The following is a 1,092,500-nucleotide window of genomic DNA, read 5'->3' as shown; positions in this document are numbered from 1 at the left end:
CAACCCCCCCCACCCCCACCGAACCGTGTTAAGTTTTAGTTAGCAGTCACTGGAAACCCCCACGAAAAAATAGTCAAGAAATAAAGCAGAAATATTGCTCAGATAGGGGAACAAATTACACGGGTTTAAGTGGTGAAGCTCTTGGGCTAACCAGATAAAGTGGTCAGGCAACTTTCCACAGTGAAAATGTTACTGGATACCGATGAAATGCTTTGAACGGTCTCAGTGTATTCAGTGAACTCTGTTCTGTTGGTCAATGAATGCCCTTTCTTTTTTTTCTCTCTTTTTTTTTTTTTTTTAAGATAATACGACAACTTGGGGTTTAGGCTTTTTTGATTTTTTTTTTTTTTAAATCTTCTTTCCTATTCACGATTAAAAATGTGATAAATCAGGTTTTTGGCTCTGAATAACAATGGCTTGATTTAGATTTCCTAGTAAATCTATTCAAAAGTGAAACAAAGACAGCCTTTAGAGGATACCTTACACCTCACCTGGACCAGGCACGTAAGGGCAATTCAGATAAAAATCTTGTTAGTAATTCAACAAGAAATAGAGGATTTTCTCTTTTCCCTGCTTCAGGCTTTATTTAAACTCTTTGTTCAAAAATGAACAGAGTGGTAGTCGGAATCTAATTTACAAGTATAGTTTAGACGTCTAACTTTAAATTAGAAGATCACACAAGAAAACCATTTACACGTAAATGTTAAAACCAATACTTAATCTTTTTTTCTCCTTTATATTACATAAAGCCAAAAGGAAACTAAATACATGTTAGCCAGTTTCATTCACAAACATTAGTCAAAATATACACATTACAAAAGTAAACAACAAAAAAACCCCTCTAAGCTGATGAAGGATTTTTTTTTTTCCTCTCTAAAATTTATTGAGTTTTGCTTCTTGTTTGGGGGTTTTGTTTGTTTGGTTTGTTTTGTTTCTTCGAACAGCCATTTGCAATTAAATTGCAGTCGGTCTAAAATAAGTAATAGGTAGGGTACTCCAGGACACATGTGAAACGCTTTGTGTTGGCGGGGCAAACCGATTTCCTTTTAAATGAGAATACTCTTCTGTCAAAGCAAAGCTCTGCTTCAGTTCAGCTAAATAATAAATAGATAATTAGCACTCAGACAAAAAAGTCTGATTTAACCTTAGATAATATTGCGAACCCTAAGCGGTCCTGCAATATTGCAATATTTTTATTCCTTTTAAAAGACATTCCTTTTTTTTTTTTTTTTTTCCCTTCCAGGTTAAAATTGAATCAACCGTGGGCGAAGTAAAAGTAACAAGAGTCTTCAATTCGAACCTAACGTTTCCACACAGATATACAAATTTACAGTCTGAAGGGTGGTGGGAAAGCGGGGTGGGGGTGGGGGGGGCACGACAGACGGGGACCGAGGGTCACGCGGAAATGGCGATCCACGCCTGTCAGCCTCGCGCAGCAGTGGGTGGCGGGCACCCACGCGGGACAGGGTGCAGAGAGGGGCAGGGAGCACCCTGCACCGCCAAACCGTTCTTTGCCTGGATCCTGCTCCCGCTGGCCTTTGAAGGGCCACGAACCAAACACACGGCGGCCGTCTCCGTTACCGGGGTCGCACCTTTCCCTGTCCCGGCCTCTCAACCCCCAACTACTCCCTCCGCCTCCTTTTCGGCAGCGGCGGCGGTGCTGCAGAGGAACTTTTCCGAGACCAGTACCGTGCGGGGTGTGGGGAGTGGCAGAGGAGAAAGCCCACGACCGAAGAACGAACCGGCGGAGGGACGTAGCTCCCGCGTCCGTCCCGATTAAGCACTTCTGGGGACAGAGCGGGCCGGTTACTTTCAAAATTTTTTTCCCCCCTTTTTCCCCCCCCCAATTTTTTCCTTTTTTTTTTTTTTTTTTTTTTTTTTTTTCCCCTCTCTTCTTTTTCAGCTCGGCTATCTGCAAAGACCGCATGCAACACACACAAGATCTACGCGGGGCGACGGACGGGTACGCGCCCCTCAGCCGGCGACACTCAACAGGTCGTCGTCGGCCCCGGCGCCCCAGCCTCGACCCTAGTCCCCACTTCGCGGCTCCGGCGGCGGCTTGCTCCCCTTCCCGGCCGCACGTATGCACCGGTACCCATCTAGTCGGTGGCCGGGGCTTTACGCGGGCATCCTCCGGCCGCGGGTCATAGGGCCGCGGCGTAGGCTGCGGGGTAAGGGTCCAGCTGGGGCTTGCCCATGCCCGGCAGAAGGATGTAGGCCAGCGGTGGCTGCAGCCCCGGGCCGGGCCAAGCGCTGCAGTTGCAGGGGATCATGTAGCCCGGGTTACTGGGCGACGGGTGCGAGTGCGTGTGCCCCCCGGCGGCGGCCGCGGCGGCGGCCGCGGCAGCCGCGGCCCCGTGGAAGGCGCCCGCCCCGCCGGCGCCGGGGTAGCCCAGCGAGGAGGCGTAGGGTAGCCCCGAGCCTGAGGAAGAGGAGGAGGAGGAGATCTCGGCCATTTTGGAGCCCAAGTCCAGCAGGGAGTAGGGGCTGCTGGCGGCGGCAGCGGCGGCGGCGGCAGCAGCGGCGGCAGCCGACTGGGGGAAGAAGACGCGGGCGGCGGCGGCAGCAGCAGCAGCCGCCGCCTTTTCAGGGTTGGCCAGCAGCGACTCGGGCATCAGCCCACCGGCCGCCCCGCCGTGCAGCCCGCCTGCCTTCAGCCCGTGAGGGTGCTCATGGTCCGCCACGCCGCCCAGCCCATAGGGCACAGGGAAGGCGAACTTGTCCTTCTTGAGCAGCGTCTTGGGCTTCCGCCGGGGACGATACTTGTAGTCGGGGTGCTCTTTCATGTGCATGGCCCGCAGCCGCTTGGCCTCATCGATGAAGGGCCGCTTCTCCGACTCGGTCAGCAGCTTCCACTCGGCGCCCAGGCGCTTGCTGATCTCCGAGTTGTGCATCTTGGGGTTCTCTTGGGCCATCTTTCGCCGCTGCGCCCGCGACCACACCATGAACGCGTTCATTGGCCTCTTGACGTGATCCACCGGCTTGGACATGGTGTCCCCTTGCCGCCCCGGCGAGCCGCCGCTCGCCCCGCGCTAGTGGCCACCTCCTCTGGTAGCCTCTCCCGCCTCTTCTTCGCCCCCGCCGCACTCTGGTCCTCCAAATGCAATCTCGGCGCGGCAAACCCGGCTCCGGCGGGTGTGGTGCGGCGGCCGCGGGCGGCCCGGCTCCGGGCGCTGCCGAGCGGCGACGACGCCCCACTGTCAGGGAGCTGTGGCGGGCGGGACGGGCGCCGCTCCCCGCCTGGGCTGCGGAGCCTCTCTCAGCGCCGCCGATCTCCGGGCCAGGGCTTTTCCTCTGGGCTCTCCGCGAACGGCAGCGGCTGGAGTGCGGCAGGACCGCAGAGAAGTTTCGAGGCAAGGGCGGAAGCCGGCGGCAGGCGAACGGCTCGGGGTGGCGGGATACTCGCTTCGTCGCGGGTGCGATGCTCCTTGGAAGTCTCCGGTGAGGAGAAGAACCCTGGACGGGGCGGCGGTCAGAGCCCGCCCGGTGCCATCGCCGCTCGCGCAGCTCGGGGGGCAGCCCGCCGCGGCGCGGTGCGAGGCCGGGCGGGACGGGGTCCGCGGCGGCTCAGGCGCTGCGGGGAGGCCCCGGGGGCTCGGGCTGCCCTGCTCACAGCCGCCCCGCTCCGCCCGCAGGGGCGCAGCCAGCCGCCCGCTTCTCGCACATACTGGCCGGGCGCCGGGCGCCGCGGCCTCCTGGTTCGCGCCGCCGGACAAACTTCACCAAGTTTCGGGCGGGCTGCGGGGCGCTCCGCCTGCCGCGCCGCTCCCCCTTCTCCGACAGCCGCCAGGTCTCTCTGGGTTTTCTTGGCCGCCGACTCGGAGGGGCGGCGGGGCGGGCAGGAGCGGCGAGGGGCGGAGGGAGGAGGAGGAGGCGGTGGCGGCCGCGGAGGAGGAGGCGGAGGGGAAGGTTGGTGGGGAGGGCTCCTAATTAAAATACTCGGCGGTCTGCGCCCGGCGGGCAGCCGACCCGGTTATAAAGTCCGTGGTGGGGTTTGCAGCCGGCGCAGTCGCCCCCTCCTCTCGCCCCGTCGGTGCGGCGGCAGGTAACGCGCGCGCGCTCTGCATGCCTCCGCGCCGCCCTGTATGCTCGCGTGCGGCCTGCCCGCGCCGCGCGCCGCGGGAAGGAAAGGCGGGCAGGCAGGGGCGGAGCCACCGCGCGGGAGGGGCGGCCCCCACCTCGTTCCCCTCCCCATTCCCCGCCTCCTCCGCGTGCTGGCAGGTCGTGGTAGGGCGGGGTCGGAGACAGTGCATGCGCGCTGAGCCCACCCCTGGTGGCGAGCACTGCCCGGGATCTGGAATTTTGGGGGGGGGGAGGGGGGGGGCGGTATTTGCCGGGGCTGCGGGGGTTCTCGCTGGTGGCAGCGGTATAATTTAGGGTGGTTTGGACTTTTCCTCGCGGAGGGCCGTTGTAGGGGGCGGATCGCCCGGCAGAAGGGTGAGGCCGCCGCTTGGGAAAGCGTCCTCCCATCCCCTGCTCGGGCAGGGGCGTACATCCAGTGGCACGCCGAGAATATCCACGCGTGTTTCCTTGGCCACTCAGTGCGCCCCTTCGCACTCCCCACAGCCCCCGAGCTCTCCGATGATGCTCCTCACCGGCTGCCTGTCAGTCAGGGCGAACTTGCTCGCCTTGTTTGTACTTCGGCGGGTCGGTTTTGACTTACCCTTGTGGTATGTAGAAGTGCCGACTCCAATAAGCCATTAACTCTTTCCCGTGCTGGCAGCAGGCTGGGTTCTGCCCGTGCAATCTCCGCCAGCTTTTAAGGAAAAGCGTGGGATGGCAGCCCCTGCCGGACCCACCGCCCCACCTTGTCTCCTACAGCTCTCGGGGTGCCGAGACGTTTGGAAAGAAACCCAATGCCGGCTACCCACTGACGGGTGCCCTCTGAACCCTCTCCACACGTATGCGCGCCTCGGTCCCACGGCAGCCTGTCCGGGACAGAGTGCTCTGTAAAACACCGCGTAGCTCCTCTCTAAACAGCACCTTCTCCCGTTTCGTGTTTTACGACCCGTTTACTACTACTTGAAAGCCACCTTGACAACGTTTGACCTCCTACAATCCATTTAGGCGTGGGGAAAAAAACAACCAACCCCCCCCCCCCAAAAAAAAAGAAAAAAAAAGAAAAACAAAAAGAAAAAAGACCTTTCCATCCCTTGTCAAAAGAGGGGAGATTAAGATGTGTACTGGCGTTGGCTGGCGTTTAGCTTTACCTTTCAGGATATTTCTCGAAGGTGGGAGCTCTAACAAGAGGGGCTGAACCCGGTCCAGGTACCTTTGCCCTGGAGGTCAGGTTAGAAACCCCTCGACCAGTAATTTCCCGCTTTAAGATCAGCAGCCAGGTTTTTCAACTGCGTAAAATCCTCTCGTTTGATCAGGGAAGCGATCTCCTATTCACATATAAAGTTATTGTGTCTGACTCCTAAGGGGTGAGGACTAATCCCCTGGCTCTCTCCGCACAGATCGGATGCCGGCAGAATCGCCTTCCTCTCGCGTCGTGGGTGACAGCCGGAAGGAGCACGGACTCATTCAGTTTAGGGGAAAGCGGGAGCGCGGTTTGTACGTCTCCAGACGCCACCATGACCAGAGTGAGAACTAATAAAGTCTACTGAAGGGTGCTCGGTGCGGGGAAAGAAGCAGCAGTGACCCTCCGATGCCACCAACAAATGTCCCGCCTCCGGCTGCCGGCCGCGCTCCCGCCAGCGCCCCAGGAGCGAGGGGCGCAACGCAGGCAGTGAGGGCTCAACCCCCGAACGAGCGACGTTCCAGCAAAGCTCTTTCCTCGCTCTTCACGCCAGCCACGCTGCTTCCCTCACAGATCCACTTCCCCTGTACCCCTCGAGGCAAGAGCAATGCGCGATGCAGAGGGGACCTCGACGGTCCGGTGTCTCAACAGAGCCTCGTGAAGCACTCAGAGCAGGCACATGGGAGTAAACTGGGAGTTCCTGTACAGATGAAAGTCCCCACACGAACTCTGTGCCCACGGGTCAGTCCGTGGGTCAGTCCGCGCCAAGGCTGCTGCTGGAACCCCCTGGGCTGCAGCTCTGGATCTGCGCACACGTAACTGGCAGAGCGAGGTGCAGGCAGCCCGGGCAGCTGTTCCACAGAAACTGGTGGGGAAAAGCTCCACGGGTCTTTACAGAAGCTCCGAGGAGGCTCTTTTTATCCTGCAGTTGTTGGAGGACAACACAATCCCCAATTCACAAGTCCCCACAGAGTGATGTTAACAAGAAGCATTTACGTAACTGCCAGTAGAGAAGATCCCTCAACTCACGGGCAACAGACTTCCAAAAATGTCGGCATTTACAAACCCATGACTTCATCTGCTCATATTTCTGACTATCGTCAGTCCCCAAATATTGAAAACGGTAATAGCATTTGTCATAAATTGATGTACACGAATATTTCACAGGCTGAAGTATATAAATGGCTCGGTAGTGACTTAAGTATATTTTTCAAGTCGCAAATGAAGTACTATATTCGAATGTCTCGTTTCCAAAGTGCTTCGTGCCCCCTCACGTAACGCTTGGCATAACCCCTGGCTACTCAAGCGCAGACACACTCGGTTACTTCAGCGATTGGTGGCAGGTAAAGCAGGTCCTGCCTTTCCCTAGTAATCATTGCCTTTCAAGAGAGTTTGCACAAAGTGATAGAAACTCTCATCAGTTCTGCTTGGAGTAAGGTTGGCCTCGGGTTAGGGTCCCAGGTCTCCCCCTTGGTTTGAATCGGCCAAGGCGGGGGTGGGGTGAGAGAAGGCTGTTCTGCCCGCGGGGGAATCTACAGGCGCAGAGCATCGCGGATCGGAGTGGCTGCCTGCGCAGCACACACGGAGTCCCTCGGAGAGCCTTCAAATCCCCAAACACGAAAAGGGAAGGCTTTATCGGAGCTGAGTTACTTATCTGGATTTTTGTTAAACCACCACTGTGATCTCCGCGTGCTTGTGCGACTGTGTTAATTGTTCTGATAATGTGTTGTTATCGATACAATAACAATACAATCGTGTGTAATGTGGTTTACTTGCCTTTGACCTGTCAAATCCTAAAGCATGCAAATTCAAGGGCGCAATCTTTACGCCTATTATCAGTGGAGAAAAAAAACCACCAACAAAACAACAAAACCCAAACACGACAACCCCCCAAAAAACCAACTAAAAACCCGAACAGATGCACTATCATACGAAAGCTAAATAAGAATTTCCAGAATGCAGTTCTGTATTCCACCAAGTGAGATCAAAGTGCTTAAAAATATATTAAAGGGGGATTTAGACTACCTTCTCGATACCCATATGTTAACTCCGTCAGATTGCTTGTATCTACTTTAAGAATTACGTCCCACTCCAAATACTGTCCGATTTCTTGTACTCTGACCGAACAGCTCCTCGTCTGTACTGTACGCAGCGTTAGTATGCTGTTCCTGTTCGTAAAGCTCAGTTTAAAGCGAGTTTCGAGGAAACAATCTCCTTTCTTGCTATTTTTTATTTGAGTCTAGTAATCAGTCAAAGAGTCAAAGAGGTAAAAAGTAGGCGAAGAATAGTGGTTAGCCCGACAGCGATCTCCGCCTCATCGTACCTCCCGCCTGAAAAGCTGGCTGAGGGCTGCACAGCCCCATCGCTCCCTGGGATTTGCAGAGCCACATCGCGTTTTCAGGGCTTGCTTTGTGTACCGAAGCGTTTCCATAGGCTCACTTCAGAAGCTGACGTTTTCCTTTGTGTAGGGCATCAGCTACCGACTCCGCATCCCTTTTTGCTGTCCAAAGTTGCCGGGCACGTTGGTATCCTGAGCACAGTAACTAGCTAGCAAGGCTAACGTTTCTGCTTAGATGGAGTTTGGCAGGTCTGCGAGCGCTCACCAGTCTTTTCCCTCTTGCGAAGTCGAGCACACCTGTAGTGAGAGAGGGAGTTTTACCCCGTGAGCCCTCTTTGCTTAATACACTAAATTCTTTAATATGCTTTTACAGAGTGCTTCCAAATGCTCGGCATTATTATTTTTCAATAACATAAGTTTATTATTAGAACAGCTGGTAGCCCAAGCTCTAGTGAAGTGCCTGGCAAAGGGTTATATCATAAAACACTGGTTTCTAAGTTTATAGTTTCTAATCTGGCTGTGAAAGTGTGATTCTGGATGGAACTTGGCACTCAAACGCTCAGCCGGAGAGTAAACTTTTAATAATAAACACATTGTTTTATTGGGTTTGCTATTTTAAGTTAAAAGAGAATTAACAAAGTTTCACTAGTTTGGGAAGCTTGGAGAACTCCTATACTTTTTTTTTTTTTTAATTCAGTGTTATGAATTCAGTAAGGACAGAGTATGTTCTGCTTTTTATTGTGATTTAGTGTGCCATTATTTTTAAGGCAAAGCCCAGCCTTTGTCTCTGTCTTTTAGGACACCTGGGTTGCCTTTGCAAGAACACATGCAATTGTCAGTGGCAGTTCTGAGCAGACTGTGGTGAGAGGATCCTTCCTACTTTTAGCCTCAAAGAAAAGTTTAAAAGACAGCCTATTCTGATTTGCTAAAATTTATCTAATCCACATGCATTCCATTTGTAATCCAAGCTATTTTCATGTACTTTAATGACTCCTTTTTTTGCTGCTTTTTCATCCTGTCAGCCTTGCAGTAGTTATGCAGCCTAGGAAGAGTGATCAGAACAGCAGACAGGGAAATTCTAGGAAAAAAAAAAAAAAAAAAAAGAAATTAGGTGGTTACATGGTAGTCCCTGACTGCTAAATGACTAGTCCTTGTGTGGGGGTGTGAAGCTGAGAATTAGTCTTGCTGCAGGGTTCCTGGGCAGGCTTCAGTGTTTCAGAAAATGCAGCTAAATACCTCTCTCTGGAGCATAAGGAGCACGTCATGTAATGTGAATGTGTAAGCATTCCCTTCCTTGTGTGATGAAATCAGAGCTGATATGGATGAAACTGATGGATGTCCAGGGTCCAAGTTTTCCCGTTTGAGCAATTGAATATAGCTTATCTTCTAAGAAGCTGAGTAGTACCTATGATCCCTTTCCCTTTCTGAAGGAATGGACCAGTGCACAGACTGAATAGTGTGGTTTTATAGTTTGTTGTAAGGAAAGGTGAGCCTTGCTGTTTGGTGTCTTCTACTACTGGCTTCCTTATATTCACTATCTCTTAAAATGTCACCAGTTTCTGGACAAAGGTGAGAAATCCTTAACTGATGTCCCCACATCCTAGGCTGCTCTCATTCACCCTACCTTCTGAACCATTCCTTTACCTTTTTTGTTGTCCAGTGGACAGCTGAAGAATGAGGGCTGAGTGCATTTAATCTAGTTGGGTAGGAAACTGTTCTGCAAAGGGATCCTCACTGTGGAAAGGTAAATCAGATTGGATGTTCTTTGAACAGATAACAAAGCTTTCAAACAAGCAATCTTTTTTGAGTGAGACAGATCTCTGAAGATTTTTACTTTTAAATTCAGTTGAAATTTTATGCTGACAATGATCATCTTGGTTCACGTCTTAAGGCTGTCCAGCAGGCATAGAGGATTTTTTTTCTGTAATAAATGCTTTCTAATGACTAGTCTAGTTTTATTCAAGGATGATTCATAACTGTAAACCACACACAGTTATTTTACTAGTCATGGGTGCTAGACACATCCCAAAAGCATCCATGTAATTTTGAAGACAAGGTCTTCGATTTCACTGGATAAGATTGTAGTTTGAAAACCTTAGGCAGCCACTTTGGAATTTCTAAGTGTACACAAAGAGGATAAAAAGAAAATCAGAATTAAATGGTTCAGATTTCCATATGAAGAAAAGCTAAGCACAATTTTTTGCCATTTGCCTTCTGATTATAATGACTTTTTAATTGACTACAAAAGAATAAGGAATGGGGGCCTGTATCAGAAAGAATTTATGTTTCTTTCTGGACATAAACTTTTGGCCTTATCTTCTTTATGGTTAGCATCATGCTTTTCTGTAAGAATGGCCAATTTCTAGGTTCTATTTGGTTGGGAGGAATCAAGACGTTTGTTCTTTAAAACCAAGTCACTTATGAAAATTGAAAGCTAATGGGCATGAGCCAACTGGGAAAAAGAAGCTGCAAATAGTGAAGATAAATACATAGAGCCTCCCCTTGCCTGAGGAGCCTGTGAAAATGCTGAGGGATGTTAAGAACAGATGAGACTAATTTGGCAAGAGTGACAAAGGCCAAGGACAGGAGTTTTCCTCTCCTTGGCTTTTTACAGGTCTCTGATATGGAAGGAATCAACTTGAACTTAGTTTGTCATACGATCCTTTTTGTTCTTTAGAGCCCAGACATTCCAATGATTCACATGCTGGTTCACAGCCCGTGTCTTCACTGTTTCTCTCCTACCCACATATGTAACCTGCACCAGTGTTATCTCCCTGCACTGTTCCTGAAATGTTCATACATGAGCACATCCATTGACATCCTGAAGAAATGGCTTTCTTTTTTTTCCTGTCTGATTTAGTTGTCACTGGCCTTCTCTTTTTCTCTTAACACAATTTTATCTCTCACTGTGAAGAGCCTTGTTGCTGACATGGCTTTGCTTCTTTTCCCCCCCATTTTATCACCTTTCTATTTTGTTTTGACTCTCTGCTGAAAAATATATCCTCTGCATCATTTCTGCCTGAATTTCAAATCTATCTTTGTTCTCTAAGTATAGAAATATAACATTTAACTTCACAAAATATTGTATTATTTTTATTAAAATGTTTGTGAAGAAATGGGGAGTTACCATTGTTCATGAATGACAACACTGACAAGTATTCACAGAAAGTTGTCAATGGTGGACCAAATCAATGACAAATTTGGCCCCTGGCACGTAGAAGTTGTTTAGGGTATCCTTGCTATGCAAGGATGTTTACAATCTTGTACAGACAATATATTCTCCCATGTGAGGATGTTTATAATAGGACATGTAAAAGATAAAGGCCTTTTTCATTAGTGTTTCATATAGAAGATCTGACTTTTATTACTGATTCAATAGAGAGAATGACAGAGTAGAGCATACAAGAAACAATAGATTTATACAAGAATGAGGAGTTCTGCAGCATTTTTTGAGACATATTTTCAGTTCAGCAATTAAAAAAAATATTGAAAATTTCAGGAGTTATTTTGTATTTTCAGAAGGAGTTATTTACTCGGTGATTAAACAATTCAGACTTGTATCCTCTAAAAGACCTAAAAAGAATTAAGCATAGATATTTTAAAGCATGAGGGTGCCTAATTTCCATTGATTTAAATTCCCTAAGGAGATTCAATGGGATTTTATGTCCTGAATTCCTTGAAAATATCTGTATACTCTGAATGGAATGGGCCTAAAGCACATTTGTGCTTTATGATAGAAACAGATTGTTGTATTGTTTCTTGTTCACCCCCTCCAGTTTTTTTAATGCTTCAGCTCTTTTCCAAGTAGGGTGGTTGAACAATGGTTATAACAAGGACTATATAAAGCTCAATTTTCTTGGATTTATTTGGGTCTGTACTCCATTTTGCAAACAGAGCTCAATCCTGCTGGGCTAGGAGTTACCTGAACAAGTTGCCATGAGGTAAACTAGTATATGAACATGCCCATGTAGCTCCTCAATAAGTGCCTATGTGCATGGTACACTTGGGATAAAGGAAAGAAAGTAAGTAGAAATTATCCTTCAGAAGGAAAAGTACAAACCATCTCATATGCACTGTAAGTTAAGAATATTGGATGATTGTCAATAGCAATGGTGTAGATGACATACTCTTGAATTTATGGTATAGCTTATGTCATAGGGGCTTGTTCTCATGCATATTACCTTTGTGTAGCAGAAAGTACCTGGAGGTGATGCTAAAATGAAAACTCATGGAGGACTAGCCATGGCCTTTTGCTAAACTGTCAAGTATGTCATATCTTCTCTCTCTCTTTCTTTTAAGCACAGAAAGAAAAGAAACATACCTTAACCACAAGACATACTACCTTTTAATCCTGTAAAAATGCTGCAGATATGCCTAGTAGATGTGCTTATATTGCTGTACAACAGAGCAATAGCATCACCCATATTTGACAAATGAAACACTACATGCTTTCGCTTGCTTCATATGAAATGGTGGCCCTGTTAAAAACATCAATAAAGCTGTATCTTAAAACACAGTTAACACAAGGTTTGACCTCAGCCTAATAAAATGAATGGAAATGTTCCTGTTGCCACATGCAAAATGTGAAACTGGTGTCCTTTTCTTCTCCTGGTCAGTACATGGGCAGGTAAAATGTAAAGCACCTTCATAAAAATCTGTATCAACATTACTGTTGAGGTTTTCTGGAATAGGATTATTACAGAGTTTCTTTTTTTCTGGGTTTTATGTGTGTGATAGGTTGAGAGAAAATAAAAAATAGTTCACCTGTTTGCTGATCTTGGACATAGCCAATATAGAGAGTGTGCTTTGTTCGCTAAAGACCGCACTGAATTCCTGCAGGAATACATGGGTCCTCCCAAGCTGCCTCCCAGGTTCACTGGAGACAGGCAGTAAATTAAATTGGCCAAGCCAACTCCTTCATGACTTCACTATTAAGTTCAGGCTTTCTGAGGTAAAAGGCCAGTTCATGAAACCACTTTGTTGCTAGTTACCTATTTTCTGCTTATCCCTCTCCTTGCTTAATGGCTTTCAGTTCCTACCATTGCTGGAAAGACTGGAAGTACATAATCCTTTTCCTTCAGAAGAATGGATCTCTTTCTCCTTGCCTGCCATATGCGTTAGTGTGACCTCTTCAAACACAGTTATGCTTATGGATGTTTTGATTTTCTTAGGGGCAGACATGAGTTCAACAGGAGAGTTCTACCTCAAAGTGTAGATGCAATTAGTTTATTTTGGCTCACAGCACAGAAAGTTTAAAACAATAAATTAAAACCAAGAGGATTCCTTCAGGCACTCTGATGTTTTTCTTTTCTTTTCTTTTCTTTTCTTTTCTTTTCTTTTCTTTTCTTTTCTTTTCTTTTCTTTTCTTTTCTTTTCTTTTCTTTTCTTTTCTTTTCTTTTCTTTTCTTTTCTTTTCTTTTCTTTTCTTTTCTTTTCTTTTCTTTTCTTTTCTTTTCTTTTCTTTTCTTTTCTTTTCTTTTCTCTTTTATTTTCTTTTCCTTTCTTTTCCTTTCTTTTCCTTTCTTTTCCTTTCTTTTCTTTTCTTTTTTCTTTTCTTTTCTTTTTTGTTTTACAGGAGGTGGTGGTTGTAACATTTGCAAAATAATAAGTACAGTAAGTTGACATTGTGATATGATTACTTATGTAAGTGCTTAGACATACAAATACCTAAACACTAATGTAATTATTGAGAGTCATGGCAGTTATTCCAGCCAAGTTAATAAAATATCATTACTGTAACTATCTACACAGGACTGAACATGATGGGGAATCCAGGATATGGGAAGTCTAACAATACAGAACACATTGAAATGATAATCTTTGTGTATTTGTGCACATGTGATTATTTTAACAATAAATCAGAAATAATTCAGTAGGTATTTTATCTGCAGGAGCAGAGAGAAAATGATACAAGAAAACTTTGCTTCTCTTTTGCCTGTATTCCCCTCCCCTTCCTGTTTTCTCTGTTCAGGAAGCTAAGCACAGTTAAATTAAGGATGATTTCTCTGTAGTATACATGCTCCTGGATCTTAACATAGAGATGTAAATAGCTGGGTGTGAACTTACTAGATATTATATTCAGCTGACACAAACAACCCAACCAGATAGTTCTAGGCAGATAACAGTCATTTCTGCATTGGTTGGGAATCAGAGCTCAGACGATTTAACGATTATTTATTTATATTGGTCTGATTCAAAGACTGAGCCGATCCCAGGCTCTGGCTGGCTGGACAAACTTTGCAGATTGCACAAAACATTGTGGTAGGGATTTGTCCTTTTTGCTCATCTCACCCCACACCCCCCTACCCAGGACTTTTCTGTGGTGCACTGCTATTGTTCTTTCTTTTCATCCAGAGAAAAACCTGCAAAAACAAGCCTTGCCAAGTTATGCCAGGACCAACAAACCTCAGTTTTGGCAGATAGGAGGAGAAGTAAATATAAAATTAATTTCAAAGCAATATCAGTGGGGATGCCTCACTGAATGGGCCTACCTCAACCCTCCTCATAGGATTTTTGGATAGTATCTGCTCCAGGCTCTTTGATACAAAGTGAGTAGCTGTCCTTGAGTCATCCAGAACAATTGTGTCTGACACACCAACTAAAATGAGTATTTCTTACTGAAGCCTAGAAGAGGTACAATACTGGTCTGAACATAGAAGCACTCCATGTAAGCCCCTCATTGAAATACATAGATGCATTCTGTGAACTGGTGAAGTTTCAAACAGAATTTAAGGATAGCACATATTAGACACATTGCAATGACACCCAATGTCACTGCAAGTGTTTCTAACCCCGGTGTCTAGACATAGCAGCACTGAGTTAGAAACTGGGTTCTTCTTTTTTTAATTAACCCCCCCAAAACAAACTGTCATTGCTAGAGAAGGATCTTATACATCCATCAGGAATTCTTATGTTACCCATATGTATTCCCAGATCCTTTCTTCCTTTCTTCTGCTCTGCATCAGCACTGAAAGCTGTGATCAGAGTCATGTCAGCTGGCTGATCCAGCTAAACCCCAACTGTTCCAAAAAGAAAGAATACACTAATTTTCACTAGTCACACTGACAGATATTTAATGGGTAATGCTCATGAATGAGAGGCAGTGGAAAGACAAAGCCAAAGATGGGACCTTCCCTTCCAGCAGCCACACACCCTGAGACCGACACAACCCACTTGTGAAACTTCATCCTGTGTGCCAATTACTGAAATTCAAATAAGGGAGACAGCACATTTACACTCTTAGAGAGACTAACACGGGGATGGAGTTATCAAAAAGTTAAATTCTCTTTTTGAGACAGAAAACCCATCACAACCAGCTTGAAAAGCCACTCACCATCCTCAGCAGTCCTGCTGATTATGATTTCACAGCCTCCGTGGTAGGAGGAATTAAACCTTTCCTTCTTAGCTCTGCAGCCAACACATAGTATTTCAAAATCAGATGGATTTAGCGTAGGTCTGTCTTCACTGACAGTTTGTTTGTACACTGTGTTTGCTTATGACAACAAGGTATTGGAGAAAGGTGTTTGAAGCTGGGTTATCAGCGATTATCAGTGTGTAAGGGCATTGCAGAGCAGCTTGTAACAGCTTTCTCAGTCAGTGGGATCTGGCCTGGAGCATCAACAAGTAGTGAATGGACCCTGAAGCTTGCCTTTTTCTTCTGGAAAAGAAGGAAAATCCATGTATGACTTTGATGTCCATCTCAGCCCTAACAAGAGTGTCTCTCGCCCAGTGGACTAACACTGCAGTAGTATTCGTTAGCCAGCAGGGGCAGTGGTGACACAGGTAAAAGGTCTAAAGAGGCTTCTTTTCCTCGCCTCTTGCACTCCTGATGTACTATCTTACAAGTCTTTGGTGGCTGGTTGTTTTTTAAACTAGATATGCAGGAGCAGATGAGAGAAAGGAGGTTAAATCTCTCATAATGCCATTCCTCACCCTCCTCACAAACAGATCTTCAAAGCTTCAAGGTCCTGATCATGTTGTAGTCACACCCAAACCTGTGATAATCAACTTCCTGCATTTCTCTCTCCATGAACTCTTCAGGCTCTTCAAAGTTCTCTGGTTCATGAGTGATTCCAAGATTCTAGTTCCTCCTGACTCTCATAGACACCTTTCCACGATTAAATAAGCCTAGCAAAGAGTAACACACCGTAGCACTGAAACATGTAGGAAAATTGCTATAGCTTCATATATCTTAATGATTGAATGTTTCAATAATAGCCTGCATGCCTGAAAATTGGACCAGATCCCCACTGAGCTGGCAAATTTCTGTGGAGAAATCCCTGGCACCACATTTGTTTATCTTAGTAGACAATTTGTCTCATTGTCTCTAACACTGATGAAACCACAAATAGTGCTCCAAGATCATTTGCCTTGATAAAAATAACAACAAATTTAAGAAGCTCAGCTATGTAAGCTGCAATACAATCTTTATCAGTGGCACCCAAAACCGAACTGAAACCATTAGCTTTCAAGGGCATACAATTAAAATGGGTTCTCCACCTCAACAAGATAAACCTGTCCATAATAGATACTTGTGTCCATGAAGAGATCACCTTGATGTCGAATGCAACCTTTCAACAAATGAGGAAAAAAAGAAAAAAAATCACTGTGTGTTCACATAGGACATTAGGATGTGTGAGCAAAGATAGGAAGGTGAGGTTTCTAAAACTTGCACAGAGGTGCTCGTATTTAGAAGTGAAATTACTTGACGTCACTGCTGCTTAGTCCTTCAACTTCAATGTGAAACTCTATAGGAGTTTCTTTTAGGAATTTATCGAGGACATCCACACAATCATTTAATGCAAAATAATTTATGTGCATGATCTTGCAGCCTTAGGTCATTCAAGACCGTTTTCTCAACTGTCCCCAGTTAGACAAAGTGCATGTATTTACTCTTGATTAAAGTTACAGCTGCCCTTCCTAGCTCTTTGAGGTGTGGCTCAATGCAGTCATTGTCGCAGTGTCTCTTTCTTGCACCAGCCATGGAGCAATGGCCAGTGGCTGAGGTAGCACTCTTTATTATCTGCTCCAGAGCACAAGTAGCATGGTCAAGTATCAATTATCTCCAAAGCTATTACAGTTCACAGATGATGGTCTTCATTGATGCCTAGTTCTTCAAACTAATTGTCATATACTATGACAATTATGTAAAAATACTTGTTTTACATCTCTGACATCACTCATTTGTATTTCTCATCTTGGACCATACCATGTGTGGTGGGTAGGGTGAAATGTCATTGAAGCTGTGGGTATAACCATTACCTTCTTTTAATGAAGCTTTAAGAAACAGTTAAGCTGCTTTATAAAATAACAGCAACCTCTGCCCCAATCAAAAGCATATCTTATTGTTAAAAATCCCAGCACACCCATAGGCTGCACAGGCTGAATGGTGTAGGAGAGAGCTTTGTCTGACTATTGTTTTTAATGGAGAACTATGTGCATATTGTGTGTGTAAGAGGGAAAGAAAAACTCCGCAAGAGAAAAATAGATAGAGCCTAAACAGAATACTGAGACTGTGGCCATCAGAATAAAACCTAGAGAGGAAGTCTTCAAGCTAAATACTTGAATCTTCCCACACTGAAGGAACCGAGACTTCATAAAATCTTTGTAAATAAACAGGTTTTATCAGAAGGATCAGATTCTATTTGAAATTTCTCTTTCTAGAGGAAAACCCTTGAACTTCAGTTAAGTGTGCAGGACGGAAGGTACAAGACAAATTCCTACTGACCTGAAATCAGGAGAATTGCCAAGATGGAATTTGCCTCCCATGTTCAATACTCACTTCTCCCCTCCTCTAACATGAACAAGAAAAAAAAAAAAAAAGAAAGAAAAAAAGAATGGGATAAGGAGGGGCAAGAAAGGAAGAGTGGAAAGAGAGCATATACGCCTTATCATTTCTCGTATGTGCTCAGCAATTTTATAATTCAATAATGCTGCTTTCTTGACATAGTAATTTTTAAATAAATGAAATAACAGCAATAAACAATAATCTGAGGGTTTTGAGTTGACATAGATTATATAGTTCTGGCTATATGGATTCCTGTGTTATTCATAAGCCAGTTTAGCTTTTGCATTTGTGTTGTAGAAGGATTGTATTATAGCTTTGCAGTAGATTAGATTTCTTTGTATTATTCTATATATATATTTATATCTGGTTGCCCTATTATGCATTTTCTTAGTACTATCTTACAAACTGATTGGGACATATCTGCTTTTCTATTGTGTGCATAAGTGCCCGCCACAGTATGGATTTAAAAGCAAAATTAAATACCCATATCCCAGGCTTAGAAAATCACTGGTGTTCTGTTGCTGCATTGTAATTCTGTCTACAGTTCTACCTACCTACATTCAGCTTATACAGAAAATGCAATTAAAGACATGGATTGCTGAGAAATGGGAATTATTCTTCACAAATCATAATGACTAAACTTTGCCCATTTCTGGCCCCATGCGCAGAGAAGAGCTTCTGATGATGCTGCGTAATGTCTAAGTATGATCTCAACTCAGTTGGCATCTTTGTCTGCTTTAGGTTTCTGTGCCTTTGTGTCCTAAAATTATAGATGTTTAATCCTTGCATATATTTTGTGACTTGAAACAACTTACATGCTATTACTTTCTGTGAGAGACCTAATAGCAAGGGAAAATAATGAGTATTTCTTTAAGCAATAAACCATTCTTCAAGTGATAATGCATCTTAGCAGAAAGGGGATTCTAATACCAGTCTTCTAGTACACTGTATTTGTTGAATTTGTTATTCATGAAAGTAGGACTCACAAAATGGACAAAATCCAAGTATGATGTGGGCACCTGGTGTACACATTTTCCTTCCCAGCTTTTCCGAGTCCCCCTTCACCTCAGTTTGTTGTTTTTACAATGCATCTCCTTACAGCAAAATGGGGCATCTTGATAGTGTGGACAAACATTTGCTGAGTTCTGAGATGAAACTTTCACATTTTTTTCCCTGTGCAGGGTCTGAAATGGGGTTTTTACAGGTGAGAAGCTGGTGCAGCTTTGCACCCCATGTGAACAGAGGGTGAAGAAGCAGAGCATCAGACTTTGTTGCCGTTTTTACTATCCTCTGCTCACAGAAAGCATAGATAGCATGCAGTGTAAGCCCGTTTCTAAGGACTCTGGCTAAAGACTTATTTAATAGTGACAGCATCCAAACAAAGGCACTACAGGGATATAGACAGTATTCTTAGCCTATTTTGGGGTCCTCAGCTAAATGAGGATGGCCTTTTACAGCCAAGTAATTGTAAATTAAACACAAATCTTGTGATCTCTGAATTCATTTGTACCAAGTGGGTTCATCCAGATAGCCTTTAAAACTGAATTTGTGCATTTTGTATGTATGTATTTATAATAAAAATGTAAATGAAAGAATAAAAACCTGGTAGCTTTTCACTTGAAGCATATAGACAGAGAGTAAACACTGGAGAAAAAAAAGTATTAGTAGCTCTAGGAAGCATGGAGTGTTTAATATCCAGATTAAATATTGGTGGAGCTTGAGCTCTTTTTCTGTCAGTCTATCACCTGCTGTTGTAAAAGACTCCTGTCACATATCTCCTGACCAATTATGTCTGCAGTAGCTTGGGAAGAATCCTCTATCTGGCTGCTCACGGTGCTGTGGGCTATGAACAGGAGACTGCCCTGAATTATTCTCAGGGTAAACCCTTTATGGGTTTTAGAAACAATTAACTTATCTATTTTCTACTAGTCTGAAAGCCTTATGGATAGCACAAATGTAAATTTATTTTAACCTCAAATCCAATGTATAATTTTTGTGGAACTGGAAGTAGGGAACCAGTGTGATTGGAAGATACATTTCAATTAATTCTTCCTCCGATGTTTTATCTCCTCGGCATCAGAACCTTTTATAGTGTTAAAATTAACAATTATGCAGCTGATGGCTGGCTGAAACCACAGGGGATCTGGAAAGGGCCTCAGATAACACAACATGTATAAATCATTCAGGAGAACAATTCATGAAAGAAAAGTTATCTGTGTTTTGGATGACATTGGAAGAACTAAATAGGAGTCAATTTGAGGAAGGGACATTTTGCTCCATTGTCCAGCCTGGCTTTTTTATTTTTCCTCCCCCTTTTTTTTTTTTATTGTGTTGTAATATACATTTTCAAAATTAATTAACCATTAACAGCAAGATAAATGTTTCTTCTTGTGTTAGGGAAATGCTGGCCTCGGTGGTGAAAGATTATTTCACATGAGCAGCACTCTTCAAGAAAGCTGTTGCCAGATAAGGTGGTGACTGTACTTTGAAGAGGAACAATGAGAAGTGACAGACAAGACCGTGTTTACCAAACTGAATAGAGGACTCGCAGGTTTCCACTCACTGCTCGGTTACCTAAGCCCAGGGAATCAAGGCTGGAGTGCTGTTTCATCAACCCGGATCAGTAACAAAGTAGTGACTACTTTAGAATATAATATGCTGTGGAATCTTACTCCAGGTAGCAATTAATAACATTTTAATTTTTTTTTTTAGTGAAAAGTTGGAACCACTCTTGTGCTTTATGTGTTTGGTAGCCATGAAGTATTTTTGATACCTGACGGTTGGTTTTTTTTTTCTCAACATTCAGACTTCTGATTACAGGTGGGGGTGTGAATGCAGCACAACCTGAATGTGAAATCCTTCTAAATTAACCATGCCAGAAATGTAGAAATAAGAAGATGATGTTCTTGTTCTGCAACTTACAGAAGATCTAAATTGGTCAGCCACATTGTACACAGAATGGCATGGGACTCATGTGTGAGGTGCTCTGAACCACAGCCCTGGAAGAAGCTAACTCATTGAGCATTGTATCAACCCACCTCATCTGGAAAAGGCCACTGGGCATAGGAATATTTCCCCAGTTTTATTTCCAGCACTGCCAAACTGTACCTCAGTCCTCACCACATTGCTTGTGACCATTGAAAAAGTGCTCAAATTATATTACTTCCATGCTGTGCAAACATATGTGATGCTACACTCCCAAAACTGGACTACTGGATACAATACTTATATGAACGTGCATTACTATTTTGAAATTGGGAGTGTAACTTTCCAGTCATAATCAGCTGATTTTTATCTATTTTTTAATATATTTTTTTTGGTAATTCATATGATTACAGGCTGGGGTCAGAGTGGCTGGAGAGTGGCCAGGCAGAGAGGGACCTGGGGGTACTGGTCGATGGTAGGCTGAACACGAGCCAGCAGTGTGCCCAGGCAGCAAAGAGGGCCAATGGCATCCTGGCCTGCATCAGGAACAGTGTGGCCAGCAGGAGCAGGGAGGTCATTCTGCCCCTGTACACTGCACTGGTTAGGCCACACCTTGAGTCCTGTGTCCAGTTCTGGGCCCCTCAGTTTAGGAAGGATGTGGACTTGCTGGAACGAGTCCAGAGAAGGACAGCAAAGTTGGTGAGGGTTTGGAACACAAGCCCTATGAGGAGAGGCTGAGGGAGCTGGGGTTGCTTAGCCTGGAGAAGAGGAGGCTCAGGGGAGACCTTCTTGCTCTCTACAACTACCTGAAAGGAGGTTGTAGCCAGGTGAGGGCTGGTCTCTTCTCCCAGGCAACCAACACCAGAACAAGAGGACACAGTCTCAAGCTGCACCAGGGGAGGTTTAGGCTGGAGAATAGGAAGAAATTCTACACAGAGAGAGTGATTGCCCATTGGAATGGGCTGCCTGAGGAGGTGGTGAATTCACCATCATTGGAGGTGTTTAGGAGGAGACTGGATGGGGTGCTTGGTTGCATGGTTTAGTTGATTAGGTGGGTTGGATGATAGGTTGGACTCGATGATCTCAAAGGTCTCTTCCAACCTGGTTTATTCTATTCTATTCTATTCTATTCTATTCTATTCTATTCTATTCTATTCTATTCTATTCTATTCTATTCTATTCTATTCTATTCTATCCTTCCCAAAGCATCCTTCCTTTAGTTTGTTTGCTCTTGATTTTTATTTTTCTCAGCTGCCATTGAGCAGATGAGAAAAATTGAGCTTCGTACATGTTCAGGTTCCAGCAACAGTATTAGTTGGACAAAGGCGTATGACAGATTTCTAATTTATATTGCACATAAGTTTATATCCTTGAATATAATAGCCTAGAACATATAACCATCTTTTCTTTTCCATTCAGATCCAAATCCATCAAATACAAGCTTTATGGAACACAGGTGCAGAAAATATTTAGTTCAAATAAAAAGTTTTTGTTAACTGACAGAAAGGTATCTGCTAATACGTGGAGCAGAATCCATTCTGTTAATTTTGATATACGCATAGTGACTACAGAGTATATTTTCTCTTGACTGTCAGCAGGTTAGATTAATCTAGAAGTGCCACAGAAGTAATGGAGAGCTTGGCTATTTAAGTTATGCAGAAGATCTTCAGGGAGGTCTTGGCAAAGGTACCTCATCAGTCATACTACGTAATGATACCTTAATAGTGCTCAATATGGCACACACATGGACATGTAATGTTTGTTGAAATTCCTTTGTCTCCTGATGGCCTAGAAAAGTGCAAGGTTGAGATTCTTCATTGTGTCTACCTGTGCCACAAAGAAAGTGTGGATCAGGGACCAGCTCAACAAGCTTTAGCCCAACAAAAAATTCCTTCTGTGCTTGGGGAAGTTTCTTACTGTCTCTGATTTATGTCACTCTGTTCAAAATATTTGACTCCATTTTGTTTCTTTAGAAGCTTCAGGAAAGTGAGTTTTGAAAGGGGCATTTCTAGGTTTTTGTTTACATCATCAACTGTCTTAAGTGGAGAAATTAGTTTTACTTTTTTTTTTAACTTTTTTTTTTTTTTTAATGTGTGTCTCAGCAGTAGGTACAGAAGTGTCATTTGAAAGACAAAAGCACTGGCCAAAGAATTCTTGCTGAGGTATTTAAATCAGCAACATCCTTTCTAACCCTTCCCCTTTCGTCTACTAGGACTTATCACATATGGAGCAAGGATGGTTGAAGTGAGCATGACAGCTTCTGACTTTTAGCAGTTTGAAGGCTGATGGGTTAACATAAACCTTGACTGATGGATGCTCATCTCACTCTGTCAAGCTAAAGTTGAGGTGCTTTCAGTGTTCATTCAGTAGATAGACACCAAAAGCAAATGTATGGGCAAACTGCTGGCTCTATTACATAGAATACATAGAATAAACCAGGTTGGAAGAGACCTTCAAGATCATCGCGTCCAACCCATCAACCAATCCAACACCACCCAAACAACTAACTCACAGCACCAAGCACCCCATCAAGTCTTCTACTGAAAACCTCCAGTGATGGCGACTCCACCACCTCCCCAGGCAGCCCATTCCAATGGGCAATCACTCTTTCTGTATAGAACTTTTTCCTAACATCTAGCCTGAACCTCCCCTATTGCAGAACACCATCAGAGACCTAAGGTTTCTTGAAATGCAGTCCTTGCTCTATACTGTCCTCTATTCAGCCAGAAATTATGCTTAGATCTTTCTGTTTTAAAAAATGCAATTGTGAAGTGCATTCATTTAATTTTGTAAGGAATGATTAATAAAATTGGGCAAAAATCCAATTGCAACTTCACTTCACCAGAAAAGCAGATTTAAGCCAACTGACAGTCTTTGCAATATTATAGCTTTATTTTAGCAAATATTTTTCAATTAAAAAAATGAAATGCATTTCTAAAAAGGTGTTTTCAAATCTGTATTTTAATCATATTCCTAATGTAAATAATGCTTGAAAACAGAACAGCCTTGAGTCAAATGAGCTTTTCTCCAGATTTCTCAGAACTACTTGCACAATGAAATATTAATTATTCTCCAACTTCTATTATCACAGTTATTCTCAGAGGTCATATTTTCATTTGTGTACCTATTTATATAGTCTGAAACCCTAAAAAATGACAGTGCTTTGAAAGAAGTCTCAGAAAAACCTTACCCTCACATAACCTCAAATACCAAAGACAGGAGAGGCAGAAGTCGTCTGTAAGGAGAGCAGAGACAGCAGATGATAGAAGGAAAGGAGACCGTGAAGTAAACCCCTCCTTGTGTGAGACTAGGACCTTCGCTGTTGCTGAAGTCACTGAGTATTTTACAGATAACCCACAGTTTATACATGTGATTAATTATTGTAAAACATTTGCAGGGCACTTGGAAAACACAAAGTGCTGAGTATTGCTCTCCTGGATAATGACAGTTGTATGGAGCTCCACAAGGCTAGAGTGTTGCTTAATGTGAGTGTTGAAAGAGCGAGCTGTGTCCTCGACAGAAAAATTGAAGATCCTAGATAGAGTGTAGTACTGTCTGTCTGGATGCTCACAAGCCACATTTCAGAAAAGACTCCAGAACATAAAGTGAAATTCAGGTTTAAAGTCCAAAATTGTTATTGTGAAAAGCTCTGCTAAGCCAATGTTCATAACTGGCCAGCCTGGCTACCTCACTCACACTTCAAATATTGCACTTTAAAAAAACCCAAAGGTCATGCAGCAATAGCTGCTGCTCTGACTAGACCCCCTTGCTTATAAATATGTAATTTCTGTTTGTTTGCTTGATCTGTTGCTGGAAGTTCTGGAAATGCTTGCTTTCTTTCCTTGGACTCCTCTTGAGGCAGGATGCAGGAGGGTGGGCAAAAAGGGTGAACAAAAAAGTGTCAGCGCCTTGTTGGCAGGGAGCTTCCAGGCTGTGCAAAGAATTCAGGATTCACTGGGGCAGAAAGGGCAAAAAGCTGCACATATCACTATTCTAGTTAGTGGTCAGGACCTGAACTTGGCTTTGGTTGAGGAAAAACAGTGACTTTAGTCCTTGCACCTTCCCATGTTGTATATTTTATCCAATGTATGTATAATGTACAATACAGAAATGACCATTGACAGGAAAAAAAGTCAGGGATCTCCCCAGTCAATCCATCCCCCATAAGGCTCATAATCACAAAGCCACAGAGTGATGAATTATTTGGAGTTTCTCTACATAAAACTTGCAATGTTCTCTGTGCCGGTTGTTTTCTATACAGGAGAAGGAAGGTGTGAAACTAGCCCACAGTTTTTGCAAACTAGCAGAATAAACCATATCTGTAGCAAGTATCTTTAGAAAGCAGAATGCATATCCAGAGTACTCAGAGCAAAAGCTGTTAGTCTTCTTGCTAGTACTGCCACCCACTCCCATGCCTCTTGTATTCCTGCTGGAAAGTGGCCCAGCTTCAAAAGGAAGCTTTGCATTTAAATAATGTGGGGCATGTTACTCTAAATAGCATTGGAGTCAAACACATTGGAGTATGCATTACTGGGTAACTTAACTTGCTGTATGTGTTTTCCTTTTGAATACAGTCCACAAAGAGATGGTGAGATTTAATCTAATCAAGTTAAAATAATTTCTTCCAGAATTTTCAAACATCTGGCCCAAATCAGGAGACTCTTGAAGACACTTCCTAAAAATAAGTTTGATTTTGATGAGTTGGCATTTTCCACCAAAAGCAAGAAAAATCCTGACCATCTCTAATTCCCTGTGAGATAGGGAGAAGTTCTCTTCGCACATGTGTGAGACTCTGTCCTCCTGCGATTGCAATGACACCGTGCTGGCCACAGACTGCCTCTGTCTCTGCATTGTTGCAGGGAATGTGCCCACAGCAGTTGGAACACTAACTTGATGAAGGAAGGAGAAGAATGATAAGTGTGTATTAGCTGCTGTACAGGGGTTTAGTTGTAAAATTGCTTAAGAAGAAAAAGTGTTTACACAAGGTTTTATTAAGGAAAGTAGTGTTATAAATCATCCCATAAAGAGAAGAAAAACCTTCTAATTGCATGCTTTATCTTCAAAAGTGATGAATTTCAAAACAATCTGCATATCAGGTGCCTTGTCTGTATTTTAGTGCTAAAAGGCTTCTGTTGACATATATTCAGCTTCTGTTACTTCTCTTTGACACATCACATAGTTATTTTCTTTTTAATCTCTGAAGAGCAGAAATACTGTGAGCTCTTTGCTGGTGCCAGTATGGATAGAAGCCATCCCTAAAGAGATGTATGTTGCAGTTGGCAAGATAGAAATCACATACTGTATAAATATAGAGGTGTTTGTGTGTCAGGATGTTGGCAAGTGGTTTGTGGGAAAAAAACCTACTCTGTCGGATGCTGAAAGCATCTTTCAGATCTGCCGTTTACAACTCCACTTTTCTTGTTGTTTTTATGCCAGTCTTTGAATTGTCATTAAGGATATATACAATTGCCTGTCCAGATGTTGTACAGAAAGGCCCTGAGAGACACAGGGCAATTCTTGCTATATTCCTAGTGAGAATGATGTTGTTAGGAATTTGTTTCAGGAGGTTTTTGATTTTTTTTTTTAAACAATCCCTTTCTTCATTCACTAATATCAGCACTTGTTTATATGTAGAGGAGCTTTGTTCTCTACCAACATTGTGGCTTGAAACTGCCTTGCTGTGTCATTGAAGCATAGTAGTCATCCCTTTCCTAACCACAGCTCCAAACTGCTGCTCCTTGGCCTACTGCTTATAATTTCCTCTCTCCCTGTTTCTTAATTTATTTTTTTTTTCCTTTAATGAACTTCCTTCCAGCTGGCTGCAAGTTCACAGGTCTCATCGTTGGGCTTAGTGGGGCTACTTTGCTTTAAACCCTCCAGCACAAGGTTTGTTTCTGCTGTGCCATCCGCACTGGTCCTATGGAAAGCTCCAGACAGCCTTAGCTTCTTCAAGAAAACTTCATCCTCCCTACCTAAGAGGGCAGTCAATAGAAGAAGCTGTCAAGCACAGAATTTTGGTCAGCCACTTGTGCAGAAGGGCATGGAAAATGAGACCATAACTTGTGTTCTGCAGTAGTGGTCCCCCAGGGCATTGTCCCCAGCACCGGCTGGAGCAGCTACCTCAGTACATCAGAGGCATCAACACATGCTGATCTTCCAAAAGTGGATGCAGCTGTCTGAGGCTGGGACTGCCAGGGTGCCTGGGACCCCTCGCTGAGGCTGGGGCAGCAGGAGGTGGACTCCCTCCCTGGCCCCAGGAGGTCTGTGTTACCAGGTGAAGGAGCCGCAGGAGATAAGCAGCCTGGGCAGCATCAGGGATGATGAAAGCAAGCTGTCATAATCTGTCTGGGAAATCAGTATGGCGGGGGTGCCTATCAAGTGCTTGCTCAGCATGGGGAACAAACAGGAGGAATGAGAGGTCTGTACAGTTGCAGGGCTACAACCTCAGTGGAGTCACAGGGACAGATGATGGGATAGTTCACATGATTGGAGTGTTACAATGAGTGAATGTGGGCTCTTTTGAAAGGACAGGCCAAGACAGTAAGGAGAGGGAGTTGCACATTATTTGAGAGCAAAGGTGGAATGCACAGAGTTTTGCCTGGGCATGGATGGTGAGCCAGCTGGGAGTTTATCCACTAGGGTTAGATGGCAGACCAAGGTGACTTTCATTGTGGTGGGTGTCTGCTACCTATCATCTGAACAGGAAGAAGTAGATGAGAAGCTTTCTTCAGATAACTGGAAAAAGACTCACATTTCACAGAGTGGCTACACAGTTGAGGTTAGAAGGGACCTCTGCAGGTCATCTAGTTCAAACTGCTCTGCTCAAGTAGAGCCACCTGAAGATGGCTGTATTGTAGGATCACTAATATCTGCCATTCAGAGGGACCTTGACAAGCTGGAGAAATGGGCTGATGGGAACCTCATGAATTTCACCAAGAGGAGGTGTGAGGTTCTGCATCTGTGAAAGAACAGTCCCATGCACCAGGGACAGCCCAGAAGGTTGGCCATCTGGAAAGTAGCATTGCAGAAGAGGACCTGTGGACATTAGTGGACATTAAGTGCATCACTAGCTAATAATGTGCCCTTGTGCCAAAGAAGACCTTCAGTGTCTTATGCAGCATCCTAGCAGGAAAACATCACCAGCAAGTTGAAGGAGGTGATCGCTCATCTATTCATTACTGGAGAGCCCACATCTGGAGTTCTGAATCTATTTCTGGGTTCATCAGTACAAGAGAGATATAGACACACTGGAGAGACTCCAACGAACAGCCACAAGGATTTTTAAGGGTGTGAAGCATCTCTCCTATGAGGAAAGGCTGAGAGTTCAATCTGTTTAGCCTGAAGAAGAGAAGGCTCAGGGGGTTCTTATGAATGTACATAAATACCTGAAGGGAGGGTACAAAGAGGAGCCAGGTTCTGCTCAGTGGTGCTCAGTGAGAGGACAAGAGGCAATTGGTGCAAACAAATTAAAGAAATATTGTTTAAACTTAAGAAGAGATTTATTTTCCAACTTTGGCCTTATTCAAAACCTGACGGAATAGGGTCCTGAGCAAACTGCTGTAAGTGACCCTGCCTCAGCTTTGGAAGAATGGATGACCGGATAGAAAAGTAGAAAGATGAAATGGTGCTTTGATCAAGTTAGTGCCCTTCCAGAAATGGAGTGTGTATATATATACATATGCTGTAGATTTTATACATATTATTAGGTGGAATCAACAGGAGATTTGAAATAAATGGAGGAGATACCCTGGGGAAACAATCTGTCTCATATGTCTCAAGCAAGGGATGCCAGTAGCTTTGATTTAGTAGTTAAATATTCAGACAACATAGACTGTGCTGGCAAATCAATAGCAGTTCTACAATCATGAAATTATTTTGGTTTGTGTTGCTTTGTTTTAAAAGGTGGTATTTTATGACTAGATCTTTGTTACAGGTAGGGCAAATGGAGCCATTTCCCCGAACTCTTGTCACAGGTGTTTGGAAGGTGAAGGCTTCCAGCCTAAATCTGTGGTCTTTGGGAAGGAAATGACTGTGGGCGTGACAGGCTGGAGACCAGCTGTGAATCACTACTGGGATGTGATATCTTGCAGATCCATAGGCAGCACCACGAGGACTAGATCAGCTTGAAGAACAGTTCAAGGATTAGAGAGGATCAGGAAGCTTATGTGTGCGGAAATCTTGATGCAAGAAATGGTCTGTCGTATGTATGTTAGAAACAATCACACTAAGAGTAAAACATAATAACTACTGGGGACTTTCTCATCACACTACACTGTCACTTTTTTTAATTAAATGCCTTGAATAGTACCAAAATGAGCTATAATTCCTGAGAATGAATTCCTGGTATTAGTTATTTGACCTGGATGTGAACCAGTGACATAGAGCTGCAAAATCATGCATGTAATTATACCACTTTCCCCAACTTTAACTTGCTTACTTATGATAACCGTAACCAGTCATGGTATGAAAAACTGCTTCTGTACTCCACCTGTAGTCTCTTCGAAAATCAGATCTAAAAAATAATGACCTGTGCCATCTCCAGATAGTAATTACTAATGAAATATATTCATTTTAATATTTTTTCTGTTGTCCTCAAGATGACAGTAATTTCAACTCTACATATTTTTCCCACATTACTTGAAGTTCATTATCTCTTCTTTAAGAATAAAACTACAGTACTGTCTTACAGAGCAAACAGTCATGACAAAAATTTATATCTATCTAAATTATCTATGCAACAAAATGATGGAAACCAATACCTATACAAGAAAGGAAATAGGCTACAGTAAGAAAGCAGTCCCACTTCCATTGAAGAGAAAAGCTCTGTTAATAAGCTGCTGGCATCATGACGTCATTTGATATAACCGTTTTAGGGTTAACAGTGGTTTGCTATCATGAAGGATTTTGCAAACGTTGAAGTTATCTGTATCCCCATATACACCTTAGCTCAGCAAAGCAGTTAAGCATGTGCTTAAGTCTCCTTCTGTAATCTCTTTCTTTAACCATAAACCCTGCTTCTTTGACTTCTGCACTTTTTATAGCTTTCTGAAGGGAGCTCATGCTACCTGTTTGGCAACATAACAGTGGCATAACAGATTAATGCATGCCTGCACCTCGTTTAGAATTTTATAACAGAATACATCTGGAAATGCAAGGAAAATGTAGTAACAGAGGTCATCACTTCATTTTTCTCATTTCACTTAAAAACTTCTAACTAAAAAATGGCATGTAGCTAATTACAGTGTTTATGGAGATATTAAGAACAGCTCTTCAGTTAAGATACTGAAATATTGAGACTAATCCTTCAGTTATATTAATTAGTATTTATTTTTTATCAATCTGTGGGTTATTACTCTGGGGAAGAATGAAAACAATTCCATGCAACACTACAGGTTTGTAGCTGAGTGGCTGGAAAGCTGCCAGGCAGAAAGGGACATGGGGATGTTGATCAACAGCCCTCTGGACATGAGCCAGCAGTGTGATGGCTCATGAAAGCCAATATCACTTAGTCTGCATCAGGAATAGTGTGGTCATCAGGACTAGAGAAGTGATTGTCCCCCTGTGCTCAGCACTAGTGAGGCTGCACCCTGAGTACTGGGCTCAGTTTTGGGTGCTGCAGTATAAGAGTCATTGAGGTGCTGGATTAGGTCCAAAGAAGGGCAACAAAGCCAGTGAAGGCTCTTGGGAGTAAGTCTTATGAGGAGGGGCTGAGGGAGTTGGGATTGTTTAGTCTGAAGGAAAGGAGAATGAGGGGAGACCTTATTGCTCTCTACAACTACCTGAAATGAGGTTGTAGAGAAGTGGCTGTGGATCTCTCCTCACAAGTTGTTGGATGTTGGATGTTAGAAAAAAGTTCTATACAGAAAGAGTGATTGCACATTGGAATGGGCTGCCTGGGGAGGTGGTGGAGTCGCCATCACTGGAGGTTTTTAGGAGAAGACTTGACGGGGTACTTGGTGCTGTGGGTTAGTTGCTTGGGCGGTGTTGGATTGGTTGATGGGTTGGACACGATGATCTTGAAGGTCTCTTCCAACATGGTTTATTCTATGTATTCTATGTATTCTAAGTCACAACTGATAGGATAAGAGGAAATGTCATCAAGTTACACCAGGAGAGATTTAGGTTAGACTTTAGAAAAAACTTCTATGCTGAAATGGTTATCAAAGCTGGAACAGGCTGCCCAGGGAAGTGGTTGAATCACCATCCCTGGATGTATTTAAAAGCTGTCTATATATGGTGCTCGAGGATGTCCTGGTAGAGTTAGATAATGGTTGGACTTGATGATCTTAAAAGACTTTTCTAACCATAGTGATTCTGTGGACCCTGCAGAAAGCTGGGTATGAGGCCTCATTGAAAATCCTTGTGATCTGAAAAGTAGGCATGGGAAATGGAGGATATCCTAAGGGATTCAAAATTAGGGGATAAAGAGAGTGAAAAAGAAAAAAGATATGTTGGATTGATGAGGGCAGTTTTGAATGTCTTCCCTCTTTTTGTATTAACCACCTCAGTGGCCATACATTTTTGTATGTCTGTACCTTCCGTACATTGATGGCAGCCATTCTGCATGCCAACCATGTGCAAGTAGATAAAGGAAGTACTTTTATCTTGCAGAAAAGCTACTCATTCTTGTATACTTCACACATCAAAATTATTTAAGGGACCAGGGTTGGTCTGGAGCAGTAAACAGAAGATACTAATCCTGATTCCAAGCCTCTGACAAGTTTTTATATCATAGAGGCTTAGGTCATAGAATGATAGAATGGTCTGGATGGAAGGGACCTCCAAAAGTCATCTAGTCCAATCCCCTCTGTAGTAAGCAGGGGCATCCTCAACTAGATAAGGTAGCCCAGAGCCCTGTCAATCTTCACTTTGAATATTTCCATGGATGGGGCCCCAACCACCTCCCCAGGAAACCTGTTCTACCACCCTCACAGTAAAGAACCTGTTCCTAACATCCAATCTAAATCTGCTCTCCTCTGGTTTGAAGCCATTGCCCTTCATCCTATCACTGCAGGCTTTTGTAAAGAGTCTCCCTCCATCCTTTTTGTAGGCCCCCTTCAGGTACTGGAAGGCTGCTCTTAGGTCTACATAGAGCTTCCTCTTCTCCAGGCTGAACAACCCCAGTTCCCTCAGCCTGTCCTCACAGCAGAGATGCTCCAACCCCCTAATCATCTTCATGGCTCTCCTCTGGACCTGCTCCATCAGGTCCATGTCCTTCCTATATTGAAGGCTCCAGACCTATACACAATACTCCAGGTGAGAACTCACCAGAACAAAGTGGCAGAATCACCTCTCTGGATCTGCTGGCAATGCATCTTCTGATGCAGTCCAGGGTGTGATTTGTCTTTGGGCTGCTCACGTCCAGCTTCTCATCCATCAGCACCCCCAAGTCCTTTTCTGCATGGCTGTTTTCATCCCCCAGTCTGTATTGATAGTGAGGATTGTTATGGCCCAGGTACAGAATCCTTCATTTTGTCTTGCTGAACTTCATGAGGTTCACCTGGGCCTATCTCTCCAGCTTGTCCAAGTCCCTCTGAATGACATCCTGTCCCTCTGGCATGTTTGCAACACTACTCAGCTTGGTGTCATCTGCAAACTTGCTGATGGTGCACTTGATCCCACTGCCTATGTCATTGATAAAAATATTAAACAGCACAGGTCCCAGTACAAACCCCTGGAGGGACACCACTTGCCACTGCTCTCCATTTGGACTTCAGGCCATTGAGCACCACCCTCTGAATGGGACCACATGATTAGAGATGTTCAAAACTCTGCTGGGCAATGCCCTAATCAATGCAATCTAGCTTTGAAGTTAGCCCAGCTCTGAGTAGAACTAGATGGACTAGATGACTTTGTAACTTTTTAATGATGCTTTAATATAAGACAAAAGGAATAGATAGTGAATTGGATTCTCCAATAAGGCACCACTGGTTATTTCATTGTATGTAACACAATAATGCTAATTATTAAGTCAATAGGTGTACATCAAAACATTCAAAGAAATGTAATGAAGAGAGAAAAGTAGGTTTTCATGGAGGTGTTAAAGCTATCTTTTAAGGAGTAAAACCCTTGGGAATAGTGCTGAGAAAATCCTGTTGGACAAGACAGACAGAGATATGGAATATAATTTTCATAAGAAACACTGACATCTGAGAATTTGTTATTGTTTCAATTCAGGGTGGACTCAAATGTTCCTGATATGCCACACAAACAACCATTTTGAAGATGACTGAATTTCAACAATATTTAATTTCATAAATCTATTGTGTTTCAGGTTTCATTCTCGGTTTTCAACCAGAGAATACATGGATAGTATATATCATTATTAGATTATCTATGAAAGCAGGAATAGTGTACAGATTTGTCCTCAGTACAAATTTCTGAAACTGGGAGTGGTGAAATCTCCAGGGGGATGAATTTTCCCACAGCAATGCTAATCACAACTGACGTTATGAAAAATATTTAGATGTTACCTAAAACTTTATTTTCTATTATTTTTTTCCTGAAAAAAACATTTTCTAACTGTAGAAAAGGTTTATCCCAGGGAGATGGTAAAAAAAGAAAACCATCATCTTTAAAGGAAATCCTGGCCCTGTGGCCAAAGGAAGGCTCCAGACAGTAACCAGCCACAGATTCCTAACTGAGCCAGCAGAGTCAGAGAGAAAAGCTGATGTGACTCATGACACCAAGCTGTCTCCTGAAAGTGGGTGCTCAGTGAGGCAGGGCATATTCTTGTGAGAGGATGTACAGTGCCCCTTTTCCTTTGCCTGACAGCCCAGGGGCTGGAGCACTTGTTCATAACACAGGAGAGCTAGGTTGCACATTCACTGCACCCACGTGCTTCGCTTCAGTATCAGAGCATAATGTCCAGGGCAGCAGCTGGCAGCAGCACTGTCATTAACATCAAGGACATAGTGAACAGACTAAACTGGGACTAAGTTTCAGGGCTTTACTTAGGATACTGGCTGACAGTCACTGAATTGCAGATTGTGAAGAAAGTAACCTTAGTTAAGATGCAAAAGGAGAAGGAAGCCCAAACTAATATTGTCAAGCGCCAAACAGGATCATTAAAAAATTTGACTAATGGTTAAAAAAAATGATGGAATACTATAGTAAAGCAGCCAGAGATGCAACTACATCTAAATGGATGTGTTAAAGAAAATGAACGAAAGATCCCTAAGGACTCCACGAGAAGTTTCCTGTTGAGAGACCTATAACAGGAAGACTTGGAAGAGCTGAGTCTCTCCGTAAAAGAAATGTACCAGGGAGAAGGTGCTGTCTCTGATGGGAAAAAAAAAAAAAAGGTGTGTGTTCTGAAAGAAGTTCTCCAAAGGGGCAAAGTTCCTAAGCTCAGGAAGCATCCCCAGACAACGTTAAAGAAAGAGGAAACAGTAATATTGCTTCGGTTTGCTGTAGGAGAAGCATGTACTTTTTCTGTGCAGTGGCTGAGCCAAACAATCTGGCAGAGATCTGCTCCACTCAGTATCTGAGTTTTAGCTTGGTCCACATCACAATAATGTGAATCAGTGAAGAATGTAACCACCAGCTTCAACTAGCTCCTGCTGTACCTTTCTGGAGATATAGTTCTCTTGTCTTTCTTTCCCTATTAAGCAAAAGGCCATCAGAAATTATCAATGAAGATCAGAATCCAGAGCACTTCTGATAAATCTATTAATTAGCTTGTAATGTGCATCTCTGTGTAACCCTTGCAAGCAGTATTTCTTATGTTACTGGCCAGTAGAAAGTTCTTTTGTCTCAAATTTTCTATGTTTAAGGAATCAGAAACCTTGGGATTACATGTCTCTTTCTAGTTTTTGGACAAAATAGGGAACTCAAAATGTCTCTGCATTCCATTGACACTGAGAGACCTGTTTTGACCTCAGGTCTCAACATAATGTGTTTGGGAATAAATAATTGCACTATCATTCTCATTAAGAGCTCTCAGGATTATGGACTCGACTGTTTTGTTTAATTTTTCTCCTCTTGTATCCACAGTCAAACATGTAACCTGCTATTGCCTTCTAACTGTGCCACACTTTTGTTTTATAGTTTCTGCTAACTTCAGGTGCAGCCAGAAGACAGCCTTGGCTTCTCTTGGATTTATTCTGGTGCCTAACAAACAGTCCAAGGTACAATCAGAGTGTGATTCCACTATTTTATTTTTACAAGGACATTTGCTATTGTTAGATGTTTGCTAGTTTTGGGACAGCTGGTACAAGCAGTTGCACGTCTAAACCTGAACTTTACAGCAGATTCCTTTTACTCACCACCACTGAATTTTGGCAGAGATCTTTCTTAAATTGATAATAAGGGCTGTGACTGTGTTTCTGGTTTTAATTAATGTAATTAACCAAAATTAATTAACTGGCTTTTGACTAAACCCAAAACATTCAGGAGTTTGCTGTGTAAAAATTCAAATTGTCAAGCACATAATCTAATGTGGAGTTTCCTCTCCTGCCTTTTTGTCAGATGTCATCAAGATTATGGCTGAACAATCAAACATCTCCTCATTTATATTTAATTTGAAAATGATACACTTGTAGTTTGAAGAATAATCTCTGTTTTCATGGGCGGAGGTGGGAAAGTTGACAGGTCCCTTCTGGCAGTGGCAAAAAGTGGCTTATGGTAATTTAGGCTAACCTCGGCCTCCCATAAATAAAAACATGAAGCTTTTTAACACCCACATTCTAAGTCTGATGCTCCTCCTGCTCTTCTTGAGTGTATTAACACTCCACTTGCTAGCAAGTGGGATGCGTAAACCCCAATCTTAGTTATGATGGTGCAGGAGATCTGTGCCCAGACCTTCCTGAAGGCATTTGTAGAGCACTTACTTTGAGCTCATCCTCAGAAATCTTTGCTGTGGAATATTGATTCATTTAACCCTTTTAGTTTCCTCTTCACTGTGATTTGTAACCTATGTCCCTTGCTCATCTTGGCATGCTTTTACTCCTAAGGCGCCAGCTATACACACCATGTAGGTGTTCCCTTCACAGTCCAATCATTGGGACCCTCTCCCTGCTGTTGGAGGAGACATGACAGCCCATGCTGTACTCTGCAATACACTGTGCTGTGCGCTGATTAGCTGCAGTAGGTAATTTCCCTTTCATAGAGTTCACATTTTGCTTCAGTTTAGTGCTGAAGTGCTGGTTTTCTGTAAAGCTTCTCAGAGAATCAAAGCTGTGTTCTCTCCTGTTTAATTTTGGTTTGTTTGGGTTCTTTTTTTTTAATCTCTAATGGGTAAATCTCAGGAGTTTATCTACTATTGAAAAATGGTGTACCTTCTAGTGAAAATGCAGTGGGTGCTTCACGCAGTCTGAGAAAACACTGTTTCCCAAGGGGGTATTGAACATGCTCAGGCAAATGTTCTGTTTTCCTAAGGACACCTGCCAGAACCTTGCTGACATACCAAGTGTTGAAAAATGTTTGGCATCAACCGTCTCTCACAGAATTTCTCCCCTTGTTGACAGTAGGAAACAGCAATGTTATGCATATTTCTTTAATTCTCTTGGCTCCCTACACAACAAAGTGTCTCATATGTTTTCTTCTATAACCACTGATTCTCAAAGAGAACAGAACATCCAGCTCTACTTTTGGTCCAGCTTTTAAGGGAAAGGGAGCTTCACACCAAGAACTGAATGAGGACAGAACAGCTTTTTTCACCTTATCCTCTGATGGGAACCTTGTTGTCTGATGCAAAATAGTTTCCATGACACGTTGGTTGTCTTGATTCCTCGTCCCACTAGCCATGTCACGTCGATGCCTTCATGATGAGAATAAGCACATAATGGTATTTTTTCCCTTCAGTTTAGAATTAGGTAAGTTTCCTTGCGTACTATTACAATTCCTGTCTCTTCCACTCTGGCCTGAATTCATGGGTTGTTTCATACTTTAATGAGAAGTCATACACCAGTATAAATTCTCTTTTACCTTCTGATGACAACAGGCCAAAAACTTTTAAAAGCAAGAATCCATGTCTACCTTCGGGATCTCATATTTCTCTTTGCATTGCATGAGAGGCAAATCCACTGGTAAGGAAAAGTTTTTTTTGCATTTGATAGGGAATTGGTAGACAGGGCTCCACATTTCTCTTTGTAAATTTTTCTTGTGTGCAACTTTTTGCTTTTTGACTATTATGCCTCAAGAAGATGTTCTGGCCAATTTCTTCCTGTAGTAGTCAGACTGCCTACTGCCAATCAAAACATTATGAACAGCTATCAGGCATTAGTATCAACACCTATGCTGCAGTAGTCCTTTTGTTTGTGATGAGTAATTTAATACTCAACACTCTGAAACCTAAAGCTAATATTATGAAGTACTCCAAGGAGACAAATTACACATATCTTATACTTAAGATAATAATCTGTTAGGTTGGATATACCATTATATTGTGGGTTTTCAGAAAACAAAACACCAAGTATTTCTGTTCCTGATGCAGCCAAGGATCCCTTGTTTTCCCTGTGCTGGACCTGACCATCTGTGGCTGGTGGTAGCAGCATTAGGAATGGAAGATAGTATGGGTAGAAGGCTGGACTGGATGATCTTGAAGGTCCCTTTCAACCAAATATATTATGTGATTCTGTGATTCTGTGATATTGGTGCTCCCTCATTAGCGGGCTTTAGTCCACTTTGGAGTTCATTGATCAAAAATGAAACCTTCTGCATTCATTCAATTTTCAGCTGGTGAGACCATCCATTCTTTAATTTGGCAGTTGAACAGTATCACAAATTTTTGTGAGCTTTTAAGATGTTACTACTTTGTTGAATGAGATTCTCTCTCTCTTATCACAGGGACTCCTGACTTTCACAGCAATTTTTGGCATTCATCATCTTTCTCTGTCAGTGATGCTTGCCTACACTGAGCAGTGAGAGTCAAATACTGACCTGTTTTGCTGCCTAGAGGCTAGACAAGCCTCTAAGTAACCCCTATGATCACTTGAGACAAATAAATTTAGTTGCCAAATATGGTATATTTCCCTGGTGCATCCCTCCTAGTTACCTTAAATTCTCCTTAAGACTTAGTTTAGAAATGTGTAAGAAGTTAATACAGCTCTGACTGGCACCAGCTACCAATTAAAATAACTTCTCAATGAAAAATGCCTTGAGATGGCTGCTACTGGTTTTTTGGTTTGTGGGTTTTAGGCCTGATATTAGAGCAAGGTTACTGCATAAGCAATAGAACTCAGAGGTGGATGTAGAGTTTTCTGATTTGCAGAAGGTTTAAATGTTCTCTCCCTACGGATTCACTGGTGTAAGCTGAGAACAGTGGGAACAGTCTGTATGTCCAGACTTGTCTCTGTTCCCAGCCTCTACTGTCGACAGTCTTCGTGTGTTTGATTGTCTGCGTTCCCCCTCCTCAGAAAAAATATAATTCTTCGCTTTAGCATCTCTCACATCTCCCTTTGGCTAACAGTGATCTCTATTTCTCATATAATTCCTCTGTCTGGGCTTATCAATAGTTTGTTATTCCTACTAGAGATTTCAGCTGCCACCTTCTACTTTAGGCATTTTCTCTTTGTCAGCTTGTAAACCTTAGATAATTCAGTACCATATTCATTCCATTTTACTCTTGCCTCCTCTATCTCCTCAGTGTGACTCCCAAGACTGGATATTGGGTTTACTGCTTTTTGTAAAAGGATTTATTTTGTAGAGGACATCTTCTTTTGAAACTCACTGCTTTATAACTTACATGTTTGGGCGACCTAGGCACACAACAGCTATGCTTGGCGTCTGATGTGCAGAGAATGCTCTTGGGGTCGCGATCTTACACAGAATCGGCTCAGTTATGTGCAGAAATGTAGAGCAGCTCCAGCCAGGACCACCTAGCTCTTGGGGTAGAAATCAGAGGGATGGCAGTAGGACATTGTGTGCATGTAGACTCACACATTGTAGCGTCATGGTGCATCCAAGAGAAACAAGAAGTCTTCCTCAGGAAAAGGAGCTGTGTCAATATAAGCCAAGAAAACAGAAAAATGAGTAGTCAACAGTATCTTACAAAGCATGCTCTTAGCAAACTAGGAATTTAACAACCTGCCCCAGTGCCATGCTATGTCATGAGGGATACGTTCTGGCTGTACAAACATGAAAGTAATGAATAAGATTAGAGGGGTGATAACACTTGCATATGTTATTCTGCCAAGACAACAGCTAGATTATAGGGGTTAGTTTTGGTGGTGTTTTTCAAAAAATATTGAAGAGATTGAGAAAATGCTGAAAAAAACCACACTAAGTGAATTAAGATCTAGGAAGGAAAAATATCTTATCAGAAAGAAAATTGAGAAGTATATAAATCCTTTTCCTGAGAGAAAACACTGAGCACTGAAGTGCTCTTGAATTTAGTAGAGAACAAAACTGTTATTAGAATATGAAGTTGAGTCAATCCAGGACAGAAGTCATATACTTTTTTTTTTTTTTAAACAGCCAGTGAGATTAACCATTCAAACTAACTACCATGCAATAGATTTTCTGTCTCCAGTTATTGTCAGATCAAGACCAGATATTCTGCTAGAAGTTATGCATTAGTCAAACACAAATTATCCTTTCATCAAATAGAAGGTATTTGGTTCTGTACACAGTTAATTGGGTGATGAAGTAATGGCTCTAATATACTGCACTTCAAATGTTATGATCTATTTGGCAGTGGAATCTAAATGCATATGTATGTATTGAAATGTCTCATTCTAGGGACTCAAGTTTGTCTTTTTCATACAGTTCCTGTAAGAGTGTGTTTCTTAGGATCACAGAATTTGCTATGCTTGATTATAGGGAACTCCATCATCTCTAAATTGCCATCAGCGGGTCATGTCTGTGTGGGCTCTTCCTTTCTTATCCTCCCGATTAGCTGCACAAACACACTTCAAATTCCATAAACATTCTATGCTGCAAATGTCATCAATTCTGTAAGCACTATAGTCTTGCAGCACCCTACAAACTTTGACCAACCACTCTTCAGAATACGACTGGTCCCCTTAAGGAAGTTCTTATTCCTGTTGAAAAAAAGGGGAATGACACTGAGGTACTCAGATGTTCTTAATTTGGACAAACTCCACGTTCAGGACTATTTATTCACAACAGCAGGTGCTGAAGTTGAATGAGAAATTTTGCTTGTTTGTCAGTGCAAATTCAACTGTATGTATTAATTTCATATTTCAGCTGCTTCTTTAGCTTGCCTTATCATGATCCCAACACAAGTCAGGTGAAAGCAGTGGTGACACTAAGGATCTTTTAAAAATTCTTAGTAGTCAACTAAATAAATGCATTTAGGTGTCCAGTGCCTGAAGTCCTCTCATAGAGTAATTCCTTGCTATGTTTTAATGACTTAAGATTTATGAATAGGGAGGTTTTTCTCAGGAACCTCTACATATATGTTTACAAGAGCAGGTAATGTATTGCAGACCTGCAGAGCTTTCTGTCCTTAGTAAAAAGCAGGATGAATGCTCAAGCTGTGTCCAAATTGACCAGATAGAATCCATGGTTCAAGACTTCCTTGTCCATCCAAGAGAAAGTCCTGGATATTATCTTAGTCCTAATGATCTCAACTGGAGCCTGTTCACAGCTCAGTTTTTATGACTACATTTGCAGGAGGAAAAGATGTAACTTGGGATACTCTGTAGATACAGTACTCGTGTTGTCATCTGATGGGAACCAGAGATTACCATCTGATGCCATCTCTGGTAGGAACCAGATTACATACATGCAGTATATTGTTAAGACTGGTGCATGAGCCTAATGCAATATATTCACTGCAGATAAGAGAGCTTCACTTGTCAATGATGTTGTGAACATTTAGCATTTTTAGTGCTAGCAGTAGTAGAGGTATTCCTCGGAACATGTTCATGACAAAGCTGGAAGATTAATCTACAAATGATTGGAAGGTAAATGAACTTTCCCCTTGAGAATACTAACAGTTATAGATTATTTGATTTGTAATTAAAGAAATGATTGAAACACATGTAGGTATTTCTGAGTCGCATTCTTCCGTAACTTTAGATGAGGCCCAAATTATGCAATACCTACTGCCAGGAGATGAGTGGCAGATGCCATTTGCTGCAGCACCTCAGACTTCTCATAATTTTGCCTCTGGGATTTCTCTAAAGACAAATCATTAAAAGAAACAAAATAATTTAGAAAGTCCTTGATATTTCTGTGCTTGACATCTCAATTTCAGGAGGAACATGGCTGTGTCACTCTGACAAATGGAAACTTTGTATAATAGGGATCTTTTCTTTGGTATGTCTAATCTTGTTTTACTTTTTCCAGAGGTATTCTTAGTTCTGCTGCTTCTTAGTTCAAAGTCATCTAGAAGTCTATAATCTTCAGGCCCATTCTCAAGATCTGGGACTCCTCCCAGCAGCCTCCAATATTACCAGGGATGTGCCAGGATTGGGCGGTTTGTTGGCTGTATTTTATTCATTTTATGAGAAAATGTGAAGCAGAGGGTTTGAAACTCTTTCTGAACTCCCACTGATGGGAGGCCACTAAACTGAGATCACCGAGCAGGCTAGTGGTTTCATGATGGTTAGGTTGGCTTTTGCCCCCTCAATTCAAGAAAGGTTAAATATGCATCATGGTGAGAAATCAGGTCTGGAGGCACAGGAACTTTCTTGCCAGCATCCTGCAGTGATTGAAATAAATTCTCAGGAGAAATGTTTAAAAAAGCGTGAAGTGGCAAGTATAGTGAGGTTATAGTCCTTTCTAATGGCCAGCTCCTACACAGAGAGGTATTTAAATCAAAAGGATAGATGCAGTAAACGGAGGGAAAAACACAATCTGAAATTCAGTAAAACCACGTCAAATTGAGTACCTAATGCATTTGGTTTGAGAACAAATGTCCCACGCAGTGAAAAAATAAAATTCAATACAAAGCTAACATGATAAAATAAAATAACCAGGAAATGAATAATGTATCTTAAATCAGTAAGTGCATCACTGAAGTGCAGAGTTTTCTTAAATAATCACTTTCTGAAATAATTAGGTGCAGTTAAATTATCTATGAAATATTTTCCTTTTCCAGGACATTTATAATGGGCTCTCACAAATCCTGTTTGCAAAGATGGATAGTGAGTGAGATTCTTGTTCTCTGATGATCAGAGAGCCTGAAGCATCTGAAAAGCAGCTACCAAAATGAAGGATCACTTAATACCTTTAAATGAGAAGAAGAATGACTTTTTGAAATGAAAGATACCTTGCTGAAATTCTTTACAGAACAAGAAAACAGACTCTCAGTAGAATTTTCTACTTGTTTAGATGTCAAGCAGAGAATAACTTTTTATTATTGGCAAATAGTGCTTTATGCATAAATATCTTCAATATATGATTGGTGAATGGAAGCCAGTATGATTTAGTCCTGTCACAGAATGATGAGAGGCTCTAGCTGAGGCTGTGGCCTGCTGCAGACACCCCTATGCACACACCTGATGGGGAAAGCCCTGCTTCTGAAGGGCTTGCACCTTCTCTAGTCAAAAGATCAACTCGGATTGACAGGGTGCAGGACTAGACCGGGTAGCCCCCAGTCAAACTATGAAAGATGCTTTAGGGGAAGAAATTAGACATCCACTAAAACCAGACAGGCGGATGGTTGCTTCCAGTAAGGATCTCACAAGTTCTGTGCACAGACTTCAACCTAATCCACCATGTTTTTGCACTGGAAAAGTCTTTGGCATTCTCAGAACAGCGAACATTCATGTCAGCTCCACAAATGTCAGCACAGGCTGAAGGTGGGAGAAAGCAAGGCTTATTGTATCATTTTATAGACAGGAAACCCAAGCAGACACAAACCGAGGGTGCAATTCATGGGCCTGAATGTAAGCATCTACTGCCATTGTAAACAAATGAAGTATCCCAGACATCTGCGTGGGACTGGCAGATGCAGGCAGGACCTATAGGATGCACACAGCCTGCTGCAGAAGAGATGGATGCTGGGCAGTGTACCGTACAGGGCACCTGAATTGGTTTTATGTTTAGAGACCCAAATTACTCTCTAAATATTCATGGACTGAACAGCTACTGCAGGGCAGGAATTTGAAAGCAAGTGTTTGGAAAGTTGGTCCATTTGCTTTCACATCTATGCTTCAAAAATATGGGTAATTCAAGTAGCCTTTACCATATGATAGCACAGACATTTTTATTCCTTCCTTATACAGAGCAGCATTTCTGAGGGGAACTCTAAGTTCCTATGTTTGTATCCTTATATAATAAAGGGAATCAATTTCTAGATAGCAATCATTAAACCTCTATGTATTTTAAAATGTTTAAAGTGTGTGCATTGTGAAAACAACCAATAAAGTGCTGATTTCAGCTCAAGATTTCACATCCAGAGAAAAAAAAAACTACAAATGTGGTCCTTCTAAATCCAATTCATTTCCTTCATATAATGTTCTTTATGTGTGAATTTCCTGAGCTTGTGAAATCCCATCAGGATCAGTTTAGCATAAATATTTCCTCTCCAGCCCATTCTAACTGCTGTCTATTAAATGATTTTATGGCTTCCTGACACTGTAGGCAGCTTAATTGAAAATTTGATTAAGTGAGATAATTGCCTGTTGTACAGCAAAAAATGAGAATTTTTGTGGGAGAGCTGTTTTCTGTCTTTCGTCCCCATCAGGCCACTGTGTTTTGATGCACATTTGAATTGATGTCATTGCTGACAAATCAGTCCCTGCCCATCCTTTGCTATTATTATGTTTTCCACTGACATTTCTGAGAAAATAATAAAAATCTTAAAGTTATTTAAGGACAAGATCCACAGTACCAGTATCAGCTCTGGGTGATCTCTAGCTACATATCACTAGTAAGGATTTAGCCAATTGAGTTGTTGTAGCTTAACTAAAATAGCTTCAGCAGAGTTGGAGGGTATATCAGCTTTCAAACAAGATAGGAGATATCTCTCAGAGATGTGGAGAGCAGCTCTCCTCATTGAGTCCTATCCTATCACGTAGCATAACCAGAAGTTTTGACTTGAGAGAAACCCTTGAATTCAGTCCAATGTCAGAGCTGGACACAAAATGAGGATTGTGTCTTTTGGTTAACTGCTCAGTTACTGCTGTGTAGGACAGAAGCTCTTTATTGCCACATACCTCTGTATTTCTAGTGGAGAGCTTCATTCTCAACAAGTGGCTTTGGGCTGATTTCCTAGCCTCCTAAACCAGACTGCTGTTGAGTTCATGGGCTTGAACTCTTGTTACTGAAGGCAAGATCTAGCAGTCAAGCAAGGAATGGTAGCCAGGGAGGAAATGGGAAGGAGACAGAAATAGGAAGGAAATAGCCTGTTGCCTCAACACGCAGAAATAGGTAAGAGAAGTCCACTGCATCACAACAAAGTGGTCAGTATACAAAACCAATCACATTCTGGTTTTCCCCCACCATGTTTCAGGGACTTGTGTTTTCAATGAACACACAGTGCAATGTTAATGTGATTTTCTTGGGCGCAGAATCATAAAGTCACCCAGTATAAAGCATTTAATAGGAAAACATGGCTTGATCTTTGAAGCCTGTTGGTTCTAGAGAACCACTGCCTGATTTCTGTTGACCAAAAGGAAGGTTTCAAAAATTGGTGGTATGAATAAGCTATCTGATCTTAATGGTGTTGTCAGTAGGTTTTTCATTTTGATTAACTTTTGAAATCTAGGTTCGATGGCAAGTCAGGTTTATAAATACAGATGACGCTGTAATTCCCAATTTGCTGGAATTGGGAATAGAGTAAAATATGGTAGACAGCATTCCAGCCAGTCAATAGTTGATCACCAGTGTCTGCACTAGTGATAAGCACCAATGGGTAAGGAAGACATATTTCTGAGTGATCTTAGAGGATTATGCATTTTCAAATCTCAATCCTGGATGAACACTGTATTAGAAATGCTGAGATGCACTGATAGAGATAAATAAGGTATCTGGAATACCTTGGAAGATCACAGGAAAAAAGAGGCTGGAAGGGACATTGAGAGGTCATCTACTCCTTCCACCCCCTCAAGGCAAGATAGGTATAGACCTGTGACATTCCTGACAGACACTTGTCTAACCTGTTCTTGAAAAAAACGCCAGTAATAAAGATTCTAGGGTCCCCCTAGGCAATCTATTCCAAGGCTTCACTAGAAAGTTTTTCCTAATGACTATCCTAAATCCCCTTTGCAGAAATTCAACCTCATCAATTTTTTGTCCTATCTGCCAGGGACATGGAGAACAGATTATTCTTTGCCTTTATGAAAATTATGAAAATTTTTGACTTCATTTCCCTGGTATAGGCTTTGCAATTTCAGGAAGTAAAAGGAGAGTAGTAAGAAAAGAAGAAATTGGGAAGCAGTACAGAGCAAGTGTACAGGTGTAGGACTTCATATCTATAAACTGCTATATGTGGGTGTAAAAGTGCTGTATAATGGATATAAATTTTATAGACTAAGGTGCTAGAAAACAGTGAGTAAGAGTGAAATGTGAGACTGCCAGGGGAAAACTAATTTTTGAGAGGGATCATATTCAGATGACAAAGCTAAATTTTGTTGGTAGGTCTTGGTCATCTGCAAGGCTGGTTCTGAATATAGTTTAGTTTTGCAGAAGTGACAATTGGTTTCTGATTTTTTGTTTCAAGGTGTTGGGATAAGGGAAAACATGAAATAGAGAGAAATGATTTTGATTGCAATGGGTAACACAAAAGATACACCTCCATTGTCAAAATTATTTGAACCAGTAGGAGCAGGCTGGTGAGGTAAAACAGTTGGTGCTGAGGCAGAAAGAGTCAATATGTACTAGCTGCAGCACAGGCCTGGGATTGAATGCCTCTAAGCAGTGGGGACACTGTAAAGTGCTCTTCTGGAGCACATTGTCTGGGTTAGGTCTGCCACACAAGAATACAGCTGATACATGCCAAAGTGCGACGTGAAGCAAGTAAAACAAAGCTCAAGAGAGGACAGTAAGGCAATCCACTTTGAAAGTGCTGTCTTGATTTGAACTAAAATACTTATTTCTTGCCAGATTAAGAAAATGCCAAGTTTTGCTCTGCATGCCATTTTAGCAGGCAATCTCAGTTTGACGTTAAACCTTGAAACTGGTTATCCAAAATGAAATAATTTCCCTAATCAATACAAGCTTCAGTCTATGGGGCAGTTCTTCCTTTGTTTTTCAAAGGCAGTCTATTTTCCACAGTGTATTAATTTAATGAGTTTCAGCTCCCCTCTTCCTTCTCAACCACTGTTTGTTCCTTCAGTTTTGCTGATGTATCTTTTTATGAACTATGAACTTGATCTGGCCATCAAAGGGCAATAGGAGAGCAGATCAAAATAGCCACAGTGAGTGCAGGGGGCTGTCATTATACCACCATCACAACTGAGGAAAAATTTGTGGATCTTCAATTTTGGTAAATGGTGGACCATCAGCAAATATCTGTCTGAGACACAGGACAGCCTTTGATACTTTCATAAGAGGAATTAGGGTGAGGGAAACCACCATAAGAGATTGCTTTTGTTGGTTAGGCAAGAAATGAAGAGCAGTGTGGGCAATGAGTAGAAAATTACAAGGATCCAGGCAAGATGATGATGCTTTGATAAGGATTTTAGTTTAGTTAAGGAAAATGAACAACAGAAAGGAAAAACATATAATGGAGACTGCCCTGGAAGCAGTCTCTAGCCCCAGTACAACTTTTCTGATATTTCTTCCATTTTTCCAACGTAATTGTTTGTATGATCATTTTTTCTAGAACAGAGAACAACTTTTTTTTCCTCCTACTAAATTTTCAGCCAGGTCAGTGGCCTGGTCTGCTTTGCTGTCTGACCACACAAATGATCAGTGGAGGATGGGGTTTAGGAGAAGAAGCAGGGAAAAACTTAAGTCATCAGGGCCACCTGAAAAGCTCTGTGTAAGCTTTGTATAGCTAAAGGTGAGTGAAACGCAAGCCAGGCTTACTGAAATGAGTGACAATAAGGTTATTCATCACTGTGGTTTGGGAAGCACTTAACGTGATTTAAAATGGAAGAAATGTCCAAATATAGAGACCTATCCTGATATCACTGGACACAAATCTCCTTTAAAGTCAGGATGCAATTCATTTTGCCTGTCTTCAGTCATCTAAAAGTTAAACGTCTAAGCCAGTCACCCCGGGCTCCCTTTGTAGTCAGTCAGGAGAAATAGCTATTTCCAGAGGGTGATTGATCCCTCCTTAAGGTGCACGTCTGATACAGGTCGCATAATTTTCTGAAGGCTCCAGTTTCTTTCCACTGACTGAAAAAAGAAACAGGGTGACTTACTCAGACTTAAATGTCTAATTTTTAGGTGTTTAATGGTAGATGAAATGAATCATGTCCCAGGGAAACTTACCATTTGGGTACCACTGCAGAGCCATGTGGTCAGAGCTGTATTTTGTTTGCATGGCCAAAGCACTAAGTGGCCTGTACATAAATCAGATGTTGTAGGTCAATGACAAAACTCCATTACTCCAGGGGAGCAGGAGTCAGTCAATAATGAGAAACTACACTTGCTGACCGAGATGGCCTAATAATTCTGTCTACTGTGAACTTCTGATTTGTGATATATATCTACTTTTTTACCAAGAAAATCAGAGGAAGGGGTTGGACTTGGTGTGAGTTATGTCAGAGCCTTGCCAAACATAGAAATAATTTGAGTTTTTTTAAAATTCAAAACGGATATTATAATTTAATCATGTAAACAAATCATCACAATCAGTTACATACTTCTAAATTTATATATATATATATATATAATATGCATGTGGATTTCCTTGTTTATTCAGTTGTGGCTATTCAGTCAATAAACAACCATTCTGATAATTTCTGTAATGCATAAATGCTTTTGCCATACTTCTGGTGAGGCTCATGTCATGATGACAAGAGTTCAGTTCATTTTTTTCCCCTAAAATTGAGTAGGACTCTCTCAGTTTTACCAAAAGCTACAAGCCTCTCAGATCTAGGCACTAAATAAAATTTCCTTGGTTTCACTACTGGCTTCAGCAGCCTCTAGGTCAATAAGCATCACCATTTTTTATACTGAGAGATGTCTCATTTTGAATCTTTCTGTTCCTAAGAGACTCACTCTGTATCCTGGCAATCTGTTGATGCAACCTCACCTTTTGCAACGTGACAGGCCCCATTACCTCAGGTCTTTGGTAATGCAGTCAGTGTCCAAAGCAGAAAGAAGACCTGAACACAGGTGAACAACGCACAGTACGCTTCTTATTGTTCTGTTTAGCTAAGTGTGTATATATATATATATATATATATATATATCTCAAAGGAAGTAAGCTGATTTGTGTTTTATCTTTCAGCAGAGGATATTTTATGTGCAGTTCCCTCAGGTATGAATGTATGCATGCATGCACTGGTGTTATATCACATCCAGTGTAACTGGCATTCAGGTGTCAGACTCCCAAGTGAAAGATGTACCAGGAAACTGTTATCTTACCCAGGGGAGTAAAAAAAAATTAGCAAGAGAGTCAAACAGATAGCTGTCAAACGGTGCCAAGCTCAACAGGAGTTCACAGCAGGTATTACCATCTGCTGGGAAAAAATAAAAAGGACCAAACTGGGATTAAAGTTTCATTGGCCAGTTCCAAGGTATCTTTCCCTCTTGTGGGTAGTTTTTGTTTGCTTCTTTCTTTCTTTTTTTCCCTTAAAGCTACAAAATCCAGTCTTCACTCAGGAAATAAAATTTTTGTTTACATGTGATGAGCTTGTCTTTTGACAGTCTTTTGGATTAATCAGAGTTTGACTCTATCATAACAAATGACATTTGTGTTCTGAGCAAAGACTAGATATAATTAGAAATACTTTAGCTGACCTTTTATAAACCATGATCCCCCACAAAATTGTTCAGTTTCACATTAAAAAATGGTCTTACATCTTTTGTGGGTACAGACAAGATTACAGGATACTTTTATTTTAGAATAATTACACAGTGACCTTCAGTGTTATTTGCAAAGGTCATATTCTCTTCACATACCCTTGATTTCCTTTCAGTTTTCCCTTTTGTCCCACCAGACATAAATTTAGCAAAGGAAGAAGAAAGAGAGAGTATTTTTTCTGTGGTTGAAAACTGAAGAAGATAGTTCAAAGTCCCCATAGGCACTCAGAGGGCTGTGGGCTATGATAGGCTATTTTCTACCATTTAGCTCCTGTATTATCACTACTCCTTTTTCTTCATTATTCTCCACTTATCACATGCAGCATCACTACAGAGCCCAAATAGAGAGTTGTAATTACCCAGCTGCCACCTGATAGTACCCCTTCTATCATCTTTATCTCACAAGGCCTTGCTGTTTCATCATTGGATAAAACTTGCCCGTGGCAATGCCTGTGATAGTACATCTCAGAGATACATTTAAAGTTTACTCATTTATCGCAGAAAAATGCTGAACCCATGCAATTATTAGATACACTTGCCAATTTATTTGTTCACTAAGGCTACTTTAACTCCTTTTTCTATCAGCTATTTGTTCTGTTCTTCTTGAAAACACTGGGGTCACCATTGGGCACTGAGATGAAATAGAAAATTTCTAAGCCATCCAGGCACAAAGCAGACTCATTGATAAAAACATGCTTTCTACAGATATGTAATGTGAAAGACCTGCATTTTGGGCATATTTATTCTTCTGTCACCCCATGAGGCTAACTTGTGGGTCACATGGCTTGCGCATCCGATGCTTCCAAAGTAGATTTCACGCACTGTGCCACAACTGTCAGGTCCAATCCAGGAAAACATTTCGGAAATAAATAATCTGCTGACAAGTGTAAAAACCGATCGTAAAAATGTGAGGACATAATATTAAATGTATGCAGACAGAACTGCTCTACGAGTAGCCAGCATCTGCTCTGGCCTGCAGGTCTGAGTCTGGTATTTTGCTTCAGGATTGATGCAAGTTTCCTGTCCTTCAGAGAGAAATAAATACATATGAAAGGGGAAAACAGAGGCTAAATGAGAACTGAAAATACATTTTTTTTTCTAAAATGTTTGAATCACATTTGCAGTGTAGCAACAGTAATACCAATGGTTTCATCTGAATCCCACCCCAGTATGTGCCATGGGGAGCCCCATGTAGCTCCCAGTTAGTATGGGAGATTCCGGACCAGCCAGTCTCAGCAGCTTAGTTAAAGCACCATGCTGCCTTCATGCAGGAGAGTCTGTGAATCCTTCTGCTCGCATCCACACTACTCCCAAAGCTGCAAAGCCAAGGCAGGTTGAGCTTGGCTGTCTTCACACATATCCAGGTATCCTAGTTTGAGCATTTCCTCATGTTGACGACAGAGTACGGAATCAATAGGGATGACCAGTATGATCTAAGTATTGGTCAGTTTATTAAGGAACATCTACAGCTTATATAGACTCACAGAGCATAGTTGACATAAATTCATTGGTTCCACACAGGTGTCCACACATCCTACTGTTATACATTATTGGTTAAACTACTAATATCACATAAGGTTGTTGATTGACGTGTGCATCCTGTTATTCCAAGATAATTCTCTGTGTTTATAGCTACCAGTACCTTGTTTTAGTTACATGCTGCAAGCACAGCACTATTTTGCTAAACTACTAGCTACTTCTACACTCACACCTCGAGTACTGTGTCCAGTTCTGGGCCCCTCAGTTTAGGAAGGATGTTGACTTGCTGGAACGAGTCCAGAGAAGAGCAACGAAGTTGGTGAGGGGTTTGGAACACAAGCCCTGTGAGGAGAGGCTGAGGCAGCTGGGGTTGCTTAGCCTGGAGAAGAGGAGACTCAGGAATGACCTTATTACTCTCTACAACTACCTGAAGGGAGGTTGTAGACAGACAGATGTTGGTCTCTTCTCCCAGGCAGCCAGTACCAGACCAAGAGGACACAGTCTCAGGCTGCGCCAGGGGAGGTTTAGGTTGAATGTTAGGAAAAAGTTCTATACAGAAAGAGTGATTGCACATTGGAATGGGCTGCCTGGGGAGGTGGTGGAGTCGCCATCACTGGAGGTTTTCAGGAGGAGATTTGATGGGGTGCTTGGTGCCGTGGGTTAGTTGTTTAGGTGGTGTTGGATTGGTTGATGGGTTGGACGCGATGCTCTTGAAAGTCTCTTCCAACCTGGTTTATTCTATGTATGTATGTATTCATTGTGTCCAACCTATTATCCAACACCACCTAATCAACTAAACCATGGCACCAAGCACCCTATCAAGTCTCCTAAATACCTCCAATGATGGTGACTCCACCACCTTCCCAGGCAACCCATTCCAATGGGCAATCACTCTCTCTGTAGAATTTCTTCCTAACCTCCAGCCTAAACCTCCCCTGGAGCAGCCTGAGACTGTATCCTCTTGTTCTGGTATTGGTTGCCTGGGAGAAGAGACCAGACCCTGCCTGGCTACAACCTCCCTTCAGGTAGTTGTAGAGAGCAAGAAGGTCTCCCCTGAGCCTCCTCTTCTCCAGGCTAAGCAACCCCAGCTCCCTCAGCCTCTCCTCATAGGGCTTGTGTTCCAAACCCCTCAGTAACGTTGTTGCCCTTCTCTGGACATGTTCCAGCAAGTCAACAACCTTCCTAAACTGAGGGGCCCAGAACTGGACACAGTACTCAAGGTGTGGATGTTACTTCTGAAGCTTGGTTTCACCCAAGACAATCCTCTCTGGGAGCAAACCTGGTAGAGATTTCCCTTCTTTGTCTCTTTTTGCTGCCATCAATGGTCCTGTGCTTAGGATGATCTCCAGGAGGCGAAAGGCCTGTCATCATGTCAGCACCACAGGTGATTTGGAGAGGTCTGAGAGTAGTCAACCTAACCACTGAATTTTTATTTTAAAAATCCATATTTAAATAGCTGTGCCCTGACCTGTGTGCATCTCAGTTTCTCATTTGTAAATTGCAAAATCACAAAACTTCTTTGTTCTGGGCCAAACAGCTCTGTGATTTGCTCCCCTTACCAGGATCACTTAGGCTAACCACACTGTTCTGGCATTGCAGAGTGAAAGGAGATCTTGAAGGTGTTTTGGAAGAGATCATTGCCTGAGATGCCCTCTGTGAGATAAATACCCAGATCCCACTGGGTCTTCTATTTACCTTCCAAACATTACACATGCACCACACCCTTCAGAGATATTCAGGCAGCTTGAAACTTAAGAGTGTTCGCTAACATGAAATAAGCCTGTAAAGGTTTCCACAAAGCTCCCACCCACTTAAAAAAAAGAGAATGCCAGGTAATTAGTGGAAATTGGCATTGAGTATTGCCTCCACAATGTATGTTAAGGTGTTTTCTACCCCTCACCAAATACCTCTGAACAGGGTTTGCATGTGTCCTGATACAAAATGACATGCAGAGACGTGAATTTTTAACTAATATTTTATGGAGTTTGCATGCATTTAATAAATTTTTATTACTTCTTAGCACTCAGCATTTTAGTATGGAGATTACTATAGCAGTTACTAAAAAACCCCAGCAACCCCAAACCTATTGCTCTTTTAAAAGCAGTACTTTTAATTAAGCAGTCAATGCACAGCTGAAATCATGTGCCATGAGGTGAAGTTGGCTTGCATGACTGTGTAAATGCTGACAGAGAAGACTGAGCAGTTCACAAGTCCTAAAAGCCCTTTATTGCAGGTACAGCAGCCATTTCACCATATATATCATAGGTAATATTCAGGAAATAAAATTATTAATATTATTTAAGTATTTGGCTCCATCTAAGAAATTTTAAATTTGAAACCCAGCCAAACCAGATGTTGGCTTTCTTCAGTGAGCCAAAACCAGCATATGGCCCTCCAAATCTAGCTGCTCCTTCAACAAGCACCGCATATTTTTCCTTTTGAGGAAGGCAAGCTCAAGAGGTAACATGGAATCATAGAATGGTCTGTTTTGGAAGGGACTCCAAGGATCATCTAGTTCCAACCTGCAGGGACACCCTCCACAAGATCAAGTTGCCCAGAGCCACATCCAGCCTGGCCCTAGAAACATCCTGGGATGGGGCTTCCACCACCTCCCTGGGCAACCTGTTCCAGTGTCTCACCACCCATCACTGTAAAGAATTTCTTCCTAATCTCCACTATAAATGACCCCTCTTCCAGTTCAAAGCCATAACCCTTCATCATCACTACAAGCCCTTGTAAAAACTGCTTCCCTGGCTTTCTTGTAGGTCTCCCCTTTAGGTTCTGGGCAGCTGCTATAAGGTCTCCCCAGAGCCTTCTTCAGGCTGAACAGCCCCAACTCTTGCAGCCTGTCTGCATACAGGACTTTCTCCATCTCTCTGATCATCTTTCCGGCCTTCCTCTAGACTCACTCCAACAATTCAATGTCCTTATGGTGTTCGTGGCCCCAGCATTGTATACACTATTTCAGGTTGGTTCTCACAAGAGCAGAGTAGAGGGGTAGAATCACCTCCCTTAACTAACTTGCTGGTCACACTTCTTCTGAAAGGCCACCAAATTTGTCACATATGATTTGCCCCCTGGCGAAGCCACGTTGGCTACCACTAATCAGCTCTTCTTTATTTTCCATATGCCTTATCAGAGCCTACTAATTTTGAGGAGCAGATTGATACTTCCTCTGACTTCCTCCTGTGCATGGAGAACAGGATGGTGAATTTCCATATACAAAGAAGTCTGGCTTGTTATGCCTTTGCCAAGCATGGTTTTGGATATGTGGGAGCAAAAAAAAAGCAGACTCCTGTTCACAGAAGAGCAGAGAAGGGAGCGTCACTTTATGACTAGACATGCTCTGCATCCGGTCTTGTATTGCTGTGGCCTAGCCCTTGCAAAATTAACCTCCAAAGGATTCCACATCCAGCTGTGCTCCTGGTTCCGTTAGTCTGCAGACCCACCAAGGGCTTTGGAGGTTAGACCCTTTGTTGTTACCAACTAGGAGAGTCACTAATGTAATGACTAATTTCAGAGCACGTTGTCAGTACCTGCTCTTTGCACTTGAGCAGCACCAGAACTCTCTGTTGGGGAACATAGTCCAGACTCTGGCTGTGGTACACCAGATAGCTAAGAGGACAGTATAGATATATTCCAGAGAGCTAAGGCTGAAACATAAACCAAATAACAAATGGTAACATGTAAAGGGAAAAAAAAAAAGCAACAAAGTCCAAATGACAACAAACTGTGAGGATTCACAAGTGTTTATCACAAAGAGCAAGTCACAAATGCCCTGCTTCCATACTTAGCAAACTGCTTGTTTTTATGTCTTGGGGAAACAGAAAAAACGTCTCTGTTGTTTGTGCTGCTTTTATCTAAAGGTCCACTAAACAAATGAAGTCGAGCCCTTGGTTCAGAAATGCACATGCTTGGGCAAAGCCTTATTCAACAAAGGATTTGCATACATGCTGGAAGTTAACCACAAGCCTTGTACTCTGCTCACTTCAGGGCCTGATACAGGGAATATCAATTTAGCTACACCAGGGTATAAGGTCTTAAAATGCTTGAATAGCGTAAGATGCGTACAGCCTGGGTCAGGCCCAGAGAGGAGGCAGGTCAATAGCTGAAGTTTATTACAGATTTTCTTGAATCTCTTGTTTGATATTGTTTCTGAACAGCAAAGGAAATCAAGACTGCTTTAAGGTTGTTCCAGAAAGAATAAAAAAACCTCTCTCTCTGTGAGATTTTTCTTGCATTTCTGAACCCATCACAGAAAGTGGCTTTTATATATTCATGCCTGCATGCATGTGTGTATGGATACACACACACACGCACACAGACACAGACACACACACGCACATATATATGTAAGTTCCCTGAAATGTCTTTCCTTGCATTATAGCCTAAGCCAAACAGTTTTTAACCCTTTTAAAATAATTTCAAACTCAAAATGTAGTAATTTTTATTTTGAAGCTTTGGAAAGTGAAATGCAGGTTTAGCATCATATACAAATCAAGGTCTTTATAAACATATCTATTCTATAAATAGTTTCATTTTGCCAAAGCACCACATTTTCCAGGCAGAAACATGGGCAGCCAAAGCCCAGGTGAGAGGAGAAGCCTACAGTATTAGTTACCTCACACCACAGAAGAAGCTCAGCCCTTATAAGAATTAAAATTTTGGGTCTAAAATACATAAAAATGGGGCAATTATTACATCTTCTTTCATAGCAGTGACAAGTTATTTCTGTTTCTACAAAAATATCCTGAGAATGAAGTGCTGAGGAGAACTGAGGGTGTGCTCTGGAAGGAAAGAGTTGTTACCAGTGATATTGCAGCATTTAGAAAGAAGGAGATGAGCTATTTTAAGAATATCTATTATAGGTCTGTCTCTTCAAAATCACATGCCAAATAAGCTATCAAAGTTGTTTTTATTAGCTGTTATGATTGGGTACTCCCAGATCACTCCAGACTGATCTACCACAGCACCAAATCCTGCACAACCACAGTGAGATACTTAATCAGTGCCCCATGGCATATGCATACTAAATAGAGAGAAAAAAGGGACAACATGAGCAGAGGACAGAGAAAGACCTACAGAGAGATGATGTAATGCTGAGGTTAATTCAGAAATGAAGATCTGTCACCCAGGCAGGAATGTATCTCCCATACCTCCTGAGACTCAGACCAGCATCTTAAACAGAAGGCTTGGGTTTTTTCTTTCTCTCTCTTAGACCTTCTGCTCATGTTTCGCAAGTGTCTGTAGACTGGTTCTGTGACTGTTGTACTGATCCAGTTGAAAAGACTCCAGGTGCCATTGTAGAGCTTCTCCAGGAGCATAGGGAAATGATGGCAGCAGACAGGATCTATGTCCTCCTGTTCACGAAAAAGGATCACTCAGACCAACAGAAACAACCATCAGCACCATGTGAAATGGTGCTGAAATAATGGTGTCACCAGCACAAATCTGGCCCCTGGCACTTCTTTATGGTGGCTCCTTCACGTCTGGCTGAAATGGAGCTGGTGGTGTATCAAAAAGGTATAGCAAACCTCCCATTGTTCTATTCTAGAGTAGGAAATTAGACTGTTCCTTATGCTAAGAGGAGAAGGGCTTATGTTACATTAAGGAGAACCCACTTTGCCAAAGAAAAATGTTTAAAAATGTATCTTAAATGGGGTCCTATTCTGGACTGTGTATTGGGGCCTGAGGCTAGCTAAGCAGCCTGGCCAGAAAACAGCCCTTCAGAAACAAACATAGACACCACCTATATCTGTGAAAGAATAAGATAGGAAACTTCTCCTAAAGTGAGGCAATGAAAACATAGCAGGTTAGTCTCCCACCTTCCATGGGAGATAAGCACTTTTTTAGGAGATACTTCACAGCTTTTGGATTTATCAAGGCTAGCTACAGAATTTGCTTTTCACATAATATTTTACCTGGAATCAGAAATTACAAGAACTTTATAGGTGCCAGGCATTCAGGTAGGTTTGTTGGGGTTTTTTTGGAACTTTGTAAATGTTGGCTTCAGGCACTGGTAGGGTTTCAAGCTAGTTAAACATTCCAGCATATTTACTGGTCCCTACTGATAACCCTAAATCAGTGGGTCATATTTTATTCTAGTGTAAAGACCCCTTTCTCTCTGACAGGTTCTATTCTTATTTCTTTCTGCCACATGATGTGAATCACTTTATTTCATGACTTATTTCAGTTAATTATCATGTTAGCAAAGCTAACTGTCCCACAAATCCCAGGATCATTTATAGTGGCCAAAGTATTTATAATGCTGGCTCTCCAATGCACAGTTGATTTTAATGCTAAATTACATGTTTTTGTAAGCAGCTTTCCCCGCAGCTCTCACCCACTTTCAGAAGTGTTAGATGAATACCATTCAGTTCTGCTTTCAGACAATAAAGACTGGTCTTACAGGCTCTGCCTTCACTACAATTTTAGCTGTGTCACTCAGAATCAAGTATTAGGGAAGGACTGAGGGGGAAACTTTTAGCCAGGACTGATACCATCAGCTGTAATACTTCTTGAATATTGAAAGCTGAGCAGTAAACCATGTGGAGCGATAAATTAATATCACCCTTTCTGTTTAGAAAATATTGATTTTTTAAAGGCTCAGTTTATCCTTATATATGCTAACCAGGGACTATAATGTTCCAGAGAGAGCTGTTACCCCTTTAAAGCAGATAGTGACAGATGTAGTTTTCCTTCTTCTCTCTGCTAGACAGACCCTTATGAGAGATCTCATTTTAAACTCATGAAACTGTACAGCCTCAAGTCCTTCCCTCAGTCACACAGCCCTCTAGCAGTTCAAAGGGTAGCATTTCAAGGGCTTCACTCCCCTCAGCCTCAGCAGAAATTTATAAAATCATTTTAAAAGCATTTTTTTTCACAACAGATCTAAAGATGTCCAGTACTTCAGTAATCTGCTAAATAGCAAATAAAACTCTTGGGCATACTCCCTTGATACTTGCACTACTTTGAAAGACAAAGGCAAATTGACTGCCAGAGGAGAGTTCTCCAGTACATAAATCCTTGTCTGCAAAGCCACAGAAACTTTGCACAATGCCTTTATCTTTCCTCTCTTTGACTGTGGCGATATAATGGGGACACTGTGTTCAAACAGCTATTTGCTGGAAAAACTGCAAACACTCCAAAAATTAAACCTAGCACAATTGCATTCAGGCTAATGAAAGCTGGGAACGTTACAGAGGTGACGCTCTCCATCTTCACGATGAGGGTGCATTATGGGACCTGTCATTCCCCACCACTCCTGGCTGCCAATCTACTGTAGGGAGCAGTACTAACAATACCTAGCGCCTTCCCAACCGCGGGGTTCATGTCACAAAAGGGCAGCAGGCTGATGAACAGGGTGGGCCAGCTGGGGGTGGTGAGAGAGCAAAACCACATGATGCCACTTGAACAGGGCTGAAGTCCTGAGCCTCTGTGTCTTGGGGTATTAATAACTACTTTAATGCATGTCCTCAGTCAGGACAGTTGACATGCAGGGAGCCCTTGCTGAAAGGTAAACGGGAACTGGTGTTTTTGTCTGTACTGTCAACTACAGTTGCAACAAACTGTTAAACAAATACTTTAATTACCTTCTTCTCCTCCCACCTCTAAGAGAAATAGGCCAGAGGCACAGACAAGCAGAGTTCAAAATACTTTCTCTAAGAATTATAGAACCATAAAAATATCATTTTCTCCAGCATTTATGTGAAAAGCACTAAAAGCAAAGCTACCCAGGACAAATACATCAAAGAGGTATTATAACTCCCAGGTATTCTGAGGGAAATCAGTATTTGTCCAGAATTTGCTTATTTGCTCAACCCTTGACTCTTACAGATGGAGGTGTCCAGTGTCAGGTGTCAGAGTTCAAGAGGGTATCAACTACAACTCTTTGTTCAGCACATCATTAATCTCCTGAGGAACTCCATCTTCAGTGCACAGCCCTGCAGTCAACAACAGTCAACACAGCAGTCAACAACAGAGGAACGAAGCTGATGGTGAGTGCTCACACATGAGACAGCTGGAAGTGTGGGATGAACAAAATTAAGCAGTGCTCTGACAAGACTGTATGAAACAGGATTCAGTTTAAGGCTAGGTGATGTGGCACAAACTAATTAAAGGTGCCCTTGGGTATAGGAGGTGAGACCTCTGGACTAGGGTAAGGACTGCTTTTGTCTCAGTGACTGGTGGTGGCATGAAGACTTTCACTATTGTCAAGGTTCTTTGAATTTGACCCTGTACATATTATCAGGTCTATATTTTCAAAAGTCAGCATGAGACCCAGGGAATAACTTCACAGAAAAGGAGTAGTTAACCACTGTGACAGACCTAGTATCTTGGAGGGCTAAGGCTCAGGCAGTGCATATTTTCAGCATGGTATAACAACTAGCACCTGAGCTTCTACATTTCTGATACACTCATGCAAACACTCTTGCTCTTCTTGCTTCATAAAAAAAAAGCCAGGGTCATACAGGGTCTGACAGCTTAAGCATATGGACAGGCAGCCTGGAAACTAGGGCTGTGTGTGGCCATAGGCATGTATTAGACAGCCTTCATGGATGCACACACAAAGTAGTTGCCTTCCCACAGATAGAGCGTTATCTGTCTACAGAAAAATAGTCACCCGGAGTCATGGAGGATTAGGAATGAATTCACTTCTTCAGCCCATGAACTTGTTGACTACCTGTGAATTTGTTCATAATCCTGTGTGAGTCCCTTCCAACCCCTAACATCCTGTGAGCTGTGACTCTGGGTGACTCTCTCAAGATCGACAGCCTTTTCTGATAAACCGTAGAGTGGAGTATTTAGCATAGTTCTTTGGTCTCTTACATCATCCTAATTCAAAAGCTAAAGAATAGCGAGGCTTCTGCCAACTAGCCAAAATAAAAACAGCAGTAGCAACTCTAGTTACCATTCATTCCCATATACAACACAGCTATGAGCAGACCATCTTGCAGCTACTGCTGCCTACAGCCTCGGCACCCTGTTCAGGCAGCCACCGTGTAGCAGGCGGCATGGATGCTTTGCTGGGCCACTATTCCATCAGATGTTAAAGGCAAGACAATGTGCCATTGTGGTGTCTGGATTTGTGAGGTCAGAGTAATGTAAAATCCACTGGTAGACAGTCCTCTGTGTTCCAGCATTGTAAGAGGATTTCAATTAAGGCTGTAAAAGTTATTGATTTTTTGATTCCCAGATCCCTACTAATTCACCCATCATAGAGTCCTCCTTATTCTCATGCTCAATGACTGGTTAAGCATTTTTCCATCTAACAAACTTCAGTGGGAGTTGGATGGGAGATACTGCCCTGAGTGCTTCCTAGCTCAGATGAAGATAGGCTTCTGGAGGTCTATGTATCGCCCCAGTTCTTATATAATTATTTAATTGATTTCAAAGAAAGGATCTGTGGGACAGAATAAGAAACCTACTCTTTATTTCTTAAATCAAAGCACTAAAGTATTCTTGTGAAAGGTGTTGAGATGTTGTCTCAAATCTTTGAGCAGGAAAGAAAACCAAATTTGATCTTCTAGATTCTGAAATTATAAAGTTCAAAATAGTAAGCTATGGACCAAAGCCACCATAGATCATTTGGTTGAGTACCTTACATTCTCATATTTATTGCAAAGCAAATGGGAAAAATATAATCCTTCCCAAATACTTTTCTTTAACAATTACTTTTAGGTTTGTAAATAAATATTATAACTTGGTTTGCAAAAGTTATGAATCAGCATATTACCTTCCAGATTTACATTAAGAATGAGGAAATCTATTTACCTTTCTGGTTTCTCTAATAACAAAATTGCTTGCTTGTTGACACTTTTTCAAAGAGTAAAACCTGATGGAATAAAATTTAATGGAAGTGAGGTTTTCATTAACAGATATAGAGGGGGGGGGGGGAGAAAAAAGGGTCATTCAAGAATCCATATTACAAGCCAATAGTAACACTATGTAACTTCAAATAATTAAGTAAAAGATTTGTAATCCATCGTGGGTAATTCCAGCAAAGACATTTATGTATATATTTGTGGCACAATAGCTGCTCAATACTAATGAAGGGTAACTGAATTTATTGCAATAGAAATATTTGAGAATTGTTAATATAATGACAGCCTGATGCAAAGAGAGTGTAAAACATCTTGCACCAGGAGAAGGTTACTAATCACAACAAAGCATACAGCAAAAGACTTCAGTATCCTCCTTCCTTATTTATTGGAAAAAGATGTGCTCATTAACAATGAGGATTTGTTTTGCCCCAAAACATATTTCTAGCTTTACAGCAATCTTAACAGCAGGGAATATATTTGCACAGGCTTAGTTTCAAGTGTTCTAATGGTGGGCTAATTAACTTTGTCCTGAATCACATGCACTGGACTGTTCCATCTGCTATATTACAGCAGAAGTTAACACAGAAAGATAGAAGAAACTTTATATAGAAGCAAAGTGACATGCTTTAAGGTTCCTCAAACTGTTAATCCACAAGCATCTTTCAGCCCATTTGAAGAGGTAAGTACTTTACAGACATTTCATAAGTTTCTTCTCACAGTATCACAGTATCACAGTATCAGCAAGGTTGGAAGAGACTTCAAGGATCATCGAGTCCAACCTGTCACCACAGACCTCATGACCAGACCATGGCACCAAATGCCACATCACATCCCCTCTTGAACCCCTCCAGGGACAGTGACTCCACCACCTCCCTGGGCAGCCCATTCCAATGACGAACGACTCTCTCAGTGAAGAACTTTCTCCTCACCTCCAGCCTAAACTTCCCCTGGCAAAGCTTGAGACTCATTCTCAGATATCCTGCCTACTAAAATTTTCAGTCCCTCAGCATCTAGTGAACTGGAGGGCAGCAGAGCTAAAGCTCTGTCCGTGAACTGGACAGTATTTAATGCAATAGCCACAATATGGCAACATCACTTATCTCCTTTTGTGGATTTGGGCAAGCTATAAACCACAAATGGAGGGGGGGGGGGGGGGAAAGAAAGAGAATATTATATTTGGCAGGTAGCCTTTACTGAAAACTGAAGCAGTCCAACACCAGATTTAAAAAAAAAAAAAAGGCAAATAAAAGTAAAAGCAGTAAGTTGTAAAAAGCAAGTAAGTTGCATCAAACTGGTATAAACCCATTTAAATTCAGTTAGACAGCACCTCACTAGGTGTAACTTCTCAGAAAAATGGCTCAACAAGACTGGATTCCATAAGTTCTTCATTTTACTATGATTTACTCCTGTTTTACTTCATCCCTGCAGATGCTCAAGACCTTGTTTTTCCCTCCCTTTTAAAGAAAATAAATTGTTTATCTACCCAACTACCAAGAGAGGCTGCCAGACATCTGCTGGAACAAGTTAGTCTCATTACCAATGTGCAAGCTTCTACAATAGGTGACACATTCTCCCGAAGAAACATTCATTGTGGTATCACCCTCTAGGTCATCATAGCCTGGGCTCATGGGTGGCACCATGTACACAGCAACAAAAGCCAGCCAGCGCTTTACTCAAATGTGCAGCCAACACTTTTGTCTGAATGACTCTTTCCAGTTCCTTCCTGCAGCCTTGGAAAGGGGAAAAAAAAAAAAAAAAGAAGAAAAACCCCACAGTCATTGTGCAAGCATGGAGAAAAAACTCCAGTGCTGAGCACCTGTGCAAGAGCTCAGAGCGAATTATACTTATTCCAGTTTGCAAATAAGGGCTGCTACTGTGATTCCTGAACAAAAGGAGCTATTAAGATAAGCAAAACTCTTGCTCCCTTTCCTGCCAGCTGGGTAGCATCCTTATCCCTTCTGTACCTCGAGATCCTCCCTGCCACCAGCTGGCTCTGTCCTCTGCAGAGGCAGGACTGTGCTGCTTGGCAGCCCAGGGTTGGAGTTCAACATTTCCTCCCTTCCTGATCTCATTAGCATGAGATTCAGACAGAGCTGCTCCATTCAGATCCCTGGCCTTCACTTGGTTTGGGGGTCTCTAATTCCTGTTTCTGGCTGCTGTGCAACCAAAGGGAAAGCAGGGGGTGAAGTTATATGACACTGCTCCATTCTGAGGGAAACAATAACTCCTAGTAGTCAAGTAAAATGCCATCAGCTAATGAAGATCTTATGAAAAGTATATGTTGATATTTTGGTAAAACTACAGCCTGAAGAGTTAGCATTTCTTCTCCCAGAACAACTTTATGGGGCACAATAGGCCAGGAGATAAATTGCAGCCATCCCAGGGTTTCTGTTTCCTCATAACAAATTACAAATAGGTAGAAATGGAGAGAAGGATTGCATGAAGATTACAGTCCTTTGAAACCACGTATCTTATATGACATGACTGCGCCTTTTCCATACTGAAATAGAAAATGATTCAAAATTATTATTTAAAGCATCACATATGAATATAGTATATATATATTTCTCAAGAGGTTTGTAAACATAATCTAGCAACCTCTACCAAAGGTTAGCACATGATAGCATTTCACTTTGGAGAAAGAAATGAGGAAATAGAGACATATATGAAGGTGTGACACCCACACCCACACACTTTATCCCTAGCTGTAAGTGAAGTCAGCATCTGGCTTGGGTAGTTTTACATTCTTCTTGTATTTCTAAGAAGCAAATAAATGATAAAACAGTTACATGACTGATATGCAGATCTTCTATTTAGCATTGTCTAGTTCCTGGGAGGTAACTGAGCTAAGATTTGGAAAGCCCAGGTTCTGTGTCTGGCAAGCCAAGGCGCTGTGAAAAACTTTGTCTCTTTCACCTATTTGGACTGCAGATCTCTGTGGGAAAGGACCTTAACACGTGCATGCTGCATGGTATAATCAGAATAACAAGACTATGCATCATTCTCCACTGTTAATGCCAAATGTTAATATACTCTCTACACTCCATGGACTCTGCTAAAAGACTAATGTACTATACTGTGTTATACACAGGATCTAACTTCTGTATTTACATAGATAAACATCACTTAGTAAGATCAATGTCTTGACATTCTGACACTTGTCAGGACAGATGTGAGGCATAACAAGTGATTAACGTTGTTCATGCACTTGACCTTCTTCCTAAAACCATCAGAGATTGATTTATTTTGCTTTGTTGTGCAGCTTTTGTTCCCTAAATCAAACACAATCACCTTTCTATACCTACATAAGCATCTCAATCTTTGGCATCTCCTGTAGATTTCCCCTTGCCTCTTCAGTTCTGCTCATCTTTGAAATTTTAGGATTGTCTTTGGAAAACGTGTTGGCTTCTACTTCAGCTTCTCCGTTGCTATTGCTGTCAGGAAGTCTACTAGTTAGAGCTCTTTTGACTGCCTTTCTTGGTAAGACATCTGCTTTAAGGCTCCTTGAGATCAGAAAATAATTAAAAGAAAGTTGCCACACCTTAAAACGTGTGCCTCTATTGGTACAAAGCCCCCTGCCTTTTCAGAGGAGCTGAGCTGCTCCATTAACATCAGCTGTAGGTGTAATTGTCCATGCCCCTCCTGTGGCCCCTCTTTGCACTCCACAACTAGTATGCACATCAACGTGTAGCTTTTTGCTATTTAAATAGGCTCCATGAGGAACAAGGTAGCTTTCAAGTTTTAAACAGAAAAGCAATCTTCAAAGCAGCCCAGAATCTGCTTCAGGTAGGAATGTGAAGAGATGGAATAAAGAGCGTGGGAGGCATGGTATTATTTTGGAAACAGGGAAATCCCAATATTATTAACATCTCTGAAGAATCAAAATCTTTCTGCACCTGGGGTTTTCCCAGGTGGGATGGGGAAATGTATTTTTCCATTTGATAAATACCTAGATACAGGGCCAAACTGAAAAATTCAGGTAAAACAGAATGCTTCCAGTCCCTGAACTACCTGTTTATGAAATAGCTGTGCTTCATCACTACAGTCTTAGATCCTGTTTCGTCTCTCCTGTTCCATGTCTTGCTAACAAAATATATTGCAAAAACAGTTTATCAGTTTGCACAGAAACATGAAACCTGGTGCCTGATGAAGTGTTACCTGAGAGTCTCCCATCATCATGGTAAAGAGCTCTGAATCTGACTTAGGAATTGCTGTCTCCTTGCCTTCTTTGCCTGGCTACATAGTACAGATGAATCTGATTAACTGCACTGAGGCTGGTAACCCCTATGTGGGACTTCGCTTAAGATACTCCACTTGGCACACAAATTCACATGCACCCTCAGGTGTTGCCACTGATGATGATGGTTCTCAGTTTTGTTGCTACATCCCAGTGTCTGAGGGGACCCCAAACAAAAGTGATTATATGTTCATAATGTATTGTAATGTAAGACCCTAAAGCCCATCTTACCTCTTAGGAATGGGAATGTAGGCCAAACTGCCTAAATTGTCTCACATCCTGCAAGCCTGCAGTAGCCCTGTTTGGTCCTTTTTATAGGAGTAAATTAAATCTAAAAAATTGAGATCAAAGAGTAGGGAATTTCAGGAGCAAAGCTCTTTTGTTGTAAGAGGCACTTTGGTACTTACACTTTGTTGTAAGAGGCACTTTAGTACTCGTACTTACAGCTCACGCCAACAAGACAGACACCATGCACTTGCAGCACTGGGTAAACAAAATAAAGCAATGGTAACAAATACATGCATTTCAGTTATTAAAATATTTCCATGCACCAGGCCACAAGCTTTAAAACTCCATCTGTTTATTTAATTGCAGTTTACCAGGATCATGGTAATTAGAGATAAAACAGATCTGTTAGATTATCCAGTTTATTTTACTTCAAGAGTGGTAACTTAATAAGACATATTAACATATTAAATTCATCCTACCCTAGATCTCAGCCAAAATGCTGAAGAGATAAGATACATTAGTGCAGTTTGCCTTCATAATAAAATGGTTGATATCTGCTGTATTTTGGCTTGCAGTGCTACTGTGAGTCATGGTAAGAAAAGGTGCTTCTTTTTTTTTTTGTCCTTGTTTTACCTGTAATTTGAACCTCACCACACAGTTCAGAGCACCACCTGACCACATTGCTCTGGATGTAATTAACCATGGCACAGAGTTTTGGATTCCTGATTCAAATAATCATTCAAATAATCTCCCAGAAAGTTAGTCTGGATCGAACTGATATTTCCCAGGGCACTTGCAATAGTATTTCATTCAGTGCTACAGGTTGCAGCTGGTCTGCCTCTCGCTGTGTGCTGCTAAGTGCTTAGACTGGCACTTTATTATCAGAATAGAACAAATCTAGGCTAATGTGTGTAGTATAAAGAATCCCAGGGAGCCAGGGCTCCTCATTCTCCAACCATTCTTTCCAGGTTTTCTGCTGTTGCACTCCGGATAATTGCAGTTTAATTGGGTGACATGAAATGAAAACTGTGTCCACATTATCCAGGATTATCTCTTTTTCCTGAAGCCTGCCACCAATTGAAAGGAGCCCATTTATCAGTCCAAAGAGCTGTGCTCAGTTGCTTTTACGAGCTGGGAAGAGTGTGAGAACAGGCTGGAAATGGGAGAAAAGGACTTGACAGCTAAGAAAAATTATTTCAGTTGTTTATCACAAGGAAAGTTTATCTGATTCTTTACAAAATGATATGGAGGCTCAGAGTGTCAAGCCATGAGTAATGAACATTGACCAAGTTTGCTTCCTCAACTTGATGTGCTCAAACACTGCCTCCCTTTTGTGTGGGCACAGATCAACTTTAAAAGCTTCTTTCAGGCAGCATGAATGCACTTCATTTTACCAAAAAGAACTTTGTATTGATAGCTAGGAAAAAGGAAGGTTGTTTAAAAAGGAAGGGTAGACAATCAGGACAAAATGAAGAGCTTTCAGTTTCCATTATGAGCATGTCGCTCTATTCTTCTCAGCTGTTTATACATTCCCAGCACAATAATGCCTCTTTGCAGTAATATGTTTCCCCTTTTACACTATTCATATTGAAAAAAGCCCTCACATCATGACCACAGTAATAAATACTATAGAAATGTGGGTATAATGTCAATTTGCATTCTGTGAGGAGATCAAGGTAAACCTAAAGGCCAAAAGAATATTCCACTAATACTCATTCATCATTCTACAGTTCCAGGTAACAGAAGGACCTTGTCACTACACCGCACACCCTTTCAATTGCTGGTGCATCTGTGTGAATATTTTAGCCTAATGCACTGATTGTTAAATAGAAAGAGCAGTCTTTGAAATTGTCTACTGCACTCAAATCCCTAGCTGCACAAGGTCTGAGCAGGAGTGGTTTCTATTCAGAAGGAAATAGAAGGCTTTAGTTCAGTAAGCACACTGCACATGAAAACGACTGAGGATATTAGGAGTTATTAAATTAAAGTTTGCAAAGAAAGAAAGCTCATAAACTATAAGTGGCTACAGTAAATATACTGTAAATACCTCACATACATGAACAAAACCACAGTAGTTGTCCAGGCACTTCTGATTATAGGTGCGTCCAAGAAAAGGGATTTGAATATGTACAGATTAATACATTTCCAGTTTTCTTCACTTACGTCTCCTTAAATAGTTGATCAGTTTTGTGAATTGTATGTGCTGACATTTAAGATTCTCAAGGCATCTAGGAGGATGTATTCCAAGCTTATGACCCTGGACTTTAGGCATGCAGACTTTGATCGCTTCAGGGATCTGCTGGCCAAAGTATCATGGGACAAAGCCTTAGAGGGAAGGGGGGCCCAGGATAGCTGATCAGCGTTCAAGGATCACCTTCTCCATGCCCAGGAGCAAAGTATACCCACAAGGAGGAAGGCAGGAAAGAATGCTAGGAGACCTGCCTGGATGAGCAAGGAGCTCCTGGACATGCTGTCACACAGAAAGAAACTGTCCAAGGAGTAGAAGAAAGGCCAGCTAGAATGGGGGGCATATGAGGAAGCTGCCCAAGCAGCAAGAGATCTGGTTAGAAAAGTTAGAATTGCCCTTCACTGGCAAGGGCTCCAGTCACACTCTTGATATCACAGAAGATAATGGCAGAAGAAGCAACTGGAAGAAGGAACTGCCCATTGTAAGTGAAGATCAAGTTTGTGACCATCTGAAGAACCTGAAAGTGTTCAAGTCCATGTGATCCGATGGGATACACTCATGGGTGCTGAGGGAACTGGTGGATGAGGTTCCTAAACCAGTCTCCATCTTATTCCAAAAGTCATGGCAGTCTGGGGAGGTCCCCACTGACTGGAAAAGGAGAAACATAACCCCCATTTTCAAAAAGGGAAAGAGGGATGACTCAGGGGACTATAGGTCAGTCAGCCTCACCTCTGTGCCTGGTAAGATCATGGAGCAAATCCTCCTGGAGGCACTGCTGAGGCAGAAGAATAATGTAGAGGTGATTGGGTGCAATCAGCATGGCTTCACCAAGGACAAAGCCTGCCTGACAAACCTGGTGGCCTTCTATGACAAGATCACAACATTAATAGATGAAGGCCGAGCAACCAACGTCATTTACCTGGATCTGAGTAAAGCCTTTGACACCGTCCCACACGACATCCTAGTCTCCAAGCTGGTGCTGTATGGATTTGATAGATGGACCATTCAGTGGGTAAAGAACTGGCTTGATGGCCACACCCAAGGAGTGGATGTCAATGGGTCCATGTCAAAGTGGAGGCCAGTGACAAGTCAAGTCCCTCAGGGATCAGTCCTGGGACAAGTCTTGTTTAACATCTTTTTTGGCGACATGGACAGTGGCATTGAGTGCACCCTCAGCAGGTCTGCTGACGACACCAAGCTGTGTGCTGCGGGAGACATGCTGCAGGAAAGGGATCCATCCTGAGGGACCTTGACAGGTTGGAGAGGTAAGCCCAAGCCAGCCTCATGAGGTTCAACAAGACCAAATGGAAGGTCCTGCATCTGGGTTGGGGCAATCCCAGGCACCGATATAGGCTGGGCAGTGACTGGCTTAAGAGCAGCCCTGGAGAAAAGGAGTTGGGTGTATTGGTGGATGAAAACCTCAACATGAGCCAGCAGTGTGCACTTGCAGCCCAGAAAGCCAATCACATCCTAGGCTGCATTGAGAAGTGTGGCCAGCAGGTCGAAAGATCCTCCCCATCCACACCACTCTCAAGAGACCCCACCTAGAGTACTGCATCCAGTTCTGGAGCCCCTATTACAAGAAAGGTATGGACATGCTGGAACGTGTCTAGAGAAGGGCCACGAGGATGATCAGAAGGCTGGAGCACTTCTATGAGGACAGGCTGAGAGAGTTGGGATTGTTCAATTTGAAGAAGAGAAGGCTCTGAGGAGATTTTATTGTGGCCTTTCAGCATATGAAGGGGGCCTACAAGAAAGCTGGTGAGGGACATTTTAGGGTGTTGGGTAGTGATAGGACTAGGGGGAAGGGATCCAACTAGACGAGGGGAGATACAGATTAGAGTGGTTGGAGAGCAGCCAGGCAGAAAGGGACCTGGGGGTACTGGTTGACAGTAGGCTGAACATGAGCCAGCAGTGTGTCCAGGTGGCCAAGAAGGCCAATGGCATCCTGGCATGTATCAGAAATAGTGTGGCCAGCAGCCCCTGTACTCAGCACCAGTTAGTCCACATCTTGAGTACTGTGTCTAGCTCTGGGCTCCTCATTTTAAGAAGGACTGTGAGATACTTGAACGTGTCCAGAGAAGAGAGGCAAAGCTGGTGAGGGGTTTGGAGCACAGCCCTGAGAGGAGAGGCTGAGGGAGCTGGGGTTGTTTAGCTTGGAGAAGAGGAGGTTCAGGGGAGACCTTATTGCTCTCTACAACTATCTGACAGGAGGTTGTAGCCAGGTGGAGGTTGGTCTGTTCTCCCAGGCAACCAGCACCAGAACAAGAGGACACAGTCTCAATCTGTGCCAGGGGAAGTTTAGGCTGGAGATGAGGACAAAGTTCTTCAAAAAAAGAGTGATTTGCCATTGGAATGGGCTGCCCAGGGAGGTGGTGGAGTCTCTATCCCTGGAAGAGTTAAAAATGGATTGGATGTGGCACTTAGAGCCATGGTTTAGTTGTCATGACTCTGAGGTCTTTTCCAACTTGGTTGATTCTGTGATTCTGTTAGGAAGAAGTTCTTCACCATTAGGGTAGTGAGACACTGGAACTGGTTGCCCAGGGACATGGTAGAAGCCCCATCCCTCGATGTCTTTAAGGCCAAGGTGGATGTGGCTCCGGACAACCTGACTTAGTGGAGTGTGTCTCTGCCCTTGGCAGGGGGGGTTGAAACTAGATGATCCTTGCGGTGCCTTCTAACCCTGACAATTCTATGATTAATTAATACAACACACTCTAAATAGAGGCATTCTCACAAGCACACACACACAGAGACACAGGCAGAGCATAGCTGGCAGTCTGTTCCTCTTCCTTCCACATTGGCCTGGGTCTTGCTTTCTATGTATCCAAAATGTTAACATGGAAGCTGATCCTGAGCCCATGGACAACAAATGGAAAGACTTTCTCTCATATGAGGGCTCATATCAGCCCTGAGATCAGCCCAGTCCATGTGTCTGTGTGCTGGGTGCTCTCCAAGAAACCCAAGGAATATCCAGAGCTTGTACTGGATGTTAGAAAAAAGTTCTATACAGAAAGAGTGATTGCACATTGGAATGGGCTGCCTGGGGAGGTGGTGGAGTCGCCATCACTGGAGGTTTTTAGGAGAAGACTTGACGGGGTGCTTGGTGCCGTGGGTTAGTTGCTTGGGCGGTGTTGGATTGGTTGATGGGTTGGACGTGATGATCTTGAAGGTCTCTTCCAACCTGGTTTATTCTATGTATTCTATGTATTCTACTTTCACTTTTAAAAACACTTAATTAGCTTAAATGTCATGCTTTGGGTCTTAAGTCAGTCTCTAACTATTAAAGGAGGAAATGAGACTTACTGCAAAGGACTTTATTCTGTATTTGCTCACTGGGAATTTGTGGGGTTTTGAGTGCCTGCTGTTGTCAAAGACATACTGCTGGACAGAGTGAAGCCTGGGACAGATCCACTGTGACACTTTTGGTTTGCCTGTTACTGTGCTAAGTGATGGTCTTTGGAAAGGGAGAAATACGAATACTTTAAGATGCTCAAAACCCCCGTTGAGATGTCATATAACCTTAACATAGTCAATTGTACCAAGAAATCTGTGCCTGAACAGTGGCTATTCATTTCATGGCAATCAAACTAGTCCATATTCAGCCACAGCCTAGCTAATTCCTCTACTCTTGTTCCTCTGTCTTCTGTCCTAAAACCATTATCCCTTTATTTTAGATGAAACTTATAAGAAGCATAATCTAAACCTTTTTAGAAGGCATCTGTGGGGGTAAACTACTGCTGGAATTTCATATGGCATATGGAGGTGCTCAGACATTTACTAATCACAGGGCAAACATTTTGACTGTTAGGAACATAAAGTGTATACCCATGGAGGGATGTATTTTTAATGTTCATGGGCAGCAGCTAGACCACTTGTGTCAGGATGAATCAATTTCTGTACTGTCTCATGCAAATCTACCATAAAACATATGTATCTTAAGTATAAAAAAAACCAACAAAGCACAAAACCAAACCAAAACCAAACAAAAAACACTGAGAAGCCAAATAGTTCATGTCTAACTAGAGCACCAAAATCAGTGAGATGAAACTTTTGTTTATCCAATGAAAATGAGCAATGCCTGAGCTAGGAAGAATAGAGAACACTTACCAAGGCTGGCTAAGGTATCTCTGCCAGGCAGCATTCACTTTCTGTGAATAGTAGATCATAAAAATTACTCCCTGCTCCTGGTCTGTGATTGACCATGGGGATTTTGCAGGATTTTTGTTGTTGTTATGTCTGTTTGGTTTTTTTTTTCTCTCTCTCTCTCTCTCTTTTTTTTTTTTTAAACAAGATCTGCAGGAATTGCTTGTCATGCAAAACTACATTATAATTTATCCTCTCCTCTCTTTATGGATCCATATTTTCCCTACTTGGGAATCATGGAGGTCAGAGCAACAGTCCCCCAGCTTAGGACTCAGTAAATTTTTTTCTGAGCTACAGGGAATTAAAAATGTAAAGTTGAAGCCAACAGAGGAAACAAAGTATAATATAGCCATTACTAAGGTATTCCTTATGATCCAGAGAGGGTTAGGGGCTGCTCAGAGTAGTAACTGCAGGCTTTCCCCCTCACTATGTATCTACCAGCATGTGTTTGTCTGTGGAAATGCCATAGAAAGGGAGTCATTAACTTCTACAGCTGTTGCGTATGTAGGGAGAGTTAGCTGATGCCTCTTGACAAAGTCCTTGGGGACACAGAGGTGATAAATATTACAAAATCAGGAGCAAACACTGGGAGATCCAGGAATGTGGCCCAGGAGCCTGCAAGCTACTTTAATACAAACGGTCCAGGAAGCTTAAGGGTTTCTGTGTGCAATGATGCAGATGCAGTGTTTGCACTGCTGCAGTGGATTTTTGTTAGTGGTTTTTCCTGATCAAGGTGTGCAGAATTAGTGATGGAAATTTTACTTTTTTTTTTATAGAGCCAGGCCATAAATTTCTCTCATAAATTTTCAGTACAAATGTGCTTGTCAGGAAAATTTTAGTTGTAAAAAGCAGCATGAAAAGCCTGTATATGCCCAATTAAAGGTGACCTACAGGCATGCATAAGTATGCTCTAACACATTCCTTTATGCTTATTATTTCGTGAGGAAATTCCATTTAATTTGATACTCATCATCTTAAAGAACTAGGTTGGCCCATTCACTCCACTACTTTTTGATAAGATATCATTTGAAATAAAGGGAAACCAGTGCTGGTATTATGGAGGACAGGTGAGAAAGTAATTATAGTGAGATACTTATTTTAGCTTTGTGAGTGGCAGTGTTACAAGTTTTGCCAGCCTAGACTATCACAAAAGACTATGTCTTTTAGTCAGAATTTTCCTATATTTCTATTTTGCTGAGAAGACTGATCCTTAAGAATGTTAAAATCTTTCTTGCATGTTTCCACATCTTGACAAAAATCTAGCTAGTTTTCTAAATGTATTTGTAGAATGTATTTCAGCAATTCCTTTAACACTCTGTTATCACTTAAGGAGCCTGAGAGAGTGCAGTATTATCCAGGACAGTGAGAGTGAAATAAAGTGGTTTGTTGTGTTGTCAGTCCTCATATGTGTAAATGAAGAAACACATGTCTCTTGATAAAGAAAAAAGCTTTAAGCATATTTCATCCCATCTTTAATTGTGAGTGACCAATGTATGCAAGATGTGTTTGGTTATACAATCAAAGAATTGTTTTAATTGTAAAAAACCACTAAGATCATCTCTTATCTGGAGGGTTGGACTAGATGGTCTCTAGAGGTCCTTTCCGACCCCTAACATTCCATGATTCTGTGATCACAGACTCCAACTGTAAACCTAAGACCACCTTGGCCAGTAAATCATGTCCCAAAGTGCCATGTCCACAAGTTTGTTGAACACCTCCAGGGACAGTGACTCCACCACCTCCCTGGGAAGCCTATTCCAATGTCTGAAAACACTTTCAGCAAATATTTTTTTCCTAATATCCAAAATAAACCTTCCCTGGCACAATTTCAGACCATTTTCTCTCTATCTCCTGATACCAGGAAGAGAAAATCAACCTCCAGCTCCCTGCAACCTCCTTTCAGGTAGTTGCAGAGAACTAGGTGGTCTCCCTGCAGCCTCCTTTCATGAAAGGTAGTTGCACTAGCCTCTGTTTTGCTGAGCTAGCTCTATCTTTAGTTCAGCTATCTTTCCTTTTTTAGTTTAAGATGCTGCTACTGAGAAGCAGAAAAAGGCATAATTTGCCCAGTGGTTTTCTAAAACTTTGCTTTGACTGTACCTCAGGCCTGTGGCCTATCTTTATATATTTATTCAGAAATTACATTAGCATTTTAAGAGTAACTCACAGAGGAGGTGTGAGATGACAGGGCTGCATTTAAAAGACACTAATTCCTACTTATATGAAGGGCTGCCCCCATTTTACTCAAGTGTGGAGTAAAGGAGCCCAAGAAAGTTGGTCAATTTTTAAATGCCACTTCCTTCAAGCCCAAGATAGGTGTGTTCCCTTGAGCGAAAAATTGGGTAGAGGTGCCAGGAGACCTGCATGGGTGAGCAAGGAGCTTCTGAAGAAAATCTCATGGAAGAAAGATACTTACAGTTCATGGAAGAAGGGACTTGTCACTTGGGAGTACTATAGAGCAGTTGCTAGAGCATGTAGGAAGGCAACAAGGAAGGCCAAAGCCCTCTTGGAACTAAAACTGGCAAAGGAAGTAAAAGAGAACAAGAAGGGCTTCTTCAAATATATCAGTAGGAAAAGGAAGAATAGGGAAGGTGTGGGCCCACTGCTGAATGAGAAGGCAGCCCTGATAACTGAGAAGGCAGAGGAGGCAGAGTTGCTGAATGCCTTCTTTGCTTCAGTTTTCACTCCTGAAACTGAACTTTCTTGTGAATTCCAGACTCTGGATGAAGGAGAAGAAGCTTGGAGGAGGGAAGACTCTCCACTAGTCAGTGAAGACTGGATCAGGGATCAGTTATATAAATTAAATAGTCACAAGTCCATGGGCCTTGATGAGATGCATCCAAGAGTGTTGACAGAGCTGCCTGTTGTTGTTGCTCTACCACACTCCATAATTTGGCAGACAGGAGAGGTGCCTGGTCACAGACTACTGGAACAGGCTGCCCAGAGAGCTTGTGGAGTCTCCTTCTCTGGAGACTTTCAAGACTCATCCGGATGACCTGTGTGACCTGTCCTAGATTCCATGGTCCTGCTCTGGCAGGGGGGTTGGACTCGATGATCTCTGGAAGTCCCTTCCAACCCCTAACATCCTGTGATCCTGTAATCACAGCAAGAACAGAATATTTATTGATGACATTTCTAAGTCTTTAATAAGACTTCAGATTTTCCTCTAAGTTATTCTGACTTTCACATGGTGTAAAGCAGATGACTCTCCAGTTTCAGAAACATTTGCTGATGATAGAGCAGGTGTGACATGTTTCATAGCGTGTTGCATCTACTTTCATGGTTAGCTCTTCACTCTGTGCATGCAAACTCCCTTCAGCCAAATTACATGTGCTTCATGTGACCTGTTAAAGGAAGCACATAAAGGAAGATGGTCAAAATAAGACAAAAGAAGTGAGCTTCTACAGGAACCATACTTGCAAATCTCACTTTTGTAGGAGAACTCCATACAAGAAAGACTTGTAGATGGTTTAAGCTATAGGTTTTCTAGCTATTAAGGTTAACTGTGGATCCTGATTCTAACTCATCCACTAGCAATGTCAAGTAAGCTGAGGTATTTCCAGCGGTATGGGGAAAAAGTTATCTGTACCACTGCAGAGGACATTGTTGATGCCTTGTTTTGAATGCACAGTTTTAGGCATAGCAATCATGAAAATTCAATCCCACGCATTTAGAGAATCATCATCAGGGAAAGTGAATCTGTTATCATATAAGGATCTAGCTTCACTACCTGCTTATAATGAAATGTGATTGATCCACACTCTTGACCCCTCTGACATAAAGATGGAGCGGAGTTGTTTCACTTAAACAGAATGCTGGCAAAGGAACAAATAGATATAAACTGGACATGGCTAAACTTTGGCTGGGAAAGTGTATTTTCTGCTGTCAGAAGGCAGAGGGTTTGTATCAACCTTTGTTTGGAAGAGGGTGGGCATCTGGATCTCAGTGAGTTAAGTAGATCAGATGTGGCCTGTGTGCTTGCAATACCAGACGACCAAAATGAATGGCAAGTCCCTAACTGTCCTATATTCCTGTATTTTTTATCACTTTCCTTGTTCTTGTTTTCTGTGTTTTATTTCCTTCTTGCTTTTTCTCACCCTTGCTTGTAAGATTGGCAGTTTAGAAGAGAAACAATGAAAGTGCAGATGAATGATACATGGTGTTGTCAGTACCCAGGGAACTGAGTATGCAGCCAGGAATATTCTGCCGTAAGCCCCAGCACTGCAAAGATCTAGACGCTGTATTTGATCAATGGAAAGTACTTCGAGTTCCCCCTTTTTCTGTCACTTGTAGTGGCACAGAGCATGCCTATGACATGAAACAGCAAGATGTGTCTCTGTCTAGATTCAGTCAGCTGTCTTCATCATAGGCAGTAAAAGCTCAAGATAACTGAGGTATCACCTGAACCAATTCACCAAGATAAAATAATCTAGTTGCTACTTAACATTTATACTCTGAACACCTATCAAATAGGAACTGCGCTGAAATCAACAATCCTCTAACAAATAGCCCCAGAGATGGCAAATCTTACAGTATCTCATTTATGTGTACATGCCAGAATTGTCATACTTGCTTCAAACCGTGAAATTCATAAATCAGGATGTGAAAAGGCATACATTATAGTTGGTTTCAGATAACAATATTATGAGTTAGAGATGAAAGGGAACAGGTTGGCCAAACATCAATCCAATACCAAACTGGTCTCTGTTTTTCTCAAAAAACTCAATACCCACCCTCCCTGCCCTGTCCCTCCTCTCCTCCCCCCCCCCCCCCCCCCCCCCCCCATTTTTCATCCAATTTCACATTTTTAAAGAAGATTTGAAGTGAATCACCTTTAAAATTCAACGTGTCCAAGGTAGCCCCGCTTGGTCTCTTCATCTTAATAAACTACAACTACCTAAAGTGAAATTCAGATCATGGGCATTCAAATTTAAAAGTCTACAGCGCTGATATCTAATGTAAGCTGGTGTTTCAGGCCACTGTTGAGATCAAGGGAGATCATGACAGAGATGTCACTGTGGAGACATAAATGTTTAATGTTCTCAGGGTGTTTAGGAAGAGACTGGATGGGGTGCTTGGTGCCATGGTTTAGTTGATTAGATAGTGTTGGATGATAGGTTGGACTCGATGATCTCAGAGGTCTCTTCCAACCTGGTTAATTCTATTCTATTCTATTCTATTCTATTCTATTCTATTCTATTCTATTCTATTCTATTCTATTCAAGAGATCTCCACAGTTCTGGCAGATATGACTAGTATTACCGGATACTGAGAGGCAGCTGAATGGAGTCTATTCCAATTACCTCAATTTAGGCAGCTGAGTCCCACCTCCAATCAATATAGCAAGTGGTGTGTACAAGATTCCTTGCTGCATCCCAAAATTATCATGCTCAGAGATATTTTCCATTCAGTCACCAGAAAGGATGCAAAGACTTTCTCTCTTTCCAGTCCCCTGTGTTTCCACACTTGAAACATTAGCCTGTATTGCACAACAGTTTTTTCACACTGTACCACTTTCTCCCTTTTTGTTGAAAATAGCTCACTTGTTTCTTTATTTGGACACAGAGCCATGGAGGCATCCTTCATTTTCCTTTTCTGCTTCTTGCCATACCGACACTGTATCCATATGTTCTTATTTTATTTTTCAACCATGCAACCATCCTTCTCTGGAGAAATCTTCAAAGAGCCAAAATATTTATCCACAGTCTTAAAACTCCTCATGCTTTCTGCATTATTGCACCCTTTATCCAAGCACTGGTACTGTTAAAAGAGTAGCTCTCTCCTTGGACAGATCATTTTATGCCCTTCACAAAGTCTTTCCTTTGACCCCAGTTTCTAACAAAACCAGCTGGAAAGTTTTCATGCTGACCTTCTTGTGTCTTAGGCTTCTTTTTATTTTCCTCTTGTGTTTTTTTTCCCCTTCTTTTTCTTCTGCCATGTTCTTCATGCTCCTCATCCCAGAAGAACAGTACTGCTACTTCCTTTATTGTTTTCTCTCATGCATGTCACTGTGTCTCTTACCAGGTAGTGTTTGTAGTGTCTTTCTGCTCCTCTCCTCTATTAAAGGTGTCCTGAAAATCCGTTCTTATGAAACACCCATAAACGTGCTGCATTGAAAATGTTCACTCTCCTTGTGTGCGTCTTGGATGTTAATAATGGATAAGTTCAGCTGCTTGCCATGCATAAGACTGGGGTGGCTATTAAGAATCAGAGCTCTGATAGGAAGCAGGAGCAAATTAATGAATGTAGAGCAGTACTTGGACAACCCTAACAATTTTTGTGAAACCCATTAAATGCTTCACATTCTGAAATACTCTGCAAGGTAGTTCACTGGGTAGTACAAGGGCTAGCACTGACTTGTTACCACCCCCTCTTAGTGCTCAGGGATCACCTCTTTCTTAGGATGGATGTGATGGTGCTATGTGTTTTCCACCACAAAGCCATTTTGTTGTTCTGATGGGGAAAACATGCAGTGACAGTCATTGACATTGTACTGAGATCACATTAAAAGCCATTTAATGCTGGACTTTACGGGGTTAAAGTGATATCTCTGAGTGCAATAGGTTAGAGATCAGATTGTGTGCTGGTGATTTTTGTAGTAATTAGCCAAATTAACAGCAGTTTCTTAGCCTGAATAGGATTGTGTTAGCCTCTACAAACTTGCCTAGAAGAGGGCAAAAGGTACATTTATTTTGAAGTGTTAGAGCAAAACTATTTAACTCCCTTTTAAAACCTCAAATGGGTTGGGCAAGTAATAATTTAGCATTGTAGCTACTACAAGTGAATCTTCTGCTTGCTCCACCTTTCCTTATTTTTATTATTTACAACAGTATCACTTATCTTTCACTCTAGGCTCGTTAACATTGTGTCATCCTGGGAATTGTCTCCAGGATGCTGACTACTGCTTGGGAACACTGAAAGAACAGGCTGTTTCCAGCCCGTGATTCCCCAGTTACGTACCACACGTGCTGGGACAGGACTTTGGCAGCACCAGAGAACAGTTAGATAGTGGAACCATTCGTAAACCTGCAGTTTGTGTCTGCCTCAGTTATGGAGATTTTGTAGTACTCTGAAGCATAACTAATGCTGGTTTCTTCTCTTGAACTTGCAGTGTGGAAATCCACATTATTTACTGCACACTGCTCACTTAAGCCTCCACATTGCAGCTAATTTTCAGAGACCACATTTCTAGAAAAAAAATAAGAAGAAAGCCAAGCAGCCTAAGAAGCTCCACTCTCCCTTCCAGAGGAGGATACCACTTAGGGAGTATTGCGTCTCGTCTGTCCACTGCCAGGCACCAGCAGTTGCTTTGCTTGGGCAGGGATCCTCAGTGCTCCCAGCATGTGTTTGGGCTAAAGCTTTTTAAAGGGGGAAAGAATAAGCTGCAAAACTCCCTGCTCTGCTTGTCAGAGTCCCTTAGTTATGCAGCAGATATCCACCGGGTTATCCTGGAAAACAAGGGGCATGGAAACTTCCTCTGCAACAAGAATTCTTTCAAGTTTTATCAAACTAGTCTCCTGCTTCTTAAGAAGTGGCTCATTTTTCCACATCTAATTGCTATTTGATACTTCCTGACTCTCAAAATCTTTTGACTTTCAGCTGAAAATTGACATGGATCAGTTCAACCCTATTTAATTTTGTGCCAATATTTTCCTTCAACTCATTCTTCTCCTGCCCTCCTCTAATATACAAAGAGCAGCTGCATCCTACTTCATCTTTTTTTTACTGGGCCAAACAAGACAAGCACTTGCAATATCTTTTAAAAGAGGATGTCCATTTTCCCAGTTATCCAAGAAGCTTCCTCTGTATTTTTTCTTGCCCACTTGTGCCCCCCTCTCCCCAGTCCCTCTGCCCATGGGCCAGGTGACCAGCAGCCTCACTGCCTGTATGGCAGCAATGGCAGCAGCTGCAGCATCATGGGCTTATTTGTCTTGACTTGGCAACTCTTTCCTCACTCTTTTACTATTCTGGCTTTAGTATTTCTCTGCATTTACTAGCAATACCTTGGCTGGTGCCTTTGGGGTTTTTTTTCTTGGCATTTTTGGCTTTTTTTTTTTCTCCTGCTTTTTTCTTGGCTGCTTCACAACTGGCAGCTCAGCTGTGGATCTCTGACCAGCTGACATACCCAAGTCTTTCCCCTCCTCACTTTCTTTCAAGTGGGAATCTCCAAGCTGGCAGCAGAAATTCTTGTGAGTAATCCCTCAAACTACCACTGTTGTGCTTCCTATTGCATTTTTCATCAGAGTTCTGCACCAAGAAACCCATTTTGTTTTGCAAGATATCCTAGTCACCCCTGAATATCAGTGATGTTACTTAATGAGGCCAACAAATAGCTTCCATGGTGCTGAGCTAATGTCATTTATAGCATCTTTTATGTCCCTCAAGATTAATATTTTCTGCATTTTGCATTTCTACGTGCATGTAGTAGCCTGGGCCCACCCTAGGAAGAAGGGAAGAAGGTGAGAAAGGTGTGAAGGTCCATCTACATGCCAGGACACGGGTTTCCTCTTCCTTTAGTTCCTGGGGTTCATAGATCTGTAAAGCTCAGTCCTGGATTTAAAGGAAAGCAAGAGCAAACAACCTCCCAGGACTACTGCTGCATTACTACTTTTTTCATAGTAGGTTAGGAGAGGCTTTGGTATATAAAGCTGAATGGACACAGAGGGCCAGATTCTCTGGGTTAATGGTGAATTATAATGTGCCTTTTCAATCTCTCGGTGCTTCTGTTGGTTTTTGCAGATCCCTCTGCAATGAATCTATACCAGGCTGAAACTCCAAGTACTTTATTAGCAACTCACAACCACCTTTCAACTAGACCTTGGACTCAACCAAGGGTAGCAGTAATGAAGAGGGCTGATTGAAATCTGCTGCCTTACGAGAGTTGAGTGACACAGAAGACCCATAACATTTGAGTTCTCAGTGGCTGTGACGGTGCCATCACACTGGACTAAAGTGCTTTAATTTTTGCCATGGGATCAGATGACTACTCAGATCAGTCATGGCCCTTTGTACCTGTAATTATCCAAAATGTTGGCCATGAGAGGGAAGGACAAGTGTTATAACACAGCCAGTGACCTTCCCAGTCAAATAGTGTTGACCTCAATGCACATACGATACACAGAGTATATTTCCAATACATGTGATATTCATTTTAATTATATTTCTAAAACTCTGACCATCTGGGTTCAAATCTTGGCTTAAATGAGAATCAGAAATGAATTTGGCAGTCCCTCCCTCCTGCTTTCACATCATGAGAACCATTCTGCTTTTTGTGCATCCTGAAATGCGCAGCATTATTTTGGGAGCCAGTGAGGAGTGCCCTGGGGAGGCATGGCTATCTTGAAACAACACGGGTTTTGTAGGCAGGTCTGCACACATGAGCCCCTATGGTTTTGCCTTTACCTGGACATGCTGACCATCCACAAGCTGTGGATTCAGACACCAAAATCTGACAGAAGAGGGTGTAAAATCACAGTTTGCCACCAGCAGAACTGATGTGTGACATGGTGGTATTTTGGACCTCTGAGAGTACATGTGGTCCCTAAGAGTACAGGGGTCCCTTGTGACACCCACTTACCACCCTGGCCACAGGTGCATGAGCTCAGTGCCAGCACAGAGGAGGAGTGGAGTTGCTTCATGATGGTGGACAGGGAGTAGGGTTCTGCAGTGACCCCATGGCCAGCTATGCCACCCCAGTGGATGGAAGAATGACTCCCATTAGAGACAATAAAACCTAGTGGGTTTTGTAGTAATCTACCTAATATAAATTTATATTTTCTCAAAGTATGATTGAAATTGATCTGCTAAATTAATTTCAATGTGCCTGATGTGAATAACTTCAGGTAGGACCAATTTTTGGAAGATAGGAACTAGCACATCCTGAGACTATTCAGCCTCCATCTACAACTGAAAACCTTCACCATGACATTTGTCTTCATTTATCTGAAGTATTTAAATACCTCAGCAGTCACCATATGCTCCATTATAAACACAGGGTAACCTCCAATTAGCTTTGAAAAAAACAGAGGGAGCAGAAAGATAACAACCAGTGTACAAAATTTCACCCTCTTAAACACGTAACTCAGTGTGTTCCACTCACCACCGAAGAAACTACAAACTGTTACCTTGTTTGAAATCATTGCTGGGGCTGGTAGGCTGTCACTTTCCTTTCCACTCCCGCTGGCTGCCAGACTGAGCAAGAGGGTAATGGGAGAGGCAGTCCCCTGGGAGAAGCTGTTCCCTCCCCTCAACACAAACTGCAGAGGCTTTCCCAAACCTCCTCAGAAGAGTAGGTACAAATTGAAGACAGGCTTTTCCTTAGCTGTAACTAGGCCTTGGGGATTGTCATTAAAGGTCTTTTACTGGATTAAATAAATAAACAAATAACCCTCCCCTCTTCCCCCCCCCCAAAAAAAAAACAACTGCAAGAGCAGGATGTCAGAAGATAGCTGGAACAGCAAGGTGGAAAAAAAAAAGCAAACAGGAAAATATAATGTGCTAGTCTGAATTACTAGGCTAGTTAAGTACAACTGTTTTTTCCACAATAAATGTCAAACTTAGAAAAACCTGTTCTCATTTAAACATGGAAATAGTTCACCAGAATCAGGGACAATTTCTGGGATCCTTTTTCAGATCTATACCCACCAAAACAGAAGTCTCCTTTTCCCTGATTGAATGTTGCCAGGTCCAGATACTCAGACTCTTACTTCCCATCCCAATAGAGGCATACAAATTCCTGTTGACATCAAACAGCTCCCAGCATGACAACTTTCAAATCTGGTCTAAATGTCCCATTGAAATGAACTCCAAATGGTGCATCACAGTAAAACCACCACCAACCAACAGACCCTGAACAAACAAACAAACACAAACAAAGAAATGTGATATTGTTTTAATAACTGACATGAAAGGTCAGAGAACGAATTAAGATGAAGCAACAGCAAAAGCAGAAGGTGTATCCCCTATGCTGAAGAAGTCACTCAAACTATAAATGGTCTGCAGAAGTCTCTCAAAATACATTTTTTCAATCTGTCTGAGCTGCAAGAACTTGCACATCACACAGCTCCACATTGTTGCTACAGGCACTTAAATACCCAGCTGTCTTCTGCTTACCCTGATACTGGTCTCATTGTGCTGCTCTGCGTTAAGAGCCCTGTCCCATCAGTCATGCTTTCTATACAGACAAGCTTCACATTGCCTGCACATTCAGTATGACTCAGGGAATTGGGGTGTCATTGAGTCTCTGTTTTTCACCCTGTAAAAGTGCAAAGGCAACTATTTGTTATTTCTTTTTGACACTGCACAGGGCTAGGAGGAAAGGAGCTTTATTTGTAAAACACTAAATAATGTAATTTAATATCAGGGCCATCAAAATGCTCCTCCTCAGCTTTATGATGAAGAGCTATCTTTATGAGCCAAGTGCCCGGCGCAGCATCCCCATGCACCTATATGGCACGCTCCTGTCATTGTGCATCTGCAGCTTTGCCCAGAGGAAAGTGAATTGTTGCTGTAAAACTAAAGAAAAGTTGTATTACAAATTGTTTTGTTGTGACTAGTTGTTTTCATGAAACTCAGCTCCTGTTTTCTGTTACAGGTGATTGCTGCTGTCTTCAGAAAACAGGGTGAAATAAAAGCTTCCTGCCATCATTTCAGAGAAATAGGCTGATCTGATGCCCTCTGGAATGGGTGCAAGGATCTGATTTTTTTCCAAGGGGATTGGGATAAAATTTACTTTGACAATGAGATCCATCAGGGCCCAATTTTCTCTCTTTCCAATCGGGGAGTAAAATTAAAGGCATATAAGTAAACCCATAACTCAGACTGCTGTCTTGCAGATGTTAATTTCCTCAACACTTGTTGTACAGGAAGCTTCAAGCTGCTGAAGTTAAATGGATATTTTTGGCATGACTTAATGCTAATCTTTCAGGTATCATAAAAGCAGCCAGAACATATATATGTTGCAGAAACCTGCTCGTGGCCCCTCCTAGCTCTGCTGGGACAAACGTGGTGCTGCCTCAGCACAGATGGTGCACAGGAGCCAAGCAGGAGCAAATTGCAGGCTGTCACCAGGTAAGCATGGCTATTAGACAGAAAAAAAAAGAAATAAAAACAAATGCACAGTGTATTTGGAGATTCCTGGACAGTTTCTGAATGGTTGTGCCTGGTACATACTGCAAACCATTTCAGGAATCTCCTTTCAAAGGCTGTTGATTAAGGCAGAAGCCATATTCTCCCAAATCTCAGTTTAGAAGACTGGATGTGAATGCAGTGATCTGTGAAACCTTCAGGACCATGGTCTCTAAAGGGTTACAGCAAAAATGTCTGTAGAAAATCAGCTTTAAAATGTTATACAACAAAACATGTTATTGCTGGTATTTGAGTCAGGCTTGATAATGCATTTCAGGCTAAAATATTTCTTTGATTGTCACAGAAATATGTGGAGAGCCAAGTGTTTGCTTTCAGTGCGCAGAATATATTTGGTTGCATTTCATTACCAGAGGCTAATTGTCTGAGAAACAGTTTTCACATCCAGAATTCCTGATATGGTGGGGGGAAAAAAAAAAAAAAGAAAAAAAAAGAAAAAAAGAAGTCTACTGGGAACCAAGAAGCCTTATGTTGCTGATTATTTAAGAGTGAAAGGATTAGTAGTGGCAGCAAGTACCAGGCACTTTCTGAAAGAAATATAGGTTAGTTCTTGGACTGATGCAGGTGCCCAGCCATCCCACCCAACACTGAAGTTAAAGCACGAAGTATGTACTGGCTGTTTGTTTACAAATACCTCAATAGCTGCTTTCAGTAAAATATGGAAATTCCTTCGTTCTGTAGCTGTTCTGTGTTAGATCATTAAGCATGTCAATACTGCTGAACAATCAAACAGGGGAAAAAAAATTATTTAATCTGCTTATGCTAGAGTGCTTATTTATTACAATCATTCATCAACGAGACCTGGGAAAAAAAAGGGGGTTGATTATAGCCTTTGGTTAAATACAGCACGGTACACAAATGTGGCAAACACAAGAAAAAAGATGGGCATCCTGCCTGATAAAGAATTACACTAGAAGTGAAAGGCTGACCTACAGTCAGCAAATGTTAATCATTTTTACACCAAAGTGAGTGTAACGTTTCTATAGGGAAATTACTTCAATCTGGTCAGTGCAAGGAGCAGTTTGTATAATCGGATTGCAAATAAGGTTTGATCACATTCCAGCTTAATCTACTCTCTGAGCACCATTTACAGCACTAAATCAAACACTGGGAAGCTGCAGGTGCTGCTTTACAGTCATTACACCCAAGGGGCAGGGACTTGGTAATAAACAGCAAATAAATTGAAGCACTGACTTGCCTGCTACGGGGCATTTCTAATTATCCTCTAGTTTAGCTGGAAATTGTCATGCTCTCATCACAGCCTATTTTAACTGCTGTTGAATAAGTGTGACACTTTTAGGCTGAATTAACTGAGAATATGAAGAAATGCCTTTTTTTTTTTTTTTTCCATGTTGGATCAGAAGTAACTTGCTAAAATCCAAGGAGGGCATTCTCTTTTTATGTCCCTGCACTAGAAGTAGAAACACAACAACTATAAGCCTCATATATTTTAATTATGGGCTGAAGCCCTACTGAAATGAGCAGCACTTGTCATGATAGCTCACATCTATTACCAAACAGGCTGATAAGTAGGGTTGCAGCCTGCCGTGCTGTAGTTGATCCAGTATTGCTGGTGGTGATGTTTCTCAGAAAAGTTGATCTTGGGGATGAATGGCAATTAACAAAGCAGCACACTGCTGCTGTGACATATTTAATAACTTTAAGTAGAAGGAAGGGAGATAAGACCCCTACTTTCAAAAAAATAGTGAGAGAGAGAGAGAAAGAAAAAAAGAAAGAGGAAAAAAAAAAGATAAAGAGTTGTTTGGAAATGCACAGATAATTGCAATGATTAAAAGCCTCAAATATCTTAGCCATTTGCGATACCTCCAGATCCTCCCACCCAGGTTTCATCTAGTAACTTGTCAACACAAGTAATATTCAGGAAGAATGCTGATATAAAAAGACATCTCTGCTGGGAAGTACAGCACTGTAGCAGCAAAGGTATGTAATACACCTTGATGAGGGGTGATGTGGTGATCATTTTCAGTACTTTTAATAGGATGTGTGATATGCAGGTAGCCTGGCAGCTGCAGCTACAACACTGCTGTACAGCTCAAATCCAAAACTAAGCGGCTTTCTGTAGAGCTGAGAGGCTACAACAGGGCTGATGCTAGGAAGAATTCTAGCTTTTCCAGCTAGGAAGAAGCTAGTTGTAGCTAAGGTGTATATCTTTCTATTTTAAAAAGATGTAATTGTGCAAATGTCTAAATCAGTCTGAAGCCTGGAATTGTGATATTTTTACCCAGATGTGATGCTTTTTATTAATATTATTAATATTTCACATAAGATTTGCAACTTTTAGGTAAATTTTTCCCGCTAATATTCCCAGAGTAATATTTCACAGGCAATAATAATGAATACAATTGGATCACAGCTCTGAAAATATTCTTTCGTTTTTATTTCCCCCACTAGCCAATGAATGAGAATCTAAGATAATCCTTGGGTTTGCATCTTTCAGGATTTCAAACAACTAATAGCATAAATGATTTGTTACAGGAAAAATGTGCCACTTTTACAGGTTTCAGGGGTTAGCCTTTAGAGGAGGACTACAGAGGAAACAGCACTGGACAGTGCAGAGTTGCTCCTGTCATCCAAGATGCAGATAATCTCAACTTGCTGACCTCAACTTCCAGGCTCCAAGGTGCATATAAGGACTGCGTAACTGCTGGCCTATAGTATTTGTTTCAGCAGGGGGAAAATGCATCTTTTCTGCTGGATAAACTCAGCTGCACACTGGAATCACAGTGGAGCAGAAACTGCCAGTGTGCACACTGTAATGACAGTGGAGAAGAGGCTGCCCTAGAGCACACTAAAATACTGTTAAAGTTTCTAAATCAGAGGAGCAGGGGCTGGACTTCTCTGGAAGCGTCTGCTTTCAGGTTTGGGGTTTTTTTGTGGGCAGAATAGACTTGAATTGAACCCACAGGATTAAAAAAAACCCAAACAAACACCAACCAAAAACCAAGTTAAAGGCCCAGAAAGATTAAGATTTTTGTCTCTGTTGAGTCCAGTCATCTTCCACCCATCAACTAGGCTCCGAAACTGCTTATTTATTTGTAGATGTTATCACAGGGGCACAAAGTATTATCTTGCCCTTAGTAGCTGGGGTTCCCCCCGCCCCAAGACAGCTACTGTTATTTCCAGTGGCCACAGCCAGGATCACTCAGCATTAGCTGGCAACTTCTTTTTTTTTTTTTTTTTTTCTTATGGAAATGCAAAGAATGTTCCTTTGTTACATGTTGATTTGGTATGGTATCTGCATTTAAAGTGCCTCCATGTTGTAGATGAGCTATGCTTTTCACATTATGTTCTTTCTTTTGGTTTTCAGGCAAATTAATTAACATGATACAGAAAAGGGAGAATACAAATGCTGAAGCCCTCACTTTAAGCCCTCATACTCTTTTGTTCTCCATTATTGCACCAAATTATTTAATTGGGTCTCTCTGATTGTGCACAGACACAGAAAAGAACACAGTCTATTGTGAGAAGCCCTACAACCATAATGCAGTATCAAATTCAATTCCCATCAAAAGTGCTTGCTGCTAAAAGCCTGTACTGTGGCTGCAGATTAATGAAGATCTGCATTGAGCAAAGTGGTGGTCGTAGAGACATTATTTTTCTCCAATAGAAGGCCTATTCTTGAAGAACAATAAAAGCATAGAAAAGCGTTAGTCTGCTTATGGATGGAAATAAATCAAAATGAATAAGAGGGTTGATGGAAATAGTCTGAAAGCAGTAGAGTGGAATTCTGAAAATACTGTTTTTGTTTTGCAAAGATTTTTTTTTTTCCCATAGTCTCTCAAAAATGCTGCTTGATAGAGGCTCAAAAGCCTTGGACCGAAGGACAAATTTGAAAAATCAGAAACTAATTGCAGAAAATCAGCAGTTCACAAATGCATTTTGTTCTGCAGAAATGTTGCATAGAATCTGGACTCACAATAAGAAGAAAATATTAAGAAGAAAATCAGAAATATTAACTAATACACAAGTCTGGCCCCAAAACCCGCCAACAGCTCTGAAGCAACATTCAGTCACCTTCAGATGAACTCTTCTTTTTTCCTTCCTCTTGCCACAATTTTGTACATGGCTTTGTTTTTTACTTCTTCTTTCAGTGTCAAAATCCACTTTGTGCTTGTTTCTGTCAACTGTTAGGGACAAATCCCAACATACTTACCAGCAATAAGAACATTGCCATCAATGTCTTTATAGATCCACAAGATTGCTCTGTTCATACTTACAAGTGGTATCATCTTGGCATTGGTCAGTGCTGGATGGTTTTGAATAATGAGCATAGTACTTGGGTAAATAAAACAGACCACCCTGCTGTCTGTGATGCAAAGTCAGTCACTGTCAGGTTGCAGAGAGAGGAGGAGACTCACACTGACGCCACCTAAGGTCACACACACACAATGTGTGACCGGACTTGGATGCTAAACAGGTTGAAGTTTCTTCTCTTCCCCTTTGACTGTGTAAAAAAGCCACAGCATTTTGATTCCTAAATTGAGTGAACTGATTGGTGCTTAAAAAGAGGTCAGAGGAATCTGAAATGGAGATGTTAATTTTGAATGCCTTATCTCAGTTCTTTCTTGCACTCCTAGGTGTATATACAATCTCAGCTGATGTGGAGATTGAGTGCCAGATTTCCATCAGTTTACTCAGGAAGTGGTTGCATCTCATCGCTGAGGATAGACGTTTAGAAACAAGAAATCCAGAAGCAGTCATAGGACGATATATTCTTATCATCTTGTTAGGCTGCTCTTTACCAGGTCCTTCAGGCCCAAGTCGCTCACAGATCTGAAATGTCATTCTTCAAAGTCATTGGTGTGAAAGCCAGAGCTGTAACATACCTTCATTCCATAGCTGGAGCAGCTGACAGGTGATTCTGTGCACGGCAATGATTCAGAGGCCTAAAGTGGATTGTTCTCTGTGATAAACTACCACATGTTGAGTGATAATCGCCCATTAATTTAGAAGGGGTAAAACAGAGCTCGTTGTAGCAATTGAGTGAGAAGAGATGCATGTTCTTCTTAATTGGTCTTCAAAAGTATCTCCTAAACACATCTTAGAGTTTCAGCAGTCGTCTAAGATTTTCATTGCTGCCTGCTATGGGTGTATTGACAGTGAAAACAAAGTGGAGATACACTTCTTAATTAAGTCGCATCAGGCAGCTTTGGTTTATACTTCAGAATAATTTAACTTTAGACTAAGGTCTGCTATTTCTCATGGTTCTTTAGTATCCCTCAGTTCAAGCTCTATGTCAATGAGAAGATATTCCAGAACAATTCCAAGGAGCTGTTCCTCTGCTGGCACATGTAGTGCAATTAAACTTTTTAAATGGCTCTATTTTTGAAGGGTCTTAGCCCAAACATCCTGTACCCTATTAGAAAAGCTGCCCCTGCACATGCTGACCTGATTGCTCTGATTTCTGGGGTTCTGTGAAGAGGAATCTGGCTTGGAGGCACTGTAGGTATTGAGTTGATCCAAAGACATGAGTACAGAAATGGATGCCAGAGGCTGGGAACACACATAGTCTGGAAATGGGCAGCTGTAGCACTAGCACAGATCTATGCAAGGTGTAGACCATAACTAGAAGGCTTAAAATACCACATCATGTTTACATTGACTTGGGTCTGTCATATGCAATTTTCTGATCTTTGCACAGACTTAAAATCTGCTAAATATGTATGTTGAATAAGAAGGCCTGAAAAGATAAGACATTTAGCCATAGTACATGTTTTCTCCAGTGAAGGATTCAGTGGTTGTGAAATAAACTGGGTATGCTGCATTTCTTCATGGACTGGAAGAGATAGCACAGGACTAGAGCCCCCTGCTCTTCTGGAGACAGCTGAAGGCCAACTGGGACACTTCATGTCACCGAAGTGACACCATTGCTACTAGATAACTGAGCATGAGCTCCTTATCAGTGCTGTATCATGTCCTGTGTCAGCAAAAGGGAGCCTTCCTCAGGGGTTAGACCAGTTAAAACAGATACACTGAACACATTTTACAGTGCAAACCACATAAAGTGTTGGCTGTTGTTTTCCTTGCATAGTTAGTTCCCTCTTACTAAGCCTTCTCTTTTTGGTGCCTGATGAGAGCAATCTAGATGAAGTCTGGATTTTAGGCAGCATCCTTTCTGCAGGTACCTATGTTGAATCTTATCCTGAGATCCATGAAGCAAACTCTGCCATTGGGAGAGGCTGTGCATGTAGTGCTGCCCCTAGGTGTTCACTGGCATGTGTAGTGCAGACTCAGTAGTCCAAAACTGCTGGGGGCTGAGACGGTCCCAGGTGCTCAGAGTCTGACTTACTCTCCCATCTCAGTGGCAGGAACAGTATTTTCCTGCTCAGTCAGATAAAAGCTGACTTGAAGAGCAGTAGGTCTTGTCTTACAAAACATGGTGGTTCTTTTTTCTGAACTTGTACAGGTGGTAAAATGCTATCAAAGAAATGGTAAGCTGCCATCCAGCCTGCACCAGTAGAAAGGGAAGCAGGTATGGCAAAGGGCTGCAAGGACAGGACACCATGGCACTGCTAGGGCATAAGTCCCTGGTCTGAGCCCTGTTACCTGTGGTAGCTATAAAGCACCTGCATATTGGCCATGTAGGGATGTGGACAGCTGCAAGGGCTGACTGTGGCTCCTTATGGCTGTGTTCCTTCTCATGTTAGGTCACATGGAGTTCATAGCCCCCACAAGTCATGTCAAAAGAGTTAATTACTTTGGAAGACAAAATGTATGCTGTAACTGATTCTGCGTGTGACATCTAAATAGTTCTGTTGAACCCTAACCCAAGACTAATAAAAGACCAAATGTAAGTTCTCTGCACAGTGTGTTTGATTGGACAAAGTCAGACAAAAGTTTGAGGTCAGACATAGCTTCCTCACCATCTTGCTCAAATCACAGACCTTTGCTAAGAAAGAGTGGTGTAAAACAGCACTTACAGATGTATACACCTACTTTTGTTCTACCAAAACGAAGGTACGAGTGAAAATCCACCTCATACCAAGAGAGAACCTCTAGCCTTTGCTGCAGCCTAGCTAATCTCTCCATGCCAAGTACCTGAACATTGCGTTCTGCTACCACATTATCTTGCCATGAATTCTTCAGTAGGTCCTCTAAGCTACAGGATTTGAGGGCCAACAACTAAAGTTTCTCATCAGGCAATTCCTTTCCAAAGCAAAACTTCCCTCAATAAAGGCTGTGAGCATCCCATGCTTGCACTGTCTTTGAAATATCTGCCTCTGCTTAGCAACAAAGGCACTTTAGATATAGTGAGCTTTGCACTGTGTTATAACTTTCATATTACCCTTTGCACAGCCATTTTACTTCAGCTGCATGCTGTGTATCATTCATTGCAAGTTTACTTCATTCTGTGGATTCATAGCTGATGCTCTCTGGACCATAAAATTTCAGCTGCAAAACCAGAACATCTCATTATTTCTGAAATATCGAGCTTGTATCTTCTTGATAAATAATTCCTACTAGTATAATGTATCAGACTAAAACATATTTTCTGAGGCCAGTGAGGTTAAAGCGGCAATCTCACCTTTTTTAATTTTTTTGCCCTGAAGACAGTGATTTCCATATATAGAGTGACCCCGGTTTGTGTTGAACATGGGGAATGAGGATGAAGCATGAAACGACACATATTGCTGTCAGAGATTTGAAATGAGGCCTGCTAACCTGTAGGCAGCCTTACAGGACTAATCAGTCCCTCACATTACCAATGTATTCAGATTGCTGCATGCGGCAGCCGGCAATGGCCAGGGAAGTTTTCTTTTTTTATCACTGCCATTGACAAACATTACATTTTAATGTGATTCTCCCCTTCCATCCACCGCCTAAAAATACCCAAACAAATCTTTTGACACCATATCTCTGAGACACTGGTCTCATCTGCTTCCCTTGATGCTTGAAGAGTGGGTGAAATTCTGTTGATTTGCTTTTGAATATACATTAGTCAGCAGTGTTTAAACAGCCGATAACATTTTTTTTACACTCTTGTAGCTGACAACATGAACTCTTTTGAATTCGTCTTGTTTCTTAAACTTTGCTTCTGAAGTTTATAGTAGTCCAAGACACCTGAGTTGAGCTTGTCTGGAGTTGATAGCAGATGTGTGAGCAGGAATGAAAGCCAAAGCCTGCCTTTTGTTCACAAGATTTTTTGTGGTGATTTTTTTTCTTTGGTTAGTTGGTTGTTGGGTTTGGTGTGGTTGGTTTTTTTTTTTTTTTTAATATTCTAAGCATCAATCAAAGAATTAGCAAAAGAGCCTCTTGAATCCATAAACTCCTGACTTTCCTATTCAGAACACACACCCAGCAAAGAGTAGTTTTCCCTTTTTGTGAGACAGAAGTTTCAATGCTGATAAAACATAATTTAAATGTACTCTTTCAGATCACTGTTGTACTAAGTGCTATTTCATCTACAGGCAGCAGTATTTCTTGTGTTCTTGCTATTATGTGATGACTTTCCATTTCAAGGTTTTGTGTAGGGAGATCAAAGCAGAAAAGAATAGAAAAAAACCCCCAAAACACTTAAAGTCCTAGTGAGTAGTAAGCACCTAGTACATACTGAATACTGAATACTGAATAAATCCCTTCAAGTGACGATTACACTACCAAGCTTTTGGCAGGGAAAAAGTTATGATAGGAAGAGCTGGGTTAAGAGCACAGGCCATAGTCTCTTCTAGTTTCAGTCCAAGCAGAAATCCGCCTGGAAATGTACTCTACTGCCAGGTGTGCTAATCCTTCTCCTTGTCGCTCTCACTCTCTTCTGCAGGATTTCTGGCGGGCCTTGGATCCGTGAGGGCCTCTCACTGATACTGTTTAGGAGCTAATGGCTACATAGTGAAACATACAGCGAGTAGAAGAATAGGCACTGGTGCTGAGGCCTGGCAATACATCTGCATGCTTACCGTCTCCAGCACTGGTCCTCCTGTCTCAACCTCCTGTTTTCCATTTCACTCTGTCCACTGCCTCCTGAAGGCTTGGGGTTTGCGACTGTTCAGCCACTAATGCTCCGCCTGAAGGAATAAAGCAGTTGTGCTCTCTGCCCCTGTGTCTCAGTAGGATCTCCTGGCACTTTTTCCCTATTAGGGATCCTTTTCAGAAGATGAAGAGTGTAACGTTCATTGCATCTTCTTGTGCTTGGTTAGGGGCTTATTTGAGGATAAGTGTCATAAATAAAATAAAACAAACAGGAAGAAGAAAAATTCATGCCATTAAGCCTCCAGTATCCATAATGCTGAAGATTTTCTGGTGGAGGTTTTGCACCACTCATCCTTGGAAGTTGGTGCTGCAGGGTGGCTCAGGACAAGGTGATCCACCCTCTCTCCCCACCCTGGGCTGTGCATTCCTTTCCCCTCCCTTCTTTGGCACCAGTACTCATCCAAACCTCTAGCAAGCTAGCTCCGGGCATGAAACTAGCCAAATCTAACTTGGGAAAAAAAAAAAAAAAACAAAAGAAAAAGAAGGGAAGCTTAAAACTGTTGCAGAACCTGATCCTAAATGTGCTCAGCAGCTCTTGGAGATAATGAGCATCCCACAGGTTCAGACCCAACCTTATCTCATCCTGGAAAAAAAGAGAGATGAGGGGATGTGCTAGTCTGGAACAGTGATTCCCTGATTCATTGAGTCCATAGTGTATCCTTCATCACAGTGCAGGAATGCTCTAGCCAGGAAGCACAGGTCTGGAAATGACAGTGATACGGTTGCATCAGCAGTGACTTAACCTGGTGAGCCCTTCTGAGGGATGATCAATTCTGTAACCCTAAACTGGCACCAGTTTGCCAGCCAAGGCTCCACCAGGTAACAGGACTTGCTGAGATGCCTCATACTTGCCAACCCTGTGAGGATACGTAGGACACTTTGGATGACACTTCTCAACTATGTGTGGGCAATCGTGTTGAACAGTGGACCTCCATCAGGGCTAGGTGCTGATGAAAGCCAGTCACTATGTGGATGCTCCGCTGGATGCTCCTCAAGCTCCCTGCCTCAGTACCCAGATCAGCCCCCTACTTTGTCATTATGTGTAATTTCTCAGAGCTTCATTCTCAGGTGGATTTATCTGAAGGCTCAATTTACAACAAAACTCAGAAAAAAGCATCTCTGGGGAAATGTCTACTCCTCATGAAACAGAAAAAGAGAAAGTTCCCAAAGAGGTTTTACATGGGTATTATTTTTCCCCTTGTGTAATGTATGCAGGGGAACTAATTCCCCCGCCCCCCCTTTGAAATAAAAGAGCTTCAAAGGCAGTTTAAATAAATAAATAAGCTTGATGAAGTGATAGAATTTTTCTGGAGGAGAGATCATCAGTAAATTCACTTTAGGATTTTTTTTTTTTTTCCAAACCATGCCTCTTGTTTTTAAAAAGATGTTTGAAGTCTTTGAATTTGCCCCTTGGATCCATTTAAATCTAATTTCTAATCCCTTAGTCTCTGTAATCATATGAAACCTCTATTTTGGTATTATCATTTGAGTCCTAAGTATTTGCCAAACGCATACTGTATCATCAAATATTTGTCATATAGTTGTGATTAAGATGTAGAGCCCTCAAAAGAGGTTGATAACAGTTTAAACAACTTTGGAGTAAATTAAGGGATTTAAAGGATTAGAAAAGAGATAACAGATGTTATGTGTGTACAGAGTTTTAAAAATGTTGTGCTGGTTTTTAAATACCAGCCATAAATAATGAAATACAGAAGGTGTTCTTGCACGTTATACTCATGACTTCCATTCTCCTGCCCTGTCATCACTCAGTATGGTATTTTACCTCCACCATTCAAACTCTTGATGAAGATGATTTCTTTCCAGAGAGGTAGAAACCAAGCCCAAGGTCTTCTAGACATTGCAATCTGGGCTGGGGAGCCAAAAACAGCCTCTGCAGCAGTCATGTTCATCCTCCTTTAAATAAAGGCTCCAGGCATCAACTCACTCTGGTTGCGTTGGCTGTTTGCTGTGGTGGGTGCCGCAGAGGCCCTTTCCCAGAGCTGGAGAGGGGGAAAGGAGATGGGTAGGATGGGGATAAGCCTCACCTGGGATGGCAGCGGGCCACAAATCTCACACATTGCTGCACCTAGGATCTGGGCAATGCTTGAAGGAGCTATTAAAAAAGCTAGATGGGATTTTTTTCAGTGTCCTTCATATGGGTTACTATTTTGTCATGTTAATGGGGGATTATCTCAAAAAGAGAGCTCAGGGCTGGGCCCTTGACTTATCTCAGTATCTACAATTTGAAAGGCTTATACAAAAGATTCTTCCCACAGGTTTCATTTTATCCATTTTGGGAATCAGGTTTTCCAACACCAAGAGACCAAGAGAGCTCCTCTCAGCCATTCAAGCAAGCTCTTCTAGTACAGGCACTCAGTAGATTAACAGTTATTATATCTTATGGCAGCAGACATAAAGTGAGGGATGTTATTGCAAAAAGACTGGGTGATTAGTTCTTATCCTAACATGCCCAGAGCCTAAAAAGGCAAGTTCAAGAAATTGTGTGCAATTGGTACCTTGTATCAGCAAGTGTACTTGCATGGACAAGAGAATTTTTCTTGGATGACCCTGATGAGGATCCTGATGGAGCTGCTGCAATGTTGAACACAGTCCAAGAAAAAAGCTGAACAGTTTTGAACTTGGAAATAAAGTTCCTGTCTGGCAGCAGCTGGAAAAGTGTAAGACCACACCTGAAATGGTGTGTTTATACCAGGTGCTGTTTTACAAGACAGGCATTGGAGCAGTAGAAACAGAGCAGAAAAGAGCAACAAGTATGGAAGGAGGCCTCAGGTGTTTCAGCAGAGAAGAGTGGTTAAGAAAACTGATGCTGCATTCATTGCAATGGAGAAAGAAGACAGAAAGGACTGTACAACGCCTGAGATGAGTGGCAGAAAAGCTGCATGAGGAGAATGGAACAAAAAGCTGGAGGAAGAGGAGACAAGGTTTTCACAATGTTTCTGCACACTCTCTCCCTATAGAGGGTAATTAGTGTGAGGAACACAATAACCCACAATCATCAGGCAGCTCTGGATGTGTTTACAACACAATGGTTTGCTGCATTGGCAGGAGAAGCTGTAAAGCCTCTTGGAAACCCCCTTGTTAAAATTCTCCCACCAAACTAAGTGTTATATGACAGAGATATAATCGAAAAAGCTGAGAAACAAAATGCATTTCAATTAGTAAGGGGCATAAGAGGGACCAAACGGTCTTCAACATAACAGAAATTAAAGGAGAATAAAGGAAAGTATAACACCCACTAGTATAAGGCAAAGGAGAACAAATAATCAATGAGGCAGACCAGATGAAAGAGTTCAACATCTTATTTCCTATGGCCCTCTCTTCTCCCTTTCAACAAAACAAAACAAAACAAAACAAAACACTCACAAACAAACAGAACAAAACAAACAAATAAAAAAAGACAATTTGTGTCCAGTTATTTAATTTTTAGAAAGAAACAGGCACTCCAGTCAGGATAATAAAATTAGGTGGCATTGCAGTATAATTCTGTTGGGTAAATAGTCAAGCTAAAGAGGACACAGATCATGCTACAGCACTGAAGGAATGATTTGCAGTCACCCACAAGGCAGTACTGAGTTGCCAACAAGACAAATGGTGGTACTTGCTGTTGGATGTGATGGGGACACCCAGCTGAGATTTTGGATGCCTAAGCTGAGCTCTGGTCTCCACACTGGGCAGGCAGTTAAGCATGAAAGTGCTGGTGCTGTATTAGACCTAGCCCACCTTTTTGCTGCTAAATGAACTTTCTGGATTTGTAGGGTAGTCACACAAAGAAGTTACTGTGAGGAAGAAGGTGTAAACTTATCTAAGTTAGCTGCCCTGCAAGAACTGCCAGTGCACCAGCTCTTACTGTGGAACACATACGGGAGAGTTTCCTCCTCAGCAAGTAAATAAGGGGTAAACAGCCAGCCTAGAGAGGGAGAATTTACTGTGGGGAGAGGAGCAATTAAAGTCAGCTAGCTTTGAGGCACATCCACACTTTAGCTAGCCAGCAGTAATTAGTTCCCATATCCATACTCATATCCTTAGCACTGGAACGCAAGGAAATATTTCTGAAGGACATATTTTTTCCCTTTTGTCTTCCACAGGGTGCACTTTAGGACATGGTCTGTCAAAAGAACCACATGACTTAATTGGTCTCCCAAGGCTGTTTGCTTTCATTCCTTGATTGTGGTTACAACTGGTAACTCATGAGTTACTTTACTAGGGCATCACAGCAGATGTATTTCTGGCAGAAGGCAGTAGAAGGTGTGAGAATACAGATAAAAACATCTGGAGATCCTTACATAAAATATGAAAACTTTGAATATGAAGAAGAGAATAATAACCATTGAGACAGATTTCCAAGGCAAGTAACTTGGAAGTCAAGATCAATAGACTTTGGACTGCATCCTAAGGAAGATGTACAAAGTAGTGCATTAGAGGACTTGTACTCTGTATGCTTTGGACAAATCTACCTTATTAAATTTGTATTTAAACAGTCCTGTCACAATTTTGTAATGTTTGTTGTGGCTATTTTTTTCCCAGTCTGCTGTGATTTAACTAAGCAGAAGTCTTACACTTTTGTTGTGGTGCATCCTTGACATCTTGCTATCAAAAACAGCCACCCAGATCTTTTCAAAGTGGTAGACAGGGGACCCATGAAGGTCTTTTGGAGTTTGTCTGTGGGAGCAGGGCTTTTCCTTCCACATAATTTCTATCCAGAAGAAGATGGTTAGTGAGGAGGCAAAATAGGAAGGGGCTGGTGAAGGTGAAAGTTCAGTGTTGCCATCTAGGATGTCTGGGGTCAGGCAAATGAAATACGGGAGCCTTGGCTGAAACTTCCTACTGGTTTAAGTCAGCCTGCTCTCACAAGCCTCACCTCCCTCCCCCAGATCGGGAGGGAAAGTAACACAATAATACCCTTGAGTTGAGATAAGGAGTTTAATGAGATATTATGATGCACAATTACCTTAGTTTATTTTGCAGAAAAGCACAGCAAAAGCAGAAACAGCAGCAGAAGACAGCCATAAAACAATCCCCACAAGCCCACAGCCAGCCCAGTGGAAAAAGCCAACACCTCAAAGCCAGAAACTGGAAGCCGCAACTGGAAACAGGAAGCCTCTCACGTTACAACCTGAACTTTGAGCCCCATGATACTTTGCTCCAGCCAGCACTTTCATTTTAAAGCTGGCATGATGTCAGCATGGTATTGAGTACTCAGCAGCAGATTCAATTGACTAAACTCACCACATTCTTCACCCCTTATTCTATGCTGTTGAAGTCATGCCCTGCAGCACCGAACATCGTGTAACATACATCATACATCATTCACTGTCCTTTCTCACTCAGAATGAGATCACCTTGTAGTACACAGCAGAGTTCTTACTGCAGATGTTCTGGAGCTCCACCCTGTTCCAGCTGGGTTCAGTCCATGGCCAGTCCAAATGGTGGGGCTGTATTTCCACCTCTCAGGCAGTCAAGTCCAGTGAATCCTTCCACCCCTCCAAGTGAAAGCAAACTGGCCTGCTCACCTTCCAACACATCCAGCTGTTGGGATGCCCCTGTCACACCAGTGGTATCAGAGTATGCTGTGTGCCTCTTGTCTGCTAAAGTATTATACTTTTGTGGGTTCGACTTACCAGGTTATCAGATCCATACAGTCCAATAAACCCAACTCTCCCTCTCCTCCATGTGGTTGGAAGCAAGGCCCCTTTAATTTATATTGAAATCACTTGTGTCCTATAAAGATGCTTTAGGTCTTCCTTCAGGAGGATCCTAAGCAGTATCAGTTTGTCTGCACTTTTGGGGTGATTTTCCACCAGAAACTGGGGCAAAATTCCTCTGGGGAGAATTTCCTTGTAATTCACAGACTTGCACAGCTAGATCTGAAGTGGGTTTTCCATCCCTCTTCCTCATGTCCTCCCCATGATCTCATAAGTAAAACCACAGGGTAAGCCATTATGTACCTCCCAAATTCTCTCCCTTGGACAAGGAAGTGCCTACTTCTAATAGCTGAAACAAAGAACTGTGCAGGTGAGGAACAGGACATGTTCTTTTAAAGTTGATGGACCTCCCAGGACCGTTCCTCCACAGCCAAAACACAGGCTGGTACAAAGGAAGGTAAATCTTCCTTGTATTGCTGGAGCCTGATAGCCATTTCACCCACTGTCCTTGGCCATCTTTCAAGGCCATGGATAAAGACCAAGTGACCACCTCTGTCTCTTCCTCTTGTTCCTGTGATGAGCCTCATTCACCCTTATCTTTTGCAAGATGAACTACTTTCATTGTTAGTTTCTTTTCAGGTACAGGGACAGCTGATACTGACATGGGTATGTTGTCTGGTGTAGCTACAATGCCGGCTGTTGGGGTCTGAGTAGCCATGGTGCCTACTGGTCTGCCTGTAGGTCCAGAGACTTTCTCTTGCCCCTGAGCACCCTGGACAATGATGAGAAGGGTTTGATAGACCCATTGGCCAAGCCTCAAAACATCACAGTGATTTGTGTCTCTCAGAAATAGGCTGACAACTTACTTTTTCCAAATATTTTACCATTTTGTCAGGATTTTGACCTTGTACAGGGGTGAAACTCCAAGAAATTGGAGGTGACCATCATCCTAGGCACTTGCCCATACTCTCCCACACGCCCTACCACTTATTATTTTCTAGCCTCATGGCAGATTGCCAGGTAGTGTTCTTGGCAAAGAACCGCATCACTCTGGACAAGATCTGGCCCATCACTCGGGTCAGATTATGTATACACAAAGTGGCTAGTGAAACCATAACATGCCAGTAACAAGCACAGCAGCACCATAGCTTTAAGCCATGCTGCCAAGCTGATAAGCACCACCGGGAAAAACACATGGAATACAAGGTTTTATGTAACATAACCAGAGCCAGGCCCCAGCACATCAGCCCCAGCAGCCCCCAGTAAGCAAATTCATCAACATGGTGAAGATACTATGGGGAAAAAAAAGGTACACAAAATTATTACAATAAGCCTTAATTAAATCTTCTCCTTATCTTGCTGCTTGTTTTCTCAACCCTTTTCAAGCCCCACATTGGGGGCCAAAATAGACTGTGCTGGTTTAAGACAGCCCACTCTCACAAGCATCCCCACCAAGATTGTGAAGGAAAGTAACACATAAAAAATGCCTGGGTTGATTTAAGGAGTTCAGGGAGATGATATGATATACAATTACCTTAGTCTGTTTTGCAGAAAAGCACAGCAAAAGCAGCAGCAGCATCAGAAGCCGCCATAAAATACACACACACACCCCCAAGCCTGCAGCTAGCCTGGTGGAAAAGAGCAACACCACAAAGCCAGAAACTGGAAACAGCAACTGGAAACAGGAAGCCTCTCCTATTACAAGCTGAACTTCAAGTCCCATGATACTTTGCTCCAGCCAGCACTTTCATTTTAAAGCTGGCATTATGTCAGCATGGTATTGAATATTCAGCAGCAGATTCAATTGGCTAAACCCATGACAGATGTCTGTGGCAGCTGCTGGAGATCTGATCAAAGTAGTTGAGGGAGCTCAGGGGGATGTAGGCACCTCTGTCTGGACAGATCAACAGCTCCCGATGCTCTTCCAGCATGGACACCCAGGCAGGCATTGTAGTGTGAATGACTTGCTTGAGAATGAATCTTATCACTGTCCCAGGTCTTGCTCATGCCAGCACAGCCCTTTTCAGCCTCCTTCAGTTGTGCATATTTCCTTCTTCTCAGCCTCCTAGGGTTGGTGGGAGCCTTTCTATTGATTTAAGCAGAAGAGGAAACAGGGACCTGAAAGATCAGATCTACCAGAAAAACCCCCACACTGGCTAGTGTGGAACAGTTTGGAAGGGTGCCGTTTGCTAGATCAATGCACTCTAGGGGAGTTGTGCTCCATGGGCGTTCTATGGTCCCAACCAAATATTGTCATGATTCTCACCTGTCCTGATTGTATTTGTTGGCTACTGCTCTCTTATTTAGTAATCCATTTGTAAACCAATGATGCCTGTAAATTTAGATGGAGGTGGCAACAACAATGTTTGATATATTGTGGGGGAAAACCCCTGATGATCTGCCTGGGGTTTTTTGTTATATTGGATTTTGTGATACCAAGATGGTTTGGCAACTTCTGTCCTGTCAGATTGAGAGGTCACTCACCAGCCTCCATCGGAGATTTAAAAGCACTGCAAGGAAACTCCTTGTGTCAATTTGACTCAATTTGCAAACTAATGAGTTAAGCCCTCCCAATGTGCTAAGGGTCAGCTCAGATCTATTTGGGAAATGTTTGACTATTAGCATTTAAAGCTTCAGATGTGCCAAGCCCCGTTTCCCCCTCCTACTCCCCAGCCCTCTCCAGGTTTCTCCCTCCTTTAATTTCCCTGCAGGTTTTAGAAAGGATGCATTAAATTAAAATCACTAGCTGTTTTGTGAGCAGTCTTTTGTGACCAGTAATGAATGTAATGAGCAAAAAAGGACAGAGAAAACAGGATGATTAAATGATGGTGGGCTGTTTTTCACCCAGCAGTTTGCAATGTGACACAAATGGACAATTGGGGCTTTTCTTTTCCCATTAGTTTGTATCTGTGTTTGCACTTGTCACATAAAAATCAGACTATTTACTAAAACATGAGGTAGGTAACAGATGCCACCTCCTTTCGAGCTGAACCTGATTGACCTTATGTCTGGTAGTACAGTTGTGCAATGTTATTTTGGATTTTTCTGGATGTTGGACACAGCCCCAAGCACAATGACAGTTAGACATTACTCTCATGTGCCTTTAGAAGGATTGGTATCTTGCCTTCTGTGTTCATTGTGTTTTACAGCAGTCATTTGGAAGCATTTTTCCTACTAGCACTGAAGTATAGTCGAGGTTCAGATTTTTTTTCTCCAAACTGCAGGCAGAGCCAAGTGCTCTCCTTCCTAAGATGTATGTTGGGGTTTTTCCATCAGAGATATTAATCAAAAGATTTAGAAATTAATCGTTTTCTGAGCCAGAATGTGCTCTGAGTGCATGTGTATCTGTGTGTTGATTAAACCAAGTATCTGAATCTGAAATCCTCAGATATGTTCTTTAGACTGTTTTGGGAATATCCTGAGAAAAAAATTCTGTCTACTCCAAATACACCAGATTCCTTCTTGCCATTTTCTCATTCCTATGAATCACACAAAGCAGCCCATAGCAGAGAAGCAGTCCAGGCTCTGCATCCTAGCTAAAGTGAAGGTAGTACAGCTATATACATATACAATTTAAAAGTGAGGTGTTGTTTTAACTTGATACAATACAGACTACGGGTTTAGGCAAGTATTTGGAAACTATCCTATGACACAGTCCAGCCTGAGTCCTTGGAGATGAACATCATCATGGCTAAATGAAATTTTGTAAAATTGAGTCTAGGGAAGCAAAGGCATGCTCCATCCAGTGTTCTACTAAATCTGTATTTATAATGGATACACTTGTCACTCCTAGGGAGCTAACAGGAAGCTGAATCAAGGACTGGTCTGGCTGAAGGAGTCGATGGTCAAGGTCAAAATCCATACAGAGTACCTTTGCAATAACACTCACAGGGACTCAGGACAGTAGTATTTAATTCAGAATTAGCAGAAATAAGCTGAAGCTGAACAGAATGTGATGAATTTAAAAAATGAACTTGAATCCACAAAGATATCAGGTCTTTTTAACATGGTTTTTAGTGGCTGCTGCACCATGTGAAATGACAGGTCCTGCTCCTTCTACAGGTCTCTAACAAGAGTCATCGTTGCCAGAGACAAGTGACACAGGCAGTCAGCTGCAATACTTTAACAACAGGCAACCTTATCCTACTATTAAGTAAACTCTTCATCCAATTTCAATTTCAATTTTATAGTTTCTGCCGACACAAGTCATTAAAATGCACAATCTAGCTTTGCAATTATTCATTCAAATAACACTTTAAAATGTAAGGGGTATTCTTGCTCTTGAAGTTGCAGAGCTGCCATCCACACCTCACTGAAATGCTCCTTGAAAAACACACCAATGATAAAGTGGCCTTTCCATCCTGCTTCGCCTCTGATTAAAGATCTGTTTCTGTTCACAGGAGGAAAATGAACTCTCATGCAAATAAGGCAACAACGGTAAATACTTTTTGTTTTGTTTTTATTGAATGGGAAAACAAACTTTAATTTGAATACTAAACCATCCAGAATATCTAGCTGAAAACATGTTTTTATTATTTACATTCCTAGGTTTGGCTTGTTATGCTCCTGGCATATCTATTCATATCTCTTGCAATATTTTTTCATTTCATATATTAATATTTAATATTCTTTATACATTGTTCAACCTTAATGGTTGTCTAATTTCTGTTTTTCATCCACAGAGAAGCTATTAATTTATGAGCATATAGGGCAGTAAGTAATAATTTGCATGAATGCCTTGAGCAGATATGCTTCCATAGGCCTCCCATAGCATAGACTTTGGAAAGGGTGATACCATCTATTGGCCAGGCTTCAATGAACACTCCTTACAAGAAGAAGAAAAAAAAAGTTTTTTAATCCATAAAGAAGTCTACTAAGTGAAAAATCAAGAGAGATGACAGGAACTGGGTTGTTGCTGGGGTTTGTTTGGCTTTTTTTCACTTTATTAATGTGTTAAATATATTCCTGTGGTTTAGAAAGCATCACAGAAACTGAAGTTTTCTGTACATCTCAGGATTTCCAATGAGCATTAAAAGAGATCCTCAAAGACTGACTGGCCTACAGGGACATCTCCACTCCTGGTGTTCCCAGCCACAGTCTGGAACACTCTTTTTAGGAGGTCAGTGATAATTTACACCCTGTGGTAAGACTAACTTCTGGGTCCTTCCACAGACAGTTGTCAGTGTAAAGCACTGACAATGTTTACCATGTATTACTATCCCCAAAAGATGCAAAAGAAGCAAATAAGGGATTTTATTTTGCATTCTCTTGAGTATGGGGTGGAGAAAATACATTGTTTGGTGGTTAAGTGCATGCCTTCTGTCTTCACATACAGTTCATTAAAGCATATGAAACTGCTTGGTATGAATAACTTCATGAACACAAAATATTTCTAATGTGAGACCTTTTATTATTGCACAGTAGACTCGAGAAAAGTTCAGAATTTTTGCAAGCATGCAACATCAACAGCATTTTCTATGTGAAAGTGATGAAACTTGTATAAACCACCAAATTCTGCTTTCATTTTTTTCAGTGTTTGCCTCTATTATGATTTGACATTAAAAATTTGAATGGAACATTAGACAAAGTTTGAATACATTGTTAAAGTTTATGGAAATTGTAGAAAAAGAGTCCACCAAGCAGAAGTTACTGCAGAATCTCCTGCAAAACATCTCTGCCAAGAGATATTTCCAGAGCCCTCATTGAAAGATCTTTTCTCATATGACTGGGCTCCATATTTTATATGGAGTTCACAAAAATAAAGCAACAATGCATGTGCATTTAATCTTGGCTTGGTTTGCTGCAAGAGTGCATTCAGGCAGAAATCTGTGCATCTTTTTTTCAGTCATCTACTACTCAAATGTAGTGATAATGCCAGTTCAATTAGACTCAATGACCTGAACGGTCTGGTGGTGCACACAGGGGTGACAGAGCAGAGCCTGGCTCAGGGAGCACTCGTCACACAGTACATGGGCCCAGCTTTCCTACCTAAATAAGCAGCTGTCTGTGCCTGAGGTGCAGATCTGCAGGCTAGAGTCACAGGGGTGAGAGAGGAGCTTTTAGGGTGCAATTTGCCCAGCCCATCCCAGACTGCTGTATTAGCACACATTATGCTAGGTGTATCCCCTTATCTCCACTTGAGACAAAAAATGTGTATGGAATGAGACCTGTGCTCCCTTTCATTCTCTCTAATGAGATGATATTCCTTAACATCGTGTGTCTGGGAAGACCTTATTGCGGCCTTTTGGGACTTAAAGGGGGTTTATAAGAGAGATGGGGATAATCTTTTTAGTGAGGCCTTTTGTGAGATGACAAGGGATAATTGTTTTAAAGTACAAGAGAGTAGATTTAGACTACATATAAGGAAGACGGTTTTTACAATGAGGGTGGTGAAACACTGGAACAGGTTGCTTAGATGGGTGGAAGAAACCACATCCCTGGAAACACTCAAAGTCAGGTTGGATGAGGCTCTGAGCAATCTGATCTAGTGAAAGATGTCCCTGCTTGCTGAAGGGGTGTTATATTAGATGACCTTAAGGGACCCTTCCAACCCAAACCATTCTGTGATTTTATGAATTTCCTTTCAGGAACCTTTTAACCTGATTTCCCTGGCATCAGTGCATTGTGAGAGCGCAGAAGTCCAAAAGTTAAGACTTTATTTAATTGCTCAAGCAGTTCTGCCTGGTATCCCAACTGGGTTGAGAGAGAGGTCACCACTTTCAAAAGGTATGTCACTGACAATCTGAATGTTTTGCCTGAATGGAAGTCCATTAACTAAATGAAATTTAGGTTTGGGGTTTTTTTAAGTAGTCCTCCATGTTAAAGACATTTTAATTATTTTTTTCTTATTGTTTGAACTGTAAAGAAGGAGTACATAGGAGAAAGAGCAGCTGAAGAAAAAAGTCAAATAAAAATTTATCTTCATAGTAATTTTCTATTCAATTTCCATGGTTGAAGAACTAAAACTCTAATATTAAAGTTCTAAATTAAGCTGTGTATATCAGTGTACTAATAGTACTTGGTAGCATGTATAATAATCTGACACATTGCTTTTCAAACTAATCATTAATGAATTAATGAAAGGGTTTCACTGGGGTTGTACTGTGTATCATAATGAGATATACAGTATTTAAGGCTTTCAAAGATTTAGGACTCTATTAATGAAAAATAATTATTATCCTACAACAGTAATTAAGTATAATTTGCACGGAACTAACATTTTCTAATCTGTAAACATTAGCAATGTCAACAGTTCCTCATGGAGCTGTTAATTGCTCTGCAACATTTTTTAAAGGAAAATGAATGGGCTAATGTGCTGGCAAACAGGGATGTGGTTCAGAAAACTGGTAACAGCATCTAGGCAGAAGGCCTCTGGGCAGATCTGAGGAGGCACATTGGCAGTGGCAGATGCCTATCTAAAGCTCTAAGTGCCTAAATACCCCAGGTCCTTAGATTTTGGCAAAATGCAAAAGGAGGATAAGTCTTGAGCTGTGAGTGATTTGCAATGTGAGAAGTGAACTGCTTTCTACACCCTTTGCATAGATCCTGGCGGCTCGGCAGAGCTTTTCCCTGTGCTGTAAAGGGCCTTCCAGGGACAGTGTTATGGGCAGGTTCTGGAATCCCACAGATTTACTGGGGTTTAACAAACTGCTTGTCAAGCAGGAACACCCTACCTTCCCTCTGCTGCAGGCAGAGAGCGGGTCCCATGTAATTTATGGTGGCTTGCTTGAGAGGCAGCAAATGGTTACACTGCAGTAACTTGGTAGTCCTGTTGGTGTACTAGTTGTCAGATTATAAGAAATCAAACCAACAATTTTGTCTCTGTTTGGACACATCCAAGAGTGAGAGTGCTTGTGCTGAAAAGCATGCCAAATGAACACCAATTTTCCCTCTGTTCCCTGGACTGAACCTACCCATAGTCACAAAGAGCACCCGCAGATCATGTCTGTAGGGCTCCTTTGTGGCCTAGCATAAAGTACTGAACATGAGCCAGCAGTGTGCTCAGGTGGCCAAGAAGGCCAATGGCATCCTGGCCTGCATCAAGAAATAGTGTGGCCACAAGGAGCAGGGAAGTCATTGTGCCCCTGTACTCAGCACTGGTTAGGCCACCCCTTGAGTACTGTGTCCAGCTCTGGGCCCCTCAATTTAAGAAGGACATCGAGACACTTGACCGTGTCCAGAGAAGGGCAACGAGGCTGGGGAGAGGCCTCGAGCACAAGCCCTACGAGGAGAGGCTGAGGGAGCTGGGGTTGCTTAGCCTGGAGAAGAGCAGGCTCAGGGGTGACCTCATTGCTCTCTACAACTACCTGAAGGGAGGCTGTAGCCAGGAGGGGTTGGTCTCTTCTCTCAGGCAACCAGCACCAGAACAAGAGAACACAGTCTCAAGCTGCACCAGGGGAAGTTTAGGCTGGAGGTGAGGAGAAAGTTCTTCACAGAGAGAGTTGTTAGCCATTGGAATGGGTTGCCCAGGGAGGTGGTGGAGTCACCGTCCCTGGAGGTGTTCAAGAGGGGATTGGACATGGCACTTGGTGCCATGGTTTAGTAGTCATGAGGTGTTGGGTGACAGGTTGGACTTGATGATCTTTGAGGTCTCTTCCAGCCTTATTGATTCTATACTACCAGATAGAGTGTTTTCCTCTTTCTGTGTGTCTGGGAGATAAGGAAGAGGGCACCTTACTTCTGAGAATTACCCTGCTAAACTATTAATGGTGTTTTTTTGTGGATTAAAAAAAAGTAAGCTATATAGGTCTTAAACTTATCCCCTTTCTCATTTTTTTACTTGCAATTTTAAAGACCTAAAATTTACAAATGTTACCACATACAAGCTTGAGGTGACACATCGGGAATGAAATAGAGTGCAGCAATAAGCAGCAAGTAGATAGAGGGTGTATCTAGAACTAGGGAACATAACAGTTATGTAAACTTGGGTCCTGCTTTAGCTGCACTCCATGCTTGCCATGCAACCTTAGGTAAAACTCCACTCTCTAAGCCTACAGAGACCAGTAAATTTTAAACTGCATTACCAGCAGTGGAATGCTTGACTTTACATTGTAAGGCTGCTTTAGTATTTTGGAGGTTTGTGCACAGTTTTGAAAGCATCCATGTGATGTACTGTAAAGAGTATTTGCAGAGGTCAAATTAATAACTGACAGGGAGGCTACTACAACAGAAGACTGAATAAAATTTGTGATTTTATAATCTTGTTGTATGTTAATGTTGTATCTTTTATCTATGTGCATTTTATTAAGGAACACCACTATGTTTGCCTTGCCACTTTGTCAGTGAGAAGTGCATGGCGAGGGAAGAAGTGAAGGCTATAGGAGGTTGATTTAATTTCTTAGCTACCATTCAAGGTGGATTAGAAATAGCCTGGGAATAGATTTCCCCTGAACGTTCAAAATAAGTTTTGCAGCCTCAGAATGATGATCTGAAATAATCTAGTAAGGAGAAAGAACAGGGATAAACAATTTAGCCAGATTTAAGATAGACTTAAACAATATGGTCTCTCTTCATCAGTCTCCTGGGATTTTTCATGACCTACCTCCCCCTTTTACAGCTTGTCAGTATTATGTTTTCTTAGCCTCATTCCCCACATCCATCAGGGCCCTCACAGAAGCTGCACAGAGGAAAAGACATTTGCTTGCTGTCCTCCACCCACTTCCTATATTGTGCTGATAATTTTGAATCCTTCCATCACCTTTTTGTCATCACTCCTAGGATGTTGTTCCTTCCTTCTTGCTTGTCTACCTCCTGCGCTCTTTATCAGTCAGTCAATTTGCTCTTGGTTTTCTGGAACACTTTTTTTTCATACATTTTAATCAATCCCCTTAAAAAATAACTAAAAAATAGCTTTATAAGGGGAACAAACCAAAACAAAACATAAAAAAAAGATTTGTGTTTAGTAGCTGAATCTTTTATATACTTACATATGATTGGCCAGGCAATCATCAAATATTTTTTAACACTTTCTAAAATTTTGAAGCATCAAGAACAAAAATATCATCTCCCTGTAGTTTTGTGTGTTTCATCCTCTTATCTTCAAAGGATCTTTAACCACAATTTCTGAGGGTGGAGGTGGGGGAGCAGGGAAGGGTGTGGACAATCTCCTCTAGGAGAAGATGCAATATATATGAATTATGGACCTTTATTACAGACTATTACAGAATGTCAGAGTGGGGAAGTTCAGGTGCAACTAATGAAAAAGCAGGTTTGACTATACTATAGCTGTGGCCCCAGTGAAATATACAGTTATCAGATAAATGGGAACTATTTCCATACTATAAACACTCTTCTTTGAAACTTTGTGACATACAAATATGTAGTGAACCATAAATTTACTGATATGTATTTTATAACAGAAGCTTGCACTTAAACTTGTTCATCAACATTAACTGACACTTGTTTTCATTTTCCTTTTTCTACTTGCAGGAGACACTGAAGTCAATAAGGGCCAGCCTCTGATTCCACTTATTCACATCAGTTTGAATCGAGAGTCTCTGTGAGACCAGCAGCAGGGCTGGCATCACTTTGCACAGCTGGAGAAACCAGCATGCTTTGCCCCTTCAGGGCCATGGTTTGACTCCCTGTGATGGAGAAGTCAGATGCAGATGCAAGTGTACACATCTGTAATGATGAGCAAGATCGATGAAAGCATTAATTCCCCCAGTTGTTTAATGCAGTGGAAGTGTTTCTCTAGAGAGCTGAGTTCAAATTCAATTTAGATGACAAGTTAAAAAGATGGTGGTCATTTTTTTTCCTCCCAAGAAGATGTCTATCTACTATGACATAATTGGCAATATCTTCTCAGGACAAATCAGATCTAAGACTGATAAGGACAGCTGGGCACTGCACCTTGAATCAGGGCTGCCTGCACCATTCCTTACTCTTGCTGGTGCTGTTAGTTTCACATGAGCATGAAATATAAACACAATACCTCAAAACAATTGATTAATTAAAAACAGACATAATGTCTTTTGGAGATGTTCAAACCTACAACAAGAATGATGACAAGAATTCTTCTGTTGATTTTAAAAGGGACCTGGACAACCAATAAGCCAGCCATTTTCCAATACTGACTTTTAAGGTCTCCACATTTTACCTGCTGAAACAAGTAGGCTTATGGTCCTGACCTCAGTTCCCCTGTCATCTGCACTGTCATCTGCACTAGGCACTGGGCATTTGAAGATGCAGTTGAACATGGACTTGCATATAGTTTGAAGACCCAACTTTCCTTTTGGTGGGCCTCAAGAAAAAGTGAGGGGAAGAGGTGAGCATGTGTTTGGCGGTTTCTGCAGGCAGGACTCTTCCAGGATGTGCTCACAGCTCCAAAACCAGGAGCACATTCCTGCTGCGAGATCACCTCCCTATTTAAGTTTGGGAATGGCTGTGGTGCTAACGCTTTAAAAAAATGATGTTGAAGTCCTTTGTATAAAGCTCTGTTATCAAGGTGATGAACATTCCTAAGCCAAGAAAGCTGCCAAAGCAAACAAAAAAAGGGTTTGGGCTCACCTCAGGCTGTGAAATTTTCTGTTCTTTTAAGAGATAAAATGAATACTTGTGCTCTTTACACTCAACCTGTATCCCAGCTGCCATTGTGGCTCTGCTAATTATTATCATGTCAATACTCAATGTCAGTATCTTTGTCAATGGAGTTGAACAGGGAGGGGAGAAAGTTTACCTCCTCGAGTTTCACATTTTAGGCAGTATCTGTTAAAAGCTGGTTTATTCACTATTCACATGTGTGACAGTTTAGGCTGTGCCTTTTAAAAAAATTCTGAGCAAATCTACACTTGGTTGTAAAAAGGAAAACAAAGATTGTTCTAAACGAATTTTGTTGGTCAGGTGTGAGATGCACCATAGCAATATCTCTTGCATTCTTTTCTCTCAGTCTCACTCTGTCTCTTTCTGCTGGCATGCATGCTGTCCTGGACAGTGAGAGACCGCGTATCAGCAAAACTTACTAATGACACTTTTGAGCTAACTGAAATTCCCCAAATATCTTTCCTTTTCTCTTTTCTTCTAATTAGCCAGAGGAAAAAGGGATGGGAGAGGTTGGGTGGGAGGCGAGGTGGAATCCTCCTGCCTAAGGAGGATTTCTCTGCTGTTTGCCTTCTGTAAATACTTGTATAATATTGTAAATACTGTATACTCTGTACATATTCATTGCATTCCATTATTGCTTGTAAAATACAGCTTCATTGGCTTCTCCGACTGGGTTCAGCTGAGCTTTTGTTGATGTGCATGGGTTAAACCATCACAACATGTGGAGAGATTTTCAAAGAAGTCTTGGCATATGCTAGCCACAAAATTTAATCTTCAGTACTCAGCTTCCCCTCCAAATGAAGAACTATGTCATCTGTAGGTTCAAGAATACTAAAAGATGTGATTTCTTAGCTCTAACTGAAAAGGACATTTCCCACCTAGCCTCTCTTTCGATGTACAAGGGTTGTGCTTAGTGATTCAGTAAGACCACCTTGACATTTAAACATATGTCACTCACTTCAAAAGTCTTTCTAGCCCTCTACCCTCTTCAACCCCCTGGCCTCTGTGAAAAGGAAACTGAGCCTTTTAAGGGCATCTGTCAAATGTCAGGCAAGCATGCATAATCTTCAGTGTGCTCCCAGGGTAACCACTGAATAGTTGCTGCTAAACCCTTCTGAAGCTAAGGAAAGAGCTAGACCTGTTGAAACAAAGTGCAAAACAGGAGGAACTTTTAAAAACAATTTGTTGGTACAATTGCAGAGAAATCTGCTTTGAAGCACAGGAACCTGTCACTAGTGGCAGCAGAATACTGCAACACACATTCACCACACCAGCTGTCATAATTAATTTCTTGGCAATCATTGCTGGGAAAAGAAATTTACAGAGAATTAAGCTAGCACAAAGTATCCTCCATCAGAAGAGGGAAAAAAGTGTTTAGTGAAGCCTCCAGGAAGACCCAAATTAAGCCTGTGTCCTGTAGCTTATTAACCTTAAACTGTCAAGTTCTTGAGAGAAAGAGGATAGAGTACGAATATAAGCAGAACAACTGCAAGTCTTCACTGTGTTGAAATTATTATGTGCACCACTATAGCACGTAAATGGCAGAGATGCTGAGAAGCTCAGCATTTTCAAGATAATAGAATAAATGGGCATATGAAGTTTTCCTTAGCTCATAATGATTCATAAGGCAAACCAGTAGCCTTCTAATCTATTATTCTTGGTAGCAGTTCCCTTCTCACCCAGAGATATATTTATATATGCAACATATCCAGTAATATCCAGTCAGAAGCTGAATGATTTATCTCATGGTCTGCAAATTACATTAACAACATAATTAATAACTTAGATATAAAAACTGTGTATGTCAGAGCAGTATGTCATGTAATCAATGGCAACAAATCATTTTCTCTGGTGTTTAATGATTCTTTCAAGAGGGCAAATCTATAAAAACAGAAGAGTCAATCAATGAGGAGGCTGCATACATTGTCTGTCTTATTTGCAGACTTGAAAACTAACGTTGCCTTTATTGTTTAAATTTTAACTATTGGAAATCAATCTGGGAACATAAACAGAAAGGAAAAAAAGTATTAATGGCCAAAAAAAAGTTGATATCTGTAAAATCTAGTCAGAATTGCCAGCTTCCCGGGTATTACTAAATGCTGATTGCAGAAAATGTTTATGAAGCCATTATTGCTTGCACAAAAGCACAAACATGGGCAGTAGTTTGAAAAATTGTCTTTTGAAAAAGGTATGCTCTTCCTCCAAACTATAACGTACAGCTTGGATGGGTCCTGAAAAATCAATGAACTTTCCTGACAACCCTAGTTCATTTCCAATGCCTTCTCTTGAAAGTCTTAGTCAAAGACCTCCTCATTCATTCTCAGGAGCAAAATAAGGTAATACATTTGTGCAAGCCATAGGCTTTTTCACTGGCTTGCCTCTGGGTGAGCATTTGCTCAACTTCTTTCCTTAGGAAGGTGATCTGAATACAGGGAAAGAAGCTCTTATCTAGCAACAGCTCTAAACTTCCAGGTTCCTCCTTGTTCTTTTGGGAACATGCTTTTCTACTTGCACTGACTCATTTCAGGAGAACACCCTCATTCAGAAGTCAGGGCTGTAATTCAGGAAATGCTTTTGTGTTCTCATGACAGACAGATCTTTTTTTATTCATCTTTCACTGTAAGATGGAAAGAATGACTGCCTTCTATGTAGCTTGGAGGTGTTCCAAAGCTTAAAAGAAAAAACAACAAAACAAGAGAGAGAGAGAACTAATAAGAGCTTTCATGACTTCTGTGCTACCTGTCTTGGAAAAAAAGCTTTTAGCTATGAGGCCTAGGACAGCAGAACTCAAAGTTCCAGATCCACACAAGCACTGAAGTACGTATGGGTAGGATTCATCTTTTCAAACTTTAGATAGATGTCTATAATGTCTTCTTCTGGGCTGGTTATCCCATTGGCTACTATTAGTAGCAAGAAATAAGCACTTCTAAGGTGTGTATCAACAGACCAGTGTCAGACATCAACATGAGGATGGAGTAAGTAGTCTCTTTCAACTAACTCTAAAGAATGGCCACTTCAGGAGAAGCCTATCTTCAAGCTGCCTATGGGTGTTGACCCCATCACCGCTTGTTTGCCAGGAGCTTTACAGTCCTAAATGCTTTGTCGATCTGTCCCATATTACCTCAGAGAAGATCAGGTACATGGACCTCCTTTGTTATGCTGATCAGGAGGGCAATCTGCAATGCTCTCCTATGATGCACAAAGTTCAGCCTCCACCCACTCTCAGCCCCACCCTGTCCCCTGCCTCCCTGCTTGCTTCTGGCCATGGAGGGTATGATAGCATAAGCAGTTACAAAGTAGTAATTATTATTTGTGTGCATTCTTTTCATTGCCATATTGTTTAGAAGCTACTCTTCATCTTGTTCAAAGCGTGACGCACAGAGGATAACAACTCCTGGGACAAACAAATAGCACGATTTAGCAGCATAAGCCTTACTTTCCAGTTGCATCTGCACGGATTTGTACACTTCCCAAGGTAAAGCTGAAAAGTAACTTTAGCTGTGCAATATTGAGATTGAAGGGGAGGGATTGAGAGAGAGAAGGAAGGAGAACAGTGAGATTTTAGATACCTAGAACAGGGAGCATAAAGTTAGACAACAGAAACTTATACACCAACAGCCAGAGACAGTTCCAGATCAGTTACACATTGAGCCTTTAATGATCTGCTTACAGCAAAAGCCCTTTCAAGGTGCAGCAACATACCTGTCCTACAAAGACTACTGAGCTGCAGGATAATGTAATCATCTGTACAATATCCTTTCTCTTTGTGATCAGTTTAAGCAAATAAAAGCAGATGCTTTGACTCTAGCATTAAGCCTCCTCCTGAACAGTAACTAGAAACAATAATGTCACCTTATTTGCTAAAATGTGCTATGTGTGTGTCTACACAGAATGACTCTACCTGGAATATTTGGGCATTCCTTGCTCAGCTTCAGGGTTTGGTTTTTTGGTTGTTGTTGGTTTTTTTTTTTCCCCCCAATTTTTGATTTCTGGTGCTCATTGTGTAGTTGTGTGGGAGCTGGGGAGTAATTCTCAAATCAGTTGAATTCATCTTATTTGTTTCACGAGCAGGTATTTAGATGAGCTTTGTCTCCCTAAACCTCTTAATATAAAGAGTAAACTAGATTGCCTGTGAGTGTATTGACTGTGTTAAGAATGCTGGATTGTATTGCAAAGGAGTTCAGGCCTGTAATGTTATCACTCAGCAGGAATGGATCCCATCAGAAGGCACATGGCGTGCCATGACGTAGCCAGCCTTAGACCACAAAAGCAGACTTTTCTCTGTGAATTAGACAAACCACACAAAAGGCAACAATAGCTAGCATAAACACTATTTAATACTATTCACAGGCTATTGAAGAGATGGGCGTTGACTAAGAATTGCAGCAAAGCCAGTACATTGTTGTCAGATGAAAGGACGCCTAATGAACAGGAAGCATCATTTGAGCAGGCTGACAGTAACCATATAACTGCAGGATTGTGGGACTGGCATTTACCCCATGGGTCTTTACAGTCAAAAAAATAAAGAGAAATTAAAGCATAAGGAATCCTTTTTTGTAGGCACTTAAAGCCCATAAAGCAACACAAGAAAGTGTACAATTGTCTTTTCATGATTTGTCTGTGCTTCATCTAATCATAGAAAAGAACTTTTGGGGTGCAGTAACTATAGGCTCTGTGTCGTAAAATAAACCCTTCAAACAATAGAAGATTTGAGTATTTGCAAATTGACCCAACTGAAATAAGAGCTACATTTCCCCCCTCCCCTCAGCTATCTCAAACTAGATTCTAGCAATGGCTCCTCTAGTAATGTCATGGTGATAAACACTTTTGTACTTGCCCCAGCAACCAGGCTAAATAAAAGCTCTTGCAGTGGTCCTGCTTACTTGCTAATGTGCAACAGTAGAAGGAATTTAATTAAATAGATTCCCTTCTAATACAATTATCCTGACTATGTTCTCCCACCCTCATGATCATACACAGAAAATAGCTTCAAATTGTTCCTGCTTTGTGTTTTAAACTTAAATTGTGCACCTAAGATGCAAACAAGATGCTAAAACTCTTTTCTGTTGAGACCTCAGCTGAGACAGAAGGAAGTTGGGCTCTTAGAGAACAGAGAAATCTGAGAGCTGAATTTTGTTAGTGAGAGTTCTGAGTAAGACCGAAAACATTTTAGGACTGGTATGTTTCAAAATGTTCTTTGGGAAGCTGAATCTGGAATAGTGTCCACAGAAAGACCTCCAGGCCACTTAGGCCTGTTATTTGGCAAAAGGCTGTGATGAATAGCATTGTGGCCAGGAAGAGGATATTATTATGTTCCGAAACTGAAGAACTGGCTCTGTGCTATTTGCCACTGCCTGAGCATTGACAGTAGAGTTACATATATATATATGTGTGTGTATATGTGTATACGCATATGTTTGTGTGTATATATGTATATGTGGATTGGAAGGTCAGATCCTGTTCTCTTGATTTTTCAGCATCCTGTCTGAATAATAAAGCAATGGGTGTACAAGGGCTGCAGGAAAGATAGATATTTATCCCTTTACTCCAACTTTTGGATGCTTCAACCACAGAAATCCCCAAAACCACATTTTTGGCACTGACACTGACTAGGAAGCAAAGTAAGTTTCTAGTAACAAAGAAGTGTATCCTGTATCATGATTTAACCCCCTTCTTCACTAACCCCTACCAGCCCTTTTCAATAGGTGCACTTACAGAAAAGAAAGAGAAAGCAAGTGATCCTTTTCTACATGAAACAGCTGTGAAAAGGTAATCCATCTTGAACTGTTTCAGAGTATTCCAGCTAAATTGCCCCCTTAAGGATTTCATTTTCTTTACAAAAATTCAACTACTCGAAAATTAGTCCTACATTAAAAATTCTCTGAATGAACAAATGAGGGATCCAGCCAGCGTCTGACTCACTATCAGCCCAATTTACCTTGCCCACGCAAAGCTTTTGATATGTTCTGAATTAGAGCGTTGGCACTGCAGCTGACTTTATACACTGTTTATTAACTGGCAGAAGGAGACCAAAAGAAACATACATATTACAGCACGCTGCATTATTACAGTTTTTAAACATCCCCTTTATGTTTGCATAAATATACTTAACATGCATTAAAATAGGGAAGAGGGTTTTCACCAATAGAGTCAGAGTGACTGATCCCTCCAGTTCTAGAAACATGTAAAATACAGGTATAAAAATTTATTGAACTTGATCTAGTAGGTTGGTAAGTTGATGTTTAAGGTGGCAGAGCTAAGAATAATCTGGGCATCACAAACCAAGTAGGATATGTGTGAGGGTGATTGAATTTCTTGCTGATTTCAGTTTTAACCACTGAGTGACTAGTGTGGTTTATCATACATGTAAGGCTGGAAAAAAAAAAAGAAAAAATAAAAAGAAAGAGGAGAAATAGGAGTTTAATTAAATGCCATGGATGCAGTATAATGCAAATCTCACAAATAGAGCATAATTGGTTTAGCAGAGAGATCCAATGCCATAAATAACCATTCATAGTCATATACAATTAACATATCAATAGTTCTTTTTTGGAGTTATAATCCATAAGCTAAGTTAGTTCTTCACTAGAAAAGTCTGGCAAAACCAAGCTGTTAATTAAACCCTTTTCAGAATTTGGTGCTACATTTTGATTCTTACATAAAAAAGCCTGAACCTATTACATTGTCCCTCTTCTTCACAAGAAGGATGTATTTTTTTGCCTATTTAACGCCACATAAATCTTCAGAGAGGAGAAAATCAGCAATCTCAAGGCTTTCCCCTACAGCTGGCTGCATGAAGTTGCCTGTGCTGTAGTAAAGTATCGGGACCATGCAGCACAGCAGAGACTTCAGCTTTTTGCTCAGCGTTGAACAGAAAAAGGCTTCATGATAACCTGAAACAGTCTTAAGAAAACCCAGTCCCAGCTGAGTATTTATGTACTTCAGGTGATAATTATAAGAATAGGTCAAATAGAATCTCTTTCTCAGAATTAATTAATGTCCCTCTTCTGTGTATATTAACAATAATTCAATCCTCATCTCTCTGTAAAAGAAAAGAGCTCATTAAAGAATGGCGAGGAGCTTGTCAGCTACCTGCAAAAACTCAGAGTTTTCTGAGCATCCCAAATTAAAGGGGAATTAGAAAAGCTTTAACTGGTTGCACAAAGGGCTGAAATTTTCACCTCCAAACTTTTTCAAAGGAAGATGTCTTTCTGAGCAGTTGGAGTCCCAGCTCCGCTTTGAACAGAAGAGGTACAGACAGGCTCACTTTCCAACCTTGCACCTTTCCTGGGGGTTTCTTTTATTACTACCATCTCAAAACATAGCTCCTCAAAATAAACACTGGCCCCTTTATGACCAACTGCTCCTTGGGCCTTCCTCCACTCTGACTCCTCTGTCTGTCCCCGCCTTCTAGAGGATACTCCCAGTTGTCTGAGTAGTTCCCACTTCAGCAGATCTCTGTCTCTCTGGAGGCTTCAGCCACTGGAGAGGAAGGTGACTAAATGGTCTGGATCCCTGTCGCACTACTCACATCTCCCATGGTCAGCCCTTTGTTATGCAGCTGTGCAACGATTCCAATTTTGGTTTTAATTTACTGGTATTTTATCTTTTTAAGAGGACTCCACTGAAAGGCCTGGGAGCTGCGTGTGACAGTATTTTATCTTCATATCCACACATTTTCACCCTCATATAAAAATCAGTCAGGCAAAACAACAAGAAACATCATCTGTACTTAGCTCCATTGTAACAACAGGACTTATTATTACAAATTCCTACTTTTTGAGCTGGCACTCATCTCACCACAAAAAAATTAAAGGAAAAAAGGAACTACCAGGATCCTTCCTCAACGGAACCACATCCTCCAGTGTCAGGTATATTTTTAAAAGAGATGATGCCTTTCTTGTCTATTGAATGTTGCTGTATTATCAGCAAATTAGCTTAGAGACAAATAATAATTAGGACAGATATTGTAGGAGTTATAAAACATTTTTTGAGCCCATGTCTCTTTTGTACTCTTTGCTGAAATTAAATGGGACTCGAAGACAACAACAACAACAACAACAACAACAACAAAGTCCCCTTTCACACCCTTAATTCTAATGCCATACTCAGGTCTGTGAGGGTTTTTACCAACATTTCATTAACAATGCTGTGGCAGGAATAGGGAGTTTGATTGATGGGACCAACGCTACACTAAGCTGCTTGATTATTTCATATTGGATGTCATACAAAGTTATCTAATGGCACTTAAATCATTAGCTAATATAAAACAGAGGACATTTAAATCATGAGATAATGGGTACAGAATCTGTGTTAGTGCTTCCTAAACTCTGAATCAGCTGAACTTTCAAAGCCAAACTCTAAATCCAGACTTTCCAAATTCTCTAATACCCATCCAAAAATGACAAGCACAGAAAAGACAACAGCCTGCTAGTCAACACCGTAGCTGTATAGCCACAGATCTATGAGCTTAGTCACTTGCTAGGACTTGATGACATTCCTCATTGATTTAAAGTGGATTTTATTTTCAGAAGTAGTATAACACATGCAGTGGAATTTATTCCACACCCCTGTATGTCTGCTCTGCGTTGCATGTATGCTATGTACAAGCGAAATCTCATGGGCAGATGTTAGTGGCACTGAAAACAGAAAGTGTCATTGTAAATAATATCTGCTCTGTTATGAGCACAGGCTTAAGTCCTCCACCCACTGGAGAACATGTGCACAAGCCTTTAGGTGAGGGTATGAGGACATCTCTGGAGTGTACTACAAGGGAATTTTGGACCCACAAGCGGAGTGCATGAGCCACGCACAGACCTATCAGGCAGGCAAACATTGTAGCAGGGAATCACTGTAAAGGGTGGTGGGACACATGAAGGCAATTGGATTGGTGATGTTCGTTTTGTGCCTCTGGGAAACCTAGTCACAGAATCACAGAACAGTAGGAGTTAGAGAGTTAGAAGAGAATTTGGAGATCATCTAAGCCCAACCCTCCTGCTAAAGCAGGTTCACCTAGATCAGGTTGCACAGGAACATGTTGCACAGGGTCACCATACACCACACACCAGGGTCACATGAGCCACCACCACCAGCTGCATGGGTTTCTGGCAGCTTCTCCCAGTATTGGACAGGGTCTGGGCTGTGGCAGGTGGCAAAGCCATGTTACAAGGGAGGGCACAACTCAAACAAGCAGACACCTGTGCTATTTCTCTGTTTCCCATTGACACATTATTATGATCATCACCTGTCCAAAGAGATGTTTCTTGAAGATTCTTGATGCTGCCTGATGAAACGCTGATCAGACAGTTTAATCTTGGGCAGTCCGAAGACAATCACAAGTCCTGCAAGGAGCTGCAGGTGTCTGCAAGTTGACCATGCAGCACAGTTTTTCAGTTGCTAAAGGCTGCTAATGTTTATTCTCTTCCAGAAGTAGCAGGAGGAGGGTTTGGAGTAATGCATATGAAAGGATATGTGTGGGAAGATATGAGCAGAATAGTGGCGGATGTGGAGCAGCGGGTGAGAAACGTGGCTTTGCCCATGGTGACCCATCTTCCCAGGCTGTGAGAGCCAGATCTCCTCTGTAAGAGGAAGGGAGGAAGGGAGGAAGGGAGGAAGGGTGAAGTGTCAGGAGTAACACCCTGTCAATTTTTAAATTACCAAAGTGGAGCGAAGAAGGGAGGGGAGGAATGGGGAGGGGAGGGAAGAGGTTCAGAGAGGTTCAGAGAGGAGAGGTTCGGAGAAGAGAGGTTTGGAGAGGAGAGGTTCAGAGAGGTTCGGAGAGGTTCAGAGAGCAGAGGTTCAGAGAGGAGAGGAGAGGTTCGGAGAGGAGAGGGGATAGGGAGTATGGGAGGGGAGTAGGGGAGAGGTGGGGAGGGGAGTAGGGGAAGGGAATAGGGGAGAGAAAGGGAAGAGCGTGAAAGAGAGGAAAGGGAAGAGCGTGGAAGAGAGGAAAGGGAAAGGGAAGGAAAAGGGAAGGGAAGGGAAGGGAAGGGAAGGGAAGGAAAGGGAAGGGAAGGGAAGGGAAAAGAAAAAAAAGAAAAGAAAAGAAAAGAAAAGAAAAGAAAAGAAAAGAAAAGAAAAGAAAAGAAAAGAAAAGAAAAGAAAAGAAAAGAAAAGAAAAGAGAAAAGAAAAGAAAAGAAAAGAAAAGAAAAGAAAAGAAAAGAAAAGAAAAGAAAAGAAGAGAAAAGAAAAGAAAAGAAAAGAAAAGAAAAGAAAAGAAAAGAAAAGAAAAGAAAAGAAAAGAAAAGAAAAGAAAAAAAAAGAAAAGAAAAGAAAAGAAAAAAAAGAAAAGAAAAGAAAGAAAAGAAAAGAAAAGAAGGACAAGAAGACACCCTAAAATAATTTTTCACTGCTAACTCTGTTTCACAATTATCTGGAGCTACCCAAACTCAGATTTTTCACTTGGATAAGAGTTTTCTGCACCCCTAGGCTGGGGTCACACTCAGAGCTTTTATTTCATTGCACCTGGTATGTGGGCAGCACAAGAGAGTCCTGCTTCTGCTAACCCTGACAAGGAGGGCTATTCATTGAGAGCTCTTCGACACCCTAACCCTCACTCTGGGACAGGCCATTTTGAGCACTTCTGTTCAGACCTTCCTTTTGTCTTAACTTCCTTTCCTCCTTAGGAATTTGGGCTTTTCTTTTTCTCCTCCCCCCTCCCCCCCCCCCCCCCCCCCCCCCCCCCCAAAAAAAAAAAAAAAAAGAAAAAGAAAAAGAAAAAGACACTGCACAGTCCAGAAATTCTCTGCTCCTTGTGTTGCATGTCTGGAATCCTAACAAGTCAAACCACAGGAGTTAAGCCAAAAATTTGAATGGAGACAATTAAATTCTTCAACACTTGCAAAAATTAAGGAGTCATAATTTATACCGACTTAAAAATCTACTCCATCTGTTAGTACATTTCTAACAATGTGATTTGTCACAGTAAAAAGTAATTAAATGAAATGTATAAACCCGAGTCTCATACTGTTTTATGCATAAAATATATTTTATTATAATTAGTCACCTGAACAAAGGATGATGAAGCAGTTATAAATGGTAACACTTACAGAATTTGAACACACAGGAGGCACAAGCGAGGAAAATATTTTCTCCATAAAGAATCATTTCACACTGAATATTTAAATGGGAAAACAGAGTTTTATTTAGGTAATCCAATTGTATTCAGAAACAGAAAGTTTTGCAAAGGGAGAGCAGCTATGTACAGTGTTGGGGCCTGATTCAGAGTCAATTACAAGGCTCCTGCTGATTTCAGTGGCTTTCAACCAGCTTCCTTAGCGTGCCACTATGCTGAAGAGCTCCCTCAGTGAGCCAATAGGAGGACTCAATGGTCTTTTAAACTAAGAGAAGAATAACCCACCCGGATTAAATTGATCTCACTGGCTCAACTATGTAAAAAGTTCACATTAAAGCTGCCCATTATCATATGAATAAACAAACCCTTCTAATACTACTATTGTTTTTACCATTGCCATTTTGGTTTGTTGTGTGGTTTTTTTCCCACTTGACACTTGCAGGCACACCTGTAGTATTTTATTTCTGAGCTAGAAAACAGAAAGGTCTTTGGTAAAGTGTAATGATTTCAGCCGTGAAGAGATGTTATTGTTTGGTTGCACAGGCAAAACACAAAACTGCAAGAAAAAAGGGAACTTTAAAAATAGAGTAGTAAATCCAGATATAATGAACATCTATTGCAGAGCAGGGGTGTAGAGTTTATGCCATAATCATAAACAACAATGAAAATGCAGGGGGAGGGTGGGGAAAAGAAAACCCAGACTGGGAAAGATGAGAGACCTATTTCTAACCTGACTCAACCAGGAGACCGTGTCTCTCTGTCATTTAGGGGGAGACACTGATAGTTACCAAATAGCCGTCTCAAAGGGAGCAGCTCTATGCAGCTTCCCAAAAGAAACAAAGAGTCAGACAAAGGCATTTAAGGTCAGAACACATAATAATGCCTGTCCTTTTAATTTTAGAATTAATTTCTAATATGTCTCAGAAACTGAAACCTCCTTCTTCCCTTTCCTGCAGCAACAGTCTCTTCAGTTTTTTTCTGCTTTGGGGCAATTAGGAATTTGTTTATAATGTTGAAAAGACAATATCCAAAGAACTTCTGTTTGAATTCCTGAAGGTTTGTACCTCCCCCCCCTTATTTACACCTCTGAAACTAAAAATTTAAGTTATGTAAATGTAAGTTGCCAACTTTATATTATGTTTGTGCATAATGTTTCTTTAATCAACTCTTACTCCTGTGATGTAGGAAAAGGACAAACTACAATAAAGAAGAATCAATTTTTCCAGCAAGCAGCACATAAAAAGGCATTAAATGCTCCTTGCCATCCTTTCTTTCAACTATTTATGCCCAAACTCTACCTAATCAATATTACCCACAGCTAAGAGCATGGTAGTCTGGAATATCATTCTTGACTCCTAAGCAGAAAAAGAGTAAGTGACATTGTTCATAACTCAGGCATCACTATGATATTTCATTTCCAACATTTAAAAATAAACCCCAGAACCCCAAAGCCTTCATTATTTAAGTTAAACAATGAAATTCTGACTGTGTTGCTTGAAGCTCTGTTTTGCTCCCAGTGTCTTAGGACAGCTTTTTTTTCCTGGAGAGTGATGAAGAATACATTTTGTAAGACACAGATACATGTAAAGCAAGGCATCTTTAGATCAGCTCCAGGATTACAGGTTGTCATGAAGAACAAAAAGAAAGAAGGGATTATGCCAGGAAAACCTGAAAAAAGGCAATTTCATCTTGCAGTCAAGCTAAGTTACAGGGAGGCGAGTTTAAAAAGCTGTCATCTTCTTCACTTTTCCTGTTACCTGGGAAAAGCTCAGGGGGGAGGGAAAAAAAAGACAAATAAAATGTGAAAATGCCTCAGCTTGTGCTAGTGAGCCGGAGTAGTGTTGACAGGATTGCAGAAGTTGCCTAATTAATTTCTTCTTTGCTAATATCCACCCCAAGAATTCCACTTTATCTGGTAAACAACAATTCAGGGAGCTAAACTCAGGAGCTAAATGTCAAATCTGAATGCTCTTCTTTCCTGCTGGGGCTCGCTCACCACCAGAGCTTCTCCTGTGGGCAGCAGGGCTGGCTTGGGGGCAAAGGCAGCCCCAGCTCCCAGTCATCCACTTCAGCCCCACAGTAGCACCACAGAGGTGACAGTCCAGGAATGATGGCAAACCATTCCCACAATCTCCCCAAAGCCAGGGTGATTCTCCTACTCCCCTCTTCCACTAGAGCTTGGAAAGGGGAGAAGTGTAACTTAACTGATTTTTTAAATTCTTTTTCTTTAAAGGATCAGGAATTGTTCAGCTGGTGTGTTGGTGTGTTTGTGCACTTGTGGAAGTTTGCTTTGCAAGCAGCCCCATGAGGAGAGGGATAGATGTCCCTCTCTCCCAGGGGATTGGAGTTGATGTGCTAGCCATGTGAGCCCTGTACCAAAATCAGCTGTGACAGCCACCAGCAGTTGGATCTCTCATGTGGCTTGAATGTATATGTACATGACTTGCAAATCACGGCTCATTACTTGGCATAGTATAGATAATAAAAACCTGGTCCAATGCTTACACATCCAAGGAAGAAGAAATTGCTTGTGACTTATGTTTGTTTGCTTTCCTCCTGGAATGATGTAAAAAAGAAAACAAAATAATACTAGAAAGTTTTAATAAAGCCACTTTTCTAAAACAAAAATGAATTCCAGTCCCCTAGAATTTCCTAGTGACTTGTTAGCAACCATTGTGCATCTTTATCTCTCTCATGAAGGAATAATTAAAAAAAAAAAAAAATCTTACAACTGACAAAGCTGCCCCAATTCATTGCTACACTCATTTGCATGTACATTTTATTCCCATTCTTCTACCCTTTATTTATGTCCTCTAGATGGTTAACTCCACAGGGAAGGGATTATATCTTTCCCTTTTTTAATACAGTTCTATGCATAACGCTCCCCTACTGGTTCCTTTGGACACCACCATAGTATAAATATAAACATTTACTACCATTGCTAGCACCTAGGAAGAATTATCCTGAATGGCTGTACAATCACAGCCAGTAAAACTTTAAAGATCCTGGTCTGGCAAATGCATGTGAATTGCTGTTACGTATTGATCCAAAAGAGAGTGATACCTATAAGACCTACAGCCTTTGGAGTTAGTTGCTGTAGCTCCTCATTTGCTGGCATTATCAGGGCTCTATGTCACTGCTAACTTACATACACAGTAGGTTACGTGCCTTACACTGTGTGAATTATTTTCTTTTCCACGGGACTCACCATTAACAGGGAGAGAAATTATTACCTCTGTCCAGGAAGCCTTCTGCCTCCTCCCTTTCATTTGCAGAGTGGCACACTAAAAGCTGGCAAGACAGACTGTATGCAAAGCCTTTCTGTAATAAAGGTGCAACACAAGGGACTACTTGTAAATGACTGATTTTCACTTTTCTGCTCAGTTCCTGGCTATTTATTATGTATTACGGTCTGGTGTTACAGGGAGATTATATACCTGCCACATGGTAAAAGTTTTCATGACCACTGACTCCAGTTTCCACAGTTGAATCTACCATTTTTCTCACACACACAGGGCACACATGTCCTTTTAAAGTCAAGCCCAAATGAAATATAGTATCGAATGAAAATAATATTATGGCAGGTGTCTCCATTCCAAATTGTTTTTCTTAGATTGATAGCAAGTTTTTACTCCAGGAAAAAAAAAAAAAAAAAAAGAGAGAAAATCTGTCTTGCCAGTAATTCTTTATTATACCAGGTTTTAGGTAGAACAGCTGTATGAACAGTGAGGGAATTTACTTTCTCCTTTGATCTCTAAAATGTGTCCATAGCTGCTCTTCAGTGCTAAAAACTAGGTGGCAGTCCTTGTAGGTAGAGACTAGCTGAAACCAGGGGCAGATGGGTTGTGCTTCAAGTATCTTCAGATAGTGTTGCTGATTCGGTCTCCTCTGGAGACTGCCTGGCAAAGCCCCAAGCTAACATTATCAAACCAATAACCACAAGTTGGTGACTGGACATCCTTTTGTCTATGCTATCTCAGTGTTTTTTTTATCACATTCTCTGTTCCTCAAAACAAACTCAGAATCTGGATCTGCTGCTAATGTGAAGGTGTCATCTAGAGTGCCCCTGTTTGGACGCTCTCAGGAAACCAAGAGCTTAGTATAGTACACAGCTTCTGCTCACTGGGTAGACCTGACCATGCAGAGAAGCTGCAGAAGCTTACAGACAGCATCCTTCTGCTTGGCAGAGAAAATCAGCGCCAGCTTTAGATGGCTGCACATGAGCTGACTGCTCTGAAGTTTCATCTCAACCAAGGACAGAAGCCACTCATCTCTTCAGGAAAAGCTGATTTTGCTGTATCTATTGTGATACAATTAATCTCTTCTCCAGCTGCTTCTTCCTGTCTCTTGTTGATCTCTGGGTGAATACTACCTCTAGCTGGCACATACATTTTGGGAAGAAAAGTGACTCTGAATCCCTGGACCTGAACTTTTTTTGCCATCCCCTTCTAAACTGAGAACCATATACCAACCTTGCAGAAGCATTGTGGTATGAAGCAAACAAGATATGATTTAGTCAAAGGATGCAATTCTTTTCTCAATTTTTGACACTTTCTCTGCCCTTGTCCTTAGAATGCCATTGAATTGTGCTTCCAGTGCTTGTATTTCCCTTTGATTCCTGGGCAAGATGCCCTTCCTTCTCCTCACAGTTCTCTTGTATTAGTCCACATGCAGAGTGAACCACACCACGAAGGTTTCTGAGGCCCTCCCAGAAGATACCCTTAAATGTATATTAACCCCATAAAAGGTTGGTTGGTTTTTATTTTTTATTTTTGTAATAAGTTAGTCAACAAATAAAAATGGTCAACTTCTAAGTAGTGAGGCAACTTCTCTATTTTGCCTAACCAGAAGCACTTATACTTGATGGCTTGCTTAATATCTTTCATTCAGCAGACAGAGTAACAATATTTGGCTTTACTTTCTGTTAATGCAGATAATTGGTGTCTGCCCAGCATCACTAAATATCACTTAACTTTACCATGAGGTTGAGCTTAGCTGCCTGCTTAATTTATCAAAGCTAGTGGGATTTGGCTGCATTATTTTATTAGCATTTCATTAGCATGTCTAGAAGACTGCTTTTCAACATTTTCAACCTAGCTTTTTAGGGGGCTACAAAACTGGAAAAAAAGTTATCTTCTGTTTTGATTACAGAGGTTGTGTCCTCACTAACCTTTGGCTGTGCGTTGTGAGGCTCTCAGACTGGTGACCATGGCTGCCCAAATTCAGTGCTGTTGACCATGTGCTGGGGGTCTCAGCAAGGCTGAGCATCACAGGCAGAAAACATGAGCATCACGCCCCGGGCTGGAGCCAGGATACAGCAGCGTGTGTACAAGCCACGCACAGGCATTTGGCAATACTCCCAGGTCCCATAGTCTAGACACAGCCAGTGGCTTAATTAACAGCTGAATAAAAGTTAGGCTGAAACTTTCATGTTCCTCGAGTACTTTTGTTGCTTGCTGGCAGACTTTCCATCCTGTGTGGAGGAGTATCCATGCACTGACGTGCTCTAGCCTGACACAGGCATCTAACACGGCCCACAGAGAGTTGTTGTGGTGGAGTTCACAGCCTAATGAGAGGTGCATAGGCTCATGTCAGATGCTTAGGGTTATCTTACCGGGCCACCATAATGTCTTCACACTGGGTCCTGTTGGTCCTGTGTTATATCTTCCAGACCACATGGATGCCTTTGATGCTTTAAGACATCTAAAATCATGTTAGACACATGTTCAGATGCCTGAGTGAGTCACTTCATGACTTGTAGCCACCTCCCTTGCACATGAGGACAGTAAAGGACAGTTCCTGCTCTTCAGAGACTGCAGTCTCAGTAGTGAAAATTGGTACATGTATGAATGTATGAACCAGAACAATGTGATATACAAATATTTAGTCTTTCCTGCTTTAAATGTTACTGAGTTGGTACTATGGGACCAACCAGGAGTCTCATCCTTGGGTTAAGATTTGGTTATGATGAGTACTGCACAGACTACAGGAACTAGGAATGTCTTTGCTATGAAGAAAAAGTAGAACCTGGAGAAATAAAATGAATCATCACTGACTGATAATCTTGTGATCCTCACAGGAAACCCTTCCCAGGATTGGAAAAGGTCCAAGAGTATCTGTGCACAAATTTAATATGGGAAGGAGGAATATTTTGTCCAGTCAAAACTAGTGGGGACCTACTTAATACAAAGATAAAATGTTGGATGCCAACAGGTTGCAAAAGCCTTACCAATGAAAACAAGAAACCTTTTTCATGCAGTAAAAGAGACATGAGTGGGAGAGAAACAAAAAATGCTTGCAGACCTGTCTAGGTGGGAGGCAGTCAAAAAAACATTTCTCATGGTCACAGAAAAGGATTTTTACAGGATTTGTCCTTGCATGGAAAAGCTGTGCCTCCTGGGGCACAATATTTTGCCAAAGGTTGTCTTTCTTCTCAGAAGTAAATATTTCTTCTTTTCTCTTCATCCTCCTTTTCTCTGTTCCCCCCTCAGTAATGCTCTTTGCAGAAAAATGCTGGATTAATCAAATTGCCTGGTGCAAGTGGCAGAGTACTAATTTTGGTCCTATCCTGTGGTTCTCTTACTAGCTGTTATACCTAGACATATCTGTGCTTTTAAATAAAAATAGTATTGAAATGCAACATATATTTGAGCTTCATATGTTGCTGGTTTTCAAAGCAAACAGACATCCCATAGACCATAGAAAGAGCTTGGACAGTGTTTTCTCAATCAGTTTGCAGTTTGGCTCCTACTACACTGACACAAGACTCTCTCCAAGGATGCTCAAAGAAATATTATACACTGATATCCTTAAAAATCATAAAACTTTTCTATTCTCAAGATACTTCATGAATCACAGAATCACACAATGTTAGGAGCTGGAAGGGACCTCAAATGATCCTCTACTCCAACCGGCCTGCCACAGCACCATCACCTATACCAGATCACATAGGAACACATCCAGGTACATTTTGAATATCTCCAGAGAGTGAGACTCCACAACCCCCCTGGGCAGTCTGTTCCAGTGTTCTGCCACCCTCACAGAGAACATCTCTTAAAAATAGGAATCTGTACCATTGTAGCTCCCTTTCACCTTACCAATACATTTTCAACCAGGCAAGGAGAGGCTGTTCTGTCATCCACTCTGAGACCCTCCATCACACAGGCAGTGACTTTCCCACATGCATTCCTCTTTGGATTGGAAGACATAATTAAAACAAAGAAACACACAAGGGACTTCATATGTCTTTAAATTAGGATGGTGGGAAAAGCTACCTATGGTGGATGTTGATGACTGCAAGAAAAGCAATGGCTTCTCTGGTTTGCGTGTGGAAATCAGATTTAGTTATCTCAGAAACAAGATAAAAAAAAAAAGATTTAATTTTTAAAGAAAATGCATTAATAAGCTGTACTTCAGTTAGAGAAAGAAGAGCAGCCATTTAATTTCCATGAATACTGTCCATTCAAAGCCTGTAGTGAAGACTTCCTAGTTTGCCAGACAGTGGAGTCAGCCATGCCAAACTTGGCACATATTTAAGAGATATACAAACACAATGGATTAGTGGTATTTATATTTCACCCTTCACCTCTCACGGGGGTCACGTTCTCAGAAGAAGGTGACATCATTGTGAAACTTCACCCTGCTTAAGCCCCAAGCAACATGTCTCCTTATTTAAAGATCAGATTATCCCTTCTTCATTGTTTTGCATTTGATTTTGTTTCTTTTCTCTGTTTTGGGGAAGGGCAGCTCACTATTTTGAGGAGGTGATGGAGCATGTCAGGATTTAAGGAGTGAAAGGGAAGAGATTGGTTTGGATTTTCTGCCTCTCCTTTGTGTGCTCGGAAGCTCAATATACTTAAAGTGGTGGCTGTAGGTATATGGGCAGTAGAAAGCTTTTGTGCTCTTATAAACCCCAGCGTTTGCTTGGAGTATACCCCTATGGTCAGAAGACAGGAAAGAAGTTCAAACACTTTTTTAGCCACTTTCCATTTCAATGGGTGTTTATTAGCAATATTACTGAGTCTCAGAGGTCAGCATTTTAAACTGCTGCTAAGGAGTTTGATGCACATACAGATAACACAATGCAAAGAGCAATCACCACTGTAGCTGTCCCTGTTTTAAAGAAAGGTAGAGGACTAAGAGATGCTCACATCTGAGTTCGTATTTTCTACAAATAGTGGTTGGATGTTTAATGTATGGGAAACAACTTCAACCATATTGCTTCTTCTACTGACATCTCTTCCAGAAACTCCTGAAACAAACTCCTCAACTGCAGCAGGTTTGTAAACTCTAAGTAACTGTGGAAAATGCCTATGCCATCTCTACCTGAAATATGTTGCAGAATAAGTAGGGCAAATCTGAACCCCACATCATGAATCAAAGGAGTTTCTCATGTCAAGACTTTTTAGCAATTTAAAAAAATACTGCTAATATTAATTCATTGTATTTTATATTAATGGATGTGACAAACACAGCAGATACAGTAATTTGAGGGGAACACAGTTTCAAAGAAATATTGCAAAGCGAGTGACTCAGTGAGATATTGGCGATTCTGAGGGGAACTCATGTCATTAACCATATGGAGGTGACAAACTATCACCTCAATGCACACTCAAAGATGAATATGAGAATAATGTCCTCTTAAATAGCTGCTGAAAGCAAGGATTATAATCATGTGAATATTTTGGATACTGCCTTCTTACTAAAAGTGGGTGAATACTGTCACGAATGTTTGATCAGACATTTACTGGATTTGCTTCTGCCGCACTCACGCCTCTTTTACACTCACTTTCCAAGCACTGCAGTGTATTTTAATTTTACTGACATAAGCATTTGCAAAAAAAAAAAAAAAGGCAAATTTCAAGGTCAAATATTTAAGTATTCATTGGAAAAGGTATTATCATTTAGCATGCATGACTATTCATGCCAGAAATATTTGTGTAATTATCTCATTTGAGCCAACAGCCAGGTTCGAAATCAGAAAGGAAAAAAAAAGAAAAAGTAATAATTAAGGGCTCCCTTTAAAAAGCAACTGCTTTCATGGCACTGTCCTGCCCATCCTCTCGCTGGGCCAGTCACTAATAGGGAACTAAGTCTGGGGAGAACTCTACAGGCATTTTGATCCTGGTCTTGCTCCCACAGAAGTCAGTGATAAAACTTCTATTGATTGCAGTAGTGCTGCATCAGAGCCTTCATCTGTGCAAGCATTAAGTAAGTGTGGTGGTGAGAGAAAGTTCAGTTTTCCCCCCCCCCACAAAGAAACCACGGCTAACTCAGTCAGAGAAGCAGAAATGAATAAGAGCTATATATACAAGCAGGATGAAATGCACATTAATATATACACCATATACAATATTTACAATATGTACAGAAATATACAGGAAAAAACGGTAATACAGAGCAAAACTTTCCCTTCTCCAGCCAGGAGGATCCCCCCCCTGTACCTCCTCCTCCCCCTACCTCCTTTTTTCCCCAAAAAGGGTTAGAGAGAGAGAAAAAGGTAATTAATAAGGAGGAAATTCTGTTAGTTCAAAGCTTATGCAAGAATTAGTTCCTTATCTGTTAGTTCAGTTAATTCAAGGTCAACTCCGTCCAGCACAGCTGTTGCTCAGAGACTGAAACAGACAGACTGAAAAAGACAGACTGAACTGAGATTCACACCTAACTAAAGCTAAAAGTTGCATTCTACCAATCTGCCAATGAAATTCGTTTAGAATATCTTTGTTTTCATTATTTCACCAAAACATTCAGCCAGAGTGTTCCAGCAACAGTCCCTTTTTTAAAGGCACAGCCTAAAACGGTCACAGTAAGGGAAGAAGAACAGCACCATGCAAGATACAGAACCAACCATGATTTACTTAGAAGAACAATATGAACGGGGATTAACAAATACTTTCAGATCTTTCTGTTGGTGTGTGTTGTCCTACATTCTGCTATGTTATATTTGTTTATATCAAATTCTAAATTCTTACCATGTGTAGAAACTAAATGGGGGTATTCCAGACCTGCGCCTTTGGGATTACAGTATGTAATCTGGCTTCCATAGTGGGAGGACTCACACATGCTGAAGTATTTTTTTGATTTATCATCCTTTTTCATTTCCCTCTGAAGTCATAGAATCATAGAATGGTCTGGGTTGGAAGGCACCTCCAAAGGACATCTAGTCCAGCTCCCTTGGCACTAAGCAGGAGCATCCACAACTACATCAGGTTGCCCAGAGCCCTCTTGAGCCTCACTTTGAGTATCTCCACAGTTGAGGTCCCACCACCTCCCCAGGCAACTTGTTCCAGTGGTCCACTACCCTCAATGTAAAGAACCTGTTCCTAATATCCAATCTAAATCTACTCTTCTCTAGTTTGAAGCCATTGCTTCTCACCCTAACACTACAGGCCTTTGTAAACAGTCTCTCCATCCTTCTTGTAGGCCGCCTTCAGGTACTGGAAGGCTGCTATCAGGTCTCCACGGAGCTTCTGCTTTTCCAGGATGAACACCAGCTCCCTAAGCCTGGCCTCATAGCAGAGGTGCTCCAACCCCCTGGCCCTCCTCTGGACCTGCTCCATCAGCTCCTTGTCTTTTCCTTTTTTACTATCAGTTCCTCTAGAGTGAAAACAGGTTCCCTCAAAAGTACTTCTATAAAAAGTACTTCTTTAAGAGGAGCAGTAGAGGAAATCTCAGGACATCAATTTCAGTTTGAGATCTTAAATACATTTGATATGTACAGATATTCCTTTTGTTTGCCATGTTTAAGTTTTTGATATGGGGGTTAGCATTTCTATGTCAATTTCCACTGTCCATATTAGTTCTTGGAGTAGCAGCTGATTTACTGTTTTTACTCCCATAAGTACCACAGGGTTTTCTCTGAGCCTTCAGGGATTTTATCTTAAAGAGCTCCCAATATTTGGTTTCTCTAGGTAAAAAAGCTCTTTTGTGTTGTTTCCACGTGAGTATCCATACTGTATTCAGTGAGAGGGGAAAGCAAAATGAAGAGTGAATCAACATGTTGTTAGTGTGTCTGCTGAAGAACATCTGATCAGGCAACAGCTGTGCATCATCTGTTGCCTTATATCCTGGTTCCAACTTGTAGAAATGACTAGTGTGTGCATGTATGCATCTACACATGCTAGTATGCATCTACATGTGCAAGGGAAGAAGGGTCTGATCTTTGGGCATTTTTGAACTATCTGCTGTGAGGTGTACCTTCCTTGCCCTCTGTAAGGCTGGAGGTAAGAAACATGACAGCCACGAAGATGTGGACACTCACAGACAGCAAGGGTCTTGTGCTTTCAGCTCAGAGCTACACAATGGAGTCCTTCAGCTCTTTTTACTGCATCTAATTGCCAGGAGGATTAAAATATTGCAGCCATAAATGATTGCAACAGTATTTGTGAGAACCCACTACTCATGAAAATAAAGCCTTGCCTTCCATGCTCCATTGTAGTAAAAGATAAAACAAACAAACAAACAAACATCCCCAAATCCCCAAACCTAAAAATACCTGAATAGCTAATAACTGGTTTAAATGCTAATCTCTTGTATTAGACCAAAACAATCCCTGATACAAAGGTTTGGGAAGGTGAACCAGGAGAGTCTCCCAGTGGCGATATCAGAAAAGTACTAAGTCCAATGCAGACTGTAATCAAATGTGGAAGCTGTATTATAGAGAGGTGTTAATTCTCCAGAGGAAGTGATAGTTGTCACCGATAAATACAACACCAAGGTCTGACATACTCCGGTTCAAGTAACCCACCCATCCATCACAGAGGCACATATGCACACACTTAAAAGCTTCCCGAATTCTGCTTACGGGGCCTGATCCCTGCAAGGCTGAGGAACACACATAGCCTTGCTACGTCCCAGTAATCCCATTATCAGGCAGGATCAGGCCCTGGTACTGAACTTGCTGGTTCTAATCAAAATGCAAATGGATCACTCCATGTTTGGGTTAAGCAACAAACACCAGGAATACTCTGAGATTTTGTATTCCATAGAATTAAGAAATCTTCGAGGATGTTTGTCAAGAGGAGATTGCATCATTACATTTTCCCTTGCTCCAGTTGTGTTAGCTATGTTAATGTATTACAATTTAAAACTCGTGTTTTGTTCCCAAATCCCTCTATGTTTTTTACAAAAACATCTCTATCATTACATTTGCATTTTAAAAGACTGTGGATGTTATACTTACAATGGGTATTATTTACATTTCAGATTTCCATATATCTGTACCAACTGGCTTTGCTGGATCTCTGATACAATCGTGCTTTCCATTATCTGTCTTATTCGGCCACAAAGATGATTCACTTTACCTCCAAACTTTCCTAGTCGTGCTTCTTTGTATAATAACTCATGTCTAACTATCCCTTGCAAGTTCAGTGGCTTGTTAATATAGCGCTTACAGAGAGGGTGCTCTACATATTGATCTAATTAAACATTTTTGAATCAGGACAACAATAGTAATGGGATTAATTATTGTAATTTGTGCAGTAGAAGTATATACATAAATAGACAATTCCCCCCCCCCATTCCCCCCCCCCCCCCCCCCCCCCCCCCCAGCAGCATAGCCAGCAGAAAATGAATTTCAGACATTAGGACCTGAGAGACCAGAGAGCTACAGCTGCTGAGCTAGTGTCCCTCCCATAGTCCTGGCCAGCAGCTCTGACATCCCTGCACAAAGTAATCACAGATCACAGCATTTAATCACTGAAAACAAGCACTCCAGAGGACAGCAGTGTCAATATCCCACTCTCTCATTATCTGTTTGGATTGCACATCCACACTGTCAGATAAACAGAGTGGAAAATTAAGATTAAAAATATGGTAATTTCATTTCAGGCAGCAGGCACCACTCACTGCCCCTATTATGCTATTGATTACCTCTGAATTCAATTTTTCTTTCAATGCAAACTTTAATCTGTTTGCTACCCAGCAATTCAACTCCCCAAGGGCTATTTGAGAGTAAGTAACCATTTAATCTGATGCTAACTGAAAAATCACCGTCCTTAATGAATTGTGTAAATCATTCAGCTCTAAAGCACCTTTGACTTCTATTTCATTTTTTATTTTCTACTCAATATAGGAAGGGATCGGCGTGTGAATAATTACAAAGTAGCAAGTATTTTTAAATAGAGCAAATATGATAAAAACCCTATTATAGTGGGGCATGTGTAATGAACAGTACTTTTTAATTTCAAAATAGCTATTCATTAAAAAAGAATGGGAGATTAAAAAGAGAGGCTCAAAGCTCAAGGTAAAAGTTGATAGACATTGTAATTACATGGTTAATTTCAAAGATTTATATGCTGTTATGATTTAAAAGGAATTTTTATGACCTGACATTTTCATTTGAGAAGATTTTTTATTTAAAATTAATCTTCTAGCTCCTATTCTTAATTATTTCTTGGCAAGCGATAAATGGGAATACAAAAAATGCCCTATATCAAGTTTTCAGCAGAATAAATGCATGTGAATTTGTGAACAGCAATAAAGTGGTCCCACTTACTGTAGTAGAATCACTTTACATTGAAATCCTGAGCTAAAATAAATTCTTTGTATATGGAAATTATTGACACTTTTAGGAAGGCTCTTAAGCTGCAGACTCACACCGTGCCTTTTATTCTCCCTAAGTAAGAAATTCAGGATACTTTGGCTAAGCCAAAATTGCCTTTCTGCTTTGCAATTCAGTTTTTGGCACACCTTGCCTCCTCCTTTGCTTTGACAGGTTTTCTTCCCAGCTCCCAACAAAGGGGCTGACAGTCTGAGGAAAGACTTTGTCTTCCAAATTTCCTCCAACCTCGGCAGTGGGGAGAGAAGTTGCAGGCTGACTCGGGCCAGATGTGGGCTTAGGTGCTTGTTTGCAGCCCAGCTTGCAAAGGCAAGGTGTCCCAGTTCCAGACTCATGAGCCTGGGCAGGCTGCACCCCAGGGATTCTGCCCCATCCACACACACAAGGTTGTTTTTTCTCAAAGCTGGCAAAAAGCCGGGAGCTTGGCTACGGCCAGTGCTGCTGCAACATATTTCCTTGACACCGGTGACTGAGCTGAGCATGCAGGGCAGCCTGTTATCAAAGCAGCCCTGAACTCCTCTAACTTTCCTCTCACCCCATGTGTGCACCCCATGGCACTGGGCAGGGCTCCCACTCCTCCCTCTGGTAGGTCCCATGAGGGCTGCAGGATGTGGGGTGCAAGACAGGGGATGTGGGATGCAGTATGCTCTGTCATGCAAGGTGTTACAAGCGGAGGGGCAGTACACTCCCAAACGCATCTCCTGCTAACACACAGCATTGTGGACAGCTGCAACCACAAGATGGAAGACAGTCCCTGTTCCCAGTCCTGGTGTTGGGACTTTCTTTGCAAAATGGATCAGACAGAAGCATGTGGGAACTGGGGACTTTTTGCATAGTACCTTCAAGAAGGTTGCTCTACCTTTCCTCCACAGACACTCCCAAATCTGCATGGCCACATTGCTCTCATATGGAACTACACAGATGCCAAGGAAGCCCTGCCAGGTCTGAGGGGTTGGCAACATCTATTTTCTCTACAGCAGCAACACATTCAGTAAGGGGAAGGATGGGCTTTGCCTTCCTGGTACTGTACAGCAGGAGCCCAGAAGCAGCAAGGCAGGAGCCAGGCATGGTTTGCTTCTGCACTGCCTACACACTGGCAAGTGGGAAAAGCCAGCACCTATTGCACTGCCCCACTTGAGAGTGCACAGCTGGCTGGCAGGTGCTCAGGAAAGCAAGGTGCTCCTGTTACTGGGCTGGTGTAAAACCTCCCAGAAGCACCTGTCTGCTGCCAGCCCCACAGAGTCAGTGGTGGTTGTAATGACAGTGGTGGTACTCAAGGTACTGCAGCGAGCTCCCTATGGCCTGCTGCATGCATACAGGTCCACATGTATCCACATGCCCTCAGCATCCTCCTGTCTGTTTGCACACACTCATCCACAACACATGCAGGGTGATAGGTATGTGATAAATTGTAAGGCTGCATACTGAATTATGTTTTTATGCCTTCCAGACATAGTCATCTGCATTTTCTGTCCCATCTCATACCATTCTCTGTTGGCTTTGCTCTCTCTATTCCCTAGCACAAAACATCTAACAGCAGCTGTCGTTTAAGTTTTTCCTTTTTAAATTTGACCTGCCAGGTAAAAATTTCTCCCTTTTCTACCAAATCACAATTCTGCAAGTGGTTGAAGGTCTGCAGTAAATTGTGCCTTCAGCCAACCTAAGAGGCAACCACCACCACCATGTGCTTTGCCACCAGCTGACAACCAGCTCCTGGCCGCAGCAGGCATTAGATTGTCAATCTGACACAGAAACCTACTGGAGCTTGCCCAAGGCTTCTGGGTTAAATTCATGCTTTAAGTCTTTCAGCTTCCTCAGGACTGCAATAGCCAAGTTGCAAGACAAGGTTTTCTTGGGATCAGCTTAAAGATTTTCAGTGCAGTAAGTGGAGGGTAGCGAGGTTTCCACCAAGTGAGCATGGAGTTTTAGCTTTCCTGTGACATGCTTGCTTGTCATCCTGGAAATTCCTGAGCTTTCTTGTAACATAAAATTATGACAGCATGGTGTATGGTAAAAGGTTTTAGAGTAGGAAAAAAACCCCCCAAAACTATTCATGTGGTTGAGTTGCACTCTCAGTTTTGCTACAGGTACTGTACAGAGTTGAAGTCAGTAAGGCTACCAACATGAAGAAAGTGTTGCCGATGTTTACAGAGCCCCAAGTCATCTGGCTTTTGAGGCAGAAGGCTGGAGCGCCAATAACATTATTAAAAACTCTCTGTGATTGTTCCAAAATATTTCTTTAATAAAAGGTAGCATATACAGCATAGCCCATGTTGGGCCAGAGTATAAAGGTTTTGCTGGCACTTGTTTGAGAAAGGATGCATTTCTTATGACCCAAAGCATGACTGAAAAAAAAATGATACCACACAGAAAGTATTTTGTGGAAACACAGTTGTACTGGAATTCTGCATGCACTGCAGGCCAGTCCGACAGCACACAGCTCTCACACAGCCTACTTCTGCCGTCACAAACACTTGCACAACATCACAGGAATCCAACACTGAAGATTTAGTCATTGAAAGTTTATTCTGAAGTACATATACGTACATACATACATAGAATAAACCAGGTTGGAAGAGACCTTCAAGATCATCACGTCCAACCCATCAACCAATCCAACACCACCTAAACAACTAACCCATGGCACCAAGCACCCCATCAAGTCTTCTCCTGAAAACCTCCAGTGATGGCGACTCCACCACCTCCCCAGGCAGCCCATTCCAATGGGCAATCACTCTCTCTGTATAGAACTTTTTCCTAACATCTAGCCTGAACCTCCCCTGGCACAGCCTGAGACTGTGTCCTCTTGTTCTGGTACTGGCTGCCTGGGACAAGAGACCAACATCCATCTGTCTACAACCTCCCTTCAGGTAGTTGTAGAGAGCAATAAGGTCACCCCTGAGTCTCCTCTTCTCCAGGCTAAGCAACCCCAGCTCCCTCAATCTCTCCTCATAGGGCTTGCGTTCCAAACCCCTCACCAACTTTGTTGCTCTTCTCTGGACTCGTTCCAGCAAGTCAACATCCTTCCTAAACTGAGGGGCCCAGAACTGGACACAGGACTCAAGGTGCGGCCTAACCAGTGCAGTGTACAGGGGCAGAATGACCTCCCTGCTCCTGCTGGCCACACTGTTCCTGATGCAGGCCAGGATGCCATTGGCCCTCTTGGCTGCCTGGGCACACTGCAGGCTCATGTTCAGTCTACCGTCGACCAGCACCCCCAGGTCCCTCTCTGCTTGGCTGTTCTCCAGGCACTCTGACCCCAGCCTGTAGCTCTGCATGGGGTTGCTGTGGCCAATGTGCAGAACCCGGCACTTGGATGTGTTCAATCTCATGCCGTTGGATTCTGCCCATCTGCCCAGCCTGTCGAGGTCCCTCTGCAGAGCCTCTCTACCCTCCAACAGATCAATTCCTGCCCCCAGCTTGGTGTCGTCAGTAAATTTGCTGATGATGGACTCAATGCCCTCATCCAGATCATCAATAAAGATGTTAAAGAGCATGGGGCCCAGCACTGATCCTTGGGGCACACCACTGGTGACTGGCTGCCAGCTGGATGTGGCACCATTCACCACCACTCTCTGGGCTCGGCCCTCCAGCCAGTTCCTAACCCATCGCAGTGTGCTCCCATCCAAGCCATGGTTCAGTTCAGAAAAGCCAGTACAAAATGCATCTCTCTTCCTAAATTACTTCTGAAGATGAGACTTGGGCTACTCAGACTCTAGGCAATTCACATTTGTCTAATTTAATTAAAAAAAAAAAAGAAAAAAGAAAAAAGTAAAATTACCAAAACAATCCCTGGACCTGTAGGTACTATATAATACACAATACAGAATTATAAAATCTAGTCTTGTAGACAAATATAAACATGTAAGTGTGTAAGCATACATGCATGTGATCAGAGTATACAAAATATACTATCTGCATTGATGGGAGCTGCGTCACATGCTTCACATGTGCTGCTGTGTGCAGCAGAAGGCAGATCCTCCTTAGAGTGGTTCATGGTTTGTTGTCACTCAGATTTTGAGCCTTCTCAGGAGCCCTTTCCTCACCTCTCCTGCTGCCACATTTCAGTTTCATTAGAAAGCCAAACGACGAGTGATTCTCTGTTCCTCATCTGACTTATTAAAGCTTGTCTAGGCAAGAGGCGGTGAGATACTCTGGGCAAGGCCGCTTGCAAACAAGGAACACTCAAGAACAGCAGCCTGTGGTTTTGCATGTCCATTTAGGGTCTCTAACTCCCTGATCCTCCAACATGCATGCAGCCACCTCGCTAATCTGACAGACACTCTGGCCATGAAATGAAACACTGCCTGACACCTCTCATGAGCCATTTCCAGATCCAGTCCTGTGGTTTTTACGGCATCCAGGAGTCATGACTTTGAGCAGCTTGGCAAAAAAAATGTACACCTGACAGCTGACTTGTGATTTTTATTGTTGTTTCTAAGTGATGCTTTTATTATGTTCTGCACTCACGGGTGGGATTGCACCAGGGAGGTTGGCACTACGGTTGTAGTCAGGATGTCCCTGTGCAGACACACTTGCATCATGGTCAAGGCCCATGCCTTGTGCAGCTGATTTGTTTCTTAGAGAAATGGAGTAAAAAAAGCTCAAACTCCTTCTGCAGACTTCTCCAAATTCCCACATGCTGCTTACATGATGTGAAAAATCATCTGCAAGCCAGAGACCCCTGATGGAAGTTTCTACTATCTGCAATACCTAGATGCAGATGTAGTGAATAAGAGTTGGCTTACAAAAACTCTCAGTACCTCTGCGTCATGCATCATGAAATGGAATTGATGGAGATGACAGACAAACAGCACTAGGTTGAAGTTCCCAGGTACCAGGCTACCTTACTCTTGTCTTATTTCTGTCTGTCAGCACAATAAGAAAAACACGTGTGCGTACATTCACATAGTTCCTTTTATTTGTTCTACAAGATATTTCCTCTGGGAACAAGAGAGAGTTCATAATGGACTCCTTTCATTACAGTGGTCAGCACTGATGCTCTGTCAGAGTTGGGGAAAATGTATGTATGCAAAGCAATTTTAAATTAATATCTTTTACCATTTTGGTGCTGAAAACTGCCTCAAAAGCTATTATGATCCATCATGACAATGAGCAGTTATGGACTTTTAAATCCACAAATTAGATGTTGTGTACAAGAACTACAGACGATTTTGTTCAGCTTGGTGTGTGGAGTCTCAGCCTCAGCTTCAGCACACGCCTCCCAGCATGCTAAAGCCTAGCATTTGCTTATTCATGTATTTATTTACTTACAGTTGGGGGTGAACCTATTAAAACTGTACATATAAATACAATGAAATTGTCAAAGAGAAATAAAGACAAAATATTCTCCCCCCCTGAAAAAAAACACAACCACACAAAACCAACAAACTCTCTGTGAGCTTCAATCTATAAAAAGATTAGGCACCCTCAGTAGGGTAGCTTTGAATTAGCCAAAAACATGGATGCACATGTACACACACAGAGACAGAGTCACACACTCAAAATTCTCAACACTGAGGAAACCAAGAAAAAAAAAGTTCCTGCACTGATGGATGCACAAAATTTAATTTAAAAAAATACCACCTGGCTGGGAACCTCACAGTTCAAATATCTGCAGTGTTAGTGCATTTTTATGGCTATTCTGTCTCTGCAAAACTGATTTAATCGGAAATACCTACAGACATTTAAAGTAGAAGAATGAAAATCGCACCACAGAAGACAACAATGTCAGACTGTATTTTCACAAGGGTTTATACAGGTAGCTAAACTCCTGGGTCTGCCACATTGTCCTTCTGCCAGCCAAGCCCATGCTGCACAGCAGAGAATATTACTGTGAGTACACTGCTGAAACTCTTCTGGGCCTAAAGAATTTGGTAGTATCTCTCATTACTTGCCACTTCATTGATAACAGTGTAAGCTTTTCCTTCTCAGAACAGGCATGTAAAGTGGGAAATGGGGCAAATTCCTTGCACCTCCTCCGGGAAAAAGTGATAAGCATGTTTTACCCACTGTCCTTTTATAAAGCTTTGTCTAACCATGCAATGAAACAGAAGCTATGAATCTTTCCTTCATTACTTAAACCCTAAAGACTAGAAAGAGAGGGTAAACCACTGCTCAGTAACCTCCAAAATCTTCCACAAGGGTGTTCTTGCTTCATCTCTGCTTCCTGAGAGAACCCTGATTTTACTGTCACTTCCTCCAAAAATGGGCAAGATTTCTGGTATTGAGCATTGTCACTTGGCAGGGAATGGGAGCAGTCTCAGAAGACAAAAAATGCAGGACTTTCTGCATGGTGTTGGGCATGGGAAACCTGAGGAAGGTGGTGGAGAGAAAGGTCCATGGCAGAGGGGAGAGGAACAAAGAAGAGGAATGCCAGAGGCCAGGAAAACTTGGATGCAAGCTACAGTTAGCTGGGTTTGAAATTATTTAGGAAGTAATGTTGAAACCATAACTTATCAGGACATACGGAAATGGATGTTGTGCTCGGGGTTGATCCTTGGCTCCAAAACAGGCAAGAAGGGAGAGGACAAATGCTTGACTGAAAATTGGGATGCCAGCTTTAAGAAGAAATGAATAATAGGAAATGTGGGCAAGGTAAGTGAAATGCTGCCTTGTACAAAATTTCTGCTGTATAAATTAAGGAGCTGCTAAAGGAAATACTTTATTACACAACGTGTAATTAATGTGTGGGGCCTTAAGCCACAGATACCACTGAAGGCTAGAAAAAGAGGCTTTAGAAATGGCCTACTCTTTATATGGATGGAATTAATATTGAGAGTCATGGTACATTAGCAAGCATAAAAACCAGGTTACATTCCAACACAAGGAGACTAGTTATACAAGGGAGCTGTCTAAAAATTTATTTTGCATTATGTCCATGTTCCTGTGGTTGCAGAGACCTCTGTGGAGGTGCCAGAGGCCATTGACCCAAACAGCAATGCCATGGGCTGGGCAGGCTGGTACAGAGGTTCTCCCCCAGTGGCACAGGTCAAGCACAGCCACAAAGACTTGTGGCTCTAGCTGACTCACCTGCTCTACTGTAAGGCACTGACCTTGCAGGGACCTGGCCTTCTACATCTAATCTAGGCATCTTAAAGGCTTCAGATGAGCACTTATGGCCAAGGGAGTTGTAGGCTGCTGAGGGACCACAGGATACTGATTTGAGGTCTTGGGACAGAAGAGGGAAGGCAAGAAATTCATGATCATGCCAATAATCAGTCACATACAGCCCATACCATTTTTCTAACTCAATAATGAGAGTTAAGAGGCAAATTTTTCTTAAGAATAACTAACACTGTAGTTCTCCATGCTGCAATTTCTTATCTCCTTCTCCATCAGACATAGTGTGGGCCATTATCTCAGACAGTGTGCAAGAATACTGCAGCCAGTGTTACAGTTGTTCTCACTACAATGACTTTTGAGAAATGTCTCAGCTTGGTGACATTGTTTTGCTGCTTTTTCTCCTCCTCTCCTTGCATGCAGTCTGTTAATACTGTCTAGCTGGACTTTGTTTTGCTGAGCTACTGCATGCCTCAAATATGTTTATTACTATACAGGCAATAAATAAGTATTAAATGCTGTACAAATAACAATAAATATTAAATCCACCAGACCACACTTCTGGAAACCTCAGCAAAATGGCTCGGAGGTGGAATGCCTTTGTCATCCGGGTGGCTTGCTCTTGAAATTAAGTGCATGGATGAATAGCAAAGGAATTTATATGGCCAAGAAATGCACTCCAGAAAACTGTCACTGTAAGAGCGCCTCCAAAACAGATTAAAACATTAGTTTGGATGATAAGAAGTTATATCAACATGCACCCTGGTACCAAAATAATTTCCCTGGGGACATCTCTAGGAATGTCTAAGCTTTGAGCTGAAGCACAGTGGGGAGACCCTTATGTGAGAAGCAGATAAGGTAGTGGTGGAGTTGAGAATGTCTTGTCAGCAAGGCAGTGCTTGAGCCAGGCTGAGAGGGGCAATTGAGTTGCTCAAACATGGCTTTGCAGTGTTCTAACTGTGCTGCTCCTGTTTTCAGCCCTGAACCTCTAGTAAACCAACAGCTTCACTATGTGGTCAGCTAAGCTGAGCCCTGGGATCAGTAGAAGAGAGCCACCACAACTGATAATTCTACACATAACAAAACTAGGACTCCAACCTGACAAAACCAATGGCTTGCACACTGGCATTGTGTATACTCCCTTTAGCATTTGTTCGCTGTCTCCCTGGTGTCTTGTAATTTGAGCAGCTTCTCTGCATAGTAGCTCATCTTAACTGAGAAGGTAGGAAGATGATCCCCTGCAAGATGCACCCAGCACATCATGATTAAGGTACTCTTGATAGTAGAAATAGCTGACTAGGAATACCCACCCAGGTCCCTTATGCCTCTGCTGAGTGAAACCTCAGGCTGTGGGCTGCTGCATCTTCAGAGAAGGGTTATAACACCAGGGATAATAGTCCGGGTGGAGCACCATCTTAACACCACTGTAGCACTTGTTCAGCAGTGTCCCTGTGCTGGTTTACATCACAGTATGCCTTTCCTTGACTGCTTACTCTCATTTGCTCTCTCCCAACACTCCAAAAGGATGCTGGTTAAGAACCCCAGCAGCTGGAGTTGCCTGACCACATACCAAAAAGTAGCGCCTACACCCCACCTTATTGCTCTGCATTTCCTTGGGCTTGCCTATACAGCTCTCAATACTTCACACAAGTTTCTGTGAATTATATCTCCTCCCCCAACACTGGGACAGAGAGCTTGGGACTTGAGTATGTGGAGAAAGCACATATATCCATCCCCAGGTCTAACCCTACAGCAAAACTATACACAGGTCACTGTCACAGATATATTAAAGCCCGAAAGTTGGACTTGCTGAAGAGTTTTAAATAGTGCTTTGAGACTAATGGATAGCTTCACAGGGTGAAATGTGCCAGCCTGCAGTAGATCCTCAGCATATAAAGAATCAATGACTGTAAACTAGGAGTGGAAATTGGAAGAGGCAAAGCACAGTGCAGAACTGAAAAGAAATCACTGAGCAACTAATGTGATAGGGAAGGAATTGAAATGGAGAAAGGCATCCTATTTCTGTGCCCCAAATGGGTGGAAATGTGAGGAGTAGATTTTCTTTTTAAAAAAAATATAATATTTAAAAGTGGCAAAAGACTTTGCATTAGAAAAATGTTGAGAGAAACCTTTACACAGTGATGGGAGAAAAGAAAAAGGTGGCCTATGATCATGCTGCAAAGGAACTTGCCTCCAAATTCAAAACATGCCACAATGATAAATGGAAAGAAGTTAAAACTCAAAATGCAGTGACTATCCTGAGTTCTATTCTGGACAGATGTTTGATGTATTGTATCTCTCTGTGACAGAGACCTGAGGGTTCTGAGGTATTTTTTAAAGAATTATTTAATATTTTAGCAAAACTTGCATAGCTTGTCGTGCCAGCAAGGTATTTTTTAATTAAAATGAAATGTATGTATGTGGGGTGAGCCAGAGTTTATGAGGAGCTTCTTCAGGGGGAAAATGAATCAGTCCAGGATTTTCAAGAAGGATTCAAGGCTAAACTCGAGCTTACTAACTCGGGAGGAATGTAAATTAGAGTGTACTTAGCAGGCAGGGAAACCTGGGATGGGAGTCAGGTTCTCCATCCTGGGAGGGTGCCTGCCCTCGCAGCCCTGCAATGCAGGCAAAACAGTTTTCCAGTGATGGGGGTGGGGGGTGGGATATGTGTCTAATACAAAGGGGAGGTGCAGTCAGTCACATTTAGCACAGTGAAGCCACAGCCCAGTGGCATCTAAAAGGCAATCTGATGGACACTGCAAGGAAGGACATGGGGTTAGCAGCTGCTGAGGGAGGGAGAAGGGCCAGACTACACACATCCCTGTTGCAAACTGGAAAAGCACTGCTCAGCTCCTCTCAGAGAGGCTGTTATGGTGGTCAGAGGCTGACTGATCTACAGAACCCCTCAACTCCATCTAAAAGATCATCTTGCTACTTGGAAACCAGGAACGAATTATCACTTTGATCTGAAAATTTTCAGAAGTCCTGTGTTTATTCCTGGAAGTGTTTAAGACCAGGCTGGCTGAGGCTTTGAGCAACCTGGTCTAGTGGAAGGTGTCCCTGCCCATGGCAGGGGGCATGGAACTGGATGGTCTTTAAGGTCCCTTCCAACTCAAACCTTACTGTGATTTACTAGGTCTGTGTTTTCATGTACCAGCTATGTTTTCATAGCGTCTCTTTGCATTAGTGAGGTTGTTCCTATGAAATAATATTTTGTATTATATTGCATCATATATAATACAATGCACTTAGTAGTATACTATAATAAATAATTATATTTATACTAAATAATAGTGTATTTTCCAGTGATTCAAAAAGGAGCACTTACTGTCATAAAAGTACAACAGGAGGCATTAAAATGGCCTTATGTTCAGCTTTCAAACATCAACACTGCTACACTTCATTGGGACCAAAGAGGAAGTCTTCCTATTGCCCTAATTCCTGGAGATGGTCAGTGAATTTGTCTCTGAAGAGGGATCCTAATCATTGAGGAAAATGACCAAGAAATGGTGTTACACCTGAGCATAGGACTAGGATGAGAGCTTCCCCAACAAGGCAGATGATCCTTTTTTCAAAAGGCAACTGTGCATAATCATGTACCAGGAGACAAAAGGAACTTAATTGATCGGAAGTGTAGAAGATGAGAGGAGTAAGTTTATTTATTCTTGCAACACTTAGTGAATGCTATGGATGTATTTTTATTTTCATACCATTCATATTAATTTCCTGAATGTATAATGTGCTTGTCTGTTTATTCCCAGTAGTTGAACAGTGTGCCTCAGAGTTTTCATTATTTTCTGAGTTGGTTTTTTTTTTCCTTCTTCTTCTGTTGATTTCATAATGTGATATACTTGTAATAAGGAGTTGCCCTTTCTGAAATCTTTCTTGATAAACAATACATATGAATCATCATCTTTCATCCTTGTTCTGAATCATTTCAAAATTAATAGACTAATTAGTAACATGGTAAATTATTACCATAACCATTTAAAAAAAAATCCAACCACTTTGGTGTGGCCAGAAATTGCTATTGAGATGCTATCCATGACAGCCTTTTGCAACCCTCTGCCACAACTCGAGACATGAAAGCTTCTCTGCTATGTGCTGAAGCACGCTTTTGTGGTGGGACCTGGGGTGCCAAATATGAAACGGTGACTCACGTTCCTCGGGATCCAGTGATCCTCTCCTTGACTATTTCACATAGCTGGATCCTTAGTCATCCTGCCTAACTTGACATGTCTGGCTGAAATCTGTGGTGAGGTGCAGGCACAAGCCCTTGCCCCACCAAAGGCAGCTGGTGTGGCAAAACTCCTCCAAGAAACATCCCAATATAAGGACACGGCTGGCCTGAACTGGGGGATATGTTCAGATGCTGGGCAGAGGCAGGGCAGCGTTACTGCAGCCTTGGTCTAGCTAAATTTCACTGGCTTTTTCTGCCCCTGAGGTGCTGGATATTATTCTCTTGGTACTATGCAGATACCCTGCCCCTGTCTTGGCTTTTTCCATTTTTCTAGAGTTTTAAATCCTCAGTGACACCAGTGTCTGCATTAGTGCAATGCCACTGAAGGATTTTTTAAATCCAAAGCAGGATGACAGCCACTATGTGATGATCCTATATCCAGCTTCATCTTCAGTCTCTCCCCACTACCCAGGGTGTTAACCAGATTATATTTCTATCCATCTTGCGCGAGATGAATGTTTCTAAACTGGCTATCCCAGCCTGCAGAACTATCTGTGTCCACAGCACGCATATTTTTATTTAGGTTACCATCCTTCAGCAGTGATTTTTCTTTGCCCTTACCTAAGCATCAGCCTCTCCAGAGGTGCCCTTTCCTATTACACCTTCTCAAACACCTTTAAATTGATGGGCATGTGGGTGAGAGGAGGCTCCCCTCAGTGACATGTTTCTGCCCCCCTGAGGAATCCTCTGTAACCTTTGATGCTGCAGTTATTTTACACTGCTTGCTTTCTGCCTCAGCATAGGGCAGAAACCCTTCCACCAGCTCCATTGCATTGGTGGCACAGTGAAAGGCCAGGCCTCAAGCACGGTTCTCACCTGAGTACTTCCAGGAGTGATCCCATCTGCCATTCAAGTTGCCACAAAACCTGCAGCTTTCTGATAATGTCCTTCATACTGCTGTGGTGCAGGAGAGGATCCAGCTTTGCCCTGCTGTTAGTTTCACTGCTGAAAGTCCAGTGTGCCTCAGTGGTGGCATCCCATGTGTTGTGACAAGTGTTCATGAAGTTTTATAGGTTTTGCCATTATTTTCAGCTGACTTCCTGGGAGTAAATTGAGCAGGAAATTGCATTTCCCCCCACCAAAATATTTAATTTATTGAGTCAGGTTATAACTCTCTCTCATTTTTTTGGTCTTTTTTGTCTTTTTTTTTTTCTGTGAGTTTGATAAAGAAATTTCCATTGGTTGTCTCTACAAAATTATAAAAATTTCTCTCAGTATTTATACTGAAAACTCCTGCAGCTAAACTCTTCCTTCCTTCCTTCCTCCCTTCCTTTCTCCCTTCCTTCCTCCTTCCCTTCCTTCCTTCCTTCCTTCCTTCCTTCCTTTCTTCCTCCCTTCCTTCTGCCATACATCCATCCTCTTTGTCACCAGATCTCCAGAGCAATACATGTCCCAGTGTCAATGCATCTAGTGCTACTTTGTACACACTGGCAATACTCACTCGGTTTCTAGCTGTTGCTCAAGCCTCCTGCAGCCATGTGTCCTATCAGCCAGTCCCATATGACACTCCCAGGTGTGACCTTTGTGGGGTAATATGTAGCTATTTATATGTGAATTCATTCTATAAGAGAAAAATATTTTCTATGACAAAATGAATGTGAATACTGTTATGTCTACATCAGCAGGTTCCACATAAACAATGTCTCTTGCTCTTTGTGGCAGTGACTTTGGTTAAAACTTGAGCATTTTGTCTAATGGCATTCAGGGGCAATGTCATTTGTTTGATTAATGGAAAGACCTGCTCCTGTGGAACAACAAAATTGGCAGCACTGGTTTCAGATGCCCTCCTGGTAGGTGCATTACATGAGATAAAAAATTGGCAAATGAGACCAGAGTTACTTTGGGAAGGAGTTGTCAGGATAGTAGACACAAAATGAGCTGAGCACCTTGCACAGGAAAAGGAGAAGCTGCAACACTGGCAACAGCTGACCACCTGCCTAGAGAGGCTTGGGCAGTTGCAGAAGAAAAGGTGTGGAAAGTTCCAGAGGAATTTACCTCAACTGCAACTCACCCTTCCAAGTGAGCTAGCCATCAAGCTCCCAGGCAACGAGTGTGCACATCTTCTGCTCCCAGGATTGATTTCCTTCTTTGACTACCTGGAAATAAGGCTGGTTTTTTTCAGGATTTCTATCCTGAGTCCTTCATCCCCTTGAGGAAGAAACCCATATTCTTAATGAGTTTTCCACAGCCTAGGTTTTGTAACATTAGCTCCCCTTCTGGTTTTCCACAGGCTTACAAAAGATGATGTATATCCCTTTGGAAATGGATTACCACGTCTATATGTATACTTGGATGCTTGTGTGCTTCCGTTGGCAGTATCTGCAGGGTCAAAGACAACTGGAGTCACTCCATGACAAAAGTCTCCAATCCCAGCTTTCCCTGTCTTGTGGAGCAGGCTATCCATGACATGGAAACCTTCACTTAGGAATCCATGAAAGAAAGCAAAAGAGACAGAAAGAAAAGTTTATATGATGCAAGGCGTTTCTCACATTCTCTAGAAAGCATGTAGGGCTCACAGCAGGACTGACACAGAGTAGAAGACATTTGCAGTCTTCCCCTGAGGACCTGTGTTTGGTTTCTTCAGAGTCTCAGAGGAAGGAAATAGGAAGACAGATGAGATTAATACTGTGGGGTTTGGTTTTTTTTCTTTTCTTTCAGCTTTCTCTGAATTACAAGGTGGACGTTTCAATTTCAAGAGATTTACATGTAAATCTAATTCTGTCTCTTGATTGAAGGTAAGTGTGGCCTGGATAAAAACTTTTTGTTTTTTGTCAGCTTCTCCTATCCTCTTTATTGATAGATAAACCTTTTCTTCCCCACAGTTCTCATGCTGAACATCAGGATATATCTGCATGTGGCCACCAGTGTTTGGACACCCACAACAGCTTAAGGAGAGATTATGGCAAGCATTATATCCTGCTAATATTGAATATGGAGAAAGCAAAGATCCACAGGATAGCACAATTCATATTTGCTTCAGGCTGGCCAAAATAAAAAGCTTGATATCAAGGGCTGTGGAGGGGGTGAGGTGCCACCTGCACTGCCACCTCAATCACTCAACACAGCTGGAGAGAAAAGGCATGGTGGAGAAGACGACATCAGTATTTCTGAGTACTCAAATGCATTCTGTGGAGAGGCTAAACTCCTCCAGGGCCTATTTTAAGCCCTGCACACTGCGTACCCATGGCTGATCAAAAGGAGAATAAATAAATAAATAAACGACCCCAATTCCAGGGGGGCTAAATGAATGCAGAATTATACCCAGGGTACACATAGTGAAAGATTTTACTTTTTAGGTGTTGTAGATATCTGGTGTGTTTGCATGCAAAAACGTTATTGTAACACCAACACAGCCAGGACCCATGACCATAGCACAAACACAGAGGTAATCAAGGCTTTTGTTCCCACAGCTGAGAATTTCAGGTCTACCGCTTGGCATCTGAGAGTAGTAGGTCATTTGGCTTGTTTTATGTTAAAGAAACATTCTTCATGGAGTTACAACATTGATTTTAAAGCTCTTAATTACAGACCCATTGAGTCAGGAACATATCTTTCAATCAACTGAAGGAGCCATTCTGACTGCGGCAGTGTCTTCCAGAAAGATATGAGAGCTGAGTGTGGTCTGGATGTGGTCACCTGGGAGAGCAACACTCAATTACTCATAGAAAGACGGTGGGTATGCAAACTCCTGTTGAGTTTCCATATTGCACTCAGCCTTTCCAAGAAGTAGTCCTAGCATTCTTTTCATTCGGAGAGGAAAGGGAATCCCATAAAGAGGATCAAAGGGACAGGGTTTCTTACCACTCAGAGCAAAGATCCTTTCCTCCTTTGTGCCCTTTCAGCGTAAGGAAAAGTGACAAACAAGTTCCTGCATTTCCCGCGGCAAGGTAGGCAAAGCACAGTGCCTGAGAGACACCATATCAAAGGGATGAGACACGAGGTTAGCATGAGGCACCGCTCCATGTCACAAGTGCTGCTCAGACTCCCTTTACCCCAGCTGGCACTGGCTCACCAGGTATTATCTTGCAACAATTTACTTCCATGGGTTTCAATGGATAGCATTAAGACATTCCCTTTCAGGAAGAAGAAAAAGGGCTCAAGTAAATAAAAAGGCTCAATTACCTGAATGCACCAAGAACAAATACAAAAGGAAAAAGGTAAGAGTCTGCATGTTCTGTCATTAGACAACATTGCTGCCAGTAATGGAAGGTCAAAGCAGCACCTTTTGGCTCAGGGAATCGCTTGAAGCCTGGGACAATGGGTCTGTCTGTGGAGCCAGATGAGTTTTAATGTGTCTCAAATCAAAATATCTGTTTTGGTGCTGCTTGTTTTTCCTAATTTCGAAGGCATATGGTGGGATTCAAAACTGTATTTTCTGCAGTTGTTCAGGAGAAAAATTGAAATGGTGAAAAAAAGGTGAAGCAAAAGAAGCTGTAACAGAAGCAGACAGGGCAATATCTCTTTCTCCCAAGGGGTGAGCATGAGTAGCCTCAAAAGTGAGGTAAGATTCAGATGCTCCTTGCAGAGGCTTGTTCACCTGCACCTTCACCTGCTTTGGGCAGCTCACCAAGCAATGCGAGATGAAGAGTCCCAGAGCATCAAAATGTGCTATATACTGGAGAAGGTATGGTGGCCATGGTCAAGCTCCTAGTCTTCCAGTGGAAGGCATCCCATTATGAAACAACCCTTTGTAAAAAGCTCCCAAATAAATAGCCACCTTGTCTACACTGGTAGATGCTGGGCACTAGGCAGCCAGAAAAAAAGCAGCATAAGAGAGGAGTAGAAACATATCCAAGACAATTATATGTAAGTAGCTTTTTCCCCCTAAGTTTTCTTGTTCTCACTCTGCAATGGAAAAATCCTGAGAGATCATGGATGAAGCATAAAAAGTGGATAAAGGAGAGGGCTTAATTTATAGGGGAGCTTGAATTTTTAATCCAGTGCCCCACAGAAACTACTGCCTAGGCAGCCAAATCCTATCTGCAGTGACTAATGAAAGCAGGAGGTACAGCACAGACCCCCATAGCAGCCCCATCTATCTAAGCTGGTGAATAAGCAGATGCTTTAGCCTTCTCCACCCAGGAGGCTGAAATTCCCCTCATGAAGGGCCCTCTAACATTAATTGCACAGACACAACCTGCCTTTTTGTAAGACAAATTAATAATTTCTTTAATCCATCATCAGGAAATGGAAGGCTTTGATGCTTTAATTCCTTTCCTGTGACCATGGCAACAACAAAAAAAAAAAAAAAAAAGGGTGTGTGTGTGTGTGTTAATTTTCTCATCCATGAGAATTTCAACAAATAGCAGGTTAAGCATTCTTTGTCTGTGAGTTTTTGGCAGAGAAGAGTCCAGAGAACTACACAAAAAGACAGGGAACAAAATCAGGTGCCTGGGACATGGTGCTAAAATGATGGGAGGGAAGCTGTAGTTAGGCTTTAGCAACCTCACTCTGGAGGGGCTGCAGCACTATGATCACCCCTAGTCCCATCATCCTTGAAGAAGAAAAAACAGCTCACGTGTGTGCTGTGCTGAGGGCACTGAAGCCCAGCGATGCTCAGAAAAGGTTCAGGTTGGCCTAGCTTCTCCTAAGAAAGAGACATAACAACAGGCCATGTTCTCAGTTTGCAGTAGTTATTAAAATCAGGTTTTGCATGGAAGTGCAGTGTATGCCTGTATGTGTGCATGTTTACAGGCACATATGCATCCATGTATATACGTGCATGTATCATATTACCATACCCATACCTCATGTGTATGTGTTCACATACACATTAGTGTCTGAAAGAAGTTTTTAGCACCAGAATGGCAGATCCTTTCAATGTCATGCATGACTTGCAGATGCAAGGGTAAACTCTCCTTCCCCTCCAAAACACTTGGCACCATCCATAGGGCCCCTGAAAAGCAGAGCCTGATGCATGCTGTACCCTGTGCTGCTTAGGCAGATGTTAGCCACCATAGGCCAAAACCATTCCAGGGGTGCACCCACTTCTAAGCATGCCCTGGTGCAGCACAGAGCTCTAGCCCTAAAACTTACTGGTTAGACAAAAACTCTCTATGCTTTCTTTAGGAGCATGGTCTCACCTCTGCCTCCACAGCCTCATTCTTGCAAATCTTGTCTGAGTAAACCAAGGCACACTCCTGCCAACCAGGGTTCTAAAGGACTGGGATTTCACCCCTCTGGTTCATGTACAAAAACACCTGCGGAGCTGATACTAAAGGCAACTCCACTGCTGGAGCTTACACTGGTTAGTCTGCAATAAGGAGAGGCTGGATTCCAAGCACGTGAATCAGGCTGCGTAGTCTGAAGGAGGCTGATTCACCCAAGTCTGACTTAGCTGGGGCAAATGGAAGCAAGACTTTGCCCTAGTGATGGTAACAGAGCAAGGATCTAGTATGCATAATCCTCAAACTGAGTACACTGTCCTGCTGGGAGGAGTCCACAGACAGCTGCTATGAGGACATCATGTCTCTTCAGGTCCTTCACTCCAACTTTATAACTTCTGTGGGACTATAATGTTATTACAGGTAGGCACAAGGATCTATTCCCAAGCTTCAAATGTGTCTAAAGGGCACATCTGTATTCAACAATGAGAACTCTCTGATCAACTTAGTGAATTCCAGGCTTAGCTAGTGTCAATGACTGGGGTACTTCCCTTCTCCAGAGTGCAGACCTTGTTTGCTAAGTCTGACTATCAATGGCAAGACTTGTGCTGGTAGGCATTGTGAAGTGAAATTTTACTACCTTCATGAAACAGCCTTCTTGAAATAGCAGCCTATGTAATCAAAGGAGAAAAGTCACTTTGAAAGACACTGAGCTTGTTCAGCTACTCCTCAGGGTTTCTTCACCAGTGGAACATCTCCACAAGGATCACACTTTATGGTTTATCAGGCAACTGCTGCATGTTGCATTTTTCTGGGTCCTTAAAACCCAAGGCAGTGTTTTGCTGACAGCACTGAGAAATAGGAAATAGTTGCTGCAACCCTGCATTCCATAAGCCAGGGAGAAATTTCCAGAGAGTGTTCTTCACCAGTCCTGAACTAATGCAAATTTGTTTATATTCAGAGCATAAGAAAAAGTTGATAAAATAGTACTTTACCTCTCAGGGAGCCACAGATGCAGAAAGTTGCTAAACCCATGCAGCTGAGACATAGCAGTCTCAAACAGCAGTGCAACCCAAAGATTTTTTTCCTCTCAGAAATAGGAACACCTATGTGAACGATACCGGAAAGTGGTTCAGCTATTCTTATATTGTGAGCTGAACTTCCCACAACAGAATTACAGTAAAATAGATTTAACTTCCACTTTGTGCTTAAATTGCATTTCTTAAAATACACATGGACCATTAACCTCGGGAACATTTATTTATTGAACATGGCTAGTAACTAACAGACCTCACTTCAGCTTAGTATTTCACCTTTTGTACTTCATTCCAGCTCCAAAACCCCACTGTAAAAACAAAAAAAGCAGGGGGAGGGCAGGGAGGGAGTGCTGGTACCCTTCTAGCAGAACAAATCTCCAAAGGAGAAGAGTTTCAGCATCTCTGCTGGCTACCCATCAGCTGAGCTGCCCATTTCAAAATTCAGAGTGCCTACAGAAGGTGGACAAACAGGCCTTGGACAGCCAAAGTGCACTGGGAGAGTGATCTGGAGTTACGTATTACAAATGCTCTCCCAATGGCTGCAGTGCAGTGTGGGCCTGTTTAGCAGGGTTGCTTACAGTAAGGTCTCATGGAAATGTCATGTTTCTGTGAACTGCAAACTGAGGATGAGGGTTTCTACAGGAGTCAGAGCACTTCTGAGCCACTGGCAACCTGTTTCTTTGTCTGCATGGATAGAGTTAATGGGCTCTGTAGTTTAGACAAACTGAATGTTCTCAGGAGGACAGAGGGAGGCACAGATGTATATTTTGTTTACTGTTAGGGAGATTAGTTTTAGCACATGTGTGTGTGGGCTTAGAGGATTAAGCATGATTGTGCATTGACAGTCTATTTGCATTTTATCATGTGTAAATGATATTAACACTGAAGTCATGATGCAATGCCTAGCAAGTTTCATTATCCCTCATTAAAGCAGCTCTCCCTTGCAAGTGCAAATGTACTGGAAGGCTGACCTAAATGTAGGAGAAGTTGAATACTGATCTTTATCTTAATGAACAAACACAATTAGCCAAGTGTAAGAGTGTAAGGTATTGAAATGATCCTCTATAATACCCTCTTTCTATTTCACTGTGATGAGTATCTCCTGATGGTATATCATTGCAACAGCCAGCAAAAACTACCTGAGGGTCCATGAAGCATCATATCTGGGCAATCAGTCCAGGCCCAGGGTTACCAGCCATTTCTTCTGTGGTTGGACTTCCTCAAATATACACTAGTCTTTCAGGACATCCTGGGAAAGATTTCTATTTAATACCTTTCAGACTTCTTGAATGACTCCAAGAATGGAGTATTCCTCTATCCCCTCTGCCAGAGCTGGTGTCCTTCACATAGTACTGATCACTGAGGAACATCTACAGAGAAGAGAGAAAATGCCTGAAAATTAATCATCTGCAGATGATTGCCCCACTGGCAATTTATGATCATGAAGATGTGAATGAAGGAGCTCCAGGTGGTCTTTGCCATCCTTTGGGAACTCTCTTGGCAAGGACAGTGACATCCTTTCTTCGCTTTGGTTGCCCAATCTTCTTCGGTTTGCAGTATCTGCTGCGATAAGCTGAAGACTTCAATCTTCCATGAAGACCCTACTGTTTACCTGACCTCCTCCCATCTGGAGCGAAATTTATGTCTAGAAAATGGGGGTGAAATAACAGATTCCCATAGATGGAATGTCTTAAAAACAAGTTATACACAAAAATTTCAAGATTGCAAAACTGCATTTGCATAAGCTTTATTTGTATAATCTCACCACTGAGTACAAGTTTCGAGAGTTGCTGTTGATCCAGTCTTGATTCCATTGATTAACAGGCTCCATGTGCAACACATTTATGCTTTGGAAAGCAGAGACTTCTTTCCCTTCAGTTAGGGCAATGGAAACTTGAATCTTTGTGTGATTCTGCATCAAAGAGACATCTGGGACTGTCTGGGCTTTTTCAGCCAGAGAGCTACATCAGAATTGATTGCCCAGACATTTTCAAATGAGTCTTCACAGAGTGCAATGATTTAGGTGGAGGTTTATTTCTAGTCTAAAGTCTTCTAAAGTTTTCAAAGCAACAAAAATTGTCTTACCTGCTTATGCAATTATATACATCTTGCTTAATCTTGCCTCAGATCTCATTAGACTCAGGAGAAGTTTGGACACTGAAATTTTTTATTTCAAGGTACTCTGACCTCAACCAGCTTATGAGCTGCACTCAGACTCCTTACAATGGTGAGAGCTGAGTGCTTCAGAGTTGAATGCAACACAGCTGGCAGGCTACAGTGGCATCTTCTTGAAGGAGCACACAGCTGCTTATATGCAAGCAACAGGAAAAGTGGAGGACAAGGGTGTATCTGGAATTCTCTCTTGCACCAAAAGCCCCTTGAGGCTGGAGTGAGGCAATCCTGTCTGCTTGGGACCCATTGTCTGAAATCTTCTCTTGGAGATTGGTACCTACGCCCTTTCTTTCAAAAGACTCCACATAGATCAGTCTTCTACAAACAAAGCAGGAAGAAGAAAAGGTGGTGATAGCTTTTATTATATAATGCCTTGGTATTCAAAATATATGCTGAGGAAGTGGGAGGCCTGGGTTCCTCTCCCGCCTCAGCCTGAGGGGCCCAACCCATGTCTCCCAACATCCCATGAGAGTGCCCCAACAACCAGGCTGGAGGCTACCTTGGGCGGAGGATCCTCCTCCACCCCTGCTTTGAAACTGCACTGCTCCACAGTGAGGAATTTCAGACTCAGAAGGCCAGGGGCAGGGTGGGGAAGAGCAAGCAGGGAGCGCGTGTCTGATGCCAAAACCTTGCTCTGAGGCTGGCCACCTCACTCCCCTGATATTTGTCATCCAAGTACACTGACTGTGGCATCCAAATTCCTCCTCTCTCCTTGGCACCATGACTCTAGGAAAAGCTCTCAGCAAGGTGGCACTGTGATGGATGGAGAGGGTCTCTTCCTCCCATGTCCCTCCTTGGCATCCATGAGAGCACCTTCCCAGGAAGCGGCAGGCAGAGTTCTCATTTGTTCTTCTTCCACTCTGTTTGTGAATGCCTACATGACTGTCATCATTTGGAGCTGGAGCTGCCATGGCATTATGTGTGGAGGTGCCAGGTACAGCTATCAGGGCCTGCTGAGCCCCTAAACAAGTAAAACACTTGTTCTGTCCATGCTAGGGAGACGTGCTGCCTGGTCTTGGCAGCTCTGGAGATCCCAAGGAGTGTGGTTCTGGGCACCTCGATAACTTCTGAGGTAAAGAATCAGGTGTTTCTAGGGTTTCCAGGCAGTGGTTTTGCAGATGAACTGCCTGAACACATGGACTTCAGTTTATACCCTTTGGGTCTGATCCTACCTACAGCAGAGGAGGTTGCATTTTTTTTCCTTTTTTTTTTCTTTCTTTTCCCCCAAGCGGACACACTGGGTGGCAGATGTTGGTCAATAAATCAGCTCCTCACTGAAACTCAGGATTAAGGGCTGTCCAGATAAATCAAAGTGAGAAATCAAACCCTTTCCTCAACTTCAATGCAATGGATTGGAGAAGAGGGACACATTCAGCTTGATTCACTCAGTTATGATATGATTAGGTGCTAAAACTCTAGCACAGGTGACAGTTCTTGCAGTGCAGAAGCAACTTCCTCAGTGGGGAAAACAAACAAACAAACAAACAAAAAAGAAGAAGGAGTTACGAAAACATTTTAACAGCAGGGGCTAGTCTTTATTAGAGTCCCCTTAGGATGGGCAAATGAAAGTGCTGAACAGCTACAAACAACAGTAGCCACAGTTGCAGTACTAAAGCTTAAATATCTTGTGAGCTTGGCAGCTTTCATCCACCAAGGCAAAGTCACAGAAAGGTACATTACACATAGAAATAGCTGATAGAAGTTTGCCCCAATATCAGTTCCAGGGAAAGGATGAACTAATAATTGCTTCTTGAGGGGAGAAAAAAAAATGCTGGGAAGAAAAGCAGCATCAGCAGCTCCAACTGGTTTGTTGCCCATTCCTTATGGCAATCCAGCAAAGTCATCTCCCAGAGATCTACATGTCTCTCTGTTAAGTAATCATTGCACTCACATTCGTTAGGCTGCAGCAAAGGTACCCCCATTAGCAAATTAATCAACCCATTAGGAAGTCCTCATAAGCACTGTGGGTTGTTACACCCTCCTCACAGAGCACCCAGGAGCTTTGTGAGCTATCCCTCCAAAATGCACCCTGAAGAGGACAAAAGAACAAGACGGAGACCTCAGTTGGGAACCTCACTGTTGCTTCCTTCACGACCTAGGAAGCCCTCCCTAGATATTTCTCCCTCCAAAACAAGCCCAGTTACTCAAAACCAGATGATGCACAGTCATCCAGCATGCTTGCAAGGACAACACCTGAGGGGAACCGGCTTTGACCATGCCTGGCACAGGATAAACATCTGCTCTTGCTTACCTTGCTTGCCATCTTGTACTCAGCCTTTCACTTTCTGCTTTCAGCAATGAGAACTGGTTCTGCACAGCATCTGTTGCAACTTCTTACATGCACAGAAATGCACAAAGAACCATGGCAAGTAAAACCAGCACAGGGAGACTCTTTGCAGCCCTGCTCTGTCCCAGCAGACTCATTGCTCTCTACATCCTCTTAGCATGTGCAGAGGCACCTTCTTAGTATCTCAAGAAGCTGTCTCTATTTTTCACTGCTAGAAATGGCAACAGGGATCTTTCCATAAAAATATTTGAAAAAGGCAGATTCTCTTTATGACTTCATCAATGTTTATAAATATGTAAAGGGTGAGTCCTGAGAGGATGGAGCCAGGCTCTTCTTGGTGGTGCCCAATGACAGGACAAGGGGCAATGGGTGGAAGTTGAGGCATAGGAAGTTTCATGTAAATATGAGGACCTTTTTTTTTTGCTGTGAGGGTGACAGCACTGGAACAGGCTGCCCAGGGGGGTTGTGGAGTCTCCCTCTCTGCAGATATTCAAAACTTGCCTGGATGCGTTCCTGTGTAATCTGGTGTAGGTGATCCTGCTCTGGCAGGGGGGGTGGACTAGATGATCTTTCGAGGTCCCTTCCAGCCCCTGAAATTCTGTGATTCTGTGATTCTTCCCTTCTGTGTCAATGTGCATGCGTGATGTGACATGCCATTCAAGCATTACTGACACGGATGCTCACAGAAATGAGCACATGTGTGCGTGCCAAAGCCAGGTGAAAACAAAATTTTTCAATTTGCAGGTATGGACATTTACAACAACCAATACAGAGGCAATACTAAGCAGCTTCCCTGATCTATAATGAATATGACTAAAAAAAAAAAAAAGAAAATAAAATCACTACATGTTAACCACATACCTGTGTGCTCAAAAAAGAATGCTTGATAGTCATTGCAAAAGGATTTGTTGAGTAATTCCCCTCAAAAAAACCCAAACCCAGCAAAAACCAAACCAAACCAAAAAACAACCCAAACCAAACCAACAAAAGAAGAAGAAGAGAAAAAAAAAGAAAACGAAGAAGGAATGATTGTCAGGATACAACCTGGTTGTGGGGAGAGGCACTTAATTCACTGCATGAATGACTCACGGTGTATTACTTGCGTAACTCCACTCATGGAAATCACTACTCTGCAAAAGTGCATACATGTTAAATCAAGCAAGACACAGAGCGGGCCATATTCTTGGTACAATGCCATCGTCTCACCAGTATGGAATGAACACAAATCCCCTCAGCTGGGCAGGGAAGGAATCCTCTTTTTTGGTATCCTTGTAATGTTTTCGAGAGGCAGTTCGGCAGTGCTCTCTGGCCCTGTGCCCTATGCTTGCCTGGCTGGTTAAGAAAATTTGGGCCTGTAAGATTCAAGAGCAAGTTCTTGCTGACAATGACAATTTGACTAATAAAGCTAAGGTTGCATCTCCCACCCAACCAAACTGAATGCAATACAGCAATTATGGTTCTTTCCTGCAAAATACAAGGCTCCATGAAGAACTGGCATGAGCGCTACTAGGAAGAGTTGCATTCTTGAGGCTGCTCTCAGGATAGATAACTCCTTCCTTTATTTGCTATCTGTGCTGGAATGGAGAGGAATAAAGCTTACTAGAATTAAACAAAGGGTACTATTTTTCACTGTCCCACCCCACTTTGCTCTCCTATAATGTCTCCAAAACTTAAAGAAAAGAAAAACCCAAAACCAACCAAGCAAACACGAAACAGGAAAGAAAAAAGAAAAAAGAAAAAAAGGCTGAAAAAGCACAATAGTTCCTTTGTAGGTTGTGTGTGCCCAACACAACTCATCAGCCACACTTCAGGCACCAGAGTGACCAAGTGACACACACTCCCTGGGCTGCCACACAGCAATTTAAACTGCATAAACTGGCATTTTATTCTTTGGGACATAGTCAACACAGAGCCTTCAGCTAGCATTTCAGAGCACTTCTGTTCTGAGCTGTGTTGATTCTAAGAAAAACCTTGGTCTATAGGGACTCACTGCCCATATGTTGCACAAGGAACAGCTGCAGTAAGAAGAGACAGGTACAGAGAGCATCCCATTCAAAGCAGAGGTCTACGTGGCAGCAACAGCACTGAGGGCAACAGTATCCTTGGGGAGACAGGTGTTTTCTTTCACAGAGCTGTCCATAGCTAACTGCAAACAGCAAGCCTGTGCACAGTGGGAGCTGTGCAGTCTCAGCCTTCACTGCCTAGCTGGTACAACAGTGCAGAAGAGAGCACAAGCAAAGGGATCCTGCTGTCCTGAGACCCCAGCTACACTAACACAAGAGCCCTGCAGTAGAATCCCCAGCTCCTCATGGTGTTTTTGCTGAAATGCATTGAACAAAATGCCTAAATAGTCCCCGGAACTGTGACCTGAACCTGGGATTTCCTTTATCCCAGAGGAAACAATCCCCCATGTCACTCACTCAGGGATAATATTCCCATCAAAAACATGCTGAAATATTATGCTTCCGCAGAAGACAGAAGACCCAAGTGGCAACCTCTGCCTCCCACTTCCTGAATGAATGCTCTAAAAATCCAGGGTATCCCATGCAGGAACGGGACAAGAACCTTGGTGCAGATTGTAACTCAGCCATATTTGAAGAAAGCATGCAGGAGCTAAACACCTTGCAGTGACTCTCTCTAGTAAACTAGACTAGAATCTGCCCTGGTGCTTGAATGGAAGTGGGACTACTTTGTTTATTCTCAAGGTTATTGTACTTTTGAGCAGGTGCTGGATCTGTGGCCAAAACCCACAGGGAATTTTGTATCTCGAGCTGGAAGAGGCTATTGATTTCAGGCAATTTTGGGAGTTAAGTGGTGTCAGGGTGCAGACAGTGGAAACCTGATTTCAGAGGTCAGAGTATGACCCTGTTTTTAATATAGTAATATTGCTCAAAATCCACGAACCAGCTTTATACACTGAGTTTATGAAATTGATGCTTGTTTTGTGAGAAGATTCATAAAACACATCTGTGGCTTTGCTATTTTTCAGCAGCTCTCTTTCAGCTGAGCAAACAAATCTACCTCACCCATTTCTACATGAACTGTTGCATTAACGTGGGAGCACATGGATTTGGCAAGTGCATGCTCCAGGAGGATACTGTGCATACTCCGAGTGACTTGTGCTGTGACAGCCTAAGCTAAAGTCACTTACAGGCAATTAGGAAAGCTGCATGGCTGTTGTGAAGCAGACCTTTGGTAGAAACACGAGAAATTTGCCACGTTACAAAAGGACAGATCGCATCTCATAGAAGCACAGAATTGTTTAGGTTGGAAAAGACCTTTAAGATCTTTGAGTGCAGTCATTAACCCAATACTGCCAAGTCAACTATGAGACCATTTTCTTGAGAACTATACCTCTTTTGAACACTCCCAGGGACAGTGACTTGACCACTTTCCTGGGTAGTCTGTTTCAGTGCTTGACAACCCTTCTGGTGAAGAAATCTTTCCTAATGGCCAATCCAAACCTCCTGTGGTGCAACTCGTGGCTGCTCCCTCTTATCCTATCACTTGTTACCTGGGAGAAGAGACCAGCCTCCACTTTGCTACAGCCTCCTTTCAGGTAGTTGTAGAGAGTGATCATGTTGTATCAAGCCCTGGAACTTGCTGCACTGGAGGATTATTGACAAATGCACGATTCATCTTGTACTAAAATATGGAATCAAAACAGTAGATGTGAGTGCTTGAGGCAGTTGACAGAAACTGAGCAGTTTGCAGAAACTAGTAGTTTCAGAACATCTTGTTAAATGAAGCAACAAGCTCATCAGACAGAAGTGCAGGATTGAGAGATTATGCAGAATTTGTGGGTTGTGCTAACCCACTTCACTTCTGTGTCCATTAACTTTCCACCTTTCGGCCTTTCAGTCTATTGTGCTTGCCAGCTGATTGAAGGAGAGCCCATACCCAATCTGCGCTTGTGTAACTGCTCTGCGTTTCTTCTGTCACAATTTTTGAAAATCTTTGTGTTTTAGGTTTTTAGCCCTTGTCACTGAAGCAAAAGAGCTTGATAATGGCGTCTAAGGATCTCACACCACAGACTGGTAAAATCAAGCTGGAATCGCAGTATCACTAAGCTTGGAAGAGACCTCAAAGATCATCGAGTCCAACCTGTCACCACAGACCTCATGACTAGACCATGGCACCAAGTGCCACGTCCAATCCCCTCTTGAACACCTCCAGGGATGGTGACTCCACCACCTCCCTGGGCAGCCCATTCCAATGACTAATGACTCTCTCGGTGAAGAACTTTCTCCTCACCTCGAGCCTAAACCTCCCCTGGCGCAGCTTGAGACTGTGGAATGTATCATTCTGTGTTATACCTCCAGAGGGAGGGAGGAAGTTGGGGATGCCACCAAGAGGTGGAAACTTCAGGCATGACCTGACTTAGCTCAGCCCAGCATTTCAGCCTTCAATCACACATCTACAATGACAGACTTCTGCACACTTCTGAGAAACACCTTTTATTGTATAACAGGAGTTGTCATGTGAATGTCAACAACAGAAATCGCTCCACGGCAATACCAAAACCAAATTATTATACAAATGCAAAACACCAAACAAACCCAGAGTTAAAATGATGAACAAGCAGTGTGCTGTTACACTATGTAAAACATATACAGAAAGCCACATTCTTCTGACGAAGTGTCAGATGCTCATCACCATCCCAGGAAATCAGTGATTTCGACTTTCTCCTCCACCCAAAGAGGGGCAAACTTTAAAGTCAGATATTTTCAAAGGGTCAGACTAATGCCAAAAGCAGCATTTTCAGGAAAGTGTCTAGAACATTTGGATCTTCTGTCCCCTTCAGGTTTTGTTTTTTTTCCAGTCTCCTTTTAAACATTTATTGGGAAGGTTAAAACTAATCATGAACATCACTCAAGCACCAGCATCACTGATGTTGGTCAGAAGAAGCTCCTCCCTCTTCCAGAGGTCAGATTGAAGAAGACTATGCCTGTCTGAAAAATGAGCTCCGGTTCCTTCTCAATAAAGAGTTTTGCCCTTGAAATAAGCCAGACAAGAGACAACCTATCCTTGAGAACTGTGGTGTCTTTGACTCTCCCAGTGGTCTTTTGAGGAGAGGTGAAGTAAAGATAGACCAAAATGAATGTCTGGACAACAATTCTTGAGATCAGAAGTAAAGGCTGCTCTAGTCTTTTACAACAAACAAACAAGACTTCTGCAAGGGATGGTTATCAGTATTACTGTATAAAATGATCTTTATTAGAAATAAGACTCTGGGATACTTTAAGGCACCTCATGGTGAAGAAATATTTTAAAGGCTTGAATAACTCAGAAGACTGAGCTCTTTTTCCAGGATCCCAGGAAGGAATGTATCTTATAGTAAACAGCTTAACTATTTCCAAAGGAGGTGTGAACATTTGCAGAACGGAAGTTTAGAGATATTTTAACTTTTCTTTAGGAGGAAACATAAAAGACATTGCCAGACAGACAATTTGTCCATTTAACAGACCAAGACTCTACCACAGGAAGGCCTTTCTCATCCCTCATTTGAGTTTTGCTCTTCAGGTACGCTGAACTAGTTTACTAATCTGAAATTAAACAAGTCAGTCAATCTTCACCAACAGTCATCTAAACAAACCAACTATCAACAACAAAACCAACAGAAGAAGCTAAACCAAAATTTTCCGATTACAATATTTTGGTTAAACTAAGAAGACGATATAACGCCAATGACAGGAATGAATGGCTAGTTATCAGTTGTTCTACTCAGCAATTAATAGGTTTCAGGTGTAAAATTTTTTTCCCCCTCATACATTGAGATTTGATACCTACAGCTTGCAATGTCCTGCCAAAACATGAAGAAGCAGAATCAGCATTTTCAGAGATACCTAACATTTTTGTGCGCATTCAAAAAGCTACAGAATCAAATTAATTCTAGCTTATAGACTGATAGCTAGATCTGTCAGGGTCTCATACCAGTGAGTTTGCTGCAGCCAGCGTTTTGGAGCTTTGCTCTGAAATATAACTTACCATAGATTCATTTCAGAGCTGAAATGAACTAAAACTGTAATTATACCCTTGGTTTACGCATGCATATCTCTGTGGTTCTGATTAAAAAAAGAGTAAACTCAATGCATATGGCCAGGAGAACGTACTGTTCTCTGGAGGATTTGAAGTCTCGGTGTGTATTATGTATCATACTTACTCTCTTAAAAGAGGTAACTATTTAGAAATAAACTCACTATTGTAGCACACAGTTAGACTCTTGATATGCCAACACTGCTCAATAAAAAAGGTAAACAAATGAGCTCCAGCACCAGACTCCATTGTTTACACTGCCTTATTGGTCAGCTCATCCTAGCTCTGTTTTGGACCACTCCAGCCAGGTCTCTCCATGACGATGCCTAAGCAGAGTTCAGATGTGATTCACACCATGCATCCCATCCAAAAAAGGCAGTTACACACAAGAGCATGCAAGGCTGAATTTTCTTCATGCTATGCAGTCCCTCAGTATTATCCCATGTGACTTTACACACTCAAACCCCTTCTCTCCATCTTCTCAGACCTCTGCAACACAAACACCACTCTACTGAGCTGCAGAATTGCCCCATCCTTACTTCAGACAATCTGAACTGAAAAGGAAGCCACAACAAAACACACTAGATGATAACTGTGTGCTAGGTCCATAAGTGAACTGCATAATCCCGGAGAAGACCAAGGGCCAAATGATACTGAAAGGTGCATGCGTCTGGTGCACTCTTAAGGACCAACCATGAGCACTGCTTACACCAGCCAATTCATGCCACATGGCTTTGGGGCTAGGTAGCTGTCCCTGACCATCTGCTATTTAGCACCAAATGTAGTACATGCCTCATGTTGTGCATCACTGCATGAAGTTCAATTCCACTGCTCTCAGCAGGATTTGTTATAGTGTAAGGGGCTACATGTTGCAGAAGTAGCATCAGAATCTGCCAGGGACAAAAGCATTTCATTTTGTAACTTCCTGATAATGACAGAAGAGGATGTTACCAGCAAAACCAGATGCCTGATGCTTGTTTCCTGCCTCCCACTCACTAGGGAAAGCTAGCTGCTCGCACTGCAGGTAGTAAGAGACCATGCTCTTTCTTCTGTCACCTCACAGCATGACAGCAAATCTTATCAGAAGACAAAAGAGAATTCTGCCTCTCACCACCGGGCTGACTCTGGAGCAGGATAAAATCCTTCCAGAAGAACCTTGGTGCTGAGGCACAAGCTTTGGCCTCAATTTACTTTTTGACAAGACAACAGTAACTTAGTATTTGAATCAGTTATTTGCTGGTAGAACTGCTTGAAATGAGAAGCATTTGTGTTCGCCTTAAGTTTAGACCACTGGGTAAGTAACATTTGTCTTACAAAGGTAATAGCAAGCATCTTCAGTACTTTCTAAAAAGCACAATATTTTCCTTGTCCTGAAGAGATCCACTGACTTTCAATCTCTTCTGTGCTCTTTAAACAGTAAAATGAATAGATTTCTTTTCTACTGGGCTTCAAAGAGTAGGTATCTCACTAAACAAGAAGAAAAATCTAAAGCAGCACAGCACTTGCCTTTTTTTTTAAACACAGAAACAGTGCCTTTGAGTTAAAGTGCTTTGCTGAATCAGGACATAACTCATGAATACCAAACCTCCTCATCTCACTGCAACCTTCCAACCAGCAGGAACTGCCATTCAAAAAACTACAGGTTGTACTTTCCTACGTATTCTGGTAGGATGGTAACTTCAAACAGCTCGAGTTCAACAGAACCCCTAATGCAAAACTTTAAACATACTAAGGTTACATTTATTTTTAAAAAAACACATATATTTAATGAATTTGTTGTGTACCCTGCAGTTACAGCTTTGGCTTGAAGGCACAAATATTAAGGCACAGTAAATGCAAATAATGTATACATTTCAATGTGTTGTGTCGAAGATAACTTTGTAGTAGACAGCATTTAGGTATAATGACATGTCATTCAAACATTTCCTCAAGTTATTTTAATACCTTTTTTTCTTTGATAACCTGGATAAAAAAAAAGAAGCAGAGGAATGTATGTTAAATTATTTAAATACTTCTTCAGTGCAAATATGGTAATTTTCTTCTACAGTGTAGAAGATTGAGACTGATTTTTCAGCATTTCGATTTTAGCAAAATAAAATGAATATTTACATTCATCTTGAACAGCATTATTTGAACTATCAAAAAAACCCCACAGTATATTGTAATTTTTGCTATCAAAAAGTATTTTTGGCTTGTTCAATCTTTTTTTTTTCCCCCTCCAAACCTGCATAGTTGCTCATGACAGGTAGAAACGCAGTTGCATTAGATGACCATGTTGTACACTACCAAACCCGCTGTTTAGTCACAGCTGTTGTGCTAAAATGACAATGAAAAAAAATGTGGGTTTGGTTGCTCTGAAAGTATTTGCAAAAGAGAAAAAGGACACTTTTTTCTTTTAATAAGCTCCAAATACATTCTAAGCCTGTTAGGTGTCCTGCACCCGCTTAAATAAGAGATCTCCAACACATAACTTTCAAATAAAAGCCGAGTCTGTCTAATTCCTTGGCAACACAAACATAATCAGTTGGAAGAGAAAACATATTGCACTGAAATCAAAGAAAAGAGGGATAGTAAATTTTTTCTTCTCAGTATTTAAATAGGAAGGACATCCAGTGCAAAGAATCACTCCCTCCCTTTCCTCCTCCATTGACACTTGCAAACATTGTCACCCAGTTTGGATGATCTCAGGTTTCCAGTCTATGGAAAACAGTTAAGGTTATTAGGAATCACAGTGCAGTTTCGGTTATGCATAACCCTGAGGAAGGATCCAAGGAGGAGTCTGTGGCAAGCTGACCATTCTGAACAACTTCTGGGTAATTCTTACTGAAGTAGACCTAGGAAAAAAAAAAAAAACAGATTCTGTGAGTAATTATGCTTCAAACATCTTTTGGTTTCAAATAAAATTTCTGGAGATAAACAGATTAGAGATAAATACATGTCCTTAAGCAATCCTGACAGAAAGTCCAGGCTGGTGGCATTCAGTAAACGTGTGTCTCCTGTAAAATTAGTAAAATTACTATATGATCTTACATTATAACAAAGTGTGAGAAAAATCCTACACAACCTGTAGATCCACTCAAATCCTGGTAATTCAGATAAATAGATACTTTTTGTAACAACATTAAACTGATAAGTAAAATCATTTTACTAGCTCAAAACATGGATATAAATTAAAAACAGGATGACAAAGAAGCTGTGAAATCTTGTGTCTGCACAAGGGTTTCTCATTTTCACACATAAAATGAACACAATGGATTTGGATGTTAATATCAGGTTGTAATCCCTATATTTTACAAACCATGATTGACAACCATTGAAACTTCGAGGTATATGTATGAAATATCCCAGCATTTAATTTGTGCTGCAGAGCAGTTATAGGGCCTATAGAAATGTGATCTCTGGATAGTGAATGACAATAATGAAAGAAGAAGCAAAAGCTTTAACAATGACTCAACCAAGCAACTTCTCTAAAATGTAAGATGATACCAAATAATAGGACAGTTCTTTGCCAAGCCTTTGAGTTCCTGAATTCTACCAATTTCTAGCTCAGCTAGAAGAGATACAGGTTTCCTGATAAATGTATAATCAGAACATAAAGGAAATGAAATGCTGTCAAGTTTCACTGTTCCACAATCATCAGTTTTTAGTTGCTGTATCATATCTCTGTTCCTTGACAGATGCGCATAACAAAATGAAATAATGTCAAGACTTGTGTGCTCTTATCTAAAAATGTGTTTGGGTTGAAAAAGGACTTCAAATGCATTTTTTTTTCCCAAAGAAGAATGTGAAAAGTTTTGTTTGAGTCTTTAAAAACAGAAAATACATTATCTTTCTGAAGCTGACATGTGTCACGAGTCAGGTCTCATAGTCAGACTGCTTTGACTGCAGCTTATGGAACATTTCTCCAATTTATATCGGAGAGTGTTGTCAACAAAGTTCAGCTTGTTTGATAATAATGTCCTTCTCATATGTATGAACACATGTATGAGGCACGGGGGAGAAAAAAGAAAGCATCCTTCCATAAAAACATTCCTGTAAATACCACTGTCGTCTTTTGTGCACACGGGCTGGCGCAGGATATGTGCGTCTTTAGAAGCTTCAAAGAATATTAAGGCCTGATTTGAATCAACAAAAGAATTGGAAGTCTTCTTAAGAGGCATTCCTCAGTAACCGGGCATGATCAGATACAACACAGAAAAAGTTAATCAGGTGCTTGCTCACACACAGGCTTGCAGAGATGACAGCGCTACTTGTGTATTCCCATCTCGTTCCTGGTTTAAAACATAAAACTTTGGCATACTTTTAATGCAGCTTTTGAGTGTGACTTTTTTTTAATGGAAAGTTAATAGAAAACCTTGGCACATTACTAGAGACGCAATGAAATGGCAGCTGCTTTTCAACTGTCTCATTGCAATTCTTCCCCTGAGCCCAATCCCTCAAGATTGCCCAAGTCTTTATATAAGTTTCTTCCACTGCCAACAGAGCTGCAACCTTTTTAAAAGTAATCACTGAAGTGAGATAACACCTAGTATTTTAATATTTACACATCTGTCATAGCTTTAAAATAAAACAACTCTCATTTCTTTTTCCCTCGAAGTACTCCAAAATTGATTGACAGAAAACCAGTCCTCTCCTGATGCCACCAAAGCTCGTGGAAAAGCCTCTCTAAATGCTGCCAAGGGCATGGAGAACACACCAACTGTTGTTTATCTGAATAACTGAACACTTCCCCCCACACCCTATGTCCCTCCCTCATTTAACTGTTTGAAGACTATTTCTTACTTTCCTATGGGATTTTCAACTAATAGCTTCTTGCAAACTAAACAAAGATAAAAACACAGTCTCACGATGCCAACCCTACTGCAGTCAGACTCACAGGCTAGTTAATACATACTCAGTGGGCTCCAATTTGAGTTTTGCCTACATTGGCTTGGTGGTGTTCTTTTGTTGTTGGTTATTTTTTTTGTCAGGTTTGGGTTTTTTTTTTTCCACATTTGCACAAAAAAATGGGGATACTGAGTGAGTAAGAGAGACACACAAATAGCCTTGGATCAATTCAGAAGCTTTAGCTAAGGCTCCAGCAAGAGCTTGACCTTGTAATGCTTAGCTAAGATGCCCCCAACATTTTCTTGAAAATTAGGCTGCTTCAGAGATGTCCAAGTTAGTCATCTAATTTAAGATATGTAGTCCCTCTTCATTTCCACTTAAAGGATATATGCAGAGCCCATACTGTTCCAGAAAACACATTTAAAGTTTCACTTTACTGAAAGAAGCTCTTGGCATGAGTTTGTTCTGAGCAAGATTCAGGTCCAAAATGCAATAAATCAAATGGTCATTGCCAAAGCATGGCCACATTCCAAACCATTTTACTTAGCAACCCACTGTAGCGCCTTTTGAAAAGTATGTATATATGTCATGTTACCATTTCTTTTTATGTGCAGCATGCTGTTTTTCAACAACAGACAAAAAGCTGTTCTTCATAAAAACAGTTCTTAGTAACCACAGTAGGAATGTATGAGACCAGCAGCAATACATGTAACAGACTTACTAGTGTAAAAGGAAAAGCCATTTGAATCAGCTTTTCTGACTAAGCAACTTCCCTGAAAGTATGCATGAAACACAAGGGATAGCAATAACAAAAACCTTGAACTAATGTCCAAGTCCTTCAAACAGAAAGAACTGCAATTGTGCTTCTGGGTAGCTGCTGACTGGAGATACAGTTTCTGGGTTCTCCTATTTTTGGGCTGAGTGTGGATAAGCACCATGCTTTCCATTCTCGGCAGATGCTAAAGCTTGTATCTGCCTTCTAGCCTGGGAGTTCGCAAACTTTTCCATCAAACCACATTTCAGCGTAGTCTGATTCCTGGATCTCTTCCCTTCCTGTACAAAATCACGTAACAGTGATGTGGTAACTACAGATGACTATATGGGCCAGTAACATCAGGCAATTATTTTTATGTATTTCGAATTACCTTTGAATGCAATTGTGCAATTGGGAAGGGCTGCAGAGAAGGAAGGAGAGACAGCATGACATGGCTGAATCAGACAGCTGGACAGGCTCACCTCTTGTCATTCCAAGAATCAAGCCACAGAAAACTTGCCTTCACTTTACAGACAGAATCTTGTCATATGAATTTGAAGCCATCTTTTAAAACGCAATTTTGGTAACCTATAGACTGTCATACTTAGGCCATAAAAAAACCAAGGATAACCCATTCCTTTCTAGTAACAAATATAAGAAATTGCACTGCAGCCATGGAGAAGGATGGTAGGACTCATAACATAGTCTAGTTAAGGACAGAGCTGGTTCCTCAGTTATGCCAGCAGTGCCAGACATTAATTTATAGTGTATGCTCTTAGCACCACAGTTTCACTTGAAAAAATTCTTTAAAAAACAACAAAATGTTTTGGCAGGTCTAAAAAAATCCTAAGAATATGAATGGACACAGAAATCTCATTGCCAATTACAAAAAAAAATAAATCTATTAAAATAGCCTCCTGACATGAGTATGCAGCTTCCATGACAGTACAATTTTTCATTCTTTTTTCTAACTTTCTGGAAATGCATCTGTTTTTACTAGGAAATAGCCAGGCACCTGCCATGTTGTTTCCTGTCTTTTGGGTGTTGCTTCCCATCTTTTGGTCTCCTGTTTCCCTGGAAACAGCTCTGATCCACATATCCAGCAACATGAGGAGAGGAAAATTTCAATGTTTGAGATAAGACCTTTGAGCCTTGTCTTGGAAAGGCTCTCTTAGGTTGCTATGTGCCTAATATCACTGCCTTACTTGCATGCTGAAAGTAAAGTTACCTGACTATGAAGTGAACTGCTGCCAAACTCAGTGCTGCCAGTCTCAGCAGAAGCAGTGCTGAAACTTCATTGGCACTGACAGAAAGAAAATCTTGCTCTGGACATCCTGTGTGGTAAATTATCAAGAAAAAAAGAAATCGAGCCAAAAACTAGTCAAGATAAGTTCCTCAATCACAGGTCATTATTATTATTTTTTAATCTTCTTATCTGTGCTTCAGCTTTCCATCTGAAAAGTGTAGATGATATATCCTCACTTCAGAGGCATATTATGAAAATTAATCCATTGATGTTTCTTAAACACTTTGATTGCCAGAGGAATGCTCACAATTACATTAATAATTCTGTACTCAGAGTAGAATTTGAATAGTAAGCAGTAAACCAGGCACACAGCCTTTTAGGGAACAAGGAGGCAACAAAACATTCAACAGCTGTTTCTTAACTGAGCCCTGCTCATCCTGTGTGAGAACAGAGCAAGGGTGTAAGAAGGAGGCAAGAGAACGCACAAAAATAAACATCTGATCACATCCCCAGAGACCACAACACAGGTACAGAACCTCACAATGGGCCCTTTAAAAAATATAGAAATAACAGATAAATTCTGAACTCCGCTATGCATTTACACTTACTGTTTTGTGTACACGCTGAAAAGCAAACAGTCTTTCAATTTAGGGTGTATAAATACACTTAGCATTTGGAAGTCTGTGTATAACCCACCAAAAAAAAAAAAAAAGGGCACTGAAATGTGCTTTGCCTTGCAAAGCCGACAGATTCTTCAGCAGAAGGCTGACTGTAACACTGAATATGCTAACTTGAGATTAAACAAACGGCAGACACAAACTTAATTATCCCTTCTTCTCAAATTACCCGTTTTGCTGTTTCCATCAGAGAAGCTGCTTCAGTCTTGCCCACTTGTTGCACCATTTTGTAAAACAAGCCATCTTGTTCTTGCAGCAAAATATACGGCTCACCATACTCCTTCAGTCTTCCTGCATCTAAAACCTATTAAAACAGCAAACCCCAACATATTAACATAAGAAATTAAAAAACAAACGTTAGACACTACAAGCAAAAGTGGGGGGGGGGGGATGCATACACTTCAAGTGCTACAATGATTTTAGTATCCCGAAAATTAAATACATCTTCTTCAAACTAGCATAGCACTAGCATAGCACTTTTCCAGTTTATAGACCTGTTGTACAATTTTAGGGTGCCCTACAGCTATTCCACCTATAGGAATTCAACGCAAGGTTATGCAAAATATGGAAATACAATGTGTGTGAAGCCAACAAAGCAATTATAAGATTCATTGTGTAAGAAAGAAACAAAGAGGCCTAAAATGGTCTCTGAAGTAAACAGCTGTGGGTAAAAAAAACCACGCAATAACCACCAAGATGGTTAAGGGAGAGTAAGTAGGTCTTTTGGATTACAGGAGATGAAGATGTAATTAAGGAAACTGAAGGTGTTGCTGAAAAGATAAACAGTTTCTTGCATGAGTTTTTGCCAAATATGTATTACAAAGGTACTTACTCTGAACCTATTCTTTCTACATAAAAAAAAGAAAGATGAGATGCTACCAGAGACATAGGCACCCAAAAGAGAGACAGGGAAAAGGTAAAAACTGAGAAATTAAAAAGGCATTAAGTCAGTAAGGCACTAAGGATATATACAGTAAAAAATAAGAACACAAAATTAAGAATAAGCTGATTGAACCTCCAAGAAGATATTCTCATACTAATGACTAAGAACAGCACCGTAGCAAATACTTGCACTTAATTTTGAAAAGTCTTATGATCCGGATTCATTCAGGGAAATTTTAGACAAGTATATATATGTTGGAGATAAGACAGCAATTTGGTTAAAACAATCATTAAAACACAAGGAGAAGACACACAGATCACAAGCAGAATTTGCTCTCCACAGTTTTAGCAAAAATAAATTGTATCTTACAAAACTGATATAATTATTAATGCACTAGAAGAAAACTACAGGAAAAATGGTTCATATGCTCTTCCAGAAAGGTATCTGGTATAACTAAACAGCTGCACTGCAAGAGACAATGTTTTTTTCAAGAACCTAGACAGAAAACAGAGATTAGAAATAAACAGTGCATTCTTCTTTGGGGAAAGGAGCAGGTAGGAACTAGTGGGAACCACATCATTCTGGCATACGTGGTAGCTACGTAAGCGTTAAGTCATCAGAAAAGGAGTTATCGGAAAAGTGACAAACGTGCAAATGACACAAAAATGTGCTGGCAAGTCTTGAGCAGAGGAGATTCAGATACCCCTAACTAATCTAAAAGAATGAGCAACACAATAGCAGGGAGAAAGTCAATATTGACAAATGCAATGCACTCAAATACTTAACTGGCTTATAAATTAATGATATTGACTCAAGAAAGAGATTTGGGTAATAGCCTACAAGCTCAGTACTTTAGTCCATGTGTAGCAGCAGCGAGGTAAAAAAAAAGAGAAAGAATTTCTGTGAGAAAGTAAAGCAATTCAGGAAATTTTTTTGTTCTTACATAAAAAACTGAATACACATGGCATACTATTGAAAAGGATATTGCCCCAACAGAGGGACTTCAGGGACTCACAACCCTAGCCATAATGGTGGTGTACATACTCACAAGAAAAAAAGTAAAAATCTTAAAACCCCAAATTGGAGCTGTTGATTTCAGGTAGTATGAGGACAACTTCCAAAATAACAACAATAGATTGCAAACTTTTGTGTGAAAGAAAAAACTCCAAGAAGCTTTGAGACTAATTCAAAGTCCTGTGAGGAAGATTTCAAATGTGCATTCTGCCTGTGCAGCTCCTTAAAGCAATACATCCAGATGACCAAGACTTCAGCAGATCTCCAAGTGGCCTGGACCACTTCATGACAAAACCCATAGCGCATTAGGACAGCTGAACTGATCCCTTTACCTGCATGGGTGTGAAAATTATACATTGCCAAGTTTGTTGCCAACTTGTTTGACACCAAGGACCCAGCACAATGGGAAAGGCCCTGACTCCTTCACTTCCGCTTCAATTAACTACATGGCATTTGAATGGAAAATAACTCAGCCAACAACAGCAGCATAATTACATCTGATTTTATAAACTGTATGCACAGAAACCTAGAAGAGGTTATTTGCCATTTTCAAAAGCTAGTACCATCTTAGAACACCCAGCTTATATGATGGTTTTCCTTTGAAAGCAATTTCCAGTACTGTTTGGTGAACAGCTAAAGAAGTGCTCATGAAAAAATGTTAAAATATTAGTAACATTGCATAGCACAAAATACATAGTAATTTAATATACAACAGATGCAGTATATCACCTGCAAAGGCATACTTGTGCACATGTCGGTTTTTCAGTGTGCTTAGTCCTATCCCATTTAATCTAAGGATTAATTACAAATATAATAAAAGTATTTTATATACAACATTATGTCACCGTTAAGGACAGCTTGATTAAAAAGGCAACAAATTAATTTATTACATAGAGTTCTACATAAAACTTCAATTGGAGTGCCACAGCATAGAAAAGCTCTGGTGCCATGAATTTTTCAGCATAACCACTCCTTCAGAAAGAAATCCAAAATGCATCTTCATTAAATGTGTCTCTCACAAGTTAAAGACCCACAATAGAAAAGTAAAGTTAGTTTGGGGTTTCCATGTTTGGGGTTTGGTTTGTTTTTTTTTCTGGCTTGGTTGGTGGTGGTTGTTGTTGTGTTTTTCTGTTTTGTGGGGGCTTTTTGTTTTGTTTTTCAAATTTATATTAATGCAGCACTCAAATTTTAGCATTTAACATCTGAAACACTCAGAAACACAGACAATCTTTCTCCCCCAGAGAACCTGGGGGGAGGGAAATTTATTCTTCCTTGACAAGTTTTAAACAACAGCCCAGTCCAAAAGATGACTAGATAAAGTGGGTTTTGTCATGAAAAATCTCATTCACAATGTAAACAAATTATTAATTTATTCATACCCTTTCTTGGGGAATAAAACTAAACTTGTGTTATGAAAATCAACAGAACAAACACGGGGAAAAACAAGCCCTGATACTTTTTCTAAGAACTCGAAATGAGAAATAAGGAATGAAACTGGACAGAGTATTCCTGACTTGTAGAAATATTACTATATTACTATAAACCCCATTCAACAAGGCAAAACACTGTTTCTACTAACTGCTGTCATCTATGAGACAATGGAGAAAATTTAATCTGATTTACTTGGTAGTTATGCGTTTATATATGTATACATTTATTAAAAAGCGCTTAGACAAAGAGATAGGTACTCTTCTTTGAAGAAATACATGCTGATAACATTTAAATAAATAAATAGGTACTTTGGCTAAGGCTTTGCATACTCTTACTCACTGACTCCAAGCCAAATTAAAATCATTAGGACTTCAAAAACCCAGGTAATCATTCAGGAAAGGTGGAATCTGGTGTTTACCAGCCACATATTTTCTGATCAGCTTGCATGCAACACTTATCACCACGCAGTATGACCAAATCAAACCCAGATGCATTCCAAGGTAGTTGTACCAGTGAAACTTGATGCAGAAAAGCCAGAGAAGCTCGTAGCTGGTGAAATCAGATTGGCAGGGTGATTATGGAAGACACATGCAGGAGCACAGGACTCTGAATCAGACTGGCCTTTCATTATAGACTTCAACATGGATATTGAAAGGGTATTTTGGACAAATCATTCCACTTTTCAGCTCCTCAATCTGGCTCTTTGCAAAATATACTAAATAAGGACTGATAATCATTCTGTGAGAGTTAACTGCCTACAAAACACCTAGACAGCCCAGAGTAAAATAAAACCAATCACCATAAAAGCTACATAAACCCAAAGTAACCATTTGTAAACCAGGGCTGGATTCTCCATGGTCTTGCACTGGCTACCTTCTTTTACTGTGCCTGCACTGTCCCTACCTGTTCTATAGCCACATCCTTATGAGTTCAACAGGTTTTTCTCAAGTGCAACAGTAACTCCAACAGCACAAAATCCACAAAAAATTGGCTACTGGTGATCATGCAAAAGATGGCACACAGGGAAATTTTCATTCAATGGAATTGTTCATGTCCTTGTAAAAGGTGAATAGCTATAAACAAACACCAGTTTCAAACTATCCTTACTGAAGCAGCTCTATTCAGACATCTTAGCTCAAACAGGGTTCAAATTCTAGACTCTTGAATAAAATCCTCTAATGCCACCTAATTCCACTCCATCCAGTACCTCATTCTGGCTGAATAGTCTGGGGCATTCACTGCTCATCCCAGTTGTGACTTATTCAAAAGGATAAGCACCATGTTGGGTTGAGGGCAACATAGTTTTAAACAGCACTTTATTTGACATAGAGGGAAAGAGATTAAAAACATAGCAGGGAAGGACAGAGAAACAGAAAAATAAGTGTCTGAATTTGACTGTCTTACAAAGGCAAACGTGAAAACAGAGTATTAGCAACTTAATAGCTACTAAAACATGAAAATGGAGCATTAAGTCAAGCTAGCATGGGACTATTTGCCTATGCCAAAAAAACATTAAACTATATTTGTATAATATTTGGAAACTACAAAATAGTTATGCATTTTACCTCATCTGTACCTTATAAGGGTATCTACCTCAACTTTGCCTAGGTTGTCTCTGCCTGTGCCTCCCAAGACCATAAACTTTGTAGTATTTCTATTCCTTAGCCTCTTATCTAATGTATTAACCATGGAAAAAGCACGGGAGGGAAGACAAAAAGGAAAACATAAAATGGTGAAAGAGAAATCAGAGATCCATTTCATTAAGGAAAGGGAGAGATGAGACAATGAATGACAAGGATATTACATCAAGATAGTCGAGCTTCTAGCAGAGACTTGGACAGTCCAAGTAGGACAGCACCTTTTCCCCCTGATGATTTCTGCAACCAATCTATATTGTTCTATTGCACAGGACTTTGGAAAAGCAAACATTCATTTTGTAAGTGAATTTAAAATCTTCTTTGTGGATTAATGTAAGTAAAAGAAGTTTAATTATGCACAGAAGAACGCAGATTCTTAAAAACACTGTAACAAATACCATGCACTTACGGCTATCCATAGACTCAAGAGAGAAGGTTTTAAATCCTGCATTTTCTAACTTTCAGCAAGAAAAGCAGACAAACCAAGAGAACAATAGTTATAAAACATTCTGAAGAAAAAAAACAGTACAAGGTTGGAAGTGTTCAGCAACAGAGGAGGGGGGCATGGGAATTGATTTCAATTATTATTGAGGAATGACTAGTATTCCTATTCACGTTCATCTTCACCATAAAGCCAGAGGGAAAATGGGACATTTAAGAGTTGATCATAAATGTTTTTATTTCCTATTCAAAAGGAAAATAATTCAAGCAAATTATTTCCAAGGGAGTACATCTGATTTAATTTAGACTTGGAGAAGACATCATCAAACAACAAAATTATTATTAAAGTTCAAAACTCTGTGAGGAGTACAACTTTGAACAATGTTTTCCTCAGAGAGCACACATCAAGATGATCTTCAATAAAGTCCTGGGAAGAGAAAAATATTCAGGAGATGCTTCTGGTTACATCACATTATAAAAAATATATTTACCCAAGACAATACATAGCTTTGTGGGAAAGAACCAACAGCCTGCACTCCAGTTGGCATTAAGCTCAGATACAAGCATCTTCTGTCTCATCATGATTTGTGGTAACATGTTAGAAACATGTACATACTTCTCTGAAGAACTGTTTATAAATATCAACCTATCTAAACTGGATTGAAGGCATATAAGAATATTGAGAAGGCTGCAAATTAACTCAAGAACTATTTTCAAGTTGCTGTTCTATTATTTTTTCCCCCTGTTTTTTTTTCCTCCCTCACTTTGGATGTCTTCTGGTTTGGGTTTGTTTATTTGTTTGAAGTTTTCACACATAATCTAAGCATTCCTCCAAGCTCCTTCAGGGTTCCTATACAAAATACTCTACAAGTAATGAAAAAAAATGTAGTGTGAAATAATATAAATTTCATATATTGTGTGTACAAGCAAAGCAGAGCACACTTGGGTGTCTACCTCCATATAATCTGAATTATTATTTTTAGACTTTCCAAGTATTTCACCTCAGCAGAGCTTACCTTTGCTGTAACAATGCAAAATGTCCCACTGGCCACTGGGATTTGACATGTACCCCCTGCCCACCTTCCCCTCCTTCATAGAAATGCAACTTCAGACATTTTGTTCTGTAAGCAGAAATCATAGATTTCTTTAAACAGAAATTATTCTTGAGAATTCAGTGCTGTCTGGTGCATTGCTCCATGTATGAGTTAACTTTACTTTTCTTGCAGAAAGTTAAAAATCTACCTTCTTTTTCTCTGTCTGATGGTATGCCACTGTAAACTGGCTGTAATGTTGTGGGAAAAAATATGAATTAGTATGCAGTAATGAGTCTTATACTACTGATAATCTCTTGATATTAACTCCTTCTGTATGTTGGAAGAAAGAAGCCTGGTAACCAATCACTGTTGGTATTTCTTGTATTGTTCAGTTTCCTCACCTCAAAACATCTGATAGACCAGTGCAAGTTCAGCCTTTCCCTTAGAGATGAAGAAGGGACCTCATGCCAGTTCTTACCAACAGGAGTATGTGCTGACAAAACACTTCCTTGGTCAACCAGTAATAACTGTGTAAAATTTAAAGCTACATTTCTCAATCAAGAGTGCAGAATAGCTCAAACATGGTCCTGAAGTGACGGAAGATATAGTTCAGCCTAATAAATCCCACTGTTTAATAAGGCTTTTGAGGGTCTCAGAAAATTAGATAAGCTATAAGGATATTATACTTTTCAAGAGGGTAAGAATATTGTTGTAGATGACTGGGCATGTCTCTTGGTTTTATCAGTTTCTGATGACAACGAACTTGTGGCTCAGCTTACTTGCAAACACTTCTGCCTTATCAGAAACTCTTGCTCGAAGCCTCAGCCACCAACATGTCCTGTGCTTATTTGCTTTTTAAAAGTTAATATATTATTTGGCAGAGAGAGAAAAAAAAATTAAGATGTGTTGGTATTTCTAGTATAGTCTGGATTCCATTCTTTCTTCAAAGAAACATGATCCAACTGTCCTGTCCTGAAAACACATTCACACACAAATGCCTGACAGAATGAGAGATCAAGGTTCATCAAACATTGGCTTTGCTTCCTGCAGTAATTCAAATCCAGCTCTTCATTTGAATGCTCCCAGCTGAAGCATTGCCTCAATAATTAGTTGTTTTATTTAGGCAAAAGAAAAATCTTGTTGGGCAGCCCTCTTGAAATGGGAGCAGCTTTTAAGAACTCAAAGATGACAGTGTTATGCAGAGGTGTGGCTTAAAACTGGCAAAGAGAATCAACAGTCGTAGTACCTATTCAGACTCATTAGGGTTTTGACTTGTTTCAGGGACAGCTGAGCCAGGTGTGATATTTACAACTGCCATAGACACACTATTTCAGCTGACAGTGCTTGCTCCGATACGTAACCACAGCACATAGCTCAGTATTTTATGCAAAATCTGTCCTAAATACCAAAATATCTTCACTTAATGGTAAAGATGCATAAATTACTCAGATATGAAAACAATGTGTTCACCACTGAAATCAATAATTGAATTCCAAGAAAAAACATGGAAGGATCTGGCCTTCCCTTATGGTTTGTTAAGCATCAACTGTGTTGCAGAAGATCCAGGAATGATGAAAATTGCCTTTGTTCAGATTCAAAGCAAAACTGATAATTTCTGAAAAATCACTGCCTAGCTGCTCATCTTTTCCTGAAACTGCAAGTCTTCAGTTACCAAAGGAAAGGAGAAACCTAACAGATCCCAGACCCTTTGCTTTCCATCAGTAGGCCAGATGGGCTTCAATAAAGCCAAGATCCAAGCATGTAGGTTGGCATTAATCACTCACAACATCTGGCAGAACTGCTTAAAAACTCTGAAGGGTCTCCCTGAAGAATTAGGTGCCTAAGTATCTTTGGAGACCTGATCCATAGTTTTGAAAATTTGGCTTTCATTCAAACTACTATAATTCATTAAGCTTCCTTTTATTCTTTTAACAGAATAGACTTCAATAGGGCACATATAACCACCACACTCCACATTCTGGGCTAAGACAAAGTCAAAACCCCTTTCAGGAAAAAATATCCATTTTATATCCTTGCAGTTCTCCTACTTTAGAATTCCAAAGGATGACAAAATAGCTGTGAATGTAGCCTTAATTACTTTACTTTTCACAAAGTTTCATATTTTACCATTCCAGGCTCCAGAAAAATTTATGGTCTTGCCAATTGACCTCTCTTAGACATCCTAAGCCCTCGAGGGCCTGTATCTGACAGCAGGTAGTTCTCCACCAGCGTAACAGTTTTACATATACATATACTGAAGATGAGAGAGTTGACACTAATGGCAACACGCATAGTTTTCACAGAGAGCTCTTCTACAACTATGACTGCATGGTTTTGTATCTTTTGACTTACATAATGCCCCCCTAAACAGAATGTCTAAGATTTACTATAAACCAGTACTCCAGTACTGATATTTCAATAAGAGGGGGGAGGGGAGGCGGGAAAGCCAAAAAAGCCACAAAAAGAAGAGCAAACAGACCAAAGCAGGTAAGGCTTTAACTCAACATTACTAACTTAAGTGCACCACCACTACCTTCTTATGTTGTCTGTATCTTCAACTGAAGCTGAATCACTGCACTGAAGGCTCACATGAAGGGAGCTGCTCCCTCACATGTTCAAGAGCTCTGGTTCTTACTGGGCTGCAGATTCAGATTTCCTCATGCTTCTTCTCCTTCTGGCTCCATGACTTGGATTTCTGGCTGCAAAATTCTTCAAAATCAAGGTTGGAGACTGACCTTAACTTGACTACCCTGTGTATGCTGGTGGTTATGGCATCTTCCAGGTAATGGGGAGCATTGCATCCAGACCTCCTCAAAGAGAGGACAATATAGAGCACAGATTTCTGCACTTCTTGAAAGAATGCCATCATTCCCATACTAAAGAAGGGCAGCATTGCCATCCTATCATGTTGCCTTAGGTGTCTCATCTCCAGCTCGATGAAGAATGCTAATGTGCAACACTGGGTCAGACACCAAAATTCTAGAGACAAGTGCTCACACCTTGTTTGCTGCATTGTATATTTTTTTTTGTGTCTAGCTGTAGGTGACTCCTCTCACACCATGCCAACTGCCTGGATGTCTCCTCCTTTGTTTCCAAGTTGTTTACACCTACTCTCAGTGGACTGATTGCCCTGCTGAGGCTAGAAATCTACAGAGCATGATATACAGTGCCTGATTAACATTCAGATATAGGCCCAGATATTCACCACAGTAAATGTATGCTCTGAAAAAATAAGAACAACTGAATGAGGGAGACTACTAGAAAGACCTCGGAAGTCATTTTCTAATAACCAAAAGGCAACTCAAGTCTGGCTGTGAAGTACACTGCATTGTTACCCTGAATATTAGTCATTTCAGAATGCAACCAGAACAGGTTTTCCCACAAATAAATCAAATCTCTTCCCATAATTCTCTTCATGAAAAACTTCCTATTTGAATGACAGTTTTTAATTACTTAGATCAAGTTCTGCTTGCACTAAGAGTTTCCATTTCAAAGAAGTACTGCACTGATATGAAAAGTCTCTATGGAGAAACAACCTTGTCACTGGAAAACACGCAAGTTTTGACTGCTCTGTGGCTTTCTTGTAGAGAGACTATGGCATAGCACAGAGAGCACACAACTGCATCAGGCTCTTGTCAGATGCATCTACTTAATTTGCTGCAGATCCACTATGTCCCTGGGTAAGCTTCAATTTCTGTAGGCTTCTGTTTTCCCCACTCTGTAAAAAAATAGGTTTAAAAAAGTATTTCTTCACCTGGAGAAGGAAGCAGGGAGGAGAGGTACGAGTGGGTGATGGGGAGTTTAAGAGATCCCACTGGAAGTCTTGGGAGTGGTGCCTCTTGGCTGCTCCAGGCTGCTCCTGGTTTGGTGATCTGCAAACGAAATTTACATAGAAGGTCCTCGCCCTCTAAGGTTAGGACAGGACAGGGAAGCAGCTGTTGTGGCAATGGGGAAGCCATGTGGAATGAGGGGCCAGTGGAGTGAGCCCGAGCTGAGCTTCTGCCAGGATTTGCCATCAAAGAGGCAACTGCAGCATTTACCTCACCCTCCCCTTCTGCCAAGCAGCAGGGTGGTTGCCTGTGCCAAAGACCCCAAACAGGTACTGTTAACACCTGACAGAAGGAGTCACAACTTGGGATTCTCAAACCAGTGAAGAAGAAGGAATGAGAATCTCCTGTCCTAGGAGATACTGGAGAAGCACAGAAGGATTGAGGGGGGGAAAAAAAAAAAGAAGTTTGCAAACCGCTGGATTATAATTTTATGGTAGTATTATTTGATGGTCTGACTTAGCAAGTCTTTCCAACTTTGGTTCCAAAGATTGTACGGATACTTCCCTATCTCACCCAGATGTTTGAAGTTTAATTAATTAATGTTTGTAAAGAGCGTTACAATTTGCAGATGAAAGGTCCTATGCAAGTGCAATGTAGTATTACTCATTGAGGTGATTGGGTTAGAGAGTATCACGTTACACAATACAGCTCTTCCCTCAATGATTTTAAGCGTTTGAAGTTCTGATAAAATGTGTTTATCACAAAGACAGATATAATGGAAATACTCTTAAGGCGTGACCTGGATTATGAAACCAGAGGTATGGTTTTGGGAATGGAACAAACGAGAATTAAAACAACTCCTGAGGCCAGATTTGTCTACAGTTGAATAAAACATTCTTCCTTTTTTCCCTCTTCCAGTAGGCTTTTCTTCTCTTCTAAAATAGAACTGGTTATTATGATGGGTGTGAGCAGACATGCAACAGTTCACGTTCAGTTCCTATTTAAATACTCATCCAACTTGACATTTTCTCATGACTTTCTCAACATTAGTTTCTAATTTTTAAAAAAATGTTTTGATAAAGCCTAAAGGTGTTTGTGTTTTCTTTTGGAAAGTTCTGCTTTAACCAGAAATTAAATCGAATTAACTCAGAAGCTTGTTGACAATATCAAATTGGAGACTGCAGGCAGTTCACTTAAGACAGGGTTGACATTCAAAGCTGTTGAGATCTAGACAGGCTAAAGGAGTAGGTCAGCATGAACTTCATGACACTCAACAACAACAGATGCAACATCCTGAATCTGGAATGGACTGATCCCCTGCATCCATGTCAACTGGGGTGTAACTGCCTGACAATGAGCTGTGTTGAGAAGCAGGTGGCATCTGGGTGGTCAGTAAGATAAACAGGAGTCAAACAGTGTGCCATGGGTATCACGAAGAGTGCAGACCAAGAGAATTGCTTTATTTCAGTGCTCAGTGTATGGTGATCAGTTTTGTCCCTCAGAATCAGATGGCTGAGGGTAAACTGAAGCAAGTTTGAAACAGGGTCATCAGAACAGTCAGCAGACTGGAGCAATTGACCTGTGAGGACATGATGACAGGCTTGCTCACCCTAGAGAACAGATGGCTTCAGGTGAATTAACAGCAATCTTCCTGTATCTACACGGAAGTTAGTGAGAAGACAGAAGCAAGGTTCTTACAAGACAGACAATGGGAAAACAGGAAACGATTGCCATAAACTGAAGGGAGGTTTCAATTGGATACAAGGAAAAGATTTTGTGACATGTAATTAAACACAGGGGCGGGCTGCCCAAAGACACTGTGGAATCTCCATCTTTCAAGGTTTTCATGACCCAGCTGGAAAAGGCTCCAAGAAACCTGATCTGAAATTAGTCCTGACCCTGTTTTCAGCATGATGTTAGACTAGAGACCTCCTGAGGTTCCTTTCAATCCAATTCAATGGGAGAAGAGGGAAACCATAGTTTATGTTCGGGTTATGTGTACTTGTTCAAGAACAAGCTTGCCTTTTGTGATTGCTTTCAGAGGGATGATCAAGTTTGGTCAAAATTTGTTTGAAAAGTAACTAATCATTATTTGTCAAAAGACAATTGTTACTACTCCATTCTTCTGTCATTTTCTACCAAACTTACCACAGCAAACTTATCAATAGCAAACAACAGAGTTTTGGGATGGCTTATAAATGAAGGCATTACTGCACCTCGAGGTCTCAGCTAAAGGAGAAATAAGGTCAGAGGGTTTAATACTAGTGGGTAATGGAAGAATAATGCACTTCAGTTTGAGAATTTTTACTCTTAAAAATTACTAAAACACAATATTGACTAAACAAATTTTAAAATACATTGAAAACTTTCTTTAGCTGAGCCTTCTCAATTGTTGTGATAGTTAAGTACCTTATTAATTTTCCATAAATGCTGTTTTTATTCTTAACAGCACTCATTAATAGTTAAGACTTCTAGAGGAATGTTTGTTCTCCTTGCATTTTTAACACACATTTGTCTTATTCTTCCAAAATTCTGCTATATTCCCAGTAGGAGTTACATGCCTGAATAACCCAAGTAATTAAAAGCGTAACAAAAGCACATCTGTCATAACTGTGATCATTCTAAATATGCCATAATATTTCTGATTTTTGCAGAGACAGAATGACAGAATAAGGATGTCAAGAAAATAGGTTTGTTAAGGCATCACACGTCAGTTTATTCCTTTTTTATGTCCTATGTCTCTAACCCTCCTCTTTTTCCCCAAAATTATAGAAGTTCAAAATGAAGGAAGGCAAAAGGATGAAAAATATTTAGGCGTTACTAAGAACTGCAGACTGAAAGTCACATCTTCTTGCAAATCTGTTCCTGAATACTCTTAGTCAAAGGTATTAAAAAATAGACTGTATTAGGCAATGTATGAGCATAAAAAACTTTCAGGAAACTGGAAATGGCAAGAGTAGCTAAACAAACAACATAAGGTTAAGAATAATGTATAGGACCTAAAAATGCAGTAGAGTAGCTATATAGTTGGTAACAATACTGAGCAATTTGGGGGAAAGGGCAATTTCTACATATTTAATTTTCATTATACCTGCATGATATTAAAAGTAAAACTAAGAAAAAAGTAAAGCTAAGAAAGCACCTTCTTGGAAAGAGCATTCTGTGCACAACATGTCAATGGTAACAAACCAAAACCCACAGAAATCCCTTTGGACAGCTAACAAACACACAGAGCCATTAATTAGGTCACAGCTGTTTCCTCACAAATCCTTTGTTCACTTTAGTTGTAGAAAACACCAAAATATCCATTAGACATGTGGGGAGGTATTCACTAGTGAGGAAAATATTTATTTATTACATGCAATTATATGACTACTTATGGCAGTTATGCTGGTTTCTCTCTTTGTAAATAAACTATAATCACTCAGTTCACAATCTGTTCTACCCCTCAGAATGCCACTCACCTCAGTAGATCCACATGTTTAATTTTGTGTACTTCAGGCAACCATCATAATTCAATCACTGAATTTAAAATGTTTTTGAGCATCCAGTAAAGAAAACATGGAAAGCATTATCATGGTTCATCTTTACAAAACAAAAGTTGCAGAAAGTATTTCTTAAGGGTACCACTGAGAAGTGCAGGGTAATTTCTGCTTAAAACCCAGTTAAATCTGAGTTCGACTTACAAACTCAGTGTTCCCCCTACATCAGTTACTTCATTAACTGGTTGTGAAGAAAATGAAAAGAGCTTCTATTCCTACCACAGAAAACTGCAAAACTGCAGGGTGTACATCATTTCAAGCACAGAAACCAGCCTCACTTCCCAAGAGCTGAGGAAGGCCACACTGCCTTTATGAAAATACTCAGCAAATATTTCAAGATGGCAGGAAGGCTATTTCACAGTGGCAGAGTACATCCTTGCTCTGTTGGGAACAAAGATGGCAGAGGGTGCTGGATTGGTAGTGCTTCATCTTTGCTGTTGGAACCTTGCTTTAGAAAGCTGGCCATGTTTATTACCTCACCAGTCTAGTTCCACTTCTTCACTACCACCCTTGCCCCAGGGCAGCTACCACCACATCTCCTGCCCCAGAACTTCTACCACTTCCTCCTCACACATCCCACACCACTAAGTACTGCGACTGCCTCCCTCAGCCCACCGAGACTGAATTAATGAACCTGACTGAATCCAGCTGACTCTGTCCAGAGCCTCTAGGGTGTGTCATCACAGGCTCCTAGGGCTGGCAGAGTTTATTTGCCTAGGTCTGTTGCTGCACCTCACCCACAATAGGTTCACGCCTTGCAGGTTGGAAACCACAGGGCCAGACAATGTAAGAAGTCTTTTCAGGTCATTACTTCTACAGTTTTATGAATTGCCTATCACAGTAACTAGAATAGCTAGGTGAACGACGGTAAGCCGAAAGCGCGACTTAAAATTCTTCCCACTTTTGGATCAAAATGAAGAAATGAGTCAATAACATTATCATTCTTTTGGGGGGGTGGGGAATAAACACTTAAGCAGTTAACTGTCTTACCATAATCCTGTCACTGTCAATAATGGTGTTCAAGCGGTGTGCAATGGTCAGCACAGTGCAGTGAGCAAACTTTTCACGGATCGTCTTTTGAATGAATTCATCTGTTCTGAAACACATCAAGAGCAACACAGTCAAAAATAACATATTTGCATGGATAACTGAATAGCAGGCAGGTTTTATGACCATCACACATGACTGCATAGCAGGAAATATGCTTATGAAGTCATTAGAGTGTTTCTTCTTCTCTCATTACATTAGATGACTTGGAGGCATATCGTGAAACATACTCTGAAATCTATCCTCTAATACTTGAGCACGAAAGAGTTTCTTGATTTTCAAGAGCAGTGGGTTTCTGTTCAGGAGACCATTTTCCCAGTCTTTGATTACAGAAAGAGGAAAGCTATGTAGAGTCAGATATTCCTATGGATTTCCACACCAAAAAAAGAAAGTTTTTGTTATTTTCTTTCAAGCTTTAGTTTGTGGAAGCAGCAAAAAAAAGTTGGTGAAAGTCAATGTGCTTCATTGCAAATCAACTGAATGAACCCCAAACCAGCCTATAATTAAGGTTCTTTATTTAATAATATTTTGCACTTGAAATGAAGGAGGTGGTTGGTAAACTAAACTAGAACTGCAGTAGCTCAAAAACCTGAACACAGAAAAAAAAAGAGAACTTGACACATTCCTTAAATCAAAAGTAGCAATTGGAACACAGAACTCAAGGAAGGGAAGTTAAGAGCCTCAACCCACTAAATAAATTAGCCATCTAAGTAAGTACAAGAGAAACACTCCCACCACCTAATCTGAAGTACACCAGTCAGTTTTGAGTGGGCAAATCTCTAAAGTCAATGAAAGTCTCCAAATCTCTAAAGTCAATCAGAGCACCTGAATTAGGCAGCCATCAGGTGATGAATGCCCTCTAGAGGCACCTGGAAGCCCACAGTGCACAGCAAGCCTTGGATGCCAATCTGGGCACAAAAATGAGCAATATGAGCTCTCACATACTGCCCATCAGCCTTCAAAACAAATACTGGTGTGTCATAAGTTGAGTTTTAACCTGCTGCTATTCATACCACCCTGCCTCAAGCCAGCTTCAAATGAAAGTGCTGGCTGGAGTAAAGTATTATGGGGCAGTAAGTTTGGATTGTATCATGAGAGGCTTCCTGTTCTGGTTGATGCTTTTGGGTTCTGGCTCTCTCCCACAGGAAAAGTGGTGAGATGGGTGGTAACTGGCTAGTTCCCTGGTTTTCTGCTTTATGCTGCATTCCTGTTTCTGCAAGAAGGCTAACCTAAGGTGCATATTATATTATATTATATTATATTATATTATATTATGTTATATTATGTTATGTTATGTTATGTTATGTTATATTATATTATTAACTAAGGTGATTGTGCATTGTATTATTATCATCTGTTTTGCTCAGTAAAACTTTTAATCTCAACTCTTTTTATCTCAACCCAGTATTTTTGTGTGCAGCTTTCCCCTCACTTCTGTATTGGGAGAAATGGACAGGTTAACCTGTTTACCATGCATGAACCTATGACAGGTGACAATGGTGAAAAAGGTAGAGAAACTAAAAATCTCATCCAGGACAGAAGGAAGACAAAGAACTCAAAAATACACTGGGTTTTAGTTAGATCAGCCAAGGAAGCTCCAGCCCAGAAGTCAGGCATTTAAAGGCATGGGTCTCATTTCCAGGATTTCTATTAAAACATGAAATAATACTTTATGTATAATATGAAGAATAATACATTCTGTAGATATGGTTAAAAAACAACAAAGGAGATATCTGGATAAACTATTTAGGCAGGCAGATTGGCTTGAATCAGTTGTTTGCAAAGCCTCAATTCTTCAAAATTGTTAACTGGAAAAATCAAATAAAATACAGCAGAGATTCATGCAACACATGTCTTCCTCTAACAAATAATATTTTTTTTAGACAGAAGTAGTACTCTACATTCAATCTGTCTACACATGATAAATGTTTGGTATCACTTCATAAATTAAGCAAAAAGAAAAGAATTGTTCTGATGCAATCATGTCAGGAGGCACTAACAATAAAAAGTGGACAAAGACAGCTTTGGAAGAACAGGATGACTTGGAGGAATGAAGTAACCATTTAGTTTCCACAGTAGGAAGCATAAGCTCATACTCTGGAGGACTGAATATAACTTCTACAACAAAATAAGATTAAGCAATCAGTACAACAAAAACAAATCCCCACTGATGACAGAAGGTATTATCAGAGAGGAAGGAAGACTATTAAGTAAGAGTTCCCATGCATGATGATTATCATCTTCATCTGGGACAGAACCATTTAAGTTCTGTCATGAGCTTAAAAGAACCAGGTTCTGGGCCACAGTCTGAGAAGGCTTGGTCCTTGTGCTCCTACTTCCTAAAAAAAGCTAAAGAACATGGAGGGAAGCAGGTGTTCCTCAACTTCTCCTTTTGAATAAAGGCCAGTATGCAGAGAAAGAGACATGAGGAGTCAGAACAAATTCAGTTTTCATCATTAACATCCCACATGACTGCGGTATCAGTGTTTTCACCCTAGTGTTAATGCACACATATTATTTTGCATGTGTCTTCTCAGTGATGCCTTAATGACCTTACTACTCTCAAAAGGGAAAAAACAGGGCCATACATGAAAACACTCTGCTATTGTTAGAATAAAGAAACAGAAATGAAATGTTCAATACTCCTTAGAATTATGTAAAGGAAATCTTCCTGCAGAGCTACAACAGAACACAAAGAATCATAGGTTGCTCAGGAATTATGAAAACAACATTTTTGAAAGGGCTCAGAATTATTTATAATTCTCAGGTTACTCCTACTGTTATCTGAGGAGAATGCCTCATTCTTGAACATCCCTGTCTTCTGTATTCATTTATTGTATCTTCCTTTATTACATGCATTCCTCATAGCACCACCTCTTCCTGCATTTACAATAGAAACCATTTCTCATTCTTTGATAGATACTATCAGACTATTATCTTAAACAGGTTTTTCTTGAATATAAGCTTATTCCTAATAAGAAACTGCTGGCCATATTGTGGGTGTGACAAATGTTCTACAAAGTAATCAGAGACCTAATAGTTCCATCTTTAAATATCACAGTACGAAATCTCATGCAAACATGTCAGCTGATAATGACTTGATCAGATCCTCTCTAAGGTTCATGGCAGATCTTGGAGTATGGTTTTTGGGGTGGCAGGCAGAAGCATCATCAGTAACTTCCAGGGGAATCTCAGGAAGAATGTAGGAAAGGCAAGAAAATCTAAAAGACAAGACAATCTAGAAGACTGAGCAGAGGATCTGTGTATGGAATTGTGTGCTGACAGACAGTAGAGACTGTATCACACGTCAATTAGAGCAAACTACTCCTGTGAAAAGTGACAAAGGAAGCAGTACTTCTGTCTTTTTATTCAGAGCATAAATGAACACTGTGGTGTCTACCCACACTGACAAAGTGGCCAAGCAAATGCCAAATGATTCCATCACCCATCTCAGTGGATCAAAAGCCATCATCTTTCAGGCACATTACAAACCCAAGATGCAACCTGAATACCAAAAGCAGGGCTGCTGGATGACAGAAACTCAATCATAATCTGATTATATGAAAATGGGAATCATAATGCTCACCATTGCAAGGAACAATACAATACGAAAGCACAAAATGGTGGTATAGCTGTCCCACTGGTACCACAGTTTGAGGATCTAACACCAAGTATTACAGCAAACCAGTATCTCGTGTAACCTGAATACCTTAATTATTTGAATGTGTGAAAATAAAACTATCTAAAGAGCAAGAATAAATATGACCTGAATGAGAAGCAACTAAGCTCCTGAAAGAAAACTGGGTAAGTCATTATCTTCAGTCTAAAGTCCCCCTGGAATTGTCATGAAAGCATATCTCACAACTACACAACTCCAGAGTGGCTTTAGATAATTTCTCCAAAAGAGAAACAGTTACAGATAGCAGTTAGATGTAATGAAAGGTTAAACTTTACAAGGTTAAGCTGGCTAATAAACTGAACTGTGTGCAATGGCTGTTTTTACCAGACTCAATGAGCAACCCATGTGAAAAACCACTGGTCCCAAAAGGTTTTGTCCTCTCCCAGCAGCAAAAAATACAAGGTAACACATAATAGTGTAGTCAGTGCACAGGAAGCTTGTTAAGTTCAACTCACTCTTTGAAAAACTAGTCTCAGTTACGAAGGGTTTTCTTTCTAGATATTACCAAAGTGACTACAGAAAAAGTTTCATCTCTACTGGTCCAGATTTCATGCAACTTTCCAGAAGGGTTCAAATGCTTTAAAATTACTCCATTCTTCAAAGTGAGAATGCTGGCTTCAGGACCAAGAAGATAAGATCAATTAAATGTCTGTCAGTCATCATGTAAAACACACAAGTAGTCTGACTTAGGGCAATTGTCTTTATGGCAAGCTCCTCCTCTCCCTCACGACAGTGCTGACACCCCTGCAGCATGCAGAGCAGCTGGTAGCTACGTGGAGGAATGGGGAAAAATAAGGGTACATGTGGGAGCTGAAAGACGCAAGAAGGAGAGAGGATAAACTTCAAATTCCTTCCTTTAACTCCTTTGCTCAGCTTCACTCAGCCACAAGTAACAAAGGCCTAGCTGAGTTGCAGTGTTCCTAAGCCCTGGCAAAGGTACACTGCACAGCTCTCACCCTGCTGTCATATCCTGGCATCCGCTACCTCATGTCATCTCACCCTTCCTTCTCCTCCTCTCAAGCCCTAACCCTGCCTTCTCACATTTGCTTCCAGGTTGAACTGGAGAACGGACATGGTTGAAAGCAGTGGTTCAGGCAAAGAGATGAAGATCCAGAAAAACAAAAAGAGAAAGAGTATCTCCAGAGCTGGTGCCAGCTCCCCATGGCTTTCTATCCCAGGTGGTTGATACGAGGCGTGCTTGCCGCCAGCCTAGAGACAAAGGTGCCAGGTATGGGGGTTGTGCATCAGAAGAGGAGGTTTTCCTTACATGCCAAAAATGCCTCCCTAACTGCTGTTAAGCAACCCACATCAGCATTTCCTCATGAGTGCCCTATCAGATTGCACAGCTGAAAAATACTTGGCTCTAGTTACAGCAACACATTAAGGAAAAGGTAATAACGACTGCAATGCAATCTGAATTCAAAGAAGTTCCAAGCTATTATTTGTATTGTTATACCTTGAGTTGATACAAACAAACATTTACCTTATTATAATATATATTGCAGCACACATTAATCAAGATCAATTACATGGATAGTGCAAGTTTAGAACACACACATGTGAAATGCTGAAATAGGGAGGATGAGTAAGATGGTATTAAATTTCCACAGCTATGATTAATCATGGTTAATCTATCAGAGCTCAGACAAAAATAAACTAATAGTCAAAAATGGAAAAAAAAAAAAAAAAGAAGAAAGAAAAAGAGATAAAAAAGACAAAAGAGAATCTCTGGGAAGGGACTGCATTTCTCTAAAGATTTTAGAAATACACTGTCAGCTGAACTGCAAAGCTACCCTAGTGGCACCACTTCTCCCCCAAGAAGATGTTATAAAAATGAGTCACGCCCAGATGACATAGAAAATCCTTAATGCATCTGTTTGAGGGACTTGCTGCGTTATTGTCCTCTTTGGACTTTGAGTTCTCCCTCAAGCCATAGTTTGTTGGAACCATATATTCAGCTCAGACTAATTGATGCAGTACGTTTGCAGTATTGTTTCCAAAATATTTCCACCAGCATTTCAAAAATTAACAGTGGGGGTACTTAGCCATTGGAACAATTTAACAAGGGTTGTCATTGATTTTTATTTTTTTTTTCTATTGAGGTTGGATGCTTTACTTGAAGTACACTCTAGTTCAAACAGGAATGAATTCAGGAAAGTTCTACTGGCCTGAGTTATACAAGGCAAAAGTAGCGAATGATAAATGAGTCCCTTTGCAGCTTTAAAATATCTCCGTTTTGCAATTCCTGGGGTGTTTAGGATAGCTTACCTTCCCCACCACCACTATGTTTTCTATAACTTACTACACTAGTGTTTGAACTATCTGAAGGGACAGTATCTTGTAATAGAGGTATCTGGGTTTGCTTATACCTATTCTTCACCTTTCTATATATTTTTATTAGCAATTTTTTTATTATTTCCTGGAGACATTGCTTCCAATTCTTTTGTCACGAACTGACAAAGCTCAACTTGTTTCATGGCTATTCTGATGTCACTGATATGCATTTCTAAGAAGGCTCTTGTCTTCTTTTCTACAGCTGCAGTAGAAATAAACTCTGAAGAGTCACTTACCTACTCCATGGAATGCACTGAAATTAGAGATATTTTGAGCACTTAGTTTCTACGGGTACAAGTTTCTATGGGTACAAGTTGCTACTAGGGAGATTCAGATTTGATGCCAGAAAACACTTTTTCACCATTCAAACTATTAGATATTGGAATAAACTTACAAGGGAAGTGGTGGATTCCCCTACATCAGACAGTTTCAAGGCCTAGCTCACAGGGTTCTGGGCTATCTCATTTAAACTATATTCTTACCCTAGATGGACTAGATAATCCTTGAGGTCCCTTCCAACATGGTGTTCCATTAATCTGCGAATCTATATAATCTGCCCTATAGTCAAATCTCAGCCACCCCATTTTGGAACAGACAGTTATGATGCTATAAACACCAATACAAGAAATATAAAGCATTTAACTTCATCTCTACAGTACAGATGATTATATTAAAAGGAAAAAAAACAACCCATCTTAACATGACATTTTGTTTTTACCTCGGGTCCACATTTGCTGTTGCTTCATCGATGATAAGGATCCGATTTTTTTTTAGAACTGCTCTGGCAAGACACACCAGCTGTCTCTGACCAACACTAAAATTAGATCCAGATTCTGCCAGCTGCATCTCCATTTTATTAGGCAGATCTTCCACAACCTCCTTCAGTTGCACCTGTTGACATGTCAACATACTGTGGGATGAGTAAGTCTCTTTTAAATCAGCTATTGTGTGCCTGATGACACAACAATAAGTATGCAAGGTTTACCTTTTATATTCTGACATAAAATGAGTAAGTGCCAAGTTGGATTACATGGTGTGTCAGTTATCAGAATTCCAAAAACATTAAAGCACATTGTTAAGAATCTATTAATGTTCATTAGAAGTAAGATATGAATCAAAATGTAACCAAAGCATCATCCCAAAGGGTAATTTTTTTCATAAAAGACATAACAATGTACATGCCTACAAACACATGCAAATACACATACAGAGAAAGGCACACACAATGGTCTACCTTTTTCCATCAACAGGTATGCCCTTACTAAACCTGATGAAAACACCTACAACCTAACACACGAGCACTGTTGTGTCATTTGGCTAGTAAAAATAAGATGCACATTATTAGATTTAGCAAGTCACCTCTTCCAAGGCATTCCACAGCTCTTCATCTGTGTATTCATTGAAAGGATCCAAGTTTTTCCTCATAGTTCCAGTGAACAAAACAGGCTCCTAAAATTCAGTAAAATTAGTGTTCCATTATAAACACAGGTTTTATCTTGCAAAAGGTAGTTTAATCATAATCAGAAATAATCTGTACCAAAGCTGGCACAGAAACATCCAACAACAAGTTACCTTCTGTGAAATGCAAAAGAGCGTTTCACAATAGCATGCTCAAAGTGGGGGAGGCAAATGCTCAACCAGTCTGGATGATGGTATTTGCAAACAGGACAGGTCTGTTTGCAAATTGCTGTATGCAGTTATGTCGGTACTCACAAGGGCATTTACATGCCACTGTTTTGATGCCACAAGATATACACACACACACACACGAAATCATTGCTGTCCTCCTGGTATTGTTAATGAAAACCAGCAACTACCACTGTCAATGAACTTACATTCCTAAATGATGTTGGGGCAGTTTTGAAAATTTGCTTTTTAAGCACATAAACTGGAGAGGAATCAAAGAGCTCACAATACTTTCCTGTTATCCTTCTCTGGTTGTGGATTGGTTATTGGTTTTCTAAAAAATATTTCATACCATAAAAGCCTTTCAATTTTACCACCTGAGCCTAAGAGCAACAGTTTTCAACACTGCAACACAATGTTTAAACCTATGCACACAGAAGTTAATGTGTACTTCCATGGCATCAAAAATTTACGTAGAACTGGAGCACTCATGGGCAAAGCTCTAACTCAAAACATATCACAGAGTCAAATAGGTACCTTCTCCCATTTAGGTACCACTGTGGGCTTATCTGCTGCTGAATCAAGTTATGCTCTACTTCAGTTCCTGGTCAGACCAATAACATTAATCAAACCAGCACAAACCAATTCATACCAGGAAACGTAGTGTTTGAGAAGCGGAAAGACAACTTTTGGTCCAGAACTCCTTAAGCAACAGATCAGGACTCACTAATGCGAATTACCAGACCTGAGAGTCATGCACTGACATGACTTTAGGGGTAAACTCCACTTAATACCACACATAAAGACAACAACAAGTCAAAAGCTGCAATAGTGCTAATCATAAATGAAGACCATTCATCATGTTGTCAGTCTTCTTTACATTGGAGAAATCTTATGCAAAATGTTTTCTTTTTCTCCCCTAGGAAATAAAGTCTAACTTACATTAGACAACTTCATCTTACTCTGAGATTAACCTCTGTCATGACTTACACCCCATCTAACTCCAGTGATGCCCAGCTTCTCCAAATTGCTGCAGCAAATCAAACAGAATTTAGACCTTAACCCTTTCATTTAATTTCTGAACTACTGAGTGGTATAAAAGGATTAACAAAGACAGAACATGCCACAAGCAATGTAAAAGAACTTATGCATTTCTTGATGTAACACGTCCATTATTTGAACGTATCTGTTGCATTAGCAGCATGTCACTAAAAACCTGTTGAATGAACAAAAGGATTTTAAAAAAAACCCACCACCACAAAACTATTAATAGGTTAAAGAACTCTTTTGTTTTTCAAAAACACCCAGAAAGTAATTTGCTTAGCAATATGTATTTTAATGCACCAGTTGGTGTGTTTTGAAAGTATTGTTAGACTTATTTTCCTTTTCAATTCATTTTTATAGGTTAGCAAAATAAGAGGCTGAATTTATAAAATTATTAAATGTTTGTAAGTATTATAAAAGTCCCAGCAACAGACAAGTACTGCAACAGAAGATAAGGATATTTTTTAATTACTATTTCTGACACAGATTATTATTTAAATTAGTCCAGTTTATGAGAGGAAAGTAATAAGACAAACCTGTAAATAATTGTTGTAAAAATGCTTGCAGTCAGGGAGGCAGACAACATTTGCATAGAAAAGATTTACAAACAACCTTCACATAGCTCTGTCCAAGCAAGCAATTAGAAGCCTAAGCACTTTTATTTCTCCATGTTGATATTTAAACTTCTAAGAAAACTCCAGTCTTGCCTCATCACTCTCTAGGAATGGTTCTGTTTAGCATGCTTTATTTTACAAATTTAATAAGCATCTCTCCCTACAGTTTCTTAGCTGCCCACATAATTCTGGAGATATTTACTGCAAAGTAACTACATGATGCTTCATTACTATTTTAATTATTGACACAGTACAAGACAATGCCTACCACTCAGTTTACTGTAGTATAAATCTTATTCTAAACTCTTCCTCTTGTTACTACCATCACTTCATATTTTTTGCATAGTTTAGTGGAGACAAGTCGTCTCTTGTGTGGAAAAGAAATGCTACCTGCTAGCTTATGGACACTTAAGACCCCTTGGAATCATCATGAAACCCCTATCATACAAATCTTATGATATTAAGTCACAGAATTCAAGTGGATTAAAATAGTTTTACAGACATGTCAATAGACCAACATATGAAAAATACCATGGATAATTTAATGCAGTGAACTTTGAGCATCTGCATCACTCAACATATAGAAACCGCATTTGACCAGCAGTTTGCCTCTCAGTTCTCTCTTACACAGCTTGGTCGAACTCTTCCAGAGTTAGACATCACCTGTAATAGTTGTGGGCAAGGCTTTCAAAAAGCCTTGAAGGAGCAAATGATTGTCTGCTTTTAGGAGAAAAGAATGCTCTACACAAACAAAAAGAATAGAACTTATATCCACATAAAGTCCTCTTTACATATAGTGGATGACTAGTTCCAAGTGAGTACCTCCACTGCGATAACAAAGCCTTCAGCATGCAGGAACAAAAGACATTCAGCATTAGGCAACAATCCAATTGCTGAAGGTGCATCTTCTTTTTTTTTTTTAATAATAGCATACCTGCTTCTTTTCACTGATTCCTATTCTTGAGGGGGTGTATGGAGAAAGCAGGTAATCAAGAGAGGCTTAGAACCACTATGCATTACCATTTTTATCAGATCCTCAATTTAAAGAGAGTAATACATTCTGAATGTCATCCTGCCAACAGGGTAGCAAACATTTTGATACAAAGATAGTGTAAGAACTCTAAATACAGCTTCTGTAATAAAGACAGTGATCTAAGAATTAATGCTAAGCATGGTAAACTAATTCCTCTGGTTTCTAGCCTACTGTTCTATCTACCTGCTAGAACATCCCAGACAAATTATTTTCCAAAACCAAGACTTTCCATTTGCAGCATATAAGCTTCCTCCCTCTCCACTGGAGAGCAAACAATCATGGAAGAGATCAGAGCTCTCATGAAACATGTTAACCTGCACAGGCTCTGCCTTTAGGAAGTTTTGAGGTGATACATCACCCTTCTCTGACTCAATGTCTCATTTGAAAGTAAGATCATAGAAGTGAAGACCTGGACTCTTGGAATGCACTTTCTTCCACTCTAGCACTAGACAGCAGGCTATTTCTAACACCATCCTATTTTTTAACACCTGTATTGCAGCCTTTACTACATTCAGCTTCTAGAACTCAGCAAGTCATAATGACCCACTCTTTTTCCCTGTTTCGCTGGTCTCCTCCTGTTCAACCTTCTCCAAGTAATGGAAAGGTAGGTAGCTCACTCCTAGTTGGCACGTTTGCTCTTTCTAGATCTAGACTCAGTTAGTTTGTACAAGGGTGGCTAGACAGGTGAAAGTGATCCCTCAAAGGCCCTTCCTAAGGAAGCTTCAGGTAATGCATTGAGCAGGAATTGCTGTCAAAGGATAAAGTGACTTCAGAGTGCTAAAGACTGGTATATTCCTGTCAGATTTTCTATGCTTTTTCCTGTACTAAAGGACAGTGCACTGCTAATGCCTACTGACAAGTATTCCAGAGAAACAGACAGGGGACAAAACAAGGAAGAAAATACTCCAGTCCTCCAAGCTGACTCTGTTTATCTTAAAATAATCAAGACTTTATTTAAGTAAAAGTAACACATCAATGAAGTTTCTGTCTGCTGCATACAGGGAGGCAGGGGGAACACATCCCAGCAAAACATTTCAAATACTACAGCATTATATTGAAAAAGTTTATAGCAAACCAAACCACTCTCTTACCTGAGGTATAATTGAAATTTTCTTCCGCAAGTCGTGAAGTCCCAGCTCCGACGTCAAATACTTATCAATCCAAATTTTCCCTTCAGGTTCCGCCAAACGAAAGAGGGCTGCTATCAGAGAGCTTTTCCCAGCTCCGGTTCTCCCCACTATTCCAACCTACAGAGCAAACCAAGACTGTACAATTAAACCACAAGCTTTTCAGGATAAATTAATATGTCAAGCAACAGTTTTACAACATCGCAGGATTTATAGTAGAACAAGCACCAAATAAAAATCCTTTATAATTAATATTTTTCTGAGGCAAAAACCTCCCCACAAATCAGTTTGGATTCAGGTGACATTTGGATACTCAGTAATTTCTTTGATCACATTCAAAGGTGAAAGATCTTCCCTTAACACGTGGTGGCTTATTGCGTAAAACAAGTGGCTTGGTGTGCAGAGCAATGTGATTCAAGGCCGCTAAATTTTATACTAAACCTGGTTTGCTGGGTGATGTTAGACAAATCAATCAAGGCATATATCTACTTCTCAATCCCCCAAAAAAGACTCCCATAAAGCATTTTGTGAACAATGTATAAGCAGTATTCCTAATTTTAATAATCAAGACTGGGTTTTGTTAGCATCATTGAGGTGAATTACTTTAAGGAAGGCAAACTCTAAAGCCAAAACTAGCAGGATTATAACCTGTATTCATGCTTCTGACAGCTCCAATAGAGAGGACACAAGTATTGAAACTACAAGGCCAGGCGAGCAAGCTGCAGTTCCTTTCTAAACAGAAGGAACAGTGAATAATAAAATCACAGTTATTCAGGCTTCTATATGTTCCAAACATAAATCAGAAGCTGTATGCAATATCTAAAAACAATGCTTTCAGAGACAGAGAGGTATAGACAGTGAATGAGAAATGTGGGAATGCTAACGGCAAAGGGTTAAGACCTACAAACCTTTCAATGAAACCAACTTGGGATAAAGTAGGCCCGCTAATAAATGAGAGGAGATCTATAATTACTGATAATCAAATTGTACTTGATCAGCAAACTTTTTGTTGTTGTTTTAATGTTGTCTTCAAGTAAGCTATTCTTAGAGAAAAGATGGTACAGTAACCAATTTTATCAGAGGAGGTGATGAGCATAACCCTCTACACAGATCTGATTTGTCAGGATTTGTTATTTCCTGCATTCAGTTCTAATCATCACACTTCCAGAAAGAAATCAACACACTGGAAAGAGTTCAGAGAAGTACAACACAAATTAATATACGCTGGAGATACTGATTTGATGAGGAAGGATTTAGGAGCATTAAACATGTATGATGTAGCCTGGCAAAGTGATAGGGATGCAGAAGGGAGGAAGAAACCTGAAAACCTTCATGAGTATACGTACAGACACCAGAGGGCAACTACCCACTGCCTGACACTCAGGTGTATACACTAATGACTGCTGGAATTAAATTAAGCACAGAAAACATTACATTGAAGACCAAGGAGAAACTTTCTAACAGTCACAGACAGTAAACTCAGACAAAGTAACAGTGCCCACATTTGATGGAAAATACACAAAGCACTGAAAAAGTATACTCTGAGGAGCAAGTTATGCTGCATAATCTGAAAGGTATTTTCTACTTCTATTTTCCAATTCAACAATTTCATCCAACAATTCATTATTGTACTATTGTATACAAACTAATTAACATTTATACAGTGCTTATTATTAAAGATACAGCCTAATTTAAGCAAAACTGTTCTAAGAAATGACAAAATGTCTAGTATTCTAAATTGTATCAGCAAAACAAAGGGAAAATAGTTCTGAACAGTTACACTACAGCTCAGAAAGAAAATGCTGAATGGAGAACACAGACACCCAGAGTTGTGAAAACAAAGGTTCAATTGTTTCTCTTTAAATGTCAGTGATACAAAGTATTGTATTAAGGATATAAAGGAAAAAAAAAAAAACATAAAAAATACAGTGATACTTAAAATAAAAATGCAGCTGCTCTGCATATTGTCAAAATCCCACTTTAAGTTTGGCATCAAATGAAAGGACTATGCTCTTCAGTATTTAGAGCCATCTATTTGTATTTTTGGTCCAACTGACTACAGGCTGCTGAAAACAGACATGAATTTGAAACAGCTCTCAGCATCCACATTAATTTATGCCTTTTAATAAATTCTGTTCTTCAGAAGCCCATGTTCATGGCCAGTGCAAACACTGTGACAGTCTGGAAATGGAAGTCATCCTAGCCACCTAACAGGAATCAAATGGCCAGGATTTTGTTGGCTTGCGTAAGCCAAGGCACAGCAGTACACCTGCTATGCTGGGCTCATCACTCAAGCGTTCCTTGTACTTCAAAGTAGAGATGCATTAAAAATGAGAGTGAGATTTACAGCATTTCAGCTACTCTGAAACTGCCCACATCTTTGTTGTCCCTCAGGCAACCTCCCATTTGCCCCACATTGTGAGAGTACTTAAATGAACAGATGCCATGCCATAAATCTAGACCCTCTTCCTCCTAACTTCTTCATGCAGCCATACCCTCAGATTTAGAATAGAATAGAATTAACAAGGTTGGAAAAGACCTTCAAGATCATCAAGTCCAACCTATCATCCAACACTATGTAATCAACTAAACCATGGCACCAAGTGCCTCATCCAGTCTCTTATTAAACACTTCCAGTGACGGTGACTCCACCACCTCCCTGGGCAGCACATTCCAATGGCAAATCACTCCTTCTGTGAAGAACTTCTTCCTAACATCCAGCCTAAACCTCCCCTGGTGCAGCTTGAGACTGTATTCTCTTGTTCTGGTGCTGGTTGCCTGGGAGAAGAGACCAACCCCCATCTGGCTACAATCTCCCTTCAAGTAGCTGTAGACAGCAAGAAAGTCTCCTCTGAGCCTCCTCTTCTCCAGGCTCCAGCTCCCTCAGCCTCTCCTCATAGGGATTGTGCTCCAAACCCCTCACCAGCTTTGTTGCCCTTCTCTGGGCACATTCCAGCATCTCAACATCCTTCCTAAACTGAGGGCCCCAGAACTGGACACAGGACTCAAGGTGTAGCCTAACCAATGCTGAGTACAGGGGCACAATGACTTCCCTGCTCCTGCTGGCCACACTATTCCTGATACAGGCCAGGATGCCATTGGCCTTCTTGGCCACCTGGGCACACTGCTGGCTCATGTTCAGCCTACTATCAACCAGTATCCCCCAGGTCCCTTTCTGCCTGGCCACTCTCCAACCACTGTGACCCCAGCCTGTAGCACTGCATTGCATTGTTGTGGCCAATGTGTAATTTAGGATCTGTCAGGACAAGGTGCATTTGACAAGATACTAGTCAATAAGCATACACAAGCACCCTAAAACAAAGAGAGTAGTGTTTGAATCCCAAGGCTGCACAAGCTAACCTTCTCTTTTTGAAACTCTAGTAGCTGAAGAGGTTCATCACAGCCAGCTGCTTGCAGAGCTCCTTAGATGATCACTCTGGTCTCTCTACGCTATGTTAACAAAGATAGTTGAAACAGAGGGTCCTTCCTAGCCTGCTTTAACTCAAGGGAATTACTGAATGCTGTGACAAGAAGATCCTAACCTGTACCAGTAGCTACTCAATCTAGGCGCTGAGATGACTACAAGAAAAACCACAAGCATGGCAGAAGTTGTTCATCCTGTCTGCATGAGCCGTGGGTCTGAACAGGCATAAGAGCTCTCACTGACAGCCGCATGGGCAGAATCCCTAGCAGATCTGTAAACTTGGTTCTGTAGAGATGTTTCTCTATAATTAAAACCAATATAAGGAACACAGATGCTTGAGAGATTTATTTTACACAGTGGCAGTCTACTGCAATACACTGCAAAACATCATAGAAAACAAACACAACGTTCTTGGCAATGATTTCAAGCTGGGTAAATTCACTTCAGGATGACAAAACCACATGATAATCACTCAGCAAAAATAAATCCCCCCAGTCATCCCTCTCACTCCTGCCCCCACCAAGGACTGAATCATATATTGCTACTATCTCTTCCATTTTTCATTTTATTTCTATCCCTTCTTAAGAAATGGAAATATTTTCTGCTATTACATTGGAATGATATGTAACAGCTAGAGAGGTGGCAAATGGGGAAGAAAAGTAAGGAGGAGATAAACATCCCTTTTGCTCTTCTTCTTAAGCACCATTTGTAATTCACCCATACTTAATTCTGTAAGAGCATCTCCATCCAGCAAAGCTGAGTTGAATTCTTGTAAAATGCACGTTATGAAAGAGCTCCACTTGAGGAATGAAACAGGTTTGGGACTGAACAGAAAAGCATGATACAAAGGAGGCCAAGGCAATGATTGGGGAGAGTTGAACCAGCCTCCTAGGGAAGATATCCTAATCATAAAAGTCCATGTGCATTTGAAATGTAGCAAAGTACAAATTAACACTGCAGGGCTTTAATTTAATTGTATCTGTGGGGGGAGAGCTTCCCTGCAGCATTCTTTCAATTGGGATAGCATCAAAATTGGGGAGGAAGAGTCAAATTTGCAGAGGAGGATGGGTTTTATTTCTATGCTTCTTTTGGCTACCAATCTAATTAATAGCAGTAGTTAATTGGATTGGTAGCCAAAAGGAACAGAAACAAAATTCCCAATTCTAAAGTTATGTAACTCATTTGTATTTCTTTCTTCTACCTTCCATTTGGGGCTCTGTGCAAACAATCACATATTCCTCATTTTCCATTGCCTCTGCTCACCTTGTCTGTTGACACAGAGCCATCCTTCATTCCTTTTATGTTCCCTCTACTGAATCCTTAGCTTCCTAAAGAAGCTCCATTTGATTTGGATTGGAACATTTTGGGCTTGGTCAGTTTACTGAATGTCTGCCACTTTCTGACCAAACTCAAAATTTTAACAGAAAATTACCAAATATGTTTAAGCCTTCGTTTTGAAAGACAGAACTCTTGTGTTCCCTGATGCATTTATGCTACATTTAGAGGTTTCAGCTTTTGATATTAAATATGACTAAGGCTTATTTTTTCAAAGAACATTCACTGATTTCCTAACATTCATAGACCTTATAATGTATTTTTTCCACACAGCTTCTTGTCTACTTATCATCTTCTCCTCATTTCTATGAACAGTCAATGATGGCCACATACATACATACATACATGCATACCTTTTCTTTTGGTTTAATTAAAACAGACAAATGTCTCAACACCAACGGCCCATCTAGACTGTAAGTGAAGTTAACATTTTCAAATGTTATCATTCCTTGGCTTGGCCATTCAGGTGGTGGATGCTTGTTGGTCTCCCAAGGAGCTTCTTTTTCAAGTTCTGTGTATTCCATTACTCTTTCTACCGATATCATCTAAGGAGAGGAAAGAAGACACATTAATATAAATTTCAGCTTATTGCAAATACTGCATGCATATGTATGTGTGTGTGGTTTTTTTACTATAAAGATTCAACACAAATTGTTCCAGAGTTTTTCTTCTAAGCACAGATTAAGAGCACAAATAAGATTTAGTACCATCCTATGCTTATTTGAAACAACTGAAAAAGTGGGAAGAGTGCATCTCCTGTCCTACCGCACACCCAAAATCTATCACAATACATAAATCCATACATAAGCATTCATTTCTAATCAGTGGGCTTAATTACAAATGTAAGTACTAAGAAAGTATTTCTAAGTATTAAGAAATTTAAGCTGTGAAACTTGTCTGTCAGTCTTGACTAAGATGACATCATTTCATCGTGTGTTGGGAAGACAAAGCCAGGTATGAAATTGCTATATGAGCTATAGGCAGATGCTAAATAGCTCCTAGCATCAAATTACTGGCTTTATCATTCATTTTTGTCCTCATCACTCTACCATTGTGCTCACTCCCTGCAAATACAGTCTCAGGCTGCGCCAGGGGAGGTTCAGGCTGGATGTTAGAAAAAAGTTCTATACAGAAAGAGTGATTGCCCATTGGAATGGGCTGCCTGGGGAGGTGGTGGAGTCGCCATCACTGGAGGTTTTTAGGAGAAGACTTGACAGGGTGCTTGGTGCCGTGGGTTAGTTGCTTGGGCGGTGTTGGATTGGTTGATGGGTTGGACGCGATGATCTTGAAGGTCTCTTCCAACCTGGTTTATTCTATGTATTCTATGTATTCTATGTAAATCTTTTAAATATGTTTATCCCATGCAACTCCATAATCCAAGATATCTGTCACCATATTAATAGTGACTTATAAATCACACCCTCCCAGACAGTAACTCACTACATAAGAAAGTCCCACAGACTGACACTTCCAACATTTCCCAACTGGTACAGAAAAAAACTACTAGTTTATTCATGTCTGAAAAATGCTCTGAAGAAGCAATGTGCTGGACAAAAAAAAAAATACAAATACGAAATTATTATTAAGTGCAGTGTCCAGTTCTGGGCCCCTCAGTTTAGGAAGGATGTTGACTTGCTGGAACGTGTCCAGCGAAGGGTAACAAAGTTAGTGAGGGGTTTGGAACACAAGCTCTATGAAGAGAGGCTGAGGCAGCTGGGGTTGCTTAGCCTGGAGAAGAGGAGGCTCAGGGGAAACCATATTGCTCTCTACAACTGCCTGAAGGGAGGTTGTAGACAGGTGGGGGGCTGGTCTCTTCTCCCAGGAAACCAGCACCAGAAGAAAAGGACACAGTCTCAAGCTGCACCAGGGGAGGTTCAGACTGGATGTTAGGAAGAAATTCTACACAGAGCGATTGCCCATTGGAATGTACTGCCTGGGGAGGTGGTGGAGTCACCATCATTGGAGGTGTTTAGGAGGAGACTGGATGGGTTGCTTGGTGCCATGCTTTAGTTGATTAGGTGGTGTTGGATGATGGGTTGGACGTGATCATCTTGAAGGTCTTTTCCAACCTGGTCTATTCTATTCTATTCTATTCTATTCTATTCTATTCTATTCTATTCTATTCTATTCTATTCTATAGTGTATCTGTTGTTAAACATGGCTTTGCAACTTCTGCAAAAGGACTACATGTATTTCCAAGACTGTGGTCAGCAAATCATAATTACATGTAACCTTCAGTTGTCAACACAACACAAAACCCCTAGGCTTATACTCAGTATGTTCTTTTTATAGTCTTTTTTGTCTCATACATTAACTTTAGGAAGTAAACAGTCATACCAGAACATGCTAGTAAATATATTTAATTAGCGGAAGGTATTCTGCTTTGAGTGGAAAAATGTAATCCTCTCAATATAAATAAAGACATTCAAATATTGGTTAACCCACAACAAATTAAGAAGATACAGGCCTTCACAATTAATTTACAGGACCCTAAAAATGGCATGAGGGATCTAAATAAAATTTTAAGAAGTAATTTATCTTTTTTTTTGAATTTTTAATTTAAGAAAATCTTACTTAATAGAAAGGGATTAATCTCTTGTAATTTTAGCACACTGCAATGCAATTGTCTGCACTGTGACTAGACAGTCTCCTTTCTGCTGTGAAGGGAGATTATAAAGCCTCTCTTACTATGAATGAAGAGAGACAGTCACTGGGCACAATTCATCATCGATGGACACTTGAAATTAGTCAAATTATACCTTAGAGGAGGCTATTTTTCTTTATAGACTGTAAGTGGTGCCACAATCACCTGCTAATGTATTAATGACCTAAGTTAATTTAAGAAGAACCCCATCCTTAAGGCCTCGTGTCACAACCATGAAAAGGAACCAAGCAATGAAAAAAACGTTACCAGGTTTTCAACTTCAGCACTTTGTCTAACACCCCACTGGAACGTTCCCATGAGGGTGATTGCATAGGATAGCGCCAAACCAACCTGCCCCGCATTCAAAGCTGCAGAACAAAGCAAAGAAAGAGAATCAAACAGGTACACTGGTAATTACAAAAAATCCTAGTTAACCTCACTTTCATGAGGTTACTCACAGGGTGGAAGCATCACAGCCAGAATTTTGTTTGGTTATACTGTACTTGCCATCCGTGCAATGAGTAGCTCCAGAAAGAAACTGCTACTTGATACAAGGTTTTTTGGTATGTTTTGGAAATTGCCTGTATATTTGAAAGGTAATCTCCATTCTCCTTGGCCTAACATTACATAAAAACTGATGTTCAGTCTCAAGACTATAATTTTGTAGCTTGCTAGGGTTATTCCTATCTGGCTGAGAATTAGTACCTTCTAATTTTTTGCTAAAGGAATTAGATCAGCCCCTAACCCTAAGCATAAAATGAGACTGAAATTATTTCAAAATAAATTACAAACTTTTTCATCAACTTTGTACTCTTGTAAGTGATCTAATAAAATAAAAGGACAAAATATTTCTTCCCCCTTCTATATAAATATTTATTGTGTTCAGCGGATCTACTCTCACAAAATAAATTGTCTGCCCCAACATTAAGAATAATTGTCCTCTTGCTGAATTGACCTTTATGCTAGCATAGCTCTATTGACTTCAAGGGAGCTACTCCTTATCCAGAGGCAAGGAAAGATTCAGGACCATTGTTTAGACTTGCTTTTTTGTATTGCAATATCAAACTAAACCAAAATTTTCAGTATTGAGCAGCATAGTGTTCAAATTTTAAAACATGCATGCACATACAGAATTTATCCAAAGGAAAAAGAAAAGAAACAAACCCAGCAAATTAGCACTAATTTTCATGTCCAAGATAATTACTTCTGCCTTCACACTTTAGATGACTATCTCATTCTAGTACATCTAACCCAATTACATCCTGGATGTATTATTACAAGGTGATTTTCTTTCTGGAACTGACCTACCCTGCTGATCCAAAAATATTAGAAGACTATCCCTAGGAATTCCAGCTTGCCTTCTGGCCTACTGTGCCTTGTGCAGAAAGGAAAAAAGTTGTTAAGAAGCAGCTCTGTGGGTGTTTCAGTATGAAATGCAAAGCACTGTAGGCCCAAGAAAGGAAAGGCAAAGGTGAGGAATAAGAAAAAGATTTGTTGTTATTGCTCTAGAAGCCAGAATCTCAAAAGAGAAGATTTGCAAGCTTCTTTGTACATCTGCAGATGATGGCAGATGCATGCCTAAGCCCAGAAGACATTTGAACTGCCTCCAGTGTTTGCAGGAAAGCAGATACATCCCCAGTGCCCTAGACTGAGGAAGAGATCATGATCAAGAAAGAGACATTTAACTTAATTACAGTCCTTAAATAATTAGAAACAGCAATCTATGAAAAAGAATTAGACATTTCTATACATGGTAATTACTGGGAGAACTTTTTCTAACATTGGTACTTACTGTTGGCGAGAAGCAGGGAACCAAAAGCAACCACTATAACAAAAATGGCACAGATGGCATCCAGACGCACAGCAAACCACCTCGAGGTAGTCAGAAATAGAAACCAGGCCTCTAAAGTGCATTTTACAGAGACATAATAACAGTGGGTTACTAGAAAACTAGAACTCATGCTAATATGATAAGTTGTTAAAAACCAGCACTGCATGGTGCACCCTCAAGTACATGCATGTATGGACTGATGATGTTGATTAGAATACTGTCTAGCTTTCCTGAAATGGTCTAACCTAGTTTTAACACTAATAGCAACCACAGGTAGTATAACATACAGGAATATGAAGCAAAGGAAAGAACAGTCAAGGCCTGAAGCATGGTCCACTTAAATTAAAATGGAAAACCTTTAGTAACTCTAGTGGATTTGGGAATCATGCAAAATGCAGAAGTACAACTACATTTGCTGTAGCTGGACTACAGTTGACAACACTTTAGGTAGAACACATCACAACACAATTCAGAGTCAAGTCTGCAGAAGTCAGCTGCACCTGGTTAAACTCCCCTAAAGAGCTACTTAGTACAGTCAGTGGAGCTAGGGAAGCTCACAAGTGAACATCTCCACTAGGCACTCACAATTAGGTGTCCACAATTTGGTGCTGAATTCCATCCCAGAGAGGTACATTACAGTACATGATACAGGAGACAACAGGAAAAGACATTGCAATAAAGCAAGCAAAGTGTTTGAATTCTGGGCCAAATAGCCATGACAAAATATGGCATTATTTGTTGCTTAAGCTGCAGTCAGATGGAATTGCTCCAGCTGCTACCAAGTTACAGCAGAAGGTTATCCCTTCTGCATTGCTTGTAATTACTCCACACTAAAGTTCAGTGGTGTTCCAATGTTCCTTAGCCCAAGGAACATTGCTAAAGATTCCTTTCCTGGGAAAGATTAAAAGTAAAAAAATCCTCCCTTTTATAAAAAAGGTGAGGAGATAAGTCTAGTTTAAAGCCAGATCACCATTTTGGGTAGCCTAGCCAGATTACAGACTGGTCAAATCAACAATTTACCAACAGAATTCCATATAACTTCTGGATGGTAGTAGAGGGAAGAGTGAGAATGAAAAGAAGGAGCCAGGTAAGGTCCAGAGTTTGTAACTTCTTAGACTCATTTACATCAACCGTAACTGCATATGGCTGACCACACATTTAGCAGTCAGTTCCATTAAACAAGACATTTGATATGGTCTAATGGACTGTGAAATATCTAGGCACACAGAATGACATAATGCAGAAAAGAGTGGTGCAACAAAACCAAGCTCCAGAAACTGAATTCACCATGGTAATTTAGGTAACTCTTTGAAACCTAGGAGCTGAGAGAGCCTATCACTTGCATACATTTAGTATCAAAGAATCCTTCAGGCTGGAAGCAACCTCAGGAGGTCTCTAGGGTCACCTCTGAGGTCAGACCATGTAGCTCCATGCTTTATGCAGTTTGAGTCTTGAAAATCAGCCTGCATGTATCTGGGTAACCTGTTTCTCTGCTTAACTGTCCCCATGGTGAACAGGTGTTTTCCTTATATCTAGAATATAGGGCCTGGATATCAGGAAAAACTTCTCTTGTCACAATGTATATCCATTTTCTTGCTCCTCCCACCATACATTACTGTGAAAAGTCTGACCACCATTTTGGTAACATCCTTGCAGGTACTAGAAGGAGGCAGCTAGTAAATCCTCTGTAAGCTCTCTCCTCTAGTGCTGAATGAGTCCAGTTTCCTCAGATTCTCCTCATGGAGAGGTCTCTCTTTTTACTTAGTCCCTTGACATGTACCTGGGGGACCAAAACCAGATGCGGGCTAACAAGTGCTGAGGGGGATAATCACGTCCCTCCTACTGGCTATACTCCTGCTAATACATCCCTGATGTTGCAGGCCTCTTTTCACTGCACAGGCACACTGCTGGCTCATACTTTCCCCAAGGACCAAAAAACCAGACATACTAAGCAAGCTAAGATATCTGAAACACTCTGGAGAGAAACATGTTGGTATGCAAAGGAGTAAAACTATAAGCATTGGAGTTTGATCTCAACAGCAAGTTCCTGAGCTTCTCAGGAGGGGTGTTACTGACAGTTTTGTTAAGTGACATGCACAAAATAGACTGGAAAAAGGTGTGCTTGTGTTTCTTAGGTATGGCATTAAAATGCAAAATAAAGTACCCTATATCAACTAAAGATGTCTTTTAATACAAAGCTTAAAAACCAACTTTGTATTCCCTATCATCTACTGTAAAAGTGATTTAGTCCAATAACTAGCAACTTGAAAAAAATACTAAGAAATTACTAAGAAAAGCTAGAGATGCTTCCCTGGAAGATGTTTCCCAGGTCAAAAGTCACTGAGGTCAATATGGAGGTCAGTGTGAATGATTCTACAGCCTGTGATAAACTGTATTTCAGAAAAGATTAATTGATATGTTCTGAAGCCTTAGAAGTCTATAGATTACAAAAAAGTCACAGAACATATTCCTTACATGAACTGTATGTCTTATGACTAAGGAAATTCAATCATAGAATGGTTCGGGTTCAAAGGGACCTTAAAGATCATCTAGATCCAACCATCTTCCCACAGGTGTGATACCCTCACACTAGATTAGGTTGCTCAAGATCCCATCCAACCTAGCATTGAATACTTCCAGGGATGGAGCACCCACAGCTTCTGGCAATCTATACCAGTGTCTCACCACTCAGAGTGAAGAATTTCTTCCTGACATCTAATTCGAATACACTCCCTTTCACTTTACAGCCATTACCCCATGTCCTATCACATGCCCTACATGCCCCTCCCCATCTTCCTTTTGAGTACTGAAGGCTCCTATAACATGTCCCTAGAGCCTTCTCTTCCCTGGGCTGAACAATCCCAATTCTCTCAGCCCATCCTCACAGGAGAGGTGCTCCAGTCCTTTGATCATCTTTTTGGCCCTCTTCTGGACTCTATGTCCGTGTCCTTCTTATGTTGGTGGCCCCAGAGCTGAATACAGCACTCAAGATGGGTTGTCATGAGCATGGAGTAGAGGGGAAGAATCACCTCTCTTGGCCTGGTGGTCACACTTATTTTGATGCATGCAAGCCAGGATATGGTTTGCTTTCCAGGCTGCAAATGCAAACTGCTGGGTCATGTTGAGCTTCTCATAATCAAATACCCCCACATCCTTCTCTGCACAGCTGCTCTCAATCCACTTACTATGCAGCTTATATTTCTTCTTGAGATTGCCCTGACCCATGTGCAGGAACTTGCACTTCACCCTGTTGAGTTTCATGAGGTTAGCATCAGTCCACTTCTCAAACCTGTCAAGGTCCCTCTGGATGGCATCCCTTCCTTCCAGCATATTGGCTGCACTGCACTGCTTAGTGTCATCAACAAACTTTCTGAGGGTGCACTCAATCCCACTGTCCACGATGCTGACAAAGATGTTAAACAGCACTCATCCCAATACTAACCCCTGAGGAATGTCACTCACAGCTGGTCTCCACTTGGAGATCGAGCTGTTGACTGCCATTCTTTGAGTGTGACCATCCAGCCAAATCCTTATCCACTATGTGGTCCATCCATCAAATCCATGGCTCTCCAATATAGAAACACGGATGTTTTATGAGACAGCGTCAAAGGATTTATGCAAGTCCAGGAAGATGACATCAGTTGCTCATCCCTTAACCATGAATAATAAAACCCCATCATAGAAGGTCACCACAACTGTCAGGCACAATTTACCCTTAGTGAAGCCACATTAGCTTGTCACCCATCACCCATCACCTCCTTATTTTCCATGGGCCTTAGCATAGTTTCCAGAAGGATCTTCCCCATGAACTTGCCAGCATAAAGGTGAGATTGACTAGACTGTAGTTCCTTGGGTCTTCCTTTTTTCCACTTTATTAAAAGTGGGGCTTATGTTTCCCCTTTTTGGGTAAAAACTGTAAATCTCAGCTCACTCCTAGCACACTACTTAATATTACATGCCTCACAATAGAGCTTGTTTCCCCTTCTCTTTTTTTTTTTAAGCTGGGATCCAGGAAAATGTCAAAAATTGTTGTTTAAATATTCTTATCAGGCATACTTTAAAATGTTTATCTTAGACATTGTTAAAACATGTGCATGAGTATCTCAAATTATATTACAGCCCAAAGTAAATTCTCAAAATCTAGACAGATAATAACATTTTTGTTCTAATAGAGAAATTTTACCCTAAAGAGACAAATGCATGGCTCCTACTGATTTTAATGTACATTACGTGCACGTTGCTGAGGGCATAAGATATTTCCCTCCTACAGAGCCAAGTGTTTGATTTTTCACATAAATCCATCACAAACCTGAGTGGAGGTCTTGGTGTGCATCAAATAATTTTTGAAATCTTCCCTCTGCTTTCAAAGCCCGAATAGTCCAAAGTCCCTGGAGGGATGATGACAAGTGAGAGAACACTGGACTTCTAGCTACAAAGGGAAATGAGAGAAATTTAGCAAGAGCTGAAGTATCACCTTTAATTCTTTTGGTACCACACTAGTCTTTAATCCTACTACTTTATATTTAACCACACAAGTTACTGAACTGCCTCCTTTTAGAATAAATAGGAAGTATCTTTGACCAGAGTCCTCTTATTCAAATAGAATCAGTCAGATAGGCAGGCAGATTAATTTATACAAAAAATGTTATGCTTTCAACAACAGCTGTCACTCCAGACACTCTTTGACTTTTATTACATGAGGCATCCATGCTTATTATTCATATTGCTTAACATTTCTTACTATCACCAAACTAAAATCAGGCAAAATAGTCAGATTAGGTCAGAAACAGTGTTAGTATGTGTATGCATGATCCCAAAGACCAGCAACTTCGCATGTTCTTAATTAGCTTTACTTACAGATAGTTAAACTGACATAGCTAAGGCTTACCAATATGCAAAACAGCACTCACGCATGTAATTCACTAGTTGAGAACCAAGGCAATAAGAAGTTATTTGCATAGCAAAAGAAAAAAAAATCTTTGATGAATTGTCTGTAAAACACTAGCCATTTCACATAATAATGAGCAGGGTTCAAACTAACATCAAGTCCCACCAAATTACATACTTGTCGATTCCAGACGCTTAATATCTCTTGAAGTGTCTAAGAAATATCTTCGAAGAAAAATGAAAAGAATAAACAGTGGTATTAAGGGGATGAGTATCCAAGGAATCACTGCCACAGCCACAGCCACCACACCAAGAATCTGTAGGAGAGTCTGCAACACAATAGAAACAAATAAAAAACTCTTTGCCAGAAGATTTTAATTTAGAACAAGTATAAAACTATTTAATACTATTGAAACGCTTAAAATATCGAAACAGAACTACGAAATTTAAAAGCAGATGCATTGTATAACTTGTGAGCAGTATCTCTTTTCAAGCAACGTGAAGAATTTACTGTAATATCTAACGTGGCTCATTTTGCAGTTCATGTTTTTTCTTTGGCATTATTTGTTAAGAAACATCTTTAGAAAACTGGTCAACTGAACATCTGTGTTTATGTTACAGTAGTCACAGAACAGCCTGCAAAGAAAGTAATAGATGATTACTGAAATGGACAACTAACCATTAACGGACCAAAGATACCTGATGAATCAGGAACATATTTTTTTTCACTCCAGGTTAAAGAACTGTTGAAAGACTGACTTTCAGCTGAGAGACCTGATAGCTGGAAGACCAACCTTCAACACAGGCTTCTAATTTGTCTCGTTTAGAAAGAAAACCTGTTATCAGAGAAAGTGAGCTTTCTCCTCCCAAAGCATTGCATCGAGAAATCATTACATGCTGCTATTAAGTGTTGTATGAAGCTAGTACAACATGAACAGCTGGGCTAAACCTGCATTTACTCTTAGAAAACTATATAGCTTGTGGAATGAAGCTTTGTTGCTTAGAACAGCAGATCCTGGGTCCCAAGAATGCCTGTCTTTGCAGCAAAATGTCTTTTGTCCCTTTGCCTCTTCACTGAGTTGGAAAAGTTAAGCTACACATCAGCTAAGATACCAGAGAGCTACCTAGATTTTCAAACCCCTTCAGTGGAGTTGCCTATGAAACATTGTGTCTGAACTTCTGGTATCTGGTAGCTCAGACACACACTCTAAAGATAAGACTGAGCACAATTACTTCGTCTACATCTGGTTTTTTCTCTTGAGGGGTCTCTGACTTTACCCTGACCAAACAGCAAACCCACATGCCTTGCACATTATGACTGCATGCATCAGCAGTTTAGTCTTCAGCTCTTGGCAAGATCTTAGCTCATGATAGATTTATCAGTACAACAGCCTTGAATCTCATAGATCCTGAAAGCATGTTATAGGCTCTCACAAAACTCTTAAGGAAAGCAGCTGCAGAGTAGGTGTGAGGTAGGATCTCTGAAGGAAGCTGCATTACCACTATATGGCTCATGAGCAGGTTAAGGTGTTGATAGCACTGTCTTGTCTGATGTTCTAGATACATCCAGTAGACTACAACCATTTTACCTAGATTTCATCACAAGGAGGTATGGTGGCAGCAAGAGTGCACAGTGTTTCACTTGGATTGGTTATGCACACAGTTGTGTCAGCACAAACCAAAGCATCCTGACTCCTCACCAGCAGTACTGTAAGCCCTTCCCTACTTTGTACTCCTTTAAAACTCTATTTCAAGAGATAAGAACAAAGGAAATAAAGATTCCTGATTTCCTCCAAATTTTCTCCTGTCTACATCACTGCTTTCCCCAGTACTGCTCATTGTCTCTTCCTAGCCTGTCAGCCATTCACATACTAACTGATTTCTAAAGGCTCCCTCAGCTCCATACTCATTGGCAAGTGAAGATCAAGGTCCATTCCTTCCTTCTGACAACTCAATCCCAAACCTGCTTTACACAGCTGCTGTTTTACCCTTCACCCTCCATCTCCTCCTAGACAGTTAGGAATAAGCAGTTTCTGAAGTAGTCTCCTCACACCATCAGCTGCAAACCTGCAGCTCTGGCAAGGGGTTTGGAGTAGATCTTTTGAGGTCACTTCCAAACCCTAACATTCTGTGATTCTGTGAAACCTGAACTGAATTGTTGCAGAAAGCTGCTTCAAGGAATAGAATATTGAGGAAAATAAATGTTTATAGTAAGAAAATAAGAGAGTCAATCGGAAGTTTTAGTGAGGATAATCTACAATGTTGTGAACTGCCAATGGGGGTGGGAGTAGGAGCAGAACTATTAGGATCCAGCTCATGTAAACAAAGTCTTGCTACGGTGAAAATACAGGGAAGGAAAAGATGGTTAGGATGACTAAAGTAAAAGTCTGACACCGCCTTTGGAAGGAATTTTAGATGAGCCTGCACCACCTTATCATTATAAAAATTTATGATAGGGTGGATCAGTCATGTGTGTTGGTTTTTTTGAAAACCAAACTTGCATATAAATTAACTCTTAATGAAGTAGTCTGAAAGCCAGACACAATCATTTGCAGGCTGTAATCATGCACTTACTGCATGAGGTAAGGCAAAAGTTCTAGCTCCCAAGTTTCACAAGAGACAACTAACTTCTTCAGCTGGAGACTGCCCCAGCTTCCAGCAGATTCACTGCATGCAAGCTGTAGGACCCGAGTTAATCAGTAGGCTGACATAACAAGAGTAGCCTGACAATTCTCCTTGCTGGAGAAAAGCAATGAGATAGGTTTCCAATTTGCACAGCAAGAACTGCTCAGGCCTTAGTACTTAGACCTTGTCTAGCAGAATCAGCATACAACTGAAAATAGCATCAAAAGAATAAGTAGGCAAGATTTCCCTACAGTAAAGGAGTACGGCCTATGAAACTCCTATCTTTTATTGTAGTTTTAGCACTTGAAAAGCTTCTGTAGTGACTGTACAGAAAACAATAGCCAAATAAATTTTAAAAAGGGAGCTGGTTAATTACATTTTATAGCTATCTGCACAGTATTGGAAAACAAGGCTACCTTATAAAAAATGAAACAGACACACAGGCCATCAGGACTGAAAAGACGTGGATGGAGAAATCTAATTTGATTCCAAAGAGACCCTTGTTGTCCAATGTTCAAATTTTGTTCAGTTTCTCTTGAGAAAGATGACTCTCCCACTCATGGACTGCATGTATTTTATCCCTAGAATGCAGAAAAGCACATGCTCTCTCTTGGTGTCATCCTCTTTCTTGTAAGACTCTAGAGATTTCCCTGATGCTCTGATCTGTCACTCCATTCACTGTGGCTTATTTTGCCTCCTGTCTTACTGGAGCAAGCATATTCTCCTATAAGCCTCTGGGGAAGCGAATGCTCTGATCAGCACATCCACTTGCAAAACGTGCTTTCCCTTCACCTTTGATGACCTACACATTCATAATTCTTATAGGTGCTGAGAGTGGCAGATATCCTGGAGTTTCGATCTCAAAAAGGTCTCACTCTAGAAAGGAAAAGGTATTTCTGTACCACCATTACACAATAGGAAACATTTAACATGAGGCAAAGAACATGGAAAAAACAGCATATGAGTCTGTAAAAACATGGAAGTTACAAGCCAGAAGCCATATACATCACAAGCTATAAACCTTTCCCTTTGTTGCAGAAATTATACCATTTATGTAGTGCTAGAAATATTACATCTGAAGTAATTTAATACTCTCAAGGACAAAAATGCAACAGCAAAATGCAAAGTTCAAGATGTCTCGTAAGAATGTCTACCCTTCCATCCTACAGATCACAGCCTTTCCACAACAGTTACACCCTCAGCTCAGTATTCCATGCTTAAGTACTTCTTTGAAGAAGACACCTGACCTTTATGTAGAAACACATTTTTAACTCCTCAGGTCTTCTGGCACTTCGCTCCAGTGACTATTTAAAGAGTCCTTTATCTCCTTGTGAAACTTCTGTGTCTTCTTTGTAATAAGCTCAACAGAGTCAAATCTTTGAGGTTTTCCATTCTCTTCCATAATTAAAAACAGAAGTTTTGTGCTTTTTCTTGCTTTTGTTTTGAAATGGACATTGCAATGTCCTTCAGTATCCCTTATAAAATAGAAGCATAAGGAATATGCTTGCAGTTGTGTGCCTGTGCAAGTTCCTAGTGTGATTTGTGATACCACGTCAGCTACATGGGTATGACAGCTATGATATAAGACCTACTATCATTGGAGTCATACCATTCTGGAATTGCAGCTGGTGATCTGGTAGGATTTCTAATGCATGAATGAATCCCAAAGGACAGGATCTGAGACTTAGAAACTTGAATGTGGGAGTCTACACGTGACCTACATAGTGAAACTCCTGTCCTAGTTTAGAAAGTGATTCATCTAGCCTTTATGTGGACACCTTTTGACCGTAGGGTTGAGTATTTCTCTGGAGTCTACTAACTGTATTGACTACACGCTTACTGTCTAGCACTAAAGCCCAACAAGCAGATACCTAAATTTTGATGACTGAATCTGCAGTCAAAACTCATCCAAGAACTGCAGTGTTCCAGGACCAGTTTTACCAATATTTAAACGCACCTACCCTGCTCCACCCCCAATCCATACTCCCTAGATCCCTAATGCACTCCCAAGGATTATACTGGCCTATGGACACTGCCATGAAGCCATAATAATTTAATAACGGCAACAGTGAATATCCTACCTATCTGGGATTTTAAGTTCACAACCTTAAATGCATCAACTTAAGGCACTCTCAGTCAGGATGTGCTGTCTGAAGCAAAGCCAGGTCAAGAAACTACAAAACCTCACTCTGTTCATACTTGCTTGGCATCACCCTTGTTCCTCCTCCCCTCTCCACGACTAAAATTATTTCCTTGTTGGCTCTGCCAAATAACTACACTCACAATCAATCCCTAATCCAGTTCTGACACTTTCTTTTTCCTTGAACTTTTTGTATGTTTGGGTTTCTTCATTTGTTTTTGGTGTTTTGTTGTTTGGGTTTTTTTAACATGCTTTTCCAAACCAGGCTACTTGGACTGACTGTCCTGCAGCTATGGCTAAGAAAACCTGCACAAGCAGCTGGTTACAAGCCTCCCTGGGGAGAAGACATTGCAATGAGCATATCAGAGTGATAAACACTGCACTTGGGCCAGCTGCATCCCGAGCAGAATATCAAACCACATCATAGAGTTTTTGCGGTTTTCTTTCTTTATTACAAGAAAGACAGGAAATATTCAAGTAGAAACTCTACTTTTGTACTGTAATCCTACTACATAAACAGTTCCACTTTGTTTTACTCAAAATGGCTGACTTGAAGTATGTAATCTTGTCTTTAAAATACCTTTTCAATAAAATTTATGGTTTTTCTTTTGATGCTGGTTAATGAGAATACATGTGGATGTTTATACTACTGCTTGCATCAAAAGTGAGAGTACCTCTTCTTGAAGTTGTAAGGAGTTAGTTTTAACTTTATTCTGATCTCCCTATAAAAATAATATAAGATGTTAGTATAATTTGTTGTTCAGCAATACAAAGTTTGTTGTCTTCTGCAAATGTCCACAGTACCTGGCACAATTTTACATGGTAGCTTGAGGAAACAGCATTAATGAGAGGCTGTAGAACACGCTTTGCTTTCTCAACAGTTCTTGCCAGAACCTGCCTCAAACAACACAGAAAAAGGTCTGGCACCATCCAGCCCTCCTGTAGCCACTCTTCTTCTCAGGTAGCCAAAAGTATCCCTTCCCATTATGTTAGTTTGTCTGGCAAAATTTTGCTTACCACAGATGGTGCTGCCCCAAACTGACTGAAATCAGTTTGCAAGCTGAGTGATGTGAACTTTCCTGCCTCAGGCATATTGTCCCTCATGGCCATAACATCAGAGCAGCCCCACACCCTCCCCCAAAATACCTAATTTTCAACTGCCTGACTTTTTCTGCTCAGCCAAGTCTAATTGTTTTGCCGGAAGTAAATTCTGGGTCTTTCAGCAACTTTAAAAGCTTAGTGCTACATTTGAACTGTGGGCTCCTCTGTTAAAAAGTTAGCAGTTCTTCAGTAACACAGCTCTACAGCCATACAGCAATTACGGGCTTTTAAGCGTTTCAGTGTTTGTTCTTGCTATTTCTAAGACACTATTCATACATTTATTTTTAGGTAGCATGAAATACTATTTGTATTGCTCCAAGTTCCAAAGCAGCCCCTCTGCCCCAGTTCAAAGAAAACTATGAAAAGTATTAAGGACTACAACATCAGCTATCCTAAGAAATAAGACTACTTTCTTTTCTTTTCCAGTCAACTCTGTCAAAGCAGACAGACAAAAAATGCTTTTTAGCCTGTCTCTGGGTTTTTTACTAACTTTGCCAGAGGTCTGCCACTCTAATAGGGTTATAAATTACTATATTCCTATTCAGAATAAATCCTTGACTTCTAATCTTTCAGTACTGCGTTCTATTCACTGATTGCTCAGCTTCACAGTGGCCTGACGCTTTCAGCAACCGTGTTGTAACTAATCATCGGCAGCCTCTCACCACCACCATCAGGCTTCACCCAGTTCAGCAATTCTCTGCAGGTACAGAACTCAGCGGCATCTGAAGATGTAAAAAGAAACTTATTTGGCAGCTAATTATGTTCCAAGACCGTCAGGAACGCTTTTCAGAAAGTTATCGCAAATCATCAACAAATATGCACTTGCCAACGTAAGTATCCAGATTATCAAGTGAGAACAACAATAAATTCTTCTTCTCAATGTTACGTTATGTTTAACAGAAGGATGGACAACTAAACTGGGTGCCAAAAGCCAGCGTGTTTTCAGTTTTAGAAGGAAAGCTCTAAACTTGTTAGCATGTGAGTGACTTTCATACTAAGAGAGCTCTACTTGTTTAAACACCAGACTGATTTCAAAATCCAGCAAGGAAAACAGAAAAAAAAGATTCAGGGACATGACTGTGAAAGAACATGTGATTGTTCAGCATCCTCTTCTTCCACACTGCAGGACTAGCTATTATTGCTGAACCTTTGAAAGAGCCCTGTTTAACACACAGACTTTCACTATTTCAAGAGTGAAATCCAAATTAATCTATTTTCAGAAAATAGTACAAAATTATTCCGTAACACAGAAGTAACACAAAGTGATATAAGCTTCCCAAAGACGTGTGACACTCAGCTCCCAGGTGAGCTATCATCTTTTGCAGTACCAAACTGCCCACACCACAACCTCTACCTTTTGAAGAGCAACCTTGTCTGGAGTTTTCAAATCAGCTGCAGCTTACCAGACAGCTACAGTATCAGCTTCAGCAGGAAAAAAGATCTTATGTTCTGCACAAGATGCACAAATAACCCTGGCAGCACATTTCTACAAGATATTGTCTTTTTTTTTTTTTAATTTTTTTAAAAATAAAGATAATTGTCTCACATGTGTGTCCTGGGCATAAATATGCACGCACACACACACACCCCAGCTATATGGCTTAGTAATTCAAATTACCTCCAAGTTTCTCCTTCGTTCTTACATCAAAAGTGGAATCTCCAGTCCCTTTGCCGAACAGTGAAATCCTAATTTGTTTGTAAGCACACATTATGCTATCTATAGTGTATCAGTAGTTTAAGGCAATCTAGAAGATTTGTACTTATCACCATTTGGAACAGGATTGTTACACTCTATGACTGACAGCAGAATTAAAAGATTTCTAACTACAGTGAAGTGTTGGAAATGTTAATGATCTTCAGAAGTCTTAAAAATAATCATCGGCTTGAGCTACAGATGTGAGAGACTGCAATAATGCTTAAAAATTCAGGTATATACCTAATAACAACTAATTAAAAAAACCCCACTTTGGCACTAAAAGCAGAAAAGAAAGATAGACCAAAAAGAAGAGGAGAAAACTGCTGAACACCAGTTCACTTACATTCGGAGTATTCCTTAGCTCTCTTTCACAGTAAGAAGAGTAAACAAGAAAATACCTTCTAAGAGAGATAAAAAGCTCCAGACAAATGGAATCTCTCTCTGGAACCTTTACAAATTCCACCTTAACTGAAAGGGAGGACATTTCCAAAACACACAGAATGAGGACATGTCACTGGAATTCCACACAACTGTCCTGCTTTCTAGCTGTTACAAATGAACTGAGAGTAATCTGATAAGGGAAACAGAGAATCAGTTTGGAGAAAAGTCAATGTAAACATGACTGAAATTTTTGTATTCACAGATAGAATAGAATAGAATAAACCAGGTTGGAAGAGACCTACAAGATCATCGCGTCCAACTTATCCACCAATCCAACCCACCTAATCAACTAAACCATGGCACCAAGCACCCCATCAAGTCTCCTCCTAAACACCTCCAATGACGGTGACTCCACCACCTTCCTGGGCAGCCCATTCCAATGATTTCAGTCCAATATACCAAAACAATGCAAGAACAGCTACCACTAAGCCACAATCTGCTTAAAACATTAGAAAAATTAAGAGGAAGACTGCATCTCACAATACTCTCATGCTCCAGAAAAAGAGACACTAAGTGAAAGCTAGCTTTATTTTTCCGAGTACTACATTCGAAACAAAACATCCCACCTTTGATTCAGAAAATGGAAAGAATAGCCCAGTAACAAAACCATTATCCACATTTATCACATAAATGGAGGAAAAAATAAAAACAGGAAAGCAAGATGATAAAAAGCCAGTAACTTTTTTTCCCCAGTATTATTTTATCTTCTTTCCCATGTTAGATAGGGGATTATATCTTCAACTCTTATCAATACCAAGTAAATACAAACCTTACAAAAGTGTCATTATGTTCTCACACAAGTAAGTTGTGTTACTACAGTGATATCTGTTGCCTTGACACTAGTATGTGGAAAATGACACATGTACCCATTTCTGTAAAAATAATACACACTAATATGAAAAAAAAAAAGGGGCGAGGGAAAGGATTAGTCTGGGTTATATATGGCTGCTGTCACATGTAACAGACATTTACCCTTCCCAAGGCAACTAAGGTCCATGTGTAAAAAGGAATCTACCTATTAGTAGTGACTCCAGACTTTACATGTTTATCCTATACATGTACCATCAATAGGAGTAAATGTGCAGCTTGTATGATGCAAGACACTCATCTTTACCTTCAAAGAAGTATGATGACAGGTAAAGACCAGCAACAGCTTTGGCATCCGTTATCTTCACTACTGGTCACCATCAACAATAATTGGCTACTGGGATTTAACAATAAGGGCATCCAAGGACAGAGGAATTAAAGGTCAATAAAGAACTGTATTATTTAGACAAGTGCCTGTGCTGAACTCCCAGCTCCTGCATGTTGGTCTTGGAGGCATAAATGCAACCCAAGCCTGCTCTTCCTTCAATCTCCTACCTTGTCTTTTTCTCCTTTTTTTTTTTTTTTTTTGGAAGGGGGGAGGGGATTCAGTGGGATGATGACGACCAGGTAAACAGGCAGGACATTTGTGGTGAAGTTTTGGTGGTGCTGTTTTGTTTCTTTAAGAGTACAATCCCTTTTTATTTCAAAGAATGTAGCAAAACTGACAGCACATGCAACTATCAAATGACTATACCAAAACCTGTTTTTTTAATTGTAATGACCATTTAAACATTTTCTGAAATTAGAACTCAAAAGTAACCAAAGAAAAAACTATATACTCCTATTATTTTTCTTTTAAGTTTTAAATGGTCTTTCATTAGGCAAGATGCACTACAGCAGGCATTTTGGGAATGTACAGTCAGAACTTCAGTTCCACAGAGAATGTTTTGTGAAATATCAGTAGTCAAGTGCCAGAAGGCAACTGTTTTTTAGAATTCATTTTTCATTTAAACCTCAGGACAACTGCAGAATCTTGTGATCTAACCTTGAAGCAAAACTACCAGGATTCCACAGAAGGGAAATCAAAAAGTGTCTCCAAGATACAGGTCTGCTCTACATACCAGGCTAAACAGAATATAAGCTGGCATTTAACACAACAAATTCATGGTGATATTTAAAAAGTACACATGCAAATACACAGAAAGAACTCTTCTTTAATGAATAAAATATCTCTTATAACTCCCACATGCATACTTAAAAAACCTGGATAAACTGGAAAAAACAACAGAACCACCCTTCCCCCCTAGAACTCCACCCATCAAGAGAAATCACAAAATAACAACGTCATTGTTAAACTAAAAGATACTGGAATTCCTTCTACACACTTTCCCTGACATCTTCACACACTAAAATGCAAGGGTCAGTGGTACTGAAACAAGGAACGGCAGTTCCACTCTTGTGCACATACGAAAGCAAGCGACCCAAGCTATTATTCCAGTCTGAGGCACTTTTTGTTCCTAATATCCAGATGCAGCAGCTTTTCCCCCCTTTATTTCTTTCTTTCTGTTTCTTTTTTTTTTTTTTTTTTTAAGAAATGACTGTGGACACCTCCTTCACATTTTCCTTTTCTTCAGCTTTTTCACTTCATAAAGCTGCAGTCAATGTGTTTTGTGTGTGGTGAGAAGGGAACGGCACATTCAGTGGTGGTCTCAGCCACAGCCTACATTGGTGGCTCAAGTAGTCTCAGGATTAGGTCTTTGTGTGTGATGAAAGGATATGAAAAGTCAGTTATTTAAACTCAGTCAAGCTGTTGATTTTGGGGAGGAAAAAGGTTTTGCAATTCAGTTTTCCTCAATAAATCACTGCCCTTTTCCAAGGGCAGCTGCAGATAGTTCACATGTTCACAGTGTTCTCCAGAAACAAAACAATCATGATTCGCCCCTCTCCGCCCCCCCCCCCAACACAACACAGGCTGAGAAATCAAAATGAAAGGACCATCACATTAAGTTACTCAAATTCACTAGAAACTAAAGCAGAAAATCAACTCAATTAGCAGGTAATAAGATCACTAAAGAATTAAAAGGACAAGAAACTACAAAGAAAACCATCCCTTTGAAATTTACCATAATAATTAACAAAATCAAGAGAAAGTCTGAAATCTATTTCACCACCCTATGCATTCAATCAGTTTATAGATACAATTTTCAACCTGCATCACCCGAGACCATGGTTTAAAGATGTTAAGCATCTGCACATCTATCTCAAGTAAAAGTGAGTACTTAAAACAAGCCTTTGACAAGCCCTCAAAAACACAGTATTCAAAATACTGGTTGCTTAGAAATATCTGGGGTAATGTGCACAAAATACCATTAAATATATTCAATTATTAATTCCTAATACACCCTCATTAAATTCTTCTATTCCTTGGCTGCCCTTTTCCCAAATGAGCACAGTGTTTTATTAGGGATGCACTGAGCTAAACATTGCTATGCATTTTAACCATGATATTTTAAACTACAAGTCAAGTCCATACCAACAGAACTCTGTACTCTTGCAGAGCTTAAGGAGGAATCAGCCTAAGACAATTAAGTAACAAAACCCCAGTCATTTTAAATTGCACTTGACTTCCTTAAGTCACTTTGGACTTACTTATGGGATGATCAACTTTGTACCAACTGAAGAAAGCTTTTCTGCAATTATTTGCATTGTAGCAGCTCTTTGAGGTCGCAACCAGGCCTGCCCTCTGATTAAGCTAACAAATACATAAACAAAGCATGCATGTCTAAGTGAAGTAGTGTTTAAATTCTCCTTGAAAGTTTTAAAGCACTGTAATGGCCTTCTAACAAGTAGTCCTTTACCTAGGGAGATTGTAACATAGCTGGAAAATACCTGTCAAAAATACGTAACTCAAGACAGGAAAAAGAGAGGGAGATGCAGAACTGAGGCTAAGGAGGTTAACAGTAGTAATGTAATGAAACAATGTACAAACATTAATTCCTATCTGGTTTTACAAACATATTTAGTGCTGTATTTAGCAGAAATAACAAGTGTCATAGTGAACACAGCATTGCTTTTCATTTTTTTTTAAGAAGAGGTGGTATGAAACCTTATGGCCAGTCACAGTTTGAGCCTACCAAAGCAGGCTCAAACTTAGATGACAAACTGTAAAGTTTATTTTTTACTTCAGTGAGCTTTGAACTGGACAGTAAATGTACAATTAAAGATTTGAAGCGTCAAAGTGCCTAACTTAACATTTGGTTTTCAGTTTCTCCACATTTACCCACAGAATTCTCAACAGCCATATAGTCAAACAGAGCCATAAATGTGTTCTCATAAATGAGACTTATTTTTAATTTACACATCTTGTGGATACAGCAGTCATTTCTACAAAAGGACAGTCAATTGCACTAACGTGACACATTTCATAAACTGTTAAAATTTGTCAGTTAAGAGAGAAATTACTGCCTTTGAGTGAAGACAGACCCTTTTGCCCTCAATCTCTCCAAAACCAGGTGTGCTATATTTGAGTGTACTTAAAACTAATGAAAGAAAGGATGGCAGAAAACTTTAAAAACAGTGAGAGCTGCTACTTTAGGAGCTATTGCAAAGCAATAGTTCTGCAAAATCTAGCTGGATTTTCAGAAGAATTCACAAGGCCTGTGATGCATTTTTGTGCCTGCCATATACCTTTTATTTTTGCTTTAACAAGAGTGTGCAGCAGCTATCCACTGTCTTGAAGAGACGTGATTGTTTTTTCTTCATTGACTCAACAGAAGATGTAGAAAATTCAGTTCCTTTAGTTTAAGGAATTAATTTTCATCCAGTATAGCTGTCTAGACTAATCATGCTCATTATGACTGTAGTGCTGTGTATAAATCTTATTAGGCACATTAGAAATTTTTAGCATTGCCTTAAAATCTGTATGTGGTATAATTACAAAATTCTTGAAACCAGTAGATTTTATTTATTTATAGGTATTAAAAGGAGGTTCATATTGTAGTTTTTGGATGTCCAATCACATTGTGTTTCTTTGTGCAGAAATTACACACAGAGTTGCCAATATAGCAAAAGGCTGGAATGCTGCACAATGATCCTAGCAATAACTGAGAAAAAGGACTTCTTCAATGCAAATCCGCTCAAGAAAAGCTTCTACACACAAAGTAAGATGAACCAGTTACTGCATTGTTTATTAAGTTTCAGTTGATTCCTCCTGACAACCATTTAAACAATGAATGTTGGGAAATGTCTCTCAAAGAATCAACAACAATGGCTGGGATCAGAGCCTTTATATTTAGCTAATACTGTTTTTAGAAAGGAGAAAATATTTCTTCCTGAAGGGATTATAGGAAGTCTTATAAAAGACACCTGCGAACAAAGCAAGTGACAAAAGATCTCTATCATAATTGATAACAGTTATCCTTTGTAAAGATCTGTGCTTCTTCAGATATAAATATCATATCTTTGCTATTGAATTTCAAAAGGCAGCCACTAACCAACAACTTGCCTATCAAGAATAGTAAGTTTTAGAAAACTTGCCAAGAAGGAAGTTCTTTTGTCTATGGATAGCAGTGTATTATTGAATCAACAATAAGTTCCTACATTTTGGTTTTGGATGCCCAACAGAACAGGTAAGACATGCAACTCTACTTTTTTGAAAAGGAAAACTTTTCACTTACAATACAAACTTCAAAATTTGACAAACTATTCCACAGCCAATTTAAAACAAATGCACAAAGTAACCAACACAAGGGGAAATGTTTATGAAATGTGGCTCATAGTAGAAGCTTGAAAGAAGACGACAATCACATCCAAAGCCACAGCCTTCGTTCTTTCATCCCAGACCAGTTAAGTTTTGACAAACATATACTGCCTGAAGTATCAGTGGCCAAACAACGGGCTGCTAGATGACTCGGTACTCTGCATGTGCCACGCACACAGGTTAGCTCCCTTCTTAGCTTTCTTTTGGAGCAACAAGTTGGTTACCTCTGACAAAAAAAGAAAGTGTAATCCTCCAGAGAGTTTGCCCATGAATTCAAAATCTTAATATTCATTTTAAGCAACTCTAACTCACAATACCCACACATCCCCTGCCCAGCTGCTTTAATCAATAGGTAAAATGACAGGTGGTGCTGGAAATACTTTTGAAAACAAACGCACACTCGACACCTGCACTGAACTACTAAAAAGACTTCATCTTAAGAAGTGTTTTTACTAACTTACTGGATTTGTTTTTCCTCCTATTTTCAAGAGCTATGCATTAACAATGTGATTAAACAGCTCAACCTAAAATGTCTTTGGTTTAGCTTTAAGGAAGTCAAAACAAGGTTTAGATTCTGAATAAGTTCCCTCTAAGAGATGAAGCCCAGTTAGTAATAGTACTTTAAGAAATATATCTGACTTGAGCATGACAGTCTGATCTATTAAGACTTTTTTTTCCCTAGACTCTACGATTCTGTGTATTCACAGAATGCATAGAGTTGGAAAGGACCCTCAAAGGTCATCTTGTCCCAAGTCCTTGCAGTAAGCAGGGAAACCTCCAACTAGATCAGGCTGCCCAGGGCCACATCGACTCTAACCTTGAATGTCTTCAGGTAGTGGGCCTCAACCACATCCCTGGGCAACCTGTTCCAGTATTTTACCTTATTGTAAAACACTTCCTCCACATGTCCAACATAAATCTACTCTGCTCCAGTTTCAGACCACTGCCCCTCATCTTATTGCTACAAGCCCTTCTAAACAGGCCTTCCCCAGCATTCTTGTAGGTCCCCTACAGATACAAGAATGTACTATATAAGGTCTTCCCAGAGCCTTCTCTTCTCCAGGCTGAATAGCTCCAATTCTTTCAGCCTGTCTTCACAGGAGAGGTGCTCCAACTCTGTGATCATTTTTGTGGCCCTGCTACTCACCAGAGTAGAGTACTCCTTGATTCATGTTTTTTTTCATATAGTATGATCCATTTTTTTGCAACTTTATCCTCCACACTTTTTTACAAGGAGGATTAATAGCAACTGCAACAAAAAAACCTACCTTGATGTCATATATAATCCTTTATCCTTTCATCATCATAAAAATCTCAGTGCTTTGTCCATCTTTCTTGTCTGCAGCAACTTATTTCACTTGTTCCTATTAAGGCTATTATATTCACCCTATTACTACTAATCTTTTCTTTGTAAATAGCCACACCTATTTTAATCCAAAATGGTGTGGTAAGCATTTGATTCTTTGTGGAAGTAGACACATAATTAGGTTAATCTGTGATATCTTTTCATGTGAGTTGATTGTTTCTTTACTATGGACATATTTCTTATAACAGCAATAAGCTTGCCAGATTGCTAGGAGGCAAATCAGGAGCAATTTACCAAGCATGTAGCTACTACGAACTGAAATCTTGACATAATAGCAAGCTGTGTACAGCCACTCCTACCTGCCAGTTATTACTCATGTTAGCTTTTTACTGACACATTAAATTTCAACCGCACCTTCCTTTCACAAACAAGCACTTCCATTCAGCTCAACAACATCTGTGACAAATAGCTGATCTTCACCAAAGCATACAGGCACCTTGATTCAGAATGCAGTGCAGAAGCCTTTGACAGGAGTAACCAAATTACCTGCACAAAGTCCAAAAACGTCAATGGAAGCAAGTCATCCATGTGGCCAATATCTTTGGAGAAACGATTTAAGATTCTTCCTACAGAAACAGGGTTGGAGAAGAAAAAAATTAAATATATAATTCCTGAAAAGATGAAAATATCTTAAACACACCATGCTTTACCATATTAGTAACAGTTAAAAGGAAACTGCTGGAATCTAAAGATAAAAACCACTTTTTTAAACCACCATGAAGGGAATCTTTTACAACCACTGCAATCTATTTTGAAGAATAATTTTTTACAAATGCCTTTCACCTAAATATAAAACCTTTACTTTAACTGCTAGGAAGAAACTAAAATGGGCTTTGAAGATAATAGTTCAATAGAACCCAACAGGTGAAACACACATGCTTTATATGCTCAGCATAAGCAGAGCAAGGTTTACAGTTCAGCCAACTTAATGCAAGTTTCATCAAGTAACATCAGACAGAGTCTGTTCCTATCCTTGACTGAAACTCACCAGTGTGTGAATGTCCCAAATGGATGGTAGTTGAACTAACTCATCTTTTTGTAGTACTTTCCTGTGGCCACCTGTGTGGCCAGCAGGTCAAGGGAGGTGATTCTCCCCCACTATTCAGCTCTGCTGAGACCCCACCTGGAGTACTGCCTCCAGTTCTGGAGCCCCTATTACAAGAGGGATATGGACGTGCTGGGATGTGTCCGGAGAAGGGCCACGAGGATGATCAGAGGGCTGGAGCACCTCTCCTATGAGGACAGACTGAAGGAGTTGGGGCTGTTCAGTCTGGAGAAGAGAAGGCTCCGAGGTGACCTAATTGTGGCCTTCCAGTATCTGAAGGGGGCCTACAAGAAGGCTGGGGAGGGACTTCTCAGGATATCAGGTAGTGATAGGACTAGGGGGAATGGAATGAAGCTGGAGGTGGGGAGATTCAGGCTGGACATGAGGAGGAAGTTCTTCCCCATAAGAGTGGTGAAGCCCTGGAATGGGTTGTCCAGGGAGGTGGTTGAGGCCCCATCCCTGGAGGTGTTTTAAGACCAGGCTGGATGAGGCTGTGGCCAGCCTGATCTAGTGTGGGGTGTCCCTGCCCATGGCAGGGGGATTGGAACTAGATGATCTTTGTGGTCCCTTCCAACCCTGACTGATACTATGATACTTTCCTTCCAGCCCCTCCGCTACATACATGGAATCAAACTGCAGGTGTTTCTAAAATACAATTTCAGGTAGGTTTTCATTCATGCAGTCTTCCATTTATATTTATTCAAAACCTTGACAATGCTATCTTTATTAAAGGTAGTAAAACAATTTTTAATCTGCTGTCAGTGAAGCATTTATGCTTCTCTATTTTCCCAAGTTCTACTCCAGTGAAAAAAATCAGTTATAGCAAGAGTTGTTTGATAATTAGAAGCCATGATGCTGCCACTCGTAAATGGATTACTATCTTTCTCTATTAATCAATATCTCTATTCACCAGGAAAGAAACTAAACCAAAAATGGGAATTTGGCCTTTTCAAAAGGTGTGCAATGTCTGCACATGTACTCGCACTGCTTTTTTATCTCCATATATCTTGATTCTATTATTACTTCTAACTGGTACAAACACATTCACTGCACTGGCAACAAAAGACTTCCCCTCAAAGGAGCTCATTAAACTGAAAGCAGTTAAGTTTAAAGTTTCCATGGAGTTGAAGACATAACTCAGAGATAAGAGATACCAAAATATCTTCTATAGAAACCATCATTCTGCCTTTGTGTTCACGGCTATCAGAATTTTGACTTTTGTTGCATAACGTCAAATTAACTTTTTTGAGGTTCTGTTGCACACCAAGCAATACACAAAGAGTCTTATCCTAAGACCTGGGACATGACTCCAAAAAGAGATACTGGTGGTAAGCAGCTTGTTCTGCAGTATTTTACTAGCACAGGCAATTACTTACTGCAGACAATTCATCCTGTTTTTTAGGCTTTGCACACAGAGATAGCAGCATAAGACTCAGCAAAATCTCCTTTATCTTTTTTACTGGAAATGGCAGCTGGTGATATGCTCTTTCACTGATTTCATGTTGGAGTAGATGTATCAGAAGGAACTCAAACAAGGCAGTGTTTTTTAAAATTTCCTTTTCCTGTGATTCCTTACATGAAGGCTGGCCATGAAAGAGTGATCTAGCATACAGTGCATGCATGCTGTAGCTAAGACTCAATATCCCTAAATATCACATTCCAGGTTGTTTTCAGATGAACCAAGTACACTGGCAATAAAAAAATCATTTAAAGACATTGAATGCTTCCTTCTGACAGGGTTTTCCTTAGCACTCTGTCCACAAGGGGAAGATGAGGGAAACAAGATGGATCTGGCTCAGGGTATTAGCAATCAGTGCCCAGATTTATCACTTGCCTCCTGAGTGACTTCACTATATTTAAGAGTAAAGAGCAAGTGGAGGTGACAGTGCTGAGCCCTTCTGTGAAATGCTGCAAGACTCCCCAGTTTACAAGCTGTACACAAATGGATCATTCCCGTAGTGAGCAAACCCCACATTAATTCAGCCTCAGAATCCCCCTTTCCCTCCAACTCCAGATTTGAAGTTTTATCTGTAATGGTTTCAGACTGACATAAAAAGCTATTGCACAACGGCTATCTCATGCAACACTGTTAGGAGGCAGCAAGGTCACTCAGGCTGGCCACTTTCTACAATCGCAGCACAGACCAGTCCAATGTTGGTACCTCCAGGAATCAAGCAACCCCTTCATAATCTTCTTCACACAAGTGGAACAGCATATCCAGACTTGTTCCTGGAAAAGTGCTGTGCTTACTCTCATTTTGTACAATATGGACAAGGCCTTAAGGGCTAGAAGAGAGAAGCCATTACAAAATGCTTGCTGTCAAAAGCAATTTAACTCATTTCAGTTCCAGCAGTATCTTGGAGTTCAGCTCTCATTTCCATCCCCTATGATTTCCAACGAAGAATCACCTGCTGAGTTGCTCAAGGAGGTATTTGCAGATTTTAAGTCTGGATTTCTGGGGTGTTTTTTTCAGCAATTCTTAGGATAGGGTAGATTATGTTAGTTGGAAGTGATCTAGAACAATCATCTAGTCCAACTGCCTGACTAATTCAGGGCTGACCAAAAGTTAAAAAATGTTAGTGGCATTGTTCAAATGCCTCTGGAATGCTGACAGGCTTGAGGGATCAACCACCTCTCTAGGAAGCCTATTCCAGTGTTTTATTACCCTCCCAGCAATGAAATGCTACCTAACATCCAGTCTAAACCTCCTCTGGCACAGCTGTGAACCATTCTCGTAAGTGTTATCACTAGATACCAGGGAGAAGAGCTCAGCAAGAGGTTGTGACAGCCTTCAACCATCTCCTGAGAAAGGTTCTGCGTTGTAAGAAGAAGAGATTTAGGCTTCAAGTATGACAGACATCTGTCCCAGCATTCTCAGGGGTAACAATCCAGCACAGATATAAAGAAGAGTTCCAGAATACCTCCCTTCATCCTGCACACCAAGAGCAACTGTGGCAATGCTCTCATCCACAGTAACATCTCTTCCAGTGAAGTTCTTTAAGGAACACAGTCATGAAGGAAAACTTAGTTCACCTGAGGCAGCCTTGGTAGTCCTCCATCTTACTATTTTCCCATACATCCCCTAAATACCACCTACCTCAGCTCCCACTGGTAATCAAGTTGCTCATTAATTGCTAAAGCTGTATTCTGGCAATCACCTTATGAAATTGTTAAGTATAATAGTCTTTCTACAGAGCTGTGAGCTGATCCTAGGAAAGTGGAAATTCATCTGACATTATCAATAAAACATGAGTACATCTTTTAATCTGCCTAATCCTCTTTAAAACGTAAAAACAGTAATTCTGTAAAATGACATGGAGTAAAATAAAAGTGAGCAAAAGAAATGGTATATCAAAAAGTCAAACCTTGAAAACTGGTATCCTTTACAGTCCACCTGATATAGTTAAAACAATCTAAACAGTGGAGATATGAATCAGATGCTTCACAGCAAACATCCAGATGAATCTTTGGTAGGATAACTTTTTTTTTTGTAATTTCAAATTATTGGGAAAAAAACCCCAAACATTTATGGTCTATTTAGTGTTTGCACATAGTCATTCAGGAAAACAACACCTGAAGTCATTAAGCCTAGGAAAACACCTTGCTTCTTGCTAGGAGGTCCACATCTCCCTCTTGTAATGGCTATTCAGTGACCATTAATGCCTTCCTACAGTTAAAAGCAGATGTCACAAGATCTAGTCCTATTTCTCATGTTGCTGGTTTTAAATTATATTACTCCTGTGACAGTGCATGAGAAAATACAAGCCTGGAGATGTATTTCAGATTCTGCTCATACAGATGTAACTGAACTGGCATTTTATTCAGGACATCCTATGCAGAAATAAGCTACAGTAACCCACTGAAGCAAGCAAGTTTCTTCACCATATAGAAGAGAGAGCAAAGCTCCAAGGAGAAGTGCTATGCTTTGCAAATATCCACAAAATGCCCCATAGCCATTACGATATTGCATCCAGAAGGATTGCTACATTTATAAGGATGCCTTCAAGTAAATGAGGGTCTATTTCGCAAGGTATGAAGAAACAACTGTTTCCACTTACTGGAAGCACAGCAAATCAGTGGCTTAGTTATGCATTATTAAGCATGCAAGAGAAAACATTCCAGATATGAAAAGTAAAGTAGCCATTTTGAGTCAGGACTCCAAACAGCGACAGTGATGACTACAGCTTCTACTGGCATTTGCAAAACTAACTTCTGGGGATGGTTCTTCAGATTAAACTGTTGCACCTGCTATTCAAAAGGGCAGGACCTGCAAGACACCCAAAACTCTCTCCAAAACTTCTAATATCCTTGTCTCCCAAACCTACAGACTATCAACATGGCCATCTCACAATACTTTTTATTTTCAAAAAAGCCCAAATCCCTAACTGAACATTTCTGTGTTAAAGATCCAAGACACAAAACAATGGTTCTTAAATCTAGCCCAGTATTTTCACCATATAAAGATATTCAAGCTTACTTAATACCTGCATCCTTTACTTATCTCATTGAGTTTCAGTCTGGCCTTCAAAAGCAAAAAGAAAACATTAAATATAAACCTCCTAAGGCAATGAAAATGTCATGAAACCACTAACAAGTCTTTTAAGAGATCAAGGCCAATGCTACAACAGCATCCAAATTTGTAAATAGTATCTGCCAGTTTAATCATTCTCAGACTTCCATGTGGTGTGCAGCGTCAGTAGCAAGTTGCAAGAGGGAATGTGCTCTCTTCAATAGTCCTATGTTTGTTTTTACATCAAATAACTCAATCAGAACACACAGTGTTGTTACGATTTCTTCCGAAGTAATTAAATAAGTATTCAATGTCAATTAATCACAGTTAAATAAGGGTCTGTCACCAAAGTGCTATGTACACATTTCAGACTATTTAATGGTCAAATACTTGGCAGTATCAAAGTTCAACAATGATTCATTAAACCTCCTCCACCACACAATAGTTAGGCTAAACTTGTAGTGCAAGAATCAAACCTCTTTTGTTCTCCATGAAAAAGACACCAAACCTCAGTATGTGATATTCTTTTCTTTCTCACTCTGTAAACTGTTTTAATTGCATGAATCAGAATGTGTTCAGGTGTTACATACCCACTTTGCTTCTGCAGGTGCCTATTGATACTCTGGAATAGATGTTCAAACCTATCACCCAAATAATGAAAACACTTGACAGTCTGCCACACCTATTTAAAATGTTTATACATACTTCATGATGAAAGAAATATAATACAGATTGAATCAACACTTAGGATGTAAACATCAGAAAAGAAACTAGGATTGTCCACTGCAACAGCCAAATGCCACCAATAGCATTCAATGTTGTGCAACCTGAATTCCAAATATCAAGGACTCCAAGAGAGGTAGCACATTATTTCTAAATGCATCTGGCATTTCTAGTATACTTTGCTGGGCACTGCATTCACTGAAATATTTCTGTATAACACAATAGAGGGGGCAGAACGATTCCATCTATCTTGCAAAGCATTTACAAAGCATTTATGTACACTTACTTCATCACACATTGCAGAAATACTTTATTGCTACTTCTGTAATCCATTAATTTGCCTCTCTGGAAAATAAAAAGGTTTTATGAGAAGGTCCTGCTAGGGACAGAAGGATTTTGGCACTTCTAAGTGTGTGTGTCTGCCCTCATGGGTGCACACTCTTGGAAATTTTTTCTCCTCAGAGACCAAGCTAATCCTCAAGCCAGAGAATTTTCATTGCATCACACTGTAGTTCAATAAACAAATGTTATTAATAAATACTGCTTTGCATAGTAGCCTCAACTCCTCAATGGCAACTGGCCTAGATACCAATTTACTTGTACAAGTACACTGTATTTACCAGGGGGAAAAAAAAAATATTCAAAATCTCTTTATCTACTCTGCAACAGTGAAGACATAAACACTCCCGTGCTGCCCAGCCTCCATGAAGAAAAAGCAACAAACACTATTACCTCCCACTTGAAAGCAGCTAGTACCACTAGGAACGGATTCACATGGGTACTTAGTCATACATGTGTAACTAAATGTAAGCAACCTCAACTGGGATTGCACACTTGCTTCAAGAAGTCATGCCATAAAGATGTTCTTCTGGTCTAATCATAGAATCACAGAATCATTTAGGTTAGAGAAGACATTTAAGATTGAGTCCACTCACTGACCTACCACTGCCAAGTTCACCACTAAACCTTGAGCTAACCACCCCATCCACATGGTTTTTAAATACCCTCAGGGATGGTGACTCCACCACTTTTCTGGACAGCCTGATCCAGTGTTTGACAACCCTTTCAGTCTTGAAATTTTTCAGAATGTCAAATGGTGCAACTTGAGGCTATTTCCTGTTCTCCTATCACTTGATACTTTGAAGACTGACCACTATTTCACTACAACCTCCTTTCAGGTAATTGTAGAGAGTGGTAAGGTCTCCCCTGAACCTCCTTCTCTCCAGTGCTCCTCATAGCACTGCCAGTTTGTACCTTCTCCAGCACCTCAATGTCCTCCTTGTAGTAAGGGCCCCAAAAATGAACAGTATGCTCAAGGTGTGGCCTCACAAGGGATAGATCACATTTCTACTTGTCTAAGACAAGCTGGAGGTGCACGCTTCACAGCCACTTCCTTTTCTCAGTGAGAAGGTGAAGCCCCCCATGCATCACATTCTGCTGACACCACACACTGGAGCATCACCTGTGTAAGGGTGGCAGAGAATCAGGGTGAGGGTGGCCACTGTGGCATGGTGTCATTACCACCCTTCATCCTGGAGAGATGCACTGCAACAGACCACACCTCAACTTTTGTGGATGTAAAGGTGTTAACTTACCCTAACGAGAGAAATAACATACTTTAACAGTCCAAATTACAGCTTATGAAACCAGTCATTTTAAACATACACATGGTAGTAAAATAATGCTCAGATGTGTCTATGTGGTCATAAAAGGCATACTGAAAGGGAGGAATAAAAGAAATAGTTGTATAGAACTGGGTATGTTTAAATGCTCATCAATTTAACTACACTGAACACAGGAGCTTAGAAGGCTCGCTGTGAACATAAGGAAAAACTTTCTCACTTGAGGGTGACAGAACACTGGAACAGGCTGCCCAGCGAGGCTGCAGAGTTTCCTCTGCACACATTCAAAACCTGCCTGGATGCATTCTGGTGTTACCTGCTCCTGGTGATCCTGCTCTGGCAATGGGATTGGACTCAATGATCTTTTGAGGTCCCTTCCAACCCCAAACATTCTGTGATCCTGTGAGCACGTTTCCCATTCTATCAGTGGTATAAACTGACAGCTCCCTAAATACCTTGCTGTTAAGCTATGGCATCCAGTGACTGATAAGTCTTTATTCATGCTCAGTTCACACACATATGCCAAAAAGAAAAATGGAAAAAAGGGAAGGGGAAAAAAAAGGGGGGAAAGGGGGGTGGGGAGGGTGGGGGTTGGTGCTGGGGGAAGGAAGGAAAAGGAGAAAAAGAAAAGAAAAAAAAGGTGTGTGGGGGAGGATAAAAAAGGAAAAAGAAAAATGAAAAAAAGAAAAAAGTACTGCAGCCACAAGCAGCCTTCCATTTCATCAAAGCAACGACAAAGTGGATTGTCCATATCAAATGTTGGCAGAAAGCAGACATTACATCAACCTTGTAAAATACAACTATGAAATCAAGAAAATAATTAAAGATGGATTAGTGACTTTGAAAGGAATTGTAAGTTTGTGAAATATTTTTTTCAGAAAGAAATCTGGAAATGCATCTCCTGCATAGCTGTCAATTACTGATCTACTCCAGCTTTTCATCCATATTGCTACAAAGAAACGTCAATAGGTCTGTTATCTTTTTTTTTAATATACATTTAGCACCGCATGTCCACACAAACTGCCATATACAGCATTACTGTCTTCCCCACAGGCATCCTATAAATATAAATAAGAAATCCTACCCCATTTTTTTTTCTTTAGCAGCCTGAAACTGACAGGAATATTATCACTTTCTTAGACATTTGCAAATGGGCACAGTGGTGCTGGGCCAAAATATGCTGAGATCATAATATCCATTTATCTAAACTGCCAGCATGTAATGAATTCAGGTGGGATGCCTTCTATCCAAATTAATTTACTACTTGAAAAGGACTTTCTACGCGAATGCTGTCAAACAGGAAAACAGTTAGGAAATGAGAAGAAAATGTGAACACTGCGTTTGATCTTATTTGTAAGTGCAGGATTTGGAGAAAGAAAGAACACCGTGACAAAGATAAGAATGGAAAAATGGGCTTATTTGGAAATTAATTTCTATTTTTAGTGCTGATGGAGACATCTACATAAAACAGAATGAATACATTGATTCTAATTGTACAGTTGTTTCTTGAGCTTTCCAGTCCACTAGAAACAAACAGTATTTGCATGACCTGCTGATCAGAATTACTCTACTTGCAGAAAATCAAATGTCAATGCATCATTCAAGCTGACTTATCCCTTTTCTAAACTGTGTTACAACTGTTAGTTGGTTGGTTTTTTAACATCACTTATCACCAGTTAAAAGCCTATCTCCTCATGATACAAAGCAAAAGAAATATATAAAGCCTTCATTAAAAAAGGAAACACACAAATTCATCTTGATTGCAAAGGGGGAAAAAAAAGGTAGTCCAACTTTCCTTCTTTCTCAAATTGCTCATACCTTTTGCATTCTTAACTGCCTTTCATATTAGATATCTTTACCAATTAACAAAGTTGGCTCCAGTTTCTGCTGCAACAGAACTTTGGTGCTGTATTGTACTTCTAATGAAATAATCTCTTTTACAAAGCATGACAAATCTGGGATAATATATTCATTAGCAATTTTCACATTATTGATTCCTGCAAAGATACCCCCTACCCTAATTAATAACATTCAAAGATTTGTGTCTATATTGTAATTTATTGTGAAATGAAGTATTACAATTGTTCAAAAGAACAAACTTCTGGCTATATAGCACAGTTTTATCTCATAACCTGGGTACAAAGCTACATCTCTGCTTCAAATTAGAGTGACAATTAAAACAGACACCTGCCTGCCCCCCTAAAAAAAAAAAAACTTAAGAAAAAAAAAATATCTAAAATTCCCTGGAGTAATAGTGAACCTTTCATGCATAATTCTGTAATGAAGATTCTGACAATTCCAGAAGTAAATGTATGTATGTCCGTTCTGCTTCTTTTAAAACTCATAATTATCCGCTGGAGCTATTTTAAGTTATCCTGAAATACTGAAACAAATGAAAAACAAAAAACAAAACGCCAAATCCAGTGTACATGCCAAAAATACAGCACAACTTAATTTCTGCTGTATAGTACAACATAAGCAACAAAATATTTTTAATAAGACACAGAGTCCAACTAAACAAAACAAAAAAACAAACCAAACAAAAAACCACCACAAAAACCCACACCCCAAACCAACCAACCAAAAAAAGACCAACAGTACACACAGAAGGAGGTGCAGGTACCGTTGACACTAGCTTAATTCCACCTAAGTATTAGAAAAAATGGTAACATCTTGCAACTTCTTATTAACTGGCCTTTAAAGGATGTCAAGTTGTACACTACCTGGAGAATTTTCTGCTGATTTACACCACCTTCTTTTTCTATGCCAGATGCGAAGTTACGAAGCATCAATATATAAATTAAACCCAGAACAGTATATTTGAAATATAGTTTTATATTGGCTTTTTACTACCAAGATTACAAATTTAATTATTTGTAAACTATTTAGCCAGAAACACATCCACTTTTGAAAGAGTATTTTGTGTAGTCTAGTTGTCCTGTCTGCTATAAATCCAATTTGGATTGAAAATATGTCACAAGTGTTGTTTTGCTGGAGGGGGGGCTTACAATGAATTAAACTGAACACTACAAATCAGTAAGGGCTGAAATATCTGAGTATCTTAAGAGTATTCTGTTGCTGAATATTTTATAGGAGAGCAGAAAAACAGCCTTTAGAGCTGCTTTCAGATTTGGTGGTTACATATAAACATGCAACAGCACAAGAATTAAAACCAAAGTGGAAATATGTGTGACCTTTCTGGTAAGGTTTTTCCAACAACAAAAAGGAATTTTCCTTTGCTATTGCTACTATCAAGACTAGATTCAGAACAGACTTTGAATACTGTATTTCAAATAATATTGTCAAGGTGGAAAATCTCAGATAGCTCTGGAAATTCTTCTCAAATGTGTTGCTTTTCATATCATTCCATCACCTGAAGATAAGTCACTGAATAAGAATCTTAATTTGCTTCTTTTTAATGGCTTGCTTCCCTTTTTTCCCAAGGTATTTTAGACAGAAGTGGTCAATCAACACTGCAGTCCAACATGACAAAACCAAGCAGGACATTACTGAACATAAAGTTTTTGCCTCCTGAAATCTTCAGCTGAAACTGCTATAATACCAAAAAACAACTATTAGACTGTATTTTATAAATCATACATATTCAGATCCTCTCCCACACTGAAGAGAATGATTCCAATGCAGTTAATCTATTTTCTTCCTTTTTTCAAACCATCGAAGGGGAATTCTATACAGGCTCTTGCTGTGAAAGCCAAGCAAAGACTTTTGGCCTCTAGCTAGCCCATCCATTTTGAGGATAAAGCCTTTGGGCAGCTCAAACAGCAGAGGCATTTCATGTCTTCATCTGACTTTGTAAACCCTAGTCTTCTGCTTGGCATGGTCCTTTGGTTCAATCATTCATTTTTTCTTTAGCTTCAGTTTCTTTTTCTTTCTCTCCTCTTCTGGAAAATACGAACTGTTTGGCAAGGAGAGATTCTCTCTGAAGTTCATTCATTGTGTATCCATGTAATGATTCCTGAAATATCTCTTCCTTTTTAACTACTCATACTATAAAAAAGCCACTGCAACTGCACAGCTTTGCCTAATCAGAATTCACAGGGGATGAAACTAGATAATTTTCAGTGAGGTTTTTTTTCCTGTCTCATATGAAATTTCATTAGCACTGAACTCAAGAGAAATTCTAGTTTAACTATCATAAAATTAGAATGGTGTCTCTGTTAGTTTGCTGTGCATATAATCAAAATATGTGCTTTGAAAATTTACTGTGTCAAAAAGGACACTGCCACTGCCAAATTCTTCCCCCCAAAAAAAGAAGTTTTGCTTCTATTTGGGACATTTTAAACCACATATCAGTGTAAAGCTACAGAAAATTTGGCAACAACCAGACTCACAACTTGGGTAGCCTTCAGAAAACCACAAAAGAAGAAGATATTGGGAAATCTGTCATCCTGTTTATAAAGGTACAGCCAAGCTCAGGGATAAGGACACTTACACAAAAAGCGATGGTTGGACAGGGACAGAAGGGAACATGTTATTTTTACCAGTCACAGAGCATGCACTGCATGTGGGTCGCCCACCTCTCCAGCAAGCATGTTAATTGCTCTACTAGAGGCAACTCTGCAGTAGGTGTCTGCTCTTAAAGCTGCTCACCCTTTGGATGAATCAGGAAGTATGGCACCGGAAGAAGGCAAATGAGTGTGAGCCTGAAGGCTACAGCAATCAGCATGGGAGGAACTACTGCCGGATTCAAATTCCCCTTGTTTTTGTGTGGTTGTGGTTTGGGCTTTTTTTTGTTGTTGTTGTTTTTGTCCGTCCCCACCCCACCCCCCTTTTTTTTTTCTTGGCCTAATTTAGAGCATGGAATAGACCTTTTCTTGTGGAGTGGTCTCTAGGGTGTAAGGAAGGATGACTTCATTTTTGTTGGTTTCGTTATTGGAAACAAATTCCACTTGCAAATCTTGCCTGAGAAACAACCAAAGATCTTTTGTCGCAGAAAACCTGACGGCAACCACATCTTGAGTGTTTTCTTCTAGCAAGGAGTGCTGCCCAAAGAAATCAAGATGTAGTTTGACAATGCATTTCTTTGGGCCATTAGCTTCTGGGGAAAAAGGTATCACTGTAATGTAAACTTCTTTACAGTCTCAATTATAATTAACAACATTGAAATGATAATGTGGAGTATAATATACACATACATGAGAAAAAAACACAAAATATGACTTCTGTATTGTATATTATATTCACTTCATTAAAATAAAAGAAATGTTAATAATGAAATGATTAAATGCTAAGCGTTGTGAAAAGTTCCACTGCACTACATCTGATTCTACTGGTTCCCCTATCGGGCAACTATTAGAAAGCTTCACCTCAAAAACAATGAAGAAAAACATACTACAAGTAAGTAGCTGTTGACCATATTAAAACACTAATTTTGATTTATACATGGCTAAAGAACCTTTAATGTTCACATAGAAATATAGCTTAAAGTCATCCCCCTAGATATGACAGCTAGAGGTTAAATTATTTTAAAAACATGTGTTTATATATAAACATTGCTTAAAATGAAAGAAAAATCTAACATTGCCCTGTAATTTTCTATTTTGTCATGGCTTTTACATAGTAAGACAGAAACTTACAATGTTAAACAGAAATATGTTAACAGCAACACTTTTTCACCTTCAATGAACACAGAAAAATATTCACACATGCAAAGGAGAAAAAACAAATGGCTTCAATGAACAGTCGTTCAAACAAAAGTGAATACAATTTACAATCTATTTTGCCTTTGTTCAATTCAAAGACAGACTTCACTGTGAAGCTCTGATTTACAACTGTCCAGCATTATGAACTCCTAAATAATTAAACAGACAAAAATAGAAGAGTGTCGCCACAACAAGGGACTCCTGAGAACAGTTCCATTTGTTATTTGCATGACAGAAACACCCAAAAGTGGATTAATAGATCTGAAGTGGGAGGTAGAGCCTCACCAGACTGCACTTTGGACCATCACGTAGCCAGCAGCATGCCTTGCCCTGAAGAGTTTGTTGTGTCAGTTAAGAGAAACCAACACCGTTGACTATAAAAGGAACAATAAGCAAAGAAAAGATGTAGCAGTAAGCTGGAACAGAAAGTTGCAGGACGAGATGTGTGCCTTTTTTTTATGTAAGTACAGGAAAACAAAGGGGTCAGAGAATTAATTAGTTTCTCCACCCTTAACTACTGTCAGTGTATAGTTATACTGTGGTTACAATCATACTGCTGTATCTTGAGAGATGATATCAAGATGATGAAGTGCCAGCTTGTGGATGAACTTTACTACACAGAGAGCAGGAAGCTACAAAGATGTAAGCATAAAAGATAAGCAGGCAAAATGATGATGGAGGGAGGAAAAAACACGGGAATATGCCAACAGCTCCAGTTACCACGTGCATAAAAAGTTATGCATGGGAAGCAGGCTAATGCTCAAGCACTACTTTCTACACCTTGTGTCAGACTCCTTCAAAGAATACCAGGGCCATGAGATCAAGAGAAAGACTTCTCTCCCTCTGGCCCTGGGGAGGAGCTGCAAGACAGAACTGTTAAAAGACTAGGTGGCAGTAATAGTCACAGAAGTTGCCAAACTTGGGAAGTTTGGATATTGAGAGCTTTGTACATATTGACTTGAATTTCTGCCCTGTGCAGACTGGCTGCTAGCACATGCCCTCTCCTTCACCCTCTATTTCATTCACTGCATATCCACTCCGTATTTCCTCTCCTCCCTCTTTCTTAACACTGCTTCTTCCACTCCCATTCACCATGGAATAGCACAACTTCTGGATACAAATAAGCATGCTTGGAAAAAAAAATAAAGTATCATCCCACACAACTAAGGCATGAAGCCCAGCACAGTAAGGCATAGGCTAGAGAGTATGGAAGAGTTTGGGACAAAGCAAGTGAGAACAGAAGGTGGCTACAACTAACAGATTGCCTATATTAATGTTTTGGAAATGCAAAGTGACAAAAAGATACAAATAGGGTAACCACAATAACTACTCCAGCTGTAAAGAGAACAGGAAGGGCATTTTAAATAAAAAACATTGTAAATCCTTACAACTGTTGAGAGATCAGATTCTGAAACAGTTACCAATTCTAAAGTGTGGAAGCCAAAACGCCAGTCACTTTAATGGAGACAGCAAGCGGCATGCAGGACACACTGCATAACCATAAGCATTTGATACATATAGACTATTCACAGGGTTACACTTAGATGTGGCTAGACTCACTATCTGTTGAGAGAGATGCCTTTAAAGAACAATTGAGAGGATTTTAGTTACTTGCTTTCAGCTGCTCTTACAGGAGCTTATGTCATTCTGCTAGCTATAGAACTGCAGGGGCAACAGCCAGTTGTATCTCAAGTGAGCCTTTAGAATATATTCTAATTAGTTTGTGTAATTTCATTCATACTGGGTCTTAAGATTTCACACGCTCAATTAAGATTTCAGGTAGAGAAATTGTCTATAAACATTTTCTTTCTTCCTTGAAAATAAGCATTTGGTCTTAGTAGTTCATATTTATTTCTCTGAAATGCATTTTCACACAGTATGGGTTTGGTTTTTTAAACTAGTAGCTTTTCTGTTGCAATTACATCAGACACACTAGGAAGAAAGAAGTTTCAGGACTGTCAAGAACTGGACAACTAAAAGAGCAATGTGAAGACTAAAATATCTATCTTACAGGTATCTACATCCAATATACGAAACACTGTAAAATCCTCCCATGGATCTGAACCACAAGTTACATTTTGGAATAAACATTAAACATTTTGCAAACAATCACTGACCATAATTTGATCCCAGATATTTTGGGAAAGGCTGTTTTAAAACAACTGCCTTGCTGCTGTTCTGCATTAAAGAAGGCATTAACCAAATCTCTGATAAGGCAGGATTAAAATGGAAAAATGCACATACAAAAATGAAATTAAATTACTGAAAAACATTTCTGTTTTCCCTTGCCTTTTCACGAAGCAGCATAAACACAGAATTTGACTCTGGATCAATGTGTGGATACTTTGGTATAACACATGAAACAAAACTATAACTTCAAGCAAAAAAACCCACAGAATGCAAAATTGTGCCAATAACCCAACCACTATTAATATTACAGAGTATTAATTACTAACATCTTAGTACTGTAGATAGTTTATTATAATATAGTTAATTAAAATATCCTGAGAACAAAGGTTTGTTCCCATGTTTTCAAAATGTAGCTTAACTTTGGAATGCATATGAAAAGCATCCAATAGACTTTTCATCAGAGGTGAGTGGTATTTACAATGCCTCTTAACTTTCTGAATGTCTATTTTGTCCTTGACTGACTTTGGAGAGGAAGACCTTAAATAGCAATTCACATTCCAAATTGAAACATTCAATTCCTAAAGTTTGTAGTGGTCAACTATACAGCGGCCATGCTTTCAGGAAGAGGTCAGGAACAAGTTTAAGTGTTTGAATTGCTCTAAAACCTTTTTGGACCTTCTGGACAACTGGAGTTGTCTTTGTGTTTTGGCTTTCCAGAGGGCTGAAATACCCCTTTGACACTGAGATTCTGTACCCTTTAAAAATCCAGTGTTTTTCTGGAAAACGGTCATATCACAGACAATATAGAAAACGCTGGTCCTACAAAACAGAACTATCTAGTACAGCACATGATCCATGTGGTGAGTTATATTCCATCTTCCAGAAGGTTCCTTACTTTAACAAGGTACCACCACCATACCTGCAGAATATTGTCCACAATGGTCCACTTGGCATGATAAGGACCTAAGTTAAGATATCACAAATGGTCTGAACTAGAAACCGGAACAAATACCGAAAAAAAAACCCCACACCAAACCGAGATGTTTTGTAACACTTTATCACTAAAGTATTACTGCTTGCCTAGGTCATATTCTTTCCTCCTCAGTGCACTGGAACACCTAAAGGACCACCAGTATGCTCAGAAAAGACATCCTGAAAGAACTGAAAAGTTCTGACATCAGAGAATTTAAACGAACTGTGGATCCCATTGAAGAGGTATGACTCATCTCTGAGTTTTAAATTAGATTATCAACCAAGTGAAGCAGCACAGTAAATCTACAATAAAAGATGCATGCCTACAGGAAAATAATTTTTGCCCCTAGTGGCAGATGCTTGAACTTTAAAGGATCTGAGACTAAGCTCTTTGTCTAAGCCTTCCTGACAAAAAACAATTGAAGTAATTTTAGTTGGTCCAACTTTGCTCCATATGCCACATGGAAACAATATCTAAACCCTGCAAAAGAAAGGATATTGTCACTCCTAAACCAATTGAGGATCAAACAATTTACAGAAACCAAGACTTATTTTGCTGACAATTAAGCTCTATCACCAAGACTTGAGATTCAATGAAATTTGACAATTGTGAAGAAAGCGGCTTTTGTCAGAGTAAGTCTGAAGCATTTGGAAGAATCAACAGAAAATCAGAAGACTGAATTAGACTGAAGTATCAGAGCTTTTGAGGATAGTCACTAATTAAAATAACTGCCTGACTTGCTTGTTTTCTGCTCTGAATTGCTTTGGTAATACAGGAGAAACATATATAGCAAGTGACAAATTTGGTCACACTTCCTCTTACACTACACTTCCTCTTACACCAGTAGCATGCTTTGTCTATCATACTGGTCAAGCTTCAATATGAAGAACCTTTATGAAGCCTTTAAAGATTAGATTAAGTACGAATCACTGCTGTACACCGAATCTAAGAGGTGTGAAGGGTCTTTTAAAGGCCCTTTTCTTCCATGCTGAAAGCCACCACTTTTACTTTGTAGTAATTCAGATACAACTCAAAAAATGTGTCAAATTCTATTCTATTCTAATGATGGAGGTCACTAGCTGGGTAATTATTCTTGTACCTTCTCCTCATGGAGTCAATATATGAATATATTCTTGTTTTTTTCCAGGAACTATAACATTAACTTGTTCTCCTTCTGCCTGTTTAATTGAAAAATACATAGGGTTTCTATTCAAAACATCTCCATGCCTGCTTTACAATTAATAAAAACCAATCAATAAACATTTGAACATCCTGCATCTCAAAGTAAAAAGAACAGAAGCAGAGCTCTTAAATTAAGAAGTACTTACAGCCCTAAATTTTAAGATGAAAACATATAATTTCAGAAATTGGTATTCTGCATTTTACAAAACGTTCATGTCTGTATTAAAAATATACCATCACATTGCTCTGTTGTGTGGCTAAAATGTGAAAACAATTAATGAAATCGCATTTTTCCACAGGGATGTTTCCATTTTTCAAGTCAACAAACACTTCTGGAAAGTGTCAGATTGGACATTTTTACTCTCGAACACTCAGCAGGTGAACAAAATCATCTGTATAAGCCCTCATAATCTTTGAGAAACACTTATTTTCGAACAATCACTTCTAAACACTGTTCCTTAAGCCTTTGGTAGTAGCTGAGCAACACTGGTTATTAAATTCAGGTGCAGCAGAGTTTATTTTTTCTTATCTCAATTCAAAAAAAGAAGTATGTTGGGATTGTTTTTTCCATTTTTTCTATTGGGGATTTTGGGGGGTTTAAATAGTGAATGGCTTTGAATTCAAGATTAAACTACACTTGTAGCTTGATTAAGAAAAAAAGATCATTGTCACTACAACTTTAGAATACTAAAACTTGTCAGCTTTATAAAAACCTCAAGGCACTTCTTTTTCCTCTCATTTTTGGTTTTATTTTGAAAGAGCTTCTTAGATAAGATTTCCTCATATTAGCATCAATTTTTAATTTTTTTTGTTTTACTTGTCTACAAGTGCAAGGGAACATTCACTGACTAAAGGTAACTACTGCAAACTCTTTTTCCTTAAACCATTTTACCATTTTTTAGTCAGGAAATACCAGAAATAATTTGGAAGGCTAACAGTAATTGTTTACTTTTGGCTGGTTGTTGAGATTGGGAAGGGGGAGAACTGTACTACTAAGAGGAGATGGGGAAATGAAGAAAGGAGAGAAGTATTGTACTAGCACTGGGCAAGGTTTATGTTTTCTTTTCCCATATTTTTGTGAGATATATATATATAATGTGCAGTTTTTATAGATGTGTGTACATATATATAAAAAAAAAGGGTTCATTCCTTTCTCTTAAATTCTGTGGTAAATGCAGAATACTGAAGTTATTAAGATGCCCACCTTAAGGACACAGACAGCTAGGTACTCTGAACACCCACACTGTAGTGGGTAAGAAAGAGCTCTTCTCCAGCAAGATTTAGAGCAAAAGCCTAATGCTGGTGCTCTCAACAATGGTCTGGAGGAGCTTGCCTCTATTATGTACTTGGTAAACTTCAGCTAATGTTAACCTTTGTGAATGCTCTTCTTGGCCTGCTCATTCCTTATTATACACGCTCTTCAAATTGGAATCCTAAATGGCTGGAAAAATAGAAATAATGGATTTGAAGAAGTTCTGTTATTTTATGCCAGAAAATAGTAATATTTTACTCACTGAACCCCTAATCTCTACTGCTGAAAGGATAATCTTACCATAACAAAGATGCCCTTTGTACTTCAGAGTTAACAATAACTTAACAAGTGCCATACAGCAAATCTGGTCTTAACAGGCATAGGAACCCTAGCATTTCAGTTTGTTTTTAGTTACTCCTTCTCCTGTCTCATTAGGTGACACACAGATTCACTCATGTTTACAAGTCATAACAGAAATAGAAGGTTCTTCATTAAGATGACCAGCATCAAGAATATATGCATCTATTTCAGTGAGGGGAAAGAGAAAGCAAACAAGTGACAAACAGCAGTAGTACTTCTGAAGCTGTTCATTATCCCATGTAATGAGACGATTGCTGCATAAAAACATTTAACATTCTAAAGCAAATCTCTCTATGTGAAGGGAGACACTCACCACCACCTCTTTAAAGACCAGCATGACAGACCATAAACACTTAAAAAGTGCTCTGGAAGAAGAGATGAACAAGACAGTATAAACTTTATTTAAAGCTTTAAAATGTTCACATTAAAAAGGAGAGAAGGGTAAAAAAACCCAGCCCAAACAAGACTGAGCAAATGCCCTTGGCATCTAATCACTTATTGTCCTTTGGGTATGTCTTAGAAAGGATGGAGCAAGAGCAGTATTTCTCTACAAGAAATTAGTTATGACATCTTAAAAACAGATGTAGGAACTCTGTCTGAAAATTTAGACTGAACTGTATCCGAGTTGTGAACACTTAAACTGATGAACATGAAATTATGCTGAGAAATTAATACATGCAGGGACAAAGGAACACATACTCCCAATGAAGGGAAGCTTACCACAAAGCAGAGGATCTCTTGCCTGTGCATGAATTAGCAATATTGTACATTGCATCATTTCAATATTCAACAGACAATAACTTCATTGGGAAAAAACAGGTCTACCACACACACAGAGAAATGTCCTTAAAAAAGAGGATGAGTTGGACCATCTATTTTTAATCCATTATACCTTCTAATTGCCAACAGTAATGTCCATGTTAGAAATTTTCACTTTCTCAGTTGTCTACACCATTCAGATTATTCTGCACTGTGTCCCAGCATTAACACAGGCTATTGAAGATTTATGCTTGAAAAAGGGCACAACATATGCAGAAAACAGTATAAAGGGGTTGGGAGAGATGGAAGAGTAGCATTCCCAGACACAGAAGGCGAGGACAAATTCAGTTACACTGTGAATGAAAACTGACAAGGGCCATTCCAGTGGACAGACAAACCATGAACTTATTAGGAGTTTAAACTTCTGTTGAGTTTACAGATGTCATAAACGCTGTGTAAGTAGCACATTGCAAAAGCTCAAGTTTAAAGAGTATTAGTAACCTCCTTTTTTTTTTTAGCTGGCGACTAAGAGGATGAGACAAGGCTACAACTACAAGTCAAACAGGTAAGCATTCATCTGTGAATCTTCTACAGCAGTGACAAGTTTAATATGAAAACAAAGCCACCTCCTCAGTACACACTGCACTTCTACTCTGACCCAAACAACTGAGAATGAAGATTTTTTGACTCCTTTCTGCCATACACCAGTTGGCTACGTAAATGTAATTTCCTACCCAGTAATAGCTAAAGCAGGCTCAACTTTTCCAGACTTTTCAGAAATCTCCTCATTCCACAACCTACCATTGGCAACCACCACTACTAAATATTCTTCTTAAGCCAAAATCAAAAGCTATGGCAACAAAATATGCAAGTGATGATCACCTCAAAAATGTTCAATGAGAACCCAAATTAAATAATCATTAAAACTAATCTCCACAAACCTGCAGTTTCCCATTTCAGCTACCTACCTCAAGACTGGTATTGCTTCAAGCAATAATTTATGCCCATTACATACTACTATTCTAATTACAGGACTATTGTCCAGTAACTGAACAAAAAAATGTTCTTCATACGCTTGATGCTATTTTGAAACACTTCATAAAACTCATTTAAGACTGGTAGCTGTCACCATATGCAGCCTGTCAATGCTATATTTGGAGAAGGCAGCATTATCTTCCATAAAATGATACCACAAATCAAAATCTGAAGAAGTCCTGCATATGTGTTCACCTGAACACATACAAAAAGCTTCTGACAAAGTACCTACTGATTCTGACAGGTAAAAAGAATAGTTGTGGAACACAGGATGGAAGCATGCAAGTGTTGTTGTCTTGCACGATTTGGAAATATCTTAGTAATGAACTGCATCAAGTTTGTATTTTTTAAAACTGAACAGTACACTGAAGTCCAGTTTGATTCAAGACCTCTGCTTCTGTAGCTGCTGATTTCTAATCTTTGGGTTTCCTTCTGGGTTGCCCAAACAGGCAGACTCACATTAAAAACATCCGCTATTTTCTACACTAACATTTTAATTTCGGATCTAAAAGTGCCTTTTTTTTCTAAACACCTTCCCAGATCACCACAGGCAGAAACAAATCTTCACTTGTTGGATTACCTGCAGGATACTGGCACTCTACAAACCTAAACCAACCAACCAACCAGACCCCACCAAACACCCTGACAACAAGAAAACCCAAACCAAACCACAAAAAACCCCACACGACTAAATTAATTCATCCAGATGCTGCAGTACATATTATCTAGCATCATCTGGGAGAAACATTTCTGTGCCACATAAAGCAGAATAATGCTAATGAAATGAGTTTGCAGTGTGATAGCATTCTTTTTAATTTACAGCTATTCAGATAAAAACAAACAAATAAACAAAACCAACACAAAATCTAACAAAATGGCCTGCTTTTAGTGCAAACACCACAGCAGTCTAACTGTGTCTGTGTCTCTGTAACAGGTGGCAATGAAAGGTTATGGCAGAGGAAAGAAGCACAGAAAAGCCAAGGGCCCGATTTGCATGGGATGGGGGAGACATGTTCAAGGTCTACATCAAATCGGAGAGGGATAAGATCTGGACTGCCTTCCTCACATTAAATACATGTGCTCTGATCATCTGGCTATTCATTATCTCTGCCCTGCTCTTCTCTGAACTAAGTTTTTTTGTAAATGCTTCTGCCTTGTTCCAAGGTGGAATGAAAGTGGGGGTTTGATAAATGTTTCCTAATTTCTTAAAATCATGCTTGTTTCCCACCCATAACAGGCATCAACAAAGAGTAAGAAAGGAAGTTCTCTCCATGTGACAGCTCCAACCTCCACTATCCACAACAGTCACAGCAGCATCCAGCAATTTTTAAGCTGATTAAAAACAGCAAAGAAAAATAAATATTTAGAATAGTTACTATCAAATCCAAAAAAGCCCTCCATGCTTCAGATTATCTCCAGAAGCTTATTCACAGCTGCATCACCTCAGCTAGGCCCTCTTTCTAAGCCCCTTGCAGTTTTTCCATCAATACTATTGCAGTCTCTCTCTCTCTTTTCAAGTGTCTCCAAATAGTATTTCCTTCCTCCTTGCCACAAATCTCATCAGACAGCCTGCCATCTATGCAATACTAAAACACAACTCCGTTTTCACTTCCCTGCTACACTTGCAGGAAAGACATATCTCTGAACAGCTTCTGTGCAGTCTTCTAAAGCCAATACTTTTAATTGGGTTTCTCTGTCTTGGTCAACTCCTGTCTGCCGCCTTTTGCTTGACTGAGGTGGAATGAGAGCAGCTCTCTGTAGTTGCTTCAGCAAATGAAAAAAAGGAGACTTTGCAGTATCTGGGCAGGTCAGCATATGGTCAGAAATGAGTTTCGCAGCAGGCTGTTTTACCCACCAGGGGATCTTAATGTGAAGGAGATAGAAAATCTCTGTGAAGAGAACGTGAAATCTTGTGCCAGGAACACAGGAGACTGCACTTGGAAGTGGCTGTCAGTACAAGCAAAGTAAAAATGTAATGGGCTTGTCTCATCAGTTTTCAGCCAAGTTTCATTCAGTTATTATTGCAGAGTGAAAAAGGATAGAGTTGAACTGAGTTATGCTAATAGATAATAAATGTAAACATAACTCCAGAGTACTATTTGCTAACTTTAAAGACTACTCCTATAGCAATCAACTTTATAAGGTTCCTGACAGAATCATAATGCTGATAAAACACATGGAAGTGTAAGACTATTTAAACTCTTAACAAAAGCCATGATAATACTAACTGTAAATGAGCAACTCCCACAAAGTAGCATTTAATAATCACACCCTGATAAGGTTTAAAGTACATATTGCCATTGTTATATGAAAAAACATTAAAGTTGTTTTTTTTTTCTTCTTAGCACATGTAGCAACCTAACAGGTTTTAATTACCACACCTACTTCAGTGACGAGCTGTTCCACTCAAACACCCAAACATAATATTTACAACACTGTGTGGTTGTTAAGGATCTTGATGATTGATGGATGCTATTGTGTTGCCATCTTAATAACAACAAATGCAAGTGATTACCAACATGGAAGACAGAATCTGTGTTTTTATTTTACAACAAAAGGCTGTCCTATGGGGACTTCTTTTCAACATAAACTAACAAACCTGCACACACGTGAATGTGCTTTAGAGCTTGGCACAGAGAGGCAAAACCAATGCCCCTGCTGCTTTAAGGACAACATTATTTTTTTATCAGCTTAAGAGAACATGAAAGCTGTCAAAACAGCTGGTATCATTTTTTACGATCACACAAAATTCATCTTGACCACAAGGAAATATCTGAAAATTGTATCAGACAGATAGCAGAGATCTTGTTTCAAAAAAATAAAAGATTAAAAAAAAAAAAAGAGAGAGAGAAAGAAAAAAAAGAAGAGAGACAAGCAATTGAGTCATTGAGTCAAATAGGAATACAATACATTTTCTGGCATCGTTACTGAATATTTATATCAGTGATGAATGAGACTACAAATGAAATATTTTAACATAAGGCTTTGCCTTGTTAACTGCATGATATGCCAAAACACCACCTACTGTAAATCACAGGGTTTAAGACCAGTATTTCTTGTTTAAACATGCTACTTGTTCAGCAGAATCACTTGTGTGAACAAGCATACATTAACGTACACTAACTAGAGCAGTTTCACTATCCAACTGATAGAGTATAATTTAACAACCTCATTATCAGCATTGTAATTTTCAGACTGCTGAAATATCATATTTGTTGCAAATATTATACCATTTAAACACTTTAACATTTGACACTTCTGTCAGATAAAAGGCAGATAGGCACTTGTGCACTGATGAACACGCTTTTAATCCAATCAAGAAACTTTGTCAAATTATAGGTGTTTCAACACTTGATTTATGAACTCCGTAATTAAAATCCTTATGCCTTAAAGAAAAAACAAACTCTGCGATATAGCAACAGCTTGCTTTCATGGTTTTTATCTTTTAATATTTGGAATTTGCTTTTGTGTGCTGCTATTAGCTATCATTTCAAAATGTAATTTCTGGCTGCCAAGACAAGAGAGTATTTCTCTTGATGACCTGGTAAAATGTCAAGCTCCACCTAAGCACTCAAAAGGAATCAATGTTTACTTATTGTTTCCACAAAGCATTCGTGTGGAAAAGAATAATTCTGCTGATTTAACACGTCACGAAAATCCTCACACCATTCAGTGTTTCCTTTTTTCTAAGAAGGCCAGAAATGCTGTCAAGCCTGCCAAAATATTTCTTTCCTTTCAATGAACCAAGAGCCATGAGTTTGGAAAGATACAATTAAAAAAAAATAAAAAAGGTTGCTAGATTTTCATAGGTATTTCTGTAGTGGTTCTGGTTAAAGAGGAATCTTACATCTCTGGAGGAGAAAGAGATTCCTATGTTATCTGAACAAATTCATGCATATCATTCATTCACTCTTGCAGCACCCATCAGCACAGCAGCAGCAAGTTTCAGTTTCCTAAACTCAATGCAATTCAAAATTACACACCATCTCCACTAAAACGACCATTACTGGCAGTGATGCAGTTCCACATTACCATCCCTCCTCTAAAGAAATTTCTGTCCCCAAATCCCTGAAAAGAACAATTCATTTACAAGCTAAGCAAGTAATTTTCAATGAAATCCTGAAGCTTGTCAAAACTAGGGCCTCCTAAAATATCAGTAAGAAACTAATTTCAAGAGAAGGAACTCCCAATTCAAGTCATTGCTGCTGAAGTCTTGGACCCTTTTACCTAGCTTTCTATTGAGTTTGCTTTAAATGTTATGAACAACTTGGAAAAGAAATGTAAGGGAATAATGGAGCCAAAGCATCAGACTCTATAGAGTTACCTGACTTTTGGTCACTAATTGTAGAGTCAACAAAGTTTCTGGACTCAGCGTTACATGAAACTGAAAAGCTTACTGTGTATAAGACTAAGAGAAAATATTATGCCTCCAAATAATGAAGACAACAGAACAGAACCACATTACAATTACTCAGTGAAGAGGATGAAAATTCACTCCTTCAACATCATCTCTAAAAACATTAGAGATAAATTTTGTTATCCTTTTAACTAGCTGTTGTAATGTTGGGATAAAACAGATCATGCTGCCCTCTTGTGCCAGACAAGCACAGAAATCAATCCCTCTATTCCTGCAAGTGATGCATGAAGAGGAATATATAAAGCATTCACTATGAGGTAGAAATTATCCACATTTTTCTCCTTACAGGTACCTTGACATAGATGCAATTCCCATGCTGGAATATGGAGAGAAGAGCAAAGAAAATTTCAAGAGTCAAATTCTAGACTCCATAAAATAAAGAAACTCTATCAACAGTTGCAGACAAGTCAGATGTGATAAAGCAAAAAATACAACCACTTAATCTCTAACTTCCCATCAAGCTTACACTACAGCTGTTTAAAGTGACACATTCCAGATATCTGATGATAAATTTTAATTTCAGTAGCAATGTCTAACTATTTTTAGACACATGCCAAATTACAGAAAGGGGAAATCTGTATACCAACAAATACTTTTGGGTGGGAAGGGAGAAAGAAGACTGGTCCTCACACTCCTTTTCTATGTCTGCTATTTAATCCAGGTTCCAAAAATACACTCGTTACTATTCCCTTTACGACCTTCCCCTCCCTATATATTATTGCTAATGCAGTCTGTAAAGAGAGATCTTGGGCTTATGCCTGAAGTAATTCACAAAGCATAATTTCTGATTGGATCTACACTGTCGAGAGATGACAGACATGCCATGATTCATCACGTATTTCCACTTCCTAAAGTCAACTCCTTGATGCTGCTCATTAGACTGTTTCCCCAGTAAGAACTATCAAGAGCTATGTATTTAAGCATCCTTCCTCAACTTTGAAACATGGATCACCATGTGTTCAAGTATTTTTTAATTGCTGATTACTTAGGGTTAAATAAAGCAGCAAAATTCAGTTCAGCAATTGCTTCTGCTAATGTCTTAGACAACTCACACAAATACTGACAACATATTGGATGCTTTAAATGACAGATCTGACACTGCAGTATCAACTTTGCTAATATGGGATATGGTAACTAATAGTTCAGCTTGGCTGTTACTATTACAACCCTAGAAAAAGGAGCCTTTTATAATTTCAAATAATTTTTTAGTATGTATTTCATAGTAAGGCATATTTTAAAAAAATACTCCTATTTAAACAAATCTTACTCCAGTGCAAAAATATAGCTTCTGAAGTTTCAAGATAAATTCAGAGTAAAAAACCCCATGTAAATCAGACAACGAAACACAGATATTAAAACCAGAATTTCACGACTGCTAGATACTGCAGTTGTGAACAAAAGTGTATCTCACATGTCATCTTTTCCATTTACCTTTTTTCAAAAGATGAATAATCTGAACAGCAGTACCTTTGCATGCTACCATGACCAATAGAAGGATGAAAGCAAAGAAATAGATGCACACTGAAGTTAACCTTCTACTATAAAGTATCTGCTGATAAATAGAAACACACATGTCCAAGTTGTGACAGTGTTTGAATTATCAGTGATAGGTGGGTATTATGAATGTCACTTTTACAAAGCAATGCTAATTTAAGCCTCACAGTAGGTTACAATGTAAACTGTTATTTATTACTCTACATTGTCTCTGGTGTTTGCTCTGTAGTCCTTAGTTTGCTATGAATGAAATATAGTTAATGTATGTACTGTGCACACACACCCACCAAAACCAAACCAAAGCAAAACCAAACAACAGACAAACAAAGAAGAAAAAAAGGGAGGAAAAAGAGAAGAGGAAAATCCTTGCCTATGTGACAACAAATCCCATCAGTAATATTATTTCTTCTCATGCATGTGCTCTCATTAGCTCTCCACTAACCTCTCTCCTGCGCTTAAGGTTTCACTGCTAATCCTACGCAGTGGCCTTGCATTCATGCTACCACAGACTCACAATACAAGCAGACCCCATAACACAGCCTTACACTTCTGAAGTTGTACATTATTGTTTTTATAGGAAAAATAGTATGCTTCATTCATTGTATTATGATAATGAGGCTTTTTTTCCACAATTGTTTTTTCCTGAAAATACTAGTAATTCTTCTGAAACAATTAATGCTGTAGCTATGTAGCCTTATAATCATTAAGTGGCCTCTGGAACTATGAGAACAAGCCTACGTTCTGTTTCTTCAAGGTAGTGAAGACCATCAGATTTCTCTTTCTCATGTAAGACTGGCCAATAAATCAGCACCACCCCACTTCTCCACTGTTCACTTTGCCACAGGTTCTCTCTCATTTCTTTTGAAGAACATAAGGATCTGGATTACAGTTTTAAATTGCACACTTCACACTTTCATGCATTCTGCAAGGACAGTAAGCTACATATTTTCTCAAAACCTTGAATTACCATGTGTGCTTAAGATTATTTCTTTAAAAGAGTAAATAATTGTTGGGGTCAAGCTTTCAAAGAAAAGCCCAAGAAGGCATCCTCACAAAATGTATGCATATACATTCAGCATATAGAAGACATTCCTGTGTGGCTGAATCAGAACAGCAATGCATCTAGCAGGTGAATGCAGGATACCAAAGTAATTCATTTTTCTGTAGATTGTGTTTGAAGAGAAGCCAACATTCTGGCTTTTAAAATTTAAAAATACCAAATTGTTAAAAATTTTAAGTAACAGCAGAAAAAAAACCCACAACACATAAATGTCCCAAAATACTGTAAAAGTGTAATTGTTAAAAAAAATATACTTAGTATAATCAATGAGGTACATTAAACATTAAGGAGATTTTTGCTATTAAACTTACCTATAGGATTTCTGTCAAAAAACAAGACAGGAGCTTTCAAAATGGCCTGAAACATTTTGTTGTGCAAATTCTGACCAGCATTAACAAGAACTTGAAACACCAGAAGGCTTCTTATTATGCCAAACAGTATTGTAGCCACTGTCAAACCTGAAATTAAAAAAACAGGGACAAAGCATGCATTCATACACTGATCTTTCACGAGGAAAAGAATGTAAAACCAAAATAGAACTAAAAAAAACAATTTTAAAATGTTGATTTTTATATAGAGCAGTAATCTAAATTTAAGCCTCTCAGACTGAGCACAGAATGTAGGCATCTCATATTTGCCAACAGCTTCAGTTACTATTGTATCATTGATTTAAACAATTTCTCTTTTTCTGTTGGAAAGAATTGGTAGTTTTATAGAAATGTTAGGAAATGTCAGTTAACCCATGAAATAAATCTGTATTAAAACCACCTGCGTAAGAGCTCTGCTAAGAAATTCATTTCACAGTGCCGTGTATAATTGTGGCTTGCAGAGGTCACTGTGAAGATTCAACATTTGCCAGCAGGTATTAACCAAGTAATATATACATGGCTATTTAGAGACAACCTTGAGTTATTTTCAATCAGTCCAAACCACTCATGCCATTCCTCCCCTTGTAAACCACATCAAATCATTGAAATTATGTGTATTTCTTTAATACAGCATAAGATGCATCCCTTATGCCATGTGAAATCAAGCCCTTCCAGGGAATTGGTCTGCAGACTGTTTGTCTTTCTTCTGGGCACATCTCCACTTACAAGACATGGGTGCTACAGGGCAAAAGACAGAAACAAAGAATGCTCAGATTGCTGCTGCGCTGTTTGCTCTGTGTGATCTCCAATGTGGTTGTCCAAATTCCCAGTCAATGAAGGTGAACAGTCAAAGTGTTAACCTTACATTTGGTGGTGCTTCCAGGCTCCAGGTGATTGGCTCCAGAAATTAAGCACAGCCACCACAAGCCCAGATGCTCAGGCCTTGAGGACACCCTTAAATTAGACCTTAGTTACCAACATAAAGCACTGTTTATTCTAAGGACAGGTTGAAACTGGAGACAATTCAGGTACAGCTACAGTAACAGTGGGAAAGAGTGAGGGTTTAAATGATACAATGTGGTTAAGTCAACCAGCTATTCCATCCTGCTTACTGCTGCATTCTCCCAGGATGCAAGAAACATCACCGTTTCATTTGCCTGCTTGCAGTTTATTGCCCACATTCTGTGCAGTCCTCTTTTTAAGCAAACGCTCATGGCTGGGATGAGAGCTTGTTTGCCTTGTCCTGAATGATCTGTTACAGGCAAGGTAAATGGAAAACACTATTCTAAAAGAAACTGCACATACTCAGAGAGGAAAGCTGGGTCATGCAAAAAGGGAGATGAAGAGGTACTAAGCAGGGGCTGCAGCAAAGCCCGTGCCTAATAGCAGTCTCTGGGACTGGGAAGAGGAGGAGCACATCCTGGGAACTCCACATTTCTGTACAACTTCACTCAGGCTTGAAAGCCACCGGAAGCTGCTGGCATGATCCTCACCACCTTAAAAGGCTTCGAGAAGGAGGGGGCACATGACTTTCAAGTCCGTTGTCTGTGTCATGCCAAAGCTTTTGGCTTTCCCTGTTTACAAGCTTACTACCTCAGTATGAGAGAAACAAGGACTCTTTGAACACTCACTTTACAGAATGGTACCTTAATTCAGGACAACAGGGTTTCCCCTTAACATAAATTTTACTTCTCCACATCTTTGTCTTGTAAAAACAACAAGGACTAAGAAGGAACTACCATGGTGGGTTGTTTGTTGTTTGTTTTGTTGTTGTTTTTTTTTAAATTCCTTTTTCCAAACACTGACAATCAGAAATAAAGATGTTAAATTATTTTATACCATTTCAGAGGTTATAGAAAAAGGTTAGATTATTATGCGCTGCGTATGAAATTTTCTCTCCTTTCGTAACTTTTTCAACTTCACTTACAATTTCAGTTAGGCAGGTCAGTGCTCTCTGTTCAACTATTGCAAAGATCTCACTAAGGCATCTGAACATTTCAATATAAAGGTAACTTCTGCCATTCTGCTATCTCTAAAGAAAATTGCCTTAAAGGATAAAATTTTCCATACCGTGGTTTAGGTTATATGGTCAGAGAAAGACAAGTTTGCCACACTTAATCATACTGTGCAGTCCACTGGAATAGCTCATGAAATAAGACATTACACATAGAAAATAAGAGCCAAGTTTATCTGGCTCCTAAGTTGTTGCTTTCCAGGCCAAGCATAATGTTTTCTGACAAACACTTAGATTATGGGGATTCTCCCCTGTAAAAGACCCAGACAAAAAATCCTCCGCCTATCCTCTCACCTGAATGTATTCAATGCATATTCTTATGGTATTCCACTTGTTTTCTCATGTATCTCATATATTGTTTACATATCCAAAACTGCACATCACTAGAAGTACTAAATAACAGAGTCTGAGAGCATACTTCTACATATGATTTTTCTATGCCAATTTTTACTACATTTCATAGCAGTATTTCAAGATGTTTGGATACCTAGACAAAAGGACCAACACACTTTCCTGGATATTCAGAAGCGTATGGCTACCTCCTGAAAGTACTGAAATGCATTTTAACATCTTCTTTTGCATACCCATCTAGGATGCTTTATAAAAAATAGTTCTTTTGCTATAGGACTTCAGAAGGAATACAGCCATGCCAAGTTTAAGGACAGCACAGAATGAATATCCATTCCTCCTGCCTATGCATACAATGACTGAAGATTAGCTCAATGACCTATTAGTATAGACAACAACCATAACCTTACAGTGACTGACTTTTTGAACACTCATTTTTTACTTTACTTTCCCAAACCTGGGCAAAGCAAATGAAGAGCTAACCTATTTCTTCTGTTAGATTTTATTCATTCCGATTAATTTACTCGGGAACCAAGACTCAAGCTCCTAACATTAAGACGTTACCCTGTTACTGCTAGAAATCATATTTCTCCACACAGCCACCTCTCAAAACTGTTTATTATGACAGCTCAGACAATAAATAGTTCTTTAGATACACAGATGTGAACATGTAACTACCTGCGTAAATTCCTAAGTAAAAGTTAAGGTCTAGGTGTTCAGTCCCATTTACTCCATTATTTCCATTTGTTGTGACATTCAACTTTTCTTGATGATTTGCCCTTTGGAAACACAGAGAGAAAATAAAGATCATCAGATCACATTTTGCCAGTGTTCATGAGTGTGTTTAACAGCTTCTACATTCAACTCTGATCAAAACTGCAGTTCAAGAAAATCCCATGTACTGATGTCACGCACCACGAGTAGAAGCAATCACAGGATATAGTTCAGCATAAAATTAACCTTTTATTTTTTCCCCCCATGCAAAATGAGTGGAGAGCAGAAAAATACCAAGCATATTCTGAAGTGTCCTAGAACAGATTCCCATCACTTACAGAACACTGATTTCTATTAGACAAACTGCACTTGACTGAAAAGGCAGAAATGATTGACCAGTTCTTATCGTCAACTTACCAGTAAGAAAGCCACCAATCTTGGAGCACATATGCCACCTTGAGTAAAAGGAGTAAACACAAAAATCATCTTACAAATTGAAGAAAACATTAGAAAATTAAATTTCCTTGCTATTCTTTCATGTTCTCTGGGAAAATATCACATATTCAGTAAAGTATGCCACCCAGTCTTTCAAGACCAGCAGCAATTTGCAAAACACATTAGAAGGTGCATTAGAATCCTCTACAAAGAAAGAAGTTACCTTAAATTACCTTACATGATAGCAAACTAAAGGAAAGCAGTACACTTAAGCAAACAAAATACAGTAGTTCTTCCCAATGTATGTTAATTGCACATTAAAGAACTCATTTTTTCAGTTCCTAAATTTGCTACTTGAGATATTCCAAATGCTTTTTGATTAACAAACTCTCTGATGTTACCAGTCCAGAAATTTGTGTTTACAGGAGATAATTACCAGAAACAGGGTTGAAGGAGGATGAGAGAAGAGAGGGAGGGAACTATTACTGCCACCTTCCTTCTGTGCAGAGGGGTGACTACAAACCTGTAAGAGTGTTACTTATCTCAAAACACACCTCTGTTCACGTGAATTTAAAGTTCTGGTTGGTATGCTGTAGAGATTTAATCTCACTCAGCTATCTTTCCAACAGACTTAATTCAAGGACAAGCAAAAAGGAAGTAACACATCTAAATATATAGATTATTTTTTACAGACAAGACAAATCATTTCCATGAAATGAGTTTAAACTTTCTCAGCAGGAAACAGAGAAAAAGGCAATAAGCTACCTTCACGCAGCTTCCTCAACTCACCATTTCTTTCAGTAAGTTTCAAAATAATTTTTCTTGTTTACAAATTCTTCTACATACCTGTAACAGTCTGCACTGCACATAACATTTGCCTATCCTCTTCCTCACTTTCTTACTTTGCTGAACAGTGTGAAGTGAGCCTTCCTTCTCACCCTTCTCATAGACCACACATTACCAACAGACAAGCCACATTTTAAACACTGTCAGACTCTGTCTTCCCATATTCAGTAAAACTCTTTACTCTTCCCAACTGGAAAAATACTGACTGTTCACATTTGTTAACCACTACTGTATACACCTTATGACTTTTTTCTCTATCTCTAAAAATCAGACTGGCTTACAATTCTGGCTTCTGGGCTGTGCTGCCAGTAATTACTTTTTAAAAAGTATTAGAACTGTTGAAGTAAGAACCAGGGCAAGACTTCTCAATGCTGCACCAAACCTTCATGCTCATATACAAAATTCGATCTAGTATACTTCAAAATTATTAAAGAACACTATGCTCCCAAATGTTTTAGATGAAACATCACTGTTACAAGTGTACACTATGTTAAAAATAAAAAGGCAAATCTAAAATACATTCAGTATGATTTATGACTCCCCACAACTTACCTGTGCCAAAATATTGAATAGTATAAGTACAAAAATCACAAAGTAGTTTGCTCCCGCAGCAAAGTATTTCCTGTAAATCTTGAAGCTTATTTTTCCCTCAGAACGACTCTCCTCTGGCACTGCAGCCAGCACATTTTCAGTCTGAGAACAAAATAAAAGAGAAACAGAATAAAAACCATCCACCTTGCAGTTATAGATTCAGAGTAAGCTATTTGAAAATTGTTTCAGAATTAGGAAATATTTAAATAAGGAGATAATGTGGCTACATGTTAAAAACCTTGAATGATGAAACTAGAGCTTTGAGAAAAAAAGAATTACTAGCAGTGCAAGTAACGATGAAAAATTTATGCTGCAAAATGACACCATGACGATCTGATTTTGCATTGCATCACAGAATGCAAAATTACTTCATTTACAGCCAGAAATACTTTAACTGAATGCTAAACCAGGCTTTTATTTTCTTATATACTGCTTTCAGTCGTAACAGCTTTGGAAACTAAGGCCTTGACTTGGGGAAGATTGTATTTTCAGCTTCATAAAGGCTGGAGAAGACCTTTAAGATCAGACTCGATGTGGCCCTGGGCAGCCTGATCTAGCTGGGAGGTGTCCCTGTTCACTACAGGAGTTGGACAGTATAACCTTTAAGGTTCCCTTCCAATCTAATGCAATCTGTCAATCTGTGAAAGATCATCAATCACAACCATAACCCAACTACCATGACCACTAAACCATATCCCAAAGTGCCACATCTACACACTTCTTGAACACCTCCAGGGATGCTGACTCCACCACCTCCCTGGGCAGCCTGTTTCAGTGCCTCACTGCTTTTTCAGTAAAGAATTTTTTCCTAAGATCCAAGACTGCAAGTGTGTGTTACCTTTCATTTTTAGAAAAGTATTTAAAGTAAACAATACTCTGCAAGTTTCACCAAAATCAATCAACATATGCCCCAAGTAACAAATTACTCATAAAGTTCTAATCACCTCCTTTAAAGTACCAACAAAGCATTGGTTAAGTAAAACAAGTAAGAAATGGTATTAAGCAAACAATGGATGAGGGACACTGAAAGACAGAAAAGGAAAAAATGAGACAGGCATAAAGAAGGCAAAAGAACTAATCAAAAAAACTAAGTTCTGGTTTTGTTTGGTTGGTTTCTGACAACGTACGTGATAGAAAACATAAGTGTCAGATCAGTGGACATGGAACACTTGATTTTGTTTTCAGCAGTGGAATCAACAAATCTGACTCAGATGTAAAGGAAGAAATCCCACCTACCCATCCATAAAAGGAAAGAAAACTATCTTGGTATTTTATTTCTCCAGCCACTGCCACCCATTGCCTCCAACAGACAGCAATAATGCTGCTAAAACATCTGTCACACCTTTGTGGATTTAATAGTGGAACCACCACTGCAACATTAATAATACCAGTTAAGTTGACTACTTTTGGGCATAAAACCACTCCTTCAGAAAAAGCATGAAACAACATTATTTTATTTTTTTTTTTGGTAAATAAATCTCACTGCTTTTCATCATAGTAAAGAAACATAAATAATGTATCTCCAAAGCACAAAGGTGACAGTCATCAAGGGATTATTTGTTCCATGTGCTCCATGAAAGCAGTGCTAACACAGGGTTACAGGGCTCCTGCATTGTTTTATGTGAACACAACAGACACCAGCAGAAGGCCGCCTCTAGAACAGAAACGTTTGGGCTGCTTTTGCACTGTGCAGATCAAGAAATAATAAGGTACCTCAAAGCCAAACTGGCATGTTTTACTTTCACTAACAGAAGGTCTGGGGAGAGCAATGCAGTGTGTGCCGAGGTTACCTCCTTCAGGGCCAGATCAAGATCATGTGGGTATGTTAATGCCAGCCATGCAAATGTAGACTTTGTATAAAGCCACTTCTTCTGCATGCACTTCCCAGAACTCAGGATTTCAGGGAGTGTTAAAGCAAGCTCAGCACTGCACAAACACAAGAATCCGCCCAAAACAGTGGTAATGGCCCCTTAGAGCACTGCTGTTAAGAGAACAGAATGAAGGAAGGACAGTGCAGTCTCTTTGGACACCTATAGGAATGCTTCCTGCATCCAGCAGAGTTGATGCTGAATCTGACTAAACTCAGTCTGTTGGGTTTGAGCAGAATATGGCAGAGCTGTATGATGTCTGCCCTCTGCAGCTCAGGTGGCAGGACTGCCAACCATGCACAGCGCTGGGCAGATCCATCGTGGGCAAGCTCTCACTTGCTAATGCAGTTCAACAATCCCTGAAATTCAAATGCAGCAGGGAAAGCCTTATCAAAATTAAAGTTAAAAAAATGTTCAGACAAGAATTGAGAATTGTCTATCCTTTAAGCACTCACCGGTGGTTGTTCCACTGCTCCATCTTTCAGTGAGTGGACAGATGAATCCTGGGACCAGACAGAGGACTCTGAGAAGGTTCGGCTCCGGGCAGGCTTCAGGTTGGGCGTTCCTGGAACCGACGGCTGTTCTACCTCTTCATCTTTTTTCAAAAGGGAAGCAAAGTCGATGCCAGATCTCAGGAACTCTGAATAGGTACCTTTCCCCACCATTTTACCCTACAATCAATATAAGCTTTGATTATCTTCATTATACACTTTCTGTAAAGGACAATTTTGCCTACCTATTATCCTCACTGTCTCCGTGATTCCACGGCTGCTAAGTGCATATCCCATCGCAGTAACTGAGATGAAGCCTTTAAATACTAGTCCCTCATTCAGAAAGGCAGAAACAAGCTCTTCTCCCTCTAACCAGTCCCTTCCTGGCAGTTAACCAGGCCAAGAAGAATACAAACAGAATGACAAAAGTCCCAGTTACAACTAGGCAAGATACACTTCCTTGGAGAATATGCAGGAGACAGCCATGCAGCTTTAGAACAAGCTGTTAAACTACATATATAACCATCAGCCTTTTTATATTATTCCAGGCTAGCGGTAAACAGCAGCTTAATTTTCTGGTTTTTGCAGAGCTCTACAAAGAGCCTCACAGACCATTTCCATACTTATTATACTCTATCACAAACTCCGTTCTAGAAAGCTACTGTAGAATACATAGAATACATAGAATACATAGAATAAACCAGGTTGGAAGAGACCTTCAAGATCATCGCGTCCAACCCATCAACCAATCCAACACCGCCCAAGCAACTAACCCACAGCACCAAGTACCCCGTCAAGTCTTCTCCTAAAAACCTCCAGTGATGGCGACTCCACCACCTCCCCAGGCAGCCCATTCCAATGTGCAATCACTCTTTCTGTATAGAACTTTTTTCTAACATCCAGCCTGAATCTCCCCTGGCGCAGCCTGAGACTGTGTCCTCTTGTTCTGGTACTGTAACTTTTACACAGATATGAATGGGAAGAAAAAGATGCTTAGAGTCCCTTTTTTGCAACTTTGTGATGCATCAAATGTCATTTCACATACTTCACATATCCAACTTTAAAAAAATAACTAAACACAAACAGCTGAAGTTCCTGCATTTCCCCTTTATTTGTGAATATCTGGTACAACAAAGTTTGCAAGAATCCGTTTTTGCTGAAGGCGTGCTCATTCTCGAGGTATCTGTGATCATTTCTCAGCCTTAATTTAAAAAAGAGACTGGGTGCAGAATCAACATTAGTTCTTAATTCACACAGAAGTGTAAGAATAAAAGCAAGGCATTAGCATAGCCTCAAAACAAGTAATTCTCTCACAGTGTATTACACATATGTAAGATAAGCATATGTAAGATTATGTAGATGCATGAAAATTCAGAAACAGATTTTTCGGGGACAGTAGTCTAAGAAAAAACTGATTTCATTAATAATTATAAAGCTTTTAAAACATATCTGGTCATTTGTAGACAGAAAATATATTTCCAAACTACAAATATTCCCCTCTCGGCCCATTCTCAGATTAAAAAGGACAATTAGAAAGTATATGAGACATAAACATGGAGAAACTGAAATCACTTACCTCTTTTAGAATCAGAATCTGGCTTGCAGCACGAAGATATTGCAACTGATGAGTGACCAGAACAGTGATCTTCTGGTGTAAGGCTTGACAAATACATCTGCAAAGAGGTGAAAATATCAATTAAAAAAAAAAAGAAGAATCCTAAAACATTTTTACCATTTCTGGAAAAGATCTTCTATTCAATTATACAGTATTTAAAACAAGAAGGAATAAAAAAAGCCCATGCTTACTAGATTTATTAAAATTACACTTAAAAAACATGTTCCTTGTTTTATTTTCTAAGTTTTCAAGATAGGGAAGAGTCTGAGATGAAAGAGGAGGAAAGATATTAAGGATACTTCATTAAAATTGCCTACTATGTGTCACATGCTGAATTGCAAAGCAAGCATTTAACAAATAAAAACTAGTGAACTAGTGTAAGAGAGAACAATTAAGTAAAAATACAGCAAATATAAGTAACTTCTGAGATGAGCTTTCAGAGTTGCTCTAACAGTGAGCCACTGAGAGTTCTGGAGAACTAAACAGTACTATTGGTTCAAGCTACATCCATGTATGTATTAAGATAGAGGAGCAAGATCCTTAAACCATCTCTGACCTTCTCTCATGCAATTAAGGCTTAACTTCCCCTCCAGTATCTTACCTACTTACAGTAGAGCCTTCCCAGAAGAGAGAGAAATGAAGAAGCAACTGGGCAGACCAGAAGGGCTTGGCAACTGCAGTTCAATCCCATATAGCTTTATCTTTTCAGCAGAGCCTTGAAAGGCCGCCAGAGACACAAAAAATAAATCCAAACCAACAACAACAGAAGACCAACAACAAAACCACAGCAGTGGAGCAATGGTTTCCAAGTCTAGAGGTCTGCAAGTACAAGCTCTTCATGTAGAAGAGGGACAGCACAGACTGAGATCCAACACTGCCAACATCCTCATTACCTTTATCCTCACAGTAAGACAGCACAGAGACAAACACTTCAAGAGACAGCACTTTCTCAGCTATTCACTAGCTTAACAAAGAATACTGATGTGGTCTGGACCTGAAGTGTTCAGTCCAGACATATATATGAGCATTCTCCATTTGAATCAGCAGTGCCTTTTTGAAGATCATCTTCCTGTTGTCTCAACTCAATTTGCTGTTGCTCACACTGTTGGTATTGGGGCCCATGAACCAGACTACTAGACAAAACCAAGCAAGAATATACTTTAGGAGCACCCCTCATCAGTATACAGCTGATCTGGAATGGAATCTGAAGGCCCAGGCTGCAGCCCGCTCTAAGGAGAAACTTTTGAACTACATGGGAACCTTGGCACAGCAGATTTTTCTTCATAAACAAATCCACTACTGTTGGTTCATTTTTGCTAACATGCTAACTCCCATTCACTAACATGACACAGGAGAGTGGAAATCACAACAAAGTTAAAACAGATAAAAAACCCCTTCAAGCTTCTCTCTTCCCGTTCTCCAAAAGAGCCTACAAGTAAATCCACAGCAATACAGTAGTACAAATTCAATGTATAAATGCAAATAAGCAGTAAGGCAGAGAAAGAACATAAGCTTAACAGTGGCTTACTGTGTTTCATACATTCATGTTGCATGTCCAACTACCTACACAGCTTTTAAAATCTACTTTATCACTCCTAGAAAGACTAGACTCCTAGAGTACCATGAAATGGTTAATAATAGTATTAGTCAGCATAACTGCAGGCAGAAAGTGTATTAAACTGTACAGTACAATTAAAAGCATTCAAGAAGTGACTATAAATCCATGATGTCATTCTTAGATGACCAAGATAAGTAACCAAGGAATGTGAAGCAGCATAACCATTTTAGCAGTTGCAACTATTTATATACACTAAGCTCTTTATGAGAGATTATTCTGGTGTGGTTCCTCTCCACCCTTTGAGCAGTCACCAAAACAAGCCACATGGCAACTAGAGCACCAGCTGAAGACATGCAACAAGACATATCTTCAATAAAACCTCTCCAGAAAACTAGACAAAGATGAGAGAGATTACAGAATATATGTACTTGCCTGGCAGGAAAGCAGCTGAAAGAGAATACACCACTTATCACTGTGAAGAGATCTAGCTTTCCCTTACATAGTCCCACAGCCTATGTATCACTGTGATCACAGCATTTTCTGCGTGCCTGATGTACGTCTAAGAGCTTACTAGGACAAACTATCCTGTAAAAAACCATGAGGGTTGAAACCCTTAAATCTTGATCCTAGTGAGTCCACTGCAGTTTAAGCCTGCATTTGGAAGGGATGGAGTAAAAAAACAGAAAAAAAAGTAAGTAAAAAATAAAGGAAAGAAGTTAGAAAGTGAGTGAGTTATCGCAGCATCAAAGCAAACCAATTAGAACTGCCAGAGCTGTCAGCACAGCATCCTGCATGATCTTGATCTCAGGAGAGAAGGTAAAAATGACCTCTGTGGAAATACAAATTTCCACTGATCTATCAGGTCACTGAATTGAGAATTTCTGAAAAAACAACAACTCTCGATTTGATGTCTATCTGGGTTGAAAGAAGATAGCTGAATAGTTTGTGGATAACAGGTGAGTAGAAAAATTGTTGTCACAATTCACTGGCATGAGCACAGAGAGGAAAAATTGCAACAAAGAGCAGATACTTGGATCTATTAGCGAGCTAAACAACTCACTGAACAGACAACTCACTAGAAAATTTTGCCATTTAAAATACTGTATCATCCAGAAGCACAGAAGTTGCAAAACTAGTAGTATATACTGATCTTTTACTAAGTATACACTTAATGTCAAACTACTTGAGCTTTGCGTTGAAAACTCCTTTTTGATTTTTAAAAAGATACTCTCTTGCATTTGACAGCATCCATTCTGCAGATTTTACAATGACTATTAGGTTTGTATGGTGCCTTGGCTGCCATGGAAGACCAAAACCAGAGTTCAAAGACAGGTTCAGCAAAATTGAATGTGATAAAAGCGCTGGCACAAAACTGAGGGCTTACTGAATCCTCATTACTGAAAACTTGCTATTGTCTTACAACTGAAAAACAAACAAAAAAACCCCACAAAGTAGTCTGTGTTTCTGTTTTTAACTGGTTCCCTAAGGCTTAGTTTCATCACACACTTACTTTTAGAAATAGTGCTCTGTGTAGCTGAAGAAAAGCAATCTTCAATGCCAGATGAAACAATTTTAGATGAACCATCTGACAGGGTCTCCCTTTCTCACTAATGAAGCAGAGAATACAGGTAAAGCCTGCCTCAATAACAGACATATTTCATCTAAGGGTTCAGATGTCTGCTGGAGGATGCCCACAAACACCACTGCCCTTTCACTTCTTGTTTAAAACTCCACAACGTTTCCCTCCCTTGTCCTTCTCCATTACTCTCTCAAGAGGCATACACTGTTACTTAGACTGTGGGCACGTTCAATGCATAGCAGCAGAACAAATTACTGCACAAAACGCAGTCACCATTGCCACATTTACTCAACATACAAGCACATACAGACACACACACAGAGCCAGAACAGATGTGGACAGACAAGACCCAGACCCATCAGTCACTTCAGTACAAGGAAAACAGGGATGGACTATGAGTTAAGGATCAATTTAAACTTAAGCCATTCCTGACAAGATGTTGTATAGGTTGCTCATTATGTTTGTTTGTTTGATGCTCAAGAACAGAAATTTCAACATCCTTGAAAATCTATTACAGAGGCAAGCTATCTTTACCATTACAATTCTTTGTAATGAAAATCAAGATTTTCATCTTCTGGTACAATTTATATCTACTGATTCCTGTATGACAGCAGACCAGTTTACAGCTGTCTGAACAGTCCCTTTATACATGTCTTTCACTTTTTCATGCATTTTTTCCCCCCTCTCCTTCAGACTCTTTCAAAATAAAATCTCAACAATTCTTATCTTCCCCACACCCCCCGCCCCTTTCTTTTCACAGAAGCATTTCAATTGTTAAAGACCTCTCTAAGATCAACCATTGACCTAACACCACCGTGATCATTAAGCCATGTCCTGAAATGCCACATCTACATGTATTTTGAATACCTTCAGAGACAGTGACTCCACCACCTCCCTGCACAGCCTATTCCAATGCCTGACCACTTTCAATGAAGAAATTTTTCCTAATACCCATTCTAAACCTCCTCTGGCACAACTTGAGGCCATTTCCTCCCATTCTATCAGTTGATACTAGGGAGAGGAGACTAATCCCTGGGCAACCACCAACCTCCAAAATAACTTTCTCACTCTCCCTCCCTTTTTTTCTTTTTTCTTTTATCTCTCCCACCTCTGCCTCCCTCAATGTTCTTTCTTGATAGGCTACACTGGAGTCTAAAGCTGATCTACCTTTTTACTTAACAATAACATGATATTGCTGATTCACACCGGATTTGTGACCTACAGCAATCTGCATCTCCTTTTCCACAAAAGTGCTGCCATACCGATCCCTGCTCATTGTACAATCATGGAGTCAACACTATGCAGTTATCCTTGCTGTGTGCATCTATCAGTTCACATCCTGTAACCAACACACTCAAAATCCCTGCTTGTCTCCAGAACTGCCTGAAGCATTGCCTGGTTTTCTATCCCCCAAAAATGTAGCATGAACAATCTTCATTCATCATCAGGAATACCAGACTCAGGACAGACCTCTCCATAAATTACATTCTTCCAATTCAATGATGTTAGCAAACCTATGTTAACAGAATATTATGACCCATTTAGAAAACCCATTGCAATTTAACAACAAACTTCTGCACATTTACAAAAAAAAAAAAAAGAAAAGTTAGCTTGAGCTTTGATACTGCAAAGCACGCAGCAAAAGACATTTATTCAGAAGGGGGTGTATGACACCAGAGTGCTCCTCTATGCAAAGGCAGTGTCTTGGCACTTTTCATGCATATGTATTTTCATTTGTTCTTTCTTCCCAATCAAGTTTTCTTTTCTTTGAGACAAGTTGTTCTTTAATCTTTCTAAAGTTTTTTATCTCCAAGAACCAGCTTTCTTTCACCTCTGCAGAGTGTCTCTTCTTTAATGATTTCATTTTCTTCCTTACCACTCTTTTAGTCTTTCATTTTGGAAGTTCACATTCAAGTTTACCTTTAGTTAATATTTATGTTTGTTTCAATGGAAATAACCACTGAAATGAAATTAAAGCACATGCTGAAGTGCTCACAGGCATAAAGTCTTTGTTATATGAATTCTCTTACTACATTTGCTTCCCTCTCCCTTTAAGCGGTTTAGGGAGAACAATTTCCCAGTTGTCTTTGTCCATTTGAAAGTTTCTAAAACTTCAGAACAAATAAAACAAAAAATGACAAAAAAACGTGCTGTGTTTGCCAGAGACAAAAACCCCCACACTTGTTTCTACCATGCCACTCTACTTCTATGCTTATCCAGGGTTATATGGTCAGCAAGCCTCCCCTGGGCTAACATGTAAGTACAACTGGTCCACAAAATCCATGGTTCTGTTCCAAACATCAGCCAGCAGTGGATGGCTGGGAAAAAAGTATATAAGTAAACACAGAGTGATGCTTCCTTTGGTACATATTTCTAGCTTCCAGAGTCCACGTATTAGTGACCTCTTGAGTCAGAGATCCTAGCATTTAAAGTAGCTCTCTATGAACTTTTCCTGTAATAATTCGCGTACCTCCCTCTTGAGCTCATTTCTGCTTTTGTATTCACAGTATCATTTTGCAACTGCAGACCTGCAGACCACTAAAGCACACAACCATACTGGGGTTCTGCAGGTGGGGTTTTCCGCTTTCATATGGAATACTTAAAAAAAAACAAAGAACAAACAAACAAACAAACAACAATAAAGCAAACCCAAAACCACCCTCTACAGAAACGCGACATGCAGGCTTTATCTGCTAGTTTTACATGAGTGATGAGCTCCACTTGCTTTTCATTACCTACACCTCCATAATAGCGCTTTTCCCTCAAAGTTCCAGTGTCACAGGAGATCCATAAGCATACTTCACTTTAAGAGATATCAGACTGGAAGTATTCATGGATTCCTAAGGGTTCTAACATCAAATTACTTTAAACAAAGTAAATATTCAGATCTGTGTATCTAGAGACAGCATCTCTCTCAACAGACTGATGGAATAAAAACTTCACTTACAGACTCTACTTTTGAGTCAGTATCACTGAATGGGACAATTTAATTTCTATCCAAAGGTGATGTGAAACCAAGTAATCCACAGAAATATGTTTACAAACATGCACAGGAAGAGTAGGAAATTTCTTGGGATCCAAACACAACAGTGATTTTCTTAAAACATCACAGACTATTCCAAACTTCATGAGGAAAATGATATTGTATCTGTATGGCTGTCCCTCATTTAGAAACTAAAGGTTTTTAAATATCACATTCTTTTGAAGGCAATGAAAAGCTATTTTTATTTATATGTGTGTATATATATATACACATAAAAAGATATGTGTATTTTCATATACACACACAAATATATACAAAACCACAAAACTACACTAGTGCCTCCCCACTGAGAAAACGCTGAAGCATGCCTACTGTTAATTATCAAGAGAACTCACTGGATAAGAGGCTACAAATAATACAAAAATAAGGAACTTCTAGTTTGCACCTTACTAGGCCCCAGGGAATCTGACCAGAAGAGAAGAATTCATTGGAAAACTGGCTTTATCTGCTCCATCATCCATGGAACAACTTGTCCATATTATGGAGAAATTCTTAAGAGACACAATCCCTTAATAATATTGTGGACTCTTCTCCCACTGGAGCTGTGCTACTTGCATTCTTTCTCATTTGAAAAGTATTCATATATTTTAAACTGTTTATTGCAGTAGCTGAACTGAACGGGGAGAAGTGAAATTTAATGAACCAGCCATCCACAGACGGTAGCTTCAGGGAATAACTAGGAGCGTACCTATCTTTGCTGCATACATAGACCAGATACTTCTAAAAACAACTCTTAATTTAATTAAATATAAAATTACAAGGGGGGAAAAAATAAGACAAGAAAAAAAAAAAAAAGTGGGTGAAGTGAACAATATCCACTTCAGATTCTCATTAAATAATCCCATTTTCTCCGTCTTGTCCATTGTTTTATGCCTCGCAGTTTGGACTCCTGGGGACAGCCTGTATGAAGTGGTGTCTCGGACATTCCTTAGAGCACCATGTTGTAAGAAATGATTCTTGCACAAGTGCTCTCTCTCTTCTCCACATTTCTAGCACTATTCAGGAAGAATTAAAGAACATGCCCTGCCTTGCTTTTCAAAGCGAGCTACTGAACATAACACTCTCCCCACTAGTCCTGGCACCTTTTATAGCTGCCACGTACTCCTCAGAAGACAACTTCTCTTTGTAATAAAAGTCCTCCCTGAAGATCCTGATCTGAGAAGCATTGCTCAGCTCCTTGCCACTACTACCAACCCAGTTCATTGTCTCCACCAAATGCTTTCATTCTATTTCCATCTGTCTCAAACTGACCTAGACTTAGGGAGAAAAACTAAACAAAAGCAAAGGAAGAACCCCCACCTAGTTTGATGGGTTTCCAATTCTCTGATGTAGCCTCCTTACTGTTCCCCATCCCCACACATTTATCAGCAAAACTCACGCTGTCACCACAGACCAACGTTTTCTATCTTCTTTCTGTTTTTTCAAGTACAAAAATCCAGATTTCAGATTTTGCAGTAGGATATAGATGCTCTCATGTCACAGCTCACATAAAATGTACAGTAAATTGCAGAGGCAAGCCAACCTCCTTAGCAAGCAACTACTATATTTTCGTGTTTTCCCACTTTGTGAAAAGACCCCATGAGTTAGGGAATTCAGAACTCAGGCACTGAAACAGTCAGGTGCTGGAGTTGTAGAGCAATCTTGTGCAGAAACAGAAAAACAGCAGCTAAAGCCTAGAGAGCTTCAATAGGTATTAAAGTAACTTGAAAGAGCAGGTGAACTACAGAAGTAATGAAGTCCATCTATCAGTCACGGCAGGCAAAAATGATCCTGCGCAGAATAATGAACATAAAGCCAATGCATTATAAAACTCTTACTCCATGCTGGCTAACAAAAACAAACACTAGCTATTTGAAGAAATCAATAAACTAAAATGTTGACAGGGTTTCAGAGCAATCTTCAGATTTCAAACTGTAAACATCAGCAGGATATACAATTTTCAAATTCAGATATGAAAAGCTTCCCCAGATGGGGAAAGGGAACATACATGCAGTACTAATCAGTTTAAATTTGACAACCATTTTTGCAAGAACTTTTTTTTATGATTGTTTAGAGGTGGAGAGGAGGGAACAAGAGTAAAATCAAATTAATTCATGTATTTGGAGCGTGGAATTCAAAGGATGCAAGCATGCTCAAGAAAACACTCTAATTTAAGGCTTCAAATCAAAGCCTACTGAATTCAGTCAATGGAACTTCTTCCTTCTAATAAATTCTAGATTATAGCTTTTGATACAGAGAGCTGCAGGCTAAGAATAAGCAAGGAAGAATCACTGGCTGGGAATGACTGGATTATTCTCATACTCACTATGCACTGCAGATTAGGCAATTTGAAAGAAGAGAGAGACTGAGAAGAAAATTATTGAGAGGGGAACCTGACCTTTAATGAACACTCTCCTATTTCTTCAAGAATGAAGAAAGGAAGGTCCAATCTCTCTCTTTGATGGTTAGCTCATACAGTCTGTTTTCTTCTATTTCTGCTCTTCACAGCCTACTCTACAGTCCCTATTTCACCTACCTGAAATTTCAACCATTCAAGAACCAAAATGAAAAATCACTCCAGAATCTGAGTTCAGTCTTCTCCCTTAGCCATTTGAATCAATTGATTATTACTGCCAAAAAAAATCTGCAAACTAAGAAGTAATTTAAAATCTCACTCCGTATTGTTCTTCACTCAGAACTAATATTTGTAAAACATGAGATTCATAAACCCCAATACTCATGTATGAAATCTGATGTTTTTCTCATCAAGAAAACGTATGTATGACATTATGAATAATTCTAAACTAATAATTCTAAAATTAAAAGGCTTTTAAAAATAAAGAACAAAATGAAAGACACAGAGGGATAAACAGTATGTCTTCCAAAGAGGTAAAACGGAGGAAAAATAAAGTGAACGCACAGAATTCTGTGAAGAGTTCCATCATCCCCAAAATAGCTCTCTCAAGCTTTCTATAAGGAATTACAAGATAAAAATTGTATTCTAAATGAAAACAGAGCAGTAACATACTTTTCAAACAAATGTCTTCCAACTTCAGCATCTACTGCACTCAGGGGATCATCCAAAAGATAGATGTCTGCATCTTGATACACAGCTCTGAAAGGTTGAAAGAAAAGTCAGTATCATAAAGTCGTAGATTTGTTTACTTTAGTCACTGAAGTCTGACAATTTGTAAATTCTAGTAACAGCAAAAACTACTAGCCTGGCCAGATTTACACGGGCCTTCTGTCCCCCGCTCAGTGTAGCTCCACGATCTCCTATTACTGTTAGGTCACCATCTGCTAATAATTCTAAGTCCTGTTAATGGGAAAAAAAAGCAGACAGCACGATTATTTTTTTTAATTAATAATGTTAACTTCAAATACCAACAAAGTTGTTTCAACGGAACATTTTCTTATTTGAAAAATATTAACTTATCTCAACTTAAAATGTAAGGATTCATACTAAATAAAATACCTGCAGTTACTTTATGACTTCGCATTTTCAGGAAAAATAATTAAGAAAGCTAGAAAAAAACAGGCGAGATCTTGACGTTCACTTTTTTTTTTACAGCTTTGCCAGAGAGAAGTGCTCTGCTGCTCTTAGAGTTAAGTAATATTTGCTGGTGATTCAGAAAATAAAAAGTAGGAACTATAACACTAAATTATTTTTTACTAGAATGAAATGAGCTGTCACAATAAATAAACCTGAACTATTATCAGTAAATTATCTTCCACTTGCCAATGACCCTAAGAATTCTATTACTTTTATTCTTAGACTAATGTATCCGAGAGAAATAACCAGAACATTCATCACATAAATTGGGATCATTTATGGGACTCAGGACTGCAAATTGCATGGTGTTCCATGTCATACGATTATATTTCCTATTCAGGAAACACAGAAGTTTTATATTAAGATATAAAACATATTCTGAAAGTTTATTCACAGCTTTCATAAGATACATAAATTTGAAAGAAAACTATGAAAGCAAGCCTACCATCAAATACAAAGTGGTGTTTTTTGTTGTTGTTGTTTTCAGTGCAGTTTGCCGTCTTTTAAAGTCACTAAAACCTTACATTTAGGCCACAGCATGACTGAATATCAGAGGAAGATATTAACACTCTATCTACCATGTGTAAAAACCTTGCAATAAAATTTTCATCACAGTAACCATCTACTTTTCACCTGTGTCTCTGCTGACAGGAATATCGTAACATGCTGCATAAAACCTTTTTAGCTGCCAAGCAAAATGACTGTTTCTTGACAAATCTGGCTTAATCCTCTTCTATCTCTCATGTCACAAACTCCTTTGCACACAGACCTTTCAAAAATATTTTTTCATAGAACTTCTTGGGCTCAGCGAGTTCTCCAATATGTGGCACGAAGGTTCTTTTGACAGTCACTAGTAATGCATAATACATAATATACATGACTTTTTTTAAAGCATATAGGATATATATTATACAAAATCGAGGTCACAAATCATTCTAGCCTGATTATTTGTTTTCCACCTGTTATAGCATTTACACAGAGCTACTGTATCACTGAAAAAGGCTACATGTAATTATGAAATTAAATACTTGGGAATAGGTTTTCCCTAATTTGTCTGTGCTTCACCTCCCTCTAGTGAAAGTTTTCAGAACTACAAGAATGCGTTCACATAACGGATGTCAAAAACAATTGCATTTATTTCTGGTAAGTGATATGATTTGCTCCAGTCAATTTTGTTTGGTATATACCGCAGCATGTAGCCCATGTATGAAAGAACACTAAGATAAAAACAAAGATTGTGGAAGTACAACACAAAGAGAAAACCATACCTTTTTAAGAGCACAGACTTTCAAAACTTTTTCATATTTTTCCTTCTCATATTCCTTGTCAAAGAGTATATTACTTCTGACTGTACCAGAAAACACCCAAGGCTGCTGCGAAACATAGGCAATTCTTCCAGTGACATTTATCAAACCTTTGTCTTTAGGCAGCTCACCAAGGACAGCACTTAAGAGTGAAGACTGCAAAAGATTTTAAAAGTAAAATAAGAATTGCGACATTTGATTGCGTTAAAGATATCCCAGAGATTAAGCAACGTTTACTGGCACGATGACCTATTTCACACTGCCACTCAAACTTCTGCTAAGAGTAGAAGAGCACTAGTACCCTTAACATGCAGTCTAGAAGCAATGTACAAACTACTGTTCCAACTCTGAACGATCTCCTGCCCATACCCAGAAGGACACCTGCCTTTCTTGAATGCCTGTATCTTGATGTGAAATGTGTTATAACGCAGAACTGAACTGCACATTTTCAAATCTCTAATCACTTTTAACAGACTCGGAAACCCCCCACAGAATGGAGTAAGCATTAAGACTTACTTTTCCAGCTCCTACAGGACCAATCACAGCCAGTAATTCCCCTCGTCTGACAGTAAATGAAATTTGTTGAAGTGCTGGGCTTTCTAAATTCTATGGATTTGAGAAAAAGTTAAGCTCTCGGTAATGAAATATACAACATCAAAACAACTCTTTTAAAAGAGAAAACAATGTGCATAAATAACTATAAATTAGCAACCCGTGTGCCCATATTCAGGCATACAGACTGCCTCTTCAGTAATTCACAAACAGTTTTGAAAGACTCTGCTCCTTCACCACACACAAGTAATACACATAAAACAGTGTTTAAGGAGTAAGGAACCCAAAGGCAGCAGAACCAGTGCTTCCTCAAAGCCCACACATGCTCACTGCAGCTCAGCACTGGGCTGGCAGCCTCAGAAACAGGAGCTCTCTGCTGGCCATGGCACCATTCACAGCCCCAGCCTGGCACACCTGGTGCAGGCAGACAAATGCTGGGAAAAGGGAAGGTTTGAGCTCTTTTGGAGCTCCAGGAAAGCCATGTCTGTTTTCCTTCTTGTCAAGGTGCTATCCAAAGTGAAAACAGAAAAACACCATTTGATTTTACACTACTTTGTCTTGTGTATCATGGATTCTAAGAGAATTTAAATGGACAACACAGTGCCTATTTGTGTGAAAAGGTACTACCCTAGGATTGTTTCTTTAATATTCCTTTTAGTATGCCTATCCTTTGTTATACTACCCATAAGAGCTTATTTCCCAACATATTTTGCACCTCTTGTATCAAGGTAGTAAAAAAGCCTGTTCGTTGTGAAAATAAAGGGTGCTCATGTCATTACGAGCTGTGCTAAACCACAATTCCTAAGGGCCTGGTGTATCTCCCTCTCATTAAAGAAAAATACCCTTGTAATAGGATCTGCCTTTACATGCATCTTAGACCACACTAAGCATGACTGACACTAAAATGCAAACTTGAAAATATATGCTTTTTAATAGAAATACTTCCTCCCCCCCTCTTTTTTTAAAGTATCACACAAAACCTCAGTCTTAAGATTCAAGAAAGAGCTATGTGAAGAACATTTAGTGCACATCTTAACAGCTTGCAGACTACTTAAAATCTCCACTCATTCTTTGAAGTTTAAGGGACTGAAGAGGTTATGACCTGACCCTGCAGAGAAGATGGCGCATGAAGCAGGTTCTGGGACTACGTAAAGGGGAAGCTAATAACTTGCTTCAAATTATTTGGGAGAGACACAAGTACAGCATACATCCACACCTGTAACAGCTGGGAGAGCTGGGCTAGCACACACTTATCTCCTCAAGCCAGGAGAAATACGCTAACGTGAGTAGGCAGCACCATACCCAGAACTCAAATCCACACATCCCCCATCACAGCTGCTACCTCACAGACAGACTTCAGGGTTCACATGAAAATCAGAGTCACGCCGTGAGAACCTGGACTTGTGTGTGCTGTTTTGACTCTGCAAAACTACTTTTGTTGCTACTATTAATTTCCACAAGGTGGCAACAACGGGACTTTTTGCCTTTTTTCCACTCCACTTCCCCACCATCATTTTACCATTATTTCTATTTCTCAGTCCAGAGCACAGACCTCAGGTGCTCAGCTAATGCTATGCTCAGGGGAACTCTACCAACTAACACTAGCCATAGATTTTTTTTGTTGTTTTGTTGGGTTGTTGTTTTTTTTGGGGGGGGGGGGGGGGTGTTTGTTGTTGTTGTGGGGCGGGTTTTTTTGTTTGTTTTAAAGTTTGTAGAAAGAGAAAATATCTCTTACTGAATCGATTAGTCTACATGGAAAAAACAAACAAGCTTTCAGACACACAGAGCATTCAGACATCTTGAAGTTGTGCCTCTGGCATTTACAGAACTGTGAGGGTATTTCCTCCCCTATATAGCTTTTAAAGAAAAGAACTTAAAAATCACAAGAGCCTAAAAGCATTACAGAACACCTTACAAGAGTTATTACACTAATACCCAAATATTATATATTAAAGCAGTATTCTGAGATATCATAGACTCTATACAAAAGTAGGAAGGCCAGCAATCAGTATGGCCACAAACACCCATGGCATTTTTGAAAATAAGCATTGCTAATAATTAAAGACAATTTGTCCTGAATTTGTCACACCTATTTTTAGGCACTAAACTGAGGCACTTAGAGCACAGACTAATATTAAAGCTTAGTTCATGCAACAGTTCATTACCACAAATGTCCCAGCTCTCCTGTGACCTGTCAACTAACCATGTCTTTCACTTCCATTCTGCTGCTGCTTGCTCTTGCCTAACCCTGCAGAAGGGTTGTTCATGGAAGTCAGCTATCAGCAAACAAATCATACTAAAAGTGATTCCTTTTCTATTGTTTTATCCCTCTGAACTGGTTCATCACAGAGTCATGCATACAAGCATTAATACCAGCACAAGCAAGGGAACCAAGACTTGAAGTGTCACGACAGAGCACATTGGGGCAGCAATTCTTTAGGTGATCTTGGGCAGCCTGTACACGTCTGACAGTCAAGAGAAAGTAGCATTTTATCCCACCTAAGGGATACAGAGACCACATATTGCACAGAAGTATTATACTACTAGGCTCCTCTTTAAGTGACTAATATTACAAGAAATAACTTTGGCTTCTGTTCAAGCACTTGAATTTTAAATCTGAAGTTGCTCAGTTGAGCAGATTGTTTTGTAAACTCAAGGCCCATCAGTAAAAACCCATACTGAAGAACACATAGTTCCACGCTGCTATCAGACTAGCCTGTGGGACTCAAGATAAAACCTGACTTAGTAAAACAGGAGCATGACCATGAATTAATTGGTTCTGTCTTTTACTAACCTGTAATACACCATGTCAGGTTGCTTTCCTAAAAGCCTAACTAACAATCTTTCTTTAATTCCAGTGGGTTTGGATTTGTAGTTTGTTGAGACTTTTAGTATCTTTTTTGGTTCACAATCTTTAAAAACAACAAAAATTATCTCCTAGCTGTACAATGTCTGTACAGAGATCCAAAAAGTCTTGAGAAACCTAGCCAGGGTAGCAAGCCAAACTGGGTTACTTGACAAAGGATAGCATATTTTTATTATTCTTTTTATAGCTTCCCTATCTCAGAGCTCATAATCTTTTCAGTCAGCAACTCTATAAAAATTATTTTGTATCGTTGTGAGAGTATGTAAGTCAAGCTTTCTGAGCAGCTCTTAACATTTCAGGGAAAACAATTCTTCTCCCCTGCACGCTGCCTGTAATTAAATATCAGAATGAAAGTTACATTAACAGTTCAGTGGGTGGTTTATTGGTTTGGGTTTGTTTTTTTTTTAAATTGAAAGGAAACCAGTAATTCCAGTCATGCTGCCCTGTTTTATGCAACATAAACAACTCACGCACACAAAAAAAAGAAGGTGCTTTATGGGCGTATTATGCAACCACTTCCTATAAATTGTTAACAGTGGTACCAAAGTTGGTTTGGAAAGAAAGCAAAGACTAAGAAACACGTCCTAAAGCAAAATGTGTTTACCATAAATTTTTTCATGTCAATTAACTTAAAAAAAAATTCTTCACTGTCTCAGAAAGATTTATGTCAAAGAGAACTTGGAGAAAGTAATGTAGAATAACTGAGGAGCAGCAGTCATTGTAAGCAGATCCTCATGTATGTTTTCACACTTTCATGGGACCCAACATAGTAGGGGAAGAGGGTATATAAAGGGAAACGTGTGTCACAAAATTTATAGGCACAACCAATTTTGAACTTTTCTTATTTCTTATAGAAACTGAAGCTTCTCTTGACACTTCATAATAGCTCCAACAATTCATCACTAATTGCTGTAGGATAAACACCTACTGACCACGGGACAGGAAGGCAAATTGATACAACACTCAACTGCAGTTTTAAAACAGAACCAACACTCACTCTTTGCCTGATCTTAAAGAAATTGACACATAACAGATTTACCACCTGCATATTGTCCCTTTGTCTAACCATTTTGTCAGTTTTAGTGCATTTTTAAGCAGAGGACAAATTGTATCTCAACAACCTCAACTATAATACACAGAGTAACAAGTATGTGCAGACTAGTCTCTAGAGCTTTCAGATGTGCTATGAGAAAGAAGAGATTGTACTGGTTCTAGACTGACTCATCAGCATTCAGCTCACAGAAGAAAACCCTACATGCTAAGGCCCACCTTAGCTGTCTGTCCTTAACTCAAATTTAAGTATCTCAGCTACAATACAATGCTGTTAATAACAAGAGATATTTTCACATAAAATACAGTATTAATGAATAGCTACTTTTAAAGTGCTCTTGATAGTGTTTTCAGCCCTGTTCTACAGAGCTTAACATACTAAAACAATCCTCACACACAAAAAACAGAATAAAAAACATCAGCACAACATACATAGATATACTGCTATTTAGACTTAAAATGCCCACACCACCAATATACTTCATATTTCATATAAGTAAATTTACCTTATCCCAATAGCAAGTCAAATCCTGAACATGAAGAATGGCATTCTCATTATTATCATGACGTTGTGGCTCGAAGTGTGAGACCTCATCGAGGATCAGAAAGTTCTGCAGCAACAGAAAACCACAAGATATTGCCTGATGTGAGACTGAGAAAGGAATCCAAGAACATGGTTTTGGAAGCAGAATATAGAACATTAACTAAGGGGGGAGGGGGAGAACGGAAGCCCACCACAAACAGATTGAGGATTACAATTCCAAACCAATGTACAACTCTTTCAACAGTGTACCTCTATGTAGCTAACTGTCCTCCCAAAAAAACCTAAAGTGCAGATTAAGTAGCATAGAGGTACTACAGGACTCTTATCAATCCACTGCTCAATAACACAGAATTCCTGACGCAAATGGACTTCAAGAATCTGTCAAGTCCTTTCTTGAAACATTGATATATCTTAAAATTGTTTGATTCCCTCTTCCCATGCCAAAGAAGTGAAACCCCCACTGAAACACTTTATCATTTCACTGCTTTGATGGTAAAGCTTATGTTATAATTCTCCCAAGTGAGACAAGATAGAAGGCAGCTGCCTACTGTCACTTTTAAGCATTGTTCAAGTGACAAAAAAGAGGCAGAACACTATCTGAACCTCTACTTTTAAAGTTCTGGGCATTTAAAAAAATTTCAATTGTTTACATCTGCGTAAGCGGCTCCTTGCACCACTATTGTACTTCTACATCATATCCAAGTGAGAGACTTTCCTTCAAGTTGCATAAACTTGCACGTTTGTATCACTGCCATGTTTCTAGCATAACTTGCCTGATGCTACACTATAAAAACTTCAAATACATTTAGAAAGGAAAAGGGCAAATTCTAGAGAAAGATTTCAAGAATAAGAATTAGCACTATTTTAAAACAAAAAAAAATGTTCTTTGACATTTTGAATCCCAGGGCATAGAGACCTTAAATAGGCTCTAGCAGACAGTATTTTGAGAGAAGAAGGGAGACCTTGATCTTAGAAGACAAGCTTAGTTAACAAGTACTAAGCTAACAGCTTGCAGATAGCTACCGAAGGCTTTCAGAATTAAGTAACTAAGAGGAAGCAGGAGGAGGATGCCAGGAGCCATGGGAAGGCAAGAAGAGCATTAACAGGCACAGAGGTACTGCTCAAGCTCCAGCTGGTGAGTATCACTTCAGAGAGCAGTGACAAGTCAAGTGTTTTAAGTCAGCATTCTGCAACTCAATACATGTACACATCTATCTCTACCAAAAGGCAAAAGTGACATGCCTGAGCAGTCCGCCCAGGCGAGTATTTCTGAGAGTTGCTTTAGACAGGCAGGCCCAAATGGATACATGTGTAAAAGAGAACTCTGAATAAGAGAGTAGTAGGCAAGAAAAAAACAACTCCAGGCACTGCTTAATTCACTACTGAGGTGTCTGGCTTAAGAAAATACCTCAGAAGTGTGATTTGGATTTAGATGATGGCTGAAATACCATGCTAGTTACAAGCAGAGAATCAGTCTACTGTTTCTGTGTTTAAGGGGAATTTTTTCTTTCTTGCAGTAGCTTTGACTCCTTGTCTAAATCCTAGCAAGCCATCTAACTAAAAGATGTTAAACTATCGCATATGGAAGATTTCAAATAAAATTAGTACAAATGAAGGAAGAAAGAAAAAAAGTCACACGGTTAACACCATGAATTTTAAAGATGTAAAAAAATCAACACTACAAATAAAACTTCCCAATGCAATAAGTAAGCCTTAGAGACTCTATGTTATCTTGCAACATTCTTCCATTCTCTTGTATTCGATAATCTTCCATGCAAAGCAAAATAAAGCTTCTGCCACCCACAGGATGCTGAGAAGCAAACATTAGTTTGAGATACGGCTGTGTCCTTGAAAGAGAAACCTCTATCTTTTGCACCCAGCTGAAACTTATCCTCTTTTTGTGTATTTGCCAAAATAACCCTCTGAAAAACAACCACTCTCACTTTGTTTCACACAGGGACCTTGAGCCTACTGCTCCATCACAACAGAGTGAATGACCTTGAAGGAGAGATGCAAACTGGCTCTCAGATGTGTAGCTAGGATGAAGGGAAAAGAGAGCTTAGGTGAAAAACAAAGGAAGCCACTATTTTTTTGCCACACAGTTCTTATGTATGTATAAATTAACATGGAGGAAAGGCTACTACTTCCTTTCTGACTATCATTCTTTATTGTCACCTGAACCATATCTCCTGCTTCCTTCTCTCCATCTGAACATGCTTGAAGATCAGCACAAAACCCCCACTTGTTCTACAAAACCTAAGAGAAAGCATCTTCTTTAAAAAACACACAGTATTTCAGTTGTGCCCAAAGAGAGAATAGAATAGAATAGAATAGAATAGAATAGAATAGAATAGAATAGAATAGACCAGACCAGGTTGGAAGAGACCTTCAAGATCATTGCATCCAACCTATTCCCCAACCCACCTAATCAGCTAAACCATGCAACCAAGCACCCCATCAAGTCTCCTCCTGAACACTTCCAATGATCATGACTCCACCACCTCCTCGGGCAGCCCATTCCAATGGGCAATCACTCTCTCTGTGAAGAACTTCTTCCTAACCTCCAGCCTAAACCTCCCCTGGTGCAGCTTGAGGCTGTGTCTTCCTGTTCTGGTGCTGGTTGCCTGGGAGAAGAGACCATCATCTTAATTATTTTTTTGTCCTGTACTTCCTACTCTCTTAATTCCTTTCCACTTCTTCACATTTCAGTAACACATCTTTGGTCAGGCCGCATGGCAGCATCTTGTCATTCAGTAGAAAAAATGTCCAGCCCTTAAACGGCTTGGGAAATGGAAACTAAAAAATTGGTGATGGCATCAAGGATGCTACAGATTTATTAGGACAATTTTTTATCCAACGATCCTCAATTCTGGATCTGGTTTCCAAAAACCATCCTTAAGGAATCATAAGAGCAAGAGAGTATGAACCAGCTGTCAGAAGCAAAAGCCTCTGATCACTAGGATATGCTGGAAATGGAGACAAGGATAAAAAGGAACAGATCATCACTGCCTTTACTCAAGTGCCATTCTCCTGTTTCTAAAGCATCTTTTCAGCCATCCATGTCTCTCAACTTGCACAGCATGAAAGATCCTTTGAAAGAGCACTGCCCTGCAGCTGAACATGGGGCATGTGGGGAGTACAGAAAAGACAGTGTGCAATATCCAGTAACCCAAGCACCTCTCTCCCCTCCCATAGCTTAGATGAAGCAGTAATAATAAATGTTAAAGCCTAAAATACTGATGTGGTCATGATTTTCACACATTAACCTTTTCTAATTCCATTTGTATACATTTTTACAAAATGCTTCTTTGAGGTGCGAAGGCTACCTATTTAATATAGAGATTTTTGTGGGGGCTTCACACAGCAATAAATCAGAAAATTTATCAGATTATTTATTATATTCAGGAACATGAAGAAGAAATTAAAATAGGAAGGTTTTATCTACTTCCATCAGAAAATGGCAGAGTGACACTATGAAAGCAATCTGACTGTACCTAAAGTGTTTGTTTTCCTTGTTCTAGGCTAATATTATTTTTTTCCCCCCAATTAAGTTCTAAAATGGCTGGCATAGTTTCATTCTATATTTTGATAACCTGAAAATTTGGGATTTTTTAAGTTTTAAATTCAAAATACATTTTGCATTTATTTCTTCTGTTCTTGCGGTTTATGCTAAAGTAGATACAACAAACATGATTGTTTTATTCACAACACACTCTAAACAGGGCAAATCAAACAAAATAAAGTCCATCTGCCCAAATCAGCAGCATTACTGATGTTCATCCTTGCTGAATTTGAGTCTTCACTCCAGTACTGAGGTACTATCTAGGCTCACATCTGTCCCCTATAGCTGACAGGGCTGTGCAGCACACACAGACTACGAAGGCTACAGTTCCCATCTGCCTGCTTTGACCTCCAGCTCCCATCTGCACACATATCTGCATCTCCCAACATATCTGCACACTGTGGTAGTTTTAAGCTGATGACTAGGAATATTTTCCACAGATTGAGTAGAATAGTGGTAGAAGGTAAATAAATTACCATTGGATGTTAAGGGGAAAATAATGATATGGTCTAAATAATCCCATTGGTCTGACATAAACTAACTTCTTCCCTTTTTGACTTCACTCTAGCAGATACTAGCTGGTGTTTTTGCTTGGCTGTTGCTGACCTTGACTGTGTTCTTGATGTGGCTAAACACTAACAAGCTACTCTGCTTTTCTCCTCTTTCTCTTTTCCTTGTCCAGGAGGGTGAGAGGGGGAAGCTGTTGGTAACCCCCTGGTTTTGTCCAGGGGGGTTCTTGTGTTGTTTACAAATTGTAACTGTGTGTAAATATTGTATATTTTGTATATACCCGTTGCATTTCATATTTGACGATTTTAGTCTGGTTGTAAATATAGCTTCATTTGCTCTCCAACTGAGCTGGTCTGGCAAATTTTATTTCGGGGATAATTACAACCCACCACACACAGCTGTATACACATTCCTCTTACTTCAATGTCTACACCACCTCTTTGCATGTACACTTTTCTCCTACATTTCAGTCTGCCCTACGGTGCATGTCATGTTTTTGCATGTGCATACACAGCAACACATTCCATTTTCAAAAGAGGTTATTTTATTAAAAAACCCAAACTGCCAAACCAAAATAAGGCTGCTTTAATGTCAGCAACATTAAAACAATGCTAAAACAAGAAATCCACATACCATTCAAATCAATAACCTTACCTTGATTCGTTGTATGCTAATCACTGCCTCGGATACTCTCTCCACAGCCGCAGGGAAGAACAGAGTTACTGTCAGTCTCACTGCACCGTACAGGGACACTGCAACAAACACCCGACTTGCAGAGATAACATTGCCAAGTAGCACATATGCCATGAAAGTCATGAACACTGTTATTTTGCTTCCCACAAAGAAAGAGGCTAAGTTCAGTCCTCGAAGGTAGGAGCTTTTCATAACCATAGCAATCTCCTTCCTAAAAATGCAAAATATAAACAATCACATCAATTTCTCAACACAGTTGCCCTCAACAACAGGGTGAAGGAAACCCACTCTCAGGATTTTAATTTTATATCCTTTCTCCTCCTTTTGCACCACTCCAACTCATATCTCAAGAATTGTAAAGAAAGTATGTTATATGGTGTAGCAAATAATAGAACTTTAAAAGGTAGAAAATAAATGGGGAAAATTACTGAAGTAGCTATAGAAAATAATTATTTTTCAGAGACAGAAACCAAAATAGTCTTTTTTTTTTTCTGCTTTGGTCAAAGTAGTATATTAGATTCCAAAGATTTAAAAAAAAAACAAAAAAAAAAAAAGGTCTGTATAAAAAGCACCCACAAACTTTATCCTTCCACCAAAATCCAGCAGAGTTCAGTCACAAAACTTCTGAAAAGATTAACATACACTTGCGAAAATACAGGACAAGAGTTCCAAAGATCAAGAGTTCAACCATGACTCAAGTATCTGCTGGCCCTCAGGCACGACCACAGGATTTGCAGTATTTCTTTTGGTATCCAAATCCTTCCCCATAGGGACCCTGCTCCTGGGCTCCTGGCTTCTTTTGCGCTAGAAATTCTTGTTCATAATTCAGAAAATATTGATCTGTGAGGCCAGTTGTTCTGTTGGCTATTACTCAACCTGAATAGTGACTGAAGAACTGCACAGGCATGTCTCCCACCAGCAAATGAAAAGCTGCTGATGCAGTTGTTTGGGGTTTTTTATGTTCTCCATTTCTACTTCAGTTAAATTTTAGTTTCACTTCTAAATGACTCACCAAGTCCCGTCCTCAAAATGTTACTGCACTATCTATACTGCGGATGCTATCAAGCTTAACTTATTAAACGTAAGAGTTTTTCTTTATCATAGTCCTTCCCCATACATTCTAACCTTATCTGCTTGAAATAAGTATGAAAATATGAAAGAATGAAATTTTCTAATTTATCTTTCCAAATATTCTGGCAATCCTCAGCAAAAAAATCCTGATCATTTTGATTACCTTCCACTTGGAACTACATACACGGATCAGAAATTCAAGTTATGATTATGCAATTTGACTTAATTTAAGTTCTGACTTAGAGAGAAGGACGCAGATGCAGTACTGGGAAGCTAGTTAAGCAACCTTCCCACTATACTTGCCAAATTGGCCAAATTGACAGACTTTCAAAGAGTTTCAAAAGACTTATTTTTTCAGCTTAGGGGTTCACAATCTCTGATCTCCAGAGCACAGCGAAAGAACATTTGTATATAAACTATTTGAATTGAGTCTAATTCAATTACTTCTACAATCCTGGATGAAACTCTTTTCCCACCCTCTAATAATCCTTAATAATCCTCTCACTATCTGTGGATAATCAGCAAGTTCTTTGTACTACTCTCCATAAATACCAAATAAATTACAGCCTACCTGCAGGCTATATGTAATACACTACACTGTCTTAAGGCACAGACTTATATAAAAGAAAACTAATATCGACAGCCGTAGGAAAAAAAAGCAACAAAGGAGTTCAGATGTTGATTTAGGAAGTGTCAAGTGTCACTGTGGAAATACTGAGCAATAAATCATCTGTCTGAATTTAAGAGTTTTGACTACAGTGTTCCACATGCAGTTAGATAAAAGAAACAGGGCTAAGGATGCATTTTGGAAGAGCTTGTTTCATTCCGTCATTAAAAAGGAAGCCTCTAATCCTAATGAGGTGTTGAACTTGGAAATCTAAAGTTTACTGATGTGAATACACCCATTGAGGAAGCTTTAAATAAAACATCCTCTTCTCTGGCTCCATGTAAGAGAGTGAAGCTTTCAATCAATCAAGAACATTCAATCAGTGCAGGATCATATAATCTGAAGGAGGAAAGGATTACATGCATAGGAAGAAACACCTCAAGGACTATTAGCAAGTTTGCAAGCCTGCAAGTGGATGGAAAGGAAAATAAATTCCTTAAAAAAATAAAATAATCAGGGAGTCTGTAGCAGAGTAACAACCTTCTACTCAGGTGCTAGAGGGGACCCTAACATGAAAATTAGATGATGAGCAATATGCACCTGAAATCCTACAGCTACCTGAGCAGCAAATTCTCTTGTATTGTCAAGTAGAAACACAAACACTAATTGAAAAAACATCAAATTTATGAATAAGTGATGGACCTCTGAAATGAAAGGCCTTGGGGTACTACACTCAGATAGCCTTGCCAGTTGGAAACAAAAAAAAAAAGGGGGGGAAAGGGAATGTCAAAGTTGTTGTCTTTCTCCTCTCTCCCCTTCTCAGATGTCTTGAGTAACCCTTAAAAATGCAGAAAGGAAAGCAGAGTACTACTTGAGGATGCTCAGGACCATTCAGGACAGAAAGTCAGATTCTATCCATTTCTCTTAAGGAAAATGTCTGCATATTGGTTTCTTGCTTCCAGTTTACAGACATGTTAAACTACAGAACTGCTAAATTACAACTACTACAGTTTATTAGCTGCTGGTGTTAAATACAATCACAACAAGGAATAAAAAAATCATTTATAAATATCAAAGTAGGTTTTTTTTCTTTTTATGGCCCCCACAGAATATATTTTCATTCCTTCACTCATGCTACAGAAAGTTTTAAAAACCAACAAAATAAGTTCAAGTAAACTGCACTTTAGAGCACACAATAATGTACTTGTACACATGCAAAAAATGGAAACAGATAGAGGTGATGTAACAAGCCATATCTTTCCAGGATTACCTTCTTAAACCACCCACAAGTTCCGCAAATGATTTTTCCCAAGCATACATCTTTATTATCTTCATACCACTTATGACTTCATTCATGGTCCTAATCCTGACATCTGTTAGGGCAGCTGTCTTGCTTCTGTAAATAGCACAGAGTAAAAATTCTCAGATTCTCATAGGAGAAGATATTATTTATAATAACACAACACACTCACACTGATGAAGTTTTTACTTTTGTTTGTAAAGAGGATTCATGCAATTGTAATTGTATTCAAGGTTCTTCCTGAACAGTATCTGAAAGTTGACATGCAGTAGACTGACTTCGTATGCCCCTGTTCCAGTTACTGCCTGGAAACTGCAAGTCACCTCAATGTTCAGAATTCCATCTCAGTTTGTGCAAGCACACACCTTACAAAAAGGTGTTTCCTTAAATAAACAAACAACAGAAAAACTCAAATAAGTTTGCAAATACTAAATTCAGAACTAAGCAAAAAAAAAAAAAAAAAAACACCACAAAACCAAAAACAGTAAATTTTTTTTTTAATGGTTTTGAAATGCCAAAATATTAAGTCATCCCACAAGGCTCTTTTGATGTTGTTAAAGAAACTGGCCTCCATTTGTGGAGATTAAGCAAAGATGACTTAGTAACAGTATAATTGCTAGAGCTAATCAAGACAAGATTTTTAAAAAGAAATAAATATTATTTAAGCATTAATTGCAAATGACACTAAGGTAAATACACGTATTTTAGTCCCACATTATATTTGCATTGATGATCAAACTGGAAAATGTGGTCGTTTTAGGCTGTGCCTAGAAAATTTTCCACAGATCTTGAATAGAAAGTGATAGAATGTAAATAAATTGCCATTGGATGTAAAAGAGAAAATAAAGGTAAGTTCTAAATAATCCCATTGGTCAGACAACTAACATACTTAGTTTGGTAAACTCTCTTTCTCCCTTTTCAGCTTACTCACTCTGGCAGATACTAACTTGTGCTTCTGCTGGCTTTGCTGACCTTGAATGCATTCTTGCTGTGGTTAAGTACTAACAGCAACTCTCTGCTCTTTCTCTCGTCCCATGTACAGGGGGGAGGGAGGGGAGCAGGGAGTGGGGAAGCTATTAGTAGTCCCCTGGTTTTGTCCAGGGAGGTTCTTGTGCTGTTTATAAATTGTATATATACGTAAACATTGTATATTTTGTACATATTCATTGCATTTCATATTTTAGATTGTAGTTTTGCTTGTAAATACAGCTTCATTTGCTTTTCCAATTGAGCTGGTCTGGCAATTTTATACTGGGGGGGGGGAATTTTCAACCCACCACAACGTACAATTAAATAATAAAGTCACAGTTTTAATTAGGAAAAAAGCCTTTAAGTTAGAAGCCATGTAATGAATGTATAAACCATGGTAATAAAGCCTATTACAATTCTGAATTCATTCATGCAGACAAACATACTTAGCACATAGTGAGCTATGGGAGGCCTTAATTTGAGAAAAAATGCCTTTTCTTGCTAAACTATTTGGTTTTGTATATACTGATTAAAGTTAAGATTCAGAGATCATACTTAAAGAGGGAAAAAAACACAACAAAAAACACCAAAACCAAACCAAACAAAAAACCCCACAAAACTCCAACACAATAAACAAACCACAAGCTTTTTAGAAGGTGTGGCTATGTTTTGTCAGGTTAACCTGACCCCTGTCAGAATTCTCAGATGCTCTGGAAGAAACAGCCATGTTCAAAGCACTTCAGTAGAAAGAATTCCAGGCACCTGCTCATCACTTAAAAAAAATTTCTCTGCACCAGCATTCTGTAACATTAGGATAGCTGAAGCATGGTATTAAGAAACATTTATACAAGAAAACTAACAAAAGATATGTAGGAACTCAGCCCTAGTATAGTCAAGGCTTCTTATTAAGACTGAGGAAGACAGCTTAACCTAAAAGAACCATGCTGACAAGGAACAAGATTATCTTTTGCTAAATCATCTTTTCCTTTTTCAAAAGGAAACAGTAAAAGAAAAACAATTCCTCAAAGAATGAGAGAACTCATCCTTTCTTCTCCATACACACACCTTCACTTCAAAAGGCAAAAGTTAGCCTGTGCTACCCATCTCCAGCAGCAAACAATTCTTACCTTCAATCTTCTGAAACAGTCATCTTTCAGACCTAACTCTCAGGATTGGTCTCCAGATAACAGAAGGTTAAGGTGACTCAAAATGAGAAAGTTAATAGAAGTGTCTTTTTTAAATGGTATGAATCAATAAGTCTATAATTCTCACAAAGTAATTTTTCAGTTTTCCTCATGAAATGTTATCATAGTAACTATAGCCTTTCAAATTGCTTCACAATGTTCAATAGTTTGGGGCCAGGGGCAGGAAGGTATTTTTCCATGTTGGTTTTGTTTCATTTGGGGTTTCTTTTCTTTTTAAGTTATATGTACAAAATGTAGAGGAGTATATGCCAGGAGCCAGTCTCAAAAATATTATATAATGGTTTACAGTACAATCATAGAATCATTTTGGTTGGAAAAAACTTTCAGAATCATCAAGTTCAACTGTAAACGCAATACTGCCATCACCACTAAACCATGTCCCTAAGCATCTCATTTACACATCTCTTAAATATCTCCTGGGATGGTGACTTCACTGCTTCCCTGGGCAGCCTGCTCCACTTGGCCTGTTGCTTTTTACTTGGGAGAAGAGACCAACAGAGACCATACACCACCACATTACAGCATTCTTTCAGGTAGCTGTAGAGTACATAGACTTACAGCACATTGACGACAATTAGCAGGAGAGGAAGACGACTCTCCAGGTTTAAAAATACTAAATTCAGAGTACATGCAGATCAGGATGACTAGGAAACACATGCTCACGTAGCATGCTTAAGAGTGTAATAGGAAAAGACCTGAAAATTCTTCAAGCATCTGAAAAGTCCTCTCTGTGATACTAATAAACATTATAAATTAAGCAAGCTAAAAAATTCCTTCCTTTTTGCCTTCATGAGGCATATTTAATGGGTTTTAATCATGTATAAGTTTTACACAGTTTTAAAGAAGGGTTTTACATGAGAATATTGCAGTTGCAGGACTGAGCAGTGGAAGGGTTTAGCTCTTAAGACCATTCTATTTATATTCATAGGTCCAGTAACTGAACTATTTCTCAAATATTGTATGAGGGACTGTGTATTCTGTAAAACTTCTAGTACTTGTGCATGTGAAAGTAATACTGGGCAATACAGCATGTACCATATTCCAGAGGATACCGAGGCTGTTTCTGCGAACTCCTACAGCACTGAAGCTAATGCCCGTATCATAAACTGGTGTGCCTATCTGCCTTTACAAGACTGGGTCACAAGCACAATGCTGAATAATAGCACAAATTAGCTGCCACACTGAGCGTGCCTGGATTTTAGCAAAAGCTTTAATCCTTAAATTACTTCTTCATATGCTGATCTCCCTAAATCCATACAGATTCCCAGCAATTGCTGTGTGAACACACTCATCATTACAGAGCTGGAATCCATTTCAGTTTTACCATTAACTCCTTCTGTTCACAGCACATTTCTGTTCACAAATACAAAGATCCGTACACACGCAGACAAGCAAAAGCTTTTCTGGATAACAAATTCTTTCCCTTGCACTGCATGCAAACAAGTGGCTGAATGAATGGTGGGAAATCCCAAACAACATTACGTTGCCACTGACTGACTTTTTAAAACTGTATCACAGTATCACCAAGGTTGGAAGAGACCTCAAAGATCATCAAGTCCAACCTGTCACCACAGACCTCATGACTAGACCATGGCACAAAGTGCCATGTCCAATCCCCTCTTGAAGCCCTCCAGGGACGGTGACACCACCACCTCCCTGGGCAGCCCATTCCAATGAAGACTCTCTCAGTGAAGAGCTTTCTCCAGGTATTTGTCACCTTGTTGTCTGACCCTGGGCAAGTCCCTTAATGTCCTAGTGCCCATTTCCCATCTGTAAAGCATGGATAATACTGCCATGGATAAGACTGTAGTGAAGTGCAAAGCATTTTGACTATTGAGTCAAAGTTCAAAATCACAAAAACTTCAAACTAAAAAACAACCAAGTGAAATAACTTTATACCTATGCAGACATATTGCACATGCAGTGACAATGCACACATAAGAAAATATTGGAATTTCTCTACAGAGAGGTTTATTTTTAAAAAAAAATAACATTAACAGAGAACACTGAATGGCTCATTTAGCCTGGAGAAGAGGAGACTCAGGGGAGACCTTATTGCTCTCTACCACTACCTGAAGGGAGGTTGTAGACAGACAGATGTTGGTCTCTTCTCCCAGGCAGCCAGTACCAGGACAAGAGAACACAGTCTCAGGCTGCGCCAGGGGAGGTTCAGGCTGGATGTTAGGAAAAAGTTCTATACAGAAAGAGTGATTGCACATTGGAATGGGCTGCCTGGGGAGGTGGTGGAGTCGCCATCATTAGAGGTGTTCAGGAGAAGACTTGATGGGGTGCTTGGTGCCATGGCTTAGTTGTTTAGGTGGTGTTGGATTGGTTGATGGGTTGGACGTGATGATCTTGAAGGTCTCTTCCAACCTGGTTTATTCTATGTATTCTATGTATTATTAGAGAAATAGCCTGTGAGCATAGCAACTCATCATGAAGATCATCATGGTGGTGACAAATAGAAGTCTATCAGTCTCATTTTGCAACTATCAGCTCTCTCTTTATACCTAGCTGTGCAGCACCAATGCTGTTCTCAGGTTCTCTGGAAAACTTGCCTTAAAATACAACTTGAAAACAGCAGCAGCTGACTTTAAAAATAAAAATAAAATTATCCAGAGATAGAAGGAAACCATTTACCCTGAATACAAATGCAAACAAGATGCATAATCCTACTAAGCATATGTATACACAGTAAAACACAAAAATATTTAGATGCAAAAGCTACTTTTGAACTCAGGATGCGCAGATAGTAGAGCATGACAAGAAAGTTAGGAAGCAAGAATATTGAAGATCTAATTCAATATTCCCACTTGAGCCAAGTCTTTAAGAGGAAGTCACAGAAAAACAAATTAAATTTCTCTGATAATAAAAAAATTACTGCAAACTCTTTTGATATCTCCACAGCCTAGAACCTTACAGTTGGAAAACCCATAGCTGGCACAAAACCCACCAACATTTTTTTCTCCCTTTCTCTCCCAGTTCCTTCCCCTTTTTCCTCTCTGCATCTTTTTGGAGGAGAAAGAGCAAGATCATTGAACACAAAACTTTCAGAGCTTTCTGCTGCAATTTCTGTATTGCCTCATGTGTTGGTTTTGAGGCTCAGGCACCTTCAAGATAACCACAAAGAATAAATCGTCCAAAAGACAGAAAGTCACAGGGGGACAGACAGGTCATCCCAGGATATTGTAATATGTTATTCTATTCCATTTCCTGATGTTTCCTCTATTTAAGGGAACACACAACCAGCAGCACTTTCTTCTCCTCTCCCCTTCTCTCTCCTCCTCAATGCACACATGTAATCTCACGGTTTGTTGGGGGCTGGGGGGAGTACGGCTTTGGCTGGCAGGGGAATTTGAGCTACACAAGGCCTGATGAAGCCTGGTAGGCCTGAGATGGGGGTGCTGAGGCTGGTTAGGGTGGAGGTTTCTGGAAGGCTTTGGCCTGGTAGGCTTGGCCCAGTTTGTCAATGCATTCATTATACCTGAATGCCTTTTGTGTATGTACAGAATTTCCATTTAAAATTCCAGTAAGTGTATAGTATTTTTATTTTTACTCCCTGAAAAGGAGTAAAATCTCTTTTCTGTCCCTTTGGCCTGTGCAGCTCATGGCTCAAAACCAGGACACCCCAGTAAGTCAAGCTTATCAGAAGACCGACAGCGTTGCTCCCTAAGCATCAATGCAGGAAGGCAAAGCTCAAGGAGTGACATAATTCTATCCCATGATCTGCAGAAGTGGCTCAAGTCTTTTCACATACCAGACACCTAATGTGTAACAGCTCTTTTCAGCATTCCTGGAAGATAGGACACTGAGTCACTAAATAGCAACTCGCATCAAAAGAAAGACAATGCAAAATCCTCACCAGACAGAAGGTGATCTCAGAGCAGTGCTCCACCAGCATCCAGTATGCACATTTTCAAACCCAGGACAGAAAATACCTCCAATCCAGCATACATGACCTTACCTTAGGGAAGAAAAAAGCCTCCCAATGCATGTCTGAATAGGAAGAAGAATAATCAGAACTGCCATTCCTGCAAGACACGATGGGCCTATCTCCATCCAGAGAAGCACTGTTACTGCTACAGCTTGTATTGGTCCAGCCCACAAGAAGTGCAGGAAAATCGTTACCTAGGCAAATAGTAAAGAAACAAAAGTTAGCTTTATGGTCTTAACTAAAATGTTAAACTCTGTTAATACAAAGTTGAGGAAGCACATTTGCATGAGGCAGGTAATGAGACTAAGTTTACACACAGGGGCCTGACCTTCAGAGTGTAAGCACATTACACTGATTTTATTTTATCTTCATGCACCAGCATTCCTCTGAGCTTAAAAAAACAGCAGGAAAATAGTAAGGCAGAGGAAAAGTACATTTTCCTCCCATATTTTAAAAGAATATTTCTATTCCCATGATGTTCAAGAAGCAACTAGAATAAATTATAAGAAACAATTATGAGGTGTAGACTAAAAGTTCTTAACTCAAACCCCAGATCTTTTAAGCCCCTTGAAAAGATTTGTCATACTTCTTACCTGATCGAATTTGTTCACATCATTTGACAGAAGGTTTACTATTTGACCAGTGGTAGTTTTTGCCATAGCTGCGTTACTGAGACGAAGTGCCTAAAAAAGTCAGAAGAGCCTCAGATTGTCACAGCTTATAAAGCACTGTACACCTATACACAGCAGACCCTACATACAAATATAATCAGGGGCAAATCCTGAAGGTACAGCTCAGCTTTCGCCTGAGAATATCTGGGCACAGTTCAAGAACCTTAGATAATATATGGGTAATGTTCTCTGAAGAAAGTCCCAATTATGAAAGAAAAAGAAAGAAAAAACCCCAGACCTCCAGGACTCTAGGGAAGGACTGCAAGAATAAAAGTGCTGTGACTATCTTCAGGTCCAAAATGGTTAAAAATGCAAAAATAGCAACACAAAAGTATTAAAACTGAACAAAAGAGCCTGTAACTCCTCATTTGCTTTGCTGTCCTCCACATTATGAGCATCTACTCTAAACAGGGAAACTCTACCTGAAGACCAAATTAAAATCAGGAAATTTGGCCAACTGAAAGAATTTTGTTTTGAATGAGATTCCTGATAGAAGACAAAAAAAACCCAAGTTATTAATTTTACACTATCAGTTCTTGCTAATGTTGTTAATTATGCTCTCTCTTTGCAAATCAGAATATCCCTTTACAAGTTAATAAATACTTCCCTTGTTAATAACTTGTAAAATCATAGTATTTCTGAATTATATTAAATGAAGTTTAGCATGTGCTATGAAAAACAAGGGTAAATATCAAATATTTGCATAGGCTAATAAATAAGTTAATCAGTAGAAAATACTATGTGATTATAAAATAACCCTCACAAAAATCACATCTGGAAATACACAGCCTGAACATTGCTCCAAAGATGCAAACTGAAATAGCTCAAAGATGCAGACAACAGACCCTGCTTCCTTCTACATCTGCTGAAAACAGTTTTGCAGAACAAGTTAACCAAAAAAAAAAGTTAAATTTTATCCTGTAACAAGAGTAGTTCACTCCTAAGAAATACTTCACATTTTCAGGCACTGAGCATCTACTTCTTCCTCTCCAAACAACTATTAGGACCTGAATATCATACATCAAAGTACTGTTCAAAGCAAAATTTTAAATTAAGCATCTTACACCTCTTGCACCTCACTGTTCAAAGGTATTAAATCATAAAGAGAATCCCAACACTCACTTCATTGAAACCAGCAGACAAAAACATTTAGAACTCCACTATAAAATTCCTCTGAGATCCCAGTAATAAAACTAGGATACTGGGGATACCAGAGATGAGATTTAATTATTTAAGCAAGTCATTGTTTCGTTCCTTGTGTAAAGCCATTTGCCTCTCATGCATCTGAAATCCCATGAGAGGCTGCTTGCAGGTAATGCAGTCACAGCACATCCACATTTCTATCACACTTCCTCTACACTACAAAGTTGATAAGCTTCTAGAAAAACTGTTAAATCCTAGAAAATCATAGGTCATAATAACCAGAGTTCAAGTAATGCATGTTCAAAGAAGTTGCTCAGTAGGGTGCTTACAGCACCTTCTGCAACTTACTACTCTACAACATAGACCTATCTGCTATTTGAGGTCTACCTGAACCACTCAGAAGAACCCTTCATTGGCATCTTGCTAGTGGCTCACAGTGTAGGTCTATCTCAGACCCATCACATGAGTCACCTTACTGACCTCTTCCTATTTCAGACATAGCCAGCAAATCGCAGTCAGTCTCAAGATGCACTAGACCAGCTCATTTTGACCCAGAGACTCTTGGGAGGAACAATGCAAGCATTTCAGCCAAAAGAAGGGTGCTCGTCTGTCACTACTTTGTCTTCTCAGGGAAGAGACTGCCATTCACACTCAGAGGCAATGAAGACAAGGCAATTTTATTTTTTTCTTCCCATTCTGCTCCAAAACTGCTTTTGAAGTAGTACTGTTTCATTTCTTGTTTTCTTGGGGTTTTTTACATTTTTGTAAGTGTTATTTCACTTACATTTTTCTGGCTGAGTGGATCTGTCTAGATTACAAACTGTACAAGAGGAAACAGGAACACTGGACACAGACCAGCAGTTTTACTTATATAATCAATTTTTACCAAAAAGTCCTATTTTAGTAGTTTCCCTTTCTAGTACCTGTGAAACAGGGCACCATATGAGCTGCTATGAAGAAAATTAATTCCATCCCAGTGAGTCAGTCTGCTGTGGCTTTAAACACTGCTTTAATAACAACACTTACACATTCACTCCAAAGGCAAGTGTCAGGGTTGACACTGAGTTGAATCAATGAGTTGAATCTGCTGATGAATATTCAATACTATACTGACAGTGTTGGGGGAAGGAGGGCTTGTAGGAGCAGACTCTTAACTCAGGACAGTAGGAAATACTACTAAAGATTATTCAGAGCCATACACCTTCCTGAAAAGCACCTGTAGTTAGACCTTATGTTTTAAATTTGTCACCTGTTTTCAGCACAAAGATCTGCTTGAATTTCTATCTATAAATTTTCCATACATTTACCAGCAAGCATCCTTTCTGAAGAAAAGTGTATTTTAATGATACGTCCTGGGTTTAAGACCCTAGGAGGTCTTACATCACAAAGAAGTCTTCCAGGGAGACTAGACAGTCCCAGGATACACCCCAGAAAGCATAACCTTTTGTATTTCATTCCCTTAATGGCTGCATCCCTATAAAATTGGCTGCAGAGTTAGTTTTTATCTTTTCTCCCTCCTTTCAGCTTTCCAGAGGCAGTCCTTATCTGGTAACGTGGGGGAGCAGGTCTGTTTATGGCCTGTAGAGACCTGACTAATTTGTCCTGCATAATTTTGGCCTGTTTAGGCCTAATGGAAGGGAGGCAATGGTCGGGAAGGAGCAGTGGGGCTTTTGGGTTAATCAGGTTGGGGAAATGTAGGGGAAATGTAGGGGAAGATTTGCCTTTGGTCAAATTAGAGAAGATTATGTTTGGCCTACAGCTCAGAGAGGAATATAAACACCTTGTAACTGAAAGAGAGAAACTAGGCAGAATTTGGTTGGATGTGTTAAAACATTGTTTTGGTATTTTGACCTATTGTGTGCCTTAATTACATGCATGCCAGTAGAAAATGGCCAATTAAGATGTGACACCTATGCTTTCAAAAAGACTATACAACTTTGCTGTCTAACATAATAAACGTCTTCACCTGCTTACATCTTGTCCTGGAAGCTATGCTGTGCTCGAGATAATTAGATCAACTATATGACAACAGGGAAAGGTTTTAGGGAGGTTTTCATGTATCCTGTATTCTTTTGGAATATGTATTAGGTGTTAGGATTCATGTGTTCGGTATTTTTTCTGTATATTTTTGAATACAATTTCTGTACTTCTCTCCAATTCAATGGGATCATGTTATTTTACTCTTACGGGGGAGTAAAATTATACCTGTCCACTCTTTAAACAAAGCCATTATATGAGCTAATGAAACCAGCTTGCGCACTTCATGTCTTATGTTTAACATTTTTTCCTTCCAATGTAATTGCACAGGCCCTGTTTCAATTCTTTAACTATTCTTTGCCTCCCGTGCTCCTGCCTTAGTGTTTTAATCTCTTGCTACGACAAAATAATTAACTCCAAAGCACATCAAAAATGGAGAACTGACCACAGAAAGGAATAATGTAACTGTTCAGTCAAATAAATTCTGACACCTTTTTTGGCTGCTTTCTGTCTCAACCTACTACTCCACAGCTTAAACTGCTTTAGTGTTTATCCCAAACCTCAATGAACTTCTAGGAGTTAAGTCTTAAAAAAAAGCATAAATAATGAGCCTCCCATAAGCAGCCTTTGGTTTTACAACATGAGACAGTGAGTCATGAGATGGATTCCATTTCCATTTTTGTTAGGAGGTTTCTGCATGCATCACTAATACTTCTTACCAATCACAAAACATCTTGGTGTTTGAATACAGAGTTGTTGCAAGTAAGGTTTTAACTTTCCAGGAAATGAAAAAGGTTCTAAAATGTAAGAGTTATGAGAATTTGAAGTTCTCCATTAAGGATGATCTCATCCAATTCATTTATCCTTGCAAATTCAAGTTTGTATTTACTACAAAAATTAATGAACACTACAAAGTGCTGGTAAATTAGCATCCAGATTCCTTCAAAGGCCTGAATGAGGATAAAGTAAAAAGCAGAACCTGTCTCTAAGCCTAAGATAACGAAGACAAATGATTACAAAGGTTTATCAACATTCTGCTGTGACCTCAGCCTTCACCCTCATTTATGAGATGAGGGAATATCACTTTTCCATTTAACCACATCTCCAGAAATAAAGGTGCATACTATGGATGTTTATTTTCCATGTTTCTATGCTAATCTCAACACAGCAACAAATGACATTGCTATACATAGTCTGTGAATTTCCAACTGTGATACGATAATCAGTTTGGTAAATTAGTACCTTAGAGAGATGCTTATGTACAAGAAAGCAGTGTGACAAGTTGGAGCAGAGCTCCCAAAGGATAATTTCCAAGGTTTGAGAAGAGGGAGAATAATAAATATGTGCATGAAAAGCAATCATCAGTTACAATGGAGACATTTTTACTCTCCTTACTTTACTCTTTGCCCAAAATCTTTGTATGACCTATACCAGTATTACAAGTGCTCACCATAAGTGGAGAGTACCTGTGTTTAATATGGATTTCTTTACATTCTAAAGAGAATTTACAGTCCCAATCCTTCAACTAAACTTCTTTGCTAGGGTAACAATTAGCAGGTGACTATTTTAGCTGCACTAAAGCCAAAAAGATGTTTCCTTCCAGCATCCTCAGCCAGGACTTCCTGCTTAGAAGTGGACATGGGCTCAATAGTTTGAATATTGTCAATAGCTTCAGAAGAGAGAAGCAAACATTCATAACTGGGTTGCTTGCTCCTCAGAGCACACCAAGGCCAGGATTTTCTCCTGGATGTGACTCAAGGCCTCCCTGTATCTATAATTTCTCTTGTTCCACTTTCCATCCCACAGCAGTCTTTGCTCCATCTGTAATGAAAGACAGCTATTTCTTGATCAGGACACACAGACAGCTAAGAAACCATAGCCTATGAAGGACTCCAGTGCTCCTACAGTAAAACCAGCAAATGTTACTATGAAATGCCTCTACCCTAGGTTTAGGGTTCCACTTGATTCTGAGACTTGATTCTGTCTCCTCCACCAAATCCAGATAAGGCCTCATCAGAGCAGAGGGGAAGAATCACCTCCTTTGACCTGCTGGTCACACTTATTTTGATGCAGCATAGGATATAACTGGACTTCTGGGCTGCAAGAACACACTGCCAGCTCATGTCCAGCTTTTCACCTACCAGTACCCCCAAGTCCTTCTTAGCAAGGCTGATTTCAATCCCTCTATGCTTCCCTACACAATCCTTGTAAACAATTAAGGTGAGAGTGGAGAGGGCTCTTAGCAACCTGATCTAGTGAAAGATGTTCCTGCTCACTGCAGGGTGGTTGGACAGGGTGACCTTTAAATGTCCCTTCCAACTCAAAATGTTTTATGAAGATGCCAGGCATACCCGATAGCCTGGAGGGGGCAGCAGCAGTCCCACAGCACAGCTGCCTCTTCCTGAACTAATCTGATGAATGCCCCAAGCAGAGGTCATCCTGTCTGGCCTGCAAGGGAAGCAACTCACTGCTTTCACAACACTACTGGAATAAAACAGAAATAAATCTCACATTACCTATAACAGGGGCAGAGGGAGTGGATGGGAGGGAATGGGACAGTGAAGTAATTCCCAGGCAAGTGAAAGTGCTGAAACAGATGTGACAACCAAGTGCAAGATCATCCCTGAGTATGAAACTGAAGGGTTCCATATCTGGCAGCATCCCCTGAGAGCTCTGCCCCTCTCCTGCTGAATGACAACATCCTCCTAGCACTCCAGCACACAACCCTTCCACCAGCAATGGATGTGGGGCTCTTCTTGTGATAGCAAGAGAGAATTAGCAGCTCTTCTTGGGCTTTAAGGGCTACTTAATTCACCACTTTCACTTAGGAGGACTGAAGCTGTCATTCAGACAGTATTACCAAAGAGAGAGCAAAAGCACCTGTATATAAGGTCTGATACATATTGACACATTTCTACAAATGAGTAACTTCAATGGAATTGCAAGCATGAACATAACAACAAACTGTATTTTTACACTCCCCTAAAGAAACAGCCCAGTATTTGCTTACCTTCCGATAAATCATGTGGCACATAGCTACCCTCAGCTTCATGCCAGCCCGCTGTACATGGTAGAAATATAAGTGGTGCATTATGGCTAGAATAAGTGTGCACACAGACAGAGCAGCTGCGTAGCCATATGCAAAATTCAAATCGACCTCATCTGAGGAGCCATAGTTTTCAAAGTAATTAATAATTTTCCCCAAAAATATTGGCTGAACTATTTTGAGGGTTTCCTGAAAGAAAAAGAAGTATTAGCAATTTCATATCATACCATGCTACCCAAGTCTGTAACCCAGCAAACAAGTCACAACCCGTATTATTTTCTTACTGAGCTCTAAAATATCAACCCGATTTTTAGCAAGGTAATCCAAAAGAAATATGTTCCACATTAAAATTTAGCTGAATAATTAAAAATATCTCCATCAGTTTCCACTCAAAGTCTGATGTTATAAAAACTACATGAACATGTATTATGCTTCCATTTTAAAAGATGACAGTGTCCTTTACAGCTATTTCCATATAGCAGAAAACCCTTTTTCTATTGGACACATAACTCAGATACATAAAATACAGCTCAGCTTTACAAAGCAAGTGAATGGTTTGTAAAGTTTCAAAAATACAGCACTGAAATCAGCTCTCTGTTCCACATACATAATCCAGCAGCTACAAATTCGATTTCTCAGTCTCCACAGGCCTATGGCTCTGGTTTACTTTCCCAAGAGAATACATGAATATTACAGTATCTCAGTATATATCATGCAACTGAAGAGGCCAAGTTTCACACTGCTGTTAGCTAAGAAGTGTTGTATGACATTTTACACCACTTACCTCAATCATTGTGAAAATTCCAAAAACTAAATAGGATTTCCAGTAACAAAGAATAATGGCTTTTGTTAAATGTGGCATTTTTCCTCTCTTTTTCGCTTTTTGTACCTCTTTGTCCCAGTACCTAACAAATAAAATGCAAACATGCTGAAGGACAGAAGGCAATTACCTGCAATAAAATACTTTCAGCCAAATGGCCATGATGGGTTTCATACAGCAACTAAAAAACACAGTAAGTCAATAACACCGTTTCATCCACAAAACACACAGTGCTTAGTATTACAGGCCTATTTGATCTTGTAGAATCACAAACAATTCACCTTTGTCAACCACTAATGTCTTTGACATATCTGACAATGAGGAACCCTTTCTTTCTTTCTTCTCTTTCCAGTTCTGACAGCCATTCACCTTAGTTAAGAGCCTACTATATGATCTCCTGACTGTGGACTAAACTGAAGCAGCACAGAGTGTCTGTATCCTCCTCTAAGCTCTGCACGTCCCCAGAAAGGTTGTGAGGCACAACCCTTTCTCACCTCTGGCCCTTTCTTTTTTTTCCACCATGTGCTTCCGTGAGGACAAGCAGATATGGCACAAGTGCAGGTAACTGTCTATGGTAGTTTTGCCATTTAGGACTCCAGATGTGTTTCTGAAGGCAAGAATAACAACAGCAGAGCGGCAAAGAACTTTGTGTTACTACATCTCTGCCCACAAGTATGACACAATGGGTTCAACATTAAAACCAAAGACAGTAATGATAAGCACGACTTTAACAAGAAAGTATCAAAATTTAAGCAGGCCTCTTCAAGCACACTTGTCAGCCAGGATACTCCTCTTTGCTTTTGGAGGCTATATATTTTGTCAAACTCTCTAATGTTGAAATGACTGTGAAGCATGAGAGCTGAACTATATTTGCAGCAAAGCACAAGAGTTTGAAGTACACAGTATGGGTAAGAGATTTTTTTTAACACCTCTTTTTTAACTTTTTTTCTTATTTTTCTTAATTAAGAAAAGGATTATAGAGCTACTGTCCAAATGCCTCAGATTCAAAATTGAGACTCTGTGGAGTCCATGGTGTTTGCTGGTTCATGAAAAAAAGTTACTTCCTTAGGTGGCTATTTATGAATTATATTCTCTGCTTCTTGGCCAAGTACACTAAAGAATTAAAAACCACTTCTCTTTTTTTTTAATGCTGTATTTTCTACCATTTCCTGACTCACAGAAAGCATGCTCTTTTACTGTAGGAATCATTGGCAAGAGTCCATCTTCCTCCACAGCAAACTCCCTGAACTGCTTCAAGACACAACCATGGAATTTGGCAAAGAATTCCAGCTATGAAGGTGCTAAAAGCTGCACTTCCATGGGCTCATCATTCTCCCTTCAGTTAACTCACCCACAGCAGGATGATCTAAGACCTGGTCATAACCTTTGTTCTTACTTTTTGACTCTAAATCAAACTAGTAAAGTTAATTTGCTCTACCTTCAGAGTGACGCCACAATTTCTTAATACAGAGGACACCTTTCACTAGCAGACACCTCTTCCTCTAATTATATTTAACCAGAGATTATTTTAAGACAAAAATTTTTCTCTATTGTAAGGTTCAAGACAATTTACATGAAATACTACTCTCAGAAGTATCTCACTATTAAGAGAAAAAGCTAAATCCTCCTGGGTCCGTAACAACATAAATTGCTACACAGTCCATGAAAGAATATATATAACAGAGTAAGAACACCTTGTAGACACAAGCCTTTAGATGTCCAAGGCATTTTATCTCCTTTACTAAAGAGGGGCATACTTTTAACACACGTCTATTTGTATACACACATATTAAGGGGCACAAAGCTATAACTTTCACTTAGCTTGAGCTCAAAACCAAAAACAACAAGAAAAACACCCCTAAAACATTTTGCTCACTTTCTTCATAAAGAGAAATTCAAAAGGTTTCCATAGCTGTTTTATCACAGGCCAGAAGATTCACACTAATTTATTAAGGATTACGACATTAACAGTTGACTAAAAGATGTCTTTTCCAAGCATTCTGCAAGATATCAAATTAATGACATAATGAAAACACTCTAATGCATTTTCATTATCTATAGCTTTAAAAAACTAAAATGCTTCCATCATAAACAAGTACTAAATGTGACATTAAGTTCTTCAGCATTTTAAGCAGTTGACCTTGTTAAACTTTACAGTAACTTCTAATTTTAGGATAGGAATTAGGCCCTCGCCTTCACCAGCAGAAAAACACTGAAAGAGAACAATCATTTTTTGCCTTACCACTGCAATTCCTCTCCAAGTTTCTCCGAGGAATCTTCTGGCAGCACTTTATACATATCATCTTCTTCAAGCTTCCGTTTATGGCCAGTAATAAATAAGGGGTTCAACCACCTATTGAAATACAATTTATTAGTAAACAGATCAGGGGACCACAAGAGTAATTTAGTTAATTAATAAATTAATAAACTTCCTCAGTTTAGGAAGGATGTTGACTTGCTGGAACGAGTCCAGAGAAGGGCAACAAAGTTGGTGAGGGGTTTGGAACACAAGCCCTGTGAGGAGAGGCTGAGGGAGCTGGGGTTGCTTAGCCTGGAGAGGAGGAGACTCAGGGGTGACCTTATTGCTCTCTACAACTACCTGAAGGGAAATTGTAGACAGGCAGATGTTGGTCTCTTCTCCCAGGCAGCCAGTACCAGAACAAGAGGACACAGTCTCAGGCTGCACCAGGGAAGGTTTAGGTTGGATGTGAGGAAGAAGTTCTATACAGAGAGAGTGATTGCCCATTGGAATGGGCTGCCCGGGGAGGTGGTGGAGTCACCATCATTGGAGGTGTTCAGGAGGAGACTTGATGGGGTGCTCGTTGCCATGGTTTAGTTGTTTAGGTGGGTTGGATTGGTTGAGGGGTTGGACACAATGATCTTGAAGGTCTTTTCCAACCTGTTTTATTATTATTATTATTATTAATTTTTTCGCACATCAATTTAATTACTTTACCCCTTTTCCCCCCCTCTTCTTCCAAGTCATTTACCCACACATTTTAATGCAATTTTCTCTTGCCTATGAATTAAGTCTACATCAGTCGACAAGGAAAGGTTAATGGATGTCATCTATCTGGACTTCTGCAAGGGTTTTGACACAGTTCCCCACAACACTCTTCTCTCTAATGGGTGGACTGCTCAGTGGATAAGGAATTGGCTGGATGGTCGCATCCAGAGGTAGTGGTCAATGTCCATATGGAGATAGGCAACAACTGGTATCCCTCACGGGTCTGTAATGGGACCAGTGCTGTTCAATACCTTCAACAATTATATAAACAGTGGGATCCAGTGCACCCTCAGAAGTTTGCAGATGACGCCAAGACAAAGGGTGCAGTCAATATGCCAGAGGAACAGGATGTCCTCTAGAGGGATCTGGGCAAGCTGGAGAAGTGGGCCGAGGTAAACCTCATGAGGTTCAACAAGGCCAAGCGCAAGGTCCTACATCTGCCTCAGAACACTCCTCATTATCAGTATTGTCTGGGGAGAGGATGTGATAAGAGAGCAGCTCTACAGAAAAGGACTTGGCATATACTGGTGGGTGAGAAGATGGACATGAGCCAACAATGAGAACTTGCAGCTCAGAAGGGAAATTGCATCCTGGGCTCCATAGAAAGATTAGTGGACAAGAGATCAAGAAAGGTGATTCTTCTGCTCTACTCTAGTCTGGTGAGACCACATCTGGAGTACTGTGTCCAGCTCTGAGGCCCTCAAAACAAGAAGGACATGGACTTGATGGAGAGGGTCCAGAGAAGGCCAACAAAAATGATCAGAGGGCTGTGTACCTCTCCTATGAAGACAGGCTGAGAGAGATGAGGTTGTTCAGGCTGGAGAGGAGGAGGTTCCAGGGTGAGCTTTACAGTAGCCTTCCAGTACCTGAAGGGGCCCTACAAAAAAGCTGGGGAGGGACTTTTTACAAGGAGATGTAGCACTAGGACAAGGGGTAATGGTTTTAAACTAGAGAAGGGTAGATTTAGATTGGTTTAGTGGGTTTAAGACTGGATGTCTTAACCATAGAGAGTCTTCCAGGGACTTGATAGCTGAGGACTTGGGACACCAGAAAAATTTAATCTTTTGTTATTTCACCCCATCATTCCTGCATCTCCCTTATACAAATGGACAGCTGTATTGGGTTGAACTGAGCTGGAGTTAATTCTCCTCACAGCATCTTTCTAGTTCTGTGGGTTTTGCAGCAGTAGTTGATAACACAGCAGTGTTTTGGCTACTGCTGAATCCAGTATCCAGGCTGTGTCCTTTCAACATCTCCCTGCCCCAAGAGTACATTGAGGGGTGGGCAAAATCTTGGGAGGGGACACGGCTGAGCCAGCTGACTCAGACTGGCCAAAGAGGTATTCCACACCATATGACATCAGCTCAGGTATAAGAAGGAAGTGAAAGAAGGAAGTGTGGGGATTCGTCCATGGCGTCTATCCTCCCAAGGAACCACCAAGCTTAGAGAGCCCTGCTGCCCGAGACCGACCATTGTCCTGCTGGTGGGAAGTAGAGACTGACATCCCTCGCTCTGCTTTTTTGCTTCCGCACAGTCAATTGCTGTTTGCTTATTAGTGTTAGTAAATTGCTCCTATCTTACTCCTGGCTTCTGTTACATTTCCTTTCCCTTCCTCCCCTGTTCACTTAAGAGTGGGAGTGATAGAGCGACTTTGGTGGGCATCTGGCCTCCAGGCCAGAGCCAAACCACCACAACAGCACAGGCTATTCTGCCCTTTTAAACTCTCTCTCCCTTCTCTCAGCACATCAAGCTGTTATCTCTCTGGTATTTTCTTGGGGGAGTTGAGACTTTTGGCCTTGAGCAGCCTGGTTCACTTTTACAGTGCTAATCGGGCCTGGGGGGTGGGGAAACAGGGATGAGTTGGGGGACACCAAGGTTTGGCATTGAGACCTGGTTGGGGGTAGGTTTTGGAAGGTTTTTGGCCTAATGAAGTTGTTTTAAGCCCAGGTCAAAGGACTGGGCCAAGGCTGAATATAAATTTGGGTATTTTTTGTTTGTATAAGAATTTCCATTTCATTTTCCAGTTCTGTGTCTCAAGCATTTTTATTTTACTCCTTTTGGAAGGGGTAAAATATCTTTCTGTCTGCTCTAAAACCAAGACAATTGAACATTATGAGGGTGGCTGCCAAGGCACATGGTGGACACCCCTTCCCTGAAGACATTTGTCAAGCTTGATGGGGCCCCAATCAACATATCTATTTGGGTATGTCCCTGCTTACTGCAGGGGGCTTGGACTAAATGACCTTTAATGGTTTCTTCCAACCCAGTGCATTCTATTCCATTACAGAGCTTTCACAGGAAGCTTTACAGAGCAGTGCTAGACAGACTTATGAGAAAGAGGCCTAATGTGAGATTACAGTAAATATTAACAAGCTGTTTGGCCAGAAGGGCCCAATTCTGAAGCCTGCTACGCAAATAGGAAGGCTCATCAGCAGTGCAGCTATTTAAAAGTGATTACACTTTGCCATAGTCTTCCTTTCCCTCTTTAGCCTCCATCATTTTGGAGTTCAGAAGATATTCTTGTCGTTACCTATTAATTACAGTGCCAATCCACTTATCCATGAAACACCCATAAACAGAGATGCTCTTTGAGAAGCAAGGATTAGATTTCCAATTGCAGTCAATTTGGTGGTTTCAAGTGAGTTAGAAAGAAAGCAGCAAGACAAATGGCAGAGATCCATTCTTCTTTCATCATTTAAACCAAACTATTCCTATTACACAAGTTTGAAAAAAATTATTATATACTTCCATTCTGTAGCTGTGTTCTTCTACAGCTGCATAAACATAAAAACATCTGTAAGTAGAGGCAATACTCCGTATCAGCTGCTGTAGAGTCTAATTTTCTCGCTACATTTGTTGATCCAATAAAAGATGCCACCACTACCTTCAAATCTTGTCACAGGGAAATAACTGAATAAGATAAGAAGATTTTCATTAATAGTCTCCAAGTCAAAATCTCACTTGTGATCTCCCAGCAGGAGAGTCAGAAAGTTGAATCAATGTACTTCCTTCTGTCCTGGGCTAAGCCATACTGATTGCTCTAGTATTACTACAGTCATCCTCTGAGGTCCACACCAAGAATGCCGCCCTTGCAATCAGAAGCAATAAAGATGGTCTACCCTTGTGCTATGATTCCTAACACATTCTGAAGTCAGTCTCACTGTTGCCACCTCTTTCTCTGCCTCCATCTGACCTTCTCCATACAGCTACCTTTTCTCTGTAATCCTTGCTCTAACTCCAGATGCTTCTTGCTACATATCCTCATCCATACTCCCCCCAAAATTCTTTTTACTGTCCTTTCACATGTGGGACCCCCAGCCCCTACTGGAAAAGCTTGGCCACTCAGGCTTTCAACTCTGCAACACTTCATCTCTATAACTCTAGGCACCTTTGTCCAAAGAAAGCCAAGCATTCAGCTGGGAGTACAAATACATTTCAGTTATACCAGTCATTTTTTGTAGTTTAGCCCCACACTTGTGTAAGGCAACAAAGCAAATCAACAATACACAAGAAGAGGTGCAAACACTGGTATGTTCTGGAAGCCATCATTTAAGTAATGCTCAAATTGGGCAATAGATGCTGAATGGAATACAAACAGGTGCTAAAAAGATACATACTGACAGCCACTAGAGCCTTCATATTACTAGAGCAATTGCCTGCTGCAGCAGAGATGGTAAAACTCTGCCTGGACATTAGCACAAGTCAGATTTTCTTCTGTAGCCTGCAACAAACTCGGAGCTCCCTCACACTCATAAAGAATTGTTTCATTCATCTTCCCAAAAGAAACAGGTGCAAACAAGAACACAAGAGGTTTCACTTGAACTTAGGAAGAAACTTCTTTAAGAGTGATGGAGTACTGGAACAGGCTGTCTCCAGAGGCTGTAGAGTTCTCCTGCTCCGGAGACTTCCAAAACCTGACTGGATGTGTTCCTCTGCAACCTGATCCAGGTGGACCTGCATTAGCAGAGAGGCTGGAGTAGGTCATTTCCAGAGGTCCCTTCCAACCCCTACTATTCTGTGATTCTAAGTCACCCCTATTTTACAAATAGGAAAATATTTTACATTTCCTAAAGCTGTTATGCCCCATAGCACCTTACTCCCAGGCATCCAGACAGACACTACAACTCTTCTTGGCCTTAAGGAAACTGTTTTCTTACAGTGTTTCCTTATATTTAAGGAAAATTAGTATTCCTTTAAATATTTAGGAAAAAACAGAATTTAATTATTAAAATACTGACAAGAGTTGTAAATAAAATTGTACTGCACATCAAAAGACACTTTTTGTAACTATCATGGCTATTATTTACATGAGGAAAATACTAACTGCTGCTCAGCTGACATTTTGACAAATATTAGAAGTTCCTAATTTAAAGATTCAGTATTCAGTATTCAGTATCACTAAGGTTGGAAGAGACCTCAAAGATCATCGAGTCCAACCTGTCACCACAGACCTCATGACTAGAGTAGGGAGGACACTACTGAAATGTAAAAAGGGGGTAAATAATTGATTAGTGCAAGAAGTGATCTTACCCATGTTAAGAAGCAAACCAAAAGCACACTGCCACAATGTGTTGGGTTCAAAAAAATAAATTATTGGCTAATAGCTCAATTAGTGAACAGATTTTTTTAAAGCTCAGTATTTTATGAGAGCACTTTGAAAACAAAGCTACTGTAGGTTTGTCAGAAAATGATATTTTATTAGATCAAATAATACTGACAGGGAACAATAAGACTAACTTTTACACATCTAAATTTTAGTTCAAGCCTGAAACACAGGTCAAAGGCATCCAAACAGTCTCAGCTGTATTCCACAAAGCAAAGAGATGTGTGGCCAAAAAAGCACAAAAGTAACCAAGTTTTTCATGAAATGCCTCTGAAACAAGCATGGCTTAGTAGGAACCTAATTTTGCCACATAGTTTGTCTCTACCGAATCCATGATACTTGGTTTTCAGGAGAGCTGTGGATTTTGCCTCTCAGGCTTGTTTCCTAGTAGTTTCTCAGCCAGTGTGATCAGAGATGCACTTGTTTTGGAAAAAATACTCTTGCACCCATGTCACGGTGTTTGCCTGATGTCAATTGCTTATGAAAGTTCATAGCTGCTGTTTAATTTGATGCATAACTATTCCCTGACTTCACCAGCCCACCTTTTTTAAAAGGAGCACCAGAGCAAGCGTATTACTTTCTCAAAGACCTACATGCAAGAAGCCAAAACTGGGATGGTTTACAACAATAGCATTTATTTATTCACAACCACAACAGTGGCTACGAATACTCATCGACTAGCTTTGCATTTCTTGCTCAGGCATGTTACAATTAAATTTTCTATATGCTGCCTTATGAGAATTTTGTCAATTAGTTTATAGGGAGTAGAGGGGCAGGTGGCACTCCAGGAGGTGGGGCTCTGAGAGTTTCTTCGAAGACACAACTTTAGAAAATAACTTTTTCACAGTCTCCACAGCATAACTGCATGTTACAAATGGAATTAATAGTGGTTTTCCTTCAGCACTTTAGCATGTTAGCACAGTGTCTGTGTGACTCATTCAGTGTTTGTATGACTCATTCAAAGATTAAGTCTCTATCCTTAAGAGTAGCATCTTTGATGCCTAACAGCCCTTTTTAAGCTCTTGCGGTATGTTAAAGGCCCAATTAGAAAGTACTTGTCAGACAAGTCTGTTACTTGGATTGTATGGTCAAATGGAATCAGGGCCTAAATCATTGCCACAATTTTGTAACAAAATGTCTCAAAGACCCACCAAACCAGCTTCTGCCTGGTTTGACCCAATTAATCTGCTCCATTGAAACATTTCTTCTTCAGCCTCAGTTCTTGCTGTCCACCACACGCAAAAGCAGACATGAGGCAAATAATCTCAAAGCCATTCAGGCGATTTCTGCTTGCTAACCTAGAGAGCTCTATTTGCTCCAGGACAGACAGTTATGGGAAAGATCTGCAGACTTCAGCTGACTTGTGGGCAATACCAAGTGTTCCTCCTCTTGGAACAGTATTAGCCTAGAGTGTAGACCATAAGTCTACACAGGTCTCCTTTCTGACAGAGAAGGACAGAGAACCAAGTTCTTCTCCAACACCTTTAGCATGAGAATCAGGATGAGGTAGTCTTTTCACATCTATGGAAATATTTATAAGGTTCCACTAGTTACTGCTGCCTAGGTCATGAAAATAAACAAACAAGGAGCATAAATAGGATATTTATTACAGAACCACAAACTGGCTGAGACTGGTTAGAAGAGAGCTCTGGATGTCACATGGTCCAAAACTCTTCTCAAGCAAGACAATACAGAGCCAATTACCCAGGGCCATGTACAAACACCTTTTGAACATCTCCAAGGAAGGAGACCTCACAATTCCTCTGGGTGACCTGTGCCAGTGTTCAGTCACTCTCACAATGAAAAAGTGGTTCCTGATGTTCAGAGGGAACCTCCCATGTTTCCCATTGCTTCTGGTCAGTGAGAAAATCCTGGCTCCGTTCACTTTGTACCCTCCCTTCAAGTATTTATATACACTGATGACATCCTCCTGAGCCTTCTCTTCTCCCAGCTGAACAGTCCCAACTCTCTCAGCCTTTCCCTGTAGGACAGATATTCCAGTCCCTTCATCATCCTTGTGTCCCTTCACTGGACTCTCCCCAGTATGTATCTGTCTCCTGTACTGGGAAACCCCAAACTGGATTCAGGACTCAAGGTCTCACCAGTGCTGCATAGTGCTGTCTATTGCTGGCATGTCGAGGAATGCATGGAGGAAAACAAGACTCTCAAAAATGTGTAAACATACGGCTTTGCAAAATGAAACAATGGTTTTAATGTTACTCTGTAGAACTCCATTCCTTTACTTCCACTTTTCAAAACATGGTAAAAAACCACAACCAAGCTACATCAAGAACAATACTTCTGTTGAGGGCAACTGCTCTGTCCTGATGTCAGTTCAATTCAGCACTACAGCCAACAGCAGCAGGCAGCGCTGACCACTGACACAGTGCATCCAGTAACTGGATGAATGGTAACGGTCTCATGTTTGGAGGATTGCTGGAGTCATCTCACCTCCCCTTTGGCCTTAAACTCTCAAAAAAAACTTACTGATGATACGTCCACCTCCACTGAGTTCTTACAGTCTGTTGCATATCCCTTCTGGCTCCTCATCTGCATACCAATCAAGTACTGTACACACTATGAGGCAGAATTTCCAAATCAAGCAGCAGATGAAGATAATAGTGCAGAATAAACACTGCCACAAATCTCAGGGATTTCAGGCTATTAGTTCCAGTGATACCTACTGCAAATTCAGAGCTTCTCATATTTTTCCATAATTTTGAAACCAGTAATATATTGCACTACAAGCTCATGTAAACCATTAACCACAACAAAATCAATCCAGAGTATGCAGGAAACTGTGGCAATTCATTTTGTGACTCATTTATTATAATGGACAACATGGCAAAGACTCAGCACAAGTCCACAGGTTTCTGTCACATTAGAGAAAAAAAAAAAGCATAGAAAGAAAAAATAATTAAAAATCAACTAGTATTGAGCTTTCTGCCCCAGAACATCAATCTCCAAGAGCTACTATTATGGAACTTTTAATAATATATAAGCTTTCTACAAAAGCTTTAAGTTGTGTTTTTGGAGGCTATACTTGAAGACCTTTAGAAGAAGGTTAATTCTTTCTCTTTTCAAACTTTAAATGACACTTAGTCCTTGAAGAACTTTTAGCCCAAAAATAAGGTCTTCTGTTTGCCCACTGCAAATTTTCAGTACGGCAGAACAGTTCAAGTTTCACCACCTTACTCATGTATCTTGAACTTTGCACTGGAAGGTCTACTTTCAGACAGAAAACTTAGCAGATATTCATACTCAGTCATTAAAGCAAAAATTTCCACCAGGATGCCACATGCAGATTATGCCCTGTGGAATTCTCAGCACTTAGAGCAGAATCGAGACCAATCTATTTCACACAGCCTGCTGTTACTCCAGTCACACACTCCTAACAAGTAAACCAACCAAGCCCTTCTCCTGCCTGCAGGCTCAGTTAAATTAAAGAGTGCTGTAAGAGCACTGTTAAAGAAAGCTTGCAAGTAAAGCAATGGCTTATATCAAGAACATCCCTGAAACCTCAACTTAGCCATAAAGGAAAACTGCTTGTTAAGAGTGGCATGTCTCTTGTTAAACCAGAGATCACCTAACACTGATGTCTTTGAGGAAGCATTACAAAACCAATAATTTTTTAAACAAAGTAGAATTTCTTATAACACAGAAACTGTGCAAGCTGCATTATTCTTTAACTTCAGAAAAGCTAAAATAATAAACAAAATTAAAGATGACCCAAAGAATTGAAGGAAGCATATATAGATGGTGATGCAAACTACTCTTATCCCAAGGATGGACATAAAATGGACTCAATAACAATCTACTGCCTGAAGAAGAGGAGCAGCATGACAAGGAAGAAAGATCATACCTCAGTCTGTCATTTCTGTATTTCTTTCTGAAGTAGCTGTTCAACTTAAATGAAAATAGGACCCTCCCTCAGTCATTGTCTTCTCTGTCTCCAAGTACCTTCCTGTTTGCTAAAAATGCCGATTCTTACACATCACCTCATTTTAGGCACTCAAAACACAGGGTTCACATGATACCTTAGCCCAGATTTTCACTGGCATGAACTATACATAAAAATGTGAGTATATGAAAGAATCCTGAGTACCTTCTGTTCTGCTGGGAATGTCTTTGTTCTATCAAGATGATTAGCTGATCAAAGACATCAGTCTGGAAAGAAGCCCAGATATAGGCCCTGTTACTGCCAGAATACTGAAGTCACTAGGAATAAAAACTAAATTAGAAGCAGCACTCTAACCTGGTACAAACCCAAGAGATAGCAAACTGCAAATCAGGAACTCACTGCTCTGACCACAAATGGCTTTCCACCTCTACAGCAGTACCTTGAGAACTGATAAAAAAGGAAAGTGATTCATTTCTGAATGAGCAGATACACAAGGACCAGAATATAAACATTCACTTCCCGCATTTCCCTGCTCCTGAGCGCTGACATTACACACCCTGTAACATTACAACACAGTCAGCCGGCCACAATTTACTTGGTTGTTCAGGAAGATGCCATTTTTACCAGCTGTTATTAGAACAATTCTACCAGGATTTTGGAAAGCCTCTAATGTTGCCTGCAGAAAAAGCTAGGACAGACAAGTGTCTTCTCAGCCCTGTAAGAGAAGTGAGACCTCAAGGGAAGGTCTCAAGGCATCCCCTTCTTCAGAGACAGCATACAATAGAATCAGGCTCTGCTGTCGAAAAGGCAGGGTCACTATGTTATCAGAATAGTCAAGCTACTCTGTTTCACACATTAAATAAAATTTCCTAAATGAGAAAGCTTTTAAATTGGGTTTGCTACCATCCCAAAAGAACTTCCTTTCATTGAAGGACAAAATACATTACAGACAGGCACATGAAGCTAATAGCAGTATCCAGCTCAACTGGTTCATTAACCCAGGAAGGAGCCCTTCTCTGCCTCTGGATCTGTATCATGTCCTGCTTGCAAATGCCTTGAAAACTACCACTGCCACACTACAGAGCAGTCTTGTAGAGATTTGCAGAAACCCATGCAAATACTGTAATTTCTTCATGAACTGACAAAGTCTGTCACAAAACATCAGCTCAAAACCATTTGCATTACATTACAAAGCTGATACAAATAAAAATATATAATATTTTATATAGATAAATATATATATCTATATTATATATAGATAAAATGATGTGTCTGTTGGAGCCCTGGAAGGACCCACTGGCTTCAGTTGCCCTGACCAGTCCCACAGCAGTTACACCACAGTTCATCATTAACATATTACCGTACTTTCCCCTGCCCAAGTGCAAAATTTTGCTCTCACCAGTTTCACAAAAGCCTTTGCTTCATCACTGGCCAAGTAGGAAAAAAGACTACACAGACTACTTTTTTCTAGTCATAAAAATCTTCCCCTTTTGTCTGTCTTTATTTGTAATTATAGGCATAAGCAGCTCCTGGATAATTTTACAGCACCTAGTCAAAGACACATCCTATGTACCCTCATCAACTCATTCCTTAAGGAGGTAGTTTACAAACTACATTTTCCCCACTCCTCTTAAGCCTATTTGTACATCACATTACAAGCATCATCTGTTTACACTCAATGTCCAGTTATTTTTCAACAGTGGCACAGGAGAGTCTTTGTTTATTCAAATTCTTCCACAACACTAGGATTTCATCTCCTTGAGCTGCTTGGAAGCACTGCTTCTACTACTAAGCTGCAAAATAACATGTATTTCTTTCTCTTTAATCATCTACTTTGAAGCTTTATTTTTGTAAAATAAATGGGGTTTCCTCACAGGACCTTTTGATTATAAATCCACATTGGTTATCCTCTGTGGCTTACCTCAGGTTTCTACCTGCTTCATTTCACTGTTCATTACCTACCTTCACAACTGGAATCTGCAATGCATATGACTTGCTCTCGGTCCAGAGGAGCATGGCTGGGATGAGACATACAGGCAGAGGGCTATATACTGACAGACTCCAGTGATATTTCACAAGAATTTATAAAGTTAACCACAACAGTTTGTAGTTTATTTTTTAAACCTGTCTCCATTTCACATGTTCACCCGTCCTCTTCAGTAAGCTGCTTTCCCCAGTAAACTGCCTATTCCCACTTCCCCTTACCAAGGCAGTCATCTATGATTAATAAAGTAAACAGAGTAAGCGCTGATATTTCTTCAGATGCTTTTCAAATGGTGTTTTGGTTGCAACTTCCCTCCATGGCTTACTGCGGCTTAAAGAGTAGATTTTCTCATTGCTTACAGTAGGAAAAAATAGGAATACAATGAAATTACTTCAAAGACATATTAACTCTAAAACACCCTTCAAGCTTCCAGTTCCAGTGCCAGACTGTATTAACCTTTGATACTCTGCTTCAGCTCATTTTCACAGCACAGCGTACACTGCTAGGTGCCTGAATATCTACTTTCTGATGCTGACAGTAACTCAATTGGTATTTGATTGCACTTACTGCAGGCTATTCTCATGCTGTTCATCCACCCTGCATTGATCAGGTATGAAAAATTACCCTAACATACTTCCTGCCATTTCAGATGGCAAGAAAAATAGTACAAACAGGGCAAATGTTTTCTGCAAGGCCTGGAAGGGAATAAGGGAGTCTTTGGAACGCCACAAGTATATCAGTAAAATATTGATACCAACCCTGGCATCCACACATCAGGAAGAATATCCAAGATACAAAAGATCTGCTGTAAAGGTCTGAAGATCATGCCTTACTACAACAAATGTTAGTACAAACCATGTGTTGAAGTACAGCCCAAGTAATTACATAGAGCAAAAGGAAGAGTTCTTCCATTTCACATAAAAGAACTAGTCATCCAAACAAGTTTCTAATCTCAGGTTAGTTACTACTGAAACATCTAAAAACTGTTGTTTATAGTTTACACACAAAAAGATAAAACTACAACAAAAAAGGCTCAAATCTTGAAACCACAATTACCCAGAAAGTCTAGTTGAGCATCATGGCCTCTGATAGCAATTTCCAAAAGAAAATACACGTTAAAACCTAATGGTAGCAATTTCTGTATTAACTTCCTTTCTGACATGTAATGGAAATAAGCATAAAAATCAACTCAATAAGTCACACTTACAGGAGACTGAGTGTCAGAATACCAAAAAAATAATAATAATAATTATTATTTTCTTCTTAATCTTCCACTCCTATACTCTAATTGTGTTACCTCTGCTCTCCACTCCAAGTCTTGAAAATTCTTCTAGGAGTGGAGGGAGAAATTGACTTTGAATAAAAAAACTAAAAAAACAACCAAACAAAAATTAAACATGAACAAGCAAAAAAAAAAAAAAACAACAAAACCAACAACCAACCAGCAGAACATGCTCCTGATTTAGAAGTTTTGCAGGAATTGTAATAGGGACCTTTTCTCTGATAAATGACACAGCATGCTTTATGTAGGCCTCACAAAGGCAAATAGCCTCAGTGTTTCATTACACCCAAACCATTTATCTAATTGTATATCTAAGAACATATCTTTACTGTAGATAGCAAATGCTAACATCTGATAATTTACACACACTTGCTGTGGTCAATATAGTCTATTTAGCACTCTTTACTCATGTATTTTAACTTCACTAGCTCATAAACAATAATTTTCTAACAGTATTTTTTTCTGCATAATAAAGTTATCTTGGAAACAAACAAGCAAAACTTAAAAATGACTGCAGCAGTTCAAGAGAATGAATGATTCAAATTTGACTATAGGACATTAAATAACTGATAAAGGAACAAACAAGGCATTATCTTTAAAACAAGTTGTACCTATGATCCTCAGTCTTCTTTCAATGAGGAGATAAAACCAAGCAGCAACAAGTGCAATTTCATTCTTTGAAGATGTGTTTTCTGCTTCTCTATACTAAAGATGCTTATATATTTCTTGGGAGTTTCTTACAGTACCACTATCATCCTGCACTGGTAAATCCATAAATTAATTAAAAATTAGTTATCTCAGAGAGCTTTATAAAGTGGTATCTGCTAGGAGTTCTAACCATCACCAATTTCTGGCAGTGCCAGGAGGAATCTACTGGGTATCAGGCAAGATTCCAGGCAAGATTCCAGCCCGATGCTGCTTTTACTTTAAGTGAATGTCAAATCCTCAGAGGCAAATCTCTATTCACTAACACAATAAGGAACATGGACCAGTTTTACCAGTGGCATTGCTAAACTACAGCTGAAACTTCCAAGAAGCACAATGAATTCTTTCCCTAACTTCTTTAAATGCGTGGGACAAGGCAAGATACAATTTTGAAGAGAGGCAAGTTACAGGACTAAAATACAGATGTTAATTAGGCTTACTTAGAAGTCCAACTAAATCAATCAGTGGCCCTTCCAGTTCTAAGATACAGGGACATAAAAGGTGAAGTAAGAAAAGTGTGTAGTCATTTACACCACTACAAGAGAGGTTTGTGATCAGTGAAAATCTTGTCCCTTATATGTTGTGGTGGTTTGGTTTTGCAGCACCATACAAACTGGAAGGAGTAAATCATCACACTACTCAGAATTAGGAAATTAAATGAAATTATTATTTACAGAAGTAGGCTAAATATAAAGGTAATAAACATATACAAAAAAATATATATAAATCAACAACAGCACAACACCTCCCTGGAAAATAGTCCAGACCCCCCTGGACAAAGCCCAGAGGGCTGTTACCAGCTAAAAAAGTTATCTCTTGTCCTGTCTCTGTTCTTTACCATAACCCAAACAGAAACCAGCAAGCCAAGCAAGCAAGGTCAGAGGCAGAGACAGAGGGAAAGGAGTGAGCAAGAGAGAGAAAACAAGTGGTGCTTTCAAACTATATAGAAATGCAGACCAATGAAACGGGATAAACAGATTTCTTATGTTCTATTCAGGCCCTTTTGAGTGTTCATCCTCTGGACTCCAACTCTCTGGTAAAACCTATTTGCAATTAAGACACTAGCCCTAAACCTGTAACATATGTCTAAGCTTACCTTGCTCAGTTCATGCTGAAATCTGAAGCTAAAGATTATTTTTTTTTTAACTCCTCTTCCACTACACACCAGGTCAGAGCTCTGAAAACTTACTGAGTTTGCCATTGTCCCTAAAGCACACGCTTAGTAATCCAAGAACAATGCTGTCAGATGCCACCAAGTCATGATAAACCAGATGTTTATTCCTTGGAATTATAACTGTGCAGATGCCTTTGAGCAAGTTTTCAGCTAATGTTTTAATGCTGCTCTTGTAATTGCTATTGCCACATGTCAAGTGATAATGTAAAAAGACATCTGGCCTCAGGATGCTGATAGTGTCCAGTCACAGTGAGTCTGTAACAGATAAGTAATTACTAGTATTATTAAAAGTAAATATATCAAATTTAGCAGGACTTGAATGTTTTTTACTTCTCTGAACAAAATCACCAGATTCTCTTTCCAGGGTGTTCCAGCTTGCCCTCCTTCTCATGTTATTAACAGGCCAGAAGTTAAATTTTTAAGACCGCATAATCATAGCCTATGTTTTGTAACTTCCCACTGAAGCTGACTTGATGTGTGAACAACAGAGTGCACACAACTTCCAGCTGCCATGTAGCTAGCAAATGCTCTAAGTATAGAAAAATACACCTGCTACATTCATAAAGATAAATATTCTGTGTGCAGTTATTAATTTGATAATCCCCAGGCCATCTCCCAGCCGAAAAAAAATGTGAAAAGTGCTATTTTCAACTGCAAAGTACAGAGTATAAGGCTTTTTAAATTCAAAATACTTTCTACAAGGAAACAGTTGTTTAAACATAAAAAACACTGGACTGATTTCTTTCTTTCTTGGTTGGACCTAAAAAGGAAAGCAAATCCTCCCATGCATCTTTCAGAGCATGCATTCTCACCAGCAAGCTGAGCCAGCAATTAAAAAAACTAAAAACAAACAAATAAAACCAAAAATTAACAACAAGACACGGAGGCAGTAAATCAGAAATGCACACAAATACTGCTAACTCTGCTAACTGCTGTATTACCAGCCAGAGCTTACAGAAATTTAGTGAGCACGGGAACTTGGGACTCTGAAGGTCGGTAGCTGCAATAGTATCTGGAACATCCAGAACAACAATTTGGGTATTGATATTCCTATGTTAACAAAGATAATTCAGTGAGAGATGCAGAACAAAATATTTTGCAACTGCCTTCATCTTCATACTTCTGTCATAAATTTTTTTTTTCTTGTAACATCCTATTATTACACAAGGGATACATTGTAAAAATAACAACATTCACCCACAGATGCTCCTCTTTCCCATGAACGTACTACTACAGTGTTTAATGTTCATCAAGCTCATACTTGTCAAAGTCACAACCTGAAAGCCAGAAGACAAGCTTTGAACAATGGGAGAAGAATGTATCTTCAGCCTACACACTCATTATCTTAGTTTTATAATTCAATAAAAACATGACTTCTTTTCTCCTGTGAGTTTGATCCTGTTTCTGCCAGGCAGCAATTTCAGCTTTAATTCTGCACCACTAGCAACAAACGAGCGTATGCTGCCTTACAGTTGGCAAAATTCTACTTTTTCAGCAAAACAAAAACTAAATAAAAATAAGAAAGATCCTTGCCCAGCTACCTGTAATGTCCTACTTTCTACCCTCACTGACAACAAGCAGTCAGCACCGGGGATTTAGAGAGCAGAGCAGACACACTTGAATAACTGCATCGTGGTGGTTGCCATTACTCCCAAGACAGCTCTCTTCTAGCATTGTTTTTACAATTCCCCAGCTGAAAAGCCCCAGAACTTCTTGTGTGAGACAGCAGTTAAATGGAGCAGTGCTGAAGCAGTATTCGCACATATGCCTGTCAATTGCTATAAGCTTTGCAGCAAGGAAGAACAACTTTTAAAACATAATGCGCCATGAAGGGTGTTTAAGACTTTCATGATTTCATGTAAAACGGCATTATCTTGCAGAAGAGTGACAGTCCCTGATGCTTACTCAATTCAAGACACTGCAAATATTTCACTAAGAAAATACTAATGCTTTCTGACTAGTAAATAACAAGGATATACTGGTACTTTTCATGATCACCCGCAGCACAGGTAAGAGAAGAGACTTTAGAAGGGTTATTTCCACTGCTGTGAATTATTATGCCTGTAAAAGCCTCAAAACCAGTGCATAGGCAACTCCTAAAGCTTTTCACACCCCACTAAACCCTTTTTGAAAGCACAAGCCCAAGTTGTACACTACCATCTGACTGGAAAGCATGATGTTCCAGTCAGTCTCTGGACTTTCAGGAGGCCTGTCAACCCACAAGCACAGAGTTTCACTTACTCTGGCCTTGCACAACTGAGAACCTGCAAATTAGATTGGGGTAAAAAGAACTTTCCAAGTGCTTGCCTAAAACTTGGGAAATTTAAGGTATTTCATTGTTGCTGTTGAACACTTCACTGCAATACATGAAAATTGATACAAAAGGCCTAAAAAAGGGTGATAGCAGCAGTCAAAAATTATCTCCAAACACTGCACACTTCCTTTTTTCACATCTTGCCAGGTTGGTTTTGGCAGAACTACCAGTGCCACCATAAGAGCTCGGCAAGGGAAAGGGTACAGAGCAGAAGAGGCCTTAGAATACTAGGCGGTCAATCGAGGTTCATCTCGTTCTGTCTGGATCTCCTAAGCTGTTTCCCATGTGGGTACCTCAGTGTAAAAGAAGAAATTACAAGCCAGAAAGCCAAGTTCTGCACAACATAAACCTTCTCTTTTTTTCTTTCCTCCTCTTTCTTTTTGCAGAGAGCACTTCTGAGAAAATATCCTTGACTGAAAATCGGTTTAGATAAAATGTCAGGACTTTTAAAATCCCCCTACCTTCCAAAAGGGATTTCTGCACCTCCTTAGAGTTGCTAATAGGATGAAAGACTTTTTCACTTGCGTTTCAGAGGCTTCCAAAAAGAGAGCCTCACATGCTGTGCCCTCTCTTCCTTCCCCCTCCTTTATCACAGAACATGGCACGTGTCCTCTGGCTCAGCCTACGGAAGGTGAATCGAAGCAAGCGCTACCTCTGTGACTGCTCTCTTCCAAAAGGGATCTGCTAAGACAGAAAAGTTCTCTCCCTTTGCACATCTTCTCCTTTTATACCTCAAAGCAACTAAGCTGTTGAGCAGTAATTCTTCACTGTTTTGAGTAATTACATAAGAGAACAAGCACTAAGAGAACAAGCACTAACTCTAGACTGGTAGTCATCTGGTTCCATAGAAGTTTGTGGTGACAACCTAATACCCGCTGCTTTCTCTCCGGGACACTCTAAGCTACCTAGCATCAAGGCAGACGACTGCAGCTGAAGCATGGTTGACAGCAGCTGGCTGCTGCCCCAGCCGTCCCTTACACCGGGAAGTCCCACGCAGCTATGCGGCTCAGAAACCACCTCGCCCACGGAGGCGGAAAGCCCCACGCCAAAAGCGAGATGCCTTGCCGAGATGAGCAATACCTGGCCGCGATCCGTTATGCAAGCGGGGAAGCAAAACAATGCCTGGTAGCGGGTTTGCACCCGGCCCCAGGACGAAGGACCAAAGGAGAAGAGGGAGAAGACGCTCCCGCCCTCCACGCAGCTGCCGACGGAATTAAACGTGTGCTCCAAGGGGCAACAAGGGTGCGCTCTGAGCCGTCCGCCCGGCCGGCTGAGAGCTGCCCTGACCGAGGCGGGCAGGCCGCCGGATGGTTTGTGCCCAGACCGCGGACGGGGATTACCGCCCGGTACTAGCCGCCGGATTCACCTCAGGAGACCTCGCTTCGCTTTGTCGTGCTCCCCGCAGCCACCTGCATGCGAGGGGCTGCCCCGGGCGGCAGGGCTGACACGCCGGGCCCGCAGGGGCGGGTGCCGAGCCACGGCTCCTGAGCCGCGGCTGCTAAGTCACTGCTGGCAGCCAACGGAGGAGCTCGGGCGACAGCCGCCGCCTCCCATCCCCCACACACACCCGCCCCTGCCCGCCGCGGAGGAGCTCGGACTCTCCTGGGTACCGCACTGAAGTACGAGCCGGGCAGTCCCTTAGCCGGGGCTCAGCATCCCCCCAAACACCGCCGGCCGAGCCTCGCAGCTGAGCGGCCAGGCGTGGAGAGCTGCGTTAAGCACCGGCGCGGCCGCACCTCGCAGCGGCAGCAGCGCTGCTACCCTCCCCCCCCTGCCCTCGCGTGGGCACTCACCAGAAGAAAAGCCGGGAGCAGAAGTTGGCATCCTCCAGCGGGTTGGGCTTCTCCTCACGGGGCACCGCTTCCATGCCGCCCGCCACGCCAATCCACCCGCTCGGCGGCAGCCAGGGCACAAGACCAAAGACAACTCACCACCGCGGCAGCCGCCGCCGCCGCTTTGCCGCCGGCCGGCGCTGTTTCCGGGAGAGCCGGCACCCTCCGTCTTGTCCCGCCCAACCGCCGCAGGACGCCTCCTGCCGGCACGACTTCCCCGCGGCGCCCGCCCCAGCGCGAAGGCTGAGCTGAGGCGTTGGGGCAGCCTCGGAGCCGAGACAGCCCCGGAGGCCGCGCTGGGATGGGATCTGCACCCTCCCCGGCATGGCCAAGGGTCGCCGCGCTGCACTGCTGTTATTTCTCTGCGGTGTGAGAATCACCTGATGGTTGAGTTCGATAGGGACTTCCTGGAGGGCAGCCTGTCCAACTCCCCTGTTGAAGCGGGGCAGCCTAGAGGCAATTGTCCAAATAGCTTTTGAAGATCTTCAAGGCCTCCGCAACATCTCTGGGCAACCTGTGCCAGTGGTTTGTCACCCTCCTAATTTTCAGACGGAAGATACCATGTTTCAATTTGTGCCCACTGCCTTTGGTCCCATCACTGGGCACCACCGGGAAGAGCCTGGCTCCACACTCTTTGCACCCACTGCATACACTAATGAGATCCCCTTGAGCCTTCTCCAGGCTAAAGAGTCTCAGCTCTCTCAACTTTTCCTCATATAACAGACACAGCAGTCCCTTTACCATTTTTGTATCCTATCAATGAACTCTCTCCCATATGTCCATGTCTCTGTTGTACTGACTGGGGAGTCCTGAACTGAACCCAGGATTCCAGGTGTAGCCTCACAATATTGAGCAGGGATAAAATATCACCTTAACCTGCTGGCGACATTCCCCCTAATACAGCCCAGAACACTGTTAGCCTTTGCCACAAGGACACTTTGCTGGCTCATATTCAACTTGGAGTACACTAGGATCCCCAGATCATATTCTGCCAAGCTGCTTTCTAGCTGGCAGCACTCTTTGATGCTGAGGTTGTTCTTCATTTCATGCTTCTCTTTTTTGAACTTCATGAGATCACTGTCGGCTAGTTTCTGCAGCCCATTTTGGTCCCTGTGTATGGCACCACAACCTCTGGTATATCAGCCTCCCCTCACACTTTTGTATCATCATTAAACTTGCTGGGAGTGCCCACTGCCGCATAATCTAGATCATTTATGAAGAAGATGGATAGTTTTGGACCCAATGTTGACCCCTGATATACACTATTAGTTACTGACCTCCATCTAGACTTTATGCAATTAATCACAACCCTGATCTCCTGGACTCCTTCCCACTTCAGCTGAGCCAGGCGCAAAGACAGCTGCAAGACAGCTACTGTTCTGGTGTTCTATTTACCTCATGCCCCCCAGAAGCAGCCAGCCCTGTCTCTTCCCAGCAAAGACAGTAAAACAATTAATAGGGCTGAAATTCATTGCAGGTGTTAAAGTTGATATGTTTTTGAGATAAAAGAGAGGTCTGAGCTACACTTTATTATAGAAGAAACAGCATCAGTTCATGCTTACAAAAATGTTGTAATAGCCGTAAGTCAGACAAATTAAGCTTAAGCTTGCTGTCAGTGAACACTGATGGGGCTGGCAACAGCATGCACTGCCTGAGCTTAGACAATGTGCCACATAATTTTGCAAGCAGTAAGTAAGACCCATGTCAACAACTGCATGTAGATCCTCCCAGAGTAAAAGAAGGAAACAAACTTTGGGAAATAGTCCTGTGGTTTTAAAGGACAAGCTTTAATGAAACAGTGCTTATGTATTCCAGGACCTCACAAAAACATATGAAGAAAAGCTCTGCCCATCAGCAAAATCTGGCAGATCCAGATTTCTGTGAAGTAAATTTTTATAACTCATACGAGAATTAAAAACTATGGTGGCCCAATACAAGTCCCAAAATATCAATGAAATTTGGACCAGACAGTAGGAGAAAGCTGTAAACCTCAAACTTGAGTTTTATTAATGAAGTTGTACTACCTTGTGAAGAAGATGTACAATGAAAGATTATCCAAACATTTCTTAATTCTGTAAGGAAGTAGAACACTATTAATAAACAAGTCATTTATTTTAAGAATACAGTTAAAAGTATTGAAGTAAAAGGTTAAACCTTTTCCAGTTGTAATTGTATTGTAATGGCATTGTGTTGTAATGGTAGGAAAAGGACAGAGAACTAATCTTAAATACATTTTTTCCTTTGCCATCATTATCAGGGACAAATACTGGCACCACTTGATTTAAAAAAAATATTTACTTCTAAGTCCAAACCAAAACACTGTATGAAGTTTTGGAGAATGGAAAACTAAAAAGGAAGGGCAAAATAAAATACAACCAAAAAAAAAAGCATATCCTGAAAGTCAGGTTAATCTGTAACTCAATTCTGCAAGTAACCCTTAGAAACTGATGCAGTAATAAAGAAGTGTAAAGCCATTAGCAACAGGTATGCTCAGGAAAATCTGAGACTGCATATGGAAGAAAGGGAAAATAGCACAGTAATGAAGTTAATAATCTTTCTATTTTAGGGGGAAAGAAAAGCAACTTCCAATTTATCCATTGAATATTTTGCTATAGCAACAGTATATTCATAACATGAAAAGAGCAAGATAGATAACAAACTAATGAAAGTGCAGCTTAATAAATCTATAATATGGACAACAGTCTGGCAAAGGCAACTACTCAAACAGGGTAACAGCCAAATTAAGCCAGTGGTATCCGCGTTAAACCCATCATGCATATACGTTGTGCTAAGGAAACAAATTTGATAATTGCAGAGGATACCACAAAGATGCAGACATACAAGATTCCCTATTTAATTCAGTGCACAAGCAAGGCAATAGTCACTAAATAATTTTCTATATGATGTGAGGCCTTAAGGCTTTTTCGCTTTACTCTTCTTCTCATTCTGAATACAGGCACACTGACAAGCTCCTTCAGGTACAATTTCTATGGCATTTATGACAGGAGTATGACAAGCTCACAATCATCTGCTTTTCTCAAAACCTTTAGAAAGTAATGTGCAGTTTCAACTGATTTCCAGATGACAAATAAAAGCATGTGGATCTGAAGATGAAATGTAGCCACCGATCCTGATGCAACAGGAGCCTAAAGCTTAGTCTTTCAGAGGACATAGCACTATTACATTTCCCTTTCAGGTAAATGGTCATTGATTTCAGGGCTGCACAATAATATGTATTATGCCCCAGGGTCTTGAGACAGGTACTTAGAAAACTAAGCAGATGTACGTGAGTGTGTCTGAAAAGTACGGATAAAAGATTTGGTATCTCTGAGGCAGTACTAGGAACGGAATCAGATTCAAAGCTGTTTGAAAGACATCAGCCATTTCTCAAAGACAAGCTGTTATAGCAGAACATGAAGGCTTTACAACAGTACATTGTTTGGGTTTCATGTTTTTGACTGAAGCCAGGCATAAAAGCAGACCATGTGCCTGCCTGACAAACTAAACAGGCAGCCTTTTTTTCCAGCCATGCCATGGACAAGAAAGCAGGCTGTCCCACTGGCTGTGAGCCCAGCTTGTCACTATCCAGTGGCTTGTTTCATCATCTTGCTGACATACCAACTGGAGAGTAGTTTCTCACTCTGCAGTACAGACACATTGGCCTGTTCTTGTTCAGCTGCAGCACAGAAATATTAATGTTGCAGAACCCAGCTGTAAATAATTTTACTATTTTGATGTGATCATCAGTGTGTAATGCCAACAGCCTTTCTCAGATGCTCTTCCTGTTTCTTCTTGTTATCCCCCCAGCCATCTGTTTTCCCCATATCTTTTCTAACATCTGTGTATCAAGTTTCTACATGCCACAGTTTCTTATTTATTCTAATTGAGTTATTCACTCCTTAAATTATGATGCAATTTAGATACCTAAGCATAGGTGCCTTTTTGCATTTTAGACGTGTATTCCACTTGGCCACAATTTACCTCTCCAGAAGGTTTCAGGTCTTTCATTAATTGTGTTGTATCTAATCATCCCATGCTGATGTCTTATGAATGACAGTAGTCACCTATGTTTAAACAACTAAATCTTTCCCTTACTATCTTCACTACTGAATTAGTTTGGGGTTTAAGCCAGAGACCTCACCATATTTAACTACTGCATTAAGGTTATTCTGGCAAATATGATTCTTCCTAAAGAGCTTTTGATTTCCATTCACATTTTTCTATCTAAATCTCATGTGCACACACAGTATTTCTGTTAGCTTCCATAGTTTAGTTCTTTTGATGTTTGGATGTCTACTTATTTGCTTTACACAAAACTATTTAAAAATCATTAATCTGTACTAAACAGTTTCTGCTGATTAGCTGCTAAGATTCAAATTTTCTGTTGAATTAAACAGCTGATGCAGTAGAAAAGTATCAGAAAGGTTGTACTAAAAGTTAAAATTGACACACCTCCCACCTGTTCAGTTGCCCCCAACAGTTTCATCTCTGTACTCCATGCACAGATACTTAGAGGCTGATATTTCCATGGGATTATTTGGATGACCTTGCAGCGGACTTTCAGCAGCAGGTCCCTATGCTGTTAGTTAAAACACCAATTAATGTGTGTTTACAGTATTGCTGTCCTGACCTACATATCCTTCTCTTCTCCATTCCTAAGCAGCTAAAAACTTATTTCACTGCTCTATTCTCACCAGATAACAGATATTAAACATTGTCCTTATATTCATTACAGCTTCAAGTCTTCCATTTTTTAACCCACAGTTCTAATATTGATAATACAGGTTCCAAAGAGCAAAGCCTATCCTTACATTCTCTATCAGTTGATACCTTGCAGAAAATCTTGCACTTTATTTACCATCTTCCTATCCTGATCTCTTGCTTTTCTAGTTTAATACCAGTCTGCACAGCCTAGAATAATATCCAAGCACCAGTGAAGTACAGTAACAGAAAAATTAGACTGAACTAGCTTCAGGACAAGGGTGAGTCAGCAATCAGAAAGCAAACTTCTGTAAATATTGTGCAGACTGGGACTGATGGCCTAAGGAAATAAAGACTCTCCATCCCTGACATTTAGTAGATTAATCACTGTCATGGTATTTGTTCAGCACAGGCAACCTAGTCCAAGGATAGGATGTGGATTAGCTGACCTTCTGACATCTGTGTTTTGCAGGAATGCCAGTGTCCAAGGACTCATTTGGCTAGGCAAGATTGCCAGAGTGTTGCCATGACTTCCAGACAACAAATGGGAAACGTACTTTTTAAAACTTGTTGTCAGAGCCTGAAGGTGAATGGTAGATCTCCAATTAGTTTCATGTAGGTCTGATTCCTGTGATGCTGTGCTTTTGCTGAATAGATGAGGATCTTAGGCATAAGAGTTTTGTCTTGATTTTCTAAAGCAACATTTAGTACATACAACACTGGAAAATATGGAATTCAAGTGGCTTTGGTAAGAAAGCTCTGTTTCCAACAGTAGCTAAGAAGACATGTAGCAAATTATCAACAAACAACATTCTTCTAGTTGAGTTAGTAAAACCTGTGATTCTTCCAGGTTTACAGCATTCTCTTGCATTTTTCACACTTATTTTCGTGACTCTGGTTTCTATTGCATGATCTGCATGACTGGATGGGATCCATCCTAGGGTGCTAAGAGAGCTGGCAGATGAGCTGGCCAAGACATTCTCCGTCATTTTTCAACAGTCCTGGCTCATTGGAGAGGTCCCAGAAGACTGGAACTTGGCCAACGTGATGCCCATCCACAAAAAGGGCCAGAAGGAGGAACCAGGGAATTACAGACCTGTCAGCCTGACCTCAGTGCCAGGCAAGATTATGGAACAGGTCATCTTGAGTGCAATCACACAGCACTTACAGGATGGCCAAGGGATCAGGCTCAGGGCAGACCTTATTGCCATCTACAACTACCTGAAGGGAGGTTGTAGCCAGGTGGGAGTTGGTCTGTTCTCCCAGGCAACCAGCACCAGAACAAGAGGACACAGTCTCAAGCTGTGCCAGGGGAGGTTTAGGCTGGATGTTAGGAAGAAGTTCTTCATAGAAGGAGTGATTGGACATTGGAATAGTCTGCCCAGGGAGGTGGTGGAGTCACCATCACTGGAGGTGTTTAAGCGGAGACTGGATGAGGCACTTGGTTTATCTGATTTAGTTGATTAGATAGTGTTGGATGTTAGGTTGGATTTGATGATCTTGAAGGTCTCTTCCAACCTAGTTATTTCTATTCTATTCTACTCTATTCTATTCTATTCTATTCTATTCTATTCTATTCTCTTTTGCTTTATGTCAACCTAAATAGGCAAGAGGAAGAGGATATCGACAATGGAAGGATGGAAGTTCATCCTTGCCTAAAATGTGAAGAAGGAAGGAAAAAGCTGATGGAGAGCACTCATGCATTTATAGGCCACACAGCAAATCAATCAACAGGTTCATTCCTATGGCACAGACATTTCTGGTAGTTCCTGAAGACACTCTACTTCCATACTAAAATCAGAAAAACACACATTGTACAGACAGTCAAAAGAAACTACCTTTCTTCCCAAAAGAATTCCTTTCCTTCTAGCAATAACACAAATAATCAACATGGTCCAGAAGAAAAGGCACATCAGTCACTTTTCAGAACGAAATGCAACTATTAAGGTCATGTGGATCCTGATCATATTTCACTTGGCATTGCCAGTCCTAAGAAAGTTATTCTTGGCAATAACAAGGGGACAGAAGACACCACAGACAAATTCGTAAGTTACTACATCGATCTGAGCTTTTTCCTTTAGTAACATAAAGCCGCAGAAAAGCTTGCTTAAATTGAGTCACACAGTGTGGCTTTTGCCCTACTGAAGCTTACCAACTATGATGGGAGGTTGGACGTCATTAAAATGGTTTCTGTTCTTATAAGACAGTACTTCTGACTTTAAAATAGAAACTACAGATGGTGCCAGCAGAAATCTTCAGTCTATGCGCTTACTTCAAGTAACAATAAACCTAAAAAATATCGTATCTGTTTTTTCACTTCTTTTAAGATTCCTTCTTGGTATTTGCTACCATGAATAGACTAAGCAGAAGCCTAATGTCATGCAGCATTCTGGAGGAAGACAGAAAAATAATAAAATACTTCTAGGTCAAATAATATTTAGAGGTCACAAAATTACGCACTCATGTAAATTTTAACAGCAAATAAAACACACTTTTACTGCACCTGATTTCCACCTCACAAGTTAAATATACAACTCTGTGCATACACTGTTAGCTTGAGATCACAGAAGGCACAGAAAATGACCAGGCATTCTAGAAAGGTGCTAAGGTCAGGAGGGGAGGGGGAAAGAAGAAAAAAAAAAAAAAAAGGAAAGTAAGAAAAAAGTATTCTTCCTATTTCTGCTGGGAAAGGAGAGGCTGGTCTACACAGGTTTTAATACTTTACTGGAAAACTGGTGATAGAAAGGATAAAAGCAATTCTGTCCTAACAGAAATAAGCGCAAGCCAGCAGAGACATCTTCAAAATGGCATATCTGACCTGGATGTAAGGCACTTATATCAAGTATAGGCAGTCAAATCATAACACAAACTATGCCAAATGTCTGCAAACATAGTTACTCTCAACCTTGGCCAACAGCCCTTCAACACTGTTATTAGTTGCCCTTCCTTAGCTCTTGGCTGCTTCACCAGGCTTCAGCATGCGTAGGTCCATGGCCTGACTTTTTGGCTAGATCACACAAAATCTCCATTTTTTTCTGGGGTATCCCTAATTTGAGAAGAAACAGAAGTTTCTCTGACAGTTCTGGAGGCAGCTCTCAGCAGATCACCAGTTAACTGACAGAGCACAGCTTGCAAAAGGCAATTTTTTCTGTCCACCTAACCCTGGACTACATATCCTCCTCACCTAACCACACACCACTGGACAAGGCTCTTCTTCCTTAATTCTTTCTTTGGAGCTTGATGCCTGACACAGGCAAGGGTGGATTACATAACAAGAATATAGGAAACTTTTTCTGAATCATATGAATTTGTGTTATTAGACTTGCAGTATAATTATTATATTATATTTGTGCTAAATCCTTTTATTTGGTTTCCTTTAAAATGGTACATTTAAACCCAAATACAATAAATTGTTTAGCCTGAAGAAAAGGAGGCTCAGGAGAGACCTTTTCACTTTCTACAGCTCCCTGAAAGGAGGTCGTAGCAAGGTGGGAGCTGATCTCTTTTCCCAAGTAATAGATGATAGGACAAAGGAAAATGGCCTCAAGTTGGGTTATGGTTTGACTTAATAGGGGCAAATACTGGGTAATGCTCTTGGGTCTACTACAGGCTTGGGGAAGAGTGGCTGGAAAGTTGCCTGGTGCAAAAGGATCTGGGAGCTTTTGTCAACATCTGGCTGGATACGAGCAAGCAGCATGGCCAGGTGGCCAAAAAGGCAAACAGTATCCTGGCTTGTATCACAAATAGTGTGGACAGCAGGACTAAAAAAGTGGTTGTCCCTTGTACTGTACACTGATGAGGCCACACTTTAAGTAGAGTTCAGTTTTGAGCCCCTCACTACAAGAACAGCATTGAGGTGCTAGAGCATGTCCAAAGAACAACAAAGCTAGTGAAGGTTTTAGAACACAAGTCCTACAAGGAGCAACTGAGGGAACTGGGATTGTTTAGCCTGGAGGCAAGGAAGCTCAAGGAAGATTTTATTGCATTCTACAACTACCTAAAAGGAGGTTGTAGTGAGGTGGGTGTTGGTCTCTTGGACCTAGTAGCAAGTGATAGTATGAGATGAAATGGCCTCAAATTGTACCAGGGGAAGTTTAGACTGGATATTAGGAAATATTTATTTACTGAAGGAGTCATCAGGCATTGGAACAGGCTACCCAGCAAGACTGAGGGGTCACCATCCCTGGAGACATTAAAGGAAATGTGTAGACGGAGCACTTTGAAATCTGGCTTAATGGCCATGATGGTGTTAGGTCGATGATTGGACTTGATGATCCTAGAGGTCTTTTAGAAGCAAAATGATTCTATGACAAGAAGAAACAATCTCAAGTTGTTCCAGGCAATATTTAGATTGGACATTAGAAAAATTATCTTTGCTGGAAGGGTTGTGATGCACTGGAACAGGCTGCCCAGGGAAGTGGTGGGGTCACCATCCCTGGAAGGATTTAAGAGTTGTGTAGACATAGTGCTTAGGGGTATGGCTTAGTCAAAGACTTGTCAGTGTTCGGCTGATGTTTGGATTAGATCTTGAAAGTCTTTTTCTGATGTGGTATTGAGGGCCATGGTTTAGTGGTCATTTGGAAGTACTCGGGTAACAGTTGAACTTGTTGATCCTTAATGTCTCTTCCAGCCAAAGCGATTTTGGGATTCTGTGCTGCACCACCAAAGGTTTAGGTTGGACATTAGGAAAAGATTTCTTCCGCAAAAGGATTGTCAAGCATTTGAACAGGCTACCTAGGGAAGCAATTGAGTCCCTGGAGGTATTTAAAAGACATGTAATGGCACTCAGAGACTTGATTTAGTGCTGGACTTGGCAGTGCTAGGTTTACAATTGGACTTGATGACCTTAAAGATCTTTTCCAACTTAAATGATTTTATAACTCTACAATGCTATGATTCAATCACCTATAAATATTGACTCACAGGAACCAAGGATATTTACAAGCCCAGTGGTTTACTGTGCATAGATTCTTACATCTTAATCACTAATGCATCTGGGTATCTTCTAGCAACACATTAGGTATCATGATTAACACTTGTCAATTGTTGTTTATTCTTGCTCTCAATCCATTTTGATTTAATGTAGCTTCAGGCTAATATGACAACAGCTGTGTTTACGTTAGAGAAGAAAAGGCTGAAGCAATACATATTGCTGTTAGAGCAGAAGGCAGTGAGGTTTTCCTTATTATTCTCATGCCATAACTACTTTTTTCTCAGCCTCAGACAAACCAAGGTGGAACATTTTGTCCCCTACACAGGAAGACTTGCTCTTACAGAAGGACACTCTAATCACTTTGGGGTCAAAAAGATGTTTACCTTGGTCTTTTCTGGCATTTATTTAGATCTCTGAGAACAAGCAACAGTGCACTTGGAGGGCAAGAACTGAGCCTTGCATTTAACAATAGTTTCAGGAAGATAAAGCAGAGAACAGACCACAGATGTGCTTATAGTACTGTGCATTACTTCGGGGATGCGCACCTTGTATTCTGCACTTCGTGTATTTCCTATGGGATGAAGGTTTCACACCCAAAACCAGAGAGTGGGTGCTGTCCAAAGGAAACAGGCAGGTGGGTAAATGTGAATGAAGAGAGAAGAACACCATGGCTTCAGATACATCACACCAAACTAAACCACTATTTCCTGTTCTGTGGGAGATAAGAGTTACTTATGTTTGCTGATATTCAGAAGGTTAGTGTTGGTGAGAAATGGAGAGCTTTCCCATGCCATGACTTGAACCAGTGAAATGTAAACTCATACATACACACACACCTTCTACTCTTCCTTTTAAGCTGTGAAGCATTCCTGGGAATGCTGTGCCCCTGTTTGCATTTGTTACATTTGCATCTTATTCTGTGTTAGTGTCCTGATCCTTTCCAAACAATTCTTATTTCTCTGATCAAATTCCCTGCCTGCTTATTAATTATGATGGCCTTTCAAACTTTATAGCTCAGAACAGAAAAATATTAAAAGGTTGAGGATGTTTTTAGAAGAGGAGTGGTACTTCCATGCACAGCACAAGGAAGAGAAATAACCATGAAGTTAGAAATGTCAGCATAAGAACAACAGCTACTAGAACAAGTACTACTAGGTGAACCACAGAGAATAATAACAGAAGAAGAGCTGGGGGAAAGCATTTTGCAAAGCTTGAGGGGGATGTGGGTCCAAAGTAGTACCAGAAAGAGGAGCAAGGAAAATAAGGTGGAGGGATAAAAGACTGAGCATGATAGTAAAACCAAACCACCACCAACAGAAAACCCAAAACACACACAAACCAAACCAATCAAACAAAACCCCCCAAACAAACAAACAAAAAACCAACACACACAGAGGTGAAGTTAACCATGAAAGGGGGATAGGAAAAGAGGATGATTGTGTCAGGTACTATGATGACCAGCAGATGGTGAAGTGTGGAGTCACTGCCTTATCCAACAAGCCAAGTGTGTGTGTCAGGTCCCAACAACAACTGAAATTCAAGACTAAACTGACAGAGAGGAAACTAATTTACAAATCCTCCCAGCTGTGACTGGGGGTGGGAGGGCAGGCAGGAATAGGTGGGATAAATTGTGTATATTTATAGGCTCCTATCTCTGTGCGTGGGATAGCTTTGGGCTCTATCAGTAGTCATAGCTGTAGTTCTGTTTCTGTAACTAAATGCATTTCATATCCTTCAAAACTACCACTCCTCTCTTTGGCAGTAACTAAAAGGAAACACAAAAGCTTCCCACCTTCTGAGTGCAAGTAGAACTGTGATTATCCTTCCTCAGCGAGAGGCCCTGATGGAATTTGTTTCAGACAAACCTGCCATGCTGCTAACAATGTAGATGGGATCTTTTTGAAACCCCCCTCCAACATGACAGCTGTGCCTGATGGGCCTTCTTTCCTGCTCTCCTCAACATAGGAAAATGAAGACTGAACAATCTTGGTCAACTCTGTCAGTTTCCTTCGAGGTTACCTTTATCACACGAAGTTTGAGAGGACTGGATAAATCATCATCTTCATACTTGGATGCTGAGCTCCTCTGGTGATTCGCTATCCTTTTCATTCTTTAATTGTCCAGCGCTGGCATAGTGCTCCTGCTTTGGGAGCACGATTCCCAGGAGCTACATTATCATAGAAAAAGAATGAGAACAATCTTGCCAGCTTTTGTTCTACACATCATGACCTTTTCAATGAGTCATTCAACCTGCCAAATTTAAAAAATATTTTCCTTCAGTTATTTTGTAAGAATTCTATTTCCTCATAGAAAAGTCATTCTTTGAAGTAAAAAGGCCCACCCATAAGATGACCACCATGACATTAGTAATTTCTGCACTGGAACATTTGTGAGTAGGTGGACTGGGGAAGTGCTCTCCTACTTCCTCCTGCAGAGCTTCTGTTCAGCAGGAGTGACTCAGTACAACCAGCTGTTTTGTTGGACACATCTGCACATAAATGAGAGTGAGAGCACCCAAACAGGTAAATAGAAGCAAGCAGAACTTTGGAAATTAAAACAAAAGTAGCATCCTACGGAGCTCCCAGTAGGCTACAAAGTCTGTTCCCATTCTTAGTACAACCTCTCAGGTAAGTCCAAATATGAAATGCAGCACTAAGCATCCCCACAGCTCTTACTTTTTTCAGAAAGCGTTAACCTGCTGTGAGTTTAGAGCAGAAACAAAGTGCCGTAGATTGTCACTTTATGTGGACTAGGTGAGATTTCACATAACATACTTTTTTTCTAAAAGGGTGGCAGCATTACAAAAGGAACACAAAGAAAAAAACAACCAAACAAAAAAATTCCACAAAATATCCCCCCCAAACCCCACACATTAACTCAGTAGTAACATAATATGGCCTAATTCCATAAATGCCTAACTATAAAGGCCTGCATTTGACTTCCTGCTAGTGCTGCCTTATAGTAGCCAGTAAATAAGCTTAGAGTTTTACTTCAAGCTGGGAACTATTACAGGCCATAAAGCAAAATGTTTATGATAGGCACATCTTTATCTCCCTAATGGGACATAATGCTAAAAGTATCCTCGGCAAAACACGTTTAGAGTGCATGCAATTTGTACAAGTAACAACAAGGGACCAATACAGACTCCAACCAGCATGTCAGCCTTGTTGGCCTTCCCTCTAGTTCTCACCCACAGGCACTCAACTTGATCATCTGTGATCTCTAGTTCCATGGCATCTAGAGCCTCCCTGATGTACAGGGCCACCCCTTTCAAAGAGAACCACAACATATTTTTTTTTAAACAAAAATTTGTTTTTGCTGTTACTCTCAATTTAGATTTTGACACAACCCCACAGAGCCAGAACAAATTGTCTTGCCAGAAAATTACTGAAATTTTTTTAATATATATAAAATACATATATAAAATCCCTGCATATCCCCTTACCTGTCTTTTTCATGCTGGCTCAACAACAGAGCTGGTACTCCTCTACCTATCCCCTCTACAAATATTAAATTTAGAGTTTGTTGGAGCCAAAACTTTTGATTTTGATTTTATTAAAAAGCTCTCAATATGTTTAGTTTTCCTGGGACCACATTTAAATCTATCACTAATTGACTTTTTATCAACTTCTCCTTTCCAGGACTAGCAGCTCCTCTGCAGGTTCATGCATTCTTTTTAAACTGACTCCAAACCAGTGTTTCTAAAACTCGTGGTACATGAGCAATGTTTTTTTCTTCACCTACATTCAGATTCAAAGGCACATGGCAGATATCCCGACTTACCCTGTTGTGTCTGTATTGCAGTGGTCCTACCCCTCCAGTCTGGAGGCCAGGCTTTTGCCAGACTCATACCTCTTCTCATACAAAACCTTCTGCCAGTTGGTGCCTTAAGTAGGACTACAAATAGAACAGACAGACTGAGTAACCACGAAGAAAAGAGAAGTGTTAAACAGGATGATAGCTTTTCAAACCAAGGATGTATTTATTACTGGATTCAGGCAGTATCTGACTCAAAGATTGCTATTCTTCTGACCCTGTAAAAGCATGTTTATCTTCTAAAATCAGTGCATTTATAGGCCAAGGGCACATGTAACTGAAGACTTAACTAAAGGAATATATAATAATTTAACCCTCCTATTTTCACATTAGTTTCTGGGATATGAAGCTTTGGTATTTTACAAAGACTACTCAGAAGAGAATCTTTCTAATGAGTGTAGTAGTGACAAGTTTTTTATTTTCATAGTTTTTAATTTTTTTTATATTGTACTCTCAAACTTTTTTCCCTTAAGGGTTTGTCTTTTAAAATTTGGCATAGTATTTCTTTTGTCTCTTGACCTTCAGATATCTTATTTGTTCATGTTCTTTGACATAAAAGGCATTATCAATAACATCTGCACAGGCACTGGGATAATTAACCTTCTCATTTTTATTACATAGATGTGTTTCTGTATTAGTCAGGGAATCACAGGAGTCACAGACTGAAAGCATGCACTACTTATATTCTTACATAGTCATACACAGCCACTTCCTTAAAAACCATCTCCATCCAGTTAGTCTCCTCCCCAGTCTGGAAATGGATCTGACATACAAAAGATCACAGCAGACAAAATGATTGATAAAATTTAGATTATATTTATTACAAATGTGAAAAGGAATATAATATTTCCTTTAATTATAAATGCTATGGCAATATTAATCAAAATAACCTTTATTAATATGAAAATTGCCAAAACATATCAAAAGGTTCAATGTACAGTTAGAATACTTTTACAATGGGAATGTACAGTATTTGGACAACTATAACAATTTAACTATTTGACCTAATTTTATTAGCAATGTTACAGTAAATCAGTTTTAACTGCTGGCTTTGGGCAGAATGCTTGGATGTCATTGTCTTTTTGGTACTCCAGATTCAGAAGAGCTCAGACTACAGGAAGGCAGAGGGCACATAGGCAGAGTCAGGAGAAAGCATTAAGACCCACGTGCAACACGACACACTCACAATCCAAAATCAGCCAGTTACCATTGCTAAATTCTGCTCACAAAGGCCATGGGCAAATGTAGACCCTTACAAGCAGTACCCAAAGAGCAGTAATCCTGTGCTCCATACGCCTCCTAAGGCAGTGTAACATGGGGACTGTTACACTCAGACCACCATAGAAAACTCAGAAGTTTGACAGTGAATAGCAGGCCTTGAACCACTAGCATTCTGACAGATTCCACTAAATCAGATTAAATTTTCCCAGATTTCGTGAATTAAATGTGCTTTTTACCTATTGCATTCAGCTCCAGCCATCTCAGCCCAGGCAACTAAGTCAGGTACTGTGGTTAGAACAACACACAGCTACCTAATGAGAAAGCCTCAAGGACAAAAGAAGATAAGCAAGCTCCCTTCAGTGCTACAAGGCACATTTCTAGTTTTCACCCTTGTTGAAGGAGTAGCTTGCAATCTGAAAACATAGCTTCCTGCCAAAACCAGGCTGTGGTATTTTTCCAGGACAAACCCAGAAGACTTGTTTTCTACAAACATGAGACAGAGATGCTACATTTCCACATGGCCTGCTCGGGCATGCTACATGCATTTCTAAGAGTCCTGAAAAGTACTTGCCCTCTCTAAAGTAAACAGGCTAGACTACAGGGTCTGCTGCATCTCTTCAGAGGGGTATCAGGATGTCCAGCCAATGCTAAAAGCCTTGTTTGCTAATGCTGTTCTGCTAGGGATGTCCTTGACAGAGCAACATCACTTCTGTAATAGTAATCTAAGCAGTACTGGAGACAATTTTAGGCTATCTAGGTGACACAGAATAAACTGAGGTGTTCCCTTATGCATCCAGTCCAGCCAAAAACTAATTTTAGCCCATATGTAGGACTAAACTGTAGTAGTTACTCTATCAACTACTGACAGTCTTGGCAGTAAAGGGAAATCAGGATAAGGAGAGAAGACACACAGATGGAAATTAAAACAATCTTAATGAAACAGCCAAATTAGTATCAACAGGTAAAGTTATATTCAACCCAACAAAGGTTCATCAGTCATAATATCCAGGAAGGGAGCCCTCAAAAACAGCAGAAAGGAGCAGAACAAGTAGAAAAGCAAGACACAAACAACAATAGACTCCACACTCCTCACCAAACTTCCTCCTTTATAATGAGTGTGATGCTCACAGTATGGGATACACCTGTGAGCCAACTTGAGTCAGCTCTCCTGGTTGACTCAGAATTGCTGATGGCCTGCAGCCCATGGCTGGCCTGTGATTTTCATCCCAGCAAAATGAGGACAGATAGTGAGTAGGTCTCTCTGTGCCATCTTGTCTGTTTGAAGTGCGTTACCCCTGCAGTTTTTTGAGAAGGTCAGAGCCAGACTTTGAGGCCTTTGAGACACAGGCTTGACAGAGTTGGACGGGATGAGACAGTGAAGACCATGAAATATGGTAAATATTTGAATTGTCTCCCTTTTCTACATTTATCAGATTTGGCCAGTTGTGGTGCATATGCCAAGCCACTTGCTACTGGCTAAAGAAAGAAGGCAAAGGAGGGCTGTGTCTAAGCAAGACCTCAGAATATGATGTAGTTGTTGCATTAAAAGTGACATCAGCCTAACAGGCTAATACACACCACCCAGCTGTTGAGAATCATGAAGTCATTTTTCAGATCTGCTCCATGAACTGGATAATTTTGGTTTCTTATTTATCTGTTATTGCTTGTGACATTACACAGCTCTACAACTACCTTAAGGGAAGTTGTAGACAGGCAAGTGTTGGTCTCTTCTCCCAGGCAGCCAGCACCAGAACAAGAGGACACAGTCTCAGGCTGTGCCAGGGGAGGTTTAGGCTGGATGTTAGGAAGAAGTTCTATATAGAGAGACTGATTGCCCATTGGAATGGGCTGCCCGGGGAGGTGGTGGAGTCACCATCATTGGAGGTGTTCAGGAGGAGACTTGATGGGGTGCTTGGTGCCATGGGTTAGTTGTTTGGGTGGTGTTGGATTGGTCGATAGCTTGGACGCAATGATCTTGAAGGTCTCTTCCAACCTGGTCTATTCTATTCTATTCTATTCTATTCTATTCTATTCTATTCTATTCGTATATTCATAATAATGCCTAACTCTTCCTGTTGCATTTGGTTGTACAGGACTTTGGCTGTGAAGGAATTCCCATGAGCGCTGTAACAGAATGATAGAATAGCTTGAGTTGGATGGTATCTTTAAAGTTTACCAAGTCCAAACACCCTGCAGTAAGCAGGGACATCTTCAACTAAATCAAGCTGCTCAGAACCCCATCCAATCTGACCTTTAATGTTTCCAGGGATGCAGCTTCTACCACCTCTCCAGGCAACCTGTTCCAGTGTTTCAGCATCCTCACTGTAAACAATTTCTTCCATATGTCTAGTCTAAATCTGTCCTCTTTTACTTCAAAACCATTACCTCTTGTCCTGTCACAACAGGTGCTGCCAAAACAATTGTCCCTGTCCTTCTTACAGGCTCCCTTTAAGTACTCAAAGGCCGCAATGAGGTCTCCCTGGAGCCTTCTCTTCTCCAGGCTGAGAGTAGGATGGCGTCCCCTGAATTTGAGATTGGCAAAGGTATGTAGGTGCCTGCACCATGCATTGATTCAGGTGATGTGATGTAAGTATCTGCAGACTAAGTCCATGGGCTTTGCAAACATAAGCAATGGTGGTTGATGATATCTACATATTAAGGCAATCCACTTGATATCATTGCAGAACAATTAAAAAATAATAATCTATTTTCTCTTGCAGGATTAGGATCTTAGTTCATATCCCCATGCTACAGGACTACAGTACAATAAACTTCTTCAGTGTTATTATGCCATTCCCCACAGAGTCAATCTGTGGAACATTTGTAGCACACCTGACTTGAGTCCATTAGAAATTTTTCAGCAAAATCATCGTAACAAAGTTTTAAAGAAGAACTGGGCTTTTTTAAAGGTATTTTTTTGTTTGCATTTAAAATAGAAAGTAGTACTAGGACCTATGAATTTAAAGCAGTCCATCTAATTGAAACTGTGTGGAAAGTATGAGACAGAGATTTTAAAGTGCACATTATCTACATGAACCCCAAGCCTGAGTTTCCAAAAAGAGGTCAGATCAAATATCTTAGCAAATGTTTTGGGTTTGCCACATATGAACTGTGAGGTAATCAAAAGATTTGAGATTGTGTCCTTTTCAAACTGTTCAAGAAATGGGAACTGCTAGACTTGCTGTTCCTTTTTTTGCAGCGAAAAATGCAACTTTGTTACTTTCAAACATTTCAAAATTAGATTAAAAGATTTTGCAGATGATCCAGTCCTTAGAGATGCAGGACTTTTTAATGTGCAAAACTGGCCTAGTGACAATGACTCCCTCAAAACCTTGATAGAAAGAAACAGCTCCGGCAGCATGGTACACTGCAGGCACATCTTGGAACCTGAAGGATACAGAGGCACTGAAGCATTGCCACAGGAGGAAGAGGCCGAATCTGCATCCAGAAAGTGAACCCTGCACAGATTGTTTCTGCGCTGTATGGCAGGAGGTACTGGTTTCCTTGCTCATGTGGAAATTCTAAAGATGTTGCATCATTTTTGGTTTATTATCACCCTGAAGTATCTCCAAAAGTTTTGCACACTGCAGAAAGAGTTTGTGTCTGACCAAGTGCTGATACCAGTTACGAGGGAAGAGCAAACCAGATGGAAACTTTACTGATTTTGAGAGATGAAGCTAACGCAAGCACAGACTCTCTACATCAGCCTGTATCTAGATGGTTCCTCACACTGCATTTATTTCAGTTTTTAATCCTGTTATACTGCATAAAGTAAAATATACAAGAACTGAAGGATGAGATGTTACATGTCTCCCTATCCAGCTATATATATATATATTTTCTGAAGTCACGATTCTTACGTTGGCAATTGCATGGCTAGGGCAGAGGCTGAGCTGTGGCTCCATCCCACTCACTCTGTAATTCACTGGTCACATAGACTGCAGGATTTACCTAATGGTTTGTATTTACACAAGTCAAATGACAGGACTTCCACTTCTTTGCTGCCTGCTTTAATCAATATATTGTTCTTCAGAACTAATTGTGGCCTTTTCCCATTCATTCTCCATCTTTGTTAGGGAAACTATTAGCCAGTCATCTGCATTCCAACATGTAATATATCTACTAAGCACAGAACTGATCCAGGCCTCACTGGGTCACTTCCTGTGCCCTAGCTCTTGATAGGATGTTTAAATCCAGGAGACAGCATTTTTGACCACCCTTTCATACTCTCTATTAAGTCTCACATATGCCTGAACTCTACAGCTTTCTGGTGTTACAAATCCCATTTGTAGTGCCTTCCTCTCCTTAGTCAATGCATAAGAAACAACTGCATGGGTGCCTGCATGGCTACTCCTGACTGGGTGCTGACAATCACACAGCCCACATCCCTTATTGGATGCCGTCTTTAATTTTGTGTTCGTACCAGCATAGCATTAATATAGAATAGAATTAACCAGGTTGGAAAAGACCTTTGAGATCATCTTGTCCAACCTATCTGATCAACTAAACCATGGCACCAAGCACCACATCCAGTCTCTTCCTAAACACTTCCAGTGATGGTAATTCCACCATCTCCCTGGGCAGACCATTCCAATAGCCAATCACTCTTTCTATGAAGAACTTCTTCCTAACATCCAGGCTAAACCTCCTCTGGTGCAGCTTGAGACTGTGTCTTCTTGTTCTGGTGCTGGTTACCTGGGAGACCAACCCCCACCTGGCTACAACCTCCCTTCAGGTAGTTGTAGATGGCAATAAGGTCTGCCTTGAGCCTCCTCTTCTCCAGGCTAAGCAACCCCAGCTTGCTTCTTCTTTCCATACAGTTGATTGACATTTTCTTTGTCCTCTCTTCATACATCTCAATATCTTTTGACATGTACTCTGAAGGTCTCTATCCATCTATCTATGTTCAAGAAGCAGTGTCAGCATTCAAGCACCTGAAGTTGGTAGAAAATATGAAAGGAATGCAAAACAGGTGAGTAATGTGAGCTTGGTGGAAGGTATTAACAAGAGAACAGTTCCACTGACATCAGTCAGACTATGGCCAAATCAGGCTTTTCTCCTGGATCTGTACTTTGGATGGAGATCCTTGAAGTATGTGTGTGATGCAGCTGAGCATGGTGGGTAGACAAAGAATTCTACACTTTAAAATGTGTTTTGTCTCTCTTCTTTAAATAAGATTTTGTAATTCAACTTTTGCTTCTCTCAAATCCCAAACAGACCAGTGATTTCAGAAGATTAGAAATCATCAACCAGCAGTCAGACAATGGGCATGTACGTGTCAAGGAATGCATTTCCTTGTAAGAACTAGCATGACCATTTGTATCACATTGGAACAATAATGAATACCACGAGAGAATGGTCAATCAAATGGGGTTTTTTGCAGAGCATGTTTCTCACCACTTCTGAACTGTACATGCTGTTGATAGGAAACAAGATTGTACTGACATCTGATTATAGCCATCTAAACCACAGTCTGCTGTTTTCTGAGCCCACTGCAAATCTGTTGAAAGACACAAGAGAGAAACACTGAAACATTTGGAATGCATGTGTAACACGATAGAGGCTTTGGCCCATGCACCACTGAGAGCTTTAAAATACCTACTGCTGAAAGGTGTTTCCACTTAGTCCTTTCCAGATCTCAGAAAAACATTTGCTTTCTGGAATTTGGCCAGTTCTGAAAAGCAAATGACAGCTAACAAGCTAGCAGTGCCAAGGAGATACCAAACTTTCAGAAAGACTGTAGCTGCCAGCCCAAATGAAATAGTATTTTTTGTTCCATGCTCACTGAAGTCATGTCAGGGGTCCTATTTTGCCGTGCATCTATAGGCAGTCTATTTTAGACACTCCTTTTAAGAGTTCTTCCTCAAAAATGAACAAGGTTCCAAATTTGAGTCTCTCTTGGCTGTGCGTAAAGTGTTCAATATTAAAGGAAGACAAAAAGGCAATTTATGCATGCAAGAAGAAAGATGAGACAAGGAGGTGATGTTGATTCAGACAGTACAAATATTTTTAAAGCTGTTCCATCAGAGTTAAAACTCTAGTTCTAATTAGCTCAGGTACCCAGGGTGAGGATTAAGGTGTTACTCCCTCCATGTGTTGAGTGTGGACTACAGGGCTTTAAACTAGATTTGAAGGTGGAAGGGGCTGAAACCAGTCCCCCCACACAGGAGTCTGAGGGTGGTAAGCTGGAGTCAGGGGTGAAACCAGCAGCCCAGCTGCAGTGCATGTATGCTAATGCACACAGTATGGGTAACAAACAAGAGGAGCTGGAAGCCTTGTTACAGCAGGAAAGTTACGATGTAGTTGCCATCACAGATGGTTGGATGACTCACATGACTGGAGCACTGTAATTGATGACTACAGGCTCTTCAGGAGACACAGGCAAGGAAGAAGGGGCGAAGGGGTAGCCCTGTACATCAGGGAGGCTCTAGATGCCATGGAACTAGAGATTAAGGATGATCAGGTTGAGTGCCTGTGGGTGAGAATTAGAGGGAAGGTCAACAAGGCTGACATCCTGGTTGGAGTCTGGTATAGACCTCCCGACCAGGATGAAGAGGTTGATGAATTTTTTTATAGGCAGCTAGAGGCTGTCTCAAGATCACCAGACCTTGTTCTTATAGGTGACTTTAACCTGCCTGATACCTTCTGGGAACTTAACACAGCAGAGAGGAGGCAGTCTAGAAGGTTCTTAGAATGTATGGAGGATAGCTTCTTATCCCAGCTGCTGTGTGAGCCAACCAGGAGTAAGGCTCTGCTTGATCTTCTTTTTACCAATAGAGAAGGGCTGGTGGAAGATGTGGTGATTGGAGGCTGTCTGGGGTCCAGTGACCATGAGATAATTGAGTTTTCAATATGCAATCAAGCTAAGAGGGTCAGCAACAAAACCTCCACTCTATATTTCCAGAGGGCAGACTTTAGGTTACTTAAGGAACTAACTCAGAAGGTACCTTAGGAAACAGCCCTTAAAAGCAAAGAGGTCCAGGAGGGTTGGACCTACTTCAAGAAAGAAATCTGGAAGGCTCAGGAACAGGCTGTGCCAATGTGCTGGAAGATGAGCCGCGGGGGCAGACGGCCAGCCTGGATGGGCAATGAACTTCTGAGGGTATTAAGAGAAAAAAAGAAGGAAGGAGAGGTTACCTATGAAATGTTTAAGGATGTTGCTAGGTTATGTAGGAAAAAAATTAGAGAGGCAAAAGCCCATTTAGAGCTTAGACTGGCCTCTGCTGTGATGGACAAGAAGAAATCTGTCACAAATATATTAATGGCAAGAGGAAGGGCAAGGACAACCTCCACTCCTTGGTAGACATGGAGGGGAATATTGTAACTAAAGATGAGGAAAAGGAAAAGGTAGTTAACACGTTCTCTCTCTCAATTTTTCATAACAAGATAGGTTGTCTTCCAGACAACTGGCCTCCTGAGCTGGCAGATGGAGACAGGGAGCAGTATAGTTCCCCTGTGATCCAGGAGGGAGTAGTTAAGAGATCTCCTTAGCCGCTTGGATCCCCACAAGTCCATGGGACTGGATGGGATCCATCCTAGGGTGCTGAGAGAGCTGGCAGATGAGCTGGCGAAGCCACTCTCCATCATTTTTCAACAGTCCTGGCTCATTGGAGAGGTCCCAGATGACTGGAAGCTGGCCAACATGATGCCCATCCACAAGAAGAGACGGTTGGATGAGCCAGGGAATTACAGACCTGTCAGCCTGACCTCAGTGCCAGGCAAGATTATGGAACAGGTCATCCTGAGTGCAATCACACAGCACTTACAGGATGGCCAAGGGCTCAGGCCCAGCCAGCATGGATTTAGGAAGGGCAGGTCCTGCCTGACCAACCTGATCTCCTTCTATGATCAGGTGACTGCCTGGTGGATGTGGGGAAGGCTGTGGATGTAGTCTACCTGGACTTCAGCAAGGCCTTTGATACCATCCCCCCCACAAAACTCCTGGCCAAGCTATCAGCCCGTGGCTTGGACAGCAGCACTCTGTGCTGGGTTAGGAACTGTCTGGAGGGCTGAGCCCAGAGAGTGGTGGTGAATGGTGCCACATCCAGCTGGCAGCTAGTCACTAGTGGTGTCCCCCAGGGATCAGTGCTGGGCCCCATCCTGTTCAATACCTTTATGATGATCTCGACAAGGGGATTGAGTCCCTCATCAGTAAATTTGCAGATGACACCAAGCTGGGGGCAGGTGTTGGTCTGTTAGAGGGTTGGAGAGCTCTGCAGAGGGATCTTGACAGGCTGGACAGATGGGCAGAGTCCAACAGAATGAAATTTAACACATCTAAGTGCCAGGTTCTACAGATTGGCCACAACAACCCCATGCAGTTCTACAGGCTGGGGTCAGAGTGGCTGGAGAGCAGCCAGGCAGAAAGGGACCTGAGGGTACTGGTTGATAGTTGGCTGAACATGAACCAGCAGTGTGCCAAGGTCTGATAGTTTCAGGCTGTGCCATTAAGAAAGATAGCTGCAAATTGTCTAGCTGAATAGTTGGGTGTAAAAAGGAAAACAAGAAAGACAATTCTAAATGCTAGATGATTGGGATGTAGTTTTATGATCTTACATTTTTTTCTCATTCCATTCACTCCATCTCTTTCTGCTGGCATGTCTGCTTTACAAAGGACTTATCTACAGTATTGAGATAAGCAGTAGTAACTTCTTAATGACACTTTATGCTGACTAAAAATCCCTCTAACATTTTCTTCTTTTCTCTTTTCTTCTAATTAACTAGAGAGAAAAGGGAGGGAGAGGTGGGGGGCAGCAAGGTGGAATCCTCCTGCCCAAGGAGGATTTCTCTGCTCCTTGCTTTTTTTGTAAATACTGTATAATATTGTAAAAACTGTGTATTTTTGTACATATTCATTGCATTGCATTATTGCTTGTAAGATACAGCTTTCCATTTCGCTTCCCAGACTGCGTTCAGCCAAGATTTTGTTTTAATGTGTGTGGATTAAACAATCACACCAGGTAGCCAAGAAGGCCAATGGCATCCTGGCCTGTATCAGGAACAGTGTGGCCAGCAGGAGCAGGGAAGTCATTGTGCCCCTGTACTCGGCACTGGTTAGGCCACACCTTGAGTCCTGTGTCCAGTTCTGGGCCCCTCAGTTTAGGAAAGATGCTGAACTGCTGGAATGTATCCAGAGAAGGGCAACAAAGCTGGGAAGGGGTTTGGAGCACAAGCCCTATGAGCCAGAGTGTCTCAGCACTGTCCCTTTCTTAAAGGCACAGCCTCAAACGGTCACACTGAAGGAGCTGGGGTTGCTTAGCCTGGAGGAAAAGAGGCTCAGAGGAGACCTTATTGCTGTCTACAAGTACCTGAAGGGGGGTTGTAGCCAGGTGGGGGTTGGTCTGTTCTCCCAGGCAACCAGCACCAGAACAAGAGGACACAGTCTCAAGCTGTGCCAGGGGAGGTTTAGGCTGGATGTTAGGAAGAAGCCCTTCATAGAAAGAGTGATTGGCCATTGGAATGTGCTGCCCAGGGATGTGGTGGAGTCACCATCACTGGAAGTGTTTAAGAGGGGACTGGGTGAAGCACTTGGTGCCATGGTTTATTTGATTAGATGGTGTTGGGTGATAAGTTGGACTTGATGATCTTGAAAGTCTTTTCCAACCTGGTTAATTCTATTCTGTTCTATTCTATTCCATTCCATTCCATTCCATTCCATTCCATTCCATTCCATACAGCATCAGACATTGTCCCACTGAGCACACTAGTGTACATCCATATTCAGGAATAGATCAACACTAGCCAGTGAATGTGACTGCAGAGTCCTTCTCTCCCCTCTCCTCCTCCATCCTCCCCTCCTGTTCTTTTCTCTCCCCTCTGCTCTCCTAAACACCTGAGAAGCCAGGTTCACACAGGAGTACAAAGTGTTCATTCCTGCCAAAGCTTGGGCTCTGAACAACATAACTATCAGTACTCAATTACTCCAGCAAAAGCTTCCCAGCAATAACATACTACTCCCATCCTCCCCTTCCCAAGCAAGATTAAATAACAATAAACCACAAACATTGGCACAGTGTATAATCACATAAATACTGTCATACTGCTAACGAAATTCCTTTAGACTCTGAGCCTGAAGACCCCACATTGGTACAAGAAATGGCAAAATTTTTCCTCAGACATCATTTCTATCATGAAATTGCAACAGTAAATGCCTTAATTCTTTGTCCTGAAATATCCTGGACTTTGTTTTTTCTATCTGTCTGAGAACTCAGACAAACATTCAAACAATGCTGGGCCATGATCAAGTACAGATACAGAGGCATAAAAAACACTGCTTACAAGAAAACATTTATTTTACTCTGGTTGCCAAAGTAGATAGCACCACAAAATTGAAGTAGGTTAGTCATGTATTTCCTATCATAAATTCTAACACCATGCAACACATTTTTCTCCTTAGGTGGAATTAAGCAGAACACAAATTGGGAAAGGATGATCAGTACACCTGAAAAGTTACCACTGGCATGGTTCCAGGGCTTAAAATCTTTAGGAGTAATATGTTTTAATGTTGCAAGGGCCATGAAATACTTCTTTTCCAGGTAGACTGGTTTTACTCTGCCAAAACTGATGTTCATGTGTAAGAGCTATTTGTCTAAGATGGGCTTGTTTCTCAATTTCCATTACTTTTCCATTACTTTTACCAAGATTTTTGTTTTTTTCTTTTAAATGTTATTGCTGGTTTTCATTTATGAGAGTAACTGAGCAAGCCTTTCTCTGACATAAGTGGCATCAATATTATTCTTTTTAAACAGAGCAATTTGTAAAATAGCACATGGAAATTACCCAATTTCAAGTTCTGGAAAAGCATGTTTTCAGAAAATGCTCTTGAGCCATAACTGAATATGAGTTTCCAATGAAGTACTGTGGAAAATAAAGTTAATCAGATTATTTGGGGGGAGAAGAGAAATAGAGCTGGCACTGGAACAGGCCATACCAGACTGTAACTTTCCATTTCATTGTTCATAATCTGAAAAAAAATGTTGAAAACTGGAGGGGTGGGGAAGAGAGAAGGGGTAAGGAAGGCAATAAAAAAACCAGAAAGTGTCTGGAAGTTCAAGAAAATAATGCAAGAGACTGAACTTTATGTGTTTAGTTTATGAAAATCATAATTGAGGATCCATTAAAAAAAAAATAAAAAAGATAATAGAATAAACCAGGTTGGAAGAGACCTCCAAGATCATCGTGTCCAACCTATCATCCAACACCACCTAATCAACTAAACCATGCAACCAAGCACCCTATCAAGTCTCCCCCTGAATACCTCCAGTGATGGTGACTCCACCGCCTCCCTGGGCAGCCCATTCCAATGGGCAATCATTCTCTCTGTGTAGAAATTCTTCCTAACCTCCAGCCTAAACCTCCCCTGGCGCAGCTTGAGACTGTGTCCTCTTGTTCTGGTGCTGGTTGCCTGGGAGAAGAGACCGACCTCTGCCTGTCTACACTCTCCCTTAAGGTAGCTGTAGAGAGCAATAAGGTCTCAATTATACAACAACTCCAGTATAACATTGTTTTATATAACACTTCAGGTTGAAAGGGATCTCTAAGGATCACTTCATCCAACCTGGTCCATTTCCAGGGTAGCCAACATTAGACAGCTTTTTAATAAAGCCAAAGAAGAGACACTGAATGATAAAGGTGTGTTTCAGATATTGAACAAACTGCCCTTTGAGCAAACTGCTCAGTAGCACATTCCTGTCTACATCTATATCCATTAAATCAGAAGCCAATGCCTTCTCCAAGACAGACTTCAGTGAGATTAGCCTCCATGAAAAGGGGAAATTGTTGAAATCTAATCCATGTTGTGACATATGGATGAGAAGATTTTAACAGTTCCCTCTTGCCCTAAAGTGCTGCAGAATCAAGAGCCAATAATCAATATAAGATGCAGCCAGCGAGTGGTGAACAAGACACAGCATTGCAGATCCCCTCTTCTTAGGGCTTGCCCTGCTGTGAACAGAGAGCTGAGAAGGGCTCAGATCCCACTGTCAGCTTCCTGGCTGCTTGCAGGACTGCATTCATCTGCTTGTCTACCAGATAAGTGAAGCTAGGCTCAGCCCATGAAGGGCTGTGACCATGTTTTACTAGCTCCTCCTGACAATTTTGGAAGGTAATGTGGTTAGCCATTCTCAGTAAGGTGTGTGAGTCATGGCTAGACTACCTGGGTATATTTTTACTTATCAGCAAGGCTGGGTTTAAGAAAAGGGCTGTAGCTCCTGGGCCTAAGTCCAGATGAGTGATAAGCTAGGAACACACTAGCAAACAAAATGCTGTGCCACACCTTTATCTCCTTGCATATGCTCTCGGGTATGAGACAAGATCTTTGTCGTCACCCCACAGTTCCTGCCAAGCTTGATGGTGTTGGCTCAGTGGACTGAGATGTTCCAAAAAACTATTGGAACAATTCATACTTCCTTCAGGTTTACAAACTTGGCTTCTGAGCAGTGTTGGCCACGCTCAGTCATGGCTCAGCCTAACGCTTTGCTGCCTGAAAACTGAAGCATTTTTTAATTTGTGTGTGTCCATACTCACGAACATTGCACAGTACTCAGGAAGGGTGATTTGTGTATACTTTTAAATATGATCATTCAAAACTACTAACACAATCAGGTAATATCAACTATGCCTAGATAGGATTTATGATTCCTCAGTTCTGCTATGGTTTCTTCTGTTAATGGCCAGATATTTGCATAATGACTTCTCAGAGCATGGCTCCCTGAGAGACGTCAGGGCAGAAACCGGCAGCCAGGGAAATCAAGGCAGCCACAGCCCCGGGCATTGGGCACTTGCTTGGGGATGGGAACTGGCTGAGGCCAAGCTCAGGTGCTGCCTAACAGGTGAGGGTCTAGGTCAGGATGAATGGGATCCATAGCCAGGCTCAGGCTGGGTTGCATCACAGCAGCCTCTGCTAGAGACAATAAAGCAATAAAGTGTTGGTTTCAAAATAACTCCCACGAGACATGGTGGGCTCTGGCCACAGCCCTCTCCTCAACAAAGTGTCAGAGATTCTGGGCATGAGATGCCCTGGCCATGGGAAGGGTCAGGGCAATGTCTTATGGGTCCCAGGCTGCATAAGGAGTCTCCAAAGAGCTATCTCCAGGGTCTGTGGAGCTCCTCGATTCAGTGTGGGGTGGTTGATAGATCCTTCTCCAACAGCTGGTGGGCCTGGGCTGATATTGCTGGGGTCATTATAAGGTCCAGGGCAGGCAGGGAAAGCAAGGGAGTCAGGCTGTCCCTGAAGAGCTGTAAGGCCATGGAGAGAGTTGAGGTTGCTGCTGAGGGTCTTCAGGGTTGGGTGGAGGGGTTCAGGTGCCACTGAGAAGGTTGCAGAGGGCATAGTGGGGAGCCTCATGGCAGGCCTTCATCTCTCAGCCAGAGAAGATCAACAGAGCCTGGACCCATGGCAGAGTGGCCTGAACTGGCTGTGGGACAGCAGGGGTTTGCCAGCTGGGACCCATCCCACTGCCCCAGACAGGGATCAGGGCAGCCTTGGGGGCAGTAGTCCATAGTGACAGCAACCAGTCCGACACAGCCCAGTGACCATCCAGAAGGTCCACGGCAATGAGACAGGTCCAAGGTCAAGATGGGTAGTCAAGCTGGCAGATTAGGGACAGGGTCTGCCTTCAGATTAGCAGCCCACAGCCCAGTGCAAGCTGGGGTGCCAGGCAGCAGATGCTTCAGCTCCAGCAAAGGCAAACCATCTTAAAAGCAAATACCACGGCTGAAATGGACACCTGCCTGCCCACAACACCACACTGGCTGGGAGATTCTCCCCACAACTCCATCAGGGCAGGAGCTGCTCTGTTAAGAGGGTAGAAGGGCTCTCCAGAGGGACCTTGACAGGCTGGACAGATAGGCAGAGTCCAACATGATGGCATTTAATAGGTCCAAGTGCCAGGTTCTGCAGTTTAGCCACAACCACCCCATGCAGTGTTACAGGCTGGGGTCAGAGTGGCTGGAGAGTGGCCAGGCAGAAAGGGATCTGGGAGCACTGGTTGATAGTAGGCTTAACATGAGCCAGCAGTGTGCCCAGGTGGCCAAGAAGGCCAATGGCATCCTGGCCTGTATCAGGAATAGTGTGGCCAGCAGGAGCAGGGAAGTCATTGTGCCCCTGTACTCAGCACTGGTTAGGCCACACCTTGAGTCCTGTGTCAAGTTCTGGGCCCCTCAGTTTAGGAAGGATGTTGAGTTGCTGGAATGTATCCAGAGAAGGGCAACAAAGCTGGTGAGGGGTTTGGAGCACAAGCCCTATGAGGAGAGGCTGAGGGAGCTGGGGTTGCTTAGCCTGGAGAAGAGGAGGCTCAGGGGAGACCTTATTGCTGTCTACAGCTACCTGAAGGGAGGTTGTAGCCAGGTGGGGCTTGGTCTCTTCTCCCAGGCAACCAGCACCAGAACAAGAGGACACAGTCTCAAGCTGCACCAGGGGAGGTTTAGGCTGGATGTTAGGAAGAAGTTCTTTGCAGAAAGAGTGATTTGCCATTGGAATGTGCTGCCCAGGGAGGTGATGGAGTCACCATCACTGGAGGTGTTTAAGAGGAGACTGGATGAGGCACTTGGTGCCATGATTTAGTTGATTAGATAGTGTTGGATGATAGGTTGGGCTCGATGATCTTGAAGGTCTTTTCCAACCTGGTTTATTCTATTCTATTCTATTCTGTTCTATTCTAATGATGAGTATATGAAGTTTCCCTTTCTGTTCTACCACAACAACTGTACTTTTACACAATGCTTTTACTTTTTCAGCTTCTCCAGAGGTCTTCAGTCACTTATTCAGTCTCTGTATCATCTAGTTTTACTGTTTGTCCAACTTGTCCATGGCTGTCTAGGCCTTTTGTGTCTTGCTATACTCATCTGACACATTTTCTCCATGTTACCTTAGCTACCTCCTTTGCAGAGCTCTATTTTTTTCTTATCCAGATAACATTGATTTACATTTTTTGGTGGTGGTGGGTTTTTCTTTTTGTTTGGGTTGGGTTTGCACTTTTTGTGGTGGTGGTGTTTTTTTTAACTATTGCCAAAACTGTTCCCACAGCTAGTTCAGTTTAGCTAAGTACCTATGTCCTCAGGAGGGAAATATATCTCAGCAGTCAGATCTGTATCAGTGTGCTGGGTTACATCACCCTGAGGGGGTGGGGAGGGTTGCAAGAGCCCTGCTTCCCCCAGGGTACAAAAGAAACCTGTTCCGGGTGGACATCGTTTCTCCCTCCTGGGAGGAGAGGTCCCCCGAGTCTAAGTTGGTCAGTTCCACTCCCCCTTCCTGTCCAGCATGACTATAAAGGGGGAAGGTGGGGGGGTTGGGGCTGGCAGCCAGTCTTTCTCTTCACTCCTGCCTGCCTGTTTGAAAGGAGTCACTGCTGCTGCCAGCCTCCTGGTTCTGCCATGTGGCTGGGCCTGATTGTTTCCCTGCCTCATCCAAGCTTCTCTAAAAGACTGAAATCCACATACATCAAGGGAGATACAAGGCCATCCAAATTTGGTTTTGTATATTCTCTTACTCATCCTTATTCCTTACCCTTGTAAATCCCCCCTGTTATAGATATAGATATAGATACGTATTTTGTCAAAAAATTTACTTCTTCTACTTCCAAACAGACTCCAGATTATTTTTTGGTAGATTAAACTCCACTTAAGGCTTAAACCACTGCAATCAGCCAACATACCAGCCTTGGGAGTTCCTCCAACTGGTTGGTTACAATTAACATGGGCTGAAGTAGAAATCACAAGCTGGAGGCTCCATCTTACCTGTATAAACATTCTTGCCATGCTGCAAAAATGTCAGCTGTGTTTAAAAACTGACATTGGACTGGTTTAAAAAGAAAATATCTGTTGTAGTAGAAATAGTACATGTTACAGACACAGTGTTCAGTTCAACAGCCAGCTAGCATATTTGTGGATTTTGGGGGAAATGGTTCCACAAAGGCCTGTAGCTGGTTTGTGTCTTCCAGCTCTATACTTAAACTCACATCTGTTTTCCAACTTTGTCTGTTCAGTAACAGAGAAAAGAAGTTTTGATATAATGGAAAACCCCATAAGAAGTTAACTTTCAACTTTGCCTTGAACTTCTTAAATGACTGATTAACTTACTTCCTGACAGTTTATAGAAGAAATGAGGGTTGTAAACAGGACTGCTTACTTCTTTCTTATCACTTAAGTATCTGTTTAATTTATTCATCACTCACACACTAACTGCCTATAAACAATGCAGGGTGAAGTGCTTGTAGCCATAAATTCCACAGAGCCATGCACTGGAGTCAGGATAAAGGCCAAGAAACTACCAAGTCCTCCTTAAGCCCTAAAAGTGTAGTCTACAGTTCCAGTGGTGCCTACAGGCACGTTACACCAAAGTAAGTGGCTTTCAGTGTCCCACTAACATGGCACTCATGGGTGAACCTGTACTGGCTGGGGCCTTTTTATACTATCATCCAAGAGTGAGAAGGGGAATTGACTCAGAAGATTGTATTACTATTTATCTAGAAACAGAAATGTGAAGCCCCTTCCCAGCATAATACTGGTTTAAAGGAATGAGATTTTCTTCAGGAGGCACCACTGCCTTTGGCTCAGAAGCAACCAGGTAACCATCCTGCTGAGCCTGTGTAGCTCCTCACAGGTTATGTTCATAAGGCACACTGCTATACATAGCAAAAAGAAGAGCAAGGAGGGTTGAGACAGTGTTTGCACCCAGTCACCTTGGTTTTTCCAAAATGAGCACTTTCTCAGGGTTGGTTTGGGGGTTTTTTGGATCAGGGAGAACGCTAGAACTAGGCCTGAATCTAGCATGAGATGTAAGACATGTCTTTGAATTTCTCTGAACTCTCAGTGAACATCACTGTCACTAGGCTGGTTAAAAAACAAGGTACCTAATGACATCTATCAGTCTCCTCTGTACGCAAACACAGACTTTGACAAACAAATACACACACACAGAGAAAGAAAGCAAATAACCGCCCCCCCCCCACCATTCTGTACAGCAGAGGTGGAACAAAAATGTACCAGATCTCAGGAATCTGCTTCAAAGATTCTGTATTCTTCTCTATACTTTCCAATTTAGTGGAAAGATACATGAGGGATTACATGAAGATTGACCCTTGGCATAACAAAAATATGTTACTGCATCATTTGACAGCAAGGAAAACTGTCTTCCTGTCTGTGTAATTTGCCCTCATCATTAAAACAACCTGCTATATTATAGCATTCCTGTGTAGCAACACCACTTTCCGTGTCTCTCAAACTGTGTTAATAAAAAGCTTTCTATTTGTCTTTGATGTGTGGGATGTGAGCCTACTAATTATTCTGAAAATTAATTCCTTCTTGTAGTGTAATTTGCTGTTCAGTATAATCATACTTTTGGATCCTACGTGTTAGTGCTAAGCTAAATGCTAGTTAAACGGAAAGTATCAGGTGATGGTTCAACAGGACAGTCTTGGTAAAATTCCTCTTGTACTTTACATGGAATGTCAGTGATGTTTTACCATCTGTGATTACCCCTCCTTGAGCTCTGAAAAGACAACAGAAAAATTCAGATGCTGACGTTCAGCGTGCTGTTTATCACAGCCTGTACTAGGGAAAAGTAACACTGGAAGCATCCAAAGGGGAAAAAATAAAGTACTCTCATTGTCAAGAGTGAGTGTGTATGTGTGTGTGTGTGTGTGTGTGTGTGTGTGTGTGTGTGTGTTCAATACCCAAGGTGATCTCATGCCACTGAATGGCATATAGTAACACCAAAGAGAAGAGATGCACACTCCTTCTTCAGAGGAGTCAAAAGGACTAGAAATTAAGAGGCATGAATAAAGCTGGAAGTTGACATCTTAAAAGAGTCTTCAAAACCATGTCCCACACCAGAAACTGGAAGTAGATTAGCTGTTTCAGTGTGGTGCTGTCAGTGCCTGGTACTTTAAAGATGATGTTTTATTAAATCAGTGATTTTCTTTGAGGATTTTTCATGTCGGGTGGTTGCAGGAACTCAGTTGTTGGTGGGACAGATGTTTCTGTGCTATGTTTGTCATGGAGAATAGATATACTGTAAGAATCAGTAATTTTTTTCTGCTGACTGCTGGCTGAATTAATCCCACAGCCTTTTAAAAATTTGTTTTCAAGTGTTGTGTGATCCGTCTAAATGTTATGGTAATCCGTTAAATACCGCTGTACAGTTTGGACTCTGAACTCACTTTGTTAGATGCAACGGTTGTAAGTTTCCAATTAACTAAAAATTAAGCATTAACTGGAATACCTTAATTGAAAAAATATGAAAACATTTTAATTAGTTTTTACAATTAGAAATTAATAAGTAAGTACTACTAATTAGCTGCCGCAAAGTTGTACCTTGACTCCCTTTCTAAACATCTGCAGTGCCTAGGGCCTTTCTTAAATTACTCAAGCATGACCATTTCTTTCAGCCACATTAACTTTCTGTAGCAAGTGTTACTGAGCTTGTTCAAGCACAATTTGCTTATGTTATGCCTTTTTGCTTGCTCACATGACTGAAGTACTTTTCTCTCCATGCAGTGGCATTGCTAAGTCCCTGGGTTGCAGAGAAACATGCTAGGAATACAGATTATAGCTTTCATATTCTGTTTCTGTGGGCTGGGGGCTGCTATTGCTGCTACCGCATCAAATGAGTGGAAAGTCACAAGTAGAGCATCATCTGTTATCACTGCAACCTGGGTTTTCCAGGGTCTTTGGATGAACTGTGCTGGCAATGCACTGGGTGCTTTTCACTGCAGACCTCACCTTACTATCTTCAAAGTAGAAGGTAAGTGAGTGTAATTTAACTGGATCATATGGAGAGCTACGTGTATTGCAAAGATGTGGGCCTGAGGAGAAAAAATTTTATCTTGTCTTGTCCAAGAGATCATGATTAAAGCATTGTGATAAGTGTAAGTAAAGGATATTGTAGGCAGAATATCAGAAACAACTCTGCAGAAATTATATGTATTCCAAGAAAGACAGTAAGCTCTTCTGACTGGTTGGAAATAGTCAATAAGTATACTGACCAGAGTTCCAGTAAATATGCTATCAGTAACAAACCAGTGTTAGCAGAGAGATGGACTAAAAACTGTCTCCAGCTTTAATTTCCATGTGAAAATAATCATCCTCCTTGCTGGGTAGGCAAGGAGATGTATCTGTGACAGCTATTGTGACTCCTTTTACTATCTAAGAAAATAGGATAGCACAGAACCGTGCCCGCAAATACTTTGCAAATGTTCATATGCTGGGAATTAAGTAAGTGTGCATATACTTGCTGTATCACAGGCTAATATTTTATCTTTAATGACCAAAGGTGTGCTATTTCAGGATGTTCATTTTAACAAAAAGTGTTGGGTTTGGAAGCTTTCTATCAGAGCGTGAAAACAAAAAAGGTCTTCTTGCCTTATATCAGGAACAGGTTTTCTCAGAGACAGGTTCTAGCTAGAAGTTCACTATGCAATGCGTTTTCTTTTTGTGCTCTGTGTGTAAACCAATAAATGAAGAAGTTTGTTTTCTATTTGTTGCAAAGTAGTATTTTCAGTGAAACTATCTATAAGCGCTCACGAGGACAAGGGCAGAGGGACTGCTCTCTCCTGCATGTGGGCGGCTTACGAGCAAGATGGAGTCAGGCTAGAGTAGGAAAAAGGGAATTAAAACACTGCTATTTTAGGGAACTAGAAAAGAAATCCAGGCTAGACAGAACTAGTCTTGCAAGACTTCTATGAGACAGAAAGAAGCACATTTCTAAGATGTTAGCAATCAAGTATAAAACGTAGTGTTGCACAGTTGTTACCATATTGCATAAGCACTGTAGCACACATCTCACACACTACCTATAGACACAGGAATACACTGTGTGCTGGGACATACAGACTGATTCTTACACACACAGAGGATTCTGAGGCAAAACTCAGCATCATTTTTGTAAAATAGCAGCAAATAACAAATCACATGTGAGGGACATGAATGGATGAGAATTGTTTCACTTATTTTAAAGAATGCTGTTCATCAAAAATTACTTAAAAGGCATGTAAATCCACACATATGCTTTATAAGTTAATACTGTATCTTGTCAAATAACTACATATGCATTATTGCTGCTGAGAAAGGAAGAAAACAAGAATTCTTCTTCTCAGGCACATATGATCAAAGTTGTTTAAAGTAATATAGAGTACTTTAGTAACATGAAACTACCCTTATTGCTATTATTAGTAGTACAAAAGCTGCTTTCAGAATTATCAGCTGTAATCCATTTGACACTGTATTGTTACTATTATTTTGAATCACTGGGGACTGTAATTTCAGTAACAAAATACACATCACTGTGTACACATCCTTTAAATATACACTTAGGCTTTTGAGTAAGATTTTGCCCATTTGTTGTTTAGGGTAACATGGACAAGAAATTTACAACAAATTAAATTACCATGCTCTTGTTAGAGTGTAGCAAGTTGCTGTACTGGCATTTAGGAAGTCTAATTTTAACCTACCAGTGCACACACCAGCAAAGGATAATGTTACACATAGCATAAACACTACAGGGAAGGAGTGAGGTATTTTGTCTGGAAAACCTGCTAAACATAAACTCCTGGTAATCCAAGGAAAACAAGAGTTCATCAGGGAAAGAGTTTTGCACTGTCGCTTCATCCTAAATTGTAAAGCAATAAAATGCTCAGATTAAAGAAGCAATGAACTCCCATCTCTGTTTTAAGAGTTTCAATACAGCATAATTACTGGCATAGTGACATTGGGGTAGGCTGGCAATATAACTTGTTCTTCCACATGTTTATAATTTTATGGAGCCTATATGCACTTTGCCATATAGCCAAAGATAACTGCTACACAAGCTCCTCCCTCCATTCCTACGTATCCATCTTCAGGTTACCTCATAGAAAGCAAGAGCAGTAAATAACGTCAGTCAATTCTGCTCCAAAGCAGATTAATTTGATCATTCCAGTTTCAATTGCAGTTTTGGGAGATTTCCACAGGAAAGGCTTCTACAAAAGCCCTATGAAGTTTTAAGATTGTTTTTCCTGTTTAAATCACAGTAAATGAAAAAAAAAAATACTCCAGAGGTCTTTCTCTGAGCAGGACTATTCTGCAGTCAGAGGCAGTGTGTAGGTATTTACTAAAACTGACTTTCAGCTAAAGGACTAATTATGCTAACAGGAGAACAGACAAGGCAGTAAGAGCATGGCTGCTGCAACCCAGCCCACCTACAGATCTTGAGGTGTTAATGTTTCTGGAAGTCTGGGTTCACATGGCCACACTACTAACGTATCCAAGCTAGGTGGGCTGTTGCCAAATGTACATTCCCATGCACAGCCACAGTGTACTCTGCTGCAGTGATGGAAACATTCAGACGAAAGATCCTGGAGGAGTGCAATGTATTTAGTGTAGCACAAGTTGTAACAGTGTTGTAGCTACAGTCATTTAAGGCAACGTTTGCGGGAAGAAGCAGTATCTTTTATTAAATCAGCTGCTTTCGGAGAAGTATGCAGTAAAGTCATTCATCAGATCTGACACAGATGCATCAAGTTTCAAGCTAAATATTATCTGGGAACATCATCTCTTCAGTTAACTTGGTTATGATTATCAGTGGACATGATATACTTGTGGAAATTTTATGATCTTTAAACTCACCCAGTCAATAAGTGCCAGAAATTAAAACTAACAAAGAGACAATATTGCTTAACCAAATCACTAAACTAATTAACCTCTCAGTCCTTATCAGTAAGAAAGTCTCATAAAGATCCTTCAAAGGCTGACCCTATGAACTTAGACTCCTGATTCCATTGGAGTTAGAGCTGTTGCAGACTCCAGAAGGATACTGACTTCTCATGGCAGAGTTTCCATCCATCCTGTCCCTGGATAACTCAGTGTTCCAAAGGCTCCACATTTACTTCTCATTCCTCTCCTTCTTATCATGACTCTCTGTTTTTTCATGCTACGCATTCAGAGGGGTGTACCAGAAGGTAGAATAGATGTGCTTCTTTGAGCCTTTGCTATTTGAACACCAGATATTCTGCTGGCATCTCTTAATCTTGCTAGTGCCTGTTTTAATAGATCCAGGTGGGGCAAGTAGTGCTATGACAATGGAAAGGGCAATGCCCAGGCACTTTGGATCACATCAGCAGGCAGATTAAGATTGCCATTTCATGAACCTGCCATTGTAATGCAGCTAAGGAGTGGAAGGAAGTTGAAACAAGGCAACTACTATTGCAGCACCTGTATCCAAAACAGCTTTGCATAGTCAAACTACTATTTGAGTTCATTAGGATGTGGAGATCAATGCTTCAGCATGAGACCAGCAACTTTCTGAGAAGGCTCTGCCTAGAGCAGGAAAGGACAGACAGGAGAGCTTTGCTCACTAGATGGAAACTTACTGCTAGGGAAAACACATTGCCAGTTGACAATAAGCCAGACCTGCTACCTGATTTCTCCCCACAGTCTGTCAGAACCCCATGCCCTGCCTAAGTCCTGCCCATTTCCCACTGTCCATTCCCTGCCTACTTTCCGTGCACTGCTTGCTCCATGCTCGCTATTTACTCCCTGCCTGCTGACTGCCCGCTGCTTGCCTGTTCGCTGCTTGCTGTCTGCCCACTCCCTACCTGCTCTTCATCCACTGCTTGCCCCCTGCCCCTGCCCTCTGCCTGCCCGCTGCCTGCCCACTGGCGCCTGCGGGAGGGAGCTCCTCTCTCCATGGTGCTGCAGGCACAGACCCGGGAAGTGCCGTTCGTGCCCGGGGGTGGGGGCCGCAACACCCGGATCGGAGCAATGAGCCCCTTCTCGTCCTGAACAGGCAGCGTCCCTCTCCCTCGGGTTGCCCCTGGATGAGAGGCCGCAGGAGAGGAGCGGCTTAACTGTACCCAGAGTCACGGCAAAGCAGCGGCAGAGTGCACTTTTGGGAGGTCGAAAGAGGGGGAGGGCCAGGCTGTCAGCCGGGGGTGAAATGGCTATGGCCGTCAGCGGCAAGAGACAAATTGGGGGTGTGACTGGGGTTTCTTCAAGCTGATGAGGTCTGTCAAAGGAATAGAGTCATAGAAGTCTACTATTGAGGTTAGAGGACAACTGTGCCTCAGAACTTTCCTGGAGCAAGGAAGTCCTTCTATAAAAATGTTAACTGAAAGGAGTTAGAGCTGATTTGTGTTTGACAGACAAAGACACCCCTCCGCTGAGTTTTTCTGCCCGATGAGTACAATATCCATTTGCTGATTTAGAACAACAAATTAAAAAACAACATTGGCAACATTACATCAACATAAAAAGAAACATGCACTAGGATCAAAAGTGCAAATTTGTAAATGGTGATCATGATATATGGCCAGAATTCCTCTCAGCATGTTATGGCTTCACTCCAAAGTGCTACCCATTTCTCAGCAGGCAAAAGGGTCAATGTTTGGTCTGACTGAAATGCTGATTCCTGTATGGGGACTTTTGTGTATGCAGAGAAATAGATTGTTAAGTCTTGGTTCTCCAGTCTCACAGTTTGCCTCCCTGTTGCAGCAAGCCTCTTTCCAAGTTCTTGGCCACCATTCTGATGTTTGATAGGTAGGTCTGATCTTTGCTCAAACAAGACTGCTGAAACGTAGGTTTGGTTCCTAGAAGAAGTTGGTAATGAGCTGGAGGTCATGAGACTTTGCAGCAATATACAACAAATGTTTTTGAAATCTGATATGTTTTATATTATTACCCACCCTCTCCGTTCTCCCCACCCCCAAAACGTGGAACTAGAAAGTTAATTAAACAGTTCAGCTTAGGTAGGAGTCAGTTCGAGGTGGTTTCAAGTAAGGGAAGGAACTGATTCACATGCAGCAGAGCCATTCACAAAGCAGAGAGGCAGCAGCCCCTTCAAGAACAGATATGGAGTGAAGGAGGGAGTTAACTCCCAAGTATCCAAGAGATTTTTCCTTGGGAAAATCCTGCAGTGGCTTTGTAGTAGAGCTGGAGTAAAACCTAGGTCTTCAATGAAGATGGTAAGTTCCAGAGGAAATATCCAGAGCCCAGAAATCCCTGAAGAGGGAGGACAACTCTATGAAATCTGGATTCTTGTACCTCAGAGCTGAAACATGGATTAGAAAATTCGAAGCTGTTTACAAGGAATCCTACTGCCAAAATTTATTTTCTCTTTGAGTTCTTTGTTTCCAAGATTTTAATCTAGAAGCTCTGAAAAATTCATTAATCCAAACCACAATGAATCATTATTTACAGCTATTTACTATGAAGATTGGCTCTGGCCAATTACTGGAACCAGAGCAGTCCAGAGCTATGAGGCAGACTGGGAAGAGGTGTGTCTACTGGGGGACCTGCAGCCAGAAAGACACACAAAGGGAGTCCAAGAACTGCAGGACTAGACTACATGGGGCCAGCCGGAAAAGACTGAGGGTGGAGGCTTTCACAGGCAGCTGCCAGTTTTGGTGGAGAATCTGCCAGCAGGTTACAAAGGACAGACTCTGACACTGCTTTAAAATCTGCAGGATTCCAGGAAAACATAAAGCATGGCAGAACAGCTCTCTTGTTTACACCTGGCAATTGGACAGTATCTCTGCAATCCCCATTTTGTGCTATAAGCCTTCTGTCTTCCCTCCTTTATACAAGGGCAGAGGTTACAGTGCTGAGATCTTTTTCACTTTTGCCAAGGCCCAGATAAGAATAATGCTGCTTCAGAATAATGCTTCAGTCATCCTTACAGATTTCTGCCTGGTGGACAGTCCCCCAAAGGTGGTCCTCCTTTGCAGAAAACCAGCGAGGAAATCTGGAGGGTGCGGCCTGCTGCTATTTGCTAGTGTGGTTCCATTGCAGCTGGTGCAAGGATGGGAATAGAAAGCCTGTTATTTGGGCATTAATAACAAAGCCCTTTCATCTTCTAATACTCACGCCAGGATAGATTGTTATCTCTGCTTTGCTTTTAGCTTTCTTTGATTACTCCTACATAGCAGCAGAGAATGTACTGCAAAATGAATAGGACTCAGCAGTAATTGGTATGCAGCCAATGTCTTAAAATACCTCTGTTCGAACAGGTTTTGTACCCTGGTCTGCCTTGTGAGCACTGAGATGGGTGAGGGGAGTTTCCCTATAGCATGTGCTGAGGAGTCTAAGGCAAATATACCTCTTCTAATTATTTTAGCAGTTGTGCTACAATCACAACTTCAGTCACATTTACAGAGATATAATCCATCTCATTTTCACAAGTCCCTGCAGCAGGAGGGGAAAGGAGATCTAGCAAAACCAGCTGCGGTTGGTGGATGGGTGAGAGGAGGAGACTGAAATGCAAATCACTAAAGCTGATGATTTCGGAATTCACGCTGATGAGACTTAAGATTTTAAATCTTTAGCCTTCTAGCACATATGATTTCAGGGGGTGGTGCGACTGAGAGGTAAATCTAGTTGGAAGCCTGTAGTTAGCAGTGCTCCCCAGGGGTGAATACTTGGTCCAGTCTTGTTCAACATACTCATGAGTGACCTGGAAGAAAGGATAGAATGTACCTTCAGCAAGTTTGCTGATGATACAAAACTGGGAGGAGAGGCTGAGACCCCAGAAGACTATGATGCCATTCAGAAAGACCTGAACAGGCTGGAGAGTTGGCTAAAGAGGACCTAAAGAAGTTCAGCAATGGCAAATGTAGGGTCCTGCACCTAGGGAGAAATAATCCCATGCGCTAGTGCAGGTTAGGGGATGACCTGCTGGAGAGCAGCTCTATAGAGAAGGACCTGTGACTCCTGGCAGACAATAAGACAAGAAGCCAGTAATGTGACCTCGTGGCCAAGAAGGACAATAGTATCTTGGGGCACATTAAGAATAGTGTGGCCAGCAGGTCAAGGGATGTTCTCCTCCCCCTCTACTCTGTGCTCACGAGGCCAGCCCTGCAGTACTGTGTCTAGTTCTGGGCTCCACAGTTCAAGAGAGACAGGGAACTACTGGAGAGAGTCCGGGGAAGGGCCACAAAGATGAGTTGGAACATTTCTTTAACAAGGGAAGGCTGAGAGACCTGAAGTTTTTTAGCATGCAGGAAAGACTGAGAGACATCTTACCAATTGTTTAGAATAGAATAGGTTAGAATAGGTTAGAATAGAATAGAATAGAATAGAATAGAATAGAATAGAATAGAATAGAATAGAATAGAATAGAATAGAATTGAATTGAATTGAATTGAATTAACCAGGTTGGAAGAGGCCTTTGAGATCATCGAGTCCAACCTATCATCCAACACTATCTAATCAATTACACCATGGCACCAAGCACGCCATCCAGTCTCCTTTTAAACACCTCCAGTGATGGTGACTCCACCGCCTCCCTGGGCAGACCATTCCAATAGCCAATCACTCTTTCTGTGAAGAACTTCTTCCTAACACTCAGCCTAAACCTCCCCTGGCACAGGTTGAGACTGTGTCCTCTTGTTCTGGTGCTGGTTGCCTGGGAGAAGAGACCAACCTCCACGTGGCTACAACCTCCCTTCAGGTAGCTGTAGACATCAATAAGGTCTCCTCTGAGCCTCCTCTTCTCCAGGCTAAGCAACCCCAGCTCCCTCAGCCTCTCCTCATAGGGCTTGTGCTCCAAACCCCTCCCCAGCTTTGTTGCCCTTCTCTGGACACATTCCAGCAACTCAACATCTTTCCTAAACTGAAGGGCCCAGAACTGGACACAGGACTCAAGGTGTGGCCTAACTAGTGCTGAGTACAGGGGCACAATGACTTCCCTGCTCCTGCTGGCCACACTATTCCTGATACAGGCCAGGATGCCACTGGCCTTTCATTTGAGGATGACAGAGCACAGGAACAGGGGGCCTAGAGAAATTGTGGAGTCTCCTTCTCAACAGATATTTAAAATCCCTCCAGGACATGATCCTAGGCAACCTCCTCTAGGTGAATTCACCTTAGCAGGAAGGCTGGACTAGATGATCTGCAGATGTCCCTTCCAATTCCTACTATTCTTTGATTCTGTGAGAGAGGCTGAGCAGCAGTTTGGCAGTGGGTATGGGGGAATTAATGTAGTCAATGGTCATGAAATGAGAAATGATAGAGAAAAAATATCTGTGCATGAGAATCCATGCTGTGGGTACCACATGGAGTTGGCTGGGCAAGTCTGAGTAAGTGCCAGTTTGGCAGGGAAAACAAATTGCTGCACACACAATAGGAGAACTAAATCCCTCAGTGCAGGTGTTAATCTATGTCTCATGGTAGTTGCACATAGTTTTGCAATGTCAAGCCTGATGCGAAATGAGTGCAGCCATTTTAATAGAGCTGTGCACATGCTCTGTCCATATCCCATCCCAGCATCAAGTCCTCTGGTGTCTGGTTATCTTTATAAATTTCCTTGGAGGGAGTGGTACCATGGGACTTTCTGGTGGTTTAGGGGCTAATCAGTGTATCCTCTTGGGTGTTTCACTGCTTCAGATGAAACCAAATGTTTGGAGCAGAGGTGGGAGCTTCAGATTCTTACTTGTTCAGGGCACTTCTTCCTTTATTTATTCCTGGTGTCAGTAATGTGAGAGACCTCTGGCTGTGCCTAGCAGATGCCTGCAATCCGCTCAGTTTTCTCTTTGAAGACTGGACATTGAAGCCCAGGATCCCTGAATGGCTTTTGTCTCCAGGGATGCATTTTCTAGCATAGGAGAGAGCACATCAGCTCAGATGTCTGTGCCTTAAAGCATTTTATGTGCAAGGACACCTTCTTTTCCCATTTCATGCCTCTCAGTCCATGGCCTCCATTTCCCATGTGGTGGGTTGAAAATTCCCACCAACATAAAATTGCCAGACTAACTCAGTTGGAAGCAAATGAATGAAGCTGTATCTACAAGCAAAACTGCAATCTAAAATGAAATGCAATGAATATGTACAAAATATACAATATTTACAGGTATTTACAATTTATACACAGCACGAGAAGCGCCCTGGACAAACCAGGGGGCTAATAATAGCTTCACCTTCCCTGATCCCTTCCCTACTGCCCTGCACACGAGATAGGAGAAAGAGCAGAGTTGTTTGTTAGATACTCAGCCACAACAAAGCAATGCAGCCAACGTCAGCAAAGCCAGCAGAAGCCAGAGCTTGCATCTGGTAGCGCAAAGAAACCAAAAAGAGGGAGAAAGTTAGCCTACACGACTAGCTTATGTTTCTTATCTGTCCAATGGGATTATTTAGACCTTATCATTATTTTCCTTTTTATATCCAATGCTGAATTATTTACATTCTACCACTTTCTGTTCAAGATCTGTGGAAAATTTTCCAGGCACAGCCTGAAACTACCACATCCCAGCACAGCCATGCAGCAGCTCATAGACCTGACAAAATGATTTTAGCAGCCAGGGGCACAGAAGGTGAGGCAGAGGCCTGGAAGCTGGACAACTGAGCTGAATTTATGAGATGCACACACCTGGCAGGGGGTACTTGGCAAGGAAAGAGAAACTTCTGATGACATTTCACTATTAGTGAAGAAGCAGCATCTCTCTCTTGATGGTGTTCATGATTTAATAATGAGTTTGTGTCACAAAACCTTCCTGGATTAAGAAAGGAAGGAAACATTTTTTTTTTCTTTTTTAATTTAAATGCAAATATTCAAAACAAAATTGAAGTCACAAAGCTAAGCATTCAAACCTTCATTAGGTTCACTGTTAAAAATAAACCAGAAAAATCTTTCTGCTCCGAGGCATGCTTTTTGATGGGAAGAAAAGAACAGGAAAAACACGAAACCAGAGTCAAAGGAGACAGAGCAAGAGCTATGAAAGAGTCACCTGATGAAGTGGCACAAATAACCAACAACACTGAGAGTATACCAGAATCTATTATTATAGACCCTATGAACTGGCTGGGGTCACTCCAGAGCAAGGATGATGGCTAAATAGGATGGACCTGTAGAACAAGATGGCCTTATATCCACTTCATGCCAGGCACAGTACTGACAAAGGATGGGTGAATGCACTGGCCTGGAGAGAAAACTAGGAAACCATATTCTTGTTCTGCCTTCACAGTGACCTTTTATGGGATATGCTGGAAGACACTGTCACCTGCTCAAACATGAAACAATCTAGAACTGGCATATGTATTACCTGACATTGGCAAAGCACATATAGAAATTCAGGCACGTGCAAAGTCTCCTGAGAGCATTTCATTAATCTTTCACCTGAAATAATACCTTGTACTGATTGCCCAGACTTTTGCCCTTTAAATTTATAAAAAAGGACCTGTAACAGTTAAAAAAAGCAGAAGCATTAAAGACTTCTGAAGACTATGCCCAGCAGTCTATGATGTGATCATTTTACCGCTATGTTTCTCCCTTACTGTGTCACCCTTTCTAACGAAAATGTGTTAGTCTGGAGGTAACTAAACTCAAGTAAAACACTTCATCAGTGTTTTCAACCTGCTTAAAGACAGGATTTTAAAATTCCATTTCCTGAGCTAAGGTTTGTGTTGTAGTACTGAGCAGTGTAATGGGTTGGGGCAAACCCCCTCCCCACCACAGGCAGAAATAACGACTCAGACAAACGGATTGCAAAAGTGATGAAAGTTTAAATAGAAAGCAGTGAATGTTACAGAACACCCAAAGCGCAGTGACAAAGAAAGATCCCATCCCCACCTGAGGGTACATGCAAAACCACCCAGGGCTCCTTCTTCCCCCTCCCTCTGCTGGGCTAGTCTCAGCTGGCCAGGCCTGAGACTGCCCATTCCCCTGTGGCCTTGGGCCCAATCAGGCCCATGGCCGGGAGATCTCTCCCCCAGTTACCAAGTCTCGGAGAGGGAAGGAAAGAGGAAGTGCCAGACTCCGCACTGGATCTTATAGTGGTGCAAAGAATTATGGTAGGAAATACACAATTTCCTGTGTCCATCCCTCTGGGCTGGACTTCTGGACACAGGAAGTGAATGCACCAGGGGGGCACCCAGCTCAAACTACAACAAGCAGTTTTCCATAAACCAAGAACTTCATGTGGTAGATTTTAATACTGTACACCATCAACTGGCTATTAATCAACTGCCAGTCTAATCTTATTTTATAAGATCATTTTAGGTTAGACTCCAAAATTTCTCTTCCAGCCTCCTCCCCGCCAACTCTTTCCTCCCACCCCCCATTTTCTCAAAAGTTAATTACACAGCCCTTACTGCTGTAATTGAAAGAGTGCAATTACATAACCTCACAGACCAAATGAGAAGATTCTCACAAATTTGCTTTCATAACAATATACACAGTTTTTTTTTACCAGGTCCACTCTACCAATTTTTATACTTGATATTATTCTTGTGTCCAGGTAAGATGCAAGGCAGCTCTTCTGCAGATACCAGTCAGACACAAAACCATGTCTTGGGCTCATATTCAGGGCAGCACACCCTGATTCATATTTCCAAAGGAAATGAGAGCTCAGAAGTCCTAAATTTCCACTGCAGATGGAAATCTGCCAAAATCTTCTGTTATTTGGAGACTGCCTTTTCCTTCTTCACAAATAACTTCCAAACAATAACACAGAATGTCACATAAAAGCCTTTCTATTGATATTTCATCCTGCAAGCAGCAAAAGCAGAAACCAAACCCCATCCACTAAGAAACAGTGAAAGTGACTCACTAACTGTATCCCAGTACAGCATTTAATTGGGCGACCAGGAGAACAGGATTCTCCAGAGGTATAAACAACTTCTCCACTGCAAGTCCACCACAAGTCCAAACTGCTGCCTTAGGCTAGCATCCCATCTCAAGTAAGTATTACACCACATATGGGCCCTGAGTCAGCCACCTTTTGTTAATAAAAGAAGTTGTTATATCACGAAGTGGGGGAAAGAGGTAATTTAATTAGCTAAATAATCACTAATGCCATCTGGCTTTTGCACAGCATGTTTTTGATGGAAACATTCCACCTTACTAAACAGATGATACTACGATTCCAGCAAGACCAATGCAACAGAAAGTTTTAATTTATGCTACCTTTGAACATCTTCACACCTCAATTAGTTTTGCTTTACTCAGTGTCTATAACAAAAACTCCAGTATCGTATTTACTTAATATTGTTTTCAGAATTTACTTAATATTGTTTTCAGTTCTTTACAGAAATTCACCATTTTCAATTGTCAGTCACTCTTGTGGCTCTGTGCGCATCAAGGCTCTGGTCCACGTTGAGCAGACCTATTTGCCTGGCTTGGTGCAGGAGTCACACCTAACAGGGTTTTTGACTCTTCGTAAGTTCATCCCTGGTCAGATCAAAGCTCCCTGCAAAGATTGCCTTCCATTGCAAAAGCCAAAGCTTCTTCAGCTTTGCTGATGAGCTAGGTCTCATCTTGCTATGCTACAAAATCTCCACGTTGAGTGTTCTCAGAGGTAGGATTTGTTGAAGTTGTGATGCAACCTAACTAAAATCCCGATCAGATGAAAAGCCGTTCAATGTCCTAGTCATCTCAGCTTTTAAAACAAGGGCACCCACTACACCTAGGGACAGGATGAGGCACTTAGTGCCATGGTTTAGTTGATTAGATGGTGTTGGGTGATAGGTTGGACTTGATGATTAGCCAACCTGGCTAATTCTGTATCCTGTGTAGGCTGCAGAGGGACTATCACATTACTGCTGCCTCTGTGTAGGTGTTTGATACAGGTACCTCCTTTCAGAAGGTGGGATAGTCAAAGGCAAATAAATAATCTACAGCTGGAAACGTGTGCCCTGAGGGAGCAGGCCACATATGGTAGAGCCACCTTCTCCTAAAGCAAATGAGACTCAGCATGGCTGGAGATGGTGAGTTTTAGTGCAAGAGTATAGCAGGGAGTCAATAGGTTGTGCTTCTCCAGCTCTGCATTTCACATGCCTTCCAGAGTCTGGTACAAGAATCATTTGCACAAAGCCAATGACCAGTTGGGTCTCTGTGGCTAGGACATCCTGCACTGCCATAGCCATGCTTTGGCCTGGGCTTCACTGGGGATCCACAGCTTAGTCAACTTCTTTCCAAGTGATAAAGCTCATCTACCCTGGCAGGTGATGGTGGTCCCTCTTGAGAGGCCGTTTGGCACAGCTAGGAGAGAGGCAGGAGTAGGGCAGCTGAAGCCAGCCTCCCTCCCTGCAGACAGCAGTTACTGTCTATGGGCAAACTCCTGCCCAGATGTGCAGTATAGAGGTGTGCTGGGTTGCAAGGGGAGTGGCACATGGGGTGGTGAGTCCTTCTCTCCCTTCCCTCCCCTCAGCATACAGAGAGCAGAGCTCTGTGTGTGTTAACAGGAACAAGCATAAACATTTCCAGCCAAGGTACTTAAAGCAAGTCTGTTTGCCAAGTGGCTTCACTACCTTCTTTGGTTAAGGTTAAGAGAAATGTTGTTGCTCAAAGGAGAAAACAAGTGGGGGTGTTTTCCCCCCTCACCCTTCCTGTCTGCAAATCCAGGCATCTCTGGTCTGCAGTTCCTTATAAACAAAAGAAGGAGCTTTTGTGGAGCTTGTTGATAAGAGATACTCCACACCACATCCCACAGATTTTTACTTTTATTTTTATTTCTGCAATAAAATGCAAATGTTTGAGTGTTTTCTAAGGTCACTCACTAGGTGTGCCTCAGTGTAGCATTTGTTCTGGTTACTGAAGGGACCTAAGGGCAAGCCCAGGGCAGAGTAGGGCACCGCTGGTTGTCCGGGCCAGACGATAGGATTTGCATTCAATCAGCAAGATCTAAGTGTGCAAAATTTAAACACACTCAGGTGAAAGGAGAGTCAGTGAGACAGGAATGGCTTCTATCTGCACTTCTTTTTCCTAGGAACAGTTTGCACAGGGACAAAACACTTGCAGCCAAGGAAAGCAAGTCTGACATCTGGGGCATGGGGGAGGGAGAGAGTTCTTGAGAAAACACACAGGCCACAGTCTCCCAAAATAAATCAGCCAACTTGATGGAACCAGATCATTAGGAAAGCAGAAAGTGAGCTTGTGAGGTGCAAGGCTCTTCCTTGACTTGGTGGTGATATTTAGGCTACCACTTTCAGCATAAGGGACCAGGCTCAATTTCTTTGCAATCTCAGTGGTGGAGGCTAACAGTTCAGCTACAAGAAATAAGATCATTTCCCCAAACTTCTGGTATTTTAATCAAAAGAACGAATGGGAGCTCTTTTTAATGGAATCTAAGTGGTTTCAACTATCTGTTCTTTACAATTTTTCTACCTTAGATCATTGGAAATAAAAATCTGTGTCCAGCAACACAGTTCCATGTTGTGTCCACCTGCTCACACAGCCTTGCAGCAAGATGGCTACAGTTCATAACACTGAAGGGAAAGCACTGCTGAGCAGGGGAGAGGAACCAGTTAGCAAAGACCTGTGTTGTAGGTGTGCAAGGCTCCCGAGTATCACTTTAAAAGAAGGAATGGTGAGGACAAGTCAGTTTCCAACCAAGATTCATATCTGTTACACAAGTCATGTAAAGTGATTTTTAGAGCCTGAGAGTTTTGCACACAGTAAGCAAAGGAAATAACATTACTTCAAGGCCTGAAGTTCACTGGGTTAACATCTGCTTTTGCTCAAGTCTACCAACAGCAATATTTTCATAATTAATGTATTTCTTTTTTTCCCTTTCTGTCAACATCTTTGCAGCCTTACTGTCTCCTTCATGCCACTAGCAGAAACAGGATCATAAACTAGTTCAGTGCTATGTCTGACCCAGTACTGTTGCTCATGTAATGTTAAGGGGTTTTTTATAATCTATCCCATCCTTTGTCTCAAAACTTCTACTACCTCCTCCTCCTTTCTAAATAACTTACTGGAAAATCAACAGAAGCTTCATGTCACCGGTCGGGTCTGTGTAGATGGATCAACAGGGATCAATCCACTATCCAGGATCCTCTCAGCTGGGATCAGGCAATGCACAGTACTACTATATGCATGGCACACAGGGTGTATGATGTCAGGGAAAAAAGAAAAAGGAAAAAAAAAAAAAGGAGGCAATTTTTCACAAAGAACAGCTTGTCTGTGGGTGTGAGGTGGCTTCTGCTTGGCCCAGGCAAAGCCTCTACTGCAGTACTGTGTCCAGTTTGGGTACTACACTTGAAGCAAGATGCAGAACACTTGGAAATCTTAGCACACAAATAAGACCAACTAGAATCCCTCATGTTGATGAAACATGACCTATGAGGAAAGACTGGAAAAATTAAGACTGTTTAGTCTAAAGATGAGTAGTCTAACTGTAAGCATGAAAATGACCTTCAAATATGCAAAAAGTGGCTCCAAACAGGAAGAACATAACCGGTTCCCCCTGTCCAGTGGTAATATCACAGGAAATGGTGATCCTGGATCACCATGAAGACTATTAGCACTTTCAGCTTTCTACTCTAAAAGCAATTGTCCTTTTTTTTCCTTTTTTTTTTTCGTCTGTGGAGAGATGACCTCTAACCCTCATCTCAGTTTTGTTACTCTGTGGTTGTTTTACTCTGTGATTACCTGAATCAGCTCAGCCTTGTACCCCATGGTCAGTTCTAGCTGCCAGAAGTTAAATGTGTCCCCTGAAGCCCTCACCTCTTCTCTTTCAGACTCCCCTTTGCAGCCTGCCTAAGCAGAAAGATGTAATTCAGAAAACATAATTTAGAAAGTATATAAGGTCTTAGCAGCCTTTAGTCAACAAAGGTCTTTCAGTGGACTTTTGGTCTGCAAAGGTTGATTGGTATTAAATCCTCTTGTGCTTTTAAATATATACTTTCCACCTCTTGCCTGAATGTGGAGTAGCTGTTTTGCTTCCTGTTTGCAGAGCTTGTAGATCTGTGTAACATATTTGATGCCCATGATTTGGCCTAGATACTGTAGAGAGGTCTACAGCTCTGAAAAAGGCAGCACACTCACATCCATGCTATTTCAATTCTCTGTGCTATTGTCACTGACAAACAATATTCTCCTAACACAGCTGAAACACCCCAAAACAGAGGAGGTGAGGAGAGGCCAAAGTGTTTGAAGTACTCAGGCAGATAGTTATCTTCCTTGTATCAAATACAAACAGTATTTAGACTGGAATTTGAACAAAACCTATTAAGTTAATGTCCAGCTCATGGAAGAGTAAAGTGAGGTTGGCAGGGAGAGGCAATGCTCTGAATGAGCTTCATGTGCATTGTAAAAATTGATATGAAATTATGGTTTGGTGGACAGAAGAGAGTCAGACATTAGAAACCTTGAATGGTGATTTATCCTACAGCACTTTAGGAATCTGTGGTGTAAACTGCTATGTGTGTGCTAGTGTAATAGTTTAGTGCAAGGCTGCCTGTTCCCCCAGCACAAAAGTGAGGGGAGAAGTAACACACAAAATACAGGGTTGAGATAAAGACATAAGAGTTCAATTCAGCATAAGATATCATAATCACAATGAATAATTACCTTAGCTAATAATCTAATTAACCTAATACATGATTACCTAAGTGTAGCCTATTTGCAGAAGCAGCACAGTGAAATACAGGAAAAATAAACCAGCACAAACCAGAAAACCAAACCCAGCAGCTACCTGACTCCCACTCTTTCCACTGCCACCCCTGTGGAAAAGAGCCAACACCCAAGAAGCCGGAACCCAGAAGCAGCAACCAGAACAGGAAGCCTCTCATGTTGCAAGCTGAACTTCAAGCCCCATAATACTTTGCTCCAGTTAACACTTTCATTTTTGAAGCTGGCATGACTGCAGCGTGGTATGAATAACAGCAGCAGGTTCAACTCAATCCATGACAGCTAGTCACCCTGTGATCACTGCATAAAGAGTATGGAGGATAGCTTCTTATCCCAGCTGCTGTGTGAGCCTACCAGGAGTAAGGCTTTGTTTGACCTTCTTCTTACAAACAGAGAAGAGCTGGTGGGAGATGTGGTGGTTGGAGGCTGTCTGGGGTCCAGTGACCATGAGATAATTGAGTTTGCAATTTGCAGTCAAGCTGAGAGGGGCAGCAACAAAATCTCCACTCTGGACTTCCGGAGGGCAGACTTTAGGTTACTTAAGGAACTAACTCAGAAGGTACCTTGGGAAACAGCCCTTAAAAGCAAAGGGGTCCAGGAGGGCTGGACCTACTTCAAGAAAGAAATCTGGAAGGCTCAGGAACTGGCTGTGCCAATGTGCCAGAAGATGAGCCACTGGGGCAGACGGCCAGCCTGGATGGGCAATGAACTTCTGAGTGAATTAAGGGAAAAAAAGAGGGTGTAGAATCTGTGGAAGGAAGGAGAGGTTAGCCATGAAATGTTTAAGGATGTTGCTAGGTTATGTAGGAAAAAAATTAGAGGCAAAAGCCCATTTAGAGCTTAGACTGGCCTCTGCTGTGATGGACAAGAAGAAATCTGTCACAAATATATTAATGGCAAGAGGAAGGGCAAGGACAACCTCCACTCCTTGGTAGATATGGAGGGGAATATTGTAACTAAAGATGAGGAAAAGGAAAAGGTAGTTAACACGTTCTCTCTCTCAATTTTTCATAACAAGATAGGTTGTCTTCCAGACAACTGGCCTCCTGAGCTGGCAGATGGAGACAGGGAGCAGTATAGTTCCCCTGTGATCCAGGAGGAAGTAGTTAAGAGATCTCCTTAGCCGCATGGATCCCCACAAGTCCATGGGACTGGATGGGATCCATCCTAGTGTGCTGAGAGAGCTGGCAGATGAGCTGGCCAAGCCACTCTCCATCATTTTTCAACAGTCCTGGCTCACTGGAGAGGTCCCAGATGACTGGAAGCTGGCCAACATGATGCCCATCCACAAGAAGAGACGGTTGGATGAGCCAGGGAATTACAGACCTGTCAGCCTGACCTCAGTGCCAGGCAAGATTATGGAACAGGTCATCCTGAGTGCAATCACACAGCACTTACAGGATGGCCAAGGGCTCAGGCCCAGCCAGCATGGATTTAGGAAGGGCAGATCCTGCCTGACCAACCTGATCTCCTTCTATGATCAGGTGACTGCCTGGTGGATGTGGGGAAGGCTGTGGATGTAGTCTGCCTGGATATCAGCAAGGCCTTTGATACCATCCCCCACAGAAAACTCCTGGCCAAGCTGTCAGCCTGCGGCTTGGACAGCAACACTGTGCTGGGTTAGAACTGTCTGGAGGGCCGAGCCCAGAGAGTGGTGGTGAATGGTGCCACATCCAGCTGGCAGCCAGTCACTAGTGGTGTCCCCCAGGGATCAGTGCTGGGCCCCATCCTGTTCAATATCTTTATTGATGATCTGGATGAGGGGATTGAGTCCATCATCAGTAAGTTTGCAGATGACAGCAAGCTGGGGGCAGATGGTCTGTTAGAGGGTAGGAGAGCTCTGCAGAGGGACCTTGACAGGCTGGACAGATGGACAGAGTCCGATGGCATGAGATTTACCACATCTAAGTGCCAGGTTCTACACACTGGCCACAACAACCCCATGCAGTTCTACAGGCTGGGGTCAGAGTGGCTGGAGAGCAGCCAGGCAGAAAGGGACCTGGGAGCACTGGTTGATAGTAGGCTTAACATGAGCCAGCAGTGTGCCCAGGTGGCCAAGAAGGCCAATGGCATCCTGGCCTGTATCAGGAATAGTGTGGCCAGCAGGAGCAGGGAAGTCATTGTGCCCCTGGACTCAGCACTGGTTAGGCCACACCTTGAGTCCTGTGTCCAGTTCTGGGCCCCTCAGTTTAGGAAAGATGTTGACTTGCTGGAGTGTGTCCAGAGAAGGGCAACAAAGCTGGTGAGGGGTTTGGAGCACAAGCCCTATGAGGAGAGGCTGAGGGGGCTGGGGTTGCTTAGCCTGGAGAAGAGGAGGCTCAGAGGAGACTTTATTGCTCTCTAAAAGTACCTGAAGGGAGGTTGTAGCCAGGTGGGGGTTGGTCTCTTCTCCCAGGCAACCAGCACCAGAACAAGAGGACACAGTCTCAAGCTGCACCAGGGGAGGTTTAGGCTGGATGTTAGGAAGAAGTTCTTCACAGAAAGAGTGATTGGCTATTGGAATGTGCTGCCCAGGGAGGTGGTGGAGTCACCATCACTGGAACTGTTTAAGAGGAGACTGGATGAGGCACTCGGTGCCATGATTTAGTTGATTAGATAGTGTTGGATGATAGGTTGGACTCGATGATCTTGAAGGTCTTTTCCAACCTAGTTAATTCTATTCTATTCTATTCTGTGGTCTACAGGAACAGGGCATTCTGTACCCTTCTAAGACAGGATCTATCTTGTCTCTGAGAGACACCTACACACGGTCAGAGGAGCAGTCTAGACATGCCAACTGACAGTAAAGCAGGTGCATGATTAGTGAAAGTATGCACATACCTGACAGGATTCAGCAGTTGAATCATACCCTGCCTGAGATGAGTTGCATCTAATTTATACCCACAACTATCAATCCAAATCACAGTGCACATGGAAAGTAATTTTCTTCTCTCCTCTCCCCAAATCTGTGCCCAAAGTGAGTAACACTTTCCCAAAAGCTGCTGCAGGGGTAAACTACCACAGCCCTTAAAATGTTACTTCAGATTGAGGAGCCCTTCTCCATCCCACATTATTCAGCCTTCTTATTCAGCTGACCAGGACTCAAACTGTCCTTGATGTTCAGAGGCTTGTTGCCCCCTCTTTCCACATAGCCTAGATGCCCCAGTGAAACCCATGTTTTCCTTTAGCCATAGAGCATGAGTATGGAAAAGAGATCTCTGAAAGGCATTTGATGACAGCTGGGATCTCATTCAAGCAAGAGATAATGCCAACTATTTAGAAAACTAAGCCTTTAACTTATTCTTCTGATAAACTTTTACATAAAACATACTCTGTGTGCATGCAAACACACTCAAAGTCAAGATGTCTCTCATTTTCCTTGTGCATAAATAATGCTGTCCTTCTTGAAAGATGCTTCATCATTATCAGCCTGGTAGAGAAGAAATTACAGTGAGCAAAAAGGCTAATCAGGAAGAAGGACTGGCTAAGCTCAGTTGTTTAAGGTATATATCATTGCCAGGCAGCTTTTGGGAATCAATGGACAATTTCATAAAGTGTTTTAATAGCTAGAATTCACTGAGCCACTATAAACCCTTTCCAAAGGAGCCCTTTGTTGACATTTTGGCAGTATATCTCTGGCTGGAGTCAAATAAATTAGTCATCAGATAAATCAGTCATGCCAGCTGTGAGAGTGATACCAAAATAAACAGAGTGTTTTACTCAAATCCATGAAACAAAAGGATCAGCAAATCTTATTTAAAATTCCCCCATGTAATTCATGCATAATTAAGCTTCTGAACATGAATGCCAGTGTGCTGTTCCAGAGTATGTGACGATGAAGATTGTATCTTTGAGAGTAAATGGGGATCTCCGGATGCAATTACAAGTAATTTTTGAATCGCTGGTTCCAGGTTCCTACTGGCAAAATCCCTGAAATTCAAAGCCTGAGTCATTCCTAAATTACCACACTTTTGATGCCAGGGAAACTCCACTGATTTTGATGGTGTTACATCAGACTGAATCAGGCCAGTTGAACTTAGTCCTACTAAAAATGTGTTGTCAAATAGGTTTAAAAGAAAATATTCGTTCAGACAAATCACATTCTACAACAACAGCAAAAAAAATAATTTGGTGGGTGTATAGCACAAGGCAACATGAGACAAGGCAACATGACTGAAGTGCATACTAGGTCTAAAATACACAAGCAATCTGAACTCTTGAAAAAATGTTTGGTCCAAAGTACAGACAAAACAGTACCAGTGATACCTTTATAATTACTCCATGGTCCATATCTACTTATGTTTAGCTCATCTATTAATCATTATATTCATATCAAATACTAACAAAATCAACTTCTTTTACCAATGTCCTTATTCCCTGCTCCTGGGGAAGCTTGACCCAATCCTGGGAAGGGTAAAGAAAGGCATGAGAAATAAACCATCAATTGTGATAGTGTGAGCAGACAGCTTGTGAGATGAAAGAAGCACTGCTTTTAAATGAGTCAAGGGAGTTAAAAACATTGTGAGGAAGCTTTTCTTATCTAGTTAGTGGTTGTTTCCTAACAGCTGCTATCTCAGCCCCAAATTAGGCACTTTAGGTGCCTAATGTCAGATAAGTAAGCAGGTTAACAGGCCTTGTGCATAGAGGGTGCAGTTCTCACTGGCTTCAGTTATCCAAGCCTCAGAAATTAAGTCCAGAAGGCTTCAGGGGTAGATTTCCTTTACCTCATAGTGCATTTAGTTACACTGAGTCTTGCAGCTTTGATGTGAGTGTCCCACTGTCCTCACATCCCACGCCTGTGCCATCACTGGTGTTTACATCCTGCACAACTGTGGCCACCTCTGTCCTTCCCCAGTCCTCCCTAAAGCGAGTGCAGCTGATGACCTTGTCCTTCAAGCAGGGAGACCTGCAAAGGGATGGCTGGAGTACAGATGACTCATGCCCAAGTATTAAAGGAATTAATGATTTCATTTCAGGCTGATGGGGGGATTCTTAACAGAAGCAATACAGAGAGGTCTCTCAGAGGTAGGATTTCCCTCTCCTTTACTAAGCACATAGAATCATAGAATTGTTTAGGTTGGAAAAGGCCTTTGAGATCATGGGGTCCAACTGTAAACACAGCACTGCTGTCTCCACCACTGAACCATGTCTCTAAGCATCACACCCTCATGTCTTTTAAATACCTCCAGGTATTTTAAATACCTCCAGGTATTTAAACTTTGGTCTTTACTTTTAAACTTTAACTCTTAATCCTTAAAAATCAATCATTTCCCTGGGCAGCCTGTTACAATACTTGGCAGCCCTTTTGGTGAAGAAATTTCTAATGTTCAGTCTAAACCTCCTCTAGTGCAACTTGAGGCCCTTCCCTCTTGTCGTGTTACCTGGGAGAACAGGCTGACACCCACCGCACTACAACCTCCTTTCAGATAGCTGTAGAGACTGGTCAGTCTCCCTTAAGCCTCTTTTTATCCAGGTTAAACAAGCCCCGATCCCTCAGCTGCTCTTCATACAACTTGTACTCTAGACCCTTCACCAGTGTTATCCCTCTTTATACATGCTCCAGCACCTCAATTTCTTTCATATTTCCACAATATACCTCACCCAAAACCTAAAAATGCTCCTCACTTACTAAGTTCCTTAGTAGGACATACTCCAACAACCTTTGTCACATTTACTCGAATAGAATAGAATTAACCAGGTTGGAAAAGACCTTAGAGATCATCAAGTCCAATGTATTACCCAACACCATCTAATCAACTAAACCATGGCACCAGGTACCATGGATGGACTGGATGGGATCCAGTCTCTTCCTAAACACCTCCAGTGATGGTGACTCCACCACCTCCCTGGGCAGCACATTCCAATGGCCAATCACTCTTTCTGTGAAGAACTTCTTCCTAACCTCCCCTAACCTCCCAGCCTAAACCTCCCCTGGCACAGGTTGAGACTGTGTCCTCTTGTTCTGGTGCTGGTTGCCTGGGAGAAGAGACCAACCCCCACCTGGCCACAACCTCCCTTCAGGTAGTTGTAGAGAGTGATAAGGTCTCCTCTGAGCCCCCTCTTCTCCAGGCTAAGCAACTCCAGCTCCCTCAGCCTCTCCTCATAGGGCTTGTGTTCCAAACCCCTCCCCAGCTTTGTTGCCCTTCTCTGGACACGTTCCAGCAACTCAACATCTTTCCTAAACTGAGGGGCCCAGAACTGGACACAGGACTCAAGGTGTGGCCTAACCAGTGCTGAGTCCAGGGGCAGAATGACCTCCCTACTCATGCTGGCCACACTATTCCTGATACAGGCCAGGATGCCATTGGCCTTCTTGGCCACCTGGGCACACTGCCCAGGTGTATTCAACCTGCATGTACAAGAAATGACAAGACATTACCTCTGTGCACACTTGCCCAGTTCCACTGAAAAGAGGCTGGGGAACAAGCTTTGGAAGTATATTCAATGGTGGGATGTCCTCAAAAGAGAGAAATTACACATTTCCACATGGACAAATAGGAGCCTTGTTGAGATTTGGCAATGGGGTGAATAGCAGTGCTAATGTTTGACTTCTGTTATTTCCCAGTGACAGCAGCTTGGGTGCTATCAAATTCTCTATCTACATTTTAATTCTAGTAATAACCCTGCATTCTTTCTCTTGAAGGATCAAACTGAAATCATTACTGTATTTGCATCACAAAGGCTGTGCTACTTACATTATGACCATAAACCACACAGATTTGAGAACTGACAAGGGCTAAGAGGAAAACATTACTCCATAGAGTCCTTAGGTTATCTGTGAATCTGATTGTGCTTTATGAGATATTTTCTCTGCTTTGCTGATGGTCAGTTTTTTTCACATATTTTGAGGATTACATCTCTCTCATGCAGTGCTCCACAAAGGAACCAAACACAAGCATTGTGTTCTGTCTGCACTTCTCAGGAACCACTTAAACCAGAACAAATGTGTATTATTTATTATTATTGGCTTCTAGTAGTATATCTTGTAATTGGCACTGTGCAAACACTGAACACAAAGGACAGCTCTGTCCCAAAGCATTTATAACATGGGGAGCAAACTTCAAAAGAAGTGAGTAGGTTTATGGCATAATGGAGGAGGAAGAAGGAGGTGGAAGAAGAAGATTGAGACTGTTTGATCACTGCTTAACAAAAGAGCAAAAGGATTAAAAATCCTTTGGATTGACGAGGTCTGTAGGCTCTCTGTTCCTCCAGGGCACTGGGAGTTACTCCACCAACCTCTGCTGCATTTCCCAGCTTGGAATAATTGCTGTCAAAGTCATGAAGGTGTAGCAGCCTGGCTCTGCTTTTGAAATGTTTTATAGTTTATAGTTCTTTGGCATCTTGAAGAAAACGACCACAGTGACCAGTCAGACCACACCTGGAAATGAATGAGAGCCAGAACCATTTGCCACAGCCCGACTGCCCAATAGGAAACTTCATCCCTGATGGGGGCAGCTGGGACCTCGGTGGCCCTTACTTGCTCTCCAGAGTCTGTGAGACTGCAGAGGGCACCTTCCTCTGCTGGGCTGTGCAGGTGGACAGCCTGTAGACTGTTAGATATGGGAAACTATATCCAGTCCTCTCCGCCTCTTCAGTTCCACACAAAGCCTTAGTGCATCTTAGGGCTAAACATAGTCTGTATGATGAGAGGCTGTTTCTTGGATAGTTGGGTGACACTGGAGCTAAAGAATCTTGTGAGAAAGGCAAAAATTAAGACAGAGGGGTTTGGTTTGAAGTAATTAAGGGCCTTCTGAGGAGAGGACAGAAGTCCTTAAAAAAAAAAAGATTTTTTACCCTATTCAAACACCGAATCTGAGGCCAAAAAGAATATGTGCAGAGAATATATAATTGGATAAAGACTGACATCATGATCATACAGATTCTCAGTAACCACCATAGAAGCAAAAATTTTCAGTGGTGGAGATTTCCTATGTGTCATGGGTTAAGTTGCTCCTGTTATTCAAAACTATCCTGCCTCATGCCGGCTTCAAAATGAAAGTGCTGTCTGGAGCGAAATGTTATGGGGCTTAAAATTCAGATTGTAACATGAAAGGCTTCCTGTTGAGGTTGCTGCTTTTGGGTTCCAGGTTTTGGGTGTTGGCTCTTCTGCTGGGATGGCAGCCAGATAGGGAGGGATGGGGGACTAGGTCCCTGGCTTGGGGTTTAGCTTGCTGGCTTCTGATTGCTGCTGCTTTCTGCTGTTTTTTCTGCAAATAGGCTAAGGTAATTGTGCATTATGATATCTGTTTTATAGTAAACTCTTTTTATCTCAACTCTTTATCTCAATCCAGAGGGGTTTTTTGTGTGTTATTCTACTTCACTTCTATGTTGAGGGGAGATAGGCAGGATAACCCATTGCACCATACTGTCCTTCCAAAATCTCCGTAGGAGATTGTCAACTGATACAACCCAGGAAGACATCAATAGTGTGCTCTTGATTGCATAATTCAAAGCCTTTATCTTGTAAAAGAATTAGAATCTCCCCCTCCAGTACAGTTCATGTATCTCCTGCTTTTTTTTGTGTTGGGATAAATTGATCTGCAAGTAAGGGAAGTAGGTTTTGCTGTAGACACCAGTCTGATCCTAACCATCTGAGCAGGAATGATTTGGCCACTTATCTGAGCTTCTGTATTACACCTAAGAAGAAACAGATGATTTCCTTAAGTTTATATCTTACTTTCATGGTAATAATTTGTCATTGTCCATTAATATGTGTACAACAGGAGCTCTTATATAGTGAGTTACAACTGAATCTATGGTCCAAGAAACAACCATTAGGGGAAGAACTTTATGTAAATGCATCAAGAACTGGCTTGGTGGCAGGATTAAAAAAAAAAATAATAAAGACATGATTATCTGGGATAAACATGCCTAAAAAACTGATTTTGAGGTTCCCAGATTACAGAGCACACAGAAAGCCAAGTCTTTCTTACCTACATACAAAAAGGGAAGCGTCATATTACCCAGCCACAGGTGTTTCTTCTTCCTCCAGTTCGTCTTGCTCTTTATGCTGGCATGTTCAGCTGGGCTTTACTTATTGCAGTGGATAAGCCTTTTTGTCCTTGAAATGCCTCAGAATACGAACCTTGCTGTTGGGGGGGGGTTCTATCAATTTATCTCCTATTTCTAGCCTAAAATCATACTGTTAGGATCTTGAGTCCAATTATGACTAAGACATGTAAGAATATACAAGCACAGTAAGGTTTTCCCAACATGTAAAACATTATCAAATGTTGTTTACACTTTTTATCTGAAATGCTGTCTTGCATAACCCTTGGATGCTAACAGGTGTAATTAAATGTTATACCTAGCACTTATTAATCTGCTTATAGCTACCCTCAGCACTATCAGTGAAAAGGTATACACCAAAGCTGATGTAATTAATTCAAGTTTATGTAAGTCTTGGCCATGACAGCTCATTGAAAAGGGGACTTACACCTCCTTTTGTAATCCTAAGTACTCCAGAGACGCTTCAGCTGAAGCACTGTGGCCCACCCACACTCCAAGAGGGCATGGGCTACCAGGATGCTAGGCACGAGTCTAAAAATATTCTTGCAAATAATGTGACAGAATTGAGAATACTTTAATTTACATGCATGTAATTTCAATACCTCGTGGTGTAGCATGGCCAGCAGTAACAGAGCTCCTATTTGCTATCTATGTTAATGAAGGGCTGGAAAGTAGCATGGTCAGCACAAATCTCTGCAGATCTCTTCTGAGGGCATCATGGAAAGAAAGCCACTGATGATTCAGCAGATGTTTGGGTGTCTATATTTTAAGTTGATTTCAGCAAACTTCATATTGTTTTTATTGAGTGTAAAAAACTCAAGGTATACAACATTTAAGTACAGCTTCCTACCCAGAAGGCCTTTTACTCTGTCAGGGAAGAAATCAGATCGATTTGATATGACTTATCTGCGCTGGCCCTTCCATATCACTTCACTGTCTTACAGGTACTTACAAACAGTTAATTTCATTATTAAAAAAGCATCTCTAGGTGCATGAATTCCTTGATGTTTCTGGTGTGTTCTTGGGATTTTTTGAAGTTTGGCCATGTTTGTCTTTTATGGTTTTTGCAATTTACAAGTCCTCCATGAGCTTGTGAAAGCTCTGTCTGTGTCCCAAAATGAAACAGGCCTGACTGGTGTTCAGGACCGCTCAGGTCACACTCCAGAGCAGATGTCTTGGGGAGAGCCACCTGATGTGGCCTAAACTGAGCCATAATGTCAGAAAGCTGCAAGAACTCCAAGAGCTGATTGCTTGGACTTTCTTCCTCTAAAAGTATGCATTTACTGAAATTGCATGAACTTCTCTAAGATTTCATTACAATCATTATCTCATTCCAAGCTGTATACAGGGTCAGACAGAAGTGGCTGAATGCCCACTGGGTAATCCCTGCCCCATCAATATGCTACATAATGAAGACACACCAAAGGCAGAGAAAGGCAGAAACGCAGTGTAAAAGGAATGCTTCAAACAGGTAGAATTAAAACCTCGTAAATATCACAGCTCTTCAAATAGGTAGTATTTTAAAAGAATCCTTTAAGATTTTGGCTCTAAGTCTGTGTCTACATATTTTTCAGACAACAGTTTTGTCTGATCCCTCTAAGGAGATGGGATGGAAGTCAGAAAGCTTCAGGTCACAGATTTACTTCAAATCATGCCTTACAATGTAGAACAGGCAGGCACTACTTTCCAGTGATATGTGAGCCTTTGATGCTCTTATGGTTGTCTATCCTCCCCAAATCCTACTCTCAGGGAGTTTTTGAAAGCTAGAGGAAGACTCCCCAGATGACAAAACAGCAAAATATCCTGATGCTAGCAAACTAAGGTAACTTTCAGACCTTTCAGACTGGAATAATGTGAGGGGTTCTCAAGTCTCACCTAGTACTACACAGGGACAAAGCCCACAGACAAAATGTCTCAGCTTGGGGTTCTGTTTACCAAGATCTGGCAGTCTGTTATTGCAAAACGCTTGCCTCTCTCACCATAGATTCTTTGGATGTGCTTCCCTCTAAAGGCCATTCAGTGAATTATGGTATGCCCTGAAACATCAATCAAGTCTTAACACAAAATCAATTCTCAGATGTATTCCTTATCTGGAGAGGTATTTGAGCTCCATGAAGGAGAGAAATAAGTACTTGAAGGGTTGCTTCTTCTTGTAAGAGAGCTTAAAAGAAATAAGATTTAAGTAAAGCCATAGATTTTATCAGCAAGTAGGGAGTTTAAAGATAAAATTTATCTAAAATGGAGTCTGAAGCATGCGTGCTTTTGAAATAGTACCTTACTGCACAGTACAGTGAACCACAAAGGTGACCTGGCTTGTCCCAGTCAGAACCTGGGATCTGGCTGCCCCTGTTCCCAGTCCTGTGCTCAAAGGAATAAATGATTCTCTCCAAACATGCTGGGGAGTTCAACCTCTTAGGTATAGCTGCAGTATTGCTGCAGTTTCATGTGATTCCAGGTAAGGAACTTTCTGGTATAGCAGAGCTTGGGCAGACTGTGTCTTATGTCAAAAGCTGAATTGCTCCTTCATCTGAGAGGCTCAGATGTGCCATGAAATGGAGACCTGTGGGATCCCACTGCAGTCAGTGGATTAAAAGAAGCCCAAGCTGGAGTGGCATGCTGAGAAGTTGGTCATTTAGTCTGCTTGATTCGGAAAAAAAACAAAGGAGACCTTTAAAGTTTACTTGTTTATTTGGGCAGACTGTGAGAAATAGGATAATCTCTAAGCATACTTGTAATCTGAGTACTGAACATTGTCAACCAACATTTATGCTCAGATTCAGCACTCTGTAGACATCTCCAGAGGGAAGTGGAACAAATTTTAGATAAATTGAACACCCTTCTCCAGTATTCTCTGCAGGAAGAGCACAGGGTAGTTTCACTCCTGAATGAAATCTAATGCATTGGGATCTGGGAGGAGATCTCATCTAACTTAGAGAAAAGGGAACAACTGAAGTGTTTAAACATAGGCCATCTCAAAAGCCCTTAAAATATCTGAGACTTTCCAGAGGCCTGGGATATATGATAGAAGAGACCCACATGCTGCAGTCAGGACACTGAAGGATACCTTAGGACAATTAAAATAGCACTAGCTGCAAAGGTTTCTGTACCTGCATTGATCTTTACTTGTTTTGTCTACTGGAACTGTCCAAACCAGCAAAGGATTTGTCCTTTGGGAATGCCTCTTTCTCTGTCTGAATAATGTAAGAATATGCATGACAAACTGGGGGTAAATCTTTTAGCTGAAAACTGGCTGAGCTGCACCCTGCCCCCATATAAGGAAGTAGGAGCAGGCTTCTCTATTTGTGCTCCCTCCAGATGCAGTGTAGTGACTCCATGTGGCACCTAGCTGTTCTTAGAGACTAAAGTCTCCAAATGCAGTTGCCCACACTACCACTGAGTCTTCACCAAACCCTTCAACATCCTCATCATCACTGTCTACACTTTACGATTTAATTCACTTCCAGGATCTCTTTTGGACATAGCTAATTAATTTGACCAAAAGAAAGTGGGATGTAATTCTGATAGGACTAGGGGCAAGGGAACAAAAAATAGAAATGGGTAGATTCAGATTGGATGTTAAGAAGAAATTCTTCACCATGAGCATGGTGAGAAACTGGAACAGGTTGCCCAGGGGGGTGGTAGAAGCCCCATCCCTGGAGGTTTTTAAGGCCAGGCTGGATGTGGCTCTGAGTAACCTGATCTAGTGTGAGGTGTCCCTGCCCGTGGCAGGGGGGTTAGAAATAGATGATCCTTGAGGTCCCTTCCAACCCTAATAATTCTATGATTCTATGATTCTCCCACACCCACCAATATGCTGTACTGGGATGTGAAAACCTTAGTTTCATAATATAAAAACACTGAAAAACCCCACCTTAAAATTCATAAGTATATCTTAGAGCCATCACATGAGATCTGGAGGAGGTCTAAACCAAACATAAAATATGATCCCAGACAATTTAATTCAGTGATAGCTATCAGGCAGGTGTAAGTCACCCCATAAAATCTGATCTGACAACATTCTCTCATGCCCAGGAGTGCCTTCAGCTGCCTTCAGCTATGCAGAGGCAGCCCTAATTCTTGCACCTTTAGGAAGATATGAAAGCTGTGCGTAAACATGGTACTTACTGTCACTGGCCCCACTGGCTGCAGCTCACAACAGTGCTCTCCCAGTCAATAACAAAGCAATTTCTGCTGGGGACATGCTGAAGGTATCAGTCACACAGGTATGGCAAAGAAATCCTCTGCAGATCTTTACCTTCAAAGCAGACAGAACAAATTCATAACTAATCCACCCAGGCAAATTAGGTACTTTGAAATAAATCTGAATCCTGAGCTACTGTATCATTTTATGAGGGTGCATCTCCTTTGCTCTTGAAGCTCATCCTGAATCCAGTTTCAGTGTCTTAAGACTGCTTATCTTTGCTTCCTGCACCCGTGCAGCTTGCCCTGCAATTTTCTGCACTTAACTCCCGCTGTTTATGAGAGTGCTGCCACATGACCCATGCTTTCCAAGGTCAGCAGAAAAATACAAGGTCCAAACAAGCAACGGCACATTCAAACTTAATAAATGAGAAATTGTTAAAATTGGCGAGAGAGCAGATACTGCCAAAGGTGTTTTGGAACAGCTACAAAACATTAGACATAACCAGTTTTGCAAGAACTGTGTCCAGAGTATCTGCAGAGTCCAAACCTCAGCGAGACACTTCTGTGGAAACAGAGAACAATGTACACTAAAAGGAGATATCCTGAATACAGGTAAGTACTATTTACAGAAAATATTATGTTCTTCAACAAGTGAAAGGGGCACAAGGGGGATGTTAAAATGGGAAAGGATGTAAGATAAATCTCCTAACTCAAAGTTGTTTATAAAAAGAAGTTATATAAAACCTGTAAGATTTTACCACTTACAGGCCTAAAGCTGCCTACAACAGTAGCTCATAACAGTGGAATAAGGAGGTGAAAGGTTAGTAATTAGGTTCATTAGAAAGCACTGTTCAGAGTATGGCTGGCTTAGGGGAAAAATGTTCTCAAAATATGACAGACCTCAAGGTCACTGAAGATCCACTTAAGTGTGCAGAAAGTGCAAATAACTAATCCTATCTCTCCCCAGTCAGGTAGATCACTATGCTGCTAACATGAAGAAAAACATACTACCTTCTTTCCAACACTGTAGGTTGGAGGTATCAGGTTGTCGTAGATGAAGATGGAAATCCTCTAATAATCAAAATATGGATGCTGACAGGATAATAAGGATTGAATATTTTCTGCTCTCACTACAGTCAAGAGAAAGAAAGAAGCAACTCTTCCCATCTATCTGAGACAACTGTTTCTGGAAAGGACATCCCTCACCCTCTGTTTCCCCTGTCTTGCCTATAGACAAAGCTGGCACAAACTACACCTTGAAATTTTAGTCTGATCAAGCTAGGTTAGATAAGACACATCTTAACAGTGCAAGTTTCTTCATTGGTGCTTCATCCTGGAGCCAGAACAACCATGTCTTGAATGGGAGGTTTATTTACCCATGAGTGACACAGTCAGTTTGTGCTAATTGTAATGGTCATTTGGTACCTGTGCACCTTCTGTATCTACCCATGCAGATCATTTTATCTGAACATTATATTCTCAGATAGTTTACATCTCAAGAGCATCTCAGTAAGTTGCAAACCCTTTAGTAAATGTTTCCAGGGAGTAAATTACACTGTGCCCAAGCCAAAAAAACAAAGGTCTGGGAAATAAGAGAATAAAGTCTTCAAAAGCACGGTTTAGTTATCTTAGGAGCAGTTGGTACTAGATCAGTTACCCAAAGTATCACAAAAAGTGCCTCAGGAGAGAACTGCTGAAGCACCACCAAGTCATGGTCACCAAGACCCTTGCCTCAGCTAAGACCTTTAGATAGCACAAGATCACAAACATTATCCCACCAATGGGACTCCACTCCATCATCTGAGGAAAAAGTTTGACTTTAAATAAAGGTTTAAATGTTCTTTACAGGAATGCCTCCATGAAGTGCACAAGGTTAGAGAAAAGATACAGAATCATGTGACAAATAGTGCAAGGCTCAGATGTGAGAAACAAAATGATATGGTATGAGAAAACAAATGCTTCCATGCTCAAAAGCACCACCCACCAGGGCATTTACTATTATTCTGCTGAAGGATTGAAACCTGGAGAGCTGATACTTGGGAGGTCAAGTAGACTCAGTCACAATTCCAAAGAATGAAAATGGCGTTTACAGAATAGCATCAGAAAAATACATAGGGAAAAATGAGCAGGTGCAATAAATCTATACCATGTCAGATCAGCATTTTACAATGGCAGAGGTCTCTCCTCTGCAAGAGTAAAGGCATGCCTCCTGTCCAGGAAGCAAGGTGCTACCTGTTGCTGTCAAAGGACCTTGCCCTACAAGTGATGATGAATGACAGCTTTATAGAAACAGAATTGTTTTCATTACAAAAGACCTTTAAGATCATCAAGTCCAACCATTCTCTAACTCTACCAAGTCCTGTGCTAAATCATGCCCTTAGCACCACATCCATGTGTCTTTTAAACACCTCTGGGGATGGGGATTCAACCATCTCCCTGGGGAACCTATTCCACTGTTTGAAAACCTTTTCAGTGAAGAAGTTTCTTCCAATATCCAATCTAAACCCCCTTTGGCACAACTTGAGGCCATTTAATCTCATCCTGTCACTTGTTAGTAAGGAGAAGAGACCAACCACCAGCTCACTACAGCCTCCATTCAGTAGTGGTAACTGCTGAGGTTTCCCCTGAGCTTCCTTTACTTCAGCCTAAGCAACCCAATTCCCTCAGATGCTTCGCGTAAGACTTGTTCTCCAGGCCCTTCACCAGCTTTGTTGCTCTTCTCTGCTCCGACATCTCAATGTCCTTCTTGGAGTGAGAGCTGCAAAACTGAACATGGTACTCAAGGTGTGGCCTCACATGTGCAGGAGGACGTATCACTTCCCTTGTTCTGCTGGCCACACTCTTCCTGATACAGGCCAGGAAGCTGTTGGCCTTCTTGGCCACCTGGGCACACTTCTGCCCCATATTCGGACAACTGTCAACAAACACGCCCAGGCCTTTCTCTGCTGGGCGGCTTTCCAGCCACTCCACTCCAAGCCTGTATGGGGTTGTTGTGACCTGCACTTGGCCTTGTTGAATGTTATACCACTGGCCTTGACCCACTGACCCAGCCTGCCAAGGTCCATCTGGAGAGCCTTCCTACCCTCAAACAGATCAACAGTCCTGCCCAATTTGGTGTGTTCTGCAAGCTTACTGAGGGTGTATTCTATCCCCTTGTCCTGATCATTGAAAAAGATATTAAAGAGAACTGTCCCCAGTACTGAGCCCTGGGGAACACCACTTGTGACTGGCTGTCAACTGGATTTAACTCCATTCACCACAAGTCTCTGGGCCAGAGACCTGGCCATCCAGCCAGGTTTTTACCCAGCAAAATATCCACCCATACAAGCTGCAAGCAGCCAGTTTCCCCAGGAGGATGCTGTATTAACACTAAAAAGGGGGGCAAGAAGAACCTCCACTCTTAATTGGACCTGGAGGGGAACACTGTGACTGAGGATGAGGAAAAGGCTGAGGTCCTGAACACCTTCTTTGCCTCAATGTTTAACAGCAAGGCAGGAGTTCAGGACGAGTGGCCTCCTGAGCTGGGCGATGGGGTCAGGGAGCAGTGTGATGCCCTGGCAATCCATAAGGAATTAATTTGGGACCTGCTGAGCCACTTGGACACACATAAGTCCATGGGACCAAATGGGATCCACCCTAGGGTGCTGAGAGAGCTGGCAGATGAGCTGGCCAAGCCACTCTCCATCATTTTTCTCCAGTCCTGGCTCACTGGAGAGGTCCCAGATGACTGGAAACTGGCCAATGTGATCCCCATCCACAAGAAGGGTCAGGTGGATGAACCAGGAAACTCCAGGCCAGTCAGCCTGACCTCAGTGCCAGGGAAAGTGACGGAGCAGATTATCTTGGCGGCAATAACTGCGCACCTGAAGGATGGCCAAGGGCTCAGGCCCAGCCAGCATGGATTTAGGAAGGGCAGGTCCTGCCTCTCCAACCTGATCTCCTTCTATGATCAGGTGACCCGTCTGGTGGACGTGGGGAGGCCTGTGGATGTGGTCTACCTGGACTTCAGCAAGGCCTTTGACACCGTCCCCCACAGCAAACTGCTGGCTAAGCTGTCAGCTCATGGCTTGGACAGCAGCACTCTGTGCTGGGTTAGGAACTGGCTGGAGGGCCGAGCCCAGAGAGTGGTGGTGAATGGTGCCACATTCAGCTCACGGCCAGTCACCAGTGGTGTTCCCCAGGGGTCAGTACTGGGCCCCATCCTCTTTAATATCTTCATTGATGATCTGGATGAGGGGGTTGAGTCAGTCATCAGCAAGTTTGCAGATTACACCAAGTTGGGAACAGATGTTAGTCAGTTAGAGGGTAGAAAGGCTCTGCAGAGGGACCTCGACCGACTGGACAGATGGGCAGAGTCCAATGGGATGGCATTTAATAAGTCCAAGTGCCGGGTGCTGCACTTTGGCCACGGCAACCCCATGCAGAGCTACAGGCTGGGGTCAGAGTGGCTGAAGAGCTCCCAGACAGAGAGAGACTTGGGGGTAGTGGTTGACAGCCACCTAAACATGAGCCAGCAGTGTGCCCAGGTGGCCAAGAGGGCCAATGGCATCCTGGCCTGCATTAGGAATAGTGTGGCCAGCAGGAGCAGGGAGGTCATTGTGCCCCTGTACTCTGCATTGGTTAGGCCACACCTTGAGTACTGTGTCCAGTTCTGGGCCCCTCAGTTTAGGAAGGACATCGAGACACTTGAGCGTGTCCAGAGAAGGGCAGCAAGGCTGGGGAGAGGCCTTGAGCACAAGCCCTATGAGGAGAGGCTGAGGGAGCTGGGATTGTTTAGCCTGGAGAAGAGAAGGATCAGGGGTGACCTCATTGCCCTCTACAACTACCTGAAAGGTGGTTGTGGCCAGGAAGGGGTTGGTCTCTTCTCTCTAGCAACCAGCACTAGAACAAGGGGACACAGTCTCAAGCTGCACCAGGGGAGGTTTAGGCTCGAGGTGAGGAGAAAATTCTTCATTGAGAGAGTCATTTGTCATTGGAATGGGCTGCCCAGGGAGGTGGTGGAGTCACTGTCCCTGGAGGTGTTCAAGAGGGGATTGGACGTGGCACTTGGTGCCATGGTCTAGTCATGAGGTCTGTGGTGACAGGTTGGACTCGATGATCTTTGAGGTCTCTTCCAACCTTGGTGATACTGTGGGCCACAGCATCAAGTGCTTTACTAGATTCCAGATAAACAACATCCACAGCTTTTCCCTCATCCACTAAATAGGTCATCTTGTCAACAAAGGAGATAGGGTTTGGCAAGCAGGACCTGCCCTTTGCGAGTCCATGCTGACTGGGCGTGATCACCTGGTTGCCCTGTACATGTTGTATAACGGCACTCAAGATGACCTGCTCCACAACCCTCTCTAGCATTGAGGTCTGTAGTTGCCCAGGTCCTCCTTCCAGGCCTTCTTGTAGGTGGGCATCATATTTGTCAATCTCCATTCATCTGGGACCTCCCCAGTTAGCCAGGACTGCTGGTAAATGATGGAAAGTGGCTTGGTGAACACTTCCACCAGCTCCCTCAGTACTCTTGAGTGAAAGTTATCTGGCCCCACATACTTTTGTATGTCCAAGTGGTGCAGCAGATCACTAACCAACTCCTCTTGGATTATGGGGGCTTCATGCTGCTCCCCATCCTTATATTCCAGCTCAGGGGGCTGGGTGCCCAGTGAGAAACTAGTCCTACTACTAAAGACTGAGGCAATAAAGGCAAGCAGAAGACAGTGTACTATCATAGGGGACTCATAATTTTTCTTCAGTCCCCACATCCTGCAACATCTGAAAGTCTTCAACACTACATATTCATAGCCAAGGCATCTGAAATAGACAAAAATTGAGTAACTAGGTGGGGTTAAGTTGAACAAGTCAGTGCAGAAGGAAAGGGTGATCCATATTCTTGGCTTAGAGTTGTGAAAAGGAAAAAGTGATCACATAAGAAAAACAAAAGTGATGACAGAAGAGTTAAAGGACTTCAAGTAGTAAATTAAGCAGGTGAAAAGCTATGCCCTCCCCCACAGAGATGCCCTGAAGTACAAATGAATACATGTAAAATCCCATAATGATGCTTCGATTAGCACTCAGACCTATTCACATGGGAAAGTGCAGTTCCTTACCTGAGAGAAGTATTGTTGCTAAGAAGAAACCATTCAAGCTAAACCTTCCCTAATACCCCACCAAATGCCAAAGAACAGAAAAAAACCCCAGATGTTTCCATACAGATCACTTTGCACAGAATATATTTGTCTCACAAACTCCCATCAGCTCCTCCCATTGCACAGGAAAAAATGCAGCAGCCTCTGAACAAGTGGGAAGAACGGATCCAGAGCTACTCCCAGTGGGCACCTTAAAGGTGGAGGTTAATCAGCTCCCCGTTCAGCAAACATTGAATGGTAAATCCCCCAATCACCTGCTCTCACCATCTGCCAAGCATCGAAAGGACCCAGTTCTGGAGACTAGAATGGCAGCATCCTGCCATGTCTTCCTCCCAAAGGTAGTGAATCACTCGACGAACAAGATCTACATCAGTAGATACCTGAAGAGGTGGCCATAATTCAAATGAGGGCAGTAAGAGGACACACCAAACACATTCCACATGACTTGTAACACATTGTGAAATTCCACACTATTATAAATAATACAGCAAATGCAAATGTTCTATTTCCCAGGGTACTGATTAGACACATCCTTTTCCCAACAGAGCAGACACAAAGGAAACAGCATCTCTGCTCCTTAACCCTGAAAGGCAGATCAGAGGGATTCTTGCTGTGAGGGTGACCATGTTGCCCCCTGATTGATTCCATCTGCAGCCTGTCTGGATATAGAAAGATGCTTTAAAAGTTGTGTAGCCTGGCAGCCAGGGCCCACACAGCCAGTGAATTGCATTAATACCAGCAGCTCCTTGGAAGACAATGAGCAGAAGTTTGTTCCTTCTCTTTGCCTGATGTGACTGTTTTGCTGTTTTCTAGCTGGTTTCTAGCTATCCACAGAATGGCACCTCAATTCCATCATAATTTGAGACCACACCCTTCCATGTGCATCAAGTCAATCACTTTGTTAGGCTGAAAATTCTTTGATTATACCTATATCTTATTAAGTAATGGCCAAGCTCATCCAACCATGGCTGGAGCAGGTATCATCTAAGAGGAGAGAAAACGTTTTCAGGTGTGACCACAACGTCTTTCCACAGAGAGGTGCCAAACTGTGGATAGCATGTGCAGTTTATCACTGGTCCAGAAAGTTGCTCTTCCAAAAGCACAGAGACACAGTGACTCATTTCAGTACAGCTACTTCTTGAGTGCGTAGGAGGTGGGAGTCACCTCATTAATTTTAGCAGTCTAGAGGAGATGTTAAGATAATCCTCTTAAGTTCCTTCTGCAACAAGCAAAAACAGACAGGCATCCCCAGAAGTCCATGTGCACGAGGTCAGTGAGTGAGATCACCCTCTGAACTGTTCATCCTCTAAACAGAGAGTTTAGAGTCAGTGGCTTAGGCTAAATCCTAAACTTTAGACAGGCAAGTTAAAAGAGACAAATCCTATCCAAAATGATTAGATGGCTCAGGGTCATGGCTCATAGGTGAGACCCAGGGTTCATATATTACACATTTCTCATGGACTCCTCTGTATTCACAGCCCTGTTACATGGAAAGGAGGTCTTTCTTAGAAAATGACTATATGTCTCGTTTTACTCTGCCTTCCTATCTCCATGCTAGAACACTACTTAGTGCTGAGAGGTTCTTCCTCAGGACTCGTTGCTTCTTTTCATGACCTTGTTTTCCCTGCTCATGGGCAGCATATTCTAAAGTGCCACACATTTCTTTAAGGTTTGTTTGAGACAGGCTTGTTTCTTTCTTCTGTTTTCTCACTTTTTTCACCCTCTACTCCTCTGCATGCCCATGCTCCCATGTTGCTTTTACAGACTATCAAAGTGTGAATAGACCAATTCTGCAGACAAGTGCAGAGTTTGGGAACTCACAGGAAATCCAGTTTCCAAAGAACAGGTTTCTCTTATCCTTGCAAAACCTAGGTGCCCTGTCACTGTGAAGTTCTGGTAGCAAAATGTGTTCAGGTCCAAGATCAGCTGGAGTGCAGGAAAACACACTGCCATTCAAGTCCACAGGAAATGAGAGCTACCATCAATTTGCACAGGCAAGGCTGGGAATAGGGAACCATCAAGGCTGTCTGGGTACAGAGCTTGGCTGGAGCAGCAAGATCTCCATTGCAGGGGTTTGGATGATGGTTCTGGGGACAGTCGGGGCCACCGGCGTTCTGCTAAGCCTGCATGAATCTGCCTGCACACAAGGAGTGTTGGCTGTTGCTGCAACACCCAACACTGAGCAGGAGCTGCGCAGCAGGACCCCAGATCTTTACCAATGCAAAATACCATGATTTCTAACAAGCCATCTTTGTGAAGTCATGGGTAAGAGCACCTTCAGACCTGGCCTGCTCTTTGTGTAACAGCAGAAAGATTGGACATGAAATTGCTATACACACTTCAGTGTTAGTCCTTTCCCCCAGAAGAGGTGGTGACTCCACATCTTTGTATATCCAAATGCTGCCCCATTGTTCCTCCCTTTTCAAGGACGGTTAGCAAAGCTAACACCTAACCTTTGCTCAAGGAAGCAAAGTCAGGCCAGTGTCTGACTTGATTCTGTCTTGTCCAGACTGGAGATGAGAATTGGCCTGCAGGACAGCTGGTTGCACAAAACAGATCTCCTTTCTTCTCCCTGGCAAAGCTTCTCTTCTTTCTGAAGCTCAGAATGACTACAGGAAATTGATTATTCCAGTGACCTTTATCAGACCATTAGCTAAGAGTCTGCCAAAGATGTTATGACGAGAGTTAATGCACATTAATAGTATGTAACAGTACAAAGAGTAGTTTGTGATCTTTGTAATTTTAACATGTTAAATTCATCCATTGATGTAAGTGTTTATTTGCTAGTCATATGCTGATACCTGGACAACATGCAGCTAGTTTCTGAGTGATCACACATCTCCAACACGTGACCCCATAGTATCAGCAGAAAGCAGATACCCTGCATACACTTCTGCTGAGAGCAGACAGACTGGGAACTCCAGTAACTCCCTGATCCATTTTAGTTTATCCTGCTCAAATGAGGCATTTGGAGGAAAACACTCAGAGACAGGAATTGTAAGTGATGAGAACTGGAGAAACAGTCAGCATCTAACAAGTTGTTCATTGTGCCAAGTCAGCCCTAACAAAATGAGGAGAGGACTTCACTCGACAAATGCCTTTTTTCCCCCCTCCCCAATTACATCAACGCGCCAAACTGTGGTTTTTTACCAGAAGAGGGCGCAAAATTTACCGCCAGCAATACAAAAGAACTACGTTGCTACCAGTCTGCATTTGTGAATACAAAAATCTTTTCAGGCTGTTTCTACCTCCCTTTTCAAAGATGGCATTTGACATTGAGCATAGGAAAAATCCCATCCCGTGATATTTATACTACAGATGACTATCTATGAATTTGTCTGGTTTGGTTCCTTTTACAGTCAGTAAAATCAAACTAGCACTTGAGGGACAGTTCATCACTTTTCATCCTGTATTTAATCAGCTGAGTAGTTAGAATCACAGAATCATAGAATGGTCTGGGTTGGAAGGGACCTCCAAATGTCATCTAGTCCAACCCCCTCTGCAGCAAGCAGGGGCATCCTGAACTAGATCAGGTTGCCCAGAGCCCTGTTGAATATCTCACCTTGAGTATCTCTGGGCACGGGGCTCCAACCACCTCCCTGGGCAACCTAGTTCTCCAGACTCCTTTGACTATATTGCCTGGGTATCTGATGGCTAGCCCAGATGTGGACATCTATCTGAACTTTGGACATCTAAGTTAAAGATAATTCCACCATTGCATTTGCCAGGTAATGCTCTACAGTAAAAGTGTGAGACAGGGTCCCCAGTTATCACATTACATCATACTCATTGCAGATTAAAGTGATCTTACAGAAGGTTCTGTTTACTTTGTTTGTGGGTGAGTTATCCACATTGCAATAGAGATCAGAATGAAGAATCCTTGCAGAGGCACTAAAGAAGTCATGATGAAAATGTTTGGCAAGGGAAAGGAAAGGAAAAGGAGAGTCACTGTGGTTAGACCACACTTTCTTGTACCAGTTGTCACACAGATCAGTGGCTCAATTTATTCACATGTCATCAATCCCTGTTACCATTTCACATGGCCTTTGTCAGTGCTCTTTAAACTTCACAGAGTGGTAGGTCTTAAGGAAAGGCTGAAAGCTTGAAGCAAGCCTTTCCTGCTAAGCCTTCCTTGTAGGTGTCCACATGAAAATGAACAAGCTTGGATCATTATTCAAAATAATGACTCATTTCAGAGATGTACATGCTATGTAGATTGTATCACCTCCACTGGATATGATACAATCTTCAAACACAGTTTTTCTGTGATTTATGTATTCACAAAGAGCTGCTTTCAGCTCAAAGGTGTAACCTTGCCCCTTAAGCATATATACAGCAGTCACCACACAAAACAACTTCTGTTGAGCTGTTTCTGCGTACTCAGGTGCAAAGCAAGTGTCACATTTCTAGCTGTGGTCCAGCCAAATGGGGAGGTTACATAGTGTGACCTCCTCTTGTCTCAGCCTACAAAGGTGGGGAAAATTTTGCATTTCTCTGGGGTTTCCCATCTGACGATTGCTTCGTAGGCACAAACGTATTTGAACCTCACCCTTGCTCTTAGCAAAGATAGATAGCTAATAAATTAGTGCTATTGTCTCAGTAAATCAAAAGTAAATCTAAGATAAATTCATGTTCATGTTAATACATAAGGCAAAGCAGACCTTTGCTATCACAGTTTAGAGATCCTTCCTGAAAAGGGTGTCAGAAAAGGGTTTGTAAGATGGAGAAACATCATTCGTGACTCCTCCACATTTGCATCAAAATACTCCGATATCAACACAATAACCAAGTAAATCCCTCACTGCCTTGACTCTTACGGTGTGGATCCTTCACTGCTCTCAAAATAATAATAAAGCTCACATGGATCAGGCTCACAATGAAGAAAGAACCATCAGCAACTGGTCTGGGATGTGAGCTATTTAGTGAAGTCATCATGAGCAGACACCGTTCAAATGAAACTGAGTTGCTGGATGCGCAGTGCACAAATGATTGTGCAAACCAGCAGCTGGCTGTTCTGAAGGAAGGCACAAGGCAGAGCAGGACTACAGCAAATTTACATGAGCTGACGGCTTCATCCTTTGAATAGAAAATCTGACAAGCTCTACTGATGAGCACAAATTACTCCAAAATTATACGCACAAGAGAGCGATTATACAGGTGTTGTGGATATGCCCTCAGAAATGAGCGGCAGATGTACCAACGAAAATATATGTCAAATTTTTTATATATATATATATATATATATATATACAAACTCTGTAACGGGGTATTTACAGTCACCCTTCACAGGTATCGATATCCGGTCAGCGAAACAATCTTTACAGAATGTTTGTGTGTGGGCACTTGAATCAAACAATTCACAGAACTTAGAATCGAAACTAATTCAGAAAGCGGCGGGGGGAGGGGTTGGTCGGTGACCGGCAACCCTCAACCCGGAGCAATCCAAACGCTACCTTAACTGGAAACTCTATAAAGAAAGGTTTGACTTACAAGCTGAGAACTTCGTGAGGTCTCCCCTCAGTAATATTTATAGTCCAGAAACGTGGCACGGATGTGCCGTAGGACGGAGACAGGAAATGGCGCCGGCCGCGTGGCTGCACCGCGTGGCTGCTGCTTCTTCCAGGACACAAAGGTCTCCCGCTCGAGGGGGGCTGTGGCAGGTCAGCGACGCTGGCTCACACGGGCTGCTGGTGCTCCTCCTGCAGCAAGGGATCGCACAGTGGTCGATCCCACGGGATACTGTCCATGGCACCGAACGCAGCTGGGTGACAGTGGCAAAGGAGCGTGAGGTCTCTTGGGGCACTGGCTTGAGCCTCGGGCAAGGTGGACCACGGCAGCACTGGCACGCACACACTCACAGGCTCCAACGCGATGTGGGGGGGGGGCTCGTTTACCAAACGACCCCTATTTACCATTTGCCCCAGTGAATACTGGCCCAATGAGCAGTCTGTTGCTAACGCAAGAGTAACCAATGGACTAACACCTACCAAATACGGTGTAAGTATATGCTATACCCAGGCTGTTTACCTGGACTCAGTGGCACCAGGATCCCCTCCTCCTGCCCCCAGAAAGGAGGGGGAAACAAAGGAGGTTTAACACTCAGAAGAGTATGTTCCAGAAATGTTTGGGGCACAATCCTGACCATAAGCATCCTTCACTACAACAGGGCAACCATCAAAGCTCTGGGCACTCCCAAGCTTACAAATTGGGACAGGAAAGGGAAAAAGTCACTGAAGGTGATGGAACTCTAAAGTGAAAAATACTGCATAATAACGCTGCAGAGCATGCCCACAAAAACGCTGTACACTATCCTCATTGCCTCCCAGCATCAGGAAAAACTTGAGGCAGATTATCTATCCAGCCATGACTCCTGCCATAAAATAAAACTTGAAAAGAAAGAAAGGAAAAAAAGGAAGAAAGAAAAGAAAGAAAGAAAGAAAGAAAGAAAGAAAGAAAGAAAGAAAGAAAGAAAGAAAGAAAGAAAGAAAGAAAGAAAGAAAGAAAGAAAGAAAGAAAGAAAGAAAGAAAGAAAGAAAGAAAAAAAAGAAAGAAAGAAAGAAAGAAAGAAAGAAAGAAAAGAAAGAGAGAGAGAGAGAAAGAAAGGAAGTAAAATCAGCATCAAATACTGGAAACCAACAGGGAAAGAACCTCAGAAACACCTCTCCTTCAAGGGTACTGCAGCCCTATGGAGATTAGAAGTGAAGATTACTCAAGTACCTTACTTCCCCTTTGTGAAAATCCCAGCTGTTGCACAAAGCAGCCAAGGCAGAATACCATACCTCTTCGTAACCCACTGTTCAAGTGGAGCTGATGAAAGATAGTGACCTGAGACTCATGAATGTCTTATTTGGGAAATCTTCTCTAATGGATGAAACACATTAGAGCAAGTTACTACCAGCAAGAACACAGTGTAGAAGCAGCAGAGGGGAAACTATGAAAATCAAAATCATGAAGAAATGAATGACCTCATAGGCATTTTCAGGCTGAAGGGTTTAAGGCAAGACTACAAAGGAAGTACCTCTCTGTTTTGCAGGCAGTTTCTGACAAGGCCAAAGAACTGCTGTAATTATTAGATACCCATCTTGTTTCTAGTAATGAAAAGTCACAGGGATATACAGGTGGTGAATAGTAGTATGTTGGAATATCTAATGCAGAAGAAATTGTTGGAATAAAAAGAAGCCCTGTGATCAGGGCCTTCTAGTTGTAGATATCTGTAAGGAGTGGGAAAAGAACATTTTTATCTGCAGAGAGGGAGGTGGGTTACTCTACTCTCCTCTACTTATCCTAAATCTTCCTTTCATGCTTGCTATTTTGTGAACTGGTTTCATCATCTTGTAGTGGTAGCATTTTTACTTATCAAGCTTTTTTTCTTAAAAAAAGATGAAAAAGTGTTCACTGGGGTTGTTGGTGAATATTTTTTCTCCTATATCAAGGAAATCAGAGAATCATAGAATCAATAAGGTTGGAAAAGACCTCAAAGATCATCAAGTCCAACCTGTCACCCAAGACCTCATGACTACTAAGCCATGGCACCAAGTGCCATGTCCAATCCCCTCTTGAACACCTCCAGGGATGGTGACTCCACCACCTCCCTGGGCAGCCCATTCCAATGCTTACAACTCCCTCTGTGAAGAACTTTCTCCTCACCTCAAGCCTAAACTTCCTCCGGCACAGTTTGAGACTCTGTCCTCTTATTCCAGTTCTGGTAAGAGCCTGATCTCTCTTTCCTGTTTGTAGGCATTATTTAAAGCAGGGATACGAAAAAGTCTCTGTATCACATTCTTTCGAGATAGACATATGTATGAGCGTGCTTGTTTGCTTTCTGCTAAGATGTGAGAAATTTTCCTTGTGAAAGATGATGATTAGTATTTCAGTCTGTTTCAGAATCTGCAGAGCAAATTCTGCTCTCAGGGATGTGCATCCTAGTCTAATGACTTTATTTTATTAACTCATGTATAATAATATATCAATGATCCATGTGTCACACAAAGTACTAGGGATAATTTCTCTGCATCATGAGTATGTGGCACAAATTGTTCTGCTAAGCATAGCAACAGGCTTTGATGGACTCAAGGAAGGGAGGGAGGGCTTCCTCCACTAAGTTTAAAGTTCAGAAGTTCAAAGGCACTTCTTATTAGAAATTAACCATGACACTTCAAAAACGAGAAGGGAACAACCTGCTCCACGCCTGAAAAACTTGGCAGAGGCTCTTTTCACAAGCCAACAGACATTGGCATGCCAAGGAGTGTCTTGCAGAAGAGGGGTTGAGTTCAAGGCCAGCACAAACAGGACAATGACAGTCCTGCCTTGAAAACACTGCCCCTTGGCTTCTCCAGGATTTGTTTGGAGAGCACTGTCTCTAACATGAGATGTAATGGGCTTTATTTGCAGCTCTTCATATTGCTCTGACTGTGTGGTAGACATCTAGTTGAACATCCAGATGGATGCCCACCCATGGGGCATCACACCAGCTCCAGAGAGTTCAAGCAAATCTTTAACTTTCCTGTCTTTCTGGTGTGGTGTAGAAACTCCTAAGCTGACAGACGGAGGTAGCAGGTTAATCACTGAAACACAGATGGGCAAAGAGCCTGTCAGCTGCTAGGCGTGCATCCAAGGATGCCGCCAGTCCCTGCCAAGAGCCAAGAAACAGAGGTGCCTGTGAAGTTTGCTGGGCAACTGGGCAGTCGCTGCTTTTATGAGACCGTCGCCTGTGGGAGCCACTGTTGCAGACATGAGAGGGGCAGAGGGATAAGAGCTCAAAACTTGAAAATGCGCATTTGCTTAGCCACTCATGCCACAACTTGTTGGGATGAAAGTAGGCAGACAATGCATATGGTTAGGTGGGAGTCCTGGAAAAGCAGAGGACAGTATTGGGTTGGTGGGCTGGGCAATCAAAGGCTGCTTGGTTAGTGCTCCAGGAATGAAAAAGATGACAAATAACTTTTGATGAACACAGAGGAAGATTACACTTTCCTTTTGCTTTAATTGAGGCTTTTCCCTTCTATGCTTTAAACTCTATCATTACAACACATAATTTCTTTAATTTCTTTTTTTCATGCTATGTAGAGCTGGGTACAATGCATGCCTGAGGCTGGCAACCTTTGGGCAGCGTCCCCCCAGAAGCAGTGGCTTGAAGCAGAACTGCTATGAGGCTCTGCAGAGAGGGTTCACAGGCAGGAGAGAGGGACTTGCTCCTTGGGTCACATTCAAATAAACCTCTGCCTGAGGAGGTGTCCAGCACTGGGCCTTTTGCTGCCAGAGCTGGAAAATAGTTGTGGGTAAAATCTCCTACAAAGCACAGGCAGCAAAAAAGCTTGAGCAACCTCCAGGGCATTACATCAGATTGAAGATGATCCCAGCTTGAGGCTACCTCCTGTTTGGGATGGAAGGAAAAATGAAAGCCCTGTGACATGTCACTGGAAAGTGCCTGATGATGACAATGTCTGGCACAGGACCGAAGATCCACAAGGGTTTAGTGCACTCTACCACTGACCAGCCTGCACACGGGCATCTATAAGCTGATGTCTATGCCTAAGGCAGTCCCTCTAGGTTTCCTTTACAGGCAAGAAAATTCCTTTCATAAAACGACACATCTTTCAGAGATGCCTTGTATTTAATGGGACTGGAGCAGGGGATTTACAACTGAGAAATTAATTTAATGCATGATTGTGTCTGGCATTTTGTCCTGAAGTACAGTATTTTAGTTATCAGGATATCCAGCAATAACACAAACACTTCCTTCAGCCGAATGTTAACACTTGTGTCAGCTTCTTTAATGGAAGCAGCCAACCTGTAGCTTTTGCATGCTGGGTTATGACCCAGCTCTCTCTTACTGAATCAGGTTATTTCCGTATGTACACAGAAAAGCTGACACTTCCCAGAATACCACATGAAAAATGCTCTAGGACAACTTTCTAAATAAATCTTTAATCCTCAGGCACCACCAGAAGTCATTTTTGTCAATAGTGCCATCCCATAGACAAACAAAGAATATAATAAGCACAGGTGTCTGCAACCTCACTGTTCAGCATCCACTGGCATTTTATTTTGTCAAGCAATTTATGAATAAAAACCATCACCCTGGCACATGGAGATTTCTGAAATGTGTGAATTTTGTTGGAAGGCTTTCTGATCCCTGCCTAACTGTGGCACACAAAATAACTACACCAGACACTGGGAAAGTAAAAGAAACAAAATTCTCCCAGAGCCTGCACAAAGTAAAGAGATTGCTTCATTATCCCTTTTTCTCCCACTTTACACCTTTGCTTACTGGGAAAAAAAGTGCAGTGCAATATTTAAATCCACATGAAAGCCTTACCACCAAAATCAGAAACTTTGACAGTGTGTGCTGCATTGAATTGCAAACTTTGCTGCATTGCTGCAAACTTTCCTTACAAATTGGACTTAGTTCAAAATTGTTTAAGAATGTATCCTTTTCTAAAAGCTGAAATGCATTTCTGACATGAAAACAATACTTTACATGGTTTTAACGCTAAATTCTCAAAAGTGGTTCTACCCTTCTTTACCTGGCTTGCAGCTAAAAGGAACTTAAAAGCTAGAATGAAAATCTAAATAAGCCACCAAAATAAATACACTTGAACAGAGAGGAAAACAGAAAACTGGTGCATACCTGGATGTCTATTTTCAGTGGAAAATGCTTTCCTTCTTTACAAGGGCAATGGCAATGTAGAAGCACTGCAATGCAATGAAAGAAAAATATTTTCAGAAGGGGAACACGACAGCATTAACATAACAGGCAGAGCACATTGTGTCCTGCCCTTGGAAAATGTCTTGTTAGCTACTCTGGACTGTGACCCAGCAGAAATCAGCAGTCCAAACAAATTTTCTCCTGGGTAACACACTGCTTCATTTACTACATGCAGCAGACACTGACAGACTGTTTTCTCAGGAGTCAGTGTAGGGGCACAACATTGCAGTGAGGAATAAGAAGATCCCATGCTGCACTTGAATTGCACACAAAATGAACTGAAGCACCATGTGGTACACTAAAAGCTTCCAAGTACCATTGGTTTTTGACACAGAAATGCTCTCAGGAGATGGAAAGATAGGGAGAACCTGACCATGTCCCCCAGCACGCACACACTTCCATTAGCATGTATGTCTTTAAGGTGTCTTTTATCTCCAGATCTCATTACTCTTTATTTGTGATTTCTTAAGTTCAGCAAATTTAAATTTGATTTTAAATCTGTTGCTTTTATCCAAGAGCTTCCCTGCATGCAGGTGTCCCCCATTTTCACTGGAGGGTTTTTACCTGCTTCTGTCAAATCAGTCTGGCTATTTCCTCTATTTCAAATACGCACACCACAAACCAAATCAAACCAATAAGGTTGATGGATTATTGTTGATGGATGGAATACAAAATAATTATCAATTTTGTTGAATCTGTATCTATTGAAGAAAAGATCTCGTATTATTTCCTTATTCCCTTTGTCTCTGAGTTGCTTGAGCATGTTGATCTAAGTCAGCTCTCAACTTTGTCACCATGACCTTTTTTGATCCCGGCCCGTTTGCTCTCAAATTAAGTCATGCAACAGAAGCTGCTTTGCTCCACTTTGTGGTTTTCATGCTCTTGGTCAAATGAAATCTTTCTATGCCACTGGCTGGGACAACTGGTGCCTGATAAACAGTGAGGCCGGACATGGTAAACCAAAACAGCCTCTTTGTGGCACAGCCCTTCTCTGAGTAAATATGGGGCTGCTGTGGGAATCGGAAAGAGGAATCAGAGGAGGGCATGGGAAAGAGTTTTCTCACAGATAGAGATACTGGCGGGAAGGTGTAAGGCTGACACGTGCCTTCACCTGCCTCCTGTTCCTCCTGACTGGAAATGGGACAAATTCGTCTTGAGGGCTATGTGTAAACAGCTGGAAAAGTAGTTATATTTACAGCTGAAATACAGTGATCTGTGAAAAGAAGATTTCAGCATCTAGGCTAACTAACAGGGTAGCAGGGACCACACACAATCATGTTCTGACCATAGTGTGTAATATGTAATCATTAGTGCACCAAAGCACCAACCAGAGCTGATCTGTTGGCTTCAGTAAGGTAACAAAATCTTAGGGTTACAGAATAATGCAGGTTATAAGGGACCTCCAGGGGCTGTCTAGTCCAAAACATGTCTAGTCAGATGGGCCTGTTCAGGGCTGTGTCCAGTTAATTCTTTAAATAGAATACATAGAATACATAGAATAAACCAGGTTGGAAGAGACCTTCAAGATCACCACGTCCAACCCATCAACCAATCAAACACCACCCAAACAACTAAGCCACGGCACCAAGCACCCCATCAAGTCTCCTCCTGAAAACCTCCAGTGATGGCGACTCCACCACCTCCCCAGGCAGCCCATTCCAATATGCAATCACTCTTTCTGTATAGAACTTTTTCCTAACATCTAGCCTGAACCTCCCCTGGCGCAGCCTGAGACTGTGTCCTCTTGTTCTGGTACTGGCCACCTGGGAGAAGAGACCAACATCCGTCTCTCTACAACCTCCCTTCAGGTAGTGTAGAGAGTAATAAGGTCTCCCCTGAGTCTCCTCTTCTCCAGGCTAAGCAACCCCAGCTCCCTCAGCCTCTCCTCGTAGGGCTTGTGTTCCAAACCCCTCACCAACTTTGTTGCTCTTCTCTGGACTCGTTCCAGCAAGTCAACATCCTTCCTAAACTGAGGGGCCCAGAACTGGACACAGTACTCGAGGTGCGGCCTAACCAGTGCAGTGTACAGGGGCACAATGACCTCCCTGCTCCTGCTGGCCACACTGTTCCTGATGCAGGCCAGGATGCCATTGGCCCTCTTAGCTGCCTGGGCACACTGCAGGCTCATGTTCAGTCTACCGTCAACCAGCACCCCTAGGTCCCTCTCAGCCTGACTGCTTGAACATGTCTTGAACATGTCTAACGAGGGAAATCCCACAGCCTCTCCAGGCAGTCTGCTCCCATGCTTGACCATGCTTGTGGTAAACAACATTTTCCATGTTCCACACTGCACCCCTTGTCCTGTTGCTGTGCTCCTTCCAGAGGGTCACCTCCAGCTTCTCCAAGTCCTCTGACTGGGAGCTATCGTGGTGCCTGTAAAAGATGACAGACTTCTCACAGCCAGATCTAGCAAGTGTTCAGGGAAAGGCAGAGACCAGATGTGGCAGGAAGGCCGAGGGTGTGCTCAGTGGGAAAGCATCCCCTCTCTGGGAAAACCAAGATCTCAACCCTGGCCTGCAGTTCAGTCACTCATCAAGCTCAACCTTTTCACCTTTATGGCTCATTTCAAGCATCGTTTCTGACCACTGGTTGTTTTGGAATGACCTTTGCTTATCTGCTTCTCATCTCAATTAAATCCTTTTACATTCCATTAGATACACTATTATGTTATTTGCAAACCTTTCTAAAACATGCTGCATAGGGCCACAGGTTCTAAAAATCTATATGAAAGTTTCTCTCCTTTCCACTGTGACCTACCTGGGTTTAGCAAAACTTAATTTCTTCTGAACACCGCAAGCTGCACCTGTGCTGTTGGCCAGCTGGAATGCACCTCCAGTAAAGCAGGAGATACACTTCTTCACATTTCCTGCTTAGTTTGTTAAACAGGTTATATCTATTTTTAAAAGCATTGTATTACAAACTTTCAGGGAACAATACAGGCTTTTTTCAACAAAATTAAACCAAGCTAAAAAAAAAAAAGAAGAAGAAGAAGAAGAAAAAAAAGCATTAATTTTGGTGTCAAGGAACAAAGCCTGTAATATCCAAATGCTCTGCACAGAATGGGAGAGGGGAAAGTTTATTGGCTTGTGGAATGCAGGTTTTCACCCTTTTAAAACACTCTAGGTTGCTGCTTTCTATTAATTTTTCACTTCTTGTTACATAGTATAAGAAGCACATAGCTTAAAAGCATTCTTGCTCTGGCATCTTACAAAAGGCTTGCAGTAATCTCATTTAATTCCATTTCTGATAGCTTAAGAAAAACAACAGTGGCAGCCCCAGCAAGGACTGGTGATTATTAACTGATGTTCCCACTCTGATGGATTATTATTTTTTTAGGCAATACAGAAACATCCCTTTGTTTACCCTCCTTTGGAGAAGAGGATCTGGCTGCTCATTTTTTGAGGTGGCATGTTTTGTTCTGCACAATGCAGAACATGGTGCAAGCCTCCTCAATTTACAGCTGTGTGAATCTCCTCTGATGCATGTGCCAGTTTGAGTTGCTATTCCCCAGACTGGCTGCTGGCAGCAGAACTGACCTTATCCAGGAGATGACACTCTTAAAAGCCTGTCTATATTCCCTGCATGTCTGCCTTACCTTTTCAGCATTCCAATTCTCAGGGAAACTCTAGCAAACAAGGAACTTGTCGTTCAGCCTTAGAAAAATAAGGTTGGGCTTTTTTTCCTTTTGCACAAGTGCTCTAGGCACCCTGGAAATCATAACATGGCAGAGCCAGGAAAAAGTCTCAAATTGCCCAACCTGTGCATGGTAAAATTACAAGAAGAATTACTGCGGGACAAAGGCATGACGACCCTAACCTGCTTATCCTGGCTGCAGAACAAATGCTGTTGTCATCTGGTGTTTAACTTATGAGGCAACAACGATTGCTTGTGATTTTCATCCTTTAAGAGCTAAAGCAATATCCTGTATTTCAGATGTGCGAGCAAAACTGTTTCTGAAGAACTCTTCTGTACATAGTGATACAATAAGCTTCTGTTGGTTATAAAAATCCAACTACTGCATAATAGCCCGTTCCAATTTATAAAATATATGTAATTCAAAGATCTAGAGAGTCTAGGGAGGTCCCTTCTGGCTGGAAGCTAGCTAATCTTGTTCAGATTTACAAGAATGGCATGAGGGACCCAGGGAACTACAGACATGTTAGTCTACCTCAGTTCCTGGAAGAAGATTATACTCAGTACTATTGAAAGGCACTGAAAGAACAATGCACTCATCAGGCACAGTCAACATGGGTCACAAAGGGAAAGTCCTGTTTAAATAACTTGATATCCTTCTATGATAAGGTCACTCACCTAGTGGATGAAGGGAAGGAGGTGGGTTGGATTGATTGATGGGTTGGACGCGATGATCTTGAAGGTCTCTTCCAACCTGGTTTATTCTATTCTATTCTATTCTATTCTATTCTATTCTATTCTATTCTATTCTATTCTATTCTATTCTAGATAGATGTAGTTTTTCTAGCTTCTAGTAAGGCTTTGGATACTGTTTCTAACAGCACCCTTCTGGATAGGTCATCCGTCTGTGGGAGGAGCAGGTTCATGGTGCAGCAGGTGAAGAACTGGCTGAAGGGTAGGGCTCAAGGAGTTGTACTGAATAAGGCTACATTTGGCTGGCAACCAGTCACCAGCAGTGTTCCTCAGGGTTCAATACTAGGGCCATTCCTGTTCAATATATTTATCAGTGATCTGGATGCAGGGATTAAATGCCCTATTAGCAAGTTTGCTGATGATCCCTGGGAGGTGCCATTGATTCTCTGAGGGACAATAGGCCTTGCAAAGGGATCTAGATAGATAAGAGCATTGAGCAGTTATCAATGAGATGAAATTTTAACAAGTCCAAATGCTGGATTCTGCACCTGGGACAGAGTAATGCCAGGAGCAAGAATAATGTGGCAGAGGAGTGTCTGCCCTGCAGAAACATCTTTAACATCTTCATTGATGATCTGGATGAGGGGATTGAGTCAGTTATCAGCAAGTTTGCAGATGACACCAAGTTAGGAGCAGATGTTGGTCAGTTAGAGGGTAGAAAGGCTCTGCAGAGGGACCTCGACTGTCTGGACAGATGGGCAGAGTCCAACGGGATGGCATTCAACAAGTCCAAGTGCCGGGTGCTGCACTTTGGCCACGGCAACCCCATGCAGAGCTACAGGCTGGGGTCAGAGTGGCTGAAGAGCTGCCAAACAGAGAGGGACTTGGGGGTAGTGGTTGACAGCCACCTAAACATGAGCCAGCAGTGTGCCCAGGTGGCCAAGAGGGCCAATGGCATCCTGGCCTGCATTAGGAATAGTGTGGCCAGCAGGAGCAGGGAGGTCATTGTGCCCCTGTACTCTGCATTGGTTAGGCTGCACCTTGAGTCCTGTGTCCAGTTCTGGGCCCCTCAGTTTAAGAAGGACATTTGAGACACTTGAACATGTCCAGAGAAGGGCAACAAGGCTGGGGAGAGGCCTTGAGCACAAGCCCTATGAGGAGAGGCTGAGGGAGCTGGGATTGTTTAGCCTGGAGAAGAGGAGGCTCAGGGGTGACCTCATTGCTCTCTACAACTACCTGAAAGGTGATTGTAGCCAGGAAGGGGTTGGTCTCGTCTCCCAGGCAACCAGCACCAGAACAAGGGGACACAGTCTCAAGCTGTGCCAGGGGAAGTTTAGACTCAAGGTGAGGAGAACATTCTTCACCAAGAGAGTCATTTGTCATTGGAATGGGCTGCCCAGGGAGGTAGTGGAGTCTCCATCCCTGGAGGTGTTCAAGATGAGATTGGATGTGGCACTTGGTGCCATGGTCTAGTCATGAGGTCTGTGGTGACAGGTTGGACTCGATGATCCTTGAGGTCTCTTCCAACCTTGGTGATACTGTGATACTGTGAAAGGCATTTGAGGGTGCTGGTTGACAGCAGGCTCAATATGAGTCAGCACTGTTCTTTGATAGCTAAGAGGGCAAACCATGTCCATAACCAGATGGTCAAAAAGGGGTGATTATCCTACCATGTTCAGCATTGGTACAGCGTCATCTGGAGTGCTGCATACAGTTCTGGGCCCCACCATTTAAGAAGGATGTTCAGGTCCTCTAATGTGTCCAGAGGAGGGCATCTAAGCTAGTGATAGGGCTGGAAGGGTTGCCCTGTGAGGAGTGGCTGCGGACTCTGGTTTTGACTAGTTTGGAGAAAGGGACACTAAGGGGTGATCTCACTGCTCTCTACAGCTTCCTGAGAAGGGGGATAGAGAGGGAGGTGCTGATCTCTTCTCCCTGGTACCCAGTGACAGGATGCATGGGAATGTTCAAAGCTGCACCAGGGGAGGTTTAGACATTATTTACCAAGAGGGTGGTCAAACACTGGAACAGGCTTCCTAGAGAGGTGGTCAATGTCACAAGCCTCTCTGAGTGTAAGAAGCATTTGGACAATGCCCTTAGCAACATGCTTTAACTTTTGGTCAGCCCTAAACTGGTCAGACAGTTGGACGAGATGATCATTGTAGGTCACTTCCAACTGAAATAGTCTGCTCTAAGCACTTACTAATAATTCCCTCCAAAATGCCATTTTTATGCCCAAGAACCAGTGAGACTTGCCACAAAAAAGCCAAACCAAGCCAACTAACCAACAACAACAAAAAGCCTCACACAAACCCACAAGGGTTGTTTTTCTTGCAAAAAGTTATGAGCACCTTTCTTTCATAGTCCAAGGGAATACATCTATGCTCAATGAAATTACCCAGAACAAAACTCTGTGTGAATGCAACAGTTCAATTAATTCTGTACAGAAAAAAAGAGGAATTGGTCCCACAGATGAACTTAAAATAAATAAATTCCTGAGTCCCAAAACCCAGGAAGAGGATGAATAAAGGCCAAATCCTTCTCTCTATTACACAAGTTAAAAATAGCTAAGAAAGCCAAGTAAGTAATGCTAAAGCTATGGTGGCAAGAAGACAGGTTGAAGGGAGTTACATGCCTTCATATGAATATTAAGTTTCTACCACAGCTATAGGGAGAAAAGGGACCATTGTTTTCTGGAAAACTGAAAGCTGGAAGATGTGAGAGGTGCTCATGACAGAGGGACTTGCAGTTGCACAAGAAGACAAGCTGAAAATGTAGTGAAGGGAGAAACGCAGCCTCACAGATGAATGTTTTCCAACATCTAATCCCTGCAGATCCCAGTCAACACAAAGAAAATGCCACAGGGCAAAAGTATTTCTTGCAGCTTCCTCTATCCTTCAATCTGGGGTGAATACTCACCCATCTAAGATGTCGGTTTGGGTTTACACCACCACAGATGAGTAGATGAGAAACATCATCAGAAGCAGCAGCAGCAGGAGTAGAGAAGAGGAGCCTCTCCCTGAAGCTGAAGTGAGCGTTTCTCATGTACAGGCCTCTTTATGCGTTCTGAATAAAATGAAGTTTACAGAATAATTAATGTATAAATTAGCCCTCCCTGAAGGCTCTTTGGTGGCAGGCAGAAAGAGGGTTTGAGGTGGAATTAACTTTAGGTGTCCTAAACCACCTGCATGGGCTCCCTCTGAAGCCTCAGCAGTAGGTAGGTACCTGTCAGACATGGATCCACACTGCACATGTCAGCCAAAGTGCATGCCTGATGAAAGCAGAGTGGTCTGGGACAGTAGCACTAGTTGTTGAAGATCACAGCCAGATCCCACAGAAGTTTGCACAGGGTTACCCACCCAGATAGTCCCTTCCACCCCTCCAGGAAGGGGTGCCTATGCACTTCCTCTTCTGACCCAGGGCTCAGACTCAGAAGTCCCCAGGCTGTGTGCCTATCCTTCAACACTAGATCAAACCTTTTGATTGTAGTGTGGCAACACACTGACAACTTCCGATGGGCCCTGGCCAAAATTTGCTCAGACACTAATCCCTGGATTCAACAAGCCTTATACCAACCAAAGTGGCATTATCAAGAAAAGAATAGGTGAGCTCCCCACATCAAGAAAATATGGTGACTCAGACTTGGACTCAAGTCTCCAGTCTTAGACTGGACTAAATCTCATTTTATAGCTGCTTGGATTGATCTCACTTTTCCCCACCAAGAGAAATTCAGTCTGCAAGAGCTCAAAGTGCTATGAAAGGAGAAAATACTTTTTTAAAACCTGGGTTTTTTTTTTTTCCTTTCAGCTGCCATGCCCTATAGCAAATAGATCATAATGTCATCTAGATGAGACTTGGATTTATGGCCACACCCTTATTTCTTTGATTCAGAAGCACTTCTTCGTGTTCCAAAGTGAGATCTGGCTACGCCCCAACACTGTAGCAGAGTGTAGCTCATTCACATCCAGACTGAGGAGAGGTTCGGTTTGGAGAGGTTCGGTTCGGAGAGGTTCAGTTTGGAGACGAGAGGTTCAGAGAATTTTGGAGAGAGAGCTTCGGAGAGGAGAGGTTCGGAGAGGAGAGGGATCTTGGTGCAGGGGTTGAATGGGAGCTGTAGCAGACTCTGTGCCCAATGCTGCTGGGCAAACAAGCCTACTGCCTGCTTTCCTCTCTTCCTCTTCCCTGCCAGAGCCTCTGTATGTCACCTGCAAGTCAAAGAATAGCAAGGAGGCAGAGAGTGGGCAAAGAGCCACCACATCAGCAAACACAGCTGCGGACCCTATTTTATCCTGCTGTGGCATTAGCAGATTAGCAAACACCTAACTAGTTGGAGTTTTGTGGTTTGGGTTTGGGGTTTTTTGTTTGGTTTTGGTTTGGGGTTTTTTTTTTTTTCTTCACATGTCTATAAGATGTTTACATCCGGGTTTGTGTCCACATGGCACAACTAAAGAGCATTCATCATAAGAATAAGGATGTAAATGTGGCTTCTTATTCACCAATGATTGCTCCTCTGGCAAAAAGGCTTAGGAAATGCAACAACCCTTTTGAAATAAAGAGGAAAGTAAAGACTGGCAGTGTACTTTCCACATCAATAGCAAATACACTACTGATGTGGAAAGTAAATAGCTTTGAACAAGAGGAGAAGCCGAAGTGAACAACTTTTACCCTGTGAGCTGCGGGCTCAAATGCCAGTGCGTTAAGAATGAGGTAGTAAAACTCCAAGCTCAACACCTTACATTGCAAAACCAGCTACTAACATCTGTATCGTCTGTGGCTGCATTATAACAAAGAGGCCACCTGAAATTCAGCACATTGGAAACCTTGTTACGTATTTCAAAAGCTTATCTCCTTGTATGAATACAGAACACTCGATAGGCTCGACATAACTGTATTCTACAAGCAGTACTCAAACCTGTCCCCCTGGCGAGGATATTTGGGGGGGGGGGGGGGCGGGAAGAAGTGTTTGCATGAAGATACAGATGCAAACCCCAACGCTGACAGAAGCATCTGCCGAGCTTCTGCCACCAGCTCCCATGCCCCGTACTGCTCACTTGCGGGGGAGGTAGAAACTGAACCCTGGCTGTAGGTCGCGCCGCCGTTTGTGCGTTGTCGGGTGTGTTTCTTACTGCCGCACCGGGAGGGCCGTGCTCCTCCCTCCGTGCCGCGGGGCTGGGGTCTGCCCCCCGGCCGCGCTCCCCTCCCGGGCAGTGCCGGCGGGCTGGGCGTGGCGCGCAGCCCCGGGAGTGCCGGGAGCTCCCTCTGCTGATTGGGCTGCCCGGCCCGGGGCGGCCGCTGCCCCCGCCCCTCTCTTCCCGCTGCCGCCGGGGTTCCGCCGCTGCCGGGCTCCCGCCGCCGCTGCGGCTCCGCGCCGCTTGGCTGGCCGCTGCTTGCCTGCTGCCGGGCCCATGGCGAGCACGTCGGCGGAGATCATCGCCTTCCTGCTGACTATCTCGGGCTGGGTGCTGGTCTCCTCCACGCTGCCCACCGACTACTGGAAGGTGTCCACTATCGATGGGACGGTCATTACCACCGCCACCTTCTGGGCCAACCTCTGGAAGACCTGCGTGACCGACTCCACCGGCGTCTCCAACTGCAAGGACTTCCCATCTATGCTGGCGCTGGACGGTCAGGCTCCTGCCGACCCCCATCCCAACTCCCTCCCGTGACACCCCATTTCCATGCCGGTCTGCGGGAGTCAAGGGCACTGGGGCTTCTCTCGGGCCCACCCCGGAGTCGGGGGGGGCGGGCGATGCTCCTCGGCGGGGATGGCGGGCAGCGGGGGGGGGGGGTCGAGGCGCGGCCAGCGAGTTCTGGGGACTGGGGTAGGCGACCCGGCAGAGGCAGCTCCCACGCGGAGTCGTGGGCAAGTGACTTAGTGTTTTCTGACAGGTGGCAGCGCGCTGCTCGTGCGCACCCATAGAAATGTTTTTTTCCCCCTAAAACCGGCCGATGGAGATCGTCCTTGGTTCCCAAGCGCCGGGTTTTTCCTCTCGTGCTGTCATTGCCTCATTGCCTGCTTTTTTTTTTTGGTGTCCCCATTGGAAGACTCCGTGCGTGTGGATTTGACACAAGAAGAATGCAGATTTATTTTCTGACTGTCATGACAGGCCCCTTTTTTATGTTTTTGCCAGCTGTGCAACGGTCAGTGGAGAAGAACAAGCCTTTGTGTCATTTTGTTCTAATTAATGTTCCTTGAGGTTTTTTGCTAAGCAGTTATTAACTCGGGTGTAATTGCCTCATTGATAAATGGCAGTGTACGAGCTCAGGGCAGTGAGGGTTGCAAAGGTATGCAGAAGTCACACTCAGCGTAGTTTTAGGGTGGTGTTACTCTGAAGCTAAGCTGGGAGTTTTGCTCTAGTGCCTGTAAACCAAAGACTGAGTTGGTGCTGTGCTTTCCCCCTGGATAAGGAGAAACATTTTTGCCCTTTAAGGAAGCCTTACTGGGAAACTGGGTCACTGCAGGAAACCTTTACATCTAAACTAGTTGATTAATCTGCCCTGGTAGAAGCAGTGAAGTGTGGATGGCAGCAGTTTATACCCTCAAGAGTGTACTGTAAAGAAAGAAAGCAAAGGGATTTAAAATTGCAGCACCTTTTCCATGTTGGTATAGACATGAACAAATGGAATACACAGTGTCCCAATGACACTGATACAGAAAATCAGGCCTACTGTTCACAGTTTGGCCAGATGCTCCCTTTGCACTGGAGTCTGAGAGTGGATTTTGGTGTGGAAGGCTTGTTTAAAAGGAAAAGAAAGTCAGTTAATCAGATCACTAGTAGAGATTAATATTAACATGAAGCTAATTAATACCAGTATCAGAAAACCTTTAGTCTCTGTTCTTACCAGGGATACAAAGATGTCAAGATACTGAGAAGATGTAATGCAGGTAACCATTAAGCATCACTTCTGCAGGATGATTCTCTCAAGATGGAATCACAGAATCACAGAAGTACTGTCCCCTTTCTTTTGAGCCAGAGGTGGCAGAGGGGTTTGCTGGCTCCTTCGAAGGAGGGGAGGAGCTGGCTAGCCTCTGCTGGCATCAGTCAGCCTGTGGTCAAGTGTAGTAGCATGGTCAAGTGTAGAACATGATTTCTAGGCTTGGGCAAGGATCTGTGGTCTGTGTGCAGGCAGGCAAGGAGTGATCACCAGTGCATAACCTTTTGGATCCACTGAATCTATTGTTTAGCTCTTTCTTTTTGTTCTGGGTTAGTCTGTTTCCAGAGTAAGAAAAGTGTAGTTAGAAAGTGTGCAGAACTTGGGACATTTAAATTTCCAAAGAGAAGAAGAAACTTGGCAGCAAAGTTCTTACTTTCCCTTCCTCCAAACTCTTGTGCATTGAAACCTTGTGCATTGGGTAATCGTTTCACTTTCTCAAGGAATGAGTTTCTGAAGGGACCTTCTGCGTATTGCAACAGCCATCAGAACACTAACTCGTTTTGGACAGAAGTGAATCCAAAATGCAGATCAGGAGGAGCCTTATCCTATCCTTCTGGGCAGAATGTTTTTTGGTAGTGGAATGTCCTTGCTTGAATATCTCTCAGTGACATCTCTAAATGGTGTCAGGTCAGGTCTTGGTACCCAGGCACAATGCAAATGACAGGCAGGCTGGAGAGAGTAACATAACCCCCACAGCACAGGCCAGGCAAGCTGGGACAGGGCAGGGGGGCAGCCAGCACTGCACCACAACTAGAGGTGCTTTTGGTAGCTAGCCTAGCCCAGACTCCCTCACAGTTACCAGCTCTGCTGGGAACCCATTAGCACCTGACAGTGGGTGTCTGTATCCCCTTTTCACCCTAACCCTTCCCTGGTGAAGGGGTTGCAGTGCTTCATGCATATCTTAGAGGGATTTATATGTCAGTATGAAGTAGAATCTGCCTTGGCCCTCAAGTGGCTTTCCCTTCCCTCCTCTTCCTCTTTGCACAGACTTACATGGCTAAGATTGATCCTGTTCCTTGTGATCGGGAACATGGGAATTTCCTTACTTCATCAACAGTTGGAGGAACTCAGGAGGCACAAAAATAAAGGCAGATCTGGCTTCCCATTTTTTCTGAAGTGTTTGTGGACAGAAAAAATAACCCAATAGAGATGCACATATTGATAACCTGTTTCTGTCCTCAAAATGGTAGGGCAGGACTGGGAAATTACTAAAAATATTTTTGTTATCCCAGGGAAAGTTGGCTCCAATTTGCTCCTTCCTCATGTAGCTGGAGAGGATTTGCCTGTCAGAGCAATTCCTTTTCTATGGAAATTTTTTGTTTGTTGGTTTGTTTGTTTGTCAAATGGAAAACCTATGAATTTTGCTGGAATCGTTGTCTGGAGAGACCACTCGGGTTTGCCAGAGGATCAGAAGTAAAATGAGAGGGCAGGAAATTGAGATATCGCCATGCCAGGGTGCAGAAGAGGTGCAGGAGATGTCCTTCCTTCTTAAGAAGCAGTGTTACAGTTTGGGTCAGGATTGATCCAGAAATGGTTCCCTAATACACTTACTTTGGTTTACATCATGGTCTTAGCTCCCCAGATTACTGTAGAGTAAGGCTGCCCTAATGGCTTTCAGGCTGTCACTCCACACAAGCATCCACGAGAGAAAATTGCTTCCCCTTTCACCTTTATGCATTCCTGTATAAGACATCTATTTGGTCAACCCTCATGAAGGGCTTGGCCCCACATGCTGTCTGCAAGCAACGTGCTTCCTGCTGTCAGTGGGACTTAGAATAATTTGGGGGTTTCTTTTGTGCAGTGCTGGTCCTAGGTGGAAAGTTAGCAATGAAACCACCTCCTCAGAAGAGGACGTATCAGTTTCTGTGTTTCCATCAGTGGATCTCATGACCTTTTGCAAGAACAGAGCTGAACAACAATTTACTTATGAGCTAAAAGAGAGTACTGAAGCTTAGAAAAACAGACAAAAGCAATGCGAGTGTACTTGTAGAAGGAATCTGTGCTGCATCTGTAAGACAGCCTCTTGCACTTCATGTGAGGGAGGTTTAGACTCGAGGTGAGGAAAAAGTTCTTCACTGAGCGAGTCATTCGTCATTGGAATGGGCTGCCCAGGGAGGTGGTGGAGTCACTGTCCCTGGAGGTGTTCAAGGGGAGATTGGACGTGGCACTTGGTGCCATGGTCTAGTCGTGAAGTCTGTTGGGACAGGTTGGACTTGATGATCCTTGGGGTCTCTTTCAACCTTAGTGATACTGTGATACTGTGATGCAGGCTGCAAAATGCCATCAGAGGCAGTTTTTGTGGCAGCCCCCAGAACTTTACATATGTTTTTTCCCCCTCTTACATGACATGAATATATGAATTCCTCCTAACTCTTCGTGAGCATGAGAGGCGAGCATGAGAGCAGTGAGGCAAGAAAGATGAAGATCTAACAAGATCAATTTGAATGCAAGACAAAACACATTTAAAAAAAAAAGAAAAGGTTTCTGTTGGAATGCTGTTAAACATGACTTTATGAGTAATGCATGTGTGTCTGCTCCTCTGCTTAAAGCATGCAGCTCTTTGTTGCTTGGGAGCTTCGTTGGGGTGATCAATATGCAGATGACAAGCTTCCTGTGGGAATTTGTGCAAATACAGACAATAAACATTTGGTAAGGGGGCAATCTTTGGTCTTGGGTGGAGGAGTGGGAAGAAATAGGCAGCTCCCCTTTACACTTCTGTGCATTGTAAGTCTTGGTAACCAATGTAATGTTCTGGCTTTCTAGGAAGCAAAGAAAAAGTTTAATTCCTCTTATAATCAAATGCTTTTAATGTGAGGCCCAAGTGACAGGAGGCTGGATTTGATGGAAGGTTGGTTTCACCCTTTCATGCTTCCTAATGCTCTAGTCAAGCTAGTGGGGCTAACAGAGTTCCGATCTTCCACTTCAGTGGTGTAGATGGTAATTTTATTTCATCTGTTTTGTTTTAAAAATGTGTGCCACTTGGATGATTGCTGTGGTGAACTGAAACAAGCCCTGCTGTGGCTGGCCTACCCAATTTGGTGAAATATTTAGTGAGGAAGGTTATTCATTCAGCAGAACTGAGCAGTCTTCCAGCTCATGCTGTTTATAATTGAAAAAGATTTCTGAGTGAGTGAGTTAATTATTTCTTGCTGTCTCACTACCCTCTACCTATTCTGAAACTGTGTAGTGACCTTCAGAAAGAGCTGAATTTCAGCCCTGTGGTTCCTAGGGTATGCTGGTTATTTTGGTTGGGGTGAATATTTACTGTTTCTCCTAGGAGGTTCAGACATAAATAAAAGTTTAGAGGACCTCCGGGTAAATATGTTCATGGTTCAGCACTTTAATGTGTCAATTAGCTACTAACAGTGTCAATAAATTGGACCTGTCAAAAATAATAGCTTCCTTGCCACTCTTCGTCTCCCACTTTAACTGTGTGCTGCAAGAAATACATTAAACACCACTGAAAGTAGTAGAAGCCAACTTTTCCATGCCCATAGCAAAAATTAACAAAGCAAGCTTGCTTTCTTCGGACTTGGGTCTTGCACAAACCACTCTCTCTGATATTCCTGCATGTGAGTGGTACAACAGTTATTTCATTGACTATTGTATTTGGCAGATGGGCTACAGAAGCATGTTGCCGAGGGAGGAAGTATGTGCATGCCAACATGTGCAGATAAAGAGACCATAGGTGGTGTTCATAGATGCACAGCAAAGCACCCAAGTTCTGTAGGACATCTGATGTGCTACAGATTGCTTCTTGTGTGATGCTTGTTGCACACAGCTGTGATTCAACAGGGCTGGGGTTTTTTAAACATTGTTCAAACACAGAGCAGTCATCCTGGAGCAGCTCCTCCTGCAGCAGCTAAAGTGGGTGGCAGTAAGGAGTGCCAAAGGTAGCCAAGCATCAGTGTTAGCCATCTGCAACTCAAGGACATACCAGCCAGACACAGATTTCTCTTTAATGAATCACAGAATCAGAGAATGTTAGGGGTTAGAAGGGACCTCCAGAGATCATTGAGTCCAACTCCCCTGACAGAGCAGAATCACCTGGTGCAGGCCACGCAGGAACGCATTCAGGCAGGTTTTGAAAGACTCTAGAGGAGGAGACTTCACAACCTCTCTGGGCAGCCTGTTCCAGTTCTCCAGCACCCTTACCCTATAAAAAGTGTCTCCTTGTGTCAAGATGGAACCTCCTGTGTTCTACCTTGTACCTGTTGTTCCTTGTCCTATCGCTGGGCACCACCCAAAGGAGAGTGGCACCTTCGTCTTGACATGCACCCCTCAGATATTTATACGTGTTGATAAGATCCCCTTTCAGCCTTCTCTTCTGAAGATTGAACAGCCCAAACTCTTTCAGTCTTTTTTCATAGGATGCATCCAGGCTCTTTTTGAATCTCTGTAAACCTTTAGCACCAACATATCCAGTGGAAAGGAGTTCCAGTACTTCATTCTGTGAGCACATGCAGTTCTCGTTTTGAATCTGCTGCCTTCTGTTTTCATTAAATGCCCTCTAGTTCCTGTTTTAATATATTTATTTCCTATACATTAAAGACTTCCAGGTAGGATTTGGGTTTGGTATTTTTTTTTTTTTATTTTATTTGTAATTATGTAAAATTTGGTGTAATAGGCAATGAAAAGGTGATTTAGGTCTCAGTATTTCCACCCCCTGGAGATCAAAGCAAAAAAGAATGAATAGCCTGATAGAGGAAGTACACTTTCATTTTAAATGAGCTGTAACAACAGATAATGAAGAAAAACATCTTGTGATGGTTATTCAACTGTGTAAGATTGCACTGGTCCACCCTGTAAACAATGATATGAGTTTATCAGAGTCTTTCAATTACAAGATAATCCCAGAAGGGAGAAGAGGCCAAGGAACCCATTGTCCTGCTGAAAGCCCTACACCTTGGAGCTCCATCTGAGAGCAGCTTCAGGCAGCACAGCAAAAGTGAGTGTAGTTAAGCCAGCCACAAGCCATTTTTCCAGGCTTAAGCATGGTAGTGATTTGTTTTATCTCAAAGGCCACTGCTGATCACAAAGATGAGCATGTGTCTGACTTCCTTGCAGAATGAGGGCCTTCTTGACAAATCCAAATCAAATTGGTAGCATGTGCAGGCAGGCCCAGGACCCTGGCTGAGGTCAGTGCTGCCAACCATCTGCCAGTTATATTGCATCTGGGGGACACATGCAAAACAAGCCTGGCATGTAAGACTTGCAGATGCTGTACCCAGTGCCATGGGATTATTTTTTGGAGCCCTGAGTGGATCCCAGAGTATGTTTCTTTTGATCTGGACTCAGGTGATGATACCTTGTGAAAGGCATGCATGACCTAGAAGAATAAACTCAATGGAAGTTGACATTACTCCAGTCAAGGTTTGATTCGGTTTGCAATAGTGAATGCCTCAACGGTGTGCAGAGGGAGAGGAACTACAATGAAATCCATTTTGGTCCCAGTTCTCATGTTCACCTTTCTCTTTCTCACCACAGGTTACATCCAAGCCTGCAGAGGACTGATGATCTCTGCTGTCTGCCTGGGCTTCTTCGGTGCTGTTTTTGGACTCATTGGGATGAAGTGTACAAAAGTTGGAGGCTCTGATCAGACTAAAGCAAAAATAGCTTGTTTAGCGGGACTGATTTTCATACTCTCTGGTAAATATACCTTATTTCTCTAAGTCTGCATACTTGAAGTCATACCAGAGCTGCTTCTTTTCCACAGAAATCCACACACAGTTCTCCATGACTTCACTGACTTCAGGGTCAGACCCAGAGCTCCTCTGCTGGCTCCACTGAACGGTTTGTCTTATGCTTTTCAGGGTTGTGCTCTATGACTAGTTGTTCCCTGTATGCAAACAGGATTACGTCTGAGTTCTTTGATCCTTCTTTTGTTGCACAAAAGTAAGTACTTCCTTATACCCATAAATCTTTCAAAGAAGTAGACCTTAAGTTTCATACTGCACACAAGAGCCCATTTAAACAGAGAGCAGGTGCTTCTCCTGTTGGGCAGAGGACAGTGGGCTGCAGTTTTACTGTGTTTTCCAAATGGAGTATCCATGTGCTGAAATTCAGTGAACAAACACTTTCCTGTACAGTGATTGCTCTGCAATCTTTGTGCCCAGGCTTATTACAGCTCAGCTGGGTTCTACTCCGCTTGCCTCAGAGCAAATGGGGTTAAGCCTGGGCCCCTCAGTTCAAGAAGGACAAGGAACTGCTGGAAAGAGTCCAGTGCAGAGCCACAAGGTTGATTAAGGGAGTAGAACATCTCCTTTATGAGGAAAGGCTGAGTAAGCTGGGTCTCTTCAGCGTGGAGGAGACGGAGAGGTGACCTTATTAATGTTTATAAGTACATGAAGGGCGAGTGTTAGGAGGATGGAGCCAGGCTCTTGTCAGTGATGTCCAATGACAGGACAAGGGTGGGTGCAAGGATAGGACAAGGGGAAAAACTTTTTGACTGTGAGGGTGACAAAACACTGGAACAGGCCCAGAGAGGTTGTGGAGTCTCCTTCTCTGGATATATTCAAAACCTGTCTGGATGTGTTTCTGTATGACCTACTCCAGGTGATCATCCTGCAGTGGCAGTGGGGTTGGACTAGATGATCTTTTGAGTTCCCTTCCAACTCCTAACATTCTGTGATTCTGTGCAATCAGGAGTGAAGCTTATGTTCATGTCAGAGATGCAGCAAAAGAAGTGCACAAGACAGAGACACTCATTAGGCACATCATTCAGTAGGAAAGGAAGAAAAATACTTCCTTAAGCTTTAGATAGAAGGTGGTTTCCATAAAGCATTGCATAATCTTGACTCTTTCTGAGAGGTTTCTGCAGGCTTTGTGGACTTTTTGCTGACAGATTTTCAAATCTATATGACTGAAATTTCGATCATAAGCCTTGGGGGAACCTGTGATTTTATAAGCACTAAGAAAAATGGTAGTGACTGTATTTGTAGTTAAATTTAAGGGAGTGATTGTTCCATACCAGAAGTAATAACTGTTCCTAAAGACTCCCTTTAAAGCTGTGCAAGTTCTCAGGACTTACAAAGGCAGTAATTCACAAACCAGTGCTTGAATTTTGGATTATTCACAAACCAGTGCTTGGATTTTGGATTCACACCTTAACTACAAAGTCTGAAAATGATGGCTGTAGATTGTGGCGTCACAGACTTTGCTGTTTCAGCTTCTTACATTAACTTTACATTAACTGTAACATTAAAGGCAAGGATTTCCATGTTTTCTTGGTGGTGATTCCAGGATGTCTCAAGTATTGTGTATGCATCTTCCTGAGATACAAGGAGGGGCTCAGCAAGGAACCATGAGCCTCTCTGTTTCTCTGTGATAGAAAGAAAATGGTCAGAAGAAATAATAACATTAACTGGATCCATGTTTGCAGTAGGGCTGACTCCACATCTCCTGTCTTGAAAACAAGTTCATATTAGTTTCCTCCATAGTTCTGCTATTGTTTCTGCTTGTTTGATTTGTTGAGAATAGGATCAAGAGAAAAGAAACAAGTTTCTTGTTTCCAAAAGAAACAAGAATGTAAGGTACTGTGAAGAAAATGGAGCCCTTGGGTGTATAGCCAGAAGTTAATTATTCATCGGGCTTATTGTTGCTAATGAAAAATACCATAGTTGTTGCCAGAATTCCCTTTCCTATACTGTACTCCTAAGCTCTTCTGCTGTGAAAGAGCAGGCAGGCCTCACAGTGGAATTTTACTGAGAGGGAATGAGAACTCAGAGTATCATTAAGGTTGGAAAAGACCTCTTAAGATCATCCTTCACTTAAAATTGAAATAAAAATAGTAAATCATCTGCAGAAGTGACCTTTTTCCTGAACAGCCACCCACCATAACTCAGCTGTGGGCACATATGATCACAACTGCAAAGATGAAGGCAGAGGAAAGCTGGAAGTTGGAGCTGGAGCTGTGCACAGTGTACGTAGCTCACGCAGTGACCTTTTGTCAGATTAAGCTACTGGAGGCGGTCAACTCCTTTCTCTCTTAACCAGTGTGAAATATGTTGTAGTCATGCATTTTCTTGCCATCTGTGAACTCCCTCTTTGACATGCCTTGCAGAAGCATTTAGTATGCTTTGCTGATATATTGTGGAAATTTATCATTGGCTCTTCACTGAGAGAGGATTTCAACCTTCTTTTTACTGCACTTTTCTCTTCTGAAGTCATTCTGGTGGTGTCAAAGACAGGCTCAAGATTAACTGTTAGTGGAAAACAAATAACATGAGATGTTTAGCATCATCTCAGCCATGAGATTTTCCCTCCAGCCTTCTGATTTGGAAGAGGCACCCTGACAATGTAAGGGTGCAAAAGGAATCAGAGACCTGCCAAAAGCTGTTACCTGAGAGACTTGTGGTTTGAATTTTGTACCTAACTGAGGAATGACAGGCATGAGCACACCTTAAAACCTCCCTTATTGAGGAAGAAACTTTAGGTTCCACTTTATGTCCCGATGTTTACATTGCCAGTTTAAAACAGCTCCAAAGGAATTACTTGACCCTAGATAATGATATGCACAGAATCTTGAGGACAGCACAGGATGCCTTGGTACTTGCAGTCAGAATGGATTTAGTTTTCTTTCAGACACTTCTAATAGGGGAAAATCTGTGCTTCTTTTTAGCTATCTTGCTGATGTTGCTCCCACAACTTCTCTTAGGAAACTGTTTTGTCACTTTACTACTTTAAATAAAAAAAAAAAATCTTACAATCTTTATCATTTTTGCCCTGTGCCACAATTTGGACTCCATAGTCATGATCATTGTTACTGGTGAATGGGGTTAGTTTATCCAAATTATCTAACTTCCAATCTCTTTCATAGGGAATTGTTTCCCTTTAGATTTCTTGTCTATGAATGGATTGTGTTCGGTTCCCACAGGCCCATTTTTCACTGTCCTGCTGCTACATTTGAATCTCATTTTCACCTCTGAGCTTCTTCATCTGTGTCCCACTCTCTTCTGCGCTGCCAGTGATCTCTGATGAGATTGGTTTCACCATTTGGAGTTGGTGAATATGCAGCCACAGTCTTGGAAGAGTGATTGCTTTGGTTCTTGCAACCAAGAATTGTTACAAGAACAGAAGAGTATGTTTCCTGCAAAGATTTTGATGATAAAGAGGGAAGGGAAAAACAAAAGTGCTGAAATTTCTTCTGAAAAAAGGACTGCCTCTTTTTAAAAAAATGTTTATCTTTCTTTCTTTCTTTCTTTTTTTATCTTTTTCTTTCTTTCTTTTTCTGTTCCTGGGGGAACAAATGTATGCACATTTTTGGAGTTCTCTCTATATGATAAGGTAGTTTTCCATACTGGATTTTGATGGGAGAGAAGAGCTGGCTTCTTACAGGCTGAAAAGAGGGGCTGGATAAAATCCAGGGAGCCATACACAGGTTGACAGGCAGCTGACATTTTAAAGTTTTCCTCACAAGCACCAGTTTAAAGATGTGGAGGAATGACCAGCTCTGCAACTCATTAACCTAGTGCTGTGGCAGTCACTTGAGAAGGGTCCCTGTATGCCATCTGTTTATACATGTTATAGTAACAAAGATTGGTTAAAAAGTACAACCAATCCGCAGAACAAAGGGCAGATCCCATGTCTTCTTTCCTGATGAGGAGGCAACAGTCAGGTAACCCATTTCTACCCAATGAAACCCAATGCAATCTTGATTTCTTTTGTGTACAACTGAAGAGCTTCAGGAGAGGAGATGGTAATGGGTTCACTATCTTTCTCATATTAGCCTCTAGCCAATCATTTAATGTTTTTAGATGGAAATGTAGAAGTGAACTTAAGTTTCCCACTTTCTAGGCAAATGGTCTTGGCAAAGAAGTTGTTACAGCAACAGCCATCTTGGGTCTTGGTCCAGCTGTGTTCTCCATCTCTGCAGTGGTCTGTGATGGCTTTTGTGGGTGCTCTTGTGGTGGTACGTGTGGGGATGGAAGGATCCCCAGGATGGGGTTGACCTTACCTTGGAGTTAGTTGCTTTGTATCTGTCTCTACAGCTCTTTCAAAGCAGTGCCTTGCCTGCGTACTTTTTATGTCTTGTGTGTTGACTGTTCATGGGAACCTAGGTGATGAGGTCTGATGTAGATTATCTGCTTTTATCAGAGAAATCCTAGTCCTTAGACAGAAGTCTGCTCCAGTCTTGTGAAAACCATAGCACACAATGGAAATGTGAGCATAGTTAGAATTAAAGCTTTGTAGGTTTCACAGATTTTGAGGTCAAGTGGGGCTGGGTGCAGAATTTCCCAGGGTGAAAGGCAGCTGAGTTACAGCTTTCCGCAGTTTAATTTGGGAGTTGGATGCCGAATTCTCACATTGAGTATGGAGAATGCTGTGGGGAATCTTACCCTTTTGTAGCAAGAGATTATAAATGAAAACTCTGCTTAGGTGGTGTGGTCAGAAAATGAAAAAGAAGTCTGCAAGTTTGAGCACCAGAAGGTCCATGAAGAGTCAGGTGGAAGCCCACACCAAGTGTCCTACCTCTGAGATCCAGTGTTTCAATCTCTTTTCAGAAGTAAATCCATGAGTCAGAAATTACTTGAACCTGGGTGTCTAGCACTGATATCTTAAGTGTGGCTTTATCCTTATATTATTTACTTCTTTTTAGTTTTTTTGTTTTTTTTTTTTAAGTCTCTGTGTTACCTCTGTCTAGAGTACCAGGAAAAACTGAAAAAGTGATTTTCTTGTTGTTGTTTTTTGTTTTGCAGCCAGTGTGCACCTTCTTGTGACCTACTGTACAAGTTGCTGTGTTATTTGCTGGGTGTCTGGGGCTACAGGCAGTTTTTTAAAGATGTAAAAACAGCTTACAGGTGTTCTCAGTGATACATTTCAGCAAATGTAAACTTAGGATCTGGTCAGATGGAAGTGTTCAGAACTAGCTGAAAAGTATGCAGCTGCACAGCCTGTCAGTTGTACAGGCTGACCATCAAGCTGAGGCTTTCATTCAGCTACCTCACCAGAGATGCAGCAGAGAAAGAAATTTCCATTGACTGAACAGCACAGCTACATGACTGATAACCACGGCTGGATGGGGCACAGGGGCCTGTTTTCAGCACAGGACCCTAAGAGTCAGAAGTAGCTAAAAGTTTCCTCAAGGAGGAACTGGAGGAGAGAAGAAGGAGCAGGAGGCACACGGTCTGTCCCAAGAGTGAGAAATGAGCCTCTGAAGACTGCTGGGCCTGAGACATAATGTGGGTGATCCTGAAAGTGTTTTACAAAGCAGTAACTCAGGCAAAGAGCTGGGGAATAGAGCAGTCAAGTAGCAGCTATAGCTTGCTGTTTGTCTTGAAGCTCCAGATTTCAGGTTATAGGCACTGAGCTTGAGCAGAGGGAGGAAAGTAATCTGTTCTCCATATCCTTCTTTTCCTTCCTTTACTACTGTTCCTTTAGAAATGTGGACTTGACCTTAACTGACAGTCCTCCGAAAGCGCTACCATCTCCTCTCAGAATCAAACCAAGGAGTTTCTGACTGCTAACAGTTTGTGGCTGGCCTGGGCAGCCCTGGGAACCGTGGGTGGTAACCTGGTGCTGTTTGCAAGGGCTTGAAGGGGAGTGGTGTCTTCCAGCCTCAGTCTAGAGAGTCAGAAAGTTGCTGGCACTTGCACAGGTGTATGTGTATACACATGTACGTCATTCCGTATCTATACATCTGTCTACCTATATATATAAAAACCTCATGTTTTAAGCAGGCTGGAGTGTGGATAGGGAGGGAAGAGATTCTGAGAGCCAGAGGAGAAAGTTGTAGGCAGCAGCTCTAGTTGCCAGCTCAGTAAAAAAACAAGTCCAGCTTAGGAATAAACCTGAAATGGTCCAAGTGGACAGGAGCTGTGTTCTGTGAATTGGTCAAAGAACCATGTGACCCCACAGCCAAGAAATCCAGGAAGAGATGTGGAAAACTCAGGCACTTGGGGTGGCTGCAGAGGGAGATAAGCATTGCCCAAATGTATTGCAGGGACAGAGTTTGCCTCCCAAGTAAAAGGGAAGTAATGAAAACAATGTGAGTGAATGGCAGCTTTTGTAATGAATGTATGTCAATGGAAAGCTGTTCAACAAAACATAAAATTTAGTTTATCCTGACAAAAAAGTTGTTAAATCCATGCTGTCTTTTGTTAAACCTATTTATTAACCTCCCGTAGGTATGAATTAGGAGCAGCTTTGTTCATTGGATGGGCTGGAGCTTCACTCTGCATTATTGGTGGCAGTATATTCTGCTTCTCAATAACTGAAACCAGTAATTCTCCAAGGTAAAATACAAACTGTACTTACTGAAAGAAGTTTCATTCCTATCCATTCTATGTATGTACTTTGATTTACTTTTCCCAAATATTTTGTAGTGAGGTTCAGGAAAAGATTGTATGGATGAAAGCAAATAATGAGATTCAAGGATAATGCTTATGTCCATGATGAATGTAATTAAAAACTATTGCCTCAGAACAAACACTTGTATTTTATAGATATACTTCATAAATCTGCTACAGTTGGGAAAAAACCAAAACGCTGTACTCACCAGTGTAGGAGCAGTGGTCAGGCCACTTTACAGGTGTGAACAGGCAAGTTTTTTTAATCCCAGATCACCAGGTAAAAAGTGAGAGAGGTGAAGGACAGCAATGATGGCGATGGGACTTACAGCAACAGAAGTGGGGTCGTAACGAAGAGGCATAGCTGGAGGGAGTAACTATTTACCTAGATCTGCCACAGCCTAAATATTTCATGATTGGGCCCAAATTTACTTCTCTGTGAACAAGGAATACACATTTATAGAAAAGTGAATGGCAAAGATAGATGCTGGAGGGGGAAAGGTAAAACCAGAAAGAGATCCCACAGGGAAGGAAGGTGTGTCCCCTGCCCCTTTTCATAAAATGCTCCTAGATGTTTCTTCTAGTTTTATGTTACTGTAAGGCTTGGGTGCGGAGCCGTTACCTGTGGGCTGAGCTGTAAATGGCTCTTTCTGTTTTCTTCTCAGGAGAGGGTATGCATATAATGGAGCCACATCTGTGATGTCTTCTCGTACAAAGGTCCACAACAGCATCCCAGACAAAACCCCACCAAAGCATTTTGACAAGAACGCTTATGTTTAATTGTGCCACTGGAAGATTCAAAGCGTTTGAAAAATGAGTTTGTTTGTTTCATTCCGAGTGATTTCCCCTCCCCCAACCCCAATGTACTTACCACTAAGACAATGACTTTTTAAAACATAAACTTGTAGCTTTTTCTTTTTTTTTTTTCCACTTTGATGTAAATTTTATTATATATTTTAAGATTGATGTTGGTATTGTCGAGTTTATACCTGGAAATCATGAGCTGATGTTGCTTTCTTGAAAACAATAAATGAGGTATTTACCAGTTCAATAGTCACTGCTTATGAGAAGGGCATCACACACCCCACACTGACTGCAGTGCAGCATTGCAACCATTTTTGAAATGGGTTTGGTACTGGACAAAACAGCCACACTCCATACAGCTTGATATGTAAAATATCTCACCATTGATTAGCAGTGACATTGAAACTGCAGAGCGCACCATAACTGCATCACCAGATCGTGACAGTCAGTGGGAATCAGCAGACTCTTACCTCTTTATTGCATGGCTGGGGTGGACGAACATGAAACTTAGTCTCTTCCTGTTCCTGCAGCACTGAGTAGACCGGGTGAAGTGAAAGTAAGTATGGGATCTGGGGAGGCAGGAGCAGGTACCAAGCAGAGTCAGGGCCAATTGTTACCAGTCCCTAGAGAGGGTCTTGCACAGCCTAAGAACGCAAGCATGAGAAGAAGAATGCACATGTGATGGTTTGCTTTTGTTTGCATGGCAGGGGGAGCAAACGTTGAGCAAGGCTGCAGCCTGTGGGGAGTTGTGCAGTGGGCAAGGCAATGCTCAGAGACATTTCCTATATGCTGCCTTTCCTTTGTGCTGTTGGGCTCATGCCCTGCATTAACACTCACTCCTACTGGTGATGAATCACTTCCAGAGGGGTGGTTTTATTAACCTCCTGCTGGGCAGGATGCTGGGATACCTTTGGCTCCAGAATGGCTGCAAGCCACTGGGTTAGGAAGAGAAATCCCCAGTTGGCCTGCTCTGACAGTGACATTTCTGAAGGGCTGACCACATGAAAGCAGGTAATACTTAACAGCACAATTTTAGATAACCCTGAGTTAGTTACAACAGTTCAAAAATTCAGGTAATAAACTTTTTTTTTAACCTATTAGAAGCGTTATGGATTTTTGAGGGAATATTTGTACAGAGTCAATAAATGAGATCAAAAATCATACTGGGTTTGGAGATAGAATAAACCAGCTTGGAAGAGACCTTCAAGATCATCGAGTCCAACCCATCAACCAATCCAACCCACCTAAACAACTAACCCATGGCACCAAGCACCCCATCAAGTCTCCTCCTGAACACCTCCAATGATGATGACTCCACCACCTACCCAGGCAGCCCATTCCAATATGCAATCACTCTTTCTGTATAGAACTTCTTCCTAACATCCAGCCTAAACCTCCCCTGGTGCAGCCTGAGACTGTGTCCTCTTGTTCTGGTACTGGCTGCCTGGGAGAAGAGACCAACATCCGTCTGTCTACAACCTCCCTTCAGGTAGTTGTAGAGAACAATAAGGTCACCCCTGAGTCTCCTCTTCTCCAGGCTAAGCAACCCCAGCTCCCTCAGTCTCTCCTCATAGGGCTTGTGTTCCAAACCCCTCACCAACTTCGTTGCCCTTCTCTGGACTCGTTCCAGCAAGTCAACATCCTTCCTAAACTGAGGGGCCCACATTATGAATGAACTACAAACTGCATTCTAGACTCAGTCCCTAAAACCAGACACAAATTCAAGTCTGTCTTGAGGCTTGGAGTATCAATGCCATTGGTCATTTTGGGACAAAGATGTATACATAAAAAAATGAGTAGTCCTATTTACTAATAGCACAGTAGGATAGAAAAGGTTTTGTATCTGACCCCATCTCAAATATATCAGAACTACAAAGCCATTCAGGGTTCTTCCAATTTTACTTCAGTTTTGTATTTCATTTAAGTCAAAAAGCTGTTGTGGTTTTCTAGGAAGGCAGCCAATGTGGACAAAACAGAAGTATGAAAGTACTTCTGCAATAGCAGGTCAGTGCTTTTCTCACTGCAGCTTGACGGTTTTTTGGTGTTTTTTTTTTCCAATTTCTGTGCTTTTACAATAAGTCTCAACTCTAATACAAACAGAACAAACCAAAACCAAACCAAAACAGTTACTGGCCATTGTTATTGGCCATTGGAATGGGCTGCCTGGGGAGGTGGTGGAGTTAGGGTCCCTGGAGGTGTTCAGAAGGGGATTGGACATGGCACTTGAAGCCATGGTTTAGTTAGTCATGAGGTGTTGGGGGATATGTAGTACTTGATGATTTCTGGGGTCTTTTCCAACCTTACTGATTCTATGAAAAAACCCCACCAAAACCCCACAACCAAAAGAATAGCTTCCTAACATAAGGGGCATTTAATAATAATTAGTTTTCATAGCTGAGGTATTCTTTTCCTTTCATTTGGTGTTTATTGCAAACCACGTTAAAAATGTAACATTTGAAGTCATGGAAATATTTTCTTTAAAATGTTCACAATTTATATAAAGTTTATGATAAAATACAAGAAAACATAAATTTGAAAATGCAATTACACATCTGAAGAATCACTCCACTCTGTTACAGTGACTAAACTGCTTTTCAAGGTGCTTGTATTATCAGCTTCATGAGGGCCTGTTAAAATAACAAAACAACATCATTAGTACTATTTTATTTTCTAATTTTATTGCTTTGTATTGACCTATGAGCTAAAAATCACACATTATGTGAGCAAACAGCTGTGGACTTGGGGAAGTCCAGAATTTCACCCAGTGAGGAAGTCACAAGTGTTGCTAACACAAAGGCTGCTTCTCTCAAAGAATACACTGCACAGTACAAGCAGTCAGTGTCAGCATTATTTTCCCTATAAAAATAACCTGAAGTATCTCTAAATAACTGACACAGCTTCAACCTTTTACATATATTGAAACATTATGGCTAAAAACTGCTGTATTAGTGCTATGTAAGACTGAAGCCATCTCTTTACCAGCAGTTCAAATATTTCAGCTTGACAGGTCACTTAGACATCTTGAATGAACCTCAAGGCCACGCAAAGTCCCTCCCTTAAATTTGGAAAGGTATTAAAAATATCCTGGTGTGGTAGGTTGAAAATTGCCCCCAACATAAAATTGCCAGACCAGCTCAGTTGGAAGCAAATGATTAACTTTTAAGATGAGGCTGAAGCCTGATGTTTTGAAATTTCCAGTTTAAGTTTATTGGCATCTTTGTAGATTCAGGAGTTGCTTATGTGTAAGTTTGTACCTCAAATACCTTATAGGGTATTTGCAGGACATAAACCCAAGCAGACGATTTCTTAATTGTTCTTCTCTTACAAAACACCACCTACTGAGTTACAATGTGTAATACACCACACTTAAGTTCTCCTCTGAGTGTGTCAGTCACTTAACAGTTATACTGTAGAAGCATGAATATATTACCTTCCTCCTTTGGTACACTTGTCTTTGGAAGACCCCATGCATGTACCACAGATGCAGCATTTGACTCGATTTTTGGAGCTGTCGCTGCCTTCTGGCCTCTATAATCTTTCATCACTAAGTCTTCTTCTATTGATGATATATCCCAATCATCTTCATCAGCATCTGCAAACTAAGAGGGAGAAGAAAAAAGATGCATTTTTTCCCTTCTCTGTCCAAGTTGTGCTGAGATCGCCCATAAACTCAGCAAAGTGAAACTGCTGAAGAAAAATGCACTGCTGCATGGCCTTTGTGACATCTATCACTGCAGTTTCAAAATCCACATAATCAATGACCTGAATTACATCAACTCATGCTAGCTCCAAAGCTAGCATGGTGTTGTTTTTAATCAGGTACTGCTGAGGTTGCAAGTTGGGACTGCTAAAACTACAAACTCTGCCAGTTGTGTAACTGGCAGAAATGGATGTTTTCAGATATTTATTACGTGTCTAACTCAAAAAAGGATCGTCTTTCCCAAGGAATCAATGAGCTGGAAAGTCCTTCTGCATGACAATGTACACTGCTTGCATGAAATAAAGACATGATGTGGTGGTGTGCAAGTGGCAGCTTAGTTTGCTACATAAGCGTTCTGCATGCACACTCCAAAAATTGAGTGTTGCAGTAAAGGCCTTTTCAATTTAAACCTGATTTATCTGAAGACAAAATTAAATGATGAAAGTTTAAAACCCCTCTATGGTGCTCAAAGTTCAAATACCTGTCCCTCCTTAAGTCTCACTGCCAGCATGCCCAAGCATATTTTTAATTGAGTCCTGGATTTGCATAAAGAGTTCACAAAATGAGAGTGAAGTCAAACTGATGAACCTGAAGGCAGAGAATCCATAGTTTTCCTTACCACATCTGCCTAAGAACGAAATACCTTCATTCAGCTTTTGAAAGAAGAGCTACAGCATTTCCCTTCTGGACAATCAGATGTGATTCAAAGGAATCAAGCCATTGTTACAAGAGAGCTTAACCCTGGAAAGCAAAAGATGGTTTCCTCACAAAGCTAAAACCTTGTTGCACTGGAGTCTCTCAGTATTACAGTAAGATGCAGAAGGTGCTTCTGTTGCAAAGAAGCAAGCTTGAGATGCTATTTGGAAACAATGTAAGGTATGTACATAGAGAGAAAAATCAACAGCCATGTGTCTCGAAAGAAGTGAAGAGACTGCAGTAATGCTCTACCTTGCAACATAATTCTGCTTCAACATTGCAAACTGTTTCTCAAATCCTGACAGATCTGCTCTGTGTGGTATATTATTAACATACCAAGACTCAACATTTTGCTGTTTTAAATTATCTGTGTTCGGAGGGTGTGGTAATGGGAAAGTCAGAGTCATGTATATTGAGGCATGCTGGAGAAAGAGTTTCCTCACTGGCTTACTCCACAGCAATACCATCACACATACAACATCTGATTCAGGTAATACAGCTGCAGGTAAGCAGAGAACTAATTTTCTGTAAAATATTTCTGAAGTAACTGTGGTGAAACATGACTTTTATAAAACACAGGACAATCACAGAATGTTAGGGGTCGGAAGGGACCTTTAGAGATGGTCTAGTCCAACCCCCCTGCCCAAGCAGGATTACCGAGGGCCAGCCACACAGGAGCACATCCAGAAAACCTCTCATGGCAGCCTGTTCCAGTGCTCTGTCATCCTCATTGTAAGGAAGTTTATCCTAATGTTGGGGTGGAACCTCCTATGTTCCAGCTTATATGTGTTGTTCCTTGTCCTATCACTGGGCACCACCAAAAGGAGACTGACATCTTCATTTTGACACCTGTCCCTCAGATATTTATAGATGTTGATTAAGATCTCCTCTCAGTCTTCTCAAGACTAAACAACCCCAGGGCTCTCAGTCTTTCTTCATAGGAGAGAGGGTCAAGTCCCACGACTATGCTTGTAGCTCTCCATTGGACTCTCCAGCACATCCTGTCTCTCTTAATTGGGGTGCCCAAAACTGGATACAGTATTCCAGGTGTAGTCTCACCAGGGCAGAGCAGAAGAGGAGGAGAACCTCCCTAGATCTGCTGGCCACACTGTTCTTAATGCACCCCAGGATACTGTTGTCCTTCATAGCTACGAGGGCACATTACTTACAGTCCACCAGGACCATCTAGTTCAGTCCCCCTGCCATGGGCAGGGGCATCAAGTTGCTCAAAGCATCATCCAATCTGAACTCGAACACTTCCAATGATCCACAACTTCACTGGGAAATTTGTTCCAGTGTCTCACCACCTCTGTATTAAGAAAATTCCTCCTCATATGCAATCTAAACTCACTCTCTTTCAGAGAGTCACTACAGGCCTTAGTAACACGTCTTTCTCCACCTTTCTTATAGGACTCCTTTATATCTTGAAATGCTGCAGTAAGGTCTCCCTGGAGCCTCCTCTACACTAAACAACTAAAACTCCCTCAGCCTTTCTTTACAGGAGACCTGTTCCAGCTCTCTGATCATTTCTGTAGCCTTCCTCTGGACATGCCCCAACAGGTTCTTGTGCTATGGACTCCAGAGCTGGATACAGTAAACCAGGTGGAGTCAAGGGGCGGAATCACCTCCCTCGACCTGCTGGACACACTTCTTTTGCTGCAGCCCAGGATGACTTGGTTTATGGGCTGCAAGTGCACATTGCTGGCCCATGTCCAGTTTTCCATCCACCAGTACTCCCAAGTCCTTCTCTGCAGGGAAGTATTCCAATTTGGAATATGTTTTATTCCTTTCAAAAATTGTTCAGATAAAGATCAGTTTGCATCAAAGTAAGTACCAAACTCTAAACTGAGGGTAAGACTGGGACATGAGGATCCTGAATAAGCTATTTAAGTATCCTGATGGTGAACACAGGCCATTTCCAATGGACAGATATCAGTGGACTGTACCAGATCTGGTACAGTCTGAAAACAGTATATGATGGCAAACAGATGCAGCAGAACAGAGACCATACTAAGAAATGGAATTTGTTCCCTCATTAAAATGTATTTAGGAGTTCCATACCAGATAAAGCTCTAGAAATAAAAATATTTTAAAATATTAGGTAAACAAATTAATTCTTTCCTTCACCAAAACAAGATACTGGGAAAGCAAGTAAAGAAGGGCTCTCTCTATGCTGCTGGAATAGGGAATAAAAATGAAACCAATTATACCCCAAACACTGGCCTAGCTACAGGGATCCAAACCCAGTCATGGTAGAAGATAGTACATGGTGTGGATGAAGAGGTCACTTGCCACAGCTCACCTGCTAGCACTTTTCTATACACCAGTGCAGATGTGCCCAAAATCACAACTGTAATTCCACAACTGTCTTTGAGAATTAAGTTCTTCACTGTGTCAAATGATTTCAGCACACTCACAAAAAGATTATGTGTGTGTGTATATATATACACACACCTAGAGAGAGAAAGAGTTCAATTAATTAATGAAATAATGAAAATTAAAAGTGATACCTTCAGTTCTTTCACCTCCTCTTTCTTGATAAATGCCTGTGCAACAGGAATCCCTCCAGCTGGTTTGTCCCTATTTCCATGGTTAGAAAGACTCTTTCCAACTTGTTCAGTCAGTTTTTGAATAACTGTTCCTAAAGTACATAAAAAGTTATATTTACAGCTTCCATTCACAAGCAAGGAGCTTCACTACAAGCCCTTTAAAAATCTTCCACAAAATAAAATTAAGAAAAAGAAGTCTCTATGAGGCAGAGATTCTCTTTTTTCCTGCATGTGTATAATACACATCTAACCTGAACTGATGTCTGTAGGTACTGTATTAATATAAATGCAGCAACAAGAACATAAAGTACAGACAAGTAAGTGGTCACTCAAGACCAGATGGTCTGCCTTCCTTATGTTTTCTAACACAGACACATTATTAGGAAATGCAAAATCATGCACATCTGTAACAACATGCATACACAAAAGCAGTGAAAAAACCTTTTGAAGTTCTGGCAGTTGTTCCAATTTCCTTAGTTTTGCTTTCCTCCATCCCATCCACGCTGCTTTTGTTAGAAGCCTTCTGAACAGCACTGACTTTGGTACTTGATGGTTTTGGCTGCTTTTGTGATAATTCTGGTGATGTGTAAGACTGTTTAGAATCATCTTCATCTAGTTCTTCCTCTGAACTGAATGGTGGAGTTCTAAACAGAAATACAAGCAAGCCAAGGCCTTACTGGGTTTCAGTGCCTGCGCTGCTATATGCATCTTTAATCTTGCTTTTATTTTCCTTTTCAATAACATGCCTTGGTTTGGGTTGGAAAGGACCTCCAAAGGTCACCTAGTCCAACACACATTCTAACTATCCATAACGCCACTAAATAAAATTACATAAATCATGCTGCTAAATAAATTCAGAAAGTTATCACAAAATGGTGTCTTATCAAGATAGATGATTATTTCCATCTATACAACACTACCTTTACAAAACAATCAATATTTATCAAGTAGATCAATGTATAACTATATATGCATATATATATACATGAATACATAACAATACCTAACAGTATAGAAATCAATACATAACAAGTCTTGCCACGCAAACAAGGATAGGCTTTCATGGATTAGCAGAGAGAGCAAAGTTCAAGGTCAAGGAACCTGGAGTACAGAGAGTTTGTTAGATGAAAATAACTTAAAAAATATTCCATGCAGGAAATTACAAATTAAGGTACCTGATATGAATGGAATATGGACTATTATGTTTAATTTTGGGCATAGTAAGAAAGTATCAATCAACTGAAAAATTAGGTCACCAAAGTCTAGTCTTTAAAGGCTTTTAACAGCATCAGAAAAAGCATCTCAGAATTAAACCAAAGGAAGCGATAGCACCTGATTTTTATTGAATATCCTTCTCTAGTTTACATCGGCTGAAAGGAGAACATGCTATCTTTCAGAGATTATAAATGGAGTAATACTTTAAAACCAAATATGAGGATATCAGGTAGTGATAAGACTAGGGGGAATGGAATGAAGCTGGAAGTGGGGAGATTCAGGCTGGACGTGAGGAGTGATGAATGAGAGTGGTGAAGCCCTGGAATAGGTTGTCCAGGGAGGTGGTTGAGGCCCCATCCCTGGAGGTGTTTAAGACCAGGCTGGATGAGGCTCTGGCCTGATCTAGTGTGGGGTGTCCCTGCCTGTGGCAGGGGGGTTGGAACTAGATGATCCTTGTGGTCCCTTCCAACCCTGACTGATACTATGATACTATGAAGTATGCAGTCCAGAAAACACTTATAATTTTAGGTGAGTAATAGCACGTGAATATTCAGTTACCAAACCGTGGGAACAAAACATACGTGGTGCTAGATGTCTTTCTAGAAACTTCATTTCCAAGAAGCTTCTTGGATCTAAAAATAACAACACAAGTTATTTCAAGTCTGACAGCCACATACATAAACAGAAAGCTTATATAGAAGTAATGTGAATTCTTTGCTTAATTCTTGTAATATTAGCAGGAAACGTTCCCATCAGTCATGAAAACCCAAGCCCGTAGGACTATGGGGACAGCATCTATGAGAACAGCATCTCTTACTTCGGTGTAGACGTATTCTCAGCGATGGCTGCTCTTTGCTCAGCTGGGCGAACAGCTGCTGAAGACCGTGGCAAGGCAGATGAGGAAATTCCTAACTGACTGAACTTCTGCTTATCTGCAAGAGAAGTTATCTATCTCATTGTTGGAAACAGTACCTGGTATCTTTTGTAATAAATTTCCAAAATTAAAGATGTCTCTGCTGCAGATTATAGTTTTACCAAAAAAAAAAAAAAAAAAGTAGTTTTTTACTTCAAAGCAGTTCAGAAGCAGTTCACCATGTACAACACAGGAGATAAGGCTTCTGCAGTCATACACGATGCCAAGAATCCCTAAAAGGAGACTGTAAAATATTTACACGAAAAACAATGGGAGAAGTTGTACAGGAATGTTGCTAAATAAAATCTTAAATAGTAGTTATAAAATGCTAGAAGAACAGAAAACCAACAAAGCCATTTTAACCTTCTGAAGGAAGCCGAGGCCAGGAAACAGGTCTATTACAAGATGATGATTTCTCTTCAACCCTAAAGCCGACTTGGCGTTCCAGGTGCTCTCGAATGCGGTGAATGTGAGGGTTCTGCCTCTGTTTGCGCTCTCTGGCAGATTCAACAGCACGCAGGATTTGATTCAAATGATCGTTCGAGATACCACGAACACCCTGAGGAAACAAATGGTATTGTAAACACAGGGGCTATTACTTCTGGGATTTTTATATTACAATTATCTGCACTCTTTCTTTCGTACTTCGAATATCACAAAGCTTGTAGGAAAATCACCGAAGTTGGTACTGTGCACAGTAACAAACAATGTTCACAGGGGTAGCCATATCCCCCACAGATGTAATTTGATGGACATCCTCTCAGGTTAACAAATCACACTTCTTTATAACACATGGAAATGTGGCCTGTGATTTTATAGGTTTGAGGTTGTGGCACAAGAGTAAAAGAGAATAGCAAAAATGTGGGACAAAGATTACCCCTCTTATAAACAACTCAAAATATTCTTACTGGTTTAATTCCCAAGTGTTTCAGCTTCTCCTCCAGGGTTTGCTCCAAAACAACTCGTAATTCTCTAGTTAAAGAAGGGCAAGTCTTCAAAGCGTTTATTAAGCGGTGGCCACTTCTACCTGTTTTATAATCACCATTCTCCATTTCTGAAATATTAATGGAGAAATGCATTTAAGACACATTTGAAAAATTCACAGCACATGAGACAATTAAGAACAGCACTGAAGCATGCTTTTCTTTGGAAACACAATAGATACACATTTGCACTTTCTGTTTACATGAGGTTGCATTTTTCAAAAGAATCTTGGGCCAGCTTGCAAAAGTCAGCTCTGTTTCAGCACCTTATACTCACCATCACAAGTATCTTTTGGTTTTCTTGTTATGGCATCACTGTAAAGATAAATATCTGAGTATTCAGCAACAGATATTTTTACTTTTAGAACTGTACTAGGACACCCCTGATGGAGGAAGACTATCCTCTGATACTTAAGTCCTCTAAAACTGGGATTTCAAAATCAAAGCTGAACTCTAGAAGGAATCAGAACAGGAATATGACAAACTTGTCCTCAAGAAAAGCTTCAAACAAGGAGATGTTCTCTGATAAACTCCCAGTGAAATCCAATCTTTGGCAAATTGTAACACTTTCAGAAATCTTGGTAAAGACAAAAGCTTAGTCCGAAGCAGGTTGTTTCACAGCAGATACTTGGCAGTTACTACTTATCTTTGACATTCTTTCAAGGACAAAGTTCAGTGTCGTGTTTTCTTCTATGCGGGTCTGTGACATCACACATACTTAAAAGCAGACAAAGAAGTTTCTATCTCCTTCCCTTGCTTTAGGTGTCAGTAAAGACATGAACTCTTATGCAAGAAACAAAGAATCATCTAGATAGATTCTTCCATCTAAATGAAACACTGACATTTAAATTAGGCCAAAGCACTATAAGGTCACACAAGAGAATAAAGAAACAAAGAATCCCTATCTGGAGCTTGTTTATAAAGTGTCTCTGGCAAGACAAAGTTTTACTGAATGCCACTTACACCAAGTAAACCAATAATCTGTGGGACCACAGTAGCTGCTTCTTTCTGTCAGTGGTCAGCAAAGCTAGTAAAGCATATACAGAGGGGTCTACAACATCCCAGGAAAGTATGCTGTAAACCACACTCCCAACTTTGACCCCTGAAATGAAAGGCAAACCTTGGGCAGGAGTTTATCTCTTTACAGTACACCTTACAGGGCAGCAGAGTCATTTGCCAGCCCACAGACAAGAACATGCATAGAGGAATAATTCCATATTGTGACTTGCAAATGGTTTCTTTCAAAAAAATGATTGCTTAAAAGGCTGTTCTGTTCACTTTTCATTTTTCTTTGAGATTAAGCACCCTGAAGATGACCTAAGAAGGCCTCAAGACATACAAATGATGTTTAGGTTGTTTTGAGGAAGTCACTTCTGATGGATCCTCAAAATAATGAAAACTGGAAAAGCATCCAATTACCATACTAACACATCTGTGTTGAACAGGACAGAATCTGGCTGAAACCTCATTTGGCTTTGGAAACTACACTGATAACTCAGTCCCTAACAGAAGTAGGATAAAAAATTATTTGGCTGGAGACCTGAGTCCTAGAAGAGGCAAACTACTGGCTGGTAAGGATACATAGGGCTATCAGACTACCCTCAGTCAGAAGTGCCTTATGCAGTATGAAATCTTCTCAGGAAGCCAGACATGAGGCATTTTGAAGTGGGAGGCTCTAAGAAGCCTTCTGAAAATCCTGTCCCTTTCAGATGTTAATTCTTACAACAAAACAGATCCACCTAAAGTAATTTTAAAACCTGTAAATACTACATACTAACAAGACTACCCAGCATTATCCTAATTAATGACAATACTAATTCTTGCTAATTAACGTAAACTGAATCCTCTTTGATGGAGCCAACTGTTTAAGGAACTGTTTTCTAATTAATTTTTGATTTTGTTCTGTTTTGTTTTGTTTTTTTTAAAGCCCTAAATGCTAGATTGAACAGCTTTGGAGACAAGAGACCTTAACTCTGGTCCATTGTCTCAGCTCCTACATAATCCTATGAAATAATGTGCCAAGTCAAGAATTTTCACACTCTCCCTTACAAATGGCTGTCACTAAACCCAAAAAAATCTTGGTCTATCTTTTCAGACTGCATTCTTTCTTTCTCTTGTACTGCAGGCCATGCCTTTAGGCACAGGAGAAGAATCAAAGACAATCCATCAAGAGAGAAGATGGCAAGCAAGAGAAATAGCAGAAAGAACGGCAAAAATGTGAGCAGTCTATTTCAGATTGTTGAGTCACTGGATTTTCCCTGGGGAAACCTCTCACGCACAGAAGGTATTTAAACCATTTTATTTTCAAAACAGCACCATTGCTTCAAAAGTTAAGCTCATTGGCTGTAAGGCTCAAGACTTGTTTTGATTTTTGCACAGAGTACAGATTATGTTGCTATTCAGCTATTTGGTGTTCCATCTAAGGTACTTTTAGCCTTCTTCAAGGATAAGAATATGTGTAGGATGAACCAATGCTTTTCCCTTCTGTCATTGTAAATGTGGCCTTCTCCAAGTTTTCCACAGGTGAAGCAGAAGAGCGGCTGCCAACATTGGACTATGTAATTTCATTCAGAATTGCACAGCCCTGGCTGGAGCTGTGACTGCTCAGAGGCAGATGTAACTTCCAGTATTTGGAAAAGTATCTTTAGTGTATTTATGAAAGTAGGCAGCTTTGACCTCCACCAACTTCCTTCCTCTACCTGAATTCCTTATTCTCTTCTACAGAGTTTGAAAAGGGATTAAGCACACCTTGCAATAGCATCAGCACCAAAAATTTCCTAGTAAGGGAGTACTGCCCAGTAGATATTTTTGCTCTGTTGAGCTCAAATCCTTCTAGCCATATGGAATATGCCTGCTGTAGAGAGTCAGCCATATTTTCATAAAAACAGTGCACTTTGATAAGGAAATAATAACAATAGCGTTTACAAGCACCACTAGTAAACAGGAGACAATAAGAAATGTTCCCACCCAAATCACATAAGCACATTGATACACAATAAAAAATACACTAGGTATCAAATATTTACTTTTTGTTTTCATGATACACATGCCACTACATTTTGAGCTAAATCAACCATTACCTTTTTCCTCTTCCGAAAGCTCCTCTATGGGTTCCAGCATATGCACCAAGGGTGCCTGCTCTAGTAACAAGGAAGAACAGGAACACCGGACAGACAGGACAGAAGAAGGTCAAGGTCCAGAGTGGGAAAGTTAGGCAACAAGAAACACACTGAAACAATTCTATGATGTCACCCTTACTGATTGATGACAACCTGTTTAACAATCACAAACCCAATGCAATGTGTCTCTTCACTGCCTCAGTGGCACATTTTTGTACAGGAGATCCCAACACAAAGTCACATCACCAGGGACTCAGTTGCCCAAACATGGGTGTCTAGTGCCACCTCAGATATATCAGAGTTTTAAGACATCGGCACAGGTCTGCCTGATACATCACACAACTACAGAAATACCTGTGTCCCTCTGGAATGGCCAGGAACCTCCAATGACACAACTGTCTAGGGCGAAGTACCTGAATAAATACTGTCATTCCTTTTGTTGTAAGAAACAGTTTAACTTTAAAATTTGTTTTAAAATATTGTTTATGTGCAGGATGATGCTAAAAGTTACAAAAGGTGTGAAATGGGCAGACAGAAATTCTCAGAAGCATGGAAAAAAATATGTTAACTCATTATTCCAAATAATCATGAAGTACCAAGCCCGTACATGTAAGGCATAATACATAGAATACATAGAATAGAGAAATGGGGGATGTGTGTGTGTGTGTATATATATATATGAATGATAATTTCCTTTAAAACTAAGTTTAAAAAAATATACTTCAATCACTCCAACACAATGAAATTCAGTTTTACCACATGCTTTAAAGAAATCTTGAACCACCCTCTGCAGAAAACAGCTTCCTAGACACACTGAAATCATCATTCTATAGGCTGCCAGGTACAATGTGATTTATGCAAATGAAGCCAGAGTACAGTTTATTTACAGGTTTACAGACTTCAGGTGTAAGAAATGCATGAAAATGCTTACATGTAGATTAATAAAAATGCAGGTATTTAAAATGTTAATATTCAGCTTCCAAAAATTACTTCATTGAAAACCAGACCCTGAGTTTCTTCTAGGGTTTATGATAAAACCAGAGATATGCCAACTATACTTTTAACTTTTTAGTCATTTGCCATTGGAATGGGCTGCGCAGGGAGGTGGTGGAGTTACCATCCCTGGAGGTGTTCAAGAGGGGATTGGACATGGCACTTGGTGCCATGGTCTAGTCACGAGGTCTGTGGTGACAGGTTGGACTTAATGATCTTTGAGGTCTCTTTCAACCTTGGTGATACTGTGATACTGTGATTCAGCTTCTGGCAGCATAGAAGAAAACAATGTATTGGCCCATATTTTAGGCCAACATTATGCATTTGCCCCAGGCTTCACAAGAAACCTTGGGTACTATAAATGATTGTTACACTGCATGGGTAGGAGATGAGGAAGTGACACTGCAGTAAAGATGCCTCATCGTCAGCCCTTCTCATACAATTATGTACAAACATGGATGAACTTTGCTGGGTAACCACAATGAAATGAGCACTCAGATCAATGTGACACTGTCACATCTCCAACATTCCCCATGTGAGGGGGACTAAAACTGGTGGTCTAAATGCATAAGTATGGGAGCTGCTCTCTCCATGTTTTCCATACTTGTATATGTACATATTCCATATTTGTATATGTACATGTTCAACCAAGCAAGTTACCATACTAAAGATTTGGTCCTGTATAACTTTTACTAAATAAGAAGTTCTAAAAATATGCTTCTTACACCATCAGAAGATGCTAACAAGATGCAAATGTCAATGTATTTCATGGAAACACTTAAAAGCAAAACTCTATGAGAACTTCTGGTCTCTCAGTTTCTAAGGCTGTAAAATTTAATAGTGGCCAGAGCATTCCTGGGCATTACACCATGATCCCTCATACTACTGCTGTTGGTGCTGCTGTCCTGCACCAACTAACATTCTCCAAAACAATGCACTAAAGCCTGCAGTGAACCCGCATGGAACAGAGACAGAAGCACAGGTGAGATGCTCTGGAGGGATTTTATTTAGCTACATGAGCATGAGGTCTCCACATTTCTTGGCTGGACCTACTGACAGTAAGACAATTGCTGTGTAATTGGATTTAATCTGCACATGTTTTACCTGTGCCTTACTCAAATGCAATCTGCTTAAAGGAGCTGACTCATCTCTCCACAAGCCCTTGTCAAGTAACTTAAGATGAAAAGCTCAGTCTCCATAACTCAGGCCTGATAAAACCTGTTGATCTGGCATAATGGTATATGCATCACTTCAGTATACTAGAAATAGACAAAGTTAAAAACCAGCAAAAGAATAGTTGCAAGAGCAACCCCAAAATGAACTATTGTTACATGCAATATTGTTGTCTGTCAATGATACAAGGGATTGAATATGAAGACATGAGGCAGTGCAACATCAGCACCAACTTTCCAACATAGGAGTGCCTTCTCTTGCTCTTTACACTGTACACATTCTAAGAGATATTTATTATACATCACGTTGTGCTCAAACGTAAGAGACAGTGGCTTGGTTCACCACTCCTCTGGTTTATAGACAGGTGTGAAAATCACTCCCCTTAAGGAGCTCTATCCTTAAATATTTACTAGAGATGCACATCTAGCCATCTGATTAGACCTCTTAACTCTTACCTTAGTGCATGTCCTTGAAATCAGCATTATCTATACATTACCAAGCTTACTTTTAGGAATCATTTAAGTCTGGCTACCCTACTAGACCTCAAATCTGTCCACAGCAGTTTTGCTAACTTCAAATCTGAAGCAACACTGCTGATGAAAACTGAAATCCTAACTGTGAATTACGGTAACCTCCTCTAGTTCATTTTTTGCCCCAAATCTCACCAAGCCACCAGCCAATGTTAGCCTGAAACAAGTATTCACTACAACTTCTGACTTAAGTAGGAGACAGTTATCATTCTGTCAATTATCAGCCCTAAATCTAAGTTCATCTGACTCTAGAACACTGCTCTACATCAACATCTTCAACACTGGGATTTGCTGGCCAGGATCATACTCCTAGCTTTCAACCTAGCCTGAGTGTTGAACCGAGATAGACTGCTACCTCCAATCTAGAAATAAATTACTTACTTATAGTCACTTTTCAGTTCCCCAACTCCAGCTGAACACTGAAATTGCATCCTTGCCTTACTGGAATTAGATCCCAGGAGGACTGAAGCATGGCAGAAGCTAAATAGTGCTTCAGCAGATCAGCTGCTTTGAACTACCAATGTACTGGTAGAATTGGAAATTGCATTAGTCTTGTGAGTAAGATGCAACCTCAGTTATATTTTGTTCAGCAACAGAATCTGAACCCTGGCTTTCACTTATTTCCACTCCTTTCTTGGCTATAAAATAAGCCATAAATTTCAACTTCAAACTGAAACCTATTCAGTTAGCTGCTGCTGCTGCTACCTTAAGTGATCCTTCTTAAGTCAATCATAACTATTGTTTACAATTGATGCCTGTGTTTACAATTGATGCCTGTCTAAACCTAACCCTAAGCCAAGGTCAGTGACCCCTGTAAAATCCTGTTCAGCAATAACCAGATGCCTCTGGGTGATATCAGCCCTTTGCAGACCCTGCTGTGCATCAACTGCTGCTGGCATGAACCACTTTAGCTCCAAACCCATTTCACTTGGTTGTCCTCAAGAGTCCCATGCCTAACCCTAATCAAACAGTATTATTTCTAAATCCTACAACTAGCCCAGGGGCAAATTCTAGACACATCTTCCCCTTTATGTTAATAGCCACCCTCAGTCTCAAATGTAGCCCTAACTTTCCCATCATGCTCAAACATAACTAAATGTCAGCCTCCAACATCAGTCTTAACAGAGTGGTTAAATTCATATCTTGCTGGCCTGAACCTAGCCATGTAACACTAGCTATCATTAAGACCAGCAACCTTAAGATGATCTCCACAATGATGTGTCTGTCACCTCACATCTTGAATATCTCTTCTGCCAGGTTATTATGTGGAGAAGTAGATGAGGTGTTTCAAAAGTACATGTTGCCTTAATTTCTTCAGTGGATAATTGCACTACTGAAAAACTATGTGCCTGGCACGTTTTGATGAATGATTCGATACCTGGTTTAAATAATATTTGATGGTAACATCTATACAAGTGGGATAGGAAAATATAGTAATGAAGATTTCAGACTGTACTTCAAGCATACTATATATTATTTGTCTGTTCTTATCTACTACTTTGGAAAAAATCCAATATTCTGATGGTAATATTGAAGAAGCAGTCCTCTGGCCAACATGTAAAGATGAAACCATTTCTACTCACTGCAAAATATGAGTGTGTTACAACTATCTTATCCATAGTGATTACCCACAGTAAGCATTTCAAACTTGCAGTATGAAAACCAAGGATAAAATGCAAAATTAATGTGCTGTAAATTGCTGTGTTCCTTAAAGATGTAAGTAATGTAAGCCATGACTATAGTCATTATATACTCCTTCAATGTATACTTAAATTTCACATCCAAAGAACTGCCACACTTTATCTGTGGTACCTGTAATTTTGACCATCATATTTGAATCAATAAACTCCATACATTTTTCTCCTAATTAAGCAATGGGAAGCCATATACTGCACATAAGCAGCATAAATGTTAATTTAAAAGCAATAGTCTTAAATATGATACGTTTTTGACACTTACCTGAGGCCTCTAAGTTAGGAGCCTAGTCATCTCAGACTCCTTCTACAGTCAACGAAGAGACACAGGCAACTTCAAAGAGCAATTCAGATTTTAGATCAGCTGAACCAGACTCTGAAGGTGCCCCTTTTCTCTGTTAACTGTCTAGGAAGACTACTTCAACTGAATGTCCCTCAGATGCTTCAGCTATGTCTCTAATGATAGCTGGGTCTTCATGTTTGAAGACTGAGACAAAGGTTTTTAATCAGAAATATCTTTCCTTTTTAACCACTGTCTTCAATTCAATCTAATATTACTGACTTAACAAAGATTAAATACTGAGCTACCACAAACATTTTAAGACTAATACAGAAGCCAAGGCCTGATTTTGAAGTATGATTATGAAAACGAAACTGTTGCCTTTACAGAGTTTGAAAATAAGCCCTACAGCTAACTCAGACAGAAGAATGATCAGCCAGGATGGCACTGAAGGCACACTAGTGGGTCTTACAAGGAATAAGTCAGTAAGATTTCATATGTGCAGAATATGTATTAGGAGGCAAAAACTTCCAAACAACTTTAAAAAGTATACTTAATTTCACATTAGAAAGCCTTTTCCAGAATTTTTTTTTTTCAAATAGAAAAAATAACACCCACAAAAGGAAGATATTCCACATACAGGCAATTGTTTAGTAGGAAAACTACAGCTCTCCTGATTTCAGAAATGCTCTGTGCTCAATGAATTTGTGTACAGACGTTATCAGCAAGTGCTGTATAGTGGCATAAGATGAAGCAATTATGTCTTAATTCAGAATGCAAGTCAATCCCTTGAGAAGGCCTGAAAAATGCTGGGAAAAGCACTATAACTTCTGCTAACCTTTATATCCAGAAATTAAGTAATTAAGTTTAAGAAAACTCCAGAAGGGAAGAAAGGGAACAGACAGAGAGACCTGCAGAGATAAATAAAATAATCATCAGCAAAGGAATTTGAAGGAAACATCTTCTTTGAGGTTTCATAATAAAGTGATAGTGATTTTATGTGTATCAATGGCAGGATCAGCCTTTTCTATCTTGAGATGTTTCACAAAGCGTCACAAACTTCCTATTTGGAGCAGCAACAAATCAGATGAGCCGATTTCAATTTTCAGTGTACAGAACATACACAGAACTGTCTTCCCCCTCAGTACAACGGAAGTAAATGCTCTAAGGAAGCAGTAATTGACAAGCTTGGTGTGAGTAAGCCCCTAGCAGCAATATTCTTCATAAAACTGATTTCTTAAAGGGCAATAGATAAGCTACTTGTTGTGAGATCTCTTAACCAGAACCAGCATTGAATGGTGCAATGAAGCTGGTTTGAATGGAAAAGAATGAGACTAGTATTATTACTAATAATCAATACTTAATATATTATTACTTTTCTGCACTCAACATTTTATCTGTGTAGTTTCACTTTAAAACCTTCAAGCAATGAACTACTAACCTTGCGTAAGTTAAAATTAACTCTCCGTATTACTGAAACAAATAAACTAATAAATGAAATCTATTTTGCTTTGTTTAATCATTCTTGTCACAACAAATATTTTTAAATTAACACTCCACATTCATCAGTTCTCCATTCCTCATCAAGTTATCAAAACCTTTTGTTGTATACTTCTCCCCCTTTGCCTTTTCTCAGCTTCTGGAATTTGTTGGAACATAAAACTCCTGTCTATTTTCTCAGACAAATTCCACTTCGTCTTCCTCTAACTTGTTTTACAACTAAGAGAAGCAATAATAAACTCCCATTATTTAATGATAATTCAATACTTCACATTAATAAACTGAGTTTTATAATTTAAATATTTTACTTGCTCAAAGTTCTTTTTTCATTACTTTCCTACTCTAAAATGAAAATAATGAATTGTTCACAGAATATTGGCATGGTAACAATATTCTCCATTGCTGTGCATTCTTTCACAAAGTACAAAACAACGTAAAGAGAATTTCATCCCTTTCCCCCCATTTCTAAACAATATCACAATTCCACAAATTAAAACAATGATCTATATGTAACCACAAATATACTCTGGAAGAACCATCTAGGTGGGAATGACTGTCTATGTTGATTGTTACTTCTGTATTTTTCCTTCCTGCCACTTGAAATCACATGAAAACTAAAATATTTCAAGAATTATAAAACAAACACCTCCACATATTTCCCTATACAAATTCCAGTACATGCATGTACCTGTCCTGCATAGGCATATACCAGATAAGCATTTTTTTCCTATAAAACAAGATTTTGTTTCTTCATTTAGTTTCATTTACCTTAAAGTGCTTCAATACTACACCTAGACTAGGAAATAATTCTCAAATTATTTTCTTTGGGTTTTCATTTATTATTATGTACTATCTTTACAATTACTCCATAGGAATTCTCACTGCTGGAATACAGTAAAGCAAGTTAAATTACTTTCTCCCAATATAACTGCTCTTACAGCTATGATTTCACAAGCAACAGACTTCAGAAGACAGTATGTTAGATTTGAAAGACCTGGATCTGGACCTACCAAAAAAACCCACAAAAAACAACCAAACAACTTACCATGCATCACTGGTGGGCTTGGTTTAGATTCTTCAAGATGCTCTACAGTAGTGCTCACTACAACAGCACAAAAGTAATAACTAACATAAATGCATTATAATAAACAGTAACAGACATGTAAAGATTCTTAAATGTACCAATATTTAATCATCTTTATAAATTATACAATTTTTTACTTTAATGGAATATTCCCGAAAGGAATAATTTACAAAGTAAACAATGGTCCTTGACAGGATACATCTTTATATATCCTTAACATTTTCATAGAATCATAGAATCAATAAGGTTGGAAGAGACCTCAAGGATCATCAGGTCCAACCTGTCACCCAATACTTCTAGAAGCAGGAAAAGAAAAATAGTAACTAAATAATCACTGAACTGGACTGTGATGATCTCTCCAGTCATGTCTACATGCTGCTTGTGTCCCAAGAAATCACAGAATCAGAATTGTAAGGGCTGGAAGGGACCTCAAGGATCATCTAGTTCCAGCTTTCCTGCCATGGGCAGGGACACCCCACAGGTTGCTCAGATCAAGTTGCTCAGAGCCACATCCAGCCTGGCCTTAAAAAAATTCCAGGGGTGGGGCTTCCACCACCTCCCTGGGCAACCTGTTCCAGTCTCTCACCACCTTCATAGTGAAGAGCTTCTTCCTAACATCCAATCTGAATCTACCCACTTCTAGTTTTGCTCCATCCCCAGTAGGCATATCACTACCTGACACCCTAAAAAGTCCCTCCCCAGCTTTCTTGTAGGCCCCCTTAAGATACTGGAAGGCCATAATAAGGTCTCCTCAGAGGCTTCACCTCTCCAGACTGAACAGCCCCAGCTCTCCCAGGAAAGAATCTTCCAATGAATTAGCATAAACCCTACCCCTATCACATATAGAGCATAGCCTAGGAGTGAATCATCACCTCAATTCTACTTTCCTCAGATCCATTTGGGGCCTAGGAGCACATTCACTTGTGTGCCATGGTCTTACACTTGCCTATGCTTCAGTGTGGCTGAATACCACCAGTTATCTCCAGCTGAAAAGCCATACAGCCATACTGTTGTTAAATTCAGTTCAAGCCAATGTCTTGTTAACAGAGCAAGATGGTTTGCAAACTGGATTAGAATTAATTCAGCTGTCATTATCTATTATAATAAATTCAAGTCACTGCAACTGCAGCATCAACTCTGCACATGTTTGTGATGCAGGACTGCAACTTAAAACACTATTATCAGGTCTAGATATCTGTAATGGACTTCAGATGTTAAAGCAATGCAGCTAAAAATACCAGGGTTCTTAAAATTCTTTGAGTATCTGTATCTTAACTGACAAAATCAGTATCTTTTAGTATACTTCCCCTTCGAGTTTTGCAGCCTAAGGACAGTCAAGCACCAAAGAACAATTATAATGACACTTCATAAAGCAAAGCCAGAAGTTGTTTATATAACATAAAACAGAGTTGCTTTGTTTCAACCTCTTCACTACTCAAGCAATCAGCTTTGTATATTAGAAGTCTTTACAGCTGCTAAATATGAACTTTGCAAATCATGGCAGGGAACCAGGTAGGCATCCTGTGAAATACAAATAGACTGCCAGTACTGATTTGATTTCAATATTTACTTAGTAAAGTTGATGTTTATATGTGTATTCGTTTCAATCAAGCTGCTGAAATCAGAAACAAAATCTGCTTTCTCTTGTACTTACCATCATGTGGTTTAACGCTTGCAACTGATCTTGTGGACAATTCTAACTGTAAGAAAAAAGACAGATACGTGAACAGCTACAAATGTAAATGCTCAATATTTAGAAATGCACATTTAGTACAAAATACCTAGCTTCAGTGCTGTCCTGTAACATTATGATTTGGGGAGGAAAATACTGCTTTTCCAGAACATTATGCTACTGCTGGCATAAATTTCATTCATGCTGGAAGAATGCTGAAAACTTATTTCTGTTTGTTGTCTTATGTGAACTCATGCTTTGTACAACTTGTTATTACAAGCCATAAAGTGAAATGAGAGTGGGCTTATGGGCTACTTCAGTACTTACTGTTTCAATACCTAATGCCTCAGCAATTCGTGTTCAGTTAGCCAGTCTGGTGCCACTCCAGTGAAACACTTAATTACACGCTGATTTTAAATGTATGAAATGTTCTCCTGTCTGCTCTACAGCTCTGTCTATTTGACACCCAAGACATGCACCAAACAAATCTGGAGCTGGCATAAAACACCAAATCACAGTATCACAGTATAACTAAGGTTGGAAGAGACCCCAAGGATCATCTAGTCCAACCTGTCTTGACAGACCTTACGACTAGACCATGGCACCAAGTGCCACATCCAATCTCCTCTTCTAGCCCTCTTCTATTTATCACTTTGGTTATAGCCAGTAATGCTTCAATTCATTGTCCACAGTGTTTGGATTCTGCAAGTGTTTCCAGGGACTGAGAATGTAGATCTTCACAACTATATTTGAAAAACAACAAACTCAGGTCCCTCCCAACCTATTTTACATTTGCAGTCATACAGGCTTGCTGTAAAACCTATTTTACATTTGCAGTCATATAGGCTTGCTGTAAAATATCACTTTACTACAAGAAATTTGTCTAGGATCAAGTCCTCTATTGCTCCAGATATCAAATTTGTCAAGGTGGAGAAGTAAAATCATTTAAGTATAGGTTTAACATTAATCACAAGAAAAAAGGGTAAAATCAGACATTGATTTAAATAAAGAATGCACTACCTAATAGAGGAACAGGTTGTAAGGAGCATATAATCATGCCATAGTCTAAACTTCAGACTATCCAGATCTCTACAGACCAATCACCTAGAAAAAAAACTATAGTTATGTTTTAACAAAAGCCTATTTTAAAGAGAAAACAATCCATTCCAAACAAATAACTTCATAAAATCATACACCTTCTCAAGTTGGAAGGGAGCCATAAGGATCACAAAGTCCAGTTCCCTCCTCCTCACAGGACTACCTAAAACTAAGCCATATAACAGAGTGCAATCCAGAAGTTCCTTGAAGTCTGACCATGGTGCTGTGACCAAGTCCCTGGAAAGCTTGAGGGACCAGCCACCCTCTCAGTGAAGAGCCCTTGTTCCAGTCTGAACTTCCTCTTACACAGCTTCATTCCATTTTCTCACTGGTCACCATACAGAGGAGATCAACACTTCCTTCTTCGCCGCCCCACTTAAAGAAGTTATATATTATTATGAGGTCATCCCTCAGTCTTCTCATCCCCAAGATGAACAAAGCAAGTGACTTCAGTCACTACTCTTAAATCTTGCCCTTGAGGCCTTTCACCATCTTGGTCACCCTCCTCTGGACATGCTCTTAATAGCTTAATGTTCTTCTTATATTGAGGCACCCAAAACACCAAAACACATGGTACTCCAAATGGGGTTGCACCAGTGCACTGTACAGTGAGACAATCACATCTGGATTTTTAAGCCATTCCTACTTAACTGTGTTCTAATTCCTGGTTTACACTCCTGTGTTTCTCTTCCAGATCTAATCTTATTCATCCACACAGTTTCCAAAGTGTAACCAAAATAGTACAGCAATAAAACTCTGAATATTAAATAGGCAACCAGAGATATACGAAATGATAGTAAAATATTTCTGTGTCCTATGTTCTCTGAAAGAGAGTGCTTCACGAAACAGACCTGCTTCCTCAGAGTAATAATCAGATCGCTCTGCTCTTGAAGTTTCTGCCCAAATTCTTCTGCTCTCTTCTTGTAAAAGCTGGCTTTTTTATTCTGGTCTTCTCTGAATGATTTAAGCTTCTGGATTTGCAACTGCAGCTAGAAAGCAATCAGAGGAAAAGTAACTTCACACTAGCATTATATAAAATATTTTAATGCTATGAAGTTTAAACAGAGAGTCATGCTTAAAAATGCTAACATTTTTCCATCAAAACCTGTGATTTCATTGGAACTTCTGTCTACTACAAACATTTACACAAGGACTACCTAAATCTCAATACAAACAAAGGGACATACAAACACATGCTGGTGAGATTGCCTAAAAGTAAGGTTGAAGAAAAAGAATGTAACTCTATAAAAATGTTACAGTTATAAAGTCAAATAATAGTATTTTAAGGAGATGAAATGTGAATTTGCATGATGAACCTGATACATTATCTCAGAAAGCAGAATAAAGGGAACAGTATTTCAGGTGTACCATCCCAAAAGTCATACTTACATTACTCCTCCCTTATTCTATTCTTGCATTGTATGTGGGTGTATCATTAACTACATCCATGTTCCATAGTTCCTCCCCACTGCTCTCTTGCCAGAGGAGGAGAAGCATTGGTCAGAACACTATGATCTGCCCAGTTCTTACATGGTCACGTGGATGAAAGGAAAATGAAAAGAAGCAGGAGAAACAAAGCAGCAAAGAGATTAAAAAGAAATGCAGACATTAAAAAAAAAAAGAAATCTGAGGAATAAAAGCTTTGTATAGTAAAATATATAAACTGATGCAAAATAAAATGCCATGGTGGTTTGTTTTTTTTCCTGGAAAAGCTGAACAGATTCTGCGTTAGAAAGCTACAAGACAAGAAGCAGCAGAGAAATGACAGAAAAGAGGAAAAAAAACATTTGAGACATATGCCACAGGTCCATGGTAGCTAAAGGTAGAGGGCAGATGAAAGCTACATGTTGACAAGTTACATTTCAACTATCCAGCACATTCACAAAATACAGCTAACACTGCATAATACAGTGCTCACAGAATTATCTGTAAACTCTGCAAAAGACAGATACAGTCTCAGGTGTCTGTCAGATTCTTAAATGATACATTCCATTTCAACCCTGGCCTTAACTGATACAAGATCCTAGCATAACAAAAATAGAGATAATAAACCCAACCATGAGAACATACTATAAACTCATGATAAATAGATTAGATTTCTAATCCAACAGAGGTACTATAGCATACCAACAACTACTGACATGGTACAAAAATAAGAAAAAAAATTTTCCTTTTATTTTAATTGGTTTACTGCATAATTTACCTCAGACTTCTCTTTCTCGTGTGCATGAGCAAAGGCCTGCATTCTAGATGTCCACTTGCTTTCCTGCACAGAAGAAAACAACATTAATTTCTGCCAACAACATAGTAATATTTAGTTCAAAATGTACAGCTTTATTTTTCTAAATAAACCATAAATAAAGCAAATATTATTGACTATAGGAAACATGAGTAAGCCTATATTTAATAGCTAGGCCAATCATCAGCATGTTGTACGCACCCGAGTGTGGCTTTCTTAACAATCACTTTAGAAACTACCTATTTGCTCCTTGATTTTGTACATACAGTGGCTATGAGTGAGAAATACACAAGTATTTTGATACATGTCCATGTATTAACAAGAGTAGTAAGAGCATTTCAAGCACTCATTATCAGTATATTTTACATAATTATGGTAAAAATCAGTATTACTACATATGTTTGAGTAAACCAAATTTTCTTTGATGAAGTTAAAAACCCTAAAGTAATGCTCACAAAGTTTTCCACATCTTTGAGTAGAAGTGACCAAAATTCTGGATGACACCAGCAGTATACAAAGACCTGCATATCCCAAGAACCATGAAATAATGTATCTTTCAAAAGTGTCAAAAAAAAAAAAAGAATAGAAAGAGTAGAAAGGTGGGTTTGGGTATTTTGTGGGTGTGGTTTTTTCATGTGTATGGGTTTTCTGTTTGTTTGGTAGTGGGTTTTTTGTGAGGAGTGGTTGTGTTTTGTTTTGTTTTATTGGAACAGCCTGGACATGCAGGTGAGTCTCAAAGCAATACACTGACCTTGGTCTCAGTGACCCTTCTAGTTCAATTTTTCCTACAGCTGGAACTCTGGATTGTCCAAAAGATTTGCACAGCATCAGTATGTGCACTACTGAGATGATATAGTCCTAGTACACAAGTTACACCTGACACACTCAAGGTATTTTAGGCATTGAGAGGGATGAGAATTTTACTTATGGATTTAAAATCATACTTGGAGATATAAAAAAAAGAAAATAACATCAGTAGTTTGTCAAAAGCAATACATTAAAAGTTACACTGTTACCTGTTTTTCCAGAACTTTAACCACATTACGATAATCCTGAGAATTCTGAGGTTTCTCTTCTGTAAATTCTTGGCTGTCTGTCAGTGTTCCTAAATTGGATTTTTGTTGCATATTGGACTTCTGTAATTCTAACAGTTGCTAAAAGGAGGGAGGGAAAAAATTAAGACCTACATATTTATTTATTCATTTATTTATTTACTTTTGTTTGTTTGTTTGTTTTCTAAAACTGTCATTTAATCCAAAATTTACTTTAAACATAACTATGGAGAGACTGCATGAGGCACTTCTAATTCACCTCAGTTCTCAGTTCAGCATTTTCCATATTTCATATCATATTTAATACATACATCTAACACAAATCTACTTTCCAAATATACACAAGACCTAGCAGCTACAACATGTAAGCTGCTCTCATAATGCTGCACGTATTTGTTTTCTGACCCACCTATACTTTTACAGTTCTCTTTCTAGTCACACTTTGGAAAGCATTTCCAGAACACCAACTGAAAACAAGCAGTTTGTGCTGTCAGGACTGCAATGCAGAGGTTACTCCCCTCCATGTTAGTTATGAGAATATTAGTTTGATGGATGCCTAAGAAACAGCAACAATAACAATATTTACTAATCTATAAACAGGCACTCAAAGGCTGACTTAGTTGCTGAAGGCATAATTCATTCATTCCGAACAATGCTCTTAAAAAAAGAGGTATACTGATATTTTATTAACAGAATTTTACAAATACACAATTATGACTATCACCCAATCATTATTTCTGAAGTTTTGTAAGAAGACCTCTAGGGTGACTACATCACATTTGAAAAATGTCAAGGTCAATACCACCTACTATAAGGGATTCATGCCTTAAAATGTTGGAAAATTTAAATCACTTACGTTTTCTAGTGTTGAATTTCTTGAGGATAACTCCTTAAGCTCTTTCATAAACATGTCTTTCACTTTTTCTATTTCATCAGCTAATTTCTCTTTCTCTTCCTCTTTCCATTTATGAAAGGTTTGTATAATTTCTTCCTCTTTTGATTTTTGCTGTTCACATTCCTGAAATTATTGTAAAGCCATTGTTTGTTATTTCCCCCACATGCAATACTAATTCAAGTATCCAAACTCTGTGTAGGAAGCAGTCACTTTCAATGGGCAACACTGTGACATCAAAACCAAGAACAAATGCCAGTGTCTTAAGGCTTCTGGGGTAGCAAACTAACAGTTTGCTAGCAAAACAAGCACACTTCCAGAAGTCTTGGTAGTTCATTATTTTTCATTGAATAACACGAGTGATGCTCACTCTAAATACACAATGATCATCCCTGTAGTTCATCTCCATAACTTATGAATATATCATATCTTTTTTGAGATGAAGGGACTAGACAGAACCACAGAATGGCAGGGGCTGCAAAGGACATCTGGAGATCATCTACTGCGATTGCCCTGCCAAAACAGCTTCCCCTAATCCTCTTCATAGCCCTCTGCTGGATTCTCTCCTGTAGTTGCCTGTCCTCTTGAACTGGGGAGCTCAAAACTTGACACAATAGTCCAGGTACTGCCTCACCATGACACGGTAGAGAAGATTCACAGAATATTAGGGGTTGGAAGGCACCTTGAAAGATCATCTAGTCCCACTCCCCTGCCAGAGCAGGATCACCTATAGTAGGTTACACAGGAACACATCCAGGTGGGTTTTGAATGTATCCAGAGAAGGAGACTCCATAGCCTCTCTGGGCAGCCTGTCCGGTGCTCTGTCCCACTTACGTTTACATGGAACCTCCTATACTCCAGTTTGTACCTGCTGCCCCTTGTCCTATCATTGGACATCACTAAAAAGAGCCTCAAACTCCACTAAGAAGTTCTGAATATTGGCTGACATATTAAGACAAGGTTTTCACAGGTTGTCAACCACACAGTCCTACTTTTGAATGTGGTACAGAGCAAACTGCAATACCAAAATCAAGATCTAAATTAACTGTTGGAAGTATCTTGTCTCTTATACAAGAATTTTCTCTTTAGTGAATAACAAAACCTTACCCCTTTAAAAAATTCCATCCCTCCTTCCCCAGAAAAGTATCGGATTGTATTTATTTAAACAGAAATGAAAAGAATAAATCTTCCTCATTTTATAAAGTACACATAAAATCAGTCATACTAGAAACATTTCATCATCACAAACTATCATTACATTAAAAATTGCTTATGTTTTACCACAGCAAGGTAGTTTCATCTGTTTCAACAACAAGCCATACTTATCTTATGAGCAAATGCTAGAAGAAGCGTTGTCTTAAGTATTCATATAAAACATACCTAAAACAAAAGGTAAAAGCAGACATTCAAAATCATGGAGGGGTGAGGGGACATATGCTCTATGCCCAAGCACCATTGCTGCCAGGTACACAAGCTGTAGAGACATTTTTGTCCTGTTCCAGTTACAAAATGAGTGAGCACGAAGTGCTAACTCTTTTCAGAGGTTCAAGTTATTTAGCACATACTACCTTAGAAAATTGGACCATATAAGCTTGTTGTTCAGCCTCCAACTGGGACCTGGTGAGCTGTAACTGCTCCTTCAGTTTATCAATCTCATCCTGCAGTTTGTCTGTCTTTGCTTTCCTCTTTTGTTCTGTTTGAAAGAAACGGCAGATGTAAAAAATATTTCTTGTAATTTCTGGAAATGTGATATTGCAATTATGTTTCTATAGTGTTTCAGTGCATCACCATGAAGTGTGACTCTCACAAACCACCTCCCTTCCCACCACCATGATTCCCCAAAGATGCTTTAAAATACATAATGTTCTCTGGACTGCTAGCATTATCATCAAGGATCAAAAAATACTGATATTACTGACACGTGAAATAGTTTACGAAATATTTGCAAATACATAACCTAATTTCAAAGGAAGCTAAGCAACTCAGGCTCAAAAAAGGAAACATGATGGGCAAAATGAACCTAAATTACTCAATTACGCTATATTTAAGATATTTTAAGTAACTTTTGTAAGGATTCCATGTGGAATAGAACTCATTATCTTGAATGAATCAGAGGGGATTTCACTGTAATTAAACATGTTAAAATATGCCAAAATTCTAACACTTAAAATTTGAAACACTTCATCAATTTAACAAGGTTTTACTATCCTGTCATCTGGGAATCTGAGCACAATGCAGAATATTATTTCAAAAATAACTGCATGAAGAATTTCCCTCCTATATCCACTTCAAAATAATTCTTTATATGATAATTAGTCCAAATGGTTCTGCAGCATCTTCCACTATCATTCTTATCAAGTATGAAGTGCACAAGAGTTTCTTTCTTCTTCCAATATATTAAGACTTCTTCAGACCCCTCTCATTCTTCCTGCTGTTTTATTTGCCCAACAAGTTACAGTTCAGACACTGCTAGATTCTTCCCAGTCTTTCTCCTCTCAGATGCTCTTTTTTCCAAACTTATTTCTAATCACTGCTACTTGTCAACACTTGCCAAGTCAATTGCTTGCTTAGCAATAAACAGTAAGCATGCAGCTTAACCAGAAGGAGAGGATTTAGAGATGAATGAAAAAAACACTGAAAGCTATGTTTTTCAAAATAAAGATTTTGAAATGAAGACAGACAAAAGTATATAAATTAGTGGTGTAGCAACCAAGGTTCTCATGGATACACGAATTTGGATTATTCCTGACAGTTTCTTTTTCTCACTCTAGTTTACAGATTACTTAGGTCAGGAGAGCCTGAATCTATTCAAAGTTATCCCAGGTGAGTTGGATTATTTTCTCTACTGATAATTCATATACCTTCACAACCTATTTTTTTTCCTTAGCACAACTTCTTAATTTTACCCACACCTTCATAACACACATGCCTACAGAGAAACTGTGCTCTGAACTCTGCTGCTGACTGAAGTATTATGTGGAAATGTTAGTATGAAAAGCTACTGTAAATCTGGCATGCAATTTTTTTTTGTTAATTATTTTGCTCAGACTGAAACGTGTGTTGCCTGACACATTTTGTCAGGTGGTGGTGTTTGCATTCACACAAATGGGCATCTTCCACCTAAAACTGGAACATGAAAATCATTCTTCCCAGTGACACAAAAGCACAGATCGCACTTCCTCACTACAATTATACTTTAAAAAAATATTTATCTTATTTTTTTTTATAACATTAAAGCACATACCAATCTGAGATTCTTCCGGATGACGCCTTTGCATGTGACTTTGTAAAAAGGAATAGCTCATAAAAGCCTTTTCACAAAACTGACACTACAAAAACCAGATAAAAACATTCTTGTTATTAGTAGTAATATCTGTTTGGTAAGTATAGCCGTTCAAGGTTATTATATTTTGCCCAGATGTCAAAAGTAGGCAACTTCAGTAACATTCCATTTCACAAGAATAATGACTAAGATACTCACAATCCCAAATTTCTGTGAAGCTATTAATTGTCATATTCAGTGTATCTTAGTGATGCTCACAGGCAAGAATCCTACTCTGCTAGTAGCACTTGTACAAAGTTTGAAATAAAATGACTCTGACCAAGCAAGTTTAAATTCAAATAAAAACCACAGTTAAGACACAAATATAGGTAGGTAAAAAAAGTATAAGGATAAAGTAAGACAACACCATACAGCAAAATACACACTGGTTCCAGCCAACTAGTAGCCCAGGTATTCTTAAGACTTGTATCATAGTAAAACAGAGCACCATACATTCAGAAAAAAACAAAACCTCAACATGGATTTGAATATAGATAATTGAGCTGTAAGTAACAACTAGCAGCACCACAGATATGTAAAAAGATCAGACATCTCATCTAAAGAATGCAATACACCGTTTTGCAAGGAAGGTACACACATACTTTTGTATGCTACATAGCATCCTTCTGAAGTGCAAAACTTCAACATTACTGCTCCTATAATTTACTTACTATTTTTTTACTTGAACTTGAAGCTGTATTTTAAGTCAAATCTGAATCCTACACATTTAAAAAGATTTTGTTTGCCTTCAAAGTACATTCCACTAATGTTGAGAATATTAAGAACAGGTGGGTAGTACCAGGACAGAAGCTACAGCTACAGATATACTGGTAAGACTGGGAATCAAAGCCCATAATCACTTTATCACTTCAAGTATGGTTGGGTTCTTTTTCTTTCCTATACTCGTTTGGGTTTTTTTCCAAATGAATACATTTTAGCAAACCACAAATACTCATCTGAGTCCTTTATCCTCATCAGTGTGATTTGACTGTAAAAGACTGACTTAACAGACTCAAGACCCTGTCACCATAAACAAATTCCCAGGTTTCATCTAATATTTAAAATACTGCCACAGGATAGGATAGGATAGGATTAACCAGGTTGGAAAAGACCTTAGAGATCATCAAGTCCAACCTATCACGCAACACCGTCTAATCAACTAAACCATGGCACCAGGTACCCCATCCAGTCTCTTCCTAAACAGCTCCAGTGATGGTAACTCCACCACCTCCCCAGGCAGCACATTCCAATGACAAATGACTCTTTCTGTGAAGAACTTCCTCCTAACACCCAGCCTAACCCTCCCCTGGCACAGCTTGAGACTGTATCCTCTTGTTCTGGTGCTGGTTGCCTGGGAGAAGAGACCAACCTCTGCCTGTCTACAACCTCCCTTCAGGGAGTAGTGGAGAGCATTAAGGTCTCCCCTGAGCCTCCTCTTCTCCAGGCTAAGCAACCCCAGCTCCCTCAGCCTCTCCCCATAGGGCTTGTGCTCCAAACCCCTCACCAGCTTTGTTGCCCTTCTCTGGACACGTTCCAGCAACTCAACATCTTTCCTAAACTGAGGGGCCCAGAACTGGACACAGGACTCAAGGTGTGGCCTAACCTGTGCTGAGTCCAGGGGCACAATGACTTCCCTGCTCCTGCTGGCCACACTCTTCCTGATACAGGCCAGGATGCCATTGGCCTTCTTGGCCACCTGGGCACACTGCTGGCTCATGTTCAGCTTACTATCAACCAGTACTCCCAGGTCTCTTTCTGCCTGGTTGCTCTCCAGCCACTCTGACCCCAGCCTGCAGCGCTGCATGGGGTTGATGTGGCCAATGTGTAGAACCCAGCACTTGAATGTGTTACACCTCATGCCATTGGACTCCGCCCATCTGTCCAGCCTGTCAAGGTCCCTCTGCAGAGCTCTCCAACCCTCTAACAGATCAACACCTGCCCCCAGCTTGCTGTCATCTGCAAATTTACTGATGATGGACTCAATCTCCTCATCCAGATCACCAATAAAGATATTGAACAAGATGGGGCCCAACACTGATCCCTGGGGAATACTACTAGTGACTGGCTGCCAGCTGGATGTGGCACCATTCACCACCACTCTCTGGGCTCAGCCCTCCAGCCAGTTCCTAATCCAGCACAGAGTGCTGCTGTCCAAGCCAAAAGCTGACAGCTTGGCCAGGAGTTTGCTGTGGGGGATGGTATCAAAGGCCTTGCTGAAGTCCAGGTAGACTACATCCACAGCCTTCCTCACATCCACCAGGCAGTCACCTGATCATAGAATGAGACAAAGATGGTCAGGCAGGACCTGCCCTTCCTAAATTCATGCTGGCTGTTAAGTAGACTATTAAATATAGGCATCTTTCAGCAAACACTAAGGTCATGAATTAGTAAGACAAATTATGTTGGACAAATGCAAAAAAAAGTACTAACATAAAGCCTAAATAAAGAGATGGTATGGTAGCAAAGCATTGCTACCAACCAAGAGGGAGCTCACAGTATAACAGATTGCACATGATTTATGGAATGAAATTGGCTGTGAAATAATGTTACTCATTCAAGCACAAACTTCATGTCAGTTTGACTTGCTTTCAGTGTAAAAATGCTCTTACTGCAGGAGACAGGATTAACACAGGGAATATTTAGGTTTTGAATTATTTAACATCACTTTTGCAACCACTTTGCACCCTGTTAGACACAAGGTGCACTTCCTGCTTACACTGAACATAAGAATATAAGATTTCTGAACCACATATGAAAAAAGTGAAAAGTTATTATTTAAAATTAAATTTGTATCCCTCAGATGAAGTTTTCAAATTATGACTTGTAGGCACCAGTACCTTTTTATAGTAGTATTTCATGGTTAAACTTGTATCAGTGGTGGATGAAAGGCATTAAATATGAAGTCCAAAGTATGGCTACATTGGATATAAAGTGTGCCTTTACTGGCAAAAAGAGCAAATAACCACTTACAGAGTTAATTGCCAAACCGCCAAAGCTTTAAGGGAATGCAATTTGAACTACCCTCTCAGGAACACAAAAACCTGATTAGCTGGTGCTGCAGATCAGTCAAGATCATGGCACAGAAAAATAATACACAATTAATTGTTTACTGATCGCACTGCTGCCCTGCATTTACAAAGTCTAGAAAGAGTTTATGTCTGCCATTCACACTCAGAATCCTGAACACACCATAAGAACTGCAGGAACTGTTCAAGGTCACTCCCCTAACTCACTTTTCCCGTATGAACCTCAGTAACTTCCAAAAGCAACAAGTTACTGACAGCAAGAGAAAAAGGGGGGAAGGCAATGTTTATATGAAATTGAAACTACAAATAGGAAATGGCTTTTCATCTCTGCTTTATTGTAATTGCCACCAAACAGAAGATTAGTGATGAGCCAAGTTCACTACCATGTTCTGAAAAATATTTAAATCAAACTGCTACACCCAGAACACAAAAACTCCTCCCCAAAAAATAGTGTCAGGACACAGAGTCAGAACAGCAATGTACTAAAGGCTTTTAGGGAAGATCCTAAAGGAACAGACTGTTGTGGAGTTAGGGATGAACTGTCTCACTGGGGCTTCTTTATCATCATGCCTGAGTCACACACACAAGCAGAAACTTTGTGCCTAGAGAAAGTTAATACAGGAAATCGACAACTTGCAGACAGGTAGGTTACTACTTAACAGCAGTTCTGATGCACTTGCCCTGTGTGTTTTGTGGCCTGTGTGTTGGCTGACAGACACGGAAAGACAGCAACAGAAAGTAGTATCATGTTTAGCGTTGGTATGTATACATGTGTATCTGACACCTCATACGTGTGAAAAGCAAACCCAAGAATAAAGAGCACTTTCTAGTAAAAAGATTCCTTAAAAATAATGTAGCACTCTCCCAAATGTCTGTGATATTAGCTAAATGCCTGTGAAACACAGATGGGAAGCGAGGCACCTACAAGCAGTGCACTCCTTTTTCACAGGGTCAATGCTCCCTGCAGCTCCAGCCTCTTGCCCAGCAAGCCACACCACCCCAGCACAGCGGGGCTGCTCTGCCAGACAGGCTCAGAGCTGGCAAGGCGTAAGTGACTGGGTTACCAAGACCTCTCCTCTCACCTGGTGGTAGCTGGCTCTGGCCTCCAGCATCATCTGCTGGGTGCTGATCATCTTCTTCCTCTGCCGGCACTCCTCCTTAAGAGTCTTGATCTCCTGGAGGCGATGGGTCAACTCCTTGTCCAGCTGGTCGCGTTGGACCTGGGCCGCTCGCAGAGCCTCCTCCAGGCTGCCGAGCTGGGCGCTGAGGTACTCCTGGGAGTGCAGCAGGTATTCGGTGGAGAGCTGGGCCAGGCGCAGCAGCTTGAGCAGCAGCGAGTCGGCGGGGCCCTGGCAGTGAGGGCAGCGCTCCCGCTCGGCGCTGCAGAAAGTGACGTGCTCCAGGTGTTCCTGCAGAGCCGCCACGTCCCCCTCCCGCGACACCCGCTCCACGTCCACGGCGCTCAGCCGACGCCAGTCCGGGCCCTCATGGCGGCTGCGGAACTGGAAGGCGGGAAACGGCCCTGCGCCGGCTCCGGCTCCCCCAGCCGCCGGGGGGTAGTAGGCGCGTTCAGTAAAGGGCTGAGGGAGAGAGAGACGTGGCTCAGCCCAGGCCAGCACCCACCCAGCCTCACCGTCTGCTCGCCCGCCCTCCCTGCCTGGCGCTCACCATGTCCGGACTCCCTCCTGCAGGCTCCGCTCAACACCAGCGTCCTCCGCGTCTCTATGGAAGCCGCTGCCTGCACGGGGTGGGAGGCGGGAGTAAGACTCAGCTGCACCGCCTCTCGCCCGTCCCGCAGCTCCTCGGCACCATCACCCTTCTCTGTCAGAGGCACCCAGGGACCCGCGGCGGGCTGGTTGTCCCTACACTGCCCAGGCAGGCAGCACCTGTGTCCAACGGCAGGGACTCGGCTCCGTATACGGCACAAATCCCGTCAGCTACCCATTCCTATGTCAGCTTTCCCTCAGTACCTCCACACTTGCTTAGCAGGCTCACGCTGAGGAGTCCACTACCGCGAGTCCCTGGCGCGCCTCCTGTCCTAACGCCATACGCCCGTACCGATGCGTCCTTTGCCATCTTCACACATTACTCACACCTACAAATACGTCCTCAGCTACACTATCATGTATATGGACCCTTATCACAATTGTACAGCGCATGTTTTCTCTCTCCACGTTCTCTTCACTTCGCTACAGGCTATATGCGGTGCCCTATAAACCCATTTCACTTCACTGCATCAACATTCCTCCCAACCCACAACCCTGTCCCTCCTGACTTACAAACCTTTCTCACCATGATGTTACATTTCCCAGATGTGGTGACATCTGTCACCTTCTGACCATCAGCATTTGGTACATCTGCCACTTCTCTGTACATCTGCTCTACACTGCTGCATGCTCGTGTGCCTCAGCCTGTAGCTCTATGCAATCTCCAGTGCAACTCCCAATCCCTGCACACCCATCTCCTGCCAAACGATTTCATATACCTTTTTCACTCTGACACAGTTGTACACCTTTTATGTGCCACTTCCATGTGCTCCCTTCCTTCAGCACACATCTGCCTGGCATCGCCATGCACCACACCATCTTTTGCTACCGTAGAACTCTATAACCTCACCCCATCTGCCTGTTGTTCATGCCTTGCTACAGTGTTTCCAAACACTTCATCCCCATGAAGCATCTTACAGCCTGCATACATAGTCTACTTGGCCGTCATGCTCTCACTTCTCTTTAAAGGCTGCCTATCTCCCTGTCTCACCACAGTTCCTAGTACTCCCCCCAGTTCAGTATGTTCCATTTCTTTTCTCCTGCTCAGTTTTTGCAAATGCTGTCCCCAGGCAGATGCATCCTTTTCCTCCATCTATAGAATTACCCTTATTCCCTTGCTCATCCTTACTACTCCTCTCCAAAAACTGGCAGCATATGTTTTCCATGTGTGTCAAACATTGGTATAGCCTTCCTAGAGGGGTGGCCAATACCCCAAGCCTGTCAGTGTGTAAGAGGCTTTTGGATGATGCCCATAACAGCATGATTTAACTTTTGGTCAGCCCTTTGGACTAGATGATCTTTGTAAGTTCCTTCCAACTGGAATATTCTATGCTCTGCTATGCTACATTAGCTATGTTAACTATGCATCCTATCACTAGATTCCAGGAGAAGAGATTAGCACCACCTTCTTCACTTCCCCTTCTCAGGAAGCTGTAGAGAGAGCAATGAGGTCACCTCCAAAAAGATGGACATCTAACACGAAGAAATACGTCTGCAGCAGAAATGTCTTTTTTGCAGTCACTGCACTCATCATGCACCCCAAAACCACAACCATAGGACCCACCTCTGCTTCACAGCACACCGACGAGCATTTCCTCTAGCACTCTGCTACCAAAGCCCTACTCCAGCCAGAAACCCAGATCAGTCTCAAGGACAGTTTAGACATTCATTTCAGAAATCCAAGGTCCAGCCCTTACTAGCCTCTCTAATTGTTCACATCTCAAATCTACCCCTGCACAAAGGGAAACCTGGAGGAGAGAACCAGGAGTTCTCTCTTGGTTTATCCACATATTGAAAAGTTGTACCCTTCTGTCTTCCCCACTTCTGTAGAAGGATTGAACTCAGCCTTCCCAGAAACGTATTTAGGCTCAGCACATATATCCACAATACTTAGCAACTTGCTTTTTGGACCTTTAACCTTAAGCCTACTGGCCACACTTCAGAGTGATAGTTAAGTTTTTATATATCTACCATTCAGACTCCTCCATCACTTGCCATGATTGTGGGTTTGTTTTGTTTGGTTGGTTGGTTTGTTTTTAATTTAGAAAGATCCTGTGTGGTGTTCATAACTCTACAGTCTTCTTCTGCAAGGATGACAATTTTTGCCACCTCATTTTCCACGAACAGGGCCTCAGGCAATTATATATGAAATATAAATCTGCCTGGTTTACCACTGAACTTTGTACTGCTCTGACTCCTTAGGAAAAATATACCACTAATTTCCTTTAGAGCTATTTCTAATATACTGCAGACTCCATCCCATTTAGTGTGTAAATATACCTTTGTTTGTAACCATTTATATTAAAAACAAACAAACAAAACCCCCAAACCAACAAAAACCACTGACTACTATCCAAAATGTTCAGGTCTCAAATTCTTTAGAATACCCTGAAAACTTGTATTTGGGTATTTTTCCTAATCAAAGGAACTGTTTAGCTGTACATAATGAAATTGGTCTCCCAAAGATCTAAGTCCAGAAGATGCTCTATCTGACATAGGAGGAATCTCTCCACACAGAAAACACATGAATTTTGTAAACCATCAATTTGTGTGTCATGCAGAAGATGCCTGAGAAAGCACATATGGCATAACTCACAGATGTACAGGTTTCATTAAAACGCCCATCATTTAAAGCCAGGAAAGTCAAACCAGTCTCATGGATATGCTTATTCACCTATACCAACACATTTAGCCAGAAATATGATAGAACTGTTAAGGTTGTAAAACCCTTTAAGATCACCACATCCAACCTTTAACCTAGCACAACCAAATCCACCACTAAATCATATCCCAGAGCACTACATCTATGCACCTTTAAAATATGTTCAGTGGCTCAACCACTTCCCTGGGCACCCTGTTCCAATGCTTGACAACCCTTTTGGTGAAGAAATTTTTCCTAATGTCCAAACTAAAACTCACTTGGCACAACTTGAAGTCTTTTCCTCTTGTCCTACAGTTTGTTACTTGATAAAGAGTGACACTTCATTACAACTTTCTTTCGGGTAGTTGGAGAGCGCAATGTCTTCCCTGAACCTCTTTTGTGGTTTTTTTCTAGACTAAACCACCCCAGTTTCATATAAAGTTTTATGATGCTCCGACTAAATCTGCTTTAATGCAACCTCGCAGTGGTGCCTCATGAAACTGAGGAGACTCGAGGCTCTCAGGGAGGTCTCTACCTCAGCGGAGGCACAAAGAGTACACACAGATCGAGTCAGCCCTTTTCGATCACTTCCCTCCCCCCCCCTTTCTTTCTATCGTATTTACTTCATCCTTGGAGCTGTGCTCATGCAGAAGTTAAGGCTGTCATCCACTCGCGGGGCCCTCTCGGTTAGGGTTGGTACCGCCGTATTCGAGGGTCGCGGGCAGTGAAGAGAGTCCGCTTCCGGGGACACCCCTTCCCACGAGGGTGAGCAGCACAAGGGGAAGGGTCGTTTCAGCCTGTGTCCGTAAGCCAGGCCCAAGCCCGGCGGGCAGGCAGCGGGGCTATAGGCGGAGTGCCGCGGGAGCCGGATGAGCAGGGACGGCCTGCGGGAGGCCCTAAGTGGGGCTCCATCTCTCCGCCAAAACCTCCATCCCCGCTCCGGAGAGCGGCCTTCCTCCCGCCGTCCCCTGAGGGGAGGGCCTGCCGAGCGCTTCCCTCCCCTCACCCTCCTGCGCCCCAAACGGCTACTCGGCCCCGCGGTGCAGAGAGCCCCTCCGTTTACCTCCTCGTCTCAGGCTGGCTACCCATCGGAGGTAGAGGTTCGACCAGGCACTCTGCGGACCCCACTCCCCGATGCCGGGAGCGGAGGGGTGGCGGGGCTGCCGTTGCTCCCCGCCCCCGGCCCAGGCGGTTACTGTTGCGTGCCGCAGAGGAGGGCTGTTACCCTCCTTCTTCTCCTCCTCCGCCTCGCCTCCGCGGTCCTCATCCCCCTTCGCCTCCCGCTGTCCAGAGGGCGAAGAGGATGGGTCGGGGGCTCTGGAAGGGAGTGGCGCGGGAAGCTGGGAGTCAAGGCTGGTGCTGCAGGCCCAGGCTAAGGCTCGCCGGCTGCTCGCCGCCTCTCGGCTCTTGTAAACTGCCCGGCAGATGTTTATACCCAGGTGGGATGTCCTTTGTCTTGTTCTTAGCTCGGGAGCGGCGTCCCCAGCCTCTACGACCAGAAGCAGCATCCTTTTTTCTTTCTTCTTATTTTTTTCTTCTTCTCAATGTAAGAGAAGTTATTAGACGCTTTTGAAACGTCTTGTTTTGGCATTAAAGTCAGTTTTCGCCACGCAGTAACCGAAAACAATGCATTTAAGCGTCTGAAGGAGCGTACCACTCAGCGGGAAGGAGAGCCCCAGACGCCGCTGGGAGGGCAGCGGCGGCGCCAACGGAGACAGGAGCTCGCCAAGCTGTAGGAAGGACCTCGGGGACTTACCGTGAGTGTGATGTTAACTCCCATGGGGGAGATGACTCGTTCACGAGTGCTTTCCTTAAGTGTGCTAAAACAAGAAGACACCAAATTCCACTGGGAGGGTAAGGTGAGGGCAAGGTATGCTTTCTGGAAAGCGTCTTAGGTTCAATGAAAATAGGCATCCTGACGTGCAGGTGGAATCATTCCAATGTGACTGCAAATTATATCGCATCCCCCTCATTTTCTTCCTTTTTCCTGCAAGGTCGTGAATTTTGTTTTCCCAAAATAAATGCTGTGCATTTGTATCAAGGAGGAAAATTTCAAATAGTTTGTATTGAATATAAATTATGTTAGCAAATTCACTAGAGGAGATGACCATTGCATATCATAGTATCAGTCAGGGTTGGAAGGGACCACAAGGATCATCTAATTCCAACCCCCCTGCCATATCACACCACCTTCATTGAGGAGGTCCATTTGCTCAGGGAGACACCATTTTCTCCCCGCCAAAGTTGAGTCATGGAATAGAATGGTTTGGTTTGAAAAGGATATTTAAAGACCATATAGTTCCAACTGCCCTCCCATGGGCAAGGACACCTTCCACTAGACCAGACTGCTCAAAGCCCCATCCAGCCTGACCTAGAACACCAGAAATGGACATTTACAACTTTTTTTGGCCACCTGTTCCAATATCTCACCACCCTCACAGGAAAGTATTTCTTTCTAATATCTACATCTCTTTTAATGTAAAACTGCTACCCTTTGACCTATCACTATGCTTTCTTATAGGCCCCCTTTAAGTAATGGAAAGCCACTATAAGGCCTCACCAGAACCTCCTGTTTTCCAGGCTGAACAATCCCACCTCTCAGTCTGCCCTCATAGGGCAGATGCTCCAGCCCCCTAATCATCTGTGCCCCTCTTATGGGCCTACTCAAGCCCATCTATGTCTTTCTTATGCTAGGGGGTCCAGAGCTGAACACAGTACTCAAAGTGAGATCTTGTGAGAACAGAGTGGAGGGGGAGAATTACTTCCCTTGACTGCTGGCCATGCCTCTTTTGATGCAGCCCAGGATGCAATTAGCTTTCTGGACTGCAAGTGCACATGACTGGCTCATACTAACAACCCTAAGGCCTGTTCTGCACGGCTGCTCTCAATCCATTCATGTCCCAACCTGCATTTGTGCTTGGAATTACTCTTATCCATGGAAGTATGCTCTTGCTGGGCTGCAATAACTGCTAAAGCAAGCATTGCCAGGAGAAAATTGGGATATTAAGGCTTTAGTGTGTTAAATTAACACTAATGATGATGAGAGAACTTTTAAAAGTAGCAATGCGACAGTCGCAGCCTCTTCAAGTTGGGCTAGAGGCAAATAGGTAACATGAATCCATAAGCACTTTATGCAAGCAGTGGAAGCACTCATTTAGAAAGCAAGTTGTAGGAATACTGTCCTTTCTGTGGCCAAAAAGTTTTATACCCCATGCTCTTCTTAAAATGCCCTAATGGCAACACTGTAGTCTGTTCAGTGTGTCTCCTAAAGATCTTTTGCTGAAGTTGTTTTTTATATAAAAGTAAATGCTGTCTGAGTGAAAAAACATTGGAGATTCTCATCAGTTGAGGAGGGGAGGTGTGTATGGAGTGTGCAAAAGCACTTCTATCTTGGTTGCTTATCAGTCCTCAGAAAAAGAGCTGGAATCAGGTTTTCTATTCTGTGAAGGTGAGGAAATCACCCTGTCTGCTAGACAAAGTCTCATTCTTTCCCTCTTACTTCCTTCCAGAGCTTGATTAATCTTTAATTACTTGCTGCAAGCCTCACTTGGCAAGAGCCAGTATTCTTTAACCCACATTGGTGCTTGGCTTGGCTTCTTCACCTTACATCGTGTAGCTTGGTGACAAATGTATTATCCTAAAACATGGATGGATTTACTAGGAGATTGCAAAAACATTTCAGCTCTTCTGGATCAGCATGACTTGATGCAGGAGGCTTAGGACAGCCAGCAGTCTGGCTGGAGCAGACAACTGATTATTGTTTGTGCACAAACAGGCAGTGGTGCATAAACACTACAAATCCAAGGTGCACTTACATCTGCCTGAAAGGTTTCAGCTGATACCCTGCCACACAGGTGATGTACCCTCTGCATTGCTGCCTTGAGAGATGCTAGACCTTGTCTGTTGGTTTTCTTCTGAAGTTCAGTAATTGTTAGTTTGAACAGACATGATGCAGGAACATACGTGGCATATGCTCCTCCAGTGAACTAGCATAAGGTATGTCCAGCTTGTGCACAGCATGAAGCACTGATTGCAGCATGCAGCAGCTCGTATCTGGAAGACATGGCACTTTGGACATTTTCAGACAAAGTGGTGTGTTTTTTCCTTTAGGTGCCCAGGAAAATATGAAACACTAGCTTTTCCACTTAGCTACTGACATTTTTTTAACAGTAATAGATGATAGGTGAATGGGAATTCTAGGAATTTGTATTTGTGCTGAGGCACTTAAGATTTTATTGCATCTTAACTCAGAGTCTTTTGTTCCCCTTGTATCACTTTATTCTCAGCTTTTGCCACTCAGTCACACTTCAGATTTTACACTTTTCCTGTTCTGGTCTCCATGCTTCATTATTATTCACTAACACATCATTTTCCACAAGCCAGCCTACTGCAGGGAATGCTTCAAATAGAGATTGTTTGTGGTCCAAGTTTATCAAATAATGTTAAGTCTACATTACTACTTAAGTTCTGTACTAAATGTAGAGGACTCTGGCAATTAAAGAATTCTCTAGAGGTAGTTAATGTGTGTAATAAAGTGTATTTTAAAATACATTTTATATTTAATATTTCCTGGTGGTGGTATCTTCAAACACCATTGTAATTTATTTATAAAGTATATTCACAGGTTCTATTTATCAGTTGTGGGTATTACATCCCACATATAAAGACAGCTAAATGGTTTAAGCACAGATCTAAGAATTTCCAATACATCAGTTCAAACTGGAAATAAAGGTGCTGTGATCTGTGCTTTCCCACAAATGGGATTCTGTGGCAGATTAGGCAGGGACTCACAGCTTGCTCCTCTGTCTGGTATCTTTCCAGATGCTGTGACTACAACTTGAGTGGCCCTTGGCTTGGAGACATATAGGGGTCTTCTCTCCTCTTGTGCCCAGTTCATGGTCTGGAGCTTGCCCTTGGCTCAGAGAGGGCTAGAGGCCTCTCTCTCATGTGCTCCATTGCAGGGCCGTAGCCATTCTGCAGCTCTTCTGGGGTTCAGTTCTCTTGGAGCTTTTCCCCTTTCTGCCTTGGTCTAGGTGCATGGCCTGGGTGTAGTTGTTGCCTGTTAGGACAAGCAGCTTCTTCAGCTGCTACTCAGGCAGCATTTGGCTCTTGTTGCTTTCTGGTGAGAACAAAGCAAGTGTCTGCCTTCTCCTCTGGCTTAAATACTGTCCCCAAGACAACTAATGCCCTTTGGTAACAGAGAAACCTGGTAACTGGACCTATAGGATGGGGCATATCCAAATATGGCCAGGGCACACACAGTTCACAGCTGTGTTACAAAGTTAATTACACATGCTACATGTTTTCCTGGACCATCTGGACCCCAGGAACTGCCCAGGTCTGCATTTTCACATGTGCCCATTGTCTGAGTTAGGGCATGTTTTGGGGTTTAACCCTTCAGGACAGTGTGCATGATGGTTTTATGAAACAATGCATTGTTGCTCTAGGAGGATTTTCTGTGTTCTGTTGACAAAGTGCAATGATGGATATGTTTTCAGTTTTTTGTTTGTTTGGTTTTGTGTTGGGTTGTGGGGTTTTTTGGTAGAATTTAGGAAAAAGGAGTAGGAAAGAACTGAGGTTTCTAGGAAGTAGAAGGATTTTTATGGAAAGCTAGTGAGGGAGCTAAGAATGAAAGAATTAAAATGGGATTTGGAAAGTGAGTTGAAGTGCAAAAAGTGAACCTAGTATATTTTGATTGGAGCAAGGCATTTGTGAGGCTTATGGAGGGTAACTGCAACTGAAGAGATTATTCTGATGGTGGTGTGATGATAACATCTTGGCCATGGCTATTTGGGAAACGTTCTGGATAGCTGTCAGGGCACAGTGTGGGCCAGTTGATCCCCCTGGGGCTGCAGGGCAGGGCCTGGCAGCCAGAACCCATCACACACTCCAGGAGCAGAATAGCTATGTGCACCAGGATAGCCCCAACCCCGGGCATGGGGCACCAGCTGAGGCTTGGCAGGGCCCATGGCCAGGCAGGGCCAGGCTGTGGGGAGCGGGAAACTAGCACTGCTGTGGCGTCACTGAGGCTTTCTCCTACAGCACTCTCAGAATGAAACATTACTGTAATTATTAACTCTGGTGGAAAGACGACTTAAGTACCACAGTGCAGGTATAATGACTCTAGCTTTCAGTTTATTTGATCTTTCTCTTCCAGTCATCTCCCTCCACTTCACATTTTTCAGTTTTAATGCCTATAATACTTCCATTTTATCCATGACTTAATTTACTGAAGGAAATTGTTTATTTTTTTCTTTTTTAATCACAGGTAAACAAAGCATTTAAAGGGAAAAAAAGGCAGGAGGCACCACTCTCCTGTCTGCTCTGTGTCACCTTCTTCATTCCAACACACAGCACCAGCTGTGATTAAGCAGCTTGGAGGGACAATGCCTTATGTAGTTTATGATAAACTTTGGATACTTCAGAGTCTTCTCCAACTGAATCTTTTTCCTTCCTCCTTTTTTTTTTCTTAGAGGTTTATCTTCATGTCACGAGTGCAACTGGATTTTATTGAGATGGTCACACAGTTAGTTTATCTTCCTTTCTCCCAGGTGTGGAGGGAATTCAAGTTAACTCTAAGGAAATGTCTGTAAACTCACTGATTGTGAGTTTCATCTACTTTAGACATAGATATTACTGTACTAGCATGTCATTTGTCATATTTGTGGTGAACATCTAAGTCATACACAAAAAAAAAAGCTTCAGGAAGCTTTCTCAAATCTTCTTCGAGTGTAACCAGAAATTTCTGTCTCATTTCTGATGACTTCTTGCCTTCCTGTTAGCTTCTTTCCCAGCACATGAAGAGTAAGGTAATTGCATGTATCATAGTTTTAGCACAGGGATACTTTCTTGACCATTCAAACCCCTTTCTTGACATGTTGTAATTTTCACATGGCCAAGGGTCTCAGGGTGTACGCTATGTAGCTCTGTTCAATGAGGAGATGGAAGGCTGTAGGCAGGATGACTGTGATTCCCCTTGTCTCTGGCCATTCCTTTGCCAAGCAGAGTTTAATCATGAGTCTCTGCAGATATTCACCAAAGCAATTCAAGGTATGCCAGCCTCAACCTGGCACACTGTTTGCTGTAACTCAGCAGTCCACATGCCCCAGAACTATTGTTCAGCTTGGGACACAATGCTGAAACAGGAATCGGTATGCACGCTGGTTTCCAGTGGTCGGCATCCTAAGCAGAGTAGACATCCCTCTTCCATCCTATCATATTCACCCACTGAGCTCCATTCAACCATGCTCAGGTTTGCACTCAGAAAAGCATTCACTGTCCATTGTCTGACAAAGTGATATTTAATTATTTTCTTTTTTTAAATTCTTGATGTAACAGCAGCAATAGAAAAGTCATTGAACACTGAAACCAAATCCAAGACTCCGTTTTAAGACTTAGCAACCCCTAGGTGAGTTTTTGATGACACACATTAGATATTTCTTCTTTTTTCTAGCAACCACGTTGCACTTTTACGTGGACTGGGACACAACTGTTTTTCTGGGCAAGAAATAAACTCTATGAAAAACAAAAATGAACCACCATCTCTCAGAACCTCAGTCACAAAGCATATAAGCATAATCTGTTTCCCCTTTCCTCTCCCCCACCCCCAATGTTGTCAATCTTGACACTTCAAAATTTAAGGGCATGCCGTAGGACTTCATGCTTTTCAGAGTCCTGTATTGAGAAAAACTCTTAATTTGTGAAAATAAAAATACACTCTTCCAGGTGTACACAAGCTCTTTGTTGTCTTCTTTAGGTTCCACTTCTTTGCAGATTGCTATACTGAATGGCAAGAAGGATTCACAATCCTGTAAGTGTGGGGAAAGACAATGTACATATACATAGATGATCTCTGCTTGGCCATTTGGTCATAAGTCAGATGCAGGATGCCTCATTTCCTCAGCCATCACTGCTGCATCAGCAAGGTGAATTTTGTTGCCTTTTTGGACCATAAGCACATAGAAGATAAATGAGGTCTGTTGATTCAGAGGTGAAGGTGTAAAAGATGCTAGATGGCATTGCATGCTTACAGCCTATATGCTTGTAAATACATGCATGAAGATTACTCTGTTGCTGGATGGCTTGAATAATTGCTTAAAAGACATAGGAGACCCCCACTTCATACAAAGGAAGAGTATGGAGGTGTCTGCTGGAGCAGGCAGGGGTAAGGCTGCACACATACACAGGCTAACTCTATATTCTAAATTCTCAGAAGCGAGAGCTTTGCTGACCTTGGTGAGTTTAGGAAGGATGTTGACTTGCTGGAATGAGTCCAGAGAAGGGCAACAAAGTTGGTGAGGGGTTTGGAACACAAGCCCTATGAGGAGAGGCTGAGGGAGCTGGGGTTGCTTAGCCAGGAGAAGAGGAGGCTCAGGGGTGACCTTATTGCTCTCTACAACTACCTGAAGGGTGGTTGTAGACAGGCGGAGGTTGGTCTCTACTCCCAGGCAGCCAGCACCAGAACAAGAGGACACAGTCTCAGGCTGAGCCAGGGGGGGTTTAGGCTGGATGTTAGGAAGAAGTTCTATACAGAGAGAGTGATTGCCCATTGCAATGGGCTGCCCGAGGAGGTGGAGTAACCATCACTGGAGGTGTTCAGGAGGAGACTTGATGGGGTGCTTGGTGCCATGGTTTAATTGATTAGGTGAGATGAATTGGTTGATCGGTTGGACGCGATGATCTCGAAGGTCTCTTCCAACCTGGTCTATTCTATTCTATTCTATTCTATTCTATTCTATTCTATTCTATTCTATTCTATTCTATTTGTCAGGACATAAAATAGAAATGAGTATGTTCAGTGATGGCACAGTATTTTTTCAATGATATCTTACACATTTTCTTTTAAATCAAAGAGAAGTTAAAGAGGAAACAAATAACTTGCAGTTATCACATAGGTATGAAACCTGGACTAGAGCTGAGAGAAACGTTTATAATAAGGGTAAGCAAAAATGCAGAAAACAAAACTAATTAACTTTGAATATGAATCTAATATTACATTTAATATTAATTATTTCTAGACTTTTATGGTTAAAAAAAAAAGCCCAAATTATCTGCTACTCAGCTAACTGTAACCAGGACACTAAAATGTCAAGGTGAAACATAAAATGGGGTTCCTAATATCTCTTTCCTTGTATAACAATTACGGTGAAGTTAGGCAGGACATAGTTAACCATGAGCCATCAGTGTGCTCTTTTGGCCAAGAAGGACAGTGACATCCTGGGGTGCATTAGTAAGTGTGTGTCCAACAGGTGGAGGCAGATTCTCATCCCTCTCTACTCTGTCCTGGTGAGGCAGCATCTGGAGTACAGTGTTTGGTTCTGGACAGCTCAAGAGAGACTGAGAATTACTGGAGATTCCAAGAGAGGGCTACATATGTGATAGGGGACAGGAGCATCTAACTTAGGAGAAGAGGCTTAGAGACCTGGTGCTTTTTAGCCTGGAGAAGACTGAGGAGATCTTATCAGTGCTTATCACTATTTAAAGGGGCGGTGTCAAGAGGATGGGGCCATATTCTTTTCAGTTGTGCCCAGTGATAAGTCAAGGGGCAACATGGACAAATGAGAACACAGGAAGTTCTACCTAAGCATAAGGAAAAACTTCTTTGAGAGTGACAGATCACTGGAACAGGCTGCCCAGAGAGGTGATGGAGTCTTCTTCTCTGGAGACTTTCAAAACCCACCTGGCTGTGTTACTGTGCAACCTGAACCAGGCATACCTGCTTTAGCAGCAGGGGCAGACTAGATGATCCCCAGAGATGTCTTCCAACACCTACCATTCTGTGATTTTGCTATGGTGGATATATCCGGAGGTGTTTGGAGTTTATTGTTGCTACAATGGCTAATGACAAAATTTGTTGACAGTGAAATCCCCCTCATTAAAATAAATGTAAAAGAAGTGTAAGGAAACACAATTGTCTAATTTGCCTTTTCCAGCTTTTGCCTATATATAACACAGGCCTGTTGATAAAATAACTAGTGAGAGAGCTTTGTGAATAAAGTAGACATTAGGATTTGTATGACAACAAGCTTAAAATAAATGAAATAAAATGGTCTATGTAAAGCATGCTTATAGCAGTATGAATAGCAGGTAGTAATTAGTATTTTTATATAGCATCTACACATAAGGTCATAACACAGAGATCAAAATAATTCCACACGAGAAATGTAATTCTTCCATCACTGATAGAACAAAGATGTACATGTGGAATTTTGTTAGAACAATATGGAGGGTAAGGTGTTAACAGAGCCTAGCCTTGCCCAGTGCAAGCCTGGTCCCTCACACTTACTTTCAAGTCCATGGGCAAAGATATGCTTTTTCAAGCATAGGTTTAGAGCATGTAAATTAATTTCTTGTGATGAACTGCAGGCTGTAGGTGCCTTTCTTCTTCCATTTACTGCAAAAGGAGCCCAGAAAAAGGAATTTCCCTAAAGTCCTCTCCTATAAACACCAATCCAAATGTGAAATTAACAGAAGATATGGCTACATAAACAATAATCTCAGTTAAACAGACACTACTATTTCATTTAGTTCCAACACAGCTAAGTTTCTGAGAGTACACAGGCAAGCATAAAACCAACATGTAAGGTCTGAGAGACATCTGTGGCGGGTTGAAGTTTCCCCCCAACATTAACTTTGCCAGACCAACTCAGTTAGAAGCAAATGAAGCTGTATTTACAAGAAAAACCCACACTCTACAATGGACTGCAATGAATATGTAGCAAATATACAGTATTTACAGTATTATACAGATATTTACAATTAGCAAACAACACGAAAACCGCCATGGTCAAGAGACCGGGAAAGCCATTCCACTGCTCACCCCCCACCCCCTGTCTGAAGAGAGGAGGAGTAGAGAGAGAAGCAGTGGGTTAGACTTAGCCAAGGTCAGCCAAAACATGTTATCTCTCCCGAGCGAAGCAAAACAGCTGAGATCAGAAGAGAAAAAAGGGGTAAAATTGTTATGGTACAGCTCCTCTTATTCCAGATGTTTACCCAATGAATTTGTTTACAATCATCTTTTGTTTTCCCTTTTACACCCAATAGTGATTTTTCCCCCCTACTTTTCTGCTTGAAATATGTAACTAAATTTTGAAGGCATAGCCTAAAACCACCACAACATCTTATAAGAAAAAGCCCTGAGAATAGTATCTCTGTGTTATCACCTTCACTCGCCTCCTCTTTTATGTTCATACTAGACTTTGGATGCAACATAATGGTCTGCTTGCTTCTTTTCCTGTATCAGGAAACTTTGATTTGTTTGGGTGGTTTTGGAATCAAGATAATTAAAATGCATTCCCAACCATACCTTGTCCTTCCAGGACCCTGTGTGTTGTCACCCGTAATCCAGACATCTTACTGTATTATGTCTGAGAAGGTTTCTCAGTTAATAAATAGAAACCACCGATTTAAGTATCGCCACTACACGTCACCACATTCAGTTCAGCCCCTCTATTGAAAGCAATGAATAGCTTCGAGTCATTCCTTGCTAGCTGCTGCCCTCTGCTGCTACTATGTATCTTACCAGCAGTAACTCGGAGAAAATTCCTCGGGTTTCCCTTTTGAGCATTACTGTAATCTTTCCCATCCACCCTATCACGCCAGAACTTAACACTGAAGAAGAAACCTGTTTCTGATACCAGTCTAATTTTGATCAAGCACTTTGCAAGATTTTGCATTACAGCTGTATTGCTTGCTTTACCTGTAATTCAAATTCCAAAATACAACGTTGGCATGTCAGCTCTGTGATTTCTGTGTACCCAGTGGCATTTCTAGCACAGGGACAATGGCAGATGTTTTCTCTTTGAGTAGATAGTTCTGTAGTGTTGGCATTACACACTGTTCTTTACTGTGTCAGTGTGGTGGTTTGAAAGGAAAGGCTCTGCTTTCCCTCCCCCACTGAGAAAGAGACCACGGCTAAACCCAGTCGGAGAAATGAGAGTATATTTTACAAGGAAACAGATTCTATGTAACACAACAAATACAGGTATTTTACAGTATATACAGGAATATACAGCCAATGAACTCAACCAGAAACCAGACCCCCCACAGAGGGGCTTCCCCCTGTGCCCCCTTCAACCCCCTACCTCCCTTCTCCCCCAAAGGAGGTAGAAGAAGAGACGAGGACAGTTAACAGGGCAGGAAAGGAAGAAAGGCCTTGCACAGGAGTTAGTATCTTATCTTAGTTGGCCAGAATCCCAGAAGCAGATCCAGCCGAAAGGGACAGCGAAGGAAGGAAGACTGAGAAAGTTCCCAACTCCCCTGGGTCCAATCTCTCCTCCCACAATCCTACCAATGAAATTCGTTTAGAAAACCAAAATATTTTACAAACATTTAGCCAGTGTGCCCCTTCCTTAAAGGCACAGCGTCAAACGGCCACAATCCACCCCTTCTAAACAATTTCATTGGTCGTTCGCACTGTCCATCCAATCGGAAACAATATTTACAGTTTGTGAGTAAAGTTCATAGTCCGTTCCGGCTATACTCAGATGTAGACAATTCTTAAGTCCAAAAAGTCAGGAAATAAGAAAATGGAAACCAGCTTGTCTCTCTGCAGACGAAGTGAAGAAAAGGCAAACAGGAACACAGGGACTCTCAGTTGACTCAGGGCTCTCAGGGTTCGTGCACTGTAGATTCCTCAGGGATTCTTCCTTTGGGCGCGTTGTAGCTCTACAACAGTCTGAAATTAAGCTCTTTCAGCTAAAGTTAAATTTCTTTGTGGAATACACTGAATTTCACCATTCTCTTGCATTACCCAATAAGTGTGACCCGGACCTTCTGCTGAAACCACCCCTCGGACAGGTTTAGCCTCTCCTGAGGGCGAAAATACCCAAACAGTTTTACCTAACAGATTCTTTTCTCTAACAACAGGAACTCTATCACCTTCTACTTTCTGTAGCAGATCAGAATGTGCAGGTCCAGCTCGGTTCACTGAACCTCTACTGTTCACCAGCCAGGTTGCTTGTGCTAAATGTTTCTCCCAGTTTTTCAAAGATCCACCTCCCATGGCTTTGAGAGTGGTCTTCAACAAACCGTTGTAGCGTTCAATCTTCCCTGCAGCTGGTGCATAGTAAGGAATATGGAAAATCCACTCAATACCGTGCTCTTTTGCCCAGCTCTTTACAAGGTTGTTCTTGAAGTGAGTTCCGTTGTCTGACTCAATCCTCTCTGGAGTTCCGTGTCTCCACAGGATCTGTCTCTCCAGACCGAGAATGGTGTTGCGTGCAGTTGCATGTGGAACTGCATAAGTTTCCAGCCATCCGGTGTTCGCCTCTACCATAGTAAGCACGTACTGCTTACCAGAACGAGAACGTGGTAGAGTGATGTAGTCAATCTGCCAAGCTTCACCATACCTGTATTTGGACCATCTGTCACCATACCACAAGGGCTTAATTCTCTTTGCCTGCTTAATAGCAGCACAAATGTCACAGTCATGGATGACTTGTGTGATGGCATCCATGGAAATGTCTATGGATCTGTCACGAGCCCATTGGTATGTTGCATCTCTGCCTTGATGTCCTGACGAATCGTGAGCCCACCGAGCTAAGAATATCTCACCTCGGTGTTTCCAGTCGAGATCAAGTTCAGAGTCCTTGTCTACTTGAGAAACTCTTGCAGCTAGATCTGCCTGATGATTGTGCTGCTGTTCCTCAGTAGCTTTGCTCTTGGGAATGTGAGCATCAATGTGTCTCACTTTCACTGGAATCCTCTCGATTCGATCAGCAATGTCTTGCCACAGTTCAGCTGCCCAGATGGGTTTTCCTTTCCTCTGCCAGCCATTCTTTTTCCAGTTCTTTAGCCAACCCCATAGCGCATTGGCTACCATCCATGAGTCGGTGTAGAGATAAAGCTTTGGCCATCTCTCACGTTCAGCCACGTCGAGAGCTAGCTGGACAGCTTTTACCTCTGCAAACTGACTGGATTCTCCTTCTCCATCCTTCGCCTCTGCAACTCGGCGTGTTGGACTCCACACGGCAGACTTCCACCTTCGCTTGTTCCCGACGAGACGACAGGAACCGTCTGTGAACAAAGCATATTTCTTCTCATCATCTGAAAGGTCATTGTAAGGAGGAGCTTCCTCAGCACGAGTTACTCTCTCCTCCGGAGGTTTAGTACAGTTGGTACCTTCAGGCCAACTTGAGATCACCTCCACCAGACCAGGTCTTTCAAGATTTCCCATTCGAGCTCTCTGTGTTATCAGAGCCATCCACTTAGACCAGGTGGAATCTGTAGCATGATGTGGTGTGGAACCCTTGCCTTTGAACATCCAATTCAAAACTGGCAATCTGGGAGCTAAGAGAAGTTGTGATTCAGTTCCAATCACTTCAGAAGCTGCTTTCACTCCTTCATAGGCAGCTAGAATCTCTTTCTCTGTTGGAGTGTAATTAGCCTCTGAACCTCTGTAACCTCGACTCCAGAAACCAAGAGGTCGTCCACATGTCTCACCTGGAGCTTTTTGCCACAAGCACCAGGTTGGACCATTGTCACCTGCAGCCGTGTACAAAATGTTCTTAATGTCTGGACCATCTCGCACAGGTCCCAGACCCACTGCTTGGACTACTTCTTGCTTTATCTGGTCAAAGGCTGCTTGTTGTTCAGGTCCCCAGTGGAAACTGTTCCTCTTCCGAGTCACATCATACAGAGGTTTCACAATCTGACTGTATCCAGGAATGTGTAGTCTCCAAAATCCCACTATCCCCAAGAAACGTAGAGTTTCTTGCTTGTTGGTGGGATTTGCCATGGTAGAGACTCTGTTTACCACATCCACTGGAATGTGTCTGCGTCCATCCTGCCACTGCACTCCCAGAAACTGGATCTCTGTGGTAGGACCTTTCACCTTGTCTCTCTTGATGGCAAAACCTGCATTCAGGAGAATGTCCATGATTTTGTTACCTTTCTCGAAGACTTCCTCAGCAGTTTTACCCCAGACGATGATATCATCGATGAACTGGATGTGTTCTGGAGCACCACCTTCCTCCAGAGCATCATGGATTACTGCATGACAGATGCTGGAGCTGTGGATCCAGCCCATTGGCAGTCTGTTGAAAGTGTACTGGATTCCTCTCCAGGTGAAAGCAAACTGAGGCCTGCACTCCTCTGCTATGGGAATAGAGAAGAATGCATTAGCAATGTCTATGGTAGCATACCATTTGGCCTCTTTGGATTCCAGCTCATACTGGAGTTCCATCATGTCTGGTACTGCTGCACTCATAGGCGGTGTTACTTCATTCAGGGCTCGGTAGTCCACTGTCAGACGCCAGTCTCCATTCGGCTTTCGCACAGGCCACACTGGACTGTTGAAAGGTGAATGAGTTTTGCTGATGACTTTCTGACTCTCCAACTGACGAATCAGATTCTGAATGGGCAACAAAGAGTCACGGTTGGTTCTGTATTGTCTGTGATGCACAGTCCGAGAAGCAACCGGCAACTTAATGTCCTGAATCTTGTGTTGTCCCACAACTGCAGATTCATCAGAGAGTTCAGGTCTAGCAGATAGCTTCAGTTTTTGTCCATCAATTTCTACAGAAGCTACTCCAAAAGCCCATTTGTAACCCTTAGGGTCCTTGAAACGCCCTTCTCTCAGAAAATCAATTCCCAAAATACAAGGTGCAGCAGGTCCGGTCACAACTGTATGCTTCTTCCACTGCTTACCAGTTAAACTTATATTAACCTCTACCTTACTTAACTCTTGAGATCCACCAGTGACTCCCAGAATAGTTATAGACTCTGATCCCTGATAATTTGATGGCAATATGGTGCACTGAGCTCCTGTGTCAACCAAGGCCCTGTACTTCCGAAATTGTGAAGTGCCAGGCCACTGGATGTACACATCCCAATATATTCTGTTATCTCCATTATCCCTCTCCTCCCCCTGGCGGGAGGCAGGGCACCCCTAATTGTGGGGAACATTTCCACAGGTGCAACGAGCACACTGTGCAGTGTTAGAACTGGAGTCACTGTTGGAGCTGTCATTGTTGTCCTGGGGAACTGTGGAAGTAACAGCTACCCTTCTGGTATTGCTACCCTGGGTTCTGCCACTTTGCAGTTCCCTCAGTCTCCTGAAAAGATTAGAAGTTGGTTGGCCATCCCACCTGTTCATGTTCTCACCAAACTGATCACGTAGAGTTATCCAAATGGTCCTACGTGATTGCCTTGGTGGTCTGTTTTGGTTTGGCCTGTTTTGGAATGACCCCCTTTGAGGATGTCTATTCCTCACAGCTGAAACCTGCACCCACCTGGAGGAAGAATTGGAATCATCTCTTTGTGCCAATTGGCATATGGAATCTTTGATTTCATCCTTCAGCTCTCTCATGCAATCCTTTATCTCACTAGACAGAGCTTTAATGGCTGAAACCAAAGAAACACGTGTCATGCTATCATCCAATTGTCTTAGTTGATCAGTGAATTGGCCAACCGTAGGAGGATCTCCACCATAATTTCTTGCCACAATTCTACTTGCCAAAATGTTTGCATAATTGGAAGGAGCAAGTTTGATAAGCTTTTTAGCAAGACCAGCTGCCACAGGAATGTCATCAGGATTCAGAGTATCATGGTCACCATAGAGTATCTCTCTAATGGCAAACTCCCTCAGACGCTTAATTCCCTCATCTATGGTAGTCCAGGGCTTAGGATTCCATGGAAGATCATCTCGGGAAGGGTATCTCAGGGAAACCGCCATTAAAAGGCGTATCCACAGATTAACCTTACCGAGAATCCTGGCTAGATGTCTGTCTATTCCATTATCCTTTGAGAGAGTTCCTAGCTGAGCTGCTGACTTGTCTCCAACTATTAGAGCTGGAGCACCTGTATCATAACACCTAGCAAGCCAAGATAGGATGGGTTCCTTATCTGCTCTGAGGTAATCTTTGCGGACATTGCGAATCTCCTCCCTTGGTGATGAGCAGCTCTGCAGGTCATCCTCTTCTTCATCTATCACATCTTCCTGAACGTTTTGTCCCCATAATCCTGCTGTCACTCTCCTAAGGACCTCTTTAAGCTGAAAAGCGCCCCTGCCAGCTGCTGTCTTAGCTGCATCTCCATCCTGTGATGATCTCAATAACTCAGCTATATCTCTAAGACAAATCTTCTCCTCATCTTCAGCAGGCACTTTCCTAGCAGAGGTTCCCTCACCAGGATCAGTCTGTCTAGTAGAGGTTCCCTCACCGGGATCAGTCTCCTGCTCTTCTCCTCCATTAGCTCCACTAGCTCCTGGATCAGCTTTGGCCTTTCCACCTCTGGTCTTTAAGACTGCTACTTGTTTAACTGGAGCTGTGTTTGAATTTACAGCCATCCTGATAGAAGCTGACAGGTCCTGATCTAAATCAGCCGCCGTGGGGGCCCCTTCCGGTCCTGTCATGGCGGACGGAAATGACCTTGCCTCACTACCGGTCGCCATCTTGGGAATGGGAGCCGCCCCTGGCTGCTTGCCAAAGTCATAGAGTGGAGCATTTAAGGCTGCTTTTCCAATAGGTTTTGCTATTTTTCTAACTGACGCAGCCCCTTCCTCGTCACTCGAGGACTCTGGGGCAGATTTAGAGGAACGCCTACGCTTCCTAGATTTTTGTTTAATCACAAAACATGGTCGAGAAACCTTTCTCTCTCTATATAGAGCCCACAGCAGACACACAATAATTATCAGCAACAGCAGGATTACACCTGTCAAATAAATCACCTTAAGATCCCAGCCAGCACTTAAAGTTACTCTTTGACCTCCTGAAGTGTTAAACTCCCTTATCTCGATCGGCAGAGTGGAAGACGTTCTGTTGCCGTAATTAGTGAGCCGAAAAAAACCCAAACAGTGTTTATACAGCAGCTGGATCCTATGCATAAACCACAAATAGATTTTACGCATTAAATATTTACCTATCTGGTCTAACATCAACCCGATGCAGTACCGGTAGACCAACATGCCACAGACCGAGAAGAATAAACGTTCTAAAACCCAGAGCACCTTCATTTTGTTTCTCCGGCTGAGACAAGCAATAAATCAACTTAATTACTTAATTACCCAGCCCCACGTTGGGCGCCAATAATAAAAAGAGTGTGGTGGTTTGAAAGGAAAGGCTCTGCTTTCCCTCCCCCACTGAGAAAGAGACCACGGCTAAACCCAGTCGGAGAAATGAGAGTATATTTTACAAGGAAACAGATTCTATGTAACACAACAAATACAGGTATTTTACAGTATATACAGGAATATACAGCCAATGAACTCAACCAGAAACCAGACCCCCCACAGAGGGGCTTCCCCCTGTGCCCCCTTCAACCCCCTACCTCCCTTCTCCCCCAAAGGAGGTAGAAGAAGAGACGAGGACAGTTAACAGGGCAGGAAAGGAAGAAAGGCCTTGCACAGGAGTTAGTATCTTATCTTAGTTGGCCAGAATCCCAGAAGCAGATCCAGCCGAAAGGGACAGCGAAGGAAGGAAGACTGAGAAAGTTCCCAACTCCCCTGGGTCCAATCTCTCCTCCCACAATCCTACCAATGAAATTCGTTTAGAAAACCAAAATATTTTACAAACATTTAGCCAGTGTGCCCCTTCCTTAAAGGCACAGCGTCAAACGGCCACAGTCAGCCTGAAATACTGACCTTGGCTCAGTGTTTCATTGCCATGGTCAAGGATCAAGGGCTTGTTGAGCATCTACTAAAAAAGATGTTTTAATCATACTACTTTCATCTTGCTTTAAACAATTTGATGTTTGAATCTTTATATTTTGTATTCCAGCATGAGGTACTGATTTTTCTTCATTTATTTTTCTCCTAATTTTGTTATTAATAGTACCTTAAGTATATCATCATCCTTGCTATTATTTTCAGTTACCATAGAGGGTAATGTAAGAGATGCAAATTAATTTTACCTGGCTTTGGTATAACACTTTTTTGCCCAGGTAAATTAAAATAATTAATTACTGCAACACTGATTGCATTCTGCTCAGTTCAGTTATATGCTTTCATATATTGTCTTATTCATAGTGCTACAGAGTTGTCCCATTCTTCCCTATGCTGACTTTTTCAGAATGTCATCTATTATTCATTTCACATCTATCACTTCTTGTATTATTCCAAATTCTTATTTCTGGACATCTTCTGCAGGTCAAATTTCAAGGTGACACTTTTGAAGCACCACCTTCCAAATGAAGTGCTCAAGAGGGGTAACTTTTTTTTCATTCTGATCTTTCAAGAAAGCTTGTAAAGTACATTGCTTAGGGTGAGAAAGGTAATGTGACTGTACCTGCAGAATGAGATTTCTGTGGTTGCCAAGGAAGACTTCAAGCCTGAAGATTTTAACTTTTTTGGCAGATTTTCCCTGAGAATATGATTACTTGGTTAGCTTGATGGAGTATAAAATGTAATATGACCCTACTATGAACTGTGTATTGACCACTGGGTACATAATTTGACACAATGAACAACCACATACAAGATTAATTTTTCTGTAGTAGTCAAGAATAGATTGTAATTTCATTATGAGAAATATTTGTGTTCAATTGCAGGCTGTCTTACACAGGCTTTGCAGTTTACAGATCCAGTATGAACTTTTAGCATGAAAACACTGAGCTATGAAGTCACAATTTTTTCTACAGTTTGGTAAATTCCTTAATACTCTTTTGGCATGTCTGGATGTCAGCATACAGGTAAGGCCACGCTATCTTGGCTTTACTGTTAGTGGAAAATAGGATTGTGTCCCAGGGACAGTTGAGCAGAGTTTGAAATCGCACTTGCCTTCATCTGCTCTATGGCTAGGCCAGGCACAATGATAAAGCACTAGGATAAACTTATTTGGGATTGATTGCCCACTTTTTCTACCATCTAAGTAGTCCAAAAGATACTGTCTCTGAAGAATGAAGGCTAACAGCAACCATACCACCACAAAAGGGAGTCCGTCATATTGACCGTGTTAACCTCGCCCCCAACTATCCTCGACAGCAGCCGTTTCGCCTCCCCGAATGGCCCGTGGCAAGCTGCCGACGTCCTCTTCCAGGCCTGCCAGCACCTCAGACGGGCCAAACCTGGGCCTGGGGCAGAGCTGAGCGGAAGCCTGTCTAGGTTAGGAGAGAGGGCTGGGCAAAGAGACAGAAGATAAAAATACAGAGGCAGATGGGCACGCTGCAGGTTTCGCATTCTGCTGGAGATGTGGAGCCTGCCGCCCGAACCGGTCCCTGAGCCCAGGCCCCACTGCCACCACCCTGCAGCCAGCGCCGCTGCGACCCCGCGCAAGCGTGGAGAGTCGGTGCCCTGCCTCCCTGCCGCGCATGCGCAGAGCTTCCCCCAACCACCCCCCGGCGCCTAGGCGGGTCCCGGCGTTGCGCCGACCGCCGCTCTCACGCTGCTTCCACGTTCGGCCAACGCAAGGGGCGGGCGCGCGCGGTCTGGCCAATCAGAGGCGCCCACGACCCACCCCGAAGAAGTTAGAGTCGTCGGCACGGGGCGCCGCCACTGTCGCCGCGGGCGTCGCGCGGGGGGGCTGCGGAGATGGTGTCTCCCGCGGCCTCCGCCGGCCGCCTGGGCTCCGCGTTGCCCTTCCTGCTCGTGCTTTTCGATCTGCAGTATCAGGGTGAGGACCGGCGTGGGGATGGGTACCCACGTCTCCGGGAGGTGGCTTGCTGCCGGGGGTTGCGCGTGGGATTTGTTGGGGAGGGGGAAATGTGGCCAGGCCCGCGGGGTGTGTGGCGATAGGGGCGACTGCCTTTTTTCTCTGCGGCCCGTCGAAGAGTATGACAAGCGAGTCTGAGGTAGGGCTGCTGCTGGGCCCGCAGCGGTGCCTGGCCAGTGGCAGCTGATGGCTGGATGCTCTTCAGTGCTTCCGGGTTGTCGTCGGCAGTCGTGCCGATTGGAGGGTGTTTGAGTGTCCGCCGAGGCAGTGGGGCAGCCGGCATAGACGGGCCGAGGTGCCGGGAGAGAGCAGAGCGGACCTGGTGGGTCTGCGGCCTGCCCAGAGGGAGCTGACGGGCCTGAGCCCAGTAGTGCGCGGGGCTGGCCGATCCGGGACATGACCCAGGGGCCGCCGCCGCGGGACGTCCGGAGCGGGGTGTAATTCTGGAACTGGTGTTAAGAAGGAGGTACAGCGCTGCCACCTCATCAAGGCTGTTGCGAAGGGTGTGTAATGAGGGCACCGTCACTGCTTGTAACCTGTTTGGTTTTATCTGTATTCCTGACGGTGTTTTTGGTAGCTTGATGTGTGCTTCGTTTCCTTTGGCCTGTTCATAGGGTGCCAGCTACTGTGGTGTCTTGGAAATACTGTAGTGTCCTCGAGTGCAGCTGTGTGACAACATTGGTCACTCCTGCACGGGCCTTGAATGTCTCACTTATATATGAATTTTGCGTGGTTCCCAAGTTCTAAGGCTTTTTCAGTGGTTCTTCTCAGTGACAGCCATTGTAAATGCCAAATCCACAATTTTTGCTGAGACTTTTGGCAGATGTTGCATTTGTTTGTTTTGTCAGTGTGAGATTCGTGTTACTCAGTTTTTCTTTCATGATTAGTATATAAAGTTCAGCAGAGAATTTTATGTGCACTTCTTGCAGCCTTTTTACTTTCAGAGTACACTGTCAGCAACACCTGTATGGTCAAACTCCTATTCACAGGCTCCTTTAAATTTATGACTTGGTTATGCAATTGTGCACATAGTCCATTTCATCTGAGGTACATTCTTTAATTGGCAATAGCAGACCTAAGTGGAACTGAAGCTGTCAGTAATCAGAATAAGTCCATAGACTTATGACTGTCCTGGACTTGACATTAGAAATTCAGTTCACGTGCTAAACTAATGAATACTTCTGTTGTCCAAGTGGCAACACGAACATACCATGGCAAAGGTGCTCCTTAGTATAAGATTACATGCTGTGGTGTTGAATTGCTTTGTTGAATGTGTATTCTGCTAGTGTTAGAGGAAAGATAATAATTGTGGTCAGAGCACCCTTTTTCCTCCACTAGGATTGTGATAGTGACAGACCTGTTGAGGATTTGGTATTTGGAGTTGCCAGCCTGTTTCAGGTATATGGTCTAATGGTTATGTTGATTTACCCCAAATTAGGAAATTTGGCTTTGGTATATTTTATTAACTTCAGTTAGTAATAGACTAACTGATGGCTGATGGTTCTGGAACTTGTTTACTGAAATTGCTACCCTCTTAGTTCAAGAATTCATTTTTTTAGAGTATATAGTTAGGAAATTTAAAGGGGCTACATTATTTAGGACCTGGATCCCCCTTCCCTTTACTACTGAATTTTTTACTCAAAGATGTTGATTTGCATCTTGTTGCCTTGATGAAAGAAGCCTGCCTTATGCCATCTGATCTATGAATTGGTGGAACAGTTAGCCTATATTAACTTTGTATATCACAGCTGATGTTGGTGAGACTGGTAGAATACCCAGTGATGTGTTAGGTTGCAGTTCAGCCCTTAGTATTGTCTTTCCTGAATTCCTGCTCTTCAAATACCTTGTCTTGTGCTGAATAAGCTCCTGTTTGACGGAAGCCACCTCTTGGAAAGATTCATCCTTCATGTTTGTACATACTAATCATAACAAAAAGTGGCTACTGAGGAAAATAGAGGAGTACTGTTCCTCTTTCCTCTCTTCTTAATAGTCAAAGGAAATATGATAAGGGGGAGAAGAGATGGGCTTTTAGTGAGCTCAGTTTGTTAGGGTCAGACTGCTAGCCTTAAGTGTTTCTCTCACCCCCACACCATGTGTTTGTCCTGAGTTTAGGAGTGTTTTTTTTCTTGCCTCAAATAGCGAAGGATACTTGAGGATGTGGGAGAGAAGCTTTTTGGTTTGCCTGTCTTAGCTGTATTTACAAACTTTCTTTGCAAATGAAGAGAGTGAAAACTTGGTAAGTCACAGAATCACAAAACGGTAGAGGTTGGAAGGGACGTCCAGAGATCAAGAGGTCCAATCCTGCTGCCCAAGCAGGCCACACAGGAGCACAACCAGGATGGCTTTGAAAGTCTCCAGAGAAGGAGACTCCACAGCATTTCTGGGCAGCCTGTTCCAGTGCTCTGTTGAAGTTACACATGGCTCTAGGATGCTCTGAGGCTTCTTGTGGGCCTTCTCGTATTGCTCCTGAAACTAAGTTTGCTTGTCTGCTTCTTACTTTGTTCAGTTTTGTCCTCAAAATGAATGCTTGCAACCACACAGACAAGCAAAGCCCAAAACTGTTTAAAAATAATAGCAGACTTAAGATTTACTACATTAGACACAAGGTTGTTCTGATAAACATTCTGGTAAAAAAATGCCCTAAAAGCAGGATCTCCACCCAAGTGACAATTTGAGACGGTCATCAAGCTCTTGTATTTAAATTTTTAAATAAGACAAGAAAAAAGAAAAGATAATTCTAACTGGGATCAGTGACATGTATGTTTCGTCTTTGTACCACAAACAGAACTGTTTCACAGTTGGAACTAATTATCTTTATTTTCATAGTCCTGCCTGGCTTGGGAACAAAATTGTAAACAAAAACTAGGTGGAAATTCTACAGGGGACAAAGAGAAGTCTGTAGACAAATGTAAAATCCTGGAGCTGTTTTCAGGTGGGAGGCCTTTCTTAAACATTTTGCACTGTGGATGTGATTGATTATATGAGGATTTAGCTGAAGTTTGTATGCTTAAGTACCCACATATTGGCACCAGCTATTTTAATTAAACAAAAATCCTACCAGGAAGTTATAATTCATTTGAAGTGAGTGTATTTAACTGGAAAAACAAGTTAGCTGCACCTGCTTATCTTTCCTGTGCCTTTTGACTGATGTTCTTTGAGTTGTCAGGGCTGATACCAGTTCTTTCCTGGGAGTAGGTGGTTGTTTTTTGTTTGGGGTGTGCCTTTTTTTTTTTTTTGAGGGGTTGGAGAGGGCAGGTGGTGGCAGTGTTTGGTGGTTTTGGGGTTTTTTGACTCTTCCGCTCCTACATCAGTGCCAGTACTACAGCCTGAATTCGTCCAGAATGTCTGATTTGATTTGACAGCTAAGGCTCTTGTGCGTAGTTGTCTGATGCCCTTGGTGAATAGATAACTATTAGGCAAGCTTTAGAAATAGTATTCAGTTCAAAATACTTTGTAGTTTTAAAAATAAAGACTATGCTTTCATATCTCTTGCATAAATTGAATTGCTTGCTGGAGCATACAGAGTTTCGTCAGCTGTGCTGGGCCTTTCATATCCAGTTCACTGATGACAGTCAGTTGGAAAAAGCTCTGTAGGGTTATGTGGTTTTTTTTCCTCCAGGTGACCTTGAGTCCTTATGTTCATTCCCAGACTAGAGAAGGTATAGGTGTCCAAACAGGTTAAACAGAATTTGACTTAGACTACTGTGCCTCTGCCTGTCCACAGTCTTGGATGTCTCCTGTGGGCTTATTTAGAGTAAATTGTTTGCCTACAGCCAGAAAACGAGTAAGCAGTGTATTTATATGAATAAACAGCCCAACTCTCAGGTCCATGTGCAATATTCCTGAGCAGTTATGACGAATGTCACTTTTCATTGTGGTTACACTGACTGCACAGGCTGCTTCTGCAGTTTCCTACATCAATTCATGATGTTCAGCAGCTTGTAGAGCCAAGTTTTAATGTATGTCTAGTAATTGATTTTGTTGCGCAGGGAGCCTACAGCCCTTTGCACTTTGCCTTATTTCTCTATCTATGTTGTTTGCTTTTGTTACTTATCTGTTTATTAATAATGGTCACCTTTCTCATTTCCTTGATCTTCAGTATTTTCAAGGAAAAATGTCTCTCATGTCTCAAGTATTATGTAACTCTGAAACTGTACTGAACATAAGGTGTATGAAAGACCCTGAATAGTATAGGTACATCTTATTGTGGAAAATCTATTCTTGGAGCTATGCTGATGTGACTAAGTGTGAAATAAGGGCATTCCTTCAGATTCTTGAGACTGCAAATTGAACAGCGTGGATGCAAGGTTCATCCAATTGTAATTCCAGCCCAGTTCTAGGATGCCCCTTCAAACTGTCAAGGTTTTAGAGAGGTTTGTATGGGTAGAAACGGGAAAGATGAAGCTTGGGAATTTTTTGTTTCAGTTCATATTAAATACTTCAGTCTGTTTCTGGTTTGACATCAAATTTGTTGTTAGTATACTTCCAAAGCCAGAGAAATGAGTTTGCTTTCCAGTCTTATTTATCTTTTTTTATGGTGTTGGATTGATTAATATTTTCTCCAATGTTTGCTTTGTCATTTTAGAGGACATTCGACTATTCAGTGATCAAAGCTTTAAGAAACAGAAAAAGCAAGAATCCAAAATGGCAAAGAATGTCAATTTTTCTGAAAACTGGGCATTCATGTAAAAGCTACCTTGAATTGGAATAGTGCATGTGGAAAAACTGTCAGGAAGTATTTCTCTGCTATGAGGGAAGCTATGTATTTTTTTTTGTTCAGACCAATACACATCTAGAATGGATTTAACAATGTATCATTTAATAAGATCCCCAAAGCAAATAATTTAATTGAAGCCCTTGAATCCAGTTTGCTGTGGTATTATCAATCTTTAGCAGAAACGGCTTTTTCCAGGGGGTACACAGGGCATTTTGCTCATTTTGGTATAGATATCTCAACGATTTTCTTGCAGTGTGGGATTAAAAGAATGATGAACTGTATTAAGCAGGAAAAGAAAATCAAATTAAGGAAAGGAAAATCAAATTAAGAGCTCCTAGTTCTAAAATCTTCATGTCTCTGTGATCAGAAATACCTGTTCTATTGTTACAAATACTTTGTTGTTAAATCACCCTTGAGTGTGAGAAAGTTTTGATACTTTCTTTCAATCTGTGCACTTTCATATCTTAATTCAACTGCCCATCTGAATTAGCTCTTGATGAGAGTCTAAGTGAAAGAAATTGATTCCTAGTAATTGTAGTTTACTAATGTGTTTTTCTCAAAATTTTAATACACCATCTTGCTTCAATTTGTGCATAGGGTATGTTCTTAGTTAGAGAGAGCTGTTAATAGTCTGAAAGTTTTAATTAACATAAACTGGTAATTTGTAGTGAAATTCTGTCCTAATATGAAGAATGCTGAGCGCAGTACAAATGAAAAACCTCCATGACCGAGTTGATATATGTACAGCATGTACTTGCACTCAGCTGCTCATTTTTCCTCAACAATACTCTTTCCCTGTTGGTTGAGCAACAGCAATTTATAAGCTTGAAAGCAAAACTGTCACTTTGAAAAATATATCACCTCAATACAGTTTTCATCCTACTGGTTAAATGAAAAGGGGTGAGAATCTTAAGTTTTATATCAAAACTAGCATTCTGGAAGCAGTTTGCATGGGTCTTGGACAAGATGACCTTTGAGGGTTCCTTCCAACTGTCAATCTATATTACGAATGTTTTCCAGGTTCTTTTGAAATAGAAAGCCCATGCAGAAATGTATCTTCTCAAACTCTTTATAGTTGATGTTGTGAGCTCAATGTGCAAAAGTATGTTATTGAATATATAGACATATATAGACATATATAGACCATGCTTCTCACGGTGTGGTGCTGTACAGTGTTTATCTACTTAATGAGACATCCTTTTTAAGGCAGGGAAGTCATGCTATGTGTTTATTAGGCTGAAAGTTGTTTTAGTGCAGGAGGATGTGGTCTCTAGCCAGGTGAGGGTTGGTCTCTTCTCCCAGGCAATCGGCACCAGAACAAGAAGACACAGTCTCAAACTGCACCAGGGGAGGTTTAGGCTCGAGGTGAGGAGAAGGTTCTTCACAGAGAGAGTTGTTAGCTGTTGGAATGGGCTGCCCGGGGGTGTGGTGGAGTCACAATCCCTGGAGGTGTTCAAGAGGGAATTGGATGTGGTACTTGGTGCCATGGTTTAGTAGTCACGAGGTCTTGGGTGACAGGTTGGACTTGACGGTCTTTGAGGTCTTTTCCAACCTTATTGATTCTATGATTCTGTCAATAACTGTTGTGTTTATTATTGCTGTGTTCATTTGGTGTAGTCAAACTGGTCATTCAAACAATATTTTTTTTTCTTTAAGGAGCTGAGTGTGGAGTAAATGCAGAAGTAGAAAAGCAACTTGAAATGGGAAAGAAGTTATTGGCTGCTGGACAGCTAGCAGATGCTTTGTCTCACTTCCATGCAGCTATAGGTATGTATTTCAGGAGAAGACAAGTGATTCTTGTACTGGAATACCTTTGTCTGAATTTCTGTTATGTTTTTCTGCTGTTTGCTTCATGAAGTGTCTTGATTTCTTGCAAATCCATGAGTCACAGAAGTTGGGGTGCCTTTATGCAGCAATGTTAAACTTGGACAGGAGCCAGCAGAGATGCAGTAGAATATCTGTCTATTCTTGGGCTTTGATAAATGGAAACAATAATATTGTATGAACACTGTCACCACTGTTCTGCAAGCTAGCTGCATGAAAACAATTACAATTGACTGTGGTATCATTTGACAGAGTACTCCCTTTATCTAATCCCATCAAGATTAGATTTTATCTTTATGAAGTTTGCTGAAGTATGTCTTTGAAAGGTTGTGTTTATCCATGCTTTGTTCTTGTCCAGGAACCTGAAAAATTCAATACTTAAAATAGTCTATTGATAAAAAAACCCAACAAAACACCAATTGTTTTGCAGTGGGTGATACCTCTGAAAATGATGCTATAATTTGAGCTACTGCACTGCTAGTGAAGAGTATCTTAGCTATCCTTTTCTTATGCTCAGCAATTTTGTTCTGCATTTTCAGCACACTAAGGAATTAAATGTCTGCTCCTCTAAACTTTCAAGCCAGTTTGCTGGTTTAAATCCTTGGGTTGAAGCACAGGCAGACCAGTAAAGACTAGTGTCTGTTAGTAGTACAATTTCCCAACTGTAGGCTTTTGTTTATCTTTTTTAAATTGTTGCTTATAATGTGTACATGTGCAGCATTTTCTCAGGGAAGAATAGCACCAAAGTGCTAGACAGAAATGATTCATACTATTGAGACTTTCCTATTTATGCTGTAGTCTAACAGTGATATGTAAATGAACTATCTACTGGGTTTGAATTATGAATAGTTTTTGTGAGTTCTCGAAGGTTACTTTCCATTGTATAAAGGGAGTGGAGTTAGAAAACAACTTTTTCTGTAATAGGGAAGCTTCTCATTCCACCAGGAGGTGGTCTGTTACTCCTTTAGCCTCTTGTGTAGCTGCCAAAGCATTCCTGTGGGATCTGAGCAGAGCAGTATTACAACATGTTTTGTGCCTTTTTTTATTAGTTGGCTACCTTTAACTTTCGTGGAGGCAGTGGTGTGAGATGGGGTGCATAGTGAGTTGCCTTCAGAGTGAAACCCTCTGTTTATCCACTAGCACTCAAGCAGATGGTGGAACTATGGCTTGACCACCTCTGTTGTGACCTTGCTGGGATTTTTAGTTGGATGTTGATGGGAGCCTGATTGCTTAAACATTCATTAGACTTCTTTCTTCTTTGTATTTTGTCTTAACGGAAGGATTTTAAGCACAGTTGCTTAATGTGTTTGTAGGGGAGAGGTTTCTTTAATGCTTCTTTTTTTTACCTGTACTGCATCACTGTAGACTGTGAAGCAAATAGATGTGACTCAACCAGACTTTTCTTTTCTCCCCAAACATCTAAAATGAAAGCAAGCCACTGCTTTCTCTTTTCAGTTTAATTTTTAATTGTTTCCTTAATTCTATGAAATCAGTGGCTTACGCATTCTCTTTGGGTAAATGTCAGTTGCTGGGGAACTATGAGGCAAAACCATCAGAAAGATCATCATCTGGTGCTGGAATATGCTTTCTGAGTTAGCTCTTTGCTATCTTTCATCTTATGAGTATTAGTAAAGTTTCTTAAACTCAACTCTTGATCGTGCTTACTCTACGCATTCAGTTGCATGCAGCATGACAGAAGCATAGAATGGGTTGGAAGGGGCCTTAAAGATCATCTAGTGCCAATGCCAAGTTGTTTCCTGTTAGATGGGGTTTGGCGTGGTGTGGGGTTTTATTTGTTTGTGTGGGGTTTGATTTTGTTGTTGTTGGGTTGCTTTCTTTTTGAGGTAATAACATTTGAATTTACATTCATAATGCTGCCGAACAAGTTGGTATATAATATGGAGGTTGTTCTTAAATTTCACGGCTGGACATAAGCATTTTCACAGCCACAGTACTGTAGAGGAAGAGGGCAGATATTTTTTCCATTGAGAACTGAACTAGGGTTCTGGTAGTGGAGGCAGCTGGCTGTGAAGCACGGTTACTGACCATAAGATTTTTGGCAGTGTTATTTGTTTCATTTGTTTTAAAATTTGACTTTCACCTTAGCTGAAGGGAAGAAGATAAATACTTGCTTTGTTCCTCAGATTTGGGTGTTCTTTTTGATACCTGGATTGGTGATTTTTATTTTTAATAATGTCCCAGTAAAAAGTTCCCTGTCTCTTACTGTGTATGATTGTTTGGGTGCTCCAAGTTACCTTTCCCTGAGAGCCCGTATTGACTGTTACCTTTTTCTTTTACCTGCCACATAGAGAAGCATATTAGGAAAATTCTTCTTGATTTCAGAGACTGATGTTTGTGTCCTATAAGAGTGTAACAAACTCTAACCTAGAGAGCGTTAAAATGGCTGAATCTTGGATAATTGACCAGCAGACAACAGGGTATGTGTGTGCCTTGAAATCAGCCTTCAGGTTTTGATAGCATACATGCATTTGTATGCCATTGAGAGGGGTTGGCCACACAGAATATTAAAGAAGTTGCTTCTGTTTCAGTGGATGGCTTATAAGATTTATGTCTGACAACATTGGACTAATATATAGGTCATTTGGGGATTGTTTGCTTGGATCTTATATGATGGACTGGAAGTGGGATGGAGAGTGATGAATTCCCATTGATTTCAAATGTATGTTTGCAGTTGGAGATAAAGGGTTAGTATGTAGTGGCTGTTTTCCTGTACAAAGCAGAGAAACTTGTTCATGTTTCACCTTCAGTACTCTTTATTACTTGTTATTTAACAAGAAACACCATTATCCAAGCAATATTTGATATTACAAATATTATGTCTTATAAATACCATTTTATTTTCTGGTTGCTTAAAACTCAGATAATATATTTTTAGTCATTAAAGTTTCACTGTACCAGAAGTTTCAGTTGCTTTGAAATTGTATTCTGATTACTGTTTCTTCACTTCTAGAGGGAGACTCTGATAACTACATTGCTTATTACAGAAGAGCCACAGTATACTTAGCCATGGGCAAATCTAAAGCAGCAATTCGTGATTTAAGTAAAGTGGTTGAATTAAAGCAGGACTTCACATCAGTAAGTATTGCTGGAATTGAAAATGGTTCAAGCGTAAAAAAGCTGATTCAAAGAAGGTCGTTATTTCAGATTTGGCTAAATGGAAATAGAAAAAACATTATCACTCAGAGGACTTTAAGTAGGATAAAATAATAGCAGTGGTGTATGTGCTTGAATTAGCAACTGTGAGTACAGCCTAGCCAGTTATTCTAACAACTAACAGTGGTTCTATTAAGTTCATGTTCCTCACGGGTTTGTGTTAAACACTTTCTATTTCTCTCTTGTGGTTATTCTCCCCTCAATCATCAAAGCTATGCCATTTGAGAGAGAGGAGGGGGAGGAAGAGTGCACAGATGCCTCTTTTTCTTCTGTCTTAATCAGCTTTTGATTTGAGGCATCTCTTCTTCACATGAGCTGTCCTGTCTCACTGCCTTCCTATGGGGCTGTTGCAAGTTCTGATTTGCTTGCCTCTTGCTCACCTCTGCATACTGTGTGTGGAAACTGCCTCACTAGAAGGAGGTCCTCTCTATCTGATTCTGTCATCTCCCTTGTGTTAGGTTGAGAGAGGGCTTAGCTCTCCCTCCTCCACAGTGTAAGAAACCACAGCTAACCCAGTCGAAGAGCAAAGCTATATATATTTACAAGCATATATGGAAAGCAGGTTATATATAACACAATATATACAGGTATTTACAATATATATACACAGAAATATACAGCAAAGAGAAATAACACAACAAAAATCTCTCCCTCGGGAGGGATCCCCTCCCTGTAACCCCCTCTCTCCCCCCCTACCTCCCTTTTTTCCCCAAAAAGGGGTTAGAGAGAAAGAAAGGCAAGTTATTAAGGGAAAGAGTTGTTAGTAAGCTTCAAAAGCCCATGCAGGATTAGTTTTTGCTTATCTGAAGGCCAACTCCAGCAGTTCGCAGAGAGAGCAGGCAGGGAGAACAGGCTGAAACCCACACTCCCCCAACTCCCAAACCAAACTGAACTGAGGAAAAAAAAAATAATTCCAACTGCTCCACAATCTAAAGTTGCATTTTAGCCATGCACCAATGAAATTCGTTTAGAATATCAGAATGTTTTGGTTCTAGTACCGAAAACATTTAGCAGGAGTGTCACAGCACTGTTTGTTCTTAAAGGCACAGCCTCAAACGGTCACATCCCTTTGCATGGGCAGTGGCATATCCTACATAGCTTACAGTGAAGGAGCAAATACTAAATTCATTGCATGGAAATACAAATCAGAATCCTCAGAATCTTGGACTGACTTTTTTTACATAGCTTCTGTTATTCAGAAAATATGGCAGAAGAATTAAATGTGGGAATTCTGTGTTATTTCTGCCAATTTCTTAATCTCTAATCAGGAAGGTGATGTAAGATAAACATTCACTTTATTTTGTTTAGCTTTTCAAATGAGCTGTTTCCATGAGTTAGAGCTGCTCATAAAAACTGGTTGCTTTTTGTCCTTCAGTTCTGGTGCAGACTGATCTTCACCAAAGAGTCCTTGTACGAACACCAAGAAGACAATGGGTGTTGAGATTTCTGTTTCAACTTGTCAGCTGTAGTAAAATGAAATTTTTTTTTGTTATTTTTCCATGATAAAGGAAGCTGAAGCCTGTGTTCATACTTGACTTAATACCAATTTGTAAATCAAAAGAACTTACGTTTCATTTCAGGCAAGATTACAGAGAGGACACTTACTGCTCAAGCAAGGAAAATTTGATGAAGCAGAGGATGACTTTAAAAACGTGGTAAGTTGGAAGACCGAGTTGAACTGTATCACTGCTTTTAAAGTTGTGTTCTTAGCCAAGGTCTCATCTGAATTCTCGTGCTCTAGAGCACATGTATATGTATTTCTGAGTTTGTCTTTACTGTTCTTTAAAGGTGTTGTAGCTCAGCCATCTTGTATGAATAAATGACTGAAAAAGTTGTAATGCACTGATGGAGATGAAATAATAAGGTGTTTCATGAAGTAGCAAAGCACTTTGTAAAGTCTTTTTGTGTGTGTGATCTTTGCTTCATGACACTAATTCTAGGGAGCAATTGTCATTCAGGAAGAAAGGGTAAGTGATGTGGGACTCAAAGTATGTAATTGAACCCTGCTTTACATCACCATATTCAGGTAACCCTGGAAATCACTAGGGGAAGACTCATGGATCAGCCTTTGACGGTTGATTGTGTAAGCATCCTGGGTTCTGAATTTAGTCATTGGGCTATTAAAATCAATGAATTTCAGTGGCACGCATGTCTTTGTCTTACCATCTGTGAAAGAGTTCTCCATCTTTCACAAATGTGCTGACAATACTTTCTTTCCATGATCAGGAAGCACCCATAGTTCCCATGCAAATGCAGTTGTTTTTCACTGTTCCAGTGGACTCTTCTTGATGAGGAATTAATTAATTACACATAGAATACATAGAATAGAATAGAATACATAGAATAAACCAGGTTGGAAGAGACCTTCAAGATCACCGCGTCCAACCCATCAACCAATCCAACACCACCCAAACAACTAACCCACGGCACCAAGCACCCCATCAAGTCTCCTCCTGAAAACCTCCAGTGATGGCGACTCCACCACCTCCCCAGGCAGCCCATTCCAATGTGCAATCACTCTTTCTGTATAGAACTTTTTCCTAACATCCAGCCTGAACCTCCCCTGGTGCAGCCCGAGACTGTGTCCTCAGGTACCAATACCACAGGTACCAATAGGTCCTACTTTCTTTAATATAAAAGGCAGACACGGATGTGCTGAGGCACTGCAAGGCACGAACCCCAAAGCAAGGCACAACCCTGTAAGTTGCCCATGAAACCTGAAAGCAGAGCCTGATCCCAAGTAAAGTGTGGCATAACCCCGCATCTACCCAGTAAACCTGAAAGCAAAGCCTGGTCCCCAGCAAAGTGCAGCTAACTTACCCTAAACACCCTATAAGAAACACAGCGGTACTGAAGATCGCAGAGTGGTGGAGCTGACCGTCTCCCATGCAGGCAGGCATCCCTGCGAGACCAAATCTTGTCTTGTTGGATTGGAGAAGCACCGGCCCCTGCCAGTAGCGATCTTCAGGTTTCTTAAGGGTCCCGTGTCCTGTGACATTGGGCCAGGACGTCACAGGAGGCTAGGTCTTGAAGCCAAAGCCCTTCTCATATTTTGCAGTCATGTTATGTAACTTCTCACCCTACTGCTCATGTGCACAGCCTGCTTAGGGGGTTACATGATCCCTGTCCAATAGCCTTCCTCATCTTCATCTCCCTCAGGTCCATTAGCAGTCAAGCGAGAGCTTGGTGGTCTTCTGCGGTCAGCTCAGGATGTCAACACATTCAATACATTCCCATCCCCACTTCGTTCCATAAACAGAGGAAACCTACAGATATGTCTTACCGTGCACCTGGGAGCTTCTGGTCAAACACCAATTATTCCCAGACACCCCTGGGCAGCTGGGTATTCCTAATCAAACTCCAATTAATTATTCCCTGCTACAAATCTGAAACTCACTTGTGTGATGTTTTTTTTTCTTGCAATGGGTATGTTGTGCATTTGGCCTCACACTGCAAAAAGAAACTTCTAACCCCAGAGTATGTTAGAGAGTATGTATGACACAGAGCAGTTATACTGTATGCTTTGCAGGATGGTTTAGAGGAATGACTCCTGCAAGTATAAATGCAGCAGGTCTTTGTGTTTGTAGCGTACCTGCAATAGCCTAGTCTGAAATTCATGCAGCAGTGGCTCCTCTGGCTGCTGCTGCTGCTTCTAGAAGTTTTAGTAGTGTGTGGTCTGCAGTTGCACTTCTGATTGATCTGGTTGCAGTGCAGCCCTGCTGTTTCCAAGTATGGCTCAGCTCTGAGGACATAGCTGCTGCAATAGCAATTACATAATGTCAGTGCTGATTCTGAGTCTGTATATGCATCTCTTTGCACTTACAGTTTCTTGAAGTATGCTTAATGCTACATATGGAAATGCTTCCCCAGTCTACTGCCAAGTAGATTGCCCTTTTTCCAAAACAACTGCAAAAATTTAGATTGCTGCCTGTGGGCAATCAAATAGTTCAGTCTTTTAAATGGTTTTAAACATGAAGTTAGACAGTTTCTTCTTAGAAGACGGCTTATGAAGATACTCCCACTTTCCTTGGTTTTGTGAGCAATACTGCCTGTGTACTTGGAGAATATGGCAAGTGGAGTGTTTTGAGGAGCAGAGTTTTCAGTTAAGTACAGTGTATTCAAGCAAAATAGGCCAATATTAAAGTCATCCTTTGTAACAGATTAATTTATTCAAACGAGGGAAGGGATTAAGTTATGCGTACCTTGAATCTTTAAGTGAAATACCATACGGTATTTGAGATATTGCCTTGTGTTCTTCTAGTTCTTTCAGACAGCCAGTCTGATTATTCTACCAGTTCTTTACATGTCTAAAATACCCGGTGTACTCTGGCGGCACGTTTGCATTTAAACACAAAATTAGTTGCAATACTGTGAAATGTATTAACATTCTGTGTTACTTTGGTGTGGGTTGGGAGGATTGTTGTTTTGTTTGGTTGGTTGATTTGGGGTTGGTTGTTTTTTTTCTTGTTGAATTAGAGGGGAGAAGAGAAGGAGGAAGGTTTATAGGTTAGTTATTGAACAGCTTTCTAAATGATTACAAGACATCAAGACCCTCTCTTTGCTATCAGAAATGATAGGGGCAAGGCAATAGGAATCTTTGACTTGTATTTTAAGTGAGTTGCCAAGAAGCCAAAAGGAGTAAGTTGTACCTTGAGATGAAAGTTTTTTCTACTACTAGGGTGGATACAGCACAAAGAAATGCCAGTGGGATCTCAATAAGTTGTAGGCTACAAGTTAATTGTGGACTTAATTATCTAAAGTTGTACCTTTTGCATGTGAGCAGAGAATGTAGTCTATGATTCTGCTCTTCAGCTGAGTAAATGTAGGTCAGGATCTGAACAGTCCTCTAGCCTCTCTGTTGGCCGGATATCATCTAACTAGGATGCTCTCATTCTGGGTAAGCATGTAGCAGCACGTCAGTAAACTTTGGTGTCAGATCTGGAGCTAAATCTGAGTTAAATTGGGGCCATTCTGCGTAACAGTGAATAGGCTCTAAATCTGCATTTGCTGTGAATCAGTAGGTATGCAGAGACCTGGTCATATGCTTTAGTCTGCAAGAGTTGAATATTGTGGAGAGTTGGGGAGTATTTAAAAAACCAAAACAAACCTTCACCTATTCATTGCCCTTCCTGAATGGGAAGCCATAATTTGAAGAAAAATAATTCACTTTCTTTACTGTGCAGTGTTTCAGGATGTCCTAAGGGTGTTAGAAGCTTACAGGAATGAATTGCAGGGTGTTAAATATGAGTGGTTTTACTGTCAGTGTTGCTTTTTCCTGAAGAAATAGTTTTGTACGTGGGCTTTCTTCTAGTAAAACCAGCCTTGTTTGAAGTGATTCTAGATGAGAGTGTTTGTTGGTTTGAGTCAGGTGTTGACTTCAAAGGAGGAGATAAGATTTTATATTATTCACCACTTCTGAGTTGGAGAAACCAAGTCAGGCTGTGGCAACTAAGGAGAGCAATTTTACTTGGACTTGGACTACTCAAGGACAGACGTGTAGGAGTGAGCTGGCTTGTAATTCCTCATATGACACTCGCATTAAGAATCAGTGTCACCAGCGCTGCTTTCTGCGCCTACCAGAACTGTCAGGCGATTGATGTAATAAGCTACTTGTAAAATTCCTGTTCTCTCTCAGCATATTGCAGAAGTCTATTGAATCCCAGTGGTGACTCTGAAAAGCTGGGGTTTTGGGTTTTTCTTATTCCTATTCCTCATCTTGTAGTCATGCTTCTTGAAATACATCTCAGCAGTTCAGTAGATGCAGTTATTTTTGAGCGAGAGAAAGAGTAAGACAAATTCAGCCCATCCTAAATGGAGGAGAGAATGACAAGTAAACTGTTCCAGTTTCTAACATCAGAGGTCTTGTGTAGAGCTTAAAGGAGTCACTGAAACTATTCTTAATGAAAACCCCCAATCCTTTAGTTCATACTTGTATGAAATTATTTTCTTTTCACATTTGAATTAATTCTCTGTAGTTTTATAGTCTGTGAAGCAAAGTTTCTTGAGCACTCTAAATGTCTTTGTGGTTACATGATTGATACGCAGAGCACTTTCTTTTTGGGAGTTTCTGACCCCTTGTGGCATATTGGGGCTGGCTGTCTCGTGAGTGGGAATTCCTGCCTGGGAAGGATGGGAATAGCCTTTCCAGGAGCAGAGTTTCTTGAATCCTGGCCTTCATACGCTATTTTTTTGTCTTCCTTTTTCTTTTTTTTTCCTCTTCTCTGTACTCCCCCGTTGGCTGAAATTAATCACGAGGTTTAGATCCATAGAGGTTGTGTTTCAGACTTTCTATGCCATGGCATGTTAAGCAGTACTGCATTTCAAGAAACCTTTATTTTTGGACAACAGATGCATGAAGTTCCTTATGTGGGCCAGGTTGGTTTTTTTTTGGTCTAACAACACAGATTCACAATTCATTAATCTTTAGAAGCTCTTTAGCTTTTTCTTTTGCAGCTCAGCCAACAGTTTGGAAATCTAGGCCCTGTAGAGGGTGATGAAACTTTCAACAGGTGTCAGCTGAGGGGTCTAATTCTTGTGTTCAGAGTGCCCAGGATAGAATGGGGATTAAGCAGAAGTCCTTGTGTGACTTTGGAAAGTCACTGCACACAGTATATGAATAGTATTTATTCCTTTGCTCCAACATCAGTTGAGTGTTCATATGCTTTTAATATTAAGTTCTTTCTGGTTTAGTTAGAAGTTTCTTAATAACCAAAGTCAACAGGACAGATCTGTGTGCATATCAACACTCACGTCTAAGGCCTCAGCCCACAGAAGCCCTGTAATATTTATTTTATCTTTAAGCATGTGATTTCTTTGTGCCTTTTTTATTTTTTCAGTGAAAATAGGGGGACTGTTGATATACTTTGATTGATGGAAGGCTTTCTGAAGAGGTGAAAAAGTGATGCAAGTCCTGGCAGCCTTTAGTGTACGCATTGTAATATTGTCTGTGACCCTGCTTGTGTCCTAGAGAAAATGAAAATTATTTGAGTGGCTGAATTCTGTAAACAGAACTCTGTCTAGTCTACTGGAAAGTGTGGAAAGGATGGAGTTGTCATATTTCTTTTAAATTATTTCCCTTTTTTCTTTTTTAGCTCGACTGTAATGCTCACACTTGCTGTTTGTTGAATAAATACTGTAAATTGAAGTGTCCTAAATATGCAATTCTGTCTCCCATGGAGGCGTAAAAAATTAAAAGCTGGAAAATGATGGCTCCACTTCCAGCTCCACTAGATGTCAGCCAAGACCAGGTGACTGAGCACTGTACATCTACAAATTGTGTTCTACTCTGGAGAAACCCTTGGCTGTTCCAAAAATACACTAGAGAGTAGTTCTCTGTGGTTGGTTGGTAAGTGTAATAAAACTATCTTAGATGTAGGTGAAGGAGACCATCTTACCAACACTGTGAGTTAGCCTCATTTGAGTATATGAAGGTCTCTTAACCAGATTGAAGTGACATTTAAATTGTTTCCAAATGCATTCCTCTGTGGTTCTGTGATCATCTGTGGCTTTCAGGGTAAAGCATAAAATGTGTTTAAGTACTTCCTTGCATTTTTTCCATCCATCTTAACATTACAGCTGTGTTACTTAATACATTGCTTTGCCAGTGCAGAACTTTCCTTTGTGCAGTGTTCTTGAGTTCACGGTGTCTTGGTCCAGAGGGGGAAGGAAATTCTGTTCTTTTTGAACTTTGCCATGTTAAGAAATTAGAGACACAAACAAGGCCAAAATATTAACAGCAAGGCTACTTATAAACAGAATAAATTGGATGGAACATGGAACAGAAGAAAGGGGTGGGGGAGGTGGGGGGGGTGGGAAATGGAGAGAGAGTGGGGAAAGGAATGATATTACCACCCTCCCTGCCAGCCCCAAGACAATTTGGGTCTGTGGAGAAAGGGTGCTGTTGCATCCTTGTTGGCTTGTGCTGTCTGCCCTGGAGGAGGGGAGGGAGAGATCCCAAAGTCCAATCCTTCTCTGAGCAACCTCCAGCATGTGGTGTCTTCAGTAAAGATGTCTCTTGTCTTCTCCATGAGTTGCAGCAGGCAGAACTTAAGGCACAGAAGGATGGTTCCTCCTGGTCTGCTGTCTCCAGGCTACATGGTTAGGTCTGTGTCTGTCCTTCTCTTTCCTTGAGTTTTATTCTCTTGAGCAGGCATTGCTCAGGTCTTTTATACAGTTTTTCAGACACAGGTGTGGTTTGTTTTTTTTTTTTAGGTATTTGTCCAAGTATTGTCCACAGGGCATACCGGGTGGCAAATCCATCGTCCTTTTCACCATCCTCCCTTCCTGGGGTAGCTGATGGGTAGAGATGATCTTGTCTGTGCACATTCCAGACCGTTACCAAGTGGCATCTGCCCATGACACATTTCTGTTGTCTGGAAGCAAAGGTGATTTTATATTTGTTGATTCACATCAAGAGAGACAAGATGTAGGTTCTTACACATGGGTATCTTGGTGTTGGATAACATGGATGTTCTGTCAGTTCCCCTCAGAATGTTTTTCATCTTCGACCTAATGAATTTCTTCTCATTGCCTTTATTTACTATTTGGCATTTGAAAAGCAAGGAAATAAAACAGCTTTAGAATGTGTGGATATATGCCTAATTTAGTGGCACTGGATGACTGCAAGCAGGTTGTGGAAACTGTGTGTCTAACATTTTTGGCTTGTAACAGTATTCTGATTTTTAAACAACATTATTTAAGAGGTTTTGAAGTGGATCATGGCTGTTTATAGTACATACTAAGAGACTCAAATGCTATAGATGAATTGCCTGTTCATCTTTAATCTGTACCCTTTGAGTACAGAGGATTTTGAGTTGGTTTTGTTGTTTGTTTTGTTTTCTGGAGGTTGTAAGTGGTCTTCATTAGAATTCCTGTACTAAACGATCAACTTTTCCCTGTATTGCTAATGAGCCATTGCGAAGGAATGTGTAGAATTGTGTAGCTGCAAAGCAAGGCAGATCGTGGTAAGCCATTGTGGTAAACTTTGACATGTTTTGTAAGGCATTCCTGTGCTGCTTTAAAATAAAAGATCCTGAAGCAGAAAGTTCTTGCTGTGTTTAATGGGTAGGAGGCAGAAAGGTAATATTGCAAAGTTTTGTCTCAAGTCCTTGAGATAAAGTTCTCAAAGAAGCCAGCTTCCTTACGGAGTGTAATGGGAGTAAAGACAGATACACATGGGAATGCTTTTAAAGCATAACTTGATAAATAAATGGGAATAACAATTTTTTAATGTTGTTTTTTTTCCTTTTAGCCTTGCTTACTTGAACAGAGGTGTGTTTTTCCCCTATACTGTGTCTAAGCTATAAAGTAAACCAGCACGTATAAGCTATTCTTGTATACTGGGCTTTGATTCCTCTAAAGGAATGAGGTGCAAATTTGGCAGGAGGTTGGTTGTGAATGAAAGCATCTGTTAACAGATGGTTAGCTCTTGCAACTGAAGCTGCAACTAATTTAGTGTTCTAGTCCAAATGTAGTAAACCTCGAAGACTGTGCTGAGAACATGTTGACCAGTAGCAACATGCTTGTCCGTCAGAATTGAGCAGAGCATAGCCTCTGACTTCGTGTTGTGAGGACATCGGTGAAGGATGTAGAGGAGTGTGAAGTTTGCTATACTAGTGTATTAAATTCAGCTGCATGGTTTTCAAAATGTTTGGCTACTTTCTTGGAAGTTCAGCACTTAGTGTGAGCAGTTGTTCTGAGTTGTCATACCCAAGCTTACTGCTCCATCGAAAAAGGAGAAACAATTGAAGTATGATTTGTAATTGATAGTGAAGTGGTAGTTGTCTGATCATAGAGCAAAAAGGAAAATAAAAAGGGGGAAGTAAACCAAAATTAGAATATCAAACTGCATCACATTTCCAGTTTGGTGGGGTTTTTGTTGTTTCCTGGATTCTTTTAATATCACTGAGTAAAACCTCATAGTAGTATGCTAATTAGTTATTGAGAACTTCTGAGTGTGTATTTTGGCCATACTGGAGCACAGAAAGGCTTTCATGGCTTCAGTTTGAATGATAGCTAGAAAGGTTTCCCTTTCATTGTGAACTGGACAGATTATACTACATAAAATTTGTGTGGAGTTTTTCACTCAAATGGTCTTTATTATTACTGTTGGACTTACCTATATGCTTACATAGAATACATAGAATAAACCAGGTTGGAAGAGACCTTCAAGATCATCGTGTCTAACCCATCAACCAATCCAACCCACCTAAACAACTAACCCATGGCACCAAGCACCCCATCAAGTCTTCTCCTGAAAACCTCCAATGATGGCAACTCCACCACCTCCCCAGGAAGTCCATTCCAATGGGCAATCACTCTCTCTGTATAGAACTTTTTCCTAACATCCAGCCTGAACCTCCCCTGGCGCAGCCTGAGACTGTGTCCTCTTGTCCTGGTACTGGCCGCCTGGGAGAAGAGACCAACATCCGTCTGTCTACAACCTCCCTTCAGGTAGTTGTAGAGAGCAATAAGGTCACCCCTGAGTCTCCTCTTCTCCAGGCTAATATGCTTGTCATATTGCTTTTCATATTCCTCTGATGCTTCACTCCAAATAAATTACAAGAAACATACCGTGTGTCTAAGGAGTGCAGTATTATCATGAGGTAAGTTTAAATGGAAGCATAAAGCTCATCCGTAGCAAAAGGTCTTTGATTTCAAGAGAGGAAAATGCTGAGAAATTGAGGCAGAAATTTAGCAAGTCAGCTGGAATGGAAGAGTTCAAAACTTCAGAGAGTTTTGTGTGCTCGAAACTTTCAAAACTACAGGTGCAGAAATTTGTTTCTACTGCAAGCTCCAGATTTGGGGAAGAGGATGCACAGTATCTGTGGTTTATAGGCAGAGTTTCTGTTCTAACTAGAAGAAAAGATTTTTTGAGACTTGTATTAGGAATCAGCCTACAAAGAAGAAAACTCTGATTGTATTTCTCTCTTGCTGAAAACCAGTGTAGGGAATAAAGGAGAATTTTCAGGTCTAAGTAGAACTTGATTTTTGTGAGAATAAAATGAAACAACTGCATAAGGTTCAAAAGGACTTAAAATGAAGAATCTAAGACAGAGGTGGGACTTGTGGATGGTTTTGATGTTGCATTTAGGCTTTTTCCTTTCATATGCTTAAGTGTTAGAACCAAGGGAAGTTTTGTTAAAGGAGTTCTGAGAGCGGATGTTGAATTACACTAGAGACTTAAGCACAAAATATGAGTGTTTGAAGAACTGATGAGAAAAAGGAAAGAGGCCACTTTTGGGCTAAAGGAGGAAGGAAGAAGTACTGCATTACTCTGAGGACTCAGTAACTTTAGTCAGCATTCTGTTTATAAAATTCAAGGCAGTCTGTCTCTTTTCAAACTTTGGAAGTCATAGAATGCATTGGGTTGGAAGGGACCCTTGAAGGTCATCTTGTCCAAGCCTGCTGCAGTGAGTGGGGACATCTCTAGCCAGATTGGGTTGCTAGAGACCCCTCTACTCAACCTGTTCAGGTATTTCACTGCCCTCATTGTAATGTCATTCTGATCAGCAACGAGTGTGAGGTCAGTGCCTTATTCAAACTACACCGATCTTACGGATCATTTCTTGGCTTTGCAAAGAGCATGACTGAGACTCTTACTGGCCTATATTTGGCTTCCTGGGTGATACCAGAGTTACTTGTGGCATTTTGTTACTTGTTTTGGGGGTTTGGGTAGGTTTGTTTGTTTTGTTGTGGCTGACGTGGTATTTGTTTGGGGTTGTTTTGGTTTGTTTGATTTGGTTTTGGTTGTTTTTGTCCTTTGGTTTTTAATTTGAATACAAACTTATCTGAACAAATGAAGGTGAGTACAATGTAACCCTTTCTAGTTGCTTGGAGAGCAGTTTAAGAAAGTCTTTGCAGACAAAACTTCAATTAAAAAACAAAATCTACATATGAAGTGTAGAAATTATCAGCTGATCCTAGTTGAACCTTTCCCTGATCTGTACCATCTTAACTTGCTGCTGTAACCACTTTTATTTGGGGGAAATGTAGGAAACACAGTTTTACAGTAATACTGTCTGGGACAGGTAGCATTTGTTTCTGTCATGAATTTGAGAGTTGTGCTTAAAGTGAGATGTGCTTATGCTGTGTGGATATACTTTCTACTGGTGCTGAGGAGTCCAGTGTTTAGTAAGTGTCTGCAGAGAGATGATTTAACTGGAGTACAATTGAGAGATCCATGACTTATGGGGGGAGACGACAACTGTTGCATATATGTCCAGTGCTAAATGATCAGGCGTGGTGGAGGAAGGAATTTGGTTTCTCTGACTTGTGACAATTTTTATTGAAACTAAAAATGTCTGGGGTTTTCTGAAGTTTGGAGTTGAAAAGATTTCTTTCTAGTGGAATTTTAGAACTAATTTTGCTTTATTTGCAGCTTTAGACAGTTCTCCATGATATGATTGTTAATGGGACAAAGAGATCTTTGAACAAGCACTTCAGTCTCTCTCTTTGCTAATGTTTGCAGCTGAAATCCAATCCTAGCAATAATGAGGAAAAGGAAGCCCAGGCTCAGCTGACAAAATCTGATGAGCTACAGCGCCTGCATTCACAAGCATTATCTGCCTACCAGAAAGAGGATTATGAAGCTGCTATTTCTCTTCTTGATGAAATCTTAGCAGTAAGTGTTAAGTAAAATGGTACTGTGAAAGGAAAGTAAGAGCTCCTGTCTTGACATCTGTGTATTTTTATTTTAATAACAATGTAAGAAGACTTGGTATAATATGGTGCTCAGCAAAACGGAGCCATACTCCATAATGAAGCTGGAGAGTGGAGAATGCTGAGCACTACCTGAAAAAAGTCATTACAATAGTCTGTAGTTGGGGTTAAAGATACCAGTTCAGCCAAACTTGGGCTGTGGGTAATTTTCTTGTTCATACTTTCCTATTTTTTCACAGTTGTTGGTTCTTGGGGAAGTTTGGAGAAAAAAGTTGTTCTCACACTAATGAAGATTCATCAAGTTATAAGAGGTGCAGAGGTTTTTTTCATTGCCTACATGCAGGCAATTTTTATGAGAAAATGAAGTAACAAAAGTTGAGAAAAATCACATAGTTAAAAATAGCCAGCTGGAGTTTGGGCTTGTGCCTTGGATATCTCTACTTGTTGAGTATAGGTATGTCAGTATAGGTAGTCAGTATAAGTAACTCAATCATGTGGACATTTCCTGTGTCGCATAGAAAAGTATATTAAGAGACAGTTGACTGCTACGACTCTTCACACACAAATTAACAATTGACTTGGAATTTACAGCATTCTAGCTTTTGGTGAAGAAGCTGCCAAGGTGTAGGAGTTTGTTTATGTGAAGGGAACGTGGAAAAGCAGAAAAGCCTTGTTCTCTAAAATGATGTTTTAAAAACATGACAGAGGGTAAAGCTGCTAAAATAATTATGATAGGCAATTCTTGCCATACTGTAATATTGTAATATATATATATTCAGAATGTGGATACTAAGGTCAAATCTAGTGTAGCTCAATCTTACCCAAAGACCTTTCTAGAGGACAACTGACAGCTTGATACTTGCTATTCATTACCCCTATTCTTTTGGGAAGATACAATAATTGATGGTTCTGATATCCTCCCTGGAGGCTCAGCAGACTGCCCCAGTTTAAGCAGTGCCAGTAGATTTAATTCATCTCCCTGCATGAGCTATTGAATCATTTACAAATTTTTCAGGCCTTTGTTTTCTTCTGTGTGGGCAGGTGCAACCCAGCATCCACCAGGAAGCATAGATGCTAATTTCATGTGCTCTGCATGTGGCTTGAACCTTATGCTATTGCAGTTGGCAAAGTGAAATTAGATGTTTATTGTTTGGTTTGGGGTATTTTTAACTAATTTTTAAAAGATTATTACTGGGGAGGAAAAGAAGTGAAGTGTTATGGACCAAAACCAAGCTTTAATTTTGATTTCTCAAGGTTTGTGTTTGGGATGCAGAGCTACGAGAACTTCGAGCTGAGTGTTATATAAAGGAAGGGGAACCAAGCAAAGCCATTAGTGACTTGAAAGCTGCTGCCAAATTAAAGAATGATAACACTGAAGCCTTCTATAAAATCAGCAAAATATATTATCAGCTGGGAGACCATGAATTGTCACTCAGGTAATTTTACTGTTTGCTGTAAGCATTATAATTGAGACAGATAATGTGGTCATGATAAACCATGAAATGTCTGTGGTGTTTATTTGGGTTTTGGATGGAGTAGCAGCTCGGGTCTGGACCTGGTAAAGGAAGCTCTGTTTTCAGAAGCTAAGGAACTTGCCGTGCAGACACCATCTTTATTCATGGCAGGCACTGTCATTAGTGGTTCCTAGCATTTTGCTTATGTAAGCAGAAGCCTTGAAGCAGGTCCATCAGAGTTCCTTAATTTACTGTCTTTGGTTGTATTTTTCCATGCTAGAAGAAGGTGCTGCTCTGAACTGGCTTTGGTGGAGCCTTTTTAGATTTTGTACCTCCATTCAAATTAAGATTAAAACTCAAACCAAAGAATGTGTGGATTAAGACTTAGGGCTTGATTGTTTTTCTTTAAATTATTTTTATTTTTTTATTTCCCCAAGAGTGGAAACAAAAGGTTGCAAGATGAAGAATGAATTTACAAGTACAGTCGGGGTCTCATTATTGTAGACAGTGTGCAGTACTTTGAATATGTGGGGTGGGGTTGTCTGGGTAGTTTGTTCGGTTTGTTCTTTGGTCTGTGTTGTTTTGTTGTTGGTTGTGGGTTTTGCTTTGTGTTGGTGATTTGTGGGTTTGGTGGGGGCTTTTTAAATACAATGTACTCCTATATGTCCCTAGTCAGTCCTGCAGAAAACTGCCTCTGCCCAATCCAGACTGTTAACTTTGTGCTCATTTGGGCAGATGGTATAATCGGTTTTGCACGTAAGTGGTTTTTGTTCAGCTCATCATCTTGGATGCTCTACCTTCATGTTCACACTCCTTCCTCTATGGTTTCTGCCACAGAATTTGTTCAGTGAGAGGTGAAGGGAACTGAAAAAGCCTGAGTTTGTTTCTTGTCTGGTAGATGGAAACTGCATGTGATTATAATTTCAAATGCCCATTTTATAGCTGGGTCAAAGCAAACACCAACTAACTAACTGGCTTGCATTAGGGATCACCTTTCCAGAGTATACTTCATTTCTGAAGCTCATTGAGTCAATTCTGTGGTGACTTTTGGTAGCTAAGCCATCACAGTGAAATCACCATGGTGATTTCAAGAGCAGGTTTTTGTTTATTTTTTTTTTCTCTGAAATCCACACATGGACTTCCTATGTTAATAACCAGTTTTTCTTTAGTCATTAGATACGATTAGGTTATGACTAGATATGACCATGAAATAATTGAGTTTTCAATATACAGTGAAACCTCCACACTGGACTTCTGAAGGGCAGACTTCAGCTTATTTAAGGAACTAATTCAGAAAGTTCCTTGGGAAACAGCTCGAAAAAACAAAGGAGTTCAGGAAGGCTGCACCTACTTCAAGAAAGAACTCTTGAAGGCACAGGAACAGGCTGTGCCAATGTGCCAGAAGAAGAGCAGAAGAGGGAGACAGCCGGGTTGGGTGGGCAAAGAGCTTCTAAAGGAATTAAGGGAAAAAAAGAGGGCACATCACCTTTGGAAAAAAGGGGAGATGTCCCAGGAAGAGTTTAAGGACATTGCTAGGTCATGCAGGAAAAAAATTGGAGAAGAAAAAACCCATTTAGAACTTAGACTGGCCACTGCTGCAAAGGTCTCTTCTCCCAGGCAACCAGCACCAGAACAAGAGGACACAGTCTCAAGCTGCACCAGGGGAAGTTTAAGCTCGAGGTGAGGAGAAAGTTCTTCACTGAGAGAGTCATTAGCCATTGGAATGGGCTGCCCAGGGAGGTGGTGGAGTCACCATCCCTGGAGGTGTTCAGGAGGGGATTGGACATGGCACTTGGTGCCATGGTTTAGTCATGAGGTTTGTGGTGACAGGTTGGACTTGATGATCTTTGAAGTCTCTTCCAACCTTGGTGATTCTGTTAAAGGAGAATAAAAATTGTTTCTATAAATACAGTAATGGCAAAAGAAGAGGCAATGACAGCCTCCACTCTTTATTGGAAGGGAATATAGTAACAAAAGATGAGGAAGAGGCAGGGGTACTTAATACCTTCTTTGTCTCAATCATCAATAGTGGGACAGGTTGTCTTCAGGACAGGTGGCCTCCTGAGCTGGCAGATGGAGTCAGGGAGCAATATAGTCCCCTGTAATCCAGAAGGAAGCAGTAAGAGACCTGCTGAGACACTTGGATCCTCACAAGTCCATGGGACCAGATGGGATCCATCCTAGGGTGCTGAGAGAGCTGGCAGATGAGCTGGCCAAGCCTCTCTTCATCATTTTTCAACAGTCCTGGCTCACTGGAGAGATCCCAGATGACTGGAAACTGGCCAACATGGTGCCCATCCACAAGAAGGGCTGGAAGGAGGAACCAGGAAATTACAGACCTGTCAGTGCCAGGCAAGATTATGGAACAGGTCATCTTGAGTGCAATCACACAGCACTTGGAGGATGGCCAAGGGCTCAGGCCCAGCCAGCATGGATTCAGGAAGGGCAGGTCCTACCTCACCAACCTGATCTCCTTCTATGATTAGGTGACTGCCTGGTGGATGTGGGGCAGGCTGTGGATATAGTCTACCCGGACTTCAGCAAAGCCTTTGACACTGTCCACCACAGCAAACTCCTGGCTAAGCTGGCAGCTCATGGCTTGGACAGCAGCACTCTGAACTGAGTCAAGAACTGGTCAGAGGGCCAGGCCCAGAGAGTGGTGATGAATGGTGCCACATCCAGTTGGCAGCCAGTCACTAGCAGTGTCCTCCAGGGATCAGTGCTGGGCCCCATTCTGTTCAATATCTTTATTGATGATCTGGATGAGGGCATTGAGTCCACCATTACTAAGTTTGCAGATGACACCAAGTTAGGAGCAGGTGTTGATCAGTTGGAGGGTAGGAGGGCCCTGCTCAGTGACCTTTGACAGGCTGGATGGGTGGGCAGAGGCCAGTGAGATCAGATTTAATAAGGCTAAGTGCAGGGTTCTACACTTTGGCCACAAAAACCCCAAGCAGTGCTATAGGCTGGGTACAGAGTGACTGGAGAGTAGCTATGCAGAAAGGGACCTGGGGGTGCTGGTAGATAGTAGGCTGAACATGAGCCTGCGGTGTGCCCAGGTGGCCAAGAAGGCTAATGGCGTCCTGGCCTGCATCAGGAATAGTGTGGCCAGCAGGAGAAGGGAGGTTATTCTTCCCCTGTACTCAGCACTGGTTAGGCCACACCTTGAGTTCTGTGTCTAGTTCTAGGCCCCTCCATTTAGGAAAGATGTTGAGCTGCTGGAACATGTCCAGAGACAGGTGACAAAACTGGTGAGGGGTTTGGAACACAAGCCCTGTGAGGAGAGGCTGAGGGAGCTGGGGTTGTTTAGCCTGGAGAAGAGGAGGCTCAGGGGAGACCTAATTGCTGTCTACAACTACATGAAGGGAGGTTGTAGCCAGGTGGGGGTCGGTCTGTTCTCCCAGGCAACCAGCAACAGAATGAGGGGACACACTCAAGTTGTGCCAGGGCAGATTCAGGCTGGTTATTAGGAAGAAGTTCTTCACAGAGAGAGTGATTTGCTATTGGAATGGGCTGCCCAGGGAGGTGGTGGAGTCACCATCACTGGAGGTGTTTAAGAAGCGACTGGATGGGGCACCTGGTGCCATGGTTTAGTTGACTGGAAGGGCTGGGTGATAAGGGTGAACTGGATGATCTTGGAGGTCTCTTCCAACCTAGTTGATTCTATACATAAAGAAAGTTCTGCACCTTCTGGACTTGCTGGGTGATTAGTTTTGTCCTTGCCTTAGTTTTTTCCACTTACTGTTTGCAGGCCCTAATAATTTTCAAGTAATAGATATTTTTGTCTATGCTTAGGAATGAAATAAGATTTTGTGATCTTTTTATTAAAATAACTCCTTGGTTGTGCTCTGTTGTTTCTATGAGGCAGGTATTTTATTCCTTCATATGGTTCCATTCTGGAGTTTGCCTTGTTTTATTTTATTTTTAAGGATTTTGACTGTTTTTAAAGAGGTATCTGCCTTAATCAGAGTCTGATTAAACAGGTTTCACAGTGAAAAGCCAGGCTGAAGATCAGCTGAGTTCCTGTCAAGAGGATGTTTGAGTCACAGCTGAGCTTTGCCTGGTTTTGGCAGCACAAAATATCCCTCTGCATAGGTGTTTTGTCATACAGCTGAGGGAAGTACCTAGGAAAATTACAATCTTTTCTATCTGATAACTGCTGAATATGATTTCTTTCCCAGGGTATATTTTTTTTCCTGTTGTTCAGTCAGTTATTATTGTAACACTTGGGCAGTTTCAGGGTTCTGAATCTTTGCAGGGTTGTCAATATAACAGAATTAAACCCAAAAGCAAATACCCTGTGTGTTCTGGGAGACCTTTTGTTGCCTCACTTTAAATTCATTTTTGGATTAAAGGAGAGATTGTGTAAAGAATTCAGCGGTTGCTCTGGACAGCTGGTAGATGCTGCATTGTGTCTCTAGGTGGAATTTCCTGTATGGTGATGTCTTTGTTTTGTTTTGTGCTGGGTTTTTTCCCCCCCTTCCTATCTCCCTATGAAAAGTGAAGTCCGGGAGTGCCTGAAACTGGACCAGGACCATAAGCAATGCTTCTCTCTCTATAAGCAAGTGAAAAAGCTCAATAAGCAGATTGAGTCAGCAGAGGAATTCATCAGAGAAGGCAGGTAAGTGTTCAGTGCTGCATTAAAACAAAAAGAAAGAGAGAAAAATCACTACTGAGGTGCCAGCTTATTGATTGAGGAGTTGAGTAAGTGATGCTTTTTGCATCTGTCAGTTGAAGTGGATAACTGAGCACAGCTCTCAAATTACAATTAAAATAAATATTGACTCACATAGTGACAATCCAATTCTGATTCCTTCTGATGCCACTGTCTTGCATATTTAACTTCTTTGTGGAGCAGGTAGTTAAGACTAAGATACAGATAATGTCTGCCAGCTTTCATACGTTGTTATTCAGCACTGATGAGGTGACTCCTCAAGTGTTGGGTTTCCCAGTACAAGAGAGATTAAAGAGTCCAGCAGAGTCCCACTAAGATGATGGAGGGCCTGGAAATGAGGGCCTGGAGGGCTGAGATAGTTGGAATTGTTTCCCCAAGCCTTCTCTGCTGCAGGGTGATTTCATCACTGTATATAACTACCCAAAGGGAAGATTCAGAGAGGATGCCAGTCATCTTTGAGGGGTGCCCTGTGACAGGACCAGGAGCAATAGTTACAAACGGAAACAGGAAATTCTGAAAATGCTTGCTACCATCCCCTTGCATCTACTGGTGCAGATTGCCCTGAGAGGTGGCAGAGTCTCCCCTCTTTGGAGAGAATTCAGAATCAATCTGTGCACAGTCCTGAGCAGCCTGCTCTAGGTGGCCCTGTTTGAACACATCTTTAAAGACTACACCTTTAAAATAAAATCACCTAGTAACTGCAGTGCCTTAATAGTAAAAATGGATCTGATTTGGATTCCTTATGCACCCTGTTAAATGATGGACAGTGCCTCTGTATTGTTGCATTTCTAGGTGAATGTTTTAATCAGTTCCTTATTCAAGCCATGGAACTCCAGCATCTTTGAAACCCTCATAGCAAAAATACATCTTATCATATGACTTGCAGAGAAAAGGCAAAGGAGAAAACAACCACCTGATTCAAGCTGGCATAAGGAGCTTTTCTTTCTTTGTACCAAGCAATAGATAGCACAGTGCTCCCAGTAAGGCTCTTGACTTAGTCCATCTCATACCAGAGAGGGTGATATCTTATTCCAAGTGTACAGTGGACAGGAGACATATGTAGAGACTGTTGCCTGTGCACAGTGAGGGGTGGTAGTTATGTTTTGCAAAGGCCTGACCTGCACAGTGCCTTCTTTTCTGTCTTATAGCACAGAAAAGGAAAGAATTCTTCATACTGTTGCCTTGCAATACACCTTTAAGACTGTTAAGGTACATTGTGTGAATGTGGAAAATCTGATTTATTTACAAACTTCAAAATTCACACAGTCCCCTATGCTTTGTGGTATTATGCTTGTTGTTGTGATTTAAACAGGTACGAAGATGCTATCAGTAAATACGAGTCTGTCATGAAAACTGAGCCCGAAGTCCCAGTTTATGCTACTCGTGCCAAAGAGAGAATCTGCCACTGCTTATCAAAGGTAATTCTGCTGCTCTCTCTGTAAATGTCTTGAAAACAGACAGCCCCACCCCCAACCTCAAAACCCACAATTACCTCAACTTGGTTTTACTTTCTGCACTCCAGAACCAGCAGCCTACAGAAGCCATAAAAGTTTGTACAGAAGTCCTGCAACTGGAACCAACCAATGTGAATGCACTAAAAGACAGAGCAGAAGCTTACTTGCTGGAAGACCTGTATGAAGAAGGTACAGCTGTATGCAGGTTGCACATACTTTTGTGGGGGTGGTTAAAAAGCAGTTGATATTTCAGAAATCTTTTAATGTGCATTTTGATTCTGCACTGTGTTGTTATCCCCAATCAGCACTGATAGTTTTGGATTTACAGAAATACCTGCTGGCAATTATGCCTTGATGAGTATAAGTGGAATGCACTTGTTTTATCTGCACTGGAGCAATCCTTACACCAGTGAGCTGTGCTCAGGATGTTTTATGAGACTGTACAGCTTCACTTACTTAAACACATTCTATATAATCAGCAATGTTAGACAATTGCATTGAGATAAAGGTAATTATAGGGTGATGTAAATCTATTTTAGGAGCTCCTTTTTAATGTCTTTAGATGACAGTATGAAACAAAACCGTTCCATCCCCTAGCACAGGTTGAGAGCAGAGGATAACAGCCATTGCTCCACCTCCATGGATATCTGTGGTGCTGCTGAGACAAACTGATTTTACTGCTGAGGTTTCATTTTTCGTGTGAGGTTTGCATAAAATGAGTACTGGTGCAGTCCCATCAACAGCCTTGGAAAGCTGGGACTGAGTAATGGGTGTTTCTGAGTTACACCATGATGTTATTACCTGGCTTCTTTATGAGCATCAAGTGCTGATGTGCTGTAAAAGAAAAAATCTTCAAAGTTCAGTGTAGTGATTCCCATTTTGACAAGAAACCAGGCTTAAGAAGGAAATTGGGACAGTCTGTGTGTTCCACCCCAGAGCTCAGTCATGCAGCAGTTTTTGAAGCATTGGGCTGTTTCAGTCAAGTGTGATGAGGAAAAGGACTTTTCAGGCTTTAACTCTACAGAAGACTAGTTCCATTAATTTTAGTACTTGCGGAAGAATTTTCATTTTCAGTGTTCAGGTGTTGGATCTTTTGCACTACAACTGAACAACAGCAACAACAACAAATGAATTTAAACATTCATGAAGCAGCTGTTCTCATAATAGCATGCTCAGATTTTTTACCTTTTTGAGGGATGAACTGCTGAGAGATGGCATTGCTCACCTCTTGAAGTTCACTTCAAAACTGAGATACCTACTTTTATTTTTTCAGGCCTCCTTGACTCAAATGAAAACATAATACTGGTGTGGTTTCAGGTCATCCTATTCATCAGCTCTGTAGACTTGGTACCTATAAAGTGACCTAGTCTGTCTCTGAGGCTGGCAAAACCTCTTTCTCCCTTACAAGAAAAAGGGTGGAAGACACAAGCTTTTTGAAGAGCTGATGACCTTTCTACAAAGGAATCACTTTAAAACCAAACAAAGTGTGAGGGCAAATTACCTTTCTGGTTTTTGTAGGACAGTGGTTTTCTATCTTTTGATCAATTAAAACTGTAATGTTGACCTAAAAGGAAGACTTTACCAGGATGAGGCCCCCTTTGGGCATTTCCCCATCTTCTGTACCTCAGTACAGCAGAAGTGAGCCCAGTCAGTGTTGGGGAAAAGTAGAATTATAAATGAACAAAAAGGGAAAAAAGTTCCGTCTAAAATTTAATTGAAAGTACATTGTACGCATCTACATAATTACAGCTTGTATGAAAGCTCTTGATTTAAGAGGTGGAAGTGTCTTTAATGAAGCATTCTTCCAGCTGCTGTTGGAGTGAGTCCAGAGGAGGTCCACAGAAATAATCCAAGGGCTGGAGCACCCCTGCTGTGAGGATATGCTGAGGGAGCTGGGGTGGCTCAGCCTGGAGAAGACAAGACTCTGGGCGGACTTCAGAGCTGCCTTCCGGTACCTGAAGGGATCCTACAGGAAGGTGGAAGAGGAACTTTTTACAAGGGTGTCTAGCAACAGGACAAGGGGGAATGGTTTGAAGCTGAAGGAGAGCAGGGTTAGATTGGATCTTAGGAAGAAGCTCTTCAGTATGAGGGTGGTGGGATTCTGGAATAGGCTGCCCAGAGTGGGTGTGGATGCTTCCTGCCTGAGGGTGTTCAAGGCCAGGCCTTGAGCAGTCAAGTCTGGTTGAGAGGTATCCTTGCCCATGGCAGGGAGATTGGAGTAGGTGATCTCTGAGGTCCCTTCCAACCTAAGCCATTTTATCATTCTATGATTGACAAGTATCAGCCAAAGGAGAACCCAAAGAAAACTTAGGATTTTTTTTCCCCCTCAAGGTGTGTGAATCTTGAGCTTAGAGGAGGGTATGGAGAGAGGCCCTGCTGTGAGTCCTCTTAAATAACCCTTTTGCGTCCTACTGCTGGACAGAACTGATCTGTTTCCTTGAAACTGATGCATCTCAATTTGGATCTTTCTGACATTAGTCTCTATTAAAGCTTCATCTATGTGTGATACCTCTAGGGTGAGAGAATCTTGCAACTCTTGCAAATTAGAGGAGAAGAAGGTTTGTAACAAGGTCCTGCACAAATGCACAGAGACCTTTAGGTCTTGTGTTGGAGAAAATGCCTACCTGTTATGGGGCATAAAGAAACAGAGGATCATCTGGGAGGAGAGCTTACTCCCTGAGCTTGAACCAGCCAAGCTTGGTTTAGCTTGATTCTGAGGGGACAACTGTGACAGAGTGGAGCCATGTGCCTCCAAATGCCCATTGTTCAGCGTGTCCCCTGTCATCGTCTTGCCCTTGACTGTAGTGAGATGATTCTGGTTGCACTTTGCCTTCCAGCTGAGCCTCCATAAACAGTATTACAGTCCTTTAATATGAGTCTGCCTGAAGGTGTCTTCACTTGCCCTTCAGTTTTTACTGTTATAAAACGATGACTGATTTCTCTCTGCTGCAGAGAACAGTACAGCAATTAAAGTTGTGGCCTCGTACTTAAAGGGGCACACTGATTCTCATTCTTCCCTCAAGAAAATTTCAAGCTGGAGATACCTATTTTTCTGTTTAAAGACAGGAAATTGCAAAGTACTTGTAATTCAGAACTTTGAAGGCAGTTATTGTTAAATGTTCAAGATACACTTCAGTATGTATAGCTGAGTTCTGATTCCCATCAAATGGTCTTAATTACTTTTATAATCCAGGGCTTGTGTAAGAGACAGATGTGCAATGACTCCCTTGCTGGCTTGCGTCATAAGTACAAGGGTCTGTCTAAAGGGTACAGAAGTTTTGTCAAATAAGAAAGAAAACCCCAGCCAAACACACACACAAAACTTCCCCTACTCTTGTAGAGGAAACAGTCCCTAGCCCAATAAGGGCATCACTGGTTCAGCTGTTCCTCTAATAGAGTTGGCATGGACTTGAGTTGTCTTCAGTTAACTCATGTTTGATAGCAAATTAATTCTGCACGTGGAATGATGGCCAATCCTGGTCACCATTCTAAAGATGCAGGCAAGATACAAAAGCCAGCTAGGAGGTTTAGAGCTACAGTGTGATTACTATTTGAAAGGTTGTGAAGACTTGTGTTGAAAAAAAGGAGAGTCAGATTTGACTCGTGTATTCAAATTGAAAGTGGTACTGGAAAATAGTTATTCCTTTCATGTCACAGGACAGGATGGAAGAAAGAAAAGATGCTCTCTGAAATAGCCCAGTAAGAAGCAGCAGTGATTCTTTGTGTTGGTTTGTGAGGTGCTAGTGCTTTAAGTAGTGGCTGAGAACAACTGATAAATACCTCACTCAACAATCCATGAATTGGTAATAAGTCTTCTGGTTTTATAGCAAACTTCTTGTGGTCAGGAAACTCTCATCCTGCTTCCACCTGCACCTGTGTCCCATCCTTCAGGTGCAGAGAGCAATTAGGTCTCAAAGAGCAGAATTGGAAAATACCATGAAAACTGATGCCACATCAGCTGAAAGTGGCAAAATGTGCTTGCTGTCAGGTGGGCAGCACTAACAAACAGTTTCTCATATGCTTACCGCTTGCAACCTTTACATGAGGGAGTCACTTCCGAAAAAGGGAAATCTAGTACTGTCATTGCAGACAGCTGCCCCCTGAGCAGCCTGGTTTGCAGCAGTGGTGGGTGCTGTAGGTGATCTGATGCTCGGTGAAGCTGAGCAATCTGGTCTCCATTGGCAGGAGTAGTGGTGGGATCCCTCAGTGTTACTTGAAGCAGATTAAGTGGGATGGTGCTTAAAGTTACTGGAGCAAGTAAAGCAGCAGAATGAAATCTCTGTGTTTTCTTTTTTTGATTTCACTGTCAGCTTCAACAGCATATACTTGGCACATGCTTTAGGGTACAGTCCCATTTGCTGGTTTGGGGGGTTCCCCCCCTTTATTTATGGATGTATTTATTTTTATGATTGGACAAATTATTGAAAATGCCAGCAGAAGCCCAAGTGCTTTGTTCAAGCAGGAAATGAGAGCATCCAGTGATGTGAAAGTGAATGGAACTCTTGTTTTGCTTGTAATTGCATGTGAAATTGTTTGGGCACTGGAAATACTTCCCAGATTTTTACTTTTTTTTTTTTGTTTTCCTTTTCAATCACCAAAACCAAATTGCAGTGGTATCAGGTGTCTGGATAATACAAATTCATTAGCACTTCCTGCTGTCTTGCTCAGAAACAGTGGAAAACAAATGTAACACCTGCTGAGAAATGGCATCTGCTTGGAAATAATCTGATGCAAGTACTTTGTCTAATTTGAGAAACCTAGGAGACTTGGATCTGCAAATGAGACTTAGAGGATTATAACAGTGAAAGAAGAGCAGGCTCATTAAAGACTTCAACAGTTGCTTCCCCAGATAAATCTTCATATCAAATAATATTTAAACTTGGTGACTTAAGCATTCAGTTACCAGTTAAGAGTCATATAGTTTACTTAAAGGGTAGACTTTGAATTTCTTTAAAATTTATGAATACTTTATAGCATTGCTGTTACTTTCATTCCTGAGAAATGCAGCTCTTGAAATAAAAACAAGAGCATGCCTTTGGGAAAAAAAACCCTATTAAGGTGCCACTCTGCAGAGGTATAAAAAGCAAGTATTTGTCTTTCCCTAACAGTGTGAACTTACTGGTAGGCCGACATCTATCTTCATTATCATTGAAGAGAGAGGGGCTTTCTCTCTTCTTGATTGAAGGGCAGGCTGTGGGAGAAGAAGGCTTTTTAATTTGAAGACTCTGTGTAATGCATCTTCAGACAGCAGTGTGGGACTAATGTTCTGCAGTGGCCTTCTCAAGTACTCGTCGTAGAAACTTGCTGCTTCTGCTTTGTCTCAGCCCTAGACGCTCAATTATGTTCATCCGTTTGACATCTAGAGGGTGGTGTAACCTACACCTAGTAGCCTCCCTTCTCCCTCCTTTACAGAAAGTGTGATGAACCTAAAGAAAGAAAATTAACTCATTTAGGATGTGAAAATCTCCTCTGCTCCAAAGTTTTCTACTTAGAAACCAAAAACATGGCCAAGCTGGAATAAGCTTTGCTGCTTAAGTACAGTCATAGAATAACTTCTGTTTTGGTGAGAAGTTGAGTTGTTTAGATAGAAGTTTATAAAGAGTTGTGTAATCTTTTTTTCATTCATTTTTTGCTTTAATAAAAGCTATTAAAGACTATGAGACTGCTCAAGCCAACAGTGAAAATGACCAGCAGGTTCGGGAGGGGCTAGAACGTGCCCAGAAGATGCTGAAGCAATCACAGAAGAGGGATTACTATAAAATCTTGGGAGTAAAAAGGTGAGATGTTAGTATCTGAGACAATGACATGAAGTTGGTTGTTAAACTGGTACATTTAGGGCTGATCACTTAAATGTGTTCTCTGTGTTAGTTTTTGTTCCCGTACCTTGCTACCTTCCCTTTTCTACTTGTGCTAGTTTATCAGCATTCAGCTCTTAAGTAGCATTTGTTTATAGTTCCTTTTAAAAAGAATGAAAAAATAACATTGGGAAGAAAGGAAATAAAGCCCTTGTCAAGAAATTCTTAATGTAGATGATTGAGAGTCATATCAACTAACTGGGGAAGAAATGAAGGCTGGAAGATACTACTGAAAACAACAACAAAGTGAAATTGTGGTAGATCGTGTAATAGATTGGAAGCATTCAAAAAGAGTAACTAAAAGTATCTAAAACACTTCTGCCATTAACCTTGAGAAACAGGCAACTTCCCTTTCTACTGAGGACCAGATGTCCAGTTCTGAACTACTGTCCATCAGCCTTGCAGCTGTGAACTGATTTGATCTCTGCTCTTTATGCTTTTTGTTACTCACCTGATTGTAAGTTCTTCAGCCGGCGAGCAGTGTTCTGCACAGCAGCTGGCAGTAGCATTTTTCCAAGGGAAGTACATGGGTGCTTGGAAGTTGCAACCTGCTTTCTCTTTTCTGTGTAAAGGATCCTCAGTGCTACCTGCAAAAGGTTAACTAGCACCTCATGATTTTCCTGATGCCTGTATTTACTGTCTCAGTGTTTGAAATAAACCTGTAACTTCACTAATGTGACCTAGGAACAACCAGAACAACTTACCTATGCTTTTATCTATCCAGAAATGCTCGAAAGCAAGAAATCATAAAAGCTTACAGAAAGCTGGCATCCCAGTGGCATCCTGATAACTTCCAGAGTGAGGAAGAAAAGAAGAAGGCAGAGAAAAAATTCATCGATATAGCAGCTGCTAAAGAAGTCCTCACTGACCCAGGTAATGACTGCTCTTAAACACTGGACTTATTTTTACAGTAATGTAAAATGCAGCAAGTGTAAGCATTACAGCTTCCCTTTTTCCCATTCTCCCTTTCTTCTCTTCCTGTGTTAAGAAAGCAGTGCGCTTATGGTGGGTCCAGTCTGTTGCATGAAGTCCATTTCAAACTTGGAGTTGTTCATTGTGTCTCACTGACTTCTGTTTTAAAGTCAAACAAAAGTTTATTATTCCAAAGGTCTCTTTTTGGAATATCTTGTGGAGGTTCCCAGGATTGATGAACTCTAGAGATGCTTTAAGGATGTGGGTGCCTCCTTCTGCCTGAAGTTCTATTGCAGTGTGCTGTGAGGCCATCTTCCACATTCCTTCTCGAGCCAGTCTTATGATTTCCTCCCTAACTAACTCCTTTGCTTGTCTTCTCTGCCTTGCTGAAATGGGTGTCTTGAAAAAGTGCTGTGCAATCAAAAACCCAGTAGGGGCTGTAGGCTGCTGGAAAGTTATATGAAGATGTAAATGACACAGCGGTTGTATAGCCTGTGACTTGCCTGAGGGTCTTGGGGAAGGCTTTCAGTTTTGTCTCCACTGGACAAAACCACAGTGAACATGCTTTCTGCCTCCAAACTGCTGCCCCCAGACAGCTCTCTGCTTGAATGGGGTGTGGTGGAGATTGAAAACATTTGGGACTCTGCACGCTGACTTCTGCGATGTTACTGGATGACCAATAACTGGAATTTATTAATAGTAAAGAATTGGCCAACTACAGCGTGGTCTGTCCTCAGGCCATCCCGAGTGAGTGCAGCTGTCAGAGAACAGATTCAATAAACTCAGCAGGGGCAAAATGAGTTAAAGATCTTGCTGGGGGCATCCCTGCTTACTGCAGGGAGGGTTGAAAGGTCCCATCCAAAGTTTTTTGTTCAGTGTTTTCAGAAGGTTATTCTCCTTTCCTCTGGCTGTCTCTGGGACAGCTTTGAAAAGCTCAGTCGTTTAGGTTCTACAGATGCTACCAACACAAGTGATGTTTGTAGCTCTCTGGCCTGAGAGGGTTCAAAATTGGTTGTTGGTCATCAGAGATACTGGTGTCGCTGCTCTAAATGTTGTGCCTTGATTCCACCTTGGTTTTGTTTCCTCCAGAAATGAGACGGAAGTTTGATGCAGGAGAGGACCCACTGGATGCGGAGAGTCAGCAGGGCGGGGGCAACCCTTTCCACAGGAACTGGAACACATGGCAAGGATTCAACCCCTTTGGTTCTGGAGGAGGACCATTTACATTCAAGTTTCACTTCAGTTAGAGCCAAGACTGTTTCTGGTGGCTGCTGCTGTTTTTTACTTAATTCATTGAAAAATAAAAAGTCTCTCAGTTCAAGACCCAAAATCTTAATTTCTAATGTTGTCCTTAACCCAGAGTCTTACTGCAGTGGAAGGAAGCTCCTTGTCTCTTCTAGTATTCAGAGGGTTTGCGTTGTGGTGAACCTGACAAGCTGACGCTGGCTGGGGGGTTTGTTACTGCTGGTGTATTTGTTGTGGATATATGCAGGATGTGTTTGTTCCTGCAGATGGAAAACAGTAAGAGGCTACTTAGGACAACACTTAAACATAAATTTAGGACTCAAGTATATGCTTAAAGGTAAAAATGCATGTAAATATGTGTTTCTGAATCAGGGCCTAATGAACAGGGCCGGGGTAGTTCCAATAGTCTCTGCGATAGCACAGTGTCAGTGGCGGTGCTCGGCGAAGCGAGCCCTCTCTCAGTGTTCTCACAAGGAAGCGCTGGTGGCTGCCTGCTGCATCGGTGTTGCCTTGCCACAGGTGGGGCGGGGAGGCTGCATGCTGAGTGAGTCTGAAGGATCACTCTGCCAGGAGATGGCTTCTGTCTAGCTGTACTTGAAAACTCCCGCTGGCTTCGTTCGTTAACCGCAGCGAATCGTGATGGTTTCCTTGGCAGCAATTCTCAACTAAGAAATGTAAAAATAATCTCTTCTTTGTGAAAATACTTAATGATTGTGGCTTGGGACAGTTAGGTGTCATTTTTGAGTAGTTTGCACTTGAACAACAAAGTAATCTGCTTGAGATTTGAGCAACAAGTTTGATGTGACATTTCCCTGACTATGCAGCAGTTTGTTACTTCTCTGCCCAAACACTCAGACCCAGTAGAGGTTGTGAGGTGAGCGTACTGTGGACTGTGGGAATGAACTCCAGCCCTCCCCTGCAATACAGCTCCTTTGCTTGTGCTGGATGGTGCAGCAGTGAGTCAGTATTATGTGAAACTGGTTGAAGTAATTCTACGTTTCGTGTAACAGCCACAGTACTGCAGAAACAAAGGTCTGTGTGCGAACAGGGGACTGACTTTCCATTAGCCACCAGTCTGGTTTGTTTTCTTTCTATCTGCATGTAGCTAAAATTGGTTTGGTGTATTGATGGGAGTGTGTGAATGCCATGTGAGGTGTTGCCGGGTCTGTAGCTGCTATGGAATAATCTTCTTCTGCCACCGAATGTATTACTGATGAGTTTCATCAGCAGCCATTCTCTTAGAATGCAGGATTTCAGTTCATCGATGTTTCCTTGATTGGATTTGAACTGGAAAACAATCAGCTGAGAGGAATCTTCCCTCACTTCAACTCACAACATTTGAAAGTACCAGCAGCGTCTCTAAAAGAAACGAAATCAGCAAATCAGGGCTTCAGTCTGGAAGTGTTTTATTACTGTGATTGGAGTTGCTAGTGAAGGATTCTCCTTGTTTCCTGCCTCAAGTACTTTACAGACATAATTGTTGAGGCCATGTGGCTTCGTAAAATGTTTTCCAACAGCAATTCAAAGGTCAGTGTTTGTTCAGCAGAGATTTGTCTTTGAGCTGAAGACTGTATGTGGTAGTTTCTAACAGTTCATGGTACAAAACCACCCCAGCAGCCTCTTAAACTCCAGTGTTGGATATTTTCTGAGTGGAATGAGTTTCTAGAAGTTTGACTTCTGCTTTTGACCTGTCTGAAAGCTTTTTGTTTAGACTCTAGAAGATGCTTAGAATGCTGTTCACACCATTCTAGGTGGTTGGCATGGTTCTCACGGGACCTCTAGGATTCTGACACAGGAACCTGCTGCACTGAAATGCCCTGTTACCCTCTGGTGTGGGTGGATGCAAACAGCCCTGTGTGCATGCTTTCTCACTCACAGTAAGCAAAAGATGTGTGAGGTTATAGTCACATACAGGTGCCTCTGTGGCTGTCATCAACCCTCTGTCTCTGAGGGGTGGTTTAGACCCAACCCAGGCTGGGTGGCCTCTGCTGTGTAGATTACTGGTGGCACGTGTGTGTGAGAGCCACTGCTCGTAGAGGCACTTCTGTGTCGTCTTACTCACTGCAGGAGTGGCTATTCTAATGGAGGATGTCCCTGCTCACTGCATGGAGGTTGGACTAGATGACCTTTGGAGGTCTCTTCTGACCCAAACCATTCTATGTTTCTGTGGCTATTGAATGACCAGTGCAAGTGATGTGTCACATGCTGCACGTACAGGAGCCTTGTTTGGCTTCAGGAAGCTGCTGTAAACACCCACAGCCAGCTCTGTGCCAGGGAAGGGCTAGAGGTGATCCATCTTCTGTTAAAGGCCTGCCTGTGTTCAGCTGGCTTTTTCTCCTCCCATTGTTTTAAAAGCTACAGCTGAGAAAATGGTTTTCTGGTTTTTAAATTTGTTTTCTTTTAGGGAATAATAAAATGGTCCCTCATAAATAAATTATTGACGCAAGGCACTGATGTTAGAGCAGTGTAGCTTTGTTCCTCCAAGGCCCTGGAGGGTTCCGCTATACACTGGAAGCAGTCAGAACAAACAGGACAGTGTTACTTGGAGAATGAATGGGAAAGGGGAAACTACATCCTGAAAAACCAAACAAGGTTTGGATGTAGTCAGTAGGAGGAAGATGGTTGATGCGTGACTGCTGTTCATAGATTCCTTTTGCGGAAGGCAGTGTCTTCAAGAAACGACAATGCAGAGCGAGGCCTTCTGACACCGCGCAGGGGCGTGCTCTGAGGAACATTACCACTCCGGCACAGATGCTGGTGTGTGGCTCTAAGGTACTTCTGCAAATGCAGGATGACAAAGTTGTACTGAAAAGCAAGCAGGGACCTCCCCAGGATCGCCCCATGTGGTGATGGGCTTCCTGATGTGGCTGTAGAGAAATGAAGCAGCCGTAGCGGGCGGAGTGTTAGCAGTGCAGGTGATGCAGGAGGAAGCTGCACTCACCTCTTTATTTATTAGTGGGTGTCTGGAGTGCAATAGTGTTCAGTAACTGAACATTGAAGGAAATGTCTCGGCAGTTTGTAAGCCCTGAGATGTGCATGAAACATCACTGCAGCCTGCCTGTAGATGGAAACTGTCGACTTCTCTTTCAGTTCCAACAAACTCTAGGATCCAGCTTGTTTTTCAATGAAGGGGGTGGGGGCTGCACACCATGTTTTACTCATTACATTCTTAATACTGATGTATTAATAAATCAGTATTAAAACCGATTGAAAACAAGTTATGAGAGCTCAAAGTTGTGGCATACACAGAAAATGTCTAAGCTTAAACTTTTTTTGTTGTTGTTTAACAATAAAGATGATGATTTCCATTTTCAGACCAGTCTTTGGAATAAGAATTCTTCTTCTTCTCTTTAGGGCTGTGACTTGTAGGAGCCTTGCTGGAGACTAGCCGGTATAGCAGGTTAGGTGTGTATTTAGAAGTGCCTTACTGTAAGGTATTGTTTGCTCTGTAACACAACACTTTTATCCATAAAATAATGAAAGAAATAAATGGGAGAAATTTCTTTTTCTTTTCTTTTCCTCCCCTGCCCCCCTCCCCCCTCTGCAAATCTCAAAGTAGCAGCTTTATGTTTTAAGGAGGAGAAGCTGGTCACAGATTTATCAAGTGTTTCAAATCATAAAATGTCTTTATATAAAATCATAAATCTAAAAGGCAAGTAACTGTTTTTTCTAGGACTGTGGGAATTATTTTATGGTATTTTTCACAATAAAGATATTTATGACAAGAAAGCACTGCAGTGAATGTGTCTGCCCTTCTTTCTTCATCCTGCTCTCCAGGGTTGAAGCCAGCTGTGCAGAGATGCAGTAAAAGGCTGCCAGGACACTGGCTTGGGGGCTAAATTAACATTTCTTAGGCAGCTAATGCAGAAGGTGTCAGGCTTTAACAAGTAAGGAACAGGCCCAAGCAGCAACTTGGTTTTCCTTCCCTCAGGCCTGACACTGGTAGTTCCTGCCTGCAGGTGCTGCCCTCCTTTGTAGCAGGGAGCAGCAAGGTGTTCAACTCAGAGGGCAGCTTTTGACAAACTGTCCCAGACTGCCTCTGTTCTAAGGCTGGGGGCAAAGTCAGGTACCAGCCAGGCCTTCTGGATAGCAGCATGTCCCAGGTAAGCCTCCAGCCCCACAGTTGCTGGTGGCATGAGGGGAGGAATCCCCTTTACCTTCTTTCCTGAGGCTTGACCTTGCAGCCAGCCAACACTCTGGGGTGAGAAGCTGGGTGGTGGAGGGCAGGTGGGACACATAGGATGTGTATTCTGAGTTACTTCTGATGAAATGATGAAAGCAACTTCTGCAGCCAGTTAACAGACTGTTCATTATTTTGTTGTTTGGGGGGTGGTTGGAAGCAAGGGCTTCTGTAGTTGGCCAGGTTTTATTTGAGATTCCTGTGGCCTACCTCTCAGAGAGGAGCACTTCTGACCACCTTGAGGTGCAGTAAGGAGAGATACCTGTGTTTCTACACAGCATACCCATAGGAGAGGTAGCACATAACAGAGCAGTAGCCTGGTTGCTGCATTTGAGTAGCCAAAACCACAGCCCCTGACAAACACTGATGCAAAAAGGTGTCACATACAGATGCAGGTACCATACAGGTGTAGGTACATATGGACATGGAGAACATTCACCTTTCAGAGATGATACAATCCACTAAAGGTGGACAACGTGACTGTCTGTCATCAGTCTGTTACATACCTGAAAGTAGAACTTAAAAACAGTCAGTATGACAAGTCAGCTGCAAGGGACATCTCTGACAGCTGGCTTCTTGGAACAGGAGGGTGTCAGGAGGCAATAAAAAAGGATCCCACTGAGAGTGATGTTTCTCTTGAGTTCTGAAGGGAGAAGTTTTGTTTCCCTTTCACCTTCACTCTGTGCTGAGAGGTAAGGCAGTCTCTTTCTGAGAAGGCTAGCCTCAGCTGAGGATGCAGGCTCTGCCACTGTCTATAACCACCCCTTCACAAGGTGCAAATCTAGCTCCTTGCCATCTCCATGCTGCTCAATGGCATTCTGCTACACTGGGAAACTAAGCTCATGGCACAGTGGCCTTGGCGATAAAGCACCTCAGAGGTGAAGAGATGAAGCACCTTCAGGCCTGACATATATATATAAATCTGTATAGAGCCATTGCCTCTTTGAAAGGAAGAAAAGCATTATCTGATAGTAAAAGGTCAGCAACCACTTAACTAGTCATACAGTTTTATTAATGTGTGTTTTGTGCATGTCTTTAGCTTAAAAAACCAAAAGGTCTGTGAGAGCAGCACTGATTGGTGAATATAAATCTGTATTTAGCAAGAGGGTCATTAAAAACCATCTACACCTCTGCTATTTTACAGAGCCCCAAATCTGGCCCAATGTGACACACTGACAGCTGAATAAAACATCCTCTTCAGGAGTTGTGGCAAGGTACGGTGAGAAACTGCCACAATGCTTTGTTCTAATGTGTGAGGATTCAAAGGTAACAGAACTAAGAGCTCCATCAGGAGAAAGAGAATTAAGCTTAGCAGTCCTGAGTGGGGCTGAGCTGTGACTCCTGCCTTCAGAAGAATTTATGAACCAATCAGACTTCAAGACGCAGTTGGCTGAGAAGTGTCAGAAGGAGCTGCCAGAATATGTCTGACATTCAGAATTAAATCAGAGCTAGGACAAGTGATGGCTTGAGACTGTCCTCCTGCAGGATAGCCTCACCGTGAGCACACAGGCTTCATGGGAATTTGAATCCATGCATCTTGAGAGCGCACCTGAATGAAGATGAGCAGAAGCTGTGGGCAAGAAGAATGGTACTCACCAAATCAGTGCAAACATAAGAAGAGAGAGTAGCTTTGAGTCTCCTCCCCTGCTGAGGAAGCCCTTTCCTGGGTATGAACTCCCCCCTTCTGAGGACCCTTTTCTACTTCTTCCATTATCCCAGTTAGAGGAAAGGATGCTACCAGGAGCAGATGATGTATAATGCAAATCAACTTTTTTTGTTTGATGGCTGGTACCATCATGAGGGTTTTGGTTTGTATGACAACAGGACATTCTTCAGTGACTAGATGGATGGGAACTACCTGTCTAGAAAAGGAAAACCAGTCTTTGGCAGCAGGCTGGCCTCTGCATCTTTCCTAGCTCTGAACACTGCTGCTGCTTCCCAACACAAACACTTTCCTCAGACTGAAGACTCTTGAGGATTTGCTGCCATTTTTCTGCCTTGGAATCTGTTAACCAAGTATTTAATGGTGGCTATGTAACACAAAAGAGGAGAACAGAAATTAATGAATACATTTTTTTCCCCCTTCTCCAGTGGCACTTTGAAATATTTTGTACAACATACACAGTCTGTTGGTTTGGTATGAAAAATATCACAGTATCACCAAGGTTGGAAAAGACCTCGAGGATCATCGAGTCCAACCTGTCACCACAGACCTCATGACTAGACCATGGCACTAAGTGCCATGTCCAATCTCCTCTTGAACACCTCCAGGGATGGTGACTCCACCACCTCCCTGGGCAGAACATTCCAACGGCGAACGACTCTCTCGGTAAAGAACTTTCTCCTCACCTCCAGCCTAAACTTCCCCTGGCACAGCTTGAGACTGTGTCCCCTTGTTCTGGTGCTGGTTGCCTGGGAGAAGAGACCAACCCCTTCCTGGCTACAACCACCTTTCAGGTAGTTGTAGAGGGCAATGAGGTCTCCCCTGAACCTCCTCTTCTCCAGGCTAAACAATCCCAGCTCCCTCAGCCTCTCCTCACAGGGCTGTGCTCAAGGCCTCTCCCCAGCCTTGTTGCCCTTCTCTGGACACGCTCAAGTGTCTCGATGTCTTTCCTAAATTGAGGGGCCCAGAACTGGACACAGGACTCAAGGTGCAGCCTAACCAATGCAGAGTACAGGGGCACAACAACCTCCCTGCTCCTGCTGGCCACACTATTCCTAATGCAGGCCAGGATGCCATTAGCCCTCTTGGCCACCTGGGCACACTGCTGGCTTATGTTTAGGTGGCTGTCAATCAGCACCCCCAGGTCCCTCTCTGTCTGGGAGCTCTCCAGCCACTCTGACCCCAGCCTGTAGCTCTGGATGAGGTTGCCGTGGCCAAAGTGCAGCACCTGGCACTTGGACTTGTTAAATGCCATCCCATTGGACTCTGCCCATCTGTCCAGTCGGTCGAGGTCCCTCTGCAGAGCCTTTCTACCCTCTAACTGACCAACATCTGCTCCTAACTTGGCGTCATCTGCAAATTTGCATCAATTATATGCTAATGATTCAAGGTGCTGCTTTCCAGGGGTCTTTGAAAAGCAGTGAGTATTTGTTGGAACCCACCCCTCTCTGTTTTATAAACCAATATAAATCACAAAAAAAGGAAAGACCTTTCCTTGAATGTATTATTATGCATGAAAAAGAAATGCTGTAAAACTTCTTTTGCAAATATATATATATATATATAAAATGGTAAGAAAATGGCATGAAGCCTTTTAAATCTTCAAAATCTCTCCAACAAATTCCCTTTCTAAAAATGCTCATTCCAATCATTTCAGTAATCTCCAGAGCTCTTTCTTTTTTTAAAGCCTGTAGACGTCATGCAACTTTTAAAAGAACAGGATGCTACAGATTAAATGAACAAGAAATCAGTGCAGAAATTATCCACATTTTCTACTGCACGACAGAAATTTCCCACACAGATAATTATAATTGAAGAGAACTCAAGTCCCCTAAAGAACCTGCAAATTCTGGCTTAAAGTTTTCCAATAGACTCTTGAAAGCGTGGCATTCCAAGGCTGATCCACACGACGTGTGGCTGCAGAGTAATAAAACAAACAGCACAAACCCAAATTCCACCAAAAGCAAAGCAAAAACCAAAACCAATCAAACAAAAAGAAAGAAAGAAGAGAAAAGCAGCCAGCAGTTGAATAATGTTGTGTTTTGGTGTTTTTTCTCTAATGTGGACTATCAGTTGTTTCCTTGTTTTGGTTGGGTTTCTTGTAACGATGCACATACATCTGCTAAGTCAAATGGAAGGCCATCTAGATGGTATAGAAGTGCCAGCTGAAAGTGTTGTATGTTCCTAGAATCATTCAATTCCAGGTTGGAAGGGCCCCCAAGGATCATCAGGTCCAACCCCTCTAGTGTGAGCGCAGAGGAGGGCAATGAAGCTGGTGAAGGGCCTGGGGAAGAAATCTTATGAAGAGCAACTGAAGGAGCTGGGGCTGTTTAGCTTTGAAAAGAGGAGGCTGAGGGGAGACCTCATTGCTGTCTACAACTACCTGAAAGGATGTTGTAGAGAGGCTGGTAATCACAGGTAATTAGTGATAGAACAAGGGGCAATGGCCTCAAGCTGTGACTGGGTAGGTTTAGACTGGACATTAGAAAAAAATTTTCCCAGAAAACTGGGATGTGCTGCCCAGGGAGGTGGCTGAGTCACCAGCCCTGGATGTGTTTAAAGGTGGCTGGGATGTGGTGCTTGGGGATATGATTTAGGGGTGAACATTATAGAGTAGAGTTATGGGTTGGACTTGGTGATCCCGAGGGTCTTTTCCAACCTGAGGGTTTCTGTGATTTTAGGTGATAGCGTAACTGAAATGATGGCTCAGCACCCTGTCTAGCTGAGTCTTAAAACTGTCCACTGTTGGAGAATCCACTACTTCCCTTGGGAGATGATTCCAGTGTATAACTCTTCTCATGGTGGAAAAACTTTCTTCTGGACTCCATTTGAACTTTCCACAGGAGTAAGTTGTATCCATTACCCCTTGATTTTCCATGAGACTCCTCAGGGGAGGTTCAGACTGGATGTTAGGAGGAAATTCTACACAGAGATTGCCCATTGGAATGTGCTGCCCAGGGAGGTGGTGGACTCACCATCATTGGAGGTGTTTAGGATGAGACTGGATGGGGTGCTTGGTTGCATGGTTTAGTTGATTAGATGGTGTTGGATGATAGGTTGGATGCAATGATCTTGAAGGTCTCTTCCAACCTGGTTTATTCTATTCTAAAAAAAGGAGTCTGCAGCATCGTGGTTGCCACCCTTTATGAACTGCTATATGGCAATAAGTTCTCCCCTAAGCCTTCTCTTTCCAAGGCTGAACACACCCAGATACATTCATCTTGCTACCCAATATCCTTACAAAATCATGTGGGAGAACAAGCATAACAAAACAGATCTGGCAGTGAAATGTCAAGAGAACTGCCAGGAGGATTTGTTGACTCTTGCTACTGGGTTACACAGGAAGTACCTGGCTGGGTGCTTCATACAAAACAAATGGCCACAGTGCATCTTTTGAGGTCCATGTAGGAAACACTAAAACTGTTCAAAATGCATAAAAGCAGTACAAGAAGAAAATATAGAAAAGCTATAAATACACTTGCACATCTCATTTTACCAAGACTTGAAAAATAGCAGCAAAGCATGATTTTAAACTCTGGATTGTAATAATAGTGAGATTTTGAACAACCAGCACCTTAGGACAATGCTTGTACATACAAACCAGGCTTCATTTGTCTTATGGCTTATTCAGTTATTTGCTGGTATGGAAATATTATGCAAGTCATCATGAATTCACCCACAGTGCAAATCACTTCAAGCATTTAGACTGGAAGATGGCATAAAGCTGTTTTTAACAAGGATTTTTGGTCACTATTTGCCTAAAGAACAGAGGCTGCATTTAAGGCACTAGATTCCAGTTCAAGAAAAATTCCTGTTTCCAAATTCCTACTGCAAGAACTTTTCGCTGCAATTTTTGTAGGGATCCAAGTGTCAGCAGCCCAGTAAAGCCACAGTTTTGTGAGTATTTGCTTATAAAGTTAGAAGAGACCCCACTGATGGTCAAAATGGTCACATTCTACATTATTTTATTTTCAGTTTTAAACAGGATCATGATAAAACTGAGTGGAAACAGCTTTCAGGCACTGACCTTCCGATGCCGTGCGTCCTGCTTGGAAAATCAGCTTGCCCAAAAAAACCTAAAGGAATTTTATGACATACTATTTAAGTGACCAAAAGTATCAATTTAATATTAAATTAAAAAAATAATAATCAAGAGTCCAGCAGCCCTGCATAACAAATGAGAGGGGACATTCCTTGCTTTAGTAGCCTTCCAAATTGAATTGCATTGGTGTGGTCTAAATTACCAGAGATTTTTTTTTCTGTTGTCTTTGCTACACTGAGATTTTAATTTATTTATTTTTCTTGTGAGCAGAGCATTTCTCCAGGGACTAAACTATGGACATGTAACTAAGAATGGTTTGCATTTAAATGTGTTTTCGTAATGCATGTAACATGCACAAACCAGGTTTCATGTACGTATTTAATGTGCGTGTGTCCTCCCCCAGACTGATACTGTATCTCTGAAATGCTGAACACAGTTCTTCATGTTCTAAAGTCCTGGGGGCAAGTGAATGGAAAAGAAAATGAAGGAAATTACAAAAGCTACTCTACACTGAAAACAAAACAAAACAACCAACCAACAAAAACAAACCAACCAACCCAAACCAACAAATCAGGTACCTGTAGATTTCGCTTTTGGTTTTGCATTTAATTTAAAACCTGTTAAAAAACACTTGAAGCTGTAAAATATTTGACTTCACACCACATGTTTCAAGTAGTGCCAGTGTAACGTTTTTAAGTCCCATTCAGTCTTTTGCAGAAGGCCACTGAGCTGTCATCGTTGCTGTTTACAGGCTGTACTAAAGTTCATCATGCTTAAGGCCTGTGACCAAAGGAAAAAGGAGAATTGTAAAACCCAGTTTAACAAAGACTTGATGACTTGTTTTGTAAAATGCAAGGACAGCCCCTTACTTTCTATTCACAACCCATCAGTATGTTTAGCAACTTCATTTTTAGAGCTCAAAGTTGACTATGTTTTCACAAAGAGCAAAAACTATGAATAATTCTTATAACAAAAAGTGAATTTGTTCTCCAACTCAAGACTTTAGAATATTTATCTGCTAAGTTTTTGTTCAATCTTGAGAGCTGAGATCCCTTTCTTTTTGGTCTCATTACTTGAAGATGTCAAGTCTCGTTGGAAGACCTGTAAGAGTCTTGGTTTTTCTCCCCATTGTGCTATTTAACTAACCCCATTCAAAATACAGAATCATAGGATGTTAGGGGTTGGGAGGCACCTTGAAAGATCAAATGCTGTGGAAGAGTTGGTTTTGTCTGAGCTCCAATAATCAGACACAACCACATTTTCTCTTAGATTCTGGCATGAAACAAAAATTTTTATCCTTTTAATGTGACTCTTACTTAGAGAGGCATCACACGACTCTTAAAACCCACACAAATATCTCTCAGAGCAGGGAAAATTACACAGAGTATTTGTGCCTACTGAGCCCAACCTTAATTTCAGCTATATTAATATTAATTTCATAAAAGCTAAGAGCTGAGTATACATGCAAATTACCTTTTTGAAAGAAAGCTGTTAGGTTTTTCTTCTCTTTTTCAAGTTGCTGTATTAAATTCCGTATTTCAGAGTCATAATCAGCCCATTCAGGAACGATCCGGGCAGCAGCCTTTAATTTTGGTTCTTTGGTTTGGGGATTGTTGCACTGAAAGTTCAAAACATACTAGATGTAAACAAAACACCTGTTGTGGTTTAGAGTGGGGCAAATTATTCCTTTACCTCTTCCAAAAGGGGAAAAAGAAAATTGCCCACACAAAACATTGAATAGTATCAAAAAGGTTAAATGGAACTATATGCAACAGTACAAAGTATGGTGAAGCATATAAAATACACAAAAATCCAGAGTCTGGGCTTAACACAGAAGCTCATTTAGCCAAAGCTTCACACAAACCTACCTTCAAACCAAGCTACAAACACAAGCTTTCATGTCCCCTCCCTACCAAGCTTCTCTGTTCTCCATACCACACCATTGTGATGCAGCACAAAATTCAGACAAGCAACACCAGGCCCCAGTTAGACAGCTCCAGGCCTAATTGGCAGCATTGCCAAGGCTGACAACCAGGCCTACACTCCCCTGTCAAGAGAGGTAAGAGCCTACATGTCCTTCCCAGGAGGAGAGAGGGAGGCAAAACGGAAGAAAGTTGGTTTTGCAGCCAGATTTATAGGGATGCAGGAACTTAGGCATATGAAATACATCGTCTGGTCCACGACCTGCACACTCTGGCCCCTCTGGAGGTCTATAACTTTGTGGTTCTTAAGCCTCAAACTCCCACACTACCTTTCTAAGGGACACACCTAAAATGATTTTGTCAGCATTTACAGTTTAATCGAAGGACAATGTGCAAGGTCAGTTACCTTGATGTTCATTTAAAAAAACCCACCAAACCACCCTGTTTAAATAACCAATATTAAATGCTTCTATTTTCCCCACATGCTCCTGACATGGATAGCAGAGACAGCTAGCACAAAACTACTAAGATTTAGGCATACTGAAATTGAATTTAATATTTTTTTCTAAAGTTTGTGATGCTTCCTCTAGTGTTGTCTACAAAATGTACTGATTTACTTCCAAAAAAATAACATCAATGGAAATCATCATGAAGAGGGATAAATAGTAAAGCAGATTGAAAGAAGAACTAGTCGCTTAATTTCAATCATTCTTGAGCACCCATCTTTTGTGCACAAAACCCCCCCTTATTTTAATAACTGTAAAGAGCCAAAGAATCATAGTATCAGTCAAGGTTGGAAGGGACCACAAGGATCATTTAGTTCCAACCCCCCCTGCCATGGGCAGGGACACCCCACACTAGATCAGGCTGGCCAGAACCTCATCCAGCCTGGTCTTAAACACCTCCAGGGACGGGGCCTCAATCACCTCCCTGATCAACCCATTCCAGGGCTTCACCACTCTCATGGGGAAGAACTTCCTCCTCACGTCCAGCCTGAATCTCCCCACCTCCAGCTTCATTCATTCCATTCCCCCTAGTCCTATCATTACCTGATATCCTGAGAAGTCCCTCCCCAGCCTTCTTGTAGGCCCCCTTCAGATACTGGAAGGCCACAATTAGGTCACCTCGGAGCCTTCTCTTCTCCAGACTGAACAGCCCCAACTCCTTCAGTCTGTCCTCACAGGAGAGGTGCTCCAGCCCTCTGATCATCCTTGTGGCCCTTCTCTGGACACATTCCAGCACGTCCATATCCCCCTTGTAATAGGGGCTCCAGAACTGGAGGCAGTACTCCAGGTGGGGTCTCACCAGAGCTGAGTAGAGGGGGAGAATCATCTCCCTTGACCTGCTGGCCACACTTCTCTTGATGCAGCCCAGGATCTGATTGGCTTTCCGGGCTGCAAGTGCACATTGAGAGCTCATGTTGAGCTTCCTGTCCACCAGCACCCCCAAGACTCTCTCAGGGCTGCTTTCCAGCCAGTCACTGCCCAAGGAAACAGAACTATCTGCATTTTGAATATTTGCTCCAGATTCCAGTTGCCTGTGTTTGTTCAGAATGATGTCTTTGAAGTATCATTTACAGTGTGTGGGTTGCAAAAACTAAGAATGGGAGGGGGGGAAAGGGGACAGAGGTAATGATGACAGAGAAGAGCATTTTCTTTCTCTGTTTCAATTCCCAAAAGAAAGACACTTTCTTTCTAAATATGGATAGCATCCTCAGCATTACACTTTTTAAGCTCTGTGTTATCTCCAATTTGCAGTGGTGAAATAGAGAAAATCATGATCATAATATTAAGTCCCCTACACAGCAGGTTCTGGAGAAATCTTCTTTGTACAGAGTACGATAGCAGCATACCATAGCCAGTTAACAATACTTCAGAGTTCCACTAATCTGTCTGAATATGGAAAAAAGGGAAGGAAAACACATGTACAAGTGTGAAAAACCTATGCAATCTTGTCCAGTTATAGACAGCAACACTTAATTTTTCAGTACAGTCTTCAGCTTCAACATAAGTGACTTTGGTACAGAGCAAGTGGAAGAGGTCTCAAAGGAGAAGAGCTGCTGTATTGGAAGGGAAGGGAAGTAGTGATGCAGTGCCTTCCAGCAAGGCTGCCCCCATGACACCACACATGCATATCTCAAAAGACACAGAAATTACAGCACAGTTTTTAATCTATAAAACTAATTAAAATCAACTCACCAAATCTATTGTTTTAGCCTTTCTCTTGGATTCATCATCACACCAGGTTTCACACCAAAGCCATTCCTGAGGGAGTGACTTAATAGCTACTTGATGAATCATATTATTGGGAAGGTCCTGTATCAATTTTGTAAAATCATAAATTAGCATTGAATTTAATACAACTGGTTATCAGGTGACTATTTACCAGCAGAGTATCTCAGCCTGTTACCATTTCTATATCTTGTTCATGTGTTTCCCTAACTTTTCTCAAGGACGCTCAAAACTTCAAAGGGGAACTCCTCTATAGCAGCATCCTCATTAGAAAATCAATCCTAAATTTAAACATACAAAAACATTTTCCCTTAATAAAAGGCTCTGCTCTAACATTCCTTTCCACTGATTTGTATTCTGTAAATTCAGAACAAGATGGTTAATTTTCTGCATTTTATGGAATTGCTATTAGTGTAAGGACCTGTCAAGTATTCATCTTGTCATCTCTATACAGACATTTCCATGCCTCTCTTTAAAAATAACAATTAAATATGCTGTACTGGAAGCCTAGTTTTTATAACTTGTAATTTTTCCTCCCTAGGATTTCTATACTTACTATTCTTGGCATTTAACAGCACATTTTTTGCCCCACCCTGATTCTAGTTTGTAGTTCATCTTAGTATAACTTTAACTACCACCCATGAGGACAGCAGTGGTGGCAAAGAGCAGAAGCTGCCTCTTCTTTCAGAAGGGCTGTGAGCACTCCAGTCAGGCATTTAAAATAAAAATATATAAATTTATCCTAATGCATCCTTATCAGTGGATAAAGCTCTTCAGGAGTCTTGTGAAATACATTGCACTGTGGTCTGCATTTGCACAAATTATGCTCTGTTTGATGCAAGTTGCAGCAATGAAGACAGAAAGTTGACTCCTATCGATACAGTCAGAAAGCAGATTACTGTAAGCATATTACTTTGAAATATTTCCCTTTCCAAAGTAATTTCAATTCCACTCTGCCAAGATTTAGCTGCCTTAAAACCTGCTCACAGCACTGAGGTGCTGAGGGAGGAGTAGCTGACACTGAAGCAGCTTCCAATTTGATCTAACAACCTTTCAAGAGCTACCTGCTCTGATGCATTAATGCTGTAATTGAAAATACAAGAATCATCAAATGGGAAGATATACAATATTGATATTTTGAGAACATTAGATAAAACTAATTAATATTTCTGGAAAGCAGCATTATGGTGGAAGCTCTGTAGACTGCTTCCAAATCTTAAAGGTTTTTCTGCAAGAAAAGGGTAAAACTATGCTTGAAAAACACTCAACTAATCACATCAGGAGGATGAGATACAGGGCCAACAGTTTACTTTATTGATCAGAGGAGAGGTAAATATGACTATTCCTGTTTTATCAGTCTTTTGCTCTTAACAGCTACAGCTTAAGGCTGCTCTGATTCGCTGTGTCCAGTCCAGTTGAAGTGTGCAGCACAGCTGTATTCCCACTTTTCTTTGTCCACTGCTATTTTCAGTTTTTAATTTTATCTCAGGGGAAAAAAAAAAACCAACACAACCTCAAGTGGCAGTAATGTATTTAAATAAGAGAAACTTGCTTGCAGAGTAAGGGGGTGGAATGCAGGCGCTGAGAGGTGTGGGCTTTGCTACCACTGGATCCCCTTACTGCTATAGGCAGGTAAAAATGTTTTCCTTGTGGAATTACTAAATCACACAACTACAAAAGCAGGAACCATCTCACTCCTGAAGCCTTGTGGAGCTCACCCAAAGACAGACATAAAAATGGAAAGTATGATTTACTCAGGCAAAAAACTGTTGAGCTGTATTATCAATCTTCTTCTGTGTTAAAGAACCGCTACTAATGAAATACAGGTAAGTATGCTTAGTACATCTGGAATCTACTTACATGCTTGTGATTTGCACCCTGACTTAACCCCACCTAGCTTTAAAAATTGATGAAAGTCATAGAAATGAAGACTACAGTCACTCCAGTGTGATTATGTACAGAAAACACCAGAGTGCATTAGCACTTACAGCTTACAGGAAAAAACAATTTACATTAATGGAAAAGAAGAAGAAAGAGGAAAAACCTCTTGCTGAGTAAGAATATAATAACCATTGCCAGAATATAGAGTTATTGTTAGAAAACTAGAAATACAGAGAACAATTACAAATGTAGCAGTCCTCTATGCTGGTTTTGCCTCACTTTTTTTATATTAAATAAGTTTTCTGAACTGTGCTCATATGCACACCTGAAAACATGCCAGAATAACAGTAAAGGACAAAGAGTTTCAGAGCTATATATCACACACAGTGAAATACAAAATAATTCCATGCATATTGAGAAAGGTAAAGAAAAATAACCCCCACACTGCTGAACCCCATGGATACCTGATCCAGATTTGACAGACTGTTTGGGTCTTGACTAAGAGCCTGGTACTGTCCCCGAAGCCTGTCTCCAGCTGCAATCTTTCTGAACTTCTTAAGATCAACAACATATAAGGCACTAAAAGATTTAAAAATCAAATATAATAAAAAAAAAAAATTAATATTGTGGAGTTTCACCTTTTTCATAATATTAATAAAAAGAAAGCAAAAGCTGTTCCAGTCCTAAAGGATTTTTTTAAAAGTAGCTGAAGCAACAATAAAAAAGTTAAATCAACATGTCATCAGAATTCCTGCCTTATTCATCTCCTGCTGAGGATGACTACTGGGCATTTGCTTTTGAATGCCTCAGTCATCAATACCAAGACTGTGCCAGCTGCACTGAATGCTCCCCAGCATCACTTCAGTATCTTACAACTGCCTAAAGCTGATCCAGCACAAGAGCTGAAGTGGCTTTCAGGGTGGTCAAATATTACTGCAGTGTTTGAAGTGAGAGATTATTTCCCACACACAGCCTGATTGGGGTCTATTGTTTTCTGTTGGGTGTGCTTTGGCTTCTTTCTTTAGCAGGACACACAAAACCTCTCTCCAGGAAAGACTGCTGGCCTGATTAACCCCCAGGTGCTACCTCTAAGGAATTCACAGAATCATAGAATGGCTCAAGTTGAAAGGAACCTTAGAGATCATCTACTCCATCCTCCCCACCATGGGCAGAGACACCTCTCAACTAGACTCAGCTGCTGAAGGCCTCATCCAACCTGGCCTTGAATACCCTCAAGGAGGAGGCATCCACAGCCTCCCTGGGTAGCCTATTCCAGTGTCTCACAACCCTCTTATTGAAGAGCTTCTTCCTAAGGTCCAGTCTAACCCTGCTCTCCATCAGCTTCAAACCATTCCCCCTTGTCCTGTCTCTAGACACACTCATGAAAAGTTCCTCTGCAGCCTTCCTGTTAGGATCCCTTCAGGTATTGGAACTGCATTTGGGTTTTTTCTCTAAACCACCACTGTAAGTGTTTCTGAGCATTCTTTAGTGCTTGTTTATAAAGAAACTGCAGAGCCAAAAGGCATCCACAAAGTACCTGAAGCAGCTCTTCCCTGTTCCTCATTCAGAGAGCACAACAACCCCATGCAGTGCTACAGGCTGGGGTCAGAGTGGCTGGAGAGCAGCCAGGCAGAAAGAGACCTGGGGGGACTGGTTGACAGCCATCTGAGCATGAGCCAGTAATGTGTCCAGGTGGCCAAGAAGACCAATGGCATCCTGGCCTGCATCAGAAATAGTGTGGCCAGCAGGAGCAGGGAAGTCATTCTGCCCCTGTACTCAGCACTGGCTAGGCCACACCTTGAGTCCTGTGTCCAGTTCTGGGCCCCTTAATTTAAGAAGGACATTGAGACACTTGAATGTGTCCAGAGAAGGGCAACAAGGTTGGGGAGAGGCCTCAAGCACAAGCCCTACAAGGAGAGGCTGAGGGAGCTGGGGTTGTTTAGCCTAGAGAAGAGGAGGCTCAGGGGAGACCTAATTGCTGTCTACAACTACCTGAAGGAGAGGTTGCAGCCAGGTGGGGGTTGGTCTCTACTCCCAGGCAACCAGCACCAGAACAAGAGGACACAGTCTCAGGCTGTGCCAGGGGAGGTTTAGGCTGGAGGTGAGGAGAAAGTTCTTCACAGAAAGAGTTATTGGCCACTGAAGTGTGCTGCCCCCAGAGGTGGTGGAGTCCCTGTCCCTGGAGGTATTCCAAAAAGGCCTGGATGTGGCACTTGAAGCCATGGTTTAGTTAGTCATGGGGTGTTGGGTGATAGGTTGGACTTGATGATCTCTGAGGTCTTTTCCAACCTTTTTGATTCTATGATTCTTTTAATCTAATTCACAAACTGCATAAAGACATGTAAGGGTTTATCCTTACCTAATATGGTATTTCCTTTTCCCCAGATGTGATGCCCAGTAACCCGATTTCCAGAAGCGGTACCCATCCATTTCTTTACGGCTGTCACAGAAAGGCGTGTAACCGTAGGGAGCTCCATTCAGATCTAGATCTCTCAGTTCTTTTAGGTCACTTCTCACAATCTAAATGAAGATACATTCAAGTTTGTGATTTAACACTGTTTTTAAGGTGAGCACATGAAGATAAGTTATTGCAGCAACCTTCTCAAAGTTTGATTTTCATTAAAAAGCTAAACAAAACTGATATGCCACAGCAATGGATTCTAACTAAAGTATTTAACTGGATGACACCAAATTATTGTTCAAGGAAAAAAAAATATGTTTATTCTGTGGCCATCTATGGAACACATTTAATAAGCAAACTATATAAAGAATGCAAAGTATTTTTAACTTATAGGCCACTGTTTCTGGTCACCTGATATTAAATTCTTTCACACAAAAGTAAAACTTTCAAAATCTACAGTGCATCTTCCCTCTAAAAAATCCTTCCTAGTTATTTCTTGGGCATTTCAAAATTAATGCATCACTTGAAAACCCTCCTATCGAGTAGTCATGTGGTTTTAAACCTAGGTTATAAGGACATTTTGCCATTATCCTTTGTTTACTAATGAATCCTTCTTCTGTCCAAGCCTACTAATGCATTTACCAGAGGCAGAAAAGTTTTAGCTGTTTTGGAGTACAAAGAAATCCTTAAGAGTACTTAGGACAGACAAGCAGTACCACTGTATGTGGGTGAAATTGCTAAAAGTCACAGTCTGAATTGCTACATCTAAATTAAATTTATTCTCTAGTTTCAGAAAAAAAGAACAAAATAAGTAATATTTGTTCTGAGTTTTTTAATAACCATTTGATAGATGCCTCAATGTCTCATCTCCTCTGTTTGACACAGTTTGTTACCTTTCAGTATATTATACAACACACACAGATGGTAGGGGTTGGAAGGGATCATCAAGTCCAACCCCCCTGCCAAAGCAGGTTCACCTACAGAAGGTAACACAGAAACATGCCCAGGCAGGTTTTGAACATCTCCAGACATGGAGACTCCACCATCACTCTGGGCAGCCTGTTCCAGTGCTGTGAAAGACTGCATGAAAATGTAAGAACAAAAGAAGCAGCATTCATCTTCATCATCACCTCAGACCTCATCTGCTGCGAGTGGAAAAGCCCTCTTACAACCATCCAACAGACTGAATCATCTGAGTATGCATTAGGTTAAATGCACCTTTAGATTGCACATACCACTCCAGGTGCTTTTTCTCTCCTCAGGCATCAGGGTCAATTTGAGCAATTCAGTGTGATTAGACTGTTAATTTCTACATGACTAAGGCAAAATTTTCATTTCATATTCCTCAACAGAATGTTCTGCTCATACAACTGCAATAGTTTTAAGAAACCAACATGTGGATAAAATAGCCACAGGTATGAAATTGGATCAAGGCAAGCTCAAATTGTTTTATCATATGTTTAGATAATACTATGTTCTCTTACCTGGTCAGCATCAACAAATATTATTTTATCCACAGCCAAAGGGAAAAGAACATCCAAAAAAAGAATTTTGTAGCCCCAGATAATTCTCTGTTTTTCTGTCTGTTGATGAAGCCAGCGGGGCCACTTGTACTGTACTAACTCGTACTTAAAACCATACTTTTTAGCCATGTAAGGAATAACATCCTAGAAGAACAACAACCATAAAACTGTTAGTTGGACATGCCTGCAACACACTCAGAAGGAAAATGAGGGAAGGTGGAGCCACAGTTGCAGCCTTACAGAATACAGAAATTATTCTTTTAAAACATTTATTAGTAGTAGCTATGCAAATACAAAAGGCATTCCTTTCAAGCTCAGAGACTATCAAAAGAAATCATTGGAAGTGGGCCTTGGGTTCCAGAAAAGAAGAACCTTACACGATAGACCTAGAACTACTGGTATTTAATATACTCAGAGATAACTGCCAACTGTAGAAACTTAATTTCATTTATATATATTATAATACATAGAATTTTAAAAGGTAATATACATATTATTTTATACACACATTTCTACTTATATCATATTTATATTCTATATTATTTTATATAAAATACATGTGTTTTTATATATGATGTATATATACCTTTATTTATATATATATAAAAAAATTACTCCATTGTATTTTTTTTTTAATTTGAAAACAACAATCTACTTAGAATTTTAAATAAGAAATATATGCTTCTCCTACCTTAAATGTTGGGGAGAGGTAATTTTTCAGAAACCAAAATTTAACCGGTGTTTTTGTATGACGTAGGACTGAAAGCATCATAATTCTGTGGAAATACAAGTCTACAATAAACAAACAAATACACACAGGTCATTAAGTTTCAGCTGCACCTAAAGCTCTCTAAGTATTAATTTTCTTTAACCCAGTTTAAGCAGAAATTTCTGTCTACTTCTAATACAAAAAAAGTTTTACAGAACATGAACGCAAGATTGCTTTGAGATGGATTTATTCAATACCGCTTGGGTAAGCAATACTGGAACAATTTCAAAAGTGGATCTGTTAACAAGCTTTATTCTAAGGGAAATGCCTGATAAAATAACAATTAATACCTGCTGTTACCTTGGCTACTGAGATAACTTGTTTTAGAAATAGAATCACAGAATACGTCCAGTTGGAAGAGACCTCAAAGATCATCCAGTCCAACCTTTGGGTCAACCCTAAACCATGTCACCAAGCACCAGGTCCACACACAACTTGAACTCCTCCAGAGTCTGTGACTCCATCACAGCGTTTGATAATCCTTTCAGTGAAGAATTTTTTCCTGACATCTAGCCTAAACCTCCCCCTCCATCAGGTAGTTGTAAGGAGTGATAAAGTCTCCCCTCAGTCTTCTCTTCTCCAGATCCAACCCCAGCTCCCTCAGGCACTCCTCACAGACCATGTGCTCCAGTCCCTTCATTGCCCTTCTCTGGGCATGTTCCAGTACCTCAATGTCCTTCCTAAAGTTTAATAGAGAGATCAAGTCTGCCTTAAAAATCAAGAAATAATAAACTTTAAAATAGGTAAAGAAACATGCAAAATGTTTGTTTTGTTTTTCCCTTTGCAAAATTGTTTTGTTTTGTTTTTCCCTTTAAAATACTAAGTCCCTGGTGAAGGTTGTTGTAGGTTGAAGGAAAGAAATGCAGATATTCAGTCTGTGTCAATACCTACAAAATACTACTTCCCAAAAAAAAAAAAAAAAAAAAGGGCATGAAAAATAGTGAAATCCCATTTTAGGGTAGTCAATAAAAAAATACTCACAGAGGTGGCTGTGAGCTGATTAGGCAATCCTGTAAGAATTCCTTCAAAGCAACCGTTACTCAGTGAACACTGAGGTAAGAGTAAGGCCATAGCTGCATATTACAGTATCCAAAGTTTGGACTAAACAAATAGGCACAACTCCACCAAAGTCACTGCTGCTATGGCAAATGACATCCTGGGCTGCATCAAAAGATGCAATCCTAGCAGACAGAGAGGTGATTCTGTCACTTTACTCTAGTAATACCTCACCCAGAGTACTGTGTCCACCTTTGGTGCCCTCAAGATAAGAACGACATGGAACTGATTGAGCAGGTCCAGGGGAGAGCCACAAAAATGATCAGGGGGCTGGAATACCTCTCCTGTGAGGACAGGCTGAGGGAGCTGGGGTTGTTCAGAATGGAGAAGTCTCTGGGGAGACCTAATAGTGGCCATTCAGTACCTGAAGGGGGCAGACAAGCAGGCTGGAGAGCGCCTGTTTACAAAGTGATAGGATGAGGAGCAATGGTTTTAAATTAGAGAAGAATAGATTTAGGTTGGACATTAGGAGGAAGTTCTTTGCCGTGGGGGTATTGGAACACTGGAACAGGTTGCCCAGGGAGGTAGTTGAGGGCCCATTCTTGGAGATATTCGAGGCCAGGCTCCACAGGGCTCTGGGGCAACCTCATCTAGTGGAGGATGTCCCTGCTGACTGCAGTGGGGGTGGACTAGATGACCTTGGGAGGTCCTTTCCAACCCAAACCATTCTATGATTGTAAAGAGAGGCTGAACGTCCTTTATGTTCACTGTTTGTTCATGCACTCGTGAACAACATGGAAAATATTTTTTGGTTTTCAAAGAACCTCTGTATGTTGAATCACCTTTTTGTCAAACAAACATGAACTTTGTCCTCACTGTACAGAGCTCTTCTATGTTTTGACAATTCATTCTTTGCACCTTGGTAAAAAAGTCAGTCTCTCTAAGCTGTTTAATTTTAGGATGAACATTTAGAGTATCCCTCCAAAATTGGTTGGTTTTTTCCCTTTCCTTACCTCAAAAAGCGTTCATATAAATGGCCTGAAGCAACTGAAAAAATGTTAAGAACATCATTTTTCTTTTCCTTCTCTTCTGTTGAAATTTCTTCTGAAAATCTAAAAAAGAACACCCAGAATTGTTACATAAAAAAATATACATTCACTAGAAATAAAATACTACCACATAACCATTAAGACCATAAAGAATCAACAGGAAGAAGAGACAGACTCATCCAACTAACTGAATACACTTAAATTCTACTCCCAGTGTATATGCCTATGATCCCAAAATCTTTTGAGAGAGCAATACTTTGCACCCAAGTCACTCAAGACAAACAATGACAAAACTACAGCCTCCAATATTTTCAGTCAAACAGAACTCCATGTTTTATCAAATCACTAATCAGAACTACCCACAGCCAAAATACTCTGGGAATTGGTTATTTTTAAAAACCAGCAAGTTATTTCTGAAATTTCCTCCATGTGCATTCTACATCTCAAGAACCAATGCCTGTTCTCAAGGTAAGGAAGGTCTGCATAGCCCCGTTGTTTGCTGGGGTGAACATAAGTTCTAAAATACTGACCGAACATAGAGATGACCATACCAGGCCACGCCGTGTATCTAGCCCACTATCTTCTTGTCGGCAGCAACAATCAACAGCAAAAGACAAGGCTGGGGAGTAGTAGCCTTTCCCAGAATACTCTCATAACATTCAGTGGTCTGTAGTGATGGGATTTTCCAAGTGTTTTTCCTAAACAGGTGATGAATTATTCCTTAAATTCACCCAACTACTCTTCCTATAAGCTACCCTGTATCTTTGAGGTGTGTTGTGCAGGAGTTTTCTGTTTCTGCTGCACAGCATTCTTTGCTTGCTTTGAATACCAAATCTTAGGAGGATTGCTTTAAATCACATGTGCAGTCTCCCTCACAGCACTGCTTCACAAATCTCAGAACTGCAAAGGCTGCCTTAGCTGAATTGGTTACAGCATGGCTTGATATAGTTGAAGATTCCCCTCAATAATCTTTTTTTTCAGGTGAGTCATTCCTCATATATTTAGATTGTGTGAGTCACTCCTATTAATTTTTCTTCTGCTTTGATATTTTTTAAAAATATACTTTAAAAAGTATAAAAATAAGTATTCCTCACAATCTTTAAGAACAAATGAGACAAGTCCCTAATCTCCAACACATTAAAAAAAAGGTTGTATCATTCCCCTAACACCAAACTGAATTCTCAGAAAGCTGCAAAGTGTGTAAGTGGTATGAATAATCTTTTGAGAAATCCACATTCTTTTCACTCAGCAATGGTAAGAGGAAATACCTCAGTCACACATGATCAGGACTGCAGCGCACACAGAACAAAGGGACACCAGCAGAGTGACACTGACTGCCTGGTGGGGCATCTCCAAAGACGACAACCCTATGACTAGCGCTAAGTTACCACAGGGTAAATAGACTGCAGTTCATAGTCCTAAAATGTCTAACTTCTTTCTGATATTTTACCCTGTTTCTTACACTTAGTAATAGTTTAGGACAAAAAGATACTAGAAGGACACGCTTAGGACTAAAAGAACATTAATCTCTTTATAATATAACCAGCACCACGTGTGGTGTGAAAAAAATGCAAGGACCTTGAAGATATTAGTTATGCAAAGCTTTCCAGAAGGCAGAGATCATTCTAACTGAACAATCTGCTCAGAAGGAGGCTGGGTTAACTTGTAAGTTCACATAGGAAAAGCAGTCAACTGGAGAAGGATTTGGGCGACATGGTACACGCATGAATCTCATGTCAGAGCACGTGTGGATTCCTGTAAGGAACCGTGTGCTGGCAGGATACACTTTTCACTCTGGAATATCAAAGAGGAAGGATATTTAACAAGTTCCTAGATAGCAAGAAACTGACAAATGAGAGGCTTTAAATCATGCCTCTGAGGTACAAACTTGAATCAATGGGAAGAGCAAATAAACTTGATTGGGTGATGGAGTTCAACAGCCTAGACAAGCTCTAAGCTTGATGCACATTCATGAACCAACCCACTATGAAAAAAGGACTAGATCTGGAAGATCATGAGATCTCTGGCCTTGCAACTTTTAGAGGGAGATGAGATTTTTACCACTGCACATATACCCTTTGATGCAGCCCATTATAACTGGAAAGCCTGAAGACGATGAAAAAATCCTTTTACTAATGTCATTCTGCAGAGGAGGTCATCCTTGGGCATCCTTGAGTCCATTTTCCAGACCTGTGGCTTCAGGAATACATTTTGGAGAGCTGTAGTACAGTAGTCTGGAAGACTTTCTGAACCCAGTCAATATTCTAACAGTAAAATCATCTGTGGATAAATTGTGCTAAACAAAATCATTGAGAGAGACCCAATAAAACATCCAGATACTGGAGATACAGGAGGCCTGATCAGGAGAGATGATAAAGCTGAAACAGAAGCCACTCCTAGATCTGCCATGAAATGTGTGTGCTAAGGATTAACTGGGGTCAGCTGCTTATTACATAAAGTAGAACCATTATGCTTTTTATCTTAAGAGTCTCTGTGACTGGCAACCATTGCCAAGGCAACTATAGAAGGAAGAAAACCTTTTGTGAGTCTTGTAGCCATTGTTTGGGGTCAGAAAGACTTTAGGGTACAGAGAAAATAGTGATGAAAAGGCCATTCTTCTTTAATCCCTCACATGGACACTGTTTCTTACTACCTGAATTATAGTCTAAAGATGTTCTCCAGAACAATAGAGGAATCAGACTTTACCTCAACAGTAGATCTTAAATGATTAAAGGTACTTTTGGACAGACAAAACTAACTGATGTACAATTACTTTGATTAAAGTTGTTTACACAGCCAAGTCATTAGCTTGAATTGCTGATGTCAGAAGGCATTACCTTCAGTTTCTTGCTTTTGCAATTCTATAGCTATGCACCTGGTAGCATACTGCAGAAACAACCTGTGCTGGAAATCAGACTTCCCAAGAGCAAAAATGAGTGTTTCCTACAACAGGAAGTCCAGTATGTAAACAATGTATTGCAAATTAAGTCCCCAGCCCACAACAGCCTTGAAGATCCCACAGAGGAATTATCACCACTTTGAAAGAGTGGATGATTTTGCTGTGTTACCAGCATTCCAGATTCAAGGCCAAAGCTCATTCTTCTTTGACATAATGAACCAAATAATTAAGAATTCAGTAAGTTCTTGTGCCAGCACCTCAGTTTTCATGTGAGAACATTATCTTTTTTCAGACATTTCATGTAAAAAAGATCTCAGAAGCATTAGAAGAATGCTTGCAGAGCATCCAAGGCACTGTTTCTAAAATACATTGGTCAAAGGCCACCTGATGTAAATGCTCTCAAGAGGAGAACTAACATGTCTTTGAAACTGGTAAAACACCCCATGTTCTGATCCACAGAACATATAGAATCATAGTATCAGTCAGAGTTGGAAGGGACCACAAGGATCACCTAGTTACAACCCCCCTGCCATGGACAGGGACACCTAACACTAGATCAAGCTGGCCAGAGCCTCATCCAGCCTGGTCTTAAACACCTCCAGGGATGGGGCCTCAACCACCTCCCTGGACAATCCATTCCAGGGCTTCACCACTCCCAAAAAAAAAACAAACACCAAAACCCACAAACCAACCAACAAACAAACCCAAAACAACAAAAATTATTTCTGTAAGCAAACATGAAACATTTAACTAATCACATTCTTCAAAATGATGTCACATGAGTTTGTATCTTATTAATAAAAAATTAAATTAAAATTAAAAAAAATAAGCCTGAACCACACACCATCCACAGATAACAATTATGAGCAACTGAAACCAAAATTTTACAATGGTATGGGGGTGCTGCACTTTGGTGCTACAGGCTGGGGTTGGAGTGGCTGGAGAGCAGCCAGGCAGAAAGGGACCTGGGGGTGCTGGTTGACAGCCATCTGAGCATGAGCCAGCAATATGCCCAGGTGGCCAAGAAGGCCAATGGCATCCTGGCCTGCATCAGAAATAGTGTGGCCAGCAGGAGCAGGGAAGTCATTCTGCCCCTGTACTCAGCACTGGTTAGGCCACACCTTGAGTCCTGTGTCCAGTTCTGGGCCCCTTAATTTAAGAAGGGCATTGAGACACTTGAATGTATCCAGAGAAGGGCAATGAGGCTGGGGAGAGGCCTCAAGCACAAGCCCTACAAGGAGAGGCTGAGGGAGCTGGGATTGTTTAGCCTGGAGAAGAGGAGGCTCAGGGGTGACCTCATTGCTGTCTACAACTACCTGAAGGGTGGTTGTAGCCAGGAGGTGGTTGGACTCTTCTCCCAGGCAACCAGCATCAGAACAAGAGGACACAGTCTCAAGCTGTGCCAGGGGAGGTTTAGGCTGGAGGTGAGGAGAAAGTTCTTCACAGAAAGAGTAATTTGCCACTGGAATGTGCTGCCCAGGGAGGTAGTGGAGTATAAATCCCTTTGGGAGCCTTTTTATGCATTTGTACCACTATCAATTATGAAACTATTATACGGTGTGAGTAATGATAAACATGTCCTGGCATGGTTAAAAGATAAGCAAATCAGGCACTACCTTGTAACTGATTCCTCATTTCCCTTTTTTCCTGTTGTTCCATCAGTAAGGAGCTCTTCATTCATTTTATTAGGCTTCTTCTGTACCTGTTTATTAAATACAAATATATTTGTGAAATTTGGGAAGTTAATTGATAATGATTACTACTTCAGTTGTGATATCTAACTCCGGTGTGCTTGCTGGCTAGAGCTGAATCACCATCTCACCAGTTTCAGTAAAATCCTGAACTGCATTGAACAGTAAATGTCATTTCATAGTTTTCATACTTTTAAACTGCATACAGAACTTACTGTAGTAATAACAGAAATAATCAATTATGAAAAATGAAATGGTGATTAGTAATTCAAACAGCATATTCAGAGCCTCTGTACTTTTTAATGCAAACAGTAACTGAAAGTGTGGGGAATCATCTCTTGTTACCTCCCTCCCAAGTTTGTGATACAGCCAAGAAGGCAGAAGAAGGGTAGCACGGTGTACTACCACGCATGGAGTGTATCTGAAGGGAAACTGTGATTCTTGTAAGCTCTTCACAAGGAGAAAGTGACAAATCTGTCACTGGAATATAAAATCTCCCATCCAGTTTAATCAATCTCCACTATCTTACTCAGATGCTTAATAAAAGCACCAGATTCCTTTTGTTTGCTGACCTTAATTTCCTTCATTGAAAACACTTCACGTTTGAACATTACGTTACTTTCACTAATTGTAGGCTAATGCTCACAAACTTCTGCTCACGTTCAATCATGTGTCTTTTTAGCTAATGCTTCTGCAGCCACATCTAGTCTTTGCTGACATGAACGGTAATTCAGCTGAATGATAGAGATTACACACTCTAGAATAGAATAAACCAGGTTTATTAAACTTAGAAGAGACCTTCAAGATCATTGTGTCCAACCCATCATCCAGCACCATCTAATCAACTAAACCATGGCACCAAACACACCAGCAAGTCTCCTCCTAAACACCTCCAGTGATGCTGACTCCACCACCTCCCCAGGCAGCACAATCCAATGGGCAATCATTCTCTCTGTATAGAACTTCTTCCTAACATCCAGCCTAAACCTCCCCTGGTGCAGCTTGAGACTGTGTCCTCTTGTTCTGGTGCTGGTTGCCTGGGAGAAGAGACCAGCCCTCATCTGGCTGCAACCTCCCTTCAGGTAGTTGTAGACTGCAATAAGGTCTTCCCTGATCCTCCTCTTCTCCAGGCTAAACAAGCCCAGCTCCCTCAGCCTCTCCTCATAGGGCTTGTGCTCCAAACTCCTCCCCAGCTTTGTTGTCCTCCTCTGGACAAGTTCCAGCAACTCAACATCTTTCCTAAACTGAGGGGCCCAGAACTGGACACAGGACTCAAGGTGTGGCCTAACTAGTGCAGTGAACAGGGGGAGAATGACCTCCCTGCTCCTGCTGGACACACTGTTCCTGATGCAGGCCAGGATGCCATTGGCTTTCTTGGCTGCCTGGGCACACTGCTGGCTCATGTTCAGCCTACTGTCAACTAGTACCCCCAGGTCCTTCTCTGCCTGGCTGCTCTCCAGCCACTCTGACCCCAGCCTGTAACACTGCATGGGGTTGTTGTGGCCAATGCGTAGAGCCTGGCACTTGGATGTGTTGAATCTCAATTCTAGTAATAATCTGAATATGTATCACCTTTTACACGGAATAATTTTCCTATTTCGACCCAAATGACACCATTTATACTCTTTCTCTGGGGCTTATCACACTCCAGAGAGTTATTCTTTCCCTCCAAGTTCTGGAAGCTTTCAGTTACTGGACTAGGGAAGAGACTCTCAGATCTGGTTTTAAAAATTCCTTTTGTACTTACGTTTACATTTTTCTCTCTCCTTCTCAATGTCTACAATGAGAAGACAATGTACCAAGGACACCTACACAACATGTTATTTACAAAACAGTGGAAACCCTAGAAGACTGTGAGGTTCCTTCTCCTTAATATAAATCATGTTTCATTATCTCTTTTTGATACATCTTCAAGAAGGAAAGTAATGCGTTTACACAGATTTGGTAGCTCAGGGTAGAATTCAACATAGCTAATTTTAACTTCCACTCTGGTATCTGGACTTCATGTAAAATCCCACCCCAATCACAGAAGACAAGTGGATGTCTAAAACCCTTGGATTTAAAACACATGCAAGATAGGATCAGCAGTCCTTTGGACTCATTCTACTAAGTAGAGAAGGATTTTAAGGCACCTAGATTTTTCTCTCAGGAACTAAGCTAGAGGAGATAAATTCTATGTTAACAGCTCTTTAACAATATTCCATGCAACTAGTATAACCCAATTGGCTCAAATTAGCTACATTAATTTTCACACAATTTAATTATACAAAATTTAAATTACATATTTCAATACTCAACTGCCAATTAAATATAACCTAAGCCATGTAAGCTCTAGTCATATTGCATATAAGGAAATACTGCAGACAAAAAAAAGGTATCTCTTTACATACTTGTACTTTGATAATTTTGCTTTTGAAGTTGTTTAATACCACGATAACATCTGTCAGGTCAGCTACAGAATCTGTTCCTTCATGGCTGTGAGGAGGAAAAAAAACAACATGCAAGTGAGTCCTGGCTCATTAAAACATGCACTATTACATTCAACAAAATGCATATGAGGAAGGAAGAGCACTGAAGATGGAGAGAGCAACACCAACAAGCAGAGTGCTTCTTGTGGCAAAAAAAAAAGGGAGGGCATTTAATTACTGTAGGAAGTTCCTGCTTTACGAAATCTAGGGAAAACTTTGGCAAAATGTTGAGATAATAAAGATTGGCTTTCAACTGATTTGCTCCAGTAATCAGACCCCTAAAGTCAAAGCTGTGCAAGGGCACCACATTAGCATCTGCCCTTCTGATCATCAGTCTAAAGCCATTCAGGCATCTCAAAACTCTACCGCAGTCCACTGAGTAACAAATCTTGCTGTCACTCTGTGATACAGTATAAAAACATAATTCTCAAATTGTATAGCTTTTTATACCTCAATAGCCAATACCTTTTTCCTTCAATCCTGTCTTTTGATAGCATTATGTAGTTTCCTCTTGCTAAGGCTATGCAGACCAAATAAAAAAACCAAACCACAAACCCAAAACAATTTAAAGTAATCTGCTGTCTCTTAGGATTGATTTATTTTATTCTTTTAACCACAGGAACATATAGCACTAAACATGAACGGACATGAATCTCCATTTTAAATAAAGTGTGTCACTAAAAAGCTCTAAAATAGTAAAAGCAGTGCCAAACAAATTACTGATGCCAGAAATCATGGCAGCTAGCACAGTGTTTCCATTTTTGCCCTCAGGTTGTACACAATCAAGATTTTCTGTTACTCAGTTATCTCAAAATCCTTTATGAATTCTGTAGCTAGCTCTGCAGCTCAACCAATGAAGGTAATTTCCCAAAGTCTTTGCAATATTCTCAAAGTGTTCAGTTTGGCTCTAAAGTTGATATCATCTCCTCCCTAAATCTCTTCTGTGGATCCTTCACTGTTTCCTCCGTCTTTACCACGTGCCAACTGTTTTACTCTGCACAGCACTCAGTGTGATGAATTCCTATTTCAGTATGAACAATGATAGTCACTATGGACACTTCACATGGGTCTCAAGAGCCAATTTACTGGTTTCTCTATTCATGCCTTCCTATGCTTCCTACTACCATGTGATGGTAACTTCTTCTCCTGACCGAGTACTTAATTTCAATTCCTAGTCACCCAACCACACACTCAATGGCTTATGATAGACTAATATATTAACTTTTTAGGTCTCTCTCTGAAAGAAAACTGAGTCCACCATATGTTCTCTAATTTTAAATCAGTGTGCAGAATCTTATACAGGACCTTTCATCCTTTCTCTGTCTCTGTGCACATTGTAATTTTATTAACGTAAGAGATGCACATTTCAAAGGAGCAATTGGGAATAAGGTTTTGAATGTGACCTGGGGTTTGGAAGAACTGGGATCACAATTTATAAGATCACAATTTATAAACTCCCCTAACAAAACCAATAAAGGCTTTTGTGTTTCACCCAGAAGGTACTGAATGCTGTTACTGTAACTCAGTTTGTAAACTCACTGAAACGTGGGCACAACTTCATTTTTTAATCCAAGCAAGATGTCTTGCACTCTGACAGCAGCACTATTAAATGTTTTAAAACAGCTACATTATTGCTAGATAGCTGTTGTACAAAACACTTCCAACAGACTGTTTATGTCACAGATTTAAAGTGCTTCAAAATATCCACACTTTTCATATAAATACAAATAAATATAATATAATTTTCCAAATGGAGAGCAAAAGCATCTGAGTTCAACAAACAGTCTCCTGTAAATTCTCTAAACAAACAAAAAACTCCTTGCCTGAATTAAAAGAGATACAACTTTCAGTTACAGTACCACCACAATACAATAAATTACATCTACCTCCATTTTCCAAAAAGGAAATATTCAGCAAGAGCTTTTACTTATTTATACTTTTTTCTGCAGAGTATTATCTTGCAATACCTACTAACATCACAAAATCAAAGTCTCAATAACAAGCAAGGCTCAGACTGTTGCTGACTATGTGATTTTCACCAGAATAGAATAGAATAGACCAGACCAGGTTAGAAGAGATCTTCAAGATCATCGCTAATTTTCAGAGCAATTCACTGGTAACAAATGGATTTACAAGCATGACTAGTTTGAAATAATGATCCCAGTTAGAAGCAGCATTCAGGAGGAAAAAAAAAAGCTTCTTTCAAAAGCTGTGTATTTACATACAGTAAAAATAAATAAGTTGCCTGTGTATAGATGTTAATATGAGACAAGTAAATAAGCATTGAGGTGTGGAACATGCTGTAACTTCAAAATCCAGTATTCTGAACTTCCTATCATAACTTACAGGCCTGAGCCTCAAAGAGAAAAAACTCCTATCATAGTTCAACAGGAGAGGACATGATAGATAGGATAGGATAGGATAGGATAGGATAGGATAGGATAGGATAGGATAGGATAGGATAGGATAGGATAGGATAGGATAGGATAGGAGGATGAAGAGCATTCTACGATGCTTCTTGGCAAAATTCCATTCTGTCAAATAGCTGCTTGAGTTCTGATAGGAATTTGATACTGTTAACACACTGACATCAGTAGAATTAATATCAAAGATCCCAGTACAGCCTCCCAAGCATACTTTAGCTGCTGTATTTTAAGCCTACAGCTTGTAATGATTAATTTTTTTTTTTAAAAAGGCAAGCTATTGCTTAGATTCCTCATCAAGTATTACTTTTACCTAACTTAGCTTTGCTCACTTAAGCTCATTTGTATTTATTACTCCCCAGGGAAAATCACTAATCTTAAAAACCCAGCAGATTATTTAAGTTTCCTTTGATCCCATGTAGAACATAGAGTGGTTTTGTTTCATTTTTAATTCGGCTACAGCTCATTACATCATTTTCATTAACCATAATAACATTCATAAATCACGTTAGGGATCTTAAGAATTTAATGTTTAATCAGACAAATGACATAGCTGCAGTTGGTGGAGATTAACTGAACTTCCTAGGGTAAAGACTATGCTTTTCTGCCTTTTCAACAGATTGTGAATGTTTCTGGAAGAAATAAATTAAAGTTTGCCAAGAATGAATCTAGTATTCCATCAACACTACAGAGTCTAGCTGGAGGCCTGTATCTAGCAGAGTCCCTCAGGGGTTGTTACTGGGGCTAATGACAGAACTGGGAGTGGCTGACATCTGCAGGCTGTGCTGCCACTCAGTGGGACCTGGACAGGTTGGAGAGTTGGGCAGGGAGAAATTTAATGACACACAACAAGGATAAGTGTAGAGTCTTGCATCTAGGAAAGAACCCCAAGGACCAGTATACATTGGGGTCTGATCTGTTGGAGCAGTTCTGGGAAAAAGGATCTGAGAGTCCTGGTGGACAACACAATGACAATGAGCCAGCAATGTGCACTTGTAGCCAAGAAGGCCAATGGCATCCTGGGGTGTACTAGAAGGGGTGTGGCTAGTACCTTGAGAGAGGTTCTCCTTCCCCTCTACTCTGCCCTGGTAAGGCCATATCTGGAATATTGTGTCCAGTTCTTGAACTGAGGGACCCAGAAGGGCAGGGAACTGCTTCAAAGAGTCCAGTGCAGAGCCACAAAGATGATGAAGGGAGTGGAACATCATCCTCATGAGGAAAGGCTGAGGTAGCTGGGGCTCTTCAGCTTGGATTAGAGGAGAGTGAGAAGTGATCTCACTAATGTTTATAAATATGTGAAGGGCAAATGTCAAGAGAACAAGGCCAGGCTCTTCTCAGTGATGTCCAATGGTAGGACAAGGGGCAATGGGTGCAGGCTGGAGCATAGGAGGTTCCATGTGAACATAAGGAAACTTCACTGTGAGAGTGAACACTGGAAAAGGCTGTCCTTCTCTGGAGATGTTCAAAACATGCCTAGATGTGATCCTGTGTGACCTATTCTAAGTGATCCTGCACTGGCAGTGGGGATTTTATTTCTCAAGGTCCTTTCCAACCCTGACATTGTGTGATTCCCCCCCAGCCCCCCCAACAATGAAATTTAGTATATATTAACAATAACTGATGTTAATCAGTTCTTTAATTTTCTTTAATAGTTGATGATGAGTTATCATACAGAACTACATGTTCCTGAGCTCTTTTATAAGAAATAGACCTATTTCAGCTCACAGGATTACAGGGAGAGTGGGGTGTTGGGGGTGAGTAGAGAAGGAAGAACTGAAGCTGAAATACAATAAAACAATTCTGTTCTACAAGGGATCAGATCCAAAGCTTCAAGAGGATGCCCTCATATGCTACAGATCTCTGCTGTTACGTAGAACATGAGAAAAAGAGAACTCTTCCACAGAATAGATGGAATGGTTGCTAGCATGTGATCCTCATATGAAAATCAACCTTGGAAATAACAGATCTGCAAGCCAAGTAGATGGCAGTTAAATTCCAGTTAGTGGAATATGTTACTCCTTTCCATGTACAGGGCTTTCTCCCTCCAGAGAGGAAAATGTGGTGCAATCAACATGCAGCCAGTGTACAGAATTGAAGGGTGCTTCTATATCTCAGTTAATCAGAATTGATAGAAGAAAAAAAGCCTACACAGCTGAAATTAATATAATGGTCCTGTTAAAAAAAGATGCCATTCATCAATAATACTGCACCCTCAGGGCTGAAAATAATTAGGAAGGGAAATTCATGGCACTTCCTCTCCAGCTAATCAAGATGCTATTGGAGAGTAGCAACGCTCTGCTGCACATACTCTTGGAACTGTATCTTGAGTATTTTGTGAACACCAAAATATTAATAAACCAAACCATAAGTGACTTTTCTACAGAATTTGGTGCAAGCAGTTGCATGATAATGCTAACCGCAGCTGGAATTGACAGGGCAAGTCCCTGGTAGCCATGTAGCTGCATAGTAAGAGAATTTGCTAGCATCAGGTCTGGCTGAGCAGCCCAAGACTTATCATGCATTAACATATCCAAATGCCTTCAAGAACACAGAGAGCTGTCTAAGAGCAACTTATCCTATCAGGAAATAAGGTACCTCTTACAAATTTTAAATAATTGTTTGGTCCTTGCTGTGTTTTTTTTTTTCATGTTATTTCTATTTTCTTTCAGAACTGTCTGACCTTTTCAAAATGTGTTGCACCTCTACTTATGTTTCCAAAAGACAGAATAATACTCACGACAAAACCTGATAAATCTCTTCAGATCTTCCTTTACGCAATTGCAGTGTCCAAGCACCTGGATTTGCTTTCAGCTGAAAATACCCCTAAAAAAAAAGGTAGGAAAGAAAGCTGCTTGGTCTGTCAGCATTTCATAACCAGCCACATACAAACATCAATTATCCATCACATGATACCTCCAAGGTTCGTAAACAATCTACTGTCAGAATAGCCCTAGAAGTAATATAGCAGTGACGCAACCAAATATCGTCTTTACTGGATGTCCTCATTAATGCCTTTCAGAGCTCCTTTTATTTCTAGCTGAATTGAGTTTTACATAAAATCTCCACCTAGAACAGTAAGTGAGCAGTAAAAAAAAAATTATTAAATTGACCTCAAACTGAAAAGTTTCCGTGGAACAAAGCTTTGTCTGGAACAACTTTAAAAGTCAATACAGCTGCTTTCCAGTAGGAACTTTGCATACAGCAATCACTGTGTGAAAGCCAGACAAAGAATCACAGAATCAAACAGGTTGGAAGAGACCTCCAAGATCATCAAGTCCAACCGATCAACCAACCCTTACTAATCAACTAGACCATGGCACTAAGTGCCTCATCCAGGTCTTTTCTTAAACACCTACAGGGACGATCTCACCACCTCCCTGGGCAGCCCATTCCAAAGGGCAATCACTCTTTCTGTGAAGAACTTCTCCCTAACATCCAGCCTCAACTTCCTCCTAAACAGCTTGAAACTGTTTTCTTGTTCTGTCGCTGGTTGTCTAGGATTAGAGACCAACCCCCACCTGGCTACAACCACCCTTCAGGTAGTTGTAGACAGCAATAAGGTCTCCCCTGAGCCTCCTCTTCTCCAGGCTAAACAAACCCTGCTCCCTCAACTGCTCCTCATAGGGCTTATGATCCAGACCCCTCACCAGCTCTGTTGCCTTTCTCTGGACATGTTCAAGCAAGTTGACATATTTCTTGAATTGAGGGGCCCAGAACTGGGCACAGTACTCAAGGTGTGGCCTAACCAGTGCTGAGTACAGGGGCAGAATGACTTCCCTGCTCCTGCTGGCCACACTATTCCTGATACAGGCCTTGATACCATTGGCCTTCTTGGCCACCTGGGCACACTGCTGGCTCATGTTCAGCCTACTGCCAACCAGTACCCCTAGGTCTGCCTGGTTGCTCTCCAGCCACTCTGTGCACAGCCTGTAGCACAGCATGGGGCTGTGGCCAAAGCGCAGAACCCGGCACTTAGATGTGTTAAATCTCATGCCATTGGACTCTGCCCATCTGTCCAGCCCGCTAAGGTCCCTTTGCAGAGCTCTCCTACCCTCTAACAGATCAACACCTGCCTCCGACTTGGAGTCATCTGCAAACTTACTAATGGTGGACTCAATCCCCTCATCCAGAGCATCAATAAAGATACTGAACAGGATGGGGCCCAACACTGATCCCTGGGGAACACCACTAGTGACTGGCTGCCAGTTGGAACTGGCACCATTCACCACCACTCTCTGGGCCTGGCCCTCCAGCCAGTTCCTAACCCAGTGCAGACTGCACCTGTCCAAGCCACAGATTGACAGCTTGGCCAGGAGTTTGCTACTGGGGATGGTGTCAAAGGCCTTGCTGGAGTCCAGGTAGACTACATCCAAAAAAGCTTTGTAATGTGAAGAATCCTTAGAAGTACCAACATGTTGAACTGTCTTACTGTTGAGTAAAAATCCAAAGACTGACAGTTTATTAAGTATTTTATCCCTTGTGCACCAAAATGTCTCTCTTCCTATCAAATTTCATTAACCCATAGAAAATAAATCTTTTGCTTCAGAAATCACAAGATCATCTGCTCTGCAGCCTGATAAAAGCAATCATAATTATTTTGGATGACCAGAGAAATTCTCAGGTATGGATTTGTCCCACGGAGTCTTCAAGCAGTTAACTGAAGCATCTAAACTAGGAATTTTCTTTCTGCTGGATCACTGTGTAACAAAAATGATTATTATAATCTGAACGTGATTCACACCTCACATTTGTTGGTGGTATCTCCATCTGAATATAACTACCTCCTACCATCTACTTATGGCAATTAGATGCCCCATTTAGGCACTCAGAAAAGGCAGGGAGGAAAGCTCAGCAAACTAGAAATTAACATCTTTTGTAGATGGTCTCAGCTCCAGGGTATTCATGTTACTTTAAGCATTACTAAGCTTGCAACACAGAGAAATGGATTTAAAGAATAAAAAGTGCATAAAGAATTCTCATGGAAAATGTGCAATTTTACTGACTATTTCTGTACTTAATCCTTACCAGGTTGGCCATCACAATAGTATCAACCATGACAGGATTATTCTTTGTGCCCAGAGTGAACTGTAACCCTCGAGGAGGTTGTCCAGTTGTTACATCAAAGCAATGTCCTTCAAGTAAAATATATTCCAGTTCATATTCTGCTGTAACTGCCCCTTTTATCTGTGGAAGAAACAATTCACCAGTTAATGATGTCACTTAACCACGTGGGAAAAGCAACATATTACAATGACATATGCGTGGGATTTACTTCACTTAAATTAAACTGTCAAAGAAAAAAGGAGAAGGGGGGGGGGGAAGAGAGGGGGGGGGGGAAGAGAAGGGGGGGGGGAAAGAGAAGGGGGGGGGGGAAGAGAAGGGGGGGGGGAAAGAGAAGGGGGGGGGGAAAAGAGAAGGGGGGGGAAAAGAGAAGGGGGGGGGGAAAAGAGAAGGGGGGGGGAAAGAGAAGGGGGGGGGGAAAAGAGAAGGGGGGGGGAAAGAGAAGGGGGGGGGAAAGAGAAGGGGGGGGGAAAGAGAAGGGGGGGGGAAAAGAGAAGGGGGAGGAAAAGAGAAGGGGGGGGGAAAAGAGAAGGGGGGAGGAAAAGAGAAGGGGGGAGGAAAAGAGAAGGGGGGAGGAAAAGAGAAGGGGGGAGGAAAAGAGAAGGGGGGAGGAAAAGAGAGGGGGGGGAAAAGAGAAGGGGGGGGAAAAGAGAAGGGGGGGGAAAAGAGAAGGGGGGGGAAAGAGAAGGGGGGGGAAAAGAGAAGGGGGGGGAAAAAGAGAAGGGGGGGGAAAAAGAGAAGGGGGGGGAAAAAGAGAAGGGGGGGGAAAAAGAGAAGGGGGGGGGAAAAGAGAAGGGGGGGGAAAAAGAGAAGGGGGGTGAAAAAGAGAAAGGGGCGGGTAAAAGAGAAGGGGGGGAAAAAGAGAAGGGGGGGAAAAAGAGAAGGGGGGGAAAAAGAGAAGGGGGGGAAAAAGAGAAGGGGGGGAAAAAGAGAAGGGGGGGAAAAAGAGAAGGGGGGGAAAAAGAGAAGGGGGGGAAAAAGAGAAGGGGGGGAAAAAGAGAAGGGGGGGAAAAGAGAAGGGGGGGAAAAAGAGAAGGGGGGGGAAAAAGAGAAGGGGGGGAAAAGAGAAGGGGGGGAAAAAGAGAAGGGGGGGGAAAAGAGAAGGGGGGGGAAAAGAGAAGGGGGGGGAAAAGAGAAGGGGGGGGGAAAAGAGAAGGGGGGGGAAAAGAGAAGGGGGGGGGAAAAGAGAAGGGGGGGGGGAAAAGAGAAGGGGGGGGGGAAAAGAGAAGGGGGGGGGGGGGGGGGGGGGGGAAGAAAAAAAGAGAAAAGAGAAAGGCCCATCCAGAAGGAACTCCATCTAAATTTGAACCAAGCATCAATGGTAGAGAGGATGAATCCCTGTCAGGAGGGACCTTGTATCTAATGACTGTTGCGAAAGCTGAGGGCATCTCAACATTGGTAAGGTAAATCCTAGCCTGTAATGTCATAACACACCTCCCAAATACACATTAATGGTGTTTGGTCCACCAAAGCTACTTTGCACAGATTTAGTAACTGAACCAAATCTAGTGATTTTTGGAGCTCAGGAATTAAAAATATGATTTAAAAAAATGTGAACCAAAAAAAAGGGGTCAAATATATTTCAATCTATATTAAGAAACCTGAATATATTGCTGTTTATGTCAAGATTTACCTAGGTTAAATCTGTTTTAAAAACATTTTTGGTAATAATAAAGAGAAACACAAAGCTAGCACACAGTATCCATTAACTGCTTTAGTTTTATCTTACAAAAAAATAAAATGAGTATTTCCATGCATATTACAAAGCTCAACATAGGGAACAAAAAGCTTTTACTTGTATTGTGCAGTGTTTTTGTTGGTGGGTTTTGTGGTGTGGGTTTTTTTTTTCCCTTCCTTTCACTGCCTTTTTTTATTTTGTAAAGCAAGAGAGAATGTGAGAAAAAAAGATGATGGAAATAAAAATAGTAAAGAAATACTGACCAAATTATTATCAGAGAAAGCATTTCTGGAAAACAAGCCTCACAAGGTTTCCATTTCTCTGTTGAGGCAGACAGTCCAGCACTAGTTTTATAGTGTTTACAAACTACTACTTACGTCCTGTAAATGAATATTATCAAGATCACAAGAACTGTTTACTGCTTCAACCAGCCAGCTTTCAGGAGTGATCATGTTTAGAGTCAAAAGGAGTGATTCTGGCAATTCTAAGAATTTTGCCACAGGTTCAGAAGGAAGCAGCTTATTGATCCCATAAAATAATTCAGGTTCCAGAACAAAACGATAGAAGCTGTTGAAAGAGAAACATTAGGGGAAAAAAAACCAACAAACATTTACTGAAGCACAAAATTCCCAACCTGAAGTTATTCTAAAACACTTAAAGAACATAGTGAATCACATTAATGATGTTTGGAGAAACAGTAGCCCCCTATTATTTTGAAATACTGTCAGACAACACCTACAGCATCTCAAACAAGCTGATAGATGAACACAGATTCTATTAGCTTTTGTTATTATTTTTTTATACATGAAAATATGCAGTCCCCATTAGCATTCTCAAAGGCTGGGGAGTTGAATACTCAAGAGGTGCATCTAAATATTTTGATTGTGAACTGCCTTGAATTCTATCAATCTGCATCACTAAGCATCACTAAACTAAGCAGAAGGACCAATCTGCTGGACTAAGAGAGCCCTTTGGCAATGGCTCCTGACACTGGAAGCAGTAAAGAAAAAGCAAAGAAGTCTTTCCATGCATTTTCAACACTTATTCCACTTATTTCACAGGTAAAAGATCCTTGCAACAACAAAATAATGATGCTTTCCTTCCTCTTCTGTATCAGTCCTACAAAGTATTTGGGCTAGTATAACAATACATTTCATATGAAACCATTGCTATAAGAAAAATATGACCTGTATGCAGGGGCATACAATGATTCCACAATCACAGAATGCTTTGGGTTGATCCCTTGGAGTCCAACCCTAACATAGCCAGGGACGTAGCCAGCACCGATGCCACTGCACAGGCCACACCTGGGATGTTCCAAAAGGGAGCCCAGCCTAGTGGGTGGTCACAGGAAGCCAGGTATTTCACCCATAATGCCCTGCTCCCCTATAAAACATCAGTGCGGGGTCCTCTCACTCTCTGTCCTCCCTCACCGCTGCCTAGGTAAAATGGCATGAGCTGCCTCCCTTGGGCCTGCCCAGGCCCATGGCTGGGTTGGGGGGGAAGAAAGAGCCCTGGGCGGGGTTGGGTGTACCCCCAGGTGGGGATGGGATGTTCTTGGGTGTAGTTTGGGATATCTCTCTCTTTGTCACAGTGCTTGTGGTTTTCTGTAAAGCTTTCATTGTTTTTCCATTTCAACTTTCCACCATTTTTTTGCAATCTGTGTTGTCTGAGTCTTTCTTGGGAGAATTGGTCTCCCAACCCACTACAGTTAATTCTCCATCTTTTGCAATCTGATAAATAAAAAGCAATTTTACAAATATATCAATGCTAAAAAGAAGGGCAAGAAGAACCTCCACTCCTTACTGGACCTGGAGGGGAATCTGGTGACCGAAGATGAGGAAAAGGCTGAGGTCCTGAATGCCTTCTTTGCCTCGATGTTTAACAGCAAGGTAGGAGTCCAGGATGAGTGGCCTCCTGAGCTGGGTAATAGGGTCGGGGAGCAGTGTAATGCCCCAGAAATCCATGAGGAATTAGTCCAGGACCTGCTGAGCCACTTGGACACCCATAAGTCCATGGGACCGGATGGGATCCATCCTAGGGTGCTGAGAGAGCTGGCAGATGAGCTGGCCAAGCCGCTCTCCATCATTTTCCTCCAGTCCTGGCTCACTGGAGAGGTCCCAGATGACTGGAAACTGGCCAATGTGGTCCCCATCCACAAGAAGGGACGGATGGAGGAACCTGGAAACTACAGACCAGTCAGCCTGACCTCAGTGCCAGGGAAAGTGATGGAGCAGATTATCCTGGCGGCAATAACTGCGCACCTGAAGGATGGCCAAGGGCTCAGGTCAAGCCAACATGGATTTAGGAAGGGCAGGTCCTGCCTCTCCAACCTGATCTCCTTCTATGATCAGGTGACCCATCTGGTGGATGTGGGGAGGCCTGTGGATGTAGTCTACCTGGACTTCAGCAAGGCCTTTGACACCGTCCCCCACAGTAAACTGCTGGCTAAGCTGTCAGCTCGTGGTTTGGACCACAACACTCTGTGCTGGGTTAGGAACTGGCTGGAGGGCCGAGCCCAGAGAGTGGTGGTGAATGGTGCCACATCCGGCTGGCGGCCAGTCACCAGTGGCATCCCCCAGGGATCAGTGCTGGGCCCCATCCTCTTTAACATCTTCATTGATGATCTGGATGAGGGGGTTGAGTCAGTCATCAGCAAGTTTGCAGATTACACCAAGTTGGGAACAGATGTTAGTCAGTTAGAGGGTAGAAAGGCTCTGCAGAGGGACCTCGACCGACTGGACAGATGGGCAGAGTCCAATGGGATGGCATTTAATAAGTCCAAGTGCCGGGTGCTGCACTTTGGCCACGGCAACCCCATGCAGAGCTACAGGCTGGGGTCAGAGTGGCTGGAGAGCTGCCAAACAGAGAGGGACCTGGGGGTGCTGATTGACACCCGCCTAAACATGAGCCAGCAGTGTGCCCAGGTGGCCAAGAAGGCCAATGGCATCCTGGCCTGTATTAGGAATAGTGTGGCCAGCAGGAGCAGGGAGGTCATTGTGCCCCTGTACTCTGCATTGGTTAGGCTGCACCTTGAGTACTGTGTCCAGTTCTGGGCCCCTCAGTTTAAGAAGGACATCGAAACACTTGAACGTGTCCAGAGAAGGGCAACAAGGCTGGGGAGAGGCCTTGAGCACAAGCCCTATGAGGAGAGGCTGAGAGAGCTGGGATTGTTTAGCCTGGAGAAGAGAAGGATCAGAGGTGACCTCATTGCCCTCTACAACTACCTGAAAGGTGGTTGTAGACAGGAGGGGGTTGGTCTCTTCTCCCAGGCGACCAGCACCAGAACAAGGGGACACAGTCTCAAGTTGTGCCAGGGGAGGTTTAGGCTCAAGGTGAGGAGAAAGTTCTTCACTGAGCGAGTCATTCGTCATTGGAATGGGCTGCCCAGGGAGGCGGTGGAGTCGCCGTCCCTGGAGGTGTTCAAGGGGAGATTGGACGTGGCACTTGGTGCCATGGTCTAGTTGTGAGGTCTGTTGGAACAGGTTGGACTTGATGATCCTTGGGGTCTCTTCCAACCTTAGTTACTGTGATACTGTGATACTGTGATCAGCAGTTTGCCACAGCGACCAACTCCTGCCCTGGCTACACCATTAACTGTGGGAGCAGAGAGCACAGTTTTCCTCCTCCAAGTAGCCACCATCATGCCTTCAGTAAAACTGAAACACCCTGTGTCCTGCCCACATGCCCTGCTCATGACAACTACTGAGCTAACTCAAAAGGAGCCCATGGGGTATACTTTGTCACTATTTGCACTCCCTGTGCCTGTTAGCCTGCCTGTACCAATGGCCAGGTGCTGCCAGCTGTCTGACCATGCTCCCTCCCTCTCGCGCCCCACTTGCTGGGTTCCAAGGAGCGAGAAGGCTGCTGCCTCGCAGCTTGCGGTCTGAGAGCCTCTGCCAGTGTTGCTGGGTTTAAATCTCCCACAGCTTCTCCAGGAACATCCCTGGCCATGCTGCCCTCTCAAGCACCTTCATGAGAGACTGAGTCGGGTCGCCTCCCCTCGCCTCCCATCCCCAGTCTCCCTGTCTCCGGGAGCCCCCTTCCCTCTCATCACATCACAGAGCTGGCCGGTGCTGATGCAGCTGCCTTGCAGCTCGCAGTCTGAAGTTTCTCTAAATGATGCCAGAAAACCTCTTCCTCTGACCTTTGCCAAGCACAGGGAATGAACCAGGTACTAACACCTGCAAAATCCAGGCTACCATGTCTCTCTCATAATGATTATGGATACAATACCTGCCGAAGGAATGGCAATGCTTAACCTTTCTCTTAGAGGGAAAGTAACCCTTTCTGGGGAGCTGGCTTCTATGTAAATATCTAAAACCAAATTAGTGAACTCTGAACTTCAATTTAAGACAGGTACTTTCTTTATCAATTAGAATGAGGTCTCAAATGCAAACTGTACATTTACTCAAATGAATTCCAGTGAACATAATCTGTAATATTCATTGCACAGACTGTAGGAATTGACCAAGTTAAGCAGACAATCTCCCTCTTGCAAGTTCCCTCAGGCATGAAAGACTCTCCGCTGATTTACCCACAGTTTATGAGAAGTGCATTTGATGGACAAGAACACTTCCCTGTGATCCCATGCTTGACACCACAGAATTAGAATTTTTCTCCTGACAAATGCAAATTGCTTTGGTAGCACTCAACTCACATTCAAAGCAAATAACCAGTGCCACAAAAGAATCCAGAAACACAAATCACTGTTTACCTTTTAAGAGAATATATGGTGCTAAGGATTCTTTATTTTCCAAACACAAGCAAGATAATATGTTTATATGAAAACTTATGAACTGCCAAACAGAGAGGGACCTGGGGGTGCTGATCTGCAGCTGCCTAAACATGAGCCAGCAGCGTGCCCAGGTGGCCAAGAAGGCCAATGGCATCCTGGCCTGCATTAGGAATAGTGTGGCCAGCAGGAGCAGGGAAGTCATTGTGCCCCTGTACTCTGCATTGGTTAGGCTGCACCTTGAGTCCTGTGTCCAGTTCTGGGCCCCTCAGTTTAAGAAGGACATTGAGACACTTGAACGTGTCCAGAGAAGGGCAACAAGGCTGGTGAGAGGCCTTGAGCACAAACCCTATGAGAAGAGGCTGAGGGAGCTGGGATTGTTTAGCCTGGAGAAGAGGAGGCTCAGGGGTGACCTCATTGCCCTCTACAACTACCTGAAGGGTGGTTGTAGCCAGGAAGGGGTTGGTCTCTTCTCCTAGGCAACCAGCACCAGAACAAGGGAACACAGTCTCAAGCTGCGCCAGGGGAGGTTTAGGCTCAAGGTGAGGAGAAAGTTCTTCACCAAGAGAGTCATTTGTCATTGGAATGTGCTGCCCAGGGAGGTGGTAGAGTCACCATCCCTCGAGGTCTTCAAGAGGAGATTGGATGTGGCACTTGGTGCCATAGTCTAGTCATGGGGTTTGTGGTGACAGGTTGGGCTTGATGATCCTCGAGGTCTCTTCCAACCTTGGCGATACTGTGATACTGTAACTACTTACCTTGTTAATGGCACTTCTGACAGCTTGGATCTGCAGTTCAAAAACAGCCTAAGTTTCATGTTGATAACGTCTTTGAGTACCTACAGGGGAAAAAAAAATAGAAATAAAAATTTCTACTACAAAAAGTTGTTCCTGCTAATCAAACTTTGAAACAAGCCAGTTATCCTTGCAACATCCTGTCATTTCTCAAGCTTCAGTAGAAATCTCAAACATTTTAAAGTTCTAAATATATCTGTATATTAAGGGATGCTGTCAGATATTCCAAATAAAGATTTGACCTTTTCTAAAACTGCATGATTTAGCACATGATATTCTTCATAGTCAAAATGTCATTTCCCAATAGTGATGCAGCTCCTTAAAGACCAGCTATCCCAAATTCCCAGTACTGGTGTAAATTATATTATCACTTTTCTTATATTGTGTTTTCATGAAGATTTTAAAGCTTCTAAGTACATGTGCCTTTCTTCCAATAACCAACCTTAAAACAATGACTTTGGCTTCTGTTAAAATTGCTGTATACAAAAATGTCAGCAATGATGAATGATGCATTAAACTATTCAATTAGCTTCAAAACATTCCAGTAAGTTAAAATATTTCTACTTCTTTCTCAGTTTCTTAATTTTAAAAATATTAATCTTCTGGATGCTGTTATAAAGGAACCATAATATTAGGACAATCTACTTTGTTTAAAGTTAATGAAGTTATTAATTTCTTTAAAGCACTCATAAAAATCTTTTCCAAGTTGTCTTTATTTCTGTGGCTTCTGACCTGAAGCACTTATTTGAGTGCATAAAGCAGCTGTGTCTACTCTTATGGATATTATGAGAAAAACAACCAGGATATTAAAGATAAGTCAAAATATTGATACTACTGAGGATCTAAAAATTACTGAAATGGGACAAGACAACTGTCATCCTTGAAATCTTTCTACTGTAACTGTTCTTTTTTTCCTTTCCTCAGTTCCACTCAGTAGCTAGTGCTACAACTTTATATAGTCCTAGGGACCTGATCTGCTTGTACGGTTTATCACTCTCATCCTTTGTGTCACCTGAAAAACCACTGAGCAAAAAACAAAGACTAGGGAATGGCATAGAGTGAGAACAAGTGAAGAAGCAGGAAACAAGAACCTAAACAGCACCAAAAGCATAAGAGGTGAAAGTATTACATGACATGGATTAAAGACCATAATCAAAACAGAGCTCAGCTATACAACGATCTGTCTACCATTCAGAATAAAAAAGCATTTGTAACCCAGTGCTATCTGGTCTCATCTACTAAAACATACACAGAATTTTTAACATTAAAGATGTTGCATCCAAATTATGTACTGGAGTTTATCTTCAAACAAGACAAAATAATCTCATCCCATTAGTAAGAATTATACTTCAGCAATATGCATTGGTAGTTGGTTGTGTGCAGAATGAAAAGACTGAGGTATGACCTCAGTTACAGAGTCACAGAACACGTCTGGTTGGAAAAGACCTTGAAGATCATCCAGACCAACCTTTGACCCAGCACTGAAGGGTCAACATTAAACCATGTCCACATGCTGCTTGAACAAATCCAGGGACGGTGACTACACCACTGTCCTGGGCACAATATTTGATAACCCTTTCAGTGAAGAAGTATTTCCTAGCATCCAGCCTGAACCTCCCCTGGTGCAGCTTTTAACCATCTCCTCTAGTCCTGTTGCTTGTTATACAGGAGAAAAGGCTGGCCCCCTCCTCACCCAACCTCCTTGCAGGTAGTTGTAGAGAGCAATGAGGTCTCCCCTCAGCCTCCTCTTCTCCACAATGAACAACCCTAGCTCCCTCAGATGCTCCTCATAGGCCATGTGCTCCAGGTCCTTCACGAGCCTCACTGCCCTGCCCTTCTCTGGACATGCTTCAGAATCTCAATATCTTTCCCATAGTGAGGGATCCAGAACTGAACACAGTACTCAAGGTGCGGCTTCACCAGTACTGAGTGCAGGGGGATGATCACCTCCCTGTTCATGCTGGCTACTGTGTTTCTAATACAAGCCAGGATGCCATTGGCTTTCTTGGCCTCCTGGGCACGCTGCTAGCTCATATTCAGTTGACTGTCAACCAATATCACCAGGTGCCTCTCCAAGATGCAACTTTGCAACCACACATCCCCAAGTCTGTAGCTTACCATGGCATTGTTTTCACCTGGGTGCAGGACCTGGCACTCAGCCTTGTTGAATTTCACACAATTAAGCTTGGCTCAGCCCTTCTCCTACAACCTGCCTTTCATAAACCCATGCTGACTCGACCTGATCAGCTGGTTGTCTTGTATACGCTGCATGATGGCACTCAGGATGACCTATTTCATAACTTTTCCTGGCATCGAGGTCAGATGGTCATCAACAGGCCATAAAATTTAATGCAGTATTGTAGCCAAAAGAATAACACCATCCTTAATTAACCTCTCAAAGCAACTCAAATACAAAATAGCCAATAAGACAAGAAGGCACTATGTCTGTGGTTTCCAACAATGCACCTTCCAGAATACTACACTCAGCTCTGTTGTTTAGGGCTTATGAGGACACCAAAAGGCAGGGCATTCAAGTCAAGACATGAAAAGACTGTAAAGCCTTCTTTTATAGCAAGGCATTTAAAGAGTTCAGTCAAATTACTGTAATTAAGAAAATGCAAATAAAAGTATGGAGATGTTCAGAGATTATTTCAGACTGTAACAAATGCTTGAATTACTTCAGTTTACATGGCTTGAAAATAATTTAAACCATGTGCAGTCATGTTGTAAAAAAACTACTCTAAGTTACTACAACTGATCTGAAAAGCATTAACTCAGTAAACTACCATTATTCAATCAGTCAGATGGAACTGTTTGTGAACATCACCATTAATATCACACTGAAAACAAACTCTTATAAGAGAATCTTCAATAGAACTCCCAAAATGATGAGAAGATGCTTACAGCATGGAGCTAAACAATAATCTGCAATTCCAAGTCTGAGTTTAACAGTCAGGCTAATTAGCCACTCCAAAAGCTCAGTATGATTTGTGATCTGTAGTCAACCACTTAAGATTAGATTTAAAAAACAAATGAAAAGATCTTCTTCAAGCTGACAAGAGTAAGTCCTATGAGCTCCGCTACACAGGGAATCTGACTAGATTACCAGAAGGGGAGCCTTGAGAGATCGCTGTCATTTCAGGCATGGAATATGAATTTCTCTCTGAAGACAGAAAAAACAAACAAAAAGGCAAAAGATAATTTAGAATAAAAAAAGAAAGAAAAGATTTGATTTTTCTCTCCTTTTTTTTTTTTTTTTGTCAGTTACTGGAACAAGAGAAAAAGTAAGTAATTCTCAAGCTGCGCCAGGGGAAGTTTAGGCTCAAGGTGAGGAGAAAGTTCTTCACCAAGAGTCATTTGTCATTGGAATGGGCTGCCCAGGGAGGTAGTGGAGTCACCATCCCTCGAGGTGTTCAAGAGGGGATTGGACATGGCATTTGGTCCCATAGTTCAGTCATGAGGTCTGTGGTGACAGGTTGAACTTAATGATCTTTGAGGTCTCTTCCAACCTTGGTGATTCTGTGATTCTAAGTTACATACTGCTGGAATAAAGCAGTTAGGCTAGGGGATATGTAGTTTGTTCAGTGGCACCATGTATAATATTTCATAACTTCAGGACTAGTTAGGTGTTCCATACATTCCATTGAGAACTGATGCAGTTCAGCTTTGGTCAAGTTATGGCTGGACAGACAGTGACGGTTGCCTTGTCTGGAAATACTCAATGCTGACATCTATGACCAAACTTTGTGAAAAAAAGAGAACATGCATTATATGAAAAATAGTACCTGCCTCCTGCTGAAGAGGACATAGAGCAGCTCTTATACAGTCCAGCATAGATTTTAGAAACAGATAAAAGCTTTGGTTCTGCTCTCATTCATGCTCTGATTCATACCTTGATACTGTCCTTAAATTGCCTCTTTCTCAGACTAAGCAGCAAAATTTAGATTATAATTTCCCTATATCTGTTCACACACTCTCAATTCCATTTTATATGAATAACTTTTGGGCTATATTTAAAAATTACCAAAAGATTTCTTTGAAGTGGCTATTAAGTGACACAGAACAGCAAGCTTTCAACAGGGTGAAAAAGAAATAAATCATAACAGTCCCCAGTTCAAGAGGGACAGGGATCTACTTGAGAGAGTCCAATGGAGGGCTGCAAGGATGATGAAGGGACTGGAACATCTCTGCTGTGATAAAAAGGCTGAGAGACCTGGGGCTGTTTAGTCTGGAGAGGAGAAGACAGAGGGAATCTGACCAATGTCTATAAATAGCTGAGGTCTGGGTGTCAGGAAGGAAGGCACAGCCTCTGCTCACTTGTGCCTTGTGATAGGACAAGGGGCAAGGGATGGAAACTGCAGCACAGGAAGTTCCACCTCAACATGAGAAAGAACTTCTTCACTGTGAGGGTCACAGAGCACTGGAGCAGGCTGCCCAGAGAGGCGGTGGAGTCTCCTTCTCTGGAGACTTTCCAGCCCTGTCTAGATGTGTCCTGTGCAACCTGTGCTAGGTTCCATGGTCCTGCTCTAGCATGGGGGTTCGACTTGATCTCCGGAGGTCCCTTCCAACCCCTAACATCCTGTGATAACACCGGCATATTCAATATGGACTAGGACAAGATCATGTGCTTTACTGTGGTAGTTACTGTACAAATTTTAACAGAGTCATAGAATGGCTTAGGTTGGAAGGGACCTTAAAGATCATCTATTCTAACCTCCCCACCATGGGCCTCTCAACTGGTCAAAGCCTCATACAACCTGGCCTTGAACACCTCCAGGGAGAAAGCATCAACAGCCTTCCTAGGCAACCTATTTCAGAGTCTAAAGAACTTCTTCCTAAGGTCCAGTCTAAATTTACTCTTTGTCAGCTTGCAACCATTCCCCCTAGTCCTATTGCTAGACACCCTTATGAAAAATTTCTCTCCGTCCTTCCTGTAGGATCCCTTCAGGTATTGGTTTGCACTATGAATAGTTACCATCCCAATATACTGGGCACTAAACCAATTATATTATTCAGAAGAAGATTCTTCAAATATAAATATAGCCCAGGGCTTAAAGTTTTCAGTATTTAGGTCACGTATATATAGAGCAAGAGAATCAGAAAGGCACCCATTTAGAAACTTCAAGTTTTGAGCTTGCTGGATACGAATGCGGTGGCTTTCTAGGTATTAGATACCTCTTTTTTTCCTCACCTTCAGGTCGTTTTATTTTTCATTTAAAAGTTTCATCTATGTTAAAATATTTCTGATTCATTTAGTTGCAAGAGCATTTCATTATTCTCTCCTAAGGGCTGGCTTCTTGAGTAAGACTACAGTTCCTTTGAATCAGGAAGGATCTACTGTGGCTGAACAGCTCGGTCACCATGGGAGTCGTTTGCCTAGATATGCATAAGAGCAGATACTACTTATTAAGAAGCCTGCTGCACTAGGAGGAAATAGAGCTCTCCTGGAGCTACAAGATCCTTAAAGGAACATACCATAACATGAACTTCCAGCTGAATGGCTGGAGTTTCCAGTCAATTTCAAAATGAAAATATTTTCATTTGGTAATATCAGGCTTTCATTTTAACTGAGAAGGATGAATTGAAAGGCCTGGTTCTGGAGAAAAGCTAGTATTTCAGCATTTTCATGAATTTTTAACAATGTTTCACTATTAGAGATGAAGAGAGAGTGGATCCTTCAGCATCTGATACAAAAGGCATAAAAAGGGTATGGTAATGGGAGGGGAAAAAAAGCAATGTAAGAATTTATGAAACTCTCATAATTACTGCAATAAAAAACATAAACCAGGATGCAGCAAAAATCAAATTACAGGCTTCAAAATTGTAACAGACCATAAAGAAAAGACAAAAAATTTACATTTTTATGGGAAACTATAAAGCTACCTCAGGTAGAATGATATTCTGCAGCCAGTGAAAAAAGAAAATAATTTTAGGAACTATGTTTTAGGACAGTTTCTCCTTAGATGATCAATAGGTACACACAATGGAAGACTTCTAGATATACTTGGTAGCATTAATAAGCCTAGAAATACCCTTCCAAGAGCTGAAAGGTTTATAGTCCAATCTTCTTATGATGATATTGCAGGTCAGATTTAGACCACCTCATTTAGGTACCTTGGAAAACTAAGGTGATTTGGTTTAATAGAAAGAAGCATTTGCCTCTTAAGATTTTGAGATGGGACATCCTTTCCCTCTATATTATGCAGACAGTCTCCTTTTCTTCCTTCTATTGACAATAAAGAACGTTTATGGACTCACTTTTAAGAGGACTGGTGCCTGTAGCATCTGGATTTTAATTGGAAATAAGGTACCTCGATGATGAATTAGATCATCCCTAGGTTTTAAATATTAATTTCAATAACTAAATATCTGTATTTTTAAGAACCTGCATTTTTCTTTGCCCCTGTACTACAGCGTTCATGGGAATAAGAAAAATGTTAGTAAAAATTAAACTACAAAATATGCAAATTAAAAAACAAAACACAACACAACACAACACCATCTTACAATCAATAAATGAGCCATCTTCTGTGCTTCTCTCGTCAGTGGATCCACAATAGCAACAACATCATAGAACGGTTCGTGCTGTCGGGGATTAATTTTTATCACGCTGTAAAAAAAATGAAGCAAAAAAATAATTAAACAAAAGAGACATGAAAACTGTAAACTGAATTTGTGGAAATAAACATTTTTAGGCACAGATCTGTAATATAGGAGACACTTTAGATTTTACTGCCCACGAAGATGTTTCCCTCCTTTCAAGCAGTAATCATTATTGCTCCCTGTGTTATCACTAGGAAAGCTAAACATGAACAGCAATACAAAAAATCATGTGCTATAGATACACGATATGGAATGTTTGGTTGTGGGTTGTATTTTTGTTCCCCCCACAAACAATACACCTAGAAATTTGAGTACCATTACTGAATCAAACTGCATCCAGTCTGGTAGTAGCGTAGTACTGATTGTTATCAATATAACTTTGGAAAAGGTGTTACCCGCTTTTAACAGGATACTACTGATTTTACTTCTGGTATTGTCAACAACAGGACCAGCCCATAAGCACAGCACACCAGAGCACTTGTGAAAATAAAAAGGAATAGGGATTTGGAAACAGCATTACAAAATTTTTTTGTTTGGTTATCATTCTTGTGTTATCATGTGTCATTTTAGAATTGTACCACCTATGGCTAGTATTCTGTTACAGAGCAGACAGGATTCACAGGTACACATCTTGCTTGGTATTTCAGGTCTCATTCATTAACAATAACAATAGTAGACAACACATAGGGCACAGTCACATTCTAAATCTAGGATCAGAAAGACAAGGAGCCGTAACACAAGCACACTAATACAAGCTTGACAAGTGTAAATCTGTTAGCTGATAATAGTGTGATCAGTTTTTCCTAAGGAATTAGAATCCAGTGAGCCCTATTAATTTACATTTGAATGTAATCCAGTAGTATTAGCTGTGTATTTAGCTGTGGTTAAGTATGGCACTGCTGCATATAACAGTTTGTGGCTTAGCAAAAGTTGTACTAGAGTTTTCTACATTAATGAATTAATGAGGGCTTCTTTTTAGTTCTACTCTGTGAAACTCCTCCTAACAGTTTAGTAAGTTTATCAGCTCCAAGTTTTCTAACTCTAGATTATCACTGCTATTACAACAATTTACTCTTTTCAGCAAAGGGTAAGGCTAGAAAATCATTCAGTGCTACTAATCAATTTATTAAGAAAAAAGGTTAAGACGCTTGACACTAAGGCAGATGAACAGGTTCTTCATACAACAATAGCAACTTCTTTTATAATTGGAGTGCTTAATTCAAGTTTCCAAAGACCTTATGCAGTCAACAATGCATTCTAGTTTTAGTATTTAAGTACATTAAGTGCATGACCATGACAGAACTTACCTGTGATGTTCTTTCAGTAATTCAGCATCTTGTCTCATCTCTGTTTTAGGTAAAGATGACAGTAGGGCATCTATTTTCATAATCAAATCACTGCCACTATATTAAATAAAGCACATCTGATTTATTTTTCATTAGAAAAGGAGTAAAACATTCACACTTTAATGTATGCCTGTCTGTGTAAGGGGTGTTTTAAAAGCTTGTATCCCCAATCTGTATTCTTTAAAATAATTATCACCTTAAGAGTTGAAGCTTTGAGCATGACAGTACCCAAGAACCACTACTGCCTTAGCTCTCGTGAAATGTATGCTTCTTAAAATTAACTGATGTAGATTTAGCAGAATTGCCATTCAGCTTCACAGTTTGCATGGTACAATTTGATGAAATTGATTGTTCCTTATTCCTTTATTTTGCAGGTTTTGCTCATTGTGCAAACATCAAGGAACAGACATAAATCATAGAAGAGTTAAGGTTGGAAAAGCCCTCTAAGACCATCAAGCCCAACCATCAACACACCATGGCCACTTTGCCATGTCCTGAAGTGCCATGACTTCATAGTTTATACTGAACAAGTTTAAAATGTACTTGGCCACATCTTCCAACTGTTTTGGTATTTGTTACTGGAATTTTCTTTGAAATATTAGTAGTCCTGTTTCAGTGTCACTAAGTCTTCATATTTGATTAAATATACTTTGTGTCTCACTACTTATCTCCTTGATAGTTCTACCTCTTGATGTTTGGTAGCAATTCTTCCAGTTGTGCCAGTCCTTTTGGATAAGAGAAATGATACTCAGACACTGGAAGTCAATTGATTGGTAGAAAAATAATAAAGTTTTTCTCTCTTTGTACAAATCCCCTGGAACCTTAGATGAAGAACTGGCAAGAACTCATCTTTACACTTTGATTTACAGATGTATGAAAGTTGTCCAGCAGGGTGTTGGAGTACCATATCTGACCACACCTCTACAAGCTCCTTTTCTAACAATTCCCCAAAATCATGCACTTTCTTACTTCAAGTATCAACTCTCAGATATTATGGTGGTTTTGAAATGTGCTGGGTTTTATTAAGCTTATGATTACAGTTAGCTGTATTCACCTCTTGATTGTAAGCACAGTGAAATCAGATAAAGTATTTGGAGTAATCTAGCAGGGCTGCACATGTTATGGAGGCAAGTTGGAGAGGAGGAGATTCTTTGGACATGTAGTGACTTTTTATGCCTAAGCCTCATCACTCATATGACCAACGATAACAGGGTTCATGTCTCTTGACTAGGACAGCATGACTTTCTTTCTGCTCTGTGTTGTAACAACAAGGTACCAAAGAGGCTGTCAGGAGGTTGTCAGCAGCAGGGTAAATGACACATGCAGTTGAAACCCAACATACATGTTTTATACATACAGTGGAAAACTATGTTAAAGGGCATAACAAGCCAAAAGTGATAAAAAATTTAGCAGATCTACCATTTATTCTAGGAAACAGGGCAAGGGTTGGAGTAGGTAAGTATAGTGAGTCTGACAGGGAAATACTAAAAAGGAAATGAGTTAAAACTGTCTGTGTAGAAGTGCTCAGATATTGAGTATGAGGATAGCAAGCATATAGTATGCAAATAACAAACACTTTGAGTGTAGACAATTTATAACTATATAATATGAAGAACACTGAGTTTATATTTGATTCTTTGTTCCTATTTCCCATGCAAAAGGACTATCAATTTGTCACAGGCAATGAACAAGACAGCACATCACAAAGTCTCAAAATGCAAAATAATTTTACCTTTTACTACTGTTTCCCATCTCTTTGACAATAGCTTTAATCTTCTCTGCTGAGGTACTATATGTTATTTTTTCCAACAAATTAAAGTCTTCTGCATAAAATTCACTTTCATCTAAAGGACCCAGCACCTCAGATAGAGGAAAAAATGCCACTAAGTGTAGAATGTCCCAATAACATTTCTTGTGTAAGCCAAAACAAAACTAATAATTGTAAATGAATGCACAATATTCAGTATGCCACCCCCAGGCCCTGTATAACTCAGTATTATTAACTATATAGTATGGACTGCATGGTAACTATACAGGATTGTGTTTTTACAGCTATACAATTACAGTTCATTACCAATCATGATGAACAGCTGCCATGGTAATAACCATGGTATTTTTCCTTATACATATATATGTAAAGGAGTACAGTATTTAAAAACAACAAGTCTAAGTTAATGACTGTTAGGTATATTATTTGCAACTGAAATTCAAATTACTATGTCTAGCACACTTTTTAGTTATTAAGTTGTGAACATGATCTTGACTTTTCAAGGCTTCTCAGCAGCAGAATGGATAGAAAGGAAGAAAAGAGCAAATTATAAGACATGTAAGCTAGCCAGAGACAAGAAACAGAAATACTATTTTTTTTAGATGTCTGAAGGAAAGTATGAAGTCCCTCAAACAAAAAGCTTTGAGGATATTGTTTGGATTTTCCACTCATAGTCTGACAGCAGGCTACAGGCTACACTGACCCAAATCAAATTCAAGAGCCTACAGGGCTCCCTGGAAGTAGTATGCCATGATGTAAAGTTTGGTGCTGAACGCCTCTTTCCCCAAATTCAACTGCTTCCTAGAAATGAGAGGTTATCTAACAAAACTCCACTTCTGTATTTCATATATGATCAAGACTAATTGAAAAATCAGAAATACCTAGTGTCAAAATCATAATTAGAAAAAAAATTACTCATTAAAAACAAAACAAGTGATAAAAGGGTAGAAATGGCAAGGGTAGAAAAGAGGGACAGAAATGAAGGATATCCCATGTCTTTTTTAAAAGTAATCTTTTCAAATTATAATCCTTTCAGATAGATGAATATACATTATCAAACTGATCCAAGTATTTTTGAGAAACTTATTGCCTCAAAACTTAAAATATGACAGCATTTGAGCTTTCTTAGGCATGGAAAGCAATAACCCATTTATAAAATAACATTGTATATACAGTTAAAGAGGGCAGGGGTTTCACACAGAAAAAGCCAACAATTCTTTCATGCTTTAGCAACAAAACCACTTTCTCTGGGTTCATTCATGGTATTTCAGTTGCATATCAGAAGCCAGTTAGGATGCACAAGAGTGACCAAGAACATAATTTAAAGAGAGTTCCTACTGGTGAGATGCTGACATAGTATCATATAATACAATCATAAAATAATATAATATAATTAAATAAAATAATTAAAATTAATAATAATATTATAATAAAATAACTGTGAAGTAATAAGCAGATAATAGAAAAGGGTTAACACAAAGAGTAGACTGTGTAAATTGTATTTGTAATTTTAATGACAGTCAGTACCTTCTAAGTACTAAACACTGAACCAAACACTGTATTTTAAATCAAAATGAAAGCTATTGGTTTCAGAATAGACATACAAGAAATTGAAACAACAACACAACTATACTTGAATTTGAAAATTAAGTCTATAGAACAAGTTGATATTTATATGCAATCTGGTGTTCTAGAGCTTGAAATACTAGCCTAGTGAAAGTAATTGGTTTTTTATTATGTATACAGCAGTTTATCTTATCCTAGATGTATAAAATACAGGTAACTTTAGGATCAAAAATTATTCTTAAATATAATTAGTAATAGATGTATAAAATACAGGTAACTTTAGGATCAAAAATTATTCTTAAATATAATTAGTAATATGTCAAATATTAGCCTATTTAGAGAATGTTGTCAGATTACCTTAAATAGCTGTGGGAATGACATACATACATAGTACCTTCAGCGGAACAGAGCTAATCAACAAGTTAGGAATAAAACAAAGTGAAAAACAAGATGAACATTCATACCCTTCTCTAACAAGAGGCTGAACAAGTGGGAAATCAATAACATGCCCTGTTTTTTAGCTTGAAACTGAAGTTCCAGAAAGTAAAAAATAACCAATAAAAAGACGTGGAGATAACTTAATTTCTTACTTACCCTGCCATTGCTCATAACAGCCATTTGCCCAGGAAGCAGCTTAAGAACCTCCTGGCAGAACATCTGGTGAGTTTTAATTAAATCCAATCCTAGAGTATTGTACTTTTTCTCAAAAGTATTATCATCCATTCCCTAAAGCAAAGGTAAAGCATGAGATGGTGGTATTAGGAAAATAAATCATGTAATAGCGGAGGTAATCAAACATTTTCTTCAAGTTACGAGGTAACCAGAAATCAAAATAAAACAACCTCAGCTTCGGTGTCAGTACATGACTGTTGGTGTGGAGCCATGGTCACCCAATTAGCTAGTGTGCAATTTTCACCCTTGGGCAACTGGGAATACCTGTAAGAGCAAAGCTGAGCCGAGGATTAGGCACCTTCCTAAAATCCAGCACACAGCTTCATGAAAATAACCTCCTCTGTTAACAACTGAGCTGTATTCTCACTTTCAGGAAAAAGATACAAAAAAAATCCCTAATACTCTAAAAACCTAACATTTGTTTTTAATGTTGTCGTTGAATACAGCTTAAACATGGTTTGGAGAAGCCAATCTAATCCAGTAAGACATACAGTGCTCAAATCAGAAAAAAAAAAAAATGCTGGAGATTTTGCTATTCTTACAACAGGACTGTGTCTAATCTGTCAAAATTATCCTGCTATATTATACTCTATTGTTAAGTATTTCTTCATTAGAAATGTAAGGATCAAGCAAATTTATTTTGTTATACTAATTGTATCTAAAAGAATCTATTAGTAACGTGCATACACTTCTTAAATAGCTACCTTTATGTCTTCCAAAATTTGTTAGACAATGCAGTAAGAGCATGACCCAAATAATTTTCCACTGTGGGGCCAGAGTATTCAAAATATTCCTGTTTTAAAATACTACCATTTACAGCTCTTCCTGAAAGAAAAATTGTAGTTTACAGCTGTTGTTAAATATCTCAGCTCCATGCTGCCTGTGAACTTTGAAATTAGAAACATTTGTATTTTAAACCAATGAATTTTCATAGAAATGCATCAGAAAATGTTGGCCAGAACTATAAAATCCTCGCTAACTCCAACCACTTCAGACTGTGCCTATTAATACTCAACAACCACAACTGATAAGCTAAAGCAATTACTTAAATTTTCATTTCTGACAAACATTAATATTGTGATGTTAATTAGGAAAGCACTATTTAAGAAAAATAAAACCCAACAATTAAAAATGTAATAATTTTTGCCCCAGTAATCCTGTATCTATACTCAGTACTCTAATACTTTTTCCTTCAAAGAAATTATTTATTCTTCCATCAAATGAAAGTTGCCAGAAATCCAGATTTGCTTGACTAGAAATTATATAAGGATTGTAAACCCCACAGCATTTGGCCAAACACTTTTACAGAATCACAGAATCACCAAGGTTGGAAGAGACCTCAAAGATCATGAAGTCCAACCTGTCACCACAGACCTCACGACTAAACCATGGCACCAAGTGCCACATCCAATCCCCTCTTGAACACCTCCAGGGACAGCGACTCCACCACCTCCCTGGGCAGCCCATTCCAATGACGAATGACTCCCTCAGTGAAGAACTTTCTCCTCACCTCAAGCCTGAACTTCCCCTGGCGCAGCTTGAGACATCCCTTTACAGTAACATGTATGTAAAATGAAAAAGAAAGTAATCCAATTTAATTTGCACTCACTGGGATGAGGAATTTCACAATTTTAGTTCCAGCAGCAAGGGATTTGGCTGTCTCTTCCTTAATAAGTTTACTGAGGAAACTTTTTAAGGTGCTGTTGTTTTGGGTGAGAAAAGCAGTCAAGATTCCTCTTGCAATAGCTGTGTTATCTTCCTTTATTTTTGATGATGGATTGTTCAAAATCCCAACACGTGCATGACTGCTTATTTTCTGCAAGGAAAAATACAGAATAATACATCATTTTGCAGTTCCATCTGCTGTTACCTAATGTAATCATATCTATTATAACTCCATGAAATGTCCTTAATTATTTATTTCTTTGGCAGCTATTTGTCTTTAGAAAACCTGTATCAATTCAGAACTTCAACTAGGAGTAAGAAATGTTATTAGTAAGGATTTACCTATTTATAACACATTTTAAGCAGATTTATTCTTTTGAAATAGAACAATTGCTCTTGAGCATTCTGGTGGACTGTATTTTTAACAAGAGGGATACACAAGTGTCCATTCACAGACCTCAGAACTAGTTTTGTAGATAGTTTGATAGCTTTTTGAAAAATAGAAAAACAAGTATAAAATGTTAGTCACTGGGAAAAAATATTTCAATTGTTAAAATCAGTGAAGCCATTTCAATTTTACTAGAGGGAGTGATGACTCTAAGGTAGGATCAAATAGCACCACTAACTGAAGGCAAGGTAAATGGACTCTATTGCAGTAAAGAACACAAAAATAAGGAACGAAATCACTGATAATCAACATACTTAAACTGCAAACTTCAAATTGCAGCCATTGAGGAAATTTTTTGTAAAAACCACTTATTTGAAAAGCTTGAAAACGTGTACTTTGTTCCTGAGAAGCATATTCTCACTGAGAAGAGGACAGGAGGCATACTAGGCTATGTTAGGAGACACATGGCAAGCCAATCAAGGAAAGTTCTTGCTTTCCATCACTCAGCACTTGTGAGGCTGCACTTGCACTGCTGTGGCCTGGTTTTGGTCCCATCGGTGCAGTAAGGATGTTAAGATGCTTAGAGATACTTCAGCAAAAGACCACCAAGACTGTCAGAGGTCTATGAGAAGTCATTGCAGAAACTGGCTTTGTTCAGTCCAGCAAAGAGGAGGCTATGGAGAATCCTAATAGCAACTAACAACAGCTGAAGGGGAAATGAAAAACCATGAGAGGCCCAAACTGTTCTTGGCAGTAGCAAAGAATGTAACAAGGGGTAATGGTCAGAAATTTCATCCTGGCTGGAAAAAACTATGCTAGGAAGGCAGCACAAGAACAGTGCAGTGTTCTGTATCATATGACACAGCTGTGGCCACGAAGTGACCATATTTTTCATGGGAAAAGGTCTGTAACTGGGAAGAAAAATCACCATTCTAACACACAGCATCACAGTTTGCCTTCAGTGTTAGGTGTCGAAGAATCAAAATATCATTTACAGGCCTGTAAGACACCAGTGCTGCAGGACAGTAGAGCAAAATGAACACACAGCCTCTTATGTCTGCACCTGACCCACAAGAAAAGTATAGTTACACCTTTATTTAGGAGCGTAATTTTGAACGTGCATAGTGTTGTTAAGAACATATTCATTATTATTATTATTTTACTAAAAGCAGCCATAAACTCACCAGGTGTTTCAAGGCATTAGAGAGCAATCGTCTCCCAGATGGCTTATCAAAATCAGCAATAATCCAGATAGTAACAGCATATAATGCATCTTCATCTGAAAATTAAAGATTATCTTGCTTTACATTCTGGATAATCTTCTGATGAGAAATGAATAATGAATTACTCCTGCTTGAGATTTTGAAGTTCACATGTCTGACTGCTGACTTCAACTGTCAAGACTCATCTTCACCACATCAGAATCTTTTGCCTTCTGAATTGAAATAAAATTCTTAGGAGGTACTTCAACATATCAATATCAGCAAGTCACTAAAATAGCCAATCTGTTGTTCTTCCACTGAAACAAGATGGCCCTAAATAATAAGTGAGCTCTGCTTTACCAGAGGTTTCTTATAAACACTGGATGAAAGCTCATCATATAGCCAGAAACTAAAAGGATGAAGTAGTTACAAAAATGCATGAGTTAGGTCATTCATTTCCCCTGGCAGCAAAGGCAGAGTCCTTTGGCCAAAAGTAGGACAAAAATTACCATTTCTGAGCATGAACAGGAATATATCAGATACAGTCCAAAGAAAGTAAACAACCATGTAGGTGTGTACACAGAAAGTTTCCTGTGTCCTGGCCTATAGCCTTCTGTTCTTTACTCTTCATAGATAGGCAATGGCATATGAAAAATAATATGTAGACGAATATCAGTCTACTCAAGCCTATCACATAACCCCTAAAAGTTAATAAATATAGAAGAGAATTTTACAAGGTTCTGATAAGATTCTAGGAAGAGGTTGTTTTTATTAAGTGTTGTTGCAGTCTAGATACTGGGGACAGAGATTTGAAATGTAGATTCCAGCTTAAAGGTTATAGGTTTTACACAAGAGAGACGAATCATAGAAATAACACCAGATCTTGAAAGCCAGTCATCATCTGACAACTAGCTGGGACATCCCTGTGGTTGTACAATAGAGAATCAAATAGAGCTGCAGACAGAGAATCAAATTGAGCTAAGTAATTTTATTCTAAAGAAATGTGAGTTTATGGCACTTCTTTCAGATAATGGAACAAGTAAAAACTGTTACTACTGCAGAAAAATTACTGAAAGAACAGCATGATTTTGTTAACAGCATTATTCTGCTTCTTTATGGATTGATGTAAATGAGCAGTTGTTAACTGTCTTCTCCTAGAAGTTAACAAGGTACAGACTTATTGCAAATTTCCATGTATTGTTATGACCCCCCTGTGGTAACTGAAATGTCTTCTAACTCCAAGGGAAGGTATTTGCATATGCAATAAGAACATTTTACATTAAAAACATTTCAAATGTACATAAAAGTGCAAGTTTTAGCAAGATAAAAATATATAAATGAGTGATAATTCATCAGAATATATGTATTTTTTCTTTTCTCCAGAGAGATAAAACTTTGCACATAAAAATTAAACCATCTAAGTAAAGGAAAAATAAAGAGATACTGAATGCCAATAAATATGAAATAAAATCAGTCATTCCTTACATTGCAGAAACGTCTAATTTTGATAGATACTACATAGACCATACATTCTTCACATGCTGCAACTAAGAGCTGCTTGAAAACTGAATATACTCTCTTTAACACCCTCAAGTAAAACTATATTAGTGTAAAAAGTGAATCTGTCTGAAGCTGCAGAATCCTTGCAAAGCTTTTAAGTTTCATGTCTGTAAAACAAAAAATAACTACCCATGACATCCATCCAATTTCAGAAGTACTAAACCTAAAGTAACTGCCCTGTTATTTATAGTTTATTATATTAGGATATGATCTAGTCCTGAAAGCATATACTGGAATATTGAGAAATTATTATGTTTTTTTTTTTTACATGAGATCCTTGGGATACTTACTTCAGATATTTTAGTGGCAAATTTCAATAATTTGTAATACATAAATAAAAATAACCCTCCCCTATATATAAAACCCATGTAGAAATGGAATATACCTTTTCTGGTTAGATACTTCATGCTGTCTGAAATTACAGCACTTTTATCTTGTGAGTCCAAAAAGGAGAAAGTAGAGAAGTCTTCCACATCAAATGGAACTGCAAACATAAACCACAACATGTTAGACTTCATAGGAAAATCACAACAACCACCAAGCCAGGAAAGGTATTTACCAGATGTGGATCTGAAATGTATGTATCTTCTTTCTGCTCCAAGAATGGTGGGGTTTATACGGGAAACTACATTGTGCTGATCCATAAGAAAATCCACTGCATTCATATGATCATTTAACAAACCCTGTAGTAAGAGAAAAAAGAAAAGTAAATCTGTACTTTTATATCTTCAAGACAAACAAAGACACAAGTATCTGTACAATCTTTCAGTTAAAGCTGCTATATACACCAAGTTATGGATAATGTCAAGTCAAGACCATCTTCAGTATAACACAGTATTTCAAAGTATTAGACACACATTTTTCAGTAAACAACTGCAGTACATTCCTAGTTTTTGGTTGCAACATTCAATAGCTGATCCTCCAGTCTTGTATAATCTAAATATACTGTTTCAAAACCATGACAGCAAATTAATGTAACAGTAATTTCAGTTGTAGTATTATTAATTTCAAGCCATCTCATTATAAAAAAAAAATTAATACATAAACATGACTTAAACAATTCACTACCAAATATTTCATCTTGGATTCATTCAGAAATGTTAAACATACCGTGAACACTGCCCTCTGGAAGAACCCAGTGGCATCAATAATCCTCTGAAGAATAACTGTCTCTAACTCTGCAGCATTCATTTCTTCTCTGTTAAAGGGCACACCATTAAACAGAGCTTGAGGCAATGGACCCAGGCCAGTCTTTTTATAAAAGATTGCTCCTGCCTGAACAGATCAGAAATATCACAGGATTAAACAGACTGCGGCATACTGTAGCAAAAAATGAAACTAATACCAGGAGACAATGAACTCTGATCTCCAGGCACTATTCACTGTCACACCTTTCTGTGAGAAGCAGGGACAAAGGAGGGAACATTTGGAAACCAAACAGAATCACACAGAATCAACCAGTTTGGAAGAGACCTCCAAGACCAACTCCAACTGATCACCTATCCCTAACTAATCAGGACACATAGGACTCAATTGTCAAACAGAATGAGACAAGAAATTACAGACCTATGTATGTGTAATTTTTGCTAGAATGTTAAACAAAATAAAAAGTAAGTAACACTGGAGAAGGACCGTAAGACAGTTGTAGTTTCAGATGGATCAACCGAGACATTGTCCCCAGAGAGAGCACTCCTGGAAAACTCAGAAAGCTTTTATGTTCAGAAGCCAAGCCTTACTTGATAAGAAAGTAGAACAAGCTGATTTTTCATCAGAGAAAAATCAGGGGGACAAGTGAAAATAAAAGTGTACTGTAAGTAATTCTCCCTTCCTATTCTGCATCCCTTCATGTTTTCTGTCAGCGGCACTTTCTGGATGGCTACAATCTCTATGGCTGCGCCTATGCATCCACTTTTCTGCCATCTCACTGTCTCTTCCCTGATCTTCATTACAGCGTCATTGTCCCTGCTTGTACAGAGGGACTTCTGCCTGGTGGCTGTCTTTCTTCCCTTAATACTCTCTGTGGAAAGCTTTTCTCCCCTCAGCATACCCAGTTGTTCCCAGTGCAGTTTCAAACTGCCCTTCTACTGGAAGCTTCCATGGAATTCAGTGAGGAACAAGCAGTGTAAGGCAAACAGCACCTTTTTGCCTGGCTGCTTAGAAGCACCTTTTTAAAGGAACATAATACACATTATAGAACAAATTTTAAAAGGAAATCAAGAAAAGGGATGGCATGTGTCGTCAGAAGCACAAGATGGTATAGATGAAGACACATGGAAAAAGTGGTATTTGTATATATATATTTCAGCAGAAAATTGTCTACATAATCAATTAGAGATAAAATTATGTCTTCTTTATAACCTTTAAATCAAAACTTGTAGCTGTCTTTCCCAAAGGAAATTATAACCAGAAAGCACAATCATAGGAAATAATGATTTGGCTAGAAGACAGACTTCTGCATTGAGAGACACCTTGACATGCTTACTAGAAAAGAATATTGTGCTCCTGAATGTAGCAGGCAGTAGTAAATTTAAGTACTGAGAGCTGTAAAGACTGAATGATGGCTAAAGAAAAATTTGACTCAAAGATGCCATATTTACTTGCTTTACCATTTAACAATCTCTCAGCTTCACAAATGCAATCAGTTGTCTACTGTAGTATTCCTTACCAGTCTACTTCCAACATACCTTCCTCCCTTCGTCGTATTCAGAGTGAACATCCAGTATACTCTGAACATCAGCGTGGGGATATTCCCTTCTAAGAACATTTTTCACATGATTTACTGTTAGAACATTTCCATCTTTCACTTCATGGTACATCTATAAAAATTATAGCAGAAAAATAAGGAAGAAATTGCCAATCATAATTTTATTAAATTAGTGAAAGTAAACAATAAATACATATGTTTTAATGCACTAGTATATTTTGTAACAGTATACTTTCATATTTCTTTCATTGCTATACTGCAGCTTTTATATTGCTTTAATAATAATCAGCACCACACATAAGCATCATTTATTATCAGCACACTATTCTGATTATTCTATTATTATACCTTTAGTATAACTCTGAAGTGGCAAAGGAAATACACTTATGTGAGCTGAATGTGAAAGATTATTTCTCTCCACTGATTAGAGAAGGAATTTAAATTCTCACTATAAACTATCTAACCATGGGTAGTTAACTGAAACTATATGGGATGAATCCAAGCCTGAATTAGTCCGTGATACTTTATCCCTACAGCATAAAATTTTATTTCTTTCATCAAATGTACCAAGGAAATTTGAAGAGAAAATTATGCAATCAGTTTCTTTTGAAATGATATTACATTTCTCTATATAGTCCTGAGTACCTCAAACATTTATTTTATTGCTTCTGGTTTTGTTATTTTTTTTGTGAAACAAAGCAAAGAGAGGAATACATTTTATAAACCACCCTAAATTGGTATTTTGTGATCGGCTCATGGGTAATGGTCACACATGCACGCCAGCTCCTAATACGTGTGGATTTTTATTTCTCTTCCAAAGTACTCCTAGGTACTTCAGTCCTTTTCATCTTACACTCTCCAAGCTTGCCCATGACATTAGTTTCTACACACTGAACAGAATAAAAAATAAAAGCAAGATAAAAATGTTACCATATTCTGCAACACAATTTTGCCTGCAGAGACTTCACACAGACTGCTCACTTTGTTTCCCTCCATTTATCTCTCATCTCTGAGATTCCTGTCTTCACATGAGCCTGAATTCCCTCACACAGAAAATCTGTCTCATTCATAAAAGTTGCAAGGGTACAATATTTTTGTTTTGTACACTCACGAACAGCTTCAGCATGACCGAAAAAGAACTTGCCTTACGCTATTTCATTTCCTACACTATAGAAGGTTTCTACACTACACAGGTTTTTCAAAGCTTATAGGATTGTCAAAGTGCTACTAACATGCCTGTATTCCAAGAGATAAAGAACACAAAGCTGGGCACATCACATTAACACAAATACAGAACCATTTTTCTACAAGAAAATATTAAAAGCTGTAAGGCATGCATCTACCTTTTTACAGTCTTGAAGAAAGCCTGTAGACAGGTAAAGTGACAAGAGCAAGTTGGTTTTCAGAGGAGGAAAGTATTTCTGCAAATTATTTTACAGCATGGTTTTAAGGCTTTACTTTCATGTAAAGCAAATGCAAAAGCATCATGTTGTCACAAGGTAGCAAAATTCTAACTATATAGAAAAGTTATGTGAAAAAAAAAGAAAAAGAAGGTGATTTCTTGTGAAAGAACTAACATTAATTATTGAGGTAAAGGCTTGAGAGGTGTCAGATTCCTCTACAATGTAATTAAAAGTTCTCCAAAGAGCTATTCCAGCATCTTCATTTCCATCAACTTCTTCTTTTGTACTTAAAACGAAAACAAATCCAATTCTAAAAAAATACAAAAAAGAAAAACAATGAGTCATACATTTTAAACCAAAATCGGTTTCACATGTATTCTAACACCAACATAGAAGAACAAGACATTTCTGTTCAAGTAATCTGCTCAGCATGGAGGGATGAAAACACCTCAGTCGTGTTGCCATGGCTGTGTGTGGTGACACTGAGGATACCAGCTATGAAATCTTCAACTCAGGCTTAAGTTACCAACTACGTACTGATTTTGGATGTGTCTTTTCTACCATTTAAAGCTGACAGCAATTAAGATATCCATGACCCATTAGGAAGTACTCCCAGCCCTTTCTCTCCTTACCAGTCTGAAGGCTATGACAAGCTCTCAATAGTCTGAGTCTCTGTTTTAGTCTGGACATCTTTTATTTTTCCTGAAATGAATGCCTTGATAAATTGAATGTAGATATACTGGAGTCTTGAAGTACTGTCATTAGTATATGCTATTCTTACTAGCCCTTTTCTTGCCCTAGAAGTATGAAGCTTGATAGGAAAAAAGGCCCAGAAAACTCCCAGTGAAGGTGATATTTTCAATACCATTTTCCTGAAAAAATATAAATATCTGGATTGACCTTGTCATACCATCTTGACAGTGTAAAGTGTAGAACAGATTTGGTGTTCTGCAACAGCAGGGGAAATTCAAAGCTAACAGCCACTCACATAAAAAAAATTTGTAATAAATTGAGCATCATCGTTTGCATATAACACATGGAGATGTCACTGAAAGTTTTGGCACATGCTCCAGAAAGCCCAGAAGTTCGAGATACTGATGTGCTCCCTTTCTCCAGGGACCAAAGGCTTTGAGTAATGAGACAACCTGGTTAAACAGACTGGAAATAGTGACACAATGACTAAATCACAAAGTCCTTCAGAGACTGAAGGCTCAGGAGGGCTAAAATTAAAGATATTGGAAGTATTTTCCCTGATGTGAACACACAAGTAGGTTTCTAGTCTCTACTACACCACTGGAAAGGACTTTCAATCACTACACTCAGTTCCACATCTTAGCTAGTATAGGAAAAGGCCAAGAAAGATCCTTTCATTGAGTCTCAAGGGATAGAGCATGTGTACATGCATAGCCAGAACAGGCTCCCAAGAGAAGAAATACATGCCAATTCATGAACACAGCTGTCTGCATTAAGAGATGAAGTTTACAAAGGTGGATCCTGCTAGTCTCCCAGAAGTTTGTGAGTGCAAAGCCACCAGAATCAGTCTAAGGATTTGCAAGTCTTCTGTCCAGCATCAATAAATACAGATACCCCCCCCTCCACCCTCTTGCATGTCAACATTGAGCCTGCTTGTATAATGGGAGCGAAGAAGGGAAGAAGATAGCTAAACACAGAAAATTTTTCCAATCAGAAATTGAGATTTTATGTTCAGGGATCAACTTCATGTAGTTTTCCAGAACACATCCTTGAATCACCCTGAACATCTGAGGCTAATGCTGCTCATACCAGATCTGGAGGAAAAACTGCTACCATTAGGTGTCACCTCTCCCAAGATAAATCTGACTGTGCACAAAAAAGCTGCTCTATGACAAATCCCTGTGGAAGCAGCTATTCAACTTTGTTTTCTCCTCCAGATTTATTTTTTAGCAAAACAGGGATATCTCCAGCTGCCAAACTGCAACCAAAACCTAACTGGCTAACTGCTAAGTGGCTCACACAATTGTGGCCATTTAAGAAATACAGCTGTATAACTGCTGTCTGATCCTGATTACAGGTATGCCAGCACTTGATTATGTCTATATACAGCAGTCAGCTGAAAGATGGAAAATTACATCAGTTATCAGAAAGAGATGAATTGTAAGACAGAACAAGGGACTTGCAGTTTTTCTAAAGGAGTATCACAGGGAATGTTGATAAAAGGAGTGGAACACCTCCCTTATGAGAAAATGTTGAAGGAGCTGGGTCTCCAGCTTGGAGAGGAGGAGACTGAGAGTTGACCTTATTAATGTTTACATGAAGGGAGAGTTTCAGGAGGACAGAAACAGGCTCATCTCAAAAGTGGGCAATGATAGGACAAGGATCAGTGGGTACAAGCTGCAGCACAGGAGATTCCATGTGAACATAAGGAAGGAGGATGACAGAGCACTAGAACAGGCTGCCAGGAGAGGTTGAGGAGTCCCTTTCTCTGGAGGTATTTAAAACCCATCTGGACACATTCCTGTCTAACCTGCTCTAGGTGATCCTGCTCTGGCAGGGAGGTTGGACAAGATGATCTTTCAGGTCTCTTTCAACCCCTAATATTCTGTGATTCTGAGAATCAAAGCTGGCTTCTGCTATACAAAACACTGCATCTTGCAAATATTTCCACAGAGTGTACAGATCCATCATAGCTGCTACAAGAACATGAGCAACCTCCCAATCTCATGATAAATGAGAACTACTACAATAGACAATCTGCAATGATGAGTCCACATTTCAGCAGAACTTCATATTTACTAGTAATAATTCAATGAGTTGGTTTAAGAAGCTAGCTTCTCATTTGGAGAGCTGCTTGACATTAGGTATTTTAAAACTATTAAGGCAAAATCTGTCCTATCAATGCAAATTGTTTAGACAGATGTTCAGGACATAAATGTGCATCAGATCAAAGGACAGAGACAAATAGGAAATACAGTAAATTTTCTAAAGAGATATAAATAATAGTTAATGTAGAATGATGCATCATGATCTACTACTAACTGCTTCACCCATTTTTTTACAACTCTCATTACTGTAAATAGCTTTTCCTGAACTCTTGTGCCATCTGGGTGTCATAAGAGGAGTCAGAAAAACATACACAACACTATAAACTTCATTGCTTGTCTACATCTTGAGTACTGCATACATAGATGTTGCTCTCACCTCAGAAGTTTTAATACAACTAAAAAAGCTCAGGAAGTAGTGCTAGAGGTTTAGGACTAATACTATTGGAAATAAAAGGTTTTCCAGAGAATTCGAGAGTCCAGAAGGCCAGACGATCCCCAAGGGGCTGAACAGGACATTGCAAGATATCTTTATCCCATTCCATTGGTCCACAAATTCCTATATAATATGAAGTACAAGTACAGCTGGTCCTCTCTTTTCCCCCTTCTCTCCTTCTGCACTTTGCTTGCTTTTCTGCTTCTCGCCTTTTTTGCATTACGGTAAGAACAGTGGCGGGGCCCCTCAGTTTAAGAAGGACATTGAGACACTTGAACGTGTCCAGAGAAGGGCAACAAGGCTGGTGAGAGGCCTTGAGCACAAGCCCTATGAGGAGAGGCTGAGGGAGCTGGGATTGTTTAGCCTGGAGAAGAGAAGGATCAGGGGTGACCTCATTGCCCTCTACAACTACCTGAAAGGTGGTTGTAGACAGGAAGGGGTAGGTCTCTTCTCCCAGGCAACCAGCACCAGAACAAGGGGACACAGTCTCAAGCTGTGCCAGGGGAGGTTTAGACTCGAAGTGAGGAGAAAGTTCTTCACTGAGCGAGTCGTTCGTCATTGGAATGGGCTGCCCAGGGAGGTGGTGGAGTCACCGTCCCTGGAGGTGTTCAAGAGGGGATTGGACGTGGCACTTGGTGCCATGGTCTAGTCGTGAGGTCTGTCGAGACAGGTTGGACTCGATGATCCTTGGGGTCTCTTCCAACCTTAGTTATACTGTGTGATACTGTGTGTGACAGGGAGAAATAATACTTGTTAGCTGGCAACAGCCTGCTGGGCTTTGTCCCAGAGGGTCTGGGCTTTATCTAGGGGATCTGAACTATTGTTGGGTTATATGTATGTATATGTTTAGGACCTTTTATATTTTGTTTACTTTTGTAAATATTATTTTCATATAACTTTCAAATTCTGGGTAAGTGTGGTTATTTATTCTTTTTGGGTTAAATCCCCATGTTCTGCCTGGAGCAAAATCACCACACTCAGAACAGAAAACAACCTTTGGAACAGCTTCCAGGGAAGTAATAACCACTGGACTAGGGAAATAAATGACTGTGGTTGAATAAGGCAGAGCTTTATAAAATTATAACTGGCATCTAGAATGAGAGAGACTGCTTAGTCTCCCAATTGTAGAGATCAGTAAATGAAGCTGTTGAAAGTCTGGCTCTCAAAATAAATGAGACAGTTCTTCATACATTGTGCAGTTCAACTATGAAAACTCCTGGAAAGGGATACTGTGGGTGAGAAAACCATGAATTCAAGGGGAAACCAGGAAAGTTTATGGAAGAGAGATGCATTGAGGGTCACTAAACATTTGGAAACTATATCTGGGTCTGGAATTCTATGATCTCCAAAGGGGCCAAAGGCCAAGAAAATACTCAGGCAAAGTCCTTCATTATGTGTTGGTTTTTTGGGTGTTGGGTTTTTTTTGTGTTTTTTTGTTTGTTTGTTTGTTTGTTTTGGGGTTTTTTGGTCATTGAATGATTAAAAAAAAATAAAAGCAAAACAATTACCAGAGCTAGCAACATTTTAAATGCAAATCAAACCCCTGTAATTTAATAAGGAAACAAAAAGCCATTTCACAGGAGGATTTTAAACATTTAACGTTGAATTAATCTTGGTGAACTTTGGATCTAGTTTGGACACCCTTCTAGTGTAAGCTATGGAAATAAATGGGTACTTCTGAGAGCAATCAATTTTCTCTTAAAGTAAGCATTTAAGATGAACTAAATTCCTCCTTAGAAGTTTCTCTTGCTGTCAAATAACAACTAGTTCAGATTCAGACAACTAATTTTTAGAAATGCAAAACTTATCAAGGAAAATCTTGCTGTGGTCTGTAAGTATTTGTATATAAAACAAAGTCATGCAAAGCAACCACAACTGAAAGAACTAAATTTTAAAATACCTTCAAATTATGTTTTACCTATAGAATATTTTGCTCAGAATGCAAGTTCACATGAGTAACCAGTGGAACTAATTGACAAGGAAATCTTTTGTCAGACTTTTGTAGTTCATTTTCCACACACTCATATATATACACGTGTGTGTGTATATATATACGTTTACACCAATATATATATACACACACACCCCCCTTGTAAGCTATTTGCTTAAGAGTAATTAGCATCACAGTAAGCTTAATATAAATGGGTAACCAAAGTGTCTTATTAGAACATTGCTGCCCTGGACTTCATTTAAATTCAAATGTTGAGATGAATCTACTGCTGTTATTTGTACCATGCTGTAGTCATGCCAGCTTCAAAAATGAAGGTACTGGCTACAGCAAAGTATTATAGGGCTTGAAGTTCAGATTGCAACATGGGAGGCTTCCTGTTAAAATTCCTGCTTTTGGGTTCTACATCTTGGGTGTTGGTGGTGTGATGGTGGCAGGACAAGGAAGAATGGGGGAGTAGTTTTCTGGCTTGGGCTTTCAGCTTGCTTTCTTCTGCCTTCTGTTGTGTTTTTTTTCCTGCAAATAGGCTAAGGTAATTATGCATTTTGTACTAAGAGTATCTGGTTTTGCTCAGTAAACTGTACTCTTCTCTGACTTTTCATCTCTTCTACGCTGGGGGAGCAGGCAGGTTAGCTGTCATGTTAACCCTTTACACTTACCTCAGTGGCACATTATGATGATAGAATAATTCTGCCAATTTCATATAATCAGCTGTATGTTCTTGGACAGGATCAAGAAAAAGTACCTAAGAAGCAAAGAGATTATACAGCCAGTGTTTATTTATTCTTGATGTCTGACTTTGTTTATTTCAGACAAAAATCTAAGAACAGAAATTTCCAAAGGAGCTGTACATCCAACTGTTTTCAATTTCCTAGAGCATTCATTGTAAGAAAACATTAAGAGTATACATGAAAATAACTTCAGAATTAATGAATTTGGACCAAATACTGAAAACAAGATTTAACTGTTTATTGAACTTCAAAGTATCAATACTCTCCTCTGAAAGACTGTGGCTACAGTTTGTTTTTATTAATGACCTTGATTTAATTATATATTTTTTAAATTACCAAAAGGATCTAATGTTGATTTTTCTATTCTTTCAAACTCTCCTCTGTTGTGAAAACCAAAAATTAAATAAACAGAATATACTGAGTTAAGGCTTTAATTAAAAAAATGGAGCATTGGGAAAGAACTCTTTCTTCCTTGTTCATATATCTTTGTATTCACCCTTTCACTTGTATCTTGAAGCCTGTTGTAGGTTAAGGGTTAACTATAAAACCATAAAGTGAAAACTACTCCTGAGGGGGTGGAAAAGTCCATTTCAAGAGGGAGGCACAGGATATTGTAATATATTATTCAATTCCCTTTTCCTGTATCTCTCTATTTAAGAGACAGCACTTTTGCAGTTCACTCTCTCCCTCTGCTCTGGGTGTGTGGATTCTGCTTTCAGCATGGGGGAGGCTTTGCTGGTGGGAGCCGTATTTCTTGCTGCATAGCAAGGCCTAGCCATGGGGCTAGGGCCACTGCCGATTCTGAGTGTGTATGTGTGTGTGCGTAGCCAGGAAGGAGTTGGTCTCTTCTCCCAGGCAACCAGCACCAGAACAAGAGGATACAGTCTCATGCTGCACCAGGGAAGTTTAAGCTCACGGTGAGGAGAAAGTTCTTCACTGAGAGAGTCATTTGCCATTGGAATGGGCTGCCCAGGGAGGTGGTGGAGTCGCCATCCCTGGAGGTGTTCAAGAGGGGATTGGACATGGCACTTGGTGCCATGGTTTAGTCATGAGGACTGTGGTGACAGGTTGGACTTGATGATCTTTGAGTCTCTTCCAACCTTGGTGATTCTGTGAGATAGATAGATCTATCTGTCTATATCTATATATCTTTTTCCCTTAATGCCTTTTGTACTTTGTTTACTTTTGTAAATATTATTTAACTTCCAGTTCTGTGCAAGTGGTTTTTTATTTACTCCTTTGGGGTAAATTCTACATCCTGTCCTGAGCTGGAAAGGCTCAACCCAGGACAAAGCCTAAAATCAGATCTTTTAGGCATGGACAGATTCTAAAACTGGGATGTGTCCACATATGTGGATTATCCTTCATGGTATTTAATTATGACATCATGCATTGCAACTTCCCTTAGAATTTATCTTAAATTTGCTATAGCAGCTGAAACGCAGCAGAGTAATTAAAAAAAAATTTTGAACACTCCCTCCCCCTCACATTATAGCAAAATCATATGTTGTAGATTTCTATAATACAGCTGTTACACACTTCATGAGGTCCAACAAGGGCAAGTGCCAAGCCCTGTGCCTGGACCAGGGCAATTCCTGGTGTTAGTACAGGCTAAGGGATGGAGGGATTGAGAGCAGCCCTGCTGAGAAGGAGTTGGGGATACTGGTGCATAGTCAACTGGACAAAAAGCTGAACATTAGCCAGCGATGTGCACTTGCAGCCCAGCCAGCCAGCTGTATCCTAGGCTGCATCAAAATGAGCACTGCCAGCAGGTCAAGGGAGGTGATTCTGCTTCTCTATTCCATGCTAGTGAGATCCCACCTGGAGCACTGCATCCAGCTCTGGAGTCCACAGGAAAGACATGCACCTGTTGGGACAGGTTCAGAGAAGGCCACAAAAATGATCAGAGGGCTGGAATCTCTCTCCTACGAGGAAAGGCTGGGAGTTGGGGTTGTTTAGCTTGGAGAAGTTTCTGAGAAGACCTCATTTCAGCCTTTCAATATGTAAAAGAGGCTTGTAAGAAAGGCAGAGAGAGGCTTTTTAACCAGTAATTCTGGCACAGTAGTGACAGAACAAGAGATGACAACTTTATATTAGAGGGTAGGTTTAGATTAGCTATGAAGAAATGAAGGTGGTGAGACACCACACCTTCTCTCAGTAGTGTACTATGAAGAAAATTTGTTGATAGCAGTGAATTGTTTGCAGATGACACTGAATTGAGTGGGAGGGTTGAGCAGCTTGAGGGTAGGAAGGCTCTACAAAGCCATCTGGACAGGCTGCCTTGGTGGGCTGAGGTCAGTTGCATGAGCCAAGTGCTGCATCACACAATTCATGTTGACCCTGTTGGGTCTCAACACCCCATGCAATGGTATAGGCTTGAGGCAGAGTGTCTGGAAAGTTGGCCAGTGGTGAGGAAACTGGAGGTACTGGATGACAGCCACCTGAGCCAGCAGTTTTCTCAGGTAGCCATGGTGGCCAGTGCCATCCTGGCCCATATCAGGAATAGAGTGGCCAACAGCAGTAGGGAAGTGATTGTGCCTCTGTACTCGAAACCCTGCACCTTGAATAGTGTGTTCAGTTTTTTGGGTCACTCACCACAGGAGGGATGTTGAGTTGGAGTGTGTCCAGAGAAGGACAACCAAGCTGATGAAGGATCTGGAGAATGAATCTTATGAGGAGTGGACGAGGGAACTGGGATTATTTAGTCTGGAGAAGAGAAGGGTCCAGGGACACCTCCCTGCTCTCTACAACTACCTGAAAGGAGGCTGTAGTGAGGTCTGTGTTGTCTCTTCTCCCAAGTATCAGGTGATAGGAACAGAGGAAATGGCCTTAAACTGTACCATGGGAGGTTTAGATTGGATATTAAGAAAAATGTCTTTAATGGAAGAGTGGTCAGCCATTGGAACAGGCTGCCCAGGAAGGTGACGGAGATGAAATATGCGAACATGGCACTTCAGGACATGGTTTAATGGCCATGGTGGTGTTACACTGACAGCTGGACTTGATCTTACAGGTCTTTTCCAACTGAAACAATCCTATGATCCTATGAATTATCTTTAGGTAACATGGAAAGAACAGAAAAGCTCCTGACAAAACTGTACTCAAGTCCACTTCAGGGAATTAGACTAATAGCCTCACAAGATAATATTTTCATTACTATTTGTAGATCCACACAGAAAACATGAAATTCTAATCTATTTTTAACAATGAACACAGCATGTGTATTTTTCAATGAACAGTCTGTCCACATATTGACACATACAGAACACAAAACCAATTAAGTTCTCCAAACTTACCAGATTAAATAAATTGTGTCTAATCTGCTGTATAACTCCGGGAAATGCAGGTTTTAGCAGTTCCTGATAGCTTGCAGGCCATGAGCTATAGCTGTAATCTTGTTCTATATTGTTAACCCACTAAAACAAAACAGGCAGCCTTTTGAAAAAACACACATTAGAGTAAAATACCTGTGTATAAATAAAAATATTTTAAACCACATTGAAAGCCTGGAAAAAAGTAAAACATTTTAGTTTGTTGTTGAAAAAGTAACAGAAAATAAGTTTAATTATTAGGATTTTTTCTTTTCAATCAAACTGGGATTTTTAATAATGGGTGGAAAAGGAAAAAAAACAAACCTATTTCTATTCTGTATCAAGATGTGAGTAAGACTATTTTGTCAAGTGTAGAACCTACTTTCACAACACAAAGGTCTTAGGAATAGAGATACAAGTAACACTGCATAACCATCTTGTAAGAAAAATGTACTATTTACCTATAACCCAAAGAACCACCTCAGATATTAAAAAACCTCTAATTAATATATGGCCAGCTTCTTCCCCTGTTTTTGCATGTGTTTGTCTATTTGGCAAACAAAACAGTGAAATACGGTTCTTACAGATGAATAAATTCACCCCACCCCACCCCCACTGGCATATAACCTTTGTAATAAAAACAGTATGCACTTTGAAGATGGAAAAAACCCTGAGTCATTGGACAGTTAGACACAAGATACTTAAGCTGTCCACAATTCACTTACCATACTTGTAAAGTCCATTTTGCAGTATTGCAGAATGCAAAGATATTATACAGATAGACAAATTGCTCTAAAGTAAAAGTCTGTAACTATGAACATGCGACTACTCTCCGTGAAACCCCACCTGGAGTACTGTGTCCAGTTCTGGAGCCCCTGTTACAGAGAAGGGCCACAAAGATGATCAAAGGGCTGGAGCACCTCTCCTGTGAGAATAGACTGAAAGAGCTGGGGCTACTCAGTCTGGAGAAGAGAAAGCTTCAAGGAGACCTCATTGTGGCCTTCCAGTATGTGAAGGAGGCCTACAAGAAAGCTGGGGAGGGACTTTTTAGGGTGTCAGGTAATGATAGGACTAGGGGGAATGGAACAAAAATAGAAGTGGGTAGATTTAGACTGGATGTTAGGAAGTTCTTCACCATGAGGGTGGTGAGACACTGGAACAGGTTGCCAAGGGAGGTGGTGGAAGCCTCATCCCTGGAGGTTAAGACCAGGCTGGATGTGGCTATGAGCAACCTCATCTAGTGTGAGGTGTTCCTGCCCATGGCAGGGGGCTTGGAACTGGATGATTCTTGAGGTCACTTCCAACCCTAACAATTCTGTGATATACATTCTTCTTTTAAACATTCTACATCTTAAAATTTTAATAAGGTATAGACTACAGAAAATTACTCCTAAAATATACTGAAGATATATCGCCTTCCAAAATGTTTGTCATGGGTTGAGTTGAATCTGCTGATGATATTCACTACCATGCTGCCATCATACCAGCCTCAAAATAAAGTGCTGGGTATTGCAAAGTATCATGGGGCTTGAAGTTCAGATTGCAACATGAGAAGCTTCCTGTTATGGTTGCTGCTTCTGGGTTTTGGGGTGTTGGTCTTTTCTACTGGGCAGGCTGCAGGTTTGGGTGGGGGGAACTGTTTTTATTGCTGGCTTCTGCTGCTGCATCTGCATTTTGCTGAATGTTTCCTGCAAACAGGCTAAAGGTAATTGTGCACTGCATTATCTCAGTGCATTTCTTATTTTTTGTGTTACTCTCCCTCCTGTCTGTGTGGGGAAGCTAACACTTGTGAGAGTGGGCTGTGCTAACCCAGGACAATATTTTAAACTGCTAATCAATATATGGTATTTCTAGTACACTAAAGAAAAAAAGTAGTCTCATACATAGCAATAGAAAATATCTAATATTTAAATAAATATTCATTGATTTACTTACCATTATCGAAGAGTGACGGATGTCTAGTGCATAACTGTTGTCTGCAGGATGTATATGCAATCTCATAAATTTACTGAGGATCTCCTCTTTGATTCCAAGTTCATGAAGGCCATGTATCACTTTTCCTTCCAGTTTAAGAGTCTCTAAGATACTTTTTCAGGAAGACAAAATGCACAATGTCTACATAGAACTCTTGTTAGGACATAAGAAAAACTACATCAAAGACCATTAATGTGAGGATTACTATTTTTGTATTAAATTAATATTTACATTCTCCTGAAGTCAAATATTTACATTAAAATCAGTTAGTATCACTGTGTGCCTCCAACTTCAAAACAAATTACACAGCTTATTCATGTTTATTTTATATGACGGAATTTCCTCCATCTTTAGTAAAACCTAGTAGGATAGCAGAGTGGAGGGTTGCTCGCTGCACTGTCCTGGCTGAGGCAGAAGGAGGGTACGTTAAGAAGCTTTGTAAGCGTGCAGAGAAGCAGAGAGAAAATGGAGATGCAGAAGAGCTAGCTCCAAGTCTGCATCATGGCAGGACCCTGATAACAGCATGGAGGAAACATAGCTATATCTTTAAAAGAAAACTTTCCCAGAAGACCCAACTGGACTCTGTAATATTTGTCACAGTCTGAAAATTCACTGAGAATGGAAGCAAACCTGAAGTAGAATACATACATAGAATAAACCAGGTTGGAAGAGACCTTCAAGATCATCGTGTCCAACCCATCAACCAATCCAACACCACCTAAACAACTAACCCACGGCACCAAGCACCCCATCAAGTCTCCTCCTGAAAACCTCCAGTGAGGGGCCCAGAACTGGTATTGACTAGCAGAACACAACAGGCAACATTTTAAAAATGCCTTTATTTATATCTTGCTTCATGTTGAATTCCCTATTGTGAAAGCCTTTTCCCCCCCAAAAAATGCACTGAAATTAAATCTAACACTAGCATTAAAAAATGCTATAAATATATGAATCAGTAACAAGAAAGGATGCAAGTGGCTCCATCTCAAAACTTGGCAAAGAAACAGGTGAGGCTGTCCATCACTCTGAGCATAACTGTTGCAGTATGGGCTGGGTGCCCTCTACTACGTGAGGGGTTTCCTGTGTCCAGAAGTCCAGCCCAGTGGGTGGACACAGGAAATTAGGTATTTCCTACCATAATTCCTGCACCACTATAAAATCCACGGTGGGGTCTGGCACTCTCTCTTTCCTTCCTCTCTGCCACACAGTAACTGGGGGAGATGTCTCCCGGCCATGGGCCTGGCTAGGCCCAAGGCCACAGGGCGATGGGCAGTCTCAGATCTGGCCAGCTGAGACTAGCCTAGCAATGGCAGGGGTGGGGGGGGGAAGGAGGAGCCCTGGGGGTTTTGGGTGCACCCTCAGGTGGGGATGAAATGTTTCTGGGTCTGTTTTGGGGTTTCTCTTGTCACTGTGCTTCTGTTTTTCTGTACACATACACTGTTTAAAGTTTCCATAACTTCTGCAATCTGTTTGTCTGAGTCGTTATTTCTGCCCGTGGTGGGGAGGGGGTTTGTCCCAACCTACTACAATAACTTCTCCAGTATTATGACTAATTCTACAATGTTCAAATAAAATCTTAGTGTCTTACCTAAAGGGATCATGAAAATCCAGGTCAATATGAAGGCCATTTAGAAATAAACGTGCTTCTCCAGGCTGGATTCCAAGTGTTTTATGAAAATGCTAAAAAGTAAAAAACACTGCTAACTTATTTAGGTGTATGTCCACACTAAAACACATATATTAATGCATGTGTAAAACTAAGTAAGTCTGCAAAACAGGCATATCGAATCTCTTCCACATAATTTCTTCTTTTAACTGAGTGCTGTTGATAAAAATATTGTCAACATACCTTTATGAGCCCTATTTAATACACTTTCAAAATAAAAATGCAAACAGCTGGTAATTCCCCCCTGCAAACAACCCAGCATCTCCACCTGTACAAAGTAAAGCCAAGAACACATTCTCAGTGTCTACCAACAGAAACTGAAAATACACTCCCACATCCTTTCAGTAAAAGGAGACCTTATATGTGTTCTTCAGATCTCCACCAGAAACTACTTTTCTCACCAGCTTAACATCTCTCACAACTCCAAAAACACACATAGTTGCAATTGTTACAGGGAAAAGTGACAGGAGCAACAGCAGTAGTTTATTCCAATTCATACTATGAGGAGCAGTAAGATTTCCAGATCTGTCTGAATTCACAACAGATGAAGAGAAAGCACAACAAATACACTGAATAAAGACAAACTGAGGAAGATATGCTTTTCTTTCCCCTCCCACCCCCATTTCGCTCCCACTTGCTGAACAAAGGTGTGAATAAAAAATGCACTTTGAACAAAAGCACACTTAGAACAAGCAACCCAGGCTGCATGTATTACTCCACTTATGAGCCTGTCACTGAACAAATGGCACAACCCTGAAAATTGTATTATTCCTTTAAAGTAGCATGGCTACTTTCACACTTTCGCAAATGTAAGCAAACTTAAAGCTAACTAGTTTAGAATAGAATAAACCAGGTTGGAAGAGACCTTCAACATCATTGCATCCAACCTATTATCCAACACCATCTAATCAACTAAACCATGCAACCGAGCACCCTGTCATGTCTCCTCCTGAACACCTCCAATGATGGTGACTCCACCACCTCCCCGGGCAGCCCATTCCAATGGGCAATCACTCCCTCTGTGTAGAACTTCTTCCTAACCGCCAGCTTAAACATCCCCTGGTGCAGCTTGAGACTGTGTCCTCTTGTTCTGGTGCTGTTGCCTGGAAGAAGAGCCCAACCTCTGCCTGTCTACAACCTCCCTTAAGGTCATTGTAGAGAGCAATAAGGTCACCCTTAAGTCTCCTCTACTCCAGGCTAAGCAATCCCAGCTCCCTCAGTCTCTCCTCACAGGGCTTGTGTTCCAAACCCCTCCCCAACTTGCTCTTCTCTGGACACGCTCCAGCAAGTCAAAATCCTTCCTAAACTGAGGGGCCCAGAACTGAACACAGTACTCAAGGTGTGGTCTAACCAGTGCAGTGAACAGGGGCAGTTTGTGACATTAAATGCAACTGTATGTAAATGAGAAAACACACTTAATGCTCCTTGTAATCCAACATACGTGCATATTACTTATCATTCATTCATATCCCTTAGTATATATAAACATTCTCACAACCCAAAGCGGAACGGGAGTACGTAATATTGATGTACGAAAGGCAAGCCTGTCCATGAAGGAAAAATGCAGCTGTGATAAGCCTGAGCCCAACGGGCAAAGAATTTTTATGAAAGTCCACTATCCGGAAAAACAGGTTTTGAAAACGGTGAATTTAATTTATTCTAATGTTATAACCTAAACTTTGTAGCACTTTCATTGCTTTTGCTATATGTAGATTTACACACAAACAAAAGGTAATAATTACTTATGCTTGTTATAAAGTCTTTAAGCACACACGTTCAAACTCAGATATAATGTGAAGAATATGGTGGATTTGGGGATGCATGCCACTAATGCTAATAAATACTTTTTAAAAAACTTGTCAGTTACTACCTAGGATGAACATTTTAGTAGGCACCTAAAAATGGGTGTGAGTGGGCCTTTCAAACATAAGGATCATAAATGCATGGCAGTAAATTTCCCATGTTCAGACAAGGAAATAGAGGTAAGTTCATTACTTTTCTATTTTACAATAAACTAATTTTATTACCATACTTATCTAAACTACAGAAAAGATTTTTTGATATATCACAAAACTTGGTATAGAAGAGGATGGACTTCTGTCTTCATACCCAACTGCTGTTTTGCATTATTCTGGTCCAAAAGCAATGAACTTGGATTATTGTTTTAATAGCAGCATTGTGCCACAAAGTACTGTAACTGCAAAAAAAATCCCATTAATGCCACTGGACTTAAGGAGAAAAGAAGAAATATAAAGAGAATTACAGTCTTAGAAATCTTAGCAGCATCCTTCAGGGCTCTTGTGTGACAGATAAAACAGTACCTCTCCTTGAAGCTCTGAAATCAGCATTTAGGGTAAGAGATTTCTTACTACTCCTGAAAGCTTGCTGATCATGTAAACACAGATACTGAGAAAGACTGCTTCTGGCTGATGCGGGTAACAAAAATCACAATACTAATTAAAATGAATGCAGGAACAATGAAAAAAATAAATAGTCACTGAGTATCAAGATGGGAGTCTAGAAGCTTTTCAAATCCTTCAGTAGAGCAGTAGGAAAAGAATTGAGCTGAGTCAGAGCTTAAACTCATACAAGTTTGATGCTAGGCATTTGATTTTCATAAGAGCATCCATTTGCTGTAACAACTTTGATCAAAGCAGTATTTAGGAATCCATGACTAGAATTTAACACTGGCAATACTCACAGACTATTTTCTTGCTAAACTGTCATCAAATTACTGCCCTGAAGTTGAGTTGTGTTTAATAAAATTTTATTTTTCCTGTTATCCATAGCAGTCCTTTGCCTATTTCTGTCATGGTTTAATCCCAGCTAGCAACTAAGCACCGCATGGCTGCTTGCTCACTCGCCACACCAGTGTGATGGGGAGAAGAATCAGCAAGAGAAACTCACAGGCTGAGGTAAGAACAGTTTAATAACTGAACTTAACAAAATCAAACCAACCAAACAATAAACCAAAAATCCACCCACAACAAAAAACAATAATAATAAAAAAAGACAAGTGATGCACAACACAATTGCCCACCACCCACTGACTGATACTGACAGTCCCTGAGCAGCAACTGGCCCTCAAGCCAACTTGCAAGTTCATATAGTGACTATGATGGTATGGAACATCCCTTTGCCTAGTTTCAGTCAGTTGTTCAGGCCATGCTCCCCACAAGCTTCTTGGGAGCCTCCCTGATGGCCATGAATGAAAAAAATCCCTAAGTGCTGCACAGCAACAACCAAAAACATCAGTGTGGTATCAATTTTTATCTATTCTTATACTAAATCCAAAACACAGCATTGTACCAGCTACTAAGAATTAAAATTACTTATTCCAGACAAAACCAGGACAATTTCTTAGTTAGGTATCAATTCACTACACCTAAATCATCACATTCCTATCAACTTAATACCTTTATTTCTTCCTGCTGTATTTCCTATTCAACTTTCATTATCTTAAGAGGGAATCATCCAGTTACACACAGCATGAGATCATATCTTCCCTGCTGCTAGATAGATGTACTGCAACTCAAGAATGTACATGTCACTTTGTTGTGCTCTGGTAGCAGTGTTCAGGAAGTTTCCCTACTTTTATTCAACAAATTTTAGCTTTTGTCTAAAGGGCCTGTAGCCTCAGCTAGGAAGTAGTATAAAATCTAAACTTAGTCTACTAGGTGCCCAACTTCCTTTTGTAATTAACTTATTTTAATAAAATCTATGGCCTCATAGGAGTGATCCAGCTGATATCCAATGCCATTTGGGACACTGCAAGGTCTCAGGGTAAGACTTCTTGAACTGGAAAGTACAGGTCCATCAGAAAGGAATGGATGTCCCAGCAGTCACATCCACCAGACCTGTTTGGATAGCCCATGGCGTATTACATGATGTCAGAAATAAATGTTCAGGGAAGTCAATCATGTCCCACAAAACTACTGAGTGAGTTAAACTGTCCATTGACCACATTGTTATAACAGGAGTATAGATACCAATATAAATATGCTTAAATGCAGATATTGCCATTTCAAACCAAATAATATTTTTCCTAATCCTTATCTTTATTAATAATTGCCATTTTAATTCTTAATCTAACTCTGTCCCCTCCATTCTGGGGTAGGAGTAGGTTTTGATTAAGCAGTTTTTCATTTTTGTGCTAACAGAGGTGCAACTGGAGAAAGACAGAGACATTGTAAAGACTTCATCAAGAAACAAGGAAAGTATTGATAACATCGTGTTCTGGAGAAACTATGACCACTGGAGTTTTGTTTTGCTTTATCCTGATTATAACTCTAACAACAAAGCTATATAAGAAAATACATCTATCAACTGCATACAAAAAACAGCGCCATAGGGTGTAACTACTGATTTGCTTCCTTGAGCAAAAACTGTGACAGCTGCCACTAACTCAAGAAACAAGAGGCCTGTAAAATGGTTGAGCCCACTCTAAGACGTCTGTGAAAACCCAAGAATCAAACATGCACTCTGGACTCAAGAAAGAGCTCAGGAAAGCGAACTGCTGGGATACATGCAATCACCTAAGGACAAGCAAAGCCCTGTACAATTGTTTCCAGGATTGTTTTCAAGGACCTTAACACTTGAGGTTGCTACTATTTGAGCACAAAACACTCAAGACTCAAAAGTCTTAAAACTAATTTAGCATGTTGGAGAGCTCCAACATATTTATGTGAAATCTTCTCCAGAGGAGATGACAAACTCTTTATGGGAAGGCTGTATCAGTGCAACAGGGACATTGCTTGCGTTCACTGTTTTGGAAGGTGGAAGACATTGGACAGACATTCCCTGCAAATATTAGTCTTGGCAAGGTCTGAATAGATGCAAAACAAAATGATACATGGAAATTCTGCAAAAGTACAGGAGTGCCATAATTAAGAAACAAATCCCTTTCACTATGGTGGTTGGTCAGTCTTAACACCATATGAAAATACAAGCTCTGAAAAAATCAAAAATACAGATACTGCTATGGATGTCATTTCATATGACCACTCCTAAAAGCATGGTGACAAATTCTAGTACTCAGCTTGAAAAAAAAACAAACAACTAAACTTTGAACTGAGGCAGGTGTCATGAACTTGACAAATGCAAAGTGGCTTCTCAGGATCACAGAATCACTTCGTATTAGGGGTTGGAAGGGAACTCCAGATATCAAGTTCAACTTCCCTGCCAGAGCAGGATCACCTAGGGCAGGCCACACAGGAACACAGCCAGGCAGGTTCTGAGAGTGCCCAGTGAAGGAGACTTCCTCATCTCTCCAGACAAACTGTTCCAGTGCTTCATGTCCCTCATCGTAAAGAAGCATCTCCTCATGCTGAGGTGGAACCTCCTGTATAATAGCTGTTGCTTCTTGTCCTATGACTGGGCACCACTGAAAAGAGACTGGCACCTTCGTCTTGACACCCACCTCTCAGATATTTACAGACATTAACAAGACCCCTCTCAGCCTTCTTTTCTCAAGACTAAACAGCCCTAGGTCTCTCAGTCTTTCTTCATAGGAGAGATATCCAAGTCCTGCGATCATACATCAGTCAAAAAACACATGAAAAAAGACTCTTCACATGACACAAGACAGAAAAGATGCAACATGCCAAGGATGAAAATAAAACCACCAACAACCATAGAGGATGATCAAAATACCTTGCAGAAGTTGCACATGTCATTCTGGGTGTGGAAAGTTCAAAGCCAGCATGTGCCTACCATAATACAAGCAGGTTTAAAGTCAGCATCAGAGCTCTAGAAAAATTAGCTGACACCTATTTTTGCTTTCACAGCATGCAATTTACAACTGAACATAACACACCATGAAAACTGTCCTTGCCTAGTTCTGTAAAAATCAAGAGGTATAGGAAAAAGTACCAAGAACAGCAGAAAAACTTGAACTAAGCATTTCAATGTTATTTATAGTAAAAGATGTTTAGAACAATTAGTTCTTTTTCTGTGACAGAAACTACTGGAAAGTTGCTGTACTAATAAAAATCTCCAAAAGTAGTAATATGACAATAATTCAAATGTCTACTTGAAGAAAGAAGAACAAACCTTCTGATTTTCTTCTATTTCATTTCGCATTTTCTTGTCTACAGGCACTCTGGTCAGTGATCTGTAAAAACAAAATATTTGTCTTACTCAACCACTGTGTTTTAAAAAAAGCATTAAATAATGCAAAAGGGTGTATTTTAATGACACATCCAATACACTGTAATTGAAAAAAAAGATTTTAATTCAAGACTTATAAACAAGACAAATGCAGTATCATAAATGTTTTATTTTCAAAACAACTATTTTGTTCTGTATTACTCTACTAAAACTAGGTGTCAAAATATAGGCTGGGTTTTGTTGAAGTTATAATATCCATATATTTTTTACTACTCCAAATCTACCTCTTGTTTTGTTTCTTTATTTACCTATTTGGTGTTTTGTGTGGCCTTTTCTTTTCTTTTTTTGTTAATGGGAAATTAGTACCTAATAAATGCCCTATTTGTGTATTTTAATGTTCCTGAGTCCATGCTAGTCAACACAACAGCACAGGTGGCCATGGAAAAAGCTTGATGTTTTGGCCTAAGACAAGGAAAATCTGCAAAAATGACAATTTTGAAATTAGCTGGTTAGAAAAGAGATTTACAGATTGAGACGCTTGAAAATGTTAAGTATCCAAAGACAGTCAAATTCTAGTTTCCTTAGTCATTCTATCTTTAGAAGAGCTGGAGTTGTTCCAGCCTGGAGAAGAGGAAGCTCTGGGAGAAGTGGCATTCCAGTGCATGAAGGGTGCCTACAAGAAGGATGGAGAGAGACTGTTTACAAAGGCCTGTAGTGATAGGACAAGGGGCAATGGCTTCAAACTAGAGAAGTGCAGATTTACATTGGATGTTAACAACAGGTTCTTTACTATGAGGGTGGTGGAACACTGGAACATGTTGCCCAGGGAGGTGGTTGGGGCTCCATCCCTGGTGATATTCAAGGTGAGGCTCAACAGCACTCTGGGCAGTCTGGTCTAGTTGAGGATGCCCCTTTTTACTGCAAAGGGGATTTGTCTAGATAACCTTTAGAGGTCCCTTCCAACCCAGACCATTTATGATAATCCATTGATTTGTTTTTAACTTTCAATAGCACTGTGAAAAACTATGTTAACTTTCTCTGACACAATATATTGTATGTGAAGTTTATAATTACTAGGCTATCATGAAATACTCCCAGGGGCAAATTAATCTCTCCATGTTTTAAAAAAACTCTAAACCAAATTTAACCTAAATCTGATTCTCCCCATAAATGCCAAAATACATACACTGGTTGTCTAGATAAACATTTTATACAAAACATGAGTGTACCTATTTTAGCAAATATGAATGGAGGTTTAAGAAAAACTGCAGTCATCTTAAATGTGAAATCTAATTTGAGAGAATGATTCTATCAAGCCAACTTCAGTACTTATGGACAATAAAGTAGTTATTAAATAATATAAATCCTCATCTTCCCCCAAACAAATCTGATTTATAATAGATCTTGATAGTAAACTCCACATTTTTCAGAAGCTGTGCCAGGGGAGGCTTAGACTGGATGCTAGGAAGAAATTCTACACAGAGAGTGGTTGCCCATTGGAATGTGCTGCCCAGGGAGGTGATGGAGTCACCATCATTGGAGGTATTTAGGAGGAGACTTGATAGGGTGCTTGGTTGCATGGTTTAGTTGATTAGGTGTTGTTGGATGATGGGTTGGATGTGATGATCTTGAAGGTCTCTTCCAACCTGGTTTATTCTATTCTATTCTAAAAGAAGACATAAAATGGGTTTACTTGTCTATAAATACTACAGAATTCATCACAGCTAAATATCCCTTTCCATTCACACTCTCTAAATGTTCTGGCAGATGACTTTTGTCACTGGGAATTCCTTCTGGGTCACATGATGAAAGAGCAATAGAGGATCAAGAAGGGGCTGTATTTATATGAAGTCATACTTGATGGGCTTTCCTTGGTTAAAAATGAGAGAGGTGTAACTCAAAACTGTGACATCAAGAACAGCACTAAAATACAGTCACAATGGTTCAAATATATTATCAGAAGTCATGGGAGGATAAGCTTAGTAACTTGCTTATAATTGTTCAACTAATCTAAACTCTTTCTAATAAAGCTTTTATAACAATACTGCTAGGTACTCTCTATGCACATAAAGAATGTAACAAGTGTAGTCAAACCAGAAATATATCTTATACTGTATTAACTTCTGTTTTGAAATCAGAATTATGGAACAGAAAGAAATAATAAATACAGTTTGAAACAGAAACATTGCTGATTAAGATTTAAACAAATATTAAAAGAAACACCAAAGAAATTCAAATTCAGAAAAATGGAGAAGGATTAGGGAAAAAACACCATCAAGTCTCTTAAGCCTCAAAACTGACACTGCTGTAAGGAATCTTCTACCAACAAGACCCTAAAGAACTTCTCATTGAAAGAACATCTGGAATTGATGATCTGGAATTATTACTGAGATTTCACTTATCCAATGAACAAAATAAGACTCCAAAGGAAGGTGAAAATTTGATGTGTGGCAGTACTACCAAAACTATCATTCTGACGTCACAGCAATAGTCTTAAACAGCCTTGAAGTAAAAAACAAAATAAAACCTTCAGGGGAAAAAAACCCTGATTATCTTGCTAAACTCAACATGAATAGTAGTAGGGCCCGCAGCTCCCAGAATTAATGCTTCATTTTACATGCACAGGTAAAAAGTATAACTTAAATCTTCCCAAATAGCTTAGAGTAGTGAGACAGAAACATAAAAAAATGAATGTGAAAATAATAAAAAGGGGGAAAGGAGAAGAGAAAGGTGGTCCAACATTAGCAAGGAAGTAGAGTACTTATCAGCAAAATGTAAGCTTTCTTATTACCAATAAAATGATACATTAAAAAAAATCATTAACTAGCTCCTCACCTACACAGGGCAGTTGATGATGTAGGGTTTTAGCAGATTTTAAGGAAAAAGTGTGATGGTCTACCCTTGAGAAGGACAGTGTAGGAATTTAAGGTAACAAGTATAAAAGTACCAGTGAATGACATCTGTTCATATTGAATTCAGTCCTTTGCCCCATTTGTTCACAGCTTCACAAAGTTTTATGTATGTTTTTCTAAATATTGTGGTAAGGACTCATTAGAAAGAAATACTTTAATGTCTGAAAGTAAATGAATACTATTTATCATTCTTCATGATATAGTGGTGATCTCGTCTGACCTTATGGTTGGAATATTTTCTGTCATTTAGCTTTATGCATCTTTATCCTTACCTGGAATAAAATGTAGCTATGTAGTAGGGCATTTCAGGGGGGAAAAAAGGAAACTTCTCTTGATTTCGCATTCATGAATGATAAATGTATAGCAAGAAACAGAGTATTATAATCCTTGTTTTAAAGAACAGATAATTCTGACATATACAACAAAACAAAGACAAAAAATACCCTCCAAAATGAATTATCAAAATGTCACTATGACATATATCAGTTGCTAATATCTGATGACATTTTGTAAAATCTACCTCAGACTAACCTTTTCAACCGGAAATAGAGACAGAAAAATGCTGTGCTACAGACTCGGGGAAGTGTGTCTGGAAAGCTGTCTGGCAGAAAGCGACCTGGGGGTTCTAATTGACAAGCAACTGACATGAGAAAGCAGTGTGCCCAGGTGTCCTAGAAAGCCAGCAGCATCCTGGCTCATATTAGAAATGCTGTGTCCAGGAGGAACAGGAAGGTGACTGTCCCCTTGTACTCAGCTCTGGTAAGGCCACACCTTGAGTATTGTGTCCACTTTTGGACACCTCAATACCGGAGAGATGTGGAGGTGCTGCAGCGAGTACAAAGGAGGGCAATGAAGCTGGTGAAGGGTCCAGAGAATAAATATTATGAATAGCAACTGCAGGAGCTGGGACTGCTTAGTTTGGAAAAGAGGAGGCCGAGGGGAGACCTCATTGCTCTCTACAACTACCTGAAAGAACATTGTAGAGAGGCTGCTGCTGGTCTCTTTTCACAGGTAATTAGTGCTAGAACAAGAGGGAATGGCCTCAAATTACAACTGGGCAGGTTTAGACTGGACATCAGGGAAAAAAAAAAAAAAATCACAGAAAGAGTGGTCAGGCACTGGAATGGGCTGCCCAGGGAGGTGGTTGAGTCACCAGCCCTGGATGTGTTGACGGGTTACTTTGACTTGGTGCTTGGGGATATGGTTTAGGGGTGAACCTTGTGGAGTGGGATTGTTGGTTGGACTTGGTGATCCTGAGGGTCTTTACCAATCTGAATGTTTCTGTGAAAGAAACTTCCACAGGAATGGTATACTAATTTTTTATGCTGTTAAGAAACACCTCAGTTAAGGAACATACAATATTTATTTTCATAACTGTTGTTCTAAAACTTTTACACAGCCTTTTCAGTGACAAATTTGAATGATTTAAAAATGGCTGTCGTCATATCTAAACTGTGTGGCATTCTAAACAATGTAAAAACACTGTTGTTACAATAATCAGTTATCTATCTTACGTGATTAAGCAGTATCTTTTCCTGCTTATTCTGTTGGGGATTTTGACTCAGCACGTTAAGCATTATTAGGTTATTAAGGAAATACATTTTGTGCACTGTTTTTACACAGTGACCCTTTGATTTAAGTTTGCTGTCAATGCAGACCTACTAACTTGAAATTATTTAAATATTTGTAATCTTTCATGTTAAAAATATCTATGATAACATGCTAGATTAGCACATTAGAATAAATCATACAGGACAGGAATTGCAGTTTCCCTTTTAATAATTCTAAAAATCTTCTTACACTTTCACCCATAAAATGTTTGAAGAGTAGGTAAATTGTGCTCTAATGTGACAGATACACAGCAGGAGTCAGAGTAGGATATAAAAATTTAATGACTCTTAAAAATCAACAATTTAAATGTCTCCTACCATACTTCAAACTGACTTTTTCCCGTCCTTTAAAGAACAGAACTGGCCTTGCAGTTCAATCAACATTATGTGTGTTCATTTCCACTATCTTCTTATGGAAAGATGAGTTTTCTTGATTGCTAATCTATGTGCAATCTTGTGCCTTACTATTTCATAATAAGGATGTTTCAGGTACTCTAAGTGGTTTTCCTTCCTTGAAACAAGTTACAAAGGTAGTTTCTCCATTACAGTGTAGATTTTCTCTAACAGAAAATCAGACATGAAAATAAACCACTGTGACAATTAGCCAGGAGTTGTAAAACATGAAAGCACACTGAGTTAAGAATCCTATTTAGCATTATATTTAATTCAGTAATTTGAGTAAATATTGCTGATAGGATTACATAAAAAAATTTATTAAATATAAAGAAAAGCATTTTTCAGTTGCAATACAATCAGTTTACAATTTTTTAGCATTAATGTTATTCATTTATTTAATATTAATCTTGATCTTTTATTGAGTAGAGCAGCTAGGTCCCAACATTGTCAGCATTGCTGTGCTTAGAACTAATGTGGGTGGATTCCCTACTAAATTTATTAATAGAATTTTGCCTCTACCTGCTGTGAGTAGATCTGCTATTAATTCAACAGACTCTTCCAGCCAGGAAAATATCATTCCAGTAAAAGCCAGAACCAGGCATTCAGTCTTAAGTGTTTGCAGGACAGGATTAGGATGCCTTTGTGACATTTCCTGCATCAGATACCGAACATTCAAGAGACCAATCATGAGCCCTCCCAGAAGCCCGCTCCTGGACTCCATCTAGCAAGCAGTAAAACATGAATAATTTCACTGCAGGATTTGAATATAAAGCTGTGTTACTGAATTAAATTCAAATGCAAACAAATGCACTATTTTAAAAGCTTAAGTATCATACCTGGCTCTTAGCGGGAAGTTCTGAGCTATGTCTTTCATTACCTTTAAGGTATCATAAACAGGGGCGGACTTAATTCGAGCAGCTGCTTGAAAACTAAGATCTGGAAAAAAAAAAACCACACAAGAAAACACTGGAAATATCACTCTCCATCAATACTGCTTACAATCAGAAAGCTGTTGTATATAAAATCTCTACTAATAAATTTTGTCTCAGTTATACATTGTATAATATTATGAAGTAACATTACTAGGGTTGAAAAGACAGGCATTTAAAAGTTTGACATTCCAAATTGAGGTTCTCCTGGAGAATTCTGCTCAGCTGCCTTGAGAGTGATCATTTTCTAAAAAGAACATTTCAGACCCATTTCAACAGCTACAGAAGGTGTGATCAGGTAAAACAATACCCGACTGCTGGTGCTACTACAGGTAGTGATGCCTTATGTGCACTTAGGGCATACACTTTAAATCCTTCATAAATTGGTACTAATTTCCATTTTATGCTGAACAGCTAGGGTATGAATATTCAAATCCCACTGAGGCAAAAATGACATGTCTTTTTACCTTCTTGGTTATCTTTGCTTGGGTACTGTCACTTACAGACCTCCCCTTGTGGCTGCTAGCATAGCTGAGCGAGCACAGTAGGGCACCTTGGGGAAAAGCCGATCATGAGCTTGAAGCAGATCTCAAAGTATGCTTTGAAAGCTAATGAAGCACTAGAGATCAAGAGGCTGTTCACACATCATTTTTCACTATGAATAGTAAACCAAATTGCTTACCCAAAACATAAATGCTCTTGAAAGACAACTCTTAAATGGTGTTTAAGGTGTTTTTTAAACAGGAGTATATTCTGTAGCCAAAGGAATTTTGGTTAAATTTAGTTAAGTTTTCACTTGGAAGCCAATTAAAGAAAATCAGAGAGTAGCTGAGCCGTTAGCTCAGCCACTATAATTAGTCATTAAGAATTAACTAGAGAGAGTACCCAGCCATGTCAGGAGTAAGAATATCAAAAATAACTGCACCATACAAACAGGAGGCTGAAGATCCCCTGTCTGAAAAGGCTCTGATTATACCTATCACAAGCCACTACCAGCCTTCCTGGCACTGAACAAATGGCATCCTGACATGTAACTATGTTTGTCTTCCAATGCTGTATGATTTTTTTGCTTGGAGAGCAGCACCAATTTAATATTTTATTTATATAGCCATGACACTGCAGAAAAAAATCACCATTGAATAGAGACCTTGTACTGGCTTTTGAAGGTAAGCACTAAAAGGATCAGAGTTTCACAGCTCCTCTGCTTGAAAATCAGTGATATTTACACAAAAAAAACCCCAACAACCCAACACACACACCAAAAAGGGAATTTTCTTTTTTTTTTTTTGTTTGCACAGTACATTTCTCAGGAGAACTGAAATGCAATGTTTTTCGTATTTTATTTTAAAAGTTTGGACCAAGATAAATCCTGCAGCTCAAGGGGAGTTCATTGAGAACAGACTGCAAGTGAACTACAATTATCTCAAATATTTCAGACTGGATGCTGCTAGCAAACTCTGTAACAATCAGGGTCCCAAAATGAAATTCAAAAGTTCAGGTGATTGCTCAGTCTCCTTCACTGCACTAGTACAAAGACAAATCAGTTTTATCAGTACTGGGCTGTCCTCTAAACCTGAAGAACGTAACGGGCAAAATTTAGTTGCCTAAACTTCAGTGTCATGACATTGTAGGGACTTATTTTAGAGTGATTTATAATTTTATTTGAGCTATAGAATGTCCCACAGGTCATCAGCACAGAAGCTGTTAAGAGATAAACTTGTACATACTACTTCTCCTTTTCCACAGGAAAGCTTTTAGATGCCCAGTTTTTCCGTTTGATGTTATATTACAAAATGTATCAGGGCAAGCTCAGATTAAAAACATTGAAGAAAAACTCTTAACCTGTATTTATGTATCCTGACTCACTAGTCATGGTAAAGTGTTGGGGGGGGGGGGGAGGGGTTGTTTTGATGGTTTGGTTTGTTGTTGTCTATTGTTATTTCAGACTGGACATGCGGAGGAAGTTCTTTACCATGAGAGTGGTGAAGCCCTGGAATGGGTTGTTGAGGGAGGCGGTTGAGGCCCTGTCCCTGGAGGTGTTTTAAAACCAGGCTGGATGAGGCTCTGGCCAGCTTGATCTAGTGTGAGGTGTCCCTGCCCATGGCAGCGGGGGTTGGAACTAGATGATCCTTGTCCCTTCCAACCCTGACTGATTCTAGGATTGTGGATTTTTTTCCCCCCTGACTTCTCAAAAAAAATTAAATAAATCTGCAACTAAGTTTAAGATCTGAGCTAACATTATTGGACAGAAAAATGGACATTTTATAAAATTACTTCAATGGTCCCTTAGTTTCTAGCATATTAAGGTACCAGACACTAAGCTAGCTAGCACTAGATACTAGAACAAGACACCAACACATTCTTTTAAAATACTAGATATAATACCACCTTTTAATGAAACCATGTGTCCCTTTTTAAAACGAGCTTTTAACACCCTGTTGATATATCAACATAAGAAAGGACAGTTAACTATTGCATCAATTCAGACAAAAAAACCAACACATACCCTGTAGCTCCCAAACCTTCAGTGGTTCCATGTTGTCAGAGGTTTCAATTAGATGCTTTTTAAACTCATTCAGGTTATTTTTCAGATCAGGATGCATCTGTCTGCAATAAAATGTGTTGGGGTTTGTTTTGTTTTTTTCTTAAGACAAAATTAATTACATTGATCAATATCTGCTTTTCCCCACAGCACTACGCACAGCTAATACTGTTATCTTTAGGGCAACAAGCAAAAATTGAAATTTTAAGTAATTCCTAAAACAAACACAAGGATTTAGGGTGAAAAGAGGTGATTTCTGAGGACTGAAAACCAGTCAAACACAAGATGTTGTTTTCAGTATTTTGTAGTGATCTGTCTCAAAGTCTGTCACACACATTCTGATGGAATGAATGAACCCATAGATTAAATGGTATTAACACACAAGTAATTGTAGCCTTGGTTTACCACAGCATTATTTATACCTAACTGTACACTCTACTATAGATTTAACTCTGGCTGTACACTTTGTTGTATTACCTACAGAAGATACAGGCAAGACAATGTTGACAACATCTTCTATAAATTAACATTGCTGACAAAAATCAAGTTACTGAGGACACAAAGCAGTAGCCAGACCTGAAGGCCATGATGCCCAAAAGCTTGGGTTTTGTTTGTTCCTGGCCCTCCTCCCCCCAAAAAAAAACCCACACCGTAATTGCACAAATAAGTTTTGAGGGAAAATACTTTAGCCTGCTACAAGACAGCCTTGAATGTCAAAATCTCTAACAGACTTCTAAAAACTCTTCTACTAGAAGTATTAAACAAGAAGCAAAAAGTAGTTAAAATTCAGATATCTAAAGCATTAAGACTAAGTTCTGTAATATTTCATATTTTATTCTAGATATGAAGAAGTTTCACAAGGAATCCCTCTCTCCTAATTTTTTAGCTGTTGGATGAGAGCAACTATTGTTCTTTACAGGAAAATATCAGAGAGACTGTTGTTCCCAAATTAAAATATAGCCTAGGTTCCTCAAAGAAAGCACAGTCAGCTGAAAAAGGAAGAAAACAGAGAAGATTCAGTTTTTGGGTAGTTGTAACAGACATGTCTAGTCATGAGATCTGTGGTGAGAGGTTGGACTCAATGATCTTTGAGGTCTCTTCCAACCTTAGTGATACTGTGACATAGAAATGACAAACATAGTTCACATTCTTAGAAATCTGTGAAGTAGTAAACTCCTAACTAGATTTGAGCTCTTTAATTACTAGTTTTATTGCCTTCTTGCAAATGTATCTTGATGTTTTTTTCCATTCCTTCAGTAAAAAGTCCTTTAAATCAGTGAATTAAAGACAGCTGACAAAATAAGATCTAGCCCACAATACAATCAAGGTACATTACTGATGCTTGGTCTCTCCTTTCTGTGGTTCAGTTACACTGTAGGCTGCATAGGCACAAAACTGAATGCACAAAGCCAAGTAAAGAAAAAGCTAACCTCCTCTTTGTATCTTTCATCATGTAGGATTGAATGATGGTAATTTGCACAAATAGTTGTGTTTCTAAAATTTGTGTCTTTTGCTTACATTAAAATCTGTTTAACAGCTGAGAAAAACATAACCTTTGATGTGGCTATAACAGAGAATTTACAGATTACTGAAATACCCATTCACTTTCAGGATGAAAAGGAGAAGAAAATTGAGTCTAGAAACAATGCCAAAAAGCTGGAGTGATTATACAGAATTAACCAGGCTGGAAAAGACTTTGGAGATCATCAAGTCCAACCTATCACCCAACACCATCTAATCAACTAAACCATTTTCTGAAAACAGAAGTAGCAGCAACAATTTACTGTAGATACAAATATGAAAATATAACATTCTAAGGGTTTTTTGTCTGTTGCCCAAAAGGATTTTTTTTAAACTTTAAAACCAGCTTACTGTATTTATTAGTGTATTCTAAGAGAATTAGAAAAAGAAAAGCAATAAATTTAATGAACAGAACAAACAACTATTGCATCCCTACTTGCACAAGACACACACATAAAAATGACTTAGAATTTTCTCCAGTGGCAAATAAAATAATTCCCAACATAACTCTCACCTCAGTAAAAAACAAAACAAAACAAAACCAAAAAACAACCCCCAAAAAAACCCAAACCCAAAACACCCAAACTGATTCAGGTTCCAGAAACAAAGGAAAAGTTTAACTATAATTTATATCAACTTACTTTAATTTGCCAAAGAGAAATCCTTGCACATCACTTTCTTCCTCCTCCTCCTCTTCATCTTTTGTCTCATTTGCTCCTGAACACATAGGACATGTTATAGGACATAGTTTATGTTGCTTATTCCCCACCCTTTTTTTTCTTCCCATATTTGAGTATTGTGCTGCCTGCTAGTCTGGATATGTAGTTGTGTAGAATGTTCAGCTTAGTTCTACAAAGCTGCTTTTCCTGAGGCATGGTATTTATAGAAGGTAGAAGAAAGGTTTGTTTTGCTTCTTGAGCAGCAGGTAAAATATGTGTTGTTTGATTATCTTAAATTTATGCTAAAAAATATCTTGCATCATCTTTGCAAATTAGTGTCTTGTAGGCCTTTTGGGAGGCAGAAAATCACATTGTTGGTGGCTTTTTGAATATCTGTAGAGAGCATGGAAATAATCTCTCTTGCCTGTAAGGTTCATCTTCAGTGGTACCTTCAGTTGGTGGCACAACTGGTTAATAATTAGCTGCAACAGAGTTCTTCCAAGTGGTGAAGCCCTGGAATGGGTTGTCCAGGGAGGTGGTTGAGGCCCTGTCCCTGGAGGTGTTTTAAGATCAGGCTGGATGAGGCTCTGGCCAGCCTGATCTAGTGTGAGGTGTCCCTGCCCATGGCAGGGGAGTTGGAACTGGATGATCCTTGTGATCCCTTCCAACCCTGACTGATACTATGACATTTAGGCAATGAAAAACAAGTTACTGATGCTTATGAGTTCTAAAGTGGTTAAGGGAAACATACAATCTGAAAATTGTCATTCTTAATTTCAATTAGATGTATACTTACATATTCCTATTCTGACATCAGAATGAATTGCATTCAGAACTTTGTTGACATTCAAATTAATTTTAAAATCAAATTCATCCAATGGCTACATTTTGTTTTATATAAAATGATGTGGTTAAATAGCTCACTTCCCAAAATAGCTGTTTCTCAGTTTAAGTGGTAAGATATCTCTTATCAGACAACTACTAACAAATTAATGCTTTAAAAGTATGATGACTTTAAAGCACTTCAATTTCCAGCTAGCATTTCTAAGTTAGAGATCAACCTCTTTCCCTTAAAAAACCTCCAAACTATTTTTGACCTGACTCAAAAGCTATTAAACTTTACTCCTACCAAAGAGCATCAAACAACTTTTTATGTCCTAAATGTTAATGTGTCTGTGCCACAACGCCATGGCTAACGCTTTCTGCATTAGATGTCTCATGTCAACACATAACAACATACATTGGTACCAAATTCTGTGATACAGCATATCTTTCCAACAGAAGACTGTGAAAGTATTTCCAGATAAATTCAGAAAAAAGACACCCCTTACACCTGAAACACTAATGTGTAGATACTGCCATAATCAGCAGATTAGAGATGCCTATAAACAAAGTAAAAGAAGAACAGAGGTTGAACAATCTTGAAGAAGACGATTTGTTTTGAAGAGCCACAGAAAATAACAATTAGTTAGGCAGTGAGCTATACCCTAAGCACAGCTGTATTCTGATGTCATAGAATCACTAAGGCTGGGAAAGACCTTTAAGATTATAGAGTTCAACTACAATGCCTGGACATCCTTCTGTAGAAAGAAAGTAAATGTAACCTTCATAGAATACATATAATACACCAGGTTGGAAGAGACCTTCAAGATCACCACGTCCAACCCATCAACCAATCCAACACCACCCAAACAACTAACCCACAGCACCAAGCACCCCATCAAGTCTTCTCCTGAAAACCTCCAGTGATGGCAACTCCACCACCTCCCCAGGCAGCCCATTCCAATGGGCAATCACTCTTTCTGTATAGAACTTTTTCCTAACATCTAGCCTGAACCTCCCCTGGCGCAGCCTGAGACTGTGTCCTCTTGCTCTGGTACTGGCTGCCTGGGAGAAGAGACCAACATCCGTCTGTCTACAACCTCCCTTCAGGTAGTTGTAGAGAGTAATAAGGTCACCCCTGAGTCTCCTCTTCTCCAGGCTAAGCAACCCCAGCTCCCTCAGCCTCTCCTCGTAGGGCTTATGTTCCAAAGCCCTCACCAACTTTGTTGCTCTTCTCTGGACTCGTTCCAGCAAGTCAACATCCTTCCTAAACTGAGGAGCCCAGAACTGGACACAGTACTCGAGGTGCGGCCTGACCAGTGCAGTGTACAGGGGCAGAATGACCTCCCTGCTCCTGCTGGCCACACTGTTCCTGATGCAGGCCAGGATGCCATTGGCCCTCCTAGCTGCCTGGGCACACTGCAGGCTCATGTTCAGTCTACCGTCAACCAGCACCCCCAGGTCCCTCTCAGCCTGACTGCTCTCCAGCCACTCAATACATTGGACTTTATAACTAAAGATTGTAACACATTTCAACAGTACCTCTGGTAAGATATCATAACAAAAACCACCAACCAAACATCCCAACACAACCACCAACCACAAAAAGCACATACCTTTAACCTGTGCATCATCTACTGCTTTATATTCCGTGCTCTTTATTGCAAGTTCTACACCATATCCAGATAAATACATTTTTCTGGAACTTGTTTTCTGTTCAATGACATTAACAGAACAAAAAAGTATCTTGAAAACTTGTATTTGTAGGAGATCTAATACTTTAGAACATTATGACAGTCACAATTTAAAGTAATCTTTCAATTTACGATTTAAAGTACAAAGTGCTACATCAAATTACAAGAGTCATGTAAGGCATTATTGGCAGTCCTTTAAGGTGTGTAACAGAAAGTAAGGACTTCCCTTACATCCTGTACACCACAAAGGCTGAATCAAAACTGTAATCCATTCTCATATTAGCAAAAGTAGGACTAGAACACAGAGTGGCTAGCATTCTAAACCAATGCCTTACAACTCACATTTTAAACTGTTACTCATGTCTTTGCAATTTTGCTGGACTTGGAGCATTTCAAGACTATTTCTGCACCAGACTGATTCTTTAGAAAAGTTTTGAGGAGTTAGTTACTTCCTGCATGGAAGATTAAGAAAATGTGTTTAAAGCATCACTGGCTAAAACAGATTGCTACTTAACAAAAACAAACAAGTACTTCTAACCATGGACTAGAAGTTTGAAGTTCAATAATGTGATCACTCAGAGTGCACTTATTTCTGAGAATCAGCCCTAACTTGCCCAAAATGTATGACAGTCCCCTTTCCAAAATGCAGTTTGCAAACACAACAGCAACTTCTTGAAAGCCTTTTAGCTTGAGCTTGCAATTTCCAAGAATAAGTCTGTACTGCAAACCCTCTGGCCCACAGCTGTAAACCCAGGAGGGCTAGAGGTTTTCTCTCTTGGCCCTCTATAGCAAATCTCAATGAAGAGAGACTGCACTGCACTATAAGCAGTCTTGGTGATACTGGCAAAAAAAAAATTGATAGCAGAAAGACTGGACCTGTTCTAGCTCTCAATGCTCCCTCTTCTGGTATTTAACGTAAAAAAGGAGAAGGAATCTGTCAGTGGGAACCAAAGAATAAAAATGGATGTTATGAGGAAGAAAAAGGAAGAGCTGTTTGGAGAGGGAAAAAGCGCGGGAAGGCAGGCAATACACGTGCGGAGGGACCACGGTGCACAAGCCGGTCAAAGCAAGGACACTGTAGGTATTTGAGAGCATAACAAAACATTAAGTTCAGTGAAAGCCATGCCCCACACAACTCAGAACTTATGACTGGTTGCCTGAAATTATCTATTTCATTACTGTGAGCAAACAACTCCAAGTCATCTGCAAACTGCAGATCTCATCTAACCTAATCTACATAATCACAGCAACCTCTCACTCCATCAAATGATTCTTGTACTAGCCACACTATATAAGAGCTGTACTTGGAATATAAATTACAAAAACCTTTCCATAACCAAAACTGGGGACAATATTGTGATTCTATGTTATAGTTCTATGTATTTGTCTTGTTTTATTTCAGGGAGAAGGGAAAGATAAAAGCATTTAGAAACATTTTGTTAAAACATTGACACTGTGGAATGCAAGCATCATGAAACTGGTCAGTGATGCTGACTGGGATAGCCCATGCTGCTGTACTACAATGAACACAAGATTATAAATATATAAATTTTTCAACTTGACTTTCTATTCCACTTCAAATTTTTCTGATTCTTGTTACTAATACATTGTCTGCTGCACCAACATTTACCCAAGACCTTTGCTCAAAGTAAAAAAACCCAGACATACAGCTAAAAACCAAAGAGATATTTGAAGATCAGTGATGCAAACAGTGCTTGCATATAGGATTAGACATTATCATCATGCTTCCCCCGCTTCAAAGTCTGTGTAAGGCAAATCGCTTCATCTAGGAAGTTTTAAAATTAAAATATATACTGTACAAGATTTAAGCAAATGTAAGGATGAATGTAGAAAATCTCTTTTGTCAAAAAGCAAAGAAAATAAAGACAGGATACTAACAACTCACTGAAACCATATTAACTTGAACTGCATACCTGAACATAATGCCGGAGAACATAAACAATTTCCTCCTTTTGTGCCTTCTCTGACAAAATCTTGTGGAATTTGACAAAGTCTTTCGTGCCCATTTCTGCATAAAGAACAACCACTGGGCCATCATCTTTGAGACTTGGGTATTTATGATCTTCCTTAAAAAGATAAGGCCTTGGTCTGGATTTAAAAAACAGGTAGTTGTGATAGCACATATTGGGAAAAGAAATCAAAACAGTGGCAGCTTTTTTACTTCATAGTTAAAAACCCCAACAAACTAGTTAGAGCTTATATGCTAACAATATATTAAGCCACATTAAGATCATCACAAAATAAGCATGACTGCTTGCAGGCAAACTTAGAACACCAAATACACAAATTAAAGTCTGAAAAATCAGGATCAACTACAAATAACGTTCAAGTATTTTATTAAGTAACAACACAAAGCAAATGAAAGGCATAGCACTTTGAGATTTTGTGCATCAGCGACAGCTTGAAGCTTTTAATTTAAGCTTTTAATTTAAACAGTGTATTATATGTATTACAGATGCACAGAGCCATCAGTAACAGAGTAGCAGAGGATATTCAGTGAAGTTTGGGAAAGCTGCTAACATACATGAATACTAATTGGCATTGTACTTCTTTAATACCATCAAGCACTGTTAATGTAACTAATTTTGCAAATTTTGACTGTCTGCCTACCCTCCTCATTGAAAGCTGTGTCTACAAAAGCTACACTTCCTATATCGACAATGAATTCTTAGATGACTGAAAACATTACCTGAATAGAACCTGGGAAAGACAGAAAAATAACAGAGAATATGACTGAGCATTACACTCAAGATGCTGGTAATTACTCGTGTCCTTTTTTAAAGTTCCCTTTGCATAGCCACACTTCAAAGAAGAATAAACTTACTCCAGAGCTCTCCAAGACAAGTTCAGAAACTCTAATTCAACACACACTGCTGGAACATGTGCCGTATATGCTCATTGGGAAAGGTTTGAGCAGAACTTCACATGCCACACTTTAGTTGATGCAAAGCTTTGGAGTATCTTCAATATAAAAATCACAGAATAATTGACAATGTAAAGAATCTTCGGAGGTCATCTGCTATAAAACCTCACTCAAAGAAGAGCCAGTGTGTATTGGGTTACTCCAGGCCTTAACATTAACATCCTGTGGAGGCTTGGTAGGTATGCGATAAGACCACACTTCCAAGGCAGAAACAAAAGGAAAGGCTTGGTTTGAGAATTAACTCAGATGCATGAAGCCATGTGTCACAGAAATATCAAGTAAGCCTTCCTTCCCATTGTCATCATAGGACAGGAAAAGTAGACATCATCAGGGAATCTGAAACAACTCTTGACTGAGTACACTCTGTTCAAGAACAGATAGATGTGCCCCAGTGAAAGCATATGTATGGAATGTGATTTGTGACACTTCATATCCAGAGAGACAAGAACTGCCACAATCATTTATAGAGCTAAAAAGGTAAATTGAAGGAGCTTCTCTTAGCTAGCCATCTAGGTATAGCAGAAGAATGACCCCTGTTCTCCAAAGGTGGGTACCAAGTGCTGCAATGACTTTCCTGAACACTGAAAGTCTCAAAGGAAACATTTTATACTATAAAGAACATATTTCAGTAGAAAATTAAGTGCTGCAGTGAAGTAACACTGCATAGGGCTACCATAATGACCTTGGATTAGAGAATTAAAACATTCATCCGCTGTAAATCCAAGATAAGACTTCGTTCTGTTTCTCTTCGATACTGAGTAGTAGTGAGAAGGAATTGATTCCCTTGCTCTTAGAGCTAAAAGCTAATTAATTTCCTGCCATAAGAGATTCTGAGGAGAAGGCTGCCTGAAAGGGAATGAACAGAAGTTGGGTAGACAAAAAGGAAAAAAACCAAATTCAGGAAGATGCAGAGTTCATCACTTGCTAATGAGTTACTAGGGTGGTACAGGCAACTATATGCTTGCCAAGACAAGATGAAGGAGGAGTGTGATGGACAGAAAACAGCAGACATGCATACTGACAAATTTTCTAAGGCACTGATTGTTTTGAGCAAAATCCCAGAAATCTTAGTGTTCTGGTTTGGACCATTAGCAAGATAAGCAACCCCAATCATTTAACCACTGAAGATCTTCCATTGACACATACAGAACCCTTGAGCAGCCCACTGAACCCTCACACAACATGATTCCGGCTCGAGTCATGCAGTCCGTTGCAACACAGCTGAAAGCACAAGTCACAGCAGCTGCTTCATAAAGGACTGGAGAAAGCAAAACCTTAATCTTGCTATGCAGACTATTTTGGCTTTCCTGAGTTCAAAGTGCCTGAGACTTACTGGATCAGATTCAGCTGATGGATCTGCACATAATAATGCTTCACCTTCTTTCTCTTCCAGAGATTTCAAACTATCATCCCTAAAAATAGAACATTTCTAGTGTTCTTATCCAATACAGGGAACTTCAGAACAACTGAAAGCCTAGCTTAAGTAGGCCTGGCTTAATTGGAAGAGTCATAACACAAAGACAGAAAATTAAACACAAAGGAAAAGTGTTTGAAATTAAGAAAGAAGTAATAGAGCAAACAGATCTCGTCATAAAAGCCACAGAGAAAAGAAGAAAGACTGGTTTAGAGGAAACAGCAGTGAGATGAAACACTGTCCATTTGTTTCCCATATGAAAAAGAATTAACAAGAGTACGGTCCTGTCTCTGTTTGGGTAAATATCTCCAGCACAAGTGAAAAGCAGATGCAACCTAGAGTATCCCCAGAAAGGAGAATGTGCAGTATATTTGTACAGGAAGTACATGGTAACTTCAACATGACTGTTCCATACCAAAAATAAGGGAAGAAATACAAAAGTATCCATGTGGTTAGAGGAGCAAATCACTACAATTTTATTTTAACACTCTAGTTTGATTCATAATTGATGAATTCTCATAATAGTAAGTCCTCTTTGGTAACCTATTTTTCCTCTTACAACAGATCACTACATTTACCTCTTAGTAGCCTTCTTCAGCAGCTTTTTTATTTCATTAGTCTTACAGGTGTGCTTCTCATGGATAACCACAAATGCACTGCAGCCTTCTGGTGGAGGTTCATCAGCTGCAATCTAATATTTCAACAATTATACTCAACCAGAATGCTTTGATTGCACTTCAATTTGAACTCACATCCCCTTGATTAAAATGACACAACAGCTGCCATTGAGTTGTGTTTCTAATTAAGCCCATTCGAAATTGGGCACATGTGAAAAAAAAGCAATGGAAAATATTAGAAGATTAAAATCTTGTAACCGTTGTGAGATGTAGTCTATCAGATTCAGTCATACTCTAGAAAAATGCAGCTCCATTTATGTTCTGCAAAGACAGGGCTGAGAAATCTCCTCCTCCTCCTGAGAAATCACAGCCAGTACTCTTAAGGTAATTTTAATTGTAGTTGCTATCAGTAATCATATTAATGTGCAAAGATTCAACTGCTAACCAATAAATTCCAAATAATTAATGTCAATTTTTGAGTCTTTCTCCTTCCCAGCACACCCCAACCCCCCCCTTTTTTTTTTTTAAACTCTATTCAGCCATTTGCATGTAAAGTGGGAATCATATGACTGCATGTCAATGACTCTGGATTCACAAGGTATGATTTTGAGATGATGACATTCCCCCAGAGAATACTTGCAACCCCCTCCAACTTTATTACAGTTGGTTACCTTTCAGAAACACAGATTTCTCACTTGTATCTTGAAGATGACATTGCTAGAGGGAGGAGGAGCAGTTTCAGACTAGTGGCACAGTGCATTTATGTCCTCCTACCTTTCAGTTAACAAAGCAGGCATCAGACTGCTCTATCTTTCAATTTTCCAAATACTATAATAATGAGAAATGCGAAATCCACTAAATAACCAATATAGGAGACTTGAAGACACAGGAAATTTCCTGTGCTGGGAATGTCTGGAAATTTCCCATAGGATTATTCAAAGCAATGCAAAAAACCCACAACCCAAGTTTTAAAAATGAAGAGTTTCAAAAATTATACCCTGGAAATGATGCTATCCATACAATTAAACATGAATATTTATACCCTGGAAATGATGCTATCCATACAATTAAACATGAATATTTGTTCCTTTCAAAATAACCAGCTTAATAAGCATCATCTTTATACACGGATCATGTTTGATTCCAAATAGTTCCAGCACACATGTAATAATGAACATCCCTTACTCTGCAAGCAATATACCACATAAAATCGTATCAGATAATATGGTCACCTGCTGAAACATCCGAACAGTTGGAGAATATGCCCGTATGGAAAGTGCAAACTTCAATAGGTTGATTTGCAAATTAGATAAAAATTGTCCTGCTTTCTTCAAGATTAAATTGTAATAGGAATGCTCTGAATCTGTTTAAAAGAAAACAAAACAACATCATTTCAGTATTTAGGCATAAATGATGCAGCAGATCTACCTGTGCTACAGAACAGGCAAACGGGCTTGGCAGTACAGAAGTCTTGAATGCTGTCCACTGATAATTCTCTTCCTTTACTACCAATTCTAAAAGCCTAGTGCAACATGAACACAACAAAAGTGAGTGCAATAGCACTAGCTAACATGTAAATAATTTCTAGCAATATAAATATCCTCTGAAGACAACACTGTCTTCCCACAGATCAACAGAGAAAGTCTTGATTAGAGCTTATTCATTTATTTCTATTTGTCAGGCTTAGGGTAGCCTTTTCATACAAATGTTGAAGGTTCCTTACTTTCAACTGGTATTTCACAAATTATTTCCTCCTATTTACTCTTGGAACACTCCAACCATACAACTTGAACTAAAAAGATAAATAATTTTTTTTTTAAAAATAGTCTTCTAAAGGTTACATTCTTTGAGCTACTCTCACCTATCCCACTGCTTTCCTAAAGGCTCATGACAAACTAGACCAAAAGAACAGATGCAACATGTGAAGTGGCTTCCCCCCACCCCTGCATATCTTGCCTCCTCAAGGTCAAATTTAGGACTCCAAGTAAGAAGAGAGGTGGATGTGGTCTGAGAATGACAGAAGTGTAATCAAGAACATTTGTTGGAAATAATTAACCTTCATTTCTTCTTCTACAGGCATATTGAAGTGAGTATTCTCATGCTGTTCTCTAGCTGTGAGGCTAAAAGGCATAATTAGAAAGAGGTTGCAATACTGTTTTATCAAGTTGTGAAAAACACTTGTATATGTTTAAGGAATTGTTGTGGCTTAATCCCAGCCAGCAGCTAAGCACCATATAGCTTCTCCCTCACCCCACCCCTGGAGGGATGGGGAGAAGAATCAGAAAAAAATTGAACTTGCAGATTGAGATAAGAACAGTTTAATAATTTAAATATAACAATAATGATAGTACTGAAAAAAATAGTATTATTGTAACAAAAGGAATAAAACAAAGAGAGAATGAAATAAAACCCAAGGAAAAATGGTGATGCACAAGAACCAATGCCCAGACAGTCCCCAAGCAGTGAGCCACTTCCTCGAGCCAAATCCACCCAGTTTATATGACCATGACCACCCTTTAGGTAGTTCAGGTCAGCTGTCCTGCCTATGGTTCATCCCAGCTTCTTGTGCACCTCCTTGCTAGCAGAGCATGGGAAACTGAAAAAACCCAACTTCCCAAGTGCTGCTTAGCAACAACTAAAGCATCAGTGTGTTACCAACGTTATTCTGATACTAAATCCAAAACACAGCATTGTATCAGCTACTAAAAAGAAAACTGACTCTATCTCAGCCAAAACCAGGAGTGGAATAATGTTCATCATCATTCCTGGGGACCATTCTTTAAACAATTTAAAATGCAGGCTGTATACATTCTACTATGGGATGTTCTTGAACACAAACAAATCAGTCAAGAGCGCAAAGCTTTGGCCATACCAAACACTGTGTACCATCCACGTTCCACATGTTGCTCTTCCATAGAAGCTGCTGAAACACATGTGAAATGCTCCAGAGCTGCCAATTTATGACCCCTCCAATCTATGTAGTCAGCATGTATTTTACTTACATTGATGGATAACACCTGAAAATTGTAGTAATTCAAGAGCTTTTTCACATGTAATTCAAAAACTGTCTCATAAAGGTGAAAAGTCACAGCAAAGGGAAAGCAATTTGTGGGGAGGAACAATTTCAGTGGGCCAGTTTAAATTTATCTGTCTTCTTAGGTCAACACAGTATTTTAAAGGTGTTCTGGCTGTGTAAGTGAAATAATCATCATAGTAGGAAATCACTTTAGGCATCCAAAATGGCACCATTACTCCTTCTCCTGTCACAAGAGACCCTGCTAAAAAGGCTGTCCCTCAGTTTTCTTACAGGTCCCCTTGATGTACCAAAAGGCCACAGTAAGGTCTCCCAGGAGCTTTCACCAAGTTGAACAACACCAATCTTCTCAGCCTTTCTTCCTAGAAGACATACTTCAGTCTTCTAAATTATTTTAATGGCTCTCCTCTGAACGTACTCCAACAGGTTTATATCCTTCTTGTGCCTCAGTGCAAGTCTCTAGAGCTGAACACAGCTCAGTACTTGTGATGAGATCTAACCAGAGCAGAGAGGCAGAATCACCTCCCCTCAATCTGCTGGCCTTACTTCTTTTGATGCAACCCAGGGTACAATTGGCTTAGTGGACTGTGGGCACACATTACCAGCTCATGACCAGCTTCTCATCCACTGATGTCCCCAAATCCTTCTCCACAGGGCTGCTTTCAATGCCTTCATTCCCCAGCCTGATAGATACCAAGGATTGTCCTGACCCATGTGCAGGATACTGCACTTGACCTGGTCAAACATAATGAGGTTCATATGAACCAACTTCTCAGGCTTGTCCAGATCCCTCTGGATGGCATCCCATCCTTCAGGAATGTAACTGCAACACTCAGTTTGGTGTCGCTGGTAAACTTACCGAGAGTGCACTCAATCCCACTGTCTGTCATCGATGAAGGTATTAAAGCACATCTCCTTCTTGCTTCCTCAGATTGAATAAAACCCAGTTCTCTCAGCCTTTCCTCAGAGTCCACTCTAGTTTCCTAAACATTGTGGTGACCCTCTCCTAGACTTGTTCCTCTACTAGTCTTATTTTTAATGGGCAGCCCCAACATGAGCCCAGTATTCCACAGCTGATCTTAAAGTGACATGTACAATGAAGTAGTTACTTTTCTTGACCTGCTGGCTACACTCTTGCTGATTTAGCCTGGCATGTAGCTGTCCTTCACAGGCATAGAAATTCAATGCAACTGAGTGGTGAGAACAATCCCCAAGTCTGTTTCTCAAAAAATGCTTTGTAGTCAGTCAGTGCCTAGGTCGTACAGTTGCTAAGCTTATTCCAGCTCACATGAAGGACTCTATAAGGCACCTCTACCAATTCTGGTTTTGTTGGTCTATCTCTCCAGCTTGCCAAGGACCATCTAATGGTAGCCCTACTCTCCAGCTTCTTCTAAACTCCTTCCAGTTTTAACCCACAATTTTGCAGAAGGTGAATTACATGCCACCATCCTGTGCACTGACAAAGGCTTTAAATATTATTAGTCAACAGCTCTGCCTCAAACAATGCTACTAGCAGATGACCACAGGTCAAATTCTGCACCTATTTCCATTTTCCATGTCCTCATGCCTTTACACAGAACAGCTCTGAGTAGCATTCACCACCTCAGACTACTGTTCTCAGATATTTTCTTTGGTTTTGTTTATACTTCTGATCTCAGACCATTCCCAGTTTTCATCATTTACAGTATTTGGGTGGTTTTTTACCTCTCCAGCTGATATCCAACAACTATAATCACAGTTCTTTGTACATCTGCTTCTATTAGAGCCTTTCTAAAGAAATGAAGAGGAAAATACAGGGAGACAGTAAAGTAGAACATCATGATTTACTCAACACAAAGCCACACCACAGAATCATAAGCAGCAAAATGCTGTTTACCAAGCACATCCCTGTTCCTTTCCCACAATTTTTTTTAAGTCTGTTGGATGCTTTGGGTATTGCCAAGCACTCAAATAATGTACTCACTGACCTATCCACATCGACAGCACAATCTCTTCCTAACTTGTATTCAGTCCCAATTTTTGAAGCATATCACATAGAGAGCATTTTCAAGTATCAAGGATTCATTTCTGTCATCTCACTGTCATTTCCTGCATGATGTTTCTACAGTTTGTTAGTTCTTGATGATTAACATTCAGTTTACAAGTTTACACATTAAACATTCAGTTTACCCTCTAGTGGTAGTGCTAGTTTCTCAAACACCTAAAGAGTTGTACCATTCTAAAATAAATGGCAAAATGAAACAGCCTTACGTTGTTCTGAAGCTTTTTTCATTTTCTTATCTATTGAACTACCACATAGATCTAATACTGACCAACATGTTATAAAGCCTGGGAGGCCTCCAAGATTTTTATTATTACCACAGCTGTTTCTACTAAGCTTCTCTCCCAGGTAGCTTGTGGGATGGCTCATTTTTATGCTTAATTTGCTGGATTTGTTCTTCTCTTCAAACTTCTAACAACTTAATATTCATTTCTGTCTAATCATGGAAGGTTTTTCTATTCTTATTTTGACAGTCATAAACATTTATTCTATAACTCCTGCTGCTATGAAACACTCTCTATGCCACCCACAAATATTTAACTTTTTAGTAACTTTTTCTTTTTTTCCCTTTAGCTAGCATTTCCATTTTAGTTATTTGTGGGGCTTCTCTCCCCTACAAACATCCATCTTACACAAAATATTAGGTCTGAATATCCCATTATATATTCTTGCTGAATATGCTCTTGCTGAGTAATGCAATACGGCAAGTACCTTCACCTTTATACTTCTGTTCCACACTGTAACTCCAGTTCAGTCCATGTCTTCCTTACCTTTAGAACTCATCTACTGACAGAGCTTTCAGGGGCTCTAGACAGAGCTCTCAAGAACACTGCAGTATTCTGAAAATAAACTAGTAAGCAATAGCGAAAGAGTGAGGCTTTATCTGGCTGGAACTTGTTAATACACTAGCTTCATGGTTGGAAGGTAAACAGAGGGCAAGATAAAATGTTAAAACTAGCATGCTGTTCTTCAACTTACCTCCTTGCTTATAAACTGTTAATTCTCGTACAGTTTCCAAGAACTGCCAAAACTTCTCATTACCATCTTCTGCAATAAATTCACTGTTTAAAAATAAAAAGTAATTGTCTGTAGATTGATTTTGTCCAAAGATGTACCACAGTAAAAAAAAATCTTCATTTGTTTAAAAATAATACAAAATTATAAAAAATATTCTGCATTCAATGACCATCTAACATCTCTGTACCATAAGCTGCAGATGTATTTTGGATAAAAGAAATTTTGAACAAAACACTACTGATCTGAACTCAACAATCAGTACTGAAAGCAAGCACACTATTCTCCAACACAAACACAGTTTGCCACTTTATTTTTCCACAGATATTCCAATATACAGTTATAAATTAAATCAGTTCAGCACATGGATTTTATTTAATGGTGGCTAAATATACAAATAAGAACACAGGTTCCACCAGGTTAGAATTTTTAACAAAACTACAGGGTTCTATTGATGAAAGTGTCAACTTCACTATGTAGGGGAGGTCCCCTGTCTCTGGGTGGATTTCAAAGATGGATTAATCTTTATAAAGCAGATAAGGTAAGGGTCGATTTATTCCACATGCCAAATCCTCCCATTTACTGATAACACTTTCCTGTGGTTTTTAATTTATTATTTTTTTTTTTAAATCAAAGGAAATATCAGTTGCCTTTTCCACCCCATTACATCTACCAAAAAGTTTCACTTGCTAGCATGAGCATATTGTTCTCTAATATTTACTTTGGAATTTTGTCACTCCTTTGATTACAGAAGTTTGTGATCCTCCCTCTAACGGGAATTCTCCAAAGAGCAGTAAAAGGTTTTCTTAACACCAAACCGGCACAGGAGCAACAAACATATAGTACTGAAAAAAAAACCCAAACCATTTTTGTTTCCTGTTTTGAAGCCATGATTACAAGTTAACAATACCTTTCTTTAAAAATACGTGTTTTGACACTATAGAAACACATCTTCACTAGTACTTTTATATGTATTAGTTCATCCGTGAGTGAATGCAAACTAATGGGGGTGAGATGAAGAAACAAGCGGGAAGCAGAGGTTGTGTAGATTGTCCCGCTGCACCTCCTCAATCTACGCCGCAAAACTTCTGTTAGATACAAAGCAACTTAAATAGTTGACATTTAAAAGGCGGCAAAGCCTGGCTACACTAGCCATAACATGTTACACAGGGAGAAAGTAGGTCTGCCTTCTACCAAAGTAGTTTAAAACATCCTCCAACAGAGCAAGATAAGAGAGAAACACATCCAGGAGTACTTCCAACACACCCTCTGGCAGAAGAGGCACAGCCATCCCGCTCTGACAGCCCACCTTCCCTCTCAGCCCTAGGAACACAGACAGGGGCCCCACCCTCGTCCTGCCCCCTCAGTATGGCGGCCCCCCCCCCCCCTCCGAGCCAGGCAAGAGGGCAGGTACGGCTGCGGCTCTTCGGCTCCCTTGCCCCAGCCTAACAGCCCCGCGCGGCAGCCGAGGAAAGCAGCCGCGGGAAGAGGCTGCACGCACCTCGCCTCCAGCAGCAACGGGGTCGCCGGCCACTTCGCCGCCAGCCGGGCCGTCACGGCCTGGGAGGAGGCTGGAGCCCTGCCGCAGGGGCACAGCTGGGCACACAGAAGGGCAAATAGGAGGGCAGACAGCAGCGACGGCCAGCGCGCCATGAGGAAGAAGGGGCGGTGAGGGCCGATAGGAGCAAACGCCCCCCGACACTAGTCAGCCTCAGCGTGCACAACCCCACCCCCACAGCCTTTCTCGTACTGGCTGTGCTGTCCCCTCACTATTGGGCTATTGGCGAGGCCAGAGACCAATCAGCGCCTGACGCCAAATAAACAGCGAGGCTGCCCGGGCCAGCATCCCGACACGCGGCGCTGGGGGCGGAGCGCGGGCGGCGCTCGCTCGGCTGAGCGGGCGGGCTGCCGGACAGCTCGCCCCTCCGCGCAGGCGCCGGAGCGATGGTGGCGCCGCCGGCCTGAGGCGGGGTAGTTCCGTTATTTTAGTTTATTTCATTTTATTTTAAATTTCTCATGCTATTTTTAAATGCGAGTTTTGCGTAGAGTATCTTGAGAGTTACCTTGTGGGGATCTGCTGTTCTTCCGAGCGGTGCGCTCTGTTAGGCGAGCGCTGTGGATTACAGCGGTGGTGGCTGCTCGCCCCTGGGAGGGGTAGGCAGGGCGGTGTGACCCTGCCCCCAGGAGAACAGCTGCTTCCTTGACCTTCCCCAAGCTACCGTCTCCCTGTGCTTATGCTTGATCCTGAATGGGTGTTCTTCGGACTTCATGGAATTAGAAGTAGGACCCTGCCTAGCGTGAGCTGCTTCGTACAGAATATTTATGTTCATACATAGGGGTTGCTGGAAAGAAGTAGTGATTTTTTCTTCCCTCTCAAAGTTCTCTGAATTGATTTCTGTTTTGAAATGTGTTCTATTTCTTGCCTATGTAATCATATCCTGGAATGGTCCAGGCCGGAAGGTACCATCCAGTCCGACCTCCCTGCAGTCAAGCAGGGACATCCTCAACTAGGGCCTAGGACCTCACCAAGCCTCACCTTGAGGCCAATGGGATGAGATTTTAATAAGGCTAAGTGCAGGGATCTACACATTGGCCACAACAACCCCAAGCAGCATCACAGGCTGGGGTCAGAGTGGCTGGAGAGCGGCCAGGCAGAAAGGGACCTGGGAGTACTGGTTGATGGTAGGCTGAACATGAGCCTGCAGTGTGCCCAGGTGGCCAAGAAGGCCAACAGCATCCTGGCCTATATCAGAAATAGTGCAGCCAGCAGGAGCAGGGAAGTCATTCTGCCCCTGTATTCTGCACTGGTTAGGGCACACTTTGAGTACTGTGTCCAGTTCTGGGCTCCTCAATTCAAGAGAGATGTTGAGGTACTGGAATGTGTCCAGAGAAGGGTGACGAAACTGATGAGGGGCCTGGAGCACAAGCCCTATGAGGAGAGGCTGAGGGAGCTGGGGTTGTTTATCCTGGAGAAGAGGAAGCCCAGGGGAGATACTCTTGCTGTCTACAACTACCTGAAGAAAGGTTGTAGCCAGGTGGGGGTTGGGCTGTTCTCCGAGGCAACCAGGAACAGAACAAGGGGACACAGGCTCAAGCTGTGCCAGGGGAGGTTTAAGCTGGATGTTAGAAAGAAGTTCTTCACAGAGTGATTTGTCATTGGAATGGGCTGCCCAGGGAGGTGGTGGAGTCACCATTCTTGGAGATCTTCAAGAAAAGACTGGACGAGGCACTTGGTGCCATGGTCTAGTTGATTAGATAAGGCTGGGTGATAGGTTGGACTGGATGATCTTGGAAGTCTCTTCCAACCTGGCTGATTCTATGATTCTATAATTCTATGATCTCCAGGCAAGGGGCCACAACCACCTCCCTGGGCAACCTGTTCTAGTGATCCACCACCCTCATAGTAAAGAACTTGGATGGGGCAGGTCTGATCATTGGAACTGTGTCCTACCTTCTGCCAAACTTACCTTGCAATTTTCAGGTTTGTAGTTTCTAGTTTTTAACCTGGTTTTGAAAAGTCAATTTGATTTCCCAGCAAAGCTACTACACCTTAGAGCTGTATAGCAAAGCTATGAGAGGCTGATGTGGGTGCTTCTGGAGCAGCAGCATGGGATGTGAACTGCTTTGAGTGGTTTGTTGGAAAAATAAACCTCCAGCTGTATTAAAAATAGAGGGTAATGCTTTTTCCAAAATTTGACTTGTGGATTTTCAAGCTGGAGCCTGGAATGTCTTACTGCTGCATGCACCTAGAGTTTGCTGAGTCGCTTCCTGCCTGCTTAAACCTGCTGTGTAGATGGCAGGAGCCATTTAAGGCACCACTCTAGGGAGTGGGCTACAGATTATATAGTTTGGTTGATGCTCAGGACTGATCAGTATAACAGCAGATGTACAAACAAAAGGAGTCTGTTTGCTAGGTATTCTCAAACTGTGGTACAGAAGCTTTGCCCCCTCAAAATGCCTGCACTTAACATGCTAGTGGGTCTTTATCATCTCAAAGTAAAATAAAGACATCCCTGAGCATCTTTCATGTGTAAGTTCAGTTTGAGGTCATAGAATCATTCAGGTTGGAAATGACCCTTGAGATCATCAGGTCCAACCATTGACCCTACTCTACCAAGGTCACCACTAAACCATGTTGTGAAATGCCACATTTAAACTTAGACCTTTAAACACATCCAGGGATGGGACTCAACCACCTCCCTGGGCAGCCTGTTACAATGCTTGACTATTCTTTTCAGTGATTTCCCCTCCACCCCCCACCCCCCGCAATATCTAGCCTAAACCTCCCCTAGTGCAGCCTGAGGCTATTCCTTCTTGTTCTATCACTAATTACCTGTGAGAAGAGGCCAGCACCTACCTATCTATATTGTCTTTGTGTTTGATCTTTTTGAGTTATTCTCACTAATTTGTGCTGTTATAAGATCTCAGATAATTTTCAGGTACTACTGGCACACATTGGTGATGGCAACTTTAATGTAAATCAGTTGCTTTAATGCAATTCAGTTGATTCAAGTTAACCTTACCTAAGGCTGGTAGTGTAGCCTTGATATATACCTCTATAGAAATAATGAAAAACACAGGAGTATTTGTCTTGGTTCATGTGTAAAGACATTAAAAATAACAAAATTCAGCATCTGTTATATGAGGAAAGCTTGTGATACTCCAAGTAGCTTCTTTTGTTTCATATTGACAGTTGTGGTGGTTTGGCCCTGGCTGGGTGCCACATGCCCACCAAAGTCATTCTATCACAACCCTTCTTAGGTGGACAGGGGAGAATATAACAAAAGGCTAGTGATAAAGTAGAAGCAATTTAATAACGTGAAGCACAAACAAAGACTGCATGCAGAAGCAAAAGCAAACAGAGATGTTACTCCCTACTTCCCATCAGCAGACAGTCTTTTGTCACTCCTGGGATGCAGAGTTCTACATGTAATGGTTGCTCTGCAGGAGTGATGCTATGGATGAATATTCCCCCACTTTCTCCTTTCACTTAGTGTATGTATCTGAGCTGACATCATATGGCATGGAATACCCCTTTGGTAATTTTGGATCAGCTGGCTCAGCTGTGTCCCCTCCCAAGATCTTGCCCACCCCTCAGCATACTCTTGGGGTGGGGAAATGCTGGAAAAGCAGAGCCTGGGTCAGCAGTAGCCAAAACACTGCTGTGTTATCAACACCCAGCCACAGCATTGCAAAACAAAGCACTAGGAAGATTCTCTGAGAATTAATTTCAGCTCAGCCAAACCTAGTTCAACAGTTCAGGAGCTGCTAATGGGTGGCATGGCCAGAGTATGCTGTAGATTAGTAAGTTTGGCCCGTGTGTGTTTCTTTGCTAATAAACCATGTGTGGGCTCTCTAGCCAAGTTCAAAATGCAATTGATGGACTTAGTAGAACTCAGCTGCACTTGTTCTGCACAGATTAGTCTATGACTATATTATAGTGAGCATCAAAAAGCCCTGCAAACAAACCCAACAATCCTTTTATAGTTAAAGGAGTTACTAATGAATTGCCTTTTGCTGTGTCTTCAACCAAAACTGAGAATTGCTGAGCATGTTCCCTATGTATATACATTTACCATGCATTTTTCATAACTCCATGTGATACTATGTATTTGAAATGATGAATGCATCTATTTTACCCTAATCTATCAATTCTGCTTTTCTGTATAAAGTTGCTGCATTACATTTTGGTTGGTATTGATACCAAAGAGGCTACTATTGTTGCTTAAATGTGAATTCTTAACAACTCGTAGCTGTTTCATCTTAAATTGTGACAATTTATGATTTGCCATACAAAAATAAATGTTGGCACTGGTTGTAGAAACACAAATAGCTTTGAATTCAGTGGCAAAATAAAGTAGTAGCTCTGAATCAAGGGTCACATGATTAATCTGTGGTGATTTTATCCTTCCTGCTTAAATTCAGAGATCTCCATGTGACAGAGAGAGAGATGTCTTTGCAGGAAGATTCTTTCTGCTATTTAGGATTACTGCTTTGTTAGAAGCTCAAAATTTAGGATCATAGGCTAAATGGGAAGGACCTCAAGAAGTACAATCCTGTGATCAGAGCAGGGTCGGCTCTGAGGTCCAAGTTTTGGGAAAAAATCCAAAGCTGGAACCTGCACAACCTCTCCACACAACGCAATCCATTGCTTGAGATGCAGTTCTGATTGCTCTTCAGAATAAGTAAGTTACCTTCCTTATAAAAGCTTTTACACGTTTTCCCATCTTCTCTTTGCTTCGGTATGTTCTCGCCACAAAGGGCCAACACACAGTTTTTAAAAAAATTATCTATTTCTTTATATTTGGACAAAGGCAGAATTCTCTTGAGCAGTGTGCAAACCTAGAGCAGGCGTTAATCTTCATTTTGCAGCAGAATTGTATTGAAATATTCCAAATAATACTTGGCCCTTCTTGTCTGTACGTATAGGTGAGAGAACACCTTAGTTCTCCACAACATTTTTACACAAAACAGAAAAACAGTTATAGCAAAATGGAAAAATTATTCATGTCACAGCTGTGCAAATAAGAATGTATTATCATAGTGGTTTCAGTGTGAATAGAGGAAGTGATTAATGAATACTTCTCAGTAAGGGCTGGAGCACCTCTCCTATGAGGACAGACTGAGGGATTTGGGGCTGTTCAGTCTGGAGAAAAGAAGGCTCCGAGGTGACCTAATTGTGGCCTTCCAGTATCTGAAGGGGGCCTACAAGAAGGCTGGGGAGGGACTTCTCAGGATATCAGGTAGTGATAGGACTAGGGGGAATGGAATGAAGCTGGAGGTGGGGAGATTCAGGCTGGACGTGAGGAGGAAGTTCTTCCCCATGAGAGTGGTGAAGCCCTGGAATGGGTTGTCCAGGGAGGTGGTTGAGGCCCCGTCCCTGGAGGTGTTTTAAGCCCAGGCTGGATGAGTCTCTGGCCAGCCTGATCTAGTGTGGGGTGTCCCTGCCCATGGCAGGGGGGTTGGAACTAGATGATCCTTGTGGTCCCTTCCAACCCTGACTGATACTATGATAAGATGCAAACGTTTTATAGTATAAGTTTCAGTGAACTATGTATTTCATCAAAACAGCAATAAGTGAAAGTAAGTTGAGCTTCATCAGCGTATTCAGTTTGCTGAAAGTAAAACTTTATTTTTCAACAGACTGAAAACAATTTTTGAGCCGAAAAGCTCCCTTTCACCCTAACTTGGAGGTAATGTAAATGTCAAACGCTAGTCAGAAGATGTACCTGTTATCTGGTTATTAATTGACAGCCTCCTGAGCAGTAACTGCTGACATTCTTTTATCTTGCTGTGAGATTGGAGGCTGATCTCTTCAGAACCTGTCAATGTCACTCCTGTGTCAGGCATTTGGGGTGTTTCCCTGGAGAGATTAAGGATGCTGTACTTCATTGCTTTTTGTCCATTCCAATGAAAATAAAGAGCAACTCGGGTTATTTGATTGGCATATCTCAATATAGTGGTATTATGGAATAAACAATGCAAAATACATTTTTTAGCCTGTTAGCTCTTCAGTTTGATTCACAGGGATGAACAGGTGAAAATAAAATTGATGCAGAAGTAACTTACTCCTGGTTTCAACAGCTTGCAGAAGCCACTCAGTGCAACTTTCTGGCAATCAGGATTTAGGTTGCTTTGCTCTGCCTACACGTGCAGCTGCAGTGACAGAAAATGGCTCTCTTCCAGTATGTTTCTTTCCAACTTGTATTAAAAAAGAAAAGAAATGGAAAAAATATTTTGCTTTGTAAAATAAACATAGACACTACAGCTTATACTTAAAAATTATCTACCTCAGAAATGTGAAAAATACACTTCCCAGGCCAGATCAACAAACTGGCATCTCTGGGGATGTCTGTATTGCATAGTGGAGAACAGTAAAATGTGGCTGTAATGGGGAATGCAGCTTCCTTTGGATACACTGGGTCAAGCTCATAAGAAATGCCACTACTCTGTTCTGCCAACAGGGTAATGTGGTTGTACTGATTTCTGGCTCCTACCATAACAAATCTGAGCAACTGACTATACCAATGGTTAGAAACAGGGATTACCTTTAGTACCACAGGTTTTTCTGAGTCTGACTACTCTAAGTCCTGGCTTACTGGGTCAAGTTCATCATGTAGCCTGCGCTGGTACTTCTAATGGTTGGTTGTTAACTGGTATGATGTCCTATTTATTCTTTTACAGAACCCTATGAGGTTCTCAAGTGTTGAACAAAAGAACGTTTTTCTTTCTTTACCTAATTCTAACTTGTGAATCTCCATATTTAGTGGAAGGAACACAGATGATGATACACCAGTGATACAAAATTAGCCTGAAATGTACAATAAGGCTATTCAGTCACTATAGATAGTGGTTCAACTAACAGCCACATACTCTTTATTTTAGACATAGTTTGTTACATACAAATGTGTGGGAGATTATAACTTCAGTAGATAGAATATTTATTAATAAAAAATACCAAGTTGAGTATTTTAATTAATAAGATGATATAATGTGATGATTTAAACTTGAAATTTTTTATTAGTCATTTTAATAATTTTATTAATACTTTTATTAATAATTTTATTAATAAATTTTTATTACTAATAACCAATTAATCACTATTTTATGCACAGATTCTAGTGCATGAGTGTGAGATACATCCCATAACTGGTCTGGTATATGCCATTTTGAACCCGATTAGAATATTAACAATTATTTTTGATTAAAGAATGAAGCTGCAATTCTGCCCCTTGTCTTCCAGATGGTAACTCGACAAGGGGCTTGTGGCTTAAACTATATACAGGAAACATCACTATGTCAGAGGCTAGGTGCGGGGCCTTTAAACTGAACCTTAGCTGGTGGTGAACACGAGAAAAGATACACTGTGTCTTTGTAGCTAGTTAGGCTGCAGCTGGCTGCCGCCTGCCTGGCTTGCTCGGGGGCTGGTTCCCGGGTCTCCCAGGGCTGAGGCTGCAGCCGAAGCTGGCAGTCCCCTGGGGAGCTTCCCTCCAGACATGGTGGGGACTGCCGCCTTCTCCCATAACTGCAAGGGAGGGGATGAGATGTAGACTTCCGCCAGTTGGCAGGTTCCCTTGCAGGGCCTGGGCAGGTCCCTGGGGGCAGCAGTCCCTCCTGGAGCTGCTGCTTGAGAGCGTGGGTGGTGCTGCTGTCCCCGTGGGGTTGGGGCCTTTCAGGGTCAACCCATGCTGCGAGGTGGTTGGGGCTGGCAGAGTGGCCCTGCAGGGCGGAGGGTGTAAGGCGGTGCAAAGAGGCGGCAGATTCCCCTTGCTTGGCTCGAAGTGAGCGGGCAGGACTTTCTCACGGGTGGTCCTGTCTGAGTTACCCTGGTGTTTACAGGGCAAGCGGAGCAGCAAAGGTGGCAGCTCTCTTTCTCTCCTGCAAATGGCAGGGTCAGGCAGGATGCAGCTAGACGCCGTTTCTGCTTTTGCGAGCTAGTACACAAAGAGTTGTGGCTCACTGGTCTCCCACTTGTAGCTGTGGCAGATGTTTGAACTTGCTGAGATTCAAGCAAGTTTTCCCCATCAACTGGGCAGTCTTACCCTTGGGGGTACAGTCCCCTTTAAGATGCAGTGGTTCTCTCCAACTGGTGGATCTGGCAGATGCGATGCTGGCTATCTGGAGCTTCAGCAAAGGGCCCTGCAGGCTCTCAGTTTGCTGGCTTCTCTCCGTGCTGCAGAGGCCAGTAGTATGCGTGCAAGTGAGTGGAGCTTAATAGAAGCAATAGCAAGGAGCATAGTTGCAAGGGCAATAGCGCTTAGGCAAAGAGAGCAAAGAGGCAAAAAGTAACTTGTTTACCTCTGGGGTCTTACTTATAAGTTTCTCGAGGCTGAGTTTGGCCAATAGGCAATCTTGTAAACAGACAGCTTTAGCTTATAGAAAGTGTGCCCTTACTTGGCAGTGACATGGGCATCCCATGCAGTGGGTGCATGTTGTTGGTTACCCCTTAGAAGGCAGGTTGGGTTGTTTATGCCATCTGAATGGTGCCTGAGGTCATTGTTCCCCTCAGCTCTGGGCTGAGCACCCACTCTGGAAAGGAGTGTGGAAGGGGGAATGTGGCCAAACATGTTGGGCCAAGTTTTGGCGATATCTGGGGCATAATTCTGGGCACATGGTGCCTTCACCACATACGTGCAATGAAGTTGCTCAGGACAATTAGAATCATAGAATCATTAAGGTTGGAAAAGACCTCTAAGATCATCAAGTCCAACCATCAACTCAGCACTGCCATGACCACTAAACTATGTCCTGAAATGCAAGATCCACATGTTTTTTTAACACATCAGGGACAGTGACACCGCCACCTCCTTGAGCAGCCTGTTCCAATGCCTGACCACTCTTTCTGTAAAGAAATTTTTCCTAATACCCTATCTAAGTCTCTCCTGGCACAACTTGAGGCCATGTAGTGCAGCAGCAGCATCAAAAAAAGACACTTTAGTGTGAAGGTACATGTGCATTCATAGAGAGAACAGAGTATTTCCCAGAAGAAAGGAGTAGAATTTGACTTGCAAGCCACTCATATGTGAATCAAAAGGTGCTATTGCTGCATCAAGGTGGAAAAGATAAAATACCTGTACAACAAAGTATATCAGCGATTTTTCTTTTTCAGTCAGCTCAGTGAGCTGAGTTCTGAGTCCTTTTCAGGATGTCTAAGAAAATGTAAGTTGGAAAATTAGTCAATGAGTTCTGAATGTGCACTCAACCAAGTCACCTTAGACAGAAGTGTGGACTGCAGAACCGTGGCGTACTATCTATGCAAAGTGGAGTGTAGCTTTTCTTTGAAGGAACTCTTCTATCTTCTTAAATCTGGTTCAGACTTGCAATTATATTTTCACCGGTGCAACTTTGCATATAGACGGCACTATCCAGTGTCTTTGGTGAAAGGTATAAGCTGGGAGGCAGGGCTGTTCAACACAGCAGACTGAACTATAGACTAGGCAGGAGTGAGAAACCACTGCTGTGCAGTCCCTGTGTGTGGTGTGGTGTTCAAACCACAGCAGAAGCCAGGCACCAGAACCAACTGGCTCACAGGCTGCATGTGGCTGAGCAACCATAAAGAGAAAACATGCATCTCTGAGAATGGTATCCCTCACTTCATAGAATCATTTAGGTTGGAAAAGACCTTATAGATCCAACTGTTAACCTATAACTACCAAGTCCACCACTTCACACTGAATCTCTTGCTAGTGCACCTTAATGCAGGAAAGAAAAATATACGACCCTTGTTAAAAAGATGCTCCCTTCTGCATTATGTTGTTCTGATTTTCAGACTAATTTCAGAGAGTGGTGGTATTCAGGATTATACCCTGTCTTTTCTGTGGCTGTGACTCTTGACTAGACAAAGCACTTAGCAGCCTGAGGTAGCTTTGAAGCTGGTCGGTCCTGCTTTATGCACAAGTACAACAGGATGACCTCCAGCACACTCTTCCAACCTAAACTATTCTGTGACTCTTAAGTGTAATTTATTTTAATTAAAGCTTTGTGCAGCTAAAGCAAACCAGAACAAACCATGCTGCTTTATTGTGTGCAGCACAATGGATTTGTTTCCAGTGGAACAATTTCCAGTGCTGCTTTTCAGATTTTGCTATGTCCCTTCTCATCCATCTATCATTTTGGTAATGTTCATAGCAAACTAGCAGATAGGTTTCCTGCCTGTCAGGGCTCATTTCAGCTCACTTCCTAAATGTGAAAAAGAATACTTATGGACAAGTCATCTAAGGCTATTCCTTCCAATAATTTATGCTGATTATCTTTAGAGGGAACATAAAAATATTGCTTTTGAATTATGCAAATTAGTATTTTATATCCTTTTCAGTTAATCTGAGTATATAAATTTTTCAGTTTTTATGATTTATACACAAGGCTAATTACAATCCATTGTGAAGACAGCTTTAAAAATCAATGTAAAAAATAACAGTTACACATAAATGGAAGAGAAGAAAAAAGTGAAGCCACAAGCTATTACACACATAATGAAAATGGATTTATTGCTCAAGTCTTTTATTACCTTCCATTATTAAACCATTAAGAAGGTCCCTTAAGTTTAATCCAAATTGGAAAAGACACCATGCACATATATATGATATTCCAAGCAAATATATACTAAAGGAGCATCATGAGAATTAAAGCTCTCTGAAGACAATTAAGAAATATGTAACCCACATCTCTGGAGTTGGCATGATGTACCTGTCAATAAATTATGAAGTGTGTACTTTAAAATGTTCATAAACCCTGGGAAAGGCAGGAATTACAGATTTTGTTTAGTACTGGAACAGGCAGTCCTAGCACATATCTTTGGTTTCAGTGGCACTACCCACTCAAAAATCCTAGGATGTACTGTCCCAGAGAAATAAGGGGCCACTGAACACTTAAGTAACTGCAAAGTTGTGGGTTATATCTATGTATGAAGAGATTAAAATATGCATATTTGTGGAGCTTTGCACCTGTGTATTGAAGTGATTGCACATAATTAGCAATGTGATTATCAAATATGTTTTCACATACCGCATATAATTAGACTTACAGAAACACACTACATTTAGAATATTTTAATGTAGATAAACTTTGAGAGCAAAAATGAAGTGTTATTAACAAAATGCAAATTGTTTAACCCCTAATATGCTAGCTTCTGTTAATGCTACTGAAGCCGTGATGTGCAGTTCTAGGCTATGGGACACTGAAGATGCAGGAAGGAAGTAAAAGAAGGCAACAGGATTAATACTAGAGGCATGTTATCTTGATGCATATGCCTTTGCATGTATTTGTCACTAAGATAAAGTGGCCATGCATCAAGACAGGTACTTGGCAAACTTCCAAGATTATACAAAGGTACATATGGTAATCAGATACAACTAATACCTCATCTTACAGTAGAGGAAAATCATATTTATCTGTTAGTTTGTAATAAAGCTAGGTTTCTCACTGGAAACCTCAGCTTTATTTTGGGTTTTCTATTATTCTTTGATCATGACTTCCCAGATTAAATGAAGTTCAATCAGAAATATGCTGCTGGTACCGGCTATTTGCATTTGAAAACTGCTATTCATACTCTAATGTTGATAACTCTGACAGTTATCAGAAACAATATACTGTATTGTATTAGGCTGATATACATAGACCTCCTGAAAGGATTAAGATTAAACAATTGGTCTGCTTTATCATACTAAAGAATGAAAAGTAAGATCCTGCCTGCTGGAGGTCCCAGCAAACTTTTTGCAAAAGCGTCTTTCTAAGAGTCTTCCTTCCAAAAGAAAGTGTAAGCTCCCATTTTCTCCACATTTTTACTATACAGTTTGGGTTCTCAAACACTCTATTACAGGAATGCAATTTTTAAATCTCTGTACAGCTTGTATCCTACTATTTTTGTCAGTTGAGAGAGTGGATCATAATTATGTTAGAAATATCTGTATTTAAGTAGAATAGCTTTACAGCATATGAAATTCCATGTTATAAACTTCAAGAAAAATATTTGAATGCTTGTTAATTTCCAGTCATGATTTACATAACCAGGGATGCATGTGCAGGGCTGGTAAATATTTTAGAGATCAAATTCTGATGTTTTGCTTACAATTAGTGGTCTGCAAGCCACAGTGTGACTACACTGCTGTGGGATACCTCTGTCTTCTCTTACTCTATTTCAGCATTCTTTTTTGCCACAAAATTATGAACAACATCGATAATTTATAGGTACATGCTTCTTCTCACTAAATCACTTCAACTTAACATACCCTTAGACCCCATGGTCAAACAAGCTGCTTTGACCAACTTGTGTTTTGATCTCCTGCTAGCCAGAGAATTATTTCTTCATTTTTTTGCTAGTTCTTAATCTGAACAAACACTCAAGCAATCTTCACCTCAACTCTCCTGAATTTACAGTTTATTCATCTCAAACCTGTCACAGAGTTGAACAATTTTTCTTCCCTCTCATATTTCTTCCGTAGTCATTGGTCTGTCACAGACAGACTGCAAGGCCAACAGATCCTTCCCTCTGCTGAGGTTTAGGGGAACTATTTGTACCTTGACATTTGCTGCCACAATTTGATGCTATAGGTTAGAATTCCCAGTTTTTCTGGTAATTACAGTTCCTAGCATACTTTAATCCAAGACTATAAGATAAATTAGTGCTGGAGGCGCATGTCTCAAACCAAGGCTTCAAACTGAGTAAGAGTATCTAACCTGTCACAGCATTTGTGATTTTCTGCACTCTGACTTTTGTAGGCCAGCCATATTTGAGGTAATATGAGTAACTCAACTGTAGCCCCAACTGTGAAATAACTTACATCCCTTCATAATTAAAAACAGGTTCCTCTCAGCACTTTCCGGAAGTCCAACTGAACTTTTAACTGATAACAGGACAGTATTTCACTGGGTCTTGGTAGGACAATTTAGAGAATAAATATCACCATTTCTACATTTTGTGAATACACAAAAAGAAAATATTTGATCTTTGTATGGCTATAAGTTAGGGAGAATTATTGATGATATGCCTTCAGGTGCTTATAAATGATAGGTAAATAAGAAAGAGTAAAGAAAAATCCTCAAGGAAGAGTTGGAGTCCTTCTAAGAAAGGGGCAAATTGTTCTAAAAACTCCCGTAGCACACATGAAAAAAAAGAAGTGCAGTTCTTGAATTCAAACTTCAAAGTAACCAGGTTGGCTTGTTGATATGAATCCAAGAAAGGTCTAGTAAGAAATAGTGGCAACATAGAAAGTGGTAACAGTTCTGAACTAGCTGTGATTTTCAGTAAGGAATTGGAGGTCAGTTATAAAAGAAGGGTTCAGACTTGCAGACGGCTGTGAAAGCCAGATAGGGGTGGTAGAAGTTGAGCCTAAGCTACCATTTGCAATGCCTTTCTCCATTTTCCATCTGTACCCCACTGAGATCAGATGAAAGAGATGAAAGAGTCTGAGATCAAATACTACAGAATTATGTTTTTTCCATATCGGAGAGGGAAACTTCTTGGAAGATTTGTTGCTGTAGCTACTGGGGCTTTTTGGTTTTGGTTGGATTTTGTTTGTTTCATTTGGGTTTTTGTACATCACTTCCCAAAGCCTGAAAAGATGAACAATAAAAAGGAAGGTGGGGAGGCCTGGTGGATCATTTCTAGTACTACTAGAGATTTATTTATCAGAAGACACTAAGGTTTTTAGACTTCATACAAAGTTGTGATAGGGATTTGAATCAACTTAGAACATATCTATGGATGGCACGTTTAAAAGTCAGTTCTGTAGTTCTGTAGGACAAGATACAACCTCAACAACTTTGACAACGTTAGCAATTTGACTTCTAGGCACAAGCAAATGTGCTCCAGATAAACTGACAGTGAGGTATGTTATGTTTGATGGGGACTTGCAGCTTAAGGCCACCTGAAAGGAAGAAAAATGTTTTTGTGGTATTGTGAGAAGAACCCAATATTGCTGTGATGCATATCACCAGGTGGCAGTGTTACACAGTCCTGCAACTCCTGTAAGTTTCTGTAGGGAAAGTTTTCCGGTCTTGGGAGGAATACTTACAGAGATGTAAATATTAGTCTTTGTTAAGCAGAAGGAAGCATGCAGCAATTCCAGAAAAGGCAGATCTCTCTACATTGTTCTCCTGACCAGAGTCAGATCTTGGGAGGAACTTGGGCACTCTCTTTGACAGCTTAATGTTGAAACAAGGGAATTTATTGCATGATGTTGGACTGTTTTTTGCTGGGAAAAACAAAAGACAATATGCAAATGCAGTAGTGGCACATGATTGACAGTGACTGAGTCTGTAGCATTTCTACTCATACCAGTGAGGACGTGGTACAGATGACTTAACTGTGGTCTGTAATAAGTCCACAAGAGCTGCTCTCCATTCTAGAATGTGCATCATAAATATTGCAGGATTCAGAAGGCTGAGGGCTGGAAGGAATGCATGTAAGTATGTCTAAGTTCTTCTGTGCACAGAGCAGAAATGAGAGCAATTTGCTGTGTCTGTCCTTCTCAACACTTTTCTCAGGCTGTCTTCATGTTGAGAGCATATACAAACATCTCTGTGTTTAGGCTTTTGGGGATTACAAATGCTACCTTACATTTCATACTCTTTGTTTTCTTCCTTTGGTGCAAGACCAGCATTTGCTGCTGGTCATTTGATAATGCATCTTCCAATAATTGGAATATTTGAAACTCCACTCAAATTATCTTCCCACTCACCAGCTTTGGCCATATCATGAAGCTGCACACGTCTTTTGAATGGCAACAGCAGCCAGAGGCTCTATGGCTAATTTGCAGGCACGGGTCACACTGTGCCTCATCCTTGCTACAGTTCTGGTTATAGCAAGATACCAGCAAGGTTCACTGCCGCTTGCCCTTAATGCCACCCCATTCTCTAGGCAGGGAACTTCAGAAAGCCCCATATGTTGCCCTACATGCCAGAGATTTTCTTTGCTAGCTAACATACTGTAACTTCAGCCTAAGTTTTGTAATGTAACTTGGATATGCTACAGGGAAGAAAGATGATAATTTCCCTCCGCCCCTCCCCTTAAATTAAAACCTGAAAATGTTTAGTGGTGTTGTCGACATCAATAAATTAAAAATGTTCAGGAACTTTCTTAGATACCGTGACTAAATAACTTGATGTGGTCTGTCCTATATTAAAGCTGTAATCTTGGTCACTGAGTTCTGGTTGGAGATGATTTCTGGAATGGTTTGACATCAAAACTGTGTCTAGGAGTTGTCAGGGAGAGTTGGCACATGGTCAAACCTGGTTAGAGCATTTTCTCACTCTTTACTCTGCCATATGCCCATGTTGCAAAACCCAGGAATAATCCCTGGTGCAAGAGCAAAAGATGACCAAGTTTATGTGGTAGAAATGAGATATATCTATAAGGCTCTAGTTTTGGCTTTGATCTAAAAAATCTAGCTCAGAGTTTCCAGAAATGTTCCTTTTCTGAGTAACAACTGTAACTAAACCAAACATACTAGAATATTTTTACAAGATGTTATATGGTTGTAAATGAAAGAAATTTTTTAGAATGCTAGAAGTGATTTAAGATGTTCCAGTTGTCCAGGTTAGCATCTTACACAGGTAGAATGATGAATATTTAAAGCAGAATATAGTTGATCCTTTTCCTCATAAAGAAAACATGCAGCAGTGTGTAAGGAATGACTTGCAGAAACCATCAAGTATAGGCTAGCACACATGCAACTGACTGAAAACTGCTTCTATATTGTCTGCATTCATACTAAAGGAAATAGAATGGGATTGTACATTTAATAAAGTTATTACATCCAGAAAAAGAATGGCAAGCAAGAGAAGTGAAAATTTACAAGCCTCATAATGAACTGCAACTTCATAAGATGGACTGGTGAGAGTATAATGCATCAATTGTTTTAGAAGGAAGCCTATAGCACTCTATGTGCTGTTGAAATAGAAGGTTCAGCAAGTGCATATGCTAAAATTTAATCTAGGAGCTTTATGCTATAAACCTAGGAACAAATTAATCCCAGAGAGATAACTAAAGTTAGCATGAGTTTATTAATTTAACAATTCTTACCCTTGTGACAAGGGAGACACCTGGGACTTGCTGCACAATGAAAAATTGGTTTATTGGAAATCTCAACTGGCTGCAAGTATTGAAACAGCTTAGGCCAAGCAGTGACAAATAATTTAAAGAAACCAGCATGAGGTAGATGTCACTTTAATTTTTCATCAAAAGATCTATTAGATGTTAATCTTGTCAGACAGATAATTGCTAAATGAAGTTTTTGTTCCTTTGCTTCATAGTATCATTTGCTTACTCATGCATTTTTTACAACCCTTGATGTTGCCACTGACACTGTTTCACGTGCCCATTGCTTCCAACTAGCAAATACTGTACTGACCATTAAAATAAATGGTTACGTTTGCTAGGTTTTATTTTTAGCAACTTGGATCATGTGTTGAGTGTTACCTTGGAATTGGCAAAGGGAAGGGACATACTGTGTTGGAATTGAAAAATAATTTTGTGTGCACATTTCCCCCTGTCAGTACATCTCTGGTAGAAATGCCAGGAGAGCTGGAATGTAAATTTTAACCGGTGAAGGGTATTCGCTCTGAAATTGTTACAAGGGATAGGTCATTTCAGGATTGTTTCATTTGAATGCTTGGTGAACTCTGAGCAACATGGTGACAGCATGGCTTCTTGGAGAATTTGTGAGAGTTTCTCAAAGTAGCGTGTAATTGACTTTGGATTTTTCTTGCGGTTAAATTCTCACTGGGGATTTATAGATGAGTTATATTTGAAAGGGAAAATGTTGGGATTGATCAGTGTTTGCAGTTTTTAGGGCTTTGTTTTGAACAAGCTCATGTTCCTGTTAAATCGATGGTCCTTATCATCGCTTCATTGATGCTAATGAGTTACAGCCATTGACTTCTACAGAAACTAACTGATTCTATGAAAGCTTAATCCCACAGGGCCTGGCATAGTAATGTTGACCTCTAAAAAGGGAACATAAAGCATTACCAAATTGTGGTAGTTTCAGGCTATACCTTTAAAATTTTTTCACAGACCTTGAACAGACAGAACAGTAGTAGAATGTAAATAAATCACTGCTGGGTGTAAAAAGGAAAATAATGATCATTCTAAACAATCCCATTGGAAAGATAATGGACTTAAACTAGTTGTACAAAACAATCTGTCTTTCTTTTCACTTCTTTGGCTCTGGCTGATGCTTCTCCTGGCTTTACTGACCTTGGCTGCACTGCTTTGTTGTGACTGGTATTAATAATTTCTCTCTGTTTTCTTTTCTCTTGTCCCTTTGTGTACAGGGGGATAGGGAGAGAAACAGAGAGGGGAGAAGCTATTAGCTCCCCCTAGTCTTTGGTCAGGGGGGTCCTTGTGTTGTTTATTAATTGTAAATACCTGTAAATATTGTAAACCCTGTATATTTTGTATATATTTGTTGCATTCCCTTGTAGATTGTAGTTTTGCTTGTAAATACAGCTTTCATTTGCTTCCAGCTGAGCTGGTCTCACAAATTTAACGTTGGGGGGAAATTTTCAACCCACCACACAAATGAAAATTGTATGTTCTCTATGTAGGCATACTCAGATGAGTATCAAGAGACTCAATTTCTCTCTGGAGACCCCAGCTGTTACCGAGACTAGGACCACCTTCAGTGTAACAGGATGTAACTGCACATTCTGTATGCAACTGGGAAGAACTGGATGGTGGTTGGAAGTACCATAATTTGTGACTGTACATAGAGAAAGGTCTACAAACTGGCATTAAGAATAAGAACATTCATAAGTAAAAGCCTTTCTATGAAAGCTGCATAAACACATTAATTCAGGTTGGCCTGCGTGTACTTTCTGCTAGTTTCAGAAAAATGATAGCTTTTTTAAAAGTCAAGTTTTTCATCTAACCCTCATTATAAATATTTTTATTTCTCTCACATGTCCATTCTGTCAAAAAAAATAAAAAAATTTGCCAGTCTTCACAAATCAGTAACTGTCTTGAGTAAATTTAAATTTAAAAAAAATAATTAACTGAAATTCACAGTTTCTTTGCATAGCAAATTTAGCTTTGATCTTTTCATGGAGATGAAGGTACAGCATCAACAATTTGGTATTTAATGAGAAAGTCTTAAATTATAGTAGCATTTCTGTATCTTACTAAAAGCATTATGAGATATACTTCAGTCTAAATCCTTTTAGCAGTGCTCTGATTCCAAATACAAATTTACCCACACAAGTCTTACTAGTGCTATGCTATTCTGTTACTGAAACAAGGCTATAGTTAGTGTTGCTTTTAAAAATGATGATTGTTTGTTAGTAATGAGTAGGCCAACTGATAACAAAATGCTTCTGTATCTTACATGTACTAGTATTTACATTTCTCTGGGAAGATAAGCTCCTCATGCTTTTAAAAATGATGATTGTTTGTTAGTAATGAATAGGCCAACTGATAACAAAATGCTTCTGTATCAAACATGTACAAGTATTTACATTTCTCTGGGATAGGCTTCCTATCACCTAGTAAAATAAAAAAAGTCCACACTTGGCAAGCACAGGGAGTCTGAAAGAAGGTGGTGGGCACAGCAGAGAAGAGTCAGGTCTCCCTACAGAGAAGATGTATGCTCTGTTTCTCTTGATGAAAAAGAACATGGTGATTTTCTAAGATATAAATGCTGTTCTCCACTTTGGTAAGGGTGCGCACCTCTTGTTATTACAGGAAGAAGACTGAACAGGTTTGTTTGACACACAGAGAACTGTGAGCCTGTTTCTCACATTCTGCCAGAGGATGGGGGGCTGGGCTTCTAGTATCACAGTGCTGTTAATGTATTACATTGGTAAAAGTCTGAGCGCTGTGAGATCCCTGGAAATGTGTCTTAAGTCAGGTGGTATATGCCGTTGTTCCTGTGGAAGAAATATCTGGAACATCTCAAGATCTTTGAACTTCTTTTGTTTACTGTCTTGTGGTAACTTCTATTATCTGTGGCAAGCTTAAATGGGAGTGGATACTCTCTTCCAAGAGTCCAAATAGCCTAACTTTTGATACTAAAATCTTCAACTTAAAATAATTTGGTTTAACTGTTGTTTTTTTTTTTTTCCCTAAAGTTTTAAATAGTCCTATTGGAAGGCATTACTCTTTTATCAGAAGTGGCTTCCAGAAGTGGTCTTTAGAGTTGAGCAAGAAGTTGCATTAGCGCTGTCAGATGTCTAATTAATCCTTCAGTAAATAAAGGCATTCTGTAATTAAGTAACTGAGATGTGCAATCAGTTCTAACATTAAATGGTTTGCATATTAATATGCTATAACCTAGGAGCTGTACATGGCATGTATTTGAATATGTAGTGTTTGTATCAGGCTTCTTGAAATACCAAGAATTCGTTGCAGACAAAACAGCGGTGGTTTTTTTTTTGGCAAAACTCAGCTAGGTGTGGCCTGCAATGAAAGATTTTAATGTCTCTTAAAAAAAAAAGTTTTCAAAAAGGCAAACAACACCGTTTCAGACTGAGGATTGTTCTAAGTATATGAAGGGGCCTTGAAAAGTCGGCTTTTGAAACTCGTAATTAATTGTTGAAGAATCCGTATTACTGCCTCAGGGAGGTGAAACTTTTCTGCAAAGCCAGTGCATTTGGGACATCGTGCTTTGAAGACCACAGGAGGGAACAGCACTGCGGATCATTTAATCTACTATTAATTAGTTAATCTGCGTAGACCGACCTAGCTGTATGAAATACTCAAACGCTGCGGTTATAAACACAGGCTTGAAACTGCAAACGGATGAAGACATCTACAGCATCGCAAACCCCCGTGCACAACTTCAGGGTATTCAGGAGTTCAGAAGGAAAAAATAAAGCTATTTATTCCCGCCGCACTCCGCTGGTGCCAGTGGCAGCATCACCACGCCAGGAACGGAGGCAGCGCGGGGCGGGGCGGGGTGCGGCGCAAGGCAGCGGGCGCGTTCTGGAACCAGCCCAGCACCGAGCGACTCCGCTCACACCGCTTCCTACCAGCGCCCGCTGCAGCCCCGGTCACCTGGAAGGGACCCCCTGTCAATCTCATTGGCTGCCCTCCGCTCCGCCCCCGACGTCTTGTTGGTTTCTTCTGCCTCACTCCCTTCCTACCCGCGCGCGATTGCTCTCCGCCCGATACCTGAAGGGGATCGTGGAGCGACTCGCATCACTCCCGTTTATTCGCTACCCTCTCTCATTGGCGGTAGAGCCGGCGTGCTTTGCCCACCCATTGGCTGCCCAGGCGGCCGACTTTGCTCCGATTGGCTTGCTGGCAGGGGCCGCCCCGCAGGGGGCCGAGCGGTGTGTTTGGGCTGGAGAGTTGTCGGCTTAGCGGAGTCGGAAGCTGCTGCTATTGCCACCGCTGCTGCCGCCCAGCAGCGCGTGCCGGCGTTGGCGCGAGGCGCTCCCGCCACGGCGCCTCCCGTTCGGCAGGCGGCTGCCCCTCGCCTCAGCCGCGGGGTCCGGGCGCGGGATGGGCCGCCTCGGGCGGGCTGACGCGCGGCTCGCTGGGCTGGGCTGAGCGGAGTGAGCCGCGACCGCTTGCGAGGACCATGCCGTCGGAGAGGGAGCCGGACGCCCCTCAACTGCGGGATCCGACTGGGCCGGCTTCACTGGCAGCGCCTGGCAGCGCCTAAGCCCGCGCCGCGCTGCCCTCGTGCATCGCCATGGACGAGCGCTTCAACAGGTGGCTGCTGCCGCCGCTGCTGGCGCTGCTCTTCTTGCTCATCGTCTACCAGTACGTGTCGCCCGCCTGCCCCGGCGCCGCCTGCCCCCGCCGCCCGCCGGCCTCAGCTTCCCGCCGCGGGGGGGGCCCGGCGGAACGAGAGGAGGAGGAGGCGGCAACGGACGCCGCGGAGGAGGAGGCGGCGGCGGCGGTGCTACCGCGGTTGGTGGCCAAATTCCCGTTCGCGCGGGGGGAGCTGTGTCGGCGGGTGCGGTTCGACATGCGGGGCCGCGACGTGATCGTCTTCCTCCACATCCAGAAGACGGGCGGCACCACTTTCGGGCGGCACCTGGTGCGCAACATCCGCCTGGAGCAGCCCTGCTACTGCCGGGCCGGGCAGAAGAAGTGTGCGTGCCACCGCCCGGGCGGCGACAAGGACACCTGGCTCTTCTCACGCTTCTCCACCGGCTGGAGCTGCGGGCTGCATGCCGACTGGACCGAACTCACTAGCTGCGTGCCCGCCGCTATGGAGCGCCGCGGCTGCGCCGGCAACCGTACCCTCAGGTCAGTGCCGGCCGCGGGGGGGGATGACGGCGGCTTGCCCTTCGCCCGCCGCCCCGAGAGAGCCGAGGTGGCGGGGAAACCCGCCCGGGGTGGCCGCAGCGGGGCGGCGGGTGGCAGCCCATGCGTACTCAAATGCTTCGCTGTGAGACTTGATTCCCACATCCTCGAAATCTGATCGCGCTTTTCCTAGCGCTGTAGGAAGGCTTCCTCCTGGTAAGCGGGTCCCGCTTTCCGGTAGTTTGACAAGAACTGTCCGTTGCCGTCATCATTAAGAAGCAAACGGGGGAAAAGAGCTTATCTTCCACAGGAGGTTGTAGTTGGAGCTGTTTTCTGCCCACCTTATTCGCTGCCTGTCTTGCATTCGCTTCGCCTCGAATTTGTGCTGATTCTACGAAGCACGTGTGCGGCTGTTTTTTGTACAGATTAGCGGGAGAGAAGCTTGGGTTTATGCAAGTTTCTCCTATCCATTTGTCCTTCCCAAACTTGCTTTTATTCAAGCGTAACCCTCTTCGGCATGAAAGGGGGGCTCTGCAGAATCTAATCGATCGCTGCAGCTGTTGCATGGTGTCGAGTTTGGGGTATCCAGAAGCCCGCAAACTCTCCTCCGTGTTTCTTGTTGGCAGATAGGTTAGGTTCTTTTGCTGTCCGTCGTGTGCTCTCTACGTATGCGAGCTGGAAGTCAGGAGAGTATGTGTGTTGGGCTCTGTGCAGAGAGCACAGTACCAGCAGAAATCACACCTAATGTTCTCTTGGTGATCTGATGACAGTGGAAAACTTATGAATTATGTGTGTGTGCTCGCTCTCTGCATGTTACCTCGTACTGAACGTGTAGAATGATGTTAAGATCTGAATTCTCGTAAACCGTAATAACAAGTGCCTCAGCATCTGTAAAAGGTACAGAAAAACCCCACCCTTTTAAAAGTTACACAGTTCTAAAGACAGCTTATGTTCTTGTTGTTATCGATATTTTGATTAATCTGCTGATTTTAGAATTTCAGTAAGACCATTCATTGGGTGTCGTGCCAATTTAAAGCCACGTACAGTCTGTGACATATGTGGACTCATTTTCACAGGGCCTGTTCATCAAGGCAGCAGAGTTGATTATCGTTGTTGTTGAACAATGTGAAGATTATTTGATGTGAATATCAAAGGCCCTGCTATACTGAAAAGCTAGTCATATTTGGCATGACTCCAGTCATGATCATTCGATTTTATTGCTGATGGTTGTGAACTTGGAGTGTACTTGGAGAATACTGTTGAGATAATTCATAACATTTAGTGAAAAATGTTTAGCAAAAGGTAAAGTATGTGTATTTGTGTGCTACTGCAAGAGAAATGCTGTGAATGTCTTCAAGGACAAAATAACTTGGTGGTAACTGTACAGTCTTAAGGAACATTCGATAAACTCGCAAAACAGGGAGAGGAGGAGGACAAATAATATTTGTAGAAATGTCTGAAGACACTGCCACTGAAGTTTTTGTTTCCTCTCTCATGAAGAGTATTAGTAGGTAAAAGTAAAACTTGGAGTAGTGGCTTCAGTACTTTTAAATAAACCCACAATTAAATAGATGAAAATCTTTGAGTTGAGTTGCAAAGCAGGTCATAAAAGTTATTTCATGAATAATTACTGATTGCTTTGATTGAAGAAAGACATGCAGTGACATTTCACCTTTATAGGTGAATAGTATTTGCTCAAATTTTATTGTTTGGTGAGTGAATGATTTGGTTAGGGTGATATTGTACTTCTTGATTCATGTTTATGTAAGTGAGGAAACTGTTGCAAATAATTATTTGTGGCATCGTTCTGATACTCATGACTTCCTGTATTATGTCCTGTGTTGGGCAGACACCTTTACAGTTTTTCTTTTGTTTTCTCTTTAAATTGTGTAGATTGACTATTTTTTCAAGGAGCTGTAAAATGAGTCAGATAACCCTGAAGTGTGTATTGTCTCTGCTGTGAACATCTTTACTCCTGGTAAAGCTGGAATGAAGCTTAAAATACTTCACGGGAGGCAGGCATTTAAGTGTCTTTTAGTGTTCGAATGGAGAAATGAGAATGAGGAGACTGCATGCCTAAAATAGGCAAGAAACTAGCAGATGAGTCTGACATAAAGCACACTGATTTATTTATTTTTTTTAAGTCATCCTTTAAAGCTTCTGCATGTATTTGAATCATTAGACTTCTTTGAGTAGCTTTGCTTTTCTACCTTCCAGCCTTAGAGTCAGAAAATTAGGCAAAATATTTATCTGACAATACTGTATGTGCCTGGGAGGGCAGAAAGAAAAAACATACCATGAATTTGGTACCAAGGTGAATGATCTTTTGATGCAAGAGTGATGTGTATTTTGGAGTTCAGTTTTTGTTTCTTTTTCTCCTCATAGCAGTGTGTCAATCTAACAGTTCTTTCAGATTTTTATATATATGTAGTCTGCCTCGTTACATAGAGGCAATAAGGGATTTAGAGAATAATCTTCATATTCTGAAAATCTGCTTCCTAGAGGGCTGTTAATAGTGTAATGTAATTAAAAATTAAACAAGTGACTCTTGTTTGTCATGAGTGAATTTTTGCTATGTTGAGTAATTTAGACTAAGTCATAGCTTTTAATACAGGTCTTTAGAAGGGCTCATGAAGAAACTAATTGTAATTCCTGGAGGCTCGATGGTAGGGAAAGGCGGGAGTGGGTGATTCCTAACTCTATGCAACTACCTGAAGGGAGGTTGTAGACAGAGGGATGTTGGTCTCTTCTCCTAGGCAGCCAGTGCCAGAACAAGAGGACACAGTCTCAGGCTGCGCCAGGGGAGATTTAGGTTGGATGTTAGGAAGAAGTTCTATACAGAGAGAGTGATTGCCCATTGGAATGGGCTGCCGGGGGAGGTGGTGGAGTCGCCGTCATTGGAGGTTTTCAGGAGGAGATTTGATGGGGTGCTTGGTGCCATGGATTAGTTGTTTAGGTGGGTTGGATTGGTTGATGGGTTGGACGCAATGATCTTGAAGGTCTCTTCCAACCTGGTTTATTCTATGTATTCTAAGGGTTGTAGAAGGTGTGTGAAGCACTACTTCACCTCACCCTAGGTTCCTTGTTTTTCATGGACAGTGCATTTAAAGATGTTTCACTTCTGAAATCTGATCAGGGTTTCAAAGAGATGTTATCTCGGCTTTTACTCTTTCTAATGGTGTTTTGAATGTTTAGGGCCTAAGAAGGAACACAGGATGGAAATGACTGCTGTATCCCAACAGTTTGAACTTTTCCAAGTCCAAGTGCCAGCTCTAATTTTGATGTCACTGGACCTTTATGTCTGTGTGACTTAGTGATGTGAGGAGTCTTGTGCCTTTGTCCCAGCTTAGATACTTAAGTGTGACATTTTTTTTATTGTGGATGTATTGGATGCTACTGTGAATTTGTAGAACATTTTTTTTTTAACTTTGTTTTGGGTTAAGAATCAAAGTTATGCTTTTGAATGACATTACTTAAAAATAACCACAGACCCCGAAACAACACAAAAAGAAATCAACAACTCTAGACTTTATTTCTTCAAACATTTGCATATGTTTTAATAGAATGCCAGATGTTCTGCTGAAGTGTTTACAGAACCAGGCTATTAGTTCTTCATACTAATGTATACCTTTCACTGTAAAAGTTGCTTCATGGGTAGTGAGGATATTGAGAAGGGTATGCAGCTGACGCAGTTCTAAATTACTTTCAGATCATGGCTTTCAGCTCAACTTTGCAAAGCACTAGTATTATTAGAGCAATGAGAATGGACTTTTCCTGTGAAAATGTGATTAGGTTCACATGAAAGTTCTTGAATCTGTAGCATAGCTCCCCATACACTGAAGCAGAAGAGTTATTGCTATGCATTGTCTACAGCGTGGGTTATTTCCTCTGCCTTACAAAAAAGCCTGTTATAACAAAGTAACAGACTGTTGTGGAACCCTTATTGTAAGGAACAGTTTCTTGTGTATTTGCTTTGCCCTCTCTGGAAGCAATTGAAGTTGATGCTTGTGTTTAGCCCCACAACTGGAACTTGGCTTTCCTTCAGAGGTGTCCAGAAGTGGAGACTATGGAGCCTGAGGTAACATTGCTTGAGGGAAGCAAGGAAAGAGAAATGTTGTTAAATGTCTGACCTGGGATGCTAGAGAAGAGTTGATCTCTAATCTGAGTGATGTTAGGCTGCCTCTGTAGGCAGTGGAGATAAATTGAGTAATAGACCCCTTTGGAGGGTCTAAGACGTGCCTGAGACCTACTGAACTGTCTTCTGGAGGGGCAGTTCTTCCTTCCACTGATAACAAAAGAAGACTAGTAACTGATTCGGACTTGATGTCTAAAACAGACAAGAAGAATTCCACATCTGATATTGTGGAGATGTTGTACAAACTGATGCTCTGCCTCTGTTAGGTCACCAGGTAAAGCTTACTTTGTGAGTTCGGGCTTGCTTTGCCCTTTGTGCTTTATCTGTGAGGGATTGAGAGGGGACCTTGGAAGTCCTAATCAAGGTACATTTTATCCCTTGCTGGGGTGCCTGCAATATAATTAATAATGATTCGGTATTATTTATTACAAGTTTGATTAAACTAGGAAGGTAATCCTTTAAACTACACAAGTGAAAGAACACTGCATTGAAGGTGGTGTCAAATTTTCGTGTATAAAGCATTGAAACCAGCCTAATTCTCTAAACCCCATGAGCTTTATTATCGGTGCAGTTTAGTCTTCGAAACTATTGATTTTCATTAATTTGCTTCCATTATACTCTCCATTTCCTCATGTCTGTTTAACTTACTGTGTGCTGTGTTAGTCTGTGTAAATATAAATCATCAGTAAACCCATGAGCCAGGGAGTTTGGAGAGTTGAATAGAAGCTATTAGTAGGAATACTTTGTCTATTTATGCAGTCCTTTATTTGACTACCGAGTGTTCTTAAAGCAATAATGCAGCACTATTATGCAAAGGACTCAGCTTTTTGCAGCCATGCTAACTAAGATCATCATAAAAATAGAAGAATCTTAATTGAAAATCAGTGGTAGTAGTAGTGAGGAGGAGAAAATAAAAAGTTGCGAATGCTTGAACTGGAAAAAGCATGGATTTTCTGCCGTGCTGTGGAGTAGTATTCTGCAATTAACGTTAGATTTAGTAAGATCTGGGGTGGTGTGTGGGGTTTTTTTTGTTTTGTTTTAATTTTTCCAATAAATACAAGGAACAACAACATTTAAACAATTTCCTGTGGTCCTGCTACCGTGTGAGAGTTTTTCCTTTAACCATCTCCAGTGCTGGATGCTTTGAAAGAACCTTGGTAAGCTGCTCAAGGGTTTCATTGTCCTTACTATGGGAAAGAGATGTTTCCTTTTTCTAGTGCTTAGTGTGAATCTTCTTAACTTCAATTTTAAGGCCATTACTAATTCTGTCTTCTGAGAAACTGGGAACAAATCACACTCTCACAGTACATTAGAGGTTGGAAAGGACCTCAAAGATCACCACGTCCAACTCCCTTGCCAACGCAGGATCACTTAGGGTAGTCCACACAGGAGTGCATCCAGGTGGTTTTTTTCTGTGCAGTAGACCACTAGGTACTTTGATTCTATGGAACTTGTCATTCAGCCTTCCTTTCTTAAAAAAATAACCAAACCCAACTAATTATGCATGTATTATAGGCCATTCTTAGTCTTCCTCTTTTCCAGATTTGTATCAGTTGTTTTCTTGAAATATGATGCTTCAGTGGGGGTGCAGTATTTAAGTAGTACAGCGTGGAGCAAAGGAGATTATATTCTTTGTTCTAAAAGTTGTGCTTGCAATTGTGCACTTCTGTGACATTTGCATGTTTTGCGGTTGCCTAACATAACCTGTGTATCTTGGGATTTACATACTATTCTTTTTCTTAAACACTACTACGTGTATAAAAAGACAATGGGAAATACAAGTTGTGTGCTCATCCCTGCTGGATTTAATTCCTCTTCTGTCAGTTGTTTAAATTTGTAAAATTTATTTAAATTTCAATTTTGTCTGTCCTAGCTTTTCATCATTGGCATTTTTAATAAATGTATTTTGTATTCAGCATCCATGTTGCTGGTGCAAATACTGAATAGAATTAAATCCCTTTGTAATGAACCTTTTTTAATATGACTGTCAGAATCACTCTCCAGGGAGTTCTGCCCATGCCATGTATTTTATATATATAAAATACATATTTTTTTTCTAGAATGTGTTTTTGTTTTTTTTTCCCCAGCTTATAATTGTAATTGGGAATGTTGTCTGTAGTCAAAAAACATTTCCTTCCTACTGTTCCTGTTCAAAGTCAATTATTGCAGTTTAGAATAGAATAGAATTAACCAGGTTGGAAAAGACCTTTGAGATCATTGAGTCCAACCTATCATCCAACACTATCAAATCAACTAAACCATGGCACCAAGCACCCCATCCAGTCATTCCCTAAACACCTCTAGTGATGGTGACTCCACCACTTCCCTGGGCAGCCCATTCCAATGGGCAATCACTCTTTCTATGAAGAACTTCTTCCTAACATCCAACCTAAACCTCCCCTGGTGCAGCCTGAGACTGTGTCCTCTTGTTCTGGTACTGGTTGCCTGGGAGAACAGACCAACCCCCACCTGGCTACAACCTTTCTTCAGGTAGTTGTAGATGGCAATAAGGTCTGCCTTGAGCCTCCTTTTCTCCAGGCTAAGCAACCCCAGCTCCCTTGGCCTCTCCTCATAGGGCTTGGGCTCCAAACCCCTCCCCAGCTTTGTTGCCCTTCTCTGGACATGTTCCAGCAACTCAACATCTTTCTTGAATTAAGGGGCCCAGAACTGGACACAGGACTCAAGGTGTGGCCTAACCAGTGCTGAGTACAGGGGCAGAATGACCTCCCTGCTCCTGATGGCCACACTGTTCCTAGGCAGTCTAGGATGCCATTGGCCTTCTTGGCCACCTGGGCACACTGCTGCCTCATGTTCTGCCTACTGTTGACCAGTATCCCCAGGTCCCTTTCTGCCTGGCTACTCTCTAGCCACTCTGACCCCAGCCTGTAGCACCACATGGGGTTATTGTGCCCAATGTGTAGAACTTGGCACTTAGATGTGTTAAATCTCATACCGTTGGACTCTGCCCATCTGTCCAGCCTGTCAAGATGCCTCTGCAGAGCTCTCCTATCCTCTAACAGATCAACACCTGCCCCCAGTTTGGTGTCATCTGCAAACTTACTGATGATGGACTCAATCCCCTCATCCAGATCATCAATAAAGACGTTAAAGAGCATAGGGCCCAGCACTGATCCCTGGGGGACACCACTAGTGACTGGCTGCCAGCTGGATGTGGCACCATTCACCACCACTCCCGGGGCTCAGCCCTCCAGCCAGTTCCTAACCCAGCACAGAGTGCTGCTGTCCAAGCTGTAGGCTGACAGTTTGGCCAGGAGTTTTCTGTGGGGGATGGTATCAAAGGCCTTGCTGAAGTCCAGGTAGACTACATCCACAGCCTGCCCCACACCCACCAGGCAGTCACCTGATCATAGAAGGAGATCAGGTTGGTCAGGCACAACCTGCCCTTTCTAAATCCATGCTGGCTGGGCCTGAGAGGGAAATTAGACTGATTTGATCCAACTTGATTGAGATCGTAATGCTGTCTGCTAATCTGTAACTTATCTTACAATTTGTTACAATAAATATAAACTCCTTTAACTACTTTTTGAGCTGTACTTGTCACCTATGAGATTTCTGTCACCTAGCAGCCAAATGATTGATGGGAGCAGAACTTTCCAGTGTCAGGGTCTTGCCTGTGCTGGGAAACTTCTGAACCAATGATAGCTTGTCTTTGTTGTGAAGCTGCTACAATAAACCTTAGCAAGTTGCCTACAAAAATGACTGGAACTCAAATTTACTGTTCATAAAACAGTGGTCAGCACTAATTCGATGGGGAATTGATTGTTCTTACTCGCCCATAATTGTAATTTGCAGGTAACTGAAACTTAGTAAGTTTTGGGACAGGGAGATGTGTTGTGGAAATGATCATCTCTTGTTGTCTGGAAGAGAACTTAGTGGTTTACCCAAGTAGATTTTCTTCCTCCGTTCATGCAGACCTTACTGCTTCCTTATTAATCCAGCATAATGTACCATGTAGGAATGGGGTTTTGGCTTCCTTTGGTATTTCATTCTGGAAAAGAGGCTCTCTAATAAGATTTCATTTAAAATTAAGGAGTGATTCTCTTTGTGCAGAGGCCAAGCAGAGAAAACCCTGAGGAAGAAAAGAGGGTGGATGTGTCAGTCACATCCCCTGAGGCTGAACAGTGTTGTAAGACATAGCAGCTGTTGTAACTCTCTTGTGCTATTAAGATGCTTTTTAATTTCTATTAACTAGCTGCCTAATTTAGAGTAATTTCCAATCCTCCTAGGACATGGCTTGAATTCTTACATAGCTGTGGTAGTTTTAGGCCCCCCTGTTGGGGGGGTGGGGAGAATCTCAACCCACCACATTAGCTTTGGGTACGTGTTGGTTTGAGGCGGAATGGGAAAAGTTACTGTGTGAGTAGGAGGAGTTGTGTAATGCCATCACACTGTTACATAGTAAATCTGTAGACCCAGCCAGTGACAAAAAAAGGGATAAAATAGTGAGCTTTCTCTTGACTTTTTTTTTTTTTTTTTAAGGACTCTATGTAGAGGGGGAAAAAAAAACATCTGTAAGCTCAGATCCAGTGATCACAGAGAAGCTCAATGGAAAGTGCAGAGAACTGATTGAACTGAATGATTTCTCACTTCAGGTGTTTCGGCAGTTTTCATGTGCTGCCTTCTAAGTCAGCAAGAGTAAAGCGTTTCCTCCCAGAGTTTGATGTAGCTATGGTAGTGAATTGAACTAGTAACATAAAGACTGTGCTGCTCTCTCTGCAGAATGAGACCTAATGAAAGCAAAGGAACCTGTATTCCTTGATGTATTTAGTATTGAATTCAACTTGCTGCCTATTCTCTGGAAGTATTTATAACTCCAACTTCTAGTGCTAAATTCACTGGATGTCTTAATGTTCCTGGCTGCCCTAGAAGGTAACTTAAAGTTGCTTCAAAGTTCTGTTATTGCTGAACAAGGTTTTAAAACACAGTGTAGGAGGCTGATTGTATGAATTAAGGACTAATTTGGACTGCAGTTATGGGGAAATTATTCAGCCTTGAAATAGCTACTAATTTATGGGCAGAAAATAACAGAACCGTTTGGGAATTTTGTTCTGGAGTGGCAAGATCAATAATTCTTAAAGTACTTGTGGTTTGTTACAGGATCAGTGCTTGAGATCTTTATATGCATTGACTAAAAAAAAGGTATGAAAGTATAAAGAAGGTTCTTGTAAGGATAGGGCCTTTTATCTTCAAACTGAGGTCTTTGTTTCTGCCATGAAGCATACTGTTAGGTGGCCTCATGTATACCTCTACAAAAATCCAGAGTTTGACTCACAGATTACAGTCATCTTAGAAAAAGGAGGCAAGGGGGATTGGCTTTTAATTAATGATTTAAACTTAATGTCTTAAACCCTTTCTTTTCTTTAAAAAGCAGTGATCTTTTAGAAAATGGTTGATGTAAAATGGATTTCAGACATAGTATTGCATTAATACAGCTATATGGCAGTTTTATATGTGCATTATTGCAGACTGAAGTGTCTCTCTGAGTGTCTCCAAACTGATGAGGATGCCAAACATGCAGTCTTAGTAGGGAAACTGAATACCATTTGAAGAACAGTGTTGGCATAGGGAGGAGGAGACTTGATAGGGTGCTTGGTTGCATGGTTTAGGTGGCGTTGGATAATAGGTTGGATGCAATGATCTTGAAGGTCTCTTCCAACCTGGTCTATTCTATTCTATTCAATGACTAGGCAAAATAATGAAGGACTGATGAAACAAACCATGATTCTCATAATTGACTTAAGACTTCCTAGTACTGAGAAGTAACTTAACATTGGTGCAAAGGCTGTCCCTGTGGTTCCTAGTGCTATTTGGTACTGGAAAGAAATAGCTGCTTCAGAATGTTAGGGTATGTGGGTAGCCAACCTCTCTGAAACTAGGTACTTTGTGCAAACAAGTAAACTTGAAAGCAAGGTGAATGAAAGAAGGAGCCATACTTCACAAAGCACTAATTTAAAGTATCATTTTGTGTCACATTTTCATCTACAGTCTGGTAATGTTGGTGGAAAGAGCTTGCAGACTCACAAATTTACATTTGTAAGATTAGGCACATTATACTTGTGTGTTAAATGACCTTTTGGTGTATGTAGGAAAAATCTTCCTCTCACCCTTGCTTTTTTTATTTCTTTTCTTTAACGAAGTAGCTTGTTTCTAACTGGTGCTTTTTTTATTTTTTTTGGGGGGGGAGGAGGAGATGTTTGCCCTTTTTTTGAGGTGTGTTTTGGTTTTTTTAAACCTGGCTTTTGTTTAGCAAATGCATTTGTGTATATTTTCACAGTCAAAAGTAAGTACTTGCAATTTTTGTCTTTATTTTCCTGTGTTTCCGCACACAGGCTGTGACCCAGAATGTAAGGGGGAGTGGAACTGGTGGTGTTTGCTTCCCCTTAGAGTAAGAGGGGAAAGAAAAGAAGCAACATAGGAATAAACTGTGAGCCCAAGGTGATAGTGAAGTCTGAAAGACAGCAGAAAAGAACAAGGGAGCAGAAATAAAGCTACAGATGTTCAAGGTGAAGGATGGATCATAATTAACAATTTGAAAGTTTGATGTTTTTCCCAAATAAAACTTGGTTTACAGTTCAGCTTGTTTGAGCTTTTGTATTACATAGATATTTTGGTGTATTTTTTAGCATAGTTTTCTTAAGTCAGATAATAAAGAGACCCAAATGTTGAATTAAGCATCTTCATCTCCTCCACTGCAAATCACAGTAGCACAGTTGTCATGTAATCTTTCTGTCCTTTAACTCAACCTTAATTTTTAGTTATTTTCCAAGAAGTTTCAAATATGAGTGATGAATAGCTTCTAAAACTGCAAAAACTTTGTTTTCACATCAGAAAAGCCTCTGTCAGTCTGAAGTTTTATCTTTTCTGTTGCTGACTTAACAAGGTTCAGATGAGAAGAGTACCTTTATGAAATACTTTATGTTCATCTCAGATTTATTATAGAATCATATCGGTAGGAAGGGACCTCTGGCAGCCATTTAGTTCAAAGCCCTGCTCAAAAGCTAGTCTAACTGGAGCAGGTTGCTCTGGGCTTTGCCCAGAAATTTTAACTCCAAGGATGGAGAAGCCACAGTGTCTCTGAGCAACCTCTTTCAGTGTTTGACCACCTTCATGGAAGAGAGCTTTTCTTTTCACTTAGCTGAAATTTGCTATTTTCCAACTTGTTTTATGTGTGTGCATCCAGAAAGAGTCTGGTTATGACTTTGCTATGCACTCCCACAGGAAAATTGAACAGCGTAATAAGGTATGCCTGCTTACTGCCTTGTCCTCAGGCTGAACAAATCTAGCTCTCTCTCAGCCACCCCTTGTGCGTCATATTCCCAGACCCTTGGTGTTAAAAAAATCAAGAGGGGGTGAGGCAGGGAATTAATAAAAATATAAATTATTTATTAATACAAAGCCCCACCCCCACATAACTATATACAAAGTTAGGAAAATGTACAGATTCAGTTTTTGGTTGGAAAATACTTTCACAGTATGTGTGTGTATATATATGTATCTATATCTATCTATCTCTCTATATAAACAACAGCAAGCAGTTTAAGACACAGTAATTGGGAAAAGATAAGTTCAGAAGGAGTGAACTTTCCCTCACTAAGAAGAGGCAGGTAATTCCCTGGAGACTCTAGGAAATACTCAATTTTTGCTCAGGAGGCAGTGTTGCAACTGTGGGGTTCCTCTCACAGTCTCCTGTTTTTGGGAAGCCTTCCAGAAACTGCAGTTATAATCCACAGTGCATGATGGCAAAAAAGCCAGACAGAGCCAGTGACAGTGCTTTGCAGCAAGGGAGCATTACGCAGTGAGAGAGCTGTGCAGCTAGGAAGAACACTTTGCTGCAAGCTTTACAGTGGGAAGAAGCGTGCACTTTTCAGCTCTTTTAACATCTTCAAGAGTAATTGTGTCATAATGTCATCAAAAGAAGTGGGAAACTCAACCTACAGCGTCCCAGGCTTGCCAAAGCAGGGGGATTCTGACATTTGGCATGGGGAAGGGTCCATGCACACTGACTCCCTAGGTGGGAGAGGTGCCTTCTGCCACTTTCCCGCACTCTTCTCTGTCCCCCATCCCAACTCCGCAGTGAGGAGGGGGGGAAGAAAAGGGTTCTGAGTGCATTACCACACTTGGTCATTTTGGCAACCCTTTGCTGGCAGTCTCCATTATATGAAGGCTGTCTTATACTGGTGAGTCCAAAACTGGACACATCACTTCAGATGCTGTCTCACCAGTGCTAAATGGGGGAGTGCAGGGAAATCACTTCCCCCAGTCTGGTGGCTAGCTCCTGCTGACATAGCCCAATTCTTGATTAGCCTGCTTCACTTGCAAAGGGTGTGTTGTTGGTTGTTATTCAACACAGTGTCCACCAGGAACCCCAGATCCTTTTCTGCAGAGCTGCATCCTACCCACTTAGTGCTCATCTTGTCTTATATGTTCTTATTTCACTTCAGGTGCAAGTTCTTTGTTATTTCTTTTACTCAGTGTCATAGAATCATAGAATGATCTAGGTTGGAAGGGACCTTAAAGATCATCTAGTTTAAACCCCACTGCTATGGGCAGGTTGCTCAAAGCCTCATCCATCCTGGCCTTTAACACCTCCAGAGAAGGGCCATCCACAGCTTCTCTGAGTAACCTGTTACAATGTCTCAACACCCTCAGTATGTCACTTGCCATTGTTGATCTTTATGTGGTTCTCATCAACACAGTTCTCTTACCTTTTGAGGTTGCTCTGAATAGAAGCACTGCTCTCTGGAGTATTAGCCTTGCTTTTAGCTCCTGATTGACACCGCAAGTAATCATCCACTTGCTGGATTTTGTTGCACCACTCACCCCCACTTGCAGTCCCATAGGCAGCTCACTATAGCACCCTGTCGCCTAGTTCGTGTCTCAGGAGTGTGCTTCAGATAACCCTGTGGGAGAGCATGGCAAAGTCCTTGTTGAGGGCAATGCGAACAACATCCCCTGTTCCTGGGATACTTGTACCTGCAAAGTTCACATCTTCTGTAGGCAAATACATAATCCACAAAAGAGAAACAAATATACAGGGGAAAAAAAAAGGTGTTTATACCATTACATTTCTTCTAAGTGGACTATAAATGCTTTAGAACACTAAATGGGAAAATCTCAGATGTGCTCTTCTAAACTCTTTTTATTCAGTCTACTTATTGAGCTACTGGGTGTAAAGTTCTTGTTTAAATACTTGTGTCACAAACTTCAGCTCAACTGTATTAATGTGTCCAGACCTTTTTTCTGCAAGCTTTTAAAAACTGAGAATGCCAGTTCAGATTTTTCCCCTGAAGCAGAGAATTTATCTACCTAAACGAACATAGCTTTTCCTGAAAAGCCCAGGTCTTCTGTAACATATTGCCTTCTTCAGCAAGGTCTTTGTTTTGATCTTCAGTCTCCTGCATCCAGTGTTCAAAGCTTGTGGGTCAATGAGAGTAGAATAGGATCATAGAATTATAGAATCAGTTTGGTTGGAAAAGACCATTAAGATCATTGAGTTCAACCAGGGCTCAGTGTTGGAACCACTTCTATTTAACATCTTTATTGATGAAGAAATAGAATGTGTCATCAGTAAGTTTCAAGATGACACCAAGCTAGGTGGGAGTTGATCTGTATGAGGGTAGGGAGGCTTTACAGAGGTACTTGGATAGATTGGATCAATGGGCCAATGTTAATGGGATGAGCTTCCACAAGGCCAAATGCCTGGTGCTGCACTTGGGTCACAACAACCCCAAGCAATGCTACAGGCTTGGGGCAGTGTGGCTGGAAAGCTGTCTGGCAGAAAGAGCCCTGGGGGGTCTAATCAACTGAATATGAGCCAGCAGTGTGCCCAGGTGGCCAAGAAAGCCAATGGCTTTCTTTTTTGTTTTGATTTGGAATAACTTAAGGAGGTGGGAATTACAAAAATATAGTTATCTTTACTTTTCCCTAAAGCCCCTCCCCAAAACTATGTACAAGCTAGTTCAAATTTTATTTACATGTTCTGTTCATTTGGGAATTCCATAAGGACGTTTATGGGCAATTTTGGTTCAATTTAGAGAATTCAGAAAATGGCTAAGCCACGAAATAGCTTTCCCCAACTTAGAGATCAGAGGCAAGCCAGGACCCTAGGGAAAAGCCAAGAGTGCTGGATTTTACTCATGCAGGGGAAGCAGGAATTATAAACTGCAAGTTTATAATCCAATTTGTGGATCACACCATGTAAAGACAAAGGGAATGTAACCTGCCGAAGTTAAAGAAACCAGCCAATGACAGTTCCAGATCCCAGTGCTGGCTTTCCCCCCAGTGAACACAGGTGCGGGACTTTACCTCCTGGTGGGAGGAAATGCTCCTTTTGACCTTTCTCTGTTCAAGCAGTCAAAGGGAGGGGAAAGGAAATTCATGCCTTTGTCTTTCCCTGTTCAAACCTCTGCAGATGGAGAAGAAGGGGTTTTGGAGCACCCTATGACACTGATTGACAAGCAACTGAATATGAGCAAGCGGTGTGCCCAGGATGCCAAGAAAGCTAATGACATCCTGGCTTGTATTGGAAATGCTGTGTCCAGCAGGAACAGTGAGGTGATTGTTCCCCTTGTACTCAGCTCTGGTGAGGCCCCACCTTGAGAACTGTGTCTGGTTTTGGGCACCTCAATAAAGGAGAGATGTGGAGGTGCTGGAGCAAGTGCAGAGGAGGGCAATGAAGCTGGTGAAGGGCCTGGAAAATAAACCTTATGAAGTATGACTGAAGGAGCTGGGGCTGTTTGGAAAAGAGGAGGCTGAGGGGAGACCTCATTGCTCTCTACAACTACCTGAAATGACATTGTAGATGAGGCTGGTGCAGGTCTCTTCTCACATGTAATTAGTGATAGAACAGGAGGCAATGGCCTCAAGCTACGATTGGGTAGGTTTGGACTGGACATTAGGAAAAAAAAAATCACAGCAAGAGGGGTCAAGCACTGGAATGTGCTGCCCAGGGAGGTGGTTGAGTCACCAACCCTGGATGTGTTTAAAGGTCATTTGGATGTGATGGTGCTTGGGGATATGGTTTAGGGGTGAACCTTGTAGAATAGGATTATTGGTTGGACTTGGTGATCTTGAGTGTCTCTTCCAACCTGAATGTTTCTGTGTGATTCTCTGTGTGATTATCTACGTCTACCAAGTCTTTTAAAAACAGCCCTAGGGATGGTGATTCAACCACCCCCCTGAAGAGCCTATTCCAATGTCTGATGACCAATCTAACCCTCCTCTGGTGCAAATTGAGGCAATTTCCTCTCATCCTATTAATTGTTACTAGGGAGTATGTTGGGTTTTGCAGTGCTGCCTCAGACTTCTGCAGATTGTTCAGATTGTTTTGTATTTGTACGTTCCTTTTTGTTTTGATTAAATGGCCAGATATCTGTGACACTGGGATAAAGAATCCCATTGTGATATGAACCAGTAACAGGCATCTAAACGGCTGCTGGGCATTGCTGTAGAGTAGTAGTAAAACTGAGGGACTGCATGTGCCTAAGGGGTTGACTGGGAAGCTTATGTGTAGCGGAACTGCAGTTTTGATAGGAGATTCTTTTGATTAGGAATGGTAGAGATTTGTCATTCTTGTTTCGTGCACTGCTACTTGTATTTCAGTCCACTATCAAGTAGTTCCAAAGAAAATATGAAATGCAAGCAAAACAAAAATCAAGATAATTAGAAAGTATTCACAGCAAGAAGGTAATTGTAATTGCATTGATATTTTAAAGCAAATGACAAGTGATGTATCATGGCAGGAGCTAAATTTGGTACTGTATGAGTAGAGCATTTTCATTTTGTGCCTTATATATAGATAAGAGTGTAAAAGGCTGTGAGCAAACAAAAAATTTCTCTTCCACAATCATCTTTTTTTTTCTGTAATGATGTCCCCTACTTCTTGTGTTATCCAGGTTACATCCTATACTTTTGATTTACCTTTGTGTCAGCCTGATGTTGCCCACTGTCCCACATCACTGTCCTGATCTTGCCAGCTCTTTTGCTTCTGTTTCTTGGGTGACTTGCATACCTTTAGCATTGTACCTACTTGTTTTGTGTACAGAATGAGTTGCTTGGAGTAGTGCTCCTCTCTGCTTGGCTTGTTTGGCAAGCTGCAGCTCGATTGAGTTCGCCTGTGATGCTGAAGTTCAAAGAGGCTTTTGTATTTTTAGCTGTTTGGCCTTGGAAGGGCTAACAGCATTAAAAAATTTTAATGTCTGTTTTGTTGTTCCCTCTGATCCTAGCAGTACACAAAAACTGTTAAGGAAAACTAACTGTTCTCTTCCCTTACCTCAAAAGACAGGGGACAGAAAAGATATATTTCTGTGTAATAATTGTGTTTAAAAGCAGCTGCTCAGAGGGCTTTTACAGTTCCTAGGATAAAGTAGTAAAGCAATTGCAATTTGTCTCTGTAGCACATGGCTCAGTCTTTTGCTTTTATAATGTCTTGGAGAAGAAGATGTTCAAGAGTAGTGTTGACAAAGTTGGCAGAAAAACTTCATACTGTCGATTAGCAATACTGAAACCCAGCTCTGCAGCATGAGCCACCAGTTTTGTCCTGAGGGAGGAAGAGTCCTTCCCTGCAGATGAAGGAAAGGAGATTAAGTCCTGCCTTTGTCCCTGCTACCACAGAGGGAAAGAAGGAAGGTTGCTAATGCTTCTGTAACCTGGGGGAAAAAGGTGATGGTTTGATGGGATTATAAATGTATAAAGTAAATAGGAGAATTTAGGTACAAGTAGGGGGTTATACCCCTCAGGTACACAAAGGGAAAAGTGTTTTCATGAAAGAAGTGATAAGCAAAGAGACCAAATGGAACATCTGTTTGCATCAAAACGCAGGAACACACAGGGCTCTACCAAGTGAATTTTCAGTGGATGTTTTGGCTCTGCAATAGCTTGTTCAGTCTCAAGTAGTTAAATTTTCATTTCCTCAAAATTTTTGAGAGCTAATTTTAAGCAGTTAGCTTATGCATTTTTGTTATTTTTTAATAGAGGTTTATTTGCTTTCTGTATCTTGAATTCACATCTAATATCTGAATTCTTGGTGGGGTTGGTTTGTTTGTTTTCCCTCTGCAGTCATGGGTTAGAAATAAAGAGAAACAGTGGCTAATGAAAAATGATAAATATTGCAGGACCTGGAGCCCCATGAGCAATGTGGTATATAAATACAGAAGCTGACTCTATTATGTGGTTGTTCTCGTCTTCTCTCTCTTTGGAGCCTGTTCATTCTTTTATGGTCTTTTAGTTGTATTGTTCCCTGGTCAGCCTGGTGCCTGCATGGTAGTGGCAGTGGCTGCAGCAGTGATTGATGTGGGGACTAAACTGCTAGACACAGTTAGTGAGTATTTCATGGAACAATTAGTCTGCAAACTTGAAGATGGAGAGGCAAGGTTTTCTATGTGGTTCTGACCATTGTGTGCAGTATCTGATTCAAAGTGTTACTATCAGCCAGTTGTTCTAGAAAATGTATTTAAATCTCTTAGAGGATCCAACACTTCTGCTTCTGAAAATCCCCTGTTTTGGGGTTTTGTTGTTTTTTTTAGAGAAGACTACTTAAAATGAAAAAGTATATTGAATGCAATTTATAAATGTAAAATCCTTGCAAGTGGTATGGAAACTGCTTGAGGATGTCTTGGAGAAAGTGCATGCACCTAATGAAGATAGTAAGTCCATAAAGAAACTGGCATGGTATAGCTAAACAGCAGGATAAGAGGCAGTTACACCAAATGGGGTTGCTTAGCCTGGAGAAGAGGAGACTCAGGGGTGACCTTATTACTCTCTACAACTACCTGAAGGGAGGTTGTAGACAGACGGATGTTGGTCTCTTCTCCCAGGCGGCCAGTACCAGAACAAGAGGACACAGTCTCAGGCTGCGCCAGGGGAGGTTCAGGCTGGATGTTAGGAAAAAGTTCTATACAGAGAGAGTGATTGCCCATCGGAATGGGCTGCCTGGGGAGGTGGTGGAGTCATCATCATTGGAGGTTTTCAGGAGAAGACTTGACGGGGTGCTTGGTGCCATGGGTTAGTTGCTTGGGCGGTGTTGGATTGGTTGATGGGTTGGACGCGATGATCTTGAAGGTCTCTTCCAACCTGGTTTATTCTATGTATTCTATGTATTCTACTGTTTTTTAAAAGGTTAAGTTTTGTTTGCGAGAGCAAAGTATGATGCTTTATAAATTCTGTCAGGATAGATTGAAAATGCAGTATAGCTAAGAGAGGGATTTGTGGAACAATTTACAGAAGATATGAAACTAACTCTTTTTGAAACAAGCTGGAAATTAGAAGCCTGTTAGAGAATGCATAGGGCTAATGATTTCTCCTTCTGTCCTCTGGTAACAAAGCTCTATCAAAAAAGCAGCTTTTGATTTGCCTGTTGGCATCTGTGTTCATCTTTCAAGAAGATGGGATCTAGAACTCTTCATTATGAAGGATGTGTTGGTCTGTCTTCAAACTAAAATGTTGGCAGAAAAATTATGGAAGAAGTTGTGGTGGTGTTTTTGTTTGTTTGTTTGTTTCCTAAAATGGCATAAATCAGATGATATTTAAAGGTGTTAGTTGCCAGAATGAGATGGTATTTAAAGGAGCTCAGGAATTAAGCAACCAAATTGCTAAATGTGTATAGACGACGGAGAGGGGAATCAATACACACGACCAATATGATCGAGTATTGTTCCTTTATTGTTCCAGTATTGTAGGACTATAGTGCGAGCACAGTAGTAGTGTAAAGCAAAGAAGAAGATGGGAAAGGAAAGGAAAGTGCGTAGCAAGGGAACTTCTACAACTTATATAAACTCTGAGAGCCTCGTTGGCATGGCTTCATTGGTTCCCCATGAGTGACCACACATCGCGCTATTATAGATTATTGGTCCAACTGCTAACGACATGCAAGGTTGTTGATGCAGGTGCATGTCCTGTTGTTCCAAGATAACTCTCTGTGTTTATAGCTACCAGTGTCCTGCTTTAGTTACATGCTGCAGGCACATCACTGTCTTGCTACACTGCTAGCTGGCTCTGCACTTATGCTGAGCGTGGCCTACCTACTACTCTAGGCCTGCACTGCCAGATTGCTCACACTGCTCGTCGATGGCATTGCCACAAATGTGGATGTGACCTCCTACTTAAAACTTGCTATTAGAAAAAATGGAAAGTAAATTTTAAGAAGACTTCTACTACTTACCAGTAATCTTAGCATCTACAATGGGAAAACCAGGAGAAACTATTACGTTGAATAGAATAAGTGGGTAGTTGCATAAAACAACCCAGTAGAAAATCCATGTGGCTTTTGCAATAGAAAATCATGCCTGAGTAATCTTGTAGGATTCTGGACAGTAGTCAAAAAACATGTTCACAGGGGACATCTGGTGGCTGTAATTTGATTGAGTTGCCAAGGGCATTCAATGAGGCTTTCCATCAAAAGGTCTGTAGCAACCTAAGCTGTTAGGAACTGATAAGAGAGGTCAAGCCACGGGTGCAGAAATCCTCTTCCTGTTTTATGTTTAATATGTTGATTTTTCTTTTTTTATATTTTTGAAATGCTGACAAATAAAGGTAAAAGGATATCATCTGGAAAGAAGATGAATACTGAGATAATGATACTATGAACTGTGAAGAAAAAGCTGACAGTGAGGACTTGCAGGAGCACTTTATTAGGTAAGTGCTCAAATGACAGTTGGCTTGCTTTGTTGGTAAAGGTATAGTGATGCATACAAACCATCCTATTTTCACTTGCACAGTATGGGCTCTAAGATGACATTATGTGTATTCTTCTCTTAAAGAAGTGCAGCAAGGATGATTCAAGATGCTACAGGCTGTGTGGCTTCACCTCCATCCCTGGGAAGGTGATTCCATTTTCCTAGAAGCCATTTCCACTGCATGAAGAATCTGAAGGGGACTGGAAACAGCCAGCACAAAGCTACGAGGAGCAAACTATACCTGACCAGTACAATTAACTTCCATGATGAGAGGACAGTGCAGACAAAGGAAGTGGATGTTGTTTGCATTGCCCACAGCAAGGACTTTCCACGGTGCTATTTGGGTCATACTGGTGAGACATGAACAAAGTGACAGGGTGCTGTGGTGAGATGCCTATTAAGCTGCAAGTGGGGGCAAGTGGTGGCACAAAATCCAATGGGTGACTGATTATTTGTGGTGTCACTCGAGAACTGGCAGTGGTGCCTGTGCTGTTAATGATTGCTCTTAATGACCTGGATGGTGGGACAGAGTCTAGTCTCAGCAGGTTCATGGGTGATCCCAAATTGGAGCTGAGAGTTGAATTCCAATTGAGAGTGTATAGACAATCACAACCAGACTCTTTGGATACACACAGTGATAGGACAGGAAGAATTGAATGCAACTTGGAAAATGGAAAATTTCAGCTAGGTGAAAAGAAAAGCTGTCTTCCTGTGAGGGTGGCCAAACACTGGAAGAGGTTGGTTGGAGACGCTGGGGCATCTCTGTCCTTGGAAGTTACTTGGAACTTCTAGGCAAAGCACAGAGCAACCTGGTCTAGTTAGACTGACTTGGCTTTGAGTTATATGACTGCCAGAGGTATTTCCTAACCTTAATTACTTTATTATTTGATGCTTAACATTCAGGGAAAGGCAGAAATGGCTTTTTGACTGGCTGGGATAAAGATCACTAGGTGCTAAGGGAGCTAGAGTTATTTTAGAATCATAGAATAATATAGTGCTTTGAGTTGGAAGGAACCTTTAAAAGTCATCCAACCCAACCTCCCTGCAGTGAGGAGAGACATCTTCAACTAAATAAGGTCACTCAGGGCCCTGTCCAACCTGAATCACACAGAATCACAGAATTACTGAGGCTGGCATAGACCTGAGATGATGAAGTCCAGCCTGTGACCCAATACCACCACATCGACCAGACTATGTCACTAAGTACCACATCCAATCTTTTCTTAAACACCTCCACAGAAGGCAGCTCCACCAGCTCCCTGGGCATTTCTTCCAGTGTCTAATTACCCTTTCCATGAGGAAGTGCTTCCTAACATCCAAGCTAAATCTCTTGTCACAAGTTGCCTGGGAGAAGAGCCTGACCCCCACCTTACTACACTTCCCTTCAGCTAGTTGTAGAGTGTGATAAGGTCTCCCCTGAGCCTCCTCTTCTCCAGGCTAAACAACCCCAGCTCCCTTAGCCTCTCCTCATAAGACTTTCCCTCCAGTCCCTTCACCAGGCTTGTCACTCTCCTCTGGACCCACTGCAGCATCTCAGTGTCTTTCTTGAAGTGAGGCCCAGAACTGCACACGATACTCAAGGTGAGGCCTCACCAATGCCAAGTACAAGGGCAGAATTACATCCCTTAGTCCTGCTGGCCACACTATTCCTGATACAAGCCAAGATGCCTTTGGCCTTCTCTGTGTGTGAGAAATGAGCCCACACTTCTAAAAATTTCACTGAGGAACAAAGTCAGTGGAGCAAAGAATTTTAATTACAGTGCTGGGTGCATGCCTAATAAAGCCTGCATGCACACCTTACCGAAATTAACAAGTCGTCCACATAATGGAGGATGGTTGGCCCTTCTAGTGTTGGAGGATGGTTGGCCCTTCTAGTATAGGAAATTGTTCCATAGCATTTTTCAGAGCTTGCCCAAAAAGGTTCAGGGACTCTAAATCTCTGGGGAAGAGATGTCTGCTGGAGCTGCTGCTTTCTGCCTGTATCTGGGTCTTCCCATTTGAAAACAAATAAGTTGCAGCTATTCTCAGCCGGGGGCAAGCCCAAAATGCGTTCTTTAGGTCAGTTACACTGAACCACTTATATTCATGGGAAATCTTGCTCATTAGAGTGTATGGGTTGGGTACTACTGGGTGGCTTGCCTGCACCAACTTACTTATTTGTCACTGTTAAAGGTTTCAAGGCAAAAACACTACAGGACAGAATTTAGATTTGCCCCCTGTCCCCCAAACACTCAGGTTGGAAAAGACTACTCTACAAGGTTCACCCCTAAACCATATCCCCAAGCACCGCATCCAAATGACCTTCAAACACATCCAGGGGTGGTGACTCAACCACCTCCCTGGGCAGCACATTCCAGTGCTTGACCACTCTTTCTGTGAAAAATTTTTCCTTATGTCCAATCTAAACCTACCCATTTGTAGCTTGAGGCCATTTCCTCTTGTTCTATCACTAACTACATGTGAGAAGAGACCAGCAGCAGCCTCTCCACAGTGTCCTTTCAGGTAGTTGTAGAGAGCAATGAGGTCTCCTCTCAGCCTCCTCTTTTCCAAACTAAACAGCCCCAGCTCCTTCAGTCATTCTTCGTAAGATTTATTTTCCAGGCCCTTCATCAGATTCGTTGCCCTCCTCTGCACTTGCTCCAGCACCTCCACATCTCTCCTTTACTGAGGTGCCCAACACTGGACACAATACTCAAGGTGAGGCCTCACCCGAGCTGCAAGGAGACAATCATCTCCATGTTGCTACTGGACAGAGCATTTCTAATACAAGCCAGGATGTCATTGGCTTTCTTGGCCACCTGGGCATACTGCTTGCTCATACTCAGTTGATTGTTTATTAGAACCGCCAAGCTCTTTCTGCCAGATGGCATTCCAGCCACACTGCCCCAAACCTGTATCATTGCTTGGGGTTGTTGTGACCCAAGTGCAGCTCCTGGCATTTGGCCTTGTTGAAGATCATCCCATTAACATTGGCCCATTGATCCAATCTATCCAAGTGCCTCTGTAAAGCCTCCCTAACCTCATGCAGATCAACATTCACATCCAACTTGGTGTCATCTGGAAACTTACAGATTACACACTCCATAGTACTTTTCTGACTCCATCTCCCATCTTGGGGTAAGGTGGCCACACAGAATTACTTTTTTTTCTGCCCCTGAATCTACCAAAAAACCAAATCCTCCTGCTGGGGTCCCAATTTTCATTTTACCAGGGGCTCCTCATTCTTCTCTGATCCCAGGAAGTAGAGTCCCTGATACCCCTATTCAGTGTAAGTATTCCTCCTGTACTACCTTGAATACTCTCATGTGCCTTCCACATTTAGGACATTCCTTCTTAAAATGACCTGCCTGGCCACAGTCATAACACTTTCCATTTTCTTCCTTGCCTGACCCCACACACTCCCCCTTCCCTGAAGCCCTTACTCCTCTGGTCCCATCAATTTGGCTCTATGGGGGCCCTGTCTGATTCTCCCTGCACCTGGGCCACCATCAGCTTCGCTTCATCCTTCTGCCTCTCCTCATCCCTTCTTGCATACACTGTCTGTGTTTCTCTCAATGATTCATCCATTCCCCAGTCATTCTAGTCCTCCATCTTTTCTAATTTCTTTCATATGTCTGGCCACAAATGCATAACAAAATTGGCTTTTATCGAGTGCTTGCTGGCTGTGCTGTCTGGGTCTATTCCAGAATACTGCTGAATATTTCTCCTCAGCCTGTGCAACCACGCTGTTGGTGTGTCCTCTTTACCTGGCTTATCATCAAATGCTTTACTCATATTCAGTCCCCTTGGGACGGCCTCTAATTCCTTTTACTACACAGTTTTGATAAACAATCATATTCTGCCTTCCAGCATCATTGTTCTGATTCCATCCTGGTCAGGCAGCAGGCATTTTCTGATCACCTGGTATTCCTCCCTGCTGGTTTTCCCTTTCCCATATTCTCATACCAGCCACTCTAATCATCTGCCTTTCTTCTGCCAAAAACAGGGTGCCCATAATGGACTGCATCTCTTCCCAAGTATAGATGGTGGGCCCCAGGAACTAATTGTTCTGCTAGTCCCAGTGAATCTTCCAGTAATTTCTTCATTTCCTTCCTAAATTCTCTCACCTCTGTACTGGTGAGTGGAGCATTTACAAACCCTGCCCCGTTCTGGGCTCCTGGCATTGGGACTTCTCACAAGGGATATAAACCTGTCAGTCCCGGTGCGGCCACCATGAGGTTCGACATGAGGTGTTCTGTGTGGTGCTTTGGCCCTGGCTAGTGGCCAAATGCCCACCAAAGCTGCGCTATCACTCCCCTTCTTAAATAGAGAGGGGAGAGGGGAAAATATAGCAAAAGCCTGTTACAAGGTAGAAGCAATTGAATAGTACTGATAAGCACATGGAAAAGGTCACACATGGAAGCAAAAGCAGAGAGATGCAGTTCTCTGCTTCCCACCAGCAGGCGGTGGTTGGTCTCTGGAAGGAGGGCTTCTACATGTAATGCTTGCTCTGAAGGACAGATGCCATCAATGACTGTCCTCCCCACTTCCTTCTTTCACTTTGTTCTTCTATCCGAGCTGATGTCATATGGCACGGAATGCCGTTTTGGCCAGTTTGGGTCAGGTAGCTTGGCTGTCCCCCCTCCCAAGATCTTGCCCACCCCTCAGTGTATTCTTGGGGCAGGGAAATGTTGGAAAAACACATCCTGAATGTTTGTTCAGCAGTCGCAAAAACTAGTGTCTTATCAGCTACTGCTGCAAAACACAGCACTAGAAGGATGCTCTGAGGAGCATTAACTCCAGCTCAGCCAAACTCAATACAGGGTTCTCAGTTCTCCACCCTCTGGCTACTCTGCCAGGGAGGGGCAGTAGGCTCCCTTTCCCCTTCTTCCACTGGTTTATAAGGTGGTGGTAAACAATCTAGGAGATCCCATTCAGTTTTTTTCTCTCTTTTCTCCTTTATTCTTTCCTTTAGTGTGGCATGTTGGGAGGGAGAAATTGCAGTCACTTTCTCCCTGACTGAAGGGTTCTTTTGAGTTTACATACGAATTTAAGGCTTGATACATCCAGCCATCAAAAGACCCATATTGTGGCAGATATAGATGGTCTGCCCCTATTTTCTATTTGTTACCAGCCCTTCCCTGTTGGTGAAAACAAGGTCCAGCATAGCACCTTTTCTTGTTGGTTCCTCTACCATTTGGAGGAGGAAGTTGTCTGCTATGCAGTCCAGGAACATCCTGGATTGCTGGTGCCTTGCTGTGTTGTCCTCCAGCAGATGTCAGGGTGGTTGAAATCCCCCACGGGGACCAGGGCTTGTGAACATGAAGCCACTTCTGTTTGCCTGTGGAAGGCCTCATCTGCTTGGTTCTGCTGGTCAGGTGACCTGTAGGAGACCCCCACAGTAGTATCTCCTTCCCCTCTCTTGCCTTTGATTTTAACCCATACACTCTCAACTGGCTCATCATCCCTCCCCAGGTGGAGCTCCACTGATTCCAGCTGGTTTTTGACATAGAGGCCAACACCTCCTCCTCTCCTTCCCTGCCTATCCTTCCTAAAGAGCTTATACCCGTCTATCCCTGCATTCCAGTCATGGGAATCATCCCACCAAGTTTCAGTAATAGCCACTATGTCATGGCATCCCAGCAGCACAGTGGCCCTTAATTCATCCTGTTTGTTGCCCAAGCTGCATGCATTTGCATAGAAGCACTTCATCTGGGCTGGCCCTGTCGTCCTCTTGTGCCAGTTCCCCTTGGTTTCCACAGAATGTCCTGGTATGTCATTTGTGGCGTGCCTCAGGACAGCAAGTTGAGAGCCCTTACCAGCTCTCCATCCCTCTGCCTCTGGTGAACTGCCCCTCTGTTTGTCACAGGCCAGCAGGAGACTATTAACCCCTTCCCCTTTCAAATCTAGTTTAAAGCCCTATCAATGAGCCCTGCCAATTCCTGCCCCAGGACCCCTTTCCCCCTCTGGGACAAGTGTGTCCCATAAGTTGTTTTCAGCTCTGGTGCCTTGTAAACCAAGCCATGATTGTAGAACCCAAAGCCCTGTCAATGGCACCAGCCCCAAAGCCATGAATTGACCTGTTGGCTCTTCCTCAATGTTCCCTCGTCTATTGCTGACGTTGGAGGGGGATAGAGAACACAACTTGAGCTCCTGATCCCTTCAGCAGTTGCCCTAAGGTTCTGAAGTCTCTTTTAATTGATTGTGAGCCTCTCATTGCATTGTCACTACCCATCTGAAAGACCAGAAGTGGGTAGTAGTCTGAAGGACTCACGAGTTTGGGAGTTTTACCTACAATGTCCTTTACTTGGGCAGCAGACCTCTCTATGAAATGGGTTTGGTCTGCATATTGGGCCCTCTGCTCCCTTCAGTAGGGAGTCTCCTATAACAATGACCCTACGAGGTTTCTTTTCAGGATTAGTTTTGATGGCTGGCCTGAGGCAACCTGTCATTGGTGCAGCTTCTGACCTTCTTGAGTCCTCAGCCTTACCGATGACCTGTTCCTCCTGCAGAGCCTCATACCGATTCTGTAATTGCACTGAAGGCAGCGTGCTGCTTAAAGTAGCAGGCTTGCTTCATTTGCATTTCTTCCATCAGGCAGAGACCTGTTCCCATTGGCCCTGGATTACTACAGGGAGGCTGAGAGGCTTGCTGATGGGAAGGTATCAAACTCCCTGTTCCACTAAGAGTTACCCCCTGTTCTGGTTTTGTAGAGGTTAGATTATAGGAATAGTCAATTTTCCTTTCGCTGTCTCTTATAGCTCTTGGCCTTTCCACCTCTTCTTTGAGTTCGGCCACCATGTTCATCAGATCACTGCTCTGCTCACACCTAACACAGGAGTTGTTCCTTCCATCCTCCATATCAAGTGCCAGGTCCCAGCCCTCACTGCAGCCACCTCCCTGAACATCTGCATGCTTGTGTGTGGTCTCTGTTTGGGTGCCCACTGTTCTTCTACTAGCCTTTGTTCTGGTAGTAACCATCTTTCAGTAACCGCCCTCTCCACCTGGTGTGTTTTTCCCTCCCCACCCCCCGTCAGTGAGCAGGCTGAGCTGAGCTCCTCTCCGCAGCCTCCTCTCTCCTCAGCCACGCGACGCAGGCAACCCAAGCCCGCTGCCCCTCCTCCCCTCTTCAGGAGGTCCTGAGCCACCAGCCCCTTAAAGCCTAGAAAGCAAGGAAAGCAAAGCCAAAAGCAAGCTCCCAGTGCTGAGCTCCTCTCCGCTGCCTCCTCTCTCCTCAGCCATGCCTTACCTGACCGCAATGTGTCCTTGGCTCTGATCCCGGGGTCAAGACACAGAACCTCACGTATTTCCACTTGCCTATACCCTAATTCTATATCCTTAAGATTTTAGCTAAAGCAAAATTACTTCCCTTATCTTCTTTTATCACATGTGCCACCTGGGCACACTGCTGATACTTATGCAACTGGTTGTCAATGAGCACTCCCAGGTCCCTCTCTGCCTGGCTGCTCTCCAGCCACTCATCCCCCAGTCTGCAGTGCTGCATGTGGTTATTGTGGCCAAAGTGTACGACCCTGCACTTGGCCTTGTTGAACCTCATACCACTGGCCTCAGTCCGTCAACCCAGCCTGTCCAGGTGTCTCTGAAATGTCTTCCTACCTCCCAGCAGGTTGACGCTTCCCCCCCAGCTTGGTGTCATGTGCAAATCTACTAATGGTAGACTTGATCCCCTCATCCAAGTCATCGGTAAAGACACTGAATAGCACTGGGCCCAGTACTGACCCCTGGGGGACACCACTGGTCACCAGACACCAACTGGATGCTACACCATTCACAACTGCTCTCTGTGCCTGGTCATCCAGACAGTTTTTAACCCAGCGAAGGGTGTACCTGTCCAAGCTATGGGTTGCCAGTCTTTCCAGGAGGATGCTGTGGGAGACTGTTGTAGGCTTTGCTGAAGTCTAGGTACACCACATCTACAGCTCTTCCCTTGTCTATCAGGTGGGTCTCCCAGTCATAGAATGAGATTGGATTGGACCTTTCTTTCCTAAACCCGTATTGGCTGGGCCTGATCCCCCGGTTGTCTTGTACATGCCGCTTGATGGCACCCAGGATGATCTGCTCCATAACCTTGCCAGGCACTGTGGCCAGGCTGCCAGGCCTATCATTCCCCAGATCCTCCTTTTTACCATTCTTGTGGATGGGTGTCACACTGGCCAACTTCCAGTCATCTGGGACCTCCCCAGTTTGCCAGGACTGGTGATAAGGGATGGAGATCAGCTTAGCCAGCTCTTGGGCCAGCTCCTTAAGCGCTCTAGGATGAATTCCATCTGGACCCATTTTTAGGATCTAAGTGGCACAGCAGGTCACTAACTACATCCTGGATTACAGGAGGGCTATTCTGCTCCCCATCCTTGTCTACTAACTCAGGAACCCACCTGCCCAAGGGACTCTCTGAACCAGCATCCTGAACAGATCAAAGTCAGCCCTCTGTAAGTCCAAGGTAGAGGTTTTGCTGATGGCCAATCTCTAATCACCAGATCTTCCACCAGCCCTTCCCTGTTTGTAAACAGTAGGTCTAGAAGGGCACTACCCTTGTAGGCTCACTTACCAGCTGCAAGAGGAAGCTGTCATCTACACATTCCAGAACCCTCCTGGACTGTCCCCTTTCTGCTGTGTTGTATTTCCAGCAGGCATCTGGTAAGTTGAAGTTTCCTGCGAGAACAAGATCTAGGGAACACAAGACTTCTCCAAGTTATTGAAGGAATGTCTCATTGGTGTCTTTATCCTGGTCAGGTGGTTGTAGCAGACTCTCACCAGGATATTGTTGGTTTTCTGCTTTATCCTTATCCATAGGCATTCCGCCTTGGTGTGTCTAACATTGAATTTGAGGCAGTCAAAGCACTCTTTAACATACAGTGCTACCCCTCCACCCCTCTTTCCTTGCCTTTCCCTTCTAAACAAACATGTAGCCATTCATTGCAGTACTCCAACCATGCAAGTCATCCCACAACATTTCTGTGATGGCAATTATATCACGGTTCCCCTGCTATACAATAGTTTCTAATTCCTCCTGCTTATTCCCCATACTCTATGCATCAGTATATAAGCATTTCAGAGAGGGAGTTAAGCCATTAGTGTTCACTCTTGCTATCTGACCATTCCCAGCCATTTCCATGGCTATTAGTGAGCCCTGCATTTTTATTGTCACATATACCATATTTATCCACCTCAAGTAGGACAGCAGATTGAGGGCTGTCCTTAGGCTCTCCTCTAGTGACCCTGGTTTTATCCCCTTTCCCTTTCTAGCCTTGTTTAAAGCCCTTTCATCGGACTCTGCTAACTCCTGTGCAAGCATCCTTTTCCCTCTTTGAGAAAGGTATATTCCATCTGGTGCCAGCAGACCAGGTGCCATATAAAATTCCCCATGATCAAAGAGCCCACAATGGTGGCACCAGTCTCTGAGCCACATGTTAGGTGTGTTTTCCATCCTCTCTCACTGTTTTTCCTTACTACTTGAGGGATTGATAAAAAAACACCACCTGCGTGCCCGAGTCTTGAACTAGTCACCCCGATGTCTTGAAGTCCTTCATAATTGCTTTTGGACTTCTCTCTCCAACCTCATCATTACCAACCTGGATAGTTAACAAAGAGTAATAATCAGAGGGCTGCACCATAGCAGAGAGCTTCCTTTCAACATCTCTAACCTGAAGCGCAGGGAGGCAGCAGACTTCCCTGTGGGATGGGTCTGGTGGAGAAACAGGCCCCTCTGTCCCTCTCACAATTTACCATTACCCTACTTTTCTTCCTTATTGAAGTCCTAAGGTTTGGGGGTGAGTGACAAGACCTGGATGATTCACTGGATGGATCTTTGTCTCCATTATCATTCCCTCTACCTCCAGAGCCTCATACCTATTCTTTATATGTATCTGGGGGGTGGGGAGTAGGAAGGGGAGGGAGATGCCTGTGACCCCATGCAGGAACTTGCTTCCACCTTTCCTCATCTTTTTTGTTTTTGCTAGCCTGATGGCAGGAGGGCAGAGGACTCTTTTTCTTTATGTCTCCTGATGTACCTGCTTCAGGGATGGTAGAGTGGCACTCCATCAATCTGTCTCCTCCTTAGAGTCTCTGATATTTCATAACCTTTCTATATCCTCTTGTGGCTCAGCCACCATGCAGAGCAGGTCATCTACTTGTTCACACTTGCACATCTGTTGTTGGTGCTATCATTGGAGATAGGCCATGGCATTCCCTACAGCCAGAGACCTGGACAGCTGCATGCTTCTGTGGCAGTGTTGTCTGGGTTGCTGTGTCCTTTTTAGAAGAGGTTACTGGTTTTGCCCAAGTGGATAGCATCTCTACCTGTTTGTCAAACAAGGAAAACTGAAAAAACCAAACCTGCCCACACCAATGGCCACACACTCCCTGCTGTCTGACCAAGCTCCTATCCTCATGTGCTCCACTTTCTGCATTCCAGCGAGCAAGAAAGCTGCTGCCTCGCCAGTCATGGTCTGACCTTGAAGGTTTCCAGGGACAAGGCGTCTGTTGCCTCTCTAGGCAACCTATGCCAGTGTTTCACTGCTGTCATTGTGAAAGATTTCTTCCCTAAGTCTCCCCTGGTTTTGTTTAAAACTATTACCCCTTGTCTTGTTGCAGCAGGCTTTGCTATCCTTGTCTTTAATCAGGTTTGCTAATTCAGTTCTGCAGCCAACTTTCTTGTTAATCAAGACAGATCTACACACAACCCTGGTGTAATGTGTGGGAAAGCAGCCAAGGGCAAGGATTTTGGTGTTCCTGCTTCCTTCTGTAGCTTCATCAGGAAGGGGATGAGGAGAAGCAGGTTTGTGTGTTTGGTGAGCTGTTGGGGATCAATACTTTCATAGTTCCCCAGCAGAGCCTGCAGATGAGTCCCTTGCCATGCTTGGGGTAGGCAAACTAGTTGTCATGATCCCCCAGTCACTTGCAAGGGCATTTCCAAAGACTTGTAGCAGAGCCAGGCGTGTCTCTAAAACAGATGAAGGAATTTGATGGAGAAAGCTGGTGTAGTGAAATGTGTGTAAAAAAATCCCAGAGTGACATTTTTTACGAGGGGAAGGTCATGTTGCTTTACCAAATCTCTCATCAGGTTTATTTTATGTCCTTGTGTGATATGTTCTCATACTCAGCAGCACTAAGGCCAAGTCAGGGATCACTTGTCTGTGACACAGAGGAGGAGGGATGCCACCTGGCAGGTCCTTTCCTTATCTCTTGACTGGTGAGGAATGGTTTGATTCTGTGGTTTGTAAAGGTGAGTTGAAGCTTCATCCTTGCCCTGCACCAGAAGCCTTGAATGGAGATTCTTTTTGTTGCACCTCTGTCTGTGCACTTCTGGGTAGATGTTGTCTGGGGTGTTCTGTTCCCTGGCCAGCTGTGATTGAAATTGGAACTGGTATTGTGGTGCAAAAAGCTTTTGGAGGGATTCTGGTGGGAGACATATTATTGGGAGCCTGTCCATGGGCCATAGAAGCAGAGGGCTCTGCAAGGAGAGGATGTGGAAAAGGCTCTGGTTAGTGATCTTGAGATCCTGTGCCCAGGGCCTGAGATGATGCCGCTGACTGATGTCACTGTGGTAATTTGCATGTGGAAGTCCAGTAGCTGTTTGCATCATTTCCCAGAAACCTTTGCTCCTGGGCACATCATGGGTGCAGCTGATGTGTCACAGAGACCTGAGCTGGCTGTTGCCCAGTCTTCTGGGGTGACTGCACAGGTGTGAGGAGGCAAGAGAGACAGTTCTCTAGTTCCCCTGGCTTCAGGAGCCAGAGGAGCATTTCCACACCTACATTTCCTCTGGAGCTACTGGTGTGGCATCTGTTTCTGAGTGGCTTTGGCAGCCATGCTGCGTAAGGAGGGGCAGAGGAGCCAACCACCCCAGGCAAGTCCAGTTCCAGCTCCTCACCAGGGACTGGTGAGAGGAGTGTGAGTGTGAGGGGAGAGGAGCTGCTTGCCAGCAAGCTCTCAGCCCCAGTGTGTCCATTGACTAGTTTCCCATGCATGTTGGTGGAGTATGGGCAGAAGGGCAAGGATGCCCCAGGCACTCCTTGGGCTGAATTGGTGGAAAAGACTCTAATCTTGTCTGTCTGGATGGAACAAGCCCTGCAGAGTGAAGAGAGCCAGCTTTGTGAAGACAGCCTCTTGGATGAAGGAAATGTCTTTTACAGGTGTTTATTGCAGCTTTGTTTCATGTGTGCTTTTTAATGTATCTAACTTCACCTTTAACTAAATGAAACAAAACCCACCAAACAAAAAAGAAGGCAAGAGTGCTTTTTCTTTATGTGACCTGAACAGAGAAATCTGTCTTTGCCAACTGTGAAACCATTCTTGTGGTACTTGTATTCATCTGTTTGTTAAATAACCAATAAAAGAAATTTCTTGGCCAAAAGCCTGGTCAAATAAATCTTTAAAATGATCCTGGTGGGGGGGAAGATGATGGCCCATCTACTCAGAGCAGAGCACTGGTAGGCAGGAGCTGTAAGGAAAAAGTGGTGGGAATAACCCTAGTTCAGTTTCGAAGGGTTTGGGTTTATGTAAACCGTAGGTGGCATAGAACAGTTAACCAAGGAGTGTCAGTTAAATGGGGAAGTACAAGTTCAAAGTAAGAGGAGGTGAGCCTTCCCACTGTGAATTCTAACAGTAAATATGTGTTCAAATAACAATAGTGCATCTATAAAAACCTGTCAGTAGCCTTTAAATATGCCATTTCAGAAAGGCCCCAAGCTATGCCTTTTTAAAAGGTGGATGAGACACATTCAGGCCCTATCTGGGTCTAAAGTATAGGAGTTGGTCAATCACCAATGACCCCTCCCCAGTAGAGAAGTGGAATTGGGGAAAAGGATAGAAGACCTGTGGGTTAAAATGAAAACCGCTCTAATGGAACAACGAAACTAATACTGATGCCAAGATAAAGTAGGCGAAGCTATACTCTGCCCAGCAGTGTGCAGTGATTACTGTAAATAGGAAAGTAGTCTTCAGGAGCAGAAGCCCAAGCTGAAAACCTCTCCTCAACAAAGTTCCCATTTTATACTGAGCATGATATTTATGGTATGGGATAAACCTGTGAGCCAGCTCAGGGCAGCAGTCCTGGCTGATGCAAAACTGCTGAGGGCCTGCAGACCATGGCTGGCCTAGGATTCTGTCCTGGTGAAACCATGAAAATGAGTACTTGGGGTAAAATAGGTGTAGTCCTTGTTGATTAAGTTTCCTGTCAGTCAGTGCTTGTTTGTTAGAAGCAAAGTTACTGAACCCTTCATCTGGGCCGGTATGTTTGTCAGAGGTTTGCCTGTTCCAGAGGCAAGGCTGCTACAGCTTGACATCACCAGGTCAAATCAGGGCCTACAACCACTAGTGAGTCTAAGCATGTATTCCCATTAGGCACCTGCACAAATACATGTCATAGTAAGCATGGCAGAATGCAGTGTGGATGGACATCAGGGCACATGTGCAACTTTGCAATTAAGTCGTAGTGATGAGCTTATCCTGTTTTCCTTTCTGGCTGATCGTGATAGTGCTCCAGCAGTGGGAAATGTATATACACAACATGAATCTCTGCAGTAGCTGGCCTTAGGTGCTGTCTATTCAGGAGCTGGCTACTACATACTCCCAGTCTCTTTAGCTGCTGATGTGTGGATGTTTGAGCCCCTGAGGCCTATAGTTACGTGCCCATTGTTGAAACCATTGCAGACATCAACACAGATACACATTTCCTAGTTGGCCCTCAGACCTTACAGTCTCTCCAGTTGTTGGTCTGAAACTCCTGGGCCCTCTGGTAGCCAAGTTCTCCAGCCCTCAAGACACACTGGTGTTTCAATTGGCCACCAGACTACATGGCCTCTTCAGCAATTGCTTTAGCTGGAACTCCTGGTCCCTCCGGTAGACAATTTTTTCAGGGGAACACCCCAGGCGTATAGCTGTTTAGTGTGTGGCTTCCCCAGTCAACCTGCTCATTGGCTAGTTTGTCTTCATACTTGCTAGTGATCCTCATAATGTCTGTCCTGAAAGGATAAGCCCCAAAACATGCCCTAACCCAGACAATGGGCTAAGCACTTGTAAATATGCAAACCTGGACATTTTCTGGGGTCCAGATGGTCCAAGTAAATGTGTGGTGTGTGTAATAAACCTTGTGAGACAGCTGTGAACTCTGTGTGTCCCACGCCATGTATGGATATGCCCCATCCTATAGGTTCAGCTATCAGGTTTCTCCTTTACGAATGAGCATTAAATAGTCTTTAGACAGTATTTAAACCAGCCAAGATGGTAGGCAATTTCCCTTGTTCTCACCAAGAAAGCAACAAGAGCCACATGCTGCTGGAGTTGCACCACACAGCTGAAGAGCCTGCCCTCACAGGCTAAACCACACCCACCACAACCTGGACCAAGGCAAACAACACTCTGAGAGCTTTGCGCCGGAGGCTACAGCCCAGTGACAAAGCATAGGAGAGATGCCCCTTAGCCCTCTCCACACCAAGGAAAAGCTCTGGAACATGAACTGGGCATGAGAGGAGAGAGACTCCTCACCCCCCTCCGAGCCAAGAGCCACTTGAAATATAGTTCCAACATCTGGGAAGATTCCAGACAGAGGAGCAAGCTGTGATTCCTCGTCTAATCTGCTACAGCATCCCTCTCGTGGGAAACTGCAGATTGCAGCACCTTTGTTTCCATTTAAATCCCTGTATTGGAAATTCTCAGACTTGTGCTTAAATCGTTCAACTGCCTTCATATGTGGAATATAATACCCACAACTGAATAACAGAACCTGTAAACACATTTTGTAAATAAGTTACAGCAGTGTCTGAAAATACCACTGCCAGAAATATTAGATATAAAATACATAAATACATATTTTATTACAATGACATATACATATCCTTGCTCACTGTAGTCGCTGGCACCACAGACGTGGGCCCTATGACCTGTGGTACTGCTCCAGTACCTTTATCATCTGAGATACAAGCTGGTTAGTAGTGCATGTGAGAACTATTTTAAGTACAGTGTCACTTTTCAGGGGGCTGTCTCTTCAAAGGCTGAAGGTAATAAACCCAGTAACCATCTCTGTCTTTGAATATGTTTTTTCCTGATCTCAAACTTTTTCCTTGTCACGATCTTGGGAACGGATTCTAGTGAAGAACTAAAAATGTATTCTTAGATCTTACGATACACATTTTTTGCATCAGTAGCTCACTGAAGTTTGGCTTCTAGAGCTGAACCACTGCTGTGATAAGAATCTCCTCAATGAGAAGTTCAGCATCACTTTCGTTTTACTGAAAAACAGTTGGAGGGAGCTTAACCTTTTTCTTCTGTTTGATTCATTACAGATTAATGGTGTACCCACTTTTCCAGCAATGTGATGCTCTGAAATACTGTTGGTGCTTCTCCGATTGCATTGTGAAGATATAACTGCAAATTGGGTGGGAGTTCATGCTGTACACTTCACTAACTTCATTATCTACTGCTTATGCAGCAATGGTGGCAAACCAAGGCTCTTGATGGGGCTTTGCAGTGTTGTGCTTATGTTGGTTGTAGGTTAAAATTTCTTCTCTGAGCTGAGTTTGTCCTGCTGCTGCACCTTTAACTTTTTTATATATTGTTGTGGTGCTGGTGCTGTTTGTGTTGGGTTTTTTTGTTTTGTTTTGGGGTTTTTTTGGTGTTTTTTTTAATGTGGGTTTTTTTTTGGTGTGTGTGTGTGTGTGTGTTTCTGGTGATGTGGTTTTATTTTAATTAAATGTATTGTACACTAAACCCAGGATGTTAGACTTGATGGTCCAAAACCTGGGTGAAATTCAGCCTTGCAAAATGGACAAATTATGATGACAAATTGGCAATTCATACTGTGGCTCCTTCAAAAAAACCCAAAAAACCCGAAGCAAACAACCCACCCATTCCTATAAAGGCTTTGATTACTGGTTGATTGGTTTAATTGTTTATTTATTCCTTGTGATTTAGAAGAGTGGGCGAAGTGTGGGAAAAGGTGACGAATCTGCTTGTGAGAGGTTAGTCATCAGAAATACCTGGTTTAAAAGAAGCTGGGAGAAAAAAACAGTTAAGGATAATGGCTTGGGTGGAATTATGTAAAATTTTGCAAGACAGGAATTCTGATTTTGATATGGGGGCTGAAGGACTTGGAAGGTATAGAGGTGACAGAGTGTAGTCAGTATATCCAAAGTTTATTTTATGTACACACATGAACTGAAGTTCAGGAAATGGCTGAGAAAGATGTGTGACTATTTAAATGGGTGAGTGAATAATAGATTTTTAATATATACTGTTGTATCTTCTTCCTTCTCATTTGGGATAAAAGTGAAAGCAGATTTTTCTAGGCACCATGAATGAGGAAGCTTACTTCTTGGCTGCAGCAGTTCTGCTATATCAATAGCGAATTCCCTACCCTGTGGCAATTTGTGCTTTGAAGGAAGGGATACAAATATAGACTTTAACTAGTACAAAATAATATAATTTTCTCATAGAGACTGGGTCTGGTGTTGAATGTTTACATTAAAGAAAACTGTGTACTCCTTTCCTGCAAAATCTTTCAAGTGTCTCTCAAGTATAGGGTGCCATGACATTACTAGCCCTGTGATACAGTGATTTGTCACTTACCAGCTCATTTATGTGGCCAGAGGAAGAAGTAAAGCTTTTAAAGTTGATGAATTCCTGTCTTTGCTTAAATGTAGAGTGTCTAGAAGGTCTTTGTTTTAGGACTGTGTGAGGGAAGGGCAGCAGAGAAAGAAAAAGGACATGGGATGCACTGACTGCATTGTAAACATAAGTGGATTGCAGTGGTGGAATCAGAGCAGATGGAGGTAGGGCTGTGGGTGTTGCTGAGAGACTAGGGCCTTTCAGAACTGAAACTGAGTGGGGAGAAGGAGAAAAAGGGTATGTGTGTCTCAGCAGTAAAGTTGAATTGAGACTGCTGGAAGCTTTAAGAGTATCAAGGGTTAAGGGTGGGGTGTCTGCTAGATGAGTGACACTCTATATTAACCCCTCTCCCTTATTGCCAAAGGAGAAAAGAAAGAGAAGAAAGGAGAGTGGCTTATGAATTGGGAAAGAAAACAAAACCAGCTTTAATGAAAATAACAACAATAAAAAGAAACATACAAACATATACAAACTAGTATGGAACCCAACCCCTCTGATGTCAGTTACATCACCATCACCATTGATGCTCTAGGTGGGCACTGGGGTGGTCCTGGACTAGACTCAGTGGCAGATGGTAACTGGATTTGGGAACACACGAATTGTGATGAAAGGCAGAATGGACAGAGTCCTCCTTGGATGCTGGCCATTGAGGAAGAGAGCTTGACCCTTGTGATCCCTCATCTTTATACTGAATATGATGGATATGGAATGGAATACTTTGTCAGTTTAGGGTCATCCAAACTTTACAATACTCTCCTCAGGTGAGGCCTTTTACTTTCTGCACTCTCAACATGGTACACAAGATCTATCAGTGCCCTTGCATACCAGTCCTTGGTACTAACTATAAATACTAAGCATTACCACTACTAGAAGCAGACCATGTGCAAAAATATGCCATTAACTTTAGAAAGTGCACTTACTAAGAAGAAACTTAGCTGAACAGTGTTAGTTCTGTTCTAACTCAAACAAGGACAAGAGTTTTGGAAACCAACTACAATTTAATGTATTTATTTCCACAGGCAATTCGATACAAATCAAACTACCATCTGTAGAACACAAAGGTAGGGTAGAAGCCTACTGTTATTTCCAGCATTTAAAACTAATGTCTTTTACCTATGTTCAAAAATAACTGAAATCCTTGAACTACTAGCAGTTGCCTATCCAAAATGTGTATATTAAGAGAGTCCTAAGTTTCTTTATGCCCTAACTCTTTTGTACCTTACAGGTACTTGGTTTGTCCCTTCAGTTTTGATTTTTTTGGCCATGGCTGCCGATACAGCACTCAAAACCCATTGAATCAAAATAATCACCACGGAATACAGTAAACTTTGTGTGACATTTCTCTGAGCTGCATGTATATGCACTTTTAATCCTTTCCATAATGAAAAGGCATTTTTGGCTTGATGAGATGTCGGTATGAAAAGTACTTGCACATAAAGTGATGGGCTTAGATACATCTGCTGTGGTGAATCCCATTCAGCTGAAGTTCTGAATCTGCAAATTCTGACAGCTTTTCATTCGGTGGTACAGCTGTTAGCATAGGTATGCATGGTAGCGATGCTTAGAAATACTACCTCTGAGTTCTTAAATATGTATAAAGCAAAGAAATTCTTTACCTTCATTTGGCACTTTTAAGATAAGCTATGCTGGCTCTTGAAACTGTAATTTTAAATCTTCAAGGCTTTTTAAAAAAAGGGTTTTTAAATGTTTGTGTGTGTCATTGTCAGAAACGCAGTGCAATCTCTTAGGACCCTGAATCAGACAGCCTGTTTAGGTGGAATTACTTCCTCTATGCATCCTCATCTCCATTTTTATATTGAGCATGCCAGAAGAGGCTAAACATTTAAATCCCTGAAACTAAAGACTTTGCTAAAACACAACACATCTGACCAGGATGAAAACAGGAAGACCTCATGGTGAGGAAGATTAGTAATAAGACTGGAAACCAAAGTGCTACTTGCGTCACACATCATTCAAGTGTGCGGGCTTTTCCATAGTCTTTCTTTCAAACATTGTTCATTCTCCCCTTTCCCAAAGGTCCCCTCTTGAGACAATCTGCATTTTCCATCCTGAGATATATATCACAGAGAATATATACATCTGCTTGGAAGAGATCTCAAAGATCATCCAGTCCAACCCTCAACCCAGCACTGAAGGGTGAACACTAAACGAAGTCCCTAAGTGCCAGGTCCATGTGCTGCTTGAACACACCCAGGGACTCCACCACCTCCCCAGACAGATCATTCCAATGTTTGATAACTCTTTCAGTGAATAAGTATTTCTTAATATTCAGCCTAAAGCTCCCCTGGTACAGCTTGAAACCATTTCTTCTAGTCACACAAACAGAGAATCACACAGAATCAACCAGATTGGAGGAGACCTCCAAGATAATCAAGTCCAACTGATCACCCAAACCTAACTAATCAGTTAGACCATGGCACTAAGTGCCTCACCCAGTCTTTTCTTAAACACCTCCAGGGATGTCAACCCCACCACTTCCCTGGGCAGCCCATTCCAATGGCCAATCACTATTTCTGTGAAGAACTTTTTTCTAAGATCAAGCCTAAACTTCCTATTGCACAGCTTGAGACTGTGTCCTCTTGTTCTCTTGCTGGTTGCCTGGGACAAGAGACCAACCCCATCTGGCTAACCAACCCCATGTCACTTGCCACCAAGCAGAACAGGCTGGCCCCCTCCTTGTTCCAACCTCCCTTCAGGTAGTTGCAGAGAGCAATGGGGTCTCCCCTCAGCCTCCTCTCTAGACTGAACAACCCCAGCTCCTTCTGGCGCTCCCATAGCTTATGTGCTCCAGGCCCTTCATGAGCCTTGTTGCTCTTCTCTGGACACACTCTAGCACCTCAATGTCCTTTCTATAGTGAGGGTCCCAGAACTGAACACAATACTTGAAGAGCGGCCTCACCAGTGCTGAGTACAGGGGGATGATCACCTCCCTGTTCCTGCTGGCCACTGTGTTTCTAATACAAGCCAGGAAGTCATTGGCTTTCTTGGTCACCTGGGCACACTGCTGACTCATATTTAGCTGACTGGCAGCCAATATCCTTGTTCAATCACCTTTTGAGGCTTGACTGTGGTTCTCTTTCCTGAAGCTGTCATGAGCACTGGCAGTCTTAGCTGCCCTGTCACTTCCCTATTTGCCGTCTCTCCCTTTCTGTCACTTGTGTTCTCTTTTCTGCAGTTTTAATAGCTAAGAGTGCTCAGTGTTTAGAGGGTCTTTTCCAACCTGAATGTTTCTGTGATTCTGTGACTTCTTCCCTGGCTTCTTTTCTCCACCAACTCATTCCCTGAATCTGCTGGCTCAGTCTTTCTTTGTCACATGACATGAATTGCAAAGAGTTTTGTGGTGTTCTGTAAAATGTAATCTCATGAAGAAATGAAGGTCCTGAATTCTATAAAGCATCACCATGAGTTTATATATGTTTTACATAAAGGTGACTCACTGGGGTAAAAAAGGCACGGGGAGAAAGGGCCAAAGTCCTTCTCTGCTGCTATTTTTCAGACACAGCTGTTCTTTGTGTTGTGTAGTACTGTGTGTGTCTCTCAAACAAAATTGCTTGCAGTGGAAACAGCCAAGGAGGTGCAGGTGTGCTGGAGTGGTATTAGAAGGCTTCTTTGTTTTTCCTAGGAATGTAGGTGAGAAATGTCTTGCTTTATTTCCTTTTCTCCACTGCAACATATGTACTGCCAGCATTAATGGTTGTTTTGGATATAAACAGCAATGGTGTAATGACACTATAAAACCTTTTTATTTGACATTAATGGAAGCAAACTTTGTACCTGCAGTTGATGGTATGGATGTGTAATGTTTCTACTGATTGCAACAATTTATCTACTCCTAAATTTCTTGAGGAATTGTTGAAATATACAATTAGTGATAAGCGTAGTGGATATAAACTTAATGATGTTGACATACCATACTGCTGCAAAAATAACACACACACACACACACACACACACTATATTCTGGGATTTGAGACTTCAGTTTGATTAAACTTGAGAATTATTATATTCTCACAGATTAGTCTTGTTCTATGTTATTTGATGGTCAGTTTTGAAGACATCATCCTGGTAGAAGAATGACTACCAGTTGCTAAGGTATTTTACTGTCGCTGTCTTAGCATAGTTACTTGGTTTGCACATCTGGGAAGGATTCGGAAAGATATCATTCAATCTCATTAACAGACTCCAATTTTGTGAGTTTCAGAAAGGAAGGAATGATATTACCTGAGGTAAAAAAAGTATAAATTGACAGTTGTTGCAAACATAGTGCAGTAGCTCTCCTGTATCTCTCATACTGCTCTGTAGCAGTAGTCAGACAGTGGCAGAACCCCCTTTTTCCACCCTCTTGTCTTAAGAAAAGTCCAGGAAAATGTTAGGGTTCTGTGTGGGTATCTGGCAAAATCACATGCCATTCTCAGGAACAACAGAAATTCATACTGGCACAAAGGCAATCCATCTGGGTGTTTACTGATGTACTGCTGATGTATTTTAAAGAGGTAGAGCTTCTCAAAAAACTCTTTCAGTGCTGCTAAGTCAAGAAAAACATGAATTCTAATGTATATGAAATAAGAGCCATTGATGTTTATAGACATGGGTAAATCAAACTCTCTGAAGTTCATCTGTTCTAATTTAGGAAGTGCTAAGTATGTGTTTGTTACTGCATAGCCTGTAGGAAAACTATTCTCCCAGTGTGCACATGGCGTTATATTTACAGTTGTATCAAGTGCCCCTGCTGCACACCTTCGGAATTCAGTCACATAGCTTCTACAGTCCTATCAAATAACATATCCTACATTTGCATTTTCTGGCTGTTGGGTGAAAGGGAAGGGGAAATGGTTTCCTCAAAACAAAGTGTTCCTACATGAAGCAGAGAATGCAAATTTCCACAGCTGGATAAGATTTAAAATCACAATGTCAGCAGCATCTCCTTGTTTCAGGGAGTGGAATGAATGCTTATCTCGTTCTTCCCGTATGGCTATGTTGGTATTGAGAAATGGTAATAAATGGGGAGGTCATGTCACTGGGCAATCTTAACTACTTTATTGCTCCTTTCCACTTATCTCAGTGTTTCAGACTACTTGACTCGAATGCTTCATCCGGAAAAAAAATCACACTAACAAAACTTAGAATTTCTGCTGTGAAGATTCAAAGGCCACCCTGAGATTTCCACCAGTGATACCAGCAGAAGGAAACTCTTCTCAAATAGAAAAAGTTTTGCTGCTACTTGTTTTTCTTGATACAATATGACATATACTCACCTTCTGATGCAAATCTTCACACAATTTTCCAAAAATAATTTGCCAATTAGTCAAAATAACTTGCTTATTACTTTCAAGACAAGGCCTTTTTATTCCTCAGGTAACTTCTTCAGAGAGAGAACTGTCCAGTTCTGGGCCCCTCAGTTTAGGAAGGATGTTGACTTGCTGGAGCGTGTCCAGAGAAGGGCAACAAAGTTGGTGAGGGGTTTGGAGCACAAGCCCTATGAGGAGAGACTGAGGGAGCTGGGGTTGCTTAGCCTGGAGAAGAGGAGGCTCAGGGGTGACCTAATTGCTCTCTACAACTACCTGAAGGGAGGTTGTGGACAGGTTCTCCAGGCAACCAGCACCAGAACAAGAGGACACAGTCTCAAGCTGCGCCAGGGGAGGTTTAGGCTGGAGGTTAGGAGGAAGTTCTACACAGAGATAGTGATTGCCCATTGGAATGGGCTGCCCGAAGAGGTGGTGGAGTCACCATCACTGGAGGTGTTCAGGAGGAGTCTTGATAGGGTGCTTGGTTGCAAGGTTTAGTTGATTAGGTGGTGTTGGATGATAGGTTGGAGACAATCTTGATGGTCTCTTCCAACCTGGTCTATTCTATTCTATTCTATTCTATTCTATTCTATTCTATTCTATTCTATTCTATTCTATTCTATTCTATATCACAGAATTGTGGACGTCAAGTCACTTGATAAATCTTCCACAACTTTATCTTTTCAAGTAGAATGACTGAGGAATAGCTTCTTTAAACCTGTACTTTGATGACCAGCTAATTTGATATTGTCACTTTTCTGGGGGGCTTTGAAATTAAAGATTTTCACAAATTGGTGGTTTAAGCTGCTTTGGTGAGCAACTAGATGACAACCGGCGGTGTTGACCTTCAGCAAAGTGGGTAGTGGCCTAGCCTTCACTCACTTGTAGGTGATATTAGCAGCAAGATAGTAATTGGATAAGGTTGCCTCTGTGTGTATGTCTCTCTGTGTGTCTGTGTTCAAAGAATATGAAGGACCTATGGTCTCAGCTGCATTTGTATAAAATCTGTTGGAAATTTTCCAAACCTGCAATAATGAGTATTTCAAAATCTACCCAGAACAAACATTTTTCAAACAGTCCTAACAGCACAAATGTCTACTGCCCTCACTCTAGTAGGGAGCTTTCTTTAAGTGAATAGGCAAGGAACTTTTGTTCTTGTATTGGAAAGTAAGATAATGGTAGTCTGTTCAAGAGTGCTACAAATTCCACCTGGTTTCTTTCATTATTGTGGTGGGTTAACCCCCTTCTGAAAAGAAACAAAACAGGCTGGAGGGCTTGCAGGTGCTTTGCCCTCCCTGCAGGGTGTTTTCCCCCCTGGGAAACTGCCCAGGTAGGGTATAAAAAGCAGGACATTGCAGTCATTAGGCTCTCCTTTTGGCTCCTGCCTCTCGTGGAGGAGAGCTACTGCAGCTGCCTTCCTGCTCTTCTGCCACGAGGTTGGGCCTGATCCTTCTTCCTGCTGCCTCTGCACCTCTTCAGAGGCTCTCTTTTCAGAGACAGACTGGTTTGGTATTCTTCTTCTTTGTCCCCCTCCCATCTATCCTTTTTCCTTGCCCTTGTGAACCTTACCTTTCCTTTCCTTTTCATGTCCCTCTCTGTTGGGAGGGAGGAGTGGGGAGCAGGGGAGAGATTCTCAGCCTTGCCCCCATCTGAGCTCTTAACTCCCAGTTAAGGCTTAAACCACCCCAATTACATACTATAGTATTCGAGGTTTTAAATGACTTTGAAACTTTTCAAATTGAACATTTGTAAGACATGGAACAGTGTTCTAGAATGATCTCTCTGCAAGTCCACATGAAATCTTTTAGCCTTTTAGAAGATTTTGGGTTTTTTAATATGAATCACCGTTTTTTTTCAGAGAAAGGTTTGAAAGCTACTGCTCAAAGATCTAGTTGATTTGCAGTAGCAGTAGTTATTTTCCTGTTAGAGAAAATCACAGAAAATGTATTTGTACTTTTGTAAAGTAGCAATCAGATAACTTTTTATCTGTTCTCTGTTGATGGATGTTATTTATGGAATAGAGCAGGAAATAAATCAGTGTTGAGATACCAGCTAATGACTAGCTTTTCTGTAATTTTAAAGATTATAAAAAGCTAAACATTGGGCAGGGCTTTTTTATGCACAGTGAACTAATGTTCATGGTAATCTACTCTTTTGACCACAAAGAATAGCATTACAGTTTTAAGAGCTAATAATTTTCAGTACAAATGTTTTTAGAAACGAGCAGTCATTTTCACATTTGCACTGAGGTCAGGAGGGTGATTTTTTTTGGAAGATTGCAAATGAAAGTGAATAATTATGGTCCTTAAAATTCAGTTCAGATTTGCCCAGTTCCTGAAATATTTAGCCCTTTGGTTTTTGTAATACATATTTATCCTTGTTTGGCATTACTAAGAAAGGCACTTTTATAATACACATAGAAGTATGAAACAGATTCATAGAATGCATGGGTTGGAAGGGACCTTTAAAGGTCATCTAGTCCAACCCCCCTGCAGAGACATGGGACATCCCCTGCTAGAACAGGTTGCTCAGAGCCTCATCAAGGCTGACCTTGACTGTCAACCTTTTCTACTACCATCATAGTAAAGAACTTCTTTGTAATGTCCATTCTGAATCTACCCATACTGGATTAAAACCATTGCCCTTGTCCTGTCACTTTATGCCCTTGTAAATAGTCCCTCCCTAGCTTTCTTTTAGATCCCCTTCAGGTACTGGAAGGCTGCTATAAGGTCTCTCTGGAGCCTTCTCTTCAGGCTGAACAACCCCAACTCCTTCAGCCTGCCTTTACAGGAGAAGTGCTCCAGCCCTCTGATAATTTTTCTGGCCCTCCTCTGGACCTTTTCCATCAGGTCCATGTTCTTCTGTGAGGGCTTCAGTGCTGGACACAGTACATTTCCTTTGATTTCTGTAAGTGGCAATTATACTTTGGATTTGTAGGTTTAAAAGACATTAAGTTGTATTTTGTTTGTATGTGGAATTAATCTAGTATACTTGCTCACTGGTGATGGTCTGTAATGCATAACCTTTTATAAGTGTAAAGGTGATTGAGGGATTGAGACAGGACAGTGCAGTATACTCCAGGGGAAAACAGTGGGTCATTTAACAAAAGACATTATTAATGATAGAAGCTTCAAACAAGGAAGAAGACCCCATTGTATGAAATCTAGACCAACCTTGTAATAGCTTGAAGAGGAGATGCAGATAAGACTGGAATTAGTAACTTATTTTTAAGTAACATTTTTTTCAAAGTGATTAGAAATTATGGGTGCCTAACTTCAAACAGGGACTCAGTTTTCAGAGCTGAAGGCAGGAATTGGTTATATCAACAGTCTTGTTGAGAGGCTTTTTAAGTGTCTTTAAAGTACCCTACCTAGTCTGCTATCTGGTGGTTCTAGTTCCCTTAGGGTACATAGGCAGCTGGCTGGAAGATGACATGGAAATGCAGATTTTGGTAGGAGACTTGCAGTATTTTAGAGTAAAACCTGGAGGCAGTGTCAGAGGAAGGTGTTACTGTAGGGTACTTGAAATAGAACTGATTGTCTGCATTTAAACTATGAATCTTATTTGTCCCCAAGTGTCTTCTAGGAACCACTGGACTGAGTAAAAGTGGCTTTGCTTGCCCAGTTGACATACAGTCCAAGTCCACTTGTGGTGTGAAATATTACCGTATTATATATGTAGGCAGAGAAATAATTACACTTCTGTTCCATCCCCATAACTTTGACTTTGTGGATTTTCTAGGACTGTTTTAATTTCTGCTTCTAAAAAGGTGTGTATTATTGAGGCCTCGGGATTTCAAGGTCACATTGCCCGTTCAAGATGCTATAGTGATTTAACTACAGACAAGAGAAAGGTAATTCCTGAGAAGAGAATTCAGAAGACCCTCTTTTGTAGAATCTACAGTTAATTTTTTTTGTGTGTATTTTAATAACTTCAATATCTTTTATCCATTTTGGGAAATTTAAAATTTGGCCAGAGGAAGGAAACTGCCTGAGAGGCAACACTGAGTGTTTCAGTATTTTGAAATCTGCTTTTTATGTTTATACTCTAAGTGTCTTGCTAGTGGAGGCTACATCTGTCTCTGTAGAGAAACACAGGCACATTTAGTTTAGCTTTGTACACATCTGTAAGTACATAAATGTTCCTCAGGCAAAATGCTTGTTATCCTTTAATGCTTGATCATTAGGATAGTGTGAATGTTTGCACTTATAAATGACTCGAAATCTAATGCATTCAAAGAAGAACTCTAATGAAATGTGGCTTTTGTTTTTAAATAGGTTACATTTGGGCCTTTTTAAAACTGAAGGTTAAAACATCAATAAAAATAGAGTGGAACAATATGACGTTCAGTATTTCAATGTCTCCCACCTGCCTGCATAGTAATATAATGAATAATACAAGATGGTTAAAGAAGCTTCTAAAGTAATTGTTGATCTATTCCAATGGTAGAAAGGCAGCAGTGCTGGTTACAGGAGCAGACTATATTAAATTGACATTACACACCTAAGAAATGCCATAACTAAGGTGTGTGCTCAAGGTACACCCTGTGCCCTTGTGCATGAGCAGCATGAGACAGCCTCCAGCTGCATAATCACTTGTGCATTTCTTTCTCCCCACAATCCTGTCCTCGCTCAGTGGACAGGTGATACTCACTTCCTAAGATAATCAGCCTTGGTCTGGTCATTCATTGTGAGCCTTAAGCCCCTTAATTTCTGCATGGACTTTTCTGTGGTGCTCACAGTTGTAACATTTGAGGACCTCACAAAATTCAACACCCTTTTGAAGTCATGGATGATCTGGAAAGCACAAGAATATAGAATCACAGAGTCATAGAATGGGTTGGGTTGGAAGAGACCTTCTTGGATCATTTACTCCAACCCCCTTGCCATGGTCTTTGACTAGATTAGGATAGTCAAAGCCCCACCCAACCTGGCCTTCAGTATTTCTAGTGATGGAGCATCCATAACTTCTGTGGGCAGGCTGTTCCCTTGTGACCCCTGTAGTGTCTCACCAACCCCATTTCTTCATATCCAGTCTTAACCTACCCTCTTTTAGTTTAAAGCTGTTGCCCCTTGTTCTATCAGCACAATGTGACAACTGTGTCATTATTAGTGGTAAAAAGCCTCTCTCCATCTTTCTTATAAGCCTCCTTTTAAATACTGAAATGCCACAATAAGGTCTCCCCAGAGCCTTCTCTTTAGGCTGAACAACCCCAACTCTCTCAGTCTTTCTTTATAGGAGAGGTGTGCCAGCCCTCTGATAAATTTCTGGACCTATTCTAATAAGTCCATGTCTTATGCTAGAGAGTGAAAATCATCTCCTTTGATGTGCTGGCCACCCTTCTTTTTATGCGGTCCAGGAGACAATTGGCTTTCTTGGCTGCAATCATACATTGCTGGCTTGTGTTCAATTTTTCATCTACCAGTGTCCCCAAGTCCTCAACAGGGCTGCTCTCAATCCAATATGACAGATTAAAAGGAAAAATACTGTGTTTTAGTGATTGAGCCTTTACTTTGCAGCTTATCCCCTAGGTTGGCAGAGAAGACAGTTTTAGACACTTGGAGACCTGCCAAACTTGTTGCAGCATCTGGCTTTTGAAGATGCTGTTTTTGATTGCTTCTATTGCAGACTCACAGGAATAGATTTAGTCTTGCCTGAAGAAGACTCCAATTAAACCACAGACAGAGATAAAAGAAGAAAAGAATAAAAGGGAGGGAATAAAGAAGGAGGCAAGAGAAAAATAAAAAGCATTAAATTTCATGTTCAGGACCTCTGCCCCTGTTCAATTCTGACTTATCCTTAGGGTGGATATTTCCTAATCAGAGGCCAAGGCAAGGGTTATTTGAAGATCATAGAAGATGTTCCTAAAGTTTAGGTGCACAGAGAGTCAGATCTAGGCATATATAAGAAAACTTACTGGCAGAACTTGGATATTAGTAACCCGAATAGAATAGAATAGAATAAACCAGGTTGGAAGAGACCTTCGAGATCATCATGTCCAGCCCATCATCTAACACCATCTAATCAACTAAACCATGGCACCAAGCACTCCATCAAGTCTTCCTAAACGCCTCCAATGATGGCGACTCCACCACCTCCCTGGGCAGCCCATTCCAATGGGCAATCACTCTCTCTGTGTAGAACTTCTTCCTAACCTCCAGCCTAAACCTCCCCTGGCACAGCCGGAGACCGTGTCCTCTTCTCATTAATTTTAGCAAGCTACCTTTGTCCAGATTTTATCCCTAATCAGATCACTTACTCCAGCATGCAGCTGGTAAAAAGTTGTGAGCAGCACTGTGTGTGAACCAGCATTGGCCTCTGTAGAGCTGGGAGCAACAGTAACACCAAGAAAAGATGTGAAGAGGAATTATATGTTGACATTCCCCTCTCATATGAGTAGGGTGAAGAAGTATGATACATTGAGCTCAGTCACTTTGAAGATGAGACAGAAGAATAGTTGGTTCTAAGTCCAGAACTCTAAGCAGTACATCTTGTGTTTCTCTGGTAGTAGGGGTAGCAGGCTCAGCAGGGGGAGCTGATGTGCCAGCCACCAAACCCAAAGAACCCTGGCAGGCCAGAGTGGAGTCATAGGGGCTTTGTTTCAATTGAAAATATATGTTGCTCTTGTTAAATTCTAGATACCTTAGGAGACTGTTACCATCCATCAGGGCTTATTTTTCAGACTTACAATCACAGAATTGAATTGTTTTGGTTGGAAAAGACCTAGTATATCGAGTCCAACCATCAACCTAACACCATGATGACATTAAACCATGTCCCGAAGTGCCAGGTCTACATACTTAACATCTCTAGGGATGATGACTCCACCACTTCCCCAGGCAGCATCTTCCAATGCCTCGCTACTCTTTCAGTAAATGTTTTTCCTGATGTCCAACCAAAACCTCCCCTGGGACAATTTCAGGCCATTTCCTCTCACTTGACCAAGACCCTTGTAGAAGGATATCAGGTTCATCAGGCAGGATCTGCCCTTTATCACCTTGATCACCTGGCTGCCCTGCACATGCTGCATAATGACACTGAAGATGATCTGCTACTGACAGGTCTGTAGTTCCCTGGGCCGTCCTTCCATCCCTTCTTGGGGATGGACACCATGATTGCCAATCTCCATTCAGCTGGGCCCTCCCTGGTTAGCCAGGACTGCTGGTAAATGATGGAAAGTGGCTTGGTGATCACTTCTGCCAGTTCTCAGAGTGCTGTCTTGTGTCTGCCATCTGGCCCCACAGATTTGCAAACATCTAAGTGGTGCAGTAGGTCATTAACCAATTCATTGCTGACGACACCAAGCTGGGCGCAGGAGTTGATCTGCTGGAGGGTAGAGAGGCTCTGCAGAGGGACCTCGACAGGCTGGGCAGATGGGCAGAGTCCAACGGCATGAGATTTAACACATCCAAGTGCCGGGTTCTGCACATTGGCCACAGCAACCCCATGCAGAGCTACAGGCTGGGGTCAGAGTGGCTGGAGAGCAGTCAGGCTGAGAGGGACCTGGGGGTGCTGGTCGACGGTAGACTGAACATGAGCCTGCAGTGTGCCCAGGCAGCTAAGAGGGCCAATGGCATCCTGGCCTGCATCAGGAACAGTGTGGCCAGCAGGAGCAGGGAGGTCATTCTGCCCCTGTACACTGCACTGGTTAGGTCGCACCTCGAGTACTGTGTCCAGTTCTGGGCCCCTCAGTTTAGGAAGGATGTTGACTTGCTGGAACGAGTCCAGAGAAGAGCAACAAAGTTGGTGAGGGGTTTGGAACATAAGCCCTACGAGGAGAGGCTGAGGGAGCTGGGGTTGCTTAGCCTGGAGAAGAGGAGACTGAGGGGTGACCTTATTACTCTCTACAACTACCTGAAGGGAGGTTGTAGACAGACGGATGTTGGTCTCTTCTCCCAGGCAAGCAGTACCAGAACAAGAGGACACAGTCTCAGGCTGCGCCAGGGGAGATACAGGCTGGATGTTAGAAAAAAGTTCTATACAGAAAGAGTGATTGCACATTGGAATGGGCTGCCTGGGGAGGTGGTGGAGTCACCATCACTGGAGGTTTTCAGGAGAAGACTTGATGGGGTGCTTGGTGCTGTGGGTTAGTTGCTTGGGCGGAGTTGGATTGGTTGATGGGTTGGACGCGATGATCTTGAAGGTCTCTTCCAACCTGGTTTATTCTATGTATTCTATGTATGTATCTTGGATTATGGGGGCATCTTTCTGCTCCCCTTCCCTATCTTCTAGCTCAGGGGTCTTGGTACCCGGTGAAAAAATGGTCTTGGTCGTGTTTGTATGAATTCTCACTGAGATTAGAAAAAGGCAAATTCCTGACATCCCAGTCATCTTCTAGAAAAGGTTCCTGTTTGATTCATATCTTAAGGATCTCAAGTATAGACGGATTTTAAAAAAATATTAATCTTTTTGGGGTGTTGGGGAGGGAAGAAACATATTTCACAGATTGTTTTCCCCCCTTTCACTGTTGTACATCTGTGTCTGATTGTGTTGTTCTGCTCTTCCTCAAAATATCCCCTAAGCCTCATACAGAGAGAGTTAGCAAGATGAATTTTATCCTTATGGGTGAAAGCTTGACAAAGCTTATTAGCAGATGATAATGGGGTATGATAGTTGTTTAGCCATACTGTATAATCTGGTTGTCCTCTAATAATCAAATACTGAAAGAAATGCAGTGGCTTGAGGAACATTGTGTATAAGGGGCCAAAATAACAGATATATATAGCCTGGAGCTAGGAGATTCCCATTATTATTCCATTGCCAAATTAGAAATGCAAACCTGTTATTTTGGACTTAATTCCTTGGACACTCCTCATCAGGTTTTATTGTATACTATTAAGAATACTGCCACAGCTACTTAGGGGAGTGAAAATAATCAGTGTCGGAATAAATGAGTAACCATTGCAAATGGATACTTCAGTAAATATCTCATCTGTATCTTGTCTTAAAGACCTGTTTATATATATTATGTCCTTGGTAATGGGTTTGCTTCTAGTTGGGATGGTCTTCTCAAGGTAATTTTGAACCAAAATAGATGTTTTTCCAAGAACTGGTGGGAAGTCCTATGTTTGTGTGTTGTCAGCAACTGAAGCAAGTTAGATAAAAGCTTTTAACCAAATGTCTGTGAATCTTTACCCTATCTTGTGTGTAACTAGACAGTATGCAGCAGAGAAGAGATTGGTGGCTGGAAGTGTTCTGAAAAGTCAGAAAACTGATATATGTGAAGCTGCAGTTGGGTAGTTTTTAAAATAAGCTGGATTAGCAATTTAAAATTGAATTTTATTGTTGTTCTTTGCTTCCAAATACTAGGGTGAGACATTTTCTCCAGTCAGACAGAGCTGGATGCAGTGAGGAATGTCTGAGGAAGCTGGGTTTGTTCAGTCTGGAGAGGAGGAAGCTGCTCACTATGATTGCCTAAAGGGAGGTTGGAGCAAGGAGGGGACCAGCCTCTTCTCCTTGTTGGCAAGTGACACAACTAGAGGAAATGGTTACAATCTGCACCAGGGGAGGTTTAGGCTAAATGCTAGGAAATGCTTCTTTACAGAGTGGTCTGCCCAGGGAGGTGGTGGAATGATAATTCCTGGGGGTGTTCAAGCAGCATGTGGACCTGGCACTTAGGGACATGGTTTAGTGTTGACCCTTCAGTGCTAGGTCAAGACAGACTGGATGATCTCTGAGATCTCTTTTAACCATAGATAGATAGATAGATAGATAGATAGATAGATAGGTAGATATCAATATTCTGTGAGTCTGAGTCATTGTTCTGATAAAAATCCTACTTAAAAATTGTATTTATCTTTTCAAGAAGTTATTCTGTTACCTCCCTCTTTGCCATACTGTGATACTTAGCAGTTAGCTGTCTTGCCACTGTTTGTGTTTTAGCCCCTAGTTGCCTGTCCTGATGCCAACACACATATGAAGAGTGTGCTCTTTGTAAGAGTGAAGAAAAGTGCAAACCCAGTATGCTCTCCACAGCCTTGTTCAAAGCTGGAAGGTGTGTCTCTTTTGAGGACTTGGTAGTGCTTGAATGATAGCACCTTGCCATATTTAGTAGAAAAATCTTCATCTCCCATCACTTTTGCATTTTAGAGATGTAGGTTATACTTCTTAGTTTTGTACACACCAGCAAGAGTGTTTTCTTTTTGACAATTCTTAAAGAGATTCTTATCTTTTTATGATTAGGAGTCGCATGAGTAACAGCATGAAGTTTATTTTGTGTCCGATAGGAATGTTGTTAGTAACCACTTGCAGCATCTTGTATTTATAACATTTTATTATTCCTACGAGACTGTCATCATGAAATTACTAGGGAAAGGCTTATCATTAGATACAAATATTTTCAGATGTGTGTTGCAGAAAGTGCTTTTAATGCCACCACAACACTTCAAGAAAGAAGCAAGCTTTCAATCTTTACCAGGAAATCTGACAAGGAAGTAACCCTTAGCTTCTTTAAACAAATTATCCAGCTGTAAACTTCCCTGAGTTTGCATGAAGAGTTCAGTGTAACTTAAAAAGAAGAAAACACCTGTTTCAGTATTCTTACCATGCTTTTGTGGCTTTAAAAATTACTTTTCTTTTTGTGTTATAAGATCAAAGCAGTAACAGCAGTAACTTAGTTAGGCACCTTAGGCTTTGCTCCTTTGGAAACCAGCCTCTAAAAAGTGACCGAAGTCATGAAAAGAAAACTCATTGAGAACTGTATATAGGTGCCAGAAGCACTTCTGGAAACACTGGGTGTTGAGAGAGTGTTCAGGGCAGGCACTATTATCCACAACCTGCATTTGCCTTGTTTTCCTGTGCACCTGTGCAGCCCAAGCTACATCTCAGGAAATAAATTATTCAGAATTACAGAATTAACCAGGTTGGAAAAGACCTTTGAGATCATCGAGTCTGACCTATCACTCAACGCCATCTAATAAACTAAACCATGGCACTAAGTGCCTCATCCAGTCTCATTTTAAACACTTCCAGTGATGGAGACTCCACCACCTCCCTGGGCAGCCCATTCCAATGGCAAATCATTCTTTATGGGAAGAATTTCTTCCTCACATCCAGCCTAAACCTCCCCTGGTGCAGCTTGAGACTGTGTCCTCTTGTTATGGTGCTGGGTGCCTGGGAGAAGAGACCAACCCCCACCTGGCTACAACCTCCTTTCAGGTAGTTGTAGGCAGCAATAAGGTCTCCCCTGAGCCTCCTCTTCTCCAGGCTAAGCAGCCCCAGCTCCCTCAGCCTCTCCTCATAGGGCTTGTGCTCAAGGCCTCTCACCAGCCTTGTTGCCCTTCTCTGGACACGTTCAAGTGTCTGGATGTCCTTCTGAAACTGAGGAGCCCAGAACTGGACACAGTACTCAAGGTGTGGCCTAACCAGTGCTGAGTTCAGGGGCAGAGTGACTTCCCTGCTCCTGCTGGACACACTATTCCTGATATAGGCCAGGATGCCATTGGCCTTCTTGGCCACCTGCTCACACTGCTAGCTCATGTTCAGCCTACTATTGACCAGTACCCCCAAGTCCCTTTCTTCCTGGCCACTCCCCAGCCACTGTGACCCCAGCCTGTAGTACTGCATGGGGTTGTTGTGGCCAATCTGTAGAACTAGGCACTTAGATGTGTTAAGTCTCATGCCCTTGGACTCTGCTCATCTGTCCAGCCTGTCAAGGTCCCTCTGCAGAGCCCATCTACCCTCTAACAGATCAACTCCTGCCCCCAGCTTGGTGTCATCTGCAAATTTACTGATGATGGACTCAATCCCCTTGTCCAGATCATCAGTGAAGATATCAAAGAGCATGGGGCCCAGCACAGGCTGGGCCTGATCCCTTGGCCATCCTGTAAGTGCTGTGTGATTACACTCAAGATGACCTGTTCCATAATCTTGCCTGGTACTGAGGTCAGGCTGACAGGGCTGGAATTCCCTGGTTCCTCCTTCCGGTCCTTCCTGTGGATGGGCATCATGTTTGCCAGCTTCCAGTCATCTGGGACCTCTCCAGTGATCCAGGACTGTTGAAAAATGATGGAGAGAGGCTTGGCCAGCTCATCTGCCAGCTCTCTCAGCACCCTAGGACGGATCCAGTCCCATGGACTTGTGGGGATCCAAGAGGCTGAGCAGGTCTCTAACTGCTTCCTCCTGGATCACAGGGGAACTATACTGCTCCCTGACTCCATCTGCCAGCTCAGGAGGCCAGTTGTCCGGAAGACAGCCTATCCTGCTATTAAAAATTGAGGCAAATAAGGTGTTAAGTACCTCTGCCTTTTCCTCATCTTTAGTTTCAATATTCCCCTCCCTGTCCACCAAGGAGTGGAGGTTGTCCTTGCCCCTCCTCTTGCCATTAATATATTTGTAGAAGGATTTTTTGTTGTCCTTCACAGCAGAGGCCAGTCTAAGCTCTAAATGAGTTTTTGCCTCTCTAATTTTTTCTTACCTGACCTAGCAACATCCTTAAACTTTTCATGGGTTACCTCTCCTTTTTTCCAAAGATACACCCTCTTTTTTTTCCCTTAATTCACTCAGAAGTTCATTGCCCATCCAGGCTGGCCGTCTGCCCCGGCGGCTCATCTTCTGGCACATTGGCACAGCCTGTTCCTGAGCCTTTAGGAGTTCTTCCTTGAAGCAGGTCCAGCCCTCCTGGACCCCTTTGCTTTTAAGGGCTATTTCCCAAGGTACCTTCTGAATTAGTTCCTTAAGTAATCTGAAGTCCACCCTCCAGTTATTGAATCTTAGTAAGACCAGCAATTCTGATATTATCATCAATACTATATAAAATTTAATTATTAAAAAAATGAATTAAAATATATCAAACAATATTTGAGAGGGACTTTCTTTGCTTAAAATACATGGGAAGGCAATTTGACCAAATCATCTTCTAGATCTATAAGGTAGGTGTTCAGAGTGTATTTGCAGGAAGGAAAAACTCTGGTAAATCTTTAGCATTTACTATGTTTTAGACACTACTATATTATAAATTAAAATGAAAATAATAGGAGATGATTGTAACAGCAGTCATCTTTGTATCAGTGGTGAAGTCCATTTCTGGTGAAACTGGCATTACTGAATGGAATTGGGTTGTTAAAAGCCATCTCAGTAGGAAGTGAATTGACTCACTGGGCAATAAATTCGGAACACTTAATAGTTAAGAAATCCCATTTGAAATTAAGGCTAAGAAAGTATTCCAACAGTGCTGTCTTCTGTATGTTTTGTGTAGCAGTTGAAGGCTGAAACAAAATTTGGGCTAGCATTTTTTGAATGTTTTTGATTCAGTATAATATTAACAAAAATGCCTTAGCTGCTCTTCAGCTGTTGTGGGTATACACTGCTCCCCAGCCAAATGAACTAAAATCCTCCCTACCTGACTGATAAATGAAAAAGCATTTACCCTACCCCCAAAATAATAAAGTCGGGGGGTTTTTGTGCATGTACATTTTAGTATCACTTTTGTAAGCTAGAGTCAGTAGTGAAAAAAAACAAAACATTTTAGAAAAGCAAATCATATACAAGAAGGATATGGAGGTATTGGAATGTGTCCAGAGAAGGGGCAGGAGGATGATCAGAGGGCTGGAGCACCTCTCCTATGAGGACAGACTGAGAGAGTTGGGGCTATTCAGTCTGGAGAAGAGAAAGCCCCGAGGAGACCTTATTGTGGCCTTCCAGTATCTGAAAGGGGCCTACAAGAAAGCTGGGGAGGGACTTTTTAAGGTGTCAGTTAATGATAGGACTAGAGGGAATGGAACAAAACTATATGGGTAGATTCAGATTGGATGTTAAGAAGTTCTTCCCCATGAGGGTGGTGAGACACTGGAACAGATTGCCCAGGGAGGTGGTGGAAGCGCCATCCCTGGAGGTTTTTAAGGCCAGGTTGGATGTGGCTCTGAGCAACCTGCTCTAGTGTGAGGTGTCCCTGGCCATGGCAGGGGGGATGGAACTGGATGATCCTTGAGGTCCCTTCCAACTCTAACAATTCTATGATTCCATGATTTCATTGTGCAAGAAAGTTAGGTTACGACCCTGAATAGCAAAATGGTAAAGCTTTTTTTTTTTTTGGTAATAAAATGTATTAACATCTGCTCTGAATCTGCCATGGATAACTTCTAGAAAGGAAAAAAACCACCATCTACAAATGTTTAGTTGGAAGATTATTGAAATGTGGCAAGCTTTTTTTTTTTTCTTGTTTTGAAGAGTATCATAAATTAATTTTAAGTATAAGCATATGGAGAGTAAGATTAATCAAAGCCCTTCATGCCTACAGCAGCTTATTATAGTAGCTGACATCTCTCAAACTGTTGCTTAATGAATTCTTTGGTTCCAAAGTTAAGGATGCTGTTACAGGAGTCTTTGAGAAAATCTCATCTTCTGACCACTTCTTTAATAACATACCCACCACAGGAGATGCTCTTCTGTTTTTATCCTGCAGTGTTTTCATATACTGGGATGCTAGGTCAAATAAAAACTGTTGGAACTATGCAGTTTTATTGTGTTTACCTCTGGCTGTAAGAAATTTTGGTGAACTGGTTCTCCAGTGCAGTGAATGTCATTGCAACTACCTGTTAACTCCCTTCTTGTTTGTGGTAGCCTATGGTGATGACAGAGTGTGCAGGACAAACTGTATACTTAGCATGAGTTCAGGGTATTCGTAATGTGAAAAGGTAAAGGGAACACTTCGTTCCTTTGTTCAAACTCCTTTGTCATATAGTTGGAGGTAAGCACTTGCTTCATGGAAATATGAAGTTTGAATAAGTAGTGACTGTTTGCAGGACCAATGCAGCTCTTTAATTGCTCTTCATCTGTGGTTGCTTTTGATGACTGTAGGAGGAAAAGGTTTTTTGACCGAGGCAAAACTCTTGTGAGAACTTGCTGGCCCTTGCAAGAGTTCCATTTGCTTTCTCAGCTCAATGTGTGTTTGAGTTTCCTGAGACCTGGTCGTTGAGACCTGTATGCTTCCCTAAAAATTAAACTGTATTGGTTTTTGTTGTTGTTGTTTTGTTGTTATTGTTTTTTTCCCATCTTGTCTTAGTCTGTGCTAATAGAGATCAACACCATCTTCCCTCATTTACTTCTCTTACAGAAATACTTGCATTCCCACATCTGGATTATCCTTGTGTGAATGAAATCTACTGTCAGTGCACACATGCAAAGCTCAGAATGACAAGTGATACAAAAGGAGATAAGCAGTGTTGATTGTACAGCTTCTGTACAGACCAGGGCTGCTAGGGCTTACTTGGTTCTAAACAGTGCATATGAATCCAGGTGAGAAATCTATATTATCATAGAATCATAGAATCAATAAGGTTGGAAAAGACCTCAGAGATCATTGAGTCCAACCTGTCACCCAACACCTCCTGACAACTAAACCATGGCTCCAAGGGCCACAGCCAAGCCTTTTCTGAACACCTGGAAGACCAAGGATGGGTCACCTGCCAACTGGCAGCAGAGGCAAGGTGCAGATAGTCACCTGCCCTGCCCACCCCAGGCAGCAGCTTTGGAGGGAGCAGCCCAAAATGAAGCCACAACTGTCCTGAGCTTCAGCTTGACCCAAACCCTCCTCTCATCTCCTCCTTGGCCAAAACCCTCCTGAGCTCCTCCCTGGCCCAAAGCCTCCTCAGCCATCCTCACTGAAGTTGTGTTCTGAAGAAATCTGGGGCCACTGATGAAGATGACACCTCCAGGTGAGACAGAGAGAGGCCACAGCAAGCACTCGAGCACAGATAGAGCCTCACCAGAGCCTGGAGCCACACTAGCTGAGTATTTCCATGTCCTCAGTGAAGCAGCATCACTGACATGTAGTTTCTCCACTATATTTTTACATGCCTGACATGTAAAATCCCTTATGCCTAATTTATGTAGGATTTATTGAGGTGTTCTCTCCTCTTCCCTGTCTGGGAAGCTGTCTGTGCCTGTGACTTCTAAACAACTACATGTTTCGCTGGATGTTTTCATTTCTAGCACACCTTTAGCTATTCACAGCTGCTTATGGAAATGTGGTCTTGCAAAGGAAAGGTCCTTGGTGCATGGTACAAGATGTCTTCCTTACTCTTTTGTCTTTAAAAAGTGTTTGTGCTGTAGGTAAGCACATTATTGTATCTTTACCATTTCAGAGGAGATCTTGTAGATGTTTGTAAAGATGCTAATCCTGTGAGCTGCTTTATAGTGGGTATGAAACTATAGTAGTAGACCTCAAGTCAGCATAAACCTGCATTCTCTCAAAAAAAGTCTTGTGCATTTCTGTTCTAGTTAAATTCCAAAGTGGGTCTGCCCCCCCCAGACCTGCAGACAAAGGCACTCACACACATGCACTCATATAAGGAAAGCATTCAGCGTATCCCTTTATTAGTCCCCAAATACATATCATCCCCAATGTGATTCTGGAAGTGAGGGTCCAGGTGCTACTGCTTCTCCCCATTGCATCTGTGCTGGTTGGAGTCCTATAGGTGTGATTCTTCACAGGTGTCCCTGTAGGGGCAAGATGACCCTCTATCACAGCTGCTTGAGCTCCTGGGGAGAAGTCTCCCCTTTTATCGTACAGTGGTCCAGCCCCGTCCCTGCACATTTGGTCAGCACACACAGGGAGAGGTGCTAAACCCCATCTCCATGTACATAAGAGTGAAGGTTCCTGCACGTGCATCTGATAGGTTTGGGGGGGGCTGCAGGCACTAGTGGGGGTACTAAAGTTCCAGCTGTTGTTTCCCAACTGTCCTTGCATGCTTTTCTAATCAGCCTTGCCTTCAAGACTTCCTCCTGCCAGTGCCTTATCTTGGAGCAGTGTGTTCTGCCTATGCAGTGGCAGTGGAGAATACTGGTGGGCCAACAATGGACCTTTTCCCAACTAACCCATTCTAATACATGCCATTTTAACCTGCCCTAATACAATTTCTCCCTCACCTAAGTCACTGTGCCCTTTTCTATTTCTCTCTTCTCAACCTCCTTCATCTTCCCATAGCTTGTGTAGCTACAAATGGGATTGGTTTGGAGATCTGTCTTATTTGAAAGTAGCTATATTTATATTCATGCAGCTGCATGTTAGGGGAGGAAGGCAGCGTGAGGATACCCAGTAGGATATGAAGTTATGCCTCTTGTCATGTTTTAGCATTCACCATTACAATCTGCAGTTAGGATTCACCCGTTTTCACCGGTGACATTTTCAAGCAGGGGAGAAGCATGCATATGGAAGCATGAGGCATACAGTCCTAAGGAGTCAAAAGGCATTATAGAAGTCTACCATCCTCCAAAATTTCTGACTAATCTCTTCCTTCACCATGAAGAAATAGACTGAATGTGCCAAGGCAAAAAAGAAAGCTGCACTCCTTTACCCCAGACAATACGAAGGTTGAGTTGGTTATGGAGTGCTGTATTTAATGTGAATCCACCTTGGTACCTGAAAAATGTCCATTCTACTTTTTACCCTAAGATTTTTGCTGTTTCATCTTTGTCATTTTTCTTATTTCCTTACTTTCTTTCCCACCTCTTTTTACTTCCTGACTGAAATTTGCAGAATCTCTTCACTGTTTTTCAATGCCACTGTCTTGTAATTCTTGCCATCTTTTTTTCCTGTTTTTCTGTGTCATTTACCTCCCTCACCCTTGTTTTGTGTTTTAGTCCAGTTTCTTCCTTGCTTCTTCTGTCTCCGTGCATCTCCCACTCACCCAAGCATCAATCCCACCACCCAGTCACAGGGTTTGAAAAGCCTACCAGACTGAAGACTAGGTGCAGTTGGTATTTGCAATAGAAAGACGTGCTGTCTAGAGGCAGTGCTTGAGTGAGACAACAACAACAACAAAGTCCAAAACTTCTTCTCATATCTATCATAAAAGGGGTGATCCTGTGCACTTTCAGACTTTCTTAGCTTCTGGCTAGTAAGTGTCTGATTAAATATATACCTGTTTTCCACTTTCAAGCAAGAGGTGCTCCCTGTTGTTTTGCTCTCCATACACTGTTGAGCTCATGTTCCTGTGCTACTCATGCACCTTTTGCTCCTCCCTGGGCCATTGTCAGAAAATAGTTTTGTATCTTGCTTCTCTCCATCAGCTCACCTAGACAATTTGGGGTTTTCTGTGGGTTTTGCCACTTCCTGCAGAGCTCTGTCAATGGAATGTGCTTCTCCATTGTTTTGCACAGATGTTGCTCCTGTTACTATGTACATTAATTATATTTCAGGATTTTAAATAGAAGAGATTCCCAGAATGTATGTGAAGTGGCTGGGTGTGCCGAGCTGTGGGTGCGGGGTGCTGGGGTGGGCTTGGGGGACACCTCAGGCTTATGGGTGTGAGTAAAGTGAGTGGTTAATCTTGCAGTTGGGCTTGCAGGTTGCTGAGAAGGGATGGTGGCTCAGGTTGGGAGAGTGTTTGGGAGGCCTGTACCCCAGGGCTGCCATTGATCTAGAGCAGGGTTTCAAGGTCAGCTGTAAAGATCAGGTTGTGGGGTTTGTGGGTAGCCATAGCCCCATAGGCAATCAGATAGGACTCAAGGTTGATGAGACAAGGGAGCATGAGTCAAGAGGCCTCTGGGCCAGCAGCATGGTGCCAGGACAGCCTCAGCCCAGCTGCTTCCTGCTGGTGGGGTTATCTTGACTGGGACCATCTGGTGATATCAAGAGCGCCTTCCCATGGGCAACTAGCAGGGCTGCAGCATGAGGTCTTGGGAACCTGTGCAGGGACTTGGAAACTTAAGTTTTTTATTTAACCAAACGAGTGGTCAAAATACTGTAGTGGGATGTCATGTGCAGTGGTGGAGTCTCTGTGCTTGGAAATGTTTGTGAGTGGACACCACCCTTTGCCCTCTGATCACAGTAGCTTTGGGCAGGTTTTTATATCTAGATGACCTCCACAGGTCTTGTCAAGCCAAAATGATTTTATGATCTGGTGATAACAGCTAGCCAGACCTTTAAAAGAAAAAACAAAAACCAACAAAACAGCAAACCAGAAAAAAAGTAAAACCCAGAAATGAAAACAACCCACCCAAAACAACAACAACCACCAACCAACCTACAGCAAAAAAGCCAGAGGGCTCTGAAGGGTCACTGGGAGAAATGATTGTGCTCTTTCTTCCTCAGTTCTGATTTGCCAGAAGCAGTTTGGGCACCCATATATTCTTAACTGTGATAAACCTGTTGATGTCAGTCCTGTCTGAGTTTTGACGTTGGCTAAGTTTGGCAAACACTGCTGTAGTCCTGCATGGTGTGTAATGGTTCTTACTGCTTGATGCTTCTTCTGTTGACTTTTTAGCGTCATATTTTTTGCTGACTGCCCTTGCTTGTTTGGAGAACAGATGGGTATCTAGTAACTATCTACACACATACCACAGAGGCTTTCAACTTTTTAGCAAGATAGTAGATGGTCCTTGTTACTCTGCTGTGGAAACCATTCTAAGTATTTTCAGTCTCTCTGTATTAGATCTGTTGTGTGGCCTTTGCGTTCACTCTGATGTCAGGATTTTTAGAGATCTGTGGCATGTAGTATTGAAGAGGAGGCTGCACTGATGAATTACATAATGGTTTATGTGCATCCCCTGTTAGTCTCCAGTCTTTTATTTTCATTTGCTTAGATCAAGTTTATTTTAAACAGCAACTGCACTTTCAGTTTTGTTGAGCTACTTATATGGGAATTTTAAGTCCCTTTCCTTGTTTGAGAACTGAATTTATAATCTTTAAAAGGCTATAAAAAGCTTAAATTTTTACTCCAAGGAGCCTTCAGTACTATTGGAAAGAATAGAGGAGTAGGAATGCCTTGTCCATTTGGATGTCATTTGTCTTGATAGTTACTTTCTAGAGACAGTTAAGATTGATAATAATTCTGATTATAATGTGCACATTTTCTCTTTTCATAAGTAATTTCTGGACAGAACTCTACTAAATGTATTGCCACGTGTTTATTGTGGACTTTCATTGTATGCCCTGTGTACAGATAAACAATCCAAATTCGAGAAAGCATGAGATTCATAGCAAAATGGAGATCCACATCTGATTCTTTCAAAATGAAAACTGTTTGTCATAAATCCCAAAGTTGTTTGAGTTTTAATTCAATGTAGCTACTACTTGGAATCTAGACTGTCTTCCTCCCACACATATGCTTCATTCCTTTCCAGATATGCTAATCACTGTAGGAGGGAGGTGGTAGGGAGGATCAAAAGCGACAGTAACATAAGTTTGTGCATCTATATGTGGTAATAAGAATCCACAGACTTACTTTCTCAAAGTTACTCTGAACTTACTTTGTATTCAGTCTTGAACACTCATCTCTTGAGTTTTGTCTAGAGATTTTGTCTAGAGATTTTGTCTAGAGATTTTTAGAGTCCTACTCAAAGTAGGACTTTGAGTACCAAAAATAAAATACAGTGTTTATTAAAAAAAGAGGCTAAAATAATAAATCCAACCCAATGCAGGCCCTGACTGGAAGGGCAGTGAGATAATTCTGATGCCTTATTTTAGGTGTCTGGTTCCACTTTTCCCTGCCCATAGATATTTGGACATATTTTTTATCCTAGTCCAGATCCTGGAACAGTGAAGCAAAGTATTTGTCAAAGATTTTTTAATGATTACTTACAAACAGGTGAGAACAAGTCAGGAAGGGGCATAATATTGTCACTTACTTGATTAAAAGGGGTTTTAGTTGATGTGAGTAAAATGAATTTCAGATTTTTATCTATTTATTTATTAATGTTTGAAAATGCCTTCACCTGGTTTGACATTTCTGGAAGGCTGTTTTGAGGTTAAATGCATTTAACTACTTTTAAAGTTTAATTATATGTCCATCACATACTGGGTTGATTGCATGTGTACCTTAAAGTGCTTTTCAACAGATAAGGCTTTAAGGTCCAGTTTTGCTGGGACAGAATCCCAGGCTAGTCATCGGCTGGAGTCCATCAATAGCTCTCAGTCAGCTGGGACAGCTGACTCCAGGTGGCTCACAGGTGTATCCCACACCATGGGCATCGCATTGAATGTAAAGAGGGAAATTTGGGGAGGAGAGGGGAGTCTCTTGCTGTGACCTTTTCTTAGAAATTTATACTTGGCCTCCCTCTCACTCGGCTCCCTTTCCTTCTATTTCTCTTAAGGACTGCCTGTATGTTTTGACTGTGGTACTGTAATGGTTTAGTACAAGGGCTAACCTGCCTGTTCCCCCAATACAAAAGTGAGGGGAAAGGTAAGACACAAAACTCTGGGTTGCAATAAAGAGATGAGAGCTTAATATAACATAAGATGTCATAAGCACAATGAATAATTACCTTAACTAATAATCTAATTAATCTAATAATCTAATTAATACAATGCATGATTACCTTAGCTTAGCCTATTTGCAGAAGGAGCAGAGTGAAATACAGGGGAAAAAAGCCCAGCATAAAAGAGAAAACAAAACCCCGCAGCTACTCAGCTCCAACCCATCTCGCCACCGTGCTTGCAGAAAGGAGCCAACACCCAAGGCCTGGAACCCAAAAGCAGCAACCTGAACAGGAAGCCTTTCATATTGCAATCTGAACTTCAAGCCCCATAATACTTTGCACTTTCATTGTTGAAGTTGGTGTGGCTGCGGCATGGTGAGAATAACGGCAGCAGATTCTGCTGAGATGAGCATTATTTTATGTATCTGGTACTGACTTTGTTATTAATTTGGATATTTCATTAAATCTGTTTTTATTCAATCTGCGTGTCTTCTCTCCTTTTCCTGATTCCCCTTCTCTGCTAGGGAGGGTTCACAGGGTGATTGAGCAACTGCTGCAGTTTAGCCCCAGATACTGGCTAAATGTAGATAATTTCAGAGATAGCACTCAAAGTAACAAATTTTATCCTTACATCTGTATTGGAAACTCGTGTGGATTGATTGAATTGAGAAGTTGCTGTAAATTACTTTGCCTTATTAAGAGTGCTTTTTAATTGGATGCAATGCTCATAAAAACTACATGGTGGTGTGAACCTAAATAGAAATATATTAAGATCTAAAATTGTGCATATGTTTTTTATTAGTGGGTGAAACCAAGCCCTCAGTTATTTACCTTTGTAGAAAGAGTCAGCAGAGGAGTGCAGTTCATCTTATTAGAGTCTGTCATGTGTTATTCCTCCAACTTAAATTCATCTTTTCTGCTTTGTCTCATATTAGACTGCATGTTTTTGAAAAGAATGCTAGACTTAAGAGAAAAATCTCTTCTTCTGCTCCTAGGTTTTCTTACTTAGCAATCCTTTGTTAAAAATGTTTTTCTTCTATGATGTATGAAACAGTTCTGCGATATTATACTATGAACTCTGCAGCTTTTTCCTCTATTTGTGAAACTGCTTTTACCTCATCTTTCAAAGTTCTCCTTAAAACCACACTACATTAATTCCATTGTTTCTCAGCAGAGATAAGTTTTCATACTGCTCTGGGGGGAGTGTGTGTGTGTAGTGGTTGTCTGCTTCAAGATAACTTTAGCATGTTCAGATGAAGAATTATTTTCCTTGTCTCTTCAGTGCCCAGTCAGATCCTTAATTACAAAGGAGCTAGGTGATGAATGTAACCAGCTGAACAAAAGAAAATGCAAGGATGCCAATGTAAACTCTAGGAAGAAATACCTCACATATAGGCTTGTTTTATGAAGCAAGTTAGCCTACTGTGAAATAGTGATGGTAACTTTTTGCTTAATGAAAGTCAGAGTATATATACTGCTGTCACTGTTCTTGATAACTACCTTGTGCTTTTGATATTTACAGCTGAAGGAAATACAAGCATTTCTGAAAGAGCTGCATGGTCTTCATCTTGTGCAGAGCAAGAACACAATGGAGTAATGAAAGGTTTTGGTTAAGTGCTCTGAATATTGTAAGTTAAAGTAATTGCAGGCAGCGAGCCCACGGGATAGAAGTTGATAGGGAGGTATGTAGGCTAACAGATATTGTGGGGTTTGTGGAGCAACGATGCTGTGCTGAAACAATATTTGTTAATTGGCTAGTGTGTTTGAGGAGGAAATCTGTCTAGCTTTAAGGTGGAGCATTTTTCTTTCATTTGTACTTGTCTAAATGAGAACTCATTATTTAGGTTTAACAGCTAGTAATTGAATTCGTGGCTGTAAGTGTTCCTGAATCAGCATTAGAGCACTTAAAGTTATTTATACAGATTTACTGTGTTAGTAACTTTTCCGTGAATAACTGTGCCATTTAAAACTTAGGCTATTAAGGGGTCTTCATTTATATCCACAATAGTAAGAGTGCTCCCTCTTTTTCATTTCAGTGATCTCTTGAGTACTTTTCTTCATTTATAGCAGTATCTGCATCACTTGTCACTGTTGAACAGTAAAATTCTGTAGTTTTAGTAAAGAGGCTTTTATAACAGCTTGTGCATAAATATTTTGGTGGCTTGTAGTCTTTGAGGAGATGACTTTTAAATTCAGTGATAGAAATCTGGCTGAACACAAGCCAGCAGTGTGCCCAGGTAGCCAAGAAGGCCAATGGCATCCTGGCCTGCATCAGAAATAGTGTGGCCAGCAGGAGCAGGGAAGTCATTCTGCCCTGTACTGAGCACTGGTTAGGCCACACCTTGAGCATTGTGTCCACTTCTAGGCCCCTCAGTCTAAGGACATTGAACGTGTCCAGAGAAGGGCAATGAAGCTGGGGAGAGGTCTCAAGCACAAGCCCTGTGAGGAGAAGCTGGGGTTGTTTAGCCTGGAGAAGAGGAGGCTCAGAGGAGACCTTATTGCTCTCTACAACTACCTGAAGGGAGGTTGTAGCCAGGAGGGGGTTGGTCTCTTCTCCCAGGCACCCAGCACCAGAACAAGAGGACACAGTCTTGAGCTGCACCAGGGGAGGTTTAGGCTGGATGTTAGGAAGAAGTGCTTCACAGAAAGAGTGACTGCCCATTGGAATGTGCTGCCCAGGGAGGTGGTGGAGTTGCCATCACTGGAGGTGTTTAAGAAGAGACTTGATGGGGTGCTTGGTGCCATGGTTTAGTTGATTAGATGGTGCTGAGTGATAGGTTGGACTCAATGATCTCAAAAGTCTTTTCCAACCTGGTTAATTCTATTCTATTCCATTAAATGAGCTAATAGCTCTCTGCTCTTGAAGTTAATACTTCACTGATAAAAAGCGATTTTTATTGAAAAAATATTAAACCTTGTGTAGTGTTTTATCAGTTAGTTGCAAAACCTTCCTAATATTAATTACTTGAAAATCCATTAGTAGTCATAAAATACTCATCATTGTAATAATGTATCAATTAATGTAGTGAAGTGTTCACTGGTTTTCATCTGTGTGATTGCCCTATGCAGTAAAATAGCTGCGTTCACTTTAACAAATCCATGTAACCTCCAGAGTAGCATTAAGACACTTTATAAATAGAGCAGCAAGATTGAAAAGAACCCCAAGCAGCTAGCAGTCTGACCTAAGAATATTGGAAAACAAAACGCTCAACTGGTATTTAAGATATGTTCATGGTACTTGTGTGAAAATTGTCCTTGCCTTCCTTACGTGCATAAGGGTTTCCAGGAGGGAATACAGTCAATGTAGTCAGTGTTAGTGGGGGTCTGTGGCTATTTGCAGACATCTTGTGGTTTTCTCTATGAAGTGAATATTCAGGAAGCTGTTGTGCATTAAGTTTCTTAAACTAGTATGGCTGCTTTGACACCTCAGACCTGAGTTCCTGTGTGAGGTGGTTGTCATGGATTGATTTGAATGTGCTGCTGTTATTCATACCATGCTGCAGTCATGCCAGCTTCAAAAATGAAAGTGCTAACTGGAGCAAAGTATTATGGGGCTTGAAGTTCAAATTGCCACATGGGAGCTTCCTGTTCCAATTGCTGCTTCTGGGTTCTTGAGTGCTGATTCTTTCTGCAGGCATGGCAGTGGAACAGGCGGGAGTTGGGTAGCTGCTGGGTTTGGTTTTCTGGTTAGTGCTGGTTTATTTTTCTTGTGTTTCACTGTTTCTGCAGATAATCTAATAATAACACGATTACCTTAGTTTAGCCTAATTAGATTATTAGCTAAGGTAATTACACATTGTGCTTATGATGTCTTAAGTTATATTAAACTCTTATCTCTTTATCTCAATGTTGAGTTTTGTGTGTTACTCTCACTTTTGTGTTGGGGGAGCAGGCAGGTTAGCCCTTGTGTTAAACTATTGCAGTGGTACATCCCCTTCTGATGCCACATGCTACAAGATTGTCTGTGGTGTACGCCTGAACTTGGTCATGTGTGAGTTTGTTGCATTTGTAAGGTACACCTTTCTATAGGGAATGAGAAGTGGTCAAGGGTAGGGTACAGTGCAGAGCCAAGGAAGCAAGATGGAAAGGCTGGATGATTGTGGGTGCTTATAACTTGCTGCATAACAAAACAAAACACCACAAACAAACAAAACACACCGAAAACCTAATAGCTGAAAATTTTTGTTTCTCTGCTTTCTGTGGGAACCTGACTGTGAGTGTTAGACTGTGACAGCTTTCTGTGGCATACTTTGGAAGAATCTGTTTTAACCTCGGAAGCATGGGGCAGTGCAGAGTTCTTGTCAGCACCGGGCGATCTGTTGTGGATCATTCTTGCTGTGGCTGCTACTATTAACCACAAGATGGTGCAGTAAAATGAATTGCAACTCTTTTATGTATTCTTGCATCCAAGTTGCTAATGCAGGAATATTTAGCTACCTGTGGTGGGGAAAAAGCTTTAAAAAGTTTTTAACGATTAAGTCTTGGGAGAGTCCATTTTTAGAAGCTGGTCTCAGTGGTACTTAGTGCAGAGATGCTTTTTCCATTGAAAAGGAGTTAAATAGAAGAGCAAAATTACTAAACTAAATAGTGGAATGTTTCAGCATCACACATTATTGGTACTGAACTCTCTGCCTTTTACAGATGCAGTGTATGAGAAGGACTATTCAAAATAAATTTATCCATGATTAAGGTAGAAGTCATTGTGATACAGGAACTTTTTTTTTTCTTCTTGATTCCAAAATTTGAACTCTATTCCTGTATCTCTTATGACCTTAGCAATTTTTACTTTTTCTAATGAATCAAACAATTCTTTATTGTGTGTTTCCCCTATGATTTTCACTTTATTATGAATTAATATATGCAGGATTGAAAACAAAAAGAGCTAATTCTGGACCAAACTGACATGCAGGGGTACCCTCCTGCAGTACCACCTGAGGACACATATATCTTGCTAGCGTGGTCCTGGGAATGTCTCCTACTCAGTACTTTACTGCTGGAATATTGTAATGTGTCCCTCATTTTTCCTTTATCTTTTGTATTAGCTTTTTTGGTTGGTTTGTTTAGAGCAGAAGATGTCTTCCTTCCCTCTCTATAAAAACATGTTGGCCAAGTTGTCACTGAAGGAAAGCATTAGATCACATTACTGCTTCTGGTCTTTTAGACACTGTTCTATCTCTGTTAGAGAGAGACACAGAAACCTGCGTGTTCTTCTTTAATGCATTTTCTTTATTGGAGTCTGTCTGTCTTGGACCTTCTCAGTGAAGACAGGGAAATTCAGAGATATCTGTCAGCACCTATATTTTCTTAGCTTGAATGGGTCATTTTGTGGGGAAAATAGTATTTATCTGAGGTTTTAACTGACCAGTGTCTGCAAAACTCATGGCAGCTGTGTCAGTAAAACATCCTTAGTATCGAGCAGATATTAATCACTCACCTCTCTTCTGCAGGCTGCCACTCCAGCACTGCAGACCGGCACTGTTTCAGCATCACAGCCAGGCAAAATTATTTGTTGGGTGAATGTGCAATGTGATGCTGGGCTGGGAAGAAATGAAAATGTTTATCCTCAGAACGCCTCTTGAATGATTAGTGGAGTTGGTTCAGTCTCCAAGTCAGCCTCTACATATGACATGCTTCCCTCAAGCTGTGTTTGTGGACACCACTAGCTGAATGTTGTGGTTGGTGGTAATTCTATAGTTATCTGCATCAGCAATGATGTCATTACTACTAGCAGAACCTGATATTTAGTAGTCCTTCTTGCAGGAAGCAACTGTGCAATCATGATTAGTTCCTCTAAGAAAAGCAGCAAGAAATATCCTCCATACATGGAAAATATCAGTTAACGTACCATTTTTTTTCTCCCTACAAGTAAGATAAAACTCAGCTTCTACAGGAACTGCTAAGATTCCATATGTTAACAGGTTGAGCTATCTTTGGAAATGAGACACTTAGAAATCCTTGTCTTTCATTATTATAAAAACAACATGGGTCATTTCATCTGGGTAAATTAGCGACAGGATGAGAAGAAATGGGTTTAAGTCGTGCTGGGGAGGTTTAGATTGGACATTAGGAAAAGATTCTTCACTGAGAGAGTCACCACTCTCAGGAGTGGTGAAACAGGCTGCCCAGGGAGGCAGCAGAGTCACCATTCCAGGAGGTGTTCAAGAAAAGTATAGACATGGTGCTTCAGGATATGGTTTAGTGGTAGCTGGGTTATAGTTGGACTTGATCTTAAAGGTCTTTCCCAGCTTTAGTGATTCTATGATCTGGTACTATCTGCAATGCTTTGGTTCTGTTGAACAAAGCTTTGTCTAATTTTCTTTGTAGTTTCCCTATCTGATGGCAAGAATGAGCATGAACAGAAGAGTGGATGTGAGTGTACAGAGCACTGTCAGAAGAGAACTGAGAATAAATGTTACCTGGCAAATAAAACTTACAAAGAGCAACTGAGGGAGCTGGGGCTGTTTAGTTTGAAAAACAGGAGGCTGAGGGAAGACCTCATCACTGCTACAAGTACCTGAAAGGACATTGTGGAGAGGCTATTGTTGGTTTCTTCTCACAGGTAGTAAGTGACAGAACAAGAAGGAAGAGCTTCAAGCTGTGACTGGGTGGGTTTAGACTGGACATTAAGAAAAAATATTTTCACAGCAAGAGTGGTCAGGCTTTGGAATGTGCTGCCCAGGGAGGTGGTTGAATCACCAGCCCTGGATGTGTTTAAAGGTTGTTTGGACATGGTGCTTGAGGATATGGCTGAGGGGTGAACCTTGCAGAGTAGAGTTATGAGTTGGATTTGGTGATCCCGAGGGTCTTTCCCAACCTGAAGGTTTCTGTAATTTACTAGGACTGATCATGACCTTGCACATGAGTCTATCCATTTCCTTGGCTGTAGTACTAGTGCTTAGTGATCTTAAAGTATTAAGACATATTTGACTTCCTTACAAGATCTGTCCACACTGAAACAGCTGTTGTGAGGGTAGAGACATATTCAACTCCTAATACACCTCATCCACTTAGCAAGAGTTTATGGTGGTGTTAGGTACCCTGCTTTTTGGGCAAAACTTGTAGAAAAATGAAAACATTTTTAAATTAAAAATATCCTGAGAAAAATAATCATATGAGCAATTCATAGTGTCCCAGTGCCTGGCTGGCATTTTTATTTGTGCTGAACATGCAAAATGACAAGCCAAACCAGTTTTTCCAGTGAGAAGGCACCAGTATGGAGTCGTGCAATTTTAATTTGATTTGTTCCTATTGTCGACATCCTGATAATAAATTTTCAAACCTAAGAAGAGTTATCAGATACTAATACCTGCTGGAAAGATGCTTCATAGTCGAAGGATACTTTTAAGTTCTGCACTGGGTGCTTTCATCCTGTATTTCTGCACATTTTAATTTTCAAGACATCGCACACTGCTTACATGTCTTCTCTCATGATAAATGTGATAGTATATGTGCCTTGCCTCCCCTCCCCTCCCCTCCCCTCCCCTCCCCTCCCCCTCCCCTCCCCTCCCCTCCCCTCCCCTCCCCTCCCCTCCCCTCCCCTCCCCTCCCCTCCCCTCCCCTCCCCTCCCCTCCCCTCCCCTCCCCTCCCCTCCCCTCCCCTCCCCTCATACCCTGATTGCTCTAGAATTACTTTTCTGGATTTCCTTTTGTTGGTTATGTTCTGTTTTGGTTTGCATTATTTTTTTGATGGCAGAAGTTTCTTAGAATATGCAGTTATAGGGAAAATTGAGCAGATAAACTAAGTCACTGCTTAAAAGTGACTTTTTGTAGTGTTCTCATGATTACTTTGTGGATATAAATCTTTAAGACTGGCAATACTACAAATTACACCTATTTCTTTGGTGAGACTATATAATTTGCCCTGTTTTATAGAATGATGCCTGAGTATTCCATTATGTTGTGGTCAGAGTATTTTACTGTTACATTCAACCGAATTTGTTGGTTTGTTGTGGTTTGTTCCCCCCCCTGCCCCTTTGCTCTTTATGTGGCTGTCTTCCTTACAGTATAGAAGTATGCATTTTTTTTGTGGTGTGAAGTTTGCATGGTTTTTTAGCGGGTTTGGGTGTGTGTTGAGCTATCCGAGTCTGACAGAACCATGGCTGCCTGAAGTAACTTATGTTGTCATGTCCCTGTTGCATCCATTTCTAGACTGGCTTAGTTGATGTGTCAGCCTGAAAGATGTTAAAACTATGGTGACTGATCCCTGCCTCATGGTCCACAACATAAGAGTAGACTGATCTAATGTCAAGAATTTTTCTATGGGGTAAACACCTAGTGGAGAATATGCTGTTTTCTGACAGGTAGATATGAAGAACAGCATCTTTTTGTATACTCCAGAGGGATGTTTTTCTGTGAACCTGAAGAAAATATGATAAAGTATTTCTCTCAGCTGTCTTGCAAGCAGAAACCCCTGAGGAGATGGGTAATTGGATACAAGAAGCATCAGAAATTATTTTTGGTGCATGTGTTTTTTTAGCAGGCCAAACTTGATAAAAGAAGGGAAAACAGTTTCCAAAGGGCCAGGGTTTGAGTAACTGTAGCATAGTTCTTTAAACTCTTCTGGAACTTGCTGCAGGTAGGAAGTGCTTTGTCCCTTTCAGTCTACATGCTTCTGGAAATGTTTCCAGTAAGATGTATTTTGACAGCAGGAAGAAGCCTTTGAGTTAGGTTTCTGCTTGCTGTGCAGCAGGGTGGCAGTTCATTGTTGATTCCAGAACTGTGTAGCCCTGTGGTGTCTGAGGAAGAAAACTTACCTCAGAAGCTAGCTCAAGCCTGTGTTGGATTGCTCCAAACTTAGTGATTGATCTGCATGAAGTCGCACTGGTGGTTGTAGTTTTCTACCTGCCTAAGTTGTAACTGCTCTTACCAGCGCTCGAGCTGTAAGCTGGTATTCAACAGTCATACCTGTTGTGGGAGAGCTAGGTAAGAAAGCAGCTCCCTCACTGCAAGAGTTGTTTGGGGCTACAAAGGACTTGAGGGAGAAAAATGGGACAAGTTAAGACTGCTTTGACTTCACAGCAGATGACTAGTGGCTTGTTTTATCTGCTGCCATTGCTCAATGGAAAGCAAACTTGCCACTCATAAGCCATGTATCAGACTTTGATAACATAAGAAAGAATAGCATAAATGTATGATGTCATTTAGCCTTAACAAGACATCTGGTAATTAGTTTTATGTAAATGTATGGTGTCTTTTATCCTTAACAGGACATTCTGTAATTAGATTTATGTAAAGGAGAAGAAACACAGGTTTTGCCTTTTGCTGTTTGAGCAAGGTTTTCTAAACAAACGTGACTCCCTGCCCTAAGTACTGCGCTGCTGCTAGACTAATTAATCATTTCCATGCTGGAGAGGTATCATCAAGGAACGACCTATAGCTTTGAAACTTCCTGGAGCTACTACTTGTGTATGTTGCTGAATAATTAAAACTTAAAATCAGCATTTTCTTTCAGTTGCTGAGTTGTGTAGCTTTGATCAAACTATGAATGCAAACTGAGTGACTTGCAAAGTAAATAATGTACTGCTGCTACTTTATTGCAACATCTGTACTTGTCTGACTATAACTAGAGAGGTGCCAACACATTAATTCAATATGCTTTCTACCTGAAATATCAACTTAATTAGGATCATTTATCAAAATGACACTTGTTTCATAAGGCCAAATCAAATTGATTACTGTTGTTTCTGCTGCACTTGTGCCGGCATTAAGAGCAATACTTTCAGAAACAAAGGTGTATAAATATGTATCTTCCATTGCCTGAAAATGCACTGCTGGAGGAAGCCCAAACACTTAAACTATTAAAATCTGTAAGAAAACACAAAAATTAAACCAGTGCAGTTGCTCAGTCTCTGTGATGATCTTACCTGACTATTTTGCCCTCATATGATGGGAAATAGCAGGGGAAGATTGTCACCATTTTGCAGACAGGGACTTGAAAATCAGAGTTCAAAGCTCACTTCCACATGTGTCTGATCATCTTAATGGCTTTTGACTAGGAGTTAAGTATCTGTCTTCCAAGATTCAGGATTCGAGTGACCTAAAGATCAGCTGAAGTTAAACGAAGTATTTCATGTTTGGGGAAAGAATTACTCAAACAACAAAGCCATTTGACATTTAAACAGCTAAAATGCTAGTGTTACAACAGCACTTTTTCAGAGTGTGAATGAAAGCTGTGCTTAGGAGCCATCTTAATTTAGATGAAGTTTTTTTGGATCTTCTTCTAGGTTTGCTAATGTCATGTGTGCTGTGCTTAAAACCTTTTGAATTAGTAGTGCTGGAACACTGCCTGTGACCTGACTTGGATGTCTTTAGGATTGTATGGCTAAGATTATGAAGTCAGTGACTTTTTCAGCCCTCCAGTGTCCATGCTGAGTCAGAATTTGGACTATAAAAAGTGGGTAGGATCAGCTGGGGGGAATCTGAGTGGTTAATAAAATCTAATAAAACCCAGGTAACAGACAAAATGGATCATTGCTGTTCTAAGTAAGGTAGTGGTTACTCTTTAAACATGAGGAGCTCAGTGATGGGAAGGAGTCTGTTTCAGAGGTGAGATGTTAGGCTAGATGTTAGGAAAAAGTTCTATACAGAAAGAGTGATTGCACATTGGAATGGGCTGCCTGGGGAGGTGGTGGAGTCGCCATTACTGGAGGTTTTCAGGAGGAGACTTGATGGGGTGCTTGGTGCCGTGGGTTAGTTGTTTGGGTGGTGTTGGATTGGTTGATGGGTTGGACGCGATGATCTTGAAGGTCTCTTCCAACCTGGTTTATTCTATGTATTCTATGTATTTGAGTCTTCTGACTTGGGCTTTCTGAATTTTGGTGAAGGTTGGACTTGATGATCTTTGAGGTCTCTTCCAACCTTGGTGATATGTGATACTGTGATACTGTATGAAAAGAAACTTGATGACATCCACCTCTTAAGATCCTGGAGTGGGATATTTGTAAGGCAAACACGGAAAGAAGAGCTTAGAGGAGAGAAATGCAAATCAGGTTCCAAAATTGGTTTGCAAATAGTATCCAGCACAGTGTTCAGCATTCCACTTTCATAGGGAACTACTGCATAGTACTGAGACTTGTCTATCCGAAGACAGAAGTAGTGTTAATAACATGGATGTTTGTGACAGAGTTGAGAGCATCTCCTGGGATGCAGAAAGAATGGTTTCAGAAATTTCAAGGGAACTCGATAATTTGGAGAACTGGTCTGAAGTGAACACTGGGCTGAGTTCAGGACTGGTTCTGCACTAGTCCCTAGCAAAGCTGCTGGTGTGAACCCCACAGATGAAACATGGAAAGAACTTGGTTACTTTTGAGTTCTGCAGAAAAAGCTATGAAAAGCTGTAGCTGATCACGGATTGGATGTAATTGATGTCAAGCTCTTCTGCTGGAAGGCAACTTATATTGGGCTGTATAAAGAGGAGCATGCTGAAGAGCAGACATGGTGCACAAAGTTTCTGCTCTGTTAACACTGGTAAAGCCTCTGTATTATTCTGCCTGATTTTGGGCACTGTATTTTAGGAGAGGAAAGTACAATTTAAGCATGATGCAGAAGAGAGGAATAAGAAAACTTGGGGTCCAGAGTATGTGAATCACAGGAGAAATGAAGAGTAGAAATAGTTTATCCTAACCTATAAAAATATGTATATTTATATAAATACTTATACTTTTAAATATTTTTTTCTCTAAGCCATTTTTTCTGTACCTGTCTGGTGAATATCTCATTTCAAGAGCTTACAGAGCTAGTGTGGAAGACATGGGAATGACATATATTGTTTCTTTTCATACTTTCACCCAAACTTGGTAAAGAAAAGTCATATTCCTTCCCATCACTGAACTCCTCATCTTTAAAGATGAAACATTACCTTATTCAGAAAAAAAGTATGTGACTTCCAAATGAGTGAAGAGGTAGAGGTGGTTTATCCTAACCTATAAAAATACAACTTAGAAGTAATGTGGAAATAATATTGAAGTGTAGAGACGAGAGAACTCCATTTATCTCTAATAGACCTGGTAAGAAGTAACAACAATAATAGCAACAAAACTTCTCATTTTCTCTTAAGGATCAGCATGTGACAGCACTACAAGTGAACTGCTGGAATGTTTTGCCTAGTTATTTGTTTCCAGTGTCTGAGGTCTTCAGAAACAAAACAGAACATACATTTGTTATGATAAATAGCTTGAGGTTGCTTCCGAATTTGTCTGATCTTTGAATTTTATTACCTGAACTACTGCTTTTTGGGGCCTATGTACAGTCACTTTGGAACAAGCCCTAAACCACCTGTGAATAAAGTATTTGACACTGAAACCAAATGAAGCAAGTTTTTTAAGGTGTCTAAGTATTCAAATAGTTCTGAAGATTGATTTGTTTTATTTCAGTAGAAACTCAAATTGTGATCTCTTACAGTAATAAAACAAACTTTGTTGTTCAGTCTTTGTTTTATGTTGGTGACATTGCAATTTGCTAGCATTCTTTTTCATAAGAAGAGAAAATTGTTGCTACATTGGTTTTGCAACTGAAATTGAAAATATGCTTTGTTCTGGCCTATTTATTTTTAATTGTTTCTCTTCAATTCTCTTTGCCTCTAGCGAAATACCACTTCACCCTAGTGAATTATTAAAAGAAGCAATATCTGTGCTGCTTGTTCGGTCTGTTCCATCAATGCATGAATCTGCATCAAAACTGTCAGAAGAGACTTTCCTGTTGCTCTCACATCACTTACTGAATTGCCCTTTTGCTACATTTTTTCTGCACTAATGTCATGTTTACCTACTCTTTTTGCCTCGTTGTAGAGGAACATAGCACTTTCTTTGTATTGCTTTTTGTATGTCCAGTGGATGAAGTGTCCCCCATTTCCATTGCTGGAGTATGTCCAAAGAAGGACAATGAAGCTGGTGAAAGCTCTGGAGAACAAGTCCTGTGAGGGGCATCTGGAAAACCTCTGGTAGTTCAGCCTGGAGGAAAGGAGGCTCAGAGGGAGAATGCAATTGTCTCTACAGCTGCCTGAAAGGAGGTTGTAGTGAGCTGAGTGTCAGTCTCTTCTCCCAAGTAACAAGCAGTGGGACAAGAGGAAATGGACTTGTACCAGGGAAGTTTTAGATTGGATATTACCAAAAAATTCCTTTAAAAGATTTAAGCATCCACAGGGAAGTTCTTGAGCCATTGTCCTTAGTGATATTTAAACGATGTGTAAACATGATGTTTAGGGACATGGTTTAGTGGTGGACTTGGTAGTGCTCAGTTTACTGTTAGACTATGATCTTAAAGGTCTTTTGCATCCTAATGATTCTATGGCTCTAGGCTCATGCTCTTCAGTGTGAGAATTAGGACTCTTAACTCCTGTTTCTTGAGCAACAGGGGTTGGTAGTCTAAAAAGATCCCTGGTCTGACTACTTGCAGCTGTCCTGGTTTGAAACCTTCCATTGGTTGTATGAGTGTCAGTAAAGGCCAAGTGTGTGATGCATATCCACTTGACTTTGTAGGAATTCTCCATAATGCAAAATCCATCAGCACCAGAGATTGTAAATTACATACCTGATAGAACAGAATGACTGAAATAAGGGCAGTACGCTCTCTATTGTTAAGATAACGAGTTCAAGTCTAGGCTGCTGTCACTATATCATGAGGCTAGTATCTGAAAAAGCTTGTGAATCCCTTTCAGAGGTATTTACTTAATTCATAAACAGGACAGAAACTAAAAATACCTAACATTTAGTAGTTTCATTTCACAGCATTAACCCTCATATTTATCCAAAAGCCATAAAATTTGCTAGAAATGATAGCATCAATTTGCAGTTCAGGTACATTTAAACTGTTAACCCTCATCGAGCTCTCTGGTTTCTGGAGCTTGAAGATTGCATGTGAGGTAAATCTGCAGTGGAATAGATTAACATAGGGGATTTGAGGAATGCTGTTTTTGCCTCCTGGTTCTGATAGTGTTTGGGGGAAAATGGTCTTATAAAAATGTGTAGTCCTGGGTGCATTCATCCACTTGGATTTTAAGATGTTTGATTTGTCTGACTTGGGGACACATGGGGATGTGTGTGTCCCCACATCCAGTCGACTAATAGTTTTGCTAAATATCTTAACCAGATTTAACCATGAAAAATGTACTCTGAAATTTTCTGAGTTCTTTAGAAAACTGCAGACACAAAGAAGAGTACTCATTCATTGCTCTTACTGTCCGAATCTTTCCTCTTCTCATTTAGTTTGTGTGGTATCACTCAATGCTGTTTCAGGCAAACCATCTTGAGTACATCTAACAGTGACCTTCATTGTGAACAATAAGAAGCTAAGGAGCGGGTGGAGTGGAGAAAGACCCTGTCTGGTCAAAGTGAACACTGCTTACTGAAGCCTGAGTTAACAAATGCCAACAGAGCACTAGGTATTTCTTTCTGAGTCCATAACGTGTATTTTAGCTTATTTATAAGGTAGAATAATTGGGTCTTCCCTGATTATACAAAGGCTGTAGATGGTAAGTAGGGTCATTAGGAATACAAACTTGAGCATAAAAGGTTTCATCTCAACATGAGGAGAAACTTCTTTACTATGAGGGTGACAGAGCACTGGAACAGGCTGCTCAGAAAGGTTGTGGAGTTTCCTTCTCTGGAGACTTTCAAAACTTGCCTGGGTGCATTCCTGGGCAGACTATCCTAGGTGATCCTGCTTTTGTCAGGGGAGTTGGACTCGATCTCTGGAGATCCCTTCCAACCTCTAACATTCTGTGATTCTGAGAATATATGAGATTTTTTAAAAATTAAATTTGTGTGCAGAGATGTTGCTTTGTATGAGAGGAGAGTGCAGTGGTAATCGGTTTGATAAATAATTAAAACAGTTTAGTTATATCAAGAACATCCCGTAAGAGAAGATCTAGTGACACATTTACTGTAGTCTCCCATGAAAAGAAGTAATTTCTAAGGTAACTAAAGCTATCAAGCCTGAAATGATAAAGATTGGGATAATTCATTTCCAGTGAATGTAATTGCTGTACTAAAAATTCAGTGATACTCATGTAGTAGGAAAGTAGCTATGATGACATTCATTACTGCTGTGAAAGAAAGTTTATTATGATTTCATGCAGATGATACTTACATGTAATGTTATTGAAACAGAAAGATAAAAGGTTGGTTTTGAATGGACTCTCAATTTGGAAATAACATGCAGGAACCTATCTGCAGTATTTCACTAGAAGGAACTAGATTGGAAGAATAAGGAAATCTTTGCTCTTAACAATTAAAAAAATGAAGAGGTATCAAGCTAGCTTGAGGAAAAATGAATAGCACATGGTATTTGCCGGGTTTTGAAGCGTGACTGTCCAGGGCTCAGATCTGCTAGTATCCTTTAGTGGGCATGTAGTCTATGATCTCAAAATCAGCCTTGAAAGTGATGCAGTTTTATCTGTGTTTTGGGGTATCTTTGAATTCTTACGGTAATTTATTGTCACTTTTTTAACAAAACAAACAAAACCCCCCACAAAAACCCAAACAAACCCAACAAAAACCCCACAACCAACCAAAAAGCCTGAGCTGACACAGGTTGTTAAGAGTTGATGGAATGTTGTGAGTCTAAAATTCTCTGGTACACCAGAAGAACCTGTTGAGGAATTACATTAGGAATGAGTTATCTAGACAGCTAATATGGCTTTCACTATTTAAAAAAATTTATTAATATAACCCCCCCAACAACAACCCAAACCAAATCAACCCACAACCCCACAACCTGAAAGAACAAACCCAAACAACAAAACCCACAAACAAAACCCAAGGTCCTGACTGTAAAAGGCATGAAAACAACAGAAAGACTTAACATTTACAGTTATTCCTGGAACAAATGGGAACTTGTCTTTTGGCCCTGACCAGATAGTTCAGAGGAAATGCCTTAGATGCATCAAGATAAATGAGAAGGCCAGTTTTTAACATTTTTTTAAATAGAATAGAATAGAATAGAATAGAACAGGTTGGAAGAGACCTTCAAAATCATCACGTCCAACCCATCAACCAATCCAACCCACCTAAACAACTAAACCATGGCACCAAGCACCCCATCAAGTCTCCTCCTGAACACCCCCAATGATAGTTAGGTGCGGCCTGACCAGTGCAGTGCACAGGGGCAGAATGACCTCCCTGCTCCTGCTGGCCACACTGTTCCGGATGCAGTCTAAGTAAGCACTGCGTTGCACAAATGCATCCAGGTATGCACGAGTAGTTGAGTCTAGAGTGTAGTAAGCAGAATTGTGTCCAGGTCAATGCCACAAGAGATTTTTTTCCATCCTATGTAAAACAAATACTAGGTGCCTTTTTACATGGTATCACAACCATTGCTGGCAACTCAATTAGCACTTCTGAAGTGATGACAATTTTTTTTCTTCAGAACACTGATTGGTTGTGGTTTTGCTTTTGTGGGTTTTTGTTTACTTGTTTGTTAATGTCTTGGGTTTATAGGGAGCAAGACAATGTCTAACTCTTCTCAGAGTAGTTAAAGTAAAACTCCACACAGGATTGGATAGAAATACAGAATATTATTGGAAGTCTAAATGGAAGTGCTATTCATAACTAATACCACAGTGCAAAGCATATAAAATACACAAAATCCATAGTCTGGGCTTAATACTGAAGTCCATTAAGCCAAAGCTCTCCCTAACCTTGACCAAACCAGGCCAAAAATCCAGGCCTCAAACCCCCTCCCCCTTCCCTCCCTCCTCTGCCCCACCATGTGGCTCTCTGTACTTCCCCATTACCAAACTCTTGTGACGCAGCTAAAATTTGGCTTGCTAGCTCCAGACTCCTGCCAAGACTGCTCTATGCCTCACTCCCCTGCAATCACAAAGATAAGGGAGCAGCATTGGGAAGGAGAGAGATGGAGGGAAAAGGGAGAAGGATGAGAGAGGCAGCTTGTGCTGCCCCCTTACAAAGGCAAGATGCAGGCATTCTGGGAATGAAATAACAAAAATTACCCTTTCTGGTCCACCTCCTGGACCTATCTGTACATCCTGGAGGTCCTCTCTATGGTTTGTTAAAGGCACCCAGTCTCAAACCATGACAGTTAAATAACAACAAAAATACCCAAAGCCAAATCCAAACCAAACCAACCAACCAACCAAAACATACACAACTCCCCCCCGCCCCAAACCAGAAACCAACCAACCAAAAAATCCAGCTAACCTCTTTTTGTGTGTGTGTGTGTGTGTGTGCTGGCAATGGAAACAGATGTAATATTCCAGGTAATAGCTGTGAGGTAAAGGAGTAGGTATTACAAGACTTATTTCTGATCTGCAGTTCCTAAAATGTGTTAACCAAAAGTGTTAGTTCCAGTTGGATTTGCTGTTTGTAGAGTACATCTGTATGTGTAGAGTACATCTGCCTATGATCTCTGTAGGCAGTGTATGTCTAGGAGAATCCTATATGGCTGTAGTGGGCATGTACCCTGCATGTGCCCCCCCACAGTGTGGGCAGAAGAAAAGAAGCAATCTGGACTCCCTAGTGATGACTGGAACATTCTGCAAGTACTGAAAAGGTTAATGCAGCAAATTTATGCTTGAAGTGTATTTGTGTTGTGTGGTAACCATGACATTTTTCAGATGTTTGCTTGACACTTGCAGGTATCCAGCTGTAGAAAATGTTAGTTTCTGGAGCTAAGGTGGATTTTTCCAGTGGTTTTAGTTAATAAGCCTGGCTTTGTGGAGGACAAGCCTAGATGGCTCAGAAAATGTTGGTTTATTTTTTTGGTCTTGACTATAAAAAAGGGAACCTAAGGCTTGTCTTAGGGTTCCTCTTTTGTTTTGCTCTTCACCACAACACTTATTAGCACATTTAGCCTTGGTCCATGAGGCTTAACATAGACAAGGGAGAATCACTTTAGTTGTAGGTTACTGTTGAAGGATTTGCAGCACAGCAGCAAAACTGTCAGGATGGTGGGAGATGTGTGAACTTGATGGGTGAATGGGGTAAATGCATTGCCAGCCTACTGGAATACTAACATGCAAATTCACAGGTATGAATCAAAAGCCCCACACAAATGGCATCTCTTAAAGTCTCATCAACTATCATAAGAAAATTCTTTATGGAACCAGTAAAGTTTAGAAAGTAGTTGGAAGATGGTTGGTTAAAAGCAGGGTGCTTTGCTATATTACTTAAATGCAATTTTCAGGTTTGGAGGAATAAGCTCTGGCTTTTATAGAGAGCATATCTGTTTATTCTGTCATTGGCTGCAGTGTCATACCTGTAGCAGTTTTGAGCATTTCTATTTTGGTATTGTGGTATTTACTCTGAACCAGAATTTTCTTGGGAGACTCCCCTGCCTCAACTCATGAGTGCTCTAGATCTTTCCTAAATAGGATTGAGTAAGTGTCTTTTGAATTTTTGATACTATTTTAATACATCTATTTATGACCTACACAGAAATACTTTTTCTGGGAGCTGACATTAAGACAAATAGCAAAGCTCAAAGAAAAGTTTCCTTTGCTTTTTGTTAACTTCTTAGTTGTCTAGTCTGTGAGTGGTCAAACTATGAAGCTGAACATTTCATTATGGTCAAGGCCATTAGTTCAGGATGTTGTTCTGTGTGCTGTTACAGCACAGAAACACTTAGAAAATGAGTAGTGTTCAAAACAGCAGGGAAGTTAACTCCAGTAGAGCATTAGAAATTGTACTAGATAATAACTAGTCACTATTAAAAAGCTATGAAAAGTTACTGCCTACAAAGCTTTTAAAAAATAAAACATTGTTTGTGTCTGGAAATTAGAAATTAAGGGAATCCAAAAGTGACCGAGGTAAGCTTAAAAGAATCAGTGATGCAAAGGAGTGCGGGATTCTAAATGATGGGGAGGTGGGTGAGGGGGTCCAGAGTTGGTTTTGTAGTTACCTTGCAATAACACCAGATTTCTGTTGGCCATCAAGTTGGTGGGTTTTGTGAATGTGAGGAAAAAGTCAATTTTATAGTTGCCCTCAAGTGATTCAGATAAACATTTTTATAAAGGCACTGAAATTATTGAATACAGTAATATTCCTTTTGCTGAACAGTCGAATTTGCTGAAGTCAATGCAGGATATTTTCTGTTAGCCAGACTAGTTGAAGTTTGGGGACTGTGGTGGTGGTGGTGGTTAGCAATGTAGTGACTAGCTAGTGAAAATTCTGCTGGCATATACTTCTCATTTAAATGAAGTACTAATATATTTGAGGAAAGTTAAAACACATTCTCCTCTGCATCTGAAGCTGTTGATGATTAAGAACTTTGTCATGCTTGGAGTAATTGCTTTAATTAGCTATTAAACAGGTTTCAGGGTCAATGTGAGAACAGGTTTCTCTCTTTTATTTGATTTAGTAGGGACAGTTAATGATTTTGTTTTTATTATCTTTACTCTCTTCTTTAGAATTATTTACTTAGCACATGGAAGGCAACAGATATTTGCTATTATAAAATCAATTTCATGCCTGACTGAACTATCTCTTCCACCTCTGTCATTACTCTTGGTGCTTGGGGTGTTATCTTAGGCTTATTTGTGTTTATACAACTAGATGGCAGTGGGCCTTTCCAATAATTATTTGGGGATTTTGGACCCTGCAGCAACAAACAAATGTTCAAAATAGCAGATTTTAGGTATGCTTGCACATGATTGTTGTATCCCTTCCTCACAGAAAAATGACTTCCTCATTTTGGATAATGTCTAAAGGACACAGACACTGGATAATTTCAGCTATGTCTTTCATTTTTAATAGGGGAAAAACAGATCAGAGAGGCAAAATATTTATATAGAAGCTTCTATTTAGTTAAGTAAGAGTTGTAAGACAGTGTATACAAAGCAAGATTTCACAACTGAAATGTTGACATTTAGGGCTTAACAACATTCCATGCATTTCTAATTTATATCTACTGTACTCATATCTTTTCATGTTTGAGCTGATGAATCTAGCAATTTAATAGATTACAGAGCAACTTTCAAATTCAAAAGGGCTTCTCAAAGTAGATAAAGTTAGTTGTCAAAATGCAATGATGTTTCCCCTTAAATGTCTGGCATCTAGGACTTAATTAAAAGGGGGAGTAAAAAAGGAGATCCTGCATAGGCAAGGAACATGTACCAAATTGCTACAGTGAGGACCTGATGTTGAGTAAGGTGAATTAGTTTTGAGTAACTCCAACAGTACTGAGGTGAATGCTCTAGATCACATGGGTTTTAGCTGCATGTTGCAAATACTAGGTCATCTTGTGCAATAAAGTAGAAGAGGAGGTTTTTTTCCTCTTCATCAAGCTAATGTCCATGTTTTGGAATTTGAGAATTGTTTTATTTTTATTGATGGTCTTTGTGCCTCAGAAATGATTACTTCTATTTGCTTGTGATTTGTGTTAGAATAGAATAGGATAGAATAAACCAGGTTGGAAGAGACCTGCAAGATCATCGCATCCAACCTATTATCCAACACCACCTTATCAACTAAACCATGCAACCAAGCACCCTATCAAGTCTCCTTCTAAACACATCCAATGATGGTGACTCCACCACCTCCCCAGGCAGCCCATTCCAATGGGCAATCACTCTCTCTGTGTAGAATTTCTTCCTAACCTCCAGCCTAAACCTCCCCTGGCGCAGCTTGAGACTGTGTCCTCTTGTTCTGGTGCTGGTTGCCTGGGAGAAGACCTCTGTCTATCCACAGCCTCCCTTCAGGTAGTTGTAGACAGCGATAAGGTCTCCCCTGAGTCTTCTCCTCTCGAGGCTAAGCAACCCCAGCTCCCTCAGCCTTTCCTCATAGGGTTTGTGCTCCAAACCCCTCACCAACTTTGTTGCCCTTCTCTGGACATGTTCCAGTAAGTCAACATCCTTCCTAAACTGAGGGGCCCAGAACTGGACACAGTACTCAAGGTGTGGCCTAACCAGTACTGAGTACAGGGGCAGAATGACTTCCCTGCTCCTGCTGGCTACACTGTTCCTGATACAGGCCAGGATGCCATTTGCCCTCTTGGCCACCTGGGCACACTGCAGGCTCATGTTCAGCCCACCATCGACCAGTACCCCCAGGTCCCTCTCTGCCTGGCTGCTCTCCAGCCACTGTGATCCCAGCCTGTAGCACTGCATGGGTTTGCTGTGCCCAATGTGTAGCACCTGGCACTTGGATGTGTTAAATCTCATGCCGTTGGATTCTGCCCATCTGTCCAGCCTGTCGAGGTCCCTCTGCAAAGCCCCTCTGCCCTCCAGCACCCTCTTCTGTTACACTTTTGAGCTTGTGCCCTTCATACATTTTTTTTCTCTTGTGAAATAGCATTACCACAAATTTTCTTCTCATTAAAAAAAACCTGCACAACCCAAGCACCAGTGGGTGCACCTGCAGTGCATAAGGTTGTAGGAGACAAACTGCCCTAGAAAGTAGTTAAATAAAGATATTCTTTTCCAGCTGTTGTGTATGTCAGACACTCATCCTGCTATGCAGAGCTGTGTCTAAACTGGACATGCATTGGGCAAGGGGTATTCTGTGGCAGTGCAGAGGGGTGCCAAGCCAGTGGTCTTGAGATTTTTGATCCATCCTCCCATTAAAAAAACAAAGGGAAGGGAGAGGGAACAGACAGGGACAGGATGGGATCACAGTCTGCACGTATGCCACAGTCACATTGCTGTGTGCAGTTACAACCACAAGCTAAAGCCTGTTCTTTGAGATCTGACTTCTCATGCCGTTCAGTGCTCCCACGGGGACTAAGATGCTCAGTCTCTCCAAGTGGGTTGTTTCATTATTTTTCATGGCTGTGTATTTCTTCTGTGCTGCACACATCATCCAAATGATTGAAATGGAGCTGAGAAAATGAAGTTATAATAAGGAGATTTCATTTCAGAATGTTAGAATTTTGAGAAGTAGAAAAATGAAGATTGGGTTGCCAGAGTTGCGTTGGCTGTTGCAACTGAGAAACCAAGAGATCTTTGAGATTTTTAAACCTATTGCTCCATCTAGGTTGTGGATGCCCCCTTTCTGGAGGTGTTCAAGGCCAGGTTGGATGAGGGCCTGAGCAACCAAGTCTAGTTGAGAGGTGAGACTAAGAATGCAAACCAAACCAAAACAACAAATCCTTACCTGAATTGTAAAGGAAAGAGTCTACATGACACCATATGTATTGTAGCTGCTTGCTTGTTTGCAGCAAGGTGCTGCTTCAGGGAATACTGATACTTCATGGTATTACTTTCACTTGGTTTTCTTCCCAGATTGGGAAGGTTATTCATAGAAGAGTAGGAGTGGCCTCTCTTCCAAATACTTGATCAGCACAGCATTAGTAACTGAGCTGTTGACAGCTCTTATTTGAGGAGGCTTGGGTTGGCTGTGCCAGCATAATAGTAGATAGACCATGAGGTTGTTTTACGTGATAGTGCTCTTCATGGAATTCTGGTGGGACACGCTTCCACACTTCTCCAGTACAGTCAAGTGCAATCAGAGGTGAAGCAGTGTTGAAGGGGGGAAAGTTTTAGGGCTGCTGTTTCCCTTTGACTGACTTTATTTATACATACAGGTTGGGAGGAAGAAGCAGTAGAAATAGATGTAAATTGTCTAATTTTCTACCAAACATCTTCACCTTCTGAATTTGTTTTGGAGAAGTGCCAATTAAGTATGAAATAGAAGGAATCTGAAAATACAGTAACATGGTAATCATGTGAGGAAATCCCAAAGACTTTATGAATCCCAAATAGATGGTGTTTCTGGTGACTGCTATGGGGCTTCCTTCCTGAATTGAGCCTGCTGCCTTGGTCATTGTGAGAAATAGCCAGACAGTCACGTAGAGCAAAGACAACAGGAGCTAAGCGTTCGAGAGTTACTTGCTATAAATGTAGGAGATGCTGGATGTGTACTATTTTATTATTTGATTTGGGATGTGCTATTTGCATTTTATTCTGAAGCTCAATGTTTATGCAAGAGATTGTAATTCACTGACCAGTTTATGTGTTATGCCTGAAGAGGTTGAGGGAGACTGTAGTCCGAGGCTAGTGAGGTGGAGAACCAACTGTGAGTGCAGGTTTGGCAATTTTTACTATGTAACCTTACACCACCATGGTTGTTGTGGTGACTGTCTTGTCTTAGTTTGAGTGCTTAATGCATACGCTGGTTTTGACAGCTGTTTTTTGACTTCACATAACAGATGGTGACACTTCCAGATTGTTCTCTGCTTTGATTTTTGCAGTAAGTTGGGAATGGAGAGTACTTTTAAAATAAAAACTCTTCTGTGCATATAATTTTGAGGACAAATGATGCTTTCTTTTGTTCAGGACCTCTTCTCTAGGAAGTGTTGATGTGTTTACTGTGTTTTCTTTGGAGTTCTGCTGACTGTGTGTGTGGCTTTCCCTTTCTGTCATTGCAGCTACATGTTTTAAGCAGCAAGTGGCAGTGTTAGAAATCCTGCTTTTATTAAAATTAATTTAACAGTGAGAAATTATGTTTCTGTGTTCAGTGGTTAGTTTAACAGTGAAATGGCAATAGAGACCCTATTTTATTTATTTATTAGTGTTTTTTTAAGACAGTGTCTTAAATTATAAGATGTAATTTCACCCTAACTGAGTAACAACAGCCAAAGTCTATATATCCACACCAGCTGTTCAGGAGCAGGAGCTCCACTGTCAGCTTTTCATAATGAGGTACAAAGTCTGGAACACAAGAAAAGAGACTGGAAAAATCCAGATAATTTGCTTATGTAAGCTGGCATAGAAAAGCTGCAGAGACAGATCTCAGCTTCTGCTGTTATTGAGTTGCTGTTCAGTACCACTCAAGATTGCTCCTACAGAACAAGAAAGCTATCTTTGTTCTGCACTTTAATGTCCTAGATTGCTAAATGTGCAGCCCTCTTTCTTGTCCCTCTGCAGGATTGATACCCGAGTAACAATGATGACATGGTGTTGATTAGTGGTTGTGGTGGTTTGGAATTTCCCAGTACATTAACAAAAGCACAGCTCACTCAGTTGGAAGCAAATGGAAGCTATATTTACAAAGCAAAAACTACACTCTACAATGGAATGCAATGAATATGTACAAATATACAAGAGTCACAATATTATACAGGTATTTACAATCAGAAAACAGCACAGAAACCACCCTGAACCCCTTCTGGTATCCCAAAAGGAGTGGGGAAACTGCTCTGCTCTCCCCTAACCCCCCGTTCCCTCTATAATTAGAAGAAAAGAGAAAGATGTTAGGAGAACTGTTAGTTCAAAGCATCATTAGCCTCCTTATCTGCCAGGTCAATAATGATAAGATTCTTTCCAGACCAGCAAAAGCAGCCAGGCAGCCAGACCAGAAGGAAAGGAATGAAGTGGAATGTGAGAGATTGCTAGGGTACATCTCCCACATCTGGCCAATGAAATTTGTTTAGAATAATCTTTTGTTCTCCTTTTTACACCCAGCTGTGAATTGTTTATATTTCTCCACTTTTCTACTTGAACTCTGCAGCTAACTTTTCAAGTCATAGCCTAAAACTGCCACAGTGGTCTCCAAAGTGGAGTACATGGACATAGCATTTGGGTGCAGTAAACAAATAAATAACTAGGTATTATTAATAAATAAAAGGAGGTAAGTTCTAGTGACTGACTCCTCCTGCAATAAATTCTTCCAGTCCTCTTGAGTTCCACCTTCTGGTGTAACTTTGGGCCTGATTGTGAAGATAAGTTGACTAGAACAATAATAATTACCCATCATTTTGTTTATTGACACAATAAATCTAACAGAAGTATCCCCTTCCCTTCCTGCCACCTTTTTCTTTGAGATTTAACTAATGCATGTGTTGGCTGAAGTCAGGAGCAAAATTTCTTTTGACTGTGTGTGCCAAGATGGCTTTGTCAAAATCTATTTAAAGGAATTTTACTTAAAGCCATTGGAATGGGCTGCCCAGGGAGGTGGTGGAGTCTCCATCCCTGGAGGTGTTCAAGAGGGGATTGGACGTGGCACTTGGTGCCATGGTTTAGTCATGGGGTCTGTGGTGACAGGTTGGACTCGATGATCCTCGAGGTCTCTTCCAACCTTGGTGATTCTGTGATTCTGTGAATTTCTTTAAAATAGTTAACTGATCATTCTGTATGTGTTTCTAGAACATGTGGTACCATTAATGAAATATTGTAATGTAAGTAAAGTTTCCTGTGCTGGGTGTTTTCATGTTTTTCGGTGGGAAGTTATTAATGTGTTGAGTGTTAAGGAATTTTTGTGGGAGATTATATATTGCCTGTAATGTGCAAAAAAGCCAAACAAACCAAACCTCCACCAGAATGTAGAAGGTACCCAACAGTTTTATTGCTTGGTTTGAACTACTGTCAAGTATGCCTTGCATGCTTTTATGTTTGGTAAGATCTCTTCCCTTGTGACCATGCTTTTGTGTTACTTCCTCTTTACCGTAGCTATTTATGCCTGCCTTTTTGTTATCCTGAAAAGTTAAGATGTATATAACTTAGGTCATGCTGGTTTTCTTTTGTGTCGTTCAATAGTTTTGCCTTCAGTAGGAAATAAGTACCTGACAGCGTTTCTGTGAAAGTTTCAAAAGACTGTTGCTTGTGTATATTATTAGATAAGAAGAAAAAAATGAGCACACTATAAGCTACCTTTTAAGATACTATATTCTGAAGAGAATCAGGTCAGTAAAAGCTGATGTCAGGCAAAACTTTTTTCCATTGCTTTCTTTGTCTCAAGTTTCTGCGTAGATGTTCTTTGCAAAATGATGCTTCATCTCCTTTCACTATTTTTTTTGTTCCAATTTTTTTTCCCCACAGAATTACTTACTTGTTGTTAGGAACAGGATAAAGCTTCTAGGTCTGTGGGTAGAATTAAGCTTTATTTTTTAAAAAGGAGATGGTAACATAAGCACCAGCTTATGTTCAAGCACGAATCAGAATTAAATTTTAGGAATTCAACTAAATTTCCAAATGCAAGAATTCGTTCAAATGGAGTAGACTAATCAATGTTGCAAGAGTACTGAAAGCCTTGTGAGTTTCTTCAGAGGGGTGAAATTGATTGAGCTGGTGATGGAGATTACTTAGTCCAAAATACTATTGGTTTGTTACTAATAATCCCACTTAGACCGTTTAAGTGATTTCTGTGTGTAGGTCTTCATCATGTTGTGTATCATACAATCTTACTTAATATCAGTCAGGGTTGGAAGGGACCACAACGATCATCTAGTTCCAACCCCCCTGCCATGGGCAGGGACACCCCACACTAGATCAGGCTGGCCAGAGCCTCATCCAGCCTGGTCTTAAACACCTCCAGGGATGGGGCCTCAACCACCTCCCTGGACAACCCATTCCAGGGCTTCACCACTCTCATGGTGAAGAACTTCCTCCTCACGTCCAGCCTGAATCTCCCCACCTCCAGCTTCATTCCATTCCCCCTAGTCCTATCATTACCTGATATCCTGAGAAGTCCCTCCCCAGCCTTCTTGTAGGCCCCCTTCAGATACTGGAAGGCCACAATTAGGTCACCTTGGAGCTTTCTCTTCTCCAGACTGAACAGCCCCAACTCTTTCAGTCTGTCCTCATAGGAGAGGTACTCCAGCCCTCTGATCATCCTCATGGCCCTTCTCTGGACATGTTCCAGCATGTCCATATCCCTCTTGTAATAGGGGCTCCAGAACTTAAAGCGAGTTATAAACAAATGGTTACAGAATACAAACAATGTATGTGAACCATGCATGGATTGAAGCTGAATATAGAAATCAATGTGAGAATTTGATTAAAATTAGTAACTCTTCCATATAACTAATTTTATGACAAATCTGCCTTAGTACTTGGGGTTCAGTTGAGTAACTGCTGTCTATATGCACAGATTTTGTTAACAGGGATCTGTATTGTACTAAAGCATCTACTTGAGTATTCTTAACAGCTGAATGTCAGCATAATGTGGTCTGCTCTACATGATGAACAGTATGCCCTAAATCATGGGGTGTAATGAGTTAAAGGAAGTAATACAGGAATTTTTTTATACCAAAAACTTGGGTTTAAAGCCGTAGCTACAAATATGAGGGCACAGTGAACCGCATCTATCACTCCCTTTGTACTGCATAAAGCACAGTTGTATATTTTCCTCAAAGGTTCCTTGTTCTTTTAGAATAAACAGACTACCTTCCACTCAGAGTTATTTGGGTGTTATTTTTTGATTAACACAGAGTCCATGTGGCTCAGTTGGTAGCACATAAGACTCTTAATGGGAAGGCTGTGAGTTCAAGCCTGTATCATTGGAATGTGCTGCCCAGGGAGGTGGTGGAGTCACCATCCCTGGAGGCGTTCAAGAGGGGATTGGACGTGGCACTTGGTGCCATGGTCTAGTCATGAGGTCTGTGGTGACAGGTTGGACTTGATGATCTTTGAGATCTCTTCCAACCTTGGTGATTCTGTGATGCTGTGTGAGTCTGTGACTAACAGTATATTTAACACCAAGCATATAGGTAACCCCACAAAATGGTGTATATCAAGAGAAGTTTCAAACAAATGACATTAATGTAAGTGTGAAGTACCTGGCATGAAACTGATGTTGAAAGACAATGCTTTCTAAAATGTTACCAAAATCAGTAACAGAATACATTGATTACATTGGTGTCTGTTTGGTTTTGTTTTTCTTGAAGGCCTATTGAAGTCCTGTGTTAGCTTTGTATGTGGTGTTCTTGTTTTGTGCTTGATCACTACCACCTGCATCTCCCTATACATAGATATTATGTGTATACTTTGTGCGTACCCACTGACATCCTTGCCTCTGCTTGCATGGAGATGTCACTTTTGCTGAGCTTTCAATATGAATAGCTGGTACATGGTGTGCCAGCTGGCTGGCATCCTTGTGAGGCTCTTTTCTTGCTTAATCCCTCAGAGACTTTGATCGGACCTAACCACAGCAGATGTGCCCTGGTGTTATGCCCTGGTGTGTTTAAGTGTGTGGCTGTCAGTGCTGTGTGTGTGTTGCAGGTTTTCTACCAATGACTCTTCAGGGAACAGGGACTCTTAACAGGACAGCAGAAACTGCTCCAACCAATTCTTACACTCCTTTTCGTTGTACCAGGAGTGTGTTTTTGCAGCTTAACGTTAGTACTAATTCTGGTTCCAGCCTCAAAGAAATAATTCATACCTTACTGTGTGGATATGAGTAGTAACTGTGAAGATGAAGGTGATGTCTTGACATCATAAGTGCCCTGTTACAAAGTGCTGTGGCCATATGGGCTGGTAGCTTAAGCTTCAACGTTTTGTGAAGTACAATCATGCTCCCTGGGAACTGTCAAGTGTCATGGTTCTTAGAGACGGCTACCAGTGCAGAGGAGAGATTGTCTTCCCTTTCAAGTCAAATCAAAGGGCAAGGAGATGCCTCTGCATCAGGGGGATGCAGCTGCATCTCCGTGCAGTGCCTGCTCTATCACTGGCAGCACCTGAAAGAATAGTTGGGTGTAATGTACCCATTCTCTCTTTGGACTTCAGTACTTGCTAAGTTTCTTGATTTTTAGCCTACCTTCAGAATATGGGAAGGCTCTAAATCTATTCCAGCTGTGTTATGACAATTTCTTGGACTAATTTTCTAAGCAGAAAAGTCTCTAGGAATGGCTATATATATTATTATCTAGCCAGAAGTAATTATGGGCCATCAAAACCCATTCTAGGATATTATGAGACTGTGTCTGAATAGTGATCCAGGGGGCTAAAAAAACTGGCAGAAGATCTAGCAGTTGAATTCAAGAGGTTTGCCAAGCATGTGCTGTATGCAAGATAACATACAAATCTGTCATGTACTTGAAAGCTGTTGTTTGGTTAGCTCTGTGCATTTGTATCTCTGCACATGCAGTTAGTTGAATACACAGCTTCTACCTGCTAATGAAATGTTTTAATGTACACAGTTCGAGCAGATAAATTATTCCTTCTATGACAAGGCAACCTGCTTAGTGAAGTAAAGGCTGTGGATGTTATTTACCTGGACTTCAGTAAAGCCTTTGACACAGTGTCCCACAGCATCCTCCTGGCCTGGATGGGTAGACACTTTGCTGAGTAGAGAACTGGCTTGGATGGATGGGCCCAGAGAGTGGTGGTGAATAGAGTTCAATCCAGTTGGTGGCCAGTCACTAGTGGTGCTCCCCAGGGCTCAATAACGGGGCCAGTTCTCTTTATTATCTATCTATCTATCCCACTGAATGAGGGAACTGAGTGCACCCTCAGTAAGTTTGCAGATGACACTAAGTTGGCAGGGACTGTTGATCTCCTAGAGTGTAAGAAGGCTCTACAAGGTGAACTGGACAGGATGAGGTCAATTGTATGAGCCAAATGCCAGGTCCTGCGCTTAGGTCACAGCAACCCCATACAATGCTACAGGCTTGGGGCAGAGTGGCTGGAAAATTGCCTGTCAGAAAAGGCCCTGGGGGTGCTAGTTGATGGCTGGCTGAACATGAGCTAGCAGTGTGGTCAGGTGGCCAAGAAGGCCAACAGCATCCTGGCCAGTAGGAGCAGGGAAGTGATTGTGCCCCAGTACTCAGCACTGGTGAGACTGCACCTTGAATACTGTGTTTGGTTTTGGGCCCCTCACTACAAGAAAAACATTGAGTTGCTGGAGCTTGCCCATAGAAGGACAATGAAGCTGGTGAAGTATCTCCTGAACAATTCTTATGAGGAGTGTCTGAAGGATCTGGGATAGTTTAGTATGGAGAAGAGGAGGCTGAGGGGAGACCTTATTGCTCTCTACAACTACCTGAAAGGAGGTTGTAGTGGGGTGGGTGTTAGTGTCTTCTGCTTAGTATTGGGGGATAGAATAAGAGGATGTGGTATGGCCTGAAATTGTGCCAGAGAGGTTTAGAGTGGATATGAAAAAATTTCATCACTGAAAGAGTGGTCAGGCATTGGAATAGGTTGCCCAGGGAGGTGCTAGAGTCACTGTCTCTGAGGAGGTGCTCAAACTAACACCACCGTGGACAAGGGGGGTTAGGACATGGTTTAATGTCCATGGTGGTTTTAGGTTGACAGTTGGATTCCATGATCTTAGAGGGGTTTTTCCAACTGAAGCAATGCTATGACTGTGTAGATGTCTCACCTTGGGGAAAAAAAACCCAAGGCTTTTTAAAACATAGCAACATGTATCTCATCCAAACACAATTCTGAAGCCTTTTAATTCTTTCTCTCATTTTGTAAAACATGATTATGTCAACATTTCACAGCTGAAACTTTCATTAACCTGTTACGACAAGTTGCAAACCAACCACTTTATTTCCATCTTAGTAACATTCCCCCTGCTGCCCTAAGGGAAACTTCAAACTTCCTGTTTCTGTAGGACAAATTTGCTTTCAGGTTGGAAAATAACCAAAACAAACCAGTAATTTTATTACTTTTTGTTTTCCTCCAAGAAGCCTTAATAAGGATCATGTTTTTGTTGGTTTTGCACAAAAATATGAAAGTGATTGTGCATCAGGCAGCTTACCGGCATTCAGTGATAAATTTAAATTCAGAGCTTGAGAGGGAGGGTGTAGTAAGATTAAGTACAAACACAATAATTTGTTCTCATTATTGAGGATATAAAATACTGTCATGTCTTGCTTCCCTCTGCTCTCTTCTCCCCTTTGTGCCTCCAGCTACTTATACTATATTGGAATTTCATTTAACTGCCTTACTTTGTTAATGTAGAATATATGAAGATTTAAAAGTATTTCTTACTGTGGCATTGTCTAGGCTGCATATATTATAGGAAAAGGTGCAAACTTGGGACACTGCACATAAATTACTACGTTGATTCTTCTCTACTTATCCTGAAAGTTAAAGCCAAGAAATATAATTAAAGCATTGCTTTGCATATAAAGAACTGAGATGAATTCTCTTGATGCCTTCTGAATTGGATTGCACAGCTTGGTTATGTAATGGAAGGTGATTATAAAGACTTCCTGTAACGTACAGATTTTCATGGGAATCTGACATGATATAAATAATCACCAGTATGTCTGTCTTCTGAAATAGTCATAGATGAGAGCTAACTTTTCTTGGCTTGTTGGCCACAAATCTCTTTGTCTTATTTTGAATATGATGAATAGAGTGCTGAGGGCTAGAACAGAATGAAAAGTGTCAGAGGTCTGAAGATGGTCATTACCCCAATGCTTTTTCCTTGAAATGTGCCACTGAATAAACAGTTGCACTGACTTAAACCAAAGAATGGTGACTTTCATTGTCACTGGACAGTCCCTGAAATACTCTGCGAGCCTCTGGTGGTTTTTGTTTTCTATAGCTTGGAGGAGTTTTAGCACCAAAACATGTCTAGTTGCTTTTTACACATACGAAACTTCTCACATCTCTTGCAGGTACTTGAGCAAGGAGAATTCACAGGATTAGACATAGTGAGAAGTGCCCTCTATGAACTTTCCACATATTAGCTTAACTTATTGTTCCTTAGTGATAACATTTGAATATGCCTTGAATGGTTTTTCTGTCTCCATTTTCATGCTCTTCTTTATCTTACAAATTACTGTCTGTGGTAGGTTAAGGGAAATCAAGAGTTAATTGGTATCACCACAAAGAAAAGTCCTACAGAGGCTAGAGAGTCCCAGGGGGACAGGCAGTTCGTCCCAGGATATTGTAATCTGTTATTCTAATCTGTTTTCCTGTATTTCTCTGTTTAAGGGAGTGTACAGCCAAAGCTCTCTCTCGTCTCTGTCTCAGGATGTGCACTCACCATTATCTTTTGTGGGGGAGAGGCTTTTTCCTGGCCTTGACTGGCAGTGAATTTCCAGCTATGCCACTGGCCCTGTTGAAGCCTGTGGTAGCCCTGGGCCCAGTAGGGGGCAGTCTGGCCTGCTCTTGGGCCTCCCGAGTGGGGTGGAGGTTTCTGGAAGGCTTGGGAAGGTTTTGGCCTGGAAAGCCCAGGTGAGGAGCTGATCCTAATTTGTGAATGTATTCCTTTTAACCTGAATGCCTTTTGTATATATTTGTGAACACACTTTCCATTTAAACTTCCAATCCAGTGTGGAGCTTTTTTATTTTACTCCTTAGGAAGGGGTAAAATAGCTTTTCTATCCTTTTTCCCTGGGCAGCTTATGGCTCAAAACTAGGACACTGGCATATCTGAGTTACCTTCTGGACTGAGGAGTCCAAGTGCTTTAATGGCTCCCTGGATTAATCTGTTCCATGTATTTAAAGTTGCTTGCTGTCCTTCTCAGCATGTTTCCTGTTTACATCCATTGTGTGATAAGAGGAACCAGAAGCATTCAGAGTACTGCAGATGTGGTTGCTTGGTTGCTCCATGAATTTATACCAGCTCATGATGTTCCCTGCTCCTGCTGCTCCATGATTACAACTTCTTACAGATAGAGTATAGTGTATCTGAGCTCATTGCCATGAAATGTTACTGGGTGAATGCAGCCTGGTTTGTGTTTTTTTCTTGGTTGGTTCTTTTTTTCTCTATGTGTCTTTCATAAAACTACCTATCCAAGCAAGGATGTTCCTTATATGCAGTGGCAGCTTTGCGTCTTTTAGAGCTTTTTGTGAAGGACACTAAAAGACATGTTTGTTGTTAACAGTGCCTGATGTGATTTCCAATTTACTTTCCTTACATGCAGAACTTTCTTTTAAGGTTTGTCAACCATGATACTGCCTTACAAAAGCTTAAGTCTTATGCAGTACATTCTGTTTGTCTGTATAGTCACTGATGCTGTTTTCCAGATTAGTTCCTCCCACTTTGGTGTAATTTATAAGGCATACTGCTTTGTATTTAGACAGAGCTTCTCAAAATGATACTATGTGGCTCAGTTGGTAGCACATAAGACCCTTAATGGGAAGGTTTGTGAGTTCAAGCCTGCAGTGGGCAGTAGTGACAGGTTGGACTCGATGATCTTTGAGGTCTCTTCCAACCTTAGTGATACTGAATACTATGATACTATGAAAATGGTAGGCTGAACATGAGCCTGCAGTGTGCCCAGGCAGCCAAGAGGGCCAATGGCATCCTGGCCTGCATCAGGAACAGGGTGGCCAGCAGGAGCAGGGAGGTCATTCTGCCCCTGTACACTGCACTGGTTAGGCTGCACCTTGAGTCCTGTGTCCAGTTCTGGGCCCCTCAGTTTAGGAAAGATATTGACTTGCTGGAACGAGTCCAGAGAAGGGCAACAAAGTTGGTGAGGGGTTTGGAACACAAGCCCTATGAGCAGAGGCTGAGGGAGCTGGGGTTGCTTAGCCTGGAGAAGAGGAGACTCAGGGGTGACCTTATTGCTCTCTACAACTACCTGAAGGGAAGTTGTAGACAGGCAGATGTTGGTCTCTTCTCCCAGGCAGCAAGTACCAGAACAAGAGGACACAGTCTCAGGCTGCACCAGGGGAGGTTTAGGTTGAATGTTAGGAAGAAGTTCTATACAGAGAGAGTGATTGCCCATTGGAATGGGCTGCCTGGGGAGGTGGTGGAGTCGCCATCACTGGAGGTGTTCAGGAGGAGACTTGATGGGGTGCTTGGTGCCATGGGTTAGTTGTTTAGGTGGGTTGGATTGGTTGAGGGGTTGGACTCGATGATCTTGAAGGTCTCTTCCCACCTGGTTGTTTATTATTATTATTATTATTATTATTATTATTATTATTATTATTATTATTATTATTATTATTAAAAAAAAAGGTGTCCCATTAGTCAGTCTTTTGGTGTGAAAGGAGTTTTAGTTGAGAAGTGGCCCTATTAGCATTTGTGTCTTTCTGGGCATGTTTTTTGGTGTCTAATTTAGACAGGCAAATAAATAAATATTTCAACAGTCCTATTTAAAAAAAAAAATCTATTTTTTGTCTCTAATAGCCTATGTTGTTCTTTTGCTCATCCATAGTTTTCACTTTTGTTCCTGCAGGAGTACTGAATCTAAGTACATTGTGCCAGAGCAGCTCTTCAACAGTTGCATTAACCTGGTTAGTGTGCTGATCCAAGCCAAATAAAGATTTGCTTCTGCTTCTCCAAATTTGATCTGTGTCACAATTCTCTAGGCACTGTTCACCAACCAAGTTTTCACGCACTCTGAGGTCTTGATGTTTGCTGTTGATGGTGTTTCTTGGCCTTGCAGCTTCTTGGTCCTTGGACCCAGGGAACTACAGACCTGTCAGTTTGACCTTAGTGCCAGGGAAGGTCATGGCACAGATCATCTTGAGTGTTGTTATGCAGCATGTGCAGGGCAACCATGTGATTTGGCCTAGTCAGCATGGATTCATGAAGGGCATGTCTTTGATGGACCTGATCTCCTACAACAAGGTGAGATGATTAGTGGATGAGGGCGGGGCCTTTAACAGAGCTTCCCACAGCATTCTGTGGAGCAACTGGCTGCTTAATTTGCTGGTTTAAAAACTGGCTGGATGATGAGACTGAAAAAATGGTGGTGAACAGAGTTAAATCCAGTTGGCGGCTGGTCACAAGTGGTGTTCCCTAGGGCTCAGTACTGGGGCCAGTTCTCTTTGGTATTGCTATCAATTATCTGGATGAGGGAATTGAGTTAAGCCTCAGTAAGTTTGCAGATGATGCTGGGAGTGCTGATCTGCTTGACAGTATTAAGGCTCTGCAATGGAATCTGGATAGGCTGGATTGATGGCCCGAGTTCAGTTGCATGAGGTTTAACAAGCCAAATGTCAGGTCCTGCACTTGGGTCATAGAATCATAGAATCAATAAGGTTGGAAAAGACCTCAGAGATCATCAAGTCCAACCTGTCACCCAACATCTTATGACTACTAAACCATGGCACCAAGTGCCACGTCCAATCTGGTTTTGTATACCTTCAGGGACAGTGACTCCACCACCTCCCTGGGCAGCACATTCCAATGGCCAACAGCTCTTTCTGTGAAGAACTTTCTCCTCACCTTGAGCCTAAACTTTCCCTGGCACAGCTTGAGACTGTGTCCTCTTGTTCTGGTGCTGGTTGCCTGGGAGAAGAGACCAATCCCCACCTGGCTACAACCTTTCTTCAGGTAGTTGTAGATGGCAATAAGGTCTCCCCTGAGCCTTCTCTTCTCCAGGCTAAACAACCCCAGCTCCCTCAGCCTCTCCTCATAGGGCTTGTGCTCGAGGCCTCTCACCAACCTTGTTGCCCTTCTCTGGACACATTCAAGAGTCTCAATGTCCTTCTTAAATTGAGTGGCACAGAACTGGACACAGTACTCAAGGTGTGGCCTAACCAGTGCTGAGTCCAGGGGCAGAATGACTTCCCTGCTCCTGTGGGTTACATAGGATTGCTGGGTCACAGCAACCCTGTGCAGTGCTACAAGCTTGGGGCAGAGTGGCCAGAAAGCTGCCTGTCAGAAAAGGCCCTAGGATGCTGTTTGACACCTGGCTGAAGATGAGCTATCAGTGTAACCAGGTGGCCAAGAAGACCAACAGCATTCTGGTCTGTATCAGGAATACTGTAGCCAGCAAGAGTAGGGAAGTGATTGTGCCCCAGTACTCAGCACTGGTGAGGCCACACCTTGAATACTGTGTTCAGTTTTTGGCCCCTCATTTAAAGAAAGATGCCAAGGTGTTGTAGCATGTCCAGAGAAGAGCAACAAAGCTGGTGAAGGGTCTAGAGAACAAGTCTTATGAGGAGGGTCTGCAGGATCTGGGATTTAGTCTGGAGGAGACTGAGGGGAGACCTCATTGCTCTGTACAAGTACCTGAAAGGAGGTTGTAGTGGGGTGGGTGTTGGTCTCTTCTCCCTAGTGTATTGGGTGATAGAACAAGAGGACATGGCCTGAAATTGCACAAGAGGTGGTTTAGTTTGGATATTAGGGGAAAATTCTTTACACAAAGAGTGGTCAGGCATTAGAATTAGTTCCCCAGGGAGGTGGTGGAGTCACTGACCCTGGAGATGCAGTTCAAGAAATACATGGGCATGGTGCTTTGGGACATGATTTAATGGCCTCAGTGGTGTTAGAACTCCATGATCTTAGAAGTCTTTTCCAGCTGAAACAATTCTGATTCTGATTACTTCAGTGTGTTCTTGCTGTTGTCACTGTGCAGACCATGTTGTGAACTGTAGCCTAGTTCTTGTATAGAATTTCAACTTAAAAGTTTCTTCAGTTTTTGAAGCCCTCTTCTGTGCTGTTTGTTGGTGTGGTTAAGTTCCTCACTGGATCTGAGTGTGTGGTGTGGTTGTTCCAATCTTCATGGATTTGACAGCCCATTACTTGTAATAGTTTAGATGACAAGCTCACTTGCAGATACTTTTGTGTGTCCATAGTTGGGACTAATCCTGTTTCTGTGATCTAACATTTTTTTGCTTACTAGGCTGCCACCCTGCATCTGCTGTACTCTCACTATATATCTGTCTATACAGTGCCTTTGCCTTCCTTTGAGATTCCTCTGTTCACATCCCTAAAGGGGTGTATGGTTTCCCCAAGAGATGTCCATATTATGGTCTGCTGGTGGGGAGGATTCCAAACATGGGCCCCCAATATTGCAATCTTGCTCTTTTGCTTGTACAGTACTCATGTGTAGCATTCAGTTGGGCTATATTTGTTTGATCATTTCCCCAGATTCTCCATTTGCTATAGATTTTCCCTAGCAATTGTTTAAAAATTTGTGAGCCAATACTCTTCTCCATGAAAACAGCAATCAAGAGGAATTTTACTTTTAAGCCTCTATTCATTAAATCATTTGATAAGGAGTATCAAACATTGGGATAGTATAACAACAACAAATTGCCTTAGAATAGAATAGGCAGTGGAAGAGTCCCTATACCTGGAGTTATTTAAGAGTGTGTGGACCTGGGGCTTAGGGACATGGCTTAGTGGTGACCTTGCAGTGTTTGTTCAAAGGTTGGACTAGATGATCTTGAAAGTTTCTTCCAACCAAAAATATTCTGTGATTCTGAGTATATGTTTTTGAAAGGTATGCAATGCAGTGTGGGCACATTCACAGTAGTAGAAAAGGTTAGGGGGATGATCTTGGCTACCAAAAGTATTTTTACAATAGTAATTACAGTTGTGTATCTTGTATCACTAGAGATGATTTCTAAAATGATTCTGCTGATAGCACATAAGCAGTGGAGTGACAAGTCTTCAGTGAAGTTTGAAGGTCACTGAAGAAAAAGGATCATTAACAGTATGACTGCTGCAGCTCACGTGCCTTTAGATGTGTATGTCCTTTACCTTCAAAAGAATTGTTCTTCCTTTTCCCTCTGAGTTTGTCTTCTGACATCCCTTTTCAGTGTCACTCGGTGCAACTTCTTTGAATCCACACACACCATACACCACCACTTCACTTCAAAATTACTTAGGTTGCAAGGGACCTCTTGAGATCATACCATCAGAATGGGTTGGGTTTGAAGAGACCTGTAAAGATCATATAGTCCTACCCCTTTCCTCAGTAAGGGCTGCCTAGACAAGCAAACAGATGTGGGAGAGCCTAAGCTTAATTTCCTTGGAGTCACACATAGTCCAAGTTATAAATGTCTCTATTTTGGGGTTCTTTTTGTATTACCAGACTGAAGCATGAAGCTCCTCAACTGTGCTTGTAAATTAAGGGCTGCAGTCTGCTCTTTAATGTGCATTGTGTGAGCAGAGTTATTCCTTCCCAGTGATGAAAGCAGTGTATGTGAAGTCTGTCCTGGAAATTGTTAAAATACATCTTTCTCAAGCACTAATGATAATATTAACTGACTGTGTTTTCAAAATCTCATGGCCAATGCAAGCATTCTTTCCTGCTGCCACAGGAGTCTTTGTATTTAAATGAAATGTGTTGGGTTCCATTGTCACTTGTGATACTTATTTCTGGTTTTGCCTGTTTAAGAGTTCACTGAAGTCAGTTAGAGTGTTTCCTATCAGATTCAATTTATTAAGAGCATGTCTGTTACATCTCAGAGGTGGAGAGAAGTAGAAGTCGCTTCCTAGCAAATACATCAGCTTCAGCTCACCAGAACAACAACCCTACAAGGGTTTTTGTCTTAAACAGTAAATTAAGTTGTTAACCACTGCAACAGGTGAATGTTGTGACTACTAATAATCTTGTACTTGGCATCTCTTAACTCTTAATTTAAATAAAAAAGCATCTCCAAACCTTCCTGTAATTAAGGCAGCCTCAAAGAAAACTGTGTAAATCAAGAGACTGCACAAATCATCTGCATATATTTAGGCAAAAGTGGCACAGAGTAGAATTTTTTTTACAAGAGATTGCAGTTGTGGTACTGTCATGAAAGGAAAACTTCCCCAGGGGCTGGAGAATGCTTCTTTATCTACAACACATAGCAGTGTAGTATGCATATAGAATAGAATAGAGTAGACTAGACTAGACTAGACTAGACTAGAATTAACCAGATTGGAAGAGACCTTTGAGATTATCGCGTCCAACCTATCATCCAACACTATCTAACCAACTAAACCATGGTACCAAGCACCCCATCAAGACTCCTCCTAAACACCTCCAGTGATGGTGACTCCACCACCTCCCTGGGCAGCCCATTCCAATGGCAAATCACTCTTTCTATGAAGAACTTCCTAACATCCAGCCTAAACTTCCCCTGGTGCAGCTTGAGACTGTGTCCTCTTGTTCTGGTGCTGGTTGCCTGGGAGAAGAGACCAACCCCCACCTGGCTACAACCTCCCTTCAGGGAGTAGTAGAGAGCATTAAGGTCTCCCCTGAGCCTCTTCTTCTCCAGGCTAAGCAACCCCAGCTCCCTCAGCCTCTCCTCATAGGGCTTGTGCTCCAAACCCCTCCCCAGCTTTGTTGCCCTTCTCTGGACATGTTCCAGCAAGTCAATATCTTTCCTAAACTGAGGGGCCCAGAACTGGACACAGTACTGAAGGTGTGGCCTAACGAGTGCTGAGTACAGGGGCACAATGACCTCCCTGCTCCTGCTGGCCACACTGTTCCTGATACAGGCCAGGATGCCATTGGCCTTCTTGGCCACCTGGGCACACTGCTGGCTCATGTTCAGCCTACTATCAACCGGTAAAGTTTCCTTTTGATGACTCTTCAAACCCAACCCATGGACTTGTGGGGATCCAAGAGGCTGAGCAGGTCTCTAACTGCTTCCTCCTGGATCACAGGGGAACTATACTGCTCCCTGTCTCCATCTGCCAGTTCAGGAGGCCAGTTGTCTGGAAGACAACCTATCCTGCTATTAAAAATTGAGGCAAAGAAGGTGTTAAGTACCTCTGCCTTTTCCTCATCTTTAGTTACAATATTCCCCTCCATGCCCACTAAGGAATGGAGGTTGTTTTTGCCCCTCCTTTTGCCATTAATATATTTGTAGAAGGACTTTTTTGTTGTCCTTCACAGCAGTGGCCAGTCTAAGCTCTGAATGGGCTTTTGCCTCTCTAATGTTTTTCCTACATGATGTGGCAACATCCTTAAACATTCCATGGGTTACCTCACCTTCCTTCCAAAGATGATGCACCCTCTTTTTTCCCCTTAATTCATTCAGAAGCTTATTGCCCATCCAGGCTGGCTGTCTACCCTGTTGGCTCTTCTTCCAGCACATTGGCACAGCCTGTTCCTGTGCCTTCAAGAATTCTTTCTTGAAGTAGGTGCAGCCCTCCTGGACCCCTTTGTTTTTAAGGGCTGTTTCCCAAGGTACCTTCTGAGTTAGTTCCTTAAGTAACCTGAAGTCTGCCCTCCAGAAGTCCAGAGTGGAGGCTCTGTTGCTGCCCCTCTTAGCTTGACTGCATATTGAAAACTCAATTATCTCATGGTCACTGGACCCCAGACAGCCTCCAATCACCACATCTCCCACCAACCCTTCTCTATTGGTAAAAAGAAGGTCAAGCAAAGCCTTACCCCTGGTAGGCTCTCACAGCAGCTGGGATAAGAAGCTATCCTCTGTACACTCTAAGAACCTTCTAGACTGCCTCCTCTCTGCTGTGGTGAGTTCCCAGCAGATACCAGGCAGGTTAAAGTTGCCCATAGGACAAGGTCTGGTGATCTTGAGACAGCCTCTAGCTGTCTGTAGAATAATTCATAAACCTCTTCATCCTGGTTGGGTGGTCTATAGCAGACTCCAACCAGGATGTCAGCCTTGTTGGCCTTCCCTCTAATTCTCACCCACAGGCATTCAACCTGATCATCCTTAATCTCTAGTTCCATGGTATCTAGAGCCCCCCTAATATACAGGGCCACTCCTTCATCCCCTTCTCTCTTGCCTGTTTCTCCTGAAGAGCCTGTAGCCATCAATTACAGTGCTCCAGTCATGTGAGTCATCCCACCACGTTTCAATATCAGTTTTCCTGCTGTACCAAGGCTTTCAGCTCCTCTTACTTGTTACCCATACTGCATGCATTAGTACACACGCACTTCAGCTGGGCTGCTGATTTCACCCCTGACTAGGCTATTCTCATGTGCTAGGATCTTCCTCCCTCTCTGGGACAGATTTACTCCATCTGTTGCTAGCAGACCCAGTGCCAATAGAAAATTCCCCAAGGTCAAAATATACAAAATTCTGTAGGTGTCACCAGCCACTGAGCCACTTGTTAATCATACCTGTTTTCCTGTTCCTTTCAGTATTCCTTCCTGCAGCTAAGGGTATTGATGAAAAAATTTCCTGTTCCCCTGATCCCTCATCCAGTTTTCCCAGTGCCTTGAAGTCTCTTATGATTGCTTTTTGACTTCTGATTTCGACCTAATTGCTCCCCACCTGTATAACTATCAAGGGATAGTAATCAGAGGACTGTACCAGACTCGCTAGGCAGCCTTCTGGTAACCTGGGCCCCAGGAAGGCAGCAGGCTTCCCTCTGGGAAGGATCTGGCCGACATATGGGGCCCTCTGTTCCCCTCAGAAGGGAATCACCAATAACAATTACCCTCCTCTTTTTTTTTAAGGGAACAAGTTCTCATGCAAGGCAGGGGGGCTGTTTAGGCAACCCCCCAGATGGTGTCTCTTTTGCCTTCTCATTTACCTCACCCTGAACTTCCAGTGCCCCATACATGTTTTGCAAGGGCAGCTGGGAAGATGAGGGGAGCTGTGAGGGTTTTCCCTTGCCTCTCCTAACAGGGACCTGTATCCATTCCCCCCTGCTTCTTGGATATATTTATGCTGCTAGGGGAGTCTGCAGAGCCTGGTTCCTCAAATCCAAATCCCTTTCACATTCCCTTACAGTCCTCAGTCTTACCACTTCTTTCTTCAGTTCAGCCACTAGGTTAAGCAGATCATCAAGCTGCTTGCACCTAAGACAGATGCTGTCTCCACCACTCTCCATTTCAAGTGCCAGGCTCCAGCACTCTCTGCAGCCAGTTGTCTGGACACTTGCATGTTTATGTTCGACCTCAGTCTGGGCCAACACAGATCTTTTGGAAACAGCTTTACTCCGAGCTGCAACCACCCCTATACCTGCCCGTGTGACCTAACAGGAGGAGACTTCGGCAATAAACCCACGCGACTCAGCACCTCCCTCTGGTGAAACCCCTGCCCCCCGCTGCAGCAGTCTGTGCCCACACCGCGCCTGCTTCTCACCAGAGAAAAGGTGGCTCAGGGGCTTGGGGGGAGGGGGTGGGGGGAACGTTCCTCTTCGCACGGTGTGGTGCCCGGGTCCTGCCTTGGTACGCTGCTGTTTCAGGTCTCATACAGTGGCATACAGGTCCCATACGGTGGCAGCCAGCTGGCTGGTTGTCATACACCTCTTACATCCCTTACAGGATGTGTGGTGTTCAGAACATACTGTTTAGTGGGGATGTCCTAGCCTGTATGAGAGGAAACCTGACCTAAGGGCTGAGCTGCAGACATTCATGGGAAAAAGAAGACACATTTGCTGGAGACTAGGTTCTCTTGTTGCACTGCTTGTCCTATGCCATTGTTACACAAGTTGTACTTAAAGAGTCTTTACAGGACCGATTTTGGATATTGAGAACCCTTTCTATTCTGCTTTTATTCACTTAGAATAGAATTCATGTTCAACTGGAAGGGTTTACAGCCTTTAAATCATCTTGATGTATGACAGTTTGTGTTTACCTTCTAAATGAATGGTTTATGATGTGACTTGTGTAGAAAATACTGTATTTTCTTTCACAACACACTTTTTCCCCTGTGATATACAACAGTATTATTTTTTCAGGTAAGGTTTTTAAAGAGGACTGAAAGCAAGACACTGAATAGATGTCTTTAATATATTTTTATATTAAAAATAAAGTTTCCATAGTAATACATACATTATTAGCTGCTCTGTAACCTAAACAAAGTCTTTTGGGGATGGGGCCAGTCTGTTCTGTGAAGGATTACTCTTAGGACAGTGTTTTGTCCTATGAATAACTAACTCTTATTTTACTTCCTTTAATATGTTGTTTTGACTGTTCAGCACTGAAGAAAGATTCTTTTTCCTATTACCAAATTACCCCAAATGCCCCTTTTGGGTGTACCTTTTTGAACTGAAGTGGTTTTGCACATGATATTTTTGTAGGTAACAAAACTTACAGAAGCAATATCCCATATCATGCTTTGTAGGGTTTTTTAAATTATTGTGATTACTTTTTTCCTGTTACCTTGTTGAACGTGTTTTCAGGGGTTCTACAGGCCTCTTCTACAAGTTTGCATTTTTGAGACAAAATAGCAGAGCAGAGAATTGTGGTTGATTGCATCAGAAAGCATTGATGTGGTTATTGATAGATGCAAAAGTAAGAAGGCAAAACTAAACTTGGGATATTGAGTAACAACTCTAATCCTTTAAATTCCTTGCTGGGGTATTTTCACAGTATCACAGTATCACCAAGGTTGGAAAAGACCTCAAAGATCATTGAGTCCAACCTGTCTCCACAGACCTCATGACTAGACCATGGCACCAAGTGCCACGTCCAATGCCCTCTTGAACACCTCCAGGGATGCTGACTCCACCGCCTCCCTGGGCAACCCATTCCAATGATGAATGACTCTCTCAATGAAGAACTTTCTCCTCACCTCGAGCCTAAACTTCCCCTGGCGCAGCTTGAGACTGTGTCCCCTTGTTCTGGTGCTGGTTGCTAGAGAGAAGAGACCAACCCCTTCCTGGCTACAACCACCTTTCAGGTAGTTGTAGAGTGCAATGAGGTCTCCCCTGAGCCTCCTCTTCTCCAGGCTAAACAATCCCAGCTCCCTCAGCCTCTCCTCATAGGGCTTGTGCTCAAGGCCTCTACCCAGCCTTGTTGCCCTTCTCTGGACACATTCAAGTGTCTCGATGTCCTTCTTAAACTGAGGGGCCCAGAACTGGACACATAATTTTCCTTGCCCCTCCTTGCTTAGGGGGCGGTGGTAGCAATGGATTTCACAAATTGTCAACAGTTATTAAAATCACAGCAGTTGTGTTGGCTTAGTCTAGTAGTGAATGTGGTTCTGCTTTATCTTTGTGAAGGATCATTGTGCACTATGCTGAAAGTTATGTTTGATATCCCAGTTTTGGGATGTTTTGTTTTGTGTTTTTTATAATGTAGAATTATCTGCTACCCCGTTTCAAACTTCACGATAGGTTCTATGACTATATTATTTATCCTTGCTAAGATATTTCTAGTGTTACTCTGGGTTTTTTGGTCAAGTATTTGAATTTGAAGTACATATTTTTATTTTAATCCTTTTTCCTCATGCAATGTTGAGATATATTCAGTGGATATCTTTAACTCATTTTACAAAGTCTGGCTTAAAAATTTGTCTTCAAATTAGGTATCATATGTCATATATAATATGCTTTAATTTATACTTGGCAATTACAGCTCTGCCTGGAAAGAGAAGGTTGATGTGATTAATCACACTTAAAGACAGTTATAGTGAATAAAAAGGAAAATGGTTTGACTTATTTCTGACATAATTGCTTCATTTGAACTGGCATCACCTGTCACCAGTTGTGGAGAAGGAGACTGATTTAATGTAAAAAAATTGTGAAAATTATGAGCTGACACTGATGTTGATGTTTTAAACACAGATTTATATGAGGATCAGTGAAAATAGGAGAAAACTCACTCCACAATACCATTACTGTAGTTTCTTTTAATCTGAACCCCTAAATCACTACTATAACCCTGCAGTAAGCTTATTACTACTATTGTCCCTGCACCTATGTAAATAAAAGAAATTATGCTGTGAGAAAGGGGGAAGGGAAAGTAATTTTTTGTTTTAATGTTGTTAATATTTTGGAACAGCTCTTTTGGGTTTTTTTTTTTGTTGGTCTCTAACAATTTTCTTTCTTCATAAAAGTTTCTGAATGCAGTTAGATTTGTCCAGTTATGACATTGCCAGTTGTGTTGAAATGCTGCCTTCTGATCTTCTTTTGGCTTTAAAAGAAAGTGGCATTGCCTTTCAGAATTAATACCATCATTTCAATCCAAATGTCTGTAAGCTTCTTGGATGTTTTAATTTTGGAGGCTTTTCTGGATTCTTGCTTTCAAAGAAAGGGGCCACCTTATTCTTCTGTGTCAGCTTGTTTAGCTGTTTAAACTCATGTATTTCCGTGACTGAGATGTGCAGGTCTTTCATTTGTGCACTGCAGGCCATCAGTTTTGGAATGAAGCCTTGGATCATGGCCTGGCAATTTGCCAGCGTTCTGGCTTCCTGTGCACCCAAACTCCATTTCGCACGTTCTTTTGAGTATTCTGCCTCACTACTTAGGCTTCACTCTTGGCAACAAAAGCCTCAGCTGTCTTAATTCTCTTCTCATTATCTTCTGGTGCCTTATACTGTTCTCTACATGTAACAATTCTCATCACTTTAAGCACTAACTTTTTGGTTTGAGCCTTATATACACTTTTTTTCTCAACTGTATTGTATTTTTGGAGGTCTCCTGTATATTGTGAGGAACATCTGTTATCTTTTTTCTAACTCTTTTTATTCCAATGTGTAGGCAATGTCAGTGCCAGACTCATTCTCTTGTAATAACTTTTGGAACAGCTGCAACAATCATCTGGTAGTTGCTGAGTGGAATATGAAAACAGCCCAGGAGCTACTTTAATTGCCACTGTATCTGTGGCCGGATGGTCTGGGGTTTCAGCTCAATTTCTGTTGCTTTGTCAGATAATTTCCTGTTGCTCTTTTGCTTCAGACTGTTACTTTGTAGGAAAGGTACTGAATCTTGAGTGAGTGTATTTTCTTGTTCTCCTGCGATCGCCCTTTGTTTCCAAATCTTCAAATTCTACTGCGCAGCAAAGGAAACTTTACAGCCCTGCTAACTGCGTGGCCCCTACTGTACCACGCATGGTTTCTGTTAGGCTAAGAGCTGTCACATTTGACCCACAAATTATGTGAACCTGTTAGGCATGCTCTTTTTTGGCTTTGTCATGGGTGCTGTCATGGTTGACATGCCCTGTGCTGCCCTCTGTGAGGTAACGGTGGCAGATATTCACTAAAATCTGGAGCAGATCTAATGATGGTGGTCTCCCTCCTCTGCGCATATTCACAAAGCCGGCATTCATGGCACTTGTACTGAAACAAGACAGGTTTTGCCATGACCAGCATCCATACAGCTGACTGACATAATTTGTGTTCTTGTAATACTGCTAAGCATAGGTTGAATGGTAACTGCAGTGCAATGCCTCTGTAAACACTATAAGCTCTTTCTTGCTTTATCCTCTAACCCTTCAGATATTCCTACATGCAGACTTAACTGTAATGCTAGAAGGGTTTCAATATGGCTACCTCAAAACTCTAAGCTAGAAATCAAGATGCTGCTCCTAATTTTACGTTCTTGACAAAGATGTAGTGAACTTGAGAGCAGGGACAAGATTAAAAAGAAGATTGTGTGGCAGTAGAAAGCCTTTCTCCTGAAGGGAGAAAGAGAAATAGGCCACAAGACACTTGTTTCAATTTTACCAATTTGACATCATGAGTACCTGTAGTCCAATAGATCTTTCTCAATGTGCTTGACCTTGCAGAGGCAAGAGGAAGTCTAATTGCTTCTAAAGAGGAAGTTTTGATATCCAGTGGATGTGTTGTCAACCACTTCAGTAAAAAAAAAAAAGAAAAAGAAAAAAAAGAGATGGATTTATGTCCTGTTGCTGCAAAGGATTTAAATTATTCTTTATTGGGTAGTTTAGGCATACTGTATGCCTTTCAAGCCTTGTCAACTGGTATGTTTTGGCTGTGACCTGAACTGGTCCAGTGTAATGGAGCTTTTGGTTCCTGGGCAAAACTAGAAGCATGATAGCTGCCAACAACTGTAATATATGGTGTATTTTGTTTATGAATATGATTTCTAAGTAGTAGGACTGTTTTTCCCCCCAGAAAAACCAAGAAACAGCAGAACATCAAACCCCAAACATCATCTTTCTTCATCTGCAAGCTGCCTGCTCCCTCCCTGCAAGCCCCTAAACACCAAAAAACAATAACAAACCCCCTTAAATCCACAGAAAACCCCAAATGAACAACAAGCAAGCACAAATAACAACAAACCCACACAAAACCCCCAAAACATAAAGCAGCTGACAACAAACAATAACCAAACCCCCCCACCAACAAAACAGCATCAGGAATTAAAAAGGTGATTAGCGTAATTCTGCTACCAGTAAAATTGATCCCAAAAACACAGAATCACAGAAACCCACTGGTTGGAAGAGACCTCAAAGGTTATCCAGTCCAGCCTTTGACCCAGTAGGTCATCACCTGCTGCATACTATCATCATTTAAATAAAAAAATGCCAGTAGGAAAAACCTTGAAGAAACAAAAGGTCTTAAAAAGGTATAGGAGCAGAACATAGGTAAAGCTTAGAATGAAACAGGCAAAAAAAAAAAGAAAAGGAATCTTGATATATGGAATTTGGCTTCCAGCCATACCAGGTCACACTTGATCCCACTCAGTTGTGATTGTGCAGTTGTTTGTGAAGGGTTGTGAAATGTGAATGACAAACAAGTAAATGAAGAATCCTGGACAGTTCAGTGTGGGATTTCTTTCAGGTTTGGGTTTTGGGGTTTTTTTCAGCTTTTATGACCATTTCTTGTAGATTTTCTGAACAATATGTAATCTGTATACAGAACTGTTGTATGTTGATTAGGAGATTTTAATTCAATGCTGTTGATTATAGACATTGTATGAGCCAGAGCGAATGGGTGTTGTATTGCTTCTGACCTTTCAATGTATTTGTTTGAAAAGCCACCACTAGATTAAAGAGCTGTTAGTTGTGAATTTGCAGAAGCATATAGCACAGAGAAAAATGTCTTACCAAACTATGAATAATTCTAAATTTTAGACTCATGCCTTGAGGAGTTTGTTTCTATGATAGGGCAGTTGCAAAAAAAAGGTGGAAGCTTCCACTACCAGAACCCTCAGGTATTTAAAAAGAGGTTAATTGCCTCTTAAAAAAATGTACAATTATTTCATAGAAACATAGATTCATTTTGGTTGGAAAAGACCTGGAAGATCATAGAGTCCAACCATCAACTTAAGATCACCATGACCATTAAGCCACATCCTGACATGCTATGTCCACACATTTCTTAAACACCTCCAGGGACAGTGACTCCACCCTGGGAAGCCTGTTGCAATGCCTAACCACTCTTTCAGTAAAGAAATTTTTCCAATATCCAATCTAAACTTCCCCTGGCACAATTTCAGGCCACTTGTTTGCATTATTCTCTGGTACTTGCAATACTCTTAATTGATAGGCTTCTTTATTTTCCAGGTACCATCTGAAGAAATGTACAATTATATGACTTAATCACTGAACTGAAAATGAGGTGAAGTTTTGATATACCAATTGAATTCAGACTTGGGTAGAATGACTGGGTGGGATAATTAGGTTTCCAAGTAGCATGAAAAGAAGCATAAGTAATGTCAAATGTGAAGGCCATGTAAATCAGCAATAAAATGCCATGTCCAACTTCCTTGAAAAGATTATTTGCTGTGCCTTTTAAATTTAAATGTTATCTGCGATGTCATGTTAGTCAGTTTGTGCTGAGATTTGTTTTCAGCTTTGGAAACAATTCCACTCTATTCACTTTATCACTGTGTGGGCAAGGCTCACTCTTAGGCATCAATGGCATTAACTGCTGTTCAGACTCGGTACTGAAGCCTTGAGTAAATAAACCAGCATAAAACAGAAAACCAAACCCAGCAGCTACCCAACTCCCACCCATTCCACTGCCCTGTGTGCAGAAAAGGGCCAACACCCAAGGACCCAGAAGCAGCAACTGCAACAGGAAGCCTACCATGTTGCAATTTGAACTTCAAGCCCCATGACACTTTGCTCCAGTTAGCACTTTCATTTTTGAAGCTGTCATGACAGCAGCATGGTATGAATAGCAGCAGCAGGTTCAACTGAATCCATGACAACTGCAATGTTTCTCATGTGTCTTTTACAATATTTTTAATTGGATTCTAAACTATTTAAAGATAAATGCATCATCTGTATTGGTCCTTATTGTTATATAAAAATGTGAGCCCATTAGTTCATAACTAGTTGCTGGGTATCTATTTAAAAGGATGGACCTATTTAGCTTGTTAGAGGAATGACATGCTTCCTTTTCTAGTACAAATGAAAAAAACCCACCTGGTGTTAGGAGTAAAAAATGCACCTGTAAGAGAGACTGAGGGAGCTGGGGTTGCTTAGCCTGGAGAAGAGGAGACTCAGGGGTGACCTTATTGCTCTTTACAACCTGAAGGGAGGTTTTAGACAGGCGGAGGTTGGTCTCTTCTCCCAGGCAACCAGCACCAGTACAAGAGGACACAGTCTCAGGCTGCACCAGGGGAGGTTTAGGCTGGAGGTTAGGAGAAAGTTCTACACAGAGAGAGTGATTGCCCATTGGAATGGGCTGCCCAGGGAGGTGGTGGAGTCACCATCATTGGAGGTGTTCAGGAGGAGACTTGATAGGGTGCTTGGTTGCATGGTTTAATTGATTAGGTGGTGTTGGATAATAGGTTGGACGCGATGATCTTGAAGGTCTCTTCCAAACAGGTCTGGTCTGGTCTATTCTATTCTATTCTATTCTATTCTATTCTATTCTATTCTATTCTATTCTTCTTGCAAGCAAACACTACACATTTATCATTGAAATGATTTCTGATGGGTGACAGATACCAATTCTCCAAGAAAAGAGTTTCCTGCTCTAATTAAAACCTGAAGTTATTTTCACCATTATAGTTTGAATATAAGCTACCCAGTTGTCTCATTCACTTATTTGCATTTATTTGGCCTCTCTTTACAGTCAGATGTATTGAGAAATAGTTTACACATAGCTTAACAGGAACTATGTGAAATCTGCATTTGGGTTGAGCAAATTTGCTTTGTTTATCTTAGCTTAATTAAATTTCTTCTAATGGTAGTGGTGAATTTTTAAATGGCTTATTTCGTGCTTAATTATTAAGGGATTTAGTATACTTTAGGAACATTCATATTTGCATCAAATGCAAACCCAATTCATCTGGGTACATTTCTTGTCTTTCCACTATGTAGAATATCAGCAGCAGCAGCAGGAGGAAAAAGGTGGTGATTTGATTGCTTAGAGAGAGTGGAAATTTCTTCTAAAAAAGGCTTTTAATGACGTGATGCATTTTATTTGCTGTGATATAGTGTGAAAGGCATAGTCACTGTTAGTGAACGCCTCAAGCTGGTGGTCTTTTATTGACCTCATGGGAGGCTGTAGGAGATGCTAAAGCAGTGTCAGAGAAGGTTCTCAGAGGAGGTCATGTGTTCACATGAAACTCGCAGGGTTTTTTAATAATTTGCATTTATCCTCTTTAATAAGGAGAATAATTGCATTTTTATGGAAAAGATTTGCCATTCTAAAATAGTTTAATGATTTTTAGGCAGCCTTGTTGATGAAGTCCTTATCTGTTTATAGAGGAGATACAGTGCAGAAGCTGTTATGCTGCCCACGTTACGGTGCTAAAAGTACATGTACAAATACTATGCCAATGTGTTAACATGGTATAGTACTGTGGAGAGTGAGACGTGTAGAAGTACACATTTTCTCTGAAATCATACTTACCATGCTTCTTGGAGAGCCTCACCTTTGGTGTTCCCATTAATCCATTTCCCCAGGAACTTGTTCTGAAGTGCTTATGGTGTTCAAATAGTTATAATGGGGAAGAAGGAGTGCGAAAAGTTCATCCTTGGGTAAATGCTTTTTGGCTTGTATGGAAGCCTTACATGTATTACACTTTCTCAGATTTATTTAATTTTTTACTCTTAAAACATCTAGTATGCATAAAATAGTGTACATTGTTATGAGTTGCATTAAGACTTACAGAAGTGGGGAACATTAATGATTAAAACATTTGTACAACTCCATCTTTTGCAAAAATGATCCTGATAATACTTTTATTCCATCCTAAGCCAACATAGCTGTTCTCCTTTCCCTCATCTTCTGTCCTTACTCTCAGGGTCATCTAGTGTTGTGAAGTGATGCATGTGGTATGATTGAAATACCATCTCCACAGTGAACCTCAGAACAACTTATACTTGTTTGTATCTAAGAAAACTATCAGTTCATTTGGTGGCTCTCAGTTGGAAATGTTGCGCCTCCAGGTGTAAATAGTAAGGTCACAGTGGGGAGTTGCTTCTTGTTGAGTGAAGATGAGGTATGAAGGCAAGCACAAAGAGAGAGGTTCATATTTTCTACTGAAATTACCTTCAGGTTACAGTGTGACAGGACTATAAATTGAAAAGTGACAGACCTGTCCAGCAGTGCACTCCTGCAACGTGAGGGTAGCATACCTCATTAGTAAGTCTTGCTCCTGAGTGGCAGGGGAGTGATTTCTGGTCTCATTTGCTTTCATGGTGTGGTTTAAGTAGTATTTCTATACTATGCTTTAGTCTCATGATGTGACTGAGAGCATTAGCAGTCACAATTATCACACTAGGAGCAGCTACATTACTGTTTGGCACATCCAGCTGAGAGTAATCACTGAGTTTTTATCAATAGCTTTGTACCTCCCAGGTAAATAAGTCCTCAGCACTGTTTTCAGGGTCGCCTTTCTGGTGTCTCCTTCTTCTCATTATCTTCCTCTGAAAACACTGTTGAAATGGCTTTTGTCTGGAGAAGAAATCAAAGTTACATAATGCTGTTTTGGACTCGATGATCCTCGAGGTCTCTTCCAACCTTAGTTATACTGTGATACTGTGAAAGCAAAACCTGCCTCTTCAAATCTCTTTCTCTTTTGACATGGTGTGCTGCCCATTCCTACCTATAAGATAATTGTAGCTGTATTTTCTCACAATGGCCCTTGCAATTAAGTCATGTAGTCTTAATTTTCAATGAAAAATACTTTTGCAGTTTAGATTTACAGATCTTTTATGGCCAGTGTGCAGTATTTACTCTTTGTTCTTACATGCTGTGTTCTTATACTTGATCCTTACTTCAGGATCTAATGATGTTTCTGTTGTAAGAGTCGTTGGTGCATCTGTTAATTTTATGTGACCACTATATAAATGTAATTTGCTCATTTATACCTTTTTTCCCTACAATAACTTGAGATTGAGATGAATAACACTTCAAACTACATGCAAGTTTCTTCATTAAATCCTACTTGATGTTTACTGGTGCATAGTCTTCTAAAAATCAGTAGGCAAAGCTAGTAATTGTTGGTTGGGGTTTTCTTTTGTTTACCTTTCCAGAACCCTTTTGCTTCACCATTCAAAGCTGAGTCAACAGTAATAGTTGCTTCAGGTGATTGGGGTCTGGAGTGTTTCTCTTGTGAGGAAAGGCTAAGAGACCTTGGGCCTGAAGAACGGAAGACTGAAAGGGGATCTTACTGATGCTTAAAAGTATCTGAAGAGTGGGTGTCAAGAGGATGTCGAGCAGATCCAGACTCTTCCTGTGGTGGTGCCCAGCAACAGGGCAAGGGATGCAAAGTGTAATACAGGAAGTTTCATCTGAATGTGAGGAAAAACTGCTTTACTTTGCACAGAATGGCTGTGGAGTCTCTGGTGGTAGTCTAAAACCCATCTGGATGCATTCTTGTGCAACCTTTTTTAGTTGCAGGGTTGGACTAGATGATTTTCAGATGTCCCTTCCAACCCCCACCATTCTGTGATTCAGTGTTCAAATTAGGATTTTGTCCCAGAAAAACTTCTTCAGTAAGATTGAGGCAGTGAACTGAAAAGGTTTTACATGAGTAAAGATTAAAGTGCTTATCAGTGCCCAGTTTTGCTCTGTTTAGATAATGTTTCTACATCTTCTGTCTCAAGGGAAGAGACAATCCAAAGAAAAATAAGCAATGTCACGTGATCTTTTGACACTATCTTTTTTTTGCTTGCTTTTTTTTGCCCCATTTCTTGTTTTCATGACTACTGTTCTAGGACCTTCTTGTGCTGTACAACGTGTGGCTGTTTATTCCATGATATTTTCATGAAATGACCAGATCCAACTTAAACCACAGTCTAAGAAATCTCTTTAAGTGTCCCTTAGGGCACAGTCTCAGGCTGTGTCAGGGGAGGTTTAGGCTGGAGGTTAGAAGGAAGTTTTACACACAGAGAGTGATTGCCCATTGGAATGGGCTGCCCGAGGAGGTGGTGGGGTCGCCGTCGCTGGGGGTGTTCAGGGTGAGGCTTGACAGGATGCTTGGTTGCACGGTTTAGTTGATTGGGTAGTGTTGGATGATAGGTTGGACATGATGATCTCGAAGGTCTCTTCCAACCTGGTTTATTCTATTCTATTCTATTCTATTCTATTCTATTCTATTCTATTCTATTCTATTCTATTCTATTCCTCTCTTATGTATTGCAATTCTGACTTTGTGGACATCTGTGCAAAAGGCTGGCGCTGTCAACTGTAAAAGGTTGACACTGTCCTGTAACATGTCAGTTGTTTACTAAAAAGCCAAATTCTGTAGATAAAACCTCTTTTTTCCTTAGACCCTGCTGCTCAGAGATGTGAAACAATCCCTCTGCTATTGAAGGATTCAGTACAGTTTTATATATTCTTAAGTTCAAGATTTGAAAAGGTTGCAAGGCTGCTTCTCTGTTAGCATATCTGTAGAAATAGTTCAAGACTCATGTAAAGTTACTTCAAGTTGGCTGCTCAGACCCAAAGAGAATTTTTGAAGCACACTAGATCAGTGGAAACTGTTGAGAAAGTTGACTTTTCCCTCTGAACACTAAACTTTGCTTTACCTGTTTCAGTAACTGAAAAATATCACTAATTTTAGCCTCTAAGCAAGCTAACGCTCCTCTTTTGAAACATCTTCATTGTTTACAAGCAATATCACACAGTAAATCTGTTTGAAATCTTACTCGAATCTACAACCCATTTACACATTTAATGGGATACATGCATTTTTCTTTTTAACTTGGGCAATACTTGGTTTCTGTCACTGGAATTTACCAATTTACTTTGGCTGTTCCATTATCTGGATATATAGCTGTGATGTTGCTAGCATGACTGCTTGCATAGGGTGTGAGTACAGTTGCTTTGCTTTGCCGGTTGCTTTGCCTCTTGGACATGCGGTAGAGACACACCATTAATTCTATTCACTCCACAATTCAGTGGTGTTAGGCTGTAAACTTGCAAGGAAGGTTTGGCTGCCTTGGTCTGTTCCTCTAGTTCAGTAGTAGAAGCTAACAGATTCCCTTTCCTCTCAAGACAGCTACTATATGATTCTCTGTGTTCTTTTTAGCAAGTAGGACTTCTAAACATTGATAGCAGGAGTGCAACACAAAGTGCTAACATGGAAATTCAAAAGCTAACTCCAAATCGTGACAGTGATTCCTTGTATGACTAAGTCATTTTGTTTCTCTTTCCTTCTGGTGTTTTTTCTGTGTGTTGATTGATTACATTTGTTACATATTTTTTCAATATTAAGATGCATGTTCAGTTATGATGGGGAAAATCATAGAATCAATAAAGTTGGAAAAGACTTCAGAGACCATGAATTCCAACCTATTACCCAACACCTCATGACTCATGTGTCCTCTTGTTCTGGTGCTGGTTGCCTGGGAGAAGAGACCAACCCCCTCCTGGCTACAACCTCCTTTCAAGTAGTTGTAGAGAGCAATGAGGTCACCCCTGAGCCTCCTCTTCTCCAGGCTAAACAATCCCAGCTCCCTCAGCCTCTCCTCACAGGGCTTGTGCTCAAGGCCTCTCACCAGCTTTGTTGCCCTTCTCTGGACACGTTCAAGTGTCTCAATGTCCATCATAAATTGAGGGGCCCAGAACTGGACACAGTACTCAAGTACTGGCCTAACCAGTGCTGAGTCCAGGGGCACAATGACTTCCCTGCTCCTGCTGGCCACTCTATTTCTGATGCAGGCCAGGATGCCATTGGCCTTCTTGGCCGCCTGGGCACACTGCTGGCTCATGTTCAGGCAGCTGTCAACCAGTCCCTCTCTGCCTGGCTGCTCTCCAGCCGCTCTGACCCCAGCCTGTAGCACTGTATGGGGTTGTTGTGACCAAAGTGCAGCACTTGGCACTTGGACTTGTTGAATGTCATCATGTCGGACTCTGCCCATCTGATCAGCCTGTCAAGGTCCCTCTGCAGAGCCCTTCTACCCTCTAACAGATCAACACCTGCTCCCAACTTGATGTCGTCTGCAAACATACTAATGGAGGACTCAATCCCCTCATCCAGATCATCAGTAAAGGTATTCGATAGGATTGGACCCAACACTGATCCCCGGGGCACACCACTAGTGACTGGCTGCCAGCTGGATGTGGCACCATTCACCACCACTCTGGGCTCGGCCCTCCAGCCAGTTCCTAACCCAGCACAGAGTATTGCTGTGCAAGCCACAAGCTGACAGCTTGGTCAGGAGTTTGCTGTGGGGGATGGTGTCAAAGGCCTTGCTGAAGTCCAGGCAGACTACATCCACAGCCTTCCCCACATCCACCAGGCAGTCACCTGATCATAGAAGGAGATCAGGTTGGTCAGGCAGGATCTGCCCTTCCTGAATCCATGCTGACTGGGCCTGAGCCCTTGGCCATCCTGTAAGTGCTGTGTGATTGCACTCAAGATGACCTGTTCCATAATCTTGCCTGGCACTGAGGTCAGGCTGACAGGTCTGTAATTCCTTGGTTCCTCTTTCCAGCCCTTCTTGTGGATGGGCATCATGTTGACCAGCTTCCAGTCATCTGGGACCTCTCTGGTGAGCCAGGACTGGTGGAAAATGATGGAGAGTGGCTTGGCCAGCTCATCTGCCAGCTCTCTCAGCACCCTAGGATGGATCCCATCCAGTTCCATAGACTTGTGAGTATCCAAGTGGCTCAGCAAGTCCCTAACTCCTTCCTCATGGATTTCAGGGGTACTACACTGCTCCCTGACCCCATCTACCAGTTCAGAAGGCCAGTTATCCTGAAGTCCTCCTGCCTTACTGTTGAAAATGGAGGCAAAGAAGGTATTTAGAACCTCAGCCTTTTTCTCATCTTTAGTTACAATGTTCCCCTCTGGGTCCAATAAAGAGTGGAGGTTCTTCTTGCCCCTCTTTTTAGCACTAATGTATTTTTAAAAATGCTTTTTACTGTTTTTCACACCAGTGGCCAGCTTGAGCTCTAGCTGGGCTTTTGCCTCTCTAATTTTTCTCCTACATGACCTAACAACATCCTTAAACATATCACTAATTGCCTCCCCTTTTTCCAAAGGCAATACAGCCTCTTTTTTCCCCTTAATTCCTTCAGGAGCTGCTTGCCCATCCAGGCTGGTTGCCTTCCCTGGTGGCTCATCCTTTGGCACATGGGCACAGCCTGTTCCTGTGCCTTCGAGAGCTCCTGTTTGAAGTAGGTCCAACTGTCCTGGACCTCTTTGTTCTTAAGGGCTGCCACCCAGAGTACTTTCTGAATTAGTCGCTTAAACAAGATGAAGTTTGCCCTCTGGAAGTCCAAAGTGAGGGTTCTGTTATTGCTCCTCCTTATTTCTCTGCATATTGAAAACTCCACTATCTCATGGTTGCTACATCCTAGACAGCCTCCTACCATCACATCTCCCACCAGCCCTTCTCTATTGGAGAACAGCAGGTCAAGCAGGGCCTGACCCCTGATTGGCTCACTTAACAGCTGCATCAGGAAGCTGTCCTCCATACATTCTAAGAACCTTCTGGACTGCCTCCTCTCTGCTGAGTTATGTTCCCAGCAGATGTCTGGCAGGTTAAAGTCACCCACAAGGACAAGGTCTGATCATCTTGAGACAGCCTCCAGTTGCTTATAGAATACTTCATCTACCTCTTCATCCTGGTTGGGTGGTCTATAATAGACTCCAACCAGGATGTCAGTTTTGTTAGCCCTCCCTCTGTTTGTAACCCACAGGCATTCAATCCTTTCATCCTCTACCTCAAATTCTTTGGCATCAAGAGATTCCCTAACATACAGGGCCACCCCTCCTCCTCTTCTCCCTCACCTTTCTCTCCTAAAGAACTTGTAACCATCCAGTGCAGTACTCCAATTGTGTGAATCATCCCACCATGTTTCTGTAATGGCAACTGTATCACAGCCTTCCTGGTGGACCAAGACTTCCAGTTCCTCTTGTTTGTTACCCATACTGTGTGCATTGGTGTGCATGCACTTCAGCTTGGCTGCTGATTTCTCAACTAATTCTAGTTTATGTCCCTCTCTCTCCTTTCTGGAGAGACTGGTTTCATCACCCACCCCCTTCAAACCTAGTTTAAAGCCCTCCCAATGCATCCTGCCAACTCTAGTGCTAGAGCTCTCTTGCCCTTTCTAGATAGATTCACCCCATCTAGGTCCAGCAGGTCAGGAGTGGTAAAAATTGCCCCTTGATCAAAGAACCCAAAATTCCACTGCTGGCACCATCCCTTGAGCCAATTGTTGATGGCATGGGTTCTCCTGTTCCTTTCAGTGTACACCCCTGCCACTGAGGGAACTGAGCAGAATACCACTTGAGTTCCTGCCCCATCAATCAAGTGTCTGAGGGCCTTGAATTCCTTTTTGATTTTCCTGGTGCCCTTCTTATCAATCTCATTGCTTCCAGCTTGGATTACCAGCAATGGGTAATAGCTGAATTAGCTTTGGTAGTCTCCTGGTGATGTCCCTTACCTGGGGCCCAGGTAGGCATCAGACTTCCCTGTGGGATGGGTCAGGATGACATATAGGACCCTCTGTTCCCCTCAGGAACAGGAGAAGAAAAACACAGAAGGAAAACACGGATGAAGAAAAACACAGGAGAAGGACAATGCTGCTGAGAAGGAGAACACGAGAGAAGGAAAAGCCTGGGGCAATGCTGCTCTGAAGAAAAATGGAAAGAAAAATGACAGAGACATCACCATGGAGCCTGGAAGAAGCAGAACAAACCCTCTCTCTGTGTCCTAAGTTCCACCTGCTGCAACTCATGGAGCTGAAGAGGCTGCCCAGAGGACTGCATCTCTTCTCCAGCCAAAGCCTCAGCACCCTTTCTCTACAGACCCAACATCTCCTGCAGCACCTTTCCTCCACAGACTCAAACTGTCTTGGGCGGGTGAGGGGTGTGGTAATACAATTCCTTTCCTCTTCTTTCTCTCTTCTCTCTCTCACGCTCTGTTTTCTCTCTCTCCCTTTCTGATCCATCCACTTTATTAGTGTCATAGTCTAGCTGTTGATATTTTGGCCTCGTTTGTGCCTCTCATTTCACAACATGGGAATATTCAAAAGAACTGAGTCTCTTTCCCTCTCCGGACCGAGACATTGTCCACTTGTGCTTGTTTCAGTGGGTAACTATACACAGGTCCATGTATGTTTATGCTATTCCTGTTTTAAGGAAAGGTGATCCCAGATGCAGGAGGGGAAACTGGAACAGGAACTTCTGGTTAACTTGTTCTTTTTATTAGTTGCCTTTTGTGTGTGAGTGTTTGGCTTTGTGGATGGGGTTTTATTTTTGTTTGTTTGTGGCTTTTTTTAGTTGTTTTGTTTTGGTACCACTATTCTCTCCTTCTAAATATTTTTGTTACCTTTGCTTGTGAACCAGTCAGGAAAGCTAAACTGCTGTATGTTCCTTCACCTGACTCTTCTCTACTGGTTAGCTGGGCTCTGAGAAGCTGTAAGTAAAAGTTACCAGTCTCCACTCTTTTCCTCAAGTGGGACAGAACTTTATACGAAAGCACAAAATCATATTGTTATGGGAAGTGGATGCAGCCAGAAACCCAGCTTTTACTGTGATAAAAATCAGCATCAAAAGCTGGATTCCCTTTTGAAGAACTATACTGCTCAACTACAGGAGTGAAACATCCATATAATGCAAGAACTTTGAGAACTAGATACACAATGATACTAGACAGAACGTTGTTCTCACCAGTGAAAGCAAAAGAAGTCTAAATGACCCTTCTCCTCCTTGTAGTCTGCAGTTTCTCTGTCCTATTCAGTTAGGTATCAAACTGAACACTTACTGCATTCTGTCTGTATGGGAATACTTGGATTTACAGAATGACAGACAGTCAGTGGAGCCTTTAATTAAGCCTTCTGGATCTTTAGTTTCATAATTGTTTAAGCTTTAAATACTGCTGCAGCCTATGTGCTTGTTGTAGACATTTCTACCTTGCACAAATAATGCAACAGATTTTACCCAGAGATCATACTTTTTGTGAAGACAAAATATTGGTTAGCTTACTTTCTTTGGCAGTAGGTTAGGAAAGATCTTTATAGATGCTTACTGTTTTAGCTGTGGTAAATCTCTGCAGCTGAGCAATTTTTTCCCTTTGAAAATTAGAATAAATGGCATATACAGAAAGCGGCAGTGCTGGACCTTAAAATGTCCCATGGTGACTGTCTCTTCTCCCTTCAGATTTGGTGGTGGTGGAGTATGTAAATTAAGGGTTTCAAGCTTTTGGGAATGAATTCAAGATGCAAGTCAATAGGTTGCCTTCCCCCCCCGGCCCCAGTCCTCTGTATAGCTGAGCAGAAAGTATAATTATTAAAATGGCCACATTCTTGGAGTACTTTTAACATCTGCTTTATTGTTGCTGCAAGTCACATTTGTCTCTGCACTTGCTGACTGCTAAAGTCAGTCCCATTGTTATAGGCACAGAGTTGGTCTCTAGAGCTTTTCCCCAAACCAAATATATTCCAGTCTTGAGGGCTGAAGACTTTTCTGAGAATGACAAAGAAAAAAACTATTGACAGTTGTATTTTCTAGTCTGCGCCCCTTCTAGTCATACTTGCCTCTTTCTTAGCTCCTTGCTGTGGCTTCTGTCCTCTCTGTAGCAGCAGAGCAAAAAAAAAACACAAAAAGAAAATGGAGAGGTTTTGACATTTTTGCAAAATGATTTCTTGTTGCTTTGTTACACTTGAAGAGGAATGAAATGGAAGGAGGACAAGAGGATCACCAAGTCCCTTCAAAAGTAGAAAATGTAGAAGTAGGTTTTCAGAATCTGAAAGCTGTGCTTAGAAACAACTTCTGATTTTTTTCCCTTTATTATTTAGGACTAAACCCAAGACATGTCATCTCACTGAGTAGAAATCCAGTCTGGTTTAAAATGGAAATAATCTGCATTTGGTTTTATATTTTAAACTGTTATACACTGTGTACTAAGCAGGCTGAGTTCCAGAGTATGCAGACACCATATAAGGTGTGTTCATCTGTAAATGTTTCAAGCCAGCAGACTGGTCAGCAGCAATAATTTTGATTTCCAAATGCTAACAGCACTGTCTGGTATTTATGAGACCATCAGCTGGAGTTAGCTGTTTGGTAACAGCAAGCAACCCAGCGAACTCACTCTTTTGTTTCAAGTTTATTAAGAACTATTAATATCTTGGAGAACAAAGGGCTTTAAAGGAGGGAATTCTATCTCTTGACCAAGATGATATGACTGAAAAAAAAGATACCAAACTTCTGAGAACTGTCCTATGATGAGATGTGTGAATATAGCAGTATGTGATGCAGTGTAAAATGTATGCCATATTTTATATAAATAAAAATAAAAATCTTAGTAACAATTCTGCCTTTGATTGTATTCCTCTACAAATAAGAAATCCATACTATAAAATTGATGTGCTCTGCTACTTACTGTTTTTCACCATGCTGCCAGTGTTCCAGCACGGGGAGAGGAACAAGAAATGTTTGCTTGCAGAGAAATGCAGGAGTTGAGAGGTGGAAGAGTGGGAAAGCTGAAACGGTTCCTTCCCTTGAGGGTGGGACTGAGGTGCTGCCTTCACCCCTGTGAATCATGCTGCTTCCAGCTAGTAGCCATGTGTAGGGCAGTCAGAACTGCCTTGAAGCTATTGGTATTTTGAGCTGCTGTGTCCAAGTGTGCTGGCAAGAATGCTGTTCTGTGCTAGGCTCTTCTGGTTATGAGAGTTGTCTGTCTATTCAAAGCAAGATTTATTTGTAAAGAGGTGTTCAGTGAATAAAAATAGATGTTCAGGGCCTCTAAATGTCTTATTTTATGACTGATTGCAAATTAAAGTTTAAAGATTCATATGTTTCCACCTGAAGTATTTGGGTAGTGTAATATGGAGAATATTGGTAGGTATGGGAGATTTCCCATAAGATGCTAGAATTAATTGATACAGGATTGAAAAGCATAGAAACTGTCCTATTGTTAGGCATCTTTTCAACTCATAGCTTTCCATCTCCTTTACCTAAAAGTAAGTCTGTTTGTGTACATACATGTATGCATTTTGAAAAGTACTGCTGTAATACTTCCAAGTTTGTGTTTTTATTAATGAAGATGCGGTTATTTATCCTGGAGCTGGGTGGTCATTTGGTCTCTGACAAATGTGCTACTTTCCAATGCAGTGAAGCTGGCAATGAATATTGAAAGCATGCTGTCATTTCCTCAACTGGGCTGCATATTGCTTTTTGGTGGTATTGCAACTCTCCTGGTTTGGGGATTCCAACTAGTTTAAACTTCTGTCTATGCCACATAGCGATCTGGGTGGTAAATGGACACCGCATGAGCCTGCATCTGGAGTCAGGGAGAGTTTTGGTGGGGACCAGAATCCAGATCATGGCTTCAAGCTGTAGGAAGCCAGATTTAGGACTCTAGGAGGAGATTCTTCTCCATGAGGGTGGTGAGGCACTGGAGCAGGTTGCCCAGAGAAGTTGTAGAGGCGCCAAGCCTGGAAGTTTTCCAAGCCAGGTTGGATGGGGCTTTGAGCAACCTGGTCCAGTGGAAGGTTTCCCTGCTGATGGCAGAGGAATAGGAACTAGATGATATTCAAGGTCTTTTCCAACCCAAACCATTCTATGATTCTATACCACTATATGCTGTGCAGACATACATTGGTAGCTAGTGGAGAATCAATCTTGATAACACATCCTGCACAATTTCAATATGCCTGCAATGGATATTATTGAACTGTATTCCTTGTGTCTTTCTCATATACTTGCTTTGTATACTAGCATCTGAGTTGTAGTAAGCAGTGAGGAACAATCAATGTAAGCATCAGAGCCAAAAATGTTGGTAGATGTACAGAGGTAAGTATTGCAGTCTGCCTTCTTGGAGGGTCCTAGATATTGCAATTTGGAAAAGATGTAGCTCTTGTTGAGGCAGCAGGACTTGCACCATGTAGACAGTGTCCTTTTGTGATCCCTATGCTGTTAATAGAGCACAGGAACTTGTTTTATGAGTGAATTTGCTCTTGGTTGATTCTTTCACAAATTATCTGGAGAGAAATAATGAAAACATGTTCAGTGTTTAATTTCATAGTCTCCCCTGAATTCTCTATGAATTTAGCAGAGACAGTGGCCTGCATCTATGCTTCAAATTACTAGTGCAAGTAGGAATCACCGGGGTCACAACTGGATCCCAAAGGACACATCATATTGGCAGTCTGATTCTTAGACTGGTGCCAGAGGCTCACACCTGCTGCATAAGAGTGTGCAGCACTAGGAGGATGGAGGGTGAATATGGCTTTGTGAGGCAAAAATATATATAAGCCAGCATCGAATGAAAAGTAGCAGACAGTTATCTCTTCAGCATAAACACAAAGTTTAAGAAGGCTCAAGAATCTGCTGTGGAAGGTACAACAGATCATTTGGATGAATGAAGCTCATGTCCAGAAAAGATTGAAAGGGTTCATAGTGATGTTGAGGTTTATGGTGTTTTTTTTTTATTTGACCTTGACTTTAGTCAAGGTATCAGGGCTATTGAAGTAAACTCACAGGGAGAATTCAAAGCTGTATGGCAACAACAGTTTATCTGAATAGTGATTCTCTTCAAGTAAACCAGGTGAAAATGAGGTTTAGGGGAGTGCAGTTGTGGTCCCCTGACCAGGCACTGATCCAGGGACAAGTAAAAGATGTTGTAGCTTTGGAATTTGTGGTCAGGTTTGGTTGTTCAAAGGTGCCACCTTCTGTACAGAATCTTCCACAGCAAACTGTCTCTATTCACCTCACACAGTCTTTGTCTTGTGAAATTTGTTTTGTGATGTAACGATGGCTAAGAAGGAGGCTGAGATATGGGATGTGTGCCTGAGCTTTTGGTCTGTCCTGAAGGGGAGTGGAGGCAGACAGAGCTGAACAGTAGTTCTGGAAGGCCTTGTTGAGGCTGGTGGATCTGGCGATCAGTCACCAGCAGTGGCATCAAGATGGAGTATTGTGTGGTCTCAAGGAGAGGCTGAAGCCAGTGCCCTTGTCCAAAATCTGTGAGCATCCAGAACAGCTCAGAAGTTTACCCATATCTAGTTATTTGTCATTGTGGAAGTTTAGAATGGCAAGCTCCTTCTTGGGTGCCTGTATGGTACCCCACAGGCAAGGGAAGTTGTGGTTTGCAGATATCATAATGGTTGGGCCAGAAAAGCCCAGAATTGACTGTGGCATGGATATGGGTGATCAAGCAGCTTTTGAGTTACCAGAAGCAATGAAGCCACAGTGCTGTCAGCAGATTCAAGTGCTGAGTATCAGCCTGGGGTCACATGTGGACTGTCTGCTCTGTTTTCAGACCTGTGAGTAGCTGCGTGAGATAGATTAATGCTGGCTCAATAGGCTCACTCTGTCTAGTTGCTGTGTAAATGTAAAACTTGAATGCTATGCAATTAGCTGGAGATCATGGTGGTTTCCAAAATAATTACTCCCCCACTCACGCACCCCATGCCTCTGGTTTTGGCTTATTTTTTTACTTTCACATCTCTAAAGTAATTTTTGCAAGATAAAAAGGCTGTAAAACAAAATTAATCAAGCACATATATGTTAATGGCTTATTGCTTTTTAACATTGTCATTATCTTATTATTCACAATTGCTATATGTAGGAGTGCTGATGAACCAAAGCTCTTCTACACACTAAGTGTTTTCAAATTCCACTAACCAAATGAGGGAAAATATAAAAATTCAGTTAACTTTGCACAGGTTAATTGTAACAGTCAAAATCTGCAAACTGTTATTGATAATGTAGTAAGGGGAAGCAGCTTGTACTGCAGCATTTCACTGATAACTATGTACTGCTGCCTGTTGGTTTTCTGGGGGGAGGTTGTGGTGTTTTTGGTGGTACTGGTGGTGGGTTTTTTGTTTGGGCACGGTGGATTTTTTTTTGTGTGGGGTTGTTTTGGGTTGGGTGTTTTTGTGGGTTTCTTTATTCCACTTGCAATGTGGAAAGAGTGGCTGTGAAAGAATACAGTAATCAGACTGCCAGTAACCTGATTGTGATTGGATTCCTAGAGAGTAGGAGGTGTGACTGCTCTTATTTGAGCAACTGGAGATAAAACAACATATGAAAGACTTTATGTGAAAATTAAAGGGTCAAAGTGACACATGATTAATTTTTACATGTGCTTCAATGGTGTCCCAGTTGGTTGATGATGATATAATAATGCATTCATTTAGAAAACTGAAAAATAAACTTTGTCATATTGTACTATTAGAATAAAATTATGCCTTAAATAACTGTATTTAATGACAATATTGTTGAATATGAGGTGTTCTCAAAACCTCTCAGATCATCACAAAGTTCATAACTAATTCTCCTGTCCCTATATGAGAAAAAAGCATCATGTGTTGACAGAGGGTAGTCAATGAGAAGAAGATGGCACAGGGTAAGGGACTATTGTTTTATGCAGTTCAGTGAAGATAAGATACAACAAAATGTTTTGCTGCGTATTCTGATCCTACTTCTGATCTGGGCCCCATACTCTTTAATATCTTCATTGATGATCTGGGTGAGGGGATTGAGTCAGTCATCAGCAAATTTGCAGATGAAGCCAAATTGGGAGCAGTTGTTGATCAGTTAGAGGGCAGAAGGGCTTTGCAGAGGGACCTCGACCGACTGGACAGATGGGCAGAGTCCAACATGGTGGCATGCAACAAATCCAAGTGCCAGGTGCTGCACTTTGGACACAACAACCCCATGTAGTGCCACAGGATGGGGTCAGAGTGGCTGGAGAGCTGCCAAACAGAAAGGGACTTGGGGGTGCTGATTGACAGCCGCCTAAACATCAGCCATCAGTGTGCCCAGGTGGCCAAGAAGGCCAATGGCATCCTGGCCTGTACCAAGAATAGTGTGGCCAGCAGGAGCAGGGAGGTCATTGTACCCCAGTACTCTGCACTGGTTAGGCCACACCTTGAAAATTATGTGTCCGGTTCTGGGCCCCTCAGTTTAGGAACACTTGAGAGACACTTGAACGTGTCCAGAGAAGAGCAACAAGGCTGGTGAGAGGCCTTGAGCACAAGCCCTATGAGGAGAGGCTGAGGGAGCTGGGATTGTTTAGCCTGGAGAAGAGGAGGCTCAGGGGAGACCTCATTGCTCTCTACAACTACCTGAAGGGGGATTGTAGCCAGGATGGAGTTGGTCTCTTCTCCCAGGCAACCAGCATGAGAACAAGAGGACACAGTCTCAAGCTGCACCAGAGGAGGTTTAGGCTCAAGGTGAGGAGAAAGTTCTTCACTGAGAGAGTTGTTCACCATTGGAATGTGCTGCCCAGGGAGGTGGTGGAGTCACCGTCCCTGGATGCGTTCAAGAGGGGACTGGACATGGCACTTGGTGCCATGGTCTAGTCATGAGGTCTGTGGTGACAGGTTGGACTCGATGATCTTTGAGGTCTCTTCCAAACTTGGTGATACTGTGATACTTATGCTGTATTTTATTTATAGGATATGATGGAGAGCTGAGTAAGTTGGAGCAGAGGGATTTTAATTGGGTTCTACAGTGTCTGTACTGCTTTGAGAAGGAGAGAAAAGTTGAGTGTTGCCATTATTACTATCACAAATTTTAACCCTCAAGTGTGGGTAGCAGATACAGGACACTGCTGAAGCTGCTGGCATCTTCATTTAATTTCTTTTGTACCTTCAAGTAGTTTAGGCTATTTAAGTTAATTAACTTGCTTTAATGTATATTTATACAACCTGTTTAAATTACAGGCTTTCTAATTTGAAGGTACTGCTCTCAGGCAGAAAGTTCATACTTTAAATACAGAGTCTGGCTGACTTTGCCGCTCTAATTTTCTCAATCTACTTGTGGGTTACCTAATTGCTTATTATAGAGACAAAATCCTTTCACTTTTGAGTGTCAATGGAAAACATCAACATCTTTTTAGTGTATGAGAACATACTGAAATGGAAGGAAGAGCCTTTGGTCAGGCCTTAATGTCTTAAGTGACTATTCCCACAACCTTTATGTGCAGAAGCAGCATTAGTCTGGTAACATTAGGTTATAGTTGTGGTATCAAAATGCATGGCATTTCCATATTTTTAGTGTAATAGAGTGGCAATAAAAGACCTGGCATTTGGAAGTTGGCACTTTTCCTACAATGACTTCTTTTAAAAATATTTTTCCTTGAATAAATCCTGGAGGCTATGAGACATTGTTGATACTTTAACACCATTATGGAGAAAAATATGAAGAGAGTTTACAACAGTGTTGTTACCAGGTACCAGAATGACAGGCCTGGATAAAAATATGGTTATTTACTATGAGGTACAAAGGCGGAACTGGCTCTAGGGACAGGCAAGGTTGTTGTCAGAATGGATGTGCTGACACAATGGCCACGATTTTGCCACCTGTGTTGTGTAGGAGGACTCCTTAGTCACTTGGCCTGCTGTTGCTGCTGCTGATGGCAAGACTGGGCTGGGGGACACACTTTTGTTTCTGCAAGAAACAAAACTTGTTTTTCTAACAGTTCTTACCTAGGGAGTTGCTCACTGCTGGCTCTGCAGAGAAAGTAGTGATCATCACATGAGGCTGTTAGGGAAAGGCAGGAATTTATACTTACTTTGATTTCAATTTAGGATATGACTTCAGCAAGACCAGTAGTAAAGCCATTATATTAATTTGTGCATTTTAAAAACTGATTTGTGTAAAAGATGTGGGAAGCCTGTTTTCAGTTAGTTTAATTTTCAGAAAATGAGAAAATTTTTCCAGTGTTGATCACTATAAAAAACAGAAGTGTCTTTGCTTGTCAGCAACCAACTGGCAATAAGAATAAATCATCATCACAGAATCATAGAATCAATAAGGTTGGAAAAGACCTCAGAGATCATCAAGTCCAACCTATCACCCAATACCTCATGACTAACTAAACCATGGCACTAAGTGCCACGTCCAGTCCCTTTTTGAACACCTCCAGGGACGGTGACTCCACCGCCTCCCTGGGCAACCCATTGTAATGGCCAATAACTCTTTCTGTGAAGAACTTTCTCCTCACCTTGAGCCTAAAAAAAAATTTGTCAAGCTGCATGCATGAAAAACTGGCCAGCCCAAGCAGTATAATAATCATTAGCAAAGGGAATTTTTGAGTTCACTAAGTGCTTCCTGTTTTAAAATTTTATTTTCAAGGTAGTATGATTATTTATATTGTAAAACTGATGTTTATCTTTTGGGGACAGGACCACCAACCATTACATGCATTTTGGGAGCAGAAGTTATTTTGACATTCAGTTTTGCTATACAGAAACAGAATGAATAAATGAACATTTTTTTTGCAAGGGGTAAATAAAAGATTTGATTTCATTCTTCTAGAGGAAGATGCAGTCATCATCTGTACGAATTCTTCATAGTTCACTTGCCCATCCCCATCAATGTCTGCTTCTCTGATCATTTAATCTACTTCTTCATCTGTTAGCTTTTCTCCTAAGTTTGTTATAAAATGACCTAGTTCTGCTGCACTGATATCATCATCATAATAATATTAGAATCATAGAATGGTCCAGGCCGGAAAGGACCTCCAAAGGTCATCCAAGTCCAACCTCCCCGCAGTCAGCAGGGACATCCTCAACTAGACCAGGTTGCTCAGGGCCTTGTCAAGCCTTACCTTGAATATCTCCAGGGAAGGGACCTGAACCACCTCCCTGGGCAATCTGTTCCAGTGTTCCACCACTGGAGAACTCTCATTTTTTCAAATGCTTATTTTATTTTAAACAGAATATTCTGGATTAAGGCTTTCAAGTAGTTACAGTTTTTGGATTGTAGTACAACTAAAAGCTCAGAGAAGGAGGATCTTGTCTGCCTTTACATTCTGCAGGTTTGGTAATACCAACACCATTTCACACACATTTTGTTAGTAAATAGTGTCTGACTTGATCCATTCAAAATGGTCCATTGGTTCAGCTCACGAGTGAGCCACTACTAGCAGAGCCTGGTTTAGCCTAGCGCCTTCAGTTTGGCAGGTCTGCTAATGTGAACGTGCCTGGTCCCTTCTGATGGACCTTGCACCAAAGAATCAGATGCATAGTTTTGGCTGTTAAAGTCCTACTCTCTGTACTAAATGAAAGACTGCATGAAAACACCTGTAATTTATTTATCTATCCCTGAGCATGCCATCTAGTCAAAGGAGATAAAATCAGTAAAGTGATGGAGTGTAATAGTGATGTAGTTTACCAGCCATAGCAATCTGCTATAGAAGAGCTAAGGTACTCCCTAGGATTCACTGGCTATAGCAACTAGACCTCTGCTGAGAAGAGAAATGCAGATGTTTACAGCTTAGATATCTCTACCTGGAGCTGAATCATACTTAGCATGGTACAGGGAGTAGATGATTTATAAGGCAAGACTATTTTTACTTAGACTTTTAGAAAGTATTCATTTAAAATGAAGTCAGAATTTGTTCTGCTCATTCACTCTTGCTTTTTAGCAGACTGCCTTTTACTGAGCATTCTGAAATAAATGTGACAGTGGGGAAGATAAAGCTTTTGTTAAAACTAGAAGGAAACAAAAAAAAAACCCTCACAAAACTGAGAATGTGAACAGAGAGAAAGGCTATGGTCACAACTGAGGGCTAGTTGTGGTGCCAAGCTGACAGAGAAGAGCCAGCCTCAGTGTTGTGTATAAACAGAAGAAGTTACAAAACTGATTGGCTCAGTTGTTTGACCAGTTCTAAGCACCATCTATTTATAACTTTCTGTGATAAAATATGTGTCAAACCATAGAGAAGGAAAGCCCTTTCCCTCAAACATGGGGTTAATTTCTCATGGTAATTTTTGTGCTTTTGGTGTCCCCTCTGGCCCTGTGAGTGTCTTTTACCTTTTCAGAGGCATGTATGGACATGTATCAGCTAGCCACATAGAGTCCTCCATTTTGATTGTATCGTGTTTTTAACCAACACCTTGTAGAAGTGACTGATAATCTCTCCCCACATTTGTGCCTTGTCTAAGAATAGATAAGCTTTTGTTTTTTAATAGGGAAAGTAGGTTTATTGTCTTCTATGCTATGCATAAAGCACGGGCTCTTAGGCTTTAGTGTGAAGTTAAACTCTCAAATTCCTTGCCAGATATACTCCTTAATGTTCAAAGAAGCTTTGGCCAAGAGTCCAAACAGTTCATATCTGTTTTATCCAAATGGAACTAAAACCTTTGAAAAGCTTCTTTAATCATCTTATTCTTTGATCAGTGGCAAAAGTAGTGGTGGAAATCTTTATGTGCCCAGGTGTTCTGTGAATAGATTACAAGGCAACTAGGGTTTTTGATGGGTTTGGTTAAGCATTTAAAGCTTGGAGTGAGGATCAAAACCAGACTCTGAAGGGTCTGTCTTCCTGCCTAAACATCTGTGATGCATGATTTCCATTGTCATCTAATGTACAGTGAAGAGAAAGGAATTGGGTTAGATAATTAATGTTTGAGGAATGCAGAGATGATTTATTTCCTGTGGATCACAGTGTAAGATTTTTGAGAAGGATGATATGTGCTTGCCTGATGCAAGATCCCCCACTGCTTTAAGTTTCTTAGAATTATAGAATCAATAAGTTTGGAAAACACCTCAAAGATCATCAGATCCAACCTGTCACCCAAGACCTCATGACTACTAAACTATGGCTTCCAGTGCCACATCCAATCCCTTTTTGAATACCCCCCAGGGATGGTGACTCCACCACCTCCCTGGGCAGCACATTACAATGGTTAACTCTCTCTGTGAAGAACTCTCCACACCTCGAGTCTAAACTTCCCCTGGTGCAGCTTGAGACTGTGTCCTCTTGTTCTCGTGCTGGTTGCCTGGGAGAAGAGACCAACCCCCACCTGGCTACAACCTCCCTTCAGGGAGTAGTAGAGAGCATTAAGGTCTCCCCTGAGCCTCCTCTTCTCCAGGCTAAACAATCCCAGCTCCCTCAGCCTCTCCTCATAGGGCTTGTGCTCAAGGCCTCTCACCAGCCTTGTTGCCCCTCTCTGGACATGTTCAAGTGTCTCGATGTCCTTCTTAAACTGAGGGGCCCAGAACTGGACACAGGACTCAAGGTGTGGCCTAACCAGTGCTGAGTCCAGGGGCACAATGACTTCCCTGCTCCTGCTGGCCACACTATTCTTGGTACAGGCCAGGATGCCATTGGCCTTCTTGGCCACCTGGGCACACTGATGGCTCATGTTCAGCCAGCTGTCAACCAATACTTCCAAGTCCTTTTCTGCCTGGCTGCTCTCCAGCCACTCTGACCCCAGCCTCTAGCGCTGCATGGGGTTGTTGTGACCAAAGTGCAGCACCTGGCACTTGGACTTGTTGAATGCCATCATGTTGGACTCTCTATTTTCTCTCCTACATGATCTGACAACATCCTTAAACATATCACTAATTGCCTCCCCCTTTTCCAAAGGCGATACATCCTCTTTTCCCCTTAGTTCCTTCAAGAGCTGGTTGCCTTTCCCAGCAGCTCATCTTGCAGCACATGGGAACTGGCAGTTCTTATGCCTTCAAGAGCTCCTGTTTGAAGTAGGTCCAACTGTCCTGGACCTCTTTGTTCTTAAGGGCTGCTATCCAGGGTACTTTCTGAATAAGTTGCTTAAACAAGCTGCAGTTTGCCCTCTGGAAGTCCAAAGTGAGGGTTCTGTTACTGCTCCTCCTTATTTCCCTGCATATTGAAAACTGCACTATCTCATGATCGCTGAACCCTAGACAGCCTCCTACCATCACATCTCCCACCAGCTCTTGTCTATTTGAGAACAGCAGGTCAAGCAGGGCCTGACCCCTGGTATGCTCACTTAACAGCTGCATCAGGAAGCTGTCCTCCATACATTCTAAGAACCTTCTGGACTGCCTCCTCTCTGCTGAGTTATGTTCTCAGCAGATGTCTGGCAGGTTAAAATTCTGTGGCTTCATTAATGTTGACAACATAGACTTATTGTGGGTTGGTCTGGATTTGGTTTGTAAATTTTCCAGAGATAATAGGGAGCAATTGTGCAAAATATATCTTTGTATGTAGCCTCTGCACATTTTTATTTAAGTCTGTGCATACTAGGATCCAGATGCCCTAGTGACAGTATCACAGTATCACAGGTTGGAAGAGACCTCGAGGATCATCGAGTCCAACCTGTCACCACAGACCTCATGACTAGACCATGGCACCAAGTGCCACGTCCAATTCCCTCTTGAATACCTCCAGGGACGGTGACTCCACCACCTCCCTGGGCAGCCCATTCCAATGATGAATGACTCTCTCACTGAAGAACTTTCTCCTCACCTCGAGTCTAAACCTCCCCTGGCACAGCTTGAGACTGTATCCCCTTGTTCTGGTGCTGGTTGCTAGAGAGAAGAGACCAACCCCTTCCTGGCCACAACCACCTTTGAGGTAGCTGTAGAGTGCAATGAGGTCACCCCTGAGCCTCCTCTTCTCCAGGCTAAACAACCCCAGCTCCCTCAGCCTTTCCTCACAGGGCTTATGCTCAAGGCCTCTCACCAGCTTTGTTGCCCTTCTCTGGACACGTTCATGTGTCTTGATGTCCTTTGTTTGGATGAAGTCACTGTTCTTACAGGGGTTATGGGTACTAGTGGGGTTATGGAAATCAGCCTATGGGAGAGACCACTGTATGCCAGATCTTGCCCTGTGTTTAATGTTCTTTTCTGAGCAGCTCCTGGAGACAACTGAAGCCCCTTTAAGTTGAGCAGTATGTCTAGAATGTTTTGTGAATGAAAGTATAGGCTGAAGGGGACTTGCTTGTGAACAAAATGAAATTATGAGGTCTGAATTAAAGAGAAAGACATAGGACCTCCCTGTGAGTATGTATATGTGTATGTATAAATACTGTTGTTTGAAAGGAAGAAAGAAAGAAGACCAGACTGCATGTAGATTATGCAAAGCACTTAAAGCTTTGAATTATGTGTGGCATCACATTCAGTCTGAGACCCAACAGCTGGATGGGATTAGTCCTGTATCTCTGTTTTGGTGCAAAGGTCAGGTTTATCTAAGGAGATTTCAAATGCCTTCCAGACGACATTATGGATACTTCTTCTGTCTCCTAATGAACATACAGTGTTAACTACTTTGTCTGTAAATTCTGAAGTTTGTCATGGCAGCTATACTTCCTGGAACTACAAAATCTGTGTTACTGGAGGGTTTCTTAGCTGTAAGTGCTCATCTTCTGATTCTTTGCCTTCCAGCTTTGGAAGAGAGACAACACCGCACCTCCATGCAGGTACTGTAAGGGCTATATAGTCTCTGCGTAGCTGTGCTATTCTCACCTTCCCAGACTGACTATGACATCTTTGATGTGGTCCTTCAAGAACAGTGACTACATTAAAGCTCAGGGCATTCAGGAGCTTGATTGCCATTTTCCATGGATTCAATTCATTTGTACATCAGATGGTGTAGTGGTGCAAGATCCCTTCTTTCATCTCAAGATATTTGATTTCTGGAAGTGCAATAATGCGTGCTCATTATACTTGGTTTTGGTCTGTGTCATGGACTTGCCAAACATTTTGGCACATTGTCTTGGAAACTTTTTTCTTCTGGATCAAAATTAGGAAAGGAGTCTTTCTGGTAGTTATCACCTCATACCACAAGGAGTAAGCTCTCCCAGTAATTTTTCATCTTCAATCCATCAATGATGTTGTGTTTGACTCTTGTTTGTTTGTTTGTTTTGTTTTCTTTCTGAGTCACAACATTCGGCTGCCTTTGTTTTTCTCCAGTTGTCCTCCTGTGGAACCAGGGACTTGGACATGATTCTCACATAGACCATGTGTGGAAAGCAGTCCTTCTACTTGCCTTGAATCAAGCCTTTCAGATTATCTTCCTGCAGATGGGTCAGTAACTAAAACTTAAAAGCTCAGCAGTCTCAGCAACTATTTGAAAGGTGCACACAAACAAGAAGGCAAGGAACAAATAGTGAAAATTAGTTGAAGTTGGGTGTTCAAGGCTTATTCTCTGGCTAATAGCCCTGATAGCCCTTTGATGAGAGGGGAGAATCAGGGGGGAAAATAACACATTGCTGTATTTTTAGAGCAAAAAAAAAAGACCCTGCTACATACCCTAACACTTTATAGATACTGTGAAGACAAGCTTTCTCCACAAGTCTGCAGTGTCTGGATCTGCTGTATGGCCAGAGACATACAGAATGCATGCTTTATTGTTCTTCTGGTTTAATTGACTGTGTAAAAGCTTACAAACTGCAGTTGCTGAGCTTTTTAGTTAACATATTTGGTGTGCTTATTCAGAACTGAGACAGCCTGTGCTGAAGTCTGTAGATCAGATCTTTATCTTGCTGAAATGCAGTTACACTGCTTATATATTGTACTTGCACAGAGAAGGAATGCAGGCATGAGTACAGCTTTAGCAAATAATCTTTGGAAATAAAATGCCTGAAGCATGATCCTATTGTGAGGATTTGTGCTGTTGTGGTGCTCTGTCTGAGGCTGTTATGATAGAATATCAAAATAGGCATACCTGGAGCAGAGAATCTGATTTTAGGATGTCACAAATGCTGTGAAAATTGGATTGTCTTGTTGCATAGGATCATTGCAGACATGAAATTGGCATAATGGTTTTTCCTATACTTTTTTAAAAAAGTATTTTCCTGCAGATGCACTTTGCAGCAATGCCTTTCTTCAGGTCTCATTGATATAGAAATTGCTGTGGCTATTTCAGACTCCCATTTTTTTAACCTGCTTGTTCTTTGAAGTTGGTTTTGAAGGTGAAACTTTCTTGTGTCTTAATTGTTTTTTCTAATACTTCAGGCTATTGCAGTCAAGGTAGCTAACTGCTTTTCTGCTCCCTCATGTGCTTTGTTAGCCTCATAACTACATTTCTATATACTAAGTGAGGAGAAAAGGTGGAATTGAGATTAGATTTCTCTTATAATGCGATATAGATTGAGCCCTCTGGTTTATCATAAGCAGTAAGAAGTTGCATTGAATCCGAGATTCATATTTGCCATTTGTATTTGTAAATCAACAGTGAAGTGACCCAACAGTTACTGAATTGCATAGATCACTGTTTATATAGACTCACCTAAATAGCACATGCATTTGTGAACATAATAAGGTGATTTGACCAAGAAGGAACAATCTTGATTGACACTTCCCCAACTTGGGAGCAGTAGTAGACAGGGCAGGGCTTGTGGATGGAAGGGGAGGTGGAAATCTTAGGGTTGTTCTTTCCTAGTTCATTGCAGGACATATTGTAGTATGGGATAGCAAGTCACATGTCAGCTTGCTAATTCTTTTTAGTGTTTCAAGAGAAAGAAAAAGTCTATTTGATTGCAACATGAGGGTATGGGGGGTTTAGGTAAAGCAGCTATTACTATCCTCTTATTCTAATCACTTGTAAACTGTACAACAGAGTACTGGTTACAGACTTATGATTACATAGTTACACTTTAAATAGTATGACTTAAGTGTTTCCTCACATATTTTAATTAAACTCCTAAAGAAAAATGGGCGACTTTTTTCACAATGATTAGTTTGCTAAAAATGAATTACATGAGTTGGCTTTCCTTACTGTAGTTACTGTATAAAACAAGTACAAGGAAGAAGTGAAAGTTGAATACTTTCCTTACCTCAAACTCAGGGTCATTGCATAGGTGACAGATAAGAAATGTTAATACAGGCTAAGAATGAGTTTGTTAATGGGACTAATGCAGATGCAGGGGCAAAGCTGCCTCATGCTCCACAGCTGTAAGGCATATTAATCTCTGTAGTTGACGGATTCATAAATGAACAGATTGAGTGAATAATTGGGTTGCTCTCTTAATCCTTAGTTTGAAATATGACTAGAAATGCTTTGATATTTATATTTGCATAAGATATAATCTTCTAATTGATTTATTTAATAGTTCTATACTGACATAATTGTTTAGTATGCTTGTTCTCTACACTTTGGAGAGAAATTCTAGAAACGCGCTTATAGTTCTGCTCCTTTTTTCACACAGCTTTCAACTGCATAATAAGGAGGTGAGGAGGTAGAGGATACTTCTGTGAAACTGCATGATTTCCATTTTTGCTAGCTGTCACGTTTCATGTGTGAAAGCCCACAGCTATTGCCTGACAGTGTTGCTGGGGAGGAAGATGCAGAGAGATGTCATACTTACCTTTCCAATTGCCCTTTTTACAGTTGTGGTCATGCAGTCATCTTAGAGTTAAAACATTCTTAAAATGGGAAGTGCGATGATTTTTGCAGTGGTAAGCAGGCACAGCTTAGAGACTGTAGTGGACTGCACATTTGAGAGTACCTTCGATGCTTTTGTTTCTGAAATGAGGTATTGTAAGGTAGGATGTCAACAACAGTATTGCAGTATAACTAAGGTTGGAAGAGACCCCAAGGATCATCGAGTCCAACCTGTCTCCACAGACCTCATGACTAGACCATGGCACCAAGTGCCACGTCCAATCTCCTCTTGAGCACCTCCAGGGACGGTGACTCCACCACCTCCCTGGGCAGCACATTACAATGGCGAATGACTCTCTCAGTGAAGAACTTTCTCCTCACCTCGAGTCTAAACCTCCCCTGGCACAGCTTGAGACTGTGTCCTCTTGTTCTGGTGCTGGTTGCCTGGGAGAAGAGACCAATCCCTTCCCGGCTACACCCACCCTTCAGGTAATTGTAGAGGGCAATGAGGTCACCCCTGAGCCTTCTCTTCTCCAGGCTAAACAACCCCAGCTCCCTCAGCCTCTCCTCATAGGGCTTGTGCTCAAGGCCTCTCACCAGCCTCGTTGCCCTTCTCTGGACATGTTCAAGTGTTTCGATGTCCTTCTTAAACTGAGGGGCCCAGAACTGGACACAGGACTCAAGGTGTGGCCTAACCAGTGCTGAGTCCAGGGGCAGAATGACCTCTCTGCTCCTGCTGGCCACACTATTCCTAATACAGGCCAGGATTCCATTGGCCCTCTTGGCCACCTGGGCACACTGCTGGCTCATGTTTAGGCGGGTGTCAATCAGCACCCCCAGGTCCCTCTCTGTTTGGGAGCTCTCCAGCCACTCTGACCCCAGCCTGTAGCTCTGCATGGGGTTGAACACTTTTTCCTGGTTTGTTTTGGTTTTGAAGAGCCTCACTGGTGTGTGATTTTTCTGTAACTAAGGAGAATCTTGTAAATTTTGTAATGTAAAGATACCCAGTGGTGACATGGGTAGGGTGAGACTTCTCACTGTATTCCCAGAACATAAAGGTTAGTGCTCCTGCCTGCTAGTGGATAATTCTGAGTTTTATATTTACACATGCAGAGTTCAGCAAATTATGAGAACATCATATTACCCAAACACACTGTGCAGAATTCTACAGCAATGACATTGGAATATTATTCTTAAAGCTTTGTACAAGAGTTTTTCTGAATTTTCTTTGTGCTGGGAGGGTGAGGTGCCTCAAGTAGGCTTTAGTTTTTGTTATATTTCATGTTGGTCTTAAGGAAACCTAGTGTTTAAGTTAATGCAGTCCCCATGTTATCAGGCCTATTGTTGCTCTTGTGCTCTGCTGCACCTATCAGTTTTAGCTTCATTTTTTTTTATCTGTCCACTTTTTGCAGTGTTTCAATTTGCTTCTATTTTTTAAATTAACTTACTTAGACTACTGAGTTATTAATTAATGTTCAAAATCCTGTTTAATTCTATACTTGTAAAACTGTTACAATTTTCTGAAAATAATTTAGATTGTCTTACTGAGCTTGAGGGATTCTTGGAGTTCACTCTTATGTCAGAGTTGCAAGGTTAGGTTTGTCTTGTTTTCAGTTTTTCAGCTTCTGTGTTTCAGCCTCAGAACAGCTCTTAAGTCCTTTGAACTTGCTGTGAAACTGTAGGTTTTGTAGACCTGGAGCTATAGAAACGGGGTAAAAATAACAAGAAACACATTATGGGACTTTGTGCACCTGTTGGTCTCTTCTGTTCTTTCCTCAGTGTATTGCATTTTTATTAATCTTCCTCAGAATCTGTCCTGCATCAAAATTAATCTACTTCCATTTTTGGTTTTCTTTTAGATACGGATGGGAATGATCAGTGAAATCCAACCTAATGCTGATTATGTTTATACCGTTGCACTAATATGATTTGTTCATACTTCATAAGGGTTGGCTTTTCTTTTGATCTTTTTATTACAGTGGATTTATAAGTTTATAACATCCCAAGCTATTCCATTTTTTTCTGTATCCTCCAGGACACTAAATGTTGAAGATGGTTTTTTTTTTCACCCCTGGAGTTTCTGCCATCTTAGTATCTCTCAGCTTGGTAAATTTGAGGAACAACCCTAGATTTGGTCTGCCTATTAAGCTGTGGTACATAAGTATCATGGTACTGATACTTACAAACCCAGCACAAACTGAGAGAGACACTAAGGTGTCTAGACATGGTCCCCCTCTCTCCCCTCCTTCCTGCAGAAAGCCAGGGTAACACAGGAAGAGGAACAAAGGGGACAGGACCATGCGTGGTAAACAGCCCTGTGTCTATGGTAAGGATGTGTTTTGGCCACAGCCTGGCTATGTGGGTAGCTATGTGCTGGTTTCAGTGCCCTATTGGCCCAATCGATTTCAGGCAAGATTTATATACAGGCTGATTTCTAGTCACCCGTGCCTTGATCATGCCTTGCTTAGCCTTGCTGAAGCCTTGAGTGCTTGAACCTGCTTGGACCTTGTCTGGCTTGAAACTGCCTCGAGTTGCATTGCCTTGAGTTGCCCAGTCCAGTGCCTGGGATAAAGCCATGAGCACACACATCACAAGCCATGAGAGAAGCTACGAGCTTAGGAGTCAGAGCCAACCCTGCTTCCCCTTGCAACCAGAATTTTGCCATGCCTCAATTTCCCCAGGACAAAGCAAGCACCTGTTGAGATAGCATCATTAACAGCCCGCCATCTACTGAAGGCAGACCGGCCACTGACGACAATGTGGCCTTCCTGCTGGCAACCTGCTGTGCCTGGTGCATGAGTGCCCCAAATCCTCTAATACACAGCAGCAGCACTCCATACGATGATCTTGAAGGTCTCTTCCAACCTGGTTTATTCTATGTATGTATATCTATATATGTATACCTGGGTACAACCAATTGTGAGTAATTAATTCCCTGCCTCTTTGGCATAACAGTTCTTGTCGAGTCTCCCCTCCACTGTGGCCGAGCGCCATTTCACTCCCAGGGTATTCTCTTTCTGCCATATTCCTCCTGGTTTGCATAAACTTGTTGAATTGTTACAGTTGCCCAAATACTGTACATTCCCATTGTAAATGTATTATAACTGTACATAAAACCTTTTTATATGTTTTGGCAATTTTCATATTAATAAAAGTTATTAATATTTTGATTAATATGGCCATAGTGTTTATAAATAAAGGAAATATTGTATCCTTTTCAACAACAAGCATATGTTAATGTCTTCCTGACATCCAATCCAAGAATTTTCTTCTGTGGGGTTTTAGGTGATAGATCTTTTTTTCCTTCAGTCAGCCACATGTAAAGATGTGCTATGGAGCTTTGTTTTGTACTCTGTTCTTGTTAATAGTAATTGTCATTGCCTATTAGCACAATTTCTCTTATTTATGTCCTCTGAGAAGAAAATAAGACTATGCTGTATTCTAAAACTGGATGTTGGTGTCTGTGCAAGTGTCACATTATCTTTGTAAAACAAACACACAGTTGATATCATGGTCTTTAGTGCAGTAGTGGTGAATTACCAAGAAGCACTGAAGCTGCTGTCTACTGAGTTAGTAATAGGGATATTTGTTGCTGGGACAGCCTCACTCTGCCTTTGTGTTTTCCCAGTTTGTCAGAGAGCAGCCATGGCACTGGAGTGCAGGGATCGATTTGCGGCTTTAAAGACCTTCAGTGCCTCCTGCCTGCATGGTGTGCACCAAATTTTATCATGGTAGGACTCTGACAGCCAACTGATTAACTGATTGGCTGATGTTCCTCCAGGTCTTCAAAGGATCTTTCTGCTCTCCCTTGCCAAACTTGCTTTACCACGCCAGGTAACATGACCAGTTTCTTGGCCTGGGTATTATATGAGTCTCTGAACCTAATAGTACTTTGAATGGTATCATATCATATCTATTGTTCTTGATTATTCCTGAATTTTACTTTTGGGCACTGGTCATTAGGGTTATTTCTTCATGTCTCTTCTGGGATGCTACCATCAGTAATCTCCAGGCAAATGTTTGCCTTCCTTCCATCAGTCATACTCAAAGTCTGTTCCCCTTTCCTTACTGCTGGGAGCTATAAAGCCTTGTCTCTTGCAAGGTCATAGTGTCAGAGGCATCTATCTTGATGCATCCATAATTATTCAAGTGTGTTTCTTCTTTGGAAAGGCTTCACAAAGTAATGTAGACTATTACATTTTGAGCAGATTGTGTGTAGGAAGAGGAAAGGATGTTGCCATGTCATGTAGGAAAAAAATTAGAAAGGCAAAAGCCCATTTAGAATTTAGACTGGCCTGGACAGGTGCACTCTGCACTTGGTTAAGAACTGGCTGGAGGGCCAGGCCCAGAGAGTGGTGGTGAATGGTGCCACTTCCAATTGGCAGCGAGTCACTAGTGTCCCTCAGGGATCAGTGTTGGGCCCCATCCTGTTCAATATCTTTATTGATGATCTGGATGAAGGGATTGCATCTATCATCTGTAAATTTGCAGATGTCACCAAGTTGGGAGCAGGTGTTGATCTGTTAGAGGGTAGGAGGGCTCTGCAGAGGGACCTTGACAGGGTGGACAGATGGGCAGAGTCCAACAGAATGAGATCAAATACTTCTAAGTGCTGGGTTCTACACACTGGCCACAACAACCCCATGCAGTGCTACAGGCTGGGGACAGTCAGCTGAGGGCTATTAAACCTGCTGGAGAGTGGCCAGGCAGAAAGGGACTTGGGGTTACTGGTTGACAGTAGGCTGAACATGAGCCAGCAGTGTGCCCAGGTGGCCTAGGAGGCCAATGGCTTCCTGGCCAGCAGGAGCAGGGAAGTCATTGTGCCCCTGGACTCAGCACTGGTTAGGCCACACCTTGAGTACTGTGTCCAGTTCTGGGCCCCTCAGTTCAAGAAAGATGTTGAGTTGCTGGCATGTGTCCAGAGAAGGGCAACAAAGCTGGGGAGGGGTTTGGAGCACAAGCCCTATGAGGAGAGGCTGCGGGAGCTGGGGTTGCTTAGCCTGGAGAAGTGGAGGCTCAGGGCAGACCTTATTGCCATTTACAACTACCTGAAGGGAGGTTGTAGCCAGGTGGGGGTTGGTTTCCCAGGCAACAGAACAAGAGGACACAGTCTCAAGCTGTGTAGGGGGAAGTTTAGGTTTGATCTTAGAAAGTTCTTCACAGAAAGAGTGATTTGCCATTGGAATGGGCTGCCCAGGGAGGTGGTGGGGTCGATGATCCTGGAGGTGTTTAAGAGGATACTGAATGAGGCACTTGGTGCCACGGTCTAGTTGATTAGTTAGCGTTAGGTGATTGTTTGGACTTGATGATCTCAAAGGTCTCTTCAACCTGTTTGATTCTGTGATCAGAAGTGGGTTAGTTAGTTTTTTAAGATTTATTGTTGTGTAACACTGAAAACCTTCCAGCTTTTCATATCTGTCCAGACAGGACCAGACTACTACAGGTTCCTCTGATTAGATTTACAGACTTATTAAAGCAGGCTGTGAGGACCCCTGTCTGATACAACTAGTATAATACAATTTCATTGGCAATGTTGCTATATACTTTTCAATGTCATGGGCAATGGTGTTGCAGCATTTAAAAACTATAATAGAGATTTTTATTGTTTTATTTTCATTAGTAGTTTATTTTCCACTTTTTGCTCTTGAAGGGATTAGCCACTCTTAGTTTGGCATTTTCCAGCATGTCTCAGGCTCTGGGCTTACCCTTTAGGCTTCATTCTGAATGCATGTCATGTTTGCAATTACGTTAAACATGAGCAACAAAATGCTACATGAGTTAAGCTGGACAATAGCCAACTTCCTTTTGGGGAATAACAAAATCAAGGAGATAAGAGCTGAAAATTAAGCTAGATATTTTCTTATCAAAACTGGTGGCCATGCTTCTGTGGTTTTGTGACTTTTAAAAATCTGTAATGCTAGTTTACATGAATGAAGGTTTTAAAAATTGGTGCTAGGAAGGATTTAAGTATAGCTTTTAAATAAAACCATGTAATGTAGTTCAGTATAGAAGACAGGATTTATTTGTTCTTGTTGTAACATTCCAATGCATTTGTCTTCCCCTCATTTATAGGATGTAATCAGAAAACCTATGGCTTTTGATGAACTTCTGTAGTATCACCTGATTTCAAACCATCTGTGTTTTAAAATGAGCATGATCTGCTTGAATTAGGAAGAAGGAGCATTACTGATCTGTCACTGATACTTAGAAAAGTCAGAGGTGTGCAGCATGAACACTCTTAACAATTCCTGAAAGGTTGTGTCCTAGGAAAAGAGGTGTATGCTTTTTATAAAGAAAATAGTGAAAATGTGTCAAAAACTCACAGGATGATTTTGATCTGTTTGGAGATCTTCTATACATTCCTTCTTCTGTGACTTGGAGTGCTGGAGGTTAAGCAGGTGCTACTTTGGTTGAAAGTCCTTTTTTTGTGGAGCCCTACATTTGCATCTGTAGTTGGGGAAGCCAGAGAAAAATGGTGTTCTGCATCTTGCAGGAGAAATGTTAATTATCTTGAATGAAAACTTCATACAAAAACCCCAAGTGGGTTTAAACCACTGCTTTCATAAGAAGTTGGTAGGGAAAGCAAATACATATGGACTACAGCTTTCTGCATCTAGAAGAATTGCAGTGAAGCTCCATATAATCTGGAGAATATTTTTTCAGTTTGTTTTTCAGTAATGGTAGATGTTGAGATAAGAAATAAAAGGCGTGATGAGAAGTTGTGTTATAACTGATAGAATTGATTGAAGTGAATTCGAATCATGGTATACAAGGCAGAGAGAATAAGAAGTCTGGTAGCACTCTGTTTCTTTAAAGACTTCATTGCCTTTTGTAGAGTTACTGAGAGTGTAACCATGGGTTTTTGAACGTCTATGGATCGATATGCTGCCGGAGGGATCTGTTACCAACCATCAAATGATGCTATAGAATAAAAGAGTTACTTTAAGTACCTCTGTAATTCACAGTTAATAAAATGGTGGTGTTACGGGGCAACTTCTGTTTAAAAGACATTTAGTGGAAAATGTGTGCAGTTGGACATAAAACAAGCTGTTGTTGTGAGAAAATAGAGGATAATTTGTTAAGGAAAAAAAAAGTATTGCATAGAATATATGAGTCAATTCTGGGGTTTATTTTGATGGATAAAGATGAACTAACCATTGGACTAGAAGCTGATGGTTGCCTGGGGACCACTAATCCTGACCTGATTATATTTAGTATAGACAGAGAGGACAAGTGAAATAATAAGTTTGTGTCAAAAGGGTTAATTTCCCAGAACTGAGGAAAACTGTTTTTGAAATTGTCTGTGAGGGATAAAATTGGGAGTTCCTTTAGAAAGAATAGGAAAAGGGCACCGAGGAGATCAAGAGAGATTAGTGCAATGTTGTAGGCTCATGACTGGAAAAAGGGGGGGAAATCTCAATGTTAGTTTAAGGAGAAAAGAGCAAGACTGATAATTAAATGTCTTTTTATGTGGTGCATCACAGGATGTTCCAGTGAGATTGCAGAAATTCCTCATCTTTTCAGATCTTTTATAACAAAGGACAGTGGTGATAAATGGCATAGACTTATGGTACAAGAACTACCGTTACACTTGCACTTTTGCTGGAACAAAAGATTGATAAAACCCACAGAATATTCTTGCACTCTGCTATGACTGACAAAAAAGCATTTAATCATTCAAAAATGGTATCTTAGTATCTTACCTGTCTTTAACAACTTCACTGCTTTTGAGAGAAAAACTGCCAAGGCAGCACTGCTTGCTGAAGGCTTTTATGATGCTTACAAGATCCCCACCTTGAAAGCCTACAGCTATGGGTAAAAGAAAACAAAATTAGCATAAAAATGAAAAAAAAAAATAAAAATTAATTTGCTAGTATTTTGTTGAACCAACATAGCTTGGCCAGCTATGAACAAATGCAGACTAAATCCTGACTAAGTCCACCAAGAAGACAACTTGGAATAACTGTACTGTAGTTCTGCATTACATTTTGAGATCATGAATTCCTGGTAACTCCAGGAACTGGGTGCTGTGGGTAGACTACAGTCAGAGGTACGGCATGTCCTGGTCTCATACAGATTGTTTTATGTCCTATTACACAGTGTCTGGAATCTTTATTTTGGCTGTGTAATGCATGCCCATCCTTAACATCACAGTAGCTTAAGGTGTGCCCTTCACCAGAAGAAATTAAAAAAGAAAAAAAGAAAGAAAGAAAAATAAACCAAAACCACCAAACAAACAAACAAACAAACAATAAATAATCCGAGCTAGGAATCTGCTTACAACACATCCGTGACAGCTCTAATGAAGGTAATAAAATATAGGATCCCCAGTGTGGTGGGATGGTTACAAATGAAATTATAGTGTGAGCTGCTTGGAAAAATAGAGGACAATTTTCCTGCAGCTTGGCAAACAATTTAATCAGCTGTTACAAGGAAGCATTGGGAGGATTACTTACCACTAATCCATCTCAGCAGCCACTGTTTGTGCTATTTTGTCAGATCTGTTGGCATGTAATTACCAATGCTAATTTTTCTTATCCTTTCCAGCCTTCAAAATTAATGCAGGGGGAGAAAGAACATTTTCTTTTCGTGAAGTTTTATCTAACTTGCTCAAATAAAAAGCCTGCATTGTTTTCAGGTGATTCAGTAAATGAACACAGTGTGTGATTCATCTCATGCTTATTTAAGTCTTGTATGTCTGCAATAGTATCAGTGCCTTTTAAGCCCTGTTTATGTTCTTATGACTAACTTGTTAATAGTATGATGATGCAGTGATAGTACAATGCAGCAGTGATACGAGTTATATTGCACTAGACCTGTCAACAAGATAAATAACCATGGCCAGCAGACTGGTAGAGGTGTTTCTGCCACTCTGCTGAGGCCCCACCTGGACTATGGCATTCAGCTCTGGAGCCCTCAACACAAGAAGGACATGGACCTCATAGAATAGGTCCAGGGGAGGGCCACAAAGATGATCAGAGGGCTGGAGCACCTCTCCTGTGAAGACATGTTGGTTGGACAGAGTTGGGGCTGTTCAGCCTAGAAAATAGAAGGCTCCAGGGAGACCTTGTAACAGTCTTCCAGTACAAGAAAGCTGGGGAGGGATTACTTAGAAAGTCACTAGGACAAGTGGCAATGGTTTTAAATTAGAAAAGGGTAGATTTACATTGAACTTTAGGAGGAAGCTCTTTATTATGAAGGTGATGAAACACTGGAAGAGGCTTCCCAGGCAGGTGCTGAAGGCCCAATCCCTGGAGACATTCAAGGTCAGTCTTGATGGGGCTCTGAGCAATGTGATTTGGGTGGGTATGCCCCTGCTTACTGCAGGAAGGTTGGACTAGATGACCTCTAGAAGTCCCTTCCAACTTGGTGCATTCTATGATTCTATGTGTCATGGTTTGGGAAAAAAACAACCACAAACATAAAACCAACCAACCAACCAAAAACCCAAACTAAAACAAAAAAAAAAAGCCATAGAGTTGAGTCCTTCAGGAGTACCAGAAAGGTCCAGGAGGTGGACTTGAGAAAATTGTAACTTTATTATTCAATCCCATAATTCTGCTATCTCTTTATAAATTGGCAGCAAGGCCAACTCAGTCTCTCATTCCTCCCTTTGGCTCTCTGGAGGGAGTCCTTAAACTGGTAACATCTGTTCACCATCTTCATCAATGACATTGATGAGAGGGCAGAGTGTCTGCTCAGCAAGTTTGCTGATGACACTAAACTGGGAGGCTTGTTTGATACACCTGAAGGCTGTGTGGCCATTTAGTGAGACTTGGACAGACTGGAGAGCTGGGCAGAGAGGAACCTAATGAGGTTCAACAAGGATTCGTGCAGAGTCCTGCATCTGGGAAGGAATAATAAACTGCACCATTAGAGGTTAAGAGGTGATATGCTGGAGAGCAGCCCAGTGGAGAAGGACCTGGGAGTCCTGGTGGATAACAAGTTATCCATGGGTCAGCAATGTATATATCTTATATATACACCTTTTCTTTTCTCTTTCTCTGGGATAGATTAGCTAAGGATGGAAGCACATTAAAGTACTTTTGTTTTTCAAGGACAACATTTTAAAAGGTTATCTTGAGAAGTATGATGTGTACACAACGATGACTTGGTTCTTACACAGTTTGAGTGAAGCATTTTTAAAAGTAACTATGATATTTGTGAACAGAAAGGCTTAATTCTGCAATAGGTGATAAGAGTTTGTGCTTTCTTCCTAGGTTCTCATAGGAAAAACCTAATCTTAACTCATGGTGTTGTCTAATCAATACAAATCATGGCAATTAAAAGATAACACATGGGCTTATCTTACTTCTTTGTGGCACACAACTTTGTTCATTTGCTTCTGAAAACAGAATCCAAAAATGCTGACTGGATGTTGGCTTGTAGGATTTCTAATCTCCTATTCTATTCTTCTATTCTATTCTAAAAATGTTTTGGATGTGGTACTTGGGGCTATGGTTTATGGGTGAGCCTTGTAGAGTAGGATTCTAGGTTGGACTTGGTGATCCTGAGGGTCTTTTCCAACCTGAATGAATGTTTCTGTGATATGCTAATACAATCCACTGGTGTGTTGGGTTGAGGCAGCCCCCTCTCTCCCCACCACGGGCAGGAATAAAACACTCAGACAAACGGATTGTAAAAGTGATGAAAGTTTAAATAGAAAGCAGTGAATGTTACAGAGAACCCAAAGCGCAGTGACAAAGAAAGATCCCAAAGCAAACCCAGAGGCATCCCATTCCCACCTGAGGGTACACCCGAGACCCTCAGGGCTCCTTCTTCCCCCTCCCTCTGCTGGGCTAGTCTCAGCTGGCCAGGCCTGAGACTGCCCATCCCCCTGTGGCCTTGGGCCTAGCCAGGCCCAAAGCCAGCAGACATCTCCCCCAGTTACCGGCTGGTGGAGGAGGAAGAAAAGAGGCAGTGCTAGACTCCGCACTGGATCTTATAGTGGTGCAAAGAATTATGGTAGGAAATACACAATTTCCTGTGTCCATCCCTCTGGGCTGGACTTCTGGACACAGGAAGTGAACACACCAGGGGGGCACCCAGCTCAAACTGCAACAACTGGTTTATGAGTGCTCTTTTGAACTGTGACAAGACATTCAGAGTAAACTCATCTCTATTCAGTGTTTGTCAGTTATAGATTTGATCACAGTAGGAACAAGTAAGAATGGCAAAATTTGGAGAGGAAATATGAAATTGCTGTTTTGCCTTGATTTGATAACCTTCCAAGATGGTTGTGAATGCTTGAGGTTTTTGCAGGATTATTGTGGTTGGACTTCATCTTAAATGTCTTTTCCAGTCTCAGTGATTCTATGATTCTATTTTATGTAAAATTTCAAATTTGATTTCTGATTTTTTAATTTTGTTTTCCCATTATGGCAGTTAACTTGATTTAGTTAGTTGAATACTGTTGGTTTAGTGATCATGAAAAAGTATGTCTAGGTTACAGGGAAACGGCTTCACTGCCGCTGCAGGCTTCAGAAACTTTTGGTTCTGGAGATTAGTTTAGATGAGTTTTCCTGTTGGATATGAGCATTTCATAGCATTTTATATTTCACTGTAGTTTGGTATGAGAATACTAATGAACCCTCATCTAATCACCACCACTTGTTACCATTCGGTTATTGCAACATCTGTTTGCTGGCCTCTTTGCATTACAGTTACACTTCATAGGCTTCAGGGAGAAATATTGAATTATTTATGTCATATTTTACTGATCTCTCAACAAGAGATACACTTGGAAATGTCTACCAAGCAAACTGTAGAGATGAGTTTTCCCCTTCATTCCAGCATGTGTTTGGTTCTAGGTCAGTCTCGAGCCTCAGGCAGGGGGTGGGACAGATGGACAGATGCTCTAGTGCCACTTCAGATGGCAAGCAGCATCTTATCAATTCATGTATATTTAACCGCCCACCTGTTGTGCGTACATCTAAATCTTAATTAGAAAGCATGTCACAAAAAGATGATCTGATTCTGCTCTCTTACTGTTATTCCAAAGCTCAGGTCCACTAATACCCCTGATTTATTTTTCCTTCCTGTCCTTTGATAGTACCACATGTCTGCTGGCCTTCTGCCAAGTCTGTTGAAACCTTTGGCTATCTACCCCTGCCAGTTTTACAGTCAATTCTTCAAGTCACTGACCAGTGCATTATGAAAGTAAAAGAGCAGCTTGATCTCTTCCAGTCTGGACTCCCAAAGAAAATTACTTTCTTATCTTGCTAATATGAACAACAGGATGTTGCATTTCCGTGTTTATAGTTCATTGCAATTGTGTAGGGAGTACAGATGGCTGGGTGGAATTTCTGTTCCTGTCTCAATCTGGATGGGACAGCCTTAGCTCATGTAAGTCCAGGCACTAAAATGATTCTACTCTCCAAGCCACCCCATCAAATCCTGACCTGGAATCTGCAGCACAAGGCAGCAAGACAGTTGAGATTTTTTATTACTATTTTTTTCTTGTGGGGATTGTTTCTGGGAGAGGGAATTAAGTTATGCAGCACCTACAGATAACACTTGCTCTTCTCACTTTCTTGTTTACCTTCCTTATGTTCCTTCAAGGAGCAACTCTGTAGGTTTCAGTTTTGTTCTATTAATTTATTTATTTTTTAATTTCCTCTTTCACTGTACTGGGATGCTATTTCTACTGAAGGTCCTTGAGAGCTGTGTGTTTGTCCAACAGAAAACTTGCTCATGTTGTTACTATCAACTTCTAGTTAAGCAATATGTAGCTCCTTTACACATTATAAGTGAACAGCATCTCAGGTCATAAATGTGGTTAGCATTATTTTGGCATTTTATAAGTGAAGCAGGCAATTATTTTCCCTTCCCACTTTTCCTAATCTCTGTTTCTGGGGTTTGGGAAATTTGGTACATTATTTTAATGGAAATTCAGTGAAATTTAGAAGAGTTAGAGAAACTCAGTCCTTTGACACTTTCTTGTATAGGTGGATGTAATACAGGGACCCAAGTGTTAACTCCAGACTAAATGAATTGTAAACCTCTGATGACCAGATGCAATAAGGTGCTAAAAGGTACCTACTACAAAATTTAGAGTGTAGAAAGAGTGAACAATTCCTGCTTGCAGCAAATGTAAATGTGCACAGGTGAGAAACAACTCGATTTAACTGCTGAAGCACATTGTTTTATTTTGAACACTTTGCTTGCTATGCATTTCAGGAAAACATTTAACAAGCCCCCTGAAGGTGGATCAATTAATGTGTGCACAAAGTTTTGCAATATAAAGCAAGGTAAGTTCCATGAAGCTAAAAGCACGAGAAGATGAATTAAGTGCCATTTTGCCACTAACGGAATAGCTCAGGAGGTGTGTAATTGGGAAATGTCAACCTCTAAGTAACAGTTTCAAATACCTTAGAAAATACTTTAAAATGGCTGCCAGAGACTATACTTTTGGATGAGATTACTACTGTGCACCTAAATAATATGCTTATGTCAGTCCCTGAGCAGCTTAATTTCAAGACACCAAAGGTCAGGGAGGCTGTAGTAATAATCTAATAACAATTGACTGCACGTTTCTGGGAGATTTAGCTGCATTAAAGCCTGGTTGCTGTGAGCAGGATGAATTCATTATTACTTAATTGGCATAACTTGAAGCAGCATCAGCCATTGAATGTGACTCAGACAATGTCATGGAGTAGCCAAAGGTCAACTGTCAATCCTTGGTCAACTGCTCTAGAAACTTGGAAATACAGACACCGTGGCTTTGAGCAGATTTGTGCATCCCACTTAATAAGGATGCAGTTAAATTTGGATTATAGATTTAGCCAATAGGTGTCAGGCCATGGTTCTGGAGCAGAATTAGATGTTGAATTCATTCACTTAAGTGAAAAAATTACCTTTTTTGTTTGTTGTTTTGTGTGGATGATGATTCTAACAGCAGTCTGAATCACTGCAAAGCTTGCCTCCCTCTGAATCTTACCATGATCAGATTGTATTATGAGTGTGAATTCACTTTGAGGTGCACAGATAATCTTTGTAACATTAATAGGAAAAAAGTGTTCTGAACATGACACCTGGAACACTGAATGGACATATAAGTCTCAAGACCAGAGGCTTGTTTACAGTTTAATTAAAGAAAATGCACATTAATAGTGATATGTAATAGTATTCAGTGTATTGGAGAATTTACAGGCAATTAATCTTCACATTTCCTTAGGGAACAAATGATAATTTGAGGATGACTAATTTGATACAGTAATTCTACATATGATTTTGAAATTTATTAGTAGTATTTAAAAAAATGTTTCTCATTTATTGCCTGCTAATCTAGTGAAGACTTCGCTTAAGAATAAAACTTCTGGTCTGCCTTGAGTTGGAGGTTAAAGTGCATACGTTGTGGAAGAGGGAGAGGCAGCCTTGCTGTTGAAATTTGTTTTCTCCCTGTTTCCTGATGATGTGGGAAATGGGAGGAGCTCAGCTCAGCTCAATATCTCTTACCAAACAGTTTTGCCTAACTGTTGAACTCACTACCTCAGATAGAAACCAGACTAGCAAAACAAAATAGATTTCTTCCTGGTTTGTGAGTAAAATTAGCTTGTGGAAAGATACAAGAGCTGATGTCAAAGGATTCCGTGAGTGGAGGAGGAGGAAAATTGTTTCTCTTGGAGTAGTGAGCTGTTATGTTAGCTGTTAATTGTGGTATTGCTGCCATAGTCTAGGCCAGTTTAACCAAAGCATTTCTGTGTGAAGACTGGTGCTTTCTAAAAACAATACCCACTTGTTTATAGTGGTGCTGTGTATTAAGTCCTGTTTGTGAAAGCAGGAAGATCAGTTAAAAAGCTCTGAGGAATCACAGCAGTCACTGGAATACACTCATCCCTCATCTTCCCTCGTCTTCTTTCAGGGATCATGAATTCCATTTTTCAAGTCATTAATTTCTTTGAGGCTTTGGGATCTTGGAGATAGCATCATTATTTTGCTGAGCAGGGGTATTCAGAGTTGAGTTTTGTTAGCAAACTCAACTTGGGAATAATACAAGACTCTGTATGCATTTAGCATGATATTTCTTTGTGGGGGGAGGGTACCATAAATCTATCAGGGAATTATATCTGGAATCTAACACGGATCTCTTGTACGTATTGTTCAGCATATTCCTGAATCTGGAAAAAGGATAAATAGTGAAAAGACATAATTTTGTGTCATCAAATAATTAAAACATTAAATTAAACCTGAACAATTACAGCAGAATCTCATGATGCTTAGTGACTGGGCAATAATGCCACAAATGGAATTGTAGCAATAAATTCCAAATAATGCACAGGGGATAAAACTTGCTGCTCACACAGTGAAGGACTGCAAATTATCCATTAGCACTCAAAAGAGTTCTGGAAATCAGTGTGATAGGAGGCTGAAAATGCTGGTGCTATGCTTTGTACCAGTCAGGACAGTGTTAAAAATTATTAGGAAAGGAGGCAAGAACAAAATGGTAAGTGTTTTATAAATGTATTGCCCACTTACATAGCTACAGTACAAGGAGAGATTAAGTAGATGGGGGCTTTCCATCTCACAAAAGAGCTGACTGAAGAGAAACGGATTTTTTATATCTATATAAATATTTTTTAAATGCATTAAAACCCCATAAGTATCTTGGAGAACACTAGAATAGGGCATATTCAGTAATATTAACAGGAAGCCTTTCTAAAATTAATGGAAATAATTTTCATACCGTACCTAATCACTCTTTGGATTTCTTTGCAAAGAAGAAACATCTAAACACCTGCTGAACGGATTAGGTTGGGAGGGTAAATCAAGGACCAATAAACACAAGACTGTGTACAGATTCTACAGCTTCAGAAGTCTTTAAAATACAGATTACTGAAAATTTGAGGAGTGGGTTGTATGCTTCCCCCACTTTTTACATGCCATTTTCTTCAGCATCTCCTAGATCTGCTGTTAGAGTTGGTCAGACTGAGATTTAGTCTTACTTGGTATAGCCTGTCTTATACAGAGGTAAAAATTTTAAAATCCTGCCTAAATAGTTTCTGAGCAGCATTTAGCAAATGGAGCAAACAGTATCTGTAGGCATCTCTGGTGGTCCTTTGTTCAGACATCTAAGTCACAGTATCACAGTATCACAGTATAACTAAGGTTGGAAGAGACCCCAAGGATCATCAAGTCCAACCTGTCCCAACAGACCTCACGACTAGACCATGGCACCAAGTGCCTTGTCCAATCTCCCCTTGAACACCTCCAGGGACGGTGACTCCACCACCTCCCTGGGCAGCACATTCCAATGACGAATGACTCGCTCGGTAAAGAACTTTTTCCTCACTTCGAGTCTAAACCTCCCCTGGTGCAGCTTGAGACTGTGTCCCCTTGTTCTGGTGCTGGTTGCCTGGGAGAAGAGACCAACCCCTTCCTGTCTACAACCACCTTTCAGGTAGTTGTAGAGAGCAATGAGGTCTCCCCTGAGCCTCCTCTTCTCCAGGCTAAACAATCCCAGCTCCCTCAGCCTCTCCTCATAGGGCTTGTGCTCAAGGCCTCTCACCAGCCTTGTTGCCCTTCTCTGGACACGTTCAGGTGTTTCAATGTCCTTCTTAAACTGAGGGGCTCAGAACTGGACACAATACTCAAGGTGTGGCCTAACCAATGCAGAGTACAGGGGCACAATGACCTCCCTGCTCCTGCTGGTCCATATGATCTGTAATGTTGAAGGCATAGCAGAAATAAAAGGGCAATTTTGACAAGAGGATGTTGATACAATGTGTTTATAAAAAGCTTTGATTCTGGTGAGTAGTGGATTATTAGAAAAAGCTACAAAGTGGTAACTTTAAAGAAAACACCTCAACCTCCCTCCAGACACTTCTTTCCGCTTCCTTATCTGCAATCTCCTCGCTGCATGTTATACATAGTCTCATCATTGAGGTGACAGGCAGTGTAGAAGTGCAGGTTAATGTGATATTTCATTAACTTTTTGCTCCTTGTTGTTTGTTAGTTAGCTGCTCTCATGTGGCCTCTTCCAATGACTGCAGGAGCTGTACCTGCTCCAATGTGGGTTCCTCTGTGGGCTGCAGTCCATTTCAAGGGTTGTTCCTGCTCTGGTGTATATTTTTTCATGGGCTGTTGCCTCCTCAGACATGTTCCTGCTGCTAGGTTGTCTTCTGTGTGTCTGCCCCAGCATGGGCACCTACTCTTGTTTCTCCTTCTCTCCAGTGCCTCTCCTGCCCCTAGAGGTTTTTGCAGAGGCACCCTACATTCCTCTGATTTGTCTAGTTTTGGTAGGTGAGGAGTCTGTTTTGTCTGTTGCGAAAGTGGCTTTAACCAGTGTGGAGCAGTCCCACCTTTTCCACAGGTCACACTTTCAGGTTCCACTTCACACCTGCCGTTTGTTCCCAATACATCCACCATGTGCCATAGCTCTTGTATTTGTTGTGGCTTTGCTAGCTGATTCTTAATGGGACTGGGAGAAGTTGGCCTTTCCAGCCTTTCCCGCCTTTCCAGCCTTTCCAGCCTAACCCTGGGTCTGCAGAGCTGGTATGTTGGTAAGATGCATGAGTTTCAGTTTTGCAGCCTCGGGATGGGAATGAGTAGGGAAGGCTAATAAGTGAAGAAACATTCCAACAGCTCATTTTTAACAAGAAAATTAGCTCTTGTTTTGGAATGTTCCTTAATAGGATACCATAGTGACTGTTTTTTTGTAGGTAGCTCTTGCGGTGCTTTCTTTAGTTTGCTGGCCTCAAGTCTGATGAGTAACCTGATGAGTATCCAATTGCTCAGTTCTAGAGACAGCTGAACATACATACAACATGTCCTAAAGATACTTAGAAAACTGTTATGTTCAATTGTGAATCTAGGAACTGTGCTGCAGGGAGAAGAAGAGTGGAGATTGCATCAGGCCTTTGGTTTGTGCACCAAAAATCCACTAAATGCTCCTGTTCTGCATATATTAAATGTAAAGTTATTCTTAAAGAAACAGACTTGCATGTAAAAGCAGAAGTATAGTGACAATTTCTTTATTCTGATACTGATGCAAATGTTAGTGCTTCAATTTTTCACTCCTTTATATTTGTCTAATTATGAAGTTTGTCCCAGCAGTATTAGTCACTGATATTAAGTGTTAATTTATCTAAGTAGTAGTGTATAGTAGGAGATAGAATCTCCAAATTATTTTAGTAGCTTGCATTCATAATTAGCTTATGAAAGCAATTCAATAGATGAGGTGGGAGTGGACACACTATGTACAAACTTGAATCTTGTATTGAAATCTTTCAAGTGTGTTATCAGAATTTAATTGTAACATATATCACTGGGATTTTGTCACTTCTAAACTACATTTATATATCATGGTAAAAAAGGTATTGATGAGATGAGTTTTTCATGTAGCATGTGTTAGACTTAAGCAAAATGGTTTAGGTTCTAGTAAGTGGCACCTTATTTTCCTTAAAGAGAGACAATCAATAATATGAACTCGGAAAACCTTCAGTGACAAGACCTAGAAACATATTCACCAGAAAAGAGTAAATGAAGAAATGGATAATGATCTAGAGATGCACTGTGCTCAAACTTGTTCATGTGTTCAGAAGTGAGTTACTGTGCTTTAGTGATGCCAGATGGTATAGTGCGTTGTGGAAACTGGAAAGTAATAGATTAAGAAAAAATCTGGCAAGCCTATTTTTTTCTGGCCTTTGGTGTAATTGTGTGCTGTGAAGCATTGAACCAGGATCACCTGATATTTACAGAGAAATAAATCAGAGTGATTGGCACATTGTGTGTGACAGACTGTCACATGATTTTGATTAAAATATTTAAAGTAAAATTAAGAAGGTAGTTGTGAACAGGAGAGAATATTCTTCAAGTTTTTCTTAGGTTACTTTTCCTTTACAGTAATCTATCACAAATATTTCTAGGTGCCTTTCACAATCCCATTGGTAAATTTGTGAATTAATTCTGTCCAAATCAACACACAAGCCATGACTAAGATTGTCTTTTAAAAGTCCCGTGAGTATTGCTGAATTGCTTCACATCATCCAACCATTAGAGAAAGTGGCTGTTGTTCTTGGGTGAGAATTTATCTTGTTCTGTGTGCCTTAGGATTTATTCAAGTCAGTACTCTGAGGCAGAATTTAATCATCACCAGCCATCTGACCTAGCTACATGTAGCATAGGTGCTTTCAGTAATATTTATTTCCTTATGAAGCAGCGGAGGCAATGCACACTTTGCCCTGACACGTGGGTGTTGTAGTATAAGTGTTTGACCACCCTGAGCACAGCTTCCAGGACAAGATGTAAGCAGGTGAAGACATTTATTACATTACACAGCAAGGTTATATAGTTTATCAGAAGGCACGTGTGTCACATCTTAATTGGTTATTTTCTATTGCCATGCATGTAATTAAGGCATACAGTAGGTTAAAACCAACAAAACAATATTTTAACACATCCAACCAAATTCTGCCCAGTTTCTCTCCCTTCAATTATGTTTACATTCTTTTCTAAGTCAGAGACTAAACATAGCTTTCCAAAGCTATCCAAACCCACCCTTCTCATACATCTCCCCCTTTTTCTTTTTCTAATAAACCCACACTTTTAATCGATCTTTCTGACATTCTTTGCATACAGAAAAGCAAGCAAGGTAAAATTAACTAAATAGCAAAAGCAAAAGTTCTGTAATGTAGCGTGTCTAACAGACTGCTGTAATCCATAAAAGATATAATACCCAGAGCTGTACCTAGCTGTAGGTTATAAAATATGCATCCCCCTATTGTTTTTAATATAATCCTTATTTTAAAACTATTATGAATACAAAGAAAAGACCAAACCCCCCCATTTTATAATATTCATATATCAAACTCCTAGCTTATGCTAATACCAAAAACTTAAAGAACTCTGTTAAAATTAAACTATCAAATCAATGTCTAAAAAAGAAACAAAAAAGATGTTACATTAACTAAAGCATGCTTTTTAAAATGAAAACCTACTTACCACAACCCTCACCTGTATTATATAAACCTCTTTTGAAATGCTATAGCACACATAAAAAAAAAAAAAAAAGAAAAAAGGTTTGAACCAAAAGAAAAAATAATTAACCTATAAACTCCTAGAATAACTTATTCTACTTGAACTTACCCATTATCACTTATATCTTATTACTATTATTAATTATGTCTATTACAATCAATTGTTAATTATAATAGTATATGATAATTACCATATGCTTATGATATGGTAATTATAATATTATAATTATAATATTATTACTTGATATACCTTATTGTAATGTGATGGATTGAGGCAGACCCCCTCCCCACCACAGGCAAAATAATGACTCGAACAAACAGATTGCAAAAGTGGTGGAAAGTTTAAATGAGAAGTGGTGAATGATTACAGAGAGCCAGAAGCGCAGTGACAAAAGAGATCCCAAAAAACCCAGACCCAGAAACATCCCATCCCCACCTGAGGGTACACCCAAAACCCCCAGGGCTCCTTCTTCCCCCTCATGCCCCACTCCACTGCTAGGCTAGTCTCAGCTGGCCAGATCTGAGACTGCCCATCCCCCCGGCAGACATCTCCCCCAAGTTCCCGGGTGGTGGCAAGGGAAGAAAGAGAAAGTGCCAGACCCCGCACTGAGATCTTATAGTGGCGCAGGGAATTATGTTACGAAATACCTGGCTTCCTCTGTCCACCCACTGGGCTGGACTCCTGGACACAGGAAACACCCCTCGCATGAACACAGCAGAGGGCACCCAGCCCAAACTGCTACATATCATTACTAAATACTTATCATGAGTACTCACTATTCATTCTGCTTACTGTTAAAACTTAACTGCTAAAAACATCAAAATAACAAATCTCCAAAGTCCCTTACAGTCAGAAATAATGCCAAAATCATTACCTGTATTAGGTTTGCACTTACAAAATGTTGAATTGTTTAATTATTTTTTTTTCAAACGAAACTTAGCACTGTTACTTTAAATCAGTACACAGCTTTTGTAGACAAGGGAGAGTTATCAGAAAGTGGGGGGAAGTGGGGGAACTGACAGGCTCAGCAAAGCTGCTGTAGCTGCAGAAGTGGGACAGGGGGAGAATGCCATAGTGGGCTGTAGCATTCATCGGAGGCACTGAAAAGTCACACAAGTCACAAAATTCTCAGCCGAAGACAACACACAAATCCCAGAGGAAGGGGACAGCAGTGATCCCGAGCTCAGTTGCTGGTTTTGTACCTCCTGCTGAGGCACCTTTTGTCCTCCTGCTGTGGCTGGCTCTGAAACTCGAGATGGTCAGAGCAAACATCATTGCTTCTTCCTTGCTCCACGCTGCTGGATGTTGACACGTGCAGGATGCCAGCACATCATCCACAGCAGGATTTCTTAAGGCTTCTAGGACAGGTGTCTTCTCCCAAGTCATACTTTTCACTTAAAATGTCCCTTCTGTCCGCAATTAAAATATTTGTAAGAGATTTACAGATCCTTTTTTCAAGATCTGATTAAAGACTCCAAATATTAATCTGTCTTCTTTTATGTGCTTGCCAAAAAAGGAGGCTCCAACCCCTTATGATTACCCCAACTGCTCACCTCTGCTTCACAGTTCTGCGGATTCTCTTTCTTTTCAATTTCTTCTTTGTTGCAGAGGTGCCTATAATTTTTCTTTCTTTCCTTTTTTTTTTTTTTTTTCTTTTTAACATCTGGACGTTCACGCTTTTCATGCCTCTTCTTAAGCTAAGCTGGGTACCGTTACCGGCACTAGGCTACCCTTCTAGTGACAACAGTCTTTAGCAAGTCTCCTAGAGGCCAACAATTTAAAGACTCCCATTCTGTAATGGCAATGAACACGATCTCCGCAGGTCCGATGAAGCCAAATTTTTTGTTGTTGGTGCAAGTCAGAGTCTGTATAGAATAGAATAGAATAGAATAGAATAGAATAGAATAGAATAGAATAGACCAGGTTGGAAGAGACCTTCAAGATCATCACGTGCAACCTATCATCCAACACCACCTAATCAACTAAACCATGCAACCAAGCATCCTGTCAAGCCTCGCCCTGAACACCCCCAGCGATGGCGACCTCACCACCTCTTCAGGCAGCCCATTCCAATGGGCAATCACTCTCTGTGTGTAAAACTTCCTCCTAACCTCCAGCCTAAACCTCCCCTGACACAGCCTGAGACTGTGTCCTCTTGTTCTGGTACTGGTTGCCTGGGAGAAGAGACCAACCTCTGCCTCACTACAACCTCCCTTCAGGTAGTTGTAGAGAGCAATAAGGTCACCCCTGAGTCTCCTCTTCTTCAGGCTAAGCAACCCCAGCTCCCTCAGTTTCTCCTCATAGGGCTTGTGTTCCAAGCCCCTCACCAACCTTGTTGCCCTTCTCTGGACTCGTTCCAGCAAGTCAACATCCTTCCTAAACTGAGGAGTCCAGAACTGGACACAGTATCTGTCATTGCTCAAGGTCCACATTCAGGGGTCACCATTTGCTGCAGTATAGGTGTTCGATCACCCTGAGCACAGCTTCCAGGACCAGATGTAAGCAAGTGAAGATGTTTATTATGTTATACAGCAAAGTTATATTGTCTATCAGAAGGCACATGTGTCACATCTTAATTGGTTATTTTCTACTGGTGTGGGTGCAATTAAGGCATACAATAGGTTACAATAACAATATTTTAACACATCCAATCACATTCTGCCCAGTTTCTCTCCTCAGTTACAAGATATTTACATTCTTTTCTAAGTCAGAGACTAAACATAGGCTTCCAAAGCTATCCGAAAACACCCTTCTCCTACAAGTGGGGTTTGAAACTTGGGTAGTGTATTCACCCTTTTCACTGTGCTAATGCTGTGTAGCCTTGAGTATGAGAAAGATTATGACACTTCTCAGAATGGGGTAGTAGAAGATAACTGTTCTCAGATAGTCTGTTTTCAAATAATGTTTCTTTTTTATAATGTTATGCAGGATTCATAAATGTGACATTTGAGGTTTCTGGTGCAGGATCAGCAATTGGTTCCACTTCTACCCTAACAGATACAGAGATCTGCAGGCTACCTTTATATGCTTGACAAAGCATTGGAACTATGAATGTCTTTTAAAATACACTGTGCACACTTCTGTGATTGTATGCTTGCAGCCACTTGGGGAGCAAATGTAAAAACAAACAAACAAAACTGCCAACAACAAAAATGAAGCAACCCCCCAAAACAAAGAACCACAAACCAAACCAACCAACCAAAGCCTAGTGAAAACCCAGAAAACTACACACTTCCAGAGTGACATGAAATTGTGAAGATTTATAAGCAGGGTACATTGCTGTGACGTTTCTAGCACTGCTGACTCAGACATCTCAGCAGACTTAATTTATAAAGTAACCCTCAAGAATTAAATGGACCAAATTAGTTACTCAGATGATTCACTGCCTTGCTTATTCACTCCTGCTGAGTTTCATATACTTATTTTTCAGAAAGTAGTAAAAATTCTGCATTCACTGAAGGAACTGTTTATTTTCATCAAATACAGGTACTTAAGCAATACAATGCTCTATTTAATGAGCTATTCTTAGGGTATTTGGTTTTATAACATACTTGTGTTTCACTGGGGGGATGACTTCCATGGGCTGTAGAATTATGAAATCAACCTGGCTTGCTCATATTTATAAATACATATTTTTTTCTCCTACTCTGTAAATAGACAGAAGTTGTATTTCTATTGTGATCAGAAATTAAGTACCAGTACCTTTTTTTGGCATTTAACCTTGTATTTACTGGATACTTAGAAGCAAAATTCCAATTCTTTATCATTCTTGCTTGTATATATAAAAAAAAAAGAAGTTGAAAACCTTCAAGAAAATATTATTGAAAATACAAAGACTTTACAAGCATCTTGTCATCAGCCAAAATTCCCATCTCATTCATCCTGGAAGGTTAGTCATGGTGACTGAACACACATGTGCTGTTTGCTAGTGTTCATTGTGCATTCTCGTGAGTCATTTGTGTACGACAGCTACATCCTGCAGCAGATACAACCTTTTTATTTCCCTGATCTGTTGTTCCTTGTAGCCATCATTGTAGGATGCCCCATTATCAAAGGCACATGAGAAAAAAACACCCTCTCCTGCCTGATTACATCTACTTCTGAGATCTGTGCAAACGATCTTCAGAGCATCCCTGTGTAGTGAAGTGGTGCTCTAATCACTACTCACCCATGAGGAAATATGGCACAGTGATTATAATAAATCATTTTTAACTGAAGAATTTGAGAATGTCTGGGGCTGGACATTTTTTATGTAGTGCTATCTTACTGTGTTTTTATAGCAACAGAAGTTTGTTATGAATGAGGGGGAATAAGGTGAGAGATTTATAAGAAACTTATTTATTTATAATTTAAGGTGAGAGATTTATAAGAAACTTATTTATTTATAATTTTGATCTGCTGCCCTTGTAATGCAACACAGAGTTTATAAAGGTTCAGTAGTTTGATTGGGGGTTGTCTTCACAATAGGAATGATGACAGATTGTTTGAGAATAGTATTTGGAAAAGGTTGATCCAAAAGTAGCAATAATACCCTACTTACAAAAGGAAGGAACTTCCTAGGGAATTAGGAGTATATCAAATACAACACTATTTGCTGATTGTGGGAATTCCTCTTTTCATCCCTTTTGATCGAGAATTCTCCTGGACTGCCACAGCTGCTACAGCTGCACATGTGTGATGAGGGCAGACCTGGGAGAAAGAGCTCTCTTCCTCTGCAGCTTACCCATTTTTATGCAAAACCATGTCTATTTTTGTCACATGTCACCAAAGAAGAGCATTTCCAAAGCTCAGATAATAGAAGTGGGTGCCAGGAACAGGTAGAGGTCTGTCCTCTACCCAGACATGCCCCAGCACAGAGTCTGTGTTATACCGTGCCTGGCAGGGCATGTCTTGGGGAAAGGGGTCATGTGAACCTACTAACCCACAGCCCTGGGTGATGGGAGGTGTCTCTCCCTGGCTCCCTCTGTCCCAGCTTCTCCGCTACCCCCCATCCCAACTTCATGGGGTGCGAGGAGGGGCTTTGGATGTACTGCCACACAGTTATAGCTCGGTTTATTAAAGAACGAATCAGATTTCGAGCTGTCATGTTGGTTGTAGTAAAGATGGGGAAAGGCATCTAGATGGAGAGTGCTGGGTGCTCAACATCCTCTCTGAAGTCTGTAGACAAGAAGAGCTCTGCAAGAGAGCTGACCATTTGATGTAGATACTTGACTTAAATGCCTGTGGCTATGGAAAAGAATCTGGATCTTTGTGATTATCTTTAAAAAGAGGTCTTGATGAATGCCATACAGAGGTTACACAGCATTGTAAGAGATCTGGAGAGCAGAAACCACCCCAAAACACATGATCTACTTTTTTTTCGCCATTCATTTGCACACTTTCTAACTTTTGTGACAGCAATAGAGCCTTATGGCTTATTCTGTGGACGAGTACCACTAATGTTCTCTGATTAGTGTGTTCTTTGTGTAATTTAAGAAAAGAGTACGTATTAACACACATACGATGAATTAACATTGTTCAGGCAAGGGTTTTCTTTTCTCCTGATTTTTCAATGGAGTACTTGAAATTTCAGCATCCTCTATGTGTTTTAACTTTCTGAGTGTTCACATTTGAAAAGATGGGTATATTAAAACCCTATAGATGTGGCAGGTTAACCTGCCTGTTTCCCTCCAACACAGAAGTGAGGGAAAAGTAACACAAACAAAACTCCAGGTTGAGATAAAGAGCCAGCAAGCTACCCCCCATTTCCTCACCATCTTGCCACCATCCCAGCAGAAGAGACCAACACCCTGAGCCCAAAAACTGAATGCAGCAACTGGAACAGGAAGCCTCTCGTGTTACAACCTGAACTTCAAACCCCATAATACTTTGCTCCAGCCAGCACTTTCATTTTGAGACTGGCATGATGGCAGAATGGTTTAGAACAACAGCAGATTTGCAATTAAACCCATGGTGATGGAGTATCTTTTCCTTTATGGTTTTTCTGTGGTTGTTGAGGTGTTGTGTTTGTTTTTTTTCTTATAGCAGGCTTGTTTGTCAGGCTTCTCTTAGCATGAGGAGAACATCATCTCTGTATGGACTTTCCCCTAGAAGATTGTAGAGACCTAGTCTGATAAAACAAATGGTGTTTACAGTGCTGTTGCTCAGACACTTACCTACTGTAGCCAAGTCAGGAGAATCTCTGTAGTTTAGATAGGGTTCCTGGAGAATCATAGACTGTGCCAGAGAGATGAGCAAAGGACACAAACCTTCCAGAAAAACAGAGCTGACTTCATGAAGAAGTGCTCTCCAGTTGTCATAACCCCACCCACACCTCTTTTCTAAGGGCCCATCATGTTTCTTTTCTCTCCTTAGTGTAGTACTCTTCATGAATGTTCATGCCTATACCTCTTATTTTGTTCTCCAGACTTTTGCAAGCTGTCATCTTGCATCCCGTCCTTATTTGCTCTAATTTTCATCATACTCTTCCCACTGCCAATTTGCATTTCCTTTCATCCTGTCTCTGTTCTTTCTATCCTCTATATTTATTTTGTTCGAGTGCTTCATTCTTATGAGTTCACAGACTCACAAATTGCATCAGGTTGGAAGGGGCTCTGAAAAGGTCATCTTGTCTAACGCTCCTTCAGTGAGCAGGGACACCTCCAACTAGATCAGGGTTCCCAATGCCACATCTTGTTTGAAGTGTTTATTTATCTTTATTTCTGATGTCTCAAGGGGCAGTACAGAGTCCTCCTTACATGGCTTGAGGAAAAGTAAAGTGCTAGTGACTCCCAAGAGGCAGGAGAAGTGCTTGTAAAACAGTCTGCTCTGTCTGTGTTTATCTGGAATAGAGCTTGCTTAATTCTGAGAAGATGGTGGCAGCAGTGCACCATGATCTCATAGGAATTTGGAGAGGCAGTGCACATGGGATCTTGAGAGGATGGAGCTGCTCAGATCTTCATATACACAAGCCATCTTGAGGAACTGGCTAAAGAATTGTCCATGATGTTAGAATGGTGACGAAGCTGACAGAATGAGGAGAGCTGGGCAGCTGTGTGTGTGGCTAAGCAAATGGCTAGCTTTCATACTTTGCATAAACAACACCTAAAAACATACTGTCTGCCATTGCATCATTTAATAGTGATAAATGGTCCAAGACATACACAGATGTTTTCCAAGGTGGTATTGACTTTTTATTAACCTCTGTGAACCATTTGGCTGGTATTTCCCACAAGAACATCTTCAGTCCATTCTGAGATTTGTTTAAAAAGCTGTCTGTTGATTGGGGTGAAACTCAAATATGTTCTCTCTATCTTCACCTGCTTCTGATATTATTTCATCATCATTTTACCTTCATTAAGGAAAAAATTAGATTTGAAGATTTGGAATAAAAATAGAATAGTTCTAGGTAGTATCTGCCTTTGAACAAAACAGGACTCCATTATGTTACTGTGCATGGTATCTGCTTGGATGCAGTTCTGATCTCCCAGGCTCTGAAAGGCTGTAGGAGTTGTATGGGGGTTTGGATAATTCTAACAATGATCAGATGAAGAGGAAAGAGCAGAAATGAAAAACATTATGCTCTTGTATAAGCCCATAGTGATCTTGCTTCATGGGAAGGAACAACTTCTCTGTGAAAAGATTTTAAGAAAGAACTCTTCAGTTTAGATAAGGAATAACTGAGAAGATCTAAGAGTGAAGTACATGAAAGTTTGAATGTCGTGGAGAAGGGATACTTATTTGCTATTTCTCTTCATACAAGAGTGAGGAAATATCCAGCGGTATCCCCTGATGATCAAGCAGTAGCTTTAAGACAAATGAAGGGAAGTCATTCTTCATGATGTGCATAATTAAATTGCAAGATTCATTGCTGCAGAATGTTGTGGAGGCTTAAAGTCTGAATGGGTTCTAAAGCAATTACACAAATTCCTGATGGATACTTCCATCTAGGGCTATTAAGCATGATGATGGGAATTGGGAATCCCTAAACCACAATTCATGGTAAGATGAAAGGTTGTGTTACGGATGAGATCCCAGTATCTGCCTATCTCACAGTCCAGGACTCCTATTGGAACAATCTAATGGAATTAACATTTGCCTCTCTTTTTCCAGTGCCCCAATAAGGCCTTGTACTGACACAGCTTCAGAAAGTTGATCAAATAGTTTAATTTATCAAAGTGACAGAACAGATTCAGAATTGCTGGTGATAAATGCACTAATTGCAACATGATTGAGCTCAGAATTAGTAAATCCTGAGTAACATCTGACAAAGTTAGAGATGCAAATCTTTGCAATACATCTTACCCATAATGCAGCAAAGTCTTAGTATGAAAACTCAGAACAATATGCGATAGGCACTTAGGATTGTGTGCCAAGTGATCAACTAGGATAAGGAGAAACTCACTATACATAAAAAATATTTCTATTGTTACTTGTCTTTCAGGCTTGCTTCAAGAAAAAGGGGTCTTCTGAGTATTTATAAAACCATGTTCTAGCTAAATATGGAATGATTGCCATTACCTTGTGTAATACAGAGTTCTTAAATGTCAGCAGGTGACAGGTTCAACATAAACATGTTTTTTCACACATAAAATAGTGAAATTTTTCAGAGGATGCTTCTACATGCTAAAAATCTTACTGTGTTGAAAAAGAGAAGTTGGTGGAAGAAAAGTCAGCTGAGGGCTATTAAACCTTCTGGAAAGCAGCCAGGTGGAAAGGGACCTGGGGGTACTGGTTGACAGTAGGCTGAACATGAGCCAGCAGTGTGCCCAGGTGGCCAAGAAGGCCAATTGCATCCTGGCCTGTATCAGGAACAGTGTGGCCAGCAGGAGCAGGAAAGTCATTCTGCCTCTGTACTCAGCACTGGTTAGGCTGCACCTTGAGTCCTGTGTCCAGTTCTGGGCTCCTGTTTAAGAGAGATGTTGAGTTGCTGGAACGTGTCCAGAGAAGGGCAGCAAAGCTGGTGAGGGGTTTGGAGCCCAAGCCCTATGAGGAGAGGCTGAGGGAGCAGGGGTTGTTTAGCCTGGAGAGGAGGAGGCTCAGGGCAGACCTTATTACTGTCTACAAATACCTGAAGGGAGGTTGTAGCCAGGTGGTGGTTGGTCTCTTCTCCCAGGCAATCTGTGACAGAACAAGAGGACACAGTCTTAAGCTGCACCAGGGGAGGTTTAGGCTGAATATTAGGAAGAAATTCTTGACAGAAAGCCATTGGAATGGGCTGCCCAGGGAGGTGGTGGAGTCACCATCACTGGAAGTGTTTATAAAGAGACTGGATGAGGCACTTGGCACCAAGCTTTAGTTGATTAGATGGTGCTGGGTTTGAAGGATCTTGAAGGTCTTTTCCAACCTGGTTAATTCTAAACACAAAAGGTACCAATTGGAAGGACATACTAAGGAGAAAATGTTACAGGGTTTAGCCCATTTTTGTGATCTCTTTAGTTTCTATTACTGGGCACTGTCAGAAACAGGATAGCAGAGTGAAAACATTTGGTCGTACAGAGCATCTTCATTTAGTTGAATAATAGCTGCATTGCATTTCAGAAGGGAAAGGGTTATCCAGCATTATTGTTGCTAATCATTTACCTGGATTTTCACATCAATTTACTGTTTTTTTTTTCCCCCATACACTGAAAGTTACACATAGAATGTTCCCAGTGTAGTGTCCTTGGTTCTGCCTCACATAGTTGCTATTTCAGTTTCCTTTTATTTCAAGTAGAAAGTTTAAAGTTGGAACAGCAAAATTTCACCTTGTTCTAAGCCTGATTCTTATTTGTTCTTTGCTACCTTTATCCATTTCTACTTGATGTTAGGGTCTACTGGGTTACTCTAAAAATACTCTCCTTTCTTGATTGCAAGTAGTTCATGAACTCCGCAGGGCTCAGTAGCATCTTCCTATATTGAGTAAAGGGTTATCTTTCATTCCTAGCTATCCTGCTGAGCTTGCAATAAGAGTTTCCTCTTCCATATACAGCCACTGGTTTCTAATCATAACCTAATTTTAAGTTGATTCTGCTCTACTCTTTAAAGAACTAAGAGCTCAGTCCAAGCAATGCTGATAGATGTGAAGTAGGGCCTGGAAGGAATTTTAATGTCAGTTGAATTGTGTCATCCTAACCTTTGCCAACTTTCCATCAAGCCTCAAATCCTTAAGCGCTTTTAGCTAACGTAGATCCTGTTAAACAGCCTCAGTGCCTAAAAGCCTGCTTATGCACACTTAGCAGTGCAAGCAGTTTTAGCAGAGGTATGCACATCATACACAGATTTGGATATTTTTGAATCTGTTCATCTCTGAAGAGCCTTTAAAGTCTGTACAGATCACACTGTATACAAGTGACAGATGAATGATATACATGATACATTGGCCTTGACTTCCTGAGAAGCAGAGGCTCTTCCATAAGCATCTCAGCAGAGTGTCACTCAGAGTATAGCACTTCTGATGGAAAACAAGAGGGAGCAGTTGTATATTCCCTGGCCAAAGCCCATTCATACCATTCCCTGACAAGGTAACTGTTGGATGATAAATAAGGCAGGGCAGTTAAGGAGCAGGAACTTCCTTCACTTCTCAGAGACTGGCAGATCTACTCTGTTCTTGTGAGACCTCACCTGGAGTACTGTGTCCAGCTCTGGGTTCAACACAAGACATGCACTTGTTGAAGAGAGTCTAAAGTAGAGCCACATCTCTCCTGTGAAGAAAAGCTGAGAGAGTTGGGAATGTGCAGCGTGGAGATGAGAGGGCTCCAGGGAGAGCTCTTTTTGTGTGATAGGGACAATCTTTTTAGCAGGACAATCAGTAATGGTTTTAAACTAAATGAGGACTTTAGATTTAGACTAGATATAAGGAAAAATCTTTTTACAATGAGATTGAGGAAACACTTGACACAGGTTGCCCTGAAAGGTGATAGAAGCCTAATCCCTGGAAACATTCAAGGTGAGGTTGGATGGGGCTCTGAGCAACCTGACGTTGTTGAAGATGTCCCTGCTTATTGCAGGGTAGTCAAAGTAGATGATCTTTGAAGGTTCCTTCCACCTCAAAGCAATCTATGATTCCTACCAAGTGCTGTTCCCCAATCTTACTCTTTTGCTTTTTAAGTCTTGCTTACCTTTCTGCTTTAGGAGCAGAAGGAACCTTGTTCTCTTCCCCTCTGCCTGTGCATACCTTGGGTATTTTTGTGCGGAATGTGTATATATGTTTTGGAGATGGGATGCTCTTGGTCCTCTGTTAAACCATCTTTCAGGTAACGGAAGTCACATCTCTGCAGCTACATTAACGTGCACATAGTCAGTTCTAATCTAATCTTTCCCTGAGTTTCTGATCCTGTATTTACTTAAAGCAAATATTAAACCTAGAAGAGAATTTTCTTTAAGATCTATGACTTTGATATCATCCTAAAATTACAGCAGTATGCATTCTTGGCCTAAAAAACTATTGCTCTGTTCCATAATGAGGAAGCTCCTTACCATGAGTAAGAACTGTTACATTACCTTAGTTAACTTAGATTAATTCCTACCCAAATTATAGTATTAAATTATCATTAGGCCTGGTATTAACCATAAATACCAGTTTACACTTATTTGTTTCTAATTGCTGCTTTTCTTTACATTCCCTTTGCTAGGGACCTACTCTGCAGTTGATTGAATACTGGTATGGAAGAATAGTCACATAAATGTTTTATTGTCTTGGGAGGAACTTTGTTTTCTGATCTATAGCTAATGTTCCTTTTGCTTTGTTTATCTTGCCTGATAAATGGAAAACATCTCAATCACATGGGTCTTGCATAATCTCATGATGTTCAATTTCCTTTCTTAAAGTACTTTCCCTTAGCTTACCCTTGCTGTTTTACAGCTGAAATAACTTCTAAAGCACCATCTCACTTGAGCAATCACCTTCTACCCAACCCCCCTTTTCTTTTTTATAAAGTTGATGATGTTCCTTGAAAGAGCTGCAGGACTTCAGGAACCTCACATTATTCAGATACTTGGTGAGAAGTAGCAAGTCTGCAAGGCAATGAAGAATTAATGAATAAAAAGGCAAAATCACAGTGGTTCATTTCTTCTAAGCTGCTGTGCTTTATTACTCATTCTGAGAAGTCTTATCTATGTAGTCTTCCAGGTTGTGAGATCTACAGTGGAAATGCATTGATTTTAAAGGTAAATTTATCCTTACATACATATTTAATTTATAATATGACAGCAGCTTCTCAACAAGGAGTACACATAACAAAAATAATTTGCCAGTTACTGTGTTTGAAACGAAACAATTCAATCACAAGAGTTATTAAATAATCAATAGTCTTTGCCAAGACAGGTGGTAGTTCTAAAAACAAGTCATGTGAACAAGATCATTTGATTGAAACATTCGTCATACAGTTGGTTTTGAGTACTGTGCTGGAAGATGAACATCACTTTACCATATTACTGTCCCTGTACCTTAATGCTTATTTCTAATAAGAGTCTAATAAGAGGCTGGTGAGGCCTTGAGCACAAGCCCTATGAGGAGAGGCTGAGGGAGCTGAGATTGTTTAGTCTGGAGAAGAGGAGGCTCAGGGGTGACCTCATTGCTCTCTACAACTACCTGAAGGGAGGTTGTAGCCAGGAAGGCGCTGGTCTCTTCTCTCTAGCAACCAGCACCAGAACAAGGGGACACAGTCTCAAGCTGTGCCAGGGGAAGTTTAGGCTCGAGGTGAGGAGAAAGTTCTTCACAGAGAGAGTCATTCGCCATTGGAATGGTCTGCCCAGAGAGGTGGTGGAATCACCATCCTTGGAGGTGTTCAGGAGGGGATTGGATGTGGCACTTGGTGCCATGGTCTCGTCCTGAGGTCTGTGGTGACAGGTTGGACTTGATGATCTTTGAGGTCTCTTCCAACCTTGGTGATACTGTGATACTGTAATAAAATGACTTGTAACTCTGAATTCTGCCATTCTAGAGATGATTTATAAAGCTGTTCCTGTTTCATATGGGTAAACTACATCTGAAATCTGGAATAAAAAAAGAGAGAGAGCAAAGCCTGTGGTAAGGCTGTTCAACTCAATTCTTCTAGAGTTTTAATGTACAATTTTAGATTTCTGATTTGATAGTAACCATTTCTGGATATGATTGTAATTTCAATTTCTTTTTTGAAAACTTATGAGTTCTGTGGAAGGGAAACTGTTTCCCACCTCAAAATAAGTTCAGAGAGAAAGAGAGGGCACAAAAATAACACCATCATACAATATTCTGCAAATTTCATCTCTCAAGAGGGAAGTATGTGATGGGACCATGGATGGAACAGGTACGCTGTAAGGACCTGTAATTACTGAATAAGCTTTTGGAGTGTGTTGAGACAGAACCTCTCCTGTCAAACACCATAGCAGTTATTAAGCAGATCAATAAGCATTGTTATCTCTCTGGATTAGAGTAAATTTCCTATAGTTCTGCAATGCAGCTAGGCTTTCCTAGGGTTCAGGGCTATTACTAAACTAAAAACTAAGACTAATTTGACTTTATGTAGTTTATCTGAGTTCTTCAAGATGTTTAAAACAAGGTAAATGTGAAAGGCAGTTTTCTTTGAATCAGCAAATAAAATTTAATTGCAGTGAAGGCTTTCATATAACCCTTAGAGTCTGCATGGGTGATAACATTACTCAAACTCACCAGGCGTGGTGCTAACTGCATCTCAGTAGCTGTCTTATTCTCTCACTCTTGTGTACTGTGGTTGACAGTTTAAGGGAATTGCTTCTTAATTACAGGGCTGTCCTTGATAACAGTGAGAAAAAAAAATTAGTTTGGACAGTATTGATTCCAAGCACTTCTGTTTCTCTTTGGGGACACTGCCAGCCAGCAAAACATTCACTGATGGTCAGATAAAACAGCTTAAGTTCACCCCATGCTTAATTTAATCAATAGGAGTCTATTTACATTGCAGAATGTTTGCTGTGTTAATTTAACCCTGAAAATGTCATCATCATGTGCCCCCGAGGTAGAACGGAAAACAGGTTTTGGTTAAATATGTACAAGTGTATCCAAATCTCTTATTTTCCTCAGTTATGTTCTAAAGGTGTATAGTTTTTTTCATAATATTAACTTCAGCTAGTCTTATCTGTCTTCCTTAGCTGCATGTCATGATTTTCTCCTTGTAAATGTTTGATCTGAAATATTTGGTTTTAGCAAGAGCTATGTGTCATCCCTCTGATTTTACAGGGAGAACTGGGAACAGCCCTTGTAGTCTTAACACTGGGTTTGGGTTTCCAAAGTCTTTGATGCAAAATTTCAGCTTCAGGATATTTACCAATGTTACTCACAGATTCTGTAAGGTCAAAAAGTAATAGTATGTCTGCTTAGAGAGAAATCAGGATAAAGTGAGATTAATTGCTTTGTCTAGGGCCACCGGTCAGCTCAATCATGTGGTCCAATAGTAAAGCTTCACGATGGATAGAGCTGAGATGTTTTATGTAGGTAGGCTATCAGTCCAATTATAAACCTTCATCCATGTGATATATTTTCTCATTATCTGAAGTGATCAAAATTCAGAATAATCAATAATACAGGTTTGTTGTTTTCCAAAAAGACACAGCACACCACGAATGGATAAAGATTCTCATACAGGTACAGCTGACATTCAAGATGCAATGTCCAGTTTTGGCTTTGGGGTCTCTTTGGTTGCTCTGGGCATTTTCTTAGCTCTGAACTTTTTTGCTTGCTATAATAAGAACACAGGATAGAAAGCAAAACATTTGAGAGTGTATTTTGGGGACTTGAAATTCCCTGATCATATTACTATTACTTTTATGTATGCTGTGGCAGCAAGTCCATTAGCAAAACAAACAGGGACCAGGGTGGGAGCTGGTGAAATGAATACAGAATATAGGCAGAAGCAGGTAAGACTGCCATGCAATGTGCAGGTTAACACAGTGCTTGAGCAAAAATCTCTTAGAGGTGAGAAACCAGTGAGCTAATAATAATTTTAATTGTAAGCATTAAAAATACCCAGAATCTTAACATTTTCTTCCAAGAAACAAAAGAATTTTCTTCCAAGAAACAAAAGGAAAGAATAAAAGCTCTGTGGCTAGGTGGGGGATATCACAAGTAGAGATGATTGTATTTTACTGTAATGTCTACTGGAGTTCCTTAGACAAGTGACATGGCTCAGTGTCAAGAATCAAATGAAGGCTGATTTGGCTGCAGAGCAGATCTTGTCACTCGTGTCAAGATGCAGTGCAGGTCAGCATTTATGACACTTCTTTTGTAACTGTTTCCAGCACCTGATGTGATGAGGAAGGATATACAGAAGGCAGCAGGATAAGTTTTATTGTAGACTGTGTCTATAAAAGAGAATAGTAGAATGAAATTGACTTTTTAAAAGAAGGAAAGAAAAAATGCTCCTTCTTGTAGGGATGTCTTCCACATATTTATTTTTGTTCTAACCAAGTGGAGTGACAGGCCATGGGGCTTGTAAATAATTTGAAATTCATACAACAAAATATCTTGCATGCCACTAGGAGCTGTTAAAGAAATTATAATTGAGTGGTGTCATATTGGGCTCACCTTTCATTTTTTTGACCATTGAATTTCAAGCTATGCATGAAATGAAGTAATTTATTTCTACATGTGATTTTTTTTTCCCCCAACTATGGAAAATTAATTAATGCTCCTTTTTGGCTCTGGTCTACAAATGTCAGTGTTACGTCTGACTTAAACTACATCTAGCAGTATCACATTTAATAATAACAGAACCTTACAATTGCAGGAATGCTGTATAATTTACATGTGATTTTAAATGATATTTCTCTGGTCAAAAGACTTCTTTGTTTATAAGATGCATACATTTAAAATTCTCTTTTACACATAACTTTTGTAATGAAGCTTGGCACTGCAAACATAAATGAGCATTAACCAGAAATTTGTATTTTGAATGGCACCGCATGCTTTAATTAAGCTGTTCGTTAAATGCATGTACAGTTCTGGTTTTTTTTCCTTATAATTCTGCCCTTCCTTTTGGGGAAAAAAGTATGCTACTCCTCTGTTTAAAATACTTATGTATTAATGATTTAACCTGGTAGCAAATATGGTAGCAATCAACTACCTCTAGTAGTATTTTCAGCTATGCTGTGTTCTAGTCAAAAGTTTACGTCATTATTTCACGATACCAGGTGTTGTTCAAACATCTAATATTTTGCTTGTGGAGAAGCACAGATTTGAAAACAGAGCTATTCCATTTTTATCTAACGTTAAGCTGCTGTTCTTGCAAATGTTTTGATGCAAGAAGAGGTACAGAACAGTCCCCCATTTCTTGCTCTGAAAACGTGCAAAGTTTTGTTTCAGCTGCCTTGACAAGTATTTTGCGGCAGCTGCCGGTACTGTCATACATAGAAGCCAAACCACAATTTTGTATTTGCTCAAAGGAACTTCTTGTAAGCAGGTGTTAAGATTCACATTTAGACAGTTGACTTTTTAGCTAAAATGCTGTTTTCAGTTTTTTATTCCGTCACATTTTTCTGTGCCCTCTAAGAGGAAAAAAGAAATTCTGGCTAACCGAGAAGCAGCAACTCTTTCTATTCTTTCTTCAAAATAAAATCCAAACCAATACAGTGAAGGAAGGAAGAAATATTCTTCGCAGAAAATTGTTTACAAAAAATGCCATAGTCAGAAAGTGATAAAGAATAACTATTTTTTTAGCAGCTGGAGAACATCTGAATATAGTCTTCAGCTCCCTTTCGTGTTTTGTAATGCTGATTCCCTTCAAAGTAGCCTTGCCAATGTACCTTAAAAATATTTTAGAATTATTTTACCATGAAATTAGTTTTTCTCCATCATTGACTTAGTTGAATCCTTCTTTTTGATCTATGCTGGGACATTAGAAGTGAAGCCGTGGCTGCACATACTATTTTAGTAGGTTCCTCTCAAAATGTATTCTGCAGTAGACCATACCCATTGAGAACAGAGATTATTATTAGAGTAGTCTGGCTGCTGTGTAACTGACTTCTCCTGCTCTCACCATGAGTCTTACTTAATTCACACACACTATACTTCTGCCACCAGGTTGTATTTACATATTTATTAACTGGAGGAAGAGCAGAGAAGAGAATTTCCATCTTGAAGTGCAGAGCAGCAGAAGGTTCTTCAGGCTGTCCTCTTGCACTTCTGGTCATCGCTTAGCTTGATTTTAAACTCCAATGCCTGGATTTTCCTCCCTAGTAAATAACTTGCAAAATATTGCCTGCCTCTTAAAACCTTATAAATTAGAGAATGGAAGCACTTTCTGGTTGGGATGTTTTTTTGAGAAGGGTTAAATGAAGCACTTGGTGGAAATAAACTGGTCTGAGTAGACAATTTGGCTTACTAATATTTCAGTATCCCTACCCCATTAAAGTTTGTTGTCTGTTTTTTATTGTTAGGGTTATGTTTTGTTTCCCCCCCCCCTAACTATTCACTTCCATTTTATAGCCTTTATTATTTTACTTTTAGTGTTTTACCTAATAGCTGTAGGAAAAAAATGTTTATTTGATTTATACAGCCTGGTAAAGAACAACTATACTGGAACCAAGGTGGACTTTATTACTTTTATGAGGAAATCAAGATTATGTTGGAGCAGTTGAACCTTATGTTTTAGGTGAAATTGTTGTTCTGAAATCTTTGTGGTATTTACGTGACGTTTTACCTTGATAATGCATATCACAAGCCAGAAATTACACAAGTCAGGTGAAGATGTAGTAGCTCTGAAGTGAAATAACACAAGCAAAAGTGTACAAGTGTAAGGCTGCCCTAATCTAGATTTTATGAGAACCAGAAACTCAGAGCATGATGAGAATATGAAAAATACAGCAGAATCTGATACATACATCTAGGAACATGATCTTTTTATTCTTATGTATGCTTAACACTACCTGTGTTAGTATAGTAATTTGAATATCCACGAGGGCCAGGTTTTCCATGACTAGTATTTTAAGAACAGAAAAAAACCCCAAACCTTAATTTTTTAATGCTCTTACGTGGGCAGCACATACAGAAATTGCCACAGCTCTGCAAAGACATTCTACTTGTCTTCACTTCCTCCACTACTGCAAGGGAGAGGCTAAAATTCAGCCTCTGTTGAGAATAGCAACCTTGGTTCAGACATACATCAAAATTAATTGGGTTTAAGTGTTTGTAACTACAGAAGATTCTTTCTTTGAGCAGCTGTAGGCAACAGTTTAGTAGCTAACACCTAGGTACTGCAGTGTTGTGTTGTAAGAAGAGCAAGGAAGTTGTTAAGAAGGTGATGTTGACTTGTCTTTTCATAGGTATTCTTGGAACAGGAAGGTAAATTGACATAAAAATTGACATTGTAACCTCTATTTATGAATAAAAATGCTGTTAGTGACAGATACTAGCTTCATGTGGTGTTTAGTGACATGGTTTAGTGGTGGATTTGCTATGATAGTTTAATTGTTGGACTCAAAGGTATTTTCGGACCTAAGCAGCTCTGTGATTCAGACATCTGATTTTCACATGAGATTGTTGTCTCATTTTGGCAGGATCTACTTAGTACCATTGCCTGTGTTGTAAGTACAGGCATTTCTTTCTGAAATGCACACAGCCAGAGATCTTCACAGGATGTGCTTGCCCCATGGCTCCTCTCTGGAGGCTCACTTACCTTCCCTTATCAGGAAAGTTGAACCATGTCCAGCAAACTTAACCTGTTTATGATCTATTGTAGTGCTGAAGTGTCACCGAACACATATGTTCAGGAATTAAGAGAAGGATGGTATGATAGATGTAAATTTGTTCCTTACATTTGACAGTCTTTATCTTAACATGAATTTATTTTTTACAAATTTATTTATACCCTACAGTTTTTCCACACTTTAATATTTTGAGCATCATGCATAGTGCATGACTTAATACTTCAATAATTTCTAAAATAGATTTCCATTTTTGGACAGCCTGCAAGTGGCAGGGTAGTTTGTCTGCTGCCCATCAACTAAAGTGGGACATAATGCATGAATGTACAATTATTTTTATTTATTTATTTAAAATACTCATTGATATCTCTAGAAGGCATGCACATCAGGCCATGGATATCTTTAGAAGACGCGCACATCAGGCCATACAGCTGGTACAGGTGCTGCCTGTGGAGTTCGACTTTCTAGATGCCTCTGCCCATCGCATGTATACTGCAGTGGTGAGCACAGGAACAGCAAAGAGTGATGGTGCCCTCTCTTTGGTTTCTCTGTCTACTGCCTGGACAGGCTCTGCTTCTGTGGCTTTGTGTTTTTATATAGTTGGTTTATTCATCTCGTGCACAGCTTCCAGGACAGGATGTAAGCAGGCAAAGATGTTTATTACATGATACAGCAAAGTTATATAGTCTATCAGAAGGCACATGTGTCACATCCTAATTGCCATGCTTGTAATTAAGGCATACAATAGGTCAAAATAACAAAACAATATTTTGAACACATCCAACTAACTTCTGCCTAATTTATCTCCTCAGTTACAAGATGTTTGCATTCTTTTCTGAGTCAAAGACTAAACATAGCTGCCTCTAATTCAAGCAAGGCAAATTTTGCTTAAAATATCCCTTCTGTCCACAATTACAATACGTTGGAAAATTTTTGCAGCAGAGGGGAGCTAGTTGCAGCGGGGGGTGGGGGCAGAGGACTGCTGTTGCTGCCAGTCAAGCACCATCATAGAATAAACCAAGTTGGAAGAGACCTTCAAGATCATCATGTCCAACCCATCAACCAATCCAACCCACCTAAATAACTAACCCATGGCACCAAGCACCCCATCAAGTCTCCTCCTGAACACCTCCAATGATGGTGACTCCACCACCTCCCCGGGCAGCCCATTCCAATGGGCAATCACTCTCTCTGTGTAGAACTTCCTCCTAACCTCCAGCCTAAACCTCCCCTGGCACAGCCTGAGACTGTGTCCTCTTGTTCTGGTGCTGGCTGCCTGGGATCTGCAGCTCTTTTTATGAAGATATGAGTGATGACTCCCAGTATTGATTTCTCTTATTTTGTTACTCGATTCCCCTTGATTCCGTGCTCGCCAACAGGAGGCTCCAACCCCCCGATTTCCCTGACTGCTCACCTCTGCTTTGCAGTTTTGCAGATTCTCTTCTTTTTTTTTTTTTTTTTCCCCCTCTTTTTTCCTCGGGCTCCAGCCCCTTTTTTTTTCCTCAGAGGTGTCTCTATTTTTTCTTTCTTTATTTTTTCTTCTTTATTTTTCTTCTCTTATTTATTTTTTCTTATCTTCTTTATTTTTTCCTCTTTTTTTTTCTTCTTTTTTATTTTTTATGGCAGAACGTTCATGTCTCTCGTGCTTCTTTTGCAGGTGCCACTCCTTTTTATGCATCTACCATGCTGCTTCTTTTGTGTCTAACGTGCCCTTTTCTTTGGCGTCTATCCCTCCTCTTCTTTTGCATCTATCGCGCCTTTTTTGCGTCTCTCACGCTTCTTAATGCAAATCAGGGAATGCAACCAGCATAAAAGTCAATAGATTAATCTCACAGAGACTAATCTAAAGGCTGCCATGAGCACGACCATCTCCACAATCCTTGGAAGTGAAATTTCTTGTTGGGAATCGTAATGAATAGTTGCTCAAGGTGCACGTTCGGGAGTCACCATTTGTTGTTACATAGTTGTTTTATTCATCTCATGCACAGCTTCCAGGACAGGATGTAAGCAGGCGAAGATGTTTATGACGTTATACAGCAAAGTTATATAGTCTATCAGAAGGCACATGTGTCACATCCTAATTGGTTATTTTCTACTGGCATGGGTGTAATTAAGGCATTGATACAATAGATCAAAATAACAAAACAATATTTTAACACATCCAACCAACTTCTGCCGAATTTCTCTCCTTCAGTTACAAGATGTTTACATTCTTTTCTGAGTCAAAGACTAAACATAGCCTTCTCTAATTTGAACAAAGGCAAATCTCCATAGCCTTCCAAAGCTAACCGAAAACAACCTTTTCCTACAGCTTTTCACATTTGTGAAACCTCTTCTACAGATGTCAGGTGTGTCTGCCTGTGGGGCTTGCAGGCTCGACATCCTAAATGCTTAGCTACAGTTGCAGAGTGCCTGGTTTGTGCATCCAGGAAGAAGAAGTGTGAATTCATTTTACTGGGGCTTTGACTTGCTGTTTGAATAAATCAATTCTACAAGTAAATCAGTTCTCTGCCTCCTGAGTTAGTTTTTCACTCAGTTCAAATTAATCACCTTTCCTAACCTGCTCAGGCCTGATTATTTTGTGGTTCTTTGCTTTCACTTGCCTTGGCAACTCTGCCCCTAGATTCCTGGCCTTTCAGTATAGGTTTCAGGCATTTTCCCACCTGTCCTGTGGGGAGGGGAAAAAAACAAACAAAAGTAGCAGCAGTAGTTGTTCTGCCTTCTCCCCAAAACTCAGTGGTTTCTGGAGTTTGTGGCCCTTGCTTTTCCCCCCACCCCACCCTCCTCTCCTGGCAAAGGGGCAGTAGGGTCAAATAATAGCCCAAGAATGAATGGGCTCTTCATTCACTTGGTTCCAGTTGGAGAGAGTTGTATCTCTGCATGTGAGGAACAGTGACCAAGGAATGTGTGCATTGCTACCATCCTAAGTTACTGAAGTTGTAAGCTGGAAGGCAGGGCAGAATTTGCGATAGTTTTCTGGACAGTGGCAAGAACTGCCCAATGAAAGAGTGTGCTACCAGGTGCCTGGCTGCTTCTGCATCCTTCTGTGATGCCATGGCACCTGGGCCAGTGGCTGATGCCTTGGATAGCTTGGCCCTGTAATGTTGATATCTCAGGCATGGTTCTAAGCTCAGCATGATTATTCCCAAGAATTTCCAGGTGTGAAGAAGGAAATGAACAAGTAAATAAGCCCCTCACTCCCCCAGCATTTGGCATAGGAGAAAATGTAAAGATTTAAATTCCACAAATAAAACATTTAAGATTCTAGTACAGGAACAGCTGGGTTTCTAAGAAACTTTTATTTATTTAGGATAGATTATTTATTTTTAGAGGGTCACAGAAGGGAAAATTATTAACTCAGCTCACCTATTTTCTCACTAAATGTATTTTCTTACTGATACATATTGATTACCTTCTTTGCTGTATCTTCTGGTGTGTCAGCTGCTGTGTTTGCAGGCAGAGAGTTAGGTTCAACTGACCACAAGGAAAAAAACAAAGCTTCTATGAATATTTGAAATCATTCCTATTTATGCTTGTTAGCTTTTGTGGGTAATGTAAATATAGTAAGCTGTTAGTGTTGTTTTGAGCCTATCTGAACAAATGTACGTGGAGGGAAGAAAGACAAATCTACCTGGGCTGCACCCATGCAGAATGAAGCACACTAAGGTATTACAGTACTGTGTCACATCAGACTGTGAGTAATAAATCAGCTGAGTAAACTTGGACTGGAAGGGGAGCAACACTACATGAGCTAACAAGTATTTGTTATTTGTTTTGTAGGGATTTTTTCTTGCTTAATGTAACCTAACATACACAAGCTCACTAACTGAACACTAACATGTAAGAGGATGTTTATCAACTTACTGATTTGAAATACATTGTTAAATGACTGGGTGACATGTGGCAGGTGAAATTCACTTTTTGTGTGAAATGTTAAAGTGGGAGAGGAAGAATTATCCTAACTTCGTATGTGGCAGTGAGCTTTGACATTTCTGTTTCTGTGGAAGGGGGAAAAAAAGGCTTGGCATTATAAAAGGTTAATTCCATAAAAGTGTTATCTCTATGCTCAACAGTAGTCAAAGAAATAGAATATTGGGAATGATTATGTGGAGTATGAAGAACAAAGCAGGCAGCACTGCAGAAACCTATGTATGAGTCATATGGTTTTGAGCCCATGTCTTGAAAAGAAATGAATAGAGCTGCCGAAGGTACAATGCAGAGTGGTAAAAAATGTGTGGAAGAGCTTCTGCACAAATAAATGATTAAATAAACCAGGACTTACCATCCTTAGATTTACTGGATTGGGCAATGGAAAGAGTAAGCAGAAATTGAAAAGGTAAAGAGCAAGTGGTATTTGTCTCCCAACAGATCTCAGAGGCAACAAGTGAAGCTAACAGATGGAAAGTTTAGAATAAGAGGTTGCTTGATCAAGGATACTGTATGTTCCAGATGTTTATGTGGGTTTAGAAAGCAAAACAAAATTGAGTAAAATGCAATACAAATGTGTCACAAAACACAGAAATCTGTTAAAGCATAGAGGTACAGCTGTGAATCAGGACACTGCTGGTCTGCATATGGCTGAGAGCATATTCCTAGAACGTATGTCTACGTGATCACTTTGCCCTTTTGCTGAAGATCCTGAGCAAAAAGACCCTTTGGTCTGACTTAGTAAGAATGTCTTCCATTTCCTTTACTGTGTGTGGGAGACTAGAGTTCAAAAGAGCAGTGCAGTAGGTTCATTCAGTTGTAACAGGCATCTGAACACATCTTTACAGTGCACCAGCCCTTCAAGGATTCTTGGCTAGAGTCTTGTCATCTGCTCCTTCTCTTTTGTTCATTACCAGAAATGAATTTAAGCTTCCTTTCTTTGTCCTCAATAATGTAAAGGTTGTAGAGTATATTAACCTTGGTGCTTAGGTATTTTAAAAATTTATTTAATTTCCTTTTTCCCCATGGATTTTACACTCTGTAAACAGTGTGGGCCAAAGTAACATAGCTCTAGAAATAAGTAATAGAAAATGTATGTGTGTGCAGACAAGCTTTTTATCACATCGGATAACAGGAGGGAGGAAAATTTCGACAAGTGGAAGGGAGGGGGGAAGAAAGTCTGCCGAGATCTGAAATGAGATGGAAAGTGATTAAAGCAAAGGGAAATCTGATTAAAGATAAGGAATTCTGATGATGTGACCTTTCATGCTTGCTGCATCTTCGATGGCCAACGCAAAGTGAAGAAAAGGGTTGATCTAAAGGGCAGCACGAGCTGAGGCTGGTTGCCACACATGAGTAAAGGAGTTGAGAAACAAGAACACAATTTTGATTTGTACATTAAAGCAAAGGAGAAATAAAAGAATATGTGAGTGTTGCGGCCCTCATTTTTGTCTGGAGATTTTTACAGCTGGAGAGCTGTAGCATGGACATGACAAAATTGCAAGCAGACAATTTCATTACAGCTGAAAGTGTTGCAGCGGCTTGTACAGAGGGTGTTAGATGGGCAGTAGTGAAATGGGGCAGTGAAATGGGGACAGTTTGCTGTCTGAGCTTTAGGTTTCAGAGACTGAAGCTGTATTTCAGCACTGGAAGGTGCCAAAGTGGTTCCCAAACAAGACATTAAATTTGCCTGCACTGGCTTAGCTGAGAAGCTGTGCTTCACCCCACTAAGTGACTTACTGAACAGTGGATATGCAGCTGCAGCATGAATTTGTGGAGCAAGGGGACAGAACGATCTACAGCTGACTGAAAGCCCAAGTGTTTGCTGTTGTACATTTTAGCTCTCACTCACACAGATGGAAGATCTCTTCTCCTAGGACCATCATTCTGTTCTGGAAGAAAAAAAAAATGCTGTTAAAGGTTGTAATTTCATGCAGCCATGGTGTCCCCAGGCTCCTCTGGGTGACCTGCAAGATCCCAATGAGTGCTGGTTGGTGTTTTCCTGACTGAACAGCAGAGGCAGGCACAGCTGCAGGGGAAAACATCCATCTTCACTGATCTGTGGAGGCTTGGGATGGGAGCACCAGCTGCATTTCCTTTTCAGTGAACTTCTGGGGGGGAAACAATGAAATGAAATTCCAGTTTCTCTACTGTCGTATTTGTTCCTTACGACTAAAGGTATGCGCTTTCTGTAAGTAATCTGCCTCATGTGGCAGGAACCCATGGTTCAAACTTGAAGGTGGATTTGTTAAGATTCTGACTTGGTCCGTTCGTGATACAAATGGCCTCCCATTGTCTTCTGCATCCCAAAGCTCTGCTCTGCTATCTAGTTTGGCTGGAAGATGGCAGGATTCCTAGAGCAGTGGCTGATAACAGCATTGGGAATACAGGGGAGGGGGTGATGTTGGACAGCTTTCCTCTGCTGATGACATCTCTAAAAATGCCTTCCTTGTGAGGGAAGTGCTACATTTCAGTCTTAAGTGAACTGCCATCAATCCCTTCTTATCTCTTCAGGCTTTACATTAATTAACAGATTTTCAATTGTAAATAGATGGTTCAAAACCTTTTTGTGTGTTATCCTCAAACATCTCTAGCATTCGTATGAACTAATGTCTTTCCCCCCCCCCAACTCTGAAGTTGATTATTGCAATGTTAAAGAATTTTTAATTTGTGGATCTTCTTCTTAATGCCTTTTAAATGGATGCTTCAACATGGTATTATCCTTTCCTGCATCCATTTCTTTCAAAACCCTTTTCAGCTTTGGGATATTCCCTGAAAAGGTCAGGTTTTCCATCTCCATTTCACACAGAAAAAAGTGATCCATGCCTGGGCCAGCAAACTGTCAGTGGGGAATTAGATCCTGAAAATGACTGAGAATATGGGGCCATCTGATAATGCCAAAGTTTTAATCCGAGTGAAAATGGTTAAAAAGGCACACACTTGAAGTAAAGCAAACAAGTTCAAACCATCCAGAGAGGTTATGGAGCCTCTGTCTCTGGAGGTATTCAACACCTGCCTAGGTATGTTCCTATGTGGGTTATTCTAGATGATCCTTCTCTAGCAGGGGGGTTGAACTAGATGATCTTCAGAGTTTCCTTCCAACCTGTACCATTCTGTGATTTTGTGAAATGGAAGAGCAAGCAGGCTTGCCCATTTCCTGACTTTCAGCAGTATCAGTAAAGAAAATCAGGAATGGCTGTGTCAGAGCAAGCCAATAACATCTTCTTTCCAATATCCCACATCTGATGGTGCTGCACAATGAGCATCTGTCAAGGCTTATTCTGTGCAGCACTGCAGGGATTTATTATGCTCCCTTTATCAGATCTGTTGTAATTTTTTACTCATGTCATTTTATGTGAACGTAATCGCATTTCAAATCCCTCTAAGCTTTTTGGATAACGGATACACATATGTCAATATCTTTTCCATATGCTTATACATGGAACAACTTCCCTGGTTAATTATGCATGGTTAAGCTTTATTAATTTATTAAAATAAGATGTTAAAATTAGATCTTTATTAATTTTAAATGCATTACCTTTGCCTTTCAGTTTAATTCTTTATTACCTTGTTCTTCCATGATTATAAAATAGAAAACAGTCAATGCATTATCTCTGCATGGGTTTTTTTTATGTACCCTACATGGCTTTCTTCTGCCCTTCCTATCTCAGATTTCTTTAATGCCTTAAATACCTCTCTGTTTTTTCATTGCTCACTTCTCAATTTTACATATTGCCTGCTGTTGCCTTTTGAGATAGATGACAAGAAATACCAATTGTTTCTCCCATGTTAATGAAGTACAGTGTGATAAAACTAGACACAATTAGATTTTATTCATTTGCCAGGAATGACCGATTTCTTGGTAAATACATTGTTTTAAGTGCAAAGAAGTTGTGTGCTCTGTTACACAAAAGCTTGTGGGAAAAGTGAGCAGCAAACCTAGATAGTTTGCTGAGGAATTTTAGGTTCTTTGTTCAGATTTTTTAATAGGTGTTTGGAGAGCTCTGTTTTCACGGTGAGCTGGAAACCCCAGGCAGGTTCAGTGGCAAAAAGGATTGCACAGATGTTGATCAGTTTAAGAAATCTGATGCTTCTTGGGGTGGGGACTCTTCCACCACACCTCCTGCATGTACTTTTAAAACTACTGCTGATCAAGTGTTGCTCATAGGCATTCCTAGAAAATTAGATGGCACATATGGTACTACTCTGACATTGCACACACCTTTTTCTGTCTTAATTGTAAGCTTGATTGATCACTGCTGCTTTTATGCCTGTCTCCTTGTTTCTCCAAGATACAAAGCTAGTAAGTGCCACCTGTTGCCTTTGGCCTTGACTCCTGCTGATTTCATCAAGCAATACCTGGGAAGGATTGCAACTTTCAAAGGACAGATAGTAGCAACTTGCTGTGTCAAAGACAAGTGAATCTTTAAATTAGACCTTAAATGTATGGAATGAAAGGAAGATACATTGTTATCAGTATCTTCAATGCACTTCCCCTCACTTTTCTGTATAGTGATGATAGTCTAAATTTACTTTGTCTAGTCTCATTAGAAGTCAGCAAACCTTCTTAGCTTAGAAAATTGTAAAAACACCTGATAAATTGTACCCTGAAACAGGTTGTTAGCTTTTAGTAGTTAGAATCAAGTGCTTTTATATTTACTAAGGCAAAGTACTATGTGGAAGTGTAAGTGGTATTTCTGATTATAGAACTAATTTAATTTCATGTTGTTATCATCTGATTATTCTGAATGACAAATCTGTCATCTGTGTGAACATTGAGAACACTGACATTTACTTTATGTGTTTAATTCTTACAGGCACAAAACTTGCTTGTAAATATTTCTGCAGCATAATTTTCACCTATGCCCTGCTTAAAGCAGCTGACAATAATTTAATCTTACACTATGCAAGACACATTAATTAGTTTAGTGTAGTTGGCTATGAATCATGTCTTGCCAGAATTGGTGACTGTCATTATGATGTTCTGATGAGGTGTGAAAGAATCCAGTTAATGAAATAGCCATTTGGGCATCCTATGTTTAGATCAAACAGCTCTTCTTATATGTAGCATGTAAAGATGTACTTGCAGACAGCTGTGGAAAATGTTATCCAATTGTTTCGAGAAAGTAATGATCACACAGGATTGTGATTTTCTGATGAGAAGGCAGTAGAAAGCTGCTGATTTAATACTAGAGCTTAAACTGGTGCTGTGAGAACTGACTATTAGCCAGGTATTTTCTTCCCTTGGTTTGTTTCTTTGGTTCTCTCCTGAATTTTTTTTGTGTTCAGAAATAGGACTTCACCTGTTTGAAAGTGTTCATTGTAGTGTACAAACAATAGAGAATCATGAGATGGTGTGAGCTCCTGAAATGATACAGGTGAAAACCCACCTGTATTCATGTCACATAGCTTACACATTTTAAACATTTACACATTTTGTGCCCAGTCATGTGAGTACTGTAAAATACTGCATTGCTAGGGCTATAGGTACTTATACAACAGTACAGACTCTTAATTAAACTCTGGATCTTTTGAGGACATGTTAAAACACATTTGGTTTGGCATCATATATATTCCCCCCCCCCAATCTGTATTATTCTAAGAAAAGTGTTTGAAAATAGATTTCAGAAAGACAAATGTGATCTGATTCACTAAACAATGTATTTACTTCCTCAACAAGGAAATAGATTTTCCTCAGTTTTATTATTTGATTCATGTGCTGAAACTGAAAGTCAGGAAGCAAAAGAATTGAGGTATGTATTTGATCAGTAGTTTCAGTATATGAGGTAATGCATGTAACAGTAAGTTTTTTGTTGTTGTTGCTTCATTTTACTCTTAGGATGTCACAGAAGAGTTGCATTTTTCAGGCAGTACCAAATGAGGAGTAGGTGTGAAGGAACTATAACCCTTTACCTTCACCATCTTCTCAACATTCATTCAGCAGCATTTGTTGTAGGTGCTTCCAAGTGGCTTTGCATTTGTCTCTGCCACTGCTTTTGACATTAGATCTGTGATACATATATGAATTAATAGTAATGGAGAAGAAAAATGCATTCCCTTCCCTGTAAGCGATAGGCAAGGCACAGTGCAGTGCAAACACGCTGTAAAGCATAAAGCCCACAAGGCAAAAGTAAACAAGGACTCATCCTAACTGCTGAATGATTGGTAGTTGTTAAATGTTTACTTATTTGCACTCTATTTATATCTGGTGAATTGAAAGAGGCAGAAGAAAATTTGAATGACGTCTGTATTCATCTTTTCCCAAGCCTGTGCATTAAACATTAGGATCCCCAAACAGCATGGGGAAAATGGGAGCTCTAAATGTAATGGCATTGGGCAAAGAAATGCATGAGCACCAAACGAGTTGAAACAACTGATTTTATATGCATCTGGAAATGTTCAGCAGAAATAACTGGGAAAACAGCAAGAACCTGCTGTAGAGGGAGCTTCAAGTCTAATGATTTAAAGAGATGGCCACATGTTATTAAAGGGTCTTAAAGGTCTGTTAGCGCAGGTGTATTACAGTATTAACTGTTCTTGGTTCAGCACCCAAGGGCTTGTGCAAACATTTCTCTGGCGAATTTTTGAAGCATTAAAGCAAATGTGTGACACAGAGACAAAGGCGATTTGAATTTAATAGCTGCTAGTAGTTTGAGAGGAGAATACCAGGAAAACACTGAAGTTGAACAATACAGCCACACTCTGGATCTAAATTCTTGCTAGTTGTTTAGGAAACTATCAAAATGATGAAGTTTGGATATAAATAGTTAAACATGGTAGCATTTACATATGTTGGAAAGGCTGTAAATACAAATGTGTATTTGAAGGTATCTCAGTTAAAATGCAAGAAACCTCGGACTCCCTGGGAATTGTCTCAACAGAAGTGTCTTGACTTGTGCTTGTCTTCTCAAACCAGCCTGTGCAATCCTCACAAACCTCCCCACCGTTCTTTTGCAGTGTTGTTTGGGTTTGGATGCACTTGTGTGAAAGGTTTGCTACTTGATCCTTTTCAGTATGATGAATCAAACAATAGTAGTTGAATTTATTTGTAGCTAAATATAGGTAGTCTTGTGCTCCTTTCTGTGCACATGCAGTGACTTGGAAGAATAGAGCTGTGAAGGACTGGTGCAGTAAATTTCCGGTAGTCTTCAGCTGTCAAATTAAAGGCAGCTAATTTTGTAGTTTTAGGTAACTGAATGCAGCTGAATCAGTAACAGTTTGGGGAACTACAAAAGCCTTCTTCACAGACAGAAATAACAACCTATTTTTATATAAAGTTTTGCTAGTCCTGGAACTCCTGGATATAAACTCTAGGTAATAGGAGGCAATGGCAATCTAGAGCAAATGAACAGGCGCACACTGGCTCCCTAGGAGGGGCAGAGACACTGAAACATGAAATCAATTGTCTGCACAACAGGAAACTTATTTTCTGTATTTTTTCTGGATCTAGATTGTATTGCAATATCTGGTTGTCAGTTAGATTTTTGTCTTTCTGCAGTTCTTCTAAGGCCATCATTAAGTGTGGAGCAGTTCATTTGATTTTCTCAACATCTGACAGGATAATTTCAGCCTTAGGGGAGCTTCTCTAATCTGCACCCTTGATGACTACAAGACCTAGAATTAATGTGTTTCAACACTGCAGCACTTTACGCTTTACACATTTGACCCACTGAACAGAATTAACAATCCAGGGTTGTGGGCATTCATCCTGTAAGTAGTGAAAAAGACAGAGGTGCTTCGTGGTGGTAACATGACAGGTGGCATAATGACAATAACCAAAGCCAAATAAGAATGCATCTCTGCAGCTGGAATGCTTTTACTTCTGATTCTGATAGAATAGGAAGAGATAGTTGTGGCTGCAGTCTCAGTTCTCTGAACTACAACAGACAAAGCTGTGCAAGCACGGATGCAAACTGTGAGTCTGTCCTTCAGGGAAAATGTCAGTGTGTACCACAAGACAGATGCTATAGCAGCATACACTTCTATATGTCCTTCCCAGTATTTCTTGCTAGCTGGTTTACTTCAATTTAGGGCGTGTAGGACCTGAGGATGACAGGACACAGTCATTCTTGATATTACCCAACCTGAGCAATTTGTGCGACTCTAATGAAAGCTGTCACTGATGCTGACCAGAGCTTCAGTGAACATGGAGCATGCTTGGCCAGTGTCAACTGTTCCATCTTGCTTCCTTGCTATTTCAGTAGTAATCACCAGAATAAAACCAAGATCTTTGCAGGACAGTGAGCTTGAAAAGTTTGTAGGAAGTTTTTGCTTCTCTGCATGATTCCACTAATAGTAATTCGTAGCAATTTGGTTAGTCTCACAGCAGTAAATAACTTTGCTGCCAGCTGAGATATTTGTTAGCTGATTCAGCACTTTATTGCCTAAGAAGTAATCATCTCTTATCGATGTGCAGACTAGCACAGTAATACTTTTATCTATGCTAGGAGAATGGAGGTTTGTCTACATAGGGTAGTTCAGGAAAACTAATCCAAATTGATTTTTAAAGTAGATTCATTAAATTATGTATCATCTCTTCGAATTCACTAAATGGCCAAATTTAACTTAGTTAAATTGGATCTAATCCTTGTTTAACCTTCCTGGTTCAGAATTGCAATGGCCTTAATTTGATTTCTTTTAATTCACTTAAAAATTGAGACAAACCTAAGTGTGCTCATTTATATTTAAAATCAGAGACTTTGATCTAATTTAACTAAAGAACTTTAAAGCCAAAGACTTGGTTAATGGGGATTCAAGTTTGAGTGTCAAATGAATGAGTATCTCAAAAAGATGTTTTTTTTTTAATTGTAAAATATAAATGATGTCTGATGGAATTAGCATAATCTTGTTATAGCTGAAAGTCTTGTTTATGTCCTCAGTATTTCATACATGAATTTAAAGATGAGAGAGCTAATATTCGACAATGAATAAATTAATTTTATCTGCTGATAAAAATCCTGCTATTAATTAGTTGTAATTTGAAACTGTGTATGCAAAATATGTGATGATAGAGCTATCAGAGCATGCCTAACAATAACAACCAAGAGTTATCAGACTGTATGCAGCATCATTGGATGAGCCAGGGAATTACAGGCCTGTCAGCCTGACCTCAGTGCCAGGCAAGATTATGGAACAGGGCATCTTGAGTGCAAACACACAGCACTTCCAGGATGGCCAAGGGATCAGGCCCAGCCAGCATGGATTTAGGAAGGGCAGGACCTGGCTGACCAACCTGATCTCCTTCTATGATCAGGTGACTGCCTGGTGGATGTGGGGAAGTCTGTGGATGCAGTCTACCTGGACTTCATCGAGGCCTTTGACACTGTCCCTCATAGCAAACTCCTGGCCAAGCTGGCAGCCCGTGGCTTGGACAGCAGCACCCTGTGCTGGGTTAGGAACTGGCTGGAGGGCCAAGCCCAGAGAGTGGTGGTGAATGGTGCCACATCCAGCTGGCAGCCAGTCAGTAGTGGTGTCCTCCAGGGATCAGTGCTGGGCCCCATGCTCTTTAATATCTTTACTGATGATGTGGATGAGGAGATTGAGTCCATCATCAGTAAATTTGCAGATGACACCAAGCTGGGAGCAGGTGTTGATCTGTTAAATGGTAGAGGGGCTCTGCAGAGGGACTTGACAGGCTGGACAGAAGGGCAGAGTCCAAGGGCATGAGATTTAACAAATCTAAGTGCCGGGTTCTACACATTGGGCATAACAACCCCATGCAGTGCCACAGGCTGGGGTCAGAGTGTCTGGAGAGCCGCCAGGCAGAAAGGGACCTGGGGGTACTGGTTGATAGTAGGCTGAACATGAGCCTGCAGCGTGGCCAGGCAGCCAAGAAGGCCAATGGCATCCTGACCTGCATCTGGAATATTGCGGCCAGCAGGAGTAGAGAGGTCATTCTGCCCCTGTACACTGCACTGGTTAGGCCATACCTTGAGTATTGTATCCACTTCTGGGCCCCTCAGTTTAGGAAAGATGTTGAGTTGCTGGAATGTGTCCAGAGAAGGGCAATGAAGTTGGTGAGGGGTTTGGAGCACAAGCCCTATGAGGAGAAGCTGAGGGGTTGCTTAGTCTGGAGAAGAGGAGGCTCAGAGGAGACCTTCTTGCCATTTACGACTACCTGAAGGGAGGTTGTGGCCAGGTGGGGTTGGTCTTTTCTCCCAGGCAACCAGCACCCAGAACAAGAGGACATTCTCAAGTTGCACCAGGGGAGGTTTCGGCTGGATGTTAGGAAGAAGTTCTTCACAGAAAGAGTGATTGCCCATTGGAATGGGCTGCCCAGGTGTTTAGGAAGAGACTGTATTGGGTGCTTGGTGCCATGGCTTAGTTGATTAGATGGTGTTGGATGATAGGTTGGACTCGATGATCTCAAAGGTGTTTTCCAACCTGGTTTATTCTATTCTATTCTATTCTATTCTATTCTATTCTATTCTATTCTATTCTATTCTATTCTATTCTATCAGAATGTGTTACTGTATCAGTGTGATATTTATGCTTTATTGTTTAACCTGCCTACATTTTTATTGTAAAATATAATGATGTGTGTTATAAGCCAGATCATACACTGTATGTGACAGTTCTCTCGTTCTCTCGACAGTTCTCTGGGTGCCTTCTGCCTCTGGCACTCTAAGTGGCCAAGGCAGCTGTGCTGACCTTGACAGGGCCCTGCAAAGCAGAAAGGCTAAATACTTGTTTATGAACACTGGGAGTGAAGTGAGGTTTCTGATGTGGACTGTTAACTAAGGTATTAGTCAGACCTAACATTGTCTCAGCCAGTTCTTTCCTGATTTATGTAGCACACTGCAGTGGCATATTGCTTATTTATCACTGATAAAGTGTTTTTGCACAAAACTTTTTTTTTATATTCAGTCTCTCACTGCTGTGGGCTTTTGATAACATTATGATTTATATTTACCGATGTTTTTGCCTGACAGTAGCTGAATAACAATAAAATTCCTGTTGTTTTTGGGTGGTCAGATGAAAACTTAAGAGCTACAGCTGTTGTATTAATCAGTGTCATCCATCAAAATGCTATGGGTCAAAGCAAAAAATTGATATAAATGTTATTTTATTTTGTTATCTTAGTAAATGGCGTAAAGTATTTCCTGTGTTTCCTTATCACTGGTAATGCATTAACATTGCCTTATCCTCCTTCAGAGTCTGTTGCTAATCGATAAATTATTTTGATTCGTGTCGGTGTTTTGGTTGGTTGTTTTTTGTTGCTGCTGTGGTGTTGTTTGTTTTGTTTGTTTTTACTTTTCCCCCCTTTTTCCTCTTTTTCTCAGGGCTTGTATTATCTAGAATCATATTAATCTTTGTGGTAGCAGACCTCCATCTTTTCTGAATTCAGTTGTGTGCATTTCTTTAAATGGCTGGAAAACTGCCTTCTCAGTTTACCGATGATTTCAGAGCATGATCTTTCCACTGCATAGTGACAAAAGCAGTTTAAATTTACAGATTATTTTGGACATGGGAAGTTAATTGTGCTGCTAAGATGTACATATTCTTCTCAACTAAGCAAATTAGAATAGAATAGAATAGAATAGAATAGAATAGAATAGAATAGAATAGAATAGAATAGAATAGAATAGAATAGAATAGACCAGGCCTGGTTGGAAGAGACCTTCAAGATCATCATGTCCAACCTATCATCCAACACCACCTAATCAACTAGACCATGCAACCAAACACCCTATCAAGTCTCCTCCTGAACACCTCCAGCGATGGTGACTCCACCACCTCCTCAGGCAGCCCATTCCAATGGCCAATCACTCTCTCTGTGTAGAACTTCCTCCTAACCTCCAGCCTAAACCTCCCCTGGCGCAACCTGAGACTGTGTCCTCTTGTTCTGGTGCTGGTTGCCTGGGAGAAGAGACCAACCTTTGCCTGTCTACAACCTCCCTTCAGGTAGTTGTAGAGAGCAATAAGGTCACCCCTGAGTCTTCTCTTCTCCAGGCTAAGCAACCCCAGCTCCCTCAGCCTCTCCTCGTAGGGCTTGTGCTCCAAACGCCTCACCAACTTTGTTGCCCTTCTCTGGACTCGTTCCAGCAAGTCAACATCCTTCCTAAACTGAGGAGCCCAGAACTGGGCACAGTACTCAAGGTGTGGCCTGACCAGTGAAGTGTATAGGTTGCTTGTAGAGTCAAAAAATGGAAACAAAGCAAGCATAGTATGCAATGCAGTTAACGCTGTTACCCTAGAGAAACGTATCATGCTCCCTAGAACCAAGACAACAAATTTGTTGCATTCGTTGTTCAACACCTTAATGGTATGCAATGCTGCAAGAATAAGGTCAGCTAACTGTGGAAGTAGATCTGTGTTGAAAAAGAGCAAAGAAACCTCTATAAAGATGTTTGAAAAGTCATACTGTTGTGTTGTTTTTTTTCTTAAGATAACATTATTGAATGGCCTCTTTGCCACTTCTCTGCCTTCTGAAATTCAGCTCCCAAGCTACTTTGTTTCTGGCTTTCTAAAGTGTTGGCTAATCAATTGGAAGCAGTAGGATATGGATTGGTGACAAATCAGGCATACTTTGCAATGAACAATGTACATACTAAATGTTCTGAGGTGCAGTCTATGTGCTGAAGCTTATTTGTTTTGGAGTGTTCTTTGCTATGAAATTATAAACATGAAAATGAGGGTCTTAAAAGTGAAAAAAAAAAAACCCAAGGTAAAAGCCCAGAAGCAATGCTCACTCTCTTGAGTGCACATCCAAACTAGTGAACATCTTGTCCATTCACCCTTGAGTCTTTCAGTACTTTTGTTTGTGGTGTTCTCCTAGTAGAAAACTAAAGCAGAGATGACTTGTGCAGTGACTGTCTATTCTGGCAGATGCTGCTGGCACGATCACTGTATAATTTTTCTTAGCCAACAAAATATTTCATCCTTGCTCAAAATGTCTGGGTTTTCTTCTTCTTTTTTTTTTTTTTAATGGCACTTTTTTGTTTGGTTGTTTATTTGTTTGTTTGGGGGGTTTTGTTTGTTTGTTTTGCTTTCCCCCTGTTATTCAAATGAGTGATACTCTTAAGTCTGGTAGTCAGAGGTTTACTTCTATTGGGCCTATTCCTATAAATTGACCTTAATGAAAATGGTTTGGGCTGATAAATAGAGCAGGATAGATTAAGGTTAGACATTAGTAGAAAGTTCTTCACAATGAGTGTAGTGAAATACTGAAACAGGTTGCCCAGAGATGTGGTAGCAGCACAGTCCCTGGAGGCATTCAAGGTAAAACCTGATGGGGCCTCAGTTGGAGATGTTCCTGCTCACTGTAGGGATGTTGGACAGGATGTCCTTCAAGGGTCCCATCCAAACCTGATGCATTCTATGATTCTACAACATATTTGGATTGGGTTTTTTTGGTAAGATTTTGTTCTATCTATAGTTTTTTTCACATACTGGTTATCTTCTTTCAGTACTTTGCCTCCTTCTCCCCTTCCATCTGCAACTGGTGATAATGTTTTGTTCTGTTTTCATTAAATATTACCCTGTTTTTCCTTTAATTACAGGAGGTGTTCCTGTTTTGTCAAAGATAAATTTGCTAGTTCTGTTTGTGTTGGTGTTGGGAGAAATGCTACTGCTTCACGTCTTCTGGTTAATTTATCTCTTAGTTTTAATGCTAGTCTGGTTAAGACATGATTAACAGTATTCCATGATTCTTAATTTTTTTTTCTGTCCAGAGCCTATTTTGACACTCAAATTAATGTTTTCCTGGTTGCTATATATTTGCACAGAGCTTAAGTTTGATATTTTTCTATACTTTACTTTGGTTCTTCAAAAATCTTTCAATAATTTCAACTTGAAAACTTTCACAGACATTTAGGCAGATGAGGCAGTTAATTATTAATGACAGAAGAGTTTAAGAACCATTTTTTTAAGCATTTCAGAGAGAAGCTTTTCATTAGAATTTGTAATTGTATAGTATAGTGTTGTGTAAGCGCAGGTGATGAAGCTGTCTCAGGTTTCAGTAATAATAATAATAATAATAGTAATAATAATAATAATAACAATAATCTTTGACTTTTTTTTTTTTGTCCTGTGAAACACAACAAGGTGGACCCAGTCTAATATTTTAGTAGTGAAACAATTACACACTGTTCACACTATGCCTCTCCTGCCATTAGGCAGATGGAGGCACCCTCAGCCCACTGCCATCCCAGAGCAGCTAATGACTGGTGTATCTTGTCATATTGAGGAGGACTGTGGAGGCTGCTTTATGTTTCTCTCGGTTACATGTTTGTTGCAGATGTGCTTGTGAATGTGCATTGGTATGAAATATAAACTTCTGGGGATGGAGATTTTTCAGACTGAAATGAGTACATTGACTTATGTAAATGACAGAGGCTGGAAGAGGTAAGCTCTGAATGAAATGGGAAGCTGTTGATTACGTACTTGAGATGACACCTAATCTAACATGGAACTTTACATATCTGGGGAAGCAAGAAGGAGTTATTTTCAAGGAGTGGCAAGACTGTCTCCTGAATAAATTAGAAGTAATTCAGTTATGGGGCGTGTGAAGAGAAGTTGTAAACACATTCCACGAGTGGAAACTTAATTCTGTCTGGGTGCAAAGAGGACATTACCTGTGAGATGAGGGCTTGCTACTAGGAATGGGCTCTCTGTAGTTAAAGCTGTCTTTTAGGACACAGCATGCAGAAAGTCTCAGTTTGTGTTGGAGTCACCTGGACAAAAAGGGAGAGAAAGCTTTCAGATTTTATCTCAGTTTAAGTGGGCTGAATTATTTTTCTTTCAGATCCTTTTGTTTCTTACAGCTATCTGTAGCTGCATTGACTACTTTGGATATGGTAAATCAATACTTGGGTTTAATCTCAACCTACTTTGAATAAAGAGAGATTTCAACAGAACTAGCTGAAAACAAACCAACTTTCCTAGTCAAAATACTCAGAAAATTTACAGAATGTCAAGAGCCATGCGTATTCAGCTCACTCTTCAAAGTAGATCAGAGCTGCCTTGAGCATCTGCATCCTGTAATTCATTACTTGCTGTGGATGTGCCTTCAGCAGCTTTAGACAAGTTTGACATAAAGTCTATAAATACAGCTGTTTTTCAACAAGTCACAAAACACAGTCAGCAAACTTAAAATGTAATAACTTAGGGTCCTTTTGTTTTGTGTTTTCCTCCCCCCTCCCCCTTTTCTCCACAAATAATGGTGTTCAGAACAATCTTTCTGAATTTAGACTTAAATCTCAGACGTAAATCTGAGTCCCATCTGTACATATTTCTGAATCTGCACACTAAGCCCTGAAAGTTGTTTTTTATGTCAAGATTAATCTTACTTCAGAGAAAGTGTGAATTTTTTTCTGTAAGATTTGTATTAATATTTTTCTCCTGAACTTTTTGAGTAGATGGATGCTGGGTCTTTCTAGCATGGATTTTCATGTTTCATCTCCAAGTAACATGTTACCAGTCAAACCACAAGCAAACAAGAAAGCAGATGTTTCAAAATGATGCAAATATGCTTACAAACATGCTGAAGTGATCATGTGTCAAGCTCGAAGTAGTTTTCTCAAAGGCTCGAGAAAATACTCAGGTTTCAGACTTGGTTTTTTGTTCTGGGTGAACGGAATCGTGTAAGCAGACTGGCAGATTTCTGATCTTGGTGAAATTTGAGATACTAATTATAGTTCTGTTCAGTTGGTATAATTTTCCAGTGTTCCTCAGGGCATTATGGAGAATCACAGAATATTAGGGATTGGAAGGAACCTCAAAAGATCACCTAATCCAACCCCCTTACTAGAGCACCTAGAACAGGTCACAGAGGAATGCATCTAGGTGGGTTTTGAATGTCTCCAGTGAAAGACACTCCACAACCTTTCTGGGCAGCCTGTTCCAGTGCTCTGTTACCCTTACAGTGAAAAAGTTTTCCCTTACGTTCACATGGAACCACCTATCCTCCAGCTTGCACCTGTTGCCCCTTATCCTGTCATTGGACATTACTGAGAAGGGCCTGGCCCTGTGCTTCTGACACTTGCACTTCACTTATAAACATTACTGAGGTCAACTCTCACTCTCCTCTTTTCCAAACTAAAGAGACCCAGCTCCCTCAGCTGTTCCTTCTAAGGGTAATGTTCCACTCCTTCCACCATCTTTGTAGCTCTGCACTGGACTCTTTCAAGCAGTTCCCTGTCCTTCTTTAACTGAGAGGTCCAGAACTGGACACGATATTCCAGACGTGGCTTCACCAGGGCAAAGTAGAGGGGAAGGAGAACCCCTCTGGACCTACTAGCCACACCCCTTCTAATGCACCCCAGGATGCCATTGGCCTTCTTGGCCACAAGGGCACATTGCTGGCTCAAGGGAATCCTGTTTTCCACCAGGACTCCTAGTTCCCCTTTCCCAGAGATGCTCTCCAAAGATCAGCCCCCAACCTATACTGGCCCATGGGGTTGTTCTTTCCCATATGCACGGCTGTGAATTTGTCCTTGTTGTATTTCATTACATTTTTCCCCGCTCAGCTCCCCAGCCTGTCCATGCTGTGCTAAATAGCAACACAGACTTCAGGTGTGTTAGCTTTCAGTTCATGAATGTTGTATTAAGCAAGACCATAGGCAGAGAAACTGATACAGCATAAGTTTCTGCATAAATGTATAAAAACTTGGAGTATCTTTTAATTTTCTGTAAATAATAAAAAATAAATCATAGAAACAATAAGGTTGAAAAAGACCTCAAAGATCATCAAGTCCAACCTGTCACCCAAAACCTCATGACTACTAAACCATGGCACCAAGTGCCACATCCAATCCCCTCTTAAACACCTCCACGGATGGTGACTCAACCGCCTCCCTGGGCAGCACATTCCAACAGCTAACAACTCTTCTGTGAACAACTTTCTCCTCACCTCGAGCCTAAACTTCCCCTGGCACAGCTTGAGACTGTGTCCTTTTGTTCTGGTGCTGATTGCCTGGGAGAAGAGACCAACCCCTCCTGGCTACAACCACCCTTCAGGTAGTTGTAGACTGCAATTATGTCTCCCCTGAACCTCCTCTTCTCCAGGCTAAACAACCCCAGCTCCCTCAGCCTCTCCTCACAGGGCTTGTGCTCGAGGCCTCTCCCCAGCCTCGTTGCCCTTCTCTGTACACGTTCCAGCAACTCAACATCTTTCCTAAACTGAGGGGCCCAGAACTGGGCACAGGACTCAAGGTGTGGCCTAACCAGTGCTGAGTACAGTGGCAGAATGACCTCCCTACTCCTGCTGGCCACACTATTTCTGATGCAGGTCAGGATGCCATTGGCCTTTTTGGCCACCTGGGCACACTGCTGGCTCATGGTCATCTGGTTGTCAATCAGTACCCCCAGGTCCCTCTCTGTTTGGCAGCTCTCCAGCCACTCCAACCCCATCCTGTAGCACTGCATTGGGTTGTGGCTGAAGTACAGGACCTGGCACTTGGACTTGTTGAATGCCATCATGTTGGACTCTGCCCATCTGTCCACCCTGTCAAGGTCTCTCTGGAGAGCCCTTCTACACTCATAACAGATCAACACCTGCTCCAAACTTGGTGTCATCTGCAAATTTACTGGTGATGGACTCAATCTCCTCATCCACATCATCAGTACAGATATTGAACAGGGTGGGGCCTTGCACTGATCCCTGGGGCACACCACTAGTGACTGGCCTCCAGTTGGATGTGGCACCATTCACCACCACTCTCTGGGCTCGGCCCTCCAGCCAGTTCCTAACCCAGCACAGTGCTGCTGTCCAAGCCATGAGCTGCCAGCTTGGCCAGGAGTTTGCTGTGGGGGATAGTGTCAAAGGCCTTGCTGAAGTCCAGGTAGACTACATCCACCGCCTTCCCCATATCCACCAGGCAGTCACCTGACCGTAGAAGGTGAACAGGTTTTATGACAAAGCAAAGGACTAGATGCAACTCCTGTTATTATATATGACCATGAGTCAAAGGTACTCCATTTTCTCTCAGTTTAGTTTGAAGTAAATCTTCTTTCTCTTAGGAAGGAGATTGTATTGTATCAGATTCCTTTTTCAAGTTCTGAAGATCTGAATACTAGAGGAATAGGAAGAACAGGAAGTGTTTGCTAGTGCTCATTAGCATGTTTTTCCTTTCATCATGATTCAAGTAATCTAAACCCTCTCTTATTGCTGCTCGGTTTAGCGATGTCAGAGGGCTGGGGGTTGTTTGAAATTTAGTAAACATACTATGATTCTGGAAATACTGTTGTTGTTTTGGAGGTGGTAGCTTTGGAGGGCTTTTAATTATTTATTTTATTGCATTTATTTTAAGAAGAAATTGAGAAGAAATTGTTACACTGGTGCTTTACAATTCCCACACCCCCCGCCCCCCAGGATATACTTAGTAGATACTCATACCATTTGCTGTGGTGATTTTCTGTGTGGTGAGGAGCTGAATGCTGAGAGCAGAGATAACATTGGTAGCATCACACATGTGTGGTTATGACAGCTGACAGGAGAGCTCAGACACTGCGGAGAGGGCAGGAATGTCCACAGAACTGCTGCCGATAAAGATTAGTGGGCAATACCCTAATTTCCTCCAATGAAGGGTGAAACTAAATGGTTATCTAAGGGTGCCTTAGCTCAGTGCAGTCAAAAGTATCTTTTTGTTGTGTTTTGCCAACTCCTATTCCCTATCAGTCAAGGTATGAAGGATATCTCTTCCTGAAGGCAGTGTATGTACAGTATTCTTCAAGTATTGGGATGATAGCATTTAGATAAGCTGTGTTTTTAATGTGAATTTCTGTTTCTTCAAGCACTAACACAGGAAGAGAAAGTTTTTGGTACATTGTACCTTCATTGGGTGGTGACAGTTTTGAGAACCATCAAGCATGCTGAAGCAAAAATCTGCCAGCCTTGTAACTGGGGCTGGCTGAAGGTATCACAGTGTCACCAAGGTTGGAAGAGACCTCAAAGATCATTGAGTCCAACCTGTCACCACATGACTAGACCATGGCACCAAGTGCCACGTCCATTCCCCTCTTGAACACCTCCAGGGACGGTGACTCCACCACCTCCCTGGGCAGCACATTCCAATGGCGAATGACTCTCTCCGTGAAGAACTTTCTCCTCACCTCGAGCCTAAACTTCCCCTGGTGCAGCTTGAGACTGTGTCCTCTTGTTCTGGTGCTGGTTGCTAGAAAGAAGAGACCAACCCCTTCCTGGCTACAACCACCTTTCAGGTAGTTGTAGAGAGCAATAGACTTGGAGAAATAATGTTATGACATGTTTGGCTTTGGCAGAGTCTGTTTCTAAACAACTTCCTGTTTCCATGCAATTCCATGCAATTCAAGAGCTGAACCTACTTGATATTGACAGGTAATATTTTAATGGATAGATTGATTGGACTGGCAGAATGAATTAGCCATCAGCTTGACAGCCATATAGCATTATGTTGTGTATCTGTTTACTCAGCACTGGGTAAAATGCAAAGGTCTATTGAAAATCAAATTTCCATGCTGCTTTGTCAAAGCAGATTTAATCACAGCCAGAACATGTGGCATCCATCATTTCCACTTCAGAAGACATCAACAGGCACAGATCAGCAACAACAAGCAATGCTGCCACTGCTGTCTTTGACTCACATGGAAAATTAAATTTTACCATAGATTTTTGATAAATGATGCAGTCTCACCCATCAAACATGATTACTTAAGTGTTCTCTATTAAAGTAATCCCCAATAGCTTTGTATCCAGAAGTGAGGTCTTACTCCATTTGGCTCTGAGTCAGTCCTCCTGATGTGAGACAGGCCTGTGGATATTGCCTTTGCAGATCAGACACTGCTTTCAGTTTGGTTTTCCTTGAAATCTCAGATCTGCATGGCTGTCTGTTTTTACCTGTGTTTTAGTGACCTGCTCACCTACACACTGCAATTTATTCCGTGTTTTCATCTGAAATTTTACATTAACGACTGGGGAGGTCGGGATAGCAAACAGTTATAAGAAACTTCAAGGTAACGAGTCCAACAATACAGAAGACATGTAAAGATGCAACTGGCTGCTTTGCCCATGCCTGAAGAATGGTAGAGAGCATGTTAAACATTCCATTTACATAAAATGTTGAAAAGTATCAGTTCCACACGTTTTACTTAAAGTTTTCATCTCCTTTAGTTTGTCACAGACAGTGAATCTATTCCAGTTTAAAAGCTAATTAATAGGTTTTTTTCAAGGTGGTATTTTTTCCCCTCTTCCACTTCCATTTGGAAGAGCCAAGCACATGCTTTGTAACGCTACCATCTCTTGTTATTATTCTTGTTAAATTTTAAGCTGATGTGTTAATGTCTCCATAACTGTGAGTTTGAAGCCATTTTCTTCCAGCATGAAGGTAGCAGCACAGTTTTTCTAATTCCTACTAACTGAGCTATGATTCTTTCAGATTGTCTCATGTCTTGTACTGTCTCTTGTAATGTCCTTAAAAATCATCGTTTATTGGGAGGAACTCATAGTCACTGTCAGGTCTTCTGAAAATTGTTTTGTACATACAGTTTTGAATTACAGTTCTGCTCAGAAATATCTTGCCTATGGAGTTCAAATAATGCTTCCTGTTTCTGTGTTTCCTCAAGCATCAATAATCAGCTTTCCCTTACAGTGTTACTATCAGTGTTTTGAGACAAATGTCTCAATATACTTTTTTTTTGCTTCCTTGCTTGAAACAAACTGTTGCCTTTATCTTCCCACCATTTAAAGTTCGTATAGGTACATAGTGAATACCCTATACATGCTGATTAAAATGTGAACTTTTCTCCATTGATGTAAACCAGCATCTTAATTAAAACATATGGCCATGTCTGTTTCATGTAACTTATAAATCCAGACTTGACATGTCAGTCTAGTCGGCCAGTTTATCTGAGGCAATTCACTTATAGTCAAGAGGGAGAAAAACATGTTTTAAGGGATGATGCACTACAGGCTGGGGTCAGAGTGGCTGGAGAGCAGCCAGGTGGAGAGGGACCTGGGGGTGCTGGTCGATGGTAGGCTGAACATGAGCCTGCAGTGTGCCCAGGCAGCCAAGAGGGCCAATGGCATCCTGGCCTGCATCGAGAACAGTGTGGCCAGCAGGAGCAGGGAGGTCATTCTCCCCCTGTGCACTGCACTGGTTAGGCCGCACCTCGAGTCCTGTGTCCACTTCTGGGCTACTCAGTTTAGGAAGGATGTTGAGTTGCTGGAATGAGTCCAGAGAAGGGCAACAAAGTTGGTGAGGGGTTTGGAGCACAAGCCCTACAAGGAGAGACTGAGGGAGCTGGGGTTGCTTAGCCTGGAGAAGAGGAGACGCAGGGGTGACCTTATCACTCTCTACAACTACCTGAAGGGTGGTTGTAGACAGGCAGATGTTGGTCTCTTCTCCCAGGCAGCCAGCACCAGAACAAGAGGATACAGTCTCAGGCTGCACCAGCGGAGGTTTAGGCTGGATGTTAGGAAGAAGTTCTGCACAGAGAGAGTGACTGCACATTGGAATGGGCTGCCTGGGGAGGTGGTGGAGTCACCATCATTGGAGGTTTTCAGGAGGAGACTTGATGGGGTGCTTGGTGCCATGGTTTAGTTGTTTAGGTGGTGTTGGATTGGTTGATGGGCTGGACGCGATGATCTTGAAGGTCTCTTCCAACCAGGTCTATTCTATTCTATTCTATTCTATTCTATTCTATTCTATTCTATTTAAGATGGGCACCTAAAAGCGACAAAGGTAAGTCACCTTGAGGTATTCTTTTCTCTTGACTGCAAAAGGTGCCTGGGATGAGTAGTGTTGTATCTGGGAATATTAAGTGATAAACAGGAGGAGAAAACAAGCCAAACAAGTGCTGCCTGTCTGGTAGCACTAGCAGATCTAATGCCACATCTGCTGGGACTGTCCAGGCACACCTGCCTTTGGGAAAAATGTAAGAAGCTGTGGGTGATGCTCATTCTGTGATTTGTACTGATGCTACATGAGTGCTGCACAAGTGAAAAGTGCATTTAAAGGCTCATGCGCCATAACTTGTCCCTTGCTCTCCCAAGGGAGTAATGTTCTCCTGGAATTTTCTATTATTTGCATTTGAACATCTGTATTGGGGACATTGGTGTGGAGCGACAGTTGAATACACACGGGAACTAATCAATCTCTAAGAGTGCAATGGTTTTGTCTCTGTCAAATTGGTTTATTTCTGTTTTCCTTAGACAAATATGAAACTGATGAAGTATGGCTTACCTTTGAACACTAAAATGTATTTCTTCCCAAAGGCTGAGAGATGTTGAAGATTTATGACTTTTTCTGCTGTCTGATTTGCCAGTCTGCATGATTTATGATGAGCCTGTTCATACGGTAGCTATCAGATCGTCCCTTTCAAACCAGAGTCTCTCCGTTAATAGTCAGTGCAATCCATAATTACTTGTCACTGGGCCCAACTGTTATCTGAGCAGACTGATATGCATCCACAAGGCAGCAGGTCTTGCTTCTTGATCCACTTTCTTCTGTGTAGGTCTTGTAACCTAAAGGTACACTTAGGGTGATAACAACTTTTAGAGGCCTGAATTTTAGACATCTAAATTAGCTAAGATGAAGGTTATCTGTGCTGTCTGACCATAAGTACAGGCAAAATGTGGACTGGGACAGCCAAACAGAATCACAGAAAACATCTGCTTGGAAGAGACCTCAAAGATCATCCAGTGCAACCTTTGACCCAGCACTGAAGGGTCGGTACTAAGCCATGTCCCTAATCACCAGGTCCACAAGCTGCTTAAACACCTCCAGGCATGGTGACTCCCCCACTGCCCCTGGCAGACCATTCCAATGTTTGATAACCCTCTCTGTGAAGAAGTATTTCACAGTATGATTTTTCCACCCCCTTGCAATAGCTCCCATACATAGCTGGCCTGATCCTGCCCAACATAAAAATTAATTGTCTATCTACATATGCTTGAATTGAGTGTTAGACTGCTGCTTTGGGAATGAATTGTGAGGAGAAACTGCTTAGTTTATGTATTAGTTTGCTCCATGCCAGCAGAATTTGATCTTGGATGCTGAAGTGACTTGTTAATGCAAAGTCTATAAACCTTCATCCGAGCAGCAGTAACTCTGAAGTGTGTAGAATGGTAATGGGCCTGTGTGCTTAGAATTGTTGCCTTGCCTGGCATATTTTGTTTATTTGGACCCTGTATGGTTTTGTTTGTGTGTGGTTGGTTTGTTTATTTGTTTGTTTCTTAATTTGATGTAAGAGAAAAATGCATTCTGGTTTGCATATTTCAGTTATTTGTATTCCTGAGAACAGCCTAATTAGAAATGTCTGGAGTAATAAGATGAGGCAGAAAATTACACTTGATTGTAGCCATCGACTCTAGCGAAGAAGTATTAGTGCTGCTTCACATTCTTTTAATAATGGGGTAAAATAGAGATAATATAGCTGAATGGTATTGATAAGTAACTTTATTTTCAGGCTTTTTCCAAACCAAATAACATTGCCTTAATTTTTTATTGCAAAATTTCTTTTTGATATTGCAGTGTCTGTAAACTCTTTCAGGAAACTTCAAAGTTTCATGAGTTTTACTAATACAGCTGAGTAAAAGAAATAGAAGTTGCTGTCTTACATTTGGTAACTGCTTTATATGCAGAGTGGAAAAGAGACTAATAGGCTTAGCTGGTGTTTTGAACTAAGTGAAAATACTACTCTTTCCTGTGTGTCTTTTTATTCAGGAAACAAACTTGTATCCAGTTGAGCAACATGATGTTGGGACCTTGTTTAGAATACTGTTCCACTCTACTAAATCCTAGGGTTTTTTCAGCATGTTATGAAGCCTTCTCTAATCACATAATCTCGGTCATTTAAGCAGCAGTGTAACAGTTTCTTACGCATCTTGTTCTTGTACACATACATCCATCAAGTTTTAAATTATATGCAATCTCTTTACAGCAGTTTAACAAGGGAGGAGTAATGCATGAACCAGTAGTAAACATTTCCAAGCCAATGATTCTCAATTATCACTTGGCTAAATACACTTTGAAGACCAGGCCACCCTGATTTTCTCCAGTGACAATCTCATAATTGCAGGAAATACAATTTAGACCACATAGTTCTGGAAGAAAAGGTGGCTAGGGAAACCTAGAAGGGGGAAGATCTGGGACTGGAAATAGCTACTTGATTGCTCATGGAAGCCTGTGTTTGTAAGAAAGCAAGATGTTGCTCTCTCAGTCAGTTTGAGCTTTTTTTGTTTTGTTTTTTACAACACAGGGGACAAAGTAGAATACTTTAATGAAAACACACATCTCTTGTAGGAGAGAGTATCAAGACTTTTAATAAAAGTAGTGACCTTGCTATAGCATGACCTGCATTACTGTCTGTCTCTAAAAAGGAAAATAAATCTCTCTTCAACTTTTGTTTTGGCAATTACAGACCCTTGCAGTTCAGAAGTCTGGGTTTTGGTTGTTTGCTCGTACCTGAGCGACTCCCAAGTGATTGGTCTTCATTTCGGAGTCATACTCTCTTGTACTGGAGTCTTTTCAGGGAACTCCAGAGGAAAGGTAAAGAAGTTTTCATCACCAGGGTACAGGCACTGTGAGTTGGCAGGTGAATTAATTCAAAATCAGCTTCCAACTCATCTTTTGCTCATGTGTAATTTAATTTAAAGGGAAAGTACTGAACCTCGCTCGGTTTCCAAAAACTTGTTTGTGATGACTGCTACTGCACATAGTGCTCTACCTGTGCCTTGTAGCTGTTTCTGTATTTCCTACATAAGTTCATATCTATGGTTTCTCCTCAGTTGCAGCATATAATTCAGACACGATCTAGACTTGATTTTATTTTTGCTAAGCAGAGGAAATCACGGTGGTTTCCTTGAAATCCCCCATACTGAGTCTGTATACATTAAATTACTTCTGTAAGCTCTCCAGGGCAGCACCTCATGAGTACCCATCAACCTAGTCACACCTAGTATGCTGTGAATTGCCTGAGATGATCCGAATCACATAGAAGACCTCTTCTTATTTCAGCTGTTCTAATTTCTTAGAATAGAATAGAATAGAATAGAATAGAATAGAATAGAATAGAACAGGCAAGGTTGGAAGAGACCTTCAAGATCATCACATCCAACCTATCATCCAACACCACCTAATCAACTAAACCATGCAACCAAGCACCCTATCAAGTCTCCTCCTGAACACTTCCAATGACGGTGACTCCACCACCTCCCTGGACAGCCCATTCCAATGGGCAATCACTCTCTCTGTGTAGAAATTCTTCCTAACCGCCAGCCTAAACCTCCGCTGGTGCAGCCTGAGACTGTGTCCTCTTGTTCTGGTGCTGGTTGCCTGGGAGAAGAGACCAACCTCCACCTGACTACAACCTCCCTTAAGGTAGTTGTAGAGAGTAATAAGGTCTCCCCTGAGCCTCCTCTTCTCCAGGCTCTTATGTCTTACAGCCAATATCTGCTCTTTTCAAGGCAGTCATTTAGTTAGCTTGAGCCCTCTTTTCCTTACACAGTTGTTGGAACCCATGGATTGCTGAATTGCATTGTACAGTTTCACTATATTGTGCACTGCTCTGCCTCAGGTTAGCAAATCTTCCAGGAATTTCTGAATTGAAGCAAGGTTAATTTCCAGCTCTCTTCTCCTCCAAGAACCATGCTCTGGAAAGGCCACAAAGTGGTGAGTTAGTTTTTAGAGATACCAAATGTGAATCTCATCATGGCAAAACAAGGTCTCCTCCAGATGAAGGCTTGTCGTCGTTTCCTTATTTACATTGTGAATAAAGCCTTGAGCCAGACCTTTGAGGTAAATGCACATAGATCTTCCTTCTATAATAAGCTCCCTGAAGAAGAGAAAAAGCTTTTGAACTCAAGCCAAATTTTATCTGAGTCAAGGCTAACTTCTTAAATCTAGAAAACCCAATGTATCTAGAGAAGATGAGATGAAAAGAATGTGGAGCATTTTTGTTGATTTAAAAGATCTGCTACCCACTGTGTCTGTTCAAAAGGTTTTTGCTTCCAGGCAGTTTAACAGCTCTAAATGGCGGCAAATGCTGCAGTGATTCTCTGATACTGAGGAATTTGCTGCTTTAGCTATATCTGAGGTCTGGGTGTTTGTTTCTGGCTCTGGGCAATCTCTGCTCAAGCTGCAGTGTCCCCAGGCTGAGCAGACTCCCATTTGTCCTGGCAGGCACTGCAGTCCCTGGGAAGGTAGGTCCTTCTCACTATGCTCAGTATTTTCCCAGAAGAAAGGGGAACGCCTTCCTTCTGCCTTAGTGGTTTCTTTTTTTCTTTTGAAGGATCATCACATGCTATACATGCTTGTACAAAAATGTAAGCAAGTGTACACATGTATTTGAGCTTTCCTGTTAAGGTCTAACATGCTTTTCCTATACTCCCTCTTATACCAAAATTAAGTTTGTACTGAAGGAAGGCAGTGTCAAAATTATTTCATAGCCTCAGACAGATGAATGCTTAAACTCTTTTACCTTTTCATGCTGTCTGTGAAAAGATTATGAACCTGCCTCTAGACATGAAGGATCTCATATGTCTGTATTTGGAGCAGGTTCTTTATTCTAGTTCTTCCAGAACATCAGATTTGTCCACAAAGAATTGGCAGTTCAGGATGTGCCACTGCATTGCAGAAAAGGGTCTGCCAAAATCATGTGCTTTATTTAATAGAGATAATCTTTTCACTTCACTCATAGCCACAGGTACCTCCTTATGAGAACACAAAATGTCCCAAACTACTACTTCCATCTTAAAGTCAAACATACTTCATCAAATACTTCTTTTTGAAGATCACAACATCAAACATTCATCCCCATTTATGGATGGGTAAGATCCACTTCTGTCTTGAGAAGACTACTGCATATTACTAGCAACCGTGCATGTTTAGGTGTCAAAATTTGTCCTAATAGATTATGGGGGACATTACATAAACTGGTAACAATCTGGTAAACATCTTTCTCATGTGCAACATATCCCCTAGGATATAGATGGCATGGAATTCTTTCTGAGTGTTCTAAGGTGACATTATACAGAGATGGTGTCTAAATTACTACCAGATATTAAACTTATGGACTTTCAGTTTAATTGGTGCAGTCCTCATTTTCTGTAAGTTTGTTATTCACTGCAGCTACATCTGAATACCCTTATATCACTTAAACCATACTGCTGTACCCTGGGAGGGCAAAGTCTTTCACTTTTAATTTTGTAGGCTGAGTAGGCAGAAGCTAGACCAATTTTTAGCTCAACAATTTCCAAAATAAATAACTTTCTTCTTGTGATGATACATGTCTTGCTAGGATATATTTTCCTGCCTTTATTAGAGCTCCAGACTGCTCCTGCAGTTGGTTGAGAAACTGCTCATGTTGGGGATCTGCAGAGGGCTTACTTGGTGGTTTACTTTTAACTTCCAGAAACCATTGCTCCATTGCTGTGGGTAATGAGGAATTGAGTAAAACTCTTGAGATCTCTACCAGAGAATCACAGAATGTTAGGGGTTGTAAGGTGCCTCAAAAGATCATCCAGTCCAACCACCCGACAGAGCAGGATCACCTAGAGGAGGTCTGTTTCATAGACACTCAAGCCCGTGCATCATACACACAAGAAAGAATAAGGGTCATGTTTAACAGCCTCCAAAACCATGTATAAAATTGATACTTCTATAGAGCAGCAGATATCTGCAGTTAGAATCATCAGAGCAGTTGCATCCTTGACAAAGAGTGTATGTGTTTGCCTGTGCACCCAAAATTGCTGCTTTGCCATGCAGCACTGGTGATAGATAGCTTAGTGACGTGATCTGTCGGTCTTTGAAAAGGCAAGAAAAGGAAATGGAAAAAGGACTCTCGATGAAAAACTACTTGTCATATCTTGCAAAAATGATTGATGGTTCAAAAGGAATCTCACCTTCTATGAATGAATATAGAAATGCACAAATCTGAAATAAATAATATGTTGTGACTTCAATGTTGCTTTCTCTTTCCTGGATTTCTTTGCTGTTTTTTTCAGCTTCTCACCCACCTACCCACCCCCCTTCTCCTTGTGATTCCCCATTTGCTTTTCTTCCCTGCCAGCATATGGTTATTCTTTATCATTTTTATGTTCTTCATGGCTGTCCCATATTGTTATTATTTTTTCCTTTGTACCTGTTCTGTCTTTGGTTTGTTCTTCTCTTTGTTCTTTTGATAGCTGCCTCCCTGCTTCTTTTGCAGCCCACATATTCCATAGAGGCTTTTCTCCACTATATCTGCATCCTCTCTGTTGTTCTAGGGCTACATGCTGGAGTGGGCAACTTAAAGGCAAGCTGCATTGGCTCCCATTCCACCTGCTGTTTCAGACTGCTTAGGCTGGAGGAGGACTAGGGATTTTCAAGGCTCGTCTTCTGACGGCACCTTCTGTAGCCCATGAGCTCAGTGCTTTGGGAATCCTGCAGTGGTATTCCCTTTCCTTTTGCCATTCCAAAAGCACCATAGTATACAGAGTTCTGTAGTATTCATACCTATGACTCCTGAACTTGCGTAAGACTTAAATCCTCAGCGAGGATAATGGCATGACCCCGAGTGTGACCTGCTAGTTGGATCTAGCTCAGTGAGGCCCGAAAGTACAGCTATTCACTTGTCATTAGCAATTATAGACCTGCAGAAGCTTTTGAGTGTGTAGTAGATTAAAAATAATAATGTAGACCAGTATCAGCAAAATTAATACAGCATATAATTATGAGCTGAACAAAAGCTTTAATAAAAGTTATCAGATTTTGCCTGTACAAGTAGCTTTTTGAAAATGAGAATATATTACTTGAGTATCCTAAAAAAATAGTGTGGAGGCTGTCAGCGTTCTCATCCCATGGCACCACACCAGAACTCTGTAAAGCCTTTCTTCACTGAAAATGGCTGTATAGTTTTGTACTAGATAATCATATTTTAGTATCCAACTGGTACAGAAAACTTCTTACTCTGAATGTATTAGCAATTATTAGAAATAATAAGGAATAGTGCTTATTATGCTGTGTCCAGAGAAGGGCAACCAAGTTGGTGAGGGGTTTGGAACACAAGGCCTATGAGGAGAGGCTGAGGGAGCTGGGGCTGCTTAGCCTGGAGAAGAGGAGACTCAGAAGTGACCTTATTGCTCTCTACAACTGCCTGAAGGGAGGTTGTAGACTGGCGGATGTTGGTCTCTTCTCCCAGGCAGCCAGTACCAGAACAAGAGGACACAGTCTCAGGCTGCGCCAGGGGAGGTTTAGGCTAGATGTTAGGAAGAAGTTCTGCACAGAGAGAGTGATTGCCCATTGGAATGGGCTGCCGGGGAGGTGGTGGAGTCACCATCATTGGAGGTTTTCAGGAGGAGACTTGATGGGGTGCTTGGTGCCATGGGTTAGTTGTTTAGGTGGTGTTGGATTGGTTGATGGGTTGGACACGATGATCTTGAAGGTCTCTTCCAACCAGGTCTATTCTATTCTATTCTATTCTATTCTATTCTATTCTATTCTATTCTATTCTATTCTATTCTATTCTACCTTAATTATAGCTTCTCATGCTAGTTCTTACATCTAAATACAGAGATAGGTCTTTATATTAATTGTATAGCACTTGGAGAAAGGCAGAGTAATTTTTATTTGTTTGTTTTGTTGTGTTGTGTGTGTGTGATTTTCTTTCTTTTACAAAATGACTCTATAATCTCCATGTGGCTGTTATTTTCAATGAATCCAGATCGATTGAATGCTTATGGAATGTTCCTAATATAAAATACAGTGGGTAGAGAACAATATTTTAACCAATTACAGCAGTAATTTATCTATAAAATGTTTTATTTTATACTAGCATATCTTCAAACATGTCAATAACTACAAGGGTATAACATAACATTCTGTTTTGGGGTGGGGTGGGGAATGAAGTGTTTTGCTGTATGTATCCACCCCAAATGAGTAGTTCATTTGTAGATGTCATTGCTGTAGATCTCTGTCGGAGGTGCAGTAATCTCAGCTACATGTTCCCTCCACTTTCACTTGAGCAAGAGAGATGCTTTTAGGGGCCAATGCCATTTAGGGTGTGTGAGGTGTCCCAGCCCATGGTAGGGGGGTTGGAACTAGATGATCCTTGAGGTCCCTTCCACCCCTGACAATTCTATGATTCTATGATTCTATAATTCTGTGTTTCTAACCCATCTTAAGGTAGCTAGCCATCTAAACTACACATGCTAGATCTTGTCAAAATTAGCAAAGATAGAATGGGAAGCCAATAGGAATGAAAACCTACACACAAAGCAGGTGAAGAGAAAGTTTAGAAACTCACCTCAGGTTAAGAAAAAAGAGGCAATGGAGCATGAGCAAGTCCCTGTATTCTGTTTCACTTTACCTGTGCACCTATGAGTGGTTTGCAGTATGCTGAGGCTGCTTTGGGTTTCTGCCTCACACCAGCCTCTCTTCTCAGCAGTTCTTTACTACTGTACACATTCAAAGTAAGTGGTGTGACCAACACTCCAACAAGTGGAGGTGAGCTTTTATTCATCTCAATGTTGCTCTTTGAGTCTACACTTGGAATACTCTGATTGGGTTCTGCAGTGTTTGTGACAGTTTTAGGCTGTGCCTTTAAGAAAAGACAGCTACAGAATTCTCCAGCTGAATGTTTTGGTGTAAAAAGGAAAAGAAAGGTAATTCTAAATGAATTTCATTGGTAGATCAGTAGAAATGTAACTTTAAGAACTTAGTTAGAGTTCAGTTTGTTCAGTCAGTCTGTGCGGCTGCTTTCTGTCTGTTCTGTTCTTGGCCGGTGCCGGTGCTGACCTTGGACTAATGAGATAAGAAACTTTTTTTTCCCTCCTTTAACAACTGCTTTGAGCTAACAAAATTTCCCTTAATATTCATTTTCTCTCTTTAATCCTTTTTGGGGAAGGGGAGGAAGGGGGAAAAAGGGTTTTTGGGGGATCCCTCATCCATCGGGAGGGAGTTTCTGTGTTACATTCTTTCCTGTATATTTTTGTATATACTGTAAGTACTGTATATTGTGTATATATCCATTGCATGTCATTCTGCTTGTGAAGATACAGCCTTTTCCATTTGCTTCTCTGACTGAGTTAGCTGTACTTTGTGTGCAGGGGGAGAATTGAACTTTCTCACTACCACAGTGTTGTAAGGCTGTTGAGAAACTGGAAAGATGTTACAGAGGATGGCTGCAATCAGCAGGGTATAGTCTGCATCCTGTGTGGGTAATGTTGAAGGAATTTTGCTTTTCCAGTTGTGAAAAGAAGGCTAGGAGGACTAATAACAGCCTAGAAATTCATTTCTAGATATGACAAGGTCTTCTAATTAATGCTGGAGAATATAACAGGTGGTAATGGCAGAGCATATTTAAGGAGTTTAAGGCTGGACATTAGAAAAAGCACTTCAGTAGATGGGTTGTGCAGCACTGGGACAGATCACCCAAACAGGTAATGAAATCTCCATTCTTGAAGGTTTTCAAGACTTGACTAGATAAAGCTACATGTAACCTGATGGTACAAAATTAGTGGTAATCCTAGTTTGAGTGGAAGGCTTGGCTATGTAGTCCCATGACATAATTTCTATAATTTTTTCGCTCTTCCCTTTTAGAGGAAGACATTGCTGTGGTGGCCTTATTTCCAGCTCACTCTCAGCACTGGAGAACAATCTTTTGCTGCTTGTTTGCAGACCTAGGGATCACACCTTAGAAGGTATTAATGCAAAAAGATGATAACAAACAGCATTATGCCTCATCTGGAATGTCCTTGTGTTTTGGTGTTGATATTGCTCATTTCTAAAAGAACCTGCAACTGAACTTCTTCTTTTTCCATCAGCGATAGGAAAGGTTTCAGTCTGTATGGGGTAATTGCAAACTGTATGGGAAATTTGCAATCACAAAATTCTGATTTTTAAATGCAAGGTAGAAGGAGAAAATAGCAGCTGTTGTCTCAGATCCTGGACCCCCCCCACACTATTTATGTCTTTCTGTGTGTGCTTAGAAGCAGGCTGATAATGTATGTATGGTCTTAAATGCAGATGTTATCAATTTACTTCAGTTCCTATCAGCCAGGAGACTACTGGTATGGTAGCCATGAGTATTTAAAGCTTGTCCATCAAACATTCCATAGCCTATATTAAACATTAAACATCAGTAAAATGAAACTTAACAATTCTCGCTTTACTAATTAGAGTCTAACTCAGTGTCATAAGCTTTGGAATTCCTGGAGAAGGTCTTCTGGAAAGAAGTGGAAATACATCTTTTACTTCAAAGGCCTTCTGTGAAAGGTTTTGAAATTTGCCTCCTTTTAAACCTCAACTGACAAAATTAGTTATGAAAAGAAGATGTTTGATAAGGTTTATTTGGAAAGCAGATGCTTGCTGAGTCGGAGTTCATGGGATTAGAATATTGTACACTGACTATATCAGGCAGCAGCTGTGGCTCTGATTCATGTGCCAGATTTACATAAAAAATTATATTTCTTCTGGGACCAATCAAAAATACTAATATTTGATCAAGGAATTACTAGTTGAATCTTTATTAATTGCATAGTGAGATGTTCAGTGACCTTTATTTAAGCTGATTCTTTAGAGACTAAAAATTAGCTAATCTAAGTATGTTTAATTTCAAGTAGAGTAACCTCAGAAATGTCATTAGGAACTAAGCATCTGTTCATCAATTGAAAGTGCTTGATGGAAAGGGCTCTTAGTTTATACTTCTTTGTTTAGTCAGAAGAGACATCTGCATCTGGGTCGGGGCAATCCCAAGCACCGATATAGGCTGGGCAGTGACTGGCTTGAGGGCAGCCCTGAAGAAAAGGACTTGGGGATTCTGGTGGATGAGAAGCTCAACATGAGGCAGCAGTGTGCACTTGCAGCCCAGAAAGCCAATCATATCCTGGACTGCATCAAGAGTAGCACAGCCAGCAGGTCAGGGAAGGTGATTCTTCCCCCCTACTCCATTCTGGTGAGACCCCACCTGGAGTACTGCATCCAGTTCTGGAGCCCCTACTACAGGAAGGATCTGGAGGTGCTGGAGCATGTCCAGAGAAGGGCCATGAGGATGACTGGAGGGCTGGAGCACGTCTGCTATGAGGACAGACTGAGAGACAGTCTGGAGAAGAGAAGGCTATGAGGAGACATTATTGTGTCCTTCCAGTATCTGAAGGGGGCCTCAAGAAAGCTGGTGAGGGACTTTATAGGGCGTCAAGTAATGATAGGACTAGGGGGAATGGAACAAAAATAGAAGTGGGTAGATTCAGACTGGATGTTAGGAAGAAGTTCTTCCCCATGAGGGTGGTGAGACACTGGAACAGGTTGCCCAGGGAGGTGATGGAAGCCTCATCCCTGGAGGTTTTTAAAGCCAGGTTGGATGTAGCTCTGAGCAACCTGATTTAGTGTGAGGTGTCCCTGCCTGTGGCAGGGGAGTTGGAACTGGATGATCCTTGAGGTCCCTTCCAACCCTAACAATTCTATGATTCTAGACAAAGTAAGTACACCAAAATAGCAAATTTTGCAGAATGTTAGAATACATGAAATGAAAATTACAGACATATCTCAACTCAGTGCAAAGGTAAAGATAGAACTTCTCTATGGAGGATGGAACTAATTAAGTATCTTCTTTTTCTGAGTTATTGAGGGTATATAGAGCATGTTCTGCACCATTTTCATAACCTCTGCAAACCTGAGAATAACGGATAATGGATTTTTGCTGTAGGAGTTCACTTACTGTATTCTCTACACTTGCTCAAGAGATTTCATAAAAATTACTCCCCTTGGTAAGTCTGGATAATATATGAGCAGAATTAAAAAAACAACCAAACAGTCAAACAATAGTTTGACTTCTGGTAGGCAATGGTTACAGAAATGCATGAATGATGCTGTGTGCTTTGCTCTGACCTCAGCAAAACCTGCTGACTTCAGGGAAGACTTTAGTGCAACCTGGAGGTGAGACCTAAGTAAGCATTCTTTCAGTCTCAAGTATATTTTGGGGAAAGTTTGCCCACTCTATTAACCTGTCCAAGTATGAATTTGGAATATTTCCACAGCCCTAGTATCTTTATTAACTGTCATTGGAAAAGAAGCATTTCTTGTTTTATTTTCATGGGCTCTTTGTTTCATTTTTCATGAACTATTTATTGGTTTGTGAATTTACCATGACCTTATGAGCTACCTAAGCTAGCAATCTGGTTGTGTTGTGTTTCCTGGAGACTGAGCAGAAGTGGGATTCAGAAGCTGATCAAGATGGTTTGAGATCAAGTGGTCAGCTTTTAATATTTAAGTTACATTTGCATTCAAAATTGAATGAAAATGAAAAAAATATTCTTGTGGGTTCACACACTAATTTTATTGTATTTTTAAGCATCTTTCCACAATGATATACTTTTGAACAAGACAGGTCATGGGGAAAGTTCTGTCTATTCTCCTAAATGAAATGTTCCTGACTCAGCAAATCAGAGGAGTATTTTGCTATTTTGTTCTACTTGTCAGTCTCCAGACAGAAAAATGAACAGAAAATGCAGTTTTCTTTCACTAGTGGAATGCCTCTGTAGTGAAGGTGTCTCTACTGTCTGATAAATTGTGAAATTTCTTTTTCTTCATTTTTCTGCTTGAAATGCAAGAAAACATACCAGTAAGCATACAGTACCATGATGAGAAGCATTAAAACCTGTAAATGTAGAGTTCTGTGCTTCACTTTACTGCTCCACCCTTTTGCACATCCATATATTGCAGTCTTTGCAAATATGTTTCCAGTGAGACTTATTTTCCATTTGGTGTGTGTGTTGGGAAGTGAATGAAGGCGTGTATGGAGTTCAGCAGTTCAGGATCCAGGATGTGCTTGCCTTTCCCCCTCTTTGTAATACACATGGGGTTTTTTGATAAATGCAATTTCTCTTCATTTTATAGCAGCTATACAGGAAGGGCAAGTATTTTTTCATCAGTGGAGGCAACATTGACAGGATCTTAGCTGCTCTTGCGTTTCCTTGCAGTAGGAAACTACTATCTAGGAGGAAGCCGCAATACTCATTGCTGAAGGTTGGCACTGGCTGCTGAATGGGGAACATGCAATGGAACTATGCCCCAATCAATAAGAATATCTGTTTTTATAAGGACTTGTGACCGTTTGAGGCTGTGCCTTTAAGAAAGGGACAGTGCTGGAACACTCTGGCTGAATGTTTTGGTGTAGAATGAAAACATTCAGATATTCTAAACGAATTTCATTGGTAGAATGCAACTTTAAGTTTTAGTTCCGTTGGAATCTTTCTCAGTTCCAGTCTGTTCTGCCTTCCCAACCTGTCTGCTTCTCAGCAACAGCAGTGGGACCTGTTAACCTTGAGATAAAGAAAACTAATCCCTGCATGCGCTTTGAAGCCTAACAAAGAATTGCCTCCTTAATAACTACCTTTCCCTCTCTCTCTAACCCTTTTTGGGGAAAAAAGGGGAGGTGGGGGGAAAGAGGCGGTACAGGGGGGGAATCCTCCTCTGTCCGGAGGAGGGAGTTTTGTTCCTGTATTATTTTCTTTGCTGAATATTTCTGTATATATTGTAAATACTGTATATATTGGTTATATACAACCTGCATTCCATATTGCTTGTGAATACGGCTCTACCCTTTGCTTCTCCGACTGAGTCAGCTGTGGTTTCTTTCTTTGTGGGGGAGGGAGAGCTGGGCCTTCTCTCACCACCACAGCACTTCATCCTCATATTTTATAACCTTATTTTGACAAAACAGACAATCCAAACCACAATAAACAAAAACCCCCAAACACCCTCCCCCCTGAAAAACAAACCCCACCCAACAAACCAAAAAAGCAAACAGAAAACAAATAAACAAAAAAACCCTTCCAAAACCCCCAAGCAAACAAAAAACCAACCAAGAAAGAAACAAGAATCAACCATAAAGTCCTGTAATTTGTTGCTGTGTTTGGGTAGTAAACAAAAGTCATCAAAAGTGTATGCATTAAATATTTCCAGGGTTGCAAAGATTCTGTAGAACAATATCTGTACAACAACATCTGATGCAAGGATTCTGTAGGACAATATTTAGTAAGAAAATAGTGAACAGTTTATTTCATTTTTGTTGTGTCTCTGCTACTTAAATACAGGATGGTAAGATAGCTAGTAAGTCTGTGAAAAATCTGATTATCAAGGGGCTTTGGGACCTAGAAATCAAATCTTTTCAATAACAATGAAAATTGTTTGTGTGTGAACTCTAGACAATTTCACAATAGATACATGGTTTACTAAACTGTTATGCTTTTATTATGGTGTGTCTACACATCTTATTTTCCTATTTATTCTCTGAAGATATAAATTCTATAAAAAGGAAACACATTTTAAATGCACCTAAATGAATAATTAGAATGTTCCCCTGTGTAAAAATATAAGCTTCATGACCATAAAGATGACTCTATCCACCTTCTTGTTAGTAGGAGGTAAGGAAACAAGAATATATCTGTTGCTTCTTGCAAGTTTTGGGGTTTGTCTTCAAAGAAATCAAAGCCAAATTTTTTGAAAGAGGTTTTTAAAAGTTCTTTTAGAATTTAATCTCATCCTGTTATGGCTGATCCTAGCCTCTTTTCACTGAAAGACCAGTAGATTGTAATCAGGAGTTCCCTTGAATTCCTGTTCAGCCACGTGATGGCCTCCTGAGACCTGCAAATATTCATTTTGCCACTCTACTTGCAGATTGCCTCTAATGTCACAGAACTTGAATTAATCATAGAATCATAGAACTGGTTTGGTTGGAAAAGACTTCTAAGGTCATTGAGTCCAACCACTGACCTAACACCACCATGGCCATTAAACAGTGTCCCGAAGTGCCAGGTCTACACATTTTTTAATGTCTCCAGGGGTGGTGACTCCACCACCTCCCAGGGCAGCCCTACTCCAATACCTGACTGTTCTTTCAGTAAATATATTCTTTTCCTAATATCCAATCTAATCCTCTCATAGTGCAGTTTCAGGCCATTTCTTCTCATTCTGTCACTTGATACTAGGGAGAAGAGACCAACACCCACCTCACTAGAACCTCCTTTCCAGTAGCTATAGCGAGCAATAAGGTCTCCCCTCAGCCTCATTTTCTCTAGACTAAATAACTTCAGTTCCCTCATCCACTCCTAATAAGATTTGCTCTCTAGGCCCTTCAGGAGCTTTTTTGCCCTTCTCTGGACATGCTCCAGCATCTCAGTGTCTTTGTTGGAGTGAGAGGCTCAAAACTGAACACAATATTCGAGGTGCAGTCTCACCAGTGCTGAGTACAAGGGCACTGCATGACACTTATTATACTTGAAAATAATTGACAAATGGGGAGAAGAAATCAGTGAGAGGACCTTTTTAATTTGCTGCTTTAGTCCAAAGCTGTCCCAGACCTTTTTCCCCCCTTGTTTCCTGAATTTTTCCTTATCCTGTCTAATGGCTTTTTAGTTCAAATTAGTAACTGCAAAATATAGCTCCTACTTTTATCAAGAAAGAAATATTCTCATGGAGAGAGTTAGCTATGAGGTTTATGTATTTTTTATCAGTTCCAACGTGCAAGACTGCAAGTCCTGTTTTGTTTGTTTAATTTCAATCAGGGAGCTTAATAATATTTCAATGTCAAGTTATTGATGACTTGTTAATAATCTGATGTGTTTAAAATGTGCTTACATTGTAACAGTTGTTGCTTTGTTAGTATACCTATCAATAAGGGAATCTAGTTACACAGTTCAGAAATGTTTTGACTTTCTATGTATTGTAAAAATAAGACACAAAGACTAGTTCAGTGCTAACTCACACTTGCAAGTCTGTGACTACAGTACCTTGTCATTTCGATTTCAACAGCTTGTTTAGAAGTGTGTAATTCTGTAGGATTACTCAGTTTGCTTCATGTTTCTGTCCTTGAAATGCTGGATCTGATTTCTGCTCTGATAGGTGGGTTCATACAGAAGTCAGGCTCCTAACTTGCAAAGGCTTTGGAGTCCTAGTAGCACCTTCTGGTGAAATCTGGTTAAACTTCTAGACTTAGTTCACAAAATATGTGCCCTTCACTTATTTCTCAAATGTCATTAATAATCCACTGAGTTAGGACCATGCAAGTGTAGATCTTGTGTGTGTGATTACTTGAGTAATGCTGAGCAGAGCTTTGGAAGAAGAACAATAGGATGCTCACATTCATGAAATCCTCCTTGCATAAAACCATTTACAACACAATGTCAGAATGATTATAGAAGTGCTTTGTTGGCACCCAGTAATTGTGTCCATGCAACTCCTAAGAGCAAGAGCAGGAGCACACCACTTCTGCATTCATCTCTCTCCTATCTATGCCAAGTCCATGTGAGGATGCCTTTGAGTGTTTCTAGCAGGATTTGAAGTTGCTTGCATATGTGTTAGTGGCATACTGAGCTCTAGGGTAAGCTTTGGCTCATGGGATCACATGCAGTTGCAATGATGCTTTCCAAAAGATCAGAGAATACAGCTTTCATAGAATCATAGAATTGTTTCAGCTGGAAAAGACCTTTAAGATCATAGAATTCAACTGTTATCTAACTCTACCAAGTCTAGTGCTAACCATCTGTCTAGTGCACCACATCTGTGTAGCTTAAACAGCTCCGGGGATTCCTTCTACAGGGTATAAGGTTCTTTTTCTAACATTGTAGAATCATAGAATGCATTGGGTTGGAAAGGAACCCCAAAGGTCATCTTGTCCAACCCCTCTGCAGTAAGCAGGGACATCTTTAACTAGATCAAATCTAAACCTTCAGGTTTAGACTTGTTCTCCGGACCCTTCACCAGCTTTGGTGCCCTTCTCTGGATCTGCTCCAGCACCAAAATGTTTTTGTTGTAGTGAGGGCTCCAAAACTGATCATAATACTGAAAGAGTGACTTCAGTTCTAAGTATAGGGAAACAATCACTTCCCTGGTCCTGCTGGCTACACTATTCCTGATAAAAGTCAGAAGACTGTTGGCCTTCTTGGCCACCTGGACACACTTCTGGCTCAGATTGAGCTGGCCACTGATCAACAGCTTCAAGTCTTTCTCTGCTGGGGTAGCTTTCCATTCACACTTCCCTAAGATTGCAGCTTACCATGGGGTTGTTGTGACCCAAATGCAGGACCTGGACCTTGACCTTGACCTTGTTGAACACCATACCATTGGTCTTGGCCCATCAGTCCAGCCTGTCAAGGTCTGTAGAGCATTCCTACCCTCAAGCAGATAAACACTCCCTCCCAGCTTAGTGCCATCTGCAAACTTACTGAGGATGGAACTTTACTGATGTCCTTTTCTTTTCTTGTGCTGTCCAAATTGAGAATGTTTTTAGAAATAATTAACCATCTCTGTTTAGTGTGTGCATCACTGAACTCCAGCAATACATGCTGTAAGGTATGGTTGAGGAAGTGGTTTGAGATGTTTTCAATGTAATGGCCTAGTTGTTTCTTTGAAGAGTATTTTATTCAGCTATGTTTTTCAGCATGACAATGAGAAGTTAGCAAATACAGTTTTAAAGACTCTGAATTTATTTACCTCCTATTTTCATTGAAGAGATTCAAAGCTTGGAAAGTAACTGTCTTGAAAATCTGGAATATAAATATTATGGGAGATTATAGTTCCAATTAAAGCTGAAGTCTGCAAAAATGACATGTTTGGCAGAGAACAAACAGAATAATGTCTGTTTGTGGCCAATTCGATTCAAAACAGAAAACTACACTTCCTTAATGTTGTTATTCTCTATTCAGAAACTGTAGGCAATCAAGTGTTTATCTTAAATGCAAACTCAAATAGCTGTCAGCACTTTCAGGGAAGTTAGAGGTATGTAAGCATCTCATCTGAAGATTTCTTTTTCTTGCCTTATAGTTGGTGTATGTTTGTGTGAGTTACTGTCCTGGTTTGAGTCAGAACTAATTCTGTTTAGTGATTTTGCTTTTCCACTCAATCTGTTCTAAGGAGCTGCACTTTCTGAAGTTAATGGCATGTTTTTACACACAATGTCTCCTTCTAGTAGTGATAATTCTTGATGTTTATAGTTAGTACCAGGGATTGGTAAGCAGGCCAAGATCACTGCTAGGTCTTGTCTACCACATTGGGGTGGAGAGTAAAAGGCCACACCTGCAGGGAGATGCAGACGGACAAGTGACCATGAATGGACTGATTTAGTGTTCCAGTCCATATAAGTCATATCCAGTATAAAGCTGAGGGATCACTTAGAGTCAAACCTTCTTCTTCAATGGCTGGCATCTGAGGAGAATTCTGTGCTTTCTGCCTTTGATCCCAATCTATGAGCTCCTGAATATCATTCCAGAATCCAGTTCCTGAATCACAGGAATGGTAGGGGTTGGAAGGGACCACTGAATATCATCTAGTTCAACCTCCCTGCTAGAGGAGGCTCACCTAAAGCAGGTTGCACAGGATTAAATACAGATGGGTTTTGACTATCCTCAAAGGATACCCAACAACCTCTTTGGGGAGTCCATTACAATGTTCTGCCACCCTTAAAGTAAAGAAGCTTCTCCTTACGTTCAGATGAAAGTCCAAGTATTGTTGGATGAATCCATGATAAGTCCAGTCTTGGACTTCTCCAGTGTCTGTACTGAGGGTGATGGAATTGCCGTCAGGGTGATTGATTTGTATATATTTGTCAGTATTTAATTTTATCATTATTTCTGTTAAAGCTATTCTTTTTCTCTTTTCCCAGTGTGCTAGTCTCTCCCCCTTATTCCCTTTGTCTTCTCTTTGGGAAGCAAGAAGGCTTAATAGAGAGTGTCTGTCACTTATTTGGTAGCCTACCGAGCCCTAACCCTTAGCAGTTACCCAGATAAAATTTTGTCCAGCATAAATAAATATGGATGCAGGTATTATAGTACCAGTAGTTAAAACCAGTGTTTAAAAATCCAGTGTAAAGTGGATTATAGAGATTTTCTCATTTGAATACCTGAGTCATGTATGGTGTACATTTTTTTCTGGCCAGTTTCTTCTCTGTCTGCAGTCTCATCCTTTGCAGTAATGCCTCTGAAAACTAGTTGTTGTAGTCCAAATACTCACTATTTCTGGTTTTGGTTTTGTTTTTCTTAGTTTCTTCAGTTCTAGCAGGATGAATTTCCTGTCTTGCTTTGCAGGAGTAGCAGGCTTCTCTGTGTCTTGATTATAGTAGGCATTTTCATGGTGTAGAAAAGATAAAATAATCTAACTTTGCTAATGCCCCTTTGCTTTTCCTGTACTGTCAGAAACAAGAATGTTTCTGTAAATGATTAATCATCTCCATTTAATAAGGCCATGTCATATTTTCTTGTGAAAACAGATGGGAAGAGATGCCTGTCTCAAATCTGAAATATTAGGTCTCTGGAAAGTTAGGAGGGCTAAAACAGATTTCAGAAATGGTTTGTCATGGAGCATCTTCCAGTGTGGAATTTCTTCTGCTAGCAATTGTAGCTCCAGAGGCCTCTCGGGTATCTGTCCTTCTGGAGGATGCTTGATCCAAAATGGAAAGGATTCCACAGAGCTTGCTGGGCAAAATTATACTCAACAGCATTAATTTTGTAGCGTCTATTTTACATGACACAGATTGTTCCCATGGTGTTGGTGGGAACAATCTGTGTCATGTAAAATAGACACTACAAAATCATGCTGAGCCTGGGGTCAGTTCTTGTTCTATTTATCTTTTTTAAAAGCAGGCAGTTCTCTCCATCTTACAGCGACTGAAGTTGTATGATCATAGGATTGTCAGGCTTAGGAAATGGATGTTTTTGTCCACTGTATCTTTTTATTTGTTTGATAGCATTATGTTGGGCATCAAGTGACATTTTGGCAATCCCTGACAGACATTGCAGCAGTCCAAGTGTAGTCTTGTCAAACAAATTCCAATAGAGACCATCTGTTTCTTGTAATTCACTCTTTGTTGCATTCTTTGCACTTCTTATTTCATCAGTATTAGTAGCTGGAGACTGGCCAGTGTGCTGTGTGGTATGGAGTGGCTGTGAATGGCTGACTCACTGCATGTTAAGGGTCAGAGATGCAGATATAGTACGTAAATGCATCCCGAATACAATAAGACTGCCTTCTTTAAATCAAAGGTATCTTCTTTAAATGATAATGCATTCTATTTGCTATTTAATGTATGGTATTTTCAATTTCTGTGCCCACTGCCTCACAGCTATAGATTGGCAAGTGCCCATGAACAGGAATCACTGCCTGTATTTCTTGTACATTTAATAATGTTTTGTGGCTTGGAGTTTAATGTCAGAGGAATGCCTTGGCAGAACAGTTCTTAAAATACAGTGACAAACTCAAATCAAGCTTTCTTGCTTTTTCCAGTTTGTGTTAGAGGTGCTTGTGTTATGGAAGCAGTTAAATAATCACAAGTGATGTGAGCGTAGTGTGGTGTACACAGCACTCCTCTGGGTCTTTCCTTGAGGACTCTGGTATGATGAAAGACTAATCTGCAAGAAAAATTGTGAGTATTAAAACAAATGAGTAGTTACTGTGCTCCCTCTGTTCCTCACTTATGACCCTTGTGTACCTTCCTAAACCAAAGAATGTAGCAATCTGTCATGCAAAGTACTCTTGACATCCCCAAAATGAGCTTCAACCTCTCCCTATTTTTCTTGTTTTTTTTACTTTTTTTTTTTTAACTTATTGCACAATTAAAATCTCTTTGACATTCTGCTTGCAGTCATATCCTATTGCAGGAGTGGTATCCATCTGGCTTACAGCTCATGGAATTTTATACTAACCCACTTTCCTTTTATCAGACACCGCTGGGAAACTCATGACCTTAAATGTCACCATGGCTGTACTTTCTCAGCCCCCACCAAGTGCAGTGATTGGTAGGCTGCATAAGTTTTTGTTTGTTTTGTGTTTTTTTTTTTCTTTTGAAAGGTGTTTAAAACACCTCTTGTTTTGTAGGTAGACATGCATTGATTTTGAACATGTCGTGTACATCATCAATGCACTAACATATGAGCAGAGACCCAGCCATTATTTTAAGGCTGTTTCTGAGCGTGCCACCTTTTAGCTGTTTTAGGTGTTACACATCCTCACTAGCCAAGAAATGCAAGCTTTTCCTGTTCAGAAAGGATGCTCACTTTCCAGTGGCGCACATACAGCCCACAAAGAGCTGCCTCTGCCTGTTCAGGATGTATTGGAGTCGGTACACAGGCAGAGGTCCACTGTGCAGCATACATGCAGTGAATACGGTGAAGTTGCCATCTGTTGTGTGTGTACATTGTATGTACAGTGAGGCTGGCACAGCTGGGAGCTGCAGTGCTTGTGCATGTCAACATTGTTTATTCAGGAGGTCCCATTCATCCAGAGTAGCCTGTGCATGTATGGTAGGTCTGAAATGTCCTGGATATTTCAGAAATCCAGGCACATTTCTCGTTGCATTTGTTTCTATTTTGTTGTTGATTTTATTGTGGTTTGTTGTTGTTTTTTTCTTTCACCCAGGCACAAATCTCCCAGAGAAAGAATATGATGAATCTGGGGGAAGTGCACTCTGTTTTTTAATGTATTAATAGTATTCTTGTCACTAGCTTAATACGTTGAAAGCAGTTCAGCAGAAAGCTATTTGAATGTAGTGCGCAGGTGAGCAATGGTGTAATTTAAAGGTGGGCTGAACATCAGTGCAAACAGCAAGGAGTAAATATCTCAGCGAGGCACTGCACTAGGAAAGCTTGGATGTTTTCAGAAGTTTGTCTCAGGTAGGGGTATGCCTTTTTTTTTTAGCTATCATGCATTTATAAAGATCTATTTATGGAAATCCAAGAGTTTCATGAATAAATGAGATGGCATATTCTTCATTTCATGAAGTACAGTATCAACATTTTAGAGCCTGTTCATGAATTAATAATTACTTTAATCAATAAAAATAATTACAGTGCTAAGAACATTTCAACAACGAATGCTTTCATGCCATTTTCACTCCTTTTTAATTAAAGTGTGACAACTCACATTTACCATTTTCATCCTGATAGCTCTAAATGGTTAAATTTGTCATCTTTGACTTGGCTCTAATTGTAGCTCTTTTAGATGGTTCAAATTTCTACTCATTATTCAATTATGCTTGCTCCAATTTTAAACTGACAAATATTTTGTCTCGGAATCACATGCTGTAAGAATATTTTTCACTTCAGAATACTCAGTTTAAATATTTTATACTATCAAAAATAAATGCAAATTAAATATATGAAATACAAAACCAAATATGAACTACTGAGTATAAATACGGCAGAAGACCAATTATTTTCAGTTTAAATGCAGCTATCTTATTTCAGTACAGCATGAAATATTAATATAAATGTGTTGCAAATGTAGAAATTGCTAAAATACCATAATAAGCTTGCAAAAGCAGCATGCAAACTTAATTTTTATGCCTGTGACATAGTCTTAATTTAAACAATCTCTTATTATTTTTTCATACAGAATCTCATCCTTGCTCTTTCATTGCCTTAAACATAATAACTTGCTATGGTGTTTTTGTTCAGCCTGTCCTCCATGTCTAACTTTACTAATACTTTATTAAACTTGGCTGTGTGAGTATAAGCTTCTTGGCACAGTAAGAATTGTTTGCCTCACAAGTGTGTGTTTGTTGTCAGTGCCTTAGAGGATGGTATTTTGCCTGGTATGTAGATAAAGAATGAGGAAAATTAATATGCTTGAGTTGCCCATGTTTAGACATGTAGGACTAATGTTTTTTAAAGCCCATGATTTGTAAAATGTCATGCAATGTTAAGACATAGTATAAGCATTCTAAGATGAGAATCTCGTTCATTTCAAGCAAAGCAGTGAGTACTCCAGGAATAAGCCGAGACAGAGCACTTCCTGACATAGATTCATGCAGTCTGAATTGAAGTGTGCAATTGTGGTTGGTACACCAGGAGTACAGTATCTCTTTGTACTCCCAAGCACCATAATGGTTCCTTTTGACTCCTTGCTGTTATTTCTGTCATTATATGCCTTTGTTATAAAGCTTCTGCAGCATCTTTCTTACCTGTGGGTCAGATTCAACTTGTAGACTGCTATGTGTGGTAAATAAGAGGTGTATTTGGGCAAATGTTGACATAGTCCAGTTGCTATGCCTGTCAGATGGTTGTACCTACCCTAAGGATGATTTCATTTGACCTTCATGGTTTTCCACCATTGTACAGTCTTCCTACAAAGCCAAATGCCTCCTCCTGTGCCCGTCAAAAGTGATCCCTTACAGCCAGACTGCTTGTAGTGGTGTGATGGTTTAGCCCACATGCACCAACAAAACACACAGCTGAACTCAGCTGGAGAAGCAAACGAAGGGTGTATTTTACAAGCAATAATGGAATGCAATGAATATATACAAAATGTACAGTATTTACAATATTATACAAGAATTTACAGGAAAGAAAGCAGCACAGAAATCCTCCTCCTCAGAGGATCCCACCTCGGGTTCCCCCCAACCTCTGTCTCTCCCCCCGCCCCCTCCATTTTCCTCTAGTTAATTAGAAGAAAAGAGTAGAAGAAAGGATGTTAAGGGAAATTCAGTTAGTTCAAAGCAGTTGTTAAGAAGTTTGCTGCTTATCAGTTTCAGTCCAGGGTCAGCATGCATGCATTCTGGCCAAGAAACAGAAGACAGACTGAGACAGAATGTAAGATCGTAAAACTACATCCCACTCATCTACCAATGAAATTCATTTAGAATTATCTTCCTTTTGTTTTCCTTTTTACACCCAAACATTCAGCTAGAGAATTCTGCAGCTATCCTTTCCTAAAGGCACAGCCTAAACTGTCATGCTGCTGCTTCAGGATGTTGTTAGGCATCAGTCAGCAAACAGATCCTACCATTTGAATCCAGCCTCCGTGAACCACTCCGTATGTGCGTGGAGGGGGGGTAAGTGGAATCTGCAGATGGAAACTAATCTGCACTTATATCTCTGAGTGCCTGACTTAAAATCATCATAATGTGTTTCGACAAAATTTTGTGCATGCAGTTTCCAGCAGTTTTGGAAGATCCATTGGGAAGAAAGCAGGAAATAAGCCAGTACATACAGAGATCATTGTAAAGACTGAAAAATTGAGATCCACTGATTTATTAAGCCCTCTTCAGCATGAATCCTTGTCAGCTGCATTCTCTGAATGACTTGCCCTTTTCCAGTAGCTTCATGCAAACTGCCTTCCTGTGGTAGAAATCAGAGTTCATTCCAGCTGTGGAACAAAGTGTGTTTCTGGGTGTGCACATCCCAACATTGTTTTACCAAAGCATTTCTGACAAGTTCTGCTCTCTTTTTTCTCTCTGCCCAATGTATTTCTTTTTCAGACCATTTCTTTGTCTATTCCAGCATCTTTTCCATGGAGGTTATTTGGGCCCTGTCTGGTCACTTCTGTCCTCTCTTGGGTGCTAAAAGAGGAACAAAAGTATAAAACTTGATGATGGCTACACTTTTATGTTTTACCTTGTAGGCAATGCCTCACTGCAAGATATGTGTGTAAGAACTGCTTTACTTGTCAGCATAATTGAGATTAGTTGATGTATAAGGCTCATATTAGCTTTTTGCATGCAGTAGATTTAATTTGCAGTGTATTAATTGCACTTGGTGTGTTAATGTCTTAGTGCATCTTAATGGCAAAAATTACTTTTAGAAACTGTTAACTGTGTGGGTCTCAGAATGGAGGAAATGGTGGTTTTCAAGCCATTTATACAGTCAACTTCTTGTGAGGAATATGGACAAGCTTTGAACTGGGTTGACATGTATACAGACAACTAAAAGAAAATCAATGATTTTTATATTTGCTTTTCTTAATGAAAGAGAATATAGTTTTTATAAAATTATGAGTGGCAGTCACCTGTAGTTGTTTGCTGTTCCAGGTTGAATTGTAATGACTTTAATGAAACAACTATTTCCAGTTTATCACAGTGAGAAGGGAGCCAAGATACCTATGTTCCTGTCATGGGTGTTTGACAAAATACTAGAATAGAATAGAATAGAATAGAATAGAATAGAATAGAATAGAATAGAATAGAATAGAATAAACCAGGTTGGAAGAGACCTTCAAGATCATCGCGTCCAACCCATCAACCAATCCAACACCACCTAATCAACTAATCCATGGCACCAAGCACCCCATCAAGTCTCCTCCTGAACACCTCCAATGATGGTGACTCCATCACCTCCCCAAGCAGCCCATTCCAATGGGCAATCACTCTCTCTGTGTAGAACTTCTTCCTAACATCCAGCCTAAACCTCCCCTGGCGCAGCCTGAGACTGTGCCCTCTTGTTCTGGTGCTGGTTGCCTGGGAGAAGAGACCAACCTCCACCTGTCTACAACCACCCTTCAGGTAGTTGTAGAAAGCAATAAGATCACCCCTGAGTCTCCTCTTCTCCAGGCTAAGCAGCCCCAGCTCCCTCAGCTTCTCATAGGGCCTGTGTTCCAAACCCCTCACCAACTTCGTTGCCCTTCTCTGGACACGTTCCAGCAAGTCAACATCCTTCCTAAACTGAGGAGCCCAGAACTAGACACAGGACTCGAGGTGCGGCCTAACCAGTGCAGTGCACAGGGGCAGAATGACCTCCCTGCTCTTGCTGGCCACACTGTTCTTGATGCAGGCCAGGATGCCATTGGGCCTCTTGGCTGCCTGGGCACACTGCAGGCTCATGTTCAGCCTACCATCGACCAGCACCCCCAGGTCCCTCTCCACCTGGCTGTTCTCCAGCCACTCTGACCCCAGCCTGTAGCTCTGCATGGGGTTGTTGTGGCCAATGTGCAGAACCCGGCACTTGGATGTGTTCAATCTCATGCCGTTGGATTCTGCCCATCTGTCCAGCCTGTCGAGGTCCCTCTGCAGAGCCTCTCTACCCTCCAGCAGATCAGCTCCTGCCCCCAGCTTGGTGTTGTCTGCAAATTTACTGATGATCGACTCAATGCTCTCATCCAGATCATCAATAAAGATGTTAAAGAGCATTGGGCCATATTGTATCTCAATCCCATGCCAAAGTGCTTTTCCTGTATTGTTTCCTGAACCCAGAAAAGGAAGATGCATCCAAAATGTATCTTGACCAAATATTTGCATTTGGTGGATTTATCGTTTGCTGTTGGCAGCTGCTTCAAATTATTTCAAGATACCTGAGGTCTGGGAATAATTTGCCATAAAATGGTACATTTTTTTTTTCTTGGGAAAAAAAAGGCATAAAAAAATAATTGCTCTATAAGATGTAATGTTTATGAGGCCATATCAATGGGTGCATAATGTGCACATGGTGAGAACTGTTCATTTCATGTTAAATACAAGAATGGCTGTGCACTGGGAAAGAATATTTAAGAAATCAAGAGAACTATAAACGACCATCTGCTTTGTTCTCCATTTTTATTTGCTGGATTAACCCACTGCAATATTTTAATGGATAATGGATTGCTGTTCCATTTACTCATTAAATTTTTCATACCATGAAACTACCTTATGAGAAAGTGTTCCTTTCTGTGCAAGGAGGGGACAGTTGTTGGGGAAGAAGAGAAACAATATAACATGAGAAATGCCGTGAGCTGTACCTTTCCTATTAACCTTTGCTGTGATTACATTTTTTCTTGTACTTGCTCCTGTCTTCAACACAATGGTCCTTATGTTGCTGTGGGATTACAAATAATGAAGAAATAGTGGAGTCCTATTACTGTTCCCACCCCCTCCCCTCCCACTCCCCCATTCTTCTGGGTGATCCTCTGCACTGCAGGTAGGAGAGTGTCATGGTAGGGCCAAGTGGGCCCAGAACAAACCCTGATGGACATGGTCCCCCTCTCCCCTCTCCTTCCTGCAGAAAGTTGAGATAATGTGTGAAAAGGAACAAAGGGACAGGACCTAACGTGTCTGGTAAACAAGTTTCCTTCTGGGTAAGAGCATATGTACTGGCCACTGCTTCTGCCCTACCAAGCCTGTGTTTCTGCCTTTTGTGGCCACAGCCTGACGGAATCTCTTTTCATTGGGTAACTATTTATTGTGTTCAGTTATACTATTGGCTCAATTGAATCTCAGGCAAGATATATATACAGGCTGATTTCTAGTCATCTTGCCTTGCTTGAACCTGCATTACCTACTCAGACCTGCCTTGCATGAAGTTGCCTCGAGTTTCCTTGCCTCAAGTTGCCCGGTCCAGAGCCTGGGATGGAAGCCACAAGCCTACTCACTGCAAGCTAGAGAAGCCGTGTGCTTGGGACCCAGAGCCTAGCCTCGCTTCCCCTTGCAACTAGAATTTTGCCATGCCTCAGTTTACCCAGGAAGATGCAAGAGTCCATCATGAGAAGCATTGTAAACAGCCCTCCGTACTGCTGGAGCCAAACCAGCCCTGAGACCACATGGCATTCCTGCTGGCAACCAGCCATGCCTGGTGCAGAAGAGCGCCCCAAAAAGCCTCAACAGCTAATACACAGCAGCAGCGCTCCCCACTTGGGTGGATTCAGCTGTGAGTAATTATTTCATTGCCTCTTTGGCTTACTGGTTCTTGTCGAGTCTTCCCCCTCTGCAGCTGAGCACCATTTCGCTCCCGGGAATGAAATCTTTCCTCGTGATTCCTACTGGTTTGCTTAAAATTGTTAAAATTGTTATATGTGCCTAAGTATTGTACATTCCCACTGTAAATATGTTTTCTAACCATACATCAAATCTATTTAATGTGTTTAGGCAATTTTTTCGTAATATGAAGAGTTAAAAGTTAATAATTTTTAACTATTAATTAAAAGTTATTGATATTCTTATTAATATTCATATTTGCCATCTCTTAGTTGCATACATTTCATACAGAGAGTAAGTGGTGAAGGTGTGCTGTGTTCTGGTCACTCAGCTGTTAACATGAACCTCCTGTGTTGTCACTGCCTAAGTGTTAATTTTAGTAGAATTATGGAGTGCTTTGGGTTGGACCTTCAAAGATCCCCTAGTCCAACCCCTCTGCCATGGTCAAGGACATTTTCCAGTAGATCAGATTGCTCAAGGCCCTGTCCAACCTGACTTTGAACATTTTGTATAGCTCCTAGGCTGCTCTGACCCTTCTCTTTGTTGGGATTAATGGACACGACAGGCTGAGTAGCGTGAAGCTTGTGCAAAACGCTTTTCATTTATTTCTGTTTTGCCTCTTTTGTGCCAAATGGGCAATGGAGAGGGAGGGCAATGGCAATGGCAATGGCGGGTGTATGGTTGCCTATGTGCATTGAGACTGAGGCTCAATTTTATTCTTTGCTGCAACAGCAGAAAATACTTGAGTCCCTTAGTTCTGTAAATCATTGCATCATAATATCATACTATCAGTCAGGGTTGGAAGGGACCACAAGGATCATCTAGTTCCAACCCCCCTGCCATGGGCAGGGACACCCCACACTAGATCAGGCTGGCCAGAGCCTCATCCAGCCTGGTCTTAAACACCTCCAGGAACGGGGCCTCAACCACCTCCCTGGACAACCCATTCCAGGGCCTCACCACTCTCATGGTGAAGAACTTCCTCCTCATGTCCAGCCTGAATCTCCCCACCTCCAGCTTCATTCCATTCCCCCTAGTCCTATCACTACCTGACATCCTGAGAAGTCCCTCCCCAGCCTTCTTGTAGGCCCCCTTCAGATACTGGAAGGCCACAATTAGGTCACCTCAGAGCCTTCTTTTCTCCAGACTGAACAGCCCCAACTCCTTCAGTCTGTCCTCACAGGAGAGGTGCTCCAGCCCTCTGCTCATCCTCGTGGCCCTTCTCCGGACACGTTCCAGCACATCCATATCCCTCTTGTAATAGGGGCTCCAGAACTGGAGGCAGTACTCCAGGTGGGGTCTCACTAGAGCTGAGTAGAGGGGGAGAATCACCTCCCTTGACCTGCTGGCCACACTTCTCTGGATGCAGCCCAAGATCTGATTGGCTTTCCAGGCTGCAAGTGCACATTGAGAGCTCATGCTGAGCTTCTTGTCCACCAGCACCTGTTGGGAAATGGTTTGAACATCTGTGCAAGTTAGGCCTTGAAGGATTTTCTGTTATTAATATAGCAATGGAGTAGGAGTTGTCGAAAAGTTCTGATGCTTGGTATGATGAAGTCAAGCTGCCCTTGAGAAGGAAGGCAAACAAGATAAGAAGTAGGTGAAGATCTGGGAAAAAGGGCAATTAGGAAATTCCACAGAGTAGTGAAAATAATGATGTAACCTTTTAGAAAGTAACCAATAGTATGTGTTAAATTAGAATAGAATTAACTATGTATAAGATAAGACTATAAATAAGGAAGTGTGGAACAATAAAGTTGAAGCTTGCTTATCAATTATATTGATTGCTGCGAGTCTTTCCCTCACCCCCCTCGCCGATGGACTTCTCTTCCCGACAAGCACCCTCAAGTCTCTCTCCTCAGGGCTGCTTTCCAGCCAGTCACTGCCCAGCCTGGATTTGTGCCTGGGATTGCCTTGACCCAGATGCAGGACCCTGTACTTGGTCTTGTTGAACCTCATGAGGTTGGCTTGTGCCCACCTCTCCAGCCTGTCAAGGTCCCTCTGGATGGCATCCCTTCCCTCCAGCGTGTCTGGAGGGAAGTGTTACCACTCTGCCCATTTGAGTAAGCAGTGTGACCTTGTTTTGGGAGGTGTTTCCACAGAGTGTTTTTTAGAGCTGAGGCAGCAAATACATTTTTATCTGTCACAGATACTAGTTCTGCACTGGGGAAAGCCCTTTTCATGAAGGGTAAGTCCTGGGGAAGGATACAGTTTTAAAAAAGAAGTGATGTTGAATATTGTGTTATTTTTAAGATAGGAAGATGGCTGAAGAACAATTTACTGTACTGTTATTCTAACATAGTAAACTGCACAGTAAATACTTACTTACATGGGCCTAACAGCTTTTTAACTGTTCCAGTGTGATTGTGGTAACGGTGCGGAAGCACACACCAAATTACAGCCCAATCCTCAGAACCTGATGTTTGCAACAGAAATGCATTGCAGAAAGACAGTTTGGATGCATTGTTTAAAAGAGAAAGACATCTGCTTCAGCTGACCCATCAACCATGGAGTATACACAGATGATCAGCCCAGAGCTAATGTTTCCATAAAAATTCCTGTTACCTCACAGTCTCATTCCGGAATGGAGGCAGCCTATTAAGATCTCATTGCTAGGCTGAATGCATGGTTCAGGTTACTGTTTTGCCCATGTGTGCCACATTTGTTTACACTGAATTTCACTTGCCATTTTATTGGCTAATCACTTGGTTTCATGAGGTTTTTTTCCAGTTCTCTTCCCTCACAGCATAAATTGCAGGTTCCACAGTGCTTCTGCCTAGGGCCAGACTGCTTGGTTATCTGTGCTCAATTTCAACTATCTTGGCATCTGACTCACGTATGTCTGAAATAAGACCTTATCCTTTGGTGCCTTCTCTGAGTTTATTTATTTTTCTAGGTACTTGAGCTCTTGCCCTTTCTCTCTTATTCTGTCAGAAAAAAGGATATTTAAAAATTCAGGGGGTGAAATGCTTCTTCCCAAATTCCCTGCTATGCTGTGTGACAGCATTTCCCTTTCAGGGAAGCAGGTTTAGTTTTCATTTTGCTTATAAAATGTATTTTCTCCTCTTTGAGCAAGCAAGGCTTGGCATGCTTGTGCTATTCATCTTGTCCCCCTTTTATCATCTCTGTCCAGATTATTCTACTAGGCCTCTGATAGGAAGAGCAAAAAGCCAAAGATTAAAAGAGGAGTCCTTTCTTAACTCAGAGGACTTCAGTAGGATCCTTTTATAACTCATGATTATGAGGAAATCACTGACCACCTTACAAAAATCAGAGAAGGCTGGTCTTCTGGTTGCATCTTCAGTTCCACAGCTAATGCAGAACTCAGAGGGAGAACCTTTGGCAGTACATAATTCAAAAAGTCCAAGTACCAGGTGCTGCACTTTGGCCACGGCAACCCCATGCAGAGCTACAGCCTGGGATTGGAGTGGCTGGAGAGCTCCCAAACAGAGAGAGACCTGGGGGTGCTGATTGACAGCCGCCTAAACATGAGCCAGCAGTGTGCCCAGGTAGCCAAGAGGGCCAATGGCATCCTGGCCTGCATTAGGAATAGTGTGGCCAGCAGGAGCAGGGAAGTCATTGTGCCCCTGTACTCTGCAATGGTTAGGCCACACCTTGAGTCCTGTGTCCAGTTCTGGGCCCCTCAGTTTAAGAAGGACATCGAGACACTTGAACGTGTCCAGGGAAGGGCAACAAGGCTGGTGAAAGGCCTTGAGCACAAGCCCTATGAGGAGAGGCTGAGGGAGCTGGGATTGTTTAGCCTGGAGAAGAGAAGGATCAGGGGTGACCTCATTGCACTCTACAACTACCTGAAGGGTGGTTGTAGCCAGGAAGGGTTTGGTCTCTTCTCCCAGGCAACCAGCACCAGAACAAGAGGACTCAGTCTCAAGCTGCACCAGGGGAGGTTTAGACTTGAGGTAAGGAGAAAGTTCTTCACTGAGAGAGTCATTCGCCATTGGAATGGGCTGCCCAGGGAGGTGGTGGAGTCACCATCCCTGGAGGTGTTCAAGAGGGGATTGGACGTGGCGCTTGGTGCCATGGTCTAGTCATGAGGTCTGTGGTGACAGGTTGGACTTGATGATCTTTGAGGTCTCTTCCAGCCTTAGTGATACTGTGATACAGTGATAATCAATATCCAAAATGGTCGTACGTGTGAGGAGACTTTTCAGTACAAGCATCCTTGAAACTTGCAGAAGCTACTGCATGCCCTGTCACGTCAGAAAGGCACAGGCAAAGTGAGCTTGTACCTGACCTCTAGTACCCTGCTTCTCCTAAAGTCAGTGTTAAATCCGTGCCACTCTGTGAGCTGCTTCTGTGGGTCACCACTTGAAGTCCAGTACACTTGTTATTTTTAATGTTTTTAATCCACTCAAGCCCCTGTGGATTTAATGACTGCCAAAAAAAATTAAAAATTAACTTTAAAAATATGAAAAAAAATGTTGACCTAGTTTAAAGATGTTTGCAAGGCTGCACATACTAGGTGATATTTTCTCTGTGCAGTTATGACTTCTTTTTTCAGCTGAGGAAACTTTCAGAAATATGTAATGCTGGATTGCAGTAGAGAAGATGACAGATTAAAGGAATGTTATAAGCTTTCAAAAACAGAAAGATGTCTTGGTTGTCGTCTGGTACAACTCATGCGGACAATACCGTTCAAAACTACTTTAAACTCAAAATGAAGTGAGCTGTCTTTGATCTACCTGGTCATAAAAGTTATTCATCAACTTAGAAAAATTATGAAGCATTTCTGACACACTCAATTGCACCGACTTCGTGGACTTCATTAACAACGGTCATAAGGGGCACTTTGGTTATTATTTAGGGAAAAGTCAGTTAAAATTGAGGATTTCTAGTTATCATAATGTGACACATGCTGTCTTGAAAGATTTAGAACTAATGCAGAAAGTATATTTTATCTGTCACAGATATTAAGAAAAGAAAATTAAGTTCTTGACATTTTACAGAAAGTGGGTAAAGCCCACCAAATATGCAAGATTTCTGATGGTAGTGTCTCCTTTGTGGGTTTACATACCCTAAACTAAACTAAACTAAAAGAAACTAAAAGAAATATGCTGTATCCCATACCCAGGCTGCAGGGGATTTGTCCCACTGTCAGCTGTTATTGAGATTTGTAACATCAGGCTGTAAAATCAAGGTTAATCTTCCACAAGTCTCATGCTGCATGGTGGTGGCTGGTTTGGGTGAGTCTCCCTTCTTTTCTCTGTGTGTGCACAGCTGAACAGGAGTTACATCAATTCATTAAGAGCCTCTAGAATTTAGATTATGAAGCCAGGAATATGTTGAGCACATTTGAAAGCTGAAGTAATATCAATAACTGAAAGCACTTTACAAATTTGTATATCTTATGAATCTGTAAATGAAACATAATACAGTCTTTACACATAGAATCATAGAATCATAGAATCAACCAGGTTGGAAAAGACCTCAGAGATCATCAAGTCCAACCTATTTCCTTACAGTCCAACACATGATATAAATGAAATACCAATTATAGTTTATTAATTATAATTCTTTATTATGTGCTTCAACATTATCCTATTAAACCTTAGCTTTGAATTGCTGAGAGAGAGCTCTTTTTTTTTCAGTACCTGAATTATGGTACTTTGCACAGGAATGAAATGCTTATTTCCAAGATTCCACTGAAAAGGAAAAATTAGAAAAATGCATAATATGCATCATAAAATATTTGCTCTGCAGCATTTGGGAATACCATTTAAAATTTGCTTTTCAGTCCCTTACTTTATCTGTCCTTATCCTTTTATTTTAATGCAAGTATGTGTTTATGGGAGGTGGAAGTACTGTGAATTCAGATGAGTGTGGTGTGCTTTTAGTACTGTGATTTTCAGGCTGTTCTTTGCATGCCAGTGGAAAAACTTAGGGAAAACAGTATGTTTTATATTGCCCTCAAAGTCAGAGCCATGTAACAATGACTGGGGGGTGTGGGGTGTTGTTGTTGTTGGTTGGTTGGTTGGGGGTTCTGTGGTTTTTATTTTTTTGTGTGTGGGTTTTTTTTGGGGGGGTGGGGGCTTTTTTGTTGGTTTGGTTTTAGTGTCAATTTTTTTTCCCCCTAGCCAGCTAATGACCTGTTAAACTTCAGCTGTTTGAGAGCAGGAAGTAGGAGAGCACCATGGGGCCATTTCAGACTCTGTGAACCTTTCCTACTTTTAGCCCCAGAGGAGGGTCAACTTGGGGCTGATACATGCAATAAAAGTGTTCCTCCAAATGGTTTTGATGTCCTCTTGTGCTTGCCCTGAACCACCTCTCCGCCTTTTGTCCCATATTTAAGACATCTAGTTTGATGACAAGGTCATCTTAGCAGATGCCAGTTATCTTTTCAGGAGGGAGGCATTCCTGGGTTGTGCATGACATTCCTAAAGGCAGATTGTTTTGATGATTATGGGCTCACCCCACTTGGGGATAGTTCACTGCAGGGACTGCTCTCAGGCAATGTACTGCACCAAAAACAACACAAGGTTCATCTTCCTCTTTTTTGTGTAGTTCTCTGACACTACCAAGGCAGGCTTGACTCTTAAGTATGGCTACACGCCTGGCCATTGCCTGTCATGGCATACAAGTGCTTACTCAGTTTCTTGCTATAAAACCCTGTTTATTGCAACACAACCATTCCAAGTGCTTTTAAAACACAGAAAAATAATGCTGCTCAGCCCAGTCTGGTCTAGATGGCACTAGCTGAAAAGAAAATGGAGCTACTAGTGGGGTGGATAATCAGATGCTGGCCTTCATGTTGCAGATCCCACAGGTCAGGTGGGATTCTAGGTAATGCACTCTGAGATTTATGTGCCATCCTTTGGTGTAAATCATACAACACACCTCCTTCCTTTTGTCCCTGAACCTGAATTTTCTTTCTATAGAGACATACTTCCCATATGGCATATCTTTAACATCTGTCCTAGGTTGCATAGCTATTGTATGTGTAATCACTCTTTTAGCTGTTTTTGAAATGTAGCTGAATCCATTGATGGAAGGGGGGTCATGGGAGAGGTGGCTGTTATTCAAGGGAGCTGAATTTGAGAATGCAGGAGATCCTCTCCAGGCATATATTTCTGTTTCATTTTTTCTTCTGCCTTTCAGTAAGCTTTCTGAAATGGAATAACAATGAACACAATGCATGAACAGGAAAAACACTTGTGTTTTTAATCACTGTGATGTTGGAGGCTAAGGATTTGCTGGAGTGGTTTAGCATATCTTGTCCACTTGTCGGTCCAACCTATAGGAAGTAAAGTTTTAATTCTTCCTGCAGCCGAATCCCTTTTGTGACTTTGTGTTGCTTGTCTTTTGTTAGCCTGATTGAGCTGGATTTCATGAGGTGTTTGATGTCCATTATGCTATTAATTTCCTGCTTAGGGATTCAGACAAGAGCTGTGTGTCAATGTGAAGCATTACACCTGCATAAGCATTACATTTGTCACTTTTTGCAGGTTTAAGGAGTTATGTACATCATTAAAAAAAAAGGTGCAAAGCTATTGGGGCAATTTGGGCATGTTGTCACAGTAATAACAACAGGCTGTTTTAACAGCCTATCTTGCAGTTTGTTGTGGGCATGAATTATATTCATTCTAAAAAAAATCCTTTAATCAGATTTTTAATGTATCAGCTTTGAATTTGATCTTGTCTATTAGGAGGAAAAGTCAAGTATAAGCGTAGTTTATCATTTTAGTAATTTATCTACTTAAAGAGATATTCTCATGTCTCGCTGTATTTTTTGATCCCTGTGACACTTGTGTTTTTGTTTTCAAAGTGTATACTGGAACCAAACAAAGTGATTCTGTGCATGTTTGCAGTGGTAATGGTTTGAAGCAAAAAATCAACAGGTTAAACTGACCCAGCAGGTTAGCCTGTCTATTTTCCCAATACAGAGTGAGGGGGGAAAAAATAACACACAAAAACCCCCAAACCACAGCATTGAGACATAGAGAGTGAGATACACAGTCTCAGGCTGTGTCAGGGGAGGTTTAGACTGGAGGTTAGGAGGAAGTTTTACACAGAGCGAGTGATTGCCCATTGGAATGGGCTGCCCGAGGAGGTGGTGGGGTCGCTGTCGCTGGGGGTGTTCAGGGCGAGGCTTGACAGGATGCTTGGTTGCATGGTTTAGTTGATTAGGTGGTGTTGGATGATAGGTTGGACACGATGATCCTGAAGGTCTCTTCCAACCTGGTTTATTCTATTCTATTCTATTCTATTCTATTCTATTCTATTCTATTCTATTCTATTCTATTCTATTCTATACGAGTTTACCGAGCAAATCAAAATACAAATGCACAATTACCTTAGCCTATTTGCAGAGGAAGCACAGTGGAAAGCAGCAGCAATCAGAAGCAAGAGAGCTAAAATCCCAAGCCAGGGAGCTACTGCTCCATCCCTCCTTGTCCTGCTGCCATCCCAGTGAAAGAGAGGCAGCACCCCAAACCCCCAGAACCTGAAAGCAGCAAGTGGAACAGGAAACCTCCCATGTTACAATCTGAACTTCAAGTCCCATAATACTTTACTCCAGCCAGCACTTTGATTTTTGAAACTGGCATGAGGGCAAGATGATATGAATAGCAGCAGGCCAAAACTCAATCTAGGACAGCAATCTATAGCATAATATAAAGATTTAACATTTTAATTAGTTTTCAGATTCATTCTATCATCTTTGCTGAATCTCTCCATGAAGCAGAGATTCAGTGAACTGCCCAGTATAAATGTCACTCTTTTCACATTAGAATGGTTTAATGGAGAATTCAGAAGTATGAGTGATTCAAGTAATTTTCTAAGCATTATACATTGTACGCAATAATGTTTAATATTGTACATTGATCTGAGGGAAGTATTTCTAATGACCTCAGGCCTTCTTAAATCTTGATTGACTAACTGTAATTTTTTCTTTAATTTGCAAATTTTGCTGCCTCTATTAATCTGTCTTTGGGAGAGATTAAAAAAGGTTTTCAAATGCATTGGTTTATGGATTGGCTTGAGGTGTTCTTCCATGTTAAAGGTCAAAGTGCTAGCATGTTGCATTTAATATGCTGCACAGACTCTCCGTAAATACATCTGCCATGTAAGCAAAACGCTGGGCTGCTGGAAAATGGAAAAAATGTTTCTATACCTGTATTCCTTATTATATGTAAGAAGGCTGTGGAAGGCACTTTGGTCTCAAACTGTCATTAAAATCTCTCTTGGAAATACTGTGCACTGATGTACATAGATATGTCTTGTCTCGAGGTGAAATCTTGATATGGGTGTGGACAGCTTATGCTCAAGCCAAGTGAATTTTACTTCATCAAAAATCAAAACAGGTGCTATGGTATCTTTTCATCTCAGTTAAATGTCTTTGTTTTTGAATGTGAGGCACCTAGGTCTGTGTTTAATGTCCGTAAGACTTCCAAGGTGGTGCACAGTTGCATATTTTCTCAGATAGGAATTGCCTTAAGTAATGTGAAAGAAAATGGAAGAGTGTTTCTCTGCCTGTGACCAGGACCTGGGTAACAGGATCTGCAGCTCTTTTCCTTCCTGCTTCCCTTCATCCTTGGGTTCACTATGGTACAGCTGTAGGATCTAGGTTATAATTTAGAGGAATACAAGCTTTCAAATGGTCATTCATGTCCATGTCAGATGCCTGTGTAGTCCTGCTCAGTATGTGCTTTTAGCGGTCAAACCTTTATGTTGGTGGTAAATATTTAATAGATATCTGTTACATAATATCTTTGGAAAAATACATACCACAAGCTAAAAAATTCTCATTTAATGTATTTCTTTTATTGCTTTAATATAAGGAAGGTTTCTGTTGTTTAGAGTACAAAGGAGTATTTCTTCTGGGAACCATCCTGAGTTGCACCAGAGGGGGAAATCTGTTCTGAGGGAGTGTTTCTCATCCAGGAGTGTTTCTCGTCTATCGCCTTCAACCTGTTGTGTAGTTGTCTATGAATGACAAAGGGCTTGGACGGCTTTGTCTTGTGTACACAAAAAGCCAATTAAGTCTATCATGTCATTTCAACATGCAGGCCAGTTAATCAGTTTGGGTCACTGCTGGAATGAATTGTATTTGAATTGGTGTTCTAGAGGTAGAAGACTAGATACTGAATTATTAATGCTTTGCAGTCTCGAGTTTCCTCACTGAAGCTATCCTTCCCTCCCTCCTGCTTCCTGCAGAAGTTTGAATAAAATACGTGTGCTAGATCAGGTCTGTTCTCAACTGGCAATCTGGGATTTACATTCTTCCCTTCTTATATCCAAATGTATACCAAGTCAACTTTTTTCATCAGTCTCAATAAGTCTCCAACCGTTGTCTGCTTTTACAATATTGATATATTTCTATTCCCCAAAGGAGTTGTGGCTTTGTACCTGAGGAACCAAAGACCAAGAGTATTCCTGTGTGTTTGGAGATTTATTTTATCTTGCTTTATTTCTCTGTGGAGTATTGTCTCTAGAGGATCAAAATGTGATATGCCACAATGGAAATTTTCTTCCATTATTAGTTCTTTAAGTAACAACACTACAGGTACTCTGTTTTGTAACACATCAATGTAGTTACAGCTTTAAACTCTTAAAACTGAGAAGGGGAACATCGCATAAAGACAAAGTCTGCCTTCATATCAGAGGCAAGAAGAAAACATGTTTCAACTTAGATTTGTATAAAGCCTGACAAACATAGTTTGCAATGATTTTACTTTCAGGGAAAAGCCTTTTCAAATAAATAAGAACTTGCTGAAGATTCAGATGACAGTGCCTCTGTAAAAGTCAGATCTGATTTTTTGCCCTTTTCTTGACAATGATTATAGTAAGTGACCTGAATGTGGTCTGTTGCTTTGAAGTGAGCAGCTTTCAGATGCACTGAGGAGGCTCCTTCTTTTCACCTTTTCAAAGTTAAACTAGTAATGTTCCCATTCCCATAAATGGGAGCTGGACACATGCCTGCTTGTGTGTGCTTTTCAAACTGTACCCCTGCTAGCATGCTTTAATGTACTTGGTAGTTTATCATGTAACATATGCCAAGTTTGTTTTCCATGATTTCTGTTAATGCCTTTTCAATAACTGAAGTATATGAATAAATAGATGTTTATTATGATTAAAAGAGTAACCATATATTCTAAATTTATTGAGTGCTGACTGGAACTTTTTGGTGGGAAGTTGGTTGGGAAAAATTACTGTCAAACTCATTTACCACAATTGCAAGTAGAAGTGCAGTTCCTTATGGAACATAGGCATTTGTATAATCTGACTCTGTGGCACTGAGCTATGCTGTATGTAGTGTATTTATGATTGAACAGAAAGTTTCAAACAGCAGCCTGTGAAATTGGATTTCAGATGTAATGTACCATAAATAAGTGCTATAAAGAATGCCTTTAATGCTATAAATCAGTTTTTATTGGTTTCAGCTATCTCATTCTGGTTATTGTATTACCCACAAAATCAATGGGAATCAAAGAGCTGGAATATATTTTATTTTAATGTCCCATCTCCCATGGAAATAGCATATGAGCCCTTAGATCACCTTTTGGGTAGGCTGGGTGAGGCTGGTAAATTATAGGTGATGGGACTATATTCACAAAAAGGTCTGTGTAAATAGTAGCTGTGTGAGACTTGAAATGCTTTGGTACAGCACTTCCTCCCTGTAACGATATACTTGCCTATCTTTCTGAATGTCCTTTGCATGGTTTCACTACATTTACCAATGTGATTTGACTCCTGTAGCTGTCTTCTAGAAAAATAGCATCACAATGTTAACTGGATGTCACCACTGCTGCGTCTAGAACTAGGAGCACTTTGAGGGTGGGAGGCCTGATTTTTTGCACATTTAAGCATTGCCTCTTGTGGAGGTTTGCTTGATCCTGGAAAAAGAGCAAGACTACTTCTATCAGCAGTTGTGAAGGGTAAAATACAGTGTGGGGTCTGTTTAGGAACATAGTATTCTGGTGGAAGGAAGGAAGGTCATGCATTGTGATTATCTATAAACAGACTTTTAAAACCAGAAGCAAATCATACTGTCCTGGGAGAGCAAAGAAATAGGAATAAAACCTAGTTTATAACTAAATAATACCAAAATAATTTTAAACATTTGCTATAATTCCTCTGTGTTTATTCTTTTCTCACATTAGTAGCTCATGGTAGGATAAACACGCACTCCTGGAGCTCAGTTATTTAGAGCTGTAAATCTGTGGCAGAGGGTAGAATACTTATCTTTACATGTGTTAGAAACCTCCACTGTGTTAAAGATGGAAGTACAAATCCATTGCAGTTGTATAAGAGCGGTAAATGTCTCCTGGTTTATTGCTCTGCTGCATGAGGTTGCATATGCTCATCACTAAAGACAACTGAAGAAGTAAAGTTTTTTGATAGGTGAGTCGTTTATGCCATTCTACACAGCAGCTTTGTGTTTTCCCTTGTCAACCCAATCTGGTATAATTTATAAACCAGAATTAAGTCAAGAGAGTACACAAAGAGGAATGATCACTGTGGGGCTTGGAGTAGTATGTTACAGGTTATTCTTGGTACAGGTCTGAATACTACTATGGAGGTAGGGTATAGGAAGCAAGAGAGTCAATTTACTCATCTTTGATGACATGAATAGTGTTAAACTGCCTCTGCGTCCAAATTGCTCATGTTGACTTACACCCTCATCACCTCACACTGGATTTTAAGCTTTCATTACAAGGGCTGAACGACACCTTTTATTATTTGCAATAGTATAAGCAGTTATTGTCACTGAAGCGCAAAGATGTGTGGCTTCACAAGACGGGAGCCTTAATAATTTACATGCAGACATATGTGGTTGTCTGTGGGAGTGGGTTAAAGAGACAGGTGTCAGACCTGGCTGCTTAATAGGAGTGTAAGACATGAATGATACCAAGGAGGCAGAATAAAATGCCTGACTGCCTCAGAGATGATTATAAAGTTCCCTATCTCTACTGTAATTTTACAGGTGGTGATTATAGGAGACATAATGATTTCCTGCAAAACACAAGATAATTAAAATGTTTGATTGATCCGCAGGCCTGTGGTCAATTTGCAAGCAGCTGCTGTCCATGCTATCATGGGTATTGCTCATAGTTATGCCCTTGACTCAAGTAATGCTGTGTCAGACATAAGTCTGGAGGGTCTTCTTGACACAAGAAGTTTGGGTCTGACCTAGTATCTGGGATGATTAAGTCCAAATGAGGCAATAAATGTATTTCCCTGATCCAAGGATGAAACAGGAAATGTCCCAGGTTCTCTTTGGGTGGCATACAAAGCAGCAAGTGTAGCATGTTGTCTTGTACTGGAGTGAGATGGGTGAGAAATGTGCTGAGGGTAAGATTTGATGGGTAAATGAAGGACTTCAAGTACTTTGGGTTATATAGGCAACCAATTTCCTGCATATGTAAAAAAAGCATAGGAAAGTGGATTATTTGCTTTCTCCTTCTAAAGCAGAGAATTTAGGTAATAACATCTGAAATACAGGTAGAGCCTCGTCTCTACTTGCCTCAGGTACAATTTCCTCAACCAGTGAAGAAAACAGTGCTTTATCATGCCTGTGTGAGCACCACGTGGTGTTATACATCAGCAATATGGTGTTATAGAAACACTATCCATTATAAAAAGCCAGGAAGAGACATGAAGACAACTGAAATATAGAACTAAGAAAAAAACCACCCTTTTGTAATCATATCTCTCACCTAACGACATGATCAAAAATATGGTTTTGATGTATCTAGAAAAATTATGAGATACATATGCACATGTAGAATCTGATGCTAGGTTTGCACATGTTGATTCTGCCCTTGGTGCAGGGAAGAGCAGTTTGAGCTGTGCAGTGGCCCATCTTCCTGAGCAAGGAAAACCCTTATGCTCAAAGCCCTAGCTGGACACTCTGCTGGAAGGTGGGAGATGTGGATCAGGCAGGGGACCCAAGTGTCTGCTGTCCCCAGAGTGTGGTCCCAATAGCTTACCATCTATCAAAAGATAAAGTGATATACCAGAGAATTTATTGGATTAGGCCCTTGAGTAGCTTTAAGTACAATAGCAGCTAGTTGTGATTCCTGTGGTCTCTAGGATGAGAAGTGAGTCAGGTTACTGCTGTAACTAGAAACAACAGAGCTTTGGGTACATCATCCCCCATGCATCCTTTCCTCTTGCTTCTTGTGGATATGAAACCAAGAACAGCAACATAAAACACACAAAACGGGTATGTGAGTTTATCCTGATGGAATACTGTTCTTGTTTCACCATTACTAGTTCATTTCCCTTCCATAAGAACACTGACATGCATTCTGAGACTGCTGGTCATGAAGAAATCAATGATTTGCCATTTTAAGAGAAGAGATGGACAAAACCAAACCAAGAGAAAATAGTGACATCAGCAAACCCCATCTGAGTTTAACTGCATGTGGTGTAGCACCATGCTGTTCTGTCTGTGCTTTCAGACCTGGGTTGAATACTGTTCTGAAGTTCCTTGTTAGGTGGTTCAGTGGATTAGGCCTGTCATTTGTCCTGGGTTTGGCTAGGATAGGTTTTGGAGGGGTTTTTGTTTGACATTGACTGCCAGGTCACAACTAAACCATGTCACTCAGCACCACATCTATATGTCTTTTAAATACCTCCAGGGGTGGTGACTGTGGTAGGTTGAGAGAGGGCTTAGCTCTCCCTCCTCCACAGAGTAAGAAACCACAGCTAACTCAGTCGAAGAGCAAAAGCTATATATTTACAAGCATATATGGAAAGCAGGTTATATATAACACAATATATACAGGTATTTACAATATATACACAGAAATACACAGCAAAGACAAATAACACAACAAAAATCCCTCCCTCAGGGAGTGATCCCCTCTTTGGAACCCCCTCTCTGCCCCCCTTACCTCCCTTTTTCCCCAAAAAGGGGTTAGAGAGAGAGAAAGGCAAGTTACTAAGGAAAAGAGTTGTTAGCAAGCTTCAAAAGCCCATGCAGGATTAGTGTTTGCTTATCTGAAGGCCAAGTCCAGCAGTTCGCAGAAGAAGCAGGCAGGGAGAACAGGCTGAAACACCAAACTACCCCAACTCCCAAACCAAACTGAACTGAGGAAAAAAAAAATTTCCAACCGCTTCACAATCTAAAGCTGAATTTTTGTTTATCAACCAATGAAATTCGTTTAGAATATCAGAATGTTTTGGTTCTAGTACCAAAAACATTAGCCAGTGTGTTCCAGCAGTGTTTGTTCTTAAAGGCACAGCCTCAAACGACCACAGTAATGGTGGCTGCCTGGGACACAGGAGCCGCCATGTTTGGGGCTACTGTAGCCCCTGGCTGCTTGCCAGAATCATCACCATTGCTATTCAGAGCTGCCTTGCCGATTGACTTTTTAGCTTTATCTTTAACTGACACAGATTCTCCATTATCATCCTCACTGGATGTTCCTGAAACAGAGCTAGGGTGACGTTTTCGTCTCTTTGTCCTCCGTCTAATAACAAAACCTGCCTTATAAACTTTTCTCTCCCGGTACAGTGTCACTAGCAAATACACATTACTTATCACCAGCAGCAGGACTACACACATCAAGAAAATCAGCTTTGGATCCCAGCCATCACTTAAAATTACCCTTTCACCGAGCGGAATCTTAAACTCTTTTATCTCAATAGGGAGTGTGCTAGATGTAACATTCCTGTACTTTTTAACATAAAAGAATTCCAGGCACTGATCATACAGAAGCCGAATCTTGTACTTAAACCACAAATATAATTTTTGCATTATATATTTACCTATCTTATCGATAATCATACCCAGGCAATACTTGTAGATCAATACACCAAAGACCGAGAAGAACAGACGCTCAAAAAGCCAACACACCTTCATGTTTGCTCGTTCGACTTAAGCAAGCAATAAATCAAACTAATTTGTCAGCAAGCCCCACGTTGGGCGCCAATAAATGTGGTAGGTTGAGAGAGGGCTTAGCTCTCCCTCCTCCACAGAGTAAGAAACCACAGCTAACTCAGTCGAAGAGCAAAAGCTATATATTTACAAGCATATATGGAAAGCAGGTTATATATAACACAATATATACAGGTATTTACAATATATACACAGAAATACACAGCAAAGACAAATAACACAACAAAAATCCCTCCCTCAGGGAGGGATCCCCTCTTTGGAACCCCCTCTCTCCCCCCCTTACCTCCCTTTTTCCCCAAAAAGGGGTTAGAGAGAGAGAAAGGCAAGTTACTAAAGAAAAGAGTTGTTAGCAAGCTTCAAAAGCCCATGCAGGATTAGTGTTTGCTTATCTGAAGGCCAAGTCCAGCAGTTCGCAGAAGAAGCAGGCAGGGAGAACAGGCTGAAACACCAAACTCCCCCAACTCCCAAACCAAACTGAACTGAGGAAAAAAAAAATTTCCAACCGCTTCACAATCTAAAGCTGAATTTTTGTTTATCAACCAATGAAATTCGTTTAGAATATCAGAATGTTTTGGTTCTAGTACCAAAAACATTAGCCAGTGTGTTCCAGCAGTGTTTGTTCTTAAAGGCACAGCCTCAAACGACCACAGTGACTCAAATGCTTTCCTGGGCAGCCTGTTCCAGGCCTTTGACACCGTCCCCCACAGCAAACTCCTGGCCAAGCTGTCAGCCTGTGGCTTGGACAGCATCACTCTCAACACCTTCTTTGCCTCAAATTTTAATAGCAAGATAGGTTGTATTCCAGACAACTGGCCTCCTGAGCTGGCAGATGGAGTCAGGGAGCAGTATAGTTCCCCTGTGATCCAGGAGGAAGTAGTTAGAGACCTGCTGAGCTGCTTAGATCCCCACAAGTCCATGGGACTGGATGGGATCCATGCTAGGGTGCTGAGAGAGCTGGCAGATGAGCTGGCCAAGCCACTCTCCATCATTTTCCACCAGTCCTGGCTCACCGGAGAGGTCCCAGAGGACTGGAAGCTGGCCAATGTGATGCCCATCCACAAGAAGAGACGGTTGGATGAGCCAGGGAATTACAGACCTGTCAGCCTGACCTCAGTGCCAGGCAAGATTATGGAACAGGTCATCTTGAGTGCAATCACACAGCACTTACAGGATGGCCAAGGGATTAGTTCCAGCCAACATGGATTTAGGAAGGGCAGGTCGTGCCTCACCAACCTGATCTTCTATGACCAGGTGACTGCCTGGTGGATGTGGGGAAGGCTGTGGATGTAGTCTACCTGGACTTCAGCAAGGCCTTTGACACTGTCCCCCACAGCAAACTCCTGGCCAAGCTGTCAGCCTGTGGCTTGGACAGCAGCACTCTACACTGGGTTAGGAACTGGCTGGAGGCTGAGCCCGGAGAGTGGTGGTGAATGGTGCCACATCCAGCTGGCAGCCAGTCACTAGTGGTGTCCCCCAAGGATCAGTGCTGGGCCCCATGCTCTTTGATATCTTTATTGATGATCTGGATGAGGGGATTGAGTCAGTCATCAGTAAGTTTGCAGATGACACCAAGTTGGGGGCAGATGTTGATCTATTAGAGGGTAGAAGGGCTCTCCATAGGGAACTTGACAGGCTGGACAGATGGACAGAGTCCAATATGATGACATTCAACAAGTCCAAGTGCCAGGTGCTGAACTTTGGTCACAACATCTCCATGCAGTGCTACAGGCTGGGGTCAGAGTGTCTAATGAGCAGGCAAACAGAAAGGGACCTGGGGATACTGGTTGACAGGTGGCTGAACATGAGCCAGCAGTGTGCCCAGGTGGGCACACTGGCACATATGTTCTATTTGGTGGTAGTGCTCTACAACCCTCTGAGTGAAGATTGTTTTCCTGATATTCAGCCTAAACCTTCCCTGGTACAACCTGAGACCATTTCCTCTCATACTACCACTTGCTGCTTAGGAGAACACTGATCCCCAAATTGCTACAACCTCCTTTCAGATAGTTGTAGAGTGATAAGGTTTCTCCTCAGCTTCCTTTTTCTCCAGACTTAACAAGCTCAGTTCATGTTGCCAGTGCTCATAAGACCATTCACCAGCTTCGTTCATCTTCTTTGGATTTGCTCCAGCACCTCAATGTGTAGAAATACAATGTAAAGAAACACAGCACGGAGCCTAAAACTGAACACAGTATTTGAGGTGCAGACTTATTGAGTACAGAGATACAAATCACTTCCCTAGTCCTGCTTGTCACGCTATGTGTGACACAGGCCAGGATGCTGTTGGCCTTCAGCCAGCATGAAGTCTGTGTCTTGAGAAGCAGTGACAGCCAGATGACAGAAAGGTGTAGGTGTGAGGCTGTAGCTTCTAGAAAGGCTTCTGATGGGACAGTGCCTCCTGGGAAGCACATTGCTACACAATCCCACAGCCTCTTCCCTGCTTCAGCATCCCATGCGTCTTTACAGCTGGCCAGCTGTGTCAAGCATATGAAGCAAAAAGAAATAAAAGGCTACACTAGTGTCTGGTTAAAGCATGGAGGAGCATATGCTCTGATGTAGAAATACAAGTGGAGTGGTGGTGGAGTCTCTAAAGGTGGGGAGTGTGACATCTACAGGTGTGCTGCAGAGGGACAAACAATTGAGCTGATGAGCTGTCAAAGCCAGCATTTGTGAAGTGCTTCAGGAGACTCAGTGCATCTTGAATTGAAACTGTGGCTAGTTAAAAAATACAGCTTTTGTAGAGTGCAGTTTTTCAAGGTGTTAGGAGCAATGTTAAATAGCTGAAAACTACTGTCTGCAAGTCGAATATCCTGCCATTAGCTCCCACATACTCTCTTTATTTGCCTGAATTTGCTGCTGCCATCTACAGGAATAGAACATCTTCCATAAAGAGTACAGTACTGTTTCAGGCAGCTCTACCAATTAAATAAATAAATAAATAAACAAACAAACCCAAACCCGGCCAACCAAACAAAAAAACCCCGAGCCAAACCAACAACAACCACCCCCAACTCCCCCGACAACACAATTTCCGCTGTTTCACACCCCTGTCTTGTGCTGGCATAAACCCATTTCAGGCCAGACAGTCATCTTGGTTAGGGACATGAGCTGGCTGAAAAGTAGCCCAGTGTGATGTCCCAGCCCCTCCAAAAATCCATGAAGTTTTTCAAATCCAGAATCAGCTCACCCAGGCACACAAATACCTGATCCAGCACAGTTCTTCAGCTTATACCTTGCCTGTCATAACTTTTTATTTGTCATCCATTAGCTCACTGTTCTGTTCTCTCCTTTATCCAATTTGTTGTTTTGTTTTTCTCCTATAAATTTATGAATTTGAGGGACAGGGGAGAGAAGAAATATCTTGTTTTGCAAGTCACAGAAGTGGATTTTTTTTGGTGGTGGTGGTGCCTGAGCAACTCTGCCTGTTCTTTCTCCATCTGTTTTGAAAGAGATAGTTTTAATGAGAGGTGCTCTGCAGAGTATTTGAGTAGATCTATTCCACAATTGTGCAGGGTGGCACAGATCAGAGGCTTTCCTTCTGAGCAGGACACCCAATTTTAGTTGGCAGTTTTTCCTTTTTCTCCTGTTAACTCAATGTGGTGCTCAAGAGTGCAGGGTAGCCTTTCTTCCCCCCCCCCCCCCCCCTTTCATTCTTTCATTGCCATTGACAGTGCACAAGAAAAGATGAAAAAGGAGCTTCTGTGAATCCTCAATCAGATAAAGCAGAATCCCCAAAATAGAAACACTGGTGTTGAACTAACAGACTCAGCACTTTCTCCTTTTTCCTCTATTCTTTCTCATTTCTAATCTGTTTTCTTCTTTCTCTTCTTTCTGAAAAACAGAAATATAAAATATTTCTGATATCCATGTAAAATGTGAGCATGTATTTTAATATTGATAGTCTTCATCAAAATAATTATCTGCCAGTTGAAGAGAAAAAGTGGACTTAACTAAACTAACTACTCACTAGAGCAAAATTTGGGTCTTTAAGTGAGTGTGGATGCTAAGTAAGCATTAAGGCAAATGAACAGTTTTCCAGGAGTTTCCAGGAGTCAGACTATGTAAATCATAGAATGATAGGTGTTGGAAAGGACCTCTGGACATCATCATGTCCAACCCCCCTGATAAAGCAGAATCACCTGGGGCAGGTCACACAGGAATACATCCAGAGGGATCTTGAAAGTCTCCAAAGAAGGAGACTCCACAGCCTGCAGCCTGGTCTAGTGCTCGGTCACCCTTACAGTAAAGTCTTTCCTTGTGTTGAGTTGGAGCTTCCTGTGTTCCAGCTTGTATTCATTGCCCATTGTCCTATCACAGGACACCACTGAAAAGAGACTGGCTCCTTCTTCTTGACATCCACCCTTCGGATATTTGTAAACATTAATAAGATCTCCTCTTGTTTTCTCTCTTCTGCTCTGAACAGCCCTAGGTCTCTCAGCCTTTCCTCATGAGACAGGTGTTTCAGTCCTTTAATCATCCTCATAGCCCTGCATTGGACACTCTCTAGTATATCTGCGTCCCTCTTGAACTGGAGAGCCCAGAACTGGACACAATACTCCAGATGTAGTCTTACAAGGGCAAAGTAGAGGGGAAGAAGAACCTCCCTTGACCTGCTGACTGCACTTTTTTAAATGCTGTGTGCTGTGATGGAGAAGCACTGAAAAATGCTGTGGCCAGTTTCCCATTGCTGGATATTTGTGATTGGAGTGTGCCTTTTCCATTGTGTGTGTTTCTCTGGCTTCAATGAATGCCAGGGCAGAGAAGCATGAGTTTTTACATTTTTAAATGCTTGGGCAAATGCTAGTAAATTTGCTTATTAGTATGTTACAGTTTTTGTTCAAAGTCAACTAAGAGGAAAGTGTAATCCAAATGAGATCAGTGAGTATTCTCTGTGTGGGATAAAACAAAACACAGAGAAAATAGAAAATGCCAAAGGGCTCATTTGATGATAATACTTACAGTCTTGTGCAATGTAAATAAGTAACAATCCCAGACTTAGGGACTGGAACTTTTCAGGCATGTCTTATTGAGCTGTTTCACACTTGAAACAAGAACTCTCACAGCTTCCATTCTTTGTCTGCCTTAACCTGCTAAACTGGGTTTTGCTGAGCTAACATGAGCTAACATGAGCTAACATTCTGCATATCTCCTTAGATTGAAATTATCCCATCAGACTTTTCTGCAAAAGCATTGTGCCTTAAAATTTTCCTCCAAAATGTGGTAGATTGATAATCACACCTGAAGGTCATGCTGCTGTTGGTCAGGGGGAAATTCAATGAAATAGAACAAGGACAAGTGTAGAGTCTTACATCAGGGAAAGAATAATGCCATGGACCCGTATAGGTTGGGGGCTGATATGTTGGAGAGCAGCTCTGGGGGAAAGGACCTGGAGACCTGGTGGACAACAGGATTCCTTTGAGCCAGCAATGTGACCTTGTGGCCAAGAATTCGCCAATGGCATCCTGGGTTGTACTAGGAGGAGTGTGCTTAGTAGGTCAAGAAAGGTTCTCCTTCCCCTGTACTCTGCCCTGGTGAGTCAGGAATATTGTGTCCAGTTCTGGGCCCCTCAGTTCAAGAAGGACAGGGAACTGCTTGAGAGAGTCCAGCGCAAAGCCACGAAAATGATTAAGGGAGTGGAACACCTTCCTTATGAGGACAGACTGAGGGAGCTGGGACACTTTAGCTTGGAGAAGAGGAGATTAAGAGGTGACCTCATTCGTATTTATAAATACATGAAGGGCAAGTGTCAAGAGGATGGAGCCAGGCTCTTCTTGGTGGTGTCCAATGATAGGACAAGGGGCATCAAGTGCAAGGTGGAGTATAGGAGGTTCCATGTGAACATAAGGAAAAACTTTTTCACTGTGAAGGTGACAGAGCACTGGAACAGGCTGCCCTGAGAGGTTGTAGAGTCTTTTTTTCTGGATATATTCAAAACCTCCTGTATAACCTGCTCTAGGTGATCCTGCTCTGGCAAGGGGGTTGGACTCACTGATGTTTCAAGGTCCCTTCCAATTCCTAACATTCTGTGATTCTTTGTAGGATCTGAAGCTAGTACTCTGCCTTTAAAATGAAAGGATTTAAAAAACCCCACAACCCTAATTCTGAGATTTTAATTGTTAATTTTAGCATTATTGTTTATTTTAATATGTTTATTTATCAGACACAGACTTCACATCACAGTCGTAAAGCATATGGACAGCCTGCCTGCTTTCACACACTTCACTAACATACCTGCATTAGTAATGCAATTGCTAATGCTTTCCTTATAGTCAAAAGAGAAAGTTAGGCCCCCTCAGGATTAGGTAACTGAGATGTGAAAGACACTTTGGAGGTAGTTATAGGTCTAAATTAGTCACCTTAACGATTAAGCTTTAGTGAGCTAAATCGGTGCTTAGCTCTTTGTTTCATGTGAGAAGAAAGATTGCTGCAAATGATTTTAACTCCAAAAGGAGTTTTTAAAAGAATTACTGAAGTTGAAGGAAAATCCTCAAAGGAGGTGGCTATGCTAGGCATGGTTTGCTAACACTTTAAGCAAAATACTCTCAGTCCCCTCATAAGTCCTCTGAGTTTATAGGGAGGACTGAGAGACACTGTAATTTTTTCTTTAAAAATAAATCTGTTTTATAGCCCAGTAGCAGCAGGCTCTTTCTAATAATGTGCATGACAGCAGCTATTGGATAGAGGCTCATACAATCCTCTATGTGCTAATAAAATTTTAAAAAATCCAAACAAACAAAGCTTAAAGTTTAGGATTATGGAAGGCTTCATCATGTAGATAAAATGCACTCGCTTGGGGGCTTTGGGAAGCACGATGACGAGGGAATGGCTTGTTTAAAGGGGGTGATGGGGGAAGGACTGCACATTTACATCAGTAGCCATGAGTTACTAGTGGCCTCATTAGTGCAAGGGGGTTGTGTTTTGCAGAAAACTCCGCAAGATACGTTTTCATTAATATGAAGGATGATGGAGATGCCATTTAAAGTGTTTGATTGCACTTTCCTTCTTTGCTTAAGGGTTAGCCAGGTAAAAGGTGCTCCAGAGAGAAATGGCACAGTGAGTCATTAAGCAGAATGAAAACATGACTTGGGCTGTGGTCAGGTAGTAGGTTTGGTAGGAGAAGGCAAAACAGGTGAAATTGATGGGCACAGGGTACTCGTGGAAACTCAAGTAATGATAGACACTAGGGAGTGTGAGTCAAAAAAGCTCTTGAACAAGCTTTCCTTATCTGTGTTCTGGTGGGACTGTAGGAGGCACTATGGTGTGATGATAATGGATGGGACTGATCCTGAGAAAGGTGGATATGGGGGATATATCAGGTAAAAAGTGTAAGTGGATGATCTGAGCTTGTTATCTAGCCACTTTCTTGTGGTCACTGCCAAGCAAGAGAGAATGAGAGAAAGCCTTTCCAGAGGGCATTTCTTGTCCATCCTCACACTGATGTTAGAGGTGATTGTGATAAATTGCCTTGTGGCCTGACTCTCTCCATCTCCACATAGTGCCTTAAAGTAGGTACCAAATGTACAGATGTATTTGTATGAAAGTATTCTGCTCAAAACATGGAGTAAAATTACTCATTTTATACAGAGTTATGCAGGCTGGGAAGGTGCCTGTGTGATTTAAACACTGCAAACATCACCAAACATTGTATTTCGAAGTATTTCAGATGAAACAAATGTGACTATTGCATAGTTAAAGAAAATGGGAGGTAAGGACTGAAAATAGAAACCTGAAGATAAAGGAAAAGATGAATGCATGACAAATTCAGTAGAACTGGAGATTTTATCTATTGTCCTTCAGATCAGGTGAGAGGAAGGAAACAGGTATCTATATGTAATAGAGGGACTTTCTAAAATTGTGTAGTTGACTGTGGTTCCTATAGAAAATAGAAGAAAACTATTGTAATGACAGCTGTAACAATCCATCTGCAGAAAGCTAATGCAGCAGAGTGTTCTTATTTCAGATGTAACCCAATTTGCCCAGCATGGGTTTGAAATAAAAAGAAATCCTTCAGGTTTGTATAATCCTAGATAACTGAAGATAGCTGCTGTTTAGTGCTTTATCTTCTATTTCCTACTAGGACAATAGTGACTGACCTTAAACCTTTAGTATTCTTGCTTGGTAGCACCAAATTGCTACTGAATGTGGTAGGCCTGCTGAGAAGTGGTAATAGAAATCTTGAGGGAACCTTTCTTTTCTCAGATCCAGGACTAATTTTTAATGCCCAGTTCAAACATTCCTTTTGCCTGTTATTTCCACACTTAAAAACAGACATCTGATTGCTACTTTTTAGCAGAAAAAAAAATTATTATCATGCCTAAACAAGTGTTATAGATTCAGGTAATTAACTTTCCTTGTCTTTTTTTTGCTATGTGTGGAGGGAAACCCCAGGTGCTGTGACTTCAGGTAGTTAACTCAGTAGCTGACTGCAGGTGATTAGCTCAGCATTTGTGCATTCTTCAGGTACTGGTAGTCCTCCCCATAAGCCCCTAAATGTATGTGTTTTCTTTATATATATATATATAAATGTTTTTTTAAAGACCATGATGCAGTAAATACAGTGCTGTTTTGGTTTTGTGGGGGTTCTTTTCTTGGGTTTGGTTTTTATTATTTTTTTCCCCACCAGATCTACTACCCATGAAAGTATTTGCCAGTTGCTCTCTGGCCCAGAGAAGCCAAGAAGTTTGTAAAACTCTGTGGTCAGTCGACCATGTCATGATGTCAGATGCCCATCAGACTTCCTCTTCAACTGGACAGAGGAGAGAAAATATGATGAAAGTCTTGTCAAGATAAGGACAGGGAGAGATTACTCACCAATTACTGTCATGGGCAAACCGGACTTGACATGAGTAACTTTTATTACAAATCAAATCAGAGAAGGGTAATGGGAAATAAAACCAGATCTTAAAAACACTTTACCCCCACATCTCCCTTTGTCCCAGGATTAGCTTTACTCCCAGTCTTCTCTACCTTCTGACCCTACCAGTGAAGCAGAATGGGGAATGGAGGTTGTGGTCAATTCATCCCATTGTCTCTGATGCTCCTTCCTCATCAGGGGAAGGACTCCTCACATACTTCTCCTGGCTAGTTCAATCAACTTCTCCAGCATGAGTCCTTCCCACAGGTTGCAGTTCTTTATTAACTGCTTCAGCGTGGGTCCCTTCTAGGGAGTCAAGTCCTGCCAGCAAACCTGCTGTAGTGTGGCCACCTCTCCACAGGTCCTGCCAGGTGTCTGCTCCAGCATGGTCTCCCAAGGCTGTCACAGCTTCCTTTGGGCATCCAACTACTCTGGCATGGGGTCCTACACAGGCTGCAGGTGGGTATCTGCTCTACCAATGAGCTGCAGGGGGACAGCCTGTCTCACTATGGTCTTTACCATGGGCTGCAGAGAAATCTCTGCTCTGGCAATGGGAGCACCTTCTCCCTCTGCTTTGCTGACCTTGGTGTCTGTAGAGTTGGTTCTCTCTCTGGCTGCAGTTTCCTATTGCCCAGGGCTTCCCCCCACTTCTTAAATATGTCATCAGAGGCACCACCATCACTGGTTGGCTCAGCCTTGGCCAGTGGCAGGTCAGTCTTGGAGCCCACCATTGGCTCTTTTGGACACAGGGGAAGCTTTAGCCTCTTCTCACAGAAGCCACCCCTGCAGCCCTCCTGCTACCAGAACTGTGTCGTGCAATCCCACTGCAACCTCCAACAAACTGCGTAAGTACAATTTTGTTTTAATAAAGAGCTCTTTCTGCTGGTGGGAAAATATCCACATGCACTAAACCCAGCAAATAATGTGCAGTCTAGTTTGTATGGGGGTACAGCCTGATTTTTGAGTTATTTCTTGTTAGGAAATGCATTGTATTTGACTTTTCACAGAAGGCACTAATGCTGTTGTCCTGTGGCTCTTCACTGATGTTGTCCCACTGTCACATGCATGTAATATGAGATAAATTATGTTTCTCAATATGTGTTAGTCTTTAATGGATAATAACATGCACCCTTATATGTCAAAGATGTAGATATTGTAGTGTTGTTGTCGATAAAATGCATTTTCTGCATCATGAAATAATACAGTGAAAATAATTTTGCTGAAAGAAGTGTGTTTCTCATGCACTAAAATGAAAATTCATTCTGGAGTACCAGCCCTGGGTGGCAAGCTGTGAGGAGGTTCTGATTTTTGAGACTTATTTTTCCAGTACTGAAGTTGTAGGTATGACTGTACTAATGTGGTTTGATATTCTCAAGCAGCATTCAGCAAATTGATAATGGGGCAAGAAGACCAATATGACAGCAACATTAATTACCTTCTTTGATGACTGAAAAATTTTAATTTTAGTGAAGTTTGTTTTCACTTAACTAAGCACTTTCCATTTATTTAAAATATTGTTTCATCTTTCACTCTCTGTAGTGCTAACTTAATAATAGGCTGCTGCTGTGTCCTGAAAGTAATGTTACCTGTGATGAGGAGCTTTATTGAAATGTGGCAAAATCCATGTGGGCTGTACCTTCTTCTTAGCCCCTAGGATGGGAGAACCTAAAGACTTTGGGCATACAGTCATTCAAATAATTAAGACTGTAAATAGTATGCATCATCACCAGAGTTGCTGCACAGTCAATAAAAACAACAAATCTTTTTCTCCAACTTGTGTGTACATTTAGGGTCATTATGAGTAGTCAACATGGCTTTACCAATGGGAAGTCGTGTTTGACCAACTTGATAGCCTTTTATGAGAAGATAACGCAGTGGATAGATGATAGTAGAGCAGTGGATGTGGTCTGTCTTGATTTCAGTAAGGCATTTGACACCATCTCTCACAGTATCCTTGCAATTAAACTGAGGCAGTGTGATCTGGAGGATCAGGTAGTGAGGTGGTCTGTGAACTGGTCGAAGGAAAGGAGTCAAAGAGTTGTGGTCAATGGGATGGAGTCTAGTTGGAGGTCTGTGTCTAGTGGAGTCCCTCAGGGGTCAGTATTGGGACCAGTACTGTTCAATATATTCATTGATGACCTGGATGAGGGCACAGAGAGCACTGTCAGCAAGTTTGCTGATGACACCAAACTGGGTGGAGTGGCTGACACACCAGAGGGTTGTGCTGCCACTCAGCAAGACTTGGACAGGCTGGAGAGCTGAGCAGGGAGAAATCTGATGAACTTCAGCAAGGGCAAGTGTAGAGTCTTGCACCTGGGAAGGAACAACTCCATGCACCAGTATAGGCTGGGGACAGACCTGCTGGACAGCAGTGAAGGGGAAAGGGACCTGGGGTGCTGGTGGGTGGAAGGATGACCATGAGCCAGCCATCAATGTACTCCTGTGGCCAGGACGGCCAATGCCATTCTGGGGTGGATTAGAAGGGGTGTGACCAGTAGGTTGACAGAGGTTCTCCTCCCACTCCACTCTGCACTGGTGAAGCTGCATCTGGAATATCGTGTCCGGTTCTGGGCCCCTCAGTTCAAGAAAGACATTGAGGTACTTGAAAGAGTCCAGCACAGAGCCATGAGAATGACTAAGGGAGTGGAACATCTTCCATACGAGGAGAGACTGAGGGAGCTGGGGCTCTTTAGCTTAGAGAAGAGGAAACTGAGAGGTGACCTCATCAATGTTTATAAAGATGTAAAGGGTCAGTCCTGAGGGGATGGAGCCAGGCTCTTCTTGGTGGTGCCCAATGATAGGACAAGGAGCAATAGGTAGAAGTTGAGGCATAGGAAGTTTCACTTAAATATGAGGAAAACATTTTTCACTGTGAGGGTGACAGAGCACTGGGGGGTTGTGGAGTCTCCCTCTCTGGAGACATTCAAAACTTGCCTGGGTGAGTTCCTGTATAATCTGGTGTAGGTGCTCCTGCTCTGACAGAGGGGTTGGACTAGATGATCTTTTGAGGTCCCTTCCAGCCCCTGAAATTCTGTGATTCTGTGATTCTTGTATGAAATCCTCGAACAGTAATGAGATTCATCTCTGGTGCTTAACTTCTGTGGTACCAAAGTACACTTTGACTGAACATAAAATATTTTTTTCTTTGTTTTCTCTGAAAACCTCTGTGTTCATGCAGTGTAGCAATACTGAAGAGCATTTCCTTGTTTGCTCTTGACAGCTGATTGTGATGTGGGCCAGAAGTGAGCTCTCACTTTCTTGAAACACTGCTGTTGGGTTCAGTTTAGCAGCTTGATCAGATGTTTATTTTGGATGGTTAATTCTTCAGAATTCTTCTTATTTCTTTAGAATGTTTGGATCCTCCTTCCTGCAGCACCGTTCTGTTGGCTCGTGACAGCATAGGCAATTCTTCTGGGGAAGAGAGGAACAAAGAGGTGATGCATATTGGAGTAGTTGTGTCCTTTGAAAGCACTGTTTTCTTCAGTCACACCTACCTCTTTCCTCTTGAGAAGCAAGAACTTGGTACTATTTAGCTGAACACCCCAAGGCAATATGGCCAATGTAGCTTTTTCTATCCATTTGGAGTTGTCAGTTCTGTGGAGAACTGTTTGTCCTGTTCTGCAATGTTCTGTTGCAAGGCAGTGATCAGGGAATTTTATGAAATGTTATTATACAAAAATAACAGCACGAAAGTATCAGACACACTTGCTTAGTCACTTTTGGATGCATCAGCTCCAAAAATCAGTTGGCAGTTTCTGCCTGTTTGTATAGAAGATGTTCTTTGAGATAATTTTCATACAGGCTGAGCTTTTAGTACTCCTACATAACTTAAAAATACTTAGTTCATGCATCAGTACTTTGAAACCAAATATAGTGAGTAGGCCTGATTTGCTGCTTAAAACTTCCAAGACACATTTAATTTCTGAGTAGACTAATGCACAGAGCATGTTAAGAATTCCTCACATTTCTTGATATGAAGAGATTTATATATATAGAGAGAGAGATAGATCTGGTAAGTGGAATTCTTTTATGGCAAAAATATTCTCCCAATCCATTTGTTTCCTTTTTTGTTTTGTTTTGTTTTGTTTGTCATTTTAATAGTGAAAGGTGTACTTCAAACAACCCATGGACACAATGTAGATGCCCCCATCCAGTACCGTTTAGTCACTGTAGTGTACCCTGCCTGGCCTTCAGCTGCCACTGGAGAAGGACATGGGTCTCCCATAGTTGTTCCATTTTACCTTGTGTTGGGTTGAAAATTCCCCCCACAACATTAAATTTGCCAGACCAGCTCAGTTGGAAGCAAATGAAAGCTCTATTCACAAACAAAACTGCAATCTACAATGGAATGCAATGAGTATGTACAAAATATACAGGATTTACAATATTCACAGGTGTTTACAATTAATAAACAGCACAAGGACCCTCCTGGCGAAAGACCTTGGGAGCTACAACAGCTTCTCCCTCCCTGTCTCCTTCCCTGCAAAGGGACAAGAGACAGAGCAGAGAAGTTAATAACAGTCACAACAAAAGCAGTGCAGCCAAGATCAAGCAGAAGCCAGTTAGTATTTCCCAGCCCAAGAAAGTGGAAAGAGAGATTAAGAGAATAGAATAGAATAGAATTAACCAGGTTGGAAAAGACCTTTGAGATCATCGCGTCCAACCTATCACCCAACACCATCTAATCAACTAAACCGTGGCACCAAGTGCCCCATCCAGTCTCTTCTTAAACACCTCCAGTGATGGTGACTCCACCACCTCCCTGGGCAGCCCATTCCAATGGCCAATCACTCTTTCCATGAAGAACTTCTTCCTAACATCCAGCCTAAACCCACTCCTGGTGCAGCTTGAGACTGTGTCCTCTTGTTCTGGTGCTGGTTGCCTGGGAGAAGAGACCAACTCCCACCTGGCTACAACCTCTCTTCAGGTAGTTGTAGATGGCCATAAGGTCTCCTCTGAGCCTCCTCTTCTCCAGGCTAAGCAACCCCAGCTCCCTCAGCCTCTCCTCATAGGGCTGGTGCTCCAAACCCCTCACCAGCTTTGTTGCCCTTCTCTGGACACATTCCAGCAACTCAACATCTTTCCTAAACTGAGAGGCCCAGAACTGGACACAACACTCAAGGTGTGACCTAACCACTGCTGAGTACAGGGGCAGAATAATGACTTCCCTGCTCCTGCTGGCCACACTGTTCCTGATACAGGCCATGATGCCATTGGCCTTCTTGGCCACCTGGGCACACTGCTGGCTCATGTTCAGCCTGCTGTCAACCAGTAACCCCAGGTCCCTTTCTGCCTGGCCGCTCTTCAGCCACTCTGACCCCAGCTAGTTGCAAGTCCCTTATCTCTCCAATGGGATTGTTTAGAACTATCATGACTTCCCTTTTTACACCCAATAGTGTTTTATTTACATTTTACTACTTTCTGTTTAAGATCTGGGAAAAAATATTTTAAAGGCATAGCCTAAAACTACCACATATCTGCATCTCTCTGACAATGTCTTGGAGAAGCTGGTCTTGGGCTGTCTCTGAGGGTGCCCAGCCATGGTTCAGCTCATAGCAGAATATGTTCACTGAGCTTTCCTGTGGTGACTCCTTCCAGATACTGTTGAACATTTGCAGCTGTAGCTACGCTGTGCTGTGTCTGCTGCAATAACATGATGTAGATACTCAGAATAGGCACCTACATTTAATAGGTATGTTTGACCTTGATTTCTCTGCTTTGTTTTCTCATCTGTTTGGATAATACCAGCTGTTCATCTTTCAGAGATGTTGTGAGGATAAATTATTAGGGAAGCACTTAAGTACTTAAGGGATGAGTAATGTTGTAAAGTCTACAAGGAAATTAAACATTCTGTCTTTCCAGCAGGATCTGAATAGTGTTTACTAAATGAGGTACAGGGTCACACACAATATGCTGAATAGAGCTGTGCATCCAAATGAGGCAGAGTTCCTGTCTTAGAAAAAAAGAAAGAAGTGTGAATCAGGACTTCTGTGGTGACTGTGTAAGTGCCTATAAGCACATGAAATACAACAAAATTCAGACAGTTTACCGTAATGATGATACTTCCAACTTTTTAGCTGCTGACTTACGGCTTTAATGTGATTTGTAGGAGCTATCATCAGTTCCATTACATACACACATACACACATGGTCTAGTTGTGCCATGGTCTAGTTGTGGGGTCTGTTGGGACAGGTTGGACTTGATGATCCTTGGGGTCTCTTCCAACCTTGGTTATACTGTGATACATACATAAATGTCCTGTTATAATCAGCTTTGCTAATGCTGGACTCTGTAACCAGAACATGTGATGCACCCAAGTCAGGGATTCAGGTTAATGTTCAAAAAGAAAAAAAATATGTTGACTTATAGGGATATTTTTTGTTGGTGGTTTGTTTTTTAGCATCTGCCTTTTAACATGGCATAAGGAATTTCTAAAAGGTTCACCACTCAATTAAACTTTTCTATTAAATGCTGGATGCAGAAGCTATATATTTAACAAGTTTTCCACTCTATTGCTTTACTGTATAAATAATATGTCTTCTGGAAATTTCTAATACATGTCAGGTATTCATGATGAAAAAGCACATTTGTACTGCCAGTTCAGAGATAATTACTTGCCATTAGGTTCATAAGATCATAAATTTTATTCATTTCTATCATCTAAGTTGTCAACTTCTTACATTTTTTCTACACTCTGCCCCTCACTGACAAGCAGCAAATAAATTAGTCTTTGACCAAAATTATGACTGGCAAAGGAAAATTTCAGCACAACATCAATTGCACTAAAAGAACTTTGAAAATTTTTCCAATAATAATTCTAATTCAGTTGCCAAAATTAATTTAAGTGACTTTGATGAAGCTGCTCTTATTTAGCTGCTTCCTTGTTATTTTGTTCAAAATGCATTTGTACACACAGTCTTGTTGTCACTTCTGCTGTTTGAGAACATAGTAGACTTTACCACCATAAAGAAGTTTCTTGTCTAAATTATGTTACTTATGTGACACAAAGATGTGTACAAATTTGATAGGGGATTCAAGAGGCTGGCTTCTTGTTAGGCAAAGGTCATCTATTTCCATGTCAATTTAGTTTTGAGATGCTGTCCAGCACTAACAGTGATGATTTCACTGATGTGTTGTCTGTAACTTAATTAGAGACTCCCACAAAACTCTGTTGCCTCATTCATAGCACGATTTGTGGCATACTGATGTAGAAAATATCTTGACATACTGAGGAAAGCTGCTAATTTGGTTATTTGGGAAAGATTTTTCTGTTACCTGAGAACTGCTCACTTCTATCCATCCAAATAAAGTGCCACTTACTTTCTAGAGTAAGTGAAAGGACATTTTTACCCTAGTCATTTTTTGTGTCTTTATGTGGAGCTCTTTTATTTCAGTGATTGCATAAAAACTTGAGAGAATACTAACCAAGCTGGGAGAAAATAAGCATTGACAAAATTTATATTCCTAATAATGACTTGGAATAGATATAATGTTCCTGCCTCCCCCCCACCCCCCAAAAAAAACCCCCACAACACAACCCAAACCCCAAAACCAAACCCCAAAACAAAAACAAAAGCCAAACAAACACTTCATATATTTAAAAGAGCAATACAGAACTATGCTCAATGTATGTAATTTGAAATCAGGAAAGTTAAAGTAATCCTTGGCCGTGTCTGTCATTATTGTGTCTTAATCTGCCAGTGGAAACAGATGCATTTCAGGGGGAAAAAGAACTAGCACTAGAGAAGCAATTTTCCAGTGACTTAGTTGCTGGCAAAGGTTGCTTAACAGGGGAGCCTTGCCTTTCTATCATAAAAATAAAAGGTGAAAAAACCCAAACCAGTAACATCACTTTTTCTGGCATTTGGTGGTAAAGTTTTAGAAGAATATGATCCAGTTAATCCCAGCATGCCTTCTGGCATATGAGTGCTGACAAGATTTAGAAAAGAAAGAATGGTCTCTCAATGTGTATGTTAGATATTAGTATTGTAGCCTTGGCTTTATGCTAGCAGGAAAATACACATATCCTCACATTGAGATGAAATGGTTTGTGAAATGCTCATGCTATGCATGGAGTATTTGAGAATACCTTAGCAAACATACAGTTGGTGGCTTTTAATGTGTATTATTGACTTCAGCTGGAGTTTACTGTGTGCCTAGTAAATGGGAAAGTGTGGAGTTGCATGGATAATGCAAAAATAATGTAAATGCTTTGAGGAACAAAATTACATCTGATTCCCTAAGATATTTTAATTTGGAGGTCAATGTAGCTGCAAAGATTTTGTCAATACAGTGTTAACAGATATAACTCGAAAAGATAGACAAAGGAAGCTGACGTCCTATGTCCTGGTGACTAATACTCTTCTCCATCTTTTGCATTACCCCACTGCTAGTGTAGATAATCTTTCTAGTATTTTCAATATCTTTTCTACAGCAGTGATTGGTGGCAGGTTTATGTAGGAGCTACAATCTAAGGCTGAACAAATTTATTTCTTTTTATTTGTGTTTCTGTGAATTGCTTTGGAAATCTTAACTTCTCAGGATCCAGATCACTGAATTCTGGGCTCTAAGAAACAGAAAGCTGGTGTAGGTTGTTTGTGGAGAATGTACACACATATAATGCATTTGCTTACAGTTTTGTTACCATTCAGCTTTCATAGTAGGATGATACATTTCATTTAGGCATTTTCAATTTCCCTTTTCTGAGTGTAAAGTTGAAACTTTTCTTTGAACAAAACTTGTAGGAAGAAGGGTAATACAAGAATGAAAATATGTAGCTTTAAAAAAATATAATTAAAAACAATAGAACAAACAAGCAAAACAAGTGTGAACTAGCGCCTCAGTTTCTATACTTTTCATTTACTAGAGTCCTAGCTTCATCTTGTGCTTGAGTTCCTGGCAAGTTCTGGTCACGACTGTGGTTCCAGAGCTGTTACGATCCCCACTGGAAACAATCCTCCTGTATCCTCACTGTCTTGCAAGGAGCTGAAAGACCCCAGGATCTTGACTATCAAGGCAAAGCTGCACTTCCAGGAAGTCTGGGGTTTCCAGAGTCTCATCAGATAAGCTGGCAGAAATCCAGTTGAATTTCTGCCTTCGTATCTCCACTCAGGATTTTGTTTGAATCACTTCCATTTCAGTGAATCTTTTTCCAAGAAAAAAACAAAATCTAGTGATGTTTCCAATGAGAGAGATTTCTGTCCAGTTCTCGTATCAGTTTTGACCAGTGAACTAAACTGAAGCTGCTGTTCTGATGAGTATTTCCCACTTTGTATATTAAGCAGAGCTAGCCAAAGATGCTGATGCTGTACTGCCCTTTACTCCCAGTTAAGAGGAGGGGCATCTTAATGTCAGATAGAGAAATTGTTATATTGTTGCTAGGAGCATCTATGCATTAAATGTGACTCTTCTATAGATTTCATGCAGTTCAAGGAATCTTTCAGAAGCTACTTACTTTAAGCAGGCAATTGATTTGGAAATTATTGGAGGGCCATTAACCCATATTCCTGCAAGAATTTGGAATAATGTGCTGGAAATAACCACTCTACTTTGCAAGGTGTCTTCCAGTCTGGTGGAAACAACTAATACCCAGTGGGCTGAGTGTGAGTAAAGGAGAAATGGAAAGGGTCTGAGAAATCATAGAATGGTGTGGGTTGGAAGGAACCTAGTTACAACCTCCCTGCTATGGACAGGGACACCTTCCACTAGATCAGGTTGCTCAAAGCCCCATCCAGCCTGTCCTTGAACACTCCAGGGAGCGGACACCCACAGTTTCTCTGGGCAATCTGTTCTAGTGTCGCACCACACACAAAGTATCTCTTCCTATTATCTAATCTAAAGCCTCTCGTTCGGGATGAAACTGTTACCCCTCATCCTGTCACTATACTCCCTCTTCAGCTTTCTTGTAATCCCCCTTTAGGCACTGGAAGGCTGCCACTATAAGGTCTCAACAGAGTCTTATCTTCTCCAGGCTAAACAACCCCAACTCTCTCAGTCAGTCCTCACAGGTGAGATGCTCCAGCTCCTTGATCGTGTTTGTGACCCTTCACTGGACATGCTTGAGCAGGTCCGTGTGTTTCTTCTGCTCAAGCCCCCAGAGCTGAACATGATACTCCAGGAGGGGTCTCACAAAGGCAGAATAGAGGGAGAGAAAGAAATGGGAGAGAAAAGATACCACAAGGAAAATCATTGTCCAAATTCTCACAGCTTAATATTCAGACATCATTCTTCAGCCCAAGGCTCCAGAGGGCCTTGTCCAGGTTTTCAGCAATGGTGTTGCTTTCCTTCACTGAAGCAGCAAGGGTATGTGAAGCCATTTGTACCATCTGCCACATAACTGGCAGAAAAATCAAGAGGAGCTGATTGGGGTCAGACTCTTGAGGATGTTTGTGGTGAATTATTTAAATAAATACCAGGCTTGGTCTTGAAAACCTGCATAATCTTGGCAGCCCAGCTTTTCAGGAGGCAGTCAGTAATGGGAAGCACAGCTGACTACTCTTGCCAAAACATCAAGATACTAGGTCTCTTAATGTACCTGTGCTCCTGCAAATTAAATGGTGAAATGAACGTGCATTTTGCATGATCTACAGTAAGTTTTACTCTGTGAGAAAAAGTCTTAAAACAAGTATGTCCAAAAAGAAGCTTGAAGATTCTGTAAGTGTGCTGATTAAAATTTAGTCTACCAGCAGGGATCTTTTTTTAGCGAGTCCGTGACTAATTACCTCACTTTAAAGAACTTCTCAACCGGCATCTCTTGGTTTCTTTGTTGTGAATTTTTTTTCCAGGGGTAGTTTTCGCTTTTCATAAATAGTAGAGGGACATTAAAGCATGAGGTGAGCTTATTTGCTGGCAACTTTATTATTATGACCATTATTGTGTTTTTTAAGACTTTACATGTAGTTTTGCTCACTACTTTGCAAAACTTGCAGTTCATTATACTCCCACTGCTTGCCTAGAAAGGAGCAGAGAGAGAATACAAGAAACAGATCCATTGCGTTTGAAGAAAAGCGTGGAAATTAAGGGAGGCTTCTGAAAACCTGTGGTGTTATAGCTCTGTGACATCTTTTTCTTGGTGTATGGCAACAAGAACCATCCCAAAGACTTCTAAGTCTAAGGAAAAAAAATATGAGGGAGAAAATTAGGGACTGTTATGGGTCTGATTTGTAGGAGTAACAGCAGCATATAAAGCATCTGCCTTCCTGCCCAATAATCCAGCTGTGATCAATGCAAACCCCACTTGTCACAGGATTATGTGGCTGTTGTTTACCCTTAAGCACAAATTACTTCTTCGTGGTCAGTAATGAATCTACATTTCTTGTTTTGCTGTAGCCACACAACTTTGATCTTAATGAAAGCTGGAAGCAAATATAGATGAGGTTATGTATGTGTGTATATGTGTGTGTAGAAATGGGCTGATTCTCTCTTTGCCTGTAGAATCTGGTATTAAAGGAGACTGTCCCTTGTGGATAAATTTTGTGACAAAAATTAGGAGAGTTTCCTGTGATGTTTCCACAAGGTCTGTGGGTTTAGATATATGCAACCATTATCCTGCTTGGTTCCTTGTGCCTGGCTTCTGCTTTACCTCTCCTAAATGTGAAGAAAAAGGAATTTAAGAGCAAATTCTTTCCCAGCCCAACAGATAGGCTGTTACACAATAGGACTGTTTGCTTGGTTGGTTTTGTGTATTTGCTTTGCTTTGTTGGGAGTCTCCTGTGTAGAAAGCTATTTGTGCTTTAAAAAACAGAAAATGACAAGTGCTGGTGAACCTGATGAGCTCTCAAAGCCCTGAAATGGAGGAAAGTGGGAGGCTTGTACTAAGCACCAACATGCTGACCTCAGTATGGCATTTAAGTGTTTTGAGCTCTCTTTAGCTCATGTCAGTGCAAAAAGATTAAGGTGATCGTGTTCAAATCTATGGGAATGATGCTGCAGAGATTAAAAGACTATGACAGTATTTTATTTGTCATCAGTGTACTCAAAGCAGATTTGTTCAAAGAACCAGCATAAACAACAGAGCTATAACAAGATTTCCCAAATCAGTAGTTTCAAATAAATGACATTTGATTGTTTTGAAATTTTGCTTAAACCTATGAAAACCAAAACCAAACCCAAAAAACTTCCTTTGCAGTTATCAGAACATACAACTTAATTTACTCTGCTAATGGGAAAAATAAATGCCTTTTTGGAACAACATGAAAAATAATTACATTAATTTTCTTACATAATTTTAAAATATTAACTGATTACTTCTATGGCTTTCCTCTGTTTTCATTCTGTTCTAGGACAGTTGGCTGCCTTTTAAGTGATTTGATATTTTTTTTACCTGTGCATATTCATGACTAGGGCAGTAGGTACAAAGGTTCAAGACTCATGTTATTCTTTTGAGGCCTATATTTTTAGTTTAATGCCTAGTATCCGTATGCCAAGGAGCTGGAAACAGTTACAGAACACAGTCTGTTTAGTAGCAACAGCACCACAGTGTCTGCCTCTTAAATGCTTGCATCTTTTAAAACACAGACCTTCCTTCTTCCTTGGAAGAACCTTGCTGGATGAAGAAGGTCTCCAAAACATTAGTCTCCCATGTTGTCTGATTGCCTTCCCTGAAGCAGCATAAGCACATATTTGTGTGCTGACCTTCTGTTTCTGATTCCTGTCTAGTGAGAAAAAAATTGAATTAGAAAATAATAGACACCAGTGAGAAATTCTCAGGGGAACTAAAGAAAAATGATACCTGCTCCAGCTCTTCTTTCTGTAAATGTGGTATCTAAACCTAAGTAGTAGTAGAATATGAAGGTGTTGTTATGAGTGAGTATATTACTTTGGGATATTTTTACTAGATAGGATATTATTGGACAGTTCAGTGTGTAAAAATTGTGTTCAGATTCAGTTCCCTTTTGCCACTGCTGCCTCACATTAAGTCAGATTTGTGACCAACCTCCTATGTTGGACCAAGTCTGTGGGCAGTGCCATGAACACTTTAAAAAAACCCCATCATTAAAAACTCTGAGAAAAGTCATCACAGGGTTTGCTAATAGACCACAAGTATTTTTTTTTGTACAGATTCTAGTAGTGCTATACTGAGCGAAGTGGCTTTCGGTATTTTTACCACTGTCAGTGGAAGCTGTTCAGTTCCATGGCTGGATATTGCTAGGTTGACACAAGTGTATTTGAATTACTTTCCAGTGTCTTTGGCCCTGAAATAACATCAAATGTTAGGTTAATTTCAGGCACAATTATAAACACCCATGAAAATTTTATCTGAAAGCTTAAGATTGGAGGACTCTACTTTGAAGGAAAAAAACCCAACCCTTTATCCTCCCTCCAAAGGAACATACATTTGGGGTTTACATTAGAAGAAAGTTGTTAATTTGGAAGTAACATTTTGTATCTAAAGGTACATTAATATTAATTTAAAAATAATTCTTTTCTCCTAGGGTGCTCTTGGCATATGTCATCATTAATTATGGAAATTTCTGTCCAGTATGGCAGGATGGAGCCAAGGCTACAGTAACCTAGCTTCACCTTTTTTTAATCTTATAGCTGCATGGAGTTTTCAGAGGGGATGGGAAACTTCTGTTATTCATTTTAGTGAAGATCTCTCAAATCTTTCTTTACAGAAGAAAGTTAACATAAAGGATCTTTTAGATGATATTTCTTTTCTTTTCTGAATTGAGAAAAAAAAACCAAAACAACCAAGCAAACAACCTTTTTTCTTCAGTTTCCTCCTTTCCCATCTACCTTTTCTAAATTATATTCTTGGAAAATTAAATGTTTGGGTTGAATCACAGAATAGAATCATAGAATTGTTTTGGTTGGAAGAGACCTCTAAGGTCATCAAGTCCAACCTTCAACCTAAGACCACCATGACTATTAAACCATGTCCTGAAGTGCCATGTCCACACATTTCTTGAACAGCTCCAAGGACAGTGCCAGAATCTTGAAGTTGATACTTCTGACATTAGCCATGCTCATGCAAAGTCTGCACTGCTGGAAGTGATCACTTAACAATGGAAAAAGCAGGAACTCTCGCCTTCTCCTCAGATTCACAGTTTGACAGACTAACTTTCCCATGTTGAATGAGTACCTTAAGGACAGTGAAGTGTAGCTGCTCACAACAAATGACAAGAAATCCTGAAAGCCACTTCTTGATGCATTTAATTTCTCTCGCAGTGTTCTAAGAACTGAGGTATTACAAAGTGTGAGGGACGCATAGAATACATACATAGAATACATACATAGAATAAACCAGTTTGGAAGAGACCCTCAAGATCATCGCGTCCAACCCATCAACCAATCCAACACCACCCAAACAACTAACCCATGGCACCAAGCACCCCATCAAGTCTTCTCCTGAAAACCTCCAGTGATGGCGACTCCACCACCTCCCCAGGCAGCCCATTCCAATGTGCAATCACTCTTTCTGTATAGAACTTTTTCCTAACATCCAGCCTGAACCTCCCCTGGCGCAGCCTGAGACTGTGTCCTCTTGTCCTAGTACTGGCCGCCTGGGAGAAGAGACCAATAGCTACAGGACAAACAGGACTCCAGTTGGATCAGGTAAAAATGGGGTACAAAATATTAGGAAAAGTAATAACAAAAAATACAGATGATCTTATTATGCAGTCACATATCAACTGCAAATCCAAATTCTGAAACCCCTGAAAATCAGTCCCAGGAAAAGTTCATGATTGCTCTTTCAAAAGAAGGGCATTCCAGTTCTAGGAGACTAAAAATGGAGGAACTTCCCATGCCAACTCTCTGCTTGACCTTTGTTGCCTGAAAAGTAAACTGCATCCTTCATGCATGCACAGAGGTGATCTGGGTAACACCACTCTCTTAGGACTTGTCACTGGGAGGTTTCTTCTTAGCTTCCACATCCTTCTTAAAATCTTCAAGCTTCTTTGCAATGTTAGGAATATCATAGTTCTGAGCCACATACATCCCAACCACATTGCCAAGAGTAAAACCAAGCAAGAACTGCAGCATGGCACCCGCGTGCCTGCTTCTTTGCCTCATTCCCTGCCCGCCAGCTGGCGAAGTCAAACTTGTTGGGGTTTTTTTGCAGTGAGCATGCTTTTCGTTTTCCTTCCCTCGCAAAAAGTTTTTTCAGCTCTTTAACTTCTTTATAGTGATACAGCAGGGCACTTACTGAAGACAGAAAAACATACTTTACCTGCACTGAGCAAACTTAGGATATGCCATTGATTTCTGCTAGGGAAACTCAGGACATGCCACCAACTCTTCCTGCTTTCTGAAGCAGCTCCGAAGATGAACCTGTGAAGAGGTTGTAATCTCTTCCCACTGCTACCTATATCATCTTTTATCACTGCTGGCAAAAAGAAAATAATAATGAAAAATGACCCCCATCTGACAAATATGTAGAGACTATCAGTTATATTATTAATTTTCTGTTTTCTGATGAGAGTTTTACACAAACCTGTCTATTAATCAAACACATAAAATTAATTTTGTATGTGATGGCAGCAGAACATAATTTTTCCCCTCGTTTCTTCCTCCTAATACATTTTTCTGTGGGCCTTCATTTCACCATCTGAGTACTTTTTCTGTGCATTTTTGAGCTTTGATTTGTGGAGGGAGATGATATTTTTTATTAGCTTACCTGACAAATGGAAAGAAAAAAAAGCAGAAAGGATAAACTTCTGAAAATCATCTCTTACTGAGCTTCTGTCAAATTATTGAGTGACATTTCTCACTTGTGCTGCTTTATGCTGGATCAGCAGGCAGCAGCCTGTTGCCGGAGTGCTTCATCCTCTGCAAGCATTTTGGGATGCTTTGCTACTCTGAGGTTCTGTGAAACATATTGTGAAATTCTTAATGAACCTTGGCAAAGCAGGAGTGAACATGCAGGTTTTCAGTAATTTCTCTGGATGTGGAATAATGAACGAGAGAGATGTTTTTACTGACCTCAGCATTTGTGAATGTTTAATTTTTAAATCAGATGATAGATAATTTGAAGAATTTGCATTATTTTGTGTGACTTTATTAAAGGAGAAATAGGATGGTCGCTTCATTAAAAAAAAAAAAAAAAGAAGTGAAAATGTAGCTGAAAAGTTTGCTGCTCCGGGTTTGTGGGTGCAAAAGTTTTGAAATCATTTTGTAACAGAATAGCTGTGGATTTATCTGCACTTTGTCTGGTGGCAAATAACTACACATGGTGAAATGAGCTCTGTGCCTCTTTATCCTCTTTTAGCAGGGACCCACAGCTTGTCAATACAGATGCTTTGGATGTATAAAAAACAAACAAACCTGAAAAGGAAAGGGGCTCTGCGAATCAGACTGTGCAGTGATGACTTTATTTATAGCCTAGTTCATTTACAATTGTAAGTAAACTTGACTTCCACACACAGCAAAGTGTGAAATACCCAAATTAATCACAGATATAAGAGCCTAGAGAAAATAGATTTTGAGAGCATCAAGAGTATGAAATGAGAAACAGAAAAGAATGGGGGATCAGGCCATTCATGGATTAACAGGCTAAAAGGTCCTTTAGCTCTCAGAAACAAGGTGCAAAGGCAGAGCTGCTATTGATTTTTTAATTTTTTTCCTAAAAGAAATCCTATTTATACTGAAAAGAATTGTAGACACATTAAACAAGAAGGGCCGGTTGGATGAGCCAGGGAATTACAGGCCTGTCAGCCTGACCTCAGTACCAGGAAAGATTATGGAGCAGGTCATCCTGAGTGCAATCACACAACACTTAGAGGATGGCCAAGGGATCAGGCCCAGCCAGCATGGGTTTAGGAAGGGCAGGTCCTGCCTGACCAACCTGATCTCCTTCTATGATCAGGTGACCCGCCTGGTGGATGTGGGGAGGCCTGTGGATGTAGTCTACCTGGACCTCAGCAAGGCCTTTGACACCGTTCCCCATAGCAAGCTCCTGGCCAAGCTGTCAGCCCATGGCTTGGATGGGACCACACTGCGATGGGTTAGGAACTGGCTGGAGGGCCGAGCCCAGAGAGTGGTGGTGAATGGTGCCACATCCAGCTGGCAGCCAGTCACCAGTGGTGTGCCCCAGGGATCAGTGCTGGGCCCCATGCTCTTTAACATCTTTATTGATGATCTGGACGAGGGCATCGAGTCCATCATCAGTAAATTTGCTGACGACACCAAGCTGGGCGCAGGAGTTGATCTGCTGGAGGGTAGAGAGGCTCTGCAGAGGGACCTCGACAGGCTGGGCAGTTGGGCAGAGTCCAACGGCATGAGATTTAACACATCCAAGTGCCGGGTTCTGCACATTGGCCACAGCAACCCCATGCAGAGCTACAGGCTGGGGTCAGAGTGGCTGGAGAGCAGTCAGGCTGAGAGGGACCTGGGGGTGCTGGTCGACGGTAGACTGAACATGAGCCTGCAGTGTGCCCAGGCAGCTAAGAGGGCCAATGGCATCCTGGCCTGCATCAGGAACAGTGTGGCCAGCAGGAGCAGGGAGGTCATTCTGCCCCTGTACACTGCACTGGTTAGGCCGCACCTCGAGTACTGTGTCCAGTTCTGGGCCCCTCAGTTTAGGAAGGATGTTGACTTGCTGGAATGAGTCCAGAGAAGAGCAACAAAGTTGGTGAGGGGTTTGGAACATAAGCCCTACGAGGAGAGGCTGAGGGAGCTGGGGTTGCTTAGCCTGGAGAAGAGGAGACTCAGGGGTGACCTTATTACTCTCTACAACTACCTGAAGGGAGGTTGTAGACAGACAGATGTTGGTCTCTTCTCCCAGGCAAGCAGTACCAGAACAAGAGGACACAGTCTCAGGCTGCGCCAGGGGAGGTTCAGGCTGGATGTTAGAAAAAAGTTCTATACAGAAAGAGTGATTGCCCATTGGAATGGGCTGCCTGGGGAGGTGGTGGAGTCGCCATCACTGGAGGTTTTTAGGAGAAGACTTGATGGGGTGCTTGGTGCTGTGGGTTAGTTGCTTGGGCGGTGTTGGATTGGTTGATGGGTTGGACGCGATGATCTTGAAGGTCTCTTCCAACCTGGTTTATTCTATGTATTCTATGTATTCTATGTAAACAAATTTAAATCTTCTGGATCCCAGTTACATGTGGCCTCTCGATTTATCTGTGTAGCTGTAAAATACTAGTGCTGCTTCCCTTCCACCATGAAATGGGCAACAGTGTGGTGTGCCAGTTTGCAGATCCTCTCCCACCACACAGATTACACAAGTTCAGCAGAGCTCTAAGTTGTAGACATCAGACTCAGACTAGGCCTGTGAAATACCCTTCAGGTTTTATGTGGGAGTGATTAATGGCCCAGCCAGGATCTATAAACACTATGTGAATTAGACTGAATGTTAGGAAGAAATTCTTTGTAGAGAGGGTAGTGAGATACTGGAACAGGTTGCCCAAGGGAGTTGTGGATGCCCCCTCCCTGGAAGTGTGCAAGACCAGGTTGAATGGGGCCTTGGAGCAACCTGGTCTAGTGCAAGGTGTCCCTGTCCATCACAGGGGGAGTGAAACTATATGATCTTTAAGGTTCCTTCCAACCCAAACCATTTTATGGTTTTGGATAGGGCATACAATGGGACAGAGAGAAATCATGATCATGGGCATGCTTCTTGCAAAGTAGCTGAGCAGTGAAGACACTCTTTCTGGATCTGCCTTAAACTCTTTTCTCCTAGTGGGGTTGAAAAGAACATGACATCTGATAGACAATCATGGTGACTAGCATGTCCCAGAAAGCCATGTGACTCTGTGATGGTCCACTCCTTGAGGGTATCGATTTCTTATATGCTGCCGATAAAGGCCTTGGTAGTATGTTGGGGTGTACACTTCCCACTTTAGGACCTCATCTTTAATCTCAGGGGAGAACAGCTATGGAAAGAGCAGCATTAGTGAATTGATGTCATCTTCAGTCAAAGTCTGTACATTCAGTGAAACACAACCACTAACAATGGCCTGTGGCACTGGATGTGCCACAGTTTTCTTCACAGCAGGCACCTTGCAGCTGAAAGTGAATGAAGCTGGACTGAGGTATCTGACTTACAAAGTGATGTGCATTGCATCAAAAGGTTCTGGGATTTTCTCTCTGATTCAGTTTAGTAGAGAATGGTTATATTATTGTCTGTTGGGGCTTAACATATTAGGTAGGTGGATGATGAGGTAGGCTGGGAGCTGGCTGAACCACTAAGGTTAGAGGCTTGCTGTGATCAGTTGCACAAAGCCCAAACAGCAACTAGTGGTGTGCTCCATGGATTGATGCTGGGGCCAGTACTATTTAACATCTTCATTAATGACCTGTATGATGGGATTGACAGGAACCTCAAAGTTCAGCTAAAGGAAATGTGAAGTTCTGTAATGATCTGAATTTGACTGTATATTTTTGGATGACATTGTGTTAACAGGTAGATGAAGATTTGCTGTCTCATAACTTAGTTGCTCTACTACAGCCAATGCACCATACTCCTCCTGACTTCAGTTTTCATTCTCAAGTGTGCCAAACTCATAGCCTCACAGTATAGCTTACCTGGTTTTCATCTTTAAGAGCCTTATACAAAGCCAATCAATATTTTCACCACAAAGAGGTGAGAAAAACCTTTTGTCTGTTGGTATTCCTAACCACTCCCAGCAATTAACTCTTGAGACTTTTGACCTCAAATGAAGTCTGTCTTCTCTGGTGGCTCCCTGTGACTTGAATTGGTGTCTCCCTCTGTTTTTCTCTGTTCTCTTTTAAAAATCTCGCATGCTGAAATCCTTTGTGGAGTCAAGATGTTAAAGAGAATCCTGTGCTTCACCAAGAAGACTGGACAAGTTTTCCAAGTTATTCCTTTTAGATTTACATTGCTGTGTAATGGGAAGGAATGATAAGCTGCAGTTCAATGTCAAGAGATTTCACAGCTCACTTCAGAGAGGAGATTTTTCAAATGGAATCGTCTTTGATTTTTAGAGTCTGTTTTGGATAGGAAAATAAATCTCATCTACAGTTGGAATTCTGGGGATGATGAAAATGAGCAGAACTCTGAAAGAGAAATGCATCTGCAATGAACATTTATTTGAGCTGGAGATTTCCCCCCACCCTTCAGATGCTGTAATTTTTTTTGAGGCTCAAAAAGCTATTGAACAAATTAATGAAAGAAAAACCCACTGAAGTTGAAAGTTGTCCCCTCTGGATTAGAAAGTGCATAAGTCATAAGTTGGTGCGTGCTAGGTGTGTGTCTGTGCCACACTCGTGGCCTACCAATACTGAGCTCTATGGAGTCTGTTGGAAAAAGTCCAGAGGAGGGCCACAAAGATGATTAGAGGACTGGAGCATCTATGAGGACAAGCTGGGGGAGTTTTGGGTCTGTTCAGCCTGGAGAAGAGAAGGCTTCAGGGAGACTTTATAGCAGCCTTCCAGTACCTTAAGAAGGCCAACAGGAAAGCTGCAGTGGGACTTTTTTATGAGGGCATGTGGTGAGAGGACAAGGGGCAATGGTTTTAGACTAGACCACGGTAAATTTAGATTAGACATATGAAGAAGTTATTATGAGGGTGGTGAGACACTGGAAAAAAGTGTCTAGAGAAACTGTGGAAACCTCCTCTCTGCAGCCATTCAGGGTCAGGCTTGATGGGGCTCTGAGCAACCTGGTCCAGTGGGAAGTGTTCCTGCCCATGGCAGAGGGGTTGTAAGCAGATGATCTTTAAGGTGTCTTCTAACTGTGATATACTGTGATACTGTGTCTTCTAACTTAAGCCATTCTATGCTTCAGTCCTTGTGCTGTTTTCTGAAGTGAACTGGTCCTACTCAAATCTTGTGTCGTGGCTATTGCTTACAACTGCACAACATGGTGGAAGGTGCTGCTATTTAGGCTTGATCATTGATACTGGACCTCAGATCTCAGAATCTGTAGTGGAATTTGTGAACACACTAGCAATTTTATACATATGGATGCTGGGCACTGCCTAGGTCTCAGGTGGGATGTTAAGTGAACAGTATCAACTGTGCTACATATAAGCACCTGCTCTTATTCTGTCAATAAGGCTGTAAGTTTTTCAGATCATGATATTTTTCGTGAAAATAGGATGGTTCCCAATATCTTTTAAAATAGGTGTGGTTTTATGGAGGCCTTAGGCTGAAATCTGGAAGGGTAATTTCATGTACCAGCATTGAAAACACTGGCTGCTGTAACAGAATAAACAGAAGAAAAATTGCAAGCAGAAGACATGTTTTATGTAAATACCAAAAAATTTCAGTAAGGCCAGCACAACACAGGTTAAAATAACTTTCTGGTATTCTTTTGGGCTTGCATTTGCCTTTTTAAAATCAATCTGTACAAATAGGAAAGAAAATACAATTAGAAGATCAGAATTGTAAAGCAAGGTTTGAGAGGTTTAGTTTGAATAGCAGTCTGTAGATACAATTCTTTCAAAGTGCATTCAGCTGCCGTTATGCTGTCAATGAGGTGTTTGACTATACACAAACACAGACTGCTGCAATGACAATTTTATATCCTATTGTACAACTCCAATCAACCCTCCTGTTTCAAAACAAGATGATTTGTCTTGCTGTAAATACAAAAATAATTATACAAATGTATCTCTCTGCTTTATTATCCTGGAAATCTCATAGATCATATGAAATGCTGGGTGTGTGGCAGTCCAAGGAGAAAAGTAGAAAAAGATGGTATTTAATTTGGCTCCTTGCTATGTTTACCTGTGTCTGTTGTGGGATTAAATTGTCATTTATACAGCTTTAACAGGGGTTTTATTCCTTTTGAAGTTTGTGAAATACAGGTTGGATGACTTGCACTATATTCCCTGAGTTTTCTCAGTTTAGAAGTCATTAAAAGGAATGCCGTAACTACTTGAGAGAGGAAATACAAGAAAAATGTTGTATATCTCAGGAAATAAAAACTCCTCTTGCTGAATGTGACATAGAGAAAATCATAAAAACATGTTTAAAGAGCATGTTGACTTCTGAATGGTTATGTGGGGTTTTGTTGTTGGGGTTTGGGTTTTTTGTTTGGGGGTTTTGTTGTTTGTTTTGGTTGGTTGGTTTTTTGTTTGTGGGGTTGTTGTGTTGCTGTTGTTGTTTCTATTGGAAATCCAAGAATTTTGGTCAAGAGGATGCAGTATACAAAGAGTTATACCTGTGGCTATTGGCAGCTTAGCCTCAGCTCACAAAGCACGTGCACGTTCATGGCAGTACGCTTATCAGGGATCTTCAGGAAGGTTGGTGGTTGAGACAGAAGTACCATTGAAGAAGTGTTCAGGGTCAGGTATTTATGCATCAAGGAAGAAATGGCTTCAACAAGGAATAAAGGATAGAGTAAGAAATAGCCATTACAAGCCACTGAAGCCATCTTTTTCTTTGATTGTTGATTGGTTTAATAGCTTTTCTTGGCTTTCGTATGGCATTATGCTGTATTTTGTCTTTCAGTTGCAGCCTCGTCTTTCACTTTGGACCATCACAGACTATACCTATGTCACCACCTGCTAGATGCTTGCAAAGCAGATTGCATTTGGCCTCCAAGGGGTTGTAATAGAGTTTCTCACTCTCTGTTGGTGCAAAGAACAGAGTGGATGAGAATAATGAATGCAGAACAGTAGTTCCTCAAGGATATATGTCTGTTGGCCACAGAAACAAAAAGCCCACTCCAAAGCTAGATGATCAGTAATCACAATGGAATAGATTTGGTTTTCCTCAGCTGTAATGTTGATCTCTGAAAAGCATGGCTCAATCCTGCACAGGACACCAGTAAAAATGTCCCAATGGTTGCTGGTTTTTCCTTATACCATGAAAAGTTTGTTTCCATACAACAGCTAATTTTCAAAAGTGTATTATTCTGCAAAATTTCTGATTATACTCTCCTAATATTGGCAAGTTGCATATAATTAAGTAGCATTTGTAATGTGTGCATGACTGAAATTATTTTTACTACTATAGAATTACTTATATCCTATAACAAATGTAGGATTCTCTTCTGTCTTGGGCAGGATGTGTTAAAGCTTTACTCCTTTGTGACTAGCTGTCGTCTGCATATGAACTGCATTGCTGGAATCTAAGGGAATTCCCATCTGTAGTTTATGTTACATATGTAAGTGAAGAAGTGTTGTTTTGTGTTGGCTTATAGTGCAGTGATAGGACTTCAGGTTACAGCCACAATTTTGTTTAATCTTTTTGCCTTTAATCCCAAACAGCAGTTTCCAATTTTTAACTGACTGCCGGGAATAAGGAAATACATCTTAAAAATGGAAAGAATTGCTCTTATTGTTTTACTAGGACAGAATCCCAGGCCATGTGTAGGCTGCAGGCCATCAGCAGTTCTGAGTCAGCTGGGACAGCTGACTTGAGTTGGCTCACAGGTATATCCAGCACCATGAACATCACACTCATTATAAAGGGGAACGTTTGCTGACGAGAGGGAAATGTCTTGCTTGGGCTTCTCGCTCTGCTCCTTTTGTTTCTACAGCTCTTGAGGCCTGCCTTCCTGTTTGGTGTGAATGCTACGCTTTTGCTGGACTGAAGATACCTTTGTATATTGTGTACTGACATTAGTATCAGTCTGGCTATGCCATTACGTCTGTTTTTATCTCAACCTGTGAGCCTCCTTTTCCTGATTCTCCTTCTCTGCTGGGGAGGGATCATCAGATGATAGCACAACTGCTATAGTTTAGCCCCAGATACAGGCAAAGTAAGGACAGATAGGTTGGCAGTTACAGAATATTGAAATAAGTAGAGCGTTCTTCTAGTGCTTTCTCCCAGAGCTGGATGTATTTGTGAACTATAGCCTTGCCTTGTTTTTCTAGTGTTGACAAGGCTATCAGTTCTGTGAGCTACTGCAAAAGATGGAAAATAAAACAGATTTGGGAAAAGAAAAGAAGGTAAATGTACCAAATTGTTCTGAGCTCTACAAATCAGCAATAAAGTAGATCTAATTATATCTGTGCTGTTTGGTGCTTTTGTAAATCCACTAATGTTGTTCTATTACTCTTATGTGTTATATGGCATTTCTAATATAAGGAAATATAATAATTCAAGGGAGTCTCATAGAAGCATTTACGTATGCTAGGTCTAATTTTTCTTTTGCTTAATGTCCAAGCCAAATTGCCTAGCTGTAAGCGAACCCAAGATGTAATTGTGTTCATGTGTTTGTTATTTATTTATATTTACAGTACCTCAGAGGCACAGTCATGATGCAGCACCCTATTGCAAGAAACTCTGGATAAATGCAGAACAGGAATATTATTTCTGCCCCTAAGAATTAGTGAGCATTGCTACAGTTACTATTATAATACCATGTGTCAGTCGGTACTCCAAATGGTAATGCGATAAACAACAACCTTTTGCACAAGCTCAGAGTACTTTTTGAGGTTGGGGACAATGGAGAACCATGGGAGGAAATTTGAAGAGCAGCTTTGCATTAAGTTGGAAGTGTGCACAGGGCTTAGTGATCTCCTAAATAAATATTTCTTTTTTAAAAAGTTAATTTTGCTGTTTGAGTTGTAGGTCCAAGTTGTATAATGTAGTGGTTATAAGCACTACACCAAGTTGTATAATGTAGTGGTTATAAGCACAAACAAGAAAGGGGGCATGGCATGCTTGTATAGTCATGTTGAACCTGTATTGGCAACTGTATGCTGATGCAAGTTGTGGGGGTGTTCTGTGGTTTGAATTTTATGTCTTTACTTTAGTAAGCTACATCTGGTGGAGTTAGTTGTTGAGATTCATGTTATAGGTGTTACAGAGAAGCACGCTTTGGGGGTGGGGGGGAGGGAAGGTGAACTGTATCCTGAGAGGGCATATTTCTCTGTGATGAAAAGGCAAAAAATGACCAGCTGAGTCTAAATGGCTGCAATGTAGACTCACATGAGGCAGATGTTTCTAGAGTGAGGTGGGATGAGTCCCAGCTGATGAGACAGATGGGAAGCAAAAGTTTTATAGGCGAAGAGATGGGGATCATGGCAGAACCAGGCTGACTAATTTCTCTCCATGGAAAGTAGGACTGAAAAGAAGACAAAGGCCAACATTTTTCATTTAGTATTTTTCAAATTAAACAGAAAGCTTCTGTGTGGAGGGAGAAGTAGAAAGAAGTGCTTTGGGATTTTGAGGAACAAATCCTAGACATCAGAAAGCTCTCTGAGACTGTCACTGAAGCTAAAGTGAAGGTATTAAAAGGAAGTAGAGGATGGCTGAGCTAAAGGAAGAGTGGATGAATCAGTGATGGTGAATGTCATTATGGATGCTTTGTAGTGTATACTAAAAGTGCCTTGTACAGTAAAAGCAAGCAGAAAGGAAGCAAATATTGGATACAGGCACAGGGACTGGCAGAATGGGCTTTGTAAGCGAAAAAGAGAGGATTGAAAGATGAAGTTTCAGCAGCTTTGTCACTGGAGGAGCATGATGATGACCTGAATTCTGCTAAAAAATGGTCAGACCTAAGATACTCTAAGTCACATATGAAATGTAAGGAAGGAAGGGTGAGGAGCAGCTCTGGTGGTGCCATGAAAGGGATAGTGGAGCAACAGAGGCTTCTGAGATAGAAGCATTGGATGGGGTTGGGATGAATGGGCTTTTGTGAATACAGAAGTTAAACCATGGCTGCAGGTTAAATGAAGCTCACATGGTAATAGGAAGAAGAAACTAAAACAGATTGGGCAGGTGAAAGTTGAAGTCATTAGGAAGAGTATGGGGCAGCTCATTAGTGCTTCAGGTAGATGAACTGCCTCGTGGCTAAATTTTTACTGTGATTTGTGCTCTGTAGTCCTTAGTGATTGCAGTCTGTATTGCAACAAGTTTCTGAGATTTATATAACCTATAACAAATCTAACACAGCTTTTTGGTTTGGAAGAACTTTAGGAACAACACAGATTAACCTGATTTTATTTCTGTGTCAAGATGAAATTAAAAAAAATCATTTTTCTGTGAAACTAGGGAGGAATGTTTACTTTTTGTGTTTCTCCCAGCTCTAGTAAGTGTTCCTTCATTGAGATAGTCTGCAGATACATGCATAAGCTATTCAGGCCTTGAAACAGGCTGCCTGGGGAGGTGGTGGAGTCACCATCCCTGGGTGCATTAAAAGTGTAGGCATGGGGCTTCAGGACATGGTTTAATGGCCGTGGTGGTCTTATGTTGATGGTTGGACTTGATCTTAGAGGTCTTTTTCAACCAAAGCAATTCTATGCTTTGGTTCTATGACAAAATAAGAGAAAAACATACATAATGAATTAACATTTTTTTTTCCCCCAGTATATCAAGTTTTCTCTCCTTTCCCTTACAAACTTTCTATGTATGATTCAAGTATTTTTTCTCTTCTACTATTGATAGTATGTCCTTCCCTGTGCAGAAGCTCTCCAGAAGTCTAACGTCTACAGCTTCTGAAACCAAGCCTTTAATTTTTAGTGAGAGGCGCCTGGGAAGTACTTTTTTTCATAATTCAAGTGAAGTGTTTAATAAGACAGCATTAACTACTGGGATCAGAACTGAATCTTTTAAAATAAGTTAGGCAAACATGTCTGGTAAAATAAAGGCTTAAAGATGGGCAGAAAGTTTATCTTTATGGAAGCCTTCAGGGATACCTGCCTCTTTCCCGCTGTTTTGAGGAGTGCTTTTCTAGGCACCTAAAATAAAGTTTGCAGGTTTGGCAGCATGGATCCCGTGAGGTTTTTCTGGTTTCCTGAACTAGTTGAAAGCTGAGATTAACTTTCATTAAAACAAATTATTGCCTCTATTGTATTATGAAGTATTAAGCCTGGCTGCAAATTTTTCATTTTTTGTAGGTGATATTATTCATGGAGTGCCTGTAATGTGCTGCTGCTTATCCTGAGCAAATACAATTAAACTATATTAAAATTCCATAAGGAAGTTTTAAATATAACTATTCCTATGTGAATATTAATAATTTTTTCCACTTAGGAGCAGATGTTCACCCTTCCTGCTTGAATTCCTTTATCTAGCACATGCTGTGTGACATTGAGCTACAAGTCACACCAAGCAGCACACACATTTGGCATGGATTTGAGCTGTTTTGTGAACTGACACACTCGTGCCCCTCAGGTTTTACTTGATTCTTTGTCTTGTAGGACTAGGACTGTGGTCACATAGGTTCATATAGTCATATATTGCTAGTTCCTGTGTCACTACCACAAAAACTTTTCATGAGTTTGGAAGACTCATCACATGGCTTTGAGTGTCAAAGGCGACTTTTCAGAATGGTGCATCCCATAATGTTTGAACTGGAAGCAAATGGCTTGTGCTTTGCTATGCCAGGGTTTTGCTGTTGGGAAAAGGCCACTCAGAGCCTGAAGGATATTGAGGCTGCTCTTTAAAGCGCACTTGCTCAAGATGTCAGGAACGGATTTAAAAGCTTAGCTGCTCAGGGAACCTTACTTCTCTTACCACCAATGTGGATTTATCCTGTGCTGGAAGATAAGAGATTTGGTAATTTCAGTTTCACTTGCAAGCACAAAACAGCAGGAACATTTACTATAACTGGCTTTAAATATAAAGAGAAAATAGAAAATTCCTGGCATAACATAAATTTAGCAGTTTAAAATCATAGCTTGATAACAATGGTTTCCACATGAGAAATGTGGAGATATGCTAACTCACTCAACCCAAATCTATCAATTCCCATTCTTCCTAAGGAAAGTACATGAAAATGGCTTTGATAACATGTTTTGTACCCACAGGAAAAGGACCTACAAACTGGCAGTTCCTGAATATGGTTGACTTCAATCCCTCCCATTCAATGTATTCATGGTTTGCAGTGAGGAGGAATGATGAAGTCAAAATCTGATGAGCAGCCACACTGCTTTCCCCAGACATCTTTTCGGGGTTAAATCTGGCTTCATTCCCCTCCTTCTCACTGAGCATTAGATACAAAGATAATGTAGATGGTGCTGTTGTCACCTGAATATTGCATTGCTCCTGGAACAACAGCCTGGGCAAAACTGCTGATTCAGATGTGAACCTGATCAAAGCAAGATAATGGATGCATAAAGTATTAGCTAGTATGCTGATCTCACCTTTTGCTACTATTTAATGCTCTACATATGCCTTATGTAAGAATGACTGAGTAACAACTTGGTGTTATTTTTGCAAATGTGAAGCTGAGAAGGGGAACAACCAAGTGAGAACTCTTGAGAGAACAGTGCTAGCAACATATGGAGCTTAAAAGCAAGTCTTATGAAAAATATACTTTAATTTTCCATATTTATGGGATGCAAATGGCATTATGATCAAGTAGCTGCTGCTGCACTGCATCTCTGCCATGCCATGTGGGAAGATTTCCCAGTTGGCAGTACTGGCAGGGATTGTCCACCAGAAGAAGCCAGAGTGATGGCAGGGATGAAGGTTGTAACTGCCAGCTGAATACTTTGTCTGAAAGTTGTATCCTGAATCAACTAATTATAACTTTCCATTCCTTTTCTGTTCACCTTCAGGCAATAATCATTAGGGGTGCATGAGTGTGTTTATATTTACTGAGAAACAGCAAACTTAGTGTTTAAATCGCAGTGTGATTTAAAGTCTCAGAAGCATTTGAGTGCATCAAATAATTGTGGCTGGAGAAAATCCAAAGCTTAATTAGAAGTTTTCTCTTTGTTAATCCCATAACTAATTTGGTGATTAGGGCATTCACCCTGGATGTGGGAGAAATTTATTGACTTCCTCTTTCTCCCTCAGGGGCACAAACCCAAACTTTGCAAATCTAAAATATGCCTAAGTACTGATCTCATCCTGCACCTTTCCTACCAATATGTTTTCACTTGGGATAAGAGAATGGTCACTGGGACAAGGACTAGAACTCAGATGGCTGCAATTTAATACTTAAATTAGGGAGTATTTTTCTTCTTGGTTTTTGATTTGCTGGTAAAGTTTTAGGGCAAAAAGGCACAGTTCCAACAAAATATTAGGGAGACTATTTTAGGCTGTTAACGTGATATTCTACTCCAGGAGAGTTACTGAGAAGAAAGACTTAAGCTGAATTTCCTGCTCTGAGATAGTTAGATGAGGAACTTCAGTCCAATTCTTCTGCCTTTAAATAAATTCATGTTGTTTGACAATACTTTGAGCTGGATAAGGTTCAGAGACACCTTCAGCTACAATCCAAGAAGAGTGTAATGGGTAGTTTGCAGTTTGTATTGACTTTCTCAGTTGGTTTCATTACAATCCTGTCCAACTGTTAAAGGTGGGTTAAATTATTTAGGGTGGGGGAGAATAATGACTGAAATGATGTAGGCATTGAATACTTAAGGTTTCCCTGCATCATCCATTTTATGTGCTCTTTTTTCCCATTACAGAAATAAGCTTTATTTCCCTATCTATTTCTTCTATTAACCTTAGTTGTTGTGTCTTCTGTCCTTTGCAAACTATAACTTGTGTCATAACCTTTCTAGTGTTACTCCCACATACTGGTGCTGTTCCTCTGTTCTTATCCTTAAATAGGTGTCCTTATCTAAGCTTTCTGTATAGGTTGGTTGTGGGTTTTTTTCATTCTGAGGTCACTGAAGAACTCTAAATGCAGTCATATTGTTTTATCACTGTTCTCTGTACCTTTCCTCTGCAATAGCAAAGTTTGTTGCAGTTGTATTTAATAAGACTCTTTTAGCTCTTCAGTCTCCTTTATGCTTCTCTCCCAGAAGACCCTTTCAGTGTATTGCCTGGTTAGGTTGAATTCCACTTTTTGAGACAGTCGTCCTTCATTTTTCACTGATTCCTTTCCTTATAGTAGTAGGTTCTTTTGCTTTATTCTCAGCTTCAGTGACCTTACAATTGAGTAAACTAAATGGAAGTATCTCATTAATAGCTATAAAATCTAAAATATTTGCTTCCCTGGTAGCTTTCTGTATCTTTAGGAACAGTGTGGTAATGAGAGAAGTTCAATTCTCCCCCCACCAAAGACAAACCACAGCTAACTCAGTCAGAGAAGCAAATGGAGAATGCTATGTTTTCACAAGCAGAATGGGATGCAGTGAATATATACACAATATACAGTGTTTACAGTGTATACAAAAATATACAGGGAAGAACGTAACACAGAAAACTTGCCTCCCCCCTCGATAGAGAAGGGCCCCCGCAAAGCCCCCTTTGCCCCCTTCCTCCTTTTTTCCCAAAAAAGGTTAGAGAGAAAAGTAATTATTAGGGAAATTCTGTTCATTCAAAGCATATGCTAAGGGAAGAAAAGAATTAGTTTTTTTATCTTGTTAGTTGAAGGTCAGCGCCAAGCACAGAAAGAAAAACAGCTGTCCAGGCTGACTGAAACAGACCGAGACACAAACTGAACTAAAACTAAAGATCCTTAAAGTGACATTGCTACCAATCTACCAATGAAATTCGTTTAGAATTATCTTTGTTTTCCTTTTTACACCAAAACATTCAGCTAGAGTGTTTCAGTAGCTGACCTTTCTTAAAGGCACAGCCTGAAACTGTCACAATCATTCTTCTATCGTACCTCCCAAAATCTGAATTGTCCCCTAAGCATTTCCACTGACTGTATAAATCAATCCCTTGCCTTCTTCTGAAGTGGTAGCTCCCTACCATGACTTCATCCATGTTCTTCACAATCTTTATTTTCAATCAAGTCAAAACTCTGCCTACCATCTCTTCCAGAAGCTGAAAGTAAAACAATTCTTGCCATTTTCCCCTCCCCATCCTCCCTTTTTCTTGCCCTCTTCCTCTGCTCCCACCCTTTTTTAATTTTCTTTTTTTTTTAACATGAGATGCAGCATTCCCTTTTCTCTATACAGATAATGTAGGTTCTGAAACCTGGACTGTTGTGTGTGGTAATGGTTGCAATAAGCAGTGTGAGCAATCTGGCAGTGTAGGCCTAGAGCCTGACATGATGGTAGGCAGTGTCCAGCATGGGTGCGGAAGTGGCTAGCAGTGTAGCAGAATAGTGCTGTGCCTGCACTGTGTAACCAAAGCAGGGCACTGGTAGCTATAAACACAGAGAGTTCTCTTGGAATAACAGGACGCACATGTGCATCAACAACCTCGTGTGTTATTACTAGTTTAACCAATAATCAATAGTAATACAGTGTTTGGTCACTCGTGAGGGACCAATGAAGCCATGCCAGCAATGCCCTCCGAGTTTATATAAGTTGTAAAGGTTTTCTTACTATGCACTTCTTACTAGCCTGTCGGCTCTACTGTCTGCTCTGTACTATGCTTGCATTATAATCAAACAACACTGAAGCAGTAAAGGAACAATACTAGATCATACTGATCAGCTGTATTGATTCCAATCTCCGTCGTCACCTAAGTTGTGTGCTTGGGCTTTTTACTTCAGTTTTATGTTTCCTTTTTGCGTGTAGAAGGGTTATGCTGTTGGACGGTGAAACTATTTCTACATTTGGAGCAGGTAAGGATTTCAGCCAAGAAATGCTTAGTAATAAAACCTTGTGTTTCATTACAGTTTCCAGGATAGCAGTTTATTAAAGATTTAGTTTTAGGTTGGACTTCATGCGAGCTGTTAGTAATTACACTCAGTTTAAGAGCAATGAAATGTTAATTAAAAATCTGAATTGTAGGAGAAATTAGGAGAATCTGGCTAATTAAACAATGTGATCATTTGTAATGGTTCCAGTTGCTCAGTAATGCAATTTAGATAAAGAAATTTAAAATAGTTATGGGAGATAATTATGTGTTGGTATTTGCTTTGTAAAATAAGCACCACACAGGGAAATATCTTTGAAATCACTGCATCTAGACCATATATGAATGGAAAAAAACCTGTTTGGGACTTACAGATGTGTTTGGAATGGCTGTCCAATTATAACTAAACCATTCCATCTTTCCACTGGATGAAATTGCTTTCTTCAAGTCTTAACTTCATCCTTGACTCATCTTACAAGCTATTTTTCCCAAAGACAGAACAACCTTTTCTCCAGTACAGACAGGCAGTAAGAAGGATACTGTAGCTAATATGACTATCTTCAAACTGCTCTCATGTTTCTTCATGTCCTGAAATAGTGCTGCTGTACAGGGCAAATGATGTGCCTGGAAATCTTACCTATTAATTCTTCTGCCCAAATAGTTTCAGTTATACATACATTCTGAGGAAGGTGACAGTTCTGGAAAGAAGTGAAGAAACTAGTCTACAAACTCTTCTACCAAAATCATGTTGAATATGATGAATAAAGCCATAGACTAATGGATCTTTTTTCTAAGCAGTTAAACACTGAGCAGGCTTTTACATCTGGTTTGAGTCCTGTAAGACCCTGGCCCATTCTGGAAATCTCAGCCCTTTTATTGGTTTGATTAAATACCTCTGAATTCTTGAAAACACAGAAGCCAAAATATTTTTCACTGTGTAGAAGCTACTACTGTTTTCTTTGGGTACCAAGCCAACAGCAGGTGTACAAGTTAACACAGAATACATCAGAACTGTACTAGCATGAGTTAGTTTGAAGAGAGGTAAGGCAAATGCCACATTAATTCTGTTCTCTCCTAGAGAGTATAATCTTTGATGACTGATAGAAGTGTTTTGAAAAGAGCATTTCAGATAACAAAGCACTGAAGAATACTGATGAGGAAGTATTTCACCTTTTCCTTATTTTTTGTAAATTCTGGAAATGCTTCAGTTTTACAATGTTATGCAATGTACTTTGTTACCCTACCTGGTACTTTCTTTTCAATATAAAAAGAATAGCCTGTACTTTTGGATTATATTTTTTTTTTATTAAGAATCTCAGTACTTCTCTCCATTTTGCTGCCTGTTTATGACAAGATTGACTTACCAAAGATGATGAATCTACTCTTCCAAGAGTGTGACCATCCTTGGGATTCTCTGGAGTCCTGTCTGCAGTTGCAGCTCTCATTATTTACATTACTAATGCTTTTATTGGAGAGTAGGGAGTCCACCCCGTTTTAGCTTTGAGCATGTCTTGTTGCTTGACAAAGAATCGCTGTTTGCTGGTGCGTCTTAAAAAGGAAGATAACATTTCTAGAGGAGAGTCAAAAGGGCCTTCTGCTAACATAAAGTCTGAGACACTTGCTGGTCAAAATGATGGGATCAAAGAAGGCTTTTGATTAAACAGTACTTCATGAGGGAAACAGAGGAATGAATTAACTAGTATTTACATCAAGTACTAACACTGGAAAACACATGTCAAATAGTCTGCCACCCTACCAGGGCAAAATCATTTGGACGTTTCTGTCCATTCTTTTCTCTTTGCCAGAATCCCTCCTGCTCCACACATGGGTGCCAGGATTTAGTGCATTATGATTTAAACCAAAGCCATAGGTTTTGAGTTATGTGAGTTAAGTCAATGTATTTGACATTTGCGATGCTAATTTGCTCTGGACTCAGACTTGATAGTAGATGCCAAATTCCTGCCCAGAACAAATTTTACAGCTCACTCCTTTTTCCTTAGTTATCAGAAAGCAGGTGAGTGAAGGGTCAGAGTTGATTAAATTTATAGGTAGACATTCTGTACCACATGTTTTTGGTTTGGTCTTTGTTTTCAATTTAAGGCAGACATGCTCAAGAGTCAAAAAAGAGAGCTATTCTTTTTTAACATAAAGTATGTTGTGTTTATTTAAGGTAAATAAACAAATGTAATGACCAGAAGCCCTGGTTAGTTGAGGATTCATGCTAATACAAGGAAATGGGATTTTTGTATCTTGCGTGCTTTCTCCCTGATTGCAGTGGAGAATGTGTCGCTCCTGACAGCATCGCCTTCTGCACAACTGCTTAATACTCATTTTGGCTTAGGTAAGGTGGCAGGTTGTCCTTCCCAACCTCCAGTTTTAATTCAGCAAAACAGCAAGTGGGGCAAAGTGCCCTGTGGGTGAGAACACCAACCACCGTCAGTCCTTTAGTCTCTTCTAAGAGACTGTCATATTCTGTGGTACTTTCTGTAATGTGGTTTCTAGTCTGGAGATCTGAACTGCAGCCCTCAAAGATGTCAGTATAGTCACGAGACTTTCAGGTATAAAAAATAAAAGTTAATTTCAATTGGTAACTTTTTGGAACATGCTGGTTTGCTTAGTTGGATGGGTGTAATTTAGGCTTGTTCAACTGACTGTAATTACTCTGAGTTAATGAAGCAGCTATTACACTTTATGAAGCATATATTTATAATTTTAGTGTCAGTGATAGTTGGGAAAATCAAGGAAGAGAAGTTTGAAGAATTAAAGATTTTTTATTAGTATTGTTATACTGTAGTCTTTGTAATGTCTCTATAATGCTGCTGTATAGAGGAAGGGACAGTGTAGCAAAATTACAAACTTCAATACCCTCTCCTCTCCCCTCCCTGTACCTCCCCCCCACCCCCAAAAAAAAAAGTCAGGTATTAGGGATATCTTTAAATGAGGGTAATGATAAACACTGGAATGCACAAGGTGACACCACAATTTCCACAGATAGCACTGAAGGTTTTTAAGAATGTCTGTCAGGAAGGCATTTATGCGTTCTCCTGACTAGGTGACCTTTTAAGTTACTGATTTTATTCACCACACTTGATACATATACAGGTAGTTCAGGGCTACAGAGGCAGCTCAAAGCCATAGATTTCAGATAATTTCTGCTTTTGTGGATATTCAGCTGAGGCGTGGATCATGAGGTGTTTATAATGCAGGCCCTGTGATTTGTAGATGACCATAGATGAGTATGAGATTAGGCTCCTAAATCCTGCTGTATTGAGACTTTGATAGCTGGAGTTCAAACTCAGAAAGATACCCCGTCCGCCGACTTTCAGAAGGCTGCCTTATAGCGTAAGAACGCATTTCATATTAAGGTTCCAAAATGCTTAACTCTTGGGAAGATTCAGGCCTTGTATTGGATAAATTTAAGAAAGTGATGCATATGTCTTCAAGAGCTGCCCAGGAAACAAGATATGGGCAGGTCTGAAATGGATTGTGGTGGCAGGCACTTTGACATTTTTGTTCATGGTTAGAGCTGTCAGCCAGAGGGTGGGGGAACACAGGTAATGGTTGCTGATCAGCCTGCAGAAAGATGACCTAACCTTCTAGAGAGGGAATTGTCCAGACTAATAGATCTTGAGCTGTCCTCAGCAAGAGCATTTACCTTTTGTGCTGTGGAAACTGGGCCCAGGAAGAATTCAGGTAAGAAGAAAGCTGGTTTAATGGGTAAGGAGGAGGATGCTGATCTGATCTGCTCAGCTCAGGGATCCCCAGCATATAGTTGTAAACTACACCAGTACTGATAAAAGCCAAATCCAGTCTTGTATCCAATTGACTGAAGAAGCCTTCTATTTGCAGGTGGTACCTTGCTCTCATACTGAAGGAAATAGATGCACATTTTTTTACAGGTGTAGACTCCCTCTGGAAATGCACAAGTAGTTAAGCTAATAGAGGCAAGAAGATGCTCCAATTACATAGACTTTATGAGGAACTTACTTGCCCAAGAGTAGAAGTGTAAGCATGGTGGGCAGACATCATCAGGGAACTGGAATGTCGTGTGCCTTCTGTTCCCAAGTATGTCTCAGTGCCACCTCGTATCTATTTGCAGTCTGTTCCAGTGAGGCTTAAAACCTGAACGGTTACAAGAACCACTAACTTTCTCAAGATGTCCTGACAACTTTTAAGTGAGGACCTCAGTGCAGACCAACAGGAAAATACACAATGTGTGTCTGGCCTCTAGACTTTTTGATGTGTGGCAGTAGGATAAATTTTTAACCAATGGAGCTCCTATTAAGAATATTTTTATTCAGTTCTGCAAGGAAGAGTGTCTTTGTGTATCAGTTAAATCGGAAGGCATCAGTCAGGCATACACTGTAAAGCAATGCACAAACTAGCTCAAATTCAGACAATTTTGACAAGGCAACAGATGAGTAAAAGGATGGAATGCAGGTAGAGGCTCAGACACTGAAATACTGAAGTCAGTTATCATAAATTTAAGGTCAGAGTAGTCATATTTAGTAATGTGTTTGCATGATAAGATTTGCTGTTAAAGAAAGAACTGAAAGAAGCTCGTCATTTCCATACTGAGTTCTTCCCAAGCCTAAGAAGAATGAAAAAAGTCAGCAGAAGGCTTAAAAAAAGAATGTTACAAATGCATAGCCAAAGCTGCTGGTAGTACAAAGAGGATGAAAGCTCAGAGTAAAAAGACAAATTAGACTTTTTAACAATTTTTTTAGCTTTCCTGTGAATATATAGAACAGTGGAAAATGAACTGACAAACTACATCCAGAAATACTAAAATTAAGCCTCTTTTATTAACTGTCTTTTTCAGTACCTTGTTTCAGTCACTGTCATGTAAGATTTCAGTTGTAACAGTGTCTAATATTTTCCCACAGCTTTATGACTTTTAAAATATGACTGACCCATTGAGCATTGAAATTTTGTAAGTAGATCTCTGATATTATTAAATTGGGCTCTTTCATATGTGCATCTAAAGAAGGGCAATATGGTTGAGTCATGCATGGAAATGCCATGCCATTTTCTCTTCTCTCTCCCTTAAACAAGGAACTGCAGCACCTGTACTTCCTTGCCATAAATCAGTAAATCAGAACACCTCTGGCTGTGATCCTCAGGGTGAAAAAATAAGACTCCTTTGAATGCCACATCTGAAAATTAATTGTGTACTAATGAAATGGAGGCTTTTGAGTGTGCTCTATTTATGAACAAGGGTGCTTCCAGAAAGTGTGCTGTGTTGGGCAGCATAATATAAGGTAAATGTTCCACAGGTCTTTTCTGGCATTCATTTCTCCGGGAACAAGGTGGTATTCAGTAGCATTGCCAAAAAGTCTGGAAAACACAAGAATTTACTTTCCTCCAAATTTAGGGATGATGCTGACCTGTCCTTTGTGAGAAGAGTGAGACCCACTCTAAGCTGTCAGCACATGGCTTGGATGGGAGCACACTGCATTGGGTTAGGAACTGGCTGGAGGGCCGAGCCCAGAGAGTGGTGGTGAATGGTGCTACATCCAGCTGGCAGCCAGTCACTAGTGGTGTGCCCCAAGGATCAGTGCTGGGCCCCATGCTCTTTAACATCTTTATTGATGATCTGGATGAAGGCATTGAGTCGATCATCAGTAAATTTGCTGACGACACCAAGCTGGGGGCAGGAGTTGATCTGCTGGAGGGTAGAGAGGCTCTGCAGAGGGACCTCGACAGGCTGGGCAGATGGGCAGAGTCCAACGGCATGAGATTTAACACATCCAAGTGCCGGGTTCTGCACATTGGCCACAGCAACCCCATGCAGAGCTACAGGCTAGGGTCAGAGTGGCTGGAGAGCAGCCAGGTGAAGAGGGACCTGGGGGTACTGGTCGATGGTAGGCTGAACATGAGCCTGCAGTGTGCCCAGGCAGCCAAGAGGGCCAATGGCATCCTGGCCTGCATCAAGAACAGTGTGGCCAGCAGGAGCAGGGAGGTCATTCTGCCCCTGCACACTGCACTGGCTAGGCTGCACCTCAAGTACTGTGTCCAGTTCTGGGTCCCTCAGTTTAGGAAGGATGTTGACTTCCTGGAACGAGTCCAGAGAAGGGCAAGGAAGTTGGTGAGGGGTTTGGAACACAAGCCCTATGAGGAGAGGCTGAGGGAGCTGGGGTTGCTTAGCCTGGAGAGGAGGAGACTCAGGGGTGACCTTACTGCTCTCTACAACTACCTGAAGAAAGGTTGTAGCCAGGCGGATGTTGGTCTCTTCTCCCAGGCAACCAGCACCAGAACAAGAGGACACAGTCTCAGGCTGCACCAGGGGAGGTTTAGGCTGGAGGTTAGGAAGAAGTTCTATACAGAGAGAGTGATTGCCCATTGGAATGGGCTGCCCGGGGAGGTGGTGGAGTCACCATCATTGGAGGTGTTCAGGAGGAACCTTGATGGGGTGCTTGGTGCCATGGGTTAGTTGTTTAGGTGGGTTGGATTGGTTGAGGGGTTGGACGCGATGATCTTGAAGGTCTCTTCCAACCTGGTTTATTATTATTATTAAGTACTAAAGTAACTTTGTTAAAGCAATTTAAAGGTCATTGATAGATCTATTTTGTTTGATAAGAAAAAAAAATAATTAAGATGGTTTGCATCATTCCTCAAATGGTCTGATTACCTAATTGTTCTTTGGCCAGGATGGACTTTCTCCCCTGCTGGCACTAAAAACTGGTGTCAACCAATGTACTTCTTGTGAAAGTTCTGAAGTTTCAAAGCAACAGATCAGTGTGATGCTGAATGGGACTTTGGGGAGCTATTTTTATGGAAAATGAGAATGAAATTATGGAGGAGAAGGCAAATTAACTATTTAGAGTTGTAATGGTGCATGGACCAGTGCACCCCAATGTTGCAGGGTGCATTTTGAGTGATTTCTTATGCTCAGTCAGGGCACTAGCAGCAAAATCTTAGGCTGAGTATTGGGTCTGTTCTGCAGTGCCTTTTTATCTGTACTTTGGGCCAGTCACTGTAACTGTGACTTGTGTTTACAGGAAACCTTTGGAAAACTGTTTCATGTTCCATGGGAACTGATGCTACCTTTTGATTGAAAAGCTTTGCTCAGATGATATCAACCTCCTTCTTTCTTTTTTTTTTAAGTGCTGCTGCTATGATGTATGTAAATACTACAGACTAAACAGTATTTAAGCCTCTTCAGAAGGTAATTTTCAGAATGTTCTGAAAGGACCAAAGCTGAAATCATTACAAAACAGAACTGAACCATGCAGGAAATGCTACAGAAATGAGACAAGTGTGCTGGCTTAAATAGAAAAGATTTGAAGTTTTTAATGATAGCTTAATGCAATAACAATAATGATGAAATAAGCGAGTATCTTTCAAATAGTTTGTTTTAATCTTCTTTTCTATTTATTGCCAGGAGACCAAAGAACAGGAAAAACTGTAATCACTCATATCTAGTTCTTTCTAACTGAAACAATTTTTCACACCCAATTTTGAGTTCTCTCTTTGCAAACCCAGAGTACTGTTTATGCAGAACATTAACTCAGGCAGTTTAATCGTTAGCAAGCTCAAATCAAATGATTCTATTTAATTTTTATTATGCAGAAAACAATGCCTGATAGATTTCATATTTGCTTATTATTTTAGTCATGATTTGTGCCCTTCTAATTTGGATGGAAATGGGTGCTTTAAAAAGTATAGAATTTTAAATAAGATTTTTAGTGGTGGCATTCATTTTTTCTTTATTACTGTAGCTCTGAAAATGTCTATTTTTCACTTTGTAGCAACAAATTTACTCAGTTTCAGCACTGTTTTTAGACACTGCTGGACTGAATTTTCTGGATATTTATGCTGCTATCAATCTAGAGATTTAAACAGTGTGTCCCAACAGATAAAATGTCGAGGTTATGCTTGCAGCCCTTCACATGCGCCTACATTCTCTTGATGTGACAGTTATTGGGAGGGCTAATAAAACTGGCTAGCAGGCAGAGCTCAGCCTCTTCCAGCTAGAGCCTGCGGGAGCTTTCTCACTCCCTCTTCTCTTGAGCCTGCCCTGATAGGAAGCACCAAGCAAATTGGAGGACTGTAACAGCTTTACAGCTCAGAACCTATTGAGATGCATCTGAAAGGTCTGTGAGTTACCTGCCTCTACTGCTGCGTACTCATGCATACCTGTGCATGTCCTACCTTTCTTTGTATTTATTAGGTCTCCCTTCTTACAATGTGATTTGTATTCAAGTGTTGGGAGAGGAAAAACAAGCTTTTCAGCTTTCTCAATTCAGAGTTGGTGTCTTAACTTTACATCAACTTGTGCAATCAAATAAAATAAGCTCTTGACACCTGCTACTGGTGCTGCAACTGAAAGTAATTAAGGAAAAAACTCCAAATAAACCCTAGAAAATTGTAAAGAAGAGCTTCTCTTCATTCTAAACACTGAGTTAATGTAGGATGTTAAATGATTATAAGATACAGTGATATGTATGAAACTTCACTGAACACCCAAATTTTAAATTTCTCATAATTGTATGATTTATTGATTTGTACATGATTCAGCAGCATATGTTAACTTTTAAAATGTATTTGTGTTACTTTGAGGGCTGTAAGTTTAAACTTGAATAGGTTTTCAGAATTACCCGTTTATCTATCAGAGTTTTTCTAGGTCATACATTTTTGTCCATCCCAACATGCTGATGATTTGTGGAGTGACTGTTACGCCTAGGGCACTTTTATAGCACTTTTCAGTTTATGGGCTGTGCAATGTTTGTGTTGCGACTATAAACAGCATTATGATTTCTGTAAGCATTTTGTCTTCATGGATATAACATAATCAAATTTGTATTTTGAAGCCTATAAAGTGACTACAAGAAGAAAATGCTATGTTATTGCAGTGGAAAGGCAGCTGTCTCTGATAGATGGTGTATTGAAACATATTTGTTTGATTTTTGGAATGAGTTAGTGTCTTCATTAAACACTCCTTCCTATACACATTGAGCATTCAGGTTGTGGATTTTTATTTATTTACTTAAAATCCTCTTTCAGTTGGCTGTTATTGTAGAAGAAAGTTAACTTCATGTGTTCTGCAGTTCCCTTGGGTTTTTGAAGATTTTTTTTTTTCAAGAGCTCTGATTTATGATCTGTGACCTGCTTTGTTAGATGCTCAGAGTTGCTTTGAATGCATACTTAAGTTTAACAGTTGTGATCCTCAAGGTCTTCAAGCACTTGTTCTTGTGTTAATTTACCTGCAGGGGACTATTAACTTGTCTTATTAGCTTGAGGTCATTATTTCCTATCTGAATGAAGTGAAACTCAGTTAGCATTCTCAAGTGTTTCTAGCGTTAATTTGGAGGAAAGGGAAGGAAAGGAAAAAAAGAAGAAGATAGAACAAAGGAAAATAGTAGGGTTTGGCCTTTAAAATACACAGCTGCAAAACAATTGTCAGTTAGAGCAATGCAAAGCTACCATAACAAATATTATATTCCAGGGCTGATTTAGGTGCACTTACTCCTGACTTCAAGGAGATGACAGTCTGTCAGTAGTTGTCTGGGGAGCCTTTCTGCTGCTTTTATCAATGGGTGGATGATGCCATGTGCATTGTACCTGTAAAGCATTTGTTCTTGGTGATGCTCAGTGTTCCCAAGCCCCAAGAATACTATACATACTGTGGTGCCTGATACCTTAAAAGATGTTGTGAGAGAGTTTAACACAGAAGACATCCAGAGTGTAAAGCAATGCCTTAAGTTAAGGAACGTAAGTGCTGCAGTTCAGGCTGTGTCTTGAATTCAGACCCTTTCCAGGCTCAATTGCCAGCTTTGAGTCATTGAAACATCCTCCACTCTCCTCTCCAGAAGTACTGGTACTGTTCTTTGGAAACAGATAAATGGCACAGTCTTGTGTTTAGTCTAAAGATGTCCAAACTGATGGGGAATTGGCTTGTCTGGATTTAAGGGTTCATTGTTCTCTTTCCTTTCTTTGATTATTAAATGAAGTGTTGTAAAATAAGGATATGTTAAGGTTGAGCACAGATGAGTGAACAATCATAACTGAAAAAGAGCATGGTTTGCTTACTCATTCAAAATTCTGGGTTTTGATGCCAAGTATCAAGCAGGGTGTTTTGTGTTGAGAGCGTAGAACATGAAGACGTGGGTGTTTTGAGGACTTGACTCACTTGTAGGTACCTGGCCTACTTGAAAGTATCACTATAGATGCCTACATCCTTTTATGAGGCTTATGCCAGGGAGCACAACCAGGAGTCCTGGCAGCAGAGCCAGGGAGGGCACTGATGTGGTTCGGGTATTTTAGGGAATGGAGAGGTGTGTGTGTGGAGGGAGGCATGAACACGCTGTGTGCATTTCTCTTTTCCATGTTTGGTTTTTTTGCATTAAATATTTGGAGACTGTAATGACAGATACAGGTTAGCTTGCTAGTTATGTAGGTTTATAATGCCTGCATTTTTACTTTTAGCCTTCAAAATGAAGTGGAGTGGATGGTACAGTCTGTTTTAGGAAGCACGGTATCAGTAGTTTCTTCTTAAGTCTATTTCATCAGCTACTGTACTCCTCAGCCTTTTCATTGTGCCATTTCTGTACCTATTGCACATCTATGACACTTTACAAACCACTACCAGAGTGCTCTGTGTTAGTTATGGCTGGCATTTCAAGGTGTCTTGACCAGCAATATTTTAGCTAATTCAAATATCAAACAGGGAACTCACAAGCAAAAATAGTTGCATCTGCAGTGAATGTAACAGCTGATTTTTAGATTGTGGTCCTAGTGATCATCTGCAAAAGGCTGATTCTGTTCAGTAGCACGTGGAGTTTTGTGTGGAATTGTGTTCCTCCGATAAAGAGGCAGCACCACTCTTTTCCAGGCAGTGTATTGCCATACAAATGTAATTGGGTAAGAGTTTTTACTATACTCCTACTGCACACATTTAAATATTTAATTTTTTTTCAGTTTTGTTGGAAAGAAAAATCACTACCTGAGGTTATTTTCTGTGTGACAGGACTGAAACAGTGTTAAAGGTCTTCATTTCTTTGTAGCTGCCTTCAAGAGATTGCTCTCAAAATGTTGGATCTGATTTTCATTACTAACTCAACTGTTTTCACCTCTTCAGGCAAGGGAAAGTTTCCCATCAAGTAGAAGTGATTTAAGGCAACATTCAGCATCCTGATGTTTGAGAATCAGTTGATTGCGTGTAATTAGTCACTCAGGGGTGCATCAGCAACACTTCAATGAGCAGTTTCTCCCTGTCATCCTCAGCAACTTCCATGTTCAAAACTGATGCACGATTTTGAGGCAGAAGTGCTTATCCAGAGAACTGAGTAACAAATGGGATATATAACATCCTATCTTAAGGTTGCTGATTTGAATCCGGCCTTAATAATGAATAATGTTGTGAAATTCTCTAAGTATCAAATGAGAAACTGTACATGGGAGTGAAGTTAATTAGATCCAGGGTGAAAAGAATCATAGAATCATAGAATGGTCTGGGTGGGAAGGGACCTCTGAAGGGTCATCTAGTCCAACCCCTTCTGCAGTAAGCAGGGGCATCCTCAACTAGATCAGGCTGCCCAGAGCCTTGTTCAGCCTCACCTTGAGTATCTCCAGGGATGGAGCCCCAACTACCTCCCTGGGCAACCTGTTGCAGTGTTCCACCACCCTCATGATAAAGAACCTGTTCCTAACATCCAAAGTAAATCTGCGCTTCTCTAGTCTGAAGCCATTGCCCCATGTCCTATCACTACAGCCTTTTGCAAACAGTCTGTCACCAGTTAGATCACGTAGCTACCTGGCAGGCACAGTTGTTGCTGGAGGATTTCATTGTACTCTATTTTGTTTAAAACTTTAGAACTAAGGTGGAAAAGATCCTAATAGTAATTTTCTTGGGGTAAGTCTACTTATTTTCTTGTTTTCTAAACCTACATGAAACAACTCAGCAAATGTTTGATTTCTGTGTTGGTGTGTGTATGGTGCTGGGCTGACACTCTGTAAGGAGAAGGAAAAAAAACAAATAAGAAATGTGTGTTGTCTCCAGAGAAATAGAAAACAGTGTGATGTGGAAATAGAACAAAGTGTCTCTGTGGGCTGAGGAGACAGAGATGGCTTTGGTATTTCTTGAAGTAATGGCACAGATGTTTTGTATCATGTATCCTCTGTGCATTTACAACCGTGACCATTGAGATACCAGCTGTGAAAAATTCTCAAATTCTGGAAATTGCTTTTTCACAGAGCGCCTTGATCTATGCGAATTGCCTGCCAGTTCTTCCACATGCACTAGCAGATGAGGAATATTGATGAGATGTTAAGCCTAATGATGTTAACGATGACTAAGCAGCAAGAGCATTAGCAAAGAAGGGCATTGGGAAAAGTACAAGTATCTAGTTGTGGAACAAGAGAACTGCTGCCTGGCAATATGTGCCCTAAAGATTTGCAGAGAACGCTTAGAAGATCTGAGCATGAGGACTGTGTTTCCCTGGGCAGGATTGAGGAGAAGGGGTAAGGAAGAGAGTGCTATCTCGACCAGAAATTAGGACCAGTCTCCACCATGACTTGGAGCTCACGTCTGTCAGTAAAATGCTCCCAAATGGTAATGGAAGTATGAGAGTGATGTGTGTTTCAGCATCCTACCACAGTTCTGTGCGTGCAGTGAATTTCATAGGGCACTACAGGCATTATAGTGTTAATCATGAGAGACAGGTGTTCACCTTCAAGGAGAAAAGTATGCTTATCAGAACTGTGGGTAAGAAGGCAAAGGAGAACAGAATGAGTGCTGAAGATGCAGGCTGGGCAAGGTATGGGTTCATTTCTTTGCAAAGTAATCCTATAATGGGAACCTGTTCCCAGGAGGAAAATGAGAGGAGCCAGAGGAAGACAAAATCCTAGAGCTTATCCAGAACAAGGAAATATTTTGAGCCCACTGGTGCAGCAAACTGCTACATGAATACATTGAGGAGAAGTGCCTCTGGGAGCAGATGTTGGTCAGTTAGAGGGCAGAAGGGCTCTGCAGAGGGACATTGACCAACTGGACAGATGGGCAGAGTCCAATGGGATGGCATTCAACAAGTCCAAGTGCCGGGTGCTGCACTTTGGCCACAGCAACCCCATGCAGAGCTACAGGCTGGGGTCGGAGTGGCTGGAGAGCTCCCAAACAGAGAGGGACCTAGGGGTACTGATTGACAGCCACCTAAACATAAGCCAGCAGTGTGCCCAGGTGGCCAAGAAGGCCAATGGCATCCTGGCCTGCATTAGGAATAGTGTGGCCAGCAGGAGCAAGGAAGTCATTGTGCCCCTGTACTCTGCATTGGTTAGGCTGCACCTTGAGTCCTGTGTCCAGTTCTGGCCCCCTCAGTTTGGGAAGGACATTGAGACACTTGAACGTGTCCAGAGAAGGGCAACAAGGCTGGGGAGAGGCCTTGAGCACAAGCCCTATGAGGAGAGGCTGAGGGAGCTGAGGTTGCTTAGCCTGGAGAAGAGGAGGCTCAGGGGTGACCTCATTGCTCTCTACAACTACCTGAAAGGTGGTTGTAGCCAGGAAGGGGTTGGTCTCTTCTCCCAGGCAACCAGCACCAGAACAAGAGGACACAGTCTCAAGCTGCACCAGGGGAAGTTTAGACTCAAGGTGGGGAGAAAGTTCTTCAGTGGGAGAGTCGTTCGTCATTGGAATGCGCTGCCCAGGGAGGTGGTGGAGTCACCATCCCTGGAGGTGTTCAAGGGGGGATTGGATGTGGCACTTGGTGCCATGGTCTAGTCATGAAGTCTGTGGTGACAGGTTGGATTCGAACCTTGAGGTCTCTTCCAACCTTAGTGATACTGTGATACTCTGTAAAGGCCACATACATGATTGTGACATCTGACAACTGCATATCTGCATACTGGAAGTTAAAGATCTATTCTTATTCTGCCTTTGGTCTCTCCAATTTCTTACAAGGTTTTCCTCCTGAAGTGAGTGCTCAGAATAAAGTGAAGGTAACTGTTGAATCCCTTTCACAGTAGAAGCTGGTTGCCATGTGTCACAGTCAGGTCATTAAAGAGGGGAAAAATAGAGTGCAAAGATAAAAACGGGTGTTAATGCCTTAAAAAGAGAATGAAAAAATGTACTGAACTTAGCACCTGACCATATTGTGCTTCCTTTGTTCTCCCTGATAATTTCGGTATACATCCAGCTCTTTTGTGCTGAATACCTCACTGTATTCAAAGGGATCTATGAACGGACATTGAAACTTTTAGCTTAGAGCAGAACAAGTGCTGAAGACCTTGTTGAAAATATAATCCTGATACAGGAGGCTGACTTGAAGATAGCATTTCAGATATGAAAGGCATCTAATGTATCTTCAAAAACTACCCGGTGTTTGCATTTTGCTTTACTAGTGGCTAGTGCCTGTTTCCTAAATACATTCCTCTGGAACTCTTTTGTATCATCGTGAAACATACTTCAATCTAGTGATGCTAGCTAAAATCTCAGTTATACTGAGAAGAAGATTGAATCACTGGTGAAAGAAGAAAAGAGTCTGGGTGGAACAGTCTCAAACCTGTAGAGAATATCATTCATTTGTAACAGAAAGCAAAGATTTTTCCCTAAATACAAGAACTGACCTGTGCTGTCATCAACTTCTCAATGAATGCTATTTCATTTAGTTCATGAATATAGATGGCTATTTCCTTGGGGCAACTGGTTCTATTAATACAAAGTATATGCACAACCATATGCAGAACTCTGTTCAGTTTCTGATTGTTTGACTTTATTCACTAGAGGGAAATGGCAAGCTCAGAAGGAATGGATGCTGACAATGGGGTTCCAAAGATTGCTGTAATTTTGCTTTAGTAAATACAGCATTTAAAGAGAGTGGTAATGAATGTGTGTACTTGGGCAGTTGATTTGAGAACTTCTACATATCATAATTTTGAGGCAGCTGGTGAGAGAGTTTTTACTCTGAATTCATTATGGAAATTACTATACAGTGGGATGATTATTATGCTTAAACTTAAGTATTGCACATAAGGGCATTCCAGGATGACTGACAACAGGAGAAGTTGGGAAACTGACCTTGAGAAGATAATCTCAAAATAGGCAGCAATAGATTTCCTTTGTATGATAAAGTGTAAAATGAGAGAAGCAGAACAATATCAACTATAACAACTATAACTGCAAAATGCAGAAATAACAAATCATGAAAGAGTAATTAAAATTCCAGGATGTACCAGGATCACAGTATCACACAGTACAACTAAGGTTGGAAGAGACCTCAAGGATCATCGAGTCCAACCTGTCTCCACAGACCTCATGACTAGACCATGGCACCAAGTGCCACATCCAATCTCATCTTGAACACCTCCAGGGATGGTGACTCCACCACCGCCCTGGGCAGCACATTCCAATGACGAATGACTCTCTCACTGAAGAACTTTCTCCTCACCTCGAGTCTAAACCTCCCCTGGTGCAGCTTGAGACTGTGTCCCCTTGGTCTGGTGCTGGTTGCCTGGGAGAAGAGACCAACCCCTTCCTGGCTACAATCACCTTTCAGGTAGTTGTAGAGGGCAATGAGGTCACCCCTGAGCCTCCTCTTCTCTAGGCTAAACAATCCCAGCTCCCTCAGCCTCTCCTCATAGGGCTTGTGCTCAAGGCCTCTCACCAGCCTTGTTTCCCTTCTCTGGACATGTTCAAGTGTCTCAATGTCCTTCTTAAACTGAGGGGCCCAGAACTGGACACAGGACTCAAGGTGCAGCCTAACCAATGCAGAGTATAGGGGCACAATGACCTCCCTGCTCCTGCTGGCCACATTATTCTTGATGCATGCCAGGATGCCATTGGCCTTCTTGGCCACCTGGGCACACTGCTGGCTCATGTTTAGGGTCCATTGCAAGACCCTATGCTATAGGACCAGGATACCTTTAAATCTTTTGGCTCCACAAAATATAGCACAAAATATAGCAGTAGGTAAACGTAGGCAAAGCTTTATACCTACAGGAAAAGTTAAAAGGCATGGAAACCTACTAGTGGGAAGCTGAGGGAAGAACTACCACGCTTTCAAGTGGGAGCAGAAGAAATTTCTCATCTGTGGCTCTTGAAAACTCTGTGTTTTTCTCTCAGGTGACAAGAGGTTCAGCTTCCCAAGCTGTTGCTGAGTAGATTCCATCTTGAGTCAGCAGGTTGTACAGTTCAGGTATCTCTTTTATTTGAATACCCTGTATATTTCAGCTGCCTCAGTGTACTGACACATACTTTCCCTCCAGATTTTCTTAGCTGTGGCAGAGATCCCAGTCAGCTTGTGAAATATTTTGTCCGTTGACTGGTGAAAACTGAAAAAGAAACTTTTCTGATCATCTCTTCAATTTCCCTCTTTGTGCAATATTACTTCCCAGCAACTATACTTAAGTAATTTAAATTATGTAACTGATGGTGTTTTCATCAACTGTGATTACATGTTGCTTATCCTATCTTCATTATATATCACTGGGAAGGCTTGCTTTAGATGAAATATAGTTTGGTCTGCTTACATGGACATTTCCACTAAAAGTGTAGTACAAAGCCTTCTGAGGAGAGACTGTTCTATGGAGTCCTTTGACCCTCCCTGAGGAAAAACACCAAGCCCTTTTGTCTGCCTAATGCAGATGACCTGAACATGATGCAGTGCTTTTGGCAATTCTTATGCCTATTCTGCACACATAAGGCCATGGACCTAAAGCCTTCATTAGAGCTCATGTCATTTCTCAGTGATACCATTGTACTTGGTTGACCAAACTCATCACTTCCAGTTCCAATAGCATGGGCTGCAGGACACTGTAGTGACAAAATCTTGCGCCTGAAGCGGGTGTGCTTGGATGTACCCTTTGATCAAATTGATACTGTCTCTGCTATGCTGCTTTTCTTCTAGAGAAGGTAACAGTCAAGACAGTATTTCTGCCAGTCCTTGCCAACGTGTCTGTGTTTTCCACAGACAGCCAAGGCTCTGAGCCTGGCAGTGAACTGGAACTGTTTGGACTATATCATTGCATTCTGGGACGTGAGATGACTACTAGCAGGTGAGGGGGCCACTTTTCAAAGTCTGCTCAGGAGAATTAGTGCACATTCCTGCCCCCTCTGTATAACATTTTGGATGTTGTTACCAGCGTACCAGGATGGCTACCTTATGAAGTCTTTAAGTTCCCAGCTTTTTTCAAGTTAATAGCTGCCCAGTGTGATGGAAAAGTAGTGGTAGAATTGTTCAAGGCATGACTGGGTGCTTGTGTTACCTAATCTATTTTAATTCTTAGGTGTTTTCTGGAGCTGCGCAACCTCTCTGTGGCGTAGAAAATCGGTCCAAACTGAAATAGCAAAGAACAGTGTCTGCAGCAGCAGTCAGCATTGGCCTGTGCACTTTCCATACATGTGTGGGATGTGCTGCAGAGCACTGTTTGATCCCCAGCTGAAGGCTGTGAATACTGCCGTGTGTTCAGGAGTGGACTGAATGGGACCAAGGGAATACACTTCCCACCTTGTATCTTGAGGTACATCTACTGCTCACAGTGGCTACTTGGTGGTTTATCAGTCTTGCTGCATTCAGCTCAAAGGAAAGCAAGGGAAGATCAGGAGAATATTAAATTTAGTTTTCTGTGGCTCTGCAATGAGATGATGAGAGATGATGGGAGGAAAAAAAGGAGCTTCACAGGGCTGTGAGAATAGCAATTCAGTTTGGAAGGGCAAAATGAGGCAGGTGTGAAGGAGACAGAGGGCAGAACTGGTTAATAAGGCTCTGAAGGATGAAAAGAGGCCTTTGAAGAAACTTTCTAATCTTCCATAAGTGAGATATGACAAGCTTGCTTTCAGGAAAGTTCATCTATCTATCCTGTTTCTGGGCTTTGAGCTGAAATACTCTGTTCAGAGGCTAGCCTCTCTTTTTCCATCTCCTTCTGGAGTTGCAACATTCCTTGCTTCAAGGGGTTTTCACAACCAGGCCTTTCCATTCCTGGATACTATCCCAGCTTCTGACACAAAAAGTGCTTGGGCCAGGCTCTTCCCATGCCTGGTCTAATGTGAAGGTTCCATGTGGCTTCCACAGACCCACCACAGAACAAACCACAGGAGTCCCTCATTCAAGCTGGGCTGGACAGGCAGAGGAGGAAGGGGGAAAAAGTGAGAAACGGCAGAGGGAACACCAATGTTAGTGTAGGAGAACACAGTGCTCCTTGGTGCTGGATGAGATATCCTCTGCAGCCAGTGCTGGAGCAGAGGGAAGGGAATGTGAGAGTGAAGGAGTGAGAGGAAAGGAGTGGCAGAGAGAAACTGCCATGTATGGATCACACACTGCCCCTGTGACACTCAGAGTGGGTAGGGAGGTCTAAAGTGAAATTGAAAATGGAAAAGGGAGGAAGAAATGTGTTGTTTTCATAGTTGTCTTATTTCTTACTGAGTTTATTTTAATTGTCAAATTACATTTTCCCTAAACTGAGTCTGTTTTGCCCATGATGACAGTAATTGGGAAGTGATCTTCCTGTCCTGACCTATGAGCTTTCTCATCCTATCTTGTGCCCTATCCTGCTCAGGAGGGGGAATGAGGTAAACAGCTGTGTGGGCATTTGACTGTTAGCCAAGTCTAACCAACCACAGAACTCCTGCATGGGTTGGAAACCAGCAGGGCTGATGCTGGCTGTAATAGTATTAAAATAGATGTGATTCTAGTTCTTGTGTGAGATCTATATATGTGGTGGGCTCTGTAATATGTTTTTGTGGTGGTACTTATAGAAGACGTACTGGACGGTGGGTAAGGTGGCAGCTGTTCATGTGGTCTGATGGATGTGGGGTTGGCTGTAGACTTCACAGTGTTTGCTTTGTCTCTGCAAATTGACAAGCTTGCATACCTTCACTACAGCCATGCTGCATGGGAAATTAATCTTACTTTGCTGTCCTCTGCCTGCTTCTACTTTCATTCCTGCTTTTGTGATCTCCATCTCTTTTGGTACACTAGTTACGCATTTTTCTTAGATGGTTTTCTCTTGTGTTCTGCCCAGGTACTATTTTCTGCCCATTCTTTTCACTTCCACAATCTGGCTGCTTCCTACTCATGATTTAATATGTCAAGTTAGAAATGAGTATATTGTTTATTGGGTTTAAGTTGTGAGGATGTTACATAAATCCAAGACATCGGTACCATTCTGGACTCTATTTGCCCTGTTTTCTTACCAGTTTCACTTAGCTGTTAGCAATCTCCATTTATATTCCTTTAAGAAGATTTTCAGTGTGTGTACATTTATTTTTTAGGTGGAGGTTTTTGTGGTATGGCATTGTACTCTGACTAAACTGTGAAAATACTGCCTCTTTCATTCCTTTACTGATTCTCTACCTGAAAAATAAAGTAAAAGTCAAGGTTCTTCTTTTTGAGCCAAGTTCTAGTATTTCTGCTAGTACCTAACATTCTTTCTTGAACTCTTGCATTAATGGTTTCATTTTGAGTAGTGTGGATACTTTAATACAAAATCAGTATCTTCTTATAACTCTGCCTGTAATCAGCCTGTTAAAGGTCTGAATAAATTTATTGTAATCTGAGGTAAAAGCTAAAATCCTAAATTATTTGCACCCTTTGCAGGATGGGTTTATTCAGCTTTTCAAATTTTATTCATTTTTATTTCTCGAAGAATGGGAACAAACTGCTATTTGAAGTCAGAGGACAGGTGGTTTGGCAGTGCTGAATGCTGGCTCAGTGTTTTGATCTTTAGTTGGGAAAGAAGGTGAGGCTCTTTTGTATTGCATATGATCATTACAGTTTTAGTAATACAGAGAGACGGTCATTGCAAGTACAGCCTTTCTTCACGTGAAGGTAGAGCAGGCTGCAGGTGGCACCTGGGAGGAATAGCATTTCTGCCCTCTGGAGGAATTCACTTCAGTAATTAGAGGACAGAAATTAAGTGAATTACTGAATTCAGTAGTAACATTTGTGGTGATTTTAATTCTCTAGGAGTGAAGGCTGGTGGAGGAAACCACTGAATGAGACACTGTAGTGGAAGAGCTTGTGTGTTGCACCTTCTCTACCAGAGAAGTTCCTTAGTGAAGCATGAACACCTGTGTGGGAAATCTTTCCTAAATGCTTAAGCTTTGCAAGCTACTTGTGTGCCCAGGTCTGTCTGTGCATTTGACAAAGTTGATCTGGATGTGCCTGAGGTGAGAGGCCTTGTCAGCTGTTACTGTCTGTAGCTGGGGAAGTTCTTTCCAGTAAATGAAAGGTTTCATTCTACAAGGAAAAGCTTGAGAGCTCTGGAGCAGTTTTATATGGAAAGGGAGTTTGTTCCATGTGGAAGTCTTTGGTGATTAAAGACATTCTGGAAGTAAACAATGAGGACCCGCATTTCTGTAATGTTCCCCTTGTGGAAAGGGAATGACAGCTGTAGTTGCTTTACACTGATCCCAGTGTAATCACTATCACATCAGTGCATTGAGCATTCAAGTGCTTTAGCAATGTCTTCTTCTACTAACACATATTAGACTGGGAGACAGATGTTTATGTCATATTATTTTACTCCTCATCAATCAGCAGTTTCCCAACCATCTTATTTTTAACTTGATTATTTACTAATGAGCAATAAAACCCAGAGTGCCTAGGGCAATGTTTGCACAGTGGGTTGTGAAATAGCAACACACATATTTGGCTTTATTTCTTTTCATGTTTGGCACAAATCAAATCCTTTCCTAATGTTGATGTCCTTGTTTAAACCTAAATCATAGCAGAGTATTTGTGTTCTCTCAGTTGTTTCCTTTTAGTTACGGTCACAACGTTTCTGTCCACTGAAGTCTTAGCAGCTTGTAGCAGTCTTGGAGACCAAGCCTAATAATTCCCTGGAGGCTACATGTCGGGATGCTGGAAATGCATTTCTGATTTTTTCTGGCTTCCTTAGCCTACATTAATTCTGATTTGTTATGAAGTGGATCAAAGCTAATAGGAAGTGAAGCTTCTTTCAGTTAAAATAAGTAAAGAGGTTGAGGTGAAGGGGTCCAAAGATGCCATGAGGCAAGATGGCTGTTAAATTTCAGAGTGACACATGCAAAGCTCTGTAGTCTTGAAACAGACTGCTTCAGAGCATCTATCCATTCAGGCTTACCTCTACAGAGAGCCAAAAAAAGGCTTTCTGTGTCAGTCTTAAACAATGAAAGAAAATATTTTGGCTTTGCACCAAATATTCAAATTTTAAATATGAAGGCAGAGTTGTGGGAACCAAAAAGAGGACATGATCCAGAATGTATGAAGAGTGGGGAGAAAAGACAGACTCCGTTAATGTGAACGACTATGGGGAGAATGCCTGGAAAGCCACTGGCTATCAATTCTGTGGAAGAAGAAACAAAGAAATCCATCATGTTTGTAGGGAGCAACATGGTTTTCTTGAAAGATGATGTAGATGACAGAAAAACAGGGAGCATATATGTGTTAAAAGGGAGTGAAGACTGGGAAGCCAGATTTGAATCATAAAACCACAGCTCTAGAATAAACTAGCCTTTGCATGACAGCAAATTAAAAATAGAGTGCTGTACAAACTGAGTTATTTTCCTTTGCTAAAGTTCCAGTGTTTCAGAGGTATGGCATATGAATTACAGCACCTTGCTACTTCCCAGATTACACTGATCTGTCTGTATCTTACTCTTCTCATGTTCTCTTTCCTGGAGGAAAAAAAAATAAAGCCTGCTGTGGGTTGGTTTTCTTTAATAATTCAGTCTGTTACAGCTTAGTGGACCTGCTGCTGAGGGCAGCATCAGTGATGCATTCTTCACTCCTGAGCAGTGTGGGCTGTGTTCATCTGTGGGTCTTCCTGGAGTGCATCACAGCCTGTGGTTTGCTTCTGGAGAAAATCCAGTGGTTTGCGTCAGTAGGCTTTACCTTGGCTGCATTGCGTGTCTAAACTGAAATAGTCAATGGCTGCATTAAATTCTGCACGTGTTTAAGCTAATTTAAAGTCTGCCATAACAAGATGGATGATTTTGTTTTCTGAGTGAATTAGTTCGAAGTAACAGGAAAACTGGAGAGAGTAGCTAGTGGTTCTTTTCAGTATAGGTGGCTGCTCCTCTCTGTTGACTGTAAGAGTGTTGAGGCTTGTCTGCATAGAAACTTGTACCATTGCAGCTAAACAGATTTTTTTCTTTTCCATGGCACTTAAATGGATAAAATTGTGACACATAGACTGTCCTTGATTTTTGCATCTTGCATGGTCTTTTCTTCTAGCCAGGGAGTGAACTGCCTCTGCAGGTGGTATTTCATCTGCTCAGTGTGTGGTCCCTACTTTGAAAGTCTGAGACTATGTTATCAGAGAAGAGTTATATCTGCTCACCTTCAGGGACTTGTTATTTCTCATCTGTATCACTGCACATTTTTAAGGTGTAAGGAGGGAAATAACATCCACCCTACCAAAGCCCCTGAGATTAATGTTGGATTAGCCTGAGTAAGCGTAAGGAGGTTGCATCTCCTCTTTTGAGGAAAAGATGAAGGGGCAGGTTGAGGCCAGCAGATGGATAGCTGTGCACTAAGTGGATTAGCTCAGTGTAACTTGCAGCAAGGCCAGGATGTAAACAATACTTGATAAACCTGGCACCAGCCACCAGCTAGCCGTCTGTTGTGAGAGGGTAAATCTAAACTGCAAGGATGTACCTAAGCAAGGTCAGTATTAAAACTGAGGGGACATCTTTCTTCTCTATTTTATAAAAAGAGATAAAACTTCCCAAAAAGGAGGAAAAAAAATCAAGTTTTAAAATTTTTTTTTTGAAGTTTTAGAGTTCCACCCTTCTGGTTTCAGGTATGTTTTGCAACCACAGTGAAAGTTTTTCTCCAAGTTCTGTATTTTTATTACCTGACTATAAAAGACCTTGAGACCCACTTTCATCCATTCCTATAAAAGCGATTAGTATAGCAAAATCCCAGTATCTTCCTTGTAAAGTGCTGGTGTCTCCTTGAAGTTTGCCTTGTCCTCTAGTAGGTAGTTTTTTCAGTGCACTGCAGAGAGTGTGTTACACTGCTTGCCTAATCTGCAGTAAGCAAGAGAAAAATCCACCAAGGATAGAATTCCTTGGTACAACTTGTCTGCTTCTGGTACCTTGCTCCTCATTACCAAGCTCTGTTCTAGACTGGGAAGAAAAATGTTTGCACTTCCAAAATTTTCTCAGTCCATTTGCAAACTCTAAAACATTTGTTGTTTTCATGATGTTTAATAGCATAGCTCCTCATTTTCATGCCCTTTTGTTGCTGTTATAGTAATGTAGGCTATGACTTCATTTGACTTTTCTAAGTAGGCATTGTCACCTCTAGTTAGCATTTAGATGGGCAAGTATCTGAGGGTGTTTGGGAAGCATAATGGATTGAGAATATGCTGGGACATTATTTATCATAAAGTATTCACTCATCAACAATGAGTGTTTTTAAGTGACAATACCAGTTCCAGTAAAACCTAACTAAAACAGTTTAGGTCAAAACAGGAGAGACAATCCACGGTGTGTGCAATAATATGGTCCCTAATGCCCTCACTGGTTAAGTGCATGAGTTTATTTGTCAGGTCCTGCACCTCTGTTCTTCTGCATGGCAGGAGAATAGCCAAGCCCCCAGCCCACTGCCTGTCCCAGAGCACTTCCATGATGAAGCTCTTTCACTGCATAATAAATTCTTTGATGTAGCAGTTTGACTCTTACAAGTGCTAGATGAATAATCCATTTGTCTAAAGATTAATCACCTTTCTGTATGTACAAGCTCTCTGTTGGTCTTACACAATAGGATAGCTCCAGCTGGAAGGGCTTGGTGATCTAGCCTAGAATGATAGCAGTGTGAAACAGAACAGCAACGCCTTAGACTATGTCCTTACTATGCATTAGACAGGGAAAAGACCTGTTCGGGCCACCCTTGCAAAGGCCACAGTAGAGCGGAACTGATTCATGGCTTTTTCTCAGTTTTCCATGATAGAACTGTGCTTAGTTTTAAGAATTACAAAGTGTGAGTGGTGTGGGGGACTGAAAAAATACCTTCTTAGATGTTGCAATATACTGTTACAGATATATTGTATACATAGCTATTTCAATTACGGATACATGTGAATTGGTGCAGATGTATAATATGATGGCTAATTTCTACGGAAGTGTCTCACACAGTTTGGTTTTCATTCCTCTTAGAGAAATGTCTAGAAATGGCTGTGCATAGAAGAACATCCATACAAAGTGAATTTTATTGATACAGCTTTGTTTGGTCAAACTAAAGCTGATTCAGTGCAGCTTCCCAAAACTGTTAACTGAGGGCCCTGATCCAAATTCACATCAGTCTGCATGTCTCTGCTAAAAATTGCAGCCTTCATTACCCAAACTCCAAATTCTTCTGAAACTGAGGCTGTACCACAGATTTCACAAGATTATTTTCATCCACTGAGAGAGGGTGGGAAAGTTAAAGAATTATTTTATACTTCCATTACTTTCAGCTCAGTTTTGTCATGTTCCAAAGGTTATCTGCTTCATTATACTGCAACAGGAAGGTTGCAATCTGACCTTGAAATTTAATTAACAATCCTGTTGATGATGTGCTGGCCAGTGGTGAAGCTTTCACTGCCATAATTCTCTTGGTTAGGCAGAACTTAAAAGGAAGGAAAAAGAGATGCTAGACACGGAGGGAAGCAGGTGTTACTAGAATTACACACAGGGAACTGTTGAGTAATAGATACAGATTTTTTTTAAGTCGGTTTGCTTTCCTCCTGGCACCTCACTTTTATCATAAACTGTTGTGTAGTGTCATGGAGTTCTGTTAAGCAGATGGTGTGCTTTACCTCAGCGGTGTTTTCTTACTGCTTGTGGATGAAGTGATTTTTCTGTATAGTTAGTTAAAGTGCAACTTGAGGTTCTTTGGCACCCTGAGTCGTTATGTAGAGTCTTAAAATTTAAGTCATGATTAACTTATTGCTCATTTTAGTTTGTACATGCTTAGCAGTAGGCATGCTTCTAAAAATACAAGTAAACACAGATATATAAATGCACCTGTGGAGGTTTTCAACAAGTTTTCTCTCTGTTCAGGGGAAGGAATTGGTATTTTGTGCTAGATGCAGGTTCTGTTAGGCCAAATTTGCAACACTAGGGATAATGAAGAAATCTATAGAGCTTGTAGAGCTCTTTAGGATGTAGGTTGGACAAACATCTGTCAGGAACAGTGTAAGTATGGGAGGATGCAGTGAATGGCTGTCTAAGGCACCTTCACCAGAATTCGCATCCAATTCCTAACCAATTCGAAACAGGCTTTCTTATCAGCGCCTCAGATGGCAAACAGGTGGATGGTGTTGATCTGATTCTTGAGCTTTAGAATTACAGGATTTGAGACCCAGACTCTGGGCAGCTGCAGTGTAAATACTTGTCTTTTTCTAGTCTAATGTTTAGGCTTCCCAGGGAACTCATAGGAAATAGCCAGTTTTACCTTGTTTTGGTTTTGTTGGGGTTTGGTTGCTTGCTTGATTGCTTGGGTTGGTTGGGTTTGGTTTTCTCCAGTTGGTTTGGTTTGGTTTTATTTCTCAGTTGGTTTCCTCTTTCTGTCAGCCTCACATCTCTGCTAGTTTTCGGTCTGGTTCAGCAAAAGCAAATCATTCTTCTGATTGGTTTACTCTGGGAGTCAAATTTGAGAACTTCTATGTGTTGTGTTGGAAATCGGTGATGCTACTGACAACCAGTGAAATGGAAGAGCACTGGCTGGGATGCTGGCCTTGTTCTTTCTGCATCACTGGAAGATTTCTAGGAGATTGCCCTGAAGTAGCATCACTAACTTGTATTGTCTTTTAAAAGTCTTTAAGGGTTTTAACAAACTGGGATGATGTGATCTGCCTTTAAAACTTCCTAAGCAGGAGATCTTTCTAAACAGCCACTGCATTACCTCCTGCTACATTTTAGCACTGCTGAATGGGATGAGTTATTAATAATTTGTACCTTACTTTTCTTACCATAAATAAGTGAAAGCTCTCCATCACACGCTAAATACTCTGAAACATTGTGATCAGAGGGATTATCAGCATGTTAGTCTCAAACTTGCCTGACATTTGTTTGAATTCTGCTGCTCTAATAGCATGCTTTAAATTATTCCTCCATCATTCAAGCTACAGGTAATTTTTTGACATGCATATTCTCCTTTCTTTTCTAGTGTGCTTTTTTTTATTCCATTTTTACCACTGTTGTCTAAACTGTTTGAATAGAATGTCATTCATCTGTATCATTACCAGAGATACTAACTGTGTATCTGTCATGCACTTCCCACACTAGCAGTAAAGTCAAAATACTTAAAGGACGTTTAAAGGAATAGTAACAACATATATATATTTCTGCCTCATACAGGACACAGATAGAGCCTGCCTACATAAGATCACTGCAGGGAGGGTTTTCCAGAAAAGCCTTCCTTTTAGTCTGTTTTCCTTCTGCCCAGTTCTTCGAAGGAGAAGCTGTTGATGATGGTGTCCCAGTGTTATTGGCGACTAGAACTATATTGTGAGCACCAGCAATGCTTCATCTTAGTCTCCAGCTATATGTCAACATTTATAAACAGATCATCTTGATACCTTTTCAGGACAGCCAGTGTTGTGGTGGGTTTATTTGATTTGCACTTCCTCAGAAAGGATAATTATGACAAATGTTTCCATTACCTATTGCTAGTGCTTTGGGAAAGGAAGAAGTCTGTGATTGCAATTAGCTCCTCTAGATACCAGGGGAACTTTAACTAAAACTTGGTGTGCTTTACTGTTAACTATTTCCTTTGCAGAAATCAGTACTCACTGCAGTCTGACTTTCCTGTGGATAAGGAAGATGCTGAGTATTTAACATAGCTTTTGGGACATGTGGGCACAGTATCTCAAGTGATGGTGCTACAGAAGTCACACCGGTTTGAACCATGAAGCTTATTTGCTCAGTTCTCCTCTAGACTACAGTTTGTCTAAATGAAACTCTGACTTTCCAGTTTCTGTCAATTCTGTCTTTGATCTTCCTGAGGTGATCCGTCTCAGACAAAGTCATTGGCTGACTACTTCCAAGCTTGCTGCACCACTCACTAATAATGACTTCTCTCTCTCTGGTAAACACTCAGCTCCCTCCAGTTTCCAGACTGACTTGGGAAAAATTCTCCAATCTTCTGTCACTCACAAAATGGTTCATTTTTTGGGGGGGGAAGATCACTCATTGCTAATCTACCGATGTAAATTTTTAACCTGCGTGGACATTTTGTTGCTCTCAGCCACAGTCAGTCAGAAAAACAGAGAGGGCTCTTCACTTCAGCTCATCTTTCACTTCCAAAATCAGAGATACTGTAAGGCACTGCACAAATAAAGTAAGTACTGTCCTGGGAGTTGCAGAGTAGGGAAGGCTCATTTTCTTCCCATCTTTTGCATCAGCAAGTCATGGCAATGTAAATCCTGAATCCATTCACAGAATGTGGAGCAAAAAGCCTGTCCAGTCAAGAAGCCTCCTCCAGTCAAGAAACCTGTACTAGCTTTAGACACTGGAGCAGGTTCCTCATAATTATTTGTAGCATTTGAATTAGGAAATCTTTTAATTCACCTGAGTGAAGCTTGACTATACTGTTGGTTGGATTTTTAGATACTCTTAGTCATACACAGTAGTGACAACACTACCACTAGGCAGTACTAGCCCCAGATGGACTATTTGTATTGTGCAGTCTGATTTGTATTTCATAGTGTATCAGGATGTGGCGTTAAGGCATGACTGGTGAACATCATCATCATTCTTGGGTAGTAAAGTAAGGTACTCTAGTAATCAGCTCTTCAAGCTATTGTGGAAGAAAGCATTTGAAAAGGACTTTACCTGGGAATGTTTTTTGAAACCACTATGTGACTTAGTAGTAGCTTGCTATCCTCTTCTTTCTAAGAGTACAGAACTGCAATAAAGCTCTCCACAGCAGAATAAGCAGAGTGGATAACCTTCATCAGTTAGTTTATACATCTAGAGTCTGTATTCTTTTTCAAAATTACTGCTTTCTTCATAATCTGGGTAAGGAATGAGGGGCTTCTAATAATATTTACATGGGAAGTAACAAAAGATGATTCCCATTCACTTTCTGGTTAATACTTAGTGACTTGTTATCCCATACACATTACCTACACTTATCATAGTTTTCCCTATATCTCAGTCTCTGTTCCTAAAGCTGAAGATCTTTTTACCACCTTTCATGTGGCTGAGATACTTGAGAACCTTTGCCTATTATTGCTGGCTTTTGTTCTTCCTCTCCTGCAAATCTGATCAGCACTACAGATTAGTCTGCTTTTCCAAAAGGGTACATAGGTAATTTTTCACTTGCCATGTTTAAAGCTTCACTTAATTCTTTCAAGTTCTATGTTATGTCAGATTGTTGAGATTACAGTATGCATACCTGTTACTTTAATTGTACTTTACTCACCTACTTTTACCAATCATCTAACCAGTATGTTACTATTTAAGTGTCTGCAGTGACATGAAACTATTCAATGTGACCAGCTGCGTGTAAAGATGAATGTGTTTTAAGTCTTCTGTAACTACTCTCAATATTAGTGCTATCCATGTGCATAACCTCCTTTTACCTTGAACCCCTTCAATAATGGTGGCTTTTAGTTAATGTTTTTATGCACTTTAACAGATCTTCTGAGTGCAGACTACTGATACTCATTGTTTCCACCATTGTACTTCACGAATGTACGTAATGAAGGATTTGCTACTAATTTCAAAATGAAACAAGTAAGATTTCCAAAGAGCACATCTATTTATGTCTTCTTGTACCAGGTCATGAAGTAAGTAAGTAAGTGGCAAGGACTCAGTAAGGTTGTCCTACTCTTTTCTTGTAACATGAACTTTGGACATGCAAAACTTGCATCCAAAACTTGCATCTTGCATGAATCACTCAGCTCTACATTTTTACTGATTGAGAAACTGTAAAGAAGCTTGCAACACACTTACCATGATTAGCTCTCTGAAACTGCCAACAAAATTCTACAATGACTTGCTATTAATGTCTCTGTCCAGAGAGGGAAAGAGACTCAGTTCTTCTGAATAGTCCCGTGTTGTGAAATGAGAGGCACGAACGAGGCCAAAATATCAACAGCTAGACTATTTATTACATAAATAAAGTGGATGGATCAGAAGGGGAGAGAGAGAGAAGAGAGAGAAGAGGAAAGGAATTATATTATCACACCCCTCACACACCCACCCCCCCCCCCCCCCCGCAAGACTGTTCAAGTCTGTGGAGGAAGGGTGCTGCAGGAGATGTTGGCTCTGTAGAGAAAGGGTGCTGAGGCTTTGGCTGTAGAAGAGAGGTGGTCCACTGGGTAGCCTCTTCAGCTCCACGAGTTGCAGCAGGCTCAGTCTGCTTCTTCCAGGCTCCACGGCCTCTTTTCTCCGGAGCAGCATTGTCCCAGGCTTTTCCTTCTCTCATGCTTTCTTTCTCAGCGGCATTGTCCTGTGTTGTCCTTCATCTGTGTTTTCGGTTCTCTGTTTTCCTTCTGTCAAGCCAGTAGTGGCTCAAGTCTTTTATACAGTTTTTAGTCCTTAGGTATGTGTCCAAGTATTGTCCCTCAGGAATTCAGGGGCCAGGAAATCATCCTTACGTAAATATCCAGGTATCGTTCCCCAGGAAATCTTTCTGTGCATTCCTGTGTGTTTGGGCAGGGGTCTGGATGGAGGGGGGAGGCCTCCACCTCCTCCTTCTCCATCTACCTGCCCCCACACTCATTACACATCAGGAAACAGGTGGTGAATCCATTGTCTCACCCTTTCCATGGTACTTGATGGGTGGAGATTATCTTGTCTTATGCATATTCCCGAAGGTGGCCTTGGTCCATTGTTGTGAGGCCAGCTGTGGTCCAATGATTGCTGTTATCTTTGCACCTTCCAAGAGTCGTTGCAGTGGCTCTGCCCAACACATATCAGCTATTGTCTGGGCAAGCAGCAAGTGATCTTATCTTTGTTGAGTCACACAAGGAGGGACAAGCTTTTAGTCTCTCACACTTGCATGTAAATACTGTGTAAAAACACTGAACTTGTGTTGTACAGGTCTGAACACTGGAGCCTCCTACAGACTGATGAATGCAAAGGATCCACATCATTTTGGGGAGGATCAATTCAGGTCCTCCAAATCAGATGACTTCTCATTTTGTGCTTCACTCACAGTGTAGCTAATGTTGGTCTCTTTGTAAGACCTGTTAGTAGGCATAAACCAGGCACCATTTTAACAACTTACTTGGAAAATTAAAAGCAAGAGAATTTGTAGAACAACATACTTTCTCTTTTGCAAGTAAACTTTATATACCAGGGTCATGGCTACTTTAATTGCAGGCTATGGGTGAGTCCCCTCAGTTGTCAGAGGGGAGCAGAAAAGGGATTGGTAAGTCAGGGAAAAGACTTTTGGCACCATTAAGGCTGCTAAGGCTTGCTGGGTCTTGACAGCTCTTCAGTGATTGGTTTCTCTTAAAGCAAATGGTTCTGCTCTGTGGCAGTGGGTATGGCACAAAGAGCTGACTAGAAGTAAGAACTCTAACTGAATTCTGTTTGTTATGCATAATGATGTCTTTATATAGCTGAAGCCACACACCTGGTGTCATGAGACGTGAGGCAGAAATCTAAGGGAAACAGCAAGTGGTCAAGAGTCTGTGAGCCAATACCTTCCTATTTATGTGGTTCTTTGAAAAAAAATAAAAGAAAGAAAAATTCTCTTTCTCAGGGAATTTCCCATCCAAAAAAATGGTCAAAATTATTTACTGAACTAAAAAAAATTAGTCTGAGGACCACAAGAAGTTCCCCTTCTCACTGCAGGAGCTACCCACATCCAAGGGCATGAAACAGCCAGAAAGAAAAGCAGCATCTTTACAAATACATCTGTCTCTTTTCAGGCTGGGAGAAAGGGATGGATAGAACCGCTCTCCATCATTTTCCTCCAGTCCTGGCTCACTGGAGAGGTCCCAGATGACTGGAAACTGGCCAATGTGGTCCCCATCCACAAGAAGGGACGGATGGAGGAACCTGGAAACTACAGACCAGTCAGCCTGACCTCAGTGCCAGGGAAAGTGATGAAACAGATTATCCTGGCGGCAATAACTGCGCACCTGAAGGATGGATAAGGGCTCAGGCCCAGCCAGCATGGATTTAGGAAGGGCAGGTCCTGCTTAACCAACCTGATCTCCTTCTATGATCAGGTGACCCGTCTGGTGGATGTGGGGAGGCCTGTGGATGTAGTCTATCTGGACTTCAGCAAGGCCTTTGACACCGTCCCCCACAGTAAACTGCTGGCTAAGCTGTCAGCTCGTGGTTTGGACCGCAACACTCTGTGCTGGGTTAGGATCTGGCTGGAGGGCCGAGCCCAGAGAGTGGTGGTGAATGGTGCCACATCCAGCTGGCAGCCACTCACCAGTGGCGTCCCCCAGGGATCAGTGCTGGGCCCCATCCTCTTTAACATCTTCATTGATGATATGGATGAGGGGGTTGAGTCAGTCATCAGCAAGTTTGCAGATTACACCAAGTTGGGAACAGATGTTAGTCAGTTAGAGGGTAGAAAGGCTCTGCAGAGGGACCTCGACCGACTGGACAGATGGGCAGAGACCAATGGGATGGCATTTAATAAGTCCAAGTGCCAGGTGCTGCACTTTGGCCACGGCAACCCCATGCAGAGCTACAGGCTGGGGTCAGAGTGGCTGGAGAGCTGCCAAACAGAGAGGGACCTGGGGGTGCTGATTGACACCCGCCTAAACATGAGCCTAGCAGTGTGCCCAGAGTGGCCAAGAAGGCCAATGGCATCCTGGCCTGTATTAGGAATAGTGTGGCCAGCAGGAGCAGGGAAGTCATTGTGCCCCTGTACTCTGCATTGGTTAGGCCACACCTTGAGTACTGTGTCCAGTTCTGGGCCCCTCAGTTTAGGAAGGACATTGAGACACTTGAACGTGTCCAGAGAAGGGCAACAAGGCTGGGGAGAGGCCTTGAGCACAAGCCCTGTGAGGAGAGGCTGAGGGAGCTGAGATTGTTTAGCCTGGAGAAGAGAAGGATCAGAGGTGACCTCATTGCCCTCTACAACTACCTGAAAGGTGGTTGTAGACAGGAGGGGGTTGGTCTCTTCTCCCAGGCAACCAGCACCAGAACAAGGGGACACAGTCTCAAGTTGTGCCAGGGGAGGTTTAGACTCGAGGTGAGGAAGAAGTTCTTCACTGAGCGAATCATTCGTCATTGGAATGGGCTGCCCAGGGAGGTGGTGGAGTCGCCGTCCCTGGAGGTGTTCAAGGGGAGATTGGACGTGGCACTTGGTGCCATGGTCTAGTCGTGAGGTCTGTTGGAACAGGTTGAACTTGATGATCCTTGGGGTCTCTTCCAACCTTAGTTACTGTGATACTGTGATACTGTGAACCAGGACAGTGTTACAGCACTTTAAAGAAAACGATGGATAATTGTTCCTGTCTTCTCATCCTCCTTCAGTCATTTGCCCTGGAGCACTTGAGGAGTTTTGATTCAGTATTGGTCCTTCTTTGAGCAGTTTCTGATGCAGCATGACTGCATTCCCTGTTTACAGTCAGTAAACAGTGTAGTCTTGCTCTCAGCTGTTTCTGTACACTGGCAAGGGGGAAAAAAAAAAGGCATTCAAGCCGAGTGACCTGCCAAGGTAACCTTATAAATTTCAGTGACTTTAAAAATTTCATCAGCCTTAACCATATGTGCTGAATGCCCTCAACAGCTGCAGGTTAAGAAGGACATTCAACACGTAATTACCTCAAAATTGACTTTTTCTGCTTAGTGCCCATGAGTCCATCCTTGCCATAGCTGGCTAGCTCCCCTTCAAGTCATATTCAAGTGATGATCCAGCATGCAGCATGCTGTTGATGCAGCAGCCACCACTGAGCCCACTGAAGCATGGGACAAGTTGCAGGGGGGGTGGTTTGTAAGGAAAGGTTAAGTGCTCCTCTTAAGTCTATATATAGTCTTTCACCTTTTGATTTTTATTTATGAAGAGAAGTTTAATGGACACTTAATATTCCCTCTGCAAACAAACCATAAAGCTTCATGGAAAATTGCAGCTTTGTTCATGGTGGCAGCTGGGCAGACCTGGGCCACACTTATGAAAAAAGATTGTATTGGACCTCATTTATTTATAGTCTAGCGCTGAGTGTTGCTGTTGACATCAGGGCATTCAGTATCTGTATTTCAGTTATGGCTAGCAGGTCACTTTTAGAAACAGAACTATTAATGTGTGGAAAGTATGCTTAGTAATTTTCTGGAACAGACTGGTTTTTCCTACTAGAAATATTGGGTGAGTGATTTAGTTTATACAGATCATATAGGCTGGAAATACGGTAAAATATGAAATTATTTCTCCCAGCCAATTTGATTCAGGTTCGCTTGCCCAGTCGATGATAGGTTAATTACACACGATAGAAGGCTAATAAGCGGTAGAATAATAGTCTAGAACAATCACAACTTGGAATACAGAGGAACAATCTGGAATCTCCCTATACACGTGAAGCCAAACAGCAATATTGCCTCGGGTGGCATAGGCAGACCACCTGGAGTTCACAATGGAGCTAACCAACAGGTAACAGGCTATAAACCTCAGAAATAACCAGGTAAATTAGCGTAAGTTACGAGCCGCCGAGCTGTTAACTACCAAAAGCTTTGCTGAACGAAGGGGTGTTCTGAGTTTGTAGTTACAGTCCAAAAGGGCACACTGCTGGCTCATGTTCAGCCGGCTGTCAATCAGTACTCCCAGGTCCCTTTCTGTTTGGCTGCTCTCCAGCCACTACAACTCCAGCCTGTAGCACTCTCACCAGGGCAGAAAGACAGTACCTCTGTTATGTGGAAGTTCCTCCTGGCTGTGAAGCATATTTTGCTGTAGCAAATCACTTACTACCTGTGTTACGAACTGGAAATAGTGAGACTGAGAAAGAAATCCTATGCTTATACCTGAAAATATTGATTCTCTTTTGTATGAGAAGTGTGCATCCAAGTTGCCGGACTTTGGTCTCCTCAGTGATACTACAGCTAGGATTCACCTGACTGAATGTAGATGTCTGCATCAGTGTTAGTTGTCTGGGATCTTCATGTAGTCTATATGGAGAGAAATATGCACTTCTAGGGTACAATTCACAATCCTAGAAATATTCTTTTAGTCATCTGAAGGGGTAAGATGACTTACAACCCCCTTTCTAGCTATTTCTTTGGCTATTAATTGATGCATCTGCAGGTGTCCCAAATAGATGAGATGACCCCTTGAGGGCCTGATGAGGAAGTCTAAAAATTATTCCTGAAAACAGTTGATGCCTGACAAGAAAACAAAAATCATGTTATGTTTTAAGTCTTTATAAAATGTCTCATAGCCTGTGACCTTCATTAAGACTTGCAGGAAGGCAATGGTGCATGAGAGGACTCAGTGCAATGCCATGCTGTGTTTCTGATCACTGACAAAGCTGGGAAGATCAGCATTCATGTGAAGTGCCACTTGTCCCAGTTAGGAATTGTTTTTTAGTCCTACCAGGTTTGTACTTAATAATGTTCACGAATCCAACTACCATTGTGATAATTTATTGATTAAATTCAACAAATTTAAACTTGAGTAATCTGTCACCATCTGTAGAAAAGCACTTTTCTAAGTATTCTTCAAATGAAACTTTTCTATCTTTAATGTAATTTTTTTTTCTGATAAAATGAAAGAACTTAATCCTATGTTTGCATTGTCATCCATAAACAGGCCTTTCTCCATAGAGAGTATTCCCTTAGGTAACGAGTGGTTAGCACTGCATTACTACTCCACACTTCAAATACCAGGAACCACAATCTAGTGCAAGTAGCAGTGATACAGAATCAATTAGCTGTTTTTACATTACATGTGCAGGGTCCACATTTCCTGAAGTGTCACCAAAAGACAAGCTTTAGTAAAAATCCTGTAATTAAAGTAGGAGTTCTGCCTAATGTGAAGTGCTGGCTGCTGTTTTATCAGCATAATGAATAGGACAAGAAGAAATTGCCTCCATAATCAAACTCCTGCGCTGGCTGAAGTTCAGCACTGTTTCAAACCAACAGCAAAGCCTGTAGGTAGTCATCAGTTGGTGGAATTGGCAATGTCAGTGCTGTAAATTAGCAAGCACTCTGTTTTCAGAGCCATTGCAGTGCAGCAGAAACAAAGGTCTAATTTCCTGGAAATTCTCATTTTAGTGCTGGAAGGCTGATTTTAATAAAAGAACCATACATCCTAAAACTAGTAGTGCCAAATTGCAATTTATTTATTGGTAGTCCCTCTAAATCATGATGGTTTTTTTTTCCTGGTGCTTTTATACTTAAGAAGGAGAGAAGCATTCTAAAAGATGCATTTGAAGGTGAGAAGATTTTTTTTGTTGTTTAAGGAAAACTATGGGGGGTTTTTTGGCATGTATTCTATCTTAAGGTTCTTTTATTTCATTGATGGCAAGGTTATAAATCTGAGAAACTGGCTTCTGGTCTGTCTTGTACTGAAGCAGACAGGATGTATATTTTTCTATACTTCATCTATTTTCTGATAGTACATACAGGAAAAATGTTTAATGGATGCCATCACACTGCACATACAGGACAACTAGGTGATCAAGACCAGTCAGCATGGGTTTATGAAAGGCAGGTCTTGCTTGACTAATCTGACCTCCTTCTGTGTCAAGGTGACTCCTGTAGTGGATGAGGGAAAAGGCTGTTGATATTGTCCTCCTAGACTTTAGTAAAGCTTTTGAAACTGTTTCCTGCTGCTCCTGGCTTGGACAGCTGTACTTTTCATTGGATATAAAATTAGCTGAATGAGCAGGCCCAAAGTGTTGTGTTGATGGAGTTAAATCCAGTTAGCAGCCAGTCACAAGGGCTCAGTATTGGGGCCAGTTCTGTTTAACTTCTTTATCAATGATCTGAACAAGAGAATCAAGTGCACCCTTAGTAAGTCTGCAGAAGACATCAAGTTGGGAGGGTGTTTTCATCTGCTTAAGGGTAGGAAGGTTCTGCAGAGGGATCTGGACAGGCTGGATGAATGGGCCAAGGCCAGTGATATGAGAATCATAGAACGGTTTAGGTTGGAAGGGACTTAGAGATCAGCTACTCCAACCTTCCTGCTATGGGCAGGGACACCTCTCAAGCAGACTTGGTTCTCAGGACCTCATACAGCCTGGCCTTGAACACCTTCAGGAAGGGGGCATCCACAACCACTCTGTGCAACCTGTTCTAGGATCTCACCATCCTGATACTGAAGAACTTCTTCACCCTTATGAAAAGTTCAACATGGCTACACTTGGGTCACAACAACCCTATGCAATGCTACAGGCTTGAAGCAGAGTGTCTGGAAAGCTGCTATACAGAAAATGACCTGAGGGTCATTGACAGCTGGCTGAACATGAGTCAGCGGTGTGCTCAGGTGGCCAAGAAAGCCAACAGCATTCTGGCCAGTATCAGAAATAGTGTGGCCAGCAGGACCAGAGATGTGACCATGCACCGGTGCAGTACTCTGCATTGGTGAGGCCACATCTTGAGTATTGTGTTCACTTTTGGGTCCTTCAAGAAAGACATCAAGGTGCTGGAGCATGTCCCTAGAAGAGCAACAAAGCTGGTGAAGGGTCTAGAGCACAAGTCTTAATGCAGAGCAACTAAGGGACCTGGGGTTGTAGCTAGCGGATTGCACGGATAGACAGCACTGTGTCATCCAACAGCTTTCTTTCCCTCACATGAACTTTTCAGAGAGCAAACTTCTGTAGGTGTGGACAAAGGGACTCTGGGGTGGAAAAGAGCAGAAGAAAGAAGTGAGCAAAGCTTTTCTGGCCTCTGGAACATTAGAAGACCAAAGTAGAAAGATCAGGGTGGGTCAGATGGAAAGGTGCTATGATTTCCAGTGTGGCGACTGTCACTTTTTGTAGCTCATTTGCATATGCATTACCTGATAAATTGTAGAGACTTTATTCTCCTTGATGGCACGATGGCAGTGTAATATAATTTGCACCTAAATTAAGATGCCACCTTTTTCTAATAGAGAAAATCAAATCATCCTTGAAGAAATGTGCATAAATTTATTACAATTTCACGCCGTATGATACAGTGCTAAATCAAGACTGAAACCCTCTGTACCTTATTAAATGAAGCACTTTTAAAAACATAGGGCTTAGCTGCTACTCTGTCCCTCTGGGTCTTGTGGCACACTGGAGGAGTGAGGTGGTGCACTAGTGTGACAGTTGCCATCGCTCTGCCATTATTATGGAACCACTGGCAGCCCTCCCATGTAGAGGAGAACACACTTTTTGAGACATGAATAGAAAATCAGGCAACAGGGAACCTTGCTTGACTAACACCACTGAGTAGCTTCCAACTGCTGTAAATGAAAGCTTAATTATCCTTCCGTAAGGCATAGGACTGTGATCAAAGAGCAGTGTGGAATCCACCAAGAGCACCTGCTCATTTTATTGAGAGTCCAGCAATGTCCCCTCAAAGTGAAAACGCTGCACTTTCAGCATGGAGAGAGAAAGGAAGAGGAGCAATTTAGCCTTGGGTTCTTAAATCTATAAAACCTACTGAAGTTTTTCTCACTTTGGAGGGAGATGGTGTTTCATAATAGTGAAGATGTCGGTGTGTAACGTCATAGTGCTGTCATTCAAGAAGTGAATTCGACTCCACTCTTATGGAAGTCACAGATAAATTTAGCATGTGGACTCCACTGAACTGTTTGACTAAAGGATATTTTCCAGAAAATCACACACTCTTCATCTGAAATTTCAATAAACGGAGTATCTAGCGCTTCCTTTGGTAGTTTGTTTCAAAGGTTAATCACCCTCTCTTGCTAGAAGCAGAGGCATTAATTCTCATTTAAATTTATCTAGCTGCAGCTTCTAGTCATTGGTTCTTGTTATGTCATTCCCCATTAGATTAAACAGGCCTTTAATATTGGCCTTTTCTCCCCAAAAAGGTACAGCTTGGCTGTAATCAAATCCCTTCTTGGTCTTCTTTTGAAAAGATAAACAGTTTTAACTTCTTAAATCCCTCAGTATAACACCTTTCCCCAGATCTCAGTTAAAGGTTATGTAGGTTCTCTAGTGTTTTATTCTTTTAAAAGGAAAATGACAGAATGCTACATGATATTCACAGAATCACCAAGGTTGGAAGAGACCTCAAAGATCATCAAGTCCAACCTGTCACCACAGACCCCATGACTAAACCATGGCATCACAGTCTCAAGCTGCGCCAGGGGAGGTTTAGACTCAAAGTGAGGAGAAAGTTCTTCACTGAGCGAGTCATTTGTCATTGGAATGTGCTGCCCAGGGAGGTGGTGGAGTCACCGTCCCTGGAGGTGTTCACGGGGAGATTGGACGTGGCACTTGGTGCCATGGTCTAGTCATGAGGTCTGTCGAGACAGGTTGGACTCGATGATCCTTGGGGTCTCTTCCAACCTTAGTCATACTGTGATACTGTGATACTGTCCAATCCCCTCTTGAACACCTCCAGGGATGGTGACGCCACCACCTCCCTGGGCAGCACATTCCAACAGCTAATGACTCTCTCAGTGAAGAACTTTCTCTTCACTTCAAGCCTAAACTTCCCCTGGTGCTGCTTGAGACTGTCCTCTTGTTCTGGTGCTGGTTGCCTGGGAGAAGAGACCAACCCCTTCCTGGCTACAACCTCCCTTCAGGTAGTTGTAGGTCTCCCCTGAGCCTCCTCTTGTCCAGGCTAAACAATCCCAGCTCCCTCAGCCTCTCCTCGTAGGGATTGTGCTCAAGGCCTCTTAACAGCTTTGTTGCCCTTCTCTGGACACGTTCGAGAGTCTCAATGTCCTTCTTAAACGGGGGGGCCCAAAACTGGACACAGTACTCAAGGCATGGCCTAACCAGTGCTGAGTAGAGGGGCACAAGGACTTCCCTGCTCCTGCTGGCCACATTATTCTTGATGCATGCCAGGATGCCATTGGCCTTCTTGGCCACCTGGGCACACTGCTGGCTAATGTTCAGCCAGCTGTCAATCAGTACTCAGTTATTGCTCCCATTAATGTGATATTTAGAGGTACACTTATCTTTCTTCTAATTGTTGCTCCATTTATCCAATCCAGGATTACATTTCCTAATTTTGCTGCATTGTCAGCTGGATTGCTATTTTTTGAGAGGAAAGAGACACCATGCCATTTACTCTTAGAGAAGGGGCAAGTTCCTCTTTATAGTTCCTCTACTTTTTATATAGTCTCTCAGAAACAGAGAAACTACATTCCAAAAGAGAAAATAAAAATGTAATGTGGCAGTCCAGAGATTACAGAAGGAATGGGCACTTCTGATGGAAAAAAAAATAAATCTACTGTGTTGTGAGCTTTTGATTTATTGCCAGTAGGAGACCTGCTAGAATCATTTGTGCTTCATCTTCAGCTAATTCTTAAGCTCAGTGGGGAGCTGCCACTGAGTTCGAGGTCAAGTTTTCAGATATAAAACTCTGATGTAGTGATCATTGATATAATGATCTTTGAAAGCACCCTGTGCAAAAGTATCAAGAAGCGGTTGGTGAAATGATTTGGTAATACCTAGGGACACTTTTATAAAGGAGGGTTTTATACTTCTCTAATTATAGAACAGACCATGCTGTACGACATGTGTGAACTCTCTGCAGCCAGTTGTCCTTCATGTCAAATTTGCTTGTCAGATTGTAGCATTTGGCTTATTGATCACTAGCTCTAGCCTGTTCAGCTCTCAACAACACTTTATCAAAGCTGTTTCCAGGTTAGGTGATTGTACAATGTTTGTCTGCATGTTTTTCCTCAGTTAATCTGCTGGAAAATTTTGATAAAGGTGAAAAGGTGTCAGATTATCATGTCTATGCGTATCATAAATTGAAGTAGCTGGGTGTAGGAGCTCTGCTTGGAAGGTTTGTTTAGAGGACACAGTCTCAGGCTGCGCCAGGGGAGGTTTAGGTTGGATGTTAGGAAGAAGTTCTATACAGAGAGAGTGATTGCCCATTGGAATGGGCTGCCCGAGGAGGTGGTGGCGTCATCATCATTGGAGGTGTTCAGGAGGAGACTTGATGGGGTGCTTGGCGCCATGGAAGGTCTCTTCCAACCAGGTTTATTCTATGTATTCTACTGTGGGGTCCCTCTGCAAACAACCAGGGAAAAGGTTTTCCATTTTCTAAAAACAAGAAACTTGGAGCTCAGGCCTTTGCCCAGAGGCACAGCTTCTGTCCATGCTTGTTGATTCCACAAGCTCATGTGAGGCATCTTCTGATATATTTTGATTCCTTTCACACAATGCACACCTACAAGGCATCCTTTTCCAAACTGAATTACATTTTGTCATGCTAAGCAATTCTCCAATACTAAACAGACCTTTATAGGATGCAGTAGAAGTACATTTTATTCTGTAAGAGGTAGACACGCCTGCATACACTCTTTCATAAGAGTGTTCCAGTGTCAAATAAAGCATATGGAAGTCAAGAAATGCAACAAGTAAGACTGTTTCATGCTGGTTTAATTTAGTTCTTTCATGCGTATGATTTATAATCCAGATGTTACTGACAGGTGCCTATTATGTATACTCACCCTGACTTGACCTTCTTTTGTGATTGTAATGAAATAGTGCACAAGAACCAGACCTCTGTTACAAGGTGGATGAGCTGTTGGATAAAGAATTCTTCATTCACTGGTGGTACTGCACTATCTTAATGTTTTTAATTTAAATATTAAGTGTGCTGGGTGTGGGGCAGGGAGGTGGGACAAGGTGCCAAAATACAGCACTTAATGCAAACTCTCATGCAAATCTAGTACTGAAGATGCCTTTGCATCCACAAGAGGATGCAGACCTTTTCAGTTCATGAAGCAGCAGATAACTTTGCTAGTGAGTAGACCAGTGGCCAGATTGAAGAACTGCGAGGTTCTCTTGTACCTGGATCTCCTACCTGCTGGCAGAGAATTTCTGAGCAGTCCCCAACTTTTAAATTCTGTTTGGAAGCATGTTCCCAGTCTTCCCTTGACCTTTTTCTGCCACTGCACTTCCCCTCCCCAAGGTAGTCAGCCTCTACGTATCTGAATGTATGAACTGTTCTACAGAAGAGATATAACATAGCCACATGCATGTGCTCCTGACACTGGGGTAGCAGCTAAGTGTGTTTTGTTGCTTCAAAGCACGCTCACGTTAATGATTTTCCCTAAAATGCATTATAAATTTTTGCACATGAACTGGACAGTAGGCAGAAGAGAATTTTTAATATTTTCCCCTCTAGCCCTGACTCTTCAAGGAGAAAAAAAAAACTTTATGCATGTACTAGTGTTTAAAAATCTCAGCCTCAGATATTAAAATTTGATTAAATTGTGAGCACTGAAATTATCATATGAAAGTATATCACTGCTCTAATAGGCTATAATTCTGCCAGCTGTCAATATAGTAGCATAAACTGGTAGATATAATTTGGTATTGCATTATGTAAAACCTGCTGAATGAGTCCCACCGAGTCCTTTGTGTTACAACTTTCTTTAAATTGAGTTCCTCATGAATTTTAGGCTAGTGAATTCCGGTTGTAAGAATTATGTCTGTCATAATCCCTGTTTAATAATTGTTTTTAAGATTCCAGTGGTGCTTCTTGGCCCTAATGGAGGTTTCTTGTATTGCATCTGCAGTGATGAGAGAGTCCATCTGACATGGTTTAGTCTTCACTGGGAAAGATACTGTATCAAAACAAGAAGTTTAGAGTTCATAATGCTGTGCCCTTTTTGATATTCCAGATAAATAACTCCACTTTAATCTCACAGTAGGAAAACAACTGATTGAGATTTAATGTCATATGCAAGGAGCTGTACAATGTGTTAGTTATTTGTCAACCTGATGGAAAAGCAGAGGAGTTTGCTTCCTTTGATTCCAGCCATGCTATGTTTTATGACTGACTTTTACTTGTTTTGCTCGTTCCACATAAAATCTGTCATGATTATACATCAGAAAGTATTCCATTATTCCATCCATGAGAAATAACTATAGTCAGTGGAGAAGCAACAGATTGCTGCCTCTTGCAAGCGTTATGGAATTGTGTTGTAATGCGATGGAGTAGCCTGGATCAATAGTTCTCTCTAGTAATACAATCTGCTGTCAGATAACTTCCAACAGTTTTACAGATTTAATGAACTCCCTGGGTTGCTGATAAAAATATAATGTAAGGAGGAAACTAAAACAACATCATGTATTAGATAGAGCCTCAGGCAACATTTTATGACCATCGTTTCTTCAGTTGTATATTTTTAATTACAAAGCCAGTATGCATCAAGCACTGTCCTGAAATTCTCCACCAGTGAAATTAATCTTGCTCTTCTCAAGTCAAGGATAAGGAGACTTCATGTAGGGAACTAAATGAGAATTTCAAGCTCTGTGTTCACACAGCTTTGGTGGAAGTATTTCAACCTGTGAGCTGGAGGAGAAGCCATTTCTCTTTGTGCGTTCTTTGGGGCCATTAACTCTTTTGGAGGAACCTCTTTTGTCTCCAGTCCTCTTCTGCCCCATCCACAGTAAGATGTTAATTCCCATAGATTTTTTTGGAACTAAGGAAGTCAGAAAAGAGCACGAATCTGTTACCAAATCAATGAGAACGTGTGTCTGAACTACTACTAAAAATGTTAAGGTGTAAGTAAAGCCTTAAGAACTTAGACCTGTTGTAAGAAGTGTATCTACTACTTAGCCTCAAACTACTTACGTAAGACACTGTATAGCTGTAGGAGTAATCTTAAGTATGCCTAGGCTTGGCCACACTGATACATGATAGGAATGTATAAATGATAGGAACATGGAAAGCTATATAAATATCTTGGAGAAACATTAACAATTACTTTTCTCTCTAGAAAAAGGTCAATAAAAGATTGCCATTGTCTTACAGTAAGAATTATTATCGTTTTTAATTTTCATCAAAGTACACAGGAATTTTCATGCAGGTCTTGGACATGACACAATACTTTGTCTAAAAGTTAGGAAAAGCAAATGTAGCACCAGTGTTACTTCTGGACAGACTGAAAAAGATACTCTGTGGTTGTTCTTATTTCTTCCTGCTTTCTTTGCTCTCCAAATAAAAAAAAAAGAAAGTGGCATTGTGATGGTGCTGCTTACTAAATTTCTGTTAGGTGTACCTAGATTTCCTCCCTCCCAGTAGTTTTGATGCATTCCTCAGTGATGCTAAGCTATCATTCATGTACTGCTGTTCAGCCTTCCTTTGCTCCTTTCTTTTGGTGGGAGTGTGGCATCTACCTAGCTGCTGATGCCAAGCTGTAACTCACATGGTGCCAACATCCTGGTACGCACTCTTGAAATAGGCATTTCCTTGCATAGCTGAACTTAAATGAGTTGACATGCTTGACCCCAAGGAAAAAGTTAGGCCTTGTTCCTTTCCATTGAATGGTCAGAAGAATCAAATTTCAAGACATCATTGGAAAATTCAGGTATAGGTTGGCACCTGTGGCCAGGCATTTGGACTACCTGAGATAAGGTTACTTCCAAAGAGGCAGTGGACAAAGTTATCCAGGAGCCATGGAGGCTTGCTGGTTAAGATTCAAGTCTAACAGGAGGCCAGAGAGTCAACTTCACAGAAAGCAGTAGATCTCAAAAAGGGGTTTGGCCCGAGTGCTCCAAAAACCCCATGGTTCCTCATCTGTGCACTCCAAGCAAGCCTCTTTCCTTCCACCGCAATTTGGTGACAGAGGGATCCTGTGGCCACCCACAGTGGGCAGAGTTGCACAGGAGGTGGCTGGTCCTCTGCTCCATCAATTATGTTGACAGTGGCCATAAAATAAGAGAAGTGTTTATGCCTGATATGCAGAAGTGCCAGGTATTTCTTCCCTGAACGGTCTAATTTCTGGCCTATTTTTAAAGACCAAAGTGCTGCCTGCATTGAATTATTAGGGGAACAATGTTCATAAAAGTGTTGACACTGCTTGCTCTCATGTAGGCTTGATTGGTAACTTTAGTGGAAAGAAGGCAAAAATTATAAAACCTATTTCTGTTAGAATTATTGAAAAAGGGCTATATCTCCAAAGCAATATCAGCAAGAACTTATATTTATGAGAGTACCAGAATTCCTGGGGAAATGGTGCATTAAGTAAACAGGAACCACACTATGTGTTTTGCTACTGTGCCTTTTGCAGATCAGAGTCTTTTAAACCAGACTGGATCATACTGGGCCCGTAACAGTTGAATTATTCCCTTTCGGCTTAGGTATATTTCCTAGCAAAAAACGTGGAAGAAGAAGCAGAAGATCAGAGTGAGTGTGTAAAGTAAATTTGCAAAGAGGAAGTTTACTTAATTCCCTGTACTTTCTCTGTGTGAGCCAAAGTCCAAGGGTTGGCAGATCTTTTTATAGCAAACCTTTTTATGTGGGACAGACAGCATTTCATGCATGCTGTTTAAGTTTTAATTAAGGAACCTGGCTGCTTCTTGAGACACTTTCCAGTGCAATTCATTCTTGTTCAGTGCTATAATTTGTTATGCTTGTGACCTGCTGCTTCGTAGAAAAGACCTTGCATAGCGTCACTGAAGAACTCTCAGATTCCTCAGTGCTAATTGCATTTGATTCACCATGAATGATTTTGAGGGCTGACTGGTGTTTAGATGGGACTTGGTTTGAAGTGACGTTGTTTTTTGTTGCAAACAACTTGTTGGTTTTGAAACACCTTAGAGGAAGTAGTCATATTTTGCTGAAAGAGGGAAAAGGAACCTGTGAGAGGAATATAAGCTTTTAGCTGATTACAGTAAGCTGAATGCAATTGCTTAATATGTCTTTTGGGAAACCATATTCCAGTATTTCCATAGGAATAGAGATGCTTCTTTCAAAAAAACAAGGTCTTTCTTTTTGCCAGTATGAACTGTTCACTGTTTATTGGCCCACTAGCTTGATGAAGTTCTGGTCAACAGAGAGATAGAAGTAGAGAATGAGACTGGCAAGCCACAACACAGCAGACAAATGGGCATAATGCCTTCTCTTGGACACAGCTTCTCTTTCATCATCATTTTCTGTATTGCATTTTTATCAGTCTTCTCTTTGTATTATGTAGGAACAGTTCAGACAGTTGGATAATGTGGCCATCTGGTCAGCTTAAGTAAGGAAGCCTACGATACATCTACCTTGTGCTTCCAGAATGCGTTGATCCATTAAGCATCAAAATGTAAACTGTGCTTCTTCAGAAGTGTTCAATAAATACATATGTAGATATAAACTGATAACAATCATGTTGCCAAAGGAGAAAAGAAGTTGGGAAAAATCTATAATGGCAAAGGTCAGAAAAAGTGTCAGTCAATAACACAACAGTTGAACTACTCTCTGTAACTCAGTCTCATAAATTGCAGTTGTTTCCTGATAAAGAGCTTTACAGAAAGATGTGATTATTTAGGCCTGCCTGAAGAGTTATGTGGAATAATCCTTCCCAGCCTTAATAAGCAAACAGAAGACCCAAAGGCAGGAGACATGACTCTCAGGATTTCTCTTGCCCTAATCAAATCATCTGTTGTTATGGTTGGGAGAGGAACTGTTCTTGAGCTATTACCCATTTAGCAAGAACTCCTGGAAGTGCAGAGGTTTTTTCCTTAGATCTTTGAACCTGTTTGTAACCTCCCATTTAAAGGCTTACTCTTAGTAGCTTCTTAAAGCACATCATTAAAACTAATTTTAACTGTCAGAAATACATTTTTTACACAGAGCACATAATTTTGGTCATGATTATGACACAATCAGTGACACAGCAGATCTAGTTGGAGGTGTCAGTGCAGGGAGGTTGGACAAGATGACCTTTGAGGGTCCCTTCCAGCTCAATGTGATCTGTGAATTATCCTTGCAGATCACAGTATCACAGTACATTAGAGGTTGAAAGAGACCTCAAGAGATGATCAGGTCCAACCCCCCTGCCAAAGCAGGGTCACTTAGGGTAGTCTGCACAGGAATGTATTCAGGCAGGTTTTGAAAGTCTTCAGAGAAGGAGACTCCACAACCTCCCTGGGCAGCCTGTTCCAGTGCTCCGTCACCCTCACTGTAAAGAAGTTTCTCCTCATGTTGAGGTGAAATCTTCTATGCTCAAGCTTGAACCTGTTGTTCCTTGTCTTATTACTGTGCACCACCATTGGCACCCTCCACTTGACACCCACCCCTCAGATAGCTATAAACATTGATGAGATCCCCTCTGAGTCTTCTCTTCTCAAGACTATACAGCCCCAGGGATCTCAGTCTCTATTCACAGGGGAGATGATCAAGTCCCCTAATCATCCTCATGCCTCTCCATTGGATTCTCTCCAGCAGGTTGCTGTCTCTCTTGACCTGAGGAGCCCAAAACTGGACACAGTATTCCAGGTGTGGTCTCACTAGGGCAGAGAAGAGGGGAAGAAGAACTTCCCTAGACCTGCTGGACACACTTGATGCACCCCAGGATACCACTGGCTCTCTTGGCCACAAGGGCACGTTGTTGTCCCATGGAGAACTTGCTCTCCACCATCACCCCAAGGTCTTCCTCTGTGGAGCTGCTTTGCAGCAGGGCATCCTCTAACCTGTGCTGGTGCATGTCGTTATTCCTCTCCAGGTGCAGGGCCCTGCACTTGTCCTTACTGAACTTCATGAGGTTTGCCTGCACCCAGCTCTCCAGCCTGTCCACACCTCATTGGATGGCAGCACAGCCTGATGGGGTGTCAGCCACTCCCCCAGTTTTGTATCATCAGCGAACTTGATGTCAATCTCCTCATCCAGGTCGTTGATAAAGATATTGAACAAAACCAAACCCAGTACCAATCCCTGGGGAATACCACTGGCCACAGGCCTCCAAGTTGACTCTGTCACTGATGACAACCCTCTGAACTCTGCTGTTGAGCCAGTTTGCAATCCACCTCTATGCTGCATTTCCTGAGCTTTCCTGTGAGGATGCTATGGGAGACAATATCAAAAGCCTTACTGAAGTCAAGGTGCACTGCTCTTCCCTCACCTACCCATTTGGTCAGTTTCATAGAAGGCTATCAGATTAGTCAGACAGGATCTTCCCTTGGTAAATCCATGTTGGTTACTCTTGATAACCTTCTTTTGCTTTTTGTGACCACTCACAGTGCTAAGAATCTTTTTAACTTTAGAGGTCCCAAAAAGTCAATTTCCCAGTTCATCTACCTCTTGGTGGGGGGGAATGGGGGATGAGCTTGTGTAAGATGAGATTCGGTTATCTGGTCCTGGATTCTTTTGTAGCTGAATCTTAGTAGCTGAACTTTTTCTCTTCAAACTCTCCTACAGCAGGGTTCTGTGTTTTTTTTAATACAAGCTTACCTTTGATCTTGGTGTGCTTTCAATCTTACCGTGTATTGTGAAGCAAACCTTGGCAACAGCTGTCACAATCTAATGAACAAGGTATCTGAATATCAAATGTAACACAGAGCTCTGCCAATGTGGTGACTTGCTCCCCAAAAATGTCAACTCTCTTGCTATGCAGCTTGCAGAGCACACAGTTAATACAGACACCGCCAGATATGTAACCTATAGTCTGCAGTCTAAAAAGAAGACATAAATTTTATAGGTGACAAAAAAGCAATTATACTTAGTTGCAGTATTAGTGGATGGAAATATCGCCTCCAAGTACAAAAAGTCTGTGCTCTGCTGATATCAGCGTTTTATAAAAGACAACTTGATGTTTCTTTTGGATGATTTTCTTCTTGTAGCCCTAAGGGTGTCTACAGAGAAGATTAAGACAAAGAGATTTTTATTGGCAAAGCAAATATGCAATCTGCCCTACCTTGCTGGGGATTTTCACAGAGGAACACGTTCGTGCTTTTGTCCAGTTATCCTAGTGGAATACCTAAGCTACGTTACTAAAACCCAAATAATTTGGAATTTGCAAAAATGCAAGAGAAAGGCAAGAATTTGCATTAACAAAAATGCAGCAAGTTTGAAAGCAGCAGGCTTGGCTGGATTTCACTACGCTGAACAGATTTCCTAATTATATTTTGTTAGTTCAGTCTTGTTTTCTTGGCGTGACAGTTTGACAGCAGTTGTGGGGCTTTAAAATTCTTTTTATTTTCCTGTTTGGAAGCAGGAGTTCTCCTAGGAGACCTCTCCAGACAAAGCCATATCAAATAACAGTTTGTGAGAGTTTATTGGATAAAATTTGGAGATGATTGATGATGTAATTGCTACTGGTTGTCCATGGGATGTCTCAGTCTTTCAACTTTTCTGCTGGGAATTCTATGCATAATGCCACTGCTACATAGATCTCAACAAGGCAGCTCTAGAGAGGCACAGCGTTTAAACGTTCCTTTTAACAAAAATATTCATGGTGCACTGGAGATCACTAGAGATGGGCCTTTACTGACACATCTTTTGCTCAACTTTTGGGTTGGGTTGGTTTGGTTTCATTTAAAAATCAAAGTATTTATATACTGTGGCAAAGAAACAAAACTTTTTTTTTGCCTTTGATAGATCTGTCCCACAATATGATAGACTCTGAGGGGGGGAGGAAAATGCAGTATTCAGTAAATGTGCTGTATTTTGAAATACTTGACACAGGGCATACAGCTGTCTTCATATCAGGTGTAGCTTTCCTACTTGGGTATTAAGTATGTCTGTGTCCAACTTTGAACCTTAATGCCTTTGTCCCGAGAATTAAAGTAGAACATATGAATGTGCACCACCAGCCTGAATCCTGGGTTCAGTTCTGGGCTCCTCACTCCAAGAAGGACATTGAGAGGCTGGAGCAGGTCCAGAGAGGGGCAACAGAGCTGGGGAAGGGTCTGGAGAACAGGGCTGGGGAGGAGCAGCTGAGGGAGCTGGGGGTGTTCAGGGTGGAAAAGAGGAGGCTGAGGGAGACATCATTGCTCTCTGCAGATCCCTGAGAGGAGGCTGGAGCCAGGTGGGGGTTTGGTTTCCCAGGTCAAAAGCAACAGGATGAGAGGAAATGGCCTCAGGAAGAGGAGGCTCAGGGGAGACCTTCTTGCTCTCTATAACTCCCTGAAGGGAGGTTGTAGACAGGCAGAGGTTGGTCTCTTCTCCCAGGCACCCAGCACCAGTACAAGAGGACACAGTCTCAAGCTGTGCCAGGGGACGTTTAGGCTGGAGGTGAGGAGAAAGTTCTTCCCAGAGGGAGTTGTTAGCCATTGGAATGTTCTGCCCAAGGAAGTGGTGGAGTCCCCATCCCTGGAGGTGTTCAAGAGGGGATTGGATGTGGCACTTGGAGCCATGGCTTAGTTGTCAGGAGGTTTAGTTGTCAGGGTGACAGCTTGGACTTGGTGATCCTTGAGGTCTCTTCTAACCTTATTGATTCTATGATTCTATTCTATGATCTTTAGTTTTCACTGCTCCCATTGTAGTTTACTTCAGAGAGGAAAGGTTTGTAGAGAGTAGTACTGCCTGTTGTAACCAGCAGAATGGGGTAGACATGGATGCCACAGCATGGGTCAAACCAAACTAATCCAGACTCAAAAACCCACCATACAAGGATATTACAGGAGTCAATGAGAGCTTCAAGCAAAATAAACTTTGACTCTTCCCTGGAAATAGATTTACAGGAAACAGTATAGAGAATTGACTCCGAAGAAGGTATTTTCTGCTGTTGGGTGGGGCTTCTCCTTGAAAAATGAATGACAGAAAGTATGAGAATGTAAACTTCCTGGTTTGAATTTTTAGCATTTAGGAAAAGACACCTGCATTAACTAATTATTTTTACAAAGCACATTTTACAGTTCAGAGCTTAAGGACTGTCCTCTGTCCTTCAGAACAATTACAATTACAATTACAGTTACTGTAGGAAACCTCATTGTGGTGATTAGTTGTTTACTGGTGGCTATCAAAGCACTGACTAAAAGAACTAAGAATCATTATCCCTGGGTTTTCAGTGAAGAAACAGTCAAGAGATGATGAATAGACCAGTAAAGGACATCTGGAAGAGTATAACAATGGACAAAATAGGAATAAAGCTGAAGTTCAGCCTCATACATTATCCAGGAGGCTATTCCTCCTCAGTTATTGTTTTCTAATAAGCTTTTCTCCCAAAGATTAATATTTGGTTTATATAATTTAGTTCTGTGTTTTTCACTGTTGTGAAGAACTGCATAGCATGACTCATATTTAATACAGCACTTATGTATGTATTTAAACACTGGGCCCTTGAAGGCCAGTGATCTTTAACCCAATATTTACAGACTGAATCAAGCATTTGCTACATTACACTCGCTAGTGCAGAACAAAATGATCTATTGACTTATTTCCTTTCCATGAAGATGACTATGGCAAAACCAATATTATAGTTTGGTTATTTATACCAATGGCAATTGTTAAGTCAGATTTGTCTGAGCAATTGAATTTGCCTTTCCCTTCGCATGTGATTGTTTAAAACAAAACAGAGGTCTCGAATCCAAATGCATTTCATCATGAGCTAGGTACAGACTATGCCAGATCATTGAATCTAAATTGCCATTTAGAGCTGTCTTTCCTTTGCTCTTGAATGCAGAGGCAGCTTGTGGTGACCAGTACTCAACCTTGTGTGTCTCAGGAGCTCCAGACTAGGTAGGAAAGGCATTTTTTGGCTGTCCAGTGAGAGGGAACATACCTCTTTTATTATGTATGTATAGTTAAATTTATCAGTAAGAGAGTATGCCAACATGTCTTCATCAGAGGTTACTCTAGCAGGTAGCATTGCTGAGGCCTGGGCGTGCACAGAAATGAATCATTCAAGACAACGTTGGTTTTATACAATGTTCTGCAGTATGTCCTCAGAATGTGGAGAGCTGACATGTAGTTTGAAAAGGTCACTTAAACCTATAGGTAGTTGGCAATCATTAATATTTATTACTCATCTAAACAAGTTTACATGCAGAAGCTTACTTCTTAAAGGCTGTGAGCTGTAGCAGATAAAACTGATGACGTTCCTGTTCTTATCCATTAGGAACTTTTTCCCCTTTCTCTTCCTTCTTAGAATTTCCTTTTCACATCAGGGTTTTTTTCAAGTTTTGCTGAATGATTTGGAAGTGAGGGGAAATTATATTACTATTATTATTATTTGGTGCTACACAATTATACTATTAAGGTTAATGATGCCAGCAATTAAAAGGCATCCAGTTATTTGGAAACTGTCAGTTGGGACAAATTGTTCTTTAATGTCTCTACACATGGATTACTTTGATGGGAATGTAGGAAACTGGTAGGTCAGTGCAATATTTCTTGTTGTTTTTTGCTGTCAGGAAGCTTTCCCTGCTGTCCTTGAAAAGTGTTGTAGGAAAGTATAAACCACATTATACCACCCCTTATCTTTCTTATGGGTATTAGTTACAAATATTCTCATTAACTCTCCGTCATTGAATTATGGGCCAGCTATTTATGGTACAGAATTATAAATTGTCTGGGACTATTTGTGCTCATGGGTTTCTGGCTCTGAAATTTGCTTCCTTTTTACAAAACTGTTAGTTGCAAAGCATGTCTGGGTTTCTAGAGGATTCTGTAAGATAGTGCATCGCTTGAAATTTGTTATGGCTATAAGAACTGGGATGCCCTAACCCTAAAGAAGTCCTCCAGGAGTCCCAGAGAGGTGCAGAAAGTGGACCCCAGAAAATGAAATCTTTTGTTACTTCATCCCATAATGCCTGCATCTCCCCTTTATAAACAGACAGCACAGGTTATTCTGCCCCTTTTTCCTCCTTCTCCCAAGAGCGTGGGCTCTTATCTCTCTGGTTTGCAGGGGAATGGGGCCTGGTGCGGGCAAGCTGGTGTTCTGGCTGCACAATGCCACCTGGTGCAGTGGGAGGGAGGCCTTGGGGAACTGAGGCCTAGGGTTTTGTCCTGGTTTGGGGGGAGGTTGTGGAAAGCCTACTGAGGTTCTGTGGTAAGCCCAGATTGGAGAACTGGGCTGAGGTTGACTATGGATATGGTTTTGTACTGTTATATATAGTTGTGTATAGTACTCCCATTTGAATTTCCAATTCTTTCCAATCCTGTGTGGAGCATTTTCTTTTACTCCTTTGGGCAGGGGTAAAAGAGCTTCGTCCACTCTCTAAAACTACAACAAATTTCCACACCCCCCCCCGAAACATAATTACAGATACCAGGCCAGGTATCTGTGCTCAAATGGAGCCACAACTCCACAAGCAGCCAAGAGGGAGAAGTATCTATATGCTGCAAATTTTGCAATGACCAGTTTTGATAAAGTCTGTAGTATTAAAAACTTAGGTGAGAACAGTGGTGTTTTCTGCCAGTCTAAGTTCTGTTTTGACTGTTCACTAGGCATCCCTCAGTGAGCATATGTAGTGATACCTGCAGTCCCTGTCCATGGAAGATTGTCAGATTTGTTTGGGGCAATTAGATGCAACAACATCAACAATTAGAGTATAGTTCGTATTCCCTGTACTTAGTAAAGGGAACAGCTGGTTAATACTGATAATACATTGAAATGAACACACATGGCTGCTCAAATACATACAGTTATCTGGGGAATCATTGGCATGATTTTATGATGTTGCTCTCATGCCAGCTAACAATCAAAGGCTAAAAAGAAGGCTTCGTTTGTTTGCAGTCTCAAAAAAAGCTGAAACACAATGAAAGATCAATATCTTGATCAAGTAAACACTTCAGGTTAAAATGCTGTCGGGGTGCTTGAAGTAATGAATGGCATGAGAGAAAGTACTTAAAACTGCACTGCAAAATGCTAACCATAACAGCAGTAGAGAGTAGATGCTCTCCTACCTACTCTGATTCATGTTTTATTTTCCTAAATAATTACATAGTTCAACATAATTATCCAATGAATGTAATTTACTTAGTCTTAATAGTTAATTGCTCGTGTGAAACAAATATCCAGGTTTTTGCAGCAACTTAGAGGAAAAAAAAATCCACAACAACCCAAGCCATGTGTCTTCAGTACAAGTGAAATACAGTGTTTAAGGGAGAATGCAGATAGGAGTTTTGAAATTAGAGCAGTGTTAATGAACTGCTGGTGAGCTTCACCAAGAGCCTATACAACGCACCTAATCACAAAGACTCAATTTACCTACTGGTAGGAAATGGGATACTTGCTGGAATGACTCCATTTTTGTGTTGCTTTAAAGGTGTAAATATGTTTTATTGCTTTGTCCTGCAAAGTAGAGAGCTGGAATGGAATGGAACCAAATGCAGAAAGATTTGGAGAAGCTCTGTTTCATCTTCCTTTGTCAATCTTTCCATTCACTTTAAAGGAAAATAAAATCTCACCAAAGAGTCTTATGCTCAAAAAATAGTTTGTTTTAAGCAAGGAAAATGTTCTTTAGAGTGTTTGTTGCAAATAGGGATCTGGTTTGCAAGAAGGTCTCTGAAACTATTTCAAATCTGAATTCTACAAGATATGAAAAATCCTTCCACTTTAAATAAGAAATGCCAAGTATTATTTCCTTCTCAACTGCTACAAAATGTAAATTATTAATTCCTTTTTTTAAATTTTCATTTTTTCCTAAATGATTGCATAGTTCAGCATAATTAGCCAATGAATATTGTTTATTTAGTCTTCATATTTAATTGCTCGTGTGAAACAATTGTCCAGGTTTTCGCACCACCTTTGAAATCTGTTTAGGAAAATAAATACAGTAATTAGAAATGAAAAGTCCTGTTGCTCAGTATAATAACTACGTTAGTGCTAAGCAGTAAAGTGGAGCTAAGCTTTCTGCTTTAATTACTACTTTTTTGCTTTTTTCTTTTTTCTTTTTTTTTTTTTTAATATGTGTGTGCCCCATGCCTACTTTCTGCCTGGGGCATCACATTTGCAGAAGCTGGTCCTGAGACTGTCTCCAGCCAGTTTTGTGTGTCCACCTTGATGTATAGTTCATAAAGAACCAGGTGACTGATTACACTGGTAGAATGAAAGGGTAAATGAGAAAACATTTAACTAACCACAGGAAACCTAATTATAATCAAAATTGAATTATGTTTTCTCCTAATTTCTGAAATATTTTTGGCATGGGAATTGTTTCTGCATCACTGGCTGTAATTGTTTCTTACACATACATAAGCTTTTTCACAGTTGCAAGTTTCAGTGTCAGAGGGAAGAATCATCCCAGGCAAAGGTTCGGTTGCAAAGCTACTAATTCTGGATGCTCTGGGGGTGTAGCCTCTCAGCTCAGTCCATAGCAGTATGCTTCTCAAGCATAATTATGAACTGAAATATATGCCTAGATTTTGGATTTTCTAGCACAATGGGTTCAGATCTGAACCTTGTACCTTGGGTGAAACCGTGTTTTAGTTGCAGGAAAAACAGTTATATAGTGATATCATGATTATGACCCCTACCAAATGAGCATCCATGAGGATCCTAATAAAATCTCATTCATTTAGCTAGAGTGATCTTTTTAATGAAGCAGAACTGAACTTCAGCTTGGTAGTAAAGCAGAGAAGTTTCAATTCACATTCAACACAGCAGTGAAGAGCAGTAAATCAGATGTGGTGAGCTCAGGGGCAATTGTGTCATAGGTGCAGGAGGTTTCTTAAAGTTACTGGTGAATGTTGACTGTGAGAGGCCTTTCCTACACAGCTTCTGAGTTACTGCTCTTAAGATTGCAATAGTAAATTCTGCTGAACAATGTTAACCAATCATAAGACAGGTGAGCAATGTAACTCTGGCATTAGTGCTCAAGATACTTAGCAGTTTAGTTAAACCAATGTGGAAAGATCAATAAAAATTAAAGGGCTTGATCTACAATATGTTGACTTGTGTCTTAGCCCCCTTGCCTCTGCTGACAGCAGCATGTTTTCATCTCAGTCAAAGCAAAACCATAGTATTCGTTTTTTCAGGGAATGGACACTGAATTGCCTAGAAAGATCATTTCCTAGTGGGGTGGTTCCTTGGTTGAGGAACCAGTCATCTTCTCTGCTTCAGTGATATCAGTGTTTGGAGGAAGGCATTGCCTGTTGACCTTTCAAAAAAGTGAAGGTCTGACAGCAAGTATTGCCAGTCTCTGTGCTCCCCCTGACCACAGGACACACCTTTCATGTTGTGGTGCAGGAGACTGTAGGGTGCTCACTAGCAAGAATCCTGACAATATGCAAGGACACAGACCACTAGGAGTTCCCATTCATGCAGGATGTTGGACATAAGCCAGGCTGAAGAAGCAATATATGGGACTCTGTCAACCTCAAGACACTGTTCCAATACATCCCTGCATCAGGGACCATCTCATGACTATCCATACAGAGGATAAAGCTCATTCCAGGAGGGCAAGAGCCCAAGTCAATAGAGGGAGTGCTTCACCCATGCAAAAAGATAAATCGAGCTTTACATTTTTAATCTGCTGCTTTTTTCTCTTTAATTGCTTTTTGTTCAGTTCTGAGGATGCTTTCACTAGTTCAGAACACCCTTGACAATGGCTTGCTAAAATCTATGACTAGGGTATAAGAGCAGATTGTTTTGGTCTCATAAAAGACACCAAAAAAACCCCACTTGCCATGTGCACTATTTGTATCAGAGGTTATTGAAGAGATTGGCCACACTTTAGTATCTTCATTGAACTTGATGCCACTTCTATATTTCCTTGTTCTATCTCTTAAGTTTCAGGGGAAGCCAAATTCCTCCGCTAAGGGGAGTGTGTGAAGTAGTTGCCAGTAATAAGACTTGAGCTAGAGGGTGACAAGTGAGCTGAAGAAACCTGGCAGCAACACTTGTAAGAATAGTGTGTCATGGAGATCATTTTAAGGCTGTTATTGATTAGGGGAAGATGAATGTGTCTTTTAATGGTATCCTTTGGTGTATCATTCATCTTCATAGAGCCCTACCAAGATGCCTTCAGGTGCTTCACTGAGAGCACCATACGTCATAGCCTGTGGCTGTACAGTGATAAATTACACAGCACCAAGCTGCTGCTGAGTGCTTCCCTCTTCCTTCAGGCTGTTCACCAAAAGCCTGCTTGCTGCCCTGGCCCAGCAGCAGGCTTCTGCTGCTGAACTTATTTGCACACAGCTTCCCTTTGTTTTCCTACATCTCTTGCAGGACTGATGAGTTTGCTGCAGTGACTGAGTAAAGCTGCTGAAAATTAGTTATAAGGTAGTAGGAGAGCAGCTTGCCCCTCTTACATAATTAACTTGCTTGGAAGTGACACTTTCTGTTTATATTTATTCTCACATAGGCAGGACATGCTGCAAAACAAGCATTAGGATTACAGCTGTCTCAATCACCTGGACTGATCAGGCCTGATTCCCTATATCATGCTGACCCTTTCTTTCTTGGTCAAAAGGTAGCAGGTCCATTACTGAAGGCAATCCTGAGCAAGAACAGCATCCAGTACTACACAAAATTTGTCAAACAGATTGTAAGCATCTGTTTTAAATGTTAATGTGTTTCAATAAAATCAGATTAAAGAATATTTTAAACTTGGCAAACCATAATTATTTCTGAACAGTGCTTTTCCTTTTATCAGGGGAAGTGTTGTGTTTTCTATGGCATGAATAAACAAATATTGTGTAGAATGGCTTCATGAAGAATCCGTACTGCAGAATTTAAGTTGTGTGATCATACACACTTCTTCTTGTTAAGACAGCAGGGTAACTCACATGCTGCAGTTCAGTGCTTCTTTATATGCAGTAAAAACTCATGCTGGCAGTTCGATAGCAAATATGTTTTGTATTGTTGCTTACCATGACATAGAATTGAGGCTGCTTCTGAAAATCTTTTTGTTGAGTGCTGTGCATATGGAGAATACTTGCTATGCATGCATTTTGGAGGCACATCTTTTTGAGAAAAATGTCAGATTTTTTTCATCATTCCCCCGTAGTCATCATTCTAATGCATCCACAAGCCACCACGAGTTACACAGATGCATTTATTTGTACATGTTTTGCATTAATGTAGCTCTGAGACATCTCTTTCATGAGGGGAATGGATTTAGTATGAATATTTAAATAAAACTTTCCTTACCTATGAAAGTAATTAGGTGTGGAGCTCCCAGAAGTGCGCTATTGAGTTACAGTTAATGACTATGAAAGTATCCAGATGACTTTAGAAGTATTAAGCTGTTTTTGACAGCTTATATTCATGCTCATACTGCATTGTCATTAATTATTTTGGGGGTGTAAGTTAAATTATGGAAGAACTCAAAACATTGTACTCCTTTCCCTTTTATAATTTAAAAATCTAATCATAGATCTTAAGGGGAAAAAAAGTAATGTTTAAGTTTTGGAAACATTACCTTCTGTTTAATTTTTTAGAACTATTAAATTCACTGGGTTGGTTGGTTTAAAATATTTTTTTCAATGTGGTTAATTAAGCATTTTTCTCGTTGTGGAGAAAAGGAGCAATTATACCATGGTTCAATTGTGATTTAAATGTTTCAACTCATCTTCAGGTGTGGAGTTATCACCCTAATCTCCTGGGGCTCGTGGCAAACTGTGCCTTTAATGCAGTAAGGCATAATCATTCTCCATGGGCTCAAAGACATTACACTTGATATACATTGAAGATGCGTAACAATCTGTCCAGCATGGCTTGGGTTGGAGTGGTATTTCCTCACTGCTAGTTCCAAGCTGGTTCTGGTTACTCCACAGGGTTACCCTAATGGCGAGTGCTTGAGGCTCAAATTGAGTCACAGCATCACTCTTTGCTTTTTTGAAAGTGTTTTTCTGGCTGTTGAACCTAGTGAGGATAGCATGGCAGAAGGGACCTGAGTTTGACTGGTGGAGGCCCTTCCAACCAGCCTTAATACATCTGAGTTACAGGGATGGCAGCATCCTTCTCTTTTCAGTTGTTTGTTCTGATGCTTGCCAGCCTGATCTGACACTGAGTTCAGTAAGGACATGTAGAGCAGAGGAGCATGGCTGTCTTCACTACTCTTGGCTATCACAACTTCAGCTTGGTGCAGGAAGGACTGACATCCTTCCCTGGCACAGACCATGGCTTAGGGATGAGCCTGTTTCTGACACAGCAGTGGCAGGACAGCCAAGGAGACTTTGAAGAGCATTGCCTTCACAAGTGACTTATTTCTCTGATGTTTCTCCAGTTTGCTCAGATGGCAACAATTTCTCTTGGGACCTTCTAATGGCCTTGGCCATTGGTGACAGTGCAGAATGACTTCCCATCCTGTTCTGCCATCTTGTTCTGCAGCTTTTTTTGGAAGGAAGGCGTTTGCTGCTGCCTGAGGGCTTTTTCCATCCACTGTTTCAGCCAAAACACAAACAAAAATATATATGTTTCAAATTTTCTTTCAGATTTTTGCATTCCAGGGGACAAAGTTTTTCAGTGAAAGTGAACTCAGTTGCCTGGGAACAGCCCAGAGGCCCACTTCGTATCTCCAGATTTAAAACAGTATTAGGAAACAGGGGATGTTCCTCCACAAATACTTCTTCAGTGGAAATAAGGACTGTTCCCATCAGGACTCTCTCTTCTGAACTTACCTCATATTTCTGTTCTGTAAGGATTTTTTTTCTCAAGAATACCTCAACAATTCAAGCTGCAAATCTCCAAATAGGTACATACGGTTTTCCTGGTGGCATGTTTGTTAATCTTAGTTGTACTGAACCTCTCCAGGTGGGCAGGGTTTGACATATTTGCATTATCAATCTAATCTAAAGCCTTCTGACACAGCCAGACTGAGTCCCACCTAAGTATTTAAAAGCAAAGGTAGTCTATTTCTTACAGTTCTCTAGATGCAACAAGTTCTTGTAGTTATGAATTTTTCTGTGCTTCTGTCTGTAAATGACAGGTTGAGGAAAAGCTGTGCTGTGTTTTTGCAGTTTGTCATGTGCTTCAGAAATATTCTTATCTCTGACAAAAGAAGTAAGTAGATAAATAAAATGTTCAGTAGTCCTGGTTTGGCTTTTACTTCAGGTTTGTCCTCTGCACTCATAAGCTTCCCCCTGTTAGGTGACAGTTTAATTATTGTAATGGGCAGATGTGATTACGGAGTGCAAGATGACTTGCCAGGTATCCAGGCATAATCCCATGTGCATTACAGGGAAATGCAAATCTTAAGTATCAGTTCAAAAAGCTGCATCACACTACACACCACATGGCCTGCTAGGGCAGAATACCTAAGTGGCTGTTCCATCACATCCTTGAACTTTTTCATCTTGTGTCTTCTCCAGGCTGCCCAGTTTCACATGAGGAGAAAGCAGAGCTGCTTATCTACAGAAGACCTGTTCTGCCCTGGCTTAGAGGCAGCACACACAGGGAGAGCTGAGAGAATGAGTGGGCATTAAAGAGCTGCCTGCCAGTCTCCAGTGATACTCTGTATCCTTGGCTTCTGTGGTTCCTTCAGGGTCCCAAGACCTGCCAGTAAACAAATTAAGGAGTGGTGTCCTCCATGTGGCTTCAAACCCCCACAGAGTTTTGAATTATTGTGAGCAATGCCCATTTCTTTCAGCATATACCTTGGTTTTACTCTTAATTTTGCTTTTGCTCTCTGTTCTTCCTGCAGCAGCAATAGCAAGCACTTTGGGAGAACGCAGAAGCCAGTCTTTCAGAAGTCCAGCAGGACATATTTTCCTTTGCTGTGGAGAGGAGATCTTTCATTTCAGTGCAAGTTTTCAGCCTGAGAGCAAAGAGTAATCCCTAGTCACAAGCAGGACCCCCTGTGCCTGCTTTCTGAACAAGCCAGTTCAGAAACAGAAGCACAGGATATACATTCAGCAGTGTTTCATCAGTTTTATAGAAGCGTGTTAATTTCTACAGTAATTATACTATCACAAAGTGATCTATGGTAGAAGGTAGATATTGGTAAATATCACAGAGCCTATTAGGATTAATATTGGCATGTTTTTGCTTCATTGGCAAGATGAGCAAGGAACCACAGAAAGTCTGCCCTCAGCTCCTAAATGTTGCTGTGCTCCACCCAAGACTTAACACATCATTTCACAGATCTGCAGAACTCTCAGAGCTGTTGCTCAGTTTTCTTTATGCTGTTTCTTTCAGTCATCAAAACGCGAGGTGGATGTTTCCTGATTCTCCTCCTGAGAGAGTTCTCAGTAGGCTGCTTGGCCAGACTGGACGTGGGTGATCTCTGCGCCTGGAAGGATAATTCTGTGCAGTGAGAGGTGGTGTCTTCTGGGGGCAGCTCAGCCTGAATGTCTGTCTTACAAGCCATTTGTGATCTAAAGGGGTGCTATGCTCTGTTCCAGTAGCAGCAGGAGATATGATCACTTTGCTTTGCTTGCAGTGACTCAGTTGAGTAAAAATCTTTCCTGTCCAAGTACTTCTTTCATCAACAACAGTCAGGTTTTCTTTCTGCTTTTTAGCTTTATTTGTCAGTGTCTTCCCAAGACTGACTGACTTTCACCTCTGTGGCAGATGGAGTGGTGGAAGTTGCATCTATTCCGGTGTGCCTCTAGCAGGAGCTAGAAGACTGTGCCTTGCTCATTTCTCGGTGTATTTTTAGTTACCTTCCCAGCTCTTATGTGGAACTACATTTTCCAAAAGGTGCTGGATGCTTTGGAAAAGGAGCAGGTGCCTGCTCTCATACTGGCTATGTCTCACCTCATGCTGAGGCTGGATCACTGCATCACTCAGCAGTGCCCAGGGGTGTAGGGTAGCACTGTATCAGGTTTATCCATAGCTAGAAAAGGAGTTGATAGGACCACACCAGAGTGCTGCTAGGTTTTACATGCAGCATTATTGTCTGCTCTTGTCTGTACAACTGCACAGCTTCTGAGCTTGTGTGAGGGACGACGAGGTAGAAATTGAGGGTAGCCACCAGCTTCCTCCCTGGTGAGAAGCATTATCCACAAGGAACCCAAAATCTACTGAAGTGGTGAATATCTATCTGAACTTCTTTGCATTGTCAGGCAGTAATTTTCTGTCCTATAATTCTGTGGTTATTGGAGTTTATAGCTTAGCAATACAATCAGGTTTCACCTGTCAGTTTATGGATTGAATGTGCACACAAAAAAGGCTTGAATTGGAGCAAACTTTTCAGCATCAGAAGTGTGGAAGGAAGGAGGTGGTCGGTTCTCCCCAAGTGTGGTGAACAAAAAGCTTGGGGCAAGGAGGGGAAATAGCTCAGCCAGCGAAGCAGCTTGTTAGCTAAGCTCAAAAGCTTTTCCTCTGCCATTACATAAAAACATACTGCTATGGCTAAGAATTATTAACATCCAGTTGTGTGGCCTCTGCATACCTGCAATCAAAGGGAATGGAATAAAAGCAGATAAATCACTTATCTTTGTGATTTTATCAGAAAAAAAAATGTGAACAGGTGTTCATGCTGACACATTCTGGTCTATGACCTTTAGTTTAAAGGATTTATTTTGCATTATTCCTTGCTTTATAGCTTTAAAGACATAGTAATGAGGTACTCTCTGTGCATCCTCCTACTCAGAGAAGCTATATTGAGAAGTACAGCTGCAGCCAGCGGGGTGTTAATCACCACTTACTGACAAGCAGGACTAACACAAGCGATTGGAGAGTGCGGTAATTTTCAATAGGACGTCTGCTCTCAGATTCCTCTCTTCCATTAGTAGGGTAACATTGGAAACACCCCAGCCTTAGCTATTTAACCATGGACAAAATATTTATGTAAACATATGATTTTCTGGGGTCAGATTAGCCAAGGTATTAAACTGATAGAGATGACTCTGAACAGCACCGATGACAAGCATGCAGGAGAAACACAGCAGTCTGCTGTGAGATGCAGACTTAACCTCTCCCACAGCCCATGATGGTGGCCTTGGTGAGCTATGGGCTCCTAGTATGAACATGAGATTTCCCTATCAAGTTGAAAAGGGATTTACTGTCTGCCTGCTTCTTGCTGCTGGCTTTGACAGTAGGGAGTTTCCCTGTGTAGTGTTGTTTCAGAGAACCATCATTACAACGGTGATTATTCCAAATAATAATTAAATCCTTGTACCAGGCACCTGTCACAGTGTTGTCTCCTGCACATTATGTCATCTTATGGCTCTTCAGAATTTGCCCACTTGTTCAGCTGATTTTGTTTTTTAAAAAAGCTTCCATTAGGGATAACATTACAAGCACAAAGGACTGCATTAATTGTGGGTCTCTATTACTTTTCCCAGTATTACTCAAAATTTAGATCATCTTGAGTACCAGGGGAGCAGCGTGATGGATCCAAGTGACTAATTGCAGCAGGATAAGGGGTTATTATATCCCAAAGAATTATGAGTCTCATAAAATATTATTAAAAGTTAATGTGTTTGATTTTTCTCTTAAGTTTTTTCAAACAATTTTACTATTACTGCATAGCTGACAATTTGCAAGAGGATAATCAGAAAATATTTCAAGGAAAATGTGAATGCATGGCTTTTGGATTGTTTCATTATGTGTGATTTTACATTTGGTATGACTTTTAAACTTAATTATCTCACAGGGTGAATGGTGATGCACTCAGTGATTTGCCAGACACCGAAAGACTAAAATATAATGGCTCGTGGTGGAATATTGTGTATCCAGATATTTTCAGTGTTAATGCTTGCCTTCTGAAGTATTTAGAGCCAAAGCATGGATTGGCACTAACTCTCTACTTGTTGTAATAGTTCTTTAAATAGGAAGAAAAATCCCCATCTTAAAGAGAAACAAGAAAATGGCTGAGGAGCTTTGCACCTCTCATGGTTCTTTCTCTGACTTCTCTTGGCTTACCCTCACCTTCATGAGTTAGATGGTTACGTTACTCAAAAGCACCTCTGATCCAATTGAATAAACATTTGTTTCTCAAAAAAACCCAACCCCAAACAACCCACCCACAGAAGTCTTAAGGAAAATTTGACAAAGAATTTTGCTTTTCTGGTGTTTTTATTATTTACATATGTAGTGGATGTTCCTTTTTTTTTTTTTTTTTTCCAGAGACTGCTTTTAATCTTTTTATGACCAAGTCTTTTGATTTGCAAATTGGAAGATGGAGTAAAACAGGCAACCAACTTAAAGCATTTAACGAGGCGAGTTAAGGTTTTCAGCTGTTTCGAACCTGACATGTAAATGTATCAGATGTGCTAGGTACAGACACAAAGAGGTGGGGTGGTGCCTGCCTCTAACTTCATGCCAGTCTATGCACAGTACAAAGAGAACACTCTGGGTATGAATATTCAGTAATCACTCATCTACTGTCTCTTCTTTAGTCTGGGTGTTATGAAGTGTTGTAGCTTAAGCCTTTTGCAGAGTCCAAAAGCCCAAATGGAACAGATTTTGATTTCCTCCCCCTTTCCTTTTTCCATGGTAGGGTAAAAGCAAATTAGGCAGGAAAAAAGAGAGGTAAAATCACAAAATAAATGGTCTGGAATCAATTTGGAAGTGATAAAGGTTAGTTTAACAAAATATATAAGACATTTGAGTAACAGGGAAACTTACAGAGGTATAAGGAAAAGGGTAAATAGAAAAATATCCAAAACCAGGCCCAGGTGGCATTGGATTCCCTTGATGCAAATGTGGATTCTCTTTGGATGCAGTTCTTAGAAGTGTGGAGGCAGCATGAAGGCAATCTACGTGGTAACTCAGGAAGCAGGGACAGCAGAGATATCTGTCAAGCATGCAAGGCAGGAGAGAGAGAAAGAACCCAGAAGATGGATCCCCTTAAACAGGCTTGCTGGACAGGAAGGGGGAGTGGAATAGACCTTGACTCCAGAGACCCCAGTCTCTCTCTGCCCCCTGGAGTCTCTCTCTGCCTGCCTGGGTCAGGTTTCTTTGTCCACGTGGGGGGCTGGGTGTGACCTGGCACAATGAAGTTAAAGTGACTTCTTTGTCTGTAAGTAGTTGATGGCAGTGGAAAAATGCATTGGTGGATCAAGAGTGAGCAGAGACATAGGGAAGCTGGATGCAGGTTTTTCTGTCTCCTGCAGGCTCCTTGTGTTATTCTGAGATTACTCGATCTCTCTCTCAAAAGGCAAGGATGGTAATGTATTCCTGCTTGGATAGGATAACATATCCAGTCCGTGGGCTTGAAATACCGTGATGGCAGGATGCATACAGATGTCCAGATAGGTCTAGCATGGTTATCAATTTTAGCAGCATACCGGGCACCAGCAGAAGCTGCTGTTCATTCTGAAGATGTTGCATTCCCCCAAAGACTGTTTCCTCTATACACTCCTGCTTTAATCCCTTTTGCTTTCACCAGAGCTAGTGTCCATGCTGTGACTGAAGTAATTAATGTCAATCATTCAGGGGACAAAGAAGGTGGCCTACATGGGACCTAAGAGGAATGTCAGTTGCACAGACCTTCAGCAGCAACAGATTTCTCTCTGCTGGCTCAATGTTGATACTTGGGAGTAGGCAGGTAAAAATAGATCCAGAGGATGGATAAAAGACCACTTTTGCAGCCACTGAAGGATATGGCAGTTTAAAGCAATAGCTTTTTGCTTTCTGTAACAGCCTTGCAATGTTTGAAATGCTTATGAAGAAGGTATTGCTTTGGCTTGCCTCTCAGTTTGCAGGTTCTTGGCTTCCTTATACTTACAGTTTATAGTTTGATGTGGAACTGAATGTGAAAAAAAAAAAGAGCTGTTTTAGAAAGAGTGATGAATGGTAGTGAATGAGGGTGCGGTTTCCTCAGACAGAGTAGCATCTGAACCAATGTATAGATTTGTCTAGGGTCTATTCCTGATGCAGAAGGCTCTTGCAGTGGCCAGCATCACAAAAAGAGGACACAGTCTCAGGCTGCGCCAGGGGAGGTTTAGGCTGGATGTTAGGAAGAAGTTCTATACAGAGAGAGTGATTGCACATTGGAATGGGCTGCCTGGGGAGGTGGTGGAGTCACCATCATTGGAGGTGTTCAGGAGGAGCTTGGTGCCATGGGTTAGTTGATTAGGTGGGTTGGATTGGTTGATAGGACGTGATGATCTTGGAGGTCTCTTCAAACCTGGTTTATTCTATTCTATTCTATTTTAAAAGTGATGTGTCAGCTTTGTGAGGAGGAGATGCTGCTCCAGGCAGTGTTTGGGTGTTTGCAGCATTGAAATGCTGTGTCATCACTCCTGCATCAGTTTAACTGTGCTTCGAAACCTGCTTTGTACTAGCTTGGTACTGTTGGTTATGGGTCAGCCTCACTGTTAGTGAGAGGATTCATAATGCCTGGTATCATGGCAGCTTATCATAGTGGAGGGCTGCATTCTGCTGAGATAAATTACAATGCCAGCAGGCAGGAACTGATGCCAGTGATTAAACTCATCACTTGCTCTCAACACTATTCAGAAAAAAAGAAAAAGAAAAAAAGTCTTTGCATGTGCAAACTTGGCAACAAATAATAAAAGAAAATACGGGGGGGGGGGGGGGGGGGGGGGGGGAGGGGGGGAATCCCCCCTTTTCCTTGCTTTTTCTCTCTTTATTTCTCCCCCTGCCCCCCGTTTGGTTTCATTCAAGTCTGTATCCAACTCTGAGGTATTACTGAAGCAGTGTACGCTCTGCTGAGCAGCCGAGTGTTGCTTGGCAGGTGTCACCAGGTGGCACTGCTTTCAAAATGTCATTGTGAGCTAGGAAACGTAGAGATTGGCATCTCTTTCCTGCTGACATTTTAATACACCTTTCTGATGAGGGCAGCGCTGTGTGAGAGGCCAGAGAGTTTGCTTTCGACTGATATCTTTGATTGAAGTTGCTCCCTGGGAACAGGGCATTAGGGTTTGGCTGAGTGTCTTGAAAGAAGGATCACCTGCATGTTATTTATGACAATCTCTGCTCCAGGATGAGTGTCTAAATGTAAATTACTCAATTTGCCTTTAGAGTATATCCACTCTGATTTCTCCTCCCCTGAGAAACCAGTCTGCAGGGCACTGACATCTGCTAGCATTCAGAAAAGAAATAACACATGTTCCTGGAAGTTAAAAATGGAGGAGACATACTGCATTTTCCACCATTGTTCTTCCCTCTGCCAGTGCCATTGCTTGTTCCCTGTACTTAGGTCTGGATATTCTTACTACAGCTCCCAGGTAACCTAAGCAAGTACAGCTGGCATCTTTTATCAGGGAAAATAGTGCCTATGCCATCGAGGTATCTTCTATTCTGTTTAATTTACAAGGGTTTTAAATTATTGTCCTGCCTTTCCTTCCTGTTTAGCCATTTATTTGTCCCTAATTGATTTCTTTCTCTGTTTGTATGCTTTAAATGCTAAAGTTTTAAATTGCATCATTTTTAAGAGACCCCATGCTACAACTGCTAACACCCCCTCCACTCAGTGCTGGTGGTACCACATCTGGAGAGATCACACCTGGGGTGGTATGTCCGGTTCAAGACTTCCCAGTATAAGACATGGGCATACTGGAGCAAGCCCAGTGAAGGGTCCATGAGATGATTCAAGGACTGCAGGACTGGAAATACATGGAGCAGCAGGGATACCTGGAACTGTTTGACCTGGAGTTCAGGAGGCACCAGGGAGAATCTTTTTTACATGTACCTGAAGGGATTGTGCAAGGAGTACAGAGCCAGTCTCTGGTGCCCAGTGACAGGAACAGAAGCAGCAGGCACAAACCAAACCACAGGAGGTTCCCTCTGAACTCAAGAACACTTTTGCACCATGAGAGTGACCAAGCACTGGTACAGGATGCTCTGGGAGGTTGTTTGGTCTCCATCCTCAGAGATACTCAGAGCCCAATCCATGGTCCTATTCAAATTTCTGTAGTAGACTTTCACTGGTCAGGAAGCAAGAGCTGCTATAGCCTAACTTCATAAATTTGCTCTTGTCCTGTGAACACTTTGCTGCCATCCCCTCCAGTGTATTACATTCTTTTCTTATCCCAAAACAGCTTCATTAATTCAGACATTGATACGCTCAAGTCAGCAGTTGTACCTTATAGTGGGAAACTTCTGAGTGTGAAGTTACAATTTTCTCTTTTCCCCCCCAAAATGTATAAAATATGAAAACCTATGTTATTCCATATTTCTAAGTCCTCCATCCCACGCAATATTATTTCAGATTGTGTTTTTCTTCATGTGTTTCCATACAGTTTTCTTTTCTTTTCTTTTTTTTTTTTTAAAGTTCCATAAGTATCTTCATATTGTTTTCATAGAGTTACTTGGCATCTTCCAACTTGCTGTCACTGTCACAATTAATTAGTGCACTTGATTTATTTTCTCTTGAAGTATTTAATCATAGTATATTACACTAGGTAACATTTCATCCAATAACACCAGCCAGCCTATGTGACCATGTCAACAGCTGAGAAAAGTTAGCATTTTTTTCATGGATTTATGATGCAGCAGTTCCTACACATTGATTGCACTCCAGAATGGAATGGAATGGAATGGAATGGAATGGAATGGAATGGAATGGAATGGAATGGAATGGAATGGAATAGAATAGAATAGAATAGAATAGAATAGAATAGAATAAACCAGGTTGGAAGAGACCTTCAAGATCATCGTGTCCAACCTATCATTTAACACCACCTAATCAACTAAACCATGCAACCAATCACCCTATCAAGTCTCATCCTGAACACCTCCAGTGATGACGACTCCACCACCTCCTCAGGCAGCCCATTCCAATGGGCAATCACTCTCTCTGTGTAGAACTTCTTCCTAACCTCCAGCCTAAACCTCCCCTGGTGCAGCTTGAGACTGTGTCTTCTTGTTCTGGTGCTGGCTGCCTGGGAGAAGAGACCAACCTTTGCCTGTCTACAACCTCCCTTCAGGTAGTTGTAGAGAGCAATAAGATCACCCCTGAGTCTCCTCTTCTCCAGGCTAAGCAACCCCAGCTCCCTCAGTCTCTCCTCGTAGACTGAGGAGACTGTAATACCTGAACTGTGTTGAATGAAATGTTCTTGTACTGGAATACAGGTTCAGAGGCCTAATTTCCATCCCTTGTTTCTAGAACTCTTGGTGTCTGGGTGTACAATTTATGGGCAAAATTGATGTTTCTTACCATTATCTTTGCTTGGGCGAACAACCACTGTATTCCTCAGTGAAATCCCTCAATGTTTTTGGTTCTTATCAGAAGCAGAAGGGACAGGATAACCCCACACTTACCATGCATACACCTCTGCCAAGTGACAGAAATGAACAGGTCTTGGCAAAAGCTCTGACACAAAAGACGCTTAAGAAATTAATTGGGCCATCATTTATTTTGAATGATATGGCAGTAAACCAATGACTCAATGGATCACTGAGCAGCCACACTTACAAAGCTGGAGAACTCAGCACAACAGTGAAACAGGATAAGTAGTGACTTCTTAAATGCCAAAGAGATAACCATCATTTTAAAAGTCAGTGTTTTGGGAAAGAAGTGTCTTTTCCAGTAACGTAATGCACATAATTAGGGGAAAATGTCTCTGGCAGCTGGTCATCAAAGATTATGACTGATTTCCAAGTTGCTCACCAATTGCTGATAAGAAAGGAGCATTTACTAAGTGCAAATAATTAAGGACTGAGTGTGATGAGCAAGTTGTATTCAATCTAACCTCGTTGACATCAAGAATGGGGTGATGGTGGCTGTTGCAAGGGGTTGCAAAGTGAAAATGAATATAATGGTATAGAGCTCAGCTGCAGCACATCTTCAGTGACAAAGTCATTCCACGTCTCACAGACAGCTCTTTGGAGGGCATAAATCATCTCTGGAGGTACCCACCACCTTCTCTTGACCACAGATGGATCTGAAATGCCTAATTGGGACTAGGTATTTATCATTAGGTTATAGCAGGTGAAATAAGGTCTTACCCAAAAAACCTTGTGAGAGAAGGCGCATATCAGATGTCAAAAGGCAGTATGTTAAACTGAAGATACATCCTAAAAGCTAGATGGGAGAGGCAAACATTTAAGAGGTAGCTCAGAAGAAAATCTGTGCTTAAACACCTGTAAGTTACATATTTTCTCTCTTGGTGAAATCTTCCCATTCCCAGTCCCAAACCCCCTAGAGGAAGGTTTTTAATCCACATAATTAAATTACAATAAAATGTCACAAGGGTGAGGAAGACCAGACACAGCTGTTCTCAAACCATGGAAATCTGTGCTACTCTATAGGGAATTGGCTGAGTGCAATCCCAAGGCTTCAGAGTGAGGACATTGCAGCCAAAAACAATTTACAGAGACCAGTTATTTCAGTGCTTCATACAGAACACACACATGGCGGTTCGGAGATCGCAAATGGGAGGAGTGAGAGTGAATTTGGCCAACAGAGTTTATAGATTATGGCAGTGGGCTTCTGCTTCAATTTACTGAATGTTCAAGAAAAAACAAAGAGATTCAAGAATTCAGTAGTATCCCTACAGACTGCAAGGACCAAAGAAAATACCAAATAAATAAATAAATAATTTTTTATAGAATTACTGTCTCGAAAGAATCTCCAGACCTTTGAGTGCCTGAAGAAAAGACAGCTCTAGTCACCGAAAAGCATAAATCAACCATCAGATAAACTCTTGTTCATAATAATTGATCTTATAGTCCACAGACTCACCTGAATATATTTTGGGTGTATTTCAATATTTTAAAGATAGGAAATATGCATTTTATCTGAAAAATTACCTGAAGGATTCTACTTTGAAGCAAGCTGCTTTGCCCTCTCCTCACTTACCCTTGCATGACAGTGTTGTTTGAGAAGTCAGGGCCACAGTTTCTCTTTGGGTTTACCCAACCTTCCACCTCTGCCTTGCAACCTGGGCTCTTGCAGGTCTTTGGATAGAATCACAGTATCACAGTATAACTAAGGTTGGAAGAGACCCCAAGGATCACCAAGTCCAACCTGTCTCGACAGACCTCACGACTAGACCATGGCACCAAGTGCCACGTCCAATCTCCTCTTGGACACCTCCAGGGACAGTGACTCCACCACCTCCCTGGGCAGCACATTCCAATGACGAACGACTCGCTCAGTGAAGAACTTTTTCCTCACTTCGAGTCTAAACCTCCCCTGGCACAGCTTGAGACTGTGTCCCCTTGTTCTGGTTCTGGCTGCCTGGGAGAAGAGACCAACCAATCAGGGCTCCCATATTGCCTTTGCTTCTCTGTTCCTGTCAGTTGTTGTTTCTCGTTCTCACAGACTCTCGAGATCTCAAGCAGTCATGTTTCAAACACAAATGAATGCAAAACATCTCCAGAACTAAAGCAATTTTACAATAATTACTTGTTTACCCATATTTACATCATTTATTTGCCCTTTGACTGAATAAATCCCTGCCAGAGAAAATAAAGCTGTAATTACTTAATTCAGAGCATGTACAGTCCACTCATCATCCAGTTAATTTACTGTGCTCACAACTGTCTCTCTACATAATGAATTAGATAATAACTTTTTTAATGTCCACAAAAATGGAAGTCCTGGTTCAGCAAGGCACTTAAAAGTCTGGCTTTATCCAGCAAAGTGCACAGGCCCTTCTTTAACTTTGTACAAGGTAATAATGGCAACAAGATCTCTAACCGGCCCCTCATGCCATCTCATCAAGCTGTTATTTTTGTCTTCAAGGATGAAGCAGTAAGCTGATTTTAGAATCAGTTTTTCTGTGTAGCCTAGATGTACTGCTTTTTAAAGAATGTTATGTTACTCATTGATTGACTGACAGCATACTGCATCCGTATGGTCTCGGGATTACAAAATAAAGAAAGGTTTATATTATCTGTTGATGTATCAAGTATTCCTTTTCTATTAGACTTTTTTTTCCTTATCAACTATTTGGAGATAGTTCTTGCACTGAAGAAATTTATTTCCTGATGAGAAATAGATGGACAAAAATAAGCTTTCTTTCTTTTAATTATACATTACTTGTATCTTTGTTGTTCCTAGTGTCTGCCACTAAGTGGCGACTCCAAAAACACACTGCTGCCTTATTAATGTCAGTCACCTGCTTATTAAGATTTGTGCTGCTTGAATGATGCAATGTAAAATAAGAGACAGCCATTTTCAAACAAAAAGTGAGAGACACAATAGATTGTGATTTCATACCAATAACCATGGGCCATGCACGCTGGCAGTCAATACACACAGCAAAACTGTAAAGCAGATAAATTACTAAATCTGCAAGATGCTGAAGTTCAGGATTCCAGCAGGAATTGAAAAGGGGTGGCTTGATTTCCAGTGATGTCAGTAATTAATGAAGTAGTCTAAGCTGTAAGGAATGTGTACCAATTCCATTGTCACAGGAAGCCTCAGTTGTGATTTGTGAAGTTTCTTGGAAGTCTTAAGGTTTGTTAATGTGGATGTGCAGGACAGCTGCCTGCTTTGTGGGGGGGTGTGGGGTGTCTAAGAGGCCCAAAGTCCCATTCAGGGAAGACAAGTGGGGAAAGCCTTGCTTCAGGATCTGTGCAATGAACATAACATATGCAGATATAAGCAAGTGCCATGCTAAATAGACAGCTGCTTTTGTCAGAAGCTGGTGGTGATATGCAGAAAGTGAGAAGTGCTTCTTCAATTCTTCCTCTGCCTGAGGGACTCAAGCTTGCCTCTCCCGCTGCCTATGAGACTGTTGCAGCTCTGTGGCTCTGCTTCTTTGAGGAAGGAATTTGTCCCCAGTCTTTGATTTGGTGCCATTTCCATTAAATCAAAAAAGAAATCAAGAGTCAGTGGACAAAAATGTGAGGATATGATAATAACAGGAGTTGTAGAAAATACCAAGTCAAAAAAATGGAAGTGGAATGTATTGCAAAGATGATTGTGATAGTAAAAGTGATGAGGAGATGTGACATTCTGTACCCTGAGCAGTGTCTGTGTGATGTGCTGTAAATAAAACATTGGACTGTGCTTTCAGATGGTGATAAAAAGAAATATTGAACAGATATCTCAATTGCTGGGTGCGGCCCATTCTGTGCACTGGAGAAAGCAGGAGTCTCGTGAAAAGCAATAATTTTCATTGCAAATGCACACAGTATCATAATGGCAACATAAAACTGCACGTATAATATAATTTCTGGCATTTTCTAGCTCTGAAGACAACCTTTCACACATTTGTTTTCTCATGGAATTGATGTTGTGTCATTATAAACTTTAAATTTTATGTGTGCTACTCAACATACAAAGAATTTATTTTTTCAGCTGTGTCATTTATTTTCTTCTCATCCTTGTAGTTTTAGCACACTAGAGCAAGGAAATGTATATTATGTGGAAAGAACTGCAGAGGTTTGGTGAGTTAGGACAGATACAGCAGAAGTGCTCAGGGCAGCAAAACTTGTCCTGGTGTAGCTGCACACCGAGAAATCCAAAGTACCTCCTGCACAGTTGTAACAGGTTAGGTATCAAGACCGTAGTTTGGCAGTACAGTCAAACTGGCTTTAGATCTCCTAGTACTTGCTCAAAAGCAGGGTGAACAAATGATACAAATTACTGCTCTGGCATAAACTCACTGTGCCAATTCAAGCTGTTCAGGAGGACTCAATAAACTGGGGTTTTACCACAAGACTTTGTGCCAGAATATGTGAGTTTGCTTGGCATCACTCTGTGCCCCATCTGATATCATCTCCCCTCTTACTTCTGGCATATGTGAACAAATAAAACCAGCATAGGCACCATATCGTGTGCTCTAGCTAATTTGTGTTGCCAGTGTTTGCCATGAGTCATATTTGCATTGCCAGGCCGCCTAACCACATGCAGACATGGTAATGAATGCCAGTGGAGTTATCAGGAGGGGGTGAGCCATTTTCAGCCTACCTGAAGACCTACCTCAGCCGCTCTTTCTACATCATGGCCTCTATAGGATGCTCCTCTCCTGCGTGATGGTCCTCAGCAGTTGGCTGCTGCATTCAGTCTCTTTCTACGGTTCATTTCTCTTTCATAACTGACATGCTGTTTGATGTTGCCTCCTACCAACCCCTGGTAATAATATATTTTCTGATAGTCTTTTTGTAAATTAATAGAAAATGTTCATTTTTACGAGTAGAAGAGAAAGAACTGCTGCTTGTAACACCCACGTTGCAAGATCCATTTTTAAGAAAACAGAAGACAGATTTCTTATTGAAGTTGAGAGAACATTTTCTATGGCAAGCATGACATCCAAATTTTTCTTTAGATTTAGGACTAAAACTGTAGAGGTCTTTCTTCCTTTTTTGTGGTTTTTGTTGCTTTGTTGTTGTTGGGTTTTGGTTGTTGTTCTTGGGGGTTTTATGTTGGGTTTTGTTTGTTTTCTTTGTATGTGTGTGTGGATTTTGTTTATTTTTGTTTCTTTTGAATTAACTAATCAGCATGTGAGATATTTCTCCCATCAATGTTAAGGAAAAATAGTATGAATACGTGAATGGATTAAAGTAGCACATGGATGGCTAAACTGAGTCAGACCAAAGGTCCATCTAGCCTAATACCTTGTCTCCAACAGTGGAGATGTTCAGGGAGGACAAGAACAAGGCAAACATGTAATGGGATACCCCTGAATATACTCACTTGGTCAAAAAATCCAAGACTAGAGAATTCTTTCTTAGTGGAGTTAACTTTGTATTTCTTGATAGGTTTATCTTTCATGAGCTAGTTGAGTAGCTTCTTGAACTCCTTATTAATACAACATTTTTTATTCGTGATTCTTAACAAAACATGATCTCCTTCTACGATCAGGTGACTGCCCGGTGGATGTGGGGAAGGCTGTGGATGTAGTCTACCTGGACTTCAGCAAGGCCTTTGACACTGTCCCCCACAGCAAACTTCTGGCCAAGCTGTCAGCCTGTGGCTTGGACAGCAGCACTCTGTGCTGGGTTAGGAACTGGCTGGAGGGCCGAGCCCAGAGAGTGGTGGTGAATGGTGCCGCATCCAGCTGGCAGCCAACACCATTGGTGTCCCCCAGAGATCAGTGCTGGGCCCCATCCTGTTCAATATCTTTATTGATGATCTGGATGAGGAGATTGAGTCCATCATCAGTAAATTTGCAAATGACACCAAGCTGGGGGCAGGATTTGATCTGTTAGAGGGTAGGAGAGCTCTGCAGAGGGACCTTGACAGGGTGGACAGATCGGCAGAGTCCAGTGGCATGAGATTGAACACATCCAAGTGCCGGGTGCTGCACATTGGCCACAACAACCCCATGCAGTGCTACAGGCTGGGGTCAGAGTGGCTGGACAGCAGCCAGGCAGAAAGGGACCTGAGGGTCCTGGTTGATAGTAGGCTGAACATGAGCCAGCAGTGTGCCCAGGTGGCCAAGAAGGCCCATCCTGGCCTGCATCAGGAACAGTGTAGCCAGCAGGAGCAGGGAGGTCATTCTCCCCCTGTACTCAGCACTGGTTAGGCCACACCTTGAGTCCTGTGTCCAGTTCTGGGCTCCTCAGTTTAGGAAAGATGTTGAGTTGCTGGAAAGTGTCCAGAGAAGGGCAACAAAGCTGGTGAGGAGTTTGGAGCACAAGTCCTATGAGGAGAGATTGAGGGAGCTGGGGTTGCTTAGTCTGGAGAAGAGGAGGCTCAGGGCAGACCTTATTGCCATCTATAACTACCTGAAGGGAGGTTGTAGCCAGGTGCGGGTTGGTCTCTTCTCCCAGGCAACGAGCACCAGAACAAGAGGACACAGTCTCAAGCTGCACCAGAGGAGGTTCAGACTAGATGTTAGGAAGAAGTTCTACACAGGGAGAGTGATTGCCCATTGGAATGGGCTGCCCGGGGAGGTGGTGGAGTCGCCATCATTGGAGGTGTTCAGGAGGAGCCTTGATGGGGTGCTTGGTGCCATGGTTCAGTTGATTAGATGGTGTTGGATGATGGGTTGGACATGATGATCTCAAAGCTCTCTTCCAACCTAGTTTATTCTATTCTATTCTAAAGCCTTTTTGGAAAACCAGAAGCTGAATTCAGGCTGGGTTTAACAGAACAAAATCCAATAGCAATGCTTTACATTGTACCTGCTATAGAATGTCCATCACTGAAAGTAACACTGGGATTTTCAAAATAATTTCTTCCTCTCAGATTTATTAAGAAAGCCTAAACTGACAGTAATGTACCTAAACTGAGCCATTGGAGAGTCTGCGTATCTGGGATGTAAAAATGGAGTGGATCCAGTTTCAAGGATTCAAAAATCCTGATTAAATAGAAGTCCCTATCCCGGTAGCTTGCAGAGGGAGAAGCACAAATGAGGGCAGCACTGTAAAAATAGCTTGTGGGGAAGCAGCCACATACCTAAATCAATGCATCTCTGAGTGGGACCTGCGCTCCATGTGCCCACCCTCAGGCTGTCTTTGTGAGTCAACTGCACAGCCCTATCTGCAAGTGACAGGCACAGCACTGCAGCTGGCAAGGGTTTTGAGTGACACCATCCCACTCCCACTCAGTTTTTCTCTGCAGCCAGCTCAATGTGCAGAGAAACTTGGTGCTGAAGCAAGTGGACTTTACCCTAGTCAGGATAAAGTTGATTTTCTTCTCTATCAGCCTGTGCTAATCATTGCTCCTAGCAGTGAGAGTGGTGTTACTGGAAACAACATGGAAAAATGTCTGAAGGTCTCAAGTGAATTATTTTCGGAGCTATGGTTTGCATGAGAATGCTGGTGTATTTATTAAGGGCATGGAGCAATTAAAGTGTCACAAATAAAGGTCTTTGTGCATGCAACCTTCCATTCCATCTAGGCATAGCTGTAGTTTAGCCTGAACATCCAGCAGATGCTTTCTCAAGATGGAAAGCAAAGATCCAAGTGCTAAACAGCACTTGGTGAGACCGTTGGGATGTATAGTTTTGTTGTATATGAAAAAAACATTGCCATTATAAACAAAAACATTGCCTTAGAAAAAGCCCATTTAAAAGATACATCTTCAAAGCAAAAACAGGAACAGATTAGTTTGCATCCTTTCCTTTTTTGTGGCTGTTTTACTAGGCAGGTAGCACGTCTTCAGCTGCTCAGAAAATTAGAATGAGATTTCTTTTCCAAATTCACAGGTATTAATGTATGCAAAATTCTGTAATATTCAGTACCTGTGTCAAACCCAAGTTTGACCCAGATTAAGTAGTCTACTCCATTAGCTAAAAGATGCAAACATTGAAATATGTAGGAAAATGCTAATGAAATGACATTTTAACCTTTATTTTGCTTTCCTGTTTGCATCACTGCTGGATTGTGTTGACAATAATATTCTGCATGAAAAAGAAAGCCATTTTTAAAGCTTATAAAGGAATCTTGATGAATGTTTCTTATTCGAGTGTTTGTGTCACTCAGGATACACATCAGCAACATTGCTCCTTGTTAATGCATAAATATCCTCCATGACACTCTTATCATCCCATTTCCCTTAAAGTGAGGTAAGTTTGTGACCTGGAAAGTGCTCTTCAAAGGGAAAGGAAGAAACCTCAACTTGCAAAGACACAGTTCTTCACCACTTTTCCTAGACCTTAAGCTCATTTTCAGAGGGGTTTTGTTTCTGCTGCTTGAATTCCCATTCACTGTCTGCACAGATGTTCGTTAATTTCCATGAGAGATACATTTGAAAATGTATCCTGCGCACTGTTCCCCTGGCCTTTAGTTCAGAAAGATGCTAGATCACGTTGAGTCTCAATGTCAAATAACTCTGTGGGGAAAGACTAGAAAGCTTGACCTATTTGCATATGTGAGGGTATACAGCAGCAGACTGCTGCACAAATGTAAGAGCAGAAAGGTTATTTTGCATTAATAAAATTGCAATGCTCATAGCCTGGAATTCAATAAAAGAAATCCTTTTTGGTTTTGCAGCAAAAAAAAAGGACAAAAAGAGGGAACATCAGCCTAGAGTCTGTGGCTAGATTTTAATAAGGGCTGGATGGCTTCATGGCCCCTAACAGCATTTATATATAAATCAGTTGAGATAATAAGGCTAATCAAATGTCATGCTTCAAGTAGTCAGTTCATAGCCTGAAGGGATTGGGAAGTGGTTTTCCTCTAGTGTTACAGATGTGCTTCATTGATTAGGATTTGTCCATTCTGGGAGAGGGTTGCAGAGCCAAAGGCATTCCCAATGACTCACTGCAGCCAGAAATTTTTATGGAGTCCCATCAGCACCTTGGGTATTTTATTTTACGTGAATTCAGCAATGCAGCAGCCTGAGCTGTCACTGACATCAGTTAATCATGAACCCATGCTGAGTGATCGTGAAAACTTTGCTTAAAGTTTGCAGTGAAGATCAAGGTACAGAGATTTACTGGAATAAGTTAGTAGGTTGGTGGCTTTGTGCTGTATCAGCAAGGCTGAATTCACATAACCACTTGCTAGTTTTCCATAAAAGCTGGAGGCTAGAAGCCTAGGCTGCTTTATTTCATCTTACTGCTTTCTTTCTCAGAGCATAGCATCCACAGCTGATAAATCCTACAGTGCAGTGCAGTGCAGAGCAGAGACTAACATGTGGAACTGCAGCACCATAACATGAAGAAGAATATCTTTACTCTAAGGGTCACAGATCACTTGAACAGGCTGCCCAGAGGGGTTGTGGAGTTTCCTTCTCTGGAGACTTTCAAGACTCATCTGTATCACAGTATCACAGTATCACAGTAACTAAGGTTGGAAGAGACCCCAAGGATCATCAAGTCCAACCTGTTCCAACAGACCTCACAACTAGACCATGGCACCAAGTGCCACGTCCAATCTCCCCTTGAACACCTCCAGGGACGGCGACTCCACCACCTCCCTGGGCAGCCCATTCCAATGATGAATGACTCGCTCAGTGAAGAACTTTTTCCTCACCGCTGGATGCATTCCCGTGCAACCTGCTCTAGGGGGGTTGGACTCAAAGATCTCCCTAACATCCTGTGATCTTGTAATAGAAACCTCACAGAGCTACAACTGACTTAAGAAGATGAGGTCATATAACAATGCCTCCATAAAACATTCAGACTATTACAGCGAATAGACTAGACTAGACTAGACTAGAATGGACTAGACTAGACATAGAATAGAATAGAATAGAATAGAATAGCATAGAATAGAATAGAATAGAATAGAATAGAATAGAATAGAATAGAATAGAATAGAATAGAATAGACCAGGTTGGAAGAGAGCTTTGAGATCATTGTGTCCAACCTATCATCCAACACCACCTAATCAACTAAACCGTGCAACCAAGCACCCTATCAAGTCTCCTCCTAAACACCATCAATGATGGTGACTCCACCACCTCCCCGGGCAGCCCATTCCAATGGGCAATCACTCTCTCTGTGTAGAATTTTTTCCTAACCACCAACCTAAACCTCCCCTGGTGAATCTTGAGACTGTGTTCTCTTGTTCTGGTGCTGGTTGCCTGGGAGAAGAGACCAACCTCTGCCTGTCCACAACCTCCCTTCAGGTAGTTCTAGAGAGCAATAAGGGTTAACAGCAAAGTATCCCAGGCAAGATTTGTTCTCCATACCTGCTGGAAGCTGAGAGGTCAGTACAAATAACTCTAACTTAACTTTTGTGTCCAGGGGCTGCATTCACACAAAGCTGAAATCACTAGTAGTGGCTTACTTTGGTTTTACCCTGCAAAATTATGATATAACATCGAGCCAGCCTGCATCTTGGAAGCTGCCTTGCTAGGGCAGTGTGAGCTGATCTCTGTCTGTGTGTAAAAGGTCGCATTTTGTCAGGTTATTGCAAGTAGGTAAACTTGGAAACATTTCTGTCACAGTTACCTGCATGCCAGGTATACAATGGAAATTGTACTTTAAAAAAAAAATCCCTTTCAAATTGCAGGTTTCCTAGTACAGAATTCTAGCATAAAGTAAATTCAAGTTGGTAAAAATTGTTTCTACAGTGCCATGGTAACTGAGGACAAAAGCTGTGTAACAGATTTATGAAAGGTAGTTAAGCTTTTGTAAGATTTGGGGAGGCTAAGAGGGCCCCCTTGTGGAGATTCTGTGTATAGTTCACAGCGTCACGGAATGTTAGGGGTTCGAAGGCACCTCGAAAGATCACCGAGTCAAACCCCCTTGCCATAGCAGGATCTCTAGCGTAGGTCATACAGGAATGCATCCAGGCAGGTTTTGAATACCTCCAGAAAACGACACTCCACCCTCTCTGGGCAGCCTGTTCCAGTGCTCTGTCACCCTCATAGTGACAAAGTTTTTCCTCGTGTTTACACGGAGCCTCCTATGCTCCAGCTCGCAGGCATTGGCCCTTGTCCTATCATTGGGCATCACTGACAAGAGCCTGGCTCCATCCTCCTGACACTCACCCTGCACATATTTATAAACATTAATGAGGTCACTGCTCACTCTCATCCAAGCTGAAGAGCCCCAGCTCCCTCAGCCTTTCCTCATAAGGGAAATGTTCCACACCCTTCATCATCTTCATGGCTCTGCAGTGGACCTGTTCAAGCAGTTCCCTGTCCTTCTTGAACTGAGGGGCCCAGAACTGGACACAATATTGCAGATGTGGCCTTACCAGGGCAGAGTGGAGCGGGAGGAGAATATATTCACACATATGTTCTATATGGGCATGGAAAGAAACATTAGGTCAGTCGACAGGGAAATTGGCAGTTTTACTTGTACCTTCGACTTTATTATTCACATATCAAAGATTTCAGGGCTTGATGAGATCTTGTAAAGAATTTTAGTGGAAACACAATTTGCAGTGTAAAATGGGAAGTCAGTTGTCTGTTTTAGAGGTATTCAGGGGAGGTTTAAATTGGATATGAGGAAAAATTTCTTTACTGAAAGAGTGGTCAGATGTTGGAACATAGAGGTGGTGGAGTCATTTGTCCCTGGAGGTGTTCAAGAAACATGTTGTGGACATAGCACTTTGGGGTATGGTTTAATGGCCATGATGGTCATAGGTTGATGGTTGAACTCAATGATCTTAGAGGTCTTCTCCAGCTGAAACAATTCTGTGATTCTATGATTCAGCTGAAATACCCCACCACCTGCTTACTTACTGTCTTACTGAAAAACCTGTGTGGTTACTTCACAAGGAGAAGAATGTCAGGAGAAACACAGTTAGTGTTTTTCTCTTACAGCTGAAGAGTTTCCTTAGCTTTTGTGAATTGTTTCAACTCTTGCAGTGTTTTCATTAGCGGAATCACCTGAAATGCTTTCATATCCATATTGTCTTATTGTTTACCTTATGGGAGGCAAATCGCAAAGGTTATGACCAAAGTTAGAAACTCAGCATGCAGGACATGAAAATGGTTGTGATGCCTAGATTCTGTGATGATCATTTATAATTTATGGTCATTATGCTTGGTGTCAGAATTAATAAAGCCTTGAGGCAAAGCTCAGAGAGAATAAATTGATGTGCTTTCAAAGGGATTTCAATTACTGGGCCTTTTTATTGTTAATTACTTAATTAATTGAGCAGAATTACTGTGCTGATTCAAAATGCATTGCAGTGAAAAAGCCTATAGAAGGTTCATCCAAGATTTGGAAGAAAGTCTCTGCAAATGAGCTATTGGAAATCAGAGACAGCTCAGTTAGGGAGGGAACCTTGGTACAAACCACTTGTTTCCAATGGAGCCAGCTATAGAGGAACACTGGTGATGCCTGTGCTGCTTGCATTACCTAGACAGAGCATCAAAGGGAATAACAACAGGTCCTTCAAAAATGAGGAAGGGGTGGAAGCAAACATTGCAGATGAATTAGCATAAGTATTTTTGCTCTGTTTCAGACCTAGTAAAATCTACTGAGGAAATATAAATGTCAGAAGATTTCAGAGTCAGGCTACATGTTATTTGTCTGCTAGGGGCTCTTTGAAATGGAATTTTACCAATCAATCAAGTGTATTCTTGCAGGCAGCCAGAGCTCTGCTGATAACAGATCTCTCAGAATTCTGCATGAAAGTGTGTAGGTGTGGGGGGCTTTTGTGTGTGTGTTTAGGTTTTTTATATAACCGCTACAAAGGCCTTATGTTGTTTAAGTTATTGAATAGGCAGGAGTTCTCTGTTCTCATCTCTTTGCATGGGAGCTGGAGGAGTGCTCAGTTGTCCAGGCAATAACCTGCTCCAGGGAGAGTCTTCCTGAAACCCTTGCTGACAGCTGTTTAGAGACTGCAACCTGATACCGAGGAAGATTTTGTGTCTTGTCCTGTGTTCATAAGGGATGTTTTATGAATCCTGTTGCCCTAAACTGCTACCTGTGATTATAAGCATCAGAGTTAATCAAGAGGGTCCCTTCTCAACCTGCTTTCTGTAACCTTTGGAGTCTAAGTTGGAAAAACAAGCTCAAACTCCAGGTCTCATGCTGCCCTGTCTCCAGGTTTGTTCTTCTCTTGTCCCTGGCCTGTCATCACCTTTCTTTTCTCTGGTTAGTCCATGATTTCTGTTGCCATGGGTCAAGCCCTTAGCTTATCTTTCCTGTACCCATGGCATCTCTCTGAGAAAGGCAGGTTCCTCCCTACACTGGAGCTCTGGGAGGAGGCAGGTAGTACAGTAATGCACATATGTCCTTATTTCTTTACCCTTTGTGCAGTAGCTTAGAAAAGGCAGAAGAGAAACAATAATTTTGAGTAAATATGTCATGTGTCCCAGATTTATGCTTGCTTGCTTGCTTGCTTTTTCTTTTTCTTTCTTTTCTTTCTTTCTTTCTCTTTCTTTCTTTTCTTTTCTTTCTTTTTCTTTCTTTTTCTTTCTTTCTTTCTTTCTTTTTCTTTCTTTCTTTCTTTCTTTCTTTCTTTCTTTCTTTCTTTCTTTCTTTCTTTCTTTCTTTCTTTCTTTCTCTCTTTCTCTCTCTTTCTTTCTTTCTCTTTCTTTTTTCTTTCTTTCTTTCTTCCTTTCTTTCTTCCTTTCCTTCTTCCTTTCTTCCTTCCTTTCTTCCTTTCTTCCTTTCTTCCTTTCTTCCTTCCTTTCTTCCTTTCTTTCTTTCTTCCTTCCTTCCTTTCTTCCTTCCTTCCTTCCTTCCTTCCTTCCTTCCTTCCTTCCTTCCTTCCTTCCTTCCTTCCTTCCTTCCTTCCTTCCTTCCTTCCTTCCTTCCTTCCTTCCTTCCTTCCTTCCTTCCTTCCTTCCTTCCTTCCTTCCTTCCTTCCTTCCTTCCTTCCTTCCTTCCTCCCTTCCTTCCATTTTGGGGTTTTTGGGGGGTTTGGGGGGGGGGGGTGTTTGAGTGGTTTTTGGAAACCCAGCATTGATCTGTGCACAATGGGGATGAGATAGAATGGGAGCAATGTGAGCAATGGATTCCTCCTGGCCACAAAGGATTTATTCTTTCTGGCACAAAGGTACGTATGGTCTTACAGAGAGTAGCCTTAAAGAATCTTACAAGACACCATGTGTAGCTGTGGTGTTTGAATAGTGTTTCCACCAATGCATGCTCACACACCAATTCTTACAATGTTTTCAATGTTTTTATTATGTGTGTGCTTGATAGAACAATCAAATTCCTATTATTTGATTTATTATTGCATTTTTCATTTATTTTTCCTTCAGCAAGGTTCTTGCTGCTTCACTCTTTTCAGCAATTTAAGGAACACTTAGAACAAATTAGTTTGATATAATTTAGGCAAGGAACAAAAGTCTCTGGAGGGAACTTGTAGATTTGTGTCTCTTCAATAAATGATTTACAGTTTTTATCCAGGTTGTCTGATGGAAAGTGGCAGATTTGTTTTTTCCATCAGATCACTTAATCTGAACATTTCTATTCCAGACCTCTTTGCTCTCAGATAAATTGTCATTTCCTCATCTTAACTGTTCCCTGTGTTCTCACACATGACAAAGCTGGGGCCACCATTATCAGCCTTTAGGCTGAGAGATGCATATACCCAGCATCTGCCTCTGATAGGAGAAGGGGAATTCACCTTCAATAAAGTATTTGTTAGAGTGGCATCTGCAAAGTTATTATTCACCACATAAAACATGAGGCTGAGCATAAGAATTATCCGGTGAACAAAAAGCTGGTACAAAAATGGGACATGCTGAAAGAGAATCCTTGTGTAAAGGAAAGTTAATATATTGGGTTTGCATGGCAGGGTTTTGGTAGCAGGGAGGCTACAGGGGTGATTTCTGTGGGAAGCTGCTGAAGCTTCCTGTGTCAGATAGAGTCAATTCCAAGACGAATGCATGGCTGGACAAGGCTGTGCTCCTCACTCATGGTGGTGTGCCTTCATGGTAACATATTTAAGAACAGAAAGAAAAAAAAGTCACAATGGAAACTTCACCTGGAGAGAATATTGAAAATGTATGAAAGAAACAACCCTGCAGACTCCAAGGTCAGTGAAGGAGTGGGAGGAAGTGCTCCAGGCACCAGAGGAGGGATTCCCCTGCAGCAGATGGTGAAGAATATAATAAAGCATGGTGAGCCCATGGAAGACCCCATGCCAGAGCAGGTGGATAGACCCAAATGAGGCTGTGACCCCATGAGAAGCCTGCACTGCAGCAGGATCCAGGCTGGATCAGTGGACCCATGGAGAGGACCCCTGATCTGACCACAGCCTCTATCCCCATCCCCTTGTGCTGCTTGCAGGAATGAGGTAGAGAATATAGGAATAAAGTTAAGCCTGGGAGAAAGGGAGAGGTGGGGTGAAGGTGTTTTAAGATCGTGTGTTATTTATCATTATCCTAATCTGATTTGATTGGTAATAAATTAAACTAATTTCCCCAAGTCAAATCTCATTTACCCATGATGTTAATTGCTGAGTGATCTCTCCCTGTCCTTACCTCAACCCATGAGCTTTTTGTTGTGTTTTTTTCTCTCCTGTCCAGCTAAGAAGGGGAATGATAGAGCAGCTTTGATGGGTACCTTTGATGGGATCCAGCCAGAGTCAACCCACCAAATTTAGTACTGTATTTCCTCAGGACTGCTCTTAGTTCTGATTCTGTTTCATGTTTTCATTAGTGACGTTGGCACAGAAAGCTGAAGTATGCTAATGGAATTTACTTAAGACCTTGAGGATTTCAGCAGAAGACATGGAATGAAGCTTGGTAGTGCAAAGTGCAAGGTCATGTGTTTGAGGCCTGCAGAAGCAGATGTCCTCTCTCAGCTGAATGCTTATCAGCTGAAACAAGGGAGCAGAATGACCTCTACATATTCGCCAGTAAAACAGTGACTACGAGTTTCCAGAGGTACGATGCCCCATTAAAAATTGAATGTGATGTAAGGCTATGTTAGAGCTTACACTGCCAGTGGAGATAAGGAAGTACAGGGCATCTGAGAGTCCTCATGTGAAATTTGCTCAATTCTAGCTGCATACAGTGAAATGTGAAGTTGTGCAAGATCAAATGCCAGGAAGGACTACTTGGGTGATCAAATGCCAGGAAGGACTACTTGGATAGTCAAATACCAGAACCAATCTCAGGAGCTTCTAGCCTTTCATAGTAAGCCTCCTATTAAAAGCTATCAGGCAGACTAAGGTGTTGGAAAACTCAGGGTGCATTTCTTGGCAAAGTGATCTAAGCATGACCAAAGGGGTTTGGGGAGCTGCGGCATGGTCACTTCTGGCTTGTCTTGTCAGAAAGGACACTAGCAACTAGCTCAGCTGTGTAAAATGAAAGCCAATGTGATTGGTCTCTGATCTCCAACTTAAATGCCATTTCTTCTTGTCTGATGTTACATTTATAAATCCTCTTGATGTATTTGCAGTGTTTAACTCCAGAACAGCTGGATGTAAGTAGACCAAGAACAGGTTTGTTCTGGGATTGAAGCTTATTTTCTTAACCATAAGCAGCAACCTTTACAAGCTCTTTCCAATGGAGCAGTATCATGAGAAGGATATTTCAAAAGAGTCTAGGCTGCTTTATGAAGGGGATAATATAGTGCTGTCAGGAAAGGGCACTCTTACAGGTCTGGGAGCCTCCTTTGGTTAAACAAATCATCACACCATGTTTCCTGGGTAGCCAAGCATCCCTAACTCCTATGTGGTACTTTTAGGCTGTGCCTAGAAAATTTTCCACAGATCTTGAACAGAAATGTAGTAATGATAAGGTCTAAATAATCCCATTGGACAGACAACAAACATAAAATCAGACCTGTAAACTAACTTTCACTCTTTTTTTCGGCTTCCTCATTCTGGCAGACACTAACTTATGCTTCTGCTGGCTTTGCTGACCTTGAATGTGTTCTTGGTGTGGTTAAGTAGATAACAACAACTCTCTGCTCTTTCTCTTGTCCGGTGTACAAGGGGAGGGAAGGGAGCAGGGAGAGGGAAGCTATTAGGAGCCCCCTGGTTTTGTCCAGGGGGGTTCTTGTGTTGTTTATAAGTTGTAAATATGAGTAAACATTGTATGTTTTGTACGTATTAATTGCATTTCATATTTTAGATTGTAGTTCTGCTTGTAAATACAGCTTCCTTTGCTTTCCAACTGAGCTGGTCTGGCAATTTTATGCTGGGGGGAATTTTCAACCCACCACACTCTTTTCTTCACTGGCAGTGAGTCTGAGTTTAGATGCCTGCGTTTGAAAATTTGTGCCTAAATCTTAAAGGCAACAAATGGGAAAAACATATATTAGCTCTAAAAGCACACACATATTCATATGCTACCCATGTCCATTTTCTAAAATACTGGGTTTAAAGCCATGGATAACTACAGCATTTCATTAGTCTAGTAGCTGTTCAAGATCTAGACTTGGTACCTGTGAACAGAATTAATTTCTTTAGGGACGTGTAGCTCCTGCACTGTCCTCTCCAATTTCTAGAGAGTATATTGAATAAAGTAGCATTGAAATAAATATTCATGAAGTTGCTCAATAATTCAGGGTGTGCTAATTCAGAGTGTTATAGCCCCAGTTAAAAATCATGTACAAAACCCCCCAGTCTCGTGAAAGGCAAAGCACATTCGCTGTACAATGCCTAAGGGTAGCCAGGAAAGAGCAAGGGCGAGCAGCTGTGATCTCATTGGCGAGCTGCTTCTGATTTGATGTGGTTTTTTGAAAGGAATGTAGATTTGTAGGGGGGTGATTTTTCCTTTGTACTCAGCACTGGTGAAGCCACACTTCAGGTATTGTGTTCAGTTCTAGGCACCTCACTACAAGGACATTGAGGTACTGGAGCATGTCCAGAGAAGGGCAATGAGGCTGGTGAAGGGCCTGGAGCATATGGCCTACAAGGAGTATCTGAGGGAGCTGGGGTTGTTCAGTCGGGAGACGAGGAGGCTGAGAGAAGATCTTATAACTCTCTACAACTACCTGAAGGGAGGTTGGAGTGAAGAGGGGGCCAGCCTCTTCTCCTTAGTGTCAAGCAACAGGACTAGAGGAAATGGTTTCTAGCTGCACCAGGGGAGGTTTGGGCTGGATGCTAGGATACGCTTCTTCACTGAAATGGTTATCAAATATTGGTGTGGTCTGTCAAGGATAGTGGTCACCATCCCTGGAGGTGTTTAAGCAGTGTGTGGACCTGGAACCTGGAGACATGGTTTAGTGTTGACCCTTCAGTGCAGGGTCAAGTGTTGAACTGGATGATCTTTGATGTCTCTTCCAACAAGATGTATTCTATGATGGCAGAAGTTCAACAATGGTGAGAGTAGAATCCTGCACACCAGGGAGGTTACCCACACACCAGTGCAGGTTAGGGTTGACCTTCTGGAAAGCAGTTCTACAGAGAAGGGTTTGGGAGTGCTGCTGGACAACAAGGTAACTGTGAGCCAGCAATGTGTACTCAGAGTCAAGATGGCCAATGGTATTCTGGGGTGCATTAAGAAGAGTGTGGCCTGCAGGTTGAGGGAGGTTCTCCTTCCTGTCTGCTCTGCACTGGTGAGGCTGCACTTGGAGAGCTATGTCCAGTTTTGGGCTCCCCAGTTCAGGAAAGGCAGAGAACTACTGGAGAGAGTCCAACAGAGGGCCACAAGAATGATTAGGGGTCTGGAGCGTCTGTCTTTTGAGGAAGGGCTGAGAGACTTAGAACTGTTTAACCTGGAGAAGGGAAGACTGAGAGGGGATCTTGTCAAAGCATATAAATATCTAAAGAGTGGAGGTAATGAAGATAGGTCTGGGTTGTTCTCAGTCGTGGCCAGTGATAGGACAAAAGGCAACAGGTACAGAAGGCTTCACTTGAACTTAAGAAGAAACTTCTTTACTGTGAGGGTGACAAAGAACTGAATCAGGCTGCCCAGAGAGTAGAGTACCTCTCTGGAGACTTTCAAAACCCACCTGGATGCATTCCTGTGCAACCTGATCTAGATGTACCTGCATTAGTAAGGGGGTTGTGCTAGATGATCTGCGGAGGTCCCTTTCAAACTCTACCATTCTGTGACCCTGTAATTCTGTAGAGGATGCACAGCTTCTTCGGGTAAAGCTTTCCTAATGCTTAATTATTCACATGGTGAAAATTATTTTCCATGTATCCCACCTTTTTTGACTTTATGACCATTCTCTCATTATCCCACCATGCATGTCCATGAAGAGTTTGGTTCCATTTTCTCACTGACCAACTGCTGTTTGATCCCTACCTAATATCTTACATATTTGAAATTATTCCTTAAAATCTACATCCTCACAAATTTATGTTCTCCTATGTCAAGAAAAGAGGTCTCAGCACTCCTAGATTCCTTTTGCAGCATTAGGTCCCAAGAATCATATTCACTAATGATTTTGAAGGGTGTGTGAGTATGTGATATATAGAAAATGTGATTATAATTGTAATAGTTATTATCTTTAAAAAGTACAAAACCACAGATTCTAACTCCAAAAGCCCTGTGCCTTTAAGACTTCCTCCTTAAACAGTGTCCAAGCTTCCTGGACTTCCTGGGATTTTAGGACTGCCTCCCAAGGGTTTCTGTTGACCATTCTCCAAAACAGACTAAAGTCTGCCTGTCAGAAGTCCAAGGTCTCAGTTTTGCTGACCCTGCTCTGTACTCCTCCTGCAACTGAGACTCTATCATTTCATGATGTCTATGCCCAAGATGGTCCCCAGCCATTACATCACTGGCAAGTCCTCTGTTCACAAACAGCAGGTCCAGCGGGGTGCCTTCCCTGGTTGGCTCCCTCACCAAATGTGTACCCCCAAGTCTTCTGCAGGACTGCTCTCAATCTCTTCATCCATCCAGCCTGTATCAATAGCAAGGATTGCCCCAACCCAGATGCAGGACCTTGCACTTGGCCTTGTTAACCCTCTTGAGTTTCACACAGGCACACTTCTCAAGCTTGTCCATTTTCCTCTGGATGGCATCCCATCCCTCAGGTGTGTCAACTGCACCACTCAGCTCAGTGAACTCTAACACTGTTACTGCCTCTGAGAACTTGGGCTTCAGGATAAAACTGGGAAGCATAAAGCTACAGTTCACATAATGCAGACCCTTCTTAACCTTTGTCTTGCCACAGCCTCTGCTGCTTGCAGAAGTGGGCTGTCAGGCTTTCTTTTGCTTGGTATTTCAGACCTTTCCTTAGGACCATACTCACTTCCAGGACTAAAGCCTCTAACTTCTTGTCTCAACTTATGACATAAACTTAACCAGGGCTTTTATATTCACTGCTACCAGGAAAAAACAGAATGTGGATGGTTTTCTGATACACCTGGCTTTTTCAGTTGTATTTGTTCTTCTTTCTTCTGCCTATTAGTGTCTTCCAAAATATTCTCCAGTGACTCTTCTTCTCCACCTTAAATATTCCTTCATCTCTGTGTCAGCTTCTATGAGTGGGCTGCTCTCCTTTCATGAAGTTCATTTCTCTCTGCACATAAAGCCCTACCTAACACTTTGAAGGAAGAGGCAATACCTTGGTTTTCCTCCTCTCTGAGCTTCTGAGTGCTGCAATGAGTTCTCCACATGAGAGGAGGACCAACAGAAAAGATACCATTTATCCTTCTTGCCCAGGAGACCCTACAGTTTTTGTTCTTGATGTGCAGTTATCCTTTGCATATTTAGTAAATCTGCCTCAGCTGGGATGTCTGTTTCATGGTGATAGAAGAGGCAAAATGCCCTAGTTTGGGATCACCTCAATGAACAGCACAGTCTTCTCCTCTGAAATTAATTTCTAAAGCAGGGCAATACTATTGAAGGATTAAGGTAAGATTAGAGTATTTGTATTAACATACCTTGTAATGTGAAAGAAATACAAGTTCATAGGTTATAACCACAAGCTCATTTTAGCCTTCTATTAATTAAAGCTTTTCTTTGCCTAATACAAAGACTGGATTGCATGTGAATGGGACTAGAGCCATACAAATTCCCAAGTGCTATATAATCCTACTGTAAACAGTAGTGTGCAGCCCACACTTCAGAGTAGTGCTTGTTTGGACCCTTTCATAAATCATCAGGCCCTTGCCCTGACCATCACAGTGCTTAGTATCTGTCCAAAAGATTAACTGTCCCATAATGGCAACTTTAATAACCCCTCAATTTCAGTAGATTATGTTCAAAAGGAGATTGTTTAATCTGGGGAAGTTGCATAATTTTTCCTTTCAGGAGCTGATACCATGACTAGTGGCCTGGTGTTTGAAATGGAATCTGAAGTGTTCATACATACCTATGTGTTTATATAGACAGTCACAAGATACATTGGCAAATACACACTGTGCATTTGCTATGATTTTTCTTTCATTGACAGATACAGATTACAATGTGAACTTTTACACATGCATGCTAATATAGACAATAATGATTTAGCTATAGATACACATTAGATAGAATTTGTATGCTTTTATTATTAGTTTGGAATGTTTTGTGTAAAACATCTTCTCACTGACACGCCAGTGTATTCTGCTTGGCTAGCCTTTAAGCACTGAGGCTGCCTGTGAGCGGTTTGAGTAATCGATGATGAGAGTCCAATGAAATGAAGCCAATATGTCTGTGATCAGTTCACTTTGCCAAACAGGGTAGCAGAAACTATTACTTACCTCTTTACTGAGTATTTTCCATAGTGGGTAGCAGTGGAGTTCAGCACAGCCATGTAAGCACGAGCATGGGCAATGCAAGGGTGTCATTTACACCAACAGGAACAAGTGCACACTTGTTTTCAGAGTGGCTCAGGCATGTTCAGTATAGAGCTGACTTAATACTCTTTTACTGAACAGTGAAGAGATGGAATACTGAAGGCCATCCCCAACTACATATCTTTATGAACTGCTCCTTGTCTTATTATGAGATGACTCCACAGCCATTCCTAGTGTGATTGAACACTGTGTATTGGGCATTGAGAGCTCTGAAATGCTGTTCTGTTTAATCCATAAATGTCAACACCTCAAAACAATATTTTTAATATTTCCCAACTGAAACAAATGGTCATGACCTATGTATTTTCACTGAGGTTATTCTTTCCCTGAAAGAATAATTTGTGCCACAGCTGCTGTGCAGCGTGCCCCAGTCCCCTGCGTAGTGTTATAACAGTGTCATTTGGACAATGCCCAGAATCAGATGGAAGAAGTCTTAAGGTCTTCTGACCCCAGACTAGTTAAAAGGGTGATGGAGAGTCACGAACAGAGGTTGAAAGAGAAGGTTGTGAACCGTGGGTGCAGCGGGGATGTTTGCACTCTTAGTTATTAGTGTCAGATACTAAATGTGTACCAGGCTGCTGCTAAAGGTTGTCTGCCAGATGAAGAAGCCATTCAGTCAATAACACAGGAAGGCAACACTCTGAAAGATGCACAAACCAGAAGCAAATTAGTCAGGATAATGGAAACAGATACAAAAGTCACGAGGAGGAGCAGCGATAGACTGGTGAAAGTTTCTCACCCAGTCCGCATGAGGGGAAGCTGCAGAAGTTGTGCAGAGATGTGCTATTCTCATTTGCCTGCATTTGCTTCATACTCCTGTTCATTGCACATCAAACACACTTACATATCCAGGGATGAAATGGAAATGATTGATGCAAAGGAGGTATTTTTATTAATTTCTGTAGCTGTGAGTCATACCCTACTGGGACTGCTAGAGGTGGGTGAGGAAAGGCAGAACTGTTATTAGACATATAAATAATTGTCAAGAGCAACTTTTAAACCTATCTGTTACTGCATATCAACATCCAAAGTTATCCAAAGAGGGGAGGGGCAGCAATACAAGGACTAAGCCAACGCAACGGCTCTGTCAATGTAGATGTTGGCAATTGCCTCTGAATCTTTGTCTATTTATTTTCATTTCTGTCTCCTTAGAGCTTCAATCATTTTTTCTGTCACAACCCATCAGTGCCTGCTGGATGCTGCAACAACACTATGTTAGCACTCAGAACTGATGAGTGAGAGCTTGGGCTGTCTTATCTGCATGACATTAGTGAAATGTGTCCACTCTTTGTCCTGTTGTTGGAAAGCAATTCTTAGTATGCTCTCATACATGCAAGGTAGAGTCAAGTTGAGATGAAGATAGTCTGAGAAGGCTGTGCTTAAAGACAGTGCCTTTTGCAGTGGAGCTATATTGCAGAGCACACAGGAGGCTTTCTGGTACTTTCTGCTCTGCAGGATTAGTGAAGAAGTATTTAGAAATACCAATCTACAGATGATTGCACAATCCTTGGGTTCACTGTTGATGTGTAAGTAACTGAAGTGGACCAAAGCAGCTGAAGAGCAATTTGATCATGTGTGAGCAGCAGCCAGAAAATTCAAACTCCAAATTCTTTCAGAAATACCATCCTTCTAAGTGTCATCTGATACTAACACAAATCATGGTTTCCAATGTAATATTGAGAATGCATCCTTGATGTGTCCTATTTCATACCCTTTCACCTGTAACCCTTCTGCTGTCAAAGAATTCTTGAAAGAGCTGTTCACATTAGTTCAAGAAATGACCCTGTAGGAGAACACAGCCCCTAGTTTGACCTCATAACCTTATTCCAGAAAATATGTTATAGATCCTGTAGGTGGGGAACTCAGACTGAATAAGGACAAAGCATTCAGCCCTCTTTCCTTTTGCTTTGTCTGCGCTGGGGAATACATCTGCACTTTGAGGGGTGTGTGGCAAAGTATCTATTTTTGCAACAAACTTGAGGTTCATGGAGAAGTTACAGGGAATCTTTAGCAGCTGAAAATGAGTCATATCTTGGGGGTGGGGGGGAAGGTAGTTATCTTGGAGGTTGTCACCAATCTTGAGATTTTTCATTCATCTAGAGTTAGTTCTTGTATGAGCTGGCCCTAACAAAGTGTTGATTTGTTTACAGGGTAACTTGTTTTCAGCAAGCTTGCCTCTTGCTTACTTGCTTTATCTTTCTGTAGGCTCAAGAAAGAGTACTGAGATCAGACTTTTATTAAAGAATCTTAGGACTCATGATTTATTAATGTATTGTCTGCAGTCAGATGAGTCATGCAAACTCACAAGCCTATTTTTATGCCAGACCGGGTGTTAATTTTAGTCATGAATCTTCTGCTGGTTATTCTAGCTGCCAGAAATATGTAAGTATTTTGATTTTACGTTGTCTTTATGATATCACTCTGCTCTGTAATTCAGGTGAGTTGTTACTGAATAAACCATTTCTCAGTGAAAAAGCCCCTCAGTCTGTGAAAATCTACTTGAAGCTTCCTCAATTGCAATTCATTTCAGATTGCTGTAAATAGATGTGCAAACTGAATCCAATAGCTAAAAGATGAACTGACAATGTGAATTCTGAAGTTATTTGCTCCATTTTAAATCAGTATTTGTTTGCTGTCTCTTTTGTACTCTTGATAGGTGAGGCTGAAGAATGATAACTTTTATATCAACAAATGTTTTTGTACTACATGAGTGTAATTAATTTCAATCAAGCACTAAAATTAAGTCACATGAATGGATTTTGGGTGTCTCATTATCTTCCCTCCAACCCATTTAATAGTGGGGTTCTTCTTAAGCAGGTGGCTCGTGCTAGTCTTCCACATGGTGTTATTTTTAGCATTTGCACTACCCACATCAAACTGCTCGTACTTCTCTTGTATTCTGACCAAGCACTATGGGGATTATCATCTTGTGCTTTTTGTAAGACATGCATGTCTCAGTCCAGAAGAGAAATGGCAAGATTATATAAATCTCTTTTCCCGCTGTTTCTGAGAGTTAACATTTTGAAGTAGAGGGGAGCACACTCCAGTTAATTGGCTGGCTTCTACATAAGTAGCTACCACTGAACATGTGGTACAGTTGACAGGTTAAAGTGTTTCCATTTCTCTAATTGCAATGTTTCCTTTCTTACTTCCTTTCATCTCTCTCTCTCTCTTTCTCCCAATTTACCCTGTATTTTATTCACTGTATTTATGAAGCTTTGAGATTTTTACTGTCTCAGAAGTAGCCCCCTAAAGTGCCCACATTACACTGGGAAAAGTGAAAGGGGTGGTAGCAGTGGATGATAATTGTTTTATTGGAGACTTAAAAAGTGAAATCCACTGAATCTTAAAACTGTGTTTAATGATATGTTTCAGGAACTTCTATTACATCACGATGCTGAGGGATCCAGTTTCACGGTACTTGAGCGAATGGAAGCATGTCCAGAGGGGTGCAACGTGGAAAACTTCCCTTCATATGTGCGATGGAAGAAGCCCAACACCAGATGAGCTGCCTACCTGTTACGAAGGTGACGACTGGTCTGGAGTCAGTTTACAGGAATTCATGGACTGCAGCTACAACTTGGCCAACAACCGCCAGGTGCGCATGCTGGCGGACCTCAGCCTGGTGGGGTGCTACAACTTGACTTTTATGAACGAGAGTGAAAGAAATACAATTCTCCTCCAAAGCGCCAAGAACAATCTGAAAAACATGGCCTTCTTCGGGCTGACCGAGTTCCAGAGGAAAACGCAGTATCTCTTTGAGAGGACATTCAACCTGAAATTCATTTCCCCTTTCACCCAGTTCAATGTTACACGAGCCTCCAACGTGGACATCGGTGAGGATGTGCGGCAACGGATAGAGGAGCTAAATTTCTTGGATGTGCAGCTGTACGAATATGCAAAGGATCTGTTCCTGCAGCGCTTCCAGTACTCCAAGCAAGAGGAGCATCAACAAAACCGGCTAAAGAGGCGAGAGGAGCGACGGCTGCTGCGAGAGCAGAGAGCTCACCAATGGCCAAGGGAAGAGGCAGTAGAAGTAGCTGTTACTGAAGATTATAATAGCCAGGTTGCAAGGTGGTGATGCACCTCCCATCTTGACTAACCGATGAGAGGATCAGACAGTTTGTGCAGCTTGGCTACCTGGGAGTTAGCCAAGGAAGGCCTACTACTTTGGTAAATGAGACCATAACTGACAACTACCCCTCCTTGTCTCAATTTTTCTTGGTTTCTGCCAATGAAATTTTTTTTTTTTCTCAGTAGGCATTGAGTAGTGTTATTAAATGGCAGTAGAATAGATTCCTGTCCAAAAAGACTTTCTTCAAAGCCCTAAGCTATGAGGATGTGTTGAAGAGAGAGCTATATCCTTCGTGTTAACAAGTGTACCCTGTACAATGTGAGCTGCCAACACTTGTACCGACATGAGTGAAAAATCGGGGCAACATGCCTGGTTTGGTTCCTCTGTAACAGGAGAGCTGGTTTACTTTGTACTGTCTTTTGCAACTGTCATGCATAGCTTTCTAGTGGATGAACTGGAGGAAAGTACATTGCCCTTCTAACTTCTATATGCCATGTTTTGATTAAGGGAAGAATTGCCGAGATCATTAAAAAGAAACTAGGAAAATGTGGGATTGGGGCATTGCTTGTTCTGTTCTGTTAGCAAGCAATCAGAGATGATTTATAAGTGAAGTGATTGAGGGGTTAACTTCTTTCTCTACAGATTTGAGAGTACCAAAGCTAGTCAGGTAGTGTGTGGCAACGGGAAAGCGTTGAAAAAGGAGGTCCACATGGCAGCTGAACACATATCACAGAGATTATCTGTCTGGAGGCACTGGAATCAGTCTTTGCATTCACAAAAGGTGAGGAGGGACCAATCAAACCAAAGGGATGAGGAAAGAGAAAGCAGGAAAAGCTTAAATATTAGTGTGACATTTTCCAGATTTGCTGTAAAAGCCTGGAGGAGACACATTGTCTGTGAAGGTAGGCAGGTTTATGATATTGCCTGTTAAAATACATTGATGCAAGTGAATACAATGTAAATTGGTTTTCTCTCCAAATACGGTAGTGGATAAGAAAAAAACAACTTTCATTTTTATAGGATACAAAATGGATATGTGGAAAGTCTTGATATTTATTACTCTGTATGGAGATTTTTTGTAAATTTATTGGTTTCATGATGAGAGATCTGTATGTGTTTTTCTTCCTTGTCTAGAGAAATATTCAATGGGTTCTTCTTCTACATGTTGCATTCTTGTGGCTAAACTGCATCTATTTATTCCAAGATTTTATGTTGTTCCATTTGTAATAGTGTAACTTTTAAAGGAGGGTCCTGTGCACCATAGATCTTTTGAGAGAGTTTTTTTCCTTCTTCTAGCATAAATGTAAAGCATTAGGAGGAAATTTCTCTAAGTGCCTCAACGTGGCTGCTAAATCGAGATGCTGAAAGTATATTCTTGCATGCATGAATGGCTTTTACCTTACAGATTTGCTAATTAGAAATCCTGGAGTATCTGATGTGGATGCACATTTCTCATTTATTTTCAAAATCTGAGATTTTTTTCCAGAATCACAGAATGACAGGGCTTGGAAGGGACCCCTGGAGATCATCTAGTCCAATGCCCCCACCAGAGCAGGTTTACCTAGAGCAGGTTACGCAGGACTGTGTCCGAGAGGGTTTTGAATGACTCCAGAGATGGAGACTTCACCACCTCTCCAGTGGTGAGCAGGAGCAGCCTGTTCCAGTGCTCCAATATTCTCAAAGTAAAGAAGTTCCTCCTCATGTTTAGATGGTATTACCTGTGTTCAAGTTTGTGCTCATTACCTCTTGTCCTGTTACTGGACACCACTGAAAAAAGGACTGGCCCCATCCTCCTGACACACACCCTCTAAGTATTTATAAGTATTGATAAGATCCCCCCTTGGTCATCTTTCCTCCAGGCTAAAAATCCCCAAGTCCTTCAGCCTTTCTTCATAAGAGAGATGTTCTAGTTCCCTAATCATCTTTGTAGCCCTTTGCTCTACCCTCTCAAGTAATTCCCTGTCCTTCTTGAACCAGGGAGCTCAGACCTGGATACAGTACTCCAGGTAAGGCCTCAACCAGGGCAGAGTAGAGAGGCCACCTTAGCTGCAAGGAACCCCAGTCAGAAAAGAAAGAGTCCAAATATGAAAATTTGTCCCTTCATTTCCAAGTTGTTGGTGGGTTTTTTTAGTGCATACAGTATCTTCTTCTGCTTTTCTATGCACAGTATCAGATACAGGATCAGATAGGGGATACATTAATATATTAAACTTAGAATATCATAATGGCTGTGAAGAATTGAAGAGGGTTACTAGGATGATGTTTCATTATTAATGTAATTTATTAGCAGTATGCTGCTTTATGACTAATTGCCAGTGTGCTACTTTTGGGTTACATAGCAGTAGGTTTTGGTCCCTAATACCTGTTCCACCGATGTATTGTGTGTATCTCCTCCCAGCTCTGCATTCAGAAGGGAAAACATGGAACTGCAGATCATTGTTCTCCTTCCTGAGCATGGGATGCCTGCCTTAGAGAAGAGTGAGGTGATCTCTTGACTCCCTGGACAGAACTCCTTGGATCTCCATCACCAGGACAAGGCGCCTCACTCATGTATGGACGCCTGCCTTCAGACATGTACATTAAAATGTTTGTGGTCTAGGACTGAAGCTCATTCTGGGTGTCTTCGCTGCTGGACAGCAAAACCACAAAGAGCTAAGCCTAACTGGTATTATTGCAGCTTTAGCACATTGCAGGTAATTCAGTGATCTGATGCACACCCACTGGTACTGGGCCTTCAGGCTGGGCTGGCTCTAGGCCTGTAAAGGGAAAGAGCTTTCTGGTTGGTGATGCAGGGAGGATGGAGAACTGTAGCATCTCTTTGACTCTTGGCCTGTTGCTTCATCTTGTTGCAGATCTTGCAACAAGAGAGGAGAAGAATGCCTTTGGCATCTGATTCTTTAGGATTTGCAAGTGTGTTCCTTGTTTCCATCAACACAGATGGCTACTGATGCTAGGGGAACCCCAAAGCCGCCCCCCCCAGCAGAGGCAAGGTGAACAGTGATGAGTGATGGGAGAGGCAAGTGTTAGGCACAGTGCAGAGGTTTGGCAGGACTGTACAGGAGAGAAGACAGCTAGGTTGCAGGAAAGATGCAAAGCCAAATTCACCTTAAGGAGCATAAGTGAGGAAGTAGAATCAGTCCCAGTCCATCTTTTTCTTCCTAAGTACAAAAAAAGTCCCCTTCATCACATCCCTACCTTTTCCCTAGCAGGCCACCTCTTCATGGCAATGAAGGCCTCATTTTTCATTTAGAAAATGAAGTGTTATCTTTTCAGGGGAGAGGAGGCAGAACTCAGAAATTATTCCCTGGAGCCTCAGCAGTGAATGTAAGTATCAGTTTCAGCTGTCTAAGCACACCAACCGTTCTTCAGACTCTTCCTTCTGCCTGACACAAAACAGAGCCTAATGAGGAAAATCAAAGCAGTCTTTGGGCAGTTTACATTAGCTTTTATTAGTTTGGCAATACCTTAATGCAATGCCTAACCTTTTTGTCAGTCCTTTCCCAGGAGACAAGATTAGGGTCCTGAAGAGCAGTTAATGTGCTGTAGCATCTACGGTAAATGGATTTGCCTTAACACTTAGGATTTAGTGAAATTTGAAGTTGGTTTGTTCTTCGGGGTTTTTTCCCTGGAGCCTGGGTAGCAGATAGCCCTGGTTGTGCAGCAGTAGTTGAGGGGGAAGCAGCCAGTGACTGAGATCTTGCCCATAGCCCCTGGGACTGAAGGACTCTGCACTTCCTTCCCAGCTCCAGCACTAAACCCAGCAAAGTCACTGCCCCAGCAATACTGTTTTTCTTAGCAGAATTTCCAGGCACATGACAAATGAAGCAGTTTGGAAATACTTTCAGGCTGACTTCTAAGACACAGGCTTGCAGCTTTTTTCCCCTTGGGCACTACGCCCAAAATAATGTAACGCAAAAGCAGAATAAAGGCCCTGGTTCATATCTCTGTTATTCCAGGTTTTCATTGCTCTGACAGCACAGGCTTCACTGTAATTACACTGGCTCATATAAGATCAGAGCACAGCATGTTTCTTTCAAAACCTTTGCAAGCAACAACGCTATAGGATTTCTGTCCATCTTCCTAGCATTATTTTGTTGCTTAAACAAGGCAATTTGGCTTCTGCTACTGTGGTGCCAAAACAAATCTCATTCTTTTGTAATGGAGATGTACTTGCTAATCTCTCCCATCACATCCTCAGCACTGGCTGCCTTTTCCAGTTATAGTTCACTGTAGGCTTGGAGCAGAGAAGCATCCAGTGTCATTAAAACTTGTTCCTGGTAATTTGATGTCTAGTCCAAGAAAGGCCCATTGCCTATGGGCCATACTTTACTAAGGAATGAAAATTTTCCACTCTTTCCTGCTCATCAGTGCTGACAACAGAAAACTTTTTCACCACGAGGAAAGATAAAAACCTCACCATTTCTAACGCTGGGTATTCTGTACTGCAGTTTTGTTATTAGTGAGACTGCGATATCCTTGCTACCTACGCTACCGAGCATGCACTAGAAACAAAAGTACAGAACATGAAAGAGATGTAAGTCAGATCCAGAGCCATGCTTCCTCACTGCAACATATCTGTTCAACTGAACCAAATGGCAGGTCATATCATCTTTGCATCTGGAAATGTTTCAGTTTTGGTGTCCACTGCTAAACAGGAAGGTTTCTTAACCTGGTCTTCTTATTAACATTTGTTTCTTTCTGCTTCCTCCAGGGTTCTTGTATCGCACCTGCCATCTTGTATCAGTTGTGAGCACTGGTGTTATAAAACTTATTCCACTGACACATTTTTCCCCTACCTTGTTGTTCCCCTGGTATATGTGTAATTACTCCTTTTCTTGATCTGCATAAGGAATATCTTGTCTCCAGGCTGGTGGAGACTACCCTGTACAAGAAGAAAGTTACAATAATGTGATTCTGCTGGACCAGATTTCTGTATCCTCCCTACATGTAGCAAAAGCATGCTCAGAAAAGGTAGCTGAGTTGCACTGAAACACTTCTTTCTAATACTTTCTTTGTTGATGTTCTGTGGAGGGAAATGGTTTCAATAGACTGCAATGTCCTTGGCTTTCTTCTTGGCCATGTCACTAGCTCTGTGATTTCAAATTAATGTTGGAAGGGAAAAAACCAAATGAAGAGTTCCCATCAGTTGCCATATTTAAGATGGAAGGGTAAATCAATAGGCTGTAAATTACCTTATTCTTTAGGAATTTTCCTTCTGTTTATGTGCAATAACGTGTGTGAACTCTGCTACTAAGAGATTGTATTGTGAGTAACCATATCTGATTTTATTCCTATTTACAGGATAGTTTGTAGACCTAGGGATTTTCATTGATGTAAAGCACAATTTAATGAATTATTTAATGTGTTTAACCACTGTGATGTCAAAAGCAGCTGTTTTCATATATTTGTTGGTGGTTTTCTGTAAGATGCTACTCATTAAGAAACCTGTTAAAAATGAAGAAGTTTTATTGAATATTGTTGGGTCCATGAATTACTTATGAGCAACAAATAAATATTGTTTGCGTTTTTGAAGTACTAAAGGTACCATCTTACCTGTACAGCTACAAAAAAAAAACACCTAAAAATGCTTCTTTCAGGCCACTTTCAAGTGCTAATAAAGATCCACTGTGACTATAATGACATTTTTTAAACAAAATGAACATAGAGAAAAAGCATGTTGATATAACTTAGTATTTAATTATGTTGGGGCCTGATACCAAATCTTTTGATTCCAATTCACTTTGGTGGGGTTTATCTCAGAATGAATTAAGACAGTAGAGTCGAGACTTGAATAGTCACCAGCACTAATTCAAGTGACCCCAGTGTTAGAGTTTCCATACTTGGATTGAATTAAGACTTAAGTATGCAAATAGTGGTAGTGACTTCATGGGACTTCATCCCTACTCCAGTGACACTGAGGATCAGTCCAAGCTGTCAGTATAATCTCACGAGCTGCTGTGAAGAAGGATGAGAAGCTGCAGTCTGTTGCTGCTCTGTGAGCTTCATATGCATGTTCTGACATCTTCTAAGGGTGTGTGGACATTGAGAGGAGCTATTGCTTATTCAGTCATACCATTTCATGTAAGTGCATTAATACAGTGAACCAGGACAGGGGTAGGAGCAGGGAGGAGCATGGACACACTTGAGTAAGGAGGGAACAATGACCTCTCACAGAGTAACCAAAGTCCTCCATTAGGTCTGCTCCTTCAAAAAGCAGTCCAGGCTCCTGTCCCATAACTTTTATCTGACCAAAACTTTCACACATTTCTTGATTTTCCCAACAACAAGCCTTGCAGACATGCCATGTCCCTGGAGGTAGCTGGTTAAAAAGACCATGCTGTGGCATGTTAGGGTGTAATGACCATGACCAATGCCTTTTTGACAAAGTCAAGCACTATCTGCTGAGTCTGGTGTAAAGCTATATTAGTGGTTAAAAAAAAAAATAGATCCTGCACAAGAAATTACTCTTGGGACACCACAAAGACAACATTTGGTGAGGGCAACAGGAGAAAGTTTCTGGTTAGTTTTGTTTTCTTAATTGCTCTTCACAGTAGCTTAGACTTAAACAGCTACTATTTTAAAAGCACCGTTGTAAACTGGGTCTGTTTGAGCCTGAAGCTAACTTTTAAAGGCATAGCCTAAAACTGCCACAGGAGGTTGTAGTGAGGAAGTTGTCAGTCTCTTTTCCCAAGCAGCCAGTGATAGGACAAGAGGAAATGGCTTCAAGTTGCACCAGAGAAAGCTTAGGCTGGATATTAGGTAAAATGTCTTCACCAAACACTTCTTAAGCATTTAAACAGGCTCCCCAGGGAACTGGTGGAGTCAACCACCCTGGAGGTGTTTAAAAGGCGTGCAGATGTGACACATAAGGACATTGTTTAGTGGTTGACATTGCAATGTTAGGTTAACAGTTGGACTTGGTCTTAAAGATCTTTTCCAATTTAAATGGTTCTATGAGTCTGTGATTCTAGATATGTGATTGTATGTGCATCTGAACTCTCAATGTATCATCTTATGATCAGGTTTATAATAGGGAAGAACCAGTTAGAGTTATACCTATGCTTTGCAACAGGACTGTATTAGACAGCCTTTTGTCATCCCTTTCGGTGCCACTGATATCTCCTCTGCGTGTTTTGGTTTTTATGCTTCCTGTACTAGAGTAATAACATCCTGTGCTAGAGTAATAACATTTGGGGGAAGCAAAAGGGTTTCTCTGGATTGTAGCAGCTGTATCTCATTGCTTGCTTGGTTGCTGCTGTGAAATAAGCTTAGTTCCTGGGATTCAGATGTCAGCCTTTGGAAATTCATAATGTTGTTTGAAACCATACCCTCAGATGCTGACAAGTAGACATGAAGGCTGGGTCCTGACAGTGAAAGCCAGATGGCATGGGGAGAATCACCCAGGGCTGTTTATGGTGCCCTTTAAGTTGCTCACCTGACATTAGAAGGTTGCAGATCTCAAAACAGGTGTTTTTGTCATATGTGTAAACCCTGTGTAGATGTCTTGGATACCTTCAGATCTCCAAACAACAGTCTCTCTCCTCAAGACTTTTGGTTAGGAACTCAAATAGCTCTCACAGTGTTTGTAGCATTTGGGAGCATCACTTGAGGCGATCTGCAAACTGAGAGTTCATCATCATCACTAGTTGTGAACACAAAACTAAATGCACTGTAGGGTGGTGTGAGTGATGGAGGACCAGAATGAATGCTGTTAAATTTCTGGGTTCAGCTTTCTGGTGGAAGCAGTTATGGAGCAGGGACGCTAAGATGGTAAATGAAATAAATGTATGTATTGCTGATAAATACTCTTATATAGCAAAAGGAGAAATGGATTTTTCCACCAGAAGAGAGATAGGCTTTTCCATATACATGGTCACATTTCAAGAAATACTTCAGAAAATTACACTGTAATGTGCAGTTTATGCCACAGCCAGGAGTGAGGCTCAGCATTGCTGGACTGTATTACCTCCAGCTAGGGAAAGGCTTCGATTGTTAAGATTCCATTCACATTTATTTCTGTTTTACCTACAATGGCTATACCAGGTGTGACACCTTTCAGCATTTCCCAAAATTCTGAACATGGCCAAGTGAGATTAGACAATGTGGAGGTAAGCCAATGATTTATAAATCTTACTGCCCTATAAAAGAACAGTGTGCTGAAAAGATGTAATGGTGAGAATAAATTAGGGCCTGCCCTGCTCAGACAAGGAGGCTACTGCAGCAGTTTGTCCACTGGGTAAGCAGCTCACCACTTCACATTGTGGAACATACTGACAGATTCTTTCACATAAGTAGAGGTCAACTGGCAGCCAGCCTCCTCATGCAGCCCCTGGGGACCTCCTTACAGGCAACAGAGGCAAACGAACTTTTTGATCACAAACATCTGGCCTACTTTAGACATTTGCAGTGGCCTAATGATAATCCCCTAGGCGGCTCCTTCACCTCTGTGCTCATAAACAGGGGGAAACAATCCCCAAATATACTTTAGAGGTAGTAGAGTCTCAGCTGTGCCACAGGACAAGAGGGCAGCACTTTGCTTTTGGAAAGACTGAAATGCAAGTAAGACTTCCAAGTGGTTAAGTCTACTGATATTTGAAGATGTGACACAGACAAGAGGGGGAGAATTATGGGCTACAAAAAGACAATTTGGGTACCCTCTGTACAAAGATGATGATCCAAACAACTGTAATAAGTGAGGTGGCAAAGAAGAAGGAGAGAATGTGGGAGACGTGCAAGCATCAGAGCCAAAGTAATGCACACTACAAAAGGCAATAGTGGTTGTAAAGATCCCCTGAAAAATCTGCTTAGTGGTGTACCTTTCAAGGAAATGATTGGCAGTGGGTTTCTATATTACTCAGAAATCTTTAAACAGAATATTTTATGTATCCTCAGGCCTAGTATCTTAAGGCAGGGTCTGTGCTCTGCCAAAAGCAGGCAAGGTCACTCAGGAGTCCCTCAGAGATGAAAAACAAGCAGCCTCCTACCACACAGACATGCAGAGATGGTGTGATGTCTCCTTTGTCTATTGCAAGATTTTGCATTAAGTTTGCTGCTTCAGCCATGAGATTGGAAATCTGGAACTGGTGATGTTTATGACAAGCAGTGGTGACAATGTCACAGCTACAGAAGTGAGAAGCTTTCTGAAGAGCAGCATGCAGGAATACTCATGCTAATAAAGGGCTGGGTATTAAATAAGAAAAACTAAGCAGCTCCAGGTGTAACCCATCAGCAACAGACCAAACCAAAGCTTTATCATTACTAGAATTAACATTGAAGTTTACTGGCTGGCAGATGCCTGGTGTTATGGTCAGGACAGAGCTTCAGAAAAGAGGTTATGTGAAAATCAACACTGCCAAAACAGCATGGGCATTTTAGAAGAATTTAAGAAGAATTTAATGCTGCACAGCTCCAGATGTGCTGGGGAGTGGTGGGGTTTGTGTGTGTGTATGTATGCTTGTGTCTGCACAAGCCTCCATGTGCACACATAGTGTCTGTCAAAACTGCTGCTGGATACTTGCATACAGTTTGGATTGATTCCTGCACACTAGACCCACATACCTTGCTTTCCCAGTCAGAGAGATCTCAGCTATTCCTCTGTCTTTGTTTGAGGGAATATTATTGTGTAAGGACTGGACACAGAGAAATGGTCCTCGATGTAGTACAAACTGCTGAGAGCTGAAGCTTTTCCTCACCTGTAGTATTGCCAAAAGCTCATCAATTGCTTGATAGCTTGAGAGCACCCATCCATGAGATGGAGCCTTGTGAGCTTTCTGCTCTGTCTCTACTCTTTTTACATGCTTGCTGGTGGTAGCAAATGGTTATGCAAACGTTTTCTAAGACAGTACTCATTTCAGAGTCAAAAGTAGAATAAGAAATAATCATTTCCCCAGTCCCCCACCGTTCTTGGGAGTGCTGCTAGGATTTGTGTCAATGCCCTCTCAAGGATTAATGCTTCTTCCAGCAAATCCTTTCCTTTGCATCAAGCTGCTTTTATAAACCATGGAGTAGGTTCTTGCCTCAATTTAGATTCTTTGCACCTTTGCTGGTCTTAACAGTTTTCCTTGCTTTCTCTCCCTCACTTTGTGAGTCCCTTTGCACAAGCACTTAGTTCATGTGGCTATCCAAGAACTGGGAGCTCTTCTCAGCTTCTGGCTCTGACCTTGATACTGGGAGGTATGTGTGGGGAACATCAGGATACCCTTGCCCTCTCTGAGTGTCCTGCTGTCCACCTAAAGAAAACAAGAACAGATGGGTTAATGGGAGCTATGGCCACTTCAGCTGCAGTGAGTCATATGGTCATCAAGTCTTTGGGACATGGCTTCAGCATTGACCATCTACATTGCACAAACATAGCTTTACTCAGCTGTGTGTTTGTGAGATTTAAATGGCAAATAAATGAATTTCAATTTTGGTAAGCAGTCATACAATATTTCATCTTTTTTGTCTTCCTGTTTGGTTCGTTTTTTTAATCAACTGGGCAACTAGCTCAGCAGGTCATGGGATGAATTTAAACATCTTGTGGTTCCGAGCCAGATTATGTTTTAAAGAAGCATCATTATTTATAAACTCCAAGCAGAATTTATTAGTCAACATTGTTTATGCAACATGTACAACTATTCAAATAAAACACAAAATGGAAAAAGTCTCTGAAAGAATGAATATGTAAGAAATACATATTTCTGGTACTCCTCAGAAAAATAAGCCCTCTCGTTGAGTCATAATGGTGCTGGGCTTGGGAAATGTAGGCACTGGTAGAGTGATTCATCTCCTGAAACACCTAATTATACCAGGACATAGTAATCTGCCTTTTTCCTTCTGTGTACTACAAAGTGAGGAAAACTGAAGTAATTCAAAGCAGATTAATTTTATGTGTAAACTCTAATTTATCTGCTTTGATGCCATGCCCACTGGACAAACCCAGGCTCACAGTGACCGCTTTAACGTAAATGAGAAATCTCTCTGGCTTATCTGCCTCTGACAAAAGCATTCTATACAAATTCCATTAAAAATAGGGTTTTTTAAAGAGTTAAACTAGGGCAAACTAGACCTGCATCCTCTCTCTGAGAGTGGGCCAAGTGGCTTCTGAGAGCTGGAAAACAAGTATGTATGATCAAATGTCTCCTGACTGCCAATCATTTTTAGGTCAAGGATTTCTTGACCAAATGTAGGTATTTTCCTTCTCTGAATTTACCCAGTTGCTCTTTGAACTTAACTATTATGATATATTAATTATATGTTATATTAAACATAACCCTTTTAGCTTAACTGTGATGAAAGTTTCATGAACACAACAGGAAACTACCTCTTTTTGATTGTGTCAAGTTGAACACCTCCTAGTTTCATTTAAGCATGTCTTGTTCATGCATTGGAACAGATACTGAACAAATCCCTGCTTATCTTCATGGTTCTCTGTCATTTGTAGCTGTCTCTTCTACATCTGCACCAAGCAGAAGAGCATAAGACTGTTCAGTAAGCATCCATCTTTGATTATCCTGGTTGACCTTGCCTTCATCATTTCTTATTCTGCTACATATTTCTTTGGAGATATGAGGACAAGGGCTGCCCAGAGTGCCATATGCTCAAGCACACCAAGGATTTGTATGGTGAATATGAGTGCTGTTTTCCACACGATTTCTTGTTTCTTTCATAATGTTTCCTAGAATTCAGGTTTGGATTTTTTGGGACAGTTCTGAAGAGAAATCTGAAATTTCCATAAGATTATCTATTCTAATGGCAAGATCTCATTTCCAAGTAGTAACAGGCAACTCAGAACTCAGCACAGTGTTAAAACTGGGGTTTACCCCTCCCCATATGCCTCACTTCACATTTATCTAGAGCTCAATTTCATCTGTCAGTTTTTTGCTGTCACTCTCTGTCATCAGGATCTTCTGCAATTCACACTCAGTCCTTGTATTTAGCATCCTGAATAATTTAGCAGTGATTCTCCAGCACAGATTAGTGTCCCCAGAGCTCATTCTGCAACCTGCATAGGCTGTGGGGAAGCAGAACTTGAGGCAAGCTGACATAACATCCCAGTAGCAGATATAAAGGCTTCATTTGCCTTTCCAGGCATTCTGATGAAAGTGCTGAGATGTATGCTGCCATTCTGCTGCACTCACCATGCAGCTGAAAATTCTGTTTTTATTGGTGTTGAAATTGCTTTTCACACAGGTTACCATTAACAGAAAACTATTGCTTTTTGGTTCCTTCTTTTAGCAGAAAGTCACACTGGAAGGGTGTTTAAGCCCCTCTCTCGTCTGTATTGTCAGGTTCTTAAAAAACTTTTGAAATTACATTGCTGATTCCCTCTTTCACGTGCAAATTTTGTCAAGCAGAAATCTCTTTCTTTCCAGCCCGTCAGCAGATTCCCCCCTCACTTGATCTCTCTCCTGTAAGGATATAAACGAAGGCATACTGGGCGAGCTGGCGGTGAAATTACAGAAAGCTGAAAAGGTCAGAACCTTAAATCATAGATCAGATCAGACAAAGAATTTCAGATATCTCACAGCAAATAAGGTACAAAGAACGTGATGAACACTGTGTATAACACAGCATGAAATCATGTACAGAAAAATGGGAAGTGCTGTAAGCTTCCTCCTCTGATTTAATTCACTCCAACTGCATTTAGAAATTATAACAAAAATGCATTGATATCCACATTATTACTTACCCACAGTAGGAAGCAAGGCTGAGCTACATGCAGAGGTTGTCAAGAAGGGGTGGGGGATGCTTTTACTTCTGCAAAAATCTCATTTTGTTCTGGTTTGGAAGCTCAAAAATCAAACTTAATGACCTAGCAGCTGCCAGAAAGGTATAATTTAAATGATTCAATGGTTATATTTTAGTAGCATGCAAGAATCCAGGCTCATTTACTTGTTTGGATATCTGAAGTAGGGAGATATGGATGTGGGGGTGTGGAGGCAGCCACTCTAGAAGACATGAAAAGCGTAATCAGCCAAGACACCTTGCTACAGACCAGTCTGTATCTGTGCTGTTTCTACTCCAGGACCATTCAGATGACCCAGAGTTAGTGCTCATGGATACCAAAGCCATTTTGAGGTAAATAACCCAAATTCCTTGCTTGTTGGAAGCAAGCCAGCCTTCATTGTGAGAAAAGGCCAGTTTCATAAACACATCCTACAGAAATCCCAGATTAGGAGGAGAAAAGCAGCAGCTGAAAGTGAGGTGGACATTTTTCTCCTCATGGTCAGTTACTGGAGAGTGGCAAGAAATGAAGGTGAACAGGAGATGGCTGGAGAAAAAGTACAAGGTAAAACCTGCTTTGCCTTTATCTCTGCAGAGGCAGCAGCCATCAGGTTCCCCTCTGCTGGCAGGACAGCCCCAGGATCAAGGTGCTTTACAGCAGAGCTGAGCTGGGGAAGAATCAGGTTAATAGATTTTGGCAGCATTGCGGAGTGTCTTTCTTCCCTCCTCCCCCATTTTTCCCTGTAAGGCTCAAGGACAAGAATTTTAACATTTCTTCTTAAAATATAAGACTTAACTTCTTATTTATGAGCTGCTTCTGAAACTGAAAATGTCTCATAGTCTTACTTCAATATCCCGGTGTTTAGCCCAGCCTATAAATAATACAGCAGCCTGAGAAGATGCATTTCTAGGCCAAGGCTGTAAACACGTGGCGAATATTGATACGCTCTCTCTTTAAGCAGGAAGGAAAAGTTGCTTGTCCATGGGTATGGGGTGACTCTGCAATGGAGCTGGAGAATCAAGAGTTGTTCCCTCTGCTCAGCGGGAAATTTAGGTTCTGGTTGCTTCACGTATCTAGTGCACTGCATTGTCTCTTATGAAAACCCCATGTAAGAAACCTCAAACTGCCAGATCTTTAAAGGTCTACAAAACCATATCTGACTTTGCTTCTCAGTGGAGAGTTAATTCAAGACTGTTAATTAGTAATGTGCAAGACAACTCAACTGAAACCTTGAGTACCTTCTCGATGGGGAGGTCTCAGTACAGCAGGTGAAGGATCAGCATAGAGAAAAAAATCACACACGTTGTGCCTGTGCACCACCCACCACAGGAGTCCCTTTGAGATTTTGGAAGTATAACCCAATATATCACTGAAATTCCAGAATTAAAATAAAACTTCCCAAGACCACCTCAGTCAACATCTACCCTCATGCAGCTTCATTGATGGGAAGAAAAGCTGCAAGGATGTTTTTCTATCTTCTTTCCTGCACTCTAAAAACTTCTTTAGGCCATATGTTATTCACAGGCACAAAATTACAGTGGACCTGCTTGACAGCCACCTAGTTTCTAGTTTGGCTTTCCAGTTCATCACAGTGAAGGAGAAGGAAGGTGTCTAGACCTAGGTGTCTAAGCAGGCAAAATGAGATTTTTCATGAAGAAAGCATTCACAATAAGCAATAGATAACTATACCCAGTACTTCCAACCATGTGGAGACAAAAAGCCAGGTAGGCAGCAGGAGTTGCTGGAGGCCTGGTGATATCAATTATTGACTTCTTAATTCCACTGCAAAATTGTTTTTAAAGAGGTCTGTAGAGCCAGGGATGTGGTACTGAAGTGCAGTAATCAAACCAGAGTAATCTGAGGTACCACAAAGGGTATTTTCTAGGCTGTAATTAGTTTGTAAGCTCTCTGCTGATCCTCTCTTCTCAGTCCCTTTCCTTGCAAAAATTATTAACCACCCCAAAAATCTTTGTTCAAACACTTAAACCTGTGAAGACCCCTATCATTATCAGAAATGGTGTAATCAGAGCATGTGGTCATGTAGCTTTCAACTTTGCATTCTAGGTATTAGTAGCATGACTAAATCCCTGATTAAAAAAGTAAAATCCAAGGGACCAAAGCTGCTCTCTGTCAATGCAAAGAGCATCCCATGGAGCAATTACTATTTAAACTCTGTGGTAACTTTCGTGCCAGGAGGCCAGAAGAAAATCTGTAGTCCCTGAGAAACTTATCAGGGACTTAGACAGGCAAGAGAGACACCATCGATCAGCTCATCAAAGACGTGAGATAAATCCCAAGGAGCTGTGTGTGTTAACCCTGTCACTGCTGCAGTTACACAGGAAGCAAAAGTCTTGCATTAATTCCTCCCTCAGATTTGCTCTCTGTGCCCTGCCACCTGGTGAGAGCTGTAATCTTTTCTCTGGACAAAGATTTGTCAGCTATTGGTTTTAATCTGCATCATTACTGGGAAGACCATTAGCAAATTACACACTGCTGTGTGCCAGTAAGTTCACATCAGAAGTCATCTGTTTGTGGGCGTTGCAGGGGTCCCACTTGGCGCTTCCAAGGACTGCAAACAAATAGAAAACAAAATCCCAGACCCTTCCAGCAAATCCACATTACAGCAAGTGACAGCAAGCAGTCCAAGGTCTGCATCCTAACACACTGCTTTATCCGGTCCCCATTCTTCCCTGCATTAATTTACAGCACCTGTACTTAGCTAAAACCCCATCCTTAATGGTGGCCCACTTGCAAGCATCTGTGTGACCTAGCTCTGGCACTGTGTAAGGTTGCTCATGTACATCAGGTGGAACAGGACTGAGACATAAGGGAGTATCTTTATATTATGCTTGATCTCCTGTAACAGGGAAGAGGCCAAGTTTGCTCTCCCCTGCTTGCATACCCTGACCTCTCCCACATTGAAGCTGCAATCACATGCCCACCAAGTACATGGCAAACACTGGAAGACCAGGAGAAGGGGCTCAAGCTAACCCCTACTTCCTTTGTAGGTTCTGAAGTGACTGACACCAAGGAACAAGGGGTGAGGGAAGGTTGCGAGTATCTCTTCCAGCAGCATCTTGTAGCGAGACTGCAGCAAGCACAAACCCTGCTGGTATCCATGGGTGCCTGTGAGTTGACTATACCGCAGTGGCTTTGAGTGTTACTCAAGCCTAAGTTTGCTAAAGATGTTTGGTGAATAAGAACACTGCTTAAGAAGGAAAAGCAGGCAAGAGAGTGTTAATAACTTCTGTTCAAGTAGGCTTGGAATGTTTGTTATTGCCCTTTTTTTCAATTTAAACTATGGAAATATATTAACTTCCAGTGTTTGGATTTGCTTTGATAGATACATGAGCTTTGTCTTTTCCCTAGGATGTATCACTGAAATGGTGTTTCCTTTTTAATTTGCTATACATGACACCTTATCTTCTTCCTCAACTTGCAAGATATTTTCTCAGACTCTGTAGGTGTCTATTTACCTGTTGGAACATCTACATTGATGTTCCAGTGAGGGCAGCTGCTCTTGGCAGCTTTCCTTTTGGACCCAGGTGGGCCAGACTTTGAACTTTTTCAGCTTGAAAAGATCAGACCATTACAGAAACTGACAATTTTTAATTTGAGATCTTCTGTGGGGAGCTGAATGGTACTCACTGAACAAATAAATTAGTGTGAGAGTGACTGCTTTAACCAAGCTTCAGCTGTCATTTGGGGAAAGAAGTAAATTAATTCCAATAAACAAAGAGAAATCCTTGATACCCTTCTGACAACACTAGCATCTCAGTGAGGAGGGAAAGAAATTTAGCTTATTAATTGTTTAAGCCTTTGGTAAACTTACACAGTTTATCATCTCTGTTTCGGTTTTGCAGCTGTGTAGCCAGAGGAGACTCTTAGCCATCATCAGCCCCTTTGCCATGCTGTGATCTGGTGGGACACTGCACATGGGATGTCATCCCCTTAGGAATAGTTACAGTGATTTGGGTGGCTCATGGGCACAACTTCTCACACAGGAGGCAAATTAACCTGGCACAGAAAAGCTACCTGGGTGTCATCATGTCCACACCAACAAAAGCTTATGGGAAATCTCATATCATCAGAAGCATCTTGCTTTTTGTGCAGGGGAAGAGCACAGAGAGGGCCAGGAGGGCTGCTGCAAACCCTGGCAGATCCCTCTTAATGTGGCTGCTGACAACTGGATGCCTGCTGTGCAGGTGATGGCAGTGCCAGCTGTGAGCAGCCAAAGGCAAAGGTAGAGGCTCACTGCTCAGTTTCTCTATGGCTCCAGACTTCTTACTGACACTAGGCTCAAGAGAAACCATCCTGGTTATTCCATCTTGTGCCTCTGAGAGGTGGATACAACCTCTCAGGGGTGTTAAGTACCCCCCTTGGTGGATTGCATTGCAGATGAAACAAAGTAAAGCTTTTCCAAGATGCCTTCATTTGCAATAAGCTTCACAGAATTGATTAGTCAGATGCCATTACAGACTTTCTTTTATTATTTGTTTTTGCATAAAATCTCAACTATAAAGGTGATTAAAACCAGTATTTCTCTTGTAGGACTTTTAATGGCTGTGGTTGTGTGGCTGTGAGATGAGTCACTGGTATCTCTGTAGACCCTAAACACAGATCACTGCTGGAAAGGCCAATGCCAAGGCATTATATCACATCAAATGCACAATATTTCTGCAACTTCCAGCCACTGACACAACAGGTTCTGTGATGCCCATACTTACCTGCCTAGAAGTTGACACTGCTCCTGAGGTGGCACTTACAACTCTGAGTTAGGGGTTGGTGGGGAGCACAGAGGGTTCCAGTGCGACCCATCACATTAAGCCCTGAAAGACCCAGTCTGAAAAGCCAAAGAGAGAACAGCTCTCAGAGCCTCTGCCTTCCCTGTGCCTTGGCATCTAGCCACAATGGGGCATCTCTTCCAAACTGGGGTGCATTGCTCCCTGTTCTCTGGTGCTGAACATGTGCATTTGGAGTTGGCTTGGAAGTAGAGAGGTAAAAAGGTTTTTTTAAAACAAACAAACAAACAAACTATATATATATATAAATATATATAACAATAACAGGTAAGGTTCACAAGGGCAAGGGACATGGATGGATGGGAGGGAAAGAAAAAGAATACAAAACCAGTCTCTCTCTGAAGAGGCATGGAGGCAGCAGGGAGAAGGATCAAGCCCGACCACATGGCAGAGGAGCAGAAAGGCAGCTGCAGTAGCTCTCGTCCAGGAGAGACAGGAGCCAAAGGAGAGCTAATGGCTGCAATGTCCTGCTTTTTATACCCTAGCTGGGCAGGGAGTGGGGAGTGGAACAGACTCAGTTTCCCAGGGGGAAAATGCCCTGCAGGGAAGGCAAAGCACTCGCAAGCCCTTCCCCTCTTTGTTTTCAGGATGGGCTTTAACCCACCAAAAATGTGATAGGAGAAGGAATTGAGATGAGAATATATAAATATAGGCTGCAAATCCTTCTGGCTCAAGGATTGAGCCTACTGATTCTTCTTCCCAAGAGCCTGGTGTGGCAATACTTTCAGCTGCAGGAAGAGTAGAGCTGAAGCAGGTGGAGGAAGGTAAACAAGCTTCTTTACTCAGCTGAGCTGTGGGACTGTAAAGGAGATCATAGACTCGCAACAAAGACATTTGGGTACCTGTGTTTCCTAGTGAGAGTGGATAGCTGAGGCCTGTGGATTTATTTAGATTGCTTTCTGCAGTTCATCTCCGTGTGGAGAGTGGTTTTGTTTCTAACTGCATGTTCTTTTTTGCTACAGAGATCTTACCTTAAATCTTAGTTTACTTTCAAGTTAAAATAAATTATCCAGCCCAAAGAGACAAGTTTTCTTACACACAAGCTGCCATTTCAAAGTTTATGTTCAGTATGTGGCTCTTGTGCTTCAGTATCATTTCAGGGATCCCACTCTATCTGCAAGAGCGTGCATTAAGCACTAGCAGACACAAGATCAAGGCTTGCAGGTGGATCAGTCTAACATGAAATACCATTCTTTCCCATGAGGATCAGCTTGAATATGAAGAGGACTGATTCCCCCCCTCCTACCAAACATTAAGGTCTTGATCATTCTGTCTTATGCTTGCACACTTTATCCGAGGTGCTGATTTACTACCTGGAGCCATCTGTTGCAGCCACAATTTCTGGGGCCCTGCTGAGGCACAGAAAACAAACTTGGGACCATAGCACTGTAACCTGCCGTTGACTGAACCTAAGCCACTTGATAAACAATTGTTTTGAAGGAGGATATGAGTCCATCATTGGCAGTGAAAAAAAGTCAAGAGCTGGCCTTGGGCAGGTGGGTCCAGTGCAATGGCACTGCATTTCCTGCTTGGAGAAGTCCAGCACTCTTCTGAGTGCTTGGGAGGAGAGCTAGGTGGGAAGAAAATGTAGGGCTATGGTGGAGTTTGACTGTTGGAAAGAGAAAAGGTTGTAGGGGTGAGAACAAAATGGTAAAGTAAGATGCAGGTTGTTTTGTTTTGTTTTGAATCTACATCATTTACTTGATTTTCTGGTTTTTTAGAGGCAGAAGGTTTAGGACCTCCCAAACCTATACTTGGGTTATTAGAGAAGATGTTATTTAGCATAACACGGCTCTTATCAGAACAAAATATTAAAACAAACCATTTAATATTTCCTTTCAATAATACTGGGAATGAGACTTCATGTCCTGTTCTCCAACTAACAAGATGTATCACAGGATCACAGGGTGTTAGGGGTTGAAAGGGACCTCCGGAGATATTTGAGTCCAACTACCCTGCCAGAGCAGGACCATATATACTAGCACAGGTCACACAGGAATGCATCCAGACAGGTCTTGAAAGTCTCCAGAGAAGGAGACTCTACAACCTCTCTAGGGAGACTGTTCTGGTGCTCTGTGACCCTAACAGTAAAGAAATTCCTCCTCACGTGGAACTTCTTGTGGAACTTCTTGTGTTGTAGTTTATATCCATTGCCCCTTGTCCTATCACAGAGCACAACTGAGAAGAGCCTGTCCCCTCCCTCTAGAAAGCCAGCTCTCAGATATTTATAAACATTTATTAGATCCCCTCTCAGTCTTCTCCAAACTAAAAATCCCCAAATCTCTCAGCCTTTCTTCACAGGGCATGTGCTACAGTCTCTTAATCATCCTTGCAGCCCTCCCTTGGACTCTCTCAAGTAGATCCCTGTACCTCCTGAACTGGGGAGCCCAGAACTGCATGAAATATTCCAGGTGAGGTCTCACTAGGGCACATTAGAGGGGGAGCAGAACCTCCCTCAGCTGGACACACTCTGTCCCATGGATAACTTGTTATCCACCAGGACTCCCAGGTCCTTCTCCACATGGCTGCTCTCACATTGGTTTTAAGTTCTATTCTTTAAAGTGGCATTCAAATTTGTGCAATCTGCCAAGCAGGAAATTAATATCAAAGATATTTCTGGGGAAACTATAGTCTTAAGAAGTCATAAACATTATGTTTTTAGAGACAAGAAGTCTGAAGACAGAAGAGCCCTTTGAAGGAGAACCATGCAGAGGACAGCAACAGAATAGCAAATTAAAACATAGGATGTTTTGCCTTTCATGTCATTAGGTGGTCTACACATTGATCAATGCAAATACACACAGGCTGTACTGTTGTTGAATATACCCAAGAGCTAAAAATGCCAGAGCCCTGCACATGGTGAGGTCTAGCCTACCTGTTCTGTTTGTTAGCCCACTGCTGAAACAGTAGTAAGTCAACATAGTGGCATTTTCTGATGATTTCTGACAAGTTAGGACAGAGTTTCCTCTCCCTTCCTTACTTATCCAAGCTTCAAACTCAGGGCTCAGGGTTTGATTTACAGTTGATCTAATGAAAATATTTTGTCTGTGAAGTAGTTTAGGATGTCTGAGCTACAGAAATGGGCTATTACTGTGTGGTGGTTTGATCCTTAACTGGGATTTAGGAGCTCAGATGGGGGGCAAGACTGAGAATCCCTTCCCTGCTCCCCCCTCCTCTTTCCCAATCGAAAGAAAAGGGAAGGGCAAAGAATAGGGAGAGATAAGGGAAGGGGGAGGGGGGGGAAGAAAGGGGGATAAGGAAAAAGGGGAGAAGGTAAATCTTCTGAGGAATAATTTGGAGTCAGTTTGGAAGTAGAGAGATAAAATTTTCTTTAAACAATATACATATATATATGCATATGCAACAACAACAGGAAGGGCTCACAAGAGTAAGGAACTCCCTAGAGTTTCTGTAGTTACAGCTCAGCAACAGCTAAAATAAGTGGTGGTGATCAAGGAGTCTGGATCAGAACCTTATAAAAGAGTTTGATGAGGAAAGAAAGAGCAAAGCTGGCTTCCTTCAGCTGCTGGGCATCTCTGACTGGCAGCAAAATGAGTCTGACTAGAGCATAGTGGGGCTGCTGCGTTTCAAGAATTTGTATTTCCTTAGATAGGTGATAGAGCAGAAAAGCTGAAAAGTGTCTGGTGTCACGAGTCCCTTAGCATAGCTGCTCTTTTGTAGGGCATTTGTTTTTCTGCTTCCCACAGACTCATCCTGCTATCTGCACCCAGAACCTCCCTGTTGAGACCCATCTGTAGAAACTGGAGATGTGGCAGAAAGCCACTGGCAGGCTGTCGATTTTTAGTGTCACTGCCTGTCTAAACATTGTGATTTGAGTAGTGAACTCAAAAATGTAATGTGCTTTATCTTCTCTGCCTTTACAGGCATTGCCATCCCCTGACCAAAACAGATCTTTAAATAACATGTCACCTCTTACGCTTTTTTAGCGATGAAGTGTGAGACTGCAATGATATCAAATTCACCATCTCTCAGAAACACAGCTGATAAGTTTTTCCTTTAATTTGCTATCACCTGCATGACTATGGCTTTCCCAGTCTAAATTGGGCACGTGCTAAATGCCACACAATGTGAAAATCAGTGGATATTGGGATGTCCTTCCCTCTTGTTCCTTGCAGGTAAAACCATCAGGAGAAGCAGAGAAGCTCTGTGTTATGGAGGCTTCTAGCAAGCAGCAAATGAGGATGCAAAGGTGATTTGGCATCTGCATTACCTGTATATGTTGATTTAATGGAAAGATGTAATGGCCGTTTTACTTGCTGGTGATTTTGTATTAAATATGCACAAGAGCATAAGTGCAACTGATGGAGAAACCTTTTCAGTGATGGGTTACTCCTTTTTGAAAATGTTACACTGCATTCAGCTGAGCCTTAATGTACTTAGGTTAAACCACGCCTTTAAAATGTGTCTAATTGTAAGATTTTATGCTGGGTGCAAACAGTGAAGAATGTACAATGATAGGTGCCTTCAAGTCCCTTGGACTGAGCAGTGCAGGGATCCAACAGCAGCTGCTCAAAACCAGCAGCCAGCAGCTGGCAGGAGGTCTGGTCAAATGCAGAAGAGGTGGGTGGGTGCTTAAGTCACTTATATGTAAGCTACTGGCTCAGAAAGGTACTTCTGAAGATACAGCTCTGGTAAATTGTGGTTGGGAGATAATGTCTGTGATATTTTATATTAAAATAAAACCAAACTTTAGGATGGTTCCATCCAGCCAAGCTCTATTCAGGAATCATACACATCCATCCATGGCTCACACTCACCATGAAGGTGAGGAGAAAAGACTGATCCTGGAAGAGGCTTCAACACAAGAGGAGGGCTGAGTGTGCACAGTGGCCTTGATGCCATGCAGAAATCCCTCTTCACTCCAGGGTCACTAGCTGCAGTGATGAGTTTCCCACTGTGCCACATCTCATGCACTAACAGGAGCATGAGGAAGGTAACAGCATCAGGAAGGTAACAGTATCTTCTCATAGACACTTGGCAGCCATGGTGAATGTGTCCCATGCCTCTGCAGCCCTCTCCAAATGCCCCTCCCAAGTAGGGTGGGGCAATTACAGAGCCCTAGAATGGTCCAAGACACTGATCTGACCACCACCATCAACCAGACTTGCACCACTATGAGTCAAAGCAGGAAATGGATGAGAAAGAGGAATAAAAGACATCTCAGTGGAAGCCAAAGGGGAAAAGAGGTGATGCAGGTTCATGAAGCAGTTGAACACCAGCCCTGCTGTCCCTGCTGCTGACTTCATATCCTACACTTGATGTGGGCTCATGCTGTCTGCGGTGCTTGGTGCCTACACCTGTGTGCACACACAAAGCTGACCCCATTTCTGTCCCTCTGCTTCTTAGGCAGCAGGCTGCTCCCTGGCATCCCATCCTATACCCACAATGAGAGCCTGGGGTGCTGTGACCCTACAAAGCAAGAAGGGGCAACCAGAGTGTGCCTTTCAGACCTGTATCAAACTTTTTGTCCTGATGAAGGTATTTTTTCTGCCTTTCTGTCTTGTGCTTGCCATTGCATGGGAGCATCCAGTTGCTCAGTTCCTCCCCCAAAACTGCAGCTGTAGGGAGAGGAACTTGCATTCTCCATTTTCAGGACTCACCTTTTTGTTTTTATTTGGTTGGTTGTTGTTGTTTTGTTTTGTTTTGCCATTTACATGTGATAATCACATTGCAACCTTACAGCTACTGCTGAGGTAAAGACAGTGAGATATGAAATGCTGTCTCTGAGGGTTGTAACACAGAGAATCCTTAAAAATAGGCCTACTCATTTAAAGTTGTATCTGTCTATGACTGTGAGCTGTGATAGGTAAACTGTAGAAAATATGTACTGTAGAAATATTTAGGGGCAGAACTGTTGCTTGATCATGCTGCTGCCAGTTTAAAAAAATTACATTTGGATGCAACAAATTCTTGCTATAAACTGTGGGTACAGTAATCTGTATTCTTATTAACAGCTTGGTTTAAGGGAAGAGTGGGTGGTAAAGGATTAAAGAACACTATATGCATGCCTCAGATACCTCTTCTCAGCAAAAGCTTGCTTAAATGAAAAAATAAAAAGAAAGAAAGAAAGAAAGAAACAACAAGCCCTTATATCCTTAGGGGGGCTGGCTAGAAGCTGGAAAGGGAAAAATCACATGCAGCTGGTGGGTGAAGGGCTGAGACATCAGGTGAAGCTGTTTGCAATGAGCTAGGAAAGATTTAGAAAACAGTCTATGCTTTTGATAAACAGACACATCAACACAGAAGAAGAAAATATGCCAGAAGAAAATCAGCTTTTAAGGCCCCCCATGGACTGCTGGTGGAGAGGATGCTGTTTTCTATGGTGGGGGGCCTTGGAGATCCCTGCCCCCCAATCCCCTGCCTACTGCAGCAATGCACTCCTACTGGGTCCCTCAACACTTGGAGCCTTGCCCACAGATTTATGCCCAGCAAAATGGCACCATGAGCCTTTCTCCTTCCCACTCCCGCTCCTGGAATTCAGACTTGTGCCCACACCCAACCAATGTTCAGCTAGCTTGATGATGAGCAGACTAATGCCCAAATCATGCCCTCATTTAAGCTGACCTAGTTGGCATTTTAAGTATCATAATGTACCTTTTATAATGTGACTTTGTCTCCCAAGCTCTTCTCACAGTGCTCCTGACACTGGATTTGGGGGGTTTTAAATGATTTTTTTTTAATGATTATTTCAAAAGTGACCCAATCATTAAAGTCCCTGGCTTTTAATTTCAGCTCAACTGCAGTCCTCCTCAGATTTGGAGGAGTACCAGGCACTCTTGTCTGGGCAAATGTTATCCATTACCAAGAGAGCCTTGATAGAAATAAATTGTATTAAATTTAGCCCGGTGATCTCAATGGGAAATGTCTTTTTTCCACCACACATACCAGAAATACAGTTATAGCTATATCTACATCACACATCAGGGCTGGGATCTGGCCCAGCAGAGCTCTCAGCTTCTAATTGCTGTATCCAAATTACCAGACAGACAGACCCTGTATCTCAGCTGGGAGACAGCCACTAATGGCAAAGAGGCATTAAAGCACTTAAACCTTCTCTGAGCCATGCCTAATTGTGCAAAGGCTCCTCTGCTGGCCACACTCACCAAGTTTAAATGGATACGTTTTGTTATTGTTGTGCTGAAATAGAAGGGACTCACATTGATGGGAGGAAGGTGAAGTTCCACACCTGAACCGAGACAGCTTCTTAAACTGCTCAGCTATCTCTGGTAGCCATCTAGCCACAGATCTTGGGCTTTCTTCATGCAACATCCAAGATGATAGCATAAATCACCATTAACATCTGACTTTTCAGTACACTGGGCTAAAAATGCTTACAGCCAGACACAGATGAGAGGTAGCTTAAGAAGCTCTTTCTCACCTCCTCTTATTAAAGTTGGGAGCCAGTCTGCCTAAATTGGGATTAGAAACTGACAGATTTGTAATTGCAGATTAAAATTTGACAGCAAAAGCTGTACCCACTTTGTCCTCTGGCTTGTCAGAGGTGGCTGCTGCTGAGGCAGAAGCATCCGAGCCACTCATGGAGCAGCAGAATCACCACCATCCTGGTGCACCAGGTCAAAGAGAAACCCAAACAAAAAGAACAAGAGCAAAAGGGCACCAGCACTTATTCCAAGCACTGTGCCTTCTACTGAGGTCTAGCCATCCCTTCTGCCAGGACCATCTGCAATTCAATGGGGATCTGGTGCCAAATGCATGCCCCAGAAGCCACCCCTCCTAAAGGAACAGGCTGCTTTAAGATCTCAGGATAAGCAGCATCCAGTTTCTGTGATATGTGTGAAGGGAGTCTCTCTCTCTCTCCAAAACACCTCAGCACCAACAGGACTGGCCACCAGCATTTTGAAAACTGAAAGAGCCAAATTTCCCTTTCTCTTGTGAAAATTGTAACTACCCATGCCATCTGTCATCTAAAGAAGGTGGCCTTGTTGCAATAGAATAGAATAGAATAGAATAGAATAGAATAGAATAGAATAGAATAGAATAGAATAGAATAGAATAGAATAGAATAGAATAAACCAGGTTGGAAAAGGCCTTTGAGATCATCAAGTCCAACCTATCACCCAACACCATCTTGAAAATGCATAGACATACCAGTTCATAAGGGGACAGAGGTGCCTAGTATTTCTTCTTTCTTGGACTGGATCAACCTCTGAATGTCTTCACAGCAGCCCAATTCTTCCTCTGCTGGAAATAGAGATGCATAGAACACCACACCTTTTGTGAAGGCTTGTGTGCAAGGTGTGCTAGTTCCAATGCTGGGTTACACTCCTAACAGCAACCTAGCCTCTCCAACTAAGTTTTAACATTACTCCCTCTCATTGCTTTTGTGGTGTGGATGGGAGGCATTTTTTTTCTCTTGTCAAGTACCCCTTGCCCTCAGGCTCCACATGGATTTAAGCTATGTGTGAAGGGCTGGCTTCAGGCAGCAGTGAGATTTAAAAAAAGAAAAAAAAGGAGCAGTTTGGGCTCAGTGGTGTAGTGGTGTGCCATAGAGACATATGATATATGAACATACAGAAGTGACAACTTCATAGCTCTGTCCTGGTGCCATAGAGGGATAATAGCTTTGTGCCAAAAATAAAGACTTCTGTTTAAGTGAAAGCTTTTTAAAATGACATTGTTCTTCAGTATCTGTCTTTCAGTGAAACACATATAAAAAACAAAGACCATATGCTAAGGCTGATGTGACTGCAAAATTATTATTTCAATTCCAGGAAGAGGCCTTTTAAGTTCCCATCATGCTTGAGATGCTGAGAAAGTCAAGTTTCTTTGGCAGACAGGTCCTTACTCTCATGTTTGATGGGGAGCAACTAACTTGTTGCTCCTACTCCATTTTCTCCCAATTTGTTGTAAACCTGAGTTCCTGCTGTGCTTTTCAGGAAGGCTGCCTGGTGAGAGCACTTGCAAGGGGAGAAGATGACAATTTGGGATAAAAGTCTTAAAATCAGCTTCAAACCAAGCTGCTGAGATGAGTGGGAGTGGAATGTATTCAGCATTCAAGGGAAGTGACCGCCACCTCTGAAGGTGGCTCTGAAGGAATAGAGAGTGAATCATAATTCTGGTTGTATCACTGGCTGTCCTTGGGGAAAAGTAAAATTATCTTGCTACTGGGTATCATTGCTTCTCAGTTTGCTCTTTAATTGTGCTTCTTGCATTTGTGCCAGTAAAACTCCAATGCCTTCCCCAGAATTAGCCATGGAAATCAAGATCAATCACTCCAGTTGCTCCAGGAAGGAGCTGCATTGGGTCTTGCTTGTTGGTGCTGCTGTGCCCTGTCATCACCCTGCTCCCTGTGTTTCACTGCTTCTGCAGGAGGTGGAGAGAGAAAGAGAAAAAAGGGCAACCTTACAGGGTCTGTGTATTCACAGGGTACATCTGTCTACTACTGTTGGTGCTCTGAGAAAGCGTCTTTATCTCCTGAGGTATAGTTAGCAGATAGCTGTTTGCCTTAATGAGTTATTGCCTTGCTGGCTAAACATGTTTATGAACAAATAATTTTTTGAATGAGCTGAGGTGTGAAGAGTACAACAGTATTGTTGGAAGATGACTATGCTTTTCATCTCCTATCCCTCATCCTTTAGCACCACTGCCCTTTTCTGTACCCACTGTTTTCCACCCCTTGTGCTCCACCCAGAGAGTCCAACTCCACATTGCATTACAAGCTGGCAATGTGTGCCTCACAGTTCAGACTCTGAGCAGTGATTTCTTCCACAGCTTAATACCAAAATGGCCTTAAATGAGTGTAGCAAAACCAGCAAGAGGCAAGAGTGTTGGGAAGAGGGAGAAACAGGTCATTGCTACAGGGGTTCATGATGCCTGCTGAGATTAGGGCAGGCAGATCGGCCCCTGCTGTGCTTACATTATCCATCACACTAGTGGCACCAGTGTGCACAGCTGTCCAGGATAGCTCTTTAGATTTGTCAGTGTAGGAGTATGCAAGTCCCTCACCCTGCTGGAGAGAAGAGCTGGGCATATAGGGGTGCAAGTGCAGTTTGGCTTGCAGGAGCCCAATGCACAAAAGGGAGGCACCAGCACAATAACAAGGCCCTTTTTTGCTGTTGATTTTAATACACCAGCAATTTTAAAGGCAAGAAGGGCCTGTGTATTGCAGGCTATAGACCCATAACATGAGATCCTTACCAAGTCAAACCTGTGAATTCTTGTAGAGGTATGACACGGCCTTTAAAAGGCACCTCAAGCACTGGGAAATCAACCATGTCTGCACACCTGCCTTTGAATCTCAATTAATTTATTTTCTGTTTCCTGCCCAGAGGCTAGCCAAATAGGCTGACTATCAGGAGTTTCTCAGTATGTTTGCTCCCATAACCGTGTTTTGAAACCTGCATTTGACATCCTTTCAAGTGTGGTTACCTCAAGTGGACAGTGATCAGGTGCTGATCCCAGTGATGCTGCTTGTAGGAGTGACATAGCTTTCTTGTGTACTGCAGAAACCCCGGTCCACTGCCTGGTCACTGAGCTCATTCACATTCCTTGCTGCAGGCAGATGGGCCAGTTTCATGGCTCTTCTTTGCTTTTTTGATGCTTATGGGAAAGGCTTTAGCCCCCTTTCTCCACTGCTTGACTCCGTTTCTTTCCTTACACTCTTTACCAGCTTGTGCAGGCCCAGTTCTTATTCAGTTTCCTGAGTGAGGTTCTTCAACCAACTCCAACAGCAGAAAACTGCACTTGCTGAGTTTTTTTTGGAGGTATTTTTCTGCAGTTACGTGAGGGAAAGTGGCTCACAGAGGGTCTGCCACTCACTGGCACAAAGCAAGTAGCAGGAGCAAAGGGCAAGGAGAGGCCAAAGGAGGACGGGAGCAGATGTTCCCCCTTGGTCCCTGTGCATGGGCTGAGCTAGTCCTTCTGAAGGAAGTCTGCCTCTTCCCAAACTCTTAGGTACTGGAGATATGAGCTAGTGAGCAGTGATGCTAGGCCTCAAATGGTAGTATTTTTCTACAGTGACATTGTCATGAAGATAGATCTTATTTGATAATCCTTGTGAAACAGCTGTGTGAGCATTTCTAGAAAAGAAAAGAAGTCAGTCTTTCATTGAAAGCCCTTTTAAATGGGTCATGCATCCCTATTTTGTAAATGCATCATCCTTCATGGCAAATACGGGGTGAACAGTTTCACTCCCATACCCAGAGAAGGAAAAAATAGTGACAGAACATCACATTTACAAATCACTGTCTTCAGGGACTTGCCAAAAAATATTTTGCGAAGACGAGCCTGTCTCCTTTCATACATGCACAAAGAAGCTGAAGTGATTTGTTCCGTGGCTCAGCAGTGAAGGCAGAACGAGGTCCAGCATCCACTGAAAGAACTTCCCTTTCACCACCTGCTTTTTCCCCCACAAGCTGCATAAATCTGCAGTGAGATATTTTTAATCAGCCAGGATTTTGTATCGAACCATCTTGGACAGCTGCAACAAAACCAGCTCATTTTCTAGCTTACAAATGCTGAGGAACTTCTTGGGCATCCTCTTGCAAGAGAGGATAATGTGGTGGATGTGTTGTCATCATCGGCTATTCAGAAAGCATTGCACCTGGATCCTGTCTTTACAGACCCCTCATATAAGACAGTGATAAAAAAGATGAGTGCATGTTTTTGTATGTGTAAAAGCCCAGCTTTCAGGGCATTAAATCTGCATTTTTGCAAAGAATTTCTTAAGAACTGTATTTCACTTTATTATTCTTCTATTCAACTCTGGATAGTCTGGATTAGTGACTGACTACTTCCACCTATTTGTTCCAGAATGGTGGCATCTTTATTTAGGTGATAATAGGAGCACTGTGCTGTTTTATGAGGCTGTAATCCAATTCCCAAGTGGATGAACACTCTCTAAGGCCATGTAGTTTATCCTGTTGATCCAGTGAATTAGTGACTAGAAAAATAGTGGTGTTTCTGCCCTTGTTGTTATGCTCCAGTTCTCCAGTATTTGGGTTAAATAAACATTCCAAGTATTTGTGACAAGAAACAAAAGAGCACAGAGAAAGAATGGGAACAACAGTGAGGAACATATTTTGTTGTTTACTTCTTAATTATTTCAGTAATTTCCAGAGGATATTCCTTATCTTTCAGACCAGGACTGCACCTTCAGCTAAAAACACCTGATTCTGGGTTAGATGCCACCTACAGTCTCAGGCTGCATCAGGGGAGGTTTAGACTGGAGGTTAGGAGGAAGTTTTACACAGAGAGTGATTGCCCATTGGAATAGGCTGCCCGAGGAGGTGGTGGGGTCGCTGTCGCTGGGGGTGTTCAGGGCGAGGCTTGACAGGATGCTTGGTTGCATGGTTTAGTTGATTAGGTGGTGTTGGATGATAGGTTGGACACGATGATCTTGAAGGTCTCTTCCAACCTGGTCTATTCTATTCTATTCTACTCTATTCTATTCTATTCTAAATAATTTTCACAGGCCCAAAGAGATGATAGGTAAAGGCTATTCACAACTGGTGGAGTCCATTCTGTAGCTGAACATCCCATGGATAAAAATGCTCCAGCTGGCACTGTGTAAGTTCAGAGTAGCACGGTCTAGCTCTGCTTTTATTTTTCTGCTTTGCTTTGTGTTCCTGCTTGCTTTTAAAAGGGATCTTGAACTGATTTTTCTGTTTTAACTGCTGGAGTTTTGATATCAATGTGCAGGTTGTATGACTATGCATTATGCAGCAAGTAAACACCTACCTGGGGGCTGCATGTGCAAGTTGAACTTTGCATCCCTCAGTAGTGCTAGGGTGCATAACATGCAGCACAGGACTGGGACCACGGCCTTTAATCAGAAGGATGTTTATTACCTGACAAAAAGTGCTCCCAGTAAAACAAGCTAGGAGTGAGGCCAGGCTTTTACAGTGGGTACATGAATTCACTGACTGTCACTGATGTTAATGTATGTTACAGACTGCAAGAAATATACTACTGAGAGCTATTATGCTTCTGCCTTGCCCTGAGGCTTTGTGCATCTCTACTGGCAATGTTTGTCCAAGGCCAATAGGAATTAGTCTTGGTTAAGACTATAAACAGTAGTTTACCTTAAACTTTACATAGATGGTGATTGTGTTTCAGATCCAGCTGTGGAGGATGTTTTCTACAGGTCATTACTGTAGTGTTGCCATTCTGATACTGTCATGTGCAGACATCATCCATCACCTCTGCAATGACCTGAATGCAAGATACTCCCTCTAGGCTTAGCAGCAGGGTGGGCAGTGGGGAATTGTGGGAACCAAAGGTTAGCTGGTTGCTTCTCAGTCTCAGCTCCTGGAGACAGGTGAATTTTGAGAGGCTGGGGGAAGTTGCCCTTTAGCCACTGCAGGGGGAGACACAGCACATGTTTCAGCCCAAAGGTTCAAGTCAGAAAGGTAAAAATACATAGGGAACCTGCAGTGACTAAGACTCCATTTTGTGAGTGTGCAGAACAATGAAGTACTAATTAAAATTACTTTTTTTTTCTTTAATAAAACAGGCAAATATGACCTCTTGCAGTACACTTAGATATTAAGCACTGAAGACATGATTCTGGTCTCCCTTTTTCTTCCAACTGCTTGAATGTTCAGGCTCACTAAGCCCTGACAGCTCTTAGGTCCTGTGAGGACTGATATGATAAAGCATTCAATAAATGTACTGTCAGTCATTATTTAATAGTTTTTATCAGAATTATCAATCTGAAAAGCATTACAGGCTGAAAAAGTTCTATATTAAAATTCTTAGCCATATTAAAATTCTTACCTATGGAAAATACATGGAGGTATTTACCTAAATTCCAATTTGTAAAGCAGTTAACTATTTCTGACAGTGGGACTAAAACCAGGTTCAAATATGAGCTGTCTTCCATATTCACATCGGTGTAGTCATAGCCTCACTTTAGACCATAGATTTTCTTGTTTGGGCAGTATTGTGCCCACTCATACTTACCAGAGTGTTTGAGTCCACACCAGTGAACCCAATATCAGTTTGTCCTATTATGTTTATTGTGACTCTTCTGGCCAGCCTCCAAGTTCAGTTTCTTACCAAAACTGTAAGATCTGATCACTGAAGTAAGTGTGAGTAAGCCTGGTCCAGAGTTGTGCTGGAGGGAGGCTGTGTGCCCAGACACTATAGAATTGCAGGAATAGAATAGAATAGAATAGAATAGAATAGAATAGAATAGAATAGAATAGAATAGAATAGAATAGAATAGAATAGACCAGGTTGGAAGAGACTTTCAAGATCATTGCGTCCAACCCATCAACAAATCCAACACCACCTAAACAACTAACCCATGGCACCAAGCACCCCATCAAGTCTTCTCCTGAAAACCTCCAATGATGGCGACTCCACCACCTCCCCGGGCAGCCCATTCCAATGGGCAATCACTCTCTCTGTGTAGAACTTTTTCCTAACATCCAGCCTGAACCTCCCCTGGCGCAGCCTGAGACTGTGTCCTCTTGTTCTAGTGCTGGCTGCCTGGGAGAAGAGACCAACATCCGCCTGGCTACAACCTCCCTTCAGGTAGTTGTAGAGAGTAATAAGGTCACCCCTGAGTCTCCTCTTCTCCAGGCTAAGCAACCCCAGCTCCCTCAGCCTCTCCTCATAGGGCTTGTGTTCCAAACCCCTCACCAACTTCGTTGCCCTTCTCTGGACTCGCTCCAGCAAGTCAACATCCTTCCTAAACTGAGGGGCCCAGAACTGGACACAGGACTCAAGGTGTGGCCTAGCCAGTGCAGTGTACAGGGGCAGAATGACCTCCCTGCTCCTGCTGGCCACACTGTTCTTGATGCAGGCCAGGATGCCATTGGCCCTCTTGGCTGCCTGGGCACACTGCGGGCTCATGTTCAGCCTACCATCAACTAGTACACCCAGGTCCCTCTCCACCTGGCAGCTCTCCAGGCACTCTGACCCCAGCCTGTAGCACTGCATGGAGTTGTTGTGGCCAATGTGCAGAACCCGGCACTTAGATGTGTTAAATCTCATGCCATTGAACTCTGCCCGTCTGTCCAGCCTGTCAGGCTTGGAAGGGATCTCAAGGATCATTTAATTCCAACCCCACTGCCATGGACAGGGACATCTCACACTAGAGCAGGTTGCTCAGAGCTCCATCCAGCCTGGCCTTAAAAACCTCCATGGATGGGGCTTCTACCACCTCCCTGGGCAACCCGTTCCAGTGTCTCACCAATCTCACTAGATCGGCTGTTGACTTCATCTTTGGCTGGTTTGACGAGCAGTAGTCTCCCAAATGCCTGCCTAGGAATGCTTTAGATGATTTCTTTTTTGGAAAAAAAAAAAAAATCAAATTAAGCAATTAGTTCAGGACCTCGTTAAACTCAGCATTTGGTTTTCTAGGGTAGCACATGAATCATGAGTTTGAAAACAGGATTCATTTCACCTCTTGGTAACAAATCTATGTAACTGATGTGCAATTTTAGAGGCAGACACAGGTGCTTATTCAAATAATAGTCACGGACAGAGGATATGTACATTATTTATCCCATGGCAGCTGCAGACAGATTTAACAAAACATTTCTTTGCCTGGAATAAGGTAAGTAATCTCTCTTGCTCTGAGGAGAGCTTTTTGCATGGTACTTTCCACACACCTGAGAAGCACATTTTCTGATAACCAGTGCCGCAGGTGACTGCAAAGCATGTACAAGGAAGAAGTGTTGGTGAAGCTGTTTAAAGGGATGGAAGGTGTTTGCATTAGCTGGGAGCTGTCCTGAATTGGTATTCATCACTGCTCTGGTCCCTTTTCCATTGACCTTGCCTCTGAGTCAGTAGTTATACTCAAAAATGCTGTCTAAGTGATGAGGCAAGAGCTGTCAGTGGCAGCCCTAGTCAGGCTGTGTCATCAGTCTATGTCAGAAAATCTTCTACCAGGCAAGTGAGGGTGACAATCACATGGTAATATTTATAGAGATACATACTTTGTGACAAATGACCACTGCTTCAGAAATGAAAGCTGAATAATAAGTAAATCTTCATCTTAAAATAGAAGTAAAATGGATCACAAGTGAACGATGAAGGTAAACGTGAAAATAAATTACTCCAGGGAAAAAGAAGAGGCTTCTGGTGCATGACTTTTGGGAGGAAGGGAGATATGAAGAAGCTGTTAGGGAACTGGCTGTTGGTTTCACAGCAGATGGGAGCGGTAGAGTGACATTGCAGACCCTGTTCACCTGCATGAACTGTAAGCTATGCCTGCTAGCAAGGGATACTCAGGCTGAAGTGCCCTTGGTCTCATTAGACTGAACCCAAGGTCTGGGCTTTTCAATATGTTTTTTGAGGCTGGTGTAGTCCCCTCTAGCATAGATTCCCTATGTGTATAATATGCTGGAACAGATTGCCCAGAGTAGTTATGGATGCCCCCTCCCTGGAAGTGTTCAAAGCCAGCTTGTGTGGGGTTTTGAGCAAGTTGATCTATTGAAAGATGTTGGACTAACTGCTCTTTGAATGTGCCTTCCAACCCAAGCCATTCTGAGATTCCTTGGTGTTATCAGCATACAGATGTGTAATGTGTGGATGTCCAGGTGCCTGAAAATGAGATTCCATGGGTAATTGATACCAGCTTGACCCAGCAGATGAGCTCAGACCATGGGTCAGAACTGTGGATGGATAAAGACAGGACCGGTCCTCCTCCAGCCTTCAAGGGTACCTAGCGGAAATGAACATTTTGGCCACCGATTTTCCACCCTCAGAGCTGTAGGGCCACATTATATTCCATCCTGGACAGATGGATTTCTCTGTGTGATTGCAAAGAACCCTTCAATCTGATGGGCTGAACTGCAGAGGGGTCACAAACTGGAAAGCTCCAGGAGTTGCCAGGGTGGAGATAAAACACGTGTCTCTTAGGGAGAGAGCACTGCAAGCAATATGGGAAAACTTATTAGAATGACCTGTACCTGTGAGCCCTTTAGGGTGCCTGAATTAATTTAGATTACAGAAACCTAGGATAGATTATTTGAAAATTGATCTTGTGAGGAGAAAAGGGTACCTCTAATCTCCTCCTAATTTGTTGCTGTGGTTGGTAGGTATGTCTTTGTTAATTTTAAAGGGCAGGGGTGGTATTGAATGGACAATGTAAAAGCAGCTGGATTGACAAGACACGGTGAAAACTTCGTGACATAAGGAACATGTCACATATATTGCTGTACAGCTCTCTCTGTTCATCTTGCAGTGTTTGTTAAGGTGTTATGTTGCACTATCCTTGTGCAAATGAGGGATATCTTTGTATTGTATCCTTTGATGTGAGCATTGCTTGGGTGCAACTGAGACAAATCTTAAGTTACATTCACTTTTAACTTCACACAGAGCTTAGAAATTACTTAGTATTAGAAACGAGTGTTAATGCTTGTTGATTCAGGGGTGGTGAGGATACCTCTCCAGCAGCTGTCATCCCGTGAACTGTCACTCACTTTAATCTCACTGCCACCTATATTTCTCCGGCATTTGGCAGTCCCTCAATTTTACTGCTGAAAATTATGTGCTTCAGAAGTTTCATGGAGAAATGTAACAGTTTTGTTATGTTACAGGGAGGAATCTCCCATAAATTGTACTTCTGAGTTTCCTCAATCTTTTTTTAATACCTTGCTTAGAGGTCAGTCACAGTGTGTCCCATTTCAGAGCAAATTAAAGGGGTCTAATGAGAAATCTTTTTTGGACAAGCTCCTCTAAGAGCCATTCAGAAAAGTTTTCCAGCAAACTCAGAAAGTTTGGAGAGGTACACAGCAGTGACACTTCAAAAGTGTGCTAACAGGACTTGGACATAAACAATCCCTCTGCATATTTTTTTGGCTCTCAGCTCTGTGTGTATGTGTGTACATGCACCTCTGTTGACACACTGGAGTCTTTTCCTTCTTCCCTTCTTATGTCTCCCTAGCTGTTTGTTTACTTTTTGCTCATAACTTTTTATACTTTTTTTTTTCCCAAATCATGAAAGCTGTTTTTATTTTATTGCATTATTCTTGCAATTCACCAGACTCCTTTTTAGCTCTAGAAAGGGTTCCTAACATCCTTCCCATTTTCCATCTTGCTACTTTCTGATGCCCAAAGTCAAATCTTTACACAGCCTCCTGCCTTGGCTTGACCTGCACTGCTCTCAGCATTCAGGACATCAGCAAGTGGCTTGCACAAGTGAATTAACCCCTGAAATGGGGTGTATTCCACTTGATGGTTTGTGCAGGAGAGGGGGATGCTCCCTGAGGAGGGTGGGGGCAGAACTTAGGGCACCCCAGCTCTCATGTACCATATATTTGACCTAGGTAGGTCTTGCCCTTAAAGGTTCTACATGTTTTTTTATTTCTTCACAATTCCATGTGTTCTATTATATATACTTTCAATATGTAGAATACATATAGAGGAGACATACAGGATATTCTATAGGCTTCTTTTCTGCATATGTAGCCTCATTTAGCAAGGCACATGAATATAATCCAGACTACTTAAATACCTGAAGACTACAGATACCTGACTACAAACATACCAGATACCAGACTACAAATACCTGAAGATAATGACAGCCTGGAGGACACTCTAAGAATTCACTGAAGTTCCCTGCAAATACAATTTTACATGTTGTCATAATATCAAAACTTACACCTCTTTATTTTTTTGCCAAAGTTTTCACACAGAAACAGCAATCAATCTACAGATGAGATATAGCAGACCAGATCCATTCAAGTAAAAAGTGTGGACACCATTGATTCCCTGTACAAGCATTTCTAAGGCACAGTTATCTAACCCACCTTGAGGGGAAATGCCCCCTCAATTATTTAATTGGACCCTCCAAGTTCTCATTTCTCCCTGCTGACTGTAAAAACACCCTAGATATGAATCTCAGAGCTAGGCTTGTATGTCATCTGAAACTAGCTGAGGAAGTTTTACCCAGTATGATTGCCAAGGGGGAAAAAAACTATTTCAATTAAAGGAAAAGAGATGACAGAAAGGTACTTCTGGGTTTTTTTCAGGGGACCAAAAAACCCAGTTCCTTTATAATACATGAGGCAAAAATAATCACTTTAAGAGGATAATACAGCTCCATGTAATGTAGGAAATATATTTAAAATAGGTCTGAATAGAATGTTGTTTGTATTGTAAGTATGTGAATAAGCCTAAACTTCTGGGACGGTGAGACACATTCAATTTTGCTGTACAGATATGAGTCACACAGTTGTCTTGAAATATCAACATCTTGAAAGCAAAATTTACATCAAAATTTACACAAGCAAATACTCTAGACTTGAATAGCCTACCCTTGAATACACATCCAAATCCATTTTAGTGCAGGCATTATAATTTCTCAAACAAGCAAATACAGCTTGTTTCCGTGGCACAAAAAAAAAGAAGCTGAGTAGCCAGGTGCTACTGATATTAAATATAAATAAAACAGCATCCTTAGAGACTGGTCTTTCAATCTGCAGTAAAACCTTATTCATTTGTATATAGCAGAAAATTACATGTGAGCAATGTCAGGCTTTTGAAAGCTACTTCCGTAGTTTTGCGCACTGCAGCAGCTACTTTTGTAGCAATTGCTTTTCTGACCTGAAAAGTATCACAGTATAACTGAGGTTGGAAGGGACCTTGAGGATCATCAAGTCCAACCTGTTGCCACAGACCTCATGACTAGACCATGGCACCAAGTGCCACGTCCAATCTCCTCTTCAACACCTCCAGGGACGGTGACTCCACCACCTCCCTGGGCAGCCCATTCCAATGACGAATGACTCGCTCGGTGAAGAACTTTCTCCTCACTTTGAGTCTAAACCTCCCCTGGCGCAGCTTGAGACTGTGTCCCCTTGTTCTGGTGCTGGTTGCCTAGGAGAAGAGACCAACCCCTTCCTGGCTACAACCACCTTTCAGGTAGTTGTAGAGGGCAATGAGGTCACCCCTGAGCCTCCTCTTCTCCAGGCTAAACAATCCCAGCTCCCTCAGCCTCTCCTCACAGGGCTTGTGCTCAAGGCCTCTCACCAGCCTTGTTGCCCTTCTCTGGACACGTTCAAGTGTCTCAATGTCCTTCTTAAACTGAGGGGCCCAGAACTGGACACAGGACTCAAGGTGCAGCCTAACCAATGCAGAGTACAGGGGCACAATGACCTCCCTGCTCCTGCTGGCCACACTGTTCCTAATGCAGGCCAGGATGCCATTGGCCTTCTTGGCCACCTGGGCACACTGCTGGCTCATGTTTAGGTGGCTGTCAATCAGCACCCCCAGGTCCCTCTCTGTTTGGGAGCTCTCCAGCCACTCTGACCCCAGCCTGTAGCTCTGCATGAGGTTGCCGTGGCCAAAGTGCAGCACCCGGCACTTGGACTTATTAAATGCCATCCCATTGGACTCTGCCCATCTGTCCAGTCGGTCGAGGTCCCTCTGCAGAGCCTTTCTACCCCCTAACTGACCAACATCTGCTGCTAACTTGGTGTCATCTGCAAACCTGCTGATGACTGACTCAACCCCCTCATCCAGATCATCAATGAAGATGTTAAAGAGGATGGGGCCCAGCACTGATCCCTGGGGGACGCCACTGGTGACTGGCTGCCAGCTGGATGTGGCACCATTCACCACCACTCTCTGGGCTCGGCCCTCCAGCCAGTTCCTAACCCAGCACAGAGTGTTGAGGTCCAAGCCACGAGCTGACAGCTTAGCCAGCAGTTTGCTGTGGGGGACGGTGTCAAAGGCCTTGCTGAAGTCCAGGTAGACTACATCCACAGCCTCCCCATGTCCACCAGACGGGTCACCTGATCATAGAAGGAGATCAGGTTGGAGAGGCAGGACCTGCCCTTCCTAAATCCATGTTGGCTGGGCCTGAGCCCTTGTCCATCCTTCAGGTGTGCAGTTATTGCCGCCAGGATAATCTGCTCCACCACTTTCCCTGGCACTGGAGTCAGGCTGACTGGCCTGGAGTTTCCAGGTTCCTCCATCCAACCCTTCTTGTGGATGGGGACCATGTTGGCCAGTTTCCAGTCATCTGGGACCTCTCCAGTGAGCCAGGACTGGAGGAAAATGATGGAGAGAATACACATCCAAGTGTGATTTCTGTGCAGCCAACTTCTGTCTCCAGTGTCAGACTATTTTTATCTACAGCAGAGAAAATGAACAAGTAAAATGTATATACATATCCAAAGGAAGAGCCTTAAATACAACACAGCACTGTTATTTTAAAAGAACTATATTTTTGCATTTGGTGCTGCTTCCCCATGCATGTGTATCTCCATGTGTGTTTATCTGTCTCTCTGATATGCACAAATGATAAGCAGCCACATCATTTACATTTTTATGGCTGAAGCCCTTGACTGGATTTTCATAATGCCAGGAGGACCCACTCAGGATTCAGATCTTGCTGTGCAATACTCACTAAGACATCTGCCCCAAAGAGCTTGTAATACTAAGCGGATAAAACATGGCAAGGGAATTAATTAGGTGGAGATAAAGTGACTCTCTGGTTTGATGGGAGGGTCAGTCAGGTCCAGGACCAGAACAAGTACTTGTGCTTGTCCAGTACATTGATTTATTGGTGAATCAGCAGCACCAATCCGGCTTTATACTGGGCTCACAGCCAGACTTGTCCATTCCTTTTGTGCTGGTGGGTGGCAGAATGTCCTCAACCTTGGCTGAGCTGCACAGTAATATTATCCCTTCCCAGAGAACACCCCTCCATGGCATAAATCAGCTCTGGTTTTCTGCATACATGCTTGTTAGGAATTCCACACAAGACTCAAGTGAATAAAAGATTTTGCTGTTGTTGGAGTTATTTTTGAAGTAGTTATTTTTGTAGCCTGTGTTTTTGCTACAGGCTTCATTTCTCGATCACATGTAAAAGGAAGAGCAGGTAGGTCTCAAACTCCTAAGTCTTTCCCAATGGGGACATCACAGGCTACTGGGAACATCCAAGGAGTGGTGAGCTCTGGCACATAGAATTGTGAAACTGTCAGAGTTGGAAGGGAGCTCAAGGATCATCTAGTTCCATCCCCCTGCCATGGGCAGGGACACTTTCCACTATATCAGGTTGCCCAGAGCATCATCCAGCCTAACCTAGAAAGCTTCCACCACCCCTTTGGGCAACCTGTTCCAGTGTCTCACCACCCTCATGGTGAAGAACTTCTTCCTAACATCTAATCTAAATCTCCCCTCCTCTAGTTTGGATCCATTCCCCCTACTCCTATCACTACCCAACATGCTAAAAGGTCTCTCACTGGCTTTCTTACAGGTCCCCTTCAGACACTGGAAGGCCACAATATGAGGCCACAAAAAGGTCTCCTCAGAGACATCTTTGTGTGCCACCTCTCCCAGCTTTGAGTGTCAGCCTTCTGCAGCGCTCTCCCAAAATGTAAGCCCTACATGTGACCGTAATTGGACAGGGAAGCAAGAAGGTCACCTTGAGCTCTGGGTGGAGGTCACACAAAATGTAAGGTACAGGGATATCTCTGAACCCCCCGCCCTCTCAGAAGCTCTAGGTGCTCTAGATGCTAGGCTGAAAATCAGGCATGTGCTTTTGCTCAGGATTAAGAGGCTTGGTTTGCACTGATGTCTCCTGCAGAAATTTTCTACTCATTTTGGGATAAGCCAGACCACCACTGCTGATGTTCTCATTTAAGTGCCTCTGTGGGTAGTGGAGGAGACAGACGGTGGTACAAATGCAGCCATTTGGTCTTTTCTTTTGCTCCCATGTTTCTGTATCTCTGGTGAGGAACTACCCAAGTGACCAGGAGAGCAAGTTAAATGGACTGCTTTCTTAAGCCTCCTCCAGTCAGTTTTGAAGAGCAGTAGGAACTATGTCTTGTGTTGTGGTCATAGTATGCAGCAATCACCAAAAAAGCTGCACAGTGGTGTGATTGCCCACTGTACCTCCATTGGTGAATATACGTAAAATTCAGAACTCTCTAAAATTCTCATTTCCTCCTATTGCACAAACCTGTGATTTATTTTGGCATTGCCACTACCTCTGTCATGCTGGCTCAATATGTGACAGGAGTTTGAAAAGGCCTTAGGTAAAAGATTCAAAATTTGAACATAATTTTTGGCTAATGCCAACCTCCCTGTTTCCTGCTCTCAGCCTAGTGCTTTTTTGCAAGTCACCCTTGTCTCCATTCCTCAAGGTTTACATATGCAAACCCATGAGCAGCCACTGAAGTTAATGTTTGGGTAGGTGGTTTTATAAAGTGGAAATCTGCTGATGGATCTATGGGGATATTCTAGATGGCTGTTTGCATTGAATTTTTACATATTCAAAAAGAAAGGTTACTGGCAGTCATGCTTTCATAATAAAGTGCTTAATAATGGTATATTTAACTGAGGTCTGGGTTTAATCCTTGGGAATGGACGTAGCTGATACATTGGCAGAAGATGCTTCTCCACTGCTGCTGCAAGACCAAAGAGCATTTTGTATGTCCATCTTAGTGTGGTTACACTTCCAAACCAAATGTAAGCATCTGATTTGGTTTTGTGTGCAGTGCCTTCCCTCCCCACAGCTGTGCTGGGCATGCGGAGCCATATCCTGCTCTTCATGGGATCTGCAGAGGATCGCTGTCAGAGAGATGGGTTTTCCTCCCTTCCCCATTTGTCCCTCATGAACTCCCACTCATGGCAGACATACAGGTCTGTAGCAAGTTCAGGCTGTTTGCTTAGATAGTCTTGGACTATCTGCTGGGGTCCTTACCTTTCTAAAACAGATATTTCTGTCTCTTTAGAGGAGAAGATCAAATCAAGTGCATATGTTGTACATCTGGCAAAAGTAGCCTTGTTCCCTCCTTCACTGGCACAGTTGCTAAGTCTCTGAGTTGCTAACAGACAATGCCTGATAATCTGCCACTGTCATGCTGCTGGTAGCACCTGGGTTTCTCCTTGAATGAGTTTCTTCTGTATTTGTGTAAAAGGTTTTGTCACTTTTTCCCAGTCCAAGGGGAGAATGCCTGACTGCAGATCTACTGCTCTGAGGACTGGCTCAGAGGGCTCCACTTATACCCTAGTCAAACCTGATCTATATGGTCAGTGGTCTAGAAACTTAGAATCATGAACTATTTCAGTTGGAAAAGATCTCTAAGATCAGTGAGTCTAACTGTCAATGTAATATCACCATGGCTATTAAACCATGTCCTTAAGTGCCATGTCCACAGGTTTCTTGAACACCTCCAGGGATGGTGACTAATCCACCTCACTGGGCAACCTATTCCAATACCTAACCACTCCTTCAGTAAACAATTTTTTTCTAGTAACCCATCTAAACCTCCCCTGGCACAATTTCAGGACATTTCCTCTTAATCAGCCCATGACTCAGTACAATCTCCTTTCGGGTAGTTGTAGAGAGCAATGAGGTCTCCTCTCAGCCTCCTTTTCTCCAAACTAACTTCTCCAAGTCCCACTTCTCTTGACTGAGACATTTAATTGGCTAAGAGCTTTGTCTGATGGCTAAAGAGCCTTGTCTTTACTATCCGTGGGTGGCTTGACCCCCAAACCAGAGTTTTAAATCTTTTGTTTCAGTGGTTGAGAAGTTTGGGTCTGCCACATCTGCCCATAGAAAAGATGTTCCAGGCACTTGCATTTAAAAAAAGAGTACATAGCTTGGATGCAAGAACAAATAGGTGTGCTGAGTAATTTATCCAGAAAATATCAAGTAGAGCTGAAAGAGAACTAACATAGAGCTTCATTTAAAGTTGAAGGCAAACCCAGCTCCTACACTGTTGCAAAACCAGAGGTAGTTCCTTTTCTATCTCAAACACCAGAAAAAACACAATACAGATGTTAAAGCACAATGTAATTGGAGTTAATAAAATTCCTGTGTCTATATACAGTAGAGACTTAAAAGATAATCTATCCACATGATTTTGCTCAAAGAAAATTGAATGGTTTGTTGATAGGGTATTCTAAACTGGAAAAAAAATAAAAAAAGAAGCCAAGACAGTCTTCTCATGGTAGATGAGCTGCTTCTGATGCCTCAGGAGCAAATGCTTGTGAGTAGCACTGTAAATATGGTAGAGAGGGTGGTGTTGCCCCTTGGGAAGGAGCAAAACAATGCACAGCATGTGGGATGGGAGGCATTTTCTTTATATTTTTTTGAATGCTTGCTTCATGCAACATCTCTCCAGGCCTGCATTAGGCAAGCTTCCCTCTTCACCTACATAATTCATCCACCATTCAAGGATGAATAGTGCTCACAGGGGAGACCATGCTGCACTGTACATAAGTTTTAAAAGTTACCTTGATGAATACCTAGGGGTGGATTAAAATCTGCAGGATAATGGCTTTCTCCTCTGATGTCTCCAAGAGCTTTCCCTTCACAACCCATCTTCTACCCTATTCCAAACAAATGCTATTCTTTTCCCTCTTTTGCTCCTTCCTCTGATAGGGATGGGGCTTTATCCCTTTTCATTCCTTCCAGATGCCTGTTGCTTGCTGTTGCCTGCTGCTGCCTGCTGCTTTCCACAAGCTTGCCATAAGAGAGGCAGTGAATGGGCTCTCCATGACACAGAGGACTCATATACTCTCTGCTGGTTACTCAGGCATGCATTTAATGGGAGCAGTGGTCTGATGGTCTTAGTCTGGTGGTCACTTGAAGATGAGGCCATGTATAGAGAAATTCATTAAGAAGAAGGGTTGCATGGGAGCCTTGCAGGAGCATGTGTTGCCATTGGTTAATGGACATTTTGGAGTGGAGAGGAAGAGTAGTGAAACATGAAATAAGGCTGTTATAAAAGTGTACTGGAGGATTCACTCTGTGGTCATGCTTTGGGGCCTCAATGTTGTGTTGGCTGGGGTACCTCAGCTGGTCCTGGGACTTCTCTAGATGGCATCTGCAAGTACTGAGATTTTCCTGTGGGCCTTTTTTTTTCCTCATATGAGACATCTCATATTATCTGCCAAAGCTGTTCCTCACCTGGTGTGACCAAGCAGAGATTCACTGAGTAAAAAAATTGTACAAAAAAAAATTACTTTTATTGTTCATGGATTGCAGAGAAGGACTTGGTATACTAATGAATGAATAACTGACAATAAGACAGCAATGTGCACTCTAGCAGCCCAGAAAGCAAATCATCTCCTGGGCTGCATAAAATAAGTGCAGCCAGCAGGTCAAGAGAGGTGATTCTGTCCCTCTACTCCACTCTGGTGAGACCCCACCTGGAGTACTATGTTCATGTCTGGAGTTCTCAGCACAGGAAGATGTCGACCTGTTGGAGCAAGTCCAGAGGAAGGCCACAAAAATTATCAGAGGGATGGAAGACCTCACCTATGAGGAAAAGCTGAGAGAGTTGGAGTTGTTTAGTCTGGAGGAGTCTTTGGGGAGAACTAATTGTGTTCTTACATTACTTAAAGGGGGTTTATAAAAAAGATACTTTTTTACAGGGCCATAAAAGTAGGAAAGAGAGTGCATTCAGACTAAATACAAAGAAGATTTTTATTTATTGTTTTTTATACAGATGGTGAAATCATAGAATTGTTAGGGTTGGAAGAGACCTCAAGGATCATCTAGTTTCAACCCCCCTGCCATGGGCAGGGACACCTGTGGTGAAGAGGTTATTAAATTTATGAATATGAAATATAAATTATGAAAATGTTATTTTTATTAATTATCAAATTATTAATAACCAATGAATCACCAACTTATATACATGTTCTAGTGCACATTTGTGAAATACATTCCACAAGTGGCTTAGTGTTATAATTAGAACTTAATTGAACTAGTTACAGATTATTAACGATGGGTGCAGTTCCACTGCTTGGCCACTAGATGGCGACGCGGCAGAACGCTGGCAGCTTCTGGCCACACGCAGCAGTATTATAATCTTTCTGTACATCAGTGATTACTCTGCTGGCCGCGGATACTTTGATCTGAGTACTAGTGGATGGAAAGCACGTAGAAGATACTCTGTAGCTGTTAGTTTGTAGCAAAGTGGGGGTCCGGCAGACGACTGTTGCTGGACTGGTTCCTAGACAAGTGACATGGTGATGCTGGGTTACTGTCTCCTCTCTCCGCAGCAGTGGAGAGGGAAATAATGGAACCTGAGCTTAGCTCAGAAGCAGGTTCCCTTCAGACTCGGTCGATTCCCTCCAGACGACAGGGGGTCGGTCCTGCAATTCTGGGGCTAAGGTAAACAGCCTCAGAGAGAGAGTGCAGCTGCGTTAGGTGGCTCCTCTCCTGCTACAGCAGGGCTAGGAAACTGTGGACTCGATCTCGATCAAGTCCCTTCTCCCCGGCAACTGGGCAGGTCTTACCCTCGGGGGTTGGTCCAGTCCTCCGGTGGCACAGTGGGCTCTCCCGGTGGATACGACTGGCTGTGGCAATGCTGAGCTCCTCGGGCTTAGCAAAGTGTCCTCCCTCTGTGGAGATGATTCTCCAACTGCTTCTCACGATGCAGAGGCTTTCAGTATGCGTGCATGTATTACAGAAGCTAAACTGCAATAAACTCAATGGCAGAGGCTGCGGCTCGAGAGTTACACTCTCGAGCAAGCATAGAGACAAAGTGGAAGAGGGGGCAACTTGTTTACCACCTGGGGTGATACTTATAGATTCCTCGAGGCTGGGTTTTACCAATGGGCACTCTCATAAACAACTGGCTTTAGCCTATAGAAAGTGTGAAGCTAGAATTCTGCCCATATTTGGTGTTTGCACGAGCACTGCATGCGCTGGGTGCGTGCTGGCCTGGCTAATGCCTTGGCTTTTGTCTTCCTCCTGAAGGAGGGGAAACTTGCCCACATGCTGGGACAAGATTCAGTATCTGGGCATAATGTGCCTTCACCACAACACCTCACACTAGATCAGGTTGCTCCAAGCCACATACAGCCTGGCCTTAAAAACCTCCAGGGATGGGGCTTCCACCACTTCCCTGGGCAACCTGTTCCAGTGTCTCACCACCCTCATGGGGAAGAACTTCCTAACATCCAATCTGAATCTACCCATTTCTAGTTTTGTTCCATTCCCTCTAGTCCTATCATTACCTGACACCTTAAAAAGTCCCTCACCAGCTTTCTTGTAGGCCCCCCTCAGATACTGGAAGGCCACAATAAGGTCTCCTTGGAGCCTTCTCTTCTCCAGACTGAGTAGCCTCAACTCTCTCAGTCTGCCCTCATAGCTCCTATGAGGTGCTCCAGCCCTCTGATCATCCTCATGGCCTTTCTCTGGGCACATTCCAGCACCTCTAGTTCCTTCCTGTAATAAGGACTCCAGAACTGGATGCAGTGCTCCAGGTGGGGTCTTACCAGAGAGGAGTAGAGGGGGAGTATCACCTCCCTCAACCTGCTGGCTTGATGCAGCCCAGGATGTGGCTTTCTGGGCTGCAAGTGCACATTGAGAGCTCATGTTGAGCTTCTCATCCACCAGCACCCCCAAGTTCTCTTCTTCAGGGCTTCTCAAGCCAGTTGCTGCCCAGCCTATATCAGTGTCTGGGATTGCCCTGACCCAGATGAAGGACCTTGCACTTGGTTTTGTTGAACTTAATGAGGTTGGCTCAGGCTCACCTCTCCAGCCTGTCAAGGTCCCTGTGGATGGTCTTCCTTCCCTCCAGCATGTCTGCCACACCACACAGCTTGGTGTCATCAGCAAACCTGCTGAGGGTGCACTCAATGCCACTGTCCGTGTTGCCAAAGATGTTTAACAAGACCAGTCCCAGTACTGATCCCTGAGGGACTCCGCTTGTCACTGGCTTCCACTTGGACATGAACCCATTGACAGCCACCCTTTGGGTACATCCCTGTCCTGGTTGGACATGACTAGGAGCTGGGGGAGATAGACAAAGGAAAACATGTACCAATAAAAGGCCAGCCAAACCTGTTTGGCCAGTATCCTGACCACTCACCACTGTGCTGATGCCCAGAAGGTGATTGGCAAAGTTTCAAATTACTTTTCTGCCAGTGGTCAGTTTTGTTTCAAAACAGCAGTTAAATAGAGGGGTTCTTCAGTAACCCAGCCCCTTTTTTACTTCCTTTGGCCCTAGCTTGTCTCCTGCCGGCGAGGTGTGTGTTACTCGCCCATCCCCCTCCACAAGCATCCACCACGTGTACTCCAGTTTCGCTTTCAGTGTTGGGCAACGTGCTTGGATCCTATTTTTCTTTTTATTTTTCCTTGGAGTTACAAAATTATACTGAGAACAGAGTTCTGGATTACAAACTTCTCTAACCGCTGCTCTCAACATCGCATCTTGGACTGAATATCGCTTCGTAAGTGATACTGATTATTGAATTCATAAAGCATATTGGACATTAATTTCCCTCCTACCCTCTGCCTTTGCTCCACCAGGGAGCAAAGGAGACCAAGTTTGTTACTGGATTAAGAATTGCGGCTCCTCGCTCTCCCTTCCATTGTGAGTTTGATATCAGGAGTGTAGTTACTCTAGATCTGACTAAAGTGGTCACAGCATTAGAATTACCAACATTGTGTGTAAGTTATTCCCCACCGGATACCCGAACCTAAACAAATTGTAAATAAGTTTATTAACGTTTGGCGCGAAATATTGTTATTACTAAATCGATCCCTTCTGTTAATTGATTATCCCGCTTATCAAGCGTTAGTAACCTTATTTTTTTTAACTAATTCAATCCCTCAAGCCAGTTTTTTATCCACTGAATGGTCCATCCATCAAACTCATACTGCACCAGCTTGGAGACCAGGATGTCATGTGGGACAGTGTCAAAGGCTTTGCTCGGGTCCAGGTAAATGATGTCAGTTGCTCAGCCTTAATCTGTTAATGTTGTGACCTTGCCATAGAAGGCCACCAGGTTTTTCAGGCAGGATTTACACCTAGTGAAGCCATGCTGATTGTACCAAATCACCTCTTCATTATTCTTCTGCCTCAGCAGTGCCTCCAGGAGGATCTGCTCCATGATCTTACCAGGCACAGAGGTGAAACTGACTGGCCTATAGTTCCCTAAATCAGCCCTCTTTCCCTTTTTGAAAATGGGGGTTATGTTTCCCCTTTTCCAGTCAGTGGGGACCTCCCCAGACTGCCATGACTTTTGGAATATGATGGCGTGGTTTAGGAACCTCATCCACCAGTTCCCTCAGCACCCATGGGTGTATCCCATCAGGTTCTTCAGATGGTCATGAACCTGATCTTCACTCACCATGGGCAATTCCTTCTTCCAGTCCCTGCCATTATCTTCCATTATTCTGGGAGTGAGGCTGGAGCCCTTGCCAGTGAAGACTGAGGTAAAGAAGTCATTGAGAACCTCAGCCTTCTCCATGTCACTTGTCACCAGCTCACCTGTCTCCTTTCTGAGGGGCCCCACCCCTTCCCTAGTCTTCTTTTTACCATAAATATACCTATAGAAATTTTTACTGTTCCCCTTGATCTCTCTGGCTACATTTAATTCTAACTGAGCTTTAGCTTTTCTAACCAGGTCTCTTGCTGCTTGGACACCTTCCTCATATGCCCCCCATTCCAGCTGTCCTTTCTTCCTCTCCTTGTACAGTTTCTTTTTGTGTGACAGTGTGTCCAGCAGCTCCTTGCTCAACCAGGCAGGTCTCCCAGCATTCTTTTCTGCCTTCCTCTTTGTGGGTATACTTTGCTCCTGGGCACAAAGAAGGTGATCCTTGAACACTGACCAGCTGTCCTGGGCCCCTCTTCCCTCTGGGGCTTTGTCCCACAATACTTTGGCCAGCAGATCCCTGAAGTGATTGAAGTCTGCATGCCTGAAGTCCAGGGTTTTAATCTGGGGCTATGTCCTCCTAGTTGCCCTGAGGATCTTAAATTCTATTGTTTCATGGTCACTGCAGCCAAGGTTATCCCTGAGCCTCACATTGATCACCAGCCCTTCCCTATTGGTGAGAACAAGGTCCAGCATACCACCTTTTCTCATTGGTTCCTCTACCATTTGGAGGAGGAAGTTGTCATCTGTGCATTCCAGAAATATCCTGGAATGCTGGTGCCTAGCTGTGTTGTTCCTCCAGCAGATGTCAGGGTGGTTGAAATCCCCCACCTGCTTAGGAAAGAAGCCAAAGGCAGGCACCAACCTTCAACTAGGCACTTAACTTCTAAGTTACTAAAATTAAATTAAGTTACTCCCACCCTGAAACTATATATGCCACTAATAAGCAACTATTTTTTTTCTAGAACTGTAGACCCTTCTCCAAAAGAGGTATCAAGGATTCAGGAAGTAAATGCAGAAAATTTTCTAACAAGTTTCACACTGATTTTTAAAAATTATTTTATTTAAAGCTTTTTATTTTAAATTATACGTTTTCTCTTTTGATGATCAATTTGTAACTCCAAAACACAGAACAGATTCACTCTCCTTTGGCTTTGGCAGGGTTAACCTGAGTACTCTGATGTCATGGAGAGTGTGCCTGTGGCCGTTTGACGCTGTGCCTTTAAGAAAGGGGCACACTGGCTAACTTCTCTAACCACCACAGTGCCTGACTGATTGACAACAAGTATGGACCCTTCCTCCGTAGCTCTGTGATGTCACCATCCTCTTCTACTTCAAGTTCTTGTTTGTCCGAAATTTGAGGAGAGAGAGGATTGCCTGCTGGAAGTTGTCTCCTGTCACTACATAGAGCACTAGGTTTCCAAAAGTATTTAATGCTGCTAAAGGTTTAGATATAATCAACATCAAATAGATTGTGTTCTTCAAGCGGCAGCTAACCGGTCGTGTCCGGAGCTCCAACAGAATCCCTCGAAAGACATGGAAGGGAAGGAAGCACACATAGAAGACCACCAAGAGGACAACAGCGAGTCTGCGAGCCTTTTGTTTGTAGAAAGCCTGTGTGTGGGGCCCAGTAGCCAAGGTATAAATAATGAGCACATAGCACAGAGTCACCATCAGCAAGGGCAGGAAGAAGGCCAAGACAGTCAGCAGCCAGTTGTACCAACGACTAGTGTCAAGGTCCTCAGCGGCAGCCAGATCCAGGCAGATTGTCCTGTTCCGTGTATGCTTCGTGGCAATCAAGATGCCCAAGGGACTGATGGCCAGCAGGGAAATCGTCCAAACTACTATGCAAGTCACCACTGCCCATGTCCGTTTTTGAAGAAAAAGGAATTTAATTGGGTAGACAACTACAAAAAAGCGGAAGATGCTGAAGCAGGTAAGAAAGATAATACCACTGTACATGTTGATGTAGAAACAGAAGTGAATAAACTTGCACATGAAGTCTCCAAAAATCCAGTTATTTCCATTAGCAGAGTAGTGTATAAAGAAAGGGAGTGTGGCTACATATAATAGGTCAGTGACAGACAGGTTTAACATAATTATGGTGCTGCTTTTCCAGGGCCTCATCTTGACAAAATAAACAAAAATCGTCACTATGGTCCCTGGGAAGCACAACAGGAAGATTAGGCTGTAAAGGATGGAGAGAAAGAGTTTCACCTGTAAGAAATCTTTAGCTTTGCAGTTTGTCAATTGGTCTGCACAGCCTGGCAGAGTAGTAAAATTGCTGGTGCATTCAGATGCCATGTTTGCAGAAATCTTCTTAAGGCTCTAAAAAAATCAGATGTTTAGTTTTAATTGATTTGTTGGGGAAAATGCATTCAGTTAGATTTTTTTGTCACTGAAGCAAATGTTGTATGTTTGGCAAAGCACAGTAGAGGAAGGGAACAGGGATTTGCGAACTGCTACCCAGCTCTGACCTAGATAACCCCACTCAAATATCTGATTTCACCTTTCTCTCTTCTCTATGTCTAATTTTTATAACGATTAGTTTCACTCTTATCTGCTTAAGGAGTAGGAAGCACACAGAAAGAATCTGAACTTAGATTTTGCAGAACTGTGAATTTGTATCATCCTTTGAGAAAGTAGAACCGTACCCCTATCTTATGTTCATCACCTGAGCTAATCAGTGTTTTGTGTTCATGAAACCAAAGATGCCATTCTGGTTTCATGAAAACCAAAAGATGTGACATTCTGATACAGATCTCTGTGCCTAATGTTCCTTTTAACTTATACTCAAGGCTTTTTTCCTGGTATGATCATATTCTTTTGGAATCATCAACATGTAAAAGTAATATAAATTATTTTTTAAAATTATATATTTATTTTTTAAATTGAGCTTTATAGTGGCATAAAACTAATTTAAATTATTAAAGGCTGTTTCTCAAAGTGCAGAGGGAAGATGGAAAGCACACATTATTGAGTGAAGGTACGGATCTTGCTTCTCATTTTGTGTGAATTGGAGGTAGGCAGACTTGTGTCTGAAATGGTTTTTTGTCTGCTATAGCAAATTTGGATCTCTACACAGTGAGTTCAAGACACAACCTTTCTTGCTTGTGTTTTAACCTGAAAGAATGGTAACCAAGGATGAAAATCATTGCATCTAACTTCTGATATCAGAAAGTTAGATGCTTAAAGTGGAGCCACTCTTCCTAAGCTCCCTTTTATCCTCAAGGGAGAGATGTGGGTTCCTCCAGAGCATAATGTCTTCCCATAAGCGAGGTTTCTAAGATCAATTGTTTACTCTTTTAGCATAACTATTTCTTTCCACCAATGACAAAGGCAGCCTAAGGTGACTAGTTCAGACCTGGACGTCTAACTTTCAGGTATCTCAAGAGAGGAAAGAAGCATATCATTCTGGGTCTTCACCATTTCAGGTGAGCACCACTCCGTCAAATCCTAACCTAGTCCATCTGAGAAAATAATCTTAAGTGACTTCTTGAAGTGAAGCACAAATTCCTCTCTCTTGTTCCAGAAACACAGTCTTTGGACTAAATCAGTGTTACACTGACCATGCAGGATGAAGTCATTGTACATTATTGGAGTTTTGGAAATCTTGCATAAAGAATTATATTTTTATGTGATTCAACATTGGCCTGTTACCTGTATGGATGTTTCTGCATTATCCTGATGACTGATAGAATATGACAAATTTTCTTTGACAAAGCTTGTCATTAAAGCAGGGACACAAAAGGAATTATTTTATTATAGCTAGTCAGAAAGATGGCTATCACTTTCCTACTCATGAGTACACCAGAGAGAAATATGAACAATCTTCCCATAATTGAGTTAAAATTCTAATGCTTTTCCACATGAATGTTAGCTCTGGTATAAAAGCTTTGCAGTTAAAGATGCATTAGGTACAGGCTATCAAGCTTGTTTTAAACAAATCCAGATTCAAGTTCAGAAAAAAAATAGCTAGATATATACAGGTTTTCTCTCTTTTCTGCTGCTCACTGATACCACTGTCACCTACATTTATGCCTCTCACTGGTATATTTTAAGTAAAGTTATATAAAATTTTATAGAATATTTGGTTCATCCTCAGTTTAGTTTTCCTGCCCTGCTGATCAGCTTTTCACTGCAATCTTGAACCCTCCAAATTGAAAATGGAGAAACAGTACTTACCTGAAAACTTGCAATTCTGCTTCACCTTTCAATATTGCTTTGATCCAAGAGCACTACAAATGAAATATGTCTTCCTTACAGTGAAGTAGATTTTAGCATGGCTTTGCAACCATATGCGTTCACCACCTGGCAGGCTGAAACTCTGTGTGGTCATAAATTAGGACATTGGTAAAAAACCTCAGTTACTGTCTCAGGTATCTGCTCTTAGACCTGGGTGGCTGGATGAGATCTTTTTTGCCCTCCGTCATTCAAGCTGCCTTGTCTTCAGTGGGCAGAGTGTGCTCTGCTAGCAGCAGTTCTGCGTGTTGAGGTAGACTTTTAGTATTCAAATTGCAGCAGATCACATGTAAATGAGTATGTATGTATATGTGCATGTGTTTATAAAAGACAAAATTAAATTTGTTCTCCATTTCTTCTGAAGCGAAACCTGATTGCCAAGGTGAATAACACATGCTGCCGTTTCAAGGTCAGGTGAAAAATGTTATGGCATGCTGTCTTCATTAACACCCAATTTCAAATAAAGTACAATTTTCATCTTGCATAAGAAGTGTAATTTTCTTTTGGCACAATGTGATTTTTCAGGAAATGTGACATACTGTGTGCTTATTTTTGGTGAACAAAATATCTGCAATTAGTGTCGCCTCATTATTACCGGGGTAGCCGAAGTTGCAAACATGTTTTCTTCTGAGCCTTTGCTTTTGGGCTTCGTGATTCACAAGAGCTGCAATTTTCAATGCTTCTTCAACCAAAAGACTGTTCTTGAATAAAAATCTCATTATCATCTTTAGCTCGAGGAATAAGATCAAAAGAGATTATTATTTTAAGAGAAAGTAAGTCATAGCATCTTGAATTTTGATACTGCAGGCTTCAGTCCCTGAGCTGGCAACCTAGTCCATTCAAAGAGGCCACAGCCACCAAGCATGACTGGCAGCCTTTTGGCCTTGGTATATTTTATACTCCCCGATGAGGCTTGTAATCTGGTGTTAAATGAGCAAGATTTAATTTCTGAACATTAAGCCTGTTAGTGTAGTTACTGAGAACCACACATATATGAATATTTTTTGGTAGACTGTCTTGACTCTTTTTAAGTGCCTGTACCACAGACACGAGTTAGGAGAAAGCTATCTGTTTTGCTAATCATACTGCAGGGAATGAGTGGTAAAGAGGAAAATCAAGACTAGGGCAGCAGTAATTTCTGATAATTACAACATTATCTATCTGTTACCATTAGGAGAAGGGCATCATTTCTATTCTCATCTGACCAAACTTTTCTCTAGGTCAATGCCCACAGCACTTTTAAAAAATGTCCAAAGTTTCTCAGTAATTGTAAAATACCCTGTCATGTACCAGCTCAGGGCTCAGCAACTGTTCAGATAGCTATTACCCTCTTCCTAGACACTGCATGTGTCATTAGAAACCATTTGTATGAGGCCGTAGTGTTATAAGCACAGGAGGTGCTCATTATAGTTAGGGATCATTTAATGTGTACACTACTTGATCCATTATATCAGTGAGAATAGAAAACCTGTGCTGCAGTGGCTGGTATTTATCCTTCCTTGGCAGTGGCAGTCATATGTAAAGCAGAAATAGGCTTTCCCAGCACCAGGACCTGGAACTGCCCAGAATTTGGGGCACTGGGGTCTTGAGGAAGCACAGGGGTCATCTCTGAGTATCAAACTCTGGCCAGGAAAAGAAAATAAACTACCCTGTTTCAGACCAGTTTCAAGAAAGGGTGACGAATAGAAGGCTCTTCATGCAGAGCTGCTCTGAATGGAGCGCAAGCTATGTTCTTCATCTTACCCAAATCTTGTCTCATCATCAGCTGCAGACACCACATGGCTCCTGTGACCTTCCAGCCTCCTTGCATCCATCACCAGGGCATCAGCAACTCCTCATTGCACAAGGACCTTCAGAAACACTGGTTTTGATTGTCAACATCCAACTTGCCCAGGGATTTTGGAAAATTATGGCTAAACTAACGAGGGCCAATGGTGAATATTTGATTGGAATTGCTTCCCTGGCATCATGTAAGTTCTCTGTGAATAAAGGCTTATCCTGCAGTGTGACTTTCAGCTGTCTGTGAGCCTTTTCTCTTTTTGGCATCAGAAGAAGTGGAAGCATCCTGAACCTATAATATTTTGCTCCCTCGGCTGTTATTTCCAGTCTGCCCCTTGCTGCTGGCTTTCCCATGCAGCTTTGTTACCATTAAGCTGGGGAAGGGACTTTTTCCAAGAGCTTGTGATAGGATGAGAGGGAATAGGTTTAAGCTTGAAGAGGGTAGATTTAGAGTGGATATTAGAAAGAAATTCTTTACAGTAAGGGTGGTGAGACACTGGAACAGGCTATCCAGGGAGGTTGTGGATGCCCCCTCCCTGGAGGTATTCAAGTCCAGGCTGGACAAGGCCTTGAGCAATTTGGTCTAATGGAAGGTGCTTGCCCATGCCAACAATGTGAGTTGGAACTAGATGATCTTCAAGGCCCTTCCAACCCAAATCATTCTATGATTCTAATTTATCCATCTCATGTCCTTTTAAGTCTAAAATACAGAAGTGGAGAACAAATTCCAATACTTACATTTTGCTTTGTGGCTGTTTACAAACAATGACTGTCATCTGAATGGGCTGGTCATTAGCTTTTTGGGCATTGGAGCAGAAGATGTTATAGCAGGGCTTTTTGTGGAGTCTCAGCATCACAGCTGAACTTGACTGTAACTAGGACTCACAGGCACGATGGCCCACTCCTCCTCCTCCACTCCTTCATTGCAGAAGCCATTCTCATCTCATGAAAACTCATCTAAAATCTGTGGGCACGAGTGAAAGACTCCTTTCAGAGTCAGATCTTTGGACATGACAGCACTCAGTGTGGTGCAGTAGAAATGGCAAGGATAGCTCTGATTAATAATTATGCAGGAAAACAGGCAGTTTGTTGGGCAAGGGCTAGGCTCCAGAGTGTTAAGAGCTTTCATTATACGTTTTACTTTAGGTTCAACAAACATATAATCTTTCCATGGGCTATTTCCCTTAGCAGACATGCATTTGTTTGGCTGATGTTACTCCATGTGTGATTGAATACCTAATTACAGTTGTTATCAGACCACCGTCAGGAGATGCTCAGTTCTGTTGAGAATGATAGCTTGTGTCTTCATCACGCAGAGAGATCAGCTCCAGCTCTCCCTTTGTATTTCTCCCCTGAGACAGACTGGTAAGGGCAGCATTTTTTTAATTCCTAAATGCACAGTAGCTCTAAATTGATCACAGTTAAATGCTGCCATCCAGTTATGTAGGTAATGCAGTCTGTTAATGAAAACTTCTGGAAAAGAATATTTTACTTTAGGAAAATTGCATATATAATCTGGAATATAAGCAGTGCTGCTGCTATATCAGCCAAGCAGAAGTAGTTTGAGACAGTTCCAAAAATAGCCTGTATGGATCTGAGGCAGTATTTTATGGCAATATTAATCCTTGAAGTGAACTGGAGCTCATTGACTACAGGCGGTAGACCATAGATGAGCACCGAACTTTTAGAAGGTGAGCTGCCCCATGGGCAGTGGGGAGAGGAAAGACAATGGGGCAGTTTGCCTGCTCAGAGACAGTATGTTCTCAGGTACTTTGGTACAGCACAGGCAAGGCCATAAACTGATGAATAAACAACGCTGCAGGGGTACCCATCTATGAAGTGGCCTTAAACGCAGCAGCTGTGCCAGTTAAAAGTTTTCCCAACAGACTCTAAAAGCCAAACTAACCTCATTGGAGATGTGACAACAGTTGTAATTGTTTCAGGTAATGGGGCATTTCCTGAAAATGACCCAGCTTAGTCAGTCTGAAAAAGGAAAGGACCAATTTGATGCCTTGTTATTTTGGGTTTCTTTTAAGTTCCAAGATGAAGGGGACTCCAAACTCCTGTGAGGTGAGATGAGATGTACATCCGTGGCTTCCAGAACTGTGTCAGTACAGGATTCAGCAAAAGATGCTGTTAATCTGTAATCTGACCTCTAGCACACATGCAAGTTTTTAGTCATTGAAGATATATTATGTTGTGGTGCTGTTGCTCTTGTAATTTCTCTGCAGGATGCTGTAGCACATGAAGGAAAATCTGCCCTTTGCCTTAGGCCACTTTAATAAAGCTTTGTCTTCTGGAAGTGACTTGTACCATCACAGCCTTCTATACACAAATTTAATACACACAGCCAAAGATGAGCTTTCTATTAACCAGATACCATTCCCTCAGCTAACAGGAGCCTTTAGCTAATGCCTAGCTCTTTGCAGAAGGACACTGGGTGGCTTCATTACTACATTGGTCTCCCTCTGGGCCCAGCTTCCACCTGCTGAAATTCCTCCTGTGCTTTGGAAATGTTCCTTACCCAGTGGTACTGGTGCCAAGAGGAGCACAAAGAGGACAGGGAAGGGATCTCAGCCATGTAGGATACATTTTGTATTTTAAAAACATCATTTCCCTCCTAGGCTTATCTTTTTTAGCTCTTTTCTTCACACAATCTCTAAAGTGAGATATGTTATTTGAATTATTAAAGCTTGTTTCTGGTAAATATCAGGTAGAATTTTAATATTATAAACCAATAAGCAGAAATAATCTGCAAAGTGGAGGTTACTTGACCACAGTGACAAAATAGAACTAAAACCCCAAAATGAGTGGCTCCACAAATTGTCATTTGACTCTAGAGTCAAACATCTTGCATTTTTTGAGCATTCTCCCTTCCTCTCTGGCAGAGAACTGTGCAAACAGAGAAGACATTCAGAGTCCTGGTCTCAAACCTTTACTATTCCATCTCTCTGGATAGAGAAATCTCTCTACCTGCATGGGAGCATGAAGGCTGCTCCCTCTGCTTCCCTGCTTGTTCTGCTGGCCTCACTCCCAGATCCATGCAGCTTTCCTACATTTGAAAGTCTCATGCTCTTTAAATGATACTTAAATGCTGAGTATTATTATCCTCAGGCAATTAAATAGCTTTCCAACTATTCAGACAGGGTGGAGACACAGATTGTTAAAATAGCTTTCAAAGAGATAATTCATGCAAACGGAGCCTGTGGAATTCATACTTCCATATTTTTTTCTAATTAACCTTTTTCTTCTGGCTATTTTGTACTCATCTAAACCAATAATATCTTCTCTGCAGAAGCTTTCTTTTGCATTGCCTTTCAGCAAGAGCTTCAGGGCCTCTCCTGGGCTTTGGTCAGATCTCCCTCTGAGCTTTGCAGGACTTGAAGTACCACAGCATCAGGCAAGATATCATATTTGTCTCCATTAGTGCACAAGTTCCAGCTAAAACAGAATCACAGGATTACAGAATATATTTGTTTGGAAGAGACCTTCAAGATCATCCAGTCCATCCTTTGACCCAGCACTGCAGGGTCAACACTAAACCATGTCCATAAACACCAGGTCCACAAGCGCCAGGTCTACATGCTGTTTAAACACCTCCAGGGATGGTGACTCCATCACTGCCCTGGGCAGACCATTCCCATGTTTGATAACCCTTTCAGTGAAGAAGTATTTCCTAATATCCAGCCAAACCTCCCCTGACACAGCTTGCATCCAGGGATGTTGCTTGCCACCAGGGAGAAGCGGCTGGCCCCAACCAGTAAGCTCCAACCTCCTTCCAGGTAGCTGTAGAGAACATCATCACTTTGTTAAATCTGAGTATTATTCTGTCCATTTGAAGGCAGAGCAGTGCATTGACTGCATTAGTTTATATAATCCAAATGCAAAAATTGTGGAGTATTGTAAAATCAGAGACACATATTGCAGAGAGTAATGTTGTGCCTTTTGCTCTTTCTACCCAAGCAGAAAGCAGTTAACCTGGCTACCTTCACATGCAAATGCTCTGTAAACCCAGTAGTACTGGAGAGCCAGCTCTCCTATTCTAAATACTGTGAGAACATTTGTGAAAGCCCCCAAAAGTAAGGAAACAGGGAAGAAATCACGTCACAATGGGACAGGAGATTACACTTCTCAAGAAAAGAGTTAGAAGAAGCTCTGTATGCTTGATCCTGGTTTTTTGGTTTTTACAAGGGACCAGTTTAAAAGGTGGTGATAAAATTAAATGAGACAATGTGTTAAAGGTTATTACAAATGCAATACCCTGCATGTTCAGGCTGTTTGGGGTCAAGACTGTTGTTTTAGTCACTACTCTGCATTTTGCCAACCTATAAATCTCCTGCTGCATATTGGCATAATTGATGGTCTGTTGGAACCTGAGGAGGGAACTGCTAACCAGGCTTTTGCACCACATTTTGTACATCATATTATAAGGAGGCATAAATTGGTGCATTTCCACTGGCTTTGGAGCCAAGCCAATCCACCCCAGCAGGGTATTAATACATTGGTTTTCATGGTGCAGTCTCTGTAACACACCATGTGCAACAATCCCTCTCTGAGGGATTATTTTGGTGCACACGATGCTTGTCTCTCCTGAAATCCCCTGTCCCATTTAAAAGGGATTTGCCCAGCATTGCAAGAGATGGGGTAGAAGGAAACTCCTCAGGACATGCAGTCCATCTGCTGCCCTACACAGGGCCATATTCTTGGCAGTCCCAGCAGATGCTTTTCCAACCTCTTCTAAAATCTTCTGTCTACCAAACTACTGTTCTGCTTCCCTGTGCCCACAGGAGGTGTGGACTCAAGTCTGACATCTTCCCAGTCCAGTCATAGTCATGAGCATTCTGCTTTTTTGGGTATAAATCACATGTGTGAAAATTACCATCATCTTTCTTTCATGGTGTTTCTCCTAGAGTGAACAAGTTATTTCCACAAACTTTTCTTCTCTGGTTTTGCTTTTTTGAACCTCTATTCTGCTCCCTATCCAGCATGTCCCACTCCTTCTTGAAGCACAGTGTCAGACCAGACATGCCACTCCAGGAGACATGTTACTAAAGCAGAAGGTTTACTCATCCTGCCTGGCAGGCTGTGCTCCTGTTTCTATGTCCCATTCTGCTGTTTGCCCTTTTCACAATAGCACAACACATTTGACTGATGTTCAGCTTGTGACCTGTGCAGCCCTTCGATTCTTTACTGTGGTACTGCTGCCTAAGCATAGAGTCCAGATTTGTGAAGCTTTGACTACTTTCCTTCAAACATGCATTTTGCATTTGTCCTCACTGTATTGCATCCTGGCTTTTTTCAGACCATTTCTCCAATTTCTGTAAATTGCTTTGAATCTAATGCTGTCTGCCAGCATGCCAGCAGTCCCTTCGCTTGTCATCTGCATGCTTGGAGGGAATACTTTCTAGTCCATTGCCCAATTCACTAGTGAATATAATAAGGGTGAGCTCACTGCATAATATGGATTTCATGGAAAATTTTGTCATGTTAAACATCCTAGAGCTGGGCTGATACATGATGGAAAGTGACTTGGTGAGCCAGCTCCCACAGTACCCTTAGAGGGATCCCATTTGGCCCCACAGACTTGTGTGTGTCTAAGTGGTACAGCAGGTCACTAACCATTTCCCCTTCAATTATGAAGGCTTCATTCTGGTCCCCATCCCTGCATTCCAGCTCGGGGTCAGATATCTTGAGAACAACTGGTCCTACTATTAAAGACTGAGGCAAAGAAGGCACTAAGTACCTCAGCCTTTTCCTCAGCCTTTGTTACTGTTTATCCCACATCCAATAGAGGATGGAGATTCTCCTTAGCCCTCCTTTTTGTTTTTTTGCTAATGTAATTACATAATAATTTTTAAATTGTCTTTTATGGCAGTAGTCAGATCAAGTTCTAGCTGGGCTTTGGCCCTTCTAATTTTCTTCCTGCATAACCTCACAACATCCTCGTAGTCTTTTTGAGTTGCCTGCACCTTCTTGCAAAGTTCATAAATACTTTTTTCCTGAAACCCAGGCAAAGCACTCTGTTCAGCCAGGTCAGTCTAGGACAGCTTGCTTCTGCAACTTCTAGATTTTCTTCTTGAAAATTGCCCAGCCTTCCTATATTCCTTTGCCCTTCACGACTGCATCTGGCAACCAGCTTCCTAAACAGGCCAGAATGTGTTCTCTAGAAGTCGAAGACAGCAGTTCTGCTGACCCCCACTCTGTGCTTCTCTAAGAATCAGAAATGCTGTCAATAAATTTTGTATCAGAAAGGGCTATGCAAGTAACAGGAAGAGGAGTTCACCAGTGATACAGTTTACTCTTTCTTTGAACATCTTGTTTGAAAGCCACTTTGAGTGGCATTTCACCTTCTTCTACCTCCAGTACCTCTATTTCACCTGCCTGGAAGGAGAAAGCTTCAGGGTGGAAATTTGTGCTGCTGAGATTATTCTTTTCATGGACCTCAGAAAGAGCAATGAGGAAGACCTACTGTACAGCTGAAGCTAGGTAGGTATGTGGTTTAAGCTCTGTTAAACCAATGGAACAGATTTCAATTCCTCCAAAGACCTCAAAAATGAGTAGGTAAGAGGGTCCTGGAATAAAGGTCATCTCTCTACATTTCAATATCTTTACCTCATGTGAGAAAATGGAATTTTTGTATAAAATGTAAAACTGTAACATAAACTGCTCCCCTGAGGCAACTACTTAGTGAAAGAGCACAGCTGCCGAGATCCATCTGTTCCTTACCAAATCCAGCTTCTTGATTCCCTGCAAGAAAGATTTTCTACTTTCCAACTGCTGTAACAGACTTTTGTATAGTAATAACAACTTTCTTCAAAAAAATATTGCCTTTTTTTTCCCAAGGTGATGAAGGCAGGAGATTTTTGCATGAGATAGAATCGTAGAGATTTTTTGATTGGAAAAGACCTCTAAGATCACTGAATCCAACTGTCAGCCTAACATGACCATGGCCATGAAGTGCCATGCTCACAAATTCTGTGAACATCTAACATCTATATCACTTGAAGTAGTTCTTGCAGTTATCATGTCAAGGACAGGTAGAGGAAGTATTGATAACCACAGGGCAGAGACATGTGATTGCTTGAGGTAGTCTAGTAGACAACAAATGCAGCACCACACCAAATTCCAGGTACCTCTCCTTAGCCTGTGCCAGCTTCCAGCAGAGCTATCTTTCACATCTCACAGTTCCAGTCAGATTTAGAATATACAATTGAACTTCATTTGGCATGGCTGTATTTCAGGATAAATGCTTCCTCACTCCCAATATTGTGCTGCAAAAATCTCTTTGCAATGAATCCACATTCATTGCAAAGGAGGAGAGGAGAGGAGAGGTTCGGAGAGGAGAGGAGAGGTTCGGAGAGGTTCGGAGAGGTTCGGAGAGGAGAGGTTCGGAGAGGTTCGGAGAGGAGAGGAGAGGTTCGGAGAGGAGAGGAGAGGAGAGGAGAGGAGAGGAGAGGAGAGGAGAGGAGAGGAGAGGAGAGGGAGAGGAGAGGAGAGGAGAGGGAGAGGAGAGGGGAGGGAGAGGAGAGGAGAGGAGAGGAGA

The 1,092,500-nt window shown here is 41.4% G+C and overlaps 9 protein-coding genes across 10 annotated transcripts; 3 read left to right on the top strand and 6 right to left on the bottom strand.

The window, feature by feature from the left end:
* Positions 1-2,013: 2,013 nt before the first annotated feature.
* Positions 2,014-3,076, bottom strand: SOX21 (SRY-box transcription factor 21). The gene has a single exon (XM_054162951.1). The coding sequence runs from the start codon at positions 2,988-2,990 to the stop codon at positions 2,145-2,147; it is 846 nt and encodes a 281-aa protein (XP_054018926.1). The 5' UTR covers positions 2,991-3,076; the 3' UTR covers positions 2,014-2,144.
* Positions 3,077-163,756: 160,680 nt separating this feature from the next.
* Positions 163,757-320,871, bottom strand: ABCC4 (ATP binding cassette subfamily C member 4). The gene is made up of 31 exons (XM_054163062.1): positions 320,766-320,871; positions 302,245-302,355; positions 299,967-300,087; positions 299,147-299,371; positions 292,939-293,028; positions 292,376-292,539; positions 286,208-286,333; positions 283,221-283,470; positions 278,457-278,561; positions 273,999-274,088; positions 273,447-273,638; positions 271,847-271,941; positions 271,654-271,740; positions 262,428-262,524; positions 260,816-261,031; positions 258,454-258,594; positions 257,038-257,075; positions 256,585-256,685; positions 253,488-253,634; positions 225,438-225,517; positions 210,195-210,345; positions 209,439-209,558; positions 205,091-205,201; positions 203,566-203,666; positions 201,008-201,199; positions 195,860-196,015; positions 191,811-191,900; positions 191,170-191,342; positions 184,382-184,487; positions 169,809-169,943; positions 163,757-164,969 (listed from the first exon to the last, which is right to left on the bottom strand). The coding sequence occupies exons 1-31, from the start codon at positions 320,837-320,839 to the stop codon at positions 164,862-164,864; spliced, it is 3,993 nt and encodes a 1,330-aa protein (XP_054019037.1). The 5' UTR covers positions 320,840-320,871; the 3' UTR covers positions 163,757-164,861.
* An 89,548-nt stretch (positions 320,872-410,419) lies between these two features.
* On the top strand, positions 410,420-425,224 carry CLDN10 (claudin 10). The gene is made up of 5 exons (XM_054162999.1): positions 410,420-410,710; positions 417,509-417,670; positions 417,835-417,916; positions 424,147-424,254; positions 424,974-425,224. The coding sequence occupies exons 1-5, from the start codon at positions 410,491-410,493 to the stop codon at positions 425,086-425,088; spliced, it is 687 nt and encodes a 228-aa protein (XP_054018974.1). The 5' UTR covers positions 410,420-410,490; the 3' UTR covers positions 425,089-425,224.
* A 2,316-nt stretch (positions 425,225-427,540) lies between these two features.
* Positions 427,541-463,911, bottom strand: DZIP1 (DAZ interacting zinc finger protein 1). 2 transcript variants are annotated; one of them, XM_054162952.1, is made up of 20 exons: positions 463,873-463,911; positions 460,511-460,580; positions 459,925-460,422; positions 455,739-455,823; positions 454,063-454,187; positions 452,459-452,620; positions 451,567-451,704; positions 450,515-450,577; positions 449,163-449,300; positions 447,196-447,241; positions 445,503-445,559; positions 438,249-438,308; positions 435,094-435,239; positions 434,549-434,744; positions 434,090-434,204; positions 433,854-433,904; positions 432,499-432,701; positions 432,019-432,149; positions 428,543-428,711; positions 427,541-427,739 (listed from the first exon to the last, which is right to left on the bottom strand). In XM_054162952.1, exons 2-20 carry the CDS (start codon positions 460,511-460,513, stop codon positions 427,657-427,659), a joined length of 2,469 nt encoding a protein of 822 aa, XP_054018927.1. In that variant the 5' UTR covers positions 460,514-460,580; positions 463,873-463,911; the 3' UTR covers positions 427,541-427,656. The 2 variants fall into 2 exon arrangements, with proteins under 2 accessions (XP_054018927.1, XP_054018928.1); XM_054162953.1 differs by lacking the exon at positions 438,249-438,308 and having other exon boundaries at positions 463,873-463,910.
* A 19,697-nt stretch (positions 463,912-483,608) lies between these two features.
* DNAJC3 (DnaJ heat shock protein family (Hsp40) member C3) lies at positions 483,609-523,205 on the top strand. Its single transcript, XM_054162962.1, has 12 exons — positions 483,609-483,795; positions 490,208-490,318; positions 493,347-493,471; positions 495,130-495,204; positions 506,019-506,171; positions 507,464-507,645; positions 512,165-512,284; positions 513,651-513,756; positions 513,861-513,981; positions 519,437-519,569; positions 520,372-520,520; positions 521,649-523,205. Exons 1-12 carry the CDS (start codon positions 483,714-483,716, stop codon positions 521,804-521,806), a joined length of 1,515 nt encoding a protein of 504 aa, XP_054018937.1. The 5' UTR covers positions 483,609-483,713; the 3' UTR covers positions 521,807-523,205.
* Positions 523,206-532,228: 9,023 nt separating this feature from the next.
* Positions 532,229-631,880, bottom strand: UGGT2 (UDP-glucose glycoprotein glucosyltransferase 2). The gene is made up of 39 exons (XM_054163005.1): positions 631,710-631,880; positions 630,173-630,255; positions 625,352-625,482; positions 624,081-624,193; positions 621,079-621,253; positions 619,067-619,163; positions 616,611-616,686; positions 614,413-614,513; positions 611,814-611,913; positions 606,003-606,063; positions 599,874-599,965; positions 598,247-598,397; positions 596,297-596,416; positions 592,929-593,014; positions 587,262-587,397; positions 585,665-585,796; positions 584,091-584,255; positions 583,540-583,663; positions 583,366-583,464; positions 581,403-581,497; positions 579,775-579,981; positions 578,088-578,219; positions 575,892-576,019; positions 574,121-574,216; positions 572,718-572,820; positions 566,175-566,254; positions 561,059-561,248; positions 558,968-559,126; positions 556,680-556,765; positions 551,442-551,526; positions 548,977-549,062; positions 544,426-544,524; positions 542,339-542,423; positions 541,609-541,791; positions 540,083-540,243; positions 538,188-538,302; positions 535,810-535,926; positions 533,163-533,307; positions 532,229-532,469 (listed from the first exon to the last, which is right to left on the bottom strand). Exons 1-39 carry the CDS (start codon positions 631,859-631,861, stop codon positions 532,447-532,449), a joined length of 4,569 nt encoding a protein of 1,522 aa, XP_054018980.1. The 5' UTR covers positions 631,862-631,880; the 3' UTR covers positions 532,229-532,446.
* A 20,216-nt stretch (positions 631,881-652,096) lies between these two features.
* Positions 652,097-1,031,531, top strand: HS6ST3 (heparan sulfate 6-O-sulfotransferase 3). Its single transcript, XM_054162948.1, has 2 exons — positions 652,097-652,904; positions 1,030,660-1,031,531. Exons 1-2 carry the CDS (start codon positions 652,342-652,344, stop codon positions 1,031,363-1,031,365), a joined length of 1,269 nt encoding a protein of 422 aa, XP_054018923.1. The 5' UTR covers positions 652,097-652,341; the 3' UTR covers positions 1,031,366-1,031,531.
* Positions 921,176-921,664, bottom strand: LOC104301225 (short transmembrane mitochondrial protein 1). Its single transcript, XM_009901582.2, has one exon. It carries the CDS (start codon positions 921,662-921,664, stop codon positions 921,485-921,487), a length of 180 nt encoding a protein of 59 aa, XP_009899884.2. The 3' UTR covers positions 921,176-921,484.
* Positions 1,031,532-1,080,265: 48,734 nt separating the features above from the next.
* OXGR1 (oxoglutarate receptor 1) lies at positions 1,080,266-1,081,240 on the bottom strand. Its single transcript, XM_009901585.2, has one exon. It carries the CDS (start codon positions 1,081,238-1,081,240, stop codon positions 1,080,266-1,080,268), a length of 975 nt encoding a protein of 324 aa, XP_009899887.2.
* Positions 1,081,241-1,092,500: the final 11,260 nt, after the last annotated feature.

This window comes from Dryobates pubescens, chromosome 7 (assembly GCF_014839835.1).
Source record: "Dryobates pubescens isolate bDryPub1 chromosome 7, bDryPub1.pri, whole genome shotgun sequence".
NCBI classification, from domain to species: Eukaryota; Metazoa; Chordata; class Aves; order Piciformes; family Picidae; genus Dryobates; species Dryobates pubescens.
Note: the sequence above shows the minus strand (reverse complement) of the source record. Positions and strands in the feature narration are given on the sequence as shown.

Bases quoted from the DNA above. Each gene is read 5' to 3' on its own strand.
- ABCC4 (XM_054163062.1), bottom strand. From the start codon at position 320,839: ATGGAAGCGGTGCCCCGTGAGGAGAAGCCCAACCCGCTGGAGGATGCC. The intron at 293,029-299,146 runs GTAAGCAAATAC...TGACTTTTTTAG, and splicing joins GCCACATGATTTATCGGAAG to GCACTTCGTCTCAGTAACGC. The intron at 210,346-225,437 runs GTAATTTGGTTA...ATTGTGTTGCAG, and splicing joins CGTTTTTGGACTTTGTGCAG to ACTCTCCTACAGATTCTTGG.
- HS6ST3 (XM_054162948.1), top strand. From the start codon at position 652,342: ATGGACGAGCGCTTCAACAGGTGGCTGCTGCCGCCGCTGCTGGCGCTG. The intron at 652,905-1,030,659 runs GTCAGTGCCGGC...GATATGTTTCAG, and splicing joins GCCGGCAACCGTACCCTCAG to GAACTTCTATTACATCACGA.
- DNAJC3 (XM_054162962.1), top strand. From the start codon at position 483,714: ATGGTGTCTCCCGCGGCCTCCGCCGGCCGCCTGGGCTCCGCGTTGCCC. The intron at 483,796-490,207 runs GTGAGGACCGGC...TTTTTCTTTAAG, and splicing joins TTTCGATCTGCAGTATCAGG to GAGCTGAGTGTGGAGTAAAT. The intron at 512,285-513,650 runs GTAAGTGTTCAG...TGATTTAAACAG, and splicing joins GAATTCATCAGAGAAGGCAG to GTACGAAGATGCTATCAGTA.
- DZIP1 (XM_054162952.1), bottom strand. The intron at 445,560-447,195 runs GTAAGTACAAGA...GTGCTGTTGTAG, and splicing joins AAGCGTTAAACCACATGATG to TGAGCACTACTGTAGAGCAT. The intron at 434,205-434,548 runs GTTAAAATGGCT...CTTCTCTTGCAG, and splicing joins GCCTCGGCTTCCTTCAGAAG to ATAAGCAGAAGTTCAGTCAG.
- SOX21 (XM_054162951.1), bottom strand. From the start codon at position 2,990: ATGTCCAAGCCGGTGGATCACGTCAAGAGGCCAATGAACGCGTTCATG.
- LOC104301225 (XM_009901582.2), bottom strand. From the start codon at position 921,664: ATGAGGCAAAGAAGCAGGCACGCGGGTGCCATGCTGCAGTTCTTGCTT.
- OXGR1 (XM_009901585.2), bottom strand. From the start codon at position 1,081,240: ATGGCATCTGAATGCACCAGCAATTTTACTACTCTGCCAGGCTGTGCA.
- UGGT2 (XM_054163005.1), bottom strand. From the start codon at position 631,861: ATGGCGCGCTGGCCGTCGCTGCTGTCTGCCCTCCTATTTGCCCTTCTG. The intron at 614,514-616,610 runs GTAAGTTGATAT...ATTTTATTGCAG, and splicing joins TTTCTCTTTGGCAAATTAAA to ACAGATGCATCCTGATCTGA. The intron at 540,244-541,608 runs GTAAGAGAACAT...ATCTTCATTTAG, and splicing joins TATTTGTTGATGCTGACCAG to ATTGTGAGAAGTGACCTAAA.
- CLDN10 (XM_054162999.1), top strand. From the start codon at position 410,491: ATGGCGAGCACGTCGGCGGAGATCATCGCCTTCCTGCTGACTATCTCG. The intron at 410,711-417,508 runs GTCAGGCTCCTG...TTCTCACCACAG, and splicing joins ATCTATGCTGGCGCTGGACG to GTTACATCCAAGCCTGCAGA. The intron at 417,671-417,834 runs GTAAATATACCT...TATGCTTTTCAG, and splicing joins ACTGATTTTCATACTCTCTG to GGTTGTGCTCTATGACTAGT.